Raw genomic sequence first — 888,904 nt, 5'->3', positions numbered from 1 at the left:
TTTTATCACGTTAGGAAGCTTCCACATCCTGTTATTTCCTAACATCGCTGGTGTTTAGAAGAATGAGTGTTGAATTCATTCAAATACATAAGATTTTAAAAGGGCTTTACAGGATAGTTGCTCAGACATTGTTTCCCCTGGCTGGACAGTTAGGAGAAATTTTCTCCTTCAAAAATTTATGAATGTTTGCAACTCGCCACCCCTGAGTATGTTTAACGCTGAGATCAATAGATTTATGAACGCTGAGGGAATCAAAGGATATTGGGATCAGGTGGCCAAGTTATGTTGCTGGCAAGAACTGAGCATCAGTTGTTGCTCATTATTGAATGGACGTGCAGGCTTAAAGGAGATTGTCCTACGCCTTTTCCCATTTCTTATGTTTGTTAAACCCTTGTGTTTTATAACACAAGCATGCAGCTGTACTGTGCTGTTTTTCAGAGGTTCCTAGCAGCGAGGATAAGAATGTGAACTTGTTGAATGCCAGCTGTATTCACTTTCTTGTGCTGCAAGTTGTCCTCCTGTACTGAAGTTCTGAATCTTAACCCACCATGCTTCCGTTGACTTCAATGCCCACCTGTTGCATCCTTCAAACTGCATATTTATCTCGATCATGTACTGACCGCTACTGCCATTTGTTCTGCGCTCTTTTGTAACTCTGTATCTACCTTCTGCCTATCCTGTGTTCATTCAATTTAATCATTCGACTATCACACTCCATGCTGACTCTTATGCTCTCTGTCCATGTTGAAGCCGATACTACTACATTTCCACAAATCCCTATTAATCTTCACAAAGCCTGGCATTTAAGTGCACTTTAGTGACAGTCTGGTTCAGTTATACATTTAGATCAGGTATCTACAAAAACATATGGGGGACTCAGGACAAGGAACAAAGAGAGGGACTGACCTGGACAACCGAAGGAACAGAACAGAATTGAAAAGGTAAGAAGGTAAGAATGTTGAAAGTGGATTAATACAGTGTTATGGGCCAGGGTTTAGAGAACCCCAAAGTGTATCATGGAGTTCACTTGACCCACAACTTTTACTAGATTGTGGTATGGGGAGCACACGGCCCACTCTACAGGTGCGGTACAGCAGAAATGGAAAAGTATTTTTTTAAAGCAAAACAATGTTTATTCTATGAACTCAAGTTAACCTTTTTAAAACATACAGTGAACATCTTAGCAACCATCAATTCAAATACAACCCCCAAAGAATACAACACTAGGTAATCCTTAAGCTGTCCTTGGGCAGCACGGTAACACAAGTGGATAGCACTGTGGCTTCACAGCGCCAGGGTCCCAGGTTGGATTTCCTGCTGGGTCACTGTCTGTGCGGAGTCTGCACGTTCTCCCCGTGTCTGCGTGGGTTTCCTCCTGGTGCTCCGGCTTCCTCCCACAGTCCAAAGACGTGCAGGTTAGGTGGATTGGCCATGCTAAATTGCCCTTAGTGACCAAAAAGGTTAGGAGGGGTTATTGGGTTACGGGGATGGGGGGAAAGTGAGGGCTTAAGTGGGTCAGTGCAGACTCAATGGGCCGAATGGCCTCTTTCTGCACTGTATGTTCTATATTCTATGTTCCATGGTTCATAATTTGGGGAACAGCAACTCAAAGCCAAAAATCTCAACTCAACTCTGCCCATGCCTGACACACACTGTAAGCTGTTCAGGGTCAGTCAATGTTTTACTCTAGTTTCATTTTACAATTCCATTCCAAGATAGCGTTTAAGTATCTTTTTGTGGAATGAGACGAGAAATAACTTAAAAGGTAGACCTTTAAAGAGCATACAAGGGAAAGCACAGCAATAACTGCAGATGTGCCATTAGTGCTTGTTTTGATCATTTGAGTATAGGATTGGTATTCAAATAGGTATACTCCACTGAAATTGGGTGATCTCTTCAGGCCCAGAAGACAAAAGGCATCTGGGAAATGCACTAACCCCCCTCCCCCCCCCTCCCCCGGCCAAGAAGTTAGAAAGTTGAGGATGCCTAACCATTGCCATCACAAATATTAGTGATGATGTCAGGAGAGGGAATGTGTGGAAAGCATTTGTTTCAAGGTTAATTTAGAGGCGAGGATTGGGAGGTGAGGATAGCCAGTGGGGTCACATGCACACAGCAGGGTTGGGAGGTCAGAAGTGAACCAGCAGATATTCTGCCAAAGCTGTAAATTGGTCACAGCTGTATTCTTGAATGCAATCTGAGATACCTGAGGAGTCCAGAGTCAAAAGAAACTGTAGGTGCAGTCAATGCTGCTTTTCCACCAAGAATGGCTACAAGGACACTGAACGGAATTTTTTTTTTTAATCATGAGGGGTTTTGGGTGAGCAAACAGGGAAACAATCCTTTGTGAGGGAATTAGTGACAAGGGATTATCAATTTACAATTAGGCTCAGTGGAAAGATAAATCAGGAGCAATTTCCTTACACAGAAGGTTGTTACGCCATGGAATGCTTTACCATGGTTGAGACATGGTTGAGGCATAGCTCACTGTATCTGTTAAGAAAAAATGCAAATATTTGAAGCAGAGAAAGAGACAGAGCCACAAGGCAATGGAATTAATTTTGCATTGTTGGAGTAAACTGGCAGACGTGATGGAAAGACTGAATAGCCTCCTCCTGAGCTGTAATTCCTATAGTTCTATTGATCATGGATCCATGCCAGAAAAACTGATCAGGAGCACAGGATGCAGTAACCAGCAAGGTGCTGCGAAAATGCTGAAAGTACAGCATGGAAAAACCAAAAAAGACATTTCAAGGGCAGCATTTCATCAGAATCTGAAACTGAAAACATACATTTCAGTAAAGTCTGAATAAAAACAAGAGCGGGAGGGACAACAGATAGTCCAACGACAGAGAGGGAGTTAATATGGTGATTGCATTTGCAGTTTTTGTTCAGGAAGATAAGCTGGCGCATAGTTCAATGCTCAATTTTCAGAAGAGGATTGGTTGAATTGTTAATATCCTGACCATAACTATTTATGCAACCAACAGCTGGACTCTGTGCTCCAAATATGTAACATCAAATGAAACAGTAATTTATTTATGAGACAGTTTTTGTTATTAGAAACCCACATCTCAATGCCAGTGTTGGGCTGGTGTCGTATAACTTCAGTGTCCCTGAATCTCTATTCATTTGCCTGTGTGCATGAGGTGCTATTGCTAGTGTTTTACGATGAGTCCACGCTGTGCCACCATCAGCATTCACTTTGCCAATCCCTTAAACCCAAATCGCTATTCATCCCAAGATAAACATTACCATCAAACCACCATGGGTTCCAAATGGTAAATGTCTCTCATCCCCAAAAGCTCTTCTGTGATTACTGTTAGTCATCTGCCCCCCCCCCCCCCCCCCCCGCCCCCGCACTCCCCGCCAGCCTTCCTGTCCACCAGGCAAGTGCAGCACAATTCCTGAAAAGGTCACGATAACAAAATGGTGAGAATGATAGATTGAGAAGCATGATGGTTTCTCATGTGTTCATGTTAACACTGGCTAATACTAATGGTTCTCATATCTCTCTCTGAGGCATTTTCAATCAAAGCAGCATAACACAGTAAAACTAGGTTCTTTAGTGATGATCTGTACCTGCTCAGCCTCCTTTGTAGAGATCCATTGCAAAGTGGTTTTACTGGACTGCATTTTGCTGATGGGATGTCTGTGGTGATGTAGTGTGTAGTACGTGTTCTGCAAAAGAAGCTACTGTCAAATGATGTTTGGGGGATTATGCGTATCTCACTGTCTGCAAAGCTTTAACTCCACAGGTTTTTGTACAAATATATTGTAAAATATTGTGTCTGTGATTACTTGTAAAATATTTTCAAATTGTTTATTACAGATAATCAGTTAATAAATAACATTCATATTTTTCACCTCATTCCTGGACTATGGTGCATCAAAATCTCTTGTTCATTTGTTTCCACCGAACAGAAGCAAGTAACATCATAACCAATAACAACCATTATTTGCCCATTACAACCACTCCCAGCAGCAGATAACAACATCAGCCCATTACAACCACTCCCAGTATCACATCACAGTATCAGCCCATTACAACCACTCCCAGTATCACATCACAGCATCAGCCAATTATATCACATCATCCGCCCATTATAAACACTTCCAGTATTGCATTCCAGCAGCAGTCCATTTCAACAACTCCCAGTATCATCACAGCATCAGCCCATTACAACCACTGCCAGTACCACATCACAGCATCTGATCATTGCAAGCACTCCCAGCATCAGATCATGCCATCAGCACATTACAACCATTCACATCACAGAGTCAGCCCATTACAGCCACTCTCAGTATCACATCACACCTGTTAATAATAATAATTGCTTATATGGGCCAGGGTTTCAAAAACTCCAAAGTATATCATGGAGTTCACCTGAACGACAACTGTTTATTTATTTTGGTTATGATGAGCACAAGAGCCTGTATTTCAGGTTTTATTCAACCAAGTTCTTAGGCGCTTTTAATCAAAAAATAAGCTTTATTCTACAAATTTGGTTTACATTTGTATAAACCCACACAGTAAGAATTATTATCAACTACAAATATGAAGACCCCACACAGCTATAATAATCTATGTATAACCCTTAATTATTTCCACCTTAACTGTTCCAATTCAATAACAAGATCCCATAAACCAAAAACCCCTTTTTACCAAAACAGTCGGTAACTATAATTATTGGGTTTCTACCTTGGAATAACTCTATAAAATTGAAAATAGAGAGACAGGCCAAAATACTCCTCTGTCTGAGTCTACAGCAGCCAAATGTGAAAATGAAAGTAAAATCTCACAGAGCCACAAACTAGCTTCAAAAATCAAGGTGAAAGTAAAAACTCAGAGCCACAGCCCAGCTCCACCCAGACAATGACATCACTGAAGCCATGTGATAAACAAAAGAAATGTCTTAAAGGGACACTCCCATGACACACCACCTGATCATTACAAGTGTTTCCAGTATGACGTCACGGCACCAACCCATGACAACCACTCCCAGTATCACACCACCAGAATATGCCCATTACCACCACTTCCAGTAGCACATCACAGCAGCAGCCCATTACAATCATTCACATCACAACATCAAGTCATTACAATCACTTCCAGCATCACATCACAGCATTATCCCATTACAAGCACTCCCAGTATCACATCACAGCATCAATCCATTGCAAACACCCCATTATCATATCACAGCATCAGCACATTACAACCACCCCCAGTATTATATCAAAGTATCAGCCCATTGCAACCACTCCCCGTTTCACATCATAGCATCTGTCCAATACAACCACTCGCTGTATCACAACATAGCATAGCCCAATCCATTCACTCCCAGTATCACAGCATCAGCCCATTACAATGATCCACAACACAGCATCAGGCCGTTACAGCAACTTCCAGTATCACATCACAGCCATCAGCCCATTACAACCACTCCCAGGAGCAGATAACAGCATCGGCCCATACAACCACTCCCAGTATTATATCACAGTATCAGCCCATTACAAACACGCCCAGTATCATATCACAGCATCAGCCCATTGCAACCACTTCCAGTATCACATCACAGCATCAGCCCATTACAACCACTCCCAGCAGCAGATAACAACATCAGCCCGTTACAACCACTCCCAGTATTATATTGCAACCACTCCCAGTATCACATCACAGCATCAGCCAATTACAACCATCCATATCACATCATCCGCCCATTATAAACACTTCCAGTATTGCATTCCAGCAGCAGTCCATTTCAACAACTCCCAGTATCATCACAGCATCAGCCCATTACAACCACTGCCAGTACCACATCACAGCATCCCATTACAACCACTCCCAATATCACACCATACCATGTGATCATTGCAAGCACACCTTGATGCACGATCAATTGCACAAAGACTAAAGTTGGGTACAACTGTGGCTTTATTACAGTCAGATGCATGGCCTCCTGCTGCAGCTGGCGAAATGGCAGGGCACTGGAGGTCATGCATATTTATACAGTTCTCCGTGGGCGGAGCCAGCCGGCAGGAGCTACCGGCAAACCTGTAGTGCAGGTCCTACCTTACATCTCCTATTACAGTGGTTCGCCACATTCACCCCCTGTTAAAAATGAGTCCGGCAGGGGTGACGTGAAACTCTCTACAATTAGTGCAATTATGTATAGTGGTAGGGAAAGAAAAGTCCATGTTGACGGTCCGGAGTCCGTCAAAGGTTCAGCCGGTCCGGTGCTTTGGTGCTTCGTTAGGAGCGGCGTAACGGTGGCGGCGAAGTCGGAGCTGGTGGTGGTGGAGGTGGCACCGATGGCGGTGGTGGCTGTGCTGATGCTGGCCAGTCACTGGGGAACTCCGGGAGCGTGCAGAAGTCCTCTTCATCCTCTTGTGCAGAAAAGGGGAGGGGGGGTGGTCTGGTGGGGTCAATATTGGCGGCGCGGTGGGAGGAGGGGAGGGGGTGCATTGGTGGGGGGGGGGGGGTACTGGGGTGGAACCTGACGGTGCCAGGTCCCTGAGTGAGACAGTATCTTGGCGGCCATCGGGGAACTCAACGTAGGCATATTGAGGGTTGGCGTGGAGCAGTTGAACCCTGTCCACCAAGGGGTCCGCCTTGTGGAGTCGGACGTGCCTACGGCGAAGGACCGGTCCTGGTGCAGCGAGCCAAGTTGGGAGCGACACCCCAGATGTGGACTTTCTGGGGAAGGTAAAAACACGTTCGTGGGTGTGTTATTTTTGGCGGTGCACAATAGTGACTGGATGGAGTGCAGAGCGTCAGGGAGGACCTCTTGCCAACGAGAGGCTGGGAGGTTCCTGGACCGTAGGGCCAGCTGGACAGCCCTCCAAACCGTCCCATTCTCCCGTTCTACTTGCCCGTTTCCCCGGGGGTTGAAGCTGGTCGTCCTGCTGGAGGCTATACCCCTGCTGAGCAGGAACTGACGCAGCTCATCGCTCATGAATGAGGATCCCCTGTCACTGTGGATGTATGCGGGGAAACCGAACAGAGTGAAGATTGTGCTGAGGGCCTTGATGACGGTGGCAGACGTCATATCGGGGCATGGGATGGCGAAGGGGAGTCTGGAGTACTCATCGACCACACTGAGAATGTACGTGTTACGGTCAGTGGAGGGGAGGGGCCCTTTGAAATCCACGCTGAGGCGTTCAAAGGGGTGGGATGCACTTCATCAGGCGCACACTGTCCGGCCGGTAGAAGTGCGGCTTGCACTCCGCACAGACCTGGCAGTCCCAGCTGACTGTCCTTACTTCCTCGACGGAGTAGGGCAGATTGCGAGCTTTGACCAGATGGTGTAATCGAGTGACCCCCGGGTGACAAAGGCTGTCGTGTAGGGCCCGGAGTTGGTCCACTTGTGCGCTGGCACATGTACCTGGGGAGAGGGCGTCTGGGGGCTTGTTGAGTTTATCGGGGCAATACAAGATCTCGTAATTATAGGTGGAGAGCTTGATTCTCCACCGCAAGATTTTATCATTTTTGATCTTGCCCCGCTGTGTGTTATTGAACATGAAGTCTACCGACCGTTGGTCCGTAAGGAGAGTGAATCTCTTACCGGCCAGGTAATGCCTCCAATGCCGCACAGCGTCAACGATAGCTTAGGCCTCCTTTTCGATGGATGAGTGTCGAATTTCCGAGGCATGAAGGGTGCGGGAAAAGAATGCCATGGTTCTGCCTGCCTGGTTTAGAGTGGCGGCAAGGGCGACGTCTGAAGTGTCGCTTTCTACTTGGAAAGGCAGTGATTCGTCCACTGCGCACATCCCGGCCTTGGCGATGTCTGCTCTGATGCAGGCGAAAGCATGTTGTGCCTCGGCCGCAAGAGGGTGGACTAAATGAGTGGGAGGGCCTTGTCCGCATAGTTTGGGACCCACTGAGTGTAGTAGGAAAAGAACCCAGGCAGCGTTTGAGGGCGTTGGGGCAGTGGGGGAGGGGAAGTTCCATGAGGGGGCGCATGCGGTCGGGATCGGGCCTGAGAAGTCCGTTTTGGGCTATATAGCCGAGAATGGCTAACCGGGTCGTGCTGAACACACACTTCTCTTTGTTGCAGGTCAGGTTGAGAAGAGTGGCAGTGCGGTGGAATCTATCGAGGTTGGCATCGTGGTCCTGCTGGTCATGGCCGCAGATGGTGACATTATCTAAGTACGGAAAGGTGGCCCCCAAACCGTACTGGTCGACCATTCGGTCCATCTCTCTTTGGAAGACCGAGACCCCATTTGTGACACCAAAAGAAACCCTAAGGAAGTGGTAGAGGCGACCATCCACCTCGAAGGCAGTGTATGGCCGGTCCGACTTCCGGATGGGGAGCTGGTGGTAGGTGGATTTCAGGTCAATTGTTGAGAAGACCCGGTACTGCGCAATCTGATTGACCATATCAGATATGCGTGGGAGGGGGTACGCGTCGAGCTGTGTGTACCGATTGATGGTCTGGCTGTAGTCCACGACCATCCTGTGTTTCTCCCCAGTTTTAACCACTACCACTTGGGCTCACCACGGGCTGTTGCTGGCCTCGATAATACCCTCCTTAAGCAGCAGTTGGACTTCGGACCTGATGAAGGTCTTGTCCTGGGTGCTGTACCGTCTGCTCCTGTGGCTTGCAATCCGCAGTTAGATTGGAAAAAGGGAGGAGGGATCGACCTTGAGGGTCGCGAGGCCGCAAACGGTAAGGGGGGGGGGGGGTAAGGGCCCGCCGAATTTGAGGGTGAGGCTCTGGAGGTTGCACTGGAAGTCCAGGCCGAACAGGAGTGCAGCGCAGAGATTAGGTAGGACATAGAGGCGGAAGTTACTAAATTCTACGCCCTGGACCGTGAGAGTGACTGTACAAAAGCCTTGGATCGGGACAGAGTGGGATCCGGAGGCTAGGGAGATCCTTTGATTGGCAGGGTGGACCACGAGGGAGCAGCGCCTTACCGTATCTGGGTGAACGAAGCTTTCGGTGCTCCCGGAGTCCAGCAGGCACGAGGCCGCGTGGCCGTTGATTTTAACCGTTGTCGACGCGGTGGCCAGGTTGTGCGGGCAAGATTGGTCCAGCGTCATCGAAGCGAGCTGCGGGTAGCCATCAGATGCTTCGGGTGGCGAGCGTGTGCGGTTCCGATGTCGGGATGTCTGGAGACCCTGTGGGGGACAAGATGGCGGCGCCCATGGCGCGCACAGTGCGGGGTCGGGACAAGATGGCGGCGCCCATTGGTCACACATGGACCCGGGGGGAGAAGATGGTGGCTCCCATTGTGCGTCTGGCGTGCGGGAGGGGGCGATAGCGGGCGTGATCGCAGCGACTACGTGGGCCTGGCACACCGCCGCGAAGTGGCCCTTTTTACTGCAGGCTTTACAAACTGCAGTGCGGGCCAGGCAGTGTTGGCGGGGGTGCTTCTGCTGACCGCAGAAGTAGCAGAGGAGACCCCTGGGGTGCACGGATCGGTGTGCGGCGCAGGCGTGTTGGGAAGGCAGGGCCCCGGCTGAGGAGGTCGTCAGCGGGGTCCCGGAGGGGTAGGAAGGAGTAGGAGTGTGGGCAGCGCGGCGGGAGGGCTACGATTGTACGTTACGGGATGCGACCGTCATGGAGAGCGCCAAGGTTTTCGTCTCCGCCAGTTCAAGCGTGGCCCCTTCCAGTAATCGTTCTCGGATGCGGTCCGAAGCAATCCCCGTCACGAAGGCATCGCGCATGAGGAGATTCACGTGTTCGGCGGCTGTAACGGCCTGACAGTCACAGTCCCGGACGAGTGGAATTAGGGCCCGCCAGAAGCCTTTGATGGATTCACCAGGTAGTTGCGAGTGGGTGGCGAGTACATGCCTGGCGAAGAGCGTGTTCGCCTTCTGCGCGTAGTGTTCCTTAAGGAGTTCCATTGCTTTTGTGTAATTCGTGGCGTCTTGGATCAACGGGAACATGCTGGAGCTCAGTCTGGAGTACAGGACGTTTATCTTCTGAGCGTCCGTTGGCTCGGGGTCCGCAGCCTTGATGTGGGCCTCAAAACATGCTAGCCAGTGAGTAAAGTCTTTTCTGGCGTCGGGCGAGTGCAGATCCAGCTGCAGGCGATCAGGCTTAATTCTGATATCCATTCTGTGGAAAATCTGACTGTAATAAATTGATGCACGATCAATTGCACAAAGACTAAAGTTGGGTACAACTGTGGCTTTATTACAGTCAGATGCGTGGCCTCCTGCTGCAGCTGGCGAAATGGCAGGGCACTGGAGGTCATGCATATTTATACAGTTCTCCGTGGGCAGAGCCAGCCGGCAGGAGCTACCGGCGAACCTGTAGTGCAGGTCAAAGAACAAAGAACAAAGAAATGTACAGCATAGGAACAGGCCCTTCAGCCCTCCAAGCCCGTGCCGACCATGCTGCCCGACTAAACTACAATCTTCTACACTTCCTGGGTCCGTATCCCTCTATTCCCATCCTATTCATGTATTTGTCAAGATGCCCCTTAAATGTCACTATCGTCCCTGCTTCCACCACCTCCTCCGGTAGCGAGTTCCAGGCACCCACTACCCTCTGCGTAAAAAACTTGCCTCGTACATATACTCTAAACCTTGCCCCTCTCACCTTAAACCTATGCCTCCTAGTAATTGACCCCTCTACCCCGGGGAAAAGCCTCTGACTATCCACTCTGTCTATGCCCCTCATGATTTTGTAGACCTCTATCAGGTCGCCCCTCAACCTCCTTCGTTCCAGTGAGTCAAACCGAGTTTATTCAACCGCTCGACATAGCTAATGCCCTCCATACCAGGCAACATTCTGGTAAATCTCTTCTGCTCCCTCTCTAAAGCCTCCACATCCTTCTGGTAGTGTGGCGACCAGAATTGAACACTATACTCCAAGTGTGGCCTAACTAAGGTTCTATACAGCTGCAACATGACTTGCCAATTCTTATACTCAATGCCCCGGCCAATGAAGGCAAGCATGCAGTATGCCTTCTTGACTACCTTCTCCACCTGTGTTGCCCCTTTCAGTGACCTGTGGGCCTGTACTCCTAGATCTCTTTGACTTTCAATACTCTTGAGGGTTCTACCATTCACTGTATATTCCCTACCTGCATTAGACCTTCCAAAATGCATTACCTCACATTTGTCCGGATTAAACTCCATCTGCCATCTCTCCGCCCATGGCTCCAAACAATCTAAATCCTGCTTTATCCTCTGACAGTCCTCATCGCTATCCGCAATTCCACCAACCTTTGTATCGTCTGCAAACTTACTAATCAGACCAGTTACATTTTCCTCCAAATCATTTATATATACTACAAACAGCAAAGGTCCCTGTGGAACACCACTGGTCACAGCCCTCCAATTAGAAAAGCATCCATCCATTGCTACTCTCTGCCTTCTATGACCTAGCCAGTTCTGGATCCACCTTGCCAGCTCACCCCTGATCCCGTGTGACTTCACCTTTTGTACTAGTCTAACATGAGGGACCTTGTCAAAGGCCTTACTGAGATCCATATAGACAACATCCACTGCACTACCTGCATCAATCATCTTAGTGACCTCCTCGAAAAACTCTATCAAGTTAGTGAGACACAACCTCCCCTTCACAAAACCATGCTGCCTCTCACTAATACGTCCATTTGCTTCCAAATGGGAGTCGATCCTGTCTCAAAGAATTCTCTCCGTAATTTCCCTACCACTGAAGTAAGGCTCACCGGCCTGTAGTTCCCTGGATTATCCTTGCTACCCTTCTTAAACAGATGAACAACATTGGCTATTCTCCAGTCCTCCGGGACATCACCTGAAGACAGTGAGGATCCAAAGATTTCTGTCAAGGCCTCAGCAATTTCCTCTCCAGCCTCCTTCAGTATTCTGGGGTAGATCCCATCAGGCCCTGGGGACTTATCTACCTTAATATTTTTTAAGACACCCAACACCGCGTCTTTTTGGATCTCAATGTGACCCAAGCTATCTACACACCCTTCTCCAGACTCAACATCTACCAATTACTTCTCTTTGGTGAATACTGATGCAAAGTATTCATTTAGTACCTCGCCCATTTCCTCTGGCTCCACACATAGATTCCCTTACCTATCCTTCAGTGGGCCAACCCTTTCCCTGGCTACCCTCTTGCTTTTTATGTACGTGTAAAACTCCTTGGGATTTTCCTTAACCCTATTTGCCAATGACTTTTCGTGACCCCTTCTAGCCCTCCTGACTCCTTGCTTAAGTTCCTTCCTACTTTCCTTATATTCCACACAGGCTTCGTCTGTTCCCAGCCTTTTCGCCCAGACAAATGCCTCCTTTTTCTTTTTGATGAGGCCTACAATATCTCTCGTTATCCAAGGTTCCCGAAAATTGCCGTATTTATCCTTCTTCCTCACAGGAACATGCCGGTCCTGAATTCCTTTCAACTGACACTTGAAAGCTTCCCACATGTCAGATGTTGATTTGCCCTCAAACATCCGCCCCCAATCTAGGTTCTTCAGTTCCCGCCTAATATTGTTATAATTAGCCTTCCCCCAATTTAGCACATTCATCCTAGGACCACTCTTATCCTTGTCCACCAGCACTTTAAAACTTACTGAATTGTGGTCACTGCTCCAGAAATGCTCCCCTACTGAAACATCTACCACCTGGCCGTGCTCACTCCCCAATACCAGGTCCAGTACCGTCCCTTCCCTAGTTGGACTGTCCACATATTGTTTTAAGAAGCCCTCCTGGATGCTCCTTACAAACTCCGCCCCGTCTAAGCCCCTGGCACTAAGTGAGTCCCAGTCAATATTGGGGAAGTTGAAGTCTCCCATCACCACAACCCTGTTGTTTTTACTCTTTTCCAAAATCTGTCTACCTATCTGCTCCTCTATCTCCCGCTGGCTGTTGGGAGGCCTGTAGTAAACCCCCAACATTGTGACTGCACCCTTCTTATTCCTGATCTCTACCCATATAGCCTCACTGCCCTCTGAGGTGTCCTCCCGCAGTACAGCTGTGATATTCTCCCTAACCAGGAGCGCAACTCTGCCACCCCTTTTACATCCCCCTCTATCCCGCCTGAAACATCTAAATCCTGCAATGTTTAGCTGCCAATCCTGCCCTTCCCTCAACCAGGTCTCTGTAATGGCAACAACATCATAGTTCCAAGTACTAATCCAAGCTCTAAGTTCATCTGCCTTACCCGTAATACTTCTTGCATTAAAACATATGCACTTCAGGCCACCAGACCCGCTGTGTTCAGCAACTTGTCCCTGTCTGCTCTGCCTCAGAGCCCCACTGTCCCTATTCCCTAGTTCTCCCTCAATGTTCTCACCTTCTGACCTATTGCTCCCGTGCCCACCCCCCTGCCATACTAGTTTAAACCCTCCCGTGTGACGCTAGCAAACCCCGCGGCCAGGATATGTATGCCTCTCCAGTTTAGATGCAGCCCGTCCTTATATAGGTCACACCTGCCCCGGAAGAGCTCCCAGTGGTCCAGATAACGGAAACCCTCCCTCCTACACCAGCTGTTAGCCACGTGTTTAGCTGCTCTATCTTCCTATTTCTAGCCTCACTGGCACGTGGCACAGGGAGTAATCCTGAGATTACAACCCTAGAGGTCCTGTCTTTTAACTTTCTGCCTAGCTCCCTGAACCCCTGCATCAGGACCTCATGCCCCTTCCTGCCCATGTTGTTAGTACCAATATGTACAACGACCTCTGCCTGTTTGCCCTCCCCCTTCAGGATGCCCTCTACCCATTCAGAGACATCCTGGACCCTGGCACCAGGGAGGCAACATACCATCCTGGAGTCTCTTTCATGTCCACAGAAGCGCCTATCTGTGCCCCTGACTATAGAGTCCCCTATTACTATTGCTCTTCTGCGCTTTGACCCTCCCTTCTGAACATCAGAGCCAGCCGTGGTGCCACTGCTCTGGCTGCTGCTGTTGTTTTCCCCTGATAGGCTATCCCCCCCGACAGTATCCAAAGGGGGATACCTGTTCGAGAGGGGGACAACCACAGGAGATTCCTGCACTGACTGCCTGCCCTTTCTGGTGGTCACCCATTTCTCTGCCTACACCTTGGGTGTGACCACATTTATATAACTGCGATCTATGATGCTTTCCGCCACCTGCATGCTCCTAAGTGCATCCAATTGCTGCTCCAACCGAACCATGTGGTCTGTGAGGAGCTCCAGTTGGGTGCACTTTCTGCAGATGAAGCCATCCGGGACGCTGGGAGCCTCCCGGACCTGCCACATCTCACAGTCAGAGCACTGCACCCCTCTAACTGACATTGCATCAATTAATTAAAATTAAAAGTTTAAAATGTATTATTTTTTTAAAGTTACTGTTAACTATCTGTTTCCTAGCACTAGATTTCTAATATAAATGCGAAAGCTAAATATAGTACTCTCCGATCTCTGGCTGAGATACCTCTCAAAATTATAATTAAGTAATTATGTTTAATTAGTTACCAATGCTTAATTTTTTTAATTTAGTGTAGATTCCCAACCAGCCACTCAGGTCACTGCTTTTCTGTGATGTCACTTCAGTTTCCCCCCGACACACACAATTTGAAAAAGGTATTGTGGTAGTGTGCATTAGGGGTCATGTGGGACTGTGAAGCCGTGATGTCATTGGCTGACAGATCCCGGTCCTGGTTGGCCGTTGACCTCTAGCTCCGCCCTGAAGGCAGAGTATAAGAACCAGGAGCCCTCCCCCGCAGGCCAGTCTACTACTGAACTGCGGGGGAACAGTCACGCTTAATAAAGCCTCATCGACTTCACTCTATTCGTCTCTCGGAGTCTTTGTGTGCTACAATTTATTAAGTGTGACTAAAGGACTATGGAGCTCAGGATCATCCCGGAATGCCTGAGGATCAGCCCCCACGCAGTGAACACAGCAGCAGCTTTCAAGCACTGGCAGACGTGTTTCGAGGCCTACCTCAGAACGGCCCCCGGCCGGGTCACAGAAGACCAAAAACTACAGGTCCTGCACTCGAGGTTAAGCACGGAGATTTTCTCTCTCATCGAAGACGCAGAGGATTTCCAGACGGCGTTCGCAGCACTAAAAAGTCTCTATGTTCGCCCAGTAAACCAGATCTACGCTCGCTATCAACTCGCAACGAGACGGCAAAGTCCCGGAGAATCGATAGATGAATTCTACGCCGCGCTACTAATTTTGGGACGGGCCTGCAGCTGGCCGCCGGTGAACGCAAATGAACACACGGACATGTTAATGCGCGATGCTTTTGTGGCAGGTATGAACTCCTCCCAAATCCGCCAAAGACTTTTAGAAAAAGAGTCGCTAGGACTCTCAGAGGCACGGGCCCTAGCAGCCTCCCTGGACGTGGCCGCGCGAAACGCCCGCGCCTACGGCCCCGACCGCGCGGCAGCCCATTGGGCTCCGTACGCACCCGTCGCGACAAACCCACCCCCCCCACCGGACACCCCACAGGCTTGCGCGGTTCAAACGCCAAGTCGCACCGGGGGAGCCCGCTGCTATTTCTGCGGCCAGGCGAAACACCCCCGGCAGCGCTGCCCGGCCCACGCAGCGATCTGTAAGAGTTGCGGGAAAAAGGGCCATTTGGCGGCTGTGTGCCGGACCCGGGAGGTCGCCGCTGTCCCAGGAGAACAGGGAGCCCTGCATGCCCTTTACGCTCCCCAACCCCCCTCCGCGCCCCATGTACGACCCGCAGGCGCAACCACTTTGGGTCCCGACCACCGCTCTCCCCGGAGAAGAGGGAGTTCTGCGCGTCTCTAACGCTCCCCTACCCCCCCAGCGCCCCATGTGCGACCCGCAGGCGCCGCCATTTTGGGTCCCGGCCACCACGAGGGGAGGAGGGGCGGCGCCATCTTGGACCACCCCAGACCTGTGCGACGCATGGGGGCGGCCATTTTGTCCACCCCCGCCGCCATCTTGTGACCCCCCAGCCATGTGCGATGCATGGGGGCAGCCATCTTGTTCACCCCCGACGCCATCTTGGACGGCAACAACGGACCCCAGTGTCGACGGCTCCACGGGGTTCGAAGAAGACGCTCAACCATTACGACCACATCTGGCTTCAATGACGCTGGACCAAGCACGGCCCCGGATGCTCCAGACGACGACGACAACGGTGCTGATAAACGGGCACGAGACACCATGCCTGGTCGACTCCGGGAGCACGGAGAGCTTTATCCACCCCGACACGGTAAGACGCTGTTCTTTGACCATCCGTCCCAGCGCACAAAAGATTTCCCTAGCTGCAGGATCCCACTCCGTAAAGATCAAAGGCTTCTGCATAGTTACCTTAACGGTGCAAGGGAGGGAGTTCAAAAACTACAGGCTCTACGTCCTTCCCCAACTCTGCGCCCCCACATTACTGGGATTAGACTTCCAGTGCAATCTACAGAGCCTAACCTTCAAATTCGGCGGCCCAATACCCCCACTCACTATCTGCGGCCTCGCAACCCTCAAGGTTCAACCCCCATCCTTGTTTGCAAACCTCACCCCGGATTGCAAACCCGTCGCCACTAGGAGCAGACGGTACAGCGCCCAGGACCGGACCTTCATTCGGTCCGAAGTCCAGCGGCTACTGAAGGAAGGCATAATCCAGGCCAGCAATAGTCCCTGGAGAGCACAGGTGGTAGTAGTAAAGACAGGGGAGAAGCAAAGGATGGTCGTAGACTATAGCCAGACCATCAACAGGTACACACAACTAGACGCGTACCCTCTCCCCCGCATATCCGACATGGTCAATCGGATTGCCCAATATAAGGTCTTCTCCACCGTGGACCTCAGGTCCGCCTACCATCAGCTCCCCATCCGCCCAAGTGACCGCAAGTACACAGCCTTCGAGGCAGACGGGCGATTATACCACTTCCTAAGGGTCCCATTTGGCGTCACAAACGGGGTCTCGGTCTTCCAACGAGAGATGGACCGAATGGTTGATCAACACGGGTTGCGGGCCACGTTCCCGTATCTCGACAATGTAACCATCTGCGGCCACGATCAGCAGGACCACGACGCCAACCTCCAAAAATTCCTCCAGACCGCTAAAGCCTTGAACCTCACGTACAACGAGGACAAGTGCGTTTTTAGCACAAACCGGCTAGCCATCCTGGGCTACGTAGTGCGCAATGGGATAATAGGCCCCGACCCCGAACGTATGCGCCCCCTCATGGAATTTCCCCTCCCGCACTGCTCAAAAGCCCTAAAACGCTGCCTGGGGTTCTTTTCATACTACGCCCAGTGGGTCCCCCAGTATGCAGACAAGGCCCGCCCCCTAATACAGACCACGACCTTCCCTCTGTCGACAGAGGCTTGCCAGGCCTTCAGCCGCATCAAAGCGGATATCGCAAAGGCCACGATGCGCGCCATCGACGAGTCCCTCCCCTTCCAGGTCGAGAGCGACGCCTCCGACGTAGCTCTAGCAGCCACCCTTAACCAAGCGGGCAGACCCGTGGCCTTTTTCTCCCGAACTCTCCACGCTTCAGAAATCCGCCACTCCTCAGTGGAAAAGGAAGCCCAAGCCATAGTGGAAGCGGTGCGACATTGGAGGCATTACCTGGCCGGCAGGAGATTCACTCTCCTCACCGACCCGCAACCTCCCATACTCTTTGGAGGAGGTCCGTACGGTCACAAGGAACTGCCACATCTGCGCAGAGTGCAAACCGCATTTTTTCAGGCCGGATGGTGCGCACCTGATTAAGGCTTCCCGCCCCTTTGAACGCCTTAGTCTGGATTTCAAAGGACCCCTCCCCTCCACCGACCGCAACACATACTTCCTTAATGTGGTGGACGAGTACTCCCGCTTCCCATTCGCCATCCCCTGCCCTGACATGACCGCGGCCACAGTCATTAAAGCCCTGAACACCATATTCACACTGTTCGGTTGCCCCGCATACGTCCACAGTGACAGGGGGTCCTCCTTCATGAGTGACGAGCTGCGCCAGTTCCTGCTCAGCAACGGTATAGCCTCGAGCAGGACGACCAGCTACAACCCTCGGGGGAACGGGCAAGTAGAGAGGGAGAACGGCACGGTCTGGAAGACCGTCCTACTGGCCCTACGGTCCAGGGACCTCCCAGTTTCACGGTGGCAGGAGGTCCTCCCGGACGCCCTCCACTCCATCTAGTCACTACTGTGTACTAGCACTAACCAAACTCCTCATGAGCGCCTCCTTGTCTTCCCCAGGAAGTCCTCCTCTGGAACGTCGCTGCCGACCTGGCTGGCGGCCCCAGGACCCATCTTGCTCCGAAAACATGTGCGGGCGCACAAGTCGGACCCGTTGGTCGAAAGGGTTCACCTCCTTCACGCGAACCCGCAGTACGCTTACGTGGAGTACCCCGACGGCCGACAGGACACGGTCTCCCTGCGAGATCTGGCGCCCGCCGGCAACACACACACACCCCCGACACCAATCAACCCCTCCCTGCCACCGCCGCACCCCGCGACCGCCCCCTTCCCAGGAGGATCGGTCCTCCTCCCAGGCCCGGCCAGGAGTGAAGCCCAAGCTGAAACCGTAAGGCTCCCGGAGGCGACAACACCGGAACAAGCACCACCACCACCACCGGGGCCGAGGAGATCGACACGGACGACCAGACCGCCCGACCGACTCGTGGCGTCGATCTAACACTACAATATGTGGACTTTTAACGAGAACATTTTGTCTTTTCTCCTGACGATTACTGTAAATAGTTCGAAACAAAAAAAAACCTTGTACATACTGTAATAACATGCGAAAGTTTTCCTCCCAGGACCAGCCTTGTAAACCCTTACCACCATGCGAAGCATCACCCCGCCGGGTTCATTTTTAACAAGGGGTGAATGTGGTAGTATGCATTAGGGGTCATGTGGGACTGTGAAGCCGTGATGTCATTGGCTGACAGATCCCGGGTCCTGGTTGGCCGTTGACCTCTAGCTCCGCCCTGAAGGCGGAGTATAAGAACCAGGAGCCCTCCCCCGCAGGCCAGTCTACTACGGAACTGCGGGGGAACAGTCACGCTTAATAAAGCCTCATCGACTTCACTCTATTCGTCTCTCGGAGTCTTTGTGCGCTACAGGTATAAAAGTAAAAATGAGTAAAAATCACTTACTTACCTTCTTACCTTCTGAGTGTCTTAGATGTTCTCAGGTTCTCTCCCTGACAGAGACTGCTCCTCCTCCTCCGAACGGCTCCCGAAACTAGGCCGCGATCTTTTAAAATCTCCTTCCTTACATCTCCTATTACAGTGGTTCACCACACACCTAGCATCAGATCATTGCATCAGCACATTATAACCATTCACATCACAAAATCAGCCCATTACAACCACTCCCAGTATCACATCACACCATCTGACCATTACAAGTACTCTCAGTATCATGTCACAGTACCAGCCCTTTGCAAACACTCCCAGTATCACACCACCAAAACATGGCTGTTGTAACCACTTCCACTAGCACATGACAGCATCAGCCCTTTGTAATGACTAGCAGAGTCCCATTATTGCCATTCCCAGAACCTCATCACAGATTAAGTCCATTACAATCATTCACATCACAGCATCAGCCCACTGCAGCTACTCCCAGTATCATATCACAGCATAAGCCAATTACAACCATTCATGTCACATTATCCACCTATTATAAGCACTTTCGGTATTGCATTCCAGCAGCAGTCCTTTTCACCGCCTCCCAGTATCACGTCACACCACCATTGCAAGCACTCCCAGCATCAGATCATAGCATCAGCACATTACAACCATTCACATCACAGAATCAGCCCATTACAACCACTCCCAGTATCACATCACACCTGCCACATTACACCAGGGTTCAGAAAACTCCCAAGTATATCATGGAGTTCACCTGACCTACAACTGTTTATTGATTTTGGTTATGATGAGCACAAGAGCCTGTCTTTCGGGTGTTATTCAACCAAGTTCTTAGGCGCTTTTAATCAAAAAATAAGCTTTATTCGACAAATTTAGTTAACATTTTATAAACACACACAGAATCATTATCAACTACGAATATAAAGACCCCACACATTTACAGTAATCTATGTATAACCCTTATTGAAGTCCCCCTTAACTGTTCCAATTCAATAACAAGATCCCCAAAACCCCTTTTTACCAAAACAGTAGGTAACTATACTCATTGGGTTTCTACCTTGGAATAACTACAAAATTGAAAATAGAGAGACAGGCCAAAATACTCCACTGTCTGAGTCTACAGCAACCAAATGTGAAAATGAAAGTAAAATCTCACAGAACCACAAACCAGCTTCAAAGCTCAAAGCGAAAGTAAAAACTCAGAGCCACAGCCCAGCTCCACCCACACAATGACATCACTGAAGCCATGTGATAAGACAGAAAATGTCTTAAAGGGACACTCCCATGACACACCATCTGATCATTACACGTACTTCCAGTATCACGTCCCAGCACCAACCCTTTACAACCATTCCCAGTATCACACTACCAAAAGATGCCCATTACCACCACTTCCAGAAGCACATCACAGCATCAGCCCATTACAACCATTTACATCACAACATCAAGTCATTACAATCACTTCCAGCATCACATCACATCATCCGCCCATTGTAAGCACTCCCAGTATTGCATTCCAGCAGCAGCCCATTTCTTTTTTAAAAAAATATATTTATTCAAATGTTTCTACAAATTTTCAACAAACCCCCCCCCCAACAAAAAGAAAGAAACAAGAACACAACAATCAGAAATTATACATTGGATTTCCCCCATATACAATAACCCCCCATATAACATTTAAAAGCCCAAATGGAAAAAAAAACACCTTCACCCAAACGCCACCCCAAAAGAACCCCCCCCCCCCCCGTCCCCAGCCCCTGGGCTGTTGCTGCTGTTGACCTCCTCCTAAATCTCCGCGAGATAGTCTAGGAACGGTTGCCACTGCCTGGAGAACCCTTGCACAGACCCTCGCAAGGCAAACTTTATCCTCTCCAGCTTCATGAACCCTGCCATGTCATTGATCCAAGCTTCCACACTAAGGGGCTTCGCATCTTTCCATAGTAGCAAAATCCTCCACCAGGCTACCAGGGACTCAAAGGCCAGAATACCGTCCTCTTTCGCCTCCTGCACTCCCGGCTCGTCCAATACCCCAAATAATGCTAATCCCCAGCTCGGTTTGATCCGGGCGTTCACCACCTTGGACATAGTCCTCGCAAAACCCCTCCAAAACCCATCCAGCGCCGGGCACGACCAGAACATATGGACGTGTTTTGCCGGGCTCCCCAAGAACCTCCCACATCTGTCCTCCACCCCAAGGAACCTACTCAACCTCGCCCCTGTCATATGCGCTCTGTGAGTAACTTTGAACTGTATTAGGCTGAGCCTGTCGCAAGAGGAGGAAGAATTAACCCTACTCAGGGCATCAGCCCACAGACTCTCATCTATCTCCTCCCCAAGCTCCTCGTCCCACTTGCCCTTTAACTCCTCCACCGAGGCCTCCTCCTCTTCCTTCAGCTCCTGGTAAATCGCCGAAACCTTGCCTTCTCCAACCCATACACCCAAAATCACCCTGCCCTGAATCCCATGTGCCGGAAGCAGCGGGAATTCCCTCACCTGTCGCCTCACAAACGCCCTAACTTGCATGTACCTGAAAGCGTTTCCCGGGGATAGCCCAAACTTCTCCTCCAGTACCCCTAGGCTCGCAAACGTCCCATCGATGAACAGGTCCCCCATTCTTCTGATCCCTGCCCGATGCCAGCTCCGAAACCCCCCATCCATCCTTCCCGGGATGAACCGATGATTCTCCCGAATCGGGGACCAAACCGAGGCTCCCACCTCACCCCTGTGTCGCCTCCACTGCCCCCAGATCTTCAGCGTCGCCGCCACCACCGGACTCGTGGTGTACCTTGTCGGCGAGAGCGGCAGCGGTGCCGTCACCAGCGCCCTCAGGCTCGTGCCCACACAGGACGCCATCTCTAGCCTCTTCCACGCTGCCCCCTCACCCTCCATTACCCACTTACGGATCATCGCCACATTGGCTGCCCAATAATAGCCACACAAATTCGGCAGCGCCAGCCCCCCCCTGTCCCTGCTACGCTCCAGAAACACTCTCTTCACCCTCGGTGTCTTATTCGCCCACACAAATCCCATGATGCTCCTGCTTACCCGTTTGAAAAAGGCCTTGGGGATCATAATGGGAAGGCACTGGAACACAAAGAGAAACCTCGGGAGGACCGTCATTTTGACAGACTACACCCTACCCGCCAGTGAGAGTGGCAGCATATCCCATCTTTTAAAATCCTCCTCCATCTGCTCCACCAACAACGTCAAATTGAGCTTGTGCAGGGCCCCCCAACTCCGAGCTACTTGGATCCCTAGGTACCGAAAGCTCCTTTCTGCCCTATTCAGCGGTAAGTCGTCTATCCCCCTTCCCTGGTCCCCGGAATGCACCACAAAGAGCTCACTCTGCCCTACATTGGGTTTATACCCCGAAAAGTCCCCAAACTCCCTAGGGATCCGCATGACCTCCACCATCCCCTCCACTGGATCCGCCACATACAACAACAGGTCGTCGGCATACAACGACACCCGGTGTTCCTCTCCCCCCCGGACCAGTCCCCTCCATTTCCTGGACTCCCTCAGTGCCATGGCCAGCGGCTCAATTGCCAGTGCAAACAACAAGGGGGATAAGGGGCACCCCTGCCTCGTCCCCCAGTACAGCCGAAAGTACTCCGACCTCCGCCGGTTCATAGCCACACTCACCACTGGGGCTCTATATAGCAGCCTGACCCAACTGATGAACCCCTCCCCGAACCCAAACCTCCGCAACACTTCCCAAAGATACTCCCACTCCACACGATCAAAGGCCTTCTCCGCGTCCATAGCTGCCACTACCTCCGCTTCCCCCTCCACCGAGGGCATCATAATCACATTGAGGAGCCTCCGCACATTTGTATTTAGCTGCCTACCCTTCACAAATCCCGTCTGGTCCTCATGAATCACCCCCGGGATACAGTCCTCAATTCTCGTAGCCAGCACCTTCGCCAGCAACTTAGCGTCAACATTGAGGAGCGTGATCGGTCTATACGACCCACATTGCAATGGATCCTTGTCCCGCTTCAAGATCAAAGAAATCAGCGCCCTGGACATTGTCGGGGGCAAGGTTTCCCCCTCCCTCACTAGCAACAGCCCCAGCAGGTCCACGTATTTCCTGTAGAATTCAACCAGGAACCCATCCGGCCCCGGGACCTTCCCCGCCTGCATGCTCCCCAATCCTTTAACCAGTTCCTCCAGCCCAATCGGCACCCCCAAACCAGCCACCTCCTCCTCCTCAACCCTCGGGAACCTCAGTTGATCTCGGAATCGTCGCATCCCCTCCTCCCCCACTGGGGGCTCAGACCTGAACAGATCCCCATAGAAGTCCCTAAATACCTCGTTTATACACACCGCACTCCGCACCGTATTCCCCCCTCTATCCTTAACTCCACCAATCTCCCTCGCTGCCTCCCTCTTACGAAGCTGATGTGCCAGCATCCGACTCGCCTTCTCCCCATACTCATACGTCGCCCCCTGCGCTTTTCTCCACTGTGCCTCTGCTTTCCCCGTGGTCAACAGGTCGAATTCCGTCTGGAGGTTCCGTCGCTCCCTAAGTAGCCCCTCATCGGGAGCCTCTGCATACCTCCTGTCCACCCTTAAAATCTCCCCCACCAACCTCTCCCTCTCCCTCCCCTCTCTCTTCTCCCTGTGGGCCCTAATGGAGATTAGCTCTCCCCTGACCACCGCCTTCAACACCTCCCAGACTACCCCCACCTGCACCTCCCCATTGTCGTTGGCCTCCAAATATCTTTCAATGTACCCCCGCACCTGCCCGCACACCCCCTCATCCGCCAACAGTCCCACATCGAGGTGCCACAGCGGGCGCTGGTCCCTCTCCTCCCCCAACTCCAGCTCCACCCAATGCAAGGCGTGTTCCGAGATGGCTATGGCCGAATATTCCGATCCCTCCACTTTCGGGATTAGCGCCCTACTCAAAATGAAAAATTCTATCCGGGAGTAGGCTCTATGGACGTGGGAAAAGAAGGAAAATTCCCTGGCCAGCGGCCTGGCAAACCTCCATGGATCCACTCCCCCCATCTGGTCCATAAACCCCCTGAGCACCTTGGCCGCAGCCGGCCTCCTACCCATCCTGGACCTAGAACGGTCCAGTGCTAGGTCCAGCACCGTGTTGAAGTTCCCCCCCCATTATCAAGCTTCCTACCTCCAGATCCGGAATCCGACCCAGCATGCGTTTCATAAATCCGGCATCATCCCAATTCGGGGCATATACGTTGCCACGCAGCAGTCCATTTCAACAACTCCAAGTATCATCACAGCATCAGCCCATTATAACCACTGCCAGTACCACATCACAGCATCCCATCGTAACCACTCCCAAGATCAACAATGAACTAACAAAATTGTTTCTGGATTACCCAAATGTGCGGTATACATCGACGATCTGGTCATTTTCAGCCAGACATGGAAGGAACATTTAAAACACCTGATGGAGTTATTCGATCGACTTCAGGAGGCGGGTCTGGTGGTAAACCTAGCCAAAAATGAATTTGGAAAAGCCAAAGTCACTTTCCTTGGCCATACAATCGGACAGGGTCGAATGGTCCCACGTGATATGAAAACAAAAGTTATTGGGGAGTTTCCAATACACTCGATACGAAGGGTATTAATCCATTTAAGAAATGGGTGTTTATAAAATAGCTGTAGTGGATGTACCTTTAAGAAATGGGTGTTTATCAGTGATGTGAGAGAGTGGGTGGAGCTGGGCTGTCTGCTTTTACTTTCACTTTGGGCTGTCTGCTACAGGGTGTGTTTAGTTTCATTTTAGATTTGGAGAAGCTGCAATCACAGCAAGATGTGTGCAAGCTAAAGAATGTTCATTTGGTGAAGTTAAACCTGATGTCTTTCTGTAAAAAGGGTTCTTTTTTGTCTTATGGATGTTGCAAGGAAAGATTAAGAGTTACTTATAGAGTACTGTATTCTTTAGGGAATTTATTGGTATTGATAGTTGTTAAGATGTTTACTGTAGATTTATAAAGTGTTAACTGGTTTCATAAATAAACATTGTTTTAATTTAAAAGTATTTTAACTGTAAGGTAGGCCCGTGTGCTGCCCATAACCACAATCTATTAAAAGTTGTAGGTCAGATGAACTCCATGATACACTTTGGGGTCCCTAAACCCTGGCCCATAACAGTTGTATAGCAAGCAATCCACAGAACTGCTGGTGACATGTCCAACGCAGGATTTTTATTAAAGCACACGTGGTAAGGTAACAATCAGATACAGAGCAAGTTATCATGGAGTTTCTTTAGACTCCCCTGGAACTACCCTTATGCACGACTATCCTCATGTACATTTTACAACCTTCTCCGGATCACTGGATCTAACCTGACTTATATCTGACGTCATCTGCTGGTGGGAGGTCACACTGCTGCATACATGGCCACCTGCTGGTGGGAGGTCTCACTGCTGCATACATGGAATATTATCTGTAGGCATCCAGCGGAGTAGCCACATTTGGGGTGTCAGATTCGCTAGTGATCCAGCCTGGGGTAGAGGTGGATGTTGTCGCCTATGCCTCAATGAGAGGCAACGTGGTAGCACAGTGGTTAGCACAGTTGCTTCACAGCTCTAGGTTCCCAGGTTCGATTCCCGGCTTGGGACACTGTCTGTGCAGAGTCTGAACGTTCTCCTCCTGTCTGCGTGGGTTTCTTCCGGGTGCTCCGGTTTCCTCCCACAGTCCAAAGATGTGCAGGTTAGGTGGATTGGCCATGCTAAATTGCCTTAGTGTCCAAAAATGTTAGGTGGGCAAACTGGGTTATGGGGATAGGATGGAGGCGTGGGCTTAAGTAGGGTGCTCTTTCCAAGGGCCGGTGCATACTCGATGGGCCGAATGGCCTCCTTCTGCAGTGTAAATTCTATGATTCTATGATAACCAGGAGGCAAATACTGCCTGATTGGAGGTCTCCCATTCCGCCAAGTCCCTCTGCTTGGTTGATGACTTAATAGAATAGAATTTACAGTGCAGAAAGAGGCCATTCGTCCCATCGAGTCTGCACCGGCCCTTGGAAAGAACACCCCACTTAAGCCCACACATCCCCGTAACCCAGTACCTCCACCTCACCTAAGGGTAATTTATCATGGCCAATCCACCTAACCTGCACATCTTTGGAGTGTGTTAGAAAACCGGAGCACCCGGCGGAAACCTACGCAGACACAGGGAGAACGTGCAGACTCCGCACAGGCAGTGACCCAAGCCGGGAATCGAACCTGGGACCCTGGAGCTGTGAAGCTACTGTGCTGCCTGTCATGATATGCAGCCATGCAGATAATGATATACAGACATGCACAGACAGGCAGCTCATGAACACAGAGAACAGGACATGACCAATGAGCAGGCATGACACTCAGGGGTGGTATCTCACTATAAAAGGCACGAGGCACTCACACGCCGCCTCTTTCCACTGATGAACATCTACAGAGTGAGTCAGGGTGTATGTACAGTATTACACCTCCAGCACGTGGCTAAGAGCTAGTCTGGTTCAGTCAGACAGAGTAACCACACTTAGAGTCAAACTCATAGAGAACTGTGCTAACTGTGCTACTGGCTCAATAAATCAGATTGAACTAACTTCAAGGTCTGGAGTATCTTTTGGTTAAAGCTGCATCCAGTTGCAGCCTGTGTTATCCCAAAGTACATAACACATAAAGTAAATGCTGTGTCTGCCTGACCTGGGGGAGCTCCAATGTTGCTTTGTTTGGCGCTTCTGGTTGAGGACACTCAAGTTTATTTCCCGTTTGTAATATTTTTTAACGACCGTTAAAAACAATAAATGAGTTAAATTGGCTAAGGAAGGATTCTACCTCATTCCAAGGCCCTGAGCACAAGCAGAGAAGAATTCTGGTGCAACCTGGGCAAAAGTATGGCATCAAATGGACGCAACCAAATTATTTTTTAATTTTCTTCATGGATTGCCAGCGTGAACAAAACTGTCCAGCATCAATTCCAGACACGCTACAATGAATTAACTTCTGGGATGAATGCTGGGGTGTAGATTGATTTGTTCTTAATCTAGGACAAAAGTTCGGCACAACATCGTGGGCCGAAGGGCCTGTTCTGTGCTGTATTTTCTATGGACTATGGACTATGGACATCCAAAGATGTGCAGGTCAGGTGGATTGGCCATGATAAATTGCCATTAGTGTCCAAAATTGCCCTTAGTGTTGGATGGGGTTACTGGGTTATGGGGATAGGGTGGAGGTGTGGGCCTTAGGTAGGGTGCTCTTTCCAAGAGCTGGTGCAGACTCGATGGGCCGAATGGCCTCCTTTTGCACTGTAAATTCTATGAAAAAACATCATGCTACCAGGGGACTGCTTAATCTAGGTGGTTTACCTCAGTCCGTTCCGTGATGACCAGCGAATGTATCCCGGCACCATGGAGACGATTCAGGCTCCTCACCACCTCGGGACCTCCAGCAATCTCAGTGCCAACTGGCGGACATTCAAGCAAAACTTTCTGCTGTACATCGAAGCTTCAGACCTCATGGGGCGACTGATGCAAGGAAGATCGCGCTTCTCCTCTCAACAGCGGGAGATCAAGCCATTAAACTCATCACATCTTTTCACTTCACCGAAGGCCAGGACAAGATAAAGTTTCAGACCATCCTGGACAAGTTTGACAGTCACTGTGAAGTGGACACTTATGAAATCTTCGAGCGCTACATATTCAAACAGCGTCTACAAGGTAAAGATGAATCTTTCAACTCCTTCTTAACTAACCTCCGCCTCCTAGCGCTGTCCTGCAACTTTGGTGATATTGCTGACTCCATGATCAGAGACCAAATCGTTCTTGGAGTTCACTCTGATCCTCTGAAAGAGCAGCTACTGAAAATCAAGCATATGACCCTGCCAGTCGCGATTGAAACATGTACAGTGCATGAGCACGCAAAAAATCGCTATGCCCAGTACAAATAGGCTGAAAACGAGAAACTTGCCTCCCACGAGACAGTGAGTGTGCAGGCCATCTCCCGGATGCAGCGCCTCAGCATTGATGAAAGCGGCCAATTTGCGCGCTTTTCCCGGGGCCCACGCATGCGCGATGCGAACGGGATAACGAAGCGGGCGACAACTGCACTGCGCATGTGCGACGACGCGCGGAGCGTCAGGACGCCGACGTCATGACGTGCTCAAACTGCGGCAACGGCCACTTAAAGAAACACTGCCCTTTTTAAACTGTGGGAAGCCTGGACACGATGCAACCTTGTGCAGGTCTGCACCACCAGTCAGGGGCCAGCGCTCCCAATTCCGACGACGCCGTGTTCAGAGTGTGCAACAACGATTACAGGATTCTGATCCTGGCAGCACAACGGATCCAGAGGAAGAATGCCTGGACTCCGCCTGCTGTGTGGGCATCATTACCAAATGTGAATATGCCACATCCAACTCATCCCAAATTCAATCCATCCTTGCTGTGGATTCTGCGGACGAATGGCGTGCGGTGATGCAGGTCAACCACTGCTCCATCCAGTTTAAGCTGGACACAGGTGCTTCTGCCAACCTCCTCTCACAGGCAGATTTTATAAGCATCAAGAAGCCCCCCAAGGTCCTTCCAGCAGCCTGTAGGCTCCTGGACCTACAACAGAAATGCCATCACGCACTGGCATCCTGCCATCTACTCGTCTCCAACCGGAGCACCCATGCACGGTTACGTTTTGAAATTGTCAAGCCAGACAGGGCATCCTTACTTGGCGCGCATGCCTGCAAGCAGCTGAACCTCATGCAGCGGGTTTACACAACGACATCCTCCAATGTGGATCTTCAGGCCGGCATTGACGATATCCTCGCTCAGTATCTAGATGTGTTCGACGGGATAGGCACGCTGCCATATCGATACAAGATTCTGCTACTACCTGATGCCAAGCCAGTGGTCCACGCACCACGCCGGGTCCCGGCTCCGCTGAGGGAGCACCTGAAGGCACAGTTCAAGGATCTTCAACAAAAGGGCATCATTTCCAAGGTAGCCGAACCGACTGACTGGGTCAGCTCGATGGTATGTGTCAGAAAGCTTTCGGGAGACCTGCGCATCTGCATTGATCCCAAGGGTCTCAGTAAGAATATAATGCGTGAATACTACCCCATCCCGAAGCGGGAGGAACTCACCAGTGAGATGGCACAGGCACGTTTTTTCACCAAGTTAGATGCGTCACGTGGATTTTGGCAAATCCAGCTGGATGAGTCCAGCAGAAGACTCTGCACCTTCAACACACCGTTTGGCAGATACTGCTATAATCGCATGCCATTTGGCATTGTCTCAGCATTGGAGATCTTCCATCGCATCGTGGAGCAGATGATGGAGGGCATTGAAGAGGTTCGTGTGTACATGGACGACATCATCATATGGTCCATGACCCCTGAAGAGCATGTTTCCCATCTCCAGCAGGTAGTCTGCCGTGTCCATGCCAATGGCCTGAAGCTGAACAGGTCCAAATGTTGCTTTGGCATGTCGACACTCAAGTTCCTAGGTGACCAGATCTCTGAGCAGGGCGTGGCCCAGACATAGACAAGGTCAAGGCCATCAAAGCCATGAAGGTCCCTGAAGACCTGGGCATGGTCAGTTTTCTGGGCAAGTTCATCCCAAACCTGACCTCACACACCACGGCCCTACGAATCCTGGTTAAAAAGTCCACTGCCTTTGAGTGGAAGGCAGCACATCAGGCAGAGTGGTTGGAGCTGAAAGCCAAGCTCACCACTCCACCTGCCTTGGCATTTTTCGACCCAGACAGGGAGACGAAGATCTCGACAGATGCGAGCCAGGATGGTATCAGTGCGGTGCTGCTTCAACGCGATGACACTTCATTCTGGGCACCGGTAGCCTACGCATCGAGGGCCATGACACCCACCGAAACAAGGTATGCGCAAATAGAGAAGGAATGCCTGGGTCTTCTCACTGGCATTCTCAAGTTTCACGACGATGTCTACGGCCTGCCGACATTCACTGTTGAGACGGATCATAGGCCTCTGGTCCACATTATCCACAAGGACCTTAATGACATGACGCCTCGGTTGCAGCGCATCCTCCTCAAACTCAGAAGGTAAGACTTTGACTTAGTGTACACGCCTGGCAAGGAGCTCATCATCGCTGATGCATTGTCCCGCTCCATCACATTGCCTAGTGAACCGCTGGAAATCATCCGGCAGATTGAATCACAGGTGCATCTGTGTGCGAGCACCCTCCTGGCATCTGATGAGAAGGTGGTTCGCATCCGCGAGAAATCAGCCAAAGACCCCCTCTTGCAGCGTGTCATGCACCACCTCGCCAATGGCTGGCAGAAAGGGCAGTGCCCTCAATTGTACAATGTAAAGGACGACCTGACGGTGATTGATGGTATCCTCCTCAAGCTGGACCAGATTGTCTTTCCACTCAGTCTCCAGAGCTTGGTGCTCCGCCAAATCCATGAGGGACACCTGGGCGTCAAGAGGTGCAGACGCAGAGCTAGGCAGGCTGTCTACTGGCCCGGTATTAGCCAGGAGATCTCGAACATGGTCCTCAACTGTGCGACCTGTCAAAGCTTCCAGCCAGTGCAGAGCAAGGAGACGCTCCAGCAGCATGAAATCGAGACCTCCCCGTGGTCCAAGGTTGGCATTGATCTCTTTCGTGCGAATGGTCATGACTACGTGTTGATTATTGACTATTTCTCCAATTACCCTGAAGTCGTGAAGCTCTCAGGCCTCACATCTCGGACCGTCATCAAGGCCTGTAAGGAGACGATCTCCAGGCATGGCATCCCACTCACTGTCATGAGTGACAATGGCCCGTGCTTCAACAGCCATGAGTGGTCTATGTTTGCCAAGTCATACCATTTCAAACATGTCACTTCCAGCCCACACTATCCGCAGTCCAATGGGAAGGTTGAAAAGGGGCACATTGTGAAACAGCTCATCTGCAAGGCCACGGATTCTGCTTCTGACATCTACCTCGCGCTGCTTGCGTACAGGGCGACCCCACTGTCCACTGGCATGTCGCCGGCTCAACTCCTGATGAACAGAGACCTGCGGATGACACCTCCAGCCATACACTTGCCCAACCTGGATCACCTCCCAGTGCTGCAGAAGGTGCAGCAGCTCCGAAACCAGCAAAAACAGGGCTATGATGCTCATGCCACCGATTTGCCCATGTTATCCCCGGCAGACACTGTCAGGATCAAGATACCGGATGGTAGCTGGCCTGCTCCAGCTGTCGTTCGACAGGCTGCACCCCGCTCGTATGTTGTACGTATGGCTGATGGTCCTGTTGTACGACGAAACAGACGGGCACTGCGCAAAGTTGTCTGCCCGCAACCGCTTTCTTCTCCGTTTCCGTCCGTTGTTTTGCCACCTCCTGATACCTTGAACTACGAGGCCACCAGTCAGGCTTCCATCCCGTCTGTCAAAGCGCCATCGTCCCCACCACTACCTCTCCAGCGGTCGACAAGGATCAGATGCAAGCCCCAGAGACTGGACTTATGAACATTTGTTTTGTTTGCTATGTTCTGTTTTCTCACATTAGACAGCTGTCTTCACATGTAAGTACGTTCCCATATGCCAACAAAACATTTAAAAAAGGGAAGATGTCATGATATGCAGACATGCAGATAATGATATACAGACAGGCACAGACAGGCAGCACATGAACACAGAGAACAGGACATGACCAATGAGCAGGCAGGACACTCAGGGGTGGTATCTCACTATAAAAGGCACGAGGCGCTCACGCTCCGCCTCTTTCCACTGATGAACATCTGCAGAGTGAGTCAGGGTGTATGTACAGTATCACACCTCCAGCATGTGGCTAAGAGCTAGTCTGGTTCAGTCAGACAGAGTAACCACACTTAGGTTAGCAGAGAGTCGAACTCATAGAGAACTGTGCTGACTGTGCTACTGGTTCAATAAATCAGATTGAACTAACTTCAAATTCTGGAGTATCTTTTGGTTAAAGCTGCATCCAGTTGCAGCCTGTGTTATCCCAAAGTACAAAACACACCACCGCCCATAATGTCATTCCTACACTTGGAGAAAATCAAATTCACTATCAGAGGGTCAGTGGAGAGACCCTACATAAGATGGTGTGGTAGTCACCACTAGTAGTATTACAGCACTGCCCGTATAGTAGATATACATGGGTAAATCCCTGCCTGCTGGCTCCGCCCAGTAGGCGGCATATAAATGTATGTGCCCGCTGGTGCTGCAGCCATTCTGGTTCCAGCTGCAGGAGGCACAACATCTTTGCTCAATAAAGCCTTGATTATTCCACTACTCTCGTCTTTGTGGTAATTGATAGTGCATCAATTTATTGAGCAAAGATTTTTTTTAAACGATGGATCTCCGCATCAAGCCTAATCACCTGCAGCTGAGCCCTCAAGCTAAGCCAACGCTAAGTCTGCCTTTGACCACTGGCTAGCCTGCTTCGAAAGCTAACTCCGAACATCCGCTGAGGAACCCTCGGACTCGCAGAAGCTCCAATTCCTCTATTCATGGGTGAGCCCTGACATTTTTCCTCTCATCCGGGATGCGCCCACTTACTCCGAAGCAATGGAGCTCCTGAAGGGACACTACGTTCGACTAGTCAATCAAGTATACGCCAGGCAGCTCCTGGCCACGAGACAGCAACTCCCCGGAGAGTCTCTGGACGATTTCTGACATGCCCTGCACATCCCAGGTAGGAACTGTGACTGCCAGGCAGTTTCGGCAGTTCAGCACACAAAATTTTTAATTCGAGACGTTTACGTTACGGGCATGAAGTCTGCGTACGTCCGCCAGCAGCTACTGGAAGGGGCCACGCTTGATCTTGTGGGAACTAGGCAGCTCGCTAATTCGTTAGAAGTGGCCTCCTGTAACGTCCAGTCCTACGCCCCCAACCGCACAGCACCCTCGTGGGCATCGTGGGCCCCACCAGTTGCCGACTCCAGCTCACCGCAAGCCTGCGCCGTGCGGCAGCCAGCCAACTCTGGGGGGCCCAAGTGCTATTTTTGCGGGCAAAACAAACACCCCAGGCAGCGTTGCCCGACGCGGAGCGAGACCTGCAACGGCTGTGGGAAGAAGGGACACTTTGTTTCTGTTTGCCAGGCTTGGTCGGTCGCCGCTGTTTCCTGGCCCGGCATTCCTACACTCCTCCCGTGCGACCCACGGGTGCTGCCATTTTCCCCTTCGCAAGCCACGTGCAGCCTATGGGTGCTGCCATCTTCTTCACCGCAAGCCCGTGGGCGCCGCTATCTTTGATGTCGCCCGCCATGTGTGCCCCGTGGGCGCCGCCATATTCGGCACCATTTTGGACGGCGTCTCAGGACCCCTGCTCGTCTGGCCGTTCATCGCCTGCCATTACCAGACCACTGCTGACCAGCCTGGGACCTCCTAGCATATGCCGCAGCTCGCCTCTATCACCCTGGATCAGTCCCGGCCCCGCAACCTCGTGTGGTGAATGTATTCACCATAGTATAAACTGTCTGTTTAGTACGGTGTCCTATGGCCAGAAAATGGTAATACGATCTGAAGCTCCAGACAACACGCTCTCGGAGTCATCAACTGCAATGCCCGCACCCGCCGCACCGCCAGAGCTGAGGAGGTCCAAGAGAACAACCCGGCCTCCAGACAGACTGAATATATGATGACCCAACTTCACCCCTGCCGGACTTCATTTTTTTAACAGGGGGTGAATGTGGTGAATGTATTCATCATAGTATAAACTGTCTGTTTAGTACGGTGGCCTATGGCAGGTAATGGTAATACGATCCACCCTGTCTGTATAGTACTGTGGCCTATGACCAGGAAATAGTAATACGATCTACCACCATGTATTGTACAGGTGCCCCAGTGGGCTTTGCCTTTGGCTCCGCCCCCCAGGGCTGTATATAGACCTGGCCACCTGTGGGCGTTCACTCGTTCTCGTCATCTTGCTGTGAATTGATGGTACAACATCTCGCAACCGCGACGACGACGGTGAAGATCGATGGGCACGAGACGACCTGCCTTTTTGACTCCGGGAGCACTGAGAGCTTCATCCACCCCACTACGGTAAGGCGCTGCTCCCTCCTGGTACACCCCGTCACCCAGAAAATGTCACTGGCCTCCGGATCCTATTCCGTGGAAATCCGGGGATACTGCACCGCAACCCTCACCGTCCCCCATAACAACTGCCCTGTTGCTTTCGCTCCTATCCAGAATCATCTTTGCAATCGTTTCCTCTACATCTCTGGAACTTTTCGGAGGCCTATAGAAAACCCTGAACAGGGTGATCTCTCCTTTCCTGTTTCGAACCTCAGCCCATACTACCTCAGTAGACGAGTCCTCATCAAACGTCCTTTCTGCCACCGTAATACTGTCCTTGACTAACAATGCCACCCCTCCCCTCTTTTACCACCTTCCTTGAGCTTACTGAAATATCTAAACCCCAGCACCTGCAACAACCATTCCTGACCCTGCTCTATCCATGTCTCCGAAATGGCCACAACATCGAAGTCCCATGCACCAACTCATGCCGCAAGTTCACCCACCTTATTCCGGATGCTCCTGGCATTGAAGAAGACACACTTTAAACCACCTCCTGCCTGCCGGTACACTCCTGCAACTTTGAAACCTTATTCATGACCTCACTACTCTCAACCTCCTGTATACTGGAGCTACAATTCAGGTTCCCAATCCCCTGCTGAATTAGTTTAAACCCTCCCGAAGAGCATTAGCAAATTTCCCCCCCAGGATATTGGTACCCCTCTGGTCCAGGTGTAGACCATCCCATTTGTAGAGGTCCCACCGACCCCAGAATGAGCCCCAATTATCCAGAAATCTGAAACCCTCCCTCCTGCACCATCCATAAAGACTGGGGAGAAGCACAGGATGGTCATTGACTACAGTCAGACCATCAATCGGTACACGCAGCTCGACGCGTACCCCCTCCCACATATATCTGACATGGTCAATCAGATTGCGCATTATTGAGTCTTTTCCACAGTGGACCAGAAGTCCGCCCACCAGCTCCCCATCCGCCCGGAGGACCTTCAATACACTGCGTTCGAAGCAGATGGCCGCCTCTATCACTTCCTTAGGGTTCCGTTCGGCGTCACTAATGGGGTCTCGGTCTTCCAGCGAGATGGACCGAATGGTTTACCGGTACGGACTGCGGGCCACCTTCCCGTACCTAGATAACGTCACCATCTGCCGCCACGATCAGCAGGACTACGACGCGAACCTCCAGAAATTCCTCCAGACCGCCAAACTCCTTAATCTCACATACAATAAGGAGAAATGCGTTTTTCGCACCAACCGCTTAGCCATCCTTGGCTATGTCGTGGAAAATGGAGTCCTAGGGCCCAACCCTGACCACATGCGCCCCCTCATGAACCTCCCACTCCCCCACTGCCCCAAGACCCTGAAACGATGCCTGGGGGTTTTCTCCTACTATGCCCAGTGGGTTCCTAATTATGCGGACAAGTCCCGCCCACTCATTCAGTCCACAGTTTTCCCCCTGATGGCTGAGGCCCGTCAGGCCTTCAACCACATCAAGGCAGACATCGCCAAGGCCACGATGCAAGCGGTCGACGAGTCCCTCCCCTTCCAGGTGGAGAGCGATGCATCGGACGTAGCTCTGGCCGCCACCCTCAACCAGGCGGGCAGGCCCGTGGCCTTCTTTTCCTGCACCCTCCATGCCTCCGAAATTCGGCACTCCTCTATCGAAAAGGAGGCCCAAGCCATAGTGGAAGCTGTACGACATTGGAGGCATTACCTGGCCGGCAGGAGATTCACTCTCCTCACTGACCAACGGTCGGTCGCCTTTATGTTTAATAATACATAGCGGGGTGTGGTGAATACACTCACCATGTATGTAACTGTATCACGCTGTTGCCCATGAGGGCTCCACCTATGGACCATTGTAAGGTATTACCTGTGATGTATCATGTTGGTGCCTTTGTGGGCTCTGCCCCTGGCTCCTCCCCTTGAGGGGAGGTATAAAGAGCAGTAGCCCTGTAGGCAGCTCCCAGTCGCAGGCAGGCACTGTTCTAGTCGACTAAAGCCACAGTTTACTTCTACTCCTTGTTTCGTGTGAATTGATGGTCGCATCAATTTAATCGACTAAAACACCACAATGGAATCGGCCCTCAAACCTGACCGACTAGAACTCGACCCGCAAGACGCGGGGGCGAAAGGGATTTTTTTGCACTGGCTCCGCTGTTTCGAGGCCTACCTCGCCGCCTCCTCCTCGTCTTCCATCTCCGACGATCAGAAGCTGAGCCTCCTCCACGCCCGGGTGAGCCATCGAATCTCTGTTCAACTCGAGGAAGCTTCGACCTACGCAGACGCGCTCGCAATATTGAAGCACCTATATGTAAGGCCAGTAAACGAGGTGTACGCACGGCATCTCCTCACTATATGCCGCCAACGCCCCGGGGAATCGCTGGAGGAGTACGCGACCTCAAAATCCTTGCGCAAAGTTGCAGCTAACACTCAACATATGGACCTCACAGTCCGTGACGCCTACGTGGCTGGAGTCCGGTCCAACTACGTGAGACAGCGCCTACTCGAGAAGGATACTCTAGACCTGGAAGAGACGCTAAAGCTAGCCTCCTCCCTTGAAGTAGCGTTCCAAAGCCTCAACGCGTTCCCGTCTGATCACGTGAACCCCTCGTGGACCCCCCACCAAAGAGTACCCCAGGCTTGTGCCGTGTGGCTGCCTTCCCAACACAGGGGGCTACCCTGCTATTTCTGCGGCCAGCATCAGCACCCCAGGCAGCGCTGCCCGGCCTGGAACGTGAACTGCAGCAACTGCGGAAAAAAAGGATATTTTGCTAAGGTTTGCCTGGCCAGGTCCAAACCCTCAAAATCACAGGCCCAACCCTCAGACTCACAAGCCCGCACATCCCGCAGTATAGCAGCTTGCCTGCCGGCTCCGCCCCCGGACGTGTCATCGGCCTCGTGCTGTCCATGGGGCAGCCATCTTCAAGCCCGCACAACGTGTGCGACTCGTGGGGGCCGCCATCTTGGATGCCATCTTCCTCCCCACCCGACACGTGCGACCGACGAGGGTAGCCATCTTGGGACCACCCCAGTACCTCGACCACACCGGCTACCCACAACTCAACGCGGTCACCCTGGACCAGTCGCGACCCAAACACCTCCGGAGCTCCATGATGACTGTCCGGGTAAATGGACACGAAACACCTTGCCTGTTCGACTCCAGGAGCACGGAGAGCTTTATTCACCCAGACATGGTAAGATGCTGCTCGCTCCCAATCTTCCCGGCACACCAAACCATCTCCCTCGCTTCTGGGTCGCACTCGGTGCAGATCCAGGGGTGCACTACCGCAACCCTAGCAATACAGGGCGCCGAGTACGCCGATTTTAAACTATATGTACTCCCTGACCGCTGCGCTCCTCTCCTGTTGGGACTGGATTTCCAGTGTAACCTCAAGAGCCTGACCCTGAAATTCGGCAGGCCCCTACCCCCACTCACCGTATGTAGCCTCGCGACAATAAAAGTCGACCCTCCCCGGCTCTTCGCAAGCCTCACCGCCGAATGTAAGCCAGTCGCCACCAGAAGCAGGCGGTATAGCATCCAGGACAGGACTTTTATCAGGTCCGAGGTCCAACGACTCTTGCGGGAGGGGATCATTGAGGCCAGCAATCGCCCCTGGAGAGCTCAGGTGGTGGTCGTCAGGACCGGGGAAAAGAACCGGATGGTTGTAGACTACAGCCAAACCATAAACCGGTACACGCAACTCGATGCGTACCCCCTTCCCCGGATCGCAGGTTAACCAGATTGCGTGCTACCGGGTGTTCTCCACGGTGGATCTGAATTCTGCATACCAGCAGCTCCCAATCCGCCGGGGGACCGCCACTGCACGGCCTTTGAGGCAGACGGTCGCCTCTTCTACTTCCTCCGGGTCCCCTTCGGCGTCCCAATGCGATCTCGGTCTTTCGAATAACCATGGACCGAATGGTGGACCAGTACGGGCTGCGGGCCACGTTTCCGTACTTGGACAACGTCACCATCTGCGGCCATGATCAGCAGGACCACGATGCCAACCTCCAGAGATTTCTCCAGACCGCCTAAACCCTGAACCTCACTTTCAACAAGGAGGAATGCGTTTTCCGCACAACCAGGCTAGCCATCCTTGGAAAACGGGGTTCTAGGACCCGCCCCTGGCTCCTCCCCTTGAGGGAAGGTATAAAGAGCAGTAGCCCTGTAGGCGGCTCCCAGTAGCAGAGCAGTCGCAGGCAGGCACTGTTCTAGTAGATTAAAGCCACAGTTTACTTCTACTCCTTGTTTCGTGCAAAATGATGGTCGCATCACGGGGCAAGATCAAGAACGACAAGATCTTGAGGTGGAGGATCGAGCTCTCCACCTATAATTATGAGATCTAGTATAGCCCGGGGAAGCTCAATGAGTCCCCTGATGCCCTATCCCGCGGTCCATGTGCCAGCGCACAAGTGAACCGACTCTGGGCTCTCCACTATGACCTCTGTCACCCGGGGTTACTCGGCTCTTCCATTTCATCAAGGCCCGCAACCTGCCCTACTCCATTGAGGAGGTCAGGACCGTCACCAGAGACTGCCAGGTCTGCGCAGAGTGCAAGCCGCACTTCTAACGGCCAGATCGAGCGCACCTGGTGAAGGCCTCCCGCCCCTTTGTGCGCCTCAGCATGGACTTCAAAGGGACCCTCCTCTCCACCGACCGCAACACATACTTTCTGAACGTAATTTATGAGTACTCCCTTTCGCTATCCCATGCCCCGATATGACTTCTGCCACGGTAATTGAAGCCCTCCACAGCATCTTCACTCTATTCGGTTTCCCCACCTACATCCACAGCGATCGGGGATCCTCTTTTATGAGCGATGAGCTGCATCAGTTCCTGCTCAGCAAGGGCATTGCCTCGAGCAGGACGACTAGCTACAACCCCCGGGGAAACGGGCAGGTGGAGAGGGAGAACAGGAATGTCTGGAAGGCCGTCCTGCTGGCCCTGCGGTCTAAAGATCTCCCTGTCTCCGGCTGGCAGGAGGTCCTCCCCGACGCGCTCCATTCCATCCGATTGCTCCTCTGCACCGCGACTAACGAGACCCCTCACAAACGTGTTTGCCTTCCCCAGGAAGTCCACCTCCGGGGTCTCACTCCCAACATGGCTGACAGTTTGTGATGAACGGTTACTGCCTTATTATCATGTAAGGTGATGTCCCCTTTAAGACCGGGCTTGGAACCCTGGGGACTCCGCCTCTGGCTCCGCCCATCTGGGAGCCATACATAAAGGCCTGCCTCATGGTCTGTATAGCAGTCAGCTCTCGTCCATAGCTGTAGCATAGTTATTAGTCTAATAAAGCCTTCTTTACAGTTTAATCTCTAAGCGTCATTATTGTGGGTACCTCAAGACTAAACTAGATTCAGGATGGACGCAGGCCTAAAACCAGAGAAGCTCAATCTGGAATCATGAACGCCGGAGGCAAAGGAAATTTTTAAATACTGGCTGCGGTGCTTCGAGGCCTACCTGGACTCCGCAGAGATTCCCATCCTAGGGCCACGCAAGCTGCGTCTACTCCACGCCCGGGTGAGTCACAGAATCTCCGCCACGCTCGAAAAGGCAACGACTTATGAGGAAGCGATTTAGTTGCTCCGCAAGCGGTTTGTCAAACCCGTCAATGAGGTGCATGCCCGGCATCTGCTCTCTACCTGCCGGCAGCGCTCGGGGGAATCGCTCGACGAGTTTGTTGAGAAACTCACCGCGCTTGGCAGGGACTGTGACCATCAGGATGTGACATGGGAAGTCCATATGAACCTGCACATCAGGAATGCTTTCGTGTCCGGAATCCGCTCGACCTACATCCGGCAGCGGCTGCTCGAAAACGGGGAAAAAGACCTCCAGGAGACGCTAACGCTTGCCTCCTCGCTGGAGGTGGCCCGACATAACTTGGGTACGTACCCCGCGGACTCTACCAGCCCCCCCCGGACTTCCTCAGACTCACCCGTATTACAGGCCTGCGCCACGCGGCGACACGCTCACCATAGGGGCACACCTTGCTACTTCTGCGGGCAGGGCCAGCACCCACGCCCACGCTGCCCAGCCCGCTCCGCGATCTGCAGCGACTGCGGGAAGAAAAGGCACTTTGCGAGGGTCTGCCTGGCCAGACCCAGGGGCCAGAAAAACAAAGAACAGCCAGCCCGAAAATCAGGCTCTCAGGCCCGCAGGCCTCGCAATGCTGCTGCGCACCGACCCGACACGCCCTCTTCTGACTCGTCATCAGCCTTGTGCGAATCATGGAAGCGGCCATCTGGTCGGCGGCCATCTTCTCGACCCGACACGTGCGACCGACGGTAGCGGCCATTTTACGAGTCCGACTCGGCTGACGACTCCGACTACCCGCGACTGGGTGCGATCACCCTCGATCAAACTCGGCCAAAACTCCTGCAGAACTCCATGATGCAGGTCCAGGTCAACGGGCACGACACTGCATGCCTCTTCGACTCCAGGAGCATGGAGAGCTTTATCCACCCTGAAACGGTAAGGCGCTGCTCCCTACACACCCATCCCGCATCCCAAACCATAGCCCTCGCATCTGGGTCCCACTCGGTACAAATCACGGGGTACTGTATTGCGGATCTCTCGATCCAGGGTGCCAAATACACCCGTTTCAAATTTTATATCCTCCCTCACCTCTGTGCCCCCCTGCTGCTCGGACTGGATTTCCAATGCAGCCACCGAAGCCTGACACTGAAGTTCGGCGGACCCTTGCCCCCCCCTCACGGTGTGCTGCCTTGCGACACTGAAAGTCGCACCCCCCTCGCTATTCGCTAACCTCACTCCCGACTGTAAGCCCGTCGCCACCAGGAGCCGGCGCTACAGTGCCGAAGATATGGCTTTTATCAAGTCAGAGGTCCAGCGTTTACTGGGAGAGGGGGTCATCGAGGCTAGCAACAGCCCTTGGAGAGCGCAAGTGGTGGTAGTCCGGTCCGGGGAGAAGAAACGGATGCTCGTGGATTATAGCCAGACCATAAACCGATTCACGCAGCTTGATGCGTACCCCGTTCCTCGCATCGCGGAAATGGTAAATCGGATCGCCCAATACCGAGTCTTTTCCACGGTCGACCTCAAATCTGCCTACCACCAGCTCCCCATCCGACCAAAAGACCGCCCCTATACTGCCTTCGAAGCAGCCGACCGGCTCTTCCACTTCCTCAGGATCCCCTTTGGTCTCACAAATGGGGTCTCCGTCTTTCAAAGGGCGATGGACCAAATGGTGGACCAGTACGGTTTGCGGGCTACATACCCGTACTTGGACAATGTCACCATCTGCGGCCATGATCAGCAGGACCATGACACTAACCTCAAAAAGTTCCTCCAGACCGCCCGAGCCCTTAACCTGACCTATAACGAGGGCAAATGCGTTTTCCACACCACCCGGCTGGCCATCCTTGGCTATGTCGTGGAAGACGGGGTCCTAGGTCCCGACCCCGACCGCATGCGCCCCCTTAAGGAACTCCCTCTCCCCCGCAGCCTCAAGGCCATCAAACGGTGCTTGGGGCTTTTCTCCTATTACGCCCAGTGGGTCCCCAAGTATGCGGACAAAGCCCGCCCACTCCTAAAGACCACCACTTTTCCCCTCTCGGCTGAGGCTCAATTGGCCTTCAACCGCATCAAGGCCGACATCATCAAGGCCGCCATGCACGCGGTGGATGAAACCATCCCTTTCCAGGTCGAGAGCGATGCATCAGACATCGCCCTGGCTGCTACCCTCAATCAAGGAGGCAGACCAGTAGCGTTCTTCTCCCGAACCCTCACCGCCTCCGAGATTCGACACTCTGCAGTCGAAAAGGAGGCACAGGCCATTGTGCGGTGTGCGGTGCTGGAGACACTACCTCGCCGGTAGGAGGTTTACCCTCGTCACCGACCAACGGTCGGTCGCCTATATGTTCGATAACACGCAACGGGGCAAAATAAAAAACGATAAAATTTTGAGGTGGAGGATCGAACTCTCCACCTACACGTACGATATCAAGTATCGTCCAGGGGAAGTCAACGAGCCCCCAGATGCTCTGCCCCGCGGCACATGCGCCAACGCACAGGAGGACCGCCTGCAAGCCATCCACAATGACCTCTGCCACCCGGGGGTTACCCGGCTCGTCCATTTCATCAAGTCCCGCAACCTACCTTACTCAACCAAGGAGGTCAAGGCCATGGTCAGGGCCTGCCAGGTCTGTGCGGAGTGCAAACCGCACTTCTATCGGCCAGACAAGGTTCGGCTCGTGAAGGCCTCGGGCCCCTTTGAGCGACTGAGCGTGGACTTCAAGGGGCCCCTCCCGTCCACCAACCATTATGCCTATTTCCTCACCGTGATCGATGAGTTCTCCCGTTTCCCATTCGCCATTCCCTGCACTGACATGACCTCAGCTACCGTGATTAAGGCACTGCACAGCATCTTCACCCTGTTCGGTTTCCCTGCTTATATCCACAGCGACCGGGGTACATCGTTCATGAGCGATGAACTGCATCAGTATCTGCTCAGCAAAGGCATCGCCTCGAGCAGAACGACCAGTTATAACCCACGGGGAAACGGGCAGGTGGAGAGGGAGAACGCGACCGTGTGGAAGGCTGTCCTTCTGGCCCTGCGGTCGAGAAATCTCCCAACCACCCGCTGGCAGGAGGTCCTACCCGATGCCCTACACTCCATTAGGTCACTCCTCTGCACGGCCACGAATGAGACCCCTCACGACCGATTGTTTCTCTTCCCCAGGAAGTCTACCTCCGGGGTCTCGCTTCCACCTTGGCTGATGGCTCCGGGACCTGTTCTTCTCCGGAGGCACGCGAGGAGCCATAAAACGGATCCCCTAGTTGAAAAGGTCCGACTGCTCCACGCCAACCCCAGTTACGCCTACGTGGAGTACTCCGACGGCAGGCAAAATACGGTTTCCCTCCGGGATCTGGCGCCCGCTGGATCCTCCACCACAGACGCCCCTTCCCGCGCCGCTCCCCTGCAGGACCCGTCGCCCCCTACAACACACCCCCTTCCGGCCCTACCACCCGTTGGTGAGCTGCCACCGTGCCTTTACACACCCCGGCGGCGCCGGCTCCGCTATCCCTGGCCCTGCCTAGTTCCTCTGCCCCGACCCGGACCGAAGCTCCGACCGCTGTGCTCCCAGATGTGCCCTCAACCGGGACGTCCGTGCCCGCCGCACCACCGCCCGAATTGAGGAGGTCGAGGAGGACAATCCGGCCACCGAGACGGATGGACCTATGATGGCACTTCACCCCCGCCAGACTCCTTTTCAAACAGGGGGTGAATGTGATGAACGGTTTGTAGCGCACAATGACTTACGAGAGAGACGAGTAGTGATGAAGTTGATGAGGCTTTAACATAACATAGACATAGAACATACAGTGCAGAAGGAGGCCATTTGGCCCATCGAGTCTGCACCGACCCACTTAAGCCCTCATTTCCACCCCATCCCCGTAACCCACTAACCCCTTCTAACCTTTTTGGTCACTAAGGGCAATTTTATCATGGCCAATCCACCCAACCTGCACGTCTTTGGACTGTGGGAGGAAACCGGAGCACCCGGAGGAAACCCACGCAGACACGGGGAGAACGTGCAAACTCCGCACAGACAGTGACCCAGCAGGGAATCGAACCTGGGACCCTGGCGCTGTGAAGCCACAGTGCTATCCACTTGTGCTACCGTGCTATGAAGCGAGACTTGTCCCCAGCAGTTCAGCAACAGAATGAAGCGGCGGGGAGAAGCTCGGGTTGTTATACTCTGCCTTCAGGGCGGAGCCAGGAGTCAACAGCCAACCAGGACCCGGGATCTGTCAGCCAATAGCATCACGGCTTCACAGTCCCACATGACCCCTAATACATACCACCACATTCCCCCCTTGTTAAAAAGGAACCCGGCGGGGTGGTGGTTCGCATGGTGGTAGGGGTTTACAAGGCTGGTCCTGGGAGGAAAATTTCGGGCATGTTACTACAGTTTTAGCCCTACACTGGGCTATGTACAAAGTTTGTGAAACTATTTACAATATTAGTAAGAGAAAAAAAATGTTTTTTGTTACAATCCAACAACATTCTTGGTGTCACGCCGATGTCACGAGTCGAGCGGGCGGTCTGGTCTTCCTCGTCGATCGCCTCAGCCCCAGTGGTGGTGCAGGTGCTTGTTCAGGCGTTGTCGTCTCCGGGAGCGTTTCGGTGTTCGTTCCTGTTTCACTCCTGGGCGGGCACGGGAGGAGGACCGATCCTCCCGGGAAGGGGGCGGTCGTGGGGTGCGCCGGTGGTAGGGAGGGGATGATCGGTGTCGGGGGGGTGTGTGTGTTGCCGGCGGGCGCCAGGTCCCGCAGGGAGACTGTGTCCTGTCAGCCGTCGGGGTACGCCACGTAGGCGTACTGCGGGTTCGCGTGGAGAAGGTGAACCGTCTCGACCAACGGGTCCGATTTGTGCGCCCGCACATGTTTCCGGAGCAAGATGGGCCCTGGGGCCGCCAGCCAGGTCGGCAGTGATGTTCTGGAGGAGGACTTCCTGGGGAAGACAAGGAGGCGCTCATGAGGCGTTTGGTTAGTGGTGGTACACAGCAGCGACCGGATGGAGTGGAGAGCATCCGGGAGTACCTCCTGCCACCGGGAAACTGGGAGATCCCTGGACCGTAGGGCCAGTAGGACGGTCTTCCAGACCGTGCCATTCTCCCTCTCTACTTGTCCGTTCCCCCGGGAGTTGTAGCTGGTCGTCCTGCTCGAGGCTATACCCTTGCTGAGCAGGAACTGGCGCAGCTCGTCACTCATGAAGGAGGACCCCCTGTCGCTATGGGTATATGCGGGGCAACCGAACAGTGTGAATATGGTGCCAAGGGCTTTAATGACTGTGGCCGCTGTCATGTCGGGGCAGGGGATGGCGAAGGGGAAACGAGAGTACTCGTCCACCACGTTCAGGAAGTATGCGTTGCAGTCGGTGGAGGGGAGGGGCCCTTTGAAATCCAAACTGAGGCGTTCAAAGGGGTGGGAAGCCTTGATCAGGTGCGCTCTATCCGGCCTGAAAAAGTGCGGTTTGCACTCTGCGCAGATGTGGCAGTTCCTGGTGACTGTACGGACCTCCTCCACAGAGTAGGGGAGGTTGCGGGACTTTATGAAATGGTAGAACCGAGTGACCCCCGGGTGGCAGAGGTCCTCGTAAACGGCTTGGAGACGGTCTATTTGTGCGTTGGCACATGTGCCGCGGGATAGGGCATCGGACGGCTCGTTCAGCTTTCCGGGACGGTACAAGATCTCATAGTTGAAGGTAGAGAGCTCGATCCTCCACCTTAAGATCTTGTCATTTTTAATTTTGCCCCGCTGTGCATTATCGAACATGAAGGCTACCGACCGTTGGTCCGTGAGGAGAGTGAATCTCCTGCCGGCCAGGTAATGCCTCCAATGTCGCACAGCTTCCACCATGGCTTGGGCTTCCTTTTCCACTGAGGAGTGGCGGATATCTGAGGCGTGGAGGGTTCGGGAGAAAAAGGCCACAGATCTGCCCGCTTGGTTAAGGGTGGCCGCCAGAGCTACGTCAGATGCGTCGCTCTCGACCTGGAAGGGGAGGGACTCGTCGATGGTGCGCATCGTGGCCTTTGCGATATCTGCTTTGATGCGGCTGAAGGCATGGCGAGCCTCTGTCGACAGGGGGAAGGTAGTGGTCTGTATTAGCGGGCGGGCCTTGTCTGCATACTGGGGGACCCACTGGGCGTAATATGAAAAGAACCCCAGGCAACGTTTCAGGGCTTTGGAGCAGTGGGGGAGGGGCAATTCCATAAGGGGGCGCATGCGTTCGGGGTCGGGGCCTATTATCCCATTGCGCACTACGTATCCCAGGATGGCCAACCGGTTTGTGCTAAAAACGCACTTTTCCTCGTTGTATGTGAGGTTCAAGGCGTTAGCGGTCTGGAGGAATTTTTGGAGGTTGGCGTCGTGGTCCTGCTGATCGTGGCCGCAGATGGTTACGTTGTCGAGATACGGGAACGTGGCCTGCAACCCGTGCTGGTCAACCATTCGGTCCATCTCCCGTTGGAAGACCGAGACCCCGTTCGTGACACCAAATGGGACCCTTAGGAAGTGGTATAGACGCCCGTCTGCCTCGAAGGCTGTGTACTTGCGGTCACCTGGGCAGATGGGGAGCTGGTGGTAGGCGGACTTGAGGTCCACGGTGGAGAAAACCTTATACTGGGCAATCCGATTTACCATGTCGGATATGCGGGGGAGAGGGTACGCATCTAGCTGTGTGTACCTGTTGATGGTCTGGCTATAGTCTATGACCATCCTTTGCTTCTCCCCGGTCTTTACTACTACCACCTGGGCTCTCCAGGGACTATTGCTGGCCTGGATTATGCCTTCCTTCAGCAACCGCTGTACTTCAGACCGAATAAATATCCGGTCCTGGGCGCTGTACCGTCTGCTCCTAGTGGCGACGGGTTTGCAATCCGGGGTGAGGTTTGCAAACAAGGACGGCGGTTCAACCTTGAGGGTTGCGAGGCCGCAGATAGTGAGTGGGGGTATTGGGCCGCCGAATTGAAATGTTAGGCTCTGCAGGTTACACTGGAAATCTAATCCCAGTAATGTGGGCGCGCAGAGTTGGGGAAGGACGTAGAGCCTGTAGTTTTTAAACTCCCTCCCTTGCACCGTTAGGTTCGCAATGCAGAACCCTTTGATCTCTACGGAGTGGGATCCTGCAGCTAGGGAAATCTTTTGCGTACTTGGATGGATGGTCAGAAAACAGCATCTTACCGTGTCTGGGTGAATGAAACTTTCGGTGCTCCCGGAGTCGATCAAGCATGATGTCTCGTGTCCGTTGATCAGCACCGTTGTTGTCGTCGTCTGGAGCGTCCGGGGCCGTGATTGACCCAGAGTCACCGAAGCCAGTCGTGGTCACGGCGTCTTCTTCGGACCCCGTGGAGCCGTCGATGCTGGGGTCCTTTGTTGTCATCCAAGATGGCGGCGTCCATGAATCGCACGCGGCCGGGGGGTGGACAAAATGACCGCCCCATGGATCGCACGTGGTCGGGGGTGGACAAAATGGCCACCCCCATGAATCGCATGTGACTGGGGGTCACAAGATGGCGGCGCCCATCCTCCCCTCGTGGTGCCCGGGACCCAAAATGGCGGCGCCCGCGGGTCGCACATGGGGCACTGGGGGGGGTTGGGAAGCGTTTGGGCTATGCTGGGCTCATTCTTCTCCGGGGATTGCGGCGACCCCCCGGGACCGGCACACAGCCGCGTAATGGCCCTTCTTGCCGCAGCTTTTACAAATAGCTGCGCGGGCCGGGCAGCGCTGCCGGGGGTGTTTCGCTTGCCCGCAGAAATAGCAGCGGGCCCCCCCGGGATGGTCTGGCGCTTTAACCACGCAAGCCTGTGAGGGGGGAGCGGTCCACGGAGCCCAAGGGGCTGCCGCGCGGTCGGGGCCGTAGGCGCGGGCGTTTTGCGAGGCCACATCTAGGGAAGCTGCAAGGGCCCGTGACTCTGAGAGTCCTAACGACTCTCTTTCTAAAAGTCTTTGGCGGATTTGGGGAGAGTTCATACCTGCCACAAACGCATCGCAAATTAGCATGTCCGTGAGTTCGATCGTGTTCACCGGCTGGCAGCTGCAGCTCCATCCCAAAATTAGCAGCGCGGCGTAGAATTCTTCTCGCGATTCTCCGGGACTTTGCCGTCTCGTTGCGAGTTGGTAGCGCGCGTAGACCTGGTTCACGGGGCGAACGTAGATGCTCTTCAGTCATGCGAGCGCCGTCGGGAAATCCTCTGCGTCTTCTATGAGAGGGTAAATTTCCGGGCTTACCCTCGAATGCAGGACCTGCATTTTCTGGTCTTCTGTGATCCAGCCGGGGGCCGTTCGGAGGTAGCCTTCTAAACATGCTTGCCAGTGTTTAAATACTGCTGCCGAGTTCGCTGCGTGGGGGCTGATCCGCAGGCATTCCGGGGCGATCCGGAGCTCCATAGTCCTTTAAGCTCACTTAATAAATTGTAGCGCACAATGACTTACGAGAGAGACGAGTAGTGATGAAGTCGATGAGGCTTTATTAAGCGAGACTTGTCCCCCAGCAGTTCAGAAACAGAATGAAGCGGCGGGGAGAAGCTTGGGTTCTTATACTCCGCCTTCAGGGCGGAGCCAGGCGTCAACAGCCAACCAGGACCCGGGATCTGTCAGCCAATAGCATCACGGCTTCACAGTCCCACATGACCCCTAATACATACCACCACACGGTTACTGCCTTATTATCATGTAAGGTGATGTCCCCTTTAAGACCGGGCTTGGAACCCTGGGGACTCCGCCTCTGGCTCTGCCCATCTGGGAGCCATACATAAAGGCCTGCCTCATGGTCTGTGTAACAGTCAGCTCTCGTCTCTAGCTGTAGTATAGTTATTAGTCTAATAAAGCCTTATTTACAGTTTAATCTCTAAGTGTCATTATTGAGGGTACCTCACAGTTCCTGGACCCGCCCTCCTTCGGAAGCATGTCGGACCCATAAGTCGGACCCCTTGGTCGAAAATGTCCACCTCCTACACGCGAACCCGCAGTACGCCTACGTGGCACACCCCAATGGGCGCCAGGACACAGTCTCCCTCAGGGACCTGGCACCTGCTGGATCCCCACCCCGGCCCCCGGCCCCCGACCTGACACCGCCCCTCCCCCCGGCTGCCTCATTCACCCCTGCGCCACGCACCCTCCCTCCAGCGAACCTCACCGCAGCCCCCGCCCCAATAGGATCCGTCCTCCCACTGGTTCCACTCGGGTGACGAAGATGAGCGCAATACGCTCCCAAAGTCACATGTGACCAAGTCGGCGCTCACATCACCACCAGGACTGAGCCGATCACAGAGGAGGGTCTAGGCCCCCGACAGACTTAACTTGTAATGTTTTCCACCACGCCTGCCAGACTCTGTTTTTTACAGGAGGTGAATGTGGTAGTCACCACTAGTACTATATTACATGTATTACGGCACTGCCCGTATAGTAGAGGCACATTCCTGCCTGCTGGCTCCTCCCAGTAGGCGGCGTTTAAATGTGTGTGCTCACCGGTGCTGCAGCCATTCTGGTTCCAGCTACAGGAGGCACAACATCTTTACTCAAAAAAGCCTTGATTATTCCACTACTCTCGTCTTTGTGGTAATTGATAGTGCATCAGTTGGCAACCATTTATTTCCTTTCTTAAGGATCTAGTCACCGTCAGCTGCGAGGGGCTTTAGTTTAGTTTTAGTATTTAAGTTACTTCTGTGTTGGTTTTTTAAACTTTTATATTTGCTTGTGATTTTTGCAGTCTTGTATTCTCATTTGTGTTGATTATATGTGTAGCACAGTAGTTAGCACTTCTGCTTCACAGTGCCAGGGACCCGGGTTCAATTCCGATCTTGGGTGACTGTCGGTGTGAAGTTTTTAAGTTCTCCCCGTGTCTGCGTGGGTTTCCTCTGGGTGCTTTGATTTCCTCCCACAGTCCAAAGATGGCAGGTTAGGTGGGTTGGCCATGCTAAATTATCCCTTAGTGTCCAGGGTTGTACAGGTTAGGTGGGGTTATGTAGATAGGGCCTAACTACAGTGCTCTTTCAGAGGGTCTGTGCAGACTTACTGGGCTGAATGGCCTCCTTCTGCACTGTACTGATCTATGATTATGTAAAAACGGTAATAAACATATTTTTTAAAAAAGATTCTTGACATTGATTACCCAGGATAGAATGGGAGAATGGGTCTGACTGGATTGTTCTACAGAGAGCTAGCAGAGATTCAATGGGTTGAATGGCCGCCTGTACAAAGCCAGGCGGAATCTCCGGGGCTGGAGCATCTCTCTCGATGAACCAAACAAGTTCTATGTCCGCTTTGAACAGTCAGCCAATACATCAGTGCCAACCACCTCAACGGCCCTGGACACACACACTATTACAGCCTCAGAGGTAAGAGCTGCCTTTTTGAAACCAACGGGCCCCGACGTAGTCCCTGGGTGAGCACTCAAAGCGTGTGCAGACCAGCTGGCAAGCATATTCGCAGACATCTACAACACCTCACTTCTCCGCTCCGAGGTCCCCAGCTCTTTCAAGAAGCCCATCATAGTATCAGCGCCAAAGAAGAAAAGTTAGCGTGCCTCAACGGCTACCGACCAGTGGCCCTGACGTCTGTTATCATGAAATGCTTTGAGCAGCTAGTCATGAGGTGAATCAAACCGAGCCTCCCAGGCGGTCTTGATCAATTGCAGTTCGCCTATCGCCGCAACCGGTCCACAGCAGATACTATCTCCCTGGCCCTTCAATCAACACTCGAACACCTCGCCAACAAGGATACTTACGTTAGACTGCTGCTCATAGACTGCAGCTCCGCCTTCAACTCCATTATATCGCCAAGACTAATAACCAAACTCTGCAATCTTGGACTTGACCCCTCCCTGTGCAGCTGGATCTTAACTTCCTCACCAACAGATCGCAATCTGTCAGTATAGGTAACAGCACCTCTTCCACAATAGTCCTCATCATCGGGGCCCCGCAAGGATTTGTGCTCAGGCCCCTACTGTACTCCCTGTACACACACAACTGTGTGGCAAGATTTAACTCCAATTTGATCTATAAGTTTGTGGATGATACGACTGTGGTGGGCGTATCTCAAACAACGACAAATCAGACTACAGATGGGAGATAGATCACTTTGTTGCATGTGGACCGAAAACAACCTCTCTCTAAATGTCAGCAAGACCTGTCTACATCAATGGCTCCGAAGTTGAGATGGTCGATAGTTTTAAGTTCCTGGGGTCAACATTATCAACAGTCTGCCCTGGTCCACTCGCGTTGGTGCAACATTTCTACTTCCTACGTGACCTAAAGAAATTCGGCATGTTTGCATCGACTCTCACAAACTTCGACATGTGCCATGGACAGCTTCCTATCTGGCTGCATCACAGATTGGTATGGTAACTGCTCGGCCTAAGATCGCAAGAAATTACCGTGTGGTGAACTCAGCCGAATGCATCGCTCAAGCTTAATAATAATAATAATCTTTATTGTCACAAGTAGGCTTACATTAACACTGCGATGAAATTACTGTGAAAAGCTACACTCCCATTGATTCTGTCTACACCTCCCGCTGCCTCAGGAAGGCAGACAGCATTGTCAGAGGCCCCTCCCACTCAGCTTTGCCCTCTTCCAGACTCTTCCATCAGGCAGAAGTCTGAAGACCTGCACATCCAGACATGGGAACAGCTTCTTCTCCACAGCTACTAGACTCTTCAATGACTCTCCCTTGTGTCATGATATTCAAACACACACATCATGATGGACACACCAACAGGCAAATCAGAGCACACAACACCACAACCAATCACAGACAAGAACACCAACCACATAAAAAGCACGAGCACGACACCTGGTGGTCAGTAGGTCTGGGGACAAAGAAACAGGGAAGAGCTGTTACAACATCACAAGCAGGGAACCCCCACGTGCAGAGTGCAAAGACAAAACTGTACATAGTAAGTTTGAATAAAATAGCGTTGTACCATATACAACCGTGTTGGCTCATCTGTGTGTCAGAACACCCAACACCACATGGTACAGGAGTGGATCGATACCTGCCTACTAACCTGCCATTCTGGACATGGACCGCACCGACATACCGCAGCCGTTGCAAGTCGCGGGGAACCTAGGTACCAATTGGAAGCTCTTCAGGCAGCGATTTGACCTGTACATCCGTGCCACCGAAAAACAGAGTGCCTCGGATGAAACGAAGATTGCAATGCTCCTCTTCTACGCAGGTCAGCACGCCACCGACGTCTTCAACTCACTGGTGTTCGAAGAAGGCGAAAACCAATCCAAATATGACACGGTCATCCTCAAACTGGACCAGCACTTTCAAGTTGAAGTACATGAAAGTTTTGAAAGATACCTCTTTCAGCAACGCCTGCAAGGTAAGGAGGAGCTTTTTCAACCCTTCTTGACGCACCTCCGGATTCTAGCGCAGTCCTGCGGTTACGGCACCACCACAGAGTCCATGATCAGGGACCAGATTGTTTTTGGCGTTGCCTCTAGTGGCCTACGCCAGCAGCTTCTTAAAATAAAAAGCCTCACCTTAGCGTCTGCTGTGGAAGCCTGTGTCCTCCACGAAAATGCTACCTGCCGTTTTGCCCGATTTCAGGCGTCCGAGTTGGCACGGAGGGGGTCCCCAGCCGTCGAATCGGCAAGCCAGGCCGCCCACGACGTCGAACGCATCCAGGCCGTCGATTACTTCCCGACCCACGGCCCGGATGACAGCGGCCGCTTCCCGCGCTTTTCGCGGTCTCCCGCGCAGGTGCGCGCCAAAAATAACGGCCACAACGAGGGACGCACTGCGCAGGCGCGCCCACCGCAAGATCGCACTGCGCATGCGCAGTGGCGCAACGAACGCCGTGACGTCATGACGTGCGGCAATTGTGGAGCTCTACATTTAAAAGGGCAATGTCCTGCAAAAAACCGACAGTGCCTCAGATGTGGCAAGATGGGCCACTACGCAGCCCACTGTCGTTCGGCTCAACCCATGGATCCGGCGCATCCTCGACAATCTCGCAGACAAGTCAGGACCGTCCAGCCCACGCATCAAGACTTCCAGTTAAGTGATGCAGATGACCAGGATGCCTTCCGCGTTTCCGTCATCGATGTCAACAAGGTCAATGCCATCAATCCAGCCGATGAGTGGTGTGCCACACTGACGGTCAACCGATCGCGCGTCGCCTTCCGTCTGGACACCGGCGCATCCGCCAACCTGATTGCATATTCTGCAGTCCAGGCCATGAAGGTCAAACCACCCATCACGCCATCCCGGCTCAAGATGGTTGACTATAACGGGAACGTCATCCCGTCCATAGGATCTTGCCAGCTACAGGTAACTCACAAGATGCACACGGCCACACTCCCCTTCGAAGTTGTCGGCTCATCAAAGGACTCGTTACTGGGCGCACAGGCGTGTAAGGTCCTTCACCTGGTACAGCGCATTATGTCTCTCTCTCCAGATGAGATATCCGACTTCCCGGATGCTGAGTTCCACGCAAATCTCCATTCCCTCCTTGCTCACAACCAGGAGGTTTTTGAAGGCATGGGGACATTGCCATACACGTACAAGATTCGACTCAGACCGGACACCATCCCTGTCGTTCACGCACCTTGCAGGGTTCCTGCGCCAATCAAAGACCGCCTCAAGGTACAACTGCAGGTTCTTCAGGACCAAGGGGTCCTATCCAGGGTCACGGAGCCCACGCCATGGGTCAGCTCCATGGTCTGTGTAAAGAAGCCCTCTGGCGAGCTCCGTATATGTATAGATCCTAAAGATCTGAATAACAACATCATGCGGGAACACTATCCCATCCCGAAACGAGAGGACCTCACCAGCGAGATGGCGCGAGCCAAAATATTCACCAAATTGGATGCGTCCAAAGGATTTTGGCAGATCCAACTGGACCCGGCCAGCCGAAGACTATGCACATTCAACACCCCTTTTGGCAGATTCTGCTACAACTGGATGCCATTCGGCATCATTTCAGCATCTGAAGTTTTCCACCGCATTATGGAGCAGATGATGGAAGGCATCGAAGGGGTACGTGTATATGTGGACGATATCATCATTTGGTCCACCACTCCGCAGGAACACATGCATCGTCTACGACGTGTCTTCACCCGCATACGACAAAATGGCCTGCGTCTCAACCGTGCGAAGTGTGCCTTCGGCCAGACGGAGCTGAAATTCCTCGGGGACCACATCTCAAGGTCAGGGGTCCGTCCTGATGCAGACAAGGTTAGCGCCATCACAGCCATGCCACGACCGGCTGACAAGAAGGCTGTCCTAAGATTCCTGGGCATGGTCAACTTCCTTGGGAAGTTCATTCCCAACCTGGCTTCTCATACAACAAATATGCGCCATCTCGTAAAAAAAATCGACAGAATTCAACTGGCACCAATCGCATCAGCGGGAATGGGAGGAGCTCAAGCACAAACTGGTCACGGCACCAGTGCTGGCCTTCTTTGACACGACTCGCCCTACAAAGATCTCAACAGACGCCAGCCAATCTGGTATTGGAGCGGTACTCCTGCAAAAAGACAGCACATCGTCATGGGCCCCGGTTGCATATGCCTCATGAGCCATGACCCCTACCGAACAGCGCTACGCGCAAATCGAAAAAGAATGCCTGGGCTTGTTAACTGGACTGGACAAGTTCCACGACTATGTGTATGGCCTGCCACGATTTACGGTCGAAACTGACCACGCCCCCTGGTCAACATCATTAACAAAGACCTGAACGACATGACTCCTCGCCTCCAGCGCATCTTACTTAAACTCAGGAGGTACGATTTCGAACTGATCTGCACTCCGGGGAAGGATCTCATCGTGGCGGACACTCTTTCCCGAGCAGTGAGCACACCACCAGATGCGGAGGGGTTTGTGCGTCAAATTGAGGCACACGTAACTCTGACAGCAGCAAATCTGCCAGCTGATGATCCTAGTCTGGCCCACATACGCGCAGAGACGGCGACTGACCCCCTTCTGCAGCGAGTGATGCGCCACATGACGGAAGGTTGGCTCAAAGGGCAGTGCCCCCAGTTTTATAATGTGCGAGATGATCTTACCAACATAGACGGGGTCCTTATGAAATCAGACAGGATCGTTATTCCGCACAGCGTGCGCCAGATGATTCTTCATCAACTACACGAAGGCCACTTGGGCGTCGAAAAATGCAGACGAAGGGCCCGGGAGGCGGTATATTGGCCGGGTATTAATGAAGACATAGCCAACATGGTGCTCAACTGCACAACCTGTCAGAGGTTTCAGCCGGCGCAACCTCCGGAAACACTTCTACCACACGAGATGGTGACGTCCCCCTGGGCGAAGGTGGGTGTTGACCTATTTCACGCGCTCGGCAGAGATTACATCGTTATTATAGACTACTTCTCAAACTACCCGGAAGTCATGCCTCTCCATGATCTGACGTCGTCCGCAGTCATTGGGGCCTGCAAGGAAACATTTGCTCGCTATGGCATTCCAAGGACTGTCATGTCAGACAATGGACCCTGCTTCGCCAGCCGTGAATGGTCGTCCTTTGCCGCAGCATATGGTTTCACTCATGTGACATCCAGCCCTCTACATCCACAATCGAACGGGAAGGCTGAAAAGGGTGTCCACATAGCCAAGCGGCTCCTGTGCAAGGCGGCTGCTGCCGGATCGGACTTTAACCTTGCCTTGCTGGCCTATCGATCGGCCCCGCTATCCACGGGTCTCTCGCCAGCGCAGCTACTAATGGGTCGCTCCCTCAGGACGACGGTACCTTCCATCCTGGCACCAACAACAGACCATGAGACGGTTCTTCGGAACATGCAAATGCAGCGTGATCGCCAGAAAAGTCGGTACGACACACGAGCGACGGACCTGCCCCCCCTGTCCTCCGGAGACAAAGTACGCGTCCATCAACCGTATGGTGGCTGGTCAGCACCGGCCGAAGTCCTCCGACAAGTGGCTCCCCGCTCGTTCCTGGTTCGCATGCCGGATGGTTCAGTGCGTCGCCGCAATCGGCGCGCCCTTCGCCGACTTCCACGCTCACAGCCACACAGTACGCACACGCCAGATCCTCAACAGGCTTCCGAGGATGACTTTGTGGAGCTGCCGCACATCACGCCCTTTCCATCGCCACCCATGGCCATGCCTGCACAGCAGCCGGTGGTTCTTGATCCACCCTTGAGGCGGTCAACCCGAACTCGTCGCAAGCCCATTAGACTGGACTTATAATACCGTTCATATGTTTAACAAGTTGCACAATTTTACATAATAACCTGTTGTTGTTTATCGTTCCAGATGTCGTCTGACTGGACAACTGTTCAAGTTTTTTTTTCTTCTTCTCTCGTTCGCATTTATGTTATGTTATGGTACAACTTGGTTCATGTGACGCACCCGACATCGCCCCAGGTACATAGTTCCGTCATGTGCACATGCTGCACACGACACACACACACTCTTAGATGCACTCACGACACGATCATATTTATTACCACGTAGGCACATATCTTTGTAAAAAGGGGGGGATGTCATGATATTCAAACACACACATCATGATGGACACACCAACAGGCAAATCAGAGCACACAACACCACAACCAATCACAGACAAGAACACCAACCACATAAAAAGCACGAGCACGACACCTGGTGGTCAGTAGGTCTGGGGACAAAGAAACAGGGAAGAGCTGTTACAACATCACAAGCAGGGAACCCCCACGTGCAGAGTGCAAAGACAAAACTGTACATAGTAAGTTTGAATAAAATAGCGTTGTACCATATACAACCGTGTTGGCTCATCTGTGTGTCAGAACACCCAACACCACACCTTGGACTGATCTGTTCCCTGTAAGAACACTATTCACGGCACCCTATGCTGCTCTTGCTCATGTATTTGCTTTGTTTGGCCCTTCTTCCTCACTAACATTGACATTCGCATTGACAAATCACTATTTGTCAACGTTCTCGGTTTATTATTCTTTTTGTCCATGTACCTACTGTGTACGTTCCCTTGGATGCAGAAAAATACATTTCACTGTACTTTGGTACATGTGACAATAAATCAATCAATCAACATGTCCGAGTGGGAGGGAGCTGAGTAGTCCTCAGTGATTTATTTGACTCTTTCCATTAAACAATTGAATTACACTGGTACACACTGAGTCTCCACAAGGACAATATTAGGACAAAGGTTCGGCACAACATCGTGGGACGAAGGGCCTGTTCTGTGCTGTATTTTTCTATGTTCTATATTCTATCTCGGGTTCTATCAGCACTGATGGTTCAGAGAATCAGCAGAATGGCGCTCTGCTGATGATGTCAGTGCGGGGCAGAGGCGCTCTGCTGATGATGTCAATATGGGGCAATGGTGCGCGAGCAGATGAGCGCTTTGTTGAAGATGTCAGTGCGGGGCAGAGGGCGGAAGAGCGTTCTGCTGATGGTGTCAGTGAAGGCGGGCGCTCTGTTGATGATGCCAGTGCGGGGCAATAGAAGGGTCTGCGCTCCGATGAAGATGTCAGTCCGACGCAGAGGGAGGGCGGGCGCTCCGTTGATGATGTCAGTGTGGGCGATCCGTTGAAGATGTCAATGCGGGCGCTCCGTTGATGATGTCAGTGTGGGGCAGAGGGCGTTCTGCTGATGGTGTTAGTGCGGCGCAGAGGCCAGGATGTCAGTGAGGGGCAGAAGTCGGCGCTCTATTGATGATGTCAGTGCGGGGCACAGGGCGGCTATGTGAAGGCCGCTGGGCTCTGGTTCTGAGCTGCTCGGAGGCACGAACGCGATCCCGGTCTCGGCATTAGGACCAAAGCGCGCCGTTTTAAGGAGCAGGAGACTACGCATGGCCCCGGCGAAGCGGCTTTATTTTGATTGAGTGACAAGACGGCTCAGCCAGGGAAAGGCCTAGTATCCCCGGCCTCGCCTCCTGGAGCCGGGCTGCAGCGGGCCGCAGGGGCTGAGGGCCAGCCGTACAGCCCATGTCTTTGCCGAACCGGGTGTGCGCTTGCCGCTGAGGCCGGGCCTAGGCCCCAGGCGCCGCCATGAGCAGGTACTTGCCGGTGGCCAGGCAGCATTTCCTGGCGGCTGCGGCCAGCACCAGTGTGGTGGTGAAATCGGTGTGCGGGACGGTGCTGAGTCTTTACTGCCTCTCCTTCCTCCTGGACACGGTACACGGCCTGGGGGTCACTCCCGGATACCTCTTCCCGCCCAATTTCTGGGTGTGGACGCTGCTGACTCACGCCGTGGTGGAGAATCACATCTGGGATGTTGCTGTCGGTCTGGGGGCGGTGGTGTTGGCTGGACGGCTCCTGGAACCTCTCTGGGGAGCCCTGGAGCTCCTCATCTTCTTCACAGTCCTCAATGTGTCGGTGGGAATCCTTGGAGGACTTTCTTACCTCCTGACCTATGTGGCAACTTTCAACTTGGATTATTTGTTCACTGTGCGTATCCATGGCATGTGGGGCTTTGTTGGTGGGATGTTGGTGGCTTTGAAGCAGACCATGGGTGACACGGTGGTAATAAAGGTGCCACAGGTGCAAATGAAAGATGTCCCGATGGTGCTGTTGGCTATTATTGGTGTCCTACGGTTGACCATGCTTCTCAGTAGCTCTCTGCTGACATCGTACGGGTTTGGACTCCTGTCCAGCTGGGTTTATCTTCGTTTCTACCAAAAACATAGCCGTGGCCGAGGGGACATGTCTGACCACTTCGCATTTGCCACCTTCTTTCCTGAGATCCTGCAGCCACCTGTCTCCATGGTGGCCAATGTGATCTACAGCGTGCTGGTGAAAATCAGAATATGTAAGAAGGCCGTCAAGAGATATGATGTTGGGGCACCGTCATCCATTACAATAAGCCTACCTGGCACTGACCCACAGGATGCAGAACGGAGAAGGTACTTAGAGCAACATTTCTTTCCAATTAGAAAAATGATATTGGGAAATTTTGGACCTTCAAAATGTATTAACAAGGCAATTGTGTTGCACAATCTGGCCAAACAATGCTTAAAATGCAAGAGTTGCAATATTCATAAATCTCTACGATGCAATTTAAATTCCATTATTATATGTGGGTTACACATTGTCTTTGAGAAGGAGATGACCTAGTGTCTGTGCTGCCTTATGTTGAAATGCAACGGAAGCCATTATGCTAAATCTTTGCAAGTTTAAAATGATATTGTAAAATTCTCGCTTCAGGTTGGGGAGGCCTTGGATTGAACATGGAACAGTACAGCACAGAACAGGCCCTTCGGCCCTCGATGTTGTGCCGACCATTGTCCGAAACCAAGATCAAGCGATCCCACTCCCTGTCATTCTGGTGTGCTCCATGCGCCTATCCAATAACCAGTTACAAAGCTTTTAGCAGCCCTTTGTTTGTATGAGAGGGGAAAAATGCAATTACATGCAATCCCACCAACAAAGCCCTTTGTATGAGAGGAAAAATGCAATTACATGCAAACTGAGCTGCTTTATTCTGGGACAAAGTGATTTTATTGGAAGGTCAAAATTAAAGTATGCAGGTGCCTGAATGCATTGGGGGCAGGGAGAGAACGAGCAGAATGATTAATCAGTAGCTGTCTGAGTTGAGTCATATAGACCCAGGTTCTAACCTTGAGCTTTCTTAGCCAATCGGATCCACAAAGGCAGCAACAACAAGTCCCAAGTCAGAGTAAACTGATTGGCCAGTCTTTCTGTACTTATCCAGGGATCATTACATGTACGTGTGTGAATATTGTTCAGGACAGGTCTTGGCTGCATTTACAAAGGGGAAGAATACTAAAGAGTTGGTAAATCTGAGATTAGTTGAAAGTGAGGTGAAAGATTAATTTATTAGCTATCTAAGTGACAAAATAATTGAACTGAATTTTTGAAAGGATTTTTCTTGATGTAGCAGATATGATGTATATGCACCCCCCTCCTGTTTCTTATCTACGCTCTATCTCTTGGTGAGATCATCTGAAAACACAATGTTCTCACATGTATGTACACTGCTGACAACCAGTTCTACCTCACTACCACCTCTTTTAACTCCTCCACCTTCACTAAATGATCAGATTGCTTGTCAAACACCCAGTACTGGGTGAGTCGAAGTTTTTCCAGTTAAATATTGTGAAGATAGAAGCCATTGTCTTTGGATTCTGGCACATACTACATCCACCAACTTTCAACTCCATCCATTTCCCTGGTACCTGCCAGAGGCTGAATCAAATTGTTCATATTTGACCCCAGATGAATTTAAACCTCATTCTCACCATCACCAATGTCACTATTTCTACCTCCATAACATTGCCCGACTTTCCCCAGTTCATTTGTTGCTGAAACCCTAATCCATGCCTTTGTTACCTCTAGACCTGACCTTTCTAGCACACTATTGACCAGCCTCTCACATTGTGCTTCCACAAATTAGGTCACCTAAATCTCGGCTGCCTGTATCCTTCCTTGTTGCAAATGCCTCTGCTCGCTGACCTACATTTACATCCAACTAAGCAAAGTTTTAATTTTAAAATTCTCATCTTTGTTTTCAAAGCCCTCCATGGACTTGCTCCTCACGTCTCCTCAAGCCCCACGACTCTCTCGAGTTATCTGCCCTCATCTAATTCTGGCTTCTTGAGCATCTCCGGTTTTAACCGTCGTATTGTTGGTGGCCATACCTTCAGTTCTGCAATTCTCTCCATAAATGTCTCCACCTCGCCTTCCTTTAAGTCACTTAAAATCTGTTGTTTGAACAAGCTTTTGGTTACCTGATCCAATATCTCCTTATGAGGCTTGATGCCACTTTTTGATTTATAAATCTCCTGTGAAGTGACTTGGAAGGTTTTATAACATTAAATGTTTTACATAAATGTAAGTTGTTGTATCATAGCAAATGTACTGGCAGATGGAATTTTACCGGTGTTTAATCTTTTTTTTTCCCCCTTTAAATCTCTTTGTGAATTCAGATCAGAAGGGATGGAGGCGAGGGAAGTTGCAAGCTCCTCCTGTAGGATGTGGGTGGTGAGGGATACCACCGGTGTCCCCGTTGACTATAACTGCGGAAAGTGCACCCAACTCCAGCACCTCCAAGACCGCGTTGGGGAACTGGAGCTGGATGAACTTCGGATCATCCAAGAGGCAGAGGGGGTGATAGAGAAGAGTTCCAGGGAGGTAGCCACCCCCCAAGGTACAGGACAAGAATAGCTGGGTTACAGTCAGGGGAAGGAAAACGAACGGGCAGTCAGTGCAGGGATCCCTCGTCGCCGGGGGGCAGGCCCTAGTGTCGAGGTCTCTGGCACTGAGTCTGGCTCTGTGGCTCAGAAGGGAAGGGGGGAGAATAGAAAAGCAATAGTGATGGGAGACTCGATGGTTAGGGGAATGGATAGGAGATTCTGTGGTCGCGAGCGAGACTCCTGGAAGGTATGTTGCCTCCCGGGTGCCAGGGCCAGGGATGTCTCCGATCGAGTCTACAGGATTCTTAAGGGCGAGGGGGAGCAACCAGAAGTTGTGGTGCACATAGACACCAACGATATGGCTAAGAAAATGGATGAGGATCTAAAAAGTGATTTTAGGGAGTTAGGTTGGAAGCTAAAGAGCAGGACAAGCCGAGTAGTGATCTCAGGATTGCTACCGGTGCCACGTGCAAGTGAGGCAAGGAACAGAGAGCGAGTGCAGCTGAATATGTGGTTACAGGGCTGGTGCAGGAAGGAAGGCTTCAGATATGTGGATCATTGGGATATCTTCTGGGGAAGGTGGGACCTGTACATGAAGGACGGATTGCACCTAAATTGGAGGGGCACCAATATCCTGGGTGGGAGGTTTGCTAGAGCTCTTTGGGAGGGTTTAAACTAGTCTGGCAGGGGATGTGAACCAGAGCTATGGATCAGAGGATAGGGTAGCTGTGGTATGCAGCAAGTCTGTGAGGAAGGATAGACAGTTGATAGGGCAAAGTTGCACTCAGTGGAATGGGTTAAAGTGTGTCTGTTTCAATGCAAGGAGTGTCAGGAATAAGGGAGATGAACTTTGAGCATGGATCAGTGCTTGGAACTACGATGTTGTGGCCATTACGGAGACATGGATTTCACAGGGGCAGGAATGGTTGTTCGATGTTCCGGGTTTAGATGTTTTCAGAAGAATAGGGATGGAAGTAAAAGAGGAGGGAGAGTGGCACTGTTAATTAGGGAGTGCACCACAGCTGCAGAAAAAGAGGTAGTTGAGGAAGGTTTGTCTACTGAGTAAGTATGGGTGGAAGTCAGAAACAAGAAAGGAGCAGTCACTTTATATTGGGAGTTTTCTATCGACCCCCCCCCCCAATAGCAGCAGAGATAGAGGAACAGATTGGGTGGCAGATCTTGGAAAAGTGCAGAAGTAACAGAGTTGTTGTCATGGGTGACTTCAACTTCCCTAATGACTGGAACCTCCTTAGTGCAAATAGTTTGGATGGAGCAGATTTTGTCAGGTGTGTATCAGGAAGGATTCCTGACTCAATGTGTAGATAGGCTGAAGAGAGGGGAGGCTATATTGGACTTGGTGCTTGGCAACAAACCAGGCCAGGTGTCAGATGTCTCGGTGGAAGAGCATTTCGGTGACTGACCACAACTCCTTGACCTTTACCATAGTCATGGAGAGGGATAGGAACAGACTGTATGGGAAGGTATTTAATTGGGGGAGGGGAAATTATACTGCTAGTAGACAGGAGCTGAGGAGCATACAGTGGGAACAATTGTTCTTGGGGAAATGCAGAACAGTAATGTGGGGACTGTTTCAGGAGCACTTGCTACGAGTGCTGAATAGTTTTGTCCCACTGAGACGAGGAAGGAATGGTAAGGTGAAGGAGCCTTGGATGACGAGAGAAGTGGAGCTTCTAGTCAAGAGGAAGAAGGAAGCTTACGTAAGGTTGAGGAAGCGAGGATCTGACTCGGTTCTAGAGGGTTACAAGGTAGCCAGGAAGGAACTCAAAAATGGACTGAGGAGAGCTAGAAGGGGACATGAAAAAGCCCTGGCGGGAAGGATTAGTGAAAACCACAAGGCGTTCTCCACTTATGTGAGAAATAAGAGGATGATCAGAGTGAGAGTAGGGCCGATCGGATAGTGGAGGAACTTGTGCCTAGAGTCTGAGGAGATGGGGAGGCCCTAAATGAATACTTTGCTTCAGTATTCACTGGAGAGAGGGACCTGTTGCTCATGAGAACAGTGTGAACCAGGTTAATAGACTCAAACAGGTTGATATTAAGAAGGAGGATGTGCTGGAAATTTTGAAAAGCATCAGGCTAGATAAGTCCCCTGGGCCTGACGAGATATACCCAAGGTTACTATGGGAGGCGAGGGAGGAGATCTTTGCATCCTCACTCTCCACTGGAGTAGTACCGGATGATTGGAGGGAGGCAAATGTTGTTCCCCTGTTCAAGAAAGGGAATAGGTAAATCACTGGGAACTACAGACCCATCAGACTTGCGTCTGTGGTGAGCAAAATATTGGAAAGGATTCTGAGAGATAGGATTTATGATTATTTAGAAAAACATAGTTTGATTAAAGATAGTCCGCATGGCTTTGTGAGGGGCAGGTCATGCCTCACAAGCCTCGTTGAATTCTTTGAGGATGTGACGAGACACATTGAAGGTAGGGCAGTGGATGTGGTGTATATGGATTTCAGTAAGGCATTTGATCAGGTTCCCCATGGTAGGCTCATTCAGAAAGTTAGGGGGCATGGGATACTGGGAACTTTGGCTGTCTGGATACAGAATTGGCTGGCCGAAAGAAGAGAGCGAGTGATAATGGATGGAAAGTATTCCGCCTGGAGGTCGGTGACCAGTGGTGTCCTGCAAGGATCTGTTCTGGGACTTCTGCTCTTAGTGGTTTTTATAAATGAATTGGATGAGGAAGTGGAAGAGTGGGTTAGTAAGTTTGCCAATGACACGAAGGTTGGGGGAGTTGTCGATAGTGTTGAGGGTTGTTGCAGGTTACAACAGGACATTGACAGGATGCAGAGCTGGGCTGAGAAGTGGCAGATGGAGTTCAATCTTGATAAATGTGAAGTGATTCATTTTGGAAGGTCGAATTTGAATGCTGAATACAGGGTTAAAGGCAGGATTTTTGGAAGTGTGGAAGAACAAAGGGATCTTGGGGTCCACGTACATAGATCCCTCAAAGTTGCCACCCAGGTTGATCGGGTTGTTAAGAAGGCGTATGGTGTGTTGGCTTTCATTAACAGGGAGATTGAGTTTAAGAGCCGTGAGGTTTTGCTGCAGCTTTATAAAACTCTTATACCACACTTGGAATATTGTGTCCAGTTCTGGTCACCTCATTATAGGAAGGATGTGGATGCTTTGGAGAGGGTACAGAGGGGATTTACCAGGATTCTGCCTGGACTGGAGGGCATGTCTTATGAAGAAAGGTTGAGGGAGCTCGGGCTTTTCTCACTGGAGCGAAGAAGGCAGAGAGGTGACTTGATAGAGGTGTTCCCCAGGGTGGAAATGGCTGTCACGAGGGGACATAATTTTAAGGTGATTGGAGGAAGGTACAGGGGAAATGTCAGAGGTACGTTCTTTACACAGAGAGTGGTGGGTGTGTGGAATGCACTGCCAGCAGAGGTGGTGGAGTCAGTCATTGGGGACATTTAAGTGACTCTTAGACAGGCACATGGACAGCTGTAAATTGAAGGGTTATAGGTTAGGTTGATCTTAGATTAGGATAAATGGTCGGCACAGCATTGTGGGCTGAAGGGCCTATTCTGTGCTGTACTGTTCTATGTTCTGTGTTTTACGTCAGTAAAGGTGAGAGTGCTTTTAAATATACTTTTTAATGGAGGGAAGTTGCCTGTGTCAAAGGGCAGAGGGACTAGGGGGTTAAAGTTTACAAAACATTAAATGTAGCACCAATAGTGGTAAGACCATTGACAAAGGTCTTCTTACAAGAGGAATAGAATATGAAGTGTGATCTGTATTAAACCCTGGTAATCCGACAATTGGAGCACTGCATGCAGTTTTGAGCTACACTATATGCAGGAAGGATGTCAAAATTGCAGCACAGATTCATGAGGACGCTGCTGGGTGTGCAGAAATATAAATAACAAAACTTTAAGTTGTGATTGGTTTCAAAGAGGTGATTCAGATTGACAGGATGTGGTAGGATAGAGAGAAGTTGACTTTCTGTAGTTAAGGGGCTGAGAATGAAGGGCATGTATGTAAAATGTAACTTCATTTAGTAAACCGAAGAAATGATTTTACAAAGGCTTGTGGAATTTATAACGAGAGTTAGTGACAGAAGCAGATGCCATGTCAACATTTAAGAACCAGCTAGATTGTTAGCTGAAGGAAGGTGGAATAGAAGGAACATTGGGTTAGGTTACCAGTTGTGTGGAAGATAAATATTAGCACAGCCTGGTTAAGCTGAAAGAGCTGTTCCATATTTTAATTCTTATGGACTGCGTTGCCTTCCCTGTCAGCTGGCTTTGAAGGTGGCGGGGATTTGAGAAGGCGGTTAGTTGTCAAAGGATCTGGGAGTGTCTTTGCCCATCAGGAAAACCCTTAAACAATGTTCAAGCAAGACTTCCATTCCCAACACTGAAAAGAGAGCTGAATGCCAGAGGTGAGGTGAGAGTGACTGGTCTTGACATCAAGGCAGCATTAGACCGAGTGTGGCTTCAAGGAGACTTGGCAAAACTGGGACCAATGGGAATTGGGTGGGGGGGGGGGGGGGGGGGGATGATATGTGGGGCTCGCCACTGGCATCTTGGTATCTTGCCTTGCACAAAGGAAGATAGTTGATGGACGGCAGCTATCTCTGTTCCAGGACATTACTGCAGGAGTTCTTCAAGGTAGTATCCTAGGCTCAAACCTTTTCAGCTGCTTCATCAGTGACCTTTCCATCTTAAGATTGGAAGTGGGGATGTTCTCAGATAATTGCACAATATTCAGCGCCATTTCCAACTCTTCAGATGTCATTCTGGTCACTGGATTACTAGTCCGGCAACATAGATTCATATAATCGCTACGTTGCTATTCGAGTCTGCACTGAGTCTCCAAAAGAGCACCCAACCTGAGCCCATTCCCCGGCCCTATACCTGTTACCCCATAACTCCACCTAACGTTTGGACACTAAGGGGCAATTTTAACATGACTAATCCACTTAACCTGCACAACTTTGGACTGTGGGAGGAAACTGGAGCACCTGGAGGAAACCCATGCAGACAGGAGGAGAATGTGCAAACTCCATACAGTCACCTGAGGTCGGAATTGAACCTGGGCCCTGACGCAGTGAGGCAGCTCCCCGGGGGTAAAGAATTCCAACAATTCATCAGAAATTCTCACAATCTCACATTTTCCCACATTGAATTCCATTTGCCAATTTTCTGCCCACTCACTTAACCTGCCAATATCTTTGTAAACTATTTATATCTTCCTTACAACCTGCCTTCCCTTTCATCTTTGTATCATCTGCAAATTGGCCACAGTACACTGCGTTCCTTCCTCCAAATCATTAATATACTGAAGAGCTGGGGTCCCAAACCGATCTCTGTGGCACTCCACTGGTTACTGCCCTGCAACCTGAGAAAGATCCCTTTTATCGCTACTCGCTGCTTCCTGTTAGCTCGCCAATCCTCTATCCATGCCAGAATATTATATCCAACACCATGAGCTCCTATCTTGTGTAGTAGCCTTTTGTATAGCACCTTATCAAATGCCTTTTGAAAATCCAAATGTACAATATCATCTGGTACTCGTCTATCTACTCTGGCTGATACCTCCTCAAAGAACTCTAATAACTTTGTCAGACATGATTTCCTCTTCATGAACCCATGCTGACTCTGCTTGATCAGATGATGACTTTCCCAAATAATAATAATCTTTATTGTCACAGGTAGGCTTACATTAGCATTGCAACAAAGCCACTGAAAAGCCCAAATGCTACTATTCTCTCCTTAATAATTGATGCTATTATTTTTCCGACAGCTGACTAGTTAGACTAACTGGCCGTAGTTTCCTGCAGTTTGCCTCTTCCTTTTTTTAAAATAAATTTGGAGTACCCAATTAATTGTTTCCAATGAAGGGGCAATTAGTGTGGCCAATCCACCTACAATACACATCTTTGGGTTGTGGGGGCAAAACCCACGCAAACACGGGGAGAATGCGCAAACTCATACAGACAGTGAGCCGGGATCGAACCTGGGACCTCGGCGCTGTGAGGCAGCCATGCTAACCACTGTGCTGACCGTTCTTCCCCTTTTTGAACAAGGATAGCACATTGGCAGTTTCCCAATCCTTTGGCACAGTTCCAGAATTGCAAGGACTTTTGAAAAATGACTACCAATGCATCTGCAATCTCTTTAGCTACCTCCTTCAAGATCCTGAGGTGCAAACCATCCGGTCCTGGGGACTTTTCAGAATTTATCCCCATTAGTTTCCTTAAAATTAATTCTCTGGTGATGGTGGCTGTATTTGATTCCTCCCCCATATTTATCCTATTTCTGAGAGGCTTGTGGTATCCTCTACAGTTAAGACCGATGCAAAATATCTATTAATCTTCTGCCATTTCCCTGTTCCCCAGTTTCATTCTCTAAAAGGACCAATGTTTACTTTTAAGAACAAAGAACAAGAACAAAGAAAATTACAGCACAGGAACAGGCCCTTCGGCCCTCCCAGCCTGCGCAGATCCAGATCCTTTATCTAAACCTGTCGCCTATTTTCCAAGGATCTACTTCCCTCTGTTCCCCGCCCATTCATATATCTGTCTAGATGCATCTTAAATGATGCTATTGTGCCTGCCTCTACCACCTCCGCTGGCAAAGCGTTCCAAGCACCCACCACACTCTGCGTAAAAGACGCTCCACGCACATCTCCCTTAAACTTTCCCCCTCTCACCTTGAAATCGTGACCCCCTTGTAATTGATACCCCCACTCTTGGAAAAAGCTTGTTGCTATCCACCCTGTCCATACCTCATAATTTTGTAGACCTCAATCAGGTCCCCCCTCAACCCCATTCTTTCCAACGAAAACAATCCTAATCGACTCAACTTTTCGTCATAGCTAGCACCCTCCATACCAGGCAACATCCTGGTGAACCTCCTCTGCACCCTCTCTAAAGCATCCACATCCTTCTGGTAATGTGGTGACCAGAACTGCACGCAGTATTCCAAATGTGGCCTAACCAAAGTCCTATACAAGTGTAACATGACCTGCCGACACTTGTACTCAATACCCCGTCTGATGAAGCAAGCATGCTGTGTGCCTTCTTGACCACTCTATCGACCTGCGTTGTCACCTTCAGGGTACAATGGACCTGAACTCCCAGATCTCTCTGTACATCAATTTTCCCCAGGACTTTTCCATTGACTGTATAGTCCGCTCTTGAATTAGATAAATTACTTCTTCTTTTTAATGTACTTAATAAAACTCCTATTGTCTATTTTTATGTTTCTCGCTAACTTATCCTCATAGTTTATTTTCTCCTTCTTGATTACTTTTTTTAGTCCATCCTTGCTGCATTCTGAAATTGTCCCATTCTTCTGACCTACCGCTAACCTTTGCCATCTTATATGCTTCTGTTTTCAACTTAATGCTCTACTTAACGTCGTTGTTTATCCATGGTAGGATCTTCCTCCTCTGAGAGTCTTTCCTCCTCATTGGGACGTAATTTTGCCCTACTAATCTATATGACCAGTCCACTTTGGCCAATTCCATTCTCGTACCTTTCTAATTCCCCATCTTTAAGTTTAACACTGATATTTCAGTCCCAATTTTCTCACAATCAAGCTGAATGCTCAATTCTATCATACTATGATCACTACCTCCTCGGGGATCCTTAACCTGGCGATGATTTATTAAAGCTATCTCATTACACATTACCAGGTCCAAAATAGTCTGATCCCTATTTGGTTCCATGACATATTGCACCAAGAAAACATCCCAAATGCACTCGATGAATTCATTCTCTTGGCTGCCATTTCCAATTTGATTAACCCAATCAATATGAAAATGAAAGTCACCCATGATTAATGCTCTTTGTACATCTATTTGTTATTTCTTGATTTATACTCTTCCCTACAGTGTGGCTACATTTCGAGGGTCTGTGCAATACTCCTATTACTCCTCCCTTTGGAATTTGTCACTCCCACCCAAATCGACTTCACAGCCTCTGAGCCCACATCCTCCCTCCGGGAAGCTGTACTTACTTTCTCACTTATTAACAGAGCTACCCAACCGCCTTTTCCTTCCCGCCTGTCCTTCCTAAAAGTCAAATAACCCTGAACATTGATTTCCCAACTTTGGAATGGCTATCAGATCATACACATTCAACTCCATTTGTGTTGTCAGTTCATTTATCTTGTTTTTTATGCTATATGTATTGAGATACAAAACTCTTAATTTTGTTTTGTTAACACCTTTCCTTGAACTTAGCCCATCTCTCGGGACATTAGCACCACTGTTTAGTTTTTGCCTTTATTCCCATTTTCCCCCTTTTGCTTTCACATTTTCTGTCATTTGTTTCGGACAGTTTCCATCCCCTCTAACTCCCTGCTCAGGTACCCATTCCCCTGGCATACTAGTTTGAAGCCTCCCCAACAGCACAAGCAAACACCCCTGCAAGGATATTAGTCATGTTCCTGTTGGAATGTAACCCATTCAGTTTGTACAGGTCCCACCTTCCCCAGAATCTGTCCCAATACCTCAGGAATCTGAAACCCATCCCCCTACGCCACCTCTAGCTACGCATTCATCCTACCTATCTTATTTCTGCTCTTGCTAGCACGTGGCACTGGGAGTAATCTTGAGATTACTTACTACTGTAGGGATCCTGCTTCTGAATTTATCACCTCATCCCTCCCTGTGACATTGGTAATGTGTACCATGACCTCTGGCTTTTCGCCTTTCCCCTCCAAAATGTTCTGCAGCCATTCAGTGACATCCTGGGCCCTAGAACCAGGAAGGCAACATAACATCCTAGAATCACTTTTGTGGCCACAGAAACGCCTATCTGTTCCCTTACAATTGAATCTCTATCACTACAGGCCTACCCCTCTTTTTCCTCCCCATCTGCACAGTTGAGCCACCCGTGGTGTCTTGGACTTGGTTTTTACTGCATTCCCCTGAGCAGTTAGCCTTGGGGGAAGGCTAACTGCAACCAGATTAGGCAGGATTTGGAGGCTGTTGTTTGGGAGAGGCTGTTTGAGGGTAAATTCACATTTGGCATGTGGGAGTCTTTCAAGGAGCAGTTGATGGGAGGGCAGGACAGACATGTACCGGTAAAAAGGAAAGACCGGAAAGGCAGGATTCAGGAACCAGGTAAATTGTGAATTTTGTCAAAAAGCAAGAACATGCATACGTGAGGTACAGGCAACTAAAAACAGATGAAGCAGTTGAGGGACACACGGAACGTAGAAAAGAGCTCAAGCAGGGAGTTAGGAGAGCAAAAAGGGGTTACGAAATGTCCTTGGCAGACAGGCTTAAGGAGAATCCCAAGGCATTATATTAGGAACAAGAGGGTAGCTAGAGAAAGACTTGGTCCAATCAAGGACAAAGGAGGGAAATTATGTGTAGAACCAGAAGAAGTAGGTGAGGTCCTCAATGAGTATTTTGCATCGGTATTCACAAAGGACAGGGACACGTTGATTAGTGGTGTCTCAGAGGGATGCGTAACCACGATAGAACAGGTTGTTATTACGAGGAAGTGTTAGGTGTGTTAAAAAGCATTAAGTAGACACATCCCCAGGGCCAGATGGCATCTATCCCAGATTACTGAGGGAGACAAGAGATTAATTCGCTGGGCCTCTAACAGAAATCTTTGTGTCCTCACTGGCCACAGGTGAGATCCGAGGATTGGAGGATAGCCAATGTTGTAAGGTTATTTAAGAAGGGTTGCAAGGATAATCTGGCTAATCATAGGCCAGTGAGCTTGACGTAAGTGATAATGAAATTGTTGAAAAAGACTCTCAGAGATAGGATCTATGTACATTTGGAAGTGAATGGTCTTATTAGTGACAGACAGCATGGTTTTGTTCGAGGGAGGTCATGTCTCACTAATTTAATTGAATTTTTGAGGAGGTGACAAAAATGATTGACAAGGGAAGGGCTGTGGATGTTGTCTACATGGACTTCAGTAAAGCATTTGATAAGGTCCCTCGTGGCACACTGGTGCAAAAGATGAAATCAAATGGGGTCAGGGGTGAACTAGCTGGATGGATTCCGAATTGGCTTGGCCATAGAAGGGTGTTTTCCGAATGGAAGGCTGTAACTAGTGGTGTTCTGCAGGGATCTGTACTGGGACCTCTGCTCTTTGTAATATATATAAATGACTTGGAAGACAACGTAGCGGGTCTGATTAGCAAGTTTGCGGATGATACTAAGATTGCAGGAGTTGCAGACAGTGAAGATTGTCAGAGAATACAACAGGATATAGTTAGGCTGCAAAATTGGGCAGAGAAATGGCAGATGGAATTTAACCCGGACAAATGCGAGGTGATGCATTTTGATAGATCCAATTCAAGTGTGAGCTATAAAATGAATGGCAGAACCATCAGGAGCATAGAGACACAAAGATATCTGTGCATGCAGGTCCACAGATCCTTAAAAGTGGCAGCACAGGTGGAAATGGTGGTAAAGAAAGCATATGGCCTTCATAGGATGGGGTATAGAGTATAAAAGCTCAAACATTATGTTACAGTTATATAGAACGTTGGTTAGGCCACATTTGGAATACTGTGTCCAATTCTGGTCACCTCACTACCAGAAGGACTTGGAAGCTTTGGAGAGAGTACAGAAAAGGTTTACCAGGATGTTGCGTGGTATGGAGGGTATTAGCTCTGAGAAGAGATTGAATAAACTGGAATTGTTCTCCTTAGTGAGACGGAGGCTGAGGGGCGACCTGATAGAAGTTGATAAAATTATTAAGGGTATAGATATGGTGAACAGTTGGAGGTTTTTTCCCAGGGCAGAAATGACAATTACAAGGGAGCACAAGTTCAAGGTGAGGGGGATAGGTTCAGTGGAGATGTGCGCGGGAAGTATTTTACACAGAGGTGGAGGTGGCCTGAAATGCACTGCCAAGTGAGGTGGTTGAGGCAGATAGGTTAGCGATCTTTAAGACTTATCTGGATAGACACATGAACAGACAGGGTACAGAATGATACAGGCAGTTGGTCTAGACAGGGCACGTGATCGGCACAGGCTTAGAGGGCTGAAGGGCCTGTCCCTGTGCTGTATTCTTTGTGTGTCTCTATGTTCCTGATGGTTCTGCCATTTATTTTATAGCTCACACCTGAATTCGATCTATCAAAATGCATCACCTTGCATTTGTCCAGGTTATATTCCATCTGCCATTTCTCTGCCCAATTTTGCAGCCAACAGTATCCAAAGCAGCATATCTGTTTGAGAGGGATATGGCACCAAGGATAGTGACCTCTGCACTACCTGCCTACCTCTACTCTGCCTGACTGTCACCCATTCCCTTTCTGCCTGTGCAACTTAGTCTGGGGTGTGACCACTTCTCTCACCATGCTCTCCACAAAACTCTCAGCCTCATGGATGCGAGTGACTCCAAGTGTCGCTCCAGGTCCGATACCTGGATTTCCAGTAGCTGCAGCTCGAGACACTTCCTGCACGCATGTTCAACCTGGACATGGGAAGTGCCCCTGGTTTCCCACATAGCACAAGAGGAACATTTCACATGGCCAACCTGACCTGCCATGACTTGCCCTTGGATCACCCACTTTACTAATTTGGAGTTCGAGAATATTAATAATATTAAAAATACTAAAGTCCTTCTTCTATTCCAGGTGCTGACTCTGTAATAAGAGACCTTGCTGTATTACTATACTATCAAACAAATAGATACTCACTAGTTCCTACTTTCCAATCAGAAGGTTCCCAGACAGCTTCACTGAGATGCTGATTACAGGCCACTCTTTTTACCCATTCTTCCAGGTGATGGGTACTGCCTCAAAGTTCTCTATCCACCTGCTTGTTCCGTCCTGGTGTCCTCCTCTCAGTTTTCTCCAAGTGCTGCTGACTGCCTGCCCTGGCGTCCTCCTCTCACGAGGGGCGGTGCTCACAACTGCAGAGCAGGCAGAGATGCTCCTGGATGCAGAGCGGGCGGAGGTGCTCATAGGTGCGGAGGAGGGGGAGGTACTCAAAGGCATTAGAAGATGTTGGGGGAATAATGTGGTTAGACAATGTCAACCGGAATGCTACTATGACTGTGTATGAACCTGTATGAGTTTGAAGCGACTTCACTGAGGCCTGAGAATTGAGCAAATGCATTACAAACCAGTCCTTTCCAAAGGATCAAAGCTTATGCAGGGCAATCTGAAATCAAGCAGTAATTGGAGATTGTCTTGAAAGAAACTCATGAGACTGGAAAACTGAAATCCATCCGAGACTCAGGTACTGCTTCCTTATCTGAAAACGTTTTCTGATTGCACTGTTCACATTGTTGGAAAATAAACCAGTCAGAGTTTGCTCAACCAATCCCTTCAATCTCTTTCCTCCCCTTCTTCACAACATCAGAATCTGTAATAGGATATGATGGACTTAAAAAATATATATATGTTTATTAAAAAATGTTCATATTAAACAAAACCGTCCAAAACAATTAACCAAAATTAAACAATAGAAAAAAAGAGACAAAACAACACTTTTTTTAATCCATAAAAAACAAAACTAAACCCCTTAACAGTTGACGGTGACTAGCTCTTTAAAAGGAAATGTATGGCTGCCATCCTAGGTAGAACCTTTCTACTGAACCCCTAATGGTTTATTTAACCTTCTCCAAAAGTAGCAAAGACACACAAGGTCACCCAACGAGGCACTGGGCAGAGTACGAGACCACCACCCAAGCAGAACTTGTCTCCGGGCTATCAATGAGGCAAAAGCAAGGGCACCCGCCTCCCCCCTCCCCCTGCCGATTTTCCTGCCAGCGGCATTTTTTAGAAAGATTGAAGGGATGATTACCTCGTTCATATGGGGAGGGAAGGTGGCCAGAATTAAAAAGGTGCTGCTACAGTGGGGAAGGCAGGCAGGGGTTTTGGGTCTTCCGAACCTGATGTATTTTTACCGGGCGGCAAATGTGGAGAAGATACAGAGCTGGGTCAGAGGGGTTGACTCCCAATGGGTCAGAATGGAGGAGAGTTTGTGTAAGGGGTCGGGATTGAAGGCGCTAGTGACAGCGCCGTTCCCTATGGGCCCCGGGGAGATACTCTGGGAGTCTGGTAGTAATCGCTTCGTTGAGAATTTGGAGGCAGTTTCGACAGCACCTCTGGTTGGGGGCAGGGTCAAGAGGAATGCCGATTCGGGAGAACCATGGATTTGAGCCAGGGAAGTGGGATGGAAATTTTCGAAGATGGGAGGAGAAAGGAATTAAAACACCTAAAAGATTATTTTTTGGGGGTCGTTTTGTGGGATTGAAGGAGCTGGGAGCGAAGTATGGACTGGAGCAGGGGGAAATATTCAGATACATGCAGGTTTGAGACTTTGCCAGAAAGGAGATACAGAGCTTCCCAGTAGAGCCGGCTTCCACATTGCTGGAGGAGGTACTGACGACAGGGGGACTGGAGAAGGGAGTAGTATTGGCGGTTTACAGGACTGGAGGAGGAGAAGGTGCCACTAGAAGGGATCAAGGAAAAGTGGGAGGAAGTGTTGGGAGAGGGTATGGAGGAGGGGTTCTGGTGTGAGGTGCTCCCCTGGGTGAACGCCTCCACCTCGTGTGCGAGGTTGGGGCTGATACAGCTGAAGGTGGTATATAGAGCACACCTTACAAGAGTGAGGGTGAGCCGGCTCTTTGAGGGGGTAGAAGATGTGTGTGAACGTTGCGGGGGGGGGGGGCCGGGGCCACTAACCACGTTCATATGTTTTGGTCCTGTCCAAAGCTGGAGGATTGCTGGAAGGAGGTTTTTAGGGTAATCTCTAAAGTGGTGCACGTGAAACTGAACCCGGGCCCTCGGGAGGCCATATTCGGGATGTCGGACCAGCTGGGGTTGGAAATGGGCGTGGAGGCAGATGTTGTAGCCTTCACCTCGTTGATCGCTTGAAGGCGGATCCTGTTAGGGTGGAGATCAACCTCTCCACCCTGTGCCCTGGCGGGCGGACCTGCTGGAATTCTTAACGCTTGAAAATTTCAAATTTTAACTGAGGGGAAGGATGGAGGGGTTCTACAATTCGTGGGCGTTATTCATTCTGCACTTTTGAGAATTGGATCACCATATCGAACATTAGGGGGCTGGGTGGGTTGGGGGGACTGTGTGTGTTAATGGTGACAATGAGTGATTCCTGATTCCTTTTTGTCATTTGTTTATGTTAACATGCAGGCCAATGTTTGGGGTTTGGTGGGAGGATGGGATCTTTGTTGTTGATATGGGGATTGACATTACATTCGTTATTGTTTATTGTTGGGTGTACATTTGGGAGAAAATGTGAAAAGGGAAGAGAATTTGTTTTTAAAATGTTAAAAGAAGAAAGCCCAGAAACTTGCCAACTTGTGACAAAACCAGAACATGTGTGTGGTTGGCAAGCCCCCGAGAGCCGTGCTCAAATTTATCCTTCACCCCAGATGCGGCCTGTGCACCATCTTGACTGAATCAACTTTAGCCAATCACATGAAAACGTGGAGTTGACCCTGTGAAGGGCCTCTCTCCATACCTCTCCATCTAGAATGGGACCCAATTCACCTCCCCAATTTTGTCCTCGCCTCTCTCAACGGAGTAGACTCTCTCAATGGATCTGGCCATCTGTGCCTGAAATAGTCCCCTCTTCAGACCCGGCCAAAGACAGAATCCTCTTCAACAAGGAAGAGGGTGGTGCCAAGGAAAAGGAGAGGCAAGCCTGGTGTGAAAAATCAAGAATCTGAAAATACCTGAAGAGACTGAACCAGGCGGAGGAAACCCACGCAGACTCTGCACAGACAATGACCCAGCATGGAATCGAACCTGGGACCCTGGTGCTGTGAAGCCACAGTGCTATCCACTTGTGCTGCCGTGCTGCCTTCTGTGTGCTCCGGTTTCCTCCCACAGTCCAAAGATGTGCAGGTTAGGTGGATTGGCCATGATAAAATTGCCTTTAGTGTCCAAAAAGGTTTGGTGGGGTTATGGGGATGGGGTGGAGGTGTGGGTTAAGTTGAGTGCACTTTCCAAGGACCAGTGCAGATTCGATATGCTAAATGGCTTCCTTCTGCACTGTAAATTCTATGATACCTGTACAGTTCCCGGCAAACTGCCTGCCGCTTAAGGTGATGAGCCAAAAGGCAACTGGCCACCTCTCCGTATTCATAAAACATGTCCCTCGAGCGTCACAGCTGGTCCACCACTCTGTCTGTTGACAATAGCTCAAATTGTGTTTGCAGCTTTTTACTACTCGCTAACAACTCCGGGGTAGGGGCAAATGAGTACTGGTGGTACACCTCAACAATGGAGTCCACCAGCCGCTGCTAATCCGCTTTCGTTGTAGTCACCAAGTGTGCTTAATGGAGATAATCTCCCCCTTGAAGATCACCTGAAGGACTTCCCACAGTGTGGAAGGTGAGATTGACTCACTTTTCCCCAAATACAAGCAACCAAAATCTACTTATAACCAACCTAAATAAAACAAGAACTCTAAGCTCATTATCTAAAAAATGACTATAATGAGTTGCAGCCAAGCCGTCAAACCGCCCCTGTTGGCTCTTTGGTTAGCAAGGAGGCTCCCACCTAGAGTTAAGAAAAATAGTTACAAACAACAAAACATTAAAACCCCAGAAAACATTGTGCCCCGAAAGGGAGCGATATATTATTAAAACAAACGGAACAGAACCCTACATAGAACTGAATCCCAAATCTAAACCCAAACTGTAAAAATTCAACCCCAACAAGAACAGGAAAGTGCAAGAACAAACATGGGAACCCAGCAGTGCAACAAAACAGCATGCCCGTCTCCAACACTCAAAAAGTCAATCGCATCGCTTACAAGCCATATTTTTTAGCAAAGGAGTCTAGCTCTCCCAGCACATCAAATAAGTGGTCATTTCCATCGAAAGACACTCTAAGCCGAGCCAGGTAGACCACACCGAATTCCATTTTTATACAGGGTAGCCTGGGCTCTATTGAACCCTCTTCTTTGCCAGCTGGGCTCCCACATCTTGGTAGAACCTGATAACGTGGTCCGCCCATTTGAAGTCTCAATGCTCCTTTGCCCATCTTCGAACCCGCTCTTTTTGAAGCTATGGAACTTCAATATTACCGCTTGCAGCGGATCCTCTGGACAGATTGTACGGTGGGTTCGGTCCAACTCGTGAGGGGAAGTGAATCCACCCTCCCCTACCATCATACCGAACATCTCTGTGAAGTGCTCCATGGCCTTTGGAATGTTTTGCCTCCTGGACTGATTCTCTAGATCATTCACCTTGACCATCAATTCCTTATTCCCTTTGACTACCAAAGACATCTCCGCTTTCAGTGAGGCAATCTGATCACTGGGTCTCGAAAGGGCCACTTCTATATCTTTTATTGTGGCTACAGGGGTTTTCACTGTTTCACTGAAATTCTCCAGACCCACTCGGATAGGAGCCAGGGCCTTCCATCGATTTCCGGAGGTCCTATGACACCTGCCAGTGTTTATCAAATTTCTTTGCCAAGGTACTCAAAAGCACTTCGGCCATTAGTGGAGTGGCTGCAGCCCCCAGAGGCTGCCTCTGCCATTTTTCTACAAACAAATTCTGAGAGGCCTCTGACTCTCGACAAACTTCTACTGTCCATGTTCTATCCCCTGACTTTTCTGGTGATTTCAATCCTATAGGATACTTACTCCATTAATTATGTGGATTTTGAAAAGAAAATACCCTCTGATACTGAGAGAAAAGGGCAAAAAATGCAGTACTCTAGTGAGAGCCACCTCGTGCATGCCTTACCCTTGCATCACACCACCAGAAGTCGATATGATGGACTTTTAGCATTGGAATAAATTTTTTTGATCAGTAAAGCATGTGGATTTGTTAAATTTTTTTCCTGAATCTGCTTTAACACCCACCATTTTTCCGCAAGAGTGTTTTCAGACCAAATTAAAGAAGCAAAACCAGCACAAGGAAACCAACTGGAACCGTGATTCAATGAACTGACACTGGGGAAATTAAATGTATGATGCAATGCAGAAAGGAATGATGTACTTTGCTAATCAACAAGGAGTGCATGAATGGTTTCAAAGTACCAAAGGATGGAATTGGAAATAGTCTTTGGTCGTAGAAGCTACTTAGAAGCCACGTAATATGTCCAACAATCAAAGCAAACCATATTGAACTATTTAACTAAAGCAATAAAGTAAACATGGCCTGTAGTGTGCAGAGAGAAATGGGAAATGTATAAATCATTAGAGCTCTGATGGATACAGGATACGTTTATACCCCTAAACTGCAAAAGTTGTATTTGCCACAAAAGACTACCTTGGACAACTAAGATTCAACTCTGACCTCGGGTGTGGAGTTTCCACTTTTTCCCGGTGTCTGCGTAGGTTTCCTTTGGGTGCTCCGGTTTCCTTCCACAGTCCAAAGAGGTTAGGTGGAATGGCTATTCTACATTGGCCCTAGGTGGGGTTATGGGGATAATGTGGGAATTGGGCTTGCGGAGGGTGTTCTTTCAGAGGACTGGTGCAGACCCGAAGGGCCGAATGACCTCCTTCTGCACTGTAGGAATTCTATATCATAAAAATAAAAGCGAATGCATATAAAAATATGAAAAATAACGCCAAATGGGAAAGCTACACAGAACAGCAGAAGATTGCAACGTAGATGATTTTAAAAAAGTAAATATGAAAACAAAAATTGCAAGGGATAACAAAACCTCCATAATTCCGTTGTGAGAAAGAGGGCAGCCAGAGGCAATGTGATATCTCTCGATGATGATGTGGTGTCAACGATACCAACATAGCGAGTATGCACGGCGGCACAGTGGTTAGCACTGCTGCCTCACAGTGCCAGAGGCCGGATTCTATTCCGGCCTCGGTGACTGTGGAGTTTTCACGTTCTCCCCGTATCCGTGTGGGTTTCCTCCGGTAGTTCCGGTTTCCTCCCACAGTCCATAGATGTGCAGGTTAGGTGGGTTGGCCATGCTTTTGTTGCTAACTTTTGGTTGGCTCTTAATTCGTAATTTGCTCTGTTTGTTTAACCTTTGCTCTAGAGTTGCCAGGTATCTTTATGATACCGCCACGAAGTTCAAGTAATGATCAATAACTCAACACACCAATTAATAAGATTCAAATCAAAACACATTTATTATACACAGTAAATCATTACTCGTGCATTAACTCTACTTCCTAAACTATTCCTATCACTAAAAGGCCTATACTTAGCTTCGTAGGGCGGTCGTCTTTGGTGGGGTTTGTTGAGGAATGTGATCAGGAAGGGATCACTCTAATCGTGGTCCGATTCGCTGGGTGTGGGTCCTGTTGCCTGGAGATAGTAGGGAGGCGTGCTGTGGCTATTGTCTGAGTCGCTGTCGCTGCTGCTGCTGTCCGTGAGCGTTCCAGGGCGGAGTCTAGAGGTCGGGGGTGGAGTTGAGGGCGTGTCCGTGGATGTGTTGGGGGAGGGTAGGGATACGTTGGCTGTGGGCGTGGTGTGGTCTGCTGCATTGAGCATGACGTGATGTGCATGGTTGGACTGTGGGCCATATGCCTTAAGCTGGTTAATATGGAACCACGCAGTCTTTCCATTGGGGTACTTAATTTTATTCACGGAGGGGCTTACTTTGTCCGCAATGGAGTACGGACCCAAATACTTCGGTGACAGGAATGTGCTGGGGTTGTAAATTGAGAGCATGACCTGCTGTCTTCCTCAAACTCAGTCGCATGCACTGTCTTGTCGAAACAGTCCTTGCTCTGTTTCTTCCGTGTGCCTAATCTTACTGCGGCTGCTAGCTGAGCCGTTTTCACATTCTCCACTAACTGTTTGACTGCGTTCTCGTGTGTGAGGGCCGTCACTTTGGGGCTGGTCAAGTCCAATCCTAATAAAAATTCTGTGCCTTTCATGGGGCGTCCGGTCATGAGAGTGTGTGGGGTGTAACCTGTGGAAGTTGAGACAGTATTTCTCAAAAACATCAGCGCAAAAGGGAGGACTGAATTCCAAGTGGTGTTTTGTTGGACCATTTTTCTGAGGGTGGCTTTTAGGGTCCGATTCATGCGCTCCACGATACCACTTGACTGGGGGTGATATGCGATGTGGAATTTTTGGGTAATGCCAAATATCGTGAGGATGTTCTTCATGACACGTCCCGTAAAATGGGAACCTTGGTCGGATTCAGTGCTGCGGGGGGGTCCCCATCTCGTAAAGATGTAGTGGGTTAAGATCTTTGCGGTGGTCTTTGCCGTGTTCGTTCTGGATGGGAATGCCTCTACCCATTTCGTAAAAGTGTCTATGACAACTAATACGTACTTGTAACCATTCCTGCAAGGGGGCAATGGTCCTATAAAATCGATCTGGAGGTTAGTCCAGGGGCCTTAAACGGGACAGGTGTGGCTAGGTTGCGCTTTCTTTGCGTATCTGTCCGGATTGTTCTGGGCACAGAAGGCAATTCTCAACGTTGTGCGTTACATCTTTTAAACTTGGCCACCACAGAGCTGCCTGAGGTGGGCTGTAGTGGGATCAATTCCCTGATGTCCATGACTGTCATGGAATAAACAAATAAGTTGATTCCTGTCCTGTTCAGGAACCACAAAGGGTGTCTTTTAACACCACACCGTCATGTGTGGTCAGTGCATTTTTAAACCTATCGTAGGGTGCTGTAAATTGTCCTTTTAAAATCTCCCTGAGATTGTTATCCTGCTTCTGGACCTGCACTAAATCCTCGATATTAGTCTGCGAGACCTGAACTGCATTCACTGGTGCGCTTTCTGGGGGTGTCCAAAAATATCCATGCCTGGAACCTGCTTTGGCCAGTGCGTCAGCTTTTACATTTCCAGAGGGGGGAGGAACGGTGGTGACTGCGGACTTTAACAATACCAAAGGTCCTGTCCTGTGCTATCTCTAAAATGTGGCGGAGCAATGGGGCTGAAGAGAGGGTTTTTCCGTCTGCGGAAACAAATCCTCTTGCTTTCCACAGGGGTAGGAATTCTGTAAGGCTGTTGCAGACATAGAGGCTGTCCGAGTATATGTCTGCTGGGCTGGAGAAGGAATCTGGGTGATCCACGGCTGCTAGTTATGCCGCCTGCGCGCCTAAGTGGCCTGGTAGCTTTAAGGCGATCTCTTTTAGGGCGTGTCCCTGCGCGTCCTCGACGTATATGCCGCATCCTGTAATGCGCTTCCCGTCTAATACTGTGGAAGAACCATCCACATAAATCCTTAAAGGTGCGCACATGTCTGTGTGCTGGGGGCTCTGGGGTGAACTGTCTATCTTTCTGGGGGGTGTTTTCGTCATACAGGGGCCTGTGTTGTGGTGCGGTGAGATGATTTCACATTCATGGGGGGTGCCTGGGTACTGAAGGTTATCGGCTAAGAAAGTGTGGGTCTTGGTCCTTTTAACGGTGTGTCCCGTCCCTGCAAAAGAAAGGTCCATCTAGCTGCTCTAATTTGGCTGACTACCGTCCTTAAGTCATCCGTCAAGTAAAAGTTGGGTATTGATGTGTTCGGTGAGGATTGTGATGGGGTTTAGTCCGGTTATGTGGGAAAAATTCTGAACTGCCCAGAAAACTGCGAGCAGGTGCTTTTCACCGGCCGAAAATCCCTGCGCCACAGGATCTAAAAGTCTGGAGGTGTAAGCCACGGGTCTTAATTGTTCGTGCCGTTCCTGAAGGAGCACGGCCGAAAGGGTGCGGTCTGTGCTTGCTACCTCTATCGCATAGGGGGAAAGCGGGTCTGGAACTTGTAGTGCGGGGGCTGCTATGAGGGCTCTTTTCAAAGCATCCACCACATCCGTATGCTGCGGAAGCCATTCCCAAGGGGCTCCTTTAGGAGGTCTGAGAGGGGTGCTGCCTTGCTGGCGAAACCGTCAGTGTGGCTTCGGCACTAGCCAACCAGTCCTAAAAACGACCGGAGGGCTGAAACATTCTGGGGAAGGGGCAATTTGGCAATCGAGTCAATTCTTTTGTACTCGATCTCACGTTTACTGTGCGTGATAATTGTACCCAAATATATCACTTTGTTTTCCAAAATCTGGGCCTTTTTGGGGTTTACTTTGCAACCAATTTTCTGTAGGAGCTCCAGGAGTTCGGACAGAAGCTCGATGTGCTTTGCCTTGGTGTCTGTCTGCAGTAATAGGTCATCCACATACTGGACCAGACATTCGTGGCGAGAAAATTTTGATAAACCATTTGCCAGCTGTCGGTGGAAAATGGAGGGGGAGTTGTGGAATCCTTGTGGAAGGCATGTCCACGTGTACTGCTGATTTTTAAAAGTGAAGGCAAATTTGTATTGGCACACTTTTGCCAATGGAATGGACCAGAATCCATTACTGACGTCCAAACCGTAAAGTATTGTGAGTTGAGTCCTTGTTTCAGCATTGTCTCGGGACTTGTGGCTACCGTGGGGGCTGCTGCGGGGGTGACTTTGTTGAGTTCCCTGTAATCGATGGTCAGTCGCCATGATCCATCGGGCTTTCTCACTGGCCAAATCGGGGCATTATTAGTAGAGGCTACTGATCTGAGTACGCCCTGCTCTAATAAGCTGTCGATAACTTTTGCGATTTCCGCCTCTGCCTCTTGGGGAAATCTGTATTGCTTTTGGGGTCTAGTGTCAGGTCCTGTGATTTGAACGGAACCAGTCATCCGGCCACAGTTGTGTTTGTGGGTCGCGGATGCTGTCCTGTGCTTCTGCAGAACTACCCTAACCTGCTTGTCTGTGCTAATTGTGGTCGGGTCAAACCAAAATTCGCCGACTGCGCTAATCTTGTTGGCGTATTCGCCTATTGTGAGCGTTGCGGGGGCTCTTGCGGATTTTGCCATTCTCCAAACACATTGGTTGACTGGATCAAAGGACAGGAAGTGGGAATTCATAAAATCGATTCCCAAAATGTGTTCTGCGGTGTGGGGCAGGTCGACTAAAACTATGGGGTGCTTTGTCGTTATATTGCCAATCTGAATGGGTACAGGGGCTGTGATGTGTCCCTGCTGTGAGTGGCCTGTGAAGCTGCTGAGGGTGATGGTGGCTGTAGTGGGCCACGTGTCTTTCTGGAATATGGTGGAGGAATTGATTGTGGTGCAGGACCCTCCTGTGTCCCAGAGAAATTCGATGGGCTGTCCCGTATCTTTGCTGCAACTACTGGTCGGCCGGACCTATCCCAAAGGGTGTCGTAGACCCAACTGGGGGAGCCCGAACACCGTCAGTCCGTTCCGTTCAGGTCCGTCTGGTCTGAATGGGTGCTCACACTATGTATGGGCTCTGTCCTATTCTTATTCTTAGGGGCTGTTTAGCACAGGGCTAAGTCGCTGGCTTTGAAAGCAGACCAAGGCAGGCCAGCAGCACGGTTCAATTCCCGTACCAGCCTCCCCGAACAGGCGGCGGAATGTGGCGACTAGGGGCTTTTCACAGTAACTTCATTTGAAGCCTACTTGTGACAATAAGCGATTTTCATTTCATTTTCATTTTTCATTTCAGTTCATTCAGAGTGCCTGCCTGCTGGGCTCTCTGTGGCTTTCGTGGGGCATTGCATTCTCGCGCAAAGTGTCCTAACTGTCCACAGTTGTAACACTCCTGTGGCTTTTGTGGGGGGCTGTTCCTGCCTTCGTTCACCCATACGGGGTTCTGGTGAGTTTTCACCGCTTGGATGTCTGCTTCTGCCTGTTGTTCCTCGGGTTTCCTAACTGCGGGTTTGTTTTGTACAGACTGCTCCCAGGTGCCCATTTCTCATTGTGGGCTTCCTCTGAGGGGTCATAATTCGTACAGGCTTTTTGTCCTGCCTCTGTGGCATGGGAGATAAGGGTGCAGGTCCATTTGGCCATACCGTCTTGGGACAAATGGGCGCGGTCTAGATTACCGAAAACTGCTGTGAAATGAATACACAGGCGTCCAGCAAACGCTGTGGGGTGTTCTGTCTTTTTTAGCCTGCACTTATTCAGGCCTTCTACGGGGTCACCTCTGTTGTAGCCGATCGCGTCTAGGATCGCTGCGTGCATTTCTGCAAGGGTGCCTCCTCCTACATTTTGTGGGTCGGGAAGGGTCTAAGCTCAAAACTGAGCTTCACGTGCTCACGCTCGTCCAGGCCGTACATGGTCGCCTGCTGCTTTACTCTAGCAAGGAAGTGGTGGGGGTCTGAGGTGGGGAGGAACGGTGTGATCTTTTGGCACGCATCCCGTAATTGGGTCACGGTTAAGGGGGTGATGTAGAGAAATTCTGTATCTCCGTCCGATGTGACTGTGCGGTGGGTGGTTACTGGATTCATTGGTGCCTGAACTATCTGCTCTGTGGGGGGTTGGGGTGCTTTTCTCTTCTGGGGCTTTCCTTGCGCACGTGTTCCCTGAACATATCTATGCGCGGTCTCATTTAATTCTTCCCAATCAGGGCCGTCTTCTGTATCTAACTGGGATCCAAAGGTGCTCTGGAATCCATTCTGAACTGAAAGCAAAGACAGCAGTTCTGCAATCTGCTTCCTGCACTTTGCATGATCTAGTGAGCTTTGTCGGTGCTCCGTGGTGGTAGCATGGAGTGCTCGTAATGCTGCTTTCAGGTTGCTACACTGCCTTTGCAATGCCTCTACCTGTTTCTCTGTTTCCTCTCTTACCAGGACTGCACGTTGCATGTCCTGATAGGCCTTTTCGTACTGTGTCTGGAAGCTGCTTAGGTGCGCCAAACAAGACTGGTGTGCCAATTGGCATCATCCACCTCTCCGTCCTTTGCTGCTAACTTCCTTCTTAATTCTAGATTCTCTTTCTCAACCTCACTTACATCGACCTTACTCATTCGATGTATTCCTTCTATCTCTTTACGGAGTGTCCGAACGACCTCCTCTGTGCCTCGCAATTGTGCCAAATAGGACACGATTGCCACGGCTTGCGAGCTTTTCCCAAGCTTTTCTTATGAATCTCTGACAGTTTCTCCCACCAAGTATGTCCTATACTCCCGGGTCCTGTTTCCTCATTGTCACAGAATTCACTCCAAAGGGTCCATCCCTTCCCTTTGAGATAGTTCCTGATTTCCTCTTCCCAAACGGGACACTGACCTACTCTGCTGCTGGTCGCTGCGACCACAAATTCTTCAGGGTTCATGGGGCGTTGCATTGCCTGCATTGCCATCTTTCCTCTCTAAATACACTCAAAATTTGGAACGAGGGGTACTAAGGCGGTGCTGTAATTACAGGTACGGGTTTCACTATTTTCCGGAATACAAACTCCCGACAGTTTTTCGCAACAAAAATCTATCAGTATTACCTTATAGCCCTGTTAGTTACGCATGCATTAACACACTTCCGAATTATGAGGATTGATCAGAACTGCTTGAAAACTTGTGGTTTTTCTGTTCCCAATTGGATTCTAATTCAAATTTTGGGTTCTCCCGGAGTGGTCACTTCTCACAGTGGTAAAGCCACTTCTAAGTCGGGTCCTGTCAGGATGTCGCCAGTAATATGTTGCTAACTTTTGGTTGGCTTTTAATTCGTAATTTGCTCTGTTTGTTTAACCTTTGCTCTAGAGTCGCCAGGTATCTTTATGATACCGCCACGAGGTTCAAGTTCAAGTAATGATCAATAACTCAACACACCAATTAATAAGATTCAAATCAAAACACATTCATTATACACAGTAAATCACTACTCATGCATAAACTCTACTTTCTAGACTATCACTAAAAGGCCTATACTTAGCTTCGGACTGGCCCACCAGGTCAGGGGAACAAATGGCCTTTCGTTCAGGTCCTGAGTGCAGGATTCAAAAGCTGGTATGGACTTGTAGCTAGGAGCGCCTATGTCGTAGCAAGCGTTGACTGGAGACTTACTTGGTTGATGCGGCAGCTTGGAGGTCACTCTCACGGGTTGATTCAAGTTGCTGAGTGACCCTGCCAAAGGACGATTTGAACTTGGGGGCTTTACTTTATAGTCCCCAGGGGCTTCCCGCCCTTCGGGGCGGACCCCGTACCTGGTTCCAAGTGATTGGACTGCGTTCCGATCACTTGGATCGATTTCTCCAATACTGGAGTTGTTCCCTGATCGCTAGGCGGTCCCTAAATGTCCGTTGGCCTTTCTTTGGCTTGGCTCCTGCTGGCACCGAAGAGTCTGGCTTGGCTTTATTCACCTTAACTGTTGCAATTGTGCCTTGGAATTGCTCATTACTATGCAGATGGCTGCTGGTTTCAGTGCTGTCTGGTTTCTTACAGGTTTCAATGCACATGATTTCTGTATTTGCTAGTCTTTGCCTGTGTTGGCTGAATTTCCCTTCAGCCTTTGCGGTTCTCCATTTTAAGTAGGTAAGTGGCCAACCCAGGTGGCTACACTTTTAAAAAGAAACTTACCCCTTAGTGTCCAGGGATGTGCAGGTTAGGTGGGGTGACTGGGTAAGAGTGGTGAAGTTGCCCGAGGTAGGGTGCTCTTTCAGAGGGTCGGTGCACACTCAATGGGCCGAATGTCCTCCATCCGCACTAGGGATTCTATGAGGCAAATTATTTTTGTCAGTATTTGCAATAGAGGAGGGTGTCAGCATGGCAAATATCCTAAAGAAACTATTATTGAATCAAGAACACAGCTAAATTCATTATGCAATAGAACAGTAATTGCTCGGGGCTAGACAGCTTCCATCCCGGGTTTTAAAATAAATAGGTGAGAATATTGCAGATGCCCCAGCAGTGATTTTTCAAAGTTCTCCTGATTTTTCAAAGTTCTCCTGATTTTTAATTGTTCCTTTAGATTGGAAAGTTGTGCTTGTCTCTCCTATTTGAGAAAGGTTAGTGAGGAAGCCCATGGGCTATAGACCAGGCCAGTCTAACACCTATTAGGACATTGCTAGAGCCTCAAGATGACTGAACACCAAGGACATTTTCAGCTGATCACAAAGAACCAGAGTAGAAAATAACTAAAGTAAAAGGAAGGTTTATGGATTTCCAGATATGTTATGGTCTCGTCAGAAGAAACTGTTAACTGAAGTTAAAACTGATGGAATTGAAAGCAAATTATTGATCTGGTTAAGTAATAGACAGGAGTCTGAGAGTAGGGATATTGGTGGTGCAGTGGTTAGCACTGCTGCCTCACGGCACCGAGGTCCCAGGTTCGATTCCGGCTCTGGGTCACTGTCCGTGTGGAGTTTGCACATTCTCCCCCTGTTTGCGTGGGTTTCGCCCCCACAACCCAAAGATGGGCAGGGTTGGTGCATTGCCCACGCTAAATTGCCCCTTAATTGGATAAAATGAATTGGGTACTCGTAATTTTATTTGAAAAAACTATTAAAGATTTAGATGTTGGTTCAAAAGTCATGCATCCCAATTTTTCAACAGCACACAGGTGCTGCATTGTAAGCATAAAGTTACAAAGAGATATTGTAAGTGAATGGGGAAATCTGAGTCAAATGGATTTCAATATAGGCAAATGCGAGGTCATCTATTTTGGACCTAAAAAGATAAAACCGGTTACTTTCTAAATGATAATCTGCAAACAGTGCGGATTCAAAGAGACGTGGGAGTTCAAGTACACCGATCACTGAAGCATCATGAACAGGAAATAATCAGAAAGATGCCAGGTGGATAATACATTTAAAAACAGGCCAAATATGGAAGGTTCAGAGAGGAATTGAAAAGACATCAGGAATAGGGCAGATTGGGGATCAAAAAGAGGATTTACGCATGGAGACGGGGCACAATTGGTGAATATTACATTACGTTCTGACTTGTGGTTTTTGGGTCACGAAGTTTTGAAATGTTGGGATGTGCTGTTCCTCAGAGCACTCAGTCTCTGCCATTCTTAGTAGTCATGGTGTTGATAAGGCTCATCCAGTTCACTGGCTGATGGAGGGAATTGGTGGTGATGGTTAAGATTTTTCTTGGTAGAGGTGGTCATTGGTACTCGTGGTATGAGTGCTCTCCTTTCAGCCCAAGCCTGGATGTTATTTAAGTGTGCACACCACCTGCAAGACTTGTTTCAGTGTTTGTGCAATTGTGAATAGAGCTGAACTAATTATAAATTATGGTAACTTAACGCTGAACAAAAGGTCATTAACGTAGTTCCAGTATAGGGCACTGCCCTGAGAAACTCCGACAACGATGTCCTGAGCTGGTGATGATCGGCCTCCAACATTCACAAACATCTTCCCATTTATCAGGTAGAAACCCAGAGCCATGGGTGAAGGGTTTTCCCCTTGATTCCAGTGCTATTTTTGGTTAATACTGTTTGTTGCAAACAATTGCCTTTAACCCTCCTTTTACATTTATGTGAGGATCAAAGCCATGGGACCTGGAACCACGTGATTCTGTGGGATCTTAGAGGAGAGGCATTGAGCAGATTATTAGTAAATAGACACTGCTTTGATTGATGGGGCAGAGGAGGCCAGGTTGTTCTGCTTTCTATATATGTAGCCCGGTAGGTGTCAGTGTTTGAGTTTCATTGGAGCAGCGAGTTCTGGTGTACAGATCTTGAATAAACAGCTGTGATGTTGTCAGGACCCAATGCCTGACCCAATGTAGCAAACAGGAACCATTTGGACCCTGGCAGCAGTAATGGTGAAGTCTGGAGGGCGGCACGGTGGTGCAGTGTTTAGCACTGCTGCCTTAGCAGCAGGAACACCAGTTCAATTCCAGCCTTGGGTGACTGTGAAGAGTTTGCACGTTCTCCCCGTGTCTGCGTGGGTTTCCTCACACAGTCAGGAGATGTGCAGGTTAGGTGGATTGCCATGCTAAATTTCCCCTTGGTATCCAAAGGTGTGCCGGTTTGGTGGGGATAGGCGGGGGAGTGGACCGAGGTGGGTGCTCTTTCAGAGAGTTGGTGCAGACTTGATGGGCCAAATGGCCTGCTGTAGGGATTCTATGAGACCTAGAATATAGAACATAGAACAATACAGCGCAGTACAGGCCCTTCGGCCCACGATGTTGCACCGAAACAAAAGCCATCTAACCTACACTATGCCACTACTTATACCTAATAGTATTCAAGTCAGAATTTGGGTTGAATTTTAATTGGGTTGTAATTGTTAAAATGTGGAATAATAAATAAGCAGGAGTGAGTCACAGGCTGGAATCTAATTGAAGGATTGGAATGATTTTTAGTATATCCTGTAGGAGAGGCAAGTTACTGGCTGGATTATAACCATTCCATTGATTATTCTATCCACTGAATTATCCGTTGTTTCCATTGGCTCTCTTCCATCTTCATTACCTAGTAGCACATCATAACATTAGAACTTATTTTACATTTGACCCAATAAATGGCAGTAATATGATGCATATATGTTTAAAGTTTTTTTAAAAAATCAGAACAAGTGGAGTGAGCAGTTAATAAAGCATATCTTATTCTGGGCTTTATTAATAGGGGCGCAGAGTACAAGAGCAAGGAGGTTATGTTGAACTTGTACAATAAGAAGTCTTACAACACCAGGTTAAAGTCCAACAGGTTTGTTTCAAGCACTAGATTTCTGAGCACTGCTCCTTCCTCAGGTGAATGAAAAGGTATGTTCCAGAAACATATATATAGACAGATTCAAAGATGCAAGACAATGCTTAGAATGTGAGCATTTGCAGTTAATTAAGTGTTTACAGATCCAGAGATAGGGGTAACCCCAGGTTAAAGAGGTGTGAATTGTGTCAAGCCAGGACAGTTGGTAGGATTTCGCAAGCCCAGGCCAGATGGTGGGGGATGAATGTAATGCGACATGAATCCCAGGTCCCGGTTGAGGCTGCACTCATGTGTGCAGAACTTGGCTATAAATTTCTGTTCGGCGATTCTGCGTTGTTGCGCGTCCTGAAGGCCGCCTTGGAGAACGCTTACCCGGAGATCAGAGGCTGAATGCCCTTGACTGCTGAAGTGTTCCCCGACTGGAAGGGAACATTCCTGCCTGGTGATTGTCGCGCGATGTCCGTTCATTCGTTGTCGCAGCGTCTGCATGGTCTCGCCAATGTACCACGCTTCGGACATCCTTTCCTGCAGCGTATGAGGTAGACAACGTTGGCTGAGTCGCACGTGTATGTACCGCGTACCTGGTGGGTGGTGTTCTCACGTGTAATGGTGGTATCCATGTCGATGATCTGGCACGTCTTGCAGAGATTGCCATGACAGGGTTGTGTGGTGTCGTGGTTGCTGTTCTGAAGGCTGGGTAGTTTGCTGCAAACAATGGTTTGTTTGAGGATGCGCGGTTGTTTGAAGGCAAGTTGTGGGGATGACCTTGGCAAGATGTTCATCTTCATCGATGATGTGTTGAAGGCTGCGAAGAAGATGTCGTTTCTCCGCTCCGGGAAAGTACTGGACGACGAAGGGTATTCTGTCGGTTGTGTCCCATGATTGTCTTCTGAGGAGGTTGGTGCGGTTTGTTGCCGTGGCGCGTTGGAACTGTCATAGCCAGAGGAACGTATACAAGACCTCAGCTGGAGTATTGTGTACAGTTCTGAGCGCCACACTATAAGCAGGATGTGAACACATTGGAGAGAGTGCAGAAGAGGTTCACAAGAATGGTTTCGGGGTGAGAAACTTCAGTTACGAGAGTAGATTGGAGAGGTTGGGACTGTCTCCTTGGAGAGAAGAAGGTTAAGAGGAAATTTGATAGAGATGTTCAAAATCATGAAGGGGATGGAAGAGTAGGTAGAAACTGTTCTCGCTCGTAAAAGGATCAATAACGAGAGGGCACAGATTTAAAGGGATTTGCCAAAGAAGCAAATGTGATGAGAAAAAACTGTTTCACACAGCTAGTGGTTCAGGTCTGGAATGTGCTGCCTGGAGTGTGGTGGAGGCAGGTTCAATCGAGGCATTCAAGAGGGTATTAGATGATTACTTGAATAGAAACAATGTGCAGGGTACGGGGAAAAGTAAGTGAATGACACTAAGTCATGGTGCTGATTTGGCAAGCAGGTGCAGACACGATGGGCTGAATGGCCACCTTCTGCACTGTAACCATTCTGTGAAATCAGCTGCTTTAAAGAAAAGCAGAAGATCGTAGTTTGTAACTTAAAATATTCGGAAGAGGCCATTCCTGGATTTGAATTACTGCCAGTCATACATTTTGAACAAATTAGTCTGTGTTCAAAGTACGTTTCTCTCCCCTGCACTTTGCAGACAGGCACTTGCAACATTTGTTTGAAGCTTGAGGTAAGGTTCTAGCAGTTCTTTTTAAACATATAGGCCTGCGACTATAATAAAGGATGTTATAATTACAAGAGCAGAGTATTTTATAAATGCCTACTAGGTAGAAGTCAGGAGCAGGGTGGAATACTCATTACAGCCAGTTGGGGTTGTGCATTCTATGTGTCTGACATCTAGAATGGTTACTTGATTTAGTACACTGTCACTTTTCACATTCACTTTAGTCCAGCCGAGACCAAAGAACAATACAGCACAGGAACAGGCCCTTTGGTCCTCCAAGCATGCGCCGATCATGTGTCCTATCTAGATCAACTACCTGAATCCTTCTATACCCGTCTGTTCATGTGCCTATCCATATAAGTCTTAAAGGTTGCTAACGTTTCTGCCTCAACCACCTCACTTGGCAGTGCATTCCACCTTCTGTGTAAAAAAAACTTCCTTCGCACATCTCCACTGAACCTTCCCCCCCCCCCTCACCTTGAACTTGTGCCCTCTTGTAATTGTTATTTCCGCCCTGAGAAAAAGCCTCCAACTGTTCACCATATCTATACCCTTAATAATTTTAAAGACTTCTATCAGGTCGCCCCTCAGCCTCCGTCTCTCTGGGGAGAACAATCCTAGTCTATTCAATCTCTCTTCATAGCTAATACCCTCCATACCAGGCAGCATCCAGGTAAACCTTTTCTGTACTCTCTCCAAAACCTCCACGTCCTTCTGGTAGTGTGGTGACCGGAATTGGACACAGTATTCCAAATGTGGCCTAACTAACGTTCTATATAACTGTAACATAATTTTCGAGCTTTTATACTCGATACCCCGTCCTATGAAGGCAAGCATGCCATATACTTTCTTTACCACCATTTCCACCTGTGCTGCCACTTTTTTTTAATGAAAACATTTTGTTGAGGCATTTAGCATTTTAACATTTTGACATATCCACATTCTAAATAGCAGAGCGGTCCAATAACGTAAAAAACCCACAGTAACATGCCCAACTTCTCTCTCTCCTCTCCCCCCCCCCCCCCCTAACTCCTAGCTACCCATGTATTAGATTCTCTGCCCTTATTCTCCATTTCCATGCGTCCCGTCCCCAACCTCCCCCATCCCCCACCTTCTGCCCCCCCCCCCCCCCCCCACTCCCCTTGCTGGGCTCCCAGATCTTCTGACACTCCAAATATCGCCACCTCTGGACTCGGAGTCACCCTCCCTTCCAGGACCTCTAACATGACATCTGAGAATCCCTGCCAAAATCCCCTCAGCTTCGGACATGCCCAGAACATATGTACATGGTTCGCCGGATTTCCCCAAGCACCTGTCCTCCACCTCCGCAAGAAACCTCATCTGGGCCACAGTCATATGAGCCCCCCACCCCACCCTCGTCCTCCCACGTCCTCTTCATCTCCCCGATTGGGACCCCTTCCCACTCCATCAATTCCTTATATATTTCCAAGACCATCCTCTCCCCAACCCCTGTTTTAGACATCACCTTATCCTGTAGTCCCCTTGGGGAGGCGAGGGAAGCTTGGAACCTGCCTCCGGACAAAGTCTCGTACCTGCAACTACCAATATCCGTTCCCACCAGGCAACCCAAACTCCTCCTCTAGCTCCTCCAGGCTCGGGAAACCCTCAATGAAGATACCCCCAAATCTCTCAATCCCTGCCCACTGCCACCTCCTAAAGCCCCATCCAGCACCCCTCCCCCCCCCCCCCCCCCCCCAGAGCAAATCAGTGATTGTCACAGATCGGTGACCACAAAGACGCCCCCTCCATTCTCATGTGCTGCCTCCATTGCCCCCACACTCTCAGGGCTGCCACTACCACTGGGCTTGTGGCGTACCGAGCCGGTGAGAACGGAAGAGGTTCCGTTAACAGAGCCTCCAGACTCGTGCCCTTACAAGATGCCGCCTCTACCCGCTCCACACTGACCACACCCCCACCAACCACTTCCCAACCATCAAAATATTGGCCGCCCAGTAGTAATTAATAAAGTTCAGAAGGGTCAAGCCCCCCCTCCCGCACCTCCACTCAAGAAGGACCTTCTTCACCCTCGGGGGTTTTCCCAGCTCATATAAAACCCAAGATCGCTGCGTTCATTTTCCTAAAAAAATGCCTTGGGGATAAAGATTGGGAGACACTGAAACACAAACAGCAATCTCGGGAGGACTGTCAACTTCACAGTCTGTACCCTCCCCACCAATGACAGCGGGAGCACGTCCCACCTGCGGAAGTCCCCTTCCATTTGCTCAATCACCTACCCAAATTTAGTTTATGAAGATAACCCCAGTCCCTTGCCACCTGAATCCCCAGACACCTAAAACTCCTTCCCACCACTTTGAGACTCCCTCAGTCTCCTCTCCTGCCCCCTTGCCTGGATCGTGAAGGCCTCACTCTTGCTCATGTTTAGTTTGTAACCTGAGAACCGGCTAAATTCCTCCAGTATTCCCATAATTCCTGCAATTCCCCCCAACGGGTCTGTTACATACAGGAGCAAATTGTCCGCATAGAGCGAGACCCTATGCTCCACCCCCGCTCTCAGTATCCCCCATCAAATGTTCAATGCCCTCAGCGCCATTGCCATAGGCTCTATGGCCAGGGCAAACAGTAGTGGGTAGAGTGGGCACCCCTGCCTTGTCCCCCTACACAGACTAAAATACTCTGACCAGACCCGGTTGGTCCTTACATTCGCTACCGGTGCCTGATATAGCAATCCACAAATCCCTCCCTGAACCCAAGCCTTCCCAGGATATCCCACGGGTACCTCCACTCCACCCGATCAAAGGCCTTCTCTGCATCCATGGCCACCACCACCTCGACCTCGCGCCCCTCCGCAGGCATCATTATAACATTTAGGACCCGTCTAATATTGGACATCAGGTGTCGTCCCTTCACAAAAACTATTACCTCCGGGACACAATCCTCTGTGCGCATGACCAAGATCTTTGCCAACAATTTAGCATCCACATTCAACAGGAAGATTGGTCTATACGATCCCCAACTCTCCGGATCCTTATCCTGCTTCAAAATAAGGGAGATCGATGCCTGCGATAACTTTGGGTGGAACACTCCCAGGTCCTTGGATTCATTAAGAGCCTTTACCATGAGCAACCCTGAAAGCATTTTATATAACTCAACCGGGTATCCGTCAGGCCCCGGGGTCTTACCCGATTGCATCTCCCCCAACCCGTCTATATTCTCTCCAAGTCCAATTGGGGCTCCCAATCCCTCCACCAACTCCTCACCTACCCTCAGGAACTCCAGCCCCCCCAGGAATCACTTCATACCCTACTTCCCGGCTAGGGGGTTCCGATTTATGCAATCCACTGTAAAATTCACAAAACGCATCATTCACCCTCGTCGGATCCAAACCCCCCCCCCCCCCCCCGTATCTCTCACTTTCCCAATCTCTCTCGCCGCCTCCTGTTTCCTCAGCTGGTGCGCCAACATCCTGCTGGCTTTTTCCCCATGTTCATACACCGCCCCCTTCACCCTCTTCAGCTGTCCCTCTGCCTTACCTGTGAACAGGAGCCCAAATTCCAGCTGCAGTCTCTGACGCTCCTTCAGAAGCCCGTCATCCGGAGACTCCGCATACCTCCTGTCCACCTGTAAAATGTCGCCTACCAGCCTGTCCAACTCCGCCTGCCCAGTCGTCTTATGTGCCCGAGTTGAGATGAGTTCCCCCCTAATAACTGCCTTCAATGCCTCCCACACCACCCCCGCCGAAACCTCACCTGTGTCATTGATCTTTATATATCCCCGAATGGCCTCCCTCACCCGCTCGCACACCTCCTCCTCCGCTAACAGCCCCACATCAGCCTTCTCCGCTAACAGCTCCACACAAGGGGCTGGTTTAGCGCAGCGGGAAAAAGCTGGCTTGTAATGCGGAACAAGTAGCGCAGGTTCAATTCCCGTAACGGCCTCCAGAACAGGTGCCGGAATGTGGCGACTAGGGGCTTTTCACAGTAACGTCATTGAAGCCTACTTGTGACAATAAGCGATTATTATTATCTAACCTCCATTGCGGCCGCTGGGCCTTTCCTTTGTTAGCTTGCAGGCCTGCCCAGTGTGGGGCGTGGTCTGACACCACTATTGCTGAATATTCAGCCTCTTACCACCTCAGCCAGCAGCGTTTTGTCCAGCACAAAGAAGTCTATCCGGGAGTACACCTTGTGCACATGGGAGTAGAATGAAAACTTGGCCTCCCAAATCTCCACGGATCCAACCTGCCATGTGCTCCATAAACCCCCCCCCACCAGCTCCTTTGCCATAGCTGATACCTTCCCAAACCTGGAACTCGACCGATCCAGCCTCAGATCCAGGACCGTGTTGAAATCTCCCCCATAATCAATCAATATGAATCCAGGTCTGGGATCTTCCCCAGCACCCGTCTGACAAACTTAGCATCATCCCAGTTTGGGGCATATATATTTACCATACCACGGCCATTCCCTCCAACTTCCCACTAGCCATAACATATCTACCCCCCCCCCCCCCCCCCCCCCCCCCGGGTCCGCCTCTATCTTCCGCACCTCAAACACCACCCGTTTATTGACCAGGATTGCCACCCCCCTCGTTTTAAAGTCTTATCCTGAATGAAAAACCCATCCCTTCCTCAACCTAATCTGATCCCCCATCTTCAAATGTGTCTCCTCCAACACAGTAGCATAGTGGTTAGCACAATTGCTTCACAGCTCCAGGGTCCCAGGTTCGATTCCTGGCTTGGGTCACTGTCTGCACGTTCTCCCCGTGTGTGTGTGTGGGTTTCCTCCGGGTGCTCCGGTTTCCTCCCACAGTCCAAAGATGTGCAGGTTAGGTGGATTGGCCATGCTAAATTGCCCTTAGTGTCCAAAATTGCCCTTAGTGTTGGGTGGGGTTACTGGGTTATGGGGTTGGGTGGAGGTGTGGGCTTGGGTAGGGTGCTCTTTCAAAGAGCCGGTGTAGACTCAATGGGCCTCCTTCTGCACTGTAAATTCTATGATAAAACAACATGGCGATGTCTGCCTACAGTTGCCTCAAATGCGCAAACACATAGGTCCTTTTGACTGGCCCATTCAGCCTCCAATCGTTCCACCCTGCCCCCCCCCCCCCCCCCCCCCCTACCGATCACCATAACCTCTCCTGTGCCAGTCTGCGGCCCGTGTGCTTCTCTAGGTGTACAGGTCCACAGGTCACTGAAAGGGGCAACACAGGTGGAGAAGGTAGTCAAGAAGGCATACGGCATGCTTGCCTTCATTGGCCGGGGCATTGAGTATAAGAATTGGCAAGTCATGTTGCAGCTGTATAGAACCTTAGTTAGGCCACACTTGGAGTCTAGTGTTCAATTCTGGTTGCCACACTACCAGAAGGATGTGGAGGCTTTAGAGAGGGTGCAGAAGAGATTTACCAGCATGTTGCCTGGTATGGAGGGCATTAACTATGAGGAGCGGTTGAATAAACTCGGTTTGTTCTCACTGGAACGACGGAGGTTGAGGGGCGACCTGATAGAGGTCTACAAAGTTATGAGGGGCATAGACAGAGTGGATAGTCAGAGGCTTTTCCCCAGGGTAGAGGGGTCAATTATTAGGGGGCATAGGTTTAAGGTGAGAGGGGCAAGGTTTAGAGTAGATGTACGAGGCAAGTTTTTTTACACCGAGGGTAGTGGGTGCCTGGAACTTGCTACCGGAGGAGGTGGTGGAAGCAGGGACGATAGTGACATTTAAGGGGCATCTTGACAAATACATGAATAGGATGGGAATAGAGGGATACGGACCCAGGAAGTGTAGAAGATTGTAGTTTAGTCGGGCGGCACAGGCTTGGAGGGCCGAAGGGCCTGTTCCTGTGCTGTACATTTCTTTGTTTGTTCTTTGTTCTCCCGGCCTGCCCTCAGGCAACCACCGTCCACTTTGAAAGTCCCCTCCTCTTCAGCAGTACTGTTCTCCCCCCCCCCCCCACTCCCCCTCCCCCATCTCGGTCTTCAGTTCACCCCCCACTTTGCTTCCATGAACTAGCCCTCCCAACTAGCCTGGCAGCCCCCACCCATGGTGCTTCGCATCTAACCCCCCCCCCCCCGCCCCGCGCTTAGTGCAAACAGTCAAAACAAAGGCAAGAAGCAAAAACAAACAAACAAACCCTCCCAAGGTCTGAGCACAAAGGCCCTCCCCTCCTCCCTTTACAAATTACTATATACCAGCCTATTCCCAAACCGAACTGGAAAAAAAAACGGCAAGAAACAAGCAAAACTCCCAAAGAAAGTCCAAACAGCACAGATCCAAAGTTGTACAAAACATAGTTCAGTTCTGCTCAGTCAAAGTTCAAGATCCTCCTTCCTCTGTCAGTCTATTCTCCTTAATGAAGTCTGCTGCCTCCTCTGACGAGCCAAAGTACCACTCCCAGCCCCCATAGGTCACCCATAGGCGGGCTGGGTACAGTAGTCCGAACTTTATGCCCTTTTTGTACAGGGTCGACTTGAAATGAAATGAAAAATGAAAAGCGCTTATTGTCACAAGTAGGCTTCAAATGAAGTTACTGTGAAAAGCCCCTAGTCACCACATTCCGGCGCCTGTTCGGGGAGGCTGTTACGGGAACCTTACTTGACCTTACTGAAGCTCGCCCTCCTCTTTGCGAGCTCTGCTCCCAGGTCCTGGTACACCCGGACCTCAACATCCTCCCACGTACATTGACTCGCCTACCTGGCCCACCTCCTAATGCGTTCCTTGTCCAGGAACCAATGTAATCGCACCACCATCGCCCTCGGCGGCTCACCCCCCTGGGGCTTGCTCATCAGTGTCCTGTGGGCCTGATCCACCTCCAGCGGTCGATCAAAAGCACCTTCCCCAAGCAGCTTCTCCAACATACGTACCGACATCCGATCCTTCGATTCCCTGCGGCACACCCAGGATCCGGATGTTCTGCCTCCGAGAACGATTTTCCAGGTCTTCCACTTTCTCCAGCAGTCCCTTCTGCTGGTCACACAGCATCCCAATCTCTGCTGCCATGGAGGTGGACTGGGCCTCATGCTCCCCCGCCTGCTCCTCCAACCTCTGAATCGCCTGACCCTGGGTCGCCAGTTTCGTCTCCACTACGTCAACCGCCGCCTTGATCAAGTCCACCGCCAGGGCCAGGCCCTCCGCACTCCCCTTCCGTTGTTGGGTGAACTTCTCATTTAAGAAGCTCACCAACTGGTCCATCGACCACTGAGCTGACGGGGACCGACCCTGTTCATCCACTATCTCCTTGCGTGCTGCCGCTCCTCACTCGGCACCACCGCCTGGTTTGTTCTTTTCCGATGACTTCTGGACCGCAGCTCCATAAACCCGGGGTCCCTTTCGTCTGTTCTTGCTTCTACACCCTTTCTCTACAAATTTTCTGCAACAATCCAGCTTAAAAGCCACAAAATGACCACCATGAGCGGGAGCTGCCAAATGTGCAACCGTTCACTCCATGGTCGCCTCTGGAAGTCCTGTGCTGCAACTTTTAAGGATCTGTGGACCTGCACGCCCAGATCTCTCTGTGTCCTCCTCAATTTGTCTACAAAATTATGAGGGGCGTAGACAGAGTGGATCGTCAGAGACTTTTTCCCAGGGTAGAGGGGTCAATTACTAGGGGGCATAGGTTTAAGGTGCGAGGGGCAAGGTTTAGAGGAGATGTACGAGGTAAGTTTTTTACACAGAGGGTAGTGGGTGCCTGGAACTCGCTGCCGGAGGAGGTGGTGGAAGCAGGGACGATAGTGACATTTAAGGGGCATCTTGACAAATACATGAATAGGATAGGAATAGAGGGATACGGACCCCGGGAAGTGCAGAAGATTTTAGTCTAGACAGGCAGCATGGTCGGCGCAGGCGTGGAGGGCCGAAGGGCCTGTTGTTGTGCTGTACTTTTATTTGTACTTTGTTCTTTGTCTCTATGCTCCTGATGGTCTGCCATTTATTTTATAGCTCCCACCAGAATTGGATCTATCAAAATGCATCACGTCGCATTTGTCCGGGTTAAATTCCACCTGTCATTTCTCTGCCCAATTTTGCAGTCTATCTATATCGTGTTGTATTCTCTGACAATCTTCATCACTATCTGCAACTCCTGCAATCTTAGTATCATCCACAAACGTGCCAATCAGACCTGCTACGTTTTCTTCCAAGTCATTTATATATATATATTACAAAGAGCAGAGGTCCCAGTATTGATCTCTGCGGAACACTATTAGTTACAGACCTCCATTCAGAAAAACACCCTTCTATGGCTAAGCCAGTTCTGGATCCATCCAGCTAGTTCACCCCTGACCCCATGTGATCTAATCTTTTGCACCAGCCTGTTATGAGGGACTTTATCAAATGCTTTACTAAAGTCCATGTAGACAACATCTACAGCCCTTTTCTCATCAATCATTTTTGTCACCTCCTCAAAAATTCAATCAAATTAGTGAGACAAGACATCCTTCGTGCAAAACCATGCTGTCTGTCGCAAATAAGACCATTCCCATCCAAATATGCATAGATCCGATCTCTGAGAATCTTTTCCAACAATTTCACTGTCACTGTGAATACCCGGATACATTATAATTACCCGGATTATCCTTGCAACCCTTCTTAAATAACCTTACAACATTGGCTATCCTCCAATCCTCTGGGATCTCACCTGTGGCCAACAAGGAAACAAAGGTTTCTGTTCGAGGCCCAGCAATTTCATCTCTTGTCTCCCTCAGTAATCTGGGATAGATGCCATTTGGCCCAGGGGATTTGTCTACCTTAATGCTTTTAGCACACCTAAGCTTCCTCCCTCGTAATAGTGACCTGTTCTAAACTGTTTGCACATCCCTCAGACACCACCAATCAACGTGTCCCTCTCCTTTGTGAATACCGATGCAAAATACTCATTAAGGATCTCACATACTTCCTCTGGTTCTACACATTTCCCTCCTTTGTCCTTGAGTGGACCAAGTCTTCCTCTAGCTACCCTCTTCCTAATATATGTATAAAATGCCTTGGGATTCTCCTTAATCCTGTCTGCCAAGGACATTTTGTGATCCCTTTTTGCCCTCCGAACTCCCTGCTTGAGCTCTTTTCTACTTTTCCTTGTATTTCTCAAGTGCTTTATCTGTTTTTAGTTGCCTGTACCTCAAGTATGCATCTTTTTTCTTTTTGACAAGATTCGCAATTGCCCTGGTCATCCATGGTTCCCAAATCCTGTCTTTCCTTTTTACAGGCACACCCCTGTCCTGCACTCCCATCAACTGCTCCTCAAAAGACTCCCAAATGCGAATTTACCCTCAAACAGTCTCTCCCAAACAACAGCCTCCAAATCCTGCCTAATCAGGTTGTAGTTAGCCTTCCCCCAATCTAGCACCTCAACCCTAGGACATGAGTATCCGAAAGCTTACAGAATTGTGGTCACTGGGAAAGTGAATTAACCTCCCCTCCAGTCTCATTTACAGCTGGCACATATTCTTCAGTGGTCATCTGTGATATTCCAAAGCCAAGAAATAAAGAGATACAACACAAAGTCATGCAAACATGCACAAACTTCATTCTTTGAAAAACCCTGACCAGAGCGCAGAAAGAATAATGGTATCAGCACTGATTCATTTCATTCAAATGGCAGTTTTGTAAGACATCTGTGAGGTTGGATATTTTTCTGATCCACAAACTTATGATACAAGACATTGGAACAGCACATCGGGTAGCACGTTGGCCTCGCAGCGCCAGGGAGTCGGGTTCAAGTCCGGCCTTGGATGACTGTGTGGATTTTACCTGTGTCTACAGGTGAGGTCACCGGGATAGGGCGATGTAATGGGCCAAGGTACAGTACCCTTTCAGAGGGTCAGTGCAGACCCGAGGGGCTGAATGGCCTCATTCTCGACTGTAGGAATTCTATTCCAAAATTCTAACAGCTGCACGCAACAATGCTCCAATCATCTCAAAATGGTAAGGGACCAGAATCAGAATATCCTACGTCCGGAGAGCATTCATAGAATAGAATAGAATTTACAAAGAACAAAGAAATGTACAGCACAGGAACAGGCCCTTCGGCCCTCCAAGCCTGTGCCGACCATGCTGCCCTACTAAACTACAATCTTCTACACTTCCTGGGTCCGTATCCCTCTATTCCCATCCTATTCATGTATTTGTCAAGATGCCCCTTAAATGTCACGATCGTCCCTGCTTCCACCACCTCCTCCGGTAGCGAGTTCCAGGCACCCACTACTCTCTGCGTAAAAAACTTGCCTCGTACATCTACTCTAAACCTTGCCCCTCTCACCTTAAACCTATGCCCCCTAGTAATTGACCCCTCTACCCCTGGGAAAAGCCTCTGACTATCCACTCTGTCTATGCCCCTCATAATTTTGTAGACCTCTATCAGGTCACCCCTCAACCTCCTTCGTTCCAGTGAGAACAAACCGAGTTTATTCAACCGCTCCTCATAGTTAATGCCCTCCATACCAGGCAACATTCTGGTAAATCTCTTCTGCACCCTCTCAAGCCTCCACATCCTTCTGGTAGTGTGGTGACCAGAATTGAACACTATACTCCAAGTGTGGCCTAACTAAGGTTCTATACAGCTGCAACATGACTTGCCAATTCTTATACTCAATGCCCCGGCCAATGAAGGCAAGCATGCCCTATGCCTTCTTGACTACCTTCTCCACCTGTGTTGCCCCTTTCAGTGACCTGTGGACCTGAACTCCTAGATCTCCTAGGGCAGCACGGTAGCATTGTGGATAGCACAACTGCTTCACAGCTCCAGGGTCCCAGGTTCGATTCCGGCTTGGGTCACTGTCTGTGCGGAGTCTGCACATCCTCCCCGTGTGTGCGTGGGTTTCCTCCGGGTGCTCCGGTTTCCTCCCACAGTCCAAAGATGTGCAGGTTAGGTGGATTGGCCATGATAAATTGCCCTTAGTGTCCAAAATCGCCCTTGGTGATGGGTGGGGTTACTGGGTTATGGGGATAGGGTGGGGGTGTTGACCTTGGGTAGGGTGCTCTTTCCAAGAGCCGGTGCAGACTCGATGGGCCAAATGGCCTCCTTCTGCACTGTAAATTCTATGATCTCTTTGACTTTCAATGCTCTTGAGGGTTCTGCCATTCACTGTATTCCCTACCTGCATTAGACCTTCCAAAATGCATTACCTCACATTTGTCCGGATTAAACTCCATCTGCCATCTCTCCGACCAAGTCTCCAAACAATCTAAATCCTGCTGTATCCTCTGACAGTCCTCATCGCTATCCGCAATTCCGCCAACCTTTGTGTCATCTGCAAACCTACTAATCAGACCAGTTACATTTTCCTCCAAATCATTTATATACACTACAAACAGCAAAGGTCCCAGCACTGATCCCTGTGGAACGCCACTGGTCACAGCCCTCCAATTAGAAAAGCATCCTTCCAATGCTACTCTCTGCCTTCTATGACCTAGCCAGTTCTGTATCCACCTTGCCAGCTCACCCCTGATCCCGTGTGACTTCACCTTTTGTACTAGTCTACCATGAGGGACCTTGTCAAAGGTCTTACTGAAGTCCATATAGACAACATCCACTGCCCTACCTGCATCAATCATCTTTGTGACCTCCTCGAAAAACTCTTATCAAGTTAGTGAGACACGACCTCCCCTTCACAAAACCATGCTGCCTCTCACTAATACGTCCATTTGCTTCCAAATGGGAGTAGATCCTGTCTCGAAGAATTCTCTCCAGTAGTTTCCCTACCACTGAAGTAAGGCTCACCGGCCTGTAGTTCCCTGGATTATCCTTGCTAGCCTTCTTAAACAGAGGAACAACATTGGCTATTCTCCAGTCCTCCGGGACATCACCTGAAGACAGTGAGGATCCAAAGATTTCTGTCAAGGCCTCAGCAATTTCCTCTCCAGCCACCTTCAGTATTCTGGGGTAGATCCCATCAGGCCCTGGGGACTTATCTACCTTAATATTTTTTAAGACCCCCAACACCTCGTCTTTTTGGATCTCAATGTGACCCAGGCTATCTACACACCCTTCTCCAGACTCAACATTTACCAATTTCTTCTCTTTGGTGAAAATGAGACTTCACGTAACAAAACATTCCAATTTTTTAAAAATGATAAAATACATATAAAACTTTGCAGTGCAGAAAGAGGTCATTTGGCCCATCGAGTCTGCACCGGCCCTTTGAAAGAGCACCCCATTTAATCCCACACTTCCAACCTATCCCAGTAACCCCACCCAACCTTTTGGGACACTAAGGGCAATTTATCATGGCCAATCCACCTAACCTGCACATCTTTGGACTGTGGGAGGAAACCGGAGCACCCGGAGGAAACTCACGCCCACATGGGGAGAATGTGCAGACTCCGCACAGACGGTGACCCAAGCCGGGAATCGAACCCGGGACCCTGGAGCTGTGAAACAACTGTGATAACCACTGTGCTACCGTGCATCATAGTTTTATATGTATTTTATCATTTTTTTAAAATTGGAATGTTTTGTTACGTGAAGTCTCATTTTTCAGTGTAAGCTGCTGCTTGTCCTTTCTTGTTTGTCATTCAGTGCCAGGCTGGGCATGTGTGCAAGAAATGCATTGTCTTGTCAATTTACTGCTTCTATAAAACCAACATATGCTTCCAATATTGTTGACTATGAAATTGGGAGTTGTGGATTTTCAACATTTTACTGGTGGATGGGGGGGACGGGGGTGTGGTGTCTTCACCGGGAGAGTAAATGTTTATGCAGAGTCCAATTTATGATTATAAAAATTGTAAACAATTTCTGAGGGAAGGAAATGCAATCTTGTGTATTTGTTAATTTTTTTTAAGTTAGCACCCAGTGACTCATTAGGGCCTAATGCATTTAAAGGTAAGCAAGGGCAGCAAGGGTCCCGAAGGTTGGACCGTTGGCAAAAGTGGATCCTGGGGGAAAAAAAGTTTGAAAACCACTGATGTAGAGAATGCCTCTTGGAGTTAGATGACACTCGGGTACTTTGACACAGGTGTGATTCCTTTTGGAAGCATTGCTGCTTCCTATTTTCAGCTAAGACTGTGACAGTGTGCCTTGTGTTGTCTCTGCTGGGGTTTTTCCTCATCCCAACAGATGGTTTTTATTTCATCAATTTCACAAGGAATGAGGGGCTTTGTGGACCAACTAGCATTCAAACACAAGACCCTCTGGCTTAAGAGTTTGAAACTAAGCTGCCCAATCCACGTTGTGGGCTTCAGTGCTTCTCTCATTGAGCTAACAGATCCATGTCCGGAGCGGACCATTGCTTGAGTGGAGTAGTTGTGCTTGCATCCAAACTGTTGTTGCATCTGTCCTCTTCAACTCCAACCTCGGGGTGCCAGAAATGGACAAATGTTCGTTCTTTGTGGCTTATCCAAATCAAGGTGAGGGATGGCCATGCTGAGGAATAGAGTACTTGTCCCACATCTGTTGCCAGCTGTTGTCAAGCCTTCACAGAGCCTTCACAGGTCAGCTATCACCTATCCAAATGCAAAACAGAAACCCTGCTCTAGCCTGAGAAATATTGGCCATAATCAGCTGCATTTGATTTGATTTATTGTCACATGTACCGAAGTACTGTGGCCGAGGGAATGTACACAGTACGTACATAGTAGACAAAAGAATAATCAACAGAGAACACTGACAAATGGTACATCGACAAACAGTGATTGGTTACAATGCGGAACAAGGGGCCAAACAAAGCAAATACTTGAGCAAGAGCAGCATAGGGCATCGTGAATAGTGTTCTTACAGGGAACAGATCAGTCCGAGGGGGGGGTCGTTGAGGAGTCTTGTAGCTGTGGGGAAGAAGCTGTTCCTATGTCTGGATGTGCCGGTCTTCAGACTTCTGTACCTTCTGCCTGATGGAAGGGTCTGGAAGAACGCAATGCCTGGGTGGGAGGGGTCTCTGATAATGCTGTCTGCCTTCCTGAGGCAGCGGGAGGTGTATACAGAATCAATGTGGGGTGGCAAGCTTGTGTGATGTATTGGGCTGAGTTCACCACACTGCAGTTTCTTGCGATCTTGGACCGGGCAGTTGCCATACCAAGCTGTGATGCAGCCGGATAGGATGCTCTCTATCGCACATCTGTAGAAGTTTGAGAGTCGATGCAGACATGCCAAATTTCTTCAGCTTCCGTAGGAAGTAGAAGCGTAAAAGCAAATAACTGCGGATGCTGGAATCTGAAACCAAAAGAGAAAATGCTGGAAAATCTCAGCAGGTCTGGCAGCGTCTGCTGAGATTTCCCAGCATTTTCTCTTTTGCTTCTGCTTAGGAACTGGGCTGTAATAATCTCAAACATATTTTGTGTAGGATTCTTGTGGCCAGCAGAGAGAGACTGGATCATCTGATCACTGTGAATTGGACCATAATGCAAAAGAAGATTTGAGAGAACTAGTTCTTTACCCCCAAAAAGACAATAATGGAAAACTAGTGACAGTATAAAGTTCACGGAAATTTTCATAGAGGAAATGGAATCCAATTCCCAATGAAAAGGGGCTGATTGATTGCTTTGGTGCTTCTGACCAAAGAACAAGACGCGATCAGGAATGTCTCCAAATGAATGAATGTGAAATACTAACTTTAATGTTGGGTAATTTTAGACCGTAATGCCTAAGTAACTTGGTGGACATCCCCAAGTAATTCTACCTTTGTCGGGGGTACTAGGGCATTAAAGCAAGTTTTCTATTTAGACTCCATATCCTGAAATACTTTTTGTGTAGAACTTTCTGGGATTGGCTTTAAGTCCAACTTTGCTATTGGTTTGTTGAAGGGATGAACAGTGAACTGTGCAGATAAGAATATAGCAGCTACTAAGCAGTAAGAATCGGTCACATCTGGATCTGTTATTGTTCTAATTTACTGGATTTGAAATGTTTTGATTGTTTGGTATGTGGTGAATGTCCAAACCCATTTGCACTATGAATATTCAACATGTTTTTTCATTCTGCTTTTTGCCCCTAGACAACTGGCATTGAAAGCTCTGAATGAACGGCTGAAACGCGTTGAAGATCAAGTAGCTTGGCCCAGTATGGATGAAGATGACAAAGAAGATTTGTCTGATATGCCGTTGCTTCCCGAGAGCAACAAGAGCGATGGAGATGATTCTGGAGCAGCAGAGCACATTGCATTCCAAGGTCTTTCATCAGGATCTTAAGAGACCATCAATTGATAAATTGTCCAATTGAGTAGGAGTGAAAGTGGCTTTACTGCTGCACAGATACTACAAATATGTGTCAGTACTGCAAACTGTTTAAATGAAACACCTTCAATCTCAATGGAAAATAAGTGCAGCAGTGAAAAAAAGATTATAAAGGCCTGTGCAACTGTGGTGCTCAAAGCCTGGCTTCAGCAGGATTTAATGTTTCTTTAACTCTAGCGGGTGGCTATTAACTATTAGAGGTGGCATTTGAACTGATAATGAATTAGATGCAATTTTTGCGGTTAGTTCTGGAAATTCATTAATTTACAGTCTTTTGAAGTGTCCTTTTCTGAATAGAGCAAATAACTAGCATAATTGAAATGTAGTTAAGGAAGGTGGGCGAGAGGAGGTATTGCTGCCACTAAGATCAAATCAAAAGGAAAAGCCTGAAAATACATCAAGGCTCCCAAGTCATCCTTTTCAGAGAATGTGCCAAAAAGAGTAATAGTCCACATTGCTAGACCATGCCATCTGTGGAATATTGAAAACTGGCACCACTGAACCCCTGAGGCAGTAATTTTCTATCTCTGGAGATCCAAGTTATTGCGTCTGAGCTTGTCGCATTCTTATTTTAATGGATTTACTTTCTGAATTTATTTCTCTTCGCTCCATCCCTGCAATCATGTGTATGAAAGATTAATAACATTCCAGGTTACATATGATCGTAAGGGTAAAGGGAATCCAAAATTTGATCATGTTGGGTAATTCAATATTCCTTAGTTTTTCCCTCCTTCCTCCCTTGTTGAGTTTCTTATCCCATTATCACTTTGATCCTTCAGTCAAGTGTATGAATAGTATGACCCCTCAGTAAAATTTGCTTCAATCTGTTTGGAGATTTTCGGGCGAGAGAGAACAAGGGTTTGCCCTTCCTCCCACTTCACCTCAGTATTGGACAGGGCTGGAAGAGTGCCTTCTCAAAAGGCTGACACACTATTGGTGCTGGCTCTGAATTTAAAAGCTACAGGTGTATTTGGAGTGAACTGAATTGGAAATACGGTATCTTCTGTAATTATAAAAGGGACAGTGAAGGTTTTTGAATTGCTTCAAACAACCACTAACTTCCTAAATAGCTTTTTGACTTGTTTTCTTTTGTAAAATATAGCAATCTGAGAAGGCCCAGTTCCTTATTTCTGTCCTTTTATACAGGAACTAGCTGTTATCAACATTGCAACAACCCATGGAGTTTCTGCCAAGCCAGGGTTTGTTCAAACACTTGACTTAAGTAGCAAACAGAAACAGCAATCGGGTACATTTCTATAACATCTACACTTTTATAGGGTTACTCAGCCCTGGTGAAATGGGTGAAGAAGTCAATACAACAAACCTCTTCCTGTTTTTGAAAGCCCCATTTAAAAATGTTTGCAAAACTATCCTCCTGTTCTTTCCAATCAATACTTTTTACAAGGTGATTAATGTCAGTCAGTGCTGAACATGATCAGCATTTGGTACATCTCTTCTGTACAAACACTATTCTAATTTTGTCTAAGAGTTTGATAATCATTACAGCAAACATATAACAGAAGTGGCTATCTCATTTATAATACATTTAAATGTGCAAGATATGTTAATGTAAGATTATTTTTTTAAAAAGCAAGTATTAGTCTCATCTAAGTGATTTTGATTTTCTGTGGGTGCAGTGTCATTGTCTTAATGCTGTGCTGTGTATTTTACCAGAGTAGCATTTGCCAACAGACTAATCTCTTTTACTGGGCTTCACTTAAATTGTAGGTTTCTTTTCGTATATCTCTATGTATCATAGTTGCGCAGGTCAAGTCCAATAAACTTTACAGTCTCATGTGTTCACTTCTCATAACCCCCAAAACATGTGTTTCAGCTGAATTAATCAACTAGGGTTTATTTTATTTTAATGGTCTGTGACTTGTGTTTGTAAATCATGGAGTATGATTTTTTAAATTAGATGAATAATCCAGAAAATGTGAGTTCAGATTTCACAAAGTCAGTTTGGGAATTTGAATTCCAATTTTTTTTTTTTTTTTTTTTTTTTTTTTTTTGCTTAATCTGGCATATTAATCCGTGAAAGTGGCACCGTGAAGCTGTTTGATTGGTTCGCAAATGCCTTTTTGGGGAAGAAAATGAGCCATCTTTATCTGTTCCAGCCTATATGTGAACCCAGTCCTGTACCTGTGATTGCCATTTAACTTAACTGAGCTAGCAAATCACTCTATTGTATGAAACAGCTACACTACAGTGTCAAGGAGAGGAACCACCACTTACATCTCCGGGCAGCTAGGGTTGGGAAATAAACACTGGTCTTATCCCACAAATTATTATTTTTTAAAAAAGTAACCATATCTGCAGTACACCGACAAAGTTACTTTTAAGTAGAAAGGTTACTAGAAAAAACTATTTTGAATTCTGATTTCTGTCCAAAAGCAGAAGACGGAATGTGAGAGGAGGCAATCCCTATGTCAGCAAACCAGAAAGGGCAGCTGATCTACCTGTCGCAGCTATTCTTGAATCAGCTTCATCTTTACATAGTTGCAGTTCAGTGCTTTGGTTTGATTTAATATTATATCTATTGGCTGTTGTAGCCATCTGGGATGGCCACTTCCAACTAGGTACAGAGCAACTCGCAAAGCCTGGCGGGTAAAATGGACAAGCCAAGACTCAGGCAGGCTCAGAGCCTGAAATGCATATTCGTAAGCAAGAAATCCAGACGGTATCGAAACTCTGTCCAATTAGCATTTTAATGGTCCGATTAGCATTTGATGGCCCACCTTCCCCCAAAACAAAGGACTGGTACTCAAGCAACCGGGACAGTCCCAGACATTTCGGCGCCACTCCCTGTTCAAGGGAAAAGCAAATAACGGGGTCAGTGACCGCTTGGGACACACCCAGCCGTCCAGATCCCCGCCCACTTAAGGAATCAAATGAAGTGATCATGGATCACCCAATTAGTAAGGCCCAAATCGAAGGACCGCCCAAAAGAGCGTGAAAACCCCCTGAGTATAAGAAGAAGAGTTTGCCATATGTTCACTCTCTCTTGGCCTTGGTACCCCGGTCACGGCCATCGCCAATTGCAGCAACACCAGAAGCGAGTCCAAGTTCAACGCCCGCTACCAGACGGATGAGCCCAGCTGAGCAGCAGTTACTCCTTCGAACCCGAGAGATCCAGAATCGAACAACGGCCACTGTTCTCTGACCTAAGCCAGGTGCCCGAAGTTAAGTACAGGTTGTCTTAGTTGATAGGTGTAGTTAACTAGTAGTGTTTATGTTGCATGACTAATTGTGTGTAAATAAAGTACCATTGAACTAACTAACTGGTGTTTGTCTCTTTGATCGATACCTGTGGTGAAACTTGTGGTGGTATCATTCAATACCTGGCGACTCTAAGCATTCGGACATAGATGACATAAAAATGGCGAACTCACTGATTGCCATAATTGGAGCAGAGCCACAGAAAAGACAGAGTAAAAGAAAAGGGCAACAGTTATTGGTGACATCTGATGGGATTTGACCCAGAAGTGACTGTGTCACTCTGAGAGAACCCACAAAAGCATTTGAATTAGAATCCAAATTGGCAAAGTAAAAGAAACCACAAGCGAAACCAGTATCGATCAAACCTCCAGAATTCGGAAGTGTGTAATTTGCATGCGTACTAACAAAGGGATATAAGGTAAACTCGATAGATTTTGTTGTGTACAATTTTCGGGAGTTGCGTAAACCGGAAAATAGCTTGAGCCGTACCTGTGTTTGCACCACCGCTTTATTCCCCCTTGTTCCAAATTCCCGGGAGTCAGAAGTATTTGTAGGGATGGCCATGAAGGCAATGGAACACCTTATGCATCCACAAGAGCCCAAGGTCGCAGCGACCAATAGATCAGAACAGTGTCCCGTATGGGAAGAGGAGATTAGAAAATACCTCAAGGGGAAAGGATGGCCCCTATGGCCTGAGTTTTGCGCAGATGAAGAGACAGGTCCTAGCAGCATAGGACTGACTTGGTGGGACAGCCTGACCGAGATCCATAAAAAGCGTTTGACTAAGGTTCGTAAGCCGATGGCAATTGTGTCCTGTCTGGCACAATTGCGAGGCACAGAGGAGATCGTGAGGATTCTCTGCAAGCAGCGAGAGGAGAAGGAGAAAAGTAGAGAGGGAGATTCAAGTGAAAGCGAGAGATTTAAATGTGCAGCTCTGGGAGCAGTTAGCAGCAAAGGACAAGGAAATAGATGATGTCAAGAGGCCATATCAATCCTGTCTCGCCCAGCTTAGCAGCTTCCGAATCCAATGCGATAAGGCCTACCAGTACACACAACGTGCTGTAGTGGTAAGAGAAGAGACAGAGAATCAGGTACAGCAGTTAAAGAAACAGAGCGATGATCTAAAAGCAGTCCTCCGAGCACTCCACAGTTCCACCACGGAGCAGATACCGAGTTCGGTGGACCATGCCAAATGCAGGCAGCAAATTGCAAGGTTGCAATCCCTGCTATCAGTTCAAAATGGGTTTCGAGACACCTTTGGCCCACAGCTAGCCCAGGAAGACAGCCCCGATTGGCAGGAACTCCGTGAAACAGCCCAACGGTACGTAAGCGAGACTGAGAATCAAAATAGAGCCCCCCCAGGCCCCGAAAAGAAAAGCACCCACACCACCGACTGCACAGGCAGCACCCAACCCAATGAACCCCATTACCACAGAGCGCAGGGCCACCATGGAAGACCAACCCTATTTTGTGTACACCACGCCATTAACGATCACCCAGTTATGAGATGCCCGCAAAAAGATAGATACTTTCTACCCCACATTGGTCCCACATTACTTTTTCGAGTTAGTGAAACAACAATCCCTCATGTATGGTTTAGACGAGGTTAAGCTCATAGTTCTATGCTTAGACCTCACAGTTAGTTCAGCCCTTCCCGACGCACAAAATGTCGGAGGAGGTATCCTCCAAGAAATGAAAACAGCCATTTTAGACGCCATAGGATATAACAGAGAGGATCCGGTAGACGGACTCAACCGGTGCAGGCACAAAAAGGGGAGAGCATCCAACAGCGGTTGCTGGACGCCTTTGGATCCATTTTACTGCGGTATTTGGTGAGTTTGCCCGCGCCCATTTATCAGCAGACAATATGGCCAAATGGACCCATACGCTGGTATCCCATGCCACAGAGGCAGGACAGAAGGCATGCGCCAGTTACAACCCCTCAGACCCAGCACACAATGAAGTGTGGGTTCTGAAACGATTGTCCAGAGCTTGGGAACAGTCTGTACAGAAAAAGACAGAGCATGAGAGAGTAGGTGCCACAATGAACCCAGTAAGGGCACACCAAGACCCCGCATGGGTAAATGAAGGCAGAGGTACAGCGCAGCACCCCAAGACACAGGAATGCTATAATTGCGGACACGAAGGACGTTATGCCCGAGAATGCAATACCCCCCCCGAAGCAGCAAAGGAATCAGCACCTAAACTTCCGCCCCCCCCCCCCCCCCCCCCCCCCCCCAAAAACAATACCCGACCCATTCACAACGTTAGCGCCCGACCAGATAATTCGGCCACGAGTGGCACTGATTGACGGTGTTCGGGCTCCCCAACTTGGGTCTGCGATACCATTTGGGATATGTCCGGAAGAGCGGTAGTTGCAGGCACAGTCCGGGGACACCTCGGAGAGTTCCTTTGGGACACAGGAGGGTCCTGAACCACGTTAAACTCCTCCACCATGTACCAGAAAGTGATATGGCTCACTACGGATACCATTACCCTTAGTGGCTTTACAGGTCACCTCCAGCAGGGACACATCACAGCCCCTGTGGATGTACAGCTCGGTAATATTAAGACAAAACATTTGGTTGTTTTAGTAGACTTGCCCCAGGCAGCAGAACACATCCTAGGCATCGATTTCATGAGCGCACACAACCTTTCATTCGACCCAGTCAACCGATGCGTATGGAAAATGGCTAGAGCAGCGTGAGCTCCCGCCAAGCTCACAGTAGGAGATTACGCCCATAGAATCAGCTCAGTAGGAGAGTACTGGTTTGATCCACAAACCATTACCACAGACAAAGCAGTTAGAGAGGTCTTGAAAAGACATAAAACAGCATTTGCCCAGCGCAAGCACGACTGCGGCAAACTCCCAGGAGTAGTAAACATTACAGGTTCCAATCCCAAGCCCCAGAAACAGTACAGCTTCCCCCAGCAAGCCGAGGGAGAGATAGCCAAGGTAATTCAAAGTTTATTGCATCAAGGCGTGGTTCGACCCGTTGCATTGACAAATAATGCCTCAATTTGGCCAGTAAGAAAACCCGATGGATCATGGCAACTGTCCATCGACTACAGAGAATTGAACAAAGTAACTCCCCTAGCAGCCCCCACTGTTGCCACAAGTCCCAAGACCATGTTGAGACAGGGACTCCAGTCGAAAAAATTTTTGGTATTAGATATCAGTAATGGCTTTTGGGCCATACCACTGGACAAAGCATGCCAGTATAAATTTGCGTTCACCTTCCAGGGACAGTAGACCACGTAGACGTGCCTTCCACAAGGCTTCCACAACTCCCCCTCCATTTTTCACAGACAATTGGCAAACGGATTATCTAAATGTTCCCGCCTTGAATACCTTGTTCAGTATGTGGATGACTTGCTCCTACAGACTGACACCAAGGAAGAGCACATCTTGCTTCTTTCTAAATTACTAGAACTTACAATGATTGGATGCAAAATTAACCCAAAAAGCCCAAATCCTCCGGGAAAAAGTCACATATTTAGGTACGGTCATCGCGCATAGGAAGCGTGAAATAGAACTCAAACGCATTGATTCCATTGTAAATTTGCCCCTGCCCCAAAACATTATAGCACTCCGGTCATTTTTAGGACTGGTTGGATATTGTCGGAACCATATCGACGGATTCGCCACAAAAGCAGCCCCACTTTCCGAGCTACTAAAGAAACAGGCCCCATGGAAATGGCTTCCACAGCACACGGATGCCGTGGATACATTGAAACGCACCCTGAGCATAGCCCCTGCTTTGCAAGCTCCAGATCCCCACTCCCCATACGCGATAGAGGTAGCGACCACAGACCGAACCCTTTCGGCCGTACTCCTGCAGGAAAGGCACGATCGTCTAGAACCTGTAGCCTATGCCTCACGATTCTTAGATCTGGTGGAACAAGGATTTCCAGCCTGCGAAAGGCACCTATTAGCAGTTTTCTGGGCAGTACAGTACTTCTCGTACATAATCGGACTCAACCCAGTAGCTATTTTGACCGAGAACACCCCGTCACAACTTTTACTGGACGGCAGACTAAAAGACGGCACAGTAAGCCAAATTCGAGCAGTGCGATGGACCCTATTCCTACAGGGACACGACATCACTGTAAAACGGACAAAAACGCACCTGTTTCAGGCCGATAATTTGCATTATGCAGGAACCCCACATGAATGCGAGAGCATAGCCCCAATGCACAGCACGGGCCCCTTTGTTCCCAAGTCGGTACCAAGAAAGACGGGTATCAGACCCCAGCCCACAGACAAAGCACTGAGAATTTACGTAGATGCCTCCTCCACAGTCCTTGAGGGAAAAAGGATAACAGGCTGTGGTATTTATGTAGAGGACGTGCAGGGATGCGCTTTAGAAGAAATAGCTTTAAAGTTGCCCAGACACTTGGGTTCGCAGGCAGCCGAGTTAGCGGCCATTGCTTACATTGTCCAGCCCCCCCGATTCATTCCCGACCCCTGCAGACATATATTCGGACAGTTTGTTCGTCTGCAACAGCCTCATGGAATTCCTACCCCTGTGGGAATCGAGAGGATTTATTTCCGCCAACAGAAAACCTCTCCCATCAGCCCCACTGCTCAAACATATCCTTCAGGCAGGAAATACGGCATCGTCAAAGTAAGAAGTCACCATCGTTCCTCCCCACCTGGTAATGTGAAAGCTGACGCCCTAGCGAAGGCAGGCTCACGACATGGCCACTTTTGGCAACCCCCCGAGAGCGCCCCAGTACACGCAGTTCAGGTCCCACAGACCAACATCCAAGACCTAGCCCAGGCCCAGAAAGAAGACGAAGCGTTAAAAGACATTTTAAAAGGGAACTTCCCAGCTCCCTATGAAAAGTTTAGGAATTCTTTGACGGTCCATGAGGGAATCGTTTTAAAAGATGGAATTTATGTAGTCCCCACCCAGGACAGGAATGAGATAATTTGTGAGTTCCATGACAGACATGGACACCAAGGGATTGAATCCACCCTTGCCCACCTTTGCTGGTGACCTGATTTGAAAACCGACGTGTCCCATTACGTCGAAAACTGTTTAATTTGTGCTCAAAACAACTCCAATAGGTATGCGAAAAAAGTCCAGCTAAGACACACCCGCCCTGTAAATGGCCCGTGGACAAACCTTCAATTGGATTATATTGGTCCCCTCCTCCTCCCCCCCCCCCCCCCCCCCCCCCCCCCCCCCTGCAGAAATGGATACAAGTATGTGTTAGTGGTGATAGACACATTTACGGAATGGGTCGAAACGTTTCTCTCGAGAACAAACACAGCCAAGTCCACAGCAAACATTTATGAGATGGGTACTCCCCCGTAGTATTGAGTTGGGCAAAGGTTCCCACTTTACGGGAAGGGTCATGAAAAATGTGATGACGATATTTGGGATTAAACAAAAGTTGCACATTGCCGATCACCCGCAGTCCAGCGGCATTGTAGAGCGCATGAATCGGATGCTAAAGGCCACACTTCAGAAAATGGTGCAGCAGCACAACACAACATGGGACACAGTGCTCCCATTCGCATTGATATTTATTAGGAACACAGTGTCAAGCTCAGCAGGATATACCCCCATACCCTCATGACCGGACGATCCATGAAGTGTACTGAATACTTATTCGGACTTGATTTGGCCAGCCCCGCGGTCACTGCCCTGACCCATGAGAAAGCAGTCCAGCACATGGTAGAGAATATTAAAACAGCACAGCTCACTGCAGCTGTTCGACTAGGTACTAAATGACAGCAGAGTAAGGCCTGTTTTGATAAGACAGTACACCCGACAGAGTATACAGTCGGACAGCAAGTAATGATCACCTTATACAACCCTAGCTCATTCCTGTCCCCTAAATTTGCAGGACCCTATTCAATCTCGGACAAAGTAAGCCCCTCAGTTTATAAAATCACGTATCCAAACGGAAAATCAGGATGGTTCCATGTAAATAAGGCTTATGAAACGCAGTGCAGCCACTCGCACCGCCTCTCATTGGCGATGGCAGACAATGAGGACCCGCCCACTGACAACCCGAGTTCCCCCTCCCCCAGCAACAGCAGCACGTCCACAGACATGACCACGCCCCCAGAATCAAATTTCACCCTGACGCTTGATTCGGCTGCTAGCGACAACACAACTGAAGCCCCTGAGAGGCCTGAATGAAGATCCCACAAACCAGGCCCCAGTCACTACAGGCCCAGAGACCCCGACCACGATACGCTCAGCCTCTTTGAAACAATTTATTTGCCCACACCGGAACCTGACCCGCCACCCGACGATAACGACGGCCCCCTTGCAACCTCCCTACGGAACATGAAGCACTGGCACCGTGACAATTCCTGTCATCTGATGAAGAATGATGAAATGGACCCCACATCGACACGCCGCGTTAGCACACAACGAGTATGGCACCCGGGAGATGGTGACAACTCCGAGTCTGGTAACCATGGTAACCCCTTTGCAAATCTTTTTGAAATGGAATCTTGAGGGGCTGGTTTAGCTCACTGGGCTAAAGCGCTGGCTTTTAAAGCAGACCAAGGCAGACCAGCAGCATGGTTCAATTCCCGTATCAGCCTCCCCGAACAGGCGCCGGAATGTGGCGACTAGGGGCTTTTCACAGTAACTTCATTGAAGTCTACTCGTGACAATAAGCGATTTTCATTTTCATTTCATTGAGGTGTCCAGATGATGAGAGTCAGGAACCGATTGAAATTTACGGTGTCCTGTACTCTGATGGAGCCTGCCCGCGTTTCTTTCTTTAATTTGTTATTTTTAAATGTTGAATGTTTGTTATTTGTGCGACTATTTGTGTCGATCTCACTAAAACTTTGGTACAGTTCATTCTTTCGGTCTCACACCAAATTTCTTGATGCAATCATAATTATTCTTCCGACGCCACATGGCAGTTAGTGAAACAAGTTTGTCTGGAGCCCATATAGTTACAAATTCTTACCGCTCTTAGAAGGTCACTCAAGCAGTTGAGTAACGGCACTTATCCCCACCCTGCCTGGGGACCCCCTATACATTTGGTCAGCCAAGCTCGGGTAGTGGAGCAACGGCACTGATCACCGCCCTACCCGGGGCTCCCACCCATTCTTGTCCTGCCGCGGATCATACGCACCACCCCATTCGGATACTTGTTTTCAAAACTCTTTTGCTGTTCTTTTCTAGTCCTGTGGTTTAAAGAATGCTTTTGCCTCAACTTTTGCCCTTTCCGGCAACCCTTCGGTTGCGATCCTCCTCATGCTATTTACATGTCAGAAACACTTGGTTGAAAAAACAAGTTTGCAGAGGACGGAGAAATTGTCCGCCCACTCAGCTCATCGACCACAGGCTGTGAGAGTGCTCGCGCTGTGACACAGAATTTTTTTTTCGGATGTCGTCTCCGCAAATGGTGTTTTTAAAAAAATAAAATGAGGGAGTCACATATGGTGACGATTATAATGGGAAATTGACGTTAAGGAGAAACAGACAGACATACGAGATGTTAAACAACACGATTATAACAGATACTATGCTTGTTCCCCTAGGAAGATACTCGACGGCGAAGGAAAGCCCGAATAAGACGAAGACGACCCTGGTGATCGGCATCATGATCGTCGCTGGAACAGTCCAGTTGCGCGCGTTACCCACCTCTACCCCCTTCACCACACAGGCCCCGAACACGATCACCCAACACAACACCCCCAGCCCGGAACACTACACCACACACACCACCCAGCCACCGATACCCCCACATGGTGTGAGAACCTCATCAAGTGGTATTCACTATCCTACACAGTGGAAGCCTTACTAGTGATAGCCATATTGTACAGTGTCATTCAGACAATTAGATTGCGGAAATGGAGAAGGAGAGCCTCCCACCCTCCAGTATACACATTTAGAGCCCCCTTCCTCGGACTCCAGCAAACCCCACACTTTCTGAACCTTTCTCCTTAATAGATTCCGCGGTTTTTGTTAATAAAGTTACTTCTCTGCATGTGAATGTTAGTGATAGGAAGAAATGTGATGCTGCTATCGGATATTTTTTGTATTGTAAGATAAGTTGTTTGATTGTTAAATAGCAGCATGAGTGCAGTCTAGTTAGAGACAGAGGTTCCCCTTTTTACTGGATGTTAAATGGCCCCCTCGAAATTCTTCGACATGTGTTGTTTAGGGAAAATTAGGTAAATGTTTTTGGACCCATAGGTCAGAGTAGAGTAGAACCTGTCCTTGGTTAAGGGTACCCGGCATTTCGGAGAACAAAGAAGACCCAGTATTGTGATCCTTCACGCTTCGCGTTGAGGATCAAGAGGAATGAGTATAACTATCTGGGATGGCCACTTCCAACTAGGTACAGAGAAACTCGCAAAGCCTGGCGGGTAAAATGGACAAGCCAAGACTCAGGCAGGCTCAGAGCCTGAAATGCATATTCGTAAGCAAGAAATCCAGATCGTATCGAAACTCCGTCCAATTAGCATTTTAATGGGGCCGATTAGCATTTGATGGCCCACCTTCCCCAAAACAAAGGACTGGGACTCAAGCAACCGGGACAGTCCCAGACATTTTGGCGCCACTCCCTGTTCAAGGGAAATGCAAACAACGGGGTCAGTGACTGCTTGGGACATGCCCAGCCATCCAGATCCCCGCCCACTTATTGGTTAAGGAATCGAACGGAGTGAGGCCCAAATCGAAGGACCGCCCAAAAGAGCGCGAAAACCCCCCCGAGTATAAGAAGAAGAGTTGGCCATATGTTCGCTCTCTCTTGGCCTTGGTACCCTGGTCACGGCCATCGCCAATTGCAGCAACATCAGAAGCGAGTCCAAGTTCAACGCCTGCTACCAGACGGATGAGCCCAGCTGAGCAGCAGTTACTCCTTCGAACCCGAGAGATCCAGAATCGAACAACGGCCACTGTTCTCTGACCTAAGCCGGGTGCCCGAAGTTAAGTACAGGTTGTCTTAGTTGATAGGTGTAGTTAACTAGTAGTGTTTATGTTGCATGACTAATTGTGTGTAAATAAAGTACCCTTGACCTTGAACTAACTAACTGGTGTTTGGCTCTTTGATCGATAGCTGGTTGAAACTTGTGGTATCATTCGATACCTGGTGACTCTAAGAATTCGGACATAGATGACATAAAAAGAAGGGCAAACTCACTGATTGCCATAATTGGAACAGAGCGACAGAAAAGACAGAGTGGAAAAGAAAACGCGCAACAGTTATTGCCGTCTCCGGTGCGAATTGGCAACACTAAAGCTTTGACAGCCAAAATATGAGGTGGGAAGTTGTCATGGGAAGAAAAGATCGAAACAGAAAATGTTTGAGTTGTTTTATAATTCATGATTTGCTAATCAAATTCCAGACATGGAAGTTGGACATTTCATTTCTACAATTTTGACTTTTGTATTACGGAAACTTCATCCCACTTCCTTTGACTCATATTTGCCTGTCTGCCAGGCTTTCTCTCTCCAAAGATGGCAAAGATTAGACTGGCTAGCAAGTGGATAATTGTGCCAATTATCTAGCCTAGTTTCATAAGAATGTAGGCCATTATTGCTGTATTGGAGGAGTTTGAAATTCTTTACATTTATATGGGGAAACATTCTGCTCTGATATTTCAGTTAGCTATTCCAAGCCTTCCTGATGCATATTCTGCTCCTAAATTTCTTATTGCCTGCTTTCCAAAGTCCCCCTCCCTTCCCTTTGCTGCTGGTGAGTGTATTTCAAGTGGCATGATCCATTCAGTGCTTTAAAAAATAGAACTGTTTAAATCTTGAAGTGCTCTCACTCTGTGGGAAGTGATGGGAGGGGTTATTGTTGATCCATAATATTGCTCAAGAAAACCTTTAGGCACATTCCCTATTGAACCTGGGGGATATTTCGGAGTAAATAAAAAAAACTGCTGATGCCACAGTTGTTACAGTATGCTCTGGGAACTGGCTCTGAATACTTCACCATTGACCATGATGTGGATTATATAAGTGCCATCATGCAGGATGCTCACTGAAAGCCTGGCCTTTGAAAAGAGACTGCATCTGCATTCTGTAGATCTACCTTCTAGAGGTTTCTCCTTTATCTCGCCAATAATTGACTAGTTAATAACTGGGCCGAGGTGGAGATGGTTAGCAGTTTCAAATTCCATGGGGTGCACATCTCCAAAAATCTGTCCTGGTCCACCCACGTCGACACTATCACCAAGAAAGCACAACAGCGTCTACTTCCTCAGGAAACTAAGGAAATTTGGCATGTCCACATTAACCCTGACCAACTTTTACAGATGCACCACAGAAAGCATCGTGCTGCATCACAGCCTGGTATGGCAACTGCTCGGCCCAGGACCGCAAGAAACTTCAGAGAGTCGTGAACACTGCCCAGTCCATCACACGGACCTGCCGCCCATCCATTGACTCCATCTACACCTCCCGCTGCCTGGGGAAAGCGGGCAGCATAATCAAAGATCCCTCCCACCCGGCTTACTCACTCTTCCAACTTCTTCCATCGGGCAGGAGATACAGAAGTCTGAGAACACGCACGAACAGACTCAAAAACAGCTTCTTCCCCACTGTCACCAGACTCCTAAATTACCCTCTTATGGACTGACCTCATTAACACTACACCCTGTATGCTTCATCCGATGCCAGTGCTTATGTAGTTACATTGTATATGTTGTGTTGCCCTGTTATGTATTTTCTTTTATTCCCTTTTCTTCTCATGTACTTAATGATCTGTTGAGCTGCTCGCAAAAAAATACTTTTCACTGTACCTCGGTACATGTGACAATAAACAAATCCAATCCAATCCAGTTAAGAGCTCATCATCATCTTGGATTGGAGTCCAGAGCATGGAATAGTGTATCACATTTAATCAATAGCTAGTCATTGTGCATAATCTGTTATTGCAATGATTAACTTGCAACAATATTTGGTAAGATGGCAGTGTTGATGCAGGCAACAGCATATATTTTCAAAGTAGATGCATCAAAGAATCAGATTTTAAGTATGTTTCAGTTGATTAGCATGGTCTATGCTAACAAAGCCTCTCCTGCGTAATTAACACTCTGAAAATGGGAAAGTGAGTCCCCACAGTTGAACCACGATAATTGTTTGTATGGGATTTTCAAGTGCATCAGTACTGTGGTGTTGGGTTGGTTCAGGATAAGTCCCAAAAGCATGTGAGTATTTTTTCTTTGAAAAGGTGGAGGGCAGGAGAGTCTTGGGAAGATGTTATGAAGATCACTGCACAGTAGATGGTAGCATAGTAATTGTTGAGGACTGATGAGTTGAAGGCATGGACTAACGTTCTGAAGACATGAGTTCAAATCCCAAACGAAAGAGAAAATGCTGGAAAATCTCAGGTCTGGCAGCATCTGTAGGGAGAGAAAAGAGCTAACTTTTCAAGTCCGATGATTCTTTGTCAAAGCTGTTCAAATCCCATCTCGGCAGCTGGGAACTCAAATTCCATTTAGGAAATAAATCTAACATAAAAAGCTAGCCTCAGCGGTGGTAACCATGAAATAACTGAATTGTCATCAAGTCCAATCTCATTTACTCAACATCCTTTTTGGAAGGAAATTTGCTGACTTCAGACCAACCAAAATGCCCTCTTTTTTTTGTTTTTTCATGGGACGTGGGTATCACCGGCTCCCTTATTGCCCTTGAGGGGCAGTTAAGAGTCAACCACATTGCTATGGGGCTGGAGTCACACATAGGCCAGACCAGGTAAGGACAGTAGATTTCCTTCCCTAAAGGACATTAGTGAACCAGATGGGTTTTTTTTTTAACGACAATGGTTTTATGGTCATCACTAGACTTTTAATTCCAGATTTTTATTGAATTCAAATTTCACCATCTGCAGCAGTGGGATTTGAACCTTGGATCCCAGAGCACTCTGGGTCTCTGGATTACTTGTCCAGTGATGATACCACTATGCCGCTTCCTCCCTGAAATTACCTAATAGCTTTATTGTGTCAAATTGCAACAGAAATGTTGAATAAGAATCAAACCGGCTGCAGAATTGGGCACTGATCAAGGCGCTGGACATGTCAAAGGGACTCGCAGCCTCGTTGCGTCTGTAAAGTTCTTCTCAGTGACATCTGGGAACTTATGCTAAAATTCGGAGATCTCCCACAGACTAGTCAGCAATACTTAGTCGTACTCACCGAATCATGCCCTGTAGCCGATATCCAGACTCCTTCGTCATGTTGTATTTGCAGGATAACACTAGAGGTGGGGACGCTTGTATGTCGATGGGAGGAAGTAGTCCTGGGTGCCCTCAATGTTGACCCTGGACCCCTGTAAGTTTCCTCACATCGAGTCAAGTATAGGCAATGAAACATGCAGCTGAGTATTGTTTACTACCCTCAGCTGCTGAATTGGTGTTCCTCCATGTTGAAAGCCAATTGGAAGAAGACCCGAGGATAGCAATGACAAAAAATGCATTCTGGAGGGGAGACTTCATTGTCCATCATGACATGTGGCTCGGTAGCACCTCTATGAATCGAGTAGTGCTGTGTTAAGGATATTTCTGCCAGGCAGGACCTGCGAGAGGTGGTGAGAGAACTTGTGAGAAAAACTTGCTTTACCTCATCCTCAGTGCAACTGTATTGTGAGTATTTGTAGGAGTACCTTCCACACAGTCCTCAAGACAAAGTGCCATCTTCATATTGAAAACATTACTGTATTACATGACTACCACTGCTAAAAGGGGTGGTTTTTGAATCAACCCAGCAGTTCCAGACTAGACATCCATGAGGAGCTGGGAACCATCTGCAGCGGCAGATTGTCTTGCACTATAATCTAAGCCCAGCAACACTAGTTCAATGTGGAGTGTAGGAGAGCATGCCAGGAGTAGCACCAGGCATATCTAAAGTAGAGATACCAAACTGGTAAAGCTACAACACAGGACTATGTGGATGTTATAGACAGCTAAGAGATCCCATAACCACTGAATCAGATCCAAGTTCTCCAGTTCAGGATATATTTTAATCGGGATATAACTCTACTGCGAGAATAATAATTCAGTTTCGTTTTCAACTTATGAAATAATGAAGTAGTCTGTACCTTTAAGGACAGCATGGTGGCACAGTGGTTAGCACTTCTGCCTCACAGTGCCAGGGGCCCAGTCTTAGGTGACTGTGGAGTTTGCATGTTCTTCCCATGCCTGCGTGGGTTTCCTCCAGGGGCTCCAGTTTCCTCCCACAGTCCAAAGATGTGTAGGTAAGGTGGATTGGCTATGCTAAATTGCCACTTTATTTCCAAAGCTGTGCAGATTAGGTGGGGTTACAGGGATAGGGTGGGGGAAGTGGGCCTGGGTGAGGTGCTCTTTCAGAGGGTTGGTGCAGACTTGATGGGTCAAATGGCCTCCTGCACTGTAGGAATTCCATGAATATGTACAGAAAGACCTGGACAACACTAAGATTTGTTTTGTTATATGTACCAGTCAGGGTACACAAGTGGTACCGGCGATGACCATCCACAACAAGATAATAATCCTTTTTATTGCCACAAGTAGGCATATAGTAACACTGCAATGAAAAGCCCCTAGTCGCCACATTCCAGTGCCTGTTCTGGTACACTGAAGGAGAATTCAGAATTCTCAGCTGGTACGGGAATTGAACACACACTGCTGGACTTGTTCTGCATCACAACCAGCTGTCTAGCCCACTGAGCTAAACCAGCCCTGTCTGAGCGAAACCAGCCCTGAATCTAACCACCTACTCTTGACATTTAATGGCACTACTGTCACTGAATCCCCCACCATTAAAATTATGGAGTTCATCATCAAACAAATGTACTGAATCCCCCACCATTAACATTACGGAGTTCATCATCAAACAAATGTAACTAGACAAGCCAGATATTTACAATAGTAGATCAGAAGCTGGGAATTTTGCAGCAAATACCTCATTCCCCTGACTTCGCAAAGTCTGCCTACCAAGGTACAAATCAACACCGTGATAGAATGCCCTCCACTTGTCTGCAGCCCCAACAACACTCAAGAAACTTCACATCCAGGAAAAATCAACCCACATGATTGGTACTCAATCCATCACCTTAAATATTCGATCCCAACACTTGGTGTACCATAGCAGCAGTGAGTGCCACCAAAAAAACGCATTCCAATAACTCACCAAAGCTTCCACAACACTTTATAAACCTACAGCCCTCACTGTCTAGGAGAACAACAGTAGTAGGCACGTGGTGACACCATCACCAGCAAGTTCCTCTCCAAATTACAAACAATCCTGACTTGGAAATATACCTCTTCACTATCACTGGGCCAAAATCCTGGAACTCATCACAACACTGGATGTATCTACATTAAATGGACTGCAGCAGTTCAAGAACGTATGGACATACAAATTAGCAGCTGCTCAAGTCTGCTTGTGGCCTGAACTCCACATTCCGCCTTCTGCCTACCCCAATAACGTTTGACTCCCTTGTTATTCAAGAATCTATCTTCCTCTGTTTTAAAGGTATTCAATGACCCTGCCTCCACCACCTTCCAGGGAACACAGTTCCAAAAATTTCTGACCTGAGAAAAATTAATTCTTCTCATCGCTCGCTTAAAAGGGAGACATATTATTAAACTACTTCTTGCCTCTCCAACCAGGGTAAACATCCTTTCAGCATCCACCCTGTGAAGTCCTCTCAGATCACCTCTCCATCTCCGAGGGACACAGGCCTGACCTGTCCAACCTTTCCTCATAAAACCCCTCCTCCCTCATCCAGGTATCAGTCCAGTGGATCTTCTCTGAATTGCTTCTAAACATTTATCACGTTTCTTAAAGAAGGAGACCAAAACTGCGCCAAATGTGGTCTCACGAATGCCCTATACAACTGTAGCAAAAGTGCCCTACTTTTACATTCCATTCCCCTTGCAATAAAATACAACATTCCATTTGCCTTGCGAATCACTTGCTGTACCTACAAGCTAATTTTTTGTGAATGAGGACACCCAGATCCCTCTACACATCAGAGTTCTGCCCTCTCTCGCTCTTTTTCAACTCTTCTTGCCTAAGTGAAGAGTTCATATTTTCCCACATTATTCTCCATCTGTCAAATTTTTGCCCACTCACCTAAACTATATCCCTTTGTCACCTCCTTGGAATTCTCTGTCTACAGCAGTGAGATTCTCTGGTCCGGCTGCAGTGAATGGAAGATTTGGCTGAGCGCCAAATTCTCTGTCCTCGCTAGCAGTGGTAGCGGACAGACTCGCAGTGGAGAATCCTGGCTCTTATGTCCTCTTCACAACTTACCTATCCTTGTGTTATTAGCACATTTTACAACAATACACTCAGGCCCTTCATCCAAGTCATTGATCTAAATTATGAATAGTTGAGGCACCAGCACCTACAGGGTCTGTGGCATTCCACTCATCACATCTTGTCAACATCCTGATGTCTGTCTCATAGAATCCCCACAGTGCAGAAAGATGCCATTCACCCATCGAGTTTGCACTGATCCTCCGAAAGAGCACCCTACACAGCCCACTCCATCCCCACAACTTTCACATCTTTGGACACTAAGGGGCTTCCCCCAAGAGAGGAAGAGGTGATGGGGCTCGCGCCGGTGACTCCCACAGAATACCGTAGCACTTCGGACTCCGCACCCCCCTCCCCTCCTGTCCCTGGCGCATCAGGTGGGCAGCGGGCAGAACAGGGTGGCACCATGCTAACTGTGATACCCGAGCAGCAGCCGGTCGCTCCAATAGACGCCTGCCAACAGGGACTCTTGTCACAGGGCAGGAACCATAGCAGGCCACCTCCACTCCTGCTGTACTGTCTGGGGATCCACCTAGATGCAACGTTAGGGCCCATAAGAACAGAAAAGTAGACCGAGTTAAGTTGGCACGGGTGCAGGGCACAATTTAGTTACAGGGGGTAGGGCACAAACCTGTATATATTTGTTCACAATAAACACCTGTTACCACTGTTACAACCTGCCTCGGTGCTCTGTGTGAGGGGTGGGCTGGCATTTGGGAGGGGGGGGATGGGCGGACCCTGTGGATGGCCCGTGCTCCCAGCCTCCTCTCACCGACCATCCACACCACTGCCACATCTAGGATCCGATGGGACCGTGTGATGGAATGGCCAGCATGCATGCAGGGATCGCCCAGGTGGATGGTTGAAAGTGCTACCATGGGCAAGAGTCAGACGTTGTCGTACAATGTGGAGCACCAGAGCTCATCGCAGAGTGGGTTGTCATCATCCTCCATCCCATGGACCAGACCCAGTGTCCAACCCAGGGCCCACACCCCGTGGTGTGGCAGGTATGTATCACGGAGGGGGTTGCTGGTGGGGGGGGGGGGGAGGGGGTGAGATGGGTTGGGTTGTGGTGTCTGTGCCCCTGGCTAGTGCCTCCCCCCACCTCCCTTCCTAGTCGGTGAACCTGGAAGTGAGCAGAGCGGCCCATGCGTGTTGGCCCTGGTGCACACGTCGTGCGACCTGGCTCCATGTTCTGCCCATCCTTGCCATCCTCCTCATCGGACAAGGCCTGGCATTCCTCCTCCTCCAGCACATCGCCCCTCTGCTGTGCGATATTGTGGAGGACGCAGCAGGCTGCCACGATGAGGGCAACCCTCTCAGCATCATACTGGAGGGCTCCTCTAGAGCAGTCCAGGCACCTGAACCGCATCTTCAGGAGGGCGAAGCACTGCTCGATCACGCCCCTGGTCGCTATATGGGTGTCGTTGTAGCAGGTCTCCGCATCGGTCTGAGACCTCTGGATAGCCGTCAGCAGCCACGACCGCAGGGGATAATCACTGTCACCAGGAGCCAACCCCTCAGCTGAGGGGGCGCTTGAACATGTGAGGAATCATTGAGTGTGCCAGGATGAAGGTGTCGTGCACATTGCCCGGGTATCGGGCGCAAAGGTGAATGATATGCAACTGATATCATAGATATCATAGAATTTACAGTGCAGAAGGAGGCCATTCGGCCCATCGAGTCTGCATCGTTTCTTGGAAAGAGCACCCTACCCAAGGTCAACACCTCCACCCTATCCACATAACCCAGTAACCCCACACAACACTAAGGGCAATTTTGGACACTCAGGGCAATTTTATCATGGCCAATCCACCTAACCTGCACATCTTTGGACTGTGGGAGGAAACCGGAGCACCCGGAGAAAACCCACGCACACACGGGGAGGATGTGCAGACTCCACACAGACAGTGACCCAAGCCGGAATCGAACCTGGGACCCTGGAGCTGTGAAGCAATTGTGCTATCCACAATGCTACTGTGCTGCCCAATGGTCACATATCAGCTGCACGTTCATCAAGTGGAACACCTTTCGGCTGGTGTAGAGCACCTGTAATCTGCAGGTGCTTGCAGTGGAACATGCATCCCATCGATCACCCCCTGAACTCGGGGCATCCCATCGATGGTGGTGAACCCCATTGACTGGGCATCCTGGTGGGCTCTGCCTACAGTGAAATAGATGCATTGATCCGCCTGGGCATATAGGGCCTCCGGGACAGCACGGATGCACCTGGCACTGAAGTCTGAGATCCCAGACAGGTCCCCACTCGGCGCCTGGAAGGATCCTGTCACATAAATGTTAAGGGCGTGCGGGTCCTCCACCATACCCCCACGGTGCCAGTTGTGCCATCATCTGGAAGATATGTTGAACTGTCTCTCTGCTCAGCCAGAGTCTTCGACGGCATGCCTGGTCCAGCAGATCCTTGAATGACAGGCGCTGCCAGTACACACGAGACCTCATGCGGCGCCTCATTGGCACCTCCTCCTCCGACAGGCCTCTGGCCCTGGCACCGTTCCTGATGCAAGGAATACCGTTGGCTGGCACTGGCCTCGCCAGGAGCTACAGCAGGTGTGACCCTGTGTGGACCGCTGGCAAGTGGCGGGCCGGCAGGTTGGGGGGGGGGGCGAGAGGTTGGGGCGGGGTGGTGGGGGGTGAGAACATTTGGGTGGGAGGGTGGCATGTGGGGGTGGGGAACCCATACGGCTGGTGTCACACTGCAGAACCAGGGGCCAAGGTGGTTGCACAGCAAGATGAACACCGTAATGGCGGTCTGTGCCTGGACACCGCCCTAGTCCCAGTCCAGTCACTTGGCCTATTCCCACCTCCCACAGCCCTGGCAGGGCCTCCCCCACCCCAGTCAGCCTGGCCAGTGACCGGCCCGGCAGCCCACAGTTGTTCCTCTCCTTGTCCTACCTCCTCTCTCCCTCATTAGCCACCACGCCGTTTTCACGATTTTTAAAAGCACAAGTGAACCGCCCCGTCGGCAAATCAGCCAGTCGAAGGCGGAGAATCGCTGAGGCCAAGGAGAGTACCGGGTTGCACGCTCATGACATGCAAATGGTGTGTACTGTATGTGTGTTCCACAATGCAATGACGCCGCTGTCGAGGTGACAAAGAATCGTGATTTGGCATCAAATTGGCGCCTGCCGCGATTTTGCCGTTGGAACCAATTCTCCACCCAAACACCATTCCCGATTTCGGCCAACGGAGAATCCCACCCAGTATGTGGAGGAAGCGTGAATGATAGAATGACGAACAGCTTCCATCCAATATCAAAGAGTGTGAAATCAAAACCAGTTAGGAAACAGAAAATACAGTCTGAATTGTTGAACTCAATGTTGAGTGTGGAAGGCACATGTAAAATGCCTAAAGCTCAAGCAACAGTGCCTCATCTTCTGATCAGATACTTTCAAGCCTTTACAGCTTTGTACAGCCACAGCAGAACTTACTCCCCATTATATTCTAGCTCTCCGATTATTTTTTGTACCTAATGATTATGGTTTTGTGATCTGTGTACATTTACACCTAAATTTCTTTGGACTTCCACTTTTCCGATTTTTATTCCTATAAAAACTATTCAGATCTATCCTTTATTCCTCCAAAATGTGTGACCTCACATTTGCCTGCATTAGGATTTGTCCACCATAGTTTTGCCCAGTCATTTGATCAGTTAATTTTTTTTTGTAAATTTATGCACCCACATACCCTACTTATCTTATTATTTTTGTTATCTTTTGGTCATCGGCAAACTTGTTTATGTGGCTCTGTTGTTCACTAAGTCATTAATAAATATAGTGAATAGTTGAGGACCGCAGAGGGACACCACTAGTTACTTCCTTCCAATTCAATTATAAACCCATTCTCCCTACTTTCCCTCTTTTACTGCCTCCCCAATCTTCCCGCCAGGTCAATAATTTCCATTCAATCCAGAAGTTTCAATTTTAGATCACAGTCTCTTATGTGAACTTCCGGTGGCGGAGTGAGTGATCGCACACAGGGCAGCTCTGGCTCAAAGGCGTTGATTTGAGCACTTTTTACCCGAAAGTGGAATATTTCGACAGGAAAGTATGAAGGTGTGGAGGAGACATTCCCCCTGGGAGTGGCATATCGGACCCGGCAGAAGAAGGTTAAAGACCTGGCCATGGAACTGGAGGAGACCTGTGGTGCAGCAGTAATTGGAAAGATGGCGGAAGGGGAAGGGTTGTCGCAAGGTGGAAAAGCCCAGGTGGAGCAGTTGATGGCGTTCATCAGAGAGGAGTTCTGCCAGCAGCGAAAGGAGATGCAGGAAGATTAGTCGAAGGCCATAGAAGGAGGGGTAGCACCCTTGATAGGATCGATGGAGAAAGTCGAGAAGTCCTTGGAGGCACAGGGGTCATAGATCCGATTAGTTACGCTACAGCCTTCTGGTCTCAACATTGAATTAAACAATTTCAGATGATTAGCTTGACCCACCTCGACCCATTTTCTTTCATCCCATTTCATTTTAACTGTCTTTTACCATTTCTTTCTTTCTCGTCTTACTTTATACATATTTACCCCCCCACCATCTTATCCACCTTTCCTTACCATTTCTCCCCTTTGCTTCCCCCTTCCCCACCTCTACATCTGTCACAGTTTACCCTCTGATGTTAGTTCCTCTGCAGTTTGTCTTTTCACACCTTTTGTTCTTTCTGGGGACTGCCATTAGCACTCTTTTCCCTTGGTTTCTGTCGCTATTAGCACCCCGTTTCCCTGGGTTTCTGTGACTATGACTCATCTTTCATTTTCACTCCACAGTTAATGCAATGTCAGTCAGAGGGGTGCAGTGCTCTGACTGTGAGATGCGGCAGGTCCGGGAGGGTTCCAGCGTCCCAGATGGCTACAGCTGCAGAAAGTGCACCCAACTGCGGCTCCTCACAGACCACATGGATCGGTTGGAGCAGCAGTTGGATGCACTTAGGAGCATGCAGGTGGCGGAAAGCGTCATAGACAGCAGTTATAGAGATGTGGGCACACCCAAGGTGTAGGCAGAGAGATGGATGACAACCAGAAGGGGCAGGCAGTCAGTGCAGGAATCCCCTGTGGTTGTCCCCCTCTCAAACAGGTATACCGCTTTGGATACTGTTGGGGGGAATAGCCTATCAGGGGAAAACAGCAGCAGCCAGAGCAATGGCACCATGGCTGGCTCTGATGTTCAGCAGGGAGGGTCAAAGCACAGAAGAGCAATAGTCAGAGGGGACTCTATAGTCAGGGGCACAGATAGGCGCTTCTGTGGATGTGAAAGAGACTCCAGGATGGTATGTTGCCTCCCTGGTGCCAGGGTCCAGGATGTCTCAGAACGGGTAGCAGGCATCCTGAAGGGGGAGGGCAAACAGACAGAGGTCGTGGTACATATTGGTACTAACGACATAGGCAGGAAGGGGGATGAGATCCTGCAGCAGGAGTTCAAGGAACTAGGCAGAAAGTTAAAAGACAGGACCTCTGGGGTTGTAATCTCGGGATTACTCCCTGTGCCACGTGCCAGTGAGGCTAGAAATAGGAAGATAGAGCAGCTAAACATGTGGCTAAACAGCTGGTGTAGGAGGAGGCTTTTCAGTTATTTGGACCACTGTGAGCTCTTCCGGGGCAGGTGTGACCTATGTAAGAAGGACGGGTTGCATCTAAACTGGAGAGCATAAATATCCTGGCCGTAAGGTTTGCAAGTGTCACACGGGAGGATTTAAACTAGTATGGCAGGGGGGTGGGTGCCGGAGCAATAGATCAGAAGGTGAAAAAATTGAGGGAGAACTAGGGAATAGGGCCAGTATGGCTCTGAGAAAGAGTAGACAGGGAGATGTTGATGAAAACAGCGGGACTGGTGGCCTGAAGTGCATATGTTTTAATAACAGGTAAGGCAGATGAACTTAGAGCTTGGCTTAGTAATTGGAACTATGATGTTGTTGCCATTACGGAGACCTGGTTGAGGGAAGGACAGGATTGGCAGTTAAACATTCAAGGATTTAGATGTTTCAGGTGGAATAGAGGGGGATGTAAAAGGGGTGGAGGAGTTGTACTACTGGTTAGGGAGAATATCACAACTGTAATGCGGGAGGACAGCTCAGAGGGCAGCGAGGCTTAATGGGTGGAGATCAGGAATAAGAAGGGTGCAGTCACAATGTTTGGGGTTTACTACAGGCCTCCCAACAGCCTGCGAGAGATAGGGGAGCAAATAGGTAGATGGATTTTGGACAGGAACAAAAGCAACAGGGTTGCTGTGAGGGGAGACTTTAATTTCCCCAATATTGACTGGGACTCACTTAGTGCTAGGGGCTTGGATGGGGCAGAGTTTGTAAGGAGCATCCAGGAGGGCTTCTTAAAACAATATGTAGATAGTCCAACTAGGGAAGGGGCTGTACTGGGCCTGGTATTGGGGAATGAGCCCGGCCAGGTGGTAGAAAATTCAGTAGGGGAGCATTTGGGGAACAGTGACCACAATTCAGTAAGTTTTAAAGTGCTGGTGGACAAGAATAAGACTGGTCCAAGGGTGCATGTGCTAAATTGGGGGAAGGCTAATTATAACAATATTAGACGGGAACTGAAGAACCTAGATTGGGGGCAGATGTTTGAGGGTAAATCGACATCTGATATGTGGGAGGCTTTCAAATGTCAGTTGAAAGGAATTCAGGACCAGCATGTTCCTATGAGGAAGAAGGAAAAATATGGCCAATCGTGGGAACTTTGGATAACGAGAGATATTGTAGGCCTCGTCAAAAAGAAAAAGGAGGCATTTATCAGGGCTAGGAGGCTGGGAACAGACAAAGCCTGTGTGGAATATAAGGAAAGTAGGAAGGAACTTAAGCAAGGAGTCAGGAGGGCTAAAAGGGGTCACGAAAAGTCATTGGCAAATAGGGTTAAGGAAAATCCCAAGGCTTTGTACACGTACATAAAAAGCAAGAGGGTAGCCAGGGAAAGGGTTGGCCCACTGAAAGACAGGGGAGGGAATCTATGTGTGGAGCCAGAGGAAATGGGCGAGGTACTAAATTAATACTTTGCATCAGTATCCACCAAAGAGAAGGAATTGGTGGATGTTGATTCTGGACAAGGGTGTGTAGATAGCCTGGGTCACATTGAGATCCAAAAAGGTGAGGTGTTGGGCGTCTTGAAAAATATTAAGGTGGATAAGTCCCCAGGGCCTGATTGGATCTACCCCAGAATACTGAAGGAGGCAAGAGGAAATGGCTGAGGCCTTGACAGAAAACTTTGGATCCTCACTGTCTTCAGGAGATGTCCCGGAGGACTGGAGAATAGCCAATGTTGTTCCTTTGTTTAAGAAGGCTAGCAAGGATAATCCAAGGAACTACAGGTCTTACGTCAGTGGTAGGGAAATTACTGGAGAGAATTCTTTGAGAAAGGATCTACTCCCATTTGGAAGCAAGTGGACGTATTAGTGAGAGGCAGCACTTTGTGAAGGGGAGATCGTGTCTCACTAACTTGATAGAGTTTTTCGAGGAAGTCACAAAGATGATTGATGCAGGTAGGGCAGTGGATGTTGTCTATATGGACTTCAGTAAGGCCTTTGACAAGGTCCCTCATGGCAGACTGGTACAAAAGGTGAAGTCACACGGGATCAGCGGTGAGGTGGCAAGCTGGATACAGAACTGGCTAGGTCATAGAAGGCAGAGAGTAGCAATGGAAGGGTGCTTTTCTGACTGGAGAGCTGTGACTAGTGGTGTTCCGCAGGGATCAGTACTGGGACCTTTGCTGTTCGTAGTGTATATAAATGATTTGGAGGAAATGTAACTAGTCTGATTAGGACGTTTGCGGATGACACAAAGGTGGTGGAATTGCGGATAGCGATGAGGACTGTCAGAGGATACAGCAGGATTTAGATCGTTTGGAAACTTGGGCGGAGAGATGGCAGATGGAGTTTAATCCAGACAAATGTGAGGTAATAGGGGGGAGAGGGAGCAGCCCCAAGTCGTGGTCCACATTGGCACCAACGACATAGGTAGGAAAGGGGACAAGGATGTCAGGCAGGCTTTCAGGGAGCTAGGATGGAAGCTCAGAACTAGAACAAACAGAGTTGTTATCTCTGGGTTGTTGCCCGTGCCACGTGATAGTGAGATGAGGAATAAGGAGAGAGAGCATTTAAACACGTGGCTACAGGGATGGTGCAGGCGGGAGGGATTCAGATTTTTGGATAACTGGGGCTCTTTCTGGGGAAGGTGGGACCTCTACAGACAGGATGGTCTACATCTGAACCTGAGGGGCACAAATATCCTGGGGGGGAGATTTGTTAGTGCTCTTTGGGGGGGTTTAAACTAATGCAGCAGGGGCATGGGAACCTGGATTGTAGTTTTAGGGTAAGGGAGAATTAGAGTATAGAGGCCAGGAGCACAGATTTGACATCGCAGGAGGGGGCCAGTGTTCAGGTAGGTGGTTTGAAGTGTGTCTACTTCAATGCCAGGAGTATACGAAACAAGGTAGGGGAACTGGCAGCGTGGGTTGGTACCTGGGACTTCGATGTTGTGGCCATTTCGGAGACATGGATAGAGCAGGGACAGGAATGGATGTTGCAGGTTCCGGGGTTTAGGTGTTTTAGTAAGCTCAGAGAAGGAGGCAAAAGAGGGGGAGGTGTGGCGCTGCTAGTCAAGAGCAGTATTACGGTGGCGGAGAGGATGCTAGATGGGGACTCTTCTGCCGAGGTAGTATGGGCTGAAGTTAGAAACAGGAAAGGAGAGGTCACTCTGTTGGGAGTTTTTTATAGGCCTCCTAATAGTTCTAGGGATGTAGAGGAAAGGATGGCGAAGATGATTCTGGATATGAGCGAAAGTAACAGGGTAGTTATTATGGGAGATTTTAACTTTCCAAATATTGACTGGAAAAGATATAGTTCGAGTACAATAGATGGGTCGTTTTTTGTACAGTGTGTGCAGGAGGGTTTCCTGAAACAATATGTTGACAGGCCAACAAGAGGCGAGGCCACGTTGGATTTGGTTTTGGGTAATGAACCAGGCCAGGTGTTGGATTTGGAGGTAGGAGAGCACTTTGGGGACAGTGACCACAATTCGGTGACGTTTACGTTAATGATGGAAAGGGATAAGTATACACCGCAGGGCAAGAGTTATAGCTGGGGGAAGGGCAATTATGATGCCATTAGACGTGACTTGGGGGGGATAAGGTGGAGAAGTAGGCTGCAAGTGTTGGGCACACTGGATAAGTGGGGCTTGTTCAAGGATCAGCTACTGCGTGTTCTTGATAAGTATGTACCGGTCAGACAGGGAGGAAGGCGTCGAGCGAGGGAACCGTGGTTTACCAAGGAAGTGGAATCTCTTGTTAAGAGGAAGAAGGAGGCCTACGTGAAGATGAAGTGTGAAGTTTCGGTTGGGGCGATGGATAGTTACAAGGTAGCGAGGAAGGATCTAAAGAGAGAGCTAAGACGAGCAAGGAGGGGACATGAGAAGTATTTGGCAGGAAGGATCAAGGAAAACCCAAAAGCTTTCTATAGGTATGTCAGGAATAAGCGAATGACTAGGGAAAGAGTAGGACCAGTCAAGGACAGGGATGGGAAATTGTGTGTGGAGTCTGAAGAGATAGGCGAGATACTAAATGAATATTTTTCGTCAGTATTCACTCAGGAAAAAGATAATGTTGTGGAGGAGAATGCTGAGCCCCAGGCTAATAGAATAGATGGCATTGAGGTACGTAGGGAAGAGGTGTTGGCAATTCTGGACAGGCTGAAAATAGATAAGTCCCCGGGACCTGATGGGATTTATCCTAGGATTCTATGGGAGGCCAGGGAAGAGATTGCTGGACCTTTGGCTTTGATTTTTATGTCATCATTGGCTACAGGAATAGTGCCAGAGGACTGGAGGACAGCAAATGTGGTCCCTTTGTTCAAAAAGGGGAGCAGAGACAACCCCGGCAACTATAGGCCGGTGAGCCTCACGTCTGTAGTGGGTAAAATCTTGGAGGGGATTATAAGAGACAAGATTTATAATCATCTAGATAGGAATAATATGATCAGGGATAGTCAGCATGGCTTTGTGAAGGGTAGGTCATGCCTCACAAACCTTATTGAGTTCTTTGAGAAGGTGACTGAACAGGTAGACGAGGGTAGAGCAGTTGATGTGGTGTATATGGATTTCAGCAAAGCGTTTGATAAGGTTCCCCACGGTAGGCTATTGCAAAAAATACGGAGGCTGGGGATTGAGGGTGATTTAGAGATGTGGATCAGAAATTGGCTAGCTGAAAGAAGACAGAGGGTGGTGGTTGATGGGAAATGTTCAGAATGGAGTACAGTCACAAGTGGAGTACCACAAGGATCTGTTCTGGGGCCGTTGCTGTTTGTCATTTTTATCAATGACCTAGAGGAAGGCGCAGAAGGGTGGGTGAGTAAATTTGCAGACGATACTAAAGTCGGTGGTGTTGTCGATAGTGTGGAAGGATGTAGCAGATTACAGAGGGATATAGATAAGCTGCAGAGCTGGGCCGAGAGGTGGCAAATGGAGTTTAATGTAGAGAAGTGTGAGGTGATTCACTTTGGAAGGAATAACAGGAATGCGGAATATTTGGCTAATGGTAAAGTTCTTGAAAGTGTGGATGAGCAGAGGGATCTAGGTGTCCATGTACATAGATCCCTGAAAGTTGCCACCCAGGTTGATAGGGTTGTGAAGAAGGCCTATGGAGTGTTGGCCTTTATTGGTAGAGGGATTGAGTTCCGGAGTCGGGAGGTTATGTTGCAGCTGTACAGAACTCTGGTACGGCCGCATTTGGAGTATTGCGTACAGTTCTGGTCACCGCATTATAGGAAGGACGTGGAGGCTTTGGAGCGGGTGCAGAGGAGATTTACCAGGATGTTGCCTGGTATGGAGGGAAAATCTTATGAGGAAAGGCTGATGGACTTGAGGTTGTTTTCGTTGGAGAGAAGAAGGTTAAGAGGAGACTTAATAGAGGCATACAAAATGATCAGGGGGTTGGATAGGGTGGACAGTGAGAGCCTTCTCCCGCGGATGGATATGGCTGGCACGAGGGGACATAACTTTAAACTGAGGGGTAATAGATATAGGACAGAGGTCAGAGGTAGGTTCTTTACGCAAAGAGTAGTGAGGCCGTGGAATGCCCTACCTGCTACAGTGGTGAACTCGCCAACATTGAGGGCATTTAAAAGTTTATTGGATAAACATATGGATGATAATGGCATAGTGTAGGTTGGATGGCTTTTGTTTCGGTGCAACATCGTGGGCCGAAGGGCCTGTACTGCGCTGTATTGTTCTATGTTCTATGTTCTATAATGTATTTTGGAAGGTCTAATACAGGTAGGGAATATACAGTGAATGGTAGAACACTCAAGAGTATTGACAGTCAGAGAGATCTAGGTGTACAGGTTGACAGGTCACTGAAAGTGGCAACACAAGTGGAGAAGGTAGTCAAGAAGGCATACGGCATGCTTGCCTTCATTGGCCGGGGCATTGAGTATAAGAATTGGCAAGTCATGTTGCAGCTGTATCGAACCTTAGTTAGGCCACACTTGGAGTATAGTGTTCAATTCTGGTCGCCACACTACCAGAAGGATGTGGAGGCTTTGGAGAGGGAGCAGAAGAGATTTACCAGGATGTTGCCTGGTATGGAGGGCATTAGCCATGAGGAGAGGTTGATTAAACTCGGTTCTCACTGGAATGACGGAGGTTGAGGGGCGACCTGATAGAGGTCTACAAAATTATGAGGACCGTAGACAGAGTGGATAGTCAGAGGCTTTTCCCCAGGGTAGAGGGGTCAATTACTAGGGGGCATAGATTTAAGGGCGAGGAGCAAGGTTTAGAGGAGATGTACGAGATTACACAGAGGGTAGTGAGTGCCTGGAACACGCTGCCGGAGGAGGTGGAGGAAGCAGGGACGACAGTGACGTTTAAGGGGCATCTTGACAAATACATGAATAGGATGGGAATAGAGGGATATGGACCCCGGAAGTGTAGAAGATTTTAGTTTAGACGGGCGGCAAGGTCGGCGCAGGCTTGGAGGGCTGAAGGACCTATTCCTTTGCTGTACTTTTCTTTGTTCTTTGTTCTTCTTTGACAGAGAAGGAAAGTAGGAAGTAGTAGTTGATGTAGCTCAGGGAGAAGAGATAAATCTAGAAGATTCTGAATGTGACCTTCCTCAAATTAAATTCAATAATGAGGAAGTATTAAAAAATTAGGATAGATGATTAAGTTACCTTCCGGAAGAAAATCAAACTGACCTAAAAGAGTTATTACAGTCACAGAGAGCTGTATGACTGAATAAATTCGGAAATATAAAGTGCCGGCACAGTAGCTCAGTTGCTTCACAGCGCCAGGGTCCCAGTTTCGATCTCCGGCTTGGGTCACTGTCTGTGTGGAGTCTGCACGTTCTCACCGTGTCTGCGTGGGTTTCCTCCGGGTGCTCCGTTTTCCCCCCACAAGTCCTGAAAGACGTGCTGTTAGGTAATTTGGGCATTCTGAATTCTCCCTCTGTGTGCCCGAACAGGCGCCGGAACGTGGCGACTAGGAGCGTTTCACAGTAACTTCATTGCAGTGTTAATGTAACCCGACAATAAAGATTATTATTATTATCCTTTGATCCCCTTCGCCCTAAGTGCTATATCTTTTTTTTAAAATATTTTTATTCTCCTCCTTTCTCACATTCTCTCCCAAATTTACACCCAACAATAAACAATAATCAGTAACGAATGCAATGTCAATCCCCATATCAATAACAACAATCCCATCCTCCCACCAAACTCCAAACATTAGCCCGCATGTTCACAAAAACAAATGACAAAAAGGAATCAGGAATCACCCATAGTCACCATTAACACATGCAGTCCCCCTCCTCCCAACTCCCTCCCCCCACGAATGTTCGATGTTATCCAATTCTCGAAAGTGCACAATGAATAATGCCCACGAATTGTAGAACCCCTCCATCCTTCCCCTCAGTTCAAATTTGCCCTTCTCAAGAGTTAAGAATTCCAGCAGGTCCGCCCGCCAGGGCACAGGGTGGAGAGGTTGATCTCCACCCGAACAGGATCCGCCTTTCGAGCGATCAACGAGGTGAAGGCTACAACATCTGCCTCCGCACCGTTTCCAACCACGGCTGGTCCGACATCCCGAATATGGCCTCCTGAGGGCCCGGGTCCAGTTTCACGTGCACCACTTTAGAGATTACCCTAAAAACCTCCTTCCAGTAATCATCCAGCTTTGGACAGGACCAAAACATATGAACGTGGTTTGCGGCCCCCCCACCCCGCCCCGCAACGTTCACACACATTTTCTGCCCCCTCAAAGAGCCGGCTCACCCTTGCCCTTGTAAGGTGCGCTCTATATACCACCTTCAGCTGTATCAGCCCCAACCTCGCACACGAGGTGGAGGCGTTCACCCAGGGGAGCACCTCACACCAGAACCCCTCCTCCATACCCTCTCCCAACTCTTCCTCCCACTTTGCGTTTATCCCTCCTAGTGGCGCATTCTCCTTCTCCAAAATAGCCTCGTAAACCACTGATACTACCCCCTTCTCCAGTCCCCCTGTGGTCAGCACCTCCTCCAGCAATGTGGAAGCTGGCTGTACTGAGAAGTTCTGTATCACCTTTCGGGCAAAATCTCGAACCTGCATGTATCTAAATATTTCTCCCTGCTACAGCCCATACTTCGCTCCCAGCTCCTTCAATCCCGCAAACCGACCACCAATAAACAAATCTTTTAGTGTCCGAATTCCTTTCTCCTCCCATCTCCGAAAATTTCTCTCTCACTTCCCTGGCTCAAGTCTATGGTTCGTCCGAATCGGCATTTCCCTTGACCCTGCTCCCAACCCAAAGTGTTGGTGAAACTGCCTCCGAATTCTCAACGAAGCTATTATTACCGCACTCCCTGAGTATCTCCCCGGGGCCGTCGGGAGCGGCGCTGTCGCTAACGCCTTCAATCCTGACTCCCTACACAAACTCTCCTCCATTCTGACCCATTGGGAATCAACCCCTCTGATCCAGCTCCATACCTTCTCTATATTCCCCGCCCTGTAATAACACATCAGGTTCAGAAGACCCAAACCCCCTGCCTGCCTTCCTCTCCGTAGTAGCACCTTTCTAATTCTGGCCACCTTCCCTCCCCATATGAACGAGGTAATCATCCCTTCAATCTCTCTATAAAATGCTTTCGGCAGGAAAATCGGCAGGCATTTCAAAATAAACAGGAATTGCGGCAACACGTTCATTTTAACTGCCTGTGCCCGACCCGCCAGTGACAGAGGGAGACCATCCCACCTTGCCAGATCAGCTTTCATCCTCCCCACCAAACTAGAAATGTTGTACCTATGGAGCCCTCCCCCAATCCTGAGCAACCTGCACCCCCAGGTAACTAAAATGAGTCCCTGCCCTACGGAATTGCAGCTCCCTACCCCTGCCCCCACCTGATTGATGCAGGCAGGGCAGTGGATGTTGTCTATATGGACTTCAGTAAGGCCTTTGACAAGGTCCCTCATGGTAGACTGGTACAAAAGGTGAAGTCACACGGGGTCAGGGGTGAGCTGGCAAGGTGGATACAGAACTGGCTAGGTCATAGAAGGCAGAGCGTAGCAATGGAAGGGTGCTTTTCTAATTGGAGGGCTGTGACTAGTGGTGTTCCGCAGGGATCAGTGCTGGGACCTTTGCTGTTCGTATAAATGATTTGGAGGAAAATGTATCTGGTCTGATTAGTAAGTTTGCAGATGACACAAAGGTTGGTGGAATTGCGGATAGCAATGAGAACTGTCAGAGGATACAGCAGGATTTAGATCGTTTGGAGACTTGGGCGGAGAGATGGCAGATGGAGTTTAATCTGGACAAATGTGAGGTAATGCATTTTGCAAGATCTAATGCAGGTAGGGAATATACAGTGAATGGTAGAACCCTCAAGAGTATTGAAAGTCAGAGAGATCTAGGTGTACAGGTCCACAGGTCACTGAAAGGGGCAACACAGGGTACGAAGGTAGTCAAGAAGGCATACGGCATGCTTGCCTTTATTGGCCGGGGCATGGAGTATAAAAATTGGCAAGTCATGTTGCAGCTGTATAGAACCTTAGTTAGGCCACACTTGGAGTATAGTGTTCAATTCTGGTCGCCACACTACCAGAAGGATGTGGAGGCTTTAGAGAGGGTGCAGAAGAGATTTACCAGGATGTTGCCTGGTATGGAGGGCATTAGCTATGAGGAACGGTTGAATAAACTCGGTTTGTTCTCACTGGAACGACAGAAGTTGAGGGATGACCTGATAGAGATCTACAAAATTATGAGGGGCATAGACAGAGTGGATAGTCAGAGGCTTTTCCCCAGGGTAGAGGGGTCAATTTCTAGGGGGCATAGGTTTAAGGTGCGAGGGGCAAGGTTTAGAGGCGATGTACGAGGCAAGTTTTTTACACAGAGGGTAGTGGGTGCCTGGAACTCGCTGACGGAGGAGGTGATGGAAGCAGGGACGATAGTCACATTTCAGGGGCATCTTGACAAATATATGAATGGGATGGGAATGGAGGGATACGGACACAGGAAGTGTAGAAGATTTTAGTTTAGACGGGCAGCATGGTCGGCACGGGCTTCGAGGGCCGAAGGGCCTGTTCCTGTGCTGTACATTTCTTTGTTCTTGTTCGGCCGGCACCACAAAATATTCACTCTTGTGTAAATTTAATTTGTAGCCCGAGAAAGACCTGTGGTAGTATGCATTAGGGGTCATGTGGGACTGTGAAGCCGTGATGTCATTGGCTGACAGATCCCAGGTCCTGGTTGGCTGTTGATCTCTAGCTCCGCCCTGAAGGCGGCGTATAAGAACCAGGAATTCTCCCCGCGGCTCCAGTCTGTTGCTGAACTGCGGGGAACAAGTCACGCTTAATAAAGCCTCATCGACTTCACCTCTATTCGTCTCTCGGGAGTCTTTGTGCGCTACAATTTATTAAGCGTGCTTAAAGGACTATGGAGCTCAGGATCGTCCCGGAATGCCTGAGGATCAGCCCCCACACAGTGAACTCAGCAGCAGTTTTTAAACACTGGCAGACTTGTTTCGAAGCCTACCTCCGAACGGCCCCCCCAGCCAGGTCACAGAAGACCAGAAACTACAGGTCCTGCACTTGAGGGTAAGCCCGGAAATTTACCCTCTCATCGAAGACGCAGAGGATTTCCAGACGGCGTTCGCAGCACTAAAGAGCATCTATGTTCGCCCAGTGAACCAGATCTACGCACGCTACCAACTCGCAACGAGACGGCAAAGTCCCGGAGAATCGCTAGACGAATTCTACGCCGTGGTGCTAATTTTGGGACGGGCCTGCAGCTGCCCGCCGGTAAACGCGATTGAACACACGGACAGGTTAATTCGCGATGCGTTTGTGACTGGTATGAACTCTCCCCAAATCCGCCAAAGACTTTTAGAAAAAGAGTCGCTAGGACTCTCAGAGGCACGGGCCCTTGCAGCCTCACTAGATGTGGCCACGCGAAACGCCCGCGCCTACGGTCCCGACCGCGCGGCAGCCCCTTGGGCTCTGTGGACCCCCGTCGCGACAAACCCCCCCCTCCACAGGCTTGCGCGGTTCAGACGCCAAGTCGTCCCAGGGGAGCCCGCTGCTATTTCTGCGGCCAGGCGAAACACCCCCGGCAGCGCTGCCCGGCCCGCGCAGCGATTTGCAAGAGCTGCGGGAAAAAGGGCCATTTCGCGGCTGTGTGCCGGTCCTGGGGGGTCGCCGCTGTCCCTGGAGAAGAAGGAGTCCTGCGCGTTCCAAACGCTCCCCAACCCCCCCCAGCGCCCCATGTACGACCCGCGGGCGCTGCCATTTTGGGTCCCGGCCACCACGAGGGGAGGAGGGGCGCCGCCATCTTGGGACCCCCCCAGCCCTGCGCGACGCATGGGGGTGGCCATTTTGTCCACCCCCGCCGCCATCTTGTGACCCCCAGCCATGTGCGATGCATGGGGGCGGCCATTTTGTTCACCCCCGCCGCCATCTTGGGCGGCAACAATGGACTCCAGCATCGACGGCTCCACGGGGTTCGAGGAAGACGCTGAAGCACTACGACCACGTCTGGCCTCAATGACGCTTGACCAAGCACGGCCCCGGACGCTCCAGACGACGACAACAACGGTGCTGATCAACGGACACGATACACCATGCCTGGTCGACTCCGGGAGCACAGAAAGCTTCATCCACCCCGACACGGTACGGGTCATTTTTTGACCATCCGTCCCAGTGCGCAAAAGATTTCCCTAGCTGCAGGATCCCACTCCGTACAGATCAAAGGCTTCTGCATAGTGACCCTAACGGTGCAAGGGAGGGAGTTTAAAAACTACAGGCTCTACGTCCTTCCCCAACTCTGCGCGCCCACATTACTGGGATTAGACTTCCAGTGCAATCTGCAGAGCCTAACTTTCCAATTCGGCGGCCCAATACCCCCACTCACTATCTGCGGCCTCGCAACCCTCAAGGTTGAGCCCCCATCCTTGTTTGCAAACCTCACCCCGGATTGCAAACCCGTCGCCACTAGGAGCAGACGGTACAGCGCCCAGGACCGGACATTTATTTGGTCCGAAGTCCAGCGGCTACTGAAGGAAGGCATAATCCAGGCCAGCAATAGTCCCTGGAGAGCACAGGTGGTAGTAGTAAAGACAGGGGAGAAGCAAAGGATGGTCATAGACTATAACCAGACCATCAACAGGTACACACAACTAGACGCGTACCCTCTCCCCCGCATATCCGACATGGTCAATCGGATTGCCCAATATAAGGTCTTCTCCACCGTGGACCTCAAGTCCGCCTACCATCAGCTCCCCATCCGCCCAAGTGACCGCAAGTACACAGCCTTCGAGGCAGACGGGCGATTATACCACTTCCTGAGGGTCCCATTTGGCGTCACAAACGGGGTCTCGGTCTTCCAACGGGAGATGGACCGAATGGTTGATCAACACGGGTTGCAGGCCACGTTCCCGTATCTCGACAACGTAACCATCTGCGGCCACGATCAGCAGGACCACGACGCCAATCTCCAAAAATTCCTCCAGACCGCTAAAGCCTTGAACCTCACATACAACGAGGACAAGTGCGTTTTTAGCACAAACCGGCTAGCCATCTTGGGATATGTAGTGCGCAATGGGATAATAGGCCACGACCCCGAACGTATGCGCCCCCTCATGGAATTTCCCCTCCCTCACTGCTCAAAAGCCCTAAAACGCTGCCTGGGGTTCTTTTCATATTACGCCCAGTGGGTCCCCCAGTACGCAGACAAGGCCCGCCCCCTAATACAGACCACGACCTTCCCTCTGTCGACAGAGGCTTGCCAGGCCTTCAGCCGCATCAAAGTGGATATCGCAAAGGCCACGATGCGCGCCATCGACGAGTCCCTCCCCTTCCAGGTCGAGAGCGACGCCTCCGATGTCGCTCTAGCGGCCACCCTTAACCAAGCGGGCAGACCCGTGGCCTTTTTCTCCCGAACCCTCCACGCCTCAGAAATCTGCCACTCCTCAGTGGAAAAGGAAGCCCAAGCCATAGTGGAAGCTGTGCGACATTGGAGGCATTACCTGGCCGGCAGGAGATTCACTCTCCTCACTGACCAACGGTCGGTAGCTTTCATGTTCGATAATGCACAGCGGGGCAAAATTAAAAATGACAAGATCTTAAGGTGGAGGATCGAGCTCTCCACCTTCAACTATGAGATCTTGTACCGTCCCGGAAAGCTGAACGAGCCGTCCGATGCCCTATCCCGCGGCACATGTGCCAACGCACAATTAACCGTCTCCAAACCCTCCACGAGGACCACTGCCACCCGGGGGTCACTCGGTTCTACCAGTTTATAAAGTCCCGCAACCTCCCCTACTCCGTGGAGGAGCTCCGTACAGTCACAAGGAACTGCCACATCTGCGCAGAGTGCAAACCGCATTTTTTCAGGCCGGATAGTGCGCACCTGATCAAGGCTTCCCGTCCCTTTGAACGCCTCAGTCTGGATTTCAAAGGGCCCCTCCCCTCCACCGACCGCAACACATACTTCCTGAACGTGGTGGACGAGTACTCCCGTTTCCCCTTCGCCATCCCCTGCCCTGACATGACAGCGGCCACAGTCATTAAAGCCCTTAGCACCATATTCACACTGTTCGGTTGCCCCGCATACGTCCATAGCGACAGGGGGTCCTCCTTCATGAGTGACGAGCTGCGCCAGTTCCTGCTCAGAAAGGGTATAGCCTCGAGCAGGACGACCAACTACAACCCCCGGGGGAACGGGCAAGTAGAGAGGGAGAACGGCACGGTCTGGAAGACCGTCCTACTGGCCCTACGGTCCAGGGATCTCCCAGTTTCACGGTGGCAGGAGGTCCTCCCGGACGCCCTCCACTCCATCCGGTCGCTACTGTGTACCACCACTAACCAAACGCCCCATGAGTGCCTCCTTGTGTTCCCCAGGAAGTCCTCCTCTGGAACGTCGCTGCCGACCTGGCTGGCGGCCCCAGGACCCATCTTGCTCCGGAAACATGTGCGGGCGCACAAGTCGGACCCGTTGGTCGAGAGGGTTCACCTTCTCCACGCGAACCCGCAGTACGCCTACGTGGAGTACCCCGACGGCCGACAGGACACGGTCTCCCTGCGAGATCTGGCGCCCGCCGGCAACACACACACCCCCTCGACACCAATCACCCCCTCCCTGCCACCGGCGCACCCCGCGACAGCCCCCTTCCCGGGAGGATCGGTCCTCCTCCCAGGTCCGACCAGAAGTGAAGCTGAAGCAGAAACCGTAAAGCTCCCGGAGGCGACAACACTGGAACAAGCACCACCACCACCGGGGCTGTGGCGATCGACAAGGACGACCAGACCGCCCGCCCGACTCGTGGCATTGGTGTAACACTAGAATGTTGTGGACTTTAACGAGAATGTTTTTTTTTCCTTTTCCCTCTTACGAATACTGTAAATAGTTCAAAACAAAAAAACCCTGTACATAGCCCAGTGTAGGGCACTGTAATGACATGCAAAAGTTTTTTTCCTCCCAGGACCAGCCTTGTAAACCCCTACCACCATGCGAAGCACCACCCCGCCGGGTTCACTTTTAACAAGGGGTGAATGTGGTAGTATGCATTAGGGGTCATGTGGGACTGTGAAGCCGTGATGTCATTGGCTGACAGATCCCGGGTCCTGGTTGACTGTTGATCTCTAGCTCCGCCCTGAAGGTGGAGTATAGGAACCAGGAATTCTCCCCGCGGCTCCAGTCTGTTGCTGAACTGCGGGGAACGAGTCACGCTTAATAAAGCCTCATCGACTTCACCTCTATTCGTCTCTCGGGAGTCTTTGTGCGCTACAAGACCCAAAGAACCAAAGCAGCTCCAGTATTCCCCCTATTGACACACTCCCTTCCTACATGTATAATAACAAGTCATCGGCATATAAGGACACCCTATGCTCTATCCCCCCCGCACTATTCCTTTCCATATCCCCGAACCTCTTAACGCGATGGCCAATGGCTCAATCGCAAGTGCAAACAACAGGGTGGGACATAGGACATCCCTGCCTAGTCCCACAGTGGAGAGGAAAGTATTCCGAGCTGATGTTATTTGTGCGGACACTAGCCCTCGGCTCCTTATATGGGCTTATACTGGGCTTTACCCAGTCCACAAATCTTGGTCCAATCCCAAAACGCTCCAGAACTGCCATCAAGTACCCCCATTCTACCCAGTCAAATGCTTTCTCGGCGTCCAATGCCACAGCCATCTCTGTTTCCTTCCCCTCCACCGGTGCCATTACCTAAGTGCTGTATCTAACTGCTTCTTGAAACCATACAATGTTTTGGACTCAACTACTTCCTATGGTAACGAATTCCACAGGCTTACCACTCTCTGAGTGAAGAAATTTCTCCTCATCCCAGTCCTAAATGGTCCAGTCGTATCCTCAGACTGTGCCCCCTGGTTCTGGACACACCCACCACCGGGAACATCCTTCCTGCATCTACCCTGTCCAGTCCTGTTAGAATTTTATAGGATTCTATGAGATTCCCCCTCATTCTTCTGAACTCCAACGAATACAATCCTAACCGATCCAATCACTCCTCATACGTCAGTCCTGCCACCCCAGGAATTATGAAAGGAGACATAGGTAACATTGATGGACAGGTGAGAGGAGGGTGAACTATGGGAGAAATGAGGCATATGGGGAAAGAGAAAGATGATGGACAAAATAATGCACCACCTTTACAACCAGGGTAGTGATAAGTAATGGTGGGTGTGGGTAGATCCAGCAGTTGCGAAGGTTATGCCTACCCAATGCCAAGGTTCGGAACATCTTGTGGCTGGACAAGATCTTGAAGCTGGAGGGGGAATGATCAAGTTATTGTGTTCCATACAGGAACCAACAACAAAGAGATGAGCTTCTGTTGAGTGTTTGAGCAGTTAGAGTCAAAATTAAAATGCTCAGCTCACAGGTAATAATCTCTGTTTTGTTAATTGAGTCAAGTGACAATTAATCCCCTGACCTACTTGCCTTGGAGGGATTACAACAAAGGTTCGCCAAACTGATAGCAAAAGAGAATTGTCTATGAGGGGAAATTGAGTAGTCTGAGCCTATATCACTTCGAGTTTTTTTTTTTAAATATGTTTTTATTAAGAATTTTTCAATAACAATATTTTCCACCTTACAAACAAACACCTCCCCCCCCCCACCCGCCATAACAAAGAAAAGAAAAAGAACTTGCGTGGCAAGACATGAACATGGCAAGTCAATAAAATACAGAACTTTATACATTGGAATCTTCCCGTACATGTCAGTTTCCGGATCATTCATGTGTTTTCTTGCTCAAATGCCCCCCAGAAAAAAAACCCTTCCACCCCCCTGCCTCCCCTCCCCCCACCCCCACGAACGATGTCCCCCCCCCCCCTCCCCACCCCCACCCCTCTCCCCCTGGGTTGCTGTTGCTGCTGTCCGACCTTCATCTAACGCTCCGTGAGATGGTCCAGGAACGGTTGCCACCGCCTGTAGAACCCCTGCGCAGACCCTCTCAAGGCAAACTTTATCCTTTCCAACTTGATAAACCCTGCCATGTCATTTATCCAGGCCTCCACGCTGGGGGGCTTCGCCTCCTTCCACATTAGCAAGATCCTTCGCCGGGCTACCAGGGACGCAAAGGCCAGAATGCCGGCCTCTTTTGCCTCCTGCACTCCCGGTTCGTCCACTACTCCAAATAATGCTAGCTCCCAGCTTGGCTTGACCCGGACTTTCACCACCTGAGATATTGTTCCCGCCACTCCCCTCCAGAACCCCTCCAGTGCCGGGCATGACCAAAACATATGGACATGGTTCGCCGGACTTCCTGAGCACCTCCCACATCTGTCCTCCACCCCAAAGAACCTGCTCAGCCTCGGCCCCGTCATATGCGCTCTATGAACCACCTTAAATTGTATCAGGCTAGGCTGGCACACGAGGAAGAGGAATTAACCCTACCTAGGGCATCAGCCCATAGCCCCTCCTCAATCTCCTCCCCCAACTCCTCCTCCCATTTACCCTTCAGCTCCTATACCAAATCCTCCCCCTCTTCTTTCATCTCCTGGTATATCGCCGACACCTTGCCCTCCCCGACCCATACGCCCAAAATCACCTTGTCTTGAATCCCCTGTGCCGGGAGTAGCGGAAATTCCCTCACCTGCCGCCTCACAAACGCCCTCACTTGCATATACCTGAAATTGTTTCCCAGGGGTAGCCCAAACTTCTCCTCCAGCGCCCCTAAGCTCGCAAACGTCCCATCAATGAACAGGTTCCCCCATTCTTCTAATCCCTACCCAATGCCAGCTCTGAAATCCCCCGTCCATCCTTCCTGGGACAAACCGATGGTTGTCTCTGATCGGGGACCACACCGAGGCTCCCGTCGCACCCCTGTGCCATCTCCACTGCCCCCAGATCTTTAGCGTTGCCGCCACCACCGGACTCGTGGTATACCTTGTCGGCGAGAGCGGCAGCGGTGCCGTCACCAGCACCCCCAGGCTCGTTCCTTTGCAGGACGCCATCTCCAACCTCTTCCACGCCGCCCCCTCTCCCTCCATCACTCACTTACGGATCATTGCCACGTTGGCTGCCCAATAATAACCACCCAAATTCGGCAACGCCAACCCGCCTCTATCTCTGCTACGCTGCAAGAACCCCCTCCTTACCCGCGGGGTCTTGCTCGCCCACACAAATCCCGTAATGCTCCTGCTTACCCTCTTAAAAAAGGCCTTAGTGATCACAATTGGGAGGCATTGGAATACAAAAAGAAATCTCGGGAGGACCACCATTTTAACCGACTGTACCCTACCCGCCAGCGAGAGTGGCAACATGTCCCACCTTTTAAAATCCTCCTCCATCTGTTCCACCAACCGCGTCAAATTAAGTTTATGCAGTGCCCCTCAGCTCCTAGCTACCTGAATCCCCAAGTATCGAAAGCTCCTTTCCGCCCTCCTCAACGGTAGGTCGTCTATCCCTCTTCCTTGGTCCCCTGGATGGATCACAAAGAGCTCACTCTTTCCCACATTGAGCTTATAGCCCGAGAAGTCTCCAAACTCCCTTAGGATCTGCATTACCTCAACCATCCACTCCACTGGATCCGTCACATACAGCAACAGGTCGTCTGCGTACAGCGACACTCGATGTTCCTCTCCCCCTCGAACCACCCCCTTCCATTTCCCCGACTCCCTTAACGCCATGGCCAAAGGTTCAATTGCTAATGCAAACAGCAGAGGGGACAGGGGGCACCCCTGCCTCGTCCCTCGGTACAGCCAGAAATACCCCGACCTCCGCCGGTTCGTGACCACACTCGCCACCGGGGCTTTATACAGAAGCTTAACCCAACTGATAAACCCTCCCCCGAACCCAAACCTCCTCAACACTTCCCAGAGATACTCCCACTCTACCCGATCGAAGGCCTTCTCCGTGTCCATGGCTGTCACTATCTCCGCTTCTCCCTCCACCGATGGCATTATTATCACATTTAGGAGCCTTCGCACATTAGTATTTAACTGCCTACCCTTTACGAATCCCATCTGGTCCTCGTGAATCACCCCCGGGACACAGTCCTCAATCCTCATGGCCAACATTTTTGCCAGCAACTTAGCACCTACATTAAGGAGCGAGATCGGTCTACACGACCCACATTGCAGTGGGTCCTTATCCCGCTTCAAGATCAAAGAGATCGTCGCCTCCGACATTGTCGGGGGCAGGGTCCCCCCCTCCCTTGATTCATTGAAGGTCCTTACCAGCAACGGGGCTAACAGGTCTACATACGTCCTGTAGAACTCCACCGGGAACCCATCCGGCCCCGGGGCCTTCCCTGCCTGCATGCTCCCCAGTCCTTTAACCAGCTCCTCCACCCCAATTGGCACCCCCAAACCAGCCACCTCCTGCACCTCCACCCTTGGGAACCTCAACTCATCCAAGAATCGCCGCATCCCCTCTTTTCCCCCTGGGGGCTAGGACCTATACAGTTCCTCGTAAAAGGCCTTAAAAGCCTCATTTACTTTCCCTGCACTCCGCACCGTAGTTCCCCTGCCATCTTTGACTCCACCTATTTCCCTCGCTGCCATCCTCTTACGGAGCTGGTGTGCCAGCATCCGGCTCGCCTTCTCCCCATATTCATATATCGCCCCCTGTGCCTTCCTCCACTGTGCCTCTGCCTTCCCTGTGGTCAACAGGTCGAACTCCGTCTGGAGACTTCGTCTCTCCCTCAGTAGTCCCTCATCAGGAGCCTCTGCATAGCTCCTGTCCACCCTTAAAATCTCCCCCACTAACCTCTCCCTTTCCCTGCCCTCGCTCTTCACCCTGTGTGCCCTGATGGAGATGAACTCTCCCCTGACCACCGCCTTCAGCTCCTGCCATACTACTCCCACCTGCACCTCCCCATTGTCGTTAGCCTCCAGATATCTTTCAATACACCCCCTCACCCTCCCGCACACTTCCTCGTCTGCCAGCAGTTCCACATCCAACCTCCACAACGGGCATTGGTCCCTCTCCTCCCCCAGCTCCAGCTCCACCCAGTGCGGGGCATGGTCTGAAATGGCTATGGCCGAATACTCCGTTCCCTCCACTTTCAGGATCAATGCCCTGCCCAGAACAAAAAAATCTATCCGGGAGTAGGCCTTATGTATGTGGGAGAAAAAAGAAAATTCTCTGGCCAAAGGCCTGGCAAATCTCCACGGATCTACCCCCCCCCATCTGATCCCTAAACCCCCTTAGCACCTTGGCCGCAGCCGGCCTCTTCCCCGTCCTAGATCTGGAACGATCTAATGCTGGGTCCAGCACCGTGTTAAAATCCCCACCCATTATCAAACTCCCTACCTCCAGGTCCGGAATACGCCCCAACATCCGTTTCATGAATCCAGCATCGTCCCAGTTTGGGGCATATACATTCACCAGTACCACCTCCGTCCCCTGCAACCTACCACTCACCATCACGTATCGGCCTCCCTTGTCCGCTACTATTTTCTTGGCCACAAACGACACCCGCTTTCCCACCAGTATTGCCACCCCTCTATTTTTCGCATCCAGACCCAAATGTAACACCTGTCCTACCCATCCCTTCCTTAACCTGACCTGATCTGCCACCTTCAGATGTGTCTCCTGAAGCATGACCACGTCTGCCTTCAGTCCCTTTAGATGCGCGAACACTCAGGCCCTCTTAACCGGCCCATTTAGGCCTCTCACATTCCACGTGACCAGCCGGATTAGGGGGTTACCTACCAACCCCCCCCCCCAACCCACCCACCCCCCGCCGACTAGCCATCTCCTATCTTAGGCCAGTCCCGTGCTCGCGCCTCCCGCACCCTCCAGTCCCCCAGGCGGGGAACCCCGCCCCGACCACCTCTTCCACAGTGCAGGACAGTGCAGCAGCAACCCTGGGATCCCCCCCTCTCCCCCGCCCCTCCCCCACCCCCGCTAGATCCACATCTAGCTCTTTTGCTCCCCCCATATTACTTCCGCTAGTCAGCTGACTTCTGCTGACCCCGGCTTCCCCCACCTTCCCGTTGATCTCCCCCGTGTGGGAGTTTCTCCTCCTCCTTACCTTCCTCCATCACCCCCCCCCCCCCCCCTTGGCGCGGGAAAAAGCTTGCGCTTTCCTGAACCAGTCCTGCCCCCTATGGCACAGCTCCTGTTGCGGCCATTGTCCCAGTTCCCTCATCCCCGAGTCTCACCTCCCTCCAGCACCGATGCCCACATTCCCCATCATCATCATCTTGTCTACAGAAAACAAAAAAGGAAATTTTAGGAATTTTAACCAGAACTCTACCCACATCCTATCCATCATCCCACCCATGAAATATTCTCCACCCAGATTGGCAACTCCATATACAACCACATCCCCTCAGTTCGAGTCCAGTTTTTCTGTCTGAATAAAGGTCCAAGCCTCTTCTGGCGTTTCAAAATAATGGTGTCGGTCCTGATAAGTGACCCACAGTCGCGCAGGTTGCAGCATGCCGAACTTGACTCTTTTTTTATGCAGCACCGCCTTGGCCCGGTTGAAGCCAGCTCTCCTCTTTGCCACCTCCGCGCTCCAATCCTGGTATACTCGGATCACCGCGTTCTCCCATCTACTGCTCCGCACCTTCTTGGCCCATCTCAGCACACTTTCTTTGTCCACGAAGCGATGGAACCTTGCCACTATCGCCCTTGGCGGCTCATCAGCCTTGGGTCTCCTCACCAGGACCCGGTGAGCCCCTTCCAGCTCCAGGGGTGTCGGAGGTGCCTCCGCACCCAACAGCGAATGGAGCATCGTACTCACGTACGCCCCGGCATCAGCTCCCTCCACTCCTTCGGGAAGACCCAGAATCCGGAGGTTCTTCCTCCTCGACCTGTTCTCCAGGACCTCAATTCTCTCGGCCCACCCCCTGTGCACCGCCTCGTGCGCCTCCATTTTTACCGCCAGGCCCAGGATCTCGTCCTCGTTGGTATTCACTTTATCATTCACCTTACGAAGCTCCACCACCTGGGTCTTCTGGGTCTCCTTCAGCCCCTCGATCGCCAACAGCATTGGCGCCAGCACCTCCTTTTTCAGCTCCTCCACACATCGCTTGAGGAACTCCTGCTGGTCTGGCCCCCACGCTGCTCGCTCTCCGCCCTCCGTCATCTTGCCTTTTTCCCCTCGTTTTGGTCTCTGCTCCAGGGCCTCTTTCCTCGTCGTTCCACCGCTGATCTCTGCCATATATTGTGAGGGGGGACCTCACTGCACCTTCCCACACGGGATTAATTCGAAAAAAGCTCCGTTGGGGCTCCTCTGGAGAGTCCGAAAGTCCGTTGTCGCGGGAGCTGCCGAAACGTGCGGCTTAGCTCCGCATCGTCGCAAACGGAAGTTCTCATCACTTAGAGTTTCGACGAACAAAAGGTGGGGCTGAATTCTCTGCTTCGCGATGCTGGAAATGCAGACCGCGATCGGGTGGAGAATTGCACAAATTTGAATATTGAGGTTTATACCTGGCGCTGATTGTGAGGCACCACCAGGAATTGGAGGAGGAAATGGTGACGGTTGCCCTGAAAGTTTATGCCCTTGGGTCTTTCCAGGAATATCACTAACATCCGCACGTAGGTGCATCCTCACTGTGACAGATGCCCAATGCACTCAAAAGTCTGACTATATAACCTTCAGTCTAGATTAGGCACATAAGGATGCCTGGGCAGCAGAATTCACCACCATCGCTGGCATGCCCAGGTCCAGGGTTGATTGATGGCACGCATGTCCCCCTAGGAGCACTGGCTCATCAGAAGCTACCCTGCCACCTGACACTGCCAGTCCTGGAGGCCCACTCTCATCTCAGCCAGGGTCTGTATGCTCGCAGCCATGGAGCACATGTAATGGACCATCTCCATCTGGGACTGCGCCACATCATGCTGTGACTGTGCCGCTACCTTCTGGATCTGTGGCACATCAGCCAGTGATATAGAACATAGAACATAGAACATTACAGCGCAGTACAGGCCCTTTGGCCCTCGATGTTGCGCCGACCTGTGAAACCACTCTAAAGCCCATCTACACTATTCCCTTATCGTCCATATGTCTATCCAATGACCATTTGAATGCCCTTAGTGTTGGCGAGTCCACTACTGTTGCAGGCAGGGCATTCCACGCCCTTACTACTCTCTGAGTAAAGAACCTACCTCTGACATCTGTCCTATATCTATCTCCCCTCAATTTAAAGCTATGTCCGCTCGTGCTAGACATCACCATCCGAGGAAACAGGCTCTCACTGTCCACCCTATCTAATCCTCTGATCATCTTGTATGCCTCAATTAAGTCACCTCTTAACCTTCTTCTCTCCAACGAAAACAGCCTCAAGTCCCTCAGCCTTTCCTAATAAGATCTTCCCTCCATACCAGGAAACATTCTGGTAAATCTCCTCTGCACCCTTTCCAATGCTTCCACATCCTTCCTATAATGCGGCGACCAGAATTGCACACAATACTCCAAATGCGGCCGCACCAGAGTTTTCTACAGCTGCAACATGACCTCATGGCGCCATCTTCCTCTGGGACTGGGCCACTTCCCTCTGTGTCTGCGCCACGTCGGCCTGGACATTGCCGCTGACACTCCCAGCCATGACCCGCTGTGACTGGGCCACGCTCGGGGTGGGCTGCAATGTCCAGTTGGCAGTTGGCGGCATTCAAGGGGGGTCTTTAATGATTTGCGGAGTAGGCCAGCCGTCTGTTAGCTCATCAGCTGAGGTAACCTCCCGGGAGATTATTCATGTTAGGGACTCGGGTGGTAGCTCGGTTTCCACCCCAGATAAAGTTAACGCTGCGTTTGAGGCTTTTTACAAGAGTCCATATTTGGGGGTGGGGTAATTATGATGCGATTAGGCAAGAATTAGGTAGCATAAGCTGGGAACAGAAACTGTCAAGAAAAGGCACAAATGAAAAGTGGAGCTTGTTCAAGGAACAAATACTGCCTGTCCTTGACAGGTATGTCCCTGTCAGGCAGGGAGGAAATGGCCGTGTGAGGGAACCATGGTTCACAAAAGAGGTTGAATGTCTTGTCAAGAGGAATAAGGAAGCGTATGTAAGGATGAGAAAACAAGGTTCAGTTGGGTCGCTTGAGGGTTACAAGGTAGCAAGGAATGAGCTAGGAGGGGGCATGAGAAGTCCTTGGTGGGTCGGATCAAGGAAAACCCCAAGGCTTTTTACTCTTATGTGAGAAATAAAGGAATGACCAGGGTGAGGTTAGGGCCGGTCAAGGACAGTAGTGGGAACTTGCGCATGGAGTCAGAAGAATTAGGAGAGGCGTTGAATGTATACTTTTCTTCAGTGTTCACCAAGGAGAGGGGCTATGTTTTTGAGGATGAGAATGTGATACAGGCGGGCAGGCTGGAGGAGGTAGATGTTCTGAGGGAAGACGTATTAGCAATTTTGAAAAACCTGAGGGTCGACAAGTCCCCTGGGCCAGATGGGATATATCCTAGGATTCTTTGGGAGGCAAGGGATGAGATTGCAGAGCTTTTGGCTTTGATCTTTGGGTCCTCACTGTCCACGGAGACAGTGCCAGAGGACTGGAGAGTGGCGAATGTTGTTCCTCTATTCAAGAAAGGGAACAGGAATGACCCTGGTAATTATAGGCCGGTTAGTCTTACTTCGGTGGTCGGTAAGTTAATGGAAAAGGTCCTGAGGGATAGGATTAATGACCATTTGGAAAGATGCAGCTTAATTCGGGATAGTCAACACGGATTCGTGAAGAGTAAGTCTTGCCTCACAAATTTGATTGAATTCTTTGAGGAGGTAACTAAGTGTGTAGATGAAGGTAGAGCAGTTGATGTCGTATACATGGATTTCAGAAAGGCGTTTGATAAGGTTCCCCATGGTCGGCTCATGAAGAAAGTAAGGAGGTGTGGGATAGAGGGAAATTTGGTCAATTGGCTAAGTAATTGGCTATCACACAGAAGACAGAGGGTGGTGGTGGATTGAAAATTTTCAGACTGGAGACCAGTTACCAGCGGTGTACCACAGGGATCAGTGCTGGGTCCTCTGCTATTTGTGATTTTTATAAATGACTTGGAGGAGGGGGCTGAAGGGTGGGTCAGTAAATTTGTTGATGACACCAAGATTGGTGGAGTAGTGGATGAGGTGGAGGGCTGTTGTAGGCTGCAAAGAGACATTAATAGGATGCAGAGCTGGGCCGAAAAATGGCAATTGGAGTTTAACCCTGATAAGTGCGAGGTGATTTATTTTGGTAGGACAAATTTGAATGCGGATTACAGGGTCAACGACTGGGTTCTGAGGAATGTGGAGGAACAGAGAGATCTTCTGGTTCATGTCCACAGATCTCTGAAGGTTGCCACTCAAGTGGATAGAGCTGTGACGAAGGCCTATAGTGTGTTAGCGTTTATGAACAGGGGGCTTGAGTTTAAGAGCCGTGGGGTTATGCTGCAACTGTACAGGACCCTGGTGAGACCACATTTGGAGAATTGTGTGCAGTTCTGGTCACCTCACTATAGGAGGGATGTGGAAGCATTGGAAAGAGGGCAAAGGAGATTAACCAGGATGCTGCCTGGTTTGGAGGGTAGGTCTTATGAGGAAAGGTTGAGGGAGCTAGGCCTTTTCTCTTTGGAGCGGAGGAGGATGAGGGGCGACTTAATAGAGGTTTATAAGATAATGAGGGGGATAGATAGAGTGGACGTTCAGAGACTATTTCCTCGGGTGGATGTAGCTGTTACAAGGGGGCATAACTATAAGGTTCGGGGTAGGAGATATAGGAGGGATGTCCGAGGTAGGTTCATTACTCAGAGAGTGGTTAGGGTGTGGAATGGACCACCTGCTGTGATAGTGGAGTCGGACACTTTCGGAACTTTCAAGCGGTTATTGGATAGGCACATGGAGCACACCAGAATGACAGGGAGTGGGATAGCTTGATCTTGGTTTCGGACAAAGCTCGGCACAACATTGAGGGCCAAAGGGCCTGTTCTGTGCTGTACTGTTCTATGTTCTATATAGGTCAGAGCCCGGGCATGGGAGAGGGTGTGTGTGGCGGTTGGACATGTCAATCTTTTTAGGTGGGTTGGAGTTTCCGGTGGTGGGGGATGAGAGGCGGGAACAGTTGGAAATGCTGTTAGGCCCTGAGGAAATTCTGATAGGTATTGGATGGTTGCAAACAGGTAAAGCTCCTGGGCCAGATGGGTTTCCTGTGGAATTCTATAAGATGTTTGCGGATCAGTTGGTCCCATTGTTGGTAGATATGTTTAATGACTCTTGGTCCCAGGGATCCCTGCCTGCTACACTCTCGCAGGCTTCTATTTCCCTTCTGTAGAAGAAAGATAAGGACCCCACTGAGTATGGGTCATACCAACCTATTTCACTGTTATATGTTGATCCCAAGATACTGGCTAAGGTGTTGGCAGTAAGGCTGGAACCCTGTCTCCCTGAGGTGATTGAGGAGGATCGGACAGACATTGTTAAGGGCCGGAAATTGTCAGCCAATATTTGGAGGCTGTTGAATGTTGTTCTTTCCCCATCCATTGGGCCCGAGGTGATTGTGTCTTCAGATGCCGAGATGGCATTTGATAAGGTGAATTGGAGGTACCTTTTTGAAATTCTAAAGAGGTTTGGTCTAGGGCCAAAATTAATTTTGCGGGTAAGATTAGTGTATAAAGCCTTGTGTTGTGTTTGCACAAACGCCTTGAGCTCAGGATACTTCCAATTGAATAGGGGGACAAGACAGGGGTGTCCGAAGTCCCCCCTTCTGTTTGTGTTGGCAATTGAACTTTTAGCTATTACTTTGAGGACTTCGGGGAGTACTTTGGGTAAGTGTAAGGGGATAAAGAGGGGAGGGGTGGAACATAGGGTGTCCCTATATATTGATGATTTGTTGCTTTATGTTACACACCTAGTCCCTACAATGGGTGAAATAATGGAGATACTTCAGGGTAAAAATTGAATCTGGAAAAGAGCGAGTACTTTCTGGTTAACCCCCCAGGGAAGAGAGCTAACTAGGGGATGCTGCCTTTTCACCTGGCCAACTCTAGCTTCAGGTATCTAGGTGTCCAGGTGCCCCACGATTGGGGCCAGCTCAATAAATTGAACTACGTAAACCTAATGAGTCGGGTTAAGGCCAATTTGCAAAAGTGGGATAACCTTCCCCTGTCCTTGGCGGGTAGAATCCAGCCTACTAAAATGAATATTCGCCCAAGGGTTTTGTTTCTTTTCAACGTCTTCCTGACAGTTAGGTGTCCTTGCCTTCACCTTGTTGATTGCCCTACTGTGTGATTATATTAGGTATCCTTATTATATTAGGTGATCACTCCCACAAGTGACTTCTTGCCTTTATCATTCCTCATCTCTACCCAAATTTCTTCTTTTAAAATTTTTTTAAAATTCGTTCATGGGATGTGGGCGTTGCAGACTAGGCCAGCATTTATTTCCCATCTATAATTCCCCTGAGGGGGCAGTTAACAGTCAACCAAATTGCTGTGGATCTGGAGTCACATGTAGGCCAGACCGGTAAGGATGAGAATGATCCGATTATTCCTACTCTTTGTTTTTTGTATTGTTTAAAAAAAATATCTTATAACATAAATTATTCAACCCATTCCAACAAATGTTACATTATTTACAAAAACAAAATAACCCTAAGACCACTTCCTCTAACCTCACCCAACCCCCATAAGGCTAACCTCTCCCAAACATTCCCTAAATTACATTAGTGAACAAGATGGGTTTTTACGACAATCAACAATGGTTTCATGGTCATCATTAGATCCCAGATTTTTATTGAATTCAAATCTCACTATCTGCAATGGTGGGATTTGAACCTAGGTCCCCAGAGCAATACTATGGGTCTCTGGTTTACTAGTCTAGTGAAATAGTACTGTTCCACCACCTCCACCTCGTTTCCTGAACTTAGGTTATCCCTCTCTATTGTACTAATGTCGTCTTTAATTAACAGAACCACCATCCACCTTTTCCTAATTTCCTTCCTAAAAGTCACATATGCTTCAATGCATAGGTCCCAATCTAGGCCATCCTGCTAATACTTAATAATCTCTATTTATTTTGAATGCTATGTAAATTCAGATACACAGTCGTATGTTTTGCCTTTTAATAATTTTTTTAACCTCTTTCATGTCCGTTGATTTATTCTTGGGTTTGCAACCAGAGCCTAATTTTAAATGCTGCCTAAATTGGTTCCAGATTCTCAAAGAGGCTATTACCACTGGGCCTGATGACAATCTCATGGGAGAGGGGCAGTAACAAGGGGCAGGATGCTCCGTTTACCGATGCCGAAATAATGAGCACGATTGGGCGGAGAATAGGTTATAACGCCAAAATCACAGCTAGTGCTGATTTGACGGCAAATCTTCATCACCTCGACAGCGGTGTCATGCATACCAGAACGCACGTACAGTAAACACTGTTTGAATATCATTAGTGGGCCCGACCCGGTATTGTCCAGGGCCTCTGCAATTTCGATGGCGCATTAACTTGTGCTTTTAAAAATCGTGGAACCGCTGTGGTGGCTGATGAAGAAGAGAGAGAGGAGGTAGGGCACAGAGAGGAGCGGCTGTGGGCAGCCGGGCCGGACATTGGCCAGGATGACTCGGGCGGTTGGGGGACCCTGCCAGAGCCAGGGAGGGGGTGAAGGGGGTACAGGCCGAGTGGCCAGGGTGACCCCCCACGGGACTGGGGCAGTGCTCAGGCACGGACCGCCATTACCGCTGCCACCTCGTTGCGCACCCCACTGACCACCCACCTTGGCCCCTGGTTCTGCAGTGTGATCCCGGCCGTATGGCTGCCCCCGCACCTCACCCCCCCCCCCCCCCCCCATACCTGGCCGTCACCCACTAGCAGCCCATCCAGGGCAACACCCACAGTATCCCCGAAGGATGCCATGGTGCATACCCCTGGCAAGGGCAGTGCCGGCAGACAGTACCCCTGGCATCAGGGATGGGGGCCTGAGGACCGCATGGTGCAGGGCGCCAACGGGGCCAGGGGTGTGGCGATGGGGGGAGGGCCCTGCAAGGGCAGAGCCCGCAGTGCCAACCGGGGCCACCATGTAGCCCAGTGGACTTGGTTGGGCAGAGGGGTAAGAACCATACTAACATGCCGGCCTTTCACCCCTTGCAGACAATGGATATTGGAATTCAACCAGCAATGGTGGCTTTCCTGCTGGTCACTGCAGCCCTGGGAGATGCCAGGTATGAGCAGATGCTGGTCAAGGAGGAGAAAGCTGCAGAAGCGGAGCGGCCAGCCGCCGAGCATGCAGCAGCAGAGCATGCCACAGAGGGGCAGCCGGCAGCTGCCCAGGTTGGAGAGCCAGCTGCCCAACAGTCCCAAGGAGGAGGAGGTGCCAAGGAGGCACCACATGAGGCCTCTCGTGTACCGACACCGCCTGGCATTAGAGGAGCTGCTGGACCAGGCATGCCATCGAAGACTCCGGCTGAGCAGAGAGACTCTGCAACATATCTGCCAGATGATGACACACCTGGCACCGCGATGGTATGGGGGAGGACACCCGTTCCCAGTGGTAATCATAAGAACATAAGAACTAAGAGCAGGAGTAGGCCATCTGGTCCTTTGAGCCTGCTCCGCCATTCAATGAGATCATGGCTGATCTTTTGTGGACTGAGCACAATTCCCACCCGAACACCATAACCCTTTATTCCTTTATTCTTCAAAAAACTGCTTTACCGGGCAGGGAATTCCATAGATTCACAACCCTTTGGGTGAAGAAGTTCCTTCTAAACTCAGTCCTAAATTTACTTACCCTTATTTTGAGGCTATGCCCCCTAGATCTGCTTTCACCCCCCAGAGGAAACAACCTCCCTGCATCTATCCCATCTATTCCCTTCATAATTTTATATGTTTCCATAAGATCCCCCCTCAACCTTCTAAATTCCAATGAGTACAGTCCCAGTCTACTCAACCTCTCTTCATAATCCAACCCCTTCAGTTCTGGGATTAACCTAGTGAATCTCCTCTGCACACCCTCCAGTGCCAGTACGTCCTTTCTCAAGTAAGGAGACCAAAACTGAACACAATACTCCAGGTGTGGCCTCACTAACACCTTATACAATTGCAGCATAACCTCCCTAGTCTTAAACTCCATCCCTCTAGCAATGAAGGACAAAATTCCATTTGCCTTCTTAATCACCTGTTGCACCTGTAAACCAACTTTTTGCGACTCATGCACTAGCACACCCAGGTCTCTCTGCACAGCAGCATGTTTTAATATTTTATCATTTAAATAATAATCCCTTTTGCTGTTATTCCTACCAAAATGGATAACCTCACATTTGTCAACATTGTATTCCATCTGCCAGACCCTAGCCCATTCACTTAGCCTATTCAAATCCCTCTGCAGACTTCCAGTATCCTCTGCACTTTCTGCTTTACCACTCATATTAGTGTCGTCTGCAAACTTGGACACATTGCCCTTGGTCCCCAACTCTAAATCATCTATGTAAATTGTGAACAATTGTGGGCCCAACACTGAAACACCCATTAAACCCCACTCTTTGCTTTCTATTAATTAACCAATCCTTTATCCATGCTGCTACTTTCCCCTTAATGCCATGCATCTTTATCTTATGCAGCAACCTTTTGTGTGGCACCTTGACAAAGGCTTTCTGGAAATCCAGATATGCCACATCCATTGGCTCCCCGTTATCCACCCACTGGTAATGTCCTCAAAAAATTCCACTAAATTAGTTAGGCACAACCTGCCCTTTATGAACCCATGCTGCGTCTGTCCAATGGGACAATTTCCATCCAGATGCCTCGCTATTTCTTCCTTGATGACAGAGTCCAGCATCTTCCCTATTACCGAAGTTAAGCTCACTGGCCTATAATTACCCGCTTTCTGCCTACCTCCTTTTTTAAATAGTGGTGTCACGTTTGCTAATTTCCAATCCGCCGGGACCACCCCAGAGTCTAGTGAATTTTGGTAAATTATCACTAGTGCATTTGCAATTTCCCTAGCCATCTCTTTTAGCACTCTGGGATGCATTCCATCAGGGCCAGGAGACTTGTCTACCTTTAGCCCCATTAGCTTGCCCATCACTACTTCCTTAGTGACAACAATCATCTTAAGGTCCTCACCTGTCATAGCCTCATTTCCATCAGTCACTGGCATGTTATTTGTGTCTTCCACTGTGAAGACCGACCCAAAAAACCTGTTCAGTTCCTCATCCATTTCCTCATCTCCCATTATTAAATCTCCCTTCTCATCCTCTAAAGGACCAATATTTACCTGAGCCACTCTTTTTTGTTTTATATATTTGTAGAAAATTTTAGTCTCTGTTTTTATATTCTGAGCAAGTTTACTCTCATAATCTATTTTACTCTTCTTTATAGCATTTTTAGTAGCTTTCTGTTGCCCCCTAAAGATTTCCCAGTCCTCTAGTCTCCCACTAATCTGCTACTTTGTATGCTTTTCCTTCAATTGATTACTCTCCCTTATTTCCTTAGATATCCACGGTCGATTGCCCCTCTTTCTACCGTCCTTCCTTTTTGTTGGTATAAACCTTTGCTGAGCACTGTGAAAAATCGCTTGGAAGGTTCTCCACTGTTCCCCAACTGTTTCACCATAAAGTCTTTGCTCCCAGTCTACCTTAGCTAGTTCTTCTCTCATTCCATTGTAATCTCCTTTGTTTAAGCACAAAACACTAGTGTTTGATTTTTACCTTCTCACCCTCCATCTGTATTTTAAATTCCACCATATTGTGATCGCTCCTTCCGAGAGGACCCCTAACTATGAGATCATGAATCAATCCTGTCTCATTACACAGGACCAGATCTAGGACCGCTTGTTCCTTCGTAGGTTCCATTACATACTGTTCTCGGAAACTATCGCGGATACATTCTATAAACTCCTCCTCAAGGCTGCCTTGACCGACCTGGTTAAACCAATCGACATGTAAATTAAAATCCCCCATGATAACTGCTGTACCATTTCTACATGCATCTGTTATTTCTTTGTTTATTGCCTGCCCCACCATAATGTTACTATTTGGTGGCCTATAGACTACTCCTATCAGTGACTTTTTCGCCTTACTGTTCCTGATTTCCACCCAAATGGATTCAACCTTATCCTCCATAGCACCGATGTCATCCCTTACTATTGCCCGGATGTCATCCTTAAATAACAGAGCTACACCACCTCCCTTACCATCCACTCTGTCCTTCCGAATAGTTTGATACCCTTGGATATTTAACTCCCAGTCGTGACCATTCTTTAACCATGTTTCAGTAATGGCCACTAAATCATAGTCATTCACGATGATTTGCGCCATCAACTCATTTATCTTATTCCGAATACTACGAGCATTCTGGTAAAGTACACTTATGTTAGCTTTTTTACCTCTGTTCTGAATCTTAACACCTCGATCAGTAACCTCTCCTAAGTTATATTTCCTCTTAACATTTCTCCTAATTTACCTTGTCGTTGAACCCATATATTCATGTAACAACCTGCTTACCATTGATGTTTTTACTTCCCGTTTTATTCCTTTTAGTATTACTGGTCCTATTCACTGAGCTCCCCTCAGTCACTGTACCTTGTACTATCACCCTTTTTGATTTTTGACTATGGCTTCTCTGCCTCACACTTTCCCCCTTACTGCCTTTTGTTTCTCTGCCTGTTTTACTACCTTCCAACTTCCTGCATCAGTTCGCATCCACCTACCACATTAGTTTAAACTCTCCCCAACAGCTCTAGCAAATGCCCCCACTAGAACATCGGTTCCAGTCCTGCCCAGGTGCAGACCGTCCGGTTTGTACTGGTCCCACTTCCCCCAGAACCAGTTCCAATGCCCCAGGAATTTGAATCCGTCCCTCTTGTACCATCTCTTGAGCCACGTATTCATCCTATCTATCCTGACATTCCTACTCTGACTAGCTCGTGGCACTGGTAGCAATCCTGAGATTACTACCTTTGAAGTCCTACTTTTTAGTTTAACTCCTAACTCCCTGAATTCAGCTTGTAGGACATCATCCCATTTTTTACCTACATTGTTGGTGCCTATGTGCACTACAGCAGCTGGCTGTTCACTCCCCCCCCCCCCCCCCCGCCCCCAGAATGTCCTGCAGCCGCTTCGAGACATCCTTGACCCTTGCACCAGGGAGGCAACATACCATCCTGGAGTCTCGGTTGCGTCCGCAGAACCGCCTGTCTATTCCCCTTACGATTGAGTCCCCTATCACTATAGCCCTGCCATTCTTCTTCCTGCCCAGCTGCGCAGCAGAGCCAGCCATGGTGCCATGAACCTGGCTGCTGCTGCCTTCCCCTGGTGAGCCAACTCCCTCAACAGTATCCAAAGCGGTATATCTGTTTTGCAGGGAGATGACCTCAGGGGACACCTGCACTGCCTTCCTACTCTTGCTCTGTCTTTTGGTCACCCATTTTCTATCTCCCTCAGTACCTTTCACCTGCGGTGTGACCAACTCGCTAAACGTGCTATCCACGACGTCCTCAGCATCGCGGATGCTCCAAAGTGAGTCCATCCGCAGCTCCAGAGCTGTCAAGCGGTCTAACAGGAGCTCCAACTGGACACACCTCTTGCACGTGAAGGAGCCAGGGACAGTGGACGTGTCCCTGAGCTCTCACATCGCACACGAGGAGCATGACACGGGTCTGAGATCTCCTGCCATGTCTTAAACCTTCAGTTAACTTCAACAACTACAATTTCAAAAAACAACGAAGAAAAAATAAATAAATATACCAATGAAAGAAAAGGATAACAGAAAAACTACTTACCAGTCACTTACCAGGGATAAAAAGCATCATGGTGGGTACTAGGGAGTTGACATGGAGGTGGTAAGGGCAAAGGGTGCCGGGTGGATGACATGGGTGTGGTATTATAGGTATTACGGTACCTGATAGGCTGAAGCACCATTGGTGGAAACTGTATGCTTTCTATTGGTTAGGATGTATGGTAGCTCCGCCCTGCTAGGCGGGGTATAAGAGCCCGTGCCGCCCCAGCAGCCTTCATTCTGTACCTGAGCTGCTGGGGGAAACACCTAGCTTATTAAAGCCTTCAGTTGGACTACAACCTCGCTTTAGTGGTCATTGATCGTGCATCAATTTAATAAGCTAGTTTTTTAAGAAGAAAGGATGGAGCTCCGAATCAAGCCGGAGTGTCTGCAACTTAGCCCCCACGCGGCGAACTCAGCGGCAATCTTAAAGCACTGGCTGGCGTGCTTTAAAGGGTATCTCGGGACAGCCAAAACACACCCACGGGAGAGCAGAAACTGCAAGTCCTGCACTCAAGGGTGAGCCCGGAGATTTACACCCTAATCGAGGAAGCGGAAGTCTTCGATGCTGCAATAGAGCTGCTAAAAGGACACTATATTCGCCCAGTAAACCAGGTCTACGCCCAGCACCTGCTTGCAACAAGGCGACAAACCCCTGGGGAATCGCTGGAAGAATTCTACCGTGTACTCCTGGTGTTGGGAAGAAACTGCAGCTGCCCTCAAGTTTCGGCGAGCGAACACACTGAACTCTTATTCCGGGACGCTTTTGTGGCAGGTATGCTATCCTCACAAATCCGCCAGTGACTGTTAGAAAAAGACACTCTGGGTCTCAGGGAGGTACGGGTCCTAGCAGGCTCCCTGTACGTGGCCTCCAGGAACGCCCGCGCTTACATTCCTGACCGCGTGGCAGGCCCCTGGTCAGCGTGGAACCCCTCCGCGGCCGACCCCGAGACTTCCCCCAACCCCCCACAGGCCTGCGCTGCAAGGCGGCCTGGCAACCCCGGGGGGCCCCGCTGCTACTTTTGCGGGCAGGCCAAGCACACCCGCCAGGGCTGCCCGGCCCGCGCATCCACCTGCAAGGGATGCGGCAAGGAGGGCCATTTCGTGCGGGTATGTCAGGCCCGTGCAGTTGCCACGGTCTTCGGCGGCGAATGCGGACCGCAACCACAAACTTCTCCACGGTCCCCATGCGGCCAGCGGTCGCCGCCATCTTCATATTCCAGGGCCACGTGCGGACCCCAGGCGCCGCCATTGTGTTCCGCGGACGCCACTTTGGAGGGATGGGCGCCACCATTTTGTACACCCCCAGCCATGTGCGACCAATGGGAGCCGCCACCTTGGATGAACCCCCAGGACCCCAGCTCGGCTGACCACGCACTGCCCGAAGAGAACTCTCAACTGCTGCGATGAGCCTCGGTTACCCTGGATCAGTCTCAGCCTCGAACAGTCTCAACTGCTACGACCGTATTCATCAACAGGCATGAGACGTCCTGCCTAATCGACTCTGGGAGCACGGAGAGCTTCATACACCCCGACACGGTAAGGCGCTGTTCTCTCCTCATCCACCCCGTTAATCAAAAAATCCCCCTGGCCTCCGGTTCACACTCAGTGGAGATAAAGGGGTCTTGTGTAACAAACCTCAGTCCAGGAAAGGGAGTTCAAAAATTTCCGTCTCTCCGTCCTTCCCCACCTCTGCACGGCTACACCCCGGGGTTTAGACTTCCAGTGTAACCTCCAAAGTCTAACCTTCAAATTCGGCAGCCCTATACCCCCCCTTACTGTCTGCGGCCTCACGACCCTTAAGGTCGACCCGCCTTCCCTGTTTGCGAACCTCACCCCGGATTGCAAACCCGTCGCCACCAGGAGCAGACGGTACAGTGCCCGGACCGGATCTTTATTAGGTCAGAGGTCCAAAGGCTACTGAGGGAAGGGGTCATTGAAGCCAGTAACAGCCCCTGGAGAGCTCAAGTAGTGGCGGTAAAGACCGGGGAGAAGCTTAGGATGGTCATCGACTACAGTCAGACCATCAACAGGTTTACGCAGCTGGACGCGAACCCCCTCCCCCGCATGTCCGACCTGGTAAACAGGATCATGCATTATAAGGTCTTCTCCACGGTGGATCTCAAGTCCGCCTACCACTAGCTCCCCTTTCGCACTAGTGACCGCAAATACACTGCCTCCGAGGCAGATGGGCGGCTCTATCACTTCTTCAGGGTTACCTTTGGTGTCACTAACGGGTTCTTGGTCTTCCAACGAGAGATGGACCGAATGGTTGACCAGTACGGTTTACGGGCAACATTCTCGTATCTCGATAATGTCACCATCTGCGGCCATGACCAGCAGGACCACGACACCAACTTCCGAAAATTTCTCCAGACCGCAAAAATCCTTAACCTTACATACAACAAGGATAAACGCGTGTGTAGCACCGACCGCCTAGCCATCCTCGGCTACGTAGTGCGAAATGGAGTTATAGGCCCCGACCCTGAACGCATGCGCCCCCTTATGGAGTTCCCCCTCCCTCACTGCTCCATGGGCCTGAAGCGTTGCCTAGGGTATTATAGGTATTACGGTACCTGATAGGCTGAAGCACCATTGGTGGAAACTGTATGCTTTCTATTGGTTAGGATGTAGGTTAGCTCCGCCCTGCTAGGCGGGGTATAAGAACCCGTGCCGCCCCAGCAGCCTTCATTCTGTACCTGAGCTGCTGGGGGAAACATCTAACTTATTAAAGCCTTCAGTTAGACTACAACCTCGCTTTAGTGGTCATTGATCGTGCATCAATGGTTGGCACTAAATTGGCATAAGGGCCAAAAAGGGCCATGGAATGAATGGGGGCATGGGTTACCATTGGGACATGGGTGGGTAGAGGAGCATGAGATAGCATAGAGGGTATAAGCGGCAATGGGAGGATGGGTAGAGGGGAATAGGATGGTATAACGGGTATGAAGGGCTATATAGGGTGGGGCATAAGTTGACATAGGTTAGCATTGATGGGGAGTGTGTGGAGGCTGTGAGAGATGAGGGCTGGAGGGTTGCTTATTATTTAATCATCTTTTAATAAATTCAACAAAGGGCATGGGCACTGAGGCAGGCCTTCAGCCCAGCTCACCTCCAGATTTGTTCCAGGGATGGCGGGCCCGACTTTTAATCCAGCCAAACTCCCCCAGAAAAAAGATCCGACCTTCCAGACTTCTTTCTCCTGGATCAGATTCGCGAGTTGGGAAATGTCCCAACTCTGTGCACCCAGCCTGGGCGCAAAAATCCAGGCCAAAATATTTGTTTAGTTTCTCTCCCGTTTCAATTAAACATTTTGCAGCAAGCTTTTGAATAGGTTCAAAGCTTTTAACCAGTCTTTGAAATGTAAGAGAATATTTAAATCGGTAAGTTCTGTTGTTTTAGATTGTAAGACATTGGTCATGCCTGTAGCCAAATAACCTTGCTCAACATTATAGAATTTGTTTGCACTTTGGTATATACTGCATGACATGTTGTGACAGTCATGTGGGCCAGGGCCAAAATGTCAGATATTATCATTCAATGAAAGCAAGCTGGCTGCCTGTACAGTGCCACCAGTTTGTATTGTGCTTGTCAACAATGAGGTGCTTGATCCTCCACTCAAATTAGTCTTTGAAGACTAAAGAAATGCAGCAGCAGCACATAGTTAAGCTAACAGATTGAACAGGGGAATGGCAGATAGAATTTAATATAGAAAAGTATGAGGTGATTCATTTTGTCAGAAGGGATAGTGAGAGGCAATATAGATTTAAAATTCTAAATAATATTTGGGAACAGAGGGACTTGTGGATGCATAGATCTTTGAAGGTGACAGGACGTATTGAGAGAATGGTTATAATAATAATCTTTATTATTGTCACAAGTAGTCTTACAATAACACTGCAATGAAGTTACTGTGAAAATCCCCGAGACGCCACACTCCGGCGCCTGTTCGGGTACACTGAGGGAGAATTCAGAATGTCCAATTCATCTTACAGCATGTCTTTCGGGACTTGTGGGAGGAAACTGGAGCACCCGTAGGAAACGCACGCAGACACGGGTGTGGTAAACCAGGGTATTGCTTTGTATTGTATTGTGCATGCCTGGGCTTGTCCAGGTTGGCTCCGCCTGTGGCTCCTCCCCTCGGGCTTATGTATATAGGTGGCAAGTCTCCACCTCCGACCCAGTTCGGATCCAGAGGCAGGAGACTTGCTGTTTAGTGTATTAAAGCCTCAGTTACGTTCATCACTCGTCGTGTGTTATTGATGATGTTTCAATTTAATACACTAAACTCCTAAAGATGAACTCATCACTCAAGCCTGATCACTTGGAGCTGGACCCACAGGCAGCCGACGTTACAGAAATGTTCGAACACTGGCTAAGCTGCTTCGAAGCGTACCTCGCATCCTTCACCGAAGACTTCACAGACCTCCAGAAGAAGCAGGTCCTCCACACACGGGTGAGCCCAAGAGTCTTTCTCCTCATCAGGGACGCCCCCTCGTACGCGGAGGCAATAACGCTGCTAAAAGGACAATATGTGAAATCCGTTAACGAGGTGTATGCTAGGCACCTCCTCGCCATGAGACGGCAACGCCCGGGGGAATCACTTGCAGAATTCCTGTGTGCCTTGCGCTACTCTGCCAGGACTGTGACTGCCGGGCAATATCGGCTACTAAGCACGCGGAGCTGCTGATCAGGGACGCTTATGTCGCGGGCATGAACTCGAACTATATCCGCCAGCAATTACTAGAAGGGGGACACTCGGCCTCCCAGAGACAGTACAACTCTCTAACTCGCTGGAGGTGGCCTCCCAGAACATGGGGGCCTACACCTCTGACCGCGCGGCACCCTCGTGGGCCTTGTGGGTGCAGCCATCAACCGACCCGGGTGCGACGCAAGCCTGCGCCGCGCAGTGGCCTGCCAACGCCGGATGCCCGAGGTGCTACTTCTGCGGCCAGAGTAATCACCCCAGACAACGCTGCCCGGCACGGAACGCAACTTCTAACGGCTGTGGGAAGAAGGGCCACTTTGCAAAAGCCTGCCAAGCGCAATCCCCCCCTAAATCTTCTAGGCCCAGCAGCACTGCCTGCTGCCTGTCGGGGCCGCCCCCAGCTGCTGCGCCACCCGCCATGTGTGACCCGTGGGCGCTGCCATCTTCAATTTCGTCCGCCACGTGCGACCCACGGGGGCCGCCTTCTTGGATGCCATCGTCGATGCCACTCGCCACACGCGACTCATGGAGGCCGCCATCTTGGGACCACTCCGCAGCCTCCCGGGAGCTCAGCTCGCCCAACCATATGCTGGCCGCCGCTACCTCCGACCAGCCTACCGACCGCCTTCCGAAGCTCGCCTCCACCACGCTCGGCCAGTCCCGGCTGCACCACCTCACAAAGTCCACGACGACCGTCTGGATCAACGGGCACGAGACAGCCTGCCTTTTCGCCTCCGGGAGCACAGACAGCTTCATACACCCAGATACGGTAAAGCGCTGCTCCCTCCGAATCCTACCCGCGACCCAGAAAATCTCCCTGGCTTCCGGATCCCACGCAGTAGAAATCCAGGGGTACTGTGTCGCGACCCATAATGTACAAGGCGTAGAGTACACTAACTTTTTAAAAAAATATATAGATTTTATTCAAGATTTTTTGGCCAAACATAACAGTACATGTTTTTTCTTTTAAACAACAATAAAGCAATATAAATAACAGTGGCCAGTTTTAAACAAATAAATAAATAATATATAAACAGAAACAAAAACAAAACTAAATGGCAACTGCCTTGTCAAAAATAGTTACTCTCCAAAAATACAATCCAACAGTCCAATATGCATTAACTATAGCAAATGTCTATACATATACAATGACATCCCTAAGAGCCCGCCCGGATCCTCCCCCCGCCCCCCCCTCCCCCCCCCCCCCCTCTCCCCCCCCCCCCTCCCCTCCCCCCTGGGTTGCTGCTGTTGTCTTTCTTTCTTTTCATTCCCTCTATCGTTCTGTGAGGTAGTTGACGAACGGTTGCCACTGCCTGGTGAACCCTTGAGCCGAACCCCTTAATACGAACTTGATCCATTCTAACTTTATAAACCCTGCCATGTCGTTTATCCAGGTCTCCACGCCCGGGGGTTTGGCTGCCTTCCACATAAGCAATATCCTGCGCCGGGCTACTAGGGACGCAAAGGCCAAAACATCAGCCTCTCTCGCCTCCTGCACTCCCGGCTCTTCTGCAACCCCGAATATAGCCAACCCCCAGCTTGGCTCGACCCGGACCCCCACCACCTTCGAAAGCACCTTTGCCACCCTCACCCAGAACCCCTGTAATGCCGGACATGACCAGAACATGTGGGTGTGATTCGCTGGGCTTCTCGAGCATCTCCAACACCTATCCTCTACCCCGAAAAATTTACTGAGCCGTGCTCCAGTCATATGCACCCTGTGTAGAACCTTGAATTGTATCAGGCTTAGCCTGGCACACGAGGACGACGAGTTTACCCTACGTAGGGCATCAGCCCACAGCCCCTCCTCAATCTCCTCCCCCAGCTCTTCTTCCCATTTCCCTTTCAGCTCATCTACCATGATCTCCCCCTCGTCCCTCATTTCCCTGTATATGTCCGACACCCTACCATCCCCCACCCATGTCTCTGAGATCACTCTATCCTGCACCTCCTGCGTCAGGAGCTGCGGGAATTCCCTCACCTGTTGCCTCGCAAAAGCCCTCAGTTGCATATACCGAAATGCATTCCCTTGGGGCAACCCATATTTCTCCGTCAGCGCTCCCAAACTCGCAACGTCCCATCTACAAATAGATCTCTCAATTGTACTACCCCAGCTCTTTGCCATGCTCCAAATCCCCCATCCATTCTCCCTGGAACAAACCTATGGTTATTTCTTATCGGGGACCGCACCGAGGCTCCCGTCCTTCCCCCATGCCGTCTCCACCGCCCCCAAATTTTTAAGGTTGCCACCACCACCGGGCTTGTAGTGTATTTCTTCGGTGAAAACGGCAACGGTGCCGTCACCATTGCTTGTAAACTGGTCCCCTTGCAGGACGCCCTCTCCAATCTCTTCCACGCCGCTCCCTCCCCTTCTCACATCCACTTACACACCATTGAAATATTGGCGGCCCAGTAATAATCATTTAGGCTCGGTAGTGCCAACCCCCCCCTATCCCTACTACGCTGCAAGAACCCCCTCCTCACTCTCGGGGTCTTCCCGGCCCACACAAAACTCATAATGCTTTTCTCAATTCTCTTAAAAAAAAGCCTTCGTGACCATCACCGGGAGGCCCTGAAACACAAAGAGGAATCTCGGGAGAACCACCATTTTAACCGCCTGCACCCTACCCGCCAGTGACAGGGACACCATGTCCCATCTCTTGAAGTCCTCCTCCATCTGTTCCACCAATCGTGTTAAATTAAGCTGGTGCAAGGTTCCCAAATTCTTGGCTATCTGAATCCCCAAGTATCGGAAGTCTCTTGTTACCTTCCTCAGCGGTAAATCCTCTATTTCCCTGCTCTGCTCCCCCGGATGCACCACAAACAACTCACTTTTCCCCATGTTCAATTTATACCCCGAAAAATCCCCAAACTCCCCAAGTATCCGCATTATCTCTGGCATCCCCTCCACCGGGTCCGCCACATACAACAACAAATCATCCGCATACAGAGATACCCGGTGTTCTTCTCCTCACCTAAACACTCCCCTCCACTTCCTGGAACCCCTCAGTGCCATGGCCAGGGGCTCAATCGCCAGTGCAAACAATAACGGAGACAGGGGACATCCCTGCCTCGTCCCTCTGTAAAGCCGGAAATAATCAGACCCCCGTCCATTCGTAACCACACTCGCCATCGGTGCCCTATACAGCAGCTGTACCCATCCGATATATCCATCTCCGAAGCCAAATCTCCTCAGCACCTCCCACAGATAATCCCACTCCACTCTATCAAATGCTTTCTCGGCATCCATCGCCACCACTATCTCCGCTTCCCCCTCTGGCGGGGGCATCATCATTACCCCTAGCAACCTCCGTATGTTCGTGTTCAGCTGTCTCCCCTTCACAAACCCAGTCTGGTCCTCATGTACCACCCCCGGGACACAGTCCTCTATCCTCGTCGCCATTACCTTGGCCAGAATCTTAGCATCCACATTTAAAAGAGAAATGGGCCTATAGGACCCGCATTGCAGCGGGTCTTTTTCCTTCATTAGGAGGAGCGATATCTTTGCCTCTGACATAGTCGGGGGCAACTGCCCCCTTTCCCTAGCCTCATTAAAGGTTCTCGTCAGAAGCGGGGCCAGCAAGTCCATATACTTCCTATAAAATTCCACCGGGAATCCGTCTGGTCCCGGGGCCTTCCCCGCCTGCATGCTCCCAATCCCTTTCACTACCTCCTCCATCTCAATCTGTGCTCCCAGTCCTGCCCTCTCCTGCTCCTCCACCTTCGGGAATTCCAGCTGATCCAGAAAGCACATCATTCTCTCCTTCCCTTCCGGGGGCTGAGCTTTATATAATCTTTCGTAGAATACCTTGAACACCCCATTTACTCTCTCCGCTCCATCTCTCCCTCCTCGCCTCTCACCCCCCCTATCTCCCTCGCTGCTCCCCTCTTCCTCAGTTGGTGGGCCAACAACCGGCTCGCCTTCTCCCCATATTCATACTGTACACCTTGTGCCTTCCTCCATTGTGCCTCTGCATTACCCGTAGTCAACAAGTCAAATTCTACATGTAACCTTTGCCTTTCCCTGTACAGTCCCTCCTCCGGTACCTCCGCATATTGTCTGTCCACCCTCAAAAGTTCTTTCAGAAACCGCTCCCTTTCCCTACCCTCCTGCTTTCCTTTATGTGCCCTAATAGATATCAGCTCCCCTCTAACCACTGCCTTCAACGTCTCCCAGACCACTCCCACCTGAACCTCCCCATTGTCGTTAAGCTCCAAGTACCTTTCAATACACCCCCTCACCCTTAAACATATCCCCTCATCTGCCAATAGTCCCATGTCCATTCTCCAGGGCGGGTGCTGTTCTTTTTCCTCCCCTATCTCCAGGTCCACCCAATGTGGAGCGTGGTCCGAGATAGCTATTGCCGTGTACTCCGTCCCTGTCACCTTCGGGATCAGCGCCCTTCCCAATACAAAAAAGTCTATCCGTGAATATACTTTATGGACATAGGAGAAAAACGAGAACTCCTTACTCCTAGGCCTGCTAAATCTCCAGGGGTCTACTCCTCCCATCTGCTCCATAAAGTCCTTGAGCACCCTAGCTGCAGCCGGCCTCCTCCCGGTCCTGGACCTCGATCTGTCCAGCCCTGGGTCCAGCACCGTATTAAAGTCTCCCCCCATTACCAACCTTCCCGCCTCTAGGTCCGGGATACGTCCCAACATTCGCCTCATAAAATTGGCATCATCCCAGTTCGGGGCATATACGTTCACTAGAACCACCGCCTCCCCTTGCAATCTGCCACTCACCATCACGTATCTATCCCCGCTATCCGCCACTATGGTCTTTGCCTCAAACAGTACCCGTTTCCCCACTAATATAGCTACCCTCCTGTTCTTTGCGTCTAACCCCGAATGAAACACCCGCCCCACCCATCCTTTGCGTAGTCTGACCTGGTCTATCAGTTTCAAATGCGTCTCCTGCAACATAACCACATCTGCCTTTAATTTCTTTAGGTGTGCGAGTGTCCGTGCCCTTTTAATCGGCCCGTTCAGCCCTCTCACGTTCCACGTGATCAGCCGGGTTGGGGGGCTCTTTACCCCCCCCCCCTTTGTCGACTAGCCATCCCCTTTTTTAATCCAGCTCCTCACCCGGTTCCCACGTAGCCGTATCTCCCCCCGACGGCGCCCTCCCGCCTCGACCACCCCACCCCGTACCAGCTCCCCCTTCTCCCAGCAGCAGCAACCCAGTTAATCCCTGCCCCCCCCCCCCCGCTAGATCCTCTTCTAGCGTAATTGCACCCCCCATGTTGCTCCCAGAAGTCAGCAAACTCTGGCTGACCTCGGCTTCCCCCCGTGACCTCGGCCCCCATTGTGCGAGGCCCCCTCCTTCCTGCTTCCCTGTTCCTGCCATGATTACCATAGCGCGGGAACAAAGTCCGCGTTTCCCACTTGGCCCCACCCCTAATGGCCGGCGCCCACAATTCCTCATCCTCCCCCCCCCCCTCCCCACGACATGGGGAAGAGAGAAAAGTTACAGGGTCGCAAGATTAACAACTTGAGAAATCATCCCTTCCCCCTTTTTTCCCCCCCTTCACCCCACGTAATGACACCACCACTTTGTCCCAAACGTTCTTTTTCTGGCCCGCCTATTCCAGCTGCTCCTCCACAATAAATGTCCACGCCTCTTCTGCCGTCTCAAAGAAGTGGTGCTTCCCTTGGTGTGTGACCCACAGTCTTGCCGGTTGCAGCATTCCAAATTTGACCTTCCTTTTGTGAAGCATCGCCTTGGCCCGATTGAAACTCGCCCTCCTTCTCGCCACAACCGCACTCCAATCTTGATATACGCGGATCACCGCGTTCTACCACCTACTGTTCCGAGTACTCTTCGCCCATCTGAGGACCATCTCTCTGTCATTATAATCGGAGAAATCTCACCACTATGGCTCAAGGTATTTCTCCAGCCCTCGGTCTTCGCGTCATAACTCGATAAGCTCCCTCCACCTCCAATGGGCCCGTCGGGGCCTCCGATCCCATTAACGAGTGAAGCATCGTGCTCACATATGCCCCGACGTCCGCCCCCTCCGCACCTTCGGGAAGACCAAGAATCCTTAAATTCTTCCTCCTCGCATTATTCTCCAACACCTCCAGCCTTTCCACACACCTTTTGTGTTGTGCCTCGTGCATCTCTGTCTTCACCACCAGGCCCTGTATTTCGTCTTCATTATCCGCGGCCCTTGCCTTCACGACCCAAAGCTCCTGCTCCTGGGTCTTTTGTTCCTCCTTTAGCCCTTCAATCGCCTGTAATATTGGGGCCAGCAGCTCCTTCTTCATCTCCTTTTTAAGTTCTTCCACACAGCGCCGCAGGAACTCTTGTTGGTCAGGGCCCCATACTAGACGGCCACCTTCCGACGCCATCTTGCTTTGTGCTTGCTTTCCTTGCCGCTGCTCTAGAGGATCCTCCGCAATGCGGCCACCTTTTTCACCTTTTTCCATCTGTGTCCAGGGGGAATTCCCTTAAAATTGCCGTTGGGGCTCCGAGAAAGAGCCCAAAAGTCTGTTCCACCGGGAGCTGCCGAAACGTGCGACTTAGCTGGTCATCGCCTCACCCGGAAGTTCAGTACACTAACTTTAAGCTCTCCGTCCTCCCCCATCTCTGCGCTGCCCTATTACTGGGGCTCGACTTTCAGTGCCATCTCCAGAGCCTTACCTTAAAGTTCGGCAGACCCCTGCCCCCCCTCACCGTCTGTAGCCTCGTGACCCTTAAAGTCGCCCCACCCTGCCTCTTCGCAAACCTTACCCCGGACTGTAAGCCCATCGCTACCAGAAGCAGACGCTACAGAGCCCAGAACATGGCCTTTATCAGGTCGGAGGTCCAGCGACTCCTGCGAGAGGGGATCATTGAGGCTAGTAACAGCCCCTGGAGAGCCCAAGTGGTGGTCGTCAAGACTGGGGAGAAGCACCGGATGGTCATTGATTACAGCCAGACCATTAACTGGTACACGCAGCTCGATGCGTACCCCCTCCCCTGCATATCTGACATGGTCAATTAGATTGCGCAGTATCGAGTCTTCTCCACAGTCGACTTGAAGTCCGCGTACCACCAGCTCCCTATCCGCCCTGAGGACCGCCAATACACTGCCTTCGAGGCAGATGGCCGCCTCTACCAGTTCCTCAGGGTCCCCTTCAGTGTCACCAACGGGTCTTCCAAAGAGAAATGGACCGAATGGTTGACCAGTACGGACTGCGGGCCACGTTCCCGCACTTGGACAATGTCACCATCTGCGGCCATGACCAGCAGGACCATGGTGAGAACCTCCGGCGCTTCCTCCACACCGCTAAACGCCTGAACCTAACCTATAATAGAGAAAAATGCGTCTTCCGCACAACCCGCCTAGCCATCCTCGGCTACGTCGTGGAACATGGAGTCCTAGGGCCCGACCCGACCGCATGCACCCCCTCCTGGAACTCCCCCTCCCCCACTGCCCCAAGGCCCTGATGAGATGCCTGGGGTTCTTCTCGTACTAGAACATAGAACATAGAACGATACAGCGCAGTACAGGCCCTTCGGCCCACGATGTTCGGCCTCACCACTCTTTGCGTAAAGAAACTACCTCTGACCTCTGTCCTATATCTATTACCCCTCAGTTTAAAGCTATGTCCCCTCGTGCTAGCCATTTCCATCCGCGGGAGAAGGCTCTCACTGTCCACCCTATCTAACCCCCAGTGGGTCCCCAACTATGCGGACAAGCCCGTCCACTGATCAAATCCACCATTTTTCCCCTGACGGCTGAGGCCCGACTGGCTTTCAATCGCATCAAGGCAGATATTGCCAAAGCCGCGATGCACGCTGTGGACGAGTCCATCCCTTTCCAAGTGGACTTTGCTCTGGCCGCTACACTCAACCAGGCGGGTAGGCCCATGGCTTTCTTCTCTCGTACCCTCCATGCCTCCAAAACTCGACACTCCTCCGTCGAAAAGGAAGCCCAAGCCATCGTAGACGCTGTGAGACATTGGAGGCATTACCTGGCCGGCAGGCGATTCACTCTCCTCACGGTCGGTTGCCTTCATGTTCAATAACACACAGCAGGGCAAGATTAAGAATGACAAGATTCTGAGGTGGAGGATCGAGCTCTCCACCTACAGCTATGATATCTTGTATCGACCCGGGAAACTCAATGAGCCCCCAGGTGCCCTATCCCGTGGTACATATGCCAGTGCACAGGTTGACCAACTCCGGGCCCTCCACAACGACCTCTGTCACCCGGGGGTCACCCGTTTTTTTCACTTCATCAAGACTCGCAACCTGCCTTACTCCATTGAGGAGGTCAGGTCCGTGACCAGGGACTGCCAGGTCTGCACGGAGTGCAAACCCACTTCTATCGGCCAGACAGAGCGCACCTGGTAAAGGCCTCCTGCCCCTTTGAGCGCCTCAGCATCGACTTCAAAGGCCCCCTCCCCTCCACTGACCGTAATGTGTACTTCCTCAACATCGTTGACGAGTACTCAAGATTTCCCTTCGCCATCCCCTGCTCTGACATGACCTCTGCCTCCGTCATCAAGGCCCTGCACAGTCTTTTCACCCTGTTCGGGTTCCCCGCCTACATCCACAGTGATCGGGGCTCCTCCTTTATGAGCGACGAGTTGCGTCAGTTCCTGCTCAGCAAAGGCATCGCCTCCAGCAGGACGACCAGCTATAACCCCCGGGGAAACGGACAGGTGGAGAGGGAGAACGCGATGGTCTGGAAGGCCGTCCTTCTGGCCCTATGGTCTAGACGTCTCCCAGTCTCCCGCTGGCAGGAATTCCTCTCCGACGCGCTCCACTCCATCCGGTCGCTCTTGTGTACAGTCACCAACGAGACTCCTCATGAACGTGTTTGCCTTCCCCAGGAAATCCACCTCTGGGGTCTCGCTTCCATCCTAGCTGACAGTCCCAGGGCCTGTCCTTCTCCGGAAGCATGCGAGGAGCCATAAAACTGACCCCCTCGTCAAGAAGGTCCTGCTCCTCCATGCAAACCCACAATATGCCTACATGGCACATCAGAACGGGCGGCAGGACAGTCTCCCTTCGGGATTTGGCACCTGCAGATTCCCCAGCGACCATCACCACCACCCCCCACCCTACACCGTCTTCCCCCACCCCTGCCCACCTCCCTCACGAACTAACACCCGCAGGCCCACCGGCGACAAGCACCACCCCCCCCCCCTTCGCCGACTCAACATCTGGGTGAAGAAGAAGACAACACACTCCAGGACGCGCAGATCTCGACACCGGCACCCACACCACAGCCGGGACTGTGGCGATCACGGCAGAAGGTCAAGGCCCCTGACAGACTCGACCTTTAAGACCACTTAACCCCACCGGACTTTTTTAAAACAGGGGGTGAATGTGGTAAACCACGGTATTGCATTGCATGGCATTGTATTGTATTGTGCATGCCTGGGCTTATCCAGGCTGGCTCCGCCTGTGGCTCCTCCCCTCGGGCTTATGTATAAAGGTGGCAAGTCTCCGCCTCCAACCCAGTTCGAGTCCAGAGGCAGGAGGCTTGCTGTTTAGTGTGTTATTGATGGTGTATCAACGGGGAGAATGTGCAGACTCCGCACAGACAGTAACCCAAGCCGGGAATCGAACCAGGGACACTGGCGCTGTGAAGCAACAATGCTAACCATTGTGCTACCGTGCTGCTCAATCGAAGGAGCTGGTGGATTCCAGGTGAGTACATGGTAAGTAGGTCTATGACCTACGTCCGTGAACGTCATTCGGTCCCGGCCATTTGGGACAGTGTCTGACTCCAATGTCTTACACGAGTATGGAGAATCACGTGTGGTGCGGAGACTGTCGGGAGGCTCGCTGGAAGCCTCTCCCAGCATTCTCCGCCCGCATTGCGCTCTCCCTTGAGTGCAACGTGGCCTGCAAATCTCGCTCTAAGTGTGGGCTAAACCAGTGATAAACTCGCCAGAGTCCCAAAAAGTGACGAAGTGGCATTGAATAGCGGTGGGGAACTCGCTGGCGGGAAACTCCCGAAAAAGGAGTATTAATCGGCGCCAACATGAGCACTTGCTGGGGAGGCCGCTGAAGGACAGGAGGCCATTGATAAGGGGTGGCTTTCGTTACTTGTATGGAAATGGGGCTGAAGTGGTGATAATTGGTTTCCCGCTCTGTGAACTGTTGCTTCACAGCTCCAGGGTCCCAGATTCGATTGCCGCTTGGGATTCCCGGCTGAGTCTGCACGTTCTCCCTGTGTCTGTGTGTGTTTCCTCCGGGTGCTCCGGTTTCCTCCCACAAGTCCCAAGAGACGTGCTGTTAGGTGAATTGGACATTCAGAATTCTCCCTCTGTGTACCCAAACAGGCGCCGGTCTCCTGCAGAAAGACCACTCCCGCCTTCAGGCTCCTCAATTGTGCGAAGGCCCAAGGACTCTTCACCGGCCCATTAAGTCCCCATACATTCCATTTTACGAATCTTACCGGAGGCTTGCGCCTCTATTCCCCTCTACTGTCCGCCTTCCTCCCCTTCCAACTCTGCCCCCTTTAGTTTCACCCTAAACCAGGCCCATCCAAGATGGCCCCCTTCTCCGTCCATGATCTCGCTCCTACTCAACCCTACCACGTCACAGCCCCCTACCCCCACTTGGCCAACCACCACGGCCAACCCCCCACCTCACTTCCGTTCACCAGTATTATCTGCCAGCGTGGCAGCTCCTAAAAAAGGGGGGGAAATCTGTACAGACTGCATAGTTGATTGCTGGGAATATGCTTCCCGGGATGTTTATTTGCTGTAACCTGTTTTGATGCATGTTTGAAATACATTTCATTCATGAAACTAAAGCCACCACAAATGGTGCGGGAGGTGGGCATTGCCCCATACAAATGTTTTGCCCTTTAGCAAACAATCACAACAAAATCACCCCACTTGAGAAAGAAAACACCCTCCAGCCCCTCAATATCGTATCTTTCGATCTCTGTGCTAGCTTCTCAGCCACCAGCCCAATCAGCATGTTTAGACAGGCAAGCGGGTTCTGCCTTCTAGATCTGTTCTCCTGCTCCTCTACCTTTGCGACTTGCAAAGGTCCCCAGGAGGCCCAACTTCGCCTCCATTGCCACCACACGATCACTATGGTCGGACATCACCTTCTCCATCTCTTGGAAGATATGTTGTTCCTCCAGTTTGCGTTGAGCTTCACTGAAACATTGCAGCAGGCCAAGGACAGAAATGTGGGCATGGGAGCAGGGTCTTGTGTTAAAATGGCAAGCAACGGGAAGGTCAGGGTCCTGAATGCGCACAGACCGAAGGTGCTCAGCAAAGTAATCACCCAGTCTGCATTTGGTCTCTCCGATATAAAGACCACATTGGGAGCAGCGAATGCAATAGACCAAATTGGAAGAGGTGCAAGTGAAACACTGTGATATATCTTCAATTCACCGAGAGGCAGAGAGAGCGAGTGAACATTAGGCTTTATTAATCGAGAAGTTGCCTAGCCAGAGTCGGTTGTACAGATGAGTGCCACCCACAGGTGGCCGATCTATATATAGCCCCGGTGAGGGCAGAGCCAGAGGTGGAACCCACCGGGGTTACAGTACAGTACCTGGAAGCAGCTCGTATCACCACTTCCAGGTCATAGGTTACAGTATCCTGCATTAGGTGAATACAATGGTTACAGTATCATGCATTAGGTGAATACATTCACCACACACTGCTCAACCTGGAATGAGTGTTTTGAGCCTAGGATGTTAAGCATGGAAGAGGCATCCGGTCCCATGGAGCAGCCCGAGAGCCATCGGGCACCCTGAGGGAGAAGGAGGTGATGGGGCCCGTGCCAGTGACTCCCACAGGGGAGGTGCCGCAACAGTGCAACACCTCGGACTCCCGTCCTCCTGTCCCTGGTTCAACTTGTGGGCAGCAGGCAAAACAGGGCGGCACCACTCCACCTGGGATGCCCAAGCAGCAGCTAGACCGATCCAGGCCCGGTTGCCCTTGAAGGCACCCGCCAACGGGGACCCAGGTCGCAGGATGGGAATCACAGTAGGCCACCTCCATTCCTGCTGTACCGTCTGGGGATCCACCAAGATGAAGCGTTAGGGCCCGTAAGGCCAGAACGTTAGACACTAGTTAAGATAGCACGGGTGCAGGGCACAGTTTAGTTATAGAGGCTAGATACAGTACAAATCTGTATATACGTTGTCACATTAAGCACCTGTTCACACTGTTACAACCTGCCTCGGTGCTCTGTCAGATGGGTGTGAGGAGTGGGCTGCGCGGGGGGGCGGGGGGGGGGGGGCGGAATGGGCGGACGTTCGGGGGAGTGATGGGCGGATGTTGTGGGTGGCCCTGGGCTCCCCAACCTTCGCCCCACCAGCCCCCACCGTCTCCATCACCATCACCCCAGGGATCCGATGGGACCATGTGATGGAATGACCAGCTCGCATGCAGGGATCACCCAGATGGGTGGTGGAAAGTGCTATCGTGGGCAGGATCCAAGGTTGTCAAATGATGCAGAGTACTATAGCTCATCACAGAGCGGGTTGTCATAAGCCCCTCGAGCCTGCTCCGACATTCAATGAGATCATGTCTGATCTTTTGTGGACTCAGCTCCACTTTCCGGCCCGAACACCATTACCCTTAATCCCTTTATTCTTCAAAAAACTATCTATCTTTATCTTAAAAACATTTAATGAAGGAGCCTCTACTGCTTCACTGGGCAAGGAATTCCATAGATTCACAACCCTTTGGGTGAAGAGGTTTCTTCTAAACTCAGTCCTAAATCTACTTCCCCTTATTTTGAGGCTATGCCCCCTAGTTCTGCTTTCACCCACCAGTGGAAACAACCTGCCCGCATCTATCCTATCTATTCCCTTCATAATTTTATATGTTTCTGTAAGATCCCCCTCATCCTTCTAAATTCCAACGAGTACCGTCCCAGTCTACTCAACCTCTCCTCGTAATCCAACCCCTTTAACTCTGGGATTAACCTAGTGAATCTCCTCTGCACACCCTCCAGCGCCAGTATGTCCTTTCTCAAGTAAGGAGACCAAAACTGAACACAATACTCCAGGTGTGGCCTCACTAACACCGTATACAATTGCAGCATAACCTCCCTAGTCTTAAACTCCATCCCTCTAGCAATAAAGGACAAAATTCCATTTGCCTTCTTAATCACCTGTGCACCTGTAAACCAACTTTTTGCGACTCATGCACTAGCACACCCATGTCTCTCTGCACAGCAGCATGTTTTAATATTTTATCATTTAAATAATAATCCCTTTTGCTGTTATTCCTACCAAAATGGACAACCTCACATTTGTCAACATTGTATTCCATCTGCCAGACCCTAGCCCATTCACTTAGCCTATCCAAATCCCTCTGCAGACTTCCAGTATCCTCTGCACTTTTTGCTTTACCATTCATCTTATTGCCGTCTGCAAACTTGGACACATTGCCCTTGGTCCCCAACTCCAAATCATCTATGAAAATTGTGAACAATTGTGTGCCCAACACTGATCCCTGAGGGACACCACTAGCTACTGATTGCCAACCAGAGAAACACCCATTAATACCCACTCTTTGCTTTCTATTAATTAACCAATCCTCTATCCATGCTACTACTTTACCCTTAATGCCATGAATCTTTATCTTATGCAGCAACCTTTTGTGTGGCACCTTGTCAAAGGTTTTCTAGAAATCCAGATATACATCGATTGGCTCCCCGTTATCTACTGCACTGGTAATGTCCTCAAAAAATTCCACTAAATTAGTTAGGCACGACCTGCCCTTTATGAACCCATCATCCTCCATCCCATGCACCAGACCCAAAGTTACTGAGAACCCAGGGACCGCAGCCGGTAGTACGCAGGTATGTATCACAGAGGGGGTGGGCCAGCCGGGGTGGGGATGCGGTGTCCGTGCCTCGGGCCAATCCCCCGCCCCCTCCTAGTTGGTGAACCTGGAGGCGATCAGAGCGTCTCGTGCGCTTTGACCTTGGTGCACACATCGTGCTGTCTCCCATGCCTGCCTGGGCTCCATGTCCTGCCCATCCTCCCACTCCCCTGCATCCTCTTTATCGGGCGATGATTGCCATCCTCCTCCTTTAGCACGTTGACTGTCTGCTGTGCGATGTTTTTTAAAAAATAAAATGTTTTATTAAAGTTTTTCCAATGAGCGTTTTTACAAAACAAAAATAGAAATACAAATAGTAATAAAAAATAACAATAAACATAACCCAAAGCTTACAATGAAACTACTTACACTGGACTCGCCTTCACCCGAGCATCCAAAACCCTAGACATCACCATTGCAAACCCCTGCCAGAATGCTTTAAGAGCCAGGCATACCGAAAACATATGGGCATGATTCGCCGGACTCCCCGCACATCTCGGGCACCTGTCCTCCACCCCAAAAAACCGACTCATTCTTGCTGCCGTTATATGTGCCCGATGCACCACCTTAAACTGGATTAATCCCAGCCTGGCACATGATGAGGAGTTCACCCTGCCCAGGGCATCGGCCCACAGGCCCTCATCCAGCTCCTCCTCCCACTTATCCTTCAACTCCCCCACTGAGGCTTCCTCTACCTCCTGCAGCTCCTGATATATGTCCGACACCTTCCCCTCCTCTACCCAGAAACCACCCTATCCTGGATCCTACGTGGGGGCAGCCGCGGGAATGTCCCCACCTGTTTTCTAAGGAAGTCCCAAACCTGAAGGTACCTGGACACATTCCCTTGGGGGCAGGCCGAACCTCTCCTCCAGCGCCTGCATGCTGGGGAAAATCCCGTCTATAAACAGGTCCCCCATCCTCCTAATACCTGCCCTATACCAGCCTTGATATCCCCCATCAAACCTACCCGGAGCAAATCTGTGGTTACTCCGTATCGGGGTCCACACCGAGGCCCCCTCCTCTCCCCTGTGTCTCCTCTACTGCCCCCAGATCCTCAGTGCCGCCGTCGCCACCGGACTAGTGGTGTATCGCGCCGGCGAGAACGGCAGCGGAGCTGTAACAAGTGCCCCTAGACTGGTGCCTCTACACGACGCCGCCTCCAACCGCCCCCACGCCGCCCCCTCCTCCATCATCCATTTCCTTATCATGGCCACATTGGCCGCCCAGTAATAACTGCAGATGTTCAGCAGAGCCAGTCCTCCCCCCCCCCGGCTACGCTCCAAGAATACCCTTTTGACTCGCGGGGTTTTATTCGCCCACACAAATCCTGTAACCATCCTATTCACCCGCTTAAAGAAGGACTTGGGGATGAAAATGGGGAGGCACTGAAATACGAAGAGGAACCTGGGGAGAACCGTCATCTTCACCGTCTGCACCCGTCCCGCCAAGGAAAGTGGGAGCATATCCCACCTTTTAAACTCTCCCTCCATCTGCTCCACTAGCCGGGTTAAGTTGAGCCTGTACAGGGCATCCCAGTTCCTGACCATTTGTATCCCCAAGTACCGAAAGCTCCTCTCCACTATCCTGAGCGGGAGCTCCCTCAGTCTCTCCTCCTGGCCCCTACCGTGGACCACGAACAGCTCACTCTTCCCCACGTTCAACTTATACCCCGAGAACCTCCCAAAGTCCCCCAGGATCCGCATGACCTCCCCCATCCCCTCTAACGGGTCCGAAATATACAACAGCAGGTCATCCGCGTAGAGGGAGACCCGGTGCTTCTCCCCTCCACGCACCAGCCCCCTCCAATCCCCCAAAGTCCTAAACGCAATGGCCAACGGCTCAATTGCCAGGGCAAACAGCAACGGTGACAGGGGACACCCCTGTCTCGTCCCCCCGTGCAGTATGAAATATTCCGACCTTAGCCGGTTTGTGGACACACTTGCTACAGGGGCCTGATACAGCAGCTTGACCCACCGTATAAATCCCTCCCCAAATCCAAACCTGCCTCGCGCTTCCCACAGATACTCCCACTCCACCCTGTCAAAGGCCTTCTCCTCGTCCATCGCAGCCACCACCTCCACCTCCCCCCCCTCCGAGGGCATCATGATAATATTCAGGAGCCTCCTCACGTTCGCGTTCAGCTGCCTGCCCTTAACAAAATCCGTCTGGTCCTCCCCAATCACTCCCGGGACACAGTCCTCTATTCTGGTGGCCAGAATCTTTGCCAACAGCTTGGCATCCACGTTCAGGAGCGATATCAGCCTGTTGGACCCACACTGAAGCGGATCCTTCTCCTTCTCCAGGATAAGCAAGATCAATGCCTGCGACATTGTCGGAGGGAGGATCCCTTTCTCCTTTGCCTCATTGAAGGTTCTCATCAGGAGCGGGCTCAGCAGCTCCAAGAATGTCTTATAAAATTCTACGGGGAAGAGGCCCGGGGCCTTGTCCGTCTGCATGCCTGCCAGCCCCCTGACTACCTCCTCCAACCCAATCGGGGCCCCCAGTTCCTCCACCCGCTCTGCTTCCACCCTTAGGAACCTCAACCGGTCCATGAACGGCCTCATCCCTTCCCCCTCCCGGGGGGGGGGTTCCGACTCGTATAACCTTCCATAGAACTCCCTGAAGACTTCATTAACCCTCTCTGGGCTCAGCACCACGTTGCTTTCCCTATCCCACACTCCCCCAATCTCTCTGGCCGCCTCCCTCCTGCGCAGCTGGTGCGCCAGCATCCTACTCGCCTTCTCCCCATACTCATAAACTGCCCCCTTCGCTTTTCTCAGCTGCGCCTCCGCCTTCCCCGTGGACAGCAAGTCAAACTCCACCTGTAATTTCCGGCGTTCGTTCAACAGCCCGCCCTCTGGGGCCTCTGCGTACCTCCTATCTACCCTGAGTTTCTCTCCCACCAGTCTCTCCCTCTCCGCCCTCTCCTTCTCTCTATGGGACCTAATGGAGATGAACTCTCCCCTCATGACTGCCTTCAGAGCCTCCCAAACTACTGCCACCATCACCTCTCCTGTGTCATTCGCTCCCACATAATTCTCAATACACCTCCTTATCCGCCCGCACACCTCTTCGTCCGCCAGCAGCCGCACATCCAGTCGCCAGAGAGGGCGCTGATTCCATTCCGCCCCCAGTCGCAGGTCCACCCAGTGCGGGGCATGGTCCCGCAATGGCCGAGTATTCTACCCCCTCCACCCTTGGGATTAACGCCCTACTCAACACAAAGACGTCTATTCGCGAATAGACTTTATGGACATGGGAGAAAAAGGAAAACTCCTTCGTCCTTGGCCGCGTAAACCTCCAGGGGTCCACTCCCCCCATCTGGCCCATGAACTCCCACAAGGCCCTGGCCGCCGCCGGCCTCTTTCCCATTCTGGACTTAGAACGATCCAAGCTCGGATCCAAGACCGTATTAAAGTCCCCTCCCATAATCAGGTGACTTATCTCCAAGTCCGGGATCCTACCCAACACGCGCCTCATAAAGTCCGCATCGTCAAAGTTCGGGGCATATACATTCACTAACACCCCTGCAGCTTGCCATTCACCATTATATACCTGTCCCGCTTGTCCGCCACGATGCTCCCTGCCTCAAACGCCACTCGTTTACTGACCAAAATGGCCACTCCTCTGGTCTTTGAGTCTCACCCCGAGTAAAACACCTGTCCCACCCATCCTTTCCTTAGCCTCGTCTGGTCCACGAGCTTTAAGTGCGTCTCTTGCCACGTCCGCCTTCAGCCCTTTCAAATGCGAGAACACGCAGGACCGCTTGACCGGCCCATTCAGGCCCCTCACGTTCCACGTGATCAGCCTGGTCGGGGGGTTAACCACCCCCCTATCCCGCCGACTAGCCACCTCCCCTTTTCGGCCAACCGCGTGCCCCCGCCTCCCTCCTCTAGCTCTCCCCCCCGGCGGCCCCCCCTGCCCGACTATCCATCCATATCCCTCACCTGGCTCCCCTTCAGTCAGCAAAGCAGCACCCCTACCCTCCCCCCACCCGCCTGCCAAGCATCCGCTTAGCTCTGGTCCCCCCCCCATTGTGCTTCCGTGAGTCAGTTCACCCATGCTGACCCCAGCCGCTCCCGCCTCTATATACCAACCCGTAACTTGTTGCCTCCTTTGGGCCACCCTCCACCCCCTCCCCCGCAGGGTAGAGGGGCAAGCGCCATCTGGGACCTCCCCGTGCGCCAGACAGCCCGTCCTGGGCGTTTCCCGCCCCCTAGCACTGAACATCTGGAAAACAAAACACCTGGAAAACAAGCAAAACAAACAACAAAACCCCCAACCAAACTAGGGCAGATATGCCCATAAACGTATGGTCCAGCTTATCCTGCCTGAAGAACGACCACGCCTCGTCTGGGGTATCAAAATAGTGGTGCCTGTCCTGGTATGTTACCCACAGTCTCGCCGGGTGCAGGAGCCCAAACTTCACCCCTTTACCATGGAGGACCGCCTTCGCCCGTTTAAAACCTGCACGCCTCCTCGCCAGCTGAGCTCCCAGGTCCTGGTAAATTCGGATCTCGCCATTCTCCCACTTACTGCTCCGCTCTTTCTTCGCCCACCGCAGGACTCGCTCCCGGTCTGCCAAGCGCCGAAACCGTATCACCATCGCCCTCGGTGGCTCGTTTACCTTCGGTATTCTGGCGAGAACCCTGTGCGCCCCATCCAGCTCCAAGGGCCGCGGGAAGGCCCACGTGCCCATCAGCGTCCCCAGCATTGTGGCCACGTACGTGCTCGCGTCCGCCCCCTCCGCTCCTTCAGGAAGGCCCAGGATCCGCAGATTGTGGCTCCGAGACCTGCACTCAAGGTCATCCAGCCTCTCCTGCCATCTCTTATGGAGCTCCTTGTGCGCCTCCACTTTCACCGCCAGGCCCAGGATCTCGTCCTCGTTCTCCGCCATCTTCCTCCTCACCTCCTTGATCTCCTTCTCCTGCGCCTTCTGGGTCACCACAATTCTTTCCATGGAGGCCAGCATCTCCGTTTTCAGCTCCATGAAGCAGTTTTTAAGGAGCTCCTGCTGTTCTCTGGCCCACACCTCCCGATCTTCTCCGGTCGCCATTTGTCATCCCGGACCTCCACGACCTTCTTCCCCGGGTCCGCACGTCTGCCGGCTCCGCTCCTGGTTCTCTCCATGCACCAGCAGGGTGGGGGGGGGCGGAGCTCTCCCACGTCTGTTCCCACACCGGTCCTTCCTGTTAATTGCCACCGCCACTCCTTTTAGCGGCCCGAAACACCGATCCCGGCGGAGCTGCCGTTCGCGTGACCTAGCAGGTCATGGCCGCTACCTGAAGTCCTGCTGCGCGATGTTGTGGAGGACGCAGCAGGCTGTCATGATGTGGGCAACCTTCTCAGTACCATACTAGAGGGCCCCTCCAGAGCGGTCCTGGCATCTGAACAGTATCTTCAAGAGACCAAAGCACCACTGGATCACGCCCCTGGTCGCTATATGGGGGTCGTTGTCACGGGAGTTGCCATTGATCTGTGGCCTCCAGAGAGGCGCCATCAGCCACAACCGCAGTGGATAACCCGTCGCCCAAGAGCCAACCCCCCCAGCCGGGGATTGTCTCAAACATGTCAGGAATTGTCGAGTGTGCCAGAGTGAAGGCATCGTGCATACTGCCCGGGTATCGGGCGCAGACGTGTACGATGCGCAGTTGATGGTCACATATCAGCTGCACATTCATCGAGTGGAACCCGTTTTGGTTTCTGTAGAGCGGCCTGTCATCTGCAGGTACTCGCAGGGGGGCATGCATCGCGTCAATCACCCCCTGGACCCGGGGCACCCGCTCGATGGCGACGAACCCTGCTGCCTGGGCATCGTGATGGGCTCGGTCCACATTGAAATGGATGTATTGAGCTGCCTGACAGCACGGATGCACCTGTGCACCGAGTACTGTGAGATCCTGGACAGGCCCCCACTCAACGCCTGGAAGGAGCCCGTCGCTTAAAGATTCAGGGCGACCGTCACTTTGATGGCCACCCGGGAGCAGGTGTTCTCCCCCATTCCCCCGCGGTGCATGGTGTGCCATGATACGGCAGGTATGTCGCACTGTCTCCCTACTCAATCCTGCAGAGGTAATCCCACACAGCGTGGGAACCATGCCACCAAGGAGACTGGCAATCTAATTCCAATCACAGGGCCGCCTAGCCTCCTGTCAATCCCCCGCTGCCCTTCCTGCCAGTCTCCGCTCCCTCTCCCTGCCCGGTCCCTCTCTTCCCCCCTCCCTCTCTCTCTCCCCCTCCCTGTCTCATCTCCCTCCCTCCCCCTTCTCCGTCCCACTTCCCTCTCTCCACCCCCCTCCCTTCCCCTTCTTTCCCCTCCCCCCCCTCTACCCTCCCCCTCTCCCTCTTCCTATCCCCCCCCCCTCCCCCTCTATCCTCCCCCCCCCTCCCCCTCTATCCTCCCCTCCCCCCCTGGCGGGGCAGCGCTTTCTGACCAATCAACGGCGGCCTCGCTCAGCCTCGAGCAGGGACTGTGACGTCACCGAGGCGGGAACAGTGAGCGGCCGTTAATGGAAAACAGCGGGAAAGCGCGCGGAGAGGCCGAGAGAAGCGCGAGGTGTGAGGGAGGAGGGGGTGTGAGGGAGGAGGAGGAGGGGTGTGAGGGAGGATGGGGTGAGGGAAGAGGAGGAGGGGTGTGAGGGAGGATGGGGTGAGGGAAGAGGAGGGGCTGTGAGGGAGGAGGGAAGCGGGGGGTGAGGGAGACGGGGGTGGAGTGGTATGAGGGACGAGAAGGAGGGGTTGTGAGGGAGGAGGAGTGGGTAAGGGAGGCGGAGGAGGGGTGAGGGAGGGGAAGAAGGGGGTGTGAGGGAGGAGGGGGGTGAGGGAGAAGGTGGGAGTGAGGGAGGAGGAGGAAAAGGTGTTAAAGGGTGTTAGGGTAGAGGAGGAGAGGAGAGCGGTATGAGGGGAGTTAAGGATGAGGTGGAGGATGTATGAGGGTGGGAGTGAAGGAGGAGGAGGGGGTGAGGGAGGAGGACGATGTGAGGGAGGAGGATGAAAGGGTGTGAGGGATAACAAGGGTGTGAGGCAAGATGGTTGAGGTTCGAGGAGGGGAGGAGAGCGGTATGAGGAGAGTGAAGGATGAGGCAGAGGAAGTGAGGGAGAAGGTGGGGTGTGAGGGAGGAGGAGGATGCGATGGAGGAGGATATGGCTGAGGGAGGAGTATGGTTGTGTGAGGGAGGAGGATGAGGGTATGTGGCAGAGGAGAGGGTCTGGGAGGAGGTGAGGGAAGGGGAGGAGGAGGGATGTGAGGGAGGGAGTGTGAGGAGGAAGAGGGACTGATTGAGGAGAGGAGCTGTGATGGAGGAGGGGTGTGGAACGGGTAGGAGGTTCAGGGTGTGAGGCAGGAGGTGTGGGGGAGGACTGGGTGTTAAGGAGGAAACGATGTGAAGGATTAGGAGGTGGGTTTGGGAGGAGGAGGGCTTGTGAGGAAGGAGGCGGAAGCGGGAGGAGGAGGAGGGGTGTGAGGGCTGAAGGAGGGAGTGAGGGAAGATGAGGTTATGAGGGAGGAGCAAGTGGGGTCCGTTGAGGGTGGATGGAGGGTGTGTCAGGAACGGGGTGCAAAGGAGTAGGAAAGGGTGTGATGGGAGAGGATGGGGGTGTGGGGTAAGAGGAAGGGAGTGTGAGGGAGGAGGAATGTGAGGAGGAGGGGGTGTGAGGGATAAAGGTGCGAGGGTGGCAGAGGAGGTGTGAGGGAGGTGGGGCCGTGAAGGAGGAAGGGGGTGAGTGTGGAGGGGGTGAGGGTGGCAGAGGAGGGTGTGTGTTGGAGAAGGTGGGGGTGTGAAGGAGAAGATCATGGGGGAGGGTATAAGGTTGGAGGTGCAGGCTATGAGGGAGGAGGAGAAAGGTGGTGAGGGATGAGGGTGTGAGTCCTCCATAGACCACATGAGGTGAAGGGACTGATCGAGGAGCGCAGCTGTGAAGGAGGAGGGGTGTGGAACGGGTAGAAGGTTCAGGGTGTGAGGCAGGAGGTGTGGGGGAGGACTGGGTGTTAAGGAGGAAACAATGTGAAGGATTAGGAGGTGGGTGTGGGAGGAGGAGGGGTTGTGAGGCAGGAGGGTGGGTGAGAGAGGAGGAGGAGAAGGTAGCGGGAGGAGGAGGAGGGGGTGTGAGGGCTGAAGGAGGGAGTGAGGGAAGATGAGATGAGGGAGGAGCAAGTGGGGGCTGTTGAGGGCGGAGGGAGGGTGTGTCAGGAACGGGGTGCAAAGGAGTAGGAAAGGGTATGATGGAAGAGGATGGGGGTGTGGGGTAAGAGGATGGGAGTGTGAGGGAGGAGGGGGTGTGAGGGATAAGGGGGTGTGAGGGTGGCAGAGGAGGTGTGAGGGAGGTGGGGCTGTGAAGGAGGAGGGGGTGAGGGTGGCAGAGGAGGGGGTGTGTTTGAGGAGGTGGAGGTGTGAAGGAGAAGATCAGGGGTGAGGGAGGAGTGGGTGAGGGAGGCGAAGGAGGAGGGGGTGAGGGAGGAGAAGAAGGGTGTGAGGGAGGAGGGGTGTGGGACGAGGTGGGAGTGAGGGAGGAGGAGGAAAAGGTGTTAAAGGGTGTTCGGGAAGAGGAAGGGTGAGGTTAGAGGAGCAGAGGAGAGCGGTATGAGGGGAGTTGAGGATGAGGTGGAGGGAGTATGAGGGAGAAGGTGGGAGTGAAGGAGGAGGAGGGGGTGAGGGAGGAGGAAGAAAAGATGTGAAAGGGTGTGAGGGATAACAAGGGTGTGAGGCAAGATGAGGTTCGAGGAGGGGAGGAGAGCGATATGAGGAGAGTGAAGCATGAGGCAGAGGAAGTGTGAGGGTGAAGGTGGGGGTGTGAGGGAGGAGGATATGGCTGTGAGGGAGGAGTATGGTTGTGTGAGGGAGGAGGATGAGGGTATGAGTGGCAGAGGAGAGTCTGGGAGGAGGTGAGGGATGGGGAGGAGGAGGGATGTGAGGGAGGGGGTGTGAGGAGGAAGAGGGACTGATCGAGGAGAGGAGCTGTGAAGGAGGAGGGTTGTGGAACGGGTAGGAGGTTCAGGGTGTGAGGCAGAAGGTGTGGGGGAGGACTGGGTGTTAAGGAGGAAACGATGTGAAGGATTAGGAGGTGGGTGTGGGAGGAGGAGGGGTTGTGAGGAAGGAGGGTGGGTGAGAGAGGAGGAGGAGGGGGTAGCGGGAGGAGGAGGAGGGGTAGTGAAGGCTGAAGGAGGGAGTGAGGGAAGATGAGGTTATGAGGGAGGAGCAAGTGGGGGCTGTTGAGGACGGAGGGAGGGTGTGTCAGGAACGGGGTGCGAAGGAGTAGGAAAGGGTGTGATGGAAGAGGTTGGGGGTGTGGGGTAAGAGGATGGGAGTGTGAGGGAGGAGGGGGTATGAGGGATAAGGGGGTGCGAGGGAGGTGGGGCCATGAAGGGGGTGAGGGTGGCAGAGGAGGGTGTGTTTTGGAGAAGGTGGGGGTGTGAAGGAGAAGATCAGGGGGGAGGGTATAAAGTTGGAGGTGCAGGCTATGAGGGAGGAGGAGAAAGGTGGTGAGGGATGAGGAGGATGAGGGTGTGAGTCCTCCATAGACGATTACATGAGGTGAAGGGACTGATCGAGGAGAGGAGCTGTGAAGAATGAGGGGTGTGGAACGGGTAGAAGGTTCAGGGTGTGAGGCAGGAGGTGTGGGGGAGGACTGGGTGTTAAGGAGGAAACAATGTGAAGGATTAGGAGGTGGGTGTGGGAGGAGATGGGGTTGTGAGGAAGGAGGGTGGGTGAGAGGAGGGGGAGGGGGTGTGAGGCTGAAGGAGGGAGTGAGGGAAGATGAGGTTATGAGGGAGGAGCAAGTGGGGGCTGTTGAGGGCAGAGGGAGGGTGTCAGGAACGGGGTGCGAAGGAGTAGGAAAGTGTGATGGAAGAGGATGGTGGTGTGGGGTAAGAGGATGGGAGTGTGAGGAGGAGGGGGTGTGAGGGTGGCAGAGGAGGTGTGAGGGAGGTGGGGCTGTGAAGGAGGAAGGGGGTGAGTGAGGGTGACAGAGGAGGGTGTGTGTTTGAGGAGGTGGGGGTGTGAAGGAGAAGATCAGGGGGGAGGGTATAAGGTTGGAGTTGCAGGCTATGAGGGAGGAGGAGAAAGGTGGTGCGGGATGAGGAGGATGAGGGTGTGGTCCTCCATAGGCGACCACATGAGGTGAAGGAACCTAAGGTGAAGGAATGCTTTGGGTGCAGTGACTGCAATATAGAATTTATCCTGCAGTTTGAGAGGGAGGTGGGACAGTGAAGGAGGAAGGGGAGTGAGTGAGGAGGAGAAGGTGAGAGTGGCAGAGGAGGGGGGCTGTTGGAGGAGGTGGGGGGTGATGGAGAAAGTGAGGTGTGAAGGAGGAGGAGTAGACCAGAGAGGAGGACGGTATACGGTTGTAGGTGCAGGCCGTGAGAGAGGGAGGTGGATGGGGGTGTGAGGGACTCAAATATGAGTCCTCCATAGACGACCACATAAAATCAAACAAGTCCAACTCAATCTCCCCTTCCATGTTGTGGGAGGCTCTTACGGCAGCCCTTAGGGGGGAAATTATCTCTCACGGAGCATTTATGCTGAAGACAATGAAGTTCGAACAGCAGAGGCTGGTGGATTCCAATCTAAAGGTGGATCACCAGTACACGCTTGACAGGGCTTTAAACTAAATAGTGGGGGGGGAGGGTTCAGTTGTATGAAGAATTAGAAAATCAAAGTTAAACAGAAGGTCGAAGTACAGGTTAATGACGAAGACTTTAAATTAGTTAAATGGGCCGAGGACTCAGGAGAAGTTAATAAATTTTCTAGAACGCGTAATAGAAATCAAATGGAAATCGCTTATTGTCATGGGAGTTGAACCCACGCTGCTGGCCTTGTTATGCTTTACAAGCCAACTGTTTAGCCCACTGTGCTAAACCAGCCCTTTGAACAGAGAGTTATAGAAGGGGCAGTAACATAACTTCAGGCATAGAGTGGCGCAGTGGATAGCGGTGCTGCCTATGGCGTGAGGACCCGGGTTCAATCCCGGTCCCGGGTTACTGTGTGGACTTTGCTCATTCTCGCCATGTCTGTGGGTTTCACCCCACAACCCAAACAAATGCAGGTTAGATGGATTGGCCACGCAAAATTGCTCCTTCATTTGAAAAAATAATTGGGTGCTCTAAATTTAAAAAAAAATCTAACTTCATACAGAGCAAAAAAGGGGACAAATATGAGAAGGGGGGAGATGGTCAATGCAGGGCGGAGATTGTACCTAAATGCGAGCAGTATATGGAACATGATAAATTAGCTTTTTGTGCACATTGAAATTGGCCGGTACGATGTTGTGGGCATCATAGACGTGGCTGTAAGGAGTAATGAAAAGATGGGAAAATATGTCATTTGGACCATGCGAGTGAACCTGGGAAAACCTGAGATTTTGGATGAAGGGGAAGAGTCCTGTGGGGGGTTGACAGCAGCAGCTTGTTTGGGGTGCAGATGGCTTCACAGACATTAGAGAAGGCAGCTGGGGACAGCTCATCCTGTCTTTTCGGGTTGGGAGGTCGCGCTGACCCTCACGGCGGCCGTGACTCTTAAAAAAAAAACGCATTTGCCGGCGTCGAGCTGCAACAGGTGAAGGAGAAACAAGCATATTTTACAGCAAACCCGCTTTTATAAACCAGGGTGAGGAAAAAAGTGCGTGACAGGTTTCTATCAGTTTGGAGGCGGTGGTCCCACCTGGAGAGGTAAAGAAAGGAGTTGGAGGAATGAGGGGAAGAAAAGACTGAGGCTCGCTTTTGAAAACCAAACAGCCCAGAGAATCTATCAGAAGACCCAAAGTTAAAGAATAACGAATGTCAAGGAAGACCTGAAGGTCTTACAACTGGCCCAGAGCATACATAGAAAATATCTTTTATACCTTTCTTTAAAAGTAATTTTAATCTTTTAACTTGAAAATAAAGTTAAGTTAAATTGATAACCTGAAAGAGTGGTTAATAGAAAGTTTACTTTACTTAGAAAAGCCGGACCCGTGAGTAAAGCTAGTGAGTGGTAAGTAAACAAAATCTAGGAATATATGGGTTATACCGGGGACTAACTCGAAACACAAGTTTGACCCAAATAGCACCTACCTAAGTCTGCCTAGGAGTCAGGGACTCAAGGGAGTCCCTGTTCACCATTTAGAATATCTTGACCCTTTTCTGGTATAGGGGGAATTCTAATAATTTAACTTCAAATGGAATCAGGGCTGGGATTTAAATATCCAAGATTATGTGTCCTATCGAAAGAACGGACATGGTTAGAGGGGGTGTGGTTGCTTGTTAGTAAGGAATGCAATTAAATCAATAGCAAGAGGTGATATTGGATCAGAAGGCATAAAATCTGTGGGTAGAGTTGAGGAATCGCAAAAGAAAAAAGACCCTGATCGGAGTTATGTAGAGAGCCCCTAGCAGTAGTCAGAATGTGGGGCAGAAAATAAATCAGGAGATAGAAAAGGCCTATAAGAAAGGCAATATTAAAATAATCATGGGGGACTTCAATATGCAAGTAGACTGGGAAAATCAGGTTGGTAGTGGATCCCAAGAAAAGGAATTTGTGGAATGTCTTAAGACATTGTTTTTTGGAGCAGCTTGTGATAGAGCCCACTAGGGAACAGGCAATTCTGGATTTGATGAAATGCAATGAGGCAGACTTGATTAGGGAACTTAAGTTGAAGGAACCCTTTGGGGGCAGTGACTACAATATGATAGAATTTACCCTGCAGTTTGAGAGGGAGAATAACTACAAAGACATGAGTGAGGAGCTTACCAGAGTTGATTGGAAGCCTAGCAGGGAAGGCAGTGGAACAGCAATGGCAGGTGTTTTGGGGGCTATTCGGGAAGCACAACAGAAATTCATCCCAAGGAGGAGGAAACATACTAAGACATCCATGGCTGACGAGTCACGGACAGCATAAAAGAAAAGGCATTCAAGGAGGATTAGTGGAAAGCCAGAGGATTGGGAAGCCTTTAAAAGAGAGCAGAGGACAACTAAAAAAGCAAATAAGGGGGGAGAAGATGAAATATGAGTGTAAACTAGTTAACAATATAAAAGAAGATAGCAGGAGCTTTTTTTCAATATATAAAAGGTAGAGAGGCAAGAATAGACATTGGACCACTGGAAAATGAGGCTAGGGAAGTATTAATGGAAACAAAGAAATGGTAGAGGAACTGACTAGTTACTTTGCATCAGTTCTCATGGTGGAAGACACCAGTAGTATACCAGAACTTCAGGAGAATCGGGGCAGAGGTGCGTGTAGTGGCTATCACTAAGGAGAAGACTGGGGAAACTGAAAGATCTGAAGGTGGACCGGATGGACTATACCCCAGGGGTCTAAAGGAGATAGCTGAAGAGATTGTGGAGGCATTGGTGGTGATCTTTCAGGAATCACTGGAGGCAGGAAGGGTACCAGAGGACTGGTCTCCTCTCAGGATTTGGGAACTGTTTCAACAGCACTTTAAACTCCTTTTCCAGTCTTCGCTAGCCCCTATTTGTAACAATTCACCTTTTTCCACTTTCTGATTTGGACACAACATTTAAATCTTGGAAAGTGAAGGGTCTGGAGCATTTTGGTTGAGAGATTTGCCAGTTTTAGGGAGTTGGCTGACAAATTTCAGCTACCCAACTCCAGCCTTTTTCGTTATTTTCAAGTTCGCATACGACTTTTCCTTTTCATTTGGCATCACCGTCTTGCTGAAGAGCATTCTTTCCTTGGCTCAGCCGAGTGAGGGGTCTTTTTCGGCCCTATATGACCATATTCTCTCGTCGGATCCGGTGAGGACGAAATGGGAAAGTGAATTGGGCCCTATACATACTAGTGAGGTTTGAAGGGAGGCCCTTCACATGGTCAATTCCGCGTCTTCATGTGCCTGCTTGAGCCTCATTCAGTTTAAGGTATTACACAGGGTGCACTTGACTAGGGCAAGGATGAGTGGGTTTTTCCCAAATGTTGAGGATAGGTGTGATCACTGTTCTCTTGGTCCGGCTAGCCACACGCATATGTTCTGGTCCCGTGCCAAACACGTAGGCTTCTGGGCTTCCTTCTTTAGCACCATGTCGGAGATACTTCATTTGGATTTAGAACCATGTCTGTTGGTAGCCATATTTGGGGTGTCAGATTCGTCGATGATTCAGTCTGGGGTAAAGGCAGATGTTGTCGCCTTTGCCTCACAGATAGCCCACCATAGGCGAATATTGCCTAGTTGGAGGTCTCACATTCCGCCAAGTCCCTCTGATTGGTGACTTAAAACCTTTCCTACACTTGGAGAAAATCAAATTCACTATCAGTGGAGAGGTTCTACCTATGTTTTTTTTAAACTTTCATATTTGCTTGTGATTTTTCTTTTGCATTCTTATGTTCTTGTTTGTGTTGATTATTAGTTAACACTTTAATAAACATACTTTTAACAAAAAGAGAGAGCCCCTGGGGAGGACGGATGCTGCAGGTAGAGAAATGTGGCAAGAGGAAGAGGGGTGCAAACGGGTTTATTTTGTGCTATCATCACACATACCATGTGACGGCTGATGTGATTTCTAAGTTTTCCAAGATGTTGCAGCCCAGCCAAAAGCTCGTTTATCTTTGGTGGGACCGGACAGGGCAGCAAGGTGGAAGAGTTTCTGAAGTGTGTGCTGGAGAATTTTCTGGAGCATTATGTTTCAAGCCCAATGTACAGGATGGGGAAATGCCGGCATTGGACTAGGGTGGGCACAGTAAGAAGTCTTACAACACCAGGTTAAAGTCCAACTGGTTTAGAACAAAGAACAAAGAAAATTACAGCCCAGGAACAGGCCCTTCGGCCCTCCCAGCCTGCGCCGATCCAGATCCTTTATCTAAACCTGTCTTCTATTTGCCAAGAATCTACTCCCCCCTGTTCCCCGCCCGTTCCTATATCTGTCTAGATGCATCTTAAATGATGCTATCGTGCCCGCCTCTGGCAAAGCGTTCCAGGCACCCACCACCCTCTGCGTAAAAAACTTTCCACGCACATCTCCCTTCAACCTTCCCCCTCTCACCTTGAAATCGTGACCCCTTGTAATTGACACCCCCACTCTTGGAAAAAGCTTGTTGCTATCCACCCTGTTCATACCTCATAATTTTGTAGACCTCAATCAGGTCCCCCCCTCAACCTCCGTCTTTCCAACGAAAAAATCCTAAATCTACTCAACCTTTCTTCATAGCTAGCACCCTCCAGACCAGGCAACATCCTGGCGAACCTCCTCTGCACCCTCCCTAAAGCATCCACATCCTTCTGGTAATGTGGCGACCAGAACTGCACGGAGTATTCCAAATGTGGCCTAACCAAAGTCCTATACAGCTGTAACGTGACCTGCCGACTCTTGTACTCACTTCCCCGTCCGATGAAGGCAAACCTGCTGTATGCCTTCTTGACCACTCTAACGACCTGCGTTGCCACCTTCAGGGTACAATGGACCTGAACTCCCAGATCTCTCTGTACATCAATTTTACCCAGGCAGCACGGTAGCATTGTGGATAACACAATTGCTTCACAGCTCCAGGGTCCCAGGTTCGATTCCGGCTTGGGTCACTGTCTGCGGAGTCTGCACATCCTCCCCGTGTGTGCGTGGATTTCCTCCGGGTGCTCCAGTTTCCTCCCACAGTCCAAAGATGTGCAGGTTAGGTGAATTGGCCATGATAAATTGCCCTTAGTGTCCAAAATTGCCCTTTGTGTTGGGTGGGGTTACTGGGTTATGGGGATAAGGTGGAGGTGTTGACCTTTGGGTAGGGTGCTCTTTCCAAGAGCCGGTGCAGACTCGATGGGCCGAATGGCCTCCTGCACTGTAAATTCTATGAAATTCTATGACTCTTCCATTGACCGTATAGTCCGCTCTTGAATTAGATCTTCCAAAATGCATCACCTCGCATTTGCCTGGACTGAACTCCATCTGCCATTTCTCTGCCCAACTCTCCAATCTATCTATATTTTGCTGTATTCTCTGACAGTCCTCCTCGCTATCTGCAACTCCACCAATCTTAGTATTGTCATGATATTCAGGTAAACATCATGGTGCAAACATACATACATACTGATGGACAGATCAATGGACCAATCAATACACACACAACATCACAGGCAAGAGCATACACACTATAAAACGGGGAACACGACACTTCCCGTTCATTCCAGCAGGAGACAGCTCAGGGCACAGAGCTCACAGCAAGCCACTCAGACATCCACCATGTGCTGAGTGCCACTCCAAGATAGTGTTAGGGATAGGTCCACAGATTCAAGGGTAATGAGTGAACCACAGTAACCAGTTTACCATTGTAAATATTGTTAGTAATAAAACTGAGTGTACCATCCGCAACCGTGTTGGTTCGTCTGTGTAGCAACACGACACACCATAGTACCAGGATTGGAACCCGTTAACTGAGACCTACCTACGAATCCTCAGGAATCCGCCATCCTGAGCCATGAACACCGTCAGCACGCCGCAGCCGTTACAAATCGCTGGAAACCTCGGCGTCAATTGGAAGCTGTTCAAACAGCGCTTCCAGTTCTTCCTGGAAGCCACCGAAAGGGAGAGCACTTCGGACACCAGAAAAATTGCCCTCCTCTCCACGGCAGGGCAACACGCCATCCATGTCTACAACTCCCTGGTGTTCGTGGAAGGTGAGGACAAGACCAAGTACAAGACGGTCCTTCTCAAACTTGAGCAACACTTCAGCGTCGAGGTAAATGAGAGTTTCGAGAGTCTTCCAGCAGCGCCTGCAGGGTAAGGATGAGCCCTTTCAATCTTTCCTTACACACCTCCGTATCCTCGCGCAGTCCTGCGGTTACGACACCACCTCCGATTCAATGATTCGGGACCAGATTGCTTTTGGGGTCACCTCGGGCGCCCTACGCCAGCAGCTCCTCAAAATTAAAGGCCTCACCCTAGCCTCCGCAATCGAAGTCTGTGTCCTTCATGAAAACGCGACCAGCTGCTACTCCCAATTTCAAGCAGCTGAATAGGCGCGGCAGGGGTGCTACGTGCCCGAATCGGCACGGCAGGCGTCCTACGAGGCCAAACGGGTCCAGGCGATCGAGTTCCTCCCGGCCCGCGGCCCGGACGAGGGCGGCCATTTCGCGCGCTTTCCGCGGCCTCCTGCGTTTGTGCGTGCCAGAAAAGACATTGACGCAGAGGGACGTGGTGCGCAGGCGCGCTCGACGCAAGACCGAACTGCGCATGTGCGGTGGCGCAACGAATGCCATGACGTCACGACGTGCGGTAACTGCAGAGCCGCACATTTAAAGCGGCAATGTCCGGCAAAAAAACGAAAATGCCTCCGCTGTGGCAAGATGGACCACTACGCTGCCTGCTGTCGAGCAGCTCAACCTGCCAATGCTCCCCAATTCCGACAACCTCGCAGGGACGTGCGGCCCATTCAGCCTCTGTACTACGAGTCGTGCCCAGACGATATCCAAACCAGTGACACAGACGACCGGGACGCCTTCCGTGTTGCGGTCATTGATAGGAACCGGATGGCTCCAGGCAGGACCCACCAGCCGATGCCAGTGAACAGCGTCGTTCCGGGTGATGAATGGTGTGCCACCCTAACGGTCAACCGATCACCGATAACATTCCGTCTGGACACTGGTGCCTCCGCCAACCTAATAGCATGGTCAGCCTTCTACGCCTTGAAGGTCAGACCACCAATTCGGCCATCCCGTTGCAAGATGGTCGACTACAATGGAAACGTTATCCCGGCCATGGGATCCTGCCAGCTCCAGGTGACACACAACACATACACGGCCACACTGTCCTTCGAAATAATCGGATCATCAAAGGACAGGCATGCAAGGTTCTCCACCTCTTGCAGCGGGTCCACGCGCTGTCTCCAGAAGGCACATCAGACTTCCCGGATGCAGAATTCAGGGCACAGCTTCAATCGCTCCTCGCCCACAACCAGGAGGCATTCCAGGGCATGGGCACACTGCCCTATACCTACAGAATATGACTCAAACCGGACACCACCCCGGTCATTCACGCACCTCGCAGGGTCCCAACGCCACTCAAAGACCGCCTCAAGCAGCAGCTGCAGGATCTCCAGGATCAAGGGGTGCTATCCCGGGTCACGGAGCCCACGCCATGGGTCAGCTCCATGGTGTGTGTCAAGAAGCTCTCTGGCGAACTCCGGATATGCATTGACCCGAAAGACCTGAACAACAACATAATGAGGGAACACTACCCCATACCCAAACGGGAAGAGATCACGAGCGAAATGGCCCGGGCTAAAATCTTTACAAAGCTGGATGCCTCAAAGGGATTTTGGCAGATCCAACTGGACCATACCAGCAGGAAGCTGTGCACCTTCAACACTCCTTTCGGCAGGTTCTGCTATAACAGAATGCCGTTTGGCATCATCTCGGCATCCAAGGTCTTTCACAGGATCATGGAACAGATGATGGAGGGCATCAAAGGGGTGCGCGCCTACATTGACAATGTCATCATCTGGTCCACCACACCACAGGAGCACATCAGTCGTCTCCAGCGCGTCTTTGCGCGGTACGGGAAAACGGCCTGCGCCTCAACCGAGCCAAGTGTTCTTTCAGCCAAACCGAGCTGAAGTTTCTGGGGGACCACATATCCCGGTCAGGGGTCCGTCCGGATGCAGACAAGGTGAGCGCCATTACAGCCATGCCGCAGCCGGCAGACAAGAAAGCAGTGCTACGCTTCCTGGGCATTGTCAACTTCCTGGGGAAGTTCATTCCCAACCTTGCCTCCCACACGACGGCTCTTCGCCACCTAGTCAAGAAGTCCACGGAGTTCCAGTGGCTGCCCGCACACCAGAAGGAATGGGAGGAGCTCATAATTAAGCTCACCACAGCCCTGGTATTGGCGCTTTTCGACACATCTCGTGACACTAAAATTTTGACTGATGCCAGTCAGTCCGGCATTGGGGCGGTACTCCTACAGCGGGATGACACGGCGTCATGAGCCCCGGTCGCCTATGCCGCGCGGGCCATGGCCCCCACAGAACAACGCTACGCGCAGATCGAAAAGGAGTGCCTGGGTTTGCTAACTGGAATAGATAAGTTCCATGACTACGTGTATGGTCTCCCCCAGTTTACTGCTGAGACTGATCATCGCCCCCTGGTCAGCATCATACATAAGGACCTGAACAAGATGACCCCTCGCCTCCAGCGCATCCTACTCAAACTCAGGAGGTACGACTTCCAACTGATCTACACCCCGGGAAAGGACCTTATCATTGCGGATGCCCTATCTAGAGCAGTGAGCACACCGCCCGACTCGGAGGGGTTCGTCTGTCAGGTCAAAGCGCAGGTGGCCTTCACATCGGCAAATCTGCCAGCCGATGACTCCAGTCTGGCCCGGATTCGCCGGGCGACTGCGGCTGACCCCCTTCTACGTGTGATGCGCCACATGACGGGAGGGTGGCTCAAAGGACAGTGTCCGCAGTTCTACAATGTCCAGGACGACTTGGCCGTCATTGATGGTGTCCTAAAGCTGGACCGGATTGTGATTCCACACAGCATGCACAAGCTGGTCCTCGACCAACTACACGAAGGCCATCTGGGGGTCGAGAAGTGCAGACGGAGGGCCCGAGACGCGGTATACTGGCCGGACATCAGTGGTGACATTGCCAATATGGTGCTCAACTGCCCCACCTGCCAAAGGTTTCAGCCGGCGCAACCTCCTGAGATGCTTCAGCCCCATGAGCTGGTGACGTCTCCCTGGGCGAAGGTGGGTGTGGACCTTTTTCACGCGCTCGGCAGGGACTATGTAATCGTCATAGATTACTTTTGAAACTATGCAGAGGTCATACGCCTGCACGATTTGACATCGTCCGCTGTCATAAGGGCCTGCAAAGACACCTTCGCATGCCACGGCATTCCGATTTTTGTCATGTTGGACAATGGGCCCTGTTTTGCCAGCCAGGAATGGTCTTCCTTTGCTGCTTTGTATGGCTTCACACACGTGACGTCCAGCCCTCTGCATCCCCAGTCCAATTGAAAGGCGGAGAAGGGCGTTCACATCGTCAAGCAGCTCCTCTGTAAGGCTGCTGCTGCCGGATCGGATTTCTGCTTAGCCCTGCTAGCCTATCGCTCGGCCCCACTAGCCACTGGCCTCTCACCAGCCCAGCTGTTGATGGGTCGTGCCCTCAGGACCACTGTGCCATCCATTCTGGTCACCACAACCAACCATGCTCCAGTACTGCACAGGATGCGACAGCAGCGCGTTTGCCAGAAGGTGGCACATGACACACGGGCAACTGATCTTCCCGCCCTGGCGCCTGGGGACGACGTCCGCATCCACCTACCAGAAGGTGGCTGGTCAGCACCTGCCGAAGTTCTCCGACGCGTAGCTCTCCGCTCGTTCCTGGTTCACATGCCTGATGGCTCCATTCGCAGGCGCAATCGCCGGGCTCTTCGCCTGCTTCCACGCTCGCTACGGGAACTTACACCGGTGCCACGCCCTCCTGTTGTCCCTGATGTCGACTTCGTGGAGCTTCCTGCCACCATGCCCATTCCGTCGTCGCCTGTGGCCAGGCCCATTCCTCAGCCGGTGAATCCTGACCCACCCTTGAGGCGGTCAACCCGAATTCGTCGCCCACCTACTAGGCTGGACTTATGAGCCTGTTTGAACATTGAACTCACTGATGTATCATACCACCGTGTTAATATGTTTCTCTTTTTCCTTGTCGTTACAGGAGTTCGTTTTGACGTTTAACATTTCCACGTGTTTTGTTTATGGTACAACCTCGTTGCTATGTCGCACCTGACATCGCCCCATGTATATAGTTTTGCCTCATGTACATGTTGTAGATATTACACACACACACATTCAGCTGCACTCAATACTCATCTCTATTTATAACCACATAGACACATGGTCTTGTAAAAAAGGGGGATGTCATGATATTCAGGTAAACATCATGGTGCAAACATACATACATACTGATGGACAGATCAACGGACCAATCAATACACACACAACACCACAGCCAATCACAGGCAAGAACATACACACTATAAAACGGGGAACACAACACTTCCCGTTCATTCCAGCAGGAGACAGCTCAGGGCACAGAGCTCACAGCAAGCCACTCAGACATCCACCATGTGCTGAATGTCTCTCCAAGATAGTGTTAGGGATAGGTCCACAGATTCAAGGGTAATGAACGAACCACAGTAACCAGTTTACCATTGTAAATATTGTTAGTAATAAAACTGAGTTGTACCATCAGCAAACGTGTTGGTTCGTCTGTGTAGCAGAGCGCCCAACACGACAAGTATCACCTGCAAACGTGCTAATCAGACCACCCATACCTTCGTCCAGATCATTTGTGTATATCACAAACAACAGAAAGAGCTCCCAGTGGTCCAGATAACGGAAACCCTCCCTCCTATACCAGCTGTTTAGCCACGTATTTAGCTGCTCTATCTTCCTATTTCTAGCCTCACTGGTACGTGGCACAGGGAGTAATCCTAAGATTACAACCCCAGAAGTCCTGTCTTTTAACTTTCTACCTAGCTCCCTGAACTGCTGCAGGACCTCATGCCCCTTCCTGCCTATGTCGTTAGTACCAATATGTACAACGACCTCTGCCTGTTTGTCCTCCCCCTTCAGGATGCCTGCTACCCGTTCGGAGACATCCTGGACCCTGGCACCAGGGAGGCAACATACCATCCTGGAGTCTCTTTCACGTCCACAGAAGCGCCGATCTGTGCCCCTGACTATAGAGTCCCCTATGACTATTGCTCTTCTGTGCTTTGACCCTGCTGAACATCAGAGCCAGCCGTGGTGCCACGACTCTGGCTGCTGCTGTTTTCCCCTGATAGGCTATCCCCGCCGACAGTATCCAAAGGGGTATACCTGTTTGAGAGGGGGACAGCCACAGGGTAGTCCTGCACTGACTGCCTGCCCCTTCTGGTGGTCACCCATTTCTCTGCCTGCACCTTGGGTGTGACCACATTTATATAACTGCCATCTATGACGCTTTCTGCCACCTGCATGCTCCTAAGTGCATCCAACTGCTGTTCCAACCGAACCATGCGGTCTGTGAGGAGCTCTAATTGGGTGCACTTTCTGCAGATGAAGCCATCTGGGATGCTGGAAGCCTCCCAGACCTGCCACATCTCAGTCAGAGCACTGCACCCCTATAATTGACATTGCTTCAATTAATTAGTAAATTAAATTTAAAAAAATGTTTTTTAAAAAGTTACTGTTAACTATATGTTTCCTAGCACTAGATTTCTACTATAAATGGCTGAAATGTGGACTTAGTGAGTGTTAGATCTGCCATGGTCTTATTGAATGGCAGAGCAGGCTTGAATGGCTGAATAGCCTAATCCTGTTCTTATTCGTTATGGTCTTATCAGTTTTGCCTGCCCACCCTCAATTTCCCAACCCCCGCCTCCAATTGGTTGGCTGACACCTCGCACCCTCCCCACATTCAATCTTTGTGTGTGTTTCTTAGAATCTCTTGGCACATACCAGCAAACCCCTTCATGTCCAGATGTGGTGCCCACACATGCCACCTGCTATAGACCCCCCTGATCCATCAGGTGTGCGGATCACAATTCCTTACTTTAGCCCCGCAGGAGGAGGTAGCCCATAAACACTGGGAAGGGCCAAAACATCCCAGAGATTCAGGTCCTCACACGCTATGAGGAACAGGGTCTGGAAATCGCAGGGTTCCCGAGGAGAGAGCAGTCATCGACAGAGAGGTTGGCCTGCACTACAGAGGTGAGGATCCATTGCCACTTCACCCGCATGACCTGTCTCAAGTGAATTGCTCATGTCAGACAAAATTATCCTTCCCTCTCACTGACCACTTGCCCATTGCCTTGCAGGATCACCATCTGCTGAGGCCGAGCCATCTTAAGTCATACCTCCCCTCTGCCACCCAAGAAAACACCTTGGGGTATCCGGCGAGGTGTAACAGTTGCTGATGCACATCAGGTGGCGGCAGGAACATTCAAGCGAGACAGGAATTGGAGATCTTCTGGATCCCAGGACACAGCTGGGTCCCAACCACATGCCGAGCCCCTGGACAAGTTCCTCCCTGAGCTGATGCACATGATAGGGCATAGCCGTGAAATTCAGGAGTGGGGGTTGGCAACATTCCAGCGACTGCAAGGCTGATTAGAGAAGTCTCAAAGGTTGCAGTCGCAGGAGATGGTACCGATAATGCGCAGCACTGCGGCCAACACTGCTATGGTGGCAATCGCAGTGGAAAGCCTGGAGTTGTGGTGTCCAAGGCATGGCTCAGTCCATGATGTTCATGACTGAGGGCCTTGACATCATGTCCCAGTCGCTGAGGGATGTGTCCCAGAGGCAGGTGGGCAATGCCGAGGCACTGCAGAGAATGGTGCAAACAATGCGGAACCTCCAGGACTGGCACCGCCAGATGACTCAAAGGCCTGTGGAGCTCATTCCAGTTGCACCTCTGTCCCATGGAGTCCCCCAGGGCCCAACAGGCACCATCAGGGAGAGAAAGCTTTTGAGGCCACTTGGGTGCTGCCACCGAGGAGACTATAGCGGTCTCCATTTCTTCCAAATCCCATCCCTTCCTGACATCAGCGCCTGTCAAGGTCAGCGAGCAGAACAAGGTGGCGACACCAGTAAGACCGCCCGGCCCCAGGCCCTCCAGAGGATGTTCGCCAAGGACCACAGGGCACGGAAAACAGCAGGCTGCCTCCACCTCTGATATGCATCCTGGGGGCTCCTGCTTCTCTGGGGCAGGCTGCGCTGCTTCAGGGTCTTCCTTAAGCATGCCCGTACAGCTTCAGTGCCAGGATGAAGGCAGCCATTCCTGTTTGGATTGCGATACCCACTGTTGCAGGGGGGTGAAAGGCAGATACGTTAGCATGGTGCGTTCCCCCGTGCCCAACTAGTCTACACGGTGGCCCTGATTGCATTGCAGACCCTGTCCCCACACTCACGCCCGGCCTTTCCCTCTGGCCTCCTGCCCTCCGCACCTATGGCCCCATCGGTGCGCAGCACCGTGGGGATCTGGCCTTGGGCACCCGTCCCTGCTGCCATTTGCTGCGCCATCCATGCCAGCTGTACGGTCCGCAGCCCCCGTCCAGCGATCTGTGGACGTTGCCCTTGGGTGGGCCGAGTGCTGCCCTGTCGGCGGGTGGTGGCTGGTTGGGGGGGCGGGGTAGTTGCTGTGGTTGGGGATGGAGTGTGGGGCAGGGTTGGTGGGGTGGAGGGCTTGGTGGGGGTACCCATATGGCTGGTGTCACCCTGCACAACCACAGACCTTGGTGGAGTGGTCAGTGGGGTGCGCAGCAAGGTGTCTGCCTTGTGGGCTGCAGCAATGGTGGTCCATGCCTGGACGCCTCAGTCCCGTGGGGGCGGAGTCACCCACGGCCCATCCCCCGGTCACCTCTTGCTGCCCCCACGCACCCAGCCGTGCCAGTGGCAGGTCCGACAGCCCACGGTCGAGCCTCTGCATATCCTGCCTCCTCTCTCTCCCTCATCAGCCACGGCACCTGTTTGCCGATTTTTAACACCACAAGTGAAACACGGTGTTAGTTATTCTTCCCAGTGGAGGCGGAGCAAAACCAAGACCCCAGAGGAATTCTGTTGGACACCCGGCGCCGGCCATGATTTTGGCCTTGCGACCGATTCTTCCCTCAATCGCCTTTCCCGATTCCGGCAACGGCCGACGGAGAATCCCGCCCGAATTACTTCAGCTATAAAGGACAAAATTCCATTTGCTTTCCTTGTGACCTGCTGTACCTTCATGCTAGTTTTCTGCGATTCATGCGCAAGGCCACCTAGATTCCTCTGTACTGAAGCACTCTGAAGTTTCTTTCCATTTTTCCGACCAAATTGGATAACCTTATCCATGTTAAACTCCACCTGCCACATTTTGGCCCACTCACCTAACCTATCTATATCCATTTGTAAATTTCTTATTTTTTCATTGCAACTTACTATCCCACCTATTTTAGTATCATTTGAAAATTTGGCTATATCCCTACATCCCTGTCATTTTATCCCTACATCCATGCCATTAATATATATTGTAAAATGTTAGGGCACAAGGACCGATCATAAGAACATAAGAACTAGGAGCAGGAGTAGGCCACCTGGCCCCTCAAGCCTGCTCCGCCATTCAATGAGATCATGGCTGATCTTTTGTGGACTCAGCTCCACTTTCCGGCCCGAACACCATAACCCTTAATCCCTTTATTCTTCAAAAAACTATCTATCTTTATCTTAAAAACATTTAATGAAGGAGCCTCTACTGCTTCACTGTGGCACCCCATTAATTACAACTTACCAACCAGGAAAAAGCCCATTTATTCCGACTTTCTGCCTTCTGGCAGTTCGCCATCCTTGAATTCAATCTAATAAATTACCCCATATCCCATATGATCTTACCTTGTGCGGCCCTTTATCAAATGCCTTCTGGAAGTCCAGCTGTACTACATCTACCGGATTCCCCTAATCCACTTGGCTTGTTACATCTTCGAAGAACTCGAGCAAACTACTCAAAACACGATTTATGTTCAAAAAAACATGCTGACTGATGGGATTGCATTATGACTTTCTAAATATTCTGTTATTTCCTTAAAAATGGATTCTAACCATTTCCCAACGACACGATAAACTAACTGGACTATAGTTTCCTACTTTCTGCCTCCCTCCCTTTTTGAATAAAGGTGTTACATCAGCATTTTTCCAATCCACTGGAAACTTTCCTGCATCCATGGAATTTTGGAACATTATAACCAATGGATCGACTCTCTCTCTGCTGCTCCTTCCTTTACGACCTTATTAATTTTACATGAATTCAAATCTATTTCTCCCATACCAACCTTTGAACTATGTATTTACTTCTTTACCTCTTCACCCTGTGCCAATTAGCTCGTGGCTCAGGTAGCAATCCGGTGATTATTACATTTTTGGTTCTGCTTTTTAATTTAGCCCCTAGCAGCTCATAGTCCCTCAGCCGAACCTCTATCCTTGTTCTACCTATGTTGTTGGTACCTAACATAAACCACGGCAGCTGGATCTTTCCCCTCCCACTTCAAGTTCCTCTGCAGGCCAGATGAGATATCCCAAACCATGGCACCAGGGAAGCAATACAATCTTCGCGACTCTTGATCCTGGTCACGGAGAGCAGTGTCTATGCCCTATTTATACTATCCTCAATTACGACTACATTTCTCTTCTCTCCCCCCACTTGAATAACTTTGTGGTATAGCTCTTTGTACCACAAATCTGTGGTCAGTTTGCTCATCCGACCACAGTCCCTGCTCGTGTCCATACAGGGGGCAAGAAACTCAAACCTTTTGGACAAGTGCTGAGGCTCCTGCAACCCTACCTCTTGGATCTTGTTACTTGCCGCACTCATCGTCACATACTCCTGTCCCTGACTACTGGCCAAATTCACGGTAGTTAATCTAGGGGGTGTGACTACCTCCTGAAACACAGCATCCAGGTAACTCCCCTTCCCTGATGTGTCACAGCATCCAAAGCTCAGACTCCAGCTCATCAACTCTGAGCCAAAGTAACTCGAGCAGCACTTGATACAGATGTGTTCACTGGGAACCACAATGGGTCTTCCCACTCCCACGTTATGCAAGTACAACATATCGCCTGGCCCTGCATCTCTATTTTGCTTTGTTTTTAAAACATTTACAACTGGGTTCTCGTTTTTTTTATCTGCAAAAAATATTTCTCCTTTTTATCTTTAATCTGAAAGCAATTTAAAATAGGTCATTCAAATTAGCAACTACCTACCAGAATTGCAACACCGTGGGCTGGTGTGCAGTCCAATCCAACCCCATTTCACCCGGAGTCACAACACAATTGAAATTAACTATTAATTCTTAGAAAATACCTGAAGTCTTTGGCTGCCCAATAACTACAGCCGCTAGGTTTGTAAATTTAAACACAATTCATTTTTATTAATAACAATAACTACAATTAAATGGCAGCAACTACAACTGGTTAACTATTATCTAATTCCTCACGCCCCCTTTCTTTAAGTAGCCCCACCCTCTACACACACACAAGACAAACAGAGAGGGGAAAGAGGAGTGTAAAGGAAAATAACTCGAAGGAGAAAAGTCTCTGTTTTAGATGGATATCTTCTAGTACACCTTTCTTCAGTCTAGGCCTTCAGTTGGATGAGGTCTTTGCTTTCAATCTGTAATGATTTTCTCTCAGATTCATCAGGATCTCAAAAGTTCTCTGCAGATTCAGAAATAGCAAGCAGGAAACCTTTTTTGGAAAAAGATGGCAACTCACAGCTTCTCCCAGCCTCCAGGACTTTTCTGTCTCTCTGGATTCTTGATTTACAGAAGGCGACTGACATCGCTTTGTCCCGGGAAGGCCTGGAGCGCAGGCTTACTCCTTAAATTTACTAATTGTCCCAGCACCCACCGCACTCTGGGGTAGCAAATTCCACAGCTTCACAACCCTTTGGGAGAAGTGGTTTTTCCTCAACTCTGTTGTAAATCTGCTACCTATTATCTGAAGACTATCACCTCTTTTTCTAGAATGACCCACAAGAGGAAGCATCCGCTCCACATCTACTTTATCCATAACTTTTATCATCTTGTATACCTCAATTTGATCTCCCTTCATACTTCTGAACTCTAGAGAATAATGGCCTAAACTGTTCAATCTCTCTTCAAACAACAAACCCCATGGGCAGGATTCTCCGTTGGCTGACGGCGAAATCGCGAAACGTGATTGGGCGGATAATAGGTTCCGACACTAACATCACGGCGGGTGCCGATTTGACGCCAAATCGCAATTGTCTTGTCACCTCAACAGCAGCGTCAATGCGGTCTGGAATGCACATACAGTAAACACTGTTTGCATGTCATTAGCGGGCCCGACCCAGTATTCTCCAGGGCCTCCGCGATGCTCCGCCTTCGATGGGCCGAGTTTCCCGACGGCGCGGTTCAATTAACACTTTTAAAAATCGTGAAACCAACGTCTTGGCTGCTGAGGGAGAGAGAGGGGGTATGCCGTCATAGTTTGCTCACAGTCGTGCTGCTGGCTGGGGGCTTCTGCAAGGGCTTGGGGGAGGCCAGGAGGTGGGCTCTGGGGTCGGAACACCATTGCCGCATCCGGCAAGGCAGCCATGCAGCTGCGCACTCCACTGACTGCCCACTGTGAACTCAGGGCCACAGGTCATATTGGTCCCCCCCCCAGGTGCCCTCTGGCCCCTGCCGACCCGTCAGCTGTATGGGCGCGCTCCAACACAGCCAGTGCCATCTTGTTGGTTGCCATGATGTGGAAATGCCAGCGTTGGACTGGGATGGGCACAGTAAGAAATCTTAGAACATCAGGTTGAAGTCCAACAGGTTTCTTTGGAATCACTAGCTTTTGGAGCGTAGCTCCTTCATCAGGTGAGTGAAGAGGTAGGTTACACAAACACAGCATATAAAGATAAAGCCAATGACGCAAGATAATACTTTGAATGTGAGTCTTTTCAGGTAATTAAGTCTTTACAGGACCAGATGGTGCGACTGGAGAGAGGGATAATCACAGGTTAAAGAGGTGTGAATTGTCTCAAGCCAGGACAGTTGGTAGGATATCGCAAGCCCAGGCCAGCTGATGGGGGGTTAAATGTAGTGAGACATGAATGCAAGGTCCCGGTTGAGGCCATACTCACGCGTGCGGAACTTGGTTATCAGTTTCTGCTCGGTGATTCTGCGTTGTTGTGCATCCTGAAGGCCACCTTGGTGAACGCTTACCCGAAGATCAGAGGCTGAATGCCCTTGACTGCTGAAATGTTCCCCAACTGGAAGGGAACATTCCTGCCTGTTCCATGTGTCTGGATGAAGAACTTGTTGTCGAAGGTGAAGACGTTGTGATCCTGGATCAAAAATCTTGATCAATCTGTTGAGTTGGCAGGTGTGTTCTTTGGTCAGATCTTCAGGTAACTGTCTGTATTGTTGAGTTGTCGGTCACACTTTTTTGCAGTAGTCCATTCTGTTCAGTGTGATGGAGGCCCCTCCTTTGTCTCCGTTTGATGACAATGTTGTGGTTGCATTTGCAACCCTGCGTGCTCTCATCCCACATACTCCCCACGTTGTAGATTTCTACTGCCTCCCGAAAATACACAAGACCAACACACCAGGCTGTCTTATCAGGCAATGGGACCCTCTGTGAGAACCTCTCTGGCTACATCGAGGGGATCTTGAAACCCATCGTACAAGGAACCCCAGCTTCAATCGCGGCACTGCAGACTTCTTACAGAAACTTAGCACCCGTGAACCAGTTGAACCAGGAACAATCGTCACAATGGTCTTCTCGGCACTCTGCACCAGCATCCCCCAAGACGACAGCATTGCTGCAACAGCCTCGGTACTCAACACCGACAACTGCCAATCTCCGGACACAATTCTACAACTCATCCGCTTCATCCTGGATCACAACGTCTTCACGTTCGACAACAAGTTCTTCATCCAGAGACACGGGACAACCATGGAGACCAAATTTGCACCTCCATATGCTGTGTTTGTGTATCCTACCTCTTCACTCACCTGATGAAGGAGTTATGCTCTGAAAGTTAGTGATCCCAAAGAAACCTGTTGGACAGTAAGCACCTGGTGTTGCGAGGCTTCAATCTTGTTGGTTGGGATGGTGTGCGTGGGGAGTGAAGTGTGTATCTGCGGCTGCAGCTTGTCAGCCTCCTGTGTGTCAATCATGGACCCGACGAATCCCACGATTGTGTTCCACGTGGCGCCTGTGGTAGCCCCTCCACAGTTGCTGAATGGATCCAGGTTCGGGGCCAGTTTTGCTGTTGTGAAAGTCCATGAATCTTGCGTTGGCATCAATGGGCGTCTCAGAAACAGAGAATCCTGCCCCTCATATCTGGAATCAACCTAGTGAACCTCCTCTGAACTGCCTCAAATGCCACTACATCTTTCCTCAAATAAGGGAGCCAAAACTGCACAATGCACCAGGTATGCCTGCATGCTGGTTTTCTGGGACTCAGGAACGACGACCCCCATATCCCTCTGCAACCGAGTACCCCAAAGTCTCCCCATTTAGATAATAAGTTGCCTTCCCATTTTTCTAACCAAAATGGACAACCCCACATTTATCCACATTAAACTCCACCTGCCACATTTTAGCCCACTCTCCTAACCTATCTATATCCATTTGTAAGGTTCTTATTTCCTCATTGCAACTTACTGTCCCACTTATTTTTGTGTCATCTGCAAATTTCGCTGCAAATTTCACTGCCATTTCCTTTAACATCCTAGGATGTAGGCCATCAGGCCCGGAGGACTTGTCTGCCCTCAATCCCAATAGTTTGTTGAGTACCGTTTCTCTATTATGTTGATTGTTCTCAGTTCCTCCCTTTCTATTACCTCTGAATTGCCCGTTCCTATAGGAGTGGTAGTGTCCTCCACCGTTAAGACTGAGGCAAAGCATTGATTAAGCATCTTTGCCATTTCTGTGTTACCCACTATTAACTCTCCGGTTCCATCTTCCAAGGGACCAACATTCACTTTAGCGACTCTTCTCCCTTTTATGTACTGAAGGAAGCTTTTGCTATCCTTTTTGATGTTTTGCACTAATTTTCTTTCGTAATTTACCTCAGCTTTTTTTATGACTTTTTAGTATACCTTTGTTTATGTTTGAAAGTTTCCCACTCTTTCCACCTGCCACTGGCTGTTGCAATATGATATACCTTAGTGTAAAGGCCAGGCCTTTGAGATTGGCCAATTAGAATACGAGTTCCCTGATTAGTGACCCAATCAGGGAACCCCTTTCTGTGTATATAACAGGGAGTGTCAGATCCTCTGCACTCCCGGTGTACACAGCAGACTGAATGGTCATGGTTGTTCATTTGTTGGGTTTGTAAATAAAATGAATTCTGGTGACGGGACTTCTGCCTCTGTGGACTTATTACACTTAGGTTTTGTCTTTATATTGTCCTTGACCACCTTGTTTAGCCATGGATGTTTTTTACTCCACTTACCACCTTTCTTCCTCACTGGGATATATTTTAGCTGTGAGAAATTGAGTATCTCTTTGAACAACTGCCACTGCTCATCAGTTGTCCTCCCTTTTAGCCTTCCTGCCCACTCTGCTCAATCCAAATTTGTCCTCATGCCTATGTAGTTTTCTCTGTTTAATTCCAGAACGCAAGTGTAGGACCCCACTTTCTCACCCCCAAACTGAATTTTGAATTCTACCATACTATGCTCACTACTCCCTAGATGATCTGTAACTATGAGGTCATCAATTAATTCTGCGGCCTGGTTGGATCCCTAAGTTCATTCCCAATTTGGCGACTGTTGTGGCCCCACTGCATCTGTTCCAGAAGAAGGACCAGCGATGGTTTTGGGACGCTCTGCAACAGATGTCGTTTGACAAGATGAAGAAGTGTCTCTCGACCTCGCGTCTGTTGACTCATCCAAGCCCTTGTTGTTAACCTGCGACGCTTCACCTTATGGCATCAGAGCTGTTCTGGTGAACCAAATGGATGCCGGAATGGCCCATTGCGTTTGCTTCACGCACCCTGCCAGTGGCAAAATGGAATAATGCACAAATCAAAAAGGAAGGTTTGTCATTGATTTTCGAGGTGAAGTGACACCCAACAGTACATGCATGGATGTACATTTACGGCCTAAACGGACCACAAGCCCCTTCTGGGGTTGTTTAAGGCGGGTGGGGCAACCTGCATTTAGCGCTGGGCACTGTTCCTGGCGAAGTACGAATATGTGTTGGAACATCATCCAGGAACGAAGATTCCGCTTGCGGGCGGCCTCAGCTGACTCCCGTTGCCCACCAGCATGCTGACGCCTGTCACTTCAGATGAGGTGATTGCAACTTTTCACTTCATGGACTCCTTGCCAGTTACGATGTCCCAGGTGAACGTGTGGACACAGACAGATCGCTGTTGGCCAGAACCTGCCACATAGTACTGTACTGGGCCCAACATTGCGCTCTCCCGTAGGACCGGCACGCATTCACCACAAAGGTAGTTGAACTCAGTATGGTAGATGGCATCGTGTTGTGAGGCTCCTGAGTGGCTGTGCCTGATCAAGGCCAAAGGGGCAATCCTCCAAGACCTCCACAGTAGACATCCAGGGGGGGTCACAAAGATGAAAATGTTGGCCTGGAGTTATGTATGGTGGCTTGGGATAGACGTGGATATCGAAACATTGGCAAAGCAATGTACACGGTGCCAAGAGCACCAGAAGCTCCCCCCTGAAACTCCATTCCAGCCATGGGAGTGACCGGGCTGACCATGGTCCCGACTCCATGTGGATTTCGTGGGACCTTTTCATGGAGCCATGTATTTACTTACCTTGGACACCCATTCAAAGTGGATGGATGTCCACCGCATGTACACGATGTCAGGAGGTACTACGGAGAAGCTCCGACAAGCTTTCGGTATCCAAAGGCTTCCCATGGTGTTAGTGTCAGACAACGGCACAGATTTCACAAGTGCAAAATTCTCCGATTTCCTGAATCTAAACGGGGTCCGCCATGTGCTGACCGCACCTTACCACCCGTCATCTAATGGATTGGCCGAACGGGCGGGAATGTGAAAATAGACCTCTGGTTCCCCGGAGACCTGTCTGGCCCATTTCCTTTTGTATTACCAGACCACACTACTACCCCGGTGGCGCTCTCTGAGTTGTTATGCGTTGTCAGCTGTGTATGCGGTTCAGCCTCGCCCTGCCAGACATTGGGGAAAAGATCCGCGACCAGTAGAAACACTTTGAAGCATGACGACCCAGATCTGTCAGGGAATTTTCCACGGTTATGCCGTCGATGTCCAGAATATTGCCGACGGGGCGTTGTGGATTCCGGGGACGGTGATAAATGAATCGGGACCGGTCTCGATTTCCGTATGAGTACAGGGAACAGAATCGAAAAGGCACGTGGACCACCTCCGCAGCCGAGCCTTACAGAAGCTCGAAGGAAAAGTCAAAGCCCTCACCACCAGTGGTGCCCCTCCCTCCGGATACCCAGTGAGGCGGATGAACCCCTTGTCCTGGAAATGCAGGAGGTCGATTCATTCAACTCCAAATTTGACATCGAGGCTTTGCCGACAGTGGTCAAAATGGATCCGGTGGTAGCCGCCAGGCCGAGCATGGTGGAACCACCCAGGCGATCAGCCCACAAACATCACTCCCCAGTTCGTCACACCCGCCCAGAGCAGCAGACGGGACGTGCTGCGCAGGAAAACATAGCTGGCAGACCGGAGAATCCTGCCCATTGAGTTTTCTTACAGTCATCGCTTCCGTGTGGTCGCTTGCCTGGAACTTTACAGCATCTCGGCACGCAATCAAGGATTAGGGATGCTCTCCGGCTGTGTGCCGTTACCAACTGTCTATGTGATTGTATTTGCTTTCCCAGTTGGCCAATGATACAGGCACACCATGGCAGTCAGCGATTGTGGCAGCCAAAGGTTAAATGCTGAGTCTAATCACACCCACGTCAGCCACCTTAGTGCACTGAGCCACTCTGCGAACGCTGCGCTCACCTCCAATCTCCCCTTGGTGGGGTGCTCGTAGGGTGCTCATCTTTGTAAGCCAGTCATGATTTGCGCCGTTCTGACATCATCTCGCTGTGGATGTTTTTTCTGACTGGGTTGGGGGAGGGGAGGGGGGGCGGTGAGGTGATTTCTGCTGTATTGGCCCAATATGAGTTCCCAAAGTTGAATGGTGAGAAATGCAGCCTATCATTGACTGCAGTGTGGGGTAGGAGGAGGAATTATGAGCATTTCAGCAGGATTTCATGCCGGCTTAAAACATGACTGGTCGTCATGTGATATTTTCTGCTCCTGTTACCAAACCCGTCTAGTGCGAACGAGAGTATTCAGATCTTCCCCAATCCACCTATACTTAAATTTATCCCAACATTTCCTATCACAAAGCACCAACCATCTCTACATATGCTCTTTCCTATTGATCTATAGAACCTTGGGGTCACTCCCAACAACGCAAAACAAATCATTACTCTCCCTGCTACTGCTGCTGCATGCCTTCTGCCTACCTGGAAAATCTTTCCGAGTGTTCCTTTGTGACTTTGTAAAATGGTAAGTCACAAAGTTGAATGCATAGATAAATATATATATTTTGGGGCAGCATGCTAGCACACTGGTTAGCACAGTTGCTTCACAGCTCCAGGGTACCAGGTTCGATTCCTGGCTTGGGTCACTGTCTGTGTGGAGTCTGCACGTTCTCCCTGTGCCTGCATGGGTTTCCTCTGGATGCTCCGGTTTCCTCCCACAGTCCAAAGATGTGCGGATTATGTGAATTGGCCATGTAAATTGCCCTTCGTGTCCAAAAAAGTTAAGTTGGGTTGTGGGGATGGGGTGGAGGTGTGGGCTTGAGCGGGGTGCCCTCTCCAAGGACCGGTGCAGTCTCGATGAGCCGAATGGCCTCCTGCACTGTAAATTCTATGATTCTATGATTTTAAAAGTACTGGAATGGGTAAGAAGGAACCTCAAAAAATATTTCCAAATTCTGTGTTAAGTATTGTCAAGGGGAAAATCCCTTTTACAGCATTTAGCACCAGTGCTTGCCAGGGCTGCAATTGGCGCTGGGACTGTCTCATTTCCAGATTTGAATATTCAGTGTAAAGTCTTTCACTGGAATCTGTTCTGTCCTTGAGACTCAGCATGCAGCTCCAATATAAGGATAGATGCTACCATTTCAAGACTATATCGTAATGGAGTTCTCGAGCTGCACTTTGCGGCCTCTTGGAGGGAATAATGAGAGCGTATGATGCACCCCAAGTCCACCAAATACATTTAAGAGCTCAAACTTTGGCAAGATCAGCAGCGGAGCTCATTGACAGGTCCACCTTGTCAAACGACTTTCAGGGCCATCAAATCACTGCATAGATAAAGAGATGTTTAATAATAATCGCTGCTTTCAATTTTAATTCCAATGTGGACTTGACTCTACCGTTGATATATATAATAAAAACAACTTCAGTTATTTACCCACTAAACATTGTGTAATATGTTACATAGCAAAGAACTGTATATTCTAACTCACCATGAGCAATGCCATAGGATATTTAGTAGTATATGGACTGCAATTTCTTTGGAAGTTGCTCTCGCTCCACCTTACCTCCAGTAAATGGTGTTTCTGCTAATGAAGTGGTTGAGAGCAGTTGTGAAAAAATTCTGGATGAGTGTCTTGATGTTCAGAAATATTAAAGCTTTCTTTTGAATTTTTTAAAGGAGAAATTCTTCATAGAATCACAGAGGAAGAGATGTTATGGAAAAAAGGATGTTCAAAGTTCAAAGCATGTCAAGAGGTAAATTTATGGTGATAAAATCTGGGGACATGAGTCCAAACCCCACCATGGCAACTGGTGGAATTTAAATAATAAAAATTCAAGTCACAAAGCTGGAATTGGGAGCTCATCTCGGTAATTCTGACAATGGGCTGGCTTTTATGGTTGGGTGCTGGATGCAGTCCCACCAGTGGCCACCCATCCCAGTAACACTTGGAGGCAGAACTTGCTGTTCAGATATGAATGATTGCCTTATCTTAAAGCAATTAATGCCCACCTGAGTGTTAAATCTCTGCAGGGCTAGTTGCTGGAGCAGGGTTGGTTTAGTAACCACAGACGAGTCCGAGACGAGTGGATAATGGAACCTAATTTTATTATGAATACTCTCCAGATTCCAGCCGGGTCTGAGGTTCCGGAACTGAAATCTGGTCGACGTTTATATTACAGATTATTAGAGTGTGGGCTCCCTGCTATTCAGCGGGGGAGCTCGTACTCAACAAGACTCATAGGAAGGCTAATCGCTTTTACTCCGTCGGTCTTGTGTGCATTATAACAGTCGAGGTTACCCTGACTTTTTTGCTGGGGCGGGGCTGAGTGCCTTGTGCCCCATAAAATCCAGCCCCAGGAATCTATCATTGGTCGTCATAAAAACTTATCTGGTTGACTAATGCCCTTTAGGGAAGTAAATAAGCCATCCTACCTGGTCTGGCTTACGTATGACTCCACAGCAAAGTGGTTGACCGTTACAAAAGCAAAATACCACCAATGCTGGAAGTCTGAAATAAAACAGAAATTGCTTGAAATACTCACCAGGTCTGGTAGACTCTCTTGTGAGGGAAAAATAGAGCTCATATTTCATGACTGCAATCTTTTATCAGAACTTGAAAAAGTCAGAAATGTAATAGATTTTAAACAGGTGAAACGAGGGAAGGTTGGAAAAAACAAAAGGGAAGGTCTGTTGACTCGTAACTGCCTTCTGAAATGGTGGAGCAAGTTACTCAGTTGTACCAAATCATTACAAAAAATTAGAAGAGGAATATTATCCTAGCCATCAGAAGTGACAGTGGCACACCCAGCCCTGTTGATCTTGCAAAGACCTCCTTAACCTCATCTGGAGGCCTGTGGCAAAATTGGAAGAGCTATTCCATAGACAGATCAAGCAACAGCCTAACATTGTCATACTCACAGAATCATACCTTACAGCCAATGTTCCAGACACTAACATCACCATCCATGGATATGTCCTGTCCTGTTGAAAGGACAGACTCACTAGAGATAGTGGAATGGTCATTTCTAGTTGGTAGCATGTTGCCCTGGGAGTCCTCAACATTGACTCCGAACCCCATGAAGCCTCTATCATCAGGTCAAGCATGGACAAGGAAACCTCTTGCTGATTGCCATCGGCCACCCCACCCACCCTCAAACTTATGAATCATTACTACTCCAAGCTGAACACCACTTGGAAAAAAATGAGGGTAGCAGAGATATTGAATGTAGCCTGGGTGGGGGACTTTAATGTTCATCACCAAGAATGGTTCAGCACCATGACAGATCAAGGTGGCCATATCCTGAAGGTCAGACCTACCAAAGTGAGCCTGTGGCAGATGGTGAGAGAACCATGAAGAGCAAAAAACCTACCAGACCTTGTCCTCATCAATCTACCTGTTACAGATGCATCATTCCATGAAAGTATAGGTATGACCACCACACGATCCTTGTGGAGATGAAGTCTCATCTTCACTCTGAGGATTCCTCCCATTGTATTTCGTGAGATAGATTCTGAACGAATCCAACAATTCAAAACTAGACATCCATGCGGCACTCTGAAGCAAAATCGTTTCACACGCAAAAGCTTGACCAGTTAAAAGCAAAACAAGCCTGTACAGATGTACACTGGAAAGATATCAACAGACGGGTCTGATGAAGAGCGATACACGATACAGCAGGATGGTTTCATCAATTGTGTTGGAGATAAATGGTTTGTGCTTGTTACAGTGATGACCCCAGAAGGAGTGTATCAAGCAAATAATAAATATCTACGGTGCATCATGCAACATAATGACCCTTACAGACCTGTGCAAAGTAGCTTAATATAGCAATCCAAAAATGAATACCTCGAAAGTTAAGATTGAGGCTATATAGAACAGCACAGTACAGGCCCTTCAGCCCAGGATATTGTGCCGACCATTTATCCTAATCTAAGATCAACCTAACCTACACCCCTTCAATTTACTGCTGTCCATGTGCCTGTCCGAGAGTCGCTTAAATGTCCGTAATGACTCTGACTCCACCACCTCTGCTGGCAGTGCATTCCACGCACCCACCACTCTGTAAAGAACCTACCTCTGACATCTCCCCTATACCTTCCTCCAGTCACCTTAAAATTCTGTCCCCTCGTGACAGCCATTTCCACCCTGGGAAAAAGTCTCTGGCTATCCACTCTATCCTTGCCTCTCATCACCTTGTACACCTCTATCAAGTCACCTCTCTGCCTTCTTCGCTCCAGTGAGAAAAGCCCTAACTCCCTCAACCTTTCTTCATAAGACATGCCCTCCAGTCCAGGCAGCATCCTGGTAAATCTCCTCTGTACCCTCTCCAAAGCATCCACATCCTTCCTATAATGAGGCGACCAGAACTGGACACAATATTCCAAGTGTGGTCTAACTAGGGTTTTAGAAAGCTGCAGCAAAACCTCGCGGCTCTTAAACTCAATCCCCCTGAATGAAAGCCAACACACCCTTAACAACCCTATCAATCTTGGTAGCAACTTTGAGGGATCTATGTATGTGACCGCAAGATCCCTCTGTTCCTCCACACTTCCAAGAATCCTGCCTTTAACACTGTATTCAGCATTCAAATTCGACCTTCCAAAATGAATCACTTCACATTTATCAAGGTTGAACTCCATCTGCCACTTCTCAGCCCAGCTCTGCATCCTGTCAATGTCCTGTTGTAACCTGCAACAACCCTCAACACAATCGACAACTCCACCAACCATCGTGTCATCTGCAAACTTACTAACCCATCCTTCCACTTCCTCATCCAAGTCATTTATAAAAATCACAAAGAGCAGAGATCCCAGACCAGAATCTTGCGGGACAGCGCTGGTCACCGACCTCCAGGCGGAATACTTTCCATCCACTACCACTCGCTGTCTTTTGGCGAGCCAATTCTGTATCCAGACAGCCAAATTTCCCTGTATCCCATGCCCCCTAACTTTCTGAATGAGCCTACCATGGGGAACCTTATCAAATGCCTTACTGAAATCTATATCCACCATATCCACTGCCCGACCTTCATCAATGTGTCTCATCACATCCTCAAAGAATTCAATGAGACTTGTGAGGCATGACCTGCCCCTCACAAAGCCATGCTGACCATCTTTAATCAAACTATGTTTTTCTAAATAATCATAAATCCTATCTCTCAGAATCCTTTCCAATATTTTGCTTACCACAGACGTAAGACTGTTGGGTCTGTAATTCCCAGGGATTTCCCTATTCCCTTTCTTGAACAGGGGTACAATATTCGCCTCCCTCCAATCATCCGGTAGTAGTCCAGTGGAGAGTGAGGACGCAAAGATCATCGCCAATGACGCAGCAATCTCCCTCGCTTCCCGTAGGAACCTTGGGTATATCCGTCAGGCCCAGGGAACTTATCTATGCTGATGCTTTTCAAAATTTCCAGCACATCCTCCTTCTTAATATCAACCTGTTCGAGTCTATTAACCTGGTTCATACTGTTCTCATGAGCAACAAGGTCCCTCTCTCTAGTCAATACTGAAGCAAAATATTCATTTGGTGCTTCCCCCATCTCCTCAGATTCTAGGCACAAGTTCCCTCCACTATCCCTGATCATCCTCTTATTTCTCACATAAGTGTAGAACGCCTTGGGATGTTCCCTAATCCTTCCTGCCAGGGCTTTTTCATGCCTCCTTCTAGCTCTCCTCGGTCCATTTTTGAATTCCTTCCTGGCTACCTTGTAACCCTCTAGAGCCGAGTCAGATCCTTGCTTCCTCAACCTTACGTAAGCTTCCTTCTTCCTCTTGACTAGAAGCTCCACTTCTCTTGTCATCCAAGGCACCTTCACTTTACTATTCCTTCCTCGTCTCAGTGGGATAAAACTATCCAGCACTCGCAGCAAGTGCTCCTTAAACAACCCCTACTTTATCCTCTCAGCTCCTGACTAATAGCATAGTACAATAGTATAATTTGCCCTCCCTCAATTAAATACCCTCCCATACTGTCTGTTCCTATCCCTCTCCATGATTATGGTAAAGGTCAAGGAGTTGTGGTCACAGTCACCGAAATGCTCTCCCACCGAGACATCTGACACCTGGCCTGGTTCGTTGCCGAGCACCAAGTCCAATATGGCCTCCCCCCTAGTCGGCCTATCTACATAAAATATATGATGGCACAAGACTCATACGAGAGCTCAACTTAGTCTTACAGTCCAATGCAATAGCAAGAAGGAAGATTTATAGATTCATAGATGTTTACAGCATAAAAGGAGGCCATTTGGCCCCTCGTATCCACGCCTGTCAACAAAGATCTAATTACACCAATCCCATTTTCCTGTGCTTGGCCCATAGTCCTGGGGGTTCTGGCAGCGCAAGTGAATATCTAAATACTTTGTAAATGTTATGAGAGTTCCTGACTTTACCATCCTTTTAGGCAGCACGTTCATGACTCGCACCACCCCCTAGGTGAAAAAGTTTCTCCTCAACTCCCCTCTTAGCTTTCTACCTCTTACTTTAATTTTATGCCCCCTGGTAATGACTCCTCTACTAATGGAAAAAATGCCTTCCTATCCATCCTATCTGTGCCCCTCATAATCTTATACAACTCTTTTCAGGTCCCCTCACTCAACCTTCACTACTCCATGGAAAACAGCCTCAGCTTATTCAATCTTTCCTCATAACTTACGGGAAAGCATTACATGTTCTAATTAACACCCACAAAGTCTTCCAACGTCTCCTTAATTCTTCTAATGTTAATCCTATGCTGCCTTATTTCTAATTTTCTGACCAAGAGAGGCAGCTTTCAATATTTACTCTCCCTTATACAATCTGGAAAAACTTGATTAATCTCCCATGTATACTCTGTTCCAGAGGGGAAACACCCAATTTTTAATCCTGTCTTTAAAACGAGGAGCTTTAATTCATGGCGTTATTTTGGTGAATGTGTAGTGTACTTTTTCCATGACTATAAAATACTCCCAATAATAGCATATTCAGATCTGTGCACAATATTTCAACTATGACCAATGTCAAGTACAAATTTAATGTCCTTCTTGTGATTTCATATCCAAACCCCAAGGAGTTCCATTTATCTTTATGTATCTGTGCCACCAAACCTTTTCCCAAAATATAATACTTTCAGATCTTTCTACATTGAACAATCAAGCAGCAACCCACTCCAGTAATGTAGCTGTGTCTCTGGAATCACTTGTTCACTTTGTCTTTACTTAGTTCTTATGATAGCTCTAAACCCCGAGCTAAATATAGCCACCTGTTGGCCTATAGACAGGAAAATGTATACTTGAGCTTTTTAAAATTCATTCCTGGGAAGTGAACATTTCTGGCTAGGCCAGCATTTGTTGCCCATCCTTAATTACTCATGAGAAGGTGGCGGTGAGCTGCCTTGAACCGCTGCAGTCCACCCACAGCATTGTTAGGGAGTTCCAGAGTTTTGACCCAGCGACATTGTAGGAGCCACAATATATTTCTAAGTCGGGATGGTGAGTGGCTTGAAGGGGAAATACCAGGATCTTGAGTTCCACATGATAGATGGGACACAATAATCACTCATCACAGCTGGAGCAAGTCTAAAGATTTGGCTGGTATTCCTAACATGCCAAAAGAGAAAGGGCAACAATATACCCCAGAGAAAGGGCAGAAAAAGGGTAGCCTTGAGGGAGAGTTTATGTATTGGAGCAATATGTAATAGAACCAACCACCACCAGCTCTAAGTATTTCCAGCTGCAAAGAGGCACAAGGCAGGGATACCCGCTGCTGATCACCCTGGCGATCGAACAGTAACAATCACACATAGAGCGGCGAAGAACTGGAAGGGGATACTGAGGAGAGACAGAGAGCACAGAGTCTCGCTCTATACGGATGACCTGCTCCTCTACGTCGCAGACCCACAAAGCAGCATGGAAGGAATCATGGTGCTCTTGAGACAGCTTTGAGCCTTCTCGGCCTACAAACTCAACCTGAGCAAAAGTGTAATCTTCACGGTGAACCCGCAAGGGAGAGGGGCAGAGCTGGAGGGACTGCCATCGAAATAAGCCCAAAACAAATTCCGTTAGGGATCTAAATCGCCAATGACTGGACACGGATCTGCAAATGGAACCTGGCCAGCCTGGTGGAGGAAATAAAAAAGACCTACAGAGGTGGAACACACTCTCCATGGTTGGGAGGGTGCAGATGATCAAAATGAATACACTGCCCAGGTTCCTCTTCCTGTTCAGATTCATAATAATAATCCTTTTTAGTATTAGAAGTAAGGCTTACATTAACACTGTAATTAAGTTACTGTGAAAAGCCCCTAGTCGCCACACTTTGGCGCCTGTTTGGATACACTGAGGGGGAATTCAGAATGTCCAATTCGCCTAACAATCACGTCTTTCGGGACTTGTGGGAGGAAACCGGAGCTCCGGAAGGAAACCCAGGCCGACACGAGAGAGCAGACTCCGCACAGACAGACAGTGACCCAAACTGGGAATCGAACTGCGGTCTCTGGCGCTGTGAATACTGATCTACATCCCCAAGGCTTTTTTCAACACAGTAGAAAAGATGATCATGGCGTTTGTGTGGAGGGGGAAAAATCCAAGGATTCCCCAAAATGTCCTGCAAAGGACGAGAAGCATGGGGGCCTGTCCCACCAAATCTTGCAATATTACTATGGGCAACAACAGTGGAAAGAGTACAGGGATGTATAGAGGAACCAGAAGCCGAATGGGTAAAAACGGAGGCTCTCTGGGCCTTGGCCACAGCAGCTCTCCCATCCCTACCGGCCGAGCACTCTATAAGCCCAGTGGTAATTGCCACGCTCTGGTCGTGGAACTGCCCCCCCCCCCTCCCGGGCAACATTCACACACATCTTCTACCCCCTCAAAGAGCCAGCCCATCCTCACCCTTGTAAGGTGTGCTCTATACACCACCTTCAGCTGTATCAGCCCCAACCTTCCGGGGCACCTCACACTAGAACCCCTCCTCCATACCCTCTCCCAACTCTTCCTCCCACTTTGCCTTGATCAGCTCTACTGGGAAGCTCTGTATCTCCTTTCTGGCAAAGTCTCGAACCTGCATGTACCTAAATATTTCAAAGAACAAGGACAAAGAACAAAGAAAAGTACAGCACAGGAATAGGCCCTTCAGCCCTACAAGCCTGCGCTGACCACACTGCCCATCTAAACTAAAATCTTCTACACTTCCGAGGTCCGTATCCCTCTATTCCCATCCTATTTATGTATTTGTCAAGATGCCCCATAAACGTCACGATCTTCCTTGCTTCCACCACCTCCTCCGGCAGCGAGTTCCAGGCACCCACTACCCTCTGTGTAAAAACTTACCTCGTACGTCTCCTGTAATCCTTGCCCCTCGCACCTTAAACCTATGTCCCCTAGAAATTGACCCCTCTACCCTGGGAAAAAGTCTCTGACTATCCACTCTGTCTATGCCCCTCATAATTTTGTAGACCTCTATCAGGTCGCCCCTCAACCTCCTTCTTTCCAGTGAGAACAAACCAAGTTTATTCAACCACTCCTCATAGCTAATGCCCTCCATACCAGGCAACATCCTGGTAAATCTCTTCTGCACCCTCTCTAAGCCTCCACATCCTTCTGGGAGTGTGGCGACCAGAATTGAACACTATACTCCAAGTGTGGCCTAACTAAGGTTCTATACAGCTGCAACATGACTTGCCAATTTTTATACTCAATGCCCCGGCCAATGAAGGCAAGCATGCCGTATGCCTTCTTGACTACCTTCTCCACCTGTGTTGCCCCTTTCAGTGACCTGTGGACCTGTACACCAAGATCTCTCTGACTGTCAATACTCTTGAGGGTTCTACCATTCACTGTATATTCCCTACCTGTATTAGACCTTCCAAAATGCATTGGATAAAAGCAAATTACTGCGGATGCTGTAATCTGAAATGAAAGAAAATGCTGGAAAATCTCAGCAGCATCTGTAGGGAGAGAAAAGAGCTAACGTTTCGAGTCCGATGACTCTTTGTCAAAGCTAACAGACAGAGAAAGTGGGAAATATTTATACTGTGGAGTGAGAATGAAAGATGAGTCATAGCCACAGAAACCCAGGGAAACCGGGTGCTAATGGCCACGGAAACCACGGGGAAAGAGTGCTAATGGCAGTCCCCAGAGAGAACAAAAGATGTGAAAGGCCAAACAGAGAAACTAACATCAGAGGATGAACTGTAAATGTGGGGGAGGGGAAGGGGGAAGCAAAGAGGAGAAAGGTTAAGGAAAGGTGGATAAGATTGGGGGGGGGGGGGTTAAATATATATTAAGAAAGAAAGAAATGGTAAAAGACAGTTAAAATGAAATGGGATGAAAACAAATGGCGCGTGGTGGGGTAGAGCTGATCATCTGAAGTTGCTGAATTCGATGTTGAGACTGGAAGGCTGTAGCGTGCCTAACCGGAAGATGAGATGTTCCTCCAGTTTGTGTTGAGCTTCACTGGAACATTGCAGCAGGACAAGAACAGACATGTGGGCATGGGAGCAGGGTCTTTTGTTAAAATGGCAAGCAACGGGAAGGTCAGGGTCCTGAACTGTATTATTTGTGCGGACACTGGCCCTCGGCTCCTTCTATAATAGCTTTACCCAGTCCACAAATCTTGGTCCAATTCCAAACCACTCTAGAACTGCCATCAAGTACCCCCACTCTACCTGGTCAAACGCTTTCTTGGCGTCCAATGCCACAACTACCTCTGTTTCCTTCCCCTCCGCCGTACCATAACCACGACACATAGGATAGTGTTAGGGGACTTCTGGGTGCGGCGATGACCAGCTAAGTCGCACGTTTCGGCAGCTCCCGGTGGAACGGACTTTTGGGCTCTTAATAGGAGCCCCATCGGCAATTTTAACGGCAAATAACACTGTGCGGTAATCCAGAAGGGAATCCCCCCCCGGACACGGATGGAAAAAAGAGAGGAAAGTAGCCGGATTGCGGTGGATCCTCAAGAGCAGCGGCCAGGAAGGCAGGCACAAAGCAAGATGGCGTCGGAAGAAGGCAGTTTAATATGGGGCCCTGACCAACAAGAGTTCCTGCGGCGTTGCGTAGATGAACTCAAAAAGGAGATGAAGAAGGAGCTGTTGGCCCCGATATTACAAGCGATTGAGGGGCTAAAGGAGGAGCAAAAGATCCAGGAACAGGAGCTTCGGGTCGTGAAGGCAAAGGCTGCTGAGAATGAGGACGACATACAGGGCCTAGTGGTGAAAACGGAGATCCACGAGGCGCAACACAAAAGATGTGTGGAGGTGCTGGAGAACAATGCGAGGAGGAAGAACTTAAGGATTCTTGGTCTTCCCGAAGGTGCAGAGGGGGCGGACGTCGGGGCATATGTGAGCACGATGCTGCATTCGTTAATGGGATTGGAGGCCCCGACGGGTCCACTGGAGGTGGAGGGAGCCTATCGAGTTATGGCGCGAAGACCGAGGGCTGGAGAAACTCCTCGAGCAATAGTTGTGAGATTTCTCTGATACAAGGACAGAGAGATGGTCCTCAGATGGGCCAAGAAAACTCGGAACAGTAGGTGGGAGAATGCGGTGATCCGCGTGTATCAAGATTGGAGTGACGAGGTGGCGAGAAGGAGGGCAAGCTTTAATCGGGCCAAGGCGGTGTTGCATAAAAGGAAGGTCAAATTCGGAATGTTGCAGCCGGCGAGACTGTGGGTCACACATCTAGGGAAACACCACTATTTCGAAACGGCAGATGAAGCGTGGACATTTATTGTCGAGGAGAAGCTGGAGTGAGCGGGCCAGAAGAAAAAGAACGTTTGGGACAAAAGGGGGGGGGGTGAATTTGTGGGATGAAGGGGGGAAGAGAAGACTTCCCAGATTGTTAAACCTGCGACCCTGTAACTTCTCTCTCTTCCCCATGTCGTGGGGGAGGGGGTGAGGGAGGATGAGGAGCTGTGGGCGCCGGCCATTGGGTGCGGGGCCAAAAGGGGAAGGCTTTGTTCCCGCGCTATGGTAATCATGGCGGGAACAGGGAAGCAGGAAGGAGGGGGCCTCGCACAGTGTGAGCCGAGGTCACGGGGGGAAGCCGAGGTCGGCCAGAGTTTGCTGACTTCTGGGAGCAACATGGGGGGTGCAATTACGCTAGCTTGGGATCTAGCAAGGGAGGGGGGGGTTAACTGGGTTGCTGCTGCTGGGGAGAAGGGGGAGCTGGTATGGGAGGGGGGGGTCGGGGCGGGGGGGCGCCGCCTGGGGGGGATACAGCTACGTGGGAACCGGGTGAGGAGCTGGATTGAAAAAGGAAATGGCTAGTCGTCAAGGGGGGGGGGGGGTAAAGAGCCCCCCAACCCGGTTGATCACGTGGAATGTGAGAGGGCTGAATGGGCCGATTAAGAGGGCACGGGTACTCGCACACCTAAAGAAACTTAAGGCAGATGTGGTTATGCTTCAGGAGACGCATCTGAAGCTGACAGACAAGGTTAGACTTCGCAAAGGATGGGTGGGGCAGGTGTTTCATTCGGGGCTGGATGCAAAAAACAAGGGGGTGGCCATACTAGTGGGGAAGCGGGTAATGTTTGAGGCAAAGACTATAGTGGCAGATAGTGGGGGCAGATACGTGATGGTGAGTGGCAAACTGCAAGGGGAGGCGGTGGTATTGGTGAACGTGTATGCCCCGAACTGGGATGATGCCAATTTTATGAGGCGTATGTTAGGACGCATCCCGGACCTAGAGGCGGGAAAGTTGGTAATGGGTGGAGATTTTAATACGGTGCTGGACCCAGGGCTGGACAGATCAAGGTCCAGGACCGGAAGGAGGCCGGCTGCAGCTAGGGTGCTTAAGGATTTTATGGTGCAGATGGGAGGAGTAGATCCCTGGAGATTTAGTAGACCTAGGAGTAAGGAGTTTTCGTTTTTCTCCTATGTACATAAAGTATTTTCACGAATAGATTTTTTTGTTTTGGGAAGGGCACTGATCCCAAAGGTGACGGGGACGGAGTACACGGCTATAGCCATCTCGGATCATGCTCCACACTGGGTGGACCTGGAGATAGGGGAAGAAAAACAACAGCTTCCACCCTGGAGAATGGACATGGGATTATTGGCAGATGAGGGGGTGTGTTTAAGGGTGAGGGGGTGTATTGAAAGGTACTTGGAAATTAATGATAATGGGGAGGTACAGGTGGGAGTGGTCTGGGAGGCACTGAAGGCAGTGGTTAGAGGGGAGCTGATATCTATTAGGGCACATAAAGGAAAGCAGGAGGGTAGGGAAAGGGAGCGGTTGTTGAAAGAACTGCTGAGGGTGGACAGACAATACGCGGAGGCACCGGAGGAGGGACTATACAGGGAAAGGCAAAGGCTACATATAGAGTTTGACTTGTTGACTACGGGTAAGGCAGAGGCACAATGGAGGAAGGCACAGGGTGTACAGTACGAATATGGGGAGAAGGCGAGTAGGTTGTTGGCCCACCAACTGAGGAAAAGGGGAGCAGCGAGGGAGATAGGGGGGGTGAGAGATGAGGAGGGGGAGATGGAGCGGGGAGCGGAGAGAGTGAATGGATTGTTCAAGGCATTTTATGAAAGATTATATGAAGCGCAGCCCCCGGACGGGAAGGAGAGAATGATGTGCTTTCTGGATCAGCTGGAATTTCCTAAGGTGGAGGAACAGGAGAGAGTGGGGCTGGGAGCACAGATTGAGACGGAGGAAGTAGTGAAAGGGATTGGAAGCATGCAGGCGGGGAAGGCCCCGGGACCAGACGGATTCCCAGTTGAATTCTATAAGAAATATTTGGACTTGCTGGCCCCGCTACTGATGAGAACCTTTAATGAGGCGAGGGATAGGGGGCAGCTGCCCCCGACTATGTCAGAGGAAATGATATCGCTCCTCCTAAAGTAGGAAAAAGACCCGCTGCAATGTGGGTCATACAGGCCCATTTCCCTCCTGAATATGGATGCTAAGATCCTGGCCAAGGTAATGGCAATGAGGATAGAGGATTGTGTCCCGGGGGTGGTCCATGAGGACCAAACTGGGTTTGTGAAGGGGAGACAGCTAAATACAAATATACAGAGGCTGCTAGGGGTAATGATGATGCCCCCACCAGAGGGGGAAGCGGAGATAGTGGTGGCGATGGATGCCGAGAAAGCATTTGATAGAGTGGAGTGGGATTATTTGTGGGAGGTGTTGAGGAGATTTGGCTTTGGGGACGGGTATATCAGGTGGGTACAATTGCTGTATAGCGATGGCGAGCGTGCTCACGAATGGACGGGGGTCTGACTATTTTTGGCTCCATAGAGGGACGAGGCAGGGATGGCCTCTGTCCCCGTTATTGTTTGCACTGGCGATTGAACCCCTGGCCATGGCACTGAGGGGTTCCAGGAAGTGGAGGGGAGTACTTAGGGGGGGAGAAGAACTCCGGGTATCTCTGTATGCGGATGATTTGTTGCTATATGTGGCGGACCCGGCGGAGGGGAAGCCAGAGATAATGCGGATACTTGGGGAGTTTGGGGATTTTTCAGGGTATAAACTGAACATGGGGAAAAGTGAGCTATTTGTGGTGCATCCGGGGGAACAGAGCAGAGAGATAGAGGATTTACCGTTGAGGAAGGTAACAAGGGACTTCCGGTACCTGGGGATCCAGATAGCGAAGAATTGGGGTACATTACATAGGCTTAATTTAACACGGTTGGTGGAACAGATGGAGGAGGATTTCAAGAGATGGGACATGGTGTCCCTGTCATTGGCAGGTAGGGTGCAGGCGGTTAAAATGGTGGTCCTCCCGAGATTCCTTTTTGTGTTCCAGTGCCTCCCGGTGGTGATCACGAAGGCTTTTTTCAAAAGAATTGAGAAGAGCATTATGAGTTTTGTGTGGGCTGGGAAGACCCCGAGAGTGAGGCGGGGATTCTTGTAGCGTAGTAGGGACAGGGGGGGGGCTGGCACTACCGAGCCTAAGTGAGTACTACTGGGCCGCCAATGTTTCAATGGTGTGTAAGTGGATGGGAGAAGGGGAGGGAGCGGCGTGGAAGAGAATGGAGAGGGCGTCCTGCAAGGGAACTAGCCTGCAAGCAATGGTGACGGCGCCGTTGCCGTTCTCACCAAAGAAATACACCACAAGCCCGGTGGTGGTGGCTACATTGAGAATTCGGGGGCAGTGGAGACGGCATAGGGGAGGGACGGGAGCTTCGGTGCGGTCCCCGATAAGAAACAATCATAGGTTCGTTCCGGGGAGAATGGATGGGGGATTTGGAGCATGGCAAAGAGCTGGGGTAGTACAATTAAGAGATCTATTTGTAGATGGGACGTTTGCGAGTTTGGGAGCGCTGACGGAGAAATATGGGTTGCCCCAAGGGAATGCATTTCGGTATATGCAATTGAGGGCTTTTGTGAGGCAACAGGTGAGGGAATTCCCGCAGCTCCCGACGCAGGAAGTGCAGGATAGAGTGATCTCAGAGACATGGGTGGGGGACGGTAAGGTAGCGGACATATACAGGGAGATGAGGGACGAGGGGGAAATCATGGTAGATGAGCTGAAAGGGAAATGGGAAGAAGAACTGGGGGAGGAGATTGAGGAGGGGCTGTGGGCGGATGCCCTACGTAGGGTAAACTCATCGTCCTCGTGTGCCAGGCTAAGCCTGATACAATTTAAGGTACTACACAGGGCGCATATGACTGGAGCACGGCTTAGTAAATTTTTTGGGGTAGAGGATAGGTGTGCGAGATGCTCGAGAGGCCCAGCGAATCACACCCACATGTTCTGGTCATGCCCGGTACTACAGGAGTTCTGGGTGGGGGTGGCAAAGGTGCTTTCGAAGGTGGTGGGGGTCCGGGTCGAACCAAGCTGGGGGTTGGCTATATTTGGGGTTGCAGAAGAGCCGGGAGTGCAGGAGGCGAGTGAGGCTGACGTGTTGGAGGAGGAGGAATCGGACGGACTCTCAGGGATGTTATTGTACATGTATAGGTATTTGGTATATGTAATTGTATATTGGACTGTTGGACCGTAATCTTGGAGAGTATTTATTTTGGACAAGGCAGTTGCCATTTAGTTTTGTTTTTCTTTTGTTTTTATTTATATATATTATTTATTTATTTGTTTAAAACTGGCTACGGCTATTTATATTGCTTTATTGTTGTGTAAAAGAAACACTACGTATTGTTATGTTTGGCCAAAAAACTCGAATAAAATATATTTTTTTAAAAAAGGATAGTGTTCGGGGCTCAGGCACAGTTATTGTATATAGCAGTGTCACAAATCATAGATTATCATAGAATTTACAGTGCACATGTTAACCAATGTTCTGAACTACCTCGGCTGCCTGTTCGCAGGGTATAAGGGATAGACTAGGCTGGATACAGGAGGTGTGTCAGTTCGGTGATGGGCCTACCCGGTGCATGACCCATCACCCCCCTGCCCCAGACCCCAGCCACACTCCCAGAAGGACTGTGGGCCCATGTGATGGCTAGCACACCTGCAGGGATCATCCGGGCAGTCAGTGGAATGTGACACTAGAGAGGGAGTGAGACATTACAGAGCGGGTTGTTATCATCCTCCGACAAATAGACCAGATACACTGCTGCTGCCGACCGAGCGCTAATATCCTGTGGTGCAGCTGGTGGGAAGCTCGGGGGGGTTGTAGGGATTGGAACGGGACGGTTGAGCTGATGGTGGCCAGGCCCCCTATTCGGTGAACCTGGAGGCGATCAAGTTGTCCCGTGCTCAGCGGCCCTGGAGCAGACATTGTGCGGCCGCCTGTACCTGGCTGGGCCCCATGTCCTGGCCAAACTCTGCATCCTCCTTATACGGCCACGACCGCAGCAGAAAAAACTTTGTCACCCAAGAGCCAAACACACTGTCGGGTTCCCCAGGACGAACGTGTCGTTCACACGTATCGGGCGCAGGCCTGCACGATGTGCAGCTGGTGGTCACACATCAACTGCACATTGAGGGAGTGGAAGCCCTTCTGATTGAAGAAGGGCACCCCCTCATGCGCCGCCCGCAGGGGGACAAGTGTTCCGTCGATCAGTCCCTGAACCTGCAGCATACCAGCGATGACGTCAAATGCCCGGGCCACCTGGTGGGTTCGGTCCATGTCGAAGGTGATATATTGTGCCGTCTGGGCTTACACGGCATTCATGGCCGCGCAGATGAACATGTGTACGAAGGTCTGGAGAGATCCCAGACAGGTCCCCACTCGGCACCTAGAAAGCCCCCCGTGGCATAAAAGCTCAGATCGCCGACCATCACCTTGACACCCGCCAGGAGCAGGTGTCCTCCCCCATACCCCCGCGGTTCCAGATGTGCCATGATCCAGCACAGATGTCGCAGGGTCTCTCTCAACCGCAGTCGTTGGTGGCAGGTTTTCGTACGACAGGCGCTGTCAGTATACACGAGGCGTGATGCGAAGCCTCCGTCCCACCTTCTCAGCCTGCTGGGTGGCCGGCTCGCCAATGTCATCGTCTGGCTGCTGCTGCTCTGGGGCAGTCTTCTGTTTTACAGAGTCCTCCCCGAGCAGCTTGTGCTCATGCTGCCTCAGTGCATCCGCCAATGTTGCAGCGGCCAGGCAGATGCCTACCACACCTGGCTGTTCATCGAAGTCCATTTTCTGCAGGGCGTAAAGGGGCAGAAATGTTTGCATGGTGAATACTGCCGTGCGCACCCAGGTCTAACGGGCTACACGGTGGCCCTGCCCTGTACTGCAGCCCCTGCACAAGCGTGTCCCCTTCCCTCCCGATCCTAGCCCCACTCTCCTCTGGGGTCTAACGTGGATGCCCTCCTTAGGTGGGTCACATGCAACCCCGCCAGCAGGGTGCCATCTGGTTGCGTGGGTGGCACCGCATGCTACCAACCGGCGCCACACCTGGTGGCATGCATGCGGGCAGGGCCCATGGATGCGATGGGTACCCGCTGAGACCATATCTGTAGTGTGCCATGGATCCTTTGCTGCACAAGGGATGCGCCCACCTGTCCAGCGACAGGGTGGATGGGAGTTAGGCCGCACTGGGCAGATGGGGCCTGGTGCTGGCTAATCTTTCTGCAGGATGGCCTGGCTGGTAGTACCACTGGTGGGGCATCCGCCGTGGGGGGGGGGGTTAGTGTGCAAGGGAGGGTGGCAAGCGCCACGGTGCTAACTCCTAAAATTTTCCCAATGACCGAAGTTAAGCTAGGAGCAGAATCAGGCCACTCGGCCCATCAAGTCTGCTTCACCATTCAATGATGGCTTATATGTTTCTCATCCACATTCTCTTCTCTTCTCCCCATAACCCTTGATCCCCTTATTAATCAAGAACCTATCTATCTCTGTCTTAAAGACACTCAGTGACTTGGATTCCACAGCCTTCTGCGCCAATGAGTTCCACAGATTCACCACCTTCTGTCTGAAGAAATTCCTGCTCATGTATGTTTTAAAGGATTGTCCATTCAGTCTGAGGCTGTGCCCTTGGGTTCTCGTGTCTCCTACCAGTGGAAACATCTCCACGTCCAATCTAGCTAGGCCTCTCAATATTCTCTTAAGTTTCAATGAGATCCCCTCTTATCCTTCTAAACTCCATTGAGTACAGACCCAGTGTCTTCAACCGCTCCTCATATGGCAAGGCATTAATTCCGGGGATCATTCTTGTGAACCTCCTCTGGACCCTCTCCCAAGGGCAGTGCATCCTTTCTTAGATATGGGGCCCAATACTGCTCATGATATTCCAGATGGGATCTGACCAGAGCTTTATACAGCCTCAAAGCACACCCCTAATTTGTATTCTAGCCCTCAACATGAATGCTAACATTGCATTTGCCTTCCTAACTGCCAACTGAACCTGCACGTTAACCTTAAGAGAATCCTGAACTAGGACTCCTAAGTCACAGAAGAATACAGCCCATTCAGTCCACACCGATGCATGAGGAACACCTGGCCGCCCTAATCCCATTTGCCAGCACTTAGTCCATAGCCTTGAATGTTATGACATGCCAAGTGCTCATCCAGGTACTTCTTACAGAATGTGAGGTAACTCGCTTCTACCACCCTCCCAGGCAGTGCATTCCAGACAGTCACCACCCTCTGGGTAAAAACGGTTTTCGTCAAACCCCCCCCAAACCTCCTGCCCCGACCTTGAACTCATGTCCCCTTGTAACTGGCCCTTCAACTAAGGGTAACAGCTGCTCCCTATCTACCCTCTCCTTGCCCCTCATAATCTTCTATACCTTGATCAGGTCGCCCCTCGGTCTTCTCTGCTCAGCGAAAACAACCCAAACCTTTACAAGCTCTCTTTATAACTTAAATGTTCCATCCCAGGCAACATCCTGGTGAATCGCCTCTGCACATCACACTTTTCAGGATTAAATCCCATCACCCACTTTTCTGGCCAATCTTTGTGTCAGCCGCAAACTTACTGATCCTGCCCCCCACAGAGTTATCTATGTCACTTATATAAATGACAAACAATAGGGGACCCAGCACAGACTCACGTGGTACATCACTGGACATTGGCTTCCAGTCACAAAAGTACCTTTGTGCTTCTAATTTCTGAAGCTTTTTCCCATTCAGAACATAGTCTATGCCTCTATTCTTCCTACCAATGTGCATAACCACATACTTTTCCACATTGTATTCCATCAGCCACTTCTTTGCCCACTCTCCTAGCCTGTCGGTCCTTCTGCAGCCTCCCTGCTTCCTCAATACCACCTTTCTCTCTACTTACCTTTGTATCATCTGCAAACCTAGCAACAGTGCCCTCAGTTCCTTCTTCCAGATCATTAATGTACATCCTAAATAGCTGTGGTCCGAACACTGACCCTTGCGTTCCGCCACTAGCCACCGGCTGCCATCCTGAAAATGACCCCTTATCCCCACTCTGCCTTCTGCCAGTCAGCCAATCCTTTATCCATAGAAACATAGAGGATAGGAGCAGGAGTAGGCCATTCGGCCCCCTCGAGCCTGCTCCGCCATTCGTCACGATCATGGCCGATCGTCCAACTCAATAACCTAATCCTGCTTTCTCCCTATCACTCTTGATCCCATTTGCCTCAAATATCTAGCTGCCTCTTGAATGCATTCAATATCTGAGCCTCAACTACCTCCTGTGGTAATGAATTCCACAGGCTCACTAGTCTTTGGGTGAAGAAATGTCTCCTCATCTCTGACCTAAATGGTCTACCCTGAATCCTCAGACTGTGGCCCCTGGTTATGGACACACCCACCATCGGGAACATCCTCCCTGCATCTACCCTGTTAGAATTTTATAAGTCTCTATGAGATCCCCCTCATTCGTCTGAACTCCAGCAAAATCAATCCTAACCTAGTCAATCTCTCCTTATACGTCAGTCCTGCCATCCCCAGAATCTACCCGGCAAACCTTCGCTGCACATCCTCAAGAGCAAGAACATGCTCGTGTGGTTGCCGTCCTCTCCGAGTCCGCCCCGCAAGAAGATGGCAGACGGATCTTGCGGGGCTGCGGAAGAAAGGAGGTCCTCCTTCAGAGAGGACGGCCCGACGATCGGTGGGCACCGATCATGGGCCACCCCACATTTGAGGTACCCCCCGGTGCAGGATCCCCCCTCCCCCTGCAGGCTGCCCCCCCCCCCCAGCGGTCCCGCGCTGTTCCCGACGGCAGCAACCAGGTGTGGACGGCGCCGGGGTGAACTCGCCATTTTGGGCTGGCCGCTCGGCCCATCCGGGCCTGAGAATACCAGGGGTGCTGGAGAATCGCCATTTTGGGTGTCTCGGGCGATTCTCTGACCTGCAGCCCGCGGAACTCGACGGGGCCCTACCCGCCGCTTGGGAGAATCGCAGGAGGGCGTCGGACCGGCGTCGCGGGACATTTTGGCGGCCCAGGCGATTCTCCCAACTGGCGCGGGAGGGGAGAATCGCGCCCTACGTTCTCAGAAAAGGAGACCAATACTGCACACAATATTCTAGGTGTGGCATCACTATGGCCCTGTATAATTGCAACAACATACCCCTGCTCCAGTACTCGAAACCTCTCGCAATGAAAGCCAACATTCCATTTGCCTTTACCACCTGCTGCACCTTCAGCGACTCGTGCACAAGGACACCCAGGTCCTGCTGCACACTACCCTCCCAATTTACAGCCATGTGCTTTCTTGTTTTTGCTTCCAAAGTGAATAACCTCACATTTATCCAAATTATATTGCATGTGCCATTGATTTTCCCACTCACCCAACCTGTCCAGATCATGCTGAAGGACCCGGTAATTCCTACTCTTTGTCCACTAGTAATTTGTGCTCTTGGTATTTCACAACTCTATCCATACAGACTCCACATTGTCAGAGCTAATATCCTTTCTCACGATTGTGTTAATTTCCCCTTTAACTAGCCATGCCACTCCACCATCTTTTCCTTTTTTCCTTTTAAGCTTTTAAGCTTGTCTTTTTAACATTGTTTGTCCTGCTCCCAATATTTTTCACTACAGCCCTGTTTGAATTTTGTCCTTCGTTTCTCTGCCTATCACTTTTCCTATTCCCCTTTCTGCCTTTTGTTTTTGTCCTTGCTCCCTCCTTCCCTGACTCCTTACATAGGTTCACATCCCCCTGGCATATTAGTCTAAACCCTCCCCAACTGCTCTAGCAAACACTGCCCCTAGGACATCAGACCCAGTCCTGCATAGGTGTAACTCATCCCAATTTGTGCAAGTCCCACCTTCCCCTGAACTGGTCCCAATGGATTCTGAAACCCTCCTCCTGACACCATCTCTACAGCTACTTTTCATCCGATAGATTCTGTCACTTCTACTCTGATTAGCACATGGCACCAGTAGTAATCCTGAGATCACTTAGGGCAGCACGGTAGCATTGTGGATAGCACAATTGCTTCACAGCTCCAGGGTCCCAGGTTCATATCCGGCTTGGGCCACTGTCTGTGCGGTGTCTGCACATCCTCCCCGTGTGTGCGTGGGTTTCCTCCGGGTGCTCCGGTTTCCTCCCACAGTCCAAAGATGTGCAGGTTAGGTGGATTGGCCATGATAAATTGCCCTTAGTGTCCAAAATTGCCCTTAGTGTTGGGTGGGGTTGCTGGGTTATGGGGATAGGGTGGAGGTGTTGACCTTGGGTAGGGTGCTCTTTCCAAAAGCCGGTGTAGACTCGATGGGCCAAATGGCCTCCTTCTGCACTGTAAATTCTATGATAATCTATGACTACCTTGGAGGTCCGATTTCTTAACTTTCTTCCTAGCTCCCTGTATTTTGCTTTTAGGATCTCATCCCTTTTTTTTACCTATGCCGTTTGTACCGATGTGTACCACGACCACTGGCTGTTAACCCTCCCCCTCTAGAATGTCCTGTACCCGTTCCGAGACATCCTTGACCCTAGCACCAGGGAGGCAACATACCATCTTGGTTTGCGGCCACAGAAACGCTTATCTATGAGCCCGGCCAGGTGGTAGAAGTTTCAATAGGGGAGCATTTCGGGAATTCAGTAAGTTTTAAAGTGCTGGTGGACAAGGATAAAAGTGGTCCGAGGGTGAATGTGCTAAATTGGGGGAAGGCTAATTATAACAATATTAGGCAGGAACTGAAGAACCTAGATTGGGGGCGGATGTTTGAGGGTAAATCAACATCTGACATGTGGAAGGCTTTCAAGTGTCAGTTGAAAGGAATTCAGGACCGGCATGTTCCTGTGAGGAAGAAGGATATATATGGAAAATTTCGGAACCTTGGATAACGAAACCTTGGCCTCATCAAAAAGAAAAAGGAGGCATTTGTCAGGGCTAAAAGGCTGGGAACAGACAATGCCTGTGTGGAATATAAGGAAAGGAGGAAGGAACTTAAGCAAGGAGTCAGGAGGGCTAGAAGGGATCACAAAAAGTCATTGGCAAATAAGGTTAAGGAAAATCCCAAGGCTTTTTACACGTACATAAAAAGCAAGAGGGTAGCCAGGGAAAGGGTTGGCCCACTGAAGGATAAGCAAGGGAATCTATGCCAGAGGAAATGGGCGAGGTACTAAATGAATACTTTGCATCAGTATTCACCAAAGAGAAGGAATTGGTGGATGTTGAGTCTGGAGAAGCGTGTGTAGATAGCCTGGGTCACATTGAGATCCAAAAAGACGAGGCGATGGGCCGAATGGCCTCCTTCTGCACTGTACATTCTATGATTAGTAAGTTTGCAGACGACACAAAGGTTGGTGGAATTGCGGATAGCGATGAGGACTGTCAGAGGATACAGCAGGATTTAGATCGTTTGGAGACTTGGGCGGAGAGATGGCAGATGGAGTTTAATCCGGACAAATTGGAAATTAGCAATCGTGACACCACTGTTTAAAAAAGGAGGTAGGCAGAAAGCGGGTAATTATAGGCCAGTGAGCTTAACTTCGGTAGTAGGGAAGATGCTGGAATCTATCATCAAGGAAGAAATAGCGAGGGATCTGGATGGAAATTGTCCCATTGGGCAGACGCAGCATGGGTTCATAAAGGGCAGGTCGTGCCTAACTAATTTAGTGGAATCTTTTGAGGACATTACCAGTGCGGTAGATAACGGGGAGCCAATGGATGTGGTATATCTGGATTTCCAGAAAGCCTTTGACAAGGTGCCACACAAAAGGTTGCTGCATAAGATAAAGATGCATGGCATTAAGGGGAAAGTAGTAGCATGGATAGAGGATTAGTTAATTAATAGAAAGCAAAGAGTGGGGATTAATGTGTGTTTCTCTGGTTGGCAATCAGTAGCTAGTGGTGTACCTCAGGGATCAGTGTTGGGCCCACAATTGTTCACAATTTTCATAGATGATTTGGAGTTGGGGACCAAGGGCAATGTGTCCAAGTTTGCAGACAACACTAAGATGAGTGGTAAAGCAAAAAGTGCAGAGGATACTGGAAGTCTGCAGAGGGATTTGGATAGGTTAAGTGAATGGGCTAGGGTCTGGCAGATGGAATACAATGTTGACAAATGTGAGGTTATCCATTTTGGTAGGAATAACAGCAAAAGGGATTATTATTTAAATGATAAAATATTAAAACATGCTGCTGTGCAGAGAGACCTGGGTGTGCTAGTGCATGAGTCGCAAAAAGTTGGTTTACAGGTGCAACGGGTGATTAAGAAGGCAAATGGAATTTTGTCCTTCATTGCTAGAGGGATGGAGTTTAAGACTAGGGAGGTTATGCTGCAATTGTATAAGGTGTTAGTGAGGCCACACCTGGAGTATTGTGTTCAGTTTTGCTCTCCTTACTTGAGAAAGGACATACTGGCACTGGAGGGTGTGCAGAGGAGATTCACAAGGTTAATCCCAGAGCTGAAGGGGCTGGATTACGAGAAGAGGTTGAGTAGACTGGGACTGTACTCATTGGAATTTAGAAGGATGAGGGGGGAATCTTAGAGAAACATATAAAATTATGAAGGGAATAGATAGGATAGATGCAGGCAGGTTGTTTCCACTGGCGGGTGAAAGCAGAACTAGGGGGCATAGCCTCAAAATAAGGGGAAGTAGATTTAGGACTGAGTTTAGGAGGAACTTCTTCACTCAAAGGGTTGTGAATCTATGGAATTCCTTGCCCAGTGAAGCAGTAGAGGCTCCTCCATTAAATGTTTTTAAGATAAAGATAGATAGTTTTTTTGAAGAATAAAGGGATTAAGGGTAATGGTGTTCGGGCCGGAAAGTCCACAAAAGATCAGCCATGATCTCATTGAATGGTGGAGCAGGCTCAAGGGGCCAGGTGGCCTACTACTGCTCCTAGTTCTTATGTTCTAAATGTGAGGTCATGCATTTTGGAAGATCTAACGCAGGTAGGGAATATACAGTGAATGGTAGAACCCTCAAGAGTATTGAAAGTCAGAGAGATCTAGGTGTACAGGTCCACAGGTCACTGAAAGGGGCAACACAGGTGGAGAAGGTAGTCAAGAAGGCATACGGCATGCTTACCTTCATTGGCCGGGGCATTTTGAGTATAAGAATTAGCAAGTCATGTTGCAGCTGTATAGAACCTTAGTTAGGCCACACTTGGAATACAGTGTTCAATTCTGGTCGCCACACTACCAGAAGGATGTGGAGGCTTTAGAGAGGGTGCAGAAGGGATTTACCAGGATGTTGCCTGGTATGGAGGGCATTAGCTATGAGGAGCGGTTGAATAAACTCGCTTTGTTCTCACTGAAACGTCGGAGGTTGAGGGGGGCGACCTGATAGAGGTCTACAAAATTATGAGGGGCATAGACAGAGTGGATAGTCAGAGGCTTTTCCCCAGGGTAGAGGGGCCAATTACTAGGGGGCATAGGTTTAAGGTGCGAGGGGCAAGGTTTAGAGTAGATGTACGAGGCAAGCTTTTTACACAGGGTAGTGGGTGCCTGGAACACACTGCCAGAGGAGGTGGCTGTTGCAGGGACGATAGTGACATTTAAGGGGCAACTTGACAAATACATGAATAGGATGGGAATAGAGGGATACGGACCCAGGAAGTGTAGAGGATAGTAGTTTAGTCGGGCAGCATGGTCGGCACGGGCTTGGAGGGCCGACGGGCCTGTTCCTGTGCTGTACTTTTCTTTGTTCTTTGTTCTCTCTTGATCTGTCTGGTGGTCACCCATTCCCTTCCTGTCTGCGGAGTCTGAGTCTGCGGTGTGACCACCTCTCTATACGTGCTATCTACGATACTCTCTGCCTCACAGATGCGCCACAGTGTCCCCCACCGCCGCTCCAGCTCTGAAACACGAGCTTTCAGGAACTGTAGCTGGAGACACTTCCCGCTCACATGCTGACCCAGGGAACTGGAACTGTCCCTGGCCTGCCATAGAATCATAGAAGTTAGAATCATAGAAGTTTACAGCATGGAAACAGGCCCTTCGGCCCAACCAGTCCATGCCGCCCAGTTTTTACCATTAAGCTAGTCTCAGTTGCCCGCACTTGGCCCATAACCCTCTATACCCATCTTACCCATGTAACTATCTAAATGCTTTTTAAAAGACCATTCCAGACACTCACTACCCTCTGAGTGAAGAAATTGCCCCTCTGGGCCCTTCTGAATCTCTCCCCTCTCACCTTAAACCTATGCCCTCTAGTTTTAGACTCCCCTACCTTTGGGAAAAGATGTTGACTATCTACCTTATCTATGCCCCTCATTATTTTATAGACCTCTATAAGATCACCCCTAAGCCTCCTACGCTCCAGGGAAAAAAGTCCCAGTCTATCCAGCCTCTCCTTATAACTCAAACCATCAAGTCCCGGCAACATCCTAGTAAATCTTTTCTGCACTCTTTCTAGTTTAATAATATCCTTTCTATAATAGGGTGACCAGAACTGCACACGGTATTCCAAGTGTGGCCGTACCAATGTCTTGTACAACTTCAACAAGACGTCCCAACTCCTGTATTCAATGTTCTGACCAATGAAACCAAGCATGCCGAATGCCTTCTTCACCACCCTGTCCACCTGCGACTCCACCTTCAAGGAGCTATGAACCTGTACTCCTAGATCTCTTTGTTCTATAACTCTCCCCAACGCCATACCATTAACTGAGTAGGTCCTGGCCTGATTCGATCTGCCAAAATGCATCACCTCACATTTATCTAAATTAAACTCCATCTGCCATTCGTCGGCCCACTGGCCTAATTGATCAAGATCCCGTTGCAATCCTAGATAACCTTCTTCACTATCCACTGTGCCACCAATCTTGGTGTCATCTGCAAACTTACTAACCATGCCTCCTAAATTCTCATCCAAATCATTAATATAAATCACAAATAACAGTGGACCCAGCACCGATCCCTGAGGCACACCACTGTTCACAGACCTCCAGTTTGAAAAACAACCCTCTACAACCACCCTCTGCCTTCTGTCGTCCAGCCAATTTTGAATCCAATTGGCAACCTCACCCTGGATCCCGTGAGCTTTAACCTTCTGCAACAACCTACCATGCGGTACCTTGTCAAAGGCTTTGCTAAAGTCCATGTAGACAACGTCTACTGCACTGCCCTCATCTACCTTCTTGGTCACCCCCCCAAAAAACTCAATCAAATTTGTGAGACATGATTTTCCACGCACAAAGCCATGCTGACTGCTCCGAATCAGTCCTTGCCTCTCTAAATGCTTGTAGATCCTGTCTCTCAGAATACCTTCTAGAAACTTACCTACTACAGACGTTAGGCTCACCGGTCTGTAGTTCCCAGGCTTTTCCCTGCTGCCCTTCTTAAACAAGGGCACAACATTCGCCACTCTCCAATCTTCAGGCACCTCACCTGTGGCTGCCGATGATTCAAATATCTCTGTTAGGGGACCCGCAATTTCCTCCCTAGCCTCCCACAACATCCTGGGATACATTTCATCAGGTCCCGGGGATTTATCTACCTTGATGCGCTTTAAGACTTCTAGCACCTCCTCCTCTGTAATATGCACACTTCTCAAGACATCACTATTTATTTCCCTTAGTTTCCTAACATCCATGCCTTTCTCCACCGTGAATACCGATGAGAAATATTCATTCAGGATCTCACCCAACTCTTGTGGCTCTGCACATAGATGTCCTATGCACATGGAGCAAGAGGAGCAAACCAAGACTTTGAGCTCTCCGGCCATTGTTTACGTCTTTAAATTAAATTAAACCTTGGAGAGTACTTTATATTAGATTAAATCCAGTTCACTATGACCCTTCTTTCCTGGTCCTTGTACTACCCTTACAGATTAGAAACCAAGAAAGTATTAGAAGCAGTAGAAGTTAAGGACTTCTCTGCCTTACCTGCTACTCACCAATCAACTTTCTTCCTTACAGTCACCTGGAGCAGGGCAAGGCCATTCACTGGAAATTTGAGAGTACCAAATCAAGGGATAAAAAGCACCTTCTCCCACCCAGCCTCGAATTCCCACCTAGCTTCAAATTCCCAGCTCCCAAACTCACTCTTCGATGTGCTTCACTCTAATGTGTCCTTTCTGTCTCACTGGGAGTGTACAAAGCTCCAAGCCAGTAACTTGCCCCTAACACCGTGGGCTCTTATCTTATTTAGCAGCATCCCGTACGGAACCTTATTATAGGCCTTCTGGAAATCCAAATAGATCACATTCACTGGTTCTTCTTTGTCTAACTTCCTCGTCACCTCAACAAAGAATTCCATCAGATTTGTCAGGCATGACCTCTCCTTGACGAATCTGTGCTGACTCAGTCCTATTTTGCCATGCATTTCTAAGTACTCTGCAATCTCATCCTTAATAATAGACTCTAAAGTCTTACCAACAACCAAAGTCAGGCTAACCAGCCTATAATTTCCTGTCCTCTGCTTCCCTTCCTTCTTAAACAGGGGGTTACATTAGCCATTTTCCAGTCCTCTGGGACCCTCCCTGCTCCAGTGATTCCTGACAGATCACCACCAATGCCAGCACAATCTCCTCAGCTATCTCCTTCAGAACCCCGGGGTGTAGTCTATCCAGTCAAGGTCATGCATCCACCTTCAGACCTTTCTGTTTCCTCAGCACCTTCTGAGTGATAGTCATTACACTCACCACTGCCCCCTGACTCTCTTGAATTTCTGGTTTGCTACTGGTGTCTTCCACTGTGAAGACTGATGCAAAGTAACTATTCAGTTCCTCTGCCATGTCTTTATTCTCTATTACTACTTCTCCAGCCTCATTTTCCAGTGGTCCAATGTCCATTCTTGCCTCTCTCTTACCTTTTATATATTGAAAGAAAGCTCTTGCAATTTTCTTTTATATTACTAGCTAGCTTACGCTCATATTTAATCTTCTCCCTCCTTATTGCTTTTTTTTGTTCTCTGCTTGCTTTTAAAGGCTTCCCAATGCTCTGGCTTCCCACTAAACCTCACCGCGTTGTCTACTTTTTGCTTTGCTTTTATGCTGTCCTTGGATGCCTTGTCCTGCCTTTGGGATGTTTCCTTCTCCTTGGGATGACTTTCTGTTGTGCCTCCGGAATAACCACCAAAAACTCCTGCCATTGCTGTTCAACTGTTCCCCACTGGCTGCCCTTCCAATCAACTCTGGCCAGCTCCTCCCTCATGTCTTTGTAGTTATCTTTATTCAATTTTGGAACTGTTACATCTGATTCCAGCTTCTCCCTCTCAAACTGCAGAGTAAATTCTATCATATTGTGGTCACTGCCCCCTAAGAGTTCCATCACGATGGCCTAGTGGTTAGCACAGCGGCCTCACGGCGCTGAGGTCCCAGGTTCGATCCGGGCTCTGGGTCACTGTCCTTGTGGAGTTTGCGCATTCTCCCCGTGTCTGCGTGGGTTTCACCCCCACAACCCAAAAATGTGCAGAGTCGGCCACACTATTAAGGCCACGCTAAATTGCCCCTTAATTGGAAAAAATAATTGGGTAATCTAAATTTATTTTTAAAAAGAGTTCCATCACCTTAAGTTTCCTAATCAAGTATGTCTCATTACACATCGCCAAATCCAGAATTGCTTGTTCCCTAGTGGGCTCTGTTGCAAGCTGCTCCAAAAACCTTACGATCCGCTACCAACCTGGATTCTACATCTTCCGATGTGGATTCTACATCTGCCGATCGGATGTAATTTCTTGCTATTGTACTTGTTCCATCTTGTACTGGCAAAGCTACTCATCGACTCTTTCCTTCTTGCCTGCCCTTACAAAAAGTCACATACCCTGAATATTTAGTTCCCAGTTTTCATAGATTAACATCATCATAGAATTTACAGTGCAGAAGGAGGCCATTCGGCCCATCGAGTCTGCACCGGCTCTTGGAAAGAGCACCCTACCCAAGGTCAACACCTCCACCCTATCCCCATGACCCAGTAACCCCACCCAACACTAAGGGCAATTTTGGACATTAAGGGCAATTTATCATGGCCAATCCACCTAACCTGCACATCTTTGGACTGTGGGAGGAAACCGGAGCACCCGGAGGAAACCCACGCAGACACGGCGAGAACGTGCAGACTCCGCACAGACAGTGACCCAAGCCGGGAATCGAACCTGGGACCCTGGAGCTGTGAAGCAATTGTGCTATCCACAATGCTACCGTGCTGCCCGTGATCTCCTTATAACCATGTCTCTGTAATGGCTATAAGATCATAACCTCAATTTGTGCTGTTAATTCATTTATTTTGTGCCAAATGCTACATGTATTCAAGTAAAGAGTCATTAATTTTGCCTTGTTATCATTTTTCCCCTTTTTGACCCTATTTTCTTCTGTCTTTTATGTTCGCACACTCTTTCACTCCCTGTCACACTCTGGGTATCATTGCCTAAGTAGCTGCCTTGTAATGCTGTAATTTCCTTTTGCTTGGTAAATTTGCATATCCTCTCTTGAACTGCCCCCTTCGAGTTTAAAGCCCTTTCAGCTTTCCATTTTCATCCCTGCTTGCCACTTATGAACCCAAGCCTGAATAGTTTAGATGTTGCTGTGTAGTGACATGGATAGATTGGGAGAAATCAGAATTGTTTCCTTAGAGCAGCAACGGTTATGGGGAAACCTAAGAGGCATTTAAATTGAGTGGGGTTTTTTAGAGCAATTATGGGGGAACTTCCATCTCGCAGGAGGGCTGGTACTGAAATAATTAACAGAATCTAAGCGACATTTCTTCATCCAGAGTGTTTTTAAGATCTGGTACACACTATCTTCAAAAATGGGAAAATCAGATGCCGCATAACTTCTAAAATGAAATGAAATGAAAATCGCTTATTGTCACAAGTAGGCTTCAATGAAGTTACTGTAAAAAGCCCCTAGTCACCACATTCCGGCACCTCTTTGGGGAGGCTGGTACGGGAATTGAACTGTGCTGCTGGCCTGGCCTTGGTCTGCTAAACCAGCCCCTGAAAATGCACACCCTTGAAGAGGACAAATTTGCAGAGTTACAAGAAAATGCCAGGATATGGGACTAAATCAGCTTTTTAAATAGCTGCCACAGGTCTGAAAGGCTGCATGGCAACTTGTGATTTAAGATTCTATAATTTCATCAATTCCTATAGATATGTTCTTCCAATGGTACCCTTGGGAGTCTGAGAAACGGGAAGTATTGTGATCATGAGTATAAGGAATTTTCTTTCCAATCATAGGACAGGATAAAGGTGCTTCCTAGTTCCAATGCCCTATGTAATTTGCCAACGTATTCCTCTGTTCCAGAGTTTCCCACCAACCTCTGCCCAACGTAATACTCTTGGAGAGATGGAATTATTTCTCAGCTACAGGAGCATTGAAGGTCTGAGGGAAAATTGATGGAATGGGACAGAAATAAATATGAATCAAATATGATGTCGACAAGATTGTTGCAGCTGAATTTCCCAGGCCACAAGGAAGCCTCTTTGAGACTGTTAATGATGGTACGTGACTCATGTATGTGAGAGGATCAATATTATAAAAAAATTCCAAAATGATTTATAAATGAAACTGACACTGCCTGAAATCCTTCAATGTTGGCTTCTGGAGCATCTTTGATAATAATTGCTCCACCACTGGCGATCATGCTTTCAATTGTCTAGGCTCCAAGCTCTTGAAATCCGTCCGTAAACCTCTCTGCCTTTCTTTCCTCGTTGAGACCAATCCTCAAAATTTGACTACTTGACTAAAATTTTGGTCATCTGCCCTAATATCTCATTATGTGGCTCGGTGTCCAATTTTCTTTGATAACGCTCCTATGACAGTTTGGAATGTTTTACTACATTAGAAGTGCTATACAAATACACGTTGATGCACAAAGAAGTGAGAATTGGGGATGACAAGGACTGTATGATCATTGTAGTGAAAGATGACTTGGAGTGCAAGAGACAAACCAATAGAAGAGATTGGCACACTTTTTTCATTTTTATCCTTTACTATCATCTAGTGTCATACTGTACATTTATCATTTGGCTCAAACACTATTTTTGTGTTTTGTGTCAGAAATGGTACTTGTGGGCGCGAATCTCCCAAAACATTTCAAGTTAATTTGTGGCGGGTTTTTCAGGGAGTTTCCCACTGGTTCTGCCAGACCCTTGTAACAGAAAGACAACAGGTTTAAATTCTCAACTGCGAGCAGCTATCACTGTTAAATTAGCAAGTGACCTGAAGGTATTCTTTTCATACAGAGGGAGATCAGAATTACACCTTGTTTCTCTGGATGCAGCCCCCAATCTGCAAAACAAAACCAAACACCCTGTAGCTGGCAGCCCAAAGCGAAAGTAAAGCAGACAAACAGCCCAGCTCCACCCACACTCTGACATCACTGCAGCTATTTGATAAACACCTATTTCTTAAAGGTACTCTCACATGACAGAGGAAAGATGTCCTGTTCCCCCAAAGGCCCCGAAGGGTCAGCCATAGGGTAGCCAGTGCTGCCTGGGAAGAGGTGGCAGCGGCTGGGAGTGTGACCAGGAGGACTTGTCTTCAGTGCCGGAAAAAGGTCAACGATCTACACTGAGCAGCATGAACACCAACACCCCTCCATCCACCCCTGAGGCCTTCCTGTCCCCACTCCAGCATCCATCCCCCAACTCTCCATGCCACCCCCAAACATCTCTCCACCCCCACTCTCCCTTCAACCCTCTGTTCACACACCCCGCTCTCCCTCAACCCCCCAACCCTTCCTTCACACCTCCTCTTCTACCATGGTGAACCACGCATGTGGCTAATGATGCCCTCTCCGTGTCTCCTCAGGAAAAGCTCTCCCACAATGTCCGGGAGAGGGCCCAGACAGGCGGTGGTGTGCCAGACCAAAAAACCTCACCACCTTCGAAGTGCGTGCCATGGAGGTGACTGGGGGGCCGAGGACAGAGTAGTCACCAACGCGGAGGCTGGAGGACGCCGCAGAGGTGAGGAATCGCTGGGCCCCAGCCAAAGGACCTGTTAAACATGAGTTTGCTTTACTGACTGACCCATCCCTTCCACTGACCACATATCCAGTCTCCCACAGATCCTCCAGCCGACGGCACCGGCCCATCCTGGGTGGCACCCTCTCCAGCCTCCCACGAAAACACCACGGAGGAGAACTCTGAGGAAGACACGACCGAGGCAGCCCAGCTGTCATCCCCACCCTCCACGAGCGCAGATACACACACCTCGGTGAGAAATGCTAGTGGTCAGGCTTCTGGAGCACAATCTGGTAAGCACCACACTGCTACTGATGCACATCATGTGGAGGCAGGAACCCCCAGGTGAGACAGCAGTCGAAGGCCTGCCGGGTCCCAGCCTGATGTTGAGCCTGTTGAAGAGGTCATCCCGGATCTGATGGAGACGTTGGGGGTCGGCCACGACATTCAGAGGAAGATGTCAGCGACACTCCAGCACCTCCATAGCCGCTTGGAGGAGTCCCAAAGGCTACGGGCTCAGGAGTTGACACCGGCAATGCATGGCAACGAGGCCAACACTGCGAGGATGGCGACTGAGGTGGAGAGCCTGGTGCACGACGTCGGCACCATTAGTGAAGGTCCCAAGGCATTGCGCAGTCTGTGACGGACATGGCTGAGAGTCTTGGCAGAATGTCCAGCTCGCTGGGGGATGTCACCCAGCACCAGGCTGACCTTGATGAAGTTCCCGCTCAGATGGGAATGGCCGAGGCAGTGCGGAGCTTGTTCCAGTCGCAGGTGGGCATTGCTGAGGTGCTGCAGAGCATGGCCCAATTACTGAGGGGCATTGACACGATGGTGCAGACATTGGAAAGCCGCCAGGGCTGCCAGAGCCAGATGATTCAGGGGCAGCCGGGGCTCCAGCCAGCTGCCCCTCCGTCCCAAGGTAAACCCCAGGGCCCTATGGGCACTGAACAGATTGAGGGGGTGCTGGGTGGCTACCCGGACCTGTCCCATGGAGTGCCAACTGTGGCCACCAGCTCCCCCACTCTGATGAGGTCGCATCTCACAGCCAGCACACAGGACAGGATGATATGGCTGTGCATGTGCTGCATACAAGTGAGCCGGGCCCCTCCAGGGCATCGAAGGCCACAGGACGAGGTAAGCAGCTGGCTGCCTCCACCGCAGATGCGCATCCTGGGGACTCACTGAAACATAATGGTAGAGCTAGGAGGGTCAATAAAATCGAGGATCGCTGAGGGCAACGGGGCAGGGTGGACGGGGTGGGGAGGTTTAGGTTGGGGAGGGAGGAATTGTTACACACAATAAACACCCTTGTGCACAAGTACTATGATGCCTCTGTCACTTCTGCAATGCGGGCCGACCTCCGAACCCTTGGCCCATCTCTCTAGTCAACTCCCCCACCCCGTGGCACTCACCTACCTTCCAGCTGAGGACATATCCCCGGAGCTGTCCCATTCCATGGGTGTTCCGATGTTGCTGCTGCTTGTGTATGGCCTCCCGCCATGTTCAAGCACATTGTCCAGGCATCAAGATGTGATTGGGATACTGGGCAATAACCCCACACCATGGGAATCCACTTGGGTTGTGTGAAGTGGTCACTTAACCACGATTGTCAATTCCCTATCAACAACAGGGTTCAGCCGCACGGCCAGAGGCCTCAATATTTGATGTGGGTTATGGGTTGTAGGTGGGGCAGACATAAGGCTAGGGTTGCCTCCAGAACAGATAAACAGGATCCAGGGGTTGGGATGGTGGTGCCGCGCGCGGTCGCCCCCCCCCCCCCCCCCCCCCCCCCAGTATTCACCCATATTTTGACCTCAGGGAATTTCTGCCCGGACCTGCCCACAATATTGTACTGCAGTGGGGAGCAGAATTTGCCGGCAAGACCGGCTCCTCAGAGATCGGGGCGCCATTTTGAAAGGGTGCCCCGATCTCTAAGTGAGCTTGAGGATCCCCCACAGCCCAACCTTGGGCAATCCCATCCCCCCAGTCATGGGCATTACCCTCCCACATTTCATGAGCATGGCCCCTCACAGGCCCTTACCCTTGACAGTGCCAACTGGGCATCCTGGCGTCCAGGAAATGCCCTGACGCCATGGCAGTGTCAGGATTGCACTGTCAGTGTTGCCAGTTGGCATACTAGGGTTGCCAGTGCGCTACCCTACCCTGTACTCCAGTAGCCCCAATGTCCTCCGAGATTCTCTCCCTCCCTCCGGAGATGCTATCATGCTTGGTCAACGCTTATGTAAACCAGTAATAATTGGCACCTCGCTGTGTCCTTGCCAGTGACTCCCGGGTGAATGCAGCGTCTGCATATTTAAATGAGCCCAATGGCTCATTTAAATTTCATCTGGCTCACGTCCTCACTGGAGGGCGTGATCCATATCGTGCTGGGCATAGCGAGTCAAGTGACTTGCAATCGGCCCAGCATTGGCGCAAAACCTAATTTGGGCCTCTCCGGTGGCTGAATCGCACCCTTTATTTGTCTTCTACCATAATTCAGTGCAAACCATTGGTTCTATTTGTCATCTTCTCTCCACTGTTGATAATTGGTGTAAAGTGCTTGTTAATGCATTGAGTCATTTAGTATACTCACGTCTAGCTTCCCCCCCCCCCACTGCAGTTCTGCGAAAAACTAAAATCTCGGCCAAGATAAAGTAGTACAGTGCAATATCCCTAGTTACCCTGGATCCCATTGTAAATCCACCCTGAACCCATCATTGTTCATCTTCCCATGCTCCATGTGTACCCCACACCTCCCTTCTCAAGTCTGTGTGCACGGTCACATACAGAGGTGAACCCCTCCCACTGGAGAGCTATGAAAATGCTCTCCAACTTTATTACATTGTTCCCATTTACAGGCTGCAGGTGTCTCCCCTAGCCATGGTCATCCCACCTGCAGCTCAGTATCAAGCCAGACAACCTCATCACCACAGACTATAAGACCATGAACATGTCCTTCACACCAAGCTGTGCCTTATTCCAATTGAGAACACAGGCCTTGTCCCTCTCTGAAGCAGGACTATGACGTGCATGCCATACATAGCCCCTATAGAATGACCATCAAAGCCCAAGGACTGTCTTTATTCTCGCACCATTAGTATGGTGGCACAGTGGTTGCACTGCTGCCTCACAGTTCTAGGGATCCGAGTTAAATTCCGATCTTGCAAGACTGTCTGTGTGGAGTCTGCACGTTCTCCCCGGGTCTGCGTGGGTTTCCTCCAGGTGCTCTGGTTTCCTCCCACAGTCCAAAGATGTGCAGGTTAAGTGGATTGGCCATGCTAAACTGCTGCTTAATGTCCATAGAAGAGCAGGTTAAATGGGGTGACGGGGAGTGGGCCTAGGTAGGGTGCCCTTTCAGAGGACCGGTGCAGACTCTGTGGGCCTAATGACACTGTAGGGATTCTATGATATGAGATCCACAAAATTCCAGAACTGCCTTTAATCTCTCACACCGACCTCTTGGCTCCACACCAGGGACTATAACTGTCTTTTGATGAACCCTCCCATTCCTTCTTCACTGATTATATACAGACACCCCCCCCCCCCCCCCACCCCCCTCAACCAGCCATGAGTCTTTGTGCAACCCATCCCACTTATGCCACAGTCACATAATACCTCAGGTCACCCTGTTAGGGGTTTTCTATAGGCCTCCGAAAAGTTCCAGAGATGTAGAGGAAAGGATTGCAAAGATGATTCTGGATAGGAGCGAAAGCAACAGGGTAGTTGTTATGGGGGACTTTAACTTTCCAAATATTGACTGGAAACGCTATAGTTCGAGTACTTTAGATGGGTCTGTTTTAGTCCAATGTGTGCATTAGGGTTTCCTGACACAGTATGTAGATAGGCCAACGAGAGGCGAGGCCATATTGAATTTGGTACTGGGTAATGAACCAGGACAGGTGTTAGATTTGGAGATAGGTGAGAACTTTGGTGATAGTGACCACAATTCGATTACGTTTACTTTAGTGATGGAAATGGATACGTATATGCCGCAGGGCAAGAGTTATATCTGGGGGATAGGCAATTATGATGCGATGAGGCAAGACTTAGGATGCATCAGATGGAGAGGAAAACTGCAGGGGATGGGCACAATGGAAATGTGGAGCTTGTTCAAGGAACAGCTACTGCGTGTCCTTGATAAGTCAGGCAGGGAGGAAGGGGTCGAGCAAGGGAACCATAGTTTACTAAAGCAGTCGAAACACTTGTCAAGATGAAGACGAAGGCTTATGTAAAGATGAGACATGAAGGTTCAGTTAGGCCGCTTGAGAGTTACAAGTTAGCTAGGAAGAACCTAAAGAGAGAGCTAAGAAGAGCCAGGAGGGGACATGAGAAGTCTTTGGCAGGTAGGATCAAGGATAACCCTAAAGCTTTCTATAGATATGTCAGGCATGAAAGAATGACTAGGGTAAGAGTAGGGCCAGTCAAGGACAGTAGTGGGAAGTTGTGCATGGAGTCCGAGGAGATAGGAGAGGTGCTAAATGAATATTTTTTGTCAGTATTCACACAGGAAAAAGACAATGTTGTCGAGGAGAATACTGAGATTCAGGCTACTAGACTAGAAGGGCTTGAGGTTCATAAGGAGGAGGTGTTAGCAATTCTGGAAAGTGTGAAAATAGATAAGTCCCCTGGGCCGGATGGGATTTATCCCAGGATTCTCTGGGAAGCTAGGGAGGAGATTGCTGAGCCTTTGGCTTTGATCTTTAAGTCATCTTTGTCTACAGGAATAGTGCCAGAAGACTGGAGGATAGCAAATGTTATCCCCTTGTTCAAGAAGGGGAGTAGAAATGAAATGAAATGAAATGAAAATCGCTTATTGTCACAAGTAGGCTTCAATGAAGTTACTGTGAAAAGCGCCTAGTCGCCACATTCCGGCGCCTGTTTGGGGAGGCTGGTACGGGAACCCCGGTAACTATAGATCAGTGAGCCTTACTTCTGTTGTGGGCAAAATCTTGGAAAGGTTTATAAGAGATAGGATGTATAATCATCTGGAAAGGAATCATTTGATTAGAGATAGTCAACACGGTTTTGTGTGGGGTAGGTCGTGCCTCACCAACCTTATTGAGTTCTTTGAGACGGTGAACAAGGACTTTCGGTTGCGGCGATGCGGAGCTAAGCCGCACGATTCGGCAGCTCCCGCGATCACGGACTTTTGGGCTCTCTAGAGGAGCCCCAACGGGAATATTTTGAAGACGTTCCGTGTGGGAAGGGAAGAGTGAGGTCCCCCTTCACCGTTTATGGACAGGACTAGAAGCGAAACGGCCAAAAAAGTGGCGTTGGAGCAGCGGGAGAAGCGAGGGAAGAAAAACAAAATGTCGGCGGCCAGGAATAAAGTGGAATGCGGGCCGGAGCTGCAAGAGTTCATTAAGCGCTGTTTCGAGGAGCTGCGGAAAGAGATGCTGGCGCCTATGCTGTCGGCGATTGAAGGACTAGGGATGACCCAGAAGGCCCACGAGGTAAAGATCCAGGAGGTGCAGAAAAAAGTCAATGAGAACGAGGATGAAATCTTGGGCCTGGCGGTGAGGGTGGAGGAGCACGAGGCACTGCACAAGAGGTGGGCTGGAAAATTCGAAGACCTGGAGAACAGGTCGAGGAGAAAGAAGCTTTGGATCCTGGGTCTCCCTGAAGGAGTGGAGGGGGCCGATGCCGGGGCATATGCGAGCACGATGCTCGAGTCGATGATGGGCGCGGAGGCCCCTTCGAGGCCTTTGGAGCTGGATGGGGCACACCGGGTGCTGGCGAGGAGGCCCAAGGCTAATGAGCCGCCAAGGGCGATTGTGGTGAGGTTTCACCATTTCACGGACAGAGAGAGGGTCTTGAAATGGGCCAAGAAAGAGCGGAGCAGCAGCTGGGAGAATGCGGAGATCCGAATATACCCGGACTGGAGCACGGAGGTTGCAAAGAGGAGAGCGGGTTTCAACCGGGCCAAGGCGGTGCTGCACCGGAAAGGAGTGAGATTCGGAATGCTGCAGCCAGCGCGATTGTGGGTCACATACAAGGATCAACACCACTATTTTGAAACGCCTGAGGAGGCTTGGACCTTTATTCAAACTGAAAAGTTGGACTCAAACTGAGGGTTTGTGAGGGTGGGGGGGATGTTTGTTGTAGATAGGGTGTTAATCACGCGCAGGAAATGTTCCACGGGCTGGGGGAGGGATGGGGATGGGGAAAGTGACCGGGTGAGAAGACCGTACGAGACGGTGGGCGCTGGTGCTGGAGGGAGAGGAGGCTCGGGGATGGGGGAAATGAGACAAGGCCGCGACAGGAGCTGCGCCAGAGGGGGCGGGGCAGGCTTAGGAAAGCGCGGGTTTTGTCATCTTTGTCTACAGGGATAGTGCCAGAAGACTGGAGGATAGCAAATGTTATCCCCTTGTTCAAGAAGGAGAGTAGAAATGAAATGAAATGAAATGAAAATCGCTTATTGTCACAAGTAGGCTTCAATGAAGTTACTGTGAAAAGCCCCTCGTCGCCACATTCCGGCGCCTGTTTGGGGAGGCTGGTATGGGAACCCCGGTAACTATAGATCAGTGAGCCTTACTTCTGTTGTGGGCAAAATCTTGGAAAGGTTTATAAGAGATAGGATGTATAATCATCTGGAAAGGAATAATTTGATTAGAGATAGTCAACACGGTTTTGTGAAGGGTAGGTTGTGCCTCACAAACCTTATTGAGTTCTTTGAGAAGGTGACCAAAGAGGTGGATGAGGGTAAAGCAGTTGATGTGGTGTATATGGATTTCAGTAAAGCGTTTGATAAGGTTCCCCACGGTAGGCTACTGCATAAAATACGGAGGCATGGGATTCAGGGTGATTTAGCAGTTTGGATCAGAAATTGGCGAGCTGGCAGAAGACAAAGGATGGTGGTTGATGGGAAATGTTCAGACTGGAGTCCAGTTACTAGTGGTATACCACAAGGATCTGTTTTGGGGCCACTGCTGTTTGTCATTTTTATAAATGACCTGGAGGAGGGCGTAGAAGGATGGGTGAGTAAATTTGCAGATGATGCTAAAGTCGGTGGAGTTGTGGACAGTGCGGACGGATGTTACAAGTTACAGAGGAACATAGATAAGCTGCAACGCTGGGCTGAGGTGGCAAATGGAGTTTAATGCAGAAAAGTGTGAGGTGATTCATTTTGGAAGAAATAACAGGAAGACAGAGTACTGGGCTAATGATAAGATTCTTGGCAGTGCGGATGAGCAGAGAGATCTCGGTGTCCATGCACATAGATCTCTGAAAGTTGCCACCCAGGTTGAGAGGGTTATTAAGAAGGCGTATGGTGTGTTAGCTTTTATTGGTAGGGAGATTGAGTTTCGGAGCCATGAGGTCATGTTGGAGCTGTACAAAACTCTGGTGCGGCCGCATTTGGAGTATTGCGTGCAATTCTGGTAGCCGCATTATAGGAAGGATGTGGAAGCATTGGAAAGGGTGCAGAGGAGATTTACCAGAATGTTGCCTGGTATGGAGGGAAGATCTTATGAGGAAAGGCTGAGGGACTTGAGGCTGTTTTCATCAGAGAGAAGAAGGTTAAGAGGTGACTTAATTGAGGCATACAAGATGATCAGAGGATTGGATAGGGTGGACAGTGAGAGCCTTTTTCCTCGGATGGTGATGTCTAGCACGAGGGGACATAGCTTTAAATTGAGGGGAGATAGATATAAGACAGATGTCAAAGGTAGGTTCTTTACTCAGAGAGTAGTAAGGGCGTGGAATGCCCTGCCTGCAACAGTAGTGGACTCGCCAACACTAAGGGCATTCAAATGGTCATTGGATAGACATATGGATGATAAGGGAATAGTGTAGATGGGCTTTAGAGTGGTTTCACAGGTTGGCGCAACATCGAGGGCCGAAGGGCCTGTACTGCGCCGTAATGTTCTATGTTCTATTCCCTTCAATTCCCCTCCATCCAACCCCCTTCTGCGTCTGCCACCTGGTCTTCCATCGGGCTGCAGCTTCTCCATTCTTGGTCGTCCCTCTGTCTGCCATCATTTCTTTCTCCCTCTCTTCCCCACCCCACTCCCCACGTTCTTGAACCCCACAGTAACCCCATGTCTCTGTCTTCTCTCCCCATCTCACCTCCCAGTCGCAATGCAGGTCTCTGTTTTAGAATGCAGCCCAGTCTGAGGGCCATAGAACACACCCTGCTAGAGTACGGAGGAACCCAGTGTGCAGCCCAACCTTGCAGCCCCACCAGTGAGGCATCTTGCTGGCATTGGTGAAAAACTGGAGCAGCGCTGTTACACATAGGCTTTAAATGTTGTACTTACCTTGAAGGCATTAATGAAGTAAGGACCGACAATGCACGCCTCTTGTATCCTAATGTGCTTTCAACATGTCTGGTTTCCTGCTGGCACGGCACGTAATTGGGAGGGGAAATGTGATTTCGACAAGTAGTGTTTTTATGAGCATTATATGGTAGTATGCAAACTAGACCCAAACTCTGTGTCCTAGGCCCAACCATCTTCAGTTACTTCCTCATTGACCTCCCTTCCATCATAAGATCAGAAGTGGGGATGTTTGTGGATGACTGCACAATGTCCAGTACCATTCGCGACTCAGATAGTGAAGCAGTCTGTGTCCAAATGCAACAAGACCTGGAGAATATCCAGGCTTGGGCTGACAAGTGGCAAGTTACATTCATGTCACACAAGTGTCAGGCAATGACTACCTCCTACAAGAGAGGATCTAACCATTACCCCATGACATTCAATGGCATTACCATAATCAACATCCTGGGGGTTACCATTGATCAGAAACTGAACTGATTAATATGTGGCTACCAGGTCAGGTCAAAGGCTAGGAATCCTACGGCAAGTAACTCGCCTCCTGACCCCTCCCAAAGTCTGACAGCCATCTACAAGGCGCAAGTCAGGAGTGTAATGGAATACTCTCCACTTGCCTGGATGGGTGCAGCTCCAACAACACTCAAGAAGCTCAACACCATCCAGGACAAAGCAGCACACTTGATTGCTTCTCCTTCCACAAACATTCAAACCCTCCATCATCGATGAACAGAGGTAGCCGTGTGTACCAACTACAAGATGCACTGCAGTAACTCACCAAGGTTCCTTAGTCAGCACCTTTCAAACCCATGACCATTACCATCTAGAAGGACAAGAACAGCAGATACCTGGGAACCCCACCACCTGCAGGTTCTCCTCCCAAGTCACTCACCACCCTGACTTGGAAATATATCGCCGTTCCTTCGCTGTTGATGGGACAAAATCCTGAAACTCACTCCCTAACAGCACAGTGGGTCTACCTCCACCTGAAGGACTGCAGCGGTTCAGGAAGGCAATCCACCACCACCTTCTGAAGGGCAACTAGGAATGGGCAATAAATGTTGGCCTAATCAGCGATGCCAACATCCCGTAAATGATTTTTTTTTTAAACTGTTTTCCCGACATGGATCAGCAGTGTGATAAACCACTGTTGCACCTGTATTAGGTGATGCAAGGTAGGACCTGTACTACAGGTTCGCCGGTAGTCCCTGCCTGCTGGCCCCGCCCAGTAGGCAGAGTATAAATATGCGTGTCCTCCATTCAGCAGCCATTTCGCCAGCTGTTCTGGGAGGCCACACATCTTAGAGCAATAAAGCCTCAGCTGTATCCAACTCTAGTCTTTGTTCAATTGATCGTGCCTCAAGCAGGAAATCAGAACCGCCATCAGCCCACCATGAAAGTGATGAGGGAACAGTTACAAACTGATTTCCTATCGGCAGGAATCTAATTTTTGACCTCTGTCTGAATTTTCCACTCCTGCCTGCCACAAAACTCACTGCTGCCAGGTCAAGACAATTCCACCCTCTGGTGTAGAAACTTGTGAACGAATACATTGGACTGGATTCTCCATTCTGCCGCACCCGATTTCTGGTGCGGAGCACCCCCATCAGCAGCGGGATCCTCTGACCCGGCAGCCGACCAATGGGATTTCCCATTGTAGGCAACCCCAGTCGTCGGGAAATCTGCAGGCATGAGTGCGCTGCCAGCGAAGCGGAGGATGCTGTCGACGGAGAATGCAGTCCATTTCTCTTGCAAATGTGAGTGGCAATGTAAGCTTGAAAATTACTGTGTTACCATAGAAATGTTGAGTTTATCAAATTGCTTACCCAGCTATTTTAAAAAGACTTTTCGGGTTTTATTTTCATTGTGCTAATACCTCTTAAAATAGCAGTAAGAAATTTGACATTCAAGGCATTTGTATGGGAATGCTATGTCTTAATTTCTAGATATGAGCAGTTCACCTGAGGTAAGAGGCTGGATTCTCCACACGGCGCTGGGGCGGAGAATCCAGTTCTGTGCATGGAATTGGGACTGGCGCCGGTTCCCCGATTCTCCGGGCCCTGAAAAGCAGCATTCTCGGAGAGTTAGCCGCGCCGGGTATCCCTTACTTGCAGCCAATGCTGGAGGCCTCAGTCCGCGGCTGCCATGGTTGGGGGTGGGCCGATCGAAGGGCGGGGGGGCCCTCATACGGGACCGGGCAATTTTTGGGCGGGTGATTAGTGTTGGGCACGCGGCCGATTGGGAGGTCCAGCTCCGCGGTCTGAGTCTGCCATGGAGCACGACGCGGCCTCTGACACGGAAGTGCGGGGGCCCGAATCTGCAGCTAAAGCTGCGAGCTTCCTGACGGGTCCCTGCAGGGCTCTGAATAAGTGGCCTTTTCCAGTGGGAACAGGGAATCCCAGCGGCCAGAGAATTCCAGCCCAAATAAACAAATGGGACATGTTTGCACAAGATCAAAAGTTGGGTCTGTGAATGAGAATAAAGCTAGGTTTAAGTTGGAGCAATTCTGCCCACGGCAGGCTTCAAAGTTAGAGTAAAATGTGATTAGAACTGAGTTGCAAATCAATAATAACTTTTTAAAAAATATATATTTATTAAAGTTTTTTAACACAATTTTTCTCCCTTACAAACAATAACCCCCTCCCCCCCCCCCCCGTAACAAAATAACAAGAAACCGCACAGAGCAAGATATGTACATGGCAAAATGATATGTTTACATAGCTTTGTACACTGGCTCTCTCCCACACGTGCCAGTTTCCCCAACCCTTCATGTTATCTCTTGCTCATCCACCCTCCCAGACAATTCCCCCCTCCCCCCCCCCTCCCAGGACGTCCCCCCCCCCCCCAGGTTGCTGCTGCTGCTGACCGACCTTCCTCTAACGCTCCGCGAGATAGTCTAGGAACGGTTGCCACTGCCTGTAGAATCTCTGCGCAGACCCTCTCAAGGCAAACTTAATCCTCTCCAGCTTTATGAACCCAGCCATGTCGTTTATCCAGGCCTCCACGCAAGGGGGCTTCGCCTCCTTCCACATTAGCAAGATCCTTCGCCGGGCTACTAGGGACGCAAAGGCCAGAATGCCGGCCTCTTTCGCCTCCTGGACTCCCGGCTCGTCCACTGCTCCAAATATTGCGAGCCCCCAGCTTGGCTTGACCCGGACTTTCACCACCTGAGATATTGCTCCCGTCACTCCTCTCCAGAACCCCTCCAGTGCTGGGCATGACCAAAACATATGGACATGGTTCGGCGGACTTCCTGAGCACCTTCCACATCTGTCCTCTACCTCAAAAAACCTACTCAACCTCGCCCCCGTCAAGTGCGCTCTGTGAACCACCTTAAATTGTATCAGGCTAAGCCTGGCACACGAGGAAGAGGAATTAACCCTACCGAGGGCATCAGCCCACAGACCTTCCTCAATCTCCTCCCCCAGCTCCTCCTCCCATTTACCCTTCAGCTCTTCTACCAGCGCTTCCCCCTCTTCTTTCATCTCCTGGTGTATTGCCGACACCTTGCCCTCCCCGACCCATACACCCGAGATCACCCTGTCCTGAATTTCTTGTGCCGGGAGCAACGGAAATTCCCTCACCTGTCGCCTCACAAATGCCCTCACCTGCATATATCTAAAGGCATTTCCCGGGGGTATCTCGAACTTCTCCTCCAGTGCCCCTAGGCTCACAAACGTCCCATCAATGAACAGGTCCCCCATTCTTTTAATCCCCGCCCGATGCCAGCTCTGGAACCCCCCGTACATCTTCCCCGGGACAAACCGGTGGTTACCCCTGATCGGGGACCACACCGAGGCTCCCATTGCACCCCTGTGCCGTCTCCACTCGCCACCACCGGGCTCGTGGTGTACCTTGTCGGCGAGAGCGGCAGCGGTGCCGTCACCAACGCCCCCAGGCTCGTTCCTTTACTGGACGCCATCTCCATCCTCTTCCATGCCGCCCCCTCTCCCGCCATCACCCACTTGCGGATCATCGCCACATTTGCTGCCCAGTAGTAGCTCCCTAGGTTTGACAGCGCCAACCCTCCTCGGTCCCTACTTCGTTCCAGGAACCCTCTCCTTACCCTCGGGGTCCTATTCGCCCACACAAACCCCATTATACTCCTACCTACTCTCTTGAAAAAGGCCTTGGTGATCACGATGGGAAGGCACTGAAACACAAACAGAAACCTCGGAAGGACCACCATTTTGACCGACTGCACTCTACCCGCCAGCGAGAGCAGTTTCATGTCCCATCGTTTAAAGTCCTCCTCCATTTGCTCCACCAACTTCGTCAGATTCAGTTTATGTAGGGCACCCCAACTCCTGGCTATCTGGATCCCCAGATACGGAAAGCTCCCCTCCGCCCTCCTCAGCGGTAGGTCCCCTATCCCTCTTTCTTGGTTCGCTGCCTGTAATACAAAGAGCTCACTCTTCCCTACATTGAGCTTATAGCCCGAAAACTCCCTTAGAGTCTGCATGACCTCCATCATCCCCTCCATTGAATCCGCCACGTACAGCAACAGGTCATCCGCATATAGCGACACCCGATGCTTTTCTCCCCCTCGGACCACCCCCCTCCATTTATCAGACTCCCTCAATGACATGGCCAAGGGTTCGATCGCCAATGCAAACAACATGGGGGACAGGGGGCACCCCTGCCTCGTTCCTCGGTACAGCCGAAAGTATTCCGACCTCCGCCGGTTCGTCACGACACTCGCCACCGGGGCTCTGTAAAGGAGCTTAACCCAACTGATAAACCCTTCCCCCGAACCCAAACCTACACAGCACCTCCCAGAGGTACTCCCACTCTACTCGGTCAAAGGCCTTCTCCGCGTCCATAGCTGCCACTATCTCCGCCTCTCCCTCCTCTGATGGCATCATTATCACGTTTAAGAGCCGCCGCACATTAGTGTTTAATTGCCTGCCCTTTACGAATCCCATCTGGTCCTCGTGGATCACCCCCGGGACACAGTCCTCGATCCTCGTGGCCAGCACTTTTGCCAGCAACTTAGCATCCACATTGAGGAGCGAGATCGGCCTGTACGATCCACATTGCAGTGGGTCCTTGTCCCGCTTTAGGATCAAAGAAATTGTCGCTTCCGACATTGTTGGGGGCAGGGACCCCTCCTCTCTTGCCTCATTAAAGGTCCTCACTAGTAGCGGGGCCAACAGGTCTACGTACTTCCTGTAGAACGCCACCTGGAACCCGTCCGGTCCCGGGGCCTTCCCCGCCTGCATACTCCCCAAACCCTTGCTCAGCTCCTCCAACCCAATTGGTGCCCCCAAACCAGCCACCTCTTGCTCCTCCACCCTTGGGAATCTCAGTTGGTCTAGGAATAGTCTCATCCCCTCTTCCCCCGCTGGGGGCTGGGATCTGTACAGCTCTTCATTGAAGGCCTTAAATACCTCGTTTATTTTCGTCGCACTCCGAACCGTGGATCCCCTTCCATCTTTGACTCCCCCTATTTCCCTCGCTGCCATCCTCTTACGGAGCTGGTGTGCCAGCATCCGACTAGCCTTTTCCCCATACTCATACGTCGCCCCCTGCGCTTTCCTCCACTGTTCCTGTGGTCAACAGGTCAAACTCCGTCTGGAGACGTCGCCTTTCCCTAAGTAATCCCTCTTCAGGGGCCTCTGCGTATCTCCTGTCCACTCTTAAAATCTCCCCCACTAACCTCTCCCTTTCTATGCCCTCTACTCCCTATGAGCCCTGATGGAGATTAGCTCTCCCCTGATCACCGCCTTCAGCGCCTCCCATAACTCCCCCACCCGCACCTCCCCGTTGTCGTTGGCCTCCAAGTACCTTTCGATACACCCCCTCACCCTCCCACACACCGCCTCATCTGCCAGCAGTCCCACATCCAACCGCCACAACGGGCGTTGGTCCCTCTCCTCTCCCAACTCCAGTTCCACCCAGTGCGGGGCGTGATCTGAAATGGCTATGGCCGAATACTCCGTTCCCTCCACTTTCGGGATCAGCGCCCTGCCCAGAACAAAAAAATCTATTCGGGAGTAGGCTTTGTGCACGTGGGAGAAAAAATAAAATTCCCTGGCCTGCGGCCTGGCAAACCTCCACGGGTCCACTCCCCCCATCTGATCCATAAACCCCCTAAGCACCTTGGCCGCCGCCGGCCTCTTTCCGGTCCTAGATCTGGAGCGATCCAGTGCTGGGTCCAACACCGTATTAAAATCCCCACCCATTATCAAGCTTCCTACCTCCAGGTCCGGAATGCGCCCCAACATGCGCCTCATGAATCCGGCATCATCCCAGTTTGGGGCGTATACATTTACCAATACCACCCACGTCCCCTGCAACTTACCGCTCACCATCACGTATCGACCTCCATTGTCCACTACGATATTCTTGGCCTCAAACGACACCCGCTTCCCCACCAATATTGCCACCCCTCTGATCTTCGCGTCCAGCCCCGAATGGAATACCTGTCCTACCCATCCCTTTCTTAACCTGACCTGATCCGCCACCTTCAAATGTGTCTCCTGGAGCATGACCACGTCTGCCTTCAGTCCCTTTAAGTGCGCAAACACTCGGGCCCTCTTTACCGGCTCATTCAGGCCCCTCACATTCCACGTTATCAGCCGGATTGGGGGGCCTCTTCCCCCCCCCCCCCCCCCCCCCCACCGCCGACAAGCCATCTCCTTTGTTAGGCCAGTCCCGTGCCCGCGCCGCCCTCACCCTCCAGTCCCCCAGACGGGAGACCCCCGACCACCTCTTCTGTGTCCCATTCCCCTCCGGCCAGTGCAGCAGTGACCCCCCCCCCCCCCCCCCCCCCCCGCTAGACCCGTGTCTAGCTTTTTTGCTCCCCCCATAGTTCCCGTAAGTCAGCTGACACCTGCTGACCCCGACTTCCTCCGCAGTCCCATTGACCCCCCCGTGTGGGAATCGCCCAGACAGTGTGCGCTCCTCCATTCCCACCCCCCTCCTTTCTTCCCTAGCGCGGGAAAGAACCCGCGCTTTCCTAAGCCTGCCCCGCCCCCTCTGGCGCAGCTCCTGTCGCGGCCTTGTCTCATTTCCCCCATCCCCGAGCCTCCTCTCCCTCCAGCACCAGCGCCCACCGTCTCGTACGGTCTTCTCACCCGGTCCCTCTCCCCATCCCCATCCCTCCCCCAGCCCGTGGAACATTTCCTGCGCGTGATTAACACCCTATCTACAACAAACATCCCCCCCACCCTCACAAAACCTCAGTTTGAGTCCAACTTTTCAGTTTGAATAAAGGTCCAAGCCTCCTCAGGCGTTTCAAAATAGTGGTGTTGATCCTTGTATGTGACCCACAATCGCGCTGGCTGCAGCATTCCGAATCTCACTCCTTTCCGGTGCAGCACCGCCTTGGCCCGGTTGAAACCCGCTCTCTTCTTTGCAACCTCCGTGCTCCAGTCCGGGTATATTCGGATCTCCGCATTTTCCCAGCTGCTGCTCCGCTCTTTCTTGGCCCATTTCAAGACCCTCTCTCTGTCCGTGAAATGGTGAAACCTCACCACAATCGCCCTTGGCGGCTCATTAGCCTTGGGCCTCCTCGCCAGCACCCGGTGTGCCCCATCCAGCTCCAAAGGCCTCGAAGGGGCCTCCGCGCCCATCATTGACTCGAGCATCGTGCTCGCATATGCCCCGGCATCGGCCCCCTCCACTCCTTCAGGGAGACCCAGGATCCGAAGATTCTTTCTCCTCGACCTGTTCTCCAGGTCTTCGAATTTTCCCGCCCACCTCTTGTGCAGTGCCTCGTGCTCCTCCACCCTCACCGCCAGGCCCAAGATTTCATCCTCGTTCTCATTGACTTTTTTCTGCACCTCCTGGATCTTTACCTCGTGGGCCTTCTGGGTCATCCCTAGTCCTTCAATCGCCGACAGCATAGGCGCCAGCATCTCTTTCCGCAGCTCCTCGAAACAGCGCTTAATGAACTCTTTCAGCTCCGGCCCGCATTCCACTTTATTCCCGGCCGCCGCCATTTTGTTTTTCTTCCCTCGCTTCTCCCGCTGCTCCAACGCCACTTTTTTGGCCGTTTCGCTTCTAGTCCGGTCCATAAACGGTGAAGGGGGACCTCACTCTTCCCTTCCCACACGGAACGTCTTCAAAATATTCCCGTTGGGGCTCCTCTAGAGAGCCCAAAAGTCCGTGATCGCGGGAGCTGCCGAATCGTGCGGCTTAGCTCCGCATCGCCGCAACCGAAAGTCCTTGTTCACCGTCTCAAAGAACTCAATAAGGTTGGTGAGGCACGACCTACCCCACACAAAACCGTGTGGACTATCTCTAATCAAATTATTCCTTTTCAGATGATTATACATCCTATCTCTTATAAACCTTTCCAGGATTTTGCCCACAACAGAAGTAAGGCTCACTGTTCTATAGTTACCGGGGTTGTCTCTACTCCCCTTCTCGAACAAGGGGACAACATTTGCTATCCTCCAGTATTCTGGCACTATTCCTGCAGACAAAGATGACTTAAAGATCAAAGCCAAAGGCTCAGCAATCTCCTCCCTAGCTTCCCAGAGAATCCTAGGATAAATCCCATCCGGCCCAGGGGACTTATCTATTTTCACACTTTCCAGAATTGCTAACACCTCCTCCTTTGAACCTCAAGCCCTTCTAGTCTAGTAGCCTGAATCTCAGTATTCTCCTCGACAACATAGTCTTTTTCCTGTGTGAGTACTGACAAAAAATATTCACTTAGCACCTCTCCTATCTCCTCGGACTCCAAGCACAACTTCCCACTACTGTCATTGACTGGCCCTACTATTACCCTAGTAATTTGTTTATTCCTGACATATCTATAGAAAGCTTTAGGGTTATCCTTGATCCTACCTGCCAAAGACTTCTCATGTCCCCTCCTGGCTCTTCTTAGCTCTCTCTTTAGGTCCTTCCTAGCTAACTTGTAACTCTCGAGCGCCCTAACTGATGTCTCATCTTTACATAAGCCTCCGTCTTCATCTTGACAAGTGTTTCGACTGCTTTAGTAAACCACGGTTCCCTTGCTCAACCACTTCCTCCCTGCCTGACAGGTACATACTTATCTAGGGCACGCAGTAACTGTTCCTTGAACAAGCTCCACATTTCCATTGTGCCCATCTGCTGCAGTTTTCCTCTCCATCCGATGCATCCTAAGTCTTGCCTCATCGCATCATAATTGCCTTTCCCCCAGATATAACTCTTGCCCTGCGGTATATACCTATTCCTTTCCATCACTAAAGTAAACGTAATCGAATTCTGGTCACTATCACTACCTCCAAATCTAACACCTGTCCTGGTTCATTACCCAATACCAAATCCAATATGGCCTCGCCTCTCGTTGGCCTATCTACATACTGTGTCACATTGGACAAAAACGGACCCATCTAAAGTACTCGAACTATAGCGTTTCCAGTCAATATTTGGAAAGTTATAGTCCCCCATAACAACTACCCTGTTGCTTTCGCTCCTATCCAGAATCATCTTTGCAATCCTTTCCTCTACATCTCTGGAACTTTTCGGAGGCCTATAGAAAACCCCTAACAGGGTGACCTCTCCTTTCCTGTTTCTAACCTCGGCCCACACTACCTCAGTAGACGAGTCCTCATCAAACGTCCTTTATGCCACCATAATACTGTCCCTGACTAACAATGCCACCCCTCCCCCTCTTTTATCACCTTCCCTGAGCTTACTGAAATATCTAAACCCCGGCACCTGCAACAACCATTCCTGTCCCTGCTCTATCCATGTCTCAGAAATGGCCACAACACCAACGTCTCAGGTACCAACCCATGCCGCAAGTTCACCCACCTTATTCCGGATGCTCCTGGCATTGAAGAAGACACACTTTAAACCACCTTCCTGCCTGCCGGTACACTCCTGCAACTTTTAAACCTTACACATGACCTCACTACTCTCAACCTCCTGTATACTGGAGCTACAATTCAGGTTCCCAAACCCCTGCTGAACTAGTTTAAACCCTCCCGAAGAGCATTAGCAAATTTCCCCCCCAGGATATTGGTACCCCTCTGGTCCAGGTGTAGACCATCCCATTTGTAGAGGTCCCACCGACCCCTGAATGAGCCCCAATTATCCAGAAATCTGAAACCCTCCCTCCTGCACCATCCCTGTAGCCACATGTTCAACTCCTCTCTCTCCCTATTCCTCGTCTCGCTATCATATGGCACGGGTAACAACCCAGAGATAATAATTCTGTTTGTCCTAGATCTATGTTTCCACCCTAGCTCCATGAATTCCTGCCTTACATCCCTATCCCTTTTCCTACCTATGTCATTGGTACCTATGTGGACCACGACTTGGGGCTGCTCCCCTCCCCCTTAAGGATTCCGAAAACATGATCCGAGACATCAAGCTCCCTGGCACCTGGGAGTCTCTCTCGTTCCCACAGAATCTCCTATCTATCCCCCTAACTATGGAGTCTCCGATGACTAATGCTCTACTCCTCTCCCCCCTTCCCTTCTGAGCAACAGGGACAGACTCTGTGCCAGAGACCTGTACCCCATGGCTTACCCCTGGTAAGTCCCCCCCCCCCGCCAACAGTTTCCGAAGTGGTATACTTGTTACTAAGGGGAACGACCACAGGGGATCCCTGTGCTGACTGCTTCCTCCCAGCCCCTCTCACTGTCACCCATCTATCTTTATTCTTCGGATTAACTACATCCCTGAAGCTTCTATCTATGACCACCTCTGCCTCCCGAATGATCCGAAGTTCATCCAGCTCCAGCTCCAGTTCCCTAACGTGGTTTCTGAGGAGCTGGAGATGGGTGCACTTCCCACAGATGAAATCAGCAGGGACACTGATGGTGTACCTCACCTCAAACATTCTGCAGGAGGAACATTGCTCTACCTTCCCTGCCATCCCCTCTAGATAAAAAAAGAAAAAGAAAGCAAGAGCTTACCTGTTATTCACTCCCTTTCTCAGCAAGCACTCACTCAGCAACCTCTGCGCCCCGCACGATAACACCTGAGGGAAAATAAAAGAAAAACTACTTACCAGTCACCAGCCACTTACCTGCAGGCTGTGACTTCACGGTTCAACTTCTTTCTACTTCTACCTGCCCTTGAGCCTTCCTCTTGATCTTTACAGCAGTTGTTTATTTGTTTTGGTTAGAGGAGGGGGTAGGGAGGGAAACACTGAAGAAGTGTTTCGGGTTTAAGTGTCACTTGACAACAGCAAATTAGGGTTAGGGTGGAGTCAAATTCTTCACAATTTCATTTTTTTGTGGGTCGTGGTGCTCCTCTTCTGGAGTCAAAATCTTAAAGATTTCAATTGACGTGGTCTCTCTGGACTCATGAGTAGGCCTACTCTGCTTCTGTACAGACGAGCTGAGATCTGTCAGTCTCGCTGTGATCCTGCACCTCCTGTATGTCGAGGGTTATGACATTGTCACTGTTTTCGCATGCAGTGGGTAGACTTATATTGTCCATTGTCTTCTTCTTGATTATGTGAGCTTGGTAGACTTTCATAGTCTGCTTGTGGTTGCTCAGATACGGTGGGTTGATCTTCATGGTTTTGATCATGCATGGCGTTCGCAATGGAGTGTTTGTTTGCTTCCATTTTGGAGTCTGTCAATGAGCTGTCCGTGGAGGCTTGCGTCGCTCCCCTTGTGGAGTCTTTCATCGCTCTCTGTGTGGAGTCATGTAGTTTTCTCTCCACGGAGTCAATCTGTGCTCTCTCAACGGAGCCGTTCTGTGCTCTTTGTGTGGCGTTGTCTTCTTGGGTATTGCTGTCATCCAATGTCTCGACGATCTGCCATGGCATCATGGTATTGGATTCATCTACCCTGAGTAGAGTCGTGTTGAGCTTTGCAACCGTGTTGCTGATGCTGTGATCAGCATATCCGAATAATTCAGCCATGTCTGGGCAGCATTGTTCGACAAACAAATCATCTTTTTTTGTTTCGGATGTGTTTTTGTTCTCTTCATCTTTTTTTGTTTCGCATTTGTTATCGTTGTCTTCACTTTGGGTGGTGCAGACTGCTTGTTCCAGGGTGTTGTGAAAGTTATCTTCCACTGCTGGTAAACGTTCAGGCATTGTTATGTCTTTTGAGGTCAGAAAATTAGGTTTTACAGCTTCAAGTTTCTTGTTTTCAATTTTCAGGCATTTCCCTTTTAAGTGGGCGTGGTCAGGGTTCTCTAACGTCATGACGTTCGAGACGTCATGCGTGGGGCTCGATTGCGCATGCGCACATCGATCTTCCTTTACTCTGCGGGTTTTTGTACACTGCGCATGCGCGGAATTGCGCATGCGGAGACCCATCTTCGAATGTTGCGATCTTTTCTTTGCACTGCGAATGCGCGGCTTGCGCATGCGCAGAAGGCAAAACGGTTGATTTTAACTGCGCATATGCGGCTTCTGTTTCCTGCGCATGCGTAGATGCAGATTTTTGTCCTTTGTTCCACGGAGATTGTAAAATGTGCTCAGACGCCATTTTGGAGTGGATTTCAACGTTTTTGCTTTGTAAGACATTAAAGTTACTTTTTCCTTTCGATCTGGACTTTTCAATCGCGATTTTCAGAGTTAACCCTTTCTGTTCAGGTTTTGATTGTTTGAGTTTTTGCATCACTCATTCCCTGTGCAATTTGGTCTCTGAGCATACAGTACTGTTCAAATTCCATACAGTGCTCTTCAAATTATTTTAGTATTACTTCTAATTTGGCGCTATCTTCACCTTTCAAGTATTTAAAGCAATTATATATTTCTCTCGCTTCGTGTCCTGCGATGAGCAGAGCTATTTTCATTTCTTCCAGAGAAACTGGATAAATGGATTCTTTTCAGTTATAGAAACCACAGCTAGTGCGATGCCACAGGGATTAATTAGTCATAGAATCATGCAGCACAGAAACAGGCCTTTTGGCCTACCATGTCCACGCCGACCATTAAATACATTCTATACCAAGGCCTCAACTATTTACAATGCAGATTAATGACTTGGGGAATTAATGAAGGAACCACGTTTATTATAGCCAAATTTGCTTACGACATAAAAATAGTTGTGAAAACAAGTTGTGACCAGAACACATAGTTTAAAAAAGAAAATAAATAAGTCAATTGCGTGGGCACAAATTTGGATATGTTGGCAAATGTGAGATTATTCACTTTGGTAGAAAGAATAGGAAAACAATACATTATTCAAATTGATAGAGACTATTTCATACAGAGGGCTGTCCTCCTATGAACAAAGAACAATACAGCACAGGAACAGGCCCTTCGTCCTTCCTAGCCTGTACCGGTCATGATACCACCTATGGCCAATATCCTCAGTACTTCCTTGTGCCATATCCCTCTATACCCATCCTATCAATGTATTTGTCGAGATGCCTTTTGAACGCCGTAAATGTACCTGCTCCCAAAACCTCCCCTGGCAATGCGTTCTAGACACTCACCACCCTCTGTAAAAAACCTACCTCGCACGTCTCCTTTAAACTTTGCCCCACAGACCTTAAACCTATGTGCCCTGGTGACTGACCCTCCACCCTGGGAAAGAATACCTGCCCATCTACTCTATCCATGCCCCTCATAATCTTGTAGACCTCTATCAGGTCATGCCTCAACCTCTGTCATTCTAATGAAAACAGTCTGAGTCTATTCAGCCTCTCCGCATAGCTAACACCCTCCAGACCAGGCAACATCCTGATAAACCTCCTCTCCAACCCTCCACATCCTTCTGGTCGTGTGGAGACCGGAATTGTGCGCAATATTCCAAGTGCGGCCTTACCAAGGTCCTATACAACTGTAGCATGACTTGCCAGTTTTTATACTCAGCGCCCCGTCCAATGAAGACAAGCATCCCGTATGCTTTCTTGACTACCTTGTCCATTTGTATTGCCATTTTCAAAGATCTGTGGACCTGCACGCCCAGATCTTTCTGACTTTCTATATTCCCGAGAGCTTTGCCATTTACGGTATATTTCCCCTCTATGTTAGACCTACCAAAATGCATTACCTCACATTTGTCTGGATTAAACTCCATTTGCCATTTCTCTGCCCAAGTTTCCAACCTATCTGAATCACAAACGGTTGGCATTCAATTACTGCAAGTAGACAGGACAGTAAATGGAATGGTGTCCTTTATAGCAAGGGGCTGGAGTATTAAAAGTAGGGAAGTCTTGCTACAGATGCACATTATGTAAGTGAGACTAACCTATAATACTGTGATAAAGCAAATTACTGTGGATGCTGGAATCTGAAACAAAACAGAAAATACTGGACAATCTCAGTAAGTTTGACAGCATCTGTGGAGAGAAGGCACTAACATTTCGAGTCTGGATGGCTGTCAAAAGCTGAAATACTGTGTATAATTTTCATTCCCTTATTTAAGGAGGAATATACTTTGGAGACAACTCTGAGAAGATTCATTGGGTTGATTCCTGGGATGAGAGGTTGAGGAAAGGTTGAACAGGTTGGGCCTATACTCAGTGGAATTCGGAGTAATGAGAGGTTACCTTATTGAAATATTTGAGATTCTGAGAAGGCTTGACAGGGTGGATGCTGAGAGGTTTTTGACCCTTATCGGGGAAATCTAGAATGAGGGGCATAGTTTGAGAATGAGGAAATGAGAAGGAATATTTTTCCCACAGATGTTCATGACTCTTTGGAATTATCTATCAGAGAAAGTTGTGGAGGCTGAGTCATTGGAATTGTTCAAGGCTGAGATCAACAGATCCTTAAACCACAGCAGAGCCAAGGGTTATTGGGAACAAGCAGGAATATAGAGTTGAGACCAAGATCAAATAAGCCATAATCTTATTCAATAGCGGAGCAGGCTTGAAGGGCCATATGGCTTACTCCTATTTCCTTTGTTCTGTGGAGGTGCAGTAATAAACACAGTGAATAGTTACGATGTGGAATGCACTGCCTGGAAGGTAGTGGCAGATTCAATTATGGCCTTCAAAAGGGAATTGGATAAGCACCTGATGATAAAAACAATTGCAGAGTGACTAGGAAAGCAACGACAAATGGGGCTAGCTGAATTGTTCTTGCAGAGAGCTGGTGTGAACTTCATAGGCTAAACAGGCTATTGTGGTACAGCCATTCTATGCTAGTTATTTGTTAAGACACAACTCAGTGGACATACTGATGTTGCCCAGCAACAGATACTTTTCAAGATTGGACATAGATGAGGCACCTGTCCTTCAGGGTGACACCACATCCATCCTAAACAGCCCTCCAATGACAAATTACTTCACAAATTTCAGATGGTGGAGACTTCCGGTGACAGGGATATGCTGAGTAGTCGCACATCAGGTGGCTGTCCTCCAGAACACAGTAAAATAGGCAATTTTGGTTGAATTTAGCCCGAAAATTCAGACTTATTCAACTGCTAAACAAAAAAAGCAGAGAAGAAGAGCAATATTCCAGCAAGCTGTAGCTCAAGAGGCCACAGGGAAGCCAGAAGAGGTGGAATAGGGGCAGGAGCAGCGAGCGAGTCAGCGGACCCACGAGGCGAGGGGTACCCGGCCACCCTCAGGGGAACAGGACCAGCCAGGACTTCATATGGGGAAGAGGGCCGACGTCCTTGCCTTTGCTTCCCTAATCTCCCGCCGGAGAATCCTCGGCTGGCGATCAGCAGCACCACTGCAGCTGCAGACTTATCGGAATTTCTCCATCTGGAGAAGATCAAGTACACCAGCCGCCGGTTGGAAGATGGCTTCCACAAAGCATGGGGACCATTCATCAGCCTGTTCAAAGCCAACAACTGATAGAGTGGGGGGGGTGGAGGTGGGGCACGGGAACCACCAAGGCCACAGAAAGCAGACAGGAATAGTTGGGGGGGGGGGGGGGGGGGGGGGGGCAACGTGGGAGAAATCCAAGAAAATGCCAAAGGGGAGCCCAGGTGGAGACCAACATGACCATAGGAATAAGACAAACACCAAACAAACCATTTACGCTGATAGAAAAGGCCAAGGATAGAACCCGGAGACAGAGGAGGTGGGGGAGCAGGGTTGGGTGGGGGGTGGAGGGGACGTGCCGAAAAGGAAACATGTAAATCGTCACCTTTTCATCCATTTATTGTGCCTAAAGATGCAAACTTTAATTAAAATATTTTATTTAAAAAGAAATTTCAGACAGTGAACGGGACCAGGCATGCACTGCTCCATCAGAGACACCCAGCATTTATCCTTCGAGGAAACACTGGGATTAAAAACAATCTCATATACGCAGGTCGCTTAGAAAAATAATGGGATCACTTTTTATTTCAGCTTTTTTTTTTACAGAATTCATTTATTTCTCACATTTTAGACATTTTGCTCTGCTGTTTGACACGACAGTTTTACAATCTGATATGAAGACCCACAGAATATGTACACTTTCCGTTAATGTTTAAAGTAAAAGGTGTTTCTGTTACTGTCTTGCCTGAATGTTTTTGCGTCCTTGTTAATATGTAAAGTGAAGTCAATGGGCTGGATTATCTGTTCCTGTTAAGTGTTGACGCCGGCACAGGATTCATGGAGTTCCACAACAGCAAAACTGGCACCGCACCTGGACCAATTCAACGACTGTCAAGGGGCTGGCACCGGCGCCACGTGGAACACAATCAATTCCAATGAGAAACAGTGCCAGATTTGCCGGTTTCGCGATTGACACTCAGAAGGCTGACAAGCTGTAGCTGCATAAACACACTGCACTCCCCTCACACACCATCCCAGCCAACAAGGAGAGCAGCTCCACGATTTACGGCCATTGAGCTGGAGACCCTCCTGGACACGGTAGAGGAGAGGCTGGTGACCCTGTACCGAGCCCGGGAAGGAAGCTGCCGCCATTTGCTGTACCTGGGCGCAAGTGACAGGCGATGAGCGCCGTGAGCAACACTATCCGGACAGGCCACCAGTGCCATAAAAAACCTCGACCTCCTCGGGGCGGCCAGGGGATTAGGCAGCACTGTGCTCTGGCACTAACACCCGTCCCACACCCGTAGTCCTCCACCCACCCACCCAGAGGGTGGACAAACCCCCACCCTGGATCATATGTCGGCACCCATACCTGCCACCATGGCCGGGTGCCCTGGCCCCTGAGGCCACCATCTACCCACCCCCTGGGCTGCATTTGTCAGACTGTCTAACACTGTCATTTTTTGTTTCCCCCCCAGGAGAAGGCCGCCCATAACTGCCGGTCGCGGGAGGAAACTGGAGGCGAACCGTCGGACCTGCAGCCCCTCACCATGGCTGAGCAGAGGGCCCTGGACGTGGTCGGTGGCCCAGAGGAAAGGAAGGTCGCCGGAGTGGAGATCGGCTCCGGGCGAGGAAGTGAGACCCCTCTGAGTTGCGGTTCTCCGTGACACGTGTGTCAAACGCCCACACCACCCTCACCATCACCCACACACCACCCTCACCCTCATTCCCCACCGGGCCTGCCATCTAATCATGCGTCTTGTCTTGTGTCTTGAAGGACCTGCTGTTGATGTAGCGGGTCCACCTGGTGTCCCCCAGGCAGTGCCACACCCAGAGCCCGGGTGCTGAGCAGTGATGAGGAGAGCAGCACGGACGCGAGCCATGGACCTGAGACCCAAGACATCTGGGAGTTCACGTCCGACGATGAATCAGATTTACCATCACAGCTGTCTCCAACACCCTCCACCATCTCAAAGACACTCACCTTGGTTGGACACTGTAGTGAAGAGGATCCTGGGACACTATCTGGTGCACACCGCACAGCTGATCCGGCATGTCAGGTGGAGGTAGGAACTTCCAAGGGGGCAGACGGTCGGAGGCCCAGGAACTAGCTGCCATCCAGACGTGTTTCCGGCTTCTGGAACGGACAGTCCCATTGATTGTGGAGATGCAGTCACAGAGCCAGGGACTGCATGAGGGGTTGTCGGCGAGCATTCAGCACCTGCAGATGGAGGTGGAGTCCAATTGCATGTAGGAGCAAGAGGTCGTGCCGACCATGCGTGCTACCCAAGCCAACACCGCATGTGTGGCATCTGCAGTGGGGGCATTGGGGGGGAGGGTTGCGGCTATGGATCAGCATGTCCAAGGCCTGGAGCATTCTCTGCAGATGCTGGCCGAGGCGCAGGATAGGGATACCACCTCATAGGCAGCCATGTGTGCAAAACACCTGGAAATTGCAGCGGCGCTTCTGAGTGTGGCCCAGTCACAGCGGGCCATGGCTGAGAACCTTGGCGGCATTGCCCCGGCGTTCGGCGACGTGCCGCAGACACAGAGGGAGGTGGTTCAGTTCCAGAGGAAGATAGCGCAGTGTCTGGCTGATGTGACACAGACCCAGAAGTTGGTGGCACATGCAATGGGTGATGTGGCGCAGTTCCAGACGGTGATGGTCCTTGTGCTCCATGGCTGCCAGCATTCAGACCCTTGCCGAGACCAGAGCGCGCCTCCAGGACTGGCAGCGCCAGGTCACAGGGGAGCCTCAGGAAATGCTCCACTCCCCATCCCATGGAGTAGCCCTGAGGTCTGTGCTGGAACTTCTGCAGGGGAGCAGCACCTCGGAATCTCTCCTCCTTTCCCTTGCGCATCTGGCGGGCAGAACAGGATGGCACCATGCCACCTGGGACACCCGAGCAGCAGCTGGGCCCATCCAGGCCCAGTCATCCGCCAACAGGGACCCAGGTCGCAGGGCATGCAACATAGCAGGCCGCCCCCATCCTGATGTAACATCTGGGTATCCACTTAGGCTTAGCGTTAGGACCCGTAAGGCCAGAATGTTAGACACCAGTTAACTTGGTACAGGGCGCAGTTTAGTTATTGGGACTAGGGCACGTATCTGTAAATAGTTGTGCACATTAATCACCTGTTAACAATGTTACAACCAGCCTCAGTGCTCTGTCAGGTGTGAGGGGTGGGCTGGTCTGGTCTTGACAGAGAGTGGGGGGGGGGCAATGGGTGGACGTTGTGGGTGGGCTGGGATAACCCCTGTCGCTCAGGAGCCAACCCCTCAGCATGGGGACATCTCGAACATGTCAGGAATTGTCAAGTGTGCCAGGTTGAGGGTGTCGTGCACACTGCCCGGGTTTGGGCACATAAATGCATGATGCGCAGCTGATGGTCACGTATGAGCTGCACGTCCATCGAGTCGAATCCCTTTCGGTTTGTGTAGAGCGGACTGTCATCTGCAGGTGCTCGTAGGAGGACCTGCATACCGTCGATCACCCCTGGACCCGGGGCATGGAGGAGGACCCCGCTGCCCGGGCATCCTTGTGGACTCAAGTCACATTGAAATGGATGTATTGTGCCAACTGTGCATATAGGGCCTTTGTGACGGCACGGATGCATCTGTGCACCGAGGTCTGAGATCCCGAACAGGCCCCACTGGAATGACCCCAAGGTGGAGAAGTTCAGGGCGACAGTATCCTTGATGGCCACCGAGAGCGGGTGTTCTCCCCCATTCCCCAGCAGTGCCAGCTGCACCATGATCTGGCAGATATGTTGCACTCAGCTCTCCATCCTGGGTGGCTGCCTCCTGCTCCTCTGGGACACACTCCGCTGCTGCTCGCTCCGCTGCTACAACTTCCTCCTCGAGCAGAACCAGCTCGTACAGCCACAGGGCATTCTCCTAGGGCTGCGGATACTAGGAGGAAGACCCCCATTGCAGGTTGAATTCCAATATCCATTGTTTGCAGGGGGTGAAAGGCAGACATGTTAGCATGGTGCGTTCTCCTGTGCCCACGCAGGTCCAACGGGCTGTATGGTGACCCCGGTTGGCACTGCCCCCGCATTCGCTCCACATCTCCGCACCTCTGGCCCAAGCACCCATCCCTGATGCCAGGAGTACAGCCGGCTAGCACTGCCCTTGTCAGAGGTACGCTCTGCGGCCCCCGCCCAGCGTTCTCATAGGGGCTACAGTGGATGTTGCCCTTGAGTGGTTCATGTGATTACCCGCTGGTGGACGGGTGGTGGGGGATGTGGCGGGTGCAGTGTGAGGGTAGGAGCGGGATGGGGACACCCATACGGTCGATATCGCTCTGTAGATCCAAAGGTCAAGGTGGGTGGTCAGTCGGATGCTCAGCAAGATGGCTGCCTTGCATGCCACGACAATGGCGGTCCGTGGCTGGGCACCACCCCAGTCCTGTGGGGAATCATCCCGGCCACTCGCCCCGTTCCCCCGGTTCTGGCAGGGCCCTACCCCCAGTCCAGCCAGTGTCCGGCCCGGCAACCCACTATCGGGCCTCTCCGTCCTACTTCCTCTCTCTCTCTCTCATCAGCCACGACGCCCGTTTCACAATTTTTAAAGCACAAGTGAACTATGCCGTCGGGAATTCTGCCCATTGGAGGTGGTGAATCGCGGAGGCCCCGGAGAATGGCAGGTCAGGCCCGCTAAAGATGTGCAAACGGTGTTTACTGTAAATGCATTCCGGAACGCATTGGCGCCGCTGCTGTGGCAATGGAGAATTGCAAATTGGTGTCAAATCAGCGCTCGCAGCAATATTGGCATTGGAACCGATTTTCCACCCAATCGCGTTTCCCGATTTCGGCGTCGGCCCAAAATGTTTGCATAAGTAAACCGTTGAGGCAAATTCAGTGCTCCAAATGTTGGGGTAAAGAATTTTACTATTTTGGCAAATAACTAACAGCCGTGGTGTTCTCAACTTCACAGTCTGTGCATGCCATACAACACAAATCAGCAACATTTTACTCCAAAGGAAAGCTGGTGATTTTAATGGTTATATCGATATGAGAGAGGCTGTTACCTTTGCTTTAATCTTTCAACATGAATCTACAGTGAAAAGGACATTGGTATACAAAAAGCTGCTGATGTCGATATTATACCAGCCTTCGACATGTGGACTTCATAGAATTTACAGTGCAGAAGGAGGCCATTCGGCCCATCGAGTCTGCACCGGCTCTTGGAAAGAGCACCCTACCCAAGGTCAACACCGCCACCCTATCCCCATAACCCAGTAACCCCACCCAACACTAAGGGCAATTTTGGACACTAAGGGCAATTTATCATGGCCAATCCACCTAACCTGCACATCTTTGGACTGTGGGAGGAAACCGGAGCACCCGGAGGAAACCCACGCACACACGGGGAGGATGTGCAGACTCTGCACAGACAGTGACCCAAGCCGGAATCAAACCTGGGACCCTGGAGCTGTGAAGCAATTGTGCTATCCACAAGGCTACCGTGCTGCCCTTATCGCAATCGACAAACGGCTATGTTCTGTATTAATTACAGAAGTTTCAATCAAGTCATCAGTAAAGTGGCTCAAGTGTAGATTTTTTCAGAGGACAAGAATGTTAGCAAGCTGGGACTTCATTCTGGCTGTGGATATTCAGTTATCTGGTCTGAATTCTAAATATTGTGTGCAGTGTATGTAGTAGGGTCACCATGAGAGCGGACCAGTTAACTGACCTTCAGCATTTACTGAATGAGAAAGAAGGACTGACTGAAACTTAATTATAATTAGCACTTTTTGAGAGGACCGTACCATTCAGAGGCCAAATTGGCCCACAATTTCCTCCATGGACATGTTTCTTGCTGGTAATTCATCGGAGCAACACTACACACCTGCTGGTTTGACTCCAATCTTACCCTGTCAAAGTGACGATATCATTTTTTTTTAAAGGATTTTGTTCTGCAGGGCCTGGGAGCCTTTAGGAGCCAGAAGGTGAAATTGACCACAGGAATGTATTTCCAGTGCCATGGGTATTGCACTGTGAGTTTACAGGGGAAAGGCCCTGGGGAGCTAATGTGCTTTCAGCCTGGAGAGATCATGGGCAGGATTCTCCGTTGCCCAATGCCGATATCGTAATCGGCGATCTGGCGGAGAAACCACTCCGATGCCCAAATCGGGGCCAACGCAGTTTTATGCTGGTCAGCCATGCTCCGCCCCCTCCAAAATGGCATCATCGTGTCGCACGATGTTGCAGCGGAATTGGAGTGCCATCGGCAGGCCCTCCCGCAATACTCCGCCCCCGATGGGCCGAGTTTCTGACCGCGAGGGACTGTGTCCAGAGCCGCCACACTCGGCCGGGATCCGTGCTGCTGGCCAGGGGGCGCAAGGTTTCTGCGAGGGCTGGTAGGGGGTGGCCTGTGGGGTCACGGATGGCGGGCCTGGTCCCATGCACGGCCAGTGCCATGTACGGCGCGATGGCTGCATGTCATCAGCGTGGGCATACACTGCTAGGGACCCGGCCATTCTCTGGCCGTTTTCGGCACGGGATTGGGTGTTACACCCTGCATCGCTGCTAGCCCCTCAACGGTCCTGGAATCGGTGAGGGTTTGCTACCGCTTTTTAGGTTGTAAAACGCCTGCAAATTCTCCGTTTGAGCCGGCACTTAGCCGCTGAAACAGAAAATCCAGTCCCATTTGGTTTTTAGCTTGGGGAGATGATGTCATTGCTAGGTGGAGCTAAGGGAATCAGAGAAATTTTGTAAAAGCTTTGGAGAGAAGTTGAACACTGATCTGGCAATCCTTGTTTTGACCACAAGTAAAGGCAGTTTTCTCTCACAGCAGGATAGTTAAAACAAAATAATATTTAAAGCAGAGCAGAAGACAAGGGGCGAAATTCTCCCGAAACGGCGCGATGTCCGCCGACTGACGCCCAAAACGGCGCCAATCAGACGGGCATCGCGCCGCCCCAAAGGTGCGGAATGCTCCGCATCTTTGGGGGCCGAGCCCCACCATTGAGGGGCTAGGCCGACGCCGGAGGAGTTTCTGCCCCGCCAGCTGGCGGAAACGGCCTTTGCTGCCCCGCCAGCTGGTGCGGAAATGACATCTCCGGGCGGCGCATGCGCGGGAGCGTCAGCGGCCGCTGACAGTTTCCCACGCATGCGCAGTGGAGGGAGTCTCTTCCGCCTCCACCATGGTGGATACCGTGGCGGAGGCGGAAGGGAAAGAGTGCCCCCACGGCACAGGCCCGCCCGTGGATCGGTGGGCCCCGATCGCGGGCCAGGCCACCGTGGGGGCACCCCCCGGGGCCAGATCGCCCCGCGCCCCCCCCCCCCCCCCCCCCCCCCCCCGGAGCCCGCCCACGCCGCCTTGTCCCGCCGTTCAAAAGGTGGTTTAATCCACGCCGGCGGGACAGGCAATTTATCGATGGGACTTCGGCCCATCCGGGCCGGAGAATCGAGTGGGGGGGCCCGCCAACCGGCGCGGCCCGATTCCCGTCCCCGCCGAATATCCGGTGCCAGAGACTTCGGCAACCGGCGGGGGCGGGATTCACGGCAGCCCCCGGCGATTCTCCAACCCGGCGGGGGGTCGGAGAATGACGCCCCAGAAGTTGAAACAAGTCAGCAGGCCCCGACCGGCCAGCGCCGCTCACCGGCCCGCGCAGTGGCCGCGGTCACCCGCGCCTCCGGAACGCCGCAGCGCGGCCTGCTTCAGGTCCCGACCGGCCAGCTCTCACAGCCCCGCGCAGTGGCCGCGCTCTCCCGCTCCTCCGGAACGCCGCAGCACTCACCTCCACCCCCCTATCCTAGGGCCACGTGTGACCCACGGGCGCGGCCATCTTGCCCCCTGGACACCACGCTGGACGGGTGGGCGCCGCCATTTTGTCCTACCCTGACGCCATCATGGATGGAGCCCCAGGCCCCCAGCACGGCCGACTACACGCTGCCCGACCAGAACTCGCAGCTGCTCCATCTTGCCTCGGTGACACTGGACCAAAATCAACCCCGGGGGCTCGCAAAGGCTACCCCGACGATCCTCGTCAACGTGGCCACAAAATGTCTTGCCCGATTGACTCTGGGAGCACGGAAAGCTTTGTTCGCCCCGACACGGTAAGGCGCTGCGCACTTGTAACCCACCCTGTAAACCAGAGGATCTCCCTGGCCTCCGGGTCACACTCGGTGGAGATAAAGGAGTTCTGCCTAGTGAACCTCACTGTCCAAGGTAGGAAATTCGCCAATTTCTGCCTGTACTACCCTCCTGGGGCTGGATTTCCAGTGCCACCTGCAAAGCCTGACCTTTAAATTCGGCGGCCCTATGCCTCCCCTTACTGTCTGCGGCCTCGCGACCCTGAAGGTCGACCCGCCTTCCCTGTTTGCGAACCTCACACCGGATTGCAAACCCGTCGCCACCAGGAGCAGATGGTACAGTGCCCAGGACCGGACCTTCATCAGGTCCGAGGTCCAAGGGCTGCTGAAGGAAGGGGCCATCGAAGTAAGCAACAGCCCCTGGAGGGCTCAAGTAGTGGTGGTAAAGACCGGGGAGAAACATAGGATGGTCATCGACTATAGCCAGACCATCAACAGGTTTACGCAACTGGACGCGTATCCTCTCCCCCGTATAGCCGACCTGGTAAACAGGATTGCGCAGTACAAGGTTTTCTCCACAGTGGATCTCAGGTCTGCCTACCGCCAGCTGCCCCTCCGTCATGGTGACCGCCGGTACACTGCCTTAGAAGCAGATGGGCGGCTCTATCACTTTTTAAGGGTTCCCTTCGGTGTCACGAACGGGGTCTCGGTCTTCCAACGTGAGATGGACCGAATGGTTGACCGGTACTGCTTACGCGCAACGTTCCCGTATCTTGATAACTTCACCACCTGCGGCCATGACCAGCAGGACCACGACACCAACCTCCGAAAATTTCTCCAGACCGCGAATATCCTTAATCTGACCTACAATAAGGATAAATGCGTGTTTAGCACCGACCGTCTAGCCATCCTAGGCTACGTAGTGCGAAATGGAGTCATAGGCCCCGACCCTGAATGCATGCGCCCCATCATGGAGTTCCCCTTCCCTCACTGCCCCAAGGCCCTAAAGTGCTGCCTCGGCTTCTTTAGCTATTATGCACAATGGGTCCCTAATTACGCAGACAAGGCTCGACCCCTGATCCAGTCCACAACCTTCCCCCTGTCGACGGAGGCCCGCCAGGCCTTCTGCCGCATCAAAGCAGACATCGTAATAGCCACGATGCGCGCCATCGACGAGTCCCTCCCCTTCCAGGTCGAGAGCGACGCGTCCGACGTAGCTCTGGCGGCCACCCTCAACCAAGCGGGCAGACCCGTGGCTTTCTTCTCCCGCACTCTCCATGCTTCCGAAATTTGCCACTCCTCGGTTGAAAAGGAGGCCCAGGCCATAGTAGAAGCTGTGCGACACTGGAGGCATTACCTGGCCGGCAGGAGATTCACTCTCCTCACGGACCAACGGTCGGTGGCCTTCATGTTCGATAATGCGCAGCGGAGCAAGATTAAGAACAACAAGATCTTGCGGTGGAGGATAGAACTCTCCACCTACAATTACGAGATCTTGTACCGTCCCGGGAAGCTGAACGAGCTTCCTGGTGCCCTGTCCCACGGCACTTGTGCCACCGCGCAAGTGGACCGCCTCCGAACCCTCCACGAGGACCTCTGCCACCCGGGGATCACTCGTTTCTTTCATTTCATTAAGACCCGCAACCTCCCCTACTTCATCAAGGAGGTCAGGACAGTCACCAGGGACTGCCGAATCTGCGCGGAGTGCAAACCGCACTTCTACCGGCCAGAGAGAGCGCATCTGATAAAGGCTTCCCGTCCCTTTGAATGCCCCAGCATGGATTTCAAGGGCCCCCTCCCTTCCATCAACCGCAACATGTACTTCCTGAAAGTGATTGACGAGTACTCCCAGTTCCCATTCGCCATCTCCTGCCCGGACATGACCATGACCACCGTCATCAAGGACCTCCAGGGTATTTTTACACTGTTTGGTTTCCCCGCATACATTCACAGTGATAGGGGGTCCTCCTTTATAAGCGACGAACTGCGTCAATTCCTGCTCAGCAAGGGCATCGCCTCAAGCAGGACAACCAGTTACAACCCCTGGGGAAACGGGCAGGTAGAGAGGGAGAACGGAACGGTCTGGAAGACCGTCCTACTGGTCCTACGGTCTAGGGATCTTCCAGTCTCCCGCTGGCAAGAAGTCCCCCCGGTGGCCCTCCATGCTATCCGGTCGCTGCTCTGCACAACCACAAATCAGACACCCCATGAACGGCTCCTTGTCTTCCCCAGGAAGTCATCCGGGACTTGGCTCCCAACCTGGCTAGCAACACCCGGACCCATCCTGCTTCGGAAGCACGTGCAGGCGCACAAGTCGGACCCGTTGGTCGAAAGGGTCCACCTGCTGCACGCTAACCCCCAGTATGCCTATGTGGCGTTCCCAGACAGCAGGCAAGCCACAGTCTTCCTTCAGGACCTGCCGCCCGCCGGAACCCCACGCGCTCCCGAGCCATTACCCCCACCCCCATACCCCTTGCCGCAGTGGGAGGGGTCAGTACTCCCGCCACTCCTGCCTTGGCCCGCCCACCCACCGGCGCCCCCTACAGGCTCTCCCCCCTCGCGTCAACCGCTTGCCCCAACAGCACCGTCCAGGCGTGACGAAGCTGCCGAGGAGGCGGAAACTACGTTCCCGGAGTCACAACCACCGGGACCCACACCAGGATTACCACCGAAGCTTCGGCGTTCCAGAAGGACGACCAGGCCACCCGATCGACTTATTGCTTCATCCTGACTTTCACAATAAATGAACATTTTGCTCGAATCCTCGACTGCACGGTGCCTCAATACCTGGTCCTACCATGTGAAATGCTACTGTTTTTTCCCCATTGGCCACCACCCCCGCCGGACTCCTTTTTTACCAGGAGGTGAATGTGGCAGTACCAGGTATTGCGGTACCTGAGAGGCTGACGCCATTGGTTAAGACCCTGCAGTCTACCATTGGCTGTATGACGTAGCTCTGCCATGAAGGTGGGGTATAAGAGATGGTGCCGTCCCAGCAGCCTTCACTTTCTGTACCGAAGCTGCTGGGGTAAAGTTCTAGTGCATTAAAGCCTCAGTTACTGATTACCTTCGTCTCGAGAGTAATTGATTGCGCATCACTCACCAAACTGCTTATAAAAACTACTGGGAACCAGTCTGGCCCCACGGCCTTCCCTGCCCGCATTACTTCCACGCCGTACATCACCTCCCTCAGCCCAATCGGGGCCCCAATCCCTGCACCCTCTCCTCCACCATGGGAAACTCCAACCCATCCAGGAACCATATCATCCCCTCGCCCCCAGGCGGGGCTCCGCCTCGTAAAGCCTCCTATAGGAGACCTGACATATCCCATTCACCCTCTCCAAGTCCGTCACCACCTTACCCCTCTCGTCCCTCACCGTACCAATCTCCCTTGCCGCTGTCTGCTTCCTCACCGGGTGGGCTAGCATCCTACTCGCCTTTTCCCCGTATTCATACACTGCCCCATGGCCCTGCTCAACTGCCCTACCACCTTCCCCGCGGACGCTAAACCAAACTCCATCTGGAGTTTCTGCATCTCCTTCAACAACCCCTCCTTGGGCGCTACCAAGTACTTCCGATCCACCCTCATAATCCTGATCAAGATCCCGATCACACCAGCTGGCGCAAGCCGGAGAATAGGAAACTGATTTGCGCAAAATCCCATTTCAGGGCTCCCCTGTAATCCTTCCAACATATTGGTATTTGTGCCAGGTGAAACGCGGCCGGAGAATCACCCCCTATGTTTCTTTCCTTAAGTGGATTGAAATTTATGGGGGGAGAAGTGTTAAGAGTAAACATCTTCCTATTTGATGACATGTATAGATGTCTTTAGCAAGTGTGAACATCATCGGTAGCGTAGGCTTGCGGGGATTTTCAGTATCGCCACGAAGAGTTTGTGTATATTGGTGCATAATTGCTGCTAGTTTCTAATTCTATTCTGTACTGTTGTTTCGATATTTTTTACAGGTAAAGAAGATTTAACTTTAACAACGCATTTGACTACCTTTCGTGGTTGCTTTCCTTCTCTGCTGCTGCTCCGCCTTATCACCAAGACATTGGGATTCAAGTATGATGCAACCTGATGGACAAGTGAACAATTGGCACCAAGCTCCTGCCAGTTAAAGGTCAATGCTGGCAAGGACAAAGAAACCACTTATGCTCATTTACATTCTCAAAAGCATCACATACGTGGAAACAATCATCAACGACCTCCCTTTCATCATAAGGTCAGAAGTGGGGGTGTTTGCGGATGACTGCTCAATGTTCAGCACCGTTCGCGACTCCTCAGATAATGAAGCAGTCCATGTCCAAATGCAGCAAGACCTGGACAATATCCAGGCTTGGGCTGACAAGTGGCAAGTTACATTAGCGCCACACAAGTGGCAGGCAATGATAATCCCCACTGGAGAGGATCTAACCACCGTCCCTTTTCATTCAATGGCATTACCATCACAAATTCCCCCACAAGACTAGCCATATTAGTATTGTGGCTACCAGGGCAGGTCAAAGGCTAGGAATCCTACTGCAAATAACTCACTTCTTAATCCCCCCCAAAGCCTGTCCACCATCTACAAGGCACATGTCAGGAGTGCAAAGGAATACTCTCCACTTGCCTGGGTAAGTGCAGCTCCAACAATATTCAAGAAGCTCAACACCATCCAGGACAAAACAGCCCGCTTGATTGCCCCCCCCCGCCTTCCACAAACATTCAAGCCCTCTACCACCGACGAACAGTGGCAACCGTGTGTACCATCGACAAGATGCACTGCAGTAACTCGCCAAGTTTTCTTAGACAGCACCTTCCAAACCCACGAGCACGACCATCTCGAAGGACAAGAGCACTTGTAGTGTCCCCCATCCTTCCACCTCCTTTAACCTAAGGGGTAGAGTGAATAACAGGTAAGCTCCTTCTTTCTTTTTCCTTTTTTATCCAGAGGGGATGGCAGGGAAGGCAGTGCAATGTTCCTCCTGCAGAATGTTTGAGGTGAGGCTCGCCTTCAGTGTCCCTGCTGATTTCACCTGTGGGAAGTGCACCCATCTCCAGCTCCTCAGAAATCTCGTTAGGGAACTGGAGCTGGATGAACTTCGGATCATTCTGGAGGCAGAGGTGGTCATAGATAGAAGCTTCAGGGATGTAGTTACTCCGAAGAATCAAGGTAGATGGGTGACGGTGACAGGGGCTGGGAGGAAGCAGTCAGTGCAGGGATTCTCTGTGGTCGTTCCCCTCAGTAACAAGTATACTGTTTTGGATACTGTTAAGGGGGACGGCCTACCAGGGCTAAGCCACGGTGAACGGATCTCCAGCACTGAGTCCATCCCTGTGGCTCAGAAGGGAAGGAGGGAGAGCAGGAGAGCAATAGTTATTTGGGACTCGATAGTTAGAGGGACAGATAGACGGTTCTGTGGTAGCGAAAGAGACTCACGGATGGTATGTTGCCTCCCGGGTGCCAGGGTCCGTGACGTCTCGGACCGTGTTTTCAGAATCCTTAAAGGGGAGGGGGAGCAGTCACAAGTCGTGGTACACATCGGTATCAACGACATAGGTAAGAGAAGGGACGGGGATTTAAAACAGGAATTTAGGGAGCTAGGGTGGAAGCTGAGAGCCAGGCCAAACCATGTTGTCATCTCTGGTTTGTTGCCAGTGCCACGTGCTAGTGAGGTGAGGAACAGGGAGAGAGTGCAGATAAACACGTGGCTGCAGGAGGGAGGGTTTCAGGTACGTGGATAATTGGAGCACATTCTGGGGAAGGTGCGACCTGTACAGACAGGACGGTTTGCACCTGAACCAGAGGGGCACCAATATCCTGGGAGGGAAATTTGCTACGGCTCTTCGGGGGGTTTTAAACTAATTTGTCAGGGGGCTGGGAAAACGAGCTGTGTTCCAGAAGCCAGTGTTGAGAGTAGTGAGGTACTGAGGAGGGTATCAAGGTCGCAGGAGTGTACCGGCAGACAGAAAGGTGGGTTGAAGTGTGTCTACTTCAATGCAAGGAACGTCCGGAATAAGGTAGGTGAACTTGGAGCGTGGATTGGTACTTGGAACTATGATGTTGAGGCCACTACGGAGACATGGTTAGAACAGGGACAGGTATGGTTGTTGGAAGTTCCAGGGTATAGATGTTTCAGTAAGAGTAGGGAAGGTGGTAAAAGAGGTGGAGGAGTAGCATTGTTAATCAAGGATAGTTTAACGGCTGCAGAAAGGCAGTTTGAAGGGGATCTGCCTACTGAGGTAATATGGGCCGAAGTTAGAAATAGGAAAGGAGTGGTCACATTGTTAGGAGTTTTCTATAGGCCCCCAAATAGTAATAGAGATATGGAGGAAGAAATTGCAAAACAGATGGATAGGTGTGGAGGTCTCACGGTGACTTTAACTTTCCAAATATTGATTGGCACCTCTATAGGTCGAACCGTTCGGATGGGGCAGTTTTTGTACAGTGTGTGCAGGAGGGTTTCCTGACACAATATGTGGATAGGCCGACAAGAGGGGGGGCCACATTGGATTTGGTACTGGGTAATGTACCTTTCCAAGTGGTAGATTTGTATGACATGATGTGGAGATGCCGGCGTTGGACTGGGGTGAGCACAGTAAGAAGTCTTACAACACCAGGTTAAAGTCCCAACAGGTTTGTTTCGATATCACTAGTTTTCGGAGCACTTCACCTGAGGAAGGAGCAGTGCTCCGAAAGCTAATGATATCAAAACAAACCTGTCAGATTTGTTTGTGGGAGAGCACTTTGGAGATAGTGACCACAATTCGGTGTCTTTCACTATTGCAATGGAGAGGGATAGGGCCACACAGCAGGGCAAGGTTTATAATTGGGGGAGGGGTAATTATGATGCCATTAGGCAAGAATTAGGAAGCATTAGATGGGAACAGAAACTGTACGGGAAAGGCACAAATGAAAAGTGGAGCTTGTTCAAGGAACAAATACTCTGTGTCCTTGATAGGCATGTCCCTGTCAGGCAGGGAGGAAATGGCCTTGTGAGGGAATCATGATTCACAAAAGAGGTTGAATGTCTTGTCAAGAGGAAAAAAGTATGTAAGGATGTATGTAAGGATGAGAAAACAAGGTTCAGTAGGGTCGCTTGAGGGTTACAAGGTAGCAAGGAATGAGCTGAAAAAAGGGCTTGGTAGAGCTAGGAGGGGGGCATGAGAAGTCCGTGGCGGGTCGGATCAAGGAAAACCCCAAGGCTTTTTACTCTTCTGTGAGGAATAAAAGAATGACCAGGGTGAGGGTAGGGCCGGTCAAGGACAGGAGTGGAAACTTGTGCATGGAGTCAGAAGAAATAGGAGAGGCGTTGAATGAATACTTTTCTTCAGTGTTCACAAAGGAGAGGGGCCATGTTTTTGAGGATGAGAGTGTGATTCAGGCAGGTAGGCTGGAGGAAGTAGATGTTCTGAGGAAGGATGTATTAGCAATTTTGAAAAACCTGAGGGTCGACAAGTCCCCTGGGCCAGGTGGGATATACCCAAGAGATGAGATTGCAGAGCCTTTGGCTTTGATCTTTGGGTCCTCGCTGTCCACGGGGATAGTGCCAGAGGAGTGGAGAGTGGCGAATGTTCCTCTGTTCAAGAAAGGGAATAGGTATGACCCTGGTAATTATAGGCCAGTTAGTCTTACTTCGGTGGTCGGAAAGATAATGGAAAAGGTCCTGAAGGATAGGATTTATAACCATTTGGAAAGATGCAGCTTAATCCGGGATAGTCAACACGGATTCGTGAAGGATAGGTCTTGCCTCACAAATTTGATTGAATTCTTTGAGGAGATAACTTAAATGTGTAGTTGAAGGTAGAGCAGTTGATGTCGGATACATGGATTTTGATGAGGTTCCCCATGGTCGGCTCATGAAGAAAGTAAGAAGGTGTGGCATAGAGGGAAATTTGGCCAATTGGATACGTAACTGGCTATCCCATAGAAGACAGAGAGTGGTGGTGGATGGAAAATGTTCAGACTGGAGACCAATTACCAGCGGTGTACCACAGGGATCAGTGCTGGGTTATCTGCTATTTGTGATTTTTATCAATGACTTGGAGGAGGAGGCTGAAGGGTGGGTCAGTAAATTTGCTGATGACACCAAGATTGGTGGAGTAGTGGATGAGGTGGAGGGCTGTTGTAGGCTGCAAAGAGACATTGATAGGATGCAGAGCTGGGCTGAAAAATGGCAGATGGAGTTGAACCCTGATAAGTGCGAGGTGACTCATTTTGGTAGAAAAAATTTGAATGTGGATTACAGGGTCAACGGCAGGGTTCTGAGGAATGTGGAGGAACAGAGAGATCTTGGGGTTCATGTCCACAGATCTCTGAAGGTTGCCACTCAAGTGGATAGAGCCGTGAAGAAGGCCTATAGTGTGTTAGCGTTTATTAACATGGTGCTTGAGTTTAAGAGCAGCGGGGTTATGCTGCAACTGTACATGACCCTGGTGAGACCACATTTGGAGTATTGTGTGCAGTTCTGGTCACCTCACTATAGGAAGGATGTGGAAGCATTGGAAAGTGTGCAAAGGAGATTTACCAGGATGCTGTCTGGTTTGCAGGATAGGTCTTGTGAGGAAAGGTTGAGGGAGCTAGGGCTTTTGTCTTTGGAGCAGAGGAGGATGAGAGGCGACTTAATAGAGGTTTATAAGATGATGAGGGGGATAGATAGAGTGGACGTTCAGAGACTATTTCCTCAGGTGGATGTAGCTGTTACAAGGGGGCATAACTATAAGGTTCAGGGTAGGAGATATCGGAGGGATGTCTGAGGTAGGTTCTTTACTCAGAGTGGTTAGGGTGTGGAATGGACTGCCAGCTATGATAGTGGAGTCGGACACTTCAGTAACTTTCAAGCGGTTATTGGATAGGCACACCAGAATGACAGGGAGTGGGATAGCTTGATCTTGGTTTCGGACAATGCTCGGCACAACATCGAGGGCCGAAGGGCCTGTTTTGTGCTGGACTGTTCTATGTTCTATACCTGGAACCCACCACCTGGTGATATGTTTCCAAGTCACTCACCAACCTGACTTGGAAACATATCGTAGTTGCTTCACTGTCACTGGGGAAACATCCTGGAACTCCCTCCTCAACAGCACTGTGGGGTGTACCTCCACCTCAAGGACTGCAGTGAATAAAGATCAATATGGCACAGGAACAGGCCCTTCGGCCCTCCAGGCCTGCGCCGACCATGGTACCTGCCTAAATTAAAACCATATGCACTTACGGAGTCCGTATCATCATAGAATTTACAGTGCAGAAGGAGGCCATTTGGCCCATCGAATCTGCACCGGCTCCTGGAAAGAGCACCCTATCCAAGGTCAACACCTCCACCCTATCCCCATAACCCAGTAACCCCAGCCAACACTAAGGGCAATTTATCATGGCCAATCCACCTAACCTGCACCTCTTTGGACTGTGGGAGGAAACCGGAGCACCCGGAGGAAACCCACGCACACACGGGGAGGATGTGCAGACTCCGCACAGACAGTGACCCAAGCCGGAATCGAACCTGGGACCCTGGAGCTGTGACGCAATTGTGCTATCCACAATGCTACCGTGCTGCCCCACTTTGTCAGTGTTACCTTCCCCACTGTCACTGAGAGCAAGAGAGTTTTGGGAAGTCACTGGGCCAAAGAGCTTGATAAGATTGCTCAGGAAAATTGCTGAAGGTTCCTGAGTCAAAGAGGCTGAGGAAGTTGTTGCAATTTAGAGAGGCAGAGATTTAAAGAGGCAGCTGAGACAGGATTTCCAAGGAGGCCAAGGTGACATTTGAAGTCTGAGAGACTGCTGAAGCTTGGGCAAACAGAGAAGATGGTGAAATAGTTGAGGGTGGGAATTATGGTAAGCCCCACCATGGAAATGTTCTGATTGTTCTTCCGATGCCTGCCCTCCTTTTACAAGGCACTGCTTTAAAAGAATTAAGGAACTTTCCTGGGGTCTGCCTTGGAAGCCATCAGAGTATGAGGTAGAAGTACCTATGAAGCCTTAAAAAAAACATTAAATCCTTTCGTAAGAAATCACTGCAGATGATATTTTGATAGAAGTTGGATGAGGAAACACATCTATTTAGCTATGCATCTTCAAGAATCTGTTGCCACTAAGTTGCTGCAGACTTTATAAAAGTATATTATCTTAATTGGTATTGTACTAGACTAACAACAAAAGCTCATTCCATGATGAAAAGGTGCAGAATCTGGTTGTTTGTTGGTTTGAACCAGGAAATTAGTATACAAATTACTGAATTAATGTAAAAACCCAACTGCTTCACTAAAGCCCTTCACTGAAGTGGAACTGCCTCAATTTGAATGAGGTGTTACTAGCCCTACACCAAGTGAATGACCCGTGATACCCTGAAGGAGAAACTCAGGATGACCAATAAATACGACCTTCCACAGCTTTCAATAAAAAAGTAAAGACTTTTAAAGGGGAACACTGTAGCACACATAGCTCCAGGAACCCAGGTTTAATTCCGGCCTCGGGTGACTGCCTCTGTGGAGTTTGCACTTTCTCCCCGTGTGTGCGTGGGTTTCCTCCGGGTGCTCAGGTTTCCTCCCACAGTCCAAGGATGTGCAGGTTATATGGATTGGCCATGCTAAATTGACCCTTAGTGTCCAAAACGTTAGGTCGGGTTACTGAGTTTATGGGGATAGGGTGGAGCAGTGGGCTTAAGTAGTGCTGCTCTTTCCAAGGGCCGTGCAGACCGGATGGGCCAAATGGCCTTCTGCACTGTAAATTCTATGAAGTTTCTTTGTAATATCTATTTACACAACAAAATGGCAATGGGGAAGGAGTAAAGGGTGGCAAGGTGGCACAATGGTAGGGCGTCATGTGGCGCAGTGGTTAGCATTGGGACTGCGGCACTGAGGACCCGGGTTCGAATCCTGGCCCTGGGTGACTGTCCATGTGGAGTTTGCACATTCTCCCCCGTGTCTGCGTGGGTTTCACCCCCACAACCCAAAGGTGTGCAGGTTAGGTGGATTGGCCACGCTAAATTGCCCCTTGATTGGAAAAAAAATAATTGGTACTCTAAATTTATAATAATTTTTAAAAAGGTGGCACAATGGTTAGACTGCCCAGTCTGCGACTTTAACCAGCCTGATGACCCCCAGGTCTTCCAGCTGTCCGGACTCTGTCTCAACCTTTGGTAGGGAACCAAGTGAGCCTGAAAATATTTTGATTGTACGTCAGGGCCTACATGATTTTTCGCCATGGCCCCTTTTATTTTCTCCAAGCTGACCTGAAACACCTCGGGTACTTCCCCAGTATCTCGTAGAGGCTTCCAGAGCCCATCTGGAAATTTTGCTGCCAATCAAAGCAGAAACCCTGTAGCTAATCGTGTCCTAGCAAACTGGGGCCATGTCCTTTTAGTATAATCAGTGGTATCCATACCGACTGCTGTCCGTAAACTACTGGGGTCATCATAGTCTCCGCTATGGCCAGTGGTTCTCTCCTATACGTGGCCAATCTTGTCTCAGTATCCTGCAGACATTGCACTTCCGATTCCCATGTCCAATTCCAGTTTCAAGGAATAGCCGTTTACGAGAATGGTGATTCTGATGGGTGCCACAATGCAATTTAGCTGCATACTCTCGTCTTCTGGCTGCTCTAAGAGAAACATGCAGAACTGAGGTCGACGCCTACCTCTAATGGAGCAGCGTGCTGACTATCTGCCTGGTGGTTTCGGCTCCCTGCAGCTTCTCAGGCCGCAGGCCCCACATTGTCGTGGGTCCTCTTCAGTTTTGGGGGACGGGTCCTTCATGGTCAACTCGGTTCTAGACCATCGGCCCTGATCTTGGCGGTGTTCCTTCCAGGGTGGGGTTTTGGAGTCTCCCATTTTAGAACAAAGAACAAAAAAATATTACAGCCCCGGAACAGGCCCTTCGGCCCTCCAAGCCTGCGCTGATCCAGTTCCTCTATCTAAAACTGTCGCCTATTTTCTAAGGATCTGTATCCCTCTGCTCCCTGCCCATTCATGTATCTGTCTAGATACATCTTAAATGACGCTATCGTGACCTCCTCTACCACCTCCGCCGGCAATGCGTTCCAGGCACCCACCACCCTCTGCGTAAAGAACTTTCCACGCATATCTCCCTTAAACTTTTCCCCTCTCACCTTGAACTCGTGACTCCTAGTAATTGAGTCCCCCACTCTGAGAAAAAGCTTCTTGATATCCACCCTGTCTATACCTCTCATGATTTTCTAGACCTCAATGAGGTTCCCCCCTCAACCTCCGTCTTTCTAATGAAAATAATCCTAATCTACTCAACCTCTCTTCATAGCTAGCGCCCTCCATACCAGGCAACATCCTGGTGAACCTCAAAGAACAAAGAAACGTACAGCACAGGAACAGGCCCATCGGCCCTCCAAGCCCGTGCCGACCATGCTGCCCGACTAAACTACAATCTTCTACACTTCCTGGGACCGTATCCTTCTATTCCCATCCTATTCATATATTTGTCAAGATGCCCCTTAAATGTCCCTATCGTCCCTGCTTCCACTACCTCCTCCGGTAGCGAGTTCCAGGCACCCACTACCCTCTGCGTAAAAAACTTGCCTCGTACATCTACTCTAAACCTTGCCCCTCTCACCTTAAACCTATGCCCCCTAGTAATTGACCCCTCTACCCTGGGGAAAAGCCTCTGACTATCCACTCTGTCTATGCCCCTCATAATTTTGTATACCTCTATCAGGTCTCCCCTCAACCTCCTTCGTTCCAGTGAGAACAAACCGAGTTTATTCAATCGCTCCTCATAGCTAATGCCCTCCATACCAGGCAACATTCTGGTAAATCTCTTCTGCACCCTCTCTAAAGCCTCCACATCCTTCTGGTAGTGTGGCGACCAGAATTGAACACTATACTCCAAGTGTGGCCTAACTAAGGTTCTATACAGCTGCAACATGACTTGCCAATTCTTATACTCAATGCCCCGGCCAATGAAGGCAAGCATGCCGTATGCCTTCTTGACTACCTTCTCCACCTGTGTTGCTCCTTTCAATGACCTGTGGACCTGTACTCCTAGATCTCTTTGACTTTCAATACTCTTGAGGGTTCTACCATTCACTGTATATTCCCTACCTGCATTAGACCTTCCAAAATGCATTACCTCACATTTGTTCGGATTAAACTCCATCTGCCATCTCTCCGCCCAAGTCTCCAGACAATCTAAATCCTGCTGTATCCTCCGACAGTCCTCATCGCTATCCGCAATTCCACCAACCTTTGTGTCGTCTGCAAACTTACTAATCAGACCAGTTACATTTTCCTCCAAATCATTTATATATACTACAAAGAGCAAAGGTCCCAGCACTGATCCCTGTGGAACACCACTGGTCACAGCCCTCCAATTAGAAAAGCATCCCTCCATTGCTACTCTCTGCCGTCTATGGCCTAGCCAGTTCTGTATCCACCTTGCCAGCTCACCCCTGATCCCGTGTGACTTCACCTTTTGTACTAGTCTACCATGAGGGACCTTGTCAAAGGCCTTACTGAAGTCCATATAGACAACATCTACTGCCCTACCTGCATCAATCATCTTAGTGACCTCCTCGAAAAACTCTATCAAGTTAGTGAGACACGACCTCCCCTTCACAAAACCGTGCTGCCTCTCACTAATACGTCCATTTGCTTCCAAATGGGAGTAGATCCTGTCTCGAAGAATTCTCTCCAGTAATTTCCCTACCACTGAAGTAAGGCTCACCGGCCTGTAGTTCCCGGGATTATCCTTGCTACCCTTCTTAAACAGAGGAACAACATTGGCTATTCTCCAGTCCTCCGGGACATCCCCTGAAGGCAGCGAGGATCCAAAGATTTCTGTCAAGGCCTCAGCAATTTCCTCTCCAGCCTCCTTCAGTATTCTGGGGTAGATCCCATCCGGCCCTGGGGACTTATCTACCTTAATATTTTTTAAGACACCCAACACCTCGTCTTTTTGGATCACAATGTGACCCAGGCTATCTACACCCCCTTCTCCAGACTCAACATCTACCAATTCCTTCTCTTTGGTGAATACTGATGCAAACCTCTGCACCTTCTCCAATGCATCCACATCCTTTTGGTAATGTGGCGATCAGGACTGTACGCAGTATTCCAAATGTGGCCGAACCAAAGTCTTATACAACTGTAACATGACCTGCCAACTCTTGTACTCAATACCCCTCCCGATGAAGGAAAGCATGCCGTATGCCTTCTTGACCACGCTTATCGACCTGCGCAGCCACCTTCAGGGTACAATGGACCTGAACACCCAGATCTCTTTGCACATCAATTTTCCCCAGGGCTTTTTCATTTACCGTATAGTTCGCTCTTGAATTGGATCTTCCAAAATGCATCACCTCGCATTTGTCCGGATTGAACTCCATCTGCCATTTCTCCGCCCAACTCTCCAATCTATCTATATTCTGCTGTATTCTCTGACAGTCCCCTTCACTATCTGCTACTCCACCAATCTTAGTGTCATCTGCAAACTTGCTAATCAGACCACCTATACCTTCCTCCAGATCATTTATGTATATCACAAACAACAGTGGTCCCAGCACGGATCCCTGTGGAACACCACTGGTCACAGTTCTCCATTTTGAGAAACTCCCTTCCACTACTATTCTCTGTCCCCTGTTGCCCAGCCAGTTCTTTATTCCGGGAGCGGGAGAGAGAGAGGGAGCCGGAGCGCAGCGAGTGCAGCTTGGGATTCAGGTAGGTGTTTAAACTTGCCCCCAGGTTCCAGCGGCCTTCATTTCCGGGAGCGGGAAAGAGAGGGAGCCGGAGCGCAGCGAGTGCAGCTTGGGATTCAGGTAGGTGTTTAAACTTGCCCCCAGGTTCCAGCGTCCTTCATTTTTCGGAGCGGGAGAGAGGGAGCCGGAGCGCAGCGAGTGCAGCTTGGGATTCAGGTACGTGTTTAAACTTGCCCCCAGGTTCCAGCGGCCTTTATTTTTCGGAGCGGGAGAGAGCGAGGGAGCCAGAGTGCAGCTTGGGAATCAGGTAGGTGCTTAAGTGTTTAATTTTTACCTCTATTTAAGTTGGGCGTTGCTAAACCCGAGACACTACACTTGTAGTGTCTCCCACCCTTCCACCTCCTCTAACCTAAGGGGGTGAGTGAATATCAGGTAAGCTCTCTCTTTTCTTTTTTTATCCGCAAGTTATAGCTTCAGATTTTCAGCGGGAGCAGTGGCCAGGGGTCTGTCGGGAAGGTAAGTTTACCCTTTAAAAACTTACCTTGCAGGAGAAGCGGCCTTCAGATTTTTGGCGGGAGCAGTGGCCAGGGGTCTGTCGTGAAGGTAAGTAGCTGGGAGAAATTTAACTCTTCGTGGGTTGCTAAGTATTGTGATTGGTAAGTAAAATCCTTATTCCTTTCACTTATTCATTATTTGATATTATATTTGTAATCAGTTAAGGTAAAGTGTAAAAATGGCAGGAGATCCCAGACCCGTGTTATGCTCCTCGTGCTCAATGTGGGAGTTCAGGGACGTGGCCGATGCCCCTGACTCACCAGGGGAAGGCAGTAGTAGCCAGGCTCATGGCACCGTGGCTGGCTCTGCTGCACAGAAGGGCGGGAAAAAGACTGGCAGGGCTATAGTCATAGGGGATTCAATCGTAAGGGGAGTGAGTAGACAGGCGTTTCTGTGGTTGAAAACGAGACTCCCGAATGGTATGTTGCCTCACGGGTCAGGGATGTCTCAGATCGGCTGCAGGACATACTGAAGGGGGAGGGTGAACAGCCAGTTGTCATGGTGCATATAGGCACCAACGATATAGGTAAAAAATAGGATGAGGTCCCACAATCAGAATTTAGGGAGTTAGGAGATAAGTTCAAAAGTAGGACCTAAAAGGTAGTAATCTCAGGATTGCTACCAATGCCACGAGACAGTCAGAGTAGAAATTCAAGAATAGTCAGAATGAATATGTGGTTTGAGAGATGGTGCAGGAGGGAGGTATTCAGATTTCTGGGGCATTGGAACCGGTTCTGGGGGCGGTGGGACCATTACAAATCAGATGGTCTACACCTGGGCAGGTGGAACCAATGCCCTAGGGGGTGCTTTTGCTAACACTGTTTTAAACTAATGTGGCAGGGGGATGGGAACCAGATTAGGAAGTTAGAGGTCAGTAAAGAGGCAACAACTAAAGCCAGTAAGGTACTAGATAATAAACTCAATGTGACTAAGGGGAAGAGTAGACAGGGAAGAGATGATGAACGCAAAGGGACAGGTGGTCTGAGGTGCATTTGTTTCAATGCGAGAAGTGCAGCATGTAAGGCAGATGAACTTAGGGCTTGGATTAGTACCTGGGAATGTGTTATTGGTATTACGGAGACTTAGTTGAGGGAAGGGCAAGACTGGCAACTAAATATCCCAGGGTATAGATGCTTCAGGAGGGATAGAGAGGGAGGTAAAAGGGGTGGAGGAGTTGCATTACTGGTCAGAGATGATATCACAGCTATGATTAAGGAGGGCATGATGGAGGATTCGAGCACTGAGGCAATATGGGTAGAGTTAAGAAATAGGAAGGGTGCAGTAACATTGTTGGGACTTTACTACAGGCCTCCCAAAAGCGAGCGTGAAGTAGAGGTACAAATATGTAGACAGATTATCGAAAAATGTAGGAGCAATAGGGTGGTTGTGATGGGAGATTTTAACTTCCCCAGCATTGAATGGGACTCATGTAGTGTTGGAGGCGTAGATGGAGCAGAATTTGTAAGGAGCATCCAGGAGAGTTTTTTAGAGCAGTATGTAAATAGTCCAACTCGGGAAGGGGCCCCTGGTATTGGGGAATGATCCCGGCCAGGTGGTTGAAGTTTAGTCGGTGATTACTTTGGGAATAGCGATCACAATTCCGTAAGTTTTAGAATATTCATGGGCAAAGATGAGAGTGGTCCTAAAGAAAGAGTGCTAAACTGGGGAAAGGACAAGTGTAACAAAATTCGTCAGGAGCTAGGGAATGTGGATTGGAAGCAGCTCTTTAAGGGTAAATCCACATTTGAAATGTGGGAGTCTTTTAAGGAAAGGGTAATTAGAGTGCAGGACAGACATGTCCCTGTGAAAATGAGGGATAGAAATGGCAAGATTAGGGAACCATGGATGACGGGTGGAATTGCGAGACTAGCTAAGATGAAAAAGGAAGCATACATAAGATCTAGGCAACTTAAATCTGATGAAGCTTTGGAGGAATATCGAGAAAGTAGGACGAATCTGAAACGTGCAATAAAGAGGGCTAAAAGGGGTCATGAAATATCTTTGGCTAACAGGGTTAAGGAAAATCCCAAAGCCTTTTATTCGTATATAAGGAGCAAGAGGGTAACTAGAGAAAGGATTGGCGCACTCAAAGACAAAAGAGGGAATTTATGCGTGGAGTAGGAGGAAATGGGTGAGATTTTTAATGAGTACATTGCATCGGTATTCACCAAGGAGAGAGACATGACGGATTTTGAGGCTAAGGATGGGTGTTTAAATACTCTAGGTCAAGTTGGCATAAGGAAGGGGGAAGTTTTGGGTATTCTAAAAGGCATTAAGGTGGACAAGTCCCCAGGTCCGGATGGGATCTTTTCATAGAATTTATAGTGCAGAAGGAGGCCTTTCGGCCCATCGAGTCTGCACCGGCTCTTGGAAAGAGCACCTTACCCAAGATCAACACCTCCACCCTATCCCCATAACCCAGTAACCCCACCCAACACTAAGGGCAATTTTGAACACTAAGGGCAATTTATCATGGCCAATCCACCTAACCTACACATCTTTGGACTGTGGGAGGAAACCGGAGCGCCCGGAGGAAACCCACGCACAGACGGGAGGATGTGCAGACTCCGCACAGACAGTGACCCAAGCCGGAATCGAACCTGGGACCCTGGAGCTGTGAAGCAATTCTGCTATCCACAATGCTACCATGCTGCTCCATCTATCCCAGGTTACTGAGGGAAGAAATAGCTGGGGCCTTAAACAGATATCTTTGCAGCATCCTTGAACACGGGTGAGGTCTCGGAGGACTGGGGAATTGCTAATGTTGTCCCTTTGTTTAAGAAGGGTAGCAGGGATAATCCAGCGAATTATAGACCTGTGAGCTTGACGTCAGTGGTAGGCAAACTGTTGGAGAAGATACTGAGGGATAGGATCTATTCACATTTGGAAGAAAATAGACTTTTCAGTGATAGGCAGCATGGTTTTGTGCAGGGAAGGTCATGTCTTACAAACCTAATAGAATTCTTTGAGGAAGTGACAACATTAATTGATGAGGGAAGGGCTGTAGATGTCATATACATGGACTTCAGTAAGGCGTTTGATAAAGTTTCCCATGGCAGGTTGATGGAAAAAGTGAAGTCGTATGGGGTTCAGGATGTACTAGCTAGATGGATAAAGAATTGGCTGGGCAACAGGAGACAGAGAGTAATGGTGGAAGGGAGTGTTTCAAAATGGAGAAAGGTGACTAGTGGTGTTCCACAGGGATCCGTGCTCGGACGACTGTTGTTTGTGATATACATAAATGACCTGGACGAAGGTATAGGTGGCCTGATTAGCAAGTTTGCAGATGATACTAAGATTGGTAGAGTTGCAGATAGCGAGGAGGACTGTCAGAGAATACAGCAAAATATAAATAGATTGGAGAGTTGGGCAGAGAAATGGCAGAGTTCAATCTAGGCAAAGGCGAGGTGATGCATTTTGGAAGATCTAATTCAAGAGCGAACTATACGGTCAATGGAAGAGTCCTGGGGAAAATTGATGTACAGAGAGATCTGGGAGTTCTGGTCCATTGTACCCTGAAGGTGGCAACGCAGGTCGATAGAGTGGCCAAGAAGGCATACAGCATGCTTGCCTTCATCGGAACGGGGTATTGAGTACAAGAGTCGGCAGGTCATGTTACAGTTGTATAGGACTTTGGTTAGGCCACATTTGGAATACTGCGTGCAGTTCTGTGCGCCACATTACCAGAAGGATGTGGATGCTTTAGAGAGGGTGCAGAGGAGGTTCACCAGGATGTTGCCTGGTATGGAGGGTGCTAGCTATGAAGAAAGGTTGAGTAGATTAGGATTGTTTTCGTTGGAAAGATGGAGGTTGAGGGGCGACCTGATTGAGGTCTAGAAAATCATGAGAGGTATAGACAGGGTGGATAGCAACAAGCTTTTTCCAAGAGTGGGGGTGTCAATTACAAGGGGTCACGATTTCAAGGTGAGAGGGTGAAAGTTTAAGGGAAATGTGCATGGAAAGTTTTTTACGCAGAGGTGGTGGGTGCCTGGAATGCTTTGCCAGCGGAGGTGGTAGAGGCGGGCACAATAGCATCATTCAAGATGCATCTAGACAGATATATGAATGGGTGGGGAACAGAGGGAAGTAGATCCTTGGAAAATAGTTGACAGGTTTAGATAAAGGATTTGGATCGGCGCAGGCTGGGAGGGCCGAAGGGCCTGTTCCTGTGCTGTAGTTTTCTTTGTTCTTTGTATCTAGCTTGTACACCCGGGACCCCATGAGACTTCACTTTCTCCATCAGCCGACCATGGGGAACCTTATCAAATGCCTTACTGAAGTCCAAGTATATGACATCTGCAGCCCTTCCCTCATCAATCAACTTTGTCACTTCCTCAAGGAATTCTATTAAGTTGGTAAGACATGACCTTCCCTGCGCAAAACCATGTTGCCCATCACTGATAAGCCCATTTTCTTCCAAATGGGAATAGATCCTATCCCTCAGTATCTTCTCCAGCAGCTTCCCTACCACTGACATCAGGCTCACCGTTCTATAATTACCTGGATTATCTCTGCTACCCCTCTTAAACAAGGGGACAACATTAATTCTCCAGTCCTCCGATACTTCACCCGTGTTCAAGGATGCTGCAAAGATATCTGTTAAGGCCCCAGCTACTTCCTCTCTCACTTCCCTCAGTAACCTGGGATAGATCCCACCCGGACATGGGGACATGTCCACCTTAATGACTTTTAGAATACCCAACACATCCTCCCTCCTTATGCCGACTTGACCGAGAGTAATCAAACATCTATCCCTAACCTCCACATCCGTCATGTCCCTCTCTCGGTGAATACTGATGCAAAGTACTTATTAAGAATCTCACCCATTTTCTCTGACTCCACGCATAACTTTCCTCCTTTGTACTTGAGTGGGACAACCCTTTCTCTAGTTACCCTCTTGCTCCTTATATATGAATAAAACGCTTTGGGATTTTCCTTAACCCTATTTGCTAAAGATATTTCATGACCCCTTTTAGCCCTCTTGATTCCTCGTTTCAGATTGGTCCTACATTCCCGATATTCTTCCAAAGCTTTGTCTATCTTCAGTCGCCTAGACCTTATGTATGCTTCCTTTTTCTTCTTAGCTAGCCACAATTTCACCTGTCATCCATGGTTCCCCAATCTTGCCATTTCTATCCCTCATTTTCACAGGGAAATGTCTGTCCTGCACTCTAATCAACCTCTCTTTAAAAGCCTCCCACATATCAAATGTGGATTTACCTTCAAACACTGCTCCCAATCCACATTTCCCAGCTCCTGCCGAAATTTTAATAGCTGGCCTTCCCCCAATTTAGCACTCTTGCTTTAGGACCACTCTCGTCTTTGTCCATGAGTATTCTAAAACTTACGGAATTGTGATCACTATTCCCAAAGTAATCCCCGACTGAAACTTCAACCACCTGGCCGGACTCATTCCCCAACACCAGGTCCAGTATGGCCCCTTCCCGAGTTGGACTATTTACATACTGCTCTAGAAAACCCTCCTGGATGCTCCTTACAAATTCTGCTCCATCTAGACCTCTGACACTAAGTGTATCCCAGTCAATGTTGGGAAAATTAAAATCTCCTATCACCACCACCCTGTTGCTGCTCCATCTTGCCATAATCTGTTTACATATTTGTACCTCTTTCTCACTCTCGCTGTTGGGAGGTCTGTAGTACAGCCCCAACATTGTTACCGCAGCCTTCCTGTTTCTGAGCTCTGCACATATCGCCTCACTGCTCGAGTCCTCCATAGTGCCCTCCTTCAGCACAGCTGTGATATCCTCTCTGACCAGTAATGCAACTCCTCCACCCCTTTTACCTCTCTATCATGCCTGAAGCATCGATATCCTGGGATATTTAGTTGCCAATCATGCTCTTCCCTCAACAAAGTCTCAGTAATAGCAATAATATCATACTCCCAGGTACTAATCCAAGCCCTAAGTTCATCTGCCTTACCTACTACACTTCTTGCATTAAAACAAATGCACCTCAGACCACCAGTCCCTTTGCGTTCATCATCTGCTCCCTGCCTATTCTTCCCCTTAGTCACGCTGACTTCATGATCTAGTTCCTTACAGGCTTTAGTTACTACCTCCTTACTGTCCACTAACCTCCTCATTTGGTTCCCATCCCCCTGCCACATAAGTTTAAACCCTCCCCAACAGCGTTAGCAAAAGCACCCCCAAGGACATTGGTTCCAGTCCGGCCCAGGTGTAGACCATCCAATTTGTAGTCGTCCCACCTCCCCCAGAACCGGTCCCAATGTCCCAAAAATCTGAACCCCTCCCTCCTGCACCATCTCTCAAGCCATGCATTCATCCTGCCTATTCTTTCATTTCTACTCTGACTACCACGTGGCACTGGTAGCAATCCTGAGATTACTACCTCTGAGGTCCAACTTGGCTCCTAACTCCCTAAATTCTGCTTGTAGGACCTCATCCCATTTTTTATCTATATCATTGGTGCCTATATGCACCATGACAACTGGCTGTTCACCCTCCCCCTTCAGAATGTTCTGCAGCTGATCTGAGACATCCCTGACCCGTGCACCTGGGAGGCAACATACCATTCGGGAGTCTCGTTTTCGACCTCAGAACTGCCTATCTACAACCCTTACAATTAAATCCCCTATGACTATAGCCCTTGCACTCTTTTTCCCGCCCCTCTGTACAGCAGAGCCAGCCACGGTGCCATGAACCTGGCTACTGCTGCCTTCCCCTGGTGAGCCATCTTCCCCAACAGTATCCAAAACGGTATACCTGTTTTGGATAGAGATGACTGCAGGGGACACCTGCACTTCCTTCCTGCTTTTTCTCTGCCTTTTGGTCACCCATTCCCTTTCTCCCTCAGCAATCCTAATCTGTGGTGTGACCAATTCGCTAAACGTGCTATCCACGACCTCCTCAGCATCGCGGATGCTCCAAAGTGAGTCTATCCGCAGCTCCAGAGCCGTCATGCAGTCTAACAAGAGCTGCAGCTGGACACACTTCCCGCACGTGAAGGAGCCAAGGACATCAGCCACGCCCCTGAGCTCCCACATTGAGCAAGAGGAGCATAACATGGGTCTGAGATCTCCTGCCATTTTTAAGCTTAACTTAGTCCAACTATAATAGCAAATAATAGATAAATGAAAAAGGAAAGAAAAATTGTTACCAATCACACGATAAAAAAAATTCCAAATAGAAAAACCTTACCTTATCAACACACCTCAGGTAAAAGAAAAACTACTTACCAGTCACCAGCCAATCACTTACCTGCTGGCTGTGACATCACGGTTCAACTTGTTTCTACTTCTACCTGCCCTCGAGTCTCCCTGTTGATCTTTATTCGGCTGGGATCCTTACAGTGATTGTTTATTTTTGGTTAGAGTAGGAGGTAGGGGGGGAAACACTGAAGAAGTGTTTGGGGTTTAATTGTCACTTGACAACAGCTCCTCCACAAACCACCTTCTGGATACAGTGACCGCAATGTACTGATGCAAATTTTCCCCACAACAGCCAATCAGCGGCTCCGCTCTGCTGACCTCTGCTGGATGCTTGCCTTCACTTGAGCAGGAAGGGTGTCTTGCTCAGGTACACCTTCTGGATACAGTGACCGCAATGCACTGATGCAACTTTTCCCCGCAACAGCCAATCAGCGGCTCCGCTCTGCTGCCCTCTGCTGGAGCACGTACACTGGGGGGGGAGGCACATCCTACATTATCACTTCCATTGTCTGCAACTCTTGTACTCCTTTCTCTGCACTCTCTCTTGACAGAGCGCTTTCCACGGCCTTCTTTAACTCAATCAGCGGCTCAGTGAGCAACTTCCGTTCAGTTGCCCGCACTGACTAATCTGTCCCGTAGAATTTCAGACAGAGAATTTCAGGGCCATATTCACAAAACTTAGCCAGTTTCCTTTGATGCTTCAAAAAACTAGGTTACAGACACTCGCCATGTTTATTCAGCCATGTTAAAATGGTATCCTTGCATGGCAGCTTGGGGTCATAATGGCTTGCAACTAGCATTGCCAACTCCTCAAACATCTTCGAGTCTGGAGACACAGGGTATGTTAGACTTTGATTACGCTGAAGGTGGGCGCTCCACAGGCAGTCAACAGTATCACTGTCTGGCACTCTTCACCCATTATCGCTTTGGCCCTGAAGAAATAGCGCACAAGTTCGGCATATTGCATCCTATATTCTATGCTTGCATTAATACATCCAATCTCCCGAAAAGCGGCATTTTGAAAATAGTGCAAACCTTTCCCCAATGGTATGAATAGAGTTGGCCTGGTTTCCAACCATTAATGGCACCGACTGCCGTTCCACTTTATCCTTGTCGCCAGTATTGAGTCCATAGAGGCGTGCACATGAGAGGCTAAAATAAACTATTGGCTTATTTGACAGTGAACTATTTACATGTTGTACACAGATCCCAGTCGGGACTTCTCTGCATGAAATGAAATGAAAATCGCTTATTGTCACAAGTAGGCTTCAAATGAAGTTACTGTGAAAAGCCCCTAGTCACCACATTCTGGCGCCTGTTCGGGGAGGCTGGTACGGGAATTGAACCGTGCTGCTGGCTGCCTTGGTCTGCTTTCAAAGCCAGCGATTTAGCCCTGTGCTAAACTCCCACTTGGGCTATGCTTTTATAATTTAGCTCTGCTGATGGGGCCCCCGCCCCTCAGCATAGACGATCACACTAAAATGAGATTCACTAATTGGTCCAACCCATCGATCTTGTGCGGGTAATAACACTATCCCAGTCTATAATTGGATCATTTAAATCACCCATTATAATAATTATATAATTCTTGCATCTCAATAATTTATTTGCCTTACTACTAGTTGGGTGGTCTATATCCTATACTGATCAGTGATATTGCACCTTTTTCATTCCTTACCTTTAGCAAGAGAAATTCGATCTTTGACCCCTCTGGAACATCCTCTCTCCGTCTGTAAGTCCACATTTAACAAGTACTGCCAATTTTTCTCCGATCCTCTCTGAATTTCCCCTCAGTTTCACATCCTCCTGTCAATCTAGCTTAAACCCTCCTCAACAGCGCTCTTAAACCTCCCTGCAAGGACATTAGTCCCAGGACTGTTTGCACAGGCCCTACCTGCCTCAGAACCAGTCTCAGTGCCTCAGGAATCAAAAGCCCTCCTTCCTACGCCATTTCTCCAGCCAGGTGTTGAACTGCTCAATCTTCCTATTCTTATGTTTCCTGGCACATGCCACTGGGAGAAACCCTGAGATTACTGCTCTTTAGGTCCTGCTTTTAAATTCCCTTCCTAACTCCCTAAAATCTGCTTTGAAGACTTCATCCTTTTCTTCCCATGTCATTGGTCCAGTGTTGATTGTGCTTCCCCAAAAGAATGACCTGCAGCTGATCTGTGACATCCTTGACTCTGGCAACAGGGAGGCAACATACCATCTTTGAGTCATGTCTGTGGCCACAGCATTGCATGTTTACTCCCCTAACTATGGAATCCCCTCATACTACAGCACTTCCACTTTCCTGCCCATGCAGCTGACCCACCCATGGTGCCACAAACTGGGCTCTTGCCACAATTTTCTGAGGAACCGTTTTGCTCACCAGTATCCAAAATGGAAACGTGGTCCGAAAGCACAATAGCCTCAGGTGATTCCTGCACTACCTGTATGACAGAGAGGATTTTAAGATATAGCAAAGGAAGACCAAGAAACTGACAAAGAAAAGAAGAATAGAATATGAATACCATCTAGCAAAATGCATAAAAACAGGAAAAGTGGCTAAGATAAATGTGGGTCCATTACAGGCAGAGTCAGGCAGATTCATGATGGGGAAATGATAGAGAAGCTAAATTAATACTTTGGGCGGGATTTACTGGCTGTTCACACCGGCGGGAAATTCTGGTTCCATGCCGGCGCACAGGTTTCCTGGTGATGAATGGTGCAGTCAACGGAAAATCTCATTGACAACGGGGAGGCCGGTAGATCCCGCTGGCGGGCTGCCAAGCACAAAGTGAGGTGGTCGGTAAATCCCACTCCTTGGGCTGGATTTTCCGTCGCGCCACCTTTCCGTTTCACCCCGCCGGCGGGATGCTCCGTTACGCCGACAGGTCAATGGGGTTTCCCATTATGGGGCAGCCCCACACCGTCGGGAAACCCCCGGGGTTGCCGGTAAAACGGAGCATCCTGCCGGCGGAGAATCCAGCCCCTGATGTGGTGTCTATGGAAGATATAGGAATACTCCCAGATGTAGAGAGCCAAGGGATTTGGAGAAGGAAATTAGTATAAGTAAGAAGATTGTATTGAAGAAATTAATGGGATGGGTCCCATGTTTAATTCTGGTCTCCACACTACCAGGAGGATCTGAAGGCTTTGGAGAGGGTACAGAAGAGGTTTACCAGCCTGTTGCCTGGTATGGAGGGCATTAGCTATGAGGAGAGGTTGGATAAACTTGGTTCGTTCTCTGGCACATCAGAGGTTGAGGCGCGACCTGATTGAAGTCTACAAAATTATGAGGGGCATGGACAGAGTGGATAGTCAGAAGCTTTTTCCCAGGATGGAAGAGTCAGTTACTAGGGGACATAGGTTTAAGATGTGAGGGACAAAGTTTAGAGGAGATATGACACAGAGGGTGAGTGCCTGGAACTTGTCGGAGGAGGTGGTGGAATTAGATACGATAGTGACGTTTAAGGGGTGTCTTGACAAATACATGACCTGGATGGGAATAGAGGGATACAGACTGCAGAAGTGTAGAAGGTTTTAGGTTAGATGGGCAGCATGGTCAGCGCAGGCTTGGAGGGCTGAAGGGCCTGTTCCTGTGCTGTACTTTTCTTTTTTTGTTCTTTGTATCTGATATGCATTGAAATGCATCCCGGAGTTTAGAAAGAAATCTGTAATACTGATATTAATTATCGTAACAGGTTCTGCATGTGCTGTAGCCAGCAGTCCTTAAAGGAACCCTTGAAACTGCCACCATAAAGGTTGAGTCACATTTTTAAAATATATCTTTCTATGGCATCACAAGGGACCAGAAATATTCTTTTCCGCTCTCCTGTGCTCTGGAATGCAGCTGCTAGCCTTTTCTCCACTTGTGCCTTGTGCTCGCCGCCAGTCACTGGACTCAACTGTAGGCAGTGCAGCTTCATGCAATTTCTAAATGGGGCCTGAGAATTAATACTGATTGATTATGTGTTTTGTGCAATGCTTGTTCCCTCTGCTCATCCTGACTTACAGGTATGAATGAGTTTCTACATCTGTTTTCCCTTGAGTATTTTATCCTCTTCTTTTCAGTGGCTATTTCTTAATTGCTATCCATCTGTAATATGTTTTGCTTCTCCCATCTGGGGACTAAGTCCCCAGGCCAGCGGGAGAACCGAACCGGCGCAAATCACTCCGGCGTCAACAGCCCCCAAAAGTGCGGAATTCTCCGTATTTTCAGGGGCTAGGTGGACGGCGGAGGGGCTGGCGTCGCACCAACCGGCGCCGAAGGGAAGGCGCGAGTTCGTGCATGCGTCGAAGCGACGGCATGCTCTCACGCATGCGCAGAGAGGCTGCCGTGGTTCTGCGCATGCGCAGACCGGCCGGTGCATTTTGCCGCATGCGCGGGGGGTTCTCTTCTCTGCGCTGGCCATGGCAGAGCCCTACAGGCGCCGGCGCGGAAGAAAGGAGTGTCCCCACGGATCAAGCCCACAAGCGGGGGGTTGGAGAATCCCCAGTTGTCAACTGCCATGTGTTTTCTCGATGGGTGATATGTGCCTCTCAAATTTTCTATTTTTGTTTCAGAAACAAATGTTATCAGCTGAAAAAAAAAGACTTCACCCAATGATAGAAGTTGCAGTTGCTGAGTCTGTAATGCACCAAGCTGAATTTTGACAGTCTGCAACAAATGGCTGCACGCATCACCTGTAAATGCAGGAGATCCAATCTACTCCCAAGACTGCACATTATATCCACAATTATTCAGTCCACTGCCAGTTTGCCCTGAAACTTGCAGTGTGTCTAAGTCATCTGATTTGAAGCCTGTTATCATTGGGCAGTGAAAATTGCAACCTAGTTTGATTGAATATTTTCTGTTCAGGGCTTGTGTAATCGAATTATAATTCAGTCTAATGGAAAGTATTTCAGGAAGCTGCTGTGGAATTGTATTTACAGAAGATGCTCAAAAATGTAGCTGGAAGTGATCCTATTACTTCTAAGCTCATTAAACAGTTGGATTCAAAATGCCATCATTCCTTTACTACCTACTGTATTAAGGGTTGTACATTTTTTTGAGGTGACAAGAATGGTCTGTAACATTCATTTCAATTTTGAGACTGTCAGATGTGAAAATTAATTTTTGGAACCTTGCAACTGGATCTAATTCACTTACTAGTGCACCTTATGAAAAGAGCAGAGAGTTTATACAGGTTTTTCAGTTGCCCCGTTCGTGGGGTTGGAACGTATATGCACAGTGATTGTTCAGGAAGTTCCTGAAGGATCTGTCATATTATTAAAGACTTTGACTCCTACGAATCTAAGCTAAGAAAACTTTCATAATTTTGTTCAGCTTAATTTTTCCCATTTCTACAAGAACATTTCCAATCAACCCTACAGCTTTGGAATTTGCAGTTGACCAACAACAGGCATTAATACCTCCTCTAGGTGCAGCGGAATTAATGAAGGAGGGACAGCCCCAGGATTGAAGATGCCAAAGTTACTAAGAGAAAATTATTTATTTATTGAAGTATTTTTTTGTATGCTGTGAAATAAATAATTCTGTTGTGTCTAGTTATGTTGGATCTCATTGCTGGGCAATTTTTCTTTAAATTTCACAACACAAAACAGAACCTGAAATTAAAACCTAATTCTTTCCCCTAATCTACAAATTGCGTATACAATATTTTCAGATAAAAAGGGGGCGATTATGCGGGGCTATTCGCCCTAGCCAGGATTCCTGTTGAATTGGGTATGAGGCCCAAAACGGGATTCTCAAAGATGTCAAACCTGTCATGAGTCTCCCAGCCCACATCCCCGAGACTGCCATGGACTTGGGAGATGGGTACTCTATATGTACCTCCAGGGTGCCACGGGATGGTCCAACAAGGCGATGAACAGGAGGGGTTGTGTTTGGGGTCTTTTCTGGGATAAGGATCATGTGGCAAGCCTTCCTCTGTCAAACCTTTGATGTCTCCCAGCATGTCAATATCAATGATCTGTCAGATGAATGTGTTTTCCCTCTTGAAAGCTTGGGTGGGATTCTCCTTCAGCTGCTTCTTCCGCTTCACCAGCAGCGCACTCGCCCAGGGATTTCCGGATGGCGTGGGAGTAGCCCCAATGGCCAGCTGCCAGGACGGAGAATCCCACTGTCGGTGGGGGCGCGCCGTGCCAGAAAATGGGTCTGGCGGGATGGAGAATCCTGCCCTTGATTTCTGTCGCAGCACATCACTGAAATATCTGTCAGATGAAGGTAAAAGTTTCACTAAAATGTGTTGGAAGTTTTTGGAGCCCTTCACATTCAATTTCATTCCCCTTTAACTTTCTCAATCCTCTGGGCTTGCTGAGAAGCCAAAAGTCTTCGAACTGTATTGTTAACAGTAAATTTCACTGTCCATTTACTAGCCTCATGATTGACAGGTCCAGGCTATTTCAAATGAGAGATTAGCTTTGTTTTTATAGCTCTTCATGATCCATTAACAACTGCTTCCTCCTTTGAGCAGGTGTTTGTAACCACAGTTTTCTTAAAGAGGGTGTTTATTTGCTCTGAAGTGCTTTGTCTTTTCAGCAGGTGTTCTGGCCAGCCCCATGTTTTTTCCAAGTTTGAACCTTTCTAGAGAGCAGATATGCTTTCTATGGTAACGACAAGGGGAGTCCGTCGAGTTCACAGGGAGACATTTATTCAGCTTTACAGTGGCACATATATAGGACCCAGGTACACATTGCTAGGTCCTTGCTCCTTTCTGCCAGCTCTTGTCAAAGGTCCTACGCCGTTGCTGTATAAGAGTGTGGCTACTGGGCATTTCCGGTGGCGGCTGTGAGGGAGTAAGTCGCACATTTGGTGGCTCTCGATCCAGTCGGACTTTTGGACCTTTTTCCCTGACTTTTTTGAGCACTAGATTTGAAGGCATAGGCACTCCGGCACTGACTCCAGGGCATGAGGGTAGTTTTGGTCAATGTATATGCCCCAAATTGGGACGATGTGAATTTTATTAAGAGACTGCTGGGGAAGATACCTGACCTGGACTCGCACAGGCTGATTATGGGAGGTGATTTTAACACAGTCCTTGACCCCGGCTTAGACCGGTCGTGTTCAAAAACATGCAAGGTGCAGGCAATGGCAAAAGAATTGAGGGGGTTCATGGAGGGCTAGTTGGCCAACGGGGAAGGAGTTTTTGTTCTATTCACATGTTCATATTTTTTCATCATGAGCAGGGATTTGCTGGCGGGGGTGACAAACGTAGAATATTCGGTGATCGCTATTTGGGACCATGCTCCACACTGGGTTGATCTGCAGGTCTGTAAGGAAAGTTTTCAGCGCCCTCAATGGAGGCTAGAGGTCGGTCTGCTGGCGGACGAGGCGGTGTGTGAGAGGGTGAGGAAATGTATGCAAAACTACCTGCAGGTCAATGACACGGGAAGTCTCAGCTGCGGTGCTCTGGGAGGCGCTGAAGGCAGTGGTGAGAGGGGAGCTGATCTCGATCCGAGCATACGGACAGAGCAGTAACTGACCAACTGGTGAAGGAGATTTTACAGAGATATGCGGAGACCCCGAGGGTAGAGCTTTTAAGGGAACGACGAAGAATGAGTTTGGGGTGTTGTCCACAGGTAAGGTTGTGGAGCAACTTAGGAAGGCGAGGGGTGCGATTTATGCGCACGGGGAGAAAGCTGGCACAGCAACTGAGGAAGAGGGAGGCGGCCAGGGAAATAGGGAAGGTAGTCGAGGGGGGGGAAACTTGGTAGGAGATCAGGCAGGGCTGAACAAGGTGTTCAGGAACTTCTCCAGGAAGTTTTACACCTCGGAATCCCCTGCGGGGCAGGAGGGGGTGAGGCGCTTTCTGGATGGATTGACCTTCCCAAAAGTGGATAGGGGGTTGGTAGACGGGCTGGCGGCCCCGATTAGGACCAAATAAATGTTGGGGGGGGCTTGAGGGCCGCATGGGTATCCGGTGGAGTTTTATAAAAAGTTCTCAGATAGTGGGGCCGGTGCTGGTTAGGGTTTTTAATGAGGCAAGAGACAGAGGGGTTTTACCCCTGATGATGTCACAGGCCACCATCTCCCTGATATTGAAACGGGACAAAGACCCGGAGGCATGTGGGTCCTCTAGGCCGATCTCTGCTCAATGTAGATGCTAAAATACTGGCCAAGCTCTTGGCTGTTAGGATTGAGGACTGTGTGCCGGACGTTATGGAAGATGAAACCGGGTTCGTCAAGGGCAGGCAATTGCTGGCCAACCTAAGAAGGCTGCTGAATGTGATCATGATGCCCCCGGAGAGTAGGGAGGCAGAGGTAGTTGTGGCAATGGATGCCGAGAAGGCTTTCAACCGGGTTGAGTGGGACTATTCATGGGAGGTGCTGAGACAATTTGGGTTTGGGGAGGGCTTTATCGACTGGGTCAGGCTGCTGTACCAGGCTCCGGAGGCTAGTGTAAGGACGAATAGGATGACGTCTCACTATTTTAGACTGTACCGAGGGACAAGGCAGGGGTGTCCCCTCTCCCCACTGCTGTTTGCGCAAGCAATAGAGCCGCTGGCAACTGCTCTGAGAGCTTCTAGGGGTTGGAAGGGGCTGGTATGGGGAGAGGGGCGGTGGAACACAGAGTTTCGTTGTACGCTGATGACCTGCTCTTATATATCACGGGTCCAGTGGCTGGGCTGGATGAAATCATGGAAATCCTGAGGGAATTCAGCCGGTTCTTGGGGTATAAACTGAACATGGCAAAAAGTGAGTTGTTTGTAGTCCAGGCGAGGGGCCAGGAGGGTCGGATGAGGGGGCTGCCGTTTAGGTTAGTAGGGGACAGTTTTAGATACTTAGGGATACAGGTGGCGCAGGACTGGGGCCGGTTGCACAAGTTGAACTTATCTCAGTTGGAGCAAATGAGGGTCGAGTTCCAGAGGTGGGACGCACTCCCACTGACACTAGCGGGGAGAGTTCAGACGGTTAAAATGACGATCCTCCCGAGATTCCTGTTCGTATTCCAGTGTCTCCCCATTTTCATTCCGTGGTCTTTTTTCAAGAAGGTCAATAAAATGATTATGGCATTGGTGTGGGCGGGAAAGTCCCCGCAGGTGAGGAGATTGATGCTCGAGAGGAACCAAGGGGAAGGGGGGCTGGCTCTGCCAAACTTCAGTAATTACTACTGGGCGGCCAACATAGCTATGATAAGGAAGTGGATGGTGGGTGCGGGGTCGGTTTGGGGGTGGATCGAGGCCGCTTCGTGCAAGGGCACCAGTTTGGCCGCCCTGGTTACTGGTTACCGCCGGCACGGTACTCCACCAGCCCTATAGTGGTGGCGACTTTGCGGATCTGGGGCCAATGGAGAAGGCATGTGGGGGAAGTGAGAGCATCAGTTTGGTCCCCAATTTGTGACAATCACCGGTTTGCCCTGTGGAATATGGACGGTGGGTTCTGAACATGGCAGAGGGCTGGGATTGAGAGGATGGGGGATCTGTTCTTGGAAGGGAGCTTCCCTAGCATGAGGGTGCTAGAGGAAAAATTTGGGCTGGCGAGAGGGAATGATTTCAGGTACTTGCATGTGCAGGACTTTCTACGCAGACAGATTCCATCCTTCCCACACCTGCCACATAGGAGGATCCAGGACAGGGTAGTGTCCAGTGGATGGGTTGGGGAGAGGAGGGTCTCGGATATATACAAAGAACTTATGGGGGCCGAGGAGTCGCAGACCGAGGAGTTGAAGCTTAAATGGGAAGAGGAGCTCGGAGGTGAGATAGAAGAGGGCTTATGGGCGGAGGCGTTGAGCAGGGTTAACGTGACTGCAACATGCGCTAGGCTCAGTCTGATTCAATTCAAGGTCATCCACCGGGCCCACATGACAGGGGCTCAGATGAGTAAATTCTTTGAATTGGAGGACAATGCGCCAGATGTTTGGGAGGACCAGCGAACCATGTCCACATATTCTGGGCATGTCCAAATCTCAGGGGGTACTGGCAGGGATTTGCGGACGTTATGTCCCGGGTACTGAAAACAAGGGTGGTGATGAGTCCTGGGTACTGAAAACAAAGGAGGTGGCAATTTTGGGGGTTTCGGAGGACCCGGGAGTCCAGGAGGAGAAAGAGGCTGACGTTTTGGCCTTTGCTTCCCTGGTAGCCCGGCGACAAATTCTGCTGGCATGGAGAGACTCAAAGCCCCCGAAGTCGGAGGCCTGGCTATCGGATATAGCGAGCTTTCTCGGTCTGGAGAAAATTAAGTTCGCTCTGAGAGGGTCACTGTCAGGGTTCACCCGGAGGTGGCAACCATTTATCGACTCCTTCTCGGAAAATTAACCGTCAACAGAGGGGGGGTTAGGGCAACGTAGATTTGGGGGGCAGTTAGGCGGGTCCTTGTAGGAGGGGAGCTCGTTTTTGTACGATGTTGATTGTTCTTTGCACACTATTTTGTATTGTTTACTATGCCAAAATGCCTCAATAAAATTGTTTAGCAAAAAAAAAGTGTGGCTACTTTACAGGGACAAGGTGTTCAAGCCTGAGCATCCACAGTGCACCCATCAACACCTCTGAAAACACCTGTGCCCTTGCATTCCGGGGATCAGGTGCCCGGAAGGTCATGGACAACTATGGGAGGGCATAGGGCAGTGTCTGTGACCGTGTGAACAAGATGTTCTGGGTAGTAGCTGTTTGGGCAGCAAGAATGGTGAGGGTTTGTCAGTATTCAGAAGGAGTTGGGGGCTGGAGGTTCCAGGGATGGGTGGCCTTACTGACCATCTCCCTCCACCTCACAGAAACATGAATTTTGGTGTAGAGCCAGTCGAGTTTGCTACAATCCTAGTCACTGATGTCGAGGAGAACAGCCAACCGCCAGGGTCCAACAAGGCCAGAGGACCAGGAGGCCCTCATAGCCTCCAGATTTCCATGCTATGAGGCTTAAATGTCCACCAGCTCAAAACACCCCACCCTCCCTTATACTTAAACTTAGCCTTGCCCGGTCCCTTCTTCCCTTCCCAGAATTCTTGTTTCCCCACCTCCTCCAACGCTTGACCCCATTCCCTTAAATCGTCCCCCCCCCCTCCCATGACACATGTTCCCCCTCCCCTTCTCTAATGGTCTACATGACATCACACCAGTGTGGTGAGCCTGGAGTGGCAGTGTCAGCGGGTCTCTTCTCATGGAAGCAGGATGATGAGGACTTGCTGTGAGGAAATTTGGTGTTCCAAAGGTTCTGCTTAAGTCTGCCTCCTGCCTTTCTGATGACAGCTCACTGACTTATTGGATCATGCTTGAGTGCGGGATGGTGGCACTTTCTTCTGGGCCACAATTAAGGTGGGGTAGGGGGATGCGAGTTTGGGCTCCTAGACTGATGATGCTGTCATAACAGGATTCCTGAGACTGGTGGTCTCATGGCCACTCACTTCTGGGTGAGCTTGGAGGGCCTTTGGGAAGCTCAGAGATCCAATGGGGGGATGAAGCATACCGCTCCCCCTCCCGCCATGCGGGAAAATAGAGTGAGAGGGATGTTGGTTTGGATGTGCAATATTATTGAATTCTAATTATTTACAGTGAGTCGCATTTTTTCTCGAACTAAAGCTGTGAAACTTCACCCATGCCAACTCTATGCTCTTATCTTAATCTTACTTGGCCTCACACTCTCAGGTGTCTCCCTAGAATGCATATCAGAAGTGGAGGCAGTCTGCTGCATTCCGCACCCCCTGGTCTGCGATCCCCTTGGAGGGCATCTTCTGGAGGGCCTGGACCTGCACCATGGAGGGCCCCGGCTGATGTTCGGGTGTCATAGATGTCGCTGTGTCATCCTGTTCTGCCTGCTGCACAGGAAATGTGCCAGTGCCATGAGAGGGCAATTCAGAAGGCCTGGAGACTGCTTAAGTCTCCTTGGTGGAAGGCCCCGGAATGGGCTCCAGCGCTTCTTTCTCCCTCTGGGTGCTCGCTGGTCCCTGGGTTACTCCGTGGGACAGAGGGCAGCTGGAGTGAGATCCAGAAGTCTGTGTCGTCTGGCCCTGCCAGTCCTGGAGGTCTGTCATTGTCTGAACCATGGTGTTGAAGTCCTTAGACATGGTCCTGTGTGACTGGGCCAAGCTCTGGAGCACCACAGCAGTGTCCATGTGCGTATGGAACATGCCTTTCTGTGTCTAGCCCATGCCATTGGCGGATTCTGCCGTGGACATCACAAAGTTAGACAAGTCTTGGACATCGTCAGTCATGTCTTGGACATCTTGCCCCAGGCTTTCTACTGCAGACATCACACATGCAGTGTTGGCCTGGGTGCCACATGTAGCTGGCACAATTTCCTGCGACAGAAGGTTTCTGGACTCCTCCAGTTGGCTTCACAATTGCTGGAATGTTGCTAACAGCCCCCCCCCCCCCTCCCCCCCTGCAATGCCTGGCTCTGCTTGTGCATCTTGAAATGAAATGAAAATGAAACAAAAATCACTTATTGTCACAAGTAGGCTTCAAATGAAGTTACTATGACAAGCCCCTAGTCGCCACATTCTGGTGCCTGTTCGGGGAGGCTGGCACGGGAATTGAACCGTGCTGCTGGCCTGCCTTGTTCTGCTTTCAAAGCCAGCGATTTAGCCCTGTGATAAACCAACCCCTTTAGCTGTGATGAGAGGACCTTTCCAGGGGCCAGGCAGCTTGCTCGAGGGCAGCTCTTTCCTGGGATCCAGCACACCTCCAACTGCCCGCTCCCTTGGACGTTCGTGCCTCCACCTGATGTGCTTCAGCCACTGTGTAGTGCACACCAAATAGTGACCCAGAAGCCTGTCCACTATGTCCCACCGAGGTGTGTGTCTCTGTAGTGGTAGATGGTGCTGGTGAAAGCAGTGCCGGAAATTTGTGTGTCCTGCCCTGTGTGGTTGGTCAGGAGGCAACGAGTCCAGATGGCTCAGCCTCATCTCATGGAGATCCTGGAAGACAAGAGATATGGGGGTCAGTGTTTGGGAATAACAAGGATGTGGAAGATGAGAGACTCACTTGAGACTGATCATCTGGACAAAGGTACAGTGAACTCTCACTTCTTTGGCACAGGCCAACCTCGCTCTCTGACACTGCTCATTGCAGGGCTCCCCTTGCGATGTCCATCACCCTCTCCCCCTAGGGGGTCAAGACTCCTATTTTGGGCATTCCCCCCACCCGCCTTTTCTTGCTTACACTTATTGTGGGCTATTTTCTCCTGAGGGGACACAGAGGACATTGTGAGGTGGGTGCCTGGTAGATCTGGGGGATTTATAGCAGGTGGCATGCATGGGCATTTAGCCGGAGAGGGGTTGTGTTAGGAAGATCTGGGATGTCAGGTGTCGGGAGGCTGTGAGGTGGCAGATAGGGCGTTAATGGTGAGATGCCAGGGGTGAGAGACAGGAGTGATGCCAGGAGGAGACAGGTGAGTACTCGCCCTTGCAGCTCTAAGAAGGTCATTCATCTTCGGGCATTGTACGCTGGTCCATCTGGTGAGGCTGGGAGCACTCATGGCCTCTGCCACTGCATCCCAGGCTCGTTTCATTACATTCGCTGGTGGTTTCCGGTCAACCCTGGGAAATAGGATGGCCTGCCTCTCCTCCACTGTGCCATGATATGCAGACATGCAGATAATGATATACAGACAGGCACAGACAGGCAGCTAATGAACACAGAGAATGGGACATGACCAATGAGCAGGCAGGACACTCAGGGGTGGTATCTCACTATAAAAGGCACGAGGCACTCACACTCCGCCTCTTTCCACTAATGAACATCTACTGAGTGAGTCAGGGTGTATGTACAGTATCACACCTCCAGCACGTGGCTAAGAGCTAGTCTGGTTCAGTCAGACAGAGTAACCACACTTAGGTTAGCAGAGAGTTGAACTCATAGACAACTGTGCTAACTGTGCTACTGGTTCAATAAATCAGATTGAACTAACTTCAAGGTCTGGAGTATCTTTTGGTTAAAGCTGCATCCAGTTGCAGCCTGTGTTATCCCAGAGTACATAACACAAGACACTGCAGGCAGCAAACAATCAAAGTCTGCGTCCAGGAACCTTGGAGCACCTCGTGTGGTGCTCATCTTCTTTGCTGGACCAACAGTCAATGCTGCAGGAAGCGCTGAAATGGTGCTCCCACTTGTCAGTTGTAAACAGCTGATTCCCAGTTCCAGCGAATCACACGCCTGGGTTGTCTGGCCCAGTGAGATTCTCGTGGGGGGGATTTGGCTTAGCTGATCCAAAAAACCCCCACAAACTTTTGTTCATCCATCATACTTGTACTCACTGCCCGACTCTGGCTCGTGCTCATCCTTGTGTTCAAATCTACCATGGCCTCACCTATTTGTACATTTGTACAACCCTTTGAGATCCCTGCAGTCTTTCAGCACTAGCCTTTTTCATATAGCTGATTTCCATCATTTGATCATTGGCTACCTGGTTGCTAGATTCTGGAATTCTCTCCCTAAAACACTCCACTTCTCACTTTCAGATACTGCTTAAAATTTGCCCCTGACCTAAAATTGAATTGTGTGACTTGCTGTCTGATAATGCTACTGTGAAGTACTTTGGGATGTTTTATTATATTAATGCTGCCATATAAATGTAGGCTGTTGAATTTGGGCTGAATATAATACATCGCCCTTAGTGTCCAAAATTGCCCTTGGTGTTGGGTGGAGGTGTTGACTTTGGGTAGGGTGCTCTTTACAAGAGCCGGTGCAGACTCAATGGGCCGAATGGCCTCCTTCTGCACTGTGAATTCAATGATAATCTATGATTAATCTAGGACAAAGGTTCGGCACAACATCGTGGGCCGAAGGGCCTGTTCTGTGCTGTATTTTCTATGTTCTATGTGAAGTGAGTTAGTGATGACCAAAAAGGTCGGGAAGTTCAGAGGAATGCTGTAAATTTCAGCAGGTGGTTTTGTTGGATAAATTGTTGAGTTTTTTTGCCAGGGTTGATCTTGGGCATGAATGAGGCTGAGTAACATTCAATCATCTGATCCTTTGGAACCTTTCCAGTTGGATTGAGGATTTGGATCTCACTTCCAAGTTTATTGTCCTTGGGCAGTCGTCCTTCTCTGCTTTCACTCACTTTAAAAGCAATAGCTTTCATAGTTTCATTGGTTGCTTAATTTTTGAAATAATTGGCACAATAATTTCTCACAGTAATTAGTGCCAAGTGGCACATTGGTAGCAATGCTGCTAGACTCATTGCTTTTGACAGGTCAGTTTATGTTGGATTTGGATTTGTTTATTGTCATGTGTACTGAGGTACAGTGAAAAGTATTTTTATGCAAGCAGCTCAAACAGATCATTAACTACATAACAGAAAAGAAAAGAGGGGGCTGTTACATAAACTAAACTTGACCCGGTTAGTGGAACAAATGAAAGAGGACTTCCGAAGGTGGGATATGCTCCCGTTATCACTGGCAGGGAGGGTACAGACAGTGAAAATGACGGTCTTCCCGAGATTCCTGTTTGTTTTTCAGTGCCTCCCCATTTTATCCCAAAGGCCTTTTTCAAGCGGGTAAATAAGGTGATTGCCGGTTTTGTTTGGGTGGGTAAAACCCCGCAAGTGAAGAAGGTGATGCTGGAGCGGGGCCGGGGGAGGGTGGGCTGGCGCTGCCGAACTTTAGAAACTATTACTGGGCAGCAAATATAGCCATGATTAGGAAGTGGGTAGTGGGGGAAGGGTCAGTGTGGGAGCGAGTAGAGGCAGCATCTTGTAAGGACACGAGTTTAGGGGCATTGATCGTGGTACCTCTGCCTTTCTCGCCGGCCCGGTACTCCACAAGCCCGGTGGTAGTGGCAGCCCTGAGAGCCTGGGGGCAGTGGAGGAAACATGTGAGAGCGGAGGCAGCATCGGTTTGGGCTCCAATCTGTAGCAACCATTGGTTTGCCCCAGGGAGACTGGATGGAGGGTTTCGGGGATGGCAGAGAGCAGGGATCGGGAGGATGGGAGATTTGTTTATAGATGGGAGCTTCCCCGGTTTGAGGGAGTTAGAGGAGAAGTTTGAGTTGACGGGAGGGAATGGGGTTTATGGATCTGCAGATTCGGGACTTTTTGCGAAGGCAGGTTCCAACCTTCCCGCTCCTACCGCCACGTAGGATACAAGATAGGGTCATTTCTAGAGTATGGGTGGGAGAGGGGATGGTCTCAGATATGTATAAAGAACTCATGGAGACAGAGGAAACACAGACAGAGGAGCTAAAGCACAAATGGGAGGAGGAGTTAGGGGGAGAGGTAGAGGCAGGTCTCTGGGCGGATGAGTTAAGCAGGGTCAACATGTCCACATCATGCGCCAGGCTCAGCCTGATGCAATTTAAGGTCGTTCACCGGGCACACATGACGGTGGCCCGGATGAGCAAGTTGGGATAGAAAACAGGTGTGCAAGGTGCGCGGGAGGGTCAGCGAACCATGTCCACATGTTTTGGGCATGTTCGAAGCTTAGGGAATCCTGGCAGGGGTTTGCAGTTGTCATGTCCACGGTGTTAAAAACAAGGGTGGCACCGAGTCCAGGGGTGGCGATCTTCAGAGTGTCTGAGGACCCGGGAGTCCAGGGGGCGAGAGAAGCTGACGTCTTGGCCTTTGCCTCCCTGGTACCCGGAGACGGATACTGTTAGCATGGAGGGCCTGGAAGCCCCTGAAATCAGAGACCTGGGTCAATGACATGGCTGGCTTTCTCAGTCTTGAGAAAATCAAGTTTGCCCTGAGAGGGTCAATGCTAGGGTTCGTCTGGAGGTGGCAGCCGTTTGTCGACTTCTTTAGAGAAAATTAACTGTCAGCAGAGTGGGGGGCGGGGGGGGGGGCAGTCTAGATTATTGTTCTAGGAAGGTGGGACCTGTGAGGGATGTAGAGGATCTTTGCACTATGTTTATAATTGTTTGTATATGGTTTACTGTTACTGTTATAAAATCACAAGTGCCTTAATAAAATATTTTACAAAAAGAAAGAAAAGAAAAAGAAAATACATAATCGGGCAACACAAGGTACACAATGTAAATAGACACTGGCATCGGGTGAAGCATACAGGAATGTAGTATTAATCAGGTCAGTCCAGGAGAGGGTCATTTAGGAGTCTGGTAACAGCGGGGAAGATGCTGTTTTTGAATCTGTTTGTGCGTGTTCTCAAACTTTTATATCTCCTGCTCAATGGAAGAAGTTGGAACAGTGAGTAAGCCGGGTGGGAGGGGTTTTTGATTATGCTGCCCAGCTGAGAGGAGTCTGTCAATACAACAAAATAATTAATTCCTTAATTTCTATCTCATACATGTTACAATCCCCAAGAAGACCTAACCAAACCCAACTTCCCATATGAGCCCAAAGGAAGAAATTGATGGACAAGTTTTCACTTTAACAACTTTAACGACCAAAACAAACTCAACACAAATTGAATACAAATTAACAGGCAAGTTATATTCAAAAGAAACCAGAAGTTACACTTCAGCTGATACAACAAAGATTTAATGGATTTACCGGCAGTTCGCTTGCATGTGGCACCACGTTCAGTGCCAAAGACAGGTAGAATTTAACTCTTTGACAACAGCTTTATTCTAAATTCTACAGATATAGTTATCAACAAAAGAGCATGCTTCTCTGCTGATGGTGTAGGTTCCCCAGTCATCTCGGCCAGTCTGTACTGTTCGGACACCTGCCGAAAATTGACCTCTCAGCTTTGAGTGTTTTTCCAATCAGTTTGTGATTCCCTCGTATATAGTTGAGGGGTAATTTCTCAGAAGCCTGCTATCAGTCAGGATCAAGATTATATTGTACCCCTCCCCCCCACCCCCCCAAGAAACCTGGGACGGGATTCTCCGTTGGCTGACGCTGGAATCGGGAAACGTGATTTGGCGGAGATTTGTTTCCGACGCGGAAATAGTGGTGGGCGGCGGTTTCACGCCAAATCACAATTCTCCGTTACCTTGACAGCGGCATCAATGTGTTACAGAATGCACGTACAGTAAACACCTTTGGCATATCATTAGCGTGTCCGACCCAGTATTCTCCAAGGCCTCCGTGATTTCCCGTCTCCACTTGGGCGAATTCCCATCAGCGAGGTCCATACGTGCTTTTAAAAATCATGAAACTTCCGCCGAGGCTGATGAGAGAAAGGAGGTAGGACATGGAGAGGCGTGACTATGGCTGCCGGCCGGATACTGACTGGGCTGGCTGGGATGGGGGTGCACTGCCAGGGTTGGGTGTTGGGGGGTGGGGGGGGGGGGGGGGTGTTGACTGGGGAAGGGCCGTGTGTCTAGGGTGAACCCCATGGGACTGGGGCAAAACCCAGGCACAGACCGCCATTGCCGCAGCCGACAAGGCAGCCATCTTGCTGCGTACACCACTGGTCCCTGGTTCTGCAGCGTGACACCAGCCGTATGGGTGCCCCCACCCTACCACCACCCTGCCCCCACTCTCTCACCCCACCACCCCCACGCCTCAGCCCCCACTCTCCCAACCCCGCACCCCACTCTCCACCAGACCCACACCCCACCCTACACCATACCGCCACCACCCGCCGTGGGGCATCAGGTGGCCCACCCAGGGCAACGCTCAATGTAGCCCCTATGGGGGCACTGGACAGCTGCTGCGGAGTGTACCGCTGGCAAGGACAGCACCAGCTGACGGTACCTCTGGCAGCAGGGATGGGATCCAGGGCTGAAGCCCCCACGGTTCCAGGCACCGATGGGGCCAGAGCTGTGGGAACAGGGTCCGCAGTGCCAAACAGGGCCACCGTGTAGCCGGTAGGACCTGGTTGGGCATGGAGGTACGCACCGTGCTAACATGTTGGCCTTTCACTCCCTTCAGACAATGGATATTGGAATTCAATCAGAAATGGTGGCCCTCCTGCTAGTTGCCACAGCCCTGTGGGATGCCCTGCGGCTGTACGAGCTGCAGCTGCTTGAGGAGAAGGAAGTTGCAGTAGCGAAACATGAGGCAGCTACTCAGGATGGTGAGCCAGCCGTCCAACAGGCCGAGGAGGAGGAGGTGCAAAGGAGGCACCGCATGAGGCCTCACGTGTCCCGGCAGCGCCTGCCATTCGAGGACATGCCGGGCCGGGCAGGCCATTGAAGACTCCGGCTGAGCAGGGGGACAGTGCGACATATCTGCCAGATTATGGCACACCTGGCACCGCAGGGGAATGGAAGAGAACACCCACTCCCATTGGTCATCAAGGTGACGGTCGCCCTGAAACTTTACGCCACGGGTACCTTCCAGAGCTCGGTGCACAGGTGCATCCTGAGGTGCATCACCTCAGACATTACTCCACCCAGAGGTGGCGATAGGAGATGCGCTGTTTGATAACCCTTATGAGTATTGCCTTCCATTGAGAGCTCTCTTCCTCCTTCCTCTGGGCACAGTCTCCCCTCTCTGCTGCCTGTCATGCTGCAGCCATAGCTCCATCTGTGGACACCGTTCTCCTAACATGCCTTCCAACTCCTCTAACTTCCTGGCCAATGTCCAGTGCCACTCCCTTGTGGATCCAAACTCCACTCAACACAATCCACTAACTCTGCAGCAACAAAGAAGGGCAATAGCACCTAATCTAGAAATCTCAGAATTATCCCTTTAAACAGTGGAAATGGTTGGTGGGGGAGAGGGGGTGGGTCACAGTGTGGCAGTTCTTCATATAACTCAATTCCATGGAATCTATAGAATCCCTACACTGCATATCCTAACCCTACATTTGGCCCATTGAGTCTGCACCGACCCTTTGAAAGAGCACCTAGGCCCAATACCCCACCCTACTCACGTGACCCCACCTAACCTGCACACATCCGGACTATGGGAGGAAACCAGAGCACCCGAAGGAAACCCACACCGAAATGGGGAAAACCTGCAAACTCAAACAGTCACCCAAGGTCGGAATTGAACGCGTGTCCCTGGCACTGTGAGGCATCCATGCTAACCACTCAGGAAAAGATGAAATTAGTAGCAGCTATTCAACTGGGGAAGCATCACAGCAAACGGATCCTTCGCAGAAAACCGCCTCGATGGACCACACACAAGCTCCATGTCACCTCAAGGCTATTGGTAATTTAAACTCTAATTGTAAACTGTTTAAGCAACAATTCCAAATCAACTTAGAAGCTACTGATTTAATTACCGCAACAGATGATAGAAAAATTATGTTGCTTCTATCAATGGCAGGACAGCATGCAATTGAAATATATAATTCATTTCAATATTCTGTTGGTCAAGACAAAGCCAAATTCGACGTAATATTAAGTAAATTTGATAAACACTGCAAGATACAAACAAATGAAATATTTGAACGTTTCACATTCAACAAAAGATTGCAGAAAGCAGGGGAATCATTTACTAACTTTGTTACAGAGTTAAAACTCCTAGTTCAGTCTTATAACTACGCAGCACTGCATGACTCGTTAATCCGTGATCAAATTGTATATGGCATAAATGCTGAAAATTTAAGAGAAAGGCTTTTAAGACAGCAAGACCTAACGTTATAATTAGCAATAGAAAAATGCCTAGCACATGAGCAGAGCAAGAATCAATACAGTGAATATTATACCTGTGAAAAGGCGTGAAAATCCATCACGAGGTTGAGTGTGTAAAAATGGTGTCACAATCGATGAACGAATTTTGCGACGTAACAGACGCGCTTTGCAAAAAATTTGGTTTAACCAACAAATCTTTCCAAATTTAGACTCACTGATTCGATATTTCGTGATAATCTACTGCATACCAGAAATTTGGATGGCATGCACAAGACTGTGAAAGTTTCAGATTCACCACCTCGTCAGCTAAGAATTTCGACAAGACGACAAAGAAAACCAAACAGACTGAACTTATAAAATATTGTATTATTGTGTATAGTTATTACTCCAGTTTTGCTTGTACAGATATACATCTCATGATTTATACTTATCTTGTACAATTTTCTCTGCCACATAGAAAATATGTTAAATAAAAGGGGGGATGTAGTGAGCTGGTATGTAAGGGGTTAACATCTGTATTATAGTGCTAGACAACCACTAGATGGCAGCACCAGATATATGTATATAAACTTCACTCAGAGGAGATTCCCGCCTCTTCGTTTCAGGAGTGACTAGTGAGCAGAGTGTTAGAGAACAGCTTAGAGATATAGCTTAGTTGGCATGTGTAGTTAAACATTATTTATACTTCTTATTTACCTAACCATCAGTTATAGTTGTAGAAGAGTGAACAAAGTCATAGATATTAATATTTGTTATTCAATAAATCTTATTTGCTTAATTTGAAAACTTCATCCTTTAATGCTGTTTGATATCCTGGTCTGTCCACTCTGTATAATTCCAGTGGACATGAGGAAATCGCGTTTGGAGAGGGGGTGGAGAATCCATTTTCCTGCACGAAATCGGGACTTGGGGAGTATGCCGCACCGAGTATCCACCGCCTGAGGCCTGCCCCACCATTCTCCGTCCCCGGCTGGCTGAATTCGCAACGGCGTATTTCTAATATGGTTCTGCCGTTCGGGAACCTCGCGTGGCGGCTGCGGACTCAGTCCGGGGCCGCCACGGTTGGGGAAGGCCGATCAGAGGGCAGGGGGGCCTTATTCGGGACTGGGGGCTATGTGTGTGGGCGGTCCGGGTCAGGCAAGAGGCTGATGTGGGGCACTATTTCGGCAGTCCAGGTCCGCGGGCTGAGTCCGCCATAGAGCACGGCACAGCCGCTGGAGGCTGCGGTCATCGTATGTGCGGCCTCTGACTCGGAAGTGCGGGGGGCTGTATTGGCAGCTGGAGCTGCGAGCTCCACGACAGCTACCTGCTAGCCCCCTGCAAGACAGTGAATCTGTAGCCTTTTGATGCAGTAAAAGACCACAGTTTTCACGACGGCGTGGGGACATAATCCCAAAAATGGAGAATCCAGGCCTTGAACAGTGAGGGACAAGAAAAGATCCTGCTCAATCCAACTGTGCTCACCCAACTGCTTTGTCTTATTGCATCACAATACATTCAGCGCCCAAATAGGGCCATGCTATCAACTGGAAAAGGTGTGCAAACTAACTCAAACCCATGTAACTAGATCAAGAAAATTGGAATATTTCTCTCTTTCAAGCCTTCAGCAATTGAAATTATTCCAAGAGATCACATTGACCCGATGAATGTCATGAAGTACCTTGGTGTTGTACATTATGATCTTCACTGCAGGCAGAAAACAGTCCAGTTCTTCCTGGATGGAATGCAGTGAATCAGAATCTACTACATGAGCTAACAGCATGTTCTGCACCTTCAATGTTCTCTGGGAAATGATGAATTGCCTAAATCCAACCTCGAGCTGGTCGTATAAAACTTATAATTGTGAATCCTAATCCTCTCTAACTTATTTAGCTGAAACAGACTGCATACATTCATAGCTTATTACCTTATCACATAAATCTATGCTTCTGTAAAGTGTACTAACCCACCTACTTGAGCCTTTCTTGGTAACTAAGCCAATTTAAACTTTTGTGTGAGCAAAGTCAAAAGTTGCAAGCTAAAAGTGAAGGGCTTAATTATAGGCAACAGTCTGCAGAATTAGTGTGAGAAAGGGACTGAGCTAATCGCGCCACAAGCATTTAGAAAGCACAATGTTTTCAAACTGCATTCATAAGTAAATTTATAGACAATCTGCTGAACTGATCAATAGCAACTGATTAAACTAATAAGTATAATTCTCAGTCAACAGTAATTAAGTTGCCGGCCTGATTGATGAATTGTTGGAACTGGAGAATGTTGGCAGCAATTTCCCAATTCCACATAAACCATTTTCATTTGAATGTTGATGGTTGTACACTAATGGTGGGAGATGAAGAAATCATTTAGCTCCTAGTCTGAGCCAGACATTTGGGCCTGGGGAGAGGGGATCCATGGTATCTAGGTGGAATTGGGAGGAGCACATCTGATTATTGTTCCACAACAATATAACTAGGGGAAAGGGCAGTGGATCCTCACCTCTCTGCGCAGGCCAAGCTCGCTTTCGGTGACTGTTCTCTACTCGGGTAACCCCCACAATTTCCAGGGTCCGTTCCTGTGGGATGAGGACCGAAATATCTGGGATTCCTTTCCCTGTCTTGGCACTTCCCTGTTGACATGAGCTATCTTCTGCGGGGACAGAGAGGGCATTGTGAGCTGCACGCTTGGTTCAAGGGGTCTATAGCAGGTGGCATGTGTGGGTACCGCACCTGGGCGTGAAGGGGTTGTGCTGGTGGGTGCCAGGGGGTCTGAGGAACAAGCACGACGATCGATGTGGGGAGGATGAGAGGTGTCAGCCAGTCCATTTGAGGTGAGGAAGGGAAGTTTGGGAACTTGAGGGTTGGCAGGTGAAACTGATGCCAGGAGAGAAGTGGTAACTTACTCTTGCAGCTCATTGGAGGTCGTTGGTCCTCTTCCAACATTGCACGGCAGTCCTCCTGGTCATGCTGCCCGCACTGGCAGCCACTGCCATTGAATCAGGTGGCATTGCTAACCCTGCTGTTGGTTTTCCGACCCCTCGGTGGAACAGGATAGCCTGCCTCTCATTCCCAGCTTGAGGTCGGCATCCCCAATGTGAGGAGCAGGTCTGCGCGCTGCCATGCTTGTGTGTTGACTGGGAGTGAGTGGTGAGGGAGAGTTTAAAAGAAGTTTCCCCTTGTTAGCGGCGAGACACTGAGGCACGAGTCCGATGATACAAACAGCAAGAGAGCCAGTAACGTCGAGATTCTTGTGGAGGCTCATTTTTGGCAGTAAGTGCTGTTGATTACGTGCCGCGATTTTGCCAATGCGGACATCGCAAAACTCCCCGCCAAATGAGCCCAAAACCGAGCTTTAACTTCAGTCTGCTGAAGTGGGGAAGTGCAGCAATGGAGGATATGGAAAAAAGAAACTTGTATTATATAGAACCTTATCACATCATCAGAGTGCACAAAGGCACTTTGTAGCCAATGAATTAGAGTAACAGAGGGCAGTTAAATCACGTACAACATAGCTGAGTACTAACACCTACTGGCTTTGGTGGTGAACTGGCGCCCTAGAAGCCATGGGCGGGATTCTCTGTCGGCTGATGCCTGAATCGAAAACGCAATTGGGCGGAGAATTGGTTCCGACGCCGAAATCGTGGCGGCTGCTGGTTTCACGTCAAATCGCAATTCTCCGGTACCTCAACAGCGGTGTCAATGCGTTCCACTCCGCAGGTACAATAAACGCCATAGGCATATCATTAGCGGGCCTGACCCAGTATTCTCCGGGTCCTCCACGATTCTCCGCCTCCAGTGGGGCGAATTCCTGACGGCGAAGTTCACTTGTGATTTTTTAAATTGTGAAATTGGCTGATGAGGGATAGGGAGGAGATGGTGGACAGAGAGGCGTGACTGTGGGCTGTCAGGCCGGACACTGGCTGGGGTGGGGGAGGGGCCCTGCCAGGACTGGTTGGAGGGGGGGGGTCCGTGGGAAGGGCCGCGGGCACGGACTGCCATTCCCACGGCCTGCAAACAGCCACCCTCCTGTGCATCCCCCTGTACACCCACCTTGGCCCATGGTCCTGCAGAATGCCACCGGCCACCCCCCGCACCTTAACTCCCACCCACCACCCCCCGCACCCCAACTCCCACCCACCACCCCCCGCACCCCAACTCCCACCCACCACCCCCCGCACCCCAACTCCCACCCACCCACCACCCCCCGCACCCCAACTCCCACCCACCCACCACCCCCCGCACCCCAACTCCCACCCACCACCCCCCACACCCCAACTCCCACCCACCACCCCCCGCACCCCAACTCCCACCCACCACCCCCGCACCCCAACTCCCACCCACCACCCCCCGCACCCCAACTCCCACCCACCACCCCCCGCACCCCAACTCCCACCCACCCACCACCCCCCGCACCCCAACTCCCACCCACCACCCCCCCGCACCCCAACACCCACCCACCACCCCCCGCACCCCAACTCCCACCCACCACCTCCCGCACCCCAACTCCCACCCACCACCCCCCGCACCCCAACTCCCACCCACCATCCCCCGCACCCCAACTCCCACCCACCACCCCCCGCACCCCAACTCCCACCCACCACCCCCCCGCACCCCAACTCCCACCCACCACCCCCCGCACCCCAGCCCCACCCTCCACCCCCACACCCCAGCCCCACCTACCATCCCCACACCCCAGCCCCACCCACCATCCCCACACCCCAGCCTGCACCCCCACACCCCAGCCCCACCCTCCACCCCCACACCCCAGCCCCACCTACCATCCCCACACCCCAGCCCCACCCACCATCCCCACACCCCAGCCCCACCCACCATCCCCACACCCCAGCCCCACCCACCATCCCCGCACCCCAGCCCCACCCACCATCCCCGCACCCCAGCCCCGCCCTCCACCGCCGCAGCCCAGCCCCACCCACCATCCCCACACCCCAGCCCCACCCACCATCCCCACACCCCAGCCCCACCCACCATCCCCACACCCCAGCCCCATCCTCCACCCCCACACCCCAGCTCCCACCCACCATCCCCGCACCCCAGCCCCATCCACCATCCCCACACCCCAGCCCCACCCTCCACCCCCACACCCCAGCCCCACCCTCCACCCAGCTCCCACCCACCACCCACGCACCCCAACCAGCCAGCACCCGCCAGCGGGGCATCTGGTGGACCACCCAGGGCAGCGCCCCCAGTAGCCCCTAAGGAGCACCGGATGGATGCCACGGAGTGTACCGCTGGAAAGGGCAGCGTCAGCGAATGGTACACCTGGCAGCAGGGATCAATGTCAGGGCCCGAGGACCCCACGGTGCCGGGCACCGACCGGGCCAGGGGTGCAGGGGGGGGGGGGGGGTGTGGAAGGCATTCAGGAGCAGGGTTCGCAATGCCAACCGGGCATCCAGTTCAATGTGGACTGGGCCCGCAAGGATACCCGGACAGCGGGGTTTGCCGTTATCGCCGAGATGCCCTGTGTCCAGGGGATGATCAAAGGGATGCATGTTCCCCTACGAGCACTTGCAGATGACAGGCTGCTCTACACAAACCGAAAGGGCTTCCACTCAATGAACGTGCAGCTGGTGTGTGACCATCAGATACACATCTTCATGTTTGCACCCAATACCCGGGCAGTGTGCACAACTCCTTCATCCCAGCACACTCGATGAGTCCTGGCCTCATCGAGGCACACCTCCATCTGCGCCCAGGCCCAAGATCAAGCGGTACTTCGACCTCTTGAAGATGCGGTTCAGGTGCCTGGACCACTATGGAGGGGCCCTCCAGTATGACGCTTCATGACAACCTGTTACTTCCTTCACAACATCGCGCAGCAGAGGGGTGATGCGCTGGAGGATGATGAACGGCAGGCCTCCTCCGACGAGGAGGATGCGGGTAGACCATAAGACATAGGAGCGGAAGGCCATTCGGCCCATCGAGTCCACTCCACCTTTCAATCATGGCTGATTTCAACTCCATTTACCCGCTCTCTCTCCATAGCCCTTAATTCCTCGAGAAATCAAGAATTTATCAACTTCTGTCTTAGAGACACTCAACGTCCCGGCCTCCACCGCCCTCTGTGGCAACGAATTTCACAGACCCACCACTCTCTGGCTGAAGAAATTTCTCCTCATCTCTGTTCTAAAGTGAATCCCTTTTATTCTAAGGCTGTGCCCCCGGGTTCTAGTCTCCCCTGCTAATGGAAACAATTTCCCTACGTCCACCCTATCTAAGCCATTCATTATCTTGTAAGTTTCTATTAGATCTCCCCTCAACCTCCTAAACTCCAATGAATATAATCCCAGGATCCTCAGACGTTCATCGTATGTTAGGCCTACCATTCCTGGGATCATCCATGTGAATCTCCGCTGGACCCGCTCCAGTGCTAGTATGTCCTTCCTGAGGTGTGGGGCCCAAAATTGCCCACAGTATTCTAAATGGGGCCTAACTAGTGCTTTATAAAGCTTCAGAAGTACATCCCTGCTTTTATATTCCAAGCCTCTTGAGATAAATGACAACATTGCATTTGCTTTCTTAATTACGGACTCAACCTGCAAGTTTACCTTTAGAGAATCCTGGACTAGGACTCCCAAGTCTCTTTGCACTTCAGCCTTATGAATTTTGTCACCGTTTAGAAAATAGTCCATGCCTCTATTCTTTTTTCCAAAGTGCAAGACCTCGCAATTGCCCACGTTGAATTTCATCAGCCATTTCTTGGACCACTCTCCTAAACTGTCTAAATCTTTCTGCAGTCTCCCCACCTCCTCAATACTATCTGCCCCTCCACCTATCTTTGTATCATTGCCAAACTTAGCCAGAATGCCCCCAGTCCCGTCATCTAGATCGTTAATATATAAAGAGAACAGCTGTGGTCCCAACACTGAACCCACCACTCGTCACCGGTTGTCATTCTGAAAAATAACCTTTTCTTTTTCGGAAAAGGCGAGGATGAGCAGTATATGGTGTTATGGGCCAGAGTTTAGAGAACCCCAAAGTGTATCATGGAGTTCACCTGACCCACAACTTTTAATAGATTGTGGTATGGGGAGCACGCGGCCCACTCTACAGGTGTGGTACAGCAGAAATGGAAAAGTATTTTTTTAAACAAAACAACGTTTATTCTGTGAACTCAAGTTAACCTTTTAAAAACATACAGTGAACATCTTAGCAACCATCAATTCAAATATAACCCCCAAAGAATACAACACTAAGTAATCCTTTAAGCTTTCCTTTTAACATCCATAAAACTTAAAAACATAACCTTTAACAGAAGCACATCAGGTTAAAGTCACTACTGAGAGCAGTTATTAGTTTTAAATCACCAAAGGATCGATTTACAGTTTTTTGAATAGAGAGAGAGAGACTCGTGCACCTTCTGGCTGTGACTGCAGCTATCTAGCTCTGAAAACTAAACTAAAACACACCCTGCAAGTAAAAAGCTGACAGACAGCCCAGCTCCACCCACTCGCTGACATCACTGCAGTAATAACCACCCATTTCTTAAAGCTTCTCCCACTACAGATATTTATATGCACACCCATTTATAAACACCCATTTCTTAAAGGTACTCTCACATAACACCTCCCCCCAAGAAAAAAAATAAACCATCAATGTCAAGACGGTTTCATTTTTCACTATCCTTTAAGAAATGCACACTTTAAATATACATTTTAGTTTCAAAAAACACAACACGCGAACAGGTATAATAATATAGTCCATTTTTGTTCTTGTTCCTCCAACTGAACCTGCTTCCGTTCATCACATTCGTGACAAAGCATCGGCAATCACGTTTTCTTGTCCTGCCACATGTACTATTTTTAAATGAAATGGCTGTAACAATAAACTCCAGCGGAACAGCCTTGCATTGTTATTCTGGAATCGCTCCAAAAACATCAATGGATTATGATCAGTATATATAATGGTGTTAGACGGATTGCTGGTCATATAAATGTGAAAATGTTGCAAAGCCAGCACCAAACTCAATGTCTCCTTCTCAATCGTGGAATACTTTTTCTGGTGAGAATTCAATTTTTTTGAAAAATAACCAATGAGGAAATTCGGAAGGCAATAGGGACATGCAGATGGGCAAGGCACGGGAGCTGATGGGTTCTTGGTGGAATTTTATTAAAAGTTTGCCGATCGGCTGGTACATTAGTGGAGACATTTGAGATTCAGTGGCGCAGGATTGAAGACGAACATCCCTGAGACGATGATGCAGGCATCTCCCTCACTCCTCTTAAAGAAGGATGAGGATCTGGTGGAGTGTGGGTCGTACAAGCCAATCTCGCAATTCAATGTGAACGCAAAGATTTTGGCTAAGGTGTTGGCGCTCAGGTTGGAGGAGTGCCCCCCTCAAGTTGTTGGGGAGGACCAAACGGCGTTTGTAAAGGGTTGGCGGCTGCTCTAACATGTTTATCAAATGTGATTTTGTCTCCGTCAGAAGGGGGAGAGTAGGAGGTTATTATGGTGCTGGATGCAGAAAAGGTCTTCGACAGAGTAGATAGATGGAGCTACTTGTTCGCGTTGTTGGAGTGGTTCAGGATAGGGCCTAAGTTTGTGTCGTGGGTTAAGTTATTATGCAAGGAACCTAAGGCCAGTATCCATACTAATAAATATGAGCTCAAAATAGTTATAGTTGCACAGGGGAATGAGATAGGGGTCCCCTCTCCTGTTGAGCCTTTGGCCATCGCCATGAGGAATTCAGAGTGGAGGGAGATAGTGAGGGGAGGGGGGGGTTGGGATTGGAGCATCGGGTGACCCCTGTACAGTGATGAGCTGTTATTGTATGTTGCGGGCCCGGTCCCCACAATGGGGGACATTTGTTGAAGCGGTTTGGGGCTTTCTCTGGATACAAGCTAAATTTGGAGTAAAGTGAATGTTTTTCGGTTATCCTGCTGGGGAGGGGAGCTAATCTGGGGTGTTGTCATTTCATTTGATGGGCACTTACTTCAGGTACTTAGATGTGCAGGTAGCTCTGAATTGGGCCCGGGTTCATCAATTAAAGTATACGAGTCTGGTGAGTAGGGTTAAGGCTGAACTACAGAGGTGGGAAGCCTCCCTTTATCTTTGGCTGTTTAATCTGTGAAAATGAACATTCTGCCACGGTTCTTGATTTTATTCCAATGTCTATCGGTTTTTACCAAAAGCATTTTTTGTTGGGGTGGAGAGATTGAATTCATGAATAGGATGGGAATAGAGAGATACGGACCCCAGACATGCAGAGGGTTTTAATTTAGACAGGCATCATGATTGGCATACACTTGTAGGGTCGTGGGGAATGTTCCTGTGCTGTACTGCTCTTTGTTCTTTGCTCATCTGGGCGGGCAAGTTGGCCAGGATTCAGAAAATGGTCCTACAGAGGGACCAGCAGTCAGGGGGCTTGGTGTTGCCGAACCTGATATACTTTTATTGGGATGTGAATGCGGAGGTAGTGGGTTGATGTGGGGATCAGGAGGCAGTTTGTGTGACGATGGAGTCAGGTTCATGCAGGGGGTCGGGGCTGTGGGCATTGGCGACGGCTTCACTTCCGCTCTCTCCAGTGAAATATTTGGGTAATCCGAATGGTCACCACATTGAAAATATGGAGACAATTTCAGCAGCAGTTTAAATTGGGAGCGGTGTCGAAGATGGCACCGATTTGTGCTAATCACATGTTTGAGCTGGCAAGGCTGGATGCCAGGTTTAGAGGCTGGGAAGACAAGGGGGCGGAAGGAATGAGGGATTTGTTTCTAGAGGGGCGGTTCTCGAGTTTAGAGGAGCTGTCAGAAAAGTTTGGGTTCTCGCAGTCAGAAGGTTTTAGATATCTGCAGGTTCGGGACTTAGCGAGGAAGGTCGTCCCGTCTTTTCTGGTAGTGCTACCATCATTCGCTGTTGGAAAGGGTTCTGTCGCTCACGGGGAAGGAAGAGGGAAGTACTTCAGGAATTTACAGGAGGATCCTGGCAGAGGATACTTCATCCCTGGTGAAAGGGTTGAGAAGAGAAGCCATTTTTCTTTATTTGTTCCTGTGATGCGATCTTCACTGACAATCCAGCATTTATTACCCATCGTTAATTATCCTTGTGAAGGTGGTGGCGAGCCACCTTCTTGAGTTGCTGCAGTCCATGAGGTGTAGGTACACCCACAGTGCTGTTAGGAAGGAGGTGATCTTTCACTTTCTTTTAAAAAAAATTTTTTTTATTAGAGGCATTTCCAAGTACATACAGAAAAAAAGAGAAAGCAACAACACCAATAATCATCAAACAGTACCTACATCTTAACGATCCAATCTCTACGCAAAGAGTAGTGAGGCCGTGGAATGCCCTACCTGCTACAGTAGTGAACTCGCCAACATTGAGGGCATTTAAATGTTTATTGGATAAACATATGGATGATAATGGCATAGTGTAGGTTAGATGGCTTTTGTTTCGGTGCAACATCGTGGGTCGAAGGGTCTGTACTGCGCTGTATTGTTCTATGTTCTATGTTCTCCATCCTAGCCCACTCCCTCAGCCCCCCTTTTTAGTTCTAGTAACAAAACCCCAAAAGAAACCCCTCCACTGGTGAATTGCCACTCCTTAAAGAAGCCGATGAATGGCCTCCACTTTGAGAGGAACCCTTCATCCATGCCTCGGATGGCAAACCTTATCTTTTCTAGGTGCAGAAACTCTGCCAAATCACTCCTCCATACACCTACTTTAGGCGACTCCGGGCCCCGCCAACCCAGCAATATCCACCTCCGGGCTATCAGGCAGGCAAAGGCCAACACGTCAGCCTCACTCCCCATCCACACTCCTGGGTTTTCCGAAACTCCAAATATTGTCACCCACGGGCTCACCCCCAGAATCTATGACATTTTCTCTGCAAAAGTTGTCCAGAAATCCACCAACTTTGGAGATGCCCAGCACATGTGGTTCGCCAGCCCAGCCCTGCGCACCACCCACACCTATCCTCTATCCCGGGACAGAACCGGCTCATCCTTGGCATTATCACCACTTTGAACTGAATGAGACTTAGTCTCACTCATGACAATGTTGAGTTTACCCTTCGTAGAGCCCCACTGCAGATAATAATAATATAATAATAATCTTTTATTGTCACAAGTATGAAGTTACTGTGAAAAGCCCCTAATCGCCACATTACGGCGCCTGTTCGGGTAAGCTGGTACAGGAATTGAACCCGCGCTGCAGGCCTTGTTCTGCATTACAAACCAGCTGTCTAGCCCACTGAGCTAAACCAGCCCACTGAGCTAAACCAGATCCCAGCTTCAATGGCCTTCCCCAAAGCTCCTCTTCCCATTTCTGTTTGACTTCCTCCACCGGGGATCTCTCTCTTTCCATCAGCTCCCCACATATATCGGAGATCTTGCCCTTCCCTATCTCGCCCTCCGACAGAATGTTATCCTGTAGCGCTGGAAGTGGCAATTTTGGGAATGAAGCCAGCTCCTTTTTAACAAAGTGTCTAATTCACAGGTATCGATACCTATTCCACTTTGGTAGTTGATACTCCACCTCTAGCTCCCCCAACTCCTCAAACATCCCCACTATGAATAAGTCCCTGAAGTATTTTATCCCCGTCCGCTCCCATATTCTAAACATAGAGTCTAACCCAGCCAGAATAAACCTATGATTGCCACGGATCGTCGCCACAGCAACATGCCTTCCGTCTTGTAATGTTGTCGGCATTGGGTTCATACCTTCAACGCCGATACCACTACATGGCTTGTGGAATACCTAGCTGGTGAGAACATAAGAGGTGCCGGCAACAATGCCCTCAAACCCAACCCTCTGCACGAGGCCTCCATCTGTCCCCACACTGACCTCTACTCCATTGCCCATTTCCTGACTTTTGCAACGTTTGCTGCCCAGTAACAACACAGCAGGCACGGTATGCTAACCCCTCTCTCTGTATAACTCTCGCCAGGAACATCCTCCTAGCCCAAGGGACCTTACCCATCCATATGAACTCTGAAATCATTTTATTGACCTAACTGAAAAAGACTTAGGCACAAAGATCGGGAGGTTTTGGAAGATGAACAGAAACTTCGACAACACTGTCATCTTTACCCTCTGGACCCTTCAGAGCTAACAATAACGGCAAATTACACCCCTTTAAAATCTTCCTTCAACCCCTTCACCAAATTTGGCAGATTTAACTTGTGCAGCTGGGCCCAACTGTGCGCCACTTGTATTCCCAGGTATCAAAAGCTCCCTCGTACCAACCTGTACCAAGCTCTTCCCCTGCCCCCGCGTGTTGATCGGAAACACCTCATTCTTCCCCATATTGAGCTTGTACTCCAAAAACAAACTAAACTCCCCCAGTATCCCCATAATCCTGTCAAAGCTCTCCACCATGTTTGAAATTTACAGCAGGAGATCATCTGCCTACAGGGAGACCCCCCCCCCCCCCCCCCCCCGCCCCCAAGGCTCTAAATGCTCAATCAGCAGCTCAATCGCTAAAGCGAAGAGCAACAGGGAGCGTGGACACCCCTACCTCATCCCCCGGTGCTATCCAAAGTATTCCAAACTAATGTTATTTGCACGGACACTCAGTCTTGTACAGCAACCTAACCTAATCCACAAATCCCTGCCAACACCTCAAACAAATCCGCCTATTCAACCCAATCAAACACTTTCTCCGCATCTATTGACACTACTACCTCCGTTTCCTGGCCTCCCAGGGGCATCATAATCACATTTAATAATCGTCTAATATTAATCGACAGCTGCTGCCATTTCATGAACCCCCTTTGCTCCTCCCCTGTCAACCCCAGCATACAATCCTCTACACGCATTGCCAGCACTTTCAACAGCAGCTTCATGTCTACATTGAACAGCGATATTGGCCAGTATGATTCACATTGCTCCGGGTCTTTGTCCTTTTTTAAAATGATCGAGATAGAAGCCTGAGACAACATGGGCAGGAGCTCTCCCTTACCAACCAATTCATTGTACGTCATGACTAATAAGGGCCCCAATTCCAAACCAAACATTTTATAAAAGTCTGCTGGGAACCCGTCTGGGCCCAGGGTCTTCCCCGACTGCATTGAGCCCACACACTCCATTACTTCCCCCAGCCCAATTGGAGCACCCAACTCCTGCACCTATCCCTCCTCGACCATTGGCAACATCATTCCATCCAGAAACCGCCTCATGACCTCATCCCTTGCCGGGATTTCTGGTAAAAGGCCTCAAATACTCCATTTACCTCCCTTGACTCAGTAACCGACCTGCCCATCCCCCGGACCCTCATCCGCCCAATCTCCCTCGCCGCTGCCTGCTTCCTCAACTGATGCGTGAGCACCTTGCTGGCCTTTTCCCTATGCTCATACATTGCCCCCTTAACCCGGCGCAGTTGCCCCATTGCCTTCCCCGTCGACATAAGCTCAAACCCCATTTGAAGCTTCTTTCTTTTAACAGGGCCTCCTCAGGGGCCACTAGATAACTCCAATTAGCCACCAGAATGGCCTCCACCAACCTCTGCCTGTCTAATTGCTCCACCTTCTCCCTATGCACCTGGATCGAAATGAACTCCACTCTTATCACCGTCTTTAATGTCTCCCACACCACAGAGGCGGAGACCTCGCCCATCTTATTGTGCTCCACATAGTTTTGAATAGCCACCCCTATCTTTTCACAAATCCCCTTGCCGGCTAACAACCCCACATCTAACCACCACTGCAGGCGCCGCAAGTCCACCAAATGTGGCGCGTCAGCGGACACCAGGATTGCTGAATATTCCAACCTAACCATTGCCGGCAACAACATTTTGTCCAGGACGAAGAAACCGATCCAGGAATACACCCGGTGGACATGTGAATAAAACGAGAATTCCTTCATTTTTAGCCTACCATATCACCACGGGACCACTCCTCCCATTCGCTCCACAAACCCCAACAGTTCTTTGCCATCACTGACACTTTCAGGGACCTCAGGCTCGACCGGTCCAACCTAGGGTCCAACACTGTATTAAAATCCAACCCCCGGACTTCTGGTGGCGACCATGGAGTGAGTGGCCGCACATTTGGTGGCTCCCGCTCATGATGGACTTTTTGGGAATTTTCCCCGGATAATGGCGGAGCTGAATGTTAGTGAAAGGTGCAGGAGGGGTGGAAGAAGAGAGTATCCCACCATTGTATGGATTTGTGGACCAGAAGTGGTCGAAAAAGGAGAGAACAACGGTCGAAAGTTGGTGTGGAGCCTGCGACACAGCAGAAGATGGCGGAGGGTCAAGGTCGAGCTTGTTGGCCCAGTGGTTGACAGATAAGTTAGTGAGCTTCCTCCACGAGAAGTCTGCCCAGCAGAGGAAGGATAACCAGGAAGACCTGGCCAGGGTGGTGGATCCGATAAAGGTAGGGATTTGCCGCATGGAGATGAGGTTAGAGGCCCTGGGCCAGGCAATCCGGAAGGTGGAGGGGGCAATGGGGGAACACAAGGAGCAGCTTGCTTCAATGGCTGTGGAGATGGGGTTGTTTTTTTTTAATAAACATTTTATTGGGGTATTTTTTGGCATTGTAACAGCAGCAATATAAACAATATACATGAGACTATAAACACAGTGCAAATACCACCTCCCTCCCTAACAGGTCCCACCATTAATTAACCCCCTAATCTATGCTAACCTAACCCCCTCCCCCCCCACTCTGCTGACGATTAATTTTCCGCAAAGAAGTCGATGAATGGATGCCACCTCCAAGCGAACCCCAACAGTGACCCTCTCAAGGTGAACTTGATTTTCTTCAAACAGAGAATGCCAGCCATGTCCGATAGCCAGGTCTCCGACTTCGGGGGCTTTGAGTCCCTCCAAGCTAATAGTATCCGTCTCTGGGCTACCAGGGAAGAAAGGCCAGAACATCTGCCTCTTTCTCCTCCTGGATTCCCGGGTCTTCCGACATCCCGAAAATCGCCACCTCTGGACTCAATGCCACCCTTGTTTTTAATACCTTGGACATGACATCAGCAAACCCCTGCCAAAATCCCCTAAGCTTTGGACATGCCCAGAACATGTGGACATGGTTCGCTGGTCCTCGCTCACATTTTGCACACCTGTCTTCCACGCCAAAGAATCTGCTCATCAGGGCCACTGTGGAGATGGGGTTGTTGAGAGATCAACAGAGGAGGCTGCAGGACAAGGTGGAGGACTTGGAGAATAGATTGCGCAGGCAGAACTTGAGGATCGTGGGTCTTCCGGAGGGCAGTGAGGGAGCAGGTGCCGGTGCATATATGGCACGGCTGTCGAGAAGTTGCTGGGTGAAAGAGCGTTTGCTCGGCACTTGGAGGTGGACTGGGCGCATAGGGCGCTTATGAGGAAGCCGCAAGGAAATGAGCCACTGAGGGCGATGGCGGTGGGACTCCACCGGTTCCCGGACAAGAAACAGATTTTAAGGTGGGCCAGGCAGACAAGGCTCTGCACTTGGGAAAGCAGCGAGCTGCATGTCTATCAGGGCCGGGGTGCAGATCTGGCCAAAAGGAGGGAGAGCGTCAAAAAGGTGAAGTCGGCCCTCTTTAAAGGGGTGAAGTTCGGCATGTTGTACCCAGCGCGTTTGTGGGTAACATACGAAGGCCAGGAACTCTGCTTTGGGTCGCCAGAGGAGTGATGGAATTTATTAGAGACAATGGACTGGCAGGAGAATGAGGACATTGAACTCTGGAGGGGATGTTCCTAACTTGTATTTTGTTTTTTCTTCTGGTTTGTATGAACCACCTTTGCACTGTACTTGGGGCCGTTGCTCTGTTTTGGGTTTGTTTGTTTTTGATGGGGGATGGTGGGTTGTTCATTTTTATGGATTGGTTGGGGATTGTAAAGTTTGCACTGGGTGGATGGTTGAGCTGGGGGGGGGGGGGGGGGGGGGCGGTGGGGTGAATCAACGGGCAGTAGGATGCTAGGCGCCATCGGCAGGGGCTACCAGGCTGGCTAGTTCACGGGGCAGTGGGGGGTGAGCAGGTAGTGTGTGGATTTGGGTTGGGATTGTTATTTTGTTATGGGGTAGAGACCAGGCTGATCACATGGAATGTGAGAGGGTTGAATTGGCCAGTCAAGAGGGCCGCGTATTCGCAAATCTGAAAAGCTTAAAAGGCGGACGTGGCAATGATACAGGAGACACACCCGAGGGTGGTGGATCAGACTCGGCTGAGGAAGATGTGGGTAGGGTAGGTATTCCATTCGGGGCTAGACTCTAAAGCTAGGGGGGTAGCGATCTTGATCAATAAGCAGGTGGCGTTCGAAGTGGGAAGTATAGTGGTGGACCCAGGGGTAAACATTATGGTGAGTGGGAAGCTGGAGGGGATGCCAGTGGTGATAGTGAACATTTATGCACCGAACTGGGATGATGTAGAGTTCATGAGGTGGGTGTTGGGGAAGATCCCTGATCTGGATTTGCATCAGCTGATTATTGGGGGGGGGGGGGGGGCTTTAATACATTTATGGATGCAAAGCTGGCTCAGTCGAGTTCGAGGACTGTTGTTGGTGTTGGCGGTTGCGAAGGAGCTAAAGGGGTTTATGGGGGAGATTGGGGGGGGGGGGGGGGGGGGAAGATCCGTGGAGGTTTTGGTGGCCGAGAGCGAAAGAGTATTCATTCTTTTCCCATGCATACAAAGTGTGGTGGTGGTGGACGTTGAGTACTCGGTGATAGTAGTGTCGGATCATTCCCCACACTGCGTGGACTTACGGGTGAGTAAGGAGGGGGGCCAGCGGCCGCGCTAGAGGTTAGATGTAGGACTATTAGCGGAGGAGGAGGTGTGTGTGCTGGTGAGGGAGGCCATTCGGAGGTATGTGGCGATAAACGATACGGGGGAGGTCTCAGCAGCTACGGTATGGGAGGCGTTGAAGGCAGTGGTGAGAAGGGAACTTATCTTGATTTGGGCACAGGGAGAAGGTGGAGCGGGCGGAGACGGATTAATTAGTGAGGGAGATTCTCCAGGTGGACAGGAGGTACTCGGAGGCGGGGTTATTGAAGGAGCGGCAGAAGCTGCAGATGGAACTTGGGTTCCCCATCTATGGGGAAGGCGGTGGGGCAGTTGAGAAAGGTGAGAGGGGTGGTGTATGAATATGAGGAGAAGGCTAGTAGGATGCTAGCACACCAGTTAAGGAAACGGGAGGCGGCGAGGGGGTAGTGGAAAAGTGAAAGACAGAGGGGGGAATTCGATTTTGGACCGAGTGGGGGTGAACGGGGTGTTTGGAGACTTCTACAGCAGGTTATACGAGTCGGAGCCCCCAGCCGGAGTGGAGGGGATGAGGCAGTTTTTGGAGGGACTGGAGTTTCCGAGGGTGGAGGAAGAGCTGATGGTGGGCCTAAACGCCCCAATTGGGCTGTTTGAAGTGGTGGAGGGGCTGGAGGCGACGCAGTCGGGCAAGGCCCCGGGGCCGATGGGTACCCATTAGAGTTTTAAAAGCAAGGGCCCCAGTACTCTATTAGAAGGGACTTTAGTTGGCGGATTAGCTGCCTTATTACTCTATTCATGTTAACCGGCTGCTTGACTATATTTCATGGAAATAGGTACTTGACAAAGCATGATGGGTCTTTTGCCTTATTTTTTAGTCAAGAGTTTCTGTAGGAAACAGTCAGAAGGTCATACAATGTAAATAAGCATACAGCTGTATACTGTTTTGCTGACAGCAGACAATTATTATTTTTCTTAGGCGAGGAACTCAAGGCCTGCTCGTTTTTTCTGTCTTTCTGCTTATCTAAAGAATACATTTTGTCCGAGATATTGCTTACTGTAACATATAAATTGCTTGCCTTACCTCTGTAGAGGGGGTACATTTGGAATGACTTTGGTTTATCTAATCCCCCCACGAACTTCGTGTTAAATACGTTGGGGCGGTTTGGGATTGGACAGGGTTTTGTGGACTGGGTCCGGTTGCTGTACCAGGCACCGGTGGCGAGTGTGCAGATGAACCGAGTGAGCTTGGATTATTTTAGGCTGTGAGGGAGCGGGGGCGAGCAGGGATGTCCACGCTCCCCACTGTTGTTTGCCTTGGTCATGAAGCCACTGGCGATGGCACTGACAGCGTCAAAGGACTGCCAGGGGATTGTGCGGTGGGGGAGGGCACAGGGTCTCACTATATGCTGATGACCTCCTTTTGTATAGTTCTGGCCCGCTGGGGGGTATTGGAGAGATTAATGGGATCCTAGGGGAATTCAGCTGGTTTTCGGGGTACAAATTGATTATGGGTAAAAGCGAGGTCTTTGTGATTCAGGCGAGAGGGCAAGAGAGGAGACTGGGGGGGGTGCCATTTAAGGTGGTGGGAGGGAGCTTTAGGTATTTGGGTACCCAGGTGGCGCGGGAGTGGGAGCAGCTGCACAAGCTGAATCTGTTTTGGTTAGTGGAGCAGGTGAAGGGGGTCTTTAGAAAGTGGGATTAGCTCCCGCTGTCACTGGCGGGGCGGGTGCAGATGGTAAAGATGATGGTTCTTTTCATAGAAGTTACAGTGCAGAAGGAGGCCATTTGGCCCATCGTGTCTGCACCGGCTCTTGGAAAGAGCACCCTATTCAAGCCCACATCTCCACCCTATCCCCATAACCCCGTAACCCCACCCAACACTAAGGACAATTTTGGACACTAAGGGCAATTTAGCATGGCCAATCCACCTACCCGCACATCTTTGGACTGTGGGAGGAAACCGGAGCACCCGGTGGAAACCCACGCACACACGGGGAGAACGTGCAGACTCCGCACAGACAGTGACCCAAGCCGGGAATCGAACCTGGGACCCTGGAGCTGTGAAGCAATTGTGCTAACCACTATGCTACCGTTCTCCCGAGGTTTTTGTTCATATTCCAGTGCCTGCCTATTTTTATCCCCATGACGGTGATCTCAGGGTTTGTGTGGGCGGGTAAAACCCTGCAGGTAAAAAAGGTGCTGCTGGAGCGGGGTCAAGGGGAGGGGGGGCTGCCCAGCTGAATTTTAGAAACTACTACTGGGCGGCGAACATAGCAATGTTAGGAAATGGGTAGTGGGAGCGGGGTGGGTGAGGGAGCGGGTGGAGGTGGCATCATGTAGGGGCACGGGTAATGGCACCTCTGCTGTTCTCGCTGGCTCGGTACTCCACAAGCCCAGTGGTAGTGGCGGCCTTGAGGGAGTGGGGACAGTGGCGGAAACACATGGGAGTGGAGGGGGCGTCGGTATGGATACCTATTTGTGGCAACCACCGGTTTGCACCAGGGGGGCTGGATGGGGGGGTTTCGGAGGTGGCGAGCTGGGATCGAGCGGTTTGGGGACCTGTTTATTGGCGGCAGCTTTTCGTGCTTAGAGGATTTGGAGGAGGAGTTGAACTGCCCGGGGGGAATGGGTTCCGCTACCTGCAGGTGAGGGACTTTGCATGGAGGCAGGTCTCGACCTTTCCGCACCTACCACCCCAGGGGAAACAGGACAAGGTAGTTTCGAAAACGGGAGTGGAGGAGGGGAAGGTCTCAGAAATTTATAAAGAACTCATGGAATGGGAGGGAACTCCGATACGGGAGGTAAAGCGAAAATGGGTGGAAGAGTTGGGCAAGGAAATCGAGGCCGGATTGTGGGAGGATGCCCCGAGTAGAGTTAATGTGTCCTCGTCGTGTGTCAGGCTTAGCCCGATACAATTCAAGGTGGTCCACAGGGCGCATATGACTGTGGCCCGTATTTGATTTGATTTAGTGTCACATGTACCGAAGTACAGTGGAAAGTATTTTTCTGCGGCCAAGAGAACTTACACAGTACGTACATAGTAGACAAAAAAAGAATAATCGACAGAGTACATTGACAAATGGTACATCGACAAACAGTGATTGGTTACAGTGCGGAACAAGGGGCCAAACAAAGCAAATACATGAGCAAGAGCAGCATAGGACATCGCGAGTAGTGTTCTTACAGGGAACAGATCCGTCCGAGGGAGAGTAGGTGAGTATAGTAGCTGTGTGGAAGAAGCTATTCCTATGTCTGCATATGCGGGTCTTCAGACTTCTTTACCTGCTGCCTAATGGAAGGGTCTGGAAGAAGGCAAAGCATCAACGTGAGTGAACCAGGATAGACTGTTGGTGATGGTGACCGAATCCAGAGGAGGTGATTTTTGGTGTGTCGGAAGACCCGGGAGTCCAGAAGGCAAAAGAGGCTGATGCGTTGGCCTTTGCCACCCTGGTAGCCCGGAGACGGATATTATTGGCGTGGAGGGACGCGGAACCTCCAAAATCGGCGGCATGGGTCAGTGACATGGTCGAGTTTCTCGGGCTTGAGAAGATCAAGTTTGCCCTGAGAGGATCGATGCTCGGGTTTGCTGGGAGGTGGCAGCCGTTTATTGACTTCTTTGGGGGAAAAAGCAGGCATAAGAGGGGGGAGGAGGTTAGGGAAAAGAGGGAGGCAGGGGGAGGGGGGGGGGGGTTGGTTGAGGTGGGAAACAGTTAGTGGGAAAGGGGGAACTGTGTATGTAAGCCACGTTGGCTGGGTTTGGTTGTTGGTTGGGTGGACTTTAACTATTCTGTTTCTTCCTCTTGAAAATTGGGGAAAAATCCTACCCCCCCCCCCCCTCAGATATCTGGGGGCAGTTATGGAGTGAGTGGTCGCACATTTGCGAGCTCCCGCTTAAGACAGATTTTTTCGGTCTTTTCCCCACCCGAAGGTCGAAGCATTCGAGAGCAAGAGTGCTTCGGGAAGGTTTTATTCCTCTGGGGTGGCGGATGGATGGGTCCACGGACTTGGAGTGGGGCAAGAAGGAAAGAGCTGCTGGAGGAGTAGTCTTCTTGCTGCGCCATGGGATAAGATGGCGGGGGGCAAGGGAGCTGCTCAGTCTGCCCAGTGGTCGATGGAGCAGTTAATAGAGTTCCTCAATGAGGAAAGGGGCCCTGGAAGGCCTAGCCAAGGTGGTGGAGTCGATTAAGTTGGGGGTCGAAAGAGTGGAGCAGAGGCTGGAGTCCTAGGGCCAGACGATCCATAAAGTGGAGGAGGCGGTGGGGGATCACGGGGGGCAGCTCGCCTCGTTGGTGGCTGAGGTGGGGGTGATGCCAGAGGCTGAAGGAGAAGGTGGGAGATCTGGAGAATTGCTCCAGGATCGTGGGGATGCTCAAAGGCATCGAAGGTGCGGAGGCTGGCATGTATGTGACTAAGATGTTGGAGAAATTGTTGGGGGTGGGCAGGGGGGGCGCTTTGACTGGCCTCTGGAGGTTGATTGAGCGCACAGGGTGCTGATGAGGAGGCCGTAGGTGGACGGGCCGGTGAGGGCGATGGTGGTGCGGTTGCACTGTTTTCTGGACAAGAAGATTCTCCGATGGGTGAGGCAGACGAGGAAATGTACCTGGGAAGGCAACGAGCTGCGGTTGTACCAAGACCTAGTGTAGCCAGTTAAAATGGCTAACTCCCGATTTAAAATGGCTAACTCCCGATTTAAAATGGTGAACGGCAATGGCTGATGGGAAAGTCAGCCAACAGGACACAAACGAGCAGCTGCAGGTTGAGTGTGTATTTACCTCTGGAAAGGCCAGACAAGATCGATACCAGCAACCAGCAGCATAACAAAACACCAGCCATCTGCATATTAATGAGCAATCCCCGGGAACAATGAGCAACATTTAGACACATAAAGCCAAACCAGACTCTTTGGCGCCAGCAGAAGCCTACACAATGGGAGGTGAACGACCACCTCAGGACCGCTCATCGATCAGGGAACCGCTCCAGCATTGGAGAAAATCGAACCAAGTAATTGGGACAAAATCCAATCACTTGGAACCAGGTACAGGGTCCGCCCCGAAAGGCGGGAAGCCCCTGGGGACTATAAGAATCAAGCCCAAGTTCAAATCGGTCTTCTCTTCTTGACCGGGTCACTCAGCAACGCGAACCGACCCTTGACAGTGACCGGTCCAGCCACCGCTGATATCCAATGCTTGCTACGAGATAGGCGCTCCTAGCTACCAATCTGGACCAGCTTCGAATCCCGCAGGCTCAGAACCCGAACGAAAGGCCATTCGTTTCCCTGACCTGGTGGGCCAGTTCCAAGTTAAGTATTGGCCTGTTAGTCGTAGAAGTAGCTTAGACGTAGAATTTATACATGAGTAGTGATTACTGTGTATAATAAATGTGCTTTGATTTATATCTTATTAAGCGATGTATTGGATTATTGATCATTACTCGGACTTGAACCACGTGGCGGTATCAGAAAGATACCTGGCGACTCAAGAGTAAAGGTGATAAAACAAAGCAATTAAACTAAGGCAAAAGTTAGCAACCCTAGGAGCAGAACTGGCGAAGTGGAGGTGTTGTTGTTTAGCCTTATTGATTGTGGCCTATGGGTCAGGAAACTGAGGATCCAGTTGCAGAGGGAGGAGCCAAGTCCTAGGTTTTGGAGTTTTGATATGAACTTGGCTGGGATTATGGTATTGAAGGGGGAACTGTAGTCAATGAATAGGAGTCTGACGTAGGAGTCCTTGTTGTCGAGATGCTCCAGTGATGAGTGTAGGGCCAGGGAGATGGCGTCTGCTGTGGACCGGTTGTGGAGATATGCGAATTGCAGTGGATAAAGGCATTCTGGGAATATGGAGTTGGTGTGTCTCATGACCAACCTCTCGAAGCACTTCATAATGATAGATATCAAGGCCACCTTGTTCTTCTTTGGCACCGGAATGATGGTGGTCTTCTTGAAGCAGGTGGGAACCTCGGAACGGAGAGGTTGAAGATGTCCACAAACACACCCACAAGTTGGTCCGCGCAGGATCTGATGCACGAACAGGGACTCTGTCAGGACCCGTTGGTTTCTGAGGGTTCACTTTCAAAAAGGTCGATCTGACTTCGGAAGCTGTGATGGTCAGTATGGGTGTTTCCAAGGCTGCTGAGGCAGTTGACAACGGTTTGTGGTTTTGTTCGAAATTAGTTCATCGGGGAGGGGAGCACTGCTATCGGAGATTCTACTTGGCTTTGCTTTGTAGCCCGTTATGTTGTTTAAGCCTTGCCACAACCGAAGAGAGTCCATCCCATTAGTCTATGACTCTAACATTCAAACTCAAGACCATAGCTGATTAACACTTGGAAATCTATTGATGCTCAAGAGATTTTACCCTTTGTGTTTATTTAATTCTTTCATGGGATTTGAGTGCACTGGCTGGGACAGCTTTTGCTGTCCATTCCTAGTTCAAGTAATTCCTTGGAAGAAGTCATGCCAACAAATGTGAACAATCTTTGCAGCGGAGTAGACAGCTGCTAACACTTGTTCATTGTTGGGACTTTCTGCATCACCATTAAATTATCTTAACACATGGCTACTTTCAGATATTACAGATTTGTTTGTTAAATAATGCATCAACATTTCAATCAAACTATTCTTCCCCCAAACATTTGTGACAAAGCAGCCCTGTCCATTTCTTTTTAAAAAAATTTTATTTAGTGTACCCAATTTATTCCCCCCATATTAAGGGGCAATTTAACTTGGCCAATCCGCCTAGCCTGCACATCTTTGGGTTGTGGGGATGAAGGCCCATGCACACACAGGGAGAATGCGGACCCTTTGGTGGTGATATTTGGGGTCTCAGAGAAGCCGGAGCTCATGGAGAGGAGGAAGGCCGATGTCTTGGCCTTCGCCTCTCTGATTGCACGGCGGCAAATTTTTGCTGGAGTGGCGGTCGGCATCGCCACCGAGGGTAACGGCTTGGTTGGGTGACCTGTACAACTTCTTGCGATTAGAGAAGATAAAGTATGAGTTAAGGGACTCTTCAGGGGGGTTTGAAGAAAGGTGGGGGATGTTTGTGACGTGTTTGAGGGGCTGTTCGTCGCAGGGGAGAGAGGGGGTGAAAAAGGGGATAAATCTGTACAGACTGTATAGTTGATTGTAGGGAAGCATGTTTCCCGGGGTGTTTGTTCGCTGTAACCGGTTTTGATACATGTTTGTAATAAAATACATTTAAACAAAAAAAGAATTGTTTAACTGTTAATTGTAAGCTATTTTTCTGTGATGATAATGTAGTTTAAACCTGTGTTCATGAAGTTTGTTTTAATATAACATATCCCTACTTGTCAGTGGAATCACTCCTGAAGTGAAGTATCCTTTCTTCATAAAAATGTGTTAGAACATAGAACATTACAGCGCAGTACAGGCCCTTCGGCCACCGATGTTGCGCCGACCTGTGAAACCACTCTAAAGCCCATCTACACTATTCCCTTATCGTCCATATGTCTATCCAATGACCATTTGAATGCCCTTAGTGTTGGCGAGTCCACTACTGTTGCAGGCAGGGCATTCCACGCCCTTACTACTCTGAGTAAAGAACCTACCTGACATCTGTCTTATATCTATCTCCCCTCAGTTTAAAGCTATGTCCCCTCGTGCTAGACATCACCATCCGTGGAAAAAGGCTCTCACTGTCCACCCTATCCAATCCTCTGATCAACTTGTATGCCTCAATTAAGTCACCTCTTAACCTTCTTCTCTCTAACGAAAACAGCCTCAAGTCCCTCAGCCTTTCCTCATAAGATCTTCCCTCCATACCAGGCAACATTCTGGTATATCTCCTCTGCACCCTTTCCAATGCTTCCACATCCTTCCTATAATGCGGTGACCAGAATTGCACGCAATATTCCAAATGCGGCCGCACCAGAGTTTTGTACAGCTGCAACATGACCTCATGGCTCCGAAACTCAATCCCTCTACCAATAAAAGCTAACACACGGTATGCCTTCTTAACAACCCTCTCAACCTGGGTGGCAACTTTCAGGGATTTATGTACATGGACACCGCGATCTCTCTGCTCATCCACACTGCCAAGAATCTTACCATTAGCCCAATACTGTTATTCCTTCCAAAATGAATCACCTCACACTTTTCTGCATTAAACTCCATTTGCCACCTCTCAGCCCAGCGCTGCAGCTTATCTATGTCCCTCTGTAACTTGTAACATCCTTCCGGTTTGTGCCTAGTATCCTAATACATGTTGGGGTCTGGTCCAGGATTTTAACATGTTAATTTTTTGGCATTTGATAAATTTCTCAACATGCTTTGACGCACGTAAGTAAATTATATAGTAAAAAAAAGTTAGTTTTGCTGTCCCGTACTGTACATCAGGCAGAGTCTGTGCAGCCTATCCTACTGGCGTGTGAAGGAGGGTGTATGTATCAGCATACGTTAAGACAGCAAAGCTAGCACATGGTTGAAGTTGTCGTACTATTCGTTCGTAGTAACTCTTTATAATGGATTGTTTTTCAGCATAAAGTCCTTAGAATGAAAACACTCTTCTCTAAATTGCAAGCCAAATGAAATGCTTCAGGAAATATTCGAACTTGGACTTTCTGGGGTATTTCCTCATATTTTTGTCAGTTTTCTTGCATCAATGGCTTCAGGTGAACACACTTTTGACGTGTTGAAGCAGTTACAGAACTATCATCATTCAACTTGGGACAAGAATGTCTGAATGGTCTCGCCATGCTTAATACCAATGTGACGTTGCACGACAGCTAGATTTTTCCTCAATAATTTGTGCATTTGAAATGAAATGAAAATCGCTTATTGTCACGAGTAGGCTTCAATGAAGTTACTGTGAAAAGCCCCTAGTCGCCACATTCCGGCTCCTGTTCGGGGAGGCTGGTACGGGAATCGAACTGTGCTGCTGGTCTGCCTTGGTCTGCTTTAAAAGCCAACGATTTAGCCCAGTGAGCTAAACCAGCCCCTTGCACAGATAAAGACTGGAAAAGCATTTGTTAATTTTTTTAAAAATTCAAATTATGTCTCACCTTTTTTTTGGTGCCTTATCTTGCTTTCATATATCTTCATTTTTTATTTTGGCTAGAAGTCTCAAAAGCTGCAAGTGGCCCAGGCCTTTCTGGACCTTTTGTGCGGGCATGAAAGTACGTCCTCCATTTTAAGTTTTGTTATTCCTGTTACATTAAAATATGCATACCTGTTAAGACCAGATTTCCATTGGCGTCAGATTGAGCTCACCCTCGAATCCAGTACACTGTCAGTCTACAACTTCAGCTTGTTGCCATACAAGAAATGCAGAGGAGAAGTCAGAGGAAGAGAGGGAAAGTCAGGCAGTAAACTAAGCAGCAGGGTGCTTTGGCATATTGCTTAGTAGTCTGTTGAAATGAAAATGGAGGAGACCATCGGTAGTATGTGATCTACTCAGGATCAATAAATCAGATTACAATGGACATCCTCTTTTATGTTCTCAATGAAACTAGAACATAAACAATTTCTGAAGTAACTCCATCTATCTTGCATCTTTAACTTTTATTCAACACTTGAAATATTAAAGTAAAAAAACACATTTCAATTCCACATAATGACAAATCCAATATGAACTCAATATAATTACACAAATTTCTAAAACCAAATTCATGTTACACCTCCTGTTTGCAGACTGCGATGGGAATGAGATTCCATCTTTTGTCCAGATTCTCACAGGCCAATGTTCGAAACTTTCCTGAAGTCATAAAAATAACAGTGAAAAGATATTGCGGCACTGAGAGAGGAATTAGGTAAAAAATGAGAAGACTAAAATGCTCAGGTGGCAGAGACTGCCAGTATGTTTGATCCTTCTACACTGTGTTATGAAGCAGGATCAGTGCAACATGTCCCTGTAATTCCATTGCCACAGGAAAAGGGGAGAAATTGTAATCCTCAATTTAGCAGGGAGAAATGAGCGAGTTACACTTTAGCGTTGTCAAGACTGATAAACAGAGCAATGCGCCAGACTTTAAGAAAGCCCTTTTACTTGAGGTCCTTTATTGTTTCCTCATTCGGTTTTCTCTCTGTCATACCACAAATTGCGACAACGTGCTCAACAACCTCTTACAATAACCAATTAAATTGGTTATAGTTCAGGAAACTGTAAAGTTGTAAAATTGATTGAGGTGAGTTAATCAATCAATGGTTGAAACAATTGCTCACTCAGCTGATGTGGAGGACAAAAAAAAGTAGCTGAAGCTTTACAATCTGATCAGAGAATGATGAATTCACCTTGCCATGTACAATTTCTCATAACATGTGTAAAGGTTCTTCAGGTTAGCCTACCTCAAATTTGGGAGATGAATCCCATCTCACACATGATAGAATACATTATCCCTTGTAATGAGGCATATGTGTTGCACAATAAGAAGTTATTTTACACAACATTATCTCAGTTTCAATAATATATTTCAGGGACATTATTGCGGAGAACAGAATCTTAGAAAAAAAAATGGCTCAGAGTGACATCGCCCAAACCTGCAGCTAATATAGGGCCTATTCAAGATCAGATCTGCCTGCAATTATACATTCTTCATTTTGCTCAAAGTCCAATTTCTTATAGGAACTCCAAGATAGTGGTCACAGCAGGAATTTGGGTAACATTCCCCACCACCCATTCAAAACTAAAGGGCTGATGAGACTAATCGTAGAACATGACAAAGATCAGCTAACTCAGCACAGTTAAAAGTATTGCCACTTGGCTTGTCATGGTTTTGTCATTCATGGTCTCGTCAGGACAGGCCCAATGTCTCCTGATTCTCCCAAAGCCAGGCCCAGTACTTATTGAGTTTGTGATCTTGAGGCTGTACCTGGGAAATAAAAATGAAGAAAAATACAGATGAGGAGAGAATGTGCTGGTGATCTTTCAGAATTCTTCTGTTTCTGGGCTGTGGTTGAAAGTGGCTTTCTACAATTCAACACAGAGTTTTACTACCACGTCACCGAGTAGAGGAACAAATATGTGATTGGATGTTGCCAGAGGGAGAGCTCGGAGTTCAATCAATAGAACAAAATATCATAATTCATTAAACAGACCACTTATATAACTATTAGTTCAAATCTTAACATAGTCTCTTTGTGCAGTATGTATACTTCATGTGGAGAATGGCTGAAGTCGCCTAATACCTGGTTTACTCTCTGGGAAACCCCCCCCCAAACATTTGCCGAGCGGAGGTGCTTTTGTTGCAGTATGGTTCCATGGATACAGGTGGATCTTTACCAGTCTTTACATGTAAACCTAGACATTGGTTATTTAATCACAGGAGGGGAGTAACTTCTAACAGCAACACTGCACACATCTCATGACACCAAGAATACTTAACAGTCGCTGGATAACGATAAAAGCATGAAGCTCAGTTGATCTTTCCAACCCTGGTTCTTGAATGTTGAAGCTAATTGTATGTAATGTATTCTCTTTCAGCCAGGCTAAGATCTGCAGGCTCAACTCAAACAGGCTATTAAACTGGAAACCATCTTTCCCATCGGCTCAATGGAGCATTATAGACTGCATTTACCCACAAAGCTGTCAAAGCCACTAACCCTAACCCGAAATTGTTTTCAACTGGAACTATGTAACCCATGTGGACAGTCATCATGTCAGCTTTTCTCATAGGATTCAAACACAAAGTAGAAAGTAAAAATGCTTTAAGCAATATCCTCATGACCATGAGAGAGACTCAGCTTTCTGACCTTTACACAGCTCGATATCCACCTCAAGCAGAAACTTGTTTAACTGTGGTGGGAAGGAGAGTGTGGCTCACAAGCCTGATGGATACTTTCAAGAAAGGTGGCTACCAAATACAGGCATGGAGCAGACCCCTGATTGAGTCTTCCCTTGCTATACTCCACAGCACCAAAACTTTAGCTCTCCTACAGGCACCTCGAGCAGAGACCTTAACTATCTCAGCAGGAAACATAGTCAATCCTTCCTGACCTGTATTATAAGGGTTAGGGGGAAGGAAGATGGGGGAAAAGAGTTGGAGGGTGTTGCTGGGTGGCTATCCGAGTTCACTGCTCTGGGGTATTCGGGCTGATTATGTTTCAGCTTCTTCCTCTGCCCATCTCCTCAGTCCCAATCTGTCCTACAGATCATAGAATCATAGATTCCCTACAATGCAGAAGGAGGCCATTTTGCTCATCGATTCTGCACCGACCTCTGAAAGAGCACCCTAGCTAGGCCCACTCCCCTGCAAACCCATAGCCCCATCTAACCCTTTCACACTAAGGGGTAATTTAACATGGTCAATCAACCGAACCTGCACATCTTTGGACTGTGGGAAGAAGCTGGAGCACCCAGAGGAAACACACGCAGACAGAGGGAGAAAGTGCAAACTCCACACAGTCACCTGAGGCCGGAATTGAACCCGGGTCCCGGGCGCTGTGAGACAGCAGTGCCACCGTGCCGCCCCAATGCAGAAACCAATCCAGACTTTAAAACAGTCACATTTACTGTAGTTTCACCAGGAAGAAAGACATTGGTAAGGTACTGTTAATCTAAATTATATATAGTCATATATTAAAGACTGATTCTGCAATGATTGTAATGGCTACACAGGTCAGCCATGAATGCTGCAGAGAACTAATGAGCACTTGTGTATGGAATGTCTGGCGTGCAATAAAAGTATATGCTGATAGGATGTGATATATGGTGGAGGAGGCTTGTCTGGAGCATAAATACAGGTACGAACCTGTTCTATTGCATGGCCTGTTCTCTGCTGTAAATTATATGCAAGATGCACACTCTAAACATTATAGCCCTGCTATACATCTAGAAGCCACATTAAAAGACAAACTGTTCTGGTTATCTCTTACCTCCTTCCATTCTTTAACACAAAAAATCCTGTAGGAATCATTCCCGTACTTCCCAATTCCATGCAATTCAATTGGGTACCTCCATTGTTTGGTCAGGAACTCATCTGTTACATGAATTATTAAAAACAATGTAAATAATTCCCAGAACATTACTGCAGTAAATGGAAAGAGATTGTATACTTTCTGTAATCTCGGCCTTAGCGTAGTTTAGCGAGAACAGGGTTAATTACTGAAACTGTACATCAATCGTAGAAAATATAATCATCGAAGATGTAGTTCCTAAATTGCAGCACCTGTATTCACTATAATTAGATAAAAATGCATTTTTAAAGCAGAATACTGAAATAGACATATATTCACTTGTGAAAGGTTCACAAGGCATAATGGGATACTGGAAAGATGGAGGCTGAGGGGGAAACCTGATAGAGGTCTACAAAAGTATGAGACATAGACAGGGTGGACAGTAAGAGGCTTTTTCCAAGGGTGGAAGTGTCAATTACAAAGGGGCACAGGTTCAAGGTGAGAGAGGGAAGATGTGCGGGGTACGTTTTTCACACAGAGAGTGGTGGGTGCCTGGAACACGCTGAGAGAGGATGTGGTGAAAGCCGGCACATTAGCAACATTTAAGAGGCATCTGGATGGATACATGAATAGGGAGGAAATAAAAGGATACAGACCGAGTAAGGACAAATTTTTTTTTTTTAGTTAGGGCATCATGATCGGCACAGGCTTGGAGGGCCATAGGGCCGGTTCCTGTGCTGTACCTTTCTTTGACCACATTTCTGAGATGAGAAAATTCACACACTGAAACAGACAAGCCAGCAGGAATTCTTATCAGCGGACGAATGGAACCAGTTAGAGCTAGGAGTCAGGCTAGAATGTATACAGGGCATCAAGGACAGACAGATAAGAAAGGTCTGGTAACCATCTGTGGACAATGAATAAGGTATTCACAAATCATGAGGTGATCACTCAAGCAAAAAATATATTTTATTGGTTAAGTGACGTGACTGGATCCCAGCCAACCAGGGGTGGGCTACTAACTTTTTGATAAATGTATAATTACTGTACCGAAACTCTGTAAATTCAAAGAGATTTGAGACTGCCTCAAACCTCTTTCCTTTGTACGTCGATCCAGCTTGAAAATAAAGAACGTCTTCTTACCAGAGTTGCAGTGTGATTCTTTAAGTCGACTGAGCCATAATTAAAGGGGAGGTTCTCCGCCAGTCCAATACATAGTCTCTAAAAAAGTTCCCCTTCACCGCCCCTGCCCAAATTCTTCCACTCTACCACATTACCCAGCCTTTTCCCTTCACTTTTATTTTTTTTAAACCATAGTGTTATGTGGAGTTGATTGGGAGGAATTCCAGCACTGCGTGACACACACAACAGACTGGCTATTCTGGAACAATACTCTGAAGTATTGTGCATCTACCTGGCTCAAGAACTGGATCATATAACCTGCCACACAAGGAAATTATAAACTTTCATTACCATAGCTGCCTTGAGTCCAAGATATCCTTGCCACAATGATTGGAGCTAATTTGGTTGCACATAGTTATATGATGAAAGGTACGGAAGGGGGGAGAAATTTTACACTGGAGAGAGATAAGATGCTACAGAACAAATAAAAAAACAATCAAGGCCAATCAAACTGCCCCAATCCCCTGGCCTGTAATCCTCCCAGAACAAACGCTCATGGCAGAAAATCGGAGTACCAATGGACTCCCCAAACAAGCAATCAAAATTTGCATAACATTCAATGTACTTTGCTGGGAATTCTGCTCAAAGCTAAACTTACAGGTCAGCTTTGACAAAGAGTCACCCAGACTCAAAACGTTAGCTCTGTTTTCTCTCCACAGATGCTATAAGACCTGCTGAGATTGTCCAGCATTTTCTGTTTTGTTTCAGATTCCAGCATCTGCAGTAATTTGTTTTTAAACATACAAGGTCTTCCTTTCCAAAAAGAGGTGATGGTACAAAAACAAGGAAGTTATACAAAATCTTTATAAATCACTGGTAAGGCCTCAGTTGGAGTAGTGTGTCCAATTCTTGGCACAACACTCTCAGAAGAATGTCAAGTCCCTGGGAAATTGCAGCGATGAACTAGAATGGGACCAGGGCTGAAGGATTCAGTTATGGGGAGAAGGTGGAGAAGTTGGATTGTTCACCATACACCAGGAAGGTGAAGAGGAGACTTAATGGAGGTGGTCAAAATTCCAAAGGATTTTGTTCCCAGGAAGGTTGGTAACCAAAGAGCACACATTTAAGATAATTGTCAGAAAGACAAAGGAGAGATGAAGAGTATTTTTTAATGCAATCAGTTGCAATGATCTGGAATTCACTGCCTTACAATACAAACTTCTGGAAAGGAATTAAATATTTACAATGAAAGAAAAATTACAGTGCTATGGGGAAAGTGCATGGGAATGGGGTTAACTGGATCGCTCTTCAAAGAGCCAGCAAATATCACAGGATCTTTACAGTGCAGAAGGAGGCCATCTGCCCTTTAAGTCTGCCGTAGCATTCTACCTAGTCCCATTCCCCTGCCTTATACATAGATACATAGAATATAGGAGCAAGAGGAGACCTTTTGGTCCTTCAAATCTGCTCCGCCATTTATCACGATCATGGCTGATCATCCAACTAAATAGCTCAATCCCGCTTTCTCCCCATAACCTTTGATCCCATTCGCCCAAGTGCTATATCCCCTTAACCTTGTACATTCTTTCTTTTCAGATGGCAATCCCATTTTGAATACCTCGATCGAACCTGCCTCCGCCACCCTCTTAACTGAAATTCATTCCAGGTTCGAACCATTCTCCGGGTGAAAACAAAAATTCCTCATATCACTTCTACTCCTTTTATTCATTGTTTGAATCTGTGCCCTCTAGTTCTTGATGTACTCTCGAGAGGAAACAATTTCTCATTATTTACTCTGTCCATGCCCTTCAGGATCTTGAACACCTCTATCAAATCTCTTCTCAGTCTGCTTTGCTCAAAGGAAACCAGACCCAACCTCTCCAATGGCTACAGTTGTTTATCCCTGGAATCAATGCCATCACTGTCCAAATGAGGCCTAACTCACAGGTCAAATGGTCTTCTTTGTGCTGTATAATTCTGATGCCATGAATTCAATAAAAAATACAACCACCAATCCACCAGAAGACAATTTGTAATGTTCCAGACGAGCGACCACACGGAATCGATGACTGCAAGAAAACCTAATATTTATTTTACCTACTATAATAAAACTCCTACCCCCGAAGGAACTTCTGCGCCCGCCCACACTTGGGCCAGGATATTTATGTCCCATGGGTCCCTGGCTTAAGGGTATAGCTCTGACCCCTCACCGGGGGTTGGGGGGGGGGGGGGGGGGAGATCAGGTGAGGCCACAGGGACTCTGATGTTGCAGACCCTGTGGACTCTGGTCGGGCTATAACACAATTAATGCTAAAAATGTTGCTGAAAAGACAAATTGTTGAAGGTTTTCATCTTGAACTCATCAGAATAGATGCAAGAATACCAGATTTCAAACGATTATAATTTATACTACATGAGAAAAAGGTGCAGGTTGGTTGGAAAGTTTTCACTGATAAGCTATGGCGTTGCCATGGAGAAAGCAACAAGGAACGATAGGTTCCTGGGTAATTCACAAATGGCGCAAGGCTTGAACATATTCCTTCTGTTTGCAAAGAATGATGGTCCCTGTGTACGAATGTATGTCACTTCTAGCAGGTATAAATGAGCCACATTGCAAGCTCGATTGATTAACTTAAATTGTTTTTTAGTGCAGCTATTAGTTAAAAATGTCAGCAAACATTCCCTTAGCTGAGGATTAGAGCCCAGCTTCAGGCTCAGAAACCTCATGTGAAGCTTGCATACTCGTGATTTCCAGCTCCTGAATGTGAGGATCAAAACGCATTGAGTAGTTTTTATTCTCAGAACACACCACACTGCATTATATGAAAACAAAAGGAAAATTGGAGAATAGGAATTGTGAAATGTGAGCTATGGGAGGAAAAATATCTAAACTAAATGCATTCACAATGTTAATGTTTAAAAATACCCGAGCTACCTGTCATCTGGTTAGATCTGAGTGGTCTGATATTTCTGTTAATTATCATAGAATTAACAGTGCAGAAGGAGGCCATTCGGCCCATTGAGTCCGCACTGGCTCTTGGAAAGAGCACCCTACCTAAGGTCAACACCTCCACCCTATCCCCATAACCCAGTAACCCCACCCAACACTAAGGGCAATTTTGGACACTAAGGGCAATTTATCATGGCCAATCCACCTAACTTGCACAGCTTTGGACTGTGGGAGGAAACCGTAGCACCCGGAGGAAACCCACGGACACACGGGGAGGATGTGCAGACTCCGCGCAGACTCTGGAATCGAACCTGGGACCTTGGAGCTGTGAAGCAATTGTGCTATCCACAATGCTACCGTGCTGCCCCTATGTTAAGCACATAAAAAAATTAATAAGGTGCTTGGATACAGAATTTAGACACATGCAGACTTTATTGCGCTTACCATCTGGCCTTAGTTATGGCCAATAACACTGGTTTCAGCTGTTACTTAGGAGCAAATGGCAGGAAAAACCTCCCTGATAAAATAACAGCTTCTGCAAGAACTACCGATACACCAGTGGGAACTGGGAGGGGAGAGGATCAAATTCATTTAAATAACTCAGAAAAAGGAAAGGTTTTCAGGAAGAAGAATAAATGAATACAGAATTTCTGTAATAAGCAGATCCACATTGGGAGGCAGAGGAAAACTGTATTTTATAATGGGAACAATTGGGAATAGGTCTTGGACAGGCAAAAGAAAAGTAACTTTAACCATGTTTCATAAAGCAGTATTTAGACAGTGTTACAAATGCTGTATTTGTGTGGCCTGAATCTTTCAGTTTCAGTGCAGTATGCAGTGTTTCACCATGGGTCAATCAGATGCATTATAAGGTGGAATTTTATGCTCCCATTGTTGCAGGAGGTGGAATGGAAAATGCGGCAAGCCATTCAAAAGTCTGCTGATTTGGGCAGGACAGGAAAATCCTTCCGGTAGGAGGGTCTGTAAAATTCTACCCATAGTATGGATAAACTACTCTCAAGTTTAGGGCGCAGTACGACTGAGATAAACATTAGAAAATACTCTCGAGCTTCCAGACCACCTGTGACAATGACACAGGAGATCGATGAGTAAAAACAAAAAGTGTCAAAAATAAACAGGAAGCCTTGCACCAATGGCCACTGGATGAACTGAACATTCAACATTATAAACATGGAAATGCTGTGTTTTTGGACTACTATATAAAACATAAGAGGCAGAGTATACAAGAGACATGACATTCATCTCTATGGGATTGAGAGCCCCTCTATTGTATTTCCCATTGCACTCGTGTTTGATATGTTTTCAACACATTCAATAACTCAGAGATACTTTAAGTTATTTTCTTTCTTTTCAAATGTAATTTCTGTAGATGCCCCAACCAGTTAAGACCTGCAATGTCTTTCTGGTGTTTGCATGTTCGATTTAGATTGTATGTTTCCTAGAGGGTGTGGGAGCAGCTTTACTAGGCCTTCAATGGTATGCAGTCTGGGAGCCCACATTGATTTCCCTTCCTTCCAACAGTGAGACTACCTCCTGATATCTCACAGCAGGAGGAACTCCCCATTCCTTGGAACTCTGTGTGACACTGCAGCAACATACAAGAGAGGAGCTGAAATCAGGGCGGGATTCTCTGATCCCCCACCCACGTGCTTCTGGCGGTGGGATTCTCTGGTCCCGCCGCTGTCAATGGGAGTTCCCATTAAAGCCATCCCACGCCTCTGGGAAACCCACGGGAGTGGTGTGCTGCCGGCGGGACCGGAGAACCCTGCCGCCAGCGAATGGCCGGATAATCCAGCCCAGATCATAAGACAAAATATAATCATCAGTAGAATTAGAAATATCATAAATTTGCAGAGACCAAATTAAGGAAAATAGCAAATGGTGACCCAAGAGGCATTTAATTCTGCGTACATCAATGTACATATTGCGGATGATCTTCAGGTATAAATTGACACATGGGATTATGACGGAGTTACATTAAGAGACCTAACTTAGGCAAGGGCAGGAAAGGGTTCTTAATATTTTGGTTACGAAGGGCTGATCAACCTAATTGAATTATTTCATTAGATAAGGGACAGTTGATCAAGGTGGAGTGGTAGATGTTGTACATATGGGGAGCGTTTCTCTGAAATGGAGACAGAGTGTTCGCGCCGTCGTGAACCTCGACAGCGCGAAATGGCCCCTATCCCGACCGATTCAGGGCCCGAAAATGGGCTAGGAGCGGCGGCGCGTCATTTACGCGTGCCAGGCCTTGGCGCCGCATAAAGGCGGCGCCGCATACATCACGCGGCCGGCGGCGCATAACTGGCGTCACCCTTGCATTCGCGGGTTGGCCGGCGCCAACCCGCGCATGCGTGGTTGCCGTCCGCCCCGCAAGAAGATGTCCGATGGATCTTGCGGGGCTGCGGAAGAAAGGAGGCCCTCCTTCAGAGAGGCCGGCCCAACGATCGGTGGGCACCAATCGCGGGCCAGACCCCGTTTGAGACCCCTCCCGGTACAGGATCCCCCCCCCCCCCCCCCCGTGTTCCCGCGCTGTTCTCGCCGGCAGCGACCAGGTGTGGACGGCGCCGGGGGGAACCCGCCGTTTTGGATAGGCTGCTCGGCCCATCCGGCACTGAGAATCGCGGGGGTACCGGTGAATCGACATTTAACTGTCTCGGGCGATTCACTGGACTGCGCTGCGCAAAACGCGATTGTGCCGATCTGGCCGCTTCCGTGAATCGTGGGAGGGCGTCGGACCGGCGTCGCGGGAAAATTTGGCGACCCAGGCGATTCTCTAAAACGGCGCGGGAGCAGAGAATTGCGCCCATGGACTTTCAGAAGACATTCGACAAAATGTCACACAGGAGGCCAGCTAATGAGCTGGAAGCCCATGGAATTAAGGGGAAAATGGTGGAATGGATACAAAATTGGTTCAGTGACAGGAATCAATGGGAGGTGGTGGTGCATGGATATTTTGTTTATTGAGAGGTGGAAAGTAATTGAGTGCCCCAAGGGTCAGTTTTGGGTACACGACTCTTCAATTTTCATAAACAACCTTGATTTGAGTGAAGGGAATAACATTAAAGAGTTTGTAGATGAAAGAAAATTAACTTAGGATAATTATAGGCTTCAGGAAGCCAAAGAGTTTGCTGTAATGAGTAGAAACATGGCAAATGGAGTTCAATGAGAAGAGTGTGAAATGATGTACTTTTGAAGGATTAAGATGGAAAGACAATATACCAAAAAGGCCTCCTTCTGGTCTGTAAATTTCCATATTTCATGATTACTGTAACTTCAAAGAAATATAAACAGACCGAACTGACAAAATAGAACACATTAGGGCTGACCAATGGAATATAAACTGTGGAATAATACCAGAAAACTTAGCGATGGCTTTGGCTCGCAGCTGATATAGGCCAAGTGGTCTCAGAAGTTCTGCTACCTCCTTCCAATCAGCTACCCGGGCCACTTCAGCAGAAGGGTATCTTTCCAGGAAATCCCACAGCACAGGAATGGCTTTTTTACCTGATACAAGGAAAAGACTATTACCAGAAACATTACAAATGAAGATCAAATATCTGTGATGATTGAGAGGTTAGATAGCAAAGCTACGCTGTAGAATACCATTCTAATACTTGCATCTATATCAGCATCAAACAATCTCAAAGAACAGAATAATGACAGACAGATTTTCCGGGAGCGGGAGAGAGAGGGGGAGCCAGAGTGCAGCTTGTGAAGCAGGTATGTGTTTAAACTTACCTCCAGGTTCCAGCGGCCTTCATTTCCGGGAGCGGGAGAGAGAGAGGGAGCCGGTGAGCAGCTTGGGAATCAGGTCAGTGTTTAAACTTACCCCCAGGTTCCAGCGGCCTTCATTTCCGGGAGCGGGAGAGAGGGAGCCGGACTGCAGCTTGTGAAGCAGGTAAGTGTTTAAACTTACCACCAGGTTCCAGCGGCCTTCATTTCCGGGAGTGGTGGAGAGAGAGGGAGACGGTGTGCAGCTTTGGGAATCAGGTAAGTGTTTAAATTTACCCCCAGGTTCCAGCGGCCTTCATTTCCGGGAACGGGAGAGAGAGAGGGAGCCGGAGTGCAGCTTGTGAAGCAGGTAAGTGTTTAAACTTTCCCCCAGGTTCCAGCGGCCTTCATTTCCGGGAGCGGGAGAGAGAGGGAGACGGAGTGCAGCTTGTGAAGCAGGTAAGTGTTTCAATTTACCCCCAGTTTCCAGCGGCCTTCATTTCCGGGAGCGTGAGAGAGAGAGGGAGCCGGAGAGCAGCTTGGGAATCAGGTAGGTTCTGTATATAAGTTGGGCGGTTACCCCCAGGTTCCAGCGGCCTTAGTTTCCGGGAGCGGGAGAGAGAGAGGGAGCCGGAGTGCAACTTGGGAATCAGGTAGGTTCTGTATATAAGTTGGGCGGTTGCTAAACCCAAGACACTACACTTGTAGTGTCCCCCACCCTTCCATCTCCTCTAACCTAAGGGGTTTAGTGAATATAAGGTAAGCTCTTCTTTTTCTCTCTTCTTTCTTCTTGTTTTATCTAGAGGGGATGGCAGGGAAGGCAGTGCAATGTTCCTCCTGCAGAATGTTTGAGGTGAGGGACACCGTCAGTGTCCCTGCTGATTTCATATGTGGCAAGTGCAGTCATCTCCAGCTCCTCAGAAACCATGTTAGGGAACTGGAGCTGGAGTTGGATGAACTTCGGATCATTCGGGAGGCAGAGGTAGTCATAGATAGAAGCTTGAGGGATGTAGTTACTCCAAAGAATAAAGACAGATGGGTGACGGTGAGAGGGGCTGGGAGGAAGCAGTCAGTACAGGGACCCCTGTGGTCGTTCCCCTGAATAACAAGTATACCACTTTGGACACTGTTGGGGGGGGATGACTTACCAGGGGTAAGGCATGGGGTACAGGTCTCTGGCATAGAGTCTGTCCCTGTTGCTCAGAAGGGAAGGGGGAAGAGGCAATGAGCATTAGTCATTGGTGACTCTTATAGTTAGGGGGATAGATAGGAGATTCTGTGGGAACGAGAGAGGCTCGTGGTTGGTGTGTTGTCTCCCAGGTGCCATGGTCCACGATGTCTCGGATCGTGTTTTCGGGATCCTTAAGGGGGAGGGGGAGCAGCCCCAAGTCGTGGTCCACATAGGCACCAACGACATAGGTAGGAAAAGGGATAGGGATGTAAGGCAGGAATTCAGGGAGCTAGGGTGGAAACTTAGATCGAGAACAAACAGAGTTATTATCTCTGGGGTGTTACCCGTGCCACGTGCTAGCGAGACGAGGAATAGGGCGAGAGAGCAGTTGAACACGTGGCTACAGGGATGGTGCAGCAGGGGGGGATTCAGATACCTGGATAATTGGGGCTCAATCTGGGGTAGGTGGGACCTCTACAAACAGGATGGTCTACACATGGACCAGAGGGGTACTAATATCCTGGGGGGGGAAATTTGCTAATGCTCTTCGGGAGGGTTTAAACTAGTTCAGCAGGGGTCTGGGAACCTGAATTGTAGCTCCAATATACAGGAGGTTGAGAGACTACGACTACGATGTGGTGGCCATCACGGAAACTTGGATAGAAGAGGGGCAGAAATGGTTGTTGGAGGTCCCTGGTTATAGATGTTTCAATAAGATTAGGGAGGGTGGTAAAAGAGGTGGGGGGGTGGCATTATTAATTAGAGATAGTATAACAGCTGCAGAAAGGCAGTTCGAGGAGTATCACCCTATTGAGGTAGTATGGGTTGAAGCCAGAAATAGGAAAGAAGCAGTCACCTTGTTAGGAGTTTTCTATAGGCCCCCCAATAGTAGCAGAGATGTGGAGGAACAGATTGGGAAACAGATTTTGGAAAGGTGCAGAAGTCACAGGGTAGTAGTCATGGGTGACTTTAACTTCCCAAATATTGAGTGGAAACTCTTTAGATCAAATAGCTTGGATGGGGTGGTGTTTGTGCAGTGTGTCCAGGAAGCTTTTCTAACACAGTATGTAGATTGTCCGACCAGAGGAGGGGCAATATTGGATTTAGTACTGGGTAATGAACCAGGGCAAGTGATAGATTTGTTAGTGGGGGAGCATTTTGGAGATAGTGACCACAATTCTGTGACTTTCACTTTAGTAATGGAGAGGGATAGGTACGTGCAACAGGGCAAGGTTTACAATTGGGGGAAGGGTAAATACGATGTTGTCAGACAAGAATTGAAGTGCATAAGTTGGGAACATAGGCTGGCAGGGAAGGACACAAGTGAAATGGGATACAAGATAGCCAGGAGGGAACTGAAGAAAGGGATTAGGAGAGCTAAGAGAGGGCATGAACAATCTTTGGCGGGTAGGATCAAGGAAAACCCCAAGGCCTTTTACACATATGTGAGAAATATGAGAATGACTAGAGCGAGGGTAGGTCCGATCAAGGACAGTAGCGGGAGATTGTGTATTGAGTCTGAAGAGATAGGAGAGGTCTTGAATGAGTACTTTTCTTCTGTATTTACAAATGAGAGGGGCGATATTGTTGGAGAGGACAGTGTGAAACAGATTGGTAAGCTCGAGGAAATACTTGTTAGGAAGGAAGATGTGTTGGGCATTTTGAAAAACTTGAGGATAGACAAGTCCCCCGGGCCTGACGGGATATATCCAAGGATTCTATGGGAAGCAAGAGATGAAATTGCAGAGCCGTTGGCAATTATCTTTTCGTCCTCACTGTCAACAGGGGTGGGACCAGGGGATTGGAGAGTGGCGAATGTCGTGCCCCTGTTCAAAAAAGGAACTAGGGATAACCCTGGGAATCACAGGCCAGTTAGTCTTACTTCGGTGGTAGGCAAAGTAATGGAAAGGGTACTGAAGGATAGGATTTCTGAGCATCTGGAAAGACACTGCTTGATTAGGGATAGTCAGCACGGATTTGTGAGGGGTAGGTCTTGCCTTACAAAACTTATTGAATTCTTTGAGGAGGTGACCAAGCATGTGGATGAAGGTAAAGCAGTGGATGTAGTGTACATGGATTTTAGTAAGGCATTTGATAAAGTTCCCCATGGTAGGCTTCTGCACAAAGTAAGGAGGCATGGGATAGTGGGAAATTTGGCCAGTTGGATAACGAACTGGCTAACCGATAGAAGTCAGAGAGTGGTGGTGGATGGCAAATATTCAGCCTGGATCCCAGTTACCAGTGGTGTACCGCAGGGATCAGTTCTGGGTCCTCTGCTGTTTGTGATTTTCATTAATGACTTGGATGAGGGAGTTGAAGGGTGGGTCAGTAAATTTGCTGACGATACGAAGATTGGTGGAGTTGTGGATAGTAAGGAGGGCTATTGTCGGCTGCAAAGAGACATAGATAGGATGCAGAGCTGGGCTGAGAAGTGGCAGATGGAGTTTAACCCTGAAAAGTGTGAGGTTGTCCATTTTGGAAGGACAAATATGAATGCGGAATACAGGGTTAACGGTAGAGTTCTTGGCATTGTGGAGGAGCAGAGAGACCTTGGGGTCTATGTTCATACATCTTTGAAAGTTGCCACTCAAGTGGATAGAGCTGTGAAGAAGGCCTATGGTGTGCTCGCGTTCATTAACAGAGGGATTGAATTTAAGAGCCGTGAGGTGATGATGCAGCTGTACAAAACTTTGGTAAGGCCACATTTGGAGTACTGTGTACAGTTCTGGTTGCCTCATTTTAGGAAGGATGTGGAAGCTCTGGAAAAGGTGCAAAGAAGATTTACCAGGATGTTGCCTGGAATGGAGAGTAGGTCTTACGAGGAAAGGTTGAGGGTGCTAGGCCTTTTCTCATTAGAGCGGAGAAGGATGAGGGGCGACTTGATAGAGGTTTATAAGATGATCAGGGGAATAGATAGAGTAGACAGTCAGAGACTTTTTCCCCAGGTGGAACACACCATTACAAGGGGACATAAATTTAAGGTGAAAGGTGGAAGATATAGGAGGGATATCAGAGGTAGGTTCTTTACCCAGAGAGTAGTGGGGGCATGGAATGCACTGTCTGTGGAAGTAGTTGAGTCGGAAACATTAGGGACCTTCAAGCAGCTGTTGGATAGGTACATGGATTACGGGAAAATGATATAGTGTAGACTTATTTGTTCTTAAGGGCAGCACGGTAGCATTGTGGATAGCACAATTGCTTCACAGATCCATGGTCCCAGGTTCGATTCTGGCTTGGGTCATTGTCTGTGCGGAGTCTGCACGTCCTCCCCGTGTCTGCGTGGGTTTCCTCCGGGTGCTCCGGTTTCCTCCCACAGTCCAAAGATGTGCGGGTTAGGTGAATTGGCCAATGATAAATTGCCCTTAATGTCCAAATTGCCCTTGGTGTTGGGTGGAGGTGTTGAGTTTGGGTAGGGTGCTCTTTCCAAGAGCTGGTGCAGACTCAAAGGGCCAAATGGCCTCCTTCTGCACTGTAAATTCAATGATAATCTATGATTAATCTAGGACAAAGGTTCGGCACAACATCGTGGGCCGAAGGGCCTGTTCTGTGCTGTATTTTCTATGTTCTATGTTCTAGTGAGGTCATGAGTAACGTTTCAAAGTTGCAGGAGTGTACCGGCAGGCAGGAAAGTGGTTTAAAGTGTGTCTATTTTAATGCCAGGAGCATCCAAAATAAGGTGGGTGAACTTGCGGCATGAGTTGGTACCTGGGACTTCGATGTTGTGGCCATTTCGATGACATGGATAGAGCAGGGACAGGAATGGTTGTTACATGTGCCGGGGTTTAGATATTTCAGTAAGCTCAGAGAAGGTGGTATAAGAAGGGGAGGGGTGGCATTGTTAGTCAAGGACAGTATTACGGTGGCAGAAAGGACGTTCGATGAGGACTCGTCTACTGAGGTGGTATTGGCTGAGGTCAGAAACAGGAAAGGAGAGGTCACCCAGCTGGGAGATTTCTATAGGCCTCTGAAAAGTTCCAGAGGTGTAGAGGAAAGGATTGCAAAGATGATTCTGGATAGGAGCGAAAGTACCAGGGTAGTTATTATGGGGGACTTTAACTTTCCAAATATTGACTGGAAACGCTATAGTTCGAGCACGTTAGATGGGTCCTTTTTTGTCCAATGTGTGCAGGAGGGTTTCCTGACACAGTATGTCGATAGGCCAACGAGAGGCGAGGCCATATTGGATTTGGTACTGGGAAATGTTAGATTTGGAGGTAGGTGAGCACTTTGGTGATAGTGACCACAATTCGATTACGTTTACTTTAGCGATGGAAAAGGATAGGTATATACCGCAGGGCAAGAGTTATAGCTGGGGGAAAGGCAATTATGATGCGATAAGGCAAGACTTAGGATGCATAGGATGGGGAGGGAAACTGCAGGGGATGGGCACAATTGAAATGTGGAGCTGGTTCAAGGAACAGCTACTGTGTGTCCTTGACAAGTATGTCCCTGTCAGGCAGGGTGGAAGTGGTCGAGCGAGGGAACCATGGTTTACTAAAGTAGTTGAATCACTTATTAAGAGGACGAAGAAGGCTTATGTAAAGATGAGACGTGAAGGTTCAGTTAAGGTGCTCGAGAGTTACAAGTTAGCTAGGAAGGACCTAAAGAGAGAGCTAAGAAGAGCCAGGAGGGGTCATGAGAAGTCTTTGGCAGGTAGGATCAAGGATAACCCTAAAGCTTTCTATAGATATGTCAGGAATAAAAGAATGACTGGGGTAAGAGTGGGGCCAGTCAAGGACAGTAGTGGGAAGTTGTGCGTGGAGTCCGAGGAGGTAGGAGGTGCTAAATGAATATTTTTCGTCAGCATTCACACAGGAAAAAGACAATGTTGTCGAGGAGAATACTGAGATACAGGCTACTAGACTAGAAGGGCTTGAGGTTCTTAAGGAGGAGGTGTTAGCAATTCTGGAAAGTGTGAAAATAGATAGGTCCCCTGGGACGGATGGGATTCATCCTAGGATTCTATGGGAAGCTAGGGAGGAGATTGCTGAGCCTTTGGCTTTGATCTTTATGTCATCATTGTCTGCAGGAATAGTGCCAGAAGACTGGGGGATAGCAAATGTTGTCCCCTTGTTCAAGAAGGGGAGTAGAGACAACCGCGGTAACTATAGACCAGTGAGCCTTACTTCTGTTGTGGGCAAAGTCTTGGAAAGGTTGATAAGAAATAGGATGTACAATCATCTGGAAAGGAATAATTTAATTAGAGATAGTCAACACGGTTTTGTGAAGGGTAGGTCGTGCCTCACAAACCTTAGAGTTCTTTGAGAAGGTGACCAAACAGGTGGATGAGGGTAAAACAGTTGTGTGGTGTATATGGATTTCTGTAAAGCGTTTGGTAAGGTTCCCCACGGTAGGCTATTGCAGGTGTTTCAGGGTGATTTAGCAGTTTGGATCAGAAATTGGCTAGCTGGAAGAAGGCAAAGGGTGGTGGTTGATGAGAAATGTTCAGCCTGGAGTACAGTTACTAGAGGTGTACCACAAGGATCTGTTTTGGGGTCACTGCTGTTTGTAATTTTTATAAATGACCTGGAGAACGGCGTAGAAGGATGGGTGAGTAAATTTGCCGATGACACTAAAGTCGGTGGAGTTGTGGACAGTGCGGAAGGATGTAATACGTTACAGAGGGACATAGATAAGCTGCAGAGCTGGGCTGAGAGGTGGCAAATGGAGTTTAATGCAAAAAAATGTGAGGTAATTAATTTGGAATAACAGGAAGATAGAGTACTGGACAAATGGTAAGATTCTTGGTATAGATTATCATAGATTATCATAGAATTTACAGTGCAGAAGGAGGCCATTCGGCCCATCGAGTCTGCACCGGCTCTTGGAAAGAGCACCCTACCCAAGGTCAACACCGCCACCCTATCCCCATAACCCAGTAACCCCACCCAACACTAAGGGCAATTTTGGACACTAAGGGCAATTTATCATGGCCAATCCACCTAACCTGCACATCTTTGGACTGTGGGAGGAAACCGGAGAACCCGGAGGAAACCCACGCACACACGGGGAGGACGTGCAGACTCCGCACAGACAGTGACCCAATGAATTCATGTCCCATGAATTGTGTGTCGAACATTGGGCAGTTTTCAGCTGTACTTAAGATACCTCAAATTAAAGCAGAAAGAGCTGGAAATACTCAGCAGGTCAGGCAGTATCTGTGACGAGATAAACAGTTAACATTTCGAGATGAATAGGATTCTTCTTCAGAACTGACGAAGGGAGAAGTGAGAAAGCTTTTATGTTGTTGAAAAGAGGGTGGGGAGGAGGAACAAAAGAGAAGGTCTTGGATAGGGTAGAGGGCAGGAGAGATTTAATGCCAAAGATGATAAGGAACAAAAGGCAAAAGGAGTGGTAATGATTGGAGTAAAGAGACAAAACATTTGCCCAGAGTGATTGTTAATGGGAGAACAATGAACAGCTGTGTAAAAGTAAAAACATGAAAGAAAAGATTTGAGTCTGTGTTTGGTCTCCCCAGTGTAAGGAGGCTGCACTGTGAGCAGCAAATATGGTATTCTAAATTGAAAGGAATGTTTGTGGTTTTTTGCAGCCTTCTGGATGTAACATTGAGTTCAACAATTTCAGGGCATACCGCAGTCTCCCATTTTGACTGTTTCTTGTTTGCCATGTGCCAATCAGAATCTTGCATTTCAAGTTTTTGGTTTCTGACAGAGCTGTTCATCATTCTGCCACTAACACTCACACTAGAGCAATGCTTTGCTTCTTTACTCCAAACATTACTACCCCTTTTGCCTTTTGTTCCATAACACTTTTGTTGTTTAATCTCCCCTGCCCTCTACCCTATCCTAGACCTTCCCTTTTGTTCTTCCTCCCCACCCATTTTTCAACATTATAAAATTCATCACATTCCAACTTTCTTCAGTTCTTCAACTCGAAACATTAACTCAGTTTCTCTCTCCACAGATGCTGACAGGCCTCCTATGGATTTTCAAAGGTTTCTGTTCCTGGTTCAGAATTCCACCATCCTCAGTATTTTGCTTTTAAGACTGCTCAATATCGGTTAGTGAGCAGTGTAGCACCAGTCTGAACTGGACTGCAATTCAGGTGAAAGGACAGTGTGCTCACCTATTGTCTCCTTATTTTTGGGTAATAAGATGGATATTGTTAGTGCTGGCAAAAAAAAATCAACAGGATCATTAAATTTATATATATTTTTTTAATTAAAAAAAAATATATTTTATTGAAAATTTTTGCCCAACCATCACATTACATTGTGTATCCTTTACACAGTAATATCACAATATAAATAACAATGGCCAATTTTATAAACAAGAAATAAATAATATATAAACAAAAACAAAACTAAATGGCAACTGTCTTGTCCCAAATAAATATTCTCCAAGAATATGTTTTAACCGTCCAATATACAATTATCTATAACAACAACCTATACATATTGTACTTATATACTTATATATTAACATCCCTGAGAATCCCTCTGGTTCCTCCCCCCCCCCCGGGTTGCTGCTGCTGTCTTCTTCTTTTCCATTCCCTCTATCTTTCTGTGAGGTATTCGACGAACGGTTGCCACCGCCTGGTGAACCCTTGAGCCGATCCCCTTAGGACGAACTTAATCCGTTCCAGCTTTATAAACCCTGCCGTGTCATTTATCCAGGTCTCCACACCCGGGGGCCTGGCTTCCTTCCACATCAACAGTATCCTGCGCCGGGCTACTAGGGACGCAAAGGCCAAAACATCAGCCTCTTTCGCCTCCTGCACTCCCGGCTCTTCTGCAACCCCGAATATAGCCAACCCCCAGCTTGGTTCGACCTGGACCCCCACCACCTTCGAAAGCACTTTTGTCACCCCCACCCAAAACCCCTGTAGTGCCGGACCTGACCAGAACATGTGGGTGTGATTCGCTGGGCTTCTCGCGCATCTCGCACACCTATCCTCTACTCCAAAAAATTTACTGAGCCGTGCTCCAGTCATATGCGCCCTGTGTAACACCTTAAATTGTATCAGGCTTAGCCTGGCACACGAGGACGATGAGTTTACCCTACTTAGGGCATCAGCCCACAGCCCCTCCTCAAATTCCTCCCCCAGCTCTTCTTCCCATTTCCATTTCAGCTCGTCTACCATAATCTCCCCCTCGTCCCTCATTTCCCTATATATGTCTGATACCTTACCGTCCCCCACCCATGTCTTTGAGATCACTCTGTCCTGCACCTCCTGCGTCGGGAGCTGCGGGAATTCCCTCACCTGTTGCCTCGCAAAAGCCCTCAGTTGCATATACCGGAATGAATTCCCTTGGGGCAACCCATATTTTTCGGTCAGCGCTCCCAGACTTGCAAACGTCCCATCTACAAACAGATCTCTCAATTGTGTTACTCCTGCTCTTTGCCATGTTCCAAATCCCCCATCCATTCTCCCCGGAGCAAACCTATGATTATTTCTTATCGGGGACCACACCGAGGCTCCCGTCTTTCCCCTATGCCGTCTCCATTGCCCCCAAATTTTCAGAGTAGCCACCACCACCGGGCTTGTGGTGTATTTCTTCGGTGAGAACAGCAACGGCGCCGTCACCATGGCTTGTAGGCAAGTCCCCCTACAGGATGCCTTCTCCAATCTCTTCCACGCCGCTCCCTCCTCTTCTCCCATCCACTTACATACCATTGAGATGTTGGCGGCCCAGTAGTACTCACTCAGGCTCGGTAGCGCCAGCCCCCCCCTATCCCTACTACGCTGCAAAAATCCCTTCCTCACTCTCGGGGTCTTCCCGGCCCACACGAAACTCATGATACTCTTCTCAATCCTTTTGAAAAAAGCCTTCGTGATCACCACCGGGAGGCACTGAAACACAAAGAGGAATCTCGGGAGGACCACCATTTTAACCGCTTGTACCCTCCCTGCCAGTGACAGGGATACCATGTCCCATCTCTTGAAGTCCTCCTCCATCTGTTCCACCAACCGCGTTAAGTTTAGCCTATGCAATGTACCCCAATTCTTGGCTATCTGGATCCCCAAGTAGCGAAAGTCCCTTGTTACCTTCCTCAGCGGTAAGTCCTCTATTTCTCTGCTCTGCTCCCCTGGATGCACCACAAACAGCTCACTTTTCCCCATGTTCAGCTTATATCCTGAAAATTCTCCAAACTCCCCAAGTATCCGCATTATCTCTGGCATCCCCTCTGCCGGGTCCGCCACATACACCAATAAATCGTCCGCGTAAAGAGATACCCGGTGTTCCTCTCCTCCCCTGAGTACTCCCCTCCACTTCCTGGAACCCCTCAATGCTATTGCCAGGTGCTCAATCGCCAGTGCAAACAATAATGGGGACAGAGGACATCCCTGCCTCGTCTCTCTATGGAGCCGAAAATACGCAGACCCCCGTCCATTCGTGACCACGCTCGCCATCGGGGCCCTATACAGCAGCTGTACCCATCTAATATACTCATCTCCAAAGCCAAATCTCCTCAACACCTCCGACAAATAATCCCACTCCACTCTATCAAATGCTTTCTCAGCATCCATCGCCACCACTATCTCCGCTTCCCCCTCTAGTGGGGGCATCATCATTACCCCTAGCAGCCTCCGTATATTCGTATTCAGCTGTCTCCCCTTCACAAACCCAGTTTGGTCCTCATGGACTACCCCCGGGACACAATCCTCTATCCTCATTGCCATTACCTTGGCCAGAATCTTAGCGTCTACATTTAGGAGGGAAATAGGTCTATAGGACCCGCATTGCAGCGGGTCTTTTTCCTTCTTTAGGAGAAGCGATATCGTTGCCTCCGGCATAGTCGGGGGCAGCTGTCCCCTTTCCTTCGCCTCATTAAAGGTTCTCATCAGTATCGGGGCAAGCAAGTCCACATATTTCCTATAAAATTCGACTGGAAATCCATCCGGTCCCGGAGCCTTCCCCGCCTGCATACTCCTAATTCCTTTCACTACTTCCTCTATCTCGATCTGTGCTCCCAGTCCCACCCTCTCCTGCTCCTCCACCTTAGGAAATTCCAGCCGGTCCAGGAAGCACATCATTCTCTCCTTCCCATCCGGGGGCCGAGCTTCGTATAATCTTTTATAAAATGCCTTGAACACTCCATTCACTCTCTCCGCTCCCCGCTCTGTCTCTCCTTCCTCATCCCTCACTCCCCCTATTTCCCTCGCTGCTCCCCTTTTCCTCAATTGATGGGCCAGCAACCTGCTCGCCTTCTCCCCATACTCATACTGTACACCCTGTGCCTTCGTCCACTGTGCTTCTGCAGTACCCGTTGTCAGCAAGTCAAATTCTACGTGTAACCTTTGCCTTTCCCTGTACAGTCCCTCCTCCGGTGCCTCCGCATATTGCCTGTCCACCCTCAGAAGTTCTTGCAGCAACCGCTCCCGTTCCCTACTCTCCTGCTTTCCTTTATGTGCCCTTATTGATATCAGCTCCCCTCTAACCACTGCCTTCAGCGCCTCCCAGACCACTCCCACCTGGACCTCCCCATTATCATTGAGTTCCAAGTACTTTTCAATGCACCCCCTCATCCTTAGACACACCCCTTCATCTGCCATTCGTCCCATGTCCATTCTCCAGGGTGGACGCCCTTCTGTTTCCTCCCCTATCTCCAAGTCTACCCAATGTGGAGCGTGATCCGAAATGGCTATAGCCGTATACTCCGTCCCCCTCACCTTCGGGATCAACGCCTTTCCCAAGACAAAAAAGTCTATTCGCGAATAAACTTTGTGGTCATAGGAGAAAAACGAAAACTCCTTACTCCTAGGTCTGCTAAATCTCCACGGGTCTACTCCTCCCATCTGCTCCATAAAATCTTTAAGCACCTTGGCTGCAGCCGGCCTCCTTCCAGTCCTGGATCTCGACCTGTCCAGCCCTGGCTCCAGCACCGTATTAAAATCTCCCCCCATTACCAACTTTCCCACCTCTAGGTCTGGGATGCGTCCTAACATGCGCCTCATAAAATTGGCATCATCCCAGTTCGGGGCATATACGTTTACCAAGACCACCGCCTCCCCCTGTAATTTGCCACTCACCATCACGTATCTGCCCCCGCTATCCGCCACTATGGTCTTTGCCTCAAACATAACCCGCTTCCCCACTAGTATAGCCACCCCCCTGTTTTTCGCATCTAGCCCCGAATGAAACACCTGCCCCACCCATCCTTTGCGTAGTCTAACCTGGTCTATAAGTTTCAAGTGCGTCTCTTGTAACATAACCACGTCTGCCTTAAGTTTCTTAAGGTGTGCGAGTACTCGTGCCCTCTTTATCGGCCCGTTCAGCCCTCTCACATTCCACGTGATCAACCAGGTTGGGGGGCTTTTTCCACCCCCCCCTTGTCGATTAGCCATCCCCTTTTTCCAGCTCCTCACCCGGTTCCCACGCAGCTGTGTCCCCCACAGGCGGCGCCCCCCCGCCCACCCCACCCCATTCCGGCTCCCCCCTCTCCCCAGCAGCAGCAACCCAGTAACTCCCCCCTCCCACTCCCCCCCCGCTAGATCCCCCACTAGCGTAGTTACACCCCCCATGTTGCTCCCAGAAGTCAGCAAACTCTGGCCGACCTCGGCTTCCCCCCGTGACCTCGGCTCGCACCGCGCGACGCCCCCTCCTTCCTGCCATGATTATCATAGCGCGGGAACAAAGCTATTCCCTTTTGGCCCCGCCCCCCCTGGCCAACGCCCCATCTCCTCCACCTCCCTTCCTCCCTCCACCACCACCTGTGGAAGAGAGAAAAGTTACCGCATCGCAGGATTAATAACATAAAACTCAGCTTTCCCCCCCTTTTACCCCCCTCTTCGCCCCCCATACTCGCCCCACCACTTTGTTTCAAACGTTCTTTTTTAGTAACCCGCTTATTCCAGTTTTTCTTCCACAATAAAAGTCCACGCCTCATCCGCCGTCTCAAAGTAGCAGTGCCTCCCTTGATATGTGACCCACAGTCTTGCCGGTTGTAGCATTCCAAATTTTATCTTCTTTTTGTGAAGCACCGCCTTGGCCCGATTAAAGCTCGCCCTCCTTCTCGCCACCTCCGCACTCCAGTCTTGATATACGCGGATCACCGCGTTCTCCCACCTACTGCTCCGAGTTTTCTTTGCCCATCTAAGGACCATCTCTTTGTCCTTAAAACGGAGGAACCTCACCACTATGGCTCTAGGAATTTCTCCTGCTCTCGGTCCTCGCGCCATCACTCGGTATGCTCCCTCCACCTCCAGCGGACCCGCCGGGGCCTCCGCTCCCATTAACGAGTGCAGCATCGTGCTCACATATGCCCCGACGTCTGCTCCTTCTGGAAGACCAAGAATCCTTAAATTATTCCTCCTCGCGTTATTCTCCAGCACCTCCAATCTTTCCACACATCGTTTATGGTGTGCCTCGTGCATCTCCGTCTTCACCACCAGGCCCTGTATATCGTCCTCGTTCTCGGCAGCCTTTGCCTTCACGACCCGAAGCTCCCGCTCCTGGGTCTTTTGCTCATCCTTTAGCCCTTCGATCGCCTGTAATATCGGGGCCAACAGCTCCTTCTTCATCTCCTTTTTAAGCTCTTCCACGCAGCGTTTCAAAAACTCGTGTTGTTCAGGGCCCCATATTAAACTGCCACCTTCCGACGCCATCTTGGTTTTTGCTTGCCTTCCTTGCCGCTGCTCTAAAGGATCCACCGCAATCCGGCCACTTTCCTCTCCTTTTTCCATCCGTATCCAGGGGGGATTCCCTTCTGGTTTACCGCACAGTGCTTTTAGCCGTTAAAATTGCCGTTGGGGCTCTTATTAAGAGCCCAAAAGTCCGTTCCACCAGGAGCTGCCGAAACGTGCGACTTAGCTGGTCATCGCCGCACCCGGAAGTCCCATTAAATTTATATTAATATACATGTTACATTTTATTTTTTAGCCTTTCATACTTGTGACAATAAAAGATTATTATTAGATCTTATATTTATTATACTTTTATGCAAAGATATGAATGTAGGAGAGTTGATCAGTAAGTTTGCAGATGATACGAAGATTGGTGGGGTGGTAAACAGTGAAGAGGATAGCCTTCGATTACAGGAGGATATAGGCGGGCTGGTCAGATAGGCTAAAAGCAAATTACTGCGGATGATAGAATCTGAAACCAAAGAGAAAATGCTGGAAAATCTCAGCAGGTCTGGCAGCATCGGTAAGGAGAGAAAAGAGCTAACGTTTTGAGTCCAGATGACCCTTTGTCAAAGCTCCATCAGACAGGCTGATCAGTGGAAAATGGATTCAATCTGAATAAGTGTGAGGTGTTGCACTTGGGCAGGACAAACAAGGCAATGGAATACATGTAAAAGGGCAGGACAAACAAGGCAAGGGAATACATGAAAAATGGCAGGACCCTGGGAAAAATAATAATAATCTTTATTAGTGTCACAAGTAGGCTTACATGAACACTGTAATGGAGTTACTGTGAAAATCCCAGAGTTGCCACGCCACACTACAGCACCTGTTCGGTGCACTGAGGAAGAATTCAGAATGTTTTTCAGGACTTGTGGAGGTAACCGGAGCACCTGGAGGAAACCCATGCAGACACTGAGAGAACATGCAGATTCCGCACAAACAGCGACCCAAGCCAGGAGTCGAGCATGGGTCCCTGGCACTGTGAAGCAGCAGTGCTAACCACTGTTCAGCACCGAGGATCAGAGGGATCTTGATGTGCATGCACACTGGTCCTTTAAGGTAGCAGGGCAGATGGATACAGTGGTTAAGAGGGCATATTGTATACTTGCCGTTATTAGCATAGGCAAAGAGTTAAGAGCAGGGAGGTGATGCTGGAACTGTATAAAATGTTGGTTAGGCCACAGTGAGAGTATTGTGTGCAATTCTGGATTCCACATTACAGGAAAGGGTGCAGAAGAGATTTACCAGGATATTGCCTGGGCTGGAGAGTGTTAGTTATGAAGAGAGATTGGGCAAACTTGGATTGTTTTCCTTGGAGCAGAGGAGACTGAGGTGGGGATGTGATTGAGATGCATAAAATTATGAGGGGCATAGATAAGAGTTGACAGGAAAAATGTTTCCCCTTCGTGGAGGATGAATGACTGGGGGCATAGATTTAAGGTCAGGGTCAGGAGGTTTCGAGGGGATGTGAGGAAATTTTTTTTACCCAGAGGGTGGTGGGAATCTGGAACTCAATGCCTGAAAGGGTGGTGGAGGCAGAGGCCCTCATAACGTTTAAGAAGTATTTAGATGTGCACTTGCAATGCCAAAGCATACAAGGCTATGGGCCAAGTGCTGGAAAATGGATTAGAATACTAAGGTGGTTGTTTTTGACTGCTGCAGATATGATGGTCTGAAGGGCCTTTTCTGCACTGTAAACCTCTATGACTGGTGAAGGCGATTGAGGGGGCGGTTGCCCCAATTCGGGCGTTCTTGGACACGATGGATCAGCGATTAGATGTACAGGGAGCAACACTCAAGAAGGTGGAGGAGGTGCTCACTGACCATAGTGATCGGATTGGCAGAGATGGCGTTGCTGGCGGAAGAGCGGATGTCATTAAATGCCAAGGTCGATGATCTTGAGAACTGTTCCAGATGGCAGAATTTAAGAATTGTTGGGCTACCGGACAGCCTGGAAGGTACATACGCCACGGATTACATCTCCAAGATGTTTGGAAAGTTGGTGGGGAGAGGATCTTTTCAACACATCCTTTGTTTTTGAACTGGCTTGATGGGTGTGATGGCGGCCGTCTTGGGAAGGCCTGGAGCTGATGCAGGTTGGATACCCTGCTTCAGAGGAGGGGCTTACGGCTGATCCTGTGGGGGGGGAGAAGCTGACCTTGGCAGGGAGACTACAGATGGTAAAGATGAATATTCTCCCAAGGATTTTGTTTCTGTCCCAGAGTCTCCCAGTCTTTCTTTCTCAGGATTTTCTTTGGCAGGTCAATAAGTTAATATCTACTTCTGTTTGGGTGGGTAAAACTCCTCGGGTTCGCATGGCATTTCTGCAAAGGAATAGACAATCTGGGTGTTGGCACTATCTAATCTGCTGTGTTATTACTGGGCAGCAAACATTGAGAAGGTGCGGGGTGGTCTAAGGATCCGGACTCTATATGGGGATGGATTGAGGAGGCTTTGTGCATAGGATCGAGTCTGAGGGCCCTTGCTACTACTCCACTCCCATTCTGTCCGGTAACATTTTCGTCGAGCCCAGTGGCAATAGCCTCTTTGAGGATTTGTAATCAATTTAGACAGCATTTTAATTTAGGCTCTATATCACTGTTGGCACCATAGGTTTATGCCGCCTGGTTCAGATTCAACGTTCAGGGCATGGGAGAGGGCGGGATTGAAGAGATTTAGGGATATGTTTCTGAAGGGAAGGTTTGCTGGTCTAGATGAGATTTTGGACAAGTTCCAACTCCTGAGTGGGAATGTATTCAGATACTTTCAGGTGTGCGATTTTGTACGTAAGGAGCTTTCTTAATTTCCCCTGGTACCAGCACCCTCGCTTATGGATAGGGTACTGTCCTTGGACGATAGTGAGGGAAGGATTTCAAGACATTTATGGGCAGTTGTTGGCAACTGAGCAGGCATCACTGGAAGTAAAGAGGAAATGGGAGGAAGGAGTGAGTCCTGGATTGGCCAAGAAGAGCCGCAATATTGACCATGACGGACAAACAGTTCGGATCTACCAGGACATCGGGGCCGAGTTGGCAAAGAGGTGTGCGGCCTTCAACAAGGCGAAGGCGGTGCTCTATAACAAAGGAGTGCGATTCGGGGTGGTGTATATGCCCGGTTTCAAGTACGATGGATTCGACCATTACTTTGACATGTCGGAGCAGGCAGAGGTGACACACCAGAGGAGGCAGAGGCCTTCATTAAGGTGAAGGGACTGTTACTGGTCTGAGGAAGGCTGATTGGTACCTATACTGCGAAAGACGAGATGGGGTTTTTTGAAAGTGTTGTGTGTTAATTCTCTGTTTTTCTGGATTTGGGAGGGGATTTTCCTAGGGTGATGGAAGGGAGGCCAGGACCATTGGGGGTTGTAAAAGCAGTGATTGATATGGCATCTGGGGGTGAGGAGGAGCTCAGTAAGGTTACTGCCGCTTGGGTACTTTGTGTAGGGTGGATGGGCCAGGGGATTATGTTTTTGCTTTCTGTTGCCTTTCTGGGCAGGGACCCTGGGTGGGGCTACCTCACTAGAAAAAGGAGTAAGCTAGTGAACGGGAATGGAATTGGCGGGGGGGGATAGGAAGGAGAGTATGCGACTTAATGGGCCAGTTTGGGCGAGGCACAATGAATCTACTTCTGTTTGATTGGTGAGGGAAGGAATTATCTGGGGCAACAGGTAGTCTGCAAACTCGGTGGTGTGGCCGGGTGGGTGGGGAGAGGAGGTACTGGTGGAGAGGGGATTGGGTGGGGCTGGTGGCCATCTTAGGTGGGCCTTGGATCTAAGAAGGAATATGCAATGACGGGTAATGGCTGACTCATAAGTGGTGGTGGTGGGGGGGCGGGCGTGGGGGGAGAGAGGCCCCCGACAAGGCTAGTTACCTAGAATGTGCAGTGATTGTGAAAAGGGTGGAAGTTTTTTCTCATATGAAGAATTTGGGGACTGATGTGTTTTTATAGGAAATCCATTTGTGGGTGCGGGACCAGACCAGGCTTCGGAGTCAGGGTCAGCCAGGTTTTTCATTCAGGCTTTGATAGTAGGGCCCAGGTGGTGGCAATTTTAATCAATAAGAAGGTTCTCTTCCAAGCAGGGAAGTCGTGGCTGATCGGTCACAGGTACATTGGAGGGAATGTCAATGGTCTTAGTAAATGTATATGCCCCGAATTGGGATGATTTAACGTTTATAAGGAGGTTGTTGGCCGCAATACCGAATCTAGACACTCACCAACTGATTCTGGAGGGAGATTTAAACTGTGTTTTAGACCCAAGACTGGATCGCTCTAAGCCGAAGTCTGTGGCCCCTTCCGGGATGGCAAGGTGCTTTCTGCATTAGTGCAAGAGGCAGGGGGTGCATACCCATGGGGGGGTTACGCACCCTTGGGGTAAGGAGTTCTCCTTTTTTCCCCCTCCAGTGCCCAAGGTGTACTCGAGGGCAGATTATATGGTTATGGATAAGACACTCTCTTCGGGGTGAGGAAGGCGGAATATTCGGCTGTGGTTATCACAGACTGTGCTGTGCTGATGTTAGAGGTGGGCCGGATGCACCGCACGGGATGGAGGTTGGATGTAGGCCTTTTGTTGGATGTGGGCTTTTGCGGGCGGGTTTCGAGACCCACAGGCGAATACATGAAGCTCCATGAGAATGGGATGGTTTCGCTCTCTATTTTGTGGGAGGCGTTGATGGTGGCGATTAGAGGCAGGATCATACATATAAGACATACATGGACAAGGAGGCTAGGGAGAAGTGCCAGAAGTTAGTTGATAAGATCTTGGAAGTGGACTGTAGGTTTGCGAGTGACCCTACTCCAGAACTTGACATGCTGGAAAAAGCTGCAAAAGCAGGTTGACCTGCTATCGACAGTTAGGGCGGTGTGTCAGCTGAGGCATTTGAAGGGTTGGCCTATGAGTATGTGGAGAAGGCCAGCTGTCTCTTGGCTCACTAGCTAAGGTGGTAGGTGGCCTCTAGGGAGATCAACCAGGTTAGGGATTTGGGAGGTTGGCTGGTGACCATCCTGGACAAGGCAAATGGGGTATTTTGAACCTTTTACAAGAGGCTTTATAGGTTGGAACTGTAGTGATATCATGGTTGTGTTGTAAGTCACCGACTAACCACTAGGAATCTCATTAGTATATAAGTGAATGTGAGAGTCAGGTGACCTCAGACTGACCGGAGAGCTGGAAGAGAGAGGTTGCTTGTGCATGTTAATACTGTTATTCATCTGTTGTTTTGTATATAGTTGACCCACAGTTAATGTTAATAAATCGTTTATAGCTTTGGCTACAAGTGTTTTTGTAATATAAATCAGGCAATCCGACAAGAATATTACAGGAACCATCAGAGGCATGGTGGTGCAGTGGTTAGCACTGCTCACCTCACGGCCAGGTTCAATTCTGGTCCCGGGTCACTGTCCATGTGAAGTTCGCACATTATCCCAGTGTTTGCGCGGGGAGAATGCACAAACAACCCAAAGGTGTTCAGCATAGGTGAATTGGCCACGCTAAATTGCCCCTTAATTGGAAAAAAAAAAATTGGGAATGGCAGAGATTTTAGAGGGCCTGGTGTTCCGAAAGTGGGGGAAGAAGTGTGGGAAGGACTGGAAGAATCTCTGGAGGTTCAAATAGCATTGGGACAGATGCAGACAGGGAAGGCACCAGGACCAGACGGGTTCCTGGTGGAATTTTACAAGAGGTTTGTGGACCAGCTGGTTCCTTTACTGATGGGAATGTTTAATGACTCTCTGGGAAAGGGTTCCCTCCCTGAGGCACTTGGGCAGGCATCCATCTCCCTTCTCCTGAAAAAGTATAAGGATCCTGTAGAATGCGGGTCAGATCACTCAGTTTCATTGCTTAACGTAGATGCAAAGCTATTGGCTACGTTTCTAGCACTGAGGCTAGAGTCCTATCTCCTGGAGGTAGTTGGGGAGGATTAGACGGCATGTGTAAAGGGCCGAAGATTGTCGTCGAACATGAGCTGACTGCTGAATGTGGTTCTCATCCCAGTGGTTGTTCCCGAGCTGGAGATAATTGTCATTAGATGCAGAAAAAGCATTTGATTGGGTCGAGTGGAGGTACCTCTTCGCTGTTTTGGAGAAATTTGGGTTTGGCCGGAGGATTTGTGTCGTGGGTGCATTTGCTGTACGAGGTTCCTTCCGTCAGCGTTTGTACCAAGATGAGTTTGGTGTCTTTTTGGTTGTATGGGGGGGGCAGGGGTGTCCTGTGTCTCCCCTTCTGTTCGCTTTAGCAATTGATCCATTGGCCATTTCCCTGAAGGCCTCAGATAATTGGAGCGGGATAGTGAGGGGTGGAATGGAGCACAGGGTGTCCTTGTATGCAGATGATCTTTTCTTATACATGAATTATCCGGGGCCAGCTATGGGAGACATAATGAGTATATTGAGGAGCTTTGGCTCCTTCTCTGGATACAAGTTAAATTTAGAGCAGAGCGAATATTTTCTGGTCAGCGCTTCAGGAAAGGGAGTCAGTCTGGGGATACTACCTTTCCATCTACCCGGGACTAGCTTTAGGTATCTGAGGGTCCTAGTGGCTTGAGATTGAGCTCAGCTCTGTATATTGATTATACCAGCCTGGTGGATAAGGTCAAAGCTGGCCTACAAAGCTGGGAAAGCCTCCCCTTGTCCTTTGCGGGCAGGATCCAATCAATCAAGATGAACATCTTGCCAAGATTCCTGTTCCTATTTATCTTCCCAAGTTATTTTTCAGGGGTTGAGTGGCTTATATCTGGCTTCATACGGACGGGAAAGTCTCCGGGGATTCTCAGAGGTGTCCTACAGAGGGATCGACAGTCGGGGGGTTCTTGCACTGACGAATCTGATATTCTATTACTGGGCGGCGAACGTGGAGGTGTTGGGATGGTGTGGGACTTGGGGGTCTACCCGAGTGTGGATGGAGTCTGGGTCGTGCAGAGGGTCCAGTTTGGGGGCACAGGTAACAGCTCCTCTTTCATTTGTTCTGGCAAAGTATTCGCCAAACCTGGTTGTTGTCTTCACTTTAAAAATATAAAGGCAACCCTGTCAATATTTCAAGCTGGGGTCAGTGTCAAGGCTGGCCCCTATTTGTGATAATCACCTGTTTGGAGTCGGCAAGGTTGGATGCTACGTTTGGGGTGGGGAGGGGCTGGAGGGAATGTGTGATCTATTCCTGGCGAGGCGGTTTGCCAGCTTGGAGGAATTGAAAGAGAAATTTGGGCTCGGACTCGTTTAGGTACCTCTATCATAGATCATAGAATTTACAGTGCAGAAGGAGGCCATTCGGCCCATCGAGTCTGCACCGGCTCTTGGAAAGAGCACCCTACCCATGTTCAACACCTACACCCTATCCCCATAACCCAGTAATCCCACCCAACACGAAGGGCAATTTTGGACACTAAGGGCAATTTATCATGGCCAATCCACCTAACCTAGGTACAAAAGTTAGATGGATGTTTCCGGCATTTCCAGCGTCATCATCCTAGTCAGAGGGGATCCTTTCCTACTCAGGGTAGGAAGAGGGCAATACATCCAGCATATATGGAAAGATTCTGGGGGAGGATTCCGTCTCGGTGGTTGGGGTGAAAGCCAAATGGGAGGAGCTGGGGTCCATATTCATAGAATTTACAGTGCGGAAGGTGGCCATTCGGCCCATCGAGTCTGCACTGGCTCTTATAAAGAGCACCATACCCAAGCCCACACCACCACGCTATCTCCATTACCCAGTAACCCCACCTATCCCCATTACCCAGTAACCCCACCCAACACGAGGGGCAATTTTGGACACAAAGGACAATTTAGCATGGCCAATCCACCTAACCCGCACATCTTTGGACTGTGGGAGGAACCCGGAGCACCCGGAGGAAACCCACGCACAACGGGGAGAACGTGCAGACTCCACACAGACAGTGACCCAAGCCGGGAATCAAACCTGGGACCCAGGTGAAGCAATTGTGCTAACCACAATGCTACCGTGCTGCCCTGAAGGAATTGAAGGAATATTGAAGGAAGAGGTGTGGAGGGAGGACCTTCGTATCCCCGTGTGCGAGGCTGAGCCTGATCTAAGTCATGGTACTGTTTAGGTCACACTTGACCAAAGCTAGAATGAGTCGTTTCTTTGCAGGGGTTGGGGATAGGTACAAGCGCTGTTCGAGGGGCCCACCAATCACACGCACATGTTCTGGTCCTGTCCCAAGTTTGTGGGATTGTGGTTCTCCTTTTCAGCACCTTGTCGGCGATGCTGAACATTGAGCTAGAACCCTGTCCCTTAGCGGTTATATTTGGGGTCTCGGACATGCTGGAGCTGCGGAACAGTGAGAGGGCAGACGTCCTTGCCTTCGCCTCGTTGGTTTCTTGGGAGACAGGTCCTGCAAGCTTTAGGCTGGCGATGCCTCCCAATGCCTCATCTTGGCTGGGGGACTTAATGGTTTTGCACTTGAATAAGGTTGGGTTACGGGGATAGGGTAGAAGTGAGGGCTTAAGTGGGTTGGTGCAGACTCGATGGGCCGAATAGCCTCCTTCTTTCCCCTTAGGAGGTAGGCAGAAAGTGGGTAATTATAGGCCAGTGAGCTTAACTTCGGTAGTAGGGAAGATGCTGGAATCTGTCATCAAGGATGAAATAGCGAGGCATCTGGATGGAAATTGTCCATTGGACAGACGCAGCATGGGTTCATAAAGGGCAGGTCGTGCTTAACTAATTTAGTGGAATTTTTTTGAGGACATTAACAGTGCGGTAGATAACGGGGAGCCAATGGATGTGGTATATCTGGATTTCCAGAAAGCCTTTGACAAGGTGCCACACAAAAGGTTGTTGCATAAGATAAAGATGCATGGCATTAAGGGGAAAGTAGTAGCATGGATCGAGGATTGGTTAATTAATAGAAAGCAAAGAGTGGGGATTAATGGGTGTTTCTCTGGTTGGCAATCAGTAGCTAGTGGTGTCCCTCAGGGATCAGTGTTGGGCCCACAACTGTTCACAATTTACATAGATGATTTGGAGTTGGGGACCAAGGGCAATGTGTTCAAGTTTGCAGACGACACTAAGATAAGTGGTAAAGCAAAAAGTGCAGAGGATACTGGAAGTCTGCAGAGGGATTTGGATAGGCTAAGTGAATGGGCTAGGGTCTGGCAGATGGAATACAATGTTGACAAATGTGAGGTTATCCATTTTGGTAGGAATAACAGCAAAAGGGATTATTATTTAAATGATAAAATATTAAAACATGCTGCTGTGCAGAGAGACCTGGGTGTGCTAGTGCATGAGTCACAGAAAGTTGGTTTTCAGGTGCAACAGGTGATTAAGAAGGCAAATGGAATTTTGTCCTTCATTGCTAGAGGGATGGAGTTTAAGACTAGGGAGGTTATGCTGCAATTGTATAAGGTGTTAGTGAGGCCACACCTGGAGTATTGTGTTCAGTTTTGGTCTCCTTACTTGAGAAAGGACGCACTGGCACTGGAGGGTGTGCAGAGGAGATTCACTAGGTTAATCCCAGAGCTGAAGGGGTTGGATTACGAGGAGAGGTTGAGTAGACTGGGACTGTACTCGTTGGAATTTAGAAGGATGAGGGGGGATCTTATAGAAACATATAAGATTATGAAGGGAATAGATAGGATAGATGCGGGCAGGTTGTTTCCACTGGCGGGTAAAAGCAGAACTAGGGGGCATAGCCTCAAAATAAGGGGAAGTAGATTTAGGACTGAGTTTAGGAGGAACTTCTTCACCCAAAGGGTTGTGAATCTATGGAATTCCTTGCCCAGTGAAGCAGTAGAGGCTCCTTCATTAAATGTTTTTAAGATAAAGATAGATAGTTTTTTGAAGAATAAAGGGATTAAGGGTTATGGTGTTCGGGCCAGAAAGTGGAGCTGAGTCCACAAAAGATCAGCCATGATCTCACTGAATGGTGGGGCAGGCTCGAGGGGCCAGATGGCCTACTCCTGCTCCTAGTTCTTATGTTCTTCTGCACTGTATATTTAATGTTAAATACACCATGAGGGGGTCAACTGAAGGGGTCTGCCGGAGATGGCAACCTGGCAACCGCTTATGCTACATTTCAAGGATTTGATCACTGTTAACTGCTGGGGGGGGGGGGGGGGGGGGGGGGGGAGAAGAAGAAGAAGAGGGAGTACATTGGGGGGGGGGGGCGGGGGGTTGCGTAGTGTAGTTTATTGTTCTTTTTGGTTTAGGGTTACTGTTGTTGTCTGGTCTTCAGGGTGGGGGTGGGGGAGTGGTGTGTGAAGTGAGGCGCTTCATGGGGTTATCTTCACCTCCTCGTGTGCAAGTTAAGTCTGATGCAGTTCAAGGTGGTGCACAGGGCACATCTGACCAGGACGCATATGAGAGGATTCTTCTCAGGGATTTGAGGATGAGTGGAGGACAGGTGTGAGCGGTGCTCTATGGTACCGGCGAACCACATGCTCCTGCCCCAAGCTTGTTCATTTTTGGGTCTCTTTTTTTGAAACAATGTCAGGGGCTCTGGGTGTTAAGCTGGAACAGTGCCTGTTGGTGGCCAATTTTTGGAGTGTCAGACTCGCTGATGCTACAGGTGGGGATGAATCGCTAATAGCCCGCCTAAGGCTTCGGCCTGCTTTAATAATAACTTTTTATTGTCACAAGTAGGCTTACATTAACACTGCAATGAAGTTACTGTGAAAAGCCCCTAGTCGCCACATTCCGGCGCCTGTTCGGGTACACGGAGCTGGTACGGGAATTGAACCTGCATTACAAGCCAGCTGTCTAGCCCACTGAGCTAAACCAGCCCTGCTGGTTTGGGGACCTGATGGAATCGCTGGACAGGTTTTACTCAAGGTACCAGCTGTTCATTGCCTTTTTAGGGAGCTGGTTACTGTCAGCTCCTTTGGGGGGGGGGGGCGGAGTTGTTCAGTGTATTAGGGCCTTCTTTGTGTGTGTGGAGGGGGGGGGGGGCTAGTTTGGTATAAAATTGGGTTGGGATGAGTGTGTTGGGGTTATTTTTGTAATATTGAAAATTTTGTTTGAATAAAAATATATATATATTTAAAACTCAGAAATATGGCAGAGCTTTTAATTAGTGTTGATAAACCAGGTTCTGTTGAACAACAGCTGTTGCTGACTAACTCAGATCTGAATTTCTCATTGCTAACATCTCGTTTTTTCAGGTCCTTCAGTTAACACAGGCTTACTCACCAGAGGTTTTATTAAGAAGTATGGTTGCAATGAGAAGCTTCCAGGGATCATGAAAAAGTGTCTCTTGGACCAGTTTAAATGGGGATCGAGGAGGAATCCACTTGGCAAAGGCCTTGCGCTTTGGTGGGCTGGATGCTGTAAAAAAATACACTGAAGGTCAGCACCATTTCAGAGTGTATAAAACTCACACCTCGAAAAAGATTCATCTTCCGTACCTGAATATTTACTGGAAAAATATGGACTGGTCTTCCTCCTGTCGAGCTTCACCCTTGGAGAAGGATGATTCTCTGTTTATAAAAAAAATCCAAGAGATTATGAGGAATAATGAGATCTCTGGTATTTTTGATTAGTAGGGATGGTGTTGGCATTGTCAAATGGCTGTAAAAGCTCTCTTTGTAGTAACAATTCAATTTTAAGATCAATCTAAACCCACAGTAAAAGTGGATGTGACGATAAGATTACCGTTTTGAGTTTCTACCTCCCTTTTCCTCCAGGTCTTGTGCCCCAAGCTTCCAAGTACTCTCTTAACCATCTGCTGGGATGTATACAAGGGTTTGAGTATATTCTTGCTCCATTTACTGCAGAAAATGCCTGTGGTCCTCCCAGCTGTTTTGGGGGGTGAGGGGAGAACCTGTATGCATGAAGTCTGTGTCTATTGCTCAATGATGCTACCCCGCAATACAAATCTTCCTCGTGAGGAGAATGCTGAGTTCAGTGGTCAAATCTCCTGGATCTCTGCACATTTCCTGTTCCCATGTATAATGCCAGGACATGACCAATAATATGTCTTTACAGGAACCTACCTCCATTGAAACTTTCAAGACTGAGTTTACTAGATTTTTGTTAAGTAAGGATATCAAGGTATCTGCAGGAAAGGCATAGAAACAAGGTTGAGGCACATATGAGCCATAACCTAACTGAATGGCAAACAAACCTGACAGGCAAAATTACCTACTCCTGTCTATTGCAACAAGTTCAAGGGGCTGAGAAGCTTAGTTCTGCTCTCATGTTCTTATGTAACAGGCTCGAGGGGCTGACAGCCTCTTCCTGTTCCTATTGTCTGAACATGCTTTTCAGTTTTGGCTTTGCTTCATGTCCGTAACAAAACAGCAAATAGTCATAGCAGCAAAGTGCACTGGGAAATTGTGTCAAGTTAAAAAGCCTCATTTGGTAAGCTGTGTACAGAGTGATGGCTTCACCAAAGGCTTGAAAAATCAATTACCCAGGTGAAATACTGCATCATCTCCTGGTATCTTTTACAAGGCACTGCCAGGAGTCCTGCAGCAGATGACTGGTTCTGATGCTTGGCATTGGGAATGCTGTATGGGCGGGAGAACTTAGATGTAGAAAATAGGAAAGAATGGCAATAGGCTAGTGAGGAAAAAGCACAGCTGAGTACTGCTTGAGGCCATTTAGACTAGAAATTTCAGTTTCATTTACTGACCATTGTTGGGCTAACTGATTTCATCTGTGAGTCAGTTACCTTCAGAGAGCATGGAATTTTAAGAGAATAAAAACTTGAAATCTGCTTTCGGAAAAGAAGACGGAACATTTCACAGCTATGATTGATATGTTGAATTATCCTTTCAATGTAGTACCTTGGGTTTTCAGCAATGTAAACCTGTCCCCATCAGAATCCTTTGCGTCTCTGTCAGAGTTTTCACAAGTAATTTCTGATTTGGAGCAATGTGTTTGTGAAGCGTGAAGGTTTACATCAGAAATTAGAGGGAATGTGATGGCATCAGCATTGCCTTCCTTGCTCATTGCTGCCATCTGTCTGTTAAACACTGGTACCTCAGAGACTGGCTCACCATCTCCTTCTACATGCAGTTGCAGTAGGTCCTCGCTTTTAAATGCCTGCTCCTTTGGAAGCTGCTTTTTGCTGTTTGCTGCTTGCACTTTAGACTTTCTGCTGATATATTTTCTCTTGGGTTTTGGACTTGCTCTTGTTCCAGCAGCTGGAGCCCCATCACTCAGCTCCTTCACTTCAGTTGATGACTGCTTTTTCTGCCTCGATCTTGCAGACAATCTTCTCCTGGAACACATTACCAGTCTGGTTGCGTTTTGTGGGTTTGCATTTTTTTTAGGTTTCTGTTTTGAGGCAGTTTTAACCTCTACTTTCCTCAGTCTTTTGCTCTTATTGCAGTTACCCACAGTTTTAGGTCCATCCTCTCTCTCGACAGTTTGTGGCAGGCTAACAGGCAATTTATCGATGTCTTGGGTTGGTGATGTATTGGTCTGCAACAATGCCGTCCGTTTAGCAGAGGTAATCCTTCTCCGAGTACAGCCTCGCCAGAAGACATTAAGCACTTCGGCCTTCAGACTTTCTTCTCCAGCACCTCTCTGAAAGTAATTTTCAAGCTCCTTTGAAGATCGAAATTTCTTCCCCTGAGGACTAAATAAAAGGATTTGAAAGTTCATAAGGACAAATCAGCTGTGTTTTTTCACAGGAATACTAAGAGTACACATTTGCGTCTTCAATTTGTCTGCAATAAAATAATGACAACTGGTTGATTTCCCATGGCATTGGACACAGGAATGTCAAGATCAAGACTTGTGTGAAGGAGGGTTAAAATGTTGAAGGTCATTAGATCAGAATGTGGAGATGGAATTTGGCATTCATTTTAAAATAATACATTTTGGGGCGGAACAGTGGCGCTGTGGTTAGCACTGCTGCCTTGCGCGCCAAGGACCTGGGTTCGATCCCTGCCCCGGGTCACTGTCCATGTGGAGTTTGCACATTCTTCCCGTGTCTGCATGGGTCTCACCCCCACAACCCAAAGATGTGCAGGGTAGGCGGAATGGCCAAGCTAATTTGCCCCTTAGGAATTGGGTACTTAGAAATAACACATTTTGTCCTTATTTTTGATTATATTGCCACTATTGATCCCCATTTCCATATTTATAATTAAATGTTTTTATGTAAACTGATAATATTGCCTCCTAATGCTGCATTTGAAATGTGATGGGTTGCTGAATGGATGGTGTTTGCTCAATACCAGCTTCATTGTTTTGTTTTGGTGATGACGTGGGCATATAGGATGCACAAGTGAATCCAAAAAACATAGAAACATATATAGAAAATAGAAGCAGGAGGTGGCCATTCGGCCTTGCGAGCCTGCGCTATCATTCATTATCATTGCTGATCATCAAGTTCAATACCCTGATCCCACTTTCCCCCCCATATCCCTTGATCCCTTTAGCCCCAATAGCTAGATCTAATTCCTTCTTCAAATTGCACAACGTTTTGGCCTCAACTACTTTCTGTGGTAGTGAATTCCAGATTCACCACTCTCTGGGTGAAGAAATTCCTCCTCACCTCAGTCCTAAATGGTTTATCCCGTGTTCTCAAACTGTGGCCCTAGTTCTGGACTCCCCAACCATTGGGAACATTCTTTCTGAATCTACCTGTCTAATCTTGTTAGAATTTTATAAGTTTCTATGAGGTCCCCTCTCACTCTTCTACACTCCAATGAATATAATCCTAACCAATTTAGCTTCTCCTCATATGACAGTCCCACCATCCCAGGAATCAGCCTGGTTAACCTTTGTTGCACTCCTTCCATAGCAAGAGCATCCTTTCTCAGATAAGGACACCAAAACTGCACACAATGCTCCAGGTGTGGCCTCACCAATGCCCTATACAATTGCAGTAAGGCATCCCTATTCCTCTACTCAAATCCTCTCGCTATGAAGACCCTAATAAAACTTGAACTGTCATAATTATTTTATGATGAAATAGCAGCTTTTGTCACTTTTATTGATCCCCCATTCTTTATTTCTTGACCTTTCTTTAAATAATTCTGAATTTTGATGCTCTAATTCGAGATTATTGGTCCAGGCCTCTGGATTACTAGTACAATAACGACACTACTGTACCCCTATGTGCAGATCATATCCTCTCGGAGTTGTCCCTCCAGGCTGGCTTCTTTCTCAAGATTTCCCCCAAGATGCAGATCTCAGTACCACTTCTGTGTCATGGCCCTCCAGCACTGAGAATATTTTGAAGGAAATTCTGCTTCCCAATGCTTGACTTCAGGAAGAGGTGCTTTAAAATGAACAGCAAGAACTGAGACTGAAATTGGAAGAGTGAGCTGTCATTTAAATATTGCCATGCTGAGGGAGCAGAGCAAAGCTGGACGGGAATGGGTAGGTTGAAATGAAAAGAAAGAAGAGTAAAAGAATTAGGAGTCACAGCTGACATTAAAAAAAAATTTCATGGATAGAAGCTCTGGGAGTTTGCTCCATGTTTCATACAAAGGTCATGGATCTTTGCAACTTTCTGGTGCAACTTTGGTATGTAGTCTTGTATGCACAGTGGTTAGCACAGTTGTTTCACAGCTCTAGGGTCCCAGGTTCGATTCCTGGCTTGGGTCACTGTCCATGTGGAGTCTGCACGTTCTCCCTGTGTCTGCGTGGGTTTTCTCCGGGTGCTCCGGTTTCCTCCCACAGTCCAAACATGTGCAGGTTAGGTGGATTGGCCATGATAAATTGCCCTTAGTGTCCAAAAAGGCTAAGTGGGGTTACTGGGATAGGGTGGAGGCGTAGGGTGCTCTTTCCAAGAGCCGGTGCAGGCTCGATGGGCCGAATGGCCCCCTTCTGCACTGTAAATTCTATGATTCTATGCAGAAAAACACAGAGGAACCAAACCAAACCTTGTACCAAGTAGAAGATCAGTCTTGCCCCCATGCCCCGTGTTTTTTTCTTCCTCTGCCTCAGTTATTAAATTGTCCAGTCCTTGTTCGAGTTCATTCACATGTGGAAACCTGGACAGTAATTGCCTGCAGGTTAATCATTCACAAAGCCCTCACAATTCAACTGCTTCTCCATATCGAGTATCCATGTGGCATTTTTCAGTAGGTCACTGGACCAGTGATCAGGAATAGAACTCCAGCTGCCTTTTCCACTTTCTCAGCTCAAGCATGCTGATCCCAACCTGCTACCTTGAAATGAGCAAATGCAGCAAACTCGTCACACTGAAGCCAGTCCTTCTTGAACTGCATGGTTCAGTTCCACTTCAGGCAGTGCATTTACCCACAGATGACCTAGTGGAGACCTAGCTGGGAGACTATGCTGGTATAATTTGGGCTGAATTAATCAAGACTTCCGAGCAAGAGGACAGAGGGAGTGCTTCAAAGACACCTTGAAGGTTTACCTCATGAAATTCTACACAGGCGTCAACTCCTGGGAGACCCTTGCTCAGAAGACACCTACTTGGAGGAGCCTCCTGATTGAATTCTTTGAGGACACCCAACGGCAAGAGGAGGCCCAGAAAAGGAGTCTGAGAAAGGAATCCCCGCAACCTGGAGCCCAAGGACTGATACCACCTCCCGGAAAAAACCTCCCAAGTGTGTGGTCGAAGGTGCGACTCTAGGACCAGGTTTATCAGCCATGCAAGGATCTGCTGAACCCATGATGAGTAACATGGTGTTTCTTAGCTGGACAGTCATACTTGTTAGCGAGTGACCGCTGAAGAAGAGGAAGTTATTGTGAATGTTCTAATGTCTCTACCAGTGACCCACTGTATGTGAGAATTTTCTTTTCCATTGGATGTCACAGCACACAGATACATTTGTGAGGTACAACCACATTTCTGCAAGTCTTATGTAATAATAATAATAATAATGATCTATATTGTTACAAGTAGGTTTACATTAACACTGCAAAGAAGTTACTGTGAAAAGCCCCTAGTTGCCACATTCCAGCACCTGTTCGGGTACACAGAGAGAGAATGCAGAATATCCAAACTACCTAATAGCACGTCTTTCGGGACTTGTGGGAGGAAACCGGAGCACCCGGAGGAAACCCACACAGACACGGGGAGAACATGCAGACTCCGCACAGACAGTGACCCAACCCGGGAATCAAACCTGGAACCCTGGCGGTGTGAAGCCATAGTGCGAACCACTGTGCTACTGTGCTGCCCTGCATGAGTAGGGCACAAGATCAAGGTCTTGGAATCACTTCACAATCAACGAGGACTGTGCACAAGGAGGCATCATATTACCCTGCACAGGGTATGTTTGGGAGAATGTGATAGTAAAATACTGATATTAGTGAGACCAGGCATTAAGAGGGTGCTAAATTAGCTCAGAAATGTTGCATTTCTTCACCACCTTGTGTAATAAAGACACCACCTGTGATTTAATAACATGAATGTAGCCTACCTTATAATGTAAATGTCAAATTTTCCTGATGACTTCCCAGTTTTTCTTTCTTTCACTACTCTCTTCCATCCTTCTGGAAGTTCAGAGTAACATCCTCTGGATATTTCAGGATCCAAAGCGTGAATGATAGGCCCAGCTTCAGACAACAAAGATTCTGTGTTTTCAGCATCTGCTAACTTGGGGTTTAAGACATGTTGTTTTGGTGGCTCCTTTTGGAAACAAAATTCATCTTTGCTGATCTCACCACAAGGAGGCACTTCCATCAGGCACACTTCTTTTTAGTTCTTCTTACTGAAAATACAGCACAATTCATTTCATTCATATTTTGTTTTCCTCATTAATAAAAACTTCTATTGGATTTTAGAGTTATCATGATAGTGAATGAATGCAACTAACTTATAATGGAGTTATGGGGGCTGTACAATGCACTCCCAGGTCTGGCTAAGGTCACTGGCTCTGTCAAAGGAAACTTGGTGAGTTGTTGAAAGTGTATCTTGTAGATGGTACACTCTGCTGCCACTGTGCATTGGTGGTGGTCAGAATAAAAGTTTAAGGTAGTGGATAGGGGTGCCAATCAAGCTAGTTGCATTGTCCTGAATGGTGTTCAAATGCTGGAGCTGCACTCATCTAAGCAAGTGGAGAATAATCAATCATATTTCTGTCATTTATTCTATCACTGATCTTCCCCTTTACTATTTTCTAGTCCACATTATATTTTCCCTGAAAATTTTGAAATTGTGTCCTGTACAAGTCTGGGGTCAATGATACATATCAGCTGGAGAGAGGACAGCAAGATACAGCACAGAAACTGACTTCATGAGTAACACTGGATTACCACTGTTCCACCCTATCACCATAAGATTGTAAGATGTAGGAGCAGAAGTAGGCCATTCCGCCCATCGAGTCTGCTCTGCCATTCAATGAGATCTGATATGTTGATTCTCAACTCCACTTACCTGCCTTATCTCCGTAAACCTCGATTCACTTACTGATAAAAAATGTCTATCTCAGCCACGAACATACTTTCTTTGGAATGTTTTTATTAATTTTTAAAAACATTTTATACAAAATTTGAAAACATGCAAACAAATACCTTTAACAAAACACCAAACCCATACAAATTCCCCCAAAACAACAAAATCAAGAAAAGGATTGAGTGGGATTACTGGGTTCTGGGGATAGGGTGGTGGTGTGGGTTTAGGTAGGGTGCTCTTTCCAAGGGCCGGTGCAGACTCGATTGGCCTCCTTCTGCACTGTAAATTGTTTCCACCTTGGGAAACTTCAAACCCCCAGAAACGTGGCCATCCCCCATTTGGCCTCCGGCGGTTCCAATCTCACAGAGAAGGCCCTAAACGTTCTATTCACCTTTTCTGGGGCGGAGAGCAGCCTACCCTCCAAATCCTTAACCGTAACAATCTCCCTGGCCGTCTCCTGCCACCATAATTGGTGAACCACGAGACGACTGGCCTTCTCCCCAGTCATACCCTGCCACTTCGCCTGCCTCAATTGCTGCACTGCGCTGTCAGTGGACAGCAAGTCAAACTGCATTGCAGTTTTTCCTGCACGCCAAAAGCTCTGGGGTCAAGTCCCCAGCATACCTACGATCCCCTCCTAGAATCTCATCCACCAGTTTCTGTTGCTCCTTCCTCGCCTCCATGTCCACATGTGCTTTAAACATGGTGATTTCTCCCTTCATTACCACCTTCAACTCCTCCCACAAAATAGGGGGTGAAACCTCCCCGTTAACATTATTTTCCACATACTCACATATGGTCCTCGAAATCCTCACGCAAAACCCCCAAGTCCGATAACAGCCCTATGTCCCCTACGGCGATCCCGACTGATCTCCAACACCAAGTTCACCCAATGTGGGGCATGGTCTGAAATAACCACGAATACCCAGCCTTCCTCGCCCCAGCGAGAAGAGTCCAACTCATAATAAAATAATCAATCCTCGAATACACCTTGTCTACCAAAGAAAAAAAATAAGAACTTCTTCCCCCCCCCCCCAGGGTGAGCAAACCACCACAGATCTGCCACCCCCTCTCTCCATAAACTCAGACAATACCTTCGCCATCCCAGGTGGGACCAATGATTTCAGCCCAAAGTGATTCACCTTCAGGTCCAACAGACAGTTTATATCATCCCCCAAATCAATTGATGAAATGAAAATGAAATGAAAATCGCTTATTGTCACAAGTAGGCTTCAAATGAAGTTACTGTGAAAAGCCCCGAGTTGCCACATTCCGGCGCCTGTTCAGGGAGGCTGGTACAGGAATTGAACCGTGCTGCTGGCCTGCCTTGCTCTGCTTTGAAAGCCAGCGATTTAGCCCTGTGCTAAACAAGTGTTCAAATCCAGCACCCTAGCCATGAAACCGTTTCATATCGTCCCAATTCGGGGCATACACTTTCACTCGAACCATCTACTTCCCCTCTAATGCCTCTACTACCATCACTATCGTCCACTCTGATCAGCTATCGTCTCAAACATACTTAATGACCAAACCTCTACAGCCCTCTGTGGTGAAGAATTCCGCAGATACCCTCGGAGAGAAGAAATTCCTCCTAATTTCTGTCTTAAATGGGTGGCCCTTACTTTGATTATGCCCTCGGGTCCCAGACTCTCCCACCAGGGGAACATTCTCTCAGCATTTACCCTGTCAAGTCCCCTGAGAATCCTATATGTCTCAATAAGGTCGCCTCTCAGTCTTCTAAACTCCAATGAGTACAGGTCCAACCTACTTAACCTCTCCATATCTAGGATCAACCAAGAGAACCTTCTCTGGACTGCATCCAATGGCAGTATATTGTTCCGTAGATAAGGTGGTCAAAGCTGTTCACAGTATTTCAGGTGAGGTCTAACTCTTTAGGCAGCCAAAGACCTTATGTATTTTAAAATAAAAAGTTAATTTCAACCGTGTTGCTACTCCAGGTCAATTGGGCTGGAATTGACCGCGCACTGGCCAGACTGTTGTAACACTATTTTGTCTGCACCAGCTCTCCAAATGAGCATCATGACGTACTATCTTTTTCCCCTGTCTTTTTCCCACACCCCTGCACATTTTTTTCTATTCACATAATCATCTAATACCCTCTTAACGGTCTCGATTGAACTTGCCTCTCCTACACTTCGTCAGTGCATTCCAGACCGCAATCATTCACTGTGTGAAAACGCTTTTTCTCCTATCACATTTGCTTCCATTGCAAATCACTTTAAATCCGTGCCCTCTCGTTCTTGATTCTTTTACGAGCAGGTTAACAGTTTCTCACTACTCTGCCCAGCGCCATCATGATTTTTAACATCTCAATCAAATCTCCAGTAAATCTAAGAAGACTTGGGATAAAGAGGGAGAATTGTGTGGAGGGAGGGGTATGGATGCAAATAATTGGAATGGAATGAAAACAAAAGTATGACATACTAATTATGATTTGGGTTTCAAACATCTTCTTGATGTTTGAGTGGAAAAGAATGGTTTTGTCAAAATGTTTCCAACAGATTCCCACCTGACAAGCTGTCAGGTTTATAGCCGATGGGAAAGCAAGCGGGAAGTGTATGTCAGATAAGTCTGGCATTATTGTCTATGGGCAGAGGGAGGATATTGGGTCACACATCATGGAGCGGTTTCAATTGGACATCTTGAGGGTGGGGTGGGTGAATCAGATATTGTGGAAACATGCGTGACTGATCAGGCAGGGGTGACTGGTTTGGAGGGGGGCGGAGGGGCTGTCCGACCAGGCGAGGATGAACTGATCGGGCATCTGGGTGCAGAGGAACTTGAGAGTGGGAGGGGAAAGATCCAGTTGTTGTGGTCCACGTAGGTACCAACGGCAAAGGTAAAACAAGGATAGAGGTTCTGCTGAGTGAATGTGAGCAACTAGGAACTAGTTTAAAAAGCAGAACCAAAAGGAAGAAATAGCGAGGCATCTGGATGGAAATTGTCCCATTGGACCGACGCAGCATGGGTTCATAAAGGGCAGGTCGTGCCTAACTAATTAGTGGAATTTTCTGAGGACATTACCAGTGCGGTAGATAACGGGGAGCCAATGGATGTAGTATATCTGGATTTCCAGAAAGCTTTTGACAAGGTGCCAGGGGTGACTGGTTTGGAGGGGGGGGCGGAGGGGCTGTCCGATCAGGCGAGGATGAACTGATTGGGCATCTGGGCTGCAGAGGAACTTGGAGTGGGAGCGTGAGATAGAGGTACAAATATGTAAACAGATTATGGAAAGATGGAGGAGCACCAGGGTGGTGGTGATAGATTTTAATTTTCCCAACATTGACTGGGATACACTTAGTGTCAGAGGTCTAGATGGAGCAGAATTTGTAAGGAGCATCCAGGAGGGTTTTCTAGAGCAGTATGTAAATAGTCCAACTCGGGAAGGGGCCATACTGGACCTGGTGTTGGGGAATTAGCCCGGCCAGGTGGTTGAAGTTTCAGTCGGGGATTACTTTGGGAATAGTGATCATAATTCCGTAAGATTTAGAATACTCATGGACAAAGACGAGAGTGGTCCTAAAGGAAGAGTGCTAAATTGGGGGAAGGCCAACTATACCAAAATTTGGCAGGTGCTGGGGAATGTGGATTGGGAGCAGCTGTTTGAAGGTAAATCCACATTTGATATGTGGGAGGCTTTTAAAGAGAGGTTGATTAGAGTGCAGGACAGACAGACATGTCCCTGTGAAAATGAGGGATAGAAATGGCAAGATTAGGGAACCATGGATGACAGGTGAAATTGTGAGACTAGCTAAGAGGAAAAAGGAAGCATACATAAGGTCTAGGCGACTGAAGGCAGACGAAGCTTTGGAAGAATATCGGGAATGTAGGTCCAATCTGAAACGAGGAATCAAGTTGGGCGGAGAAATGGCAGATGGAGTTCAATCCGGGCAAATGCAAGGTGATGCATTTTGGAATATCCAATTCAAGAGCGAACTATACGGTAAATGAAAAAGCCCTGGGGAAAATTGATGTACAGATAGATCTGGGTGTTCAGGTCCATTGTACCCTGAACGTGGCTGCGCAGGTCGATAGAGCGGTCAAGAAGGCATATGCATGCTTTCCTTCATTGGAAGGGGTATTGAGTACAAGAGTTGGCAGGTCATGTTACAGTTGAATAAGACTTTGGTTCGGCCACATTTGGAATACTGCGTGCAGTTCTGGTCGCCACATTACCCAAAGGATGTGGATGCTTTGGAGAAGGTGCAGAGGAGGTTCACCAGGATGTTGCCTGGTATGGAGGGCGCTATCTATGAAGAGAGGTTGAGTAGATTTGGATTATTTTCATTAGAAACACGGAGGTTGAGGGGGGACCTAATTGAGGTCTAGAAAATCATGAGAGGTATAGACAGGGTGGATAGCAAGACGCTTTTTCCCAGAGTGAGGGACTCAATTACTAGGGGTCATGGGTTCAAGGTGGGAGGGGAAAAATTTAAGGGAGAAATGCGTGGAAAGTTCTTTACGCAGACGGTGGTGGGTGCCTGGAACGCATTGCCGACGGAGGTGGTAGAGGCGGGCACGATAGCGTTATTTAAGATGTATCTAGACAGATAGATGAATGGGCAGCGAGCAGAGGGATGCAGATCCTTAGAAAATAGGCGACAGTTTTAGATAGAGGATCGGGATAGGCGCAGGTTTGGAGGGCCGAAGGGCCTGTTCCTGTGCTGTAATTTTTCTTTGTTCTTTATAAAGATAAAGGTGCATGGCATCAAGGGTAAAGTAGTAGCATAAATAGAGGATTGGTTAATTAATAGAAAGCAAAGAGTGGGGTGTTTCTTTGGTTGGCAATCAGTAGCTAGTGGTGTCCCTCAGGGATCAGTGTTGGGCCCACAATTGTTCACAATTTACATAGATGATTTGGAGTTGGGGACCAAGTGCAATGTGTCCAAGTTTGCAGACGACACTAAGATGAGTGGTAAAGCAAAAAGTACAGAGGATACCGGAAGGCTGCAGAGGGATTTGGATAGGTTAAGTGAATGGGCTAGGGTCTGGCAGATGGAATACAATGTTGACAAATGTGAGGTTATCCATTTTGGTAGGAATAACAGCAAAAGGGATTATTATTTAAATAAAATATTAAAACATGCTGCTGTGCAGAGACCTGGGTGTGCGTGTGCATGAGTCGCAAAAAGTTGGTTTACAGGTGCTGTAACAGGTCATCAAGAAGGCAAATGGAGTTTTGTCCTTCATTGCTAGAGGGATGGAGTTTAAGACTAGGGAGGTTATGCTGCAATTGTATAAGGTGTTAATGAGGCCACACCTGGAGTATTGTGTTCAGTTTTGGTCTCCTTACATGAGAAAGGACGTACTGGCGCTGGAGGGTGTGCAGAGGAGATTCACGAGGTTAATCCCAGAGCTGAAGGGGTTGGATTACGAGGAGAGGTTGAGTAGACTTGGACTGTACTCGTTGGAATTTAGAAGGATGCGGGGGGGATCTTATAGAAACATATAAAATTATGAAGGGAATAGATAGGATAGATGCGGGCAGGTTGTTTCCACTGGCGGGTGAAAGCAGAACTAGAGGGCATGACCTCAAAATAAGGGGAAGTAGATTTAGGACTAAGTTTAGGAGGAACTTCTTCACCCAAAGGGTTGTGATTCTATGGAATTCCTTGCCCAGTGAAGCAGTTGAGACTCCTTCATTAAATGTTTTTAAGATAAGGATAGATAGTTTTTTGAAGAATAAAGGGTTAAGGATTATGGTGTTCGTGCCGGAAAGTGGAGCTGGGTCCACAAAAGATCAGCCATGATCTCATTGAATGGCGGAGCAGGCTCGAGGGGCCAGATGGCCTACTCCTGCTCTTAGTTCTTTTGTAAAAAGGTAATAATCTCCGGATTATGACATGAGACACGAGCTAATTGGCACAGGGTCAACAAAGTTAAAGTAGTTAGAATTCATGGACAATTGACACTAGTACTGGGGAAGGAGGGAGCTGTTCCAATGGGACAGTCTTTATTTGAATCATGCTGGGACCAGAGTCCTGGCGAATCGCATAACTAGGGCTGTAGACAGGGCCTTAAACTAAATAGTGTGGGGGAGGGGGTTCAGTTGCATGAAAAATTAGAAAATCAAAGTTAAAGAGTACAGGTTAGTGCTGAGGTGGATTGTTACCAGAAAATAAAAGGAAGGGACAAAACGTCTAAATGTCATATTGCACCAAGGAATGAGACAAGAGGGCAATTTGATAGTAGAACAAACTTAAAGGCTTTGTGTCTGACTGCACAAATCATTTGGAACAAAATTAATGAGTCAACAGCTCAAATAGAGACAAAGTATGATTTGGTGGCGATTATTGAGACATGGCTACAAGGAGACCAGGTCTAGGAGCTGAATATCCTCGCGTACTCAGTATTTCAGAAGGATAGACAGAAAGGAAAAGGAGGTAGTGAAGCGTTGCTAGTAAAGGAAGGGACCAGTGCTGTAGTGAGAAAGAATATAGGCACTGGATGTCAAGATGTGGAATCAATCTGCGCAGAAATAAGAAAAAGCAAAGGAAAGAAGTCCCTGGTGGGAGTAATCTATTGGACCCCAACAATAGTTCTGCAGTGGGACACAGTATAAACCAGGAAATATTGGAGGCTCATAAGAAAGGTACGACAATAATTATGAGCGATTTTAATCTGTATATAGAACAAATTCATCAAATTGACAAGGGTAGCCTCGAGGGAGAGTTCATTGAATGTCTTAGAGATCTTTTCTTGGAGCAGTATATTGTAGAACCAACCAGGAAGCAGGCTATTCTGGATTTTGTACCATGTAATGAGGAGGAATTAATGACCTCAGTTAGGGATCCTCTGGGAAAGAGTGATCATAGCATGTTAGAATTTCAAACTCAATTTGAGGGTGAAAAACTAGAGTCCCACATGAATGCTCTGGAGTTAAACAAAGGTAATTACGTCGGCATGAGGACAGATTTGGTCCTAGTGGACTGGACAGGAAGGCTATAAAATAGTACAGTTGAAGAGCAGTGGTAGTTGTTTAATGGAGATATTTAATTCCGCCTAACTAAAATATATTCCAGAGAGGAAGAAAGATTGTAAGAGGACGAAAAATCATCCATGGCTAAGCAAGAAAGTTAAAGATAGCATTTAAAGGTCAAAAAAGGGTAACTAGGAAGGCCATAAAATAGTACAGTTGAAGAGCAGTGGTAGTTGTTTAATGGAGATATTTAATTCCGCCTAACTAAAATATATTCCAGAGAGGAAGAAAGATTGTAAGAGGACGAAAAATCATCCATGGCTAAGCAAGAAAGTTAAAGATAGCATTTAAAGGTCAAAAAAGGGTAACTAAATAAGTAATTAAAAAAGCAAAGCTAAATTATGAAAGAAAACAAATGTAAAATATAAAAAAAGATAGCAAAAGCTTCTATAAGTATATATGAGTAGCTAAAGTAAATGTTGGTCCCTTAGAGAATCGGGGGGGTGTTAAAAGTGGGGAACACAGAAATGGCAGAGACACAAAGTAAATATTTTACCTCAGTTTTCACGATAGAGGACACTAGTACCATCCCAATAGTAACAGGTAATGCAGAGGTAATAGAAAGGGAGGAACTTAGAACAATCATCATTAATAGGAAAAAGTACTAAACAAACTACTGGGATTGATGGCAGAGATGTCCCCAGGGCCTGATGGCTTACATCCTAGGATCTTAAAGGAAGTGGCAGCAGATCAGCGGAGCTAGTGAATCCACTGGTTCCAATATTGCAAAATTCCATGGTTGTGGGAAACGTTCCAGTGGATTGGAAAAATGCTAATCAAAAAGGGAGGCAGAAGGTAGGAAACTATAGACCAGTTAGTTTAACATCTGCCATTGGGAAATAGTTAGAATCCATTATTAAGGAAGTAATAACAGGACATTTAGAAAATCAAAACACAATCCATCACAGCCAGCATGGTTTTATGAAGGGTAAACCGCGTTTGACTAATTTGCTAGAGCTCTTCGAAGATATAAGAAGCCGATTGGATAATGGGCATCCTGTAGATGTAGGATATCTGGACTTCCAGAAGACATTTGATAAGATGTTACAAGGCAAGATCACACAGGATTAGGGGTAATTTATTCACTTGGATAGAAGCCTGGCTAACCGACAGAAGGCAGAGTTGGAATAAATGGGTCTTTTCCTGGTTGGCAAAAGATGCAACTATTGGGGTGCCACAGAGTTCGGTGTTCGGGCCCCAATTATTTACAATATAAATTAATGACTTGGATGTAGAGATAGGAGGTACTGTAGCCAGATTTGCAGATTACACTAAAATAGGCAGATAAGCAAGTTGCAATGAGGAAATAAGAAATTTACAAATGGATATAGATAGGTCAAGAGAGTGGGTTAAAATGTGGCATGTGGGAGGTTAACGTGGATAAGTGTGAGTTTATCCATTTTGGTTGGAAAAATGGAAAGGTAACTTATCTAAATGGAGAGAAAATTCAGAGTGCTTTGGTGCAGAGGGATCTGGGTGTCCTCATGCATGAACTACAGAAAAGTAGCATGCAGGTACAGCAGGTAATAAGGAAGGCAAATGGAACTGATCGGGCGGGAGTGACTGATCGGGCGGTGGGGTGGGGGCGAACCGATTGGCGAGGGCCAGTTGACTGATCAGGCAAGTGTGTCTGATCGGGTCGGGGTGTTCGTTCCGTAGAAGGTAAGCTTTGTGAACTTTCAGGAAACACGGCGCTCCCCCAGGTCCACGTGCAGTGTAAAAAAGGCACAATTCCAATAAATTCACATTTTCCTTTATCTGTGAGAATTGGGAAGCCCGACCTCCAGGAGTTAAAATTAAAATGCTGCTGACATGGAGGCACGGAGCCATCTTAAAAGATTCAAGTGACCAATTAGTCTCCCGGGATCTCTGCGGCCATTCCCCATTGTTTTCCACAATGTGGAAAAGTGTGAGGGGGCAGCACGGTAGCACAAGTGAATAGCACTGTGGTTTCACAGCGCCAGGGTCCCAGGTTCGATTCCCCGCTGGGTCACTGTCTGTGTGGAGTCTGCACGTTCTCCCCGTGTCTGCGTGGGTTTCCTCCGGGTGCTCCGGTTTCCTCCCACAGTCCAAAGACGTGCAGGTTAGGTGGATTGGACATACTAAATTGCCCTTCGTGACCAAAAAAGGTTAGGAGGGGGTATTGGGTTACGGGGATAGGGTGGAAGTGAGGGCTTAAGTGGGTCGGTGCAGACTCGATGGGCCGAATGGCCTCCTTCTGCACTGTATGTTCTATGTTCTATGCACTTTGGAAGAAGGAATTTAGGCATAGTCTATTTTCTAAATGGGGAAATGCTTAGGAAATCAGAAGCACAAAGGGACTTGGGAGTTCAGGTTCAGTCGGCAGTTAGGAAGGCAAATGCAATGTTAGCATTCATGTCAAGAGGGCTAGAATACGACTTCCAGTGGCGGCTATGAAGGAGTAAGTCGCACATTTGGTGGCTCCCGCTCTGGTCGGATTTTTGGACCTTTCCCCCGGACTTTTTTCTGGTTTTAAATGGTGGATTCGAAGGCTGAGGTAATTGGGCACCGTTTCCACGTATTAGTGTATGAAGCAAAGAACCAGAAGTGCACGAAAAGGCAGAAATAAGTTAGCCAAGAGCTGTGTTGAAGCTGCAGCGGGAGACAGTATGGCCGAGGATCGGACCCCTGGGGTGGCGGCGCAGCGACCAACGGAGCAGGTGATGCAGGCCATCCAGGATGGTTTTGCTAAGCAGAAGCGGGAATGTTTGGACCCGATTAAAGAATCGATCGATCGCCTAGAGCATAGATTGGACGCCCAGGATCAGGCGATCCAGAAGGTTGAGAAGGCACTGGCTGAGCAGAAGGAGCATCAAACAGCGGTGGAGCTGGAGATGGGGATGCTTCGGGACCAGCAGACAAGGCTACTGGAGAAGGTGGAGGACCTTGAGAATCGGTCCCGCTGGCAGAACTTAAGAATTGTCGGGCTTCCGGAGGGGGCTGAGGGAGCAGGCGCTGGGCCATATGTGGCGGGTATGTTCGAAAAACCTGAGGGGACTTAAGGCGGACGTGGTTATTAGTGGACCAGGTCAGGTTGAGGAAAGGCTGGATCAGTCAGGTTTTTCACTCGGGGCTGGATACAAAGACTAGAGGGGTTGCGATCTTGGTTAATAAGCGGGTGACATTTGAGATGGGAAGTACAGTCTCGGATGTGGGAGGTCGATATATCATGGTCAGTGGTAAGCTGCAGGGGATGAAGGTAGTGCTGGTTAATGTATATGCGCCAAATTGGGATGACAGGGATTTTATAAAGAGGGTGCTAGGGAAGATTCCGGACCTGGACTCGCACAAGCTGTTCATGGGAGGGGATTTTAATACAGTTATTGATCCCGGCCTGGATCGGTCATGCTCGAGAACGGCAGGGTGCCAGCAATGGCAAAGGAGCTGAAAAGGGTTCATGGAGCAGATGGGGGGGGGGGGGATATCCATGGAGATTTAGGCAGCCGAGGGCGAAGGAATTTTCTTTTTACTCCCACGGACATAAGGTGTACTCTCGGATCGATTTCTTTGTCATGGGGAGGGCCCTACTGGCTGGGCTGGTGGACACGGTGTACTCGGCGATCACGATCTCGGACCATGCTCCGCACTGGGTGGACCTGCAGGTTAGTATGGATAGCAAACAGCACCCGCAGTGGAGGTTGGACTTTGGGCTATTGGCGGACAAAACGGTGTACGAGAGGCTGAGGAATTGTATGTTGAACTACCTGCAGGTGAATGATACGGGGGAGGTCTCAGCAGCGTTGGTCTGGGAAGCGCTGAAGGCAGTGGTGAGAGGTGAGCTGATTTCGATCCTGGCTCACATGGACAGGACTTAGGGCAGAGACGGACCGACTGGTAAAAGAGATTCTACAAGTTGATAGGAGGTATGTGGAGGCTCCAGAGGCAGGGCTGTTAAGGGAACGCCGGAGGCTACAGGCGGAATTTGGCTTGCTTACCACAGGGAGAGCAGTGGAACAGCTCAGAAAGGCGAGGGGAGAGATTTACGAGCAGGTCGAGAAGGCCAGCAGGATGCTTGCACAGCAGCTCAGAAAAGGGAGGCAGCTAGAGAAATAGGGAAAATTATGGATGGGGATGGGAACTTAGTTGGGGACTCGGCAGGAGTGAGTAAGGCCTTCCGGGACTTTTATAGCAGGTTGTATAGGTCGGAACCCCCTGTGGGGCCAGAGGGGATGAGGCACTTCCTTGAGGGGCTGACTTTCCCGAGGTGGACGGGGAGCTGGTAGAAGGGCTGGGGGCCCCAATCGGGCTGGAAGAGATAGTGGAGGGTTTGAAGGCCATGAAGTCGGGTAAGGCCCCGGGACCGGATGGGTACCCAGTCGAGCTTTATAAAATGTTCTCCGGAACATTGAGACCGGTGCTGATGAAGCTCTTTAACGAGGCTAGGGATAGAGGGGTTCTGCCCCAGACGATGTCACAGGCCATGATCTTGCTAATCCTGAAACAGGACAGCTATGTGGGTCCTGTAGGCCGATTTCCTTGTTGAACGTAGATGCCAAATTGCTGGCCAAAAGTTTGGCCTCCTGGATTGAGATCTGTGTACCGGACGTTATTGTGGAGAATCAGACGGGGTTCGTCAAGGGCAGGCAGCTGGTGGCCAATGTAAGGAGGCTGTTAAACGTGATACTGATGCCCCCAGAGAGTAGGGAGGTGGAGGTAGTGGTCGCGATGGATGCGGAGAAAGCTTTTGACCGGGTTGAGTGGGGTTATTTATGGGTGGTGCTGGAGCGGTTCGGATTTGGGCGGGGCTTTATTGACTGGGTTAGGTTGCTGTACCGGGCTCTGGTTGCAAGTGTACGGACGAATAGGACGATTTTGGACTACTTTAGGCTGCACCGGGGGACGAGACAGGGATGCTCCCTCTCCCCACTGCTGTTTGTGCTGGCTATAGAGCCGCTGACAATTGCTCTGAGGGCCTCAAGGGGCTGGTCCGGGGGGCATTTCGGTATCTGCAGGTGCAGGACTTTTTGCGGAAGCAGGTACCAACCTTCCCACTCCTGCCGCTAAGGGGGATTCAGGATAGGGTGGTTTCTAGAGGATGGATAGGAAAGGGAGCGTCTCGGACATATATAAAGAGGTTATGGGATCGGAGGAGACGCAGACCGAGAGTTAGAGGAACTTTCGGCGGACACGCTGGGTACGGTCAACACGACCGCAACATGTGCCTGATCCAATTTAAGGTCGTTCACTGGGCTCACATGACAGTGCCTGGATGAGCAGATTCTTTGGGGTGGAAGACAGGTGTGCGAAAGACTGGGGGGTGGGGGGCAGTGAACCATGTCCACATGTTGTGGGCATGTCCAAAGCTGGGGGGATTTTGTCAGGGGTTGCCGACGTCATGTCCAAGGTAATAAATACGAGGGTGGTAATGAGTCCAGAGGTGGCGATTTTCGGGATGTCGCAGGATCCGGGAATCCAGGAGGAGAAAGAGGCAGATGTTCTGGCCTTTGCTTCCCTGGTAGCCTGGAGGTGTATATTGCTGGCATGGAGGGACTTGGAAGCCCCCAAAATCAGAGGCCTGGCTATCGGACATGGCTGGCTTCCTCTGCCTGGAGAAAATTAAGTTCGCCATGAGAGGGTCTCTGTTAGGGTTCACCCGGAGGTGGCAACCATTCGTCGACTTCTTCGCAGAGAATTAATCGTCAGCAGAAGGGGGACGACGTCGACAGCTTGTCATGTGAGGAACGGTTGAGGACTCTGGATCTGTACTCGTTGGGAGTTTCGATGAATGAGGGGGATCTTATTGAAACTTACAGGATACTGCGAGGCCTGGATAGAGTGGACGTGGAGAGGATGTTTCCACTTATAGGAAAATCTAGAAGCAGAGGACACAATCTCAGACTAAAGGGACGATCCTTTAAAACAGAGATGAGGAGGAATATCTTCAGCCAGAGGGTGGTGAATCTGTGGAACTCTTTGCCGCAGAAGGCTGTGGAGGCCAAATCAGAGTGTTTTTTAAGACAGAGATAGATAGGTTCTTGATTAATAAGGGGATCAGGGGTTATGCGGAGAAGGCAGGAGAATGGGAATGAGAAAAATATCAGCCATGATTGAATGGCAGAGCAGACTCGATGGGCCGAGTGGCCTAAGTCTGCTTCTATGTCTTATGGTCTTATTGTCACCAGGGTGGAATTTTGAGAATTTTAATATTTCTAATTTAGCGACCAATCATCAGGGGTTAAAAATTCTCCAACTCTACAGATCTTTTCAACAGAAGAACAAGAAACAGCAAAGATGACTTCTAATGGAAATGATATTTAAAAAAATAAACAAAGAATTATTTACTAGATTAGACATCTTTAATCAAACTTACAAGCTCTGTTCTAAAACCTGAGACTAACCTTAATGTCATCTGGGCCAGCAACTGTAAGTCAAAGTTTGGAAGTGGAAAATCACTGAGTGCACCCTATAATCAATAACATAAATTTAATCAAGTGAAACAATATGCCACCAGGTTTCTTTTGCAGTTGAGCACAGCAGTACCTCACAGTAAGATGTAAAAAGTATCACGTTGGTTTTCCATTCACCAGGACTTGAATATTATGAAGACGGACAGGTGGGGGCAGGAGTGAAACACAATGTTGTTAACGTAATATTACGCTGGTTGGCTAATTAATCATCATCCAGTGTGAAATGTACCCTGTGAAAGGTTGAGCCCTGCTAGGGAGGGCAGGACCCGAGAAAAGGGAGCAGTTGGGCTGGCGCTTCCAATGTGCTCCCTCGGGGGACAGCCGCTGCGAAGTTGCTGAAAATAAATATCAGTGGAAAAATTATGCCACGAGTGTTTAGACAGCACAATCATGCACAGACCTCAGTCCCCATTCACATTTGTTAATATTCATAGAATTTACAGTGCAGAAGGAGGCCATTTGGCCCATCGAGTCTGCACTGGCTCTTGGAAAGAGCACCCTACCCAAGGTCCACACCTCCACCCTATCCCCATAACCAAGTAACCCCACCCAACACTAAGGGCAATTTATCATGGCCAATCCACCTAACCTTCACATCTTTGGACTGTGGGAGGAAACCGGAGCACCCGGAGGAAACCCACGCACACACGGGGAGAATGTGCAGACTCCGCACAGACAGTGACCCAAGACGGGAATCGAACCTGGGAATCTGGAGCTGTGAAGCAATTGTGCTAACCACAATGCTACCGTGCTGCAATATTATTGCAGCCTTGACTTTCATCCTGTCCTGTATCAAGGTTGCAGCTAAAACATAAAGGCTGCATGGCTGATAGAATTCAGATTTTCTGGTTAGCTGTAGATGAGATAGATAAAAGGTTTAAATAAGAAATCAATAAGAGTAATTGACTAACTCATATTAACCATGAGAGTAAGAACATAGAACGATACAGCGCAGTACAGGCCCTTCGGCCCACGATGTTGCACCGAAACAAAAGCCATCTAACCTACACTATGCCATTATCATCCATATGCTTATCCAATAAACTTTTAAATGCCCTCAATGTTGGCGAGTTCACTACTGTTGCCGGTAGGGCATTCCACGGCCTCACCACTCTTTGCGTAAAGAACCTACCTCTGACCTCTGTCCTATATTTATTACCCCTTAGTTTAAAGCTATGTCCCCTCGTGCCAGCCATTTCCATCCGCGGGAGAAGGCTCTCACTGTCCACCCTATCTAACCCCCTGATCATTTTGTATGCCTCTATTAAGTCTCCTCTTAACCTTCTTCTCTCCAACGAAAACAACCTCAAGTCCATCAGCCTTTCCTCATAAGATTTTCCCTCCATACCAGGCAACATCCTGGTAAATCTTCTCTGCACCCGCTCCAAAGCCTCCACGTCCTTCCTATAATGCGGTGACCAGAACTGTACGCAATACTCCAAATGCGGCCGTACCAGAGTTCTGTACAGCTGCAACATGACCTCCCGACTCCGGAACTCAATCCCTCTACCAATAAAGGCCAACACTCCATAGGCCTTCTTCACAACCCTATCAACCTGGGTGGCAACTTTCAGGGATCTATGTACATGGACACCTAGATCCCTCTGCTCATCCACACTTCCAAGAACTTTACCATTAGCCAAATATTCCGCATTCCTGTTATTCCTTCCAAAGTGAATCACCCCACACTTCTCTACATTAAACTCCATTTGCCACCTCTCAGCCCAGCTCTGCAGCTTATCTGTATCCCTCTGTAACCTACTACATCCTTCCTCACTGTCGACAACACCACCAACTTTAGTGTCGCCTGCAAATTTACTCACCCACCCTTCTGCGCCTTCCTCTAGGTCATTGATAAAAATGACAAACAGCAACGGCCCCAGAACAGATCCTTGTGGTACGCCACTTGTAACTGAACTCCATTCTGAACATTTCCCATCCCCTGTCTTCTTTCAGCTAGCCAATTTCTGATCCACATCTCTAAATCACCCTCAATCCCCAGCCTCCGTATTTTCTGCAATAGCCTACCGTGGGGAACCTTATCAAACGCTTTACTGAAATCCATATACACCACATCAACTGCTCTACCCTCGTCTACCTGTTCAGTCACCTTCTCAAAGAACTCGATAAAGTTTGTGAGGCATGACCTACCCTTCACAAAGCCATGCTGACTATCCCTGGTCATATTATTCCTATCTAGATGATTATAAATCTTGTCTCTTATAATCCCCTCCAAGACTTTACCCACTACAGACGTGAGGCTCACCGGTCTATAGTTGCTGGGGTTGTCTCTGCTCCCCTTTTTGAACAAAGGGACCACATTTGCTATCCTCCAGTCCTCTGGCACTATTCCTGTAGCCAATGATGACATAAAAATCAAAGCCAAAGGTCCAGCAATCTCTTCCCTGGCCTCCCAGAGAATCCTAGGATAAATCCCATCAGGCCCCGGGGGCTTATCTATTTTCAGCCTGTCCAGAATTGCCAACACCTCTTCCCTACGTACCTCAATGCCATCTATTCTAATAGCCTGGGTCTCAGCATTCTCCTCCACAACATTATCTTTTTCCTGAGTGAATACTGACGAAAAATATTCATTTAGTATCTCGCCTATCTCTTCAGACTCCACACACAACTTCCCATCCCTGTCCTTGACTGGTCCTACTCTTACCCTAGTCATTCGCTTATTCCTGACATAGTGTAAACTGCTAGTGACTGCGAGGTTAAATAGCAGAAAGGCCCTTTGTGTTAAAGAACTGGGCTGAGGTCCCAGTTCTGTTCCCATGGTAATGTCCAGTCAGTCCATGGTGATAAGTCCGGGTGGGAAATGTGTTTCGCTCAATGTTATGGAAAATTACCCCAAATCATTGATCTCTTAAATTGACAAACAGTTTGGGCAAATTGAGTGGATTATAAATTAGTTCAAGCCAATCACAGCTGTAAAGAGGGCAACACTTTAAGATAGTAATCTCCTTAAAAGATCAGTTGTCGGTATAAGAAAACATTTCTTTTCCGGAATCACTCTAACCTATTTTCTGAAACCTATTCTGCTTGCTTTGCAAAATCGCCATTTCCTTTTGTTTTAAATCACCCGTCGTTTTTGTACTGTGCATCTTGATTTGAAGAAATTACCAAGAAATATAATTGTATTTTGAATTCAACTACTGTATTTGCTAAAGACAATCGATCTGACTAGCTTGCTGCAGGGCTAGTTGGAACTTTCTAAAATTTTGTACTGAAATTGAGTTTACCAGTAGACACTAAAAAGTTGACAAATAAAGTTTCAAATAACTTTGCAAAAAAAGTAGTCTGGAATCTCTGTTATTTGGGAACTAAGAAGGGATAGCGCAGATCCAGGGTTCCGAATAGACACAGAGATCCATCAATGGCCAACCAGCCAGCCCGCCAGCCGTAAAGGCAGACGGGCAACGTTAAATCCTAGTTAATTGATGTTTCATAAATTTTAATTGGCTTCCTGATTGTTGGCGGTCGCACGTCTGACTCACGCTTTTGCCAATCGACTGAAATATCATGCAAGGGTGTGACGATGTTGGGTCACGTGATTTTACGCATGCCAGCCTGAGCAATGTAAAATTCTGGCTCAGATTGCAGGGCAACTGCAAACTGTATGAACTTTGATTGCAGGATCCCCAGATGGAATGGGACAAAAATCACATCCAATTACTTTTGTTCCCTTCCCTTTTGTTCCCTCCCCAACGCTAAATGATTAACATCAAATGTTTTTGCTACTGATTGGTCTCACAATTGAAACTTGGACAGAAGTAATTCAACTGTTCTTCTTTAAAGCAACAACAGGGTATTCTAGTTATTCATTCAGCCAGTCTGATTCCAACCAATAAATGATTAAAAGTGGACAGCAACCAAAATTCTCTACAGGAGAACAGAATTATCCTTACTGAGTGGGAAAAAGATCCATCACATCTACTTTTCAACTTATCACTGGAGTAAAATAATTGTAAAATGCAGATTTCAAGGGGGAAGAGAAATTATTTGCCAAGGAGAAAAATCACAGAAAAATCCAGAGACCTGAAAAAATGTTTCCTTCACCCGTGTTAAGACTGATTGTCCAGTTTTGATGGAAGGAAATTTGAGAAAATAGAGCAGAATGTGAGACAAAGTTGGCACAAAAATGATTGACTGGTCAGTTTAATAAAGCAATCTTTTAAAAAAACAAATTTACTGGAAGTCCCGACAGGTAAAATCATTCAGACCGTTACATTTAAAGATGACTTTCCAAAAAGATGTTTCCCTCTCCAGGATTTTATTTTCAGTTATTTAAATGAAAACATGTTTTTGTTCCACCTCGCATGGTGCGAGGTTTTGATTACGTTTTGATTAAGGTGCAAGTACTTTATTTATTTTATTTTTCCGTTCCCAAAACTACGTCTTTACGGTTATTTACAGGATTGCTAAAGGATTCCCCCACCCCCTGCTACCTACAATGGTCGTCATTCTACTTGGTGTTCACTCTGCCATCAGAGGTTCCTAACATCAAGTCTCCGAAGAGTCATTACAGCACAAAAGGAGGCCATTCAGCACATCGAATTCAAGTCAACTCCCTGTACAGCAGCCCAATCAATCCCAGTCCTTTGATCTATCCCGTAGACCTGAAACTTGGTTTCTGTCTCGTGTTCATCCAATTTCCTTTTGAAATCATTCATTGTCTCTACATACACCGCTCTCTTGGGCAACGGGTTACAGGCCATCATCCCACGTGTTGTGCAAATGTTTACCCTCACATCCCCGTAATCCTTGTACATGAGATAACGGGAACAACTTTACTTTGTCTACCTGTCATAATCTTGCACTTCAGATATGATCAGCAGTTATATGGAGGGGCATTTGCCATTGTTTGCTTGAAACACTGCAACAATATCTGTGGTCAGCATTAAAACACATCTAAATATCAACCTCTGACTCACTGAGAAACACCCTGGGCTGGATTCTATATTTGGACGACTACGTCCCCACGCTGGCGTGAAAACGGTGGTGTTTTATGCCAGGTAAAGTGGCGCAAAACGGCCACCGATTCCCTGTTTTGCTGGGGGATAGCAGGGAGGCAGCGTAGAGCTTGCAGCTCTAGCTGCCGATACAGCCCTGAGCATTTCCGGTTCTGTGCCCGCGCATGCGCACGGTGGCGGCCTGCAGCGTGCTGTGCGGTGCTTCATGGCGGACTCAGCTCGCAAATCTGGATAGCAAAGGTAGTGCCCCTCTTCGGCCGCTCCCATGCCCTGGACCACCTGCCCAGTGCCCCCAGCCCCGAATAAAGCTCCCCCTGCCGATCAGCCCTCCCCGACTGTGGCGGGGCCGGACTTAGTCCGTAGCCGCCATGTTAAGTTCACAACGGGTGAGACCATGAGACCCTCATGCCGTCGGGAACTCGGCTGGTCGGGGACGGAACATCGCGGGGTGGACCTCAGGCAATGGCCTGAGACCCTGGATACGTGGCGCGCCGTATACCTAGAGTACGCTGCTTTTCAGGGGGTGGAGAATTTAAAGACCGGCGCCGCCCCCGATATTGGTGTCAAAACGGATTCTCCGCCCCGTCACTGAATGCGATTTTGGAGTCGGGGAGTGGAGAATCCAGACCTCTGTTCCCCTGAATGACACAAAACGCCATTCATTCCAAACACTGGTAGCTCAGAATTCAAAGTGAAAAAGTGTGATGCATCAGTGTTGCTTGTTTAGTTAACTAGTGGTGTACTCTAATGTGCATCAACACACATTTTTAACATAATTTATTAATATGCTTTCAAAACTTTTTTTTTCAAATTCAGTACCTTGTTTTGATGCCTGAACGCATATCTGGGAACACTTAATTAAAAGGGCAAACACCCATAACAAAATGCCTGGAAGTGAATACAGGAATGCTGGGATTTCTAGACATATTAAGACCCAAGGTTGCACTAGTCCTGCTATTAACCAGTTATAGAATCACAGAATCCCTACAGTACAGGAGGAGGCCTTTCGGCCCATCGAGTCTACACCGATCACCTAAAGAGCACCCTACCTAGGCCCACTCCCCGCCCTATCCCTATAACCCCACCTAACCCTTGGACACAAAGCGGAAATTTAGCATGGCAAATCTACCAAAGCAACACATTTTTGGACTGTGGGAGGAAACCAGGGCATCTAGAGGAAACCCACGCAGTCACGGGGAGAACGTGCAAACCACAGAATTGAACCTGGGTCCCTGGTGCTGTGAGGCAGCAGTGCTAACCACTGTGTCGCCCGTTTATTTACGGGGCGTGGTGTTTATTTACGGGGGCGTGGTGTTTATTTACGGGGCGTGGTGTTTATTTATGTGGGGCGGTGTTTATTTACGGGGGCGGTGTTTATTTACGGGGGCGGTGTTTATTTACGGGGGGCGGTGTTTATTTACGGGGGCGGTGTTTATTTACGGGGGGCGGTGTTTATTTACAGGGGGCGGTGTTTACTTACAGGGCCGGTGTTTATTTACGGGGGGCGGTGTTTATTTACGGGGCATGGTGTTTATTTACCAGGGGCCAGCACGGTTGTTTATTTACCGGGGTCCAGGCAGGTTGTTTATTTACCGGAGGCCGGGCAGATTGTTTCTTTATCGGAGGTCGGGCACATTGTTTAATTACCTGGTGCCGGGCAGGTTGTTTATTTATCGGAGGTCGGGCAGGTTGTTTATTTACCTGGGGACAGTGTTTATTTATTGGGGGCCGGGCAGGTTGTTTATTTACCGTGGGCCGGGCAGCTTGTTTATTTACATGGGGCCGGGCAGCTTGTTTATTAACGGGGGGGGGGGGGGGGGGGGGGGTATTTACAGTGGGCCGGGCAGATTGTTTATTTACCAGGGGCCGGGCAGGTTTTTAATTTACTGGGGGTCAGGCTGTTTATTTACCGGGGGCCAAGCAGGTTGTTTATTTACGGAGGGTGGTGTTTATTTACCGGGGTCGGTGTTTATTTACCAGGGGCCCGGCAGGTTGTTTATTTACTAGGGGCGGTGTTTATATACCAGGGGCCCGGCAGGTACCGGGCACGTTGTTTATTTACCGGGTGCCGGGCAGGTTGTTTATTTACCAGGGGCCAGGCAAGTTGTTTAATTACAGGGTGGCCGGGCAGGTTGTTTATTTACCGGGGGACCGGGCAGGTTGTTTATTTACCGGGGGGGGGGGGGGAAGTTGTTTATTTACCGGGGGACCGGGCAGTTTGTTTATTTACCGGGTGACCGGGCAGATTGTTTATTTATCGGGGGACTGGGCAGGCTGTTTATTTACTGGAGGGGGGGGGGGGGCGGGCAGGTTGTTTATTTACCGGGGGACCGGGCGGGCAGGTTGTTTATTTACCGGGGGACCGGGCAGGTTGTTTATTTACCGGGGGACCGGGCAGGTTTTTTATTTACCGGGGGGGGGGGGGGGCCGGGCAGGTTGTTTATTTACCGGGGGGGGGGGGCGGCGGGCAGGTTGTTTATTTACCCGGGGGGGGGGGCGGGCGGGCAGGTTGTTTATTTACCCGGGCGGGCGGGCAGGTTGTTTATTTACCCGGGCGGGCGGGCAGGTTGTTTATTTACCGGGGGACCGGGCAGGTTGTTTATTTACCGGGGGGACCAGGCAGGTTGTTTACTTACCGGGGGGGGGGGGGCGGGCAGGTTGTTTATTTACCGGGGGACCGGAAGGTTGTTTATTTACCGGCGGGGGGGGGGCAGGTTGTTTATTTACCGGGGGGCCGGGCAGGTTATTTATTTACCGGGGGGCCGGGCAGTTTGTTTATTTACCGGGGGGGGGGGCGGGCAGGATGTTTATTTACCGGGGGGGGGGGTCGGGCAGGTTGTTTATTTACCCGGGGGGGGGGTCGGGCAGGTTGTTTATTTACCGGGGGGGGGGGTCGGGCAGGTTATTTATTTACCGGGGGGGGGGGGGGAGGGCAGGTTATTTATTTACCCGGGGGGGGGGGTCGGGCAGGTTATTTATTTACCCGGGGGGGGGGGGTCGGGCAGGTTATTTATTTACCGGGGGGGGGTCGGGCAGGTTGTTTATTTACCCGGGGGGGGGTCGGGCAGGTTATTTATTTACCGGGGGGGGGTCGGGCAGGTTGTTTATTTACCCGGGGGGGGTCGGGCAGGTTATTTATTTACGGGGGGGGGGGGGGTCGGGCAGGTTATTTATTTACCGGGGGGGGGGGTCGGGCAGGTTATTTATTTACCGGGGGGGGGGGTCGGGCAGGTTGTTTATTTACCCGGGGGGGGGTCGGGTCGGGCAGGTTATTTATTTACCGGGGGGGGGGGTCGGGCAGGTTGTTTATTTACCCGGGGGGGGGGGGGTCGGGCAGTTTGTTTATTTACCGGGGGGTCGGGCAGTTTGTTTATTTACCGGGGGGGGGGGGTCGGGCAGTTTGTTTATTTACCGGGGGGGGGGTCGGGCAGTTTGTTTATTTACCGGGGGGGGGGGCAGTTTGTTTATTTACCGGGGGGGGGGGTGGTCGGGCAGGTTATTTATTTACCGGGGGGTTGGGCAGTTTGTTTATTTACCGGGGGGGGGTTCGGGCAGTTTGTTTATTTACCGGGGGGGGGGGTTGTTTATTTTCCCTGCGGTCGGGCAGGTTGTTTATTTACCGGTCGCACCGCCGCCATCCCCTCAACGCTGCCATTCCAGAGCCGCGCTCGATCTCGCGTGATTTCACCCCCAACATGGCGGCGGGATGTGCCGCGCATGCGCCCTGCTCCGGCCCGGGCCTGCCTGTTGCTCCGGTTGAATCCCGAGGCGGCGTGAGTTTGATTCCCCGGCCGTCAAACGACCTTTCACCGGGACAGAGTAGGGAATATGCGGGCCGTTCCCACCTGGATAGACAGGGTACATGACAGGGAGAAGGTTGAACAGTGGTAAGGAGCAGCCGGACACTCTTTCTTTGCCCGCCATACCCCTGGTTACCACATAGCAACGCGGTTTCTAATGTAAACAGGCTGGAGGGTTCGAATACACCCGGCTGTGGGGGGCAAGAATAACACCGGGTTGGAGGGGGGACGAATAGACACTCGGGGTGGGGGCAAGAATAGACAGCGGGATGGGGGGGGGGGGCAAGAATAGACAGTGTTTGGGGGGGGGCAAGAATAGACACCCGGGTGGTGACAAGAATACACGGGAGGGATGGCATGAATAAACACCGTGATGGGGGGGGACAAGAATAGACACCGGGGGGGGGGGGGTGCAAGAATATGCAGGGGTGGGGGCAAGAATAGCCACGGGAGGGATGGCATGAATAGACACTCGGGGTGGGGGCAAGAATAGATACTCTGGGTGGGAGCAAGAATAGACAGTGGGTTGGGGACAAGATTACACGGGAGGGATGGCAAGAATAGACACCGTGATGGGGGGGGGCAAGAATAGACACCGGGGTGGGGGGGCAAGAATAGACACCGGGGCGGGGGGGGGGGGCAAGAATAGACACCGGGGTGGTGACAAGAATAGACACCGGGGTGGGGACAGGAATAGACACCGGGGTGCAGGGGGGGGGGGCAAGAATAGACACCGGGGTGGGGGGGACAAGAATAGACACCGGGGTGGGGGGGGCAAGAATAGGCAGGGGTGAGGGCAAGAATACACAGGGGTGGGGGCAAGAATAGACATGGGAGGGATGGCATGAATAGACACTCTGGGTGGGGGCAAGAATAGACAGTGGGTTGGGGGCAAGAATACACGGGAGGGATGGCATGAATAGACACCGGGATGGGGGGGGGGGGCAAGAATAGACACCGTGATGGGGGGGACAAGAATAGACACCAGGGTGGGGGGTGGCAAGAATAGACACCTGGGGGGGGCAAGAATAGGCAGGGGTGGGGGCAAGAATAGCCACAGGAGGGATGGCATGAATAGACACTCTGGGTGGGGGCAAGAATAGACACTCTGGGTGGGGGCAAGAATAGACAGTGGGTTGGGGGCAAGAATACACGGGAGGGATGGCATGAATATACACCGGGATGAGGGGGGTAAGAATAGACACCGTGATGGGGGGGGGGGTAAGAATAGACACCGGGGCGGGGGGGGGGGCAAGAATAGACACCAGGGCGGGGGGGGCAAGAATAGGCAGGGGTGAGGGCAAGAATACACGGGTGGGGGGGGGCAAGAATAGACACCGGGGTGGGGGGGGGGGGCAAGAATAGACACCGGGGTGAGGGCAAGAATACACAGGGTTGGGGGCAAGAATAGACACTTGGGTTGGGGGCAAGAATAGACAGTGGGTTGAGGCAAGACTACACGGGAGGGATGGCATGAATAGACACCGGGATGGGGGGGGGGCAAGAATAGACACCGGGGTGGGGGGGGGCAAGAATAGACACTGGGATGGGGGGGTCAAGAATAGACACTGAGATGGGGGGGGCAAGAATAGACACTGGGATGGGGGGGCGCAAGAATAGACACTGGGATGAGGGGGGCAAGAATAGACACCGGGATTGGGGGGCAAGAATAGACACCGGGATGGGGGCGCAAGAATAGACACTGTGATGGGGGGGGGAAGAATAGACACCGGGGTGTGGGGACAAGAATAGACTCCGGGGTGGGGACAAGAATAAGACACCGGGGTGGGGACAAGAATAGACACCGGGGTATGGGGGCAAGAATAGACACTCGGGGTGGGGGCAAGAAACAGTGGGTTGGGGGCAAGAATACACGGGAGGGATGGCATGAATAGACACCGGGATGGGGGGGGGGCAAGAATAGACACCGGGATGGGGGGGGGCAAGAATAGACACCGGGGTGGGGGGGGGCAAGAATGGACACTGGGATGGGTGGGGCAAGAATAGACAGTGGGATGGGGGGGCGGGCAAGAATAGACACTGGGATGGGGGGGACAAGAATAGACTCCGGGGTGGGGACAAGAATAAGACACCGGGGTGGGGACAAGAATAGACACCGGGGTATGGGGGCAAGAATAGACACCGGGGTGGGGGCAAGAATAGACACTCGGGGTGGGGGCAAGAAACAGTGGGTTGGGGGCAAGAATACACGGGAGGGATGGCATGAATAGACACCGGGATGGGGGGGGGGCAAGAATAGACACCGGGATGGGGGGGGGGCAAGAATAGACACCGGGGTGGGGGGGGGGGCAAGAATAGACACTGGGATGGGGGGGCAAGAATAGACAGTGGGATGGGGGGGCGGGCAAGAATAGACACTGGGATGGGGGGGGCAAGAATAGACACCCGGATGGGGGGGCAAGAATAGACTCCGGGATGGGGGGGGGCAAGAATAGACACCAGGATGTGGGGGGCAAGAATAGATACCGGGGTGGGTGGGGGGGAAGAATAGACACTGGGGGGGCGGAGGGGCATGAATAGACACCGGGGTGGGGGGGGCAAGAATGGGCAGGGGTGGGGCCGAGACTAAACACTGGAGGGATGGCATGAATAAACACCGGAATGGGGGGAGGGGGCAAGAATAGACACCGGGATGGGGGGGGCAAGAATAGACACCGGGATGGGGGGGGGCCAAGAATAGACACCGGGGTGGGGGCAAAAATAGACACCGGGTTATGGGGGCAAGAATAGACACCGGGGTATGGGGGGAAGAATTGACACCGGGGTGTCGGGACAAGAATAGACAACGGGTTGGGGACAAGAATAGACACCGGGGTGGGGAAAAGAATAGACACCGCGGTATGGGGGCAAGAATAGACACCGTGGTGGGGGCAAGAATAGACACTCGGGGTGGGGGCAAGAATAGACAGTGGGTTGGGGGCAAGACTACACTGGAGGGATGGCATGAATAGACACCGGGATGGGGGGGGGGGCAAGAATAGACACCGGGGTGGGGGGTGGCAAGAATAGACACTGGGATGGGGGGGTCAAGAATAGACAGTGGGATGGGGGGGGCAAGAATAGACACTGGGATGGGGGGGCGCAAGAATAGACACTGGGATGAGGGGGGCAAGAATAGACACCGGGATGGGGGGGGCAAGAATAGACACCGGGATGGGGGCGCAAGAATAGACACCGTGATGGGGGGGCAGGAAATGACACCGGGGTGTGGGGACAAGAATAGACTCCGGGGTGGGGACAAGAATAAGACACCGGGGTGGGGACAAGAATAGATACCGGGGTATGGGGGCAAGAATAGATACCGGGGTGGGGGCAAGAATAGACACTCGGGGTGGGGGCAAGAATAGACAGTGGGTTGGGGGCAAGAATACACGGGAGGGGGGGGCAAGAATAGACTCCGGGATGGGGGGGCAAAAATAGACACCGGGATGTGGGGGGCAAGAATAGATACCGGGGTGGGTGGGGGGGAAGAATAGACACTGGGGGGGCGGGGGGGGCATGAATAGACAACGGGGTGGGGGGGGGCAAGAATGGGCAGGAGTGCGGCCAAGAATAAACACGGGAGGGATGGCATGAATAGACACCGGGATGGGGGGGTGGCAAGAATAGACACCGGGATGGGGGGAGGGGGCAAGAATAGACACCGGGATGGGGGGGGCAAGAATAAACACCGGGGTGTGGGAACAAGAATAGACTCCGGGGTGGGGACAACAATAAGACACCGGGGTGGGGACAAGAATAGACACCGGGGTATGGGGCAAGAATAGACACCGGGATGGGGGCAAGAATAGACACTTGTGGTGGGGGCAAGAATAGACAGTGGGTTGGGGGCAAGAATACACGGGAGGGATGGCATGAATAGACACCGGGATCGGGGGGGGGTGGCAAGAATAGACACCGGGATTGGGGGGAGGTAGAATAGACACCGGGGTGGGGGGGGGGGGGCAAGAATAGACACTGGGATGGGGGGGAGCAAGAATAGACACTGGGATGGGGGGAGGCGGGCAAGAATAGACACTGGGATGGGGGGGGGCAAGAATAGACACTGGGATGGGGGGGGCGGGCAAGAATAGACACTGGGATGGGGGGGGGCAAGAATAGACACCGGGATGGGGGGGCAAGAATAGACTCCGGGATGGGGGGGGGCAAGAATAGACACCGGGATGTGGGGGGCAAGAATAGATACCGGGGTGGGTGGGGGGGAAGAATAGACACTGGGGGTGGGGGGGGGGGGACAAGAATAGACACTGGGATGGGGGGGGGCAAGAATAGACACTGGGATGGGGGCGGGTGGGCAAGAATAGACACTGTGATGGGGGGGGCAAGGATAGACACTGGGATGGGGGGGGGCGGGCAAGAATAGACACTGGGATGGGCGGGCAAGAATAGAGACCGGGATGGGGGGGCAAGAATAGACTCCGGGATGGGGGGGTTCATGAATAGGCACCGGGGTGGGGGCGGGCAAGAATGGGCAGGGGTGGGGCCAAGAATAAACACGGGAGGGGTGGCATGAATAGACACCGGGATGGGGGGGGGGGGGGGGCAAGAATAGACACCGGGATGGGGAGAGGGGCAAGAATAGACACCGGGATGGGGGGGGCAAGAATAGACACCGGGGTGTGGGAACAAGAATAGACTCCGGGGTGGGGACAAGAATAAGACACCGGGGTGGGGACAAGAATAGACACCGGGGTATGGGGGCAAGAATAGACACCGGGATGGGGGCAAGAATAGACACTTGGGGTGGGGGCAAGAATAGACAGTGGGTTGGGGGCAAGAATACACGGGAGGGATGGCATGAATAGACACCGGGATGGGGGGAGTGGGGGCAAGAATAGACACCGGGATGGGGCGGGGCAAGAATAGACACCGCGATGGGGGGGGACAAGAATAGACACCGGGGTGGGGGGGGGGCAAGAATAGACACTGGGATGGGGGGGCAAGAATAGACACTGGGATGGGGGGGCGGGCAAGAATAGACACTGGGAAGGGGGGGGCGGGCAAGAATAGACACTGGGATGGGGGGGGAAAGAATAGACACCGGGATGGGGGGGCAAGAATAGACTCCGGGATGGGGGGGCAAGAATAGACTCCGGGATGGGGAGGGCAAGAATAGACACCAGGATGTGGGGGGCAAGAATAGATACCGGGGTGATGGGGGGGAAGAATAGAGACTGGGGGGGCGGGGGGGCATGAATATACACCGGGGTGGGGGGGGCAAGAATGGGCAGGGGTGGGGCCAAGAATAAACACTGGAGGGATGGCATGAATAGACACCGGAATGGGGGGGGGGAAGAATAGACACCGGGATGGGAGGGGGCAAGAATAGACACCGGGATGGGGGGGGCCAAGAATAGACACCGGGGTGGGGGCAAAAATAGACACCGGGGTATGGGGGCAAGAATAAGACACCGGGATGGGGACAAGAATAGACACCGGGGTATGGGGGCAAGAATAGACACCAGGGTGGGGGGGGGGCAAGAATAGACACCGGGATGGGGGGGGGGCAAGAATAGACACCGGGGTGGGGGGGGGGGCAAGAATAGACACCGGGGTGGGGGGGAAGCAAGAATAGACACCGGGGTGGGGGGGGCAAGAATAGACACTGGGATGGGGGGGCAAGAATAGACACTGGGATGGGGGGGCGGGCAAGAATAGACACTGGGATGGGGGGGGGCGGGCAAGAATAGACATTGGGATGGGTCGGGCAAGAATAGACACCGGGATGGGGGGGCAAGAATAGACTCCGGGATGGGGGGGGCAAGAATAGACACCAGGATGTGGGGGGCAAGAATAGATACCGGGGTGGGTGGGGGGGAAGAATAGAGACTGGGGGGGCGGGGGGGCAAGAATGGGCAGGGGTGGGGCCGAGAATAAACACGGGAGGGATGGCATGAATAGACACCGGAATGGGGGGGGGGGGGGGGTGGCAAGAATAGACACCGGGATGGGGGGGGGCAAGAATAGACACCGGGATGGGGGGGGCAAGAATAGACACCGGGATGGGGGGGGGGCCAAGAATAGACACCGGGGTGGGGGCAAAAATAGACACCGGGGTATGGGGGCAAGAATAGACACTGGGGTATGGGGGCAAGAATCAACACCGGGGTGTCGGGACAAGAATAGACACCGGGTTGGGGACAAGAATAGACTCCGGGGTGTGGGGGCAAGAATAGACACCGGGGTGGGGGCAAGAATAGACACTTGGGTTGGGGGCAAGAATAGACAGTGGGTTGAGGCAAGACTACACGGGAGGGATGGCATGAATAGACACCGGGATGGGGGGGGGGCAAGAATAGACACCGGGGTGGGGGGGGGCAAGAATAGACACTGGGATGGGGGGGTCAAGAATAGACACTGAGATGGGGGGGGCAAGAATAGACACTGGGATGGGGGGGCGCAAGAATAGACACTGGGATGAGGGGGGCAAGAATAGACACCGGGATTGGGGGGCAAGAATAGACACCGGGATGGGGGCGCAAGAATAGACACTGTGATGGGGGGGGGAAGAATAGACACCGGGGTGTGGGGACAAGAATAGACTCCGGGGTGGGGACAAGAATAAGACACCGGGGTGGGGACAAGAATAGACACCGGGGTATGGGGGCAAGAATAGACACCGGGGTGGGGGCAAGAATAGACACTCGGGGTGGGGGCAAGAAACAGTGGGTTGGGGGCAAGAATACACGGGAGGGATGGCATGAATAGACACCGGGATGGGGGGGGGGCAAGAATAGACACCGGGATGGGGGGGGGCAAGAATAGACACCGGGGTGGGGGGGGGGCAAGAATAGACACTGGGATGGGGGGGGCAAGAATAGACAGTGGGATGGGGGGGCGGGCAAGAATAGACACTGGGATTGGGGGGACAAGAATAGACTCCGGGGTGGGGACAAGAATAAGACACCGGGGTGGGGACAAGAATAGACACCGGGGTATGGGGGCAAGAATAGACACCGGGGTGGGGGCAAGAATAGACACTCGGGGTGGGGGCAAGAAACAGTGGGTTGGGGGCAAGAATACACGGGAGGGATGGCATGAATAGACACCGGGATGGGGGGGGGACAAGAATAGACACCGGGATGGGGGGGGGGCAAGAATAGACACCGGGGTGGGGGGGGGCAAGAATAGACACTGGGATGGGGGGGGCAAGAATAGACAGTGGGATGGGGGGGCGGGCAAGAATAGACACTGGGATGGGGGGGGCAAGAATAGACACCCGGATGGGGGGGCAAGAATAGACTCCGGGATGGGGGGGGGCAAGAATAGACACCAGGATGTGGGGGGCAAGAATAGATACCGGGGTGGGTGGGGGGGAAGAATAGACACTGGGGGGGCGGGGGGGCATGAATAGACACCGGGGTGGGGGGGGCAAGAATGGGCAGGGGTGGGGCCGAGAATAAACACTGGAGGGATGGCATGAATAAACACCGGAATGGGGAGGGGGCAAGAATAGACACCGGGATGGGGGGGGCAAGAATAGACACCGGGATGGGGGGGGGGCCAAGAATAGACACCGGGGTGGGGGCAAAAATAGACACCGGGTTATGGGGGCAAGAATAGACACCGGGGTATGGGGGGAAGAATTGACACCGGGGTGTCAGGACAAGAATAGACACCGGGTTGGGGACAAGAATAGACACCGGGGTGGGGAAAAGAATAGACACCGCGGTATGGGGGCAAGAATAGACACCGGGATGGGGGGGGGCAAGAATAGACACAGGGGTGGGGGCAAAAATAGACACCGGGGTATGGGGGCAAGAATAGACACCGGGGTATGGGGGCAAGAATAGACACCGGGGTATGGGGGCAAGAATCGACACCGGGGTGTCGGGACAAGAATAGACACCGGGTTTGGGACAGGAATAGACACCGGGGTGGGGAAAAGAATAGACACCGGGGTATGGGGGCAAGAATAGACACCGGGGTGGGGGCAAGAATAGACACTCGGGGTGGGGGCAAGAATAGACAGTGGGTTGGGGGCAAGACTACACGGGAGGGATGGCATGAATAGACACCGGGATAGGGGGGGGGCAAGAATAGACACCGGGGTGGGGGGGGGCAAGAATAGACACTGGGATGGGGGGGTCAAGAATAGACACTGGGATGGGGGGGAGCAAGAATAGACACTGGGATGGGGGGGGCGCAAGAATAGACACTGGGATGATGGGGGCAAGAATAGACCCCGGGAGGGGGGGGGGCAAGAATAGACACCGGGATGGGGGCGCAAGAATAGACACCATGATGGGGGGGGCAAGAATAGACACTGGGGTGTGGGGACAAGAATAGACTCCGGGGTGGGGACAAGAATAAGACACCGGGGTGGGGACAAGAATAGACACCGGGGTATTGGGGCAAGAATAGACGCCGGGGTGGGGGCAAGAATAGACACTCGGGGTGGGGGCAAGAATAGACAGTGGGTTGGGGGCAAGAATACACGGGAGGGATGGCCTGAATAGACACCGGGATGGGGGGGGGACAAGAATAGACACCGGGATGGGGGGAGGCAAGAATAGACACCGGGGTGGGGGGGGGCAAGAATAGACACTGGGATGGGGGGGGCAAGAATAGACACTGGGATGGTGGGGCGGGCAAGAATAGACACTGGGATGGGGGGGCAAGAATAGACACCGGGATGGGGGGGCAAGAATAGACTCCGGGATGGGGGGGGGCAAGAATAGACACCAGGATGTGGGGGGCAAGAATAGATACCGGGGTGGGTGGGGGGGAAGAATAGACACTGGGGCGGCGGGGGGGCATGAACAGACAACGGGGTGGGGGGGGCCGAGAATAAACACGGGAGGGATGGCATGAATAGACACCGGAATGGGGGGGGGGTGGGCAAGAATAGACACCGGGATGGGGGGGGCAAGAATAGAAACCGGGATGGGGGGGGGGCCAAGAATAGACACCGGGGTGGGGGCAAATATAGACACCGGGGTATGGGGGCAAGAATAGACACTGGGGTATGGGGGCAAGAATCGACACCGGGGTGTCGGGACAAGAATAGACACCGGGTTGGGGACAAGAATAGACACCGGGGTGGGGAAAAGAATAGACACCGGGGTATGGGAGCAAGAATAGACACCGGGGTGGGGGCAAGTATAGACACTGGGATGGGGGGGTCAAGAATAGACACTGGGATGGGGTGGGCAAGAATAGACACTGGGATGGGGGGGGCGCAAGAATAAACACTGGGATGAGGGGGGCAAGAATATACACCGGGATGGGGGGGGCAAGAATAGACACCGGGATGGGGGGCAAGAATAGACACCGGGATGGGGGCGCAAGAATAGACACCGTGATGGGGGGGCAAGAATAGACACCGGGGTGTGGGGACAAGAATAGACTCCGGGGTGGGGACAAGAATAAGACACCGGGGTGGGGACAAGAATAGACACCGGGGTATGGGGGCAAGAATAGACACCGGGGTGGGGGCAAGAATAGACACTCGGGGTGGGGGCAAGAATAGACATGGGTTGGGGGCAAGAATACACGGGAGGGATGGCATGAATAGACACCGGGGTGGGTGGGGGGGGCAAGAATAGACACCGGGATGGGGGTGGGGGGGCAAGAATAGACACCGGGGTGGGGGGGCAAGAATAGACACTGGGATGGGGGGGGCAAGAATAGACACTGGGATGGGGGGGGGCGGGCAAGAATAGACACTGGGATGGGGGGGCAAGAATAGACACCGGGATGAGGGGGGCAAGAATAGATACCGGGGTGGGTGGGGGGGAAGAATAGACACTGGGGGTGGTGGGGGCAAGAATAGACACTGGGATGGGGGGGGCAAGAATAGACACTGGGATGGAGGGGGGCGGGCAAGAATAGACACTGGGATGGGGGGGGCAAGAATAGACACTGGGATGGGGGGGGCGGGCAAGAATAGACACTGGGATGGGGGGGCAAGAATAGACACTGGGATGGGGGGGGCGATAAGAATAGACACTGGGATGGGGGGGGCAAGAATAGACACCGGGATGGGGGGGCAAGAATAGACTCCGGGGTGGTGGGGGCAAGAATGGGCAGGGGTGGGGCCAAGAATAAACACGGGAGGGATGGCATGAATAGACACCGGGATGGGGGGGGGGGCAAGAATAGACACCGGGATGGGGGGAGGGGGCAAGAATAGACACCGGGATGGGGGGGCAAGAATAGACACCGGGGTGTGGGAACAAGAATAGACTCCGGTGTGGGGACAAGAATAAGACACCGGGGTGGGGACAAGAATAGACACCCGGGTATGGGGGCAAGAATAGACACCGGGATGGGGGCAAGAATAGACACTTGGGGTGGGGGCAAGAATAGACAGTGGGTTGGGGGCAAGAATACACGGGAGGGATGGCATGAATAGACACCGGGATGGGGGGAGTGGGGGCAAGAATAGACACCGGGATGGGGGGGGGCAAGAATAGACACTGGGGTTGGGGGGGGCAAGAATAGACACTGGGGTTGGGGGGGGCAAGAATAGACACTGGGATGGGGGGGGCAAGAATAGACACTGGGATGGGGGGGCGGGCAAGAATAGACACTGGGATGGGGGGGCAAGAATAGACACCGGGATGGGGGGGCAAGAATAGACTCCGGGATGGGGGGGGCAAGAATAGACACCGGGATATGGGGGGCAAGAATAGATACCGGGGTGGGTGGCGGGGTAGAATAGACACTGGGGGAGCGGGGGGCATGAATAGACACCGGGGTGGGGGGGGGCATGAATGGGCAGGGGTGGGGCCAAGAATAAACATGGGAGGGATGGCATGAATAGACACCGGGATGGGGGGGGGGCAAGAATAGACACCGGGATGGGGGGGGGGCAAGAATAGACACCGGGGTCTGTGGGGCGGCAAGAATAGACACTGGGATGGGGGGGCAAGAATAGACACTGGGATGGGGGGGCGGGCAAGAATAGACACTGGGATTGGGGGGGGCAAGAATAGACACTGGGCTGGGGGGGCGGGCAAGAATAGACACTGGGATGGGGGGTCAAGAATAGACACCGGGATGGGGGGGCAAGAATAGACTCCGGGATGGGGGGGGGCAAGAATACACACCGGGATGTGGGGGGCAAGAATAGATACCGGGGTGGGTGGGGGGGAAGAATAGACACTGGGGGTGGGGGGGGCAAGAATAGACACTGGGATGGGGGGGGCGGGCAAGAATAGAGACTGGGATGGGGGGGGCAAGAATAGACACTGGGATGGGGGGGCGGGCAAGAATAGACACTGGGATGGGGGGGGGGGGCAAGAATAGACACCGGGATGGGGGGGCAAGAATAGACACCGGGGTATGGGGGCAAGAATCGACACCGGGGTGTCGGGACAAGAATAGACACCGGGTTGGGGACAAGAATAGACACCGGGGTGGGGAAAAGAATAGACACCGGGGTATGGGAGCAAGAATAGACACCGGGGTGGGGGCAAGTATAGACACTGGGATGGGGGGGTCAAGAATAGACACTGGGATGGGGTGGGCAAGAATAGACACTGGGATGGGGGGGGCGCAAGAATAAACACTGGGATGAGGGGGGAAGAATATACACCGGGATGGGGGGGGGCAAGAATAGACACCGGGATGGGGGGGCAAGAATAGACACCGGGATGGGGGCGCAAGAATAGACACCGTGATGGGGGGGCAAGAATAGACACCGGGGTGTGGGGACAAGAATAGACTCCGGGGTGGGGACAAGAATAAGACACCGGGGTGGGGACAAGAATAGACACCGGGGTATGGGGGCAAGAATAGACACCGGGGTGGGGGCAAGAATAGACACTCGGGGTGGGGGCAAGAATAGACATGGGTTGGGGGCAAGAATACACGGGAGGGATGGCATGAATAGACACCGGGGTGGGTGGGGGGGCAAGAATAGACACCGGGATGGGGGTGGGGGGGCAAGAATAGACACCGGGGTGGGGGGGCAAGAATAGACACTGGGATGGGGGGGGCAAGAATAGACACTGGGATGGGGGGGCGGGCAAGAATAGACACTGGGATGGGGGGGCAAGAATAGACACCGGGATGAGGGGGGCAAGAATAGATACCGGGGTGGGTGGGGGGGAAGAATAGACACTGGGGGTGGGGGGGGCAAGAATAGACACTGGGATGGGGGGGGCAAGAATAGACACTGGGATGGAGGGGGGCGGGCAAGAATAGACACTGGGATGGGGGGGGCAAGAATAGACACTGGGATGGGGGGGGCGGGCAAGAATAGACACTGGGATGGGGGGGCAAGAATAGACACTGGGATTGGGGGGGCGATAAGAATAGACACTGGGATGGGGGGGGCAAGAATAGACACCGGGATGGGGGGGCAAGAATAGACTCCGGGATGGGGGGGGGCAAGAATAGACACTGGGCTGTGGGGGTATGAATAGACACCGGGGTGGTGGGGGCAAGAATGGGCAGGGGTGGGGCCAAGAATAAACACGGGAGGGATGGCATGAATAGACACCGGGATGGGGGGGGGGGGGCAAGAATAGACACCGGGATGGGGGGAGGGGGCAAGAATAGACACCGGGATGGGGGGGCAAGAATAGACACCGGGGTGTGGGAACAAGAATAGACTCCGGGGTGGGGACAAGAATAAGACACCGGGGTGGGGACAAGAATAGACACCCGGGTATGGGGGCAAGAATAGACACCGGGATGGGGGCAAGAATAGACACTTGGGGTGGGGGCAAGAATAGACAGTGGGTTGGGGGCAAGAATACACGGGAGGGATGGCATGAATAGACACCGGGATGGGGGGAGTGGGGGCAAGAATAGACACCGGGATGGGGGGGGGCAAGAATAGACACTGGGGTTGGGGGGGGCAAGAATAGACACTGGGATGGGGGGGCAAGAATAGACACTGGGATGGGGGGGCGGGCAAGAATAGACACTGGGATGGGGGGGCAAGAATAGACACCGGGATGGGGGGGCAAGAATAGACTCCGGGATGGGGGGGGCAAGAATAGACACCGGGATATGGGGGGCAAGAATAGATACCGGGGTGGGTGGCGGGGTAGAATAGACACTGGGGGAGCGGGGGGCATGAATAGACACCGGGGTGGGGGGGGGCATGAATGGGCAGGGGTGGGGCCAAGAATAAACATGGGAGGGATGGCATGAATAGACACCGGGATGGGGGGGGGGGCAAGAATAGACACCGGATGGGGGGGGCCAAGAATAGACACCGGGGTGGGTGGGGCGGCAAGAATAGACACTGGGATGGGGGGGCAAGAATAGACACTGGGATGGGGGGGCGGGCAAGAATAGACACTGGGATTGGGGGGGGCAAGAATAGACACTGGGCTGGGGGGGCGGGCAAGAATAGACACTGGGATGGGGGGTCAAGAATAGACACCGGGATGGGGGGGCAAGAATAGACTCCGGGATGGGGGGGGGCAAGAATACACACCGGGATGTGGGGGGCAAGAATAGATACCGGGGTGGGTGGGGGGGAAGAATAGACACTGGGGGTGGGGGGGGCAAGAATAGACACTGGGATGGGGGGGGCGGGCAAGAATAGAGACTGGGATGGGGGGGGCAAGAATAGACACTGGGATGGGGGGGGTGGGCAAGAATAGACACTGGGATGGGGGGGCAAGAATAGACACCGGGATGAGGGGGGCAAGAATAGATACCGGGGTGGGTGGGGGGGAAGAATAGACACTGGGGGTGGGAGGGGCAAGAATAGACACTGGGATGGGGGGGGCAAGAATAGACACTGGGATGGAGGGGGGCGGGCAAGAATAGACACTGGGATGGGGGGGGCAAGAATAGACACTGGGATGGGGGGGGCGGGCAAGAATAGACACTGGGATGGGGGGGCAAGAATAGACACTGGGATGGGGGGGGCGATAAGAATAGACACTGGGATGGGGGGGGCAAGAATAGACACCGGGATGGGGGGGCAAGAATAGACTCCGGGATGGGGGGGGGCAAGAATAGACACTGGGCTGTGGGGGTATGAATAGACACCGGGGTGGTGGGGGCAAGAATGGGCAGGGGTGGGGCCAAGAATAAACACGGGAGGGATGGCATGAATAGACACCGGGATGGGGGGGGGGGCAAGAATAGACACCGGGATGGGGGGAGGGGGCAAGAATAGACACCGGGATGGGGGGGCAAGAATAGACACCGGGGTGTGGGAACAAGAATAGACTCCGGGGTGGGGACAAGAATAAGACACCGGGGTGGGGACAAGAATAGACACCCGGGTATGGGGGCAAGAATAGACACCGGGATGGGGGCAAGAATAGACACTTGGGGTGGGGGCAAGAATAGACAGTGGGTTGGGGGCAAGAATACACGGGAGGGATGGCATGAATAGACACCGGGATGGGGGGAGTGGGGGCAAGAATAGACACCGGGATGGGGGGGGGCAAGAATAGACACTGGGGTTGGGGGGGGCAAGAATAGACACTGGGATGGGGGGGCAAGAATAGACACTGGGATGGGGGGGCGGGCAAGAATAGACACTGGGATGGGGGGGCAAGAATAGACACCGGGATGGGGGGGCAAGAATAGACTCCGGGATGGGGGGGGCAAGAATAGACACCGGGATATGGGGGGCAAGAATAGATACCGGGGTGGGTGGCGGGGTAGAATAGACACTGGGGGAGCGGGGGGCATGAATAGACACCGGGGTGGGGGGGGGCATGAATGGGCAGGGGTGGGGCCAAGAATAAACATGGGAGGGATGGCATGAATAGACACCGGGATGGGGGGGGGGCAAGAATAGACACCGGGATGGGGGGGGGGCAAGAATAGACACCGGGGTGGGTGGGGCGGCAAGAATAGACACTGGGATGGGGGGGCAAGAATAGACACTGGGATGGGGGGGCGGGCAAGAATAGACACTGGGATTGGGGGGGGCAAGAATAGACACTGGGCTGGGGGGGCGGGCAAGAATAGACACTGGGATGGGGGGTCAAGAATAGACACCGGGATGGGGGGGCAAGAATAGACTCCGGGATGGGGGGGGGGCAAGAATACACACCGGGATGTGGGGGGCAAGAATAGATACCGGGGTGGGTGGGGGGGAAGAATAGACACTGGGGGTGGGGGGGCAAGAATAGACACTGGGATGGGGGGGGCGGGCAAGAATAGAGACTGGGATGGGGGGGGCAAGAATAGACACTGGGATGGGGGGGCGGGCAAGAATAGACACTGGGATGGGGGGGGGGGCAAGAATAGACACCGGGATGGGGGGGCAAGAATAGACTCCGGGATGTGGGTGGGCAAGAATAGACACCGGGATGTGGGGGGCAAGAATAGACACCGGGATGTGGGGGGCAAGAATAGATACCGGGGTGGGTGGGGGGGAAGAATAGACACTGGGGGTGGGGGGGTGGGCAAGAATAGACACTGGGATGGGGGGGGCAAGAATAGACACTGGGATGGGGGGGCGGGCAAGAATAGAGACTGGGATGGGGGGGGCAAGAATAGACACTGGGATGGGGGGGCGGGCAAGAATATACACTGGGATGGGGGGGGGGCAAGAATAGACACCGGGATGGGGGGGCAAGAATAGACTCCGGGATGGGGGTGGGCAAGAATAGACACCGGGATGTGGGGGGCATGAATAGACACCGGGGTGGGGGGGGGGCAAGAATGGGCAGGGGTGGGGCCAAGAATAAACACGGGAGGGATGGCATGAATAGACACCGGGATGGGGGGGGGGGGCAAGAATAGACACCGGGATGGGGGGGGCAAGAATAGACACCGGGGTGTGGGATCAAGAATAGAGTCCGGGGTGGGGACAAGACTAAGACACCGGGGTGGGGACAAGAATAGACAGCTGGGTATGGGGGCAAGAATAGACACCGGGATGGGGGCAAGAATAGACACTTGGGGTGGGGGCAAGAATAGACAGTGGGTTGGGGGCAAGAATACACGGGAGGGATGGCATGAATAGACACCGGGATGGGGGCAAGAATAGACACCGGGATGGGGGGGGGCAAGAATAGACACCGGGGTGGGGGGGGCAAGAATAGGCACTGGGATGGGGGGGCAAGAATAGACACTGGGATGGGGGGGGGGCGGGCAAGAATCGACACTGGGATGGGGGGGCAAGAATAGACACCGGGATGGGGGGGCAAGAATAGACTCCGGGACGGGGTGGGCAAGAATAGACACCGGGGGGGAAGAATAGACAATGGGGTGGCGGGTGGACATGAATAGACACCAGGTGGGGTGGGGGGGGGGGGGGGGGGGTGGGGCCAAGAATAAACACGGGAGGGATGGCATGAATAGACACCGGAATGGGGGGGGCAAGAATAGACACCGGGATGGGGGGGGGCAAGAATAGACACCGGGGTGGGGGCAAAAATAGACACCGGGGTATGCGGGCAAGAATAAACACCGGGGTATGGGAGCAAGAATAGACACCGGGTGTCGGGACAAGAATAGACACCGGGTGGGGACAAGAATAGACACCGGGGTGGGGAAAAGAATAGACACCGGGGTATGGGGGCAAAAATAGACACCGGGGTGGGGGCAAGAATAGACACTCGGGGTGGGGGCAAGAATAGACAGTGGGTTGGGGGCACGACTACACGGGAGGGATGGCATGAATAGACACCGGGATGGGGGGGTGGGCAAGAATAGACACCGGGGTGGGGGGGGCAAGAATAGACACTGGGATGGGGGGGTCAACAATTGACACTGGGATGGGGGGGTCAAGAATAGACACTGGGATGGGGGGGGCAAGAATCGACATTGGGATGGGGGGGGGGCAAGAATGACACTGGGATGGGGGGGCGGGCAAGAATAGACACTGGGATTAGGGGGGGCAAGAATAGACACTGGGCTGGGGGGGCGGGCAAGAATAGACACTGGGATGGGGGGTCAAGAATAGACACCGGATGGGGGGGCAAGAATAGACTCCGGGATGGGGGGGGGCAAGAATAGACACCGGGATGTGGGGGGCAAGAATAGATACCGGGGTGGGTGGGGGGGAAGAATAGACACTGGGGGTGGGGGGGGGGGCAAGAATAGACACTGGGATGGGGGGGGCAAGAATAGACACTGGGATGGGGGGGGCGGGCAAGAATAGAGACTGGGATGGGGGGGGCAAGAATAGACACTGGGATGGGGGGGCGGGCAAGAATAGACACTGGGATGGGGGGGGGGCAAGAATAGACACCGGGATGGGGGGGCAAGAATAGACTCCGGGATGGGGGTGGGCACGAATAGACACCGGGATGTGGGGGGCAAGAATAGACACCGGGATGTGGGGGGCAAGAATAGATACTGGGGTGGGTGGGGGGGAAGAATAGACACTGGGGGTGGGGTGGGGCAAGAATAGACACTGGGATGGGGGGGGCAAGAATAGACACTGGGATGGGGGGGGCGGGCAAGAATAGGGACTGGGATGGGGGGGGCAAGAATAGACACTGGGATGGGGGGGCGGGCAAGAATAGACACTGGGATGGGGGGGGGCAAGAATAGACACCGGGATGGGGGGGCAAGAATAGACTCCGGGATGGGGGTGGGCAAGAATAGACACCGGGATGTGGGGGGCATGAATAGACACAGGGGTGGGGGGGGCAAGAATGGGCAGGGGTGGGGCCAAGAATAAACACGGGAGGGATGGCATGTATAGACACCGGGATGGGGGGGGGGGCAAGAATAGACACCGGGATGGGGGGGGCAAGAATAGACACCGGGGTGTGGGATCAAGAATAGAGTCCGGGGTGGGGACAAGAATAAGACACCGGGGTGGGGACAAGAATAGACAGCTGGGTATGGGGGCAAGAATAGACACCGGGATGGGGGCAAGAATAGACACTTGGGGTGGGGGCAAGAATAGACAGTGGGTTGGGGGCAAGAATACACGGGAGGGATGGCATGAATAGACACCGGGATGGGGGGGGGGCAAGAATAGACACCGGGATGGGGGGGGGGGCAAGAATAGACACCGGGGTGGGGGGGGCGGGCAAGAATCGACACTGGGATGGGGGGGCAAGAATAGACACCGGGATGAGGGGGCAAGAATAGACTCCGGGACGGGGTGGGCAAGAATAGACACCGGGGGGGAAGAATAGACAATGGGGTGGCGGGTGGACATGAATAGACACCAGGTGGGGGGGGGGGGGCAAGAATGGGCAGGGGTGGGGCCAAGAATAAACATAGGAGGGATGGCATGAATAGACACCGGAATGGGGGGGGCAAGAATAGACACCGGGATGGGGGGGCAAGAATAGACACCGGGATGGGGGGGGGGCAAGATAAGAGACCGGGGTGTCGGGACAAGAATAGACACCGGGTGGGGACAAGAATAGACACCGGGGTGGGGAAAAGAATAGACACCGGGGTATGGGGGCAAGAATAGACACCGGGGTGGGGGCAAGAATAGACACTCGGGGTGGGGGCAAGAATAGACAGTGGGTTGGGGGCAAGACTACACGGGAGGGATGGCATGAATAGACACCGGGATGGGGGGGGGCAAGAATAGACACCGGGGTGGGGGGGGCAAGAATAGACACTGGGATGGGGGGGTCAACAATTGACACTGGGATGGGGGTGTCAAGAATAGACACTGGGATGGGGGGGGCAAGAATCGACACTGGGATGGGGGGGGGGCAAGAATAGACACTGGGATGAGGGGGGCAAGAATAGACACCGGGGTGGAGGGGGGCAAGAATAGACACTGGGATGGAGGGGGGACAAGAATAGACACTGGGATGGGGGGGGCAAGAATAGACACTGGGATGGGGGGGGGGGGCAAGAATAGACACCAGGATGGGGGTGGGCAAGAATAGACACCGGGGTGCGGGGGGGGGGGCAAGAATAGACACCGGGATGAGGGGGGGGGCAAGAATAGACACCGGGGTGTGGGGGGCAAGAATAGATACCGGGGTGGGTGGGGGGTGGGGCGGAAAGAATAGACACCAGGGTGGGGGCTGGGCAAGAATAGACACCAGGGTGGGGACAAGAATAGACACCGGGATGGGGATAAGAATAGACACCGGGGTTGGGACAAGAATAGACACTGGGGTGGGGGCAAGAAAAGACACCGGAGTGGGGACAAGAATAGACACAGTGGTGGGGACAAAAATAGACACAGGGGTGGGGACAAGAATAGACACCGGGATGGGGACAAGAATAGGCACCGGGGTATGGGGGCAAGAATAGACACCGGGGTATGGGGGCAAGAATAGACACCGGTGTGTGGGGGCAAGAATAGACACCGGGGTGTGGGGACAAGAATAGACGCCGGGGTGGGGACAAGAATAGACACCGGGGTGTGGGGACAAGAATAGACACCGGGGTGGGGACAAGAATAGACACCGGGGTATGGGGGCAAGAATAGACACCGGGGTGGGGGAAAGAATAGACACCGGGGTGTGGGGCAAGAATAGACACCGTGGTGTGGGGGCAAGAATAGACACCGGGGTGTGGGGGCAAGAATAGACACGGGTGGGATGGCATGAATAGACACCGGGGTGGGTGGGTAAAAATAGACACCGTGGTGGGATCAAGAATAGACACGGGAGGGAAGGCATGAATAGACCCCGGGATGGGGGCAAGAATAGACACCGGGGTGGGGGCAAGAATAGACACCGGGGTGGGGGCAAGAATAAACACTGGGGTGGGGGCAAAAATAGACACTGGGGTGGGGGCAAAAATAGACACTGGGGTGGGGGCAAGAATAGACACCGGGGTGGGGGCAAGAATAGACACCGGGGTGGGGGCAAGAATAGACACGGGAGGGATGGCATGAATAGACACCGAGGTGGGGGCAAGAATAGACACCGGGGTGGGGGCAAGAATACACAGGGGTGGGGGCAAGAATAGACACTGGAGGGATGGCATGAATAGACACCGAGGTGGGGGCAAGAATAGACACCGGGGTGGGGGCAAAAATAGACACCGGGGTGGAGGCAAGTATACACAGGGGTGGGGGCAAGAATAGACACGGGAGGGATGGCATGAATAAACACTTGAGGGGGAGGGGGTGGCAAGAATAGACACTGGGATGGGGGGGGGGCAAGAATAGACACCAGGATGGGGGTGGGCAAGAATAGACACCGGGGTGCGGGGGGGGGGGGGCAAGAATAGACACCGGGATGAGGGGGGGGGCAAGAATAGACACCGGGGTGTGGGGGGCAAGAATAGATACCGGGGTGGGTGGGGGAGGGGCGGAAAGAATAGACACCAGGGTGGGGGCTGGGCAAGAATAGACACCGAGGTGGGGACAAGAATAGACACCGGGATGGGGATAAGAATAGACACCGGGGTTGGGACAAGAATAGACACCGGGGTGGGGGCAAGAATAGACACCGGGGTGGGGACAAGAATTGACACAGTGGTGGGGACAAAAATAGACACAGGGGTGAGGACAAGAATAGACACCGGGATGGGGACAAGAATAGGCACCGGGGTATGGGGGCAAGAATAGACACCGGGGTATGGGGGCAAGCATAGACACTGGTGTGTGGGGGCAAGAATAGACACCGGGGTGTGGGGACAAGAATAGACGCCGGGGTGGGGACAAGAATAGACACCGGGGTGTGGGGACAAGAATAGACACCGGGGTGGGGACAAGAATAGACACCGGGGTATGGGGGCAAGAATAGACACCGGGGTGGGGGAAAGAATAGACACCGGGGTGTGGGGCAAGAATAGACACCGTGGTGTGGGGGCAAGAATAGACACCGGGGTGTGGGGGCAAGAATAGACACGGGTGGGATGGCATGAATAGACACCGGGGTGGGTGGGTAAAAATAGACACCGTGGTGGGATCAAGAATAGACACGGGAGGGAAGGCATGAATAGACCCCGGGATGGGGGCAAGAATAGACACCGGGGTGGGGGCAAGAATAGACACCGGGGTGGGGGCAAGAATAAACACTGGGGTGGGGGCAAAAATAGACACTGGGGTGGGGGCAAGAATAGACACCGGGGTGGGGGCAAGAATAGACACCGGGATGAGGGGGGGGGCAAGAATAGACACCGGGGTGTGGGGGGCAAGAATAGATACCGGGGTGGGTGGGGGGGGGCGGAAAGAATAGACACCAGGGTGGGGGCTGGGCAAGAATAGACACCGGGGTGGGGACAAGAATAGACACCGGGATGGGGATAAGAATAGACACCGGGGTTGGGACAAGAATAGACACCGGGCTGGGGGCAAGAAAAGACACCGGGGTGGGGACAAGAATAGACACAGTGGTGGGGACAAAAATAGACACAGGGGTGGGGACAAGAATAGACACCGGGATGGGGACAAGAATAGGCACCGGGGTATGGGGGCAAGAATAGACACCGGGGTATGGGGGCAAGAATAGACACCGGTGTGTGGGGGCAAGAATAGACACCGGGGTGTGGGGACAAGAATAGACGCCGGGGTGGGGACAAGAATAGACACCGGGGTGTGGGGACAAGAATAGACACCGGGGTGGGGACAAGAATAGACACCGGGGTATGGGGGCAAGAATAGACACCGGGGTGGGGGAAAGAATAGACACCGGGGTGTGGGGCAAGAATAGACACCGTGGTGTGGGGGCAAGAATAGACACCGGGGTGTGGGGGCAAGAATAGACACGGGTGGGATGGCATGAATAGACACCGGGGTGGGTGGGTAAAAATAGACACCGTGGTGGGATCAAGAATAGACACGGGAGGGAAGGCATGAATAGACCCCGGGATGGGGGCAAGAATAGACACCGGGGTGGGGCAAGAATAGACACCGGGGTGGGGGCAAGAATAAACACTGGGGTGGGGGCAAAAATAGACACTGGGGTGGGGGCAAGAATAGACACCGGGGTGGGGGCAAGAATAGACACCGGGGTGGGGGCAAGAATAGACACTGGAGGGATGGCATGAATAGACACCGAGGTGGGGGCAAGAATCGACACCGGGGTGGGGGCAAGAATACACAGGGGTGGGGGCAAGAATAGACACTGGAGGGATGGCATGAATAGACACCGAGGTGGGGGCAAGAATAGACACCGGGGTGGGGGCAAAAATAGACACCGGGGTGGAGGCAAGTATACACAGGGGTGGGGGCAAGAATAGACACGGGAGGGATGGCATGAATAAACACTTGAGGGGGAGGGGGGGGCAAGAATAGACACTGGGATGGGGGGGGGGGGCAAGAATAGACACCAGGATGGGGGTGGGCAAGAATAGACACCGGGGTGCGGGGGGGGGGGGCAAGAATAGACACCGGGATGAGGGGGGGGGCAAGAATAGACACCGGGGTGTGGGGGGCAAGAATAGATACCGGGGTGGGTGGGGGGGGGCGGAAAGAATAGACACCAGGGTGGGGGCTGGGCAAGAATAGACACCGAGGTGGGGACAAGAATAGACACCGGGATGGGGATAAGAATAGACACTGGGGTTGGGACAAGAATAGACACCGGGGTGGGGGCAAAAATAGACACAGGGGTGAGGACAAGAATAGACACCGGGATGGGGACAAGAATAGGCACCGGGGTATGGGGGCAAGAATAGACACCGGGGTATGGGGGCAAGAATAGACACTGGTGTGTGGGGGCAAGAATAGACACCGGGGTGTGGGGACAAGAATAGACGCCGGGGTGGGGACAAGAATAGACACCGGGGTGTGGGGACAAGAATAGACACCGGGGTGGGGACAAGAATAGACACCGGGGTATGGGGGCAAGAATAGACACCGGGGTGGGGGAAAGAATAGACACCGGGGTGTGGGGCAAGAATAGACACCGTGGTGTGGGGGCAAGAATAGACACCGGGGTGTGGGGGCAAGAATAGACACGGGTGGGATGGCATGAATAGACACCGGGGTGGGTGGGTAAAAATAGACACCGTGGTGGGATCAAGAATAGACACGGGAGGGAAGGCATGAATAGACCCCGGGATGGGGGCAAGAATAGACACCGGGGTGGGGGCAAGAATAGACACCGGGGTGGGGGCAAGAATAAACACTGGGGTGGGGGCAAAAATAGACACTGGGGTGGGGGCAAGAATAGACACCGGGGTGGGGGCAAGAATAGACACCGGGATGAGGGGGGGGGCAAGAATAGACACCGGGGTGTGGGGGGCAAGAATAGATACCGGGGTGGGTGGGGGGGGGCGGAAAGAATAGACACCAGGGTGGGGGCTGGGCAAGAATAGACACCGGGGTGGGGACAAGAATAGACACCGGGATGGGGATAAGAATAGACACCGGGGTTGGGACAAGAATAGACACCGGGGTGGGGGCAAGAAAAGACACCGGGGTGGGGACAAGAATAGACACAGTGGTGGGGACAAAAATAGACACAGGGGTGGGGACAAGAATAGACACCGGGATGGGGACAAGAATAGGCACCGGGGTATGGGGGCAAGAATAGACACCGGGGTATGGGGGCAAGAATAGACACCGGTGTGTGGGGGCAAGAATAGACACCGGGGTGTGGGGACAAGAATAGACGCCGGGGTGGGGACAAGAATAGACACCGGGGTGTGGGGACAAGAATAGACACCGGGGTGGGGACAAGAATAGACACCGGGGTATGGGGGCAAGAATAGACACCGGGGTGGGGGAAAGAATAGACACCGGGGTGTGGGGCAAGAATAGACACCGTGGTGTGGGGGCAAGAATAGACACCGGGGTGTGGGGGCAAGAATAGACACGGGTGGGATGGCATGAATAGACACCGGGGTGGGTGGGTAAAAATAGACACCGTGGTGGGATCAAGAATAGACACTGGAGGGAAGGCATGAATAGACCCCGGGATGGGGGCAAGAATAGACACCGGGGTGGGGGCAAGAATAGACACCGGGGTGGGGGCAAGAATAAACACTGGGGTGGGGGCAAAAATAGACACTGGGGTGGGGGCAAGAATAGACACCGGGGTGGGGGCAAGAATAGACACCGGGGTGGGGGCAAGAATAGACACGGGAGGGATGGCATGAATAGACACCGAGGTGGGGGCAAGAATAGACACCGGGGTGGGGGCAAGAATACACAGGGGTGGGGGCAAGAATAGACACTGGAGGGATGGCATGAATAGACACCGAGGTGGGGGCAAGAATAGACACCGGGGTGGGGGCAAAAATAGACACCGGGGTGGAGGCAAGTATACACAGGGGTGGGGGCAAGAATAGACACGGGAGGGATGGCATGAATAAACACTTGAGGGGGAGGGGGGGGCAAGAATAGACACTGGGATGGGGGGGGGGCAAGAATAGACACCAGGATGGGGGTGGGCAAGAATAGACACCGGGGTGCGGGGGGGGGGCAAGAATAGACACCGGGATGAGGGGGGGGGGCAAGAATAGACACCGGGGTGTGGGGGGCAAGAATAGATACCGGGGTGGGTGGGGGGGGCGGAAAGAATAGACATCAGGGTGGGGGCTGGGCAAGAATAGACACCGAGGTGTGGACAAGAATAGACACCGGGATGGGGATAAGAATAGACACCGGGGTTGGGACAAGAATAGACACCGGGGTGGGGGCAAGAATAGACACCGGGGTGGGGACAAGAATAGACACAGTGGTGGGGACAAAAATAGACACAGGGGTGAGGACAAGAATAGACACCGGGATGGGGACAAGAATAGGCACCGGGGTATGGGGGCAAGAATAGACACCGGGGTATGGGGGCAAGAATAGACACTGGTGTGTGGGGGCAAGAATAGACACCGGGGTGTGGGGACAAGAATAGACGCCGGGGTGGGGACAAGAATAGACACCGGGGTGTGGGGACAAGAATAGACACCGGGGTGGGGACAAGAATAGACACCGGGGTATGGGGGCAAGAATAGACACCGGGGTGGGGAAAAGAATAGACACCGGGGTGTGGGGCAAGAATAGACACCGTGGTGTGGGGGCAAGAATAGACACCGGGGTGTGGGGGCAAGAATAGACACGGGTGGGATGGCATGAATAGACACCGGGGTGGGTGGGTAAAAATAGACACCGTGGTGGGATCAAGAATAGACACGGGAGGGAAAGCATGAATAGACCCCGGGATGGGGGCAAGAATAGACACCGGGGTGGGGGCAAGAATAGACACCGGGGTGGGTGCAAGAATAAACACTGGGGTGGGGGCAAAAATAGACACTGGGGTGGGGGCAAGAATAGACACCGGGGTGGGGGCAAGAATAGACACCGGGGTGGGGGCAAGAATAGACACGGGAAGGATGGCATGAATAGACACCGAGGTGGGGGCAAGAATAGACACCGGGGTGGGGGCAAGTATACACAGGGGTGGGGGCAAGAATAGACACTGGAGGGATGGCATGAATAGACACCGAGGTGGGGGCAAGAATAGACACCGGGGTGGGGGCAAAAATAGACACCGGGGTGGAGGCAAGTATACACAGGGGTGGGGGCAAGAATAGACACTGGAGGGATGGCATGAATAAACACTTGAGGGGGGGTGGGGCAAGAATAGACACTGGAAGGGGGCAAAGAATAGACATGGGAGGGGGGCATGAATAGACACGGGGGTGGGGTTGAGGGCAAGAATAGACATCGGGATGGGAGGACAAGAATAGACACCGGGGTGTGGGGGCAAGAATAGACATCGGGGTGGGAGGACAATAATAGACACCGGGGTGTGGGGGCAAGAATAGACACTGGGGTGGGAGGGCAAGAATAGTCACCGTGGTGGGAGGGCAAGAATAGTCACCGTGGTGTGGGGGCAAGAATTGACACCGAGGTGGGGGTTGGGGCAAGAATAGACACGTTGGGGGGGCGGGCGGGGAGAGAAGTATAGGCACTGGGGTGGGGGGGTTAAGAATACACCGCGGCCAAGAATACACCCCGTGGTGGGGGTAATAATCCACCATGGTGGGGAATAATACACACCAGGGCGGGGCCATAATACACATCAGGGCGGGGTCAATAATACACTGGGGATGGATGGACGGGATAATAATGCACAAGGAGCAATAATACACTGGGGGACAATTACTGGGGAAAAGGTAACGAGTGGAGTAACAGGCTACGTTGGCAATAATACATTCAGGGGGGGATAATACACACAGGAGCTTATAATCCCTGGAGGAAGTAATACTCTGGGGAATTAATACACTGGTAGTTGATCTATACACTGAGGAATAAGCCAGGGTAGGAAATGGTAAAGACTTGGGCAATGAACACTGTCAAATCTGTTTTTGTTCTATTCTAACTATTGTAAGTAATTTCTTATATGATTGCATATCCTTAGTTAATTGCTTCTAAGTTTACAGAACTATCTTTTTATTTTAACCTTTCTGCAGTATTTATGACATTGCATTCAAACCAGATGGGACTCAGCTGATCGTTGCAGCAGGAAACCGAGTTCTGGTATGTTGGATACATTTATCACATTCTCACTTCACAAATGTCTGTGCGCGTAGATAATACATGATAATGCTCTTAGTGAGCCCACTTAATTCTGTTAGTTTGAGAAGCCAGAACTGGCATTGATCTTGCAGCGCAAATACTGGTGATGATGACTGTCCAAGAGTGGGCTGTAAAGAGGCCAAATGGCAGGGGACGAGCATATTAACTGACAAGCTACCTTTGTCCTTCCACAAATGAAAATCAACATGGCTGTCAAAATAGAGGCTCAGGCGATAGAAATACATTACTCGTCAGATGTATCAAAATAGCCAGAACCCACTAATGTGTGAAAATGCACAGTTTTTTTGGTCGAGTCTACTGTCACACGCTATCACCTTCACTGAAAAATAGTTACAAATTTCACCAGAAAAGTAAAGTACCATGGGAGGGAGAGCCGACTGGTGGTGATTTAACCTGCGAATCACCACACCTCAGACAATGGACAAGGTTGACAAGGCGGGGTCATTATGAATAACCTTAGTCGGCATGGGAATTGAAGCCACAAAGCAGTTACATCTCCACCCTCAACAGGCCTGTGTTTGGGGTACAGGCTGAACCTTGAAATTCAGCTCATGTCAGCTGGAGCACTGATGTAAAGGACCTGCTCCTATCCTGTATCCTGTCCGTATCATTGACAACAAAGAACAAAGAAATGTACAGCACAGGAACAGGCCCTTCGGCCCTCCAAGCCCATGCCGACCATCCTGCCCGACGATATAGATAGCGATCTGCAGCTCTAACCCTGTATTCAGTCTGTATCATTGCCACTACAGATAGAGATCTCCAGTTCTAAACGTGTATTCCGTTTTTATTTTTTAAAAAACATTTTATTTAGGTATTTGTAATTTTATAATAATAACTAACAACAACAGTAAACAATGCAAATCCAAATATAAGCATAGTGCATAAATCATCTCCATCCCGAACAAGTCCCTCCTACCCGAAACAAAAAAGCCTAACTCCGGGCCACCGTCATGTGTGCCCGGTGGACTACCTTAAATTGTACCAGGCTGAGCCTGGCACATGATGAGGACGTATTGACTCTGCTCAAGGAATCTGCCCACAGACTTGCCTCTTATCTCTCCTCCTAGCTCATCTTCCCATTTGCCCTTTAGTTCCTCTATCTGAGTTATCTCCGACTCCATGAGTTCTTTGTAGATATCCGATACCTTCCCCTCATCCACCCCCGTTCTAGAAACTACCCTGTCCTGTATCTCCTGTGGCGGTAGGAGCGGAAAGGGCGAAACCTGCCTTTGCAAAATACCCCGTACCTGCAGATATCTGAATCCGTTTCCTGCTGGCAATTCAGGGGCGAAATTCTCCCGAAACGGCGCGATGTCCGCCGACTGGTGCCCAAAACGGCGCCAATCAGACGGGCATCGCGCCGCCCCAAAGGTGCGGAATGCTCTGCATCTTTGGGGGCCGAGCCCCAACATTGAGGGGCTAGGCCGACGCTGGAGGAATTTCCGCCCCGCCAGCTGGCGGAAACGGCCTTTGTTGCCCCGCCAGCTGGCACGGAAATGACATCTCGGGGCGGCGCATGTGCGTGAGCGTCAGCGGCCGCTGACAGTTTCCCACGCATGCGCAGTGGAGGGAGTCTCTTCCGTCTCCGCCATGGTGGAGACTGTGGCGGAGGCAGAAGGGAAAGAGTGCCCCCACGGCACAGACCCGCCCGCGAATCGGTTGGCCCCGATCGCGGGCCAGGCCACCGTGGGGGCACCCCCGGGGCCAGATCGCCCCGCGCCCCCCCCCAGGACCCCGGAGCCCGCCCACGCCGCCTTGTCCCGCCGGTAAGGTAGGTGATTTAACTTACGCCGGCGGGACAGGCAATTTATCGGCGGGACTTCGGCCCATCCGGGCCGGAGAATCGAGCGTGGGGCCCGCCAACCGGCGCGGCGCGATTCCCGCCCCCGCCGAATATCCAGTGCTGGCGACTTCGGCAACCGGCGGGGGCGGGATTCACGCCAGCCCCCGGCGATTCTCCGACCCGGCGGGGGGTCGGAGAATGTCACCCCTGATTTCTCCTCTAAATCCTTCAAACAGGGGAAGCTCCCATCTATGAATAAATTTCCCATCCTCTCGATCCCTGCTCTCTGCCACCTCCGAAACCCCCCATCCACCCTTCCCAGTGCAAACCGATGGTTATTACAAATTGGGGCCCAGACCGATGCTCTTTCCTCTCTCATGTGCTTCCTCAACTGCCTCCAGACTCTCAGGGCCGCCACTACCACCGGGCTTGTGGAGTACCGGGCCGGTGAGAATGGCAGAGGTGCAGTCATCAATGCCCCCAGACTTGTGCCTTACACGATGCCGCCTCAGCAACACTTTCGTCACTAGCGGGGCTTTACCAGTCCACACAAAACCCGAAATCACCTTGTTTACCCGTTTTAAAAAAGGCCCTTGGGATAAAGATGAGGAGGCACTGGAAAACCAACAAAAATCTGGGGAGGACTGTCATTTTCACGGTCTGTACCCTCCCCGCCAGTGACCGCGGGGTAAAATTTAGCTTATGTAATGTTCCCATGCCAAATAGCGGAAGCTCCCTCCCATCAATCTAAACGGCAGCTCTCCCAGTCCTCTCTCCTGACCCCTCGTCTGGATTGCGAACGTCTCACTTTTCCCCATATTCAATTTAAACCCCGAAAACTCCCTAACAGGTCGGAAATATACAGGAGCAGCTCAAAGCATTTCATGATAACAGACGTCAGGGCCACCGGTCGGTAGTCGTTGAGGCCCGCTACCTTGTTCTTCTTTGGTACTGGTATTATGGTGGGCTTCTTGAAGCAGGTAGGGACCTCGGAGCGGAGAAGTGAGGTGTTGAAGATATCTGCGAATACACGCCAGCTGCTCAGCACAGGCTCTGAGTGCTCGCCCAGGGATTCCGTCGGGGCCCATCACTTTCTGCAGGTTTACTTTCAAGAAGGCAGCTCTTAGCTACGAGGCTGTAACAGTGGGTATGGGTGTGTCCAAGGCTGTTGTGGCGGATGGCACTGATGTATTGGCTGACTGTTCAAAGCGGGCATAGAACTTACTCAGTTCATCGGGGAGGGATGCTCCAGCCCCAGAGATTCCACCTGGCCTTGCTTTATAGCCTGTGATCTCATGTAAACCCTGCCATAGACGTCTTGCGTTTGTAATGTTGGCCTGGGACTCTAGATTTTTAAAAAACATTTAGAGTACCAATTCATTTTTCCAATTAAGGGGCAATTTAGCGTGGCCAATCCACCTACCCTGCACATCTTTGGGTTATGGTGGTAAAACCCACGCAACACGGGGAAAATGTGCAGCCTCCACTCGGACAGCGACCCAGAGCCGGGATCGAACTTGGGACCTCGGCGCTGTGAGGCAGCAATGCTAACCACTGCGCCACCGTGCTGCCCCTGGGACTCTAGTTTGATGTGGTATTGTCTTTTGGCGTCACTGATGGCTTTCCGTACGTCGTGCCTGGATTTCTTATATAGGTCAGGGCCGTCAGACTTGAATGCCTCCGTCCTGGACTTTAGCAGGGAGTGAACCTTTTGGTTGAGCCAGGGTTTCCGATTGGGGAACACCCGCATTGTCTTCTTTGCTACACAGTCCTCGACACACTTATTGATGAAATCTGTGACGGTGGTTGCGTACTCGTTGAGGTTCGCTGCCGCCGCCTTGAATATGGACCAGTCCACAGACTCCAAGCAATCGCGAAGAGTGTCCTCTGATGCCTCAGACCAGCACTGCACGGTTTTCTTGACTGGTTCAGCACACTTGAGTTGCTGTTTGTAAGCCGGAAGTAGGAGTACCGACTTAGGGTCGGATTTGTCAAAGTGTGGTCAGGGAATGGAGCGGTAGGCACCTTTGTAGCAGTGGTCCAGGGTGTTTGCACCTCTGGTGGGGCAGGAGGTATGTTCATGGAGTTGTATATTCAGTCTGTATCACTGACAATATAGCGATCTTCAGCTCTAACCCTGTATTCAGTCTGTATCATTGACGATATAAATGGGGATCTCCAGCTCTAACTCTGATTCAGTTTGTATCATCAACGATATAGATGGGGATCTCCAGCTCTAAACCTGTATGCAGTCTGTATCATTGACGATATAGATGGGGATCTCCAGCTCTAAACCTGTATTCAGTCTGTATCATTGACGATATAAATAGAAATATCCAGCTCTTTTTTTTAATATACATTTAGAGGACCCAGTTCTATTTTTCCAATTAAAGGCCAATTTAGCGTGGCCAATTAACCTACTCTGCATATCTATTTGGGATGTGGTGGTGAGACCCATGCAGACAGGGAGAATGTGCAAACTCCACATGGACAGTGACCCGGGGCTGGGATCGAACCAGGGTCCCCTTCTCTGTGAGGCAGCAGTGCTAACCACTGCTCACCGTGCTGCCCTGAGATTTCCAGCTCTAACCCTGTATTCAATCTGTATATTGATGATACAGATAGAGATCCCCAACTCTATCCTGTAATTCAGTCTGTATCATTGAGGGTATAGATAGAGATCTGCAGCTCTAATCCCAAATTCAGTTTGTATCATTGACAATCGTGCAAGTGAGATCTCCAGCTCTAACCCTGTATTCAGTCTGTACCATTGACAATAGAGAGAGAGATCTGCAGCTCCAATCCTGTATTCAGTTTGTACCATTGACGATACAGAAAGAGATCTCCAACTCTATCCTGTATTCACTCTGTATCATTGAGGATATAGATAGAGACTGCAGCTCCAATCCTGTATTCAGTTTGTATCATTGACGATACAGAAAGAGATTATCATAGATTATCATAGAATTTACAGTGCAGAAGGAGGCCATTCGGCCCATCGAGTCTGCACCGGCTCTTGGAAAGAGCACCCTACCCAAGGTCAACACCTCCACCCTATCCCCACAACCCAGCAACCCCACCCAACACTAAGGGAAATTCTGGACACTAAGGGCAATTTATCACGGCCAACCCACCTAACCTGCACATCTTTGGACTGTGGGAGGAAACCGGAGCACCCGGAGGAAACCCACGCACACACGGGGAGGACATGCAGACTCCGCACAGACAGTGACTCAAGCCGGAATCGAACCTGGGACCCTGGAGCTGTGAAGCAATTGTGCTATCCACAATGCTACCGTGCTGCCCTTAGATCTCCAACTCTATCCTGTATTCACTCTGTGTCATTGAGGATATAGATCGCGATCTGCAGGTCTAATCCTATATTCAGTCTGTAACATTGACAATAAAGGGAGAGATCTGCAGCTCCAATCCTGTATTTAATCTGAATCGTTGACAGTCTAGGTCGGGATGCAGCTCTAACCTTGTATTCAGTTTGTATCATTGATGGGTCCATACTTTGTTAATACATTTATGTGTCACCGCACTATATATTAATCTACAGAACTCGAGACTGAGCTTCTTGGATGAGGCCAAGTATAGCTTTATTTATGTCAGTTTTAAAGTCTACTGATTTGTCCAACGCAAATACAGATGGTTGAGTTGAATTCAAAATAAATTCAGTTTGTGGCAATTTCTTCAGATCAAAATGCACAATACAAAAATGAAACGAAAGAAAATAGCTGTTTGCAATGCAAAGTAAGAATAGGTTTCAAAGGTTAGGTTAAAGATGAATTCAGAGAGAGCGAGCAAAGGCTTTCTCCTGGTCTCTTAAGGAAATCATAATCTTTTGAGGCTCTGTCCGCTTTCTGACTGTGATTGGGTTAAAATAATTATAATTCATCTAATTGACCGAAATGTCTGTCTACCAAGTTTTAAGAGATAATGTGGCATGGGAGAATTTCTCTATGTTTCCATAATATGGTGTGATCGAACCACCTGTTTCCCACCATGTTTTCTAGAACTGGGATGTTTGCCCAGAATTGATAACAATGAGTCTATTCTGCAACGTGGATAGTTAGTTTGAAAACTGACTTCCTTATCAGATCTTTTCCCATGCTCTGAGCATTCTCTGCTGTCATGGTAATATATGATTTTTAATAGTATAATGTCACTAAATCATTTCTTCCCTTAAACTTTTATTACCTGTAAGAAAAGTAGGTTTCTATCAATCATTGACAATATAGATAGAGATCTCCAGCTCTAAACCTGCATTCAATCTGTATCATTGACGATATAGATGACGATGTAAAGTAAGTCTACAGTTATGATGGAATCAATGCAGTGTTCTTTTTCTAGGTCTATGACACTTCAGATGGAACTCTGATTCAACCACTCAAGGGACACAGGGACACTGTATACTGTGTGGCCTATGCTAAGGATGGTACGTATGTCTGACTACTATTCATTGAAGCTATTTATTGGAGCCTTGTTTTTCATTTGTTAATTTTATTTTTCCCCTCTCATTTTCTCCATCTGCGTTAATGACAATCCCCTTATTCTGTTGTACAATATTCTTCTTAACTATACCCGAGTACATCAGCTCCAATTGGACTCATTCTTTGACAGCTTGTTTTTATCAGGAGTGCTCTCTGTACAGAAATTTGATGTACATATACTAAGCAAACCCTGACTGAATTTGTCTCTGAAAGCTGAGTGTGAATCCACAGGTTTGGTAGTCCTCTGTTGATAAGACCACAAGACCATCAATCCCGCCTGATAAGACCATAAGATATAGGAGACGAATTAGGCCATTTAGCCCATCAGGTAAATGGACCATTCGATCGTGGCTGATATCGCAGAATCACAGAATTATACAGTGCAGAAGAGGCTCTTCGGCCCATCGATCTGCACCGACACATGAAAGGCATCTGACCTGTCTACCTAATTCCATTTGCCTGCACTTTGCCCATAACCTTGAATGTTATGACGTGACAAGTACTCATCCAGGTACTTTTTAAAGGATGTGAGGCCACCACCCTCCCAGGCAATGCATTCCAGACCATCACTACCCTCTGGGTAAAAATGCTTTTCCTCCTAAACCTCCTACTTACCTTGAACTTGTGTCTCCTCGTAACTGACTCTTCTAAATGGAACAGCTGCTCCCTAGCTCCCTAAGAGAAGAAAACACAAAAAAAACTGGTAGGATATTATGCACTAGCTCAACAGTTAACAATATTATTTTTAACACATAAGTAGGCACCTGTTTGTGGGCGGAGGGAAACTGGGGACGTACATATACATTTGGCCGGAGAAACCCTTGCATTAGTTATGTCCAATACAGAGAGGGCAATACGTGAATGGATCTGGTGTTGCTGTTGTTACTTGCTTCTCCTGGACGGTTTTCGCTGCCATTGTCGTCTCGCGTTCACCTCCGCTTCGGCCATTCGTCCCGTCTTTCGCCCATATTTTCCTTGCTCTCTGATCCTGTATTTGCCAAGCTTGTTATCGTTTATCGTGCCCTCATTCCGGCTATCATTCCCTTACCTCCCCCCATCTCTCTGGTTCCCCTCTATTGTTCCCTGTCTCCTCCCTCTTCTCCACCCCCCTCCCCTTCTCCTGTGGTTCGCCTTTCTTTTCTCTTTGGTTTAGCTGCCCCGCCGAACAGGATTCTACGGCGGGCGATCAGGAGGCAGAGGCAAGGGCGTCGACCCTCCTCCCCAGGAATAGATCTGGCTGGTCTGATACCCCGAAGAACGCCACTTTCGGGCATGGCTCCACCCTCATCCTCACCACTTTGGACATTGCCTCGAAGAAGGCTGTCCAGTACCCCGCAAGTCTGGGGCAAGACCAGAACATGTGGGTGTGGTTGGCCGGTCCTCCTTGGCACTGTTCACATCTATCCTCCACCTCCAGGAAGAACCTACTCATACGAGTTCTTGTTAAGTGGGCTCTATGTGCCACTTTTAGTTGCGTCAGGCTGAGCCTTGCACACGTGGAGGTGGAGTTGACCCTATGCTGTGCTTCGCTCCAGAGTCCCCACCCTATTTCAATCCCCAGGTCTTCCTCCCATTTCTTTCTTGTTGCGTCCAGTACGGTGTCGGCCCTTTCTACCAGTCGGTCAGACATGTCGCTACAGATCCCTTTATCTGGGATGCTTGCGTCCAGTAACTCTTCCAGTAATGTCTGTCGTGGCGGTTGTTGGTACGTCCTTGTCTCCTTTTGTAGGAAGTTTTTGAGTTGCAGGTACCTTAGCTCGTTCCCCTTGGCTAGCTGGAATTTCTCTGTCAGTTCGTCCAGTGTTGCGATCGTGCCGTCCGTATATCGGGCCCTGACTGTCAGTGTCCCTCCATCCTTTCCCCACTTTTTAAAGGTGGCGTCAGTCAACGCTGGTGTGAATCCGTGGTTGTTGCAGATGGGAGCTTTGTCCGACATTTTGACCAGACCAAATTGCTGCCGTAGTTGGTTCCAGGACTGGAGGGTGGCTATCACCACCGGGCTGCTGGAGTGTTTTTTGGGTGGGGATGGGAGTGCCGCCGTGGCGAGGGCCCGGAGGGAGGTCCCCTTGCACCACCCCCCATATGAACGCCATTATTAGTTTGTCTAGTGCTTTGAAAAGGCCTTGGGGATGTAGATCGGGATAGATCTAAGTAGGAAGAGGTACCTGGGCAGTACGTTTGTTTTGATCATCTGGACTCACCCCGCGAGGGAGAGTGGGAGTGTGTTCCATCTTTGCAGGTCCTTTTTCACTTCCTCTGTCAGACTGGTGAGGTTCCATTTGTGGATCCCTTTCCAGTCATGGGCTATTTGGATCCCCAGGTAGCGGAATTTGTGTCGGGCTTGTTTAAACGGCAGTCCCCCCTACTTGTTAGTGCTGCCCCCCCTACTTGTGGGTGTACTGGGAAGAACTCTCTTTACTCATGTTGAGTTTGTAGCCCGAGAAGGCGCCAATATGTTTCAGGAGCACGGTGATTCCGTCCATGCTGCTTTGTGTGTCCGAAATGTAGAGGAGCAGGTCATCTGCATAGAGTGAGACTCTGTGCTTTTTGCCGCCCCTTCGGATCCCCCTGCAGCTTTTTGCTGCTCTGAGAGCAATTGCTAATGGCTCGATCGCTAGAGCAACAGCAGCGGGGACTGTGGGCATCCTTGTCTGGTGCCCCTGTGCAGCTGGAAGTATCGGGAGTTGGTGTTGTTGGTCCATACACTCGCCATGGGAGCGTTGTATAGGAGCTTTACCCATGAGGTGAATACTGTTCCAAGTCCAAACCGCTCCAGTACCTCTATGAGGTATTTCCATTCGACCCTGTCGAAGGTCTTTTCTGCATCTAGGGAGATGATCACCTCTGGTATTCTCTCCCCGGAGGGGGTAATTATCACGTTCAGCAGGCGCCTGATTTTTGAGGTTAGCTGTCTACCTTTGACAAAGCCCGTCTGGTCCTCTGCGACCACCTCTGGTACGCAGTCTTCTAGCCATTTGGCTAGGTATTGGCCAGTATTTTGGCATCTGCATTCGGCAGTGAGATGGGTCTGTATGACCCACATTCCGTTGGGTCTTTATCTTTCTTAGGTATCAGCGAGATTGAGGCCTGTGCTAGCGTGGGTGGCAGTGTGCCCCTAGCTAGCGAGTCTGTGAATATCTCTCGCAGGTGCGGGGTCAGTGCTGTCGCAAATGTTTTGTAGAAGTCCGTCGGGGACCCGCCTGCATGGAGCTAATGCTGTCCATGACCTCTCCCAGTGCTAGTGGTGCTTCCAGGCCCTGTTTTCTGCCCTCCCCCACGACTGGCATTCCAGTCCATCAAGGAACTGTTTTATCCTGGACTCCCCCGTTGGAGGCTCTGTGGTGTAAAGCACTTGGTAGAAGGCCTTGAAGGTTTTGTTGATCTTTTCTGGTTCTGTTTCTAGTGTGCCTCTGGTATCCCTGATTTGTGCAATTTCTCTGGTGGCTGCCTGCCTTCTCAGCCGTTGTGCCAACAGGCGGCTGGCTTTGTCTCCGTGTTCGTATAGGGTCCCACGTGCCTGGCGGAGTTGGTGCACTGCTTTCCTGTTGGAGAGCAGATCAAAGTTCCTTTATAGCTCTTTCCTCTCCACCAGAAGCTCTAGGGTCGGGGCCTCGGAGTATTTACGGTCTACCTCCAGTATGGAGTCGACCAGCTGCTGCCTAGCCGCCCTTTCTTCCCTATCTCATCGCGCTTTGAAAGTGATAATTTCCCCTCTTACTATGCCCTTTAGCGCTTCCCAGAACGTGGAGAGAGAGACATCCCCGTTTTGGTTGTTCTCAGTGTACTCTGCTATGGACTGCAATATCTTTTTGTTGAAGGCCTTGTCAACTAGTAGGGTAATGTCCAACATCCATGCGGGGCGTTGGGCCCTGCCCGTCTTCAGCCTCACGTCCATGTAGTGTGGAGCGTGGTGGATGATTAGTCGATGCGTCGCTCTGTTGGGGATTTCTGCCATGGTCTTTTTGATGAAGCTCATGTCGTCCCAGTTGGGCGCGTACACGTTAACTATTACTACTGGTGCCCCATCCAGGGCCCCGCTGACCATGACATACCGTCCCTCTGGGTCCGTAACCGTCTTCGTCGCCCTAAACATCGTCCTCTTGCTGATCAGTATTGCTACCCCCCTGGCTCTCGTCCCATAGCAGGAATGGTAGGTCTGCCCCACCCAGCCCTTTCTTACCCACAGTCGGTCCTACTCTCTGGTGTGTCTCTTGGAGGAAGACTATTTTGGCTTTCATATTTCTTAGATGGGCGAGGACTCTGGATCTTTTCACTGGGTCGTGAGTCCCCTTATGTTCCAGGTGACTATCCTGGTGGGGGGCCTGTCCCCCCGTTCCTGTGGGATTAACCATGCTTACCTTTTGTACGCGCCCCTTTGTTAGGGGGCCGTCCAGGATGGCCGCAATCACTCCATGCTGTCGGATCCCTGCGCTCCTTGGTTTCCCTGTGTCTAGAGGGCACCCAACATGGCTGCCCACTGTGTGTCTGCCACGTGGGTAGTGCCCTGCACTCTGGAGTCTCCCTTCGCCCAGAGACGTATCGGGTGGTTGCTTGCAGCGATTCCTTGTTCCGAGCCCTTGGATGGCACTTTGTAACCTTATTGTCATTCTCCTTCTAGCCTTGTTTTTCCCTCCTTTCCTGTCTCTTCTCCCCACCCCCCCCCCCCCCCCCCCCCCCCACTCCGGTCGCTCCCTTCCCCCCCCTTTTTCCCCACTCTCCCGCAATGTCCTCGTAAACTGTGATGAAGTGTCCTTCCCATTTGCAGGTTCTGTTTTGCCTGGCCCAGCGCAGGATTGTTTCCCTGTCTTGGTACCGGTGCAGTTTAGCTATAACTGCCCTCGGTTGATCCCCGCCTTGGGCTTCGGCCGCAGCGACCGGTGTGCTCTGTCCATTTTTGGTGGGTTGGGGAAAGTTTTCCTCCCCATTAAGTTGCCCAGCATCTCGGCCACGTATGCCGTGGGGTTTCTACCCTTGATCCCCTCTGGTAGGCCCACTATCTTTACATTTTACCTTCCCGAGCGCTTCTCCTGATCGTCCACTCTGCCCTTCAGGCTCCCTGCATTGTGTCCAGTCTCGCCACCTCCTTCTCCAGTGCCGTGATCCGGTCGCTCTTGTCAGTCGCGGCTTTTTCCAGCTCCTTAATGGTCGCCTCTTTGGCTTCCAGTTTCTCCTCTGCTCTGCCCAGGGTGAGCTGCACCTCCGCCAGGGTCATGGCCATTGCTGCCTTCACCGCGGCCTCCATGTCTACTCTAGCCTCTGCCTTGTTTTCCTGCTGATGTTCCCTCAGCGCCTCGGCAAAAGATGCCTTCCAGTTCCCTGGCCCATGGTGAAAATCATCCTGTCTGTCCAGTTCTTTTTGTTGCGGCGAACCTTCCGTTCCGCCGCTTCGTGCGCCGGTTAGCTCGTCTGAGTGGGCTCACCCATGGCCCCTTCTGCTTCTGGTGCCCTTTCTCCCTCTGCTTTGGCTCCATTCTGGCATTTTTAGTTCCCCTTTTCTTTCGCCCTCCCTTCTCCCCTTTAACACTTAAAAAATATTTGGTTTTATTTCAAAATTAAAAAAAATAAATCTTTTTTACAAAAGTTTTTTAAGGGAAGTTCTTTTTTTTCCCTCACTCACCCACACACCGGGTCAGGAGGGTCGAGAGAGAGAGGCTTCTGGTCGGGCCGGGAGTCCTCCTTTGTTCCGCCGCCTGCCTCGTGGTCGCCGCCGGGAGGGGGGTCTTTGCCGCTGGCTCGGTCCACGCTCTGGTCCCCGCTTTTGTCTGGACTGCTGCTCGTCTTGCCCCGCATTCTCCTGCCGTGCGGTGGGGTGGGGGAGGGGGACCGGTGGGGTGGGGTGGGGGAGGGGGGGTTGCGGAGACAGTCCGCCACATCCTTCCTATTACATGGCGACCAAAATTGCACATAGTACTCCAGCTGTGGCCTCACCAAAGTTCTATACAAGTCATTATTATGAGGGAGGAAGTGTTAGAACAAACAAAGAACAAAGAAATGTACAGCACAGGAACAGGCCCTTCGGCCCTCCAAGCCTGTGCCGACCATGCTGCCCAACTAAACTACAATCTTCTACACTTCCTGGGTCCGTATCCCTCTATTCCCATCCTATTCATGTATTTGTCAAGATGCCCCTTAAATGTCACGATCGACCCTGCTTCCACCACCTCCTCCGGCAGCGAGTTCCAGACACCGACTACCCTCTGTGTAAAAAAAACTTGCCTCGTACATCTACTCTAAACCTTGCCCCTCTCACCTTAAACCTATGTCCCCTAGTAATTGACCCCTCTACCCTGGGGAAAAGCCTCTGACTATCCACTCTGTCTATGCCCCTCATAATTTGTAGACCTCTATCAGGTCGCCCCTCAACCTCCGTCGTTCCAGTGAGAACAAACCGAGTTTATTCAACCGCTCCTCATAGCTAATGCCCTCCATACCAGGCAACATTCTGGTAAATCTCTTCTGCACCCTCTCTAAAGCCTCCACATTCTTCTGGTAGTGTGGCGACCAGAATTGAGCACTATACTCCACTATACTAAGGTTCTATACAGCTGCAACATGACTTGCCAATTCTTATACTCAATGCCCCAGCCAATGAAGGCAAGCATGCCGTATGCCTTCTTGACTACCTTCTCCACCTGTGTTGCCCCTTTCAGTGACCTGTGGACCTGTACACCTAGATCTCTCTGACTTTCAATACTCTTGAGGGTTCTACCATTCACTGTATATTCCCTACCTGCATTAGACCTTCCAAAATGCATTACCTCACATTTGTCCGGATTAAACTCCATCTGCCATCTCTCCGCCCAAGTCTCCAAACAATCTAAATCCTGCTGTATCCTCTGACAGTCCTCATCGCTATCCGCAATTCCACTAACCTTTGTGTCGTCTGCAAACTTACTAATCAGACCAGTTACATTTTCCTCAATCATTTATATAGACTACTAACAGCAAAGGTCCCAGCACTAATCCCTGCGGAACACCACTAGTCACAGGCCTCCAATTAGAAAAGCACCCTTCCATTGTCACTCTCTAGCTTCTATGACCTAGCCAGTTTTGTATCCACCATGCCAGCTCACCCCTGATCCCGTGTGACTTCACCTTTTGTACTAGTCTACCATGAGGGACCTTGTCAAAGGCCTTACTGAAGTCCATATAGACAACATCCAATGCCCTACCTGCATCAATCATCTTTGTGACCTCCTCAAAAAACTCTATCAAGTTAGTGAGACACGACCTCTCCTTTACACAACCATGCTCTCACTAATACGTCCATTTGCTTCCAAATGGGAGTAGATCCTGTCTCGAAGAATTCTCTCCAGTAATTTCCCTACCACTGAAGTAAGGCTCACCGGCCTGTAGTTCCCTGGATTATCCTTGCTACCCTTCTTAAACAGAGGAACGACATTGGCTATTCTCCAGTCCTCCGGGACAGTGAGGATAACACAACCGAAAGAAAGCTTGCATAGCAAGACATGAACATGGCAAGTCAATATGATACAAAGCTTTGTACATTAGATTCCTCCCGTACATTTCAGCCTCCCGGGTCATTCATGTGTTTTCTTGCTCAAAGGCCCCCCAGAAAGGGCCCCCCCCAAGAAAGATGTCCCCCCACCCCCTCCCCTGGGTTGCTGCTGCTGCTGTCCGACCTTCCTCTAACGCACCGCGAGATAGTCTAGGAACGGTTGCCACCGCCTGTAGAACCACTGCGCAGACCTCCTGAAGGCAAACTTTATCCTCTCCAACTTGATAAACCCTGCCATATCATTTATCCAGGCCTCCACGCTGGGGGGCTTCGTCTCTTTCCACATTAATAAGATCCTTCGCCGGGCTACTAGGGACGCAAAGGCCAGAATGCCGGCCTCTTTCTCCTCCTGCACTCCCGGCCCGTCCACTACTCCAAATAGTGCTAGGCCCCAGCTTGGCTTGACCCGGACTTTCACCACCTTAGATACTGTTCCCGCAGCGCCCCTCCAGAACCCCTCCAGTGCCGGACATGACCAAAACATATGGACATGGTTCGCCGGACTTCCTGAGCACCTCCCATATCTGTCCTCCACCCCAAAGAACCTACTCAGCCTCGCCCCCGTCATATGTGCTCTGTGAACTACCTTAAACTGTATCAGGCTAAGCCTGGCCCACGAGGAAGAGGAATTGACCCTACTTAGGGCATCAGCCCACAGCCCCTCCTCAATCTCCTCCCCTAGCTCCTCTTCCCATTTACCCTTCAGCTCCTCTACCAAAGCCTCCCCCTCTTCTTTCATCTCCTGGTATATCGGCGACACCTTGCCCTCCCCGACCCATACGCCCAAAATCACCCTGTCTTGAATCCCCTGTGCCGGGAGCAGCGGGAATTCCCTCACCTGCTGCCTCACAAACGCCCTCACTTGCATATACCTGAAAGCATTTCCCGGGGGTAGTCCAAATTTCTCCTCCAGCGCCCCTAAGCTCGCAAACGTCCCGTCGATGAACAGGTCCCCCATTCTTCTAATCCCTGCCCGATGCCAGCTCTGAAACCCCCCGTCCATCCTTCCTGGGACAAACCGATGGTCATCCCTGATCGGGGACCACACCGAGGCTCCCATCGCTCCCCTATGTCGTCTCCACTGCCCCCAGATCTTTAACGTTGCCGCCACCACCGGGCTCGTGGTGTACCCTGTCGGCGAGAGCGGCAGCGGTGCCGTCACCAGTGCCCCCAGGCTCGTTCCTTTGCAGGACGCCATCTCCAACCTCTTCCACGCCGCCCCCTCTCCCTCCATCACCCACTTACGGATCATCGCCACGTTGGCTGCCCAGTAGTAGCCACCCAGATTCGGCAACGCCAACCCTCTATCTCTGCTACGCTCCAGGAAGCCCCTCCTTACCATCGGGGTCTTGCTCGCCCACACAAATCCCATAATGCTCCTGCTTACCCTCGTAAATAAGGCCTTGGTAATCACAATTGGGAGGCATTGGAATACAAAAATAAACTTCGGGAGAACCACCATTTTAATCGACTGTACCCTGCCTGCCAGCGAGAGTGGCAACATGTCCCACCTTTTAAAAAATATATATATTTTATTAAAGTTTTCAAACAGAATTTTTCCACTTTACAAATCAACATAAAAATAACACAATAGCCGATAAATAACATTATTTAAATAAAATAGTGAGCTAACAAAGTGACAACAAAGAAAAAAGTTTTTTAGTGCTCCCCCCCCCCCCCCCCCCCCCCAATCTGGGCTGCTGCCGATCTATTTTCCCTTAACGTGCTGCGAGGTAGTCAAGGAACGGTTGCCACCGCCTGGAGAACCCCATAGCCGATCCTCTCAGCGCAAATTTCATTCATTCCAGTTTTATGAACCCTGCCATATCGTTTATCCAGGCCTCCACGCCGGGGTATTTCGCTTCCTTCCACATAAGTAGGATCCTTCGCCGGGCTATCAGGGACGCAAAGGCCAGAATATCGGCCTCTTTCTCCTCCTGCACTCCCGGCTCTTCCGCTACCCCAAATATAGCTAACCCCCAGCCTGGCTTGACCCGGACCTTCACCACCTTTGAAATCACCTTTGCCACTCCCCTCCAGTACTCATCCAGTGCCGGACACGACCAGAACATGTGTGTGTGTGGCTCGCTGGGCTTCCCAAGCACCTCCCGCACCTGTCCTCCACTCCGAAGAACCTGCTCAGTCTTGCTCCCGTCATATGTGCTCTGTGTAGAACCTTGAATTGTATCAGGCTAAGCCTGGCACACGAGGACGAGGAATTTACCCTACTTAGGGCATCAGCCCACAGCCCCTCCTCAACCTCCTCCCCCAGCTCATCTTCCCATTTTCCCTTCAGCTCCTCTACCAGCGCCTCCCCCTCGCCTCTCATCTCCTGATATATTTCGGACACTTTGCCCTCCCCGACCCACACCTCGGAAATCACTCTATCCTGGATTCCTGTGTCGGGAGCAGCGGAAATTCCCTCACCTGTTGCCTCGTAAACGCCCTCACTTGCATGTATCTAAAGATATTCCCTGGGGGCAACTCGTACTTTTCCTCCAGCGCTCCCAGTCTCGCGAACGTCCCGTCAATAAACAAATCTCTCAATCTCCTAATTCCTGCTCGATGCCAGCTCTGGAACCCTCCGTCCATCCTTCCTGGGACAAACCAATGGTTGTTCCTGATCGGGGACCACACCGAGGCACCCGTCACCCCCTGTGTCACCTTCATTGCCCCCAGATCCTTAAGGTTGCCACCACCACTGGGTTTGTGGTATACCTTTTCGGGGAGAGCGGCCGTGGCGCCGTCACCAGCGCCTTTAGGCTCGTTCCCTTACAGGACGCCATCTCCAGCCTCTTCCACTCCGCTTCCTCTCCCTCCCTCATCCACTTACAAACCATCGCCACATTGGCGCCCCAATAGTAGTCGTCCAGATTCGGCAACGCCAGTCGCCCTCTGTCCCTGCTGCGCTGCAGGAACCCCTCCTTACCCTCGGGGTCTTCCCTGCCCACACGAAACTCATAACACTCCTGTCTATTTTCTTGAAAAAGACCTTGGTGATCAGAATGGGGAGACATTGAAACACAAAAAGAAACCTTGGGAGGACCATCATTTTTACCGCCTGCACTCTGCCCGCCAGTGAGAGCGGCAGCATATCCCACCTCTTGAAATCCTCCTCCATCTGCTCCACCAGCCGTGTCAGATTGAGTTTGTGTAGAGTTCCCCAGCTCCTAGCTACCTGAATCCCCAAATATCGGAAGCTCCTTTCCACTCTCCTTAACGGCAGGGCGTCTATTCCTCTTCCCTGATCCCCAGGGTGTATTACAAAAAGCTCACACTTCCCCATATTTAGCCTATATCCCGAAAAATCTCCAAACTCCCTCAATACCTGCATAACCTTGTCATCCCCTCTACAGGATCCGCCACATCTTGCAGTAGGTCATATGCGTAGAGTGACACTCGATGTTCCTCTCCTCCTCTAACCACCCCCCTCCATTTCTTAGAGTCTCTCAACGCTATGGCCAGTGGTTCAATTGCCAAAGCGAACCGTAATGGGGACAGGGGGCACCCCTGCCTTGTTCCCCTATGCAACCGAAAATACTCCGATCTTTGCCGATTTGTGACTACACTTGCCACTGGGGTCCCATATAGGAGTCTGACCCAACTGACAAACCCCTCCCCGAACCCAAACCTCCTCAACACCTCCCATAGATACTCCCACTCTACCCTATTGAATGCCTTCTCTGCATCCATCGCCACCACTATCTCTGCCTCCCCCTCCGCTGGGGGCATCATTATCACCCCCAACAGCCGTCGCACGTTGACATTCAGTTGTCTCCCCTTTACAAACCCTGTCTGGTCTTCTTGCACCAACCTGGGACACAATCCTCGATCCTCGTCGCCAGCACTTTTGCCAGCAGCTTGGCGTCTACGTTCAGGAGTGAGATAGGCCTATATGACCCGCATTGCAGCGGATCTTTGTCCCGCTTCAGGATTAGTGATATCGTCGCCTCTGACATTGTCGGGGGTAGAGTCCCCCCTTCTCTGGCCTCGTTAAAGGTTCTCGCCAGCAGCGGGGCCAACAAGTCCACATATTTCCTGTAAAATTCCACCGGGAACCCGTCTGGTCCCAGGGCCTTCCCTGCCTGCATGTTCCCCAGTCCTTTAGTCACCTCATCCACCTCAATTGGCCCCAGACCTGCCACCTCCTGCTCCTCCACCCTCGGGAACTTTAGTTGGTCCAGAAACTGTTGCATTCCCTCTTTTCCCTCCGGGGGTTGGGACCTATATAGCCTCTTATAAAAGGTCTTAAACACCTCATTTGCCTTCCCTGCTCTCCGCTCCGTAGTTCCCGTTTCATCCCTGACTCCCCCAATTTCCCTCGCCGCTATCCTCTTGCGAAGTTGGTGGGCCAGCAGCCGGCTCGCCTTTTCCCCATATTCGTATCTCATCCCCTGTGCCTTCCTCCACGGTGCTTCTGCCTTTCCTGTGGTTAGCAGGTCAAACTCGGTCTGACGTCTTCGCCTCTCTCTATATAGTCCTTCGTCCGGGGCCTCCGCATATCTTTTATCCACCCTCAAAATCTCCCCCACTAATCTCTCCCTTTCTTTGCCCTCTTTTTTTCTCCTTGTAAGCCCTAGTGGAGATCAACTCTCCCCTAACCACCGCCTTCAGCGCTTCCCATACTACCCCCACCTGGATCTCACCATCATCATTGGCCTCCAGGTACCTCTCAATACATACCCGCACCCTTCCACAGACCCCCTCATCCACCAATAATCCCACATCCAGTCGCCAGAGTGGGCGCTGCTCCCCCTCTTCTCCTAATTTCAGATCCACCCAGTGCGGGGCATGGTCTGAAACGGCTATGGCCGAATACTCCGTTCCTGCCACCTTTGAGATCAGTGCCCTGCTCAAAACGAAGAAATCTATTCGGGAGTATACATTGTGGACATGGGAGAAAAAGGAGAACTCTTTGGCCAACGGCCTAGCAAATCTCCACGGATCCACTCCCCCCATTTGCTCCATGAACCCCCCAAGTACGTTGGCCGCTGCCGGCCTTCTTCCGGTCCTGGATCTAGACCGATCGAGCCCTGGATCCAGCACAGTATTGAAATCCCCCCCATTACCAGGCTTCCCACCTCCAGGTCTGGGATACGTCCCAGCATCCGCTTCATAAATCCCGCGTCATCCCAGTTCGGGGCATATACATTTACCAGCACAACCTCCTTTCCATGCAATCTACCACTCACCATCACATATCTACCCCCGTCAACCACTATGTTCCTAGCCTCGAACGACACCCGTTTCCCCACCAATATCGCCACCCCCCTATTTTTCGCGTCAAACCCTGAGTGGAACACCTGTCCCACCCATCCTTTCCTTAACCTAACCTGATCCGCCACCTTCAGATGCGTCTCCTGAAGCATGACCACATCTGCCTTCAGTCTTTTTAAGTGCGCGAACACTCGGGCCCTCTTAATCGGCCCATTTAGGCCTCTCACATTCCACGTGATCAGCCGGATCGGGGGGCCACCCGCCGACTAGCCATCCCCTGTTCTAGGCCAGCCCCCCGTCCGGGTCCTGCGCACCCTCCCGCCCCACGCTTTCCAGGATCGGCCCCGTCCCCCATGGCGCAGCCCCCCCATTCCCCCTCTCAGTCCCTTTTTCCACTGGCGCCCACATTTCTCAGTGTCCACCCATCAAGAGGAGAAAAAATCCCCGTCTATCGTCTCGATACTATGAACCACCCATTCCCCAATTTACATTTCTGTACATCAACCTCGTTGTCTCCCCCCCCCCCCCCCAACATCAGTCCCTCAGTTCTGGTCCAGTTTCTCTTGGATGAAGGTCCATGCCTCATCCGACGTTTCAAAGTAGTAGTGCTTGCCCTGGTGCGTGACCCACAATCGTGCCGGCTGCAGCATCCCAAATTTTATTTTCTTCCTGTGAAGCACCGCCTTGACCTGATTAAAGCTTGCCCTCCTTCTCGCCACCTCCACGCTCCAGTCCTGATACACACGTATCAGGGGAGACCCAGAATCCGGAGGTTCTTCCTCCTCGAGCTGTTCTCCAGGACTTCGAGCCTTTCAATACACCTCTTATGTAGCGCCTCATGCGTCTCCGTTTTTACCACTAGGCCCTGTATCTCATCCTCATTTTCGGCTGCCTTTGCCTTCACCTCACGGAGCTCTATCGCCTGGGCTTTTTGTGTTTCTTTTAGCCCATCGATGCCAATAACATTGGCGCCAGCACCTCCTTCTTTAGTTCCTCCACACACCGTCGGAGGAATTCCTGCTGGTCCGGGCCCCATGTCGTCTGGGCTCCATCCGCCGCCATCTTGCTTCTTCCTTCTCTTCTCTGCCGCTGCTCCAGAGGATCCTTCGCAATCTGGCCACTACCACCGGTCCTTTCCATACACACCCGGGGGGACACCTTCCTTCATCACCCTACACTGGGTTTGGTCCGAAAAAATTTCCGTTGGGGCTCCCGAAAAGAGCCCAAAAGTCCGTTAGAACGGGAACTGCCGAAACGTGCGGCTTAGCAGTGCACCGCCGCAACCGGACATGCCCCACCTTTTAAAGTCCTCCTCCATCTGTTCCACCTACCGCGTCAAATTAAGTTTGTGCAGTGCCCCCCAGCTCCTAGCTACTTGAATCCCCAAGTATCGAAAGCTCCTTTCTGCCCTCCTCAACGGTAGGTCGTCTATCCCTCTTCCCTGGTCCCCTGGCTGCACCACAAAGAGCTCACTCTTTCCCACATTGAGCTTATAGCCCGAGAAGTCTCCAAACTCCCTTAGGATCTGCATGACCTCAACCATCCCATCCGTTGGATCCACCACATACAGCAACAAGTCGTCTGCGTACAGCGACACTCGATGTTCCTCTCCCCCTCTGACCACCACCTTCCATTTCCCCGACTCCCTTAACGCCATGGCCAAAGGTTCAATTGCTAATGCAAACAGCAGAGGGGACAGGGGGCACCCCTGCCTCGTCCCTCGGTACAGCCGGAAATACTCCGACCTCCGCCGGTTCGTAACCACACTCGCCACCGGGACTCTGTACAGGAGCTTAACCCAACTAATAAACCCTCCCCCGAACCCAAACCTCCTCAACACTTCCCAGAGATACTCCCACTCTACTCGGTCAAAGGCCTTCTCCCCGTCCATGGCTGCCACAATCTCTGCCTCTCCCTCCACTGATGGCATCATTGTCACATTTAAGAGCCTTCACACATTGGTATTTAGCTGCCGACCCTTTACGAATCCCGTCTGGTCCTCGTGAATCACCCCCGGGACACAGTCCTCAATCCTCGTAGCCAACATTTTTGCCAGCAGCTTAGTATCTACGTTGAGGAGCGAGATCGGTCTATACGACCCGCATTGCAGTGGGTCTTTATCCCGCTTCAAGATCAAAGAGATCGTCGGCTCCGACATTGTCGGGGGCAGAGTCCCCCCTCCTCCCTTGCTTCATTGAAGGTCCTTACCAGCAACGGGGCTAACAGGTCTACATACTTCCTATAAAACTCCACTGGGAACCCATCCAGCCCCGGGGCCTTCCCTGCCTGCATGCTCCCCAGTCCTTTAACCAGCTCCTCCATCCCAATGGGCGCCCCCAAACCAGCCACCTCCTGCTCCTCCACCCTCGAGAACCCCAGTTGGTCCAAGAATCGTCGCATCCCCTCTTTTCCCCCTGGGGGCTGGGACCTGTACAGCTCCTCGTAAAAGGCCTTAAATGCCTCATTCACTTTCACCGCACTCCGCACCGTAGTTCCCCTGCCATCCTTGACTCCACCTATTTCCCTCGCTGAAATCCTCTTATGGAGCTGATGTGCCAGCATCCGACTCGCCTTCTCCCCATATTCCTATATCGCCCCCTGTGCCTTCCTCCACTGTGCCTCTGCCTTCCCTGTGGTCAACAAGTCGAACTCCGTCTGGAGACTTTGTCTCTCCCTGAGTAGTCCCTCATCAGGAGGCTCTGCATATCTCCTGTCCACCCTTAAAATCACTCTCACTAACCTCTACCTTTCCCTGCCCTCTCTCTTCATCCTATGAGCCCTGATGGAGATGAACTCTCCCCTGACCATCGCCTTCAGCGCCTCCCATACTACTCCCACCCGCACCTCCCCGTTGTCGTTGGTCTCCAGGCACCTTTCGATGCACCCCCCCCGCACCCTCCCACACACTTCCTCGTCTGCCAGCAGTCCCACATCCAACCGCCACAACGGGCGTTGGTCCCTCCCCTCCCCCAGCTCTACCTCCACCCAATGCGGGGCGTGGTCTGAAATGGCTATGGCCGAATACTCCGTTCCCTCCACTTTCGGGATCAATGCCCTGCCCAAAACAAAAAAATCTATCCGGGAGTCGGCCTTATGTACATGGCAGAAAAAAAGAAAATTCTCTGGCCAAAGACCTGGCACATCTCCACGGATCTACTCCCCCCATCTGATCCATAAATCCCCTGAGCACCTTGGCCGCCGGCCTCTTTCCCCGTCCTAGATCTGGAGCGATCTAATGCTGGGTCCAACACCGTGTTGAAATCCCCACCCATTATCAACCTCCCGACCTCCAAGTCTGGAATACGCCCCAACATCCGTTTCATGAATCCAGCATCGTCCCAGTTCGGGGCGTATACATTTACCAATACCACCTCCGTCCCCTGCAACCTACCGCTCACCATCACGTATCGGCCTCCATTGTCCGCTACTATGTTCTTGGCCTCAAACGACACCCGCTTCCCCACCAATATTGCCATCCCTCTATTCTTCGCATCCAGCCCCGAATGGAACACCTGTCCTATCCATCCCTTCCTTAACCTGACCTGATCTGCCACCTTCAGATGTGTCTCCTGAAGCATGACCACGTCGGCCTTCAGTCCCTTTAGGTGCGCGAACACTCGGGCCCTCTTAACCGGCCCGTTTAGGCCTCTCACATTCCACGTGATCAGCCAGATTGCCCCCCCCCCCGGCCAACTAGCCATCTATCTCAGGCCAGTCCCGTGCCCGCGCTTCCCGCACCCTCCAGTCCCCCCGACGGGGAACCCCCGCCCCGACTACCTCTTCCATTTTCAGTTCCCGCTAGATCCGCATCTAGCTCTTTTGCTCCGCCCATACTACTTCCGTGAGTCAGCTGACTTCTGCTGACCCCGGCTTCCCCCGCCTTCCCGTTGATTATCCCGTGTGGGAGTCTCTCCTCCTTACCTTCCTCCATCCCCCCCCCCCCTATCGCGGGAAAAAGCCCGTGCTTTCCTGAGCCAGCCCTGCCCCCTGTGGCGCAGCTCCTGCTGAGGCCTTATCCCAGTTCCCCCATCCCCGAGTCTCACCTCCCTCCAGCACCGACGCCCACATTTCCCACTATCTCGTCAACAGAATTTTTTTTTTTAACAAGAACTCTTCCCACATCCCCCTCCATCATCCCACCCATGAAACATTCTTTACCCATATTTACAACCCCGTATACAGTCAACATCCTCCCCACAACCACAGCCCCTCAGTTCGAGTCCAATTTTTCTGTTTGGATAAAGGTCCAAGCCTCTTCTGGCATTTCGAAATAGTGGTGTCGGTCCTGATAAGTGACCCACAATCGCGCAGGCTGCAGCATTTCCGAACCTGACTCTTTTTTTGTGCAGCACCACCTTGGTCCAGTTGAAGCCAACTCTCCTCTTTGCCACCTCCACACTCCAGTTCTGGTAAACTCGGATCACCGCATTCTCCCATCTACTGCTCCGCACCTTCTTGGCCCACCTGAGGACACTTTCTTTGTCCGCGAAGCGATGGAACCTCGCCACTATCGCCCTTGGCGGCTCATCAGCCCTGGGTCTCCTCGCCAGGACCCGGCGAGCTCCTCCAAGCTCCAGGGGGCTCGGAGAGACCTCCGCACCCATCAGCGAATGGAGCATCGTGCTCGCGTACGCCCCGGCATCAGCTCCCTCCACTCCTTCGGGGAGACCCAGAATCCGGAGATTCTTCCTCCTCGACCTGTTCTCCAGGACCTCGAGTCTCTCGGCCCACCTCCTGTTAACCGCCTCGTGCGCCTCCATCTTTACCGCCAGGCCCAGGATCTCGTCCTCGTTCTCATTAGTTTTATCCCCCACTTCACGGAGCTCCACCGCCTGGGCCTTCTGGGTCTCCTTCAGCCCCTCGATCGCTAACAGCATTGGCGCCAGCACCTCCTTTTTAAGCTCCTCCACACAGCGCCTGAGGAATTCCTGCTGGTCCAGTCCCCATGCTGCTCAATCTCCGTCCTCCGCCATCTTGCTTTTTCCCCCTCGTTTTTGCCGCTGCTCCAAAGCCTTTTTCTCTGACGCTCCACCGCTAATCCCTGCCATACAACATAAGGGGGACCTTACTTCACCTTCCCACACGGGATTCAATCAAACAATTACCATTGGAGCTCCTCTGGAGAGCCCAAAAGTCTGTGATAGCGGGAGCTGCCGAAATGTGCGGCTTAGCTCCGCATCGCCGCAACCGGAAGTCGATCCAAAGATTTCTGTCAAGGCCTCAGCAGTTTCCTCTCCAGCCTCCTTTAGTATTCTGGGGTAGATCCCATCAGGCCCTGGGGACTTATCTACCTTAATATTTTTTAAGACGCCCAACACCTCGTCTTTTTGGATCTCAATGTGACCCAGACTCAACATCTACCAATTCCTTCTCTTTGGTGAATACTGATGCAAAGTATTCATTTAGCACTTCGCCCATTTCCTCTGGCTCCACACATAGATTCCCTTGCCTATCCTTCAGTGGGCCAACCCTTTCCCTGGCTACCCTCTTGCTTTTTATGTACGTGTAAAAAGCCTTGGGATTTTCCTTAACCCTATTTGCCAATTACTTTTTGTGACCCCTTCAAGCCCTCCTGACTCCCTGCTTAAGTTCCTTCCTACTTTCCTTATATTCCACACAGGCTTCGTCTGTTCCCAGCCTTTTAGCCCTGACAAATGCCTCCTTTTTCTTTTTGACGAGGCCTACAATATCTCTCGTTAACCTATGTTCCCGAAAATTGCCGTATTTATCCTTCTTCCTCACAGGAACATGCCAGTCCTGAATTCCTTTTAACTGACACTTGAAAGCCTCCCACATGTCAGATGTTGATTTGCCCTCAAACATCCGCCCCCAATCTAGGTTCTTCAGTTCCCGCCTAATATTGTTAAAATTAGCCTTCCCCCAATTTAGCACATTCACCCTAGGACCACTCTTATCCTTGTCCACCAGCACTTTAAAACTTACTGAATTGTGGTCACTGTTCCCGAAATGCTCCCCTACTGAAACTTCTACCACCTGGCCGGGCTCATTCCCCAATACCAGGTCCAGTACCGCCCCATCCCTAGTTGGATTGTCTACATATTGTTTTAAGAAGCCCTCCTGGATGCTCCTTACAAACTCTGCCCCGTCTAAGCCCCTGGCACTAAGTGAGTCCCAGTCAATATTGGGGAAGTTGAAGTCTCCCATCACCACAACCCTGTTGTTTTTACTCTTTTCCAAAATCTGTCTACCTATCTGCTCCTCTATCCCGCTGGCTGTTGGGAGGCCTGTAGTAAACAATCTCCCGCTGGCTATTGGGAGGCCTGTAGTAAACCCCCAACATTGTGACTGCACCATTCTTATTCCTGATCTCTACCCATATAGCCTCACTGCCCTCTGAGGTGTCCCCCCGTAGTACAGCTGTGATATCCTCCCAAACCAGGAGCGGAACTCCGCCACCCCTTTTACACCCCCCTCTATCCTGCCTGAAACATCTAAATCCTGGAACGTTTAGCTGCCAATCCTGCCCTTCCCTCAACCAGGTCTCTGTAATGGCAACAACATCATAGTTCCAAGTACTAATCTAAGTTCATCTGCCTTACCCGTAATACTTCTTGCATTAAAACATATGCACTTCAGGCCGCCAGACCACCTGTGTTCAGCAACTTCTCCCTGTCTGCTCTGCCTCCGAGCCCCACTGTCCCTATTCCCTAGTTCTCCCTCAATGTTCTCACCTTCTGACCTATTGCTCCCGTGCCCACCCCCCTGCCATACTAGTTTAAACCCTCCCGTGTGTCACTAGCAAACCTCGCGGCCAGGATATTTATGCCTCTCCAGTTTAGATGCAACCCGTCCTTATATAGGTCACACCTGCCCCGGAAGAGCTCCCAGTGGTCCAGATAACGGAAACCCTCCCTCCTACACCAGCTGTTTAGCCACGTGTTTAGCTGCTCTATCTTCCTATTTCTAGCCTCACTGACACTGGGAGTAATCCTGAGATTACAACCCTAGAGGTCCTGTCTTTTAACTTTCTGCCTAGCTCCCTGAACTCCTGCTGCAGGACCTCATGCCCCTTTTGCCTATGTCGTTAGTACCAATATGTACAACGACCTCTGCCTGTTTGCCCTCCCCCTTCAGGATACCCTCTACCCGTTCGGAGACATCTTGGACCCTGGCACCAGGGAGGCAACATACCATCCTGGAGTCTCTTTCACGTCCACAGAAGCGCCTATCTGTGCCCCTGACTATAGAGTCTCCTATTACTATTGCTCTTCTGCGCTTTGACCCCCCCTTCTGAACATCAGAGCCAGCCGTGGTGCCACTGCTCTGGCTGCTGCTGTTTTCCCCTGATAGGCTATCCCCCCCCGACAGTATCCAAAGGGGGTATACCTGTTCGAGAGGGGGACAACCACAGGGGATTCCTGCACTGACTGCTTGCCCTTTCTGGTGGTCACCCATTTCTCTGCCTGCACCTTGGGTGTGACCATATTTATATAACTGCGATCTATGACGCTTTCCGCCACCTGCATGCTCCTAAGTGCATCCAATTGCTACTCCAACCGAACCATGCGGTCTGTGAGGAGCTCCAGTTGGGTGCACTTTCTGCAGATGAAGCCATCCGGGACGCTGGAAGCCTCCCGGACCTCCCGGATCTCACAGTCAGAGCACTGCACCCCTCTAACTGACATTGCGTCAATTAATTAGTAAATTAAAGTTAAAAGTTAAAATTTTTAAAAAAAGTTCCTGTTAGCTATCTGTTTCCTCGCACTAGATTTCTACTATAAATGTGAAAGCTAAGTATAGTACTCTCCGATCTCTGGCTTAGATACCTCTCAAAATTATAATTAAGTAATTATGTTTAATTAGTTACCAATGCTTAATTTTTTTAAGTTAGTGTATATTCCCACTCAGCCACTCGGGTCACAGCTTTTCTGTGATGTCACTTCAGTCGTCCCCCCCCCACACACCCACAATTTGAAAAGGTAATAAAAGTAAAAATGAGTAAAAATCACTTACTTACCTTCTGAGGGTCTCCGATGTTCTCAGGTTCTCTCCCTGCTGATTAAAAGTTACAGGCCAGAAGAAAGAGAGAGAACAAAACAGTAGGGGAAAATCACCTTCTCCCACTCTTCACCGAATTACCTCACTGCACTGGGCGTGTTAAAAAGCAATACGGTAGACAAGTCCCCAGGGCCAGATGGCATCTATCCCAGATTACTGAGGGAGACGAGAGATGAAATTGCTGGGCCTCTAACAGAAATCATTTGTTTCCTCGTTGACCACAGGTGAGGCCCCAGAGGATAGGAGGACAGCCAATGTTGTCCCGTTATTTAAGAAGAGTAGCAAGGATAATCCGGGTAATTATAGGCCAGCGAGCTTGACGTCAGTGATAGTGAAATTGTTGGAAAAGATTCTCCGAGATAGAATCTATGCACATTTGGAAGTGAATGCTCTTATTAGTAACAGTCAGCATGGTTTTGTACGAGGGAGGTCATGTCTCACTAATTTAATTGAGCTTTTTGAGGAGATGACAAAAATGATTGACGAGTGAAGGGCTGTGGATGTAGTCTACATGTACTTTAGTGAAGCAATTGACAAGATCCCTCATGGCAGGCTGGTGCAATAGATTAAATCACATGGGGTCAGGTGCGAACTAGCTAGATGGATTCCGAACTGGCTTGGCCAGAGAATACAAAGGGAGCAGTGGAAGGGTGTTTTTCCGAATGGAGGTCTGTAACTAGTGGTATGCAGCAGGGATCAGTACTGGGACCTCTGCTGCTTGTAATATATATAAATGGCTTGGGAGAAAATGTAGCTGGTTTGATTAGCAAGTTGGCGGATGATACTAAGATTGCAGGAGTTGCGGATAGTGATGAAGAATGTCAGAGAACAGCATAAGACCAAAAGACATAGGAGCAGAATTAGGCCACTCGGCCCATCGAGTTTGCTCCGCCATTCAATCATGGCTGATATTTTTCTCGTCCCCATTCTCCTGCCTTCTCCCCATAACCCCTGATCCCCTTATTTATCAAAAACGTATCTATCTCTGTTTTAAAAGCACTCAGTGATTTGGCCTCCATAGCCTTCTGCGGCAAAGAGTTCCACAGATTCACCACCCTCTGGCTGAAGAAATTCCTCCTCATCTCTGTTTTAAGGGATCATCCCTTTAGTCTGAGATTGCGTCTTCTGTTTATAGTTTTTCCTACAAGTGGAAACATTTTCTCCACGTCCACTCTATCCAGGCCACGCAGTATCCTGTAAGTTTCAATGAGATCCCCCCTCATCCTTCTAAACTCCAACGAGTACAGACCCAGTGTCCTCAAACGTTCCTCATACGACAAGCTCTTCATTCCAGGGATCATTCTTGTGAACCTCGTCTGGACCCTTTCCAAGGCCAGCACATCCTTCCTTAGATACGGGGCCCAAAACTGCCCACAATACTCCAAATGGGGTCTGACCAGAGCCTCAGAAGTACATCCCTGGTCTTGTATTCTAGCCCTCTCGACATGAATGCCAACATTGCATTTGCCTTCCTAACTGCTGACTGAACCTGCTCATTAACCTTAAGAGAATCGTGAACAAGGACTCCCAAGTCCCTTTGTGCTTCTGATTTCCTAAGCATCTTCCCATTTAGAAAATAGTCTATGCCTCCATTTCTCCTTCCAAAGTGCAAAACCTCACAATTTTCCACATTGTATTCCGTCTGCCACATCTTTGCCCACTCTCCTAGCCTGTCCAAGTCCTTCTGCAGCCCCCCTGCTTCCTCAACACTACCTGCCCCTCTACAGATCTTTGTATCACCTGCAAACTTAGCAACCGTGCCTTCAGTTCCTTCCTCCAAATCATTAATGTATATTGTGAAAAGTTGTGGCCCCAGAACCGACCCCTGAGGTTCACCACTAGTCACCGGCTGCCATTCTGAAAAAGACCCCTTTATTCCCACTTTCTGCCTTCTGCCAGTCAGCCAATCCTCTATTCATGCCAGGATCATACCCTGAACACCATGGGCTCTTAACTTATTTTTTTTTTCCATAATTTTTTTATTCTCCTCCTTTTTCACATTTTCTCCCACATTTACATCCATCAACAATAATCAGTAATCAGCAAAATATGTCAATCCCCATAATAACAACGATCCCATCTACCCACCGACCCCCAAACCTCAACCCGCATGTTTACATAAACAAATGACAAAAAGGAATCAGGGATTACCCGTAGTCATCCTTAATCTTACACAGCTCCCCACCCCCCACCCACCCCCCAAGTCTCCAGCTCCTCCCGTCCACTGCCTCTTGTAAAACTCCTCCTCCCAACCTCGGTTCCTTCCCCCCCAACTTTCCACCCCGGCTAGACCACTCGGACCCTGTTCTGCCAGGCTCCGATGGCCGCAGCCCCTCCCCCCACCTCACTCCCGTTCACTGGCCGGCTTAAACCGGCCAGCGTGGAGGCCCCCGCCCGGGTCCCTTTCCCCCTTGCCCGGCTCTAGGAAAGCCCAAAGATCCCCTTTTAGCACACAAACCCCACATATCCACCTACACCCCAAAGAGCCCTCATTTCGAGTGAAAGTCCCGTCCCTTCCCATGTCCAAATATATACAACATTGGCTCCTTTAGCCTCTACACCCGCACGCAGTGATACAAAAAAGAAGAAAATACAGTCATGAGGTTACATCGGCACATTCCTCAATTTGTCAGTTCTGCCACAGTCCTTCTGCTTTCGCAAACTCCTCCGCTGCTTCTGCCGTTTCAAAATAAAAGTCCCTGAGCTTGTAAGTCACCCTCAACTTCGCTGGATATATAATGCCGCACCGCACCAGTGCCCTCTTCACCAGGTTGAAGGCAGCCCGCCTCTTCGCCAGCTCCACTGTAAAGTCCTGGTATACACGTATACCAGCTCCAGCTCACTGCAACTCCCGCTTCTGCTTGGCACAGCTCAGAACCTTCTCCTTCACACTGTACCTACGGAAGCACAGAGTCACTGCCCTTGGCGGCTCACTCACCTTTGGTACAGGCCTCCACGACCGATGAGCCCGATCCAGTTCATATCCGGAGGGATCCTCCCCCTCCCCCAATAGTTTTGCCAGCATCGCGGCAAAATACTCAGTCGGCTTCGGTCCTTCAACTCCTTCGGGCAGCCCCACAATCCTCAAATTCTGTCGCCTGGATCTGTTTTCCAGGTCTTCCATTTTTCCCCGCAGATCCTTGTTAATGTCCATCACCTTCCGCATCTCCTTCCCCATCGAGGCAAGTTGATCACCGTGCTGCAATAACGTCTCCTCCACTTCCTTCAGCGCCTCCCCTTGCTCTCGCACCTCCGCCACTGCGCTCGCCACCTCCGTCCTCACCGGGGAAACCGCCTCCTCCACCAGCACACTCAAAACCTCCCTCATCTCCTTCCTCACCATCTCCATGCATTTCTCAATCTGCGCCAACTGCTTTTCGAATTCCGCAACCATCACCTTAATTATTTCTTCAGCCGTAAGCAATGCGGCCTCCCCTGGTGCTCCAGCCTCCATTTTCCTTGGTGACCCCGCGGTGACCTTTCCACTCCCCGACGGACCTTCAGCTGTTTTTTTTACGGCCGTTTTTTTGCTCATCCTCGACATTTTTCTTTTTTTTTCTGTGCCCTCACTGTGCCTCCTCCGTGCCTTCTCCCTGCTTCTGGCGCCTCCGTGGACCCCGGCTCTTAACTTATTTAACAGTCTCCTATGCGGCACTTTGTCAAAGGCCTTCTGGAAATCTAAATAAATCACGTCCACTTGTTCTCCTTTGTCTAGCTTCCTTGTTACTTCCTTAAAGAACGCTATCATATTTCTCAGACGTGACCTCCCCTTGACGAAGCCGTGCTGACTCAGTCCTATTTTACCATGCACTTCCAAGTACTCTGCAATCTCATCTTTAATAATGGACTCTAAAATCTTACCAATGACCGAACTAAGGCTAACCGGCCTATAATATCCCATCTTCTGCCTCCCTCCCTTCTTAACTGGTGTTACATTACCCACTTTCCAGTCCTCTGGGACCCTTCCTGCCTCCAGTGATTCCTGAAAGATCGTCACCAATGCCTCCACAATCTCCTCAACTATCTATTTTAGAATCCTGGGGTGTAGTCCATCTGGTCCAGGTGATTTATCCACCTTCAAGCCTTTCAGTTTCCCCAGAACCTTCTCCTTAGAAATGGTCATTGCACTCGCCTCTGCCCCCTGGTTCACCTGGAGCTCTGGCATCCCACTGGTGTCTTCCACCGTGAAGACTGATGCAAAGGAACTATTCAGTTCTTCTGCCATTCTTTGTTACCTATTATTACTTCTCCAGCCACGTTTTCTAGTGGTCCGATGACCATTTTTGCCTCTCTTACCTTTTATATATTGAAAAAACTCTTCCTATCTTCTTTTATATTACTGGCTAGCTTGCACTCATACTTCATCTTCTCCCTTCTTATTGCTTTTTTAGTTGTCCTCTGCTCGCTTTTAAAGGCTTTCCAATCCTCTGGCTTCCCACTAATCCTTGCCACTTTGTATGCTTTTTCTTTAGCTTTTATTCTGTCCTTGACAGCCATGGATGCCTTGTCCTCCCCTCAGCATGTTTCCTCCTCCTTGGAATGAATTTCTATTGTGCCTCCCGAATAACCCCCAAAAACCTCTGCCATTGCTGTTCCACTGTCTTCCCTGCTCGGCTCCTTTTCCAATCAACTCTGGCCAGCTCCTCCCTCATGTCTTTGTAGTTACCCTTATTTAATTGTAATACCGTTACATCTGATTGCAGCTCCTCCCTCTCAAACTGCAGTGTAAATTCTATCATAATGAGGTCACTGCTCCCTAAGGCCTTCACCTTAAGTTCCCTAATCAAGTCTGCCTCATTACACATCACCAAATCCAGAATTGCCTGTTCCCCAGTTCGCTCTGTCACAAGCTGCTCCAAAAAAACATCTCTTAGACATTCCACAAGTTCCATTTCTTGGGATCCACTATGAACCTGATTTTCCCAGTCCACCTGCATATTGGAGTCCCCCATGATTATTGTAATATTGCCTTTTTTACAAGCCTTTTCTATCTCCTGATTTATTTTCTGCCCCACCTCCTGACTACTGCTAGGGGCCTGTACATAACTCCCATCAGGGTCTTTTTACCTTTGCGATTCCTCAACTCTACCCACAGAGATTCTATGCCTTCTGACCTATATCGCTCCTTGCTGTCGATTTAACTTCATTTGTTACTTTGACCATCTGCCTGTCCTTTCGATCGGACACATATCCTTGGATATTTAGATCCCAGCCCTGATCCCCTTGCAGCCACGTCTCTGTGATGCCCACAACATCATACCGGCAATTTCAATGTGCCCAACAAGCTCATTTACCTTGTTCCGTATACTGCGCGCATTTAGGTACAACACCCTCAAACCTGCATTGACTACCTCGCTTTTCACACTTTTCACCTTTTTTGCTTAGCTTGAGGGTGATGGTGTTCATTTATTTTGGTTCTCTATTTCCTCTTCAGTTATTACATCTTCTAAGCTCACATTCTGGATCCCACCCCCTGCCATACTTGTTTAAATCCTCCCGAATGAATTTAGCAAACCTCCCAGCCAGGATATCAGTGCCCCTCGAGTTTAGATGTAATCCGTCCTTCTTGTACAGGTCCCACCTGCCCCGGAAGTGATCCCAATGGTCCAAAAATCTGAAACCCTTCCTCCCACACCACCAGTTTAGCCACGTGTTTAGCTGCACTATCCTCCTATTTCTAGCCTCAATGGCTCATGACACGGGGAGTAATCCTGAGATCACAACCCGAGAGGTCCTGCTTTTTAACCTGCTGCCTAACTCCCTGAACTCCTTCTGCAGGACCTCATCACTCTCCCTGCCTATGTCGTTAGTACCTATGTGTACTATGACCTCTGGCTGTTCACCCTTCCCCTTCAGGATGTCTTGTGTTCGTTCAGAGATATCCTTGACCCTGGAACCAGGGAGGCAAGATACCAACCTGGAGTCTCTTTCACGTCCACAGAAGCGCCTATCTGTGCCCCTGACTATAGAGTCCCCTATTACTATTACTCTTCTGCGCTTTGCCCGCCCCTGCTGTGTAACAGAGCCAGTTGCGGTGCCACTGTTCTGGCTGCTGTTGTTTTCCCCTGATAGGCTATCCACCACAACAGCATCCAAAGCGGTATACCTGTTAGAGAGGGAGACAACCACAGGGAATTCCTACGCTGACTGCCTGTCCTTTCTAGCGGTTACCCATCTGTCTGCCTGCACCTTTGGTGTGACCACGTCTCTATAACACCTATCTATGACATTTCCGTCACCTGCATGCTCCTAAGTGCATCCAGCTGCTGCTCCAACCAGGATATCCAGCAGGATATAGATAGGTTGCAAAATTGGGCGGAGAAATGGCAGATGGGATTTAATCCGGACAAATGCAAGGTGATACATTTTGGTATATCCAATTCAGGCGGGAGCTATAAAATACATGGCAGAACCATCAGGAGCATAGACACACAGGGAGACTTGGGAGTGCAGGTCCACAGATCCTTAAAAGTGGCAGCACAGGTGAAAATGGTGGCCAAGAAAGATATGGCATGCTTGCCTTCATCGGTCGGGGCATCGAGTATAAGTGATAAGTGTTCGCAAATTATGTTACATTTATATAGAACGTTGGTTAGGCCACATTTAGAATACTGTGTCCAATTCTGGTCACCACACTATCAGAAGGGCATGGGCTTTGGAGAGAGTACAGAAAAGGTTTACCAGGATGTGCCTTGTATGGAGGGCATTAGCTATGAGGAGAGATTGAATAAATTGGGATTGTTCTCCCTAGAAAGACGGAGGCTGAGGGGCGACCCCTCTCCATGTAGCCATCTGTGTCACTTATATAAATGACAAACAATAGGGGACCAACACAGATCCCTGTTGTCCGCCACTGGACACTGGCTTCCAATCACTAAAGCAGCCATCTGTCATCACCCTCTATCTCCTACAGCTAAGTCGATTTTGAATCCACTTTATTAAGTTACCCTGTATACCATGTGCATGTAACCTTTGAGGTCTTTTACCGAGGGCTGTACTCCTCAGAACCCCCAGCAGGGGAATCTGGAATGAAACGGTTCCTCGATGGACTGAACATGCCAGTTGTGGGGGAGGACAGAAAACGGGGCTTGGAAGCACCACTAGAACTGGGAGAGATCATAGAGAGTATTAGCTCCATGCAGGCGGGGAAGGCGCCGGGACTGGATGGGTTCCCGGCAGACTTCTACAAAAAACTTGCGGGAGATGTCTATAGGGGAGAGATTCAGAAGGGCCCGGAGGGGCAATTTCTTCACTCAGAGGGTAGTGAGTGTCTGGAATGGGCTGCCAGAGGTAGTAGTAGAGGCGGGTACAATTGTGTCTTTCAAAAAGCATTTAGATGGTTACATGGGTAAGATGGGTATAGAGGGTTATGGGCCAAGTGCGGGCAACTGGGACTAGCTTAATGGTAAAAACTGGGCGGCATGGACTGGTTGGGCCGAAGGGCCTGTTTCCATGCTGTAAACTTCTATGATTCTATGTCAGATTCGCTGGCTAGGGGCACACTGCCACCTACACTAGCACAGGCCTCAATCTTGCTAATACCTAAGAAAGACAAAGACCCCACGGAATGTGGGTCATACAGACCCATCTCACTACTAAACGAAGACACCAAAATACTGGCCAAAATCATAGCCAAACGGCTGGAGGACTGCGTTCCAGAGGTGGTCGCAGAGGACCAGATGGGCTTTTTCAAAGGTAGACAGCTAACCTCGAACATCAGGTGCTTGCTGAACGTGATAATTACCCCATCCGGGGAGAGAACACCAGAGGTGATCGTCTCCCTGGATGCAGAAAAGGCCTTCGACAGAGTCGAGTGGCATTACCTCATAGAGGTACTGGAGCGGTTCGGGCTTGGATCAGGGTTCACCTCCTGGGTGAAGCTCCTATACAACGTTCTCATGGCGAGCATACTGACAAACAACAACAACAACTCCCAGTACTTCCAACTGCACAGGGGCACCAGGCAGGGATGCCCGCTCTCCCCACTGCTGTTCACCCTAGCGATCCAACCACTAGCGATCGCTCTCAGAATAGCAAAAAACTGGAGGGGGGTTCAAAGAGGGGGAAGAGAGCACACAGTCTCACTCTATGCAGATGACCTGCTCCTCTGCATCTCACAAAGCAGCATGGAAGGAATCATCGCGCTGCTGAAAGAGGTTGGTGCCTTTTCGGGCTACAAACTCAACATGAGCAAAAGCAAGATCTTCCCAGTGAACCCAGAATTGGGAGGGGCAGCACTAGTGGGATTGCTGTTTAAACAAGCCCGACACAAAATCCGCTACTTGGGGATTGTAGCCATCTGAGATGGCCACTTACAACCAGAAACAGAGAAGCTCGCAAAGCATGGCGGGTAAAATGGACAAAGCAAGATTCAGGCAGGCTCAGAGCCTGAAATGTATATTTGCAAGTGAGGAATCCAGACGGTATTGAAATGCCGAACAATTAGCATTTCATGGACCGATTAGCATTTGATGGCCCATCTCCGCCAGACAAAGGACTGGTACTTGAGCGACCAGTACAGTCCCAGACATTTCGGCGTCACTCCCTGTGCTAGGGAAGCGTAAACAACAGGGTCAGTGACCGCTTGGGACACGCCCAACCATCCAGGCACCCGCCCATTTATTGGTTCGAAATTGAACATAGTGATCAGGGATCACCCAATTAGTGGGGTCCAAACTGAAGGACCGCCCAAAAGAGCGCGGAAACCTCCAAGCACAAGAAGAGAGTCCACCATGCGATCGTCTTTTGGACCATCTCCAATCGCAGCACCACCAGAAGCAAGTCCAAGTTCAACGCCCGCTGCCAGACGGATGAGCCTAGCTGAGCAGCAGTTACTCCTACAGACCCGATAAGCCGGGTGCCTGAAGTTAAGTACAGGTTGTCTTAGTCGATAGGTGTAGTTTAACTAGTTGTGTTTATGTTGTGATTAATTGTGTGTGTAAATAAAGTACCCTTGACCTTGAACTAACTAACTGGCGTTTGGCTCTTTGATCGATAGCCGGTTGAAACTTGTGGTGGTATCATTCGATACCTGGCGACTCTGAGCATTAGAATATTGATATCCAAAGGAAGGAGGGCAACCTCGCTGACTGCCATATTTACAGTAGATAAAGAAAAGGCAACAGTTATTGGCGACATCTGATGGGACTCGACCCAGAAGTGACCTTGTTACTCCGAGAGAACCCACAAAAGCTTTTGAATTAGAAATCCAAATTAGCAAAGTAAAAGAAACCACAAGCGAAACCAGTATCAGTCAAACCTCCAAAATTCGGAAGTGTGTAATTTGCAAAGGGATTTAAGGTAAACTCGATGGATTTTGTTGCGTGAAACTTTCGGGAGTTGCGTAAACCGGAAAATAGCTTGAGCCGTACCCGTGTTTGCACCGCTTTATTCCCCCGTGTTCCAAATTTCCGGAAGTCAGAAGTATTTGTAGGGATGGCCATGAAGGCAATGGAACACCTTATGCATCCACAAGAGCCCGAGGTCGCAGCGACCAACAGAGCAGAACCGTGTCCCATTTGGGAGGAAGAGATTAGAAAATACCTAAAGGGGAAAGGATGGCCCCTATGGTCGGAATTTTGCGCAAATGAGGAAACCGGTCCTGGCAGCATAGGACAGACTTGGTGGGACAGCCTGACCGAGATCCACAAAAAGCGTTTGACTAAGGTTCGTAAGCCGATGGCAATCGTGTCCTGCTTGGCACAATTGCGAGGCACAGAGGAGGTTGTGAGGACGCTCCGTAGACAGCTTGAGGAGAAGGAGAGTAGAGAGGGAAACCTTAGTGAAAGTGAGAGATTAAATGTGCAACTCCGGGAGCAGCTAGCGGCGAAGGACAAGGAGATGGATGATGTCAAGCGGGCACACCAATCTTGTCTCGCCCACCTCAGCAGCTTCCAGATCCAATACGATAAGGCCTACCAGGACACGCAACGTGCGGTACTGATAAGAGAAGAAACAGAGAACCAGGTAGAACAGTTGAGGAAACAATGCGATGATTTGAAGGCAGCCCTCCGAGCACTCCACAGTTCCACCACGGAACAGAGGAAGAGTTCGGTGGATCCTGTCAAGTGCAGGCAGCAAATTGCAAGATTGCAATCACTGCTATCCGTCCAGAACGGGTTCAGAGATACCTTTGGCCCACAGTTAGATCAGGAGGATGGCCCCGATTGGCAGGAACTCAGTGAAACAGCCCAACGGTACGTGAATGAGACATAAAATCAGAATAGAGCCCCCCAGGCCCCGAAAAGAGAAGGACCCGCACCACCGACTGCACAGGCAGCACCCGACCCAATGAACCCCATCACTACACAGCGCAGGGTCACCACGGATGACCAACCCGATTTTGTGTATACAACCCCATTAACCATCACCCAGTTAAGAGATGCCCGTGATAAGATTGAGAATTTCCACCCCACATCAGACCCACACCACGTTTTTGAACTAGTTAAGCAACAGACCCTCATGTACGGTTTAGTCGAGCAGGAAGAGGTAAAGCTCATAGTTATGTGCCTTGACCCGTCAGTTAGTTCAACCCTTCCCGACCCACAAAATATAGGAGGAGGTAGCCTCCAAGAGATGAAAACAGCCATTTTAGACGCCATTGGCGACAATAGAGGAGATCCGGTAGAAGGACTCAACCGGTGCAGACAGAAAAAGGGAGAGCATCCAACAGCGTTTGCTGGACGCCTCTGGATCCACTTTACCGTTGTATTTGGTGAGTTAGCCTGCGCCCGTTTATCAGCAGATGATACGGCCAAATGGACCCGTGCTCTAGTATCCCATGCCACAGATGCAGAACAGAAGGCATGTGCCAACTACGACCCCTCAGACCCGGCACACAATGAAGTGTGGGTACTGAAGCGATTATAGAACATTACAGCGTAGTACAGGCCCTTCGGCCCTCGATGTTGCGCCGACCTGTGAAACCACTCTAAAGCCCATCTACGCTATTCCCTTATCATCCATATGTTTATCCAATGACCATTTAAATGCCCTTAATGTTGGCGAGTCAGGGCAGGCAGGGCATTCCACGCCCTTACTACTCTGAGTAAAGAATCTACCTCTGACATCTGTCTTATATCTATCTCCCCTCAACTTAAAGCTATGTCCCCTCGTGCTAGACATCACCATCCGAGAAAAAAGGCTCTCGCTGTCCACCCTATCTAATCCTCTGATCATCTTGTATGCCTCAATTAAGTTACCTCTTAACCTTCTTCTCCTCGAACGAAAACAGCCTCAAGTCCCTCAGCCTTCCCTCATAAGATCTTCCCTCCATACCAGGCAAATCTCCTCTGCACTCTTTACAATGCTTCCACATCCTTTCTATAATGCGGCGACCAGAATTGCACGCAATACTCCAAACGTGGCCACACCAGAGTTTTGTACAGCTGCAACATGACCTCGTGGCTCCGAAACTCATTTCCTCTACCAATAAAAGCTAACACACCGTACGCCTTCTTAACAATCCTCTCAGCCTGGGTGGCAACTTTCAGGGATCTATGTACATGGACACCAAGATCTCTCTGCTCATCCACACTACCAAGAATCTTACCATTAGCCCAGTACTCAGTCTTCCTGTTATTCCTTCCAAAATGAATCACCTCACACTTTTCTGCATTAAACACCATCTGCCACCTCTCAGCCCAGCTCTGCTGCCTATCTATGTCCCTCTGTAAATTGTAACATCCTTCCGCACTGTCCACAACTCCACCGTCTTTAGTGTCATCTGCAAATTTACTCACCCATCCTTCTACGCCCTCCTCCAGGCCATTTATAAAAATGACAAACAGCAGTGGCCCCAAAACAGATCCTTGGGGTACACCACTGGTAACTGGACTCCAGGCTGAACATTTCCCATCAACCATCACCCTTTGTCTTCTTCCAGCTAGCCAATTTCTGATCCAAACTGCTAAATCACCCTGAATCCCATGCCTCCGTATTTTCTGCAGTAGCGCACCAGGGGAACCTTATCAAACGCTTTACTGAAATCCATATACACCAGATCAACTGCTTTACCCTCGTCCACCTGTTTGGTCACCTTCTCCAAGAACTCAATAAGGTTTGTGAGGCACGACCTACCCTTCACAAAACCGTGTTGACTATCTTTAATCAAATTATTCCTTTCTAGATGATTATACATTCTATCTCTTATAAACCTTTCCAAGACTTTGCCCACAACAGAAGTAAGACTCACTGGTCTATAGTTACCGGGGTTGTCTCTACTCCCCTTCTTGAACAAAGGGTCAACATTTGCTATCCTCTAGTCTTCTGGCACTATTCCTGTAGACAATGATGACATAAAGATCAAAGCCATAGGATAAATCCCATCCGGCCCAGGGGACTTATCTATTTTCACACTTTCCAGAATTGCTAACACCTCCTCCTTATGAACCTCAAGCCCTTCTAGTCTAGTAGCCTGTATCTCTTTATTCTCCTCGACAACATTGTCTTTTTCCTGTGTGAATACTGACGAAAAATATGCATTTAGCACCTCTCCTATGTCCTCGGACTCCACGCACAACTTCCCATGACTGTCCTTGACTGGCCCTACTCTTACCCTAGTCATTCTTTTATTCCTGACATATCTGTAGGAAGCTTTAGGGTTATCCTTGATCCTACCTGCCAAAGACTTCTCATGTCCCCTCCTGGCTCTTCTTAGCTCTCTCTTTAGGTCCTTCCTAGCTAACTTGTAACTCTCGAGCGCCTTAACTGAACCTTCACGTCTCATCTTTACATAAGCCTCCTTCTTCTTCTTGACAAGTGATTCAACTACTTTAGTAAACCACGGTTCCCTCGCCCGACCACTTCCTCCCTGCCTGACAGGTACATACTTATCAAGGACATGCAGTAGCTGTTCCTTGAACAAGTTCCACATTTCAATTGTGCCCATCCCCTGCAGATTCCCTCCCCATCCTATGCATCCTAAGTCTTGCCTCATCGCATCGTAATTGCCTTTCCCCCAGATATAACTCTTGCCCTGCGGTTTTTACCTATCCCTTTCCATCGATAAAGTAAACGTAATCGAATTGTGGTCACTATCACCAAAGTGCTCACCTACCTCCAAATCTAACACCTGTCCAGGTTCATTTCCCAGTACCAAATCCAATATGGCCTCGCCTCTCGTTGGCCTATCAACATACTGTGTCAGGAAACCCTCCTGCACACATTGGACAAAAACGGACCCATCTAAAGTACTCGTTTGCAGTCAATATTTGGAAAGTTGAAGTCCCCCATAACAACTACCCTGTTACTTTCGCTCCTATCCAGAATCACCTTTGCAATCCTTTCCTCTACATCTCTGGAACTTTTCGGAGGCCTATAGAAAACTCCTAACAGGGTGACCTCTCCTTTCCTGTTTCTAACCTCAGCCCATGCTACCTCAATAGACGAGTCCTCATCAAACGTCCTTTCTGCCACCGTAATACTGTCCTTGACTAACAATGCAACCCTTCCCCCTCTTTTGCCACCTTCCCTGAGCTTACTGAAATATCTAAACCCCGGCACCTGCATCAACCATTCCTGTCCCTGCTCTATCCATGTCTCCAAAATGGCCACAACATCGAGGTCCCAGTACCAACCCATGCCGCAAGTTCACCCACCTTTTTCCGGATGCTTCTGGCATTGAAGTAGACACATTTTAAATCATCTTCCTGCCTAACGGTACACTCCTGCAACTTTGAAACCTTACTCATGACTTCACTACTCTCAACCTCCTGTATACTGGAGCTACAATTCAGGTTCCCAACCCCCTGCTTAACTAGTTTAAACCCTCCCGAAGAGCATTAGCAAATTTCCCCCCCAGGATATTGGTACCCCTCTAGTCCAGGTGTAGACCATCCCGCTTGTAGGAGGCCCCACCTACCCTAGAATGAGCCCCAATTATCCAGGTATCTGAAACCCTCCCTCCTGCACCATCCCTGTAACCATGTGTTCAACTGCTCTCTCCCTAATCCTCGTCTCGCTAGCACGTGGCATGGGTAACAACCCAGCGATAATAACTCTGTTCCAGATCTAAGTTTCCACCTTAGCTCCCTGAATTCCTGCCTTACATCCCTATCCCTTTTCCTATCTATGTCGTTGGTGCCTATGTGGACCATGACTTGGAGCTGCTCCCCCTCCCCCTTAAGGATCCCGAAAACACGATCCGAGACATCGCGGACCCTGGCACCTGGGAGGCAACACACCAACCGCGAGTCTCTCTCGTTCCCACAGAATCTCCTATCTATCCCCCTAACTATGGAGTCTCCAATGACTAATGCTCTACTCCTGTTTCCACCCCTCCCTTCCCTTCTGAGCTACAGGGACAGACTGTGCCAGAGACCTGTACCCCATGGGTTACCCCTGATGAGTTCCCCCCCCCCCCCCCCAAAAGTATCCAAAGCGGTATACTTGTTACTAAGCGGAACGACCACAGGGGATCCCTGTACTGACTGCTTCCTCCCAGCCCCTCTCACCGTCACCCATCTATCATTAGTCTTCGGAGTAACTACATCCCTGAAGCTTCTATCTATGACCACCTCTGCCTCCCGAATGATCCAAAGTTCCTCCAGCTCCAGTTCCCTAACAAGGTTTCTGAAGAGCTGGCGATAGGTGCACTTCCCACAGATGAAATAAGCAGGGACACTGACGGCGTCCCTCACCTCAAACATTCTGCAGGAGGAACATTGCACTGCCTTCCCTGCCATCCCCTCTAGATAAAACAAGAAAAAGAAAGGAAGAGCTTACCTGATATTCACTCAACCCCTTAGGTTAGAGGAGGTGGAAACGTGGGGGACACTACAAGTGTAGTGTCTCGGGTTTTGCAATCGCCCAACCTATATACAGGTACTAACAAATCTTCCCAGAAATCCCCACGGCCGACTTCCTGCAGCTCTGAAGTTAAGTTTTTAAAGAGGTAAACTTACCTTCCCGACAGACCCCTGGCCACTGCTCCCGCTGAAAATCTTAAGGCCGCTTCTCCTGCAAGGTAAGTTTTTAAAGGTTAAACTTACCTTCCCGACAGACCCCTGGCCACTGCTCCCGGCGAAAATCTGAAGTTATCTGAAATTATCGAGAGCTTGGGAACAGTCCCTACAGAGAAAGACACAGCAGGAAAGAGTAGATGCCACAATGAATCCAGTAAGGGCACACCAAGACCCCACATGGGTAAATGAAGGCAGAAGTAACACACACCACCCAAAAACACAGGAATGTTACAATTGCGGACAGAAAAGACATTACGCACGAGAATATCAAGCCCCCCCCCGAAACAGCAACGGAATCAGCACACAAACGCCCCCCCCTAGAAACAATGTCAGACCCATCCACAGTGTTAGTGCCCGAGCAGATAATTTGGCCATAAATGGCATCGATTGACGGTGTTCGGGCTCCCCAACTTGGGTCTGCGATATCCTTTGGGAGAAGTCCGGAAGACCGGTTGTTGCAGGCACAGTCCGGGGACACCCCGTAGAGTTCCTTTGGGATACAGGAGTGTCCCGAACCACGTTAAACTCCTCCGCGATGTACCAGAGAGATATATGACCCAGTACGGACACCATTACCCTTAGTGGCTTTACAGGTCACCTCCAGCAGGGACACATCACAGTCCTGTGGATGTACAGATTGGCAACATTAAAACAAAACACCCGGTCGTTTTAGTAAATTTACCCCAGGCAGCAGAACACATCCTGGGCATAGATTTTATGAGTGCACACAACCTTTCGTTCGACCCCATTAATAGATGAGTGTGGAAAATGGCAAGAGCAGCACGCGCCCCTGCCACGCTCACAGTAGGAGACTACGCACACAGAATTAGCTCAGTGGGAGAGTACTAGTTTGATCCACAAACTATTACCACAGATAAACCGGTTAGAGAAATCTTGAAAAGACATAAGGCATCGTTTGCCCAGCACAAGCACAACTGCGGCAAAATCCCAGGAGTGGTTAACATGACAGGTCCCGATCCTAAGCCCCAGAAACAATACGGCTTTCCACAGCAAGCCGAGGGAGAGATAGCCAAGGTAATCCAGAGTTTATTGAAGCATCAATGAACAGTGCCCTGATTTGGCCCGTAGGGAAACCAGATGGTTCATGGCAACTGACCATCGATTATAGGGAATTAAATAAAGTGACTCTGTTAGCAGCCCCCACCGTTTTCCCCAAATCCCGAGACCATGTTAAAACAGGGACTCCAGTTAAAGGTTTTCACGGTATTGGATATTAGCAATGGCTTTTGGTCCATACCACTGGACAGAGCATGCCAATACAAATTTGCGTTTTCTTTCCAGGGACAGCAGTACACGTGGACGTGCCTTCCACAACTCCACCTCCATTTATCACAGACAATTGGCGAATGGCTTATCAAAATTTTCCTGCCCTGAATGCCTTGTTCAGTATGTGGACGACTTGCTCCTACAGACTGACACCAAGGAAGAGCATATTTCGCTTCTTTCGGAACTATTAGGACTCCTCAAAGAAATTGGATGCAAAATTAACCCCAAGAAAACCAAAATTCTCCAGGAAAAAGTCACATATTTAGGTACGGTCATCACGCATGGTAAGCGTGAAATAGAACATAAATGCATAGATTTGATTGTAAAATTGCCCTTGCCCCAAAATGTTACAGCACTCCGGTCATTTTTAGGACTGGTCGGTTATTGTAGAAACCACATCGACGGTTTCACCACAAAAGCAACCCTACTTTCCGAGCTCCTTAAGAAACAGGCCCCATGGAAATAGCTTCCACAGCACATGAATGCCGTAGACACATTGAAACGCGCCCTGAGCACAGCCCCCGCTTTGCAGGCCCCAGATCCACACTCCCCACACGCGATAGAGGTAGCGACCACCGACTGAACCCTTTCGGCTGTACTCCTGCAGGAAAGGCACGATCGTTTAGGACCCGTAGCTTATGCCTCACGAGTTTTAGACCCAGTAGAGCAGGGATTTTCAGCCTGCGAAAGGCACTTGTTAGCAATTTTCTGGGTGGTACAGTACTTCTCGTACATAACCGGACTCAACCCAGTAACCATTCTGACCGAGCACACCCCGACACAGCTTTTATTAGACGGCACAGTAAGCCAAATTTGAGCAGCGCGATGGACCCTACTCCTACAAGGACGCAACATTACCGTAAAACGGACAAAAACGCACACGTTTCTGGCCGACAATTTACACTATGTAGGAACCCCACATGAGTGCGAGATCATAGCACCCAAGCACAGCACAGGCCCCTTTGTTCCTAAGTTGGCACTGAAAAAGTCAGGCATCCGACCACAGACGACCCAGCCCACAGACAAAGCTTTGAAAATTGATGTAGGTGGCTCCTCCACAGTCCTTGATGGGAAAAGAATCACAGGATGTGGGATTTATGTAGAGGACGCGCAGGGACGTGCTTTAGAAGAGATAGCTTTAAAGTTGCCTGGACATTTAGGTTCGCAGGCAGCCGAGTTAGCAGCCATCGCTTACATTGTCCAGCACCCCGATTCGTTCCCGACCCCAGCAGACATATATTCAGACAGTTTGTACGTCTGCAACAGCCTGACAGAATTCCTGCCCCTGTGGGAATCAGGAGGATTTATTTCCGCCGACGGAAAACCTCTACCCTCAGCACCATTACTCAAACACATTCTCAGACAGCGAAAGGTAGAAAATATGGAATAGTCTAGAAGTCACCATCGTTCCTCCCCACCCGGTAACGTGAAAGCTGACGCCCTAGCAAAGGCAGGCTCATGACATGGCCACTTTTGGCAACCCCCCGAGAGTGCCCCAGTACACGTGGTTCAGGTCTCACAGAACATCATTCAAGACTTAGCCCAAGCACAGAAGGAAGACGAGACATTAAAGGAAATTTTAAAACGAAACTTCCCAGCTCCCTACGAAAAGTTTAAAAATTCTTTAACGATCCATGAGGGAATCGTTTTAAAAGATGGTATTTATGTAGTCCCCACCCAGGATAGGAACAAGATCATTTGTAAATTCCATGACGGACATGGAAAGTAAGGGATAGAATCCACCCTTGCCCACCTCAGACCTCTCTGCTGGTGGCCTGACTTAAAAACCGACGTATCTCATTACATTGAGGGTTGTTTGATTTGCGCACAGAACAACCCGGACAGAGATGCGAGAAAAGCCCAGCTGAGAGACACCTGCCCTGTAACTGGCCCATGGACAAACTTGCAGTTAGACTATATTGGTCCCCTCCCCCCCCCCCCCCCTACAGAAATGGATACAAAAATGTGTTGCTTGTCATTGACACATTTACAAAATGGGTGGAAGCTTTCCCCTCGAGAACAAATACGGCCAAAGCCACGGCAAATTTTCACCAGATGGGGACTAGCAGGTAGGATTGAGTAGGACCAAGGTTCGAAATTCACAGGCAGGGTCATGAAAAATGTCATGATGATTTTTGGCGTAAAACAGAAGTTTCACATTGCCTGTCACCCGCAGTCTAGCGGCATTGTGAAACTCATAAATCGGACACTAAATGTCACACTTAGGAAAGTCGTGCAGCAGCACAATACGACATGGGACACAGTGGTCCCATTCGCACTGATGTTTATTAGGAACGTGGTGTCGAGTTCGACAGGTTACACCACCCATACCCTCATGACCGGACGACCCATGAAGAGTATTTATTTGGAATTGATTTGGCCAGCCCCGCAGTCACCGCCCTGACCCATGCTAAACGAAAGCAGAGTAAGGCCTGCTTTGATAGGACAGTACACCCGGCAGCGTATGCAGTTGGACAGCAAGTCATGATCTCCTTGTACAACCCCAGCTTATTCCTCTCCCCTAAATTTGCAGGACCCTATTCAATCTCTGACACGGTAAGCCCCTCAGTTTATGAAATCACATATCCCAATGGAAAGTCAGGATGGTTCCATGTAAACCAGCTTAAGGTTTATGGAACGTAGTGCAGCCACTCGCACCACTTCTCATTGGCAATGGCAGACATTGGAGACCCGCCCACTGACAACCCAATCCCGCCCTCCCCCAACAGCGACAGCACGTCCACAGACACGACCTTGACCCCTCCCCCAGAGTCAAATTTCACCCTAACACTTGATTCGGCTGCCAGTGACAGCGATAGCAACAGCGACAGCACAGCTGACACCCCTGAGAGACCCGAACACTGGAAACACAGACCAGGCCCCAGTCACTACAGCCCCAGAGACCCCGACCATGATATGTTCAGCCCCTTAGATACAATTTATTTGCCGTTACCGGAACCTGACCCACCACCCGATGATAGCGACACCCCCATTGCCCCTACGCCCTAGTGAATTCTAAACACTGGCACCGTGATAATTCCTGTCGTCTGACACAGAATGACGAGATGGACCCCACATCGGCACACGGCGCATTGGCACTAAAACTCCATGCACGAGTTTGGCACCCGGGAGATGGTGATGATTCCAAGTCTGATTCCCACCATGGTAACTCCTTTGAGACCCTTTTTGGAATGGAACCTTGAGGTGTCCAGATGATGAGAGAAAGGAACCGATTGAGATTTACGGTGTCCTATTCCCTGATAGAACCTGCCCGCTTTCTTCTTTAGTTTGTTTTTAAATGTACGTTCTGTCTTGTATGATTTTGTGTGTCGGCTTCATGAATAATTTCTTGATACAGTAATGACGACTCTTCTGACGCCACATGGCAGTTAAAGAAACAAGTTTGTTGGAGCCCATATACCCTCAAATTCTTACCGCTCTTGGAAGGTTACTCAGGCAGTGGAGTAATGGCACTGATCCCCACCCTGCCTGAGGACCCCCTATAAATTTGGTCAGCCAAGCTCTGGTAGTGGAGCAACGGCACTGATCACCGCCCTACCCGGGGATTCCTCCCATTCTTGCCCTACCGCGGATCATACGGACCCCATTTGGAGAATTATTTTCGAAACTCTTTTGCTGTTCTTTTCACATCTGTGGTTTAAAGAATGCACTTTTGCCACAACTTTTGCCCCTTTCCGGCGACCCTTCGGTCGCTATCACCCCACCTGCTATTTACATGTTTGAATCACTTGGTGAAAACAAGTTTGCAGAGGACGGAGAAATTGTCCGCCCACTCAGCCCATCAAACACAGGCTGCGGGAGTGCTCGCACTGTGACAATTTTTTTTCTGGATCTCTCCCAAAATGGTTGTTTAAAAAAAAAAAAGAGGGAGTCACATATGATAACGATTCTCAATAGGAAATTGATGATAAGGAGAAACCGACAGACAAGCGAAATATTAAGCAACAAGATGATAACAGATATTATGCTTGTACCCCCAGGAAGATACGGAGATACCTGAAGACGGAGAAAAGTACGGAGAAGATGAAGACGAACCTGATGATCTGCATCATGATCGTCGCTGGAACAATACAATTGCGCGCGTTACCCACCCCTACCTCCCTCACCACACAGGCCCTGAACACGACTACCCAACGCAACACCCCCAGCCCGGACACTACACCACACATAGACACAGCCACTGATACCCCCTCATGGTGCCAGAATCTCATTAAATGAGGAGAAGTACGGGCTCCCCCCCCCCGGGGAACACCTTCAGGTGCTTACAGATAAGGGCGTTTGCCAGACGGCAGGTGGTGGAATTCCCGCAGCTACTGCCACACACAGTACAGGACAGGGTGCTCTCCGGGGGGGGGGGGGAGTGGGAGTGGGGGGGGGGGGGGGAGGAGGAGTGGGAGTGGGGGGGGGGGTGGAGTGGGAGTGGGGGGGGGGAGTGGGAGTGGGAGTGGGGGGGGAGTGGGAGTGGGGGGGGGTGGAGTGGGAGTGGGGGGGGGTGGAGTGGGAGTGGGGGGGGGTGGAGTGGGAGTGGGGGGGGGTGGAGTGGGAGTGGGGGGGGGTGGAGTGGGAGTGGGGGGGGGTGGAGTGGGAGTGGGGGGGGGAGGGGGGGGGGGAGTGGGGGGGGAGTGGGGGGGGGAGTGGGAGTGGGGGGGGGAGTGGGAGTGGGGGGGGGTGGGAGTGGGGGGGGGGAGGGAGTGAGAGTGGGGAAGATCTCGGAAACTTACCAGGTGATGCAGGAGGAGGAGGAGGCCTCGGTGGTGGAGGTAAAAGGTAAGTGGGAGGAGGAAGTGGGAGAGGAAATTGAGGAAGGGACGTGGGCAGATGCCCTGGGGAGGGTGAACTCTTCCTCGTCGTGCGCGAGGCTCAGCCTCATACAGTTTAAGGTGCTGCACAGGGCACACATGACCGGTACAAGGATGAGCCGTTTTTTTGGGGGTGAGGACAGGTGTGTTAGGTGCTCAGGGAGCCCAGCAAATCACACCCATATGTTCTGGGCATGCCCAGCGCTGAAGGAATTTTGGAAGGCGTAGCGAGGACGGTGTTGAGGGTGGTAGGATCCAGGGTCAAACCGGGCTGGGGGCTCGCAATATTTGGGGTGGCAGAGGAGCCGGGAGTGCAGGAGGCGAAAGAGGCCGGAATTCTGTCCTTTGCGTCCCTGGTAGCCCGGCTATTGATTCTTCTTCAGTGGAAAGATGCGAGGCCCCCAAGCGTGGAATCCTGGATCAGCGATATGGCAGGGTTCATTAAATTGGAGAGGGTGAAATTCGCCTTGAGAGGGTCGGGACAAGGGTTCTTTAGGCGGTGGCAACCGTTCTTAGACTTCCTGGCAGAACGATAGACATTGGTCAATGGCAGCAGCAGCTCTGGGGGGGGGGGGGTTTACTTTATTATTGTTTTTGTTATTTAAACTGAAGGGTCTGAGGGGGTATATATACCTGTTGTGTCAAGTCAGGGTGTTAATGTTAATTTATCATTTATGTACGGGGGGGGTGGTGGGGGTTGCTTTTTTCGATTGTGTTTTGTACTTAACCCTGTTGGGTTCTTTTTTTCATTTTGTTATTGATATTTTATGAAAACCTTTAATAAAAACTATTTAAAAAAAAAAAAAAGAATCTCATTAAATGGTACTCCCTGTCATACACAGTAGAAGCCTTACTGGTGATAGCTATATTGTGCAGTGTCATCCAGACAATTAGACTTCGGAAATGGAGGAGGCGAGCCTCCCGCCCTCCAGTATATACACTTACAGCCCCTTTCCTCGGACTCCAGCAAACCCCACACTCTTTCTGAACCTTCCTCCCTAATAAATTCCACGGTTGTTGTTTATTTAATAAAGTTACTTCTTTGTACATAGATATTTGATAAGTAGGATTGTGATGATGCTATTGGTTATTTGTATTGTAAGATAAGTTCTTTAATTATTAGATAGCACCATAGTGTAGTCTAGTTAGAGACCGTTAGAGGTTCCCGTTTTTGTGTAAGGAGACGGAAATATAGGTTTGAATGTTAAATGCCCCCGTAGGAATTTTTAGAATATGGGTCGTATTAGGGAAATTGAGGTAAATATTTTGACCCATAGGACAGTAGGGTAGAACCTGTCCTTGATTGAGGGTACCCGGCATGTCAGAGAACTGGAGAAGTTCCAGTAGTGTGATCCTTCACGCTTCACGTTGAGGATCAAGAGGACGGTGTGTAGCCATCTGGGATGGCAACTTACAACCAGGAACAGAGAAGCTCGCAAAGCATGGTGGGTAAAATGGATAAAGTCAGGCAGGCTCAGAGCCTGAAATGTATATTTGCAAGCGAGGAATCCAGATGGTATCGAAACCCCACTCAGTTAGCATTTGATGGCCCATCTCTGTCAGACAAAGGACTGGTAGTTGAGCGACCGGTCCAGTCCCAGACATTTTGGCGCCACTCCCTGTGCTAGGGAAGTGTAAACAACAGGGTCAGTGACCGCTTGGGACACGCCCAGCCATCCAGGCACCTGCCCATTTATTAGTTTGAAATCGAACATAGTGATCAGGGATCACCCAATTAGTGGGATCCAAACTGAAGGACCGCCCAAAAGAGCGCGAAAACCTCCAAGCATAAGAAGAGAGTCCACCATGCGATCGTCCTCTTTTGGACTTGGCGCCCCGGCAACGACCATCTCCAATCTCAGCACCACCAGAAGCAAGTCCAAGTTCAATGCCCGCTAACAGATGGATGAGCCTAGCTGAGCAGCAGTTACTCCTCCAGACCCGATAGATCCAGAATCGAACAACGGCCACTGTTCCTCTGACCTAAGCCGGGTGCCTGAAGGTAAGTACAGGTTGTCTGAACCGGTAGGTGTAATTTAGGTAGTAGTGTTTATGTTGCATGATTAATTGTGCATAAATAAAGTACCCTTGTCCTTGAACTAACTAACTGGTGTTTGGCTCTTTGATCGATAGCTGGCTGAACCTTGTGGTGGTATCATTTGATACCTGGCGACTCTGAGCATTAGAATATTGATATCCAAAGGAAGGAGGGCAATCTCACTGACTACCATATTTACAGTAGATAAAGAAAAGGCAACAGGATCCAAATCGTTCATGACTGGATGAGGATCCACAAATGGAACCTGACCAGTCTGACAGTGGATGCCAAAAAGGACCTGCAAAGATGGAACACACTCCCACTCTCCCTCGTGGGGAGAGTGCACACGTTCAAAATGGACGTGCTGCCCAGGTACCTCTTCCTACTTAGATCTATATCCCAAGGTCTTTTTCAACTCATTGGACAAATTAATCATGGCGTTTGCATGGTTGGGGGGGGGGCCGAGAATGCTATGATCCCAAAGAAGGTCCTACAGAAAACAAAGTCCAGGGGAGGGCTGCCCTCCCAAACCTACAATACTACCACTGGGCAGCGGCAGCAGAAAGAGTAATGGATGGATTAAGGAACCAGAAGCCGAGTGGGTGCGCGCGGAGGAGGTTTCCTGCAGAGGGACCTCGCTCCGGGCCCTCGCCACGGTGGCACTCCCATCCCCACTCAAAACGCATTCCAACAGCCCAATGGTGGTAGCCACCCTCCAGACCTGGAACTAACTATGGCAGCAATTTGGCCTGACCGAAATGTCCGACAAATCCTCCATCTGCAACAACCATTGGTTCGTACCAGCCCTCACCGACCCCACCTTTTAAAAAGTGGAGACAGGGTTGGGGGGTTGGGAATACTGACATTTAGGGACCTATACACCCACGGCAAGGTCACAACACTGGACGAACTGTTGGAGAGATTTCAACTAGCTAGTGGCAACGAACCAAGATACCTGCAGCTTAAAAACTTCCTACGGAAGGAGACAAGGACGTTCCCATGACCACCACGACAGACACTACTAGAGGAGTTACTTGACGCAAACATTCTAGGTAAAGGAAACTAGCGACATGTACGAATGACTGGTAGAGAGGGCCAACATTTTGCTGAACGCAACGAGGAGGAACTGGGAGGAAGACTTGGGGCTCAAAATAAGGTGGGGACTCTGGAGTGAAGCACTGCATGGGGTCAACTCCACTTCCACAAGCGCAAGACTCAACCTAACGCAACTAAAAGTGGTACATAGAGTCCCCTTAACAAGAACCCGGATGAGTAGGTTCTTCTTGAGGTGGAGGACTGATGTGAACGGTGCCAAGGAGGCCCGGCCAACCACGCCCACATGTTCTGGTCTAGCCCCAAACTTGCTGGGTACTGGACAGCCTTCTTCGAGGCAATGCCAAAGTGGTAGGGGTGAGGGTGGAGCCGGGCCCAAAAGTGGCGGTCTTCGGGGTATCAGACCAGCCAGATCTCTTCATGGGGAGAAGGATGGACGGCCTTGCCTTTGCATTCCTGATCGCCCGCTGTAGAATCCTGCTCGGCTGGCGGTCAGCAGCACCACCCAAAGCTGCGGACTGGCTGACCGACCTATCTCTCCAAATGGAGAAAATCAAATTTGCCATCCGAGGGTTGGATGATGGCTTCTTCAGAACATGGGAGCTATTCACCCAACTGTTCCGGGACTTGTTTGTGGCCAACAAACATGCTGATAAATAATCAAGTAGCCAAGAGCCAGGGGAAAGTAGCCAAAACATGAGAAAAGAGACGCAAGGAGGGAAAGTCGTGGGTGGTGGGTGGTTGGGTGGTTGGGGGGGGGGGGGGGGGGGGGGAACCAGGACCAGGACCAGTGCAAGAGGGGCTATAATGCACAAATAGTTTTTCTGAATTCAGCACAAACTGATAATTAGATTGGGAGTCTCCTGGTCTGTGAAAAGGACTTATTGCATTCTAGCTTTACTCCTGATTTGTTCAGTGCTAAAGTGTGATATCATGGTTTGTAAAATGAGTCCAGTAAAAAACAAATGAGCAGATGATTTAGATGACCATCTACTGATGACATACTATATGTTATTCAGCTTTGAGTCTGCAATTTTGAAACTGAAATTGCTACCTTTTTGAGAATGAAAATGAATTTTAGCTTGTTTGTTTTTCCTGAATTAATTGACCACAATCATCTTAGGTAAACGATTTGCATCGGGTTCCACTGACAAGAGTATTATAATCTGGACATCTAAACTAGAAGGCATCTTGAAATATACGTGAGTTCCTTTTGTTTCTTTTTCTCCTGAACTGATCGTCGTGAAGCTCTTGAAAGTACTTTTACATCAAAGTGAAAAACAAATTGTGATTCAACAACTGGTGTCATTAAGCCAATTATTGAGTCTCTGTTTACAAATGAACAGAAGAAAATAAAGAAGGAAGTACCACTATCTTTCTCTTAGCATTGCTTGCAGGTCCAGGAGAAATTGGGACAGTAAGTGCGAGGTAGAAACAGGAGCAAAGGACACTTGGTAGGCAAGGGCTGAAGCTCTCTAAGGAACAGTGAGCCCAGGAGTTTAGGGTCAAAACGGGTTGGCGGGAGATGCAAAGAGTAGGAATCTGTGGGTAAATTAGTGGTTATGTTACTGGATTAGTAATCCAGAGGCCAGGATTAATGATCATGGGTTGAGTTCGCAAATCAACATGGCAGTTTGGGACTTTGAACTCAGTTAATTAGATAAATTGATTAAAAAAAGCTAGAATCGATAATGGAGACCACAAAACTATTGTAAAGTCGTTAAAAGATCAATCATCAGATCAAGTCCAAGTTGGGGCAGCACGGTAGCATAGTGTTAGCACAGTTGCTTCACAGCTCCAGGGCCGCAGGTTCGATTGCCGGCTTGGGTCATTGTCTATCCCTCCTGAAGCATCTATTCCCTGGGATATTTAGTTGCTAGTCTTGCCCTTCCCTCAACCAAGTCTCCGTAATAGCAATAACATCATATTCCCAGGTACTAATCCAAGCCCTAAATTCATCTGCCTTACCTGTTACACTTCTCACATTATAACAAGTGCACCTCAGACCACCTGTCCCTTTGCGTTTATCATCTCTTCCCTATCTACTCTTCCCCTTAGTCACATTGAGTTTATTATCTAGTACCTTACTGGCTTTAGTTGCTGCCTCTTTACTGACCTCTAACTTCCTAATCTGGTTCCCATCCCCCTGCCACATTAGTTTAAAACCTCCCCAACAGTGTTAGCAAAAGCATCCCCTAGGATATTGGTTCCAGTCCTGCCCAGGTGTAGACCATCTGATTTGTAATGGTCCCACTGCCTCCAGAACCAGTTCCAATGTCCCAAAAATCTGAACCCCTCCCTCCTGCACCATCTCTCAAGCCACGTATTCATTCTGACTATTCTTGAATTTCTACTCTGACTGTCTCGTGGCCCTGGTAGCAATCCTGAGATTACTATCTTTAAGGTCCTACTTTTTAACTTATCTCCTAACTTCCTAAATTCTGATTGTAGGACCTCGTCCCGTTTTTTTTACCGATATCGTTGTGGCCTATATGCACCACGACAACTGGCTGTTCACCCCTTCAGTATGTCCTGCAACCGATCTGAGACATCCCTGACCGGTGCACCCGGGAGGCAACGTACCATTCGGGAGTCTCGTTTTCGACCACAGAAACGCCTGTCTACTCCCCTTACGATTGAATCCCCTATGACCATAGCCCTGCCAGTCTTTTTCCCGCCCTTCTGGCAGGCAGAGCTAGCCACGGTGCCATGAGCCTGGCTACTACTGCCTACCCCTGGTGAGTCATCTCCCCCAACAGTATCCAAAATGGTATACCTGTTTTGGAGGGTGATGACTGCAGGGGACACCTGCACTGCCTTCCTGCTCTTTCTCTGCCTTTTGGTCACCCATTCCCTGTCTCCCTCACCAATCCTAATCTGCAGTGTGACCAACTCACTGAACGTGCTATCCACGACCTCCTCAGCATCGCGAATGCTCCAAAGTGAGTCCATCCGCAGCTCCAGAGCCATCATGCGGTCTAACAGGAGCTGCAGCTGGACACACCTTCCGCTCATGAAGGAGTCAGGAGCATCAGCGTGTCCCTGAACTCCCACATTGAGCACGAGGAGCATAACACGGGTCTGGGATCTCCTGCCATTTTTACACTTTACCTTAACTGATTACAAATATAATGTCAAATGTCAAATAATGAATATGTGAAAGGAATAAGGATTTTACTTACCAATCACAATACTTACCAACCCACGAAGAGTTAAATTTCTCCCAGCTACTTACCTTCCCGACAGACCCCTGGCCACTGCTCCCGCCGAAAATCTGAAGGCCGCTTCTCCTGCAAGGTAAGTTTTTAAATGGTAAACACACCTTCCCGACAGACCCCTGGCCACTGCTCCCTCCGAAAATCTGAAGGCCGCTTCTCCTGCAAGGTTTGCACTCAGTGCTGAATTTGGTGCTTTTTGAGTGCGATAGTGAGAGTTTGGTGACCAAGGGAGTTAGGTGAGGAGGGAGTAAGGTGCTCCTTTCATTTTGTTTCCGACATTTCCGCAAAGAGTGCGAAGAGAGCCAGGAGTTTACAGGAAGTGTAGCTGACTGGGAGCAGAGTCGGAGGGCGGAGATCTAGTTAGTCCACACAGCAGCGATATTCTGTAAGGTAAGAGGGGATGGAGGCTAGGCCAGTTACATGCTCCTCCTGTAGGATGTGGGTGGTGAGGGATACCACCGGTGTCCCCGCTGACTATACCTGCGGGAAGTGCACCCAACTTCAGCTCCTCAAAGACCGTGTTAGGGAACTGGAGCTGAAGCTGGATGAACTTCGGATCATCCGGGAGGCAGAGGGGGTGATTGAGAAGAGTTACAGGGAGATAACCACACCCAAGGTACAGGACAAGAATAGCTGGGTTACAGTCAGGGGGAAAAAAAACAAACAGGCAGACAGTGCAGGGATCCCTCGTGGCTGTTCCCCTTCAAAACAAGTATACCGTTTTGGATGCTGTTGGGGGGGATGACCTACCGGGGGAAGGCCCTAGCGGCCAGGTCTCTGGCACTGAGTCTGGCTCTGGGGCTCAGAAGGGAAGGGGGGAGAATAGAAAAGCAATAGTTGTAGGAGATTCAATGGTTAGGGGAATAGATAGGAGATTCTGTGGTCGCGAGCGAGACTCCCGGAAGGTATGTGGCCTCCCGGGTGCCAGGGCCAGGGATGTCTCGGATCGTGTCTTCAGGATCCTTAAGGGGGAGGGGGAGCAGTCAGAAGTTGTGGTGCACATTGGTACCAACGACAGAGGTAGGAAAAGGGGTGTGGAGGTAATAAACAAGTTTAGGGAGTTAGGCTGGAAGTTGAAAGCCAGGACAGACAGAGTTGTCATCTCTGGTTTGTTGCTGGTGCCACGTGATAGCGAGGCTAGGAATAGGGAGAGAGTGCAGTTGAACACGTGGCTGCAGGAATGGTGTAGGAGGGAGGGCTTCAGGTATTTGGATAATTGGAGCGCATTCTGGGGAAGGTGGGACCTGTACAAGCAGGACGGGTTGCATCTGAACCAGAGGGGCACCAATATCCTGGGAGGGAGGTTTGCTAGTACTCTTCGGGAGGGTTTAAACTAATTTGGCAGGGGAATGGGAACCGGATTTGTAGTCCAGCAACTAAGGTAGCCGATATTCAGGACGCCAAAGCTTGTAATGAGACAGTGGGGAAGGGAACACTGACAAAGGAGAGTATTTGCAGGCACGGAGATGGGTTGAAGTGTGTATACTTCAACGCAAGAAGCATCAGGAATAAGGTGGGTGAACTTAAGGCATGGATCGGTACTTGGGACTACGATGTGGTGGCCATCACGGAAACTTGGATAGAAGAGGGGCAGAAATGGTTGTTGGAGGTCCCTGGTTATAGATGTTTCAATAAGATTAGGGAGGGTGGTAAAAGAGGTGGGGGGGGGGGTGGCATTATTAATTAGAGATAGTATAACAGCTGCAGAAAGGCAGTTTGAGGAGTATCACCCTATTGAGGTAGTATGGGTTGAAGTCAGAAATAGGAAAGGAGCAGTCACCTTGTTAGGAGTTTTCTATAGGCCCCCCAATAGTAGCAGAGATGTGGAGGAACAGATTGGGAAACAGATTTTGGAAAGGTGCAGAAGTCACAGGGTAGTAGTCATGGGCGACTTTAACTTCCCAAATATTGAGTGGAAACTCTTTAGATCAAATAGTTTGGATGGGGTGGTGTTTGTGCAGTGTGCCCAGGAAGCTTTTCTAACACAGTATGTAGATTGTCCAACCAGAGGAGGGGCAATATTGGATTTAGTACTGGGTAATGAACCAGGGCAAGTGATAGATTTGTTAGTGGGGGAGCATTTTGGAGATAGTGACCACAATTCTGTGACTTTCACTTTAGTAATGGAGAGGGATAGGTACGTGCAACAGGGCAAGGTTTACAATTGGGGGAAGGGTAAATACGATGTTGTCAGACAAGAATTGAAGTGCATAAGTTGGGAACATAGGCTGGCAGGGAAGGACACAAGTGAAATGTGGAACTTGTTCAAGGAACAGGTGCTACGTGTCCTTGATATGTATGTCCCTGTCAGGCAGGGAAGAGATGGTCAAGTGAGGGAACCATGGTTGACAAGAGAGGTTGAATGTCTTGTTAAGAGGAAAAAGGTGACTTATGTAAGGCTGAGGAAACAAGGTTCAGACAGGGCATTGGAGGGATACAAGATAGCCAGGAGGGAACTGAAGAAAGGGATTAGGAGAGCTAAGAGAGGGCATGAACAATCTTTGGCGGGTAGGATCAAGGAAAACCCCAAGGCCTTTTACACATATGTGAGAAATATGAGAATGACTAGAGCGAGGGTAGGTCCGATCAAGGACAGTAGCGGGAGATTGTGTATTGAGTCTGAAGAGATAGGAGAGGTCTTGAATGAGTACTTTTCTTCTGTATTTACAAATGAGAGGGGCGATATTGTTGGAGAGGACAGTGTGAAACAGATTGGTAAGCTCGAGGAAATACTTGTTAGGAAGGAAGATGTGTTGGGCATTTTGAAAAACTTGAGGATAGACAAGTCCCCCGGGCCTGACGGGATATATCCAAGGATTCTATGGGAAGCAAGAGATGAAATTGCAGAGCCGTTGGCAATTATCTTTTCGTCCTCACTGTCAACAGGGGTGGTACCAGGGGATTGGAGAGTGGCGAATGTCGTGTCCCTGTTCAAAAAAGGAACTAGGGATAACCCTGGGAATTACAGGCCAGTTAGTCTTACTTCGGTGGTAGGCAAAGTAATGGAAAGGGTACTGAAGGATAGGATTTCTGAGCATCTGGAAAGACACTGCTTGATTAGGGATAGTCAGCACGGATTTGTGAGGGGTAGGTCTTGCCTTACAAATCTTATTGAATTCTTTGAGGAGGTGACCAAGCATGTGGATGAAGGTAAAGCAGTGGATGTAGTGTACATGGATTTTAGTAAGGCATTTGATAAAGTTCCCCATGGTAGGCTTCTGCACAAAGTAAGGAGGCATGGGATAGTGGGAAATTTGGCCAGTTGGATAAAGAACTGGCTAACCGATAGAAGTCAGAGAGTGGTGGTGGATGGCAAATATTCAGCCTGGATCCCAGTTACCAGTGGTGTACCGCAGAGATCAGTTCTGGGTCCTCTGCTGTTTGTGATTTTCATTAATGACTTGGATGAGGGAGTTGAAGGGTGGGTCAGTAAATTTGCAGACGATACGAAGATTGGTGGAGTTGTGGATAGTAAGGAGGGCTGTTGTCGGCTGCAAAGAGACATAGATAGGATGCAGAGCTGGGCTGAGAAGTGGCAGATGGAGTTTAACCCTGAAAAGTGTGAGGTTGTCCATTTTGGAAGGACAAATATGAATGCGGAATACAGGGTTAACGGTAGAGTTCTTGGCATTGTGGAGGAGCAGAGAGACCTTGGGGTCTATATTCATACATCTTTGAAAGTTGCCACACAAGTGGATAGAGCTGTGAAGAAGGCCTATGGTGTGCTCGCGTTCATTAACAGAGGGATTGAATTTAAGAGCCATGAGGTAATGATGCAGCTGTACAAAACTTTGGTAAGGCCACATTTGGAGTACTGTGTACAGTTCTGGTCGCCTCATTTTAGGAAGGATGTGGAAGCTCTGGAAAAGGTGCAAAGAAGATTTACCAGGATGTTACCTGGAATGGAGAGTAGGTCTTACGAGGAAAGGTTGAGGGTGCTAGGCCTTTTCTCATTAGAGCGGAGAAGGATGAGGGGCGACTTGATAGAGGTTTATAAGATGATCAGGGGAATAGATAGAGTAGACAGTCAGAGACTTTTTCCCCATTACAACACCATTACAAGGGGACATAAATTTAAGGTGAAAGGTGGAAGATATAGGAGGGATATCAGAGGTAGGTTCTTTACCCAGAGAGTAGTGGGGGCATGGAATGCACTGCCTGTGGAAGTAGTTGAGTCGGAAACATTAGGGACCTTCAAGCAGCTGTTGGATAGGTACATGGATTACGGGAAAATGATATAGTGTAGATTTATTTGTTCTTAAGGGCAGCACGGTAGCATTGTGGATAGCACAATTGCTTCACAGATCCATGGTCCCAGGTTCGATTCCAGCTTGGGTCATTGTCTGTGCGGAGTCTGCACGTCCTCCCCGTGTCTGCGTGGGTTTCCTCCGGGTGCTCCGGTTTCCTCCCACAGTCCAAAGATGTGCGTGTTAGGTGAATTGGCCAATGATAAATTGCCCTTAATGTCCAAATTGCCCTTGGTGTTGGGTGGAGGTGTTGAGTTTGGGTAGGGTGCTCTTTCCAAGGGCCGAATGGCCTCCTTCTGCACTGTAAATTCAATGATAATCTATGATTAATCTAGGACAAAGGTTCGGCACAACATCGTGGGCCGAAGGGCCTGTTCTGTGCTGTATTTTCTATGTTCTATGTAAGTTTTTAAAGGGTAAACTTACTTTCCTGACAGACCCATGGCCACTGCTCCCGCCGAAAATCTGAAGCTATAACTTGCGGATAATAGAAAAAGAAAAGAGAGAGCTTACCTGCTATTCACTCACCCCTTTAGGTTAGAGGAGGTGGGAGACACTACAAGTGTAGGGTCTCGGGTTTAGCAACGGCCCAACTTAAATAGAGGTAAAAATCAAACACATAAGCACCTACCTGAATCCCAAGCTGCACTCCGGCTCCCTCTATCTCTCCCGCTCCCGGAAATGAAGGCCACTGGAACCTGGGGGCAAGTTTAAACACCTACCTGAATCCCAAGATGCACTCCGGCTCTCTCCCTCTCTCCCGCTCCCGGAATTGAAGGCCGCTGGAACCTGGGGGCAAGTTTAAACCTTCCTGAATCCCAAACTGCACTCGCTGCACTTCGGCTCCCTCTCTCTCGCCCGCTCCCGGAAGTGAAGGCCGCTGGAACCTGGGGGCAAGTTTAAACACCTACCTGAATCCCTGTCTGATAAGACAGAGAACAATACGTTCTCAGTGCTGAATACACTGGAATTCAATGGTTAATTCATTGTATGGGACACTGACTGAATTCCAACAGTCAAGACACTTTTAATATTTTTTGCCTATTAGCTATATGCATTGAACTAGCCCCTACAAGAATAAAACTATGAATAAAATTATACACTATCAGATGTGCTGGGATGCTTGTGGAGCCTCCTGCTCCACTGAGTTCTTTAATTGTTCCCCACCATTCACGGCTGGATTTGGAAGGACTGCAGACCTTATACCTCATCCATTGATTGTGGGATCACTTAGCTCTGCCTATCATTTGCTCCTTTTGCTGTTTGGCACGCAAACAGCGCTGTGTTGTAGTTGCACCAAGGTGGCACCTTATTTTTAGGTATGTCTGGTGCTGTTTCTGGCATGCCGTCCAGCACTCTTCATTGAAACAAGGTTGACCCCTAGCTTGGTAGCAATGTTAGAGTGCGGGTTATAAAGATTGTGTTGGTGAGTACAATTCTACTGTTGCTGGTTGCCCAAGGTGCCTCATGGATGCCCAGTCTTGAGCTGCTAGATCTGTTTGAAGTCTATTCCATTTAGCACGGTGGTAGTGCCACACAACATGATGGGGAGTACCCTCAACATGAAGACAGGAATTTGTCTCCACAAGGACTGTGTCATTCCTACCGAAACTGTCATGTACAGATGCATCTGATGCAGGCAGGTTGGTGAGGATGAGATCAAGTATGTTTTTCTCTATTGGTTCCCTAACCTCTGCATATACCTTGTAACTACAAAGCTGAGAAAATAAATATTTTCATTTGGAATTTCCATTTTGCGGAGGTGTCTTCAGACCAATCTGCATCCAACAACCTGCTATGAAACCTCTGCTCATAATTTGCCAAATTTGCTGTGACAAATTTCTGTATAACAGCTGAGACAATTTACAACATTCTAAATCAAAGAACCCACAGCATTCTTAAAGAAAAGTTAATTTGCCCTATCTCCCAATGTAAATAGATGAATCCAAACAATTCCAAGATCCAGATCCAGATTCGTACCTTCTCCAAAAATAATCAGCTCTTCCTTGGGCCGCACCCGATCTGTGGATCAGGTTTAATGATCCAAGATGGCGTGGGAGCATGGCGATTTTCTGCAAGCTCTCTCCCCCGTAACCTTTTCTTTTATCTCCTATCAGCGTTCTGACCTACTAAAAACTATTTTCCTCCTCTTATATAATTATGAACAATGTTACGCCCTGTGCTGCTCTTGCCCATGTATTTGCTTTGTTTGGCTCCTTGTTCTGTACTGTAACCAATCACTGTTTGCCGATGTACCATTTGTCAATGTCCTCAGTTGATTATTCTTTTGTCTACTATGTACGTACTGTGTACGTTCCCTCGGCCGCAGAAAAATACTTTTCACTGTACTTCGGCACATGTGACAATAAATCAAATCATTCAAATCAATTAATCAAATCAATCAATCATTGAAACCAGTCAATTAGTTTTTGAGATCTATTGTTTACAGAGTAACGAACAACAAACTGGGAGTAAAACAATACTGGGCAGCACGGTAGCATTGTGGATAGCACAATTGCTTCACAGCTCCAGGGTCCCAGGTTCGATTCGATTCCGGCTTGGGTCACTGTCTGTGCGGAGTCTGCACATCCTCCCCGTGTGTGCGTGGGTTTCCTCCAGGTGCTCCGGTTTCCTCCCACAGTCCAAAGATGTGCAGGTTAGGTGGATTGGCCATGATAAATTGCCCTTAGTGTCCAAAATTGCCCTTAGTGTTGGGTGGGGTTACTGGTTATGGGGATAGGGTGGAGGTGTTGACCTTGGGTGGGGTGCTCTTTCCAAGAGCCGGTGCAGACTCGATGGGCCGAATGGCCTCCTGCACTGTAAATTATATGATAATACCTCGGCCATCTTCATTGGCGGAGGCAATAGTAAATTGCGTAGTATACAGACCACATTATATGAGCTGGTAAAACTATGACATTGTGTTACATGGATATAATGTAATTTTAAATTAGTAAAACTCCACACTTACTGTATTAAAAACAGAAAATACTGGAAATGATCAGGTTAGGAAGCATCTGTGGAGAGAGAGATAGAGTTAACGTTTCAAGTTTGTCAGAACTGGCGAAGTACCTAATATCTGTTTTTGATCTAACTTGGAATAACTAAGCATTTTTTTGTTCCTTTATTCCAAAATACAGACATAATGATTCCATTCAGTGCATTGCGTACAACCCAGTCACTCACCAACTGGCTTCCTGTTCCTCCAGTGACTTTGGTAATTTGATCTTTTAATATGTTTAAAAATCAAAAATTTAGTTGGATTAGTGTTTTTATTGCTTGTTATTATTTACTTCAATTGTACATATGGGACGCGATTCAATGGCTTCATCGTGCCAGAACTGGTGTGAGGACGTTTAAGTACTGTTGTCGGGTTACTATGCCACCCTCAGACTGAGTTGTCGTAGTGGGCAATTTGTCAAAACCCTAAACCTCAGGCCTTTATTGTCCAATACTCCCTGCCATCCCACCTTGTCCAATACTCCCTGCCATCCCACCTTGTCCAATACTCCCTGCCATCCCACCTTGTCCAATACTCCCTGCCATCCCACCTTGTCCAATACTCCCTGCTATCCCACCTTGTCCAATACTCCCTGCTATCCCACCTTGTCCGATGCTCCCTGCCACCCTTGTCCAATACTCCCTGCCATCCCACCTTATCCAATACTCCCTTCCATCCCACCTTGTCCAATACTCCCTGCCACCCTTGTCCAATACTCCCTGCCATCCCACCTTGTCCAGTACTCCCTGCCATCCCACCTTGTCCAATACTCCCTGCCACCCTTGTCCAATACTCCCTGCCATTCCACCATGTCCAATACTCCCTGCCATCTCACCTTGTCCAATACTCCCTGCCATCCCACCTTGTCCAATACTCCCTGCCACCCTTGTCCAATACTCCCTGCCATCCCACCTTGTCCAATACTCCCTGCCATCCCACTGTCTGGTGACTTTATAAAAAAAAAAATTGAAGGTCCTTACCTGTGGTATTGCACTCCTGACACCAACTGTTAGACTCGGAAAAGTAGTCAAGGATCAAGTTCAGCAGCTTCATTGAAGATCTTATACAATCAAGAGAAGAGCATTTGCCTATCCTTCACTCAAGAAGTCAGCCAAACCCATCTCGGCTTACAAGCATGAGCGCAGAGGTTATATACATTTCAGACCCTCTTTACCACTCCTCATTACCCCTCCCACTCTTCTGTATCCTTGCCTTTTCCTAGCATGTAATGTTTATTCAAGACCCTCAGAGGTTTGCATGATAGCATTATTACACCAAATGTTCGAGGAGTCTCCTGTGACCGAGAACTGATAACAGATCACATACTCGATATCTTGGCTCCTTCATCCTATTGGGGAGGAATTTATGGCTGCCAGCCCCCCATAACAGGCTGATGCCAGCGACCTAGATTCCTAAAGCAACAAACCTTAGTTTTCCATACAGCTATATTGTTATGAGGCCTCAGCCGGTTTGACTGCAGGCCTTAGAAGCTGGATTGGATTAGATTTGTTTATTGTCACGTGTACTGAGGTACAGTGAAAAGTATTTTTCTGCAAGCATCTCAAACTGATCATTTAGTACATGAAAAGAAAATACGTAATGGGGCAACACAATGTAAACACATAAAGACCGGCATCGGATGAAGCATACAGGGTGTAGTGTTAATGAAGTCAGTCCATAAGAGGGTCATTTAGGAGTCTGGTAACAGCGGGGAAGAAGCTTTTTTTGAATCTGTTTGTGCGTGTTCTCAGACTTTTGTATCACCTGCCCGATGGAAGAAGTTGGAAGAGTGAGTAAACCAGGTGGGAGGTGTTGCCTTTTCTGTGGCTCTGCTGTAAATATGGTAGTCAGTGAGGTTGCCCTCCTTCCTTTGGATATCAATATTTTAATGCTCAGAGTCTCCAGGTATCAAATGATACCACTACTAGGTTCAACCAGCTATCGATCAAAGAGCCAAACACCAGTTAGTTAGTTCAAGGTCAAGGGTACTTTATTTACACACACAATTAATCATGCAACATTAACACAACTAGTTAAACTACACCTATCGACTAAGATAACCTGTACTTAACTTCAGGCACCCGGCTTAGGTCAGAGGAACAGTGGCTGTTGTTCGATTCTGGATCTATCGGGTCTGTAGGAGTAACTGCTGCTCAGCTAGGCTCATCCGTCTGGTAGCGGGCGTTGAACTTGGACTTGCTTCTGGTGGTGCTGCAATTGGAGATGGTCGTTGCCGGGGCGCCAGGTCCAAAAGAGGACGAACGCATGGTGGTCTCTCTTCTTGTGCTTGGGGGTTTTCGCGCTCTTTTGGGTGGTCCTTCAGTTTGGACCCCACTAATTGGGTGATCCCTGATCACTATGTTCAATTTCGAACCAATAAATGGGCGGGTGCCTGAATGGGCGTGTCCCAAGCGGTCACTGACCCTGTTGTTTACGCTTCCCTAGCACAGGGAGTGGCGTTGGAATGTCTGGGACTGTATCAGTCGCTCAAGTACCAGTCCTTTGTCTGGCGGAGATGGGCCATCAAATGCTAATCGGTCCATCAAAATGCTAATTGGGCGGGGCTTCGATACCGTCTGGATTCCTCACTTGCAAATATACATTTCAGGCTCTGAGCCTGCCTGAATCTGGCTTTGTCCATTTTACCCGACATGCTTTGCGAGCTTCTCTGTTCCTGGTTATAAGTGCCCATCCCAGATGGCTACACTGGGGTCTTTGATTATGCTGCCTGCTTTCCCAAGGCAGCGGGAGGTGTAGATAGAGTCAATGGATGGGAGGCGTGTTTGTGTGATGAACTGGGCTGTGTTCACGACTCTCTGAAGTTTTTTGCGGTCTTGGGCTGAGCAGTTGCCATACCAGGCTGTGATGCAGCCAGATAGGATGCTTTCTATGGTGCATCTTTAAAAGTTGGTAAGGGTCCGTGTGGACATGCCGAATTTCCTTAGTTTCCTGAGGAGGTAAAGGTGCTGTTGTGCTTTCTTGGTGGTAGCGTCAATGTGGGTCGACCAGGACAGATTTCTTTGTGATGTGCACACCTAGGAATTTGAAGCTGTCAACCATCTCCACCTCTGCACCATTGATGCAGACAGGGATGTGTACAATACTTTGCTTCCTGAAGTCAATGGCCAGCTCTTTAGTTTTCTGGCATTGAGGGATAGATTGTTATTGTTACACCACTCCACTAGGTTTACCCTCCTGTATTCTGACTCGTTGTTGTTCGAGATCCGACCCGCTATGGTCGTGTCATCAGCAAACTTGTAGATGGAGTTGGAACCAAATTTTGCCGCCCTGTTTGAGCTGCCAGTTAGAGGGGGTGAGGGGGGAGGGGGGCTCCCCGGCGGCCTCACCAAGGTTGGGTGGGTGATGGGGGTCACAAACCGGGTGGGGAGGAAGCACAGCTGGTCAAAACAGTGCCCCGATCTACGAGGAGACTTTCTGCTCGTGAGCTGAAAGTGCGGCCTCAGCGGAGAGAATCCTCTGGAGACAAAAAAAATGGCTAAGTGCCATTGAATAGCAGGGTACTTCTCCGGGCCTGTGCCATTCAGCGGACTTTAACGCAATCCCGCTGAATTGCTCCCTTGTTGCTGGTCAAGGATCTTTGGTACCTCTCCCTGCTATTGCTGGCAGGCAGACCTGAGCAGGGAGTGCATGTGGGCATGGATCTAAAACCAACAACTCGGGAAAGAATTCTTTATTTCTGGATCCTCTTCATTGGATTGGATTGGATTTTGTTTTTTGTCACGTGTACCAAGGTACAGTGAAAAATATTTTTCCTCAAGCAGCTCAACAGATCATTAAGTACATGAAAAGGAAAGGAAATACATAATAGGCAACACAAGGTACAAAATGTAACTACATCGCATCGGCATCGGGTGAAGCATACGGGGGTGGCGTGTTAATGAGGTCAGTCCATAAGAGGGCCATTTAGGAGTCTGGTAACAGCGGGGAAGAAGCTGTTTTTGAGTCTGTTAACTTCATTAGAGTTCTAACAGGAGATTTGGGATGGATTTTACTGGTCTTGAAGGTGGTGAATACAGGAAAAGTAGGTGGGATGAGTGCATGTCCACAAGAGAGGCTGCCTGATTTTCCATCCATTTACATTAATGGAAAGGAAATTGGGTCTGCATTCATTTTCCCAACCTCTCTCTGAACTCTTTGAATTACTAATTGAAATTGATAACTTCTCACTAATTTTCCAACTGAAGTAAAAACCTTTCCTTGTTCACCCTAACAAAACCCTTAACAGTTTTAAAATTTGTATTGAATTTTCTTTTAGACTTCACTGATTCAGTGGGAATCGTCCCAGTATCTTTAGCCTCCATTCATAACATGCAACAATTTTTACTACATTAAAGGTCCAATATAAATACAATATAATTTAATTGGAACATTATAAAGCAAAATTAGACATCGAATAACGGACATCGAGCCACATAAGGCGATCTTAGAGCAGTTGGCCAAAAACCGGGTCAAATAGGAGTTTTGAGGACTGTCTTAAAAGAAGAAAGAGAGAACAAACAAACAAACAAAGAACAAAGAAATGTACAGCACAGGAACAGGCCCTTCGGCCCTCCAAGCCCGTGCCGACCATACTGCCCGACTAAACTACAATCTTCTACACTTCCTGGGTCCGTATCCTTCTATTCCCATCCTATTCATATATTTGTCAAGATGCCCCTTGAATGTCCCTATCGTCCTTGCTTCCACTACCTCCTCCGGTAGTGAGTTCCAGGCACCCACTACCCTCTGCGTAAAAAACTTGCCTCGTACATCTACTCTAAACCTTGCCCCTCTCACCTTAAACCTATGCCCCCTAGTAATTGACCCCTCTACCCTGGGGAAAAGCCTCTGACTATCCACTCTGTCTATGCCCCTCATAATTTTGTATACCTCTATCAGGTCGCCCCTCAACCTCCTTCGTTCCAGTGAGAACAAACCGAGTTTATTCAATCGCTCCTCATAGCTTATGCCCTCCATACCAGGCAACATTCTGGTAAATCTCTTCTGCACCCTCTCTAAAACCTCCACATCCTTCTGGTAGTGTGGCGACCAGAATTGAACACTATACTCCAAATGTGGCCTAACTCAGGTTCTATATAGCTGCAACACGACCTGCCACTTCTTATACTCAATGCCCCAGCCAATGAAGGCAAGCATGCCGTATGCCTTCTTGACCACCTTCTCCACCTGTGTTGCCCCTTTCAGTGACCTATGGACCTGTACACCTAGATCTCTCTGACTTTAAATACTCTTGAGGGTTCGACCATTCACTGTATATTCCCTACCTGCATTAGACCTTCCAAAATGCATTAGCTCACATTTGTCCGGATTAAACTCCATCTGCCATCTCTCCGCCCAAGTCTCCAAACAATCTAAATCCTGCTGTATCCTCTGACAGCCCTCATCGTTATCCGCAATTCCACTAACCTTTGTGACGTCTGCAAACTTACTAATCAGACCAGTTACATTTTCCTCCAAATCATTTATATATACTACAAACAGCAAAGGTCCCAGCACTGATCCCTGCGGAACACCACTGGTCACAGCCCTCCAATTAGAAAAGCATCCTTCCATTGCTACTCTCTGCCTTCTATGACCTAGCCAGTTCTGTATCCACCTTGCCAGCTCACCCCTGATCCCGTGTGACTTCACCTTTTGTACTACTCTACCATGATGGACCTTGTCAAAGGCCTTACTGAAGTCCATATAGACAACATCCACTGCCCTACCTGCATCAATCATCTTTGTGACCTCCTCGAAAAACTCTATCAAGGTAGTGAGACACGACCTCCCCTTCACAAAACCATGCTGCCTCTCACTAATACGTCCATTTGCTTCCAAATAGGAGTACATCCTGTCTCGAAGAATTCTCTCCAGTAATTTCCCTACCACTGACGAAAGGCGCACCGGCCTGTAGTTCCCTGGATTATCCTTGCTACCCTTCTTAAACAGAGGAACAACATTGGCTATTCTCCAGTCCTCTGGGACATCACCTGAAGACAGTGAGGATCCAAAGTTTTCTGTCAAGGCCTCAGCAATTTCCTCTCCAGCCTCCTTCAGTATTCTGGGGTAGATCCCATCAGGCCCTGGGGACTTATCTACCTTAATATTTTTTAAGACGCCCAACACCTCGTCTTTTTGGATCTCAATGTGACACAGGCTACCGACACACCCTTCTCCAGACTCAACATCTACCAAATCCTTCTCTTTGGTGAAAACTGATGCAAAGTATTCATTTAGTACCTCGCTTATTTCCTCTCGCTCCACACATAGATTCCCTTGTCTATCCTTCAGTGGGCAAACCCTTTCCCTGGCTACCCTCTTGCTTTTTATGTACGTGTAAAAAGCCTTGGGATTTTCCTTAACCCTATTTGCCAATGACTTTTCGTGACCCCTTCTAGCCCTCCTGACTCCTTGCTTAAGTTCCTTCCTACTTTCCTTATATTCCACACAGGCTTCGTCTGTTCCCAGCCTTTTAGCCCTGACAAATGCCTCCTTTTTCTTTTTGACGAGCCCTACAATATCTCTCGTTATCCAAGGTTCCCGAAAATTGCCGTATTTATCCTTCTTCCTCACAGGAACATGCCGGTCCTGAATTCCTTTCAACTGACACTTGAAAGCCTCCCACATGTCAGATGTTGATTTGCTCTCAAACATCCGCCGCCAATCTAGGTTCTTCAGTTCCCGCCTAATATTGTTATAATTAGCCTTCCCCCAATTTAGCACATTCACCCTAGGACCACTCTTATCCTTGTCCACCAGCACTTTAAAACTTACTGAATTGTGGTCACTGTTCCCGAAATGCTCCCCTACTGAAACTTCTGCCACCTGGCCGGGCTCATTCCCCAATACCAGGTCCAGTACCGCCCCTTCCCTAGTTGGACTGTCTACATATTGTTTTAAGAAGCCCTCCTGGATGCTCCTTACAAACGCTGCCCCATCTAAGCCCCTGGCACTAAGTGAGTCCCAGTCAATATTGGGGAAGTTGAAGTCTCCCATCACCACAATCCTGTTGTTTTTACTCTTTTCCAAAATCTGTCTACCTATCTGCTCCTCTATCTCCCGCTGGCTGTTGGGAGGCCTGTAGTAAACCCCCAACATTGTGACTGCACCCTTCTTATTTCTGATCTCTACCCATATAGCCTCACTGCCCTCTGAGGTGTCCTCCCGTAGTACAGCTGTGATATCCTCCCTAACCAGTAGCGCAACTCCGCCACCCCTTTTACATCCCCCTCTATCCCGCCTGAAACATCTAAATCCTGGAATGTTTAGCTGTCTCTGTAATGACAACAACATCATAGTTCCAAGTACTAATACAAGCTCTAAGTTCATCTGCCTTACCCGTAATACTTCTTGCATTAAAACATAATGCATAAAACATAAATTAAAACATTGAACGTCTGAGGATCCTGGGATTATATTAATTGGAGTTTAGGAGGTTGAGGGGAGATCTAATAGAAACTTACAAGATAATGAATGGCTTAGATAGGGTGGATGTAGGGAAGTTGTTTCCATTAGCAGGGGAGACTAGGACCCAGGGGCACAGCCTTAGAATAAAAGGGAGTCACTTTCGAACAGAGATGAGGAGAAATTTCTTCAGCCAGAGAGTGGTGGGTCTGTGGAATTCGTTGCCACAGAGGGCGGTGGAGGCCGGGACGTTGAGTGTCTTTAAGACAGAAGTTGATAAATTCTTGATTTCTCAAGGAATTAAGGGCTATGGAGAGAGAGCGGGTAAATGGAGTTGAAATCAGCCATGATTGAATGGTGGAGTGGACTCGATGGGCCGAATGGCCTTACTTCCACTCCTATGTCTTATGGTATATGCACTTCAGGCCACCAGACCCGCTGTGTTCAGCAACTCCTCCCTGTCTGCTCTGCGTCAGAGCCACACTGTCCCTATTCCCTAGTTCTCCCTCAATGCTCTCACCTTCTGGCCTATTGCTCCGGTGCCCACCCTTGTCCACAAAAGGTTGTCGGTATAGCCCCAGCAATTGCAAACCAGCCATTTTAACATCAGTGATGGGCAAGCTGATGGAAACAATTATTCAGGATAAAATTGTTGGTCACATGGAAAAATGGGGGTTGATCAGGAAGAACCAGCATGGATTTCTAAAAGTGAAATCGTGTTTAGCCAACTTGCTGGAGTTTTTTGAGGAGGTAACAAAAAGAGTAGATGAGGGTAATGCTGTTAATGTGGTATACATGGACTTTCAAAGGGCATTCAGTGCCACACAACAGACGTGTGAGAAAAGGTGTAGCTCATGGAATAAAAGGGACAATAGCAAGATGGATACAAAATTGGCTCAATAATAGGAAGCAGTGAGTCAGTGGATATTTTTCAGGTCGGAGGAAGGTTTGCAGTGGTATTGGGACACTTGCTTTTCCTGATATATATTATTTTTAAATGTATTTTATCACAAACATATATCAAAACAGGCTACAGTAAACAAACACCCCAGGAAACATGCTTCCCAACAATCAACTATACAGTCTGTACAGATTTATCCCCTTTTACACCCCCTCCCCCCCATGACGAACAGCCCCTCAAACACGGTCACAAACATCCCCCACCTTTCCTCAAACCCCCCCTGAAGTGCCCCATAACTCATACTTTATCTTCTTTCCTGATTTTTTTACTGATCTAAATCATGGTGTGTCGGAGAAAATTTCGAAATTTGCAGTTGATACAAAACTAGGGAGTATTGTAAACTGTGAGGAGGACAGTGTAGAACTTCAAAAGGACATAGACAAATTGGTGAAGTGGGCAGATAGGTGGCAGATGAAATTCAATGTGAAGAAGTGCAAGGAGGTGTATTTTGGTGGGAAGAATATGGAGAGATAATATAAAGTAAGGAGTAAAATTCTTAAGTGGGTGAAGGAGCAGAGGGACCTGGGTGTTTATGTGCAGAGATCATTGAAGGTAGCAAGGCAGGTGGAGAAAGAAGTTAATTAATCATATAGTATCCTGGGCTTTATTAAAGGGGCATCAGGTACAAGAGCAAGAAAATTATGCTGAACCTATACAAGCCACTAGTTCGACCTCAGATGGAGTATTGTGTCAGATGGAGTATTGTGTACAGTTCTGGGCTCAACACTTTAGGAAGGATGTGAACACATTGGAGAGAATGCAGAAGAAGCTCACAAGAATGTTTCCAGGGATGGGAAACTTCAGTTATGAGGATAGATTGGTGAGGTTGGAACTGTCTCCTTAGAGAGAAGAAGGTTAAGAGGAGATTTGATAGAGATGTTCAAAATCATGCGGGGGCTGGAGAGGGAGAAACTGTTTCTGCTCATAAAAAGATCATGAATGAGAGGGCACAGGTTTAAAGTGATTCGTAAAGAAGCAACTATGATGTGAGAATTTTTTTTTCACACACTGAGTGGTTGGGGTCTGGAACGTGCTGCTTGGAAGTGTGGAGGCAGGTTCAATCGGAATGGGAGAATCATACCTGGCCTGAGGCAGGTTAAATTGAGGTATTCAAGAGGGTATTAGATGATTATTTGGTTAGAAATAATGTTCAGGAAAAACTGGAAAAGGAGGGGGGGGGGGTATACCAGGGTGGCTGTGCGGTGAATGGGGGGTGTTTGGTGGGGGGGTGTAGGGAGGGAGGGGTTTGTTTCCTGTTGCCACGGTTATGCTCGTTTGGAGAGCTGGTGCATACACTGTGGCCCGAATGGCCGCCTTCTGTGCTGTAACAATTCAGTGATTCTTTGATTTTAATCCCACTCTCCAGCACCTGATCCATAGCCTTGCAACTTAAAGCACTTTAGATGCAGATCCAGGTACCTTTTAAATGAGTGTTTTCACCTCAGCCACCAAGTTAGGCAGTGAACTCCAGATGTCACCACCCTCTGGCTGACAGGATTTTCCCTCCTGTCCCCTCTAATCCCTCTACCAATCATATTAAATCTCTGTCCCTTGGTAATTGGCCCCTCAGCTAGCAGAAACAAGTCTTTCCTATCTAGGCCCTATCATAATTCTGTACACCTTAATCCTGTCCCCCCTCAGTACCCTCTGCTCGAAGGAAAACAACCCCAGCCTACACAATTTCTCCTCATAGCCGCAATACTCAAGCCCTGGTAACATTCTCGTAATTCTCCTCTACACTCTCTCCAGAACAATGGTGTCCTTCCTTTAAAGTGGTGACCACACAACTGTGCACAACATTCTAGCTGTTTTATACAGTTCCATCATTACATTCCTACTTTTGTATTTAATACCTTACCTAATAAAGGAAAGCATTCCATATGCTTTCTTAACCACCGTGTCCACCAATCCAGCAGTAATCATTGACTTTCCTAATCTCTGGCTGTTTTTCTGGACTTGATTCCCTGTTAAATTATATTAAAACTTCTCTGTGCTTCTTTCAGCATCCTCTGAAGTTCCACCTGATGCGACCTCCTCATGCAGCCAACCAAATTACCCCATTCCATTCTCTCCTTGCCCATCATAGAATCATCGAATTTACGGTGCAGAGGAGGCCATTCAGCCCCTCGAGTCTGCACCGGCCCTTGGAAAGACCACCCCACTTAAGCCCACACCTCCACCCTATCCCCGTAAACCAGTAACCTCACCTAATCTAAAGGCAATTTAGCATGGCCAATCCACCTAACCTGCACATTTTGGACTGTGGGAGGAAACCGGAGCACCCTGAGGGAACCCACGCAGACACGTGGAGAACGTGCAGACTCCGCACAGACAGTGACCCAAGCCGGGAATCGAACCTGGGACCCTGGTGCTGTGAAGCAATGGTGCTAACCACTGTGCTACCATGCCGCCCACTGTCCAGTGAGCTTGCCAGGGTCTAATCTTGCCAGTGCAGTTCGCTACAGTGCAGAAGGAGGCCATTCAGTCCACCGACCTTTCGAAAGAGCACTCTACCCATGCCCATGGTATAAAATCCTGTATTAAATGTTCTGACCAATGAAACCTAGCATGCTGAATGCCTTCTCCACCACCCTGTCCACCTGCGACTCCATTTCAAGGAGCTATGAATCTGTACTCCTAGATCTCTGTGTTCTGTAACTGTCGCCAACTCCATACCATTAACTGAGTAGGTCCTGCCCCGATTCGATCTACAAAAATGCATCGCCTCCCATTTATCTAAATTAAACTCCATCTGCCATTCATCGATCCAGTAACCCAATTGATCAAGATCCCGTTGCCAACCTAGACAACCTTTTTCACTGTCCACTATGCCACCAATCTTGGTGTCAGCTGCACTGATCCCTGAGGCACACCGCTGGTCATAGGCCTCCAGTTTGAAAGAACAAAAATCATGGCCGCCATCTCTGGTAGAACCTCCCCACCGAGCCTCTGATGGTATACTTGACTTTCTCCAGACGCAAGACCGTTATCAACTCTTCCATCCAGCCCGATGCCTTGGGTGGAGAGGGGGATCTCCAGTAGAGCAATATTCGCCTCCAGGCTATTAAGGAAGCGAAGACAAGAACATCCGCCCTCACAAGCGCGGGAGAGGAGCGGGAGATTTAAAAGCGGGAGAGGAGCCGGAGATTTAAAAGCGGTAGAGGAGCGGGAGATTTAAAAGCGCGGGAGAGGAGCCGGAGATTTAAAAGCGAGAAAGGAGCAGGAGATTTAAAAGCGGGAGAGGAGCCGGAGATTTAAAAGCGCGGGAGAGGAGCCAGAGATTTAAAAGCGCGGGACAGGAGCCGGAGATTTGAAAGCACGGGACAGGAGCCAGAGATTTAAAAGCGGGAGAGGAGCAGGAGATTTAAAAGCGCGGGAGAGGAGCCGGAGATGTGCTGTATGAATACAGATTATTGTTATTAATGCTTCTGCATTTATACTTTCACAAACTTGAGTATTTAAAGCCCTAGGTGACTTGGTTCACCCAGATACGCCATAGAATTACATCAAATATACAGGCAGAAGCAGACCATTCAGTGCTGTTGGTGTTTCTGCTCTGCTCAAGTCTCCTGCCCCTTCTCCAACTCAACCAGCATAGATCTTGAATGAATGAAAATGAAAATTGCTTATTGTCACAAGTAGGCTTTAAATGAAGTTACTGTGAAAAGCCCCTAGTCGCCACATTCTTGCGCCTGTTCAGGGAGGCTGGTACGGGAATTGAACCATGCTGCTGGCCTGCCTTGGTTTGCTTTCAAAGCCAGTGATTTAGCCCTGTGCTAAACCAGCCACCTTCTCCCATATGTTAATCTAGCCACACTGTAAACATATCTGTACTTTTTGCCGGAATCACTTCCTGTTGGAGCAATTCCCACACTCTCAACACTGCATGTGAAAAAGTTTTCTCTGAATTCCCTATTTGGTTCCTTGCTGTCTATCTTAGACTGATAGCCTTTAGTTTTGCTCTTATCTACACTCTCTTTGTGACTAGCCTATCAAAATCTCCCATAATTTTAAAGCTCTCTAGAAGACCTCCCCTCAGTCTTTTCAAGAGAAAAGAGACCTAGCCCACCCTGTGGTGTTGGGTGTTCTGACACACAGATGAGCCAACACGGTTGTATATGGTACAACGCTATTTTATTTAAACTTACTATGTACAGTTTTGTCTTGACACTCTGCACGTGGGGATTCCCTGTTTGTGATTTTGTAACAGCTCTTCTCCGTGTCTTTGTCCCCAGACCTACTGACCACCAGGTGTCGTGCTCGTGCTTTTTATGTGGTTGGTGTTCTTGTGTGTGATTGGTTGTGGTGTTGTGTGCTCTGATTTGCCTGTTGGTGTGTCCATCATGATGTGTGTGTTTGAATATCATGACACACCCATCCTTTCCTCATGTGTATAACCTCACAGTTCTGGTCTCATAGAATCCTTACAGTGCAGAAGGAGGCCTTTCAGCATCCTTGGAAATCCTTTCTGGAGATTCTCCAGAGTGTCTATTCTTCCTTTTTTTTTAAACAAACATTTTATTGAATTATCAAATATAAACAGTAATATATATATAGCCAAAAATATACACACAATATAACATTTAGAATCAACCAAATACTAACCAACCCCTCATTATTCCCCCCCCCCCCCCCTCCAACCTCTAACATGTCTAGGTCATAATAGGTCATACAGGTTATACAGGTTTACAGCATGGAAACAAGCCCTTCGGGCCAACTTGTCCATGCCACACAGTTTTTTTTTTTACCACTGAGCTAGTCACAATTGCCTGCATTTGGCCCATATCCCTCGACCCATTTTACCCATATAACTGTCTAAATGCTTTTTAAAAGAGCCGGAGATTTAAAAGCGAGAGAGGAGAGGAGCAGGAGATTTAAAAGCGCGGGAGAGGAGCCGGAGATTTAAAAGCACGGGAGAGAAGCCGGAGATTTAAAAGCGCGGGAGAGGAGCAGGAGATTTAAAAGCGCGGGAGAGGAGCCGGAGATTTAAAAGCACGGGAGAGGAGCCAGAGATTTAAAAGCGCGGGACAGGAGCCAGAGATTTAAAAGCAGGAGAGGAGCAGGAGATTTAAAAGCGTGGGAGAGGAGCCGGAGATTTAAAAGCGCGGGACAGGAACCAGAGATTTAAAAGCGGGAGAGGAGCAGGAGATTTAAAAGCGCGGGAGAGGAGCCGGAGATTTAAAAGCGGGAGAGGAGCCGGAGATTTAAAAGCGGGAGAGGAGCCGGAGATTTGAAAGCACGGGAGAGGAGCTGGAGAATTAAAAGCGCGGGAGAGGAGCCGGAGATTTAAAAGCGCGGGACAGGAGCCAGAGATTTAAAAGCGAGAGAGGAGCAGGAGATTTAAAAGCGCGGGAGAGGAGCCGGAGATTTAAAAGCGGGAGAGGAGCCGGAGATTTGAAAGCACGGGAGAGGAGCTGGAGAATTAAAAGCGCGGGAGGGGAGCCGGAAATTTAAAAGCGGGAGAGGAGCGGGAGATTTAAAAGCGCGGGAGAGGAGCCGGAGATTTAAAAGCGAAAGAGGAGAGGAGCAGGAGATTTAAAAGCGCGGGAGAGGAGCCGGAGATTTAAAAGCGGGAGAGGAGCAGGAGATTTAAAAGTGCGGGAGAGGAGCAGGAGATTTAAAAGCGGGGGAGAGGAGCCGGAGATTTAAAAGCGGGAGAGGAGCGGGAGATTTAAAAGCGCGGGAGAGGAGCCGGAGATTTAAAAGCGAGAGAGGAGAGGAGCAGGAGATTTAAAAGCGCGGGAGAGGAGCCGGAGATTTAAAAGCACGGGAGAGGAGCCGGAGATTTAAAAGCACGGGAGAGGAGCAGGAGATTTAAAAGCGCGGGAGAGGAGCCGGAGATTTAAAAGTGGGAGAGGAGCCGGAGATTTAAAAGCGCGGACAGGTGCCAGAGATTTAAACGGGGAGAGACACTGCACAAGTAGTGTCTCCCACCCATCCTCCTCTAACCCCCAAAAAAAAGACTGTGTGGTGAGTTGGTGAGGTAAGCTTTTCTTTCCTTTTTCTCTCTCCACCCTTCCACCACCTCTAACCTGCGGGGAGTGTGAAAATCAGGTAAGCTTTTTTTTCTCTCTGTGATTTTCAAGTGGATAAATGGAAGGGATGGCAGAGAGGGCAGTGCAATGTTCCTCCTGCAGGATGTTTGAGGTGAGGGACACAGTCAGTGGCCCTGCTGAGTTCACCTGCGGGAAGTGCACCCATCTCCAGCTCCTCCAATACCGTGTTAGGGAACTGGAGCTGGATGAACTGAGGATCATTCCGGAGGCAGAGTCGGTTATAGATAGAAGCTACAGGGATGTAGTTACTCCTAAGAATGAAGGTAGCTGGGTGACATTTAAAAGGAGGGGGAAGAAGCAGTCAGTGCAGGGATCCCCTGCGGTTGTTCCCCTCAATAACAGGTATACCGTTTTGGATACTGTTGGGTGGGGGGGCGGACGTACCAGAGGTAAGCCATGGTGACCCGGTCTCTGGCACTGAGTCTGTTCCTGTGGCTCCGAAGGGAAAGGGGGAGAGCAGGAGAGCATTAGTTATTGGAGACTCTATAATTAGAGGTACAGATAGACGGTTCTGTGGCAACGATAGATGCTCACGGTTGGTGTGTTGCCTCCCGGGTGCCAAGGTCTATGACGTCTCTGATCGTGTTTTCAGGATCCTTAGGGGGAGGGGGTGCAGCCACATGTCGTGGTACACATCGGTACCAATGACATAGGTAGGAAAAGGGACGGGGATGTAAAACAGGAATTCAGGGAGCTAAGGTGGAAGCTGAGAGACAACCTTGTTGTCATCTCTGGTTTGCTGCCAGTGCCACGTGCTAGCGAGGTGAGGAACAGGGAGAGAGTGCAGTTAAACATGTGGCTACAGGGATGGTGTAGGAAGGAGGGTTTCAGTTACTTGGATTATTGGAGCACATTCTGGGGAAGGTGGGACCTGTACAAACAGGACGGGTTACACCTGAACCAGAGGGGCACCAATATCCTGGGAGGGAAATTTGCTACAGCTCTTCGGGGGGTTTAAACTAATTTGGCAGCGGGATGGGAAACTGATTTGTAGTCCAGGAGATAGCGTTGCTGAAGTTCAGGAAGTTGAGGGTAGCGCAGTATTGAGGAAGGTACCAAGGTCACAAGAGTGGAATGCAGGCATGAAGGTGGTTTGAAGTGTGTCTACTTCAATGCGAGGAGCATCAGGAATAAGGTTGGTGAGCTTGAAACATGGGTTGGTACCTGGGACTACGATGTTGTGGCCATTACGGAGAAGTGGATAGAACAGGGGCAGGAATGGTTGTTGGAGGTTTCGGGGTTTAGATGTTTCAGTAAGATTAGGGAAGGTGTTAAAAGAGGTGGAGGAGTAGCATTGTTAATCACGGATAGGATAATGGCAGCAGAAAGGCATTTTGAGGATGATCTGTCTACTGAGGTAGTGTGGACTGAAGTTAGAAATAGGAAAGGAGCGGTCACTTTGTTAGGAGTTTTCTATAGGCCCCCAAACAGTAACAGAGATGTGGAGGAAAAGATTGCAATGCAGATTTTGGATAGGTGCGGTAGTCACAGGGTAGTTGTCATGGGTGACTTTAACTTTCCAAATATTGATTGGAACCGCTATAATTCGAATAGTTTGGATGGGGCTGTTTTTATCCAGTGTGTGCAGGAGTGTTTCCTCACACAATATGTGGATAGACCGACAAGAGACGGGCCACATTGGATTTGGTACTGGGTAATGAACCGGGCCAAGTGTTAGATTTGGTTGTGGGAGAGCACTTTGGAGATAGTGACCACACTTCGGTGACTTTCACTCGAGCAATGGAGAGGGATAGGAACATACGGCAGGGCAAGGTTTATAACTGGGGGAAGGGTAATTACCATGCGATTAGGCAAGAATTGGGAAGCATAAGATGGAAACAGGAACAATTGAGATGAGGAGCTTGTTCAAGGAGCAAATACTGCGTGTCCTTGATATGTATGTCCATGTCAGGCAGGGAGGAAATGGTCGTGTGAGGGAACCATGGTTTACAAAAGAGGTTGAATGTCTTGTCAAGGGGAAGAAGGCAGCTTATGAAAGGATGACAAAACAGGTTCAGTTAGGGTACTTGAGGGATACAAGATAGCTGGGAAGGAGCTCAAGAAAGGGCTTAGGAGAGCTAGGAGGGAGCATGAGAAGTCCTTGGCGGGTCGGATCGAGGAAAACCCTGAGGATTTTTACACTTATGTGAGGAATAAAAGAATGACCAAGGTGAAATTAGGGCCATCAAGGACAGTAGTGGGAACGTGTAAATGGAGTCTGAAGATATAGGAGAGGCCCTAAATGAATACTTTTCTTCAGTGTTCACAAAGAGAGCTTCTTAAAACAATATGTAAACAGTCCAACTAGGGAAGGGGCGGTACTGGACCTGGTATTGGGGAATGAGCCCGGCCAGGTGGTAGATGTTTCAGTAGGGGAGCATTTCGGTAACAGTGACCACAATTCAGTAAGTTTTAAAGTACTGGTGGACAAGGATAAGAGTGGTCCGAGGATGAATGTGCTAAATTGGGGGAAGGCTAATTATAACAATATTAGGCGGGAACTGAAGAACATAGATTGGGGGCGGATGTTTGAGGGCAAATCAACATCTGACATGTGGGAGGCTTTTAAGTGTCAGTTGAAAGGAATACAGGACAGGCATGTTCCTGTGAGGAAGAAAGATAAATACGGCAATTTTCGGGAACCTTGGATGACTAGTGATATTGTAGGCCTCGTCAAAAAGAAAAAGGAGGCATTTGTCAGGGCTAAAAGGCTGGGAACAGACGAAGCCTGTGTGGCATATAAGGAAAGTAGGAAGGAACTTAAGCAAGGAGTCAGGAGGGCTAGAAGGGGTCATGAAAAGGCATTGGCAAATAGGGTTAAGGAAAATCCCAAGGCTTTTTACACTTACATAAAAAGCAAGAGGGTAGCCAGGGAAAGGGTTGGCCCACTGAAGGATAGGCAAGGGAATCTATGTGTGGAGCCAGAGGAAATGGGCGAGGTACTAAATGAATACTTTGCATCAGTATTCACCAAAGAGAAGGAATTGGTAGATGTTGAGTCTGGAGAAGGGGGTGTAGATAGCCTGGGTCACATTGTGATCCAAAAAGACGAGGTGTTGGGTGTCTTAAAAAATATTAAGGTAGATAAGTCCCCAGGGCCGGATGGGATCTACCCCAGAATACTGAAGGAGGCTGGAGAGGAAATTGCTGAGGCCTTGACAGAAATCTTTGGATCCTCGCTGTCTTCAGGGGATGTCCCGGAGGACTGGAGAATAGCCAATGTTGTTCCTCTGTTTAAGAAGGGTGGCAGGGATAATCCCGGGAACTACAGGCCGGTGAGCCTTACTTCAGTGGTAGGGAAATTACTGGAGAGAATTCTTCGAGACAGGATCTACTCCCATTTGGAAGCAAATGGACGTATTAGTGAGAGGCAGCACGGTTTTGTGAAGGGGAGGTCGTGTCTCACTAACTTGATAGAGTTTTTCGAGGAGGTCACTAAGGTGATTGATGCAGGTAGGGCAGTAGATGTTGTCTATATGGACTTCAGTAAGGCCTTTGACAAGGTCCCTCATGGTAGACTAGTACAAAAGGTGAAGTCACACGGGATCAGGGGTGAACTGGCAAGGTGGATACAGAACTGGCTAGGCCATAGAAGGCAGAGGGTAGCAATGGAGGGATGCTTTTCTAATTGGAGGGCTGTGACCAGTGGTGTTCCACAGGGATCAGTGCTGGGACCTTTGCTCTTTGTAGTATATATAAATGATTTGGAGGAAAATGTAACTGGTCTGATTAGTAAGTTTGCAGACGACACAAAGGTTGGTGGAATTGCGGATAGCGATGAGGACTGTCTGAGGATACAGCAGGATTTAGATTGTCTGGAGACTTGGGCGGAGAGATGGCAGATGGAGTTTAACCTGGACAAATGTGAGGTAATGCATTTTGGAAGGGCTAATGCAGGTAGGGAATATACAGTGAATGGTAGAACCCTCAAGAGTATTGAAAGTCAAAGAGATCTAGGAGTACAGGTCCACAGATCACTGAAAGGGGCTACACAGGTGGAGAAGGTAGTCAAGAAGGCATACGGCATGCTTGCCTTCATTGGCCGGGGCATTGAGTATAAGAATTGGCAAGTCATGTTGCAGCTGTATAGAACCTTAGTTAGGCCACACTTGGAGTATAGTGTTCAATTCTGGTCGCCACACTACCAGAAGGATGTGGAGGCTTTAGAGAGGGTGCAGAAGAGATTTACCAGAATGTTGCCTGGTATGGAGGACATAAGCTATGAGGAGCGGTTGAATAAACTCGGTTTGTTCTCACTGGAACGAAGGAGGTTGAGGGGCGACCTGATAGAGGTATACAAAATTATGAGGGGCATTGACAGAGTGGATAGTCAGAGGCTTTTCCCCAGGGTAGAGGGGTCAATTACTAGGGGGCATAGGTTTAAGGTGAGAGGGGCAAAGTTTAGAGTAGATGTACGAGGCAAGTTTTTTACGCAGAGGGTAGTGGGTGCCTGGAACTCACTACCGGAGGAGGTAGTGGAGGCAGGGACGATAGGGACATTTAAGGGGCATCTTGACAAATATATGAATAGGATGGGAATAGAAGGATACGGACCCAGGAAGTGTAGAAGATTGTAGTTTAGTCGGGCAGTATGGTCGGCACGGGCTTGGAGGGCCGAAGGGCCTGTTCCTGTGCTGTACATTTCTTTGTTCTTTGTTCTTTGTTCTTAGAGGGGCCATGTTGTTGAGGAGGATAGTGCGATACAGGCTGGTGGGCTGGAGGAGGTAGATATTCGGAAGGAAGATGTGTTCGAAATTTTGAGAAGCCTGAGGATGGGCCTGATGGGATTATATCCTAGGATTCTTTGGGAGGCAAGGGATGAGATTGCAGAGCCTTTGGCTTTGATCTTTATGTCCTCACTGTCTACAGGAATAGTGCCAGAAGACTGGAGAGAGGTGAATATTGTCGCCTTGTTCAAGAAAGGGAATAGATATAACCCTGGGAATTATAGGCCGGTTAGTCTCACTTCGGTCATAGGTAAATTATTGGAAAGGGTCCTGAGGGATAGGATTTATGATCATTTGGAAAGATACAGCTTAATCCAGGATCGTCAGCACGGATTTGTGAGGGGTAAGTCTTGCCTCACAAGATTGATTGTATTCTTTGAGGAGGTAATAAGTACATAGATGAAGTGGCTCGCATTCCAAGCATTGTCTGGCATCTTTGAATCTGTCTATATATATATGTTTCTGGAACATACCTCTTCATTCACCTGAAGAAGGAGCAGCGCTCCGAAAGCTAGTGACATCGAAACAAACCTGTTGGACTTTAACCTGGTGTTGTAAGACTTCTTACTGTACATGGATGAAGGTAGAGCAGTTGATGTCGTATACATGGATTTTAGTAAGGCATTTGATAAGATGCCCCATGGTCGGCTCATGCAGAAAGTAAGGAGGCATGGCATAGAGGGAAATTGGGCCGATTGGATCAGTAACTAGCTATCACATAGAAGACAGAGGGTGGTGGTAGATGGTAAATTTTCATCCTGGAGCCCAGTCACCAGCGGTGTACCACAGGGATCAAGGCTGGGTCCTCTGCTATTTGTGATTTTTATCAATGACTTGGATGATGGAGTTGAAGGTTGAGTTATTAGTAAATTTGCTGATGACGCCAAGATTGGTGGAGTAGTGGATAATGTGGAGGGCTGTTGTAGGCTGCAAAGAGACATTGGTAGGATGCAGAGCTGGGCTGAAAAGTGGCAGATGGAGTTTAACTCTGATAAGTGTGAGGTGATTCATTTTGGTAGGACAAATTTGAATGCGGATTATAGGGTTAACGGCAGGGTTCTGAAGAATGTGGAGGAGCAGAGAGATCTCGGAGTTCATGTCCATAGATCTCTGAAAGTTGCCACCCAAGTGCATAGAGCCGTGAAGGAAGCCTATAGTATGTTAGCATTTATTAACAGGGGGATTGAATTTAAGAGCCGTGAGCTGCAACTGTACAAGACCTTGGTTAGACCACATTTGGAGTATTGTGTGCAGTTCTGGTCACCTCATTATAGGAAGGATGTGGAAGCATTGGAAAGGGTGCAAAAGAGATTTACCAGGATGCTGCCTGGATTGGAGGGTAAGTCTTATGAGGAAAGGTTGAGGGAGTTATGGCTTTTCTCATTGGAGCGAAGGAGAATGAGAGGTGACTTAATTGAGGTGTATAAGATGATGAGGGGATAGATAGAGTGGACGTTCAGTGACTTTTTCCTCGGGTGGAATCAGCTGTTACAAGGGGGCATAACTATAAAGTTCATGGTGGAAGATATAGGAGGGATGTCAGAGGTAGGTTCTTTACTTCGAGAGTGGTTGGGGCATGGAACGCACTCCCAGCTATGGTAGTGGAGTCGGACACTTTAGGAACTTTCAAGCGGTTATTGGATAGGCATATGGAGTGCACTAGAATGATTGGGAGTCGGTTGATTTGATCTTAGTTTCAGACTAGTTGGGCACAACATCGTGGGCCGAAGGGCCTGTACTGTGCTGTACTGTTCTATGTTCACTCCGGAGTTGAAAGACAGGGAGTCCAAAACCCCAAATATTGCAACCAGTTCTAAGGTTGTCTGCAAATCTTGAATATTGTGTCAAAAAAGGTGGCCAAGAACCCTCTCCTAACCCTTGGGGTCTTATTTGCCCAAACATGCCCCATAATACTCCTACCTACTCTCTTGAAAAAGCCCTTGGTGATCACGATGGGGAGGCACTGAAACACGAACAAAATCCTCGGAAGGACCACCATTTTGACCGACTGCACCCTACCCGCCAGCGAGAGCGGGAGCATGTACCATCTTTTAAAATCCTCCTCCATTTGCTCCACCACCTTCGTCAAATTCAGTTTATGTAGGGCCCCCCCAACTTCTGGCTATCTGGATCCCCAGATACCGAAAACTCCTCTCCGCCCTCCTCCGCGGTAGGTCCCCTATCCCTCTTTCTTGGTCCCCCGCCTGTAATACAAAAAGCTCACTCTTCCCTACATTAAGTTTGTAGCCCGAGAACTCCCCAAACTCCTTCAGAGTCTGCATGACCTCCACCATCCCCTCCATTGGGTCCGCCACGTATAGCGATACCCGATGCTCCTCTCCCCCGCGGACTATCCCCCTCCATTTCTTAGACTCCCGAAGTGATATGGCCAAGGGTTCGATCGCCAGTGCAAACAACGGGGGGGGACAGGGGGCACCCCTGCCTTGTCCCTCGGTACAGCCGAAAGTACTCTGACCTCCGCCGGTTCGTCACTGCACTCGCCACCGGGGCGCTGTAAAGGAGCTTCACCCATCTAATAAACCATCCCCCGAACCCAAACCTGCGCAATACCTCCCAGAGGTACTCCCACTCTACTCGGTCAAAGGCTTTTTCCGCGTCCATAGCTGCCACTATCTCCGCCTCTCCCTCCTTCGATGTCATCATTATCACGTTTAAGAGCCGCCGCACATTGGTATTTATCTGCCTGCCCTTTACGAACCCTGTTTGGTCCTCGTGAATCACCCTCGGGACACAGTCCTCAATCCTAGTGGCCAGTACTTTTGCCAATAGCTTAGCATCCACATTGAGGAGCGAAACGGGCCTGTACGATCCACATTGCAGTGGATCCTTGTCTCGCTTTAGAATCAAGGAGATTGTCGCCTCCGACATTGTCTGGGGCAGGGTTCCCTCCTCTCTTGCCTCGTTAAAGGTCCTCACTAGTAGCGGGGCCAGCAGGTCCACATATTTTCTATAGAACTCCACCGAGAACCCGTCCGGCCCTGGGGCCTTCCCAGCCTGCATGCTCCCCAAACCCTTACTCAACTCCTCCAACCCAATTGGTGCCCCAAAACCAACCGCCTCCTGCTCCTCCACCTTCGGGAACCCCAGCTGGTCCAGGAATCGCCTCATCCCCCCCTTCCCCCCCTGGGGGCTGGGATCTGTACAGCTCTTCATAGAAGGCCTTGAATACCTTATTTATTTTCGTTGCACTTCGAACCGTGGCTCCCCTTCCATCTTTGATTCCTCCTATTTCCCTCGCTGCCGCCCTCTTACGGAGCTGGTGTGGCAGCATCCGACTAGCCTTTTCCCCGTACTCGTAGGTCGCCCCCTGCGCCTTCCTCCACTGTGCCTCCGCCTTGCCCATGGTCAGCAGGTCAAACTCTGTCTGGAGCCGTCGCCTTTCCCCAAGTAATCTTTCCTCCGGGTCCTCTGCGTATCTCCTGTCATCTCGCAAGATCTCCCCCACTAACCTCTCCCTTTCCATTCCCTCTGTCTTCTCCCTATGAGCCCTGATGGAGATCAGCTCTCCCCTGATCACCGCCTTCAACGCCTCCCATATCACCCCCACTCGCACCTCCCCGTTGTCGTTGGCCTCCAAGTACCTTTCAATACGCCCCCTCACCTTCCCACACACCACCTCATCAGCCAGCAGTCCCACATCCAGCCGCCACAGCGGGCGTTGGTCCCTCTCCTCTCCCAGCTCCAGTTCCACCCAGTGCGGGGCATGGTCCGAAACGGCTATGGCCGAATACTCCGTCCCCTCCACTCTTGGGATGAGCGCCCTGCCCAGAACAAAGAAATCTATCAGGGAGTAAGCCTTATGTACATGGGAGAAAAAAGAAAATTCCCTGGCCTGCGGTCTTGCAAACCTCCATGGGTCCACTCCCCCCACCTGATCCATAAAACCCCTGAGCACCTTGGCCGCCGCCGGCCTCCTTCCCGTCTTTGATCTGGAGCGGTCCAGTGCTGGGTCCAGCACTGTATTGAAATCCCCTCCCATTATCAGTCCTCCTACCTCCAGGTCCGGAATGCGCCCCAACATGCGCTTCATAAATCCAGCATCATCCCAGTTCAGGGCGTATACATTTACCAACACCACCCACGTCCCTTGCAACCTACCACTCACCATCACATATCTCCCTCCATTATCCGCTACGATAGTCTTGGCCTCAAATGACACAAGCCCCCCCCCCCCCCCCCGCCGACTAGCCATCTCCTTTTCTGGGCCAGTCCCTTGTCCGCGTCTCCCTCATTCTCCAATCCCCCAACCGGGGGACCCCCGTCCCAGCCACCTCTTCTGTGTCCCGTTCTCTTTCGGCCAGTGCAACGGTAACCCTTTCCCCCCCCCCCTCCCCTTCCGCCCCCCCCTCCCTCCTCTCCCCCCCCTCCCCCCCTCCCCTCCCCCCCGCTAGATCCCCGTCTAGCTTTTTTTCTCCCCCCATATCCCTCCCGTAAGTCAGCTGACCCCGGCTTCCCCCGCCATCCCTTTGACCCCCCCGTGTGGGAATCTCCCAATCAATGTACATAACCCTTGAATTCTTAACTAGCAACAGCCAGCCATGGATTTGAAAACCAAGGGTATTATTTATTAATTCACTCTTTTCCTGTATAGGTTTATTGCTATCTCACACAAATCGTATACACACAAGATGCGGTAAAATAAAGGAGTTTCACTTCTATGAATATTAAAATCAAACAGAATAGTTAACATTTCACGTGTTTGTAAGAGTCAAGTGAGAGGGGATTTTTCCACTCAGCAGCTGAAATTCAGATGAGTCCAGATAGCTGAAGACAGGATATTGTGGTGTTTCTTTAGAATAAGAGATGTACACCAAGTAGAATAAACAGCCTTGTTAAGTGGCATAAAGAGAACCCAGAGGCAGTAACCATCACCTAAAATAGTGGGTGAAAACCCAGAGGCAGTAACCATCACCTAAAATAGTGGGTGAAAACAGGACACAGGCAGTAACCACCAGCTAGAAGAGTGGGTGAAGAGAGGACACCAGAGGCAGTCGGAAGCATCTAGAAGAGTGGGTGAAGAGAGGATGCCAGAGGCAGTCAGCAGCAGCTGGAAGAGTGGGTGAAGAGGAATCAGTGGCAGCCAGCAGCAGCGAGAAGAGTGGGTGAAGAGGACGCAGGGGCAGCTGGAAGAGTGGGTGAAGAGGACTCGGTGGCAGCTAAAAGAGTGGGTGAAGAGGACTTGGTGGCAGCTAGCAGCAGCCAGAAGAGCGGGTGAAGAGGACTCAGTTGCAGCCAGAAGAGTGGGTGAAGGGGACTTAGTGGGAGCCAGCAGCAACGAGACGAGTGGATGTAGAGAACTCAGCAGCAGCTAGAAGAGTGGGTGAAGAGGACTTGGTGGCAGCTAGCAGCAGCTAGAAGAGCGGGTGAAGAGGACTCAGTTGCAGCTAGAAGAGTGGGTGAAGAGGACTTAGTGGGAGCCAGCAGTAGCGAGAAGACTGGATGAAGAGGACCCAGAGGCGGCAGCTGGAAGAGTGGGTGTAGAGGACTCAGTGGCAGCTGGAAGAGTTGGTGATGAGGACTCGGTGGCAACTAGAAGAGTGGGTGAAGAGGACTCAGTGGCAGCTAGAAGAGATGGTGAAGAGGACTCCGTGGCAGCCAGCAGCAGCTGGAAGAGTATCCAGAGGCAGCTGGATGAGTGGGTGAAGAGGACTCGGTAGCAGCTAGAAGAGTGGCTGAAGAGGACTCAGTAGCAGCTAGAAGAGTGGCTGAAGAGGACTTGGTGGCAGCTAGAAGAGTGGGTGAAGAGGATCCAGAGGCAGCAGCTAGAAGAGAGGGTAAAGAGGACTCGGTGGCAGCCAGCAGCAGCTGGAAGAGTGGGTGAAGAGGACTCAGTGGCAGCTAGAAGAGTGGCTGAAGAGGATCCAGAGGCAGCAGCTAGAAGAGAGGGTAAAGAGGACTCGGTGGCAGCCAGCAGCAGCTGGAAGAGTGGGTGAAGAGGATCCAGAGGCAGCAGCTAGAAGAGAGGGTGACGATGACTCAGTGGCAGCTGGATGAGTGGGTGAAGAGGACTCAGTGGCAGCGGGAAGAGTGGGTGAAGAGGACTCAGTGGCAGCCAGCAGCAGCTGGAAGTGTGGGTGAAGAGGACTCAGTGGCACCTATCTAATCCAGTTGTCTGTGGCTCCAGAGTGGAGTGGCTACGTTCTGATAGAAGTCAAAGTGCGACCACACAGGGCAGCATGGTGGTGCAGTGGGCAGCACTGCTGCCTCACAGCGCCGAGGTCCCAGGTTCGATCCTGGCTCTGGGTCACTGTCCGTGTGGAGTTTGCATATCCTCCCTGTTTCACCCCACAACTCAAAAGATGTGCAGGGTAGGTGGATTGGCCACACTAAATTGCCCCATAATTGGAAAAAATGAATTGGGTACTCTAAATTTATTTTAAAAAAGTATGACCACACAGGGAAATATATTTTGCTCCTTGATCTTCGAAACCCCTGTAATTTGTTAGTAATTGTACGGTTTTATTAGTTATAGAAAGGTTTGTTAGTTGTAGTAAAGATTAATGGGAGTTGCAACATTTCTTAATTATAAATTAATTAAAAATAAACTAATTAAACACATCAGATAATGGAAGGGCAGGTGATATTTTGCTCCTGCAAAATGTGGGCGTTCCTGGATGCTCGAGTGATCTAGGGGAAAGATGCCTGCTGTAAGTGTTCGTGCATTGTGAAGCTTCAGCTCAGGGTAATTGAGCTGGAGGCCAAGATGCAGACATTACGATGCATCAGGGAGGGGACCACACCCCTCGGGTTAGGGCTGTCTGATTTGGGCAGTGGTCAGGCACAGGAGGTTGTGACTACGAGTGAGACAGTTAAGGGGTCCCAGAAGGTAGAGGTGGAGGAGCCTCAGCCTTTGCAATTGTCCAAAGGTTTAAGCTTCTTGCAGCTTGTATGGATGAAGCAGTCACTGCAGGGTGGATGAATCTACTGACCATGACATCATTCAAGTGAGGTGATAACAAGAATGTAGTGGCAATCTGGGACAGTATATTAGGGGGGTTGACCCAGTTCTCTGCAGCTGAGATTGGGAGTCCAAACAGCTGTCTTGCTTTCGTGGTGCCAAGATTCAGAACATCTTCTTTGGGCTGGAGAGGAACTTGCAGTGATAGGGGAAAAGATCCAGTCATTGTGGTCTATGGAAGTATCAATGACATAAGTAGAACTAGGAATGAGGTTCTGCTGAAGGAGTACGAGCAGCCACGGGCTAAGTTAAAAATCACAACCTCAAAGCTAATCATGATTACTACCTAAGCCATGAGCCAAGTACAAATCAGATTAGAAAGTTAAATGCATGCCTCAAAGATTGGTGTGGGTGAAATATGTTTTGACTGATGGGGCACTGGCACCAGTTCTGGGGAAAGTGGAAACTGGACGTTGGGATGGTCTTCACCTGAACCATGCTGGGAACAGTTCTGCCGAGTTGTAAAACAAGGACAGTAGAGAGGGCTTTAACCTAAATCATGGGGGCAAGGAATCAAGTTTGGGAAGATGTGATTACTTAAATGGAGAAGACAAGGTAAGAGAGCAAGATAGGAATAAGGAAATGATGATCTGAGCAAGGCAGGAAGGGACAGAGTGTATAAACCTATGGGTGCACTAACAGATAAGGCTAGAGGTTATAAAAGTAGTAAAAAGACCGTACTAAAGCTGTTTTGTTATGAATGCTACGTACATTCAGAAAAAGCACAAATAGAATTAGATATGTATGATCTGATAGCCATTACAGAGACATGGCTACAGAATGACAAAGACTGGGACCTGAATCATTCAAGGATACATTGGATTGGATTTGTTTATTGTCACGTGTACCGAGGTACAGTGAAAGGTATTTTTCTGCGAGCAGCTCAACAGATCATTAAGTACATGAGAAGAAAAGGGAATAAAAGAAAATACATAATAGGGCAACACAACATATACAAATGTAACTACAAAAGCACTGGCATCGGATGAAGCATACAGGGTGTAGTGTTAATGAGGTCAGTCCATAAGAGGGTCATTTAGGAGTCTGGTGACAGTGGGGAAGAAGCTGTTTTTGAGTCTGTTCGTGCGTGTTCTCAGACTTCTGTATCTCCTGCCCGATGGAAGAAGTTGGAAGAGTGAGTAAGCCGGGTGGGAGGGGTCTTTGATTATACTGCCCGCTTTCCCCAGGCAGCGAGAGGTGTAGAGGGATTTGGTGGATGGGAGGCAGGTTTGTGTGATGGACTGGGCGGTGTTCACGACTCTCTGAAGTTTCTTGCGGTCCTGGGCCGAGCAGTTGCCATACCAGGCTGTGATGCAGCCTGATAGGATGCTTTCTATGGTGCATCTGTAAAAGTTGCTAAGAGTCAATGTGGACATGCCGAATTTCCTTAGTTTCCTGAGGAAGTATGGGCGCTGTTGTGCTTTCTTGGTGGTAGCATCGACGTGGGTGGACCAGGACAGATTTTTGGAGGTGTGCACCCCTGGGAATTTGAAACTACTAACCGTCTCCACCTCGGCCCCGTTGATGCTGACAGGGGTGTGTACAGTACTTTGCTTCCTGAAGTCAATTACCAGCTCTTTAGTTTTGTTGGCATTGAGGGAGAGATTGTTGTCGCTACACCACTCCACTAGGTTCTCTATCTCCCTCCTGTATTCGGACTCATCGTTATTCGAGATCCGGCCCACTATGGTCGTATCGTCAGCAAACTTGTAGATGGAGTTGGAACCAAGTTTTGCCACGCAGTCGTGTGTGTATAGGGAGTAGAGTAGGGGGCTAAGTACGCAGCCTTGCGGGGCGCCGGTGTTGAGGACTATTGTAGAGGAGGTGTTGTTGTTCATTCTGGTTTGTTATGGGTGTGTTAGACTACCCATGGCATGGCTGGTTTAACACACTGGGCTAAATCGCTGGCTTTTAAAGCAGACCAAGCAGGCCAGCAGCATGGTTCAATTCCTGGACCAGCCTCCCCGAACAGGCGCCGGTATGTGGCGACTAGGGGCTTTTCACAGTAACTTCATTGAAGCCTACTCGTGACAATAAGCGATTTTCATTCATTTCATTTCATTTAGGAAGGACAGGAAGCTAGGAAAAGTTGGATGGGTAGCTCTGTTCATCAAGGATGACATTGGTAATATGACAAGATGTAAAATCAGTTTGAGTAGAGATGAGAAATAGTAAAGGTAAGAAGTCATTTGTTAGGTGGTTTGTAGGCTTCCAAACCGTAAGTATACTATAGGACGGGGTATACAAGCAGAAATAATCTGGGCTTGTGAGAAACGTATGGTGATAATCAAAGGTGATTTTAATCTATATATTGATTGAGCAAATCCGATTGGGAAACATAGATGATGAGTTCAGAGAGTGTTTTCGGGACAGTTTCTTAGAGCAGCACGTTTTCGCGCCAACCAGAGAGCAGGCTATACTAGATCTGGAAATGTGAAATGGGACAGGATTAATTAATGACCTCATAACACAGGTACCCTAGGTAGCAGTGATCATAATATGATTGAACTTCACATTCAGTTTGAAGGAGAAAGGAATGGATCGAAGACGAGTATTTAAAACTTAAATAAGGGCAATTATGAGGGCATGAAGACAGAACTGGTTAAAGTGAACTGGGGAATAAGGTTAAGGGATAGGTCAGCAGAGATGGAGTGGCAGACATTTAAGGAGATATTTCAGAATACTTAGAATAAATACATTGTCATGAAAAAGAAAGACTAAGGGAAAGACAGGACATTCGTGGCTCACTAAAGAAGTTAAAGATAGTTAAAAACAGCAAAACATTATTAAAAGATTAATAAGGGTATCAAAAGACAGCAATATATGACGACAAGATTAATAAGGAGAGGGAAAACTGGCTAGAAATATAAAAACAGATAGTAAGAGGTTCTACAGATATTTTAAAAGGCAAAGAGTAATTAAAGTGAGGGAATATAAGAACATAAGAACGAGGAGCAGGATTAGACCATCTGGCCCCTCGAGCCTGCTCCGCCATTCAATGAGATCATGGCTGATCGTTTTTGGACTCTGCTCCACTTTATCGCCCGAACACCATAACCCTTAATCCCTTTATTCTTCAAAAAACTATCTATCTTTATCTTAAAAACATTTAATGAAGGAGCCTCTACTGCTTCACTGGGCAAGGAATTCCATACATTCACGACCCTTTGGGTGACGAAGTTCCTCCTAAGCTCAGTCCTAAACCTACTTCCCCTTATGTTGAGGCTATGCCCCTTAGTTCTGCTTTCACCCGCCAGTGGAAACAACCTGCCCGCATCTATCCTATCTATTCCCTTCATAATTTTATACGTTTCTATAAGATCCCCCCCCCCCCGCATTCTTCTAAATTCTAATGAGTACAGTCCCAGTCTACTCAACCTCTCCTCGTAATCCAACCCCTTCAGCTCTGGGATTAATCTAGTGAATCTCCTCTGCACACACCCCAGCGCCAGTACGTCCTTTCTCAGGTAAGGAGACCAAAACTGAACACAATACTCCAGGTGTGGCCTCACTAACACCTTATACAATTGCAGCATAACCTCCCTAGTCTTAAACTCCATCCCTTTAGCAATGAAGGACAAAATTCCATTTGCCTTCTTAATCACCTGTTGCACCTGTAAACCAACGATTTGCATCTCATGCACTAGCACACCCAGGTCTCTCTGCACAGCAGCACGTTTTAATATTTTATCATTTAAATAATCATTCCTTTTGCTGTTATTCCTACCAAAATGGATAACCTCACATTTGTCAACATTGTATTCCATCTGCCAGACCCTAGCCCATTCACTTAACCTATCCAAATCCCTCTGCAGACTTCTGGTATCCTCTGCACTTTTTGCTTTACCACTCATCTTAGTGTCATCTGCAAACTTGGACACATTGCACTTGCTCCCCAACTCCAAATCATCCTTGTACATTGTGAACAATTGTCCCAACACTGAACCCTGAGGGACACAACTAGCTACTGATTGCCAACCATGGAAACACCCATTAATCCCCACTCTTTGCTTTCTATTAATTAATCAATCCTCTATCCGTACTACTACTTTCCCCTTAATGCCATGCATCTTTATCTTATGTAGCAATCTTTTGTGTGGCACCTTGTCAAAAGCTTTCTGGAAATCCAGATATACCACATCCATTGGCTCCCCGTTATCTACCGCACTGGTAATGCCCTCAAAAAATTCCACTAAATTCGTTAGGCACGACCTGCCCTTTATTCACCCATGCTGCGTCTGCCCAATGGGACAATTTCCATCCAGATGCCTCGCTATTTCTTCCTTGATGATAGATTCCAGCATCTTCCCTACTACCAAAGTCAAGCTAACTGGCCTATAATTACCCGCTTTCTGCCTGCCTCCTTTTTTAAACAGTAGCGTCACGTTTGCTAATTTCCAATCCGCCGGGACCACACCAGAGTCTAGTGAATTTTGGTAAATTATCACTAGTGCATTTGCAGTTTCCCTAGCCATCTCTTTTAGCACTCTGGGATGCATTCCATCAGGGCCAGTAGACTTGTCTACCTTTAGCCCCATTAGCTTGCCCATCACTACCTCCTTGCTGATAACAGTCCTCTCAAGGTCCTCACCTGTCATAGCCTCATTTCCATCAGTTAGTGGCATGTTGTTTGTGTCTTCCACTGTGAAGACCGACCCAAAAAACCTGTTCAGTTCCTCAGCCATTTCCTCATCTCCCATTATTAAATCTCCCTTCTCGTTCGTGAGAGGGAGGCATCTTTTTTCGAACATTAGGAGGGTTTTGAACGTCGTTATGGCACCGGCAGAAGGGAAGGAAACAGGTGTGGCATTGGACACCGAGAAGGCGTTTGACCGGGTAGAATGGGGGTACTTGATGGCAGTTCTGGAGCGGTTTGGGATTGGACCAAGATTTGTGAACTGGGTAAAGCTACTATATAAGGAGCCGAGGGCGAATGTCCGCACAAACAACATCAGCTCGAGATACTTTTCTCTCCACCGTGGGACAAGGCAGGGATGTCCTATGTCCCCCCCTGCTGCTTGCACTTGCGATTGAGCCGTTGGCCATCGCATTGAGAAGTTCGGGAGCATGGAAAGGAATAGTGGGCGGGGGGGGGGGATAGAGCATATATGCTGACGACTTGCTGTTATATGTGTCGGAACCGAGTGTGTCGATAGGGGGAATATTAGAGCTACTGCGAGTATTTGGGTCTTTCTCGGGGTACAAGCTGAACCTAATCAAGAGTGAGTATTTTGTGGTGTCTCTGCTGGGGGTGGGGGCAGGGGTGGGGGGGGGCTGCCATTCCGTAGGGCAGGGAATCACTTTAGATATCTGGGGGTGCAGGTTGCCCGGGAGTGGGGGAGGCTTCGCAGGTACAACATCTCTAGTTTGGTGGGGAGAGAGAAAGCCGATCTGGCAAGGTGGGATGGTCTCCCTCTGTCACTGGCGGGTCGGGTACAGACGGTTAAAATAAATGTGTTGCCGCGATTTCATTGCCAAAGGCTTTTTTCAGGGAGATTGAAGGAAGGATTACCTTGTTCATATGGGGAGGGAAGTTGGTCAGAGTGTGAAAGGTGCTGCTACAGAGGGAAAGGCAGGCAGGGGGTTTGGGTCTTCCGAACCTGGTGTACTACTACTGGGCGGCGAATGTGGAGAAGGTGTGGAGCTGGGTCAGAGGGGTTGATTCCCAGTGGGTCAGAATGGAGGAGAGTTTGTGCAGGGGGTTGGGTCTGAAAGCACGAGCAACAGCGCCGCTCCCGATAGCTCCGGGGGAATACTCGGAGTCCGGTAGATGAAAATTTTCGGAAATGGGAAGAGAAGGGGATTAAATCGCTAAAAGATTTGTTTTTTAGGGGTCGGTTTGCAGGATTGAAGGGGCTGGAAGCGAAGTATGGGCTGGAGCGGGGGAAACGTTTAGAAACATGCAGGTTCGAGATTTTGCCAGAAAGTTGATACCGAGCTTCCCGGAGGAACCGGCCTCCACATTGCTGGAGGAGGTGCTGACGACAAGGGGACTGGAGAAGGGGATAGTGTCAGTGGTGTACGGAACTATTTTGGAAGAGGATAAGGCACCACTTGAAGGGATCAAAGCAAAGTGGGAGGAAGAGTTGGGAGAGGCGATAGAGGAGGGGGTCTGGTGTGAGGTGAGTGTAAATGCCTCCACCTCATGTGCGAGGTTGGGGCTGATACAGCTGAAGGTGGTATACAGAGCACACCTCACGAGGGCGAGGATGAGCCGATTCTTTGAAGGAGTAGAAGATGTGTGTGAGCGTTGCGGGTGGGGGGGGGGGGGGGGGGGGGTGCTAATCACGTTCATATGTTTTGGTCCTGTCCAAAGCTAGAGGATTACTGGAAGGAGGTTTTTAGGGTAATTTCCAAGGTGGTGTATGTGAAACTGGACCTGGGTCCCCGGGAGGCCATATTCGGGGTGTCGGACCAGCCAGGGTTGGAAACGGGTGCGGAGGCAGATATCGTAGCCTTCGCCTCGTTGATCGCCAGGAGGCAGATCCTGTTGGGATGGAGAGCAGCCTCTCCACCCTGTGCCCTGGTGTGGCGGGGGGGAATTCTTGACTCTTGAGAAGGTTAAGTTTGAACTGAGGTGAAGGACGGAGGGGTTCTACAAGTCATAGGCATTATTCATTATGCACTTTCAAGAACTGGATAACATCGAACATTAGTTGGGGGGATGGTGGGGGGAGGGGGGCTGTGTGTATTAAGGGTGACTATGGGTGATCCCTGATTCCTTTTTGTCATTTGTTTATGTAAACATGCGGGCTAATGTTTGGGGGTTGGTGGGAGGATGGGATCGTTGTTATTGTTATGGGGATTGACATATTTGTTGATTATTGTTTATTGTTGGTGGGTGTAAATTTGGGAGAAAATGTGAAAAAGGAGGAGAATAAAAATATTTTTTTAAAAAAAATTAAATCTCCCTTCTCATCCTCTAAAGGACCAATATTTACCTTAGCCACTCATTTTTGTTTTATATATTTGTAGAAGCTTTTACTGTCTGTTTTTATATTCTGAGCAAGTTTACTCTCATAATCTATCTTACTCTTCATTATAGCTTTTTTAGTAGCTTTCTGTTGCCCCCTAAAGATTTCCCAATCCTCTAGTCTCCCACTAAACTTTGCCACTTTGTATGCTTTTTCCTTCAATTTGATACTCTCCCTTATTTCCTGAGATATCCACGGTCGATTTTCCCTCTTTCTATCGTCCTTCCTTTTTGTTCGTATAAACCTTTGCTGAGCACTGTGAAAAATCGCTTGGAAGGTCCTCCACTGTTCCTCAACTGTTTCACCACAAAGTCTTTGTTCCCAGTCTACCTTAGCTAACTCTTCTCTCATCCCATTGTAATCTCCTTTGTTTAAGCACAAAACACTCGTGTTTGATTTTACCTTCTCACCCTCCAACTGTATTTTAAATTCCACCATATTATGATCGCTCCTTCTGAGAGGATCCCTAACTATGAGATCATTAATCAATCCTGTCTCATTACACAGGACCAGACCTAGGGCCGCTTGTTTCCTCGTAGGTTCCATTACATACTGTTCTAGGAAACTATCGTGGATACTTTCTATAAACTCCTCCTCAAGGTTGCCTTGACAGACCTGCTTAAACCAATCGACATGTAGATTAAAATCCCCCATGATAACTGCTGTACCATTTCTACATGCATCAGTTATTTCTTTGTTTATTGCCTGCCCCACCATGATGTTACTATTTGGTGGCCATAGACTACTCCTATCAGTGACTTTTTCGCCTTACTATTCCTGATTTCCACCCAAATGGATTCAACCTTATCCTCCATAGCACCGATGTCATCCCTTACTATTGCCCGGATGTCATCCTTAAATAACAGCGCTACACCACCTCCTTTACCATCCACTCTGTCCTTCCAAATAGTTTGGTACCCTTGGATATTTAACTCCCAGTCGTGACCATCCTTTTACCATATTTCAGTAATGGCCACTAAATCATAGTCATTCACGATGATTTGCGCCATCAACTCATTCCGAATACTACGAGCATTCAGGTAAAGTACACTTATGTTGGCTTTTATACCTTGGTTTTGAACCTTAACACCTTGATCAGAGAGTTGGTCCCCTCGGGAGTGAGAATGGAAAATAAGGAAATGGCGGATGAATTGAAAGATGTTTCGGGTCTGTCTTCACAGTAGAGGCTACAAATATCATCATGGAAATGATTGTGAATCAGGAGGTGAAAGGGAGGGTAAGCTTAAAACAATTACAATCACCAGGGAAATGGTGCTGACAAAACTATTGGAACTAAAAGTTGACAAGTCCCAGGTCCTGACGGACTTCATCCTTAAAAGAGGCGGCGGCAGAGATTGTAGATGGATTGGTTTTAATTTTTTAATCCCATCAGATTGAAAAATAGCGAAAGTGCCTCCTCAATTCAAAAAAGGAGGGAGAGAGAAAGCAGGAAACCTGAGGCCATTTAGCTTAACATTTGTCACACGGAAATAGCTGGAATTTATTATTATGGAAGATACAGTGGGGCAATTGGGAAATCTCAATGCAATAGGCAGAATTGATGTGGTTTTGTGAAAGGGCAATCATGTTTGATGAATTTATTGGAGTTCTTTGAGGAAATAACAAGCAATGTGGATAAAGGGGAAGCTGTATATGTTCTGTGCTTAGAATTCCAGAAGGCATTTGACAGGGTGCCACACCAAATGTGACTTCGCAAAATAAGAATTCATGGGTAACATATTAGCATGGATAGAGGATTGATTAGCTGATAGGAAACAGAGTAAGCATGAACGGTTCATTTTCAGGTTGGCAAGATGTAATGAGTGGTGTTCCATAGGTACCTGTGCTGGAGCCTTAATTATTTAGAATTTAGATCAATGATTTTGACTAAGGGATTTAATGTATGTTTGTTAAAATTGCTATTGACACAAAGATAGGTTGATAAGTTAGGTTGGAAAGTAAGTTGTGAATAGGACATAAGGAGTCTGCAAATGGACAAGATAGTAGGCAGAAATTTGGCAGATGGAGTATAATGTGGGAAAATGTCCACTTGGACAGGAAGAACATAAAAGCAGCCCATTATTCAAATGGAGAGATTTTGCAGAGCTCCGAGGTGTAAAGGATCTGTCCTGGTACAAAAAATGAGTATGCGAGTACAGCAATTAATTAGGGAGGCAAATGAAATGTTGTCTTTTATTGCAAGGGGAATATAATATACCAGTAGAAATGTTTTGCTACAGTTGTGTAGGGAATTGGTGAGACCACATCTGGAGCACTGTGAACAGTTTTGGTCTCCTTATTTAAGGAAGGATATAAATGTGTTAGAAGCAGTTCAGAGGTGGTTCACTCAACAGATACCTTGGGTGGGGGGTGTGCGTTATCTTATGAAAGGTTGGACAGGCTGGGCCTGTATCCATTGGAATTTAGAAGAATGAGAGGTGATCTAATTGAAACACATAAGATCCTGAGGGAACTTGGCAGGGTGAATGCTGAAAGGACGTTTCTCCTTTTGGGGAGGTGAGAACTAGGCGACACAGATTGAAAATAAGAGGTCTTCCATTTAAGACAGGACTAGGAACATATAGGAACTGAAGTAGGTCATTCAGCCCCTCGAACCTTTCCCACCATTTAATGAGATCACGCTGATCTGTGACCGAACTCCATATAATAATGTAATAATCGCTTATTGTCACAAGCAGGCTTCAATGAAGTTACTGTGGAAAGCCCCTGTGAATATCCCTTAATATTTTTGCTTAACAAAAATCTATCTATCTCAGATTTAAAATTAACAACTGTTCTAGCTTCAAATGCTATTTTGGGAGAGAGTTCCAAACCTCTACTATCCTTTGAGTGAGGAAATTCTTCCTAACATCTCTCCTGAACAGTCTTGCCCTAATTTTTAGACTGTGTCCCTTAGTTTTTGAATCTCCAACCAGTGGTCCTAGTTTATCTTTAGTTAATTTAATAATTTTTATTGTCACAAGTAGGCTTACATTAACACTGCAATGAAGTTACTGTGAAAAGCCCTTAGTCGTCATATTCCTGCACCTGTTCGGGTACACAGAAGGAGAATTCAGAATGTCCAAATGACCTAACAGCACGTCTTTTGGGAGGAAACCGGAGCATCCACAGGAAACCCACGCAGACACGGGAGAACGTGCAGACTCTGCACAGACAGTGACCCAAGCCGGGAATCGAACCTGGGACCCTGGAGCCGTGAAGCAACAGTGCTACCCACTGTGCTACCGTGCTATCCTGTTTATCCCTGTTACCATCTTAAATATTTCGATCAGATCACCCTTAACCTTCTAAATTCTAGAAGAATGAGAAGAATTTCTTTCTCTTAAGGGTTGTGAATCTTTGTAACTCTTCTTCAGGGTGCTGCAGGGCAGGGCCAATGAATATTTATAAGGCCAAGCAGATAGATTCTTGACTGACAAGGGAGTCAAAGATTATCGGAGGTCAGCAGAATGTGGAGTTGAGCCACAGTCTGATCAGCCATGATCTTGTTGAATGGAGGAGCAGGTTCAAGGGGCCGAATAGCCTCCTCCTAATTTGCACTTTGGTCTGTTTGTAATACTTGTAGCCAGAGGACAAGTTTCCCTTTTGCAGACAAGGCCAGCATTTTCTTTTTAGAAACCGGCTTTCAAGGAAGCTTTAAAATGTTAAGCCTTGTGACTTGGTAGAAGGCTAGAAGTTATAACCTGATATTAGTAGTGATATACCTTCTGATCACAGTAAGAAGTCTTACAACACCAGTTTAAAGTCCAACAGGTTTGTTTCAAATCACTGGCTTTCGGAGCACAGCTCTCTCCTCAGGTGAATGTTCCCTCCCAGTCGGGGAACACTTCAGCAGTCAAGAGCATTCAGCCTCTGATCTTCGGGTACGCGTTCTCGAAGGTGGCCTGCAGGACATGCGACAACGCAGATTTGCCAAGCAGAAACTTATAGCCAGGTTCCGCACACATGAATATGACCTCAACCGGGGCCTTGGATTCATGTTGCATTACTTTCACCCCCCACCATCTGGCCTGGGCTTGTGAAATCCTACCAACTGTCCTGGCTTGAGACAATTCACACCTCTTTAACCTGGGTTTATCCCTCTCTCCAGTTGCTTCCTCTGGACCTGTAAAGACTTAATTACCTGCAAAGACTTGCATTCAAAGCATCCTCTTGTATCTTTGACTTTGTCTATATATATATGTTTCTGGAACCCACTTCTTCATTCACCTGAGGAAAGATTTGTACTCCGAAAGCTAGTGTTTGAAACAAACCTATTGAACTTTAACCTGGTGTTGTAAGACTTCTTACTGTGCTCACCCCAGTCCAACGCCGGCATCTCCACATCATGGATACCCCCTGATGTTACTCCTGCATTCTACAGTCTACTGCAAAAACCAAGCAGGACTTATAATGAAAGGTTTTCAAAAATCAAAAAGGTTAGGTCAAGTGATGTCTGGCCATTACTACATGATGAAAAAAAGTTGATCCCATTCATGTTAATAAAGTTCCTTCTACCACTAATCCTCAGTGTCTTCCCATTCAGTATATATTTCCATTTCTGTTTTTTTCCTCCAAATTTATTATCTCATGCTTTTCAGTACTAAACTATGTTTGGCACTTGTTTGCCCATTCCAGGAATCCATGTGCTCCCGAAATCTTATGACCATCGCGCTGTTTGCCAGACCTTTATTTTTAAAGTACATCCTGCAAGTAGATTAGAAACAAACATTTGAGTTTACAGAATGATTGAATGAATTGGATAAAGCGGTTTGAAAATGAATTGTCATGTTTATAATTTCACTTTATTTTTCCTTTTATGTTTAAAATGCCTTTATTGCAGGTTTGTGGTCTCCAGAGCAGAAATCTGTCTCCAAGCACAAAGTCAACAGCAAAATTACCTGCTGCAGGTAATCCACTCATTGCTGCTTGTATCATTGCTCTTGTGGGTTTTAAGTATGATCTCAAGGCTGATTGTTACAAAACTGAGCTTGATACTTGTAGTTGCAAACTTCCAATCTGTTTCCCTCTGTAATCTCCTTTGGTACAATGTCATGTTAAACACCACAGATCTACAATGCAGTTTCCTTGTTCTGCACAATTTTCTTCATTATTGGCTGAAGGATTAGTCTACGCAGCTGTAATGGGAACCACTAATTTATCAGACTGTAAAAAATTATCCTCACAGTTTTATTGTTATACTTAACAAGCCATCCCCATCATTTTGTTTTGCATTACAGTTGGAAAATATTCCATTTCAACAAAATGACTGCATCTCATTCCCACTTTATATGATCTGTATGTTGGATGAAGAGGAGTAGTAGGTGGCTGCAATGGGAGCCAAATTATTCATGTGGGTTGGAGGAGAAGCCAGATCATCCCGGAGAGGGGAGCCAGATCATCCCAGTGAGGAGAATCAGATCATCCCAGAGAGGAGAGCCAGACCATCCCAGCGAAGAGAATCGGATCATCCCAGCGAGGAGAGCCGGATCATCCCAGAGAGGAGAGCAGGATCATCCCTCAGTGGAGAGCCAGTTCATCCCAGCGAGGGGACCCGGATCATCCCAGCGAGGGGAGCCAGATCATCTCAGAGAGGAGAGCCAGATAATCCAGAGAGGAGAGCCGGATCATCCCAGCGAGGAGAGCCAGATCAACTTGGAGAGGAGAGCCAGACCATTCCAGAGAGGGGAGCCGGATCATCCCAGAGAGGGGAGTCAGACCATCCCAGAGAGGAGAGCCGGATCATCTAGAAGAGGAGAGCTGGATCATCCCAACGAGGAGAGCCGGATCATCTCGGAGAGGAGACCCAGATCATCCCAGCGAGGAGAGCCAGACCATCCCAGCGAGGAGAGCAGGATCATCCCAGAGAGGGGAGCCGGATCATCCCAGAAAGGGGAGTCAGATCATTCCAGCGAGGAGAGCCAGACCATCCCAGAGAGGAGAGCCGGATCATCTCGGAGAGGAGAGCTGGATCATCCCAACGAGGAGAGCCAGATCATCCCAGTGAGGAGAGCCAGACCATCCCAGAGCGGAGAGCCGGATCATCTCTGAGAGGAGAGCCAGATCATCCCAGCGAGGAGAGCCAGATCATCCCAGAGAGGAGAGCCAGATCATCCCAGTGAGGAGAGCCAGATCATCCCAGCGAGGAGAACCAGATCATCCCAGCGATGAGAGCCAGACCATCCCAGCGAGGAGAGCAGTATCATCCCAGAGAGGGGAGCCGGATCATCCCAGAGAGGAGACCCAGATCATCCCAGCGAGGAGAGCCAGACCATCCCAGCGAGGAGAGCAGGATCATCCCAGAGAGGGGAGCCGGATCATCCCAGAGAGGGGAGTCAGATCATTCCAGCGAGAAGAGCCAGACCATCCCAGAGAGGAGAGCCGGATCATCTCGGCGAGGAGAGCCAGACCATCCCAGAGAGGAGAGCCGGATCATCTCGGAGAGGAGAGCTGGATCATCCCAACGAGGAGAGCCAGATCATCCCAGTGAGGAGAGCCAGACCATCCCAGCGAGGAGAGCCAGACCATCCCAGCGAGGAAAGCCAGACCATCCCAGAGAGGGGAGCCAGATCATCCCAGCGAGGAGAGCAGTATCATCCCAGAGAGGGGAGCCGGATCATCCCAGAGAGGAGACCCAGATCATCCTAGCGAGGAGAGCCGGACCATCCCATCGAGGAGAGCAGGATCATCCCAAAGAGGAGACCCAGATCATCCCAGCGAGGAGAGCCAGACCATCCCATCGAGGAGAGCAGGATCATCCCAGAGAAGAGAGCCAGACCATCCCAGCGAGGAGAGACAGATCATCTCGGAGAGGAGAACTGGATCATCCCAGCGGGGAGAGCCAGACCATCCCAGCGAGGAGAGCCAGACCATCCCAGCGAGGAGAGCCAGACCATCCCAGCGAGGAGAGCCAGACCATCCCAGCGAGGAGAGCCAGACCATCCCAGAGAGGAGAGCCAGATCATCCCAGCGAGGAAAGCCAGACCATCCCAGAGAGGGGAGCCAGATCATCCCAGCGAGGAGAACCAGATCATCCCAGCGAGGAGAGCCAGACCATCCCAGCGAGGAGAGAAGTATCATCCCAGAGAGGAGAGCCAGATCATCCCAGAGAGGAGACCCAGATCATCCCAGAGAGGAGAGCCAGACCATCCCATCGAGGAGAGCAGGATCATCCCAGAGAAGAGAGCCAGACCATCCCAGCGAGGAGAGACAGATCATCTCGGAGAGGAGAACTGGATCATCCCAGCGGGGAGAGCCAGACCATCCCAGCGAGGAGAGCCAGATCATCCCAGAGAGGGGAGCCAGATCATCCCAGCGAGGAGAACCAGATCATCCCAGCGAGGAGAGCCAGATCATCCCAGAGAGGGGAGCCAGATCATCCCAGCGAGGAGAACCAGATCATCCCAGCGAGGAGAGCCAGACCATCCCAGAGAGGAGAGCAGCATCATCCCAGAGAAGGGAGCCGGATCATCCCAGAGCGGAGACCCAGATCATCCCAGCGAGGAGAGCCAGATCATTCCAGCGAGGAGAGCCAGACCATCCCAGAGAGGAGAGCCGGATCATCTCGGAGAGGAGAGCCGGATCATCTCGGAGAGGAGAGCCAGATCATCCCAGAGAGGAGAGCCGGATCATCTCGGAGAGGAGAGCCGGATCATCTCGGAGAGGAGAGCCGGATCATCCCAGAGAGGAGAGCCGGATCATCTCGGAGAGGAGAGCCGGATCATCTCGGAGAGGAGAGCCAGATCATCCCAGCGAGGAGAGCCAGATCATCCCAGCGAGGAGAACCAGATGATCCCAGCGAGGAGAGCCAGACCATCCCAGCGAGGAGAGCACTATCATCCCAGAGAGGGGAGCCGGATCATCCCAGAGAGGAGACCCAGATCATCCCAGCGAGGAGAGCTAGACCATCCCAGCGAGGAGAGCAGGATCATCCCAGAGAGGAGAGCAGGATAACCCAGAGAAGAGAGCCAGATCATCCCAGCGAGGAGAGACAGATCATCTCGGAGAGGAGAACTGGATCATCCCAGCGGGGAGAGCCAGACCATCCCAGCGAGGAGAACCAGATCATCCCAGCGAGGAGAGCCAGATCATCCCAGAGAGGAGAGCCAGATCCTCCCAGAGAGGAGAGCCAGATCATCCCAGCAAGGAGAGCCAGATCATCCTAGCAAGGAGAGCCAGATCATCTCAGAGAGGGGAACCAGATCATCCCAGCGAGGAGAGCCAGACCATCCCAGCGAGGAGAGCAGGATCATCCCAGAGAGGAGAGCCAGATCATCCCAGCGAGGAGAGCCAGATCATCCCAGCGAGGTGAGTGAGATCATCCCAGCGAGGAGAGCCAGATCATCCCAGCGAGGAGAGCCAGATCATCCCAGCGAGGAAAGCCAGACCATCCCAGCGAGGAAAGCCAGACCATCCCAGCGAGGAAAGCCAGACCATCCCAGCGAGGAGAGTGAGATCATCCCAGCGAGGAGAGCCAGATCATCCCAGCGAGGAGAGCCAGATCATCGCAGAGAGGGGAGCCAGATCATCCCAGCGAGTAGAGTGAGATCATCCCAGCACCACCCATTCTGCAGGGTGTACAGAATTTCCCAGTGGGAGCGTTTAGGACTTTATTTAAAGCTGGTAAATTCAGTAACAGTAGTCTTGTAATGTAGTCACTGTAATTTGGCGCCTTAAATTTGTTTCCTAAATGTGTTCTTCTCGTTGCTAGTTGGACAAATGATGGGCAGTACCTGGCCATCAGTCTGTTCAATGGTGTCGTCAGTATCCGGAGTAAGAGCGGAGAAGAGAAAGTGAGGATTGAGAGACCTGGGGCTGTCCCAATCTGGTCAATTTGCTGGAATCCATCCAAGTAAGTAAGGAAACGTACCTCGGGGTTTTTGAGATGCATACCATTAAAACATATGAAATTGAGTTTGGACAGTGCAAACGTAGTTTTCGATTTCAAGTTCAGCAAACATAAAATCCATTATTCAAAACTAATAAGCATTGAATTGGCAATTTTCCTTAAATATTTACAAAAAAGGTGGCTGATATTGAAAATCGAAAATTCAATTTGCGCCGTAGCGATGTAGTTCTGAGGTTGCACATTGTTTATGGAAAGCAAAAAGAACTTTGCTTCCTTTGGTCTGTGATATACCTGAACTGCGAGCGCTTGATACGGGTGACAGATGAAAAAATGTTTTTCATCTCTCAGCACTGTTACTCATCATCTTAAGTCAGGACACAAAAACTAAAATTATTAAATGATTTCTTTTTTATTTACCGTACTTGGAAGTTCCCATTCTGCACCCGGGCAGTACCTTGGACAGAGGCAGTACCTTGTGTGATGAATGTAGAAATAGATATATATTATATTTCATATTCTGTTGCAGTAGTGTTATTTTAAGAGATTCCTGGTTTAAAATACATACAAGCAGCGTGTCTACTAAAGTTGTAATTAAAGAGTTGTGAAAAGGTGAGGTGATCATTCATTCTAACCACTTAATGGGCTAATGGAATTGTGTTTGATTGATGGAGATTCCGTGGACTGTCAATAATTTATGAGGGAGTGGGGTCTAGTCCTAGCTAAACAGTTCATGGAATTTAGTGGGATACAGATGATGTATCCCATTAAATTCTGCCGCCTTTACTGGATGGTTTAAACTTTTTTGTCACTGGAGGGATTCTTCGGCTACTCATGGTACAGTCGAGATGACGGAGTTGACGGAGTCATCTCGACTGTACTGTGGGTAGCCGAAGAACCTCTCCAGTGACAAACAGGAGGAAGATCATCCACTAGAAGCAGCAGAAGAGGATTCTGGTACAAGTCAACTCCGTCGTAGAATTCATAGAATCATAGAAATTACAGTGCAGAAAGAGGCCATTCGGTCCATCGAGTCTGCACCGGCCCTTTGAAAGAGCACATTTAAGCCCACACTTCCAACCTATACCCGTAACCCAGTAACCTCACTTAACCTTTTTGGACACTAAGGGCAATTTAGCATGCCCAATCCACCTAACCTGCCAATCTTTGGACTGTGGAAGGAAACCGGAGCACCAGGAGGAAACCCACGTAGATACTGGGAGAACATGCAGACTCCACATAGACAGTGACCCAAGCTGGGAATCAAACATGGGACCCTGGAGCTGGGAAGCAACTGTGCTAACCACTAGTTGCCATGCTGCTCACCTTGACTGTACTGTGGGTAGCTGAAGAACCCCTCCAGTGACAAACAGGAGGAAGATCATCCAGCAGAGGCGACAGAAGAGAAATCTGGGAGAAGTCAACTACGTCATCTCGACTGTACTGTGGGTAGCCGAAGAGCCCCTCCAGTGACAAACAGGAGGATCATCCAGTAGAGGTGTTAGAAGAGGATTCTGGGAGAGGTCAACTCAGTCACCTCGACTGTACTTTGGGTAGCCGAAGAATTGGTGTCAAGGAGCCATTTACTGTTTCCCATCCTCCTCTAACCAAACAAAAGGCACTGTGAGGAGGACAAATAAGGTAAGATTCTTATTCTTATATCCTTCTTAAATGTACAGGGCAGAGATGGCAGTTAGGGCAGTGATATGCTCCTCCTGCCAGATGTGGGAAATCAGGGAGCTTTCTGACGTCCCTGACGACTATGTCTGCGGGAAGTGTGACCAGCTGCATCTCCTTACAGATCGCATGATTTGGTTTGAGCAGCAGCTGGACACATTGCGGAGCATACAGGGGGCAGAGAGTGTGATAGACACTAGTTTCAGGGAGGTGGCCACACCACAGGTTCAGACAGGTAGATGTGTGACCACCAGGAGAGACAGGCAGGTAAGACGGGAGCCTCCTGTGGCTTTTCCCCCCTCAAACTGGTATACCATTTTGGTTACTGTTGGGGGGGGATAGCCTCTCGGGGCAAGATACCAGCAGCAGCCAGGCCTGTGGCATCACAAACAAAGAACAAAGAAATGTACAGCACAGGAACAGGCCCTTCGGCCCTCCAAGCCCGTGCCGACCATGCTGCCCGACTAAACTACAATCTTCGACACTTCCTGGGTCCGTATCCCTCTATTCCCATCCTATTCATGTATTTGTCAAGATGCCCCTTAAATGTCACTATCGTCCCTGCTTCCACCACCTCCTCCGGTAGCGAGTTCCAGGCACCCACTCCCCTCTGCGTAAAAAACTTGCCTCGTACATCTACTCTAAACCTATGCCCCCTAGTAATTGACCCCTCTACCCTGGGGAAAAGCCTCTGACTATCCACTCTGTCTATGCCCCTCATAATTTTGTATACCTCTATCAGGTCTCCCCTCAACCTCCTTTGTTCCAGTGAGAACAAACCGAGTTTATTCAACCGCTCCTCATAGCTAATGCCCTCCATACCAGGTAACATTCTGGTAAATCTCTTCTGCACCCTCTCTAAAGCCTCCACATCCTTCTGGTAGTGTGGCGACCAGAATTGAACACTATACTCCAAGTGTGGCCTAACTCAGATTCTATACAGCTGCAACATGACTTGCCAATTCTTATACTCAATGCCCCGGCCAATGAAGGCAAGCATGCCGTATGCCTTCTTGACTACCTTAGGGGCAGCACGGTAGCCTTGTGGATAGCACAATTGCTTCACAGCTCCAGGGTCCCAGGTTCGATTCCGGCTTGGGTCACTGTCTGTGCGGAGTCTGCACATCCTCCCCGTGTGTGCGTGGGTTTCCTCCGGGTGCTCCGGTTTCCTCCCACAGTCCAAAGATGTGCAGGTTAGGTGGATTGGCCATGATAAATTGCCCTTAGTGTCCAAAATTGCCCTTAGTGTTGGGTGGGGTTACTGGGTTATGGGGATAGGGTGGCGGTGTTGACCTTGGGTAGGGTGCTCTTTCCAAGAGCCGGTGCAGACTCGATGGGCCGAATGGCCTCCTTCTGCACTGTAAATTCTATGATAATCTATGATTCTCCACCTGTGTTGCCCCTTTCAATGACCTGTGGACCTGTACTCCTAGATCTCTTTGACTTTCAATACTCTTGAGGGTTCTACCATTCACTGTATATTCCCTACCTGCGTTAGACCTTCCAAAATGCATTATCTCACATTTGTCCGGATTAAACTCCATCTGCCATCTCTCCGCCCAAGTCTCCAAACAATCTAAATCCTGCTGTATCCTCTGACAGTCCTCATCGCTATCCGCAATTCCACCAACCTTTGTGTCGTCTGCAAACTTACTAATCAGACCAGTTACATTTTCCTCCAAATCATTTATATATACTACAACTTTATATCACAACTGATTCTGCTGTAGAGCTAAGTCCAAGTGAGTGATAGTAGTAGGAGACTTGATAATCGGGCACAGACAGGTGTTTCTGTGGCTGGAAACGGGACTTTAGGGTGGTGTGTTGCCTCCCTGGTGCCAGGGTCCTGGTTGTCTCCAAACGACTACAGGGTTTCACCAGATGTCCTTGTCTCCATTGGGACTAATGACATAGTCAGAAAGAGGGAGGAGGTCCTGCAAAGACAATTCAGTGAGTTAGGTTCGGGAGCCAAAAAGCAGGACCTCTAGGGTAGTAATCTCAGGATTACACCTCGTGCCATGTACTGGGAAGGCTTGGAACAGGGAGATAGTACAGTTGAACACGTGGCTAAAGAGCTGGTGTAGGAGGCAGGGCTTTAGATATATGGATCACTAGGATGTATTCTGGGAAGATGGGATCTGTACAAGAAGGATAGGTTGCACTGAGCTGGAGGGGCACCAATATCCTGGGCAGAAGGTTTGCTAGTGCTGTTCGGGAGGGTTTAAACTAGTATGGCAGGGGGGTGGGAACCGGAATAGAAGTAGAGACTGGGGGAAAAAAGTAAGACTGAGATTAAACGTAGCGCAGAGAAGAGCAGGCAGAAGGAAACCGCAGGGCTCAGCGGGACTGTAGGTCTGGAGTGCGTTTGCTTCAATGCAAGAAGTCTAACAGGTAAAACAGATGAACTGAGAGCCTGGATTACTGCTTGGAACTGTGATGTAATTGCAATTACGGAGACATGGTTAAAGGAAGGACACGTTTGGCATCTTAACATTCCAGGATGTTGTTGCTTTAGACGGGACAGAAGGGGGAACAAAAGAGGTGGGGGTGTTGCTGATTAGGGAGCAGATCACAGCTGTGTTGAGGGAGGACACATTGGAAGGATCTTGAAGTAAGGCATGATGGATGGCGCTCCGGGATAAGAAGAATGAAATCACAGTGTTGGGAGAGACAGAGGAGCAATTGTGTAGTCAGATACTGAAAAGGTGTGAATAAAGCAGGTTAGTTATGATGAGTGTCCTTAATTTCCCCCATATTGACTGGGAATCCCTTACAGCCAAGGGCTCTGATGGAGAGCAATTTGTTAAATGGGCTTTTCAATACAGTATGTTGACAATCCAACCAGGGAGGGGGCCATACTGGACTTGGTATTGGGGAATGAGCCAGGCCAGATGATTGATGTTTTAGTGGGGGAGAATTTTGGGTTTAGTTACCATATTTCCATAAGATTTCGGGTGATAATGGATAAGGACAAGAGAAGCCCCCGGGGTGAGGGTGCCAAATTGGATGAGGGCCAATTACATCCAAATTAGACAGGAACTGGGGAATGTGGATTGGGAGCGGCTATTTGAGGGCAAATCTACGTCTGACATGTGGGAAATTTTTAAAGTGCAGGACAGGCATGTCCCCGCAAAAATGAAGGATAGAAATGGCAGGATTCGGGAACCATGGATGACAAGAAAAATTGTAAACTTCGCCAAAAGGGAAAAGGAAGCATATGATAGGTGTAGGCATCTAAAAACTGACGAAGCCCCTGAGGAGTACAGTGCAAGGAACTTAAATGTGGAATTAAGAGGGCTTAAAGGGGCCATGAAATGTCTTTAGCAAACATGACCAAGAATAATCCCAAAGCTTTTTATGTATACATTAAGAGCAAGAGGGTAGCAAGAGAAAGAGTAGACCCACTCTGCATGGAACCACAGGAAGTGGGCGAAATCCATAATGAGTACTTTATATTGGTATTCACCAGGGCGAAGGATATGACATGTTGAGGTCAGGGATAGATGTGTGAACGTTCTTGTGAATATATCAAAGGAGAAAGTGTTGAGTTTCCTAAATTGCACTAAGGTAGACCAGTCCCCGGCGCTGGATGGGCTCTGTCCCAGGTTACTGCGGGAGGCAGGGGGAGAAATAGCTGGGGCCTTAACAGATATCTTCACATCCTCTTTGACCACAGGCGAGGTTCCACATCAGTGGTGGGAAAGCTTTTGGAAAAGATACTGAGGGACAGGATTAATGTGCATTTGGAGGAAAATGGGCTACTTAGTGACAGGCGACACTGGGAATGTCATGTTCTCACCAACTGGGTAGAGTTTTTTGAAGAGGTGACACAGGAAATTGATGAGGGAAGGACTGTGGAGTAGTTTATATGGACTTTAGTAAGGTGTTTGATAAGGTCCCACATGGCAGACTGGTACAAAAAATAAAATCACATGTGATTCAGGGTGGGCTGGTTGGATGGATACAGAACTGGTTTGGTTATGGAAGACAGAAAGTAGCTTTGGAAGGACGTTTTTCTGAATGGAGATCTGTAGCTAGTGGTGTTCCACAGGGATCAGTGCTGGACCTCTGATGTTTGTAGTATATATAAATGATCTGGAGGAAAATGTGGGTGGTCTGATTGGTAAGTTTGCGGATGACAGGAAGATTGGTGAAGTTTGCTGATAGTGCCGAGGATTGTCAGAGGATACAAAAGGATATAGATGATTGGAGACTTGGGCACAGAAATGGCAGATGGAGTATAATCCGTAAAAAAATTGGAGGATCAAATGTAGGTATGAATTATACTTTAAATGGCAGAACCCTTAGGAATATGAACTTACAGATGGATCTGGACGTACAGTCCACAGTTCCCTAAAAGTGGCAACACAGGTGGCCAAGCTTTGGAGAGAGTGCAAAGAAGGTTCACCGGGATGTGGCCTGGTCTCGAGGTTGGTGGCTATGAGGAGAGGTTGAATAAACGAGGATTGTTTTCACTGGAAAGGCGGAGGCTGAGAGGAGACCTAGGAGAGGTCCACAAATTTATGAAAGACAAAGACACGGTGGATAAACAGAGGCTTTTTCCAAGGGTGCAAGTGTCAATTACAAGGGGGCACAGGTTCAAGGTGGGAGGGTGAAAGTTTAAGGGAGATGTGTGGGGTACGTTTTTCACACAGAGTGGTGGGTGCCTGGAACACGCTGCCAGAGGATGTGGTGGAATATTTTAGAGGCATCTGGATGGGTACATGAATAGGGAGGAAATAGAAGAATACCGACTGTGTCAGGGCAGAAGGTTCTTTTTTAGTTTAGGGCATCATGATCGACACAGACTTGGAGGGCTGAAGGGCCTGTTCCTGTGCTGTACGTTTCTTTGTTCTTTGATGTAATTAAAGGGAGGCTGGTTTAGCACACTGTGCTAAATCGCTGGCTTTTAAAGCAGACCAAGCAGGCCAGCAGCACGGTTCAATTCCCGTACCAGCCTCCCCGAACAGGCGCCGGAATGTGGCGACTAGGGGTTTTTCACAGTAACTTCATTTGAAGCCTACTTGTGACAATAAGTGATTTTCATTTAATTTCCTGGGGTGAAGTATCCTTTCCTCATAGTTTTACAAATTGAAAAAAAATTGTTTAGGGTTTTCTCCTGGATCCTAGCACTTAAATCTAAAATTTTCCTGCTCCCTTAAGAGATATTGCAAAACAATTGCGGTGAATAACTCCTCCATTTAAGTCAAAGCATTGTTTCCAGTCAGTTACAGACTAATTTCTCTTTCTTATCTCAATACTCTGCAATTTTGCCTGAGAGTTAGGTTTGTTGTCTTTTAATCGCAGGTAAACATTGATTTTTTTCTGTATCAATTAAATGTGGCAATTAAATGACTGGTTCCTGACTAGCACTGTTACGATTAGGAATGAGGTTCACTAGATTAATTCCAGAGATGAGGGGTTTGTTTGTCTTACGGCGAAAGATTGAGCAGTTTAGGCCTGTACTCTCTAGAGTTTAGAAGAATGTGAGGAGATCTAATTGAGGTATATAAAATGATAAAAGGTATTGACAAAGTAGACATGGAGCGGATGCTTCCTCTTTTGGGGCAATCTAGAACGAGTGGTCATAGTTTTAGAATAAAGGGTATCAGATTTAAAACGGAGATGAGAAATTACTTCTCTCAAAAGGTCACAAATCTGTGGAATTCACTACCCAGAGTGCTGTGGATGCCAGGACATTGAGCAAATTTAAGGAGCAAATGGACAGATTTTTAATTAGTAATGGGTTGAAGGGTTATGGAGAATGGGCCGGAAAGTGGAGTTGAGGCCGAGATGAGATCAGGCATGATTGTATGGCTCAGCGGGTTTTGAGGGGCTGAATTGCCTACTCCTCCTCCTAGTTCATATGTTCTTACACGTCAGAAATGCAATGCATACTATTTTAGGTAAATCATTGTGATATATGATGAATTAATATCTGAACTTTAATTTTGTTTTGTACAGAGATGAGCACACTGACATCCTATCTGTGGCAGACTGGGGGCAGCGACTTTCCTTCTACCAACTGAGTGGCAAACAGGTATGATTGTGAAACATTTTCATACTCATTGAAAGGATTGCTGCAGAGAGGTGTCACAAATTGTTTCACATAGAACATAGAAAATACAGCACAGAACAGGCCCTTCGGCCCACGATGTTGTGCCGAACCTTTGTTCGAGATTAATCATAGATTATCATTGAATTTACAGTGCAGAAGGAGGCCATTCGGCCCCCTGAGTCTGCACCGGCTCTTGGAAAGAGCACCCCACCCAAACTCAACACCTCCACCCAACACCAAGGGCAATTTTGGACACTAAGGGCAATTTATCATGGCCAATGCACCTACCCTGCACATCTTTGGACTGTGGGAGGAAACCGGAGCACCCGGAGGAAACCCACGCAGACACGGGGAGGACGTGCAGACTCCGCACAGTCAGTGACCCAAGCCGGAATTGAACCTGGGACCCTGGAGCTGTGAAGCAATTGTGCTATCCACAATGCTACCGTGCTGCCCTTAAGAACAAATAAATCTACACTATATCATTTTACTGTAATCCATGTACCTACCCAATAGCTGCTTGAAGGTCCCTAATGTTTCCGACTCAACTACTTCCACAGGCAGTGCATTCCATGCCCCCACTACTCTCTGGGTAAAGAACCTACCTCTGATATCCGTCCTATATCTTCCACCTTTCACCTTAAATTTATGTCCCCTTGTAATGGTTTGTTCCACCCGGGGGAAAAAGTCTCTGACTATCTACTCTATCTATTCCCCTGATCATCTTATAAACCTCTATCAAGTCGCCCCTCATCCTTCTCTGTTCTAATGAGAAAAGGCCTAGCACCCTCAACCTTTCCTCGTAAGACCTACTCTCCATTCCAGGTAACATCCTGGTAAATCTTCTTTGCACCTTTTCCAAAGCTTCCACATCCTTCCTAAAATGAGGTGACCAGAACTGTACACAGTACTCCAAATGTGGCCTTACCAAAGTTTTGTACAGCTGCATCATCACCTCACGGCTCTTAAATTCAATCCCTCTGTTAATGAACGCGAGCACACCATAGGCCTTCTTCACAGCTCTATCCACTTGAGTGGCAACTTTCAAAGATGTATGAACGTAGACCCCAAGATCTCTCTGCTCCTCCACATTGCCAAGAATGCTACCGTTAACCCTGTATTCCGCATTCATATTTGTCCTTCCAAAATGGACAACCTCACACTTTTCAGGGTTAAATTCCATCTGCCACTTCTCAGCCCAGCTCTGCATCCTATCTATGTCTCTTTGCAGCCGACAACAGCCCTCCTTACTATCCACAACTCCACCAATCTTCGTATCGTCTGCAAATTTACTGACCCACCCTTCAACTCCCTCATCCAAGTCATTAATGACTTGTTTAGTTTTTAATCTGTACCTATTAACGTGAAACATAGTGCACACTCGACAGAGCTTTGTCCCTCCTGTCAAACTTTGGTGTCATAAGTGTGGATGTGCAGATTGCCTCCAGGTCATTGGTTCAAATTTCATATTCAGAAAGCAACATCAAATCAAAATTAACAAGGTTGGAACATATGAATTAAATTGAAAAAAAGTGAGCAAATAAACTTAAAGAGCCTAATAAGGGTGCAATTAATCATATGTTCTTAAATAAAATCTGGCAATAATATAAAGAAGTTGAACTTATGAAGTCACTCCTAATTTTTTTGAAGACCCTCGCATTATAATGATGATTGATTTTTATTGTCACATGTACCGGAGTACAGTGAAAAGCATTTTTCCGCGGCCAAGGGAACGTACACAGACAAAAGAATAATCAACAGAGTACATTGACAAATGGTGCATCAACATATAGTGATTGGTTACAGTGCGGAACAAGGGCCAAATAAGCAATACATGAGCAAGAGCAGCATAGGACGTCACGAATAGTGTTCTTACAGGGAACAGATCCGTCCAAGGGAGAGTCATTGAGGAGTCGAGTATCTGTGGGGAAGAAGCTGTTCCTACGTCTGCATGTGCGGGTCTTCAGACATCTGTATCTTCTGCCTGATGGAAGGGTCTGGAAGAGGGCAAAGCCTGGGTGGGAGGGGACTCTGACAATGCTGTCTGCCTTCCTGAAGCAGCGGGAGGCGTAAACCGAATCAATGGGAGGATGGCAAGCTTGTGTGATGCATTGGGCTGAATTCAGCACACTCTGCAGTTTCTTGCGATCTTGGGCTGAGCAATTGCCATACCAGGCTGTGATGCAGCCGGATAGGATGCTCTCTTTGGCACATCTGTAGAAGTTTGAGAGAGTCAATGCAGACATGCCAAATTTCTTTAGCTTCCGTAGGAAGAAGAGAAGTTGTTGGGCTTTCTTGACTGTTGCATCAACGTGAGTGGACCAGGACAGACTGTTGGTGACAGTGACCCCCAGGAACGTAAAGCTATCGACCATCTCCACTTCGGAGCCATTGATGTAGACGGCGGGGGGTGTCGTGCTGCACTTCCTGAAGTCGATGATCAGTTCCTTGATCTTTTGAACATTTAGAGAGAGGTTGTTTTCGGTACACCATGCAATTAAATGATCTATGTCCCTTCTGCAGTCTGATTTGTTGTTGCTTGAGATACGACCCACCACAGTTGTATCATCTGCAAACCTATAGATTGAGTTGGAGTTGACTCTTGTCGCACAGTCGTGTGTGTATAAGGAGTACAGTCGAGGACTGAGCATACATCCTTGCACGGCCCCGGTGTTGAGGACTATTGGAGGAGGTGCTGTTACCTATCCTGACAGATTGCCGTCTGTGGGGGAGGAAGTCAAGGATCACAGGGAGGAGTCAAGTCCAAGGTTGCAGAGTTTGGTTATTAGTTAGTTTCCTTCATCTAGCAAGCTCAGCGATTAGACCTGGAATTTGTAAGGACTCTCGGTTCAGTAAACCAACAATTAGGGACAGAATTTTCTGTCAAAATAATGGCAAGACTAAACATGCCTGAAGTTATTTATGTGTAAATGGTACAGCAACATCAGGCACAGAGCAGTTATATGGTTAAATGTGAATATCCTAAAATTGCTGTCTGCATTGTGCCAATCTGCTGTTTAATTTGAGAAAATGTCAAACCAGAGACTCCCCCACCCCACCCCCTTTTTTATGCCTGCCTTGCCCATTAAACCACAAACTTGCCAAAACCAGCGTAAGTGTCCCTTTCATGATATTTTAAGTCTTAATTATTACTAATCAACCTCTCTTGTACCATAATTAACTATCACATGAGTGATGTTTTTGAAAAAACCGCATTTAAGAATGTGGGCATTGTTGGCTAGATCAGCATTTATTTTCCATCCCTAATTGCCCTTGAGAAGATGGTGGTAAATGGTCTTCTTGAACTGCTGCAATCCATCCACAGGTACATCCACAGTGCTATTAGGGAGGGAGTCCCAGGATTTTGACCCAGCGACAGTGAAGGAACTGGGATATATTTCCAAGTCAGGGTGGTGAGTTACTTGGAGGGGCACTTCCAGGTGGTGGTTTTCCCAGGTTTTTGTTGCTCTTGCCCTTCTAGATGACAGTGGTTGTGGGTTTGGAAGGTGCTGTTAAAGGAAACTTGGTGAGTTCCTGCTATGCATCTTCTAGATGGTACGCACGGCTGCCACTGTTTGTTGGTGGCGGAGGGATTGAATGTTTATAAAAGGGGTGATGGTCTGTGTGGAGTTTGTACGTTTTCCTTGTGTCTGCGTGGGTTTCCTCCGGGTGCTCCGGTTTCCTCCCACAGTCCAAATAAGTGCAGGTTATGTAGGTTGACCATGCTAAATTGCCCTTTAGTGTCCAAAGATGTTTAGGTTAGGTGTAGTTATGGGGATAGGGTGGGGAAGTGGGTCTAGATAGGATACTCTTTCAGAGGGTCAGTGCAGACGCGGTGGACTGCAGAAGGTGGCCTCCTTCTGCATTGTAGGAATTCTATTCTATGGTTCTATGCATGGTGTCGAGCTTCTTGAGTGTTGTTGGAGCTGCACTCATCCAGGCAATAGAATACTCCATTACACTTCTAACTTGTGCCCAATAGATGGTGGACAGGCTTTGGGGAGTAAGGAAGTGAGTTACTCACTGCTCTGGTAGCCACGGTATTTGTACGGCTAGTCAGTTCAGTTTCTGGTCAATGGTACCCCCCAGGATGCTGATAGTGGAGGATTCAGCGATGGGAATGCCATTGAATGTCAAGAGGTGGTGGTTAGATCCTCTTTTGTTGGAGATGGTCATTGCCTGTCGCAAATATTCCTTGCCACTTGTCACCCCAAATAGAATATTGTCCAGTGTTGTAGCTGTACTGGAACAGTTTGGCTCAGGGCGTGGCACGTTCTGGAGCACAAGTCTCCAGTACTCTGTCTGGAATATTGTCAGGGCCCATAGCCTTTGCAGTATCCAGTGCCTCACTTGTTTCTTGATATCGCATGATGTGAATCGAATTGGCTGGAGGCTGACATGCGTGATGCTGAGAATCTTCAGAGGAGGCCGAGATGGATTATTCACTCGCCATTTTTGGCTGGAGATTGTTGAGAATGCTTCAGCCTTCTCTCATTATTTAAGTTTGAATTTTCTGAGGAGGTTTTAAAAATGTTGAATTTTAATTTGTGTTGCTTAAAATGTTTTTTCCCTCTTTTTTTTTATATTTCCCTTTCAGCACATGAAATGAAATGAAAATCGCTTATTGTCACAAGTAGGCTTCAAATGAAGTTACTGTGAAAAGCCCCTAGTCGCCACATTCCGGCGCCTGTTCGAGGAGGCTGGTACAGGAATTGAACCGTGCTGCTGACCTGCCTTGGTCTGCTTTAAAAGCCAGCTCTTTAACCCTGTGCTGATTTGATACTAAAATCTAGCATTTTAATCCATCCTCCTTTTCAGTCCTTTCATGATTATTTCCCAGTCCTTAAATCTGATTGGTTAAGGAGATACCCTGTTTGGTAGCCCAATTCGCTCCGGCCCGAAGTGCCCTGTTTCCTTTACTGCCATTATCATCTCCCATTTTCAGGAACCTTGTAGGCAAACAGTTTTTGAGCTGAAGCATGCACAAGTTTAACTAATGGCAGACACCATAAGATGCCCCTGTTATTTCAAGAATCCAGATGAATCCTTAACCTAAACATTATTTTCTGTGTTTGAGATATCTCCAACATAATTTTCCATCACAGGTTTGCTCCTGTGTGAGTTCATGCAGAATATGACCAATGTTTGTGGATTAAGTTGAACTGCAGCAACTCACCAAAGCTCCTTTGACAACGCCTTCCAAACCTGTGACTTTGACGACCTAGAAGAACAAGGGGAGTACACACATGGGAACACCACCACCTGCAAGTTTCCCTCCAAGCCATACTCTATCCTGAATGTCACAGAGTCAAATCTGGAATGCCCTCCCTAACAGCACTGTGGGTATACCTGCACCACATGGATTGCAGCAGTTCAAGAAGTCTGCTCACCACCACCTCTAGCATGGTTAGGGATGAGCAATAAAGATGCTGGCCTAGCCAACGACGCCCATAATAATAATCTTTATTGTCACAGCTAGGCTTACATTAACGCTGCAATGAAGTTACTGTGAAAATCCCCTAGTCACCACATTCCGGTGCCTGTTCTGGTACACAGAGGGAGAATTCAGAATGTCCAAATTACCTAATAGCATGTCTTTCGGGAGTTGTGGGAGGAAATCGGAGCACCCGGAGGAAACCCACGTAGACACAGGGAGAACGTGCAGTCTCCGCACAGACAGTGACCCAAGCCGGGAATCGAACCTGGGTTCCTGGCACTGTGAAGCCATAGCGCTAACCACTATGCTACCGTGCTGCCCATGTCCCGTGAAATAATTTAAAATGTTTTCACATGTTGACTGTAAGCACATTCTTGTCGGCATGAGTGATTTGACATTAATCAGAAGCCTAAATCCTGTCTACATTCTCCTCCCTTGTCCTTGGCCCCTCCAAGACAAGGGGCATTGAGACCAGTTTTCCAAGTCCGCACTACTGCCTCATTAAAATCACCTGAACAGTACAGATCACAGATAGAGCTCTAGACCTTCCAAAGGATTTCATTCACCACTAAACTGTTGGGGCATGCTTGAATTATCTAAATATTCAAAGATTGCTGACATCCAGTTGTTTCAGAGTACTCTGGCTTTTGTCGCAACATGGTAACATTGTACCTTGCGCTGTTCTTCTTACATTATGCTTGCCTTGCTACTCCTCATTCAACAAGACACCACTGATTTCTGTCTTATGCAAAAAGTTTCTTTGTTATTAGCTTCCTTTGTTATGAAGTAGAACTGGGGTATTTTAACGGATGACAGACAGTCGAACCAGTTGAGTAAATATACTTGCAATTTAAGTAATTTTGGTAAGGTTTCTATGTTGTCTTCTGCCCTACATTTTAATTGTAAAATCCAAACCCCTCTTAAAAACGCCCACCCTGCATTCAATGTTCCCTTTCCTAATCAAGAGAAGGGTGTTGGTAACCAGCTCCTAGACCTGGGCATGTGTTACAATTGATTTTGTCACAAGAGACGCCCTTCTCTGTTGGGAATCACCTTGACTATGCTTGGTGCTCCCATTTGTTGCAATTGGAAAGTGTTACAATACTGGTGGAGACTAGCAATGTAAAAGAACCAAATAACTCCAATGCAAGAAACTGATGGGGTAAGGTTTCAGACGCACAACTTCACAGCCACATTCTGCCCTGATCATTGGCTGGGATATCCTCATGTCTGATATCACAGCCAGGAAATTCAATTAAAAATCCTCATTCCCCCACCAACCCAACACCTCCGCATTCGTCGCCCAATAGCAGTAAATCAGGTTCGGCAGCCCCAACCCCCCCAACTGCCGGTCCACTCTTTGGATCCTCGCCACCTTCCCTCCCCGTATCAATGCTTTCCACCCTACACCGAACGCCTTTGGTTGAAACACTGGCAGGCATTGAAAAAGTAAGAAGAACCATGACAAGATATTCATCTTCACCAGTTGCACTCATCCAGCTAACGACAGTGGGAGACTATCCCAATTCTGTAGGTCTGCCTCCACCCTGCTCACCAAGCTACGCCCAATCCCTTGCCACCTGTACCCCATAGTACCTGAAATGTGTGTTCGCCAGCCTGAATCAGCCCAACGGGGTGACCGGAAATCATTTGGCAAGATTATCCATCGGCTGATGCAGAAATTGGGAAAGGCGATTGGGCGGAGAATCGGTCTTGACGCAGAAATTGTGGTGGGTGCCAGGTTCACAGCAAATCGCAATTCTCCAGTGTCTTAGCAGTGGCTCAATACGTTCCACTTCGCACATCCAGTAAACGCTGTTTGTATATCATTAGTGGGCCTGACCCGGTATTCTCCGAGGCCTCTGCGATGCTCCGCCTCTGCCGGGGGGATTGCCAACGATGAGGTTCACTTGTGCTTTTAAAAATTGGAAAACAGGCGCCATGGCTGATGAGGGAGAGAGGAGGTAGGACATGCAGAGGTGCGACCGTGTGCTGCCGGTCCTGACACTGACTGGGGGGGGCCCTTTCCAGGGCCAGGTGTGGGTGACGGGGCAGACCAGGGGATGGGCGAAGGGCCGGGGTGCCCAGGCACACGGATCGCCAGTGCCTGCAAGGCAGCCATCTTGCTGCGCACTCCACTGACCAAAAACCTTGGCCTGGTTCCCGTACCCCCCCCCCCCCCCCCCCCCCCCCCCGTCCGTACCCGTCCCCACCACCACCACCACCACCACCAGCCGCTACCTGATGGCGGGGCATCACACAGCCCACCCAAGAGCAACACCCGCAGTAGCCCTATACGGGGTCGCTGGACGGGTGCTGCAGTGCGTAACGCTGGCATGAGCAGCACCAGCCGAAGGTACCCCTGGCAGCAGGGAAGACCGCTGTGGCAAGAGACCCTCACGGACCCGTGCAGAGATTGCCAAACCCCCCCCCCCCCCCCAAGCTTGGGGGTTGGCTCCTGGGCAATGGATAATCTGCTGTGGTCGTGGCTGATGACCCCTATCCGAAGCCATAGGCCAACCCAGAGACCCGCTACAACGATACCTATGCAGTGACCAGGGGCGTGATCGAGTGGTGCTTCGGCATCCTGAAGATGCAGTTCAGGTGCCTGGACCACTCTGGAGGGGCCCTCCAGTATAGTGCTAGGAGGGTCCTCCATCGTGGTGGCTTGCTGTGCTGTGTCCTCCAAAATATCACGCAGCAGAGGGGGGATGTGCTGGAGGAGGAGGATGGACGACAATCCTCTTCCGACGAGGAGGATGTGGGGTGGCCGAGGATGGGCAGGACATGGGGCCCGGGCAGGCACAGCGTGTGTGTCTGAGGCTGACGGGAATAGGATGCTTTAATCGCCTCCAGGTTCACCGACTGGGGGCCCCAGGCATCACATCCTACACCCCCCCCCCCCCCCCCCTCCGCCATTCCATCACACGGTTGCATTGGATCCCCGGGGTGGGGAGGGGGGAATGGGGATGGGACACTGCATCAGTGAGTGGTGGCTGCACTGCGGTCCCTGGGCCAAGCCCACCAACAACATTCACCCATTACCCCCCCACCCCCCCCAAACTCCCTCGGTGGCCAGTCCAGACCAGCCTATCCCTCACACCCTTCTGGCAGAGCACCGAGGCAGGTTGGAACATTGTGCACAAGTGTTTAATGTGAACAAATATATACAGGTTTGTGCCCTCGCCCCTAATGCCATGCACCCATGCCAGCTTCACTGTTATCTATTTTTCTGGCCTTAAGGGATGCTACATCTAGGAGGGTTCCCAGACGGTGCATCAGGAGAGGAGTGATTCCAGCCCTGTAACTTGGGTCCCCTTGCTGCTATCTTCTGGGGCGACCGGGCCTGATGGGCTCGGCTGCTGCTCGGGTATCCCAGGAGGCGTGGTTGCGCCCTGTTGTGTCCACTGCCCATGTGAAGCGGGAGTCACCGGCATGGGCCCCATCACCTCCTCCCTCGGGGTGCCGGTAACCCCCTGGCTATTCCACGGGATGGGGATGCGAGTGGAGCGAACAACTGAGGCTCACTTGCCACTGCCAGTCCTGGAGGCCTACGGTGTTGGCCTGGGTGGAATGCATGGGAGGGCATCAGGTATTTGGATAATAGGATAATTGGAGCGCATTCTGGGGAAGGTTGGACCTGTACAAGCAGGACGGGTTGCATCCGAACCAGAGGGGCATCAATATCCTGGGAGGGAGGTTTTCTAGTACTCTTCGGGAGGGTTTAAACTAATTTGGCAGGGGAATGGGAGCCGGATTTGTAGTCCAGCAACTAAGGTAGCCGATGTTCAGGACGTCAAAGCGTGTAATGAGGCATTGGGGAAGGGAACACTGACAAAGGAGAGTACTTGCAGGCACCGAGATGGGTTGAAGTGTGTATACTTCAACGCAAGAAGCATCAGGAATAAGGTGGGTGAACTTAAGGCATGGATCGGTACTTGGGACTACGGTGTGGTGGCCATCACGGAAACCTGGATAGAAGAGGGGCAGAAATGGTTGTTGGAGGTTCCTGGTTATAGATTTTTCAATAAGATTAGGGAGGGTGGTAAAAGAGGTGGGGGGTTGCATTGTTAATTAGAGATAGTATAACAGCTGCAGAAAGACAGTTCAAGGAGGATCTGCCTAGTGAGGTAGTACGGTTTGAAGTCAGAAATAGGAATGGCGCAGTCAATTTTTTGGGAGTTTTCTATAGGCCCCCCAATAGCAGCAGAGATGTGGAGGAACAGATTGGGAAACAGATTTTGGAAAGGTGCAGAAGTCACAGGCTAGTAGTCATGGGTGACTTCAACTTCCCAAATATTGAGTGGAAACTCTTTAAATCAAATAGTTTGGATAGGGTGGGGTTTGTGCGGTGTGTCCAGGAAGCTTTTCTAACACAGTATATAGATTGTCCGACCAGAGGGGAGGCCATATTGGATTTGGTACTTGGTGATGAACCAGGGCAAGTGATAGATTTGTTAGTGGGGGAGCATTTTGGAGATAGTGACCACAAGTCTGTGACTTTCACTTTAGTAATGGAGAGGGATAGGTGCGTGCAACAGGGCAAGGTTTACAATTGGGGGAAGGGTAAATACGATGCTGTCCGACAAGAACTGAAGTGCATAAGTTGGGAACATAGGCTGCCACAATTGAAATGTGGAACTTGTTCAAGGAACAGATACTACATGTCCTTGATATGTATGTCCCTGTCAGGCAGGGAGGAGATGGTTGAGTGAGGGTACCATGGTTGACAAGAGAGGTTGAATGTCTTGTTAAGAGGAAGAAGGAGACTTATGTAAGGCTGAGGAAACAAGGTTCAGACAGGGATCTGGAGGGATACAAGATAGCCAAGAGGGAACTGAAGAAAGGGATTAGGAGAGCTAAGAGAGGGCATGAAAAATCTTTAGCGGGTCGGATCAAGGAAAATCCCAAGGCCTTTTACACATGTGTGAGAAATATGAGAATGACTAGAGCGAGGGTAGGTCCGATCAAGGACAGTAGCGGGAGATTATGTATTGAGTCTGAACGAGTACTTCAGTATTTACGAATGAAAGGGGCCATATTGTTGGAGAGGACAGTGTGAAACAGACTGGTAAGCTCGAGGAGATACTTGTTAGGAAGGAAGATGTGTTAGGCATTTTGAAAAACTTGAGGATAGACAAGTCCCCCGGGCCTGACGGGATATGTCCAAGGATTCTATGGGAAGCAAGAGATGAAATTGCAGAGCCGTTGGCAATGATCTTTCGTCCTCACTGCCAACAGGGGTGGTACCAGGGGATTGGAGAGTGGCGAATGTCGTGCCCCTGTTCAAAAAAGGGAATAGGGTCAACCCTGGGAATTACAGGCCAGTTAGTCTTACTTCATGGTAGTGTAGCCATCTGGGATGGCCACTTCCAACTAAGTGCAGCGGAACCTGCAAAGACTGGCGGGTAAAATGGACAAGCCAAGAATTAGGCAGGCTCAGAGCCTGAAATGCATATTTGTCAGTAAAGTCCAGATGGTATCGAAACTCCGTCCCATTAGCATGTTAATCAGACCGATTAGCATTTGATGGCCCATCTTTACGAAAACAAAGGACTAGCACTCAAGCAACCGGGACAGTCCCAGACATTTCGGCGCCACTCCCTGTTCAAGGGAAACGCAAACAACGGGGTCAGTGACCGCTTGGACACGCCCAGCCATCCAGATCCTCGCCCACTTATTGGCTAAGGAATCGAGCCGAGTGATCATGGATCACCCAATTAGTAAGGCCCAAATCGAAGGACCGCCCAAAAGAGCGCGAAAACCCCCTGAGTATAAGAAGAAGAGTTTGCCATATGTTCGCTCTTTCTTGGCCTTGGTACCCCGGTCACGGCCATCGGCAATCGTAGCAACACCAGAAGCGAGTCCAAGTTCAACGCCCGCTACCAGACGGATGAGCCCAGCTGAGTAGCAGTTACTCCTTCGAACCCGAGAGATCCAGAATTGAACAGCGGCCACTGTTTTCTGACCTAAGCCGGGTGCCCGAAGTTAAGTTGATAGTTGTAGTTAACTAGTAGTGTTTAGGTTGCATGACTAATTGTGTGTAAATAAAGTACCCTTGACCTTGAACTAACTAACTGGTGTTTGGCTCTTTGATCGACAGCTGGTTGAAACTTGTGGTGGTATCATTCGATACCTGGCGACTCTAAACATTCGGACATCGATAGCATAGAAAGGCAAATTCACTGATTGCCGTAATTGGAACAGAGTCACAGAAAAGACCAAGTAAAAAAAGAAAGCACAACAGTTATTGGTGACATCTGATGGGATTTGACCCAGAAGTGACCGTGTCACTCCGAGAGAACCCACAGAAGCATTTGAATTAGAATCTAAATTGGCAAAGTAAAAGAAACCACAAGCGAAACCAGTATCGATCAAACCTCCAGAATTTGGAAGTGTGTAATTTGCATGCGTACTAACAAAGGGATATAAGGTAAACTCGATAGATTTTGTTGTGTGAAACTTTCGGGAGTTGCGTAAACCGGAAAATAGCTTGAGCCGTACCCGTGTTTGCACCGCTTTATTCCCCCGTGTTCCAAATTTCCGGAAGTCAGAAGTATTTGGAGGGATGGCCATGAAGGCAATGGAACACCTTATGCATCCACAAGAGCCCGAGGTCGCAGCGACCAATAGATCAGAACAGTGTCCCGTATGGGAAGAAGAGATCAGGAAGTACCTAAAGGGGAAAGGATGGCCCCTATTGTCTGAGTTTTGCACGAATGAAGAAACAGGTCCTGGCAGCATAGGACAGACTTGGTGGGACAGTCTGACCGAGATCCATAAGAAAAGTGTGACTAAGGTTCGTAAGCCGATGGCAATCGTGTCCTGTCTGGCACAATTGTGAGGCACAGAGGAGGTCGTGAGGACGCTCCGCAAGCAGCTAGAGGAGAAGGAGAATAGTAGAGTGGGAGATTTAAGTGAAAGCGAGAAATTAAATGTACAGCGCCGGGAGCAGTTATCAGCGAAGGACAAGGAAATGGAGGATGTCAAGAAGACGCATCAATCCTGTCTCGCCCACCTTAGCAGCTTCCGAATCCAATGCGATAAGGCCTACCAGTACACACAACGTGCTGTAGTGGTAAGAGAAGAGACAGAGAATCAAGTACAGCAGCTAAAGAAACAGTGCGAGGACCTAAAAGCAGCCCTCCGAGCACTTCACAGTTCCTCCACGGAACAGAGGCAGAGTTCGGTGAACCACACCAAATGCAGGCAGCAAATTGCAAGGTTGCAATCCCTGCTATCAGTTCAAAATGGGTTTAGAGACACCTTTGGCCCACAGCTAGACCAGGATGACGGCCCTGATTGGCAGGAACTCAGTGAAACGGCCCAACGGTACGTAAGCGAGACCGAGAATCAAAATAGAGCCCCCCCCAGGCCCCAAAAAGAAGAGCACCTGCACAGGCAGCACCCAACGCAATGAACCCCATTACCACACAGCGCAGGGTTACCACGGAAGGCCAACCCGATTTTGTGTACACCACCCCATTATCGATCACCCAGTCACGAGATGCCCGCGAAAAGATAGATACTTCCCACCCCACATCGGACCCACATCACTTTTTCGAGTTAGTGAAACAACAAACCTTCATGTATGGTTTAGACGAGCTGGAGCAGGTCAAGCTCATAGTTATGTGCTTGGACCCTTCAGTTAGGTCAGCTCTTCCCGACCCTCAAAATGTAGGAGGAGGTCGCCTCCACAAAATGAAAACGGCCATTTTAGACGCCATAGGATATAACAGAGGAGACCCGGTAGACGATCTCAACGGTGCAGGCAGAAAAAGGGAGAGCATCCAACAGCATTTGCTGGACGCCTTTGGATCCATTTTACTGCGGTATTTGGTGAGTTAGCCCGCGCCCATTTATCAGCAGACAATACGGCCAAATGGACCCGTACATTAGTGTCCCATGCCACAGAGGCAGGACAGAAGGCATGCGCCAGTTATGACCTCTCAGACCCAGCACACAATGAAGTGTGGGTTCTGAAACGATTGTCCAGAGCTTGGGAACAGTCCGTTCAGGAAAAGACATAGCATGAGAGAGTAGATGCCACAATGAATCCAGTAAGGGCACACCAAGTCTCCGCATGGGTAAATGAAGGCAGAGGTACAGCGCAACACCCCAAGGCACAGGAATGCTATAATTGTGGAAACGAAGACCATTACGCCCGAGAATGCAATGCCCCCACGAAGCAGCAAAGGAATCAGCACCCAAACGCCCCCCCCCCCCAGAAACAATACCCGACCCATTCACAGCGTTAGCGCCCGACCAGATAATTCGGCCACGAGTGGCACCGATTGACGGTGTTCGGGCCCCCCAACTTGGGTCTGCGATACCCTTTGGGATAAGTCCGGAAGTTGCAGGCACAGTCCGGGGACACCCCGGAGAGTTCCTTTGGGACACAGGAGGGTCCTGCACCACGTTAAACTCCTCCATCATGTTCCATTAAGAGATATGGCCCACTACGGATACCATTACCCTTGGTGGCTTTACAGGTCACCTCCAGCAGGGACACATCGCAGCCCCTGTGGACGTACAGCTCGGTAATATTAGGACAAAACATTTGGTTGTTTTAGTAGACTTGCCCCAGGCAGCAGAACACATCCTAGGCATCGATTTCATGAGCGCACACAACCTTTCATTCGACCCAGTCAACCGATGCATATGGAAAATGGCGAGAGCAGCGCGAGCCTCCACTATGCTCACAGTAGGAGATTATGCCCATAGAATCAGCTCAGTAGGAGAGTACTGGTTTGATCCACAAACCATTACCACATACAAAGCGGTTAGAGAGGTCTTGAAAAGACATAAGACAGCATTTGCCCAGCACAAGCACGACTGCGGCAGAATCCCAGGTGTAGTAAACATTACAGGTCCCGATCCCAAGCCCCAGAAACAGTACGGCTTCCCCCAGCAAGCCGAGGGAGAGATAGCCAAGGTAATTCAAAGTTTATTGAATCAAGGCGTGGTTCGACCCGTTGCATTGACAAATAATGCCCCGATGTGGCCAGTAAGAAAACCCGATGGATCATGGCAACTGGCCATCGACTACAGAGAATTGAACCAAGTAACTCCCCTAGCAGCCCCCACCGTTGCCACAACTCCCGAGACCATGTTGAGACAGGGACTCCAGTCAAAGTTTTTTTCGGTATTAGACATCAGTAATGGCTTTTGGTCCGTATTACTGGACAAAGCATGCCAGTATAAATTTGCGTTTACCTTCCAGGGACAGCAGTCCATGTGGACGTGCCTTCCACAAGGCTTCCACAACTCCCCCTCCATTTTTCACAGACAATTGGCAAACGGATTATCTAAATTTTCCCGCCCTGAATGCCTTGTTCAGTATGTGGATGACTTGCCCCTTCAGACTGACACCAAGTAAGAGCAGATCTCGCTTCTTTCTGAATTATTAGAACTCCTTACAACAAAATTAACCCCACGAAAGCCCAAATCCTTCAGGAAAAGGTCACATATCTAGGTACGGTCATCACGCATGGGAAGCGTGAAATAGAACTCAAATGCATTGATTCCATTGTAAATTTGCCCTTGCCCCAAAACGTTACAGCACTCCGGTCGTTTTTAGTACTGGTTCGATATTGTCGAAACCATATAGATGGATTCACCGCAAAAGCAGCCCCACTTTCCGAGCTACTAAATAAACAGGCCCTATGGAAATGGCTTCCACAGCACACGGATGCTGTGGATGCCTTGAAACGCGCCCTGAGCACAGCCCCCGCTTTGCAAGCTCCAGATGCCCACTCCCCATACGCAATAGAGGTGGCGACCACTGATCGCACCCTTTCGGCCGTTCTGCAAGAAAGACACGATCGTCTAGAACCTGTAGCCTATGCCTCGCGAGTCTTCGATCCGGTCGAACAAGGATTTTCAGCCTGCGAGAGGCACCTGTTAGCAGTTTTCTGGGCGGCACAGTACTTCTCGTACCTAACTGGTCACAACCCAGCAACCATTTTGACCGAGCACACCCCGACACAGCTTTTATTGGACGGCAGACTAAAGGACGGCACTGTAAGCCAAATTCGAGCAGCGCGATGGACCCTACTCCTACAGGGACGCAACATCACTGTAAAACGGACAAAAACGCACACGTTTCTGGCCGATAATTTACATTATTCAGGGACCCCACATGAGTGCGAGATCATAGTCCCAAAGCACACCACAGGACCCTTTGTTCCCAAGTCGGTACCAAGAAAGACAGGTATCGGACCCCAGCCCACAGACGAAGCACTGAGAATTTATGTAGATGGCTCCTCCACAGTCCTTGAGGGAAAAAGGATAACAGGCTGTGGTATTTATGTAGAGGACGTGCAGGGATGCGCTTTAGAAGAGATAGCTTTAAAGTTGCCTGGACACTTGGGTTCGCAGGCAGCCGAGTTAGTGGCCATTGCTTACATTGTCTAGCACCCCGATTCATTCCCGACCCCTGCAGACATATATTCGGACAGTTTTTATGTCTGCAACAGCCTAACGGAATTCCTACCCCTGTGGGAATCGAGAGGATTCATTTCCGCGGACGGAAAACCTCTACCCTCAGCCCCACTGCTCAAACATATCCTTCAGACAGCTAAAGGCAGAAAATACGGCATCGTCAAAGAAAGAAGCCACCATCGTTCCTCCCGCCCGGTAATGTGAAAGCTGACGTCCTAGCGAAGGCAGGCTCACGACATGGCCACTTTTGGCAACCCCCCGAGAGCGCCCCAGTACACGCAGTTCAGGTCTCACAGACCAACATCCAAGACCTAGCCCAGGCACAGAAAGAAGACGAAGCGTTAAAAGACATTTTAAAAGGAAACTTCCCAGCTCCCTATGAAAAATTTACAAATTCTTTGACGGTCCATGAGGGAATCGTTTTAAAGGATGGAATTTATGTAGTCCCCACCCAGGACAGGAATGAGATAATTTGTAAGTTCCATGACGGATATGGACACCAAGGGATTGAATCCACCCTTGCCCACCTTTGCTGGTAGCCCGATTTGAAAACCGACGTGTCCCATTAAGTCGAAAACTGTTTAATTTGCGCTCAAAACAACCCCGATGGGTATGCGAGAAAAGCCCAGCTACGCCACACCCGCCCTGTAAATGGCCCATGGACAAACCTTCAATTGGATTATATTGGTCCCCTCCACCCCTGCAGAAATGGATACAAGTATGTGATAGTGGTGATAGACACATTTACGAAATGGTTCGAAGCGTTCCCATTGAGAACAAACACAGCCAAGGCCACCGCATAGATCTTAACAGAACAGATTTTTACAAGATGGGGACACCCCCATAGTATTGAGTCGGACCAAGGTTCCCACCTTACGGGAAGGGTCATGAAAAATGTAATGACGATATTTGGAATTAAACAAAAGTTCCACATTGCCTATCACCTGCAGTCCAGCGTCATTGTGGAGCGCATGAATCGGACGCTAAAGGCCACCCTTAGGAAAATGGTGCAGCAGCACAATACAACATGGGACACAGTGCTCCCATTCGCACTGATGTTTATTAGGAACACAATGTCGAGCTCAACAGGATATACCCCCCATACCCTCATGACCGGACGATCCATGAAAGGTACCGAATACCTATTCAGACTTGATTTGGCCAGCCCTGAGGTCACTGCCCTGACCCATGAGAAAGCAGCCCAGCACATGCTAGAAAATATTAAAGCAGCACAGCTCGCTGCAGCTGTTCGACTAGGCGCTAAATGAAAGCAGAGTAAGGCCTGCTTTGATAAAACAGTACACCCGACAGAGTATACAGTCGGACAGCAAGTAATGATCACCTTATACAACCCTAGCTCGTTCCTCTCCCCTAAATTTGCAGGACCCTATTCAATTTCAGGCAAAGTAAGCCCAGTTTATAAAATCACTTTTCCAAATGGAAAATCAGGATGGTTCCATGTAAATCAGCTTAAGGTTTATGGAACGCAGTGCAGCCACTCACACCACCTCTCATTGGCGATGGCAGATGATGAGGACCCGCCCACTGACAACCCAAGTTCCCCCTCCCCCAGCAACAGCAGCACGTCCACGGACACAACCTTGACCACGCCCCCAGAATCAAATTTCACCCTGACGCTTGATTTGGCTGCTAACGACAGCGACGGCACTACTGAAGCCCCTGAGAGACCCGAACAGAGATCCCAGGAAACAGGCCCCAGTCACTACAGGCCCAGAGACCCTGACCACGATACGCTCAGCCTCAATTTATTTGCCCACACCGGAACCTGACCCGCCACTCGCGATAACGACATCCCCCTTGCAACCTCCCTACGGACAATGAAGCACTGGCACCGCGACAATTCCTGTCACCTGACGAGGAATGACAAAATGGACCCCACATCGGCACATGCCGCGTTAGCATGCAAACTCCAGGAAAGAGTTTGGCACCCGGGAGATGGTGTCAACTCCGAGTCTGACTCCCACCATGGTAACCCCTTTGCAAATCTTTTTGAAATGGAATCTGGAGGTGTTCAGATGATGAGAGTCAGGAACCGATGGAGATTTATGGTGTCCTGTACCCTGATGGAGCCTGCCCGCTTTTTCTTTCTTTAATTTGTTATTTGAATGTTGAATGTTTGTTCTTTGTGCGACTATTTGTGTCGATCTCACTGAATTTCTTGATACAGTTTATTCTTTCGGCCTCACACCAAAGTTCTTGATGCAGCCACAATCATTCGTCTGATGCCACATGGCAGTAAGTGAAACAAGTTTGTCTGGAGCCCATATAGTTACAAATTCTTACCGTTCTTGGAAGGTCACTCAGGCAGTGGAGTAACAGCACTGATCCCCGCTCTGCCTGAGGACCCCCTATACATCTGGTCAGCCAAGCTCGGGTAGTGGAGCAACGGCACTGATCACCGCCCTACCCGGGGATCTCACCCATTCTTGCCCTGCCGTGGATCATACGCACCACCCCATTCGGATCCTTGTTTTCTAAACTCCTTTTCTGTTTTCTTGTCCTGTGGTTTAAAGAATGCTCTTTGCCACTACTTTTGCCCTTCCCGGCAACCCTTCGGTTGCTTTTCCCCCACATACTATTTACATGTAAGAAACCCTCGGTTGGAAAAACAAGTTTGCAGAGGACGGAGAAATGTCCGCCCACTCAGCTCATCGACCACAGGCTGCGAGAGTGCTCACGCTGTGACACAGAATTTATTGGGATGTCTCAGAATATGGTTGTTTTAAATTTAAAAAATGAGGGAGTCACATATGGTGACGATTATAATGGGAAAATTGACAATAAGGAGACACAGGTGGACATACAAGATGTTAAACAACACGATTATAACAGATACTATGCTTGTTCCCCCAGGAAGATACGAAGATACTCAACGGCGAAGGAAAGCCGAATGAGATGAAGACCACCCCCGCACCACACAGGCCCCGAACATGACCACCCAACACAACACCCCCAGCCCGGACACTACACACACACACACACACACACACACACACACAGCCACCGATACCCCCACATGATGTGAGAACCTCATCAAGTGGTATTCACTGCCCTACACAGTGGAAGCCTTACTAGTAATAACCATATTGTACAGTGTCATTCAGACCATCAGATTGCGGAAATGGAGAAGGAGAGTCTCTCACCCTCCAGTATACCCATTTAGAGCCCCCTTCCTCGGACTCCAGCAAACCCCACACTCTTTCCGAACCTTTCTCTTTAATACATTCCGCGGTTGTTGTTTTGTTAATAAAGTTTATTTTCTGTGTATGAATGTCAGTGATAGGAAGAAATGTGATGCTGCTATCGGATATTTTTTGTATTGTAAGATAAGTTCTTTGATTGTTAAATAGCAGCATGAGTGCAGTCTAGTTAGAGACAGTTCGAGGTTCCCCTTTTTCGGAATGTTAAATGGTGCCCTAGAGGTTTTTAGACATGTGTTGTTTCGGGAAGTTAGGTAAATGTTTTTTTTGGACCCATCGGACAGAGTAGAGTAGAACCTGTCCTTGGTTAAGGGTACCCGGCATCCCAAGAGAACAAAGAAGACCCAGTATTGTGATCCTTCACACTTCGCATTGAAGATCAAGAGGATGAGTATAGCCATCTGGGATGGCCACTTCCAACTAGGTGCAGAGGAAATCGCAAAGCCTGGCGGGTAAAATGGACAAGCCAAGAATCAGGCAGGCTCAGAGCCTGAAATGCATATTTGTCAGCAAAATCCAGACGGTATCGAAGCTCCGTCCCATTAGCATGTTAATCAGACCGATTAGCATTTGATGGCCCATCTTTACGAAAACAAAGGACGAGCACTCAAGCAACCGGGACAGTCCCAGACATTTCGGCGCCACTCCCTGTTCAAGGGAAACGCAAACAACGGGGTCAGTGACCGCTTGGACACGGCCAGCCATCCAGATCCCCGCCCACTTATTGGTTAAGGAATCGAACGGAGTGATCAGGGATTACCCAATTAGTAAGGCCCAAATCGAAGGACCGCATAAAAGAAGAAAGGTTTGCCATATGTTCGCTCTTTTTTGGCCTTGGTACCCCGGTCACGGTCATCGCCAATCGTAGCAACACCAGAAGCGAGTCTAAGTTCAACGCCCGCTACCAGACGGATGAGCCCAGCTGAGCAGCAGTTACTCCTTCGAACCCGAGAGATCCAGAATTGAACAGCGGCCACTGTTTTCTGACCTAAGCCGGGTGCCCGAAGTTAAGTACAGATTGTCTTAGTTGATAGGTGTAGTTTCTTGATACAGTTTATTCTTTCGGCCTCACACCAAAGTTCTAAGCACTAGTAGTGTTTAGGTTGCATGACTAATTGTGTGTAAATAAAGTACCCTTGACCTTGAACTAACTAACTGGTGTTTGGCTCTTTGATCGATAGCCGGTTGAAACTTGTGGTGGTATCATTCGATACCTGGCGACTCTTAGCATTCGCCATAGATAGCATAGAAAGAAAGGCAAATTCACTGATTGCCCTAATTGGAACAGAGCCAGAGAAAAGACCAAGTAGAAAAAGAATCGGCAACAGTAGGCAAAGTAATGGAAAGGGTACTGAGGGATGGGATTTCTGAGCATCTGGAAAGACACTGCTTGATTAGGGATAGTCAGAACGGATTTGTGAGGGGTAGGTCTTGCCTTACAAGTCTTATTGAATTCTTTGAGGAGGTGACCAAGCACGTGGATGAAAATAAAGCAGTGGATGTAGTGTACATTTTTGTAAGGCATTTGATAAGGTTCCCCATGCTAGGCTAATGCAGAAAGTAAGGAGGCACGGGATAGTGGAAAATTTGGCCAGTTGGATAACGAACTGGCTAACCGATAGAAGTCAGAGAGTGGTGGTGGATGGCAAATATTCAGCCTGGAGCCCAGTGGCGTACCGCAGGGATCAGTTCTGGGTCCTCTGCTGTTTGTGATTTTAATTAATGACTTGGATGAGGGAGTTGAAGGGTGTGTCAGTAAATTTGCAGACGATACGAAGATTGGTGGCGTTGTGGATAGTGAGGAGGGCTGTTGTCGGCTGCAAAGAGACATAGATAGGATGCAGAGCTGGGCTGAGAAGTGGCAGATGGAGTTTAACCCTGAAAAGTGTGAGGTTGTCCATTTTGGAAGGACAAATATGAATGCGGAATACAGGGTTAATGGTCGAGTTCTTGGCAATGTGGAGGAGCAGAGAGATCTTGGGGTCTATGTTCATAGATCTTTGAAAGTAGCCACTCAAGTGGATAGAGCTGTGAAGAAGGCCTATGATGTGCTAGCATTCATTAGCAGAGGGATTGAAGAGCCATGAGGGGATGATGCAGCTGTAAAAAACCTTGGTACGGCCACATTTGGTGTACTGTGTACAGTTCTGGTCGCCTCATTTTAGGAAGGATGTGGAAGCTTTTGAAAAGGTGCAAAGGAGATTTACCAGGATGTTGCCTGGAATGGAGAGTAGGTCTTACGAGGAAAGGTTGAGGATACTAGGCCTTTTCTCATTAAAACGGCGAAGGATGAGGGGCGACTTGATAGAGGTTTATAAGATGATCAGGGGAATAGATAGAGTAGACAGTTAGAGACTTTTTCCCTGGGTGGAACAAACCTTTACAAGGGAACATAAATTTAAGGTGAATGGTGGAAGATATAGGGGGGGTGGGGGTGGGGAATGTCAGAGGTAGGTTCTTTACCTAGAGAGTAGTGGGGGCATGGAATGCACTGCCTGTGGAAGTAGTTGAGTCGGAAACATTAGGGACCTTTAAGCGGCTATTGGATAGGTACATGGATTACGGTAGAATGATGGGGTGTAGATTAATTTGTTCTTAATCTAGGACAAAAGTTCAGCACACCATCGTGGGATGAAGGGCCTGTTCTGTGCTGTATTTTTCTATGTTCTATGCAGCCCAGGGGGTGGGTAGCTGGTGGCTTCAGCGGCCATGGCGGCCTGCATGTGGTGCAGGGTGGGGGTTCGACCCTCCAAATACTTCCTATCCACCTCCAATATCTCATCCACCAACCGCTGGCATTCCTCCCGCTCTTCCCTAGCAACGTGTGCCTTATATGCAATTGCCTCCCCTCGCACCACCGCATTCAGGGTTTCCCACAACACCAAGGGCGAAACCTCCCCATTCCTGTTGAACTCTACATAATCATCCAACACGTTGGCCATCTTTACACAAAACCCCAGGTCCATGAACAACCCGTCATCCAAACTCCACCCATAGCACTCCCATCACCATCATATATCTCCCCCTAGATCTTCAACCACCGTCTCCATCTGGAACTGGATTCATTTGTTTATCAGAACTGTCACCCCCTACCATCAAAGCTCGAATGAAACACTTTTATGGAGCCTTATCTGGTCCTTCACTCGCAAGTGGGTCTCCTGCAACAGCACCACATCGGCTTTCAAACTCTTCAGGTGCGCAAATACCCTCCCCCATTTCACCGGTCCTCAAGTCACTCACCCGTTGAAGGAGCTGCGCTCCGAAAGCTAGTGATTCGAAACAAACTTGTTGGACTTTAACCTGGTGTGTAAGACTTCTTACTACTTTCTCTCAAGACCACCTCTTTCCCCACTCTACCCATCCCCCCTACTATTCGCACCGCCTAGGCTCACTGAAACTTGCCTGAACAGGTTCGACAGGCCGCAGCCCCTCCCCCTACTCTGCTCCCATTTGCTGCCTAACCAAAGCTTGCTAGCATGGGCGTCCCTCCACCAGGGTCCCCTCCCCCCCCACTCAAATAAAGGAATCAAAACCTCTGCATGCCATCCATCAACCCTCCACCCGAACAAACCAAACCCCCACCAAAGGACCGGCCCCTGAACTCTTACCCCTCCCCAGCTACCCTCCAAGAAAATAAGGGCATGAGAACAGCTAAGCAAACAAAAACAAACAAATTTATAAAAATATTAATCCCCCACCTGCCCCAACCCACCAACAACACCAATAATTTCAGGGTGATTTTTTAACTTTTCCTTCATAATTCTTTTCACATGGTGCTGTTATACTGCATTAATCCTCTTAGCTGTTTCCATGTAAACAGCACAGGTACTTTTCAACATTCACTGTGAGGACATAATCTTTATTTTATATTTATGGAGTTTTAGTTGGTGAGCATTCTCATCAAGATTGAGCTGATTACTTGAAATAATGGTTTTTCTCCAAAAAATGTAACTTCCCAAAACTAAGTTGTGTAAATGTGGAAAAACTGTACCAGATGAATTTGATTAGTTTGCATAACACTGAATTGTATCTGAATTCCAGATCGGAAAAGACAGGGCGCTGAATTTTGACCCTTGCTGTGTCAGCTACTTCACAAAAGGAGAGTATATTGTGATGGGAGGCTCTGATAAGCAAGTCTCTTTGTACACGAAAGATGGGGTTCGTCTTGGTAGCATTGGAGAACAGCAATCCTGGGTGTGGACCTGTAGGGTGAAGCCAGATTCCAATTACGTTGTAAGGTCTTTTTCAGTTCATCTTTGCTAAATGTCGTCGTTAAGCACAGTTTATACTCCTCCAATCCAGTCAATGCTCTTGTAATAATAAGGCAAAATATTTAGTTTGACCTGTCCAGCAGCATTTTTGAGATATATATTTTTCTGCATATTCTGAATGACTTGTGGTTTAAGGACCATGGTAAAACCTTTCCATATATTCCAAAACTGATTGCACATCCTTTTGCTTTTGCCACTCCGTGAAAACATGCTCGAAAGTTTACTTCACAAACCCATCCAGCCCCTTAACAGTGGCTCAGAAACTCGCTGAACAGTGCCAACTTTACAGAGTCTCAATGGCCTCCCAAGCCAGTATGGAATTCATGACGAGTTTGCTCATTGTGAACTGGAAATGCATGGCTTGCCATATTAGTAAAGGCCAAAACAGTTCACTGTCCATCCAGAACAGGATTGCCTTTTTGCATTTCCAAATAAGAGACCTGATGCCCGTCGTCCCCACCCCATCCCCTCCACAAGAATAGATTTCCCTGAGGCAGCTGGTGCTAGCTACACGACGGGAAACAAAGCTGACATCAAGCTGAACACTTGATCCATAATGAGATAACTGAAGGTGGCAATTCACACAATTAACTAGATAAGTTTTTAAAAATATATTTATTTGAATGTGAAAATTGAAATGCTCCAACTGCCCCCCCCCCCCCCCATATTGAAAGAACGGCGTCTTCTGACTTGATTGTCTATCCTTCTGACCCAGTTGTTGCACTTCTTCCCTTATCTGTTGTTGCAGAGACCCGTTCTTTGAACCTATTTCACTGGACAATCTTTCTCTGACTCTCTGTAGTTCACCGACTCATAGAATCATAGAATTTACAGTGCAGAAGGAGGCCATTCGGCCCATTGACTCTGCACCGGCCCTTGGAAAGAACACCCTACCCAAGCCCACACCTTCACCCTATACCCGTAACCCAGTAACCCCACCCAACCTTTTTGGACACTAAGGGCAATTTAGCATGGCCAATCCACCTAACCTGCACATCTTTGGACTGTGGGTGGAAACCGGAGCACCCGGAAGAAACCCACGCAGACACGGGGAAAACGTGCAGACTCCGCACAGACAGTGACCCAAGCCGGGAATCAAACCTGGGACCTGGAGCTGTGAAGCAACTGTGCTAACCATGCTACCATGCTGCCCAGTCGAAATGAGGCCTGAAACCCAAAATCAGGAGCATGTTGGACCTCGTCATTCAGGCAGAGGGAATGACTGCTTTAATGGGCATGTTTGAATTTCTGGGCCAGTGTACTTTTAGAAGTACACAATTAGTAGTGACAATTAGAATTGTCACTAATATACCTGTACCTTTCATAATCTGCAATGTTTTAATCTGTACATTTAGTTATCCATTTTGAATGCATATTTACACAGAATTATCAGGATAAGCAAAGAATAGTATCTATTGCCATTGCATTTTTCTCCCAACAATTTCTCATCTCCGTTTTTTGGTTAATTTCTGCAGCTGAATGCACTCACATTTTGAACCACTTGGTGGCACCCATTTTCTGTTTTCAATATTGTCTTTATTATATTAAAACTGCAGTAATGATTAACCATTAATTGATGACAGTTCAGGCAATGTAGCAGGATGAAATTTTAATTGTTTGTAGTTCATCGAACCAGGAATGGACCATTCAGTCTGTTAAACCTATTCTGCTATTCAATTAGATCACAGCTCAAATATATTTCAGAGGTTAACATATTGCTGCTTCTCTTTGTCTTGTTCCTCTGGTGGATAATGAGTACATGCAAATGGTTCTGTATTCTTCTTGATTCCAAGGTTGTGGGCTGCCAAGATGGTACAATTGCATTTTACCAAATCATTTTTAGCACGGTGCATGGCCTGTACAAGGACCGCTATGCTTATAGGGACAGCATGACGGATGTCATTGTCCAACATCTCATCACAGAGCAGAAAGGTGAGTTCTTAAAAAAGGTGTTGGCAGTTGTACATAGAACATAGAACATACAGTGCAGAAGGAGGCCATTCGGCCCATCGAGTCTGCACCAACCCACTTAAGCTCTCACTTCCACCCTATCCCCGTAACCCAATAACTCCTCCTAACCTTTTTGGACACGAAGGGCAATTTAGCATGGCCAATCCACCTAATCTGCACATCTTTGGACTGTGAGAGGAAACCGGAGCACCCAGAGGAAACCCACGCAGACATGGGGTGAATGTGCAGACTCCGCACAGACAGTGACCCAGCGGGGAATCGAACCTGGGACCCTGGTCCTGTGAAGCCACAGTGCTAGCCACTGTGCTACCATGCTGCCATTGTAACTGAGGCACTGTGGCTCCACCGTACTATTGTACTTAAACGATGATCTTAGCAATTGCTACAATAAATTACCGATGTATCACAAACTGTAATGAGTGCTCTGCATCTTTGAAATCAATTTAACCTGCTTCAGCCAAATACCAGATCGATCTAGATATAACAAATAAAAGGCAAAAAAACTGCTGTTCTTGAACAAATTGAGAAAATCCTACAATTATGCAACCGATGAGCCAGCAATCATTAGCAGAAAGGAAAAATTGAAGATCAGAAATACAAATGGTCGCTTGGCAGGACAGAACTTGAGTATTGCTGAAAAAAGGGATATGCTCTCAAAATATTTCATCTTGCACTCATCAGAACAGATACATAAATACCATTTTCAAAGGGAACAGTAACTTAATCTGCAGGAGAAAAGGAGCACTGATTGGTTGGCAACATCTTGACCAATTAGAGCCAACTTGCCAATCAATCAACACCCCTTTTCCCCTGTGGTATAAGTTTTTCATTTTAAAGTTTGGCCTCATGAGTGCAAGACAAAAATCTTTGACAGCATGCCTCTTTTTCAGCATACTCAAACCGGAAATACTAATTTGTCCGTTTTCTTTTCAGATGCTGACTGACCTTTTTGTTTGCAGCAGTTTTTACATTCATCAAGGGTACAAAATGACATTGTGGCCTTCTTTAACAGAAGTAATTGTTTACATTGATGAAAGTGCAAGTAGTACATGATGTTCTAAATCAAATTGAAGTCTGTTATTGCTATAGTAACCATTTGAAACTCTATGATTTATATCGGTTAATAATATGAAATATTTAAATTTGACTTGTTAATGTCTTTCTCGAGATAAAAGTAATTTTTCTAATCACCAGAGTCTTTACAATGGTCTCACTCTATACTGTGGGAATATATTGACTACTAGATTTATCTGTGATTCTGTTTACTTGCTACATATTTAACTAGAAGCAATTTTATTATTCAATCTCCCAAACCCTTAGTGCTGTTACATTATTTATGCTGTCATAATAGCCTAAATTTTCTAAATATGTGCATGATGGCTTAACCGTCACTAGCACATATGAGAAAAATGTGATACTCCCTGTCACTCCTAAAATCCTTTTCCCAGTTACTTTTGTTATGGGTCTGGGTTTACAGAACCCCAAAGTGTTTCATGGAGTTCAACCGACCCACAACTTTTAATAGATTGTGGTGTGGGAAGCACACGGCGTACTCTCTAGGTGTGATACAGCAGAAACGCACAAATGGTTTTTAAAACAAAACAATGTTTATTCTATGAACTCAAGTTAACCTTTTAAACATTGAATATCTTAACACCCATTACTTCAAAGATAACCCCAAAAGACTACAACACTAAATAATCCTTCAAACTGTTCATTTAAACATCCAAAAGACTTCAAACCTTCAAAAACAGACATTAGGTTACATTCAATATAGTTATAGTCTTTGGATTGTAGAAATCAACAGACCAGCTCTGTGTTTCTTCCTGCAGCTCTCAGCAAAACACAGACACTCCCAGCTGCCTTCTCAAACTGAAACTCAAAAAAGCAGAAGTGAGCTCAGCTCCCCCCGCCCTCTGACATCACTTCAGTAACATGATCAGCTCCATTTCTTAAAAGTACATTGCTTAAACATCCATTTCTTAAAGGTACTCTCACATGACACTTTCATGACTATAAAATCAGCCAAAGTTTTCTCCCACTTCCCATGGTGGATTTCAAATTGTTGGTGTACCCATTGTCAAGTCCTTTCAGACCAATGCCTGAACAGGTAATCATTGGCCACAGTGCAGACTAATTATCTGCCTCTTGCCACCATTTCTGAGCATTCAAATACCTCAGGAACACCTCCCCTCTGATCCTGGTGCAAACATTATAATAATAATCTTTATTGTCACAAGTAGACTTACATTAACAATGACGTTACTGTGAAAAGTCCCTAGTCGCCACATTCCGGCGCCTGTTCGGCTCCACAGCACAGAGGGAGAATTCAGAATGTCCAAATTACCTAACAGCACATCTTTCGGGACTTGTGGGAGGAAATTGGAGCACCCGGAGGAAACCCACACAGACACGGGGAGAACTTGCAGACTCCACACAGACAGCGACCCAAGCCGGGAATCAAATCTAGGACCCTGGAGCTGTGAAGCACCAGTGCTAACCACTGCGCTACCATGCCAAAATAACCTATTTGTTGAAGGGTCTAGTACTCGGTCAGAAACATTTTTTGAAGCATTATGCTCACCCAAAATATTAGAATAAGACTGAGCCCAGAAATGACAGTGGGGTCATGGATCATGGTTGAGACCACTTGTGAATATCAAAGTGTTATCTGAACGAAAGCGGGTTCTTTCTGATAGTGACGTGCTTCAAACTAATGAATTTTATGAGGAGGCAAGAAATCCAGTCCCGTGTGATGGATTTCTTGAATAAGCATAGGTTCATCAGCTCACAGCAAAGAATTATACATTTAGCAATCCGTTTCATCAGGTCAAATGTAAGCTATTTGATAATGCCTCTTCACTACACTTACCATGTACATTTTCCTGTTTTGTAGTGCGGATCAGATGCAGAGAACTAGTGAAGAAGATTGCTATCTATAAAAATCGACTAGCAATCCAGCTACCAGAAAAGATCCTGATCTACGAGCTCTTTTCAGAAGACAATACCGACATGCATTATCGTGTGAAGGAGAAGATCGCTAAGAAATTTGAATGCAACCTATTAGTTGTATGCTCCCAACACCTTATTTTGTGCCTGGTATGTTGACCAATGGAAGAATTAGTTCATAGGCTTATCATATAATAGGGCAACACAACATATACAATGTAACTACATAAGCACTGGCATACAGGGTGTAGTGTTAACAAGGTCAGTCCATAAGAGGGTCATTTAGGAGTCTGGTGACAGTGGGGAAGAAGCTGTTTTTGAGTCATTTAGGAGTCTGGTGACAGTGGGGAAGAAGCTGTTTTTGAGTCTGTTCATGCGTGTTCTCAGACTTCTGTATCTCCTGCCCGATGGAAGAAGTTGGAAGAGTGAGTAAGCCGGGTGGGAGGGATCTTTGATTATGCCACATGCCTTCTTAATTACCGTGGCCACCTTTGTTGCCACTTTTAGGGAACTGTGAACCTGCACACCCAGATCCCTCTGTATGTTAATGTTCCTAAGGGTTTTGCCATTTACAGTATAATTCATAGCTATATTTGATCTTCCAAAATGCATCACCTCGCATTTGTCCAGATTAAACTCCCATCTACCATTTCTGTGCCCAAGTCTCCAATCGATCTATATCCTTTTGTATCCTTTGACAATCCTTGGCACTATCAGCACCTCCGCCAACCTTTGTGTCATCCGCAAATTTACTAATCAGACCACCCACATTTTCCTCCAGATCATTTATATATATTACAAACAACAGTGGTCCCAGCACTGATCCCTACGGAACACCACTAGCTACAGATCTCCATTCTGAAAAACACCCTTCCACCGCTACTCTCTGTTTTCTATAATTAAGTCAGTTCTGTATCTATCCAGCCAGCCCACTCCAAATCTCATGTGATTTTAGTTTTTGTACCAGTCTGCCATGTGGGACCTTGTCAAACGCCTTACATCCATAGTCCTTCCCTCATCAATTTTCTTTATCACCCCTTCGAAAAACTCAATCAAGTTGGTGAGACATGACCTTCCCTGTACAAAACCATGCTGCCTGTCACAAACTAGTCCATTTTTCTCCAAATGTGCTTACATCTTGTCCCTCAGTGTCTTTTCCAAAAGCTTCCCCACCACTGATGACAGGCTCACCGGCCTACAATTTGCTGGATTATCCCTGCTTCCTTTCTTAAACAAGAGAATAACATTGGCTATTCTCCAGTCCTCTAGAACCTCGCCTGTGGTCAAAGAGGATGTGAAGATATTTGTTAAGGCCCCAGCTATTTCTCCCCTTGCCTCCCGCAGTAACCTAGGATAGATCCCATCCGCCCCCAGGGACTTGTCTACCTTAATGCAATTTAGGATACTCAATGATTTGTTATGTTGTAGGTGTAACATAAGCGGCTTCCTTGTGGTGCACTTGACAAAGGAAGGTTCAAACATTGAGATAACTTCAACACGTTTATTAAACTATTTACACTTCTATTACTCGGGTTCGACACTACTGCTAATCCTACTATAGCTACCCAGACTGACTAACCAGCTGCTGCAATCCACGTGATGGGTCTAATATTGAATCAACCCTGTGTCTGTACTCACTGACTGTCTCCACTGGAAAGAGGCAGATCATGTGTGTGGTGTCCTTTATATATGAGTTGGTGTAATGCCCTCCTGTGGTCGTGTCACCTCCGTGTGTATTGTGAATGTCTATTGGTCGTGTCCTATCTACTTGATCTATTGGTTGAGTGTGTGTGTGTGTGTGATGTCACTGGTGCTCCCTCTAGTGTCTAGATAGCATACATGCATTTACATTGATGCACATCACCACATCCCCCCCTTTTTTTTATATGTTTCATATTTTCTGCACACTTTGAGAAAATTGAACAAAGAACAGGTAGATAAGGTAAGGTATATACAAGTCTTGGGAACAGTGATTAAACAATAAGTCCAAATCAAATGTGCGAATCCAAAACCCTTCAATCATCATGGTCAAATGTCTCTCTTGGTGGGGTGGTGAGTTTGATGGTGGCATGTCCTTGTGAACGCCATTGGTGTCCCTGTGTATCAGGAACCAAGAAGTGGTCAAATCACTTCGCCGTCTGATTTGGAGTCTTTTTTTTCCCGATGTTTGTGATGGTGACGTTGGATGGCATCTTGTAGCTGATAAGGTGTTGATGTTGAAGAGGTACCATCAACAGTATCATTCGAGGTCATGGATGTGCCTTATGTTGAAGTTGGATAAGACTGTACATACTGGTTCTGGCCACATGCTGTGCTGGAAGGGTGATCCTGCTGAGAACTGTTGAAACTTGTCGAATTGTAAACAGAATTGCTGCTCATATAAATACCGGGTGATTGTGTGAAGCTAGAACCTTGCGTCTGATAGGAATATGCCGTCTAGCCAGACTGGGGTGCAGCAAATCCTGGGCTGTAACTAAGGTATTAAGTCTGTAGTGCAGATTGCGCTTGCGGTAGTCCTCCTTCGGTCTTGATTCCATTAGTGGGCACTCCGTAGTGCTGGCCTGTTTGAGAATATATTGCATAGACTGCTGGCTGCTGCATGCCTGAATACTGGGTTTTTCCAGCATGAGCTGTCATTGGCTGCACAGCTGGTGTGGAAAAAATGTGTGGATATAGCTGTGGTGAATATTGGTGTATTCCTCTTGGACTGCAGCTGCTGCTTGTTATTACTGACCCAGTGCAATTGTTAAGTGATTCATCTCCTGTCGTTGTGGCATCTGCTGTCACCCTGAGCATGCCATCACTGAGGTTGCAGCACTCCCTGTCTGGAGTAAAGTCTGGCTTACGTGAATCAGAGTCGGCGTTTGGTTGCTCCCCACCTGTTGTCTGGTCTGTTTTAACTGAGTCAGTGTTGGTTTGTTGATGCTCCCTGTCCAGAGTCTTAGCAGGTTCACTGGAGTCAGCTGAGATTTCTTGAAGCTGCTCGTCTGGAGTCGGAACATGCAGGAATGCATTGACTTGTGGAGAGGTTCGAGCGAATGAGGGTGGAAGTATCATGGTGTCACCGGAGTCACCAGTGGTCTCACAGTGATCGTCGAGTGCCTCTGTACACACTAGCTGAGGTCTGTCACTTTGCACCTCTTGCATGGGAAGTGGGATGCTGTCGCCACTCGTCTCACATACCGTGGGTAGATCCTCAGTAGCTGCTTGTTGTTCACTTGGGTTGGGTAAATTGTCAGAGTCTTCACCTGGTAGTGCAAACAATGTGGGTGGACTGTCATTGTCTTGCTGTTGTCCTTCATTTGGCCTTGGGCTGTCATCGTCGCTTTGTTATTCACTGTAGCATGATAGACCGTCATGGTCGTCCTGCTGTGCACTGGAGCGTGGTAGACTGTCATAGTCTTCTTGCTGTTTACTTGAGCATGGCAGAATTGCATCGTCTGCTGCTAGTTGGTCAGAGGAGGTTGCTAGACCCTCATGGCCTTGTTCCTGCAAGGACTGCGCGTCAGAGTCTTGCGTTGCTTCTATCGTGGAGGCTGTCCACGAGCTCACCGCGGAGGCTTGTGACACTGGAGTCACGTCTTGTGTGTGCAAGGACTGCGCTCTGGAGTCTTGCGTTTCTTCTATCGTGGAGTCTGTCCACGAGCTCGCTGTGACACTGGAGTCACTTCTTGTTCGTGCAAGGACTGCGGTGTGGAGTCTTGCGTGTCTTCTTTCTTAGAGTCAGGAACCCTGAGCGGTGCGTGGACCACGCTCTGTGTGGCAGCAGGCCGCTCTCTGCGAGCTTGTACCGCTCTCTGTCTCTTGGTTTCAGGCTGCAGCATCATCCTGCAATCACGAGTTGGGATGTCATATCTGCTGGGCTGAAGATCCTCAAATCCGAAGAACGAATCCGCATCTGCGTCGTATTCAATACGGGGGTCGCCAATGTGTAACACGTCTAGTTGCGGTTCGGTTTTGGTACTGGGGTAGCCTCTTAAGGTGAAAGGTTCGGCCGAGTCGTAGTCTTCTAGGACCATATCATCACTGTTTGCGTCGGAGCTGGCATTGGGCTCGCGAGGTCCAGAGAAAATGTAAAGGTCGGTATCAAAGTATTCAAGGTCGGAATCATCGGTTTGGGCGTAGGTAACTGCTTGTTGCAGGGTTCTTCGGAGGTTAATTTCATTTCCTGGTTCAATTTGAGGCATTGTGCAGTCATTCCAGGTGAAAGAAAGTTGTTTTACGGCTTTGAAAGATTTTTTCTTTGATTTGGGACGTTTCCCCTTTAAATGGGCGTGGTCCGGGGCCTCTGACATCATGACGAACGTGACGTAGCGCGTAGGAAGCGATTGCGCATGCGCAGATTGCTGTTCCTTTACCGATGGCCGTTTTCGTGATTGCGCATGCGCGGCGTCTTGCGCATGCGCAAACGGACCTTCCCGTTCTGCGCGCTTCTCCCGTGCAAGTGCAGACCCTTTAGAAAGATGGCCACCGTTCAAAACTGTTCTCTGCTCCGGGATCTCGGCCTCGTGGTGAGTACTGGCGCTTCTCTTACCTTTTCTTGCTGGTTGGAGTGTTTTCCTCACAGTATTTGCCGAATTTGTCCAGGACTGCCTGGAAGTCGCGCCTGTTCTGCCCCTTGGAGAAGTTGAATTTTTAAAAGATTTCTTCTGCTCTGGCACCGGCGATGGTGAGGAGAAGTTTTTTCAGCGTCGGCCAGGTCTTCTAGTTCGGCTGCCACCAGGAAGAATTCAAACATTTGCCGGAATACCCGCCAATTTTCGCGGAGATCGTCGTGGCACTGGAGCCCTGCGGAACCCGGATCTCGAACATCTTGCCTGAGTATCGTTGCTAGTTGTCACTGTACACTGAGGTATGGCTATATGGATTGAAACAGTTCAGTCCTGGTACCATAATTTGTTATGTTGTAGGTGTAACATAAGCAGCTTCCTTGTGGTGCACTTGACAAAGGAAGGTTCAGGCGTTGAGATAACTTCAACACGTTTATTAAACTATTTACACTTCTATTATTTGGGTTCGACACTACTGCTAATCCTACTACAGCTACCCAGACTGACTAACCAGTTGCTGCAATCCATGTGGTGAGTGTAATATTGAATCAACCCTGTGTCTGTACTCACTGACTGTCTCCACTGGAAAGAGGCAGATCATGTGTGTGGTGTCCTTTATATATGGGTTAGTGTAATGCCCCCCTGTGGTCGTGTCACCTCCTTGTGTATCGTGAATGTCTATTGGTCGTGTGATCTATTGGTTGAGTGTGTGTGTGTGATGTCACTGGTGCTCCCTCAAGTGTCTAGCTAGCCTACATGCATTTACATTGATGCACATCACCACACTCAACACTTCCACCATTGATATATTTGATATATTAGGTAGACCACCTGAGCGCCCACCAACACCATACTCACGATCACATACCTTCCCCCTGAGTCCATCAAAATATTAGCCATTGATCAGCATCACAGTCTCCCTCATCCTCACGTCAAAACTTGAGTGGAATACTTGCCCCACCCATCCTTTCCGCAGCCTTGCCTGATCTCGAACTTTCAAACGTGTCTCCTGTAAGATCACATCCGCCTTCAACCTCTTTAGATGGGCAAACACCCAGGACCTTTTAACTGGCCCATTTTACCCCCTCACGATCCATGGAACCAGCCTGATTCAGGGCTTCTGGGCCACCCCCTCTACCATGATCAGCCATATCCCACACGTAAGGAAGTCCGACAGGGCTCCACCTCGCATCAGCTCCAGGCCCACCCAAGATTGACGCCGCGCCCCCTTAAACCAGTACATCAACAATGAAACCTTCATCATCAGCAATCTACTCCTCCCCCACCTGACTCCTCCCTTTCCCTGTAGCCCCGAGCACCAAACACCACTCCCAACAACTCCCCCGCCCCATCCCAAACAAAGAAAACCCAACCACCCCCTGTGCTCCTTACCTTAATGCACCAAAAAAAACAAGAAACCACCCTCCAGATAACCAGCCGCAGCACTCCCTCGCTTTGCTCCCGTTAACTAGTATAACTGCGAGCAGGATGACCTCCACTTGGGGAAAAATCAAAGTTATACACCCAATGAATCAACAAGCAGCACCTCTACCCGAACCCAACTTTAATAACAAACAATCTATGAAGAAAAAAACCATACCCACACCCTCTTCCCCCAACACTACCAACAATTTCAAACAATACAGTAATAATCATACACCCATAATCCAGAAGAAACCCAAAATAACAGAATCAAAAAAAAGCCACCACGCAGGTGTGGCCAACAACTTCATTCAGTCCTCCCCTAGCCCATGCTTTTTTACAAAGTAAATTGCCTCCTCCGGCGTATTGAAATAGTGATCTCTGTCTCTGAACGTGACCCGAAGGCGAGCTGGATACATCACTCCAATCCACACTTTGATCTTGTACAGATCCGCCATGGCCTTATTAAACCCAGCATGCCTTTTTGCCAGTTCTGCCCCAACATCCTGATACATTCTGACAGGATGGCCCTCCCATCTACATTCTCAAGTGTTTTTCGCCCACCTCAAGATGTTTTCCTTATCCAATTAACTGTGGAGTCTGACTATGATCACCCACGGCGGCTCCCTAGATCTGGGATTTTGTTACGTACGATTGCTGGGCCCGGTCTACTGCGGGAGACTTCACGCACGAAGATCCCCTCCCCCAGCAGCTTCCCAAACATCTTCACCACATAATCCATGGCACTTGCATGTTCTATGCCCTCCGGCAGTCCAGTGATCTTCAAATTTTGGTGCCTGGAGCGTTTCTCCAGATCGTTGGCCTTGGCCTTCAATATCTTCTGCCCCTCCACCAACATTGCCATCTCTGCCTCCAAGGAGGCGATCCGATCGCTACGGTGCCGGAGACGGCTCCGCCACCTTCTGAATCATTGAGCCCTCCGCCTCCAGCCGTTGTTTCACCCCATCCAAAGTTGCATTAATGGGTCCACCGCCACCTCAATCGCTTTCACCAGGTCATCTGAGACCGCTTGTCTCTGTTTCTTAAACTCCTAAGTTAGGAATTTCACCAGCCTCTCAGTCGTCCACTGAGAGGGCAACGACAACACAGTGGCCTTCCCTGCCTGTGTCACGAGGGCCTTCCAAGTCAGAAGAGGAGCCTTTGTTCCTCGTATTATCACCATCAGACATCACATGCCAGAGGAGGAACCAACACTCTCAAACACCACCACTTTTCTTCCTAATCATCACCCATTGAAAGGGCAAAAAGGGCCAAAAGCCGAATCCCCCACCTCATGTGCATCCATACACTTCATGGTCACCATTGGAAGTCAGACTTTTCATGAATGTAACTGAAATATTGTTTTATTATAAAGGAACTAATTTACTCCTATTCAGCGACAGACAGCTGTCCATTCTCTTGAGCTACATGCTGAGTGCACATAAGGTATCTGATTAGCTTGCCCTCCAGCTCCCCACCTCAAGCCTGCCAACCAAAACAACTAAAGTCCAGAAGTCACTGAAGATGGAAGGAAGGAACTGTAGGTGGAAAATTATGTCATACCATTCTGTGGCACATTGTGTTTACAGCACCCAGATAAAGTGCACATACTGTGCAATCTGCTTCTTAATAATCTAAACAACTTGTACCCTGGTTAGAAAAGCCAGGCCGTTTCTCTTTATATATTAATAATGTAGCATCTTTTCTTATTATCAGAATAATATAATAATAACAAAATTTATGCATTAAAATTCTTAGCCAGCCTCAGCTGCACAAATAGAAACTGCTAAATTAAGGATTTGTTACTTCATGCATGAGTAACACTGCACCTGGCTTGCCCTGGAAGTGTTACATTTTCTCTTTTTGATGCCTCTTTGCCTTGCTTTGTATTATCGTTGTTCTGAAGTTAATAACTTCTGCTGCTATGATGTACTGATCCCTTAAATTGCATGACCATGCTTCATGTATGAATCTGAGCAATGGATGCTAACAAGCTCAGCAAACGGTCAGGAAGGAACTTGGCTGGTACTTCTCTACACCCAATACTTTTACTGGTGTTATCTTTAACTTTTAAAAGTTTGTCCACAACAATAGTTCCCAATCTATACATTTAGAATGCTGAAAATTAAGAGAACATATGGGAATATGAAGTAATTTCATATTCACAGTATTCTCCAATAACCAATTCAAATCTAAAAGTTGTTACAAATTGTTTCTCTGGTTGAAATGTCAATAGATTTCTCCAGACAAAGTATGAAAATATGTTCGCACTATGCCCTTGACAGTTAATAGCTAAACTAGGTCAATCACTAGACACTGAATTACATTACCATGTCTGAAGACCTCACAGATCTGTTTCACAGCTGGGAAACATAAGGTGGCATATTGAATGCAACAAAAGGCAGCAGAAACTGAGCTGAAGACATTTCATGAAAAAGAAGACTCAATGTCCAGGCTCACACATGAAGGATATCTTTATGGCAAGGTATAACGGAGTGATTTACACCCATAGAGCTGTGTGCCTTATAGAGAAGACAAAACGGAGGATGTTTTATTTAACTCTCAAATTTAGTGAGAGTAAATACACTTAATTATTTTGAATTTGGGGTGGGAGTTCATCGTTAATTTGGTAGCTGCAGTTAAAAAGAGCTGTTTTGTATTTCTCTCCTTCCCCATTTTTAAGGTAAATCTTCCTTATACTTGATACACCCCATCCCTGAGCTGGGAGTACAGGCTAAATGTGCTGGCCAGCTCTCAGACAGAAACTGACTGTGAAGAATCAGTGCTGGGAGGGCAGATTTGGGAACAATATTATAAGCAATGTAGAAACTGAAAATACATCTTTTTACAAAGTTGTGGGCATCAACAAACTGTTTGTCATTTGAAGTTTGAGCTGCTGTGCCCATTGGAATAGTTTCCACTAAGCTGGTAAAGAGGTTTGTCTTAATTGAGAGTTCTACTCAGTGTGACTGCATTTAATCCAGACTTAGAGGCTTGCACAGTTAATATCTATTAATGTCTTTTTGAATGAATGACACTTTTAATCAATCACTTGCATCTTCACTAATGCCTTCTTTATGCCCCCTGTAGGAGAAAAGATTACAGTGTTTGTCATTCAGTGGTGTGAAGGAGAGAGAGTGGCTAATGGAGTCACTCATTCGCTATATTAAGGTCATTGGAGGACCATCAGGAAGAGAAGGCCTATTGGTTGGTCTAAAGAATGGGCAGGTACTGTTAATCCAGCAAGTGTTTATTCAGGTTATATTTTTTCAAATTAATTTATGGGATGTGGGTGTCACTATCTGGACCAGCATTTATTGCCCACCCCTGGTTGCGCTTGAGAAAGTGTTGGTGAGTTGCCTTCTTGAACCGCTGTAGTTCTTGAGGTGTAGGTACACCCACAGTGCTGTTCAGGAGGGAGTTTCAGGATTTTGACCTAGCGACAGCGAAGGAACGGCGCTATAATTTCAAGTGAGGATGCTGAGGGCCTTGGAAGGAAGCGTCCAGGTGGTGGTGTTCTTGGGTATCTGCTGCCCTTGTCCTTCTAGATGGCAGTGGTCGTGAGTTTGGAAGGTGATACCCAAGGAATCTTGGTGAGTTCCTGCAGGGCATCTTGTAGATGGTACACACGGCTGTCACTGTTCATCACTGGTGGAGGGATTGAATGTTTGTGGAAGGGGTAGCAATCAAGCGAGCTGCTTTGTCCTGGCTGATCTCGAGCTTCTTGGAGCTACCCTCATCCAGGCAAGTGGTTGGACACAGTGGTATAGTGGTTAACACTGCTGCCTCAGCACCAGGGACCCGGGTTCAATTCCAGCCCTGGGTGACTGTGTGGAGTTTGAACATTGTGTCTGCGTGAGTTTCCTCCGGGTGCCCCGCGTTTTCTCCCACAGTCCAAAGATGTGCAGTTTAGGTGGACTGGCCATGCTAAATTGCCCCTTAGTGTCCAAAAGAAGTGTGGGTTGGGTGGGGTTACGGGGATGGGATGGCCTAGGTAGGGTGCTCTTTCAGAGGGTCGGTGCGGACTCGATGAGCTGAATGGCCTCCTTCTGTACTGTAGGGATTCTATGATTCCATTACCTCCTGACTTGAGCCTTGTAGATGGTCGACAGGCTTTGGGGAATCAGGAGGTGAGTTAGTTTCCGTTGAATTCCTAGCCTTTGACCACTCTGGTAGCCACAGTATTTATATGGCTGATCCAGTTCAATTTCTGATCAATGGTAACCTTCAGGAGATGGTCATTGCCTGACACATGTGTGGCACAAATGTTACTTGCCACTTGTCAGCCCAAGCCTGGATGGTGCCCAGGTCTTGCTGCATTTGGATATGGATGCTTCAGTATTTGAGGAGTTGCAAATAATACTCAACATTGTACAATCATCAGCCTACATACCCACTTCTGACATTGTTTTTTAAAAACATTTTTATCCAACCATTCAATCCCTCCACCAGTGACAACCAGGCTGGGTCACTGTCTGTGCGGAGTCTGCACGTTCTCCCCGTGTCTGTGTGGGTTTCCTCCGGGTGCTCAGGTTTCCTCCCACAGTCCAAAGATATGCAGGTTAGGTGCATTGGCTGTGATAAATTGCCCTTGGTGTCCAAAAAGGTTAGACTGGGTTACGGGCATAGGGTGGAGGTGTGGGCTTAAGTGGGGTGCTCTTTCCAAGGGGCCGGTGCAGACTCGATGGGCCGAATGGCACTGTAAATTCTGTGATTTGTCTAAACAGTAAATGCAAACAAACACAAACGCAAGAACAAACAGGAACATCATAATAAATAACTATTGGCCTCTCGCCACCCTGGTCTCCCGGGTCTTCCGACACTCCAAATATCGCCACTTCTGGACTCGGGGCCACCTTCACCCTCAACACCTTGGACATTACGGCCGTGAACCCCTTCTGTTTCGGACATGCCCAGAAAATGTGAACATGGTGCGCGGAGAGACCCACACCTGTCCTCTACCCCCTCAAAGAACCTGCTCATCCTAGCCAGCGTCATGTGCGCCCTATGTACTACCTTAAGCTGGACAAGGCTGAGCCTCGCATACAACAAGGATGCATTCACCATCAGAGCCTCCTCCCACAAGCCGGCCTCCATTCCCCCCCAGTTCCTCCTCCCATTTAAGTTTGACTTCCCCTATCGGGGCTTCCTCCCAGTCCATTAGGACACCTTACACTCACCCACTCCTTCCCTCGATAGCACCTTATCCTGTAATCCCAAAGGTGACAAACCGGGAAAGAACAGCACCTGCTTCCTCACAAAGCCCGGACCTGTAAGTATCTAAACCCATTCCCACTGGGCAGCTCATATTCCTCCTCCAAATCCTCTAAACTCACAAAGCTGCCCTCCACAAACAGGTCCTCAAACCGCTCGATCCCTGCCTGTTGCCACCCCTGAAACCTCGTGTCCAACCCCCCCCCTCCCCCGTGCAAATCTGTGATTGTCGCAAATCGGTGCCCACACCAAGGCACCTTCCAACCTCAGATGCTGCCGCCACTGTCCCTGCTCCCGCAGGTCCGCCACACCACTGGGCTCATGGAGCACTTGGCCGGCGGGGACAGCATTGGCGCCGTCAAAAATGCCCCTAAACTCGCACCCCTGAAAGAGGCCGCCTCCATTCACCCCCACGCTGACCCCTCCCCCACTACCAACTTCCTCACCATAGCAATGATTGCTACTCAATAATAATCCATTGTGATTGGCAAGGCAAACCCGCCCCTCCCTCACCCCTGTTCCAACAGCACCTTCTTGATTCGTAGGGTTTTCCCCACACCCACAAAGCTCGAAATCAACTTTCTAAAAGAATGATTTTGGGATGAAGATCGGGAGGTTGTGAAAGACAAATATCCTCTTAAAATCTCCTCTGATCTGTTCCACCAACTGCGCCAAGTTCAACTTGTGCAGTTGCTCCCATCCCCGCGCCACCTGCATACCGAAATATCTGAAGCTCGCCCCTACCAACTTGAAAGGCAGCTCTCCCAACCTCCTCTCCTGCCCCCTGGCCTCGATTGGGAACACCTCACTCTTCCCCATGTGTAGGTTATATCCAGAAAACTGACCAAATTCCTCCAGAATACTCAGAATTTCCCCGATATCTCCCAGTGGGTCCGAGATATAAAGCAGCAGGTCGTCCGCTACAGCAAGACCCTGTGCTCAACAGCTCCCCCCCCCCGCTTCACCTGTAAAATCCTTGTCCAGCTCCCCGATGCTCTAAACACCATTGCCAATGGCTCTATTGCCAAAGCAAAAAGCCAATGGGAAGACTGGCAACCCTTCCTTGACCTACGGTGTAGCCCGAAGTACCTCTGCTCACCAGATTTGACCGCACGCTCGCTACTGGCGCCCCTTACAACAATCGGACCCAGTCTACACACCCCTGCCCGAACCGTCCTAATGCTTCCCACTATTCCCATTCCACCCGATCAAAAGCCTCCTCTGCATTCATTGCCACTGCCACCTCTACGTCCTGACCCATCATTATCACGTTTATTAATTTCCTAACGTTCGCCGACAGTTGCCTCCCCTTTACAAATCGCATCTGAACTTCCCCTATCACTCCCGGCACACAATCCTCAATTCGCTGGGCCAGGATCTTTGCCAGCAACTTCGTGTCCATATTAGCGATATTGAGCGATAGGACCCACATTGCTCTGGATCTTTATCCTTCTTTAGTATTAAGGACATGGACGGCTGCAATAATGTAGGGGGGAGTTCCCCCATTTTCCTCGCCTCATTATATTCCCTCGCCAGCAGGGGTCCCAGGACCACCCCAAACATTTTATAAAATTCTACAGGAAATCCATCCGGGCCCGGGGCCCTCCCGATCTGCATTGTCCCCGTGCCCTCCATCACCTCTACCAGTCCAATGGGGTCCTTCAGCCCCTCCACCAGGGCCTCCTCCACCTTGGGGACCTCCAACCCATCCAGGAACCGCCGCATTCCCTCCTCCACGGCTAGGGGCTCTGATTCATAAAGCCTCCTGTTAAACTCCTTGAATACCCCATTCATCCCCTCTGGGTCCAGTACCACTCTTCCCCTCCCGTCCTTCTCCCTTCCAATCTTCCTCGCAGTCTCCTGCTTCCTGAGTTGGTGGGCCAGGATCCTACTAGCCTTCTCCCCGTACTCGTACATTGCCCTACTGGCCCTCCACAACTGCCCGACTACCTTCCCCGTGGACACCAACTCGAACTCCATCTGGAGCTTCTGCCTCTCTTTCAACAATCCCGCCTCCAGGGCCCCTAAATGCCTCCTGTCCACCCGCAGAATCTCGTCCACTTCTTGTCGCCTCTGCTCACTCCACCTTTTCCCTATGCACTCGGATCGATATGAACTCCCCCCTAACCACTGCCTTGAACGCCTCTCATAGCGTGGCAGCCACCTGTATCATTCAGTTCCACCTACCCCGAATGGCGGCCCTCACCCGCTCGCACACCGCCAAAATCCTCCCCGACCTCGGGCTTGACTGGTTCAATGACCGTGTTAAAGTCCCTTCCCATAATCAACCGGTGCGAATCCAGGAACGGGATCTTCCCCAGCACCAACCTCATAAACTCCACATCATCCCAATTTGGGGCACAAACATTGACCAAAACCTCCAGCACCCCTCCAGCTTACCACTCACCATCACAAATCTCCTTCCCGAGTCTATCACAATATTCCCCACCTGTTTATTTACCAACACTGCCACCCCCCGCGTCTTCACGTCTAATCCTGAATGAAAGACTTTCCCGACCCCATCCTTTCCAGGGCCTTGTCTGAACCCCCATCTTCAAGTGTGTTTCTTGCAAAAAGGTCACGTCCGTCTTCAAGCTCCTCAAGTGCGTGAACACACGCGACTGTTCGACTGGCCCATTCAGCCGTCTCACATTCTGTGTGACCAACCTGGTCGAGGGCCCACCCCCCTCCCCTCTTGGGCCCGCCCCCAGCCTGTGTCACACAACCCTCCAGGCCTACCCTCGGATACCCACCATCACCACGGTAGCACGGGAAGCACGGTAGCATTGTGGATAGCACAATTGCTTCACAGCTCCAGGGTCCTGGGTTCGATTCCGGCTTGGGTCACTGTCTGTGCGGAGTCTGCACATCCTCCCCGTGTGTGCGTGGGTTTCCTCCGGGTGCTCCGGTTTCCTCCCACAGTCCAAAGATGTGCAGGTTAGGTGGATTGGCCATGATAAATTGCCCTTAGTGTCCAAAAGAATTGCCCTTAGTGGTGGGTTGGGCTATGGGGTTATGGGGATAGGGTGGAGGTGTGGACCTTGGGTAGGGTGCTCTATCCAAGAGCCGGTGCAGACTCGATGGGCCGAATGGCCTCCTTCCGCGCTGTAAATTCTATGATCTATGATGACCACTCCGTTTCTTGCTGCGCCACAGCAAACACACCTTTGTCTGCAGCCCCCCTCCCCGCTCCCCCCACCTCCTCCCCCTCCTCCCCCTCCTCCCCTGAACAAAACAACAACCCATCCACCTCTACTGCACAAACCACCTGGCCACTCCCATTGCGCTTCCGTTAACCAGCTCGCCCAAGGTGCCTGAGCCTCCTATCCCCCACTGATTTCACACCCCCCCCCGCTTGCATACCTCCATAATGCACACAATGGAACAAGAAAATACATCCATTCAGCCTCAAAGCTCCCCAAACATCCTGCACCAAATCCAACAAAAAATCTCAAAGAAAAGTTCTCCAACAACCAACAAACGAAAAGAAAAAATACAGAAAAAGCAAACATCTCCTCACACCTCCACCACAGTTCAATGTCCTCCTCCTCCTGCCAGTCCATTGTCTCTTAAAAACTCCATCGCCTAATCTGGTGTCCCAAAATAATGTTCTCGGTTGTTAAAAGTCACCCAGAGGTGAGTCGAGTACCACATCCCGAACTTCACCCTCTTTTTGAAGAGGGCAGCCTTCACCCAATTGAAACCGGTTCTCCTCTTCGCCAGGTTTGTGCCCAGGTTCTGGTACACCCGAAGCTCGTGGCCTTCCCAGGTGCACCTCCCCGTCTACCTCGCCCATCTCAATGTCTTCTCCTTACCCAGAAATCGGTGGAGACACATCGCCATCGCCCTCGGCGACTTGTTCGCTTGTGGTTTCCTTATCAGCGCCCGAACGACCTCCCCCATCATCTTCTCCAGCATTTTGGCTACATATTACCCAGCGTCTGCTCCCTCAATGCCTTCCCCACTATCCTTAGATTTTGCCACCGGGAGTGATTCTCCAGGTTCTCCACCTCCTTTAACTGCTTCTGGGTCTCCCGCATCATTCCAATCTCGGCCACCAACAAGGGAAGCTGCTCCTCGTGCTCCCTCAATGTTTCCTCCACCTTCCAAATGGCCTGGCCCTCGGATTCCAGCCTCTGTTCCAAGTGATCAATTCCTGCTTTTAATGGTTCCACCGCCTTGGCTAGGCCTTCCTGGGCTTCCTTCCTCTCGTTTGAACTTCTCGTTTAAGAAATCCACTACCCTCTCCATTGACCACTTGTCAGGCAGGGCTAACCCTTTACAAAGAACAAAGAACAATACAGCACAGGAACAGGCCCTTCGGCTCTCCAAGCCTTTGGATCATGATACCAACCTTTGCCAAAACCCTCAGCCCTTCCTTGTGCTGTATCCCTCTATACCCATCTTATCCATGTGTTTGTCAAGATGCCTTTTGAACGCCGTTAATGTATCTAACCTCCGCCATCTTGACCTGTGGCGCATGAAGATTCTCTTGCTCCAACTGCTCTGTTCTTCACGACCTACTTCTGGTCTGTGGATCCATCCACCAGCCCCACCAGTGGGATTTAACTTTCTTCAGTCACCTTTACACCTTTTTACACCGAAACATCCACCCAACAAGCGGGGAAAAGATCCGAAATAGTTGCCTCGAGCAGGAGCTGACAAATGTGCGACCACTCACTCCATGGCCGCCATCGGAATCCCACTTCTGGCATTATGTTGGAAGGAGATCATTGATGAAGCAGCTGGACATGGTTGGGCCTCGGACACTACTTTGAGGCACTCCTGCGGTGATGTTCTGGAACTGGAGCTGGGGAGACGGTGGCGTAGTGGTATTGTCACTGGATAGTAAACCAGAGACCCAGAGTAATGCTGTGGGGATCCCCAGGTTTAAATCCTGCCACTGCAGGTGGTGAAATTTGAATTCAGTAAAAATCTGGAATTGAAAGTCTAATGATAACCATGAAACCATTGTCAATTGTCATAAAAGCCCATCTGGTTCACTAATGTCCTTCAGGGAAGGAAATCTGCTATCATTACCTGGCTTGGCCGACATGTGACTCCAGACCCACAGCATTGTGGTTGACTCTTAACTGCCCTCTCGCGGGCAATTAGCGATTGGCAATAAATGCTGGCATAGCCTGCGACGCCTACGCCTCATGAATGAATAAACAAAAGAGCTGATCGATCTCCAATCACCACAGCCTTCTTCCTTTGTGCCAGTTATGACTCCAACTAGCGGAGAGTTTTCTCCCTGATTTTCATTGCCTCCAGTTTTGCTAGGGCTCCTTGGTCTTCTCGGTGGATTGTTGCTTGACTGGACTATGAGACAGCTTTCACAATTTTGGCACAAGGCTCCAGATGTTAGTAAGGAGAACTTTGTAGGCTCGACAGGGCTGGGCTTATCTTTGTTCGGTTTCATTCCTTTTTGTTCCATTAGTAGCGGTTGAATACAACTGAGTGGCTTGCTTGCCTGTTTTAGTGAGCACTTAAGAGTCAACCATACTACTGTGGGTTTGGAGTCACATGTAGGCTGTCTCAGAAGGACATTAGTGCACCAGATGGGTTTTTACGAACATCGACAATGGTTTCATTGTCATCGTTAAACTTTTACTTCCAGATATTTAATTAGCTTTTAAATTCGGGACCCTGAATTAGTAGTCAAGTGACACCTTCCCCTGCTTTTCTCTCTGCTCCATTTTATACTGCTCTGAGCTGGATGGTGGCATGTGGGCCAGTGCTTCCTTCGCTTTTTGTGGTTGTTGCTTTGAGTCTTGGGCTGAGTTATATAGATTCTTGTGGAGAGAGAAACAGAACCATTTGTTTAGTACTTTTATTAGCGATTAAGAAAGAAATGTGTAACATGTTTAATGTTTGAGCAAGATGATTTAATGTTCAATGTCTGGCAAACTTCATTTTACAAGAAGATTGAAAGTACACTGTTACTTTGTTCACTTTTCCCCACATTGGTGAGTTACTGATCTTAGAGATGTCGCAATTGCTAAGCAGAAGCCAAAGCAGATTGATTCTTGAGATCCAATGGTTCATTAAAATTAGCAGGATTCTGGGAGCAAATTGGGACGTGGCCTGTGAGGCCAGAGAGGGGAGGAACTTGTTGGAAATGATTGCACAAGAGTTTAAAAAAAAACACATTCCTGAACTTGGCTCCAACAATGGAGAAGACCCAGGATACAAGCCACATGTTTTTGACCAGGATGTAAAATCTGAGAAGTCCCTTGTGTATCCTTTAGCTCCTCACCCATTCTAATTTGGTCTCTAACCCAAATGCATCTTCCAACCCCATTCCACCTTGTTATATCTTACACCCATTGGCCTTCCCTATATCTTTGAGTTTTCCCTCTCTTTTCTAGCCCCCTTCTAGCCTCTCACAATTTTCTAACTCCGTTTACAACCTCAAATCACTTTTGCACCATCTGGCCTCTTTGACACCTTCCTGCAGGATGTTTCTAGTTTAGGGAGTCAGCCTGTATCCCTGCAGTTGGATGGCTGACTGCCACATTTGTTAGAAAATCATAATTATCACAAGGAACATGATAGAATAGGAGCAAAATTATGGCATTCAAAGCAGAAATTTTGAGACTGCAGTTTATTTGACTTTTTATGCATTTAACTGATTTTTGCAATCAATGAAAGATACCGGTCCTCTGGAATGCACCATTTTCACCATTTTTGTAAGTGAGTCAGGCATTAAGCTCATTTATGTCAGATGTTGCATAGATTAGAGACTGACTATGTGATCTGCCTTCTCAAGCGATGTTGCAGAGGTAAAATAATGAAATACGCATAACTAAAATAAGGAAAGGCTGTTCAACTTCAGTAATCCTGGTTAATCCAGGGATCATGTATAATTGCTTGAAAATGGGCTTCCTTTTCCCATTACAAATGCATTGCTTGCTTACTTCAGGAAACACAAGGGGCCAATCATGTGATCTTGTCACAGCGGTGAGCATTGCCCTTTTTAGCACCTCTATGCACCTGCAGCACTATTAACTGACCTTCCATAATACGTCACACGTCTGGTCAAATACTAGGAATGCATTGGTGTTAGAAATCAGGATATTTGGTGCTGATCATACTTAAAGGTGTTTACCACACAGGTGAGAAATTATTCAACCAGATTACAATTAAAGACAGAGGCACCTTTATAGCTGGTTTGCTAGTTTGAGGGCTTCTTTAGTTCCTGAACATTTAGAACTCTCAGGATTTTCCAACTAACACAAGACTTGATTTTTAACCATGCCTCACCTTACAAGTGGAAGCCACGAGTAACAGCCCATGTGTTCATGCCTGTCGCCATTTTAATGCTGCAAAAATAGGACAGAGAAGATGCCCAAAACACGCAGTTGTGTACCTCGTTAGAATCAACAACCCAGGTTCCAATATCCACAATGTGATTTTAACGAAGAATTGCCTGACTTTGCGCAGTTCCTGAGCTAGTGCAAAATCTTAACAGTAAGCAGCACCAGCAGAGGACCAGGTAAGTTTCACCCAAAATAAATGTTTTAACCTTTCTTTAGGCTTGGAGAAGCAGAAGTCCTGGGCTTCTCTTCTACCGGCCCCCAATCAATTTACATAACTGCCAGACACCATGCCGAGTATCACATATGGATGATCTGAGTGCTCCCATCAGCAGGAGAATGGCAAGTGCTCGCATAGGTAATTGTGATGTCTCTTGTGACAATGCAACATCAATGCTACAAAAGCAAAATGCTGCTGATGCTAGAACTATAAAATGAAAGCAGAAAATGATAGAAACACACAGGACGTCTGGCAGCGTATATGGTGGTAGAAACCGAGTTAATGTTCCAGGTCCATAATCTTTCACCATTTCTGATGAAATCTCATCAAACTGAAGCGTAGGGCTACATTCTCCTTTTGGGAGACTGGGCTGGATTCTCCGTCGGAGGAGAATTGGAACCGATTTATGATCCCACTGGGTGTGCAGATCGGGATGCAATTCTGTATCCCTTGCAATGAAGATTTATGCATGGCGGGGAATCCGAAGGAATCCTGCTATTGGGCTGCCATGTTGAGCGGGTGGCCCGATAGCGAAGTCACGCGGCCGGCCACCGCCCTCCTCCAGCACCCGCTAATGAGGGATACCCCCCCTACCCCCGGACACCTCCAATAGAGAGATGCCCCACCCCACAACCTTCGCCCCAGGACACCTGCAATAGGGAGACCAACCCCCCCCCCCCCCGCCTGGGAAACCTGCAATAGGAAGAGCCCCCTCCTCCCCAGGGGGCCCTTAACTAAAGAAATCACCTGACTAGAGGGACCCCCAGGACAACCTGACTAAAGGGACCCCACATGGGGTTCCCCTGACTAGAGGACCCCCCATGTGGACCTCCTGACTGGAGGAACACCCCTAGAAAAGAGACCCCTGTCTGGAAGCTGGAGAGCAGCCCAGACAGGGGCATTGAAAAACTTTACAGCTGCCTGGAGGCTTCACGTGTCCATTCCTCAAAGGTGAACAGCTGTGACCCGTGTTTCAACTCTGCAGATCCATTAGCTGCAAGCCATGTTTGTATCTGTAAAACCCCAGACACTTTGACCAGTTTATTAACCAAACGTTTAACCCAGGTATCTTTATAGACAAGGCGAACAAAGGGCAATGCAAGAGTATAAATCAAATAACTTTCTTCAACAAACAGCAGAACAGTTACCCTCAAATTAGCCCTTAAATTATCCCACTAAAAACTGCGTCAAGATTCTTAATACTATCCGTGCCGTTGAACTGGTCTGGTTCTCTGAGTCTCAATTTCCTCAGGGCCTTCGCTGCGAAGATGGATCTTGCACACTGCTTCCTTCTGTCTTCGCTGCTGGGAGGTCAAGGGATTTGACTCTTATACGCCTTCCCATGCCTTTCCAGAAACCTGTCTGGCCCTCGGCCAATGAGGGAGTCCCAAAAGCCAACGGACATGGCGATGGCCGGTTGGCGGGGCACCAAGGACCCACCCACAGATGTCCATCTCTGGTGATGCTGTTTGCACGTAACCTGTTGCCATATAAGGTAATGGCAGGAACTCTGGGTGCTAGAAAGTCTGGCTCGATCTGGCAGCCCAAAACAAATCGATGCATATGAATGGAGGCGATTATTTCCTGATGGAAGACCGAGCCATGCCCTGGCAGTTTGTCTGTGCTTAGTGTCTTTGAGTTTTTGATCAATATCCAATTCCCTGCAGCCTGCCTGGAGTTGACTGCAGCTTTATTCAAAATGTCCAATTCTTAATTTAGAGTGTCCAGTATTCTCGGTCCTAAAATCCAGGCTGTTCCAGATCACCACACCTTTCATAACTTTCTAGTAGTGGGCTGTGATTAACAGCTTTCACACACCAGCTGCAGTTTTGATTCAGTCATCTCCCTTCACCAATCAGTGACTCTTAAGTAGTGACCCCAATGTTTGTAAACATTGACCACGTTAAAGATGTAAGTGCATTCCAAACACTAAGTGCATTGCAATCGCACCCTTAGTGTCACATGCTATCCCCCGCTTATTGGCACGCAACTAGTCCTGTATTGCGGCTTCAGCCGCTGACACTTCATTAAAAAAATGTATTTTTATTGAAGTTACGTTCTTTTTACAGTAGTCACATCAAAACAAAAGAAACGGAGACAAAAAGCCATAGATATCAGTGCAAAACATGTAAGGCACATAACAAAGGTCAGTGCCAACATGGGAACAAGTAAGACCAGGTAAGTTGAGAAAAAAATCTCCAGCATGATCTTTGCACAAATACAAGATTTGACCGCACAATACAGGATACAGTCAACAACACAGGGTTGCATCACACCACAGCTTTGAACAAAAATAAAAGAGGAATAAAAAAAAACCAAGAACCCCAGAGTTGGTGGAGTGACACTGACACCCATGTTTTGTTCCGAAGGTAACACTGCAATATGAACTAGAAAGCAAGTCTTGACTTCTTCAACTTCAAGTTTATTCTGTCCAACAATCACTTCTCCATCAAGACACCACAGCGCCATCTGTATCCGCCATATATATAGACAGCCTATCAAACAATAAGCGTGGTCTGTTAAACAATTAAAACTCCAATTCTAACTTGAGCATTGGGGAACATTAACTCGTTCCGAACGGGTTCCCCCCTTCAAGAAAAAAAGTTAGTCTTTGATGTAGAAACATAGAAAACATAGGCGCAGGAGGAGGCCAATCGGCCCTTCAAGCCCGCTCCAACATTCATTATGATCATGGCTGATCATCCAACTCAACAGCCTAATCCCTTTACCCAATATCCTGTGATCCCTTCGCCGTAGTGCTATATCGAACTGCTTCTTGAGACAGTGTTTTGGCCTCAACTACTTTCTGTGATACCAAATTCCACAGGCTCACCACTCTCTGGGTGAAGAAAGTTCTCCTCATCTCTGTCCGAAATGGCCAACCCCGTATCCTCAGACTGTGACCCCTGGTTCTGGGCACACCCACCATCGGGAACATCCTTCCTGCATCTACCATGTCCGGTCCTGTTAGAATTTTATAGGTTTCTGTTGAAATCTACCGTGCGGTTAAGTGTAGTCTCGTATAAACTTAGACTCAGTAGAAATTTGTGGTACACGTCTCAGGTGCGAAATGAAATCTTTATTGTGCCTATTGATTTATAATTGAGAGTTTGAAATCTTCTTGTGGTTAAAAAATCAAATGTGGTCAAGAAAGCCCCTGCAGAAGGCTTTAAAAGATATAATTAACTTAGTGGCTTACAAACAAATTGAACTTTAAAAATACAGTAATGGTTTCTTGCTCAAAGCAAACAGCTTGAGCAGACTTATGAGTTAGAGTGGTAAAATGAAAATATGAAATAAGGATAGTCAGTAGTTAGATAAAAGATATAGAGTGATCCCGGAATGAAAATGGCTGCCCGGACTTCAATCTTTAAGGAAAATGTTGTCAATCTGACTCCATTAGTTCCTACCTCTGTAATGTGCTGATTGGCTTGAATGAATCTCAAATGGTTAGTTGTCAATCATCAATGTGCAACATAGATGTGAATATGTTGCATCTTTGGGTGTTTGCTGTATGTTGGAATGTGACTTACACTTTTTATCAGATCTGGTTTCTGCTGACTGCTATACTATTCACATTTTGAACAATGGTGGTTTCATGTTAACTTATGGTACCAATTTTGACCTTCATTGAATTGTTTCATTTGCTTCTAGTTAGGCTGCAAATGTTTCAAATCCATGCTTTTATTATTGCAAACTATACGCTTTTGTAATCTGAGGTTGTGTTTGCAGTCTTATGATGGAATTCATTTTAAAAATGAATTTTTACATTGATTTAGCCATTTTGATGTAAATACAAAAGCCCATGATCCTTTTACCTATCGGAAATCGCTGGTTCCCTTCAGTTTCTATGAAAACCCCCCCCCTCTCATTATTCTGAACTCCTGCGAATACAATCTCAACCGATTCAATCTCTCTTCGTAAGTCAGTCCTGCCACCCCAGGAATCTGTCTGGTAAACCTTTGCTGAACTCCCTCTACAGCTAGAACATCCTTCCTTGGGTAAGGAGACCAAAACTGCACACACTATTCCAGGTGTGGCCTCACCGAGGCCCTGTATAATTGCAGCAAGGCATTCCTGCTCCTGTACTCGAATCCTCTCGCAATAAAGGCCAGCTTACCATTTACCGCCTGCTGAACCTGCATGCTTACTTACAGTGACTGGTGAATGATGACATCCAGGTCTTGTTGCACGTTCCCCTCTCCTAGTTTATGGCCGTTCAGATAATAATCTGCCTTCTTATTTTTGCCACCAAAGTGGATAACCTCGCATTTATCCAAATTATATTGCATCTGCCATTCTTTTGCCCACTCACTCAACTTATCCAAATCACACTGAAGGATCTCTGTGTCCTTCTCAGGGCAGATCCTTTCACCCAACTTGGTGTCATCTGCAAATTTGGAGATGTTCGTTATCTATATCATCAATATATATATTGTGAATAGCTGGGGTCCGAGCACCGATCCCTGCGGTACCCCACTAGTCACTGCCTGCCAACTTGAAAAAGACCCGTTAATTCCTGCTCTTTGTTTCCTGTCTGCCAACCAGTTTTCTATCCATCTCCTTATACTACCCCCAATCCCACGTGCTTTAGTTTTACACGCTAATCTTTTATGCGGGACTTTGTCAAAAACCTTCTGAAAGTCCAAATATACCCACACCCACTGGCTCCCCTTCATCAATTCTACTGGTTACATCCTCAAAGAATTCCAGTAGATTTGTCAAGCATGATTTCCCCTTCATAAATCCATGCTGACTCTGTCTGATTCTGCCACTGTTTTCCAAGTGCTCTGCAATAAAATCTTTGATAATGGATTCTAGGGGCTTCCGGGTGCGGCGATGACCAGCTAAGTCGCACGTTTCGGCAGCTCCCGGTGGAACGGACTTTTGGGCTCTTAATAAGAGCCCCAACGGCAATTTTAACGGCTAGAAGCACTGTGCGGTAAACCAGAAGGGAATCCCCCCTGGACACGGATGGAAAAAGGAAAGGAAAGTGGCCGGATTGCGGTGGATCCTTTAGAGCAGCGGCAAGGAAGGCAAGCAAAAACCAAGATGGCGTCGGAAGGTGGCAGCTTAATATGGGGCCCTGAACAACACGAGTTCTTGAAGCGCTGCATGGAAGAACTTAAAAAGGAGATGAAGAAGGAGCTGTTGGCCCCGATATTACAGGTGATCGAAGGGCTAAAGGATGAGCAAAAGACCCAGGAGCAGGAGCTTCGGGTCGTGAAGGCAAAGGCTGCCGAGAACGAGGACGATATACAGGGCCTGGTGGTGAAGACGGAGATGCACGAGGCACACCATAAACGATGTGTGGAAAGATTGGAGGTGCTGGAGAATAACGCGAGGAGGAATAATTTAAGGATTCTTGGTCTTCCAGAAGGAGCAGACGTCGGGGCATATGTGAGCACGATGCTGCACTCGTTAATGGGAGCAGAGGCCCCGGCGGGTCCGCTGGAGGTGGAGGGAGCATACCGAGTGATGGCGCGAGGACCGAGAGCAGGAGAAATTCCTCGAGCCATAGTGGTGAGATTCCTCCGTTTTAAGGACAAAGAGATGGTCCTTAGATGGGCAAAGAAAACTCGGAGCAGTAGGTGGGAGAACGCGGTGATCCGCGTATATCAAGACTGGAGTGCGGAGGTGGCGAGAAGGAGGGCGAGCTTTAATCGGGCCAAGGCGGTGCTTCACAAAAAGAAGATAAAATTTGGAATGCTGTAACCGGCAAGACTGTGGGTCACATATCAAGGGAGGCACCACTACTTTGAGATGGCGGATGAGGCGTGGACTTTTATTGTGGAAGAAAAACTGGAATAAGCGGGTTGTTAAAAAAGAACGTTTGAAACAAAGTGGTGGGGCGAGTATGGGGGGCGAAGAGGGGGGAAAAAGGGGGGGAAAGATGAGTTTTATGTTATTAATCCTGCGATGCGGTAACTTTTCTCTCTTCCACAGTTGGTGGTGGAGGGAGGAAGGGAGGTGGAGGAGATGGGGCGTTGGCCATGGGGGGCGGGGCCAAAAGGGAAGCGCGGACTTTGTTCCCGCGCTATGATAATCATGGCGGGAATAGGGAAGCAGGAAGGAGGGGGCGTCGCACGGTGCGAGCCGAGGTCACGGGGGGAAGCCGAGGTCGGCCAGAGTTTGCTGACTTCTGGGAGCAACATGGGGGGTGTAACTACGCTAGTGGGGGATCTAGCGGGGGGGTTGGGAGGGGGGAGTTACTGGGTTGCTGCTGCTGGGGAGAAGGGGGAGCCGGAATGGGGTGGGGTGGGCGGGGGGGGGACACAGCTGCATGGGAACCGGGTGAGGAGCTGGAAAAAGGGGATGGCTGATCGACAAGGGGGGGGGGGGGTAAAAAGCCCCCCAACCCGGTTGATCACGTGGAATGTGAGAGGGCTGAACGGGCCGATAAAGAGGGCACGAGTACTCGCACACCTTAAGAAACTTAAGGCAGACGTGATTATGTTACAAGAGACGCACTTGAAACTTATAGACCAGGTTAGACTACGCAAAGGATGGGTGGGGCAGGTGTTTCATTCGGGGCCAGATGCGAAAAACAGGGGGGTGGCTATACTAGTGGGGAAGCAGGTTATGTTTGAGGCAAAGACCATAGTGGCGGATAGCGGGGGCAGATACGTGATGGTGAGTGGCAAATTACAGGGGGAGGCGGTGGTCTTGGTAAACGTATATGCCCCGAACTGGGATGATGCCAATTTTATGAGGCGCATGCTAGGACGCATCCCGGACCTAGAGGTGGGAAAGTTGGTAATGGGGGGAGATTTTAATACGGTGCTTGAGCCAGGGCTGGACAGGTCGAGATCCAGGACTGGAAGGAGGCCGGCTGCAGCCAAAGTGCTTAAAGATTTTATGGAGCAGATGGGAGGAGTAGACCTGTGGAGATTTAGCAGACCTAGGAGTAAGGAGTTTTCGTTTTTCTCCTATGTCCACAAAGTTTATTCGCGAATCGACTTTTTTGTTTTGGGAAGGGCGTTGATCCCGAAGGTGAGGGGGACGGAGTATACAGCTATAGCCATTTCGGATCACGCTCCACATTGGGTAGACTTGGAGATAGGGGAGGAAACAGAAGGGCGTCCACCCTGGAGAATGGACATGGGACTAATGGCAGTTGAAGGGTTGTGTCTAAGGGTGAGGGGGTGCATTGAAAAATACTTGGAACTCAATGATAACGGGGAGGTCCAGGTGGGAGTGGTCTGGGAGGCGCTGAAGGCAGTGGTTAGAGGGGAGCTGATATCAATAAGAGCACATAAAGGAAAGCAGGAGAGTAGGCAACGGGAGCGGTTGCTGCAAGAACTTCTGAGGGTGGGCAGGCAATATGCGAAGGCACCGGAGGAGGGACTGTACAGGGAAAGGCAAAAGTTACACGTAGAATTTGACTTGCTGACAACGGGTAATGCAGAAGCACAGTGGAGGAAGGCACAGGGTGTACAGTATGAGTATGGGGAGAAGGCGAGCAGGTTGCTGGCCCATCAATTGAGGAAAAGGGGAGCAGCGAGGGTAATAGGGGGAGTGAGGGATGAGGAAGGAGAGATAGAGCGGGGAGTGGAGAGAGTGAATGGAGTGTTCAAGGTATTCTATAAAAGATTATACGAAGCTCGGCCCCCGGATGGGAAGGAGAGAATGATGTGCTTCCTGGACCGGCTGGAATTTCCTAAGGTGGAGGAGCAGGAGAGGGTGGGACTGGGAGCACAGATCGAGATAGAGGAAGTAGTGAAAGGAATTAGGAGTATGCAGGCGGGGAAGGCTCCGGGACCGGATGGATTTCCAGTCGAATTTTACAGGAAATATGTGGACTTGCTTGTCCCGATACTGATGAGAACCTTTAATGAGGCGAAGGAAAGGGGACAGCTGCCCCCGACTATGTCGGAGGCAACGATATCGCTTCTCCTAAAGAAGGAAAAAGACCCGCTGCAATGCGGGTCCTATAGACCTATTTCCCTCCTAAATGTAGACGCTAAGATTCTGGCCAAGGTAATGGCAATGAGGATAGAGGATTGTGTCCCGAGGGTGGTCCATGAGTGGAGTGGGATTATTTGTGGGAGGTGTTGAGGAGATTTGGCTTTGGAGATGAGTATATTAGATGGGTACAGCTGCTGTATAGGGCCCCGATGACGAGCGTGGTCACGAACGGACGGGGGTCTGCGTATTTTCGGCTCCATAGAGGGACGAGGCAGGGATGTCCTCTGTCCCCATTATTGTTTGCACTGGCGATTGAGCCCCTGGCAATAGCATTGAGGGGTTCCAGGAAGTGGAGGGGAGTACTCAGGGGAGGAGAGGAACACCGGGTATCTCTTTATGCGGACGATTTATTGGTGTATGTGGAGGACCCGGCGGAGGGGATGCCAGAGATAATGCGGATACTTGGGGAGTTTGGAGAATTTTCAGGATATAAGCTGAACATGGGGAAAAGTGAGCTGTTTGTGGTGCATCCAGGGGAGCAGAGCAGAGAAATAGAGGACTTACCACTGAGGAAGGTAACAAGGGACTTTCGCTACTTGGGGATCCAGATAGCCAAGAATTGGGGTACATTGCATAGGTTAAACTTAACGCGGTTGGTGGAACAGATGGAGGAGGACTTCAAGAGATGGGACATGGTATCCCTGTCACTGGCAGGGAGGGTACAAGAGGTTAAAATGGTGGTCCTCCCGAGATTCCTCTTTGTGTTTCAGTGCCTCCCGGTGGTGATCACGAAGGCTTTTTTCAAAAGGATTGAGAAGAGTATCATGAGCTTTGTGTGGGCCGGGAAGACCCCGAGAGTGAGGAAGGGATTTTTGCAGCGTAGTAGGGATAGGGGGGGCTGGCGCTACCGAGCCTGAGTGAGTACTACTGGGCCGCCAACATCTCAATGGTATGTAAGTGGATGGGAGAAGAGGAGGGAGCGGCGTGGAAGAGATTGGAGAAGGCGTCCTGTAGGGGGACTTGCCTACAAGCCATGGTGACGGCGCCGTTGCCGTTCTCACCGAAGAAATACACCACAAGCCCGGTGGTGGTGGCTACTCTGAAAATTTGGGGGCAATGGAGACGGCATAGGGGAAAGACGGGAGCCTCGGTGTGGTCCCCGATAAGAAATAATCATAGGTTTGCTCCGGGGAGAATGGGTGGGGGATTTGGAACATGGCAAAGAGCAGGAGTAACACAATTGAGAAATCTGTTTGTAGATGGGACGTTTGCAAGTCTGGGAGCGCTGACCGAAAAATATGGGTTGCCCCAAGGGAATGCATTCCGGTAAATGCAACTGAGGGCTTTTGCGAGGCAACAGGTGAGGGAATTCCCGCAGCTCCCGACGCAGGAGGTGCAGGACAGAGTGATCTCAAAGACATGGGTGGGGGACGGTAAGGTATCAGACATATATAGGGAAATGAGGGACGAGGGGGAGATTATGGTAGATGAGCTGAAAGGGAAATGGGAAGAAGAGCTGGGGGAGGAGATTGAGGAGGGGCTGTGGGCTGATGCCCTAAGTAGGGTAAACTCATCGTCCTCGTGTGCCAGGCTAAGCCTGATACAATTTAAGGTGTTACACAGGGCGCATATGACTGGAGCACGGCTCAGTAAATATTTTGGAGTAGAGGATAGGTGTGCGAGATGCTCAAGAAGCCCAGCGAATCACACCCACATGTTCTGGTCATGTCCGGCACTACAGGGGTTTTGGGTGGGGGTGACAAAGGTGCTTTCGAAGGTGGTGGGGGTCCAGGTCGAACCAAGCTGGGGGTTGGCTATATTCGGGGTTGCAGAAGAGCCGGGAGTGCAGGAGGCGAAAGAGGCTGATGTTTTGGCCTTTGCGTCCCTGGTAGCCCGGCGCAGGATACTGTTGATGTGGAAGGAAGCCAAGCCCCCGGGTGTGGAGACCTGGATAAATGACATGGCAGGGTTTATAAAGCTGGAACGGATTAAGTTCGTCCTAAGGGGATCGGCTCAAGGGTTCACCAGGCAGTGGCAACCGTTCGTCGAATACCTCACAGAAAGATAGAGGGAATGGAAAAGAAGAAGACAGCAGCAGCAGCCCAAGGGGGGGGGGGGGGGTGAGGAACCAGAGGCATTCTCAGGGATGTTAATATATAAGTATAATATGTATAGGTTGTTGTTGTAGATAATTGTATATTGGACTGTTAAAACATATTTTTGGAGAATATTTATCTGGGACAAGGCAGTTGCCATTTAGTTTTGTTTTTGTTAATATATTATTTATTTCTTGTTTATAAAACTGGCCATTGTTATTAATATTGTTATATTATTGTGTAAAGGATACACAATGTACTGTGATGGTTGGCCAAAAATTTCCAATAAAATATTTTTTTAAAAAAAAGATAATGTATTCTAGAATTTTCCCCACTACTGACGTCAAGCTTACTGGTCTATAATTCCCTGCCTTCCCTCTTCCTTCCTTTTTAAATAGTGGACCCTCCAATCTGCAGGAACTGTTCCGCAGTCTATAGAATCCTGAAAGATGACCACCAATATTGATATTGATCTCCTTCAGTTCCTCCCTCTCACTAAACCCTGCATTCTCCAATATTTCTGGTATCTTATTTTTGAATTACCATAACATGTAAATTACCACTTGTAGCACGGCTTCAGTGATATTTTGTGGGTGGAACTGGGCTGTGGCTGTCAGGTGAGAGGCGTTCTTTTTGGTTTCAGTTTTTGTTTGGTTGCTTTGGACTTCAGAAGGAAAATGAAGTGTTTTCCCTGTTTTTCTCTGTTTTCATTTCAAAAGCTGTTCCAGTGAAAAGCACATTGGGTAATATGCCTTGGTAACTTTAAAGATCGAGTTGTTTTCCGGAAGGAGTTTGAAACTGCTGGTTGGCACTGGATCAGAATCTCAGAGAAAGGATCAGTCCCATTCAAGTGAGAATACAGTGTGCTGGGCCACGCCCCTGAAAGAGGTTTTGGTTTATTGGATTTTGTTATTGAATTGGAACAGCTAAGGGGGAATTCATTAAGTGTTGCATACATAGATTACTGTAGCTGTTGTGTTGTCTTTATGTTTGTAATTGACAAAAAAATTCTTGCTGCGTTTATGTACATATATAAATATATATGTTAATTACATTCTTAGAATAAACCTCGTTTTGATTAAAGTACCTTGGAAGTCTGATGAATCACACCTGAAGCGAAGGCTTCTGTGCTCATCCTAGCCAAATTCAACATAAAGATTATAGGTTCGGTGAACTTCATAATACACTTTGAAGTTTCTAAGCCCTGGCCATAACATTGTCTATGCGTTCTACTTATCGTGAATTCAACAGTGACACTCTAGAAGTACTGTTCCCAGATACCCTGTTCCATTCAAAATTTCAGACAGGATCCTGGATATAAAAAAAATGCCAAATCTACTGCCTCTACCAGGGCAAGTGTCTGCGTTGCCAATGTACTTTTTACCACTCTTTATAGTTTCCCTTGCCAAAAGGCAACATTTACTTTTCTCCCCAGAAGAAAAATTCTAAATCCTCCCACACTTGAGAAGCCATCACAGAGATCACATAAGATGCGTCATTATGATATCCGGTGCGGCGGCATGTAACAGCCGCAAACACTTTAGGTGACTCCCGCACTGGTCCCGGCACTTTGGTCTTTTCTGCTCCTTTTTGCAAGGAATTTTCGGGATCTAACATAATGGCCCGGCAGAGCAAACAAAAGTGAATCAGGTAATGTTGAGGTCGACATTGAAGAGAAACTGTGGGAGGAAATTACAAATGCCGAGCCCAAACAAGGATTCAACAAAGTTGGCGGGGGAAGTGGCCGTGCCCCTCACCCTCGATAAGATGGTGTGGGTGATGGCAAAAGAGCTGAAAAGTTTGGTGGGAGCTGAATGAGCGATTTCGGAGGCATGGCCAGGAGATGAGGGCATAATTTAAAGTGCAGGACGTTCTGGGCCCCGGTCAAGGATCAGCTGGGCAAGACGGCTAAGGTGATAGACGAGCAGGCTGAGAGGTTGAAAGGCCTTGTCTCAGCACGAGGACTGACCCGTGTCATTTGAAGCCAAAATGGCGATTGTTGGCGACAGAATTAAGGGCCTCAAGGCGAAACGTAATGATATGGAAAACAGATCCAGACGCATGAACCTGAGGCTTGTTGGTCTGCCGGAGGGAGTCGAAGGCTTAAGGCCAACTGCGTACTTTTCTGCAAAGTTCTCTCAGCTGATAAGCGATGAGGAGGTGTTTTCTGCATCAGAGCTGGACAGGCTACACTGGGCCTCGAGGCAGAAGCCACGGCCGAATGAGCCACCGCGTGCAGTGATCTTTCAGTTCCACAATTTTGGAGCAGATCCTGGAGTGGGCCAAGAAATGCCAGAGCATTGCCTGGGACTGTAACATGGTGAGAATTTACCAAGGCAGCAGCATGGAACTGGTGAGGCGACAGGCGGCCTTCAATAAGGTTAACCGAAGTCAAGTGGGAAATGGGTCTCGATGGGTCTAGAAGGTGGGGGAAGGGGGAGGGTGGTGGGTGGGGTTAGAGGAGGTGGCAGGCTGTCTGCTGACTTTGGGAAGGGGGAGCTGACTTGAGGGGGATTCTTGGCAGTGCGGACATCTGGAGGAGAAAGAGTTTTCGTTCTTTTCCTCAATACATAATGTGTTTTTCAGGATTGATTACTTTGTCATGTGCCGGGCACTGTTGACGGGTGAATAAGTCTGAGAACTCAGCGGTGGTTATTTCAGCACTGATTCCGGAGGCACCCCACTGGTTACAGGCCTCCAGTTTGAAAAACAACCCTCTACAACCACCCTTTGTCTTCTGTCGTCAAGCTAATTTTGTATCTAATTGGCTACCTCACCCTGGATCCCGTGAGATTTAACCTTATGCAACAGCCTTCCTGTGGTACCTTGTCAAAGGCCTTGCTAAAATCCATGTAGATAACGTCGACTGCACTGCCCTCATCTACTTTCTTGGATACCGCTTCAAAAAACTCAAATCAAATTCGTGAGACATGATTTTCCACTCGCAAGGCCATGCTGACTGTCCTTAATCAGTCCTTGTCTCTCTAAATACCTGTGCGACTAGGGGATTTTCACAGCAACTTCATTGCAGTGTTAATGTAAGCCTACTTGTGACAATAATAAAGATTATTATTATTAGATCCTGTCTCTAAGTACCTTCCAACAAATTACACCCCCACAGACGTTAGACTCACCGGTCTGTAGTTCCCAGGCTTATCCCTACAGCCCTTCTTAAACAAAGGCATCACATTTGATACCCTCCAATCCCTCCCCCAACCTCGGTTCTCTCTCCCCAACTTTCCACCCCGGCTAGACCACTCAGACCCTGTTCTGTCAGACCTCGTGCAGTGATACAAAAAAAAAGAAGAAAATACAGTCATGAGGTTACATCGGCACATGGCCATTCCTCAATTTGTCAGTTCTGCCACAGTCCTTCTGCCTTCGCAAACTCGTTCGCTGCTTCCACCGTTCCAAAATAAAAGTCCCTGAGCTTGTAAGTCACCCTCAGCTTCGCTGGATATACAATGCCGCACTGCACCTTGCCAATGTACAGTGCCCTCTTCACCCGGTTGAAGGCAGCCCGCCTCCTCGCCAGCTCCACCGTGAAGTCCTGGTATACACATATACCAGCTCCAGCCCACTGCACCACCCGCTTCTGCTTGGCCCAGTTCAGGACCTTCTCCTTCATATTGTACCTACGGAAGCACAGAGTCACTGCCCTTGGCGGCTCACTCGCCTTTGGTACAGGCCTCCACGACCGATGAGCCCGATCCAGTTCATATCGGGAGGGATCCTCCCCCTCCCCCAATAGTTTTGCCAGCATCGCGGCAAAATACTCAGTCGGCTTCGGTCCTTCAACTCCTTCGGGCAGCCCCACGACCCTCAAATTCTGTCGCCTGGATCTGTTTTCCAGATCTTCTATTTTTCCTCGCAGATTCTTGTTCGTGTCCATCACCTTCCGCATCTCCTTCCTCATCGAGGCAAGTTGATCACCGTGCTGCAATAACGTCAGCGCCTCCCCTTGCTCTCGCACCACCGCCACTGCGCTCGCCACCGCTGTCTTCACCGGGGAAACCGCCTCCTCCACCAGCACATTCAAAACCTCTCATCTCCTTCCTCACCATCTCCATACATTTCTCAATCTGCGCCAACTGCTTTTGGAATTCCGCAGCCATCACCTTAGTTAGTTCTTCAGCCGTAAGCACTGCGGCCTCCCCTGGTGCTCCAGCATCCATTTTCTTTGTTGACCCCGCGGTGACCTTTCCCCTCTCCAATGGACTTTCAGCCGCTTTTTTCCCGGCCGTTTATTTGGTGATTTTCGACATCCTTCTCCTCCTTGCGCTATCCCCCGACTTTTACTGCCGTCGCTGGCCCTAGGACCGGGTGTTACTCCGCGAAAATGCCGTTCCCGAACGGGAGCCCTCCAATGTGCGGCTGCCTCCCGCCCGCCATCACCGGAAGTCTGAATTTATCTACTTTGATGGGCTTTAAGACTTCTAGCACCTCCTTCTCTGTAATATGTACACTCCTCAAGTCATCACTATTTATTTCCCCAAGTTCCCTAACATCCATGCCTTTCTCAGCAGTAAATACCAATGAGAAATATTCATTTAGGATCTCATCCATCTCTTGTGGATCCGCACACAGATGACCTTGTAGATCCTTAAGAGGCCCTACTCTCTCCCTTGTTACTCTTTTGCCCTTTATCTATTTGTAGAAGCTCTCTGGATTCTCCTTTGCCTTATCTGCCAAAGCAATTTCATGCCCCCTTTTTGCCCTCCTGATTTCTCTCTTAACTGTACTCCGACAACCTCTGTACTCTTCAAGAGACCCACTTGATCCCAGCATGTTAAGATGAATATCTTGCCGAAAGTTTTATTTTTATTTCAGTGTCCCCCCGGTGTTGCTGCCTAAGGCGTTCTTCAGAGAGATCGACCAGCTTGTAACGAGGTTTATTTGGGCGGGTAAGGGCCTGAGGATCAGGAGGAATGTGCTGCAGAAGGAGAGACAAGCAGGGGGCTTGGCCTTGCCAAACTTTCAATAATGCTATTGGGCGGCCAGTGCTAAAAAGGTGCTAAAGTGGTGTGGAGATTCAGACGGGCTGTGGGTCGGGGGCAAGCAGAGTCCATGAGAGGGCCAAGCCTGGGGCGTTAGTAACGACTCCACTCCCGATGGCGCCGAAGAACCACTCAACTAACCCAATGGTAGTAGCCACATTCAAAATTTGGAGGTAATTCTGTCAACATTTCAATTTGAAGGCTGCCTCGAGGCTAGCTCCCATCAGTGTTACTTGACCAGTTATTTGAGCCTGCTGGGTCGGATGTGACATTTAGGGAGTGGAAGGAAAAGGGGTTGGAGAAGATGAGAGATTCATTTTGAGAGGGTTGGTTCGCTCGCCTTGGTGAACTGAAGGAGAAATGTGGGCTTACAGATGTTGCTAGGTTCAGGTATCTCCAGGTATGTAGCTGGGTCAAAAAGCATTTTCCAGCTTTTCCGGTGAAGCAGCCTTCTATCTTGCTTGAGCGGATTTTATCCTGCTCAAGGTAGGAGGTGGCCATTACGTCTGGCATATACCACCGGATAGTGGGGGAGGAGATGTGCTCAGTTGAGGGTGAAGGCAAAGTGGGCAGAGGAGCTGGGGCAATCTTGGAAGAGGAGCTTTGGCACGAGGCACTGAGGAGGGTGAATGTGACCTCGTCCTGTGCGAGGATGAGTTTCAACCAGCTAAAGGTAGTGTTTCAAGCACACCTCATAAAGGCCAGAATGAGTCGGTTTTCCGATGGGGTGGAGGATAGTTCCGATTGGTGTTCGAGGGGGCCGGCACAGCACACACACATATTCTGGTCCTGCTCAAAGCTGGTGGGCTACTGGAGGCCTTTTTTGATACTATGTCGGCAATCCTGGGCATTGCGTTGGAGCCTTGCCCACTGGTGGAGCTTTTGGGGGTTTTGAATGTGCTGGAGCACTGGGCGAGGGCAGATGTCCGAGCCTTTGCCTCGCTGGGACAAGGTGGCGGATCCTCTTGGGCTGGAGGTTGACTACACCGCCATGTGGCTGGGTAACTTGATGATATTTTTGCACCTTGAGGTCAAGTTTACCATGAGAGGGTCATAAGATCAAGGAGCAGGAATAGGCCATCTGGCCCCTCGAGCCTGCTCCGCCATTCAGTGAGATCATGGCTGATCTTTTGTGGACTCAGCTCCACTTTTAGGCTCGGGCACCATAACCCTTAATTCCTTTATTCTTCAAAAAAACTACCTATCTTTATCTTAAAAACATTTAATGAAAGAGCCTCAACTGCTGCACTGGGCAAGGAATTCCACAGATTCACAACGCTTTGGGTAAAGAAGTTCCTCCTAAACTCAGTCCTAAATCTACTTCCCCTTAATTTGAGGCTATACCCCCTAGTTCTGCTTTCACCCGCCAGTGGAAGCAACCTGCCCGCATCTATCCTATTCCCTTCAGAATTTTATATGTTTCTATAAGATCCTTCTAAATTCCAACGAGTACAGTCCCAGTCTACTTAACCTCTCCTCGTAATCCAACCCCTTCAGCTCTGGGATTAACCTAGTGAATCTCCTCTGCACACCCTCCAGCGCCAGTACGTCCTTTCTCAGGTAAGGAGACCATAACTGAACACAATACTCCAGGTGTGGCCTCACGAACACCGTATACAATTGCAGCACAACCTCCCTGTCTTAAACTCCATCGCTCTAGCAATGAAGGCCAAAACACCATTTGAATGAAAATGAAATGAAAATCGCTATTTGTCACAAGTAGGCTTCAAATTACGTTACTGTGAAAAGCCCCTAGTCGCCATGTTCCGGCACCAGTTCGGGGAGACTGGTACGGGAATTGTACCCGTGCTGCTGGCCTGCCTTGGTCTGCTTTACAAGCCAGCTATTTAGCCCAGTGTGCTAAACCATTTGCCTTCTTAATCACCTGTTGCACCTGTAAACCAACTTTTTGCGACTCATGCACTAGCACACCCAGGTCTCTCTGCACAGCAGCATGTTTTAATATTTTATCATTTAAATAATAATCCCTTTTGCTGCTATTCCTACCAAAATGGATAACCTCACATCTGTCAACATTGTATTCCATCTGCCAGACCCTTACCCATTCACTTAATCTATCCAAATCCCTCTGCAGACTGGCGGTATCCTCTGCATTTTTTGCTTTATCACTCATCTTAGTGTCGTTTGCAAACCTGGACACATTGCACTTCGTCCCCAACTCCAAATCATCTATGTAAATTGTGAATAATTGTGGGACCAACACTGATCCCTGAGGGACACCACTAGCTACTGATTGCCAACCAGAGAAACACCCATTAATCCTCATTCTTTGCTTTCTATTAATTAACCAGTCCTCTATCCATGCTGCGACTTTACCCTTAATGCTATGCATCTTTATCTTATGCAGCAACCTTTTGTGTGGCACCTTGTCAAAAGCTTTCTAGAAATCCAGATATACGACATCCATTGGCTCCCCGTTATCTACCGCACTGGTAATGTCCTCAAGCAATTCCACTAAATTAGTTAGGCACGACCTGCCCTTTATGAACCCATGCTGCGTCTGCCCAATGGGACAATTTCCATCCAGATGCCTCGCTATTTCTTCCTTGATGATAGATTCCAGCATCTTCCCCACTACTACCGAAGTTACGCTCACTGGCCTATAATTACCCGCTTTCTGTCTACCTCCGGTGGAGGGGGTTTACTGTCGATGGCAGCGTTCATAATGTACTTTACAATGTTGGTCTCTGTTGGCTGTTGGGGTGGGGGGGGGGGTTTAGTGGGGAGGTTATAGTGTTGTAAAGGGAAGTGGAGGGGTGGGGTTGGGTTCTTATTGTTTGGATCTTATTCTGTGTTATTGTATAAAAATTATTAAAAATTATAATAAAATTTTTCCAAAAACAAGATGCATCACTATAAGCAATCCGTTTCAGTTGTCTAATATCACCTAAAGATGTGAATTTAAAAACACAATTCTCCAATTTTAATTTTGCCGATGTTTTGTTTGCTCAAAAATATCTTCAACTTTAGGATCGTCCATTTTAATGTTTAGTTTTAAAACCTCAAAACTCGTCCATTTAGATAACCAATTCAGCTGCTTTATTAAACTTTGGAATTCCTCTTTTTCCATTTCAGAAGCCGCTGTATCCTTTTGTGAGGCCCTCCCATGAGTATTTGCTGTAGGGTTAATATTCTCCAAATAAGGCTGTTGATATCGAGTGACATGTGAACCACTCTGCCTGATTTCTAACCCAATGTATGTGAATGCATCAGAGGCCTGACTTCCAATCTTGAACTCCGTCCTAAGCCCATTAATAACAGTATTTTCAAATTCACTACGACCACCCCACAAAAAAATCATCTATGTGCATCATAAAGATGCCCAAAAGATTCCCCCCATGGTGCCAATAAAACATTGCAGGATCTACTTTCAACTGAAGACAGCCCAACTGTAACAAAACTGACCTCACTGGGAAATACCAAACTCTGGAGGCATCATGAAAGTTAAATACATATTTATTTAACTTTCAGAGTACCCCTTTCTGTATTTGGTGCCTCTTTTGGAGGACGAAGAAAATATTCTCTCAGAAGTTGATGTCCCTGTATGAAAGCAGCTTCAATATCTATCAACCTGCATTACCAAACATTTGTGGCTGACAGAGCCAAGAAGATCTTCAAAATAACCTTGCTTGCTGTCGGTGAATCTATCCTTACACCTTGGCCACCCAAGTTTTCTCCTAAACCTTGTGCCACCAGCCTGGCTTTGACCTTATAAGTTCCATCAGAAAGCACCTTTTCCGTCCATATCCATCTATGAGATAGAACTAGTTGTCTCCTATCTCAGACCTCCGTGTACACACCGAATTCTTTCCAACTTTGCAGTTCTTACCGTTTTGCATCTTTTATTAATTTACCATCTAATTTGTTGGAAGCCACTAAGACCTCTTGATCATATGGGCTGCTGCTCCTTGTACCATTCCTAGTCTGTACCATATTTCTTGACCTCGTTAAGCTGCATCCTCTATCCTGCCTTATATCTCGTTCCACACTGTTATTGCATGATCTGCTCCTCCTATTAAGAGTCTCTGTTAGCCTTTGAACAATTCTTGACCTCTTCCTATGGGCATGTTCACTGCCAGATCTACTGTCCGAACTGACACTATCTTTCTGTGCTCTCCATTTTTATATTTCATGTTCCCAATCTATGGGCGTAACCTCTTTATCTAGTACATTCAACCAGTTTATTATATTTTCCCATGGCCTTACCTGCTCAACCAATGAAAGTTGCATCCTTCCACCGACTGGCCCCTTCTGACAAGTGTGTCACTTTAGCAACAACTTTTGGCAGCTGTCCTTTGGGACAAATAGCCTTACTCGATTCGTCAGAATTACTCTGTCCCTTTTCAGATACCCTGTCAATTTCCATGATCTGACCCTCATAATTCTTGTGTCATTTGTGTATGAGACAAACATAAGAACATAAGAACTAGGAGCAGGAGTAGGCCATCTGGCCCCTCGAGCCTGCTCCACCATTCAATGAGATCATGGCTGATCTTTTGTGGACTCAGCTCCACTTTCCGGCCCGAACACCATAACCCTTAATCCCTCTATACTTCAAAAAACTATCTATCTTTATCTTAAAAACATTTAATGAAGGAGCCTTTACTGCTTCACTGGGCAAGGAATTCCATAGATTCACAACCCTTTGGGTGAAGAAGTTCCTCCTAAACTCAGTCCTAATTCTCAGTCCATGGTTCCTCATCACGTCCAACAACTCATTTTGATTCTTCAAACTTCTAATCTGTGCTCACCAATCTTGATGAGTGTATCATATCAGCGGAGCCATGGACACTATGTATAAGAGCCAAGCAGAGAAGTCCCGAATGGGACCTGTGTAGAATGTGTAATTCGTAGCAAAGATCAGTGGGAGACTAGAGGACTGGGAAATCTTTAGGGGGCAACAGAAAGCTACTAAAAAAGCTATAAAGAAGAGTAAGATAGATTATGAGAGTAAACTTGCTCAGAATATAAAAACAGATAGTAAAGGTTTCTACAAATACATAAAACAAAAAAGAGTGGCTAAGGTAAATATTGGTCCTTTAGAGGATGAGAAGGGAGATTTAATAATGGGAGATGAGGAAATGGCTGAGGAACTGAACAGGTTTTTTGGGTCGGTGTGCTTCACAGTGGAAGTCACAAATAACATGCCAGTGACTGATGGAAATGAGGCTATGACAGGTGAGGACCTTGAGAGGATTGTTGTCACTAAGGAGGTAGTGATGGGCAAGCTAATGGGGCTAAAGGTAGACAAGTCTCCTGGCCCTGATGGAATGCATCCCAGAGTGCTAAAAGAGATGGCTAGAGAAATTGCAAATGCACTAGTGATAATTTACCAAAATTCACTAGACTCTGGGGTATTCCCGGCGGATTGGAAATTAGCAAACGTGACACCACTGTTTAAAAAAGGAGGTAGGCAGAAAGCGGGTAATTATAGGCCAGTGAGCTTAACTTCGGTAGTAGGGAAGATGCTGGAATCTATCATCAAGGAAGAAATAGCGAGGCATCTGGATGGAAATTGTCCCATTGGACAGACGCAGCATGGGTTCATAAAGGGCAAGTCATGCCTAACTAATTTAGTGGAATTTTTTGAGGACATTAACAGTGCGGTAGATAAAGGGGAGCCAATGGATGTGGTATATCTGGATTTCCAGAAAGCCTTTGACAAGGTGCCACACAAAAGGTTGTTGCATAAGATAAAGATGCATGGCATTAAGGGGAAAGTAGTAGCATGGATAGAGGATTGGTTAATGAATAGAAAGCAAAGAGTGGGGATTAATGGGTGTTTCTCTGGTTGGCAATCAGTAGCTAGTGGTGTCCCTCAGGGATCAGTGTTGGGCCCACAACTGTTCACAATTTACATAGCTGATTTGGAGTTGGGGACCAAGGGCAATGTGTCCAAGTTTGCAGACGACACTAAGATAAGTGGTAAAGCAAAAAGTGCAGAGGATACTGGAAGTCTGCAGAGGGATTTGGATAGGCTAAGTGAATGGGCTAGGGTCTGGCAGATGGAATACAATGTTGACAAATGTGAGGTTATCCATTTTGGTAGGAATAACAGCAAAAGGGATTATTATTTAAATGATAAAATATTAAAACATTCTGCTGTGCAGAGAGACCTGGGTGTGCTAGTGCATGAGTCGCAGAAAGTTGGTTTTCAGGTGCAACAGGTGATTAAGAAGGCAAATGGAATTTTGTCCTTAATTGCTAGAGGGATGGAGTTTAAGACTAGGGAGGTTCTGCTCAATTGTATAAGGTGTTAGTGAGGCCACACCTGGAGTACTGTGTTCAGTTTTGGTCTCCTTACTTGAGAAAGGACGTACTGGCACTGGAGGGTGTGCAGAGGACATTCACTAGGTTAATCCCAGAGCTGAAGGGGTTGGATTACGAGGAGAGGTTGAGTAGACTGGGACTGTACTCGTTGGAATTTAGAAGGATGAGGGGGGATCTTATAGAAACATATAAGATTATGAAGGGAATAGATAGGATAGATGCGGGCAGGTTGTTTCCACTGGTGGGTGAAAGCAGAACTAGGGGGCATAGCCTCAAAATAAGGGGAAGTAGATTTAGGACTGAGTTTAGGAGGAACTTCGTCACCCAAAGGATTGTGAATCTATGGAATTCCTTGCCCAGTGAAGCAGTAGAGGCTCCTTCATTAAATGTTTTTAAGATAAAGATAGATAGTTTTTTGAAGAATAAAGGGATTAAGGGTTATGGTGTTCTGGCCGGAAAGTGGAGCTGAGTCCACAAAAGATCAGCCATGATCTCATTGAGTGGTGGAGCAGGCTCGAGGGGCCAGATGGCCTACTCCTGCTCCTAGTTCTTATGTTCTTATGTTTCTTGTTCAATCAACAAACAGTTTATTTTAGCCTGTCATGTCGATGCCTCTGTGGACAAAATGGATGGTCTTGTTGTTTTCTATATCAAGTTTCATAGGTCTTTCTTCACCGATGGCCGGCTTAATAGTTAAGGTATTTCACTGGATACGACATCCATGCTAATGAAATGATTCCTTCTGGCGATTTTAAAAGGAATCACCACTCTTTAGAGCGAGTTAAATGGTATTACCTGATGTGTTATGTACTCTGGGATAACACAGGCTGCAACTCGATGCAGCTTTGACCAAAAGATACTCCAGTCTTCGAAGTAAGTTCAATGTGATTTATTGAACCATTAGCACCGTTCTCTAGTGAGTTCGACTCTCCTGCTAATCTTGCTATAGTTACTCAGTCTAACTAACCAGTCTGTTCTAAGCCACGTGGTGAGTGTGATGCTTCTGATCTGCCCCTGTCCTACGCTTTAAGGGTCGCCTGTGGAAAGAGACAGAGCATGTGTGCCCTGTCTTTTTATATGGGTTGTGTAATGCCCCCTTGTGGTAATGCCACCTCTGGGTGTCTTGACTGCTCATTGGTTGTGTCCTATTCTAAGTGTTCATTAGCTGCATGTTTGCATATCATGACATCTCCGGTGCTCCCTCTCGTGTTTACTCTAGTGTATCTACATTAATCCCTTGGGTATATACGGTAATGCATATCACCACATTATCATCCCCAAATCTGAATCTCGTGAAATTCCTTAACCTTGTTCCGATCTTTGTCACTTAAAGAGTCCAAGTAACATTTCAACCTGTCCAGTGTACATCTTTTCATAGAATTATCATAGAATTTACAGTGCAGAAGGAGGCCATTCGGCCCATCGAGTCTGCACCGGCTCTTTGAAAGAGCAGCCTACCCAAGCCCACACCTCATAACCCAGTAACCCCACCCAATACTAAGGGCAATTTTGGACACTAAGAGCAATTTATCATGGCCAATCCACCTAACCTGCACATCTTTGGACTGTGGGAGGAAACCGGAGCACCCGGAGGAAACCCACGCACACACGGGGAGAACGTGCAGACTCCGCACAGACAGTGACCCAAGCCGGGAATCGAACCTGGGACCCTGGAGCTGTGAAGCAATTGTGCTAACCACCATGCTACCGTGCTGCCCCAGTCCAATACAGCACAATTTAAGGACTCTGGGACCAGCACATTCATCACTAGACTGAAACTTCTTGTTACTAAATTAATCTTTCTTCTTCAGAGTCTTCTGTCTTGTGTTTGTTTTCAAACACCCTATTATGTCTCTTCGGACAGTTTATTGCATTATGGAATTTTGAATCACACCTAAAACACCAATTGACAACACCCTGGGCATTTCTGGGATTAATTTTTCTGTTGTAATTTCCCAATTCATTCCTCCTGTCATAATTGTTAAAGGTGTTTCTGTCATAATTTTTAGTTATAATTCTTCTTGCGTATTGCTGTTTGTGGCCTGTTTCTAGACCACCTCGCCATCCCGTTAACATTGTGTTTTCCATAGTCTGTCTTATTGCTGATCGGCCCAATTTTGTCATGAAGGCTGCTGGGAAGAGATGTTTGCCCAGGAGCTTTTTTTAGAGCCTTTGACATATGTTCTAGCAGGGTGTGTGTGCAAATTTAACTCCCGTCAAAACCAGAAGCTGATCCATATTTGTAACTTTAGCACAGTCAAATAACTTGAATGCTGGCACTGATTGAGGAATTTCTAGATGTACTTTTTGCAGCCCTGTATACAGTCTGCTAAATTCCATTCTGTACTCTTCTATGGAGGTTTCCCAGGACTTTCTAAATTCGTCAAAATCTGACCAGGCCTCATAGGCATTTAATAAATCATCCTTTTTGCAAATCATATCCATGAAAGAAATGTATCCAAACCTTCATCTGAGTTTAAATGCTCTGGCTCCAATTCAGAAAATACCTTGCATCTTATTATGTTTTTGTACAGTTAAGGCTATTTATTCCTTGTTTTTTCTTGGGCCAGCATTAACCCGTATCCACGTGGTAAGTTCATTCTTCCACTGGTCACAGGGTTGACATTCATCAAGCAACGGTGGGTTGTCATACCCCAATATTTTATACTTGGATTCAACCATTTATTTTCCAAGTTCGTGCAAATCACTCTTCAGGTTAGAATTCAGAATACAGTATTTTGTCCAAAGAAATCTTAGTTTGCAGACCTTTTGTTCTTTACTCCCTAGCGTTATGCATCCTCTGCTACCATTGATAGGTTCCGAAGGTAACACTGCAAAAAGAACGAGAAAGCAAGTCTTGACTTCTTTGACTTGTGTCCAACAATCACTTTGCCATCAAGCATCACAGTATCACCCGTATCCCCTTTGAAAATATATATATATATTTGATTTGATTTGATTTATTGTCACATGTACTGAAGTACAGTGAAAAGTATTTTTCTGCAGCCGAGGGAACGTACACAGTACTAACATAATAAACAAAAAGAATAATCAACAGAGAACATTGACAAATGGTATACCGACAAACAGTGATTGGTTACAGTGCGGAACAAGGGGCCAAACAAAGCAAATACATGAGCAAGAGCAGCATAGGGCGTCGTGAATAGTGTTCTTACAGGGAACAGATCAGTCCGAGGGAGAATCGTTGAGGAGTCTTGTAGCTGTGGGGAAGAAGTTGTTCCTATATCTGGATGTGCGGATCTTCAGACTTCTGTACCTTCTGCCTGATGGAAGGGTCTGGAAGAAGGCAATGCCTGGGTGGGAGGGATCCCTGATAATGCTGTCTGCCTTCCTGAGACAGCGGGATGTTTATACGGTGGCAAGCTTGTGTGATTCGTTGGGCTGAGTTCACCGCACTCTGCAGTTTCTTGCGATCTTGGACCGAGCAGTTGCCATACCAGGCTGTGATGCAGCCGGATAGGATGCCCCTTAAATGTCACTATCGTCCCTGCTTCCACCATCTCCTCTGGTAGCGAGTTCCAGGCACCCACTACCCTCTGTGTAAAAAAAATTTGCCTCGTACATCTACTCTAAACCTTGCCCCTCTCACCTTAAACCTATGCCCCCTAGTAATTGACCCCTCTACCCTGGGGAAAAGCCTCTGACTATCCACTCTGTCTATGCCCCTCATAATTTTGTAGACCTCTATCAGGTCGCCCCTCAACCTCCGTCGTTCCAGTGAGAACAAACCGAGTTTATTCAACCGCTCCTCATAGCTAATGCCCTCCATACCAGGCAACATTCTGGTAAATCTCTTCTGCACCCTCTCTAAAGCCTCCACATCCTTCTGGTAGTGTGGCGACCAGAATTGAACACTATACTCCAAGTGTGGCCTAACTAAGGTTCTATACAGCTGCAACATGACTTGCCAATTCTTATACTCAATGCCCCGGCCAATGAAGGCAAGCATGCCGTATGCCTTCTTGACTACCTTCTCCACCTGTGTTGCCCCTTTCAGTGACCTGTGGACCTGTACTCCTAGATCTCTCTGACTTTCAATACTCTTGAGGGTTCTACCATTCACTGTATATTCCCTACCTGTATTAGACCTTCCAAAATGCATTACCTCACATTTGTCCGGATTAAACGCCATCTGCCAACTCTCCGCCCAAGTATCGAAACAATCTAAATCCTACTGTATCCTCTGACAGTCCTCATCGCTATCCGCAATTCTACTAACCTTTGTGTCGTCTGCAAACTTACTAATCAGACCAGCTACATTTTCCTCCAAATCATTTACATATACTACAAACAGCAAAGGTCCCAACACTGATCCCTGCGGAACACCACTGGTCACAGCCCTCCAATTAGAAAAGCATCCTTCCATTGCTACTCTATGCCTTCTATGACCTAGCCAGTTCTGTATCCACCTTGCCAGCTCAGCCCTGATCCCGTGTGACTTCACCTTTTGTACTAGTCTACCATGAGGGACCTTGTCAAAGGCTTTACTGAAGTCCATATAGACAACATCCACTGCCCTACCTGCATCAATCATCTTTGTGACCTCCTCGAAAAACTCTGTCAAGTTAGTGAGACACGACCTCCCCTTCACAAAACCATGCTGCCTCTCACTAATACGTCCATTTGCTTCCAAATGGGAGTAGATCCTGTCTCGAAGAATTCTCTCCAGTAATTTCCCTACCATTGAAGTAAGGCTCACCAGCCTGTAGTTCCCTGGATTACCCTTGGTACCCTTCTTAAACAGAGGAACAACATTGGCTATTCTCCAGTCCTCCGGGACATCACCTGAAGACAGTGAGGATCCAAAGATTTCTGTCAAAGCCTCAGCAATTTCCTCTCCAGCCTCCTTCAGTATTCTGGGGTAGATCCCATCAGGCCCTGGGGACTTATCTACCTTAATATTTTTAAAGCCGCCCGAACAACCTTGTCTTTTTGGATCTCAATGTGACCCAGGCTATCTACACACCCTTCTCCAGACTCAACATCTACCAATTCCTTCTCTTTGGTAAATACTGATGCAAAGTATCCATTTAGTACCTCGTCCATTTCCTCTGGCTCCACACATAGGTTCCCTTGCCTATCCTTCAGTGGGCCAACCCTTTCCCTGGCTACCCTCTTGCTTTTTATGTACGTGTAAAAAGCCTTGGAATTTCCCTTAACCCTATTTGCCAATAACGTTTCGTGACCCCTTCTAGCCCTCCTGACTCCTTGCTTAAGTTCCTTCCTACTTTCCTTATATTCCACACAGGCTTCGTCTGTTCCCAGCCTTTTAGCCCTGACAAATGCCTCCTTTTTATTTTTGACGAGGCCTACAATAACTCTTGTTATCCAAGGTTCCTAAAAATTGCCGTATTTATCCTTCTTCCTCACAGGAACATGCCGGTCCTGAATTCCTTTCAACTGACACTTGAAAGCTTCCCACATGTCAGATGTTGATTTGCCCTCAAACATCCGCCCCCAATCTAGGTTCTTCAGTTCCCGCCTAATATTGTTATAATTAGCCTTCCCCCAATTTAGCACATTCACCCTAGGACCACTCTTATCCTTGTCCACCAGCACTTTAAAACTTACTGAATTGTGGTCACTGTTCCCGAAATGCTCCCCTACTGATACTTCTACCACCTGGCCGGGCTCATTCCCCAATACCAGGTCCAGTACCGCCCCTTCCCTAGTTGGACTGTCTACATATTGTTTTAAGAAGCCCTCCTGGATGCTCCTTACAATCTCTGCCCCATCTCAGCCCCTGGCACTAAGTGAGTCCCAGTCAATATTGGGGAAGTTGAAGTCTCCCATCACCACAACCCTGTTGTTTTTACTCTTTTCCAAAATCTGTCTACCTATCTGCTCCTCTATCTCCCGCTGGCTGTTGGGAGGCCTGTAGTAAACCCCCAAAGTTGTGACTGCACCCTTCTTATTCCTGATCTCTACCCATAGAGCCTCACTGCCCTCTGAGGTGTCCTCCCGTAGTACAGCTGTGATATCCTCCCTAACCAGTAGTGGAACTCCGCCACCCCTTTTACATCCCCCTCTATCCCGCCTGAAACATCTAAATCCTGGAACGTTTAGCTGCCAATCCTGCCCTTCCTGCCCTTCCCTCAACCAGGTCTCTGTAATGGCAACAACATCATAGTTCCAAGTACTAATCCAAGCTCTAAGTTCATCTGCCTTACCCGTAATACTTCTTGCATTAAAACATATGCACTTCAGGCCACCAGACCCGCTGTGTTCAGCAACTTCTCCCCGTCTGCTCTGTCTCAGAGCCACACTGTCCCTATTCCCTAGTTCTCCCTCAATGCTCTCACCTTCTGACCTATTGCTCCCGTGCCCACCCCCCCTGCCATACTAGTTTAAACCCTCCCGTGTGACACTAGCAAACCACTCCTTATTTTGTTCGTTTCTCACACAAGTGTGCAACATTTACCATTGTTCCCCAAAAGGAAAATTATAAAACCTCCTGCGCTTGAAACCCCATCACATAAATTTGCGTAGGACGCATCACTATAAACTATGAGTTTCAAGTGCTTAAGGTCACCTAAAACCAGGAACTTCAGAACTCACTCCTGCATTTTTAGTTTGGCCAACGCTTTATTTGCTCTTATTATATCTTCCACTTTGGGATCATTCATTTTTGTACTCAACTCTCAGACATCAAAACTCACGTCCGGTCTCGTCTGTCTACCTGACCAGTTCAGTTGCCCAATTAAACTTCGCTCTTTTTCTATCATTTCTACCATTGCGTCTTTTTGTGAAACTCGGCCATGACTAATTGCTATTGGGGTGATGCTTTCCAAATAAGATTGCTGACGTAAAGTTGCCCCTAACTTAGTCTGTCCAATTTCCAGGCCAGTATATTTAAATGCACCGGAAGCCTGACTTCCAACCCTGAATTTTTTCCTCAAACCAGAGATTATAATAGCTTCAAAATCACTGGTGCCACCCCACAAAAAATCATCGACATGCATCATAAAAATGCCAGAAAGATTTCCTTCATAGTGCCAGTAAAACATTGCAGGATCTTCTTTCAACTGGTAACAGCCTAACTTTAACAAAACTGACCTTACCGAAAAATACCAGACTCTAGATGCATCATTTAATCCATATACACATTTGTTCAACTTCCAGTGTACCCCTTCTGTGTTAGCTGCTTCTTTAGGAGGACGGAGAAAAATGTCTCTCTGGAGCTGATGCCCCTGCCAAAAGGCAGCTTTTATATCTATAGATTTGCATTCCCATGCCTTTGTGGCTAATAGAGCCAAGAAGATCTTTAAAATAACCTTTCCTGCTGTAGGGGAATCTACCCTTAAATCCTGATCTTCTAAGTTTTCTTCAAATCCCCTTGCCACGAGCCAGGCCTTTGCCTTATAAGTTCCATCCGGAAGAACCTTTTCTGTGCAAATCCATCTGTGGGATAGAGCTCTTTGTCCCCTATCCGGTTCTTCCGTGTTTCCCCCAAATTCACTCCAACTATGCAATTCTTGCTGTTTAGCTTCTTTAATAACTTTTTCATCTAATTTATTTGAAGCCACCAAAATCTCACGTGCATGTGGGCTTCTACTCCTATTAGTATTTGTAGTCTTACTCATGTTCCGAGAACTTGACAAACTACGTCCCCTCTCCCGCCTGGTATCACGTTCTGTACTGCTACTGCTTGATCTTTCCCTTCTGCTATGGGATGTCCTTTCAATAACAAAGAACAAAGAAATGTACAGCACAGGAACAGGCCCTTCGGCCCTCCAAGCCCGTGCCGACCATGCTGCCCGACTAAACTACAATCTTCTACACTTCCTGGGTCCGTAACCTTCTATTCCCATCCTATTCATATATTTGTCAAGATGCCCCTAAATGTCCCTATCGTCCCTGCTTCCACTACCTCCTCCGGTAGCGAGTTCCAGGCACCCACTACCCTCTGCGTAAAAAACTTGCCTCGTACATCTACTCTAAACCTTGCCCCTCTCACCTTAAACCTATGCCCCCTAGTAATTGACCGCTCTACCCTGGGGAAAAGCCTCTGACTATCCACTCTGTCTATGCCCCTCATAATTTTGTATACCTCTATCAGGTCTCCCCTCAACCTCCTTCGTTCCAGTGAGAACAAACTGAGTTTATTCAACCGCTCCTCATAGCTAATGCCCTCCATACCAGGCAACATTCTGGTAAATCTCTTCTGCACCCTCTTTAAAGCCTCCACATCCTTCTGGTAGTGTGGCGACCAGAATTGAACACTACACTCCAAGTGTGGCCTAACTAAGGTTCTATACAGCTGCAACATGACTTGCCAATTCTTATACTCAATGCCCCGGCCAATGAAGGCAAGCATGCCGTATGCCTTCTTGACTACCTTCTCCACCTGTGTTGCCCCTTTCAATGACCTGTGGACCTGTACTCCTAGATCTCTTTGACTTTCAATACTCTTGAGGGTTCTACCATTCACTGTATATTCCCTACCTGCATTAGACCTTCCAAAATGCATTACCTCACATTTGTCCGGATTAAACTCCATCTGCCATCTCTCCGCCCAAGTCTCCAGACAATCTAAATCCTGCTGTATCCTCCGACAGTCCTCATCGCTATCCGCAATTCTACTAACCTTTGTGTCGTCTGCAAACCTACTAATCAGACCAGTTACATTTTCCTCCAAATCATTTATATATACTACAAAGAGCAAAGGTCCCAGCACTGATCCCTGTGGAACACCACTGGTCACAGCCCTCCAATTAGAAAAACATCCCTCCATTGCTACTCTCTGCCTTCTATGGCCTAGCCAGTTCTGTATCCACCTTGCCAGCTCACCCCTGATCCCGTGTGACTTCACCTTTTGTACTAGTTCTCGACCTTTTCCTGCGGTCCTGTTCACTATCCGATGTACTATCTGAACTGGCACTGCGTTTCTGTGCCCTCCATTTTTGAACTTTGTTTTCCCAATCCATTGTCTTGACTCCTTCCCCTGAATGTTGTACATTCAACCAATGTTTATACTTTTCAGTGGCCTTCCCTGCTCTACTAATAACAGTTGCATGCTTCCATTGACCTTTAGGCAAGTATGTCACTTTTGTACCAACTTTTGGCAGTTGCCCTTTCGGAAAAATGGCCTGTTTTAATTCACCAGAAGTGTTGTGTTCCTCCACGGAAACCCTGTCTATATCAGTTAATTGGTCCTCATAGTTCTGTAACACATGTGTACCAGATGACTCTGGTTCCTCCTCATGTCTGTCTGCTCTGTCTAAATTTGAAAATTTGTAATCTGTACCCATTATCCTTGATGAATGGACCCTAACAGTTTTATTACCATGTTGCAAAATAATTGTTTTGCCATCTATGCCTATGATCTTCCCTGGGCCTTTCCATTCATTAGAATTGTCTCTCTTATAATATACCATGTCTCCTTGCTGAAAAACGGCATCTGATGGCCGCACGTTATGTCTTAAAGCTCTGCGAATTCTTTCAGAGACTTCTGCTTCCAAAAAAGCTTTTGTACTGCTATGTAATGCATTTAAATGATCAGCAAAACCAGAGCTAATTGTAGTCCCTTCCCAAGCTGGAGGCTGGTCATCCAAAATGGACGGAATTTTAGGATTTCTACCAAACACTAATTGATAAGGACTATAGCCCCCCAATCATCTGCAATGAATTCTTTGCATGTGCTGCCCATGCTAAAGATGAATTTAGCCTGCAATTTGGTCGATCTGCCAAAATTTTCCGAAGCATGTCATCAAAGACAGCATGATTTCTTTCACAGACACTATTACTAAATGGGCTTTCTGCAGCCGTATTCATAACTCTGATATTCATGTTTTCACACATGTACCTAAACTCATCATTAGCAAATTCTCCCCCATTGTCCGTAAGGAATTTTGCCAGTGGACCCATTCCTGTCTATCCATTTTGCCACGACTTGATCCAGAATTACTCTCTTTTCTTTACTTCGTACAATCGTTGATTGACTAAATCTGGTTGCTAAATCTACAAAATGCAAAATAAATATATTATTTGCTTTATCCCAGATCTTAAGGTCCATGGCCACAATGTCGTTAAAATCCCTGGCCAAATGTAGGATTACTATTGGTCGTGCTGGTGTCCTTCTGTACTTCCTTCAAACTTCACAGTGGTCACTAACCTGTTCTATCAGTTTAGTATAGTCGTCATCCCTTACCCCTGCATCCTTTAATACATTTTTCAGCCTCCGAGGAGACGGATGTGCAAATTGCCTATGCAGTTTTAATACCACAAGCTTTTTATCAGCTAAAGTCCCATTTTCAACTGCCATTAACACATCCTTAACCACTCTACTTGAAAAATTATTTGTCAGTAATGGAATACAATAGTGTCCCAACTGTGTAAATTGTAAGTCCACCGTCTTTCCAAAAACTGTTGCCTTATCCTGTTCCATATCCAGTTTCATGTGTGCTTTCTTCATCGACGGTCTGCTCAGAAGCAAAGGTATCTCACTTGATACAACATCCGTGCTAATGAAATTATTCACTCCGGCAATATTGCAAGGGATCACCACTCTTTTCAGCGACTTCAGAGTATTATCATCCCCAAACCTTAAACTTGTGGAACTTTCAAATTCCTTAACCTTGTTACGATTTTCAGCATTCAAGGAGTCCAGGTAACATTTTAACCAGTAAATTCTACACACAGTAGATGTGCAGCCACTGTCCAATACAGCACAGTTGAAGGATTCTGTAACCAACACCCTCATTACCGGCGTAAAACTGCTTGTCAATAGGACAATGCCTTCTTTCTGGTCACTATCTTTTTCCTCTTCTGACTCTTCCGTGTCATGTGCCGCTTCAAACACTCTCTCATAACGAGTTGGACAGTTGAAAGCATAATGGTATTGAGAGTCACATCGAAAACATCGATTTATCATGCCCCATGCATTTCTGGGGTTCATCTTCCTATTGTAGGTCCTCATTGGGTTTCTGTCTTCATAATTTCCTTGTCTCGGTCTCCGTCTATAGTCTTGAGCACTGTTCGTAGCCATACGATTTCGCCATCCTGTTAGTCGTGTATCTTCCATATTCTGCCTTATTACAGGCTGACCTGTTTGGGTCATCAGAGCCATCGGAATCAAATGTTTCCCCAGAAACTTTTGTAAAGCTTTTGTCGTCTGTTCGAATAAGGTATCCTTATCAGTCAACTGAACTCCTGTCAAAACCAGGAGCCTATCCATGTTGCTCACTCTAGCACAGTCAAGTAATTTAAAGGCCAACACAGACTGTGGAAATTCCAGATTGTGTTCTGTAGCCTGTTATATAGTCTGCCAAATTCCATTATATAGTCTTCCATGGAGATAGCCTCCATTTTCCAGAACGTATCAAAATCCCACCATGTTTCATACACACTTAACAAGTCATCTTTTTTATAAATCTTATCCATATAATGTAATAAAGTCTCCCGACTTTCTTCTGAGTCTAACTCTTCCAATTACAGCTCAGAAAGCACTTTGTTTCGGATTTTACTGCCATATGGTAGAGAAAGAGCAAATGCCACCCTTGTTTTCTCTTTCCCAAGGCAGTTATTTTAGTCCACATGACTACTGCACTTCTCCATTGGTCGTACGATTCCCTTTCAGAAAATAAGGGAGGATAGTCATATCCAGCCATCTTTATCCTGGGTTCAGCCATGTATCTTTTTTTTTTTCCTTCTCACTCACTCCTTGGTTTGATCAGGAAAAGTTGTATCTTTCAAGCCTTCACATTTGCACAGCAACCATTCTCTGCTCCCATTGTTAGATGTTTTAGTTGCTGTGAAATGAAGAGTCTAAAGTTCTTGTTCCTTTTCACCAAACACCATTTATTTCACTTCCACAGCCTCTGCACAAAGCTCTTAACAACACACCACCTGACAGAGGCTACCTGAAGCCCCTTTACATATCAGTGTCAATTAATGGATACTTAACATAAATAAGACAACTAATTGCAATGTCTCTTAACCCATTACTTAACATCACGTAGGTGTCCTTGTTGTCGAGGTGTTCTAGTGTTGATTGTAGAGCCTGGGAGATAGCATCTGCTGTGGACCGGTTGCGGTGATGGGCAAACTGTAGTGGATCGAGACCGTCTGGGAGGCTGGCAGTGATCCATCTCATGACTAGCCGCTCCAAGCATTTCATGATAACAGATGTCAGGGCCACCAGTTAGTAGTCATTGAGGCAGGCTACCTTGATCTTCTTTGGTACTGGTGTTATGGTGGTCTTCTTGAAGGAGGTGGAGACCTCCGAGCAGAGGAGTGAGTTGTTGAAGATATCTGCAAATACACTCGCCAGCTGGTCTGTGCAGACTCTGAGTGCTCGCCCAGGGACTCCGTCGGGGCACGTCGCTTTCCGCGGATTCACTTTCAAAAAGGCAGCTCTTACCTCAGGTGGTTATAGTGGGTATGGGTGTGACCAGGGCTGTTGGGGCGGGTGGCACTGATGCATTGGCTGACTGTTCAAAGCGTGCATAGAACTTGTTCAGATCATCGGGTAGGGATGCTCCAGCTGACTTCCGGGTACGGCGATGACCAGCTAAGTCGCACGTTTCGGCACCTCCCGTTATAACGGACTTTTGGGCTCTTTACCGGAGCCCCAACGGCAATTTTCGAAGGCTAAACCCATTGTGAGGCGACATAGAAGGGAGTCCCCCCGGATGTGAATGGACAGAAGAGATAATAGTGGCCAGATTGCGGAGGATCCTCTGGAGCAGCGGCAAAGAAGGGAAGTGAGAAGCAAGATGGCGGTGGAGGGAGGCCAGTTGGTATGGGGCCTGGAACAGCAGGAGTTCCTCCGGCGATGTGTGGAGGAGCTCAAGAAGGAGGTGCTGGCGCCGATGCTGCAGGCGATTGAGGGGTTAAAGGAGGCGCAGAAGACCCAAGAGATGGAGCTCCGTGGAGTGAAGGCAAAAGTTGCCGAAAATGAGGACGAGATACAGGGCTTGGTGGTGAAGACGGAGACGCACGAGGCACTGCATAAGAGGTGTATGGAGAGACTGGAAGCCCTGGAAAATAACTCGAGGAGGAAGAACTTAAGAATCTTGGGTCTTCCCGAAGGGGCAGAGGGAGCGGACGTTGGGGCGTATGTGAGCACGATGCTCCATACCTTAATGGGAGCTGAGGCCCCGACGGGCCCCCTGGAAGTGGAGGGAGCGTATCGAGTCCTCGTGAGAAGACCAAAGGCAGGAGAAATACCTCGAGCAATAGTGGTGAGGTTCCACTGCGACAGGGAGATGGTCCTGAGATGGGCGAAAAAGACACGGAGCAGCAGGTGGGAGAACGCGGTGATCCGCGTGTATCAGGATTGGAGTGCGGAGGTGGCGAGAAGGAGGGCGAGTTTCAATCGGGCCAAGGCGGTGCTCCACAAGAGGAAAGTGAAGTTTGGAATGTTGCAGCCGGCAAAACTATGGGTTACACACCAGGGTAAACACCACTACTTCGAGACGGCAGAAGAGGCGTGGACATTTATTGAAGAGGAGAAGTTGGACTAGATTGGAGAAAGAGTGTTTGAAATGAAGTAGTGAGGTGGTGGCAAGGGACTGTGAATTAGATGGGGGAAAATTTTCTCTCCCCTCGAAGGGGGGGGACACAAAGAAATGTGGGCGCCGGTGGGGAAGGGGAGGGGGAAGGAGAGAGGGAGCTGCGCCATCAGGGGCGGGGCCGAGAGGGAAGCGCGGGCTTTGTCCCCGCGCTATGGAAATTGTGGCGGGAAAAGGAGGCGCAGGAAGGAGGGGGCCTCACATGATGGGAGGCTAAAGATAAACGGGGGAAGCCGAGGTCAGCCAGAGTTTGCTGACTTCCGGAAGCAATATGGGGGGAGCAACTAAGCTAGAGAGGTATTTAGCGGGGGGGGGGGTTAACTGGGTTGCTGCTGCTAAGGGGAAGGGGGAGCTGTTACGGGATGGGATGGTCGGGACGGGAGGGCGCCGTCGGGGGGATAAGCGGGTGCGTGGGAACCGGGTGAGGAGCTGGTCTAAAAAAGGGGATGGCTAGTCGACGAGGGGGGGGGGGTAAAGAGCCCCCCAACCCGGTTGATCACGTGGAACGTGAGAGGGTTGAATGGGCCGATTAAGAGGGCAAGGGTACTTGCGCATCTAAAGAAGCTAAAGGCAGACGTGGTCATGCTTCAGGAGACGCACCTGAAACTGGCGGATCAGGTCAGATTAAGGAAAGGATGGGTGGGACAGGTATTCCACTCAGGCTTGGATGCGAAAAATAGAGGGGTGGCAATATTGGTGGGGAAACGGGTATTGTTTGAGGCGAAGAACATAGTGGTGGACAGTGGGGGTAGATACGTGATGGTGAGTGGCAGACTGCAGGGTGAGGCGGTGGTGCTGGTGAATGTATATGCCCCGAACTGGGATGACACGAACTTTATGAAGCGTATGTTGGGGTGCATCCCGGACCTGGAGATGGGAAAGTTGGTAATAAGAACATAGAACATAGAAAATACAGCACAGAACAGGCCCTTCGGTCCACGATGTTGTGCCGAACCTTTGTCCTAGATTAATCATAGATTATCATTGAATTTACAGTGCAGAAGGAGGCCATTCGGCCCCCTGAGTCTGCACCGGCTCTTGGAAAGAGCACCCTACCCAAAGTCAACACCTCCACCCAACACCAAGGGCAATTTTGGACACTAAGGGCAATTTATCCTGGCCAATCCACCTACCCTGCACATCTTTGGACTGTGGGAGGAAACCGGAGCACCCGGAGGAAACCCACGCAGACACGGGGAGGACGTGCAGACTCCGCACAGACAGTGACCCAAGCCGGAATCGAACCTGGGACCCTGGAGCTGTGAAGCAATTGTGCTATACACAATGCTACCGTGCTGGCCTTAAGAACAAATAAATCTACACTATATAATTTTACCGTAATCCATGTACCTATCCAATAGCTGCTTGAAGGTCCCTAATGTTTCCGACTCAACTACTTCCACAGGCAGTGCATTCCATGCCCCCACTACTCTCTGGGTAAAGAACCTACCTCTGATATCCGTCCTATATCTTCCACCTTTCACCTTAAATTTATGTCCCCTTGTAATGGTTTGTTCCACCCGGGGAAAAAAGTCTCTGACTATCTACTCTATCTATTCCCCTGATCATCTTATAAACCTCTATCAAGTCGCCCCTCATCCTTCTCCGTTCTAATGAGAAAAGGCCTAGCACCCTCAACCTTTCCTCGTAAGACCTACTCTCCATTCCAGGTAACATACTGGTAAATCTTCTTTGCACCTTTTCCAAAGCTTCCACATCCTTCCTAAAATGAGGTGACCAGAACTGTACACAGTACTCCAAATGTGGCCTTACCAAAGTTTTGTACAGCTGCATCATCACCTCACAATGGGGGGGGACTTTAACAGGGTGCTGGACCCAGGGCTGGACCGGTCCAGATTTAGGACCTGGAGGAGGCCGGCAGCGGCCAAGGTGCTTAAGGGCTTTATGGAGCAGATGGGAGGAGTGGATCCCTGGAGATTTACTAGGCCAAGGAGTAAAGAGTTTTCCTTCTTCTCCCATGTCCATAAAGTGTACTCCCGGATAGACTTCTTTGTCCTGGGAAGGGCGCTGATCCCGAAGGTGACAGGAACGGAGTATTCGGCTATAGCCACATTGGGTAGATCTGGAAGTAGGAGAGGAAAAGGAACAGCGCCCACTCTGGAGATTAGATATGGGACTGTTGGCGGACGAGGGGGTATGTGTAAGGGTGAGGGGATGTATTGAAAGGTACCTAGAGATTAATGATGACGGAGAGGTCCAGGTGGGAGTGGTCTGGGAGGCGCTGAAGGCGATGGTTAGAGGGAGCTGATCTCCATAAGGGGAAACAAGAGGGTAAAGAAAGGGAGAAATTGTTGAGGGAGATTTTGAGGGTGGATAGGCAATATGCGGAGGCTCCAGATGAAGGGCTATACAGGGAAAGACGGAGATTGCACACGGACTTTGACTTGTTGACCACGGGTAAGGCGGAGGCACAATGGAGGAAGGCACAGGGAGTGCAGTATGAATATGGAGAGAAGGCGAGCCGGCTGCTGGCCCAACAACTTAGGAAGAGGGGGGCGGCGAGAGAGATCGGAGGGGTTAGAGACGAGGAGGGAAAGATGGAACGGGGAGCGGAGAGGGTGAACGGGGTGTTTAAGGTATTTTACGAGAGGCTATATAAGGCTCAACCCCCGGAAGGGAAAGAGGGAATGATGCGTTTCCTAGACCAGCTGGAGTTCCCGAAGGTTGAGGAACAGGAGATGACAGGACTGGGAGCGCAGATTGAGGTGGAGGAGGTGGTAAAAGGAATTGGGAACATGCAGGCAGGGAAGGCCCCGGGACCGGATGGGTTCCTGGTGGAGTTCTGTAGGAAATACGTGGACCTGCTGGCCCCACCTCTGACGAGAACCTTCAATGAGGCTAGGGAAAGGGGGACACTACCCCCGACGATGTCGGAGGCGAGGATATCGCTGATCCTGAAAAGAGACAAAGACCCTCTGCAGTGTGGGTCATACAGGCCTATTTCCCTCTTGAACGTAGATGCCAAGCTTTTGGCCAAGGTGATGGCGACGAGGATAGAGGACTGTGTCCCTGGGGTGGTGCACGATGATCAAACGGGGTTTGTTAAAGGGAGGCAATTGAATGCTAATATACGGAGACTGCTGGGGGTGATGATGATGCCCCCACCGGAGGGGGAGGCGGAGATAGTGGTGGCGATGGATGCAGAGAAAGCATTTGATAGAGTGGAGTGGGACTACCTGTGGGAAGTACTGAGGAGATTTGGATTTGAAGAGGGGTTTATTAGATGGGTTCAGCTCCTGTACAGGGCCCCGGTGGCAAGTGTGATTACAAATAGGCAACGATCGGACCACTTCCGACTATATAGGGGTACAAGACAGGGATGTCCCCTGTCCCCGTTACTGTTTGCGTTGGCAATTGAGCCATTGGCCATAGCGCTGAGGGGCTCTAGGAAGTGGAGGGGGGTACTTAGAGGAGGAGAAGAGCATCGGGTGTCATTATACGCGGATGATTTGTTGTTGTATGTCGCGGACCCAGTGGAGGGGATCCCTGAGATAATGCAGACACTCAGGGAGTTTGGAGAATTTTCAGGATATAAATTGAATACGGGGAAGAGTGAACTGTTTGTGATGCACCCCGGGGAACAGGGCAGGGGAATAGACGATTTACCGTTGAGGAGGGTAACATGGGATTTCCGGTATTTAGGGATCCAGGTGGCCAGGAACTGGGGAACCTTGCATAAGCTTAACTTGGCACGACTGGTAGAGCAGATGGAAGAGGACTTTAGGAGGTGGGGCATGGTGCCCCTGTCATTGGTGGGCAGGGTGCAGGTGGTTAAAATGGTCCTTCCGAGGTTTCTTTTTGTGTTCCAGTGCCTCCCTGTACTGATTACAAAGGCCTTTTTTAAGAAGGTGGACAAGAGTATTATGAGCTTTGTGTGGGTTGGAGGGACCCCAAGAGTAAAGAGGGGGTTCCTGCAGCGCAGTAGGGACAGAGGGGGACTGGCACTGCCGAGTCTATGTGATTATTATTGGGCCACCAACGTGTCAATGATATGTAAGTGGATGAGGGAAGGGGAAGGAGCGACGTGGAAAAGACTGGAGACGGCATCCTGTAGGGGAACTAGCCTAAAAGCACTGGTGACGGCGACGTTGCCGTTCTCCCCGAAAAAATACACCACAAACCCAGTGGTGGTGGCAACTCTGAAAATTTGGGGGCAGTGGAGACGACATAAGTGACGGGTGCCTCAGTGTGGTCCCCGATAAGGAACAACCATCGGTTCGTCCCGGGAAGGATAGATGGGGGATTTAAATCTTGGCAGCGAGCAGGAATTGCGAAATTGAAGGACTTGGTCTTAGACGGGACGTTCGTGAGTCTGGGAGCACTGACAGAAAAATATGGGTTGCCACCTGGGAATGCATTTCGCTATATGCAAGTGAGGGCATTTGTGAGGCAACAGGTGAGGGAATTTCCGCAGCTCCCAGCACAAGAGATCCAGGACAGAGTGATTTCGGGGGCATGGGTGGGTGATGGCAGGGTGTCAGATATATATAGGGAAATGAGAGACGAGGGGGAGACGATGGTAGAGGAGCTGAAGGGAAAATGGGAGGAGGAGCTGGGGGAAGAGATTGAGGAGGGGCTGTGGGCAGATGCCCTAAGTAGGGTAAACTCTTCGTCCTCGTGTGCCAGGCTCAGCCTGATACAATTCAAGGTTCTGCACAGGGCGCATATGACTGGAGCAAGGCTGAGTAGATTTTTTGGAGTGGAGGATAGGTGCGGGAGATGTGCGGGAAGCCCGGCGAACCACATCCACATGTTCTGGTCATGTCCGGTATTGCATGGGTTCTGGGTGGGGTGGCAAAAGTGATTTCAAAGGTGGTGGGGGTCCGGGTCGAACCAGGCTGGGGGTTGGCTATATTTGGGGTTGCAGATGAGCCGGGAGTGCAGGAGGCGAGAGAGGCCGATGTTTTGGCCTTTGCGTCCCTAGTAGCCCGGTGAAGGATTCTACTTATGTGGAAAGAAGCTAAACCCCCGGGCGTGGAGGCCTGGATAAACGACATGGCAGGGTTCATAAAACTGGAGCGGATAAAGTATGCACTAAGAGGTTCGGCTCAAGGGTTCACCAGGCGGTGGCAACCGTTCCTCGACTATCTCGCAGAGCGATAAGGGTAAATAGGAAAGGTAGCAGCAGCAACCCAGGGGGGAGGGAGGGGGTGGGGGGGTGGGGGGGGAGGACTCATTTGGGTCCTCAGGGGTTTTATGTGTGTGTTTATATATTAGTTATTTATATTAGATTTTACGAAGTTATTATTTTAGTTACTATTTTTGTTGTTTCTTATTTTGTTGTTGGCAGTTGCCGTTAGTTAGCCTATTATTTATTTAAAAAACGATCAATGTATATATTATTACAAAGTTGTAAAATGGGAACTTTTTGTTTTTGTTTGATCGAAAAACTTTAATAAAATATATATTTTTTAAAAAGGGATGCTCCAGCCCCAGATATTCCACCTGACCTTGCTTTATAGCCTGTGATCTGCAATCTGCTGTGTGTGCGTGCGTGCGCGCAGCCTATCACATAGAATCATCAAATTTACAGTGCAGAAGGAGGCCATTCGGCCTATCGAGTCTGCACTGGCCCTTGGAAAGGGCACCCTAATTCAAACCATGCCGCATACTATCCCTGTAACCCAGTCACCCCACCTAACTTTTTGGAGTCTAAGGGGCAATTTACCATGGCCAATCCATTTAACCTGCACATCTTTGGACTGTGGGAGGAGACCGGAGCACCCGGAGGAAACCCACGCAGGCATGGGGAGTAATTGAAAACTCAACACAGTCACTCGAGGCTGGAATTGAACCTGCGACCCTGGAGCTGTGAGGCTCATGCTCAAAAAAACCCAAGAACAAGGAGAAGAATTTAACGGAAGCCTCTGGGTCTCTCATGAGTAAGAAAGAAGGCAAGGAGAAAGAATAAGAAATCAGAGTGAATTATTCGGATGACAGAGTTACTCAAACAGCCGCCCCATCGCATGTAAAAAAGGACATGAGCCTACCAACTGAGCCACAAAATTAGGGCTTATGAGTTGGGGATGGGTTGGGAGGAGGTGTAAAATATTAGTGCGGATTGAAGATTGGTTAATGGGCTGAAAAGAACAAAACTGGGTTGGTTGGCCAGCTGTGACTACAGGAGTAGTGCAAGAATTGTTACTTGGGTGTAAGTTATTTATTGCCTTTATCAATTACTTAGATAAGAGGATTGAGTGTAGTGTACTGTTACTCAAATTTGCTGATGTTACAATACAAGGTGGGACAGTATGCTTTGAGGAGGACACAAGGAAACTGCCAAAGGATATGGATAGGTAAAGAGATTGAGCAAGAATGTGGCAGATGGAATATAACGTGGCGAATGTGAGGTTATCCACTTTGCTATGTAAACTAGAAAAGGAGAATTTGAATATTGCTGAGAAGAGAGATGTGTTGCAAAAGCTTTTGCATTCATTGGAAAAACACAAGAATGCAATGTTTCAAATGATCACAACAACTTATAGTACAGGAGAAAAGAGTTCTGTCTGATTGGTGAGTTGATTGTGATTGGCTGAGGCATTGCCATGGAGAAAGAAACAAAACAAAGAATTCTAAGTTGCCCAAACTTCTTGGTAATTCAAAAAAAGTACAAGTCTAGAACATATTATTTTTGTTTGAGAGAATGGGCCCCAATATATGAATGTATGTTACTTCTAGCAAGTGTAAACGAGCCACATTACAAGCACAGCTAGTTATCTTCACTTGGTTGTTAGTGCAGCTGTTAGCACACACAGGATTGTTCAGCAAGTGCTGCCCAATCGCAAAATCACATCTAACAATAGATGATTTGTTTTGGGTTTTGCAAGCACGGGCTGGTTGGTAGGTTACATAACAACCAATTTAAGCGAATCAGTCGAGCGCTCATTTTCACTTTCTAGAGGTGGCATAAATTCTTAAATGGGACCTGTTTTCTGCAAACAAAGCCTTGCACTTATTTGAACTAGCTGGGAGCTTTCTTCATAATAATAATATAACAATAATCTTTATTGTCACAAGTAGGCATTAACTCTACAATGAAGTTACTGTGAAAAGCCCCTAGTCGCCACATTCTGGCGCCTGTTCGGGTGCACAGAGGGAAAATTCAGAACGTCCAAATTACCTAATAGCACATCTTTCGGGACTTGTGGAAGGAAATCAGAGCACTCGGAGGAAACCCACGCAGACACTGGGAGAACGTGCAGACTCCGCACAGACAGTGACCCAAGATGGAATTAAACCTGGGACTCTGTCACTGTGATGCCATAGTGCTAACCACTGTGCTACTGTACTGCCGCACAATACTTTGGCCAAGCAGAGTCTACTTGCCAACCAATCAGCACCCTTTTCTCCAATAGTATAAATTGTTGTTTTTGTTTGAAATTTGGAATTCTTGCATTTAAGACGAAAAAGTTTGGCATTATGTCTCTCTTTTCAGCAATATTTAAGGAGATTTGTTTTAAATGTTGAGAGACTGGAAAATGTTGGCTTCCAGAGAAATTCGGAAAATCAACGTGAAGGTACAGCAAAGAAATTCGGAAAGTTGATGGTATATTAGCATTTATCCCATGGTGCATGAATGGAGAAGCTATTACTGCAATTATATAGGGACTTGTTGAGATTACAACTGGAGTACTGTCCCCTAACCTAAGGGTAAATATACTTTCCTTCGAGGCGATGAAGGTTTGCTAGACGGATTCTGGGATGGGAGGAATGTCCTATGGGGAGAGATTGAATAGACTAGGCATGTTTATCTGGTGGAACCTTTCTTAAGATTCTTCCTGATTTAACAGTTGGTTTTGCAGATATATTTCCTGACCACTTTTCTGGCTTATTTCCTGTTACAGTTAGGAATGTTCTGCTTCTTGCTGTGTGACCTTGCCCCATTTCAGGGTGAATTTCTGACATGTGAAGGCTGCATGCTCTTTCTAACCAAGGCTGGTGTATAGATTTGCTCGAAATGTTCAAACAGCAGGAACCTTTGGTTAAATTTTCTGCTGGTCTTTTCCACCAACATGCTGGTAATTGATTATTATTAAACCTATTAAATTGTTATTAAAACTATTGTATAGATTGTTGAACCTATTAAATCTTTCTCATCCATAGCTATGTCAAAACGATATGAATCACACCTGCATGTGAATGTCTTAGTTCCCCAGCAGTCATTCATCCAATCTTTGAATAAGGGTGATTGCTATAAAATAAAGGAATTATGACAGCTATCAGGGTAAAACATTCATATGCTTGATTATCTAGCTATGATCACAGACCAGATATAGTGGAACTTTTGTGAGTGGAATTCCTTCCTATTTGTGAAAAAGTTGCCATTGTTGGTAGAGGCGCCTTGGTATCGATAGCACACTTTACTGAATTTACTCACCCCGCCATCCCCTAAACCCCCCCCCCCCCCATATCCCCTCATCCTTCCATGCCTACTTGTCGCAATGTACAGAACTCTTGAGCCCTATAATAACATTGGGTATACTTTACTCATGAAACTGTCAATATCAACATAGATCCCTGAAAGTTGCCACCCAGGTTGATAGGGTTGTGAAGAAGGCCTATGAAGTGTTGGCCTTTATTGGTAGAGGGATTGAGTTCCGGAGTCAGGAGGTCATGTTGCAGCTGTACAGAACTCTGGTACGGCCGCATTTGGAGTATTGCGTACAGTTCTGGTCACCGCATTATAGGAAGGACGTGGAGGCTTTGGAGCGGGTGCAGAGGAGATTTACCAGGATGTTGCCTGGTATGGAGGGAAAATCTTATGAGGAAAGGCTGGTGGACTTGAGGTTGTTTTTGTTGGAGAGAAGAAGGTTAAGAGGAGACTTAATAGAGGCATACAAAATGATCAGGGGGTTAGATAGGGTGGACAGTGAGAGCCTTCTCCCGCGGATAGAAATGGCTGGCACGAGGGGACATAGCTTTAAACTGAGGGGTAATAGATATAGGTCAGAGGTAGGTTCTTTACGCAAAGAGTAGTGAGGCCGTGGAATGCCCTACCTGCAACAGTAGTGAACTCGCCAACATTGAGGGCATTTAAAAGTTTATTGGATAAGCATATGGATGATAATTGCATAGTGTAGGTTAGATGGCTTTTGTTTCGGTGCAACATCATGGGCCGAAGGGCCTGTACTGCGCTGTATCGTTCTATGTTAAAAAACCATCCAGAGCTAATTTCATTAAAACCATTGAAGTTAAGTTCTCAGCTATCTGTTGAAGCTTAAAAACAGGAGAATATTTGTCTGAACTGTCATTTAATTAAATGATAAAATCACAGGGGACAACTGACGTGGTAAAATCTGAATATTAATACTGTTGAATACTGAAGAGCACTTTAAGCACACTCATGCATCTGTACACTTTTTTACATTTTCATAATGCTGATCGGTTTGATGGTCAATTACATTTATTACTTTATTAAAATTATGTTTAACTTAACATACAGCATTTCATTATGGCTGTCAACATTTTTTGAACCTATCTCTCAAAGGTTCCTGACTCCAGACTAAGAGACTCTATGGACGCGAATCTCCGGCCGGGTTGCAATCAAGTGAGAGCACAACGTGGACGGAGAATGCCCGGAGAGGCTTCCAGCTAGACTCCCAACAGAGTCCACGCCTCCTGGGATTCTCCGGAATCCTATGATACGTTGGAGTCGGAACCCTGCCCCAAATGGGCGGCATTGAATGACGCTCGCGGAAGTAGGTCGTAAACCTACTTAAGATCTACCTGCACGGGATCCATTGGCCTCCCTCGATTCTTCGGCCTCCCCAGGGCGGCTGCAACCGGATGCTAATCAGTGCTGGTCCACACTAACGTGGACAAGGCGGAACAGCATTCCCAGGCCAACGGAAACCTCTGGGTGGTCAGGGTAAGTGCAGGATGATCTCCTGGCCCTCCCCCTGGAACGTGGGCACCTTGACACTGCCCAGCTGGCATCTTGGCACTGCCACCCGGCACTGCACAGGTGCCTGGATGGCATTGCCAAGCCAGCAGGAGCAATGCCTGGATGCCAGGGTGGCAGTGTAAGGGTACCCAAGCACCAGAGTGGCACAGGCAAGGGTTGGGAGCGAGGGGACCACGCCCATGAAATGAGGGAGAGGGGGTGGTTTGAAGGGTGGGGGCGTGCAGGGCACGTAAGTAGGGGGCAGGTAAGGAGGGGCCTCCTTGAGCTTGAGGTTGGGTGATGGGTGGGGCTGCTGTTAGGGGTCTTGGGGCCTGAAGTGAGGGAACCCCAGGGCCTCATAGCAGGATGTGGAGTAGTGTCCATGTGTGTGTGGGGGGGGGGAGGGGGGTGACATTGCCCATGGGTGGGGGCTGTGGGAGATCCACAAGCTCACTTAGAGATCTGGCACCTTTTGAAAATGGCAGCCCGATCTCTGAGTTCAGCTCCCCAGTGCTAAATAAGTGTGGGCTTACCCGGTGAGAAACTTCCCAGGGCCCAAAAAAGTGACCAAGTGTCACTGAATAGCGGTGGGAAATCTGTCAGCAGAGCCAGTGGGAAACTCCCTGAAAAACCCGCCACAAATTAACTTCGAAATCTTTTGGGAGAATCACATCCTATGGTTCATGACACCTCTGAACTGTCATGAACCATGTTACCTTCAGAAACCTGCCTGAATCCATGAAAATTGCAGGGTTCTAAAATACCCTCTCCCACAGTGGAACAGGCAACAGGGAGTGCTGCCTGTGGGTTCATAACCCACCCTCTTCCCCACTCCAATCAAACAAGCTGGTGATGAAAATGGAGGCGGAATATGCACACCTGATCAATGTGGATTTGCCCTGTGTCAGGACAGGAAAATTCAGCCCAATAAGTGCACAACTCCCTTGTGTTCTAGACTGGTTACCAAGGGTAAATTAATGAAATTTCTCTACTGGGGAAGTTATGTTTCTGTCACTTGATGATGCAACTGTGTATTGCAGCCTGGGAGATTAGACCAATCTTTCTTGTTGTTGTTTGAAAAGACCATAGAGCCAAAATGGAGAAGACAGTAATCACTGAATTAACTGACCATGCCATTGAGAAGATTTCAAGGTCTAGCATACTACTTTTACTCTTTCCCTCATTGTGACGAACGGTTACTGTATTACTGTACCCTTATCATCATGTAAGGTGATGTCCCCTTTAAGACCGGGCCTGGAACTCTGGGGGACTCCGGCTCCGCCCACCTGGGAGCCGTATATAAGGGGCCGCCTTGTGGGCGGCACCCAGTAAGCACCCGTCTCAGCACCAGGCTAGTTCTTAGCTTATTAAAGCCTTCTTTACCGTTTACTCTCAAGCAGGCTCAAAGGGTTGAATGGCTTCTTGCTCCTATTTTGTATATTTCTAAGTAATACTGATTGCCGCGGTCTGCCTGCTTGAGCCAAAGATTGCTTTGGGCTTTGATTTGACCCAGCCATTTTTTCAAAGGTGTCAATTGAGCACTAATCAACTGCCTTTTCAAGTGCCATTTCTTCAACGTATCCATATCTTTTCATAATTTCTGAATCGTAACTATGGCAAATGTAAAACACAGAGCTCCTGCTGAATCACGGAGATCTGTATCCCTCACTCCTCTCCCCGTCAAATCAAGCTCCCTTTTTCAGGTCAAAATAAGTTCTGTCTTTTTGAATAACTTATTTCCTAAGATCCGGTAAATCTTCCCTCTTCCCTCAAAACTTTTCTAGTGAATTCATTTCCTTTGTAATTGAATTAGAAAATCCTGCCCATGTATATTGCCGTGTTTGAGCATGGAGCTTAGAATTTCTTTGCTTTATTATACAATGCTTCGGAGATCCAGGGTAGAACATAGAACATTACAGCACAGAACAGGCCCTTCGGCCCTCGATGTTGCGCCGACCTGTGAAACCACTCTAAAGCCCATCTACACAATTCCCTTATCATCCATATGTCTATCCAATGACCATTTGAATGCCCTTAGTGTTGGCGAGTCCACTACTGTTGCAGGCAGGGCATTCCACGCCCTTACTACTCTCTGAGTAAAGAACCTACCTCTGACATCTGTCCTATATCTATCTCCGCTAAATTTAAAGCTATGTCCCCTCGTGCTAGACATCACCATCCGAGGAAAAAGGCTTTCACTGTCCACCCTATCCAATCCTCTGATCATCTTGTATGCCTCAATTAAGTCACCTCTTAACCTTCTTCTCTCGAACGAAAACAGCCTCAAGTCCCTCAGCCTTTCCTCATAAGATTTTCCCTCCATACCAGGCAACATCCTGGTAAATCTCCTCTGCACCCGCTCCAAAGCCTCCACGTCCTTCCTATAATGCGGTGACCAGAACTGTACGCAATACTCCAAATGCGGCCGTACCAGAGTTCTGTACAGCTGCAACATGACCTCCCGACTCCGGAACTCAATCCCTCTACCAATAAAGGCCAACACTCCATAGGCCTTCTTCACAACCCTATCAACCTGGGTGGCAACTTTCAGGGATCTATGTACATGGACACCTAGATCCCTCTGCTCATCCACACTTTCAAGAACTTTACCATTAGCCAAATATTCCGCATTCCTGTTATTCCTTCCAAAGTGAATCACCTCACACTTCTCTACATTAAACTCCATTTGCCACCTCTCAGCCCAGCTCTGCAGCTTATCTATATCCCTCTGTAACCTGCTACATCCTTCCACACTATCAACAACACCACCGACTTTAGTATCGTCTGCAAATTTACTCACCCACCCTTCTGCGCCTTCCTCTAGGTCATTGATAAAAATGACAAACAGCAACGGCCCCAGAACAGATCCTTGTGGTACTCCACTTGTGACTGTACCTCATTCTGAACATTTCCCATCAACCACCACCCTCTGTCTTCTTTCAGCTAGCCAATTTCTGATCCACATCTCTAAATCACCCTCAATCCCCAGCCTCCGTATTTTTTGCAATAGCCTACCGTGGGGAACCTTATCAAACGCTTTGCTGAAATCCATATACACCACATCAACTGCTCTACCCTCGTCTACCTGTTCAGTCACCTTCTCAAAGAACTCAATAAGGTTTGTGAGGCATGACCTACCCTTCACAAAGCCATGCTGACTATCCCTGATCATATTATTCCTATCTAGATGATTATAAATCTTGTCTCTTATAATCCCCTCCAAGACTTTACCCACTACAGACGTGAGGCTCACCGGTCTATAGTTGCCGGGGTTGTCTCTGCTCCCCTTTTTGAACAAAGGGACCACATTTGCTGTCCTCCAGTCCTCTGGCACTATTCCTGTAGCCAATGATGACATAAAAATCAAAGCCAAAGGTCCAGCAATCTCTTCCCTGGCCTCCCAGAGAATCCTAGGATAAATCCCATCAGGTCCCGGGGACTTATCTATTTTTAGCCTGTCCAGAATTGCCAACACCTCTTCCCTACGTACCTCAATGCCATCTATTCTATTAGCCTGGGGCTCAGCATTCTCCTCCACAACATTATCTTTTTCCTGAGTGAATACTGACGAAAAATATTCATTTAGTATCTCGCCTATCTCTTCAGACTCCACACACAATTTCCCATCCCTGTCCTTGACTGGTCCTACTCTTTCCCTAGTCATTCGCTTATTCCTGACATACCTATAGAAAGCTTTTGGGTTTCCCTTGATCCTTCCTTCCAAATACTTCTCATGTCCCCTCCTTGCTCGTCTTAGCTCTCTCTTTAGATCCTTCCTCGCTACCTTGTAACTATCCATCGCCCCAACCGAAACTTCACACTTCATCTTCACATAGGCCTCCTTCTTCCTCTTAACAAGAGATTCCACTTCCTTGGTAAACCACGGTTCCCTCGCTCGACGCCTTCCTCCCTGTCTGACCGGTACATACTTATCAAGAACACGCAGTAGCTGATCCTTGAACAAGCCCCACTTATCCAGTGTGCCCAACACTTGCAGCCTACTTCTCCACCTTATCCCCCCCAAGTCACGTCTAATGGCATCATAATTGCCCTTCCCCCAGCTATAACTCTTGCCCTGCGGTGTATACTTATCCCTTTCCATCATTAACGTAAACGTCACCGAATTGTGGTCACTGTCCCCAAAGTGCTCTCCTACCTCCAAATCCAACACCTGGCCTGGTTCATTACCCAAAACCAAATCCAACGTGGCCTCGCCTCTTGTTGGCCTGTCAACATATTGTTTCAGAAAACCCTCCTGCACACACTGTACAAAAAATGACCCATCTATTGTACTCGAACTATATCTTTTCCAGTCAATATTTGGAAAGTTAAAGTCTCCCATAATAACTACCCTGTTACTTTCGCTCATATCCAGAATCATCTTCGCCATCCTTTCCTCTACATCCCTCGAACTATTAGGAGGCCTATAAAAAACTCCCAACAGGGTGACCTCTCCTTTCCTGTTTCTAACTTCAGCCCATACTACCTCGGAAGAAGAGTCCCCATCTAGCATCCTCTCCGCCACCGTAATACTGCTCTTGACTAGCAGCGCCACACCTCCCCCTCTTTTGCCTCCTTCTCTGAGCTTACTAAAACACCTAAACCCCGGAACCTGCAACATCCATTCCTGTCCCTGCTCTATCCATGTCTCCGAAATGGCCACAACATCAAAGTCCCAGGTACCAACCCATGCTGCCAGTTCCCCTACCTTGTTTTGTATACTCCTGGCATTGAAGTAGACACACCTACCTGAACACTGGCCCCCTCCTGCGACGTCAAATCGGTGCTCCTGACCTCTATACTCTCATTCTCCCTTACCCTAAAACTACAATCCAGGTTCCCATGCCCCTGCTGCATTAGTTTAAACCCCCCCAAAGAGCACTAACAAATCTCCCCCCCAGGATATTTGTGCCCCTCAGGTTCAGATGTAGACCATCCTGTCTGAAGAGGTCCCACCTTCCCCAGAAAGAGCCCCAGTTATCCAGAAATCTGAATCCCTCCCGCCTGCACCATCCCTGTAGCCACGTGTTTAAATGCTCTCTCTCCCTATTCCTCATCTCACTATCACGTGGCACGGGCAACAACCCAGAGATAACAACTCTGTTTGTTCTAGTTCTGAGCTTCCATCCTAGCTCCCTGAAAGCCTGCCTGACATCCTTGTCCCCTTTCCTACCTATGTCGTTAGTGCCAATGTGGACCACGACTTGGGGCTGCTCCCCCTCCCCCCTAAGGACCCGGAAAACACGATCCGAGACATCACGTACCCTTGCACCTGGGAGGCAACATACCAAACGTGAGTCTCTCACGCTCCCACAAAATCTCCTATCTGTGCCCCTGACTATAGAGTCCCCAATTACTAATGCTCTGCTCCTCTCCCCCCTTCCCTTCTGAGCAACAGGAACAGACTCCGTGCCAGAGGCCCCTGGTAAGTCGTCCCCCCCACAAGTATCCAAAGCGGTATACTCGTTTCTCAGGGGAACGACCGCAGGGGATCCCTGCACTGACTGCTTTTTCCCAGTCCCTCTTACAGTTACCCACCTATCTCCAATCTTTGGTGCAACTAATTCCCTGAGGCTGCTATCTATGACCCCTTCTGCCTCCCGAATGATCCGAAGTTCTTCCAACTCCAGCTCCAGTTCCCTAACTATTAATCTCCCTTTGCTCATGAGGCCTTTGGACAACCCTTTTGCCAGGTTCCTTTTGGTGACCTCTCAACTGGGGCTACATTGAGCTGAAAGATCTCCTTTAATTTGGTTAATAGTGAAGGTATTTGCAGAATTCTCTTGACAATGGAGGTTGAAACTCTTCAGCCAGGGTTTCCTTCCTTCTAAATTGGTAGAGCTTTGGCATGGCTCAGACAGTGTATGAATAATACTGACTGTATGGTTATCACAGCATCATTACAGCACAGCGGGAGGCTACTCGGCCCATCATGTCTACACCCTCACTCCGAATGAACAGTTCACCTAGTTCCTCCCGCATTCACCCAATAACCCTGCACATTCTTCGTTTTCAGATAATCTAATTCCCTCTTAAATGCTTCATACGAACCTGCATCCATCACACTCTCAGGCAGTTCATTCCAGACCTTAACCACTTGATTTGTGAACATGTTACTCCTCATTTCTCCATTACTTCTTTTGGCAATCATCTTAAATTTCGCCCACTTGTTCCCAATCGTTACACCAATGGGGATAGGTTTTCCCAATCTATTCTGTCTTCCTTATTACTGTTGTTGTACGTGTAAAACCTCAGGTATTTTTGACCCGTTTACTTATTCAAAGGTTTTACCTAAGGTGTCTTTATTTACGAGGAAACAAATCACAAACGCAAGTTCAAAATTCATCAATATTTACTAACACAATTAATAATAATAATCGCGTATTGTCACAAGTACGCTTCAATGAAGTTACTGTGAAAAGCCCCTAGTCACCACATTCCGGCACCTGTTCGGGGAGGCCGGTATGGGAATTGAACCCGCGCTGCTGGCCTTGTTCTGCATCACAAGCCAGCTGTTTAGCCCCTCCAATTAACCCTTGTATTACCTACAAAATATTAGAGGTACCCAAGATCGGTGTACACTACCCCTAAAGGTGGCTTGGTAGGCTATTGATCTGATCGCTGGAATTCCTCTGGTCCGTCTTCACAAAGCTTGTTCTCGCTGGCAGTCTCTTCCTTGCTTCCTTCTGGTCTGGTCAAGATTTGGTCTGGGCTGATCTGATCTTCACTTCTCTGATCTGGTCAATTTTAATCGGGCCTAAATCTAGGCCTTGCTAGGTTACTACAATATCATTCTTGAAATCATGCAGTATTTTATCTAATCCCTTCCAACTTTCCCATCAAATTTTGTTTGGTTTGCTTTGGCATTGAATGATGATTTTAAGACAGATTTTAAATAGACACCAGCTGTAGAACAAAAATATTGCCAGTTTCAATGATATACGTCAAGGTATTTGGTTTCTGAGGTACCCTCAATAATGACGCTTAGAATGTAAACGGTAAAGAAGGCTTTAATAGACTAAGAACTATGCTAGAGCTGAGACATGTGCTAACTGCTGCACAGCCCACAAGGCAGCCCCTTATATATGGCTCACAGATGGGTGGAGCCAAAGGCGGAGTCCCCAGGGTTCCAAGCCCGGTCTTAAAGGGGACATCACCTTACATGATGAGAAGGCAGTAACCGTTCATCACATTCACCCCCTGTTTAAAAAAGAGTCCGGCGGGGGTGAAGTGGCATCATAGGTCCATCCGTCTCGGTGGCCGGATCGTCCTCATTGACCTCCTCAGTTCGGGCGGTGGTGCGGCGGGCACGGACGTCCCGGTTGAGGGTACATCCGGGAGCACAGCGGTTGGAGCTTCGGTCCGGGTCGGGGCAGGGGGACTAGGCAGGGCCGGGGGTAGTGGTGCCGGCGCCGGCGGGGTGTGTAAAGGGGGGCGCGCGTTAGGTGCTCACCAACCGGAAGGGGGTGTGTTGTAGGGGGCGCCGGGTCCTGCTGGGGAGCGGCGCGGGAAGGGCGTCTAGTGGGGGATCCAGCGGGTGCCAGATCCCGGAGGGAAACCGTATCTTGCCTGCCGACGGGTACTCAACGTAGGCGTAACTGGGGTTGGTGTGGAGCAGTCGGATAATTTCAACCAGGGGGTCCGTTTTATGGCTCCTCGTGTGCCTCCGGAGAAGAACAGGTCCCGGAGCCATCAGCCAAGGTGGAAGCGAGACCCCGGAGGTAGACTTCCTGGGGAAGACAAACAATCGGTTGTGAGGGGTCTCATTCGTGGCCGTGCAGAGGAGTGACCTAATGGAGTGTAGGGCATCGGGTAGGACCTACTGCCAGCGCGTAGTTGGGAGACTTCTCGACCGCAGGGCCAGAAGGTCAGCCTTCCACGCTGTCGCGTTCTCCCTCTCCACTTGCCCGTTTCCCCGCGGGTTATAACTGGTCGTTCTGCTCGAGGCGATGCCTTTGCTGAGCAGATACTGACGCAGTTCATCGCTCATGAACGATGTACCCCGGTCGCTGTGGATATAAGCGGGGAAACCGAACAGAGTGAAGATGCTGTGCAGTGCCTTAATCACGGTGGCTGAGGTCATGTCGGGGCAGGGAATGGCAAATGGGAAACGGGAGAACTCATCGATAACGGTGAGGAAATAGGCATAACGATTGGTGGACGGGAGGGGCCCCTTGAAGTCCACGCTCAGTCGCTCAAAGGGACCCGAGGCCTTCACGAGCCGAACCTTGTCTGGCCGGTAGAAGTGCGGTTTGCACTCCGCACAGATCTGGCAGGCCCTGACCATGGCCTTGACTTCCTTGGTTGAGTAAGGTAGGTTGCGGGACTTGATAAACTGGACGAGCCGGGTAACCCCCGGGTGGCAGAGGTCATTGTGGATGGCATGCAGGCGGTCGTCCTGCACATTGGCACATGTGCCGTGGGACAGGGCATCTGGAGGCTCGTTGAGCTCCCCTGGACGATACTTGATATCGTACGTGTAGGTGGCGAGTTCGATCCTCCACATCAAAATTTTATCATTTTTTATTTTGCCCCGTTGAGTGTTATCGAACATATAGGCGACTGACCGTTGGTCGGTGACGAGGGTAAACCTCCTACCGGCGAGGTAGTGTCTCCAGCGCCGCACAGCCTCCACAATGGCTTGTGCCTCCTTTTCGACTGCAGAGTGTCGAACCTTGGAGGTGGTGAGGGTTCGGGAGAAGAACGCTACTGGTCTGCTTGCCTGATTGAGGGTAGCAGCCAGGGCGATGTCTGATGCATCGCTCTCTACCTGGAAAGGAATGGTTTCGTCCACCGTGTGCATTGCAGCCTTGATGATGTCAGCCTTGATGCGGTTGAAGGCCAATTGAGCCTCAGCCGAGAGGGGAAAAATGGTGGTCTTTAGGAGTGGGTGGGCTTTGTCCGCATACTTGGGGACCCACTGGGCGTAATAAGAGAAAAGCCCCAAGCACCGTTTGAGGGCCTTGAGGCTGCGGGGGAGAGGGAGTTCCTTAAGGGGGCGCATGCGGTCGGGGTCGGGACCTAGGACCCCGTCTTCCACGACATAGCCGAGGATGGCTAGCCGGGTGGTGTGGAAAACGCATTTTTCCTCGTTATAGGTCAGGTTAAGGGCTCGGGCGGTCTGGAGGAACATTTCGAGGTTAGCGTCATGGTCTTGCTGGTCATGGCCGCAGATGGTGACATTGTCCAAGTACGGGTATGTAGCCCGCAAACCGTACTGGTCCACCATTTGGTCCATCGCCCTTTGAAAGGCGGAGACCCCATTTGTGACACCAAAGGGGACCCTGAGGAAGTGGAAGAGCCGGCCGGCTGCTTCGAAGGCAGTATAGGGGCGGTCTTTTGGTCTGATGGGGAGCTGGTGGTAGGCGGATTTGAGGTCGACCGTGGAAAACACTCTGTATTGGGCGATCCGATTTACCATTTCCGCGATGCGAGGAAGGGGGTACGCATCAAGCTACGTGAATCGGTTTATGGTCTGGCTATAATCCACGACCATCCGTTTCTTCTCCCCGGACCGGACTACCACCACTTGCGCTCTCCAAGGGCTGTTGCTAGCCTCGATGACCCCCTCGCCCAGTAAACGTTGGACCTCTGACTTGATAAAAGTCATATCTTGGGCACTGTAGCACCGGCTCCTGGTGGCGACTGGCTTACAGTCGGGAGTGCGGTTCGCGAATAGCGAGAGGGGTGCGACTTTCAGTGTCGCAAGGCAGCATACCGTGAGGGGGGGCAAGGGTCCGCCGAACTTCAGTGTCAGGCTTCGGTGGCTGCACTGGAAATCCAGTCCGAGCAGCGGGGGGCACAGAGGTGAGGGAGGATATAAAATTTGAAACGGGTGTATTTGGCGCCCTGGATCGAGAGATCCGCAATACAGTACCCCTTGATTTGTACCGAATGGGACCTAGATGCGAGGGCTATGGTTTGGGATGCGGGATGGGTGCGTAGGGAGCAGCGCCTTACCGTTTCAGGATGGATAAAGATCTCCGTGCTCCCGGAGTCGAAGAGGCATGCAGTGTCATGCCCGTTGACCTGGACCTGCATCATAGAGTTCTGTAGGTGTTTTGGCTGAGTTTATTCGAGGGTGATCGCACCCACTCGCGGGTAGTCCGAGTCCTCAGCCGAGTCGGACTCGTAAAATGGCCTCCGCCATCGGTCGCACGTGTTGGGTCGAGAAGATGGCCGCCGACAAGATGGCCGCTCCCATGATTCGCACAAGGCTGATGACGCGTCAGAAGGGGGCGTGTTGGGTCGGTGCGCAGCCGCATTGCGAGGCCTGCGGGCCTGAGAGCCTGATTTTCGGGCCGGCTGTTCTTTGTTTTTCTGGCCCCTGGGTCTGGCCAGGCAGACCCTCGCAAAATGCCCCTTCTTCCCGCAGTCGCTGCAGATCGCGGAGCGGGCTGGGCAGCGTGGGCGTGGATGCTGGCCCTTTCCGCAGAAGTAGCACGGTGTGCCCCCATGGTGAGTGGGTCGCCGCGTGGCGCAGGCCTGTAATACGGCTGGGTCTGAGGAAGTCCGGGGGGGGCTCGCAGAGTCCGCGGGGTACATACCCAAGTTATGTCGGGCCACCTCCAGCGAGGAGGCGAGCGTTAGAGTGTCCTGGAGGTCTTTTGCCCCGTTTTCGATCAGCCGCTGCCGGATGTAGGTCGAGCGGATGCCGGACACGAAAGCGTCTCTGATGTGCAGGTTCATATGGACTTCCCCTGTCACATCCTGATGGTTACAGTCCCTGGCAAGTGCGGTGAGTTTCTCGACGAATTTGTCTAGCGATTGCCCCGAGCGCTGCTGGCAGGTAGAGAGCAGATGCCTGGCGTGTACCTCGTTGATGGGTTTGACAAACCGCTTGCGGAGTAACTCAACCGCGTCTTCATAAGTCGTCGCCTTTTCGAGCGTGGCGGAGATTCTGTGACTCACCCGGGTGTGGAGTAGGCCCAGCTTGCATGGCCCCAGGATGGGAATCTCTGCAGAGTCCAGGTAGGCCTCGAAGCACCGCAGCCAGTATTTAAACATTTCCTTTGCCTCCGGTGTCCGTGCTTCCAGATTGAGCTTCTCTGGTTTTAGGCCTGCGTCCACCCTGATCTAGTTTAGTCTATTAAATTGAGGTACCCTCAATAATGACGCTTAGAGTGTAAACGGTAAAGAAGGATTTAATAGACTAAGAACTATGCTAGAGCTGAGACATGTGCTAACTGCTGCACAGCCCACAAGGCAGCCCCTTATATATGGCTCACAGATGGGCGGAGCCAGAGGCGGAGTCCCCAGGGTTCCAAGCCCAGTCTTAAAGGGGACATCACCTTACATGATGACAAGGCAGTAACCGTTCATCACAGTTTCCCAAGAAACAACAAAAATCTCAGCAAGTTCTTGCATTGTGTAAAGGATTAATTCAAGTGGCGTAATGGTTTATGTTGTTAATCAGTGAACTGGACTGAAGCTGCCTCAACATATTTTACCTGGATTTTATTCCAAAGCTCTTGACTGGATTCTCAGCAACAATCCCAGAAGTGTAAGGATATGTGTCCTTACCACTGCCACACATTTTGAGGAAAAAAAAAGAATATACATAAACTGTTTCAGAAAGGAATTACTTCATGTTTACCACATGTAAGGTTATTATATTGAAATGAATCACAAATCAAGCTGATATTTTTAAAAAGTAAATGTATATCTGTTTGCTTATCCATTGTAGATTCTGAAAATATTTGTTGACAACCCATTTGCCATTGTGCTTCTTAAGCAAACCACATCTGTACGCTGTTTAGACATGAGTACATCACGTAACAAACTGGCTGTGGTGGATGAACACAACACTTGTCTGGTATATGACATCAGTACCAAAGAACTCCTTTTCCAGGTATGTTGGGTGCAGTCAGAGTGTAAATATTCTGTGAAGAAGTCCCTTTTATCGTAGAATTTAAAAGTAATACAACAATTAATCTTTCTGATAGTGCTTGCCGTTAATATTCATTTTTAGACTGATAATAGGAGCAGTATTGCTCTCCATGCAGCTCAACTCTAGATCTATTTATTCACTCACGTCCTCAGCAACGTCCAGCTGCTCGTAGAACCTTAAATGTTAGAAAGAAGCTAAATGTTAGAAAGAAGGGCAGCACGGTAGCACAGTGGATAGCATTGTGGCTTCACAGCGCCAGGGTCCCAGGTTCAATTCCTCGCTGGGTCACTGTCTGTGTGGAGTCTGCACGTTCTCCCCGTGTCTGCGTGGGTTTCCTCCGGGTGCTCCGGTTTCCTCCCACAGTCCAAAGACGTGCAGGTTAGGTGGATCGGCCATGATAAATTGCCCTTAATGTCCAAAAAGGTTAGGAGGGATTATTGGGTTATGGGGATAGGGTGGAAGTGAGGGCTTAAGTGGGTCGGTGCAGACTCGATGGGCCGAATGGCCTCCTTCTGCACTGTATGTTCTATGTTCTATGTTCTAACACCAGCCAGCACTTATTTAATATTAAGATCTTAAAGGCAGTACAGAGAATGTTAAAAAGTTTAGAAAGTTGGCTTTTGCTCAAGGTGCAATTACTCTGCAACTGGTGCAAAGCTGAATTTGTGCTCGAACTCTCACATCCAACACAAAATTTCAATTTCACACTGGTTTGCCTGCAGTTTAAACTTTGATTCTTGCAAACCAAATATTGAAATTGTGCTATAACATTGAGCTTGGAACACACCCTATTTTGAATCGAGTTTTAATTCTGCAAATTTGATGGAGGTGGGATTAGGAAAGGTGGCAATTTTGACAATTTCTTTTGTTAGATATGGTTATGAGTCAGTCTGCCAATGATCCATTGCTGAAATTTAAGTTAGAAGTTCAGTGGAGAAGTTATTGCCATTAATTGCTCATGCTGCAGTGCTGGTGGTAATAGATAAGTGTCATAATTGTTGTAAAATGGTATTTTCGTAAATTAATACTGATTAACCTATCAAACATTCCTCCTCTCATTGTCTTCTGTAGGAGCCAAATGCAAACAGTGTGGCTTGGAACACCCAGTGTGAAGATATGCTTTGTTTTTCTGGCGGAGGTTTTCTCAACATCAAAGCCAATAATTTTCCAGTGCACCAGCAGAAGCTCCAGGGCTTTGTGGTGGGATATAATGGCTCCAAAATCTTCTGCTTGCATGTGTATGCTATGTCTGCAGTCGAGGTCCCACAGGTATGCCTGATTGTACAGACTGATGCATGTCCGAGCAGGGGATGATGATCAGTGGGAATAAAGTTTTGGTGATGCTTTAATGAATAAATTAAGTATGTTTGTCCCAGGTTCGATTCCTGCTTGGGTCACTGTCTGTGTGGAGTCTGCATGGTCGCCCCATGTCTGCTTGGGTTTCCTCCGAGTGCTCCGGTTTCCTCCCACAAGACCTGAAAGACGTGCTTATTAGGTAAATTGGACATTCTGAATTCTCCCTCAGTGTACCCGAACAGGCGCCGTAGTTTGGAGACTGGGGAATTGTCACAGTAACTTCATTGCAGTGTTAATATAAGCCTACTTGTGACACTAATACAATTATTATTATTACTGAGACCAGAGGTGTCTCTGGTTATAGTTAGCTAAGCTCAGCCAGGGCAGCAGCTGGAGCTTTTCAGCTGACTTCAGCACCATTGAGTTCAGAACATTATCATCCAGGGTCCCATTGCTAATAACTATTCAATGATGCTGAAAATGCATGCAATATAGAGATAGAATTGTAAATAAATGCTGGAAATACTCATGCTCAGGCAGCATCTGTGGAGGAGAAACATTATTTATGTTTCAGGTGAATAACTTTGCACCATAACTGGGAAAGGTTAAAGATGCAATAGGTTTTGAGTAAGGGGTGGGTGGGACAAGGACAAAAGGGAGGTCTTAGGGCACCATGGAAGGAGCGGTCCTTTCAGAATGCTGAAAGAGAGGGGAGGCGAAGATGTGTTTGGTGGTGACATCGTTGACCTGAAATGTTAACTCTTTTTATCTCTCCACAGTTGCTGACTGACCTGTGGATAATTCCAGCATTTTCTATTTTGTTTCAGACTTACATCATACCCAGTATTCTGCTTTTAGTGACAGAATTGTGCTGGGTTGTTGTTTCCTCTGTGTTGTCTTCAGTCACTTTCTGTCTAGCTCAGCATAAAGCAGCAGCAGGCAAGTTATGGGAGAGCTGCTGATGACCATGATCCTGCCCTAGTAATGGAAAGCAACATCACAAGAAAAGTCGCAAAACAATGGGTTTCTTTTAAACCTCGGAGTTTTGGTATTTTGAATGGGTGGTTAAACAGCGGGTTACTAATCAATTGAAATTTTGTCCCAATTAAGCTCAGATCCTGTAATATTCATTAATATAATCTGTGGGTTTAGAGGAAAGCTGCCGTTAATTGAAGGCTTTTACTGTTCACAGAGCCGTAATGGCAAGAGCGAGAGCAGGATGTCTGCCTGCTTTCTTCATGGAACATTCTAGTTATGGTGTATAAAGTAGGATAAAACATTTGATGTCATTTGTTTTTAATATTCGGGTGGGAGACTGGGCACGACATTGGCTCAAATCTATCTCAAGCCAATTGGAATGAAAGTTAACAATGCCTGCGTCTTGAGATTTTCATTTCAAATGATTTTGGACAGCCTCAGACCAATTCCTGAGAGGCAGGGGTCTGTCACACAAAACGGCCCTTAGTTTACCACAATTGGTGCTAAACTGGCAAGCTCCCAATAAGATGGCCAATGACAGAAAATGATGCAGTTGAAAGAATTATTTTCTGAATTGAGGCTAAGACCTATTGCTGGGGAAGAGCAGAGAGCTTTCCCTTGTATTTAAGTGCCTAACCGTCTCTGCTAGTACTTGATAAAGTGTTCCATTCCCCATCACCACAAATACAGAAATTCACATAAAACCGTTAAAACTGCTTTAGTTGGTAGCATTGTTAGAACATGACCAAAGAAAAAGGTGTAGCTCCATCCTATATCACAGAAATCTACCACCTAATGATTCATCCTAAGTGTGTACTTCAAGGGTTATCTCTTTCATCCCAGATTAGAAGATAGGAGGTTGCTAATTTGAAAAGAAAAACAAATGGAAAATTGTTCTATTTGACTGAATCAAAATTAACAGGCAATTTTTTTTTTTAACAAGTCTGCACCCATGTACCAGTACTTGGAAAAGAAAATGTATAAGGAAGCCTATCAAATTGCTTGCTTAGGAGTAACAGAGAACGACTGGAGGGACCTGGCGATAGAGGCCTTGGAAGGGATGGATTTCGACACTGCTAAAAAGGTATCAGTAGCTCATACACTCCTCCATATTTACGTCGATAGGCAGAGGAAGATGACAGCTTCTTAAAGAAACATATCAAATGAGTGCATGCTAGCGGACAAAGGAGACCTTAACCTGATGAATTCAAGTGATGGAGGCATGGTCTCAGTTGCTGCACGGTCCCTTAATATCAGGACACTTCATTTATTTGATTGATTTATTGTCACATGTACCGAAGTACAGCGAAAAATATTATTCTACGACCGAGGGAACGTACACAGTACGTACATAGTATACAAAAAGAATAATCAACAAAGCAAGTACATGAGCAAGAGTAGCACACGGTGTTGTGAATAGTACCTATCAGGGAAGAGATCAGTCCGAGGGAGAGTCGTTGAGTCTAGTAGCTGTGGGGAAGAAGCTGTTCCTACGTCTGGATGTGCGGGTCTTCAGACTTCTGTATCTTCTGCCGGATGGAAGAGTCTGGAAGAGGGCAAAGCCTGGGTGGGAGGGGTCTCTGACAATGCTGTCTGCCTTCCTGAGGCAGCGGGAGGTGTAGACAGATTCCATGTGGGGGTGGCAAACTTGTGTGATGTGTTGGACTGCAGTTTCTTGCGATCTTGGGCTGAGCAGTTGCCTTACCAAGCTGTGATGCAACCGGATAGGGTGCTCTCTATGGCACATCTGTAGAAGTTTGTGAGAGTCGATGCAGACATGCCAAATTTCTTTAGCTTCCTTAGGAAGTAGAGACGTTGTTGGGTTTTCTTGACTTCCATCAACGTGAGTGGATGAGTGGACCAGGACAGATTGTTGGTGACAGTGACCGCAGGAACTTAAAGTTATCAACCATCTCCACTTCGGAGCCATTTATGTGTGTCATACTAGGCTTCCTGAACTCGATGATCAGCTCCTTGGTTTTGCTGACATTTAAAGAGAGGTTGTTTTTGGTACACCATGCAACCAAGTCATCTATCTCCCTTCTGTAGTCTGACTCGTTGTTTGAGATACGACTCGTAGTTGTTTGAGATACGACTCACCACTGTCGTATCATCTGCAAACTTATAGATCGAATTGGAGTTAAATCTTGCCGCACAGTCATATGTGTATAGGGTGCACAGTAGAGGACTGAGCACGCATCCTTGCAGGGCCCCGGTGTTGAGGACTATTGTGGAGGAGGTGCTGTTACCTATCCTGACAGATTGCAGTCTGTTGGTGCGGAAGACAAGGATCCAGCTGCTGAGGGAGGAGTCAAGTCCAAGATTACAGAGTTTGGTTATTAGTCTTGGCGATATAATGGTATTGAAGGTGGAGTTGTAGTCTATGAGCAGCAGTCTGACGTAGGTGTCCTTGTTGTCGAGGTGTTCGAGTGTTGATTGTAGGGCCAGGAAGATAGTATCTGCTGTGGACCGGTTGCGGCGATAGGCTAACTGCAATGGATCGAGACTGTCTGGGAGGCTGGCGTTGATCCGTCACATAACTAGCCACTCAAAGCATTTCATGATAACAGATGTCAGGGTCACCGGTCAGTAGTCGTTGAGGCACGCTACCTTGTTCCTCTTTGGTATTGGTATTATGGTGCTCTTGAAGGAGGTGGGAACCTCGGAGCGGAGAAGTGAAGTTTTGAAGATGTCTGCGAATACACTCGCCAGCTGGTCAGCGCAGGCTCTGACTGCTCACCCAAGGACTCTTCTGAGGCTGTAAAAGTGGGTGTGGGTGTGTCCAGGGCTGTTGGGGCGGGTGGCACTGATGTATTGGCTGACTGGTCAAAGCGGGCATAGAACTCATTCAAGTTCATTGGCGAGGAATGCTCCAGACCCAGAGATTCTGCCTGGCCTTGCTTTGTAGCCCGTAATCTCATGTAAGTCCCGCCATAGACAGCGTGGGTTTGTGTCGTTGGCCTGGGACTCTGGTTTGGTCCAGTATTGTCTTTTGGCATCCCTGATGACTTTACGTATGTCGTTCCTGGATTTCTTATATAGGTCAGGGTTGTCAGACTTGAACGCCTCCGTCCGGGAATTCAGCAGGGAGTGAATCCTTCGGTTAAGCCTGGGTTGGGGAACACCCGTATTGTCGTCTTTGGTGCACGATTCCGACACACTTACTGATTAAGTCTGTGACAGTGGTTGCGTACTTGTCCAGCATAGCTGCTGCGGCCTTGAAAATGGACCAGGGAGAGGGTGGAGTGTCTGACATTGAGGGACAGGGAGAGGGTGAGTGTCTGACATTGAGGGACAGGGAGAGGGTGAGTGTCTGACATTGAGGGACAGGGAGCGTGTGAGTGTCTGACATTGAGGGAGAGGGTGAGTGTGACATTGAGGGACAGGGAGAGGGTGAGTGTCTGACATTGAGGGACAGGGAGTGGGTGAGTGTCTCACATTGAGGGACAGGGAGAGAGTGTCTGACATTGAGGGACAGGGAGAGGGTGAGTGTCTGACATTGAGGGACAGGGAGTGAGTGTCTCACATTGAGGGACTGGGAGAGGGAGAGTGTCTGACATTGAGGGACAGGGAGAGGGTGAGTGTCTCACATTGAGGGACAGGGAGAGGGGGAGTGTCTCACATTGAGGAACAGGGAGAGGGTGAGTATCTGACATTAAGGGAGAGGGTGAGTGTCTGACATTGAGGGCCAGGGAGAGGGTGAGTATCAGACACTGAGGGACAGATAGAGGGTGAGTGTCTGACATTGAGGGACAGGGAGAGGGTGAGTGTCTGACATTGAGGGACAGGGAGTGGGTGAGTGTCTCACATTGAGGGACTGGGAGAGGGAGAGTGTCTGACACTGAGGGACAGGGAGAGGGTGAGTGTCTCACATTGAGGGACAGGGAGAGGGGGAGTGTCTCACATTGAGGAACAGGGAGAGGGTGAGTATCTGACATTGAGGGAAAGGGAGAGGGGGAGTGTCTGACATTGAGGGAAAGGGAGAGGGTGAGTGTCTGACATTGAGGGACAGGGAGAGGGGGAGTGTCTGACATTGAGGGAAAGGGAGAGGGGGAGTGTCTGACATTGAGGGAAAGGGAGAGGGTGAGTGTCTGACATTGAGGGACAGGGAGGGGGGGAGTGTCTGACATTGAGGGAAAGGAAGAGAGTGAGTGTCTGACATTGAGGGACCGGGAGTGGGTGAGTGTCTCACATTGAGGGACAGAGAGGGGGTGAGTCTCTGACATTGAGGGACAGGGAGAGGGTGAATGTCTGACATTGAGGGAAAGTGAGAGGGTGAGTGTCTGACACTGAGGGACAGGAAGCCGGAGCACCCGGAGGAAACACGGGAAGGACTTGCAGACTCCGCGCAGACAGTGACCCAGCAGGGAATCGAACCTGGGACCCTGGCGCAGTGAAGCCACAGTGCTATCCACTTGTGCTACCGTGCTGCCCAGGGATGAGCAGTGAAATCAGTTCTTACGCAGAGCAGTAAATGCCTTGTGTTTGATCTGTGCTTGTGCAACGCAGATTCTCGTTTGTCACATGATCAGCACAATAAGGACTAACTCGACAATCACAATCTTGGTGTTGCAGAGACAAAGGATAAGCTGGCAGCCTGATACCCACATGGATAAAATTGCTCATCTTACTCTGCAATAGCAGATCGGAAAAATGTGGGTCAAATATCACCCGTTTTTTCTACTTCATGGCACCACTTTGTGGACTGGTCCATTTTCAAGGCCGCGGCAGCTATGCTGGACAAGTACGCAACCACTGTCACAGACTTCATCAGTAAGTGTGTCGAGCATCGTGCACCAAAGAAGACAATACGGGTGTTCCCCAACCCAGGCTTAACCGAAGGATTCACTCCCTGCTGAATTCCCGGACGGAGGCATTCAAGTCTGACGACCCTGACCTATATAAGAAATACAGGAACGACATACGTAAAGTCATCAGGGATGCCAAAAGACAATACCGGACCAAACCAGAGTCCCAGGCCAACGACACAAACCCACGCTGTCTATGGCGGGACTTACATGAGATTACGGGCGACAAAGCAAGGCCAGGCAGAATCTCTGGGTCTGGAGCATTCCTCGCCAATGAACTTGAATGAGCTCTATGCCCGCTTTGAACAGTCAGGCAATACATCAGTGCCACCCGCCCCAACAGCCCTGGACACACCCACACCCACTATTACAGCCTCAGAAGTAAGAGCTGCCTTCTTGAAAGTGAAACCGCGGATAGCAACGTGCCCCAACAGAGTCCTTGAGTGAGCAGTCAGAGCCTGCGCTGACCAGCTGGCGAGTATTCGCAGACATCTTCAACACCTCACTTCTCCGCTCCGAGGTTCCCACCTCCTTCAAGAGCACCATAATACCAATACCAAAGAGGAACAAGGTAGCGTGCCTCAACGACTACTGACCGGTGACCCTGACATCTGTTATCATGAAATGCTTTGAGCGGCTAGTCATGAGATGGATCAACGCCAGCCTCCCAGACAGTCTCGATCCATTGCAGTTAGCCTATCGCCGCAACCGGTCCACAGCAGATACTATCTCCCTGGCCCTACAATCAACACTTGAACACCTCGACAACAAGGACACCTACGTCAGGGTGAGTGTCTGACATTGAGGGAGAGGGTGAGTGTCTGACACTGAGGGACAGGGAGAGGGTGTGTGTCTGACATTGAGGGAGAGGGTGAGTGTCTGACATTGAGGGACAGGGAGAGGGTGAGTGTCTCACATTGAGGGACAGGGAGAGGGTGAGTGTCTCACATTGAGGGGGAGGGGGAGTGTCTGACATAAAGGGAGAGGGTGAGTGTCTCACATTGAGGGACAGGGAGAGGGTGAGTGTCTCACATTGAGGGACAGGGAGAGGGTGAATGTCTGACACTGATGGAGAGGGTGAGTGTCTCACATTGAGGGTGAGTGTCTCACATTGAGGGAGAGGGAGAAGGTGAGTTTCTGACATTATGGGACAGGGCGAGGGTGAGTATCTCACATTGAGGGACACGGAGAGGGTGAGTATCCTACATTGAGGGATAGGGTGAGTGTGAGTGACATTGAGGGACAGGGAGAGGGTGAGTGACATTGAGGGACAGGGAGAGGGTGAGTGACATTGAGGGACAGGGAGAGGGTGAGTGACATTGAGGGACAGGAGAGGGTGAGTCTCTGACATTGAGCAAGAGATAGAGGGCGAATATCATGCGCTGAGGGACAGTGTGAGGGGAGTGTCAGGAAGGGTTGAGTGTCTGACACTGGAGGGACAGGGAGGGGCTGAGTATCCGACACTGGAGGAACAGGGAAGGGTTGAGGGTCTCACACTGGAGGGACAGGAAAGATCTAAGAGTCCGCCTCAGAAGGGACAAGGAGGGGCTGAGTGTCCGACACTGGAGGGACAGGGAGGGGCTGAGTGTCCGACACTGGAGGAACAGGGAGAGGCTGAGTGTCTGACAGTGGAGGGACAGGGAGCGGCTGAGTGTCCGACACTGGAGGGACAGGGAGGGGCTGAGTGTCTAACACTGGAGGGACAGGGAGTGAGTGAGTGTCCGACACTGAGGGACAGGGAGGGGCTGAGTGTCTCACATTGAAGGGACAGGGAGGGGCTGAGTGTCAGACACTGGAGGGACAGGGAGTGAGTGAGTGTCCGACACTGAGGGACAGGGAGGGACTGAGTGTCTCACATTGAAGGGACAGGGAGGGGCTGAGTGTCTGACACTGGAGGGGCTGAGTGTCCGACACTGGAGGGACAGGGAGTGAGTGAGTGTCCGACACTGAAGGACAGGGAGGGGCTGAATGTCCAACACTGGAGGGACAGGGAGTGAGTGAGTGTCCGACACTGAGGGACAGGGAGGGGCTGAGTGTCTGACACTGGAGGGACAGGGAGAGGATGTGTATCTCGCACTAAGGGAGAGGGTGAGTATCTGACACCGAATTCCATGGATGAGGGTGAGTGTCCTAAATTGAGGGACAGGGAGAAGGTGAGTGTCCAACGCTGAGGGTAAGATAGGGGGTGAGTGCCTCGCCTTGAGTGATAGGAAGAGGGAGGGTGTCTGACATGAGGGACAGAGGGAGGGTGAGTATCCGACACTGAGGGACAGGGAGAGGGTCAGTGTCTGACATTGAGGGACAGGGAGGAGGCGAGTGTCCTACACTGACAGACGGGGCTGGAGGTGTTGGGTTACTAACAGTGTGTTGAAGGAAGATTCGGAGAACGCAGGCAAATGTTGACGGGAAATGGAAACTGAACGATAAATGTTGTGAGATCTATTTGCTCATCTGGGTAGTAAATAGCAACCAAGAATAATTTGCCCGAATAGTCAATTTAAGCATTGATCAGTCTTACAGTGATCACTTTGTACATTTTTATTGAAATATCAATGCACAAGATTTGGAAATAATCGTGACCGTAGTTTAAATTTATTATGCTGAACTTCTGATTAAAGTTTGAATTGGTTCATTATGGAGTTTACTATTTCGAGCCTTACATGGGAAAACTGCAGCAAATCTGCTTTTTGTGGATGTGGAGCTGGCATCACCAGTGCAGATAAACAGGGTGAAGAGCCTTTCCTAAGTTCTTATCTTACCCATTCGGGCTGAGCACTGATCTCATAAGAAATGGGAGTTGGAGGAGGCCATTCAGCCCCACAAGCCCGCTCCACCATTCACTGAGATCAGGGCTGATCTTAGACTCCATTTTCCGACACTATCCCTGTATCCCTTGATGTTTTTAATATGTAGAAAACTATCGGTCTCAGTCTTGAACATAAGCAATGACTGAGTCTCTGGGGCATAGAATACCAAAGATTCACCACCCTCTGAGTGAAGCAATCCCTCCTGATCTCAAAATTAAATGGCCTGTCCCATTCCCTGGTTCTAGACACCCCCACCCCACCCCAAGCCAGGGGAAACATCTTTCTTGAATCTACCAAGTTGAACCCTGTAGAAATTTTGTATGTTTGAATGAGATCACCTTTTATTCTTATAATCTCCAGAGAATAAAGGCCCAGTTTATTTAACCTTTCCTCATTGGACAATCCCTCCATCTTCAGAATTAATTTGTAAGTCTTTGTTACATACCCTCTCTGGCAAGTATGTATTCACTTGGGTAAGGGGATCAAAACTGCATGGAACACTCCAAGTAGTGAACTCGCCAACATTGAGGGCATTTAAAAGTTTATTGGATAAACATATGGATGATAATGGCAACTGGCAAAGATGGCTTTTGTTTCGGTGCAACATCGTGGGCCTAAGGGCCTGTACTGCGCTGTATTGTTCTATGTTCTATGTTCTAAGTGTGGTCTTACCAAGTTTTATGTAATTGCAGTAGGACATCTTTATTCCAATAATCAAATCCTCCTTTAATAAAGACAAACATACCATACGCATAAACAAGCTGGTGGAGTGGGCAGATAGGTGGCAAATGAGGTTCAATGCGGAAAAGTGTGAGGGGGTGCAGTTTTAGAGGAAGAATGTGGAGAGGCAATATTAAATACCGAGTAAAATAAGCAAAAATCATTGAAGGTGGCAGGACAGATGGAGAGAACATACAATATCCTGGGCTTTATTAATAGGTTCATGGAGAGTAAGAGCAAGGAGGTTAAGCTGAACTAATACAAGACAATAGTTGGGTTGCAGCTGGAATATTTCTGGGCACCACACTCTAGGGAGGATGTGAACACATTGGAGAGAGTGCAGAAGAGGTTTACAAGAATGGTTCCAGGGATGAGAAACTTAAGTTACGAGGAAACATTGGAGAGGGAGGGACTGTTCTCCTTGGAGAGAAGTAGGCTAAGAGGAGATTTGATAGGTATGTTCAAAATCATGTAGGGACAGGACAGAATAGATAGGGAGAAACTGTCCTGCTCGTAAAAAGGTAAAAAATGAGAGGGCACAAATTTAAAGTGATTTGCAAAAGAAGCAAATTTGATCTGAGAAAAACCTTTTCACTCAGCGAGTGGTTGGGGTCTCGAATGCACTACCTGGAAGTGTGGTGGAGGCAGATTCAATCAAGACATTCAAAAGGGCATTAGATGATTCTGAATATAAATAATGTTCAGGTTTACGGAAAAAAGACAGAGGAAAGAGCACTAAGTCATAATACTGGAGAGTTGGTGCAGATGTGATGGGTCAAATAAATGGCTGCCTCCTGCACCGTATCGATTCTGTGATACCATTTGTCTTCTTAATTGCTTGTTTTACCTGCATATTAGATTTCAGTGCTTATGAACAAGAACGCCTATTTGAAATTCAACACCTCTCGCCATTTAGAAATACTATGGGCAGGATTTTCCGTCGGCTGATGGTGGAATCGGGAAATGCGATTCGGCGGAGAATCGGTTTTGACGGCGAAATCATGGCGGGCGCCGGTTTCATGCCAAATCGCAATTTTCCGGTGTCTCGACAGTGGCGTCAATGCGTTCCAAAACGCACGTACAGTAAACACTGTTGGCATATTATTAGCGGGCCTGACCCAGTATTCTCCAGGGCCTCCGTGATGCTCTCCCTCCACTGGGGCAATTTCCCAACGGTGAGGTTTACTTATGCTTTTAATAATTGTGAAACAGGCAGCGTGGCTGCTGAGGGAGAGAGTGAAGGGTACGGACAGTGTCCAATATCGCCATAGTTTGCTGACAGTCGTTCTGCTGGATCGGGGATGCTTCTGCCAGGGACGGGAGAGTGGGGGGGGCTAGGAGGTGGGCTGTGGAGTTGGGGTGGACGGGTACAGAACGCCATGGAGCTGTGCATGCCGCTGACTGCCCACTGTGAACATAGGGCCTCAGGTCGCATGGGTGTCCCCCAGGCCACCCTCTAGATGCCCTCTGGCCCCAGCCAACCCATCAGTGGGATGGGCGCTCTCCAGCGCAACCACTGCCATCTTGTTGACTTGGATGAGTGTGTGGGGAGTGTAATATGTATATGTGCCTGCAGGTTGTCAGCCTCCCGAGTGTCAATCACGGCCTGGGCGAATCCCTCACCGTTTCTCATCAGAATTGATTGTGTTCCATGTGGCACTGGTGCTAGCCCCTCCATGGTTTCTGAATCGGTCCAGGTGCAGCACCAGTTTTGCTGTTGTGGAAGTCCACGAATCCTGCCCCGGCGTCAACACATGTTCTCAGGAATGGAGAATCCCGACATATGTTTCTCCTACTAAAGTAGGTAACTCACATTGTATTCCATCTGCCAAATGTTTGCCCATGTGCTGAGCCTCTTCAAATCCTACAAAGTAAAGTGTCTTTGTATCCACCTCGCAACTCACTTCAGCTTTGTGTCATTTGGAAACTTGGAAATGTTACCTTTAACCCCACATTCATATCATTGTGACTAACTGGGACACAAGCAACAGATTCTTGCCATCCCCCACTAGTCACAGCCTGCCAAACTGAAAATGACCCATTTATTCCTACACTCTGTTTTCTGTCATTAACCAGTTTAGGGGCTGGTTTAGCACACTTGGCTAAATCGCTGGCTTTTAAAGCAGACCAAGGCAGGCCAGCAACACAGTTCGATTCCCGTACCAGCCTCCCCGAACAGGCGCCGGAATGTGGCGACTAGGGGCTTGTCACAGTAACTTCATTTGAAGCCTACTTGTGACAATAAGCGATTTTCTTTTCATTTCATTTCATTTCTCATTCCATTATATTCTTCCCAATCCTAGGTGCTCTAAATTTGTTAACCAACCTCTTGTGTGGGACCTTACCAAAAGCTTTTTACTACATTAATATCTTGCAGTTCCTCATTCACACTAATCCTTCGATTCTCCATTATTTCTGGGAGGGTTTTAGTATTTTCCTCCATGAAGACTTACACAAATTATTTGTTTTGTTTCTCTGTTATTTCCTTGCTCACCAATATAAATTTGCCCTATTCCACTTGCCCCCACACTTGTTTTTGCTAATCTCTTAGATTTTGCAATCTGTAGCAACTTTTACATTTCATTTTTATGTTTCTCACTAGTTTACTCATATCCTAATTTCTCTTTCTTTGTCTTTCTTCTTGGTCCCCCTTTGCAGGATTAGCAAATGCTCCTGCTTCTCAGTCGTACCAAAGGAACTTTTTCTTTGATCTAATACAATCCTTGATTTCTTTCATTGGGCACAATTTGCACACTTTCCTTTCTGGGATTTTGTTCATTAAAGGAATGGTTGGGAGATGGCAGTACATGACCTGGATAACCACTTGTCTGGGATTACGCAAATGCTTTCAGGGGAACAGAGCCTCTGCTCAGATATTGATAGATTAATGTATAGTACAGATGCAGAAACTGCAAATTGCCACTGGATGGCAATCATCACTAGAAGTCCCGAGGCCATTTGGCCATTGTGGCTCACCGAATGAGCAATTCTCTTAGTTACATGAAATGAAAAATGAAATGATAATCGCTTATTGTCACAAGTAGGCTTCAAATGAAGTTACTGTGAAAAGCCGCTAGTCGCCACATTCCGGCGCCTGTTGGGGGAGGCTGGTACGGGAATCGAACCGTGCTGCTGGCCTGCCTTGGTCTGCTTTAAAAGCCAGCGATTTAGCCCAGTGTACTAAACCAGCCCCACATTTCCCGCCTTCTCCCCTTAACCTTGCAGTTTTCCTTTGCTTTTTTCAAAATTATATTCATTGAAAAAAGACTGTGTGGGAATTGGTGAGGTAAGCTTTTCTTTTTCCTCTCTTCACCCTTCCACCACCTCTAACCTGCGGGGAATGTGAAAGTCAGGTAAGCTTTTTTTTCTCTGTGATTGTCAAGTGGATAAATGGAAGGGATGGCAGAGAGGGCAGTGCAGTGTTCCTCCTGCTGGATGTCCGAGGTGAGGGACACAGTCAGTGGCCCTGCTGCATTCACCTGCGGGAAGTGGAGAGGGGCCATGTTGTTGAGGAGGATAGTGCGATACAGGCTGGTAGGCTGGAGGAGGTAGATATTCGGAAGGAGAATGTGTTAGAAATTTTGAGACGCCTGAGGATAGATAAGTCCCTGGGCCTGATGGGATATATCCTAGGATTCTTTGGGAGGCAAGGGATGAGATTGCAGAGCATTTGGCTTTGATCTTTATGTCCTCACTGTCTACAGGAATAGTGCCAGAAGACTGGAGAGAGGCGAATGTTGTCCCCTTATTCAAGAAAGGGAATCGGTAAAACCCTGGGAATTATAGGCCGGTTAATCTCACTTCGGTCATAGGTAAATTATTGGAAAGGGTCCTGAGGGATAGGATTTATGATCATTTGGAAAGATACAGCTTAATCCAGGATAGTCTGCATGGATTTGTGAGGGGTAAGTCTTGCCTCACAAGTTTGATTGTATTTGAGGAGGTAACTAAGTACATAGATGAAGGTAGAGCAGTTGATGTTGTATACATGGATTTTAGTAAGGCGTTTGATAAGGTGCCCCAAGGTCGGCTTGCAGAAAGTAAGGAGGCATGGCATAGAGGGAAATTTGGCCGATTGAATCAGTAACTGGCTATCACATAGAAGATAGATGGTGGTGATAGATGGTAAATTTTCATTCTGGAGCCCAGTCACCAGCGGTGTACCACAGGGATCAGTGCTGGGTCCTCTGCTATTTGTGACTTTTACCAATGACTTGGATGATGGAGTTGAAGGTTGGGTTAGTAAATTTGCTGACGACACCAAGATTGGTGTTGTTGTGGATAATGTGGAGGGCTATTGTCGGCTGCAAAGAGACTGATAGGATGCAGAGCTGGGCTGAAAAGTGGCAGATGGAGTTTAACCCTGATAAGTGTGAGGTAATTCATTTTGGTAGGACAAATTTGAATGCGGATTACAGGATTAACTGCAGGGTTCTGAAGAATGTGGAGGAGCAGAGAGATCTCGGAGTTCATGTCCATAGATCTCTGAAAGTTGCCACCCAAGTGGATAGAGCCGTGAAGGAAGCCTATAGTGTGTTAGCATTTATTGACAGGGGGATTGAGTTTAAGAGCCGTGAGGTTATGCTGCAACTGTACAAGACCTTGGTTAGACCACATTTGGAGTATTGTATGCAGTTCTCAAGAACAAAAGAACAAAGAAAATTACAGCACAGGGACAGGCCCTTCGGCCCTCCCAGCCTGCGCCGATCCAGATCCTTTATCTAAACCTGTCGCCTATTTTCCGAGGATCTACTTCCCTCTGTTCCACGCCCGTTCATATATCTGTCCAGATGCATCTTAAATGATGCTATCGTGCCCATCTCTACCACCTCCGCTGGCAAAGCGTTCCAGGCACCCACCACCCACTGCATAAAAAACTTCCAACGCACATCTCCCTTAAACCTTCCCCCTCTCACCTTGAAATCATGACCCCTTGTAATTGACACCCCCACTCTTGGAAAAAGCTTGTTGCTATCCACCCTGTCCATACCTCTCATAATTCTGTAGACCTCAATCAGGTCCCCCTCAACCTCCGTCTTTCAAATGAAAACAATCCTAATCTACTCAACCTTTCTTCATAGCTAGCACCCTCCGTACCAGGCAACATCCTGGTGAACCTCCTCTGCACCCTCTCTAAAGCATCCACATCCTTCTGGTAATGTGGCAACCAGAACTGCACGCAGTATTCCAAATGTGGCCTAACCAAAGTCCTATACAACTGTAACATGATCTGCTGACTCTTGTACTCAATACCCTGTCAGATGAAGGCAAGCATGCTGCATGCCTTCATGACCACTCTATCGACCTGCGTTGCCACCTTCAGGGTACAATGGACCTGAACTTCCAGATCTCTCTGTACATCAATTTTCCCCAGGACTCTTTCATTGACCGTATAGTCCGGTCTTGAATTGGATCTTCCAAAATGCATCACCTCGCATTTGCCTGGATTGAACTCCATCTGCCATTTCTCTGCCCAACTCTCCAATTTATCTATATTTTGCTGTATTATCTGACAGTCCCCCTCGCTATCTACAACTCCACCAATCTTAGTATCATCTGCAAACTTGCTAATCAAACCACCTATACCTTCGTCCAGATCATTTATGTATATCACAAACAACAGTGGTCTGAGCACGGATCCCTGTGGAACACCACTAGTCACCTTTCTCCATTTTGAGACACTCCCTTCCACCATTACTCTCTGTCGCCTGTTGCCCAGCCAGTTCTTTATCCATCTAGCTAGTACACCCTGAACCCCATGAGACTTCACTTTTTCCATCAACCTGCCATGGGAAATTTTATCAAACGCCTTACTGAAGTACATGTATATGACATCTACAGTCCTTCCCTCATCAATTAACTTTGTTACTTCCTCAAATAATTCTATTAGGTTTGTAAGACATGATCTTCCCTGCACAAAACCATGCTGCCTATCACTGATAAGTCTTTTTTCATCCAAATGTGAATAGATCCTATCCCTCAGTATCTTTTCCAACATTTTGCCTACCGCTGACGTCAAGCTCACAGGTCTATAATTCCCTGGATTATCCCTGCTACCCTTCTTAAACAAAGGGACAACATTAGCAATTCTCCAGTCCTCTGGGACCTCACCCGTGCTCAAGGATGCTGCAAAGATATCTATTAATGCCCCAGCTATTTCGTCCCCCGCTTCCCTCAGTAACCTGGGATAGATCCCATCCGGACCTGGGGACATGTCCACCTTAATGCCTTTTAGAATACCCAAAACTTCCCCCTTCCTTATGCCGACTTGACCTAGAGTATTTAAACATCCATCCCTAGCCTCAACATCCGTCATGTCCCTCTCCTTGGAGAATACCGATGCAAAGTACTCATTAAGAATCTCACCCATTTCCTCTGACTCAACGCATAAATTCCCTCTTTTGTTTTTGAGTGGGCCAATCCTTTCTCTAGTTACCCTCTTGCTCCTTATATATGAATAAAAGGCTTTGGGATTTTCCTTAACCCTGTGAGCCAAAGATATTTCATGACCCCTTTTAGCCCTCTTTATTGCACGTTTGAGATTTGTCCTACTTTCCCGATATTCCTCCAAAGCTTCATCAGATTTAAGTCACCTAGATCTTATATATGCTTCCTTTTTCATCTTCGCTAGTCTCACAATTCCACCCGTCATCCATGGTTCCCTAATCTTGCCATTTCTATCCCTCATTTTCACAGGGACATGTCTGTCCTGCACTCTAATCAACCTTTCCTTAAAAGACTCCCACATTTCAAATATGGATTTACCCTTAAAGAGCTGCTCCCAATCCACATTCCCTAGCTACTTCCGAATTTTGTGATACTTGGCCTTTCTGGTCACCTCATTATAGGAAGGATGTGGAAGCATTGGAAAGGGTGCAAAGGAGATTTACCAGGATGCTGCCTGGATTGGAGGGTAGGTCTTATGAGGAAAGGTTGAGAGAGCTAGGGCTTTTCTCATTGGAGCGAAGGAGGATGAGAGATGATTTAATTGAGGTGTATAAGGTGATGAGGTGGATAGATAGAGTGGACGTTCAGCGACTTTTTCCTCGGGTGGATGTAGCTGTTACAAGGGGGCATAAGTATAAGGTTCAGGGTGGGAAATATAGGAGGGATGACAGGGGTAGGTTCTTTACTCAGAGTGGTTGGGGCGTGGAACGCACTCCCAGCTATCGAAGTGGAGTCGGACACTTTAGGAACTTTCAAGCGGTTATTGGATAGGCATATGGAGTGCACTAGAATGATTGGGAGTAGGTTGATTTGATCTATGTTTCAGACTAGTTGGGCACAACATCGTGGGCCAAAGGGCCTGTACTGTGCTGTACAGTTCTATGTTCTATGAAATTTTATGTTTTGTTGAGAATAACGCAACAAAGTTACAAAATGATTCATCGCCACAAGCAAGGGGAGAAGAAAACAAAAACGGCTGAACCTACATGAGTATAGAATGGAACAGGCGAATGACATTTCAACTGACTTAATACAATCATTCGACAGAACTAGATACTCATATAGCCCTACCAAACACCAGCCCACAATCAACACAGGAAATCAGGATAAATTCCTTGCACCATGATCGGGCACGCACCAGCGTACACCCCTCAGCTACAGCAGTGCCAATAACACCAACAACCAATCACAGCCTTCTTGTTCTGGATATTAGATCCACCTGCACCCATATAGGAGTGGATTCGTTATACCCACCCTTACAAAAACAAAAGAAAATTCGCAGAAACCCCAGATCTAAGGGGAGTTACATATATACCACACAACATAATGAAACCTTAATACAGGCCCAGGGCAAAACCAAAATCATTACGTACAGTTATGAAGAGAGGACCGACAACAACAACAACATCATGTTCAGACTGTGGTCAAGACTCCCAAGGTAGAAAAGAAAGACAAACAGAGTGAAAAAAAGACCAGAAATCCCACCAGATGACAACACTCAAGCAGTGCCACTCGAGCAACAAGAAGGCGGCCACCCCGCCAGGGGAATAACAGGAGTTCACCAAGGCACAGAGCCCGGCCCCCTTGTACTAGAGAGGCAAAGAAGCAAAACCACTCTCTCGGGGAGCCCCCTTGAACAGGGAAATCCTGAGACCCTAGGGGGCAAGATAATGGCCACGGCACCGGGCCTGGTCTGGCCAGCACTAGCCGACATACAAGAGACTATACCCCAGGACCTCCAGCATAACCAAAAGCCTGCACCCCGCCGAGCCTGTACCTTTCCAGGGCAACGCACCATAAGAGGATGATTACTCCAGCCTCGGCCAAGGAGGGGTCCTAGTCCGAGGAAAAAATAGTATCAAGGCATCCAATAATTGGGTGCCCTGAAAGAATGGGCCGATTCCCTCCTTGGCAGCACAACCAGGGAAACCCACCCCGCTCCCAAACCACCAGAGTAGATCAGGATATTTCCCCAGGTCTGTATGAGTCTCACCCCCACAACCCAAAGAGATGTGCAGAGGAGGTGAATTGGCCAAGCCAAATTACCCCTTAATTGGAAAAAATAAGAATATTCTAAATTTATTTGAAAAAAATAGATCAGGATAAGAACTAACTGGATGAAGAAAAGAAAAGGAAAAAAAAACAACGTCACAGATAGGATACGCAGAGCAGCCTCCCTCAACAACCCAATCACCATAATAGCTCAAGAAAGGAGCAAGGGGAAAGACCAAAATGGAGGAAAGCAAAAACTCAAGCTGAAGGAGAAGTCAGAAGGTACTCCGTCCTCTCCAGGATACAAACTCTTCCCAGGCCAAAGAAGGATAAAAGACACTGATCCTTATTTCAAATTGCGCAGAGAAATGGCAAATGGAGTTTAATCTAGGCAAATGTGAGGTAATGTATTTTGGTAGGTCTAACACAGAGGGGAAATATACCGTAAATGGCAAAACTCTTAGAAATAGAGAAAGTCAGAGAGATCTGGGCATGCATGTCCACAGATTTTTGAAGGTGGCAACACAAGTGGACAAGGTAGTCAGGAAAGCATACGGAATGCTTGCCTTTATTGGACGGGCCATCGAGTATAAAAACTGGCAAGTCACGTTACATTTGTATAGAACCTTGGTAAGACTGCATTGGAATATTGTGGACAATTCTGGTCGCCGCACTACCAGAAGGATATGGAGGCTTTGGAGAGGGTGCAGAGGAGGTTTACCGGGATGTTGCTGTTCTGGAGGGTGTTAGCTATGTGGAGAGGCTGAATAGACATGGACTGTTTTCATTAGAAAGACTGAGGTTGAGGGGTGACCTGATGGAGGTCTACAAGATTATGAGGGGATGAATAGAGTGGATGAGCAGGTACCCTTTCCCAAGGTGGAGGAGTCAATCACCAGGAGGCATGCTTAGAGTTTAGAGAAAACGTGCGAGGCAGGTTTTTTTACGCAGAAGGTGAGTGCCTGGAACGTGTTGCCAGGGGAGGTTGCAGAAACAGATACATTAACAGCATTCAAAGGCATCTTGACAAACACATGGATAGGATGGGTATAGAGGGATACAGCACAAGGAAGTGCTGAGCGTCTTGGCAAAGGTTGGTATCATAACTGATACAGGCTTTGTGGGCCGAAGGGCCTGTTCCTGTGCTGTTTTGTTCTTTGTTCTTTGTTCTTGACTATTAAAAATATATAAATCCAAATGAAAACCCAAAACGTATTAGCTTCAGTTGGGGAGGGGAGGGGGTTATTCTCAATAAGAGTGAGGACTGTAGTAACCCTATCAACCACAAAAACCCACCTTCACACCACCCTTACTCCACTCGTCCTCTTCATAAACGAGACAGTGGGTGACAAAAATCACTCCCTCCCCTAACTGCAAGGATTATAAGACACATTAACCAGGAGTACAACTGTGCACAAATCAGACTTCCCATTATTTGACTGAAAATTATTTTGCTCGAACAGGATGATCAACAGCCACGGCCATTTTGCGCACCCCGACAGAAAAAAAAATAACAAAAATGTCAACTACAGGGAGTAACAATCGGGATTATCGAAGAACCGCAGGGTAAATTGCAGGATAAAGACATCTTCTGTGTCGCGGGAGAAGGCGAACAATAAGGCAGGATCGACAAGCACTCGTCAGGATCTCTCTAGGATTGCAAAGAACGAAGCACGATACACCGTCCCGTCACTTCTGCCATGCCGTCTCACTGTCGTCCACTGGTCCACAGCCTAGGCCTCGGTTACTCGACCCGCTTGGCCACCTCCAACCCCTTACAATAAGAATAGGACAATATGGGACCAGTGATCGGTGGGTCCTACTGACCCTTGGCCTCGAAGACAGGATGTGCTGTGCTCCATCAAATCTGATGCACCCAGCTTCCAAATCAAGATTATCAAAGCATGGCAGCCAATTCTCGAACTCAATCAGGAACTCGCCACCTACTTCTCGCCAGTGACTGGGCCCATGGAGACACCGTGCCTGGCTCCCATGTCCCGAACCCATCAGGATAAACAACACACCATGTAGCAGGATTTTGATGACACAAAGGTGGCCCCTAACCAAGGACAGTTCTTTGACAATGGATTCTAGAATTTTCTGCACTACTGAAGTTAGGCTTACTGGTCTATCATTCCTTGCTTTCTCTCGACCTCCCTTTTTAAATAGTGGTTACATTAGCCACCGTCCAATCAGCAGGAACTGTTCCGCAGTCTATAGAATCCTGGTTTTGGTCTCAGTACTTGAGAAAGAATGTTTTTGCATTGGCGGGGGTGCAGAGGAGATTCACTCGGTTGATTCCGGAGTTGAGAGGATTGGCTTAAGTGGAGAGACTGAGTCGGCTGGGACTCATTGGAATTTAGAAGAATGAGGAGGGATCTAATAATAATAATAATAATCGCTTATTGTCACAAGTAGGCTTCAATGAAGTTACTGTGAAAAGCCCCTAGTCGCCACATTCCGGCGGCTGTTCGGGGAGACCAGTACGGGAATTGAACCCGCGCTGCTGGCCTTGTTCTGCATTACAAGCCAGCTGTTTAGCCCATAATAAATGTGCTAGGGTAAGAGTAGGGCCAGTCAAGGACAGTAGTGGGAAGTTGTGCTTGGAGTCCGAGGAGATAGGAGAGGTGCTAAATGAATATTTTTTGCCAGTATTCACACAGGAAAAAGACTATGTTGTCGAGGAAAATACTGAGATTCAGGCTACTAGCTAGAAGGGCTTGAGGTTCATAAGGAGGAGGTGTTAGCAATTCTGGAAAGTGTGAAAATAGATAAGTCCCCTGGGCCGGATGGGATTTATCCTAGGATTCTCTGGGAAGCTAGGGAGGAGATTGCTGAGCCTTTGGCTTTGATCTTTAAGTCATCTTTGTCTACAGGAATAGTGCCAGAAGACTGGAGGATAGCAAGTGTTGTCCCCTTGTTCAAGAAGGGGAGTAGAGACAACCCCGGTAACTATAGACCAATGAGCCTTACTTCTGTTGTGGGCAAAATCTTGGAAAGGTTTATAAGAGATAGGATGTATAATCATCTGGAAAGGAATCATTTGATTAGAGATAGTCAACACGGTTTTGTGAAGGGTAGGTTGTGCCTCACAAACCTTATTGAGTTCTTTGAGAAGGTGACCAAACAGGTGGATGAGGGTAAAGCAGCTGATGTGGTGTATATGGATTTCAGTAAAGCGTTTGATAAGGTTCCCCACAGTAGGCTACTGCAGAAAATACGGAGGCATGGGATTCAGGGTGATTTAGCAGTTTGGATCAGAAATTGGCTAGCCGGAAGAAGACAAAGGGTGGTAGTTGATGGGAAATGTTCAGACTGGAGTCCAGTTACTAGTGGTGTACCACAAGGATCTGTTTTGGGGCCACTGCTGTTTGTCATTTTTATAAATGACCTGGAGGAGGGCGTAGAAGGATGGGTGAGTATATTTGGAGATGACATTAAAGTCGGTGGAGTTGTGGACAGTGCGAAAGGACGTTACAAGTTACAGAGGGACACAGATAAGCTGCAGCGCTGAGCTGAGAGGTGACAAATGAGGTTTAATGCAGAAAAGTGTGAGGTGATTCATTTTGGAAGGAATAACAGGAAGACTGAGTACTGGGCTAATGGTCAGATTCTTGGCAGTGTGGATGAGCATAGAGATCTCGGTGTCCATGTACATAGATCCCTGAAAGTTGCCACCCAGGTTGAGAGGGTTGTTAAGAAGGCGTACGGTGTGTTAGCTTTTATTGGTAGAGGGATTGAGTTTCGGAGCCATGAGGTCATGTTGCAGCTGTACAAAACTCTGGTGCGGCCGCATTTGGAGTATTGCGTGCAATTCTGGTCGGCGCATTATAGGAAGGATGTGGAAGCATTGGAAAGGGTGCAGAGGAGATTTACCAGAATGTTGCCTGGTATGGAGGGAAGATCTTATGAGGAAAGGCTGAGGGACTTGAGGCTGTTTTCATTAGAGAGAAGAAGGTTAAGAGGTGACTTAATTGAGGCATACAAGATGATCAGACGATTGGATAGGGTGGACAGTGAGAGCCTTTTTCCTCGGATGGTGATGTCTAGCATGAGGGGACATAGCTTTAAGTTGAGGGGAGATAGATATAAGACAGATGTCAGAGGTAGGTTCTTTACTCAGAGAGTAGTAAGGGCGTGGAATGCCCTGCCTGCAACAGTAGTGGACTCACCAACACTAAGGGCATTCAAATGGTCATTGGATAGACATATGGACGATAAGGGAATAGTGTAGATGGGCTTTAGAGTGGTTTCACAGGTCGGTGCAACATTGAGGGCCGAAGGGCCTGTACTGCGCTGTTATGTTCTATGTTCTATCTTATAGAAACATAAAATTATGAAGGGAAAAGTTAGAAGCAGGAAGGTTGTAGCGGGTGAAACTAGAACTGGGGGGCATAGCCTCAAAATAAGGGGAAGCAGATTTAGGACTGAATTCAGGAGGAACTTCTTCACCCAAAGAATTGTGAATCTTTGGCAATATCACTGACTTTCTGTGAGAATTACAAGAAAGTATCATACTAAGGCTGGCATTGAGAGACTATGGTCGAATTTACTGTCAAGCCATGATGAAATTACCTTGAAGCCGTATGTTCACTATAGAAGTTGGGATGATTGCATCTAGGCAAAGACTTTGCCTCCATTTGAGGTTTCTGCTTTGGGATTCAGTGGAGTGGGCCGGGATGGATCAGACCTACATCCCACTTCTTTGTGGAGCTGCATATTGGCGCTCCAGCAGGTAGCAGCACAATATATTGTAACTTTGAAAAACACTTCATCTGTACTTCACTAAAGTTTAAAAGAGAAAAGGAAGGACTTGGATTTATATTACATCTTTCATGTCCTCAAGCACTTCACAGCCAATGAGGTATTTGTGAAATACAATCATTTTTGTAATGTCGGAAATGCAGCAGACAATTGGCACGCAGAAAGCTCTCACAAACAGCAATTCGTAATATGGGATCAATGTTGGCCAGGACACTGGGGAGAATTTCCTTGCTGCTCCTCGAATAGTGCCACAGGATATTTTACATCCACCTGAGATGGGACTCAGTTTAATCTGAAAGACTGGCACCCACCCCCGACTATGCAATACTCCCGACAGTACAGTACTGGAGTGTCAGCCTGGATTATGGAGTAATATTTGTGTGCAAGCTTTCATTTAACATTTTAATTTATTGGCAGGCATTTATCAGAGTGCGAGACCTCCGCTATCTGGAGCTTATTAGCAACATTGAGGTAAGGAAATTACTTTGTAAATCCTTTAATTGGTTAATAATTGAGATGTTGTATTTTAGCAATTGTAAAACATGGGTGTAAAACGGTTGTCCATATCATAGTTGAAACTGATGGTGCTTTGAGACTGCACCATGAGTGTGAACTGCTTCCCGTCAACTCTAACTCTGTGCTGTAAATCCAAAGGTATGGTCCTTCAGACGGGGAAGGGAATCTTGCAGTGTGTGGTCTCACATAATTTCTATTAAAGACTGCATGGATTGTAAGTGCAGTGTGGTATCGAGACAGCTATAAAAAGGGGACCTGTAGATTAAGAACAAAGAACAAAGAAAAGTACAGCACAGGATCAGGCCCTTCGGTCCTCCAAGCCTGCGCCGACTATGCTGTCCATCTAATCTAAAATCTTCTGCACTTCCGGGGTCCGTATCCTTCGATTCCCACCTGATTCATGTATTTGTCAAGATGCCCCTTAAGCGTCACTATCGTCCCTGCTTCCACCACCTTGTCTGGCAGCGAGTTCCAGGCACCCACCACCCTCTGTTAAAAAAGAAATTCCCTCGCGTATCTCCTCTAAACCTTGCCCCTCGCACCTTAAACCTATGCCCCCCAATAATTGACCCCTCTATCCTGGGGAAACGTCTCTGACTATCCACTCTGTCTATGCCCCTCATAATTTTGTAGACCTCTATCAGGTCACCCCTCAACCTCTGTCGTTCCAGTGAGAACAAACCGAGTTTATTCAACCTCTCATCATATCTAATGCCTTCCATACCAGGCAACATCCTGGTAAATCTCTTCTGCACCCTCTCTCAAGCCTCCACACCCTTCTGGTAGTGTGGCGACCAGAATTGAACACTATATTCCAAGTGTGGCCTAACTAAGGTTCTATACAGCTGCAACATGACTTGCCAACTTTTATACTCAATGCCCCAGCCAATGAAGGTGTTGCTCTTATTAGCCTTAGTTTATTACCTCTGATTATGTCACCTTTGCTCATGAGTCGCCAGGTATCTTTCTGATACCGGCACGTGGTTCAAGCTCGAGTTATGATTAATAAGTCAGCACACCGCTTAGTAAGATTGAAATCAACGGTCATTTATTATGTACAACAAGTAATGTTTACACAATAATGCTACTCTCTATATAGAAACCTACCACTACTGGCCAATACTTAACTTTAGGAAGGGCCCACCAGGTCAGGGAAACAAATGGCTTATCGAATCGGATCTGGCCCGCGGGATTCAATAGGCTGATACGGGTCGATGTCTAGGAGTCTCTATCGGGTAGCGATCGCTGGAGTCAAACTTACTGTTTCTGGTCGATGTTCTTGCGAAGGTCGCGAGCAGGCGAAGAAGGGAGAGAGCGAGATCTGAACTTGGCCCCTCACTTTAAAGGGTCCCGGGGCTTCCCGCCTCTCGGGGCGGCCCTTGACCCTGGGTCCCATGTGAGTGGACTTGTTCCCAATCACTGGGTTCGATATATCCAATAACGGGGCGATTCCTCGATCGGGGGGTGGTCGTTCACCTGTCTTTGTTTCGGCCACTGCAGGCGCCGACAGGTCTGGCCCGGCATTCAATTGCTAATATGTTGCAATTGTTCCCGGGGATAGCCGATTCAACTGCAGATGTCTGGGTTGAGGTGCTGCTAATAGTCTTGAGTATCGACCTGGGCCGACTTCCCCAGAGCCGAATACGCTATTCTGTCTGCAGCTGTCCGTTTGTGGCCTGTTGCCTGCTTTTCCCATCAGCCTTTTCGGTTAGCCATTTTAAATCAGGTTTTGGCCAAATTAATAGGGAATCAGCCATTTTAGGTGGCTACAAAGGTAAGCATGCCGTTTGCCTTCTTGACTACCTTCTCCACCTGCGTTGCCCCTTTCAGTGACCTGTGGATCTGTACACCTAGATCTCTCTGACTGCAAATACTCTTGAGGGTTCTACTATTCACTGTATATTCCCTACCTGTCTTAGACCTTCCAAAATGCATTACCTCACATTTTTCTGGATTAAACTCCATCTGCCATTACTCCGCCCATGTCTGCAAACGATCTAAATCCTGCAGTATCCTCTGACAGTCCTCATCGCTATCCGCAATTCCACCAACCTTTGTGTTATCCGCAAACTTATTAATCAGACCAGCTACATTTTCCTCCAAATCATTTATATATACTAAAAACAGCAAAGGTCCCAGCACTGATCCCTGCGGAACACCACTAGTCACAGCCCTCCAATCATAAAGGCACCCTTCCATTGCTACTCTCTGCCTTCTATGACCTCGCCAGCTCTGTATCCAACTTGCCAGCTCACCTCTGATCCCTTGTGACTTCACCTTTTGTACCAGTCTGCCATGAGGGACCTTGTCAAAGGCCTTACTTAAGTCCATATAGACAACATCCATTGCCCTACCTGCATCAATCATCTTTGTGACCGCTTCAAAAAACTCTATCAAGTTAGTGAGACAAGACCTCCTCTTCACAAAACCGTGCTGCCTCTCGCTAATACGTCCACTTGCTTCCAGTGGGAGTAGATCCTGTCTCGAAGAATTCTCTCCAGTAATTTCCCTACCACTGATGTAAGGCTCAGCGGCCTGTAGTTCCCTGGATTATCCTTGCTACCCTTCTTAAACAAAGGAACAACATTGGCTATTCTCCAGTCGTCCGGGACATCACCTGAAGACAGTGAGGATCCAAAGATTTCTGTCAAAGCCTCAGCAATTTCCTTTTTTGCCTCCTTCAGTATTCTGAGGAAGATCCCATCAAGCCCTGGGGACTTATCCACCTTACCAGGCACTTTATAAAGTTGCATGCAGTACGTTTTCACTATTTTACAGTTCAAATATTGCCCCTGATACCTAGATGTAGACTAGATATAGACTAACAGAGTATTCACAAAATGTATTGCAGTTGGTCCTGACATTTTTAGATTTCTGATTATGTTGCTTTGGTGTAACACATGTTAAATTCATAGAACAACAGGTCAATGCAGATTAAGATTCAGATGCAGTAATTGCCTGTATGTCAGGGGGACATACAGGCAGTTCCACCACTGTCCGCGCGAGAGCCATATCTGTGGTGTGTTGCCATTTAGCATGGCCAATCCACCTAACCTGCACATCTTTGGACTGGAAGGATACCGGAGCACCCGGAGGAAACCCGCACAAACATGGGGAGAATGTGTAAACTCCACAAACTCAGTCACCCAAGGCCGGAATCGAACCCGGTCCCTGGCGCTGTGAGGTAGCAGTGCTAACCACTGTGCCACCCTGCTGCCCCATTAGCATTTACCAAGAAAGAGAATTTTGCTACAGTTCTGGATATATAAAGAGGTTTTAGGACTAAAAATAGAAAATATTTGGTAAACTCAGTAGGTCTGGCAACATTTGAGAAACAAGAACCTTTTGGGTCTGTATGACTTGGCTTTTGGAATACTAAAGAGAAGGTACTAAAATGGCTGGTGGTATAGAGTAGATAAATGACTTGGATTTTAAAAGGTGGGAAGGATAAACCTGGCAATTACAGGCCACTCAGTTTAATGTCGGTGATGGAGAAGCTTTTAGAAACATTAGTCTAGGAGAAAATAACAGGCAGTCATTGGCTAATTAAGGAGTGTCAGTGTAGATGGGGGCAAATCATGTTCGGTGAATCTGAATTTCTTTGAATAGGTAAAGAGAGGGAGCATGAGGAATGTGGTTATGGACTTTCAAAGGATGTATGGAAGAGTACCACCGATTAGGTTTGTAGCAAAATTGGAACCCATGGCTTAAATGGGCAGCAACATGGTAAGTGTGGATTAATTAAGGGAAGTCAGCTTGGGTTTGTTACAGGCAAATCATATTTAACTGACTTGTTGGAGTTTTTTGATGAGTCAACAGCGTGGGTTGATGAGGATAATGTTGCTGATGGGGTGTACATGGACTTCCAAAATGCCACAAAGTGCTGCAAAACAGATAATGAGCAACATTTTTGAGCTCATGGACTAAGAGGGACAGTTGCATCATGAATACAAAATTGGCTGAGTGACAGGAGGCAGAGGGAGTAGTTATAGATGTTTCTCGGGCTGGAGAAATGTTTGTAGTGGACTTCCCCCAGGATTACTGTTAGGACCCCTGCTCTCTGATAGATATTCGTGATCTGGATCTTGGTGTACAGGGCACAATTTCAAAATTTGTGCATTTTTCAATACTTCTGTATTGTGAGTCATCAGGACGGTGTAGAACTTCAAAAATACATGGACCAACTGGCAGAGGAAACTTATTACAGAGACATGTGAGTGATTATTTTGGTAGGATTAATGCAGAGATACAATATAAAATAAAGGGTATAATTCTAAAGAGGGCGCAGGGGCAGCAGGCCAAAGGTGTATATGTGCATAAATCATTAAAGGTGGCAGAACCAGGTGAGAGCATGGATAGGAAAGCAATGGGTAACACGGTAGCACAGTGGTTAGCACTGTTGCTTCACGGTGCCAGGGTCCCAGGTTCGATTCCCGCTTGGGTCACTGTCTGTGCGGAGTCTGCACGTTCTCTGTGTCTACATGGTTTCCTCCGGGTGCTCCGGTTTCCTCCCACTAGTCCCGAAAGACGTGCTTGTTAGGTGAATTGGACATTCAGAATTCTCCCTCTGTTCCCAAACAGGCGCCGGAGTGTGGCGACTAGGGGATTTTCAAAGTAACTTCATTGCAGTGTTAATGTAAGCCTACTTGTGACAATAAAAATTATTAACCACATTCTTGGCTTTATCAGTAGGGGACGGAGAGGGGCTTGGAAGACCTGCAAGCAGAGGGTGAGCGGGAGGGATTGAGATGGCCGGTGCGTGGGAGGGATTGCGAGGGCTGGTGAGCAGGAGGGATTGACAGAGTCGGTGAGAGGGAGGGATTGAGAGGGTCGGTGAGTGGGAGGGATTGAGAGGGTCGGTGAGTGGGAGGGATTGAGAGGGTCGATGAGTGGGAGGGATTGAGAGGGTCGGTGAGAGGGCGGGATTGTGAGGGCCGGTGAGTGGGAGGGATTGAGAGGGTCGGTGAGTAGGAGGGATTGGGAGGGTCGGTGGGCGTGAGGGATTGAGAGGAATGGAATTAGGGAAGGATTGAGCGGGCCACAGAGAGAGGGTTTGGGAGAACTGGAACAAGGGAGGGATTGGGAGGACTGGAAAGAGGGAGGGATTAAGGGGGCCGGTGAGTGGGAGGGTCGAGAGGGCTGGTGAGTGGGAGGGATTGAGAGGGTCGGTGAGTGGGAGGGATTGAGAGGGCCGGGGAGTGGATGTGGAACAGGAGGGTGATGGGCAGGTGGGGTTGGGTGGGCAGGTGGGGTTGGGTGGGCCAGCGAGAGGGGCAGGGGCATCTGAGAGGGCCTGTCTGTGAGGGGGTCAGGAAGCTGGTGAGCATGCAGGTGTTAGAAGTGCCAGTGAGTGGATGGTCTCCCTCTGTCACTGGCGGGTCGGGTACAGGCGGTTAAAATGAATGTGTTGCCGCGATTTCTGTTTATTTTTCAATGCCGACCGATTTTCCTGCCAAAGACTTTTTTCAGGGAGATTGAGGGAAGGATTACCTCGTTCATATGGGGAGAGAAGGTGGCCAGAGTGAGAAAGGTGCTGCTACTGAGGGGAAGTCAGGCAGAGAGTTTGGGTCTTCCGAACCTGATGTACTACTACTGGGCGGCGAATGTGGAGAAGGTGCGGAGCTGGGTCAGAGGGGTTGATTCCCAGTGGGTCAGAATGGAGGAGAGTCTGTGCAGGGGGTCGGGACTGAAAGCACTAGCAACAGCGCCGCTCCCGATAGCTCCGGGGAAATACTCAGGGAGTCCGGTAATAATAGCTTCATTGAAAATCTGGAGGCAGTTTCGCCAACACTTCGGGTTGGGGGCAGGGTTAAGGAAAATGCCGATTCGGGGGAACCACCAGATTTGAGCCAGGGAGGTGGGATTGAAATTTCCAGAAATGGGAAGAGAAGGCGATTAAGACGCTAAAAGATTTGTTTCTTTGGGGCCGGTTTGCAGGATTGAAGGAGCTGGAAGTGAAGTATGGGCTGGAGCACGGAGAAATGTTGAGAAACATGCAGGTTTGAGATTTTGCCAGAAAGGAGATACCGAGCTTTCCGGAGGAACCGGCTTCCACATTGCTGGAGGCGGTGCTGACGACAAGGGGACTGGAGAAGGGGGTAGTGTCCGCGGTGTACGGAGCTATTTTGGAAGAGGTTAAGGCACCACTGGAAGGGATCAAAGCAAAGTGGGAGGAAGATTTGGGAAAGGTCATAGAGGAGGGGGTCTGGTGTGAGGTGCACCGGAGAGTGAATACTTCCACCTCGTGCGCGAGGTTGGGGCTGATAGAGCTGAAGGTGGTATACAGAGCACACCTCACGAGGGCGAGGATGAGCCGATTTTTTGAAGGAGTAGAGGATGTGTGTGAACGTTGGAGGGGGGGGGGCCCGCTAATCACGTTCATATGTTTTGGTCCTGTCCAAAGCTAGAGGATTACTGGAAGGAGGTTTTTAGGGTATTTCCAAAGTGGTGCATGTGAAACTGGACCCGGGTCCCCGGGAGGCCATATTCGGGGTGTCGGACCAGCCAGGGTTGGAGGCAGATATCGTAGCCTTCGCCTCGTTGATCGCCCGGAGGCGGATCCTGTTGGGATGGAGAGCAGCCTCTCCAGCGGGGGGACCTGTTGGAATTCTTGACTCTTGAGAAGGTTAAGTTTGAACTGAGGGGAAGGATGGAGGGTTTCTACAAGTCATGGGCATTATTCATTATGCACTTTCAAGAACTGGATAACATCGAACATTAGTTGGGGGGATGGGTGGGAGGGTTGGGGGGGAGGGGGCTGTGTGTATTAAGGGTGACTATGGGTAATCCCTCCTTTTTGTCATTTGTTTATGTAAACATCCGTGCCAATGTTTGGGGGTTAGTGGGAGGATGGGATTGTTGTTATTGTTATGGGGATTGACATATTTGTTGCTGATTATTGTTTATTGTTGGTTTGTGTAAATATGGGAGAAAATGTGAAAAAGGAGGAGAATAAAAATATTTATTTTAAAAAAAGTGCCAGTGAGCAGGAAGGGGTCAGGAGGGCCTGTGTGTGGGAATGAGCGAAGAGGGTTTAGATAGCAGTGGTGATCAAAACTGCAGAAAGAATTGAAAGAATATATGCATTTACAGTTCAGGTATTGGTGCATACGCAGGATCTACACTAAAATTAAAATGGAAGCAACTTCTCCAATTGACATATACTGTGCTGAAACAAAACGTGCATTAAAGAAGGGATATCTGTACTGGGAAAACTTTTCTCTCAATTTTTTACCCCTGCTTTTGATTTTTCACAGCCTGTTTAGGAATTCTCGAGAGCAGGTTGGCCTGCCACCCCCGTGTATTTTAAGCACTATGCCGAACAACATTTTCCACCAATGTGGGAAAATGTGGGATAATCATTGGACCATAACCTCCACTGTAAATAAACATACATAGAAAATAGGAGGAGGCCATTCGGCCCTTCGAGCCTGCTCCGCCATTCATTATGATCATGGCTAATCATCAAGTTCATTATCCTGATCCTGTCTTTCCCCAGTATCTCTTGGTCCCTTTAGCCACAATAGCTATATCTAATTCCTTCTTGAAATCACACTACTTTTAGGCCGCAATTACTTTCTGTGGGGTGAATTCCACAGATTCCCCACTCTCTGGGTGAAGAAATTTCACTTCACCTCAGCCCTAAAAGGTTTACCCCTTATCGTCAAACTATGACCCCTAGCTCTGGATTCGCCTACCATCAAGAACATTTTACCCTGTCTAATCCTGTTAGAATTTCACATGTTTCAATGAGATCCTCTTTCACTCTTCTAAACTGCAATGAATATAATCCTAACCGACTTAGTCTCTCCCCATATGAAAATTCCACCATCCCAGGAATCCGTCTGGTAAATCTTTGCTGCACTCCTGCAATGGGAAGAACATCCTTCCTCAGACAAGTCACCAAAATGCACACAATACTCCAGGTGTGGCCTCGCAATTGCAGTAAATCATCCCTATTCATATACTCAAATACTCTTGCTGTGCAGGCCAATATACCATTTTCCTACTGTACCTGTATGCTTACTTTCAGTGACTGATGGTCGGGGACACTAAGGTCTCGCTGAGTATCCACCTCTCTCAATTTACATCCATTCAAACAATAATCTGGCTTCCTATTTTTGCTACAAAAGCATGTAACCTCACATTTATCCACATTATACTGCATCTGCCATGTACATGCCCACTCACTCAGCCTATCCAAATCCCGCTGAAGCATCTCTGTATCCTCACCATAGCTCATTCTCCGACCAAACTTTTTATCATCTGCAAATTTGGAGATTTAGTTCCCTCATCTAAATCATTAAATATAATCTGAACAATTAGGGTCCGAGCACAGATCCCTGCCGTACCCCACAAGTCACTGCCTGCCAGTAGGAAAAGTACCCATTTATTCCAACTCTTTGCTTCCTGTCTGCCAACCAGCTTTCTATCCAGCTCAAGACACTACCTATAATCCCATGTGCTTAATTTTACATAGTAATCTGCTATGTGAAACCTTGTCGAAAGCCTTCTGAAAATCTAAAAAAAAACACATTCTCCCTGGTCAACTCTACTAGTTGCATCTTCAAAAAATTCCAGTTGCTTTGTCAAGCATGATTTTTCCCTTTCGTAAATCCATGCTGACTTTGTCTGATTATACAGCTGCTTTCCAATGCTGTGCTATGGAATCCTTGATAATTGACTCTAGCAACTTCCCTACTACCGATGTTCGGTCGACAGTTCAATGTTTTCTCTCTACCTCCCTTTTTGAATAGCGGACTTACATTAGCTACCCTTCAACTTGTAGGAACCATTTCGGAGTCCAAAGAATTTTGGGAAATGACCACCAATGGATCTTCTACTTCTAGGTCACTTCCTTAATTCCTCTGCAATGAAGATTATCGGGCCCTGGAGATTTATCCACCTGTAATCCCATTAATTTAACAGTGATATGGGCATTTATGACCCACACTAGCGGGTCCTCCCCTTTCTTTGGTATTAGCGTAATCGTCGCCTGTGTCATTGTCCCCTGTAGCTCTCCCTTCTCCAGCGCCTCGCTGAATGCCCCCAGTAGATGTGGTGCCAGCTCCACCGCACACTCCTTATAAAACTCTGCCGAGTAACCGTCCGGCCCTGGGGCCTTCCCCAACTTCATCCCTCTTATGTGTTCCATCACCTCTCTCAACCGTAAAGGCTCCTCTAGCACCTGCCTCCTCTCCTCATCCAGCCGTGGGAATTCCAGCCTGTCCAAAAAACGCCCCATGTCCCCTACCTCTCCCCCCAGATCGAACCTGTACAATTTCTCATAATATTCCCGAAACACCTCATTCATCCTCCCCAGCTCCGACATTCCCGCCCCTTCCCTGTCTGATGCTCAGGATTTCTCTGAATGTGGCCTGCCTCCGTAGCTGATGGGCTAGCATGTTGTTGCTAACTTTTGGTTGGTTCAATTGGCTCTGTTTTATAACCTTTGCTCTCGAGTCGCCAGGTATCTTTATGATACCGCCACGAGGTTCAAGTTCAAGTATTGATCAATAACTCAATACACCGATTAATAAGATTCAAATCAAAGCACATTTATTATACACAGTAATCGCTACTCATGCACAAATTCTACTTCTAAGCTACTTCTACAACTAACAGGCCTATACTTAGCTTCGGACTGGCCCACCAGGTCAGGGGAACAAATGGCCTTTCGTTCGGGTTCTGAGTCTGCGGGATTCGAAGTTGGTACGGATTGGTAGCTAGGAGCGCCTATCTCGTAGCGAGCGTTGACTTAAGACTTACTGGATATCGGCGGCAGTTGAACTGGTCACTGTCAAGGGTTGGTTCACGTTGCTGAGTGACCCGGTCAAGAAGAACGATTCAAACTTGGGGGCTTAACTTTATAGTCCCCAGGGGATTCCCGCTATTCGGGGAGGACCCTGTACCTGGTTCCAAGTGATTGGACTTTTCGGGGAGGTATCGGCAGTGTGGCAGCCGATACCTCCCCATTTTGATTCAACTCCACGTAATCCTTAATCACCGACCACACCTTATTGCAAAACCCTCTGTCCGCTAGCAGGCCCGAGTGTAACCTTCATCCTCGAGTTAAGTCGAACCCCAGCCAGTCCAGCATGTGGTCAGAGATTACAATTCCCGTGTATTCTGTCCCCACAAACACCTCACACTCACCACAAAAAAATCGATTCTGGAGTTTACCTTGTACACATGCAAGAAGAGGGAATACTACCTCTCCTCCGGGTTCTTAAACTCCACGGGTCCATCATATCCATCCTTCCCATGAACCTTCCCAGGTCCTTCGCCATCCGCAGCCTTCCCATTGACCTGGAGCTCGACCTATCCACCCTTGACTCCAGCACACAATTAAAGTCCCCTCCCATAATCAACTGATGTGTGGCCAAGTCCGGACTCACTCCCAGCAGCCCCCTCATGAAGCCCACGTCGTCCCAATTCGAGGGGATACCCCACGCGTTGCATGTACGAGCCTTACTGGAGGCTTGTGCCTCCACTCCCCTCTCCTGTCCGCCATCCTCCCTTACCCATTTTGTCCCCTTTAATTTCACCCTCAACTGAGCCCATCCAAGATGGCCTCCTTCTTCACCCATGACCACGCTTCTCTTCCAACGCTGCCACATCGCATTTCCCCCCCTCCTCAATCGCCCCCCCCCCATCCTCTCCCCCAAACCCGCCCAACCCTCGCGGCCATCTCCCCCACCTCACTTCCCTTCACCAGGACGCCTATTCACTCCAATGTTCTGGTATATTCAGATCTTGTTTCCTCCCATTCACAGTTCCATTTCTCCCTGGCCCACCGCAGGATCTTTTCCTTCTCCACAAACTGGTGGAGCCATACAATCACTGCCGCCGTGGCTACCCGCTCTTGGCTTCTGACTGAGGGACCTGTACGCTCTATCCACCTCTGGGGTCTTGTCCCTCTCTGCCACCAGCCTCACCAAGATGTATCTCGTGGAATTCGTGCCTTCCACACCTGCAGACAGGCCGACGATAAGCAGGTTCTGCCTCCTGTTCTCCTGCTCCTCTACTTTTGCTCTTAATGACTTGTAAACGTCCCCCAGGAGTCCCACTTCCACCTCCAATGCCACCACCCTTTCACTCTGATCAGCCATCACCCTCTCCATTTCCCGGTCTGTGACCCCTGTGCCTCCAAGTCTTTCAGGGATGTAACCGCTCCTTTGATGGCTTTCGATCGGTCATTGTGCATCTCCTTTTTTTGTTGGTGGAATTCCTCTCTGATGAATGGCATCAACTGCTCCATCTGGGGTTTCCAGCATGCGATGACCCTTCCCCCTCAACCATCTTTCCAATTGTTGCTGCACCACAGGTCTCTTCCAGTTCCTTGGCCAGGCCTTTAACCTTCTTCTGCCTGGGCTGATAACCAGCAGACATGCCACTCCCAGAGGGAACCTCTCCTCCACAACCTCAACTACACTTCTCCGTCAAAATTCTCCCATTTTCGGGTTAAAAGAGCTCAAATCAACGCCTTTGAGCCGGAGCTGCCCTGTGTGCGACCACTCGCTTCATTGCCACCACCGGAAGCCCCCCAAAAGGGTATTTCTACCAAAATGTTTACATATTTCTACTGTTCCCTTTCAAAACACAATTAGTTCATTGTGAAATGTATTGTATGATCTCTATTTGTGCTTGCAGTTATTACATGTGGGATTTCTTTCCTCTCCAGGAGCGTAAAAAACACGGTGAGAGTGACAATGAGTTATTTCTAGCCGACGTGCACGCCTACCAAGCCAAGTTCCATGAGGCAGCTAAACTGTACAAGAAGACAGGAAATAATGGTCGAGCCTTAAATATGTACACTGACCTATGCATGTTCGATTATGCCAAGGTACTGTCCCACTAAAATGATGCAGGAATGTTTTTTAACTTAGTTTTTAAGTTGGTTCAATTATTATTTTAAATTTTAACTTTCACCAGCATGGATGTTAAGGATCTGGAGCAGCTTTTTTCCTAGTTTGCACTTCTTAGCCTGTATCTTCTTGGTTAGTCTTTTCTATTTGCTCATTAGGATCTCTTTAGTGCCTCAGATGTTTTTAAACGAGACAAACAAAAACAAAGTAATCAACCTACTTTACAGCCAAAACCCCTTTTAAAAAAACCACTGTAAAATGCCCCAGAGGAGTAATTTAATTTTAATATTCTCTGCCTGTTCCACATTCTGACATTACTGCAGAGACAGCTAGGGTGACTGGGCACAGGAGTTGCACATGACATTCAGTAATAAAAATCGCTAATTTTGGAACACCAGAGTTCATAGTTTTAGAGCAGTGTGACTGATGCTGGCCCACTCCCTGGATTTTACTAGTTCTTGATTTCTGTAGTGCTGAGCTGAGGCCTGGTGTCACCCCTGACTGGAATGGAAAGGAACCAATAGCAAATTTTCACCAGACTAATTTTGTATGTTTTACGGTCACTTACAAACTTCATTGTCAGGCGACAGCAAACTTGGGTTGTGTAGCTTAGTGATTCTGGGACTGCACTAGCCACTAAGAGGTCTTAAGTTCAAACCCCACTATAGTAAGTTGTCAAATTCAATTCAGTAACATTGAACAGGCACCAAAAAAAATATATTACCATGAAAGCTTTGGACTTTAATAAAAGCCTAACTTATTTATTGATATCCTTCAGGGTAGGAAATTGATAGCCCTACCTGCTCTAATCGACATAACCATGCACACAAAACCCTCATGGTCTAGATGAGGTTAATGATAACTGTATATAAATCAATATCTGTTTTTTTGACTTTACTCTGAGTTTTTACCAGAGGAAATGCTAATGATCCATTATATCACTATTTCCTCAGGATTTCCTTGGATCAGGCGATCCCAAGGACACTAAGATGTTGATTACTAAACAAGCAGACTGGGCCAGGAACATTAATGAACCAAAAGCAGCAGCAGAAATGTACCTCTCTGCGGGGGAACATCTAAAAGCAATTGAGATTATCGGGGACCATGGCTGGGTTGATATGTAAGTCTGTGACATAGAATGAAATAGTTATCTGTATGCCTGGAAGAGAAAAGGAAAGATATTACTGCGTTCCCTCTATCTTCCTGACCATAAACTGCAATTATGTAAAGTTCAATTGGGGCATGCATTACTTGTTCACAAACGTTACACCCTGTTGTCATGATTTACGGTAAAGCTCTTGTCGGTGTTTACTAGCGTACATTGTTATATCAGCATCTTCCATTCTATTTTCCTGCAATCTCTGTCATTTCATTCCGCCTCTGGCCATTTAGCAGTACTGTGCAACAGAACACAAGGACTAGGAGCAGGAGGACGCCATTCACCCCCTTGTACCAGCTCTGCAATTCGATAAGATCATGGCTGATCTGATAGTGGCCTCAATCCCACTTTCCTGTGCCCCCCCCCCCCACCATGGTGTTTGTCCCTTTAAGGGCAATATAGCAGATTAAGGATTAATCACCCCCCCCCCCATAATCCTTTACTCCATTGCCAGTGAACGCCGCGCTGCCTCCTGCCGATGGGAGACTGGAGATGTTTTAATAAGATCAGCCCTCATTCTTCTAAACTCCAATGGATACAGGTCTAGCATGCTCAACCTTTCCTCTTAAGATAATCCCCTCAACCCAAGAATCAGCTAAGTGACCCTTCTCTGAACTGCTTTCAATGAGCTCTTATATCCAATCAATACCAAAACTATCCAGATGCGGTCTCACTAATGCCCTTTACAGTTGTAACAAAACTTCCCTACTTTTATTCTTGGTTCCTCTTGGAATAAACACCAACATTTTATTTGCCTTCCTAATCATTTGCTGCACCTGCATATTAACTGTTTGTGATTCACCAGGTCACTCTTTGTACTGTAGAGTTCTGCAATCTCTATCCATTCAAAAAATATATTGCTTTACTATTCTTCCCGTCAAACTGCAACCTTAAGTTTTGGGTGCTTTTTCTCATTTTTAAGTTTCTAAACTAATTTTCAGATCTTTCCTTCAACGAAGTAGGGTGGCTGGGTCTCTTTTGTCAGATTACAGGTCTCTCCCTAACATCAGCCAAGGCTTACATACTTCAGTCTGCCCAAACATTCCCTCATGGTATAGTTTACTCTTCATGCCCTCTCACACCACACCTAGGTCCCATCCTGAGCTGATTAATATCTCAAAATTGCTTATCTAACACCATGTTTTTTTAAAAAAATATATTTTATTCAAAATTTTGTGGCCAAACATAACAGTACATAGTTTTTCTTTTGAACTACAACAAAGCAAGATAAATAACCGTGGCCAATTTTAAACAAATAAATAAATAATATATAAACAAAAACAAAAACAAAACTGAACTGAGTGGCAACTGCCTTGTCAAAAATAGTTACTCTCCAAAGATACAATCCAACAATCCAATATACATTACCTATAACAAGTGTCTATACATATACAATGACATCCCTGAGAGTCCGTCCGGTTCCTCCCCCCCCCGCCCCGGGTTGCTGCTGTTGTCTTCTTCTTTTCCATTCCCTCTTATCTTTCTGTGAGGTAGTCGACGAACGGTTGCCACCGTCTGGTGAACCCTTGAGCCGAACCCCTTAATACGAACTTGATCCGTTCTAACTTTATAAACCCTGCCATGTCGTTTATCCAGGTCTCCACACCCGGGGGTTTGGCTTCCTTCCACATTAACAATATCCTGCGCCGGGCTACTAGGGACGCAAAGGCCAAAACACCAGCCTCTCTCGCCTCCTGCACTCCCGGCTCTTCTGCAACCCCGAATATAGCCAACCCCCAGCTTGGTTCGACCCGGACCCCCACCACCTTCGAAAGCACCTTTGCCACGCCCACCCAGAACCCCTGTAGTGCCGGGCATGACCAGAACATGTGGGTGTGATTCGCTGGGCTTCTCTACCCCGAAAAATGTACTGAGCCGTGCTCCAGTCATATGCGCCCTGTGTAGAACCTTGAATTGTATCAGGCTTAGCCTGGCACACGAGGACAATGAGTTTACCCTACGTAGGGCGTCAGCCCACAGCCCCTCCTCAATCTCCTCCCCCAGCTCTTCTTCCCATTTCCCTCTCAGCTCATCTACCATGATCTCCCCCTCGTCCCTCATTTCCCTATATATGTCCGACACCTTACCATCCCCCACCCATGTCTCTGAGATCACTCTATCCTGCACCTCCTGCGTCGGGAGCTGCGGGAATTCCCTCACCTGTTGCCTCGCGAAAGCCTTCAGTTGCATATACCGAAATGCATTCCCTTGGGGAAACCCATATTTTTCCGTCAGCGCACCCAGACTCGCAAATGTCCCATCTACGAACAGATCTCTCAATTGTAGTCTAACACCATGTTGGAGGACCATCAGAACTGCAGATGTTCAGGAGAAACCACATTATGCGTTCTCAGGATAAGTTGGCATGGGCAATAAATGTTGTTTTACCAGAGTGATCCTGAGAGGAAATAGAAATAAATCTATTACATCTATCGTATCACCCAATCCATTCTGCTACTTCTTTAGAGAAAGAAAGCCTTGTGTTTCTTTATTGCCTTCCTTAACTACATGATATTTCAAAGCACTTTACAGCAAATGAAATACTTTTGAAATGTAGTCACTGTTGGAAATGCGGCAAATAATTTGCACACAGCAAACTTGCCACAAGCAGCAATGTGACAATGACAGGTTAATTGAGAGAGAAATAGTGGCCAGGTGACTGGGTATCCTCTACTCAAAATACTGCCATGGAATCTTTTATATCCACATAATGAAGCCTTGGTTTGAAAATTGGCACCTTTGACAGTGCAGCATTCTCTCAGTAATGCACTAGAATGTCAGCCTCGAATTTTGTGCTCAAGCTCAGCAACTTAAACCTACAACGTTCAGGCTCTGAAACAAGACTGCTACCAACTGGACTATAACTGACACTGGGAGAATTCAATAACGTCGGTCAATCATAACCTTGCACTTTTGAAATCGGACTAACAATTCTTTGTTATACTTTTGGTTTCTAGATATTTTTCTATCAGCTTTGAGCAAAGATCCCAATATTTTTGCATCACCGATGTTAAGCTGATTTGCCTCCAGTTCTCTGGATTTATTTTATCTGCCTTCACAGCATAGAACTAAGTGGCACAGTTTCAGAATAAGGCGTCTCCCATTCAGGATGGAGATGAGGAGGAATTCCTTCTCTCAGAGGGGTGGTTAGTCTTTAGCATTCTCTTCCCCAGAGCTCAGAGAGCATGGAGGGTGGGTCATTGAAGATATTCATGGCTGAATTAAAGCTGGTGTTTAACCTGCAAAGGAGTCCAGGGTTATGGGGTGCAGAAAGGAAAGTGGACCTGAGACCACAATCAGATTAACCATGATCTTGTTGAATGACGGAGCAGGTTTGAAGGGCTGAATGATCCAAAGGTTGGTGGAATTGCGGTTAGCGATGAGGACTGTCAGAGGACACAGAAGGATATAAATTGGTTGGAAACTTGGGCGGAGAGATGGCAGATGGAGTTTAATCCGGGCAAATGTGAGGTAATGCATTTTCGAAGGTCTATTACAGGTAGGACATATACAATAAATGGCAGAAACCTGAAGAGTATTGACAGACAGAGGGATCTGGTTGTGTAGGTCCACAGGTCACAAAGTGGCTAAGCCAGTGGAGAAGGTAGTCAAGAAGGCATACAACATGCTTGTCTTCATCAGCCAGGGCATTGAATACAAAAATTGGCAAGTCATGCTGCAGCTGTATAGAACCTTAGTTAGGCCACACTTGGAATATGTGTACAATTCTGGTCGCCACACTACCAGAAGGATGTGGAGGCTTTGGAGAGGGTACGGAAGAGGTTTACCAGGATGTTGCTTGGTTGGGAGGGCAGTAACTCTGTGGAGGGATTGGATAAACTCGGTTTGTTCTCACTGGGATGACGGAGGCTGAGGGGCGACCTGATGGAAGTGTACAAAATTATGAGGAGCATAGACAGAGTGGATAGTCAAATCTTTTTCCCAGGGTCAAAGAGTCAATTAGTAGGGGACATCGGTTTAAGGAGCGAGGGGCAAAATTTAGAGGAGACATACAAGGGAGGTTTTTGTACACAGAGGGTAGTGGGTGCCTGGAGCTCACTGCCGGAGGAAATGGCGGAAGCAGATACGATAATGGCATTTAAGGGGCGTCTTGACAAATACATAAATAGGGTAGGAATGGAGGGATATGGACCCTGGAGGTGTAGAAGGTTTTAGGTTAGATGGACAGCATAGTCTGCGCAGGCTTGGAGGGCCGAAGGGCCTGTACCTGTGCTGTACTTTTCTTTGTTCTTTGTTCCTGTTTTGGTTGTTGCCTTTTTATGAATTAGATGAGCTGTCTGACAAACCTCTGGCTTTCTACTGTTTTCAAATGATTACAGTATGTAACAGTGCCTCTTCCATAACTTCTTAAATAATGCACACATTCGCTGTATTTTGAACAAGTGTTTTACCCTCTCAAAAATCATACTTTTATATTTTTTGTTCATTTAAGTTTGTAGTGTCTCTTTGTTGCATTGACGCCTTTCCAACCTCTTTGTATTCCATGTGCACAGGATGTGCCTTTTTCTTTAGTTTCAGTTTTACCTTTATGTCTTTAATAACCCACTAGGTTTGTTTTTTTATATTTAAATATATATCTCCGGACTGGTATTGATTTTAAATATTTCCCATTGTTTTTCTGTTCCCTCTGCTTTTTTACACAGAGGGCAGTGGGTGCCTGGAACTCGCTACCGGAGGAGGTGGTGGAAGCAGGGACGATAGTGACATTTAAGGGGCATCTTGACAAATACATGAATAGGATGGGAATGGAGGGATACGGGCCCAGGAAGCGTAGAAGATTGTAGTTTAGTCGGGCAGCATGGTCGGCACGGGCTTGGAGGGCCGAAGGGCCTGTTCCTGTGCTGTACTTTTCTTTGTTCTTTGTTCTTGCTCTTTCAGTTGTCCTTCCCTTACATTCCTGTTCTCAAAATTAACTTTTTTCCAGTGTATTTCTTTGACTTTTGTCTTGCATACGTTTTCTCAGTCTTTTATCTTTGATCCTATTCATTGGTTGGTGAACTGTTGTTCTGTAATTTTCGCTCCATACTGTTCCATTAAGTAACTGACCTGTTGCGGTGTTTACTGCTGCATCAATCCACTAAATGCCGCAATCTATTCATTTATTTCTTGATGCGTCAATTATATTAATTCCTGGCTGTCCATCTCCTCTTTTCATTTGTTAGTTCCAACTCGTGTTCAAACCTTTCACTGATGAGGGCATGCTGCTGTTTTAGTTTATTCATTTATTTAGGGTACCTCTCTTCTCTCTTGGGCAGCCTTTCAGCATTGAGGATGACATGCTTCCACTCCGGGAGGTAGGTTCTGCAGTGGCTGAATAGTGGAATCCTGAATCTGCAGATCCTGCCACAGGTTTGGCAGGTGGTGTTTGATGAGGTCGGTGGATGGGATGCTCTGGATTCTGAGCTCTCCTTCCGCTATTTACGCTTGGCCTCCGCATGCTCCACCCGACAACCCTCGAGCTGATTGATACCTTTGTGGATGCTTTTTCTCCAGTTTGTGCATTCCAAGGCAAGCAATTCCCACATGTCGATGCACGTGTTGCATTTATTTAGGGAGGCTCTGAGTGTCCATCTAGCGTTTCCTCTGCCGTCCTAGTTGCCATTACGGAACTCGGAGTAGAGCACTTGTTTCAGGAGTCATGTGTCGGGAATGCGGGCAATGTGGCCCACCCATCACAGCTGGTCGAGCATGACCAGCGCCTCGATACTGGGAATATTGGCCTGGTAGAGGACGCTCGCCTATCCTGCAAGTGGATTTGCAAGATTTTGCGGATGCAACATTGGTGATATCGCTCCAGGGATTTGAGGTGTCTGCTGTACATTGACCATGTTTCTGATGCATACAAGAGGGCTCTGCAGACCATGAGTTTGGTGTTGGATTTGAGGTCTCGGTCTTCAAACACTCTGTTCCTCAGGCGTCTGAAGAATGCACTGGCGCATTGGAGTCAAAACTGGATTTTGTTGTCAATGTCTGCTCCCGAGGTATGAGAAATTATCTACATTGTCCAACGGTTCATTGTGGATCCTGATGCCCGGGGGGCAGTGTTGTGTGGCAGGAGCAGGCTTGTAGAGAGCCTTTGTTTTCTGAATGTTTAGTCTGAGGCCCATTCTCATATATGCTTCGATGCATGTGCGACAATGGTTTGTAGTTCAAGTCTTATAAATCTATTAAATAACTGGTGATTTCTGCTCAACAAACGTATTTATTCACTGGGGCTTTCTGTTCAACTATCATATTTATTCAGTGGCTCCTTCTGTTCCACTATCGTATTTATTCACTAGTCTTCTGTTCCGCTATCATATTTATCACTGGCGCCTTCTGTTCTACTATCATGTTTATTCACTGGTGGTTTATTTTTTACTATCGTGTTTATTCACTGGTGACTTCTGTTCCACTAACGGATTTATTCAAAGAACAAAGAAATATTACTGCACAGGAACAGGCCCTTCGGCCCTCCAAGCCTGCGCAGATCCAGATCCTCTATCTAAAACTGTCGCCTATTTTCTAAGGATCTGTATCCCTCTGCTCCCTGCCCATTCATGCATCTGTCTAGATACATCTTAAATGATGCTATCGTGCCCGCCTCTACCACCTCCGCCAGCAATGCGTTCCAGGCACCCACCACCCTCTCCATAAATAACTTTCCACGCATATCTCCCTTAAACTTTTCCCCTCTCACCTTGAACTCGTGACTCCTAGTAATTGAGTCCATAGATGTGCGGGTTAGATGGATTAGCCATGGAAAATTGCCCTTAGTGTCCAAAAAAGTTTAAGTGGGGGTTCCTGGGATAGGGTAGATACGTGGACTTGAGTATGGTGCTCTTTCTAAGGGCCGGTGCAGACTCGATGGGCCGAATGGCCTCCTTCTGCACTGTAAATTCTATGATTCACTGTGGGAAAAAGCTTCTTGCTATCCACCTTGTCTATACCTCATGATTTTGTAGACCTCAATGAGGTCCCCCCTCAACCTCCGTCTTTCTAAAGAAAATAATCCTAATCTACTCAACCTCTCTTCATAGATAGCGCCCTCCATACCAGGCAACATCCTGGTGAACCTCCTCTGCACCTTCTCCAAAGCATCCACATCCTTTTGGTAATGTGGCGACCAGAACTGTACGCAGTATTCCAAATGTGGCCGAACCAAAGTCTTATGCAACTGTAACATGACCTGCCAACTCTTGTACTCAATACCCCTTCCGATGAAGGAAAGCATGCCGTATGCCTTCTTGACCACTCTATCGACCTGCGCAGCCACCTTCAGGGTACAATGGACCTGAACACCCAGATCTCTCTGTACATCAATTTTCCCCAGGGCTTTTTCATTTACCATATAGTTCGCTCTTGAATTGGATCTTCCAAAATGCATCACCTCGCATTTGCCCGGATTGAACTCCATCTGCCATTTCTCCGCCCAACTCTCCAATCTATCTATATTCTGCAGTATTCTCTGACAGACCCCTTCGCTATCTGCTACTCCACCCATCTTAGTATCATCTGCAAACTTGCTAATCAGGCCACCTATACCTTCCTCCAGATCATTTATGTATATCACAAACAACAGTGGTCCCAGCACGGATCCCTGTGGAACACCACTGGTCACAGTGCTCCATTTTGAGAAACTCCCTTCCACTACTACTCTCTGTCTCCTGTTGCCCAGCCAGTTCTTTATCCATCTAGCTAGTACACCCTGGACCCTATGAGACTTCACTTTCTCCATCAGGCTACCATGGGGAACCTTATCAAATGCCTTACTGAAGTCCATGTATATGACATCTACAGCCCTTCCCTCATCAATCAACTTTGTCACTTCCTTAAAGAATACTATTAAGTTGGTAAGACATGACCTTCCCTGCACAAAACCATGTTGCCTATCACTGATAAGCCCATTTTCTTCCAAATGGGAATAGATCCTATCCCTCAGTATCTTCTCCAGCAGCTTCCCTACCACTGACGTCAGGCTTACCGGTCAATAATTACCTGGATTATCCCTGCTATGCTTCTTAAACAAGGGGACAACATTAGCAATTCTCCAGTCCTCCGGTACCTCACCCGTGTTCAAGGATGCTGCAAAGATATCTGTTAAGGTCCCAGCTATTTCCTTTCTCACTTCCCTCAGTAATCTGGGATAGATTCCATCCAGACCTGGGGACTTGTCCACCTTACTACCTTTTAGAATACCCAACACATCCTCCCTCCTTACCAAACACATCGTCCCTCTGTGCAACTATTGTATTTATTCACTGGGTCTTCTGTTCCACAAGCATATTTATTCACTGGTGCCTTCCTTTCCACGAACATACTTATTCACTGGCGCCTTCAGTACCACTAACATGGTTATCTACCATGCCTTCTGCTCTACTATCGTATCTAATCACCGGCGCCTTCTGATCCACTAGCATTTATTCTCTGTCACCCTCATTCGACGATAGTATTTATTCACTGGTGCCATCAGCTCCAATATCATTTTTATTCATTTGCCCCCTCTGTTACACGAGCACATTTATTCACTAGTGCCTTCTTCTACATCAACATATTTATTCACTGGCGCCTTCTGGTGATTATCCTATTTATTCATTCTTACTTTCTATACCACAAACGTAATTATACATTGGTGCCTTCAGTTCCTCTATCGGACTTATTCAGTGGTGTCTTCTGTCCCATAATCATATTTATTCACTGGTGGCTTATGTTCTACTAACACATTTATTCAGTGGTGCTTTCAGTTCCTCATTGCATTTATTCACTCGCGCCTTTTTTTCCACTAACGTATTTATTCGTTATTAATACGTTAGTGGAACAGAAGTCACCAGTGAATTATCATGCTCGTGGAACAGAAGGTGCCTTCTGCTTGATTATCTTATTTATTCACTGTTGCTTTCTATACCACATTATTCAGTGGTGTCTTCTGTTCCACTATCTGATTTATTCACTGATACCTTCTGCTACCTTCTGTTACATTAACATATTTATTCACAAGTGCCTACTGTTACACTATCAGATTTCTTCACTGGTGCCTTCTGTTGAATTAACTTATTTATTCACAGGCACCTTTTGTTCCAATATCTTACTTGTTCACTGTTGCCTTCCATTCCACCATCGTCCAACTTCGCAGATTCATTCTGCTCCACTAACGTATTTATTCACAAAGCCTTCTGTTTGTCATGTGAGAGTACCTTTAAGAAATGGGTGTTTATAAGTGGGTGTGTATATAAATATCTGTAGTGAGAGTACCTTTAAGAAATGGGTGTTTACTACTGCAGTGATGTCAGAGGGTGGGTGGAGCTGGGCTGTCTGTCAGCTTTTTACTTTCGTTTTAGGCTGTTTGCTGCAGGGTGTGTTTTAGTTTAGTTTTCAGTGTTGGAGCTGAAGCCAGATAGAGCAGGTGTACTGTTGATCTCTCTGCCATGAAAAGACTATCTCTTGATCATTTGGTGAATTCAGAATTATAAATGTTCTCAGTAGTGAATGTAAACCTAATGTGCTTCTGTTAAAATGTGTTTCTTTTGTCTTCTGTATGTTGTTTGGGAAGTTATTAAGGATTTCTTAGTGTTGTATTCTTTGGGGGTTGTATTTGAATTGATGGTTGCTAAGTATGTTTTAAAAAGGTTAACTTGATTTCATAGAATAAACATTGTTTTGCTTTAAAAAATACTTTTCCATTTCTGCTGTACAACACCTGTAGAGTGGGCCGTGTGCTCCCCATACCACAACCTATTAAAAGTTGTGGGTCAGATGAACTCCATGATACACTTTTGGATTCTCTAAACCCTAGCCCATAACATGTTCCACTATCATTCAAATTCACAGGTGAGTTCAGTTCCACTAAGTATTTATTCATTGAAGCCTTCTATAACACCATCGTATTTATTCATCGGCGCCTTCTGTTCTACGAGCGTGCTTATTCACAGGTGCTTTCTGTTCCAGTAACGTATTTATTCACAGGAGTTTTCTGTTGCACGAGTATATTTATTCATCGGCGCCTTCTGTTCCCCTAAAGTACTTATTCACTGGCACCTTCTGTTTCACTGGTGTATTTATTCATTGGTGCTTTATGCTCCACTAATATATTTATTCACAGTGCCCTCTGCTCCAATATTGTATTTATTCACCAGTGCCTTCTATTCCACTATCGCATTTCTTCACTGACGACTTCTACTCCAGTATCATAATTGTTCACTGGCGCCTTCTGTTCCACTGTCATATTTATTCACTTGCGCCTTCTGTTCCACTGTCGTATTTATTCACTTATGCCTTTAGCTCCTCTATCATATTTGTTCATCGGCATTATGTGTTCTACAAGCATATTTATTTATTGTTGCCTTCTGTTTCCCTAATGCATTTCACTGGTGACTTCTGTTCTACTAATGTATTTATTCACTGGTGTCTTCCGTTCCAGTAACATATTTATTCACTCGTGCTTTCTGTTCCACAATTGTGTTTATTCACTGGTGCCTTCTGTTGCACAATCATATTTATTCACTGGTGCGTTCTGTTCCACAATTGTATTTATTCACTGGTGCCCTCTGTTCAACAAGTGCATTTATTCATCGGCGCCTTCTGTTCCCCTAACGTACTTATTCATTGGCGCCTTCTGTTCCATTAACGTATTTATTCACTCGTGCCTTCTATTCCACAATTGTATTCATTCATTGCTGCCTTATATCCTCTGACACTTTTCCACTAACGTATTTATTCACTGGAGTTTTCCGTTCCACCAATGTATTCATTCGCTGGTGCCTTCTGTTCCACTATCGTATTTATTAAATGACACCTTCTGTTCTACCATCATATTTATTCATTGGAGCCTTCTGTTCCACGAGTGTATTTAATCAATGGCGCCTTCTGTTCTCCCAACGTACTCACTCACTGGTGCCTCCTGTTCTACTGTCGCATTCATTCACTGGCGCATTTTGTTCCAATATTGTATTTATTCACGGCGCCCTCTGCTCCACTATCATGTTTATTCACTGGTGGTTTAGTTCCACTGTCATATTTATTCACTGGTACCTTCTGTCCACTAATGTATTTATTCACTCGTGCATTCTTTTCCACAGACCTTTTTATTCACTCCTGCATTCTGCTGCACTAGTGTATTTATTCATGAGTGCCTTCTGCCCCACTAACGTCATTATTCACTGGTGCCCTCTGTTCCACAACAATATTTATTCACTGGCACCTTCCGCTCCACTATCGTTTTTATTTACAGATGCCTTCTGTTCCACAAACCTATTTATTCACTGGTGTGTTCTGCTCCACTATCGTATTTATTCACTGGTTCTTTCAGTTCCACAATCTTATTTATTCACCGGTGCCTTCTGTTCCACAAATGTATTTATTCACTGGTGACTTCTGTTCCTCCATCGTACTTATTCACTGGTAACGGTAAAGTAAAGTCGCCACAGTCCCAGATGACCTTAAGCTGCTTTCCCCTTTGAGGGAGACAGCTGACTAGTGATTCTTTAACCTGAGGATTAAGGGGCAAGTTTGAGAACTTGGGCCTTCATGAGTAACCTCAACCGGTATGGGAATTCTGCATCACAAACCAGCTGTCTATCCCACTGAGCTAAACCGGTGGCTTCTGTTCCACTAAGGTATCTATTCACTGGTACCTTCTGTTCCAGTTCTGTATTTTCTCGCTGGCACCTTCTATTCCACAAACATATTTCTTCAGTGGCACCTTCTCTTTCGCGAATGTATTTATTAACTGGAGCCTTCTGACCCACTAACGAGTTTATTCACCAGTGCCTTCTGTCCCACTTTTGTATTTATTCTCTGGTGCCTTCTGTTACACTATCGTACTTATTCACTGGAGCCTTCTGTTCCTCTAATGTATTTATTCATTGGTATCTTCTGTTCCACATTCGTATTTATTCACTGGCGCCTTCTGTTCCACAATCATATTTATTCAATCGTGCCTTCTATTCTTCTAATGTATCTATTCACTCGTGCCTTCTATACCTCTAACGTATTTATTCACTGGCGCCTTCTGTTCCACTATCATTGTTATTCAGTGGTGCCTTCCGTTCCACTAATGTATTTATTCACTCGTGCCTTCTATTCCACAATTGTATTCATTCACTGATGCCTTATATCCACTGATGCAATTATTCACTGACACTTTTCCACTAACATATTTATTCATGGAGCTTTCCGTTCCACGAATGTATTCATTCACTGGTGCCTTCTGCTCCACTATCGTATTTACCCATTGGAGCCTTCTGTTCCACAAGCATGTTTATTCACTGGTGCCTTCAGTTCCACGAGTGTATTTATTCAAAGGCACCTTCTGTTCCCCCAACGTACTTACTCACTGACTCCTCCTGTACCACTGTCGCATTCATTCACTGGCGCATTTTGTTCCAATATCGTATTTATTCACGGCGCTCTTTGCTCCACTATCATATTTATTCCCTGGTGCCTTTAGTTCCACTGTCGTATTTATTCACTGGTACCTTCTGTCCACTAATGTATTTATTCGCTAGTGCCTTCTTCTCCACTAATTTATCTGCTCACCGGTGCTTTATGTTCCACAATCATATTTATTCACTCGTGCCTTCTTTTCCACAAATCATTTTATTCACTCATGCAGTTTGCCGCACTAGTGTATTTGTTCAATGGTGCCTTCTGCCTCAAAATCGTCATTATTCATGGTGCCCTCTGTTCCACGACTATATTTATTCACTGGCGCCTTCCGCTCCAGTATTGTTTTTATTTACTGATGCCTCTGTTCAACAAACTTATTTATTCACTGGTGACTTCTGTTCCTCTATCGTACTTATTCACTGGTTACGGTAAGATACAGTCGCCACAGCCCCAGATGACCTTAGGCTGCTTTCCCCTTTGAGGGAGACAGCTGACTAGTGGTGCTTTAACCTGAGGATTAAGGGGCAAGTTTAAGAACTTGGCAGTCTTCTCTTCCACTAGCATATTTATTCACTGGTGCATTCTGTTCCACTATTCTATTCATACACTATTGCCTTTTGTTCCACTAACGTAATTATTAATTTGTGCCTTCTGTTCCACTATTGTATTTATTCACTGGTGTCTTCTGTTCCATAATTGTATTCATTCACTGGTGCCTTCTGTTCTACTAACGTCTTTATTCACTGGAGCCTTCTGCTCCAATAACAAATTTATTCATCGATGCTTTCTGTTCTACTATTGTATTTATTCACCAGCGATTCTGTCTCACTATTTATTTACTGGTGCCTTCTGTTCCACAATAGTATTTATTCACAGATGCCGTCTGCTCAACTATTGTTTTTATTCACTGGTGTCTTCTGCTCCATTATTGTAATTATTCACTGGTTCCTTCTGTTCCTCTATTACACAATCATATTTATTCACTGGTGCCTTCTGCTCTACTAATATATTCATTCACAGACCCCTTCTGTTCCACTAACATATGTATCCACTGGCGCCTTCGGTTCCACTGAAATACATATTCGCTTTTACCTTCTGTTGTACTGTCGTATTTACTCACCGATGCTTTCTGCTCTACAAACGTATATATTCGCTGGTGCCTTCTGTTCCCCAATGTATTTATTTACTGGTACCTTCTGTTCTCCAATGTATTTATTCCTGATACTTTCTGTTCCCCAATGTATTTATTCACTGGTGCCTTCGTTCACCAATGTATTTATTATCACAGTAAGAAGTTTTACAATACCAGGTTAAAGTCCAACAGGTTTGTTTCAAACACTAGCTTTCGGAGCACTGCTCCTTCCTCAGGCGAATGAAGAGGTATATCATTCACCTGAGGAAGGAGCAGTGCTCTGAAAGCTAGTATTTGAAACAAACCTGTTTGGGACTTTAACCTGGTGTTGCAAGACTTCTTACTGTGCTCACCCCAGTCCAACGCCGGCATCTCCACATCATCGTATTTATTAGCTGGTGCCTTCTGTTCCTCCGTCGGTTATTATTTTCTGGTGCTTTTTGTTCTACTAAAGTTTCATTCACTAATTGCCTTTGTTCCGCTATTGTATTTATTCCCTGTTTCCTTATCCTCCAGTATTGCATTTTTTCACTGGTGCCTCCTGCTCCACATTCGTATTTCTTCACTGGTGTCTTTCATTCCAATCTTGCATGTATTTTCACTGGTGCCTTCTGTTCCAATTACGTATTTACTCACTCGTGCCTTCTGTTCTACAATTGTATTTCTTAACTGGCGCCTTCTGCTCCAATAATATATTTATTCACCTGTACGTTCCGCTCCACAAACGTATTTATTCACTGGTGCCTCCTGTTGCACTATTGCATTTATTCACTGGCATCTTCTGTTCCACTAACGGATTTATTCACTAGATCCTTCTATTCCGCTCTTGTATTTATTCACTAGTGAATTCTGCTCCACTAACAAATTTATTCACTGGTGCCTCCTGTTCCACTATTGCATTTATTCACTGGCATCTTCTGTTCCACGAACGGATTTACTCACTGGATCCTTCTATTCCGCTCTTGTATTTATTCACTGGCAAATTCTGTTCCACTAACTTATTTATTCACTGGTGCCTTCTGGCTCATTAACGTATTTATTCACTGGTGTCTTCTGTTTCACTATTGTATTTAGTTATTGGTGCCTTGTGCTCCACTAATGTATTTATTCCCCGGTTCATTTTGCTCCATGAACGTATTTATTTACCGCTACATTCTGTTCCACTGATGTAATTATTCACTGGTTCCTTCTGCTCTACTATCGTATATATTCACTGATGACTTCTGTTCCACTAATCATAGAATTTACAGTGCAGAAGGAGGCCATTCGGCCCATCGAGTCTGCACCGGCTCTTGGAAAGAGTACCCTACCCAAGGTTGTTTGTATTTATTCATATTCATTCTTGTATTTACATAGATACATAGAAGATAGGAGCACGAGGAGGTCTTTTGGCCCTTCGAGCCTGCTCCGCCATTTATCACGATCATGGCTGATCATCCAACTCAATAGCCTAATCCTGCTTTCTCCCCATAGCCTTTGATCCCATTCTCCCCAAGTGCTATATCTAGCCGCCTCTTGAATACATTCAATGTTTTAGCAGCAAGTACTTCCTGTGGTAATGAATTCCACAGGCTCACCACTCTTTGGGTGAAGAAATGTCTCCTCATCTCTGTCCAAGATGGTTTACCTGAATCCTCAAACTGTGACCCCTGGTTCTGAACACACCCATCATTGGTAACATCTTCCCTGCATCTACCCTGTCTAGTCCTGTTAGAATTTTATAAGTCTCTATGAGCACCCCTCTCATTCTTCTGAACTCCAGCGAGAACAATCCTAACCTAGTCAATCTCTCCTCATATGACAGTCCCGCAATCCCTGGAATCAGTCTGGTAAACCTTTGCTGCACTCCCTCGAGAGCAAGAACATCCTTCCTCAGAAAATGAGACCAAAACTGCACACACTATTCTAGGTGTGGCCTCACCAATGCCCTGTATAATTGCAGCAACACATCCCTGCTTCTGTACTCGAAATCTCTCGCAATGAAGGCAAGCATACCATTAGCCTTCTTTACCGCCTGCTGCACCTTCATGCTTACCTTCAGCGATTGGTGCACAAGGACACCCAGGTCCCGCTGCACAACCCCCTCTCCCAATTTACAATCATTCAGGTAGTAATCTGCCTTCCTGTTTTTGCTTCCAAAGTGAATAACCTCACATTTATCCAAATTATACTGCATCTGTCATTGATTTGCCTACTTGCCCAACCTGTCCAGATCTTGCTGTAGGATCCCTGCATCCTCGGCACAGTTCACCCTCCCACTCAACTTGGTATCATCTGCAAACTTTGAGATGTTACATTTTGTTCCCTCATCCAAATCATTAATATATATTGTGAATAGCTGGGATCCCAGCACAGATCCCTGTGGCACCCAACTAGTTACTGCCTGCCAATTTGAAAAGGACCCATTAATTCCTACTCTTTGTTTTCTCTCTGCCGACCAGTTTTCTATCCACCTCAATACACTTCCCCCAATCCCATGCGCTTTAATTTTGCACAATAATCTTTTATGCGGGACTTTGTCAAACGCCTTCTGAAAGTCCAAATGTACCACAACGACTGGCTCCCCCTTGTCGACTGTACTGGTTAAATCTTCAAAGAATTCCAACAGATTTGTCAAGCATGATTTTTCCTTCATAAATCCATGCTGACTCTGACTGATCCCGCCACTGCTTTCCAAATGTTCCGCTATAAAATCCTTGATAATGGATTTAAGAATTTTCCCCACTACCGATGTTCGACTTACTGGTCTATAATTCCCTGCTTTCTCTCTACCTCCCTTTTTGAATATTGGAGTGACGTGAGCTACCCTCCAATCTGCAGGAACTGTTCCAGCGTCTATAGAATCCCGGAAGATGACCACCAATGCATCCACTATTTCCAGAGCCACCTCCTTAAGCACTCTAGGATGCAGATTCTCAGGCCCTGGGGATTCATCCACCTTCAATCCCATCAATCTTCCCAGCACCATTTCTCTACTAATGTTGATCACCCTCAGTTCTTCCCTCTCACTAAACCTTTCATTCTCCAACATTTCTGGGATCTGATTTGTGTCCTGATTTGTGAAGACAGAACCAAAGTATGTATTCAATTGCTCAGCCATTTCTTTGTCCCTTATTGTGCATTCCCCTGTTTCTGTCTGTAGGGGGCCTACATTTCTCTTTACCAATCTCTTTCTCTTCACATATGTATAGAAACTCTTAGTGTCAGCCTTTATGTTCCTTGCAAGCTTACTTGCGTACTGTATTTTCCCCTTCTTAATCAATTCCTTTGTCCTTCTTTGCTGAATTCTAAACTGCTCCCATCCTCAGACCTATTATTATTCTTGGCTAATCTGTATGCTTCTTCCTTGGATCGGATACTATTTCTACTTTCCTTTGTAAGCCATGGAATAGCCCTCTTACCCAGTTTGCCTTTGTGCCAGAAAGGAAAGAACAGTTGCTATAGTTCCCCCATGCGTTCCTTGAATGTTTGCCATTGCCTATCCACTGTCATCACTTTAAGTAACTCTCCCCAATCTATCAAGGCTAACTCATGCTTCATAGCTTCATAGTTTCCTTTATTAAGATTAAGCACCCTAGTCTCCGAATCAACTACTTCACTCCCCACCTTGATAAAAAATTCTATCATGTTATGGTTGCTCATCCCCAAGGGGTCTTGCATAGCCAGATTGGCAATGATTCCCTTGTCATTACACAATACCCAGTCTAAGATGGCCTGCTTTCTAGTTGGTTCCTCCACATATTGGTCAGGAAAACCATCCCACTCTGTTCCACAATTATATTCATTCACTGGTGCCTTTTGCTCCTCAGTCGTATTTATTCACTGCTGCCTTTTGTTTAACAAATGTATTTATTCACTAGTTCCTTCTGCTCAACTATCGTATTTATCCACTGCTGCCTTCTGTTCCAGTAATGTATTTATTCATATTTACTCTTGTATTTAGTCACTATTGCCCTCTGTTCCACAATTATATTCATTCACTGGTGCCTTCTGTTCCACAAATCTATTTATTCACTGGTGCCTTCTGTTCCACTGACGTATTTATTCACTTGTGCTTTTGTTCCACTAACGTATTTATTCGCTGGCAACTTCTGCTTCACTCGCGTTTTCATTCACTGTTCCACAATTCTATTTATTCACTGGTACTTCTGTTCCACTATCATGTTTTTTTTTATTAAATATTTTATTGAAAATTTTTGGTCAACCAACACAGTACATTGTGCATCCTTTACACAATATTATAACAACACAAATAACAATGACCTATTTTATAAACAAAAAATGAATAAATAATAAATAACAAAAATGAAAACTAGCCCTAATTGGCAACTGCCTTGTCACAAGTAACACTCTCCAAAAATATAATTTAACAGTCCAATATATAATTATCTGTAGCAACGACCTATACATACTATACAGTATATATTAACAACCCTGAGAGTCCTTCTGGTTCCTCCTCCCCCCCCCCCCCCCGATCCTGGGCTGCTGCTGCTGCCTTCTTTTTCCCATTACGCCTATCTTTCTGCGAGGTATTCGACGAACGGTTGCCACCGCCTGGTGAACCCTTGAGCCGACCCCCTTAGGACGAACTTAATCCGCTCTAGCTTTATAAACCCCGCCATGTCATTTATCCAGGTCTCCACCCCCGGGGGCTTGGCTTCTTTCCACATTAGCAATATCCTGCGCCGGGCTACTAGGGACGCAAAGGCCAAAACATCGGCCTCTCTCGCCTCCTGCACTCCCGGCTCTTGTGCAACCCCAAATATAGCCAACCCCCAGCTTGGTTCGACCCGGACTCCTACTACTTTTGAAAGCACCTTTGTCACCCCCATCCAAAACCCCTGTAGTGCCGGGCATGACCAAAACATATGGGTATGATTCGCTGGGCTTCTCGAGCACCTCGCACACCTATCCTCCACCCCAAAAAATTTACTGAGCCGTGCTCCAGTCATATGTGCCCTGTGTAATACCTTAAACTGAATCAGGCTTAGCCTGGCACACGAGGACGACGAGTTTACCCTGCTTAGGGCATCTGCCCACAGCCCCTCCTCGATCTCCTCCCCCAGCTCTTCTTCCCATTTCCCTTTTAGTTCATCTACCATAGTCTCCCCTTCGTCCCTCATTTCCCTATATATATCTGACACCTTACCATCCCCCACCCATGTCTTTGAGATCACTCTGTCCTGCACCTCTTGTGTCGGGAGCTGCGGGAATTCCCTCACCTGTTGCCTCGCAAAAGCCCTCAGTTGCATATACCTGAATGCATTCCCTTGGGGCAACCCATATTTCTCGGTCAGCGCTCCCAGACTCGCAAACTTCCCATCCACAAACAGATCTTTCAGTTGCGTTATTCCTGCTCTTTGCCACATTCCATATCCCCCATCCATTCCCCCCGGGGCAAACCTATGATTGTTTCTTATCGGGGACCCCCCCAAAGCTCCAGTCTTTCCCCTATGCCGTCTCCACTGTCCCCAAATCTTCAGTGTAGCCACCACCACCGGGCTTGTGGTGTAGTTCCTCGGTGAGAACGGCAATGGGGCTGTCACCATAGCCTGTAGGCTAGTCCCCCTACAGGACGCCCTCTCTAATCTCTTCCACGCCGCTCCCTCCTCCTCTCCCATCCACTTCCTCACCATTGAAATATTAGCGGCCCAATGATACTCACTTAGGCTCGGTAGTGCCAGCCCCCCCCTATCCCTGCTACGCTGTAAGAATCCCTTCCTCACTCTCGGGGTCTTCCCGGCCCACACAAAACCCATGATGCTCTTTTCAATCCTTTTTTAAAAAAGCCTTCGTGATCACCACCGGGAGGCACTGAAACACAAAGAGGAATCTCGGGAGGACCACCATCTTAACCGCCTGCACCCTCCCTGCCAGTGACAGGGATACCATATCCCATCTCTTGAAATCCTCCTCCATCTGTTCCACCAACCGCGTTAAATTTAACCTATGCAATGTGCCCCAATTCTTAGCTATCTGGAGCCCCAGGTAACGAAAGTCCCTTGTTACCTTCCTCAACGGTAGGTCCTCTATTTCTCTACTCTGCTCCCCTGGATGCACCACAAACAACTCACTTTTCCCCATGTTCAATTTATACCCTGAAAAATCCCCAAACTCCCCAAGTATCCGCATTATTTCTGGCATCCCCTCCGCCGGGTCCGCCACGTATAGTAGCAAATCGTCCGCATACAAGATACCCGGTGTTCTTCTCCTCCCCTAAGTACTCCCCTCCACTTCTTGGAACCCCTCAACGCTATCGCCAGGGGCTCAATCGCCAGTGCAAACAATAATGGGGACAGAGGGCATCCCTGCCTTGTCCCTCTATGGAGCCGAAAATATGCAGATCCCCGTCCATTCGTGACCACGCTCGCCACTGGGGCCCTATACAACAGCTGCACCCATCTAACATACCCCTCTCCAAAACCAAATCTCCTCAACACCTCCCACAAATAACCCCACTCCACTCTATCAAATGCTTTCTCGGCATCCATCGCCACTACTATCTCCGTTTCTCCCTCTGGTGGGGCCATCATCATTACCCCTAACAACCTCCGTATATTCATGTTCAGCTGTCTCCCCTTCACAAACCCAGTTTGGTCCTCGTGGACCACCCCCGGGACACATTCCTCTATTCTCATTGCCATTACCTTGGCCAGGACCTTGGCATCTACATTTAAGAGGGAAATAGGTCTATAGGACCCGCATTGTAGCGGGTCCTTTTCCTTCTTTAAGAGAAGCGATATCGTTGCTTCAGACATAGTCGGGGGCAGTTGTCCCCTTTCCTTTGCCTCATTAAAGGTCCTCGTCAGTACCGGGGCGAGCAAGTCCACATATTTTCTATAGAATTCGACTGGGAATCCATCCGGTCCCGGGGCCTTTCCCGCCTGCATGCTCCTAATTCCTTTCACCACTTTTTCTACCTCGATCTGTGCTCCCAGTCCCACCCTTTCCTGCTCTTCCACCTTGGGAAATTCCAGCCGATCCAAGAAGCCCATCATTCTCTCCCTCCCATCCGGGGGTTGAGCTTCATATAATTTTTTATAAAATGTCTTGAACACTCCATTCACTCTCTCCGCTCCCCGCTCCATCTCTCCTTCCTCATCCCTCACTCCCCCTATTTCCCTCGCTGCTCCCCTTTTCCTCAATTGGTGTGCCAGCAACCTGCTCGCCTTCTCCCCATATTCGTACTGTACACCCTGTGCCTTCCTCCATTGTGCCTCTGCAGTGCCCGTAGTCAGCAAGTCAAATTCTACATGTAGCCTTTGCCTTTCCCTGTACAGTCCCTCCTCCGGTGCTTCCGCATATTGTCTGTCCACCCTCAAAAGTTCTTGCAGCAACCGCTCCCGTTCCTTACTCTCCTGCTTCCCTTTATGTGCCCTTATTGATATCAGCTTCCCTCTAACCACCGCCTTCAACGCCTCCTAGACCACTCCCACCTGGACCTCCCCATTATCATTGAGTTCCAAGTACTTTTCAATGCACCCCCTCACCCTTAGACACACACCCTCATCTGCCATCAGTCCCATGTCCATTCTCCAGGGTGGGCGCCCTCCTGTTTCCTCCCCTATCTCCAAGTCCACCCAGTGTGGAGCGTGATCCGAAATGGCTGTAGCCGTATACTCCGTTCCCCTCACCTTCGGGATCAATGCCCTACCCAACACAAAAAAGTCTATTCGCGAGTAGACTTTATGGACATAGGAGAAAAACGAGAACTCCTTACTCCTAGGTCTGCTAAATCTCCACGGGTCTACACCTCCCATCTGCTCCATAAAATCTTTAAGTACCTTGGCTGCTGCCGGCCTCCTTCCAGTCCTGGACTTCGACCTATCCAGCCCTGGTTCCAACACCGTATTAAAATCTCCCCCCATTATCAGCTTTCCCATCTCTAGGTCCGGAATGCGTCCTAGCATCCGCCTCATAAAATTGGCATCATCCCAGTTCGGGGCATATACGTTTACCAAAACCACCGTCTCCCCCTGTAGTTTGCCACTCACCATCACGTATCTGCCCCCGTTATCCGCCACTATAGTCTTTGCCTCGAACATTACCCGCTTCCCCACTAATATAGCCACCCCCCTGTTTTTCGCATCTAGCCCCGAATGGAACACCTGCCCCACCCATCCTTTGCGTAGCCTAACCTGGTCTATCAGTTTCAGGTGCGTTTCCTGTAACATAACCACATCTGCCTTAAGTTTCTTAAGGTGTGCGAGTACCCGTGCCCTCTTTATCGGCCCGTTCAGCCCTCTCACGTTCCACGTGATCAGCCGAGTTGGGGGGCTTCCTACCCCCCCCCCCTTGTCGATTAGCCATTACCTTTTTCCAGCTCCTCACCCGGTTCCCACGCAGCTGTATCTCCCCCAGGCAGTGCCCCCCCGCCCATCCTCTCCCATACCAGCTCCCCCCTCTCCCCAGCAGCAGCAACCCAGTAATTCCCCCCCCCCACCCCCCCCCCCCCCCCCCGCTAGATCCCCCGCTAGCGTAATTACTCCCCCCATGTTGCTCCCAGAAGTCAGCAAACTCTGGCCGACCTCGGCTTCCCCCCGTGACCTCGGCTCGCACCGTGCGACGCCCCCTCCTTCCTGCTTCTCTATTCCCGCCATGATTATCATAGCGCGGGAACCAAGCCCGCGCTTCTCCCTTGGCCCCGCCCCCAATGGCCAACGCCCCATCTCCTCCACCTCCCCTCCTCCCCCATCACCACCTGTGGGAGAGAGAAAAGTTACCACATCGCAGGATTAGTACATAAAACTCCTCTTTCCCCCCTTTTTTAACCCCCCTCTTTGCCCCCCACATTCGCCCCACCACTTTGTTCAAACGTTCTTTTTAATAACCCGCTCATTCCAGTTTTTCTTCCACAATAAAAGTCCACGCTTCATCCGCCGTCTCAAAGTAGTGGTGCCTCCCTCGATATGTGACCCACAGTCTTGCCGGTTGCAGCATTCCAAATTTTATCTTCTTTTTATGAAGCACCGCCTTGGCCCGATTAAAGCTCGCCCTCCTTCTCGCCACCTCCGCACTCCAGTCTTGATAAACGCGGATCACCGCGTTCTCCCATTTACTGCTCCGAGTTTTCTTCGCCCATCTAAGGACCATTTCTCTATCCTTAAAACGGAGGAATCTCACCACTATGGCTCTGGGAATTTCTCCTGCTCTCGGTCCTCGCGCCATCACTCGGTATGCTCCCTCCACCTCCAACGGACCCGCCGGGGCCTCCGCTCCCATTAACGAGTGCAGCATCGTGCTCACATATGCCCCGACGTCCGCTCCCTCCACACCTTCAGGAAGACCAAGAATCCTCAGGTTGTTCCTCCTTGCGTTGTTTTCCAGTGCCTCCAACCTTTCCACACATCGTTTCTGATGTGCCTCCTGCGTCTCCGTCTTCACCACCAGGCCCTGTATGTCGTCCTCATTCTCGGCTGCCTTTGCCTTCACGACCCGAAGCTCCCGCTCCTGGGTCTTTTGTTCCTCCTTTAGCCCTTCGATCGCCTGTAGTATCGGGACCAATAGCTCTTTCTTCATTTCCTTTTTGATCTCTTCCACACAGCATTTCAAGAACTCTTGTTGTTCAGGGCCCCATGTTAAACTGCCACCTTCCGACGCCATCTTGGTTTTTGCTTGCCTTCCTTGCTGCTGTTCTAAAGGATCCACTGCAATCTGGCCACTTTCTCCTCCTTTTTCCATCCGTATCCAGGGGGGATTCCCTTCTGGTTTACCGCACAGTTTTTTTAGCCGTCAAAATTGCCGTTGGGGCTCCTATCAAGAGCCCAAAAGTCCGTTTCACCGGGAGCTGCCGAAACGTGCGACTCAGCTGGTCATCGCCGCACCCGGAAGCCCTCTCCACTATCATGTTTATTCACTGGTGCCTTCTGTTCCACTATCATGTTTATTCACTGGTATCTTCCATCCCACTATCATACTTATTCACCGATGCTTTCTGTTCGATAATCGTATTTAAGGAGCAGTTGATGGGAGTGCAGGAAAGACTTGTGCCAATGAAAAGGAAAGGCAGGATTCAGGAACCGTGGATGATCAGGGAAATTACCCGTCTAGTCAAAAAGAAAAAGGATGCATACGTGAGGTCTACGCAACTAAAAACAGATGAAGCACTTGAAGAATACAAGAAAAATAGAAAGGAGCTCAAGCAGGGAGTTAGTAGGGCAAAAGGGGGTCACAAAATGTCCTTGGCAGATCGGATTAAGGAGAGTCCCAAGGCGTTTTATACATATATTAGGAACAAGAGAGTAGCTAGAGAAAGAGTTGGTCCACTCAAGGACAAAGGAGGGAAATTATGCGTAGAACCAAAGGAAGTAGGGCAGATTCTTAATGAGTATTTTGCATCACTATTCACAAAGGAGAGGGACACGCTGTTTAGTGGTGTCTCAGAGAGAGATGTAAGTACTTTAGATCAGGTCGTTATTACGAGGGAGGAAGTGTTAGTTGTGTTAAAAAGCATTAAGGTAGACAAATCCCCAGGGCCATGTGGCATCAATCCCAGATTACTGAGGGAGACGAGATGAAATCGCTGGGCCTCTAACAGAAAACTTTGTTTGGCCACAGGTGAGATCCCAGAGGATTGGAGGGTAGCCAATGTTGTACGGTTATTTAAGCAGGATAGCAAGGATAACCCGGATAACTATAGGCCAGTGAGCTTGACGTCAGTGATAGTGAAATTGTTGGAAAAGATTCTCAGAGAATATGCACATTTGGAAGTGAATGGTCTTATTAGCGACAGACAACATGGTTTTGTACGAGGGAGGTCATGTCTCACTAATTTAATTGGATTTTTTGAAGAGGTGACAAAAATGATTGATGAGGGAAGGACTGTGGATGTTGCGTACATGGACTTTAGTAGGGCATTTGACAAGGTCCCTCATGGAAGGCTGGTGCAAAAGATTAAATCGCACACGGTCAGGGGTGAACTAGCTAGATGGATTCAGAACTGGCTTGGCTATAGAAGACAGAGGGTAGCTGTGGAAGGGTGTTTTACCGAATGGAGGGCTGTAACTAGTGGTGTTCCGTAGGGATTGGTACTGAGACCTCTGCTGTTCGTAATATATATAAATGACTTGGAAGAAAACGTGGCTGGTCTGATTAGCAAGTTTGCGGATGATACTAAGATCGCAGGAGTGGCGGATAGTGATAAAGATTATCAGAGAATACAACAGGATATAGATAGGTTGCAAAATTGGGCAGAGAAATGGCAGATGGAATTTAACCCAGACATATGCGAGCTGATGCATTTTGGTAGATCCAATTAAGGTGGGAGCTATAAAATAAATGGCAGAACCATTAGGAGCATAGAGACACAGAGATCTGGGTGTGCAGGTCCACAGTTCCTTAAAAGTGGCAGCACCGGTGGAAATGATGGTAAAGAAAGCATATCGGATGCGGTATCGAGTATAAAAGCTCACAAATTATGTTACAGTTAAAAAGAACGTTGGCTAGGCCACATTTGGAATACTGCGCCCAATTCCGGTCACCACACTACCAGAAGGACGTGGAGGCTTTGGAGAGAGTACAGAAAAGATTTACCAGGATGTTGCCTGGTATGGAGGGGATTAGCTATGAGGAGAGATTGAATGAACTGGGAATGTTCTCCCTAGAGAGACGGAGGCTGAGGGGCAACCTAATAGAAGTTTATAAAATTATGAGAGGTATAGTTTTGCTCTTATTAGCCTTAGTTTTATTAGCTCTAATTCTGTCACCTATGCTCACGAGTCGCCAGGTATCTTTCTGATACCGCCACGTGGTTCAAGCTCAAGTAATGATTAATAATGCAGCACACCGCTTCGTAAAAGTTAAATGAACGATCATTTATTATATACAGCAATAAATACTTATACAATAATCCTACTTCTAGACTACTACCTACCACTAAAGGCCAATACTTAACTTTGGTGATGGCCCACCAGGTCAGGAAAACGAATGGTCTATCGAATTGGTTCTGGCCTGCGGGATTCAAAAGGCTGGTACGAGTCGATAGTCAGGAGCGCCTATCGGGTAGCGATCGCTGGAGTAACACTTACAGTTGTCTTTGTCGAAGGGTCTCGAAGGTTGCGAGCGGGAGAAGAAGGGTCGATCTGAACTTGGCCCCTATTTTTAAAATTTCCAGGCGCTTCCCGCCTCTCGGGGCGGACCTTGACCCTGGTTCCAAGTGATTGGACTTGGTCCCAATCACTTGGTTCGATATGCTCCAATAATGGGGTGGTTCCTTGATCGGGGGGTGGTCGTCTACCTTCCATTGTCACAGCCACTGCTGGCGCCAAAAGGTCTGGATCGGCTTTATGTTGCTAATGTGTAGCAATTGTTCCCGGGGATGGCTGCTTAATATGCAGATGGCTGGGTTGTTGTGATGTTGATGGCTGCAGGTATCGGTCTGGGCTGACTTCCCCAGAGCCGAATACACTGTTTTGCCTGCAGCTGTCCGTTTGAGTCCTGTTGGCTGATTTTCCCATCAGCCTCTTTCGTTCGTCATTTTAGATCGGGGTTTGACCATTCTAATCGGGAATCAGCCATTTTAGGTGGCTACAATAGGTAGGGTGAACAGTTGGAGGCTTTTTCCCAGGGCGGAAATGACAAGTACAAGGGGGCACAAGTTCAAGATGAGGGGGGATGGTTCAGTGGAGATGTGCGGTGAGGTGATTGAGGCAGAAACGTTAGCGACCTTTAAGACTTATCTAGATAAACACATGAACAGACGGTTATAGAAGGATATAGGCGGTTGGTCTAGATAGGACACGTGATCGGCGCTGGCTTGGAGGGTGAAAAGGCCAGTTCTTGTGCTGTACTGCTCTTTGTTCTTTATTCACCGGTGCCTTCTGTTCCACTAATGTATTTAGTCACTGGCGCCTTCTGTTGCATTATCGTACTTATTCACATGTGCCTTCTATTCCACTCACGTATTTATTTGCGGGTGCTCCCTATTCCACAAATGTATTTATTCACTATTGCCTTCTGTTCCAAGAGTGTATTTCTTTACTGGTGCCTTCTGCTACACTAACATATTTATTCACTGGGGCCTTCTGTCCAACATTCATATTTATGAAATGAAAATGAAATGAAATGAAAATCGCTTATTGTCACAAGTAGGCTTCAATGAAGTTACTGTGAAAAGCCCCTAGTCGCCACATTCCGGCGCCTGTTCGGGGAGGCTGTTACAGGAATTGAACCGTGCTGCTGGCCTGCCTTGGTCTGCTTTCAAAGCCAGCGCTTTAGCCCATTTAATCACTGGTTTCTTCTGTTCCACCATCATATTTATTCACTTGTGCCCTTTCACTGGTGCCATCCGTTCAATTCATATATTTCTCCATTGCTGCCTTCTGTTTCACAATCGTATTTATTCATTGGCGCCTTCTGTTCCACGAGCATATTTTTTTTACTGGTGCCTTCTGTTCCACTAACGTATTCACTCACAGGTGCGTTCGCTTCACCAAATGTATTTATTCACTGGTGCCTTCTGTTCTACCAACATATTTATTCACTCGTGCCATCTGTTCCACCGATGTAATAATTTGCTGGTGCCATCCGTTCAATTAATATATTTCTTACTATTGCCTTTGTTGCACTATAATATTTATTCCATCGTGCCTTTTGTTCTACAATTATATTTATTCACTGATGCATTATGTCCCACTAACGTATTTATTCACTGGTGCCTTCTGGTCGACTATCGTATTTAATCACGAGCGCCTTCTGTTCCACTAACGTATTTATTCACTGGTGCTGTATGTTCCATTAAGGCATTTAACCATAGGTGCCTTCAGTTCCACGATCACATTTATTCACTGGTGCCTTCCGTTCAGTTAATATATTTCTTCGCTTGCGCCTTCTGTTCTACAATCATATTTATTCACTGCTGCTTCTGTTCCACTAACATATTTATTCACTGTGCCTTCTGGTTGACCATCGTATTTAGTCACTAGCGCCTTCGTTCCACTAACGTATTTATTTACTGGTGCTATTTGTTCCACTAATGTATTTATTTACTGGTGCTATTTGTTCCACTAATGTATTTATTTACTGGTGCTATCTGTCCACTAATACATTTATTCACTGGAGCCTTCAGTTCCACTAACGTATTTATTTACTGGTGCTATCTGTTCCACTATTGTATTTATTCACTGGTGCATTCTGCTCTACTAATGTATTTATTCAGCAGTGACTTCTGTTCCACAAGTGTATGTCTTTACCTGTGCCTTCTGTTCCACTAACACATGTATTCACTGGAGTCTTCTGTTCCACCATCGTATTTATTCACTGGTGCCTTCCGTTCAGTCAATATATTTCTTCACTAGTGCCTTCTGTTCCACAATCAGATTTATTCATCGGCGCTATCTGTTCCACTACCATTGCGCTAATGTTTTTATTCAGTGGGGCTTCTGTTCCACTATCATATTCACTCACTGGTGCCTTATGTCCCACTAACGTATTTATTCATTGGTGCTTTCTGTTCCACAATTGCATTTATTCTCTTGTGTCATCTGTTCCACTAACATATTTAATCACTGGAGCCTTCTGTTTGACTCACGCATTTATTCACTGTTGCCTTCTATTCCACAATTGTATTTATTCACAGGTGCCTTCTGTTCCAGTATAGTATTTATTCTCTGTTGCCTTCTGTTCTGCTAATGCTGTTAAGTAATGGGTTAAGAGACATTCCAATTAGTTGTCTCATTTATGTTAAGTATCCAATAATTGACACTGATATGTAAAGGGGCTTCAGGTGGCCCTTGTGTCAGGTGAAGTGATGTTAGAATTTTGTGCAAAGTCTGTTGAAGTAAATTAAAGGTATTTTGTGGAAAAGCAGCAGAACCTTTGACTCTTTATACTACAGCAGCTAAATGTCTAACAAATGTATTTATTCACTGGTGCCTTCTGTTCCACTAACATATATTTATTCACTGGTGCCTTCTGGTCGGCCATCGTATTTAGTAACTGGAGTCTTCTGTTCCACTAATATATTTATTCACTGGTGCCTTCTGTTCCACTATCATATTTATTCATTGGTGCCTTCTGATCCACTAATGTATTTATTCACTGGTGCCTTGTGTTGCACTAACGCATTTAGTCACTGGCGCCTTCTGTTACATTATCGTACTTATTAGAATGTGCCTTCTGTTCGACATGAATTTATTCACTGGTGCCTTCTGTTCCACTATCATATTTATTCACTGGTGCCTTCTTTTCCACTAATGTATTTATTCACTGACACCTTCTGTTCCACTATTGTTTTTATTCACTGGTGCCTTCTGCTCCTCTGTCCTATTTATTTTCTGTTGTCTTCTGTTCCACTAACGTACTTATTCACTTATGCCCTTTGTTCCGTTGTCATGTTTATTCACTGTTGCCTTCTCCTACAGTATCTTAGTTATGTTCTGGTGCCTCCTGCCGCACAGTCGTATTTATTCACTGGTGCTTTCTGTTGCTCTAATGTTTTTATTCACTTGGTGCCTTCTGTTCCACTGTCATACTTATTCACTGGTTATTCTGCCCCACTAATGTATTTATTCACTGATGTTTCTCTTACACTAATGTATTTATTCACTGATGTTTTCTTTACCACTCACGTATTTATTCAAATCCACTCTTGTATTTATTCACTAGTGCCTTCTGTTACACTGTCGTACTTATTCATTGTACTTCTGCTCCACTAACGTATTTATTCACTGGCGCCTCCTGTTCCACAATTGTATTTTTTCACTATGTCCCAATAATGTATTTATTCACCAGTGCTTTCAGTATCACTGAAGTATTTATTCACTGGCGTCTTCTTTCCATTATTGTACTTACGCACTGGTGCCTTCAGTTCACTTAATATATTACTACCTTCTGTTCCACAATCGTAGTTATTAATCGGCGTTGTCAATTCCACGAGTGTATTTAATCACTGGTGGTATCTGTTCCGCTAATGTATTTATTCACTGGTGCCTTCTGTTCCACAATTGTATTTATTCACTGGAGCCTTCATTTCTACTAATGTATTTATTTACGGGTGCTATCTGTTACACTAATATATTTTTCACTGGTGCTATCTGCTCCACTATTGTATTTATTCAGCAGTGACTTCTGTTCCACGAGCATATTTTTTTACTGGAGCCTTCTGTTCCACTAATGTATGTATTATGTGGACCCTTCTATTCCATTGTTGTATTTATTCACTGTTGCCTTCTGTTCCACAATCATATTTATTCAACGGCGCCATCTGCTCTACTATCGTATTTATTCACTAGTGCTTTCAGTTGTACTAATGTTTTTATTCACTGCCTTCTGCTCCAATTATGTATTTATTCATTAGTGCCCTCTGTTCCACTATCATATTTATTCACTGGTGCCTTCTGTTCCATTGTTGTATTTATTCACTAGTGCCTTCTGTTCCACTATCATATTTCTTCTGTTCTACTATCATATTTATTCACTGCTGCCTTCTGTTCCGCAATCGTATTCATTCACTGGTGCCTTCCGTTCCACTATGGTACTTATTCACTGATGCCTTCTGTTCGATAGTCACATTCATTCACCGGTGCCTTCTGTTCCACTGACGTATTTAGTCACTGCTGCCTTCTGTTACATTATTGTACTTCTTCACATATGCCTTGTGTTCCACAAACTTATTTATTCACGGATACCCCTGTCCCACTAATGTATTTATTCACTAGTGCTATCTGCTCCACCATTGTATTTATTCAGCGGCAACTTCTGTTCCACGAGCGTATTTTTTTTACTGGAGCCTTCTATTCCACTAACGTGTGTATTCACTGGAGTCTTCTATTCCATTGTTTATTTATTCACTGTTGCCTTCTGTTCCACAATCGTTTTTATTCATCGGCGCATCTGCTCTACCATCGTATTTATTTATTGGAGCTGTCTGCTCCAATCACCTATTTACTCACTGGTGCTGTTCCACTATCGTATTTATTCACTGGTGCCTTAAGTTCAGTTAATATATTTCTTCATTGGCGCCTTATGTTTCACAATTGTATTTATTCATTGGTGATTCTCTTCCTTCAATGAATTTATTCACTGGCGATTCTGTTCCACTGTCGTATTTATTCACTGGTGCTTTCTGTTCCACATTTGTATCCATTCACTGGTGCCTTATGACCCAATAACGTATTTATTCACTGGTGCTTTCTGTTCCACGGGGGCAGCACGGTAGCACAAGTGGATTGCACTGTGGCTTCACAACGCCAGGGTCCCAGGTTCGATTCCCCGCTGGGTCACTGTCTGTACGTTCTCCCTGTGCCTGCGTGGGTTTTCTCCGGGTGCTCCAGTTTCCTTCCACAGTCCAAAGACGTGCAGGTTAGGTGGATTGGCCATGATAAATTGCCCTAAGTGACCAAAAAGGTTCGAGGGGTTATTGGGTTACGGGGATAGGGTGGAAGTGAGGGCTTAATTGGATTGGTGCAGATTCGATGGGCCGAATGGCCTCCTTCTGCACTGTAAGTTCTATGTTCTAATGTATTTGTCCACTACAGCCTTTTGTTCCACTATTGTATTTATTCACAGGTGCCTTCAGTTCCACTAAAGTTTTTGTTTTTTTAGAAAACATTTTATTGAAGCATTTGTAATTTTCACAATTTAACATGCTGACATTTCTAAAACAACCGCGTGGGTCGGCGCACAAAATACCCCCTAAAAGAACAACAAACAATAAACCACGTCCCCCACTTCTACCATCCTGTCCCCAATTACCTGTATACTAAGTTCCCTGTCATTATTTAACTTTACCATGCCTCCTGTTTTCCTCCCCCCCCCCCCTTTTTCCTTTCCCCCCTTACTGCTGACGTTCAATTTTGTTAAACAAATCGATGAACGGCTGCCAACGCTGGGCGAATCCCTGTATTGATCCTCTCAGAACGAACTTGATTTTCTCCAGACTGAGAAACCCTACCATATCGCTGACCCACACTCCTGACTTTGAGGGCTCCGAGTCCCTCTATCTCAGAAAGATCCATCTCCGGGCGGAGAAGGCCAGGGTATCGGCCTCCCTCCCCCACTTTGCCCCTGGATCCTCCGACACCCCAAATATTGCCAATTCTGGACTCGGAATTACCCTACCTTCCAGGACTTCTGACATAAGATCCGCAAATCCCTGCCAGAATTCCCTCCGTTTCGGACATGCCCAAAACATATGAACATGGTTGACCAGGCTACCCCCACACCGTCCACATCTGTCCCCCACCTCCTCGAGGAACCTACTCATCCGGGCTAACGTTATGTGTGCCCTGTGGACTACCTTGAACTGAATCAAGCTTAAGTCTAGCACAAGATGAGGATGCATTTACCCTTTTCAAGGCTTTTTCCCACAGTTCAGTTTCCAGCTCCCCTCCTAGCTCCTCTTGCCAGTTCCTCTTCACCTCTCTGATAGGGGCCCCTTCCCACTCTAACAATTCCCTGTATTTGACAGCACTTTATCCTGTAGTCCCCTCAGGGAGAGGCGAGGAAAGCTTGGAACCTGCCTCCGTACAAAGTCCCGCACTTGAAGGTACCAAAACCCGTTCCCACCCGGCAAATCAAACTCCTCATCTAATGTCTTCAAGGTTGGAAAGCCCTCCTGGATGAATAAATCCCCAAACCTCTCAATTCCTGCCCGCTGCCATCCCTTAAAGCCCCCATCCAGCCTCCCCAGGACAAACCGGTGACTGTCACAGATCGGTGACCACACTGTATTAGACCTCCAATCTCATATGGTGCCTCCATTGCCCCCAGGGCACCCTTAGGGCTGCCACCACCACTGGACTTGTAGAGTACCGAGCCGGTGAGAACGGCAAGGGCTTCGTCAGTAAAACCTCCAGACTCGTACCTTTGCAGGATGCCTGCCCTTTACAAATTACGTCTGATCCTCCCCAATTATCTCCGGGCACAATCCTCTATTTGAGTGGCCAGGATCTTTGCCAATAATTTGGCATCTACATTCAAGAGGGAAATGGGCCTGTTCGATCCACAGCTCTCCGAATCCTTATCTCGCTTCAGGATAAGAGAAATTGATGCCTGTGATAACGTTGGGGGGAGTACTCCTCGCCCCTTGGACTCGTTAAAAGTCTTAACCAGGAGCGGCCCCAGTAACCCAGAGAACGTCTTATAAAATTCCACTGGGAATCCGTCAGGTCCTGGGGCTTTACCGGATTGCATCGCCCCCAGTCCATCTACACCTCCCCAAGCCCAATTGAGCCCCCCAGGGCCTCCACCAGCTCCTCATTTACCTTCAGGAACTCTAGCCTCCCCAGGAATTGATTCATGCCTTCCTCCCCAACCGGGGGTTCTGACTCATATAGCTGGCTATAAAATTCCCGGAACACTTCATTCACCGCCCCCGGGTCCGTCACCATCTTCCCCCTCATATCCTTTATTTTCCCTGTTTCTCTTGCCACTTCCTGCTTCCTCAGCTTATGTGCCAGCATCCTGCTAGCTTTCTCCCCATGTTCATATATTGCCCCTTTTACCCTCCTCAACTGTCCCTCTGCATTACCTGTGGAAAGGAGCCCAAATTCCATTTGAAGTCTCCGACACTCCGACACTGCTAGCGCGGCAGCCCCTTTTAACTGGCATTTATAGTCCACTAATATTTATTCACTATTGCCTTTTGGTCCACTAATGCATTTACTCACTGCCGCCTTCAGTTCCACTGAAGTATTTATTCACCGGTGCCTTCTGTTCAATTCATATATTTCTTCACTGCTACCTTCTGATCTAAAATCATATTTATTCATCGCCACCTTCTGTTCCCCAACGTATTTATTCACTGGTGCCTTCTGATCCAATCACATATTCAGTTACTGCTACCTTCTGTTCCACAATCATATTTATTCACTAGTGCCTTCTGTTCCACTAATATAATTATTCACTGGTGCCTTCTGTTCCACTAATGTATTTATTCAATGGTACGTCCTGTTTCACAATCCTATTTATTCACTGGTGCCTTCTGTTCCACAAGTATTTATTCACTAGTGCCTTCTGTTCCACTAATGCATTGATTCACTTGTACTTTCGCTTCCTCTGATGCATTTACTCACTGCTGCCTTCGGTTCCACTAATGTATTTATTCACTGGTGCCATCCATTCAATATATTTCTTTACTGGTGCCTTCTGTTCCACTATAATATTTATTCACTCGTGCCTTCTGTTCCACAATTGCGTTTATTCACTGGTGCCTTCTGCTTCAATCACGTATTTATTCACATGTGCCTTCTGTTCCATGAACGTATTATTCAAAGAAGAGAGAACAGAGAACAATACAGTGCAGGAACTGGTCCTTCTGCCCTCCAAGCCTGTACCGGTTATACCACCCTTGGCCAAAACCCTCAGCACTTCCTATTGTCGTATCCCTCTATACCCATCCTACCCATGTATTTGCCTTTTGAACGCCGTTAATGTATCTGCTTCCACAACCTCCCCTGGCAATGCGTTCCAGGCACTCACCACCATCTGTGTAAAAAAAAAAAAAAAAAAAAAAAAAAAACTGCCTCGCCACATCCCTCTAAACTTTGCCCCATGGACATTAAACCTATGCCCCCTGGTGACTGACCCCTCCACCCTGGGTAAGAGTGCCTGCCCATCCATGCCCCTCATAATCTTGTAGGCCTCGATCAGGTTACCCTTCAACCCCCATCTTTCTAATGAAAACAGTCCAAGTCTATTCAGCCTCTCCGCTGGTAATGTGGCGACTAGAATTGTGCGCAATATTGAAATGAAAAATGAAATGAAAATCGCTTATTGTCACAAGTAGGCTTCAAATGAAGTTACTGTGAAAAGCCCCTAGTCACCACATTCTGGCGCCTGTTCGGGAAGGCTGTTACGGGAATTGAACCGTGCTGCTGGCCTGCCTTGGTCTGCTTTCAAAGCCAGCGATTTAGCCCTGTGCTAAACAGCCCCTCGCAATATTCAAGTGCGGCCTTATCAAGGTTCTATACAACTGTAGCATGACATGCCACTTTTTATACTTGATGCCCCGTCTAATGAAGGCAGGCATTCCGTTTGCTTTCTTGACTACCTTTTCCACTTGTGTTGCCACTTTCAAAGATCTGTGGACCTGCATGCCCGTAATTCTCTGACTTTCGTTATTCCTAAGAGATTTGCCATTTACGGTATATTTCTCCTTTTATGCTGGACCTACCAAAATGCATTATCTCACATTTGTCTGGATTAAACTCCATTTGCCATTTGTCTGCCCAAGTCTCCAACCTATCTATGTCCTGCTGTATCCTCTGACTATCCTCAACACGACCTGCCACTCCACCAACCTTCGTGTCATCCGTGAACTTGCTAATCAGACCAGCTACATTTTCCTCCAAATCGTTTATGTACTACAAACAACAGAGATCCCAGCACCTATCCCTGTCGAACACCGTGGGCGGCACGGTAGCACTGTGGTTAGCATAGCTGCTTCCCAGCTCCAGGGTCCCAGGTTCGATTCCCGACTTGGGTCACTGTCTGTGCGGAGTCTGCACGTTCTCCCTGTGTCTGCGTGGGTTTCCTCTGGGTGTTCAGTTTCCCTCCCACAGTCCAAAGATGTGCAGGTTAGGTGGATTGGCCATGCTAAATTGCCCTTTGGTTAGATGGTTACGGGGAAAGGGCGGAGGTGTGGGCTTAAGTAGAGTGCTCTTTCCAAGAGCCGGTGCAGACTCGTTGGGCCGAATGGCCTCCTGCATTGTTGATTCTATTAGATGATTCTAACACCACTAGTCACAACCTTCCATTCAGAAAAACACCCTTCTACTGCTACCCTTTGCCTTCTGTGACCGAGCTAGTTCTGTATCCATCTTGCCACTTCACATCTGGTCCCATGTGACTTCACCTTTTGTACCAGTCTGCCATGAGGTACCTTGTCAAAGGTTTTACTGAAGTCCATGTAAACAACATCCACCACCCTCCCCTCATCAGTCATCTTTGTCACATCCTCAAAAAACTCGATCAAGTCAGTGAGGCATGACCTCCCCTTCACAAAACCATGCTGTCTATCGCTAATGTTTCCAAATGGGTATAAATCCTGTCCATGAGAATTCTCTCCAATAATTTACCTACTGCCGACGTGAGGCTCACTGGCCTATAGTTTCCTGGATTATCCCTGCTACATTTCTTAAACAGCGATACCACATTAGCTATTCTCCAGTTCTCTGGGATCTCACCTGTAGCCAATGAGGATACAAAGATGTCAGTCAAGGCCTCTGCAATTTCCTCCCTTGCTTCCCTCAGTATTCTGAGGTCAATCTCATCCAGCCCAGGAGTCTTATCTACCTTAATATCTTTTAAAAGACCCAATACCTCCTCCTTTTCGATGTCAACACGACCCAGACTGTCCACATACCGTACCCAAGAATCATCTTCCACAAAGTCCTTTTCTTTGGTGAACACTGATGCAAAGTATTCATTTAGTACTTCGCCCATTTCCTCTTGCTCAACATGTAGATTTTCCCCCGCTGTCCTTAAGTGGTCCAATCCTTTCCCTGGCCAACCTCTTGCTTTTTACATATGAATAAAAAGCTTTGGGATTCACCTTAATCCTACTTGCCAGGGATTTTTCATGACCCTTCCTAGCCTTCCTAATTTCCTGCTTAAGTACCTTCCTACTTACTTTGTTCTCCTCAAGGGTTTTGACTGCCCCCACCATTCTAAACCGTAGAAAAGCCTCCTTTTTCTTTTTGACGAGGTTCACAATATCCCTCGTTATCCAAAGCTCCCTAAACTTCCCGTATTTATCCATCGTTCTCTCAGGAACGTGACTTTCCTGAATTCTAATCAACTGTCACTTGAAAGAGTCCCACATGTCCGATGTTGATTTAGTAATAATAATAGCTTATTGTCACATGTAGGCTCCAATGAAGTTACTGTGAAAAGCCCCTAGTCGCCATATTCCGGCACCTGTTCGGGAAGGCGATTACAGGAATTGAACCCGCGCTGCTGCCTTGTTCTGCATTACAAGCCATCTGTTTAGCTCACTGTGCAAAACCATCCCCATTTACCCACCAACAGCCGCACCCAATCCAAATTCTTCAATTCCTGTCTAATGCTATCGTAATTTGCTTTTCCACAGTATAGCACCTTAACTCCAGGGTTACCCTCATCCCTATCCAAAAATACCCTAAAACGTATGGAATTGTGGTCACTACTCCCAAAATGTCCCCCTACTGTCCATTCCCCAATACCAGATCCAGTATTACCCCTTCCCTAATTGGACTATCTACATATTGCATCAAGAAGCCTTCCTAGATACACCTTATTAACTCTACCCCATCCAAGCCACAAGCAATAAGTGAGTCCCAGTCAATATAGGGGAAGTCAAAATCCCCTACCACAATAACTGTTACTTTTGCACCTATCCAAAATCTCTTTACCTATTTCTCCAGTCCCCAGGGTCAGCATGTGTGCAGGAAGTGTCTCCAGTTACAGCTCCTGGAAGCTCGAGTTTCAGAGCTGGAGCGGTGGCTGGAGATACTGTGGAGCATCCGCGAGTCGGAGAGCATCGTGGATAGCACGTATAGAGAGGTGGTCACACCGCAGGCTCAGGCTCCGCAGGCAGGAAGGGAATGGGTGTCCACCAGACACAAGAGAGCGAGGCAGGTAGTGCAGGAATCTCCTGTGGCCATTCCCCTGCAGAACAGATATACCGCTTTGGATACTGTTGAGGGGAATGGCCTCTCAGGGGAAAACAGCAACAGCCAAACTTGTGGCACCACGGTTGGTTCTGCTGCAGAGGGGAGGGGTGATATCTGTGACAGTGCAATAGTTACAGGGGATTCAATTGTAAGGGGAATAGACAGGCGTTTCTGTGGCTGCAAACGAGACTCCAGGATGGTATGTTGCCTCCCTGGTGCTAGGGTCAAGGATGTCTCAGAGCGGGTACAGGACATTCTGGAGGGGGAGGGTGAACAGCCAGTGGTCGTGGTACACATCGGTACAAACGACATAGGTAAAAAAAGGGATGGGGTCCTAAAAGCAGAATACAGGGAGCTAGGAAGGAAGTTAAGAAATCGGACCTCGAAGGTAATGATCTCAGGATTACTACTGGTGCCACGTGCTAGTCAGAGTTGAAATGACAGGATATATAGGATGAATACGTGGCTGAAGGGATGGTGTCAGGGGGAGTGTTTCAGATTCCTGGGGCATTGGGACCGGGTTCTGGGGGAGGTGGGACCTGTACAAACTGGATGGGTTATATCTGGGCAGGACTGGAACTGATGTCCTAGGGGGGCTATTTGCTAGAGCGGTTGGGGAGTATTTAAACTAATGTGGCAGGGGGATGGGAAACGATGCAGGAAGTCGGAAGGTAGTAAAACAAGGGCAGAAACAAAAGGTAGTAACGGGGAAAGTGTAAGGCAGAGAAGCCATAGTCAAAAATCAAAAAGGGCGACAGTACAAGGTACAGTTACTGAGAGGAGCTCAGTGAATAGGCCCAGTAATACTAAAAGGAATAAAATGGGAAGTAAAAACATAAATGGAAAGCGACGCGACAGGTTGTTACATGAAGATATGGGTTCAACGACAAGGAAAATTAGGAGAAACTTTAAGAGGAAAAATAACTTAGGAGAGGTTACTGATCAAGGTGTTAAGATTAGGACTAGGGTTAGAGGTATAAAAGCCAACATAAGTGTACTTTACTTGAATGCTCGTAGTATTCGGAATAAGGTAAATGAGTTGATGGCGCAAATCATCGTGAATGACTATGATTTAGTGGCCATTACTGAAATATGGTTAAAGGATGGTCACGACTGGGAGTTAAATATCCAAGGGTATCAAACTATTCGGAAGGACAGAGCGGATGGTAAAGGAGGAGGTGTAGCTCTGTTATTTAAGGATGACATCCGGGCAATAGTAAGGGATGACATCGGTGCTATGGAGGATAGGGTTGCATCCATTTGAGTGGAAATCAGGAATAGTAAGGTGAAAAAGTCACTGATAGGAATAGTCTATAAGCCACCAAATAGTAACATTATGATGGAGCAGGCAATAAACAAAGAAATAACTGATGCATGTAGTTATCATGGGGGATTTTAATCTACATGTCGATTGGTTTAACCAGGTTGGTCAAGGCAGCCTTGAGGAGGAGTTTATAGAATGTATCCGCGATAGTTTCCTCGAACAGTATGTAATGGAACCTACGAGGGAACAAGCGGTCCAAGATTTGGTCCTATGTAATGAGACAGGATTGATTAATGATCTCATAGTTAGGGATCCTCTCGGAAGGAGCGATCATAATGTGGTGGAATTTAAAATACAGATGGAGGATGAGAAGGTAAAATCAAACACTAGTGTTTTGTACTTAAACAAAGGAGATTACAATGGGATGAGAGAAGAGCTAGCTAAGGTAGACTGGGAGCAAATACTTTATGGTGAAAAAGTTGAGGAACAGTTGAGAACTTTCCAAGCGATTTTTCACAGTGCTCAGCAAAGGTTTATACGAACAAAAAGGAAGGACGGTAGAAAGAGGGAAAATCGACCGTGGATATCTCCGGAAATAAGGGAGAGTATCAAATTGAAGGAAAAAGCATACAAAGTGGCAAAGTTTAGTGGGAGACTAGAGGATTGGGAAATCTTTAGGGGGCAACAGAAAGCTGCTAAAAAAGCTATAAAGAAGAGTAAGATAGATTATGAGAGTAAACTTGCTCAGAATATAAAAACGGAAAGTAAAAGTTTCTACAAATATATAAAACAAAAAAGAGTGGCTAAGATAAATATTGGTCCTTTAGAGGATGAGAAGGGAGATTTAATGATGGGAGATGAGGAAATGGCTGAGGAACTGAACAGGTTTTTTGGGTCAGTCTTCACAGTGGAAGACACAAATAACATGCCAGTGACTGATAGAAATGAGGCTATGACAGCTGAGGACCTTAAGATGATTGTTGTCACTAAGGAAGTAGTGATCGGCAAGCTAATGGGGCTAAAGGTAGACAAGTCTCCTGGCCCTGATGGAATGCATCCCAGAGTGCTAAAAGAGATGGCTAGGGAAATTGCAAATGCACGAGTGATAATTTACCAAAATTCACTAGACTCTGGGGTGGTCCCGGCGGATTGGAAATTAGCAAACGTGACACCACGGTTTAAAAAAGGAGGTAGGCCGAAAGTGGGTAATTATAGGCCAGTTAGCTTAACTTCGGTAGTAGGGAAGATGCTGGAATCTATCATCAAGGAAGAAATAGCGAGGCATCTGGATGGAAATTGTCCCATTGAGCAGACGCAGCATGGGTTCATAAAGGGCAGGTTGTGCCTAACTAATTTTTTGAGGGCATTACCAGTGCGGTAGATAATGGGGAGCCAAAGGATGTGGTATATCTGGATTTCCAGAAAGCTTTTGACAAGGTGCCACACAAAAGATTGCTGCATAAGATAAAGATGCATGGCATTTAGGGTAAAGTAGTAGAATGGATAGAGGATTGGTTAATTAATAGAAAGCAAAGAGTGGGGATTAATGGGTGTTTCTCTGATTGGCAATCAGTAGCTAGTGGTGTCCCTCAGGGATCAGTGTTGGGCCCACAATTGTTCTCAATTTACAGAGATGATTTGCAGACGACACTAAGATGAGTGGTAAAGCAAAAAGTGCAGAGGATACCGGAAGTCTGCAGAGGGATTTGGATAAATTAAGTGAATGGGTTAGGGTCTGGCAGATGGAATACAATGTTGACAAATGTGAGGTTATCCATTTTGGTAGGAATAACAGCAAAAGGGATTATTATTTAAATGATAAAATATTAAAACATGCCGCTGTGCAGAGAGACCTGGGTGTGCTAGTGCATGAGTCGCAAAACATTGGTTTACAGGTGCAACAGGTGATTAAGAAGGCAAATGGAATTTTGTCCTTCATTGCTAGAGGGATGGAGTTTAAGACTAGGGTGGTTATGCTGCAATTGTATAAGGTGTTAGTGAGGCCACACCTGGAGTATTGTGTTCAGTTTTGGTCTCCTTACCTGAGAAAGGACGTACTGGCGCTGGAGGGTGTGCAGAGGAGATTCACTAGGTTAATCCCAGAGCTGAAGGGGTTGGATTACGAGGAGAAGTTGAGTAGACTGGGACTGTACTCGTTGGAATTTACAAGGATGCGGGGGGATCTTATAGAAACGTATAAAATTATGAAGGGAATAGATAGGATAGATGCGGGCAGGTTGTTTCCACTGGTGGGTGAAAGCAGAACTAGGGGGCATAACCTCAAAATAAGGGGAAGCAGATGTGGAATGAGCATAGGAGGAACTTCTTCACCCAAAGGGTTGTGAATCTATGGAATTCCTTGCCCAGTGAAGCAGTTGAGGCTCCTTCATTAAATGTTTTTAAGATAAAGATAGATAGTTTTTTGAATAGGTATGTTCGGGCCGGAAAGTGGAGCTGAGTCCAAAAATGATCAGCCATGATCTCATTGAATGGCGGAGCAGGCTCGAGGGGCCAGATGGCCTACTCCTGCTCCTAGTTCTTATGTTCTATTTGCTCCTCTATCTCTCATTGGCAGTTGGGAGGCCTGTAATAAATGCCCAACATTGCGATTGCCCCCTTCCTGTTCCTGAGCTCTACCCAGATTACCTCATTGTAGAACCCGCTGAGGTGTCCTGCCGCAGTACGACCATAATATTCTCCTTATCCAGTAATGCTGCTCCCACCCCTTTTACATCCCCCTCTATCACTCCTGAAGCATCTATATCCTCCAACATTCAGCTGCCAATATTGCCCTTCCTTTAACCACATTTCTGTGATAGCCACAACATCATAATTCCAAGTACTAATAAGTGCTCTATGTTCATCTGTCTTATCTGCTATACTTCTGGCGTTCAAACAAATACACTTCAAACCACTGCATTTGAGCAGACGGGCTGAAGTTCACTGGAGCCTTCTGCTCCAATCACGTATTTATTAACTGATGTCTTCTGTTCCAATAATGTATTTATTCACTGCCGCGTTCTGTTTCACTGACATATTTATTCACTGGTGCCTTCCGCTCCATTAACATACTTATTCACCGGTGCCTTGTATTCCGCACTTGTATTTATTCACTGGCGCCTTCTGTTCCACTAACGTATTTAATCACTGCCGTGTTCTGCTCCTCAGGCATATTCATTCGCTGGTGCCTTCTGTTCCACTAATTATTTACTCATTGGTGCATTCTGTTCCACTAACGTATTTAATCACTGCCGTGTTCTGCTCCACAGGCATATTCATTCACTAGTGCCTTCTGTTCCACTAATGTATTTATTCACTGTTGTCTTCTGTACCACTATTGTATTTATTTACTAGTGCCTTCTGTTCCACTAATGTATGTATTCACTGGTGCCTTCTGTACCACTATTGTATTTATTTACTAGTGCCTACTGTTCCTCTGGGGTCTTTATTCACTGGTGCCTTCTGCTCAACTATCGTATTTATTCAATGGTGCCTTCTTCTTCACTATTGCATTAATTTACTGGTTGGTGCCTTCTGTTCCAGTAACGTATTTATTCAGTGGAGCATTCCGTTCAGTTAATATATTTCCTCACTAGCAACTCCTGTTTCACAATTGTATTTATTCACTGGCGCCTTCTGTTCCCCTACCGTAATTATTCATGGTGCCTTCAGTTCACCTAACTTATTTATTCAAGGGTGCCTACTGTTAAAGTAACATATCTATTCACTGGTGCCTTCTGCCCCACGAATGTATTTATTCACTAGCATCTTGTGTTCCACGAGTGTATTTATTCACTTGGGCCTTCCGTTCCATGAGTGTAGTCATTCACCAGTATCTTCTGTTCCACTAACGGATTTATTCACTGGTGCTTTCAGTTCCACTGATGTATTTATTCACAGGTGCCTTCAATTCCACTGGGGTATTTATTCACTGGTGCCTTCTCTTCTACTAACGTATTTATTCACTCATGCTTGTATTTCATGAGCCTATTTCATGAGCGTATTTATTCACTAGTGCCTTCTCTTCTACTAATGTATTTATTCATTGGTGCCTTTTGTTTGTCCAACATATTTATTCACTATTGCCTTCTGTTCTACAAACATATTTTTTCACTGGTGTCTTCTGTTCCAATGTCTCCTTTATTCCCTGGTGCTTTTTGTTCAATCAGCATTTTTATTCGCCAGTACATTCTGTTCCACTCTCATATTTATTCACTGGTGCCTTCTGTTCCACTAACATATTTATTCACAGGTGCCTTATGTATCACAAACTTATTTATTCATCGGCCTCTTATGTACTACAAGCGTATGTATTTACTCGTGCCTTCTGATCCACCAGTGTATTTATTCACTGGTGCTTTCCTGTTCTAAGAGTGTAGTTATTCACTGGTGCCTTCAGTTCCACTAACGTATTTATTTTCTGGTGCTTTCAGTTCCACTAATGTATTTATTCACCATTACCATTTGTTCCCCAAGGGTATTTATTCACTGGTGCCTTCTGTTCTACTAACAGAAGGTGGCACACTAGCACAGTGGGTAGCACTGTTGCTTCAAGCTCCAGGGTACCAGGTTGGATTCCCGGCTTGGTTCACTGTCTGTGTGGAGTCTGCACGTTTTCCCTGTGTCTGTGTGGCTTTCCTCCGGGTGCTCGGGTTTCCTCCCACAAGTCCTGAAAGACTGGCTGTTAGGTAATTTGGACATTCTGAATTCTCCCTCTTGTGTACCCGGACAGGCGCCGGAATGTGGCGACTTGGGGCTTTTCACAGTAAATTCAATGCGGTGTTAATGTAAACCTACTTGTGACAGTAAAGATTATTACATTATTATTAACATATTTATTCACTGGTGCCTTCTGATCCAATGTCGTATTTATTCCCTGGTGCCTTTTGTTCAATGAGCGTATTTATTCGCCAGTGCCTCCTGTTCTACTAACGTACTTATTCACCGTTGCCTACTGTTCCACAAACGTATTTATTCACTGGTGCTTTCTGTTTCACTAACATACTTATTCAAAGTTCCCTTCTGTTTCACTAACGTATTTATTCACTGTTGCCTTCTGTTTCTCTGTCGCATTTATTCCCTGGTGCGTTTTGTTCAATGAGCGTATTTATTTGCCAGTGCCTTCTGTTCCACTGTCATATTTATTCACTGTTGACTTTTGATCCACTGACGTATTTATTCATAGATGCCTTCTGTTACATTATTGTATTTAGCCACTGGCACCTTCCGTTCCACTATTGTACTTATTCACTTGTGCCTTCTGTTCCACTAATGTACTTATTCACTGTTGCTTTCGGAACCACTAACTTATTTATTCACTGGTGCCGTCTGTTTCATTAACATATTTATTCACTGTTGCCTTCTATTTCACTGTCGATTTATTCCCTGGTGCGTTTTATTCAACGAGCGTTTTATTCGCGGTGCCGCAGGGATCAGTGCTGGGTCCTCTGCTATTTGTGATTTTTATCAATGACTTGGAGGAGGGGGCTGAAGGGTGGGTCAGTAAATTTGCTGATGACACCAAGATTGGTGGAGTCGTGGATGAGGTGGAGGGCTGTGTAGGCTGCAAAGAGACATTGATAGGATGCAGAGCTGGGCTGAAAAATGGCAGATGGAGTTTAAAAAAAAAAAAAAAATGTTGATTCAAAGTTTTTCCAACAAAAATTTTCAACCAATTAACCCCCCCCCCCCCCCCCCCCCGGTAACAGAAAAGAAAAAGAGAACAGAACAGAACAGAACATAGACATATCAATCAAACATAATACAGAACTTATACAATGGGTTTCCCCCGCACATATTAACCCTCCCATATGCTTTTTATTCTACAAGCACCCCATGGAAAACCCCCTCCCCCGCCTGCCCAAACACCCCCCCCCCCCCCCCCGAAAGAGACATCCCCCCCCCCTCCCTGGGTTGCTGCTGCTGCTGACCGACCTCATTCTAACGCTCCGCGAGATAGTCTAGGAACGGTTGCCACCGCCTGAAGAACCCCTGTGCAGACCCTCTCAAGGCAAACTTTATCCTCTCCAGCTTAATCATAGATTATCATAGAATTTACAGTGCAGAAGGAAGCCATTCAGCCCATCGAGTCTGCACCGGCTCTTGGAAAGAGCACCCTACGCAAGGTCAACACCTCCACCCTATCCCCATAACCCAGTAACCCCACCCAACACTAAGGGCAATTTTGGACACTAAGGGCAATTTATCATGGCCAATCCACCTAACCTGCACATCTTTGGACTGTGGGAGGAAACTGGAGCACCCGGAGGAAACCCACGCACACACGGGGAGGATGTGCAGACTCCGCACAGACAGTGACCCAAGCCGGAATCGAACCTGGGACCCTGGAGCTGTGAAGCAATTGTGCTATACACAATGAACCCTGCCATGTCATTTATCCAGGCTTCCACACTGGGGGGCTTCACGTCCTTCCACATGAGCAAGATCCTCCGCCGGGCTACCAAGGACGCAAAGGCCAGAATACCGGCCTCTTTCGCCTCCTGCACTCCCGGCTCGTCCACCACCCCAAACAATGCCAGCCCCCAACTTGGCTTGACCTGGACTTTCACCACCTTGGACATAGTCTTCGCGAAACCCCTCCAGAACCCATCCAGTGCCGGGCACGACCAGAACATGTGGGCATGATTCGCCAGGCTTCCCGAGCACCTCCCGCATCTGTCCTCCATCCCAAAGAACCTACTCAGCCTCGCCCCTGTCATATGCGCTCTGTAAATAACCTTAAACTGTATCAGGCTGAGCCTGGCACATGAGGAAGAGGAATTAATCCTACTCAGGGCATCAGCCCACAGACCCTCTTCAATCTTCTCCCCCAACTCCTCCTCCCACTTGCCCTTCAGCTCCTCTACCGATGCCTCCCCCTCTTCTTTCATCTCCTGATTTCTCACCGAAACCTTACCTTCTCCGACCCATACACCCGAAATCACCCTGTCCTGAATCCCCTGTGCCGGGAGCAGGGGGAATTCCCTCACCTGCCGCCTCACAAACGCCCTCACTTGCATATACCTGGACGCATTTCCCGGGGGTAACCCAAACTTCTCCTCCAGCGCCCCTAGGCTCGCAAACGTCCCGTCTATAAACAGGTCCCCCATCCTTCTGACCCCTGCCTGATGCCAGCTCCGAAACCCCCCATCCATCCTTTCTGGGACGAACCGATCGGGGACCACACCGAGGCTCCCATCTCACCCCTATGTCGTCTCCACTGCCCCCAGATCTTTAGCGTTGCCGCCACCACCGGACACGTGGTGTACCTTGTCGGCGAGAGCGGCAGCGGTGCCGTCACCAGCGCCCTCAGGCTCGTTCCTTTGCAGGATGCCATCTCCAACCTCTTCCATGCCTCCCCCTCTCTCTCTTACCCACTTACGGATCATTGCCACGTTGGCTGCCCAATAATAGCCACCCAGATTCGGCAACGCCAGCCCTCCTCTGTCCCTACTACGCTCCAGAAACCCCCTCCTTACCCTCGGGGTCTTGTTTGCCCACACAAAACCCATGATGCTCCTACCTACCCGCTTAAACAAGGCCTTGGTAATCATAATAGGAAGGTAAAAAGAAACCTCGGGAGGACCATCATTTTAATCGACTGTACCCTGCCCGCTAGCGAGAGTGGCAACACATCCCATCTTTTGAAGTCCTCCATCTGCTCCACCAACCGCGTCAAATTAAGTTTGTGCAGGGCCCCCCAGCTCCTAGCTACCTGCATCCCCAAGTACCGAAAGCTCCTTTCCGCCCTCCTCAACAGTAGGTTGTCTATCCCTCTTCCCTGGTCCCCTGAATGCACCACAAAGAGCTCACTTTTCCCTCCATTGAGCTTAAAGCCCAAGAAGTCCCCAAACTCCCTTAGGATCCGCATGACCTCCACCATTCCCTCCACTGGATCTGCCACATACAGCAACAGGTTGTCTGCATACAGAGACACCCAATGCTCCTCTCCCCCTCGAACCACCCCCCTCCATTTCCTGGACTCCCTTAATGCCATGGCCAAAGGCGCAATTGCTAATGCAAACAACAGGGGGGACAGGGGGCGCCCCTGCCTCGTCCCTCGATACAGCCGAAAATACTCCGACCTCTGCCGATTCGTAGCCACACTCGCCACCGGGGCTCTATAAAGGAGCTTAATCCAACTGATAAACCCCTCCCCAAACCCAAACCTCCGCAACACTTCCCAGAGATATTCCCACTCCACCCGGTCAAAGGCCTTCTCTGCGTCCATAGCTGCCACTATCTCCGCCTCTCCCTCCACCGATGGCATCATAATCACGTTTAGGAGCCTCCGCACATTGGTGTTTAGCTGCCTGCCCTTTACAAATCCCGTCTGGTCCTCATGAATCACCCCCGGGACACAATCCTCAATTCACGTAGCCAGCACTTTTGCCAGCAACTTAGCAACCACATTGAGGAGCGAAATCGGCCTATACGACCCACATTACAGTGGGTCCTTGGCCCGCTTCAGGATCAGAGAAATCAGCGCCCCGGACATTGTCGGGGGCAGGGTCCCCCCCCCCCGCTCCCTTGCCTCATTGAAAGTCCTCACTAGCAACGGGGCTAACAGGTCAGCATACTTCCTGTAAAACTCAACCGGGAACCCATCTGGCCCCGGGGCCTTCCCCGTCTGCATGCTCCCCAGTCCTTTAACCAGCTCCTCCAACCCAATTGGCGCCCCCAAACCAGCCACCTCCTGCTCCTCCACCCTCGGGAACCTCAGTTGATCTAGAAATCCTCGCATCCCCTCTTCCCCCGCTGGGGGCTGAGATCTGTACAGCTCCTCATAAAAGTCCTCAAATGCCTCATTTACTTTCACCGCACTCCGCACAGTAGTTCCCCTGCTATCCTTGACTCCACCTATCTCCCTCTCTGCCATCCTCTTACGGAGCTGATGTGTCAGCATCCGGCTCGCCTTCTCCCCATACTCGTACGTCGCCCCCTGTGCTTTCCTCCACTGTGCCTCTGCCTTCCCCGTGGTCAACAGGTCGAATTCCGTCTGGAGACTTCGCCGCTCCCTTAGTAGTCCCTCATCGGGGGCCTCTGCATATCTCCAGTCCACCCTTAGGATCTCCCCCACTAACCTCTCCCTTTCCCTGCCCTCTCTCTTCTCCCTGTGAGCCCTGATGGAGATTAACTCTCCCCTGACCACCGCCTTCAGCGCCTCCCATACTACCCCCACCTGCACCTCCTCATTGTCGTTGGCCTCCAAATACCTTTCAATGCACCCCCGCACCCTCCCGCACACCTGCTCATCTGCCAGTAATCCCACATCCAGACGCCACAGCGGGCGTTGGTCCCTCTCCTCTCCTAACATCAGCTCCACCCAGTGCGGGGCGTGGTCCGAGTACTCTGTTCCCTCCACTTTCGGGATCAGCGCCCTACTCAAAACAAAAAAATCTATCCGGGAGTAGGCTCTGTGTACGTGAGAAAAAAAAGAAAATTCCCTGGCCAAGGGCCTAGCAAATCTCCACGGATCTACTCCCCCCCCCATCTGGTCCATGAACCCCCAAAGCACCTTGGCCGCAGCTGGCCTCTTCCCCGTCCTGGATCTGGAGCGATCTAACGCTGGGTCCAACACCATGTTGAAATCTCCCCCCCCCCCACCATTATCAAGCTTCCTGCCTCCAGATCCGGAATCCGTCCCAACATGCGCTTCATAAATCCAGCATGATCCCAGTTCGGGGCGTATACGTTTACCAATACCACCCACGCCCCCTGCAACCTACCGCTCACGATCACGTATCGACCTCCATTGTCCACTACAATCTTCTTGGCCTCAAACGACACCCACTTCCCCACCAGTATTGCCACCCCTCTGTTCTTTGCATCCAGCCCCGAATGGAATACCTGTCCTACCCATCCCTTTCTTAACCTGACCTGGTCTGCCACCTTCAAATGTGTCTCCTGAAGCATGACCACGTCTGCCTTCAGTCCCTTTAAGTGCGCGAACACTCGGGGCCTCTTAACCGGCCCATTCAGGCCCCTCACATTCCAAGTTATCAGCCGGATTGGGGGGCTTCCCACCCCCCCCCCTGCCGACTAGCCATCTCCTTTTCTAGGCCAGTCCCGTGCCCGCGCCTCCCGCAATCTCCAGTCCCCCAAACGGGGGACCCCCGTCCCGACCACCTCTTCTGTTTCCAGTTCCCTATCGGCCAATGCAGCAGCAACCCTATATCCCTCCCCCCTCCCCCTGCTAGATCCGTGTCCAGCTCTTTTGCTCCCCCCATAACACTCCCGTAAGTCAGCTGACTCCTGCTGACCCCGGACTCCCCCGCCGTCCCATTGACCCCCCCCCCCCGTGTGGGAATCCCCCCTCCTCCTCAGCAATCAGTGTGCGCTCCTCCACCACACCCCCTCCGTCCTTCTCTAGTGCGGGAAAAAGCCCGCGCCTCCCTGAGCCGCCCCCGCCCCCTCTGGCGCTGCTCCTGTTGCGGCCTTATCCCAATTCCCCCATCCGCGGGCCTCCCCTCCCTCCAGCACCGGCGCCCACACACTCTCTCAGTCTCCCCATCAGATCTCTTCCCCCATCCCCATCCATTACCCAACCCGTGGAACATTCCTTACGCATAGTTAAAACCCTGTAAACAACCGACATCCCCACCACAACCACAAACCCTCAGTTTGAGTCCAACTTTTCAGTTTGTATAAAGGTCCAAGCCTCCTCAGGCGTTTCGAAGTAGTGGTGTCGATCCTTAAATGTGACCCACAATCGCGCTGGCTGCAGCATTCCGAACCTCACCCCCTTCCGATGGAGCACCGCCTTGGCCCGATTAAAACCAGCTCTCTTCTTTGCCACCTCCGCACTCCAGTCCTGATAGATTCGGATCTCCGTATTCTCCCACGTGCTGCTCCGCTCTTTCTTGGCCCATCTCAAGACACACTCTATCCGCGAAACGGTGAAACCTCACCACTACCGCCCTTGGTGGCTCGTTGGCCTTGGGTCTCCTCGCCAGGACCCGATGAGCCCCATCTAGCTCTAGGGGACTCTGAGAGGCCCCCGCCCCCATCAGCGAGTTGAGCATCGTGCTCACATATGCCCCGGCATCGGGCCCCTCCACTGCTTCAGGGAGACCCAGAATCCGAAGATTCTTCCTCCTTGACCTGTTCTCCAGGTCCTCGAATCTTTCCGCCCACCTCTTGTGCAGCGCCTCGTGTGCCTCCATCTTCACCGCCAGGCCCAAGATCTCATCCTCGTTCTCCAAGGCTTTTTCCAGCACCTCCTGGATCGCCGCCCCTTGGGCCTTCTGGGTCTCCACTAACCCCTCGATCGCCGTCAGCATTGGCGCCAGCACCTCTTTCTTCAGCTCCTCAAAGCAGCGCCTGAGAAACTCCTGCCGCTCCTGCACCCATGCCGCCTCAACTCCGCCCGCCGCCATCTTGTTTTTTCTCCCTCGCACTTTTCTCTGCTCCAAATACACTTTTTTGACCGCTCCACTCCTGGTCCAATCCATATACTATGGAGGGGGGACTTTGCTCACCTTCCAACACTGGAAGTCGTCAAATAAATTGCCGTTGGGGCTCCTCTGGAGAGCCCAAAAGTCCGTTTTAGCGGGAGCCACCGAATGTGCTTCTTAGCTCTGCATAGCCGCAACCGGAAGTGCAGATGGAGTTTAACCCTGATAAGTGCGAGGTGATTCATTTTGGTAGAAAAAATTTGAATGCGGATTACAGGGTCAACGGCAGGGTATTGAGGAATGTGGAGGAACAGAGAGATCTTGGGGTTCATGTCCACAGATCTCTGAAGGTTGCCACTCAAGTGGATAGAGCCGTGAAGAAGGCCTATAATGTGTCAGCGTTTATTAACAGGGGGCTTGAGTTTAAGAGCCGTGGGGTTATGCTGCAACTGTACATGACCCTGGTGAGACCACATTTGGAGCATTGTGTGCAGTTCTGGTCACCTCGCTATAGGAAGGATGTGGAAGCATTGGAAAGTGTGCAAAGGAGACTTACCAGGATGCTGCCTGGTTTGCAGGATAGGTCTTATGAGGAAAGGTTGAGGGAGCTAGGGCTTTTCTCTTTGGAGCGGAGGAGGATGAGAGGCGACTTAATAGAGGTTTATAAGATGATGAGGGGGATAGATAGAGTGGACGTTCAGAGACTATTTCCTCGGGTGGATGTAGCTGTTACAAGAGGGCATAACTATGAGGTTCAGGGTGGGAGATATATGAGGGATGTCCGAGGTAGGTTCTTTACTCAGAGAGTGGTTAGGGTGTGGAATGGACTGCCTACTGTGATAGTGGAGTCGGACACTTTAGGAACTTTCAAGTGGTTATTGGATAGGCACATGGAGCACACCAGAATGACAGGGAGTGGGTTAGCTTGATCTTGGTTTCGGACAATGCTCGGCACAACATCGAGGGCCGAAGGGCCTGTTCTGTGCTGTTCTATGTTCTATGTTCAGATCTGGTACAGTCCCTTCCCGAGTTGGACTATCTACATATTGTTTCAAGAAGCCCTCCTGGATGCTCCTTACAAACTCTGCCCCATCCAAGCTTCTAACACTAAGTAATTCCCAGTCAATATAGGGGAAGTTAAAATCACACACCGCAACAATCCTGTTGCTTTCACACCTTTCCAAAATCTGCCTACATATCTGCTCCTCGATGTCCTGCTGGCTGTTTTTTCTTTAAAAATAATTTTTATTAAAGGTTTTCATAAAATATCAATCACAAAATGAGAAAGAAAAAAGAACCCAACAGGGTTAAGTCCAAAACACAATCTAAAAAAGCAACCCCCCAAAGCCCCCCCCCCCCTCCTGTACATAAATAATAAATTAACATTAACACACTGACTTAACACAACAGGTGTATACACCCCCTCAGACCCTCCAGTGTAAATAACATAAACAAAAATAAAGTAAACCCCCCCACCCACCCTGAGCTGCTGCCATTGACCAATGTCTATCGTTCTGCCAGAAAGTCTAAGAACGGTTGCCACCACCTAAAGAACCCTTGTACCGACCCTCTCAAGGCGAATTTCACCCTCTCCAATTTAATGAACCCTGCCATATTGCTGATCAAGGAATCCACGCTTGGGGGCCTCGTATCTTCCCACTGAAGGAGAATTCTTCGCCGGGCTAGCAGGGACGCAAAGGCCAGAATTCCGGCCTCTTTCGCCTCCTGCACTCCCGGCTCCTCTGCCACCCCAAATATTGCGAGCCCCCAGCCCGGTCTCACCCTGAATCCTACCACCCTCGACACCGTCCTCGCTACGCCCTTCCAAAATTCCTCCAGCGCTGGGCATGCCCAGAACATATGGGTGTGATTTGCTGGGCTCCCTGAGCACCTAACACACCTGTCCTCACCCCCAAAGAACCGGCTCATCCCTGTCCCGGTCATGTGTGCCCTGTGCAGCACCTTAAACTGTATGAGGCTGAGCCTCGCGCACGAAGAGGAAGAATTCACCCTCCCTAGGGCATCTGCCCACGTCCCCTCTTCGATCTCCTCTCCCAACTCCTCCTCCCACTTACCTTTCAACTCCACCACCGAGGCCTCCTTCTCCTCCTGCATCACCTGGTAAGTTTCCGAGATCTTCCCCACTCCCCCCCCCGAGAGCACCCTGTCCTGTACTGTGTGTGGCAGTAGCCGTGGGAATTGCACCACCTGCCGTCTGGCAAACGCCCTTACCTGTAAGTACCTGAAGGTGTTCCCCGGGGGAGCCCGTACTTCTCCTCCAGCTCACCCAAGCTCGCGAACTTCCCGTCCACAAACAGGTCCCCCAGCTTTCGTATCCCTGCCCTGTGCCACCCCGAAAACCCTCCACCTGTTCTTCCTGGGGAGAACCTGTGGTTCCCCCGTAATGGGGTCCACGCCGAGGCCCCAACTTCCTCCCTATGCCGCCTCCACTGCCCCCAAATTTTGAGGGCCGCCACCACCACCAGCTCGTGGTATACCTCCTTGGATGGAGCGGCAGCGGCGCCGTTGCCAGCGCCCCCATATTCGTACCCACACAGAACGCCGTCTCCAGCCTCTTCCATGCAGCCCCCTCCCCCTCCATCACCCACTTGCGCACCATCGTCGCATTGGCGGCCCAGTAGTACCCACAGAGGTTGGGCAGCGCCAGCCCCCCCCTATCTCTACTCCGCTCCAGGAACACCTTTCCCACCCTTTGAGTCCCTTGCGCCCACACAAACCCCATTATACTCCTGTTAACCTGCCTGAAAAAAGCCTTCGGAATAAACACGGGAAGGCACTGGAACAGGAACAAAAACTTTGGGAGCACCATAATTTTGATTGACTGCACCCTACCCGCCAAGGACAGCGGCAACGCGTCCCACCTCTTGAACTCCTCCTCCATTTGCTCCACCAGCCTTGTAAAGTTAAGCCTATGCAGGGACCCCAGCTCCTGGCCACCTGGACCCCCAAATATCTGAAGCTCCTCTCCGCCCTTTTTAGTGGGAGCTCGCCAATCCCCCTCTCCTGGTCCCCTAGCTGAACTACGAACAGCTCGCTCTTCCCCATATTGAGCTTGTACCCCGAAAAGTCCCCAAATTCCCTAAGGATCCTCATTACCTCTGGCATTCCTCCCACCGGGTCCGCCACATACAGCAGCAGGTCGTCCGCATAAAGCGACACCCTATGCTCCTCCCCACCCCGCACCAACCCCCTCCAGTTCCTCGACTCTCTCAGTGCCATAGCCAGGGGTTCAATCGCCAGTGCGAAGAGCAGGGGGGACAGGGGACACCCCTGTCTTGTCCCTCAGTGCAACCGAAAGTACTCGGACCTCCTCCCATTTGTGGCCACACTCTCCATCGGGACCTCATACAACAGCCTAACCTCCCTGACAAACCCCTCCCCAAACCCGAACCTCTTCAGCACCTCCCACAGGTACCCCAACTCTACCCGATCAAAGGTTTTCCCTGCATCCATCGCCACCACTATCTCCGCCTCCCCCTCCCTCGCCGGCATCATGATAACGTTCAAAAGCCTCCGCACATTCGCATTCAACTGTCTCCCCTTCACAAACCCCGTTTGGTCTTCATGGATGATCTGCGGCACACAATCCTCAATCCTCGTGGCTGAGACCTTCGCCAGCACCTTGGCATCTACATTTAGCAAGGAAATCGGTCTGTAAGACCCACATTGCAGGGGATCCTTGTCCCGCTTCAGGATCAAGGAGATCAGTGCCCAGGACATCGTCGGGGGTAAAGCCCCCCCCCCCCTTGCCTCATTAAAGGTCCAAACTAACAGCAGGCCCAACAGGTCCATATATTTTTTATAGAACTCGACCGGGAAACTGTCCGGCCCCGGTGCCTTCCCCGCCTGCATGCTTCCTATCCTTTTGATCAGCTCCTCCAGCCCAATCGGGGCCCCCAGTCCCGCCACCAGTCCCTATTCCGCCTTTGGAAACCTCAATTGGTCCAGGAAACGGCCCATCCCTCCCTCCTCCCGTGGGGGCTCGGATCGGTACAATTCCTCGTAGAAGTCCCTGAAGACCCCATTGATGCCAACCCCACTCCGCACCACGCTCCCTCCCCTGTCCTTAACTCCCCCAATCTCCCTAGCTGCGTCCCGCTTCCGAAGCTGATGCGCCAGCATCCGGCTTGCCTTTTCCCCATACTCGTAGACCGCCCCCTGGGCCTTCCTCCACTGCACCTCCGCCTTCCTGGTGGTCACCAGGTCGAATTCGGCCTGGAGGCTGCGCTTCTTCCTCAACAATCCTTCCTCAGGCTCTTCCGCATACCTCCTGTCTACCCTCACCATCTCCCCCACCAGCCTCTCCCTCTCCCCCCGCTCCCTCCGCTCCTTGTGGGCCCTAATGGAGATCAGCTCTCCCCCTCACCACCACCTTCAGTGCCTCCCATACCATCCCCACTCGGACCTCCCCGTTGTCGTTGGTCTCCAAGTACCTCTCTATACTTCCTCGGACCCGCTCGCTCACCTCCTCGTCCGCCAACAGCCCCACCTCCAAGCGCCACAGCGGGCGCTGGTCCCTCTCCTTCCCATCTCCAAGTCCACCCAATGCAGGGCGTGGTCCGAAATGGCTATTGCCGAATACTCTGTATCCTCTACTCTCGCTATCAGTGCCCTACTCAAAATGAAAAAGTCGATTCGAGAATAAGCCTTATGGACATGTGAGAAGAATGAAAATTCCCTAGCCCCCGGCCTTGCAAATCTCCAAGGGTCCACCCCTCCCATTTGGTCCATAAATCCCCTCAACACTCTAGCCGCCGGCTTCCTACCCGTCCTAGACCTGGAGCGATCCAGTGCCGGATCCAACACCGTGTTAAAGTCTCCCCCCATTATCAGGCCCCCCACTTCCAAGTCTGGGATCCAACCCAACATACGCCGCATAAAACCCGCATCGTCCCAGTTCGGAGCATACACATTGACCAGTACCACCCTCTCTCCCTGCAACTTACCATTACGTACCTACCGCCATTATCTGCCACAATGCTCGACGCCTCGAATGACACCTTCTTTCCCACCAAGATCGCCACCCCTCGATTTTTGGCATCTAGCCCCGAGTGAAACACCTGACCTACCCAGCCTTTCCTCAGTCTTACCTGGTCTACCACCTTCAGGTGTGTCTCCTGGAGCATAACCACAACCGCCTTGAACCCCTTCAGGTGCACAAACACGCGGGCCCGCTTAACCGGCCCATTCAGTCCCCTTACATTCCAGGTTATCAGCCGGATCAGGGGGCTACCTGCCCCCCTCCCCCGCCGACTAGCCATGACCCCTCTTTGGCCAGCCACGTGCCCGCACCCCACACCCGGCCCGTTCCCCACAGCGGCATACCCCCGTCTCAACCCCCCCCCCCCACTCGCTCCAGCTCCTCCTTGACCTTAGAAGCAGCAAGTCTGCTGACTCCGGCCACTCACGCCTCCCCTTCGACTCCTCCCATTGTGTGGCACACCCTCCTCTCCCGCTCCCCATCCACAGGCGCTTCCCCTCCCTCTCCGTTCTACGCGCGGGAAATAATCCTCGCTCCCCCCCCCCCCCCCAGTCTACGGCGCGGGAAAAAAGCCCGCGCTCTCCACCTACCAGGCCCCGCCACCAACCAAAACAGTGCCAAACCCGCCCCATCCACCCTCCCCATCCACCCTCCCCAACCCGAAAGAGAAAAACACAGAGAAAAAGAAACTCAAAACAATGCAAAGGCCCCCCCCCCGAACCAAAAATAGTCATAACATATCCACCACAGTCCCCAATCGCCCATCCCGACCCTCAGTCTGTGTCCAGCTTCTCGGCCTGAACAAAGGCCCACGCCTCCTCTGGAGACTCAAAATAATGGTGCCGGTCCTTGTAGGTAACCCACAGTCGCGCCGGCTGCAACATGCCAAACTTCACCCCCTTCCTGTACAGCACCGCCTTCGCTCGATTGTACCCGGCCCTCCTCTTCGCCACCTCCGCACTCCAGTCCTGGTATATCCGAACCTCCGCGTTTTCCCACCTTTGCTCCTCTCCTTCTTGGCCCACTGAGCACACACTCCCGATCGACGAACCGATGGATGTATACAAAATTATGAGGGGCATAGACAGAGTGGATAGTCAGAGGCTTTTCCCCAGGGTAGAGGGGTCAATTACTAGGGGGCATAGGTTTAAGGTGAGAGGGGCAAAGTTTAGAGTAGATGTACGAGGCAAGTTTTTTACGCAGAGGGTAGTGGGTGCCTGGAACTCACTACCGGAGGAGGTAGTGGAGGCAGGGACGATAGGGACATTTAAGGGGCATCTTGACAAATATATGAATAGGATGGGAATAGAAGGATACGGACCCAGGAAGTGTAGAAGATTGTAGTTTAGTCGGGCAGTATGGTCGGCACGGGCTTGGAGGGCCGAAGGGCCTGTTCCTGTGCTGTACATTTCTTTGTTCTTTGTTCTTTGTTCTTTGGAACCGCACCAGCACCGCCCGCGGAGGCTCGTTAGCCTTGGACCTCCTCGGCAGCACTTTATGGGCCCCTTCCAGCTCCAGGGGCCCCTGGAAGGACCCCGCTCCCATCAGCGAGTTCAACATGGTGACCACATAGGCCCCCACGTCCGGCCCCTCCAGCCCCTCCGGGAGGCCCAGAATCCGCAGATTCTTCCGCCTCGACCGATTCTCCATCTCCTCGAACCGCTCCTATCATTTCTTGTGGAGCGCATCGTGCGCCTCCACCTTTACGGCCAGGCCTAAGATCTCGTCCTCATTGTCAGAGATCTTTTGTCGAGCCTCTCGGATCGCCACCCCCTGGACCGTCTGTGTCTCCAGCAGCTTATCAATAGAAGCCTTCATCGGCTATAGCAGGTCCGTTTTAATCTCTCTGAGGCAACGCAGGATACCCTCCAGTTGCTCCTCCGCCCACTGCCTCCAAGCTGCCTGGTCTCCGCCCGCCGCCATTTTGTCCTTCTTCCCTCCCTTCTTCAGGTCCACCACCACCTTTTTTGTCGCCCCGCTCCTAGTTAAAGCCATATACTGACGGGGAGTTATTATTAACTCCTTCCCACACCGAGAAACGTCGAAAAAGTGCCCTTGGGGGCCCTGAAAAGAGCCCAAATGTCCGTTTTTGCGGGAGCCGCCGAATGTGCGACTTAGCTCCACATAGCCGCAACCAGAAGTCTCGACAGGGAATCCTTTTGGCAGTGTTCGCTTCACCAATCTGCCCCAAAAAGTCTGTGGAAACTCTTGAAAAAGGTCTGAGAGTCCGTTCCAGACAGGAGCTGCCGAATGCGCGACCTACTCCTCCATGGCCGCCACCGGAAGCCTCGTCCCCGCTTCTTCAATGGCCTTGGTAGATCTTTTCACAGTTGTTCCCTCTGCTGCTAGAATTCACCTTTAATAAAGGCCCTCAAGTCAGCTTGAAGCTTTAAGCTTGCCCTTCCCCCGCCTGCATGCTGGAATAGGCTTTGTTTATCCTGCAGTTATAGCCAAATCTTTTACTGTTTCTGCCGGGTCTGGTAACCAAGAGACATACCATTCCTGGGGGACACTGTCGGGGGAATGTTGCAGTCTTCTTCCCACACCTGGAAATATCAAACAAATGCCTTGGGGGCCCTGTAAAGAGCCCAAAAGTCCGTTCCAAGCGGGAGCTACCGAACATGCGACCTAGCTCTGCATAGCTGCACCCAGAAGCCCGTCCTGCTGGCTGTTGAGAGGCCTATAGTAAACTACCAACAATGTATTTATTCACTGGTGCCTTTGGTTCCAGTATCATATTTATTCGCTGATGCCTTTTGCACCATAGAGTCCATACGGTGCAGAAGGAGGACATTCGGCCCATTGAATCTGCACAAATCAATGTCCCACTCTATCCCTGCAACCCCATAACTGAACCTACTGTCATATTTATTCACTGGTGCCTTCTGTTCCCTATCATATTTATTCACTGGTGCCTATGTTCCACTATCGTATTTTTTCACTGATGCCTTCTGTTCCATTATCGTATTTATTCACTGATGCCTCCTGTTCCAATATCATATTTATTCACTGGTGCCTTCTGAACCACTAACATATTTATTAACTGCCGCCACCTGTTCCACCATTGTATTTATTTACTGGTGCCTTCTGTTCCACTATTGTAGTTACTCACTAGTGCCTTTTGTTCCACTATCATATTTATTCATTGGTGCCTTCTGTGCCGCTATTATATTTATTCACTGGCGCCTTCAGTTCCATTGACGTATTTATTTACTGGAGCCTTTTGTTCCACTAATGCAATTATTCACTGGTGCTTTCTGTTCCACTATCGTATTTATTGACTGGTGCCTTATGTCCCAATAATGTATTTATTGACTGGTGCCTTATGTCCCAATAATGTATTTATTGACTGGTGCCCTTTGTTCCGCTATCTTATTTACTAACTTGTGCCTTCTCCTCCACTATCATATATATTCAATTGTTCGTTATGTTCCATTATCGTATTTGTTCACTGGTGCCTTCTGTTCCACCAACCTGGTTTTTCACTGGTATCTTTTATTCCACTATTGTATTTATTTGTTGGTGCTCTTTGTTCCCCTATCGTATTTATTAAATTGTGCCTTTTGTTCCAATATCATGTTTATTCATTGGTGCCATCTGCTCCAGTAATTTATTTATTCACTGGCGCCATTTGTTCCAACTGCCTACATTTTTAAAATTAATTTACAGGATGTGGCCTGCATTGGTTAGGCCAGCATTTATTGCCCATCCCTAGTTGCCCTTCAGAAGGTAGTGGTGAGTTGCTTTCTTGAACCACTGCAGTCCTTGTGGTGTAGGTAGGGAGTTCCAGGATTTTGCCCCAGCGACAGTGAAGATAGGCGATATATTTCCAAGTACGGGTGGCGAGTGACATAGAGGGGACCCTCCAGGTGGTGGGGTTCCCAGGTATCTGCTGCTCTTGTGCTTCAAGATGGTAGTGGTTGTGTGTTTGGAAGGTGCTGTCTAAGGAACCTTGGTGAGTTACTGCAGTGCATCTTGTAGATGGTACACACGGCTGCCACTGTTCGTCGGTGGTCGAAGGTTTGAATGTTTGTGGAAGGAGGAGCAATCATGCAGGCTGCTTTGTCCTGGATGGTGTCGAGCTTCTTGAGTGTTGTTGGAGCTGCACTCATCCAGGCAAGTGGAGAGTATTCCATTACACTCCTGACTTGTGCCATGTAGATAGTGGACAGGCTTTGGGGCGGGGGGGTTACATGCTGTAGGATTCCTAGCCTTTGACCTTCCCTGGTAACCACTGATATTAATATGGCTCATCCAGTTCCGTTTCTGATCAACGGTAACCATCCAGGATGTTGATTGTGAGAGATTTAGCGATGGTAATGCCATTGAATGTTAAAGGGCGATGGTTAGATCCTCTCTTGGAGGAAATGTTCATTGCCAGGCACTTGCGTGGCACGATTGTAATTTGCCATTTGTCAGCCCAAGCCTGGATATTGTCCAGGTCTTGCTGCATTTGGACATGGACTGCTTCATTATCTGAGGAGTTGGGGGTGGTGCTGAGCATTATGCAGTTATCCGCAAACAGCCCCACTTCTGATCTTATGATGAAAGGGAGGTCATTGATGAAGCAGCTGAAGGTGATTGGGCCTAGGACACCACCCTGAGGAACTCTTGCAGTGATATCCTGGAACTGAGATGATTGACCTCCAATCACCACAGCCATCTTCCTTTGTGCCCTTATGACTACAACCAGCGGAGCGTTTTCCCCCTGATTCCCATTGACTCCAGTTTTTCTAGTCTCCCTAATGCCATACTTGGACAAATGCTGCCTTGATGTCAAAGGCAGTCACTCTCACCTATGGCATTCACCTCTTTTGTCCATATTTGAACCAAGGCTGTAATGAGGTCAGGAGCTGAGTGTTCCACGGACATATATATTAACTGGCACCTTCAGTTCCATTGATGTATATATTCGCTGTTGTCTTCTGTTCCACTAACGTATTTGTTCAATGGCGCCATCTGTTCCAGTAATGTATTTATTCACTGGTGCCTTCTGCTCCACTGATGCATTTATTCACTATTGCCTTCTGCTTCACTATCATGTTTATACACTGGTAACTTCTGTTCCATTAACACAACTATTCGCTGGCGCTTTATGCTCCACTATTGTCTTTATTAACTCGTCCTTTCTGTTCCACTAATGTTGCTATTCACTGTTGCCTTTTGTCCTGCTCACGTATTTACTCACTGGTGCCCTCTGTTCATATATCGTGTTTATTCACTGGTGCCTTTTGCTCCGCTATCATATTTATTCACTGGTGCCTCCTGTTCCGCTATCATATTTGTTCACTGGTGTCTTGTGTTCCACTAATTAATTTCTTGATTGCTGCCCTTTGTTCCGCTATCGTATTTATTCACTGGATTTGGATTTGGATTTTTATTGTCACGTGTACCGAGGTACAGTGAAAAGTATTTTTCTGCGAGCAGCTCAACAGACCATTAAGTACATCAAAAGAAAATAAAAGAAAATGTGTAATAGGGCAACACAAGGTACACAATATAAATATAACATAACACCGGCATCGGGTGAAGCATACAGGGGTGAAATGTTAATCAGGTCAGTCCATAAGAGGGTCGTTTAGGAGTCTGGTAACAGTTGGGAAGAAGCTGTTTTTGAGTCATTTAGGAGTCTGGTGACAGTGGGGAAGAAGCTGTTTTTGAGTCTGTTCATGCGTGTTCTCAGACTTCTGTATCTCCTGCCCGATGGAAGAAGTTGGAAGAGTGAGTAAGCCGGGTGGGAGGGGTCTTTAATTATGCTGCCCGTTTTCCACAGGCAGCAAGAGCTGAAGATGGAGTCAATGGATGGGAGGCAGGTTCATGTGGTGGACTGGGCGGTGTTCACGACTCTCTGAAGTTCCTTGCGATCTTGGGCCGAGCAGTTGCCATACCAGGCTGTGATGCAGCCAGATAGGATGCTTTCTATGGTGCATCTGTAAAAGTTGGTAAGAGTTAATGTTGTCAAGCCAAATTTCCTTTGTTTCCTGAGGAAGTAAAGGAGCTGTTGTGCTTTCTTGGTGGTAGCGTCAACTTGGGTGGACCAGGACAGAGTTTTGGAGATGTGTACCCCTAGGAATTTGAAGCTGCTAACCAGCTCCGCCTCGGTCCTGTTGATGCTGACAGGGGTGCTTCTTGAAGTCCATTTTGCTGGCATTGAGGGATAGATTGTTGTCGCTGCACCACTCCTCTAGATTCTCTATCTCCCTCCTGTATTCTGACTCTTCGTTATTCGAGATCCGGCCCACTCTGGTCGTATCGTCAGCAGACTTGTAGATGGAGTTGGAACACAAATTTTGCCACAAAGTTGTGTGTGTACACGGAGTATAGTAGGGGGCTAAGTATGCGGCCTTGCGGGGCCCCAGTATTGAGGACTATTGTGGAGGAGGTGTTGTTGTTTATTCTTGCTGATTGTGGTCTATGGTCAGAAAGCTGAGGATCCAGTTGCAGAGTGAGGAGCCAAGTCCTAGGTTTTGGAGCTTTGATATGAGCTTGGCTGGGATTATGGTGTTGAAGGCAGAGCTGTAGTCAATAAATACGAGTCTGATGTAGGAGTCCTTGTTGTCAAGATGCTCGAGCGATGAGTGTAGTGCCAAGGAGATGGTGTCTGCTGTGGACCGGTTGCGGCGGTATGCGAATTACAGTGGATCAAGGCATTCTGGGAGTATGGAGGTGATGCGCTTCATGACCAACCTGTTGAAGCACTTCAGGGTCACTGAACGGTATTCATTGAGGCACGTTGTCTGGTTCTTCTTTGGCACTGGTATGACGGTGGTCTTCTTAAAGCAGGTGGGGACCTCGGAGCGGAGTAGTGACAGGTTAAAGATGTCTCCGAACACATCTGCCAGCTGGTCTGCGCAGGGAGTGCACAATCAGGAATCCCGTCCAGACCCGTCACCTTCCGAGGGTTCGCTTTCAGGAAGGCCTATCTGACTTCGGAAGCTGTGATGGTGTTTATGGGTGTGTTATGGGCTGCTGGGGCACTCGACAGTGTATTGTTGGTTTCCAGCTCGAACCGAGCATAGAATGCATTGAGTTCATCGGGTGGGGTGCGCTGCTGCTGGAGATGCTGCTCGGCTCCGCTTTGTAGCCCGTTATGTTGTTTAGGCCTTGCCACAACCGCCGAGAGTCTGTAACGCTAGTCTGTGACTCTAGCTTGGTCTGATATTCTCTCTTGGCATCTCAGATGGCTTTGCCGAGGTCGTACCTGGATTTCTTGTATAGGTCAGTGTCGCCTGACTTGAAGTCAGAGACTTGAAGTCAGACCTGTCCTTCAGTAGGGAGTCAATCTCACGATTGAACCATGGTTTCCGGTTGGGGAACGTACGTACTGCTTTCTTTGACACGCAGTCGTCCATTGTCATGTGAGAGTACTTTTAAGAAATTTAAGTACCATTTAAGAAATGGGTGTTACTGCAGTGATGTCAGAGTGTGGGTTGAGCTGAGCTCTACCTCTGTTTTATAGTTTCACTTTGAGAAAAGCTTGGGTGTGTCTGTTTTTTTGGTTTTGTTTCTTCAGTGTTGGAGCTGAAGTCAGACAAAGCAGGTGTACTGCTGTTCTCTCTGACATGAAAAGACTATCTCTTTATCATTTGGCGAATTCAGAATTATAAATGTTCTCAGTAGTGAATGTAAACCTGATGTGCTTCTGTTAAAAGGTGTTTCTTTTGTCTTCTGGATGTTTGGGAAGTTATTAAGGATTACTTAGTGTTGTATTCTTTGGGGGTTGTATTTGATTTGATGGTTGCTAAGATGTTCACTGTATGTTTTAAAAAGGTTAACTTGAGTTCATAGAATAAACATTGTTTTGCTTTAAAAAATACTTTTCCATTTCTGCTGTACCACACCTGTAGAGTGGGCCGTGTGCTCCCCATATGACAATCTAGTAGAGGTTGTGGGTCAGGTGAACTCTGTGATACACTTTGGGGTTCTCTTAACCCTGGCCCATAACAAATTGGGGGCTCGAGCGGGATAAAAGTCTATCTATTGGATTGGCTTAGTGAACTTAAAGACAGTGAGGGGTGAGCATATTGTGGTTGCTTTTCAGGTGTGGTATTTTAGTTTAAGTAGGGAGTGTGTCTTTCAGAGGCTCTGAAGTTTCTGGGGGTGGAGACGGTCACACGCAGTACCTTACGGACAGAGACTAAAAACAGACTGTTAGATTTGGCAAAAACATTGCAGTCAACATTACCTGAAAAATGCGAAAAGGTGAGGTAATGGCGGTGGTTAAGCATTTAAAGTTGCCTGAGATACAGTTTGACTCATTGGAAATGGCAAAAATTCAGTTACAAATTAAACAAATGGAACATGAGAAATAATTAAAGCAGCTTGAATACGAAAGACAGGAAAAAGAGAGAGAGCGGAAAGAGAGAGAGAGGAAAAAGAAAAAGAGAGAGAAGAAAGGAGAAAATAAAGAATAGCCGAGCAGAACAATAAGGAAGAGAAAGGGAGATACAGATCAGGGAAAAAGATAAACAGAGAGAGTTTGAACTTCAGAAAATGGCCATGGAACATGACAGTCAGTTAAAATTGGCAGACATAAAGGGAAACGTACAGTTGGATGATAGTGATGAGGATAGTGAGAAAGAGCGTCAAAGTCGAAGGCTTGGTGGAGATCTATTGATTATATCCAAGCATTGCCAAGGTTTGACGAGGAGGAGGTAGAAGCCTTTTTCATTTCATTTGAGGCGGTAGCTAAACAAATGAGATGTGGGTATTACTGATTCAAACAAAGCTGGTAGGTAGGGCTAGTGAAGTGTTTGCACCACTACCGGAGGAGGTATCTGGGACGTGTGAGGAGGTGAAAAAAATCCATCTTAGGTGCATATGAACTAGTGCCTGAAGCCTACAGACAAAGGTTTAGAAATTTAAGGAAAGAATTTGATCAAACATACATGGAGTTTGAAAGGCTCAAACAGAGTAATTTTGATAGATGGATAAGGGCTTTGAAAATAGACCAAACGTATGAAGCTCTCAGAGAAATTAGGATTTTGGAGGAGTTTAAAAATTCAATTCCTGATATGGTGAGAACTCATGTGGAAGAGCAGAGGGTTAAAACTGCGAGAGTAGCAGCAGAAATAGCAGATGATTCTGAATTAGTTCATAAATACTCAAGTGGCGATCTGATGGGAGATAATAAGGAGAGTGTACCTCAGATTAAAAAAGAAATCCAGGAGTGTGGAAAAGAAATGAAAAGTTTCAAATGTTTTCACTGTAATAAACTAGGCCATGTAAAGTCACAGTGTTGGTGATTGAAGAAAAGCACTGGGAAGGCTGATGTGGTAAAACAGGATATGACAGTGGGGTTTGTTGAAGTGGTAAAGGAAAGTCCAAGTGAAGCGAAGGAGGTGCAAAAGATTGTACAGCCTGATCAAGCGGTGATACGAAGGTGCCAGATCTCTTTAAAGAATTTACTTGTGTGGGGAAAGTTTACTCATGTGTATCAGGAGGAGCAGGTAAAGAAGTCACAATTTTAAGAGATACGGGAGCTAGTCAATCTTTAATGGTAAGAGATGAGGAGTTATGTTGTTTGGGAAGAATATTGCCAGAAAAGGTAATAATATGTGGAATTCAGGGTGAGAGGAGTGTGTTCCATTATATAAGGTAAGGTTGGAAAGTCCAGTGAAGAGTGAAGTGGTAGTAGGAGTAATAGAGAAACTATCTTGTCCAGGAATACAGTTTATCTTGCATAATGATATAGCTGGATCGCAGGTGGGATTGATGCCTACTGTGGTTGATAAGCCAGTGGAAAATCAGACAACTGAAGTGTTGAAGGGCGAATATCCTGGGATTTTTCCGGATTGTGTAGTAACAAGATCGCAAAGTCACAGGTTAAGACAAGAGGCGAAATCAAAGATTGAAGATGATGTTGAAGCGCAATTATCAGAAACGATTTTTGATCAGATGGTTGAAAAAGAACAAGAACAGGTGGAGGATGAGGCGGGTATTTTTAGTTCAGGACAATTGGCGGAGTTACAACAGAAAGATATAGAAATAAAACGGATGTATCAGAAAGCATACACGGAAGAGGAACCTGAGTGTATATCAGAGTGTTATTACCATAAAAGTGATGTCTTAATGAGGAAATGGAGACCTTTACATATGCAGGCAGATGAAAAGTGGGCAGAAGTTCATCAAGTAGTATTGCAGGTAGGGTATAGAAAGGAGGTGTTACGAGTTGCACATGAGGGACCAGTGGGACGTCATTTGGGAATAAGGAAAACTCAAGCTAAAATACAAAAACATTTTTATTGGCCTGGACTACATAAAGATGTAGTTACATTTTGTCAATCATGTCACATATGTCAAGTGATAGGGAAACGTCAAGCAGTGATTAAACCAGCAACCTTAATACCCATTCCAGCATTTGAGGAACCTTTTACAAGGGTCCTAATTGATTGTGTAGGACCGCTTCCTAAAACAAAAAGTGGGAATCAATATCTTTTGATTATAATGGATGTGTCTACTAGGTTTCCAGAGGCCTTTCCAGTACATAATATTACAGCTAGAAAGATTGTGGAGGAGTTACTTAAATTCTTTACTAGATATGGACTACCCACAGAAATACAATCGGATTAAGGATCGAATTTTACCTCCAGGTTATTCAAAGAGGTTATGGATACCTTAGGAATAAAACAATTAAAATCAACTGCGTACCATCCAGGATCGCAGGGAGAGTTAGAAAGGTGGCATCAGACATTAAAGACAATGTTGAGGGCTGATTGTCAAGATTATCCAGAGGATTGGGATAAAGGAATTCCATTCGTACCGTTTGGAATTAGGGATGCACCTAATGAGTCAACCAAATTTAGTCCTTTTGAACTAGTTTTTGGTCATGAGGTAAGAGGACCATTTAAATTGATTAAGGAAAAATTGGTTAGTGAGAAATTGGAAATTATATTATTGGATTACGTGTCAAATTTTAGGGAACCATTAAATAGAGCAGGTGAATTGGCTAGACAACTTTTAAAAGTTGCACAAAATGCGATGAAACGGGTAGCAGACAAGAAATCCAAAGTTCGTAGTTTTGCCATTGGAGATAAAGTTTCAGTGTTGTTACCAGTAGTAGGTGAACTTTTAAAAGCAAGGTTTTGTGGACCTTATCAGATTGAAAGGAAATTAAGTGAGGTGAATTATGTGGTAAAAACACCAGATAGAAGGAAGACTCACCGAGTGTGTCATGTGAATATCCTTAAAAGGTACTTTGAAAGGGAAGGAGAGAAAAAGGAGGAGGTTTTAATGATTCTAACTCAAAGTGACGAACCAAATCCAGATGACGGTGAATTTGACATACCTCAAATTAAATTGGAAAATGAGCATGTTCTTAAACATTGGGATAAATTGTTGAGTTACCTTCCAGAGGAAAAACAAACTGACGTGAAAGAGTTATTGATATCACATGGGCAAGTTTGTAGAGATAAATTGGGAAGTTCTAAAATGGCTATACATGATGTAGATGTGGGAAATGCTGTTCCAATCGAACAACATCCATACAGACTTAACCCTTTAAAATTGGCACAGGTTAACAAAGAGATTGAGAATATGCTTAAAAATGGCATAATTGAAGTGGGTTGCAGCCAATGGAGCTCACCCATAGTGATGGTACCTAAACCAGACGGTACCCAACGATTGTGTGTGGGCTATAGAAAGGTTAATGCTGTTACAAGAACGGACTCTTATCCTATTCCACGTTTGGAGGATTGCATTGAGAAAGTGGGACAATCAGCTTTTATTTCCAAACTGGATTTACTTAAAGGTTACTGGCAGGTACCTTTATCCGAAAGGGCGAAGGAGATTTCAGCTTTTGTGACTCCAGATGGTATATACCAATTCAAAGTTCTGCCATTTTGCATGAAAAACGCCCTAGCCACATTTCAACGGTTAACTAACAAAGTCGTTTCAGGATTACCCAATTGTGTGGTTTACATTGACGATCTGGTCATTTTCAGCCAGACATGGACAGAACATTTAAAACACCTGATGGAGTTATTCGATCAACTTCAGGAGGCGGGTTTGGTGATAAACCTCGCCAAAAGTGAATTTAGAGAAGCCCAAGTCACTTTCCTTGCCCATACAATCGGACAGGGTCGAATGGTCCCACAGGATGTGAAAACAAAAGTTATTGGGAGTTTCCGATACCCTCGACACAATGGGAAATAATGCGATATCTTGGTATGACTGGATTTTACCGGAAATTTGTACCGGATTTCAGCAGTGTGGTCGCTCCACTGACTGACTTGCTCATGAAGCGTAACAAATTCCACTGGACAGCGGAGTGTCAACAGGCATTTGATGGTCTGACGGCTGTGTTAACCACTGCTCCTGTGTTAGCCATGCCAAATCACACGAAACCATTCGTTGATGCGAGTGATGTGGGTGTAGGTGCGGTGCTTCTACAAGACGACGACGAAGGGCTAGAGCGCCTATTGGTTATTTTTCAAAGAAATTGAATTCTCACCAGAAAAAGTATTCAACGATTGAGAAGGAGACATTGAGTTTGGTGCTGGCTTTGCAACATTTTCACATTTATGTGACCAGCAATCCGTCTGACACCGTTATATATACTGATCATAATCCGTTGATGTTTTTGGAGCGATTCTGGAATAACAATGCAAGTCTGTTTCGCTGGAGTTTATTGTTACAGCCATTTCATTTAAAAATAGTACATGTGGCAGGACGAGAAAACGTGATAGCCGATGCTTTGTCACGAATGTGATGAACGGAAGCAATTTAATTTGGAGGAAGAAGATCAAAGAAAAATGGACTATATTATTATACCTGTTTGCATGTGGTTTTTTTTTTTTAACGAAAAAGTATATTTACTGTGTGCATTTCTTAAAGGATAGTGAAAAGGTGAAAAATGAAACCATCTGTGGAAGTTGATGGTTTATTTTTTTTTCTTGGGGGGAGGTGTCATGTGAGAGTACTTTTAAGAAATGGGTGTTTAAGGAATGTACCTTTTAGAAATGGATATTACTGCAGTGATGTCAGAGTGTGGGTGGAGCTGGGTTCTGGCTCTGATTTTTAGTTTCACTTTGAGAAAAGCTTGGGTGTGTGCATTTTTTTGGTTTTGTTCTTTCCGTGTTGGAGCTGAAGCCAGACAAAGCAGGTGTACTGCTGTTCTCTCTGCCATGAAAAGACTATCTCTTGATCATTTGGCGAATTCAGAATTATAAATGTTCTCAGTCGTTAAAAGGTGTTTCTTTTGTCTTCTGGATGTTGTTTGGGAAGTTATTAAGGGTTACTGAGTGTTGTATTCTTTGGGAGTTGTATTTGAATTGATGGTTGCTAAGTATGTTTTAAAAAGGTTAACTTGAGTTCATAGAATAAACATTGTTTTGCTTTAAACAATACTTTTCCATTTCTGCTATACCACACCTGTAGAGTGGGCTGTGTGCTCCCCTTACCACAATCTATTAAAAGTTGTGGGTCAGGTGAACTCAATGATCCACTTTGGGGTTCTCTAAACCCTGGTCCATAACACCACACATTTGCTGATGAAGTCTGTGGCAGTGGTGGCATACTCATTTAAGTTGGTCACTGAGTTCTTAACTATGGACCAGTCCACTGTCTCTGTGCAGTCTCATAGGAGCTCTTCTGTTTCCTCGGACCAGCACTGCACGACCTTCTTAGCTAGATTCTCCCACTTGAGTCTCAGCTTGTATGCCGGGAGAAGAAGCACCGTCTTTTGGTCTGATTTTCCAAAATGCGGTCGGGGGATGGAACTGTAGGTGCCCTTGATTTTTGAGTAGCAGTGGTCAAGACTCAAGACTTCTGTTCAACTGTGGTATTTATTCACTGCTGCCTTGTTTTCTACTATTGTATTTATTCACTGGTGGCATCTGTCCTAGTAACATATTTATTCACTGGTGCCTTCTGTTCCACTATTGAAGTTACTGAAATGAAATGAAAATCGCTTATTGTCACGCGTAGGCTTCAATGAAGTTACTGTGAAACGCCCCTAGTCGCCACATTCCGGCGCCTGTTTGGGGAGGCTGGTACGGGAATTGAACCGTGCTGCTGGCCTGCCTTGGTCTGCTTTAAAAGCCAGCGATTTAGCCCAGTGAGCTAAACCAGCCCCTACCACAACCACTGACTAGTTCCTTTGGTTCCACTGTCGTATTAATTCACTTGTGCCTTCTGTGCCACAGATGTGTTTTATCCCTTGAGCCTTCCGTTCGACTGACATATTTATTCTCCGGCGTCTTCAGTTTCATTGATGTATTTATTCACTGGCAATTTCTGTTCCACCAATGCATTTATTCACTTGCGCCTTCTGTTCCTCTATTGTATTTATTAGCTTGTCCTTTCTATTCCACTAATATTGTTATTCACTGATGCTTTTGTCCCGCTATTGTGTTTATTCACTGGCACCATCTGTTCCACTAATGTATTTATTCACTGGTGCGTTTTGATATTTAATCACTGGTACCTTTTGTTCCAGTAGCATATTTATTCACTGGAGCCTTCAATTCCATTGATGTATTTAATCGCTGGTGTCTTCTGTTCCACTGATATATTAATCACTTCAGTTCCATTGAAGTGTTTATTCACTGGTGCCATCTGGTCCATGAATGAAATTATTCACTGGCGTGCTCTGTTCCACTATTTTATTTATAAACAGTTGCTTTCTCTTCCAATGTTATAGTTATTCACTGGTGCCTTTTATTCCACTAACATATTTATTCACTGATGCCTTCTGTTCCACTATCGGAATTATGCCCTGTTTTCTTGTAATCCACCAACGTAGTTTTTCACTGGTGCCTTTGGTCTACTAATGTATTATTCACTGCGACCTTCTTTTCCACTATCATATTTATTCACTGGATCCATCTGTTCCAGGAATTTATTTATTCACTGGTGCCTTCTGCTCCTCTAACGCAATTTCTCACTGGCACCATCTGTTCCACTATTGTATTTATTCACTGGCACCTTCTGTTCTATTAATGTATTTATTCACTCGTGCCATTTGTTCCATTAACATATATATGTACTGATGCCTTCAGTTCCATTGATGTATTTATTCACTGGGTCCACTATTGTACAGAATCACTGCTGCTTTCTGTTCATCTATCCTATTTATTCACCTTCTGCTTCTGCTCCATAATCGTATTTATTCACTGGTGCCTTCTGTTACACTATTGTATTTATTCACTGGTGTCCTCTGCTCCATTAACATGTTAATTCACTGGTGCCTCCTGCTCCACGAACAAATTTATTCACTACTACATCTATTCCACTGTTGTAATTATTCACTGGAGCCTTCTGTTCCATTATCGCATTTATTCACTGGTTCCAGTAACCTATTTATTCACTGGTACCTTCTGTTGCGCGATTGTATTTATTCATTGGTGCCTTTTGTTCCACTATCATATTTATTCACTGGCGGCATCTGTTCCACTATTGTATTTATTCACTGGTGCCTTCTGTTCCATTTATTCACTGGCGACTTCTGTTCCACTATTGTTTTTATTTACTGTGCACTCTCCTGCACTGACATTTTCATTCACTGATGTCGTCTGTTCCAGTAATGTTTTTACGAATGAAAGCAGATAGACTTCCTGGCATTGGCCTTGGCACCGGAAAGAGTAACACTAATTTACCCTGTGAAGATATGCCAAAATTGGGAATTCTGCCCCTGCAGAGTCAAAAGCAGCTTGAAATAGTTACATTCACATATTGATACCTTCCAGTTAATGTTCCTGAATTATCCATCCCAATCCTGGGTGTGTCCTATCCCACTGCAGAATAGATCGATCAGATTGACACCCGTGGTCTATCATCAGGATGCAGTGGATCTTCTTCTGGACCCGAAGAAGTCTAATTGCATCAGGTCTCTCATGTATGTACCAATAACTATCTTCAGCTGTTAAGTCAGTGGCTCTTCATGTAGAACATACTTGACGGAAGCAAAGGTGTTCTAGGTAGGGGGCTTCAGGAGTGACTGCCTACTGATCCCTGAAGGAGTTTGTTCCCGGGTGGGCCTGGTGGAGCTCATGAGAGAACCAACAAGAAAAAACCTACTGAGCTCGTTCTCACCAATGTATTAGTCTCAGGTGCATCTGTCCATGAGAATATTTGGAGGATTGAGTACTGCATTGTCCTTGTGGAGACAAAGCTTATCTCCACACTGCAGATACCCTCGATCATGTTGTGTGGGGCTATCACAATGCTAAATGGGATTGATTCAGAGCAGATCAAGTGGCTCAAAACTGGACATCCATGAGGTGCTGTGGGCCATTAACAGCAGCATGCTTGTATTTAGCCAAAGCCTGCAACTTCATGGCCCAGCATATCCCGCACCCCACCATCCTCCTCAAACCAGGCGATCACCCCTTTTCAATGAGGAGTGTAGGAGCGAATGCAGGTGCATGCAGTCATGCTTAAAGATACACTTCTAAACAAGTGAATCTATAATATAAGACTGAAGAGCAGACAATCCCCAACCAATGAACCAGATCTGAACTCCGCAGTCTTGTCTCATCTGTAGTGAATAGTGGTGGACAATAAACAACAAACTGATGATAGAGGCGCCACAAACATCCCCATCCTCGGTGATGGAAGAGTCTAGTCTGTCATTGCAAAAGATAAGGCTGAAGTATTCACAACCATCATTGACCAGAAGTGCAGAATGGATGATCCACCTCTGCTCATCTGGAGGTCGCCGGCATCACAACCTGCAGCAGTATTCCGGCAATAGCATTGAACACTTGTGCTCCAGAACATGCTGCACCCCTAGCCAAGCTGTTCCACTAGAGCTGCAACACTGGCATCTATCCAGCAATGTGGAAAATTGCCCAGGTATCAAATCAAATCCAACCAATTACCGCTCCATAAGTCTACTCGCCATCATCAGTCAAGTGATGAAAGGTGTCATTGACAGTATTATCAAACAGACTTACTCAGCAATAACCTGCTCACCGCTGCTCAGTGTGGGTTCAGACCTCATTCCAGATTTGGTCCAATCATTTTCGAAAGAGTTGAATTAAAAAGCTCAGGAGAGAGTAACTAAACTTGACATCAAGGCAGCATTTTATCGATTGTGGCATCAAGAAGCCATGGCAACACTGGAGTCAGTGAGAATCAGGGAAAACTCTTCACTGCTTGTTTTCATGTCTAGCACAAAGGTTGTTGGAGGCCAATCATCTCAGGCTCAGGGCATTACTGCAGGGTTCATCAGGTTAGTGTCCTAGGCTCAGCCATCCTCAGCTTCATCATAGGGTCAAAAGTGGGGACGTGGCTGATTGTACAATTTTCAACTCCTGAGGTACTGAAGCATGCTTGCTGCAGGACCTGGATAGCATTCAGGCTTGGGCTGATAATTGGCAAGTTAAATTATGCCACAGAAGTGCCTAGCCATGACCATCTCCAAAAAGTAAGGATATTACCATCACTCCTTGATATTTAAAGCATTACCATCCTTGAATCTCCTGCTGACTCCATCCTGGGAGTTGCCGTTGACCTGGACCAACCTATAAATTACATAAATACAAGATACTGCAAAGGCGATGGGCTCTGACAATATTTTAGCAATAGTATTGAAGACTTGTGCTCCAGAACTTGCTGCACCTCTAGCCAAGCTGTAGCTGTACAGTGACAACACTGGCATCTACCCGGCAATGTGGAAAATTGCCCTGGACACAAGAAACAGGACAGATCTAACCCGGCCAGTTACTGCCCCATCAGATTACTCTTGACCATCAGTAAAGTGATGAAAGGGGTCATCAACAGTGCTATTAAGCAGCACCTTCTCACCAACTCACTGACGCCCAATTTGGGTTCGGTTAGGGTCACTTAGCTCCTGACCGCATTACAGCCTTGGTTCAAGCATGGACAGAAGAGCTGAATGCTATGGGTGAGGTGAAAGTGACTGTCCTTGACATCAAGGCAGCATTTCCAGGGCAGCTCGATAGCACAGTGGGTAGCTCAGTTGCTTCACAGCTCCAGGGTCCCAGGTTCGATTCTCACTTGGGTCACTGTCTGTGCGGAGTCTGCACATCCTCCCCGTGTGTGCATGGGTTTCCTCTGGGTGCTCCGGTTTCCTCCCACAGTCCAAAGATGTGCAGGTGAGGTGGATTGGCCATGATAAATTGCCCTTAGTGACCAAAACAAAAGGTTAGCTGGGGCGATTGGGTTAAGGGGATGGGTTGGAGGTGTGGGCTTTGGTGGGGTGCTCTTTCCAAGGGCCGGTGCAGACCCGATGGGCCGAATGGCCTCCGTCTATGAATTTGGCTGAGGATAGCATCAAGGAGCCTTAGCTGAATCTGTGGGATTCAGAGGAAATTTCTTCACAGGTTGGAATCATGCCTAACACAAAGGAAGATGGTTGTGGTTGTTGGAAGTCAATCATCTCAGTTTCACAACACCACTGCAGGAGTTCCTCAGGGTGGTGTCCTAAGCCCAACCATCTTCAGCTGTTTCATCAATGACCTTCCATCTGCAATGACCATCTACAAGGCACAATTTAGGAAAGTGATGGAAAACTCTCCACTTGCCTGGATGAGGGCAGCTCCAATAATACTGAAGAACCTGGACACAATCCAGGACAAAGCAGTCTGCCTGATCGGTACCACTTCCACAGACATTCACTCTCTCCACCACCGACCACTAGCAGCAGTACATACCATCTATACGATGCACTGTGGGAACCTTTAAAAACCGTGACTACAACCATCTAGAAGGACAATCTAGAAGGGAACACCACTACCTGGAGGTTCCCCTTCAAATGGCTCACCATACTAACTTGGAAATATATCGCTGTTCCTTCACTGTCGCTGGGACAAAAACAGCACTGGATGTATATGTTTATGTATCTTAGTGGTTCAAGGAGGCAGCTCACTACCACCTGCTGAAGGGCAACTAGGATTGGGCAATAATTGCTGGCTTAGCCAACAACACCTACATACCATCAATTAATTTTTAAAAAAGGGCTGCTACAGAAACACCTATTGGCCGACGCCGAAATCGGGGCTTGCGATTGAGCGGAGAATAGCTCCCAACTCCGAAATCGCGGCAGGTGCCAGTTTGACGGCAAATCGTGATGCTCCGCCTCACTGAAAACGCCGTCAATGCGACACATGCAGCGCATAGTTGAAACACCGTTCGCATATTATTAGTGAGCCCACATACACCTAATGACCAAACCTCAAACACACACACTGATATGAACATAATGACCAAACCACAAAACAACACAAATTCACACACACACTGACCAAACCACACAGACATACACACACTGACATGCACACATTGACCAAACCACAAACGCACACTGACCAATCGCAAACGTACACGGGCACATTGACCATACCATAAACCCACACAGATGCACACAATGACTAAAGCGCAAATCCATACAGCCACACGAACCAAAGCGCAAACTCACACGGACACACACACACAATGACCAAGCCACAAACCTATACAGACACACTAACCAAACCGCAAACCCACATGGGGACACATACACAGACCAAATCACAAACCCACACAAACACATACTGATCAAACCACAAACCGCACAGGCACACACACACTGACCAAACCACAAACCCACACAGACACACTGACCAAAACACAAGCCCACACAGACACACTGATCATACCACAAACCCACACAGATGCACACAATGACCAAAGCGCAAATCCATACAGACCCACTAACCAAAGTGCAAACTCACATAGGGACACACACACTGACCAAACCACAAACCCACACAAATGCGCACACTGATCAAACCACAAACCCACACAGACATGCACACAATGACCAAACCTCAAACACGCACTGACACACACACTGACCAAACCATAAACCCACACAAACACACACTGACCAAACCACAAACCAACAGAGACACACACGTAAAGACAAAACCACAAACCCACAGACACACTGACCAAAACACAAACGACATAGACACACTAACCAAAACGCAAACCCACACGGACATATTCACACTGACCAAACCACAAACCAACACAGACATACACACAATGACTAACCCACACAGACACACTGTTGCTAACTTTGCCTTAGTTCAATTGCTCTGTTTTATCACCTTTGCTCTTGAGTCACCAGGTATCCTTATGATACCGCCACGTGGTTCAAGTCCGAGTAATGATCAATAATCCAATACACCGCTTAGTAAGATTTAAATCAAAGCACATTTATTACACACAATAATCATAGAATCATAGAATCTACAGTGCAGAAGGAGGCCATTCGGCCCATCGAGTCTGCACCGGCTCTTTGAAAGAGCACCCTACCCAAGCCCACACCTCCACCCTATCCCCACAACCCAGTAACCCCACCCAACACCAAGGGCTACTCATGTACAAATTCTATGTCTAAGCTACTTCTACAGCTAACAGGCCAATACTTAACTTGGAACTGGCCCACCAGGTCAGGGAAACTAATGGCCTTTCGTTCGGGTTCTGAGCCTGCGGGATTCGAAGTTGGTATAGATTGGTAGCTGGGAGCGCCTATCTTGTCGCGAGCGTTGAAGTAAGACTTACAGTTTTGAGCGGCTGTTGAAGAGCGAGTGAAGAGAGCTGCCAGCGGTGGAAGAGAGAGAGCCTTGAACTTGGGGCTCAATTCTTATAGTTCCCAGGGGCTTCCTGCCTTTCGGGGCGGACCCTGTACCTGGTTCCAAGTGATTGGACTTTGTCCTAATCACTTGATTCGATTTTCTCCAATGCTGGAGCGGTTCCCTGATCGATGGGCGGTCTTGAGGTGGTCGTTCACCTCCTTTTGTGTAGGCTCCTGCTGGTGCCGAAGAGTCTGGTTTTGCTTTGTGTCTAAATGTTGCTTATTGTTCCCGGGGATTGCTCATTAGTATGCAGATGACTGGTGTTTTGTTATGCTGATGGTTGCTGGTATCGATCTTGTCTGGCCTTTCCAGAGGTAAAGACACAGTCAACCTGCAGCTGCTCGTTTTTGTCCTGTTGGCTGACTTTCCCATCAGCCTTTGCCGTTCGCCATTTTGAATCGGGAGTTGGCCATTTTAAGTGGCTACAACACTGACTTTTGTTCTGCAGCGACCTGCGCAGGCTTTGAGTGCGGCACCAGAAGAAGATTGTGAGGAATACTCTCCACTGTGTCTGGTCTCTGTGGCTGTAGAAGTGAGCCTGAAAAATCCCCAAACTCCCTTAGAGTCTGCATGACCTCCACCATCCCCTCCACTGGATCCGCCACATACAGCAACAGGTCGTCTGCATAAAGCGACACTCGATGCTCCTCTCCCCCTCGAAACACTCCCCTCCATTTCCTAGACTCCCTTAATGACATGGCCAAGGGTTCAATTGCTAATGCAAACAACAGGGGGACAGGGGGCACCCCTGCCTCGTCCCACGATACAGCCGAAAATACTCCGACCTCCGCCGATTCGTGACCACACTCGCCACCGGGGCTCTGTATAGGAGCTTAACCCAACTAATAAACCCTCCCACGAACCCAAACCTCCGCAGCACTTCTCAGAGGCACTCCCACTCTACTAGGTCAAAGGCCTTCTCCACGTCCATAGCCGCCACTATCTCCGCCTCTCCCTCCACCGATGACATCAGTATCACGTTTAGGAGCTGCCGCACATTGGTGTTTAGCTGCCTGCCCTTTACAAATCCCGTCTGGTCCTCATGGATTACCCCCGGGACACAGTCCTCGACCTTCGTAGCCAGCACTTTTGCCAGCAACTTAGCATCCACGTTGAGGAGCGAGATCGGCCTGTACGATCCACAGGACAGTGGGTCCTTGTCCCGCTTCAGGATCAAAGAGATCGTCGCCTCAGACATTGTCGGGGGCAGGGTCCCTCCCTCCCTTGCCTCATTAAAAGTCCTCACTAGCAACGGGGCTAACAGGTCTACGTACTTCCTATAAAACACGACCGGGAACCCGTCCGGTCCCGGGGCCTTCCCTGCCTGCATACTCCCCAGACCTTTGGTCAGCTCCTTCAACCCAATCGGTGCCCCCAAACCAGCCACCTCCTGCTCCTCCACCCTCAGGAACCTCAGTTGGTCCAAGAATCGTCGCAGCCCCTCTTCCCCCGCGGGGGGCTGGGATCTGTACAGCTCCTCATAGAAGGCCTTGAATGCCTCATTTACATTCGTCGCACTCCGCACCGTAGCTCCCCTTCCATCCTTGACTCCACCTATCTCCCTCGCTGCCATCCTCTTACGGAGCTGGTGTGCCAGCATCTGGCTCGCCTTCTCCCCATACTCATACGTCGTCCCCTGCGCTTTCCTCCACTGTGCCTCTGCCTTCCCTGTGGTCAACAGGTCGAACTCCGTCTGAAGATGTCGCCTTTCCCTAAGTAGTCCCTCTTCAGGGGCCTCTGCGTATCTCCTGTCCACTCTTAAAATCTCCCCCACTAACCTCTCCCTTTCCGTGCCCTCGATCTTCTCGCTATGAGCCCTGGTGGAGATTAGCTCTCCCCTGATCACCGCCTTCAGCGCCTCCCCTACCACCCCCACCTGCACCTCCCCATTGTCGTTGGCCTCCGAGTACCTTTCAATACACCCTCACCCTCCCACACACCACCTCATCTGTCAGCAGTCCCACATCCAACCGCCACAACGGGCGTTGGTCCTTCTCCTCTCCCAACTCCAGTTCCACCCAGTGCGGGGCGTGATCTGAAATGACTATGGCCGAATACTCCGTTCCCTCCACTTTCGGGATCAGCGCCCTGCCCAGAACACAAAAATCTATCCGGGAGTAGGCTTTGTGCACGTGGGAGAAAAAAGAAAATTCCCTGGCCTGCGGCCTGGCAAACCTCCACGGATCCACGCCCCCCATCTGATCCATAAACCCCCGAAGAACCTTGGCCGCAGCCGGCCACTTTCCGGTCCTAGATCTGGAGCGATCCAGTGCTGGGCCCAACACCGTATAAAACTCCCCACCCATTATCAAGCTTCCTACCTCCAGGTCCGGAATGCGCCCTAACATACTCTTCATGAATTCAGCATCATCCCAGTTCGGGGCGTATACATTTACCAATACCACCCACGTCCCCTGCAACTTACCGCTCACCATCACGTATCGACCTCCATTGTCCACTACGATATTCTTGGCCTCAAACGACACCCGCTTCCCCACCAATATTGCCACCCCTCTGTTCTTCGCATCCAGCCCCGAATGGAATACCTGTCCTACCCATCCCTTTCTTAACCTGACCTGATCCGCCACCTTCAAATGTGTCTCCTGGAGCATGACCACGTCTGCCTTCAGTCCCTTTAAGTGCGCGGAAACTCGAGCCCTCGCATTCCACGTTATCAGCCGGATTGGGGGGCCTCCCCCCCCCCCCCACCCTTGCCGACTAGCCAGCCCCTTTTCTAGGCCAGTCTCGTGCCCGCGCCGCCCTCACCCTCCAGTCCCCCAGACGGGGGACCCCCGCCCCGACCACCTCTTCTGTGTCCAATTCCCCCTCGGCCAGTGCAGCAGCAACCTGTCCACTCAAGGATCTGTGATGCCGTGACAGGCAAGGAGTCCATAAAATTTAGGGTTGCAACCACCTCACCGATCGTGGGGGTCGACATGGGGCCTGTCGACAAAGGAAATCGGCTCAGTGCATCGGCATTCGCTATCTGGGTCCCTGGTTTATGCTCCAGAGAATACTCGTAGGTAGCGAGCAACAAAGCCCAGCGCTGGATCCGTGCGGAAGCAATGGGCGGTATTGGCTTATCCTCTCGGAAAAGTCCCAGCAGAGGCTTATGATTAGTGTTGCTCTTATTATCCTTAGTTTTATTAGCTCTAATTCTGTCACCTTTGCTCACGAGTCGCCAGGTATCTTTCTGATACCGCCACGTGGTTCAAGCTCAAGTAATGATTAATAATGCAGCACACTGCTTAGTAAAAGTTAAATCAACGATCATTTATTATATACAGTAATAAATACTTATACAATAATCCTACTTCTAGACTACTACCTACCACTAAAGGCCAATACTTAACTTTGGAAATGGCCCACCAGGTCAGGGAAACGAATGGTCTATCGAATTGGGTCTGGCCTGCGGGATTCAAAAAGGCTGGTACGAGTCGATAGTCAGGAGCACCTATCTGGTAGCGATCGCTGGAGTAACACTTACAGTTGTCTTTGTCGAAGGGTCTCGAAGGTTGCGAGCAGGAGAAGAAGGGTCGATCTGAACTTGGCCCCTATTTTTATAGTTCCCAGGGGCTTCCCGCCTCTCGGGGCGGACTTTGACCTTGGTTCCAAGTGATTGGACTTGGTCCCAATCACTTGGTTCGATATGCTCCAATAATGGGGCGATTCCTTGATCGGGGGGTGGTCGTCCACCTTTCTTTGTCTCAGCCACTGCTGGCGCTGAAAAGTCTGGATCGGCTTTATGTTGCTAATGTGTAGCAATTGTTCCCGGGGATGGTTGCTTAGTATGCAGATGGCTGGGTTGTTGTGCTGTTGATGGTTGCAGGTATCGGTCTGGGCCGATTTCCCCAGAGCCGAATACACTGTTTTGCCTGCAGCTGTCCGTTTGAGTCCTGTTGGCTGATGTTCCCATCAGCCTCTTTCGTTCGCCATTTTAGATCGGGGTTTGACCATTCTAATCGGGAATCAGCCATTTTAGGTGGCTACATTCCCTCCTTGTGATCACATAAATGTTGCTCTTTCCATTCCCTGACTGGGGGGGGGGGGGGGGGGGGGGGCGGGGACGACACCTCCTACATGGCCTCTGCTCTGACCCTAGCTATGCACAATTTTTTTTTTACCTAAACAATTCCAAGGGTGCTATGGCAGGCAGGGGCATGCATTTACAGAATAATGAACTTGGAACCTCTAATTTTGCCTAAATACACTATACTCACTAAACATTGCATTATCCTATCTTCCTAAAACATACAACAACAATCACAACATTTAATATACTTTTTCCTGGCTTGGCAGTCAAGCTCAGGATCATACATTTTTTTTTTGTTCATGAAAAGTTTTGTACATCTTTTTATTTACAGTAATAACGCAAGTGAATGCTCTTTATTATTTTGTTATAGGTCTCAGGGGTCTGGTCATAACCGAATATAGAGGATCGGATCCGATATACCGGGGTTCGAGCGCGGTACGCTCTCCTTCTCCACTTGCGGAGGCGCATAGTCTGCACTACACAGCAGAGTATCGCCAACGCTAACAGTGCTTCAATCACGTAGGACAGGGAGTACCAGGTTATGAACCTGGCACACCAGGAAGATGCAGTGTCGCTGGTGACTGGGCTTTGGGTACTGCGGGGCAGTGAAACATTAACGGCAGGGAGGTTTGAAGTAATGGGGTACGCGGTCCCGCGCAACCAAGTGTCCATGAACAGAATGTTGAGCACGATGAAAGAAGTCCTCATGGCTGTCCTGGCTGTCCTCTTTCCTTTTCCTTCTTGTGTTCTTTTGTTTTCTCCGGTCCTGGAGCCTCTGGAGTTCTGTAAAAACAAGCATAGTATCTGTAACTACCTTGGTTTAATATCCGGTGTGTTAGTGTGTCTGTCCTTTTGGGGCCAATTATACCCTTAGAATTGGTCACTATATATGACTCCCTCATTTTTTTTTTCCAAAACAAATGTTAGGACACGGCACACTTCCCAATGATGGACCAGTGCTTATTTACCATGCAAATGTCACGAGCAGCTATGATCGGGCATCTGATACCCGAACCGGTATCAGCTGAAGTGTCTGCAGACAAGCTAGTTCCATTGAACAAGCGTCTGGTCTGTTGACCAGGTATCTGCAGATAAGATGGTACCGCTGAACAAGCGTCTGGCCGCGGTGGGTCTCTGAGGGCAAGTGCTCAGAAATTTCAGGTGAATGGGCGTGTGGCAGTGAGAAAAAAATTCTCCTGTCGGACGAACAACACAAAACAAACGTACGAACAACATAAAACATCCTGCAGGTTCCATCGGAATACGGGACATCGTAAATCACATCTGGACTGGGGTGTAACTAGCATATGGAGGGAGTGCAGCGTGACCAAAGAAGAAAGGAAGGAGGAGTGAAACAAAAATGAAGTGGCCTTTCTGGGGTAACGCTGCCATGAGAAGTGGTGGGTAAGCACTCCCAGTTTGCATGGGGCAGCTGGGACCTTGTAGCTGCTGTGGGTGGTGTTCTGTTTCATATCTGGGGGCTAGTCTAGCTGGTGGGGGTCTCCTGCAATCTCGGGCGAAGTGTCCTGGCTGCCCACAGTTGTAACATGACCCCTGGGGCACATAAGGTGGAGCAGGCTCTCTGGTGCATTGTTCCCTTGGGTGTGGTTCCCTGGGTGGGGGGTCGGGGCTGTTGGTGTCTTTGCTGGTTCGGGGGGCATTTGTGGGCTGATGCCGTTGCTGTTTTAGGGGGGCTTGACATTCTCGTGCGTAATGTCCTAATTGTCCGCAATTGTAACATTCCGGTGGTTTCTGTGGGGGGCTGTTCATTCCTTCGTTTACCCATGCGGGGTTCTGGTGCGTTTTAACTGGATGCATGTCTGCCTGCTCTTCCTCGGGTTCCCTCACTGTGGGTTTGTCTGCTTCTGCCTGCTGTTCTTTGGGATTTTTAACTGTGGGTTTGCTTTGTACAGACTGCTCCCAGGCGTGGGACAATCTTTTTAAAACCCATTTCTCATTGTGGGCTTCCTCTGAGGGGTACAGGCTTTTTGTCCTGCCTCTGTGGCATGGGAGATAAGGGTGTGGGTCCATTTGGCCATACCGTTTTGGGACAAATGGGCGCGTTCTAAATTACCGAAAACTGCTGTGAAATGAATCCACAGGCGTCCAGCAAACGCTGTGGGGTGTTCTGTCTTTTCCTGCCTGCACTTATTGAGGCCATCTACGGGGTCACCCCGGTTATACCCGATCGCATCCAGGATCGCGGTGTGCATTTCTGCAAGGGTGCCTCCTCCTACATTCTGTGGGTCGGGAAGGGCTGCTGCTACCGATGGATCTAAATTTAAAACCATGAGCTTTACATGCTCTCTCTCGTCCAGGACGTACATGTGCGCCTGACGTCTAACTGTGGCAAAGAAATGGTGGGGGTCTGAAGTGGGGAGGAACGGTGTGATCTTCTCGCACGCGTCCCGTAATTGGGTCACTGTTAAGGGGGTGGAATATAGATATCCCGCATCGTCCTGTGTGGCCGTGCGGAGGGTGGTTACAGGGTTCATTGGAGCCTGAACTACCTGCTGTGTGGGGGGTTGGGGTGCTTTTCTCCTTTGGGGTTTTCCCTGCGCACATGTTCCCTGAACATATCTCTGCGCTGTTTCTTGTAACTCTTCCCAATCAGGGCCGTCTTCCTGGTCTAATTTTTCCCCAAAGGTTTCCTGAAATCCTTTCTGGACAGAAAGCAGCTCTGCAATTTGCTTCCGGCACTTCGCATGGTCTATGGTGCTCCGTCATTGTTCTGTGGTGGCAGCGTGGAGCGCTCTCAAGGCTGCCTTGAGACCACTGCGTTGTTTCTGTAGTGTCTCCACCTGCTTCTCTGTTTCTTTCCTTACCAGGACTGCACGCTGCTTGTCCTGATAAGCCTTTTCATACTGGGACTGGAAACTACTCAAATGCGCCAGACAAGACTGGTGACCTCGTTTGGCGTCAGCCACCTCTTCGTCCTTTGCTGCTGATTTCCTCCTTAATTCCAAATTTTCTTTCTCAACCTCGCATACATCGACTTTACTCATCCGATGTATGCCCTCTAATTCTTTGCGGAGCGTCTTGACGACCTACTCTGTGCCTCGCAATTTCATAGAATTTACAGTGCAGAAGGAGGCCATTCGGCCCATCGAGTCCGCACCGGCTCTTGGAAAGAGCACCCTACCCAAGGTCAACACCTCTACCCTATCCCCATAACCCAGCAACCCCACCCAACACTAAGGGCAATTTTGGACACTAAGGGCAATTTATCATGGCCAATCCACCTAACCTGCACATCTTTGGACTGTGGGAGGAAACCGGAGCACCCGGAGGAAACCCACGCACACACGGGGAGGATGTGCAGACTCCGCACAGACAGTGACCCAAGCCGGAATCGAACCTGGGACCCTGGAGCTGTGAAGCAATTGTGCTATCCACAATGCTACCGTGCTGCCCTTACAGCAATTGTGCCAAACAGGACACGATTGCCATCGGCTTGCGAGCTTTTGCTAAGCTCTTTTTATGGATCTCACTCATGTTCTCCCACCAAGTATGCCCTATACTTCCGATTCTTCTGATTCTTCATTATCGCAGAAATCATTCCACATGGGCCATCCTTTGCCCTTGAGATATTTCCGGATTTCCTCTTCCCACATGGGACACTGTCCCACTCTAATGCTGCTGGTCGCTGCGACCGCAAATTCCTCGGGGTTCATGAGGCATTGCATTGCCTGCATGGCCATCTCTCCTATCCGCTAGCTTCGTTTAAATTTGGAACAGGGGGCTAAGGTGGTGTCGTAGATGCGGGTACGGCTTGCGCTAATTTCAGAAAATACAGACTTCCGACAGTTTTGACGCAACAAAAATCTATCCGTTTTACCTTATAGCCCTGTTAGTTACGCATACACACACTTCCGAATTATGAATTATTAATCAGAACTGCTTGAACACTTGTGGTTTTTTGTTTCCAATTGGGTTCTAATTCAAAATTTCTTGGGTTCTCCCGGAGTGGTTTTCCACTTCTAGATCGGGTCCCGTCAGGATGTCGCCAAAATGTTGCTCTTATTAGCCTTAGTGTTATTAGCTCTAATTCTGTCACCTTTGCTCACGAGTCGCCAGGTATCTTTCTGATACCGCCACGTGGTTCAAGCTCAAGTAATGATTAATAATGCAGCACACCGCTTAGTAAAAGTTAAATCAATGATCATTTATTATATACAGTAATAAATACTTATACAATAATCCTACTTCTAGACTACTACCTACCACTAAAGGCCAATACTTAACTTTGGAAATGGCCCACCAGGTCAGGGAAACGAATGGTCTATCGATTTAGTTCTGGCCTGCGGGATTCAAAAAGGCTGGTATGAGTCGATAGTCAGGAGCACCTATCTGGTAGCAATCGCTGGAGTAACACTTACAGTTGTCTTTGTCGAAGGGTCTCGAAGGTTGCGAGCAGGAGAAGAAGGGTCGATCTGAACTTGGCCCCTATTTTTATAGTTCCCAGGGGCTTCCCGCCTCTTAGGGCGGACCTTGACCCTGGTTCCAAGTGATTGGACTTGGTCCCAATCACTTGGTTCGATATGCTCCAATAATGGGGCGATTCCTTGATCGGGGGGTGGTCGCCCACCTTTCTTTGTCTCAGCCACTGCTGGCGCCGAAAAGTCTGGATCGGCTTTATGTTGCTAATGTGTAGCAATTGTTCCCGGGGATGGCTGCTTAGTATGCAGATGGCTGGGTTGTTGTGCTGTTAATGGTTGCAGGTATCGGTCTGGGCCAATTTCCCCAGAGTCGAATACACTGTTTTGCCTGCAGCTGTCCGTTTGAGTCCTGTTAGCTGATTTTCCCATCAGCCTCTTTCGTTCGCCATTTTAGATTGGGGTTTGATCATTCTAATCGGGAATCAGCCATTTTAGGTGGCTACATTAGTCACAATAGTGAACTGGCGGCCATAAACATACTGGTGGAAGTGTTTCACCACAAAGACCACCGCCAGGCCCTCCTTCTCGATCTACGCATACTTCTTTTCCGCTGCAGTCAATGTGCGGGAGGCGAAAGCTATCGGCCATTCGGCCATGTTCTCCATCTTGTGGGACAGGATGGCCCCAATACCATACGGGGATGCATCACAGTGATGAGAAAGGCTTTCCAGGATCATAGTGGGTTAGTATCCCAGAGGACGACAATTGTTGTTTTACCTGCCAGAAAGTAGTGTCTTGCGGCTGAACCCAAACCCAGGTGTGATTCTTCTTTAGCAGACGGTGCAACGGGCCAGCATAGTTGCCAGATTGGGGAGGAACTTCCCATAATAGTTCACGAGGCCGAGAAAAGAACAAAGATGCAAAGTGTCAGTCGGGGCGTGGGCCTGTTGAATTGCGCGCACCTTCTCTGCGACGGGGTGCAAACCTTCGCAGTCCACCCGATAACCCAGGTAGACTACTTCCTTTGCCTGAAAGACGCACTTTGTACAACGTAAATGGACTCCAGCCTCTGAAAAGCGTCTAAGGACAGCCTCCAAATTTTCCAAATGTCCCTGCTCCGACGTCCCTGTAATCAGAACGTCGTCTAAGTAGACAGCGACACGCGGTAAATCTCTTAAGATGGCCTCCATGACGCGTTGAAAGATAGCGCAGGCAGAGGATACCCCAAAGGGCAACCATGTCTATTCATACAGGCCCCGGTGTGTATTAATAGTTACATATGGCTGGGATGCAGGGTCCAGCTCCAACTGTAGGTAGGCGTGACTCATATCTAATTTCATGAATGAGAGTCCGCCTGCAAGTTTCATGTAGAGATCTTCGATGGGAGGCATTGGATATCGGTCGAGCCGGGAAGCCGTATTCACTGTAAGTTTATAGTTGCCGCACAAGCGAACTGTGGCATCTGGCTTCATTACAGGTACAATTGGCGCTGCCCAGTCAGCAAAATGGACGGGCCTGATAATACCCAAGGACTCCAAACAAGTGAACTCCACTTCTACCTTCTCAAGCAAGCCGTAAGGCACTGGATGTGCCCGGAAATAGTGCGGTGTGGCTCCTTGTTCGACTTGGATACGGGCTACTGCCCCTTTTATTTTCCCCAAACCGGGCTGGAATACATCTGGGTACTGTCCTAGTACCTCCGTCAACCCTCCAGAACCTGTTTGGAGGATGTGTTGCCACTGCAGCCGCAAATGGCGCAACCAGTCACGACCCAACAGGCTGGGCCCATGGCAGTATCGTGGGAAACGCCCCTCCTGGCGTCCATAAACAACAGTCATCGTAGTTCCTGCAATGTTCAATGATGCCCTCGTGTAGGTGGCCAGCCTGGCCGGTGTGTCGGTTAATGTAAGGGTTTGACTACCCTGCTTGATCCAGTCGAATGTCCTCTGGGCGATCACGGAGACTGCTGCGCCAGTGTCCAACTCCATCTCAAGCGGGTGACCATTGACCCGTACTGTCACCTTAATGGGGGCCACACGGGGAGCTGCCACACAATGCAGCTGCAGGCAATCGTCCTCCGTCTCCACATCCTCGGGTGTAGTCACCGCAGGTTCATCCAAATGGAAGGTACGGCCCCTTGGCTGGCCCCAGTTTCTGTTGGAATGACTGCGCCTCTGGCGCCCCCAGGACCGGCGTCAGCGACGGGAACGGTGTCCACAAGTCCAACACTGACAAGGCTCCTAATCCATTTGTTCTGGTGAAGGCTCCCTTCGGGGAGGACCGTCCGGCGGCCACTGCCGACGTTCCGGTCGCCACCCCACCCAAGGTACCGCAGGGGTGCGGGGAAGACGCTTTTGGACGAAAAGGGTTGCGCCCCAAGGCGTGCACCTCCATTCCCTGTAGCTCCTGCACTCCCCGTTCTGCGCTCTCTCGGGACAATACTATTTGAATGGCCTGTTGAAAAGTCAATGTTGGCTCAGCTAACGACCTTCTCTGTGTGGTCGCATTGTTAATACCGCAAACCAAACGGTCACGTAACATTTCTGACAATGTCTCACCATAGTCACAGTACTCCGCAATCCTGCGTAGCCTGGATAGAAACTCAGCAAGGGATTCTCCTGGGGTCCTCTCAGCGGTATTAAACCGGTAACGCTGGACTATCATGGACGGGGTTGGGTTAAAATGTTGCCCCACTAAGGTCACAAATTCATCAAACGTCTTGGTGTCCGGTGCAGCTGGGTACGTAAGGCTCCTAATCACCACAAATGTATGTGGGCCGCAGGCGGTGAGCAAAATGACCACCTGGCACTCTTTTTCGGTGATGTTGTTTGCCCGGAAATAGTAATGCATCCGTTGTGCGTACTGACCATTGACCAAAACACAAATCCACACTGACCAAACCACAAACGCACACAGACACACACAAAATGACCAAACCACAATCCCAAACAGACACACACACACACTGATCAAACCACAAACACACACAGACCATATCATAAACCCATACAGATGCACAAACCTACACAGATACACACACAATGACGAAACCACATCCCACACAGACACACAGTGACCAAACCACAAACCAACACAGACACATACGCAATGATGAAACCACATCCCACACGGACACACTGACCAAAACGCACACGACATAGACACACTAACGAAACCGCAAATCCACACAGACACACACACTGACCAAACCACAAACGCACACAGACACACTCAAAATGACTAAACCACAAACCCAAACAGACACACATACACTGATCAAACCACAAACACACACAGACCATATCATAAACCCATATAGATACACACACCGACCAAACCTCAAACCTACACAGGCACACACACTGACCAAAACATAAACTCACACACATTGACCAAACCACATACACAGACAAACACACATTGACCAAACCACAAACCCACAGAAACACACACAATGACCAAACCACAAACCCACAGAAACATACGCAATGACAACCACACAGACACACTGATCAAAGCACAAACCCACCCAGACACACCGACCAATCCACAAACTCACACAGACATGCACAATGACCAAACCGCAAAACCCATACAGACATACTAACCAAAGCACAAATCTACACAGGAACGCATGCACTGACCAAACCACAAACACACACACACTGATCAAACCACAGACCTACACAGATATACACACAATGACCAAGCCTCAAACACGTACTGGCACAAACTAACCAAACCATAAGCCCACGCAAATATACACTGACCACATCACAGACACGCACACACTGACGAACCCACAAACCAACACAGACACGCACAATGACCGAAACACAAACCCACATCGACACACATAATGACCAAACCTCAAACCCACACGGAGACACACACAATGACCAAACCACAAACACACAGACACACACTGACCAAACACAGACACTGACCAAACCACAAGCACATACAGACAGACACACACTGACCAAACACAGCCCCACTCAGACGCGCACACACTTACCAAATCGCAAATCTACACACGCGTTGCCCAAAACACAAACCCACATGGACCATACCACAAATCCACACAGATACACACACTGACCAAACCGCAAACCCACACAGACTACTCTGAATAGTATTACACTCCTGTATGCTTCACTCGGTGCCTGTGTCTATCTATTTACATTGTGTATTTTATGTTTGCCCTATGTATTTTCTTTTCAAGTGCGGAATTATCTGTCTGAACTGTACGCAGATCAATGCTTTTCACTGTACCTCGGTACACGTGACAATAAACAAATCCAATCCAATCTAATCCAAACACTCTGACCAAACCACAAACCCACACAGACACACGCAATGACCAAACTGCAAACCCATACAGACACACTAACCAAAGTGCAAATCCACACATGGACACACTCACTGACCAAACTGTAAACCCACGGAAATCCACACTGACCAAAACACAAACCCATGCAGACTCACACACATTGACCAAACCACAATCCCACACAGACACACACACTGTCTCACACACACTCCCTCACGTACACCCTCACGCACACGCACACTCACGCACAATCGCACATACGCACACACGCGCGCACACACACACAAACACACTGACCAAACCGCAAACCCATATGGACACAGACACAATGACCAAAACACAGACCCTCACACACTGACCAAACCACAAACCTATACAGATACACTGACCAAGCCGCAAACCCACACAGAAGCATGTGCACTGACCAAACTGCAAATCCACACTGACACTCACACGCAGAGCAAACCACAAACCCACACAGACACACGTATCATGTAAGGATACAGACATTTGTGGACCAAACCATGAAGGAACACAGGCACATATACATATCTTTTTCTTAGTATGCACCAATATACTATTGAACCATAATGAGAAACTATTTGTTTACATGCTCAGGTTGATTGATGTGGCTCGAAAACTGGACAAGGCCGAGCGCGAACCCCTATCAAAATGTGCCTATTTTTTAAAGAAACTACATCATCCCGGATACGCTGCAGAAACGTACGTGAAAATGGGAGACCTCGAGGCTCAAGTCCTGCTGCATGTGGAGACCAGGCACTGGGAGGAGGTAAGGATGTTTTCCAGCAGGTCATGTTGAGGAACAATTTCATGACCTGGCACAATGTGGATTAAATAGTATCTCTCAGGCAGTCCTGTGTGTTTGTAACATAGACATATAGAAAATATGGGGTGGGATTCTCCCGTCTGCCAGCCACGCTTTCATGGCGGGCCCCACCGGCTGTGGAATTCACCGTTCCCGCAGCCGGCCCATGGTGTTTCCCATTATGGCCACCCCACGCTATCGGGAAACCCACAGACATGGGTGCGCTGCCAGCGGACTGGGGATTCCCACTGACTGAGAATTCCGCTGACTGTTGTGGGATAACCAGCTAATAGTGCTTTTTCCAGTGATCACCACTAACTTTGTTCATACTGTTGTGAAAAGAGATCACAATCACAAAATAATAGAAATTGTGTAGTTTTAAGAAACCCGACAGTTGAGAGAGAATCTGGACAGTTTTATACTAGTTCTGCAAAGTTTTGGGCATAAAACAAAATTGCTTATAAGTTTGATCTGAATCAGACAACATATGGTTGGCTGTTGGAAGGAAATATTGCAGATGTGCCATAGGAAGGCCTCGCCTGAGTTTGCAGTTAAGGAGCTTTGGGGGAAGAATTGCTCTGGCCTCTTGGTGTAGCCACGTTATAAATTGGTTTCACGAAGATACTCTGCTCAATATTCCTCGTGAAATCATGAGCACATATAAAAAATCAAAGTTCACAGAGAGGTCTCATGGATTCAGTTACAATTGTAAAAGCCCTTCCTGTTTATTTCCTTTGTTCCCATTTCTTTTATTTTGTTATTTTATGTCCATGGATCCATAATCGGGATGTGCCTTTAAGCAGAAGAGTGCTTGTCAGGACATTGTGTTCCCAGGTCTTGTTTTGGAAAGGAGAAGCCAGTCTCTTCGGCGCTGAGTGGATTTTAGGAACCGGATTTGGAGGAAGTTGGTTCGATTGGCTAACTGGCAACCGGTAGGTTGGCCAGGGACTGTGTTCTGCCTGACAACAGTCAGTGAATAGTTCCTGTGTGTTGCTTTCTGAGAGAAATTGGAAGGAGAAGGAATGTGCTCTCTTGCTCAAGTGAGAGAACTGCTTTATTGTTCTTAAACCAGTGAGTTCCTGGCACATCTTTACTGTTAACTTGAAATGATCCTGAATCTACTGTGAAAGTAGACTACCTTGCCAGAGAAAACCATCTCGAGCCTAGAAGGAAGAAGTATCAAAACAAAAGCCTGAACTTCAGAAAGATATTAACTAGAAGTCATCCCAGTGCATCAAAGATCCTTTATTTTATTTTATTTTATTTTATTAATAATTTCTTTCCCTCTCACCCACCCTTTCCCTTGTGGTGTGTGTGGAGAGAGAGTTCGGGTAGACAGGAAGGGGGGGAAAGATAGGTTGGGAAAGATTCAGTTTCATTTTTCTGTCAGTTTAATTATAATACTGTACATAATAAAAGGTTAATGATGTTAAAGTTGCAAATTTGGTGACTGCCGTATACTGGGCTCAGCCAAGGACCTCAGGAATTTTAAATAAAATATAATTTCAACTGTGTTGGGACTCTGTGTCAAGTGGGACTGGAATTGACCGTACATTTGTCCAGGGGGTCGTGACACAATATAGCTACAGACAACTCCATCCAGAAATCAATGTTTTCCATTTTGTTGGGACATTACCTGTTCACCATTGTTGATTCACAATTGATCAGGGCCTCAGCAGGTCAGGTAAGATGAGTGACATCAGTTTATCTTGTTTCACTTAAGTGGGGAAAACGTTTGTGTGCAAACCATCAAAAAGTCACAGTGCAGAGAAGAGGCAATTCAGCCCATTATGTCTGCACTGGCCAAAAAAAAAAACTCGCCGCTCATCCCCGCTAATCCTTCTTTCTACCAATCACCTTAAATCTATGTCCTTGCTAAATGACCCTTCAGCTAGGGGGAACAAATCTTTTCTGTCTACCATGTCTAGGCCCCTTAGAATTTTGTACACCTTAATTAAGTCAGCCTCCTCTATTCCAAGGAAAATAACACAAGCCTATCTGATCTCTCCTCATAGCTGCAATTTTCATGTCCTGGCAAACATTCTTGTAAATCTCCACTGCACTCTTTCCAGAACAATGGTGTCCTTTCTGTAATGTGGTGACCATGGGCGCGATTTCTCCGAAATGGAGACAGAGTGTTCACGCTGTCATGAATGCCGTCGCATTTCACGACGATGCGAAACGGGCGTGGGCAATACTGATTCTGGCCCCCACAGTCTCCCTTCCCGGTGCCAAATGGGCGCCACGCCAACGCGCGAATGCGCTGGGGACTTCCTCAGCGCGCCGGCCCCGACGCAACATGGCGTGGGGGTTCAGGGACTGGGCGTGTAATAGAATAGGGCTGGGGCTGGAGAGGCCGGCCCGCCAATCGGTGGGACCCCATCGGAGGCCCCCCCCGGTGAAGGAGCGCTTTTCCCCGCCCCACAGGCTGACCCCGACCCTACGTGCAGAGTTCCCACCGGCTGCGAGAAGGTGTGAACGGCACCGGCAGCTAAAAATGGCCCGAACGGCAATTCTCCCATATGGCGCGGTATGGGAGAATTGCGCCCCAATACTCAAAACTCCAGCTGTGGCCTAATCAGTGTTTTATACAGTGCCATAATTACATCCCTGCTTTTATATTCAATCCCTCGTGCAATAAAGGAAAGCATCCCATATGCTTTCTTGACCACCTTGCTCACCTTGTTCACCTGCCACCTTCAAGTTCCTGTCGACGTGAACCCCCAAGGTCTCTCACTTCCTCAAACCTTCTCAATATCTCCCCGTTTACTGAGTATTCCCTTGCTTTGTTTGCCCTCCCAAAATGCATTACCTCACACTTTTTCAGATTGAATTCCGTTTGTCATTTCTCTGCCCACTCAACCAAACCGTTGGCATCATTCTGTAGTCAACAATTATCCTCTTCACTATCAACTACATGGCCTATTTTTGTGTCACCTACAACTTTCCCAATTATGCCTCCAGATTTAAGTCTAAATCATTAATATATATAACATGCTGACTTCGGATTCGCTAGCTTAGAAATCCTTATCTTTACCTTTTCTTGTGCTGCTTCAACTTTCCTCAAGTGTCTGTTCTGGGCAGTCCTAAACAATGACCAACTCCTGATCAGCATCCCGGTGTGTGCAGTTGGACTGTTTCGTAAAGCACCTAGTGATAGAAAATGCCACTCTGTTCCAATTTATAAGGGCTTCTGTTTTCTTTCTATTCAGGCCTTCACTTTGGTGGCTCGGCACCCAGAATTTAAGGATGCTGTGTACGTTCCATATGCACAGTGGCTGGCAGAAAATGACCAGTTTGAAGAAGCCCAAAAAGGTGAGTATTAGTTAGATTTGATTGGTTAAAGCTTGGCCATGTTCAGGTAAGGAAATAAATATTATCCAAATCTGAACTCACTGATGCAGTCTTTTTCTATGGTGACTAAAATGGCTGTTTGTGAGCAAACTCTTCTGTAAAAGTCTGCAAGTGGGAAATTGTGCCGCTTGCCAGAAAATGAAAAGAAAAAACAGCTTATAATCAATGTCTGGTTTTGACTCTGAAGTTCTTTGGATGTGCTGTCAGTGTCCAGTGGTCTTGACTGGAAATGGGCAGGGACATTATTGTGGAAGGACTGCACTGAGATTTTCCTGTTGGTCCATGAAGGATAGAACTCAGGCATGACTTTGCAAGTTCCTTCTCTCTTCACCCCTTGCAACATGGGTAATGTCTCAGGATCACAAATAGAGGCATGGGTAGCGCTAACGACTCTGGGAGTTCCCGTATTCCTGATCCAGTTGGAATCAGACAGGAGTGGAAACATGCAATTCTCCATATGAAGAGCTTCCTACGGAGGAGGAACAGAGAAGTGCAGTGCCCACACTATGATCATAGAATCCCTTACAGTGCAGAAGGAGGCCATTTGGCCCATTGAGTCTGCACCCACCGTCCGAGAGAGCACCTTACCTAGGCCCACTCTCCCGCAAACCCGTAATCCCACCTTGGGACACTAAGGGACAATTTAGCATGGCCAATCCACCTAACCTGCACATCTTTGGATTGTGGGAGGAAACCGGGGCACCAAGAAGAAACCCACTCGGGCACGGGGAGAACGTGCAGACTCCACCCAAGGTCGGAATTAAACCCGGGTCTCTGGCGCTGTGAGTCAGCAATGCTAACACTGTGCCACCATGCCGTGCTTAAAAAATCAATTATGTAACTTTTCCCATATATTTAAACAAATTGAGTTTTGACAATGTTCTTACGCGGTTTTGAACCCAGGACATTTTGCATGTAAAGCGAACATGATAGCCAATGGACTACAGAAACAATGGGGATGCACAAACTTTCATCATTAAATAGAAAGATGTGTCCTGAAGATATGCCTCTGTTACCATGGCTGCGTGCTTTCTTTCCAAATCCTAATGCAGCGCCAGAATTCCAACAGGAATACTGGAGGACACCAAAAGGTTTGGCACATCCTGACAATTTTCAGGGTAGCAGTGAACAGCTCGCTAATTATGTTTACGTTTTAAAAGATCTCTAAGTTTGCATGATTGCTTATGATATTTTGGGTTTCTTTGCTGTTGCTCCCAGCGTTTCACAAGGCTGGCCGGCAAGATGAGGCAGTCAAGGTTCTGGAACGACTGACCCACAACGCAGTTTTGGAAAGTCGGTTCAATGACGCTGCCTATTATTATTGGATGTTGTCGATGCAATGCCTGGATATAGCTCGAGGTAAGACCACTGTTATTATTGATAATTCTTGATCATTCTGATGTAAAATTTAACAGTTAACATCTGTGTGAAATTTAGTTTGTTTGTATTTAATTGAGCTGTATGATTTTTAAAAACTATTTGCATGTATTCAGCAGAAAATGCAGAGAAGCAACTAGAGATGCTTAAAATGTTTCATCATTTCCAGCACTTGGCAGAACTATACCATGCATACCACTCAATCCAGAGATACACGGTAAGAAACTTCTCATATTGTCCATGCTGGCATTCTGTAAGAGGAACTCAGCTGGATCCATTACCTGGTCTTTTGCTCTGGCCCTGCATTTTTGTTTTTATCCAAATAATCATCTAATTTCCTTTTAAAAACTGCAATTGAATTTGCCTCCACTACACTCTCAGCAGTGGGTTCCAGATCCTAACTATTTTTCATATTTGCCTTTGATTCGTTTCCCGTTGATCTTAAATCAGTGGTCTCGACTTTTCAACTCTTCTGCCAATGAGAGAAGCTTCTCCCTCTCAGCTCCATCCACAAGCCCCTCATAATTTTGAACATCTCGATCAAATCTTCTCTCAAACTTCTTTTACCTAAAGAGAACAACCCCACATAACTGAAATCCCGCATCCGTGGAAACACTCCTGTAAATTCTTTCTGCACCGTTCTTAATGCCTTCACGGCAGTACGGTAGCACAAGTGATTAGCACTGTAGCTTCACAACGCCAGGGTCCCAGGTTCGATTCCCTGCTGGGTCACTGTCTGTGCGGAGTTTGCACGTTCTCCCCATGTCTGCGTGGGTTGCCCGACCGAGGAAGCTCTTGACCTGTACATACCTCATTTTGTTTCCTTTAGGTAGTTGGAACCTCTCTGTGAGTTCCTCCAGGGTCGCTAGTCTATCGCTTGTGTACGTGACTGTCAGTGTCCCCTCGTCCTGTCTCCACCTTTTGAGGATAGCGCCCATTGTTGCAGGTGTGAACCTGTGGTTGTTACAGTTGAGACCCATAGTGGACGTTTTGGGTAGGCCGAAGTGTTGTCTCATTTGATACCACGGGAGCGTGGCTACCACCACTGGGCTTGTTGAATGTTTGACGGAGGGGATGAGAGTGCAGTCATGACCCCCCCCCGGATACCTCTCCAGCCTTTCGCCATTCTGAGGATGATCACCAGTGGCTCGATTGCCAGGGTGTACAGCAAAGGGGATAGCGGGCACCTCTGCCTCGTGTCTCTGTGCAGCTGGAAGTATTTAGAACTGGTGGTGGTTGACCGTACGCTATCCATGGGAGAACTGTAGAGTAACTTCATTCAGGAGGTGAACCCTGATCAAAGCCCAAACCGCTCCAGTACCTCTATTAGGTGTTTCCATTTGCCTCTGTCAAAGACCTTTTCTGCGTCCAGGGAGATGATCACTTCTGCTGTTCTCTCCCCGGATGGGGTCATTATCACGTTCAGCAGGTGCTTGATGTTCGATGTTAGTTGCCTGCTCTTGACAAAACCCCATCTGGGCCGCTGCGACCACCTCCAGTATGCAGCTCTCCAGCCGGTTAGCCAGGGTTTTTGCCAGTATTTTCGTCCTTCCCTACCATACATTGAGCAGCTAGATGGGTCTGTGGGACCCGCATTCCGTCAGGTCTTTGTCTCTTTTGGGTATTAGCGATATTGAGCTTGTGCCGGTGTTGGCGGCAAAGAGGGCCATGTCCAACCTTCATGGGGGGTCGTTGGGCCCAGCCCATCTCCAACCTAACATCCATGTAGTGTGGAGCATGGTTGGAGATTAGATTGCCGAGTATTCCGTTCCTCCTACCACTGGAAGCCCTGCTTTCCCCTCTAAAAAGAAGTTGATCCTGGTGTAGACCCTATGTACCTGGGAGAAGAAGGAGAACTCCTTTTCCCTTGGGTGTGTCTGTTCGAGGGAAAATGTTGGAATATTAAAGATGCAGTAGCAGAATATTTACTGGTCCACAGCAGACGCTATCTCTTTGGCCCTACACTCATCCCTGGAACATCTCACCTACATCAGACTCCTATTCATTGACTACAGCTCCGCCTTCAACATCGTGATCCCAGTGTCGTGGGAGTGACCTTTAAGAAAGGGTTTTGTCTTATCACATGGCTCTGTTTTTTACACAAGAAGGTGATGAATATATGGAACACGCTGCCTGGGGAGGTGGTGGGAGCAGGTACAATAGCGGCATTTAAGGAGCATCTAGACAAATATATGAATAGGGTGGGAATGGAAGGATACGGACTCCATAAGTGCAGACAGTTTTAGTTTAGGCAGGTACCATGGTCGGCGCAGGCTTGGAGGGCCGAACGGCCTGTTCCTGTGCTATATTGTTCTTTGTTTTTTGTTCTAGTTATTTGCTGCACCTGAATGCTAACCTCTTGTGTTTCAAGTACAAGGACATTCAAAGCCCTTTCCACCACAATGTTCTGTAGTCTCTCCATTTATATATCTTGCTTTTCCATTCTTCCGACCAAAGAGGATAACCAAGTATTTTCCCACATTACCTTCCATTTCTCAAAATTTCGCCCACTCATTTAACTTATCAATATGCCTTAACAGACTCTTTGGTCCAGATTTTCAGCCCCAGGTGTAGTTTCTTACGGTCTTGCACTGAGCAGTTGCCATACCAGGCTGTGATGTAGCCGGAATAGGATGCATCTGCAAAAATTGGTAAGAGTTGATGTGGACATGCCGAATTTCCTCAATTTCATGAGGAAGTGTAGATGCTGTGGTGCTTTCTTGATCATAGTGTTGATGTGGGTGGACCAGGACAGATTGTTGGTGATGTGTACACCTAGGAATTTGAAGCTGTCAACTATCTCCATCTCGGCCCCATTTTTGCGCACAGGGGTGTGTATGACAATTCGCTTCCTGAAGTCGATGACCAGTTCCTTAGTTTTGCTGACATTGAGGGAGAGATTGTTGTTGTTGCACCACACCACTAGGTTCTCCATCTCCCTCCTGTACTCTGACTCTTCATTGTTTGAGTTCTGACCCACTACGGTCGTGTCATCAGCAAACTTGTAGATGGAGTTGGAGCTGAATTTTGCCACACTGTCGCATAAAAGGAGTATAGTAGGGGGCTACGTAAGCAGCCTTGTGGGGTCCCGATTTTGAGGACTATCTTGGAGGAGGTGTTGTTTATTCTTACTGGGTCTATGGGTCAGGAAGTTGAGGATCCAGTTGCAGAGGGAGGAGCCAAGTCCTAGGTTTTGGAGTTTGGATATGAGCTTGGCCAGTGTTATGGGCAAGCGTTTGAAAACTCCAAAGTGTATTATGGAGTTCACCTGACCTATAATGTTTTGTTGAATTTGGCTAGGATGAGCACAAGAGCCTTCACTTGCGATGTGATTCACCAGACATCTTTGGTGCTTTTAATCAAAACAAGAAGCTTTATTCTAAGAACTTAGTTAACATATATATTTAAACACACAGCAAGAACTTTTATCATTTACAAACATAAAGACACTACGCAGCTACAGTGATCTATGTATAACACTTAATGAACTACCCCTTAACTGATTCAATTCAATAACAAAATCCAATTAAAGCCCCTTTTCAAAGTTGTGGCCCAGCATACTGTATTTGGAGTTATCTCTGTATGTGCATGTACATAAGAGGTTAATGTGTAATCAGTAGCACCTGAAGGAGCGTAATGAAAGAGTATTCTCACTTGACTAATACTGTTGTTACTGAAACTCTGTCCCACTTTCAACCAGCAGATTTGAATTCCTTACAGAAAGCAATTATATCTCCAAGGCCACTGCCAAGGTGATTTCTTTACTGGAACAGTTTTTTAAAATAATAACAGAGAAAGACAGAAAAAATACTTATTTTCTCTATGAATCCACAGCAGTCAAAACTGAAAGCGAAACCAACCCCTCAGACAGCCACAGCCCAGCTCCACCGCCACCTCTGAAGGTTCTTTTTGACTTCCCCCACCAGATTTGTCCGGTTCCATTTGTGGATCCATGTCTAGTCGTAGGCCATTTGGATTCCCAGGGAGTGGAATTTGGTCTGGGCCTGCTTCAATGGCAGTCCCACCAGATCTATCCCTCCACCCTGTGGGTTCACAGGGAAGATCTCGCTTTTGCTCAGGTTGTAACCTGAGAAGGCTCCGAACTTCATTAGGAGTTTCATTATCCCTTCCATGCTCTGAGATGTAGAGGAGCAGGTCAGCCGCATAGAGTGAGACTCTATGCGCTCTGTCTCCCCGTTGGATACCTCACCACCCCTTCGCCGCTCTGAGGGCGATCGCCAGTGGCTCGATCGCCAGAGCAAATAATAGCAGGGACAGCAGTATCCGTTCCTCTGTGCAGCCGGAAGCAGAGCTGGTGGTGTTTGTCCATAAGCTCGCCATAGGAGCACTGGAGAGGAGTTTCTCGTAGGAGGTGAACTCTGGACCAAACCCAAACTGTTCCACTACTTCTATGAGGTACTTCCACTCGGCTCTGTGGAAGGCTTTTTCTGCATCCATCGAGATGATCACTTCTGGTGTTCTCTCCCCAGATGGAGTCATTATCACGTTCAGCAGGCGCTTGATGTTCAATATTAGCTGCCTGACCTTGCCAAAGCCTCTGCGACTACCTCTGCCACGCAACTCTCCAGCCTCTTTTTTAAAAATAGAATCCCTACAGTGCAGGCCCATTTGGCCCATCAGGTCTTCATCACCCTACCTTGGGATACTGGACCCGCTGCTGGTGAGGGCATTTAATGAGGCTATGGAGCAAGGTATCCTTCCCCAAAAACTGTCGCAGGCTTCGATATCATTGATCCTGAAGTGGGAGAAAGACCCAGAGCAATGTGGGTCATACAGACCAATCTCCCCTACTGTATGTCGATGCCAAATTGCTGGCCAATCTTTTGGCCTCAAGGAAAGAGGACTGTGTTCCGGAGGTGATAAGGGAAGACCAGACGGGTTTGCTAAAGGCGGGCAGCTAACGGCCAACATTAGAAGGCTCCTAAATGCGATCATGATGCCCTCCGAAGGGAGGAAGGCGGAGGTAGTGGTCGCTATGGACTCTGGAAAGGCCTTCGACCGTGTGGAATGGAATTATCTGTGGGAAGTCCTGGGATGGTTTGGGTTTGGGCAGGGCTTTATTAACTGGGTTCGGTTGCTATACCCGGGATCGGTGTGGAGGTGGCCTCATGTAAGGGCACAAGTTTGGGGGCATTGGTAACAGCTCCTCTGCCATTCTTGCCGGCACGGTACTCCACAAGCCTGGTGGTAGTGGCGGCCCTGAGATTCTGGGGGCAGTGGCGGAAACATATGGGAGTGGAGGGAGCATCGGTATGGGCTCCAATTTGTGGCAATCACTGGTTTGTCCCGGGGAGGCTGGATGACAGGTTTCGGTGGTGGCAGAGCGCAGAGATTGAGAGGCTGGGAATCTATTTATTGGTGGGAGCTTTCCATGTTTAGAGGATTTGGAGGAGGAGTTTGAATTGCTGGGAGGGAATGGGTTTCGATATCTGCAGATAAGGGGTTTTGTGCGAAGGCAGGTTGCGACCTTTCCGTTCTACCACCACAGGGGTTACAGGACAAGATAGTTTCTAAAATGGGGGTGGGGGAGGGGAAGGTTTTGGATATCTATAAAGAACTCATGGAGTGGAAGGAAACTCAGATAGATGAGCTAAAGCGTAAATGGAAAGGTGAGCTGGGAGGGGAGGTAAAGGCGGGTTTGTGGGAGGATGCAGAGTCAACATGTCCTCATCATGTGCCAGGCTCAGCCTGATACAATTCAAGGTGGTTCACCGGGCACACATGACGGTGGCCCGGATAAGCATATTTTTCGGGATAGAGACAAGTGTGTGAGGTGTGCAGGAGGGCCAGCAAACCATGTCCATATGTTTTAGGCATGCCAGGAGCTCAGGGGATACTGGAAGGGATTTGCGGATATCATGTCCACGGTACTTAAAACAAGGGTGGCGCCGAGTCCAGAGGTACCGACCTTTGGAGTGTTGAAAGTCTCGGGAGTCCAGGGGGCGAGAGAGACTGATGTTTTGGCCTTGGACCTTCTAGGTAGCCCGGAGACGGATCTTATTAGCGTGAAGGGACTCGAAGCCCCCAAAATCACGGGTGTGGTTTAGTGACATGGCTGGCTTTCTCAGACTTGAGAAAATTAAGTTTGCCCTGAGAGGATCAATGTTAGGGTTCGTCCGGAGGTGGCAGCCGTTTATTGACTTCTTTGGGGAAAACTAAACTGTCAGCAGATTCGATAAGAGGGGGTGGGGTTAGGGGGTAGTGGGTAGTTAGGCTATTTTGTGTTTAGAGTAGGCGGGAACAACGTGGGGAGATGGAGGGATGTGTTGTGCACTGAACTACATGTACATTTGTATTTGTATTGTTTATTTTTATAAAATCATAAATGCCTTAATAAAATGTTTTTTTTTTTAAAAAAGGTCTGCACCACCCTAACAAAAGAGCACACTACATAGGCCCAATCACTGTAACCCCACCTAACCTTTGGACACTAAGGGGCAATTTAGCCTTTCCTATCCACCTAACCTGCACAACTTTGGACTGTGGACAGAAACCGGAGCACCCGGAGGAAAACCACGCAGACATGGGGAGACCATACAAACCTCACACAGACAGTTACCCGAAGCTGGAACTGAACCCCGGACCCTGGAGCTATGAGGCAGCAGTTCTAACCATCGTGCCACTGTGCCTTACCAGGGCCTTTGCCAGGATCTTTGCATCCGCATTAAATAGTAAGATGGGCCTGTAGGAGCCGCACTCCGTTGGGTCTTTGTTCTTTTTTGGTATCAGTGACATTGAGGCTTGGGCCAGTGTTGGCGACAGGGTGCCCTTTACTCGCGTGTCTGCGAACATCTCCCGCAAGTGCAGGGCCAGTGCTGCTGCAAATTTTTGTAGAAGTCTGGGAATCCATTTGGCCCCAGTGCCTCCCCCACCTGCATGGAGTTGAATTAACTCCATGACTTCCCCACATCTAGTGGTGCTTCCAGGCCCGGTCTCCTATCTTCCCCCACGACCAGCATGTCCAGTTCATGGAGGAGCTGCTTCAGGGGACTCAGAGGTTTACAGTCCTTGCTAGGAAGTTGTGAAGGCTTCATTGATTTTGTCTGGCTTCTGTCTTTACCCTGAACTATTGCTCTCATGCTGCCTGCCTTCTCAGCTGGTAAGTCAGCAGGTGGCTGGCTTTGTCTCCATGTTCATAAAAGGTCCCGTGTCTGGCGGAGCTGGTGCACTGCTTTCCTGGTGAGAGCAGGTCGAAGTCCATTTGCAATTTTTTTTCTCTCCGCCAGCAGTTCCATGTTTGATGCCATGGAGTATCACCGATCCACCTCCAGTATGGAGTCAACCAGCTGTTGCCTGGCTGCCCTCTCCTCCCTGTCTGTGCACCTTGAATGCAATAATTTCCGCCCTGATCACCACCTTCAGCGGTGAGATCTCCCCGTTCTAGTTGTTGGTTCCATACCCCTCTATGACTTGTGATACCTGATCACAAAATGCCTTGTTGGCGATGAGGGCCCTGTTCAGTCTCCACGGGCGTTGAGCCCGGCCCGTCTCCAGCCTCACATCCACGTCATGTGGAGCATGGTTGGAGATTACAATTGCGGCGTATTCCTCTCCCACTACCCCTGGAACCACTGATTTCCCCACTACAAAGACGTCGATCCTCGAGTAGACTCTGTGGACCTGGGAGAAGAAGGACAACACTCTCTCCCCTGGGGGCGTAAATCCCAAGGATCTACTGCCCCAATCTGCTTCTTGAGGATGTTCAGCTCCTTTGCCATATTCGTTCGTTTCCCGATTTGGGGCTGGATCTGTCTGTCGATCTGTGGGTCCTGATGAATCGATGTGTATCTTATGTTGGGGATTTCTGCCATGGTTTTCTTTATGTAATACATTTCATCCCTGTTGGGAGCATACATGTTTACCAGGACCACTGGTGCCCCTTCCAGGACACCACTAACCATGACATAAAGTCCCCCTGGATCCGTAACTGTCTTTGCCTCCGTGAATCTCTAGTTCAGCAGAATGATCAGTCCCCTAGCGTTTATCCCGTAATACAATGGTATGTCTGACCAGCTCTTCCTTAGCCACAGTCGGTCCTTCTCCCTCAGGTGCGTCGCCTGGAGGATGATAATATCGGCCCTCAGACATTTCAGATGGGCAAAGACACTGGATCTTTTCACTGGGCTGATGAGTCCCCTAACGTTCCAGGTGACTATCCTGGAGGGGGCTTTCTGCCCCCCCTGCACGGTCAACCATACTTAGCTCGTGGATGTGCCCTGCACTCCGAGGTTTCCCTTTGGGGGCAGCACAACAGCATAGATTCATATCATTTACAGTGTGGAAGGAGGCCATTCGGCCCATCGAGTCTGCACCAGCTCTTTGAAAGAGCACCCAACCCAAGTCCACACCTCCACCCTATCCCCATAACCCAGTAACCCGACCCAACACTAAGGGCAATTTTGGACACTATGATCAATTTCGCATGACCAATCCATCTAACCTGCACATCTTTGGACTGTGGGAGGAAACCGGAGCACCCGGAGGAAACCCACGCACACACTGGGAGAACGTGCAGTCTTCCCACAGACCGTGAACTAAGCCGGGAATCGAACCTGGGACCCTGGAGCTGTGAAGCAGTTGTGCTAACCACCATGCTATCGTGCTGCCCACATGCTACCGTGCTGTATAGTGGTTAGCACAGTTGCTTCACAGCTCCAGGGTCTCAGGTTCGATTCCCGGCTGGGGTCACTGTCTGTGCGGAGTCTGCATGTTCCCCCCCCGTGTGTGCGTGGGTTTCCTCCGGGTGCTCCGGTTTCCTCCCACAGACCAAAGTTGTGCAGGTTAGGTGGATTGGACATGCTAAATTGCCCTTAGTGTCCAGAAAAAGGTTAGGTGGGGTTACTGGGTTACAGAGATAAAGGGGATAGGGCGGAGGCATGGGGCTTTTCAAGGGCCGGTGCAGACTCGATGGGCTGAATGGCCTCCTTCTGCACTGTAAATTCTATGATATTACATCTATGATGATGATATCTAGGGTGGCCGCATCGCATTCACCGTACTTTCAATATGGCAGCACCCCTGCTCTGGGGTGACCTTTTGTCCAAGGGCCATTCAAGATTGCCATCTTAACCATTCACTCCATGTGGCTGAGCCCCTGCACTCTGGGGTTCCCTTTGCTTCACGGTCCACCAAGATGGTCTGTCTTGGTGCCGCTGTTTCCACTGCCACCTGTGTGACCCGCCACCTGTGTGACCTGTTGTAACCAGCATTCTAGCCCCCCCCCCCCCCGCCTCACCGTTCCCTTTCTTGGGTCTGTCGTACCTTCTTGTCCGTCCCCCCCCTCTCTGTGCCCCTGTTGGTCCCCGCCTTAGCCCCCCACCTGTCTTTCTCCCTTTCCCTCCCCATTTTCGAGGACTGTCCACCCCCCCACTTCTGCAGGCACTCCCTCCCAGTTGGGTACTGTGCTGGCCCCCTCTCCCTTTCACCCGTACTTTCCTGCACTGGCTTGCCTGTTAGTGTGGTTCCCCCCCCCCCATCCCTGGGAACGACCCCTGCCTTACCTCATCTGTTGTGTACTCGCCCCAGCTCTCCTGCCCTCCTCTCTCCACCCTCGGCTGTTTCTGCACCTCTCAGCCCTCCTTCGAGGGACACAAAGCTAGGTCGAAACCGAGGCAGTTTTGTCTTTTTCTTTAAAACCAGTTTGTCTTCATTTGCTGGGGCTGCTACTGCTGCCTTCCCAGTCCATGTCCTCGTACAAACTTGTCCGCCTTAACCAGTGTGGTGAAGTAGAATTCCTTACCCTGGAAGGTTACTCACAGTTTAGCTGGGTACACCATACCAAATCGCACCCCACGATTGACCAGGAGTCCATTCACTATATTAAATTCAACGCAGCGCTTGGCCACATCTGCCCCAATGACCTGATAGACTCGGATTGAATAGCCTTCCCATTGGCAGGACCGAGTGTACTTTGCCCAGTTCAGGCTCTTCTCCCGATCCTGGTATTGGTGCAGCTATTAAGACTATTGGCTGCTCTCCCTGCTTTAGGTCTTGGCTGGAGTGACCTGTGGGCTCTTGTCTATGTCTGAGGGTTTGGGAAAGCTCTCCCTTCCAACCAAGTTACCCAGCATCTGGGCCACATATTCCTTGGGTTCTCGTCCTCGATGCTCTCTGGCAGGCCCACGATATGGAGGTTTTGGCGGTGCAACCGATTCTCCTGGTCCTCCACCTGCCCTTAAGTGCCCTTTCCACCAACCTTGCCACTTCTGTTTCCAGGGAGATGATTCGGTTACTCTGGTGAGTCACAGCTTTTTCTAGATTCCTGAGTGTTGCCTACTGTACTTCCAGTCATAGCTTTGTTTTCTCCAAAGCCACCTTGAAGGGGGCCAGGACATTCGCTACGCTGCCTTCACTGTTGCCATAATTTTCAGCTTGATGGCATCTCTGTGTTTCTGAAGTTGCTTATCGGTCCGGCATGGGTATTTGCAGCTGTCTTTTGGGGGAGATTGGGGGGATTGTAGCTACATATTAACTTTCTGAGATTGTACGGTACACGCATGTCTCACTTAACATCAACATTTAGAAGTTTCACACTTTTCAACAAAAAAAATCGGCTTTTCTATTCTCACTGCCAAAGTGAATAACCTCTCACTTCCTCCCATCCACCAACTTGTTGCCCACTCACTTAATTGCTTTGTAGCTTCTTTCTATCCTCCTCGCAGCTTAAATTCCAAGTTAGCATGGTACTGTCAGCAAACCTAGATACATTGGGCTGAATCCTCTGACCTGCCGAGCCACATTTCTGCTCCGACCTGCTGGCAGGATTCTCCGTTACGCCGGCCAGTCAATGGGGTTTCCCATTGTGGGGCAGTCCCACGCCGTTGGGAAACTCCCACGCCGTTGGGAAAACCCCAGGCGCCGGCAAAACGGAGAATTCTGCTGGCGGAGAATCCCGCCCATTATTCTTGGCCACTGTTGTAAATAGCTGAACCTCAGCACGGATCCTTGCAGCATTCTATTAGTTGCAACCTGCAAACTTGAAAATTTCCACTTGTTTCCTGTCCATTAACCAATCTTCTATCCTTGCTAATATATTAAAACAAGCTCAATGGCCTAATCTTTCATATTAACCTTTTGTGTGGCACCTTTTAGATGTTCAAGTATTATATATCTACTAATTCCACATTATCGACCCTACTAGTTGCATCCTTGAAAAGCTCCCATAATTTTGTCAAACATGATTTCTATGCTTTTTAAGTACATACTTAAGACTTCCTCAGTATAGTCAGAAGCCTTTTTCCCAGGGTGGAAGAGTCAATTACTAGGAGACATAGTGTAGAGATGCCGGCGTTGGACTGGGGTGAGCACAGTAAGAAGTTTTACAACACCAGGTTAAAGTCCAACAGGTTTGTTTCGATGTCACTAGCTTTCGGAGCGCTGCTCCTTCCTCAGGTGAAAACCCCAGGCGCCTGAGGAAGGAGCAGCGCTCCGAAAGCTAGTGACATCGAAACAAACCTGTTGGACTTTAACCTGGTGTTGTAAAACTTCTTACTAGGAGACATAGGTTTAATGTACGAGGGGCAAAGTTTAGAGGAGATGTGCGAGGGAAGTTTTTTACACAGAGGATAGTGGGTACCTGGAACTCTCTGCTGGAGGAGTGGTGGAAGCAGGGACGATTGTGATGTTCAAGGAGCGTGTTGACAAATACATGAATAGAGGGATATGGACTCCGGAAGTAACAAATGTTTTAGGTTAGACGGGCAGCATGGTTGGCACAGGCTTGGAGGTCTAAAGGGCTTGTTCCTGTGCTGTACTTTTCTTTGCTCTATAGATTCCAACTTTTTCCGAGAACTGATGTCAGGCTAACTTTAATGCCTTTAATGTAGAAAACATCCCAAAGTGTTTTACACAGACATAATCAAATGAATGGTTCCAGACCATAGGAGAAAAATTCAAAGCGGTGGTGACAAAAGACTTGGTCCAAGTTTGACAAGCAAAAATAAGACTAAACCGAATGCTGCAAAGAGAAAAGGAAACAAAATGGGGGCAGAGATTACAGTCTGAAATTGATTAACTCAATATTGAGTCCGCCGGGTTGTAAAGTGCTTCAGTGCCTAACTGAAAATTTATCGATCTTGCATTGAGCTTCTTTGGAAGGCTGTAATAGGCTAAGGACAGAGATGTCAGTGTGATAGCAAGTTGGAGAATGAAAATAACATGAAGCTCAGGGCCATGATTGCAGACTGAACAGAGGTTTTCTGCAAAGCAGTTGCCCAATCTGAGTATGGTCTCCCTAGCATAGAGCAGACTGCATTGGGAGCAACATTGGAATTTAAATGGAATTTAAACATTTAAATGGCTTTTTCACCAAGAAGGATTGTTTGGGTCCTTGGATGGTGAAGAGGACGATTAAAAGGCCAGGTTTTGCATCTTCGGTGCTTTCAAGGAAAATGCCATGAGAAGGGGAGGTTATGTTGCGGGTGATTGAGGAGTGAACCAGGATATTGTGGAGGAAATGACCGCTTCAGAATGGGATGGAATGGTCAAGGACCTTTGACAAGCATTGGGGCATTGCGTTGGGGTTTTGAAGCAAAAGGAAAATATACAGCAGCGCTGGTATGGAAGGTTGCATCATCAAACCAGATGCAGCAGATAGGAGAAAATGGATTGGAGTCTCTACAGTAAGCAGGGTGTGAGGAAGTAGCTGAGGGGTGTCTCATAACTCCCTAAAAGCTTCAGGGCCCATTTTATTAGTCTTCTAGGAAGCAAGAAGCATGAGCAGTAACTTTTTAAAATAATTTTCATTTAGGAATTACTGGACTGAATTATACAACTGAACATCTTTGATATAACGCTTTAAATCTCATGTCACTCTGCTACAATTTACACTTATTCTGATTTTCTCCTTCACCTCCAGAGCTCACTGCACGGAAAGAGAGACAGCATATATAGTGAACTGGAAAAAACGAACATTTACCTGATTTTATCTTTTTCGCAGGATGAACCTTTCAGTTCCCACTTACCTGAAGCACTCTTCAACATCTCCCGATTTTTACTTCACAATCTCACAAAAGAAACTCCTTTGGGCATCTCCAAAGTGTATCCTTTTGTCACTTGAGCTATTTCACGTGGCACAGAAAATGCTGGAAGTGCTCAGCAGGTAAGACAGCATCTGAGGAGGGAGGAACAGCATTAATGGGCTGGATTTTGCAGGGACTCCTCACTCACCCAGAAGGAAAGTCAGCTGTCAGCCAACGCACTGGAGATAAGCCTGCCGAGCAGCCGTAAGACGCAGCGGGTGAGTTAAACAGCTGATGTTTGGGGGGAAATACCACCCTCGAGCTGCCAGCCAATCAAATTAACCGGCAGCGCCAGAGCACAGGAGTGGGCACTGCTTGGACTGAAATAAGGAGAATGAAGGAAAGCAATGGCTGCTGTAGCAGTGTAAGTCATGGGCTTTTAGGGCAGGGAGCAATCCGGGAGAGGGAGGTGTTGGGGGGGCTGGGTTTTGGAGATAATCATGGAAACCTTGCCTGCCTTCTTTTCCTTCAAAGTTCCGTGTTACATGGCGGAAAAGCTGCCATTGCCGTTGGCAAGCTCAACCCCGCTTTTCCCACCCAATATTGGACACTGCTGGTATAGAAGAAAATCTCACCCTGAGTTTTACGGGGCTGCGTTTCCATGGGTATTTGCGGCATCCGACTGATTGCTGTGTGAGATTACATAACGTGTGTCAGCGGAAAATCGACTGAGAAGGTTGACAGCTGAGCCCAATTTTACCTTCACTCATTGTTCACACCTGCGTTACTTTACCAAATAGGAATTGAGAGCAATATGCCAACTGATTTTTGCCTCTTGCTGAGTTCTGAGGTCAATTAGAGCACCCCAGTTGAAATCAGCCAACTCAGCATGGACTCAGAATCAAACATGGGACTTTTTATATGGCTTTGTGCTCTATGAAATGAAATTAAATGAAAATGAAATGAAAATCGCTTATTGTCACAAGTAGGCTTCAATGACGTTACTGTGAAAAGCCCCTAGTCGCCACATTCCGCCGCCTGTTGGGGGAGGCTGGTACGGGAATCGAACCGTGCTGCTGGCCTGCCTTGGTCTGCTTTAAAAGCCAGCGATTTAGCCGAGTGTGCTAAACCAGCCCCTCTACCAGGTGGTACCAGTACCCACTGGGCTATTAATTGGACCCTCACTTTTATGGGTTGAAATAACATTAGTAATGGAGCTGTCATTATGAAAGCCATCTTCAATATCCTTTTGAAACAGCAGGCAAAGAATTTCGGTATTAGTGTGCTTTCATGCAGATGTGTTCATTCCTCAATGACTGACATTGTGCAACATGATTAATTTCAGTTCCGTAGAATTTCTGAAGAGAAATGACTGCACGTTTTATTCCTTAACCATTAACAGTAATACTTTATATGCTCTAGCAAAACAAAGTAAGGCACTGGGTGCATACAAACTGGCCCGGCATGCCTACGATAAACTACAGGGCCTGCGCATTCCTACCAGGTTTCAGGAATCCATTGAGCTAGGAAGCCTAACAATTCGATCCAAGCCATTCCACGACAGTGAGGTGAGGAGCATCATCAGCTACTGGCTGTAAATGTAGCAGCACATTCAAAAATAGTCCTTTGTGTTGAAAGTAATTTAAGATTTTCTTTGTCTCAGCAAAGAGGGGAACGCTATCAAACTGGGGTGTAGTGTTATGAGCTGTCAGTCACACTGCGGGGATTTTATGTAGTCACTGTATGCAGCAGAATTCTCCCAACCCAACTGTGAAGGGTTTAATAATAATAATCTTTATTGTCACAAGTAGACTTACAGAAACACTGCAATGAAGTTACTGTGAAAATCCCCTAGTCACCACATTCCGGCACCTGTTCGGGTACACAGAGGGAGAAAAAGAATGTCCACCTAACAGCACGTCTTTTGGGACTTGTGGGAGGAAACCGGAGCACGAGGAGGAAACCCACACCGACACGGGGAGAACGTACTGAGTCCGCACAGACAGTGACCCAAGCTGGGAATCGAACCTGGTACCCTGGCGCCGTGAAGCAACAGTGCTTCACTGGCGGCACAGTGAATCTAGCAGGAGCCAGTGTAAAATCACATTGTGATTCTCCCAATGACGGGTTAATGGTGAGCCGATCTTCCCACTGGCTGGTGACATGAATTCTATTAGCATTCATTTGCATCTCATGTACATTAAAACAACTACTGCCAGAATCCCGTCAGGCCAGCAGGAATTTACGCCGGTCTGAAGCCTGAGTCGTAAAGGCAATCCTCAGTTCCGCAGAGACTTTGGTGTGAGTGCAACAATTTTCTACCGTAGAAAGGTTACATCACAGAAGGAAGCCATTCGGCCCATCATTCCATGCCAGTCCGAGGACACCCAGGTGCCCTTTCTAATCTTGCCTTCCTGCACCTGGTCCATGGCCCTGTAGCTTGCAGCATTTAAGGTGCAGATCCAGGCACTTTTTAAAAGAGTTTCTGGTCTCTGTCTCCATTACCAACTTGGCAGCGAATTCCAGACTCCTACTACCCCCTGCATAAACATATCCTCCTACATGTCCCCTCAACACCTTCTGCCACTTATCTTGAATCCATGTCCCTTGTTCTAGAATTCTCCATCAAGGGAAATAATTTCATCCTGTCTACTCTATCACTTCTCCTCATAATTTTGTCCACCTCAATTAAGTCACCCCTCAGCCTTCTTTGTTCCAAGGAAAATAACCCCAACCTGTCCAATCTCTCCTCGTTTTCTAGCCCTGGCAACGTTCTTATAAAGCTCTTCTGCACCCTCTCCAGAGCAATTATGTCCTTCCTGTAATGTCCTTCCTGTAATTTTAGAGTCCCAACTCCTCTTGCGCCCTTTTCAAACTCCCAGCTCCTCTTGCGCTCTTTTTAAACTCCCAGCTCCTCTTGCGCCCTTTTCAAACTCCCAGCTCCTCTTGCGCTCTTTTCAAACTCCCAGCTCCTCTTGCGCTCTTTTCAAACTCCCAGCTCCTCTTGCGCTCTTTTCAAACTCCCGGCTCCTCTTGCGCTCTTTTCAAACTCCCAGCTCCTCTTGCGCTCTTTTCCAACTCCCGGCTCCTTTCGCTCTCTTCCAAACACCCGGCTCCTCTTGTGCTCTCTTAGACTCTCGGTTCTTCTGGTGCTCTTTATCATGGTGCTGCGCTGCTCCTGATGTGTTATTCACCACTCTACCAAGGAAGACCGAGCTGGTCTTCATGGACATCACCTCACTGCTGGACCCATGGACCATCCTGTGTCACTAAGTTGGATCAGTACAGAGCCTGGGCTTGGGGAGTACAGGGGTCTCCTTCCCCCCCAGAGGACCACACACCAGATGGACACCCCCCAGTTAACACTGCTGCCTTACAATGACAGGCACCCGTGTTTTATTCCGACCTTGGGGGAATGGCTGTGTGGAGTTTGCACATTATCCCTATGTCTGCATGGGTTTTCTCCGGGTGTTCCGGTTTCCTCCCACAATCCAAAGATCTGCGGGTTAGGTGGATTGGCCATGTTAAATTGCCCCTTAGTGTCCAACGGTTAAATGGAGTTGTGGGGGAGTGGGCTTAGATTGGGTGCTGTGACAGAGGGTTGGTGCAGACTTGATAGGCCGAATGGCCTCCAGCACTGTAGGGATTCTATGACCCCCCCTCCCCGGTGGTGCACACCAGCTAGACACCCCATGGTGCCACACGGCAACTAGACACCCTCTGGGGCCACACATCAGATAGACGCCCTCTGGTGCCACAACCAGATAGACTCCCCCTGGTGCCACAACCAGATAGACATCCCCTGGTGCCACACACCAGATAGACTCCCCCGGTGCTACACACCAGTCTCTATTTGGTAATATGCTGCGGGACTCATGCAGCCACCACAATAAAGGTCAGAAGTTTGATCAGGGGTGGAGTGCAAAGTGCGGGGACGGGTGTTGGGGTGATGGTGGTGGTGGAAGAAGTGTGGTATAATGAAGATGAGGGGGGCAATGTGGAAGGAGGACTGTGCATGGAGGGCGGAAAGTGAGGGCTCACAATGACACACAGAGGAACAAGGAGGTGGATGAATAAGACAAACAATGAAAGGCGGAGGGAAGCTGGACCCTGACAAGGCTGCATGAAAAGCTAACAGACTAGGTCAGAGGGATGCCACATTGTTTACTGGAAGGGGTGGTGACAACTCCAGATGCAGTGGCCAGAGATCTAAGTGGGGCATGGGTTCTTCGCAGGTGATAGGCTCGGGGAGGGTGGTTAAATTAAGGAGCAGACGTCTTCTTGAGGTTGCTAGCCTTTTCCGTCTGAATTGCTGACATCCTGCACAATGTGGTGAAGGCAGATGGGCTGGAGAGAGTGATATGTGTGTGCTCAACTGGTTTTTAAATATGGTGCCGGGACCTTCGAACCCGACAGCTAAGGGTGCGCCGGTGAATCAGCTGCTGGCCTGCAAGACGTCGGAGGGGAACTCGCGTATGCATGATTAATGTTGTTCCAAGCGCAGAATCCTGCTATTCTGGTCGACGGGACAGGCACTGCCAGAGCCGTCTGCACTGTACTTGGTCACAAAATGGGAAAATTCCGCCCATCATTTTGGAATGGAAGAGACAAACCGCATCAGAAGAAAGAATAGAGCAGAAATAATGTAGTTGACTGTGGGATTGAAGGGACGCAGGCTGCATGGATCTGAAATTGGCTAAGGCAAATGAGCATTGGGAATGCTGCACTTTTGTTATATACCTACAACCTGGACTTGTGTATGTGGGCACACTTACAGATGGCAGAAAACTCAAATGAAGTAAGCAGTGACGAGGATAGTGACGTACTTTAAGAGGACAGATGGTAAGGCAGTGAAGTGATTCATTTTAGGAAGAATGAGGTGAGGCAATATAAATTGATTGATTTAATTTGTTGTCACCTGTACTGAGTTACATTGAAAAGTATTGTTCTGCATACAGTCCATACAGATCATTCCATTCATGAAAAACAAAATACAGGACATACATAAATGCACAATGTAAATACATAGACACAGGCAGCGGGTGAAGCATACAGTGTGTAGTACTACTCAGTAGAGAACATAGAACATAGAAAATACAGCACAGAACAGGCCCTTCGGCCCACGATGTTGTGCCGAACCTTTGTCCTAGATTAATCATAGATTATCATAGAATTTACAGTGCAGAAGGAGGCCATTCGGCCCATCGAGTCTGCACCAGCTCTTGGAAAGAGCATCCTGCCCAAGGTCAACACCTCCACCCTACCCCCAGTAACCCCACCCAACACTAAGGGCAATTTTGGACATTAAGGGCAATTTATCATGGCCAATCCACCTAACCTGCACATCTTTGGACTGTGGGAGGAAACCGGAGCACCCGGAGGAAACCCACGCACATACGGGGAGGATGTGCAGACTCCGCACAGACAGTGACCCAAGCCGGAATCGAACCTGGGACCCTGGAGCTGTGAAGCAATTGTGCTATCCACAATGCTACCGTGCTGCCCTTAAGAACAAAGTAATCTACACTATAGCATTCTACCGTAATCCATGTACCTATCCAATAGCTGCTTGAAGGTCCCTAATGTTTCCAACTCAACTACTTCCACAGGCAGTGCATTCCATGTCCCCACTACTCTCTGGGTAAAGAACCTACCTCTGACATCCCCCCTATATCTTCCACCATTCATCTTAAATTGATGTCCCCTTGTAATGGTTTGTTCCACCCGGGGAAAAAGTCTCTGACTGTCTACACTATCTATTCCCCTGATCATCTTATAAACCTCTCTCAAGTCGCCCCTCATCCTTCTCCGTTCTAATGAGAAAAGGCCTAGCACCCTCAACCTTTCCTCGTATAACCGACTCTCCATTCCAGGCAGCATCCTAGTAAATCTCCTTTGCACCTTTTCCAAAGCTTCCACATCCTTCCTAAAATGAGGCGACCAGAACTGTACACAGTACTCCAGATGTGGCCTTACCTCAGCCCAGCTCTGCATCCTATCTATGTCTCTTTGCAGCCGACAACAGCCCTCCTCACTATCCACAACTCCACCAATCTTCGTATCGTCTGCAAATTTACTGATCCACCCTTCAACTCCTTCATCCAAGTCATTACTGAAAATCACAAACGGCAGAGGACCCAGAACTGATCCCTGCGGTACACCACTGGTAACTGGGATCCAGGCTGAATATTTGCCATCCACTACCACTCTCTGACTTCTATCGGTTAGCCAGTTCGTTATCCAACTGGCCAAATTTCCCACTATCCCATGCCTCCTTACTTTCTGCATAAGCCTACCATGGGGAACCTTATCAAATGCCTTACTAAAATCCATGTACACTACATCCACTGCTTTACCTTCATCCACATGCTTGGTCACCTCCTCAAAGAATTCAATAAGACTTGTAAGGCAAGACCTACCCCTCACAAATCTGTGCTGACTATCCCTAATCAAGCAGTGTCTTTCTCAGAAATCCTATCCTTCAGTACCCTTTGCATTACTTTGCCTACCACCGAAGTAAGACTAACTGGCCTGTAATTCCCAGGGTTATCCCTAGTCCCTTTTTTGAACAGGGGCACGACATTCGCCACTCTCCAATCCCCTGGTACCACCCCTGTTGACAGTGAGGACGAAAAGATCATTGCCAACGGCTCTGCAATTTCATCTCTTGCTTCCCATAGAATCCTTGGATATACCCCGTCAGGCCCGGGGGATTTGTCTATCCACAAGTTTTTCAAAATGCCCAATACATCTTCCTTCCTAACAAGTATTTCCTCGAGCTTACCAGTCTGTTTCACACTGTCCTCTCCAACAATATGGCCCCTCTCATTTGTAAATACAGAAGAAAAGTACTCGTTCAAAACCTCTCCTATCTCTTCAGACTCAATACACAATCTCCCGCTACTGTCCTTGATCGGACCTACCCTCGCTCTAGTCATTCTCATATTTCTCACATGTGTAAAAGGCCTTGGGGTTTTCCTTGATCCTACCCGCCAAAGATTGTTCATGCCCTCTCTTAGCTCTCCTAATCCCTTTCTTCAGTTCCCTCCTGGCTATCTTATATCCCTCCAGCGCCCTGTCTGAACCTTGTTTCCTCAGCCTTACATAAGTCTCCTTCTTCCTCTGAACAAGACATTCAACCTCTCTTGTCAACCATGGTTCCCTCATTCAACCATCTCTTCCCTACCTGACAGGGACATACATATCAAGGACACGTAGTACCTGTTCCTTGAACAAGTTCCACATTTCACTTGTGTCCTTCCCTGACAGCCTGGGCGAGATTCTCCACTCCCCCGCCGGTTGGGACAATCGCCTGGGCTGCCACAATTTCCCGGGACGCCGGGCGGGAACGGCCCGGTCGAGGGCCGCAGGCCGGAGAATCGCCGGAGACACCCAAAATGGCGATTCTCCGGCACCCCCGCTATTCTCAGGCCCGGATGGGCCGAGCGGCCAGGCCAAAACGGCGGGTTCCCCACGGCGCCGTCCACACCTGGTCACTGCCTTCAGGGAACAGTGCTCGAACGCTGGGGGGGCGGCCTGCGGGGGGGCGAGGAGGGATCCTGCACCGGGGGGGTACCTCAAATGTGGGGTGGCCCGCGATCGGTGCCCACCGATTGTCGGGCCGTCCTCTCTGAAGGAGGACCTCCTTCCGCGGCCCCGCAAGATCCGTCCGCCATCTTCTTGCGGGGCAGACTTAGAGAGGACGGCAACCACGCATGCGCGGGTTGGCACCAGCCAACCCGCGCATGCACGGGTGACGCCAGTTATGTGGCGCCGGCTGCATCATCTATGCGGCGCCACCTTTACGCGGCGACAAGGCCTGACGCGTGTAGATGACGCGACCCCGATCCTAGCCCATTGTCGGGGCCTGAATCGTTCGGGATCGGGGCCGTTTCGCGCCGTCGTGAACCTCAACGGTGTTCACGACGGCGTGGGCATCTCGGCGCGGGAGTGGAGAATCCAGCCCCCTATGTTCCCAACTTATGCACTTCAATTCTTGTCTGACAACATCGTATTTACCCTTCCCCCAATTGTAAACCTTGCCCTGTTGCACGCACCTATCCCTCTCCATCACTTAAAGTGAAAGTCACAGAATTGTGGTCACTATCTCAAAAATGCTCCCCCACTAACAAATCTATCACTTGCCCTGGTTCATTACCCAGTACTAAATCCAATATTGCCCCTCCTCTGGTCGGACAATCTACATACTGTGTTAGAAAAGCTTCCTGGACACATTGCACAAACACCACCCCATCCAAACTATTTGATCTAAAGAGCTTCCGCTCAATGTTTGGGAAGTTGAAGTCACCCATGACTACTACCTTGTGACTTCTGCACCTTTCCAAAATCTGTTTCCCAAGCTGTTCCTCCACATCTCTGCTACTATTGGGGGGCCTATAGAAAACTCCTAACAAGGTGACTGCTCCTTTCCTATTTCTGACGTCAACCCATACTACCTCAGTAGGCAGATCCTCCTCGAACTGCCTTTCTGCAGCTGTTATACTATCTCTAATTAACAATGCCACCCTCCCTAATCTTATTGAAACATCTATATCCAGGGACCTCCGACAACCATTTCTGCCCCTCTTCTATCCAAGTTTCCGTGATGGCCACCACATCGTAGTCCCAAGTACCGATCCATGCCTTAGGCTCACCCACCTTATTCCTGATGCTTCTTGCATTCTGTAAGGTAAGAGGGACTACCCATCTCCGTGCCTGCAAGTACTCTCCTTTGTCAGTGTTCCCTTCCCCACTGCCTCACTACACGCTTTGGCGTCCTGAATATCGGCTACCTTAGTTGCTGGACTACAAATCCGGTTCCCATTCCCCTGCCAAATTAGTTGAAACCCTCCCAAAGAGTACTAGAAAACCTCCCTCCCAGGATATTGGTGCCCCTCTGGTTCAGATGCAACCCGTCCTGCTTGTATAGGTCCCACCTTCCCCAGAATGCGCTCCAATTATCCAAATACCTGAAGCCCTCCCTCCGACACCATTCCTGCAGCCACGTGTTCAACTGCACTCTCTCCCTATTCCTAGCCTCGCTATCACGTGGCACCGGCAACAAACCAGAGATGACAACGCTGTCTGTCCTGGCTTTTAACTTCCAGCCTAACTCCCTAAACTCGTTTATTACCTCCACACCCCTTTTCCTACCTACGCCATTGGTACCAATGTGCACCATGACTTCTGGCTGCTCCCCCTCCCCTTAAGGATCCTGAAGACACGATCCGAGACATCCCTGGCCCTGGCACCCGGGAGGCAACATACCTTCCGGGTGTCTCGCACGCGACCACAGAATCTCCTATCTATTCCCCAAACGATTGAATCTCCTGCTACTGTTGCTTTTCTATTCTCCCCCCTTCACTTCTGAGCCCCAGAGCCAGACTCCGTGCCAGAGACCTGGCCTCTAGGGCCTTCCCCCGGTAGGTCATCCCCCCCCCCCCCCCCCCCCCAACAGCATCCAAAACGGTATACTTGTTTTGAAGGGGAACGGCCACGAGGGATCCCTGCACTGTCTGCCTGTTTGTTTTCTTTCCCCTGACTGTAACCCAGCTACTCTTGTCCTGTACCTTGGGTGTGGTTACCTCCCTGTAACTCTTCTCTATCACCCCCTCTGCCTCCCGGATGATCCGGAGTTCCTCCAGCTCCAGCTCCCTAACACGGTCTTTGAGGAGTTGCAGTTGGATGCACTTCCCGCAGGTATAGTCAGCGGGGACACCGGTGGTATCCCTCACCACCCACATCCTACAGGAGGAGCGTGCAACTGGCCTAGCCTCCATCCCTCTTACCTTACAGAATATAGCTGCCCTGTGGACCAACTGGACCTCCGCTCTCCGACTCTGCTCCCAGTCAGCTCCACTCTCTGTAAACTCCTGGCTCCCTTGTCGCTCTTTGCGGAAATGTAGGAAACAAAATGAAAGGAGCACCTTACTCCCGCCTCACCTAACTCCCTCAGTCACCAAACTCTCACTATAGCACTCAAATGAACCAAATTCAGCACTCTCTCAGTCACCAAACTCTCACTATAGCACTCAAATGCACCAAATTCTGCACTCCCTCAGTCACCAAACTCTCACTATAGCACTCAAATACACCAAATTCAGCACTCCCTCAGTCACCAAACTCTCACTATAGCACTCAAATGCACCAAATTCAGCACTCCCTCAGTCACCAAACTCTCACTATAGCACTCAAATGCACCAAATTCAGCACTCCCTCAGTCACCAAACTCTCATTATTGCACTCAAATGCACCAAATTCAGCACTCGCTCAGTCACCAAACTCTCACTATAGCACTCAAATGCACCAAATTCAGCACTCCCTCAGTCACCAAACTCTCACTATAGCACTCAAATGCACCAAATTCAGCACTCAGTGCAAAGATGTGTGAAGAGATCAGTTCAGTCCGTTAGAGGGTTATTCAGGAGCCTGGTAACAGCAGGGAAGAAACTGTTTTTGAACCTGTTAGTGTGTATTCTCAGACAATCACCTGTCCGATGGATGAGGTTGGAAGAGAGAATAACCCAGGTGGAAGTGTTCTTTGATTATGCTGCCCACTTTCCCAAGGCAGCGGGAGGTGTAGACAGAGTTAATGGATGGGAGGGGGTTGTGTGATGGACTGGGCTGTATTCACAACTCTCTGTAGTTTTGTACGGTCTTGGGCCGAGCAGTTGCCATACCAGGCTGTGATGCAGCCAGAGAATTTGCTTTCTATGGTGCATCTGTAAAAATTGGTAAGAGTCAATGTGGACATGCCGAATTTCCTTAGTTTCACAAGGAAGTATAGGTGCTGTTGTGCTTTCTTGGTCGAGGTGAGTGAACCAGGACAGATAGTTGGTGATATGCACACCTAGGAATTTTAAGCTGTCAATCACCTCCACTTCAGCACCATTGATGCAGACAGAGGTGAGTATGATACTTTGCTTCCTGAAGTCAGTTACCAGCTCCTTAAATTTGCTGACGTTGAGGGAGAGAGTGTTGTCATTACACCACTCCACTAGGTTCTCTATCTGCCTCCTGTATTCTGACTCATCGTTGTTTGAGTTCCGACCCATTATGGTCATGTAATCGACTAAATAATACCATTTTAAAAGGGATGCAGAAACAGATCTTGGGCATGTATATACAAATGTGGCACAAGACGTTAAGGCTCTTAAAAAGGAGTACAGGATTCTCAGCTTCATAAAGAGGGATATGGAGTAGATAAGCAGGGAAGTGAAAAAGCACTGGTTGCATTCCAGCTGGAATATTGAATCCAATTCCGGGCCCCACACATCAGGTAGGAGAGTGGAGAGAGGATTTCAAGAAGGGTTTCAGGGATGAAAGACTCCATTTTCTAGGAGAGACTGGAAAAACTGTTTGTTCCCCATTGAGCAGGGAAGGTTAAAGGGGGTTAAAGATGTGTTCAAAGTGTTTGAAGGGTTTTGATAGCATACATTTTTTATTTTAAAAAAAATCTTTTTATTGGCATTTCTCATATTTAGAAACAATTGTGTATATATACATCCCATTTTCCTTATCTGCGTTAATTTACTTTATTGTACAGAGAGGTTTATTTTGTCTTAAATTTAATTGACCCTGTATAGCCGTCCTCTGGTCTGACAAAGCCCGTTTGGTCCTCTGCGACTATCTCCGGTACGCAGCCAGGACCTTTGCGAGTATTTTCGCGTCCACATTCAGCAGTGAAATGGGTCTGTATGATCCATATTCCGTCAGGTCTTTATCTTTTTTTGGTATTAGTGAAATTGTGGCCTGCGCTAGTGTGGGGGGCAGAGTGTCCCTTGCAAGTGAGTCCGTGAACATGTCCCTTAGGTATGGGGCCAGGACTGGTGCAAATTATTTGTAGAAGTCTGCCGGGAACCTGTTGGGTCCTTCCCCACCTGCATGGAGCTGATGCTCTCCATGATTTCTCCCAGATCTATTGGTGCTTCCAGCTCCCCGCGTCTGTCTTCCCCCCCAAACTGGTAGTTCCAGTTTGTTGATAGCATAAATAGGTGAAACTGTTCAATTAGCAGAAAGGTCAGTAACTACAGGAGACAGATTTTAATTGGCAAAAGAATCGGAGGTAACATGCAAAACCATTTTTTACGCGAGTGTTATGATCTGGAATGCATTTCCTGATTAGAATGGTGAAGCAGATTCAATAATAAATTTCTCAAAGGAATTGGATAAATTCTTGAAAGGGATAATATTTATCAGACTATGAGAAACGAGCAGGGAAGTGGAATTAATTGGATAGCTTTTTCAAAGAACCAGCTTCGGCATGATGATTGAATGACCCCCTTCTGTGCTAAATGAGTCTATGATTTTATGGAATATTCTCCTCTAAGTATCATCTGCTATACTGGAAGCGACACCACAAATACACCATAGCTACAACTATGCTAATAACAAGACAAAATAAGTTCTAATTGTCAAGTGGACAGGTCATCCTTAAGAATCTTTGTCCAGCATTGTTGCTGTTTTTATAACGTTTGTTTGAGTCTTGCTGACTCTCCATGCATTAAATGTCTATGTGTGCGGAGTTCGTGTTCCATTCCGGCCTTCGGTGACTCTGTGTGGAGTTTGTACATTAGAATCATAAAATCCCTACAGTGAAGAAAGAGGCCATTCGGCCCAGCAAGCCTGCACCAACCCTCTGAAAGCGCACTCTACCTCACCCCACCCCATCTCCGTTACCTACCCACCTTCACATAACCTGCACACCTTTGGACTGTGGGAGGAAACCGGAGCACCCGGAGGAAACCCACGCAGACATGGGGAGAACATTCAAACTCCGCACAGTCATCGAAGGCTAGAATTGAACCTGGGTCCCTGGCGCTGTGAGGCAGCAGTGCAAACCACTTTCCCACCATGTCTGCGGTTTCTTCCAGGTGCTCCAGTTTCCTCCCACAGTCCAAAAATGTGCAGGTTAGGTGGAGTTACAGGAATAGGGTGGCTGCGTGGGCCTAGATGGGGTGCTCTTTCAGAGGTTTGGTGCAAACATGATGGGCCGAATGGCCTTCTCCTGCACTGTAGGAATTTTATGGTGTGCTTTGTGTAACTGCTGTTCTATTTGTTCACAGGACTTTGTACCTATGTGCTATAGGTGTTCGACTAATAACCCACTACTCAACAACCAGGGAAATGTGTGTATCAACTGTCGGCAGCCCTTTGTGTTCTCGGCTTCCTCTTATGGTGAGTTTACTGTATGCTGATGGTAGTGTAATTTGCTTGTATTTATTGCCCTGAAGTTAGGTTGAAGTTAGCTTGTATATGTTTGTTTTACTGTGGAGCTTTTAAAATTTGACACAATTCTATCCTAAAGCTGGAACTAAAACCTCTTGGTTAACAAGGTTCACTCGGGGAGTTTGGCAAATAGCTTGAAATGGTAGCAAAAGCTGGCCAAGCAACTTCAAGAAAGATGACGCAATTCCACAGAGCTGACAATTCAAAAATAACCATTAATATTGACAGGCACTTGTCCAACTACTGACCACCAAAGAGTGTTGAAGCAGCTCTCCACTGCTGCTTGCTCGCAGACTCATCTTGTATCTTCATATTCGGTAAAAGCTGGAAAATGTGCATTGGGAGCAGCTGTTTGGCGGTAAATCCACATTTGATATATGGGCGTCTTTTAAAGATTGATTAGTTGATTAGAGTGCAGGACAGGCATGTCCCTGCGAAAATGAAGGACAGAATTTACAGAATTAGGGAACCGTGGATGACGGGGGAAATTGTGGGACTAGTCAAAAAGAAAAAGGAAGTATAAGTAAGATCTAGGCAACTAAAAACAGATAAAGCTTTTGAAGAATATAGGAAAAGTAGGAACATACTCAAACGGGGAGTTAGGAGGGCTACAAGAGGCCATGAAATGTCATTGGCAAGCAGGGTCAAGGAAAATCCCAAGGCCTTTTATACATGTATAAGGAGAAAGAGAGTAGCTAGGGAAAGAGTAGACCCACTCAAGGACAAAGGAGGGAAGTTATGCGTGGAGTCAGAGGAAGTGGGTGAGATCCTTAATGAGTACTTTGCATCAGTATTCACCAAGGAGGGGGACATGACGGAGCTGAGGTTAGGGATGGGAGTGTGAATACCCTAGAACATGTCAGCATATTGAAGAAGGAAGTGTTGGATATCTTAAAATGCATTAAGGTAGGCAAGTCCCCTGGGCTGGATGCGATATATGTTGTCCCTTTGTTTAAGGAGGGAAGCCAGGATAATCCAGGTAATTATAGGCCAGTGATCCTGACGTCAGTATGAGGAAGTTGTTGGAGAAGATACTGAGGGACAGGATTTATTCACATTTGGAAGCAAATGGACTTGTTAGTGATAGGCAACATGATTTTGTGCAGGTAAGGTCATGGCTTACCAACTTGATAGAGTTTATTGAAGAGTTAATAAAATTCATTGATGAGGGAAAGGCTCTGGATGTCGTTTACATGAATTTTAGTAAGGTGTTTGACAAGGTCCCTCATGGCAGACTGATACAAGAGGTAAAGTCGCATTGGATTCGGGGTGTGCTACCTAGATGGATAAAGTACAGTACGAAGTCTTACAACACCAGGTTAAAGTCCAACAGGTTTGTTTCGATGTCACTAGCTTTCGGAGCGCTGCTCCTTCCTCAGGTGAATGAAGAGGTATGCTCCAGAAACATATATATAGACAGATTCAAAGATGCCAGACAATGCTTGGAATGCGACCATTAGCAGGTGATTAAATCTTTACAGATCCAGAGATGGGGTAACCCCAGGTTAAAGAGGTGTGAATTGTGTCAAGCCAGGACAGTTGGTAGGATTTCGCAGGCCAGATGGTGGGGGATGAATGTAATGCTACATGAATCCCAGGTCCCGGTTGAGGCCGCACTCATGTGTGCGGAACTTGGCTATAAGTTTCTGCTCGGCGATTCTGCATTGTCGCGCGTCCTGAAGGCCGCCTTGGAGAACGCTTACCCGGAGATCAGAGGCTGAATGCCCTTGACTGCTGAAGTGTTCCCCGACTGGAAGGGAACATTCCTGCCTGGTGATTGTTGCGCGATGTCCGTTCATTCGTTGTCGCAGCGTCTGCATGGTCTCGCCAATGTACCACGCTTCGGGACATCCTTTCCTGCAGCGTATGAGGTAGACAACGTTGGCCGAGTCGCACGAGTATGTACCGCGTACCTGGTGGGTGGTCTTCTCACGTGTAATAGTGGTATCCATGTCGATGATCTGGCACGTCTTGCAGAGATTGCCATGGCAGGGTTGTGTGGTGTCGTGGTCACTGTTCTGAAGACTGGGTAGTTTGCTGCAAACAATGGTTTGTTTGAGGTTGCGCGGTTGTTTGAAGGCAAGTAGTGGGGGTGTGGGGATGACCTTGGCAAGATGTTCATCGTCATCAATGACGTGTTGAAGGCTGTGGAGAAGATGACGTAGTTTCTCCGCTCCGGGGAAGTACTGGACGACAAAGGGTATTCTGTCGGTTGTGTCCCGACAGATGGATAAAGAACTGGCTTGGCAACAAGAGACAGAGTAACAGTGGAAGGGAGTTTTTAAGAATGGAGATCTGTAACTAGTGGTGTTCTAGAGGGATCAGTGCTGGGACCACTGTTGTTTGTAATATATATAAATGATCTGGAAGAAAATGTAGATGGTCTGATTAGCAAGTTTGCAGGTGACACTAAGATAGGTGGAGTTGCAGATAGTGAAGGGGACTATCAGAGAATACAGCAGAATATAGATAGATTGGAGAGTTGGGCAGAGAAATGGCAGATGTAGTTCAATGCAGACAAATCCGAGGTCTTGCATTTTGGAAGATCAAATTCAGGTATGAATTATACAGTAAATGCAGAACCCTTAGGGTCATTGACTTACGGAGGTATCTGGGTGTTCAGGTCCATAGTTCCATGAAAGTGGCAATACAGGTGGATAAGGTGGTCAAGTAGTCATACGGCATGTTTACCTTCATCGACCGGGGCATTGAGTGCAAGATTTGGCAGGTAATGTGCAGTTGTATAAAACTTTAGTTGGGCCACAATTGAAATATTGTGCCCAATTCTGGTCACCGCACTGCCAGAAGGACGTGGATGTGTTGGAGAAAATGCAAAGAAGGTTTACCAGGATGTTGCCTGGTCTGGAGGGTGTTAGCTATGAGGAGAGTTTGAATGTACTCGGATTGTTTTCGTTGGAAAGACGGAGGCTGAGAGGAGACCTGATTGAAGTCTACAAAATTATGAACGGTATAGACCAGGTGAATAGTCCGAAACTTTTTCCCAGGGTGGAAAAGTTAATTACAAGGGGGTACAGAGTCAAGGTGAGAGGGAGAAAGTTTAGGGGAGTTGTATGGGGAATGTTTTTCACGCAGTGGGTGGTGGGTGCCTGGAACGCATTGCAAGTGAAGGTGGTGGAGGCAGGCACGATAACAACTTTTAAGATGTATCTTGATAGACTCAAGAATGGGTGGGGAATAATAATAATAATCTTTATTGTCATAAGTAGGCGTACATTAACACTGCAATGAAGTTAATGTGAAAAGCCCCTAGTCGCCAAATTCCGGCGTCTGTTCAGATGCACAGAGGGAGAATTCAGAATGTCCAAATTACCCAATAGCACGGGCGTGATTCTCCCAGCCCCGCGCCGGGCCGGAGAATCGCCGCAACCGTGCCACGACACCCCGACGCCGGCGCACGATTCCCTGAGGTGAGGAGAATCGGCACGTTTGACGCGGCGTCAGCCGCGGGCCGCTGGAATCGGCAGGGCTGGCGATTCTCCGGCCCGGATGGGCCGAGCGGCCGCACGGAGAAAGCAAGGTCTCGCCGGCGCCGTTCACCCCTGGTCGCTGCCGGCGGGAACTCTGCGCGAAGGGTCGGGGGGCGGCCTGTGGGGCGGGGGAAAGCGCTCCTTCACCGGGGGGGGGGGCCTCCGATGGGGTCTGGCCCGCAATCGGGGCCCACCGATCGGCGGGCTGGACTCTTTTCCCCCCCCCCACCCCGGGCCTACTTTGTTGAGCGGCCGGCACCTGAACCTCCACGCCATGTTGCGTCGGAGCCGGCGCGCTGAAGAAGCCCCCGCGCATGCGCATGTTGGCGCGGCCCAACTGCGCATGTGCGCCGGGAAGGGAGGCTGGAGCGGCGTGAACCACTCCAGCGCCATGCTGGCCCCCTGTGGGGGACAGAATCGGTCGTCCCCGTGCCCGTTTCGCGCCGTCGTTAAACGCGATGGCGTTCACGACGGCGCAAACACTTCGTCTCCATTTTGGAGAATCGCCCCCCCACGTCTTTCGGGACTTGTGGGAGGAAACCGGAACACCCGGAGGAAACCCAAGCAGACACGGGGATAACGTGCAGACGCCGCACAGACAGTGACCCAAGCCAGGAATTGAACCTGGGAGCATGGAGCTGTGAAACAACTGTGATCTGTGAAGCCATAGTGCTAACCGCTGTGCTATCATGCTGCGGATGGAGGGATACAGATCATTTGGGCAAGAAGTAGTAGGTCTAAATAAGAAATCTGGATCAGCGCAGGCTTGGTGGGCCGAATTGCCTGTTCCTGTGCTGTAATGTTCTTTGTTCCATGAATTTTCCATCCTGTCAACCAGACAAACCAGCCTCTCTCTCAGTCATATTACCATTGCAACTGTTGGGAACTCTATTTTTGAACCTTTATTTGTGAACCTTCAAAACACTTTCCTTTTGATGAGGCCTTTCAGCATCTTACCAAAGTTTGAAACACGATTAAAGATAGAAACTATTGGAATAACTCAACAGGGCAAGAGTATTTGTGGAGAGAACAGGAGTCAGAATTTCAGGTACAGATACTGCAGCAAAACTGAATGATTTTATAGATAAACAGCATTTAAAATGGAACAGGAAAATTGGGAAGGGGAGAAATGCTAACTCACAGAAAAAAATGCATAGAATAACTTGTAGAACAGGAGATGGCCGAGTAACAGAAGTGATATCATCATGAGACAATATTCGGCATAATAGACAAATCAAAACTACAATAGCCACGTATGAGAAATAGTATATGAGAATAGCTAAAGGGGTAGGAGTTCGGCAGGCAAAAGGGAGGCACAAAAAAATGACACAATGGAAGCGCCTATACTGGTCCAAAAACCTGAGAGGGCCCTCACATTGGAACATTTCTGCCAACCTGTTGTTGATCTGTTTTCTTCTTCCATTCTCATTTGCATCCCTGTAGAAGTTGAGAGTTAACCACTCTGTTCCCCCAAAAGAACAATAAATAAATTTATAACTTCATCCATCACTTTTTTAATGTATGGTAGGCGTGTTTTTGCCAATGCTGGAAATTTGAGTACATAACTTCTAAAATATTCAGATATTGTTCTGTGAGCTTTGGGAGGTGTTTGCACCAAATGTTTACAGCCAAATGAGCTCCATGAACAAGAAGCTTCTTGTGGAAGGACTTGGAAAGTGCTCCAAAGCTGTTGCTCTTAGGGCAGGCAAAAAAGTACAAATGAGTTTAATGAAGCCCAGCATCAGAATTATCTGTAATGGTTCCCTAAGCCAGAAGAAAGGACAACGTCTGCCTCAATAGTAAGAGTTTCTGCATAATTGGAAGAAACAGACACTGCCCTTAGGGGTCTATGGAGTTTTGACGTAGATGCCCTTGGAGTAGTAATGTAGCAACGGATGCAGTGCCGAAGAACCATCTTCCAATGTGATTCTTTTTGGATTAAGGTTCCATGTGGAGTAGTTAATTAGATTCATTGTGTGGTAAGGTGATGTAATTAAAAGGAGAAGCAGAAAAGCAGTTTAGTTGAGTTTTAGATTGGGATGTGATCAGAAGTCAAGCATCTGCTCTCACTGCAGTTCAGTTAAAGATTTGTCTCGGGACAGAGCAGAAGCAGCTGATCTCAAGATAGTGAGTTCAAGATTTGTCTGTGAACAGGACAAGCAGTTTCAACAGTGAGTTGAAACAGACAGGAATCTGCAGTTGGTTCTGGAAGTCAAAAAACTATGAAGCCAGTTTCTGAAGACTTCAGCTAGAGATCTTGCATTGTTCTGAAAGGATTTAGGTCTATCTCTTCAAACGTTCTCAAAGAACATCTCTTAAGTGCAAATGCCTCGGTCTGCTAATTGTATTTAAAAGTGGATTGAGAGTTGAGGTGGTTTTGTTGCTGGAGTGGGAATGAAAATAGCAGTTAAGGGTTATTGTGTCACTATTGATTAGCATTATTTGCGGGGAATCGTAAGCTATTGTTCTTGTGTGATGTTAAAGATATTTTAATACCGTGTTGGTAATAAAGTTTGTTTTAATATATCGTATCCCTATTTTGCTTAAAATTACTCCCAGAGCGAGATATACTTTTCTTACAGTCTTACAAAATTAAAATAAAATATTGGGGTTTTTGTCCAGTATCCTAGCTACTGTTGGATCTGGTCCGGGATTGTAATACCTCCCAATTCATGCTGCTCCGTCGGCAGCTCTGTGAAAGTCAACAATTCTATATGGCAATGGAACTTGTTTTATAAGACTGCACATTTGGCTCACTTGCTAGTTTATTTTCCATCCTTCCTTATCTATATTCTCTTTTGGGTGGTCCAAAGTTAACCTTGGGTTTTAAAGTTCAATCACAAAGTGCAAATGGCTCAAAGAGGCAATAACAAAATTCACAATAAGAAAAATGTGCATTGTACATTAAAGTGTTGGAAACAATCATGTAATCCAGGTTGCTCTTGAACACAGACACATGCTGAGCCAGCACTTGCAGCAAAATGCTGAAATGTAAATGATCTTTATAATGCAGAGTGATTTCGCTCCCTATGTACTTTAAGTACAGATTATGCTTTGAAATGTGTGTCATAATGAGAACAAATTCACAGAACAAATCCCTGATACATATATGTCATACTCTTCAAAATGTTTAAACAGATCAGCTAAAAACAATACTAGATCTGCTAATCTTGTTAGAAGATCTGTATCCTGGCAACTAACAGGATTTATCGCTTTGTAATAAATCCAAGGTGAATTACACGAAGGACTCCTGATTCTGCAGAATTTCACAATAACAAAGGGATATTAAAATCCCTACCAAATACTAAAAAAGATAAAACAAGAAGCTTAAGACTGAAAATAAATATTAGTTGAGATTTATGAGACCTATAATCTGTATTGTCACAAGTAGGCTTACATTAACACTACAATAAAGTTACTGTGAAAATACACTAGTCACCACATTCTGGCGCCTGTTCGGGTACACGGAGGGAGAATTCAGAATGTTCAAATTACCTAACAGCATGTCTTTCGGGACTTGTGGGAGGAAACCGGAACACCCGGAGGAAACCCACGCAGACACGGGGAGAACGTGCAGACTCCGCACAGACAGTGACCCAAGCCAGGAATTGAACCTGGGAGCATGGAGCTGTGAAACAACTGTGATAACCACTGTGCTGCCATGCCACCCACGTCCTTGCTTTCGTTAGACATTAAGGATACACAGACTCAAATATAAATGAAACTGGGCAAAATGGATTTGTTGTTTCACTTATTAAGCTGTTTGAATATTTACAATTGCTTGACAACAAGGGAGGGTCTGTACTACTTAAGACCAATTACCCAAGGATCCATCTGACTAATCATCTTGGACTAAAGCCATGGCACAGGAGGGTAAAATGAGAATAAAGAACCAAATATATGTTCACACTTGGGAAAGACGTCATGTCAGCCTTTCTTCACAGGTGCTGAATTTAAATCGAGTGGCTAAAACTATTCGGACTAGCCAATGTTACAACCTGATTCAATTCTTCATAAATCTTTCCCAATACCACCACCTGTAAATTCACCTCCAAGTCACTCACCACCCTGACTTGGAAATGTATCAGCATTCCTTCACTGTCACTGGGTCAAGATCCTGGAGCTCCCTCTCTAACAGTACTGCGGGTGTCACTGCACCACATGCAGTGCAACAGTTCAAGAAGGCAGCTCACCACCACTTTCTCTAGGGTAATTAGGGATGGGCAATAAATGCCATCCCAGCCATGAATGGATACATTTAAAAAATGATGCGACTGGGCAAAAAAAAACACAGTTCAAGCATAAAAGCGAAAACCCAATGTCAATGTAACCTGGATTAGAGTCTATAATCCGTGATTATCCTGTTAACTGCTTAGTTCTGACTGCTAGAGGTTATGTGCAATAGGATTATATGTTTCACTACACTTTTACATATCAAAGGAGAAAACAGTCTGGGATATGCGTCCACAGCAACAAAACATTTCAATGAATTGGGCTAAATAACATACTTAAAATGATCTTGTTTTTATATTTAAAGAAGAAGAACAAAGAAAATTACAGCACAGGAACAGGCCCTTCGGCACTTCCAGCCTGCGCTGATCCAGATCCTTTATCTAAACTTGTCGCCTATTTTCCAAGGATCTACTTCCCTCTGTTCCCCGCCCGTTCATATATCTGTCTCGATGCATCTTAAATGATGCTATCGTGCCTGCCTCTACCACCTCCGCTGGCAAAGTGTTCCAGACACCCACCACCCTCTGCATAAAAAACTTTCCACGCACATCTCCCTTAAATTTTTCCCCTCTCACCTTGAAATCGTGACCCCTTGTAATTGACACCTCCACTCTTGGAAAAAGCTTGTTGCTATCCACCCTGTCCATACCTCTCATAATTTTGTAGACCTCAATCAGGTCCCCCCTCAACCTCCATCTTTCCAACGAAAACAATCCTAATCTACTCAACCTTTCTTCACAGCTAGCACCCTCCATACCAGGCAACATCCTGGTGAACCTCCTCTGCACCCTCTCTAAAGCATCCACATCCTTCTGGTAATGTGGCGACCAGAACTGCATGCAGTATTCCAAATGTGGCCTAACCAAAGTCCTATACAAGTGTAACATGACCTGCCGACTCTTGTACTCAATACCCCGTCCGATGAAGGCAAGCATGCTGTATGCCTTCTTGACCACTCTATCGAGCTGCGTTGCCACCTTCAGGGTACAATGGACCTGAACTCCCAGATCTCTCTGTACATCAATTTTCCCCAGGACTCTTCCATTGACCGTATAGTCCGCTCTTGAATTGGATCATTGAATCAGTCCTCCTCGCTATCTGCAACTCCACCAATCTTAGTATCATCTGCAAACTTGCTAATCAGACCACCTATACCTTCGTCCAGATCATTTATGTATATCACAAACAACAGTGATCCCAGCACGGATCCCTTTAGAACACCACTAGCCACCTTTCTCCATTTTGAGACACTCCCACCACTACGCTCTGTCTCCTGTTGCCCAGCAACATATGGTACCTTTCATGACCTCAGGATGTGCAAAAGCACTTAAGGATAATGAATTACAGCTACTATTATTTTATAGGAAAGTGCAGCAGCTAAACTGTACACAGCTAGATTCCACAAGTATCAACCTGGACACCAGGATAATTCTTGTCATATTTCAAATGGTGCTATCTGATTTCTATGTTCACCTTAAAAAGTGGCTGGAACTTCACTATAATGTTTCTGTGTTGTGGGTGTTAACAACCCTATTCATAGAATCCCTAAAGTGCAGAAGTAACCATTCGGCCCATTCTACCCTCTAAAAGAACACGCTACCTAGGCCCACTGCCCTGTCCTATCCTGGTAACCCCACCCAACCTTTGGACACCAAGGGGCAATTTAGCATGCCCAATCCACCTAACCTGCACATCTTTGGACTGAGGGAGGAAACCGGAGCACCCGGAGGAAATCCATGCAGACATGGGAGAGCATTCAAACTCTGCGCAGTCACCGACGGCCAGAATTGAACCCGAGTCCCTGCCACTGTGAGGCAGCAATGCTAACCACTGTGCCACCTTGCCGCCCATATTCCTCTTCTCACTGCTGCTATGAAGTATCAGCCCAGATTATGCTGGAGTAGAGCATAAATTCACATTGACTCAGAGGCTAGAGAGTGGTCACTCAGCCAAACTAACATTAGATTTGTATCAGTTAAAATGAATAAACAGTCGGAGCTGCAAAAAGGTTTCATTAGGATGTTGTCAGAAATTATGCTGAAGTGAAGCAATAATTGAAAATTAACAAACATGGTTTGTCTTCCAGGTCAGGAGAAATTATATAAAATAGGGGCTCACTTGATGACTGAGCTGAATAAAGCAGTGAGTAGTGGAGTCGCAGACCTCAGGGTCTGTAGACAGTCTGTTATCTTTAGCAGAATCGCCACAACTGCACTTGGGTCTTATTAATTAAGAGCATAACAGCCTGTTTCAGCAGATACCTGGAATTGTATTTGTGCAGAGATCCTGAGAGCATGATGGGGTCTGACTGTGAAGATGGGTAACCTGCTAACACTAACTGTGTATGCTCACAGTGAAGAACCACTTAGGGAAATGTGGGAGACTAACGTGTGAAGGTGTACGTCGGTAAAGAACCAATGCCATCAGGTTTGGACCGAAGATAAGAGTCCCCCAAAAAGTATGAGGAAAATTTTAAAAGACGTTGACCAACCTGAGCACCTGAACTAACGCGGGTGACATTTTATAGCCATATGGTGAGTGCCGGGAAACGTGTGGCCAAATGGGCTCGTTATAGGACTTGGTTCCCTTTTAGTTTAATCGGTCACTTAGGGCTGGATTCTCCGATTTTGAGGCTATGTCTGGAGCAGTAGGGGGGTGTAACAGCTGCGCCACGTAAAGCCCGGCTTTACCTGCAGTATGGACGGAGAATTGCCGGGTCCATGGCTGCGCATGCGCATGGTGACAACCTGCAGCGGACCAGGTCTGCCAGATAGTGCCTCCTTGTAACCCCCCTCACTAGTCCGCCCCAGCCCCTGACAAAGCCCCCCTGGCCAGCGGGACGGCTCCTCCCTGACTGTGGCAGCACTGAACACAGCCCGCAGCCGCCACGTGAGGTCACCTAAACTGTGAGCGCACACACCCCATGCCATCGGGAAGTGGGGGTGGGGCATCGGGGGAGGGCCTCAGGTGACATGAGGCCGTCCAAACGGCGTGTGGTGTACTCGGCGGTTACGCTGTTTGTGAGGGGGTGGAGCATCCGAAAAACGGCACCGCCCCCGATTTTAGTGAAAAACGCATTCTCCTGCCAATCACCGAGCACTATTTCGGCGATCAGAGAATCCAGCCCTTAATGAAATGGAATGAAAATCGCTTCAAATGAAGTTACTGTGAAAAGCCCCTAGTCGCCACATTCCAGCACCTGTTCGGGGAGGCTGGTACGGGAATTGAACCGTGCTGCTGGCCTGCCTTGGTCTGCTTTAAAAGCCAGCTATTTAGCCGTGTGCTAAACCAGCCCATTTAGAGTCTCAAATGGAGAATGCTGGCTCCTGTATCACATGACAGCTACTATCGTAACCAAATCAGGTCCTTGTGTTTCATATGACTCATATGCATGAGTTGGGCCACTGGGATAGAAACAGTATGTGGGTTTCAGTTTTTTCCTCCCCTTCTCCACACAGGATAATGGAGGCTAATTGCAGCAACTCCTGAGAACTTGATTTTCTTGGTAACACAGGAACCTATCTTGCATGATTTGATGTGTGTTAACAATGCACTTCATGTGGTACAACCCTAGCTTGAGTAGACAGTGGGAGTTGCAATTTAATGTAGTTGAGTGGAGGGAATGTATTTTGAGAGGAATGGTGTGCATAGTCAATCTACAGTCACTGAAGGGTGTTAATGCACAGAAAGGTCTGGGGTTCCAAGGCCCAACTCCCTGAAAGGGGGATTGTAAGTTGATAAAGCCATGTAAAAGGACAAACCATATTTAGGTTTATAAGTAGGGACAAAGAGTATAAGGATTAATTAATTGGCCAATGGTACATTTGTATAAAATGTGGGTGTTGTGTGCAAGTTTGGGAGTCCATTAAATAAAAGACATTAAAGTTATACAGAGCATTCAGTGTAGATTCCACAGGATTAGCAACTATAGTTATGAGGTTAGTTATGAGAGACTGTTTCCAAGGGAAGGCTAAGAGGACATTTAATAGAGAATTTTGAATTTGTGAAGGACTTGCACAGTGTGCATCAGGAAAAGATTATTTCCCTTGGTTAGGAAGTCAGTAATGTTGGCGTATCAGTTTATAATTGTCCGTATAAAGGTGAGGAGGGCTTAAGAGGAATTTCTTCACAAAAGGGTTGTTGGGACATGGAATGTTTTGTTATGGTGGATAGATAAGTCAGCGAGGATTGCCTCTTTTAAGAACAAAACATGGAAACAGGAAAACACAATATAATGGGGAGAGTGAATTATATTGTTAAGATACACAGTTGAGCGGTTGCGGCGATGCACTGCTAAGCTGCACGTTTCGGCAGCTTCCGTTCTAACGGACTTTTGGGCTCTTTTCGGGAGCCCCAACGGAAGTTTTTTTGGACCAAACCCAGTGTGGGGTGACGAAGGAAGGAGTCCCCCCGGGTGTGTATGGAAAGGATCGGCGGTAGTGGCCAGATTGCGAAGGTTACTTTGGAGCAGCGGCAGAGAAGAGAAGGAAGAAGCAAGATGGCGACGGATGGAGCCCAGACGACATGGGGCCCGGACCAGCAGGAACTCCTCTGATGGTGTGTGGAGGAATTAAAGAAGGAGGTGCTGGCGCCGATGTTACTGGCAATCGAAGGGCTAAAGGAAATGCAAAAGGCCCAGGCGATAGAGCTCCGTGGGGTGAAGGCGAAGGCATCCGAAAACAAGGATGAGATTCTGGGCCTAGCGGTAAAAATGGAGACGCATGAGGCGCTACATAAGAGGTGTATCGAAAGGCTCGAAGTCCTGGAAAACAGCTCGAGGAGAAAGAACCTCCGGATTCTGGGTCTCCCCGAGGGAGTGGAGGGAGCTGACGTTGGGGCTTATGTGAGCACGATGTTCGCTAATGGGAGCTGAGGCCCCCTCGGGCCTCCTGGAGGTGGAAGGGGCTCACCGGGTCCTTGTGAGGAGACCAAAGGCTGGAGAACCACCAAGGGCGATAGTGGGGAGATTTCACCGCTTCACCGACAGAGAGGCCGTTTTGAGCTGGGCAAAGAAGGTACGGAGTAGCAGGTGGGAGAATGCGGTGATACGAGTGTATCAGGACTGGAGCGCGGAGGTGGCGAGCTTTAATCGGGCCAAGGCGGTGCTTCACAAGAAGAAAATAAAGTTTGGGATGCTGCAGCCGGCGCGATTGTGGGTGACGCACCAAGGCAAACATCACTACTTTGAAACGTCGGATGAGGCATGGACCTTCATCCAAGAAGAGAAACTGGACCAGAACTGAGGGACTGATGCCGTGGGGGAGACGACAATGTCGATGTATTGAAATGTAAATTGGGGAATGGGAGGTTCACAGTATCAAGCCGATAGACGGGGTTTGTTCTCTTCTTGACGGGGGGACACTGAGAAATGTGGGTGCCGGTGGAAAAAGGGACTGAGGGGGGGGATGGGGGAGCTGCGCCATGGGGGACGGGGCCGATCCAGGAAAGCGCGGGTTTTTTCCCACGCTAGGGAGATGATGGTGGGAAGATAGGCGCAAGAAGGATGAGAGTTCCACACACGGGGGGGTCAAGGAGAGAGCGGGGGAAGCCGGGGTCAGTTGGAGTTAGCTGACTTTCGGAAGCATCATGCGGGGAGTAACCATGCTAGATGGGGATCTAGCGGGGGGGGGGGGGGGGTCAGTTGGAGTCAGCTGACTTTCGGAAGCATCATGCGGGGAGTAACCATGCTAGATGGGGATCTAGCGGGGGGGGGGGGGGTCAACTGGGTTGCTGCTGCTGGGAGCGAGTGGGAGCTGGCAAGGGAAGAGGTGGTCGGGATGGGAGGGCGCCGCCTGGGGGATGGGTGCGTGCGCGGGACCTGGAGGGGGGACTGGCCTAGAATAGGGGATGGCTAATCGGTGGGGGGTGGTGGCGGGTGGCCCCCCAATCCGGCTGATCGCGTGGAATGTGAGAGGCCTAAATGGGCCGATTAAGAGGGCCCGAGTGTTCACTATTTAAAAGGACTGAAGGCAGACGTGGTCATGCTTCAGGAGACGCACCTGAAGGTGGCGGATCAGGTTAGGTTAAGGAAAGGATGGATGGGACAGGTGTTCCACTCAGGGTTGGACGTGAAAAACAGAGGGCTGGCGATATTGGTGGGGAAACGGGTGTCGTTCGAGGCTAGGAACATAGTGGTGGACAACGGGGGTAGATATGTGATGGTGAGTGGTAGATTGCAGGGAAAGGAGGTCGTGCTGGTAAATGTATATGCCCCGAACTGGGACGACGCGGGATTTATGAAGCGGATGCTGGGACGTATCCCGGACCTGGAGGTGGGAAGCCTGGTAATGGGGGGGGGGGATTTCAATACTGTGCTGGATCCAGGGTTAGATCGGTCTAGATCCAGGACCGGAAGAAGGCCGGCAGCGGCCAAGGTGCTCAGGGGGTTCATGGAGCAAATGGGGGGAGTGGATCCGTGGAGATTTGCCAGGCCATTGGCCAAAGAGTTCTCCTTTTTCTCCCATGTCCATAAGGTATACTCCCGGATAGATTTCTTTGTTTTGAGCAGGGCACTGATTTCGAAGATGGCAGGAACGGAGTATTCGGCCATAGCCGTTTCAGACCATGCCCCGCACTGGGTGGATCTGGAACTAGGAGAGGAGAGGGAACAGCGGCCACTCTGGCGACTGGATGTGGGACTATTGGCGGATGAGGGGGTCTGTGGAAGGGTGCGGGGATGTATTGAGAGGTACCTGGAGGCCAATGATGACGATGAGATCCAGTTGGGGGTAGTATGGGAAGTGCTGAAGGCAGTGGTTAGGGGAGAGTTGATCTCTATTAGGGCTTACAAGGAGAAAAAAGAGGGCAAAGAAAGGGAGAGATTAGTGGGAGAGATTTTGAGTGTGGATAAAAGATATGCGGAGGCCCCGGACGAAGGACTATATAGAGAGAGGCGAAGACTTCAGACGGAGTTTGACCTGCTGACCACAGGGAAGGCAGAGGCACAGTGGAGGAAGGCACAGGGGATGAGATACGAATATGGGGAAAAGGCGAGCCGGCTGCTGGCCCACCAGCTTCGTAAGAGGATAGCGGCGAGGGAAATTGGGGGAGTCAGGGATGAAACGGGAACTACGGAGCGGAGAGCAGGGAAGGTAAATGAGGTGTTTAAGACCTTTTATGAGAGGCAATATAGGTCCCAACCCACGGAGGGAAAAGAGGGGATGCAACAGTTTCTGGACCAACTAAGGTTCCCGAGGGTGGAGGAGCAGGAGGTGGCAGGTCTGGGGGCGCCAATTGAGGTGGATGAGGTGACTAAGGGCTGGGGAACATGCAGGCAGGGAAGGCCCCGGGACCAGACGGGTTCCCGGTGGAATTTTACAGGAAATATGTGGACTTGTTGGCCCCGCTGCTGGCGAGAACCTTTAACGAGGCCAGAGAAGGGGGGACTCTACCCCCGACAATGTCGGAGGCGACGATATCACTAATCCTGAAGTGGGATAAAGATCCGTTGCAATGCGGGTCATATAGGCCTATCTCGCTCCTGAATGTAGACGCCAAGTTGCTGGCAAAAGTGCTGGCGACGAGGATCGAGGATTGTGTCCCGGGGGTGGTGCATGAAGACCAGACAGGGTTTGTAAAGGGGAGACAACTGAATGTCAACGTGCGACGGCTGTTGGGGGTGATAATGATGCCCCCAGCGGAGGGGGAGACAGAGATAGTGGTAGCGATGGATGCAGAGAAGGCATTTGATAGGGTAGAGTGGGAGTATCTATGGGAGGTGTTGAGGAGGTTTGGGTTCGGGGAGGGGTTTGTCAGTTGGGTCAAACTCCTATATGGGGCCCCAGTGGCAAGTGTAGTCACAAATTGTCAGAGATCGGAGTATTTTCGGTTACATAGGGGAACAAGGCAGGGGTGCCCCCTGTCCCCATTACTGTTCGTGCTGGCAATTGAACCACTGGCCATAGCGTTGAGGGACTCTAGGAAATGGAGGGGGGTGGTTAGAGGGGGAGAGGAACATCGAGTGTCACTCTACGCAGATGACCTACTGCTATATGTGGCGGATCCTGTAGAGGGGATGACAGAGGTTATGCAGATTGGAGATTTTTCGGGATATAGGCTAAATATGGGGAAGAGTGAGCTTTTTGTAGTACACCCCGGGGATCAGGGAAGAGGGATAGACGCCCTGCCGTTAAGGAGAGTGGAAAGGAGCTTCCGATATTTGGGGATTCAGGTAGCCAGGAGCTGGGGAACTGTACACAAACTCAATCTGACGTGGCTGGTGGAGCAGATGGAGGAGGATTTCAAGAGGTGGGATATGCTGCCGCTCTCACTGGCGGGCAGAGTGCAGGCGGTAAAAATGATGGTCCTCCCAAGATTTCTTTTTGTGTTTCAATGTCTCCCCATTTTGACCACTAAGGCCTTTTTCAAGAAAATAGACAGGAGTGTTATGAGTTTCGTGTGGGTAGGGAAGACCCCGAGGGTAAGGAGGGGGTTCCTGCAGCTCAGCAGGGACAGAGGGGGACTGGCATTGCCGAATTTGGACGACTACTACTGGGCCGCCAATGTGGCGATGGTTTGCAAGTGGATGAGGGAGGGAGAGGGGGCGGCGTGGAAGAGGCTGGAGATGGCGTCCTGTAAAGGAATGAGCCTAAAGGCGCTGGTGACGGTGCCGCCACCGCTTTCCCCGAAAAGGTATACCACAAACCCAGTGGTGGTGGCAACCTTAAGGATCTGGGGGCAATGGAGGCGACACAGGGGGGTGACGGGTGCCTCGGTGTGGTCCCCGATCAGGAATAACCATAGGTTTGTCCCAGGAAGGATGGACGGAGGGTTCCAGAGCTGGCATCGGGCAGGAATTAGAAGATTGAGAGACTTGTTTATTGATGGGGAGTTTGCGAGCCTGGGAGCGCTGGAGGAAAAGTATGAGTTGCCCCCGGGCATTATCTTTAGATATATGCAAGTGAGGGCGTTTACGAGGCAACAGGTGAGGGAATTTCCGCTGCTTCCGACACATGGGATCCAGGATAGAGTGATTTCTGGGGTACGGGTCGGGGAGGGCAAAGTGTCCGAAATATATCAGGAGATGAGAGCGCTATTTCTTGTAACGTTGCTAGTTCACTATTTTATTTAAATAATGTTACTTATTAGTTATTGTGTTATTTCTTATGTTGATTTGTAAAGTGGAAAAATTGTGTTTGAATTCCCCGGCACCGGATATTCGGCGGGGGTGGGAATCGCGCCAGTTGGCCCGCGATGGGCCGAAGTCCCGCTGCTGGAATGCCTGTCCCGCCGCGAGAATCAAACCATCTCTCTTACCGGCGGGACTAGGACTAGGTGGCGTGGGCAGGTTCCGGGGTCCTGGGGGGGGGGGGGGGGCGTGGGGCAATCTGGCCCCGGGGGGCGCCCCAGGGTGGCCTGGCCCACGATCGGTGCCCACCGATCCGCAGGCGGGCCTGTGCCGTGGGGGCACTCTTTTCCCTCCGCCTCGGCCACTTCACCATGGCCGACGCGTAAGAGACACCCCCCCCCCCCCCCGCGCATGCGCAGGGATGACGTCAGCAGCCGCTGACTCTCCCGCGCATGCGCGGACGTCCGCCGACCGGCGGAGTCCCTTCGGCCCCGGCTGGCATGACACCAAAGGCCTTCCATGCCAGCCAGCGGGACGGCAACCACTCCGGCGCGGACCTAGCCCCTAAACATGAGGGCTTGGCCCTTAAAGGTGCGGAGAAATCCGCACCTTTGGGGCGGCCTAACGCCGGAGTGGTTCACGCCACTCCATCCCGCCGGGACCCCCCCCGCCCCGCTGGGTAGGGGAGAATCCTGCTCCTTGTGTGGTGTTTTTGACTTCACTAACTGGTTTGGTTTCTATTAACAACTGGGATTAGTTAAGATTGTTACTGCAGTAAAACTATGTAGAGTCCACACCGAATGAGCTCAAGAACTGGGTTTATTTACAAACAATATATACAACGCCCAGTAGATCCCTACCGGGTTACTCTCTCCGAGGTTACTGGCCAACCTTTTATACATAAGTTTTTTTTTAATGTATTTTATTCCAAATGTGTGGAAAAAAAACAGTAACATATGCAACAACAGACTTCACAACCTCAACAGTCCACAGTTTGTACAGTTTTCCCCCATTTACCCCTACCCTCACCCCCTCTCTCCTCCCCACCCACCACAACGAACAGCTCCTCAGACATTGTCATGAACAACCCCCACTGTGTCTCGAAGCCCTTCACTGACCCCCTCAACTCAAACTTAATCTTTTCCAACTAGGGAAAGTCGTACAGGTCCCCCAGCCAGGCCGCTACACCCGGCGGCGTTTCCTTCGCTGGGCAATATTGAGGCAAAGGCCACAACATCGGTCCTCTTCCCCTCCAGCTTTTCTTTTTTTTTAAGAAAATATTTTATAATTTTAATTTTCACAGTTTAACACATTGACATTTCTTAAACAACCGCGTGGGCCGACACGTTAAAAAAAACCTTAAAAAAATCATGTACCCAACTGCCCGCACCCTATTACCTATCTACCTGTATACTGAGTTCACTGTCCTTATCTAACACTGCCATGCCTCCTATTTTCTTTCCCACCCCCCTTACTGCTGACGTTCAATTTTCTTTGAAGAAATCGATGAACGGCTGCCATTTCCAGGCGAACCCCTGAATTGATCCTCTCAAGGCAAACTTGATTTTTTTTCCAGACTGAGAAACCCTGCCATATCGCTGACCCACACTCCTGATTTTGGGGCCTCCGAGTCCCTCCATCCCAGCATATTCCATCTCCGGGCCACCAGGGAGGAGAAGGCCTGGACATTGGCCTCCCTTCCCCCCCCCCCCCTTGCCCCCGGATCATCCGATATCCCAAATATTGCCAGTTCTGGACTTGGGGGTTACCCTCCTTTCCAGGACTTCTGATATAATGTCTGCGAATTCCTGCCAGAATCCCCTCAACTTCGGGCATGACCAGAACATATGTACATGATTAGCCGGACTACCCCCACACCGCCCACATCTATCCTCCACCTCCTCAAAGAATCTGCTCATCTGGGCTACCGTCATGTGGGCCCTGTGGACCACTTTGAACTGGATCAGGCTAAGTCTGGCACAGGACGAGGATGAATTGACTCTCTTCAAGGCTTTTTCCCACTTTTCCATTTCCAACTCTCTTCCTAGCTCCTCTTCCCACTTCCGCTTCACCACCTTGATCGGGGCTCCCTCCCAATCCATCAACTCCTTGTATATCTCCGAAATCCTCCCCTCTCCAACCCCAGTTTTTGACATCACCTTATCCTGTAGTCCCCTCAGGGGGAGGCGAGGGAAGCTTGGAACCTGCCTCCAGACAAAGTCCCGGTCCTGAAGTTATCAAAACCCATTCCCGCCCGGTAGCTTAAATTCCTCCCCTAGTGCCTTCAAGGTCGGAAAGCCCTCCTGGATAAATAAATCCCCAAATCTCTCGCTCCTGGCCTGCTGCCACCTCCTGAAGCCTGCATCCAGCTTCACTGGGATAAACCGGTGATTGTTACAGATCGGAGACCACACTGACGCCCCCTCTAATCCCATGTGCTGCCTCCTGTTGCTCTTATTAGCCTTCGTTTATTACCTCTGATTATGTCACCTTTGCTCATGAGTCGCCAGGTATCTTTCTGATACCGCCACGTGGTTCAAGCTCGAGTTATGATTAATAAGTCAGCACACCGCTTCGTAAGATTGAAATCAACGGTCATTTATTATGTACAACAATAATAAATGCTTACACAATAATGCTACTCCGAGACTAATACCTATAACTAACAGGCCAATACTTATCTTTGGAAATGGCCCACCAGGTCAGGGAAACGAATGGCTTATCGAATCGGATCTGGCCCACGGGATTCAAAAGGCTGATACGGGTCGATGGCTAGGAGTCTCTATCGGGTAGCGATCGCTGGAGTCAAACTTACGCTTTCTGGTCAATGTTCTTGCGAAGGTCGTGAGCAGGCGAAGAAGGGAGAGAGAGAGCGATCTGAACTTGGCCCCTCACTTTATAGGGTCCCGGGGCTTCCCGCCTCTCGGGGCGTCCCTTGACCCTGAGTCCCAAGTGATTGGACTTGTTCCCAATCACTGGGTTCGATATATCCAATAACGGGGCGATTCCTCGATCGGGGGGGTGGTCGTTCACCTGTCTTTGTTTCGGCCACTGCAGGCGCCGACAGGTCTGGCCCGGCATTCAATTGCTAATATGTTGCAATTGTTCCCGGGGCTAGCCGATTAAACTGCAGATGCCTGGGTTGATGTGCTGCTAATAGTCTTGAGTATCGATCTGGGCCGACTTCCCCAGAGCGTAATAGTCTATTCTGCCTGCAGCTGTCCGTTTGTGTCCTGTTGGCTGCTTTTCCCATCAGCCTTTTCGGTTAGCCATTTTAAATCGGGCTTTGGCTAAATTAATAGGGAATCAGCCATTTTAGGTGGCTACACTCCATTGCCCCCACACCCTAAGGGCTGCCACCACCACAGGGCTTGTAGAGTACCAAGCCGGCGAAAACAGCAGGGGCGCCATTAGTAAAGCCTCCAAACTCGTGCTCTTACAGGATGCCGCTTCCACTCGCTCCCAGGCTGACCCCTCCCCATCTACCCACTTCCTGACCATCGATATGTTGGCCGCCCAGTAATAATTAATAAAGCTCGGGAGGGCCAGGCCCCCCTCCGCGCGACCCCGCTCCAGGAGTGCCCTCTTTACTCTTGGGGTTTTCCCCGCCCATACAAAACCTGTAATCGCCACATTTATTTTTATTTAAAAAGCCTTTGGGACAAAAATCAGAAGGCATTGAAAAAAGAAAAGCAGTCTTGGGAGGACGGTCATCTTCACCGTCTGGACCCTTCCCACTAACGCCAGCGGGAGCATGTCCCATCTGTGGAAATCCCTTTTCATTTGGTCGACCGCTTGGCCCAGATTTAACTTGTGCAGCTGCCCCCACTCTTCAACCACTTGAATCCCTAAATATCTGAAACTCCCCACCATCACTTTAAAAGGTAACTCCCTCAGTCTCCTTTCCTGTCCCCGTGCCTGGATCACAAACATCTCGCTCTTTCCCATATTCAGCTTGTAGCCTGGCAATCGCCCAAATTCTCCCAATACCTCCATGATTTTAGTCATTCCTCCCCCACCGGGTCTATAACATAAAGCAGCAAGTCATCCGCATAGAGAGAAACCCAGTGCTCCCCCCCCCCCCCCCCCCCTATTCCCCGCCACGCACTTGATGCTCTAAGGGCCATTGCTAAAGGCTCTATGGCCAGGACAAACAGTAGCAGCCCTGCCTTGTCCCTCTCCCGAGATTAAAATATTCTGACCGGGTTCGGTTAGTTCTCACATTTGCCACCGGGGCCTGATACAACAACCGGACCCAGTCCACAAATCCCTGCCCGAACCCAAACCTGCCTAAAATATCCCATAGGTATTTCCACTCCACCCGGTCGAAAGCCTTCTCCGCGTCCATGGCTACTACCACCTCAGCCTCACGTCTCTCGGCTGGCATCATTATAACATTGAGAAGCCGTCTAATATTGGCCATCAGGGGTCTGCCCTTCACAAATCCCATCTGATCCTCACCTATTACCTCCGAGACACAATCCTCTATTCTGGTGGCCGAGATCTTTGCCAGTAATTTAGCATCTACATTTAAAAGGGAAATTGGTCTGTACGATCCACAGCTCTCCGGGTCCTTGTCTCGCTTCAGGATGAGACAGATTGATGCCTGCAATAGCTTTGGGGGGAGCACTCCCAACTCCTTGGATTCATTGAAAGCCTTGACTAACAGCAGTCCCACGAGCCCCGAAAACTTTTTATAAAATTCCACTGGGAATCCATCAGGTCCCGGGGCCTTACCCGGTTGCATTGCCCCCAATCCGTCTATCACTTCACCGAGCCCAATTGGGCCCTACAAGACTTCCACCAGCTCCTCATGCACCTTCGGGAACTCTAGCCTCTCCAGGAAATGGTTCATTCCCTCCTCCCCCGCAGAGGGTTCCGACTCGTACAAACGGCTATAGAATTCATGGAACATGTCATTAACCCCCCCCCCTTACTACTTTCCCCCTCACATCCTTAATTTTCCCTTTCTCTCTTGCCGCCTCCTGCTTCCTCAGCTGATGTGCCAACATCCTGCTAGCTTTCTCACCATATTCGTACACTGCCCCTTTTATCCTCCTCAGCTGTCCCTCCGCCTTGCCCGTGGAAAGGAGTCCAAAATCCATTTGAAGTCTCTGATGCTCCTTCGGAGACTCCGCATATCTCCTATCCACACGCAAGATTTCTCCTACTAGACTGTCGAGTTACGCCAGTTCAGCCTTTTCCCTATGGGCCCAAATCGAAATATATTCCCTTCTGATGACTGCTTTCAATGCCTCCCACACCACCCCAGCCATGGTCTCTCCCGTATTGTTGGTTTTTATATACTCCCGAATGGCCTCCCTCACTCGCTCACATATTTTGTCGTCTGCTAGCAGCCCTGCATCTAGCCTCCTCCCGTGTTCACCTGTAGGTCTAGCCAATGTGGCGCATGATCCGATACTACGATTGCTGAATACTCTGTGTCCACCACCCCCGCTAACAATGTTTTGTCCAATATAAAAAAATCCTGGACTACACCTTGTGCACATGAGAGTAGAATGAATATTCCTTGCTCCGTGGCTTCTCAAATCTCCACGGATCAACACCTCCCATGTGCTCCATGGACCCCCGCAGCTCTTTCGCCATTGCTGATACTTTCCCCGACCTAAAACTCGACCGGTCCATCACAAGATCCAAGACCGTGTTAAAATCACCCCCCATAATCAACCGGTGCGAGTCGAGGTCTGTGATTTTTCCCAGCATCTTCCTAACAAACGCGACGTCGTCCCAGTTTGGGGCATATATATCTACCAGCACCACTGCCGTTCCCTCCGGTTTCCCGCTCACCATAATAAATCTGCCTCCCGGGTCTGTCTCCATTTTCCCCACCTCAAACGCCACCCTTTTGTTAATCAGGATGGCCACCCCCCTTGTTTTAAAGTCCAAACCTGAATGGAACACCTGTCCGACCCATCCCTTTTTCAGTCTAAATTGAGCCCCCATCTTCAAGTGTGTCTCCTGTAGCATGGTCACGTCCGCCTTTGACTGTCTCAAGTGTGCGAACACACGGGCCCACTTGACTGACCTATTCAGGCCGCGAACATTCCACGTAACCATTCTGGTCGGGGCAGCTCTTGCCGCCCCCCCCCCCCCCTCTCTCGATCAGCCATGACCTTTCCTAGGCCAGCCCTTAGCCCATGTTCCGCACCTCCCCAGATCCGCCCCTCGGCAGCGACCGCCATCTAGTCTCCATCTCCAGCCTCCTGGAAGTCCTCTAATCGTCAGCAGTAACCCCCCCCCCCCCCCCCAACCTCGTCACTTTTCAGCTCACCCTCCACTTCGCTTTTGTGAGCCAGCCTTACCAGCTAGCCTAGCAGCTCCACCCCTGATGCCTAAAATTCCACCAGCTGCTGGATCTTTACCTTACCCCCCCAACCCTTAGCATAAGTTTTCAAAACAATAGCACCAAGCACAGAAAACAAACACACCATCCCCTTAAGGTCTAAGCTCAACGGCCCACCCCTCTCCCTTTACAACATCTTATCAATCCCATCACCTTCAAACAGAACCCCAAACAATGGAAGTGAAAACAAACAGGATAAATGGAGAGACAGAAAAAATTATGCATGGAAAAACTCAAACAGATGTCTTTCCCTCTTAGAACATCTCAATTTGAGAACTTTTCTTCACCCCCCTCCATTTTTTTTTTGCCCCCCTTTTTTTCTTCTTTACAAACACAAAAAAAAGGAAGAAACTACTTAGTACGTACACTGAAAGGTCAAAGTTAGATAACTCAGAAAAATCCTTCTCTTCCCGGTCATCACAACTCAAGTTACAGTGCACCACAGAACTTTTTCATTTAAATCGCAACCGACCTGTTTTCTCTTTTTATTAAGTCCTTATGGGTCCCCCAGGTTGTTGTCTTTCAAAAGCCCGCCACTTCTTCCAGCGAGCCAAAATATAGTTCCCGTTCCTCGTAGGTTACCCAAAGATGGGCCGGGTAGAGCAGTCCAAATTTTATTCCCTTCGCATGCAGGGCTGCTTTAACTTTATTAAAACTCACCCTCCACTTAGCAAGTTCTGCTCCCAAGTCTTGGTAAACCCGGACCTCGGCTTCTTCCCATATGAACCGTTTCATCTCTCTAGCCCATCTCATGATGCGTCCCTTGTCCAAGAATCGGTGCAGCCTCACCACCAATGCCTCAGGGGCTCACGACCCTGGGGCTTGCACATAAGTGCCCTGTGGGCTTAGTTCACCTCCAATGGCCTGTCGAATGCCTCTGCCTCCATTATTTTCTCGAACATCTTCACAACATGTGCACCGGCATCTGATCCTTCCTTTCCCTCTGGCAGACCGACGATCCGAACGTTCTGCCTGCGGGAACGATTCTCCAGATCTTCCACCTTTTCCAGCAGCTGCTTTTGCCGATCTTGTAAAATACCAATTTGCAGTGCCACCCCAGTGGACTGCTCCTCTTGTTCCGTCGCCTTTTGGATCTTCTCTGCCATTGCAGCCACCAAGCTCAGATCCTCACTTCCAACCAACTTTTGATTCCTTCTTTTGCGATTACTTTTTGAGCGTAATTCCATAGGATAGGGGTCGCCTTCTCCTCCTCTCACCTTTATCCACTTATGTTAGAAAAAATTTCCCCCAAAATCCAGCTTAAAAGCCGTCAAAAATCCACCAAGAGCAGGAGCTGCTAAATGTGTGACTGTTCACAGCATAGTCGCCACCGAAAACCAGCTCTGGCATTTCTGACACCCCAAAGATCACCACCATTGGATCCGGCCTGACCTCCACCCCCACAATTTTGGATAGTGTCCCAAACACTGCTTCCCAGATTCTCTCCAGCTTCTCACAACCCCAGAACATGTGCGCATGATTCACCGGTCCCCGCTGATACTTCTCGCACTCATCAGCCACCCCCCTGGAAGATCCCACTCATCCTTGTCCGGGCCATATGTACCCCATGCACCACCTTGAACTGAATCAAGCGCATTCTTGCGCAGGAGGAGGTTGAATTCACACTACACATCGCCTCGCCCCACAGTTCCCAGCCTCTTTTCCCCCCCCAACCCCGCCTCCCATTTGTTCTTGATCCTCACCACTTGTTCCCCTGCTCTCCAACCACCAAATATGTCCCCAATCCTATCCTCTCCCGATTCAATAGTTGCTCCATTAGGGTGTACTCCGGCAACCTGCGGAACGTCCTCCACTCCCTTCCTGCAAAGTCCCTTGCCTGCATATATCTAAATTCACTCCCCCTCGACAACTCAAACCTCTCCCACAACTCATCAAGACCTGCAAACTTCCATTCCAAATACAAGACTTCACTAGCCCCGCCTCCCTCCACTTTCTATACATTCCATTCATCGCTCCTGGCTTAAGCCTCTGGTTCCCGCACAATGGTGTCACCACCAACAAAATCCCCTCCAACTTAAAGTGTCTCCGCAGCTGATTCCACACCCTAACCGTCGGCTGTACCACCGGGCTCCCTATATTCTTCCCCGGGGCTAATGCCAGTGGAGCCATCACCAAAGCCTAGATCCCCTACATGACTCTTCCTCCCTCTTGACCTACTCCGCCCCCTCCCTCTCCCACCAGTGCCCCACCTTCTCCACATTCGCTGCCCAATACAAATGCAGCAGGTGCTGGAGAGCCATCCCCCTTTATGCCCTTGCCTCTGTAGCAGGGCCCTCTTTACCATCGGCACCTTCCCCACCCATATAAACTCCAAAATCACTGCCTCCAATTTCCGGAAGAAGGCCTTGGGGAGAAAGATCGGAAGGGCCTGGAAAACAAATAAGAGCCTTGGCAGCACATTCATTTTTACCACCTGCACCCTCCCTGCCAGTGTCAGGTGTAATATATCCCATCACTTAAAATCCCCCTAATCCCCTCCACCAACATTGTCAAGTTCCACTTGTGCATTGTAGCCCATTCCCTCGTCATCTGAATCTCCAAGTACCTGAACCTTTCCCTCCCTACCTTAAATGGCAATATCCCCAAGTTTCCCCATCTGCCCCGCTGCATTCACCGGAAACATCTCACTATTCCCAATATTTAACTTATATCCCAAGAAGGCCCCAAACCTCTCCAATACTCCCATGATCCTACCCATACTGTCAGCGACACCTGATGCTTCCTGCACCCCCTCACAATCCCTTGGCCACTCCATGGACCCCCTGAGGGCCATCGCCAAGGGATCAATCGCCAGCTAGAACAACAACGGCGACAGCGGACATTCCTGTCTCGTTCCCCTATGCAGCCCAAAACTCTGTGAACTCCTCCCATTGTTTTTTTTTTACATACACTTGCCAACGGGGCTACATATAACAGATGCATCCACGCCACCAACTTCGGGCCAAACCTATCCAAGATCTTAAATAAATAGCATTGTTAATGTAAGCCTACTTGTAGCACTAATAAAGATTATTATTATCTCCACTCCACCCGATCAAAAGCCATGGACAAAAGCAATCACAGAAACAATGACCTCCGGCACCTGCCACACTGACGGTTCATAACCACATTTAACACCCTACTGATGTTACTGGAGAGCTGCCTGCCCTTTAAGAAACCCATTTGATCCTCAGCGACCACCCTAGCAAGCATCCTGCCATCATCCCCACCACCAACTTAGCCAGCACTTTCACATCTGTGTTTAACACTGAATTGGCCTATAAGACCCATACTCCAATGGATCCTTTCCCTTCTTCTGGATTAGCGTAATCAATGCCTGCGTCAGTGTCTCTGGCAGCTCCCCCTTCTCGTATGCGTCACTAAACATCCCCAACAAATGCGGCACCAACTCCGTCGCGAATGCCTTGTAGAACTCCGCTGGAAAGCCATCCGGCCCCGGAGCCTTCCCCGACTTCATCCCCTTAATGCTGTCAATCACATCCCTCAGCCCCAACGGCTCCTCCAATCTTGGAAACTCCAATCCATCCAGAAACCCTACAATATCCCCTTCTTCTCCACCCTGCCCGGCCCTGTACAACTTCTCATAATACCCCCTGAACACGTCATTTATCCTCCCTGCCGCTGACACTACCTCCCCTTCTATGTTCGCACCCTTAAAATTTCCCTGGATATAGCCTGCCTCCTGAACTGGTGGGCCAGCATACGGCTTGCCTTCTCTCCGTATTCATATTGCACCCACCTCGCCCTCTGTTTCTGCCCCACTGCCCTTCCCGTCGTCAACCTATTGAAATGCCCCTACAATTCTTACCAGAGGCTTACGCCTCTCCTCTACTGTCTGCCGTCCCCCTCCTCTAATACCACCTAATTTGGGCCCACCCAAGATGACTCCTTCTCCGTCTATGACCACCTTACGCCTCGCCTCCATTCACCAGCATTACCTGCCAGCGTGACAGCTCCCGCTCAAAGGCCCCTCCTACACACCCTACTACGTATGTTCCCCCCCCCCCAACGCCACCACCACCAAACTTATAACTCCCCAAAGAAAAAACATCCTCCGGCAACACACAATAGCCATAACCTCCAACCTTTGCAGATGCAGCTCCTCCATCTCACACCAGCTCTCAGTTCTGCCCCAGTTTATGGTCCCCAATAAAAACACTGGCTTCTTCTGGCATTTCAAAATAGTAGTCCCGGCCTTCAAACGTGACCCATAGTTTTGCCGGGTGAAGCACCCCAAACCAAATCTTCCTTCGGTACAACACCACCTTAGCCCTGTTGAACCCAGCACGCCTCTTCGCCAGCTCCACACCAATGTCCTGGTATATTCGGACACAATTCCCTTCCCATTCACAGTCTCGCTTCTCCCTGGCCCACCGTAGAATCTTCTCCTTCTCAATAAATTTGTGCAACCGCACAATCACCGCCCGCGACGGCTACCATGCTCTTAGCCTTTACCTTAAAGAGCTGTGGGCCCTGTCCACCTCTGGGGCCTTATCCAGCGCCACCAACCCGGCCAGCATCCTCGACTCATATTTTGTGGCACTCGTTTCTTCCATACATTCTGGCAGCCCCGCAAATCGCAGATTCTGCCGCCTGGACCTGTTTTCCTGTTACTCCACCTTCACCCTCGACTTGCATAGGTCCCTCAGGACCTCCATCTCCAAGGACACGATCTGATCGCTCTGGTCGGACACCACCTTCTCCAACTCTTGTATTGTCACCCCTTGTGACTCGAGCACTTTTCTACACAGTCCATCAATCCTCGCAGAGGTGCTACTGCTCCCTCAATGGCCTTTGACCATGCATCGCCTTCTTTTGCTGACAAAATTCGTCTTTAGTGAAAGCTATCAACTGTTCCATCTAGGGCTTTCCCACAGCGATGACAATTCCTCCTCCATCATTTTTGCAATTGTTGCTGCGTCACAGTTCCCCTCCAGTTCCTTAGAAGTGTCTTCAACTGTTTTTTGCCGGGTCTGGTAGCCAGTAGACATGCCAATCTTGGGGAGAACTTCTCCATCTACTCCTTCTGCACCACTTTCCTGCCGGAGCTAACCCACTAACAGGTATAAAGTGCCCAAACCAACGCCTTTGAGCGAAAGCTGCCTCGTGTGCGACCACTCACTCCATGGCTGCCACTGGAAGTCCCTTTTAAACGTAAGTTAATGGAGATAACCGCCCCTAGCGTACCCACAAGGACCACGGGAAAGACAATCATTCCCATTCCACAGGTCCCGTGCCAGATATTACAGATACGGGGCTAGGAGAAGAGGGTGCAACAGTGAGATTAGCTATAGATTGACCGTGTGAAATGCTGACCCAAAGAATGGATTATTTTGTGCTGCAAACCTCTGTGGTTCTGTTGTAGAATTCTGAGGATGTTCAGTTATTTTATTACTATAGATTTTGACATTAAGATGTATGAGAACTAAAGGTAGCAACTATATTAGGAGCTGTTAAGAGATGGACATTGGAAGATATTTTTTCCTTTTCCCCACTCCTTTGATCTCCCACGCCAAGCACAAACACTGGCCAGGATTGGAGTTTAGATAATGCTCAATCCCACTCCTCTCATCTTTCACCAAAGGTTTTAATGCAAGGGGAGAATCCAGGTTATTGGTTTTAGTAGAACTACTATTCTCTTGAACCTGGATTTGTTATATCCCATCTCCTAATAAAACACTGATCATGCCTCTATGTATTACAATAAAACAAGGAGGCTGTCCAGACTGGAATCCTTTTTTGTGTTGAATTAGAAGTCTCAAGTCAAACAACACTGGAGAGCTACAAATTACTTCATTGGCTTCAGTGGGAAAATTGTCCAAGATTCCACATCAGGGGCGGATTCTCCGACCCCACGCCAGGTCGGAGAATCGCCGGGGGCTGGCGTGAATCCCGCCCCCGCCGTGTCCCGAAGTCTCCGCCACCAGAGATTCGGCGGGGGTGGGAATCGCGCCGCGCCGGTTGGTGGGGGCGGGAATCGCGCCGTGTCGGTCGGCGGGCCCACCCCCACCGATTCTCCGGCCCGCGATGGGCCGAAGTCCCGCTGCTGCAATGCCTGTCCCGCCAGCGTGGATTAAACCACCCTTTAAATGGCAGGACAAGGCGGCGCGGGCAGGCTCCGGGGTCCTGGGAGTGGGGGGAGGGGGGGGCGCGGGGCGATCTGGCCCCGGGGGGTGCCCCCATGGTGGCCTGGCCCACGATGGGGGCCCACCGATCCGCGGGCGGGCCTGTGCCGTGGAGACACTCTTTTTCTTCCGCCTTCGCCATGGTCTTCACTATGGCAGAGGCGGAAGAGACCCCTCTCCCCTGCACATGCGCGGGGATGACGTCAGCAGCCGCTGACGCTCCCGCGCATGCGTCGCCCGCCGAAGATCTTTCGGCCCTGGCTGGCGTGGCATCAAAGGCCTTTCCCGCCAGCCGGCGGAGCGCAAACCACTCCGGCGTGGGCCTAGCCCCTCAAGGTGAGGGCTTGGCCCCTAAAGGGCGGAGACTTCCGCACCTTTGGGGCGGCCCGATGCCGGAGTGGTTCCCGCCACTCCATTACGCCGAACCCCCCGCCCCGCCAGGTAGGGGAGAATCCCGCCCCAGATATTTATTTTTGTCACATGCAGGCAAGGAGGAGTGAGTTGGCTCCCCTTTTACTCAGCTTCCATGATTGGTTGCAGCAACTGTTTTAACAATTTTTTTCCTGTAGGTACCTTTTCCGGTCCAAATCTGTTTACTTTTTTTTTAACAAACAATTTGTTCAAGAAGGGGAGTAGAGACAACCCCGGCAACTATAGACACGAGCCTCACGTCTGTTGTGGGTAAAGTCTTGAAGGGGATTATAAGAGACCAGAATTATAATCATCTAGATAGTAATAATATGATTAGGGATAGTCAGCATGGCTTTGTGAAGGGTAGGTCATGCCTCACAAACCTTATCGAGTTCTTTGAGAAGGTGACTGAACAGGTAAACGAGGGTAGAGCAGTTGATGTGGTGTATATGGATTTCAGTAAAGCGTTTGATAAGGTTCCCCACGGTAGGCTATTGCAGAAAATACGGAGGCTGGGGATTGAGGGTGATTTAGAGATGTGGATCAGAAATTGGCTAGCTGAAAGAAGACAGAGGGTGGTGGTTGATGGGAAATGTTCAGAATGGAATTCAGTGACAAGTGGCGTACCACAAGGATCTGTTCTGGGGCCGTTGCTGTTTGTCATTTTTATAAATGACCTAGAGGAGGGCGCAGAAGGGTGGGTGAGTAAATTTGCAGACGACACTAAAGTCGGTGGTGTTGTCGACAGTGCGGAAGGATGTTGCAGGTTACAGAGGGACATAGATAAGCTGCAGAGCTGGGCTGAGAGGTGGCAAATGGAGTTTAATGTAGAGAAGTGTGAGGTGATTCACTTTGGAAGGAATAACAGGAATGCGGAATATTTGGCTAATGGTAAAGTTCTTGGAAGTGTGGATGAGCAGAGGGATCTCGGTGTCCATGTACATAGATCCCTGAAAGTTGCCACCCAGGTTGATAGGGTTGTGAAGAAGGCCTATGGAGTGTTGGCCTTTATTGGTAGAGGGATTGAGTTCCGTAGTCATGAGGTCATGTTGCATCTGTACAAAACTCTGGCACGGCCGCATTTGGAGTATTGCGTACAGTTCTGGTCACCTCATTATAGGAAGGACGTGGAAGCTTTGGAGCGGGTGCAGAGGAGATTTACCAGGATGTTCCCTGGTATGGAGGGAAAATCTTATGAGGAAAGGCTGATGGACTTGAGGTTGTTTTCGTTAGAGAGAAGAAGGTTAAGAGGAGACTTAATAGAGGCATACAAAATGATCAGGGGGTTAGATAGGGTGGACAGTGAGAGCCTTCTCCCGCGGATGGAAATGGCTAGCACGAGGGTGACATAGCCTTAAACTGAGGGGTAATAGATATAGGACAGAGGTCAGAGGTAGGTTCTTTACGCAAAGAGTGGTGAGGCCGTGGAATGCCCTACCTGCAACAGTAGTGAACTCGCCAACATTGAGGGCATTTAAAAGTTTATTGGATAAGCATATGGATGATAATGGCATAGTGTAGGTTAGATGGCTTTTGTTTTTTGACTTCCCATGTCGGTGCAACATCGTGGGCCGAAGGGCCTGTACTGCGCTGTATCGTTCTATGTTCTATGTTCTAATTTTATTGAGGTATTTTTTGGCATTGTAAACAGTTGCAGATAACATAAATGTGCAAACAGCAATATAAAACCAATACTTCAATCAAACCATACTGCACATGCCCGCTCCTCTCCCCTAGACACTACCCGCCTATTTATCCCTCCTACTCTACTCTAATCTCAACCCTCCCCCCACACCCCCTGCTGACGTTCACTCTCCCGCGAAGAAGTCGATGAATGGCGAGCCCCAGTACAGATCCCCTCAAGGCGAACTTAATTTCTTCCATACCCAGAAAACTTGACATCTCCGAAAGCCATAGTTCGGTCTTCGGGGGTGTTGAGTCCCTCCATGCCAGCAGTATTCGCCGCCGGGCTATTAGGGAAGCAAAGGCCAGAACATCTGCCTCTTTCTCCCCCTGGACTCCCGGTTCTTCCGAAACCCCGAAAATTGCCACCCATGGACTCATCACCACCCTTGTTTTCAGCACCTGGGACATGACCCCTGCAAATCCCTCCCAGTACCCCATCAGCTTAGGACATGCCCAAAACATGTGAACATGGTTTGCTGGTCCTCCCGCGCATCTAGCGCACTTGTCCTCTACCCCAAAGAATTTGCTCATCCGAGCTACCGTCATGTGGGCCCGGTGAACGACCTTAAATTGAATCAGGCCGAGCCTGGCACATGTTGCGTTGAGTTTACCCTACTCCGAGCTTCCGCCCACAGCCCGTCCTCCATCTCCCCGCCAAACTCCTCCTCCCATTTGAGTTTCAGTTCCTCCGTCTGGGACTCTTCCCCCTTCATGAGCACCTTGTAGATATCCGAGACTCTACCCTCTCCTCCTCCTCTAGAGACTATTCTGTCCTGGATCCCTATTGGCGGGAGGCGTGGGAAGGATGGGACCTGTCTGCGTACAAAGTCCCGCATCTATAAGGACCTAAAGTCATTTCCCCTTACCAGCCCAAATTTCTCCTCCAAGCCCCTCAAACTCGCAAAGCTCCCCTCCATTAACATATCGCCCACCCTTCCCACCTCCGCCCGCCGCCATGTTCGAAACCCTCCATCCATGTTCCCGGGGGCGAATCGATGGTTATCACATATTGGAGCCCAGACAGACGCACTCCCCCCCAAAACATGCCTCCTCCACTGGCCCCATGTCCGCAGGGCCGCCCCCACTACCGGGCTGGTGGAGTACCTGGCCGGCGACAGCGGGAGGGGAGCCGTGACCAGGGTTGCCAAACTGGTGCCCCTGCACAAAGCCGCCTCCACTCGCTCCCAGATAGACCCCGTACCCACCATCCACTTCCTTATCATGGCTATGTTAGCTGCCCAGTAGTAGTTGATCAGACTCGGCAATGCCAGTCCCCCCTCGCTGCGGCTCCTTTCAAGCATCGCCTTCTTCACCTGCGGGGATTTTCCCGCCCAGACAAAGCTCATGATGGTTTTGCCAGTCCTTTTGAAGAAGGACCGTGGGATAAAGATTGGGAGGCACTGGAAGATGAACAGAAATCTAGGGAGGATTGTCATCTTTACAGTCTGCACCCTCTCCGACAGTGACAGCGGGAGTGCATCCCATCTCCGAAACTCCCTCTTCATTTGTTCCACCACCCTAGTCAAATTTAACTTATGAAACCTGCCCCAGTCTCGTGCCACCTGTATTACCAATTACTGGAAACTTTCCTCCACCAGCCTAAATGGCAGCTCCTTCAGTCTATTCTCCTGGCCCCTTGCCTGCACCACAAACATCTCACTCTTGGCCATATTTAATTTGTACCCTGAAAACCGGCCGAACTTCCTCAGTGTTTCCAGTATATTTTCCATCCCGGCCAGTGGGTCCGACACGTACAGGAGCAGGTCGACCGCTTAGAGAGAGACCCTGGGCGGGATTCTCCACTCCCGCGCCGAAGTGGCCGCGCCGTCGTGAACGCCGTTGAGGTTCACGACAGCGCAAAACGGCCCCAGTCCTAACCGATTCAGGCCCTGACAATGGGCCAGGATCGGGGCCGCGTCATCTACACACGCCAGGCCTTGTCGCCCGTGTAAAGGCGCCGCCGCATAGATGACGGGGCCGGCGCCGCATAGACAACGCACGCGCATGCGTGGTTGCCGTCCTCTCTAAGTCCGCCCCGCAAGAAGATGGCGGACGGATATTGCGGGGCCGTGGAAGGAAGGAAGTCCTCCTTCAGAGAGGACGACCCGACGATCGGTGGGCACTGATCGCGGGCCACCCCACATTTGAGGTACCCCCCGGTGCAGGATCCCCCCTCGCCCCCCGCAGGCCGCCCCCCCAGCGTTCACGCACCGCTCACGATGGCAGCGACCAGGTGTGGACGGCGCCGGGGGGAACCCGCCGTTTTGGCCTGGCCGCTCGGCCCATCCGGGCCTGAGAATAGCGGGGGTGCCGGAGAATCGCCATCTTGGGTGTCTCCGGCGATTCTCCGGCCTGCAGCCCGCGAAACTCGACCGGGCCGTTCCCGCTGCTTGGGAGAATCGCGGGAGGGTGTCGGACCGGTGTCCCGGGAAATTTTGGCGGCCCAGGCGATTCTCCCAACCGGCGCGGGAGTGGAGAATCGCGCCCCCTATGTTCCACCCCCCCCTAGTCATTCCCTTCCACACCTTCGCAGCACTCAATGCCATCGCCAACGGCTCTATGGCCAGCGCGAACAGCAACGGGGAGAGTGGGCACCCCTGTCTGGTCCCGAGGTGTAGTCTGAAATAATCTGACATCCTGTTCGTCCTAACGCTAGCTTTTGGGGCCTGGTACAATAGTCTGACCCAATTGACCAGTCCCTGCCCGAACCCAAACTGTCCAAGCACCTCCCACAAATAGCCCCACTCCACCCGGTCGAAGGCCTTCTCAGCATCCATTGCCACCACTACCTCCACCTCCTTGCCCGTCGGGGGCATCATGATCACATTAAGCAATCTTCTCAAGTTAGCTGTCAGCTGCCTGCCTTTCACAAACCTTGTCTGATCGTCCCCGATCACCTCCGGTACGCAGTCCTCAATTCTATTGGCCAGGAGCTTGGCCAGGAGCTTGGCATCCACATTGATCAGGGAGATTAGCCTGTATGACCCGCAGGATTCCGGGTCCTTGTCCCGCTTCAGTATCAACGTGATGGTGGCTTGCGACATCGTCGGTGGCAGGGTCCCTCTGTCCCTTGCCTCATTAAAATCCCTTGTCAGGACCGGTCCCACTATCTCCGAGAACTTCTTGTAAAACTCTACTGGGTATCCATCCGGTCCCAGGGCTTTCCCCGACTGCATGGCCTTTAGGCCTCCCAATACCTCATCCGCTCTAATCGGGGCCCCCAGCCCGTCCACTAGTGCCCTGCCTACTTTTGGGAAGGTTAGTCCATCCAGGAACCTTTTCATCTCCTCCTGCTCTTCCGAGGGTTCTGAAGTGTACAGCTACTATAGAAGACCCAAAATACCTTATTCAGTCCTGCCGGGTCCTCCACTCTGCTCCCCTCCCCATCAACCACTCTACTTATTTCCCTGACCGCCTCCCTCTTCCTGAGTTGCTGCGCTAGCAATCTACTGGCTTTCTCCCCATGCTCATACACCACTCCCCTCTCCTTCCTAAGTTGTTCCACAGCCCTACTCGTGGATAGCACCCCCAGTTCCGCCTGCAATTTCAGTCTCTCCCTGAGTAGGTCCTCCCCCGGGGACCCCGCATGCTCCTCGTCTATCCGGTGAATTTCCCTAACAAATCTGTCCATTTCTGCTCTGTCCGCCCTGACCCTGTGAGCCCAAATTGAGATCAGCTCCCCCCTCACTACTGCCTTCAGCGCCTCCCACAGGGTCGCTGCTGAAACCTCCCCCGTATCGTTCACCTGCAAGTAATTTTGCATACACTTCCGAAGTCTCTCACATATCCCCTCCTCCGACAACAGTCCTACGTCTAACCTCTGTTGCGGACGTTGGTAATTCGCCCCCCCCCCGACCTGCAGGTCCACCCAGTGCGGGGCATGGTCCGAGATAGTGATTGCCGAGTATTCCGTATTCTTTACCTCCCCTACACAGTCCCTGCTCACGATAAAAAATCAATCCTAGAATATACTTTATGAACATGCGAATAAAACGAGTAGCCCCTTCCCGTTGGCTGTCTGGCACTCCATGGGTCCACAGCCCCCATTTGCTCCATGAACCCTTTCAGCTCCCTTGCCATTGCTGGGAGTCTGCCCGTTCTGGGACATGACCGGTCCAGCCCCGGGTCAAGGACCGTATTAAAGTACCCCCCCATTATCAACTTACGTGAGTCTAGGTCCGGGACCTTCCCCAGCACTCTTTTGATAAAGTCAACGTCGTCCCAGTTCGGCGCATATATGTTCACCAGCACCACTCTTCTCCCCTCCAGCTTGCCCCTTACCATAAGGAATCTGCCCCCGCCGTCTGCGACTACGCCCTCCGCCTCAAATTGAACCCGCTTATTGATCATAATTGCTGCCCCCCTGGACTTAGAATCCAAGTCCGAGTGGAAGACCTGGCTGATCCAGCCCTTCCTTAGCCTAGTCTGGTCAGACACTTTCAGATGTGTCTCCTGCAACATAATTACGTCCACCTTTAGAGCCCGCAAATGCACAAACACATGTGCCCTTTTAACTGGCCCATTTAGACCCCTGACATTCCAGGTGATCAGCCTGGTTGGGGGGCCCAACAGCCCCTGACGGTCAGCCATAACCTTTCTTGGGCCTGCCCCCGGCCCTTGCGCCGTGCCATTCCTGGCTCGCCTCTTGGCTGCCTCCACCCCCGATCTCCTTTCCATTACCTACTTCAGATTCCCTCCCCCTATGTCAGCAAAATAACCCCCCCCCACCCCCAGCAACATCCCCCGATAACCCCACCCCTGCCATTCACTGGCTGTATTCTCCCCCCCCCCCCCCTTGACTAGCCAATCTGCTAGCCCGGTGACTCATCGCTCCGGCGCCCCCTTGTCTCACTTCCATTGATTCCCCGACCTCATCTCCCCACTCCCCAGCACACCATCCCCCACTCCTACCCACTGGAGCAGTCTCACTAAGATGGGAAAGATCAAACAAGATGGAAACACCAAACAGCACCGTGAGGCTGCTCCAGGTACAATACAGTTCCAGCTGTGTACACAGAAAAGTGTTAACCCACGTCCCTTTCTGAGCACCAAAAAAATATATATATATATAACACCGCAATAACCCAGTACCCGTACATCCCCATCCGAAACAAACATAAAAACCATAGACATAAATGAAATAAAAGCCCCCAACTAACATCTTTAATCCTCATTGCTGACCTTTTGTTACAATACAGGCTCCAGCGCACTCAGAGAGCCCAACAAAAGGCACCCACCACAACAGAAGAAAAAAAAACAGAAAAAAGGAAAAAGACCATTTCGAAGGGGATGGGGGGGGGGGAGGGGGGTACTCTCCCCCCACAGGCAAAAACTGCCCACAAAAAATACACCACAAGGCACCTTTAAAGCAGTAAACAGTCGACCTGCAGTCCAGGCGCAGTAGGCGTCCCTTCAACCAGTAATTCTCGGACCCTAGCTTGCGTCCGTGGGTCCTTTTTTCGAGACCAGCCCCTGATCCCTCACAAAGTCCATCGCTTCTTCGGGATCGGAGAAGTAGTGGCGTTGGCCCTGATGCGTAACCCAAAGACGGGCCGGGAAGAGCAGACCAAACTTCACGTGCTTTTTGAACAACACCTCCTTAACTTGTTTAAAGTCTGCTCGCCGCCTGGCCACCTCCTGCCTTAGGTCCTGGTAAATGCGAAGGACACTGTTATTCCACGTGCTGCTCTGAGTGCTCTTTGCCCATTGCAGCACCCGCTCCTTCTCTACAAACCTGTGGAACCTAATCACCATCGACGGCCCCCCCCCCCCCCCCCCCCCCCCCCGGACGCACCTGTCTCACCTGTACTCTGTGTGCCCCCTCCAGCTCCGGCGGTCGCGGACAGGCTTCAGTCCCCATCAGCTGCATCAACAGGTCCGCCATGAACGCTGTGGCATCAGCTCCCTCCGCCCCCTCCGGGAGGCCGATGATCCTCAGATATGTCTACGGGCTCCATTTTCCAGCTCCTCCACTCTGTCCAGCAGTCTTCTCTGTCTCTCCTTCAACCCGTCGACTTCTAGCGCAGCAGTCGTCTGCGCGTCCGCCTGCTCCTCCACCGGCTCCCCCAGCTCCTTAACTTTTTCGTCCTGAGCATCCAGTCTCTGGTTCAGCTGATACACTGCCTTCTGAAGTGGGTCCAAGTTATCCCGCTTCAACAACTCAAAACTGCTCTTTATCACCTGCAGCATAAGACCATAAGACATAGGAGCGGAAGTAAGGCCATTTGGCCCATCGAGTCCACTCCACCATTCAATCATGGCTGATTTCAACTCCATTTACCCGTTCTCTCTCCATAGCCCTTAATTCCTCGAGAAATCAAGAATTTACCAACTTCTGTCTTAAAGACACTCAACGTCCCGGCCTCCACCGCCCTCTGTGGCAACGAATTTCACAGACCCACCACTCTCTGGCTGAAGAAATTTCTCCTCATCTCTGTTCTAAAGTGACTCCCTTTTATTCTAAGGCTGTGCCCCCGGGTCCTAGTCTCCCCTGCTAATGGAAACAACTTCCCTACATCCACCCTATCTAAGCCATTCATTATCTTGTAGGTTACTATTAGATCTCCCCTCAACCTCCTAAACTCCAATGAATATAATCCCAGGATCCTCAGACGTTCATCGTATGTTAGGCCTACCATTCCTGGGATCATCCGTGTGAATCTCCGCTGGACCCGCTCCAGTGCCAGTATGTCCTTCCTGAGGTGTGGGGCCCAAAATTGCTCATAGTATTCTAAATGGGGCCTAACTAATGCTTTATAAAGCTTTAGAAGTACATCCCTGCTTTTATATTCCAAGCCTCTTGAGATGAATGACAACATTGCATTTTCTTTCTTAATTACGGACTCAACCTGCAAGTTTATCTTTAGAGAATCCTGGACTAGGACTCCCAAGTCCCTTTGCACTTCAGCATTATGAATTTTGTCACGTTTGTCACGCATGTTTTCCAGCGCCTGCTGGATCGCCGGGTCCGAGGTCCGTAGGTCCGCCATTTTTGCTCCCGGGTCAGCTTCCCCTGCACCTTGCCTTTGTCCCTTCCTCTCCCGTTTGCGCTGCTTTCTGCTCTCCCGCAGTTCCATGCATCTCTGCTTGCTCCTTTAAGCGCTCCACAGCCCCGCAAAACCGGGGAACCAGGTCCTCAAATCCCGCCGGAGTGAGAGCCCCCGAATGTGCGGCTCACTCACTCATTGCCGCCACCGGAAGTCCTGTTTACTTTTTAATAAGGACCAAATCAAACCAGCTTTTCTAGAGTCAATGAAAGAGTAAAATTGTCAGTTACTAAAACCTGAGAAAAAAAAATAAGACGTGAGACACACATAATGCAGGTGCACGTTAGAGTCCAAATAAAAGTTAATAGTATATAACAGTAAGTGCTTTGCTTACATGTGAGGTATAGATTGTAGAGTGTTGTGGCTGTTGAAATTGAAATTCAATTAGCATGTCTTGCATCCGTGAAGTAAAATTAAAGTAAGTACTAACGTTTTCCTCAAGTTGTACTAATTCCAGTTTTGATCTTCCATCTCAAAAACCTTTTGACATATTTTTGAGCTATAAATCAACAGGAGATGGAGTTATTTCATCCTTCACTGAGTGTGTACTGGAGCCCAGTTCTCATTGTCTTCACAGAATTAAATCACAAGTAGATTAAAGGTCATTCCTTTCAGCAGCCCGTGTTTGAACTGAACTTTGACCAACACCCCCGGATGTGAAATTCCATGTAACATCTCAGAACAGCTCTATAGTGCAATCCAAATAGGAACCTTCCAGAAAAGTGGTCAACTTGTAATAGCAGATATCAGGTGACTGCTGGTATCCATCTTTGGTCAGTGTCTTCTCTTGTATTGTTTTCTAAAAAGGTCCTCTGTAAACAGTTTAGTATGTCTTTGGTTAGCTGGTGAAGTTGTGGGTTTCTTTCACTCCAGCCACAATTTCCTATCATTGTGACACAGTGAGCAGGATTCTCCGGTCGACCAGCCACTTGTTTCTCGACAGCACGCCATTCGCTGACAGCAGGATTCTCTACTCGTGCCGCTTGTCAGTGGGATTTCTCATTGAAGCCACCCCATGCCACTAGGAAACCGTGTGTTTGAAAATAGAATGGCGAACTGGCTATTACTTCCTACAGTGTTTACTGAGTTTCACACAAGGTTTCCAAGTTCAGACCTAAAACCCAGGGTTTGAAACAGATGAGGTACACACTAGGGCTTTCAGCTCATGAGCTCTCTTACTGTGTTTACAGAAGTGCTGCCACTTGTTCAGTTCTATTTGGAAGAAGGGATTACGGATGAGGAAGCAGTGGCCCTGATTGATCGTGAGGTGCCCAGGACAGAACTGAAAATGGACGGGTGGCAGGAAAAGAACATTGGCGGTATCTATTTTGCAATATCACCTTGTGCGAAGTAGACAGCACGTTGAAACCCCAACGTGTAGTGTAATACCCACCCGATTACATTGCATTGGGACAGTGCCAAGACTAGACTGGAAAATGCGAGGGAAAGCCATCGCTGGGCCACACTTTTTCTTCCCCTAGATTTTCCTTCGATCAGAGCTGGGATCATGTTGGTCATGAGTGTATGTACCCAAGGAGAGAAATGGGGTGGGGGAGTGGCGGGGAAATAAAGTTTTGAGGCAGAATAATTAGAATATAATTACCTCATCAATTACTAGCCCTTGGCTTAATGTGTGTACTTTTGGAGTATTCAAAAGTGGTATTCCTCATAAGGAAAGTTGTTAACGGTTTCCAGTGCAGGCTCAATCTGCTGCTGGTGCAAATCTAACTCCCTGTGCCACCCAGATTGATGACAGGCTGTTGATGCTTTTTGAGTGGCTCGTCAACCCCAAAAAGTGAGTTAAACAAAACTATGGTACCAGAGTCAGTGGAAATTTTCATGGTACAATGGCAGTCGCCATGAGCAAAAAGGTGCTTATCCATAGCTATGCTGTTGCTGTTGTCAAGGAAGATGAGCTGGCTTGGCACTTTGGGACTGGAAATTAAATCATCAGCAAGGCTCACCTTAGCGCCTACAACAAAAATCTTGCTGAAGATTTTAGCTCCAATCCACTGTACCTCACATCCAATCAATTCTTTTGGGATGTGAATAAGCAAAGCTCATCTCAAAAGCAGCAATGAATGACATGGACTCTGTTGTAGCACTCGTCTGAATCAAAAGGTTGCCAGTTCAAACACCACTCAAGACAGAAGCACATAATTCAGGATGGCTGTTCAGTGCTGCACTGAGTGTGTGCTATACTGTTGGAGGTGCCATCTTTCAGATGAGCTGTGACTGGTGTTAAGCTATGTTGCTGAACATAATTACGTATGGTTATGAACTTGTATTTTCCAACATGCTTTGAAACATTTCCTTGACACTTTGTAGATGTGCAGACGTTGCAGCTGGATGACAGTACGGCCAAGATTGAGGCAGACCCATTCACTGCAAAACTCAGCTTTGAGGTAACGTGGTGTTAAATTAACATACAAAAATGCAAATCATCTGGAGTAATTTTCATCTGACTTCACAGTAAAGGAAGAGGGAAAAGTACCATTGGTACAAAAGAAACCAAAGATAAATCAAGGGAAGGAGAACGTATCGAAGTTACCAGAAGTATTAAAAAAAAGTATTGGTGAAAGTGATGCGACTGTGAACTTTTGATTTGGAGTGATCTCCAGGGTATTAAATGATGTAGATGAGGAAATTGCAAGTGTTGGTCATTAACTTCAAAAGGTCTGGGATGCCACGGTGGCGCAGTGGCTAGAACTGCTGGCTCACAGCGCCGAGGACCCAGTATGATCCCAGGCCACTGTCCGTGTGGAGTTTGCACATTCTCCCTGTGTCTGTGTGGGTCTCACCCCCACAACCCAAAGATGTGCAGGGTAGGTGAATTGGCCGCTCTAAATTGTCCCTTAATTGGAAAAAAAATGAATTGGGCACTTACATTTTTTTTTTTTAAAGTATTTTTATTCAACAAATTTTCAACAGTTTTACAATTCACAGCAACCCCACAACACGCCCTAATCCACCAAAAGCCCCCACCCCCTCAACAGTCAATGGTAACCAACTCCTGAAAATACATGATAAACAAGCCCCAACAATTGTAGAATCCATCACTCTCCCCACTAGAGCAAATTTTACTTTTTCCAGGGTCAAAAACTCCAGCAGTGCCCCACGCCGCACAGAGGCACAGAGTGGAGAAGCTGACCTCCACCCCAACAAGACCCGCCTACGAGCGATCAGCGATGCAAAGGCTAAAACGTCTGTCCCGCACCCGCCTGCAACTCCGGCCGATCCAACACCCCGAAAATGGCTCTTAAGGGTCCGGGCTCCATGTCCACATGTAAGACCCCGGGGATGGTGCTGATCGCCGTCTTCCAACACCTTTCCAGCTTCAGGCAGGACCATGCACATGGCTGGCAGGGCCCCTCCCACATCACTCACAGATATCCTTCGCCCCTTCAAATAGCCGGCTCATCCTAGATTTTGTAAGGTGCTCCCTGTACATGACCTTCACCTGTATCAGCCCCTGCCTCGGGCACGAAGTTGAGGCATTTATCCTCCACAACACTTCATACCACATCCCTCCTCCAGCACCATCCCCAACTCTTCCTGCCACTTCGCCTTAACACCCTCTGTGGACACACTGGGTGGGATTCTTCGACCCCGCGCCGGGTCGGAGAATCGGCGGAGGGCTGCGTGAATCCTGCCATTGGAGCCGGCGTGGTCTGCGCGGCGCCAGTTGGGGGCCGCTCTACGCAGCCCCCCAGCGATTCTCCGGCCCGGATGGGCCGAGCGGCCGTAAAAAAAAAACACTAATCCCGCCGGCGCCATTCTAACCTGCTCTGAGCTGGCAGGACCTCGTGTTGATGGGTCCGGGGGCAGCCTGGGGGGTGGGGGAGGGGGCTCCGATGTGGCCTGGCCCGCGATCGGGACTCACCGATCGACAGGCCGGCCTCGCTGTCTCCCGGCCTCCTTTCTTCCATGTCGGCGCCTGTACTCCTGCGCCATGTTGGATCTGGACAGCCGTGGACAAGGGAGACACCGCGCATGCGCGGAAATCACGCCGGTGGGACTACGGCTGCGCCGGTTTGCGCCGGACCCACTGCGCATGCGCGCATCCCCTGGCGTCCATTCCACGGCTGGATCAGCAGCTGGAGCGGCGTGAACCACTCCAGCTGGCCCCCTGTAGGGGCCAGAATTGCTGATCCTGGGGCCGTGTTGACGCTGTCGGCGTTTCCGACGGCGTCAACAGTTGGCATCAGGATCAGAGAAACCCACCCCCTATCCTTCTCCACAATTCTCCCATAGTTTACTTGTCGACACCTCTCTCCAACAACGAGGAGGCAGACGCTATTGGGAAGGTCAGAAAGACCTTCCTCACAAAGTCCTGCACCTGCATATGCCTGAAACTTTCCCCCGCCGCGCCATCCCAAACTTCTAGTCCAACTCCTCCAAACCCGCAAATCGCCCTTGAAGAAACAGATCCTTCATCCCACACTCTTCCCATCCCCGGAATCAGCATCCTTCCTAACCTAGCTCCCAACCTAAAATGCCACCTAAACTGCCTCCAGATCTTCAATGTGGCTACCATAACTGGCCTCACCAAATACTTCACTAGGGCCATCGGGAGCGGTGCCGTTGCCAGTGCCCGCAACCCTGACTCCCAAACTGCGCCCCCCCCCCCCCCTCCCTGCTCCATCCCAGAATTGTCTCTGCATTTGCCGCCCCCAATAATAATACATCAGATTTGGGAGACTTACCCTCCCCTGCCCGCCGACCCCTTTGCAGTATCACCTTCCTAATCCTAGCCACCTTCTCCACCCAAACAAATGAGGAGATCAGCCTATCCACCCCCTAAAAAACGACTTGGGCTATTAGACCGGCAGGCATTGAAACAAGAACAAGAATCGTGGCAAACATTCATCTTTACTGCCTGCTACCAACGCACCAACCACAGATGGAGATTGTCCCACCTCGGCAAATCAGCCTTCACCCTCTCCACCAAGCTAGTGAAATTAAACTTCTGAAGCCCTGCCCAATTCCAGGCCACCTGCATCCCTAGATACCCAAAATGAGACGCCGCCATACGAAATGGCACCTCCCCCCACCCTTGCTCCCTCTTCCGGAGGGGAGACCACAAAGTACTCACTGTTCCCTGAATTCAATTTGTACCCTTAAAATCTCTGGAGCAAACCCCATTATGCCCCCCACCGAAGAGTTCGGCTCCGAAATATACACCAACAAGTCTACTGCACATAACAACACCCTATATTCCACTTCACACCCGCTCATTATCCTCTTCCCTGAGCTCCTCAGCGCAATGGCCAAGGGCTTGATAGCCAATGCAAACAGATGAGGGGACATAGAATTATAGAATTTACAGTGCAGAAGGAGGCCATTCAACCCATCAAGTGTGCACCGGCACTTAGAACGAGCACCCTACTTAAACCCACACATCCACCCTATCCCCTCAACCCAGTAACCCAAGCTAACCTTTTTGGACACTAAGAGCAATTTATCATGGCCAATCCACCTAACCTGCACATCTTTGGACTGTGGGAGGAAACCGGAGCACCCGGAGGAAACCCACGCACACACGGGGAGGATGTGCAGACTCCACACAGACAGTGACCCAAGCCGTGGATTGAACCTGGGAGCCTGGAGCTGTGAAGCAACATTGCTAACCACTGTGCTACCGTGCCAACATGGGGCATCCCTGCCTCGTACCCTGGTGCAATGCCCTGAGTTCATACTATTTTAACGTACGCTCGCCATCTCCTTATATAGCAGCTGCATCCACACCACAAACTTTGGCCCAATCCCAAATTTCTCCAATATTGGCATCAAACAACTGCACTCCACCCGATCAAATGCCTTCTCAGCATCCAACACCACCACTACCTCTGTCTCCCTACCCTCTGCCGGAGAAAGCACCACATTCAACAGCCTGCTCACTTTCGAGGACAACTAACTCTTTCCTTTACAAACCCCGTCTGGTCCTCCCCAATCACCTTTGGAAGGCACCCCTCTAATCTTAACGGCAACACTGCCAATATCTTAGAGTCTACATTCAGCAGAGACATGGGCCTATCTGACCCTATACGAAGGATCCTTGTCCTTCTTCAGCAACAACGAGATGGAGGCCTGCCCCATCGTCTGCGGCAAAACATCCCTGTCTATCACATTCTCAAATATTCGCACCATCAAAGGCGCCAGCCTATACTTAAATTTTTTTATAAAATTCGACCACCGCCGTCTTCCCTGCTTTCATCCTCCCAATCGCCAGAATTAATCTGTTCTGGAGCCACCACCAACTCCCCCGTCTTATCCCACACCCAAACTATTTCCCTCGCACAACCTCCGTACGGAGCTGACTTGCTAACATATGCTCTGCCTTCTCTCCATACTCATAAACAGTCCCCCTCACCCCTCTCAACTGATGCACTGCCTTCCCGTGGACAACAGGACAAACCTCGCCTGTAATTCCTTCCTCTTTGCCAGGAGACCCGGACCCAGTTCCACGCAAACCTCCAATCCACCTTCAAAATCTCTTCCATCAGTCGTTGGCATTCCTCCCGCTCCTCCCTATCCACCTTAGCCTTAAACGAGATCACCTCCCCACTCACCACTGCCTTCAGAGTCTCCCAGACCACTGACTGTGAGACTACCCCCGTGCAATTAAACCCCACATACTCCTCAATTACCATCCCTATCTTATCACAGAACTTCCGATCCACCAGTAACCCTACATCCATTCTCCACTCCCTGGACTACCCTCTTCTCCAGTACCACATCCATCCAATACGGCGTGTGATCTGAGATCACAATTGATGAGTACCCTGATCCCTTAACTCCGGCCAACAACACCTTTCCCTCCACAAAAAAGTCAATCTTCGAAAAAGCTTTGTGTACCAGGGAGAAAAACGAATACTCTCAATCGCTTGGGTGTAAAACTCTCCATGGGTCCATTCCCTCCATCTTCCTCAAAAGCCCTGCCAATGCTTTTGCCCACCCCCCCCACCTTCCCACTGGGTCAGCAAGTCGGCCTGGACCAATCCATCCCCGGTTCCAGCACTATGTTCCAATCCCCCCCTAGTTTCAGCTTATGGGTATCCAAATCCAGGATGGCACCCAACCCTTTCCTCACGAATCCTAATCATCCCAATTGGGGCCATATGTACTCACCAAAGTCACCAACCTCCCCTCCAACACACCCGCACTATCACGCACCTGGCCCTCTGGTCAGCCACCACCTTCTCCATCTGAAACCTCACCCTCTTGCCCAGCAAGATTGCCACCCCCCGAGCACTACTATCGAACCCCGAATGAAACATTGGCTCACCAACCCCTCTCTAAGCCTCACCGGATCTTCACCCACAAATGAGTCTCCTGCAGCATCACCACATCAGCTTTTAAACTCTTCAAGTGCGTACAAACTCTAGCTCTCTTCACCGGTCTCCCTAACCCCTTCATGTTGCACATCACCATTCTGACTGGGGGTCTCTCACCTCCCCCCTCCATCCTGTCTGCCATTTCCCTGACCCCAGTCCTGTCCATCCGGCCAGGCCCGCCCCATCCTTTTGCAAATATCGAACCCATCCCAGAATCCCTCCATCCACTTCCTCTTGCAAACACTTCACCCAGTATTGATCCCTTCCCCCAGTATCGATCTCCACCATTCAAACCTCCTGGCCCATTGAAACTTGTTCGACCAGGCTCCAACAATCATGGGCTCCCCCCACCACACTCCAGTTCACCGGCCAACCTACGTTCGCTAGTGTGATGACCCCTGCCAGAGCTGCCCCTCCTCAGTACCCCGGAGCCACATGCCCAAACAAACCACCTCCCTTAAACCAAGAAACAACACAGAACCACACCCATAAGGAAAACAGAAAACCAAAACACATTGAAACAAATCACCCCCCCCCCATTCAAGATACATCAAAACAAAACCCCAATCAAATAGAAACCTCTCAATAAGAGAAACACAATCCCCGTCCCTACCAACCAAGTCCAAATCCCAACTCTCATCTCAGTCCCAGTCCTTCAGCCTTAATGAATGTCTCCGCCGCCTCCACTGTCTCAAAATTAAAATCCCTCGAATTGTAATAATAATAATTGTCACGTGGGTTTACATTAACACTGCAATAAAATTAGTGTGAAAAGCCCCTAGTCGCCACATTCCGGTGCCTGTTCAGGTACACAGAGGGAGGATTCAGAATGTCCAATTCACCTAACAGCACGTCTTTCGGGATTTGCGGGTGGAAACCGGAGCACCCGGAGGAAACCCATGCAGACACGGGGAGAACATGTAGACGCCACACATTCAGTGACCCAAGCGGGAATCGAACCTGGGACCCTGGCGCTGTGAAGTAACAGTGCTAACCAGTGTGCTACCATGCCGAGAGCCAATTCTGAGTCACTCTCAGCTTCACTGGGTAGACCACTCCAAATCTCACTCCGCTGGCATACAATGCTGCCTTCACCGGTCCAAAGGCCACCCGCCTTCCCGCCAGCTCCGCTATCAGGTCTTGATATAGTCGTATGCCAATGCCTTCCCACTTCACATCTCGTCTCTGCTTTGCCCATCTCGAAACCTTCTCCTTCACGTGGTAGCTGTGAAAGCAGACTATAACAGCCCTTGGTGGCTCATTGGCTTTAGGCTTTGGCCTGAGTGACCAATGCGCCCTGTCCAACTCATAGTGGGAGGGCTATTCCTCCTCCCTCATCAACTCAACGATCATCTTTGCAAAGTACTCGGTTGTCCTCGGGCCCTCTAGCCCCTCGGGCCAGCCCACAGTTCTCAAGTTTTGCCTCCTCGACCTGTTCTCCAGGTCCTCCACCTTAACTCTGAGTCCCTTGTTGACCTCTGCAGCTCCTCACCCATCGAGGCGAACTGGTCTCTATGTGCAACAATGCTTCCTTCACCCCCTTCAACTTCTCTCCTTGCTCCTGCACCTCGACCAATGTCTTCATCATTGCCACTTTCACCGGGGCAATCGCCTTTTCCATCCACTCTTTCAGCAAAACCATCATCTCCTCCCGAAGCACCTCCATATGCTTGGCAAACAGCCTCTCAAACTCCACCGATATCACCTCGGTCAGAGTTTCCACCATGTGGGGAGTGGCCCCAGCCCCCACTGTCTTTCTTCCGACATGATTCACAGCAACACCCGACGTTGTACCTTCACTCGCCGCCTTCTTTCCAGCAGTTTTCTTCTGTGTCTTTGACATTCCTCATCTTCCTTATTGCTTCCCACGCCAACTCATCCACAAACTACCCCTGAAACCGGACATAAAAGTCAAAAACCAGAGTCCCTAGCAGGAGCCACCTAACATGTGACCTCTCTCTACATGCCGCCACTTTAAATTAAAAACAATCTTCCAAAGTTCCCATGATTGGGGAATTGCATTGGAAATTGTAAATATCACTCTACTCTTTAAGCAGGAGGGAAAATCTGACAGTAATAGGAAAGTAACAGAACCATTAGGGACTGAAGCACTTGAATTGGTCAGAGAGTCTGCATGTCATTGTGAATGGTAGGTTATAGAACATAGAACGATACCGCGCAGTACAGGCCCTTCGGCCCACGATGTTGCACCAACATGGGAAGTCAAAAAACAAAAGCCATCTAACCTACACTATGCCATTATCATCCATATGCTTATCCAATAAACTTTTAAATGCCCTCAATGTTGGCGAGTTCACTACTGTTGCAGGTAGGGCATTCCACGGCCTCACCACTCTTTGTGTAAAGAACCTACCTCTGACCTCTGTCCTATATCTATTACCCCTCAGTTTAAGGCTATGTCCCCTCGTGCTAGCCATTTCCATCCGCGGGAGAAAGCTCTCACTGTCCACCCTATCTAACCCCCTGATCATTTTGTATGCCTCTATTAAGTCTCCTCTTAACCTTCTTCTCTCTAACGAAAACAACCTCAAGTCCATCAGCCTTTCCTCATAAGATTTTCCCTCCATACCAGGCAACATCCTGGTAAATCTCCTCTGCACCCGCTCCAAAGCTTCCACGTCCTTCCTATAATGCGGTGACCAGAACTGTACGCAATACTCCAAATGCGGCCGTACCAGAGTTTTGTACAGCTGCAGCATGACCTCATGACTACGGAACTCAATTCCTCTACCAATAAAGGCCAACACTCCATAGGCCTTCTTCACAACCCTATCAACCTGGGTGGCAACTTTCAGGGATCTATGTACATGGACACCTAGATCCCTCTGCTCATCCACACTTCCAAGAACTTTACCATTAGCCAAATATTCCGCATTCGTATGACTGACTTTACTTGAGGCCACTGACATAAATAAAGGGTTATCTATGGATGTTACTTATATGTACTTCAGTGAGGCATTTTATCGGGTTTTGCACAAGTGATAATAGAAGAAATGGAATACAACAATTGGAGCAACCTTGGAACATGGGATGGAAGTTGGTTGGGAGGCTAGAAACAGAAAATCTGAAGAAGGTTTAATTGTCAGGAAGTGAAAATGGTGTTCCACGGGAATAGTACAGTAGCCTCAGTTTTTCACCATATCCAATTGATTGAGGGAATAGAGAGCTAAGTTCAAAAATTCTCACATAACGGCCCAGATCTACCAATCACAATAGTGGCAAATGATGAGACGTATGCTGCTTTTGAGAGTGCAATGGAATTCGAAGTTCCGGGGAACCTATTTACACTCCATCTTCAACAGAATTGGCTCCATGGGGTCCGAAACTGATGGTCCTCCTGTGAACTGTCACCATTGGCTGTTGTCCTATTTTCATAAAAGGTCCTATTTTCATAAAAGATAACAAACCAAAGTACTAGTCTTCCATTAGCATAATACTAGAATCCATCATTGTACACATTCCAGGGCCATGGGTATGAAAATGTATTTTCAGTGACAGTCAGCACTGTTTCAGAAAGGCAGTTCAGCTGGGTCTACCCTCTTGACTGACTTCACATGAAAGCTCTGCATTTGTCTGTCACTCATCTCAGTTTATTATTTCACATGAGTGAAGAGCTTCCCGACTGAGAGTGAGAGGAAACAGATCAGAGGCTGTAGCTTCACAATCTGCTTTTGAGACATGAGTGTATTGTTAAGGGTGCATTACAAACTGGTAATATTTCAAATCCGTGTTTGCTATTGTGCAAGGACAGGATTGCCTGAACTCTCTGACGCAGTTAACATGGTTGGAGAATAATGCAGCATGTGTGGGCAGAAAATAACTTCTTCAGTTTAATGACTTCAATAATGATGGTGAATGGACATTAGGACAGAAAATGTACTATAAAAACTTTAATCTAGAATTTAGTTTAAAACTACAGCCTAAATTAAGATTGCCTGTAGAATGAGGGGTGTTCCTAATCCAGTGACTAATGAGGAATAGTTGTTGTCATTTATTTTCATGGAGGAATTGTATGCCTCCCCATTCCTACCCATCCCAGAGCTTCCCCCCCCCCCCCCCCCCATATAACGGGGAGGTCAGGTAAAGCATCAAGCAACCCACCTGCCCTTATTCCTATTGAGGCCCTATTCCTGGCCAATGAAAGGTCACCTGAGGACCTCATTTCACCTCTACTACCATAATTGGGCAGGTGAAGGTGGAATGAAGGTGACCAGCCTGCACCTTAACACCTCAGACTAAAAGGTCAGAAGGAAGAGGTGGGGTACCTCCTTTGGCACTACCTGTGGCCATTTGGGTCACCTTCCAACCAAAATGGGACTCTCTTCCCCCACTCCCTTTTGTGCCTCAATCCCTGGCCTCTAAAACTCTCCCACCCACCCTCTTGCCCCACTCTCATCCCCCCCCAACCAAAACCCCAGACTTCTCTTGAAGACTGATATCCCTCTTCCTTGTTCACTAGACTCCTCATAGTCTGAGCAGTGGCTAATATTATGTCCTGGGGGCAGCACTGTGGCACAATGGTTAGCATAGCTGCCTCACAGCGTCAAGGTCCCAGGATTGATCCCGGCTCTGAGTCACAGTCCATGTTGGTTCAGTCGATTTCGGCGGGAGAACAGCTGGTGAGTCAGTTTCAGCGGGAGCAGTGCGGAAGTGGTAGCTGGGAGGTAAGTCTGTCCTTTAAAAGCACTTGTCTTTGCAGGGGCAGGCCAGTCGATTTCGGCGGGAGAACAGCTGGTGAGTCAGTTTCAGCGGGAGCAGTGCGGAAGTGGTTGCTGGGAGGTAAGTCTGTCCTTTAAAAGCACTTGTCTTTGCAGGGGCAGGCCAGTCGATTTTGGCGGGAGTGGAGCTGGCTGGTTAGTCAATTTCAGCAGGAGCTGAGAATTATTATTATTTTTTTTTTTTTAATTAGTGTTTTAGGCGGGAACAGGAAGTCGACCCGCGGACGTCTGGGAAGACCCTCACCAATAAATTCTGGTGGAGAGGAAACCCGAGACACTACACGTGTAGTGTCTCCCACCCGCCCTCCTCCTCTAACCTAATAATAAAACCCATTGGTCTGAGGTAAGTACCATATTTTATTTTATTATATTATTATTATTTTCTATAAAAAATTTAATTTAGTTGTTAGCCAGATCTTGCTAGAAAGTTAGAGGAATGGCAGGGAAGGGAGTGCAATGTTCCTCCTGCAGGATGTTTGAGGTGAGGGATGCAGTTAGTGTCCCTGCTGATTTTACCTGCAGGAAGTGCTGCCATCTCCAGCTCCTCCAAGACCGAGTTAGGGAACTGGAGCTGGAGTTGGAAGAACTTCGGATCATTCGGGAGGCAGAAGGGGTCATAGATAGCAGCTTCAGGGAATTAGTTACACCAAAGATTGGAGATAGGTGGGTAACTGTAAGAGGGACTGGGAAAAAGCAGTCAGTGCAGGGATCCCCTGCGGTCGTTCCCCTGAGAAACAAGTATACCGCTTTGGATACTTGTGGGGGGGGGGGGACTTACCAGGGGTAAGCCATGGGGTACGGGCCTCTGGCACGGAGTCTGTCCCTGTTGCTCAGAAGGGAAGGGGGGAGAGGAGCAGAGCATTAGTAATTGGGGACTCTATAGTCAGGGGCACAGATAGGAGATTTTGTGGGAGCATGAGAGACTCACGTTTGGCATGTTGCCTCCCAGGTGCAAGGGTACGTGATGTCTCAGATCGTGTTTTCCGGGTCCTTAGGGGGAGGGGGAGCAGCCCCAAGTCGTGGTCCACATTGGCACTAACGACATAGGTAGGAAAGGGGACAAGGATGTCAGGCAGGCTTTCAGGGAGCTAGGATGGAAGCTCAGAACTAGAACAAACAGAGTTGTTATCTCTGGGTTGTTGCCCGTGCCACGTGATAGTGAGATGAGGAATAGGGAGAGAGAGCATTTAAACACGTGGCTACAGGGATGGTGCAGGCGGGAGGGATTCAGATTTCTGGATAACTGGGGCTCTTTCTGGGGAAGGTGGGACCTCTACAGACAGGATGGTCTACATCTGAACCTGAGGGGCACAAATATCCTGGGGGGGAGATTTGTTAGTGCTCTTTGGGGGGGTTTAAACTAATGCAGCCTGGGAACCTGGCTGAGTTCTTTGAGAAGGTGACTGAACAGGTACACGAGGGTAGAGCAGTTGATGTGGTGTAAATGGGAACCTGGATTGTAGTTTTAGGGTAAGGGAGAATGAGAGTATAGAGGTCAGGAGCACAGATTTGACGTCGCAGGAGGGGGCCAGTGTTCAGGTAGGTGGTTTTAAGTGTGTCTACTTCAATGCCAGGAGTATACGAAACAAGGTAGGTGAACTGGCAGCATGGGTTGGTACTTGGGACTTCAATGTTGTGGCCATTTCGGAGACATGGATAGAGCAGGGACAGGAATGGATGTTGCAGGTTCCGGGGTTTAGGTGTTTTAGTAAGCTCAGAGAAGGAGGCAAAAGAGGGGGAGGTGTGGCGCTGCTAGTCGAGAGCAGTATTACGGTGGCGGAGAGGATGCTAGATGGGGACTCTTCTTCCGAGGTAGTATGGGCTAAAGTTAGAAACAGGAAAGGAGAGGTCACCCTGTTGGGAGTTTTTTATAGGCCTCCTAATAGTTCTAGGGATGTAGAGGAAAGGATGGCGAAGATGATTCTGGATAAGAGCGAAAGTAACAGGGTAGTTATTATGGGAGACTTTAACTTTCCAAATATTGACTGGAAAAGATATAGTTCGAGTACAATAGATGGGTCGTTTTTTGTACAGTGTGTGCAGGAGGGGTTGCTGAAACAATATGTTGACAGGCCAACAAGAGGCGAGGCCACGTTGGATTTGGTTTTGGGTAATGAACCAGGCCAGGTGTTGGATTTGGAGGTAGGAGAGCACTTTGGGGACAGTGACCACAATTCGGTGACGTTTACGTTAATGATGGAAAGGGATAAGTATACACCGCAGGGCAAGAGTTATAGCTGGGGGAAGGGCAATTATGATGCCATTAGACGTGACTTGGGGGGGATAAGGTGGAGAAGTAGGCTGCAAGTGTTGGGCACACTGGATAAGTGGGGCTTGTTCAAGGATCAGCTACTGTGTGTTCTTGATAAGTATGTACCGGTCAGACAGGGAGGAAGGCGTCGAGCGAGGGAACCGTGGTTTACCAAGGAAGTGGAATCTCTTGTTAAGAGGAAGAAGGAGGCCTATGTGAAGATGAGGTGTGAAGTTTCGGTTGGGGCGATGGATAGTTACAAGGTAGCGAGGAAGGATCTAAAGAGAGAGCTAAGACGAGCAAGGAGGGGACATGAGAAGTATTTGACAGGAAGGATCAAGGAAAACCCAAAAGCTTTCTATAGGTATGTCAGGAATAAGCGAATGACTAGGGAAAGAGTAGGACCAGTCAAGGACAGGGATGGGAAATTGTGTGTGGAGTCTGAAGAGATAGGCGAGATACTAAATGAATATTTTTCGTCAGTATTCACTCAGGAAAAAGATAATGTTGTGGAGGAGAATGCTGAGCCCCAGGCTAATAGAATAGATGGCATTGAGGTACGTAGGGAAGAGGTGTTGGCAATTCTGGACAGACTGACAATAGATAAGTCCCCGGGACCTGATGGGATTTATCCTAGGATTCTCTGGGAGGCCAGGGAAGAGATTGCTGGACCTTTGGCTTTGATTTTTATGTCATCATTGGCTACAGGAATAGTGCCAGAGGACTGGAGGACAGCAAATGTGGTCCCTTTGTTCAAAAAGGGGAGCAGAGAATACCCCGGCAACTATAAACCGGTGAGCCTCACGTCTGTAGTGGGTAAAGTCTTGGAGGGGATTGTAAGAGACAAGATTTATAATCATCTAGATAGGAATAATATGATCAGGGATAGTCAGCATGGCTTTGTGAAGGGTAGGTCATGCCTCACAAACCTTATTGAGTTCTTTGAGAAGGTGACTGAACAGGTAGACGAGGGTAGAGCAGTTGATGTGGTGTATATGGATTTCAGCAAAGCGTTTGATAAGGTTCCCCACGGTAGGCTATTGCAAAAAATACGGAGGCTGGGGATTGAGGGTGATTTAGAGATGTGGATCAGAAATTGGCTAGCTGAAAGAAGACAGAGGGTGGTGGTTGATGGGAAATGTTCAGAATGGAGTAGTCACAAGTGGAGTACCACAAGGATCTGTTCTGGGGCCGTTGCTGTTTGTCATTTTTATCAATGACCTAGAGGAAGGCGCAGAAGGGTGGGTGAGTAAATTTGCAGACGATACTAAAGTCGGTGGTGTTGTCGATAGTGTGGAAGGATGTAGCAGGTTACAGAGGGATATAGATAAGCTGCAGAGCTGGGCTGAGAGGTGGCAAATGGAGTTTAATGTAGAGAAGTGTGAGGTGATTCACTTTGGAAGGAATAACAGGAATGCAGAATATTTGGCTAATGGTAAAGTTCTTGAAAGTGTGGATGAGCATAGGGATCTAGGTGTCCATGTACATAGATCCCTGAAAGTTGCCACCCAGGTTGATAGGGTTGTGAAGAAGGCCTATGGAGTGTTGGCCTTTATTGGTAGAGGGATTGAGTTCCGGAGTCGGGAGGTCATGTTGCAGCTGTACAGAACTCTGGTACGGCCGCATTTGGAGTATTGCGTACAGTTGTGGTCACCGCATTATAGGAAGGACGTGGAGGCATTGGAGCGGGTGCAGAGGAGATTTACCAGGATGTTGCCTGGTATGGAGGGAAAATCTTATGAGGAAAGGCTGATGGACTTGAGGTTGTTTTCGTTGGAGAGAAGAAGGTTAAGAGGAGACTTAATAGAGGCATACAAAATGATCAGGGGGTTGGATAGGGTGGACAGTGAGAGCCTTCTCCCGCGGATGGATATGGCTGGCACGAGGGGACATAACTTTAAACTGAGGGGTAATAGATATAGGTCAGAGGTAGGTTCTTTACGCAAAGAGTAGTGAGGCCGTGGAATGCCCTACCTGCTACAGTAGTGAACTCGCCAACATTGAGGGCATTTAAAAGTTTATTGGATAAACATATGGATGATAATGGCATAGTGTAGGTTAGATGGCTTTTGTTTCGGTGCAACATCGTGGGCCGAAGGGCCTGTACTGCGCTGTATTGTTCTATGTTCTATGTGAAGTTTGCACATTCTCCCCGTGTTTGCGTGGGTTTCGCACCCACAACACAAAGATGTGCAGGCTAGGTGGATTGGCCACACTAAATTGCCCCTTAATTGGAAAAAATAATAATTGGGTACTCTAAATTTATTTTTAAAACTATTATGTCCTGGTGCTGCTGGGAATACACAGATTGGCCTGCAGCTCTCCCAGGTACCTGCGGGGCCGAAGTCCCACTCCTACCTAGTTAAACCAGCCCCAGGACAACCCGTGTTAAAGTTGGCAAAGATGTCTTAACCACGTAACCCCACCTTCTCCTGGAAAATTCACCCCACACAGTCATTACAGAAGGAGGTGGCTAGGCCCATTGAACCCAATCAGACTTACTCTCCCCTCATAGCCCTGTGAATTTATTTCCCTCTAGTCCCCATCCAATTTCCTTTTTTAATTATTCATTCTCTACTTCCAGCACCCTCATGGGCAGAAAGCTCAAGGTCTTTATGCTTGACTGTGTAAAAAGGTTCTTCCTTACCGCCCCCCCCCCAAAAAAACCCATCTATTCTCCGCATCCTTATTAAATCTCCATTTTTAGGTCTTAAAATCCATAAAATCCCAACAGTGCAGAAGGAGGCCATTCGGCCCATCAAATCGGCACCCTACCCAGGTCCACTCCCTGCCCACCCAGCCCAATCCCCTGTGACCTAACCTGCACATCCCCGTCTACCAGCTCCAGAGAACCGTCTTTCTTTGTCTACCTTATCCTAACATGTCATAATCCTGTACACCTCCATCAAATCTCCTTACAGATTATCCAATAGTTTGTAATTTCCACATTCAGATCTTATTTTCACTACAGGAGGTTTCTGCAGAATCGCAGTGTTATGTTCTACTACACAGACAATCACTGAGTCAGCGTACCAAAGAACATCTAGTTCTGGACCAGTCGAATTTACTATTGTATAACAAACTGTGGGTTGGAAACTAATACTAACAAACTTGAACAATCACAAGAACAACTAATCACAACGACGTCTTCTACAGACTCCCCTAGGTACAACTTGCCTCCCCTAGTGGTCGGAGGTCAAACATATTTACATGTATAATTGCATATGCATATCACTACACGCAGTACTAGAAACTCATTGAACTTTTCAGAGTGTCTCACAAATCAATTCATTATCAAAAACATAAGTATGTTGCAGGAATAATAGACAGTCTAGTCCAATGATTCTTATTTGTTGTTTTCCCGGCATTTCTTTTTGCAGCAAGGAAGCTCCGATTTTGTCCCAGTGATTGTGAATAGGGAAGTCCTGCAATCAATGAGCAGAAGGGATGTTCTGATTAAACGCTGGGCAAAGCCATTAAGGTGGCACTACTATCGATCACTGTTACCTGATGTCTCCATCACCATGTGCCCTACATGTTTCCAGGTGGGATTCTACATTTTTTTTACCATAACTCTTGTTACACCCCATTCATTTCTTTAAAAACCTCTTCCCCACCATCCATCCCCCCAACTTCCAGCTATATTTCTTCCAGCGAGACCCTCCCTCTTTTCCAGCGAGACCCTCCCTCTTTTCCAGCGAGACCCTCCCTCTTTTCCAGAGAGATCCTCCCTCTTTTCCGGAGTTACACTCCTTCCTCTGTACGGAGTGATTCTTCATTCTCAATGATTTGAAACCTGATCAGCTCCCATTGACACCTGGAATAATAATAAAGTTACAGTACAGAAGGAGGACATTCGGCCCATCTTGTCCATGCCAGCCCGAGCACACCCAGGTTCCCTTTCTAATCCCACCCTCCTGTACCCATAGTCCTGTAGCTTAGAGCACTTAAGGTGTAGGTTTAGGTATCTTTTATAAGAGTTCAGGGTCTCTGCCTCCATCACCAACTCGGGCAGCGAATTCCAGACTCCCACTACCTCTCCAATTATTTAATTTCTTTCCTGTTCTGCCTATCATATTCACGTTTTCCTCCCTTGAGCTTATCATATCTTTTTCCCTCTATGCACCCATGATTCCTATGTCTCAATTACCAGAAACATCATCTCTAACTATACCCTTAGAATCATCATCATCCCACATCCCCTTGCATCCTTCTACACTGACATTAAGAAATTAAATCTCTTTCCGCAATCACTTACAGCTAAACTTACAAGCTTCCAATTACTCATCTGACAAAAACTAGGCAGGTTCTGATCCAATGTCAGTTATATACCACACCTGATTCTCTATATCTTGGTCAGCCTTCCTAGCACAGTCCTCATCTTCGCAAGATCTAGATTGATGGCTGGGCAACAGCAAATCACATTGAAACTCTCCCCTGCCTTAAGTGTATACTACTTCAGAAATAGTAACAAACATAACACGCACACCCCTCCCACCCCTCGCCCCAGCTGGTTTCCCCCACTCAAATGCTTCCTAACCCTCTCTCTATGCTCTTCAACAAGTGTAAGAAGCTCATGAGCCTCTTCACCACTTAAATTGAGATCACTGTTCAGCTGCCTCTGCTGTTTGCCCCGCTTCCGTCTGTCTACAAAGCCAAGCCTTTCCCCCTCCCTGCTAGCTCGGAACCCACATCTTTTGCCAATTTCTCTAGCACCCTTCATGACTTCTATCACACTTACCCTTTCCTACTAATCTACTAACCATCCGACTTGTTTACCAGACCCTGTGCTGAGTGTCTGTCTCATCGGAATTGCTCTTGTTCGGAATGCTTTCTGTGCCTTGACACCTAAAATTGTATACACTGATTTGTTGCCTAATCAACATTTTGTACGGTTGTATCACTAGTTCTTCCATCTCATACGTTGTGCTTTGATATGTGTAACCCAAAATGCTGCTAATCTGTTTTACAGCTTTATTTACACCTGCCCTTGAACTTAAGGGAATGATGTATCTGAATCCTTTTCTCTCTGTTCATCCACAGTCATCACCATATTTCCATTGAATGTATACATATTTGCCCACTGGTATATTGTTTACTTGAACATTGCTTGATTGAGATTCTGTGTTGCCTAGCCCGACTTCACCACTGTTATCCTTCACCCACAGATGTTTCACAGTGAAGACTATGAATTGCTTGTCCTTCAGCACAACTGTTGCCCATACTGTCGCCGGCCAATAGATGAACCCGGTCTCTGATCAACATGGCACAACTAAAGAGTAAAAAGGATCTTACCATTCCTTCAGTCCTAAGAATTTTGCAGCAGTTGTTAATGGTATTTAAGGCAGTAACTGTTGCACCTGGGTCTGCTGCACAGTGATCCTCCAGAACAGGCTGTATATCTGCCCCTGGACCATACAGAGCTGTGGTTTTACAAAACTGAACACAGAACCTGAAAGTGTTTGAAAGATAACCTGAAATGTTACTGTTCTCCTATTGAGTGAATACCAAAACCAATGAGGATTGTACATTATATGCTAAATGTGGATTTAACTGCAGGAGCTCTGTGTGGTGATACCTGTATGGTGTGACCATTTCCTCCTGTGGTATGGGCACATGGTATGTGTGTAATGGTAGTTCATTCCCTACTGGCAACAGGTTCAGTTTTCCCAGTATCAGCAGCTTGCCCCAACCCCAACCCCCTGCCCTAAGTAGATGTTTTTTTGAGACAGATGTGTTGGTAGTCTTGCTGGACCATAACTTGATAATAACAACTTCAGTATGACCCTGCAAACTGTAGAGCTGACTTTACGAGTGTGCAAAACTGGCACAGAGCACCAGATGTGGAAGTCTGTATCCCTTTCATTGATTGAACAAAAATCAACTTCTCCACCTACCTGCCACAGCATTGCATCTTTAAAATCATCTCCTTTGTGTTTACTGATAAAAAGAAAATACCAAAATTAGCTGAAGCAATTCCACAATCCACAAATTGGTGACTGACTGGTTAGTTCCTGTCTCCTTCTCCCCTCTTCGCAGAATAGAATAGAAACCAATCACTACAATGCAGGAGGAGGTCAATCGGCCCATCGAGTCTGCGCCAACCCTGTGAAAGAGCACCCACCCTAGCCTCATAACCCCAGCTCCTAAAAAACAAGGGCTTCACTTCAAGCAAGAATATGTTACATAACCTGACCAGCGTTGCAAGTGTTTCTTCTCTGCTGAATGAAAGGAAACTGGGCAAGTGCACGAGAGAGAAATGTGTAGAGGATTACAATGATAGATTTGGATGAGAAGAGGTAGGAGGAGGCTCATGTGCAACATTTAAACACCGACTGGTTGGGCTGACAAGATATTCCATCCGATGGGGTTGCATGATTGCCTCAATGCTGCTTTAGTGCAATTTAAGTCCAGTACCTCAGTGGAAAGTTAACACATTCCCTATAAACCCAAATGAGGCCAAATCCCCTGAACTAAACTCATCTGTAAAAGATAAATGTAATTACCAAAATATTAACCAAAAATAAGCTTCATTTGCCCATAAACAAATCCCTACCTATACACTGGTTTAATTTGACTGAATTAAAAATCTCTTCATAAAAATGTGAAGTGAGGATCAATTTTCTTTTCTCAGTAAATTTAATTGAAGCATTTAAAATTTTATTATCAAATGATGCCTATTATGGTTTTTCTTTTTACACTGTGTAACTAACACAAACTTCTCATTTGCTAGATAAAGGTTATTCTACAGTATGTGATGGATGGGCAGGTTTCTAGTGATATCGTAGCTTTGTCTGAGCCATTGTAGGAGCTCACCAACAGATAAAGATAGTAGACAGCACCCCTGCTTTGCAGCAGTTAGAGCCCAGACTGATGGGGTGGACGTTTCCTCTCAATGGGTGAAATGAACTTTGGGTTGCCACAACTCAGTTCCCAGAGAATGCAGCTTTCACAGCAACTGTCTATATTTGTTCAAAGGAGAATTTTCCATTTCTGATAGCTACACCTGCAAGCAGGATGCAGCAGGAGATCACACAGGTTAGGGAGATAAAATGGGACGACTCATCCAGTCTCCTGGTACAAAGCCCAGCCCAGCTGGAAGGAGTACCAGGAATGCTACAAAATGGAATCTTACCCTCTCAGTAGTCAGTCTTATTCGGATTGGGTTCTGCAGTTCTCAGACTGATGATATTTGGATTGGGGTACATTGGTGTAGAGGGAACTTTAATTTGTGACTAGACCCTGTCTGCCCCTGCTCTGAGATGGACCTATTTAAAATGTTTTATTTCTCATTTGTAGGATACTTGAATTTGTTGTTTCCAACCTGAACATCTTCTGACCTCATTTTGATGAATAAAGAATTTGCCCCTGCCCCTCCCCCAGACTAAAGCATTGAGCATTATGCTGTGATAAGAAGGATTACTAGAATTATTCTTTGACCTTGTATGCTAGGAGACTTAGAAGTTGAGTAGATGTCAGCCCTGTAATAAATTGAATATCTTTCTCTAGTTGCTTTATAAGATGACAGTCAGGGTTTATTTGGACATACTTGAAGAAGATTGTGTTTGAAGCAGATATTTTGGACACCTCATGATCTTACGGTGCAATGTAAATGCATATGGGTTTAGGTTTAATTGTCGATCTTATTTTTTTTATCAGAGCTTGTTTATTTAAATCAGAACTAAATTTACTGCAAACTCCCCTAATATTTTCTTCCAGCTAACAAAACAGTAGGAATGATACACTGAGAACATTATGTAATCTTCATCCAGCAAATAAATATGCCTTCTGTAAATGGTATGGTGTGTATTCTCCACACTGATGGGACTCTCTGCGTAGTTGTTTCAAAGTCTGCAATATTCCTTGTCTGAAGCATGTGATGTGCCCCAATTTTCCCTAATCAAACATGCATTAGGCCAACAACATCCTGATATTACAGCGAGACAGTGGCCAAGGTGCACCTTGGCAATGGGCACACTGGCTATCCCTTGGGATATACAGTTTAAAGGGCACTTGTTTCATTGCTCAATAAATGGACTATAAGGTGCAGCCTCTGAAGGTAAATGGCATCTTGTGAAAATCACTGACAGTGTGGTCCTTTGATTGAAGGAGGTTCTTAGATTATTAACACACTATCCAATAAGTTTTCTCTATGTTTAATGTTGCAAACCCAGAAACGAAAGATCAAGAATGTGTTTAATTTCACTACGAATAACAAATATTGAAATCCTGGTCCCTGTGTTTTCTGGTGTTTGATATATTTATAAATTCACATATACATTATTAAAAATAAATTTGTACCATAAGGTGTCGTTGGAAACTCTTATGTCATTATCTATGACTAAAACAAATTTGTGTTGGTCAGCTGTGGATGCATGTTTTGAGAGAGATTTAATCAAAGTGACAGCTGAGTTTACCTACCTGGAGATGCCCTTGTGATCCTAGCTGTATTCTTGGCCTTGGAGCAGTTTACATGAGGGCAGTGGGCCCACCGGTCCCCTCCCCTCAGGTCCTACCAAGTTAAGAGGGCAGTGCTGCTAGAGGGAGAGGAGGTGCCTAGCTGTAACTGCTGATGGGGATGGAGAGCATTTGCACAGATCCCTCTTTTTGTGAAACCCCAAGATCCTGTCCACCTATTGACATGGCAGATGAATTGCATTTGGGATCAATTAAGGGCAAGTGAACTCTCTTCCCTGAATTCACATCCCTAAATCCCTCCATCCATGTAAACTCTCCAGCCCATATTCACAGCCACCCCCTTGTTCCTGTCATCTCATTAGGGCAACTGATCACTTTGTGTCACTCTCCACACTCCCCCCCCCCCCCCCCCCCCCCCCCCCTACATCCCAACCCTGCCTCCTTCTGTATTTATCCCTGGGGAAAGCTATCCTCTAATGCCCTAGTCACCATTTAGATAATTGGGCTTCCTCGTTCTGGCTGATTTCCCTGGTACAGCACTTATCTCCACTTGCTTAAGTACAAGAAACACAGACTTGAAAGGATATGGCAGACAATTGGTTTAGCCATCTACCACAGTGATACCATCAATTCACAGCGAGACCATATGAACAAGTGAACAAAGGCTTTATTACACAAAGAACTAGCCTTCCAGTGACTTCTGTACAAATGAGCACCACCCACTGAGCGCAGGACTATATACCGTCCCGGGGGGGCGGAGCCGGAGGCGGAGCTCACCGGGGTTCCAGCTCAATCCTTAAAGGTTAAAGGTTACACAGACACCACATCTCCTGGTGAACCTTTCACCACACACCGGATCAGGCTGGACCACATAAAACGCTATTCGGTCCTGCTCTCGGATGCTAAAACAGCCCACTACACTAGAAGCATTCAGGAAGACAAACATAATACCCAGCTTCTTTACAGCAAAATATCTTAAAGCCCTGTCCTCTCCATCCATGCCTCGAACAATAAGTATGAAGAGCTCATGAACTTCTTTGTCACTCAGATTGAGGCAATCCGATCAACTACCTCTGCTGGGTTACTTCCTTCCACTGGCTCACCAAGCCAACCTTTTGATTTGTTTCCCCCTGCCCTCTCCCTGAACTGGCATCTTTCTCTAGTTTCTCTCCACCTCCCCATATGGCCTTTCTGAGCTCATCTCCGTGAGACCTCCTGTTCCCTCAAATCCTAGTCCCACTAAACTGCTGACCGTTCAGCTTTCCCTCCTTGTCCCCATGTTAGCCGATATTGTAATGATTCTCTTCAGGTATTGCCTATCTCTCCTGTAAACTTACCATCATCACCCCTCTCACAATATCAATCCTTGCCCTTGCATACTACACACAATCCTCAACGGACCTTTCCTCTACAAATTCCTTGAATATTTGGTCTGGGTCTAAATCTGTTCCCATCTGTCCTACATCTCTGTTCGAACCCGTCCAATCATGTTTCCTCCTCTGTCAGAGTAACGGGCGATTCTTATCAAAGGGCGCGATTCTTCCAAACAATTTCTATCTTAATTTGTGGCAGGTTTTTCAGGGAGTTTCCCGCCGATTCAATGACACTTAGTCACTTTTTGGGACCCTGGGGAGTTTCCGGTTTAGCCCACATTTAGAAATATTTTTTTAACACTTGGGAGCTGAACTCCAAGATCGGGCCGCCATTTTGAAAGGGTGCCCTGATCTCAAAGTGAGCTTGTGGTCCACCCCCACCCATGGGCAATGTCACCCCCACACACACATGGACACCATCCCACATCCCCCAAGTGAGGATTCCCCGCAATGGAGGTCCCCCTCCTCAAACACCCTTACAGCACCCCTCCCTTCTGGGACCCCCACCCATCACCCCCCAACCTCCCAGAGGCCCAACTTACCTGCACTGCACTCCCCCACCCTTCAAACCACCCCCCCCCCCCCCTCCACCCTTGTCTCATGGACATGACCTCCCTTGCCCCCTGACCCTTGGCAATGACACCCTGACACTCAGGCACCCTTGCACGGGGAAACCATAGAATCGAAGGAGGCCGGTGGATCCCAGGCAGGTAGGTCTTACGTAAGTTTACGACCTAATTCCGTGAGCCTAACCGGTCCTGCCCATTTGGGGCAGGGTTCTGACTTCGGAGAATCCCAGGAGGCGCGGAGGCTGTCGGGAGATTCGCTGCAGGACTCTCCCGTGATTCCCCGGCCGGGTTGTGCTCTCACTTGAGCGCAACACGGCCGGAGAACCAGGCCCAAAGTCTCATCCTATATGAATGTGACAAAGGTAAACTTGCGCTTCTCGACCACTCTGCAGCCCATGACACAGTCGGCCATCCACCATTGCTTCTCCACAACCATCCAACTGGGTGGGACTGCTCTCATCTGGTTCCATTCTTATTGAAGTATTTTATGAGGGCCACGAAGAATCCAGCACGAGTTTTAAGGATACAAAGTAATAACATTTATTTACAATAACATATATAACAGCAGCAGCAACTTCCCTTGCTGCACACTCCTTCCTGCTGGTTCCTAAACTGGCCAGCGTTATTTATTCTTGGAGTTTACTAATGGTTTCTCCGTCCCCCTCATTGGGGAAGCTCATACTCCCACAGGATTGTGGGATTGTCAGTAGTCCCCAGCCAATGGTAAGCAGACAGGTTATAATATCCCTCCCCCCCAAAGTCCAAGGAATCCACCGAAGACCCTGGCGAAGGAGGGCGTCGGACTCGTTTTGCCGCAGGCCGGACACCATTTGCACGCGGCGCTGGATCAGGCGGCGTGTAACGAGACGGAGACCGGCGCTTCCGTGATGAACGGCGTAACGGTTGTACATCCACGGCCCGTGGACCCGAGGATTCCCCCCTCTGATGCGTCCTGTGACTCCATCTCGGAGTCAGAGTCTGCTGCCTCTGTCATGTCAGCGTCTCTATCTCCATTCGGTTCTGTAACGACCTGCGCAGGCTTTGAGTGAGGCACCAGTGGAAGATTGTGAGGACTACCTTCCCTGGTCTCTGCGGCTGTAGAAATGAGCTCCGGGGGTGGGGAATCTTTGGAGGGGATAGTCTTCTGGACCGAACGTGGTCTACATGTTTGTGCTGGAGACGACCCTGGGCTTGCACCTGGTAAGATATAGGGCCCGTTTGGTGAACGATTACGCCAGGAACCCACTGGGCACCACCAGCTAAATTCCGAACGAACACTGGGTCACCGGGCGCAAACTGCCGAATCGGCCGATGCCGAGAAAATCCCTGTCCCTGCCATTCTTGTGTGCGGCGTACTTTTGCGCCAATGTCCGGGAAAACCATACTAAGGCGGGTGCGAAGTCTCCGGCCCATTAGGAGTTCTGCGGGAGCTACCCCAGTCACCGCATGGGGGGTGGTCCCATAGGTAAACAAAAAGCGAGCCAGTCTCGTGTCCATTGATCTGGAAGACTGCTTCTTTAGGCCTCTTTCGAATGTCTGCACTGCGCGCTCTGCCAACCCATTTGAAGCCGGGTGGTAAGGGGCAGTGCGGATATGGCATGTGCCGTTCATCTTCATGAACCTCGCAAACTCCTCACTCGTGAATGGAGTGCCGTTATCCGTGACCAGCACCTCGGGGAGGCTATGCGTACTAAAGGACAAACGCATCTTTTCAATTGTTGCGCAGGACGTTGTCCCCTGCATCTTATGCACCTCTAGCCATTTAGACTGGGCGTTGATTAATAGAAGGAACATGGATCCTTGAAAAGGGCCTGCGAAATCTGCATGCAAGCGTGCCCAAGGCTGTCCTGGCCATTCCCAGTGATGTAGGGGCATGGCCGGCGGAAGCTTCTGATGCTCCTGGCAAATGGAGCAGTTTTGGGCCACCTTCTCAATGTTGGTGTCGAGGCCTGGCCACCAGACATAACTCCGGGCCAACATTTTCATTTTGGTCACACGTGGATGCCCATTGTGCAAGTCTCTTAGTACCAGCTCCTGGCCTTTTTCCAGGACAATCACACGCGCCCCCCCCCCCCCCCCCCCCCACAAGAGGATGCCGTCTTCCATGCTAAATTCTGACAGCTTGGAGGAAAATGCCCGCAACTCGCCTGGGAGCTGTCTATGCTGCCCACCATACAGGACTATGTGCCGAACCTTTGACAGGACTGGCTCCGTCTGGGTCCACTCACGGATCTGTGATGCCGTGACAGGCAAGGTGTCCATAAAATTTAGGGTTGCAACCACCTCACCGGTTGTGGGGGTCGACATGGGGCCGGTCGATAAAGGCAATCGGCTCAGTGCGTCGGCATTTGCTATCTGCGTTCCTGGTTTGTGCTCCAGAGAATACTCGTATGCAGCAAGCAACAAAGCCCAGCGCTGGATCCGTGCGGAAGCAATGGGCGGTATTGGCTTATCCTCTCTGAAAAGTCCCAGCAGAGGCTTATGATCAGTCACGATAGTGAAATGGCGGCCATACACGTACTGGTGGAAGCGTTTCACCGCAAAAACCACTGCCAGGCCCTCCTTCTCGATCTGCGCGTACTTTTTCTCCGCTGCAGTCAATGTGCGGGAGGCGAAAGCTATCGGTCGCTCGGCCTCGTTCTCCATCTTGTGGGACAGGACGGCCCCAATACCATTCGGGGATGCATCACATGTGACGAGCAAAGGCTTTCCAGGATCATAGTGGGTTAGTAACCCAGACGACGACAATTGTTGCTTTACCCGCCGGAAAGCGGTTTCTTGCGGCTGACCCCAAACCCAGGTGAGATTTTTCTTTAGCAGAAGGTGCAATGGGGCCAGCGTTGTTGCCCGATTGGGGAGGAACTTCCCGTAATAGTTTACGAGACCGAGAAAAGAACGAAGATGCGAAGTGTCAGTCGGGGCGGGGGCCTGTTGACTCGCATGCACCTTCTCTGCGACGGGGTGCAAACCTTCGCGGTCCACCCGATAACCTAGGTAGACTACTCCCTTTGCCTGAAATACGCACTTTATGCGACATAAACGGACTCCAGCCTCCGAAAGGTGTCTAAGGACAGCCTCCAGATTTTCCAAATGTTCCTGCTCCGACATCCCTGTAATCAAAACTTCATCTAAGTAGACAGCAACACGTGATAAACCTCTCAAAATGCCCTCCATAACACGTTGAAAAATAGCGCAGGCAGAGGATACTCCAAAGGGCAACCATGTATATTCATACAGGCCCCGGTGTGTATTAATCGTTACATATGGTCGGGAGGCAAGGTCCAGCTCCAACTGTAGGTAGGCGTGACTCATATCTAACTTTGTGAAGGAGAGTCCGCCTGCAAGCTTCGCGTAGAGATCCTCTATGCGAGGCATTGGATATCGGTCGAGTCGGGAAGCCGTATTCACTGTAAGTTTATAGTCGCCGCACAAGCGAACTGTGGCATCTGGCTTCATTACAGGTACAATTGGTGCTGCCCAGTCAGCAAAACGGACGGGCCTGATAATACCCAAACGAGTGAGCTCCCCTTCTACCTTCTCGAGCAAGGCGTAAGGCACCGGGCGTGCCCGGAAATAGCGCGGCGTGGCTTCTGGTTCGACTTGGATATGGGCTACGGCCCCTTTTATTTTCCCCAAACCAGGCTGGAATACATCTGGGTATCGTCCTAGCACCTCAGTCAACCCTTCAGAAACTGTTTGGAGGATGTGCTGCCATTGCAACCGCAAATGGCGCAACCAGTCCCGACCCAACAGGCTGGGCCCATGGCCGCGCACCACGATAAGTGAGAAACGCCCCTCCTGGCGTCCATAAACAACAGGGGTCATTGTAGTTCCTGCAATGTCCAGTGGTTCCCCCGTGTAGGTGGCCAACCTGGCCTGTGTGTCGGTTAATGTAAGGGTCTGTATACCCTGCTTGATGTGGTCGAATGTCCTCTGGGCGATCACGGAGACCGCTGCGCCAGTGTCCAACTCCATCTCAAGCGGGTGACCATTGACCCGTACTGCCACCTTAATGGGGGTCACACGGGGAGCTGCCACACAATGCAGCTGCAGGCAGTCGTCCTCCGTCTCCACGTCCTCGGGAGTAGTCGCCGCAGGTTCATCCACATGGAAGGTACGGTCGGAACGACGGCGCCTCCGGCGCCCCCAGGACGGGCGTCCATGACTGGGTCGGCGCCTACAAGTCTGACACGGACATGGCTCCTCATCCATTGGTTCTGGAGAAGGCTCCCTTCGGGGAGGAATGTCCGACGGCCACTGGCGTCGGTCCGGACGTCGCCTCGCCCAAGGTACCGCAGGAGTGCAGGGGGACGTTTTCGGACGGAAGGGGTTGCGCCCCAAGGCATGCACTTCCATTCCCTGTAGCTCCTGCACTCCTCGTTCTGCGCTCTCTCGGGACAATACTATTTGAATGGCCTGTTGAAAAGTCAATGTTGGCTCAGCTAACAACTTACTCTGGGTGGCCGCATTGTTAATACCGCAAACCAAACGGTCGGGTAACATTTCTGACAAGGTCTCACCATAGTCACAGTACTCCGCAATCCTGCGTAGCCTGGATAGAAAATCGGCAAGGGATTCTCCAGGGGTCCTCTCAGCGGTATTAAACTGGTAACGCTGGACTATCGTGGACGGGGTTGGGTTAAAATATTGCCCCACTATATTCACAAGTTCATCAAACATTTTGGTGTCCGGCGCAGCTGGGTACGTAAGGCTCCTAATCACCCAAACGTATGCGGGCCGCAGGCAGTGAGCAATATGACCACCTGGCGCTCGTTTTCGGTGATATTGTTTGCCTGGAAATAGTAACGCATCCATTGTGTGTACTGGTTCCAGCTTTCTAGCGCAGCATCAAAAACATCCAAACGTCCATACAGAGGCATGGTATAATAGAAAACAACTTCCAACCTGTATCCAACAAAAATCCAGGGAGGTGGCTTCAGCAGTGTAGACAGCTATTCACTTTAATCTTCGTCGCCAGTTTTATGAGGGCCACGAAGACTCCAGCATGAGTTTTAAGGATACAAAGTAATAACATTTATTCACGATAACATATATATATATATATAACAGGAGCAGCAACTTCCCTTGCTGCACACTACTTCCTGCTGGTTCCTAAACTGGCCAGCTTTATTTATACTTGGAGTTTACTAATGGTTTCTCCGCCCCCCCTCATTGGGGAAGCTCATACTCCCACAGGATTGTGGGATTGTCATTAGTCCCCAGCCAATGGTAAGCAGGCAGGTTATAACAAAGTATAACCAACGAATTACTTGCAAAGGATTTTCTTCCGGCTCTCACACCGTTACCTCTGGTGTTCCCAAGAAGTTGTACTTGCCCCTCCTATTTCTCATCTACATACTGCCACTCGCGACATCACCCAACAGCTCAGTGTTAGTTTTCACATGTACACCCAGCTTTTCCTCAGCACTATTTCCTGTGACTCCTCTGCTGAAGCCCTCATTCATGCCTTTGTTACTTCTAAACTTGAATACTCCAGCACACTCCTGGCTGCTCTCCAACATTCTTCTCTGAATTGTAGACCATTTTGCTGCCTGTTTTTAACTTACAGTCAGTTCTGTTTCTCCATCTCCTGCGTACTTGCTGATCTACATTGTCTCCCATTTCAACAGCAGATTGATTTTTATTATGCCACCTTTACTTTCAAATCCCATTGTGGTCTCACCCCTCCATTTCTCTACAATAATCTCCAGCCCTATAATAATAATAATAACATAAACCTCAGATATCTGCTCCTCTTAAATCTGACCCCTTGTGCATCCCCAGTTTTAATTGTTCCGCTGATTAGTGGCTGTGCATTCAGTTGTCTGGGCCCTAATCTGGACTACTTTAGAACATAGAACATAGAACAATACAGCGCAGTACAGGCCCTTCGGCCCACGATGTTGCACCGAAACAAAAGCCATCTAACCTACACTATGCCATTATCATCCATATGTTTATCCAATAAACTTTTAAATGCCCTCAATGTTGGCGAGTTCACTACTGTAGCAGGTAGGGCATTCCACGGCCTCACTACTCTTTGCGTAAAGAACCTACCTCTGACCTCTGTCCTATATCTATTACCCCTCAGTTTAAAGTTATGTCCCCTCGTGCCAGCCATATCCATCCGCGGGAGAAGGCTCTCACTGTCCACCCTATCCAACCCCCTGATCATTTTGTATGCCTCTATTAAGTCTCCTCTTAACCTTCTTCTCTCCAACGAAAACAACCTCAAGTCCATCAGCCTTTCCTCATAAGATTTTCCCTCCATACCAGGCAACATCCTGGTAAATCTCCTCTGCACCCGCTCCAATGCCTCCACGTCCTTCCTATAATGCGGTGACCACAACTGTACGCAATACTCCAAATGCGGCCGTACCAGAGTTCTGTACAGCTGCAACATGACCTCCCGACTCCGGAACTCAATCCCTCTACCAATAAAGGCCAACACTCCATAGGCCTTCTTCACAATCCTATCAACCTGGGTGGCAACTTTCAGGGATCTATGTACATGGACACCTAGATCCCTCTGCTCATCCACACTTTCAAGAACTTTACCATTAGCCAAATATTCCGCATTCCTGTTATTCCTTCCAAAGTGAATCACCTCACACTTCTCGACATTAAACTCCATTTGCCACCTCTCAGCCCAGCTCTGCAGCTTATCTATATCCCCCTGTAACCTGCTACATCCTTCCACACTATCGACAACACCACCGACTTTAGTATCGTCTGCAAATTTACTCACCCACCCTTCTGCGCTTTCCTCTAGGTCATTGATAAAAATGACAAACAGCAACGGCCCCAGAACAGATCCTTGTGGTACTCCACTTGTGACTGTACTCCATTCTGAACATTTCCCATCAACCACCACCCTCTGTCTTCTTTCAGCTAGCCAATTTCTGATCCACATCTCTAAATCACCCTCAATCCCCAGCCTCCGTATTTTTTGCAATAGCCTACCGTGGGGAACCTTATCAAACGCTTTGCTGAAATCCATATACACCACATCAACTGCTCTACCCTCGTCTACCTGTTCAGTCACCTTCTCAAAGAACTCAATAAGGTTTGTGAGGCATGACCTACCCTTCACAAAGCCATGCTGACTATCCCTGATCATATTATTCCTATCTAGATGATTATAAATCTTGTCTCTTATAATCCCCTCCAAGACTTTACCCACTACAGACGCGAGGCTCACCGGTCTATAGTTGCCGGGGTTGTCTCTGCTCCCCTTTTTGAACAAAGGGACCACATTTGCTGTCCTCCAGTCCTCTGGCACTATTCCTGTAGCCAATGATGACATAAAAATCAAAGCCAAAGGTCCAGCAATCTCTTCCCTGGCCTCCCAGAGAATCCTAGGATAAATCCCATCAGGTCCCGGGGACTTATCTATTGTCAGTCTGTCCAGAATTGCCAACACCTCTTCCCTACGTACCTCAATGCCATCTATTCTATTAGCCTGGGGCTCAGCATTCTCCTCCACAACATTATCTTTTTCCTGAGTGAATACTGACGAAACATATTCATTTAGTATCTCGCCTATCTCTTCAGACTCCACACACAATTTCCCATCCCTTTCCTTGACTGGTCCTACTCTTTCCCTAGACATTCGCTTATTCCTGACATACCTATAGAAAGCTTTTGGGTTTTCCTTGATCCTTCCTGCCAAATACTTCTCATGTCCCCTCCTTGCTCGTCTTAGCTCTCTCTTTAGATCCTTCCTCGCTACCTTGTAACTATCCATCGCCCCAACCGAAACTTCACACCTCATCTTCACATAGGCCTCCTTCTTCCTCTTAACAAGAGATTCCACTTCCTTGGTAAACCACGGTTCCCTCGCTCGACGCCTTCCTCCCTGTCTGACCGGTACATACTTATCAAGAACACGCAGTAGCTGATCCTTGAACAAGCCCCACTTATCCAGTGTGCCCAACACTTGCAGCCTACTTCTCCACCTTATCCCCCCCAAGTCACGTCTAATGGCATCATAATTGCCCTTCCCCCAGCTATAACTCTTGCCCTGCGGTGTATACTTATCCCTTTCCATCATTAACGTAAACGTCACCGAATTGTGGTCACTGTCCCCAAAGTGCTCTCCTACCTCCAAATCCAACACCTGGCCTGGTTCATTACCCAAAACCAAATCCAACGTGGCCTCGCCTCTTGTTGGCCTGTCAACATACTGTTTCAGGAAACCCTCCTTCACACACTGTACAAAAAACGACCCATCTATTGTACTCGAACTATATCTTTTCCAGTCAATATTTGGAAAGTTAAAGTCTCCCATAATAACTACCCTGTTACTTTCGCTCATATCCAGAATCATCTTCGCCATCCTTTCCTCTACATCCCTAGAACTATTAGGAGGCCTATAAAAAACTCCCAACAGGGTGACCTTTCCTTTCCTGTTTCTAACTTCAGCCCATACTACCTCGGAAGAAGAGTCCCCATCTAGCATCCTCTCCGCCACCGTAATACTGCTCTTGACTAGCAGCGCCACACCTCCCCCTCTTTTGCCTCCTTCTCTGAGCTTACTAAAACACCTAAACCCCGGAACCTGCAACATCCATTCCTGTCCCTGCTCTATCCATGTCTCCGAAATGGCCACAACATCGAAGTCCCAGGTACCAACCCATGCTGCCAGTTCCCCTACCTTGTTTCGTATACTCCTGGCATTGAAGTAGACACATTTCAAACCACCTACCTGAACACTGGCCCCCTCCTGCGACGTTAAATCTGTGCTCCTGACCTCTATACTCTCATTCTCCCTTACCCTAAAACTACAATCCAAGTTCCCATGCCCCTGCTGCATTAGTTTAAACCCCCCCCCCCAAAGAGCACTAACAAATCTCCCCCCCAGGATATTTGTGCCCCTCAGGTTCAGATGTAGACCATCCTGTCTGTAGAGGTCCCACCTTCCCCAGAAAGAGCCCCAGTTATCCAGAAATCTGAATCCCTCCCGCCTGCACCATCCCTGTAGCCACGTGTTTAAATGCTCTCTCTCCCTATTCCTCATCTCACTATCACGTGGCACGGGCAACAACCCAGAGATAACAACTCTGTTTGTTCTAGTTCTGAGCTTCCATCCTAGCTCCCTGAAAGCCTGCCTGACATCCTTGTCCCCTTTCCTACCTATGCCGTTAGTGCCAATGTGGACCACGACTTGGGGCTGCTCCCCCTCCCCCCTAAAGACCCGGAAAACACGATCCGAGACATCACGTACCCTTGCACCTGGGAGGCAACATACCAAACGTGAGTCTCTCACGCTCCCACAAAATCTCCTATCTGTGCCCCTGACTATAGAGACCCCAATTACTAATGCTCTGCTCCTCTCCCCCCTTCCCTTCTGAGCAACAGGGACAGACTCCGTGCCAGAGGCCCGTACTCCATGGCTTACCCCTGGTAAGTCCCCCCCCCCCACAAGTATCCAAAGCGGTATACTTGTTTCTCAGGGGAACGACCGCAGGGGATCCCTGCACTGACTGCTTTTTCCCAGTCCCTTTACACCTCACTTTTTCCCAGTCCCTTTACACCTCACTGCCTTTCTCCCTTGCTTTCCTCCTTTACGACGATCCTTAAAACTACCTCTTCAACCCAGCTTTTGGTCACCTCCCCTAATATCTCATTATGTGGCTCAGCATCATACTTCATTCTATAATGTTTCTGTGAAGCACCTTGGGGCTGAGGACCCAGGTTCGATCCTGGCCCCGGGTCACTGTCCATGTGGAGTCTGCATATTCTCCCCGTGTCTGCTTGGATTTCGCCCCCACAACCCAAAAACAAGATGTGCAGGGTAGGTGGATTGCCCCTTAACTGGAACTAAAAAAAAAAAAATATGATACAAAAGACGCTACATTGCCCTCCTCCATTTGAATGTGTCTGTAGCCCCAAGACTGAGACAGCCCTCTGAAGTGGGTGGAAAAAGAGGTGTAGTAGGACAAGCAGTGATGCTGCATATTTGCCTCAGTACTCACAGAATTGACCTGAAACATTCCGTGACCCCGTTGAGCCCGGCACGGATCCGGGTGAATAGCGGGTGAGGGCAAAATCAAAATTCGCACCAAGCACAAACCAGTTTGCGATTCACCCAGGCCACTCCCAATAGCGAGTTCCGGATCTCGCCCAAAAATGGCAAGAACATAATTAACCCTAATTTGTATTCATTTCAATCACATTAACAACATTGAATGTCAAATGCAGTGGCCTCTTTGTCGTTTAGTACTCCTTTTCAAAAACGTGAAACTGGCTCAATGGCTGCTATGGGGAACTGAGGAGGTGAGTAGCCATTTCCATTTTCAGGCATGTAGCTCAAGGGCACTGGAGTTGCTGCCCCAGTGCTTGGAGGGGTTGGGGTACCCTTTGGGGAGTTGGGCTTGGTCGGGGGGCTGAAGAGTTCCAGCAGGTTGGGGCTCACCCCTGGGTCAGGGGGGGTGAGGGGCTTTGCGTCTGTGAGGCCTTCAAGCCATCTTTAAATATTGTGGAGACCCATAACAGGGGGCCTCCACAAACCCTTCCAGGACAGAGCCCTGCTGCAACTTCTATCCTGAAATTTCACCCCCTTTGACTGTGACCAGCCTTAAGCTTCACAGCTGAAGGCTTTTTCAAATGAAGAATTGGCCTTGTTAGTTGTGAGAACACTTCAACCCCTCGGGCTGTGTTCTTCAATTCTGTGGCTACGTCCCCTTGCCGGCGTGGGAACAGTGGTGTTTTACGCCAGTAAAAATGGCCACCGATTCCCCGTTTTGCTGGGGGCTAGTAAGACGGCAGCGAAGTGCACCCAGCTCTAGCTGCCGATAATAGTCGTCTCCCCCCCCCCCACTTCGGCCGGCTCGCGCGCCCTAGACCACCCCCCACAGTGCCCCCAGCCCCGAATAATGTCCCCCCCCCCCCTGCCCGTGGATCGGCCCTCCTCCAGTGGCGCTGGACTGAGTTGGCCATTGAATACAATAGAATCCCTACAGTGCAGAAGGAGGCCATTCAGTCCATCGAGTCTGAAAGACCACCCTGACACAGGCCCAATCCCCCACCCTATCCCCGTACAACCACCTAGGGGCAATTTAGCATATCCAATTCACCTAACCTGCGCATCTTTGGACTGTGGGAGGAAACCGGAGCACCCGGAGGAAACCCACGCAGATACGGGGAGAAAGTGCAAACGCCACACAGACAGTGACCCGAGGCTGGAATTGAATCCGAGTCCCTGGCGCTGTGAGGCAGCAGTGCTAGCCTCCGTGCCACCCAATTTTTTTAATATCTTAGAATTCATAGATTCCCCACAGTGCAGAAGGAGGCCATTTGGCCCATCGCGTCAGCACCGACCCTCCGAAAGAGCACCCTACCTAGGCCCACTTCCCTGCTCTACCCCTGTAACACTACCTAATCTGCACATCTTTTAGACATTAAGGGCAATTTAGCAGGACCAATCCATCTACCCTGCATATCTTTAGACTGGAAGGAACCCGGAGCACCCGGAGGAAACCCACTCAGACATGGGGAGAATGTGCAAACTGCACACAGACAGTGACCCGTGGCCGGAATTGAACCCGGGTCCCTGACGCTGTGAGACAGCAGTGGTAACCACTGTGCCACTGACCCAATCCGCTCAATGGATAATATCATGACACTGCTGAAGCGATTTGAGGCTTTTTCAGGGTACAAATTAAATTGGGAGAAAAGCGAGTATTTCCCGATTATGCCACTGGTGAAAGGAGTCAACTTAGAGGTGTTGTCGTTCCGTCTGACGGGTTCCCATTTTCGATACTTCGGAATTCGAATAACCCGTGATTGGATTCACCTTTGAAAATTAAAATTTTCAACTCTGGTAAGCAGAGTAGAAGCAGATTTGCAGAGATGGAATAACCTCCCTCTGTCCTTGGCTGGCAGAATCCAGTTGGTAATAATGAATGGCCTACCTGTTTTTTATTTCTATTTCAATGCTTACCGATATTTTTACCTAAATCATTTTTTCTGGAAGTAGAGAGACTGAGTTTAACCTAAATTTGGGTGGGAAAACAAGCCAGAATCCGGAAAATGGTTCTCCAGAAAGATCGGCAGTCAGGAGGCTGACCAAATCTTTTATCCTATTATGGGGCAGTAAATACTGAAAAGATATTGATTTGGTATGGGGATTTAGAGGAGATATGGGTGCAGATGGAGTCAGGCTCCTGTTGGGGATCCAGGGTTCGAGTGTTAGGAACGGCTACATTGCCCTTTTATCCCAGTAAGTATTCTCAAAATCCAGAGTAATCTCCACATTAAAGATATGTTTCGCCAACATTTTAAACTGGGTGCGGTGTCAAATCTGATGCTGATTTGTGCGAGTCATATGTTTGAATCGAGGACACGTGACAGTAGATTCTGGAGAAGAGACGAGAAGGGGTGTTATAATGAAAGATTTGTTTATGGAAGACCGACATGCGAGATTTGAAGAATTGGGAGCCAAATATGGGCTTTTATGAACGTAGAAATTTGAATATTTATAGGTGTATAACTTTACGAAAACGATTTTTCCATCTTTTCCAATGTTATTGCCTTACTTGTTATTAGAGAAGATTCTGTCGTTAATTGGGCAGAAGGAACCTGGGGCTGGTTTAGCACAGGGCTAAATCGCTGGCTTTGAAAGCAGACCAAGGCAGTCCAGCAGCACGGTTCAATTCCCCTACCAGCCTCCCCGAACAGGCGCCGGAATGTGGCGACTAGGGGCTTTTCATTTGAAGCCTACTTGTGACAATAAGTGATTTTCATTCATTTTCATTTCAGGAAGGAAACACGTCTGAGGTTTATGAAAGGCTTCATCCTTGGTTGGGATCAAAACCAAGTGGAAAGAGGAACTAGGATTCGAGATTCTACAAAAGGCAAACACGACATCATCATGGGCTAGATTAGGATTAATACAATTGACGGTTGTGCAGAGAGCCCATTTGACCAAATTCAAAATGAGTAGGATATTTGTGAAAGTGAAAGATGAGTGCGAACGGCGCAGAATTAGCCGGGCCAATCATGTACATATGTTTTGGGCCTATCCTAAGCTCAGAAATTTTGGGGCCCTTCAGTACAATGTCGGCCATTCTACAAATCAAATTGAATCCCTGTCTTTTTTTAAAACGGAATAATTTATTTTATTAAACAACACTGAACAGTAGAGCTTCATCACTGAGGAACCTGTGGCGGCCAAAGGGGAAGTGTGTGGATGAGCGGAGGGCAGCTGCGCACGGCCTCCCTAATGTTCCCAGCAGAGATCTTGGAATTCCTGATTGTACAGAGCCAGGTGGTCCAGCACAGCTGGCTCACTGGATGGTACTCTAAGAGAAGGCGGGGCAATCATGGTAAGGGTGGGTGAGGATTAGGGGATTTGAGGGCCCCGGGATGGAAGCGCTAACTGTTTGTCAGTCTTTCTCCATCTCCAATTCCTCCCAGATAAAACGATGTTTGCTGGTGTGGATCCCGCGGACGCTGCCCTCACTCTGCCCGTGGCAGCCGAGGCGGGCACACCGTAGAAAGCAGCAATGCCAGCACAGACTGGAGGCGGCACCCCATGTTCAGGGGCAGCTGCAAACCCTGAAGACTCGATTGCCCATTCGGCTGAGGAGTGACCCGAAGGGGAGACCAGCGATGGCCCAGGTGTACAGGTGAACAGGTATCGTTGGTCCTTCCTTGAGCTGCCAAACATCATGTGTCGCATAAGACTCTGTCTCAACAGAGAGATAGTGCAGCACCTGTGCCACATCCTCGCATACACGGCACCCAGTGGAGGAGGAGGATACCCGCTC

At 49.0% G+C, this 888,904-nt stretch overlaps 3 protein-coding genes and 1 long non-coding RNA gene across 8 annotated transcripts; 3 read left to right on the top strand and 1 right to left on the bottom strand.

The window, feature by feature from the left end:
- The first annotated feature begins 57,086 nt into the window (after positions 1–57,086).
- Positions 57,087–107,488, top strand: tmem115 (transmembrane protein 115). Its single transcript, XM_072472007.1, has 2 exons — positions 57,087–58,319; positions 105,429–107,488. The coding sequence occupies exons 1-2, from the start codon at positions 57,466–57,468 to the stop codon at positions 105,619–105,621; spliced, it is 1,047 nt and encodes a 348-aa protein (XP_072328108.1). The 5' UTR covers positions 57,087–57,465; the 3' UTR covers positions 105,622–107,488.
- An 84,206-nt stretch (positions 107,489–191,694) lies between these two features.
- On the top strand, positions 191,695–307,071 carry LOC140387717 (uncharacterized). The gene is made up of 5 exons (XR_011933972.1): positions 191,695–193,238; positions 216,397–216,473; positions 245,668–245,864; positions 283,190–283,449; positions 306,158–307,071. It is a non-coding gene; the product is annotated as an uncharacterized lncRNA (long non-coding RNA).
- Positions 307,072–348,066: 40,995 nt separating this feature from the next.
- mbd4 (methyl-CpG binding domain protein 4) lies at positions 348,067–413,363 on the bottom strand. Of its 3 annotated transcripts, none has more exons than XM_072472004.1 (9): positions 413,290–413,348; positions 404,622–404,686; positions 390,289–390,579; positions 385,720–386,516; positions 384,337–384,408; positions 384,122–384,256; positions 358,866–359,015; positions 351,395–351,498; positions 348,067–349,392 (listed from the first exon to the last, which is right to left on the bottom strand). In XM_072472004.1, exons 3-9 carry the CDS (start codon positions 390,549–390,551, stop codon positions 349,315–349,317), a joined length of 1,599 nt encoding a protein of 532 aa, XP_072328105.1. In that variant the 5' UTR covers positions 390,552–390,579; positions 404,622–404,686; positions 413,290–413,348; the 3' UTR covers positions 348,067–349,314. The 3 variants fall into 3 exon arrangements, with proteins under 3 accessions (XP_072328105.1, XP_072328107.1, XP_072328106.1); XM_072472006.1 differs by having other exon boundaries at positions 385,933–386,516; XM_072472005.1 differs by lacking the exon at positions 404,622–404,686 and having other exon boundaries at positions 413,290–413,363.
- Positions 413,364–413,379: 16 nt separating this feature from the next.
- On the top strand, positions 413,380–873,078 carry ift122 (intraflagellar transport 122 homolog (Chlamydomonas)). Of its 3 annotated transcripts, none has more exons than XM_072472002.1 (29): positions 413,380–413,556; positions 439,672–439,738; positions 445,941–446,025; positions 492,120–492,198; positions 501,602–501,678; positions 539,410–539,476; positions 543,277–543,417; positions 551,053–551,128; positions 574,289–574,480; positions 576,312–576,450; positions 579,386–579,588; positions 588,501–588,638; positions 654,581–654,745; positions 655,856–656,053; positions 658,002–658,142; positions 679,014–679,067; positions 690,796–690,957; positions 691,933–692,099; positions 780,859–781,030; positions 784,279–784,381; positions 785,639–785,779; positions 785,917–786,014; positions 798,756–798,856; positions 800,180–800,345; positions 811,842–811,953; positions 851,636–851,764; positions 852,774–852,850; positions 868,153–868,317; positions 869,941–873,078. In XM_072472002.1, exons 1-29 carry the CDS (start codon positions 413,498–413,500, stop codon positions 870,028–870,030), a joined length of 3,564 nt encoding a protein of 1,187 aa, XP_072328103.1. In that variant the 5' UTR covers positions 413,380–413,497; the 3' UTR covers positions 870,031–873,078. The 3 variants fall into 3 exon arrangements, with proteins under 3 accessions (XP_072328103.1, XP_072328102.1, XP_072328104.1); XM_072472001.1 differs by having other exon boundaries at positions 785,914–786,014; XM_072472003.1 differs by lacking the exon at positions 851,636–851,764 and having other exon boundaries at positions 785,914–786,014.
- Positions 873,079–888,904: the final 15,826 nt, after the last annotated feature.

The sequence above is a fragment of the Scyliorhinus torazame genome, chromosome 13 (assembly GCF_047496885.1).
Source record: "Scyliorhinus torazame isolate Kashiwa2021f chromosome 13, sScyTor2.1, whole genome shotgun sequence".
NCBI classification, from domain to species: domain Eukaryota; kingdom Metazoa; phylum Chordata; class Chondrichthyes; order Carcharhiniformes; family Scyliorhinidae; genus Scyliorhinus; species Scyliorhinus torazame.
The sequence above is the reverse complement of the archived record's forward strand: the minus strand, read 5'-3'. Positions and strand labels throughout refer to the sequence as shown.

What these genes read in the sequence shown, in the direction of transcription:
- tmem115 (XM_072472007.1), top strand. Translation starts at nt 57,466, where the DNA reads ATGAGCAGGTACTTGCCGGTGGCCAGGCAGCATTTCCTGGCGGCTGCG. An exon ending in CAGGATGCAGAACGGAGAAG is followed by an intron (nt 58,320 to 105,428) that starts GTACTTAGAGCA and finishes TTTTGCCCCTAG; the next exon opens with ACAACTGGCATTGAAAGCTC.
- mbd4 (XM_072472005.1), bottom strand. Translation starts at nt 390,551, where the DNA reads ATGGAAGTGCCTCCTTGTGGTGAGATCAGCAAAGATGAATTTTGTTTC. An exon ending in TACATTGCTGAAAACCCAAG is followed by an intron (nt 384,409 to 385,719) that starts GTACTACATTGA and finishes TTTTATAAACAG; the next exon opens with AGAATCATCCTTCTCCAAGG. An exon ending in GTGTTAAAGAATGGAAGGAG is followed by an intron (nt 349,393 to 351,394) that starts GTAAGAGATAAC and finishes TTTATTTCCCAG; the next exon opens with GTACAGCCTCAAGATCACAA.
- ift122 (XM_072472001.1), top strand. Translation starts at nt 413,498, where the DNA reads ATGCGGGCCGTTCCCACCTGGATAGACAGGGTACATGACAGGGAGAAG. An exon ending in CCTTTGGGCATCTCCAAAGT is followed by an intron (nt 798,857 to 800,179) that starts GTATCCTTTTGT and finishes AACCATTAACAG; the next exon opens with TAATACTTTATATGCTCTAG. An exon ending in CTGCAAAACTCAGCTTTGAG is followed by an intron (nt 852,851 to 868,152) that starts GTAACGTGGTGT and finishes TTCTTTTTGCAG; the next exon opens with CAAGGAAGCTCCGATTTTGT.